General features: G+C 43.4%; 9 protein-coding genes across 21 annotated transcripts; 5 read left to right on the top strand and 4 right to left on the bottom strand.

The window, feature by feature from the left end:
- The first annotated feature begins 352,689 nt into the window (after positions 1-352,689).
- Positions 352,690-512,093, top strand: slco4a1 (solute carrier organic anion transporter family, member 4A1). Of its 3 annotated transcripts, none has more exons than XM_078418691.1 (14): positions 352,690-352,763; positions 423,410-423,569; positions 441,812-441,884; positions 445,061-445,931; positions 458,072-458,162; positions 466,978-467,099; positions 481,946-482,057; positions 487,440-487,594; positions 489,995-490,190; positions 496,675-496,840; positions 501,829-502,001; positions 503,689-503,753; positions 504,135-504,283; positions 505,209-512,093. In XM_078418691.1, the coding sequence occupies exons 4-14, from the start codon at positions 445,193-445,195 to the stop codon at positions 505,353-505,355; spliced, it is 2,115 nt and encodes a 704-aa protein (XP_078274817.1). In that variant the 5' UTR covers positions 352,690-352,763; positions 423,410-423,569; positions 441,812-441,884; positions 445,061-445,192; the 3' UTR covers positions 505,356-512,093. The 3 variants fall into 3 exon arrangements, with proteins under 3 accessions (XP_078274817.1, XP_078274816.1, XP_078274819.1); XM_078418690.1 differs by lacking the exon at positions 352,690-352,763 and adding an exon at positions 417,550-417,592; XM_078418693.1 differs by lacking the exons at positions 352,690-352,763; positions 441,812-441,884 and adding an exon at positions 417,550-417,592.
- Positions 443,496-863,853, top strand: LOC144604376 (cytochrome c oxidase subunit 4 isoform 1, mitochondrial-like). 4 transcript variants are annotated; one of them, XM_078418698.1, is made up of 5 exons: positions 443,496-443,501; positions 852,588-852,678; positions 854,414-854,578; positions 857,981-858,112; positions 863,532-863,853. In XM_078418698.1, exons 2-5 carry the CDS (start codon positions 852,588-852,590, stop codon positions 863,666-863,668), a joined length of 525 nt encoding a protein of 174 aa, XP_078274824.1. In that variant the 5' UTR covers positions 443,496-443,501; the 3' UTR covers positions 863,669-863,853. The 4 variants fall into 4 exon arrangements, with proteins under 4 accessions (XP_078274824.1, XP_078274821.1, XP_078274822.1 ...); XM_078418695.1 differs by lacking the exon at positions 443,496-443,501 and adding an exon at positions 851,052-851,176; XM_078418696.1 differs by lacking the exon at positions 443,496-443,501 and adding an exon at positions 851,184-851,353.
- LOC144604373 (neurotensin receptor type 1-like) lies at positions 571,615-607,963 on the top strand. Its single transcript, XM_078418689.1, has 4 exons — positions 571,615-572,342; positions 588,876-589,077; positions 601,207-601,297; positions 607,637-607,963. The coding sequence occupies exons 1-4, from the start codon at positions 571,689-571,691 to the stop codon at positions 607,884-607,886; spliced, it is 1,197 nt and encodes a 398-aa protein (XP_078274815.1). The 5' UTR covers positions 571,615-571,688; the 3' UTR covers positions 607,887-607,963.
- Positions 642,859-728,103, bottom strand: pcif1 (phosphorylated CTD interacting factor 1). Of its 4 annotated transcripts, none has more exons than XM_078418685.1 (16): positions 725,938-726,008; positions 720,055-720,207; positions 710,807-710,931; positions 688,215-688,346; positions 683,804-684,117; positions 677,729-677,883; positions 676,192-676,339; positions 675,753-675,836; positions 674,045-674,144; positions 670,941-671,103; positions 666,805-666,977; positions 662,693-662,779; positions 661,525-661,709; positions 650,433-650,526; positions 645,555-645,730; positions 643,137-644,684 (listed from the first exon to the last, which is right to left on the bottom strand). In XM_078418685.1, the coding sequence occupies exons 2-16, from the start codon at positions 720,182-720,184 to the stop codon at positions 644,462-644,464; spliced, it is 2,289 nt and encodes a 762-aa protein (XP_078274811.1). In that variant the 5' UTR covers positions 720,185-720,207; positions 725,938-726,008; the 3' UTR covers positions 643,137-644,461. The 4 variants fall into 4 exon arrangements, with proteins under 4 accessions (XP_078274812.1, XP_078274809.1, XP_078274811.1 ...); XM_078418684.1 differs by lacking the exon at positions 725,938-726,008 and adding an exon at positions 727,973-728,103 and having other exon boundaries at positions 643,141-644,684; XM_078418683.1 differs by lacking the exon at positions 725,938-726,008 and having other exon boundaries at positions 643,136-644,684; positions 666,805-666,974.
- Positions 758,066-815,667, top strand: pltp (phospholipid transfer protein). 2 transcript variants are annotated; one of them, XM_078418688.1, is made up of 16 exons: positions 758,066-758,154; positions 773,764-773,884; positions 776,588-776,687; positions 776,766-776,894; positions 779,125-779,280; positions 780,950-781,013; positions 783,004-783,067; positions 784,149-784,240; positions 794,881-795,057; positions 795,141-795,200; positions 797,896-798,066; positions 800,818-800,885; positions 805,157-805,199; positions 807,848-807,911; positions 809,905-809,981; positions 813,490-815,667. In XM_078418688.1, the coding sequence occupies exons 2-16, from the start codon at positions 773,779-773,781 to the stop codon at positions 813,592-813,594; spliced, it is 1,476 nt and encodes a 491-aa protein (XP_078274814.1). In that variant the 5' UTR covers positions 758,066-758,154; positions 773,764-773,778; the 3' UTR covers positions 813,595-815,667. The 2 variants fall into 2 exon arrangements, with proteins under 2 accessions (XP_078274814.1, XP_078274813.1); XM_078418687.1 differs by lacking the exon at positions 758,066-758,154 and adding an exon at positions 771,385-771,539.
- bcl2l1 (BCL2 like 1) lies at positions 861,561-888,087 on the bottom strand. The gene is made up of 2 exons (XM_078418694.1): positions 887,498-888,087; positions 861,561-865,793 (listed from the first exon to the last, which is right to left on the bottom strand). The coding sequence occupies exons 1-2, from the start codon at positions 887,966-887,968 to the stop codon at positions 865,653-865,655; spliced, it is 612 nt and encodes a 203-aa protein (XP_078274820.1). The 5' UTR covers positions 887,969-888,087; the 3' UTR covers positions 861,561-865,652.
- A 44,075-nt stretch (positions 888,088-932,162) lies between these two features.
- tpx2 (TPX2 microtubule nucleation factor) lies at positions 932,163-959,742 on the top strand. The gene is made up of 16 exons (XM_078418679.1): positions 932,163-932,490; positions 935,370-935,507; positions 936,947-937,037; positions 938,192-938,305; positions 940,405-940,488; positions 941,283-941,419; positions 944,211-944,356; positions 953,156-953,330; positions 953,526-953,661; positions 955,096-955,315; positions 955,460-955,558; positions 956,000-956,176; positions 956,497-956,643; positions 956,869-956,980; positions 958,460-958,644; positions 959,470-959,742. The coding sequence occupies exons 1-16, from the start codon at positions 932,388-932,390 to the stop codon at positions 959,578-959,580; spliced, it is 2,175 nt and encodes a 724-aa protein (XP_078274805.1). The 5' UTR covers positions 932,163-932,387; the 3' UTR covers positions 959,581-959,742.
- Positions 958,296-977,060, bottom strand: eapp (e2f-associated phosphoprotein). The gene is made up of 7 exons (XM_078418680.1): positions 977,011-977,060; positions 976,011-976,179; positions 968,985-969,163; positions 967,020-967,124; positions 963,350-963,470; positions 962,423-962,530; positions 958,296-961,378 (listed from the first exon to the last, which is right to left on the bottom strand). The coding sequence occupies exons 2-7, from the start codon at positions 976,082-976,084 to the stop codon at positions 961,102-961,104; spliced, it is 864 nt and encodes a 287-aa protein (XP_078274806.1). The 5' UTR covers positions 976,085-976,179; positions 977,011-977,060; the 3' UTR covers positions 958,296-961,101.
- Positions 977,061-1,068,136: 91,076 nt separating this feature from the next.
- bmp7b (bone morphogenetic protein 7b) lies at positions 1,068,137-1,153,005 on the bottom strand. Of its 4 annotated transcripts, XM_078419261.1 has the most exons (9): positions 1,152,435-1,153,005; positions 1,126,868-1,126,873; positions 1,093,633-1,093,804; positions 1,089,337-1,089,351; positions 1,076,014-1,076,162; positions 1,071,905-1,072,102; positions 1,071,340-1,071,416; positions 1,070,545-1,070,655; positions 1,068,137-1,068,632 (listed from the first exon to the last, which is right to left on the bottom strand). In XM_078419261.1, the coding sequence occupies exons 1-9, from the start codon at positions 1,152,826-1,152,828 to the stop codon at positions 1,068,483-1,068,485; spliced, it is 1,272 nt and encodes a 423-aa protein (XP_078275387.1). In that variant the 5' UTR covers positions 1,152,829-1,153,005; the 3' UTR covers positions 1,068,137-1,068,482. The 4 variants fall into 4 exon arrangements, with proteins under 4 accessions (XP_078275387.1, XP_078275385.1, XP_078275386.1 ...); XM_078419259.1 differs by lacking the exons at positions 1,089,337-1,089,351; positions 1,126,868-1,126,873 and having other exon boundaries at positions 1,093,612-1,093,804; XM_078419260.1 differs by lacking the exons at positions 1,089,337-1,089,351; positions 1,126,868-1,126,873 and having other exon boundaries at positions 1,071,914-1,072,102; positions 1,093,612-1,093,804.
- Positions 1,153,006-1,153,433: the final 428 nt, after the last annotated feature.

Below are 1,153,433 nucleotides of genomic sequence, written 5' to 3'. Positions count from 1 at the left end.
CTTCTATGTAAAAGGCTTGCCCCACACATCGCCCTTAAATTTTGCCCCTCTCGCCTTAAAGCTATTCCCTCTAGTAATGTATCTTTCCAACCTGGGAAAAAGGTTCTGACTGCCTACCCTATCTATAACTCTCATAGTTTATATGCTCCTACCAATGTTCCTCAATCTCCAGCGTTCCAGAGAAAGCAATCCAAGTCTGTCCAACCTCTCCTTCTCATTAATACCCTCTAATCCAGGCATCAATCTGGTGAACCTCCTTCGCACCCTTTTCAAGACCTTCACATCCTTTGTGTATTGGGGACATGAGGACTGCGTGCAATACTCTGAATGGGCCTTAACCAAAGCCCTGTAAAGCTGCATCATGACTTCCAAATACTCCTGGGGTAATAAACAGTAAGCCTGGATAGAATGGATGTGGAGAGGATATTTCCACTATTGGGAGAGTCTAGGACCAGAGGCCATAGCCTCAGAATTGAAGGTCGTTCCTTTAGGAAGGAAATGAGGAGAAATTTATTTCGTTAGAGGGTGGTGAATCTGTGGAATTCATTGCCACAGAAGGCTGTGGAGGCCAAGTCAATGGATATTTTTAAGGCAGAGATAGATAGATTCTTGATTAGTACAAATGTCAGGGGTTAAGGGGAGAAAGCAGGAGAACAGTGTTAAAGAGGGTAAGATAGATCAGCCATTATTGAATGGCGGAGTAGACTTGATGGGCCGAATGGCCTAATTCTGCTATCGCTTATGAACATGAACAATAGTCAATTAACCAACCAACATGACTTGTTATATGGGGGGAAAGCAGACCTCCTGGGGAATACCCACACAGCCACAGGAAGAATATACAGCTCTACACAGTCAACACCCAAGGTCAGGTTACTAACCAACTAGCCCTTGCTTTCCCGCTCTCTCCATCCCTCCCCCTTCCCAGTTCTACCACCCGTCTTACCCGACTACATTCCGTCTCTGTTTGCTTTGTTGTTACCTTCTCCCAACTAACAATGATCTATTCTACATTGTCCTTGATTTCCGTTCACTTTGTCTTGTTTTCACACCTTACATCACCTTCTCCATACACTTCCTTATCTATGTACCTCCCTCTCCCCTGACATCAGTCTGAAGAAAGGTCTCAACCCGAAACGTCACCCAGTTGTACAGGGCCCTAGTGAGACCGCACCTGGAGTACTGTGTGCAGTTTTGGTCTCCAAATTTGAGGAAGGATATTCTTGCTATTGAGGGCGTGCAGCGTAGGTTTACTAGGTTAATTCCCGGAATGGCGGGACTGTCATATGTTGAAAGACTGGAGCGACTAGGTTTGTATACACTGGAATTTAGAAGGATGAGAGGGGATCTTATCGAAACGTATAAAATTATTAAGGGGTTGGACACGTTAGAGGCAGGAAACATGTTCCCAATGTTGGGGGAGTCCAGAACCAGGGGCCACAGTTTAAGAATAAGGGGTAGGCCATTTAGAACAGAGATGAGGAAAAACCTTTTTAGTCAGAGAGTTGTGAATCTGTGGAATTCTCTGCCTCAGAGAGCAGTGGAGGCCAATTCTCTGAATACATTCAAGAGAGAGCTAGATAGAGCTCTTAAGGATAGCGGAGTCAGGGGGTATGGGGAGAAGGCAGGAACGGGGTACTGATTGAGAATGATCAGCCATGATCACATTGAATGGCGGTGCTGGCTCGAAGGGCCGAATGGCCTTCTCCTGCACCTATTTTCTATTGTCTATTGTCTATTCCATCTCTCCAGAGATGCTGCCTGTCCCGCTGAGTTACTCCAGCAGTTTGTTTCTACCCAAGGTCAGTATTGAACTCAGGTTGCTGGAACTGGGCAGCATCTTCCTGGCCTTGAGAAAATGTAACAGTTTTATGAATGAATTGCAGGCCGTTCCAAACCCCATTTTGATATTTTCAATAATTCCATTTTTTGCAATGAGCCTTTTGTTTTACCAGAGATATTTTAAAAAAATCTATTTATAAAAAACGATATTTTAATTTTAGTGAGCCTTTTTATATAATTTAAATCCATGATAACTCAGTGCTCCTGAATCAGTTTTTCTTAACATGTTGAAACAATTTTTTTTTAAATTTGCTTTGGATAGATCATAATTTTAACACGCACTCCTGTGCATCCAACCAATTAACAGAGTCTATAACTTCTAACACCTAATCTTCTTGTATTGGCCGGGGCATGGTAAAAGCAGTAAATCTTTGTGAGGTATTCTTTGCAAAAGAGTGACTAATCTGAATTTCTGCCACCCGTGTCTCACGCAAGAAGCTGCATTTCAGAGAGCTCTTATCGTTCACAGTGGGAGTTGCAGAAAACCAAGAGTTGTCAGGGGAGTGGGGCAGCTGGTCTTGGAATGTCATATCAATATCTCCATCTGTCAGGTCAGCTGGAAACTGGCATAGGATTAGAAACCTGCCGACAGAACAGTGTTGAGTAGGGCAGAATGCTTAAAGTAAAGCACAAGGGAATCTAATAGGGGGGTATAAAACTGGACTGAAAAATTGAATCTCAAACAATGTCTGACTCAGCAAAATTCAATATTAGATTGCAGAAATATTAACACTTGCAAAGGAGAAGAGGTCAAATGATGGCTTAAGTCTTCGGACTAAAGGGATCAAACGTTGCAGGAAATGGTTCTATGTGTGTATCGTCCATGTAAGTAAGCAACCTGAACTTTCTTTTCCAAGCAGTTTTTTAAAAGTAGTTTTCTCTGGTAACTGGCGCTATTTTGCACTTTTTGTTCCTGGTTGGACCAGCTTCTTATTCAGTGCTATGCTGTTCCCTTCATTTGTACCTGAGGTAATTCTGGATAAGGCCATCGATCAAAGGGAGAAAATGACAGGACAACTTCCCTCTCAGGAGTTCCTCTCGCTTTCTGACAGCTGCGTGCTCTTCCAGCGCCCCTGTGCTATTTAAGAGCCTCACCCTGCGAGCCCGTCTCCTTGTCGGCAGCAGCGGTGTCTGATTCTATCTTCTCATCGGAGAAGTCCACCTTCATAACTTTCTGCCGAAACTGACTGCTGATTGAACGGGTTTCTGAAGAGAGTTGTGGGGAAAACATTGCGCTACATCTACAAACGTGAGGAATAGAAAGGAAAGATAAATGACCCACAACATCATCGGTCTATTAACATGAACATAAATCACTTCAAATGTAGCTTTGGAAGACGCGTGCAGGCCAGGTGTTGCCCACACTTTTTGTGATCACCGTGCCCTTGTCAGGAGCGATAATTCAAAAGATCCAATCCCAAAATATTTGCCGCAGTTGTTGTACACAGCATGCAACCTTTCCAACACCACTGGAATGTTTGGGGACATAACCATTCTTATTCCATTAGTCATTTAATTCCGATGCAAATTTCCTTTATTACCAGATATTTTACTGAAGGCATGAAGGCAAGCTGTTTGTGTATACAGGACATAAGGCTGCTTGTAATTATATGAAAGCATTTAAGAAATTTGTAACCAATTCCTCGCTGCTATTTTTGATTTTAGCATTATCATATTTAAATTAAGTGAGTTAACACATCTAAAAAAGAGAGGATATTGATATTTAATGATAACATTTCCCATGCTAATTTACAGCCTACAATTGTATTTTAAATTCTATGTCCCTCTTAACTTTGCTGTTATGCTTGAGGACTGTGCTAACAAACAGAGGTTGGTTTATTTTAGTTGAGTTTAGAGATACAGCGCGTAAACAGGTCCTTCTGCCCACCGGGTCCGCACCGACCAGTGATCCCCGCACATTAACACAAGCCTATAAACACTAGGGACAATTTACACTTATACCAACTGTACAAACCCAAGCCAGTTAACTTACAAACCTGTGCATTTTTGGAGTGTGGGAGGAAACCGACGAAACCGAAACTCCGAACAGACAGCACCCGTGGTCGGGATCGAACCCGGGTCTCTGGCGCTGCAATCGCTGTAAGGCAGCAACTCTACTGCTGCGCCACCATTAACATGGAACAAAAGCTTTTCCCTGTACCCCGGTATTTGGTATCCTGAGTTCAGATCAGATCACATTATGAGTAGCAAACACTTTGTTGAAATAAGGGACGTGCAAGTAAATTGTTGTTTCACCAGAAAATACCGTTTAAGGTTCTGGACAGTGGGTCATGAGGAGGTAGAACATCTCCTATGCATGTGAAGGTGCCACAGGAAGGAAAGCAAGAGTTGGTTGAGATGGCACATGGCATAAATAGCTCCAGCAACCCAGGTTCAAGATTTAGACCTCTGGTTCTGGAGTTTGCATATTCTCCCTGTGACTATATGGGATTTCACAGGTGCTCCAATTTCCTTCCACATCTGAGAGACATGTGAGTTAAATGGCCACAGTAAATTGTCACCAGTGTATATATATGAGAGGTTACATTTGGAGGGAATTGATGGGAATTGATGGAAATCTAGGGAGTCTCCCATCCGGTAAAAAATGTAGAAGTGTGAAAACGCACACCTCCAGAATCAGGGACAATTTCTTCCCAGCTGTTATCAGGCAACTGAATCATCCCATCACAACTAGAGAGCAGTTCTGATCTACTATCTATCTCTTTGGAGACCCTCAGACTATGTTTGATCGGACTTTTCCTTGCACTAAACATTCCTTTATCACTTGTCTTTCCACTGACTGGCTAGCACGCAAAAGCTTTTCACTGTATCTCGGTGCACCAGACCATAAACAAAGCTGAAACAATAAAATGGGATTAGTGTAAATGGGTACTTGATGGTCAGTGAAGAGTAATTGAAGTAGATTCTAGGCACTTGCATGCACATTGAGAAAGAAAATGAAGGACCAAAGAAGATGACTCCTGAAGAGAAGCCCATTTTCAGTTCTTGTAGAACATGCTCTCATTTTACACAATTGAAACCAATAATCAGATGAGTTTAAAAATGTTCCATTCAGCCAGCTTCTCACGCTGGAGGTGTAGGTATAACGTATTAGTGCTGGATTAGATATATGAGAAACAATTCACTGCGTCCCAGTTTAGGCATGCAGTAGTTAATTGAATGCGAACATTTTTTAATGAATTCAATTAACAATAAAAGGTTTGGTCTTGATCATTGTCAACTGTCTGATAATCATTACAACTTTGGCACAATGCAGAATCTTCTTAATGGAGATAGAGACACATCTTAAATTCTGTGCATATAAAACCATTCCAGGCAGCAATGTTCCAATTAATATTTTCTTATTAGGTTCATCCTCAGTATAATCACCTTTAGATGGTGGCGTGCTTGAATTGAAAATGGGGTGTGAAAATGCTCATCATTTGAAAAGTACAAAACTAACTGAAGCCAGCTCTTTATGTTATACATCATAAAGATCTCTGAGGAAGTTTATTATTATTGTTGTCATTGTAAAGGTTACGAGGAGCAACAGCTTGAACAGAAACCAAGCTTATAAAGATTTTAGGACTCAGAATTAATTAGTTGGCTTCCTTTCATCTATATAAGATGATGGATATGCTTCTTTAAAACCTCTGTGAAAACATTATCACAGGCTACATTTCCTAGATAACAATATCCTGACACTGCAAAGACAGAGTATGCCATAAGTGCAATAACTGAAAGATCGTTTGGCTTAAAATGTCGTCTGATCGATGGTTCTGTGGCCTTGATTGTGGTGTTGGGATCGACTATGTAGCTGAATCCACTCATTGTCATGGCAAGGCACCTTTACACATATTAGAGCCATACAGTGTGGAAACAGGCCTTTCGGCACAACTTGCCCACACCAGCCAACATGTCCCAGCTGCATTTGTCACACCTGCCTGAGTTTGGCCCAGGTGAGTTTCTTAAACGTCATGATAGTTCCTGCCTCAACTGCCTCCTCCGGCAGCTTGTTCCACACACCCACCACCCTTTGTATGAAAAACTTACCCGTCAGATTCCTATTAAATCTTTTCCCCTTCACCTTAAACCTACATCCTCTGGTTCTAGATTCAACTACTCTGGGGAATGCTCATATTCAATGCTACCATTTGCTTTATTCATCAGATACAATTTCTCGATGTTGAATGCTTTCATATCCCTTTAATATCCTAAAGTGGAGCTTTTGGGAACCTTATGGGTCTTGTGGTTGAGAGCACCTCCTTGAATAAGAGATGCTCTTTCTTCCAACACACTTGTCTAAGCCAATGAAACCATCTTCATAAAACATAAAACATAGAAAAGTACAGAGCGTAGGAAAATCTGGTTTAAATCGATGATAGACACAAAAAGCTGAAGTAACTCATCGGGACAGGCAGCATTTCTGGAGAGAAGGAATGGGTGACTTCTCTGGTCGAGGCCCTTCTTCAGACTGAAAGTCACAGGATTTTTACTCCAGCTTTTTGTGTCTATCTATAGAAAAGTACAGCACAGGACAGGCCATTCAGCCCACCCACAATATCTCTGCCAAACATGATACCAAGCTTAAACTAATCTGCCTGCACATGATCCAAATCTCTCCATTCCCTGCATACCCACGTGCCTATCTAAAAGCTTCTGAAGTTCCACTATCACACATGCCTTCATCATCACCTAGAGCTGCACTTTCCACACACCCACCATCCTAGAGTCATAGACTCATAGAGTCATATGAAAACAGGCCCTTCTGCCCAACTTGTCCACACCAACTAACATGCCCCACCTGCTGGTACTAGTCCCGCTTGCCTGCTTTTGGCCCATATCCCTCTAAACCAATCCTATCCATGTACCTGTCTAAATGTTTCAAAAACCTACCCCACACATCTCCTTTTAACTTTACCCCTCTTACCTTAAAGCGATGCCCTCTAGTCTTTGACAGTTCCATTGTCACCTTCCCCCTAGCTGATAATGATCTATTCTACATTTTCCTTGATCTTCATCCCCCCGACTCTCAGTCTGAAGAAGGGTCTCGTCCTGAAACGTCACCCATTCCTTCTATCCAGAGATGCTGTCTATCCCGCTGAGTTACTCTGGCATTTTGTGTCTATCTTTGGTGTAAAACAGCACCTGCAGTTCCTTCCTATGCACCAAGTTTGTCCGCAAGTCTCTCCTTGTTCATAATACCCTCTAATCCAGACAGCATTCTGATAATTCACTCGCGAATTATGAGATTCTTGATAACTTCACTTCTTTTAGGACAATTGGAAACTTTTTCCTACTGTGAGATGTCAAGAATTCATCAAAGGCATTGAAAGTGGAAGTTAATGAGACCTCCATCTTAGCAACTTGCATGTACTAGATCTTTCACTGGCTTACAGCAAAGTACCATGAATAAAGGCTTTCTAGATCGGCATCTTAATCCTAAGGGTTAGTTTGTCGTTCTTCCTTGCTTATAACAATAATTGGCTGAAGCTAAGGACTGCTCTCCCGAAGCACATTTTGTGTTCTTTGTCAACAGAAATTATTCTGTTACGATGGACTTAAAATAGCAAAGGACAGCAGCTGTTTCTGGTGGCATACCCTTGAGTCAGATCACAAGCTATGGATTTCTTTGGTAAGTTTCTCTAATTTCTCATGATTTGAATTTTCCCCGCAGACTGGAAAAGTACTTTCACACAGTCAAAAATACTGGGAGCTTCTCATTGTGGTGGGAAAGCTAATAGAATAGCGCAGATAGACACAAAAGGCTGGAGTGATTCAGCGGGTCAGAGTTTGAGTTTGAGTTTGGTTTGAGGTTAGCTTATTGTCACGAGTATGGAGGTACCGTGAAAACCTTTTTTTTGCGTGCTCACCTGTCAGCGGAAAGACAACACATGATTACAATCAAGCCATCCAGAGTGTAGAGATGCATTATAGAGGAATACCATATATGTGAGTAACGTTTAGTGCAGAGCCAGCATCTCTGGAGAAAAGGAATCGGTGACATTATGCGTCGAGACCCTTCTTCAGACTGAGAGTCTGGGGTGAGGTAAACGAGAGGTATCAAAGGACAAATCAAAGACAGCGATGAATCACAGAGGGGGCGCGGCAAGATAGAACTTGCATCGGAGAGAGGAGGAGAACTTCATCAAAGTCAACATACTTTGAGGAGATTTCGCAGTGGCGCAGACAAAATGTGTAGGAAGGAACTGCAGATGCTGGTTTACACCGAAGATAGAATCAGAATCAGAATCAGAATCAGAATTACCTTTATTGTCATCCAAAAAAACCAAGTCTCTTGGATGAGATTTCGTCACCCACAGTCCAACAATAACAGCAATAAAATAAGCAATTACACACACAACCACAAACCAACACAAAATAAAGAGAAACATCCATCACAGTGAGTCTCCTCCAGTCACCTCCTCGCTGTGATGGAAGGCCAGAATGTCTTTTCTCTTCCCCTGCCATCTTCCCCCGCGGTCAGGCTGTTGTAGTTGCCACGTTCCAGGCCGCGCCGGACGGTGAAAGGTCCGCAGCGGGCTGACCCAAGCCCCGCGATTCGGGGCGGGCGAAGACGCTGCCGCTGCCGGAGCTCCCGATGTCGGCCCCCACCCAGGGGGCTGCGAGCTTCCGACGTCCACACGGCCCGCGGCCGAAGCCTCCGAAGGCGAGTTGCAACCGCTCCCGCAGCCTCTGAAGGCAGCCAGTTAGAGTAACACAGCAGCAGGTTCTGAGAAGAGAACTTTTTTATGCCAATGATATTGTACTATTTGCCCCAGATGGAAAAACAACTTCAGTAGCCTGTATTAAAGGAAGAATATTTGATATATTTTATTGGTTAAGATAGGAATTTCAAAGCAAAAATTGTAACTACTATAATCATTACAATAACTTCAAATCCATTTTAGGCATTGTCCAGGCAGATGGAAAGAATTGAATAACTTTCTCAATGACCAAGCAAGCATAAATCTCCAGAACAAAGGAGGTACTGTTAGGAGCATGTCAGTGTGTTATAAAGGTTGTCATAAAAGATCAGATAGAAGCTGTTGTATGTGCGAATGCCTGGCAGATACATTGATAAGAAGAATATCTTGAAGATTTATCTTTGGTAGTATGCTTTTTGGTTGATTTCTGATAACTGTCATTTTATAAGAAACACATTATTTGGATATATAAGAATATTCAAACTCTTATATCATTTCATAACAATAATTGTGATGCCCTTGTTGTGTACCTTTCTCAGAACCACAGAGTCACGGAATTGTTGCAGTCGAGAAAAAATCTTTCAGCTCATCAATTCCCTATTGACTCCATGTAGAGCAAACCTTCCAGTCCATTCCCCATTTCTATTCTGTTAGCCCCTCAAGCTATTTTCTCTCAAGAGTCTATTCAATTTGTTTATGAAAGACTTGATTGATTCTTCTACAAAGATAATCAGCAACAAAGTGCATCGTAAGCACTCGGTGTCTCTCAATCCTCCCCTGCACTTTTGCCTGCCACTTTAAATTTGTATCCCCTGATCTCTGAATCACCTGCTGTGTGAAAAGCCTAGATTCTTTACGTTAAGCCTTGTCAAGATTAAGACATTGGGTTGATTCAATTTCCATTTTAAAAGCCCCTGGCCATTTCATGAAACTAGAAGAAAAATTCCAGAGAAACATGTCATAATTTGGATGCAAAATGAAGGCAGCTAGGATTGAGTAAATCCAATGCAACCCACCCAATCTTAGTTCAATGTTAATGTTCCCCTGTCTAATAAAAACAGAAAATGCTTTTAGGTTTTTTTAGTTTAGAGATACAAAGCGGAAACAAGCCCTTCGGCCTACCGGTTCCCCACTGACCAGCGATCCCCACAAATTAACACTGCCCTACACACACTAGGGACAATTATTTTAATCATTTATACCAAGCCAATTAACCTACAAACCTATACGTCTTTGGAAGGTGGGAGGAAACTGAAGATCTTGGAGAAAACCCATGCAGGTCATGGGGAGAACGTACAAACTCCGTACAGACAACACCCGTAGTCAGGATCAAACCCGGGTCCTCTGGTGCAGTAAGGCAGTAACTCTACTGCTGTGCCAACCCTTTCTGGTTTTATACCAAGCTTCATTTGAGTTTGAAGGGAGATCTAATGGAAATATATAAAATTGGGAGAGGCATAGATATGGAGGACAGTCAGAAGCTTTTTTCCAGGCTGGAAATGTCAAAGACTAAGGGGCATAGCTTTAAGGAGAGAGGAGCAACTTTTTTAAAGGAGGTGTGCGGGCCGAGTTTATTACACAGAGTGGCGGGGGTCTGGGACGCTCTGCCAGGGATTGTGTCCAAGCAGATTTGATCATGGCATTTGAGAAACTTTTATATAGGCACGTGGATATGCAGGGAATGGAGTGATGTGGACCACATGCAGGCACAGGAGATTAATTTAATTGACATCACGTTCGGCATGGATATTGTGAACCAAGGGGCCTGTTTCTGCTACACTCTTCTATATTCCTACATCCCATTTTTTGACATCCATTTTTTTGCCTCCCAAGGTTTCCAATCATTTATCAAGTAATTGAAATATTGAGTTTGCTTTCCATATTAGGCAAGAATAGACAATAGACAATAGACAATAGGTGCAGGAGGAGGCCATTCGGCCCTTCGAGCCAGCACCGCCATTCAATGTGATCATAGCTGATCATTCTCAATCAGTACCCCGTTCCTGCCTTCTCCCCATACCCCCTGATTCCGCTATCCTTAAGAGCTCTATCCAGCTCTCTCTTGAATGCCTTCAGAGAATTGGCCTCCACTGCCTTCTGAGGCAGAGAATTCCACAGATTCACAACTCTCTGACTGAAAAAGTGTTTCCTCATCTCAGTTCTAAATGGCCTACCCCTTATTCTTAAACTGTGGCCCCAACATTGGGAACATGTTTCCTGCCTCTAACGTGTCCAACCCCCTAATAATCTTATACGTTTCGATAAGATCTCCTCTCATCCTTCTAAATTCCAGTGTATACAAGCCTAGTCGCTCCAGTCTTTCAACATAAAGAATGGAGATATAATGGTGGGAAGTTTGAAACAGGCTAGAACTGCCCAATATTTGAATATGTTGATAAAAGAGGAGGGGGGGGATGTGCACACCACATAAAAGTAGTAGTATGAACCTAAGAAAACAAATACCTGCCCACATTCCATCCCAACTGTTCTTGATTCTAATTGAAATCACCATCAGTGATATCTCAGCAGTTGTAAAAAACAAGTATCAACAAATATGCCATGTACTTCAATTGCTTTAGCAGCAGACAAAAGATGCAATCAGAACACTTAATAATTATTTAACGTTTCCATGATGTTACTTGTGAATGTAAATCCAAATATAATTTGATATATGCTGAAAAAAATGCTACTGAAGAAATATTTATAGAAATCTGTGGTCAGAACCATGATCTGACCTATAAGCATCTGAATTCGTGGGCTCTATTGTGTGACAAAAAGAGAGGAAAGTTTCTTCAGCATGAAGCAGCACAGATCACAGATCAAAGACTTCAGACTAACTGGCTCCATTTTATGTTTTCAGCTGTTTTGATTAATTGCTGATACTTTAGGACAATAGAAACAACTATTATTGAATAGGGATTTTTTCCCTTTATGTTTACTGTGTATGATATATAATGCATTCTTAATGAGAAATGTATTGATGTTCTGACTGTATTATCCTATTAACATTATCGAAATCTAGCTGAGTTGATGCACTATGCTCATATAATCTGGGGGCTTGTACTGGTGTTTAGGGTTACATTTCTACTGCTTGCACAGGAACAAAATATTATAAACATACTTTTTTCTTCCATTTTCCACATTCTTTAAGCAAGATCTAATGAAATGTGAATAAATTTGCATTCTGATGATTCCCCGCTATCTTAAATTTTTTAAATGAGCTATTATTGCTGTCTCAAAATTTATTGAACCATCTTTTCGTTGGCATAATGCAGAAGGCCCACACCGCCCCTGGCCATGCATCATCAGGACGAAGATACAGGAGCCTGAGAACCGTGTCCTCCAGGTTCAAGGACAGCTTCCTCTCATCAACCATCAGCTTCCTGAACCACCCTGCACAACCCGAACCACAGCCCGACTTCAGCACTGAACCACTACCGAATTTCCGTAGTGGAATTGGCACCACTGTGGTTGATCTACGTACTTGGGTTTTCCACTGTCATGGTCTGAGACACATTTATTTACAACTAGACCACCAAGTGGACCCATTGGGCCCAAACTTCTCCTTCATTGGTGCAGCACCCTCTCCTCCCCCTCTCCCCCCCCCCCCTCCCCCCCCTCTCTCCCACTCTCCCCCCTCCCTCCCTCCAACCCCCTCCCTCCCCCCTCCCTCCTCCCCTCCCCTCCCCCTCCCTCCTCCCCTCCCCTACCCCCCCTCCCTCCACCCCCCCTCCCCCTCAACTCCCCTTATCCTCCCTCCTCGCCCCCTCCGTCCCCCTCCCCCTCCCCCCTCCGTCCCTAGGAAATAGATTTAAACTTTACAATGTGAGTAACTTAAAAAATATAACACCAATTTCAATGAAACTTCTTCCATTAGCATCAAAGGGACGACGGTGAGTAAGGTGGGCCTAAAATTGTCGCGCTATCGTGTAGCGTTTTGGTTGTAATTCAGGAACAAACAAACAAATGAGAATTTTAGTATATAGATAACTGATAATGTATTGAATGCGTATTGTAATGTTGTTGCCTCTAACATGCCTGTAAGGTGTTGGAAGTAAGAATTTTACTCTTCCAGTTCTTTCATAGTGCATAGTGCAGATAAAGGGCAGAACGGTGGCACAGAAGTAGAGCTGCTGCCTTGCAGCATCAGGGTCCTGGGTTCGATCCTGACTACGGGTGCTGTTTGTACAGAGTTTGTACGTTCTCCCTGTGACCTCGTGGGTTTTTCTCTGGGCGTGCCGGTTTTCTCCCCCACCCCAAAGATGTACAGGCTTGCAGCTTACTTGGATTTGGTAAAAATTGCAAATTGTCCCGTGTGTGCAGGATAGTGTTGGTGTATGGGGTGATCGCTGGTGGCCGCAAACTCGCTAGGCCTAAGGGCCTGTTTCCATGTTGTATCTCTACAGTCTAAGGTCTAAATACCCTTGACCTTTCACTCTTGACTCTTTACCATTCAGCCCACTGAGTCCAGACTGGCTCCCAGGAACCCATTCATGTAATTCCATTTTCCCCTTTCCTTATTTCCCCTTAGCTTTACGCTCCACATAAATCTATCAGCCCCCCATTTGACGTTCTTTGGTGTTAATTTACTTCAACTAACTTAGCAGCACATCTCTGGTATGTCAGAGGAAGACAGATCACTTACTGGAAACATATGCTGCCACAGAGAAAACATGCAAAGTTCACACAGACAGGGCCCATGATCGGGATTGAACCTGGGTATCTGGAGCTGTCAGGCAATAGCACAATCTCCAACAAGGAATGATGACAAAGGTAAGTTCATGTTGGAACAAAGGACTGCAGATGCTGGTTAATACACAAAATGACACAAAGTGCTGATGGACTGTAATTCAGCAGGTCAGGCAGCAAAACTGCAGTTGCTGGTTCATTTCCTGAAGAAGGGTACCGACCCGAAACTATGTTCTCCAGGGATGCTTCCTGACCTGCTGCTTTACCCCTGCACTTTGTGGCCTAAAGGTAAGATCTTATTCCCCAGTCACTTGAGTGGCTCGGACAATAGGCCCATGAATAATTACCTCACCTACTCCCCTTGAATGTCAGTTGTAGCTCCACTCCACCAAAGGTCAATGATACCACTGCAAGGATGAGAGGAGATCTTATCGAAACATATAAGATTATTAAGGGGTTGGACACGTTAGAGGCAGGAAACATGTTCCCAATGTTGGGGGAGTACAGAACAAGGGGCCATGGTTTAAGAATAAGGGGTAGGCCATTTAGAACTGAGATGAGGAAAAACATTTTCAGTCAGAGACTTGTGAATCTGTGGAATTCTCTGCCTCAGAAGGCAGTGGAGGCCAATTCTCTGAATGCATTCAAGAGAGAGCTAGATAGAGCTCTTAAGGACAACGGAGTCAGGGGGTATGGGGAGAAGGCAGGAACGGGGTACTGATTGAGAATGATCAGCCATGATCACATTGAATGGCGGTGCTGGCTCCTCCTGCACCTATTGTCTATTGTCTATTGACAAAGTGTAATTTACTAAAGAGTCTTCCCCAATGTCTACAGGGATTCCATTCCTTGCCAACAATGGTGTTAAAATGGGGAACTGTCAAGAATCAAGCAGGAAGTGAAATCACTTTATTTAAAGTGCTGGAACATAGAATAAATGTTGGTTTATGCCACAGATTGGCTGGAATGTGCTGGAGTAACTCAGCGGGTCAGGCTGCATCTCTGGAGATACATGATGGGTGATGTTTCGGGTCGGGACCCTTCTTCAGACCCGACCCAAAACATCACCCATCCTTTCTCTCCAGAGATTCTACCTGACCCGCTGAGTTACTCCAGCACTTTGCGTCTATTTTTATCTTAAATGTTCCCTTTCCTTCCAATCAAGGAAAGTTAAAATTACCCACAAACACCATCCCTCCTCTGAGAAACCTTGTTACGTTGCCTTGAGTTTTCACTTGTCTCACTGAAATCCCAGTCCAGCAAAAAAAATCAGTTACATATTGCCTGGGGACCTTAAAAAACATTTGTAAGAAATGTTTACACTAGTGGGAGAAGTGTTTCCTTCTGATGCTGTGCCCTAATATAAATAATTAGCTGCTGTGGGAACAGAGCAGCTCCCATTAAATCTCATTCTCAGAATGAGATCAGCTTTCAGTATAACGATGACTGCACATTGTGGCTGGATAGTGCAGCTCTCAGATCAGTCAATGCAGCATAACTGCAGACTGAGGCATTGCTTTATCGTCCTGATTTCTGATTTATTCTCCTACATGAATCAGCATTCCATAAGTGTCCACTCACTTGTTACACTTGGAAGACTGAATATACAAGTCCGACCAGAGACAAATAAAAATAATGTAAAACATTGGCAAGTACTAGTGGTCAAATATCTTACATTCTTTCGGACAATGTCATTTCTGATTTGGAAGCTGAAAGATTTTTCGGGATCCAAGTGTTACAGGGGATTGTTTTCGTAAATGATACAACAGGTGGTAGGGGATGCTGTAGGGTGTGCAGGGGATGAACTTGCGCACTATTTTTAACACTTAATCAACAGTCGTCCGCCATTTTAAATAAATGGTTGCACCAGCGAGCGATACTTGCATCGTTGCACAAGAGACTGAAGATGCTAGAAGCTGGAGCAAAAAAAGAGGGAGTTGCTGGAGGGGCACAATGGATCAGTCAGCCTCTGTGGAAGGAAATGGACAATCAAAGTTCTGGGTTGATTGAAGTTCAGTCCTTCATCTGGACTGCAAATTAATGCTTAATGGATGCAGATCCATTGCCAGAGCATTAATAGTAAATAGTGAAAGTGAAACTTATTTATGAGAAGGACAGATTTCTAAAGGCATTAGTCCTGTATCTATTATGTATTTAAAGCATTTAACCCTTTCACGTACACTAACCTACACACATTAGGGACAATTTTACAACCCTACAAACCTGTACGTCCTTAGAGTGTGGGAGGAAACTGGAGTACCTGAAGAAACCCACACGATCACAGGGAGAACATACAAACTTTGTACAGACAGCACCCATCGTCAGATCTAACCCGGGGCTTTGGCGCTGCAAGGCAGCAACTCTACCGTTGCGCCACTGTGCCGCCCTCTTGAGTTCTAGGTCACCTACTCTAGCTAATCTGGGATTACTTCTAGGGAACTGATATTTTTATACAAGGAATGATTTAATTTAATGTTGTTACCATTCAATATCTGAACACATGTGAATGTATTGTCCTTGTTCATCGGGCGATAACTTATGACTGTATTTCTTTCAACACCAGTAATTTGTTTCAATGTCGGAGTTCCATGCTTGCTCTGCAGCAATTATTATCAGGCACCTTCACTCTTTGAGCTGTGTTGCATTGTTTTATAATGTCCTTCAAACACTTCTTCTTTTAATAAACTGTGTTTTCTGGATAAATTAACCTTGACTTTTGAAGCTGTAATTTGATCTATCATTTTGTTATGTTCCATAAACCAAAATAGAACTCATACCTTTTAATGAAGACCATAAAACATGGCGAAGAGGCTCACATTAAATAGTCTAAATATTTATTTATCCCTTAGATAGATTATCTTTGAGATGAGATTTCATTAACAGCACATTTATATTTGCAATTGTATTAAAGTATTCCGAATCGTTTAGGTAGTAAAACCAACCTCAATGCCCTTAGATTACAATCACTCCACGAAAATCAACATAGCTTGTACCTTGACACAATTCTCAGCTTGTGTTAAAGCTCTTGTGTACGAAATAAGCCACAATCTTAAAAGATATCATTCAGGTGACAAAGCAAGAGCAAATCTCTTAGGGCACTGTCTTTTCTCCTTCGATGCCTGAATTCAATGAGCACTTCCACCCCCTTTTTCTTCTCTTTTTTGCTTGCATTACAGACCCAGCGTGGATAATACTGTAACTTGTGAGTCTCATTGAGCTCCACTCTGACCATGGGCGACTTTAATATCAAGAGATAAAAGGAAAAAAAAGTTTTTTGATCTCCCATGGAATACAAAGATCCAGTAATAAGTTTTTATTATCCTCACGTGAGTCAATATTATTGGGGTATAAACTATTTGATTTTATGATTTGAAAGACAAATTTGGTATTTGGAAAACATCTGGGCAATAATGAAAGCTAGGTCAAACTTGCTCAATTCAGTCAGGTTGATAGACTTGATCGATGAAGCTACAGTACAGTGAGGGTGGTATAGTAAATGCCATGTCAATACTGTAGATTTACACAATCTATTTGACCAAGCACCATATAATTTTTTTTAACAAAATTAATATTATTGGGATTAAAGGGATAGTGCTTATGAAATTGATTATAGGATAGAAAGCAGTGAGGAGTTGTGATACTTCTTTTTCAGACAGCAGGGAAGTATTTTTTACTGGGTTCATAATTTTGATTTAGGTACGCAAATTATAATTTCAAAATTTCGCAGATGGCCCAAAACTCAGAGAGTAATAAGCATTGAGATGTGTAGTAGCGGACTTCACGCGATGACTGTGTTACAAGCTGGTGATAGCTAACCATTGGAACTATGAAGTAATATGTTGCATGTGGAGAAATAAGGAGAGCTAATATTAACAACACTGTGCAGATTTAAAGAAGGGCTTCGAGTTGAAATACTGAGAGGTGTCTGCCCAAACCTTTGAAGCTAACAGGACAAATTGACCAAATTAACACTTTTCTAACTGGTAGAAAAGTGCATGGCTTTAGATTTATTAATGGGACATCTCTGGGGGAAAAACAGTACTTGCTGGATTTGATGTATTTCTAAGCAGCTGTCTTGATACCAAATTTTACACTAAAGAAGTCCATAACAATTCTATTGGACAACAGAATACAAGCCCTTACCAAGATTAATGCTCCATAATCAAAAGCAATTAATTCATTTTAAAACCAGCAAAATGTAACATTTTGCTCAATAACTACCAAAAGCAATTCTTAGTTTGTCAATGATGTGTGCTGCAGATTAAATACTATGTAAGTAGTTTAGATGCTCAAACAGGACTACAAAATTTTACGAGAATAGTTGCCAATATCTTAGCGAAAGTGAAAGGGAAGGGGAGATTTATTGGGATGCAATCAGGGAATTCAGTGGTGTGAAGCTACTGTGCAAAAGCTAGGAACATTCGCATTTGATCAGAGAAACTGATTTGATTAAGTGTTTTCAAATTCATGCACAGGTTTCAATGATTAAATAAGAAAAAATACTTCCAATAGCAGAAGTGTAAATAACCAAAAGATTTTTTTAAATGACGATCTTTTGTGTGAAGCAGAGCCTTGGATTACAGGGCTTAAAAGGATATATATATATTTTTTAATTTCTTGGGATGCAGGCCATTGCTGATCATGCCTTTATTTATTTTGCATCTCAACTTGCCCTGGGTGGATGACAGTGATGTATTTCTGGCTCTGCTACAGTCCTTCTGGTGAAGGTCGTCTCGCAATGCCGTTGAGTAAGGAGTTTAAAGACTTAGATCCACCAACAATGGAGGAAAGGTGAAGCATCTCCGACTGAGATAAGACTTGGAGGAAAACCTGGGAGGGAGCGATGCTCTCGTGAGCCTGCTGCCCTTGTTCTCCTTGGTGGAAGAAGTCGTGGATTTGGGAGGTGCTTTTGGACTAGTCCAGGTGAATAATGTATGGATGGGACAAGCCACAGCCATTGGGTATTTGATGTTGGGGTATGAATGTTTATAGTGTTGGAAAGGTACCAATCAAGAGGGCTGCATTGCACTGGATGATGTTCAGATTTTTGAGTCATGTTCAAGCTGCATTCAGTGAAAATCATTTTCTCATTCTCCTGTTTAGTGCCTGGACAGTAATAATAATAATAATAATATATTTATTTTATATAGCGCCTTAACACATGCACAAAGCGCTTTACAAATACAATTAACATAGAAACAAACAGACAAACAGACAAACTATCCTGACGGAAAAGCGGCGAATAATCAACGCCAGCGTCCTCTCACGTCAGGGTCCAGCAGTAGACATTAAAGAACACAAGACACACAGATACAATTTTTTACACAAAACAGCCATCACAGTGATTGCTCTAGGCATACCCTCACTGTGATGGAAGGCAAAGTCTTATCTCCTCCTCGTTCTTCTCCCGTGGCGCCACGAGGCGATCGAGGCTCCCAACCCCTTGAAGCCCCCACCGGGCGATGGAAAGTCCCAGGGTCGAGCCGAGCAGGCCGATGAAAGTCCTGAGCCCCCACCGGGCGATGGAAAATGCCGCGGCCGAGCCACGCAGGGCGATGAGAGTCCTGAGCCCCCACCGGGCGATGTAAAGTGCTGCGGCCGGGCCACGCAGGGTGATGAAGGGCCTGCGGGCGGGTTGATCGTGCCTCGTGCTTCGGGGCGGTCGAAGCTGCTACGGCTGGAGCTCCCAAAAGCCGGTCGCCAGCCAGGGACCTGCGAACTCCAGATGTTGCAGTCTGCAGGGCCCACGGCCGAAACCTCCGAGATGGTAAGTCCAGGCCCTGCGACCGGAGTCTTCGAGGTCGATCCCAGCTGGAGGCCGCCGACTCCACGTTGTTAGGCCGTTGCGCGAACGGAGATACGACACGGTAAAAGTCGCATCTCCGTTGAGGAGGAGATTTAAAAAAAGGTTTCCCCCAACCCCCCCACCACCCCCCTACATACACAGAATTAAAAATAAAACAAAACGTACATTTAACATCAACAATGACAAAAAAACACAAAAAAAAAACGGAGAGACTGCCGGTGAGCCGCAGCTGCAGAACACAGCCACGCCCCAGTAGTGGAAAGATTGAGGCATGAGGAACTGCAGATGCTGGAATCTTGAGTAAAACTGGAGTAATGGGTCGGGCATGAAGAAGGGTCCTGACCTGAAAGGTCACTTGTCCATTCCTTCCACAGATGCTGCATGACCCACTGATTTATGTGACTTTGTGAAAAAGTTGAAATTATCCAATACTTATTGTTTGCAGGTCTTGATGCCACAGAATTTATACTGAAGTCGATTTGAGTTTCTAGTCAATGGTGACCCCCTCCCCCCCCCCCCCCCCCTGTGATGTTGATGATGGGAGTCTCATTGATGATAAAAAAAAATAGAATATCAAGAATAAGCGATTGCACTTTCTTTAATTGGATATTATTTTCCATTTAGCAGTAATGTTCCGAAAATTGGTTATGCATGGATTGCTTCATCTGTTGAGATGCGAATGGAATTGAACATTGTGCAATCATTACTGAATATCCCTACTTGTGATCTTCTGGTGGAAAGAAGTTCATTGAGGAAGCAGCTGAGGATGGTTGATCCTTGCACATTGCCCCGAGGGACTCCTGCTATGATGCCCTGGGGTTGAGACGACCATCAACTATAGTCATCTTGTCAAATCCAATTCTAACCGGAATTCTTGACCATAATGGTGCCTGGACTAGGGGGTATCATGTACAGGGAGAGGTGGCACAGACTTGTATTGTTTTCTCTGGGCCCTGGCAGGTTGCAGGGAGACCCAGAAGTATATAAAATGAAGAGAGGCATAGATAGGGTAGACACTCAGAACCTTTTGCCCAGGGTGGAAAAATCAAATACTAGAGGGCATAGCTTTATGATGAAAGGGACTGTTTAAAGGAGGACAACATTTTTACCCAAAAAGTAGTGAATGCTTGGAAGCAGGGGTGGTGGTTAAGGCAGATATACACTTTGCTCACCAATTCCTGCAGACCCAGGCTAGCTGCTTTGTCCCTAGGATATGGCCCACATCATAGCCGGTGCTATAAAACCACTCTTGGTCAATGGATGGCAGTTTGTGCCTTTGTCACTCTCATACTTTTTCCAGGTATTGTCCAACATGAAGGAGCACAGAATCCTCAGGTGTGGAGGATGGTACCCTGTAATTATGAGGAGTTTTTGTTGTCCAAGTTGATAAGGTCATGAGTCAAAGCTGAGAGCTCCTAGGGCTCTCTGCCAGTATACCCTCATACTGCCTGATCTGCTGAACCTGCTTGTTGGTGGAATGGCATGCACCCACCTTTTGTGGTAGAGGAGTCTGGCACATTATCTATAATGTACGGTTCAATTACATATTTATATTTGTGAGGCAGTAGAAACAAGGAACTGCAGATGCTGTTTTTTTGGGGAAAAAGTCACAAAGTGCCAGAGTAAATCAGCAGGTCATACAACAACTTTGGAGAACATGGGTAGGTGACATTTTGGATCAGGACCCTTCTTCAGACCTGACCAAAACTTCACTTATCCATCTTCACCAGAGATGCTGCTTGACCTATTGGAGTTACTCCAGTACTTTGTGTCCTAATGTATTAGGCTGCTTCTTGACTACTATGTGGGAAAGTTATCACACTCTAGACAGCAGTCCTCAGAGGAGGAGTCTACGTGAATGACATTCCTGGAAGTGACTCTCTTATGTCTGAATTCAATCCCAAGGTCAAATCTGTTTGATCCATCCATTTTGTTATATTTTCTGATTTGGCTTTGTGTACACGTGAGTAGATAACTGAGCCAATTCTGAGGGTAGCTAAGAGCTAACCACGTCGCTAAGGATCTGATGACACACAAGCCAGACTGAAGAAGGCCAGCAGATATCTTTCCCCTGATAGGCATTGTGAATGAGATGGGTTGTTTCCACAATTGGTCATTTTAACTGAATTGAAAATTTATAGTTGCCATAGCAGGATTTGAACTCCGATAAGGGAATTGGATAATTACTTGAAGGAACTGCAGAGCCTTGGGGGAAATATATAGTAGGAGCTGAGACTAATTGGATGGCTCTGACAAATGGCTGGCAGTGTTTTCAGTTGCGTTGTCATCCTTTTTTTACTTTTTGGGAATAGTAGGAGACAAGAAATATTAAATCACATACCCCTTTTACGCCATCCTCCCTTTTCCTTCAGCTTCTGATAAATTTGTCCCTGTTACACCTATCTCCGGGAGTTAATGAGTCAGAATGCATCTCATATTTTGCTTGGGCAGCTTGCAACCCAGTGGTATGAATATTGATTTCTCTAACTTCAGGTAACCCCTGCACTCCCTCTCTCTCCATCCCTCCCCCACCCAGGTCGCACCAGGTTCCCGTTCTCACCTAGCAAACAGCTAACAATGGCCTGTTTCCTTTATCATCGTTACTTTTTTGCATATCTTTCATTCATTTGCTCTATACCTCTCTACATCACTCTCCATGCAGTATCTTTTGTTTCAGTCTGAAGAAGGGTCTCGACCCGAAATGTCTCCCATTCAATTCTCTCCAGAGATGCTGCCTGCTCCACTAAGTTACTCTAGCATTTTGTCTCTATCTTCGGTTTAAAGCAGCATCTGCAGTTCCTTCCTACACAGAGTGCACGAACAGTGAGCCAGTGATTTTGTGGAGAATTACCGTGAGCTGCAAGCTGGCTTCGGCGATCATGGCATTCTAGCCTTAGAGGGAGTACAGAGAAGGTTCACCAGATTGATCCCTGGGATGGCAGGACTTTCATATAAAGAAAGACTGGATAGACTAGGTTTATACTCGCTGGAATTTAGAAGACTGAGGGGGGATCTTATTGAAACATATAAAATTCTTAAGGGGTTGGAGAGGCTAGATGCGGGAAGATTGTTCCCGATGTTGGGGAAGTCCAGAACCAGGGGTCACAGCTTAAGGATAAGGGGGAAGTCTTTTAGGACCAAGATGAGAAAACATTTCTTCACACAGAGAGTGGTGAGTCTGTGGAATTCTCTGCCACAGAAGGTAGTTGAGGCCAGTTCATTGGCTATATTTAAGAGGGAGTTAGATGTGGCCCTTGTAGCTAAAGGGATCAGGGGGTATGGAGAGAAGGCAGGTACAGGTTACTGAGTGGGATGATCAGCCATGATCATATTGAATGGCGGTGCAGGCTCGAAGGGCCGAATGGTCTACTCCTGCACCTATTTTCTATGTTTCTATGTTTCTATGCTTCAATCTTAAGAGATTGCGGGCATATCTGATCTCTTGGTTGCCTCTGCTCTCACCACTGAGTTCAGGGAAGTCCTGTTACTGAGTTGAGGAGCCGGTTACAGTTTGGATGAGGCTCATCAACACTAATCCAACCGGGGCCTGTTCATCAAGTGCAGCCCCATTCATTTAAATGGAGCTCCAACCATCACTAAATCCTGGATTGAAGGACATGTTTTGCTCTAATTTGTAGTATGCTTGATTTTAATTAATTAACAACATTTTAATACATTTTATATAATTTTATTATTTTTAAAACAATTTAAATATTTACAAAGGTTTTCAAAAATTATTTCGACCATTTTTCAATTATTCCCAATATTTTTTGCTGGTGTGGAGGGGGGACCCGATAGAAGTGCATAAAATCATGAGAGGCATTGAAAGGGTGGACAGTCAGCACCTTTTTCCCCAGGATAAAAATGTCAAAGACCCAGAGGGCATAGCTTTCAGGTGAAAGGGGCAATATTTAAAGGAGATTTGAAGGCACAGAGGGTGGTGAGTTCCTTGGACACATTGCTGGAGGTGGTGGTGGCAGATACAATAGAGACTTTAGGTAGGCACATGGATATGCAGGGAATGGAAGGATATGGGTCATGTGCAGGCATATAAAGTTTAGTCTTGGCATCATGTTCAGCACAGACATTGAGGGCCAAAGTGCCAGTTCCTGTGCTGCACTAGTCTGTGTTCGATGTTCTATTGGAGAAATGTGGAAACAGTGAGAAGGTCTACACCACAAGCTGATGGATGGCTAGAAGGGCGTCGGAGGTTATGGGGAGAAGGCAGAAGAATGGGGTTAGGAGGGAGTGATAGATCAGCCATGATTGAATGGCAGAGTAGACTTGATGGGCCCTGTGGCCTAATTCTACTCCCATCATTTATCATAAGGAATAGGAGTAGCATTCAGCCCATCAAGTCCACTTCACCATTCAATCATGATGGATCTATCTCTCCCTCCTAACCCCATTCTCCTGCCTGCTCCCCATAACCTCTGACACCTGTTACTTATCACATCACTTATGATCTTGTGAGCTGGACTTTGTATTGTGCTGCCCCATGCCTACATTCTCCTCGTAGCCTTCTCTGCTTTCCAGAACGGCCAAAGTGATGTGGCCTCAAGGTCACTGGGAGCCACGCGACCAGTCAAGGTTAACACAGCCATGGTGGTCACGAAGCTATGAGGCATAGGTGAGGCTCAACATGGCTTGGCTCCAAATCATACACATTAATTGAGTGTTTCTTTAGTGTGCATTAATACTTCAGCAGGTGAGACTTAACAATCACATCAGGATCTCACCCCAGAGCCTCTTCAGACTCACTTCTATTTACCCGCTCCGAAGCATTTCACATCAGCTTGCAAAAGTAGTAAAACCATAGCCTGAGATTTGTGGCATATTCGTCAGCTCTTCCTCCATCCTTGTTTTTTTTCTGGATCCCCTATTTTTAAACTATTTTATTTCACACCTCTTTGAAAACTCAGCTCAAGGTTATATAGGACACCTACTCTGCAACCAGACTAGTGCAGCCCGAGCCAGCCCCTGGGGAGAGGAATGTAGGCTTACAACGCATCGGTTTAACATCACATCAAATTGATGGTTCCTCCAACATTTCAGCATCTCCTCAGCATTGAACTGTCAACGTGAATTTATGCTGCAGTCTTGGAGTGAGCTGACATATGAGATAAGTCACGTTACTTTCAAACAAACACATAAAATTGTGTAATTTATTTAGTTACGCGTATGATAGCCGGTTATTTTTTTTATTGTGGCTGAAAGCCATTCAAATCAAGAAAATATCAGGTCCTGTTTGTGGAAGAATTTAAGTGACTGCAGCATTTCGAACCTTACAGTAAGCTAAGTATTTCTAAAATAAATCTAAACTAGCATGAGAGTTGACAATAGTTGGAAATATAAGAAAAGCCACACAGCATGAAAATATCTGGCAGCAATACAATACTTCATTACGAACATCCATTGTATTTTTTTTCAATGAGTTCAATTGTAGACATACATTTACTGTAAGACGTTGTTTATTCACATGTTTTATTAAACTTGTTTCTTAGTTTAACTTTTAAAATATCTGAATCGAGTGAGAGCTGGAGTAGGGGCTAGTTGATATCTTAGATAAGCCCCATGTGGGCAGAGAGATTACATTACATGCGTGACCTTCACCCATTGATTAGAGAGCTGCCTGCCTAGCTTGGCAATTTCTGTGTACAGCCAGCATTAATTGTGCATGCCTCTCCATTGCTGCATGCCTTATCCTTAGGACTACTTAATGCAAGTTGTGATTAATGATTCAAGGTTGATGATTTTTCTTCAGAACTGGGTGGATACCGCTCCCTACTAAAAAGCTCTCTCCATTTCATCTTCTTAGTATATATCTTTCTCTGTGCTTCCAGTAGAGATGCAAAGCTAAAAGGGATGCCCACTAAAACTCCTAATCTGGGAGTACCTTGCGTGTGCAGAAGCCTTGAAGTCAAGAGAAAGTCTTTCACGTCACTCCCAGTAGACTATGTCTAGATCAAAGATACTAGAGGAGCAAAATGAACCACTCCGTCGAAATCGCCTATACTGAAGTGTAGTACGCAAAGGAGCGTAACATCCGCCATTTTAGTAAGCAAAACCCGCCGCTCGCCATGCCTCTCGCAGTGTAATCAGTGTTTTGGGGGAACAGTATGTGTGATGATACCATAAAAAATGCAGAATATATCTCATCTATCAATTCACAGATTTTTGTTATTTTTCTTTTTAAATGTTTCTGCAAGTTTCTGCCAACTAAAATGGCGCCATGCCATGCTACGATTTTTAGGGTCGAGTGGTCTCTCTTGCTCTGCTCTATTATCTTTGGTCCAGATAGCAAATATGCATTGAACTGTACCAGCACCCTATAGAAATCAAACCATGGAAGTATTTGATGGCCCCTTTACATGTCTGAAGAAGGGTTTTGACCCCCAAAAAATCACCCATCCAAGTTCTCCAGAGATGGTGCCTGACCCATTGAGTTATTCCAGCACTTTGTGTCTTTTTTTTGTAAACCAGCATCTAGAGTTCCTTGTGTCTACTATGATGGGATTGAGAGCGGTGGACATTCCTGCTGCTCATCATATGTTCAGCCGCAAGACATTAAGGCAGGGTGTTAGCTGAATAAATGAGCTCCAAATTGGCAAGGCCAGTGTTAAATCTGAATTGAATGCTGATTGACTTCAGGATCTGTCTCCTCTTCATATTTCTTGTGGCTTGTGACTTTCACAAGTATAGCGTCCAGTGTATCCCGAACCATCCATGAATGCGTGATTGCACATCTGACATCACATTGGAATTTACCAAAGACGGCTAAGAGATTGAACCAGGGATTATTCCAGTACCTGGAACCCATTAACAGAATTGCTGCAGATTTTTTAAAGTTTCCTTTTCTTTAAGGCCAGTGCAGGAAATCTCTAAAACATACCACAAACTTCCTGTGATTTACTTCCACTTTCTGATGTTTCCCATAGTATTGGTAAATCAAGCCAAACCTGAACATTTGTCAACAGATCTCTGCAATCTATACTTGAGACATCGATGCCATCCATTAGCAGACAGACTCACACATTTTACAAACAGTGGCTTCCTGCTGTTTAATGTTTCTGTTGTGGAAACAATAAGGAAGGAGCATTTCAGGTGTTTTGCCCACTTTTAGCCTGGAATAGCTGTTAGCAATAAGCCACACTCACTGAAAATGCAGCACATCATCCATAAAGAGGTATTTGCCACAGCATGGCTCTGTAGCTGGGCGCTACATTACTATGTTGGGGCAAAAGTTCAAGAGGTAAGAGAGAGATGGACTGAGAGTACCATAAACTCTGAAGCCTTTTTTCCCAAGACTCTTTTAGCTCTTTCACATGTACTTTCCTAGAGTCTTGAAGATGAGTATGGAGAAGCTGAATAAACTAGAGCTGGGAAGGGCAACAACATTGCTGACTCTGCCAGGCTATGCTGAAGCGAACATAATTCTCTCAAAGTGCTAACCTTGTGTTAAGGTATTCCACAGTAGACCACGGCACTGTAAGGATTTGGCAGTGTCTCCAAGATATAAATCACCAACATATCACAAACAATCTGTTCTGGACCAACCATACTCACTGGAGTTTAAAAGAATGAGGGGGGGATCTCATTGGAACTTTCCAAATAGTGAAAGGCTTGGATAGAGTGGATGTAGAGAGGATGTTTCCACTAGTGGGAGAGTCTAGGACTGGAGGCCATACCTGTAGTCTCGGAATAAAAGGACATCACTTGAGATAGGAAATGAAGAGGAATTTCTTCAGTCAGAAGATGGTGAATCTGTGGAATTCATTGCTGAAGGCTGTGGAGGCCAAGTCAATGGATAGATTCTTGATTAGTACGGATGTCAGGGGTTATGAGGAGAAGGCAGGAGAATGGGGTTGAGAAAGATTGGTCAGCCATGATTGAATGGCGGAGTAGACTAGATGGGACAAATGGCCTAATTCTACTCCTATCACTGATGAACACGAATCATATTGACACTACAAACAAAAAACACCAACGGCTCCACTTCCTCAGAAGAATTAGGAAGTTTGGCATATCAGCAACAACTCTTACCGACTTCTAAAGATGCACAGTAGAAAGCATACTTTGTAGTTGTATTCTACAAACCAAGCAGCTTGGTTTGGGAACAGCTCTGCTCGAAACCACAAGAAATTGCAGAGAGTTGTGCATGTAGCCTACTTCATGCTGCCTTGGGAAAGCAGCCAACATCATAAAAAAAACCATTCACAGTCATTTTCTCTTCTCCTCTATTCCATTGGGCAGAAAATAAAAAAGCTTGAAAGCACATACCACCAGACTCAGGAAATGTTTATTGTCATTATCAGACTCCATAAATTAGTGGGTAATCCCATTTTTTTAATCTGCCCCATTGCAGACCCTGGATATTTTCTCTCTAACTCTAACACTAGAATGTTATAAAATTATATTCTGCGCTCTGGTATTTTTCTCTTTGCTTTACCAGTTGTACTTGCGTACAGCTTGATTGGACTCATGATTTGATCTAACTGGATAGCACGCTATCAAGAGCTTTAAACTGTATCTCAATGCACATGACAACAATAAACCAATACCAACACGAATAGTAACTTTTGCTATTCTGTTGAGCGCGGGATCCCATTTAATATATGGTATTCTCTGTGGGCATTTATGTTGTATCGTCAAGGGTCCCGATGGAACTTTGCTAGATCTTTCCCAGTTATTTAACTTATCATGGATGTCATGGGAATAATCAATGGCTTTGCAGCAGAAAATTGCATTGTGCTGGTGTACAGATCAGCCATGATCTACGGAATGTAATTTACACTGGCAATAATGTGAGAGGTGATGTGAGGCAGAATTTATTGACTTAGTTAAGATCTGGAATGCACTGGCTGAAAGCAAAACGAATGCAGATTCAACAGTAGTTCTAAAACATGATGCAGATGAATATCTGAAGGTGGAAAAAAAGTGCAATGGGAGGGGGTCCAATGGAATGGGGCTGATCGTATTGCTCAGCAAAGGGCTAGCACAAACCTGATGGGCTGATCGGCCTCCCAATGTGACTTTTCGTATTGTTGCCATAAATGGTGGAACAATCTCAGGATACTTTGTCTCATGCTTCCTCTTGCTCTTTTAGCTTTCCATTTACATCTATGTGCAACTGACCAATTAGCTTAGTTATTTTAGTTTAGTTTAGTTTAGTTTAGTTTAGTTTAGTTTAGTTTAGTTTAGCTTATTGTCACATGTACCGAGGTACAGTGAAAAGCTTTTTTGTTGCCTGCTATTCAGTCAGCAAAAAGGCTACATACGATTACAATCAAGCTGTCCACAGTGCACTGATACAGGATGAAGGGAATGATGTTTCGTGCAAGACAAAGTCCAGTAAAGTCTGATTAAAGGTAGTCCAAGGGTCTCCAATGAAGTAGAAGGTAGGTCAGGACCGCTCCTAGTCGGTGAGAGGATGGTTCAGTTTCCTGATTATCTGACTGACAGTGTAGTCCTGCTCTATGCTGAACGAGGTAGGCAGTTACCTCTGACACTGTATCTCATGTGGGTCTCAGAATGCACTTCAAGCTAACCTACATTCATTCCATTCTATTTAAATCTTCACGACAACATGCCTGCATCTTAGCTTGCGATGCCTTGCCTTCAGCACCTTGGCTACAGTACAATGAAGCGATCCAGTCTGTGACCTATCTCATCCCACCACTATCACTTTTATTCATGATATTCCTCAATATATGCACATTGGCAGGTACTTAATAACAGCATACAATCTTGCAGATACGATTTAAAAAAATTAAATACGTTATTTGTTTTAATATACTTAAATGGACAACAGGTATTTGAAGTGTGAAGGAAATGTGATATATTTTTAGATTCTTGAGAACACAAAGTAAATAGACATGCTTCAGTGACCAACCCAATCTATTCAAAGAGTTATTTTGATCAAGAGCATTAAAGAAGATGATTCATTACTTTAGCCTAAAGCAGAGAACTTTGCGATTCTGGGAGTTAAAGAACATTTCATGGAATCAATGAACCTTAGCAGACAAATGAGAGTCATCTGCCTGTCACGCCTATAATGGATTTTTAAAGGACTACTTAGCTTTTGCTCCACACGCTAGTTTACCCACACTCACCCTCACCACCCCACCAAACTCATTCTGTTCTATGAGCCACATGCCATTCTTATTAGATCATCTTCCACTGCCCATTCCAAGTCTCATAAACCCTGTCAGTGAAAACAAAAATCTCTTTCCCCTTCGAGTTCCTATGCTAATGACCATAGGTTTTCAAAGTAGAAATAGCAAGGGAAAGATTAAGAGAGATCGATGGTAGAGATATTACCAAAATTATACATGATGTGTGATTGTAATATATAGCCTGTAATACAAAAGAGAGAGATGTTTTTAAAAGGATTCCCCAAGTTATGTAGAAACCAGGAACTGCAGGTGCTGGTTTAGAAAAGAAGACACATAGTGCTGGAGCAACTCAGCGTGTCATGCAGCATGACCTGATGAGCTACTCCAGCATTCCGTGGTTTCTTTGTTAACATTTGTTCATTTGGCATTAAAAATCTAATATTTATAATTTGCTGTTTTGTGAAGATTTAATAATACAAGTTAATTTAGTACTTTTTATGTACCAGTCTAGTTGAGGTCATAAAGTTCTTCTCCATAAACATATAGGAAAATAACTGCAGATGCTGGTTGAAATCGAAGGTAGACACAAAATGCTGGAGTAACTCAGCGGGTCAGGCAGCATCTGAGGAGAGAAGGAATGGGTGATGTTTTGGGTCGAGACCTGAAATGTCACCCATTCCTTCTCTCCTGAGATGCTGCCTGACCCGCTGAGTTACTCCAACATTTTGGGTCTCCATAAACGTAAATGCATTTATTCTTTTTAATCACATTTCCTGCTAACTGAAGGAGCGCTGAAGTGTTCCAACATTTAGATTAGAACCTGCTTCTTTTCCAAAGTGGAAAGATCCCTTTGACCCATCTAAAGAAAAGCAGGGCAGTTCTCGAGATATCCTGTCCCTTTTTCATCCTTTAAACAAAATCACGTAGAACGATGATCTGATCATTTACTGAGCATCATTCCCGATGGGAGTTTGCTTCATTGCAAACTGGATGTCACATTTCTCATTGGTCATCAAAGTTCAATGTACAAAGAACTTAATTGATTGTAAAGCGCTTTGTGATGTCCTGAGGTTATGAACAAACAACATAAAATATATAAGCTTTTCTTTATAAAGAGCGCATATCTGCATAGGTAATGTAGATCCACTGCATTAGTGTGGACATGAAATTTTCAAACACGTCTGCATTTTAACAACAATATTGCTGCTAACTTGATCAGGTAGCTGCTCCTGGCTTTCATACTCAGTGTAATCTGCACGGGGGACTGTACATCCCCAGGGCCATAGCTGCTATAAACCGGTCCTGCTGAGCCGGATGGTCACATCGCACAGTGATCCGGCACAGATCTACTTGCACTTTATTCTGTTTTAAAACTGTTACAATTTGTTTCATTGGGTTGCTTAAATTAATACTGACTAGCTAATTAAATTATTGCATCGTATGGGAGGCGCATTCCCAATCTCGTTGTACCCCTGTACAATGACAATAAAGATATATTGTATTGTTGTATTGTATTGTATTGTAAATCAGGTGAAGTAATATCTATGGATTGTCTATGCCAACATTTTATTACCACATACCAGATACCACATATCTCCTTAAAGTCATTATTTCCAGTGATCAAATACTCAGTATGTGTTATTTTAATAGACTCCATTCGATCTTAATTCTATAAAAATGTAAAATCTAAAGCTGCCGAATAACTGTGAAAATAAGTTAGCATCATGCTTTAGACCACAATGAACTTTGATAAACTAATACATGCAGCTAAATGAATTAAACTTCCAAAAACAATATGACTTTTTAAACCATTGTTCAATTGTTCAATGCCCTTTCTTGTCACGTTTACTCAGGTACAGTGAAATTCTTTTTTTACATACAGTTCAGTGACAATCCTACTATACATTAGACACAATCGTGCTAAGTACAAAGGCGTACAGGTATGTAGGTTAATTGGCTGGGTAAATGTAAAAATTGTCCCTAGTGGGTGTAGGATAGTGTTAATGTACGGGGATCGCTGGGCGGCACGGACTTGGAGGGCCGAAAAGGCCTGTTTCCGGCTGTATATATATGATATGATAAGAGTGTGAGATAATAGACCACACTGAGTTTGTACGCAAAAAGCGTTATATTTTAGGTGCCATCTTGTACACTTTAAGTCCGATTTTTTTTAAATGCTCGAGCCCTACCATGAAATGTAGCATTATTTTTGTTTAATTGGGCTTGCTGCCACGAAGTTATAGTTTAAATGTTACCTCCGCATTGCTCTATTTTAACAGAGACTAGACCAAGTGGACCCGTTGGGCTCAAACCTCTCATGCAATGGTGCAGCACCCTCTCTTCCCCCACTCCCCCCCCCCACTCCCCCCTACCCCCTCCCACCTCCCCTTCCCCCCTGCCCCCTCCCCTCCCTCCTCCTCTCCACTCCCTCTACCCCTCCCTCCCTCCATCCCTCCCCCTCCATCCCTCCCTCCCCCTCTTCCCCTCCCCTTCCTCCCTCCTCCCCCTCCCCCTCACTCCTCCTCTCCCCCCTCCCCTCCTCCCCACTCCCCTCCCCCTCCCCCTCCGACCACCCCTCCCCATCCCCTCCCCTCCCCTCCCCCTCCCTCCTCTCCTCCCCCTCCCCCCACTCTTTTAAGTTATTAACATGGTTAAAAAATCCAGTTTTGCTTTTTTTGCATTAGGTTTTTACATTTTCCAGCACATTGTCAGATTTTGTTCTTTTTAAGCTACATTGCAGGAGAAATGATAGAGTTGGTGATCCGGGTGACAATAGCACAAATGCAGGGAATGTGTCACGCCACAATAGTTGTCATGTACAGTCACCTCCCAATGCACCAACATTGTTACTAAAATTGAACATCATGCCACTTACTTGCATGTGCAGTGAAGCTAATGGATCTTACCGGCATCCATACCATGCAACTTTATTCATTGGAATCCCAAAATACCAGAACATAAGATTAGAAGCAAAAAAATAGGTCATTCGGCCCTTCGTGCCTGCTTTGCACTTATGGCTTTTATGACTCTTCTTTCACCTCAGTGTGGTAGGGTTGTGCTGTGTGGTTCTAGATTGTGCTGGTTGATGGGACGAAGCTATTCTTGAAGGTAGAGGTCACAGTTCTCTGGTTCTCAGTCCTGTACCTTCTTCATGGGCGCAGTGAGCAGACAGTGTGGTCAGCATGCTGTGGGTCTTTGATGGTATTAACTGCCTTCTTAAGGCAGCACTTCCTGTAGATCCCTTGGAGCATGGGAAGGTTAGAGCCCGTGATGGATTGGCAATGTCCACCACTTCCGATCAAAGATGGGCCGAAGGGCCTGTTTCCATGTCTATGACTCTTCGTGTTTGTTTTCAACTTGTATCTCATTAGTGTCTGTGAGATGATAAAACATTTTAAAAGGCAACACTAATAAATGGGCTCTGTGCTGAAACTCAACTGTTGGTGCTTGGCAGAGGAAATTGAGTTTAAATTTGGATTGGTCCATAAACTTCTGACTTGAAGGGAATAGAAATACCCAGCTGAGGAAAGTGGTTACTGATAAGGTTATGTTGCACATAAAACATTGCCTTTCTTTGAAAAACTATTTTCTCCAACTTTATCTTGATGCAATCAATTTAAAAATAAAATGAAGATCAACTGATAAGCTGGGTAATTTTGATTACATCTAAACTTGAGACAAACAATCGTAACATCTGCTCCGAAACTGTTGTAGTTTTAACCAGAGTCTGGTTTTGTTTGCCCAGCTACTCATTTGTTAATTAAGGGTTTGAAAATTCCATTTCAGATATTAATCTGTTGTCTTAATCTTTTCTTTTATCATAGAGTTTGCCCATTATTCTTCATCCTGGATTGAACTGTTGAGGGGAATATTTTAACCCTGCCTGGTGGGATTAGAAAAGGACCATGGTTGAAGTTGCTGTGGAGAATCTTCTCAAGTTCCTGCTCAAGCTGTTTTGGAAGTAGGACAAAGGTTTAGGAATACGGGTAAATCAGGGTCGGTGGGATACCGTTGTGTGTAGGAATTTCCAAGGAGAAGTAGGAAGAGGTGTCTGAGAGTTGGCGCCTGGTCTCAGCGTGGTAGAGGTCAGCTCGACCACAGCACCTCCCTTGTCGGCGGGTTTGATGATAATGTCGGGGTTGCTGCAGAGTGAGCAGAGGCCTGTACGAAGGGTCTGAAAAAGAGTCGCGACCCAAAGCGTCCCCCCTTCCTTTTCTCCAGAGACGCTGCCTGCCCCGCTGAGTTACTGCAGCATTTTGTGTCTATTTGTGGGATATCATTAGGATTGCAAGGTGATTTAAAGCAGCAGGAACAAAGCTCACACAGAGGTGAAAACCCGCTCTGCGGAATCTTCCTCGCAGCAACGTCTTATCCATGCTTCCTTCTGTCCTCTCTTCCTGTTTCTATCCTCACTAACACATGGCACTGGGAGTCACCTGGTGCTCACTACCCTCCAGGTCCTGCTTTTTAACCTATTGGCTAATTCCCTATATTCACTCTACAGGACCTAACCTCTTTGGTACAGCAGGCAGTGAAGAAAGCTAATGGCATGTTGGCCTTCATGGCAAGAGGAGTTGAGTATACAAGCAAAGAGGTCCTTCTGCAGTTGTACAGGGCCCTAGTGAGACCACACCCGGAGTACTGTGTGCAGTTTTGGTCTCCAAATTTGAGGAAGGACATTCTTGCTATTGAGGGCGTGCAGCATAGGTTCACTAGGTTAATTCCCGGAATGGCGGGACTTTCGCATGTTGAAAGACTGGAGCGACTGGGCTGGTATACACTGGAATTTAGAAGGATGAGAGGGGATCTTATTGAAACATATAAGATTATTAAGGGATTGGACACGCTAGAGGCAGGAAACATGTTCCCAGCTGGGGGAGTCCAGAACCAGGGGCCACAGTTTAGGAATAAATGGTAGGCCATTTAGAACAGAGGTGAGGAAAAACTTTTTCAGTCAGACAGTTGTAAATCTGTGTAATTTTCTGCCTTAGAAGGCAGTGGAGGTCAATTCTCTGGATGCTTTCAAGAAAGAGTTCGATAGAGCTCTTAATGATAGCGGAGTCAGAGGGTATGGGAAGAGGGCAGGAACGGGATACTGATTGTAGATGATCACCCATGATCACATTGAATGGCGGTGCTGGCTCGAAGGGCTGAATGGCCTCCTCCTGCACCTATTGTCTTTTGTCTATTGTCTATTTACCTATCGACGTCATTTATATCAAAAAAGAAGCAAGAAGAAAGAAGAGAGCGTGGAATGGAGAGAACATGAAGCACCTCCCTGCTAGCCGTGTTACCCTATCCTGTGTTACCCTTCCTCCCTTTGAGGAAGACTGAGCCACTCGGACATACCCGAGACCACCAGTGCCACCGCGTGGTCAAAACTGGGCTGCCGGCAAGAAACCCAGCGCCTCCACTGAGGCCAAGACTAAATGGCGGGGAAGAGCCTGAGATGCCCACAGATAATGAGGGACTGTGCTCACGCACACACAGAGGCAAAGACTGGCTGCCAGGATCTAGAGACCGCCAGCGCCACCTCTTCAAACCCCAAGCTGAGCCGCCAGGAAGAATCCTGTACTGGCAGCACCTCCTCTCGAGCCAAGGGCAGATTGCAGGAAGAAGCCTGAGATTGTCATTTCTCCTCCTTCAAAGACCAGGACTGAGCTGCCGGAACAACCCCGAGAACGGCAGCATCATTGTATATGCGCTCTGATGGTGAGGGGCAGCCTCCATGCAGTCCCGGACTGCCGTACCACAGTAACTAAAATAAATGCTGTGAGTTCATCCTATCGCCAGTGTCGGTGTGGTGACTGCAGAACCCAGTTTCATCCCCGACACCACAATGGTTGTTCACAATGACCTTTGCCTGCTCGTCTTCCCCCTTGAGAATGTTCCAAGGCCTCATGTACCCTGGCACCAGGGAGGCAATGCACTCGTCTGGAGTCCCATTTGCTGCCTTAGAATCTCCTTTCGGTCCCCCTAACCAATGTGTCTCCTATCACTATCCCCCTGTTTGACTTCAGCCTTCCCTGCCATGCCTCAGACCCAGGCCTGGTACCACAAACGTCACTGCTGTTGCTTTTCTCCTCGGAACAGTCATCTCACCCAACAGTATCCAAAAGGGATATACTTGTTTTCGATGGGAATGGCCGCGGGAGATACCTGCACTCTCTGCCTACTCCTTTTCCCGGTGGTCACCCATCTACTTTCTGCCTGTACTTTAGGTGCAACCACCTCGCTGAAACTCCCATCCATTCTCCCAGATCAGGTGGTTTTTCAGCTGCAGTTCCAGTTCCCTCTTGTGCAAGGTCACCCCTCCCACTGGTGTAGTCCTCAGGGACACCGGAAGTTTCCCTGACTCCCCTCGTCCTGAGGGTGAGCATTCCAGAGTCTGAACACCCATCTATAATGCATCTATGACCAAATAAGAGTAAAACAAAAGACTTTACTTTGTCTTTAGTCTAGTTTAGAGAAAACAAGCCCATCGTCGCACCGATTCTGTGCAGCCCAGTGATCACTACATAGGCTAACACCATCCTAACGCATAAAGGCAGGTTACAATTTTACCAAGACAATTAACCTACTGAATGTCTTTGGAATGTGGGACTAAACCTGAGCTCCCAGAGAAAACCCACGTAGTTCACGGGGAGAACGTACAAACGCCGTACAGACAAGCTTCTGTAGTCAGGATCAAACCCAGGTCTCTGGCGCATAAGGCAGCAACTCTATTGCTGTGCCACTGTGCCGCCCACTTAGAGTCATAGAGTGATACAGTATGGAAACAGACCCTTCGGCCCAACTTGCCCACACCGGCCAACATGTCCCAGCTACACCAGTTCCACCTGCCTGCGCTTGGTCCATATCCCTCCAAACTTGTCCTATCATGTACCTGTCTAACTGTTTCTTAACATTGGGATAGTTCCAGCCTCAACTACCTCCTCTGGCAACCTGGTCCATACACCCACCACCCTTTGTGTGAAAAAGTTACCCCTCGGATTCCTATTAAATCTTTTCCCCTTTACCTCAAACCTATGTCCTCTGGTCCTCGATTCCCCTACTCTGGGCAAGAGATTCTGTGCATCTACCCGATCTATTCCCCTCATGATTTTATACACATCATCTTGTGGCCGCCAACCATCTTACTGTCACCCTCTGCTTGGCCTCCACACTGAATCCTCTCGAACCAAAGCTTCAACATTTACACTCAAACACAACACCTGACCTTAGCACACAACATCTAATAACCATTTTATTCTGTTTTTGTGACAAAATGAATTTAATTAATTGAACTTTAGTTCCCGCAGCTGCGATACGGGGATGCAAACTCTTGCCCCGATATTTAGGATAAGCTTTTTGGAATCAGGTCATTAGTGTGGGCTTCAATCACATCCAAAAATCCTGTTCCAACTCATCAGCCCAACTAATATTCCAGCTAAGTTTGGCCGATAGGTCAGTCTCTCACAGAGAGATGAAAGGCAATATGATAAAGTGGGATAGACGCAAAATGCTGCAGTAACATTTGATTTCTCCTGTTGCATACTTTTCATTCATTTGTTCTGAGATAGGCACAAAACGCTGGAGTAACTCAGCGGGCCAGGCAGCATCTCTGGGGAGAAGGAATGGGTGACGTTTCGGGTTGAGACCCTTCTTCAGACCATGCTTTAACCCAGACCCTCCTCCACAGCTGCGATTCCTATTCATTTGTTCTATGTACCTTTTCATATCTCTCGTTTCCCTCTCCCCTGACTCCCAGTCTGAAGAAGGGTCTTGACCCAAAGTGTCACCTATTCTTTTTCTCCATGCTGCCTGACCCGCTGAGTTACTCCATCTTTTTGTGTCCATCGCTGGACTAACTTGCTGGGTCAGGCTGAGCTCAGTGGGCTCAGCCTCATGCTGATCACTCGTTTCTCTGTTCCAGACCGCAGCTCTCAGAGTTAAAATCCAAGCCTGTGTCATTAGTAGTATAACAGTACAGTCATTGCCAGCAGTGATGGCACTGGCTCTCAGAGTTTGCATGATACACAGTGTGCCTGTGGCAATCTGCATTGACACAAGGTAACTTCCCCTTGATTTCAATACTAGAATGTGCCTGGTGATGCCCTCCAATAGTTACACCTAAGGATAGCTCCTAATTTCATTAAAATCAGCAGGTTGTTCCTTGTTGATTGCAGCAATCTGAAGTCTCGTCAGCATGCTGCAGTGAATATCTGGCAAGCTGGGGTGGAATCTGATCACCACACAGCTTCTCCGATACTATTTTATGCAATGCCAGTTCACTTTGTGCATCTTCAGTGATCCGTAAGTTTATACTGCAGAGCGAAAATAAGGAGAGGCTGATTCTCCCACAACCAACCTTTTCTTTGGCATGTAGGTCAAAGACAAAGGAAAAATGTCAACTCAGCCCTTTCTTCATTTGAAAGCCTCTACCTCATTATCCAGCAATTTTCTCAATGCCCAGTATGCCCTTGCATTATGTACTCTTCCCACCAAATTATGTTAAATGTTCAATCGTTTTTTAATATTTCCTTTCCAGGCATTTTACGAGTGAGATGATAGAGTGCCTATAGAGTGAGAAGCAGGAAATGCGATAAATCGGAATGAGATCGAGCGTTTCAGTTAAAGGGGAGACTGGATTGTAAGAAGGCTCTCAACCCGAAACGTCACCCATTCTTTCTCTCCAGAGAAGCTGCCTGACCCGCAGAATCATTTTGTGTCCATCTACGATACGATACAATACGACGCGATAGAACTTTATTCATCCCAGCAAATCGAACGTGCTGAAGTAGGGATATACTGAAGACGCGGCAGACTGTGAGTGCGGACGGGGCCTCCAGGCTATGGAACATCTCCTGAGCTGTGACATGCTGCATGACACATGCATTGTAAAGGATTTTGCAGAGGCCAACGAAGTGGCACTAAATTTTGCTCGCAATTGGCAAACAGTTGTGTGATGACACGAATTTAAAAAAAAATATCCCAGGAGGGAAATTCATCTGCCAACAGTCATAAAAACACAAATTACATGAGACAAGAAATTAAAGTGATGAGTGGAAAGGATTGGGGATGTGCAAAGATTGGGGAATGGGGGGGGGGAGGGGAGTCAGTCTACCCCTCAACAGAAGGGGGATGAGTCGTACAGTTTGATAGCCACAGAGAAGAAGGATCTCCTGTGGCGCTCTGTCCTGCACCTTGGCGGAACCAGTCTGTTGCTGAAGGTGCTCCTCAGGTTGACCAGTGTGTCATGGAGGGGATGAGCTTCAATATGCTGGATTGTATGAGTTTGTTACCCTGAGATGGAGGAGGGTGAGTGGGGACCTCAATAAGGTTGACAAAATCATGAAGGGCATAGATGGGACAGACAACCTCCAGCCTCAGCCCAAAATTAGCCTGTGGAGAATTGAAAGGGGGTCCAAAAAATGTTTATTTCACGCTTTAATTTTAATTTCAAGGATTTAATTTGATTTTTACAGAATGCTTTAATTTTATGATTGCAAAGCCAGAATAAAATGTTTTTGACAGAATTATCAAATAATTTATCAATGCATCTTAAAATATGCCTTCAGGTCATAAATGACGGGAGGAGAATAAGGCCTATCGGCCCATCAAGTCTACCCCGCCATTCAATCATGGTTGATCTATCTCTCCCTCCTAACCCCATTCTCACGCCTTCTCCCCATAACCACTGACACCCGTGCTAATCAAAATATGGGATGTAAGTCCAAACATTTGATTGATTTTTAGCTGCTGCTGATAATGTCTGGGAGCCATTGGTTTAGACAATAGACAATAGACAATAGACAATAGGTGCAGGAGTAGGCCATTCGGTCCTTTGAGCCAGCACCGCCATTCAACGTGATCATGGCTGATCATTCTCAATCAGTACCCCATTCCTGCCTTCTCCCCATGCCCCCTGACTCCGCTATCCTTAAGAGCTCCATCTAGCTCTCTCTTGAATGCATTCAGAGAATTGGCCTCCACTGCCTTCTGAGGCAGAGAATTCCACAGATTCACAACTCTCTGACTGAAAAAGTTTTTCCTCATCTCGTTCTAAATGGCCTACCCCTTATTCTTAAACTGTGGCCCCTGGTTCTGGACTCCCCCAACATTGGGAACATGTTTCCTGCCTCTAACGTGTCCAAACCCTTAATAATCTTATATGTTTCGATAAGATCCCCTCTCATCTTTCTAAATTCCAGTATATACAAGCCTAGTCGCTCCAGTCCTTCAACATATGACAGTCCCGCCATTCCGGGAATTAACCTAGTAAACCTACGCTGCACGCCCTCAATAGCAAGGAGCGCACAGAGTAGGTTTAAAGGGAGTATGAGGAGTATTATTTTTCATCCTGAGCACTTCCAGACTGGGAGATGGAAGCATGGACTCTGACAGATATAAGAAGTACATAAAATAGAGACCATTTTTGTGCACGACACCTTAAATTAAGTACTATGGGAGATCATTGCTTGCCACACTACCTGCATGTGTGGAAATATCAAAGAAAAGTCAAATTGTTTAAAATAATGTGACTGTTCATATATATTTTTAACTGAATAATTCTTCTATAGTTTAGTGCCACTTAGGAATATACTACACATAATGCACTGCAATGTAGTAACACAGGACTAGGGATTGGCATCATTCAAAGTGATTATGGTTGTTTTATGCCAATATTTCTATGCTTGCCCAGTGATATACCCCTGCATGTATTTAGTTGACAAAACAAATCTATCTCTATTTAGGAGGTGCAAAGGGACTTGGGAGTGCTGGTACAGGATTCCCAAAATCCTGGACTCCCCCAACAGGATTCCCAAAGTTCTGGACACTTATTACGAGAGGACTAGAATATAAAAACAGGGATGTAATGCTAAGGCTTTAGAAGGCGCTGATCTGACTGCATTTGGAGTATTGTGAGCAGTTTTGGGCCCCATATCTGAGGAAAGATGTGCTGGCATTGGAGAGGGTCCATGGGAGGATTACCAGAATGATTGGGCTAACATATGATGACCGTTTGTCGGCTCTGGGCCTGTACTCGATGGAGGCTAGAAAGATGAGGGGGGGACCTTATTGAAACTTACCGAATAGTGAAAGGCCTGGATGGAGTGGATGTGGAGAGGATGTTTCCACTAGTGGGAGAGTCCAGGACCAGAGTTCACAGCCTGAGAATAAAAGGACGTACCTGTGGAATGGAAATGAGGAGGAATTTCTTTAGTTATAGAGTGGTGAATCTGTGGAATTCATTCACTCTTAAAGATCCGTGCACAAGGCTTTTGACTCAACCCTCCAGGTGACACAATGGCACAACAATGAGATCTAGGTTTAGTAGGGTGCTCTCTCTCTTGAGTTTGCATGTTTTTCCTGTGACCACAAGGGCTTCCTCCAGGTGCTCGGATTTCCTGCCTTATCCCAACAATGTGCGGTAGGTCGGTGGGTTATGTGGCTGCCGTCAGTTACCCCTCATGTAAGTGGGTGATGGGAGAACCAGAGGGGAGTGGATGGACATGGAAGAGAGAAGGGAGGACAGGGGAATAAACGGTGGAATGATGGCAGTTTTGAGAGTCAGTAGAGCCAGTATGGACTCAATGGACCAAATGGCCTTCCACTATGTCAAATGAAATCGGATCTTTAACCAACAGAAAATAAATATTTCCGTCAGCCTTATCAGTTCCCTTTAATATTTTTAAATCTCCAACCAAATCGCTCCTTCATTATCTAAATTCCAAAGATACAATACCAGTTTGTTTTATTTCTCATAAATTTTCCTTTATGCTACACATTCCTTCAAAGGGCTTCAAGGGGCCAAATTATCAGGCTATGGGTCCGCACTTTGACTAATAATCCAAGAGCCAGATTTGAAATCCCACCATGGTAGATGGAGAATTTCAATTCCGTCTGTTGGTTTTGATGTTTCTTGTACGTTCTTCCTCATTCTTTTTATAGATCTGACTATATATTTTGTCACTTTGTGCTGTTGTATGTATTTAGCGTGCTATTTCTTTCTGTTTCATGTCCTTGGAATCTTCTGTTTTCTTTGGCAGTTATTGTTTTGTTGCATTTTTGGGGAGTAAAACAGTTTTGGAGCAGGAGAATAGATTTGTAACAATTCTCTTTGATCATCTGCATTATTAGTCATTAACTGTCAGCAGTGTCTATCCCCTTGTGTTGAAAAAATAATGTCTTCAATCTACAACCTTAGCAATTTTCACTTTTAAACATTAAACTGAACTCAATTGTATTACCATCCCCTATTAGATGAATGTTCAAGGAACATTAGGCAGCTAACTAAATTTGGCTGATTACTGCAATAATTTGCATTTATGTTGTGTATTTTGATTTGAATAATCACAAGACATCCAGATATATCAAGTGCACATTCCGCACTGGAACCGTGACTTTTAGACATACAAAAAAGAGCAAATTGTGCACCTTATAATTTTGCTCCAAATAATATGCCAGAAAGATAAAGTAAATAATGTGCCTGTCACAAATAACGCAAACCTATTGCCCTTAAATAAAAGATGCAGCAGCTTGAGATACAGAGCAGCAGTCTGATTCAATGTGAATATCCGATGCTGTTTCAGTTATACTATGCTGTGAACTTGCAAAAATGACATTGATCCTATGGTTTCCCTTATTTTTGCGGCTAATTGTATTCTCCCATTATTCTTGTATTAAATCTGCTTTTGGAAGTTTAGCTCGGTTTAGTTTGGTTTAGTTCATTGTCACGTGTGCCGAGGTAAAGTGGAAAGCTTTTGTTGCGTACTATCCAGTCAGCGGAAAGACAATACATGATTGCAATCAAGCCATTTCCAGTGTATAGATGGATGGTTAGTGCAAGGTAAAGCCAGTCTCCCCTCATAACTGAACAGCTGGGAAGAAACTGTCCCTGAATCTAGAGGTGTGCGTTTTCACACTTCTATCGGGGAAGGAGGGAGTGGCCAGGGTGCAATTTGTCCTTGATTATGCCGCTGGCCTTGCCGAGGTTGCGTGAGGTATAAATGGAGTCAATGGAATGGAGGTTAAGCCTCATCATTCAAAAATAAATGCTCTATTAATGACGAGGCAAATATCAATTCTTCCCAAACTATCAGCAATCCAAGTACAAGTGTAGAGGCTCGTTACTCATTTTTTGGGAGGCATTTTGGGGGGAAAAAATAATAAAATCTAAAGGGGAATTCTTATATTTCCTTTCTGCCATTCCCCCCCCTCCCCCACACCTGTTATATTTTTCTGTGTAAAATGTACCATCTAATTTACCCCTCTGATTCATAAGTTCATAAATCCATAGGAGCAGAATTAGAATGAGCTGAAGAGACAAGTGACAAATCCAGCAAATGGCCGATGCAGTCAGATGTCCTCTTCCAGCAGATTGCGATCCATTATGTGCAACTGTGCATCTCAGAAAACACTGTCAAAGCCTCATGGACCTCACATGTTGCTGGATTTCGTCCCCTTTTGCAACTTTCTTATCTGATTCTGGCTGCATCCAATAGTCAATCAATAGTCAATAGTCGTTTATTTGTTACATACACATAAATGTGTAGTAAAATGAAACATTACCCGCAGTTGAACAATAAGACCAATAAGATTAATCAATAAAAATGCAATAACACATACAATCACAACTAACACCAAACAAAAAGAAACATCCATCACAGTGAGTCTCCTCCAGTCCCTCCTCACTGTGATGGAAGGCCAAAATGTCTTTTTCTCTTCCCTGCCGTCTTGTCCCGCGGTCAGGCTGTTGGAGTTGCCACGTCTGGGCGGTCGGGGCTCCCGATATTGAAGCCGCCGCTGGGCGGTGAAAGGTCAACGGCCTATTTCAGGCCGCGCCGGACGGTGAAAGGTCCGCGGGGGGCCGACCCAAGCCCCGCGATTCGGGGCGGGCGAACACGTTGCCTCTGCCGTTGCCGGAGCTCCCGATGTCGGCCCCCACCCAGGGGTCTGCGGGCTTCCGACGTCCACGCGGCCCACGTTACTTTTATTTTAACACCTCATTGCTTTCATGTTATTTGAGTGCAGTGTTGTCAGGAAATAAATGCCTGTATTGTTTCACTTCGCCAGACAGCATTATTATCTTTTGAAGCACCCAAGTAAATCCTCCACCTCCACAACGTGCAGGACAAATGATAGTTAAAATATCCTGCTCTGCACACAAATCACCCTCACCACCTTGGAAACTGCTTTAGAAGACAAAAATGCAATGACTATGTTGGGTCTTTAAGTACACAAATCAACACAGACTCTCCATTAATGTGCTTCCTTTACTTCTCACATGCAAGGTGACATAAAAGCTTACATGGGCTCCCGAACCTGTCTGTATTTACACATCCAGCAGAACAATGTGTAGGAAGGAACTGCAGATGCTGGTTAAAACCGAAGATAGTCATAAAAAGCAGGAGTAACTCAATGGGTCAGCCAGCATCTCTGGAGAAAAGGAATAGGTGACGTTTCGGGTCGAGATCCTTTTTCAGACTTCTTCAGACTTCAGACCTGTCTGAGGAAGGGTCTCGACCCGAAACGTTACTTATTCCTTTTCTCCAGAGATGCTGTCTGACCCGTTGAGTTACTCCAGCTTTTTGTGTTGATCTCCAGCATAACAATGTTTAAATCTCCCCTGGCACTGACAGTTCATTGCCCTTTTCAGCTGCATAAACATTTACGTGGGCTATTCAGCATAGAAAGAAGCCATTCAGTCCAACTTCATTCTGACATTGATGCTCTACTCAAGCATCCTACTGCCTTTCCCTTAATCTATCCTCTATTTCCTTTCCCCCATGAGTAGGACCATCAAGAATCAGGGGACGTAGGATTAAGGCAAGACTGAAAGATTTAATAGGAATCTGAGGCACAATTTTTTCACACAGACGGTAATGGGTATATGAAATGAACTGTCAGGGGATTGATGTAGATACTATAACAATAGGTATGTGGACAGGAAAGGTATGGAAATGCAGGCAGGCAGGTGGGACTAGTGTAGATGGGGCAGTTGGATTGGCATGGGCAAGTTGGGTCGAGGGGCCTGTTTCCATATTGTATGACTCTTGAACATGAACTTGCACAATCTCCTCTGAAGTGCATCAACACTATTTAATTCAGCCTCACACTGTGATCAAAAGCTCTGCATTCTCACCATTCTTTGGGTAGAGGAGTTTTTAACTTCCCCATAGGATTTCATGGTCACTATCATATCTGGCTAACCTTTAGTTAAGCTCGTCCCCAAAAACAGAAACATTCACTTTGTATCAACACCGTCAAATCCATTCATAATTTTGGAGTTGGTTTAGTCGTGTCACCTGTACTGAGATACTATGAAAAGCTATTGTTTGTGCGTTAGTCTATCAAATCAGCTAATGCTATACGTGAATACAATTAAGCCATGCACAAGTACAGTAAAGACAAAAATATCAGAGTGCAAAATATAGTTGTGTAACATTGAAATGTTACAGTTACCGAAATAGTCAAATGTCTACAATGAGGCAGGTTGGAAGACCAGGACTATACCCGAGCTTATGGAAGGACCATTGAGAAGTCTGATATCAGACGGGAAGCTGTTCTTGAGTCTGGTGGTATGTGCTTTCCAGCTTTTGTATCTTCGGCACGATGGGAGCGTGGAGAAGAGGGAAGGATTTGGATGATGAATTTGACTGTTTTCCAGAGGCAGCGTGAAGTATAGATGCAGTCAATGGTGATGAGTCTAGTCTGTTTGATGGACTGGGTACCATCCACAACTCTCTGCCATTTCTTGCGGGCATGGGCAGATCTGTTCCCAAAGCAAGCTGTGAGGCAATCCAATAGTCCAGATTTTAAAGACCCCCAAGGTCGACACAAAAGGCTGGAGTAACTCAGCGGGACAGGCAACACCTCTGGAGAGAAGGAATGGGTGACATTTCGTGTCGAGACCCTTCTTCAGACTGATGTCAGGGGAGTGGGCGGGACAGAGATAGAATGTAGTCAGAGGCAGTAAGACTGGTGGGAGAACTGGGTAGGGGGAGGGGATGGAGAGAGAGGGAAAGCAAGGGTTATTTGAAGTCAATGTTCATACCGCTGGGGTGTAAGCTCCCCAAGCAATAATATGAGGTGCTGTTCTACCAATTTGCGCTGGGCCTCACTCTGACAATGGAGGAGGCCCTGGGCAGAAAGGTCAGATTGGGAATGGGAGGAGGAGTTAAAGTGCTGAGCAACCGGGAGATCAGGCGCTTGGTCTTGCCGATGTACAAGAGTTGACACCTGGAACAGCGGATACAGTACTGAGGTTGGAGGAGGAGGAAGTGAACCTCTGCCTCACCTGGAAAGAATGTCGGGGTCCTTGGATGGAGTCGAGGGGGGAGGTAAAGGGACAGATGTTGCACCTCCTGCAGTTGCAGGGGAAAGTACCTGGGGAGAGGGTGGTTTGGGTGGGAAGGGACGAGTTGACCAGGGAGTTGTGGAGGGAATGGTCTCTGCAGAAAGCAGAAAGGGGTGGAGATGGGAAGATGCGGCCAGTAGTGGGATCCCGTTGGAGGTGGCGAAAATGTTGGAGGATTATATGCTGTATGCGACGGCTGATTGGGGTGGAAGGTGAAGACATGGAGGATTCTGTCCTTGTTACGAATGGGTGGGAGGGGGAGCAAGAGAAGAGCTGCAGGATATCGAGGAGATCCTAGTGAGAGCCTCATCTATAATTGAAGGGGGGAACCCCTGTTTTCCTCAAGAATGAGGACATCTCCGATGACCTAGTATGGAAAACCTCATCCTATGGAAAACCTCATCCTGGGCGCAGATGCAGCATTGACAGGATGAATTGGGAGTAGAGGATAGAGTCTTTACAGGAAGCAGGGTGGGCAGAAGTGTAGTCTAAATAGCTAGGAGCTAACAGGTCCCTTACAGACCCCTAACTGACCCCTAACAGACCCCTAACAGGTCACCCCGCATCCATCATTTTTCAAAGGTCCCATTTGTATTCAAGTCGATAAATTGTTTACATAGTCCATTTAGTTTTCAAAAATTGTAACTGATGAAATTGTTATGATATAAAATGAGTAAACCATTTTAATACTAGAAGAAATGAGCTGTAAATGTCATGGGACAGCAACATATAGCGGAACTGTCTTAGAGCTCAAGAACTCCGTACAGCGCCAGAGACCCCGGTTCGACCCTGACTACGGGTGCTGTCTGTACGGAGTTTTCACGTTCTCCCCGTGACCTGCGTGGGTTTTCTCCGGGTGCTCCAGTTTCCTCCCACACTCCAAAGACATACAGGTTTGTAGGCTAATTGACTCGGTGAAATTGTAAATTGTGTCCCGTGTGTATTGGATAATTTTAGTATGAGGGGTCGCTGGTCAGCATGGACTCGGTGGCCTGAAGGGCCTGTTTCTGCGCTGTATCTCTAAACTAAACTAAAATTGGTTTGTGATTCTGACCTCAAAATCATGGTGGAGTTTGTTTGTATATTCTCCCGGTGGTCTCTGGCTGCTCAGGTTTCCTGCCAAATCCTAAAGACGCGCGGTCAGGTTACTGTAAATTGCCCCCTGGTGTAGTTTAGTAAGAATCAAAGAGGAGTTAATGAGCAGGAGTAGGGCAAATAAATTGCAGGGATACAGGGAAGTAGGAGGAAGAGGACGAGCCAGCATAGTTTCAATGGGCCATATGGGTCTCTTTCTGTGTTATTATAAGGCTTTAAGTTTATAAATGCACAAATATGTAAGCCATTTAGAGATGTGAAGATCGCATTCCCTGCACTGTAACAGACTAGTTAAAAATAAAGAACCTGTTACAATAAGGTGCAGTTGAGATGATATTCCAGGACAAGCTGAGTAAGTGTGTGCAGGAGAAAGGATCAGAAGCAAAAAACAATTACCAGAGAAAGAAGGTGGGAAAAAGTTCAACAGATTGGTTGGCATGGCGGGGCAGCAATCGAGTTGCTACCTTATGGCGCCAGAGAACTGGGTTCGATTCTGACTGCAGGTGGTGCCTGCACTGATTTAGTACATTCTCCCCGTGACCGTGTGGGTTTTCTCCGGGTGCTCCGGTTTCCTCCCACACTCCAAAGACGTACAGGTTTGTAGGTTAATTGGCTTCGGTAAAAATTGTAAGTTGTCCCTAGTGTAAAGGATAGTGCTAGTGTGCGGTGGGATCGCCAGTCGGTGCAGACTCAGTGGGCTGAAGGGCCTGATTTGCACGCTGTATATCTAAACTAAACTAAAGATTTAAAAATTGGAATGCATCAGATGAGTGAAATGGATCTTCCACCTGAAATATTAACTCGGTTTCTCTTCCACCAGATTCTGTCTGACCTACTGAGTGCTTCCAATATCTTCTGTTTTAATTCCAGGTTTTTGCATATGGTGGAGTAGCGGAAGAGCTACTGCCTTACAGCACCAGAGACCCAGGTTCGATGCTGACTATGGGTGCTGTCTGTATGGAGTTTGTACGTTCTCCCCATGACCTACATGGGTTTTCTCCGAGATCTTTGGTTTCCTCCCACACTCCAAAGACATACAGGTTTGCAGGTTAAATTGGCTTTGGTTAAAATTGTAAATTGTGCCTTGCGTGTGGAATATTGCTAGTGTACAGGGATCGCCAGTCGGCGCAGACTAGGTGAGCTCAAGGGCCTGTTTCCGCGCTGTATATCTAAACCACACTAAAGATTTAAAAACTGGAATACATCAGAGGAGCGAAGTGGATCTTCGACCTGAAATATCAACTCAGTTTCTCTCTCCCCAGATTCTGTCTGGCCTACAGAGTGCTTCCATTATCTTCTGTTTTAATTTCAGAATTGTAATATTTATCTATCTTTTGATTTTTGGATGGGCAGAAAAATTTGCAGTCCTGATATCATGAATAAGATTTGCTGCATATTTATAATGGTTGCCCAGTCTACTAGTAGGCAGCGAGCCCAGTGTAAACTGTGAATAATGTCAGCATGCTCGTGGGAGAGTAAAAATATTCCATATATCTCTGCCCTTGGTTATCTACCCTCAAGGGATTTTTCTTTTAGTGTAAGGTTTCCAACCCAATATTTTAGTCTACCATTCAGACCACTGGTGCAAACAGACACTCTGCCTTGAATTTGTCGAGCAGATATATTTTAGTCCTTTGTGTATGGAGGGAGAGAAATATGGGGCAATGCAAACTCAAACTGATTTTTAATGTACACAGCACATCTAGAATCGTGAGACATGATGGGAATGAATAGTGCTGAACTGCTGAAGAGAAAAACTCACAAAGGACAATTGGAGGTCTTTCCTGAGACACCACTGCACAGCAGACAATCCCTACCCCGTTTTTATCTAGGTATAAACGCATAGAAAATAATCACGGATATCTAGGAGTGATTATGAGCCAATCATCTCATCAAAGATTTCAGATGGCATCATCTAAAACTTTAAAGCAAAGGTTGACCAGTATATAAATGTCGTGAAACTCCGAGATGTGATTACAGACCTGGGATCACTGCCGTGTATGTCTATCAGTGGGTTTTTTTAATAACACAGATGACTGAATTTGTGGGAACAGTTTTTTTGTTCGATTACTTGGTAAAGTTGGCAGTGCCAGGTGCTAGAGTGAAACTCAACATAACGGGTGAACATGCAGCTGACGTGTGGCGATGCTTATAACAAGTGCTAACTTCAGGCATAGGACCAGGGGAACTTTATAACCCTCGCAGATATTTAAAAGGACCTTACAATTCGCACTTTACAATTGAAGTTCAAATAACATATGGGGATTGCTGTGCATCAACAAACCATTTGCTGAGAACAGGAAGCACAGGCGTCCAACGTAAGAGGCCAAAGTCCCAGTCGAACATTGCCTGAAGAACGATAATTGTCAAGTCAAGTGTTCAATTGTCATATGTACTGACACATGGAACAATGAAATTCTTACTCGCAGCAGCATAAGTTACAGATCCGTAACACCATGCACATAGATAATATATAATAAATTTTAAAATCAATAAATTATTCACCCCAGTACTAGTACAAAAAAATCCTCACGTCCTTAGTGCAGCCCATTGAGTTCATGGTTCAGTGTTGTGCAGTTTTCAAGCGCCTTCATGGTTATTGGGAAGAAAACATACCTGAATCTCGGGGTCACCGTTTTCAGGCTCCGATGCCTTCGTCCCGGTGGCAAGAGTGAAATGAGAGAGTGGCCAGGGTGGTGTACCTCGTTGCTGATGCTGACTACCTTTTCAAGGCAGCACCATCCGTGGATTCCTGCCAAGGTGGGGAGGCCAGTGCCCGTGATGGTCTGCGCAGTGTCTTAGTTTAGCTTAGTTTAGAGATGGTTTAATTTCATGTGACCTTTGAGTTAATTCATCTTAAACTAGGCAATGACCTGGTGAACCCCATCTGCACCTCTCTGCAAAGCCTCTTCAAATCCTTCCCGTAAAGGATCCTGTGGGCAATATCTAAATTTGAGGAAGCCTTAATACTGGGCACTGAAGGAATTACTGGAAGCAGACATGATACATTTATAAACAAGCGCGGAAGTTAACATGGAATTGAAAGGAACAGGATTATTCCTCCAGATTCTTAGAAACACTGCATGTTATTGTCCAGCATCTCCCCAATCTGCTGGACTCTTCAGGTCCTTACCTGAGGGCTGTTATTGACTTTTCAAAAAAACCAACATCCACCCTTAATTCACCGATGAATGCCTGGGGATACTCAGCAGGTACATACATCTCAAAAGTCAAATTAAAATGAAGCCAGCGGGCCCGTGTCAATCCCTTCCGATGCAAGGATGGTGCTCGATGCATTGTTAACACCCATCCTTCAATGCAACCTCATTGTTTAAGACGTGGGCTGATGCACTAGAAGTGCTCTTTAGTTGTGTCTATTTTTGGAGCACAGTTTGGTGAACTTGGGTTCGAGCAGGGAATTAGGAAAATTAATCAGGCGGCTGATTTGTGCAACAGTAAAGGATAATGGGCAGGTTGTAAAATGAGCTGCAAATTCACCTTACCCCATTTTACTCTACTGTTCAAGACCATTTTCACCTTCAGCACATCTGCAGCATGAGGCATATACAGTATGTCCCACACCCATGTGAAAGAATCCACTTCTGCTGAATAATTGCATTTACTCTCTCCACGACTTAGGGATAATGAAACAAGATTCCTATGTAAGCTTTTCACACTCAGTCCTGGACAAGTTGAAACTGCATCTCTGTAAACATCCTTGGAAGGAAAACTACTCACCCTTTATAAATCTAGGAGTGAAGTACAGACCTCTCCCTCAAGAGATATAGGAACATTGTGACTGTGCACTGGTCAGACCGCATTTGGAGTATTGCGAGCAGATATGGGGGCCCCATATAGAAACATAGAAACATAGAAAATAGGTGCAGGAGTAGGCCATTCGGCCCTTCGAGCCTGCACCGCCATTCAATATGATCATGGCTGATCATCCAACTCAGTATCCCGTACCTGCCTTCTCTCCATACCCCCTGATCCCTTTAGCCACAAGGGCCACATCTAACTCCCTCTTAAATATAGCCAATGAACTGGCCTCAACTACCTTCTGTGGCAGAGAATTCCACAGATTCACCACTCTCTGTGTGAAAAAAAACTTTCTCATCTCGGTCCTAAAAGACTTCCCCCTTATCCTTAAACTGTGACCCCTTGTTCTGGACTTCCCCAACATCGGGAACAATCTTCCTGCATCTAGCCTGTCCAACCCCTTAAGAATTTTGTGAGTTTCTATAAGATCCCCCTCAATCTTCTAAATTCCAGCAAGTACAAGCCGAGTCTATCCAGTCTTTCTTCATATGAAAGTCCTACCATCCCAGGAATCAATCTGGTGAACCTTCTCTGTACTCCCTCCAGGGCAAGAATGTCTTTCCTCAGATTATGAGACCAAACCTGTACGCAGTACTCCAGGTGTGGTCTCACCAATGCCCTGTACAACTGCAGCAGAACCGCCCTGCTCCTATACTCAAATCCCCTCACTATGAATGCCAACATACCATTCGCTTTCTTCACTGCCTGCTGCACCTGCATGCCTACTTTCAATGACTGGTGTACCACGACACCCAGGTCTCGTTGCATCTCCCCTTCTCCTAATCGGCCACTATTCAGATAATAGTCTGCTTTCCTGTTCTTGCCACCAAAGTGGATAACCTCACATTTATCTGTGGAAGGATGTACTGGCCTTAAAAAGGATCCAGTTTACGAGGATGACTCCTGGAATGATTGAGTTAACATATGATGAGTGTTTGACGGCACTGGACCTGTACTCGCTGGAGTTTAGAAGGATGAGAGGGGAACTTATTGAAACTTACCGAATAGTGAGAGGCCTGGGTGTAGTGGATGTGGAGAGGATGTTCCCACTAGGGGGAAAGTCTAGGATTAGAGGCCATAGCTTCAAAATAAAAGAAAGTACCTTTAGAAAGGAGATGAGGATGAATTTCTTTAGTCAGAGAGTGGTGACTCTGGGGAATTCATTGCCACAGATGGCTGTGGAGATGTCAATGGATATTTTTGACATCAGATTCTTGATCAGCACAGGTGTCAGGGGTTATGGGGAGAAGGCAGGAGAATGGGGTTGAGGGGGAAAGATTGGTCAGCCATGATTGAAAGGCGGAGTAGACTTGATGGGATGAATGGGCCTAATTCTGCTTATGAACCTATTAGACGAGCAGTGCGGAGATTGATAAGCAAAAAACTACAGATGCTAGAAATCTGAAAGGAAAACAGAAAATTCAAGAGTTTCATGAATCCACTCTTTCCTATGTGCATCAAAACTGGCTAGTTGTGATGTAAGATCATCTATCCGTAACATTAACTTAGTTTTCCTCTCTCTGTTCAGAAATCCAATTTATTTTAGATTTCTTTCAGCTATGTGTCCTACATTGCATAGTTCCAGAATTTATTTTGGTATGCTTTTTGTTCCTCTCTCTACTATCTTCTTTCATCTTATTCTATTTACAATCCTTTAGGCAGATTAGCTACGATGAACGGTTCATTATTTTCAAGTGTACCAAGTGAAAAACAATGTTAGTGTGAAATCCAGTCAAGTCATACTAAACTTGAAAATTGACACAAACTGCAGGAGTAACTCAGTGGCACAGGCAGCATCTCTGGAGGGAAAGAATGGGCGACGTTTTGGGTCGAGAACCTTCTTAAGAACGTCTTCAGGTCTGAAGAAGGTTCTCGACCCGAAACGTCACCTATCCTTTCTCTTCAGAGATACTGCCTGTCCCGCTGAGTTACTCCAGCATTTTGTGTCTATCTTCGATGTAAGCCAGCGTCTGCAGTTCCTTCCTACACATACAATACATGAGTTCAATCAAACCATACACAGGTACAACAGGTAGTACTAAAAGAAAAATACCAGGCTGCAGAATATAGTGTTAAAATCTGAACTGAGGTTTAAGAGAGTGGACATATTAATGGGTGATAGTAGGTCCTATTCTGGGACCAGGGGGAAAAGAATCGCCAAGCTCTGGTGCCATCTTGCATCTAGTACCATGTATCCATAGTCCTCTCATAGATCGCAAGAACAGTTCTTGCTAGATTTGTAATTTTTTTTGTCTTTGTTGTTTTGTTTAAAAATGTTTTCTTTAAAAGATGGTTTCTTTAAAACCATCTCCATTTTCTCAAACTGAAGAGCTCAACATCGAGACTTTCCAACTTCTCATTCCCACAGTACATTGAGACAAGTAGAAACAAAGTTCTGCTTCACACAAAAAAGGACAAAAAGTGCTGGAGTAACTCAGAGGGTCAGGAAACATCCTTGGAGAACGTGGACAGGTGACGTTTCAGGTCATAGAGGTAACCCCAGTCTTTCCTGTGTGTACCAATGCATGCTAGTTTGTGAATAATATCGGTAAACTCTTGCATTAGATTCATGTCACGGCATCCATAAAACCTTCTTCATTTTTTTAACAGTAATTAGCCTACTCTGCTTATTGATTTCAGAATCATCCACTATTAACCAAAAAAAAAAGAGCAAACTTATTAAGTAATGGGTTGGAAATAGATTAACTTTGCCAGATGATGAAATGGAAGAATGAGAAAATAGGATGTATTGTACAATATTCAAGATTCGGATTTATATTAAGATATTATTGAATATTCTAAATTGTTTCATAAATATTATTCATAATAATTGGTTCTTTGAATCCAAAGTTTAAAGTTAAAGCTTGAACACACTAACAAGAAAATATATGTGTAAACGTTGTTCTAAATTACCAGTCCTGATGCTAGTCATTCAGATGTCAACGATTCCTTGAATATCAACGCTCAGTCCGCATTGTTCAAAGTGATGCATATTACAATGGATTAATTTAAATTCTGTCATCTCCAGGGTAGAAGCCGAACAGAAAATATGTAATAGCGTAAATGCAGTACAATTTTTAGAGATGAGATCTAACTTTGGTATGATTCCAACTGATATCTTGGCGAAATAATTTACAAAGCAGAATCTTTGATTGTGCAAATGTGAGTAACTTGAAATGATAGACAATAGACGACAGACAATAGACAATAGGTGCAGGAGTAGGCCGTTCGGCCCTTCAAGCCAGCACCACCATTGAATGTGATCATGGCTGATCATTCAAAATCAGTACCCCATATCCCATATTATAATAATATAATACACCACACACAATCATACCTTGTTTTCAATTTAGAGTCGTGGAGTCATACAGCACGGAAACAGGTCCATTGGTGCAACTCTTCTATGCTGACCAAGATGTCCCATCTAAGCTAGTTCCCATTTACCTGTGTTTGGCCCATATGCCTCCAAATGTTCCCTATTCATGCCAGCAAGGAGGCTAGTTTTCTATTGTGATGATGGCAAAACTGAGATCTACATTGATTTCTGGAGTACTCATGCAGTTCAACAGAGAGAGATGCAGACATTGTGGTCAGCAGAATGTATGGTTTGCTTTATCTCCAGAGAAGCTGCCCGACCCGCTGAGTAACTCCAGCACTTTGCGTCTAACTTTGGTATACTACTGTCCCTCCTGTCTGTTCGCTAAATCAAGGCCAATATTTCAGTGGATTCTGTCATACTCTGTTTTTTTATGGATGGGGTGGTAATTTAAGTTATCTCTGATTCTACAAATATTCTATTTTCCCAAAAGAAGCACACAATCATTAACAGTCTAAGGTACAAAGTAATTTCCTTGTCAGAGCTCCGAGATCAATTCTCTAATTCCATTGTGGCTAGCTCATTGTTTTCTTTTTGGTGTTTAATCAATCTTTCACTTATTCCACAAATAGAAGTTTATTTCTGCAACTCTACACACACTTAATAGGCTGCTCATAGATATGTAGTGATAAGTACGTGAAGAATCAGCCTGATTTTGCTACTTTATCTCCGTAGCAGAGGTTCAAACCAAACTCAACTGCCTACTAGAGCCTGACTGGTAAATAATGGCACAAAAAGGACTGCAAGTTGCTGGTGGTAACTTTGAAAATTGCTGCCAAATCTATTGCCAGGCTTTGACTTCTGTGCCTTGGCATCACAATACAATAGTGAGGAACGCGTTGGAGATTAGACACTGGCACACCCGACCTTCTGCTGGCCAAATGTCTCCCACAACCCCATCCACTTTTACCGTTTAACCCGTGTAACCTTTCAAGCTATCAGAGATTTACCGTTTTGGCCAGCTTTCTGCAATTTAAAAAAAACTACACTTACTGGAAATGTTCAGCAAATCAGACAGCATCTGTGGAGAGAGAAAATATTGAAGACCATAAAAGGGTAATGACCTTTCACACATTAGTTATATCAAACAGCACCACTTACAAAGGATAACACTTTATTCAGAATTTCTTATTAAATCAATAAAATGATCTATTCTGACTTATCTTTTAAAGACTGCACTATGGTAAAATGTCTTTTATTTACTGGGGATAAGAAATACGGGATCGTCTCTCAACTAAGCCTGGCCTACCATGTTTAGACTTTAGAGGTACAGCGTAGAAACAGGCCCTTCGGCCCACCGAGCCTGTGCCAACCAACGATCCCCATACACTAGCACTATCCAACACCACTAGGGTAAATTTACAATTTTATCAAAGCCAATGAACCCACAAACCTGCATGTCTTTGGAATGTAGGGGGAAACCGGAGCACCCGGAGAAAACCCATATGGTCACAGGGAAAACGTAAAACATCCGGACAGACAGGACCAAACCCGGGTCTCTGGCGTTGCAAGGTAAGAACTCTATCACTGTGCCACAGTGCCTAAGTTGTCGATGAAAATCTTGGTTATCACTGATTAAATCCTGGAGCAATACTAAAGATGTAAATAGCAATCATTTTTCTGAGGTACATAAAAGAATCAATGACACTCTTGGAAGAAGAGTAGGAGAATTCACTACTGCCTTGTGCAAAATGTATCCTTCAAACTGAATGGCCAAAACAGACCCGAAACATCACCCATTCCTTCTGTCCAGAGATGCTGCCTTGGCCGCTGAGTTACTCCAGCATTTTTTGTCCACCTTCGATTTGTACCAGCATCTGCAGTTTTTTTTCCTACACAACTGGTTAGTTATGTTTTATTCACAAAATGCTGGAGCAACTCAGCAGGTCAGGCAGCATCTCGGGAGAGAAGGAATGGGTGACGTTTCGGGTCGAGACCCTTCTTCAGACGCAATGGATGCGCTGGTTAGTTATGTTCATGTCTTTCTTGCTTCTGAAACCACGGTGAACACAATTATTAGTTTGACGTACTTTAAAACATCCTAATGATGTGGAAGTCATTGTGTAAAGACATATTCTTTAGTATCCTGTTTCTCATCCCCTTTTTGCCTCTTTTTACCCAGTTCAAGGTAAGGCTACAGAAGATAACAGCACTGAAAACCAATTATTCTCCACTGCCTAATAATCTCCATCCCCCAGTACTATTAGAAACAATGGAGATAGTAAATGCACTGCAATTCTATAATTATAGAATCATTCTTGCTCATTGGATGGTGGAATATGTTACACCACCACTTAAAAAAAGAGGAAGAGAGAAAATAGGGAACAATAAACCCGTTCGTGGAGGAGTTGGCTGCGCCTAACGGCTGCGGCTCTCTGGCAGTCTGTTGTCTTTTTTTCTTTTTTTTTGTTTGTGTCGGTGTTGGGATGGTTTTTGTTTCTGTTTTTGGCTGTGTATGTGTGGTGGGGGTGTGTGGTGGGGGTGTGGGGCGGGGGGAAACCTTTATTTTATTAGGTCTCTTCCCCGGGGCGCGGCTCGGCTGCGGGCCTTAACATTGCCGGCGCAGCTCGGCTGCGGGACGTTTCAGTGCCCGGTGCGGCTCGGCTGCGGGCCTTAACATTGCCGGCGCAGCTCGGCTGCGGGACGTTTCAGTGCCCGGTGCGGCTCGGCTGCGGGCCTTAACATTGCCGGCGCAGCTCGGCTGCGGGACGTTTCAGTGCCCGGTGCGGCTCGGCTGCGGGCCTTAACATTGCCGGCGCAGCTCGGCCGCGGGACGTTTCAGTGCCCGGTGCGGCTCGGCCGCTGGACTTAACATCGCCCGGTGTGGCCGCGGGACGTTTCAGTGCCCGGTGTGGCCGCGGGACGTTTCAGTGCCCGGTGCGGCTCGGCCGCTGGACTTAACATCGCCCGGTGTGGCCGCGGGACGTTTCAGTGCCCGGTGCGGCTTGGCCGCTGGACTTAACATCGTCAGCGCTGTTCGGCCGCGGGACGTTTCAGTGCCCGGTGCGGCTCGGCCGTTGGACTTAACATCGCCCGGTGTGGCCGCGGGACGTTTCGGTGCCCGGGGCGGCTCGGCCGGGGGGCCTTCCATCCCCTTGCGGGGGCTGTGCGTGTCGTTTGCCTCGGTAGGGGTCGAGCTGCCTGTCCGTGGGTGCGGGGGGAAGAGAGGGGAAGTTTTGTTGCCTCCATCACAGTGAGGGGGTGTTTGGAGTCACTGTGATGGATGTTTGTGTTGGGGTCGGGTGTCCTGTGTTCTTTTCTTTTTGCTGTATTTTGTGTGACTGCTGAAATTTCGCTCGGTGTTGTGCCGAGTGACAATAAAGTGTTGTTATGTTATGTTATGTTATGTTATTTACTAAGAGGGAAAATACTAAAGTTTCATCTAAAGAATTGATTACAGGATACTTAGAGTTACAGAATCATACAGAATGGAAACAAGCCCTGAGGCCCAACTCATCAATGCCAACCAAGATCCCCCATCTAAGATAATCCCATTTACCTGCAATTGGCCCATATCCCTCTAAATTTCTCCTATCAAAATACCTGTCAAAACATCTTTTAAATATTTTACATTGTACCTGTCTCGATAACTTCCTCTGGCAGTTTGTTCCATAGACCCACCATCCTTTGTGTAAAAACATTGCCCTTCAGGTTCCTATTAAATCTTTTCCCTCTCACCTTAAATCTATGCCCTCTGGCTCTTGATTCCCCAACCTTACAACAAAAAAAACTGCGCCCTCACTCTACCCATTTCCCTCATGATTTTATATACTTAACAAAACATCAACACAGTTAGACAAAGTCAACATGGATGTATGCAAAGCTAATAGTGAATTTCTTGGGAATGTAAATGGCAGAAAAGATAACGTCAAAGTCCCGGGTTGGATCCTGAATATGGGTGCTGTCTGTACAGAGTTTGTACGTTCTCCACGTGACAGAGTGGGGTTTCTCCGGGTGCTCCGGTTTCCTTCAACACACCAAAGACGTACAGGTTTGTAGGTTAATTAGCCGGAAAAATAGTAAACTGTCTCAAGTGTGTGGGATAGTGTTAGTGTATCGCTGATCGGCACGGACTCAGTGGGCCGAAGGGCCTGTTTCCGTGCAGTATCTCTAAACTAAAACCAAACTAAACTAAATATGTCTCCCACATAAGGTTAGTGTGCAAAATTAAAGAACATGGAATTGAAGGTAACATACTGGTGTGGAATAAAGAATATTTTGCAGACAGGAAGCAGAAAGTAAGAATTAATGGCACTTGGGTTGCAGTAATGCAGTACTATGCATCAGTGCCACCGTTCCTGCCATTTACAATATATCAACAAATGCAATATTTCTAAGTTTGTCATTTACATTAAACTGGGTGGGATGTGAAAAGGATATAAAAATGTTTCAAGGCAGTTTAGACATGTGGGTGAGTAAAGATATTGCAGATGCAGTAGAATGTGTATGATTGTGACATTTTCCAGCTTTGTAGGTAAAACAGAAAGCTGGGGTATTTTTAAATGGTGATAGCTTGGGGAAATATTGAAATACTAAGCGATCAGAGTATCCTTGAACACCAGTCACTGAAAGCAAATGTGCTGCTGCTGCAAACCTATAGAAAGGTACTTGTGTAGGAAGGAACTGTCGATGCTGCTTTTTACCGAAGATACACACAAACTGCTGGAGTGACTGAAAGGGTCAGCCAGCATCCCTGGAGAAAAAGGATGGGTCACGTTTTGGGTCGGAACCCTTCTTCAGACTGAAAATAGGGTGGGGAGGTGGGAGGGTGGTAACTGGGCGTAGACAAATGGCGGAACTAATTTGGCAATAGATGGCCAAGGAAGGATGGAGCCCATAATGACCCGTTATTGGCTGGGGAAGAGATGCAGGGATGTGAATAGTGGAACTAGTAGGACCACTGGGGGGGGGGGTTACTTGAAGTTAGAGAAATCAATGTTTATACCACTGGGTTGTAAGCTGCCCAAGCAAAAAATATGAGGTGTTGTTCCTTCCTTGGTCATTGGCAATTCCAATGCACAGGAATACAGAGAGAGGTTGACTCAGCCCCGTCCATCAAAGGGCGTAACCCTCGCCTCCATCAATAGCATCTACAGAAGGCACTGTCTCAAGATGGCGTCAATTCTCATCAAGGACCACTACTCTCCTGGCGGTGCCCTCTTCTCCTCCCTTTCCCCCTCCCTCCCCCTCCCGCTCCTTCTCCCTCCTCCTCCTCCCTCCTCCTCCTCCCTCTCCTCCTCCCTCTCCTCCTCCCTCCTCCTCCTCCCTCTCCTCCTCCCTCTCCTCCTCCCTCTCCTGCTCCCTCTTCATGCTCCCATGGGGCAGTAGGTACCGAATCCTGAAGTCCCACACCGGCAAGTTCAGTAACAGCTATTTTCTTACAACTATCAAGTTCTTGAACCAACATACTACACAACCCCATTTCTATCTCGACAATGGAACACTGTCGCCTACCCCTTGCACTACCATGGACTTGATTTTTTACTAATTATGTTTTTGAGCCAATATCATGCTTTTTTTTTGCACATTTCTTTAAACAAATTATGTCCAATGTATAACTTGTGTAAAATTGGAGTTTTTCTCAATCCATGTGCCTGTGATGCCGGTGCAAGCAAGATTTTTCATTGTACCCCTATCACACTGTCTTTGGGGCAAGAAACGTGAAGCTGTCCTACTGGGGAGAAAAGCTGAGCCTATGTCTCAGATAGGCTGACCTGAAGATGAATAAATTCATTGTGATTGCTGTACAATCGACCGTTTGCTGTGAGACATAGGACTTGTACCATCTGCGATTCAATAGCTGTCACGGGGTTGTCTAAATTTGACAACTTGGCTCAATTTATTTCAGTGGTGCTTTCAAAATAGAAAGAGATGAAGATTTTTGACATTTGAATAAATGAAGGATCTTTGGCCTGAAACATTAACTCTGCCTCTACTTCCACAGATGCTGCCTGACCTGCTGGGTGTTTTCCGATTTTTGAACGAGGGGGATCTCAACAAAACCTATCGAATAATGAAAGGCCTAGATGGAGTGGATGTGAAAAGATGTTTCCAGTAGTGAGCAAGCCTAGGACCAGAGGGCACAACCTCAGTATAACAAGACTTGCCTTTAGAGCGGAGATGTGGAGGAATTTCTTCAGCCAGAGGGTGGTGAATCTGTGGAATTCATTGCCACAGATAGCTGTGGAGGCCAAGTCAATGGGTATTTTTAAAGTGGAGATTGATGGATTCTTGATAAGTAAGGGTGTTAAAGGTTACAGAGAGAAGACAGGAGAATAGGGTTGAGATGGAAAATTAGATAATCAAATGGTGGAGCAGACTTGATAGCCGAATGGTCTAATTCTGCACCAATGTCTTATGATGAACATAAGATTCCTGGGACGATGGCACTGACTATGAGGTGAAATTGTGTCCATTAAGCTTCTATTTACCAGAGTTTAAAAGAATAAGTGGAAATCTTTTGAAACCTACAAAATTCTGGCAAAGCCAGAGAAACTAAGTAGAAGAAACAAAAACAAATCGCTGGAGGTACTCAATGGATTGAGCAGCGTCTGTAGCAAGGACGGAATGGTCAAAGTTTCGGGACAAGACGTCGCATCAAGACTGAGAGTGGAGAGAGAAGGGAGGTGGTATAAAGAGGAGAGGGCGACAGGTGGGACAGGAGCCATTTGGTGATAGATGGAATGAGGAAGGGCAAAGGATGGACAGATGTAGCCAAATGAGGGAAGACAGGTGTAGACCCAGGAGTGGTGTGGGGGAGAGAGGTTTAAGGTGGTGATAAAGGTTGGATGGTGATGATAGGGATACAATATCTGACAAGAAAGGAAGTGATATGAGGACCCATTTAAGGACCCAAACAGTCTTTCCAGGTGAGACAAAGGTTCACTTGCACCTCCTCCAACCTCATCTATTGCATCCGCTGCTCTAGATGCCAACTTATTTACATCGGCGAAACCAAGTGCAGGCTCGGCAATCGCTTCGCTGAACACCTGCGCTCGGTCCGCATTGACCAAACTGATCTCCCGGTGGCCGAGCACTTTAACTCCCCCTCCCATTCCCAGTCTGACCTTTCTATCATGGGCCTCCTCCAGTGCCATAGTGAGGCCCACCGGAAATTGGAGGAACAGCACCTCATATTTCGCCTGGGTAGTTTGCAGCCCAGTGGTATGAACATCGATTTCTCCAACTTTAGATAGTTCCTCTGTCCCTCTCTTCCCCTCCTCCTTCCCAGATCTCCCTCTATCTTCCTGTCTCCACCTATATCCTTCCTTTGTCCCGCCCCCCTGACATCAGTCTGAAGAAGGGTCTCGACCCGAAACGTCGCCCATTCCTTTTCTCCCGAGATGCTGCCTGACCCGCTGAATTACTCCAGCATTTTGTGAATAGAGGACCCATTTAAGGTGAGTTAGGCCGATGAAATCAAACAGCAAACAGATTCTCCTTCGGTAGTTTTCTTTGCTCATGACTACAGCAATTTCTGTCTCTTGGTTCTCCTAGAGGGTGTTTCCCTTGGCTATGGGTTTGAAGAGTGAGGGGGTCGCAATCTTAGAATATGCGGTAAGATACTAAAGAATGAGATGAGGAAAAATCTATTCACTCAGATGAACATGCACATTCTAGAGCTAGCATTTGGAAAGTACTGTCAAAGACGTATCAAACCAGGGGCAATTAAGAACAAGTCTTAAGTAATCTGTATGTCCATAATGCTTTAGAAGCTAACGGTAGACAATGAATTATGGTGTATGCCCTGGCATCAATAAAGGACGACATCACTCAAAATATAAATGGCCACATCGGATGAAGAAAAGAGTGCTCTTGGAATTTTTGAGGCCAAATGAAAATAGTGCTGAGGTTACAAAGAGTTGATCTGTACCCTCACGAGCATTATTGCGCTTCTATTGTTTGGTTTTGTCTTGACATTTAGGTAAATCAGTCCAGGCACAGGCAACCAATTTACCAAACATGGGTCAATGCCAACACCACCAAGGTTCAGCACAATGGATTAGAACTGCAGTGAGCTGTGAATGCCATTTCTGCCTCCATCATTCTACTCCAAATGGGTACCAAAAATAAAAAGAGCAAATTTGGTAAAATGCCATGTGATGATGCCATGTTTTTAAATTAAACGTATTTATCATTTGCGGTCTGGGCGTCACTGATAAGAGCTTTTTTTTGCTGTTTAACGAGCTGTTTACATGAAATCTGAGGTTTTTATAGGACTTCTGATGTGTTCCCACTGAATCATACTGTAATGAATGCTGTGGTACCAGGGCTCAACCTCAGACAATATATGCAAGTTGCCAAAGCAGATTAACTGGAGCACAGGAGTGTAAACAGCCAAATGTGAAGAGGCATCCTATCCAACCTAATGTAATTAAAATATACACACAAGATACTAGAGTAATTCAATGCGTCAGGCAACATCTCTGAAGAAATTGGATAGGTGATGTTTTGGGTTGGGGCCCTTCTTCAGACTGCAGGTACCAACCTGAAGAAGGGTCCCAACCCGAAACATCACATATCCATTGTCTTTGTTAAACAGCATCCTTGAAGAACATTGATAAGTGATGTTTCAGGTTGGGAGCCTACTTCAGAATGTAGAAGTTGGGACGTTACATTACAGTTGTAAAATATGTTGATGAGGCTGCACTTGGAGTATTGTGTCCAGTTTAGGTCACCCTGCTGTAGGAGAGAAGCCATTAAACTGGAAAGGAAGCAGCAAAGATTTACAAGGATGTTGCTAGGACTTGAGGCCCCAAGCTATAGGGAGACAGAGGGCAGATTAGGGCTTTATTTTTTGGAGCTCAGAAGTCTGGAGGTGTATAAAATGATGAGTGGCATAGATAGGGCGAATGCACCTAGTCTTTTTCCCAGGGTAGGGAAATCAAGAACTGGAGGACATAGGTTTAAGGTGAAAGGGAAATTATGTAATAAGAACTCGAGGGGAACCATTTTTACACAGAGGGTGGTGGGTATATTAAATGAGCCCTCAGTGGAAGTAAAAGTCATTTGGACAGGTGCATGGATAGGGCAGGTGCAGAGGGATAAGAGTCAAATGCAGGCAAATGGAACTAGTTTAGATGGGACATCTTGGTCAACATGTGAGAATTGGGCTGAAGGGCCTTTTTCTGTGCTGTATGACTCTAGGACACTATGTGATCACCCATTTAACATAGCCAGAACCTATCTGTCAGAATCCTAAACTAGTCGGTGAAGTATTTGCATTCTGAGATTAACATTGTAGAATTTGCAACTTTGCAACAAGGTAACCTTAAATCATGCCAAAATGCCATTGTAAATCCATTAAAATCTGCAATTCCAAAATAAGAAAGAATCAGGTTTAAGATAAAAACCTATGCAAAATACATCAACATCTTTTTATCTTGGTGCTAAGCTAAGCTATGACTTCATTGAAATTTATTACATACTCGACCTATTCAGTTTTTTGTTGTTCAAATCTATGTTAGTATAAAATCAATCTGGCATTAACATTCAGAGCTGCATTGAGCAACGAAGTACCAGCATCAGTCAAACCTCAGTTACATGCATGAGTGGACAGAAAGGATAAAGCTGAATCAGAAGCTGATGCAAAAATGTGTGAGAAGATGGACAGCCTTGCCATTGTTACCAAAAAAGGAAAATAAGTCAATTTTATAGCAATCAACTTCCCCACAGCACAGCTTCATAATCTGTCGCTTTCTGCGTACCTTTATTATAGCACTTATTCTGTTCTATTTTACAGTGTTGGAGTCGAGATCATGACAATTTTGCTAATGCAGCTCAATATTTTATTTCACATTATCCCATTTTTGTTCTTATTCAATCAGAATACAGCACAGGCAGCAAAGTTAACATTGCAGCCGCTAAGTTTAAAGGCCTCGTAACAGCCAATAAAGTTAACAGGGAACCAGTTTTTGTGTGATTACTTTGAGGAATTGCAAAAGAGACTATTCTAAATTTTATACCATTTTCTGGTTTAATAATAAAATTGTTGGTTTTTTTGGGGGTAACGTATCAATTACATACCCCTGCACTCACTACAGTTTACACCCAGAACACTTGCTCAAGTTAATGAATGTGAAACACTTTCCCTTTTTAATTTTTTCTCAATTTTGAACCTTATCTACCCATGACAAAATAATAATTTTGGCACTAAACAGCCACTAAACAGGTGCAATAAAACCAAGCCTGTTTGGAAGTCTGGTTTTAGAACACAATTTTGATGGCAATGGTTGATTACTATAATTTGAACTTGCATGAAGGTGTTAAATAGTTACTTGCAGGGTTAGCTCAATGAGCAGAGGCAGTTTTCATGGAGCTACAGTATATTTGTGGACTCTCTCGCATCTTCTTCCACTGAAGATGTTGATTCTTCTGCTTGTGCATTGCAGCACGTCACAGGTTTGAGGGAGCATGTTGGTCTTCGCTTCAGTGCTGGTTAATCTGCTGAAGGAGGTCTACATCAGAGGGATTGTGGTTGTGTGGGGAAAAATGTCATCATATCCTCCTGACCCTCTCGCCTGTGTGAGGTAGTGTCGCACCGCCAAGCCTCATTACCTCCTCTCACCCTGATCCTGACCAAGTTTGGACACAATGTGCACGAATAACTCAGCAGGTCAGGCAGCATCTCTGGAGAACATGGATAGGTGACATTTTGGATCGAGACTATTATTCAGAGTGATTGTAGGGTGGAGAAGAAAGCTAGAGGTTCCCCTGATCCAGACAGATAATCCCAAGGGCTCCAGCTCCCACATTCCACAGGATGAACAAGAAGCAGTTCAACCTTTGGTGTCTCCACCAAGAAGCCAAGGTTATTCTATTCTTGGTAATTGAATAATGGCATGCTGCAGGCTCTTGAGTACATACACTCCCATAGACTAAGTAGCAAGCCATTTTCATCCTAATGTATAAAATTGGGTCCTTTGAACAACCTGATGTTGGAACTGCATGCCTTTCATATTAACATTATTAGTTCTACCATGGAGGGCCGTCAGAGTGGCCGTGGAGAGGATGTTTCCACTAGTGGGAGAGTCTAGGACTAGAGGTTATAGCCTCAGAATTAAAGGACGTTCTTTTAGGAAGGAGATCAGGAGAAATTTATTTAGTCAGAGGGTGGTGAATCTGTGGAATTCGTTGCCACAGAAGGCTGTGGAGGCCAAGTCAGTGGATATTTTTACGACGGAGATAGATTCTTAATTAGTACAGGTGTCAGAGGTTATGGAGAGAAGGTGAATGGGGTTAGGAGGGAGAGATAGATCAGCCATGGTCGAATGGTGGAGTAGACTTGATGGGCCGAATGGCCTGATTCTACTCCTATCACTTATGACATGACCTCTAGTGACTGGCGGGCGTGGTCTTCACTTATAGGAGGGACTGTTGATAATGGTAATTCCAACCCTTTAGTGGACCTTTGTTTTTAAACCCATGAGAGGTGATTACATAGAAAGGTACGAAACAGGAAGGTCTTTCTTCTGGATAACGAGTCTGGAAGTAAAGTGGGGGGTATTGTGGGGGGAGTCTGAACACTAAAGAGGGGGGTTTTGTATATAGCGAAGATGGTTGTCAAAAACTGCAGCAGGAATTAATGGATTTTAATAGTGATAAGTACGAGGTATTGCATTTGGGAAGTCTAACCAGGGCAGGACCAACACTGAATGGCAGGGCTCTGGGGAGTGTTGTAGAGCAGAGGGATCTATGAATGAAGGTACATAGTTCCTTGAAAGTGGCCACACACGTAGATAGGGTGGTCAAGAAGGCTTACGGCACTTTGGTCAGTGTATCGAGTAGAGAAGTTGGGAAGTTATGCTACAGTTGTATAGGATGTTGGCTAGGTCACATTTGGAGTATTGTGTTCAGTTTTGGTCATCCTGTTGTAGGAAAGTTGTTGTTAAGCTGGAAAGGGTGCAGTGAAGATTTACGAGGATGTTGCCAGCACACGAGGGCCCGACCTATAGGGTGAGGTTCAGCAGGCTGAGACTTTACTCCTTGGAACCCACGAGGATGAGGTGCGATCTCATAGAGGTGTATAAGTTCATGAGTAGATTAGATGAGCTAAATGCACAGTCTTTTACTCAGAGCAGGGGTATTTATTCTAAGATGGCGATGTCTGATGGCAGACTCCCCACCTCTCACTTTCCTGACCTCTGGAGAATGGAGGCCTGGTCTACTCCATCCCACCTCAAATGGCACAATTGCCATCCCAGGAACCTTCCTGGCAAACCTTTGTAGACCCCTGCTGCAGCAATGTATCTAATTTATTTGGTGATATATAATTGAATGTAAATTGAATGCAATCTTCCTAGCCAATTACATAATACTCCACATGTGGTTTTACCAAGGGCTTGTACACTTGCAGTTATAATCCTTACTTAACCAGCTCCCTAAAAGTGTCAACACTAGTGGACAGAGTGCTAAGGAAGGTATACGATATTCTTGCCTTCTTCTATCAGGGCATTGATGGAAGGTTCACACCTACACAGTGTAACCTTGAAGCCATGAATGAGCAATCTGATACTTGGAGCCACATCTGAGCCACATTCCTTTTCACCAAAGATGCTGTCTGACCCGCAGAGTTGCTCCAGTATCTGCGCTATAATCCAGCATCTTCCGTTCCTTCAAACACATTTCGCCATATCTGACCTTCGGCTCCACAACTGAAGTCTCAACAGACTCACAGGGAGGGGTGAAAATGAATAGAAACATAGATATTAAAAATAGGTGCAGGAGGAGGCCGTTCAGCCCTTCGAGCCAGCACCGCCATTCAATGTGATCATGGCTGATCATTCTCAATCAGTACCCCGTTCCTGCCTTCTCCCCATACCCCCTGACTCTGCTATCCTTAAGAGCTCTATCCAGCTCCCTCCTGAATGCATTCAGAGAATTGGCCTCCACTGCCTTCTGAGGCAGAGAATTCCACAGATTCACAACTCTCTGACTGAAAAAGTTTTTCCTCATCTCTGTTCTAAATGGCCTACCCCTTATTCTTAAACTGTGGCCCCTTGTTCTGGACTCCCCCAACATTGGGAACATGTTTCCTGCCTCTAACGTGTCCAACCCCTTAATAATCTTATTCGTTTCGATAAGTTCTCCTCTCATCCTTCTAAATTCCAGTGTATACAAGCCTAGTCGCTCCAGTCTTTCAACATATGATAGTCCCGCCATTCCAGGAATTAACCTAGTAAACCTATGCTGCACGCCCTCAATAGCTGATCATCCAAAATCAGTACCTCATTCCTGCTTTCTCCCCTTGATTCTGTTAGCCCTAAGAGCTATATCTAACTCTATCTAATGTACATACTAACTCCATCTGTACACAGAGAATGGGAGAACGGGAGACTACAGAATCACAGGGATCATAAAAACTAGCACAAGAACCCATGTGTGTTTTTTAAATAAGTGGCATTTGGCTAGCAAGCTGCCTATTGTAGAACAAAGAAAATTGAACATAGGACATAGAACATAGAACAGTCACACAGGAATGGGCTCTTTGGTTCAGTGTCTGTGCCATTCATGATATCAAGTTAAACTAATCTCTGCCTGCATGTGATCCATATCCTCTCCATTCCCTGCATATCCACGTGCTGACCCAAAAGCCTCTTAAATGCCACTGTCGGATTTACTTCCACCACCATCCTTGGCAACATGTTCCAGGCACCCACTATTCTCGGTGTAAAAAATCTGACCCGCACATCTCCTTTAAACTTTGCCTCTCTCAAAGTCTTTGACTTATCCACCCAGGGAAAAAGGTTGTGACTGTCTGCCCTATCTATGCCTCTCATAATTTTATAAACTTCTATCCTTTGGTTATATGTAATATGTATTCTTTGGTTATATGTAATATTTTTTTACCACTCAACTGCATGTATTATTTTTTTATTCCCTGGCTGTCTGTCCTATTCTCTAATCACTGTCTGCATATTTTGCTTGCTGTTTTTTTTCCTCACGATCTTACACTCTGCACATTGGCTGCATATACATTCTTTCTTTGCACTGACTGCGTGCGTAACTCTCTATACTGTTGTTGTTGTACACACTGCTTTCTATACCTAGACTGAATGTGCTGCCATTTATTCCCTGGCTGTTCTTCATTCCTTCTGGCTGCATGCACAACACCCTCTGCCCACATCCTCTCTGCACCTCGACTTTACATACCTGCCATCAAACACTTCTCCTTATCCCCGTCTTTAAAGTAGATGGCTGCTCTTACAGCCCTCTGTATACTACATGTCTGTGAAATGTTTTCTCTTCTTTTACCCGCATTTTATGTCATCAGCAAGCTTAGAAATGAAACATTTGATTCCTTCATCCAAATGATTGCGATGTTGTATAGAGCACCAATCACTGCTGTACCTCAATAATCACTGCCTACCGTCCTAAAAACCCGAACGTTTTTTACACTGAGAGTATTGGGAGTCTGGAACGCACTACCTGGGGTGGTGGCTGATACGATAGTGGCGTTTAAGAGGCTTTTATATAGGCACATAGAAGTGCAGGGAATAGAGGGACATGGATTATGTGTAGGGACATGAGATCAGTTGAACTTGCCATCATGTTCAACACAAACATCGTGGGCTAAAGGGCCTACTCTCAGGTTTACTCCTACTCTCTGTTTCCTATCGATAGACCAATTTTCAATCCATGCCAGTATATTGCCCCCAGTCCCATGTGCTGTAATTTTGCATACTGACCTCTTATGTGGGATGTTAACATAGTCTTTTGAAAATTAGGATGTATCACTTCCACTAGTTCTCCCTTATTTATTTTACCAACTACATCCTCAAACATCTCCAAATGTCAAACATATTTCCCTTTTATAAATCCATATTAAGGTTGTCTAATCCCATTGATTGTCATGAGGTTTCCTATCAATCACATCCTTTGTAATACTCCGGCAGTTTTTCTACTTCCGGCGTCAGACTAACAATCTGTAGTTTTCACTCCCCCTCTTTGTTTAAATTGCGTGGTCACATTCGGAATTTGCCGGAATTATCCCTAATCTGCAGAGTTTTGTGGAGAACAACAAAGTACCCATCATGAAAAGGCATTCGGACAGGTACGTAGATAGGAAAGGTTTGTAGGGATATGGGCCTAAAACGTGTAGGTGGGCCCAGGGGATTAGTACAGTTGGGTCATCTTGGTCAGCATGGGCAAGTTGGGCCAAAGGGCCTATTTCCATGCCCAATGACGCTAGGACTCTATCGCCATAGCTACGCATTTTAATATGCCAGAATATAGATTATCTGCCCCACAGATAGCAGGAACCAGGATCAATAACCCTGGGACAGGAAAGGGGCATTTTATTTGTCCATAAAATAAGTGGTAGAGAGGGCAACTGAGATGCTGAAGCCATGCTCTCGGTCCGCGTTAACCAATCTGATCTCCCGGTGGCTGAGCACTTCAACTCCCCCTCCCATTCCCAGTCTGGCCTTCCTGTCGTGGGCCTCCTCCTGTGCCATAATGAGGCCCACCGGAAATTGGAGGAACAGCACCTCATATTTCGTTTGGGCAGCTTACAGCCCAGCGGTATGAACATTGACTTCTCCAACTTTAGATAGTTCCTCTGTCCCTCTCTTCCCCTCCCCCTTCCCAGATCTCCCTCTATCTTCCTGTCTCCACCTATATCCTTCCTTTGTCCCGCCCCCCTGAAATCAGTCTGAAGAAGGGTCTCGACCCGAAACGTCGCCCATTCCTTCTCTCCTGAGATGCTGCCTGACCTGCTGAGTTACTCCAGCATTTTGTGAATAAATGCTTTACAAGCCGTGCGTTACATGCCCAGACAGACAAGGGTTTGGGGGATGGGTGTCAGGGGAGACTTGCAATGATTGTCTTCAGACGTTGTTTCCAAGATTACAGTGGCTTGCAATGCATTGCGTGACTTTGCTCAGTCGGGGAATACCCCCTGATCTTGCAGAGCAAATACTCATGGAGCTCGATAATGATGAGCCTGTTGTCTTGCCTCGGGGAGCACTGGAGGCTGGAATGGTCACAGGCAGAGGAATCGCTATGAATCAGTGGTGGCTGATGGCTTTGCTTACTGATTACCTCCCCTCTCCCGTGGAAGCGCACAAGGATAGTGTGAAGGAAGGATTGTGGTCTTCATGTCTTTCATTTTAAAGTCTGAAAATTCAAAACTCTTCTTCTTTAAGATAATAAACAGGAATCGTTGGATTGTTAACCCCGTGTTGCATTATGACACGTTTGGGCATTAATGTTTGCTGCTGAAAACGTGTTTACGATCTTATTTAGTAGCTGCAACAATTGCAATAGTAGCAAATACAAATAACAAAAATAACATCAATATTTCAAGCCCAGAACACTTCCTAAGATGTCCATCACACACAACACTCTTCCTCATTAGAGTGACTGTAAAGTTTGTACAGCCCTTGTAGGTTATGAGCACCTGAATTATGGACATACCATACATTTGAGCAGAAGAAACAGAGTGTCGGGGTAGCTCAGCGGGTCAGGCAGCATCTCAGGAGGATATGGATAATCGACATTTCATGTTGGGTCCCTTCTTCAGACTGATGGAAACCATACATTCTTCAGACACCATGCATTCGATCGGTGTTTGGGAAAGCAGTGGGATGGATGGGGATGGGTTTGCTGGCTGCTGTCGGCATCCTCTGCCAGGTGGGACAGAGACATTTCTGAAGGCCTTCTCTCCCCACTCCTCAAGCCACAACAGACTAGGATTGGGTCAGGCCGCACAGAACTGGGAGCACTGATTAGATTTACTTGCTCCTTTGCTGAGTCAGTGATACCAGCTGTGTCCACTGCATCTGCTCAGACTCCTATCATTGCTATTTCTACGATCCTCTACCATACATTGGTTTTGTTCATTTCCCATGAATTTCCGATGTACCAACAGTTCAGGTTAGAAACATGGAAAACATAGAAAAATAGGTGCAGGAGTAGGCCATTCGGCCCTTTGAGCCAGCACCCCTTCAATATGATCATGGCTGATCACCTAAAATCAGTACCAAGTTCCTGCTTTTTCTCCATATCCCTTGATTTCTTTAGCCCCAAGAGCTAAATCTAACTATCTCTTGAAAACATCCAGTGAATTGGCCTCCACTGCCTTCTATGGCAGAGAATTCCACAGATTCACAACTCTCTGGGTGAAGAAACTTCTCGGCATCTCAGTCTTAAATGGCCTACCCCTTTATTCTTAAACTGTGACCCCTGGTTCTGGACTCTTCCAACATCGAGAACATTTTTCCTGCACCCAGCCTGTCCAATCCTTTAAGAGTGTTATGTTTCTATAATATTCCCTCTTATCCTTCTAAATTCCAGTGAATACAAGCCCAGTCAACCCATTCTTTCAGTCCTGCCATCCTGGGAATTAACCTGGTGAACCTACGCTGCACTCCCTCAATAGCAATAATGTCCTTCCTCAGATTAGGAGACCAAAATTGCACACAATACTCCAGGTGCGGTCTCACCAGGGTCCTGTACAACTGCAGTAGGACCTCCTTGCTCCTAAACTCAAATCCTCTCGCAATGAAGGGCAACATGCCATTAGCTTTCTTCACTGCCTGCTGTACCTGCATGCTTACTTTCAGTGACTGATGTACAAGCACACTCAGGTCTCCTTGCACCTCCCTTTTTCTTAATCTGACACCATTCAGATGATAATCTGCCTTCCTGTTCTTGCCACTAAAGTGGATAACCTCACATTTATCCACATTACACTGCATCTGTCATGCATCTGCCCACTCACCCAACCTATCCAAGTCACCCTGCAGTCTCATAGCATCCTCCTCGCAGCTCACACTGCCACCCAGCTTTGTGTCATCCGCAAACTTGGAGATGTCACATTTAATTCCCTCATCTAAATCGTTAATATATATTGTAAATAACTGGGGTCCCACCACTGAGCCTTGCGACACCCCACTAGTCATTGCCTGCCATTCTGAAAAGGACTCATTAATTCCTACTCTGCTTCCTGTCTGCCAACCAGTTCTCTTTTCTTGTCAATACCCTACCCCCCAATACCATGTGCTTTAATTTTGCACACTAATCTCTGGTGTGGGACCTTGTCAAAGGCTTTTTGAAAGTCCAGATACGCCACATCCACTGGCTCTCCCCTATCCATTCTAATTATTACATCCTCAAAATATTCCAGAAGATTAGTCAAGCATGATTTCCCCTTCATGCTGACTTTGACCGATCCTCTCACTGCTTTCCAAATGCGCTCCTATTACATCTTTAATAATCGACACAAGCATCTTCCCCACTACCGATGTCAGGCTAACTGGTCGAAAAATTCCCTGCTTTCCCTCTCCCTCCTTTCTTAAAAAGTGGAGTTACATTGACTACCCTCCAGTCCACAGGAACTGATCCAGAGTCTCTAGAACATTGGAAAATGATCGCCAATGCATCCACGATTTCTAGGGCCACCTCCTTGAGTACTCTGGGATGCAGACCACCAGGCCCTGGGGATTTATCTGCCTTCAGTCCCAACAGCTTACCCAACACCATTTGCTGACGAATGTGGATTTCCTTCAGTTCCTCCCTCCCCCTAGATCCTCGGTCCCCTAGTATTTCTGGGAGATTGTTTGTGTCTTCCTTAATGAAGACATAAGCAAAGTCCTCATTTAACTGTTCTGCCATTTCATTGTTTCCCATTATAAATTCACCTGTCTCTAATTGTAAGGGACCTACATTTGTTTTCACTAATCTTTTCCTTTTTACATATCTAAAGAAACTTTTAGAGTCAGTTTTTATATTCCCCGCAAGCTTTCTTTCACGCTCTTTTTTCCCCCCATCTTAATTAACCCCTTTGTCTGTTGAATTCTCAGGCATGGAACCCTGTCTTAACAGTTCTCAGGCATGGAACCCTGTCTTAACCTGGGGACTGCCTGTACCTAATAACAGTAATTGGTTTACAAATATCAAACACAATTTGTTAGACGTGTTTGAGATTATCCAAACCCACCTCCAGCCCGTCTCAACAGTTCAATGACTGCGGCAACCAAAAAGGTGTCGACACTTGTGTTCTGCCTAGGTGGGGTCTGCTGGATGATTTTACCGGGCTGTATGCCAAACAAAACATTTCACTATAAGTACATGTGGCAATAAAGTATCATTGAATCTTTGAACTGTATCTTTGTCTTTGCTCTTTGCCTTTCCTTTGATGCAACTCTTGGTACGACAATGGGTTAAGCTCCATGGTGTGATGCTGTTTAACGGTCAGTGCTATTGGGAACACTGCATGCTGGTGGGCTTGTTGTGTACCAATGCAGGGTATGCAAGGCTTGGGGAGTGTGCGGCTCTTAAATCAGACACCTGCATGACAGTTGTGCCTACTGTATGCCCGCCATGATCAGATGGGATTGTCTATTCTTAACTAGAGCCATCCTCATAGCTTCACCTGGTGGAGGATAAACATTCATTGTCGCCTTTGGTTCAACTCAGCTACTGAATTTTTAAATCCAGCAACTAGCGAGTCTTGCCATAGAATGTTCCCTAGTATGCAATACCTTCCCTGTCTCACTGGAAATTGAGGAGCATCAAATGCAATCATTACAGGGTCCTCGATTTGCCAAGCGTCATACTCACCTCTGCAGCCCCAATTATCCACAGGATAAGGAGGTCCAGATCAAGGAGGTCCAGGATATGCAGAGAGCGGTTACAGTTGGAGGGCATTCATCTCCCTAGGTTCTATGCTCTCAAGCATCCACCTGCAGTTGATGCAGTGTCCTTAAAGATCATCTGTCCACTCACCTCTCTGCCCAGGCATTGAGTTTTTTATCCCCTCACCACCCATTGAACCATGCTGATGTTTCTTCGGACTTATTTTTCCAAGCAGCCAAAGCCTTATTTTCCTTTGCATTACAGACCATGCATCATCACTCCAGCCAAATCCTCCTCTAAATGGAGATTCACAGATTCTTAATTAGTAAGGATGTCAAGGGTTATGAGGAGAATGGGGTTGAGAGGGAACGATTGATCTGCCATGATTGAATGTCGGAGTGGACTCGATGGGCCAAATGGTCTACCTCTGCTCCTATGGTTTAAAAATTTATGAACTTCCAATGTCGTTTGTCTGCACCATGTTTTATCTACAGGTCGGAGTAGGTCTTTCTTTAACCTTGCATTCTGTCTGCCCAACACGTTGTGCAAAATTAGAGATAATTTCCAATTCTTTGCAAGTGAATGAAACTATTCAAGAAGAATGAAATTGCTCACATATATTTCAATACTTCGACCGTTCATCCAACTGTGCAAAAGTTATTAACACTTGTAATTTATTTACTTAAGGATTTTCAAAGATTCCTGTTTAACAAAAAAACGTTGATAATCCCTAAGTGAAATAATTGGAAGATTTTTGCAATCACTCTGTTGGAATTAAACAGAGTAACAGGACAATTGCTCAGGCAGCTGCCCAATGCAGCTGTCTCTGGGGACATTCAGGCTGTGTTCATCATTTGCAAGGCTGGGCTTCATGCTGGTGCCCTGCACATTAGTGAAGCCTTTTCAGCAGCAGATCTAGCAGCCCCCACGAGAAAACCGTTCCACGTAGATTCATCACTCGCTATCACAAAAGGTTAATGTGACCAGAGGAGCAGCAGGGATGGTGACCATGTGCAACGGGTCAGGACAAGCATCATCCCACACGTTACCCAGTGCTGATACATCTTTGAGAAGAAATTAGAAGTTATCATGCTTCCTATATTTAAACTCCCATGTTTAAAACCTTCATAAGTCTTTCACCATTCTCTGCACTCACTCCTCATTTAAACCTTTTACAGATCCAGCGCAGAAACAAGCTCTTTGGCCCAGCGAGTCCGTGCCAACCAGCAATCACCCCGTACATTAGTTCTATCCGGCACACTAGGGACAAATGACATCTTTTTACTAAAGCCAATTAACCTACAAACCTGCACATTCTTAGAATGTGGGAGGAAACCGGAGCACCTGGAGAAAACCCACGCGGTCATAGGGAGAACTCCATACTGATGGCACCCATAGTCAGGATCGAACCTGGCTCTCTAGTGCTGAAAGGCAGCCGCTCAACCGATATGCCCCACTGCCGCCGTTAAAATGTTTAACAATGTTGAGGTTTAAATTTCATATAGTGGCTACAGAAGGATTGAGGAATGAGGTTTCCTTTATAGTGAAAATGTTAAAATGATGGATAGAGTAAATTCTGTACGAATTTAGTCTGGGACAAATAAATGTTATATTTAAATACAAAGTGTTTCCAGTAATGGCAGGATACAGGACTTGAGGGCACAACATCAGACCAAAATGATGTAGCTTACGAATGGTGACGAGGAGGAATTTCTTTAGCCAGAGGGTGATGAATCTGTGGAATTCATTGCTACAGACAGCGGTGGAGGCCAAGTCATTGGATATTTTTAAAGTGGCGATCACTAGATTCCTGATTAGTTAGGGTATCAAACGTTACTGGGAGAAGGCAGGAGAATGGAGTTGAGAGAGAAAAATTGATCAGCCACGATAGGATGGCGAAGCAGACTAGATGGGCTGAATGGCCTAATTCTGCTCCTAAGTCTTACAAACATGAACCTACTGTATAATGGAGAAACCTAATAATATGTGTATACTTAACACTTGCAGAAAGCCATTCTATAGTAGGCTATAATCAAATCTAACTAAAAAGATAAGTATTTGTATTCATTTGGGGAGAGTTGTGTTCAGCATAGTTAACAATGAAATATTTGTGCTTTGTTATTGTACATGACTGTCTCGTGAACTACTTGATAGTTCAGCCGAAAAGGAATCAGATAGCAAGGTGAATGTTACTCAAGTAAAATGGATATAACATCAATCAAACGGTGAAGATCCCAAAACATCACTGTGGCTGCTGCCTTACAATGCCAAAGACTAGGGTTTAATCCTGATACGGACGCTGTCTGAAGAAGGGTCTCGACCCGAAACGTCACCCATTCCTTCTCTCCCGAGATGCTGCCTGACCTGCTGAGTTACTCCAACATTTTGTGAATAAATCGATTTGTACCAGCATCTGCAGTTATTTTCTTATACTGTCTATACAGAGTTGTACGTTCTCCATGTGACCGTGTAGGTTTCCCTGGGTGCTCTGGTTTCCTCCCACACTCCAAATACGTACGTGTTTGTAGGTCAATAGGCTTCTGTAAATTGTCTCTCGTGTGTAGGGTAGTGTTAGTGTACAGGGTGATAGCTGATTGATGTAGACTCAGTGGGCTGAAGGGCGGGTTTCCATGCTGTATGTCGAAAGCCTAAAGTCTGAACACATTGTTTTCGAACTAAAAACGGGTGATGCATTGGCTGTGAACCACCAGGTCAGAAGTGGCAGTATCTCAGCTACATTATATTGCAGAGGGAAGAAGGGCAGTGATCTGGTCAAGTGGACACAAGGGACATGCAATTAATTCAGATGGATTTGACAATGGCATGACATAACTTAAATGCATGCAAAGCTGGCTCAAATAATCATCTTTTGTAGGTTCCTTATGAAAGTTTATATTTAATACATTGGGACCCTAGTTAGTTCCATTGAAAAACACATATCATGCTAGTCCTATGGACAGGCTGACCAGGCATCAGCTGTGTACTCACATGGTGAAGCACTCTTTGTATTGTAGGGTTGTTTGTGACTGTACAACTATGCCATTATAATTTCAGAGATAGGAAGGTTTACTGCCGCAATTGACCACACTTTACCGCAATTGAAGCCAATTTACATAGTTGGACTGGAGGAGGGAGTTTCTTTGCCTCCCAAAAATATTTTCACTACTTGAACATGTTGGTTATTGAAGAGTGACCATTTCCACCACTTCAGCTCTATGAATTGCTTGGAATTCCATGCTTGGTTTCCTCAGTGATTGAGAAAAGCTGGCTTTGTTTTTTTACTTTGAAAAAAGGGAAGATAGCGGATGGGGGTGTGTGTAAAGGGTTGAGGGGGGGGGAGAGGTAAAGAGCTGGAGGCAAGAAAAGACCAGGACCAATTAAGGCCAGCCATAAATGACCGCAGGCAGCGTGTTGCTAGCAGGTCCATTGTTGGTCAGGCAAGGTGTGATCTCAAGAGAACCAATGTGGAGAACTGTGGACAAACACAAAATACTGGAGAAACTCAGTGGGACAGAAGGTTCCAGTTCTCTGGAGAGAAGGAATGGGTGACGTTTCGGATCGAGACCCTTCTTCAGACTGAGAGTCTGGGGAGAGGGAGACACAGAGATAAGGAAGTGTAAGGTGTAAAAATGAGACATCAAAGGGGATGTGGGTCAAGGACAATGTAGAATTTGTTAGCTAGGAGAAGGTGACAACGAAGCATACAGAAATAAAATTTAATCAGGGGGACAGTCAGACTGGTTGCAGAGCTAGGAAGGGGGAGGGATGGAGAGGGAGGGAAAGCAAGGGTTACTTGAAGTTAGAGATATTCATACCACTGGGGTTTAAGCTGCCCAAGCGAAATATGAGGTGCTGTTCCTCCAATTTGCACTGGAGAACTGGTAAAATGGCTAGGGGGGGGAAGAAGGGGCCAAGGAGGGAGGGAGTGTGGGAGTATGGGATGAATTTACTTAAGATTAAAGGATTCAATGTTCATATTGCCGGGTTGCAAGCGACCCAAATACAATATGAGGTGCTGTTCAATTTGCATGTGTCCTCACTCTGACAATGGACGAAGCCCAGGACAGAAAGGTCAGTATGGGAATGGAAAGAGGAGTTGAACTGATTGGTTCTGGGTGATCCTGTAGGCCTAGGCTGACCGAGTGCAAGTGTTCAGCAAATCTACGTTTGGTCTTGCCGATGTACAGGAGCCCACACCAGGAACACCAGATGCAGTAGATGAGGTTAGAGGAGGTTACATATGAGCCGCTGCCTAACCTGAAAGGACTGTCGAGGTCCCTGGATGGAGTCGAGTGAAGAGTATAAGGATAGGTTTAGACACAAAGTGCTGGCATAAACCAGCATCTGCAGTTCGTTGTTTCTACAATTATGCAAGGGTCATCATTCGACAGGCTGACACTAAATAAATATGGATACATCAAGTAGGGCCCATCAAGGGCATTGGTGGTGATAACCTGGGAATAGCCATCACTGAAGGAAGACTCTAAATGTGGAAGTTAGAGAAGATCACCATCACCATGGGAGCTAACCAGTTCACCTCGCAAGGTTAGCATTTAAGTCCTAGTCATAGGTCTTGTGATTTTGCAAAATGAGTGTTAAGTTAGAACGGTGAATCAACCAGTGACTTAAGGGAAATTGATTGTATGTTGGCATGTCTAAGTAACTTGAGTACTAATAAAGAGAAAGTTGTACTGAACCTTAGTTTGAGAGCCTCTTTTTTCGAAACATCGGTTGATGTGTTATAGATTATACAAATATTATGAAGGAGGCGGTATTGGAGATCATGAAATGCATAAAGGTATGCATAACTTTGCATAAAGATAAATCCCTGGGGTCTGTCCAAGTGAATGCTAGGATTTTACAGGAAGCCAAGAATGAGATTGTTTGTTGTCCTGCAGAGGTTTTTCTATCTTTGTTAACCACAGGTGAAGTAGTGGCAGACTGGAGCATTACTAACGTTGTGGTTTTACTTAAGAAGGGCGGCAGGAATAAACTAGTTAACTATATGCTGGTGAGCTTCACGTCAGCAGGGGTCAGTTATTGAAAGGGATTGTGAGACATGGGATTAACTTGCATTTGGAAAGGCAAGGACTGGGGAAGGATAATTAGCATTGCCTTGTCTGTGAGAAATCATGTTTCACAAATTTAATAGCGTGTTTTGATGAAGTAAACAAGAGGATTTATAAAGGCAGGGTGCTGGATTCTGTTGATGTGAACTTTAGCAAGGCTGTTGTCAAGGTTCTGCATGGTAGGCCAGTCTGGGAGGTTAGAACACATGGGATTTAGGGTGAGCCAGCTAATTGGGCACAGTGGAGTGGAGGCAGAGAGTGGCCATGTGGGGTTGTTTTTAGAAACAAGGAACTGCAGATGCTGGTTTACATCAAAGATGGACACAAAGTGCTGGAGTAATTCAGTGGGACAGGCTGCATCTGTGGAGAAAAAGATGGGTGATGATTTGGGTCAGGACCCTTCTTCAGTCTATTCAGAGGTGCCCCAGCATGGCTTCGTCAATCTGATTACTTTTTTTGAGGAAGTAACAAAGTCTATTGATGAGGGCAGTTTAGTAATTGTCATTTAACTGGATTTCAGTCAGGCCTGCAACAAGGTCCCACATGGCCAAAATGGCTAGGGCCTGTGGGATTAGGGCAAATTGTCAAATGAGATTCAAAATTGGCTTGGCAATGGGAGACAGAGGGCGATGTGGATGGGTGTTTGTAAGCTTTTGTAGTTAGATGCCTATAACTTGTGGTTTTTCTTTCTTTCGTATGTCAACTACAACAATCAAAAGTGGCAATTGGTGCTTCAGAGTACCGTAGTTGACGCTTTGCTGCAAGTTTTGCCAGTTCTGTAGAACTACCCAGGGTGGACGATGAGGACGTAAAGCAGCTCCCACCCCATAACTTGCGGCGTTCCATAGGATCAGTGCTGGGACCATTGCTGTTTGTGACTTATGTGATGGACTTGGATGTTGACATTGGGGGCATTATCCATAAATTTGGGGAGTTTAGTGGGGTTGTTGGCAGTGAGAAATGTAGTCTTAGCCTACAGGGTGATATTGATGTGTTGGTTTAATGATGTGTTGGTACAACGGCATGAAAAATGGCAGATAGAGTTTAATCCTGACAAATGTGAGGTGATGCATTTCAGGTGTACTTATAAGGCAAGCTCATGCCACATGAATGAATTGGTCCAGGGGAGCATTGAGGAACAGAGGAACCTTGGCAGATCCCTGAATGTGGCCGTGCAGGTAGATATCATGGTTAAAAAAAGGCATGGCCTTCTTTAGTTGGGACTCTGAATACAAGAACAGAGAGATTATTCTCCAAGTTTATAAAAACATTGATAGACACAAAATTCTGGAGTTGGGTCAGTGGGTCAGGCAGCAGCCCTGGAAAAAAGGAATAGGTGACCTTTCAGGTCGGAACCCTTCTTTAAACATTGGTCAGCTGGAGTACCGTGTGCAGTTTTGATTACCACATAATGGAATGACACAAAACTCTTGGAGATGGTGCAGAGGAGTTTCCCAGCGATATTGCCTGTGATGGAGCTGTTCATTTATGTGGAAAGACTGGAGAAGCTCAGTCTGGTTTTGCCTGGAGCGGAGGACATTAAGAATGGGCATAATTGAGGCATATAAATGGTTTAGATAGAGTAGGCTATAGCAAAATGTTTCCCTTGTGAATAAAACCAGAAGACATAGATTAATGTAACGAGTAAAGAAATTGGAAGGGATCTGAGGGGGATTTTTTTCACCCAGAGAATGGTGAGTATCTGGAATGTGCTGCCGGAGAGAGTGGTGGGAGCAGAGTTGCTGACAGCATTTAAGAAGTGTCTCGATGAGCATCTAAATGACCTTGGCATAGACGGCTATGGACCAAGTGCTGGAGAAAGAGATTAATTACGGTGGGTGCCCACTGGTAGATGTTGTTGTGGTGGCCTGTGCCCATACTACATGACTCTATGACTCTATTTCCCCCACTCACCTTCGCAACGATGAACTCTTAAGGCAACATGACAAGGTGGATGGGGTGAAAATGTCACATTGCGTATTGATCACAAACTGCATTCTGGTTATCAAAGTAGTTCAATAGTTCAATGGGTCAATGGTGATTTTATTGTCGCAAGTGTGAAGTGCAAATGCACAGTGAAATTCTTTTCTTACAAACAGTGCAGTAGAGTATTGCCGTACCTAAGTGCTCCCCGGGTAACAAATTGTACAGGAATAGGCCATTGATCCCCCGTGCAAGAAGCCACGCTCTTGGTAATATGAGTGGTGCCTGTCCCACGCAAGCCCCAGGCTGCTGTGGGCCTCCTGCCATTGACTTCTCTTGGACACGCACCAGGGGGCACCTCCCGCAGCCGACCTCGAGGGTACGGTAGGCCAGACCTCAGTCGTCTCTCCTCTCCTACCATCCTCACTCCTCGCCAGTCCTGTCCATTGTCATCGACGACTCCATCCTCCCGGTCTCCAGTCTTCAGGGGATGAAGACTGCTGCTTACAACCCAGCGGTTTGAATATTGATTTCTCCAACTTCAAGTAATCCTTGCTTTCCCTCCCTCTCTGCCCCTCACTCCCTCTCTAGTTCTCCGACTAGTTTCATTGTCCTCCTGATTGATTATTACTGCTTGCATGCCTCGTTGCCACGTTCCCTTCATCCAACAATGAACCATTGAACGTTTCCTTGATTATCATCTACTTTGATCTGTCCTTTTCACACCGTACACATTCTTTGTATCCTTCCATATCTCGTTTCCGTCTCCCCTGACGTTCAGTCTGAATATGGGTCTCGACCCGAAACATCACCCATTCCTTCTCTCCAGAGATGCTGTCTGTCCCACTGAGTTACTCCAGCATTTTGTCTCTACCTTCGGAGGGTGAGCATGGGTTGACTCGGTGGGCTCCCTCTTCCAGTCCAAGGTCCACCAGGTCTTGCATTCGGCCGCGGTGAACCGGCTCGCCGGCTACCCCCTGCAGCTGTGGTGCTAAGATTTGACTCGTTTTGGATATACAGCATGGAAACAGGCCTTTCAATCCACCCAGTCCACGCCAACCATTGATCACCCATTCGCACTTGTTCAATGTTATCCCACTTTCTCATCCATGCCCAGGGCAAATTACAGAGGCTAATTAATCTACAAAGACCACTTGTCTTTGGGATGTGAAAGAAAAGCCGAGCACTGGAGGAAACTCACGCATTCACAGGGAGTATCTGCAAACTCCACACAGACATTCCCAAGGTTAAGATTGATCCCGGGTCTCTGGCACTGTGACGTAGCTGCTCTACCAGCCCGCCACTGTGCCACCCTGGTTGATTTTGTTTTCCAAAGTCTCTTATATAGTATAAATCAGATAATTTGACTGTCCATATGTTGACATGTTCTCATGATGTAAACATTCCCTGTGATTTAAAGATGTGTTGTTGCTAAGCACAGTAACTCCACACGTCAACATATGTGAACATATCAACTTTCCAACTTTCTCTTACAACTGTATCCTCTCCCGTCGGCCTCTCCCCTCTGTCCAGTACTGCTTCTCCCTTCGCATCTTGTGGTGGATGCAGGAGTTTTGGAGATAAGAGGAAGCTTGCTTGAGAACTAACACAACCCTTGGAGGCTTTGACTGGGAAATGTGCCCTTTGGTCAAATGACTTTTCATGCTGCCCAGTTGTTGAGAGAATAAAAGAGCTGAGCAAATTAGCAAAGGATTTTCGCTGACTTCAGGACCGTTACTTATCTTGAACATCGTTGGTATGTCGGAAGCCGCCATGTCTACCTTTGCAGCCACTCTCCAGGAAGATATCTGTTGCCGTTTCTGTTGGATACGAGAGCCAACCTCATCTGACTGTTTTCATCCATTGCTGGTGACCTTTCTGAGCATGATGTATCACTTTGATGAAAAGAGAGGCTTAACATCTTAACTGAAGCACCATTTCGAATGGCGCGTAATACGCACAATCTGTATTGCCATATCGAAGGTATCACAAAATGCTGGAGTAACTCAGCAGGTCAGGCAGCATCTAGGAGAGAGGGAATGGGTGACGTTTCGGGTCGAGACCCTTCTTCAGTCTGAAGAAGGGTCTCGACCCGAAACATCACCCATTCCCTCTCTCCTAGATACTGCCTGACCTGCTGAGTTACTCCAGCATTTTGTGAAACCTTCGATTTGTACCAGCATCTGCAGTTATTTTCCTGCACATCTGTATTGCCATATGATATTGGACCAATCACAATAGGAAACCAGTGGCCAACACACAGTTTGAAATTCTCCACAACATAGATCGAAACCCATTGGAATGATAGAGTGAAACTGAACGTACAAAATTTACAGGAAGTAAGTTTAATGTTTTGTTGAAATAAGCATTACCTTTGCCTTGTCAATTTCAAAATGACGTCAAATTAATAATACATTGCCAGTTTCTTATGACCTTGGATAAAACGGTTTCTAAATATCTAGCTCAACCATTCCCTGAATCCAGTATTGAGACTTGAACCATGTGCGGATATTTGAGTATCTCATTAGACTACATGCAGCATGTTCTTTTTTTAATTTCTAAGTGACACAATGAGGCTGAGTTTATTAACAAACCGATATCCAATGTAGTATTTTTAGTCCTCTGACAACACAGTTTTTAATGGGCATATTTGTGTCGTTAAAATCTTTATTATGGCTAAAAGTATTTAAAAGTTAGTTATTAGGATTCAGTTCAGTATATCAACGACATAATTGCAATGAGAATTAATTCTCATGGGTGGTAATGGCAGGAAACTCATTTTAATACACAATATTGTCAGAGGCATGAAGTTTATGCACGCCTAACTGATAAATCTGATGTTCATTTGATTGGTGTTGCACTATTTATACTGGGGATGAATTGGCTCAGAGCTGCTGTGTGCAATTTCCGTGGCACCCCACAGCTCACAGTCTGCAAGGATGCAGGTCCTAACGCAAAGTTACAATTCTCTGTTATTCAGTTGAATGTACTGCAAGATACATTCGCTTCCGAGGTAAGTTGAAGGACCATACAGTCCTTTATCCCTCTTGGGATTAGGTCAGACCAAGGAGAGAGTTTCCCTCCAGCAAAAGCATCTCCCAAAGCCACAGTTAAACAGATCTGGGTTGCGGTGGATAAAGATATATCCATACTTAAGGCTTGGGTTTATATAGAAGAGTAGTTCAACGACCTTACAAGTGCATCAAGGGTGAATACAATTCTCGTCTCAACAGCACCATATGGAACCTCTTCAACCACATCTCTGCAATCTCCATGCCTCTCTCACTTTCAAATCCATTCTGTGCTGCAATATTCTATGAAACCTCCAGCTCTTCTCAATTCTTACCACCCATTCACATACTGTCTTCATGCTCCACACCACCACCCTATCCTCATTCAACTCTGCTTTAACTCCGCCTCTCAAAACACGCGTGCATGTTCTTTATTCTTATCTGCATTTTTTTCTTTACGTCATGACTCATTGACTGTTCCTGTCCCTTTCTGCAGAACTAGACGCCGCTCAATGTAAGAGACGGAACCAAGAACTGGAGGAACAGTCATCGTCCAGACATTAGCGCCACTCAGAGGCTACCCAATGACTGAGCAAACCCACCCAACAAAGGTGTACAACAGTTAATGCTTGAGTGACATTTAATGGCAACTTATGTCGAGTTACTTTCACTCTGGTCTGTTCCGACTCCATATTATTCCGCATTCTGTACATAAAAAAATCAGGAAAACTAATTCAGATTAAAGCTGAAAATAAAGAGTTAAATTAGAAACATAAAGTTGCTTTTATTTTCAGAGTCCAGAATCCTGAAATATATCATGTTAATATTTGAATCTGTTCCATAATAGGGGGATATCAGTTTGCCATGTGTTATTACAATAATATTTCCAGGAATCAAGAAAGCCAATACAATCATACTCACATAACTTATAACATAGAGTATAACATTATCTCCGAAGGCCATTAGGCTAAAGTATATTGGTATCTGTACTTTGCTATTACTACCTTGATCGGAAGTAGAATCCCATAATTCAAGCATGGGCTGCTACTATAATAACCCTTCTTGATAAATCATCTCTAACAGCTTAATGAGCCAATGTTTAATTAGTTTAATTACAAACTGTTGACACTTACCTTGTATATATCTTCAAATCTCTGAAATATTAGTCCTGAAATTATGTTGTGGTTGTACATTAATGCCTGGTCCCCAATATTTCATTTGAAATTTCACTCCATGTTATTCTTGTAATGATGTTTACCGGAAAGATTTTCTGACAAATATTTTAAATGTTCATACAATGGTACCTCATGCGATAACTTCAAGGTCATTGGATTTATTGATGCTTTTTCATACGTTCCTGTTTGAATCTGGTAAAAAAAAAATACAGTTGAGGGGAAAAGAATGATTAATCTGGAAGGTTCAATATATTTTGAGACGACGAGTCCAGGTATTTCCCCACTGAACGACAATGAATTGTTATTGACAGTCTTCCTCCTCTTCACTTAGTGATTTCTACACTACTTTGGGAGGCTGCATATTGATGCATAAAGCAGAAAACAAGCTGGGATCTTTCAGACTGAGGAGTGGTTGATTATTTTTGTGAACATTTTCTACGAGGCCATATAAAACAAAATGCAATATTACATAAACATCCTTTCTAATGTTATCGAAGAAAATGCAACTGATATGTTCAGCATGATTTTTAATTGTCATGAGCTATGACAACATTTGAATTGAAAACTAACTTGTTTTCTTTCTTTCTTAGTTTTGAAGGGAAAATCTGCAACAGGAAACCAGACTCTTTTGTCTTTCTTCTCACAGATACTACCTGACCTGTTGAGTGTTTCCAGCATTTGCTGTTTTAAATAACAGGAGCTGGACTTGGCCAAAGGCTCCTTGAACCGGCACCATCATTCAGTAAGATCTTGCTGATCTTTGGTCTCAGTTCCATATTCATGCCTAGTCCCCAATCCCACACTTTGCCCCCCGTGTTGTCCACTTATCTCAGCTCCAAAACTACCTGAGGTCTACCTGAACTACCTGAGGGCAGCGTAGCGGCGGAGCTACTTCCTTACGTTGCCAAAGACACGGATTCGATCCTGACTATGGGTGCTGTCTGTACGGAGTTTGTACGTTCTCCCCTTGACCTGCGTGGGTTTTCTCCAAGATCTTCGGTTTCCTCCCACACTCCAAAGACGTACAGGTTTGTAGGTTAATTGGCTGGTACAAATGTAAAAATTGTACCTGGTGTGTAGGGTAGTGTTAATGTGCAGAGATCACTGGTTGGCGCAGACTCGGTGGGCCGAAGGGCCTGTTTCCACACTATATCTCTAAACTAACCTAAACTAAACTAAACCTCAAAACTCTCAGGGATAAAAAAAATGCCAAAGACTCACAACCCTCTGTGAGAAGAAATTCCTCCTTATCCATAGGGCCTGTTCCTGGGCTATACTGTTCTGTTGGCGATGGGCTCCTTAAGTTGCATCAAGGTCCCCTGGCCCTAGTCTCCAGCAACAGGAAAAATATTCCCCAACCGTCTCATCCTTCAAGTTTCCTCAAACTAAGAGAAATGGGACAGGGTGGTTTTAACCAGATGACAGTTTCAACAGCAGATGAGATATGGCACAGAGGGAGTCAGGCTATATTATGGGGGTGGATCTTAATGATGGCACAAATGTGTGATCTGAAGGTCAAATTTAATAAACGCTCTGGCTCAGCGTGAGCTTGAAAGGAGGGAGGTGGAGCCAGTGACCGAGGAATGGAATTTATTCCAAGATCTGAACGGAATGGCTTTGAAAATGATAATACTTCCCCGTATGACCAACAGTCATCCCACCAAGTCCATCAGTGTACATCACTGTATGACATCCACCACTATTAATTGGCAAAAGTGGATGAAAATCCATATTTACTGAAGTTAGCAGAGAAGTATGTGCTTTGAACATTTTGTGCTTTAACACAGCACAGAGGTATTTAATGTCTACCTTGGCTACTTTACAACCATGTCTCCTTAATGGCTGTTAGAGTGCGATGCAGTAGTTTTATATTTAAAAGATTAATAAAAATCTTAATTAAATCATGACAGGCATGGCCGGGCAGTGATTATTTTGTCTGTAGCAGGTATTACTGATAGACTCCTTTGTAACCTTATGTATGAAGTGATTACAGTTTGAGGAACATCATCCCAGAGTCCATGGTTCAGACCCTACTGCCCACCATGGCAGGGAAACATCATAGAGTCATAGAGTCATAGAATGATACAGTGTGGAAACAGGCCCTTCGGACCAACTTGCTCCAGCTACACTAGTCCCACCTGCCTGGCTCGGTCCATATCCCTCCAAACCTGTCCGATCTATGTACCTGTCCAACTGTTTCTTAAATGCTGGGATGGTCCCAGCCTCAACTACCTCATCTGGCAGCTTGTTCCATACACCCAGCACCCTTTGTGTGAAAAAGTTACCCCTCAGATTCCTATTAAATCTTTTCCCCTTCACCTTGAACCTATGTCCTCTGGTCCAATGGACCGCATGTCAAAAACCTCGGCATGATATTTGACTCTGCATTAAAATTTGATTAGCAAGTCAACGCTGTGGTAAAAGCCAGCTTCTTCCAACTTCATACCATAGCTAAAATCAAACCTTTCCTCCAATTCGACGACACAGAAAAAATCATTCACGCTTTCATTTCCTCCCGCCTAGACTACTGCAACTCCCTATACACTGGGATCAGCCAATCTTCCCTGTCCCGCCTGCAACTGGTCCAAAACGCCGCAGCGAGACTCCTGACGGGTACCCGTAAAAGGGACCACATCACCCCGATTCTGGCCTCTCTCCACTGGCTCCCTGTACGGTACAGAATCAACTTCAAGCTCCTCCTATTCACGTATAAAGCCCTAAATGGACATTCCCCCCCCTATATCAAAAATCTTCTAACCCACCTCTCTAACTCCAGGTCCCTCAGGTCGGCCGACTTGGGGCTATTCACTATCCCGCGTTCTAGGCTTAAGCTCAGGGGTGACCGCGCTTTTGCGGTTGCAGCTCCTAGACTGTGGAACAGCATCCCTCTCCCCATCAGAACTGCCCCATCCATCGACTCCTTTAAGTCCAGGCTCAAAACCTATTTCTACTCCCTAGCGTTTGAGGCTCATTGAGGAGGCGCTGTGAACTGTTTGCGTGCTACTGTATGTTTCATTTTTTTCCTTAGTACCTAATCAGATGTACAGCACTTTGGTCAACGTGGGTTGTTTTTAAATGTGCTATACAAATAAAATTGACTTGACTTGACTAGATTTCACTACTCTGGGCAAGAGACTCTGTACATCTACCCAATCTATTCCTCTCATGATTTTGCACACTTCTATAAGATCATCCCTCATCCTCCTGCGCTCCAAGGAATAGAGACCCAGCCTACTCAACCTCTCTCTATAGCTCACACCCTCTAATCCTGGCTACATCCTCATAAATGTTCTCTGAACCCTTTCAAGCTTGACAATATCTTTCCTATAACATGGTGCCCACAACTGAACACAATATTCTAAATGCGGTCTCACCAAAGTCTTATACAACTGCAACATGACCTCCCAACTTCTATACTCAATAATCTGACCGATGAAGGCCAATGTGCCAAAAGCCCTTTTTGACCACCTTATCTACCTGCGACTCGACCTTCAAGGAACCATGCACCTGCACTCCTAGATCCCTCTGCTCTACAACACTACCCAGAGGCCTACCATTTACTGTGTAGGTCCTGCCCTTGTTAGATGTTCCAAAATGCAACGCCTCACACTTCTCTGTATTAAATTCCATCAAACATTCCTCCACCCACCTGGCCAATCGATCCAGATCCTGCTGAACACTTAATTCCAAAATGCAGTCACACTCTTTAGATGAAGTATCACTGTGAGCAGGAGAGACAGGAGGGTGTGACTATTGGTGATGCAGGTATGAAAATCCAGAAGGCAGCATTGCAAGGGCTTCAGACCTTATACTTCTCCAAAAAGTATGAGGTTTTGTGTTCAAACTATCTGCAGCACTGTAGCACATGGGGCCATTCAACTTGGGGGCGAACAACGATTATAGTGGGGTGGCACAGTGGCGCAGCTGGTAGAATTCCTGCCTTCCAGCACCTGACACCCGGGTTTGATCCTGACCTCGGGTGCTGACTATGAGGACTTAGCACGTTGTTCCCATGACTGCATGGGTTTCCTCCGGGTGCTCCGGTTTCCTCCTGCATCCCAAAGACGTGCAGGTTAGTAGGTTAAGTGGCTTCTTTTTTTTTTAAGTTGTTCCTACTGTGTAGGATAGAACTAGTATATGGGTGAAAGTTGGTTGGCGTGGACTCGGTAGGTCAAAGGGCCTGTTTCCACACTGTATCTCTGAACTAAATTAAACTAAACTGTAGTGGTGATAGGGACAATGTGAAGGGGATAGACATTGTTCTTTGCTGCAATGAACATGAATCATGAAGACAGTGTTGCTGCTCAATGGCTAAGGACATCTTTGTGGTAAGAATAAGAAGGCAGATTATTATCTGAATGGTGTCAAGTTAGGAAAAGGGGACGTACAACGAGATCTGGGTGTCCTAGTGCATCAGTCACTGAAAGGAAGCATGTAGGTACAGCAGGCAGTGAAGAAAGCCAATGGAATGTTGGCCTTCATACCAAGAGGAGTTGAGTATAGGAGCAAAGAGGTTCTTCTACAGTTGTACAGGGCCCTAGTGAAACCGCACCTGGAGTACTGTGTGGCAGTTTTGGTCTCCAAATTTGAGGAAGGATATTCTTGCTATTGAGGGCGTGCAGCGTAGGTTTACTAGGTTAATTCCCGGAATGGCGGGACTGTCATATGTTGATAGACTGGAGCAGCTAGGCTTGTATACACTAGAATTTAGAAGGATGAGAGGGGATTTTATTGAAACATGTAAGATTATTAAGGGGTTGGACATGTTAGAGGCAAGAAACATGTTCCCAATGTTGGGGGAGTCCAGAACAAGGGGCCACAGTTTAAGAATAAGGGGTAGGCCATTTAGAACGGAGATGAGCGAAATCTTTTTCAGTCAGAGTTGTAAATCTGTGGAATTCACTGCCTCAGAAGGCAGAGGAGGCCAATTCTCAAAATGCATTCAAGAGAGAGCAAGATAGAGCTCTTAAGGATAGCGGAATCAGGGGGTATGGGGAGAAGGCAGGAACGGGGTACTGATTGAGAATGATCAGCCATGATCACATTGAATGGTGGTGCTGGCTCGAAGGGCCGAATGGCCTCCTCCTGCACCTATTGTCTATTGGCTATTGTCTGTCTCCTGGGGCTTGTCCTTGGGATGTGGGAGGAAACCCGCAGGAAACCCATGTGGTCACAGGGGAAACGTGCAAACTCCACACAGATAGCATCCAAGTCCAGGACCGAATCTGGGTCTCTGGCAGTGTGAGGCAGCAGTTCTACAAACTACGCCACGATGCTGCCATTAGTATCAGAGAAGGGGGAAATGTTAGAAAGACAAACTGAAGACTCATTATCTAAATACACACAGTAACAAGACAGATGGATTAATAGCACAAATAAAAATAAATGATACAGTCTAATAGCCATTATGGAGACATAGTTTTATAGTGACCCAGATGGACATTAAATATTTTAGGAGACTTAACTAATAGAGATAGAAACAAATGAGGCCGGCACAGTGGTGCAGTGGTAGAGTTGCTGCCTCACAGCGCTAGAGACCCAGGTTCTATTCTAATTACGGGTGCTATCTGTACGGAGTTTGTACGTTCCAGTCTGAAGAAGAGTCTCGCCCCGAAACGTCGCCCATTCCTTCTATCCAGAGTTGCTGCCTCTCCCACTGAGTTACTCCAGCATTTTGTCTATCTCCCTGTGACTGAATGGGTTTTCTCCGGGTGCTCCGGTTTCCTCCCACATTACAAAGATATGCGGGTTTGTAGGTTAATTGGCTTCTGTAAATTATCCCTAGTGTATAGGATAGAACTAGTGTCCAGGTGACTGTTGGTCGGTGCAGACTCAGTGGGTTCCCATGCGGTATCTCTAAACTAAACTAAACTAAATGGGAAAGGGTTGGATTAAACCAATAGAAAGAAAGGATCTTAGCTCCTAAAATCGAGAATTGGGATCAGTTTGGGTAGAACTAGGAACAGCAAAAGGCTGGAAAGTTTGGCTTGCGATGTATAATGAGCCTTACAGTGGTAATGTAAGGCATAGTAGAAGCAGGAAATTAGAGCTATATGTAACATGACATGGTAATTTACATAAAAAATGGACAAACTAAATTGGGAAATAGTAACGTGGAAGACAAATTTGTAGAATATATAATGGATGGATTTCTTGATCAGTATCCTTAGCTGCCAATAAGAGCACAGGCTTCTTTAGGTTCAGAGTTATGCAATAAGACAGGGTTTGTTACTAAAATCCAAATTACGGGGTTCTTAAGTAAAAGTGAAAGTGATTGAGAAACCAATTCTTAAATGCAAACAAAGCAAACTTCAAAGGTAGACACAGAGTGCAGGAGTAACTCAGTGGGTCAGGCAGCATCTCTGGAGGAAAAGGAATGGGTGACGTTTCGGGTCGGGAAACTTCTAAAGAAAGGTCCCGACCCGAAACGTCACCTATCCTTTTCCTGCAGAGATGCTGCCTGACCCGTTGAGTTACTCCTGCACTTTGTGTCTATCTTCGGTATAAACCAGCATCTGCGGTTCTTTGATTCTACAAACTACAAAGGGGTCAGCCTTGACTTGACAATGGCAGCTTATAAGACCAGGTTGAGCGAGAAACAAACAATGATTAACATTTAAAGAATTAATACGTAGTTTACAACATACATCCCTTTTGTGCACAAAAATCCAACAAAGTGGCTCATGTTCAGCAGCAGAGATATCAATCAATTCCTTGAAATTCACACTGAAGCACCAATCTATAATGCACTAATGTGATCAAGATAAAATCAATACTATTGAAGGAACGTGAAATGCACTGGGAGGTTCAGATTCAGAGACTCAATGGTTTTTAATTTTTTTTAAATCTTTTAGGCCATTCGGGCCACCAAGTTCAAACTAGTTCCCTGCTATCCTACTTTCTCATCTACCCCCTGCACCCTCGGGGTCATTTAAAGAGACCAATCAACCTACAAATTTGCATGATTTGGGGATCTGAAAAGAAACTGGTGCACCCTGAGAAAACCCACGCGGTCACAAGGAGAATGTGCAAACTCCTGACATTCAGCACCCAAAGTCAGGATCAAACACAGGTCTCTGTGAGGCAGCGGCTTTACCAGCTGCGCCACTGTGTTGCCTTTAAGATGAATGGAGACACAAGGGGCTACAGATGTTGTCATCTGGAGAGAAAGCAAACTGCTGGAGGAACTCAGTTTCATTAGACCAAGCATAATTTTAGAGCGAAGACATTTGGCACCATAGAAACACAAATGATCTTTGTCTCAAACTTATGCCTGGTGGTTTCCCAAAAGCACTTGGTCAATGAGCTTCACCGAAAGTGGTCATGTTCACATTTGATGGGTTAACAATCACCGTTGTATCTAAAAGGTGTAAAAGTTAATGGATTTGATTTTCAGGGAAGTGCGACCACCAAACCTCCCTGCGTGCGAGCTTATAATTGAGAGTGATTGGAAAAAAGGTTTATCATATTTATAGCTCTGGACTCTGAGTGGCTTTTCAATCACAACTCCAACGAGTAAAGTTGAAGAAAGCATTACATCACAGGAGAAGCATTAAAATGCCAATAAGTGTGAGAGATGGGAGACTTTCGGAATTCAGCGAAGTGGAACCCAAGGCATTGATAATGAAAGGGTATGCAAAACATGAAAATAATTAAGCACAAAACATAAAGATAGATCCAAAGAGCTGCTATAGATCTTGCCAAAAAGACAAAGATTGGCAAAATTTAATATGGCTCTCTTACATTTGGAGGCTGGAGAAATTATACTGGGAATAAAGAAGTGGCAGAGAAATTAAAAAGAATAATGTTTGACATTATGAATGGTCAGCACAATTGTGCAGCTCATTGAGCTGCTGCCTCTCAGCACCAAAGATCCAGGTTCCGTTCTGACTTTAGCTCCTATCTGTGTGGAGTTTGCACACTCTCCCATTGGGATGTGGGTTTCATCTAGGTGGTCTGGTTTCTTTCATACCCCAAAGACGTGTGAATTGCTAATTTTATTTGCCACTGTAATTGCCCTGGTGTGAGGGTGAGTGATAGAATCCGATGGAAGTTGATGAAAATTCACTGGATGTTTTCAAGAGAGAGTTGGGCCAACAGAATCAAGGGATATGGGGAGAAAGCAGGAATGGCCTACTAATTTTGGATGATCAGCCATGATCATATTGAATAGCGGTGCTGTCTCTAAAAGCAGAATGGCCTACTCCTGTACCTATTTTCTATGTTTCTATGTTTTCTCAAAAGTAGAAACTAACAAAAATGGGATTAATATAAGATTGGTCTACATGAGTACTTGATCGTCAGTGTGGACATGGAATGTTAAAAGGGACAGCTTTGAGCTATATCTCTTTGTCGTTTCATAAAGGAAGATTCCATAGGGCGGCACAATGGTGCAGCGGTAGAGTTGCTGCCTTACAGCACCAGAGACCCAGGTTCAATCCTGATTACGGGTGCTGTCTGTACGGAGTTTGTATGTTCTCCACGTGACCATGTGGGTTTCCCTTGGCATGTTCCAATTTCCTCCCACACTCCAAAGACATACATGTGTTTGTTGGTTAATTGGCTTCGGTAAAAATTGTAAGTTGTCCCTGGTGTGTAGGATAGTGCTAGTGTTCGGTTGATTGCTGGCCGGCACAGACTCTGCGCTGTATCTCTAAACTAAACTAAACTTAGAAAACCTTTAGGAAACAATGGAGAGGCCAAGAGTGAATGAGCAGCTGGTGGAATTTGAGGTAATAGATACAATCATTGGAGAAATTATTAATCTGATAAAAAGATCTCCAGGACTGTTCGAGACCCAGCCTGTCCCGCTGAGTTACTCCAGTTTTTTGTGTCTATCCAGTTCACAGTGATTTGCATTGAAGAGGTGGCTAAGGTGTTGGTGGATGCATTGTCTCTCAAAATCCCAGGTATTAGAGCTTGGGAACCGTGGAAGGAGGCAAACGTGACCCTGCCACCTACGAAAGGATAATGAGGAAAAACGGGAACAGGCAAGAATCTGTTAAGAAACAGGTTACAGGGCACTCAGAATATAACAGGACTGTGCAAAGTCCACAATAATTTATGAAAAGTAAATCGTTTCATAAATCCGTTAGATTGTTTTGAGGTTGTAACTAGTAGAATGGATAAGAGGGAATCAATCGATGTGGTGTATTCAAACTTTTAATAGGCTTTCAATAAAGTGGCACACAAGGTAATTGCACAAAATTAATACATGGATGGGGATAATATATTGCCATGGACTAATGATTAGTTCTTGAACAGAAATGTAGGGATAAATAAGGCATGCTTGGGTGAGATGTTGTGAACAGTGGCATGTCACAATCTCGTTAATGAATTTGATGAGGAAACCAGGTGTTATATAATGCAGGTTGTTGCTGATGTAAAGCTAGTTTAGAGATACAGTGTGGAAACAGGCCCTTTGGCCCACTGAGGCCACACTGACCATTGATTACCCGTACACTGGTTCTGTGTTATTTCAGTTTCGCATCCTACACAGAGGGCCAATTAACCTACAAACACGCACGTTTTTGGAACGTGGGAGTACACCCAGAGTAAACCCATGCGGTCAAAGGGAGAACGTACAAACTCCGCTCAGATAGCACTCATAGTCAGGGTCAAACCCTTGTCTTTGGCACCCTGGGGCAGCAGGTCTACCGCTAAAACCCTGTGCCACCCTAATTCTGGATTAGAAGATGAAGAAAGTCTTGTGGGGGGATACAGACAGACTAAGTTGATAAACAAACACATAGAAGAACGGAAATAGAAGGTGAAATATAATGCGGAGAACGATAAGGTCGTAGATTTTCAGTCCTAATGCAGTGTCCCTCCCATTGATGCCGCCTGACTTGCTGAGTTCCTCCAGCAGTATGGGTTTTCTTTCTTGCCATACTACAGTGTTTGCAGACTCTTGTGTCTCCAGGTTGGAATGAAGTGGGATTGAGAAGAACATCAGGAAACTCAGGATAACCCCTGGTGACTGAGAGCAGGTGCTCTGCAAAGCGATGATATGTTAGCCTTTATAACAAGAGGTTTTGAGTCGAACAGTAAAGACATCTTGCTACAATTATATTGGTCCCTGGTGAGATCACACATGGAATATTGCATTCAGGTCTCTTCCCCGTGACTAAGGAAGGATACACTTATAATAGAGGGAGTGTAATAAAGGTTCACTACATTGATTCCTGGGATGAGCTGGGGCAGCAGGGGAGAAATTAAGCAGATTGCCCTTTGCCCATTTCAGTCTAGAAGAATGAGAAATGTGATTGAGACTTACATAATCCTTGAGGTCTTGACAGAGTTATGTTTCCCTGCGTTTCTACGAGGTTTCTGGTCTCAATCTCAAAATAATAGATCAGCCGTTCAGAAAAGAAATATCTTCATCCAGTTGGCAGTGATTCTTCTGATTTTTCTATTTCAGAAACACAGTCATTGCATATATTCAAGGCAGGCATTGATTTATAAATATTAAGCCAGGGGATATGAGGTTAATGCAGGAAAGTGACACCAAGTTAAAAGAAAGGCTATATCTTATTAAATGGATGTACCGGCACGAAGGACTGAATGGCCTTCTGCTTCTGTTTCCTATATCATTTACTTCTGGCAAAATGTTCATTCAACTCATTCATCCAATTTATTGAAATGATGATAATTTACAATCCTAAAACCTGTAGATAAAGCTTCTGACCTTTGCGAAATTTCTGGCTGATTTGCTGCTCTAAGCAGATCCTCTGAAATGGCACACAAACCATATTTCAGGAGGAAACTGCATTGCATAAAAGGAATTAGACGCTTTGGGAAAGTACATTTTTCAAATGACAGGAGAACACTACTTAATTCCTAAAACACAGGCAAAAGTTCATCACAACGAGCATTCAATTGTCACAAATTGTGTTGGTAGTCAATATGCACTGATTTACTATTGCTGAAAAATGTGAAGGCATGAATTAATTATATGTAATGAAACATATCACAATCAGTGGTAAATACCTTGGTGTACAAACTTATTTAATGACCAATAAATATTAACAATTGAAGTCAACTGAGAATAGCTTACATTATTGATCCGGTACATCTTTGATTTAAAGAAAATCTATTCTCATGATGGAACATATCTGTCTGACTTATTTTCCTTTGTATTTAGAGTCAAAAAAGCAATGAACTGTTTTAATCTCAATGATACCTGATCATGAGATTTACTTCTCCGGGAGTAATCTAATTAATTTTAGCGCATTGTCAGGTTAATTACTGTATGTTTTCTGCAATTGGAACACGTAGGAAGTGAGTGAAGCAGAAAAAGGTCCATTATATTCAGTCAAGTTTCCAGGTACAGTGCGATTTACATAGTGGCATAACGTGCCAGATTTAGCATCCTTCAGCTCAAAGTATCTTTCTCACAAAGTTGCCAAGTGTCACAGTGATGGAAGCACAGGTATATAGAGACAGATTAGAAAGTTCATCAGGATGATTCCAGGACTGAAGACATTTCTCAGTGGGTCCCCATTGCGGACATTGGACTTTGCCTATGGAACTGATGCACTACAGCGCATGGAGAACCACACCCTGCATTCTCTATCTTCCCCTGTGCTCCATCTATCGTACTTGAGTTTGACGGTGGTATTTACGTATGGTATATCTGCTCTGTTTGAATAGCGTGCAAAAGAAAGCTTTCCACTATCTCAGTGCAGGCGACCATAATGAACCTAAACCTAAACCTATCCATCGACACGTTACGCTGCCTCGGCAAGACCACCAGTATAATCAAGGACCAGTCTCACCAGGGTCACTCCCTCTCCTCCCCACTCCCATCAGGCAAGAGATGCAGATGTTTGAAAATGCGTATCTCCAGATTCATAGATAGTTTCTTCCGAGCTGTTATCAGGCAAACGAACAGTCCTCTCACCAACCAGAGAGCGGTCCTGACCTCTCATCCACCTCATTGGAGACCTTCAAACTATTTATAATCGTATTTTACTGGATTCTATCTTGCACTAAACGTTATACCCTTTATCCTGTATCTGAGCACTGTGGAGGCTTGGTTGTAATTATATAAATAGTCTTTTCACTGACTGAATAGCACGCAACAAAAAAGTTTTGCACTGTTAGTTAGTTTTGTCTATTGTTACATGCACTGAGGTACAATGAAAAGCTTTTGTTGTGTGCTAACCTCGGTACATGTGACAATAAACTAAACGAAACGATCAGGAAAAAATGAAGCGCTCTTGTGAAGGTTGGGAGGTGAACTTTTGACCATGTTTGCCATTATCCTTACCTATTGCCCGCACGTAATTTGATAGCACCCAAAATGCCCATTATGTGACATTAAAGTCTTGGGCTTCAATTCTTTTGTGCTCCTTCTCGCACTCTGACACACTGCTCTCTCTCCTTTCTGCGATGACATACCTCATGTCCATGTGCACTGTGGTCATGAGCTGAGACAACAATGGCTCAAGCTCATACAGTGCTGAAACTGAACTCTCGGTGCGGATAGTCAATAATGAATGCATGCTGCTAAGTCATGGCCCAATGAAATGTTAGTGGAAAGATTTTTAATGATTTACTTTTGTTATTCTTAACCTGTCATGTAGTAGCTCAGCAATACCAGAAGTGGCTGCGCCTTGCTGTCTGTCTGTCTTTTTCTTTCTTTGTGTAATGTTAGCGTTTAAATGTATGTAATGTAATGACTTATTTTTAGCCGTGTATATGTGGGGGGTGGTGGGGGGGGTGGGGGAAACCTTTTGTTTTAAATCTCCTCCTCAACGGAGATGCGACCTTTATCGTGTCATATCTCCGTTCGCGCTACGGCCTAACACTGTGGAGTTGGCAGCCTCCAGCTGGGATCGACCTTGAAGGCTCCGGTCGCAGGGCCTGGACTTACCATCTCGGAGGCTTCGGCCGTGGGCCCTGCAGACCGCAACATCGGGAGATCGCAGGTCCCTGGCTGGCGACCGGCTTTTGGGAGCTCCAGCCGTAGCAGCTTCGACCGCCCCGAATCACGAGGCTTGATCGACCTGTTCGCAGGACCTTCACCGCCCTGCATGGCTCGGCCGCGGCACTTTCCATCGCCCGGTGGACGCTCAGGACCTTCATCGGCATGAAGGGACCCAACCCAAAACGTTGCCTGTTCATTCTCTCCACAGATGCCGCCTGACCCGCAGAGTTCCTCTAGCACTTTATGCTTTGCTCAAGATTCCACCATCTCCAGTTCCGTGTGTCCTCACGGATGAAGGGTGATGGGTGTCGATGGGGGAAAAGAAGCAAGAAAAAGCCAAACTCCGTCCTGGAACCAGGTTTAGGCAGTGCCTCCCGCCTAGCCCTCCCAGCATAGAAACGATGGCATGCACCAGCTCCATATGCACGCACACCAATGCAGCATTAACAATGCAGCTCTTTACTTCAACGGCAGCACAAGCAGAAGCTACCCAAACTACGAGTGCTGCATTGGAAGGTGAGATCTGCCAAGCAAGCTCGGCTTGCTGCATAGCTCACCAGACCAGAATACAGAATGCCTTTGATGGTAGCATCTTCCATCTCCAGGCATATCACAGGATTGTTGTGAGGTTGCACTCCTTGGACAATGAAACGGCTGCCCTATCTCAGTATAACGACACCCTTGATTCTTCCAGTGACATTTCAGTCAGCTAGTCAATTCCACTGCTATCCATGGAGGAACACTACAGATTAAAACAGGCCACCCAGTCCCAGGGCTGATGGAGTCCAGTTTTCACAGCAGCTGGAAGCTTCTACACAGTAAAGGAGCAGTCTTTCACCAGCAGTGACTGCAGCCTCCAGGAGAGCACTGCTGCAAAACCATCAGACTAGCAAAGGCCCAAGGAGCACGGATGCTGAAGGATACCAAGGTGATTGTTCAGTTTAGTTTAGAGATACAGTGCGGAAACAGGCCCTTCGGCCCATCATGCGTACACTTGCATTATCCTACACACTAGAAACAATATTAAAAAATGTTATCGAAGCTAAATTAACCTACAAACCTGCACATCTTTGGAGTGTGGGAGGAAACAGGAGAACCCTGGGAAAACCCACGCGATCACGGGGAGAATGTACAAACTCCGTTCAGACACCCCCTGTAATCAGGATCGAACCCGAGTCTCTGGTGCTGTGGGGCAGCAACTCTACCGCTGCGCCACTGTGCTGTCCAATATTGCCTGTAGTTGGTTGGCTGTTTTTGTACTTGATTGGGTCTATAAATATGGTTGAGGGTTTTGCTTCAGTTTTGTACTCATCATTGTGGCCAAGATGCTGAAATAATTAGCAGCTGACAGAGGTATAGACGGTACAGTAATGCAGTAATATTTTAATTTCTTCATTATCCTTATTCAATAAATAAATGTGAGCATCAAAGGTAGATCAGCGTTTAATGTTCATCCCTTCTTGCCCCACTTCCTCGTCCTCATCTTCTGCACCTTTTGCTCCTGCAGCATTGTAGATCGTGCTCTATCTGTTTAATTATCAGCTTACTTCATATCTCGACAGAAGATGACAAGGTGAGAGGTTCACTTTAGAGCGTATTGTGGTACACATTCAGTGATCGGTGCTATCTCCATAACATTCCAGGCTGCTCCATGGCACTTATTGTATGAATGCCTAGCGCTTTTTGCTGGCAGCCTAACTTATGAAATTCCAAGGAAGAAGAGGAATGGATCTTGATCCCATGAACCTATCTCTGGAACTGTGCAATGATTGAAATATGGAAGTTCCTGAGAATGAACAAGGTGTGAATCAAATTATTTCTCGCTGGTCACAGGTAGACACAACACAGGATTCTCGAGTGGAACCTTAATCACAATATGGATGCAGCCTTCCACTTCCTGAACTATGAGGAGAGTAAATTCTCAGTAAATTCATGTATGCACTCTGTTTGTAGCTCTCTGCTGAAGGAGGAACTTGTTTTGGGTATAAAAACTCTGAAAAATGGGACCCTTGACTGACACTGAGCGCTGCATTCTGAATTCATCCAGAACCAAAGAGGGTAAGATCACCATGAACTTCATTGTCACAGGCAAGGACTTCCACCTACAGCTTTCCAGGCTATTGACCTATTGGTAGCAGAGACAGAGGCCTTGCCTTGGTTGTTTCTCCTCCAGCTCGTTCATGAATGAAAGATCTAGCAGGAACACCATTATAGCAGCCTCACTTTAATTAAAATTGTACCTTAAATGTTGAACAGGTACTTCGGATCTGTCTTCACTAAGAAAGACACAAACAATCTCCCAGATGTACTGGAGGACAGAGGATCTAGGGGAGTAGAGAAACTGAAAGAAATTTTCATTAGGTGAGAAATAGTTTTGGGTAGACTAATGGGACTGAAGGATGATAAATCCCCTGGGCCTGATGGTCTGCATCCCAGGGTCCTCAGGGAGGTGGCTCTAGAAATAGTGGACGCATTGGTGATCATTTTCCAATGTTCAATATATTCAGGATCAGTTCCTGTGGATTGGAGGATAGCTAATGTTATCCCACTTTTCAAGAAAAGAGCGAGAGAGAAAACGGGGAATTGCAGACCAGTTAGCCTGACTTTAGTGGTGGGAAAGATGCTGGAGTCAATTATTAAAGAGGTAATAGCGGTGCATTTGGATAGCAGTAAAAGGATAAGTCTAAGTCAGCATGGATTTATGAAAGGGAAATCAAGCTTGACTAATCTTCTGGAATTTTTTGAGGATGTGACAAGTAAAATGGATGAAGGGGAGCCAGTGGATGTAGTGTATCTAGACTTCCAGAAAGCCTTTGATGAGGTCCCGCACGGGAGATTGGTGACTCAAATTAGAGCACATGGTATGGGGGTAGGGTGTTAACATGGATAGAAAATTGGTTGGCAGACAGGAAGCAAAGAGTACGAGTAAACGGGTCCTTTTCAGAATGGCGAGTGGAGTGCCGCAAGGCTCGGTGTTGGGGCCGCAACTGTTTACCATATATATTAATGATTTGGAAGAGGGAATTAGAAGCAACACTAGCAAGTTTGCGGATGACACAAAGCTGGGTGGCAGTGTAAACTGTGAAGAGGATGTTAGGAGGTTGCAGGGTGACCTGGACAGGTTGAATGAGTGGGCAGATGCGTGGCAGATGCAGTATAATATAGATAAATGTGAGATTATCCACATTGGCGGCAGAAACAAGGAGGTAGATTATTATCTCAATGGAGTTCGGTTAGGTAAGGGGGAGGTGCAGTGAGACCTGGGTGTCCTTGTACAGCAGTCACTGAAAGTTGGCATGCAGGTACAGCAGGCAGTGAAGAAAGCTAATGGAATGTTGGCCTTCATAACAAGAGGATTTCAGTATAGGAGTAAAGAGGTTCTTCTGCAGTTGTATAGGGCCCTGGTAAGACCACATCTGGAGTATTGTGTACAGTTTTGGTCTCCTAATTTGAGGAAGGACATCCTTGTAATTGAGGCAGTGCAGCGTAGGTTCACGAGATTGATCCCTGGGATGGCGAGACTGACATATGAGGAAAGATTGAAAAGACTAGGCTTGTATTCACTGGAGTTTAGAAGGATGAGAGGGGATCTTATAGAAACATATAAAATTATAAAAGGACTGGACAAGCTAAATGCAGGAAAAATGTTCCCTATGTTGGGCGAGTCCAGAACCCGGGGCCACAGTCTTAGAATAAAGGGGAGGCCATTTAAAACTGAGGTGAGAAAAAACGTTTTCACCCAGAGAGTTGTGAATTTGTGGAATTCTCTGCCACAGAGGGCAGTGGAAGCCAAATCACTGGATGGATTTAAGAGAGAGTTAGATAGAGCTCTTGGGGCTAGTGGAATCAAGGGATATGGGGAGAAGGCAGGCACGGGGTATTGATAGGGGACGATCAGCCATGATCACAATGAATGGCAGTGCTGGCTCGAAGGGCCGAAAGGCCTCCTCCTGCACCTATTTTCTGTTTCTATGTTAAATTCCAAAACAGAACGGAGGGATGGGGGCCAAATGCGGGCAAATGGGATGAGCTTAGATGTGGGATCTTGGTCAGCATGAGTGAAGTAGGCTGACGGCCCTGTTTCCGTGCTGTATGACCCAATGACTATATGCTGGCAAGGTTATTTTACAGAGAGTGGTGGAGTGTCTGGAACCTGCTTCCAGGGGTGGTGATGGAGCAGATACGATTGTGGCATTTAAGAGGCAATTGGATGGGCAGAGGGGTGTGCAGGAATGTGGATCACGTGCAGGCAAAGGAGATTTGCTTAACTTGGCATTATGTTCGGCACAAACATTGTTGGACAAAGGGCTTGTTCCTGTGCTGTACCGATATCTGTGTTCGATGGTGTCTTCTCTATGTACTTCTGTGACTCTCTGTGTGGACATAACACAACCAGAAGCACAACTCAATTCAGTACGGAAGATAAGATCTTGATAGCAATTAACCCTCCAGCCAAACTGACACTTCGAGCAGTGATTATTTTCATCACAATGGGAATGAACTGCGCCGGGGAAGGAAGGATCGGTATGGGAGCGGCACAGTGATGCAGAAGGGCATCAGAGAAGAGTAGGTGAATTGAGGACCAGAGGACAAAGGATTAAGATGAAGGGGAAAAGATTTATATAAGAATCTGAGGGGTGCCTTTTTCACATAAAGGGCGGTGGGTGTATGGAATAAGCTGCCAGAAGAGGTAGTTGAGGCTGGGACTATCCCAATGTTTAAGAAACAGTTTGACAGGAACATGGATAGGACAGGTTTGGAGGGCTATGGACCAAAAAAGCAGACAGGTGGGACTAGTGTAGCTGGGACATGTCGGCCGGTGTGGGCAAGTTGGGCCAAAGGGCCTGTTTCCACACTGTATCACTCTATGACTCTAAACCAGCATCTGCGGTTCCTTCCTACACAATTAGATCCCCTACATGGATACATGGATTTTTCACTCGCAAAAATGCATTCCCTTCTCATCAGCCTTCGTACTTTATGAATGCTGTCAGCCCAGTGGAGGTCACCAAACCAGGAGTGGGCCATCTATCATAAAGGCTGGCAATGCTGGAAATCTGTGGCTCAGCATTTGGCGAGCCAACAAAGATTAACTGACCAGGGTTCGTACATTCTTTACCATTATATACTCATAGCATTTTGTCATATCATGAATCATTCAAACAACTCTCTCTATTATCGCTAGAAATAAACACGGTTTTCATTCATTTGTCATGTAAAGCATAGGTTAAGATTTTTTTTTAAATCAAGTACAAGTATATGCATGTTAAAATATTGGTACGAATAGAGTTCACAGTGCACAGTTCATTGTTTCTTGATTGTTTGATAAAACCGTCCTCTTTATAAATCTTGTCAAAGCATACTAACTGCAATACCAAATATTTTTCTTATGCTGTTACTACACAACCAGTTCATGTCTGCGAAGAATTAACGCTCACTTCCCTCGGATTAATAAGACATTATAGCTGAGTGTCTGCAAAGCCTTCGATACAGAATGCAGAATATTTTCCATGCAAGGCACTTTGTCAGTCACTTTAGCAAGTAGGTTCAGCCTGCAGATGATGAATATTTCTGTGAATACATTAAACTAACAGTTATTAAAAGTCTCGACCCCGAAACGGCCTGAAGAAGGGTCTTGACTCAAAATGTCACCCATTCCTTTCCTCCAGAGATGCTGCCAGTCCCGCTGAGTTACTCCAGCATTCTGTGTCTATCTTCCATTATTAGAAGAAACCTACCCAACACTGTATTCTTCTTTGCACAAATCTTCTTTCTTTTAGAAATTTAACGCATGATTTTTGCATTATTTATGTGCAATTTGCTTTTGTGTGTTTGAGCCTGTGTGTGGGAGATGCAGCTGCAAGCAAGATTTTTCATTGTACCTGTACCTCACCACACCTGCGCAGATGGCAATAAAATGGACTTGACTTGACTTGAAACAATGTAGAATATCAATAGAAAGTTTGCTGTTTAACATCCCAATTCAGTTAGAAGCTTCACACGGTCCATCCATCATTAGTTCTGCCACAACATAATATAATAATAGGTATTCTGAAAAGTCCTAGAGCAAGTTTCTCTGTGTAACATAGCAATTTTATTGTAATTTTCAAAGTGTTTCAGGTAATTTATTCAATACATGAGGATAGTTTAATTATATCAATGGGTCAAATCTCAGAGCATGGGCAGCTAAATTTACTCATGCTGATGTTGGTCAATCTTTATCATCAACAATCATTTTATTATTGTTATTTAATAATAATGTTTATTATTATTATAATTTATATCTCCAGTATGAACCAGCGTCTGCAGTTCCTTCCTACACACTTTATTACATAATCGTTTGGATAGGCAGTTAGCCAACATAACGAAAGCTGATGGAATCTTTTCATAAATGTACAAATTAAGCTTAATGATATCATAGCCTCTGTCTATACTTTTAATTTAAACTTGAAGAGGGAAATGATTATGGCTTTCCAAATACATTGAAGATTGCCTGGCAAGATGGAGAAATTAAAGTAGATCTACTGATGAAATGTGTGGGAAGGAACTGCAGATGCTGGTTTACACCGAAGATAGACACAAAATGCTGGAGTAACTCAGCAGGACAGGCAGCATCTCTGGAGAGAAGGAATGGGTGATGCTTCGGGTCGAGACCCTTCTTCAAACTGAGAGTCAGGAGAGAGGGAGACATAGAGATAAGGAAGTGTAAAGTGTGAAAACGAGACATCAAAGGGGATGCTGGCAAGGAAAATGTAGAATAGATCACTACCAGACTCAGGAGTTTCTTCCCTTCCATTATCAGGCTTCTGAACAGTCCTTCCATAAGTCAGGGTACTGTCTGGTTCACTTCTACCCCATTGAGGATATTGGACTTTATCTATAGAACTGATGCGCTACAATGCTAAGAACTATATTCTGCACTCCATATCTTCCTCTTTGCTCTACCTTAGAACGGAGATGAGGAAGAACTTTTTCAGTCAGAGGGTGGTGAAGGTGTGGAATTCTCTGCCTCAGAAGGCAGTGGAGGCCAGTTCGTTGGATGCTTTCAAGAGAGAGCTGGATAGAGCTCTTAAGGATAGCGGAGTGAGGGGGTATGGGGAGAAGGCAGGAACGGGGTACTGATTGAGAGTGATCAGCCATGATCGCATTGAATGGCGGTGCTGGCTCGAAGGGCTGAATGGCCTACTCCTGCACCTATTGTCTATTGTCTATTGTCTATTGATATTTGAGTTGGATTTAATTGTATTTATGTATAGTATAATCTAGTCTGATTGGATAGCAAGCAAACCAAGGCTTTTCCCTGTAACTCGGTACACGTGACAATAATAAACCAAAACCAGATTCCACCATTCACCTACACACTTGAAGCAATTCAGAGGCCAATTAACCTCTCAACCTGCTAATCTAGTGTGAGGAAAATGGAGTGCCTGGAAGAAACCCTTGCAGTTAGAGTGGAGACACACACTCTGCACAGTCAGTACCAGAGAATTGCTGCCTTACAGCGTTTGCAGCGCCGGAGAACCGGGTTCAATCCCGACTACGGGTGCTGTCTGTACGGAATTTGTATGTTCTCCCCGTGACCTGAATGGGTTTTCTCCGAGATCTTCGGCTTCCTCCCACTCTCCAAAGACGTACAGGCATGTAAGTTAACTGGCTTGGCGTATGTCTAAATTGTCCCTAGTGTGTGTAGGATAGTGTTAATGCGCAGGGGATCACTGGGCGGCGCGGACTCGGTGGGCCGAAGGGCCTGTTTCCGCGCTGTATCTCAAAACGAAAAAATAAATAAAAGCAGACGTCAGCTTCAAAGCTGTGTTACAGGAGCTGTGGGACTGCAGCTCTGCCACCTGTACTGCCCTCAAGAAGCAGCAGCAAACTCCTTTCCACTCAATAGGATGTAGACTAGCAACAGGCGAATAAGGCTCAGCATTTAAAATAACACAAGGCTGATTTTTGCAATCCACCATGCAAAGTAAAACAAACTTAACAGATATCAGGATAAAGAATCTGTTCCCAAAGGTTTTCTTGAATATTTATAACTTTTTGTTCTGTTATAACTGTTCCAAATACAAACATCCTGTGCCATTTATCTTTCTCTCCCCTCCCCTGCCCAGCGGCACAAGACAACCCAATTTTCCCATTGTTTTTACATCCAGCAGATTATACTAATAAAGACACTGAAGATTACTGGACTGTTTGAACTGTGAGTTCATGGGGATTCCATTGCCGTGTCTTCAGGACATGACGGCTTGCTGGACACCAAGCCAGTAGGCAGAGGAAGGTGGTCTTGGTTCCAGTTCATTGCAGTTACGATTGAGGAGGAGCAGTAGAGGATTGGGGGAGGGGGGGTGGGTTGAAGGAGGTCACTCTGTCTTCATCTTATGACACTGCATAGTCATGAGAGGAAAGAAGCCATTTCAACATTCAGAGATCAGAACTCCTGTCATCAATCATCCAGGCTCCTCTGGCATTGTTAATGAGCTCTGGAGCATCGTGTGATGTTTAGGAAAGTGAAGGATGCACTTTGTACTCATTTCACTTTTTTTTCCGTTCTGATGCGATATCTGGATGATGGTGTGGCAAATTGGATTAGTAAATATGCAGATGATACTAAGATAGGTGGAGTAGTTGATAGTGAGGTAGATTTTCAAAGTCTACAGAGAGACTTGGGCCTTTTGGAAGGGTGGGCTGAAAGATGGCAGATGGAGTTTAATGCTGATAAGTGTGAGGTGCTGCATTTTGGTAGGACAAATCAAAATAGGACGTACAGGGTAAATGGTAGGGAATTGAGGAATGCAGTGGAACAGAGGGATCTGGGAATAACTGTGCATTGTTCCCTGAAGGTGGAATCTCATGTGGATAGGGTGGTGAAGAAGGCGTTTGGTATGCTTGCCTTTATAAATCAGAGCATCGAGTATAGAAGTTGGGATGTAATGTTGAAATTGTACAGGGCATTGGTGAGGCCGAATCTGGAGTATGGTGTGCAGTTCTGGTCGCCAAATTATAGGAAGGATGTCGACAAAATGGAGAGGGTACAGCGGAGATTTACTAGAATGTTGCCTGGGTTTCAGCACTTAGGCTACAGAGAGAGGTTGAACAGGTTGGGTCTTTATTCTTTGGAGCGTAGAAGGTTGAGGGGGGACTTGATAGAGGTTTTTAAAATTTTGAGAGGGACGGACAGAGTTGACGTGGGTAGGCTTTTCCCTTTGAGAGTGGGGAAGATTCCAACAAGGGGACATAGCTTCAGAATTGAGGGACAAAGGTTTAGGGGTAACATGAGGGGGAATTTCTTTACTCAGAGGGTTGTGGCTGTATGGAATGGACTTCCGGTGGAAGTGGTGGAGGCTGGCTCGATTTTATTATTTAAGAGTAAATTGGATAGGTATATGGATAGGAGGGGATTGGAGGGTTATGGTCTGAGTGCAGGTAGATGAGACTAGGTCAGGGAGAATGGTCGGCGTGGACTGGTAGGGCCGGACAGGCCTGTTTCCATGCTGTAGTTGTTATATGTTATATGTTATATGTTATATTTTGCAAATTAATCATGAAGAAAATGTTTTCAAACAAAAGAATGTAAGTTAATAAACAGACCACAAACTTTAAGCCATTACATCACACGGACCACAACAGAAGCACTGAGTCACTGCACAGATATACTTGGCTGTGCATCCTGCTACCAGTGTGCGCTAGGTAGACAAACTCCATTATGCCATCAATGGTAATCTCGGTGGGGTTTGTTGGATGGACACTAAGTCATGAATCAAGGGTCAAGTGAAAAGTGCTTAATTTTCAAATGCAACCAACACCAGAACAATGAAAGTAGGAACAAGGAACTGCAGATGCTGGTTCACCCAAAAGAATGCAAAATGTCCAAGTAACTCAGCGGGTCAGGCAGCATCTCTGTAGAACATGGATAGGTAACGACAGACACAAAGTGATGTAGTAACTCAGCGGGTCAGGCAGCATCTCGGTAGAATCTCAGCGGGTCAGGCAGCATCTCGGTAGAACATGAACAGGTGAAGACAGACAAAAAGTGATGTAGTAACTCAGCGGGTCAGGCAGCATCTCTGTAGAACATGGATAGGTAACGACAGACACAAAGCGATGTAGTAACTCAGTGGGTCAGGCAGCATCTCGGTAGAACATGAACAGGTGAAGACAGACACAAAGCGATGTAGTAACTCAGCGGGTCAGGCAGCATCTCGGTAGAACATGAACAGGTGAAGACAGACACAAAGCGATGTAGTAACTCAGCGGGTCAGGCAGCATCTCTGTAGAACATGAACAGGTGACGACAGACACAAAGTGATGTAGTAACTCAGCGGGTCAGGCAGCATCTCTGGACAAAATGGATAGGTGGCATCTTGGGTAGGGACCATTCTTCGGCCAAGAATTCTTACTTGCAGCGGCATAACAGGTCTATAACACAATAGACATAGATATTATTTAATAAAATGCAATAAATTAATAACCCCAATACAAGTGTAAAAAATGCCCAAAGTCCTTAGTGCAACCAAAGAGAGTCCATAGATCTTCAGTTAGTGATGTGTTGTGTAGTGTTCAACAGCCTCATTATTAAAGAGTTAATAATGGCGCATTTGGATAGCGGTAAAAGGATTGGTCCGAGTCAGCATGGATTTATGAAGGGGAAATCCTGCTTGACAAATCTTCTGGAATTTTTTGAGGATGTGACAAGCAAAATGGATGAAAGAGAGCCAGTGGATGTAGTGTATCTAGACTTGCAGAAAGCCTTTGATATTGTACCACACGGGAGGTTGGTGAGCAAAATTTGAGCTAATTGATATTGGGGGTAACATGACCACTCTTGAACCTGGTGGTCATGGTTTTCAGACTCCAATGTCTTCGTCCCTATGGTAGGAGTGAAATGGCAGCATGGCCAGGGTGGAGTGGATCTTTCATGATGTTGGCTGTCTTTTTGAGGCAGTGCCTCCTATAAATGAATCTCAGTCTCTTGCTGAGACCCTCCGGGTACTTCTCTGCTTGCACACACCCAAGTGCGAAGGTGACTGGGGGTTGGAGAATTTTCAGGAAGATATGTTACCATTTTCTAGCCAATGGCTCTACTTGTTCTGATTGGAAACGAGACTGGGATCCTGTTAATAAGGGTCCAGTGTTAAAATAGTCAAAATTTAATTTCTAAATAAATAGGTGAGATTCCAACTAACTATGCCCACTGACCTATACAAAAGCTGCTTCAAAATCAGGGCAGACTGTTACTATCTTCACAGAGGACACCTGGTGACAGTTAAAACTCTTTCATTGAAACAGGCACTCATATCACCAACATATCATTTAGAAGGTTGCTGATTCAATTTCAGGAGAAGAATAAATCTTTCCGCGGACATTATATTGAAGATGAAAAAGTAGCAGTAAAGTTGATAGTAAACGTCACGAGGAGACAGACGATTAGCCATCCTCACATGCACTGGTTGCTGTCAACAGTTTCAAGTGCCAAAAGCTTCTGGAGTTCATGAACAATCAATAAAAGAAGCAAGATTAACATCCTTTTCATTCTGTTAGCTGGAGACAAGAGGAAGGATTTCAAGATGAAGCACAGATTGTTGACAATGAACGAGGGGCAGTTGTGGTAAAGGACCATATCTGAAAGGAAACATTCAACCAAGAACATGACAGGGAAATAACAGCGTCTGGAAAGTAAAAATTAGAAATGCAAATAGCATTGTATAGATAATGTAGTTTGTACGTTCTCCCCGTGACCTGCGTGGGTTTTCTCCGAGATCTTCGGTTTCCTCCCACACTCCAAAGACGTACAGGTATGTAGGTTAATTGGCTGGGTAAAGGTAAAAATTGTCCCTAGTGGGTGTAGGATAGTGTTAATGTGCGGGGATCGCTGGGCGGCACGGACTTGGTGGGCCGAAAAGGCCTGTTTCCGGCTGTATAGATATGATATATGATATGATAAACAAATAAGCCAATATTAATGCAAACAAGGTGGTAATGTTACAACTTGTATCCTTTAATTGACAGAATCTTGATTTTGCTCAAGATTAGCTGCCCCTGTCCAATTAAGAACGGGTATCAAGGGTTATGGGGAGAAGGCTGGAAAATGGGATCAGGAGGCAGAGATCAGCCATGATTGAATGGCGGAGTGGACTCGATGGGCTGAATGGCCTAATTCTACTCCTATAACCTGTGAACTTGTGAATTAAAATGACTTCATTGCGTCGCACTTGTTGGCAGAATTCACTAATACTGTAGGGTCTCAATCTAAATGGGTACATTGTTTGAAGATCAGTGAGGGAAAAATTAGGTCTTGCCTTAAATTAAGGGCACCAACTAAACCCAAACGACTTGCTTTGTCTCAGAAACACAAGCGGTCTAGCGCTCTCAGTCCAGTCCTTGTTGTTCATTTTTCAATTTGCATTGCAAAAGTGTATAAGGTTGCTTCGACGTTGTTGACTTATTCACAGATGATTTTGATTTGTCTATTCAGATTGAACCCCTGAACTATTAATGAGCACCGACGGCCAGTTACATTACCAGATAATGTATTTGGCCGAGGTGAACAAAGACCCGGTGCCGCCGAGATCGAAGGCCCAGCAGACCGGCCACGGCCACGGCCACAGGCAGTGCAAGGCCGGGTTTGCCGCTTTTAAGAAAGACCCAGCGGGCCGCTGCCTGCTGGGGGAAGCTCGGGTGCCCTGAAGACTGGAAAGTGGAGGAGGGAGTTGCTGGCGAGGAGTGGGCTGGTAGGAGGGGACCAGGGTATTGCCTCCGGCGCCTTCCAGGACGGCTGCAGGAGACTCCCTTGGGACATAATGGCAGTCGGACAAGGAGCGGGACATCGGGTTGTGGGCCTGCAGCAGCCTGGGCTTACCTGGGCTTATCTGGAATGGGGGCACTCCAGTACTTCCAGCATGTTGACCATACTTTGGTCTTTGGACTTTTTATTTGTAAAAGGTGGCAATATATGGCGACTGTGCATTTGGGAATTGTGCAGGAAATGTTCACTATGCTGTGCGTACGTGACAATATCGAATCATTAAACCATTTAAAGATTAAGTTATGACGAAGAACACTGAAGATCATGCAAACGTTTTAAAATAGGGTGGATATTCAGCACACAATATCTTAGCAGGCATAAACAGATAGTGGAAGATAGAATTCTGCTGAAATAGCAGATTTGAAGATGATGGAGTTCTGGATCAATAGATCATTAATACAAACTGAAAAAGTAGCTCTGTTAATACCAAGACTTGAGAGATATACAAGACAGTTAAACTTTATATGCAACCGTGTTCTTCCACCCTTTGCTGAACAGCCAGAGATCACATCACAAAGAAAAGACACAAAAGCTGGTGACCTCTGATTTAAAGCATGCTTTACTGTGGCTGAGACAATGCAATGGGTGTTTTATGCTTTTTTATTGATCATCTGTATTAATACTTGGCTTATATAAAGGTTGGGGTAAATATCAAGGTCAAAATTTGAAATGTCACCAAAATGGATACCCTGTTGATGATAAAATTCCCCAAAGGATACGTTGCATGGTCATGTACAAGAGAGAAAGATAGTTTATATTTGAAATTATTGAGAATTCATAGCCTCATTACATATTTGTACATTGAATATAATTGAATATTATCCACTTTAATGTTCATGCATGGGTCCTGGTAGAGTAAAGATGTTTCTTTGGACCTATCAAGGGAAATTAAGGCCCATGAAAATAGAAGAAAACTGCACAATTTATATCTTAAATAAGAACAGAAAGTTCCATCTGCAACATGCCCAGATGGAAGATGTTATGTTCTTCCTCAAACGTATATTGGGCATTGATGTAAACTGAATAATGAAAGGCCTGGATAGAGTGGATATGGAGAGGATGTTTCCAATAGTGGGAGAGTCTAGGACCAAAGGCCAGAGCCTCAGAATAAAAGGATGTACCTTGAGAAAGGAGATGAGGAGTCATTTATTTATCATATCATATCATATATCTACAGCCGGAAACAGGCCTTTTCGGCCCTCCAAGTCCGTGCCGCCCAGTGATCCCCGTACATTAACACTATCCTACACCCACTAGGGACAATTTTTACATTTACCCAGCCAATTAACCTACATACCTCTTAGTCAGAGAGTGGTGAATCTGTGGAATTAATTGCCATAGAAGGCTGTGGAGGCTGTTGTAAAATATTCAATTGATATTTTCAAGGCGGAGATTGATAGGTTCTTGATTACTATGGGTGACAGGGGTTATGAGGAGGAGGCAGGAGAATGGGGTTGAGAGGGAAAGATAGATCAGCCATGATTGAATGGCAGTGTACACTTGACGGGCCAAATGACCTAATTCTGCTCCTATAACATGAACATAAACTAAACATGCATGAGGCCACTGACAGATAGATCAGAGTGGGAGTAGGATGGGCATTTAAAGCAACAAGCAACGGGATGCTCAGGATAACATCTGTGGACTCAATGTTGGTGCTCTGCAAAATGGTGGCCTCTACAACCTATCTCCATGGTAACCCTGGCTTCACACATCAAAGTCTTCATGCTGACCATCTCACCTCCACCTTCTCTGCAACTTAAACCCATCATATGCAATGTGGACGGCTCGATTGTGATCATGTAGAGTCCTTTCAATGACTGGACAGCAGGCTACAAAAAGCTTTACATTGGTGCAGGTGACAATAAACTAAGCTTTACATTGGTGCATGTGCAACTAAACTATCCGAGTTACAATGAACAGTCCATGAGCTGAATCTGTTTCTCCTTGGCAGATACAGTCTAACCTGATGAGTGTTTCGAGAATCTTCAAAATATTAGGGCCCCTCCTTATTGCAAAGCCAAAAGAATGACCTAAGAATAAATCTGTTGACAGGTTCAGATTAAATGGAATATGGAATAAGTATAGACATTACTAAAAGTGCTGGAGAGATAAAAAGAAAGGAAACTCAATTAAAATCTGCCATTAAAGCCAGTTTTGATGTTATCAAGCTCTGTTACGTTTTGTCTTAATCTTGGTAGTAGTTCCATTATCAGTTGTGGAAAAATGGAATTATAGAAGACGAAACAATTCAGAATTGCATTGATTGTAAACCAGGTGCTCCAAGATAATCTGCAAAAACCCAGTCAAGTCTTAGAAAAGAAGTTTAGTCAAATGCGGTGTAGCAAATACTTTAATCTTTTCATTCATTTATCCAGGCAATGCTGAAATTCTACATTTGGTAGCAAGGGTTTTGAACAGCATGCAAATTAAATGATAAAACAGGTTGGAATTTGAGTCTTTCAACTCTGAGCAGGCACGGACAGATAGCAGAAGACAGGTTGCACTACATTTGAAAGTCAACCACCTCTAGATCAGCCGGTTATTAATTTACATGGAAGGAGCTATCTCTGAATTATAAAAACAAGACAAGTTATTTGTAACTAAACTGAAATGACTGCGTGAAAGTTGACATTTTAAGCAAAGTTACGATGACATTTCTGGAGTTCTGAAGCTGTGATTGCTGTGGACACGCTCATAACAAAATCTGGCCGTGCTTTTGGAGCAATGGCAATAGATATTGAAACTCTAACACCAGAACAAGAAGGAAAGCAATTTGGAAAAATCTAAAGCCATATTAGCTACTGCATGAGCCAGTAAGTGAAAAAGAGTAGAAATGTTACCAATGCTAACTATTGAACTGGCATTGGAAGACATTGGAAAACAGGCAATTAATGCATCATGATCAATTGATAGTTTAAAATTTATTGGGTGTTTCTATTTTAAATTGCTTCAAAAACCCTACTGAGAGGAAGGGTCTTGACCCAAAACATCAACTCTCCATTTCACTCCACCGATGCTGCCCAACCTGGTAGCTCAAGATTCCAATATCTGCAGTTTTTTGTGTCTTCAAAAACCTTGATTGGAACTCATTGAGTGGTTACAGATTAGAAAGAGGACATTTGGCCCATTACGTCCATTCTGACTCTGTGGAAGAACTCCCTCACCTTCTCCCCAAGGCCCTGGACAGAATTATTTCATTACAATTATCCAGCTCCCAATTGAACTCTTCCATTAAATCTATTACACCTGGCAGTACATTCCAGACATTAATGATTCACTGTATTCGTTCAGTTTAGTTTATTGTCACCTGTACCGAGGTACAGTGAAAAGCTTTTGTTGTGTGCTAACCAGTCAGCAGAAAGACAATACATTAGTACAATCAATGCATTTATGGTGTAGGGAATAACGTTTTAGTGCAAGGTAAAGCCAGCAGAGAACGATCAAGGGTAGTCCGAGGGACATCAAAGAGGCAGGTAGTAGTTCAGCACTGCTCTCTGGTTGAGGTAGGATCATTCAGTTGCCTGATAACAGCTGGGAAGAAATTGTATATTAAATATTTTTTAAAAACATTTCTATGTGTCACTTTTGGTTCTACTGTCATCGACTTTCATTCTAGGTCCTCTATACCTTGACTTTCCCGCAGAGGGGTAAAGGCAAGGCAAAATCGCCCACCACTTTCTCCGTCCAATGAAGAACAACGCCAGTCTGCTCACACAGATCCTTGCTCACTAAATCACTTTGCCAGTTCTCTTTTGCACCATTACTGAAGCTTTTACATCTTGCCTAAAGTAAATAAATTGAAAGGACAGATCCTCTACCATCCTCATCTTATGCATATTTGAAAGGAGTTTTGTTGATTTGAGATTTGCAGCCCCTGCAGTATTTTGCCGAAGGTTTTCAAAGTCTACTGAGGTTCTTGTTTCAGGCACTAAATGATAAACTGATTTCTGTGCTTCTGAATAACTTACTGTAGATTAAAACAACAAAATAATTCTTGAATTTGTATTGCATCTATTGGAATAAAATGGGAATCACGAGACAGGATTAATGTGGGTAAAACGTATTTTGGTGCTCGGGTGACTGACTGCAATTGCTTTGTAAATGTTTGACACATTTTATGTGGGCCAGGCAGAATCATTTTTGAATCGCCTAGATATGATTTAGTAAAAATTGGCACTTTGCTTTTGAAAAGGCCTGACTGATGAATAAACTTCTTTGCCCTTAATCCACTGGGTACATATTAACCTATCAAAGTGTGTAGCAACTGCACCCATGGCATGCCGATGAGTGACAGAGGGAGAAATACGATACCACCCCTTTTATCAATGAAATCCATTTATTTTTCTGGTTTGACAATTCAATGCAACTTGTCAAATTGCCAATGAATGGAATAATTTCTACAGCACTATAGCTGCTACAAAACATTTACTTCAAAATTTATCTCTGGGCCAAAGCAGTAAAAGTGCTTTATAGTGGGAGGTTGTGAGTTCCATTCTGCTTCTGAAATTCAGTTACGTTGACAATGGTGAAGTATAGCCACCAGGTCCACCAGACAATGGGTTTTGTACCAATAAGCTACAAATATCTTCCACCTCCTGACTGTCAAAGGTAGCGTGCCTTCAAATTATTTGTCTGGCGATCATCACAGGACATGGCAAGGCACTGCAAACATCTCTAGACTCTGGAGACACCTTTGAAGAGATTTGTTCTCTGGGCACTCCACATTAATGCGGTGAGCTGCTCCTCGGTCCATATGTGAGGGACCGCTGATGCCCTGAGGGTTCCACCACTGGCTAAGTCCTAAAGTAAGACTGCATAACCAGAACCTCGTTGTTGTAGTTGCCTAAAGCAGTTCATAAGTAGTCAACTCCAAAATGTGGAAAGTGGGCTGCAACGATTTCCATCTTAGCTCCCATTATCAGGGAGCTCCAAGGATTTCTGAGCAACCTCCTACCACAGCTTTTGTGAAGAAGCTGAGAACGAAGGGGGGCCTGGAGGGGGGACCGCCGAGAATAAAGGGGACCCAGCCGGGTGGGCCGAGACCAAAGAGGGACCCAGCGGGGGGGGGGGGGATCGCCTGCTGCCACGTGTAGCAGCAGACATTAGATTGGACTGTTCAGTGAACTTTTGTAACTTTGTCGACACCAGAAAAGTGGCCACACTTTTGTACTGCCTAAGTGAGGCCTGCTGTATGATTTTACCGGGTTGTATGTAAAACAAAGCACTTCACTAAACTTAGGCAGATGTGACAATAAAATATCAATGAATCATTTAATTTTTACTGTTCAATCAAGAGTACAGCAGTGGGACTGCACTACTTATTGGCATATTCAACTGCCAGTTCTTCATTCTAATCAGGCCTTGCTGTGTTTTTAGTTTAGTGTAGTTTAGAGATACGATGCGGGAACAAGCCCTTCGGCCCACCTAGTCCGTGCTGGCCAGCGAACCCCATGCACAAGCACTATCCTACACATTAGGGACAATTTCCAATTGTTTTACCAAAGCCAATTAAACGACAAACCTGCACGTCTTTGGAGTGTGGGAGGAAACTGGAACACACGGAATAAAACCAACGCGGTCACCGGGAGAACGTACAAACTCCGTATAGACAGCACCCATAGTCAGGATCGAACCCGGGTCTCTGGCGCTGTAAGGCAGCAACTATTCCGCCGCGCTATCGTGCTGCCCACTTTGATTGCTTTCATTGGTAAATTCCAGGGTGAACTGAAGCAAATCCCCAAATTCCTGCTAATATTACTCCTAAAAGAGGTGGTAGACCCCACTCTGAATGAAATGCAGAAGTCAATGGGTACAAACTGACCTTCTGTCACTTAGTCAATTTCATTGTGTTTGATCTCAATCCTGCTCCCAAACTCACAAATACATCGAGTTAAGATCCTGAACTGAAGGTCTATTTAAATCAAATGGCTCAAAGCCAAAGCTTTGAAATGTTTCGTTAGTTTGAAATTCCATCTTCCCTGGATTGAGCTAGAAGGAGACTTCAGGGATTCCATGTACAACAAAAAAATAAGTTATTCAAGTAGGCCAAAAAAGAATAAGTTATTTTCATATTCCTCTGTTCTCATATTAAAGTCATTCTATTGGATCAGAACAAAAACTGTAATGATAATTAATGGTATCACAAAACGCTGGAGTAACTCAGCGGGTCAGGCAGCATCTCTGGAGAGAAGGAATGGGTGACGTTTCGGATCGAGACCCTTCTTCAGACTGATGTCAGGGGGGGGGGCGGGACAAAGAAAGGATATAGGTGGAGACAGGAAGACAGTGGGAGAACTGGGAAGGGGAGGGGAAGATAGGGACAGAGGAACTATCTAACGTTAGAGAAGTCAATGTTCATACCGCTGGGCTGTAAGCTGCCCAAGCGAAATACGAGGTGCTGTTTCTCCAATTTGCGGTGGGCCTCACTATGACACTGGTGGAGGCCCATGATAGAAAGGTCAGACAGGGAGTGGGAGGGGGAGTTGAAGTGCTCAGCCACCGGAAGATCAGGTTGGTTAAGGCGGACTGAGCGAAGGTGTTGAGCGAAACGATCGCCAAGCCTACGTTTGGTCTCGCCGATGTAGAGATGTTGCGAAACGATCTCAAACGAAACGAGCGAAACAAAACGATGATAATTAAAGTGATCTATTACCTGGGAGGCGAGTTAAAAGAGCACCAGGGAGTTCAGTGGTGGGGCAGGCATTGGATTCCTAGTCCATAGGGCTAGCCTAACAAACCAGGACCTGAGGAAATCCAACCATAACATACATATTATTTAAATTCAGTTGGTCTTAATGGTGATGAAACTACAAGATTGTTGTTAAATCCAAAGGGTTCACTAATGCCAATTCGTGATTCTGCTGGATAGAAATTACCTGATTGTTCCACTGCTGTGTATATTTACCATAATTATGGGCAGCACAGTGGAGCAAGTGGTAGAACTGTTGCCTCACAGTGCCAGAGACATGCGTGTGTGTGGTAATGCATGTTCTCACACATGTAGTAAGAGAGATGCATGTTCTCACTTACTGAACGCATAAGGGAGGATATGCGTTACCCTGATTTAATATGGTGTCGAGGCCCACTGCAATGAGGTTGAACGTTAAATGTTCCTGAAGTGGCCTCAATTTTGTGGTCTCGGTTCAATTAAGGGTAGGTGACTTAAGCTTACCTTTCCAACAATGCCCACATCCTAAAACAGTACATGAAGGATGGTCTCACAAATATCATTTGTGAATCTGAATTGTGGGGAAAGCATCAAATTGCTTTGTACTCTAACTCTCTGTGGCAAAGCAATGGTTAACATACTAATTCATCTGAATTGAAGGCAGATCGATTGACACCTCAGAGATATTTTATTTCTTTACATCTGCACATGTAGTTAGTTTAGAGATACCGTGTGGAAACGGGTCCTTTGGTCCAACAAGTCCATGCCAAACATCAATTACCCATTCACGGTAGTTCAATTTTATCCCTCCTTCTCATCCACTCCCTGCAGACGACGGGCAATTCACAGAGGCCAATCGACCTACAAACCCACACACCTTTGGGATGTGGGAGGGAACCAGAGCACCCGGAGGAAACCCATGTGGTAACAGGGAGAACATGCAACCTCCACACACGCACACGAACACACACACGCGGTTCTCTGGCACTGTGAGGTAACAGCTCTACCAGCTGCTCCACTGCGCTGTCCATAATTATGGTAAATATTCACAGCAGAGGAACAATAAGGTATTTTTAATCCTGCAGAATTACTGGGTTCAACGTAGCATGTACCAAATGCTCACACCTTCATTTAGATTTAAACCTAACAGCATTCATTTTTGAGGATTGTACAATACACTCAGGAAATTCAGCCCCTGGTGGTTCATCAGTAATTCTGTTGTTGTTTTTGGAGCAATGAAAGTTTTTAGATTTTTTTTTAGATTTAGAGATACAGAGCGGAAACAGGCCCTTCGGCCCACCGGGTCCGCGCCGCCCAGCGATCCCTGCGCATTAACACTAACCTACATACACTAGGGACAATTTTTACATTTGCCCCGCCAATTAACCTACATACCTGTACGTCTTTGGAGTGTGGGAGTAAACCGAAGATCTCGGAGAAAACCTACGCAGGTCACGGGGAGAACGTACAAACTCCGTACAGACGGCGCCCGTAGTCAGGATCGAACCTGAGTCTCCGGCGCTGCATTCGCTGTAAGGCAGCAACTCTACCGCTGCGCCACCGTGCCGCACGTTCAGTTCAGAAGGCAGATCCGTTCGCTACCACTGAACAAATGTGACTTTCATTTCTGTGAATCTGACGGGGGCAGATAGGCAATCCTTCGCCTATCTCAGTCAGGAATGTACAGTCATATGAACACTGGAGACTTTAATGAGTGGGCAGGATGCAAGTTAAATTTAGAAGTCTGGTCACAAAACCTTGTTTTTTGTGATGATGACAGAACACTTGAATGAAGCTAAACTGTTCCTGTACAATCCACTACTGGTAGAATATGCCAAGTACATCAGGAGGTAGCATTGATTCCCAATGAAGAGAGAGCCACTGTATTGTGAACTGCGTAGAGCTCTGAACAGTCCCATGCTCACTCACCAGTATGGATAAATCTGGAAGAAAGATGCCCAAATTGATATTTCTTTTACTTAATTCTCGTTTATTTATATTGTGATGTCTTGAGAGGTCGGGAGCTTTTCTCTTGAAGGTTGGGAGGTGTGGGTGCCGGAAATAAAGACAGAAAAGTTCTTGTTTTCAAACTTAAATTCCATATATTTAGTCTTTTCCAAAAACAGGCAAACTTAATTGTTTGCAGACAGGTACACAAAACCAAAACAGGTACTTAAATCAAAACTGTAGCTTGCTGCCTTCTTACAAAATATAACTTAAACACTGCTTCTCTCCCTCTCTGCTCCAGTCGTTGTCTCTCTCTTTAAATATACTGCTTCCCTTCCCTTTTAGCTCTCTCACTGAGGCAATCAGCTCACTGGTTCAGCTGGGCAGCAATCAGTGTCAGCAGCAATCAGTGTCAGCAGCAATCAGTGACAGCAGGGCAGGCAGCCCTGCTGACTATGGGTTTTGTAGTCTTTTGCTGGCAGCCATGATGGTTTGTAGTCCTTGTTGCATCCACCGGGAGGAAATGTATCTCCCCTCTATAACTCTACCTCTCATGATATCACAATATTATATATTATATCGATTTTAATACATTTATATTGTATCAGAATTATATCATTTTTTTCTACATATGGACAAATGTTCATGAAACTAGTCCTGAGATTTGATCAGGTTTAAACGTGACTATATGCTTCTCAAAATCATTTATGAATAGACCAAATACAATGAGAATCAATATAAACTGCAACAAATTCCACAAAGTAAATTTCTTGACCCTTTTAGCCATTTTGCTGTGTCTCCTATCACGGTCTTTAATCCATGTGATGGTTTTTGATTCCAGCAGTCTCAACCAGATTTGATGGAGTTGCTAGTGGAACTGTTATAGAGTCATAGAGTCATAAAGTGATACAGTGTGGAAACAGGCCCTTCGGCCCAAATTGCCCACACCAGCCAACATGTCCCAGCTACACCAGTCCCACCTGCCTGCGCTTGGTCCATATCCCTCCAAACTTGTCCTATCATGCACCTGTCTAACTGTTTCTTAAACATTGGGATAGTCCCAGCCTCAACTACCTCCTCTGGCAGCTTTTTCCATACACCCACCACCCTTTGTGTGAAAAAGTTACCCCTCAGATTCCTATTCAGTCTTTTCCCCTTCACCTTGAACCTATGTCCTCTGGTCCTCAATTCCCCTACTCTGGGCAAGAGACTCTGCGCATCTACCCGATCTATTCCTCTCATGATTTTATACACAAGTTGGAAATGCTTTCTGAACAGCAATTGCTCCTTGTATTTTACATGGAGAAATAAAAAGTGGTTGGCTTGGCAATCCATTCCACTAGATTACCACCGAAATGGTGCAGTTGAACATTCATCCACAGGGCTTCAATCCTGCAGTGCTGACTCTGACCATGTTGTTATAGAATAGGCTTGAGACTGGGAGCTCTCATCTGCTGAAGGAATCTTAACGCTGGTCTCCAGGGAAGGCTCATTGATTCACTGCTTTGAATATACTATTGCAATGTAGCATATTCAAAGCAGCAATTTGCCATAAAACGTCCTATTGCGAGCAGTCTGATTTAGGTTACATGCCTATTTTACAAAAGCAATGTCCTTTTAGTCCCACATTATTCAACTGATTATCATTTTGGGACTGTATCATTGGACAGCTCATCAGCTGGAATAGTAATCTGATATCATAATGGTGACAAAAATGCAATTATAGAGAACATTTGTGAGCTGGCACACTTAAAACAATAACTGCAACATTTCTATAGTTTTAATGCAGTAATTTTGTCTCTGGTTCAAGTGAATGCATTAAACTATTTAAAATGAGTCCTTTCTTAAGGCTAGTGATGTAAATTATTCTCCTCAACTGCACCAATTTACCTCGTGCTATCCAATACCTTCTATGTATCACATTCTTTCAAATTTAGTTATAACTAGACAAAGTTGGGCCCAAACCTCTCCTGCATTGGTGCAGCACCCTGTCCTCCCCCCCCTCCTCTCTCCTCACCCCCCCTCTCCCTTCTTCCCCACTCCCCCCTTCCCCCTCCCTCCTCCCCTCCCCCTCCCCTCCTTTAAAACTTTAAAATGTGAATAACTTAAAAAATATAACACCGATTTCAATAAAACCACTTGCATTATCACTAAAGTGACAATGGTGGGCCTAAAATTGTCGCGCTATCGTGTACTGTTTTAGCTGAAGTTCAGTCACAAACAAGATAACAAACGAGAGTTTTAGTATATAGATTACACTTTATTGCTCTCCCTCATGAATTCAAGAGTTTAGGAATATTCAGCTCCTGAACAGACCATTGCAATGATCTATGTCCACTTTTTGCCTGATCCTAATCCAATTCTCAATTGAATTTGCTCCTGCAATCAACTCATACTGCTTCCCTAAGCAAGTCACTGCACATGCTCATCGCCATCTCAATCGAAGCACAGAGTAGAATTGAAAGAGCCAATACTCTTAGAACGATAGGAACCTAAGTTGCAGAACAGGGTAGTCACATTCTAACATGGTATAAATCCTGCACATCATCGCTTCCCCATTGACAGAAGCATGCAAAATCCTGGATGAGGGCCACAAAAAGCCTTGGCCAGTTTTAAAAAAAAGATAGAAAATACTACTTCTTTGACTTCAGAGGTCATAACAATTGGATGGTTTGATTCCCAATGTCCCAGATGACTGCTCCATGTAGCAATGTTAGCCGCTGTGTAGGATTAGTCCAGAATGATTGTTGCAATTTTTTATTTATTGCACCAGGCGTCGATTTACTGCAGGAGAATTACACAAAACAAATGAAAAGGAATAGCAAACGCTTTTAAACAGTACTCTATTTTAAAAGTGCTTATAGTGATAAAACTTTCCTTTCAGCAATTTGGAACATTAAGCTTTCATTAAATTGATCCCAGGAGTCTCTTTCTCAACAGTGCATATATTGTGTACACATGTGGTAATCATGGCATAATCTGGTTGTTTCAATTCGCTGTAAAATGGACAAAGCCCGTCGGATCTTCCACTTATTCTTTTTTAAGACTAGATGTGAGTTTGGTTTAACAAACAAAACTTGAAATGCTTCAAGTTTCCAATTTTGTGGTTAGTGGCCTCCAGGGAATGTCAACCACGCTTTTTACAACGGCAGGATGAAAGTGAGAAGGTGCAAATTTAACAAAGCCACTTCAGCAAAGTATGAAGGATCGTCTTCTACTCGAGCAGAATAAATTTATCAACCACTGTCAAAGGCTTTAAATACGGCAAGAACTAAGAAAGCCCATTTTCTATTAAGGACCTATCCTCGCCTCAAGCGCTTGCCTCTAGATCACAACCTTCAGATTTTTGTGTTTTCATGCTATACCCATAAGGTCACAGCTCTGTAACTCAGACCTTCAGTGAACTGATCATGACAGATCCAATAAACACAAAAGGAGGGCTTAAATCGATGATCAGGAAAGGAAAAAAAATAACCTGCTTCAGGCTCCAAGTGTTAGAGGCTTCGACAAAATCTATCACTGCCATGCTCAATGTTGGTCTCTTTGGCAGCTGGTAATGTTGAAAAATTATCTGCTGCACTTTTTAACTTTTTGCTCACATTCTTCACTTGCTGACTGCCTAATTAGTCCCATCGGTGTGCCTTTATTCAATATAATGAACAGAGTGCTTATCCATATCCAATACATGAATATGTAAGGGCATGAAATATAAAAGGTGGACCCTATAATCCTTTGAGCCTGTTTCACCATTCAGTCAGATAATGTTAAATCCAGTGCCTCAAGGCCAGTTCCCATCCTATTCCCATTTTCATTCCTCAGTGCCTAAAAATATATCAATCACACTTTTAGAATTAGGTTGCTTTTACATTTTACATCACTCGTGGATGTCTACTTGATGATGAACAGTGAGCTTCAGGATCACACACGCAGCGCTGGAAGGTGAAATAAGGTTGAAGAAATCATTGGCCAGCTTTGACATCAGGAGCCAAATGGCCTTCACATGCGTTGCACATTTCCCAAGCTTGGTCGTCTATGGTTTGACATTCAGCAACAATGTAACCCTGTGATGGAAAACGTCAAACGTTTAACCTCCTGAGTAAAGACATTTCTCCAATTCTCAATTGTAAATTTCCCAAGCTTGATTATGTATGGTTCGACACCCAGTAACTCCAAGAGAGTCAAGAGTCAAGAGTGTTTAATTGCCATGCATTCTGGGGATGAAACAATGAAATTCTTACTTTGAGACTCTTTACTTTGAAAGTGTCTCGTAAATGTTCAATTCCATGGATTGGATGGAAATCATTCTCAGTGCATTTAGCTGTTTTGAATTATCCTCTGATTCCGCTGTCTGTGGAAAGCAGTATATTAGACACACTACTCCATAGCTCGGTTTACGCTATAAACTATGCAAGTAATTTATTAAAGCAACCCATAAGTAATAATAATCTACATTTTGCGAACAACTGTAGTTTACAGAGCATGACTGCGCCACCATAAATTCAGAAAATAAGGAATAACCATTCGCCAGTGCAACGATGGTATGGTAATCCAGAATCTGGGATAACAGTCTTTAACAGCATCTTTAATGTTCTTTACATTTTATTACAATACCATCCGGTTTTGTCTGGAAGGATTCAGCTTCAGTATTCAGTTATGTCAAGTGCTCCTCGATGACAAAATGGATCGTATTATATAAGATACTGCTACCGAGACCCACCTAACTGCTGATTGCATATCAGGCATCTCAAGCAGAAGGAACTACAAAAGGCCCCAAAGCACTATTTGCCTTTAGGTTAGATTAAGACTGAATTTTAATGCTCTGCCCTCCAAACAAAATAGAACTAGATTAGATCAAGTGATATTATTGTCATATACACCATGGGGCAATGAAATTCTTTGTTCACACGAAGCTTGCAGAGTAAACGGTATATATAGAGTGGTGATAAATACAACAATAAATATAATGACAAATGCAATACTGAACTAAATTGCAACATCGTTGTGCAATCTGAACTAATGCAAAAAGTATTGAAGTACAATAACAGAACAACCGCGTGGGATAGAGTTAGGAGTAAGAGTATATTGCAGCACCTCCAGGAAGGGGATCTGAAAGGGACGATTGGCTCAGGAGTCTGATAGTTATTCGTTAGACCCTCATTTTCATTCAATTAACAAAATGCTGAAGGTAAAGCTATACTCGTTTTCCCTCCATGGCCAACAACAACTGTTTCTGTTTCAGTAGCTCTTTTAACAAAGCAGCAACATCCCAAGACACTTCACAGGAGCACCACTAAGCACAGAGGATTGATGTTGACCCACCTGAGGAGGCACTAAAGCAGACGACCAACAGCTTGCTTGAAGAGGGCAGCTTTAAGGAGGATAGAGAGGTGGACAGAGGATTTGGAAGGGAATTCCAGAACCTCAGGTCTCGGTGACTGAAGGGATGGCAGAGTAGAGAATGGTTCAATTCAAAGATGTTCAAGGGGTCAGAATTGAAGGAGAACAGATATCTTGGGCAGCTAGTATTTGGTACTGGTATTGGCATTTGTTGGTATTGATATATTCTACAGTTGTACCGGGCCCTGGTGAGACCGCACCTGGAGTACTGTGTGCAGTTTTGGTCTCCAAATTTGAGGAAGGATATTCTTGCTATTGAGGACGTGCAGCGTAGGTTCATTAGGTTAATTCCCGGAATGGCGGGACTGTCGTATGTTGAAAGGCTGGAGCAATTAGGCTTGTATACACTGGAATTTAGAAGGATGAGGGGGGATCTTATTGAAACATATAAGATAATTAGGGGATTGGACACATTAGAGGCAGGAAACATGTTCCCAATGTTGGGGGAGTCCGGAACAAGGGGCCACAGTTTAAGAATAAGGGGTAGGCCATTTAGAACGGAGATGAGGAAGAAATTTTTTCAGTCAGAGAGTGGTGAAGGTGTGGAATTCTCTGCCTCAGAAGGCAGTGGAGGCCAGTTCGTTGGATGCTTTCAAGAGAGAGCTGGATAGAGCTCTTAAGGATAGCGGAGTGAGGGGGTATGGGGAGAAGGCAGGAACGGGGTACTGATTGAGAGTGATCAGCCATGATCGCATTGAATGGCGGTGCTGGCTTGAAGGGCTGAATGGCCTACTCCTGCTCCTATTGTCTATTGTCTATTGTCTATTGTCTATTATTATCACACATACAAAATCACAGTGAAAAGCTCTGTCTTGCGTGTATTATGACACTAGATCAGATAGTGGTGCTTAAGATGCTTTTTTATAGGCACACGGATATGCAGGGAATGGAGGGATATGGATTGCATGCAAGCAGAAGAGTTCCGTTTAAGTTGGCATTATGTTTGGCACAGACATTTTGGGCCAAAGGATCTGTTCCTGTGATGTTCTGTGAGATTGAGAATTATGCAACTGACAACTTGCTAACACAAACATGGATGTGAGCAGAGGGCTCTGTCATATCGGCCTCCAGTCCAAATAGCTTGCTCACACTCACTACGTGGAGTTACACACATAGTCACTGAATCACAGAGGAAACTAATAGGTCCAACAACCCCGCACCATTTCCCTGCTAGAGCAACAGCAACAGAGACAATCCATCATTATTTCCCCTTTTCCCACAGGTATCCATCTGATATTGGTTTGAAAGCTATAGTTCCAATGTTCCTACAGCAGTTATTTTCATTTCATAATAACACATTATATACAAATGCAATACACAATAGGGCAGCACAGTAGCGCTGTGGTAGAGTTGCTGCCTTACAGCGCTAGAGACCTGGGTTTGATCCTGACTGTGGGTGTTGTCTGTAAGGAGTTTGTACGTTCTCCTCGTGACCTGCATGGGTTTTCTCCAGGTGCTCTGGTTTCCTTCCACACTCCAAAGATGTACAGATATGTAGGTTGCTTAGCTTGGTAAAATTGTAAATTGTCTCTGGTGTGTAGGATAGTATTAATGTGTGGGGATCTCTGGTCGGCGTGAACTCGATGGGCCGAAGGGCCTGTTTCCGCGCTGCACGTCTAAACTAAACTAAATTAAACTGAATGCTGTTTCTCATGTCACCTTATGTATGCAGTGTTATTTTGAGTGCAACTAGCTCCCATGATGGTAGACCAAGATATTTGATCAGATTTTTTGATGACTTTGTCATTATGATATTCATTTCAACAATGCCTTGTTGCACTATAACATGTCAACATACTGTGTGCACAATGAAACATATTTTAAAGTGCAGGGAAATACAGCAGCTAGCCAGAACCAGATCCATCATGTAAATAGCAGATGAATGACCAGTTAATTTATTTTTGATTTGGGTTGAATTATTGACATGAATGCAGGGCAAAAAAATCAAAAATTCTCTTTCAAATCATGCTATGAGGTGCTTTACTTTCTATCCCAGCAAGTGATAACCATGGTTCATCTCTTGCCCTCTGTTGAAAACTATGGGCTCAAGTCTTACTCCACAAGTTTGAGACCGGTAATCTGACTTGATATTCCGGTGCTTTAATGCCGCAACCTAGTGTTGTGGTGGGGAATGTTGTACAGGTACACCGGCGATTTTCAGGCACCCTTGGTTCCAGATTCATGCCGAATTATCCGGACCAACAGAGGTCATGTAATAATAATAATTCAAAAATACACCAATTATACCCCTCTCGTGTCTCTGGAGCACCATGGACAGCTAGAAGCTTAAATAAAACAAATATTAAATGTAAGTTAAATTAACAGTGAAACTTGCACGGGCAGCCCGGGCAGCCCGGGCACCGGTTACCGTGTTGCCCGCGGTGGTCCCGATGAAGGTCGGATCGGCGGCCCGCGTGGCTGAGGCGCTGCTTTTCCGCAGGCTCACTGCCCCTGGAGGGCAGAAACGCAGAAACGTGAGCTCAGGTCAAGATCGGCAGCCTCACCCGGTCTCGGCACCATATTTTCTGGGGCACTTCCATGGGGGGGAATTTCAAGTGCGTTCTCATAATTTTGTCTGGATTAAAGGAGGTGCCAGAAAATCGGCGGTGTACCTGTAATCAGTTTAAAATGGTAATATTAAACATTCTACTAAGATTAACAACTAGTTCATGTATCATTGTGAAACAAACCATTGGTTTGGTCATGGTTAATATGCTAAACTGCTTAATCAAAGCTTATTTGCTATTGTGACTTGGAGCAGGAAGGACTTGCCACAAGGCAGGAAGTTGTTTGATCATTTTGGACAATAGACAATAGGTGCACGAGGAGGCCATTCGGCCCTTCGAGCCAGCACCGCCATTCAATGTGATCATGGCTGATCATTCTCAATCAGTACCCCGTTCCTGCCTTCTGCCCATACCCCCTAACTCCGCTATCCTTAAGAGCTCTATCCAGCTCTCTCTTGAGTGCATTCAGAGAATTGGCCTCCACTGCCTTCTGAGGCAGAGAATTCTGAGGCAGAGAATTTTAAAGGGAGATTTTGCCAGAGACAGGGGCAACGTCTATGGACTGGAGTGGGACGCTGTGCCAAAGATAAAAACTAGAACTGAGAAGATATGTGCACCTTGTGGACTATGGGAAATCCACAAGATGTCAGATAAATGGAACCTTTTGTTTCCTTGGACAGATACAACCGCAATCCTGAATTTTGATAAGGTTTATCTTGTCACGGTGGGGACTTTAAAGAAATTGTGTTATTAAGCATTTTCAACTATTCCTCTAGGATTTCCTCTCATCTTGTGTAGGAGAAGCCCATAGCAATATCATTACTTCTGTCTCCATAGCACAAGTCTGTTTATGGGCACTCAGTATTTCTACAACGTCAAGGACTCATTGCATGAATAATTTAAATAAAAACACTTTTTGATTTGATTTTACTTTTTTGTCTGTGATGCAGTTCCCAGAAAATAATCTAAGTATACAGAGAGACGATGTTGTACACTTTTGTGATGAAAAAAACACCTTGTTCTAGATGTTGATCCCTGGTCATCTATATCATTGGCAACCGCAATGGCACATTGCACTCTGCCACCGAAATTTAGTTCATAAAGGAATTTCACTGCAATTCATCCCTGACTTGAGATGTTAACTCAGTTTCTTTCTCTGTGGATGTTGTCGTGTTACCTGAACTGCTAAGTGTTTACAGCATTTACTGCTTTCCCTTCTGATTTGATATATTGTTTCTGTGCTGCCCAGACCATTGCTATCAGCTCCGGTTATTCAGTAAAAACACCAGAGGTAAATGAGGAGCGAAGACTGTAAACTTAAATGTGCAGTGTTCCCTATCCACCTTTATTTGTAAAGCAATTTACTTTTTACTTATCACCCTAAGTTTTAATGGCAGCAAATTGGGTGAAGCGATGGTGGTCCAGGGATCAGGGTTTGATTCAAACCTTGGACACTGTCTGTGTGGGGTTTGCAAGATCTCTCTGTGACTGTGTTTTCACTGGGAGCTCTAGCCTCCTCCCACATCCCACAGATGGGCTGATAGGAAAATTGGCTACTGTAAGCTTTGCCCTAAAGGAGGTAAATGTCAAAAAGATTCTAAGTGGAGTTTATGGGCATGAAGAAGGAATAGATTGCAGGGCTAAGGAGAATTAAGGAGCAAATGACGTTGATGGGATTGCTCTACTGGAAGCCAGTATGGACCCAATGACTGAATGGCCTCCTTGTGTCTTCAACAGTAAATGAATGAGTAATGAGGAATGTAAATATATCACATTAAAGGATTGGATTTAGTCCACGTTTAAAGGAAATGTTCCCAATAAAAGCAGAGTTATTTCAGCAGACAAAAATCCAGTGAGTGGAGGACCGTTACATATGTTTTCCATACATATGCTTATGGAAACAGGCCCTTCAGCCCAACGAGGTCCATGCCTGCCATCGATCACCCATTCACACAAGTTCTATGTTATCCCATTTTCCCACACACGAGAGGCAACTTACAGAGGCAAATAAACTTACAAACCTGCACTTCTTCGGGATGCAGGAGGAAACCAGAGCACTGGGTGGAAACCCACGGTGTCACAAGAAACACGTGTCCCCGCGAGACAGCACCCAAGGTGAGGGTTGAAGTCGAGTCTCTGGCTCTGTGAAGCAGCAGCTCCACCAGCTCTGCCACTGTGTCGCCTCTAAGTTTTGTGCAATAAATCAATCTCAGTTACTGGCAGACGTATGGTCACCAAGCTTGACTGACTGGGAAATAAATCACCCAGTCATGGAGACAAAATTTTCACCACATGCGGCTTTTCTCTTAAAAAAAAATCCTTCTTCAAAAAAGAAGTACCATTATCTTAAATATAGACCGACCTGTAAGAGGTGAAAAAAGGGATGGGTTAGAAATTAGGGATTCATAATATTATCGTCCTTATTCTCCAGTACCCCATCTACTATCTTTTGAAATGCCCCCATCTCCCCCTTATATATCACACAAAATATCTAATCTAGATAATGCAACTTTGTTGCTCTTCTTGGGGACACCTATCGTTTCAATCCATCGTTTTGATAGGGATGGATGAGCTGTCGGAGACTGGATTCCAGTTTTCTCCAGCTCACTCCTGTCGGGTGTGGGAGCAAGTAATAGGAGTGATACGCTGTGAAATAACCGTGAAATCAAAGTAGAGTGCAGGAGGATATGATGAGGAATGGACCACTGATACCCAAGCAGAATGGAGGTTGAAGACTCACTCTGTTCCCTGCTGTCTTATGTGACGCTCACTTTCCTTCTGAAGGAAGGAGAGCAGATTTTATTTTTTAACTAAGAAGACAAGTGATGTTTAGTCAGGATTATCCACGAGAGGGATCAGATGCAAGATGTTACGAGAACCGGCATGTATCCAAGGAGAGTAGGAAAGTATATTGAGAGGCGTGGACGGGGTAGATGGTGAGATGTTTCTCAGGGTGGAATTGTCAGAGACTAGAGGTATAGCTTTAAGGTGAGAGGACAAAGTTTAAAGAAGATGTGCGGGGCAAGTTATCCAAACAGTGGGTAGTTGGTGCCTGGAATGCGCTGGTAGGGTTGGTGGTGGAGGCGGATATGATAGTGGCGTTTGAGAGGCTTTTAGATAGGCACGTGGATATGCAGAGAATGGAGGGATGTGCATCATGTGCAAGCAGGTGATGTTTATTTTGGCATCATGTTCAGCATGGCCATTGTGGCCCAAAGGGCCTGTTGCTGTTCCATAATGTTCTGTTCTATGAGAGGCGAGCGGTTTACGTGTAAATTTAAGAAGAACTTATAAGGTGAGGTTCATGTTCATGTTCATCACTTAAGAGAAAATGAGAAGAACTAATGGTGGGAGAGAAGAGACAATGAACCAGGGGGGCTACTATCACAAAATGGTGGCGCTGCCATAGCAGCTGCGGCTTACCTGCGGTCCATTTGTCTTTGTGTTTTGTTGTTTTTTTGTGTCTTAATTGTCGATGTGATGTCGTGTTTTTGTGTTTGTGTACTATGTGTGGGTGTGGGGGGGGGGGAACTGTAAAATTGTAAATATGTGTCCCTTCCGAACGGAGACCCGACCTTTGTTTTCTGGGTGGTGTCTCCGTTCCTGCTGCGGCCTACCATCGGCCCAACTCCTGGAGCTGGCGGCCTCCAGGGCTCTGGTTCGCAGAGCCCGCGGATCGGACTTACCATCAGCGGAGCCGGCCGTCTTCGGAGGCTGCGGGAGCGGCTGCGACTCGCCTTAGGCTCGGGCCGCGTGGATGCTGACATCAGGAGCTCCGGCAGCGGCAGCATGTTCGCCCGCCCCGGGTCGCGGGGCTTGGGTCGCAGACATTTCACCATCCGGCGCGGCCTAAAATAGGCCGCGGGATTTCTCTCTGCTGGGCAGGGGCTTCAATGTCGGGAGCCACGACCGCCCCGACGTGCAGCAGCAGCGGCAGCGACAGCGTGTTCGTCCGCCCCGGATCGCGGGGCTTGGGTCGGCCCGCTGCGGACCTTTCACCGTCCGGTGCGGCCTGCAGCCACAACAACCTGACCGCGGGAGAAGACGGCAGGGGAAGGGAAAAGACATTGTGGCCTTCCATCACAGTGAGGAGAGGACTGGAGGAGACTCACTGTAATGGATGTTTCTTTCTTTTGTGTGTTTTTGGGGTTGTGTAATTTGCCTATTTTAATGCTTTATTGTGTAATCTGCCTAATTTAATGTTTTATTGTTGGACTGTGGGTGACTGAATTTCGTCCAAAAAAATCGTTTTTTTGGATGACAAATAAAGCTATCTTGAATCTTGAATCTTGAATCTATAAGAACCGGGTGTGCATTTTAGTCTCCTTAAGAATAGCCATGAGGAAAGCAGTGCAGGGGAGGCAATGCAGGGCTAGTAATGACAGGAGCCATGACCGCCCCGACGTGCAGCGGCAGCGTGTTCGCCCGCCCCGGATCGTGGGGCTTGGGTCGGCCCGCTGCGGACCTTTCGCCTGGAACGTGGCAACGACACCAGCCTGGCCACGGGAGAAGACGGCAGGGGAAGGGAAAAGACATTCTGGCCTTCCATCACAGTGAGGAGGGGACTGGAGGAGACTCACTGTGATGGATGTTTCTTTTTTTTTTTGTGTTGGGTGGGGTTGTGTAATTTGCTTATTTTACTGCTTTTATTGTTGGACTGTGGGTGACTAAAGTTCGTCCAAAAAAACTTGTTTTTTGGATGACAAATAAAGATATCCTGAATCCTGAATCCTAATTACTGGTGGACAATAGAAGAGGGAGAATAGTGCAAGTTCAACATATGGGGAGCAGCAGAAGATGTACTTAACTTTATTTATCGAATCTCTTGCAGCACTGGATTCAAATCATCTGGGTGATGCTCCACAAATGTCCTCTGTCATCTTCCACTTCTTGTTCAGACTGTAGAATGGCCGTAAGCTAACTTGAGAGACTGGGTCTGAGTACTGTCAGCGACATTCAATGATGCAACCTTTCTATCGTCATCTTTTAACTGCAACAGCAAGTGCTTGCTTAGAATATGCATTACAGTGCCAATGAAATCTTTGTATAGTTTAGTTTAGTTTAATTTAGACTTTAGATTTTAGAGATACAACGCGGAAATAGGCACTTCGATCTACTGAGTCCACACCGACATCACCCCATACACTAACTCTATCCTACACACAAGGGACAATTTGCAATTTTACCGAAGCCAATTAACCAACAAACCTGTACATCTTTTGAGTGCGGTTGGAAACCGGAACACCTGGGGAAAACCCACACGGTCACAGGGAGAACGTACAAACTCCATACAGGCAGCACTCGTAGCCAGGATCGGACTCGGTTCTCTGGCGCTGTAAGGCAGCAACTCTACCGATGCGCCACTGTGCCACCCGTTTAGTTTAGTTTTGTTTAATTTAGTTTAGAGATACATCGTAGATACAGCCCATTCGGCCCACTGTCCAGGGCAACCATGGATCACCTTTCCACACTAGTTCTGTTATCCCACTTTCTCATCCACTTCCTACGCACTCATTTACGGAGGCCACTGAACCCACACACCTGAACGTCTCTGGGATGTGGGGAAAAAAACAGGAGCACCCGGAGGAGACCCAAGTTGTCACAGGGAGAAAATGCAAACACCACACAGACAGCACCCAAGGTCAGGATCTAAACTGGTTTCAGGCACTCTGAGCAGTTTTACCAGTTGCGTAACTGCGCCACAACTCTTTCTGCTGGTTGGCTCATTGGCCTCCCAAGTCAGAAGACCACAGCGCCTAGCATTCGCAAGTGGTCTCCCCCCACAAAGACTGACTACGCCTGTGTTTTCTTAGCTGGGTAATCACAGGTAATGGGATGATAACCTGGTCAATTGGACCAATAATGCAAGTTTAAAGCAATTTTATGCAGCATCTGGTACAAGTCATCCAGCAGTTGCATACTCTAATTCTGCTGCAGTTAACTGGTCTGTTTACCATTTATGTATTAAAGTTTAATCAATTAAAATTGATGAGGCTAATTTAAGTTTCTAAGTACCATTATCGTCAAATTCCATCTTTTACCAATTCTACTTCTTGCTGACATTAGCTGACCGTCATATAGATATTATACATGAAAATGTAATTCAGCTTAATTTATATGATGTGAAAAATGATACATCAAATGAATCATGTGATGCATTACCTCATACATTTTCTGCTTTTGAATAATGGACCAACTGTTGCAATATTTAGCTTAAAATAATAAATATCAGAAAGCAACACTTCAACTGCCCATCACCAACTCTATTATTAATAAATAATTATTTTTCTTTCCTGAGATGCTTTGCTTTGATGCTTGCCAATGGCACTTGACAAATATAGAAGCCATTTATTACACGCACACTTCCAACAATCAACTAATTAAATTGAAAAACAAATTAAACTTGTTTGGACATTGATGGGCAGAGGGCCATCTATCATCTATCACTTCAATCATGTGCAAAGCTAAAGATCAGAGTAAAAATGTTTTGTATGGTGTTTTGTAGGGTGTTAGCATCACTTCCCATGCAGAACATTGCACCACTGGTTGAATGAAGGACGAGAAGATTTTCTTAAATTGATCATAGCCATACATATATTTATGTACACATATGCAGACATAAACATATACACATACACAAACACACATATCCATATACACATATACAAACACAAACACACACAGTTTTTATATATAATTATACACACACACATATATACATAAACAGAAATATACATATAAACACACAAGTTTTATATATATACTAGCAAAGCGGGCCCGTTGGGCCCCCCCCCACCCCCCCCCCCCCCCCCCCATTCTCTCCTCCCCCAGCCCCACTCTTACTCTCCCCACACTCTCCCCTTTGGCACGTCCTCTTAGGGTTTCCATTGTAACCGGGAGGGGGGGAGGGAGTGAAGGGGAGAGGGAGGTTTGGGGGAGGGAGGTGTGGAGGGATCGAGGGGGAGGGAGTGGTGGAGGGAGGGAGGTGTTGAGGATGGAGGGGGGGGAGGGTGATGAGAGATGGGGTGGTATTTGTGGAGGGGGGAGGGAGGGAGGGGAGGGGAGAGAGTGGGGGGGGAGGGGGGAGGGGAGGAGGGAGGGATGGGGGAGGGGAGGGATATGGACCTCCCCTTTTCCCAGTACCCCTCTTTCCCCCACCACCAAGTCCCCTCCGCACGACCCCTGTTGTCCCATTCCCCAGTCCCCATTCTCAGACCCCCCCCATTTTCTCTCCCCCAGACATTTATATATATATGTGTGTGTGTGTGTGTGCATGCATATGTGTGTTTGTGTATGTGTGTGTGTGTGTATGTGTTGTGTTGTGTGTGTTTGTGTGTGTGTGTGTGTGTGTGTATGTGTGTGTGTGTGGGTGTGTTTGTGTGTTTGCGTGCGTGCATGTGTGTTTGTGTGTATGTGTGTATGTGTATGTGTGTGTATGTGTGTGTATATGTGTGTGTACGTGTAAGTGCGTGTGCGTGTATGTGTGTGTATGTGTATGTGTGTGCATGTGTCTGTGTGTGTGTGTATATGTACGTGTGTGTGTGTGTGTGTGTGTGTGTGTATGTGTATGTGTGTGTGTGTACATGTGTGTGTGTGTGTGTGTGTGTGAGAGAGAGAGAGGGAGAATGCTGTTTTAAGAAGCTCTAAAAAGAAGGAGGTATTTATTAATGGAAGTTCCAAGAAAGACACCATCTGTTTTCAGAGTGTAAAGAGTTGACTTGCAGTGTTATTTTCTTCACAGTTCTGACCTGAAGCAATAACTCTTAAAGAGTTACACACAACACAACTGACACCCTTTCAGCCACTTGGGAAGTGTTGCCAAAGAACAACTGCATGTAATAATGAAGATGTGGAGGCAGAGTCTTCACAGGGTGTGAGGAGGTGGGGAGAAACAGAGAAATGTGCAGAGGCTCCTGAAGAACTGCAAGCACCGGAGACAGCTTCCGTGTGCCTCGGGAATAGATGGCAGAATGTTGCCAGGAAGGTGTCTGAAAGGACAAGAATGCCCTGCATGAATGCTTTTGGCATTAGTAAGAATGTGTTCTTCTATGAAAGTACAAAGCCAGTCATGATTCAGACCAGCGTTGTTGGAAAATCTCCAGAAACAAATTTTGGCAGTTGTCTAACGTTTGACGTCATTTGGTTACAACGGGTGCAGGAAAAACAGTGCGATGGTACATGAGCTTCTTGCACCAGTAGGGACTGGCATTAACTCGCATCGAAACCTCCAACCTTGGTTAATGCCTCATTAATACTTTCTCTGTCTGCACAGAGCCAGTGTGCTTTGGGGCCAGAGGGCATTTTATAATTATTTTGAGGATCTGGGAATCTCTAACAAGGTCAGCAAACAATGTCCACCCCTTATTGTCCTTGAGAAGGTAAAGGTGAACCATCTTCTTGAGCCTTGATGCAGTCCTGTGGTGAAGGTACTCTCCATGGTGCTGTTGAGTAGGGAGTTTAAGGATTTAGGAGGGAATGAATGTTTTAGACAGTAAATGATAGATGCGGGCCACTTCACCCTGAATTTCTTAAAAATTAGAACCTAGAACAAAGAACAGAACAGCACAGGAAGATAGACACAAAAAGCTGGAGTAACTTAGCAGGACAAGCAGCATCTCTGGAGAGAAGGAATGGGTGACGTTTTGGGTCGAGACCCTTCTTCAGCACAGGAAGTGGCCCTTCAGCCTATAATATCCAAGCCGAACATGATCCCAAGTTAAACTAATCTCTGCCTGCAAATAGCCCATACTCCTGCATATCCATGTGATATTATAGGAGCTTCCTCCACTGTCTCGCGGGTCAGACGGAGGAGCCGGACCGCTCGGGTCGGAGTCCGGGATGGCGGGGCGACCAACGGAGCCTGTGGCTGGGGCCCAGGGCGGCGCCATGGCAGCGTGAAGTGGAGCGTCGACAGCGGTGAGGCGGCGGCGGCGATGCCTCGCGGGTCGACCTACGGTCGATGAGAGTGTGGAGGAACCGCCATGAAGGGGGAGGGAAGGAACAATGGAGGACCCAGTGTGGTGGGACTGCTGTGTGGGGGGAGGGGAAGAACAATGGAGGACCCGACGTGGGAGGACCACCGTGAGGGAGGGGGGAAGAACAATGGAAAATAGGGGGGGGTTGGGGGAGGACAAAGGACAATGGGGACCCGGCGTGGGGAAACCACTGTGGGGGGGAGGGGGTAGAATAAAAGGAACCGGCATGCTTTGTAACTTCGTCAGCGCCATAGGTGGCTGCTATTTGTATACATTGAGTATGCACTGTGAAGAATCTCACTGTGCCTAGTCACACGTGACAATAAAGTATTCCATTCCATTCCATTCCTTGGTTCATTAATTGTCTTCCAACAAAATAAGATCAAGAGCCAGTTGGTCCTGACAAAATCCACATTGAGCATTGGAGTCGAGGGTCAAGAGTGTTTAAATGCCGTACATGCCAACAGCACAACAATTAAATTCATACTTGCAGCAGCTTCACAGGTCTGTAAACACAATACACACACACATAATATATATATTATTTAATTCAATAAATTAATAACCATCATACTAGTGTAAACATATCTAGTCCTTAGTGCAACCCAATTTAGTCCACAGAAGTTCATATGTATTCCCACGCTGTCAATGGTTCACCGGCATCCTGGTTTTCGCTGAAATCACTGGCAAGTCGGTAAGTACTTGAGAGTTTTGAACTATAAGACCTTGTATGGGTTACTTAAAAACCAAGCTTCACTGTAACAAGGAATAAATAGTTTACTAATAGCTGTATTAAAAAAAAATTTAAAGTGGTTAAGTGGATTTTTGTGAAAAGTGTGTGGGCATTCTTTGAAAATGTAAGGGAGATGTATATCTGGTTTCTGGGTTGCATATCTGGGTTGGGAGCCCACTTTAAATGTAATGGCTGATGGCCAAAAACATCGCAAAAATTCCCACGCTTACCTGACCGTCAAACTGTCGCCTCCAATCTACCTGTCAAATGTCCTGACGGTAAATAAATTGGTTAAACACAAGTATTTTATGGTATTTTGAAATGACTTTACTTATTTTAATATTATGTGCTTCTAAATGCATCTTAAGAGAACCTATCAAACCTGGGGACAGCATGTGACAGCGCCCGCAATATGCTACGATGCCTGGCGACAAGCCAGCTGTCGCCGAGAGATTTCAAACCGTTTGATTTCTCGGCGACGCGCCGAGATCCAACACGATCCACTACGATCTTTGGAAGACTCCTCACAATCATGCCCGCGACACATCAGCCTAGTCGCCGGCAGTCGCCTTGAAATCGCCTAAGTGGGACAGGCCCTTTAGAAAGTAGAGGTGTTGATGAGATTTCTCTGTGATTTTTTTGAGACCAGATTATTGGTGAGTAATTGCCACTTGATGGCACTGTTTATTACACCTTCTGTCACTTTGCTGATGATTGAGTGGCCAGTTTGGACAGTAATTAGCCAGAATGCATTTATTTTATATTTGCAACAATGAATATCCCTGGGCAATTACCACATTTTCAGATAGATATTCATGTTTTATCTGTTGTAAAAAGCTTGCCTTAAGGCACTGCTAGTTCTAGAATTGAATTGAATTGAATGGAATAAATTTTATTAGCCAAGTATGTATACATACAAGGAATTTGTCACCATCTTCAGTCGTACCACGGGGATTTTTCTTCCTTGACGATATCATGTGGAGTGAATTGAATTAGGTGAAGACTGGTTTGTTTCTGTGTGGTTTGGATTTCAGGTGGAAGTAGAGATAGGCCATCCAGTTGGCATTTCTGGCCAAACATGTAACTCAAATTTCACTGTACCTTAATTGGTACATGTGACAATAAACTGACCTTGAAACCTTGACCTTGAAACCTTGAAGTTATTTAGCCTTGCCTTTGGCATATGCTCTCTGGGTCCATCATTGAATGAACTTCCTTCACCTGTTACCAGGTAGGTAGAGAGTTTAGTTTAGTTTAATTTAATTTAGAGACACAGCGAGGTAACAGGCCCTTCAGCCCACCAAGTCCGCACCAACCAGCAATCCCCGCTCATTAACATTATCCGAACACCCACTAGCGACAAGTTACACTTATACCACACCAATTAACCTACAAACCTGTACGCCTTTGGAGTGTGGGAGGAAACCGAAGATCTTGGAGAAAAGCCACATGGTTATGGAGAGAACGTACAAACTCCGTACAGACTGCGGATAGATGAGGTATATATCTAGATAGACAGGTAGATGAGGCTGGATTGCAGAGATTTGATCTGATACATAGATTATGCAATCCCTGATTTCCACCTGTTGAAGTTCATCCATCGTTTTTGCTTTGCACATCTTTAATGATTCATACACCACTCCCCTACCCCCTCTGCATCTTAAAACTAACCTCACTGTCCTTCCCAGTTTTGAGCAAAGTTCTTTGATTTAAAACATTAACTGGTTTTTTTCTACCCACAAATGGGGCTTGGCCGGCTGAGTGTTTCCAGCCTTTTCTGTTGTTATTTCAGATTTTCAATACCTGTCGATTTTTATTTCTCAAAGAGTCAACCATTTTGGTGTGAGTCTGGTGTGTGAGAGGCTTGGTAAATGCAACAGTATTCCTTCCCTAAAATAAGTCAGTGATGTTGCGATATTTTTTGAAAGATGGTCCTGCAGAATGACTGCAAATAGTTATTTTTTAATACTTTCGATTATTTTCGTTTCATTTCTAAATTAAGATTCTACATTTGCCAGAGTGGGATTTCATCTCAGAATTATGAGAGGCATAAATAGGGTAGCCAAGTTGAAAGGGGCAAAGTTTAAAAAGGATGTGCAGGGCAAGTTTTATACACAGAGGGTGATGTATGCCTGGAACACGCTGCCAGGGGTGGTGGTGGAGGCAGACATGATAGATACGATGTTGTATATTATCGTATTGGCAGATAAGATAGATACATATATTATATGGCGGGGCGGCACGGTGGCGCAGCGGTAGAGTTGCTGCCTTACAGCAAATGCAGCGCCGGAGACAGGTTCGATCCTGACTACGGGCGCCGTCTGTACGGAGTTTGTACGTTCTCCCCGTGACCTGCATGGGTTTTCTCCGAGATCTTCGGTTTCCTCCCACACTCCAAAGACATACAGGTATGTAGGTTAATTGGCTGGGCAAATGTAAAAATTGTCCCTAGTGGGTGTAGGATAGTGTTAATGTGCGGGGATCGCTGGGCGGCGCGGACCCGGTGGGCCGAAGGGCCTGTTTCTGCGCTGTATCTCTAAATCTAAAAAAAATCTAATATACGAGACATAATGTGAAATGTTGCAATTTGAAGAGAAGAATGAGAAGAAGCAATAAAAAAGAACATTTTTTCTGTTCTTTTATATAAGGATGGTGCAGAGAAGAATTGACAAGGTAAGAACATTAGCAAGGCAGGCACAAGAGGGTCTACTTCTGCTTCTACTTCTTATAAGTTAAGAGGGCACAATTCTAAAATCATGAGAAGTTAGTAGCTCCGATGTGCAGAGTTCATGAAAATTGACAAGGCAGATTGAGAGATTGCTTAAAGTAGTTATGAGACCCTGAGCTTTATGGAGGCCTGGAGTACAAAAGCAAGAAAGTCACAATACCCTTTTAAAAGATGAAAAGTGCTGGAGTAACTCAGTGGGTCAGGTAGCATTACTGGAGAACATGGCGAAGTGACGTTTTGGGTCAGAACTCTTCTTCAGACCCGCTGAGTTACTACAGCACTTTGTGTCCTTTTTGTAAATCAGCATCGGCTCTCAAAATCTTTCAAGTAACATGTTAGGGTATTGGTGATAGTATCCTTAATGTTATACAGTCAAAGAGCACAGAAACAGGCCCTTCAATTCAGCATGTCTCAGGCAATCAAGTACATGTCTGCAGTAATCTCATTTACCAGCGCTTGATCCATATCCTTCCTTGCCCTTAAATACTGTGAGAGGACCTGCCTCAACCACCTTCGCAGGAGGAAGGTGGCAACTGCTCTTGGTTGAAAATTATGTTCTCAGATCCTCTTTACCCCTTTTTCTCATCACTTTAAACCCATGCCCCTTTTGTTTTAGAAATATTTGTTATGAGGAATAGTTTCTCATTATCCACCTTATTGATACCTCTGATAATTCTGTGTGCGTCTATAAGGTCCTCCTTCAGCCTTCTCTGCACCAAGGAAAACAAATCCAAGCTCTCAGCATATCCAAACCATTCCGTATCGTGCACCATCCTGTTGAACCCTTTGCACCTTTTTCAGTTCAATCAGGTTCCTCTCATGAAATTATGCCCCAAATGGTTTTCTTCCATTTTGCATAAATACCAGATGCAGAAGTGGAAATTCATCTGGTTAATCACTCGAGTAAATCGTCTGTTAATTAGAAGATCTACAGTACTTATTTGCTGACTTACAGCGCCAAAGACCCAGGATCGATCCTGACTACGGGTGCTGTCTGTATGGAGTTTGTATGTTCTCCCTATGCCCTGCATTGTTTTTTTTTTGGGTGCTCTGGTTTGCTCCCACACTCCGAAGACATTTAGGTTTGTAGGTTAATTGGCTTGGTAAAATTGTAGATTCCCCCTAGTGTGTAGGATAGTGTTAGTGTACTGGGATCGCTGGTTGGCATGGACTTGGTGGACCGAAGGGCCTGTTTCTACGCTGTATCTCTAAACTAAACTAAACTGCTTATTTTATTTTTCCATATAACTGAGCTACTGCTGGCTGTATATCAACATCTTGCCCCAGAAATCACATTCCTCAAACATCACCCATTCCTTCTCTCCTGAGATGCTGCCTGACCTGCTGAGTTACTCCAGCATTTTGTGAATACATTTCTCTATGCTCAAGTTTCAGCTGTAAAACAGGCAACACATTGACCAACGAGACCGACAAGATGGGAGCTGAATTTGGTTGCTAATGCATGAAGTTCCACAGCAGGGAGCTACTCCTAATTCAGAATTAATTGGCAGTTTTATCTGAGATATCACAGAGTGACTGAAGTGGGAAATTGATAAACATTACTTAACTGCAGTCAATAAGGAATGGGTTGAATTTTATTTTGCATCTAACCATCTAGGATCTGGGAATGCATGAGTGGTTAACTAACTGGTTCTTGCATGCTAATATCCTTTAAAACATTTTAATATGCTATTTTGTCTGAAAAATCTGTTAAAATTAAGTGATATCATATTGCAGCCAGCAGTGTGCCGTGACAAATTTCCTCTCTTTGAGGCTCTCCATAACCATTCACACTCACTTGTGAAGATATTTATCATATAATGCTGCTGGCAATGACTTATCCTCTACATCTGTGTTCTACATTCTCCAATGACAATGCTGTGCGTGATGACATTTATACTTCCAGTTTAAATTTCCACTCACAGCTGTTATTGCCTGTAGCATACTGAATACTTTCTCGGAGGAGTTTTGATGTTTAGCGAAATTGAAAGATTTATGGGGTTTTTTTCTTCCCCCTGATATTCACAGGGCTCGTTCGGATAAACGCTGGTCGTTTGAAGGCGTGCCATACCGCGTGTCCACGGTCTCCGCATTGAATATCCGTGTCCATCGCCAGCATTCCATCCAGGCACGAAAGATTACATCAGAACTTGAAACTGTTGGATCAAGTAGACAGATGATAATAACCGATTTGACACCAGACTGCTCTTCTTTGGCTCCCAGTAATTTGCTTAGCATCGAGAGGAATAAATTGTGCTAAGTTTAAGTGACTGGCCTACTAGAGAAGGAAGTTGACTTGCTGCTTAGATATCCCAGCAGTAGCTGATTAAATAGAGCTGCCAATGTGGCATTTTTTACAGGAGTCATTTTACACACCATGATGGTCTATAGCTGAGGCAAGATGGCAAGCCTCGTTTGGAAGCACATTTGCTGTCTATGTTGGAGACTTATGGATTCAAAGCTCAATAAAATTAGAGTTGACCATAAAATCTAAATTAACATTCCACTGCAATATTGAAATAGTTCTTTTAGTGTTTTAAATGCCAATTTTAGAATGATGACTTTTGATATCTCAAGTGGTATCATTGCTTTGATGCATATGGCATTATGATTATGGAAAAATCCAGAACTAGAGGTTAAAAATAAGAAGGCAGATATTTCTTCTTCTAGGACTCTCTACCTCATAGAGCTTTGGAGATTCAGGCATTGAATATATTTGAAACTAAGATTCAGAAGGGGTCATACATTGCAGGGTTAAGGCAGAAATGTAAGGCCAAGAGCAGAACTGCTACGATTTTATTGAATTAGAAAAGGCATTAAGAATTAGGCATAAAGTGCCATAACCGCTACCCCCTCTCTTGTTTAAAACAAAAGGGCACAAAGTGCAGGAGTATCTTAGGGGGTCAGGCAGCATCTCTGGAGAACATGGATCAATGACATTTCAGTTCAGGAACCTTCTTCAGTCTGAAACGACACCAATCCGTGTTCTCCGGAGATGCTGCCTGACCTGCTGAGTTACTCCAGCACTTTGTGTCCTTTGTGTAAACCAGCATCAGCAGTTCCTTGTTCCTACATTCCTTGATACACATCTCTTGATACACACGTTCTTAGGCACTTCAAATAAGAGCAAAGAGATCTCCAATCCTCCTGATAACTACAATTCAAAACCAGCAATGACTGCAAAGCACTGGAGAATGGTTACAGGAAATAAAACAGAACAACTTAGATATCCTCAACAGGTTCAACAACTGCACAGAGACAGAGATAACCTCTCAAAGCATTCATCTTTCAACAGGTCTTCATTTTTGTAAACTAATGCGAATAGTTCTTTCTTAAGACAGTTGTTCAAAAACCACTTCATTTATCTTATTACATTGTTGGCAAAAAAAAGAGGCAGGTTAGTTATTCAAGTTACAGTTCTGTATGTTTCTTATTATATATATATTAGTTATTATATTTCATATTTTTATATTTATACCTTATATAATATATATATATATATTATATAAGGTATAAATATAAAAATATGAAATATAATAACTAATATATAGTTATTAAAAGATGAATGCTTTGAGAGGTTATCTCTGTCTCTGTGCAGTTGTTGAACCTGTTGAGGATATCTAAGTTGTTCTGTTTTATTTCCTGTAACCATTCTTTAGAGAAGCCAGTTGATAATATATATAATAAGATATATATATATATAGATATATGGATATATATATATATATATATATATATATATATATATAGATATATAGAGATATATATATATATTAAGACAAAAGGTTGAACATCAATAAATAACTTGAATTAAATAAACAGCTTGCGGAGGTTGACAAAAAACAGATGTTTTTAAAAAACACCGTGTAGCTTAATGACCAAACAATTGGTGCAGTAACACGCTGGAGAAACCCAGGCAACATCTCCAGAGAAAAGGAATAGGTGATGTTTCAGGCTGAGACCCTTTTTTAGACTGAGAATCAGGGCAGAGGGAAACCAGAGGTATGAAATGGTACAGAACAAATCAGAGCCGGCACCAACGGCCAACGAGCCCATAATGGTCCATTGTTGCCTGACTCGATGAGTTACTCCATCATTTGCGTCTATAGAAACATAGAAACATAGAAAATAGGTGCAGGAGTAGGCCATTCGGCCCTTCATGCCTGCACTGCCATTCAATATGATCATGGCTGATCATCCAACTCAGTATCCCGTACCTGCCTTCTCTCCATGCCCCCTGATCCCTTTAGCCACAAGGGCCACATCTAACTCCCTCTTAAATATAGCCAATGAACTGGCCTCATCTCCGGTACAAACCTGCATCTGCAGTTCCTTCCTACAGAATTGATGTTGCGAAATGTTCTAATGCCAAAAGTCCTGAGTCTAATCAGCAACTGCCTTGATTCTCCACCACATCCCTCACCTCCATCCTCAGCAGCTTGTTAAAGTTGGTGCAAAAAAGGCAGTAAAATCAACAATTAAAATTCAATGCTCCTGCTCTGGTGATGTAGAACTACACCTCAAAGAGGAGAAGCTACAACACTACAGAGACACTTCTCTGATTTGTGCTCTGGTTATGCAAAGCTGCCTGCTGGGAGAACAATATCACTAAATTTACCCGATTAGCTGAGTAACAAATCCCTAGGAGTGAGTTAAAAGGCCAATCTGCAATCCCTGTATGATGCTACATACACCTCATCCACTGAATTATAGCCTTGTAACATATCCCCATCTGCGTATTATTTTGAATTGTTCAAACTCTTTCCTCCTGCCACTTGTAATACCAAGTCGGTTATTGATTATTGAAATTATCAACTGGCTTCTCTAAAATCAAATATTGCTTTAAATAACTCAAGTAACATTGATAAATAGGAACCAAAAACATAATTGGATATGTTGACAATTTAATTACCAATATCCAAAGCTGCAGAATTGACAGCACAGAAAATCCTCGGTCATTCATTACAGTCAAGATATTAATGCGTCAGTTCACACTGCCAGCAAACTACTTAATCCATAAAACATTTAACAAGGCACAAGACACAATCGTCTGTTGCCTGGGTATAATACAAGCTCCCAATAATATGTTCATTTGATATGCATTTAAATGGATTGCTTCAGGTCCCCACAAGGGGGTCTGTTAAGAGCAATAAGCAATGATGCCAGTCTGGTGCTGCAAGATGATAATAAAAATACTGATAGTATAACTATGAATCCTCTTGTAACACTGACATATTTTATAGCACAAGTGGGCTTCTGAAACCTCAGCGGTTCCTTCCGAGATGATAAAGTGCCTCAAGAGCTTATTTATGGGTAATATGGGGAAACCAATGATTCAATGTTAAAAAAACCCAGCAGAACTCATTAGCAAGATATCATGCCAACACACAGAATATTTTTGTCCACATCCCTTCAATGCGATTTTGCAATATCACTTTTAGATTTTTTTTTCTATTCATTTGTAATCAATGAGGACTACGTTAATTATATTTCCAATAGCCCTGCTTTCACTTACGGGAAAAATATGCAATTTGTAACTCTTAAAGATGCTGTTCTCTTCCCAATTTTTCATTAGCAACACATGTTTAAATGGAGCAATTATCAACCATTTTCATTATTAAATATTAACGGGTAGATGACTGAAGATGTAACTTGATTAGAGAGAGAGGTTCAGATTAACCTGTGATAAGTATTATCATTTCATTTGAATTTCAGAAACATTAATCTTCAAGCCGGATGCTAATAAATAATATAAATGATCCATTTAGTCCTGGTCTGGAATAAGGGACCCTGAATGAAATAAAATAGCGAACTCTCCATTTCACGATCAAATTTCATAGAATAAGGATCATTGATCATCGTTGCCTGAATAAGGATCATTGTTCAACTAATTTTAAACAACTTGAGTAATCATTTCTTCTTTGTCCAGTCTTTAACATACGATATTCCTGACAGATTTTAATAACATCTGAAGCCAAATACAGTGGAGAGAGATGACTGAACACTGGATTGTAACTCAAGCTCTCATTTAGTTTTCCATTCATAATTTTTGTGCAGGCTATTCTTCCCATAAGCATTTCTGCCTATTATTGCTGCAATAAGTCTCAGAAAGCTTACTCGAGTGAAAAGCTTACTCTTCAGACACAAGGCTACAGAGTGATTGCCAAGAGAGAGGTATTACAACTGATTCCGATTCTGTCCTCACTTGATATTCACGTGTATTTTTCACCAGGGAATTACTGGAAAGGAATTAGAGCTGAGGAACTTTGACTGCTTTTCATCATCATCTCAGGCTGAGAATACAAGGGACTATTTTACAGCTCAGAGTCACCATCTACACTGCCCCTGCAAGCCCCTAATACCTCAGTAAACTTCACAGAAATTGGGAACTCCATATCAGATGATGTTGATAATTTAAGAGAGAGTTAGATTTAGCTCTTAGGGCTAACGGATATGGGGAAAAAGCAGGAATGGGATATTGATTTTGGATGATCAGCCATGATCATATTGAATGGTGGTATTTATTCACAAAATGCTGGAGTAACTCAGCAGGTCAGGCAGCATCTCAGGAGAGAAGGAATGGGTGACGTTTCGGGTCGAGACCCTTCTTCAGACTGATGTCAGGGGGGCGGGACAAAGGAAGGATATAGGTGGAGACAGGAAGACAGTGGGAGATCTGGGAAGGGGGAGGGGGGGAAGAGAGGGACAGAGGAATTATCTAAAGTTGGAGAAGTCAATGTTCATACCGCTGGGCTGCAAGCTGCCCAGGCGAATTATGAGGCGCTGTTCCTCCTATTTCCAGTGGGCCTCACTATGGCAAGACTCGCTACCACAGCCATATTGAATGGTGGTGCTGGCTCAAAGGGCCGAATGGCCCACTCCTGCACCTATTTTCTATGTTTCTATATAACTCAATGTTATCGTCCTGTTAGGAGAGCCTGGATTATTTTGATCATCTGTTAGTTCCTACAATGATTTTAGGGTCCATTCTGCTACTGTCGACACCTAATAATATTACCTAAGTGATCGGTATTCAGATATACATCGATTCGCCAAAACATTATGACCACTGGCAGGCGAAGTGAATAACATTGATTGTCTTGTTACAATGGCACCTGTCAAGGGGTGGGATATATTAGGCAACCAGTGAACAGTCAGTTCTTGAAGTTGATATGTTGGATGCAGAGAAAAGGACAGGAGTAAAGACCTGAGAAACTTTGACAAGGGCCAAATTGTTATGGGCAGACGACTGGGTCAGAGCATCTCTGAAGTGGCAAGGCTTGTGGGGTGCTCCCGGTCAGCAGTGGTGAGTACCTACCGACAGTGGTCTGAGGAGGGACAAACCACAAACCGGTGACAGGGTGTTGGGCGACCAAGGCACATCGATGCGCGAGGGCAACGATGGCTATCCCGTCTGATCCAAACCGACAGAAGGTCTACTGTGGCACAAGTCACAGAAAATGTTAATGGTGGTCACGGGAGGAATGTGTCACAATACACAGTGCATCGCACCCTGCTGTGTATGGGGCTGCACACGGAGGATCAACAGCATATTAGGCAGGTGGTCATAACGTTTTGGTTCATCAGGTCATAATGTTTTGGCTGATCGGTGTGAATCTTGGGTCTTCAGATACAAGTCTTGGCACTCGGAGGTGCCTACCAGAAATGTAGTGGGCACAAAAAAGTAAGAAATCAATATTTCTGATAGAAATAGGCTCTTTAAAATACATGGTATATGTTACAATGGTTGTTATCTCTTTAACAATCGTAACATATGACAAGCCTTTTTCTATGCATATGCAGCAATGTTTAGGGGAGAATATTGTAGGAATTCTCTATAGAGACTTTCTTGCATCACTCTTGGGCCCAGCTCTTCAATTTCCACAATAATCGCTTGAGAATGTAACAATGGGCTGTACATCCATCCCAGTGTGACTATGACATTGAATGCAATGCATTCAAGCAGAATGCTACAGTAGAATGCTACAGTAGGGCAGTCCAATGGTGCAGTGGTATTGCTGCCTTACAGCAGCAGAGACCCTGGATCGACCCTGAATATGGGTGCTGTCTGCACGTTCTCCCTGTAACCCTGTGGGTTTTCTCTGGTTGCTCCGGAGGTCCAAAGATGAACAGGTTTGTAGGTTAATTGGCTTCTATAAATTGTCCCTAGTGTGCAGGATAGAACTCGTGAACGGGCGATCGTTGGTCAGCATGGACTTGGAAGGCCATTGGACCTGCTTCCACACTGTATCTCTAAACTAAACTAAACTAGATGCCTTATCAAGATTACCTGATGGGAGCATCAATATAGCCCATCAGGATCAAGGATGACTTGTTTCCCCTCGGATGCTCTGGACTCTGAGGTGACTGCTGTGGCCAATATGGGGACTGTGGACTCTTTCACAGATGGGTCGGAGACCCCTGATGATATCAATAGTAGATGGTTCAAGAGATGTTTCTTCTCCACTTTAATTCTTCTCTTCTTCACTTCTCCACTCTCCATGTCTCAGAACCTTTTAGGGGGAAAGGATCATTGCTGCCCATTAGAACTTTGTATCGTGTTTTGATCTTAAACCATGTTTTTTTTAAATCATGTGCTCATGCTTTAAATGTAATGGTGAATTGCATTGCCAAAGTCAGTCACTCATCAGCTGAGAGGTGGCTCCCATGAAATGAAAAGTGTTTGAAAATTAAAATGAAAAATGAAATGTTTACTAATGTGCCAACGCAAATAGTGAAAATGTGATTTTTGCCTTACAGGCAGTAGGGGATGACTTTTTGATATCATTGGTGGAGATAGTGATTCTGATGCAGAAGGACCTAAAGCTCAAGCCCATGTATACGTCGAACGGCTGGACTGATTCTGACACACGTTTGGATGGGAATATGAAGCTTTTCATCACAGACACTATGAGTTGTTCACAAATTGAGGTGACAACAAAAAGATGTCAAAGAATCGTTGTACCTAGATAATTACAATCAAGAATAATAGATGAACCTCAGATGGAACATTTGGGCAGTATTAACATGGAAGTAGTAACTCACAGCCCTGTTTATTGGTTCTTGTACAGACAAGGATCTGAAAGAGTTAGGTGGTACGTGCATAGTCTGTGAAGACTGCAGAACCCAGCCACTGAGTGCAGAACACAAGCATTGAACTGGCCTACAAGGGCATTCCAGCCAATCCATGAAAAATGACAGGCGAGAGAGACGTGGACATCGCCGAGTGTTGGTGGTCAACTATTCAAAGCGGATTGAAGTGAAGCAATTAAGATCATGGACCATGGCAGAATGTACCATAGAAGAACTTCCATCTAATTTTGCAATGCACGGCCGTCCAGAAGAGATCATATCAGACAATGACGCATATCGGGCAACGATAAACAAGTTCAATTCAAACAGCTTATGAAAATAAAAAGAATCGAACGTTGCTTCTCATCTCTTCACCATCCAGCTTCTCAGAGTCTTCTGAGACCTTCAGATGGGTTGAAGATGGGAAGACACTTGTGCCTAAAATGACTTAATAGGAACGTGAGAAATCCAGACAGGATCTTGTCATCACTTAATCTTAGTGCAAAATACCCAAGGGAACACGGGCGGAGATTATGAAGTGAGTCCATTCGAAGAGTCATTGAAGAATGTCCCAAAACTACATCTTCAGTGAGTTATGAGATAAATATGACATCAACAACATCTATTAAGTCCTCATGAAAAGCACAAGCTGGTACAGTTGAGAAGACTGACGAGAATTCAAAGACCCATGAACTGATTAATCGAGGGCAACGAAGGCTATCCCGTCTGATCCAAACCGACAGAAGGTCTACTGTGGCACAAGTCACAGAAAATGTTAATGGTGGTCACGGGAGGAATGTGTCACAATACACAGTGCATCGCACCCTGCTGTGTATGGGGCTGCACACGGAGGATCAACAGCATATTAGGCAGGTGGTCATAACGTTTTGGTTCATCAGGTCATAATGTTTTGGCTGATCGGTGTGAGTCTTGGGACTTCAGATACAAGTCTTGGCACTCGGAGGTGCCTACCAGAAATGTAGTGGGCACAAAAAAGTAAGAAATCTATATTTCTGATAGAAATAGGCTCTTTAAAATACATGGTATATGTTACAATGGTTGTTATCTCTTTAACAATCGTAACATATGACAAGCCTTTTTCTATGCATATGCAGCAATGTTTAGGGGAGAATATTGTAGGAATTCTCTATAGAGACTTTCTTGCATCACTCTTGGGCCCAGCTCTTCAATTTCTACAATAATCGCTTGAGAATGTAACAATGGGCTGTACATCCATCCCAGTGTGACTATGACATTGAATGCAATGCATTCAAGCAGAATGCTACAGTAGAATGCTACAGTAGGGCAGTCCAATGGTGCAGTGGTATTGCTGCCTTACAGCAGCAGAGACCCTGGATCGACCCTGAATATGGGTGCTGTCTGCACGTTCTCCCTGTAACCCTGTGGGTTTTCTCTGGTTGCTCCGGAGGTCCAAAGATGAACAGGTTTGTAGGTTAATTGTCTTCTATAAATTGTCCCTAGTGTGCAGGATAGAACTCGTGAACGGGCGATCGTTGGTCAGCATGGACTTGGAAGGCCATTGGACCTGCTTCCACACTGCATCTCTAAACTAAACTAAACTAGATGCCTTATCAAGATTACCTGATGGGAGCATCAATATAGCCCATCAGGATCAAGGATGACTTGTTTCCCCTCGGATGTTCTGGACTCTGAGGTGACTGCTGTGGCCAATATGGGAACATCACATTGTGGACTCTTTCACAGATGGTTCGGAGACCCCTGATGATATCAATAGTGGGTGGTTCAAGAGATATTTCTTCTCCACTTTAATTCTTCTCTTCTTCACTTCTCCACTCTCCATGTCTCAGAACCTTTTAGGGGGAAAGGATCATTGCTGCCCATTAGAGCTTTGTATCGTGTTTTGATCTTAAACCATGTTTTTTTTTAAATCATGTGCTCATGCTTTAAAAGTAATGGTGAATTGCATTGCCAAAGTCAGTCACTCATCAGCTGAGAGGTGGCTCCCATGAAATGAAAAGTGTTTGAAAATTAAAATGAAAAATGAAATGTTTACTAATGTGCCAACGCAAATAGTGAAAATGTGATTTTTGCCTTGCAGGCAGTAGGGGATGACTTTTTGATATCATTGGTGGAGATAGTGATTCTGATGCAGAAGGACCTAAAGCTCAAGCCCATGTAGACGTCGAACGGCTGGACTGTTTCTGACACACGTTTGGATGGGAATATGAAGCTTTTCATCACAGACACTATGAGTTGTTCACAAATTGAGGTGACAACAAAAAGGTGTCAAAGAATCGTTGTACCCAGATAATTACAAGCAAGAATAATAGATGAACCTCAGATGGAACATTTGGGCAGTATTAACATGGAAGTAGTAACTCACAGCCCTGTTTATTGGTTCTTGTACAGACAAGGATCTGAAAGAGTTAGGTGGTACGTGCATAGTCTGTGATGACTGCAGAACCCAGCCACTGAGTGCAGAACACAAGCATTGAACTGGCCTACAAGGGCATTCCAGCCAATCCATGAAAAATGACAGGCGAGAGAGACGTGGACATCGCCGAGTGTTGGTGGTCAACTATTCAAAGCGGATTGAAGTGAAGCAATTAAGATCATGGACCATGGCAGAATGTACCATCGAAGAACTTCCATCTAATTTTGCAATGCACGGCCGTCCAGAAGAGATCATATCAGACAATGACGCATATCGGACAACGATACACAAGTTCAATTCAAACAGCTTATGAAAATAAAAAGAATCGAACGTTGCTTCTCATCTCTTCACCATCCAGCTTCTCAGAGTCTTCTGAGACCTTCAGATGGGTTGAAGATGGGAAGACACTTGTGCCTAAAATGACTTAATAGGAACTTGTGAGAAATCCAGACAGGATCTTGTCATCACTTAATCTTAGTGCAAAATACCCAAGGGAACACGGGCGGAGATTATGAAATGAGTCCATTCGAAGAGTCATTGAAGAATGTCCCAAAACTACATCTTCAGTGAGTTATGAGATAAATATGACATCAACAACATCTATTAAGTCCTCATGAAAAGCACAAGCTGGTACAGTTGAGAAGACTGACGAGAATTCAAAGACCCATGAACTGATTAATCTTGTAAATTTGTAAATGTTATTAACTAGCTTTGCTTCTCTTTTCTTTAGAAAGGGGGAGTAGCATGGTATCCCGGAGTACATGTCACATCATTTGTGATGTATTTGATCAATGTATTTCAGGCATAAACAAGTCTAAGTAACTCGAATAAATCTGGCACACATTTCAGAAATCTCCATGCATCCCTCCGTAAAACTGTACACTTTTCTTATTGCTGCACCAAACCATCACAAAAGTACATGTCTTCCACCTGAAAAATAACAAGTAGACACAGCTGAAGATTAACAGCTGGAATATGGTCTAATGCTGCTGGTTGCAAACAGTTCAGCGATCTTTCATCCAGAAGAGTGAGCAAAACGATGCATTTCCCTACGCTCTGGAGTACATTTTACCTCATATCATCAATTTGTCTTCATAACTCTACTTCAATCCAGCATTCCTCTTACCAACCTCCTGTCAAGGTGCAACCAACCTTGCTATCATGCATTTCTTCCTCATCTGCAAATAAAAGTCAAAAAGACGCAGATACTGAAAATCTGAAATAAAAGCGGAAATACTCACCAGGTCAAGCGGTATCAATGAGGACAGAAAGTGTTGCTGTTTCAGGTAGAAAACATTACTGCTTTCATCTCGTTATTTTTCACTAACCATTGACATAAACCTTGCCTTAATGTCATGTTATGCGTCTCTCTAATGGTCACCATTAACAACTGAACTCTGTTTATCTATTCAATTTCTACAATTCCTCTCCGTCAATGATTGCTTTATCATTGCTATGCAGAAGTAAAGATAAAACACCAAGAAAATGAAGAAACCCATAAGATCATAAGACATAGAAGAATCAGGATTACATACTAGGGACAATTTACAATTTACAGAAGCCAAATTACCCTACGAACCTGTACATATTTGGAGTGTGGCAGGAAACTGGAGGATAACCCACACGGTCACAGGAAGAACGTACAAACTCTGGTGAGACAGCACCCATAGTCAGGATCGAACACAGGTCTCTGCCGCTTGAAGGCAGCAAACTTACCGCGGCGCCACCATGCCATCCTTATCAACCAGAACTACCCTTTTATTCCTTTTAGATTCTGAGAAGTCTGAAGTTGAATGAGATGGCTGAATGCACGATATTTGGATGTGGAGAGGTGGAGTTTCTTTTTTCCCTTATTCCTAATTTTACAAGGCCTGTATCCATTGTCCACCATTACCTGTCCTTGAGAAGATCAAAGATGCTGTCTTTTTTTTAACAAATATGATCTTCTTGAAGTGCTTCCACTGTGCAGCGTGACATAAACCCAGTTACACTAAAGGAGGGGTGATGTATGTCAAGATGGCGTGCAACTGAGAGGAGATTCTGCAGATGATAGTGTTCCTTTGTGCCTGCTGGTCTAATCCTTACGGGTGATAGAGGTAGCAGTTAGTTTGCAATCCCAGAGTAAACTAGGAGAATAATTGTGGTGAAACTTTGGAGATGGTACATACTGCAGCCACTGTGCGCGTATGGTACAGAAAATGGTATTGAGTCTGGACCATCAATAAAGCAGGTTGTACTTTCCTGGATGTGGTGAGCTTTTTGTGAGAAGGGTGAAAGGCAGTCACCCAGTCAAGTGAAGAGTATTCTACCACACTCCTGAGTTGTGCCTCAGGGGTATTGAAAGATTCTGAGATGTCAGGAAGTGTGTCACTTGCAACAGGATACCAACTTCTGAACAGAGATACAGCACGGAAACAGGCCCTTCAGCCCACTGAGACTGTGCCGACCAGTGACCCCTGTGAACTAACACTAACACTATCCTACACGAGGGACAATTTACTTTTTTTTACCGAAGCAAATGAACCTACAAACCTGTACGTCTTTGGAGTGTGGGAGGAAACCGGAGCATCCAGGGAAAATCCGTGTGGTCGCGGGGAGAATGTACAAACTCCGTACAGACAGCATCTGTAGTCAGGATCGAACCCGGGTCTCTGGCGCTGTAAGGCAGCAACTCCACCTCTGCACCACCGTGCATGTGATAGATCCAACTGAGTATGTAGTCAATGGTGACCACCAGATGTTGATGGTTGCAACTCAATGATGTTGTTCAAGCCAAGGGTAGTTCACTTTTTGCAGATGGTCATGACGACACACATTGGCATGAGAGATACGTATCACTTATCAGCCTAAGGTAGGTTTCAATGTTGTCCAGGCCTCGCTTTCTGGAAGTACAGACTGATTGTTTGCTGAGGAGTTGCAAATTGAATTGAATATTGTGCATGTATACACAAACAGCCCCGCTTCTAACTTTGCAATGGAAGGAAGGTCCATGATGAAGCAGCTGAAGTTATTTGGGCAGAGGACTATGACCTGAGGAGTTCCTGTTGAGTTGATGTCGAGCTTGATCTCCAACAATCACAACCAGCTAGCTTTGTCTTGTAACAGTATTGCATATCAACCTCCCTTTGACCATACAACAGTCACTCAGCTGCACCAATCCTCAAGGAACAATAGCCCATGTGTTTTGAATCGCTTCTTCATTGGCGTCAATCTTCATTATCTTAAACCTCCCAAAGATTATCGGGTGTGGGCAAGGAGATCGACTTAAATGATTCTTACTTTAGACTGGAGATACAGTGCAGAAACAGGCTCTTTGGCCCGCCAAGTCTGCACCGACCAGCGATCCCCGTACACGAGCATTATCCTGCACACTAGGGGTAATTTACAATTTTACTGAAGCCATTTAACCTACACACCTGTACGTCTTTGGAGTGTGGTAGGAAATCGGAACACCCGGAGAAAACCCACGTGGTCACAGGGAGAATGGTCCAACTCTGTACAGACAAGGCTGATCGATCTTTCTCTGTCAACCCCATTTTCCTTTCTTCTCCCCATCACCTGTGACACACTTGCTAATCAAGCTTTAAAAATACCCAAAGACTTGATCTGCACAGACGTGTATGTCAATGAATTCCACATATTCACCACCGTCTGGCTAAAGAATTTCCTCCTCATCACCTTTCTAATGGTATGTAATTTTATTCTGAGGCTGTGCCCTCTGGTCTTAGACGCTCCCACTAGTGAAAAACATCCTCCCCGCATTCACTCTATCCAGGCCTTTCATTGTTCGGCAAGTTTCAATGAGATCTTGAGTTTCTTCAAGCAAGTACAGGTCATTATACGTTAATTATCCCAATTATCCCTCAGATCATTCTCGTAAACCTCCTCTGGACCCTCTCCAACACTAGCACATCCCTCCTCAGATATGACATCCAAACCTGCTCACAATACTCCAAATGTGATCTGACCAGTGTCTTGTAAAGCCTTAGCATTACATCTCTGTTTTGTTATTCTAGTCCTCTGAGGGATAATGCTAACATTGCATCTGCTTTCCTCACTACTGATTCATACTGCAAATTAACCTTTTGGGAATCCTGCACCAGCACTCCCATGTCCCTTTGCACCTCCTATTTCTGAAACCACTCCCCTCTTAGATAATAGTCTACGCCTTTATTCCTGCTACCTAAGTGCATGACCACACACTTTGCTTTGCTGTATTCCATCTGCCACTTCTTTGCCCACTCTCTCAACCTGTTCAAGTCCTTCTCCAGACTCCCTGCTTCGTCTATATTACCTGCCCCTCCACCTATCTTCATATCATCTGCAAGCAGCCACAAAGTCTTCAATTTCCTCATCCAAGTCATTGATATACAAGGTGAAGAGTTGCAGCCCCAACACCGACCCTGCAGAACACAGTAGTCACTGGCAATGACCAAGGAAAGCCCCCTTTATTCCCACTCTTTGCCTTCTGCCACCCAGCCAACCTGTTATCCATGCTAGTACCTTCCCTCTAATATGCTAGGGACTCATCTAATACGCTAGGGACTCATCTTGAGGCTGCACCTCATCCAAGGCCTTCCAAGTAAACAGCACCCACTGACCCTCCTTTATCTATCCTGCTGTTGACTTCCTCAAATATTTCCAATAGATTTGTCAGACAATATCTCCCCTTAACAAAACCTGCTGACTTTGGCCTATTTTATCACGTGTCTCCAAGTTCTCCAAAACTTCATCCTTAATAATGGAGTCATAGTCATAGTGTGGAAACAGGCCCTTCGGCCTAACTTGCCCACACCAGCCAACATGTCCCAGCTACATTAGTCCCACCTGCCTGCGCTTGGTCCCTATCCATCCAAACCTGTCCTATGCATGTACCTGTCTAACTGTTTCTTAAACTTTGGAATAGTCCCAGCCTCATCTGGCAGCTTGTTCCATACACCCACCACCCTTTGTGTGAAAATGTTACCCCTCAGATTCCTATTAAATTTTTTCCCCTTCACCTTAAACCTATGTCCTCTGGTCCTTGATTCCCCTACTCAGGGCAAGAGACTGTGCATCTACCCGATCTAGTACTCTCAGGATTTTGTACACCTCTACAAGATTACCCCTCATCCTCCAGCGCTCCAAGGAATAGAGACCCACCCGTACTCAACCTCTCCCTATAGCTCACACCCTCTAGTCCTGGCAACATTCTCGTAAATCTTTTCTGAACCCTTTCAACCTTGACAAAAGTGGACTCTAAAATCTTACCAACCACTGAAATCAGGCAAACCGGCCCATAATTTCTCGTCTTTTGCCTTGCTCCCTTCTTGAACAGTTAAGTAACATTTGCGATTTTCCAGTCCTCTGGGATCACTCATGACTCTCGTGATTCTTGAACGATCACTAATAATGCTTCCACAATGTCAACAGCTATCTCTATCGTAACCCTGGGGTGTCGTCCATCTGGTCCAGTTGATTTATCCACCTTCAGACCTTTCAGCTTCCCAAGCACCTTTTTCTTAATAATGGCAACTCCACTAACTTCAGCCTCCTGACTCTCTTGATCTCCTGACACATTGCTGGTATCTTCTGTTGTGAAGACTGATGCACAAGACCTATTCAACTTGTCCGCCATTTCTTTATTCGCAATTAGTACTTCTCCAGCATTATTTTACAGTGGTCCAATGTCCACTCTTGCCTCTCTTTTACTCGTTATATATCCGAAGAAACTTCTGGTATCATAGAAGAAGTCACAACCATGCAGTGCAAAGTCGCAGAAGGACTGAGAGTTTGCCCCCAATCGTGTGAGATCTTATGCCGCAGAGATTTGGGATAACCAGAACCAGGGGTCACAGCTTAAGGATAAGGGGGAAGTCTTTTAGGACCGAGATGAGAAAACATTTCTTCACACAGAGAGTGGTGAGTCTGTGGAATTCTCTGCCACAGAAGGTAGTTGAGGCCAGTTCATTGGCTATATTTAAGAGGGAGTTAGATGTGGCCGTTGTGGCTAAAGGGATCAGGGGGTATGGAGAGAAGGCAGGTACAGGTTACTGAGCTGGATGATCAGCCATGATCATATTGAATGGCGGTGCAGGCTCGAAGGGCCGAATGGCCTACTCCTGCACCTATTTTCTATGTTTCTATGTTTCTATAATATTTTATTCCGTGGAAATTTTAGTCACTTGCACGGAGCATCATATGTAACAATTAAACAAATGCATGCAGAACCTCACGGCACTGGGGGAGCCGGATGGGGCAGGATGATGAGGGTTAATCATGAATGCCCCTTTGAATGGGATACATGATTGTCAAACTTTGGTCTGATCTTCAGTAAACCTTTCTGCAGCTCATTAGTAGGAGGGAATAATAGGAGGCCTATGAAGTGGATGAATACGAGTAGGAATTGGGTGATCTGATCAGAATATCTCTCTGACCATCCTTAAGTTCATAAGCTCATAAGATCTAGGAGCAGAATAAGGCCATTCAGCCCATCAAGTCCACTCCGTCATTCAATCATGGCTGATTTATCTTTCCCTCTGAACCCCATTCTCCTGCTTTCTGCTTTCGCCCCATAACCCCTGATACCCTTACGAATGACCACCGGGTGGCGCCAACAATGGCTGCCTTGCCAACAGTCTGTCTGTCCCTTCCTTCTTTGTTGTTTTATAGTATGTGGTAAATGTATGTTTTAGTGTTCTTTAGCTTGTTTTATGTGGGGAGGTTGGGGGAAACTTTTTTTAATCTCTTACCTCGACGGAGATGCAATATTTTTCCGTATCCTATCTCCGTCCACACTGCGGCCTAACATCAAGGAGTTGGCGGCCTTTGCTGGATTCCGACTTCGGGAGTTCCAACCGCGGGAGCCTGCGAACATACCATCGTGGAGCTTGCGATCTCTGTTAGGGATCGACTTTGGCACTCCAACTGCAGGAGCCTGCAGACTTTAACATTGTGGAGCTCGCGGTCCCTGGTTAGAGACCGCCTTCGGGAGCACCAAGCCGCAGGAGCTTTGACCGCCCCGACATGGGAGCTTCGATTGCCCTGACGCAAGAGCTTTGATCGCCCCGACCCGGGGGCTTCGATCGCCGGCTGCGGGAGCTTCGATCGCCCCGACTGCGGATGGTTCGACTGCCCCGACCTCGGGAGAATAAAGGGGAAGGAGAATGGATTTTATTGCCTTCCGTCATAGTGAGGAACGTGGAGAATCTGCTGTGGTGGATGTTTATGTTAACTTTTATGGAGTTATGTGTCTTGTTGCCTTTTTTTTAGTATGGCTGTATGGTAAATCGAATTTCACTGTACCTTAATTGGTACATGTGACAATAAACTGACCTTTGAATCTTTGAACCTTTGACCTTTGAATCAAGAATCTTGATTAGCTACCTGGACATTAGGCTGGTGAATCTGTGGAATTCTTTGCCACAGAAGGTTGTGGAGGCCATGTCAGTGGATATATTTAAGGCAGAGATAGATAGATTCTTGATTAGTACAGGTGTCAGGGGTTATGGGGAAAAGGCAGGAGAATGGGGTTAGGAGGGAGAGATAGATCAGCCATGATTGAATGGCGGAGTAGACTTGATGGGCCGAATGGCATATTTCTGCTCCTATTGCTTATGATCTTATGATCTTATAATCTTTCCACCTCCAGCTTCTACCCTCCCTTCTCTGAAGAACATAAAGTGCTGGAGTAACTCAGATGGTCAGGCAGCATCCCTGGAGAACTTGGATAGATGACGATTCGGGTCGAGATTCCTCCTCAGACTTTGAAGGAGAGGACTCCATACTCTAAGTTAGTAATTCGCCTGTTGCCTGAGATCTCTTTTCGATCCCACTGCAGTGTAAGGAGCTAATGCTAATTTTGGAGTCACAATGACAGTTCACAAGTAACTCAGGTTCAGTGTGAAGAAGAGTCCCGACCCGAAACATCACCCATCCTTTTTCTCCAGAAATGCTGCCTGAACCATTGAGTTACTCCAGCACATTGTGTCTAGCTTCAGTTCACAAGTAGTTGCCTTCAGTGATTACAAACCTAGCTACAAATCTTGCAAGGCTTATTCTAGTTTTCTAAGCAACTTCTCCATGCAGTTTGTGTGAAAAGAACTTCACAGTCATTGAGATATATGCCCAAATCGTCCTTGCAGTCAGACATGGCTATCTGAGCTGGTCCTACTTGCTTGTGTTTGGCTCATTTCCCTCGAACCCTTTCCTATCAATTTCTCTGACTGAACCTCTCAAGAAGATAGCTCTAAAGTTCACTGAAAATAGACACAAAGAGCTGGAGTAACTCAGCGGGTCAGACAGCATCTCTGGAGAAAAGGGTGGCATGGTGGCATTGTGGTAGCGCTACTGTCTTACAGAGCCAGAGACCCGGGTCCATTCCTGACTATGGATGCTTGTCTGTACGGAGTTTGTATGTTCTCCCCGTGACCTGTGTGGGTTTTCTCTGAGAACTTTGGTTCCCTCGCACAATCCAAAGATGTACAGGTTTGTAGGTTAATCGGCTTGGTGTTAAATGTTTTTAAAAATTGTCCCGAGTGTGTGTAGGGTAGTTAATGTGTGGGGATCGCTGGTCGGTGCAGACTCGGTGGGCCGAAGGGCCTGTTTCCGCATTGTATCTCTAAACTAAAAACTAAACTAAAAGGAATAGGTGACGTTTCGGGTCAGACTGAGAGTCAGAGGATACAGAAGTTCAAATGATCTATTCACGCAATGGCTACGAGTTCCTCAGTCCCTTCAACTCATTGCAGTATTGAGCTGCCTTCACTGGTGAGTTCCGGGAAGATCAGGAAAGCCTTGTACAGAGAGTTAATGTTCAAAGCGCCTAATGGGTAATTAATATTTACTGACATTGACAACCAGCTTTCCCAGTGGAGGTGCCTGTGTGCAGCCGTACATACTTACGATAAATGCAGCATTCAGCAAGTTGGATTCCTGATGCGTTATCACTTCCAGTGCATTCAACCTAGACACCACTCTCAAACCCAAACCCTTACAGATGTTAAAATCCAAACCTGAAATCTGACAGTTAATTACTAATAGGAGGGAGAATCACAGTGTCATCTAACTTAGAAAAAAAGCCCTTCAGCCCATCAAGTCTGCACTGATCACCAAGATCACCAGTGATCACCACTGATGGCTTACACTATTCCCATCTTATTCTCCCCACATTCTCATCAAGTTCTGCCAGATTCTACCAACCCTCTACACACTGGGGTCAAATTACATTGTCCCATTAACCAATCAATCTGCATGTCTTTGGGACATGGGAGTACCCAAAGAAAAGCCACATGGTCATAGAGAGATCATGCGGACTCCACAAAGATAGGAAACAAAATCAGGATCAAATCTGGATGACTGGAACTGTTAGGCAGCAGCTCCACAAGCTGTGTCTCGCTGTGCCAGCGAGCTAACTGCAGTCCCCTCTAATTTAACACCGATATGCTGCCAGTAATTGTGCAGCCCATCAGAATTGGCATCAGTCTATTCAACACTGCTCAGGGATCAGATTCAGTACATCACCGATAAACCCACTGAGTCATCAAAGGAGCAACATTTCACTTAAACATTTCGTAATGTCAATCAGTGTAAAGTTGCGATGTTCTCAGAGCTCTTGATCTTTAATAGATTCAATTGGAGATTGATCCATGTGAAAGACAAGAAGTTCAAACAAGGTGTGCACAACATATTGGAAGTCTATTCACAGAGTGCCCGGGAATCTTCAATGCACATTGATGTAGCCCAGAGAGTGGTAGTCAGGTGACACAAAGCAACAGTTAACATTCACAATTAATGGTACAGATACCATACTGGGGAATGCCTAATTCTGTGCCTGAGTAAGGGTTTTACAAAGCCTCATTCAGCAAACACTAAAGGCAAATTTGACATTTGTTAGTAGGAAAATAACTGCAGATGCTGGTTCATATTGAAGGTAGAGACAAAATGCTGGAGTAACTCAGCGGGTCAGGCAGCACCTCAGGGGAGAAGGAATGGGTGACATTTCGGGTCGAGACCCTTCATGGAGAAAAATAACAGATAGTTAATGGATAGTTTTGGATAGTTAATGGAATATTGCTGGATTTATGCTATCATCATTTACATAAATTCCATCGAATGCCACTAACTCAAGACTCTACTCTTCTTTTTGACTTTAGAGATACAGCGTGGAAACAGGCCCTTCGGTCCACCGAGTCCGCGCCAACCAGATCCCCCTGTACACTAACACTGGGGGCAATTTACAATTTACCAAAACCAATTAACCTACAAACCGGTACGTCTTTGGAGTGTGGGAGGAAACTGGAGCACGTGGAGAAAATCCACCTGGTCACAGGGAGAACGTACAAACTCCATACAGGCTGCACCCACAGTCAGGATCAAACCCGGGTCTCTGGCGCTGTGAGGCAGCAACTCTGCCGCTGCGCCATTGGCCCTGGGATTATTGTGTGATTCATAGCACAAGAGTAATGTCATGTCATTCTGATATAAGAGGTAACATCACAGCTGTACTGCTTATCCCTGGACAATAAGGGATGCCTGTGCAGTGACACAGTATGGTATCATTACATTGCCATCTGCCTGAACTTAGACCTTTTCTGTATGGCCTGAGGAGCTTCACACGGGAGTCTCTCAGGGTACAACTGCTAGGACTCAGGACTCCCATGACGGGAGTCTCTCAGGGTACAACTGCTAACAGGACTTCTTCTTACAGTTTACCGCTAGAACATCAATTCTGTGTTACCAATTTCAGAGTTAACTATAAGTTGAAAACTTTTGCTATTCACTCCTCGGAACTCTGTAATGTATGTTCTAATTGCATTCTTAAGAAAGCAAATAAGCATATTGCGATTTTAGAAACATAGAAACATAGAAAATAGGTGAAGGAGTAGGCCATTCGGCCCTTCGAGCCTGCACCGCCATTCAATATGATCATGGCTGATCATCCAACTCTAATTTGAGTTATGTTCATAAGTCATAGGAGCAGAATTAGGCCATTCGGCCCAACATTCAATCAAGACCGCTTTATCTTTCCCTCTCAACCCCATTCTCCTGCCATAACCCCTGACACCCTTCTTTGGCAATGGATTCCACAGATTCTGTCAGCACTTTGTTCATTGTGATCTCAAATCAAGTGGAGTTTGTTGTCACATGCACAAGTACAGTGAGGTACAGGTGCAATGTATATCTTGCTTCCGCAGAATCACAGGCACACAGATTCGGACAACGCACAAAAAAATTAATTAAAAGTAAATTACACGTAACTTCCACAAGACAGAATGAAAAGAAAATATCAAGACATTAATGCAAAGCACAAGTCCACAGTCAGTAGTATTTCATTGCTGAGGTAGTATAGGTTATGCGGGTCAGTTCTAGAACCTGATGGTTGTAGGAAAGTAGTTGTTAGTGTTACAGAGTCATTCAGCGTGGAAACAGGCCATTCAGCCCAAATTGTCCATGCCGACCAAGGTGCCTCACCTACACTAGCCCCCCCCCCCCCCCCCCCCCCTGCCTCTGCTTGCCCTTATCCCTCTAAATCTCTCCTATCCACATACAAAAGATTAAATAGTTGTGAATTGTGAAGCAAGAGGAAGGAATGTACGTGAAAGTGGAGAGGGAGGGGAGATATAGGTGTGGGTCCGGGTGGGGCACAGGGGAGGTGGGGAAGTGGGGTGGGTTATGGGGAAGTGGGGTGGGTTATGGGGAAGAGATAAAGGGCAATGGTTTTGTAGTTACCTAAAATATGCTTTGTTCTTGTTTTTTCTCAACACTGTCTTACTATAACTTCCTTGTATTTACATTATGATAAGGCAACATTCAGTGGATTGCTATGGAAAATTAATATGTCATATAAAACGATTCCTGTATTTAACTTAGTTTAGAGATACAATGCGGAAACAGGCCCTTCAGCCCACCGAGTCCGTGCCGACCAGCGATCCACGTACATTAACACGACCCTACACATATTAGGAATAATTTTATATTTATACCAAGCCTATTAACCTGCAAGCCTGTACATCTTTGGAGTGTGGGACAAAACCGAAGATCTCAAAGAAAACCCACGCAGGTCATGGAGAGAACGTACAAACTCCGTATAGACAGCACCTGTAGTTAGGATCGAACCTGGGTCACTGGCGCTGCAAGGCAGTACCTCTACCACTGCGCCACCGTGTTCCTACTCCTGCTCATTCTCATTATATATTTGTATTTTATACAAACCAATTGCTTCTTTACTATTTTCTTTGTTCTCTTCTTTGGGAATGATGCAGAATCTAAAATGAAAACTGAACTGGAGCAAAATATAAGAAAAGAAACTCTGAACAAGATCCACCTCTATTTATGTCTGTTTACTGTCGAATAAACAAGGGGAAAATACAGAAATCAACATTTCTCCTTCAGTGTGTGATATCAATTCTCATGTGAAAAAGGTAATGAATTATCCAAGTGAATGATGGATGGAAAAAATTAGTGGCTGTGGTTTCAAAGCTATGGGATGCAGCAATTCTTAATAGGTCTATTTGCCAGTGTATTAAAGCAGGGTAATTTTTACACTATGCATTCACTCAAGGGTTAAACCTGCAATTTATTAAACAGAGAATAAATAATATTTGACATGTTCTCAGCCTCACTATAAATCTTGTTCTACATTTCCAAAATGCAGGCATTACAAATATCAGGTAAAAATGATTTACCTATGTGCTACCTTCTTTCTGCCTCAACCTGGAATCTTTAGGGAATTACGTTGGATCATTCCATCCAAATCAGTAAGATTTCTCTGCAGTGCATATCCTTGAGAAAAAAAGAAAGGTAGGAAATGATTAAGCTCTTCCTTCACTAAGAGTCGGATACACCTCTGTTGTCTTAAATTTATGATTTCTCTCATCAGTAGCGGTGTGCAATGCAAACCAGACCATCTGCATTGTTTGTGCAAAATATATTCTTGCAGAACACCACAGCTTCAAATTATCCATAGGCTTTTCCAGATGGCCTACCTTTACCAGAGATGCTGCATGCAATTGGACGGAAATCACTGTAGTTTCCTGCATGTGAGGAAAGGCGATTGTATGTTTGTATATTAGCCCGTACTTATATCTAACACCTAAATATTAATGTAAATAGGAACAAAATGTGACTGCCTGCATTGAAAGCAATTCATGGAGCTGTACTTTCCAGCTTGCAAGGGAAAAAAAAAACTCCATAGACAAGGGATAAAATATTATCTGCTATTTGCAGTAGTGCATCTGTTGTGTGGTGCAGATGTGTCTGGTATAAAATCAGTCACAAGAACAAGCCTGGGACCAATAATGAAGATCAGAAATCGTCCTGCATTTGGAGCATGTTGCAAAAATATTGTATAGATTATAGCTCACAGGGGAAAGGTGAAACTTGGTTAGTTTTACAGCTGTGCACTTACATTTTTAAACCCTGCTCACATGCTTCCTTTCAAAACTGAACAGCTGGTTGCTGCGAACAAATAAATCAGCACTCTCGTTACCCCCAACGCTGCACAGAGAATCTGTCATTTTAAACGCAAAGTTTCCTCTGGTCTCAATCATGGGCATTTATCTTTGGAGACCGATGTCTAGTGCTGGAATCTGGAGAAGCTCTCTTGGTCAGTTATCACTGACGACCTCGGTGACTTCTCTTGAGACTAGCATTACGCAGCTCTGAGAGGAAGTCCTGCACGAGATTAGTGCTCACTAGAGCAACTCTGAAGAGCCAGGGGAAACTTTCACAGAACTCCGTCCAAACTGATCTTCACTCACTGTAGGGTAACCAGCTGAGTCCTACTGTCAGACACAAGTGCAGCCACAACCATGGAGACCATTACTAAATATTGTGCCACTGTTATTGAGAGAAACACCATTACATGCTAACGAACACGTGACCGACTTGGAGGTCTTGCAGCTTTAAAAAAATAATTGTTCCCAAGTACTTTCTCTCTCTGAAGGGAGAAGGGGGGGAAAGAAGGTCAGTTCCAAGACCCACCTTTTAAAAGTGTTTCTATTGTCTTCTTCAGCAAAAGAAAAAAATCAACAGATTCAACGCGGTTTCTGTCGATATCTATTATTATATCGATGCTTACCATACATAGTAGGGACCTACTGAATCACTGGGGCACTTTGGTGGTAAGATGAGATACCTCTTTATTTGGCCTGGCTAAAAATAGCAGTCAAATGGCAGAGTCAGAACACTACAGGACAAGTAGTCAATGGACTGAACGAGCGATTGAACTCCAAATACTCCAAGTTCGGCAATCTGCAGCTGACAGGCTATTTTTTGCCATGGTTGACTAAATATGGTCAGGGAGGGAGCGACATTGAAGAGACTAGTTGTCGGTAGTGCATGTTTCAGATGCTTAGCTGGGTATATAAGTACTAGAAATGTGGTCCCACTTTCTGATTAGAAAGTGTTCTCAGCAGCCCCCTCCTGTGTGTGTGTGAGTGTTGACCTCTGCTTCTGTCTGACCTCTGGAGGGGAGAAGGTAGCCTCTACGCTCGACGCGGCTCAGATATGAATCAAGGTGTTCTGTGCTGCAGCATCCATTCAAGCAATGGTTGCCTCTCTAAACTCCTGGGTTTTGTCCTTCAGTGTGTGGTCTGCCTCTCCTCCTCACTGTCTCTGCCTCTCTCTGTCTGTCTCTCTGTCTCTCTCTCTCTCTCTCTCTCTCTCTGTCTCTCTCTCTCTCTCTCTCTCTCTCTCTCTCTCTTTCTCTTTCTCTCTCTCTCTCTCTCTCTCTCTCTCTCTCTCTCTCTCTCTCTCTCTCTCTCTCTCTCTCTCTCTCTCCTCCTCCTCCTCCTCTGCCTTCAGCTATGGCTTGTCATACCTTTTAACACACATCAACGTGACACAGTTCGCCCTGCAGCAGGATGGAAAGAGTTAGGAGCTGCTAAATTCAGAAGGAATTTCTACATCTGAGGACTAACACTATCACAGGGCTCCCGTTCTCTGCATAAGAGATTGGCTAAGTGAGAAGGCTGACGGCTGCTGCATGAAGTGCATTATTACCTCGTGATACTGTGACCCTCCTCTATGCATCTCTAACTCTCCAAAGCTGATTCAGCTTTCAGCGACTGCTCTGGTGACACAACTGCTGTAACAGAATCACTGATCTGGTATGTCTCTCTCTTCTTTCTTTCTTTCTCCTCTAACTGCACTTGCTCTTTGACAGTGGGGCTCAGTTGACCCCCTCTCCCATGCAACCTGCTCCCGTGTCCGTCTGGGTTCCTGTCGGTCGGTCTGTGTGCCTGTATCTCTGCATATATTTCGTGTGAGAGTGGGAGCGGTGCGTGTGCGGGAATGTACGAGGTGGTGTGGGTTTAATTCTGCCGTGGTGTACTTTGTATTTAAAAAATACTGCAGAGCAAGCAATGGACTGGAATGATCTAAACAGAAATGTGAGACCTCTGGCGTGCGATCACTCTGAAAGGTTAAAAAGCCTTTTATGCTTAATGCTGAGGCAGGCTGCTTGATGGATGCTGAGCGAAGTGATGTAGCAATATAAACTGTGATAAATAACTGCAATAATAATAATAATTACTTCATAATAGTGGACCTTACCCTGTGGCTGGGGCTAGTAAGCCCACATGAGCTTTAAAGCGTAGCTTAATAAAAACTTTCATCCCAAGTGCTGCTTGGAGAATCCTTAAAAAATGAAGAGTGAAATGCAGCACTCAGGGAAAGGGGAGCGGACAGGGGTTAAAGCAGTGGGTGAGGTGGGATGGGTGATAGGTGGGTGGTGGAGAGAGAGGTGGAGGTTTCTGTCAGTTTCCTGTTGCTCTCTTGTTCTTTGCACGCCTGCTCGCACAGTGAGATCATCCACAGGCAGCTCTTCATTTCATTTGTTTCTCGTCGACTGTCCCTCTCGTTTGTCAGACGCCAGTGGAATGTGTCACCCGCACCTTGCTGTGGTCCCAATGCCTTGTGAAATTTCCAGTGGTGCTGCCCAGCCTCTGAGCAGAATGCAGTGCAGTCGAACTATCTTGGCTCCTGAGGAAAGTTAGTGCCATTGTGAATAGACATCACTTGCCCACACGTTTCCCCGGCGAAATGAACTACTAAGAATGGGGTAACAGCGAAGGGATCGAAAACAGCAGAGCCTTTTGGAAAATTAACATTTTTCCACCGGGTTTAAATGATTACTGCCAAAGTTTGCTTAAAAAGCACCACCCCCACCCATACTCTAGTAGTTTAGATCCAAAGAATGTGTGAAACTAAAATTCATTAACACTAAGACATTTGCTTTGCATTTGCCTGTAAATTGGTATTGATCTGTGAGCCTTGGACAGAGTAGCAGTCAACAAAGCAGGTGAGTGGATGAGCAGAGCATTCCATTACAGCAATGCTGAATGAGCATTAAGTGCCCCGTGTGACCACTTGCTTTTGCCTTAGTGCCTAAATCCTGCCCATAATAGCCTTTTATTCAGTCTGATCATCATTTTCAGCATCGCCACTCTGGCCACATTGTTAGGGGAGGTTTAAAGCTCAGCCCGGAATGACTGTGCGGCAGACAGAGAAAGACAGAGGTGGAGAATGAGCGACTGAAAGCAGAGGACGGGACTTGAGATCACGAGGGGCCAAGCTGGTTCTCTGCACGGCCTTTTGAATTCTTTATTTGTGGGGAAGCCTCACTGTCTTGCAGCGGTTTGCAAGTGAACTGTCAGCGATGGCAACAGATGTGTGCCATGGCAGTGCCAAGTCTAAAAGTGTACTTACCCTGCAATCAAGAAATGATCATGGGACCAGCAGTCCAAAAGAAAAAGACTTTTACCATCCTCATGTATGGAATTTGCACTTTAACATAGGTAAGAAAATAATCTTTTTTTACTCTAAATTGCGTGATGAATAATACGTTTGGACAATTAAAAAGCTTCTTTATTGATCTCAGCATGAATTAAAATTTGCAACATGTCACGACTGCAGTAATGTCCTTTAATTAAAGCGTTGTCAACTGTAGCATTTTCCCCAATCATTTCTCCCCTCCTCCTCCTACCAAACTCTAATGCTTACTAATCCATGGCAAATATGTGAAACAAACTGTGTTTCCCCTGTGTCGCTTCTTTAACATTGGTGTTCAAAGCAAAATGGAGGGGGAGAAAAGCACTTTTAACAGCTGCTTTAAATTTGTTGCATGCAACCCAGATCCTGGGAGCAAGGATACTGAATCAGCATTTTTACTTACACGAAGGCAGTGCATCGGGCAATGACCTATTTGGAGTACATACTTCTTCATATGCCCATATGAACCTTGCAAGCTATGGAATGTAAAGAAGTATGTATTTCTTTTAGGGGATATTCATCGGAGAAGAGTGACCATTCGAAAGAGGGGGGAAGAAAAAATATTGTCTGACAGGGCTGCGTGAATGTGGAGTCAATTGATGAGGTTGTTGTAGTGCATGCATTGTTCCGTCACTTTTCCTGTGTCAGCAGGTGGAATTGCTCAACAGGACATTAAATATTCAATATGCTGACTGCGGCAGTGCTTTGAAATGCAAGGCTGGAGGAGAGCTTTCTGTCCACATTTGTTTTAACAAACCAAAATCAAAATGGAATTCATTTTATTTATTTTGTGAAGAGGTAACGTCAAGTGAATTGTGTTTAGTCAGGCAGTCACATTAGACTTCATGTTGCAGGAACGCATTCATCTCCAGATAAGTCTAGCAGATTGCTTCCTTTCTTTTGGCAAAATGAAGAATGTATTTAAATATTATTATTTTTTCCTCCCCAACAAATGCCAGTGATTTTTTTAAAAACATTTTTCAATTATCATCATCAAAATTGACAAGTGAAAAAAAAAATCAGCAAATTTTCAGTCAAATATTTTGCAAATAGGATCTTCTTTTCATTTCTAAACTTCAAAGATCTTTGTCAATGTTTTTCTCAGAACGAAATGCGGAAAGGGAACACAGTCCTTTATAACAATGCAACATTTCAACCATGATTACATTCGAATGAACTTCATTGGCTGTAAAGCGCTTTAGGATGTAATGAGGTTGAGACAGGTTCCACCACAATGTAATTTTATAATTTGTTGGAGGCCACATGCTTCAAAAGACTAATCTCAATTTGATGCGACTTATAAGAAAAAGTTTTGCTGTCGGGTCAGTTTAGAAATTCAAGATTTAAGCAACTATGTACATTTTAACTCTCTTCCCTTTTATTGGTGGCTTTGAGGGCAAACTGTAAACTAGTAGCCTGGATCATTTTTTAATTTTAAATTACAATTTGCGTATAGTAGATTATGCTTCAATTAGATATCGAACAAAAATTGTAAATTGAAATATGGTATGCCATTCTTATTAAATTTGTGCTACCATGCTACAAATGAGATATTTTTTGTTAATGTTTCACATGCTTTTTTAATACATTTTGCTTTCACTATGCATGGCTATGTGTGCATCTTAGAAATGATGCCTAATAATAAATTGTCTTCCAATCATAATGGCTTAGTTAGCGAGAGACTATTTAGTTACAAATGAACACTACTAATAATTGCTAAAGCAAGGTTATAACATATTAAAATGCATCAAAGGAAAATAATGTTTTTGTGATATACTGTTAAGGAACCGCAATTGCGCTTTGAAGTTGACGACTTTTGAGAAAGGTCAGGGGGTGTAAAAGTTGTTGATTAGTCAGTCGTCGTGTGATACATGATCCTCAGGAGAATCCCACTGAAGTTTAGTCCTGCAGAGGAACTTTGGCAGCAACAGGTGTAAAGCAGACTAGCTTGAGAACTTTCTGCGGTACCAAGGGATGACCTTTGCTGAGTGAGACACAGAGGCATTGTGGGCCAGATTGAATCCAACTTGTCAAGCTCAGTTGCAGAAAACAAGCCTGCATTCTTGGCTAAGGGCTCAGTCCATTTGACCACTGCAGATTTGAATAGCGTTTTATGACCATGTTGGGTGATTTGCTTAATCTATCGCGCAATGTCAGATCCTCTTAGAATCTGTGCTTTTTTCAGTAACCAAGTAGAAACTACAGCCACTGAGGCATTTTTTTCCTTAACTTTATTCTCTAACTTGCCAATTAACACTGGATTTTTAATTCAGATACAGGTCGAAATATCCCAAATAACTGCAACAGGTACCTTGCCCTCTCCACTGTTTTTTTCAACTATAACCACTAAAGTTTAAAGAGTTTTATCTTTAGCTAAGAGCATTAGCGTGAAAATTAAAGCTCACCTTAATTTGGAATCAAAAGCATGTTGGGAATGAATCACAATGAGGAGCCCTTTTAAAGTTTATTTTAAATAGAACCAGAATTGCCTTTGCAATGAATCTTGCTTGGCAAAGTAACAATCTGCAAATTTTAGTATTTACAAAAGATAAGGTAGCTTACAATAAAAATTTAATAGCTCGACTATCAAAGGCAGTAACCATTTTATTGCGTAAGTGTTTAAAACCCTAGACATGGCTCCAGTAAAAGCATTAGTGAATGGCGCATAAGCAATCTCATTTTAAACTGTCGTCCGGAAGTGAAAAATGTTGTGTTGAGAAGTAAACCTCTATTAAGCATGATTAGATTGACCCAAAGGACAGATACTTCAGCGGCATGTATCAGGGACCAATCACTTCTCTCCCAACAGGATCGAGAATTGCATAATACTTTTTGATTTAAATAGAAAGAGCGTTTTTAGGATATGAAGATTTGGTGTAGAACACCCGGGGTTATCAGAGGTGTGCATTTTACATATGGTAAAAGGTTAGAGAAAGAAAACGTTAGCTGCCGCCTTAGCATAAATTGAGAGTACGGTACCTGGGTCAACAAATCAAAGAAATCTGCAGAGTCAGAGTTTGGGCTGTGCACGTCCTATTGCAGAAAGATTAGCACTGCACTGCAGTATCTCTTTATGCGTCTGACACTGGCCTGGCTATTTAATCTTGCCCTTTTTCCACAGTTATATGTGGATAAAAAGTAGGGAAGAGGGCAGCTAGTCCCTCAATGATATTCCACCACGCTACTGTGATTGCGTCACTCTCTTCTGAGCAGGGCCTTCTCTATCAGTGCAATTAACTTTTCCCTTCCCCTCCTCTGCACACACTCTCCCCTCCCAAAAGGTGTAGAAGCCTGAACATTTGCTGACAGCGATGTAACTGAAGGATTTTTTTTGGGAGGGGGGTGGAAGCCTGATTGACGTTCCAAACAGATGCAGCGTTTTATGAAGTGCTCATCTGCCTGCGCAAGAACCTCACCATGCCCTGATTTGGGCAGTGCATGGAAGTGCCCTGTTGTCTAAATAAGCACCTCAGCAGTTCAATGTGTCCAAGAACGCCATGACAGCTGATATAAATAGTCTTCATTCTCAGCTGCCCTCTGTGCCGAAATCACACTTAACTAACCCTTGTAATGGAAGAGGGAGATGCTTCTCGTGCTAACCAAATGTAGTAATGTACAGTGATTGGTAGATGAACAGCTGAGCAAGATAAATCTAAAATATTCCTGTTGTTGGCAATCATCCTTCAGTTTAAAGCTGTCAGAATGCTTTTTATATATATATATATATATATATATATATATATATATATATATATATATATATATATATATATATATCTATACTATGCCTTCCCTTTGCATTACCTGTTAATTATCTAACCAAATCAGCAATATCGGGATTATAAGCTCTAAAATAACAGCTTACTTTCTAACTAACAACTATCACTCATGGCCATATTAACTTTAACTGATTTATATCAAACAACTGGAATTATACATAGAATTACACTGCCTTAACCCAGGATGAAATTGTACATGTCTTGACCTTGTACAAAGTGGAAGTAACAATGCTGTTTAACTTACACTTTGTGATCCTGCATTAAATAAGACTCATTTAATATGATATTTTAAAAAATCATATGAATAAAAAGATTTATTTTAGAGCCATTAGTTTTAATAAGTTAGAATTAGATGCTGGATGGAATAGTGGCTGAAATGACCATGCAACAAAATTGCCTGCACAACATTTGGGCAAGATATTATGTTTAACTGCTGGATTTTCCTCTTTGGGCAAATTTCACTTCATCTAAGTAGCTACTTTTTATATATTCCTTTAAACAGCACAAGTCTGATGGTCAAATGTAGACCTAATGAGGAACTCTGAATCTGTTCAGTATTGTGCATTGAGCAAACTAGAGTAGATTTGCAGGATCATTCCTCACAAGCCATTTGAAGTCAATATTCTTTCTCATTGATTCGGTTCAATCCTACAAGCGTTTTTTTTTCAAATGAGATTTTAAGTGAAGAATTAATATTTTATCAAAGCATCTTCCTCATTAAATAATTGAATTTGGTGTGTCAAAGGTTTCTGGCTTTTATTAACTTAATAATATTTTTCAGCCCAGTTTGCATGAATAAAACAAATGCTGTTGCTGTTTCAAAGTTAAAGGATTTATTGTCTTAGATATGAGGCTCATCACAATATTCAGAAAATGATGACTTGTTTTATACATTTAAACTTAATATAATGAATACTGGACAGAACATTAATGATAGGAAAGACCTTAAAAAGTGACAATGTTTGTATCTGTATTTTAAAACAAAGCTGAAACGTTGAATTGACCTTCGGCTTCAAGAATTCAGTGAGGGTAAGTGATATTGGAAGGCCATTCAATTAACTCAATAAACATTCCACATTGGTTATTTTGAAACGATAGATTAAAAATATATTTTTCAATAAACACAGCAGTTCAACAAATGCTAAAACAAAAAAACTCCAGAGATCCATTTCATGTTTTACAATTAACACATTACCGTTTTCATTTGCACTGGAAATGTTTCCGATGATTCCTAATTGATAATATAATTGTGACTTCAATATAAAAACTATGTACAGTACAAAATGGATGAATGCAGAAAACACTTTGTGATCTGCTTTTTCTATTGAATTAAGTAATTAAAAATGACAGCAAAAACTAAAATCTTTTAAACGAAGATTTTGCCTCCAAATTGTTAGTATTCAATCCTAAGTGTAACAAAGCATCTAACAACCAAAGCTTTAAATAATGAATAAGATCTGCCATAAAACACGTGCAAACTTACAAATATATTTTCCATAAAAGCTAATCGAAATTTACAGATATCAAATTATTAATTAAGGGAAATATAATTTAGAAACTACATATTTATGTTATTAATAATAGCAATTATGTATTGTATCGCAAAGAATAAAAGGTGCAGTGGATCAAATGTTTCCCATCCCCTCTTATAATTACATAAAATTATAAAATAATAATAAAATAATTATAAAAACATAGCAATAACAGATAGTTTTTTTTATTAGCAGAATTACTGGACTCTGCTGTAGCTTCAGAGATTACTGATAGTGTACAATATACTTTGAAGATAAATTCAAATTTACAACCAGCCCGAATCAACCAATGTGTAGGAAAGAACTGCAGATGCTGGTTTAAATCGAAGGTAGACACAAAATGCTGGAGTAACTCAGCGGGTCAGGTAACATCTCTGGAAAGAAGGAAATGGTGAAAACAACTAATGTTTCAGACCGAAAACAACTAATGTTGAAATAAAATTCTAAATCTTAATTGTAATCTTACTGACATCTGTAATGTGTATCTAATGTGTATCTAAGATAATAAGGGAATCCAAAACTATCAGATGTCCAAATACGCAGTATGACAGTTAGGATATAAAGACGAAAGAAAGCTAACAATTAGAAAGTCTAGATATGAGCAACGATTTTAACATCAAATGCCAATGACTCTGTTGAGGAAGAATGAGAGGTGGAAGAGTGTGATTTAACTCACTCATTATCAACAGGAAGTTCTGTTTCTGAAACTTATTATGTGTGACTCCAACCCGCATTAATGTAAATTAATGGGAAGTGTGAACATTTTAATCAAAATATGAATGGATACCCATGCATGTATAGAAAATACTAATGAAAAATATAGATGCAACCAAAAGGTTAAAACCAGCTCATTGTTGATCTTGTGCCAATGTAACAATGAAATCAAGAAGGCAACTTTCCCGGCCCTGACTATTTAGCTGTGTGCTGACTATCGAGGAGTGTGATTCACTTTGAAATTTCCATCCTGACCATTTCATTTGCTTCTATTCAGCGTCTTTCGCTGGTGTGAAGCTTAAACAAGAACAAGACAGCACAGAGATTTCTCACCCCTACTGGGTTACAAGACAGATGATTCAAAGCACCCCATGAAATAGTGCTACTCTGACAGTCATATCTTTATATTTCTTTATAGTCAAACTTGTAATCTGGTTTTCAACAAGTATACAGTTAACATAAAGCATCCATTTCCAAAGCAATCACAACAAATTAACAAACAGTTATTATCATTATAAAATTTCATACTTAAATAAATATTATATCCCTCTGCCTTCACATTTTGTTTATCGGTTGAGAATTTGTTGGCCACATATCAAAGATATTATTTAGTTATTTTAATGTTGTTAGTTGTCATTATAATACTGTCATTTTAAGTGATTTTAATTTCTTTTATTTAGATGAAAGGAAAACACATAAAACCGACTAGATAATTCCTTGCATCAACAGATAATTGTCGATTGAGAGATTATGATTGTTTTATACTCACCTGGTTTTGGAAGAATGAGAGGTGATTTCATTAAGACTTCCAGGCTTCTGGGATGGATTGACAGGGTAGAATACTGAGAAACCATTTACTCAGCCTGGACTGTGAACATTAGCGGTGCTGTTTCCAGATAAGTGATCATCTATTTAGAAGTAAGTTAAGACATTTTTTCACCAGAGATTGTAGATCGTTGGAACTCTCAACTGCAGAGGGACCATACTCAGTCACTGAAAGTGTCTAAGGCCACAATCAATAGATATTTGGGCAGAAAAGCAATCTGGGGTGTAGGGGCTGGAAAGTTTATGGTGTAGGGGCTGGAAAGTGAAATCATGGTATGGAATCAGCCATGTTCTAACTAATTATGCAGATTCCTTTTGTATGAATCGAGATTAGAATATTTTTCTCAGAGAATGCGCAGAACAGAAATCAAATCATAAGGGAAGATTCCCTACAATAGTTACACTGAATGAATTAGTGGTGAATAAATCACAGCCTGGCAACTCTCCAGGGAAGCAATCCTAATATAAAAGGGTGTAATTCACAAAGTGACTCTAAATTAGGAGAGAGCAATTTTATTCGCGAACAATTACTCTCAAATTTTGTGTTTGTTACTTTTTATTTCTCATTGATGTTCGTGCTAATGCAGAATTTACCAAATTTTTGCAGATACAATCTTAGAAATCAGAAGGAAGCCTTTGATTCATGGTGCAATTCCTGACATTTAATCTACTGTCCGCACCGCACGTTCCTTACAATTCTACAAATATCACCTTCACAAATCCCTATTAGAAATTACTGTTTAATCTTCCACTGCCACTCTTTCAAATGGTCCATTCCAGAACAACACGATGCAGACCCAAATCTTTCTCCATATTATTCCCAGAGTCATAGAGTCATACAGCGTGGTGACAGGCCCTTTGGTCCAACTTGCCCACACCGACCAATATGTCTCATCGACACTAGTACCACCTGCCTGCGATTGGCCCATATCCCTCTGAACCAATCCTACCCATGTACCTGTCTAATATTCTTAAACATTGCAATAGTACCAGCCTCAACTACCTCCTCTGGCAGCTCGTTCCATACACCCACCATCCTTTGTGTAAAAAGGTTAGCCCTCAGATTCCTACTAAATCTATACCCCCCTCACCTTAAACCTACGTCCTCTGGTTCTCAATTCCCCACCTCTGGGCAAGTGACTCTGCGTTTACCCAATAATTCCTCTGGAAATTCTGTGGATTTTCAAAAGTCCGTGTTGTCTAGTTACCAGTCACCCTATCAGTGAAAAACCTTTACCCATATTTACTCTGCCCCAACTGCTGATTTCATAGTTTGCATCCAGCAAATCTTCTTGACTCCAAGAGGATTAATTATATCTTCTCTGGTCATCCCATGCTCTGATATTATTCTATTAATAGCTCAAAATATCTATACATCATTTACTCATGCTCCGAATGGTTACACCGGAACATCGAAAGACCTGAATATGGTCAATGCTCCATCTATTAAACTTCTGTGATATATTACACAAGGAAGTCACTTATCTATTGCATAAAAATCAGCTGCACAACCACTTCTACCACGAGAGAGTCCACCAACGAAGATGTAATAAAACACAGAGCATAGAACAGTACAGCACAAGACCAGGCCTTTCAGCCCACAATGCCTGTGCCGAACATGATGCCAAGACCATTTCTTATCTACCTGCACATAATCCATATCCCCTGCATAAACATATGCCTATCCAAAAGTCTCTTAAATATCATATCTGTCTCAACTACCAACCCTGACAGCGGGTTCCAGGCACTCAACACCCTCTGTGTAAAAAAAGTTGCCTCACACAACTCCTTTAAGCGTTGCCCCTCTCACCTTTTATAGCCAATCCCTCGAGTAATAATTTATTCATAGCAAATTTTGTAATAATGTGGCTATAGCTTCCAAATTCGCCAAGAGGTTTGTTCTATGAAGCCAGTAAACCAACTCATTATGAAGCATCGTCTGTACACTTTAATGTTCTTAATTGATTAATAGCGCTAAATGATTGATAGTTTTCAAAAATCTGGGCATTTTCCAAATGTTCCTCTCCTCCTTTTACAGAGAATTTCACTTCCAATTTGCACATAAATTACATCTTATCAAATAAGAAAAGACTGCTGACTCATCTTTCAAGGGTCGCTGAATACCTAAAATGAAAGAAACTACCTTTATCAGTCCATGCTAAATGTGCAGAAAATTAGCAAGTTTAAAATACCGTGAAATGGCAGCACTTTCAAAAGTGAAGACAAATTTTAAACAGCACGAAAATGATAACTCAATTATCTGTTATTGCACTTAAATAGAAATCTCTTTGAGGTAATGCTTTTAAACATTGTAATGCATTGGAACTTCTTAACTTAGCAATCGCTGTATATTTACCCGTATTGTGCCTATCTCTATTTTTAAATCAAAATTAATCTGTTAAAATATACCTTATTTTCATGCAGTTATTGTGGCAGGAACAGTTCAGTCGTTGAAAAAGGTATCATCTGTATGAGATTGAGATCCACATCAGAAAAGTGAGCTCTCGCTTGCTCATAATTCCACTTTCATATTCTTAATCAGGTACTCTTGGCCTCTGAAGTCACTGCAATGCACCTGTTCTTTCATCTCCACTTTTGAAATCTTTGCCCAGCAATATCTTCAGTTTCTCTTATTCTTGATTTTTTGGCATCTTGCCTTCCCCCCTCTCCACTGAATTCAAGAAGCGAGGAGTGCAGGTTTGCTCAATATTTAACGGACTTAGTCACCCAGATGTACATGAGGAAGAGAAGCAAGACTAGGCCAAACAGAGAAACAAGACTAGGCCATACAGAGTATGCTCTGCCATGGGTGACCCTGTGTGCCAAGTCCATTTCCACAGATGATTTCCTTTGTATTAATTTCAATATGTACACATTTTTCATCCAATCGATTTCTAAAGGTCACCATTTTTCCTGCATCATGTTCATATTGTAACTTGATTGGAGAAATATGAAGAAATAATGACACTGTCTCTTTTTTAATTATTCAATTTATTGCTATTTGCCTTTCCTAATTTTTGTACATTTCTTCTACCCTCCTGTTTGGATGGAGGAAAGGTAAGACAGTGACAATATTCGGCATGCATAGGATAATGTTGACTGAATATTCGTCTTGCTCCCTCTACAGTTCTGGATATTTTCATGCTGATGGATATTTATGATGTATATGGAACATTCTAACATTCATCAGAGGTGTTGATGGGATTGGCTAAAGGTACTGATAGTCCAAAATGATTTGCCGAAAGGAAACTTTTTTGCATTTAACAACATAGATTGGAACACTCTATTTTGACACCTGGCCAGACTGGACAACAGAAACTGCCCCAAATCATCGTCCTCTGTGCAGGAGAATTGTTCTTTGTGCACGTGGTGGGACAGCTGTGGGAAACAGGGGGGGTAAAAGGTTTTGAGAACTGTCTGCAATCCAAAGTTTTCTCAAGTCAGAATTACTGAGGCTGCAAAAATTGCACTTAAAAGTTAAATACCTACAGATTAGCACAGATATCAGTCAAATTTAGATCTATGATAGAATTAGTTAATTAGTACACGTTCAAAACCTGCTGAACCTTGTGTGTTACCAGACCAAAGAATGCCAGAACAGAGAGTTTAAACCTGTATTCCTAGTCTTTTCTTTCAGCCCATGGGCAGAAATAGGAGGGAAAAAACAGCTAATATTCAACTTTCTAGTTTATAACAACTTTGGTGGTTAAGCCATTAGGTGGCATGTAAAAACCTATCAAAAATAAGATTGAGAGCAATCAAATACAAATAGAAATAACAGTAATTGGCTTACAAAAGGTTGACAAGGCTAAAATGTCATCAGTACAATTGATGAATGGCAGGAACGGGGTACTGATTGAGAATGATCAGGCATGATCACATTGAATGGTGGTGCTGGCTCAAAGGGCCGAGTGGCCTCCTCCTGCACCTATTGTATATGAGCTCTATCATTGTTTTATGTGGCTCTGAATTTGCATGCGTGAACTGTGGTTAATAAATGATAATTTGATTATTTTCTGTCTTAAATGTGAATGCATCTTTTTGGATAAATCGATATTTCAGATAAACGTTTGACATTTATTGAGCAAAATGCTTTGCTAAAGCTGGTAAAATGGAACCAAATCAACTCTTCGATGGATTTGGTCCCCTTCAACCAGCTGTTGCTGTGCATTGATCGCCTCAGCACGAGCAGGAGACGGAGAACAGGCCCGACCTGGACCCGCCAGCGACAGCTCAGGCCCGAGCTGAACCTGCCAACGGAAGCTCAGGCCCGAGCTGAACCTGCCAACGGAAGCTCAGGCCCGAGCTGAACCTGCCAACGGAAGCTGAAGATAAACAGCTTTGAAGACATTTTCAATAGGGAAATTATGATGCTTGACATCTGCAAATATATCATGTGCATGTAAACTGTTAGGCTGCATCTTAGTCATCAAGCAGATCTGTACAGAGCTAAGAGCTTATGGAAAGAGAAATCTTTATCCTGGCATTTCCTTCTGAGGTTTTTTTTTCCCCTAACAGGAGAATCATGATGCTTCAAAGCAATATCTTTTTATGTAGCTGGCTTGTAATATTAGTTAATCAATACATGTACAAGTTGTGTGTTGATTATATAAATAAATGGTTTAATCTCCTCTCTTTGATTCACTGGAGTCACTATAACATTGTTTTTTCTTCATTATTACTACAGTCGAGGGTTCTTCTACTGCAACCCCTCCATCCCCCTCTCCCATATACATCGAAGTGGGGATTATAAATTACACATAGGCCATCCGGTGTCTGCATTAGCTGTTCCAGGATAGATGTAAGGTGTTGAGGTACAGACTCGAGCTCCCTCATTCTACCGATCTCCACCTCATAACACTACCTCCCCTTGGCATCACTTCCCCGTTTCCCTCAACAGCCACATTATGACCTCACCAAATAACAATTGCTGCTTCAGCAGCAATTAGAACTGAATTAGAGTTAGTTTTATGGCAAGGATTCATGCTAAATTGAAATGTGATAGCTCAAGCCAGCAGACAAGAGGTCAATGACCCATCAGTCTACCAAACCTGCGTCAACACTTTAAGAGCCAATGTAACATAACACCAGCCAGTTTATGTTCATCCCAGTAGTATAAGAAAATAACTGCAGATGCTGGTACAAATCGATTTATTCACAAAATGCTGGAGTAACTCAGCAGATCGGGCAGCATCTCGGGAGAGAAGGAATGGGTGACGTTTCAGGTCGAGACCCTTCTTCAGACTGAAGAAGGGTCTCGACCCGAAACGTCACCCATTCCTTCTCTCCCGAGATGCTGCCCGACCTGCTGAGTTACTCCAGCATTTTGTGAATAAATAAAATTATGTTCATCCCAGCCAGCCTTGTCACGGATAACTGTGAATTCTGGTTCACTCTGTAATGATGAATCAGCAAAGGTTTAACAAATATGTAACAATGAATGAAGCGATGAGTCTGAAGAAGGGTCCCGAACCGGAACGTTGAGCCTATCCATGTTCTCCAGAGATTTTGCTTGACCCGCTGAGTTACTCCTCCACTTTGTGTCTTTTTTTGAAGCATTCATTCAACTGACTAAGGGAGTCAGTAAATATGTTTTTAAAGCTAAACACGACCTGACCAATTTAATTTCTAGTCCTTTAGGTGCATCACAAACAATGATGAATGTGTGCTGTCCAAATTTCTCTGGCACATTTGGTTATTAGTACTGGGTTCTCAGTTAATGCAAGACCCAAAAATAATATTTGCGGTTTCAGATTTTGAAGTAAGGAGGTATATCAGGCTCGTTTTGTTCTCATGTTTACATCCAGTACATTTCATCCTTAAATGCGCGACACAGGAGGAACTAGTGCATCTAGAAACATAGAAACAGAGAAAATAGGTGCAGGAGTAGGCCATTCGGCCCTTCGAGCCTGCACCGCCATTCAATATGATCATGGCTGATCATCCAACTCAGTATCCCGTACCTGCCTTCTCTCCATACCCCCTGATCCCTTTAGCCACAAGGGCCACATCTAACTCCCTCTTAAATATAGCCAATGAACTGGCCTCAACTACCTTCTGTGGCAGAGAATTCCACAGAATCACCACTCTCTATGTGAAAAAAAAAGTTCTCATCTCGGTCCTAAAAGACTTCCCCCTTATCCTTAAACTGTGACCCCTTGTTCTGGACTTCCCCAACATCGGGAACAATCTTCCTGCATCTAGCCTGTCCAACCTCTTAAGAATTTTGTAAGGTTCTATAAGATCCCCCCTCAATCTTCTAAATTCCAGCGAGTACAAGCCGAGTCTATCCAGTCTTTCTAGTAATCTAGTAGTTATTTGCAAAGCCCGTCAAAAGTTTACCCTCTTTTGCAAGATAAGCTGGCACATCTGTGAAGGTAAATTAACCAATCATATTTGCAGCAGAGATCCTTGCTTACGGAAAATATGGACGGAACAGTTAAAGTCCCCACTGATATGTGCTCTCTTGAATCACTGCTCACTATTGGGAGCCCTTGATCAGTGTTATATATATCTTGCATTGCCGGGTGCTAACAATATTGGGTGCTTCATACTTGCACCAATTGTCAATCTCCTATAATGATCTTTCCAAGTTCAAGCAAGCATAAAGTCACAGAGCTATAAGCATGGAAACAGGCTCTTCGGCCCAATTCGTCCTTGCTTACCAATTTGCCTAACTGAAGAAGGGTCTCGACCCGAAACGTCACCATTCCTTCTCTCCTGAGATGCTGCCTGACCTGCTGAGTTACTCCAGCATTTTGTGAAATAAATACCTTCAATTTGTACCAGCATCTGCAGTTATTTTCCTACACTAATTTGCCTAACTAAGTTGGTCCCACTTGCCTGTGTCTGGCCCATTTCATCCAAACCTTTCCCATCCACATACTTGTCCAAATGTGTCAGAAGGAACTGCAGATACTGGTTTTAACCAAAGATGGACACATAAAGCTGGAGTAACAGCTGTCTGACCCACCGAATTTCTCCAGCTTTTTGTGTCTATCTTCATGTTACTGTCCTTTTGCTTGTCTTTTCAAAGTTCTAATTGTACCTGCCTCTAACATGTTCAGTGATAGCTCATTCCATATACACTCCATTCTCTGTTTGAAAAGGTTGCCCCTTAGTTCCCTTTAAATCTTTCACCTTAAACCTATGCCTTCTACTTTTAGACTCCCCTATCCGGGGAAGACACTTTGGCTATTCACCTTATCTGTGGTTCTTGATGATATTATATACCTCTATAACGGTCACCCTTCAACCCACAATGCTCCAGGAAAAAAACTCAGCCTATCCAGCCTTTTCTTTTAACTCAAATCTTCCACACCAGGAAATATGAACCTTTTTTGCACCCTTCCCAGTTTCTCATAGCAGTGTGGCCAGGGCTGTACACAGTACTCCAAATGTGGCCTTTATCCTGTCTGGTACAGCAGTATCATGATGTCCCATCTCCAGTACTCAATACCCTGACAGATAAAGACAAGCATGTTTGAGAATGGCCATCACCACTGCCTGTGTAAAATGTTACAGTTCAAATCGGCAGGCCACAAATTTATTAGATGTCTCTCTGCTCGGTTTGTTTCAAATTTCCAGAGCTCGTCCAACTCTCCATATTAACAGTGGCTCGGATTTTGAATGCCTCTAAAGCTTGGTGAAAATACGGACTTAATTTACTATGCAGGACTGAATGTGATTCATGAGGTGTCAAAATATTAAAACAAGGCAAAAAGTGCACTTTGCTAACAAATTCTGACTGTATCATCTCATCTGTAATGTGCCCACGTTAGGGCTTGTCAAGGATAAGAAATTTTATTTTTATCTGCATTTGTAGGCCAAATATTGTTGAGGTTTTTTTTCGTTCAATTCACAACACCAACCAATAGCATCTGCAAATAATGGCAACCCATGGGTGAATTCACAAACACAGCAATGAATAACGGTTGCCAATGAAGTGGTCATATTCTGCACTTATATGCGTTGAAATTACAGCGTGGACATTTACATTACAGGGCAGAGTATCTGACTTTTGCAGATCTAATCGAATATGCAATTCATTCACTCCACCAGATTCTTGCCTGCATGATGAAGACAAAAAATCTACTCCATAAATTTTTGTATCAGGGGTAGGGCAATTTGTTTTACATTGTGCTGTAGAAGTCACATTCTGCTAAGATAAAAGAGGAGGGAAACAAGTCATTAACTTGGAGCCCAAATCCTATAATCATTTCCAATTGTCCTTTGATTGTCTCAAGTAGTTACAATGACTTGTTTTAATCTATGTCGATCAATTCTCCATAGATGCTAGCCTAAAGCAATAGTAAGACAGGCTCCAAAAATCATATTCTCTTTTAGGAACATCATAAGAGTTCCTTTACAACTGGACAATACATATCCTGCCTAATTCCCAAGTATAACAGTGAACTTATTCTACATCCATAATGATGTATTAACTACATTAGAAGCTTCTATAAAATATTACTCTACCAAGGGCAGCACGGTGGCGCAGTGGTAGTGTTGCTGCCTTACAGTGCTTGCAGCGCCGGAGACACGGGTTCGATCCTGACTACAGGTGCTGTCTGTATGGAGTTTATACATTCTCCCTGTGACCCCCTGGGTTTTCTCTGAGGTTTCCTCCTACACTACAAAGACGTGCAGGTCATTAGGTTAACTGGCTAGTGAAAAGTGTAAATTGTCCCTAGTGTATTTCGGATAGTATTAATGTGCGGCGATCGTCGGTTCGGTGCGGGCTCGGTGGGCTGAAGGGCCGGTTTCCCTCAATTTCTCAACAATGGAATCTAGCCTATAAGAAATCTGAAAACATCCCAGATAAAGGATCAAAAGTAATAAATTGACATAGCGTATTTCATTTCATCAATTACATATTTCATTCACTAAAGTAAGCCAATAATGCAAGGAGATCTAAAAGTTGTACATGATCCAAGATAATCAGAGGGCATAAATAAGGATTATGTCGGCCTAATTCTGCAGCTCACATTGAAAGAAGAGCATTTTTCGCATGAAGATATCGCGGGCTCTGTGCCTGCATTCGCCCTTCACCAATATTTCTCAAGGTCTGGCACTTTTTGTTAGGTTCTCTCGCATCCAGCTACAGCAATGTCATTGGGCTGGCTGAACAGCTAAGCACATAGCAAACCAAGATTTTTTTCTTTTAAAGATTCTTTCACTTGTTCAATGTTTTACAGAAAGGAAAATAAAGATTAGGAGACATGCATGAAGTTAAATGACAACCTATAATATAGCCAAACTTTATATGGGATTTTCAAAGAATTTTGCTGACTCCACACATGGTGATTAGTTTTCTAAGTTTCTTTTGTTATAATTATAGGTTAATACACTAATAAAACATAGTTGCACCCTTTTCAATAAGGTTTCACATTTTCAGTAATTTTCTTTAACAAGAGTACTACGTATGAATATGAGAATCAAGTCAAAACACTGGTTATGGTATTGACTGAATCTGTGAAGGTTATGGAGAGGCAAGGTATCACTGACAAATGCCAAGAATTGCTGTGTGTTTCAAGGAGTAATAACGGATGGGGTCTGATATGCACAGTTTCAATAATGGGCACAATTTTCAGGTCCATATTATTACCTAACATAAGACTGCATGCCGCAAATTTGTAAATAATTGTAGAGATGATTGGCAAAGAAATTATTCAACTAATAGTAAGTAAATCATTTATAATTTGTATAATTTGTATAATCATTTGATACAAAAATCATCAAGCACAATGCACTAGCGCCTCAGCATTCAGTTTTTTTGTGCAATACAGAAACCACTATTCAAATGGCAAACTTTACCATGGAAGGAAAATCTTAACGCCTTTCATAAAAGCATTACCAAACAAAATTATCATCAAGTTGCAGGCGTAGTTATTTGGACAAGGGATCAAAGTTTGGTTTTAAGGAAAGTCTTAAGATATGTGGCTCAAAATGAAGCAAATATCTCTGCAAGGGTCTCCACAATTTTTCCCTCTCAAAAGATTTAACTTTGTTGGGCCCATAGAGATTTATCCATCCTAATGAGCATTAGGACTGCCAATACCTTCTCTCTGGACATTCCTATGTGGTCCAAGAAATCACAACTTTGCTTCATTCCCTTGGCTTCTCCACTGCAAAAACTGTGAAGAAATATCCCGCCTATCTCCTGTGGCTCCACATGTGGACGACCATGCTGATTTAGTTCCGTTTAGTTTAGAGCTAACAGGCCATTCGGTCCACGCCGACCAATGATCCCTGTACACGAGCACTATCCTACACACTGGAGATAATTTACAATCTTTTACTGAAGCCTATTAACCTACAAACCTGTACGCCTTTGGAGTGTGGGAGGAAACCGGAACATCCCAGGGAAAATCCACGTGGTCACAGAGGGAACGTATAAACTCCGTATAGACAGCACCCATAGTCAACGTCGAACCCGGGTCTCTAGCACTGTAAGGCAACAACACACCGCGCCACCCCAATGATCTGGAAGGAGACCTATTCTCTCCCTAAACCAACCTTTTATTCTTAATATACCTGTAGAATCTTTTGGGATTTTCTTTTACCATGCCTACCAGATCCATCTCATGTCCTCCTTTTGCCCTTCCGATTTCCCTGTTAAGTGTACTCATGCACTTTGGTTCGGACTCGGTGGGCCGAGGGGCCTGCTTCTGTGCAATATCTCTAAACTAAACTTCTTGTACTGAGCAAGGGATTTCCTTTATCCCAATGGCCTAAATCTAATCTATGCCGCCTTCTTTTTCCAGACCAGAGCTTCATAGATGGAGAGCTCAAACTCACCGAGCTCAACTCTTCCATTGGGGCATCCGAACATTTTATTTTCAGACTATCTAAGGAGACCACTATTAACCAGATTTAGAAAAGTATAGTACACAAGCAGTTTATGACTAAAATAGTAGAAATTGATAAATTAGTTAGTAATTTTGGAGATAATCTGAGATAATTTAGCCTGCCATTTCCAAATAAAAATATATAGATATTCACACAATTCGGTATCTGCAGTGTAAAGCCATATTTTTCCATGTGCATTTTCTGGCACATGACAATGATAATTGAATACAAAACCTGGTACAATATTTTGAATAGCCAGTTCTCTTCTTAAAGGTTCATACGTCACAATAGCTAGACAAGAGCTATTGAAAGGCACATTGATAATCCATTACATAATAGTGTGCAATCTAAAATGGAAGCAGGCCTCTAATGTGGATGCCATATCTATCCCAGTAGCAACAATAGTGGGGCAAAGAGCTCTCCAAGTGAAATAGCATGTTTTCCCCATTTCTAATGCACTGTGAACAATAGATTCTTAATTAGAGCATTTAGCGACAAGTACAAACACTTTGTTCAGTTAGCATCTATTATACACATGGAATTACCAATCATAACTTAACCAATCCCATCTAAAATATAGAAACAAGAAATTGCAGATGCTGACTTACCCAACTTAAAATATCTGAGATCAGATTCTGAAATGTCTGAGTTCAAGTTGACCATTGATCACCCTTCGTACTAGTTCTGTTGTCCCACTTTCTCATTCACTCCCTGCACACGAGGGCCAATTAACAAAGGACAACTAACCTACAAACCTGCCGTCTTTGGGATATGGGAGGAAACTAGAGCACCCGGAGGAAACCCACTAAGAGACAGTGAGAACTTGAAAACCCCACACGGACAGTACCCGAAGTCAGGATCGAACCTGGGTCTCTGGCGCGGTGAGGCAACAACCCTACCATCTGCACCCCTATGCCACCCTTTTGTCTTGGAATATCTCAATATGTCTCTGAACAACCCTCAGAGCCGATACCCTCCAAAGTTTACAAGGATATCAAATGTTTAATCTAGTTGCTGAAAGGAAGAAGAGGAAAAAGCATTTTAAAAAATTCAAATGTGGCATTGACTATAGATGGTGCCTTTTACATGCAAGAATTGTCATTTACATTACTGTAAATGGTCTACTGAACATTTATCCTGACCATATCACAAGTTCTCAACATCATATGAACTTTATCTTTCTTTCAGTTTAGTTCCAAGGGCAATATATTGATCATGGTGGCTTTTGAGCTATTTGATCCAGTGGTATGAAAGTTATTGAAATAGCAATCTGGAGCCTAGATTTTTAGATTTTAGATTTAGAGATACAGCACGGAAATAGGCCCTTCGGCCCATCGAGTCTGCGCTGCCCAGCGATCCTCGCACATTAACACTATCCTACACACACTAGGGACAATTTTTTTACATTTTACCCAGTCAATTAACCTACATACCTGTACGTCTTTGGAGTGTGGGAGGAAACCGAAGATCTTGGAGAAAACCCACGCAGGTCACGGGGAGAACATACAAACTCCGTACAGATGGCGCCCGTAGTCAGGATCGAACCTGAGTCTCAGGCGCTGCATTTGCTGTAAGCGACTACTGGTCCATGGAAACAAGTTCTAATCTCACCATGGTACAGTGGAATTTAAATTCAATTCATTAAGTAAACTTGAAAGACAAATTTCCTGTTCTTGTTCTATGTCTGCATAAAACTTGAGAGTCTTCAAGGTACAACAGAAGTCTTTATTGCATTAACTCAATGCTGGCAGCAAGACAACTAAAATGGCTGCAACCACACGGCCTGGCGACACACTGTGTACAGCCAAGATAACTATGTACAAAACATCTCCCTTTGTCCTGTGCAGTGCCACCTGCTGTGCGGGAGGAGCAACGGGTCCTCCCACCCCACACGGTCCATCAAACATCACAACAAAGTTAGAATCAAAAAAGGAACTGCTGGATTGTCCTAAAAAATGAATTAATTCACCAGGGTAGAACATCAAATGTTACAGCCTTCTTCCTGTTACATACTGTCCAACACCCTGTTTTTAACCCACAGTTATAAGCACAGAGTATTGTGCATTTATTACAGTTTTAAAGATACAACAGGGAAACAGGCCCTTCAGCCCTCCGAGACCGCGCTGACCATTGATCGCTTATTCACCACTAGTTCTGTTATCCCACTTCTGCATCCATTCCCTACCTACATGGAGCAAATTATCAGAGGCCAATTAACCCATATTCGCATGTTTAAGAACATTTATTCACAAAATGCTCGAGTAACTCAGCAGGTCAGGCAGCATCTCAGGAGAGAAGGAATGGGCGACGTTTCGGGTCGAGTCCCTTCTTCAGACTGATGTCAGGGGGCGGGACAAAGGAAGGATATAGGTGGAGACAGGAAGACAGTGGGAGATCTGGGAAGGGGGAGGGGAAGAGAGGGACAGAGGAACTAACTAAAGTTGGAGAAGTCAATGTTCATACCACTGGGCTGCAAGCTGCCCTGGCGAAATATGAGGTGATGTTCCTACAATTTCCGGTGGGACTCACTATGGCACTGGAGGAGGGTCTCGACCCGAAACGTCACCCATTCCTTCTCTCCTGAGATGCTGCCTGACCTGCTGAGTTACTCCAGCATTTTGTGAATAAATCCCGGCATCTGCAGTTATTTTCTTACACTACCTGTTTAAGAACATTGCTCATTTGGTCAATGGTGCTTTATTGTCACATGTGCAAACACGATGTGAAATTCTTTTTTTCATTGAGTTCAGTAAAGTATTGTTACACCTAAGCACAATCCTGATAACCAAAATGTACAGAAATAGTCCATTGAGACCACATGCAAGTGCCAGGTTTGGCGCCATTTTCATTGTCCAGTCTGGTCCCCACTCTAAGTCTTCTGGAGTGGGCTTAATTATGGATCGAGGAGTAATTGTTCTCCATCTTATGTACCATCTTTTAAAGAAGCTAGGGTGATTTTATAATAAATTTTAGTCGCTTCATAACAGTTCATATTCAGAAAGATATTACTAACTTAGGAGATGCTTTACTGTATGAAAGCCAGTGCTGGCCATCCTGGCTTGGCCATTCTGGACATGCTGTTTAGTTATAGTTTAGTTTAGATAAGTTTAGAGATACAGCGTGGAAGCAGGCCCTTCGGCCCACCAAGTCCGCTACAACATCCGATCACCCGAACACCAGTCCTATCGTACACACTAGGGGGGGCAATTTACAGAAAGCAATTAAGCTACAAACCTGCACGTCTTTGGAACCTGTTCTTGAGATGGACCCATAACACGAGTGAAGACTCTAAGTGTTTTATAACATTATAAAGTACACAGCTTGGATGTCAAACCCAGTGATTGGTAAGTGAAACGTACTCCTCGTCCAACTGTAATGAGCATTGATGTGATACTAATGAGTTGATGAGAATTACTATAATCTTATAATCTCCATAAATGGTAGTGTAAATGGCATACCGTCTTAATTAATTTGCAGTCACAGCAGGCTGATTTAAACAGTTTTGTTTGGAGTACACTTGACATAATAAAAACTGCTTTTATAACCAAAGCTGGGATTTCCACTTTAATTCTATTATCAGCCAAATCTGCAAAATCCTGATATTTTACACCTTCCTAGCCTGGAATTGTCCACTGCTAAATCATCAAGTTTAGGATTTCACCAACAGCAGTTTCACGCTGGAACATACAATGATTGCAGATTGTTTATTTTCTAAATTGCTTCCAGATAACAATAATCTTTCAAAGATTTTAAGTTTCAAAACTTATTTTGAGTGTGCTCTCACATTTTATTTTTGCATTTTCCCTTTTGGGTTCAGGTGATAAGCTGGGCCATGTTGAATGATCAGCCCAAGTGCCAGAATGTGATGACCTTGCTCCATTTTGCTTTCTGCCTCACTGCACCAACCTTGATGCAGAATCAGGGAACGTTTCTAAGACCCAAACTCAATGCCATTTTAATGTTGCTTCCGTACTTGTGAAAAACCTTAAGACATTAACTACCTGGTCTTTCCTGTATGGGGGAAATGCCAGAGAGATTGGTCCAGGCCCTTCAGCTGGCTGAATCCACACTAATTTATATTAATCCTACCCTACCCCCATTTTATTGTCCCCACATTTCCATTAATACTCTCACCCTGATTTTAACACCTACCTGCACACTTGAGGCCAATTTACAGTGGCCAATATTGACTTCTCTAACTACAAGTAACTCTTGTTTTCCCTCTCTCTCCATTCCTCCCCCATCCTATTTCTCTGACCAGCCTGACTGCCTTCCTAACTACATTTCATCTTTGTATGCTTTGTTGTCACCTTTCCCTAGCTAAAAATGATCTATTCGATACAGTATCTTATCGAAACGTATAAGATTATTAAGGGGTTGGACACGTTAGAGGCAAGAAGCATGTTCCCATTGTTGGGGGAGTCCAGAACAAGGGGCCACAGTTTAAGAATAAGGCGTAGGCCATTTAGAACTGAGGTGAGGAAAAACTTTTTCAGTCAGAGAGTTGTGAATCTGTGGAATTCTCTGCCTCAGAAAGCAGTGGAGGCCAATTCTCTGAATGCATTCAAGAGAGAGCTAGATAGAGCTCTTAAGGATAGTGAGTGAGGGGGTATGGGGAGAAGACAGGACGGGGTACTGATTGAGAATGATCAGCCATGATCACATTGAATGGCGGTGCTGGCTCGAAGGGCCGAATGGCCTCCTCCTGCACCTATTGTCTGTTGTCTATTGTCTGTTGTCTATTGTCTGTTGTCTATTGTCTATTGTCTATTGTCTATTGTCTGTTGTCTATTGTCTATTGTCTATTGTCTATTGTCTATTGTCTATTCTACATCTTTCCTGATCTTCGTTCCCTTTGATGTCTCGTTTTCACAACTTACCCTTCCATATCTCTGTCTCCCTCTCCCCTGACTCTCAGTCTGCAGAAGGGTTTCAATACGAAACATCACCCATTCCTTCTATGCTGCTTGTTCCGCTGAGTTACTCCAGCATTTTGTGTCTGTCTAATTTTAAAACCCGCCTGCAAATTTAACCTACCAATTAACCTAAATCTTATTGGGACGAAGAACGAAACCAGATCACACAGAGGAAACTTAGGCCATCACAGGGAGAATGTGCATATTTCACACAGAAAGTATTAGAGTTCAGGATCAAGCCCGCGTCACTCGAGCTGTGGGACATCCGTTCTACTCGCTGTGCACCCTTCTTCTCCCAAAATACATTTCAGATTACTAACACACTGCCTCGATGATGGAATTTCATACTTTGTCATCTTCTCATGCAGGAGCTGGGCACAAAATCTAAACCAAAGATAGACACATAAAGCTGGAGTAACTCAGCGGGACAGCATCTCTGGAGAGAAGCAATGGGTCGAGCCGAAATGTCACCCATTCCTTCTCTCCAGAGATGCTGCCCGTCCCGCTGAGTTATTCCAGCTTTTTGTGTCTATCTTCGGTTTAAATCAGCATCTCCAGTTTCTTCTTACACAAAACGCACACCTGCAGCTTGGACTCACAGCTAAACCAGGTAGCAAAGCATCATCGGTGGGATTTACAACTGCATTGGCCTGTTGTGTGCAGGACCCTTCTGATTCAGTCAGGCCCAGCTGAGTTCAAGATGTCCTTGCCAGGAGAATGAGACAGTAGATTGGAGAGCAGTGGCCATAGCTACGTCCCCCACCCCACAACCCAGTGAATTCAGGGTCATAAAATGTGAATGAATTTACAGGACAATATACGAATCTCACCCCGGGCACTCCCTCTTCTCACCTCTCCCATCTGGCAAGAGGTACAAAAGTGTGCAAACGCACACCTCCGGATTCAGGGACAGTTTCTTCCCAGCTGTTATCAGGCAACTGAACCATCTTATCAACAACTAGAGAGCAGTCCTAAGCCTCTGTCTACCTCACAGGAGACCCTCGGATTATCTTTAATCTGACTAGACTTCATCTTGCACTAAACGTTATTCCCTTTATCATGTATTTGTACAATGTGGATGACTCAATGGTAATTATGTGTGGTCTTTCTGCAGACTGCTTGGCACACAACAAACGTTTTTCACGGTACCTAGATGCATATGATGATAAATTTAACTAAACTCGACTAAAAAGGACACATAATTTATTCATCATTTGCTCTTATAGAAACCTTTGAACTGAGGCACTGTGTTTGACGTCATTGATGATTTCAGTGAATGTCCAAACTCACAAACTATGCATACCAGAGATTTCAAGGATATGATTTTTTGCAGGCTTTTAACAATCAGTGAAATGTTCGGTGAGAGTATCAGTATAGTTCGAAATAGCATCATTATTAGGAACTTGGTGAAGAATTTGCCTTTGGTCAAACAGTGTTCAACATTTGTAGGAATATCAGCCACTGATTTCACTCACTTCCAATTAAGCCTGGGAAACCAATTGCATGAAAAATGAGCACAATTCACTAATGAAGTTCTTACACAGGTTTGGCACGAGTGGATTGGGGATGAATTTCTCCGCTGTGGTATTTGCATGCACTAATATCCAGAGGTAAAATGACAGCAAATAATTTCCACAGCTGAAAAAGCCAGCATTTCAATACCCAAGATAGACACGAAATGCTGGAGTAACTCAGCGGCTCAGGCAGCATCTCTGGAGAGAAGGAATAGTAGATGTTTCGGATCAGAACCCTTCTTCATACTCAATACACAATTGGATTTGAGGATGCAACCGCATTTTAATAATATTAATTATGTATTAATGAATTGTGTTAACTATTCCGATTCTCAAAGAGGGTTTTTCCCTCTTGTGATAAGATGTTAACTGAAACTTCATTGGTCGGTATCCCAGTACAATCCAGTTACACACGAACCATTAAAACCAAAAAGCAAAGTAATTTGGCAGTAGCTTTGGCACTTTAGCAGAAGTGAATTCTCTCAGGCTTCCTTCTGCATCTGTATTATCCCCAAGATGGCTGTTTAACACACAATGAGATGAAAATGTGATGACAACTTATTAAATAACAAGCTGCCATATGAAGCATTTAATGCACTATTAATCATGCTGTGCAGCCATTGACAAGTTGCCATAACAAATCTCATCCTGCAAATTAACCAGTAAAAGTTAATGCATTAACTAGACCACGCTTGAAGTGAAATCTACAATTCTAAAATTGCTACCCAATGCTCTTTTTTATACACAGCCCCAAAGCTCTCATTGAATTAAGTTGTTTGCACAGAAAAAAAAAAGACAAATTATTACAGAGGATGCCTGTACCTTTTTAGGTGGCCCTTGTGGCTAAAGGGATCAGGGGGGTATGGAGAGAATGCAGGTACGGGATACTGAGTTGGATGATCAGCCATGATCATATTGAATGGCGGTGCAGGCTCAAAGGGCCGAATGGCCTCCTCCTGCACCTATTGTCTATTGTCTATTGATTGCGATAATTGTGCTGATCACACAAGTGATCTGTTCTCGGCTTTTTCCAAAAAGCTTTTCCCAGAGAAATATTGAATGTTCCTTCCTGCATTTGCATGTGCTGTAATTTCAAGGTTCTAGTGCTTGCACCATTCAAAGAACCTCTTCCAAAACACCATCAGAAACCTCAATGCTCCCTTTATTCAAATGCTGTAAACTTTCTTTTCATGCATAAGATTTTGCTTTGCATAACTAATGCAGAAGGAAGCCAAGACGATAATGGTTTTGTTAATCCTTTTTTTTTTCTTTTGGAGTGTTGGTTTTCTTTCTATGTTTTATTTCCTGATTTACCTGATTTAGGTTGAGTTTACGTTTGAGTTTGGTTGATTGTCATGTGTACTGAGGTACAGTGAAACATTTTTGGGCTTTGCTTAGAGTTTAGAGATATAGAACGGAAACAGGCGCTTCGGCCCACCGGGTCCACACCGACCAGCGATCCCCACACATTAAAACTATCCTTCACCCACTAAGGACAATTTTTACATTTATACCAAGCCAATTAATCTACAAACCTGTATGTCTTTGGAGTGTGGAAGGAAATCGAAGATCTCGGAGAAAACCCACGCAGGTCACGGGGAGAAAGTACAAACTCCGTACAGACAGCAGCCGTAGTCGGGATCGAACCCGGGTCACCGGCGCTGCATTCGCTGTAAGGCAGCAACTCTAGCGCTGCGCCACCGTGGTCGCCCAAATATTGCGGATTGCAAATGATAAGAAATGGGTCCTGAAGACTAACGATCAGGTTAGAGAGCGATTTAGTCAAATGAAATGGGAAAGGGAGGCGAGAGATTGAGTGAGAAATAAAGAACAGGGAATTGGGGTCAGGCAAAGTTGGAGCGGGAGACTGGGGATAGGGACAGAGAAGGGGAAATGAGGCTCGTGAAGAAATGGAGAGTAGACTTGGAATAGGGATAACTGCGCACGTATTTCCTGAGGAGTTGGGACAAGTAGCAAAATGGTGAGGGCACTTATGTGGGGATAGACAGTTAAAGGTAGTTTCCATTGATGGGTGAAATGGAATAAAGTGTGCAAAGTCTAGTGATTCACAATGAAGAGACAAGGGGAAGGATAATTTATCGAATGGAGACACAAGGAACCGAAGATACTGGAATCTTGAGAAAAATAGAAAGTGCTGGAGTAATTCAGCTAATCAGGCTGAAGAGATGGATAGGTGGTGTTTCGAGTCGGGACCCTTTTTCAGACTTGTAATGTTTTGGGTCGAGACCCTTCTTCAGACTGGTGACATTTTGGTTTGCGGCCCTTCTTCAGTCTGAAGAAGTGGCCTGACCTGCATCATGCTTATGGATGTCGTTCAGGGTTACGCCAGCATTTTGTGTTTTACTTAAGATTCATCACACGATGCTAATTGGCACACCACCTGATGTTCCAAATCCTTCCCACCATGTAAGCGCAAGTCAATACTCTTTAATTGCACTGATTTTGCATAACGAACACTCATAAATGTTACACGATCCAAACAACTTTATTGGTACCCTTTGCAACACCATCAATTTTCATTCCCTCTGTAACCAGCAAGCAGTGGCTGCAGAGGGTACCAGCTACCAAATGCATTGCATTTATATGCCCATTGCGACAGTGTCTCCCAAAACTACAATCTTCACCATCATGAAACATAAAGGCCATAGGGGCATAGGAATGCTGCTCCCTGCTTGTTCCCCACCTAGTTGCACGTAACCCTGACAAGGAAATAAATCACTGTAGTGAGCTGCATGCAAACCTTGCAAACATAAAACAATGGCCTTTGCTTGAGGAAGAGCAGCCAGAAGGTACAGAGCCCGAGGGTCATGAAGCACAACAGATAAGAGGCCAATTAAGGTGTAGAGGGGGAAACACCTGCTCAACAACAGAAGCCTCAACTTCAAGCTAAGTAGAGGAGGGAGACATTCACAAAAATACTGGAGGCCTGTGATTAATGATGTGCCTCAGGGATCAGTGCAGGACCCTTTACTGTTTGTTATCTATAACTACAATTTGGATGATAATGTACAAGGCATGATAAGCAAATTTTCAGATGACACTAAAATAGGTGGTATCATAGACAGTGAAGATGGTTATCTGGAATTATAATGGAATCTTGATCAGATGGGCAAATGGGCTGAGGAACAGCAAATGGAGTTCAATTCAGATAAGTGTGAGGTGTTGCATTTTGAGAAGCAAACCAGGGCAGAGCCACAATGAATAAGACCAGGGGAATGTGGTAGGGCAGGGTCATGGAGGAGTGCAAGTACATTGATGCCTGAAAATGGCATCGGACGTAGATAGGTTGATGAAGAAGGTTTTTGGCCTGTTGACCTTCAACAGTCAGGGAATTGAATACGGTGATTGGGACATCATGTTGCAGTTGTACAGGACATTGGTGTGATCACACTTGGAGTATTGTGTACATTTTTGGTCACCCTGCTATAGGAAAGATGTCATTAAGTTGGAAAGAGTGCAGAGAAGATTTATGAGGATGATGCCAGGACTTTAGGGGCTGACCTATCAGGGAGAGGTTGGAACTTTATTCCTAGGACCTTGGGAGGATGAAGGGTGATCTTACAGAGGAGTATAAAATTATGACGGGAATAAATAAGGGGAATAGATAGGGTGAATGCACAGCATCTGTATCCCATGGTAGGGGAATCAAGAACCAGAGTACATAGGTTTAAAGTGAAAGGAGAAAGATTTAATAGGAACCTGAGGGGAAACCTTTCACACAGAGGCTGGTGGCTATATGGAATGAGCTGCCAGAGGAGGTAGTTGAGACAGGTACAATAACAAGATTTAAAAGACATTTGGATAACTACATTAATAGGAAATGTTTAAAGGCATACGTGCCAAAGGCAGGTAATTGGGATTAGTTTAGATGAGGCGTCTTGGCTGGCAAGGACCAGTTGGGCCGAAGGGCCTGTTTCTGTGCTGTATGACTTTATAACTCACCCTTGGAAACCTTGTTTTATTTCCTTGCTCATAATCTCCTGACCAAAGAAGTGCACCTAATTCCAAGGCACAGTGGTTGTAAGATATTACATGTTTATAGGTCACATGGCCTGATGGTACCCCAGGATTTCCTCCAATCACAACTAGCATCATTCTCTACCATACAAGGCAGTGGAGGCTTATTCACTGGAGGTATTCAAGAGAGAGTTAGATATAGCTCTTAGGGCTAATGGGGTCAAGGGATATGGGGAGAAAGCAGGGACGGGTTACTGACTTAGGATGATCAGCCATTTTCCATGTTTCTATGGTTAGCAACCAGGACAGGCACACAAACCCTAATGCAACTCCGCATGAGTGAGACAGGCGCAGAATAAAGATTACAAAAGTGAAGGGTCTGCTTGGAGAAATAGGGAAACATGAAAAAGATTTGGTGGCTGATAAATCAGGGGGGCACAGTGGTGCAGTGGTAGAGTTGCTGTCTTACAGCGCCAGAGGCCCTGGTTCGATCCTTAGCATGGGTGCTGTCTGTACAGAGTTTGTACATTCTCCCTTTGAACAGTGTGGGTTTTCCCTGGGTGCTCCGGTTTCCTCTCCCATCCCAAACAAATACCGGTTTGTAGGTTAATGAGCTTCTGTAAAAAATAAAATTGTCCCCAGTGTGTAGAATCGAACTATAACTGGGTACTGTGGGTGGTTGCTGGTCAGCACAGACTCGGTTGGCCGAAGGGCCTGTTTTCACACTGTATCTCAAAAGTCTAAAGTCGAAATGCAGGGCCAAAATGTCAGGAAGGCACTGAGCCTCATACAGACAGAGAAAATAGAGAGATACGGGCAAACACTTGAGTGCAAACCGAATATTAGAGCAAGGAAATAATGAACAAATAATTCAATAAAAATGGGGCACATTTTATTTTTATTTGTTTGTTTGAAAGACGGAATGCTGGAGAAGTTGCCTCATATATTTTAAATTGGAACATAGCAGCATTTTGGAACCGGTAACTTCCAAACAAATCATGTGCAAATCTCAAAATGCACACTGAGCTTGTACAGCATGTTATGCGGCATGATATCATAAACAATTTGCTTCGAGTCATCTGCAATGCAAATTCTATTTAACAGTCAGTGCTTCCCGCAATAGGAAATCCACTGAGTCTTCACATGCCGTATCTCTGCCTTCCTCTATTCCTGTGGGAAAATGATTGACCTTCGGTTTGTCTCTTCACTGTACAACCAAGATTAGGAAGAGGAACGGGTACAAATCAGGACGAACTCCAGATTCAAGAACAGTTCCTTCCCAGCTGTTATCAGGCAACGGAACCATCCTATCGCCAATTAGAGAGCGGTCCTGACCTACCACCTCATTGGAGACCCTCAGACTATCTTTAATTGGACTTTACTGGACATTATCTTGCACTAAATGTTATTCCCTTTATCCTGTATCTGTACACTGTGGACGGCTTGATTGTAATCACGTATAGTCTTTCCGTTTACTGAATAGCAAGCAACTTTGACACATGTGCCGGTAAATTAACTAAACTAAACATATTTATGCCGATTATCAACATGTCATTGTGCCATTATTAATTGGGAAGTATATAAATATTGTAAGTCCAATTGTTGTAAGTTGCATTCAGTGGAACGTATGGGGAAATATACAATTAAAAACTGAACTCTCTGGAATCTGAAACAAAGATGATTTTCTCTTGTTTCATTATCTGCATAAAAACATATCAAAGAAACCTTAAATAAAGGGAAAGTTACTGCAGGCTCCATAGATATAAATTATGCAGAAGTGTTTAATTGACATTTAATGGAGGGTTAAGGATCATTAATTATGAAAATAGATAGCATTAAAACATATGAAGTGCTGTCTTTAATTTGTGCAGAATCTTCAGTGAAGACATTTTTTTTCACTGCAGCTTTGCTAAGATGGACAATTCCATTTACATTTTATTAACTTTGCTCCATTGCATTAATGCATGTGATTCATATAGGACCAAGAGAGAGATTTGCAGTGCCTATCCTGTCTCCCTGAATCCAACCCTGCAGGTAACCACATCATAATCCCAGGATGGCCCAAAACACTTAACATCAGATTACAATGTATATAACTTTGTTCATAAGGTCATAAGGAATAGGGGTAGAATTAGGTCATTCGGCCCATCAAGTCTACCGTGCCATTCAATCATGGCTGATCTATCTCACCCACCTCATCCCATTCTCCTGCCTTCTCCCCACCAGCAGTGGCTGCCTCGCCAACAGTCTGTCTGTCTGTCTTTCTTCTTTTTGTTATTTTTAGTATGTGTTAAAAAGTATGTTTTAGTGTTCCTTGGTTTGTTTTATGTGGGGGGTGGGGGTTGGGGGAAATGTTTTTCAATCTCTTACCTCGACGGAGATGCGATTTTTTTCCATATCGTATCTCAATAGACATTAGACAATAGGTGCAGGAGGAGGCCATTCGGCCCTTCGAGCCAGCACCACCATTCAATGTGATCATGGCTGATCATTCTCAATCAGTACCCCATTCCTGCCTTCTCCCCATAACCCCTGACTCCGCTATCATTAAGAGCTCTATCTAGCTCTCTCTTGAATGCATTCAGAGAATTGGCCTCCACTGCCTTCTGAGGCAGAGAATTCCACAGATTTACAACTTTCTGACTGAAAAAGTTTTTCCTCATCTCTGTTCTAAATGGCCTACCCCTTATTCTTAAACTGTGGCCCCTGGTTCTGAACTCCCCCAGCATTGGGAACATGTTTCCTGCCTCTAACGTGTCCAACCCCTTAATAATCTTATATGTTTCGATAAGATCCCCTCTCATCCTTCTAAACTCCAGTGTATACAAGCCTAGCCGCTCCAGTCTTTCAACATACGACAGTCCCGCCATTCCGGAATTAACCTAGTAAACCTACGCTGCACGTCCTCAATAGCAAGAATATCCTTCCTCAAATTTGGAGACCAAAACTGCACGCTGTACTCCAGGTGCGGTCTCACTAGGGCCCTATACAACTGCAGAAGGACCTCTTTGCTCCAAAACTCAACTCCTCTTGTTATGAAGGCCAACATTCCATTGGCTTTCTTCACTGCCTGCTGTACCTGCATGCTTCCTTTCAGTGACTGATGCACTAGGACACCCAGATCTCATTGTACATCCCCTTTTCCTAACTTGACACCATTCAGGTAATAATCTGCCTTGTTATTCTTACCACCAAAGTGGATAACCTCACACTTATCCACATTAAACTGCATCTGCCATGCATCCGCCCACTCACACAACCTGTCCAAGTCACCCTGCAACCTCATAGCATCTTCCTTACAGCTCACACTGCCACCCAGCTTTGTATCATCTGCAAATTTGCTAATCCCTTCATCCAAGTCATTAATGTGGCACTGTGGCCTAACATCATGGAGTTGGTGGCCTTTCCCGGAGACTGGCCCGGCGCTCCAAGCAGCAGAAGTCTGCAAGACTTTAACATCGCAGAGCTTGCGATCCCTTTGCCGGGGGGTCGAAGCTCCAACCACGGGGCCTGTGGACTTTAACATGGTGAAGTCCGGTAAGCAGAGACTGACCCGGGAGCTCCATGCCGCGGGGAGAGTTTCAACCGCCCCGATGCGGGAATTTCGATCACCCCGATGGGGCTTCGATCATCGGCTGTGGTGGCTTTGATCGCCCCGATTGCGGATGGTTTGACTTCCCCGACTGCGGGAGAACAAGAGGAAGAAGTCTGAACTTTATTGCCTTCCATCATGGTGAGGAATGTGGAATCCACTGTGATGGATGCTTATGTTAACTTTTATGTGGTTGTGTGTCTTGTTGCTTTTCACTTAGTATGGCTGTATGGTAACTCAAATTTCGCTGTCCCTTAATTGGTACATGTGACAATAAAATGACCTTGAAACCTTGACCTTACCTCTTCACCCGTACTAATCAAAAATCTATCCATCTCTGCCTTAAAAATATCCACTGACGGCCTCCACAGCCTTCTGTTGCAAAGAATTCCACAGATTCACCACCCTCTGACTAAAGAAATTTCTCCTCATCACCTTCCTAAAAGAACGTCCTTTAATTCTGAGGCTATAACCTCTAGTCCTAGACTCTCCCACTAGTGGATACATCCTCTCCACATCGACTGCTGTTTTTAAACAGCTGAGATTGGCAGTGACTTTGTGCATGGCATTTGAAGTTCAGTTATCTTGTTAATGTTATGTCATGAAGAAATGCTGGCCTGGTGGTTCTCAGAAATCCTACTCTTCAGATAATGCTCTGGGATCTCATACACCCAACGTAACGTCATCTGAATTGAAACATTTCCAAGAAGGCTGCCTTCCCTCAGTCCGTCAGCAGGTCAGCCCACTTTACATGCTTAAATTCTCTTGTGGCATTATGAGAGAGACAAGAATGACCCATATCACTTATCATTGCAGATGATCAAGTAATGGTGGCCAGGGCACATTAGCGCAGCTGGTAGAGCTGCAGCCTCATTGTGCCAGAGACCTGGGTTCAATCCGCACCTCGGGCGTTATCTCAGGGGGTGCCGCACGATGGCTGCCTCGCCAATGGTCTGTCTTTGTCTTTTTTATTCTTTGTGTTTTTAGTTTTATGTAAAATGTATGTTTTAGCTTATCTTTACTTTTTGTATTTGTGGGGGGTAGGGGGGGGGGGGGGCTGTTTTTATCTCTTTCCTCGACGGAGATGCGACTTTTTCCATGTCGTATCTCCGTCCGCACTGCGGCCTAACATCGTGGAGTTGGCGGCCTTTTGTTTGGGACTTCTAGAGCTCCAGAACCGTGGAGCCTGCGACCTTTAACATCTTGGAGCGGGCAATCCCTTTGCCGGGGGTCGGCCATTGGTGCTCCAATCTGCGGGAGCTGCGGACTTTAACATCGTGGAGCTCGCGGTCCCTGGATCGGGACCGATTTCGGGGACTCCAAGTCACAGGAGTTTCGACCGTCCCACTGCGGGAGGTTGGACCGCCCCGACGTGGGAGCTTGATCGCCAACTGCGGATGGTTCGACTCCCCCGACCGCAAGAGGAAAGGAGGAAAGAAGATAAGACTTTATTGCCTTCCATCACAGTGGGGAATGTGGAGGAACCGCTGTGGTGGATGTTTATGTCAAATTTCTATGTAGTTGTGTGTCTTGTTGCTTTTTTTGGTATGACTGTATGGCAAACCAAGTTCCTCGTATGTTACAAAACATACTTGGCTAATAAATTATGACTATGATTCTGATTCTGATTATGATCTCTGTGGAGTTTGTACGTTCTCCCTGTAACTGTGCGTGTTTCTTCCAGATACACTGGATTCCTCCCACATCCCATGACTTGCAGGTTTGTAGGTTAATTGGCCTCTGTAAAATTGCCCCGAATGTGTAGAGAGTGGGTCAGAAAGTGGGATAACCTAGAATATGAATGGATGATTGATAGTCAGCATGGACTTGGTGGGCCGAAGGGCCTGTTTCCATGCTGTATCTCCAAAACTTTTTTAAATCCTGTGATATAAATTTAAAATATTGTTATTTCACAGGAATTTTCAAATCCTGATGTTATTCCTATGTCCCCCACCTTTTACAGTCTGAAGGAAGGTCCCGACCCAAAACGTCACCCATCCATTTTCCCCAGAGATGCTGCCATACCAGCTAAGTTACTCCATCATTTGCGTCTTTCCCTGACTTTTTCCAATGGTTTCAATTGCTGCCACTGTCCAATTGGCATCAGATCAGCAATGTGGTCTTTATTCACCAATAAGGATGTCATATTGTGGAAGTAATCTGTTCCAACACAAGGTATTAAACATTAAAATAACTCATAAAATATTCTGTACTTTTCAGCAGTTGTTTGCTGCACAAGCTTTCTCAGAGTTCATCTTTAATCTCCATACTTTGGAATAATTAGACATTTTCTCAGTGATTAATTTGTAAGTCACACATGACAGGGCAAGTGTCACGCCAATTATTTAAAAATGAATTATAGATGTCCGAACATGACTTTTCATTCCTCAGAGCAATGTACAACAGCAACAGATAATCAAAGCTTGGAGGTCACTGATGACTGACCATTCCTGTACATTGGAAATTGCTGGTATTAGTCTAGATTCAGTTAGCCTGGAGTCTGCCTTTGTCAATGCACATGCAGTAAAATCAATGAAACTGAATTTAAAAGCAGGAATGATGCTGTTTGTTTCCTCTGCAGAGGCTTTTGTGTTCAGACAAAAACTAAAGGAAGAATTTATTTTATCTGACCTTGGACTACTTTCCAATCGATTTCAGAGCATAATTAACCAATGGCCAAATTAGCTCCTCAAATGTGACGCTGGTCTTTATTTCAGAAACAAATTCCACACATGCTTGGTGTTAGTCGATCATTATTCAGCCACGTTCTGACAAGAATTCTTTGATTAAAGCAACTGCTTGATATATTTTTAAAAGAATGCAAAGAATTAAATATAATATTCATTGCCTTATTTAAAGTAACACTGGTTCCTCCCCTACATAATGACCTCTAACTCATTTACTCCACTGCTGCAGTAAAGCCTTCAATTCATAGTGAAACAAACCAACACAATGCTTTTCTTACTTCAGGGTTAAGTCACTCTTCTGCTGTCTAGGGTGCAACAAATCTTGAATATTTTATAAATATAAATACCTCCAAAATCAAAATTCCGTTGTCCACATTCTAAATCCCATTCATCAATTGTGCTAGTGGAATCTGGCTTACAAGTCCAGGCTGGGTGAGAGCTTCATTTTTTAATTCTCGGCTATATTTTCAGATCTTTCTCTGGATTTATTCCTACCTACAAGACCCGTCAATGCTACAATCAAAGGTCTTAGCACTCTTTAAAATCCCGCGCAAGCTTCATTTCAATTGTTTCATCATTGGTGCAGCTGCCATGAGCAGACTCGACCACGAGGTTTGGAATTCCTAAAGTCGTCTATATTTCTTATCTTTCAAGACACTCCTCCCAACCTAGACGTTGAAACCAAGTTTTAATTGTAAATCTTAACATCACATGTGGCTTTTGGTGCTTTCTGAGGCCAGGGTTTAGGACTTCCCTCCTGAGACCAAAATTGCTACTCATAGCCTGCTCCACCTCTTGGGAAGATAGGGATGTAGAAGGTCAACCTCAGCCAGCCCTTCAAATCCCTGTCATTTGGTGCATGTGGGTGGACACCAAGACCACCAGGTTCTGGCAGAAAGCTGGACCCTGGATTTTGGTAGATTTCCCTCCTGTGAAGCACATTGATACATTTTAATACTTTTAAGCTACTCTTGTAATAAAGTTGATTTTGCCTGTTTGCTTTAAATCTAATGAGTATTCATCTTAACAAATAAATTAAAAGCCATGTGGTAAATTTGATGTACACGGAACCATTAGCAATTGCACATTCAGTGAATCACCAGCTAAAAAGAGATAAATAATGTAGCTGTGGGATGGGTCCAATATATGTAACATACGCTGTCAAATATACAAGGACATCAGAAATAGGAACAACAGTATGCCACACAGTCTCTCAAACCTAATTCACCATTCAGTAAACTCATGCTAATCTTGTTTTTAGTCTCAAATCCACTTTCCTGGCTGTTCCCCAGAACTCTCAATTTCTCCGCTGTATAAAAATCCATCTATTACAGTCATCAAAATGTTCGATAATTATTCCTCAACAGCTCTCTGAGGTGGAGAATATCAAGGAGCCAAACTCTCCTAGAGAAAAAAAAATTCTTCTTCCTCTTAAAGAAGTAACTCATTATTCCCAAACTATCCCGCAGATGGGAAACTTTGTCCCAGGAACAACCCTGTTGCTCTCTCTCTCAGAACATACATTTTTGATAAGAACACCTCAGGTTGGAAGGAATTGTACCAAAATTATGTATGCCCACACTAGATTAAAATAATTAGCATGGCACAAAGTCAGAACAAAATGGAGCCAATGCAAAAACAAATTAAGATATCTGATGTTAGTATTAGGACAGAATAATGGAGAAACACGCCTCCAAGGTCCCGGACTGAGAAGTAATATTTCAGAAAGCAGAGGTAACACAAATCCAGGACTTTAAAGAGAAATGAGGAGACAAAAATTACAATAATCATGCAGTGACCCCTGAGGAAAGATCATTAAACTGAAGAAGACACAAAGTGCTGGAGTAGCTCAGCGGGTCTTGAGACTTTAAACTTTAGAGATATAGTGTGGAAACAGGCTCTTCAGCCCACGCTGACCAGTGATCACCCCACACACTAGCACTGCGCTACAAATTACAATTTTACAAAAACCAATTAACCTATAAACCTTTTGAGTGTGGGAAGAAACCAGAGTACCCGGAGTAAACCCCTTACAGACAGCACTCGTTGTCAGGATCGAACCCGGGTCTCTGGCGCTATAAGGCAGCAATTCTGCCTCTGCTCCACCGTACTGCCCTGTCAGGCAGCATCCTTGGACAACATGAATAGGTGACATTTCAGGTCAGGACTTTGCAATTTTGCACCTGCAGTTCCTTGTTTCTTCATCAAACAGAAGTGTGAGCTCTGTTTCACTTGCCACAAATGTTGTCAAGTGACGTATTGGGTATCTCCAGCATTTTCTGATATTCTTTTGAAAATACAAATGGACACCCTCGTGACTTCTATTCAGAAAGATCATCTTCAGCTAAAGAAATCAACTGCATGCAATGGAAAAGCAAAATCTTGAATCATTTAAGATACAGCTGGATAATGAAGGCAAGAGAATTGGAGCAGAATAGTGTTCTTCATCTCTCCCATAATCTTAAGATATAAGATAGATGTTTCTGAAATAAAGCTACATAAAAGTTAATGTTGAGGCCAAGTACAAAAGATTAATCTCTCTACAGATTGATAAGGGGCCAGGTGTGGATATTGATACTTGATTCGTGGCATTTGCCATTTGTTTTATCTAAAAGGAAAGTCTTTGGATAACATTTCGAACAGAATATATCTCAGAGTTTAGCAGAAATGATGTCCACACCTGAAACGTTACTTGTGATATATGTTGAAGCTAAAATATGTGAAATCGCAATAAACTAGAAACCAACAAATTAGATCACAGCAGTTATTTAAAAACAAGCAAACACTTTTTTAACTAAGTGTTTTGCAAAGCAGCAAAGAAACAATGTGGATAAGTACCCTGGCCATTAGCCCGTTACATGCACTTAATTAAGCCGATTGCACAGTAAACTTCACAGTGGTAGTCGTACAGACTAATTTGAACAACACATAAAGTTAAGTGTTAGTAATAGAATAGTATTGATTTGAGAATAAAACCTTGATTAACCATTTGTTGTCTGTTACTAACTAAAATTATTAGACCACCATGAGTGGAAGAACCCCAGCCAAGGCGGAGGGACAGGTCTTAACATTGAGCACACAGGAAATACAGCGTGGTCTGTGAAGGGTAAACCCACGCAAGGCTGCAGGCCCAGATGGAGTTCAAGGAAGGGTACTTAGGGACTATGCTGAGGTATTCACCAAGATCTTTAAACTGTCGTTATCTCTGGCTACGGTCCCCAAGTGCCTGAAGTCAGCTACCATAGTGCCGGTGCCGAAAAAAACACCAACCTGAACGACTACCGTCCGGTTGCCCTAACTCCTATAATCATGAAGTGCTTTGAAAGGCTGGTCCTCTCACACATCAAATCCAGCATCCCTGCCTCACTGGACTCGCATCAATTCGCATACAGGGCAAACAGATCCACAGAGGACGCCATCTCTCCGGCTCTTCACACTGTCCTGATTCACCTGGAGAGACAGGGCACGTACATGAGGATGCTATTCATAGACTATAGCTCTGCCTTCAACACGGTCATCCCCACCAAGCTCATCACCAAACTCCACCAGCTAGGCCTCAGCTCGTCGTTATGCGACTGGATCCTGAATTTCTTGATGGAACGACCGCAGTGAGAATGGGCCCGCACCTGTCCTCCACTATCACTCTGAGTACCGGCACACCACAGGGCTGTGTTCTGAGCCCCATGCTCTATTCCCTATTCACACATGACTGTGCTCCTGCATTCGACACCAACACCATTGTCAAGTTTGCAGAACACACAACAATGATCGGGCTGATCACCAACGGTGACGAAACATACTACAGAGCGGAGGTGCAGAACCTGGCGGACTGGTGCTCAGATAACAACCTGTCCCTAAACATCTCTAAGACCAAGGAGCTAATCATCAACTTCCAAAGGTCACATAATGGGGAATACGCTCTGACCTTTATCAACGGGGACAGTGTGGAGAGAGGGTCCAGCTTCAAGTTTCTGGGCACACATTTCGGAGGACCTCACATGGTCCACTAACACCGCTGCGCTGGTCAAGAAGGTGGAGGAACGACTGTTCTACCTGAGAACACTGAAAAAGACTGGTCTGCCCCAACAGCTGTTGACGACCTTCTACCGCTGCATCATAGAGAGCATCCTAACGCATGGCATCCCTGTGTGGTATCTCAGCTGCACGGAGGCAGAAAGGAGAGCTCTTCAGAGGGTAGTCTACAGAGCTCAGAAGACTATCGGGACACAGGTACCAGCCTTGGAGGGCATCTACAATGCAGGATGCCTCAGGAAAGCCACCAGCATCCACAAAGACTCCTCACACCCCTGCAACAGTCTGTTCGAACTTCTACCATCTGGAAGACGCTACAAGGCCTTCTACGCCCGCACCTCCAGACTCAGGAACAGCTTCATCCCCAGGGCCATAGCTGTTCTGAACCGGACCTACTGAGTCGGATGGTCACATCGCACAGACCTACTTGCACTTTATTCAAAGTAGGTTCACTAGGTTAATTCCCGGAATGGCGGGACTGTCATATGTTGAAAGGCTGGAGCAATTAGGCTTGTATACACTGGAATTTAGAAGGATGAGGGGGGATCTTATTGAAACATATAAGATAATTAGGGGATTGGACACCTTAGAGGCAGGAAACATGTTCCCAATGTTGGGGGAGTCCAGAACAAGGGGCCACAGTTTAAGAATAAGGGGTAGGCCATTTAGAACGGAGATGAGGAAGAACTTTTTCAGTCAGAGAGTGGTGAAGGTGTGGAATTCTCTGCCTCAGAAGGCAGTGGGGGCCAGTTCGTTGGATGCTTTCAAGAGAGAGCTGGATAGAGCTCTTAAGGATAGCGGAGTGAGGGGGTATGGGGAGAAGGCAGGAACGGGGTACTGATTGAGAGTGATCAGCCATGATCGCATTGAATGGCGGTGCTGACTCGAAGGGCTGAATGGCCTACTCCTGCACCTATTGTCTATTGTCTATTGTCTATTGTCTATTGTCTAATTTTGTTTCTCTGGGTTGTCTAAATTTTTGTGGATTAGCTAATTAATTTATTGTGACGTATGGAAGTCGCATTAACAATCTCGTTGTACCCCTGTACAATGACAATAAAGATATATCATATTGTATTGTTTTGTATTGTATTGTATTGTAAAAAGCTATAATTCCCTCACACAAATATTTCAGAACATAATGGGTATTAATTTTCTAAATTTTTTAAAATGTTGATTTGTGATTTTGCTGATTAATTTTATGTGAATGTTTCAATGCTGATTTCATGCTCAATAAAAGGTATATAATAAATGGTAAAAATTGTACTTTTATATTCCTGCTTTGTAAACATAAGTGGTCTCTACGGCAACCAGCTTTGTGGCATCACACAGATCCTTTTGAAGTGACACCTATCAGTAACGGAAACAGACTGAAGAAAGGGCTCGATCCAAAACATCGCCTATCCATGGTCTCCAGAGATGCTGCTGGCTGCATGGCGGCATGTTGGCACAGCAGTAGAGTTGATGCCTTACAGTGCTTGCAGCGCAGAGACACGGGTTCGATCCCGACTACAGGTGTTATCTGTACGGAGTTTTACGTTCTCCCCGTGACCATGTGGGTTTTCTCCGAGATCTTCGGTTTCTTCCCAAACTCCAAAGACATACAGGCTTGTAGGTTAATTTGCTTGCAATAATGGTAAAGTGTTCCTAGCGTGTAGGGTGGTGTTAATGAGCGGGGACCGCTGGTCAGTGCAGACTCGGTGGGCCGAAGGGCCTGTTTTTGCACTGTATCTCTAAACTAAACTAAACTAAACTAATCTGACCTGCTGAGTTACTCCAGCATTTGTGTCCAACTCTAGAAAATAGGTTTTTATCAGCAATTTTCTTCAAGGGCAGCAGCAAGCATTGTCCACCACTGACTACCAATGTCCAGACAACCAATGAAGCACATTTAGTAAAGACACAAGATAAATGGAAAACCTTACGAGAGATATTAACGCTCGTTTTAGGATATGGATATCATGTAGTGATATTTAAAATGGAGGAAATATTTAGAGGTCTGAGGAAAGAGAAAGAAGGAAATACAGTAGGCTAAATGAACTAGCTTGATATGAAAGTTATGCTTTTATCATGAGTGCATTTTATAACTTTCTCCTGTTGTTGATTACAGTGCATCAGCTGCTTAAATCAGTTCAATGAGATCAGATGGTGTCATGATTCAAGAGTCAAGAGTGTTCTGTTGTCATATGTCCTGAAACGGAACAATGGAATCCTTACCTGCAGCAGCACAACAGATATATAAACATAACACTCCGTAAACACCATAAATAAACAACAAAACAGTTCAGTATATATATTTTTTAAACAATAATGTGATGCCAAGACAAAAACAATGCCACCAAGTCTATGTAGTCCGGAGTTTATTTGAGGTTGTAGTGTTTATTAGACTAATGGTTGCAGGGAAGAAGCGGCACCTGAACCAGGACGTTACAGTTTTCAGTCTCCTATACCTTCTTCCCAGGTGCACTATGGACTGACATGTTTGGGTAGACCCAATCAACTCCATGGGTTTCTTCATTAATTTCATCGAGTCTACCAACTAAACATTGAAAACAGTGGCTCAATTTGTTCCCAAATGAACATAGGCAAACTGCTGGCCAACAAGGGCATGTTTTGGGGTTATTGCATCTTTCAAAGCCATACTTGCATTGTTCAGTACTCGGCTATAGAGGGGAAAAACAGGCTATATCTCTGTTGACTGGAAAACCACCAAAGCTCACCTGTTCCCTTATGTTGGATCAGACTGGGCAAAATACAATTGGAATATGATCCAAGGTTAGCTCACCCGTTGGCATGGGCCAGCATCCAAGCTTCTACTGGGGTTGTGATTGGGGGAAGGGGGTCATGGAGGGGGAGCGGGAGGGGAGAGAGGGTTGTTGTCAAGTGATAACAAGGTCCAGTGGATAACTCAACTTTGCCTTCTGTGATCCTAGAATAAATTATCAGTTGTCAGTCGATGAGACTCTTCCTCCAAGATCACCACTTATCAAATCTCTCATTGATCCTGAATGCTTTCAGAAGTTTCTGACACGCACAAACTTTCGGGATACATGTTAAAAAAAGTTAAATTATATGTTAACAATTATTATTTGGGCAACAATGAAAGTGAAATACAAAAACGTACTCACGCATATTTAAAACAATTAGATACATTTAGCCTAATTCAATTAAATCAAATAAGCAAACCTACTTAATGTTCTGGCAACCAGCCAATTTTCCCCCACATGCTTCAATGGGACTGCTGTGTTTGTGTATGGACTAACCTGGCAGATTTCCCTGCGAGCTGAGGAATTTGATGAAGTTTGCGCTGCCCCATTGCATTCCCTAAGTTCACCAACGCAATGCAAGTGTCCTGGGGCCAAAGACTGCACTCCAAGCTCCGTTTGGGAATCATGCCCAGTTAAGTACTTAAACGGCAAGTAGATGCGATGGCTTTTAAGCAGAATCTCTGTCTCATTATCATTGCTCGGAGAGGGAATTCAGCCTTGATTATAAAACTTTATGCAATAAACAAGATAGCTTAACGTCAAGTGTTCTCCGAGCTTTGCAACGCAATAGAGAGCAAGCTTCCTTTTAACAAAGAGCACACCATAATCCTGTTATTGCTTTACTGATGACCTCAGGCAATTATTGGGTTGTTGTTCCTGTTACACAGCTTGCAGATTTTCCTCGTTAGCAGTGGCCTCCTTAGTAAAGTAGACCCATCGTGACGGCACACGTTTTGGGCAATTGAGCATGCAGTTTAGTCAATGTTAATTATAGGTCTCTCGGAACTCTCTCTCTCTCTCTCTCTCTCTCTCTACTTCTGGCTGTGACACTGTTGATGCCGCAATAACAATTCAGGATCATATATGTGCCTCACTTTTACTTCACACATTGGCTGTTTATTTTTCAGTAAAACTTTTGTGGAGAGAGAGTGCAATTCAACCGTAAATTAATCATCAAAACCATTAATTATCCTTCCTTGTCCGTTTTAAAGCCTGCTGGATCGGATGCAACTTTCAGCTGGTATCATTAAAGATTAGCAGCTGAAGGGACAAACTGGAATCAGTGCAATAAAAAGCAGAATGTGCATAAGCACATAAGAAATAGGTGCAGGAGGTAAACTGCATCTATAACCTGCTCCACCATTCAGAAAGTTCATGATGATCCTTGAACTAAACTCTATTTTCATGCTTGATTCCCATATCTAAAAACGTAATCATTCCAGGCTTGTATGCACTCAGAACATTGACTTCTCTCTGAGTGAAGAATTCCAGAGATTTACTGCCTGCTGAGTAAAGATGTTTCTCACCAGCAAATATATCTTTCACTCATGTCCTCTGGTATTTGACATTCACGCCAGCTAAGCCGGACTCCCAGCATCTATGTGAGTCCTAATCATATATGTTTAGAAGTGATCTCTTACTCTTATAAACCTTACTCTTCCAAATTCCAAAATTAGAACTGTCATTCTATGAAGAATGGTTGCGGTGCAAGGCATATGAGGTATATGAGCAAATCTTCACGATCCAAATTTTTAAAGAAACAAAAACACCTTGGTTTTATACAGGAAGGATCTGCGGATGCTGATTTACATCGAAGATAGACACAAAATGCTGGAGTAACTCAAAAGGTCAGCTTCTCTGGAGAAAAGGAATAGGTGACGTTTTGGGCCGAGACCCTTCTTCAGACTGACATTTCAGGTCTTCTTCAGTCTGAGGGAGAGGCTCGACCCACAAAGTCACCCATTCCTTTTCTTCAGAGATGCTGCCTGACCTGCTGAATTACTCCAGCATTTTGTGTCTATTTTGGAATTGCAAAGCATCTTTAACATGGAAAAATATCCAAAAGCACCCTATGGATGTCTCCAAAGAAGATCAGGGATGCACAAGAGGTCAAGTTTAAATAAGTTTAAAGGTTATGGTTCTACAGGTAATTAGAGGGATGTATTGGAGTGAAGCCTGAGAGAGATTTAAAAACAAAGATAATTTCAAATATCAAACTATTATATTTAATGTATTACTAGACCAAACCTCTCCTGCATTGGTGCAGCACCCTGTCCTCTCCCCTCTCTCCTCAACGCCCCCCTCCCCTCTCCCTTCTCCCTTCTCTCCCTTCTCCCCCTTCCCCCCTTCCCCCCTCCCTCCCTCCCTCCTCCCTGCTCCCCCCCCCCTCCTTTTAAACTTTAAAATGGGAATAACTTTAAAAATATAACACCGATTTCAATAAAACTACTTGCATTATCACTAAAGTGATAATGGTGAGTAAGGTGGGCCTAAAATTGTCACGCTATCATGTACCGTTTTGGCTGAAGTTCAGTCACAAACAAGATAACAAACGAGAGTTTTAGTATATAGATATACAGATTTAATATATTTTATATTTATTTACGCATCAGGTATATGTGAAGTTCATATGGTTAACATCCAACCCAATAATGATCAACAGACCAAAAGGAAAATTACAGCTAAATATCAAAGCAAAGGCCTGTACAGTGGTGTGGAGGTAGAGCTGCTACCTCATAGCGCCAGGGGCCCAGGTTTTATCCAGACTTCAGGTGCTGTCGATGTGGAATTTACACGTTCTCCCTGTGACTGTGTGTGCTTCTTCCAGGTGCTCCAGTTTCATCCTACATCCAAAGGACATGCAGGTTTGTAGGTTAAATGGCCTCTGTAAATTGTCCCGGGTGTTTGGGAAGCTGATGAGTGAGTAGGATAACATAGTACCAGCGTGAACAAGTAGTCGACATGGACCCGGTGGGCCAAAGAGCCTGTTCCCATTTTGTACCTCTAAACTATCTCTAAACTAAACTCTTACCATGTCAGTGACCACAGGGATGAAAAGTGGGCAGGGTTTAGAATAAGTTAGAACGTAGCAGTAGAATTGTAGATGATTGATACTGGCCATTCAGTGGGCAATCTGATACTGAACATTCTTTTTCACTGAACTAATGGAGTTAAGGGCCTGTCCCACTTTAGGCGATTTTAAGGCGACTGCCGGTGACTAGGCTGTCGCCGACAGTTCGCCGGTTGTCGCGGGCATGATCGTGAGGAGTCTTCCAAAAATCGTAGTGGATCTCAGCGCGTCGCTGAGAAATCATCCGGAGTGAAATTTCTCGGCGACAGCTGGCTTGTCGCCAGGTATCGTTGCTTATTGCGGGCGCTGTCGCCTGCTGTCCCCAGGTTTGCTCGGTTCTCTTAGATGCATTTAGATGCACATTATATTAAAATAAGTAAAGTCATTTCAAAATACCATAAAATGCTTGTGTTTAACCAATTTATTTACCGTCAGGACATTTGACAGGTAGATTGGAGGCGACAGTTTGACGGTCAGGTAAGCATGGGAATTTCACAATGTTTATGGCCATCAGCCATTACATTTAAAGTGAGCTCCCAACCCAGATAAGCAACTCAGAAACCAGATAAGCATTTCCTGTACATTTTCAAAGAATGCCCACACACTTTTCACAAAAATCCACTTAACCACTTTAAAAAATATTTTTTTTAATACAGCTATTAATAAACTGGAAGTAAATCCAGTTTATGCCTTGTTACAGTGAAGCTTGGTTTTTAACTAACCCATAGAAGATGTTATAGTTCAAAACTCTCAAGTACTTACCGACTTGTCAGTGATTTCAGCGAAAATTAGGACGCCGGAGAAGCATTGACAGCGTGGGAATTTTGCGATGTTTCCGAAGACGGTGTAATCTCGACCTGACTCGGCATTGTCGTGGTCATTGTCATCGGGCAAAAGAAAATTTTGGCGATCTGCTACGACTTTGACAGTCGCCGGCAGTCGCCAAAAATATCGCCTAGGTGGGGCAGGCCCTTTACATTCATCAAGGCTTCAGTGCGGGAAGGAACTGCAGAAACTGGTTTAAACCAAAGATAGACACAAATAGCTGGAGTTACTCAGCGGAACAGGCAGCATCTCTGGAGAAAAGGAATGGGTGACGTTTACGTTTGAGACCCTTCTTCAGACTAGTACAGACCAGAGATGCTGCCTGTCCCGCTGAGTTACTCCAGTCTATCTAAGACTTCAGTGCAAATACCATTATACATCAGAGATATGTGAAGTTATGATCAGTGTTTGAGGGGATTGGGTCTCTTCTCACTGGAGCTGAGAAGAATGAGGGGGAACCTCATTGAAACTTACCGAATAGTAAAAGGCCTGGATAGAGTGAATGTTGAGAGGACGTTTCCACTAGTGGGAGGGTCTAGGACCAGAGGCCATAGCCTCAGAATAAAAGGACGTATCTGTAGAAAGGAGATAAGAAGGAATTTCTTTAGTCAGAGGATGGTAAATCTGTGGAATTCATTGCCACAGAAGGCTGTGGAGGCCAAGTGAGTGGATATTTTTAAGGCAGAGATTGACAGATTCTTGATTAGTAAGGGTGTCAAGGGTTATGGTGCGATGGCAGGAGAATGGGGTTGAGAGGCAAAGATAGATCAGCCATGACTTGATGGGCCGAATGGCCTAATTCTGCTCCTAGATCTTATGAACTTGTGAAGTTCATATGGTTAACATCCATACCAATAATCGTCAACAGACCAAAAGTAGAACTAAACCTAAATAATTCCCCTGCTTCATAAATCATACACTATGGAGTTACATCTCTGCTACTGTGCACTCAGCAGAGTCAAGCCTATCTGATGTACATATTAGCAAATGACAAGTGGGAAGCCTTTGATGCTCCAACATGTGCTGTCAGAAGCTATGGTCTTCACTGGAATTACTCAGCAGAAAGTTCACCTTTTTAAAAGTAGCCTCAGAATACAGACATCACAAGCTGGGACAGCATTTATTATTTCTCATTCGTTACTCTTGACAAGCTGACGATGGACCTTTTTGTGATGCACTCTAGTCAATGGAATGAAGGTAATCCCACAGTGCTGATGGACAGGCAGTTTAACCCAGCAATGAAGAATCATTGCCAAATAAATCCAAAATCAGGACAGTGTGTGACTCAGAGACATTTAGAGGTGATGGTGTTCCCATCTACCTGCTTTAGAAAATGCAGAAACCGTGGGTTTGAGAAGCGTTGGTCCCTTCATCTCGAAAATATTCCTTTCTCCAATATTCTTGTCTCAGGAGTCCCTGACCAGTCCATCTTTAGGAACTATCAGCCCAAATACAGCTCCGAGTACTTCTTGTCTGAATCCCTCTAATCAATTCTCAGCCACAGGACTGAATCTAATTCAAGATTCAAGATTCAAGATTCAAGATAGCTTTATTTGTCATCCAATATTGGACGAAATTCAGTCACCCACAGTCCAACAATAAAAGCATTAAATAAGCATTAAAATTACACAACCCCAAAAAAAAACCAAAACACAGTCCAACAATAAAAGCATTAAATAGGCATTCAAATTACACAACCCCAAAACCCCCAAAAACACAGTCCAACAATAAAAGCATTAAATAGGCATTCAAAAATCTTATCAAAATTGCCAATGACATCCTTTAAAGTTTACAGTAAGATCCCCCATCCTCACAAACACCACTATGTGCTGATGGTTTTATTATGTTGAAGGTCATATATAAGTTTAAATTATTGTTGTCGTTATTATTGTTTCTCACAGCTGGAAGATCCATCTATCTCTATTTTCAGCATTCGGGAGAGATTGTTTTCGTCATGATTCCTTGTTCTTCTCACCTGAAGCCCACTTTCTATACCAGTTCAACAACTCCTTCCTATCCAGCGCCCCAAAGTCTGCTTCCTGCAGAAACAGAGGTTTACTCCAAAATGGTTTGCTCTGATCACCATGATATACTTCTGTATACTGAGAAAAACAAATGTAAATTAGGTAATCACTTTTCAATGCTTTTCTTTATTTTTAATTCATTTCTGTAATTGCCAATAACTGTGATATTCTTCCAACATCAGTTTGGATAATCACTTTTCGAAGCAGCCAAGTATTTTTTTACATGGACCTAAATATCTCAAAAGGTTACACACAGTATTTAAAATTCATATCAATGCCCTTATGTCTAATACTGACAATAATATGAACTTTTAACATTCAGGTTTAAGAATTAGCCACTTGTGGGAAAATCTAGGACTAGAGGTCATAGCTTCAGAATTAAAGGATGTTCCTTTAGGAAGGAGATGAGAAGGAATTTATTTTGTCAGAGGGGAGCGAATCTGTGAAATTCTTTGCCACAAAGAATGTGGAGGCCATCAATGGATATTTTTAAAGCAAAGATAAATAGATTCTTGATTAATACAGGTGTCAGGGATTATGGGGAGAAGGCAGGAGAATGGGTTAGGAGGAAGAGATAGATCAGCCAATGATGGAGTAGGCAAGATGGGCTGAATGGCCTAATTCTGCTCCTATTACTTATGATCTTATGACTACCAGAGCAAACAACGAGTATTGGACTTGAAACATGAACTTTGTTTCTCTTTCTACAGATGCAGCCTGACCCATTGAGTGTTTTCAGCATTTCTATTTTCATTTCAGATGTTCACCATCAGCAGATTTTTTTAAATGTTTGTCCCTCGAGCAAACTGTTCCTTTCAAACCATCAGCTCCATGAGTGAAAAAGAAATATATCGGCAGATTAAATGGAATTTCCACCACTTCAGGAGATAAGCCACCAGATGTGATGAATGGTCTTTGGGCTGTAGACTGAACTCCCTTCACCAAATCCATGGTAATCAGGTGTGTGAATGAATCTTTGTACTTATTTCTTTGTACCATAATCGTATGATGATAACACAACTCTCATATTCAAATACAATTTCAATGGCATGCATCCAAAGGCAATGCACTCTTAAAAAATGCACTGTTTTCAAAAAATGTATAATATGAATGTGTACATTGTACATTTTTTATATAAATTCCTTATAGAAAGTGTGCAGAAATATATATAGAGAGCCTTATAGAATATATTTATATATATATATACACACACATTTTTTATAGATATATATTTATATACACACTTACTATAAGGCTCCCTATATATATATTTCTGCACACACTTTCTATATATATATATATATGTTTTCTATGAATATCTATCTATCTATTTATATCTATCTATCTGTTTATCTATATATATATATAGATAAAGAGAGAGAGAGAGAGAGAGAGGGAGAGAGAGAGAGAGAGAGAGAGAGAGAGAGAGAGAGAGAGAGAGAGAGAGAGAGAGAGAGAGAGAGAGAGAGAGAGAGAGAGAGAGAGAGAGAGAGAGAGAGAGAGAGAGAGAGAGAGAGAGAGAGAGGTGTTGTGGCTGTGGTGGGGGCCGGTCCTCACGCTGTCGCGGTGGGTGTTGGGGAGCGGCGTGAGCTTGGAGTGATTCCGGCCGAGCTTACCCCCGCTCCGCCGGAACTGCTCATCGGGCCCAGGCTCCGGAATGTTTCCCGGGAGCCGGCCCCACACAACTTGAGCCGCCTCTCCCAGATGCCCAGCGTGCCGTTCCGTGATGCAGGCAGACGTTTACTGTATAGGATGCTCCTGCACACTCTGCACCTCCTCGCCTTCGTCTTCCGTCCGGATACGCCGTGGCGATCCGTGTTACCACCTGATGGCGGGGGTGGTCCCCAGTGGAGGTCTCTCTACAAGGGTGTCCTCCCCCTTTACATCGGGGACCTGGGGTGGAGAGTGTTGCACAGAGCCGTTGTGTGTAATAAATTTTTGAGCCGGTTCACGGACACGCCGGCCGCCTGTATTTTCTGCGGCGAGGAAGAGTCCGTGTTCCACATGTACATGGAGTGTGTAAGGTTGCTGCCCCTGTATGAGTATCTGAAGGGGTTGCTCCTCAAGTTTTGGCTGCATTTCAGTCCTACGATCCTGGTGTTTGGGCTCGGGGCTGGGAGTGGGGAGGGCCGGTCAGGAGGGTGGGATTTCCCTGTCGGTTTGCTCCTGGGCCTGGCCAAGATGGCCATTCGTGGGTCCAGGCAGCGGGCGGTCGATGGTCTTGCCAGAGTCGGCTGCCTCCCCCTCTTCCGGGCCTACGTCCGTGCGCGCGTGTCCCTAGAGAGGGAACACGCGGTGATCACGGGGACTATGGAGGCCTTCCGTGAACGCTGGTCACCACGGGGGGTTGAGAGCATTGTAAATAATGAAGGCAATGTTGTATTATAATGATTACCTGATGTTTTGTAACCTCTGATTGTGGTTTTGATGTGATGTATCATGTGATTGTGCTGAATAAAGTCTTTGAAAGAAAGAAAATAAAAAAAAATAATAAAAGAGAGAGAGAGAGAGAGAGAGAGAGAGAGAGAGAGAGAGAGAGAGAGAGAGAGAGAGAGAGAGAGAGAGAGAGAGAGAGAGAGAGAGAGAGAGAGATAAACACACTTTTGTATATATAGCCTTATTGAAAGACTGATGATTGAATTCTATACAGTAGCATGGAAATTTTTCATCTATCTCAGTTTACATTTTTATAAATGGTAACTCAATGCATTATATACATTTCCGTTCTTGACCGTGAGGGTACTCCAGATATGGAGCCCTGAAGGATCAGTATATTAGCCTTGTCTCCCCTCCCCGTCCTTGCATGCCCTTCCATCCAGTATCCTGACAACACATTTTTTTCCTATGTATTTTTAACCGTGTAGTATCAAGCCTTTGAAAATTTAATGAAGTGTATCCCTTGGCACACAAAACTACATTGTCTAATGTTTATACCTTCAGCAATTTTATTTAACCTCTCCTTTTTAGAAATAACATGCATCAAAGTATTACTTGTCATGTTTAATTTTTGAATAATTGTGGATATAATTATCATGTAGATTATCCCCACAGCCATTTTTCTATGATGTAGGTTTTAAAATAATGGAGGCAACATTAACTATTCCAAGCCCAAAATTTCTACACAGATCTGAGTAAATTTCTAAATTTCTACACAGATTAGCTGAACATTGAATAGACTGGAGTAACGCTAAACAGTAAGCTGGCTTTATCCCGCTTTTACCTTTTCTTTAAATCTCCCACTCTCTCTTCCTATCGAATCTCTTCTCCCTGTATTAATATTTGTCCTCAAAGTGAACTATTGCAAAATGTCCTTGAACTACTGGAAAGAGGCTCCTTCCCCCTTTTCTGAACAGAATTCGAAACATCACTGTCAGTGGTTTTATTGATGCTGAGCTATTGGGACTGAGTCGCACCAAAACAAATCCTCTGCACCCGGTCCCATTTGTGCTGATGAGTGGCTTCATTCATTGACAGAAAGGTACTACTAGGGCTTTGTGTTTGATTTTCCCCTCATTTAACCAACACAATTCACTAGATAGTGCTAAAACGGCATTTTCTTTGGTCCTAACACAGCCCTTGCAAAAGCTAAAGCATGCAAGTGTCAGCAGGGATTATCATACGTATGTCACAGAGACACCAACAAGACAATAACAGGCACAATGACTTAGCCAATATTTTAAAAGCGAAAGCAATTTTAAGAAGAGATGTTTTTATGTTCTCCCTTTAGCGACAGCATCGTTGTGGCAAAACCATTCTTGGTACAGAGAGACTAGGCAAGTGATCTGTTCTCTTTTCCCCACTGCAGCTCTGCACCAGTTACGAGGCGGTGTGTAAAATGTAAGGTGAGTTCTCTTACTTTCTCTGCCTGCCTCCTGCAGTGGAACTGGGAGACTCAACTGCCAAGAATCAGAGCACAGTGAGGAGAATCACTGGCATCCTGTGTGTATTTTGGGCTCGCCAGCTGCTATTTATAAACTTAATTAATTGTTCATTTGGAATGCTTCTCGCAAAGGTAGGGAAGGCAAGATGAGGACTGAAAATTGGCGCTCCCAATTCTTAACATTTATCCTCAAAACTTGGGCTTAGCACTAACCACCCACTGTTCAACCATTGCATTATCAAATAACCTGCAAAGAGAAAATCCTCCTTTATTCTGCTTAATCATATGCTGCAGTTCAAATTCAGGAGACCACTTCAGGTTCCCTCAGGGTGACATTTCTTCAGCCAACAGACCAAGGACATGAGTTGTTTAAAAACTGCTGCTGCCTCAAAACTTTGGGAGGAGCACAGTGGCACAGCAGTAGAGTTACTGCCTTACAGCAGCATGGACCCGGGTTCGATCCTGACTACGGGTGCTGTCTGTATGGAGTTTGTACATTCTCCCTGTGACACTGTGGGTTTTCTCCGGGTGCTCCGGTTTCCTCCCAAATTCCAAAGATGTGCAGGTATGTAGGTTAATTGGCTTCAGTAAATTGTCCCTAGTGTGTAGGATTAGTGTACAGGTGATTGCTGTTGGCGCAGACTTGGTGGGCCGAAGAGCCTTTTTCCACGCTGTATCTCCAAACTAAACTAATACTAAACTTCAAGCACCCTGTGTCATGGTATCTGATGTTGTATTGTAGTGTATCACATGTTACACTGAGTCAGAAAGATCAGATGACAAAAGTTGATGGGAAATAACCGATGGAGGAATAAAACAGCACGTTTGTGTTCAGTGATGTTAATAATAATAATAATATATTCCTTTATTCGCCCCACACCGAGGAAATTTAGTGTTACAGCAGCAAAGTGGATAGCAAGAGATCATTCATTATAAATAAAAGTAAAGGCAAGGATAAATTGTCATCAGTTTACTGTGTATTCCTTAACTGTTGACTTGTCTGCTGGGAGCAGTGTTGGTTGTGCAGTCTCACAGCAGCGGGAAGGAAGGACCTCCTATATCTCTCCTTCACGCACTTGGGGTGAAGGAGTCTGTCACTGAAGGAGCTACTCAGTGCAGTGACAGTGTCCTGCATGGGGTGGGAGCCGTTGTTCAGCAACGATGTTAACTTTGCCATCATCCTCCTCTCTCCCACCACCTGCACTGAGTCGAGGGGGCAACCCAGGACAGAGCTGGCCTTCCTGACCAGATTGTCAAGTCTCTTCCCCTCCCCCGCTGAGTTGCTGCTGCTCCAGCAGACCACTCCATAGAAAATGGCTGATGCAACCACCGTGTTGGAGAAGGTCCTGAGGAGTGCCCCCTGCACTCCTGTGTGGAATGTGTATTTAATATCATTGGATCAAGGCGATGATCTTACACCCTGGTTTAATCCTGACCTCTGATCCTGTTTGTGTGGATCAAGCAGATTTTGTCTGGGTGCTCTGGTTGTCTACTTCATCTCAAAAAAATTGCATGTTGGTAGTTTAATTCATCACTGTGTGAGTGGTAGAATTGGGGGGCAGTTTATGGGAATGTAGGGAGAGCAAAATGTGATTAGTGTAGGATTATTGCAGGATTAATGTACGATTATTGTAAATGGTTCTTGATGGTTAGCAAGAACTCAATGGGCGGAAGGGCCAGTTTTCATACTGTATGAATCTCTGATTGGAATGATTGCAATAGTTGAGAAATATCACACAATATATAGAACAACAATGTCTACATAACACAATATAAAGACCAATAAAAGGTCATTCATCATTTTAGACAATGTTCCTTCAATTATCTAAATCACCATCACAGATTCATTGTTACCCATTATATTGTTAATCCTGGAATCTTGTTAAGCGTTAAGGACAGCCATATTTGCTTACAAATCCACAGTCACAGCACTTCAAATAATTAATTGGGCGTGAGGCACTGAAATTTTTATGTGAGTTGCAATAAAGGCTTCAGAAACAAAAGCCTTTCTCTCTTTAGGATTTTCTATGACCTTTAACTAACCAGTTTAGTTTAGATTAGTTTAGTTTAGTTTAGTTTAGTTTAGTTTAGTTTAGTTTAGTTTAGTTTAGTTTAGTTTAGTTTAGTTTAGAGATACGGTACGGAAACAGGCCCTTTCGGCCCACTGGGTCCGCGCCGACCAGCGATCCCTGCACATTAACACTATCCTATACCCACTGGGGACAATTTTTACATTTACCAAGCCAATTAACCTACAAACCTGTACGTCTTTGGAGTGTGGGAGGAAACCGAAGATCTTGGAGAAAACACACGGAGGTCACGGGGGGAATGTACAAACTCCGTACAGACAGCACCCATAGTCGGGATCGAACCCAGGTTTCTGGCGCTGCATTCGCCATAAGGCAGCAACTCTACCGCTGCACCACTGTGCTGCCCAAGTTTTGGCCCCATCCATACAAAATACCATTAAACCTGGCTCACTGTTATGGGCTCGTCAGAATTAGGCCATTCGGGCCATCAAGTCTACTCCGCCATTCAATCATGGCTGATCTATCTTTCCCGCTCAACCCCATTCTCCTGTTAAAGCCTCCCTGTTTGTGGACAATATTGCTACCTTCTACTCAAACCCATTGTCAGCCCACAGATTGATGAGTACCTGAAGCCTGTTTGAACTGGCCCTGGCAAATGGTGTCAATTGCAGCAAAAAGGAGGCAAATGATCCAACCAGTCCACTGTTCCTTTCACCATCAGATCTGATTACATAAAGGTGCTGCGAACATGGTTTGGGGCATCTGAGCACGAACCAAGAACCAGCTGAATGGAAGAGCCAAGATGAAACGGAAGCTGGGGAAATGGGAGCAGTTTAGTTTAGTTTAGTTTAGGGGGCGGCACGGTAGCGCAGCGGTAGAGTTGCTGCTTTACAGCGAATGCAGCGCCGGAGACTCAGGTTCGATCCTGACTACGGGTGCTGCACTGTAAGGAGTTTGTACGTTCTCCCCGTGACCTGCGTGGGTTTTCTCCGAGATCTTCGGTTTCCTCCCACACTCCAAAGACGTACAGGTATGTAGGTTAATTGGCTGGGTAAATGTAAAAAAAAAATAAAAAATTGTCCCTAGTGGGTGTAGGATAGTGTTAATGTACGGGGATCACTGGGCGGCACGGACTTGGTGGGCCGAAAAGGCCTGTTTCCGGCTGTATATATATGATGATGATATGATAGTGCTCTCCTTCAATTGCAGGCAAACGTCAGGTTATCAGGTGTGGTGTTCTTGAGTTTACTGGATATGGTTTGGAGTAAGGTCCATACCCTGCTTGCGTGCGGCAGCAATCATCCAAACCATTGTCTCTTTCACTTGGAAAACCAAAACATATCATGTCTGCAGCAATGTAATGTACACGTCTCTAGAGAAAGGAGGGACACCTTAGTGTGTGGTTCTATCAAGTTGTGTATAGAGCCGAGATGCACAAGGACCAAATGTCACTATGTGCAAACAGATTTACCTGTGGCTGGTGTTATGAAACCCTGGCCTCACTGTTCAAGAATATGGTCCATGCCACACTACCTGGCCCTCGTAGTGAAAAACTCTGCAAAAAACATTTTTCACCATGTCAATCCGGCAATGGTCTGCACAAAGGCTCTGTGGGAAACAAAGATGTGGCTAGACACAAAAAGCTAGAGTAACTCAGTGGGACAGGCAGCATCTCTGGAGAGAAGGAATGGGTAACGTTTCAGGTTGAGACCCTTCTTCAGACTCCAGCTTTTTGTGTTTAATTTCGGTATAAACCAGCATCCGCAGTTCCTTCCTAAACAAAGATGTGGGTCTTGTTAGATGGTTCCCCAAGCAAACTGTTGATGCTACTTGGAAGAAGGCTTTATCACTAGAACTCTCAATCGAGCATCAAGACCTTGTTTGGCTGGTGGTGATGATGGTCCCCCCTGTCGGATCTTTCATGGCCAAAGAACAGCCAAGGTCTTTGCAACCCCCCAACACCGTGAGTAACGTGGTTGCAGTGAGCATGGACGATCATCTATCTCCTCCTGGAGCCTGCAAAAGGATGCAGCGGTCTCAAATGCCACTCGTTCCGACCCACTGCTCCGCACAGGACTCTGTGCTCTGTGAGCCTTTCCCAGGTAGGCATGCCAAGACAAACCTCGACTGCTGGAAGAGCTCAGTGAAAAACACTTGCTGGCCTTCCAGTGCAAGGAGGAGTTAAGTAGCAAATGCTGCAGACCCACCTGCCCTGAGGAGCAGGAGCATGTTCTGCAGAATCCCCACTGAACATTGGTGCAAAGACTGTAAGAAATGCCCACATTTCCTGTCAGTAGAGCCTGAGGGCCCAGGCCCCGTGTAATAATCTCGCAAACCTTCTTGCTGATAAATGTTTGAGTTTGAAATATTGGCGGCATTTTATAAGGTATTGTAAATAAACATAAAGATATAACTGTAAATGTGTAGGAAAGAACTGCAGATGCTGGTTTGCACTGACGTTAGGCACAAAATGCTGGAGTAACTCAGCGGGACAGGCAGCATCTCTGGATAGAAGGAATGGGTGAGGTTTCGGGTCGAGACCCTTCTGCAGATATAAATAATATGACTGAAGGCAATACAAATTTTACATGTTCTCCCTGTGACTGCCTGGGTTTCCTCAGGCTATTCCTGTTTCCTCCTACATCCCAAGGTTGGTGGGTTAATCGACAACTGTTAATTGCTCGTTGTGTGTCTGTGAGTGGTAGAATCTGGGGAGAGCTGATGAGAAAGTGGGGCGAATTTAAAAAAATAGGATTAATGAGTTTGTGAAAAGGGTAGTTGATTATATGTGAGGGTGTGTTACTGCTCCTGTTTCTATGCTGAATGACTCAATGACACTCGTGTTCCCATTGTAACTGTATTTTTGATGAATGTTAAGGACGAGCTGATATTCATCTTCCTTTAGTAACTAAAAGAGACAGGACAATCTTTTATATTGTTTCCAAGCACTCATTTATTTACATAAGTGCTTTACTTCATTGAGAGAATCATTATATATCCTGTAAAGAAAATCTACAAACACTTAATAACTAACAAACAACATAGGGTGGCACAGTGCCCAGCTGGTACAGCAGCTGCCTCACAGCGCTAGAGTCCCGGGTTTCATCCGTACTTCGGGTGCTGCCAGTGTGAAGTTTGCACAATCTCCCTTGGTTTTCTCCGGGTGCTCTTGTTTATTCCAACATCCCAAAGACGTGTGCATTTGTAGGTTAATTGGCCACTGTAAGCTGCCCCTAGTGAGTGGGGAGTGGATGCGAAAGTGGGATAACATAGAACTAGTGTGAACGTGAGATCGATGGTTGGTGCAAACACGGTGGGCTGAAGGTTCTGTTCCCATGCTGTATTTGTTGAAAATGTTTTAAAGAGAATCATCACACTTTGAATATTACAATTATAGAAATCTGCAGGATGAAGGAGTCCATTTGGCCCACCATTTCCTTGTTGGCTTAACATTGAATTATCGAGCTTCATGTTATTTTGCTGCACATAGTGTAGAATATTTTCTTAACAGGGTACTTACAGCAAAACACACTGACAACATTTGTACATTTTGCGTGATTCAAGGATATGGCCTAAAAGGTGGGATAGATAGCTGGATATGGATGCAGAGAAACTCTCCTGCAATCAGTCCAGGGTTATTTTGATTTTGCACCAGAGAGGTGATGACGTACTTTCACTTTTTGTGGTGTCACTTACCATAGAAAAATGCTTTAAAATTAATTAAAGGAACTAAATTAGTAAGAAGAACAATCAGCTTATTACTTCTGTTCTTGGTATTCCCTCCATTTTGAGTGCTCACCTCAGGTTTGGAGTGGGAAGGTTGGCTGGATATTGAGCTATATATTAAATTCCAGCAAAGTATGACACAAGCCAGTATACAATAGTATATACAAGTGGGAGAGTCTAGGACTACAGGTCATAGCCACAGAATTAAAGGACATTCTTTTTGGAAGGCGATGAGGAGAAATTTCTTTTGTCAGAGGGTGGTGAATCTGTGGACTTCTTTGCCACAGAAGGCTGTGGAGGCGAGTGGATATTTTTAAGGCAGAGATGGATAGATTCTTGATTAGCACAGGTGTCAGATGTTATGGGGAAAAGGCAGGAGAATTGGGTTTGGAGGGAGAGATAGATCAGCCACGATTGAATGGCGGAGTAGACTTGATGGGCCGAATGGCCTAATTCTACTCCAATCACTTATGACCTTATGACCTATACCTTTAAATAGCCAATGTAAACTTTTCCAGCTCTAAAATGTATTCACCCAGGTAAATATTTCACTAACTTAAGCAGATGAATGTAATCTGTCGATATAATTCTTAAAACAATAAGTGAAAATGTACTGTACTAATCTTTTATTTGTTGAAAACAAATTTCAAAATTCAACATTTTGTGATCTTGGAAGACCCACATCCATTATTACAAGTCTCTGTGAAAGCCCATAATCCATTGAGTACTTGCTTTCCTCTATGTACATTAAGTCCTCCAATTTGCAGCATGCTACCCATTGAGACACATTCTCCAACATTTCCCCTAAGCCCTCATTCACCTGAAACTGCCTCCATCAATTACAAAGTGTGAACTGGATTATGGTTAAGAAATTCACTGGTCAGGACTACACTGTTCATCTGCCACATCTCAAAACATCCTTGTTAGTCCTTTCACTACCCTTTCAGAATAGTAGCCTCTCTGCACAATATACATTTTACATCCATCCGACCACCAATGTGAATATTAAAAAGACATCTTCACTGTTTGGAAAATTATTGATTGGTTTGATAGATATTAAAATTTCAATCAAGGCAAATCATTTGGAACAAGAGACTCACTTGTCCTTGCACTTCCCATTCATTTTCTATCAAACCTGTTTACTATCAGTCTTACCTTCTCCCTGCAGGAGACCATGCAGTCAATATAGTAAAGCACAATGTGTTGGAGGAACTCAGCAGATCGGGCAGCATCTGTGGAAGGATTGGACAGATGGCGTTTTGGATCGGGATCCTTCTTTAGACCCGAAACATCGTCTGTCCATTTCCTCCACAAATGCTTCCTGACCTACTGAGTTCCTCCAGCACTTTATGTTTTGCTCAAGATTCCAGCATCTGCAGTTTCCTGTGTCTCCAGTCAATATAGTAACAGCAAATGCAGTATTCATTAGAGTGGTAGGATGTAAATTGTGACATACAGATTGTAAAGTTGACCACATCAGTCATGTTTAAATGGGAGTCTTTGTAATAACATGTGCATGGCATATATATTGCACTGCGTAGTAAAACAGTTACCACCCATTATCACACAAGGGCAGGGATTGCAGTGGCTTCCAAAGTTCTGAATGTGGTTTCCATCACCATTGGCCACAGATGACCTGCAGATGGCATACACCACTCATGTAAGTAAAAGATGACCTTCCTGAGCAGCCCAGCACTAGAGGCTAGTGCTTGCTAAAAACATTCACTGGTGCACTGCCTGCTTAATCTACAAGTGCCAAAGGATTGCCTCGATTTCAGAAACAAGATGCTAAACTGTGCAAACTACAATCTGTGGATTTGGAACTTTTACATTATGGCTTTCTGCATATGTCCAGTCCAACTTACTTGCTTTGTTCCAACAATTTAACCTTTGCAGCTTTACAGGACTTTGATTTGGTTGCATGTGGACTATTGCTTCCAATTTGGTCACCCATTACAGGAAGGTTCTGGAGGTTGGAGAGGGTACATAGGATAACGCCTGGAATAGAGGGCATTGCCTAGAAGGAGACTCCTGTTCCAAAGCATCACCTATCCACGTTCTCCAGAGATGCTGCCTAACCTGTTGAGTTACTCCAGCACATTGTGTCTTTTTTTAATAAACCAGCATCTGCAGTTCCTTGCTTCTACCCAGAGGAGTGGTCGGACAAACATGGGTGGTATTTTCTGGAACATCAGAGGTTGAAGGGAGACCCCAAAAAAGTATATAAAACTATATGAGGCATAGAAAGAGTAGACAGTCATGTTGGAAATGTCAAGGACTAGAAGGCACAGTGTTAATATGAGGGGTGTAAAGTTTAAAGGAGATGTACAGGGTACATTTTTTACCCAGAGAATGGTGGAAGGAAGCACTGTCATGGCTGATGACAGAGGCATATACGATAGTGGCATTTAACAGGCTTTAGGATAAGCAAATGGATAAACAGGGAATGGAGAAATGTGGATCATGTGCAGGCAAAAGAGATTAGTTTAACTTGGGATCATGTTGGGCATGGACGTTGTGGGCTGAAGGGCCTGTTTCTCTGTTGTACTGTTCTATGTTATGCCCTATGTTTTAGAAAATCATTAGATTATCACCTTTATGTAACAGAAAGAAAGAATGTATCAATTCCAGAATATTATTAACATAATATAATGGAAAACACAGTCCAACGAGTTCCTAGATTGAGAAAGCAAAGATCTGAGAGGTTATTTATGAGCCTTTATATAATATTGATATTCCAGAATTGTTGGGCTAATAATTGCGTGTTTGTTCCTGAACCGACAACTAAATGGCAGCTTTGCTTTGTTTCAGTCCAATTATCCGAAACTTGAGTATTTACCAACTAACTGCATTGTATCCTGTGACATTCAGTAATGAATGCTAGATTTCCTTTAAAATCTATACATTATGAAAACTCTCATCTTGTATGTGGGTTTGTGCTTATATTTGTTTTCAAAATACAGCCAAAACGGTACACGATAGCGCAACAATATTAGGCTCAGCGGGAGGCCCCTCGCCTGATCTTCCTCCCATGGTGCAGCGCGGCAGCAGAGGATCAAACAAGATGGCCGTCGCCGCCGTTCACTGCCGAGCTGCAGGAGAGGTTTTGGGTCCACAGCTCACTCTGCCCACAGCGCTGGCCGCATGGGGCCAAGGTGAGTGGCTCCCTCTCCCCTTCCTTGTCCCCATTCACCCACCTACAGCCATGGGGGACACTCCCCAGCCGGCAATGGATGAGTTGGGCCAAAGGATCTATTTTGTACTACATAATATTCTGACTCTAAATCAAAAAGGGTCACTAATCTTCCTTTACTCTGCTGGTTCCTTATTTCACTTACTGTCTTTGCTTTTCACTGATACTGTAACCATGAATTCTTCACTGTAGGAAGATTATCAGATGGCAGTTCCAATGGGTATCTTGCTCAAATGATCAATGTTTGATTGTCTGCAGACAATTCAACCACAGGCACATTATATTCCAGAGTTCACTGCTCACTGTTTTCCCAGTAAGTAGCACTGTGCTGAAGGGAGGATAAATTTCCCCGCACAGTTAATTCCTCCACCTGCCATACGACTGTAATCGGCTTACCATGACCGCAGCAGAGACCAGCGATCCAACGAATATCCAATGCTGTGACTAGCATAACCAAGGACGAGTCGCACCCTGGCCACTACCTCTTCTCCCCTTTTCCATCAGGAAACAGCTATGGTTGTGTGAAAACACACATGTCCAGATTCAGGGACAGCTTCTTCCCAGCTGTAATCAGGCAACTAAACTAACAACTGAAGGGCAGTCCTGAGCTACCTCATTGGAGACCTTCAGACTATCTTTGATTGGACTTTACTGGACTTTATCTTGCACTAAACGGTATTCACATTATTCCCTTTATCATGTTTCTGAACACTGGATGGCTCGATTGTAAGCATGTGTTGTCTTTCCGCTTGACTGGTTAGCACGCAACAAAAGCTTTTCACTGTACCTCAGTACACGTGACAATAAACCTAATTCAAACTCAACCTCAAATTATCATCAACCTATAACTTCATTGTTGTCTTACCTGGGTTTGGATATCTCAGAAACAACTAGCTACTTTAGTGGAAGAAATTAAATGGAGCAATATCTTGGAAGCAAAGTTCTATTTACACACATGATGTTATATTATAGATGTCGCACATACAAAACGGGACAACAATTATATTTCAGCTGCCAATTCCAATCATATACCACAAAATTGGGCCATTGGACCCACTATGATTCATTGAGTTATTCTGTAGGAATGCAGGTTTTTCAGCGCAGAGTCTACATCGAGCATTTGCACACTTCCCATTTTATCCTCCTCACAGTCCCGTAACTCCATCCCATATTCTGCCACTCATCTACACCGTATTGGCTATTGTAAATAGGAATAGGAATACTTTATTGTCACATGTGACTAGGCACAGTGAAATTATTTGCTTGCATACCCAATGTATACAAAGTGTGGCCACCCACGGCGCTGACAAAGTTACAAAGTACGCCGGCTCCTCCTTTTGTTCTCCCCCCCCCCCCTTCCCCCTCCCACAGCGGTTCCCTTATGCCGGGTATCCATTGTCCTTTGTTCTCCCATGTACCCCCTGCTGTCCATTGTTCTTCTCCCCCTTCATGGTGCCCCCCCCCAAGCTTGGTCCTCCATTGTTCCCCCCCCCCTCACGGCACTCTCCTTCACGCTGGACCTTCCATTGTTCTTCCCCCCCCCTCACGGCACTCTCCTTCACGCTGGGTCCTCCATTGATCTCCCTCCCCCCCCCCCCCTCACGGCACTCTCCTTCATGCTGGGTCCTCCATTGTTCTTCCCCTCCCTCCCTGACGGCGGTCCCCCCACGCCGGGTCTTCCATTGTTCTTCCCCCCTTCACGGCGGTCCTCTGCGCTCGCATCGACCGCCAACCACGGGTGGACCCAAGAGGCATCGCTGATGCCGCGAGGCTTCATCACCGCTGAGGCCCCATCATCGCGAGGCTTCACCACCGCCGAGGCCCCATCATCGCGGGGCTTCACCACCGCCGAGGCCCCATCATCGCGAGGCTTCACCACCGCCGAGGCCCCATCATCGCGAGGCTTCACCGCTGCCACTGCTTCACCGCCGCCGAGGCCTCACCACTGTCGACGTCCCACTTCACGCCTCCATGGTACCGACCCGGGCGCCAGCCGCGGGCTCCGTTGGCCGCTCCGCCGACCCGGACTCCGATCCGCGAGGCCCTGTACCACTAGTAAAACAGGATTTACACTATAAATAGCCTGTGAACTACCAATTGCATGTCTTTGGGATGTAGAAACCAGTGCACACAGAGGTTGCAGATGGAACATGCAAACTCCACACAGACAGAATCCAGTGTCAGGATTGAAACCCAGGTCATTACAATAATGAAGCAATGGCTCCACTAGATACACCACTGTGCCTCTGTAGATAATGCAAACGTCTCCTTTTTATGTAAATCCACTTCCATTTTGACACAATATTTGTGCACCCAAATATAATGAATTGTGACTCACAAAGATGCAGAGCTGCTGGAAGACATGGATTTTTAAATTAATTTTTGTCAGAAAAAAATGCCGTCACTGATAAAGGCCAGCATTTATTATCCATCCCTAATGTTGCATCAGAAGGTGGAATTAACTATTCTCATGTTGCTGCAGTCTTTCTGGTGAGAAACACCTTCAGTGCTGATGAGGAAGGAGTTTCAGGGTTAGACTCAGTGACATTAAATCAATAATGATATATGTCCAAGTTAAAATGGTGTTGTGACCTAGAGGGAAACCTGTAGCTTGTGCTATACCCATGTGTCTTTATCTTTCTCGAAGGTAGATGTCGTGAGTTTGGGTGATATTGTTGCACTAGCCTAGATGATTAACTGCATGGCTGCTTGGATGTCCAGTGTTCTCATCACAGTTCTGTGAGCAGTTGGAAATAACACACATTGTTTGAATGGCAACATATTCAGATGCTTCTCAACCTGCGCAGAAACCCATCTTAAGTCCAATATGAATAAAAAATACAGGTGTGTTAACATTTGTGCTCCTTTAAAAAGGTTGTGATAAATTTTTAATTTAATGCATTGAAATATTTTGACCTTGGAAAAAGAACCAATTATTTCAGAAGCTTTATGGTTCCATCCTTTCATCTATAACTGAATTCTACTCAATTGACCCGAGCAGATTATCAAACACCATTTATCATTTCAAGTGCTTTTTCCCATGTTCATGTTTTAATATATGTAAATATATAAGTAGATTTCTTCAAATGTACCATTCATCTCAGTGTTAAAATAAAACGATAATGATAAAGTGAAAGTTAATTCAAACGTTTCTGTAGTTCTTGGCATTTTTAAGCGTTACCTGTATACCCATAGCTCCTTGATTTTGTAACATAACTATAATTTTTTTTTTGTATATTATTCTCACATGTCCAAGCTTCTGATATACGCTAATTTTCACAGCAATTAAAAGGTTAACACCAGGAGTCGTTGACCGTCTGAGTGCCATGTGTGATGTGACCTCATGTCTATGCGTTATCTTTCATGTGACATTTCCCCATGTGGACCTGCAGACTCTGAAATTAGACTGGCCAATTGAACACGGGTAACTGCATCCATTTGGAGAGTCGAGAAGAAAAGTGGTGAAGGATAGGAGATGTTCTTTATATTTAGTTGCCATGTACTCAATTATGTATTCATGTACACATGTACTCAATTATGTACTCATGTACACATGTACATGTACTCAATTATGAACGCAAGTGACCACTGAGTACAAGTTTGAGCCCGGCTGCTGAAGTAGAACGAGGACGAGCAGGACAAGAATCGTACAGAACAAAGAACTAGGATGGACCCGGGGGCCGACGAAAATGAAGACCCAAACAGCCATGTGCAGTGAAGCTTGGAGCCCCGAAGACTGGAAAGTCGAAGAGGGAGCCGCTGGCAGTGACGGACCCGGCTATTTCCTCCAGCGCTTTCAAGGTCGGCTGCAAGAGGCACCCTCGAGACACAGAGGCAGTAGGCAGGGGAGAGGGATGTTGTGTCAGGCTTATCTGGATCAAGACTTCCAACACGTGGGCTGGACTTTGCACCGTTTGTGTTTTCCATTTTTTAACTTTTTTAAAAACGGTGCCAAAATTGTCGCGACAAAGAATTTCAAAGGTTGTGCAAAAGAATTTCACTGTGCTGTGCATACGTGACAACAAAGAACCATTGACCCATTGATTTACTTAGGAGCCCCTTCCTTTGCTGTGGTTTAGAATTTATCCAAACAGCCTGAAAAAAATCTGTTTCTCTCATCCCGCCAGAATAAAAGGAAAAGCTGATGAAGGAAAAGGAAAACCAACTGATGAGGTTTTTTGAGTAGATTTCCCACACTGAATGACGAATCCAATGTCAGAACACAATCAACAAATCCACTTTGACTCGCTGCCAGCAAACTCTGGGCATATTCTTGCAGAAATTCTGACCTCCCTGACAGATCCATGGGGAGGTATTGGTAGCTGATAGGAATCTGGATAATTCTGCGGTTATGTCCAGATTCAAGAATTGTGCAGAGGTACGGCAAAACTTTCAATTTCATTTACATTATGTAAGAAAGGAGGGGAACAGGACCCAACCAAATAGGTCTAAACGTTTACCTTCAGTACGGGACTTACTGGAACATATCATTCTACAGTCAAAAAAAGAAAATAGGTCAAATGAAGAGAAAGTAGAGCTGCCGCTGCCTGACAGTGCCAGAGACCCAGGTTCGATCCTGACCTCGGCTGCTGTCTGAGTGGGTTTGCACATTCTCCTTGTGACCACATGGGTGTCCTCTGGGTTCTCTGGTTTCCTCCCACAGTCCAAAGACCTGCTGGTTTGTAGGTTAATTGGCCTCTGTAAATCGCCCCTTTGTGTGTAGGGAGGGACTGGATGCAAAAGTGGGATAACATAGAATTAGCGTGAACGAGTCAGCATGGACTCAGTAGGTCAAAGAGCCTGTTTCCATACTCTACCTCTAAAACTATAAACTAAAACTAAAATATCTCCTCTGGTGGGTCAGTCCAGAATGAGGTGAAATGGTTTGGATAAAAATTAGGAAATATTTAGAAGTTTCAATTCACTGTCCAGAGCCCTCAACAAATCCAATGAATTACAAGTTTCAGGACTTGAGGCTGATGGTCCTTTGTCAGTTCTGACCATTAAAGGTCCAATATTTAGTAATATGGCCAAGGAAATGACCATGCAAAATAGTGGTACATACACAAAGGGTTGACAGTCAACTCCAGGATACATGTTGCTAGCAGGCAGCAACCTTCAAGTGGAATATACACTAAGTTAATGAATAAATAGAAAATTATGGGCTGGATCATGTAATGAACTGTTCAATTCAGTTCAGTTCAGTTTAGTTTATTGTCAAGTGTACCGAGGTACAGTGAAAAGCTTTTGTTGCATGCTAACCAGTCAGCAGAAAGATAATACATGATTACAATCGAGCCATTTACAGTGTATAGAAACATGATAGGGGAATAACGCTTAGTGCAATATAAGCCGGTAAAGTCCGATCAAAGATAGTCCGAGAGTCACCAATGAGGTAGATAGTAGTTCAAGAATGCTCTTTAGTAGGCAAGAATGCTCTTTGCAGTAGGATGGTTCAGTAGCCTCATAACAGCTCGGAAGAAACTGTCCCTGAATCTGGAACTGCATGGCATCCGTACAGCCACTAACTACAGCTAATAATATTTCATATTTTTAATAAAGGTATTTCATTTAGATTAAACTATGGAAATTGCTTCATTGCTGAAAGGCCATTTTAAATTTAAGATACTCTTCTGTCCTCCAGAAAACTTAATTGACTTACATGAAATGCAACTCAACACTTTTAACCACACAATTATTATATCCAATGTCATTTAAGATTCAGAATGCATGTTCGTAATGTTGTGCCAACCAACAGAAAACCGATGATGGAGTCTGTGGAGTTATAATTAAATCAGCCATCAATGCTCTGTCTTCAGATGATCTCTTATCCTACAATATGGTTAAACAACCCTTCTGAAGCACGTGTACTAGCAGGCCTGTACTCAAAGACTGATTGTCCCACTGGAATGATCCCAGCTGGGCATTTTAACCTGCACAGTAAAAGGTAGAGTGATGTGTAAAGATTACAGCAGAGTATGTTACTGTTCTAACACACAAGGTCAAATCCCCAACTAACAGAATTAGGATGGTATCTACAGGGAACCCTCTGCTTAACAAAGCGTGAAATTCATGTCTGCACGGAGTCGTACTGCAAAAGGTCAATTTTCACCAGTAAGCTGGTATGAGCCTTTGCTATTTTTAATCTTTTATTGTCACACCCACTGTAATGTAACCTCCATAGCAAAATTACTGAGAAGACTAATTTCTCCTATTTATGAGCTATTTACATTGGCCTCCTTTTGACTAGTGTTTGATCTTTTACGTTAATAATTCAACATGCAAAGGGGTCAATCTTCTAATACTTTAGATAATGTTCTGGCCATAAAATTAATGGTTCAAAGCTGAAGACATTTTTATCTTCAAAGCATTGTGACTCTGTGAATAGGATAATTATTTCAAATTCTTAATGCAACATCAACTATTTTCTATCAAATCTGCATGTTAAACATGGAAAGCAATGAATAAGGAATGATAGTCTTTGGAGGAACTCAGTGGGTTCGGGCAGCATCTGCGGAGAGAAATGGTCCCGATGCTTAGGGTCGAGACTCTTTATCTAGATTCGACCTGATACATCGGCAGAACATTTCCCTCCACAGATGCTGCCTGACCCGCTCAGTTCTTCCAGCAACACTACCTTTTTTTGCTCCATATTCCAGCATCTGCAATCCTTTATGCCTCCATGATACTCTTTGGCCTTGGTTGCTGCATCCAACCCGCGTGAATGAGGGAGAGTTGAAGCTAGAAATATCATGATCAGACAACCCAGTTCCATAACAACAGAAATCAAATAATCATTGAGGCACCTGGTTAAAAAAGTGGGGGACTAATTCAGGTTAACAGATTTGTGGAATGACATGTGGAATGAGTCAAGAGAGTCGAGAGCGTTTTAGACAATAGACAATAGACAATAGTTGCAGGAGGAGGCCATTCGGCCCTTCGAGCCAGCACCGCCATTCAATGTGATCATGGCTGATCATTCTCAATCAGTACCCCGTTCCTGCCTTCTCCCCATACCCCCTGACTCCGCTATCCTTAAGAGCTCTATCTAGCTCTCTCTTGAATGCATTCAGAGAATTGGCCTCCACTGCCTTCTAAGGCAGAGAATTCCACAGATTCACAACTCTCTGACTGAAAAAGTTTTTCCTCATCTCAGTTCTAAATGGCCTACCCCTTATTCTTAAACTGTGGCCCCTTGTTCTGGACTCCCCCAACATTGGGAACATGTTTCCTGCCTCTAACGTTTCCAACCCCTTAATAATCTTATACGTTTCAATAAGATCTCCCCTCATCCTTCTAAATTCCAGTGTATACAATCCTAGTCACTCCAGTCTTTCAACATATGACAGTCCGCCATTCCGGGATTTAACCTAGTAAACCTACGCTGCACCCCCTCAATACCAAGAATAGTTTTATTATCATCTGTTCCCAAAACGAATCAAGGAAATTCATAATTGTAAAAGTAACAATGTGTTGGAGAGTGGGCAGATTTGCACGGAGGGATTTCCAGCTGCAGATTTACAGCAGAAAGCATGGACTGCATTAGCAAAGGTACAGCATTAAAATCTGCTCCTTTTTTGACTGATTACAGACAAGGAAGAGCACATTTTTTTTCTACCCGGCAAAGTCTCTTGTCTTTCTCGACCCGGAACATTGCACCAAATTTCTCGCCATCCCCCTTGCCCGTTCCTCAGGATCACAACCCTATCGTGCATTGCCTTGCATGGCTGTATGAGAATGCACGTGGGCGGCAGTGGTAGAGTTGCTGCCTTACAGCGCTTGCAGCGCCAGATACCCGGGTGTGATCCCGACTACGGGTGCGGTCTGTATGGAGTTTGCGCTTTGGTGACCGGGTGGGTTTTCTCCGAGGGGAGCGATGAGGGAGGGGGGAGGAATGGGGAGGGGGGAAGGAGGGAGGGGTGGGGGGCGGGGGGGATGGGAGGGAGGAGGGGAGGGGGAGGGGAGCGAGGAGGGAGGGGGGAGGGATGGAGAGGGGAGGCAGGAGGGGGGAAGGGGGGGAGGGGGAGGGGGAGGGGGGGAGAGGGGAGGTGGGGGGAGGAGAGGCTGCTGCACCAATGCAGGAGAGGTTTGGGCCCAACACTTGGTCTAGTCTCCTATATTATTGTGACATATATAAGCTTGAGAAACAACATTCCACCATTTCTCCAAGCACATTGCTAACCTTGAGTCTCAGCAGTGAATTTAACAATCTCAAGTAACCATTCTTTTTACTTTCTCTCTCTCCACAGATGTGCTCCCCATTTCCAATTACAATTTATTTCCTTCTTGCTCTTCCATCTAAAACTAAAAGTGTTTCAGGTAACTGCCTTTTGCCAATCTACATTATCCACCCCACTTGTTATATCCTCAAAGAAACCCATCAAAACTGTCACATGCAATTTCCATTTGGAAAAATACTCTTTGTCTAAACGTCCCGCTGGTACTTCCTTAATAATGAATTTCAGTGTTTTAGACAATAGACAATAGGTGCAGGAGGAGGCCATTCGGCCCTTCGAGCCAGCACCGCCATTCAATGTGATCATGGCTGATCATTCTCAATCAGTTCCTGCCTTCTCCCCATACCCCCTGACTCCGCTATCCTTAAGAGCTCTATCTAGCTCTCTCTTGAATGCATTCAGAGAATTGGCCTCCACTGCCTTCTGAGGCAGAGAATTCCACAGATTCACAACAACTGACACCCAGCTAACGTAGACCTTAATTTACCCTTTCCTTCCTTGAATGGTGTTATTAAATTTGCAGTTCCCCAGTCCACTGGGACCTTTACCGAACCATACAACTGTGAAAAATCATGACTGATACATGTACTGTATTATTTCTGAATCTGCTTCTCCAGAGACCCTGAGGTTCAACCCATCAGAACCAGGAGATCTTGTCAACCTTTAGTCCAATTAGTTTATCTAACATTTGCTGTCTCATGATAATTATTGCTGCATAGCCTTTCCCCCCTTTTGCAACCCCTCCCCTATTTTTCCACTATTATTCGGGTGTTTTTAGAGCCTTCTTCTGTAAAGGGAGAACAAAGTATTGCCTTTTAATTATTAAATATTTCACACAGATGCACAGCTAGTAGATCTGCTACCTCTCAGCTCCTGAGATCTGAGTTAAATCTTGACCACCATGCTGTTTGTATGCAATTTGGATGTTCTCCTGTGAATGTGTGGGTTTCCTTATGGTGCTCCAGTTTCCTTCCACATGCCTAAGATGCGGATGTTTCTTAATTGGCCTTCAAGAGGATTCCACCACCAGTCCTTTGCAATACCACCCTGCAATGGTAGGGAGTGTGTGTCGATGAACTCTTACAATATTTCCGGCCCATAGTCCTATTGATTCCCCGCTGAATCTAAGGAATGGCCAATTTTATCAATCTGGTCATCTCTCACAAACTTTGTAGCCTTTCTCAAATCCGTAGAGCTCTCCAAGAGATGTATGAAATGACTTTTCTTTGATGTAGACATTTTATTACAGAGATAACCAAACCTTGTTCAACTAACAAGCATGATTCCTGCACAAGAAGCCTCGCAATCTCCACTTCACACTCTCTGCCTTCCTGTTATCTCAATGACCACGAGAATAACATTTTATGAGACAATCGTCCTTATAACAATTGGTTTCAGTTGCCATTGAATTCTCTTGCATAAAAATATATCAACAAGAAAACATCAAATAAAAGCCTGGCCATAGAATCAAGCAGCATCTTAGAATTGTAGCAACATAAACAGAGCAATTCCCTGTGACCACGACTTTCATCACTACTCTTATTTTTCCACCATTAAGGCATGCTAAGTTTGTGGCACAACATATGTACCAGCTTAATGCAGATGACAGTAAGTTTTTATTTATGGCAATTGCTTGACATTAATGCAAATTAACCTGATTTTCATCTTTTCTTGATGCAGGTCTTTTGTGGAACCTCAGATTGCTTTGCCTCCTCAATAATAACCTTCCCTACAATCTCTGAGCATTAAACCCTCCAGCACAATCTTACTTGATTGCACATTTACTTCATATTCTCCCCAACACTGATGTTGTGTTGTTCATTCAATCGTAGGTGCTAATCTCAGCTTCCTGAAGAAAAAAAAACTTCAGGATAGGTTGACACATCTTAAAATGTAAACCATCATCAAAGTGAATTTTACTTGAATAAGCAGACTAGCAACATTCTGGAGCATCTTGGATGCCAAACATGCACTGCGTTAAAATCAGAAGTAGAGTTTATTGGAGATTCACGCTGTATTGATGCTCACTGATTATCTTAAAATCATTGTAGTATGAATTATGTAAACGTTTTCAGTATTGCGAACCTCTTCACTTGAAGTATCTCACACACAAATGAATTGATACTTTAGTATATATCAGATCACGCATTTCCTTTTGAACATGAACAATTTGCACTAATGTCTTGTTCTTTTTGCCTAGTCTTCATTCTTTTTACAGTCTTATAACATTTTATGTGCAATTTATGAATAATTTATGACTGTGCGTATTTGTCTGAGTTTATGTGCCTGTGATGTTGGACCAAGAAATATCTCCATTTTACCTGTACCTCACCATACATGTTTATGCGTCGATAAGCTTAAGCTGACTTGATGACTGAAGGATTCCTATTAAGTGTTGCACTAGATTAAATATAAATATTTTATTCAATGTTCGTGACAACTTTTGAATCTTAGCTTAATGTATGTGTCTGAGGTTGTAGCCATTATCTATCTATTTCTATTTTCTTGTTAGAGGGGCCCAGTTCTTATTTACTGAAGGTGAACTATATTGCCTAGTCATTAGCTGGTCCCTCCAATGATCCATGACTGCTTTAGCTTGCAATAAGCCGAGAATTATTTTGCCTCCCACTGGCACATGATTCCCCAATCATTGACAGGCCTTGCATGTGCAAGACTTCACCCTTGTGAAGAACAGATAGAAAATCAAGTAAGCTTGAAGGAGTTGGGGGCAGAGCAAAGGTTCGGAGAGGGAAGGAATGGGGATTGTGGATTGAAGGATTGAAGGAGATTGAAGGTAGGACATCAGAGGTTGAGGGGAGGCTTGATAAAAGTATATAAAATTAGGAGGGGCATAGATAGGGTAGACAGTCAGAACCTTTCCCCCAGTGTCAAAATGTCCAACACTATAGGACATAGCTATCAGATGAGAGGGGAACAGTTTAATGGAGATGTGCAGGCCAATTTATTTTACACAAAGAGTTGGTGGCAGATATGTTGGTGGAGTTTAAGAAGCTTTTAGGTAGGCACATGGAAGGGCAAGGTATGGAGGAATATGGATTATAGCTAATGAGATCGGTTTAATTTGGCACCATGTTTGCCACAAACTTTGTGGGCCTGTTCCTGTGCTGTACTGTTCTATGTTCAAAGAAATCATTTGATGGCTTGTGGATCAGAGAAGTATCTTCACAGCAAAATGCACCTCATGATTTTTCATAACCTCGGTAGTTAAATCTCTCCATGAAAGTCACTCCATTGATAATTCAAATGGCAATTTATGACCTAATGGCCTGAATGCACAAAGGAGGACTGTGATTTAACTAGCTCTTTGGTATCAATGGACATACTTTGTCACCATTATAAAGGGTACTTGGTTCATTTATCTACTTACATTAATCTGGAGAACGTTACGGAAAGTATAATTAATTGTCGATGCTTTCATACACGATTAAGACATTCTGCAGTTAAATGCTACATATCAACATGAATATTTTTTTTTAAACAATCCAATTATCTTATGACGTCTTTAACTATTTTATGTTCCAAATCCTTAGTATTTTCATCAGTTTGGAAATATTCCAAGTAAAGTCAATAACCAAGATATAAAGTGAGTACTTGCCTCCCACGGGATTCTGTATAAACAAAGGCTTTGGAAGTGCAACTTTAAGTTTGCAGGCAATTTATACATTCAAGAAGGGAGTAACTGGTGGTGCAATTAATAAATGGGGATTACAGATTTTATCCAAGAGCAACTGAGATCTGAAATCTCTGAGCTATAAACATATTGTGGGAGTCCACACTTAATAATGTTTGTTTAGCCATTAAGTGGGACAGACTTTAACAAAAATTGGCACAGCGATCTGCACTAAATATATTTTATTATTTCAATTAGTTCTAAGTGAAATGAAAATTAGACTCCCCATTTTCCTTGCACGGAATTTAGAATTCTAACTCAGTCTAATGATCGTGATATTGTGTCAATTCATGATTTTGTTACAGCTACAAAATTAAGATACTATTTATAAATGTTCCCCACTTTGTATTGCTATTGGATAAATGAAATGCCAACATGATTTCAGTTAATTTAAATTAGTTTCAAAAGCTGAATCTAGCACAGAATACAATGCAGCTGGAATGGAACAATAGGTTTCCACATCACTGTTCATTTTTTTCCCAAAATATAATAGATGGGTGAAGGTGTTAATTCAGAATGAAAATGTGTAAATATCCTAGGTCTCCAAATGTGCACAGGGAAAAAGCCCTCGGGACAATATTTGAGGAGGTGCAGCAAGTTGTTTATTTGAACACAATCTAGGTTAATAATTTATATGTGCTGCAATCCAATTCCTTGTTGGTCTCTTCAAAAATACAATAAGCAGTTTTATCACAGTCCCTTGGAACTTGCAATCTTACCTTTAAACTAACCCACTGGCAGGGAAGGCCGAACACAATAAATAGGTTTAGGATGGTAGCACTGTTTTACACAGCAAAGATCCTGATGTCCAATTTAACCTTGATAGATCAAAATCATTACTTGTTCCCTTAGAGCTTGCCTGTAAGGAAATGGGGCGATGGGCATTGAATCTATTATTACAGCTGTTGTAGTCACTCTGCAAATGTGCCTTTCACTAGCAAAACATGAAGAACGCCAGCATAGCCTTATGATCTGATGCAAAAAATACTGACGCCATCAAGTCTTCTAAAATGTTGATAAGACATGTGACACCTTACAAAAAATAATGTCTATTCTTACAGTAAATCCTCTCCCATTAGACTGCACTCAGAAGGCTATTAGTAGGAAACACAAGGAATTACTAAAGTCAGCATTCAGCATACTCTATGACCATTGATTTTTTTTTTAACCAATTGAATTAGTTGTCAGGTGACCAGTTTTGTAAAAAGAACTGGAGGAAAGCTGAATGCTAACTTGATATGCTGAGATTGTAATGAAATAATAATTCAGCGCCAATCAACAATTTGCCTTGGTATCCTTGTTATAGAAATATAGTTTTGATTTGCTGTTTTGTGATTTATTTGCCTTCTGCCATCATACTTTTCAGGTTGTAAAGCTCAATACTGTACGTAGAGAATCGAGAGTGTTTCATTGCCACACATCCCAAAAAGGAACAATTATATTCTTACTTGTTTTGCAGCATAACAGATATATGAACGTAGTACTCAGTTGACACTATTAATAAACAACAAAACAAGTTTAATATACAAAAGACTAAAGAAACAATCTAGTGAGGCAGTTCTACCAGCTGTGCCACTTTGCCACCCTCATAATGCTAGTCACTTAACAAACTTAAAATAATTAGAGATAGACACAAAAAGCTGGAGTAACTCAGCGGGACAGGCAGCATCTCAGGAGAGAAGGAAAGGGTGACGTTTCGGGTCGAAACCCTTCTTCAGACTGGTTAGGGATAAGGGAAACGAGAGAGATATAGACAGTGATGTGGAGAGATAAAGAACAATGAATGAAAGGTATGCAAAAAAGTAATGATGATAAAGCAAACAGGCCATTGTTAGCTGTTTGTAGGGTGAAAATGAGAAACTAGTGCGACTTGAGTGGGGGAGGGATAGGGAGAGGGGGAATGCCGGGGCTACCTGAAGTGAGAGAAATCAATATTCATGCCACTGGGCTGTAAGCGGCCCAGGCAAAATATGAGATGCTGTTCCTCCAATTTGCGTTTTGCCTCACTCTGACAATGGAGGAGACCAAGGACAGAAAGGTATGTGTAGGAATGGGAAGGAGAATTAAAGTGTCCAGCAACCAGGAGGTCAGGTAGGTTCAGGCGGGCTGAGTGAAGGTGTTCTGCAAAATGATTGACCAGTCTGAATTTGGTCTCGCCGATGTATAAGAGACCACATCTTGAACAACGGATACAGTAAATTAAGTCGGAGGAGGTGCAAGTGAACCCCTGCCTAACCTGAAAGGACTGCCTACCCTGGACAGATTCGAGGGAGGTCAAATCAAGTCAAGTCAAATTTATTTGTCACATACACATACACGATGTGCAGTGAAATGAAAGTGGCAATGCCTGCGGATTGTGCACAAAAAAGAATTACAGTTACAGCATAGAAATAAAGTTAATAAGTTACTATAGTGTAGATAAAAATTTAGTCTCTGGGGTTATAAAAGTTGACAGTCCTGATGGCCTGTGGGAAGAAACTCCGTCTCATCCTCTCCGTTTTCACAGCGTGACAGCGGAGGCGTTTGCCTGATCATAGCTTCTGGAACAGTCCGTTACTGGGGTGGCAGGGGTCCCTCATGATCTTGCTTGCTCTGGATCTGCACCTCCTGATGTATAGGTCCTGCAGGGAGACGAGTGTAGTTCCCATGGTGCGTTCTGCCGAACGCACTACTCTCTGCAGGGCCATCCTGTCCTGGGCAGAGTTGTTCCCAAATCAAACTGTAATGTTGCCGGACAGGATGCTCTCTAAGGGCGGCACGGTAGCGCAGCGGTAGAGTTGCTGCTTTACAGCGAATGCAGCGCCGGAGACTCAGGTTCGATCCTGACTACGGGTGCTGCACGGTAAGGAGTTTGTACGTTCTCTCCGTGACCTGCGTGGGTTTTCTCCGAGATCTTCGGTTTCCTCCCACACTCCAAAGACGTACAGGTATGTAGGTTAATTGGCTGGGTAAATGTAAAAAAAATAAAATTGTCCCTAGTGGGTTAATAGTGTTAGTGTTAATGTACGGGGATCGCTGGGCGGCACAGACTTGGAGGGCCGAAAAGGCCTGTTTCCGGCTGTATATATATGATATGATATGATATGATACAGCCCCAGAGTAGAAGCAATGAAGGATCCTCAGAGACACTCTGAATTTCCTCAGCTGTCTAAGGTGGTAAAGGCGCTGCTTTGCCTTACCCACCAGTGCGGCAATGTGCGTTGCCCACGTCAGATCCTCTGTGATACGGACTCCCAAGTATTTAAAACTGCTCACCCCATCCACAGTAGACCCATTTATCTCCAGTGGCGTGTACGTCCCTGGATGTTTAACCCTTCTGAAGTCCACAATCAGCTCCTTCGTTTTAGTGACATTCAAGAGGAGGCTATTGTCCTGACACCAGAGTGCCAGATCAGCCACCTCCTCATCGGCCTTCTCATCGTTGTTGGAGATCCAGCCCACCACCACAGTGTCATCGGCAAACTTGATGATGGAGTTTGAGCTGAACCTGGCCCCACAGTCATGTGTGTACAGGGAGTACAGTAGGGGGCTAAGGACGCAACCCTGGGGGGGATCCTATGTTCAGGGTGAGGGAGCTAGATGTGTGTTCCCCCATCCTGACCACTTGGGGCCTGGCGGTGAGAAAGTCCAGGACCCAGGCACACAGAGGGGTGCTAAGCCCCAGTTCCAGCAGCTTCTCAACCAGTCACCTGGGGACTATTGTGTTGATTGCTGAACTAAAGTCAATTAACAGCATCCTCACATAGCCCCCCTGGTTGTCCAGATGAGAGAGAGCGGTGCGTAGAACCTGGGAGACCGCATCATCCGTGGTCCTGTTCGGACGGTATGCGAACTGTAGTGGGTCCATGTTGCGAGGAAGGAGGGCGCAGATGTGCTTCTTGACTAGCCTCTCAAAACATTTCATGACCACCGAGGTGAGGGCCACCGGTCGGTAGTCATTTAAACACGCTGGAGAGGCATTCTTTGTCACCGGTACAATGATGGATCTTTTGAAGCATGCAGGGACCACGGACTTGGCCAAGGAGAGGTTGAATATTGTGGTGAGCACTGGAGCAAGCTGAGTAGCACAAGACTTTAGCACTCACCCAGATATACCATCTGGGCCTCCAGCTTTCCTCGTGTTCACACGCGTCAGAGCCCACCTCACCTCATGCTCGGACACCAAGAATGTGTGCACATCCCCGGCGGTGGATCCCCCTCCAGCCTCGCTAGCCAGCGCCCCTTTGGTGCTGTTTTTAGACGGCGAGCTGGTGTTGTTACCCATCTCAAACCGTGCATCAAAAGAGTTCAGGTCATCAGCCGGCACTTCCGGTTGAGGGGGTGCTGGACCTGTAGCTAATTATTGTCCGTAGCCCCTGCCAAAGGCGTCTGGTGTCATGCTGCTCCACCTGTGACTCTATCCTGTCCCGGTACCTCCTTTTTGCATCCTTCACTGCCTTCCGCAGTTGGTAGAACTCTCCCTTGTAGTCGTCCATGTTGCCGGATGCCAGGCCAGAGTTGTAAGCAGCGAATAGACGCGAATAGACCTGTCCACCCAGGGTTTTTGGTTAGGGAAGATACTGACCCTTACCGTGGGGATGATGGTATTGGCTATTGTGGCAATGAAGTCCGAAACCGCTTCCGCAAACTCATTTACGTCTCTGGAACTTGCTTGGAACATATTCCAGTCGACATTGCCCAGTGCATCCTGCAGCATGGCCTCTGAATGGTCAGACCACCGCTTTACATCCCTTGTCACTGTCGCTTCCCGTACTATCCGTTGTTTATACTCCGGCAGCAGGAAATTGGCAGCGTGGTCAGACCCCTTCGCTTTTTCCACATTTTGTTACGCTACAGCCTTATTTTAAAATGGATTAAATTCTTTTTTGTTAATCATCAATCTACACACAATACCACATAATGAAAAGGCGAAAACAGGTGTTTCAAAATGTTTGCAAAGTAATTGAAAAAAAATAACTGAAATATCACATTGACGTAAGTAGTCAGGCCCTTTACTCAGTGCTGAGGCACATTTGGCAATGATTACAGCGTCTTCATGGGTATGACGCTGCAAGCTTGGCACACCTGTATTTGGGTAATTTTTCCCATTCCTCTCTGCAGATCCTCTCAAGCTCTGTCAGGTTAGAAGGGGAGCGTCGATACACAGCTATGTTCAGGTCCCTCCAGAGATGTTAGATCGGGTTCAAGTCCAGGCTCTGGTTGGGCCACTCAAGGACATTCACAGACTTGTCACAAAGCCACTCCTGCATTGTCTTGTCTGTGTGCTTAGGGTCGTTGTCCTGTTGGAAGGTGAACCTCTGTCCCAGTCTGAGGTCCAGAATGCTCTGGAGCAGGTTTTCATCAAGGATCTCTCTGTACTTTGCTCCATTCATCTTTCCCTCGATCTTGACTAGTCTCCAGTTCCTGCCATTGAAAAACATCCCCACAGCATGATGCTGCCACCACCATCGACACCGGCGACTGTGCAATCCTGCTCCTTCTCGACCTCAGCGCAGCGTTCGATACAGTGGACCACACCATCCTTATTGACCGTCTCCGGTACGCGGTTGGCATTGATGGCACTGCCCTGAGCTGGTTCGCTTCGTACCTCAAAGATAGGAGTTTCACCATCAACATAGGCAGATATTCCTCTGCTCCAGCTAGCCTCTCCTGCGGAGTTCCACAAGGTTCCATCCTAGGCCCCATTCTCTTCTCTCTATACATGCTCCCCCTTGGCCAAATCATTCAAAGGCTATGCCGATGACACTCAGCTTTACCTCCCCCTGAAACCCAACAACCAGTCAAATTTAAACAGCCTCTTACACTGCCTTGAGGACATAAAATGTTGGATGGCACAGAACTTCCTCCAATTAAATGAGAGCAAGTCTGAGGTCATCCTATTCCCCCCCCCCCCCCCCCCCCCCCCCCCCGACTACATCAAATCGATAACAGGCAGTCTTGGAAGTCTATCCTGCCTAGTCAAACCGCATGTCAAAAACCTTGGCATGATATTTGACTCTGCATTAAAATTTGATAAGCAAGTCAACGCTGTGGTAAAAGCCAGCTTCTTCCAACTTCTAACCATAGCTAAAATCAAACCTTTCCTCCAATTCGACGACACAGAAAAAATCATTCACGCTTTCATTTCCTCCCGCCTAGACTACTGCAACTCCCTATACACTGGGATCAGCCAATTTTCCCTGTCCCGCCTGCAACTGGTCCAAAACGCCGCAGCGAGACGCCTGACGGGTACCCGTAAAAGGGACCACATCACCCCGATTCTGGCCTCTCTCCACTGGCTCCCTGTACGGTACAAAATCAACTTCAAGCTCCTCCTATTCACGTATAAAGCCCTAAATGGACATTCCCCCCCATACATCAAAAATCTTCTAACCCACCTCTCTAACTCCAGGTCCCTCAGGTCGGCCGACTTGGGGCTACTCACTATCCCGCGGTCTAGGCTTAAGCTCAGGGGTGACCGCACTTTTGCGGTTGCAGCTCCTAGACTGTGGAACAGCATCCCTCTCCCCATCAGAACTGCCCCCTCCATCGACTCCTTTAAGTCCAGGCTCAAAACCTATTTCTACTCCCTAGCGTTTGAGGCTCATTGAGGAGGCGCTGTGAACTGTTTGCGTGCTACTGTATGTTTCTTTTTTTTTTTTCCTTAGTACCTAATCAGATGTACAGCACTTTGGTCAACGTGGGTTGTTTTTAAATGTGCTATACAAATAAAATTGACTTGACTTGACTTGACTTGACCACCATGCTTCACCATAGGTATGGTATTGGCCAGGTGATGAGCGGTGCCTGGTTTTCTCCAGACGTGATGCTTGGCATTCAGGCAAAAGAGTTCAATCGTGGTTTCGTCAGACCAGAGAATCTTATTTCTCATTGTCTGAGAGTCCTTTAGGTGCCTTTTGGCAAACTCAAATGGGCTGTCATGTGCCTTTTACCGAGGAGTGGCTTCCGTCTGGCCTCTCTACCATAAAGGCCTGATTGGTGGGGTGCTTCTGGACGGTTCTCCCACTCACAGCGGAACTCTGGAGCTCTGTCAGAGTGACCATCGGGTTCTTGGTGTCCTACCTGACCAAGGCCCCTCTCCCCCGATTGATCAGTTTGGCTGGGTGGCCAGCTCTATGAAGAGTCCTGGTGGTTCCAAAGTTCTTCCATTTAAGAATAACGGAGGCCACTGTGCTCTTCGGGACCTGCAATGCTGCAGACATTGTTTTATACCCTTCCCCAGATCTGTGTCTCGACACAATTCTGTCTCGGAGATCTACAGACAATTCCTTCGTCTTCATGGCTTGGTTTTTGCTCTGACATGCACTGTCAACTGTGGGATAGACAGGTGTGTGCCTTTCCAAATCATGTCCAATCAATTTAGTTTACCACTGGTGGACTCCAATCAAGTTGTAGAAACATCTCAGGGATAATCAATGGAAACAGGATTTTGAGTGTGATAGCAAAGGGTCTGAATACTTATGTAAATGTGATATTTCAGTTATTTCTTCTTAATTACTTTGCAAAAATGTCTAAACCTGTTTTTGCTTCCATTCTGGGGTATTGTGTGTGGATTGATGATAAAAAATAATGAATTTAATCCATTTTAAAATAAGCATGTAACATAACAAAATGTGGAAAAAGCAAAGGGGTCTGAATACTTTCTGAATGCACTGTGTAGCGACAGGTGTTGCATTTTCTGCGATTGCTGGGGGTACCTCGGGAGGGAGTGGTTTGGGTGGAAAGGGATGAGTTAACCAGGGAGTTGCGGAGGGAACAGTCCCTGCGGAAGGCGGAAATAGGTGGAGATGGGAAAATGTGGCTAGTGGTGGGATCCCGTTGGAGGTGGCGGAAACTTTGGAGGATTATGTGTTGTATGCGATGGCTGTTGGGTGGAAGGTGAGGACTAGGGGGACTCTGTGTTGCGACTAGGGGGAGGGGGAGCAAGGGCGGAGCAGTGGGGTAACGAAGAGACAAGAATGAGGGCCTCATCTATGATGGCAGAAGGGAACTCCCGATCCCTAAAGAATGAGAACATCTCGGATGTTCTCGTATGGAACACCTCATCTTGGGCACAGATGCGGTGTAGACGAAGGAGTTGGGAGTAGGGGATAGAGTCTTTGCAGGAAGCAGGGTGGAAAGAAGTGTAGTCGAGATAGTTGTGGGAGTCAGTGGGTTTGTACTAGGCGTCAGTCAATAGTCTATTTCCTGTGATGGAGACTATGAGATCAAGGAAGGGGAGGAAGGTGTCAGAGATGCTTCAAATAAATTTGAGTGCAGGATGAAAATTGGTGGTGAAGTTGATGAAGTCCATGAGTTCTGCATGGGTGCAGGAGGTAGCGCCTATGCAGTCATCAATGTAATGGAGACAGAGTTTGGGGATAGGGCCAGTGTTCGCCTGGACAGGGATTGTTCAACGTACCCTACAAAGAGGCAGGCCTAGCTGGGACCCATGCGGGTGCCCATAGCTACGCCTTGGACTTGGAGGAAGTGGGAGGATTCAAAGGAGAAGTTGTTGAGGGTGAGGACCAGCTCCACAAAGCGGAGTAGAGTGTTAGTAGAGGGAAATTGGATGGTTCTGCGGTCAAGGAAGAAATGGAGGGCTTTAAGGCCTTCCTGGTGGGGGATGGAGGTGTAGAGTGACTGAACATCCATAGCAAAGATGAGGGAGTGGGGGCTCGGAAAGCAAAAGTCACTAAAAAGACGAAGGGCACGTGAGGTATCTTGGACATAGGTCAGGAGAGATTGGACCAGGGGGGATAGGATGGAGTCGAGGTACATGGAAATCATTTTTCGTGGACATCAAAATGATTAGAGCTGCTAATGACATTCTCCATTACACTGAGTAAACCTACACACAGTGAAGGAAACTATAAGTGGCCTGATAGACACTGAAATATCCCGATATAAATGTCCTGAATGTATTAACTATCCTATTAAATAATAATTATTATTATTATGTATTCCTTTATTCGTCCCACACCGGGGAAATTTACAGTGTTACAGCAGCAAAGTGGATAGCAAGAGATCATTCATTATAAATAAAAGTAAAGACAATGATAAGTTGTCATCAGTTTTCTGTGTGTTCTTAGCTGTTATTGTTGACTCGTCTGCTGGGAGCAGTGCTGGTTGTGCAGTCTCACAGCAGTGGGAAGGAAGGACCTCCTATATCTCTCCTTCACGCACTTGGGGTGAAGGAGTCTGTCACTGAAGGAGCTACTCAGTGCAGTGACAGTGTCCTGCATGGGGTGGGAGTCGTTGTCCAGCCGCGATGTTAACTTTGCCATCATCCTCCTCTCTCCCACCACCTGCACTGAGTTGAGGGGGCAACCCAGGACAGAGCTGGCCTTCCTGACCAGCTTGTCGAGTCTCTTCCCTTCCGCCGCTGAGATGCTGCTGCTCCAGCAGACCACTTCATAAAAAATGGCCGATGCAACCACCGTGTTGGAGAAGGTCATTTTTGAGTGCCCCCTGCACTCCAAAGGATCTGAGTCTCCTTAGCAGATAAAGTCTGCTCTGGCCCTTTCTCTATAGCGCATCGGTGTTTTCGGTCCAGTCCAATTTATTATTGAGGTAGACACCCAGGTACTTATAAGAATCCACCCTCTCGATGTCCATTCCCTGGATGTTCACCAGTGTCGGGGGGACCTGGCTGCGCCTGCGGAAATCTACCACCATCTCCCTGGTTTTCCCCGCATTGATCCGGAGGCAGTTCCGCTGGCACCAGTCCACAAACTCCTTGATCAGTTCTCTGTATTCCCTGTCCTCGTCGCCCGTGATGAGACCGACGATGGCAGAGTCGTCAGAGAACTTCTGTAGATAGGAGTCTGCAGAGCTGTGCCTGAAGTCCGCAGTGTACAGAGTGAACAAGAATGGAGCTAGCACTGTTCCCTGCGGAACCCCAGTGCTGCAGACCACCATGTCTGAGACCAGGTCCTTTGTCCTCACATACTGTGGTCGGTTGGTGAGGTAGTCCAGAATCCAGGATGTGAGGTGGTGATCCACTCCTGTGCGCTGTGAATACAACAGTGAACTAGTGAAACAGCTACTTCACAGCTCCAGTGGTCCAGGATCAATCCTGTTCTCCGTGTTGCTTGTGACGAGTTTGCATGTCCTCCCTGCGACTGCATGAAATTCCTACCACATTCTGAACACGTGCTGGTCTGTGGGTTAACTGGCCAAGGTAAATTGTCCCTGGTGGAAAGATGAGTGGTAGAAGCTGGGGGACTTTATGGAAACATGGCAATAAAATGGGATTAGTGTGAACGGGTGCTTGATGACAGCATGGAGTCAGTGGACCGAATGTGCTGTTTAATGAGGCATTCAGTCGCTCACACAGTTTATTCGAGTGTCATCAGAATGCATTGTGAGTGGGATGGCTGCAATCTCAAGTATTTTCGATCCATTTGTATTTGAGTTAATGTGAGTTAAAATTAGATGCAGAGAGCTATTAATAAAGCAAAGGGCAAAAGTGAGCATGTTATCAGAGCAACATGACAGTGAACACTTTCAGGACATTTAGAGGTATTTTCACTGTAGGTTAATTCAATGTGATGGAGAATACTTTTTTGTTAAATGCCACATTATTTTAATAAATAGAAATAATCACAGCAAGCTTTTCCTCAAACCACAAGGAGCATTTTGGTGCCTAATGTACAAAAGGTGGGTTCATTTAGATTTTCAAAAAAGTTAAAGGTGCCTGCAAATATTGTAAAATGTGTATTGAATGTTGACGTACTGAAAATCAATAGATTATTTTTTGTACAGCACTCATTTAATTATAAGGTTGTTAAATCTCTACAGGTATTTATGACTATTTATTTGTGTCTAATTACTATGGTATCACATAGTATTCTAGATAAGAGTGATATTGATTTATTAAGTACATCTTCTGGTGCTGTGCGATGATCTTTGCTGCCCTAGTAACCATGGTATTAAACTGATGGGAATGCCCCATTTCAAAAGTGCTGGCTTAAGGCTATATCCTTGTAACTGTGTACTGCATGTACTTCAGTTGCAGATGTCAGCAAAAAATATAAAACGAGTTGATCTTTTCCCCATTCTATTTTTGCAGCTTTGAACAATGCTGTCCAATACGTCAGGAAAGTCTCATTTCTCCCAGTGCAAAAATGCAGAGTTCTGACAAATTCTCCCAATGACTACAAAACGTAACTAAATGTCACCCTCATACCCACAGAGAAATCAGTTCCACGAAAAACCCATTGTCACTTTGAATGGAGTTTGCAAGAGACGAGCACTAGAAATTATTTGTTCATGTTGAAACTCATTAGTCCAGTGCAGTGCTATTTCTGTTGATAAAAAGGTGCTGGTAAGCAAGATTAATAAACATACGTGTCACTTGGCCAGAAAACTAAGTGATGCCCTTTAAAGTTTTAGGGGTGTCAGCTCACTGTACTGGCGTATACCATCACAACAAAAGCACTGGTCCTGTACCCTTGAGACCTGCCAGACCACAAAGCAACCACACTACAGCCATTGCCCCTGATCATCCTCCTCTGGACAGGAGAACTATTCTTTTTATGTATAGAAACTCTCTGGATCATGTATGTGTTTAGTTTAGATTAGTATGGAGATATAGTGCGGAAACAGAACCTTTGGCCCACTGAGTCCACGCTGACCAGCAATCCACGTACACTAGCACTATCCTACACATGAGGGACAATTTACAATCTTTACCTAAGCCAATTAATCTACAAACCTGTACGTCCTTGGAGTGTGGGAGGAAACCGGAGCACCCGAGGAAAACCCACACGGTCTTGGGGAGAACGTACAAACTCCATACAGACAGCACCCGTAGTCAGGATTGAACCCAGGTCTCTGGGGCTGTAAGGCAGCAACTCTACCGCTGCGCCACCGCGCCACCCTCGAAGTTCCAAGAACTGTCCACAACCCCAAGTTTCCATGAAGCAGAAACACCTTTGGTGAGCATCACTGTCAGCTGAGATCACTAAGATTGCACTGGTAGGTTAATTAGCTGTCGATTAGTGCAGATCTAATTTAATGTTAGATCTTAATTAGATCTTACTTAGAATTAGTTTACCAGCATTGATCTGTACTAAAGTTTCAAGACATGCCAAACCACAGGGGATGCTGGACCAGGGAATGCCCGACCAGAAAGTTTCAATCTGCACTCTTGGTAAACAAGTACCTTAGGTATTGAGACAGGCAGGAGGCCACCGTGTTTATTACAAGCTGGAAATACATGACCTGCCGCATTGGGATGGAGTTAGAATGGATAACAAGGGTCTCCTCACCTCATCTCAGGGAGTCACTAAGGATCGAGGATGTCTTGTTTCCATGCTGGTCCCGTGGGTTCTGAAGTGGTTGAAAAGACTATCACGGGAACTGCAGTCTCTGCCACAGGATGAAACAGGGAGGACATGCAAACTCGTCACAAGCAACACGGAGAACAGGATTGATCCCAGACCACTGGAGCTGTGAAGTAACTGTTTCAATAGTTCACTGTTGTATTCACAGCGCACAGGAGTGGATCACCACCTCACATCCTGGATTCTGGACTACCTCACCAGGGCGGTGGGTGGGTAGGGCTGGTGTACTTTCTCAGTCAGGGTGGCTGCCGAGGCTCACTGCTGTTGTAGCCTCGGCAGTGGTGGTGAGCCTCAGCAGTGGTGGTGAGCCTCAGCAGCGGCATTGGAACCTAGGTGGTGGGGCGGGCCCTTGTGGCTGATGGAGCCTCGTGGCGGTGAAGCCTCATGGGTCTCCTTTACATCTCTAGCCTTTGTCGATGAGGGCACGGGCAAACCACTGTGAGGAGGGGAGGGGGAAGGAACAAAGGAGGAACTAGCGTGGGGAGACCGGCATGTGGGAGGGGAAAGAACAATGAACAATGGAGGACCTGGCGAGGGTGGCGGGGGGGGGGTGGGGGGGAGAACAATGGTGGAGCCGGCGGGCGTACTTTGTAACTTTGTCAGCACCGGATGTGGCGAATATTTGCATACTTTGAGTATGCAAACAAATAATTTCACTGTGCCTTGTCACATGTGATATTAAGTATTCCATAAACTATTCCATTCCACTCTATTTAAGCTGAGCCAAATGCAGGCAGGTGGGACTAGCATAGATGGGGCACCTTGGTCAGCACAGACAAATTGGACCGAAGGGTCTGTTTCTGTGCTGTACGACTCTATGCATGACTTTATTGCACATTCACCCAATGCATGGATGTGAGATTCTCAGTGCATCGCAAATGTTCCACCATTTTGACCGGTCATAGAGTCGAATATTCCCACAAACAGGAGCCAGCACAGACAAGCTAAGCAAGATTCATTCCAACATACATGAGAATATTGTGCGTGTACAATTTTAGTCAACGTCCTGCTAAAATACAGTAGTCCAAGGGAACAGCTTTAAAGGAATTTAATAAAATTGATTTGCCATTTACTGGGGACAGATAAGTCACCACTGAATTAGAGACTTTAGATAGGGAGGGAAAATGAAAGTTGAAATGGAAGATTCAATTAATGATTAAGTAGCTGATTTCAATGTAGAGAAATATGAGAAAATTAATCTTTAGAGAGAAGAGGAAGTCACAATGATGACTGAAGCAGATGCCAAGCAGGAATAAGATTAGTCGGACTACACAGACACAAATCCTCTGCAAGATGTTCCTCTGAAAATGTCCCTTTCATTTCTTTCACTGTTACTATCCTGTGCCCACACCATATTGGTCCTGGTTGAGAACTTGGCAGATCATTCATAGCATCAATTTTCATTCAAAATTCTGTCTCAATTAGTCCATCCACCTGTCAAGTGTTCATACACTTGTTGAAAACCTGTAGCTCCAGCTAATTCCACCATGGGGACAAGGAAGTTAATGGTTCAATGGTTCTTTATTGTCATGTATGCACAGCACAGTGAAATTCTTTTTGCACAATCCACAGATGAACAGCTGCCACGACTGCTATTCCAGTGCCGTTTACCAAGAAAAGAAAAGCCCAAAGTCGGGTCCACATATCGGAAGTACTGGAGCGCTCTCGAACCCGGGGAGCCCAGGTAAGCCCTAGGCTACTACAAGCCCTCGATCCGATGGCCCTCTCCTCGCCCGAGCACCTCTGTAACCCTTGAAGGCGCTGGAGGCAATACGCCAGTCCCTCTTCTACTGGCCCACTCCTCGCATCCCAGCGGCTCCCTCCTTGACTCTCTGGTCTTTGAGGCTTCCGAGCTTCCCCTGCAGGCAGCGGACCGTCGGCCTTCGCCTTTGCAGTGGCAAACCGCACGTGGCTGTGGGCGGCTGGCTGGGCCTTTGTTCTTTTTTTAATTATTTTTTTAATCAAAAATATTTATTCAAATATTAAAATAATATATACAATACAATAAAACCAAAACAGAACCCACCACCAGAATACAATACAAACAAATATACCAATTGAAACTATTATACAATTATATTACAATCCCCATCCAGGATACATCCAATCCCCCGCGGTGCCCAGCGGTCCCGGAAATCCTCCAGGGTGCCCGTGGACAGCGCATAGTCCCTCTCTAACACCACCCGGGCGCGGATGTAACCCCGGAAAAGGGGTAGGCAGCTGGCTCGGGCAGAGCCCTCTTCCGCCTGGCGCCGTGAGTCGCGGATGGCCAGCTTGGCCTGGCCCAGGAGCAACCCAACCATAACATCCTCGGTCCTACCCTCTCCCCTACGCACAGGGTGTCCAAAGATGAGGATGGTGGGTGAAAAGTGCAGCCAAAAAGCAAGGAGCAGCCCCTTTAGATATTGGAACAGGGGCTGCAACCTCACACACTCCATGTACACGTGGTACACAGACTCTTCCAACCCTCAAAAGTGGCAGGCGGTTGGCGAGTCTGTGAACCGCGCGAGGAACAGGTTGCAGGGGACTCCTCGGTGCAAAACCCTCCACCCCAGGTCCCCGATGGAGAGGAGCAGAATCCCTGCGTAGAGGGACCCCGGGCCTTTGTTCTTGGTGACTGCCGGGTCTTTGTTCTCGACGGGCCGCCGTTTGTTCTCATCGGCTGCCAGGTCAGTCCGTGCACGGCTCCGTGCCACCCACGGGGGGGGGGCTCTTGCACCCGCTCTCCAATATCTCCTTTTCTTTTAAACTTTTGGTCGTGCAAGTAAATTGTTTTCCATGGCTGCCGTCCACAACATGAACAATCACTCCATAGTTGTACAAATCACAGCAAGTTTATTTCCACCCAGTTACTGTTGATGCTGAGTCTCATCGTATGTAAGAGCTTTTGCCAATTTCAACAATAAACTTTGTTTGTCAACAAAATATATACAAAACAAAAGCATATAAAAACTCTTCGTACATTTTTAGTGGAGTAACTCAACAGGTACAATAAAAATCTCGCTTACAACAGCATTACAGGCACATAGACTCCAAAGACATAACTCATGCTTAAATTATGCCTAGATTCTGCATAAACACTACTCGGGTCTCGTCCCAAAACGTCACCATTCCCTCTCTCCGGAGATGCTGCCTGTCTCGCTGAGTTCCTCCAGCATTTTGTGTCTATCTTCGGTGTAAACCAGCATCTGCCATTCCTTCCTCCTACACAATTTTCGTGTCTGTTCATTCAACAGTGTCGTACTCAGTGGTCTTAACACCTGACTTTACACAAAACACCATTGCCGCAAGCCTTTACCACAAGCAAATGGCTCAATTTATTTTAATAAGAATAAAAGCAGAGGGAGTGCTTTAGCTACTTATCTCTGCCCTACTACTCCCTAACATCATGGCTGATCTCCCACCCAGTGCCTCTTGCCTGCACTTCCTCCAATTCCATTGGTATCTTTAATAACTAATTATCTATCGACTTCGATCTGGAATATACATTGTGACCTCTTGTGTAATAAATTCCAAAGATTCACCAACCGCAAGGTGAAGAATTGCTGAGCCCTTATTTTCACATTGTGACCCTGGCTCCAGACATTCCAGCCTGGAAAAGCATCAATCCAGTATCATCCTTGTCAAAGCCGTAAGATTTTAGCATCCTTCATTAAGATAATCTCATATTCTTTTAAATTTAAATGTGTGTTTCCTTACTACGTTTAACCGCTCCTTGTAAAACAAACCTGCTATATTTGGGATCAATCTGGTGACTCTTTACAGTATGTCCCCTATCACAGGTTTTTCGTAGGCAGATCAGACTTGCACACAAAATTCCAGATGCTCACCAGAGCTCATGATAATTGGAACAAGTTGGTCTTACACTTGTACTCAAATCCTCTTACAATAAAGGCAGAGATAGCATTTGGTTCCCATTTCCTTTCTGAACCTGTATGTTCGTTTTCAGTGACTTGTGTGCAAGGACAAACAGATCCTACTGAACACCAACACTTTACAGCGTCTCTCCTTTCTATACTCGTCTGTTCCATTTTCTGCTCCCAAAGCGGATGATCTCACTAGCCTTTCTTTTATTTTTGTCCTCCTTCACTGAATTTGGAAATTTTGTCATTCTTCAGATTTACTTTTTTTTTAGCAATGCTATGAATCCCTATTCCTTGGATCTAATCCTATCTTTAACTTTTCTTGATTTCCACGGCTGGACTCTAATCATATTTTTGTCTTAAAGGACCTTAGGATATTTGTAACCTTTGTAATAATTCTTTAAAACTTTCCCTTTACTGATTTACTGCCATAGTTTTCAATTGTATTTCCCAGTTTACCAGTGCCAACTAATGCTTTTATAATTTCTTTCATTCAGAATTAAGATTGTGTTTTCAGGTTTAGGTAGGTATCACAAAATGCTGGAGTAACTCAGCAGGTCAGGCAACATCTAGGAGAGAGGTAATGGGTGACATTTCGGGTCGAGACCCTTCCCATTCCCTCTCTCCTAGATGTTGCCCGACCTGCTGAGTTACTCCAGCATTTTGTGATACCTTCGATTTGTACCAGCATCTGCAGTTATTTTCCTTCAGATTTAGGTAAACCATTTTCAATCTTTATATAAAATTCTATCAGCTTATCGTCTCTCTTCCCTAATGGCCCTTTAACTATCTATATTGAATTTGCAGTCATAGAAACATAGAAAATATGTGCAGGAGTAGGCTCAAAGGGCCGAATGGCCTACTCCTGCACATATTTTCTATGTTTCTATGACTGCTAAATCATTTTGCCCGGTCTTTATGCAAATTAAGATGCCCCTGATAACTTTATTATCTGTATTTATGTGCACCTCTATTTCCTCATTTATATTTTGTCCTACATTACAGCTATGGTTTTGGGGGGTAAAAATACAACTCCCACAAGTGTTTTGTGCTATTTGTTAATTATTAGGTCAAGAAAACTATTTTTACTTCTTGATTCTTTGAGCTAAGATCTTTCTTCTCTGCTGCTTTTATTCCATTCCTTAAAATGAAGGATATCCCATATCCTTCTCTACTTTGGTTGGTATAATGGTATAATGGTATAATGGTATTGAGCTTGGCTGGTGTTGAAAACAGAACTGCAATCCGTGAATAGGAGTCTGCCGTAGATGCCCTTCTTATCCAGGTGTTCCAGGATTGAGTGTAGTGTATTAAAGATAATTTATCATTTCCTCAGAAATGGAAGGTCTTGCCAGCCTTAGCTACTACCATTATAGGTATTACCCGATCACTGTGCCTCTCCAATATGTTTAGTTCTTCTTTATAAGGTCATAAGGTCATAAGTGATAGGAATAGAATTAAGCCATCAAGACTGCTCCGCCATTCAATCATGGCTGATCTATCTCTCCCTCCTAACCCCATTCTCCTGCTTTCTCTCCATAACCTCTGACACCTGTATTAAACAAAAATCTATCCATCTCTGCCTTAAAAAATATTCACTGACTTGGACTTCACTTTCTTTCCTCTGAGTTTACAATGTTATGAGCTTGGCTTTATAGTAAATCGTCCTGCAGTCAATTTTAAATGTGTATGAGTATTATGCACCTTGATGTCTGTGTATACATGTCTCTTCTCATTGTTCTAAAAGCTTGCTTAAACATGGTCATTATCTAATGATGCTGATCGAATTTTTCGAATCAATTATTATTATTATTTAGTGTCATCACACAACTGTTTGCCAATAGTGAGCAAATTTTAGTGCCACGTCGTTGACCTCTGCGAGATCCTTTACAGTGCATGTGTCATGCAGCAGGTCACAGCTCAGGAGATGTTCCATGGTCTGGAGGCCCCGTCCGCACTCGCAGTCTGCCGCATCTTCAGTACATCCCCACTTCAGCACGTTCGATTTGCTCCTCCCCATGCCTGTCCGTGGTCTGTTGAGACGGCGCCAGGTTATCCATGGTTGGTCGGAACCTGGTGGGAGTTTCTCAGAGGGGTCGATTGCCATGTGAATGTCTTCCGGAGATTTCTCTAGTCTCTCTTCCCAGAGTTTGACCCTTCTGGACGATGCACTGCAGTCCAGGGGATGGACAGAAGAGAGGAAACTTCTGCGAGATTTCAAACGCTGATGTAGCAAAGGGTGGTCATGTAGGGGGTGTCTTTCATCCTCTGATTGTCTGAGGTGTTCTTTTTGACTGGCGACGGCTCTTCTGATTCCAGGAGGTGCAATGCCAGAGAGGAGCTAGGTGTTGTCAGTCTTGGTAGGTTTCATGCATCCACTGATGCAGCGACAGCTTGTGTTTAGCACAGGATCAATCTTCCTTGCATGAGCTGAGCGCTCCCATTCAATTATGATTCTTTCAACCACTTTCTTCCACGCAAACCATTCTGTTTACAGAAGCACCCACGATTAACATTGGCTCGTCTTTTTTATGTCAATGTCTAGACAATGTCTTGATTATTCATGTCATGCCAATATTCATGTTAATGTTTTGATTATTAATTTTGATATTGAAATCACTGTTTTCCTTTCAGCCAAACATGTGCTACATGCGGTATGCACTTTACATTGTTCATTCGCCTCAGTAATGTGCAAAACTCCCTTCTTGCTTTTTTTTTTTTATTGTTTTTCTTCCGTGGGATCTCTGCTTGACTGCAACCATTTGGGCTTACTGCATTCTGTTTAGTTTTGCTTACAGAAGCAATGTGTTCCTGCTCTCTATAAATAAAGCACATTTCTGTTCTGATTTCTTAGGCCGGCACAGGGGCGCAGGGGTAGAGTTGCTGCCTTCCAGCGCTTGCAGCGCCGGAGACCTGCTTTCGATCGCGACTATGGCTGATGTCTGTATGGAGTCTGTACATTCTCTCCGTGACCGTGTGGGTTTTCCCCGAGATCTTCGGTTGCTTCCCACACGCCAAAGATGTTAGTTGGTTTGGTATAAGTGTAAATTGTCCCCAGTGTGTGTAGGATCGTGTTAATGTGCGGGGATCGCTGGTTGGTGCGGACTCGGTGTGCCAAAGGGGCCCGTTTCTGCACTGTATCTCTAAATTAAGTGGACAACCACCTATTGAAGAATTCCCATAGCAACTATTACAGAGTTTTCTTTCTGCTTTCCACTTACTCACATGCATGTGACATTGACCCCCACTTTATCTGAATGACATGATTATGCATATTCTATAACAAACCTTCACCATCTTCTCTCAGCCAGCACCACCAACTTCTGTGGAATTCAGCTTTCCCGTCATTGACATTCCCCGTTCTACATTTCCCTTGTGCTCTCTCATACAGTAAGACCATTAACACCATCCACCACCCCACCCCTCTTACCCGCCTGTGCTGGTGCTCATTTACAGAGGCCGATGTCCAGCAATGTGTGAGCAAACCAGAGCCACAGGGGCAAACACATACAGTCATAGGGTGAACATGCACATTTCTCACTCTCTCACTCACACACACTTACGCATTTACATGCACGCACATACACACACGCACACACACACGCCACAGCACCTAGTGAGTGTGGTGTTTGTATGTTCCTAGCTTGATGGCGATCTTGGTCAGCATGGACAAAATGGACTGAAAGGGACTGTTTCTCTGCAATATGACTCTATGGCTTAATGGCCTGGGGGCAGGATCTAACCAAAGTCTCTGGGCCTGGATCTGTGGGGCAGCAGCACTACTTGCTGTACCAGTGTGCAGCCCCAGACGTGATCACCGGACATGCACTTTAGTTGTTATCGGGATGTTTTAAGTATAATGATTTATGGTTTCTAACTGTCTTTTGCTTTGCCAAGTATGGAATAGCCAACCAGCTGCACAATTGAAAATATATATTGATCACATTACACGCTAAGGACCTAAGTATGAGTTATTTCCAAACTGCTTCTGTGACCTTGCTTCAAAGGGTGAGTTTCTCAGGATAGCTACATGCTGGGATGTGAATCTAGATCTGGCCATGCCATCAGACAATGAGGGCTCATTAAAATACATTGCAGCAAACAAATGCCACCTTGGGGATTTGAAAGCTTCATTCTTTTAGAGCTTTAAATGGAGTTAATTTCAAGGATGCAATGATTGGCATCTCTACTGATCATTCTTAATCTTGAATGGATTCACGAGTAACACAAACTGACCCTGTTCAGAGGAGCTTTGAAATGAGTTAGGCTGTCAACATATTCAATGGCAGAAATCAGAGCTGTAAAGCAAGGAACAGTAATTAATTTTAATTAATTGCTCAATTAAAAGAGCTTGCAAATCTAGTATAGCTTTAATAGCACAGCGAAACAAGAACAGAAAACTGATATTTTTTGGCTATTTTTCTGTTTTTCAAATATAGATTTTTTTTTACAGTGCAAAATACAAAATGTGTTTTATTTTCAGTTACAACTATTTATAGTGTAAAAAATTAAATTAATTGCATTTGTTTGGCCAGTCAACTAATAGCCATTTATGAGCATGATTAAGAAAATGTGAATGATAAATGTTATTATCTTTAAAAGTAAACCCATGAGCTTTAAATGACCGTGGCCACGAGCAGGGTCAGCTAACGAATCAGTTCACACCATTGTTCTAGTGAGCTCAGATCTGAATTTAAGCCCCAAAAGAATCTCACAGCTATTCAGATGGCACAGTGGCGCAGCGGTAGAGTTGCTGCCTTACAGCGCCAGAGACCAGGGTTCGATCCTGACTATGGGCGCTGTCTGTCCGGAGTTTCCATGTTCTCCCTGTGACTGTGTGGGTTTTCGCCTGGTGCTCCGGTTTCCTCCCACACTCAAAAGACGTACAGGTTTGTAGGTTAATTGGCTTTGGTAAAATTGTAAATTGTCCGTGGTGTGTAGGATAATGCTCGTATATGGGGTGAACACTGGTCAGCACGGAGTCAGTGTTTCCGCACTATATTTCTGGTCTAAAGTCTGTCATGAAAACTTCACAGAATCAGGAAATGGTACAATGCAGAAGAAGTTAATTTAGCCCATCAGGTCAGTGACAAGTTTTTGTTAGAAATCTCCAACAAATCCCAGGCCCCGACTCTTTCCCAATGCACCTGCAAATTTTTTTCCCCCTAAAATTATTTCTTCAAAGACTTGAGAAGCATCTGGTAGAGATCTATTGTTTCTGTGTTCAAGACTGCCAATACTATCTTCAGTAAGAATCCATAAGATCTGAGATGATGTTTAGGCAGCTGCATTGTGTTCTAACCTGTTGCTGGATGTCATCTGTGGCTGAGCAAGTAGAGCACTCATCTCTGGATCAGGAGTTGTTGAGCCATTACTCCATCCAAAAAAAAACAGCAGATGATCTAGGCTAACACTCCATTGCTGTACCAAGGGCTCTCTGTGCTGCAGGAAGTACTGTCACTTGGATGAGATATTAAACCAAAGTCCCGGATTTTCTAAAAGCAACCCACATAGCCTATTTGAAAAATAATAGTTGAGTATCCTTTGTCTATATTTGCCCCTCAATCAACATCTAAAAGAAATGATAAGGGTTGATATATTTTAGTGTTGTTTGGTGGAGTTTGTTAAACAGGTTTACCTAGATTATATCAGTGACTATAATTAAAAAGCACTCCCGTGGCTGTGAAGTATAATGATATATCTAGTGGCACAGTGGTGCAGCAGTAGAGTTGCTGCCGAACAGCGCCAGACCTGGCTTCAACCCTGTCTATGGGTGATAACTGTACAAAGTTTGCACATTCTCCCTGTGAGCAAGTGGATTTTCTCCGCATGCTCGAATTTCCTCCCACACTCTTAAGACATACAGGTTTGTAGGTTAGCTGACTTCTGTAAATTGTCCTTAGTGTGTAGCATAGAACTAGTGTGAATGGGTGATCGCTGGTTGGCATGGATTCAGTGGGCCAAAGGGCCTGTTTCCATGCTCTACCTCTAAAACTAAAACTAAAATATCCAGAGACTGATATTAGAGCCTTGCTTCTATTTTTCTCATTACAGATATTCCCACTCTAAACTGTCAGCTCCTACCAATGGTACATTTAACTTCCACTAGACAAAGTGGACCCGTTGGGCCCAAACCTCTCCTGCATTGGTGCAGCACCCTGTCCTCCCCCCCCCCCTCCCCTCTCTCCTCAAACACCCCTCCCCTCTCCCCTCTCCCTTCTCCCCCACTCCCCCTTCCCTCCTCCCTCCTCCCTCCTCCCTCCTCCCCTCCTCCCCTCCTCCCTCCTTCCCCCCCCCCTCCCCCTCCCCTCCTTTTAAACTTCAAAATGTGAATAACTTTAAAAATATAACACCGATTTCAATAAAACTACTTGCATTATCACTAAAGTGACAATGGTGAGTAAAGTGGGCCTAAAATTGTCGCGCTATCGTGTACCGTTTTGGCTGAAGTTCAGTCACAAACAAGATAACAAATGAGAGTTTTAGTATATAGATAGTACAAAGTAACTACACTAGCACAGCATTTGAATTGTGCGTGACAAGCTACAAATAATGGTGACAAATGGGAACATTGGCTTTGAAACTCACCATTGGAGTATTGCTATAATGAGGCCTAATCATTCACCAGAATGGTCTTTGAAAGAATAGGAAGGATTTGCTGACCTGCTTAGATTAGGAAGGGTTCTGCTCTTAGGTCTCCCTGTTGTAGGCACTTGATGTACCTTTGCTCTCACGGAAATTCAGAAAAGATGAGGTACAGAATGACACAAATGACACAGAGGTATACCCAGAACCATAGAGGATTAAAGAATCTGGAGCTCATGTCAGGATGAAGATGAGCAATACCGTGGATGTTCTGTGGTTACCTAAACATGAGGATTGGAGTGAACGCCAGGGTTTGTCCATGGAAACAGGTGAGCCAGGTGTCTGAACCAACACATCAGGCCAGATGTGGCCCTTGGTGGTTAACACCTTTGGTTGCTTTTATAAAAACGACATCACATTTTTTTTCTATTAAGCCATATTATTGACCTTTAAAAAAAACAATTAATTAATTGGCAATTGCTTTAACTGGGTACGTTAACACTGATTAATTGCCATCTTTAATAAGAAGCCATGCGAAGCCAGTAGCACTAATCAGCTTTAGTCTCACTTCTAGTGTATTATATTCCCAGCATCAGTTCCATTAAATTAACAATAAGACATGTTTGGAGGAGAGGAAAATAGGTAGCCAATATTATACAATCTGTTGTATAAGAAAATAACTGCAGATGCTGGTACAAATCGATTTATTCACAAAATGCTGGAGTAACTCAGCAGGTCAGGCAGCATCTCGGGAGAGAAGGAATGGGTGACGTTTCGGGTCGAGACCCTTCTTCAGACTGATGTCGGGGGTGGCACAAAGGAAGGATATAGGTGGAGACAGGAAGATAGAGGGAGATCTGGGAAGGAGGAGGGGAAGGGAGGGACAGAGGAGCTATCTGAAGTTGGAGAAGTCGACGTTCATACCACCGGGCTGCAAACTGCCCAGGCGAAATATGAGGTGCTGCTCCTCCAATTTCTGGCGGGCCTCACTATGGCACTGGAGGAGGCCCATCACAGAGAGGTCAGACTGGGAATGGGAGGGGGAGTTAAAGTGCTGGGCCACCGGGAGATCAGTTGCGTTAATGCGGACCGAGCGCAGGTGTTCTGCGAAGCGATCGCCGAGCCTGCGCTTGGTTTCGCCGATATAAATAAGTTGACATCTAGAGCAGCGGTAGCAATAGATGAGGTTGGAGGAGGTGCAGGTGAACCTCTGTCTCACCTGGAAAGACTGTTTGGGTCCTTTGATGGAGTTGAGGGGGGAGGTAAAGGGACAGGTGTTGCATCTCGTGCGGTTGCAAGGGAAAGTGCCCGGGGTTGGGGTGGTTTGGGTAGGAAGGGACGAGTGAACCAGGGAGTTACGGAGGGAACGGTCTCTGCGGAACGCAGAGAGGGGAGGGGATGGGAAGATATGGCCAGTGGTGGGGTCCCGTTGTAGGTGACGGAAATGTTGGTGGATGATATGTTGGATCCGCTGACTGGTGGGGTGGAAGGTGAGAACGAGGGGGATCCTGTCCTTGTTGCGAGTGGGGGAGGGGGAGCAAGAGCGGAGCTGCGGGATGTAGAAGAGACCCTAGTGAGAGCCTCATCTATAATGGAGGAGGGGAAGCCCCGTTTTCTGAAGAACGAGGACATCTCGGAAGCCCTAGTCTGAAACACCTCATCCCGGGTGCAGATGCGGCGTAGACGGAGGAATTGGGAGTAGGGGATAGACTTTTTGCAGGGGACCGGGTGGGAAGAAGTGTAGTCCAGATAGCTGTGCGAGTCGGTGGGCTTGTAGTAAATGTCCGTCACTAGTCTGTCTTCTGTGATGGAGATGGTAAGGTCCAGAAGCGGGAGGGGGATGTCAGAGATAGTCCAGGTATATTTAAGGGCAGGATGGAAATTGGAGGTGAAGTGTATGAAGTCAGTGAGTTCTGCATGGGTGCGAGAGGTAGCACCAATGCAGTCGTCGATGTAGCGGAGGTAGAGTTCGGGGATGGGGCCAGTGTACGTCTGGAACAGGGATTGTTCGACGTACCCGACAAAGAGGCAGGCGTAGCTAGGGCCCATGCGAGTGCCCATAGCTACGCCTCTGATTTGGAGGAAGTGGGAGGAGTCAAAGGAGAAGTTGTTTATACAAGAAGTTGATATACAATCTGTTTATGAGCAACTACCCAAAGCAAATTTCCATCTCCATTTTTTTTTAAGAAATATATATAAGGGTGCTTAGTGAAACTGGAAATGCTAAAAGATAGTTAGAATGCCTTCAGAAATTAATTAAGATAAATTACTGGGCAAGTAACATTCATATTATTTATATACAGTATTATTTTGTATCAGCTGAGCCAGTGAAAACTGATTGTCCCTATTGTTCAGTTGCACCTTGTGATGGAACTAAGCAAACTCGGCATCTTTTCAAATTGTACTAAAGTTAATCTCATACTCAACAACGAAAATGGGATGGGCATGTCAGATTGGGATCAGAACCACACTCATACAGTACAGAGGATAAAATCAATATGGACTAACAGATCCAAACACTTGGCAGTTTCTATGCCGCAGTAAACTCCATCTTACTTCAGAAAGACAGAAGAAATATGCTGGTGAAAGATTCTGTGCCCTGATGGAGATGCAATAAATAAAATTTATTGTTGCACTCCTGGGTCCTGCCATTAAGGCAATGCAAATCAATCCTCATAAAAATGTAAGGCATGGACCATTTCAGGGAGAGGGTGTGATGGATGTGTGATGGACCCAAATTTATAGCTAGTATCTAATTAGAAAATATTAAGGTACCCAGCATTTGGATTAACTATCATGCTTTTTTGCTATCATTGACCAGTAACGTGGGAATGAATTCAAGAAAATGTTACATGCAAGACTCAAAAGAAAGGTTGGCAGAGTGGATGCTGTGAGGATTCTTCTGGTGGAAGAGTTTATAACTAGAGGTATGTTCTCAGGGTAAGTAATTAGGTACAAGACCAAAATGAGAAGAAAATTAGAATAATTGCCCATATAGTGGCAATTTTTTGTTTGGAAAATCAAGGAAATCAAAGGTTATGGATATTGGGCAGGAAAATGGAGTCGTGGCAATTGTGTCCTATTTCTTGTGTTCTCTCAGTAACGTGAATTGAACTCTCAGCATATATATATATATCAAACCTGGGTTGACCTTATGATTGAAACACAATTAGAAGGGGGCTTTGGTTTTGCATCAAATGACTGTGATGTAGATCTGAAATCAAGGCTTGAAACTCAAAATATGCCCACTCAACTCTGAAGTCAATCAGGGCCATGAATCCAGAATTACACTATTAATGAATGTTAAAGTAATAGGGGGAAAAATCAACAAGCAAATTGCAGTTAGAACTCACATCTGAATTTGGAATTCGTGAATCATGAATTTGATTGTTTTTTGAGGATGTGCCCAAACAGGTCGATGAAGGCAGAGCTGTAGACGTTGTATACATGAATTTTAGTCGGACATTTGACAATGTTCTGCATGGTGGGCTGCTCTGGAAGGTTAGATTCCATGGGTTTCAGTGAGAGTTGGCTGAATGGAAATGAAAACTGGCCTCATGGATGGGAGGAAACTGGATCCCCTGGAGAAAACCATGTGGTCACAGAGAGAACATACAAACTCCATAAAGAGGGCGTGGCCAGGGTGCAACTCGCCCTTAATTGTGCTGGTGGCCTTGCCGAAGCTGTGTGAGGTGTAAATGGAGTCAATGGAAGGGAGGTGGGTATGCGCGATGGTTTGTGTGAAGGTCTATACGGACCACATCGATCACGCTCCCCTTCTCAATATACAGAATCAAACGTGAGGCAGAACATCCCATGAACAAAGCAATACCGTGGACCCTAATCAATCGTGCCTTTCCATGTGAAGATGTAAAGTAAACCAAGGGTTAATATAGGGAAGTAAAAGATCAGCTATTTTCGTATTGAATCGGGCTTGAGTGCTGAATGACCTGCTCCTGCTTCTAATTCTTCTACTCTTAATGTGGCGTTTGCTTTTCTCATGGGAAGCCTGTGACCAGTGGAGTACTGCAGGGGTCAGTGCTGGATTCAGCGTTCTTCATTATCTACACTAACAATTTGGATGATAATGTAGTTAACGTTAACTAATGTAGTTAAATTTGCAGATGACATCAACATTGGTGATATGGTGGACTGTGCGAAAGGATATCTAAATTTACCACAGGATCTAAATCAATTGCGAAGGTAGGCCAAGGAATGGCAAATGGAATAAACCCTTGCAAGTTTGAGGTGCTGCGTTTTGCTATGTCGAATTAGAGCAGGACTTACACTGGAACTGGTAGGCCCCTGGAGAATGTTGCAGAGAGATTTGGGAGGACAGATGCATGGTTCCATAAAAGAGGTGAGTCAGGTGGACAGTGTGGTGAAGGAGGCATTAAGCCTGTTTGCCTTCATTGGGAAGGGTGTTGAGTAAAGTTAGCTCATGGTGATGCAGTTGTACAAGACATTGGTGAGACCACACTTGGAGTACATTCTAGACACATGCCACCCTCTGTTCCTTGCACGTCTCCTTTAAGCATTGCCCCTTACACCTTAAAGCAATAAATACCCTCTTGCATTTGACTCACTTTAATGAATATTTAGTATACATCAGATTTTGTTTTCTATACTTAAACTGCCATCATTGGCCCTGAAAAGTTAATACTTCCCATAAACATTGTGTTCTGGTTCATATCCAGAGTGCTTCTCCGTATGTCCATATTAATTCACAAAACACTAATTTGAACATAAAATCCTGCACTTACTTGACAACCGGTCACCCAGAAACATTTAAGGAAGCAAAACTTGTAACCAAGGTTGTCCTTGAATGCAGAGTACTCTGAAGTTGTGTGATATCCGTAAATTTCACGATTTCTATTGTTAACTCTTGGATTTGGTAACCATGGTATCTTGTTTTTGTAGCTGAACTGAAAAGGTTAGAAAGGACAAACTTATACCTTTCAGTGAATGGGAATAGAATCTGCCTGAATTAATACTCAAAACTATTAACAGTGAACAGAGTATACAAACACAGAATTACCTGTAAATACTGTATATGTACATGTACAGATCATGCACAAATGTAGGCATGAAAACTTAATTTTGCCCAGCAAGTCTACTCAATGGTCACTTCTCCAATTCCATCCATCTAGTTTTCATCTCTCAACATAACTTCTTATTTTCTTTTCGCTCACATACATGTCTAATCCCATTTTAAAATCTGCTTTTTCCTTCACCATCTCCCGTGGTAGGCAATTCCATATTCTAATTCTAACTGCTCTCCAAGTCACAAATCGTTTCCTTATTTTGTTATTGATGTTATTTATTACTAAGCATCTTCCAGTTTTGCCGTCCTTTTGAATACTCCAAGCAGCAATATTTCCTCACCGCCTGTCTTGTCAATCTCAGTCATGATTTTAAAAACGTTTAACAGATATCTTTCTAAATTTAATGTTTTCCAAATGAAAAATGTTCTTCCCTGCTAGTTACGATCTCTCTGTTCTGGTATAATATTTGTAAGTCCTCCCTTTACTTTCTTTTATGTCCTTCTTATGGTATGGAGACCAACTCTATACGGCACGGTGGCACAGCGGTAGAGTTGCTGCCTTACTGCGAATGCAGCGCCTGAGACTCAGGTTCGATCCCGACTGCGGGTGCCGTCTGTACGTACGTCTGCAGGTCGGCAGGTACGTTCTCCTGTGACCTGCGTGGGTTTTCTCCGAGATCTTCGGTTTCCTCCCACACTCCAAAGACGTACAGGTATGTAGATTAATTGACTGGATAAATGTAAAAATTGTCCCTAGTGTGTGTAGGATAGTGTTAATGTGCGGGGATCGCTGGGCGGCGCGGACTCGGTGGGCCGAAGGGCCTGTTTCCGCGCTGTATCCCTAAATCTAAATCTAAACTAAATGTGGAATGACCAAGATGAGCATGGCTTTCAAAATCTGAATCCTAGACCCTCGCAATAAATCACAAGATGGTGTTCGTACTTTTATTTTATTTTCTAACTGATGATGGTGTTTTAATGATTTGGTCACATGTGTTCCTCAGTAGCATTGATCTGTCTCATTCAGTTTCTTAGCCTTGATGGAGATGACATCATCCTGCTTCACCTGCCAAATATACAACCGCACTTATATTATAGTTTATTTGCTACTCAGATGATCAGCCTGCAAGCTTTTTAACATCCTTTTTGCATTTTTTCCTCAATGTTTAGATATGCTCCATTAGTCGGGCTAGATAGTTCAAATGTTGTGTTGTTTCATTGATGCCAAAACAATTGCCATTCATTATCATTAACCCATGAAACTAACAATACCACCAGCAGCTCCATGCACATGCTTATTATGGTGAGGTCTGAATTGAAATGAATTGAATTGAATACATTTTATTAGCCAGTGTAAGAAAATAACTGCAGATGCAGGTACAAATCGAAGGTATTTATTCACAAAATGCTGGAGTAACTCAGCGGGTCAGGCAGCATCTCAGGAGAGAAGGAATGGATGACGTTTCGGGTCGAGACCCTTCTTCAGTCTGACCCTTCTCCAGCATTTTGTGAATAAATACATTTTATTAGCCAAGTATGTATACATGCAATAAATTTGCCTTGGTGCTTTGCTCACAAGTAACAACACGATATACAGTAGACAATTAAAAATACAACATTATAGTTTAAACATGTGAAGAATAAAATAAAATGCCAGAGCACAAGGAGGCTACAGGCTTTTGGTTATTGAGTAAAGCTACTGCTCGTGGAAAAAAAGCTGTCTTTATGTCTGGCTGTGGCAGCTTCGACAGTCCGAAGTCGCCTTTCATAGGGAAGTGCTTCAAAGTGTTTATGGCCAGGGTGAGAGGGGTCAGAGATGATCTTGCCCGCTTGCTTCCTGGCCCTTGCAGTGTACTGTTCGTCGATGAAGGGAAGGTTGCAGCCAATAACCTACTCGGCTGATCGAACGATCCGCTGCAGCCTCCGGATGTCGTGCTTGGTGGTTGAGCCAAACCAGACCATGATGGATAAGGTGAGGACAGACTCTATGATGGCAGTATCAAACTGGACCATCATTGCCTGTGGCAGATTGTGTTTTCTCAGCTGCCGCAAGAAGTACATCCTCTGTTGGGCCTTTTTGGCTGTGGAGTCGATGGTGGCCTCCCATTGAAGGTCTCTGTAGATGACGATTCCAAGGAACTTAAATGACTCCACAGATGTGACTGTGGTGTTGTTGATGGTGAGTGAGGGGAGGGGAGGGGGAGCTCTCCTAAAGTCTGTAATCAATTCCACTGTCTTAAGAGCATTGAGCTCCAGATTGTTGCGATGGCACCAGGACGCCAGCTGTGTCACTTCCTGTCTGTAGGCAGATTCCTCCCCATCCTGGATCAGTCCAATCAGGGTTGGGTCGTCCGCAAACTTGAGAAGCTTGACAGTGGAGACTGTGGAGGTGCAGTCGTTGGTGTTGAGTAAAGGAGAGGGGAGAGTACGCAGCCTTGCGGTGCTCCTATGCTGAGGGTCAGCGGATCCGAGATGTGCTTTTCCAGCCTCACATGCTGCTTCCTGTCTGTCAGGAAGTTGGTGATCCACTGACAGAGGGGTTCAGGCACAGTCAACTGGGAGAGTTTGGAGTGTAGAGGCTCTGGCACAATGGTGTTGAATGCAGAGCTAAAATCCACAAACAAAATCCTTGCATAAGTCCCCTGGCTGTCTAGCTGCTGGAGGATGAAGTGCACACCTAGGTTGACTGCATCAACCACTGATCTATTGGCCCGGTATGCAAACTGCAGGGGGTCCAGCAGGGGGTTTGTGATATTTTTCAGGTGGGCCAGCACAAGTCTTTCAAGGGTCTTCATGATTACAGAGGTCAGTGCGACAGGCCTGCCGTCATTAAGACCAGTAATCCTTGGCTTTTTGGGTACAGGCCTCAGCTTTTAATACAAGATTAGTATGGGCTAACACTGCTACATTCTCCGCCCCAGCATGGATATTAAAATTGCTGCCAGTGTTTCAAGCTGCACCATATTGCAATCTTTTCTAATGGAATCAAGATAAGTCACTTGAACTGTCATGAACTTAAGTTAATTATAAGTAGACACAAAATGCTGGAGTAACTCAGCAGGACAGGCAGCATCTCTGGAGAGAAGGAATGGGTGACGTTTTGGGTCGAGACCCATCTTCAGACTTTATGATTATGTTATAATGTTATAATTATGTAGATTTTCTGTGAAATATCTCAAAAATGTTGAACGTTGCATGAGATCTGGGTGCGGTTTACTGGCACAGCAGCCACTTGAGGTTTAGAAAACTCTTTGTCCTTAATAAGTAATAAATATCTATAGACAAATAAATTACATATAAATAATTCAATATATGCAGGATATTTAAACAATGCCATTCTAAAAGCTTACTTAATGCCATTTCACCTTCTACCCTAACCATAATTGTATGTTCAAATATTTATTTAAATTAGTTTAGTTTAGAGCTACAGCGCCAAAACAGGCCCTTCGGCCCATCGAGTCCACACCAACCAGCAATCACCCCGCACACTAATTATATCCTTCACACCTAGAACAATTTACAGAAGACGATTAACCCACAAACCTGAGGTAGACACAAAATGCTGGAGTAACTCAGCAGGACAGGCAGCAGCTCTGGAGAGAAGGAATGGGTGACGTTTCGGGTCGAGACCCTTCTTCAGCATCTGCAGTTCCTTTGTACACAACCGACACTGCATGTCTTTGGAATGTGGGAGGAAACCGGAGCACCCGGAGAAAACCCTTGCGGTCACAGGGAGAATGTTTTCAAACTCCACACAGACAGCACCCATAGTCAGGATCAAGGGGGTCTCCCTGTCGGTCTGCTCCTGGGCCTGGCCAAGATGGCCATCCACAGGTCCAGGCAGCGGGTAGTCGACGGCTGCACAGAGCTCGGCTGCTTACCCCTGTTTCGGGCTTATGTCCGTGCCCGCGTGTCCCTGGAGAGGGAACACGCGGTGTCCACAGGGACTCTGGAGGCCTTCCGTGAACGCTGGTCGCCGCGGGGGGGTCGAATGTATTGTTGACAGAGATGGCGGGATTTTAATGCGATAATTGTTTATTTTGTAAACTGCCGATACAGGCGGCTTTTGTTTGATCACATTTCACTTTGTATGTTTGTATGTTTTTCTTTGGAATAAAACTTTTATTAAAAAATATATAATAATCAAAATAAATAGTCAGGATCAGGATCAAATAGTCTGGCTTTTTAAGGCAGCAACTCTACCGCTGCACCACCGTGCTGCCCAATAATTGTGATTATTTTACTTTATTCTATTATCTGCAAGAAGCCTTGGCCGCTCAACTAGCTTGCTAATTCAAAGTTGCTTATCAGAAATTAATTTTGAATTGAAGTCAAAAGCAACCAACATAATAAACCAGAAGTATAAGAAAATAACTGCAGATGCTGGTACAAATCGATTTATTCACAAAATGCTGGAGTAACTCAGCAGGTCAGGCAGCATCTCGGGAGAGAAGGAATGGGTGACGTTTCGGGTCGAGACCCTTCTTCAGACTGATGTCGGGGGTGGGACAAAGGAAGGATATAGGTGGAGACAGGAAGATAGAGGGAGATCTGGGAAGGAGGAGGGGAAGGGAGGGACAGAGGAGCTATCTGAAGTTGGAGAAGTCAACGTTCATACCACCGGGCCGCAAACTGCCCAGGCGAAATATGAGGTGCTGCTCCTCCAATTTCCGGCGGGCCTCACTATGGCACTGGAGGAGGCCCATGACAGAGAGGTCAGACTGGGAATGGGAGGGGGAGTTGAAGTGCTGGGCCACCGGGAGATCAGTGGCGTTAATGCGGACCGAGCGCAGGTGTTCAGCGAAGCGATCGCCGAGCCTGCGCTTGGTTTCGCCGATATAGATGAGTTGACATCTAGAGCAGCGGATGCAATAGATGAGGTTGGAGGAGGTGCAGGTGAACCTCTGTCTCACCTGGAAAGAATGTTTGGGTCCTTTGATGGAGTTGAGGGGGGAGGTAAAGGGACAGGTGTTGCATCTCGTGCGGTTGCAAGGGAAAGTGCCCGGGGTTAGGGTGGTTTGGGTAGGAAGGGACGAGTGGACCAGGGAGTTGCGGAGGGAACGGTCTCTGCGGAATGCAGAGAGGGGAGGGGATGGGAAGATATGGCCAGTGGTGGGGTCCTGTTGTAGGTGACGGAAATGTTGGTGGATGATATGTTGGATCCGCTGGCTGGTGGGGTGGAAGGTGAGAACGAGGGGGATCCTGTCCTTGTTGCGAGTGGGGGGATGGGGAGCAAGAGCGGAGCTGCGGGATGTAGAAGAGACCCTAGTGAGAGCCTCATCTATAATGGAGGAGGGGAAGCCCCGTTTTCTGAAAAACGAGGACATCTCGGAAGCCCTAGTCTGAAACACCTCATCCCGGGCACAGATGCGGCGTAGACGGAGGAATTGGGAGTAGGGGATAGACTTTTTGCAGGGGACCGGGTGGGAAGAAGTGTAGTCCAGATAGCTGTGCGAGTCGGTGGGCTTGTAATAAATGTCCGTCACTAATTTTTCTCCTGTGATGGAGATGGTGAGGTCCAGAAACGGGAGGGAGATGTCAGAGATAGTCCAGGTATATTTAAGGGCAGGATGGAAATTGGAGGTGAAGTGTATAAAGTCAGTGAGTTCTGCATGGGTGCAAGAGGTAGCACCAATGCAGTCGTCGATGTAGCGGAGGTAGAGTTTGGGGATGGGGCCAGTGTACGTCTGGAACAGGGATTGTTCGACGTACCCGACAAAGAGGCAGGCGTAGCTAGGGCCCATGCGAGTGCCCATAGCTACGCCTCTGGTTTGGAGGAAGTGGGAGGAGTCAAAGGAGAAGTTGTTGAGGGTAAGAACCAGCTCTGCTAGGCGGAGGAGAGTGTTGGTCGATGGGGATTGGCTGGTTCTACGGTCGAGGAAGAAACGGAGGGCTTCGAGACCATCCTTGTGGGGGATGGAAGTGTAGAGTGACTGGACATCCATGGTGAAAATGAGGGAGTGGGGGCCTGGGAACCGGAAGTTATCCAGGAGATGGAGAGCGTGTGAGGTGTCTTGGACGTAGGTGGGGAGGGATTTGACCAGGGGGGATAGGATGGAGTCGAGGTAGGTAGAGATAAGTTCGGTGGGGCATGAGCAGGCAGAGACAATGGGTCTGCCGGGACAATTGTGTTTGTGGATTTTGGGTAGGAGGTAGAATCGGGCCGTGCGGGGCTGGGGAACTATGAGATTGGAGGCACTGAGGGGTAGTTCGCCGGAGTTGGTGAGGTCGGTGATGGTGCTGCTGATGAAGGTCTGGTGTTCATCGGTGGGGTCATGGTCCAGGGATAGGTAGGAAGAGGTGTCTGATAGTTGTCGTCTGGCCTCGGTGCGGTAGAGGTCAGCACGCCAGACTACCACAGCCCCTCCCTTGTCAGCGGGTAAAATAAACCAGAAGTATCTGCTACAATTTTGCTAAGTCATTTTGGGTGGTGTTACCTGAGGCCTGTGTTGAGTCCTATTACTTCATTATTTTCTGCAAGTATTTTTTTTTTTTTTTCCTGAAGTGTAAATCTAAATAGAAGATGTTTTTGGTTGCTATTAGTTTTTATTGGCAAAGTACATCAAAAATAATATAACATTTTCCATTATTCAGCTGCTCTTCATTCAATGTGTACCAATTGCTATCCACTTATGTCTCCGCTGATAGGAAATAAAAACAGAAAATTGATCGTTGGTGCTCAGTATAAGTACTTGTGAATGTTATAAATCGACATAAGATGGAGAATCTGGTATACCCGTAGTCACTTGGATTAAATAGTACAAACAAACCAGGGGAAGCATATTCTTGTCTCAAATTTGATCTAATTGTTCCCTCCCACTGTTTATTTTTTGATAAATCCCATTTCATCCCTCATTTTCCTCATGGCGGCATTGAACGTGGGAATGCACTTCCAGGGAAATAACCTCTTCTCAGTCAATGAGCATTGTCAGTAACACTGTTGAAAGTGTCGAAAGGCATGTGCAGATTGGATTTGCCAGGCATCATAATTTTGATGACTCTGACAACTTGCAAAAATAAAATGTCTAACAATTGTGAAATGGAATTTCTATCAGTATTTTTGATTTAATTTCAGTGATACGGCTGTTGGCAGGGTTTGACTAACTTCCAATACTTCTGGATTGTCGACGGTTTTTGTTCACTTTACCAGCGGCTTTCTACACCAGGGCTGCACTGAATAAAAGTCATAATCTACCACTGACACTGAGTAAGGGAGGCACGCACTCCGTAGTCATCATTCTCAGCAAAGCACTTCACATCACTCATTTCTTTATGACCAAGAATTTCTTACTTTAAGTTAAAAAAAACAGCTATTCATGTGGAATATTAATGCAAAATTGCCCCAGTGGCCCTTGGGTTCCATGTTCACATTTTGTACTGGTAAACACAGTGCAAGACTGGGATTTCAACCAGTTGATTGGTAGAAATGATTTATAGACATAACCCTACAACTGGGATGTCGTTGGTCCCTGACTAATAAAATGTTCACGTTGCTACTCGATGCTGCACAACTTACAAGTGGTTATTTCATTTTGCTGTGTGGAAGCAATGTATAAATGTAGCCAGGACTCTTCCAGTTGAAAAACTTCCATACCAAAGACTGCAATCTAATTTTCCAAAACTGTAGCTCCATCCGACAAAATCTTGCATCACTTGTCTGCAACAATTTATGTGCAATTTGCACGTTGTTGCTGGGAATTGTCACTAACCGGTTAAACTGTTTCTAGCAACAATGAAATTTGTGCACATGGGTCTTTCAGTTAATTCATTCTTTCATAGGTTTACCTCGCAGATTCAGGGACGAGGGTTCGATCCTGACTTTGAGTGTTGTCTCGGCAGAGTTTAGTCCTCTCCATGATTGCATGGGTTTCCCCAAGTACTCTGGTTTCCTCCGACATTCCTGAAACATGCTCGTAGATTAAGTGCCCCCTGTAAATTACTCCTTGGTGTAGAATAATGCCAAAAGAATCAAAGGAGAGATTGTGGGGATAAAGAAGAGGTTCGGGAAAAAAAATAAGAGAGGGAATGGAACTTTTGGGATTGCTTTCCCGGGAGATGGCAAGGGCCCGATAGGCTGAACGGTCTTCTTCTGTACCCTCATAAGATGTGGGCATTTTTCAATGAACCAATATCCCTCTCAGCCTCTGAACGTAGGCTACGCTTGACCATTGCAGAGCTCTGTTTAAGAGTAGCCACAAGTCACGCTTGTCTGTTATCCTCACCCGGACACCCGTTCAATGGGATTTTAGAGCAATTGTGCTGCTTCATGGTCACTATAATGATGCTAAGTCCTGATATTGTATGGAGCTATATTATTTACATTAGTGAAGGATGATCATATTGACGATATCTTTCATAACTAATGGCTGGGGCTCTCATCATCATTATATGATGTACGATGGTTGCCTCGCCAATGGTCTGTCTCATCTTTTTGCTTCTTTGTGTTTCTAGTTTGTTGTAAAATGTATGTTTTAGTTTATCTTTCGTTTTGCATTATGTGGGGGGGGGGTGGAGGAAACTATTTTTTATCTCTTTCCTCGACGGAGATGCGACTTTTTACATGTCGTATCTCTGCGGCCTAACATCATGGAGCTGGTGGCCTCTTGCTGGGACATCGGGAGCTCCAACTGCGGGAGCCGGCGGATTTAATAACGTTGAGCTGGCGATCCCTTTGCCAGGGATCGAACTCAGAACCTCCAACTGCGGGGGCCTGTGAACTTTAACAACGTGGAGCTCGCAGTCCCTGGTTATGGACTGACTTCAGGAGCTCCAACCGCGGGAGCTTCGACCACCCCGATCGCAGGAGCTTCGATCGCCCCGCCGCGGGAGTTTGGATCGCAATATTATGATTATGATCATCACATTATGAAATTGAGAGCAACTTTGAGATTTTTATACAATGCAAGTATTCAATGCAAGTATAAAATGGAGGCCCCATAGTTGTGAATAACGTAGCACTCTGAAAGTGGCTACACTGTTTACAAGTTTCTCCCCCATTATCAAAGATTTGATTCTATTTTTAAACTAATTCCGATCACTATATTTGGTTACAAAGTAAATTTTAATGTTGTACCGAGAAAAAAATTATTGCTTAGCTAACTACCTTGCTCCAACAAGTTATTTAACTAGGTACATTGTGATTCCCTCATTTATATATTCAAACCTACTGTGTTTTAAATTTGATTATTTAAAACAATGTGTATGTGATATTATTATTGTATTTTATTCAGCCCAATCTTTATCTGGAAATCTGTATAATCAGTTGTGTTTTGCGCAATACTGTCAAGATAAATTCTCACATATAATCGCACAGCTGAAGATTACTTTAAATCCATCTTTAAAACCATGGACTCGCTTGAAGTTAACTCCAACTGCACCAGGCATTGTGAAAGGGAAAGATTTTGGCACAGAATTTGCCAGGTACAATCTGAATTTCAAAAGAATTGTTAGATCCTTACACCCATTACATTGCACGTTAAATCTAGCATCCAACTACAATGTTTTACCCTGAACTCTACCCCTCCCATTCTAATTTCAAATGCAGGTGCTCAAAACCTGAAATAAAAGAAGAAAAGGGCGGCATGGCACGGTGGAGCAGCGGTAGAGTTGCTGCCTTACAGCGCCAGAGACCCAGGTTCGATCCTCACTAAGGGTGCTTGCCGTATGTATGGATTTTATACGTTCTCCCTGTGACATGCATGGGTTTTCTCCGGGATCTCCGGCTTCCACTTACATTCCCAAGACGTACAGTTTGTAGGGTAATTGGTTTGGTAAAATTGTAAATTGTCCCTAGCATGCGTAGGATAGTGTTAATGTGCAGGGATCGCTGTTCGGCGTGAACTCGATGGGCTGAAAGGCCTGTTTCCACATTGCATCTCTAAACTAAACCTAACTAAAATGATGGAAACGCTCAGCATCTGCGGAAGAGGATTAATATTTCAAGTCGAAGACCTTTCAACACCATTTTGTCTAAATTTAGCCCATCAGCACATCAACTATTTGTGTGTAAGCCTATAATTTTCCTATTAAAAAATCTGGACAAATACTCCACAAATATACTTACCTCTTCATCCCATATAAAATGTAATGGATTCTGCCATAGTTATTCCCTGTAGTAAAGCATGCTACATTTGAACAATGCTGCATTTAAAAAAATTCCAGCCTCTTTTCACATTTCCACACTTAAAAACATTTTATAAATTCGAGCAACTTCCTTCCACAGGCCCTTGTTCAAGTCATGTGTTAATATCTATAGTTCTTCAATCCTGATGACCTTCTGATGAACATCTGGTTTTAAGTATGGGATTCCCAAAGTTTACCACATTATTCAACCTGCCTATTGAATTGTGTAAATATTTAGTTATTCTTCTCTTGCATGCTCTGCTGTTCTTTAAGAATCCTTAAACACAAGTACTTTAATGTAAGAGCAAAATACTGTGGTTCCTCGAAATCTGAATGATATATTGGAAGGCCTTTAATGATGAAACCACACTAAATGCAAGCTGACAAAGAGGAGCGTTAATAGACATTATCTGTCAGACAAAGGCAACTGGTTACCAAGGATAAATCAGGGGTTGCTATGAGATCAGCAGAAGAGGTTGGTATAACTTTAAGATAAAGCAGTCATTAAACTGTCACAAGAGATATGTGCAAAGCTGTAACTCCATTAAAGTATGGAGCAACTATTATCAACCACTAGCCTGAGGGAACCAATCACTGAAATGTACTTGTGACAAACAAGAGAAGTTTAAAAAGTAATTAGTCTCAACCAGTCAACTAAAATGTACAGATCCTAGTCCAATGGAAGAAAAATGCCAAATTGGCTTCATGGACTTGAGTGTTTATGGGTTTGACCCAGCGGGATTCAGAAGACTCTAATTAAGGTCTTGTGTTTGACATTTAATAAGTGCATGGATTTTAAACAAAGATAACCTCCTTGAAGGAAGATGCAGACTAGAAGTAACTGCAGTGCAATGTTTAGCAACTACAAACTACAGCCAGAGTAAAATGCTCGTGGCACGAATAAATTCAAATGTTGATGGGGCTAGGATATCTGCCGGAGGGGGCTGCTTTGGCCCGGAAGGCTCAGGTTTTGTGGAGCTGCCCTCGTACAAGCAAGTGGAAAATATCCTATCCTATAGAAATCTTCCATAATCTTGGTCAAGAGTTACAAGAGCCTTGTAAAATATTTGGTAGAAAACAAACATCTGAGGACTCAGTCTGAAGAAGAGTCACAGTCTGAAATCTTGTCTGTCCATTTCCCTCCACAGATGCTGCCTGACCCCACTGAATTCCTCCAGCACTTTGTTTTATCCTCAATATTCCAGCATCTGCAGTCTCACGTCACTCCAAAGGATTTGGTATGTTGGTACCTGAAGTCACTTACTGCTGGTTTCCCAGCCTCTGAGCTGCTCTTTATAACCATGGTATTTGTGCAGCTGTTTTATTTTAAAGATGGATAATGTGGAAACAAGCCCTTTGGCCCATCGAGTCCACACTGACCTGCTCACACTAGTTTTATGTTATTCCAGTTTCACGATCGTTACCAGCAAACAAGGGAGAGTCGGTTTACAGAGGCCATAATTACCCATCAAATCTGCACAACTTTGGGATTCTGAATGAGTTTTTACCCACAACAGGATGTTGAAGGTGGGGAATTCAGGGATGGCAATGCCATTATAACTCGAGACACTGGAGTATCTACCCCATGAATTCAGTTTTACCAGGTCTCTTGATACCTTAAACCCCTGTCCCACTTAGGCAGTTTTTAAGGCAACTACAGGTGACTAGGCTGTCGCCACACGGTTACCGAGGAGTTGCCTGTATGGTCGTGAGTAGTCTCCTCAGTCGCCCAAAGAGACGATTGGGTCACCGGTTGTCTTTCTGGTTGCCGCTGGATTTTCAGAATGTTAAAAAATTTAGGGCGACAGTGGACTTGACTTGACGCCAATAAGCGTAGCTTGACGTCTCCTGACGTAGGTCCTTTCATATGTTGCCGCCAGGTTGTCGCTGGTGCTGACTTTGGTGAATTCCATTGATGTATGAAGATACTGTATTTCAGAGTAGTGTCTCATGGTATCACTTTCAAATATTTTAATTTCATATATTTTGATCAATAAAACAAACGCACTGTACTGCATTGAAAATTAAACTCTTTTGGGAGGATGTGAGTGACCCTGAAAAGGGGCTTTCCTTGTGGCGTGTTGTGGGTTCTCTTCCTGGAGTGGTGGACCTCTGTTTGTGGTGTGGGCCCTTTGCTGCTGGTCTTCAGATCGTGTCGTTCTGCCATGGTACACTGCCTAGTTCGGAGGTGTAGTTAGTGCAGAGATGGTCTCTCTTTTGTGAAAAAGGAATGTGTCCTTTTTCTCCAGGAGAGAGCCCACCCGTGTCTTCAGCTCGTGAAACAGCTCAGGGGGGAGCCTAGTGAAGTTCATGAAAGCAGCCGCATCTTCTTGCTGGAGCTCCATCATAGGTTGTCATACTGGCCCAACCTGGGTCTCTTCAGAGACAAGGGCTTCAACTACACAGACCTCTTCTTGGGCTTCTTCCCCATTCTTCTTGTCCTTCTGTCTTGCTGATCTTTAAGCATGAGGGCCACTGCAAGCAGCAAGGCCTCTTCTTCTTCTTGTGAGAGCAATGCCCTCTGATGTTGCTCCTTGGGAGTCATGATGCAAAACACTACCCTGCACCCCCTTTCATCGGGAAAATGGGTGATTCCATTGTTTTGGAGGCCAAAATGACGTGAATTGTCTTCAGTTGGCTTCAGTTGTCGTAGCTTGTCGCGGGTGGATGTAGGTTGACTTCAGTTGTCATGGGTTGTCACCTGGGTCGTCGTAGGTTGTCGTAGGTGCCGTCATAGCTTGTCGTAGGTGCGGTGGATGTCCTAAGCCGCGACGATTGGGTCACCGGTTGTCAGTAGCTTGCCGTAGCTTGACGTCGACTAAGTGGTATATTGTTGTAGCTTATCGTAGACATTGTCGTAGGGTGATCCAGTCGCCGGTTTTCGGCGACCTGCTGCGACTATGACAGTCGCCGACAGGGTTTTTACCCAGTAACTGCCTTGTTGTGGCTTCACCTCTGGAATTTAACTCTTTGATTCACATGTGCACTGAGGGAGTACTACCAACTGGAGCAAAGTTGTCTTGGTAAAGCCCAATCTGAGCATTGGCATGGAGGTTATTGGAGAGTAGGAGTCATTCAATTGCACTATTGCTGGCACTTTGCATCAGCTGGTGGTCATTTGAGCATAGACTGAGTAATATGTAGCTGGATTAGGTAATACTACTGTCTGCTTGTTCAGACACATTCATCACACACAGTTGGTTGAATCTGAGCTAATGGGCCTAGTCCCAAATCAGTGGTTGATCAGCCATGATCGCGTTGAATGGTGGTGTTGGCTCGATGGGCCGTATGGCCTATTCCTGCACCTATTTTCTATGTTTCTATGTTTATTTACTGGTCATGCACTGTCAGGTAATTTTCTTAGAGGAACTTCAAACGGGTAACCTTCACGTGGAAGATTGACATAAAATGCTGGAGTAACTCAGCGGGACAGGCATCATCCCTGGAGAGACGGAGTGGGTGACGTTTCAGGTGGAGACCCTACGTCAGACTGAGAATCAGGGGAGAGGGAGTCTAGAGATGTGGAAGGGTGAGGTGTGAAAACTACAGATCAAAGTAGATGTTGTTAAGGAAATGTAGAATGGTTTATTGTTAGCTGGGGGGTAGGTGACAATGAGGCATACAATCATAGAATTGGAGGAACAGCACCTCATCTTTCATCGGGCAGCTTACAACCAAGCGCTATGAATATTGATTTCTTGAACTTCAAGTAAGCCTTGCATTCCCCCTCTCTCTCTCCATCCGTCCCCCACCCTAGTTCTCCGACTAGTTTCACTGTCCGCCTGATTAATTTTTCAGTTTGTATTAATCGTTGTCAGCTTCCCCTCAGCTAACAATGAAGCATTCGACATTTCCTTGACCATCGTCTGCTTTGATCTGTTGTTTTCACACCTTACCCTTCCATATCTCTGGACTCCCTGTCTATTGACTCTCAGTCTGAAGAAGGGTCTTGACCCGAAACGTCACCTATTCCTTTTCTCCAGAGATGCTGCCGGGCCCGCTGAATTACTCCAGTATTTTGTGTCTATCTTCGGTATAAAATCAGCATCTGCAGTTCTTTCCCACACATTTTGTTTAATCCTAATGCAGATTGGCCAGATACTTAATATTTTCCTTAGTACATGCAGGGCATGCTATGGAAAATATTAAATATTTGTCCAATTATGCAGCACATGCAGCCATCTTTCTGTGCTAGTAACCCACTCGTTAGTTGCAACTTTTACTCTTAAATCATGTGTTATTGAGTCAGAATCCGCGGACATGTTGAATTGTAATGATACACAAATATGTTAAGTATTTCCAGCAAGCTATCTGCAGTCATTTTAATCGTAAAGACTTTTTTGAGAAAGTAGTTAATTCGTTATTTGTGTGCAACAGTTTTCACTTCTTCACCCAAAATGAACTGAAGTCATTCATTCCTATGTGTAGAAGGAACTGCAGATGCTGGTTTACACCAAAGATAGACACAAAATGCAGGAGTAACTCAGCGGGACAGGCTAATTCATTCCATAGCCTTTTCCACCACTTGGTTTCAATAATTTCAATTAGTACAACCCTGTCACAAGTTTTGCCGACAATGTAATCAGCACCCTACCAATTCTTTGCCCACATGCAAATTGCACTTTGTTTGAAATGTTTGAAAATTATTTTACAAAATCCAATTAGCACCCATTCAGGTTTATCTGCTGTAATTGCTGCCATTAGCATTTGCCAGTCATATTATTAAATTCCTTTCAGCCCAGCCCAATGTAGAGCACTAGAACAAAGAGTGGGCATTCAATTCACTGAGACAGTCCTATCCTCTTGATTACCCATGCTGCTCGATGAGTTCCAACATGATCTTTAATCATGACAGCTTATTCGGACTCTTTTAACTAATTATGTTACTTTCGTTCCCCTCCTCGGCCTAATGTGAAGGCAATGGAAGCACCAAATTATGAAAGGTAGTCAACTGTGGAAATAGCCTCCAGCAAGAATGAATTCAATCCCGAGCTAACAAAACTCAAAAATTCCCCAGAAACATAGAATCAATAATTGCCATGCAGAGCTAATCTAAAAACATCAAATCTTTAAACCGTCATTATACCTCTGACAGTTTTATCTTTCATTCGTTACCTGAATGATTGCAAGTGGGTGTCTATTGTCCGCATTATGAAGTGTTGGGGTGTGACTGCTGTGCCTTTCACTCCATAGGAGTGCACATGCATCCCAGGATAGCTCTTCCCCAGAATAAAGAGATCAAGCCTACAGATAATATTGTGCTTCTATTAACATTAGCAATCAGACTATGTACCGGGAAAAGGGATAAAGAATGGTATTTGCTTTCAGTTTAAATAAAAACATATTGGTGTGTCTTTCCATTAGGTGATATAGTTGACCACCATGGAAGGAGGCATCATGTTATAACTTTATAAAGCACTGGTTATATCTCACCTGGTGTATTGAGAGTGGGTGTAGTTCTGATTGCCATATGATAGAAAGGATGTGAAGGTGCAGAAGGGGATCTGAGGGGGAATATTTCATATAGAGGGTGGAATAAGCTGCCCGAGGAGGTGGTGGAGACAGATTCTCACTTGATACATAAGCAACTTCTATACCCAGTGCAAGTAAATGGGTTTAGTATAAATCCAGATCTAATGCTTGCACTGTACAAGAAAGCCAAGTACATTCTGTTGAAGGCGATCAGGAATGCCAAGAGAGAACTCCAATACAAGCGAGGGGCTCAATTCATTCAAGTGGATGCCAGGCTGTGGTGGCAGGGCCTGAATACCATCACGGGTGGGGGCCGACATCGGGAGCTCTGGCAGCGGCAGCGTCTTCGCCCGCCCCGAATCGCGGGGCTTGGGTCGGCCCACCGCGGACCTTTCACCCTCCGGTGCGGCCTGGAATAGGCCTTGGGATTTTTTTCTGCCCGGCGGGGGCCTCAATGTCGAGAGCCCCAACTGCCCCGACGTGCAGCGGTAGCGTCTTCGCCCGCCCCAGGGGCTTGGGTCGGCGCGGCCTGGAACGTGGCAACTTCAGCAGCTTGACCGTGGGAGAAGACGGCATGGGAAGAGAAAAGACATTCTGGCCTTCCATCACAGTGAGGAGGTGACTGGAGGAGACTCACTGTGATGGATGTTTCTCTTTTTTTTTTTTTTTGTGTTGGTTTGTGATTTTGTGTGTAATTGCTTACTTTTATTGCTCTTATTGTTGGACTGTGGGTGACAAAATCTTGTCCAAAAGACTTGTGTTTTTGGATGACAATAAAGGTTATTCTGATTCTGATTCTGAAGCTGTAATCAGGGGCAATCATGGGCAACAACACTTCTCTACCGGATCTCGATGTCTTTTACGTCTGTTTTGAGGGCGCTTTTCCCACCCCCCGCTGGTTTTGTGGCAGAAGTCTGACCTGCTTTCACAAGGGTAAACTCTCAGAAAGCGGCCAACCCAGATGGATGGAGTCACTGGATGGCGTGGAAGGCTGTGATCGGCGTCGAAACAACTGTCCTCAGTATTCATTGACAGCTTCAACCTCTCAGTTCAGCAGTCTACTGTTCCTATCTGCTTCAAGGAAAACTCCACCATTCCACTCCCCAAAGAAATTAACTTACCCATCTCAATGGTAAAATAAACTTACCCGTGTCTTCCAGACACTCTAGATCCCTTGCAATTTGCAAGGAAATATATTTTATTTATTCTTCCTTTATTTAATAGATGCTGGTAGCATCAGTGGTAAGTGCAGGTATTGAGGGGGGTTGTTCTGGGAAGCCAAAACCAACCGTTGAGCCTTCCCGAGGGGTTGTGTGCCTAAATCCACTTGATAACCCCAATGATATACTTGAATCTACAGAATTTGTTTTTAAAGAGCTAATTCATATGTAGGTGGCTGTTTTTTGCATATGGAGCTATTTATTGTAAGTTGGTACATTTAGTTACGTTGTTGGATAATACTTTGGCTTTGGGTTTGGTTGTCTTAGTTGAGCACTTATACTGGAGCTGTAGCATGAGTACCTTGTGTTTTAATTGTAATTTAGGTCTACAGTAGTCACCAACTTCCAAGCTCTGCATTTAGCTCGGGAACACCATGACAATAAAAAACTATGACAGGCTGTTATTCATTGACTACAGCTCGGCCTTCAACAACACATTATTGAATAAGCTCATCTCTAAACTCCTGGATCTAGGCCTTAGGGCCTCCATCTGCAAACGGCTTCTGGACATCATGACCGGCAGATCTCAGTTTAGTTTAGTTTAGTTTATTTTAGAGATACAGCGCGGAAACAGGCCCTTTGTCCCACCGGGTCCACGCCAACTAACGATCCCCGCACATTAACACGATCCCACCAGGGACGATTTTTACATTTACCAAGCCAATTAACCTACAAACCTGTACATCTTTGGAGTGTGGGAGGAAACCGAAGATCTCGGAGAAAACCCACGCAAGTCATGGGGAGAACGTACAAACTCCGTACAGACTGCACCCGTAGTCGGGATCGAACCCGGGTCTCCGGCGCTGCATTCGCTGTAAGGTAGCAACTCTACCGCTGCGCCACCGTGACCGCCAGTTGGTTACAAATGGATGATTTCTGGCAACATCACATCTCTACTGGATGAGCTCAATGCCTTCTATGTCCATTTTGAAAAGGCAATGAATGATTCATCAAGGCACATGCTTCATCCCCCACTGGCTTTGTCCCAAATATCCCAATGACAGATGTCAGGTCTGCTCTCACGAGAATAGACTCTTGGAAAATAACTGGCCTGGATGGACTTCCTGGATGGGTTCGGAAATCATGCACCAATGAATTGGACACTGTCTTTACTGACGTCTTCAAACTCTCACTTCAACAGTAGACTGTCCCCATCTGCTTCAAGGAAACATTCATAAGTTCAGTCCCCAATGTGTCCTGTCTCAATAACTACCACCCAATAGCTATAACATTGACCATAATTAAATACTTTGGAAGATTGGTAATGGCCCACATCAGCTTCAGTCTCCCAGACAATCTCAACTCCTTGCCGGGATCTGCTGGCGGTGCCATCTCCCGTGCAACTTATTTAGCTCTGGATCAACTTGACAATAAGAACACCTATGTTAGGATACTACAGCTCAGCCTACAACACCATAATGCCAATTAAGCTTATCTCTAAGTTCTTTCACATAGAGGGTGTGGATATATGGAATGACCTGCCAGAGGAGGTAGTTGATGCAGTTATGATAACAATATTTAAAAGACACTTGGACACCTACATGAATAGGAAAGGTTTAGAGGGATGTGGGCTGAACACAGGCAGGTAGGACTAGTGAGAAGGGGCATCTTGGATGGCATGGGCAAGGTGGGCTGAAGGGACTTTTTCCTTGCTCTATGACTGTATGGCTCTAAACTCTGGACTTTGGCGTTGGAGCCTCCAACAGCAACTGGCTTCTGGACTTCCTGTCTGCAGACCGGGTTGAGTCTGAAGAAGGGTCTCGACCCGAAACGTCCCCCATTCCTTCTCTCCAGAGATGCTGCCTGTCCCGCTGAGTTACTCCAGCATTTTGTGCCTATCCTGTCTGGCAGAGATCAGTTAGTTAGAATTTGTAAGAAAATAACTGCAGATGCTGGTACAAATCGATGGTATTTATTCACAAAATGCTGGAGTAACTCAGCAGGTCAGGCAGCATCTAAGAAAATAACTGCAGATTCTGGTTCAAATCGAAGGTATTTATTCATAAAATGCTGGAGTAACTCAGCAGATCAGGCAGCATCAAGAAAATAACTGCAGAGACCAGTCTGAAGAAGGGTCTCGACCCGAAACGTCCCCCATTCCTTCTCTCCTGAGATGCTGCCTGACCTGCTGAGTTACTCCAGCATTTTGTGAATAAATACCTTCGAAGTTAGTTAGAATTAGTCATTACATTTCCTCCATCCTGACCCTCATCGCTGGTGCTTCTCAGAGTGATGTGCTCAGTCCCTTACTCTACTCCCTGTACACCCATGCTCTTAGGGTCAGCCAGTCGAAAGAGTTGGTTGTTGACCTCAGGAAGCGAGGGGATGAAAACAACCCAAGACTACCAGCTACGCTTTTTCTTAACTCTACCTCATTTGATCATTCTTTTATTGCATTTTAATATTTTGTTTGTACTTCTTCAGTTTGCATGACAATCTTCGGACTATGTTGCTGTTTTTTGCATATTTGTAGTTGTACGAATTGTGCACTTATTATATTTGTTTACTCTACAGGCTTCATGTGAACAAGGAATTTCATTGCACCCTGTTGTGTATGGCAATCAACTAATCCAAATCCGAATCTGAGCTAGCATGGACATATTATTTTTCATATTTCAGATACAGCGCGGAAACAGGCCTTTTTGGCCCACCAAGTCCGCGCCGCCCAGCGATCCCCGCACATTAACACTATCCTACACACACTAGGGACAATTTTTACATTTACCCAGTCAATTAACCTACATACCTGTACGTCTTTGGAGTGTGGGAGGAAACCGAAGATCTCGGAGAAAACCCACGCAGGTCACGGGGAGAACGTACAAACTCCATACAGTACAGCACCCGTAGTCAGGATCGAACCTGAGTCTCCGGCGCTGCATTCGCTGTAAAGCAGCAACTCTACCGTTGCGCCACCGTGCCGCCCACATGGTAGGCAGAAGGGCCTGTTTTGGAACGATGTGACTCCAAGGTACAATGACTATGAGTGAATGGAAGCAGTGATCAATTCCCAAGGTGTTGCAAACATAAATTGTGGAACGTTTACATGGTTGCGGGTTTCAATAGAAACATAGAAACATAGAAAATAGGTGCAGAAGCCCTTTGAGCCAACACTGCCATTCACCGTGATCATGGCCGATCATCCACAATCAGCAACCCTTGCCGGCCTTCTCCTTGGAGTGGGTTTCTTTGTACCCACTCCAAAGTTTTCTATAAATGCTTCAAAGGGCAGAATCATCACAAGTCCTTGTATTCTGCTCATCCTTCTGGAGCTAACATCCATTTGCCTGGTAGTCAAACACTTTCTATGACTATCTGGATATGTGTAGATTGGAAAACAAGTTTGTGAGATGAACATGGCATAGCAACGATGAAACTTTCCTCTTTGGACTGTGGTCACTAGTGTGCCTTGTGATGGGAGGAGCAGTAATGACTTTGATCTTGCTTCAGTGCACACAGTACCTTTCCATCAGCCAGCCTTGAAGGAGCATCGCCGCCTGTTTGATGCCGTTCACAGCCAGAGCAACTTGATTATATGAAAAACAAAACCTTTTAGGAGCAGAAGTAGGAAAAGATCCCTGAGCCTGCTCCGCAAATGAATAAAGTCCTGACCTCATATATTTATCAATGTATATCATGAAAGGAATCAAATCATGCGAGGAATAGATCGGGTAAAGGCATCGACTCTCTTGCCCAGAGTAGGGGGATCAAGAACCAGATGAAGTAGGTTCAAGGTGAGGGGGGGATACATTTAATAAGAACGTGAGGGGTAACTGTTTTGCACAAAGGGTGGTGGGTGTATGGAACGAGGTGGTGGAGGAGGAAGCTGAGGGAGGGACTATCTCAATGTTCAAGAAACATTTAGACAGGTACAAAGGGCCTGTTACCATACCATATGACTCTATCCATATGTGACTTACTTCCCTGCACTCAGAAATTAACCACTCTTCCTCCTGGGATATGCTCAGCAACTTGAGTGTCCACGACCATCTGGAGTAAAACATTTCAAAGATTTACAACCCTATGATGTGGAACTGCCATTTCATGGCATTCAGTGATGATCCACCCACCCCACAGCTTGCCAATCTATCAATGGTTGTTTCGTAGTGAATGGCTACCTCCCTTGAGTGAAACATGTTATGGGAGACTCAAACAACATGAGAATGCAGATTCCCATTCCTCAATAGATCTAAAATTCCCTAGTTCCTGGCTGAGTAATATTATAGCCCATTTGTGGTTACATTACACTGATATAATCCCTTCGTAGTTTATATATTGCAAAGTGAACATTATTTTAAAGAAGACTGATATCATACTATTGATTTAGCAGAGGCATGCTGCCTCAATGGAAAATTATTTCATTTGTCTTGTTTTACTTTGAATGTTGTACCTTGAGTTGAGCAATAGTCTTTAATACTGAGCATGCTTATTTGCTAACGACCACATTTTGACCCAGACTCGCTGCTCTATCTTCCTGTCTCCACCTATATCCTTCCTTTGTCCAGCCCCCCTGACATCAGTCTGAAGAAGGGTCTCGACCCAAAACGTCGCCCATTCCTTCTCTCCTGAGATGCTGCCTGACCTGCTGAGTTACTCCAGCATTTTGTGAATAAATGCTTATTTTTACTACTGATTCAGCATTTATGGAATTCTTTCCCTCCTGATCCTTTACAACTTTGAATGATGGCGTTGATGTACTCTTGGCTGTTCTGATAAGGTGTCAGAAACATTCATTCTGTTTCTCTCTCCAAAAATTCCCAGCCTGGTGAGTATTTTTGAATTCATGTTATATCTATAAAAGATCAGGTCGAACGGGATGAATGAGGCTGGCTGGTTATTGCCGACGCCACCCAGAAATACCAGCAAACAAGGCTGTGCTGTGGGAACCCACCCATGGAAGACGCAACCCGGGAAGGCCAATCAAGATGATGCTGAAGACGTTGATGGAAGACGCATATGTGGAGACAAAAGAGGAGCTGGCCAGCTGTATGGAGGACTGAGAAATGTGCTGCGTCGTCACCATGCCCGTCGGAAACCAGTGCCATTAGGTTACTGTTAATTCCATGCTCACCTTAAAACTATGCCCTCTATTCTTGGTTCTCCTACCCCTGGGGAAAAGATCTTGTGCATTCACCCTGCCTATTACCTTCATGAGTTTATATACCACTATAAGATCACCCCCAGCCTCCTGCCCGACTCGGAATAAATTCCTTGCCTGCCCAAACTCTCCCTATAGCCGAGGCCCTCGAGTCCTGGCAACATCCTTGTAAATCTTCTCGACGCACTTTCCAGTTTAATATCATCTTTCCTATGGCAGCATGACCAAAACAGAAGACATACACTGAAATTTAGAAGGATGAGAGAGGATCTTATCGAAACGTATAAGATTATTAAGGGGTTGGACACGTTAGAGGCAGGAGGCAGGAAACATGTTCCCAATGTTGGGGGAGTCCAGAACAAGGGGCCACAGTTTAAGTATAAGAGGTAGAACGGAGATGAGGAAAAACTTTTTCAGTCAGAGAGTTGTGAATCTGTGGAATTCTCTGCCTCAGAAGGCAGTGGAGGCGAATTCTCTGAATGCATTCAAGAGAGAGCTAGATAGAGCTCTTAAGGATAGCGGAGTCAGGAGGTATGAGGAGAAGGCAGGAACGGGGTACTGATTCAGAATGATCAGCCATGATCACATTAAATGGCGGTGCTGGCTCGAAGGGCCGAATGGCTACTCTGAACCTATTGTCTATTGTCTATTGTAATACTCCAAGTGTGGCCTCACCAATGTCTTACACAAATGTAACATAATGTCTCAACTGCTATACTCACTTCCCTGACTGATGAAGGCCAATGGGCTAAAGGCCTTCAGCACCCTATCAACCTGTGATACCAATTTCAGGGAATTATGTACTTGTACTCATCAATCCCAATGCTCTACAACTCTCCCAAGACCCCAACCGTTCACTGTGAAGGACCTGCCCTGGTTTGATTTGAAATATTCAGCACCACACACTTATCTGAATTACATTCCACTTGCTCAGCTGATCAAGATCCTGCTGTAATTCGTGATAGCCACCTTCACTGTCCATTACACCACTTATTTTAGATGGCGATAGATGGCAATTGAAAAATAAATTCATATTTACCCATTCACTTAAGGTGTAGTTGTAATGATTTCATATTAAAGTTCAGTGATGTCAGTCAGAAAAGCACAGAAACCGATACAAATATGTTGTCACGGTGCAGTGAGTTTGTAAAAGTTATCAACCTGATGTATAATTTCTTTCAACTTTGAGTATTTAAACTGGTGATAGATGCATGTTTATATCAATGTGAAGTGAGACTGAAAATTACTGCTGAGCAAATTAGACGACTTGAATCACTCTATTTATATGCCTTTTCTACACTTACAAAGAGCAGGCTGTGCATACTTTCCTATGTTGGTTCGGTGTCTAGCTGTTTTATCATCATTGTGGTTTCTACACTGTAATAAGATCATCTTCACAAATAATTTTATGAATAAAGCTGAATGTTTTGTAAATTATGCAACTGACTATAAAAGTACTGAATACATTTACAACCTTCCTCCACGGACAACTTACAATAATGAATTTATTTCCAAGTCTGTTCCTTGCTCCAGGAGAGGTTCTGTTTGTGGTTGTTACTGTCCCTTGTGGCCGCATTTTAACAAATCCGCAGTACTTGCCATGCATGTTTCACAGGCCTCTCTCTCTCTCTCTCTCTCTCTCTCTCTCATATCGCACCAAGCACACTTCCTGAGCAGTTGCAAGTTTATTCTCAGATGGCTGATAAAAACTGCTCTTGGCTCCAGAACAGAGGATGAAGCATTTGTTCTGCTCTGGAGTCTAGTCTTTAGCTGTACAACACCACAGAGCTGCTGCTGGATTGCATGAGGCCAGGCCAGCACTGCTGGCTCCTCTGATCGTTCTTACACAGAAGCTATTGCTTGGGAAATCTCAGGAACAATGGATATCCCTGCCACCAGCAATATGGAATCTCAACAAGATTCAGCCGTTAGCTGTAAAACATAGGGATCAGTTTCTAATGACAATATTTATTCCCAGCTCCACACTACTTGAATTGTCTGGGGCACAGGAAACTCCAGATGCTGGAATCTGGAGCAAGAAAGGAGTGTGGCTGAATGAACTGAAGAAAAGTTCAGCAGAATCATCATCATCTAGGTAAGTGGGATGAGTAATAGCAAGTGGAGTTTAGTTCAGGTCAGTGAGCAGTCCAACCAGGGTAATTTCAAATCAAGTTGAGTTTATTATCATATGCACAAGTACAGTGAGGTGCAGGTAGGGGTGCCAACTATCTCACTCCCAAATAAGGGACAAGGTGACGTCACCACCAGGGAAGGTGTGATCTGAAGTAGGATACATTTTTGCCAACTGTGCAACTGGTTAAACAACTAAGGTGGAGGAAGGGGGCAAAGGGGGGTTAGAATTAAGTGTTACTTAAAATTAGAGAATTCAACATTCATACCATTGGGTTGCAAGCTACCCAAGCAAAATATGAGGTGCTGTTCCTCCAATTTGCGTGTGGCCTCACTCTGGCAACGGTGAAGGTCCGAGACAGACAAGCCAGTATGGGAATGGGAAGAGAAGTTAAGATGGTCAGCAACCAGGAGATCCCGTAGGTCTCAGCGGACCAAACGTAAGTGTTCAGCCAAACGGTCGCCAAGGCTACATTTGGTCTTGTTGATGTACAGGAGCCCACATTGGGAACACAGGGTGCAGTAGATGAGGTTAATCTGAACCTCTATCTTACCTGAAAGAACTGTCAGGGTCCCTGGATGGAGTCGAGGGAGGAGGAATAAGGGCAGGTGTTGTATCTCCTGTGGTTGCAGGAGAAAGTACCTGGAGAGGCAGTGATTAGAGCTTAGTTAGAATATTCAGTCATATGCTGAATCTTCTTAAATTTCTGAGAAGGCTGGCATGCCTTCTTCATAATTGCATCTATGTGCTGGGCCCAGGACATGGTGACGGCAAACAGACTGAACAGTAAGACCCTAGGAAGTGCTGTAGAACAGAGGGACCAAGGAGTACAAGTACTTGATTACCTGAAAGTGGTGTCACAGGTGGACCAGGTTGTGAAGAAGGCTTTTGTCACTTTTATATCATTAAAGTGGGTGGCATTGTGGATAGTGAAGATGGTTGTCAAGAATTGCCGCAGGATCTTGATCGGTTGGGCAGATGTGCTGAGGAATGGTTGATGAAATTGAATACAGAGAAATGCAAGGTGTTGCATTGAAGTCTAACAGGGCAGGGCCTGCACAGTGAATGGCAGACTCTGGGGATTGTTGTAGAGCAGAGGGATCTAGGAGTGCAGGTACATAGTTACATAGTGAAAGTGGCATCACAAGTAGATAGGGTGGACAAAAGGCTTTTGGGCACATTGGCCTTCATCAGTCAGAGTATTGAGCATAGAAGTTGGGAGGTCATGTTGCAGTTAAACAAGATGTTGGTGAGGCCACATTTAGAATATTGCGTTCAGTTTTGGGCACCAGGTTATAGGAAAGATATTGTCAAGCTGGAAATGGTGTAGTGAAGAATTACGAAGAAATTGACAGAACTCGAGGGCCTGAGCTATAGGGACTTGGGCAGGATAGGACGCTATTCCTTAGAGCACAGGGGTGATCTTATAGAGGTGTACAAAATCATGAGAGGAATAGATCAGATAAACACACAGTGATTCTTGCCCAGAGTAAGGGAATTGCAAACCAGAGGACATGGGTCCAAGGTGAGGGGGGAAAGATTTAATAGGAACCTGAGGGATAACTTTTTCACACAAACAGTGGTGGGTTTATGGAACGAGTTGCCAGAGGAGGTAATTGAAGCAGGTATTATCGCAACATTTAAGAAGCATATACAGTGCATTCAGAAAGTATTCAGACCCCCTCGCCTTTTCCACATTTTGCTACGTTACAGCCTTATTTTTAAATGGATTAAATTCATTTTTTTAATCATCAATCAACACACAGTACCCCATAATAAAAAAGCGAAAACAGGTGTTTAGAAATGTTTGCAAAGTAATTAAAAAGAAATAACTGAAATATCACATTTACATAAGTATTCAGACCCTTTACTCAGTACTTTGTTGAGGTACCTTTGGCAGCGATTACAACCTCAAGTCTTCTTGGGTATGATGCTACAAGCTTGGCACACCTGTATTTGGGTCATTTCTCCCATTCTTCTCTGCAGATTCTCTCAAGCTCTGTCAGGTTGGATGGGGAGCGTCGATGCACAGCTATTTTCAGGTCCCTCCAGAGATGTTCGATTGGGTTCAAGTCCGGGCACTGGCTGGGCCACTCAAGGACATTCACAGACTTGTCATGAAGCCACTCCTGCGTTGTCTTGGCTGTGTGCTTAGGGTTGTTTTCCTGTTGGAAGGTGAACCTCCACCCCAGTCTGAGGTCCAGAACACTCTGAAGCAGATTTTCATCAAGGATCTCTGTATTTTGCTCCGTTCAACTTTCCTTCGATCCTGACTAGTCTCCCAGTTGCTGCCGCTGAAAAGCATCCCCACAGCAGGATGCTGCCACCACCATGCTTCACCGTAGGTATGGTATTGGCCAGGTGATGAGCGGTGCCGCTTGGCATTCAGGTCAAAGAGTTCAATCTTGGTTTCATCAGACCAGAAAAAAAAAAAGTCTCATGGTCTGAGAGTCTTTTAGGTGCCTTTTGGCAAACTCCAAGCAGGCTGTCATGTGCCTTTTACTAAGGAGTGGCTTCCGTCTGGCCACTCTACCATAAAGGCCTGATTGGTGGAGTGCTGCAGATATAGTTGTCCTTCTGGAAGGTTCTCCCATCTTCACGGAGGAACTCTGGAGCTCTGTCAGAGTGACCATTGGGTTCTTGGTCACCTCCCTGACCAAGGCCCTTCTCCCCCGACTGCTCAGTTTGGCCGGGCAGCCAATTCTATGAAGAGTCCTGGTGGTTTCAAAGTTCTTCCATTTAAGAATGATGGAGGCCACTGTGCTCTTCGAGACATGCAATTCTGCAGAAATTGTTGTATGCCCTTCCCCAGATCTGTGTCTCGACCCAATCCTATTTCAGAGGTCTATGGACAATTCCTTCGTCTTCATGGCTTGGTTTTTGCTCTGACATGCTCTGTGGGACCTTATATAGACAGATGTATGCCTTTCCAAATCATGTCCAATCAATTTAATTTACACCAGTGGACTCCAATCAAGTTGTAGAAACACCTCAAGGATAATCAACAGGATGAACATAAGCTCAATTTTGAGTGTCATAGCGAAGGGTCTGAATATTTATGTAAATGTGATATTTCAGTTATTTCTTTTTAATTACTTTGCAAAAAATTCTAAACACCTGTTTTCACTTTTTTATTATGGGGTATTGTGTGTAGATTGATGATAAAAAAAATGAATTTAATGCATTTTAAAATGAGGCTGTAACGTAGCAAAATGTGGAAAAAGTGAAGGGGTCTGAATACTTTCTGAATGCACTGTAAATAGGTGCATGGATAGGATAGGTTTAGAGGGATATGGGCCAAACGCAGGTAGGTGGGACTAGTATAGATGGTGCATGTTGGTCAGCATGGGCAAGTTGGGTCGAAGGGCCTGTTTCCACGCTGTATGACTCTATGATTCTATGAGTGTTGTAAATAAACCCTTTTGATGCAATGAGCTGAGGGAAAGTAGAGTGCAAGCTGGGGCCCAAAGTGGAAGCATCACATGTGTCTTTATATTATATTATCAAACACAATTATATCACAGTTGTGAGATATATTTTCACCAGATGCTGATCTGGGCTCTTGTTATTGAAGATTTATTTATCTGGAAAGGCCTGGTATCTGCCATCATTAGGCATGTTCTTAAAAACAGCCTTTGGGACTTTAAAGGCCTCCTCTAGCTCTCAATCTTCTTTTATTTGTAGAAGCCTTATGCTGTAGTGGGCCAAGTAGGCCAAAATAACGACAAGTAGGCAAGGTTAACGAAAGCGTGTTTACTGTATCTCTGGAACTCCAAAAGGGAATGCGAGTCATGCGGTCCTTGACCTTTATACTCCCGGCCGAAGTCCGCCTCCTTGGCTCGACCCATTCCCATGCCGAGGGGTCGTGAGTGGTATGGCCCGACCCTCGGGAGCCGCCACAGGACCCCCCCCAGAACCAGAGGCACGAAGCGCACCGGTGGTCGCACTAGTCGACCGAACCGTGTACGGTACCCGTCCGACGGGGGGTCTGGCGGGGGCTCAGCTGAAGGGACAAACGGGGGCGGAGAAGGGGGTACAAATACCGGTCGAGATGAGGGGATCGGCGGGTGCGGTGTTGGAGGCACTTGTAAAGGGGGGCGCCCGCGCGGCCGAGGCTGTGCAACCCGCACCGGCTGGTCAATGTCCAAGTGCGCTGGCTTGAGGCGATTAATTGACACGGCCTCCGGTCGGCCCCCCATGTCCAACACAAAAGTTGTCTCACCGTGCTTCAGCACCTTGAAAGGGCCCTCATAAGGTCTCTGAAGCTGTGCTCGATGGGCGTCGCGGCGGAGAAAAACGTAGGCACAATCTCGAAGGGCCAATGGGACGTGCGGGTGGAACGTCCCATGGTGAGACGTAGGGACGGGTGCCAGTTTTCCCACTCGCTCACGAAGGCGCTGTAGGGTGGACGAGGACGGTTCCTGCTGCCCCGGCGATGAGGGCACGAACTCCCCGGGCACGGTGAGCGGCGACCCGTAGACGAGCTCGGCTGATGACGTTGCGAGGTCCTCCTTGGGTGCCGTCCGGATACCTAATAAGACCCACGGCAGTGCGTCCATCCAATCGGGGCCGGAGAGTCGTGCCTTCAACGCAGCCTCGACGTTATTAATCAGATTTTGTCTGCTGTAATAGGTGAATGAAAAGTCTTACCCTTGTTATTTATTTAAAGTATTCTCCCAGCAGATCCTTTGGCTCTCTGTGCACTTGCCTAGTGTTAATTGTCTGTAAATGTTACTGAGGGATATCACTCAATCTAAGCTGTTTAAAGATGGTCTGGAAAGTCTAATCTTATGGCGAGTCTGGCCAATCAGCGGGTTCGACTCTCAGGACCAATCCCTATGGTCGCACCACCATGTGACCTTGCTGGCCAATCCGAGGGTTCGACTCACAGGACCAATCCCTATGGTCGCTACATGACCCCCCCCCCCCCCCCCCCCCCCAGAACCCGAGGTACGGAACCTAGCAGGGAGCCGGATTTCACGACCAGAACGAGTAAGGAGAGGGGCTGCAGGAACCACAGGAGCAGGGGGTCCCGGATCAGGTGGAATTGCAGGAGGACGGCCCCGCCGAGGCGGTTGGCCGACCAGGACAGGGCGGTCTGATCCAAGTGTGCAGGTTTGAGCCTGGACACAGAGACGAGCTCGCTCCTGCTCCCAACATCCAAGGTGAAGGTGACCGCCCCTTTACGCAACACGCGGAACGGTCCTTCATAGACCCTCTACAATCTAACCATTCAGTCCAAACTGTAATTTACACTCTGGGCCAAACCATTCAAAACAGCACAGGCCACATATTCTATTCCAATGCAAAGTTTAAAGTCATGCTGTATTCGGTTTCAATGAGAATTCTCAATGAGTATTTCTCCTCTGTTTTTACATAGAAACATAGAAAATAGGTGCAAGAGTAGGCCATTCAGCTCTTTGAGTCTGATCAACTCCATTCAATATGATCATGGCTGATCATCCCGAATTAGTACCCCGTTCCTGCTTTCTCCCCATATCCCTTGATTCCGTTAGCCTGAAGAGATATATCTAACTCTCTCTTGAATACATTGTGGAGAAAGACATGAAGACTGGGGAACTTGGGACTGTTAATGGAGATGTCTTCAGGACAGTTTGTATTCAGGTCAAGGAGGAACGCCCGGCACCTGTACGCTGATGTGAACATAGATAAATCTCCCAGGCCTTTCCCGAAATATCTGAGGGCACGGTGGGCAGCTATAGAAGAAAGTGCAGGAGCCCAGACTGAGGTACAAATCATCATTAGGCACGGGTGAGGTGCTGGAAGACTGGAGGGTAGCTAATATTGCACCTCTGTTTAAGAATGGCTGCAAGGAAAAGCCAGGGAATTATAGACCAGTGAGCCTAACATCTGTGTAGGCAATTTACATATGTGTATTAACCATGCGTAGTGGCACCTTTTCATGAACTATGTTTTGAGGGACGACATGTAGCTTAGTGCCGCCACTGCACAGTATCCATGTGGGTGGAGTGCAGTATAGGAACTTCACACCTCTGGATACCTGGCGGCTCGGTCCTGCCATATAATCTTCAAAGCATCACTCACAGAATGTTTGGAACTCAAAAATTGTGGCCTGTCGGCATAATGTAAATGACATAAGCAAATCTCATGATATAATTGATACAGTGAATAAAAGTAAGGGCTGCACAGTGGTGCAGCGGTAGAGTTGCTGCCTTACTACAGGTTTGTAGGTTAATTGGCTTTGGTAAATTGTAAATTGTCCCTAGTATGTTGGATCGTGCTAGTGTACGATGTGATCGCTGGTTAGCACAGACTTGGTGGGCCGAAGAGCCTGTTTCCACGCTACATGTCTAACGTCAAAAGCAACGTCCGGCGTTGTATATTTACAAATAACACATATCATATCATATCATATCATATATATACAGCCGGAAACAGGCCTTTTCGGCCCACCAAGTCCGTGCCGCCCAGCGATCCCCGTACATTAACACTATCCTACACCCACTAGGGACAATTTTTACATTTACCCAGCCAATTAACCTACATACCTGTACGTCTTTGGAGTGTGGGAGGAAACCGAAGATCTCGGAGAAAACCCACGCAGGTCACGGGGAGAACGTACAAACTCCTTACAGTGCAGCACCCGTAGTCAGGATCGAACCTGAGTCTCCGGCGCTGCATTCGCTGTAAAGCAGCAACTCTACCGCTGCGCTACCGTACCGTAACATATGTTAAGAGAAAATGTTAAGTAAAGATGTTCTCGGATCTGATTGAATCTTGCCAGCCTTCCAGAGCAAGAAGCTGTTGACAACTGAATGTTGCTGACGGGCACATTTTGCGGTGAGAATTGGACTGAAGATTCGTCCAGGTCCCTCGGGGAAGGGCCACAGTTTAACGCCCTCTCACCACCACACACTGACGGTTAAAAAAGCCTTGGACTGCACAGAGAAAACATGTAAAGGAAAATTGATGTAAAGTTGAAGCTTCTACCCAACAAACATTTGCACATTTTGAACTCCAACTAAACTCCGATCTATGAACTGCTTGGGTTATAGACAATAGACAATAGGTGCAGGAGGAGGCCATTCGGCCCTTCGAGCCAGCACCACCATTCAATGTGATCATGGCTGATCATTCTCAATCAGTACCCCGTTCCTGCCTTCTCCCCGTACCCCCTGACTCCGCTATCCTTAAGAGCTCTATCTAGCTCTCTCTTGAATGCATTCAGAGAATTGGCCTCCACTGCCTTCTGAGGCAGAGAATTCCACAGATTCACAACTCTCTGACTGAAAAAGTTTTTCCTCATCTCAGTTCTAAATGGCCTACCCCTTATTCTTAAACTGTGGCCCCTTGTTCTGGACTCCCCCAACATTGGGAACATGTTTCCTGCCTCTAACGTGTCCAACCCCTTAATAATCTTATACATTTCGATTAGATCTCCTCTCATCCATTAGGGATGCATTAGGGATTTGCGCTTTGTTTTTTACATTACATTGGGTTTTATGATTGAACTTTTTTTTGTTTGTTTATTGGATTATCAAGTATATACTGTGTCTACAAACCCTTTGCCAGGGTGAATGAGTAGCCAGGGGTTGTGGTGGAGGCAGGTATGACAGTGACATTTAAGAGGCATTTAGATAGGCACATTGATATGCAAGGAATATAGGAATATGGATCATATGCAGGCAGATGAGGTTGGAGTTTATCTTGGCTTTATGTTCAGCACAGACATTGTGGCTCAAAGGGCCTTTTATACTGTACTGTCCAGGGCCTCTGCAAACCTCTTGGGTACCAAATCCCAAGCATTCACTACCCTATAACTCCATGTGAAAAATATTCTCATCTCAATCCTGAATGAACGACCGATTATTTTGAGATTGTGATCCCTAGCTGTAGATACCTCAGGGGAAACATGGTCTATCTATTTAGCCTGTAAGCCCTGGATATTTTATCTCCAGTTTTTTTCCCAATTTCTGAGCAGTTCACCTTAATCTCTCCTCATGGAACACTGGTCTTATGTCAGAAATCCATTGTGACCCTTCTCCCAGCTCTGAAGGGTCTTTGATACGAAATGTATCTCTGTTTCTCTTCCACAGATGCTGTCAGACTTGCTGAGCGTTTCCATTTGCTATTATTATTTCAGATTTCTAGCATCTGCCTTTTTTCATTGTCATCGTCATTCTATTCCTTCTAACCAAAGTACATCCTTCCTTTGATGGGAGACGAGGGTGGGGATGGGGGAGGGATAGACATGATATTCCAGATGCAGTCTCATCAGGTATAATTGCGGACAAATTAATTTATACCTTCTGCAACATACAATTTGTTCTCCTAATTTTTTGATGGGTCTGCATGTTAAGTTTCAGTCATTCACAGACAAGTGCAGAAACAAAGAACTGCAGAAGCTGCTTTATACCAAAGATAGACACATAGTGCTGGAGTAACTTAACGGGTCAGGCAGCATCTCTGTAGCCAGAAGAAAGGTCCCAACCCGAAACGTCACCCACCATTTTTCTCCAGGGATGCTGCCTAACCCACTGAGTTACTCCAGCACTTGGTGCCTGCCTTTGATACTTTTCATAGAAGTATAAATAATAATTTTCTATGATATAGCAACAAACAAAAATCATGTCATGGGCTAACCAGAGTAAAATTATGTTTTATTGGAAAAAATCATAGAAAATCTGTAAACTTTAATATTTTTTCCTTTAGTCAAGACAACAATTTTTCAAGAATTTGTGGACACTGATGTCTGAAACACAAAGTATCAAACATTAACTTGTAATTAAGGTGTACATTAGCCGCATTCAGTGAGAAAAATCCCGTATCAACAACCACAGACACGCAGTTCATCACTCATGGGACACATCCTGACCACAGCACTTTGAGGAACATGGTAAGTAACAAATCCAGAGACTCCTTATTTAAACAAACAACCCAAAGCCAGAGGGAGTTGCTTAAGGCATAAAGTGAGTGCTTTGATGGACTCATCCAAAATCAAACCCAGAAAAAAATCACACTATTCCCAAACTGTGTCATCCAATCCCAAGCCTGTCCTGAGCCAGCAGCTACGTAATTATAACCACAAAGCAAGTGTAATTATACAGTATTAAACGGCACGTTGTAAAATTGTGCTTCGTATCTAAAAGCTACAATGATTGATCTAACATAAGTTCAAATCCCTCCTTGAGTAATTTCAATTCAGATAATTAATCTGAAGCGAGCTGGCAAGATCATCTCTGACCCCTCTCACCCTGGCCACAAACTCTTCGAAGCACATCCCTCTGGAAGGCGACTCCGGACTGTCAAAGCAGCCACAGCCAGACATAAAAACAGCTTTTTTCCACGAGTGATAGTTCTACTCAATAACCAAAGTCTGTAGTCTCTTTTTTGCTCTGGTTTATTTTCACCCACATGTTTAGACCGTAATGTTGTATCCTTATTGTTTCGATGTGTTTTTGCTTTATTCTTAATTGTTAACTGTATGTTTGTGCTGTAATTTGCGAGCGGGGCACCAAGGCACATTCCTTGTATATGCATACTTGGCCAATAAACTTATTCATTCATTCATTCATTCATTCATTCATTCATTCATTTAAATAAACTTGGAATGGAAACCTAACATCAGTACTGGATTTGTTAATAACTTATTTGATTCAATAATGCCCTTCAAAGAAAGATATCTGTTATGCTGACCCGATTTATGCTATATTGACTTCTGAATTACTAACTTGGCAGAACCTTAACCGGACCCTGAAATCCCAAGGAGGGGGGGAGGGGGGGGAGGGAGGGAGGGAGGGAGGGAGGGGAGGGAGGGAGGGAGGGGAGGGAGGGAGGGAGGGAGGGAGGGAGGGAGGGAGGGAGGGAGGGAGGGAGGGAGGGAGGGAGGGAGGGAGGGAGGGAGGGAGGGAGGGAGGGAGGGAGGGAGGGAGGGAGGGAGGGAGGGAGGGAGGGAGGGAGGGAGGGAGGGAGGGAGGGAGGGAGGGAGGGAGGGAGGGAGGGAGGGAGGGAGGGAGGGGACGGGGGGAGGACGGAGGGAGGGGAGTCTCAACAGAATTAACTGTTGAGCTTTCCTGAGGTGTTGTGGGCCTAACTCAACGGAACACCAGTGAAGGGAGGTGCCCACTTGATAACCCCAATAATTTACTGGCATCTACAGAAATCAGTTTATTTTAAAGAGCTAGCTGGGTTTTTTTGCATACAGAGTTATTTATACGGAGTTGGTATGTATAGTTAGATAATACTTTGGGTAGGAAAATAAACTGCAGATGCTGGTTTAAATCGAAGGTAGACAAAATGCTAGAGTAACTCAGCGGGTCAGGCAGCATCTCAGGAGCGAAGGAATGGGTGACATTTCGGATCGAAGAAGGGTCGAGCATTTTGTGTCTACCTTCGATAATACTTTGGCTTTGGGCTTGGCTTTCTTAGTTGCGCGCTTATCCTGGAGTTTTAGCACAATTACTTTGTGTTTAATTGTAATTTAGCCTTCTTACCTTTGTACTCAATTTACCTGGCAATAAACAACTAGATTAGAAGATGGAGCATAGAACTGTACAGCACAGGAACACTCCCTTCGGTCCACAATAAAGTCCCAAACATCATCCAAACAAGATAAACATATCTGCCTGCACATGATCCATATTCTTCGATTCTCCGCATATGTGCCCATTTAAAAGCCTTTTAAATGCCACTATCATATCTTCCACCATTACCACCCCTGGCAACACGTTCCAGGCATCTCTGGGTAAATTACTTGCCCCGTACATCTCCTTTAAACTTTGCCCCTCACACCCTTAAGCAATCCCCCGTGGTCGTTGACATTTCCACGAAGGGAAAAGGGTAGGACCAAAAACTGGAGTTACTCAGAAACTGGAGTTACTCAGCGGGTCAGACAGCATCTCTGGAGAAAAGGAATAGGTGACATTCCGGGTCGAGACCCTTCTTCAGACTTCTTCACCAAAAGGGTGTTCTGTTAGCTTTTCTAATTGTAGAAACAAGGAACTGCAGATACAATAATACACAAGTAGGCATGAAGTTCTGGAGTACCCCCGCAGGTTAGGCAGTATCTCTGGAGAACATGGATAGGTGACATTTTGGGTCAAGACCCTTCTTCAGTCTGATTGTAGGGTCTTCCATTGAAACATCACCTATCGATTGTTCTCCAGAGATGCCGCCTGGCCTGCTGAGTTACTCCAGCACTTTGTGACTTTTTGAGCTTTTCTAATTACTCGCTATACCAGCATGCTAGCCTTTTGCAGATCTCACAATAAGATATCCAGGTTACACCATTCTGATAATGCTTCATTTATCTTTTCAGCTGCCAAAACGGATAATTTCATATTTTCATAATTATAGTTCATTTGCCAGATTTTGTCCACTTACTTATCCAAATTCCTGTGTTTTTAATCTGTTTGCAATTATTATTATTTTTGTAATAAAACTTAACAAAGACTGTGGTTGCAATGATTGAGAAAAGAAATGTTTGAGAGAGGTGCAGCAAATGGCATGGGTCACTAGAGGGCACTAGCGATCCCCATCGTACCACTGATGAATGCCTGGCATCAGCTCTCAAAATCAGCAATACAGCAAAGATAGTTTAGTCCAAGGTAAATGTGTGTCTGAAGAAGGGTCTCCCTGAAACGGCGCCTGTTCCTTTTCTCCAGAGATGCTGCCTGACCCGCTGAGTTACTCCAGCATTTTTGTGTCTATCTTCGATTTAAACCAGCATCTGCAGTTCCTTCCTACACATAAATGTGCAAGCAGTTAAAGTCACTGCAGAAACACACCGAGAAGTCAGCTGCTAATACTTTCGGGTCCGATAACATCATATTGTTACATCAGTTTAAAAATGTATACTGTTAATAGCGTCAATTTTAAACATATAATTACAATTGAAATATACTCAATACATATCATCACAAATATTTATTTGGAGTTGCATGCAGTTCTGCAAATGAGTTGGCCCATTGTAGGAAAGATGTGGAGACTTTAGAGAGGGTTTAGAGGAGGCTTACCAGAGTGCTGCCTGGATTAGAGGGTTTCAACTAGAAGAAGATGTGGGATAGACTTGAATTGTTTTCTCTGAAATGTCAGAGGTTTGGGGGAAGACTTGATAGGAGTATATACGATTATGAGATGCATAGATTGGTAGACAGTCAGAACCTTTTTTCCAGGGTGGAAATGTTCAACACCAGAGGGCACAGTTATACAATGAGGGGAAAGTTTAATGGAGATGTGATGGCAGGTTTTTTTTAACAAGAGAGTAGTGGAGGCTTGGAAAGGAACTGCCATGGGCTGTGGTAGAGGCAGACACAATAGTGGCATTTAAGAGGATTTTTAGACAGGCTCATGGAAGAGCAGGGAATAGAGGAATATGTGTCATATACAGGCAGATAAGATCAGTTTAACTTGACATCAGGTTCAGCATAGACATTGGCACAATCGTCACACTCCGGCACTGTGCTATTCTAGGTTCTATAAGTCAAAGTATCGAGGAAAAATGATTCAATTAAATAATATCTTTGCCAATGTGTTTGCTTTCTTTCCAAACCTATTCCCACCCCCTTTACTCTCCCTGGCAATCCTCTGATATTGACCGAGGCTGTCCACAACCCCATTAAAACTGCTTGAGACCCACTCTGCATTATCACCCACAGCATTACCAAATTGAAATACACTTTCATTCAAGCAATCTCAGCCTGTATTTCCTCCATATACTTGCCCCTGACCGAATACCTTCAACAATAAGCCTGCAAACACAGGTCAGAACTAACTAGGGATAAGGGAGCACAAACTCTCAGATCAATCCTAGATCTGATAGCTAGACCATTATCAGTGTCCCTGCTGTCTGGGTGGGGGGGAAGGAGGGGGTGAATTATCTTATTTCTCACACAATATTTCTGCACCAAGAAATAAAGGATAATGTTAATGGATACTAGACCAAGTGGACCCGTTGGGCCAAACCTCTCCTGCATTGGTGCAGCACCTTCTCCTCCCCCACTCCCCCTCCCCTCTCCCTCTTCTCCCTTCCCCCCCACCCCCCTCCCTTCCTCCTCCCCCTCCCATCCCCCCACTCTCACCTCAGTCCCCCCTCCCCCTCCCTTCCTCCTCCCCATCCCCCTTCCCCCCTCCCTCCTCCACTCCCCCTCCCTCCCTCCTCCCCCTCCCCACTCTCCTCCACTCCCCCCTCTCCCCTCCCTCCCTCCCCTCTCCCCTCCCTCCCCCTCCCCCTTCCCCCCACTCCATCCCCCTCAACCCCCCTTATCCTCCCCATTTCACCCCCCTCCCTCCCTAGGAGATAGATTTTAACTTTAAAATGTGAATAACTTTAAAAATATAACACCGATTTCAATGAAACGTCTTCCATTACCACCAAAGGGACGACGGTGAGTTAGATGGGCCTAACATTGTCACACTATCGTGTACCGTTTAACAAGAGTTTAGTATATAAATGAACTATAGAGCGATCAACAGCTGACAGTTAACGGAACAGGTCAGTTGGTTGGATAAGTAAGTCTATACGGTATGGCTTAGAGTGTAATTGGCTGAAGTGACAAGAGGGAAGTGCATGAGGAGAATAGTTGTTTAAGTTCCCAGAATTGTTCTGTTCGGTACCTTAATGGGATGGAATTTGTTGATTTCATTTACTGCAACTGACCTTTAGTATATGACTCGGATGCCATAACTCTTGCCAATATTTCCCACGGCTAAAAACAAAATAAGGAACAAATAATCTCGACATTGTTCCAGTGTAGGTGTTTTAAAGGTTACATTGAACCATAAAAATGTGACATATTTGTTAAGATTAGAAACTGTGATGATGGATCAGAAAGACAGGGTGAAATATTTTGTATGAAGGGAATAGCAAATGTTTCTAACACACATCATACAGGGTTTGCTTTTGCCAAGTTCTAAGCGGAGAGCTGGCAAAGGTTGGAATGCTATGAAAATATTGTGTTGTTTGAGAACCAGGCAGGAGGCCTCAAGATTTGAAGTATTATTCCAAAGAAAACTCAAAGTCCTCACAACGGCCAAAGTCCAATAGCAGTATTCTGTAGGCACTTGGAGATAGCAAAGCCAAAAGTGAGCTATGACCTAATATCATTGCCTATTATTTTGCCTTTTTTGGTAAATGATATGTGAAGCTCAAATTCCATCTCGTAAAACAGGTGAAATAGGACATTGCAGCACAGTTAGCCATTAACTTTAATATAATAATATAATATAATAATAAAAATTTATTTTTTATAGCGCTTTTCCAAATGCTCAAAGACGCTTTACAAACAGTCAAGACATAAAAACAAACAAACGAACTGTCCTGACGGAGTAGCGGCGAACAAATGGCGCCAGCGTCCTCTCACGTCAGGGTCCGGCAGTAAACAATAAAGAACACAAGACACACAATTACAATTTTTAACACAAACAGCCATCACAGTGATTGCTCCAGGCACACCCTCACTGTGATGGAAGGCAAAGAAAAGTCTTATCTCCTCCTCATTCTTCTCCCGTGGTGCCACGAGGCGATCGAGGCTCCCGACTTTTGAAGCCCCCACCGGGCGATGGAAAGTCCGAGGGCCGAGCCGAGCAGGCCGATGAAGGTCCTGAGCCCCCACCGGGCGATGGAAAGTGCCATGGCCAGGCCACGCAGGGTGATGAGGGGCCTGCGAGCGGGTCAATCAAACCTCGCGCTTCGGGGTGGTCGAAGCTGCTACGGCTGGAGCTCCCGAAAGCCGGTCGCCAGCCAGGGACCTGCGAACTCCTGATGTTGCGGTCTGCAGGGCCCACGGCCGAAGCCTCCGAGATGGTAGGTCCAGGCCCTGCGACCGGAGTCTTCAAGGTCGATCCCAGCTGGAGGCCGCCGACTCCACGATGTTAGGCCGTAGCACGAACGGAGACACAACACGGTAAAGGTCGCATCTCCGTTGAGGAGGAGATTGGAATAAAAGGTTTCCACCACCCCCCACATATACAGAGTTAAAAATAAATCAAAAGAAACATTTAAACGATAACAAAGACAAAAACAAAAAAAAGACAGAGAGACTGCCGGTGAGCCGCAGCTGCAGAACACAGCCACGCCCCCTTTAACTGGTCTATGTCAGTATACAAGGGGCATGAATTTGAGGGGCATGAATTTGAGGGGCATTTATCGACATAAACCCCACAGCCCAATCACCCCGAAGTACTCATCTAGATAAAAGTATAACCTGTGATTACTTAACATTCATACGTACATTTGCACCGTAATATTAAAGATCAGTGTCCCTATGACGGCCAGCAATTTTAAGTCCTGCTCAACATTAGGCTCCCCGATCCTACGTTATCTCACATATCCTTCTAATGCTCCTCTCTCCACTGATGCTGCCTGACCTGCTGTGTATTTTCTTCATTTTTCAATTATCTATCAAATGTTACTCTCCCTCTACCATGCCTACCATTGTACTGACCTCAACATATCACCAAACCCACAAGCCTTCTCATTTAACAGCAAATGAATGAATGAATGAATGAATGAATAAGTTTATTGGCCAAGTATGCATATACAAGGAATGTGCCTTGGTGCTCCGCTCACAAATGACAACACAAACATACAGTTAACAATTAAGAATAAAGCATAAACACATCATAACAATAAGGATACACCATTACGGTCTAAACATGTGGGTGAAAATAAACCAGAGCAAAAAAGAGACTACAGACTTTGGTTATTGATTAGAACTATCACTCGTGGGAAAAAAAGCAGTTTTTATGTCTGGCTGTGGCTGCTTTGACAGTCCAGAGTCGCCTTCCAGAGGGGATTGCTTCGAAGAGTTTATGGCCAGGGTGAGAGGGGTCAGAGATGATCTTGCCCGATCGCTTCCTGGCCCTTGCAGTGTACAGTTCGACAATGGGGGGAAGGTTGCAGCCAACAACCTTCTCAGCTGTTTGAACGATCCGTTGCAGTCTCCGGATGTCGTGCTTGGTGGCTGAGCCAAACCAGACCATGATGGAGAAGGTGAGGATGGACTCAATGATAGCAGTATAGAATTGGACCATCATTGTCTGTGGCAGATTGTGTTTCTTCAGTTGCTGCAGGAAGTACATCCTCTGTTGGGCTTTTTTTACTGTGGAGTCGATGGTGGCCCCCCATTTAAGGTCCCTGGAGATGATGGTTCCAAGGAACATAAATGACTCCACATATGTGACTATGGTGTTGTTGATGGTGAGTAGGGGGAGGGGGATCTCTTCGAAAGTCTACAATTAGTTCCACTGTCTTGAGAGCATTGAGCTCCAGGTTGTTGCGATGGCACCAGGACGCCAGCTGTGTCTACTCCCATCTGTAGGCAGATTCCTCCCCATCCTGGATCAGTCCAATCAGGGTAGTGTCATCCGCAAACTTGAGGAGCTTGACAGAGGAGTCTGTGGAGGTGCAGTCGTTGGTGTATAGAGAGTAAAGGAGAGGGGAGAGTATGCAGCCTTGCGGTGCTCCTATGCTGAGGGTCTGCGGGTCCGAGATGTGCTTTCCCAGCCTCACATGCTGCTTCCTGTCAGTCAGGAAGTTGATGATCCACTGACAATGGGGTTCAGGCACAGTCAGCTGGGAGAGTTTGTAGTGTAGTAGCTCTGGCACAATGGTGTGGGGCATGGGATTTTATATGAGCTGTAGGTGTCCATCCAAGTGTCGCTCATTCCTACTTGGAAAAGCATTGCTTATTCTTTATTATTACTGGAGCAAAATCTTGGAAATCCAAGCTTTTATCAATTGGATTGCAATTGTCCAAGAACATGGTTTAACATCACTTTTTGGATGTTAATTTGTGATGGCCATAAAATGCTGGACGTGCCACCTGTGTCACTTCTCATGAGCAAGCACAAAATAATCTAGCTTCCCTTAAATGCAGGGACCTAATTACATCGCCATTGTAGGTGACAGAGAGAGCTTCACATTATCATTACCTCCAGAGTAATAAATATCAGTTAAAATGCTAATTGGATCGAATGGTCACTTTATATTTATTCTACCTGAGTTTGGGTTCCCCGCAAATAGCAACACTTTCTCTGCATCGAGCCCTGTTAAATCCGCTGCTCACTATTAAGCACTGTCTTTCCCAAAGATAAATGCCCTCATCTACCTATTCTTCACTGCTAACATTTGTTATAGCATTATCTATTTAAATTGCATGTGTAGAATCTCTTTGTTTCTCACAATATGGAGCTCAGACTATGCATCTATATACTAAAACTCTCGTTCGTTTGTTTGTTTGTTTGTTCCTGAACTACGGCCTAAACGGTACACGATAGCGCGACAATTTTAGGCCCACCTTACTCACCGTCGTCCCTTTGGTGCTAATGGAAGAAGTTTCACTGAAATCAGTGTTATATTTTTAAAGTTATTCACATTTTAAAGTTTAAATCTATCCCCTAGGGAGAGAGAGAGAGAGGGAGGGAGGGGGTGGGAGGGGGAGGATGAGGGGGATGGAATGGGGGGAGTGGAAGGGGAAGGGGGAGGGGAAGGGGAAGGGGAGGGGAGGGGAAGGGAAGGGAAGGGGGAGGGGAGGGGGAGGGGAGGAAGGAGGGGGAGGGGAAGGGGAGGGGGAGGGGGGAAGGGAGGGGGAGGGAAATGGGGGAGAGGGGAGAGGGAGGGGGGAGGAGAGGGTGCTTCACCAATGCAGGAGAGGTTTGGGCCCAATGGGTCCACTTGGTCTAGTACACTCTAAATATGCCCCAACCAAGATTCAGGATAACTTTCACGTGACTGGAATTTTTCCGCCAGTACTCACTGCTCTGATCCCTGCCCACCTGCACCGAGCCTCTGTATCCAAGAATCATCCTGGGCTACCAGCCCTTAGGTGATATATGTCAAGGCCTTGCCATCAGAAGCCCCTGGTGTACTTTTAACATTGTTGCACCTCCAGAGGCTTTCAAATAGTCTTTAATAGTTAGAGATATAGAGGTTTGATTAAATAGAAAGGCACAACGTACTGGAGTAACTCAGTGGGTCAGGCAGCATCTCTAAAGAACATGGATTGGTGAAGACCCTTCTGCAGACTGGTTCTGTTGTTCAGTGTTCAGAAGGGTGCTGTTGAGCTCCTTCCAACTCTACTCTAAAGACCACTGTAAGACTTCATAATCATCTGCCTCTCTCCCTATTGTCTTTTTCCCTCCTGACTGATTCCCAACTTTGCAGATTGTCACCTTCCTTTCTGCTCACCCCTCTCTTTACCTATCACCCTCTTCTATTCCATCTGCTCCCCATTCTCTCAACCCTCTCGTCCAGGGCTACCATTTTGTAGTCCTCACGCAAATAGACAATTGAAGAAGACTAATGAAAATCAAAACGAAATGCAGGCACTGGAAATCTAAAATATAGACAGAAAATGCTGGAGATATTGAGCAGGTCATTCACATGTGTGGGAAACAAAGCTGATGTTTCAAGTTGAAAATCCTTCAACAGAGATGGGAAGGAGACAAAAGAATCGTGTTAAACTGCAGGAAGGGTGCAGGAGGGGCCATGTGTCTGCCAGGATTAAGGGGAAGACACACAGTGCTGGAGTAACTCAGCGAGCCAGGGCAGCATCCCAGGAGAACATGGACAGGCGACGTTTCATTTTGGGACCCTTCTGCAGATTAAAACAGGGTGTCCATATTGGTGAAGAGAGGTAGGCCAAGAATTGACTGTAGCATCAGGCAACATTGACACAAATGTTCTACACATCATTGCACATATTAAGTATATCACTGGTTCCACTGCTTGTGCTTGACTTGTGTAAGAAACTTCTTGTTAAAAAATGATGAGTAAATCAGTGTATGTGACATACACTAAAATTAAGGATTTAGCCCTACATTAATTATTATTTCCTTGGATTTTCTGTGCATTTAACATTGCTAAGTTGTAACTTCAATAAAGCATTTATATAATGATCCATTTCTACCGATGGCACTAATTGCAATTGTAATTGCAACATCTATCTTGACTAAATAAATGTTCTCTCCCGTGGCTTTAATTGAAATAGTTTGGTGGTTAGTTTTCTGAACTACTTGTTAATTTGGAGTTCCCCAGGGCAACTGCGGAATTTAAATTCAAGTAATTAAATAAAGTTGGAATTTGAAAGGCTAATCTTAGCACAGTGACTATGAAACAACTGGGTCATTAAATATTAAAAATATCTGGTTCACAAGTGTCTGTCTATGGAGGGATATCTGCCAGCCTCACCTGAACTGACCTGCATGTTGCCAGCCTCACCTGAACTGACCTGCATGTGACCCAATAATGCAGTTTACTCTTTACTTCCCCATCATTCAATGGCCAATTCAGGCTCCATGCTGCAAATTAATAACAATAAACTATATTTTTGTGTTGTGTACCATAGCAGTCCTTTCATCTTCAACTTAGATGTGATAACTTCTAGATTTTTGTTTAGATTTAGATTTTAGATTTAGAGATACAGCGCAGAAACGGGCCCATCGGCCCACCGGGTCCGCGCCGCCCAGTGATCCCCGCAGATTAACACATCCTACAGGGACAATTTTTACATTTTCCCAGCCGATTAACCTACAAACCTGTACGTCTTTGGAGTGTGGGAGGAAACCGAAGATCTCGGAGAAAACCCACGCAGGTCACGGGGAGAACGTACAAACTCCGCACAGTACAGCACCCGTAGTCAGAATCGAACCTGAGTCTCCGGCGCTGCATTCGCTGTAACAGTTCAACAGTTCAACAGTTCAACGGTTCAACGGAGCTTTATTTGTCATTCGGTACCAAGGTACTGAACGAAACTACATAGCAGTCATACACAAAAAAGAACACAAGACACATAACCCCAACACAAACGTCCATCACAGTGACTCCAAACACCCCCTCACTGTGATGGAGGCAACAAAACTTTCACTCTCTTCCCCACGCCCTCGGACAGACAGCTCATCCCCGACCGACCCGCACAGTCCCCGCAAGGGGATGGAAGTCCCCGCGGCCGAGTCGCACCGGGCGCTGAAACGTCTCGCGGCCGAGCCGGGCGATGGAAGGCCCCGCGACCGAGCCTTGCGCAGCTAATTCCCGCAGCCGAGCCGCACCGGGCGATGGAAGGCCCCGCGGCCAAGCCGCACCGGGCGATGTTAAGTCCAGCGGCCGAGCCGCACCAGTGATGAAAAGTCCCGCAGCCGAGCCGCGCCGGGCGATGTAAAGTCCCGCAACTCTACCGCTGCGCCACCGTGCCGCCCGTACATCAGAAGACATTGGCTCAGACATTATAAGCTACAATGTAGACACAAGGAACTGCAGATACTAGTTTACAAAAAAAGACACAAAGTTCTGTAGTAACTCAGCGGGTCAGGCAGCATCTCTGGAGATGGACACAAAAAGCTGGAGTAACTCAGTGGGTCAGGCAACATCTCTGGAGAAAAGGAATAGGTTTTGGGTTGAGACCCTTCTTCGCAACAGTATCTCTGGAGAATATGGATAGGAGACATTTTGGGTCGGGACCGAAACTATAACATCCAGGTACCTCTACTGCAGAGTATTGAATATCCATGTGTAATTTTTACCTCCCTTAAATTGCTCTAGCCTTATATTGTGGTTTATCACTAAAATAACTGAGAAGGATAGGGATTTATTTCAGGTAAAAAACAGTGCTGGAGGCCAAAGCTCCAGTGATTAGAGATGGAATAGGATTGAGAATTGAATTAGCAGCCAACTAAAAGGTCCATCTGGCTTTATGTTAGATAATGGAGCATAAGAGTCTGAGGGGTAACATTGCAGATGTACAGGATATCATGAAGGGCTGGACAAGTTGAATAGCCACAGTCTTTACCCCAAGGGAATTATTAAACTGGAGGGCAGAGGTTTAAGATGAGGTAAAGATTTATAAGAGATCTGGGGAGCCTCTTTCCGACACAGAGGGTGATGTGTACATGAAAACAAATTCCCAGCGGAATGGTTGTGACATCATCACTTGAAAGACAACCTGAGCAGGTACTGTATATGGATAGGAAAGGTTTAGAGGAATGTGGGCCAGGCACAGGTAAGTGAGACAAGTAGGCAACTTGGTGGGCATGGATGAGTTTGATCAAAGAGCCTGTTGCCATGTTGCTTAGCTCTATGACTCTATGATCTGGGCATTGCTGGCAGCGTTCAGCACGTTGTCCTAGAGAAGATGATGGTAAGTTTCCTTCTTTAACCGTTGCAGCCCTTCTGGTAAAGGTGCTCCAACAAGTTATTGGATTGAGAGCTCCAGAATTTTTCTATCTGTCCATTACACTAGATCAACCTGAACCCTGCTTTATTCACCTAACATAGTTATGCAGAGGGGTGCTTTGGTTTGATGGTGGAGTGTGCACTCCAGTTTGTATCAATGGTGCTGAAGTGGAGATGGAAGAAATCTTCAAGTCCCTAGATGTAAATATCACCAACAATTTGTCGTGGTCCAACCAAATTGAAGCGACGGCCAGGACAGCACACTTACACTTCAGCTTCCTCAGAAGTGTGAGGAAATTCAGCATGTCTCCACGACTCTTATTAGATTCTGAAGATGCATCATATAAAGTATCCTATCCAAGCATTACAGCTTTGTTAGGCAACTGCTCTACCAACAACTGCAAGCAGTTGCAGAGAGTTGTGACTGCACCCTCGTCTATTATGCAAACCAGCCTCACCCCCTCAACTCCATTTACACTTCATGCTGCCCCGGGAAAACAGTCGTTTTTGACAAAAACATAACCAAGGACCGCTCACAGCCTGGTCATTCCCTCTTCCATTGGGCAGAAGATACAAAAGCTTGAAAGCACAAACCACCCGATTCAAGAACAACTTCTTCCCCTCTGCTGTCAGACTCTTGAGCAGACCTCTCATGGACTAACGATGAAATCCCGATCTTCCAGTCAACCTGGTTGCAGTCCTTGCATTTATTTTTATCTGCACTTTCTCTATAGTTGTAACACTAGATGCTGCACTGTGTTTATTTTGTCTCTTGCACTACCTGGTGCACGCATGTATGGTATTTGCCCGGATAGCACAACAAACACAGATTTTCACAGTATCGCACTACATGTGACATTAATAAACCAATACCAATGCCAATTATTACATCTGCATTAAAGGGTTCTGGTTTCAAGGACAACCCCACGGTTCCCTAACCAACAGCGATGAGAATATACAGTTGACATACAGAAATAGGAATAGGGTGTGGATGGTCCATAGCATCTCACCTATTCAAAGAAACATAGAAAATAGGTGCAGGAGTAGGCCATTCAGCACTTCGAGCCAGCACCGCCATTCAATATGATCATGGTTGATCATCCAAAATCAATACCCTGTTCCTGCTTTTTCCCCATATCCCTTGATTCCGTTAACCTCAAAAGAGCTAATTCTAACTCTCTCTTGAAAACATCCAGTGAATTGGCCCCCACTGCCTTCTGTGGCAGAGAATTCCACAGATTCGCAACTCTTTGGGCGAAAATGTTTTTCCTCATCTCAGTCCTAAATGGCCTATCCTTTATTCTTAAACTGTGACCCCTGGTTCTGGACTCCCCCAACATCGGGAACATTTTTCCTGCATCTAGCTTGTCCAATCCCTTAAGAATTTTATATGTTTCTATAAGGTCCCCTCTCATCCTTCTAAATTCAAGTGAATACAAGCCCAGTCGACCCATTCTTTCATCATATGTCAGTCTCCACCCATTCTTTCTTCATATGTCAGCCATTTCCTTGATTCCCTTGATTACTCACTTGATTAATGAGCTGCCTACACACAGAAAGCATTTCTTGTGAAAATAACAATCGTCCTGTAGATGGAAACGGTGGAAGAAATGGCTTATCTCAGGTTCTGCTGCACATGCAAGAGAAAACAGATTTTTTTCACTGATGATTGTTGTTCTGGGTCAATATTGGGCAAGATACCAAGAGAACACTTTGGCTTTCCTTCAACTAACTTTAGGAGAGTTTTCAGTCCAACCATGAGGGAGTATTCGGCCTCAATATTCCACACAAATGATAGCATCTCTGGAGAGAAGGAATGGGTGACGTTTCAGGTCAAGACCCTTCTTTAGGCATTTTGTCTTGACCCAAAAAATCACCCATTCCTTCTCTCCAGAGATGCTGCCCGTCCTGCTAAGTTACTCCTGCATTTTGTGTCTATTTTCGATGTAAACCAACTTCTGTGGTTTCTTCCTACACAAATGATAGCATCATTTTACCAGATTGATTCCTGGGATGGCAGGACTTTCATATGAAGAAAGGGTGGATAGACTCGGCTTGTACTCGCTGGAATTTAGAAGATTGAGGGGGGATCTTATAGAAACTTACAAAATTCTTAAGGGGTTGGACAGGCTAGATGCAGGAAGATTGTTCCCGATGTTGGGGAAGTCCAGAACAAGGGGTCACAGTCTAAGGATAAGGGGGAAGTATTTTAGGACTGAGATGAGAACGTTTTTTTTCACACAGAGAGTGGTGAATCTGGAATTCTCTGCCACAGAAGGTAGTTGAGGCCAGGTCATTGGCTATATTTAAGAGGGAGTTAGATGTGGCCCTTGTGGCTAAAGGGATCAGGGGGTATGGAGAGAAGTCAGGTACGGGATACCGAGTTGGATGATCAGCCATGATCATATTGAATGGTGGTGCAGGCTCGAAGGGCCGAGTGGCCTACTCCTGCACCTATTTTCTACGTTCTATGTCTATGTTTCTATCTCATGAGCACCAAATATTGAGATTTTCCATTTATTTATGGTCCATGAATACATCTTCTCATGACTGATTTTAAACAACATGTTTGACCCAACATCAGAAATAAATTAAGGAAAAGATCAAAACGGCTGAGTTTGATTTTGACACGATTTATGTCTGTACACAATGTACGTAAACAATTAAGAGGCTTGCCATAAACAGCTTCCATAAGAACAAGGCTCTTTTAAGTTTAGCCTTTATTCTGAGGTAACTTTGAAATTACTCTTTCCAACATTATCCACTGTAGTAACAAAACAAAAGCTTTCCTATTATATTTGTGCCATCTCCCTTTATTGCCTTCTCATAAGGCATCCACAACACAATTCCTGAGAATTCTAGTGATATGAATAAGAAGCTGCGGTTTCTTGGTAATGGTGTCCTGTGTGCAGGTTGATTTGTTACACAGGGCTGACTCTGCTGAATTTGACCTGTTCCTTCTGAATGCTCCCATTCACCAGTTTCCACCAGTTCATTTGGTTTCCCACAGTATAGAGTGAGCGTTCAATGACAATTTAACAATGGCTTACAGCTTTTTTTAGTAATGTAACTCATTTTGCAGCGTGGGACTTGGCCACTTGCAATGAAGTCAACTCTTGGGATTATAGTACATTGTATTCTGTGTCAAATGAAGGAATCCTTGTTTTACATGGGGATGAAAGAAGGAAACAGAAGAAGGGTCTCGACCCGAAACGTCACCCATTCCTTCTCCCCTGAGATGCTGCCTGACCTGCTGAGTTACTCCAGCATTTTGTGAAGAAAGAAACTTCTGGTCATTATGTTAATTTCAATGAAGAGAAAAGAAAGAGCCCATATTCACAGAGTCAGGCTGACCTCTACAGATGTGAAGCATGACTGTACCAATATGTTGAGCAGCTGACAAGAATTCAAAGAGTGTGAAAAACTCACGAAAGAGCAAATCAAAAATGTAACTGAGACTGGATAAGGAATAGGGTAACTTGAAGTAATTCCTTGAATAGAATAATATAATAAGGCAGTGAATGTAAAAGAAAGCTTATTGATTTGATATAAACAATAGGTATGATATATTATTATAAAATAGTGTGCACCAAGCATGTGAGTTCAGTGGGGTTTTTTGGCAATTGAAAATCTTATTGTACATTAACTAAGTGGAATGAATGGTTGGCTGTGGCTAAAGTGAACCTGCCCTTCATAGTTACTTGTTAATAGGCGCCAACCTGATTAAGGATATAGCTCATTCATAACAGGATGGCATAGAATGTAAATGGTGATCAACCGAGCGTATAATAGAAACATGGAACCATAGAAAATAGGTGCAGGAGTAGGCCATTCGGCCTTTTGAGCCAGCACCGCCATTCAATATGATCATGGCTGATCATCCAAAATCAGGACCCCGTTCCTGCTTTCCCCCCATATCCATTGATTCCTTTAGCCTTAAGAGCTATATCCAACTCTCTCTTGAAAACATCCAGTGAATTGGCTTCCACTGCCTTCCGTGGCAGAGAATTCCACAGATTCACAACTCTCTGGGTGAAAAAGTATTTCCTCATCTCAGTCCTAAATGGCCAACCCCGTATTCTTAAACTGTGACCCCTGGTACTGGACTCCACCAACATCGGAAGCCTATTTCTGGCATCTAGCCTGTCTAATCCCTTAATAATTTTATATGTTTCTATAAGATCCACTCTCATCCTTCTAAATGCCAATGAATAATAGCCTAGTCGATTCATTCTTTCATCATATGTCAGTCCGGCCATTCCGGGAATTAACCTGGTGAACCTACGCTGTACACCCTCAATAGCAAGAATGTCCTTCCTCAAATTAGGAGAGCAAAAACTGCACACAGTACTCCAGGTGTGGTCTCACCAGGGCCCTGTACAACTGCAGTGGGACCTCCTTGCTCCGAAACTCAAATCCTCCCGTTTATGAAGGCCAACATGCCATTTGCTTTCTTCGCTGCCTGTTATATCTGCATGCTTACTTTCATCTACATGTTTAATCATCCAGGTAATGTTAAATACACCCCCCAAATGTATATAGATTTTCCTGTCCATCACTCATTTTATAGAATAAAGAGTGTAAGGTGATCTGCAACATGTTGCCAGTTGGGGACAGCCAAATAAAATTGTACACCTGCACCCGTGCTTAACAGTGCGTACGATATTAAAATTAAAACTCGATAGAACAGTTTAGCAAAGCTACAGGTCCTTTGGCCCGTAATGTCTGTGACGAACATAATGCTAAAATAAACTGATCTCATCTGTCTGCACATGATCCATATCCCAATATTCCCTGCAATTCCATGTGCCTATTTCAAAGCCTCCTCAACATCATAATCATATCTGCTTCCATCGTCACTCCTGGTAAAGCAGACAATCATTCACTGTGTAAAAAAACTTGCCCTGCACATCTCCTTTAAAGTTTGCTCCTCTCACCTTAAAGCTATGCCCTCTAGTCTTTGGTGTTTCTATCCTGCGATAAAGATTCTGCCTGTCTACCCTGTCTATGCCTCTCATCATTTTATATAATTCTATCAGGCCTCCCCTCAACCTTCGGGCTTTCAGATGAAACAATCAAAGTCTGTCTAACCTCTCCTCATAGCAAATATCCTCTCATCAAGTCATCATGATGGTAAACCCCTGCCATATCCTCTCCGAAGCCTCCACATCCTTCGTGTAAAAGGGCAACGAGAACTGCACGTTATACTCCAAACGCAGCCTAACCAAAGTCCTATAAAGTTGCATTATAACCTCCTGACTCGTATATTCAATCCCCCAAGCAATGAAGCCAAGCATACTATAAGCTTTCTTTACCACTCTATCGAGTTGTGTTGCCATTTTTCAGGGAGTTATAGACCTGGACCCAATGATCCCTTTGCTCATCAATGCCATTAAGGGTGTCGGAAGGAACTGCAGATAATGGTTTAAACCGAAGATAGACACAAAATGCTGGAGTAACTCAGCGGGACAGGCAGCATTTCTGGAGAGGAGGAATGGGTGGCGTTTCGGGTCGAGACCCTCCTTCAGACTGATGTGTATACATGATACATAGATAAGGAAGCATAAGGTGTGACAAGAAATGGAGATCAAGGAAAATGCAGAATAGATCATTGTTAGCTGGGAGAAGCTAACATCCCCTCATGATAGGTTGATCCAGAAGATTAAGATGCAGGCGATTTCTGGTGACTTGGTAGTTTCGATTCAGAACTGACTTACCCATAGATGTCAGAGGGTAATGGTGGAAGGGGATTTTTCTGGCTGGAGGTCTGTGACTTGTGGTGTTCATCAGGGATCTATGCTAGGACTTCTGTTGTTTGTGATCTATATAAGTGACGGGTTGTTTAGTGAGTTTGCAGATAACACCAAACCAAACAGTAAGGAATGCTGTCAAAGAATACCAGGTAATTAAGATCAGTTACAGATGTGGGCCGAGAAATGGCAGATGGAGTTTAATCCGAGCAAGTGTGAGATTTTGGGAGTCGAATACAAGGGGAAAGTATACAGTTAAAGGCAAGACTCTTAACAGCTTTGATGTACAGAGAGATCTTGGGATTCAAATCCACAACTCCCTGAAAGTGGCAACATGAGTAGATAGAGTGATAAAGATTTCATATTGGTATACTTGCCTTCAATAGTTGAGGCATTGAGCGTAAGAGTCACAAAGTTATGATGCAGCTCTATAAAACTTTGCTTGGGCTGAATCGGGATTATTCTGTGCAATTCTGGTCGTTCCAATGCAGAAAGGATGTGGAGGCTTATGAGTGGGTACCAGAATGTTGCCTAGATTCGAGGATAATAGCAATGAGGAGAATTCGGACAAACTCGAATAGTTTTCTCTGGAGTGTTGGAGGTTAAGGGGAAATGTGTTGGAAGTATATAAAATTAGGAATAGCATCGGTGGGCAGACAATCAAAACCTTTTTCCCAGGGTGTACATGTTAAAGACTAGAGGGCATAACTTTAAGTTCAAAGAGGAAAGTTTAAAGAAAATGATCAGAGCAAGTGTTTTATACAAAGTGGTGGCAGCTGGAACAGGGTGTCAGGAGTGGTGGAGGAAGCAGATAGTGGTGTTTCAGAAACTTTTTGACAGCCACATGGAGGGAATGGAGGATTTTGGATCAAGTTCAAGCAGAAGAGATTGACTTGGCATTATGTTTGTCACAGAAGGGCCGGTTCCTGCGCTGTACTGATCTGTACTCTTTGTTTTTAATGAACTCCAGGTTTTGTTGCAACAATGGTTCAACGGTGCTTTTATTATCACACATGCATAGTGGAAACACACAGTGAAATTATTTTCCTACAAACGGTCCAGTAGAGTATTGCCATACCTAAGCACATCCCCGATTAGCAACTTGTACAGAAATAGTCTACTGATCACACTAGCAACAGGTGCCATGTTTTGATGCCATTTTCAGAGTCCAGTCCATGCTCTAAGTATTTTGAGCTGTGCCCATTCCAGGTAAGCCCCAGGCTGATGCAGGCCTCCAGCTGTTGCATTGTCTTGGATGTGTGGATCGACCAGCGTCCCCGGGGGCACCTCCAGCAGCCGACCTTGAGGGCAGAGTAGACCAGACCCCAGTTCCCTCTTCTCTCCTACCACCTTTGCTCCTTGCTGATCGTGTCCGTTGTCCATCCTCCTGGTCACGAACTTGGGTCGGCTCAGCGGCCACCCCCTTCTAGGCTGCGGTCCACCGGGTTCTCCAAGGAAGGGCAGGCTCGGCGGCTTCCCCCTGCTGTAGGCCGCAGTCCACTGGGTCTTGCATTCGGCCGGCTCACCTGCGCCCCCTGCAGGCCACAGCTCTCTGGGTGCTTCTGCCGTCGCGGGTGGAGCTTCTAGAAAGCACTGCTATCCGGGAGTGGTGATGGTGCTTCTTGAGGTTGATGTTGCTTCGATAGCTTGTGGTTGTAATAAACTTTTTCAACTTTTCTGAATATCTCTTTAAAAAAAATGAAAGAAAAATATTTACCTGCATTTATATTTTCAATCCCGGTACCGGTGGTCCCATCCAGATAAACAGAGCTAGACTCCCCCAGCCAAACCACAGCTAGTGTAAAACCATGGCTGACGGAAGCCAAGTATGACAGAACTCCCATCCCTACAGTCAGTGGCGAGTGGAATAGCAGTGCTGCACCCAGATGTGCCACCATCTGACTCGTGGGCAGATGGGGAAAGAGGTAACCTGCAAAGAGGATTTTTCCCAACCATTCTCCACAGAGAGGTGGCAGACCAATATTCCATCCAATTAATAGACATTCACATGTCAAAGGATTAAAAATGATTAATAGATACACTATACAAACCGGTCCACATGTCCCAGCTACACTAATCCCACCTGCCGGCACTTGGTCCATATCCCTCCAACCTGTCCTATCCAAGTACCTATCTAACTGTTTCTTAAACGTTGGGATAGTCCCAGCCTCAACTATCTCATCTGGCAGCTTGTTCCATACACCCACCACCCTTTGTGTGAATAAGTCACCCCTCAGATTCGTATTAAATCTTCTCCCCTTCACCTTGAACTATGTCCTCTGGTCCACAATTCCCCTCCACTGGGTGAGAGGCTCTGTGCATCTACCCGAACTGTTCCTCTCATGATTTTATGCACCTCTATAAGATCACACCTCATCCTCCTGCGCTCCATGGAATAGACTCCCAGCCTTCTCAAACTCTCCCTATAGCTCACACCCTCTAGTCCTGGCAACATCCTCGTAAATCTTCTCTGAACCCTTTCAAGCTTGATAATATATTCCCTATAACATGGTGCCCAGAACTGAACACAATATTCTAAATGCGGTCTCACCAACGTCTCATACAACTGCAACATAACCTCCCAACTTCTATACTCTATACTCTGACTGATGAAGGCCAAAGTGCCAAAAGCTTTTTTGACCACCTTATCTACCTGCGACTCAACCGTCAAGGAACCATGCACCTGAACTCCTAGATCCCTCTGCTCTACAACACACCCCAGAGGCCCACCATTCACTGTGTAGGTCCTGCCCTTGTTAGACATCCCAAAATGCAAAATGCTTTGAAATCTCTCACTGCACATGAGGGAGTAGATGGAATCATTTCACCTAAATGTGGTACTCACAGCAGCTGAGTATTTCATCCACACAGCATAGGAACTTTACCTTAGATTACTCAAGTAACTGGAGTAGGGCTTAAGTCCATAACCTTTTAACTCAGAGAAAAGAATACCTCCCGCTGAACTGTTTTATAATGCAAAATGTTACTATAAGCAACCTTCTTTATATGATAACATTACCTTTGGCTGCACTTCTTTGATAATTATTTATATAACCCTTCCCATTCCTAATTGAACTTCTCAAAGAGTTGCTGCGTCTTCACATTTAGCTTGGGTATTTCTTTATTAATTGGACACATAATTTTCCTTCTAAATATTTGGGTCTTGCAATACAAAAGGTTTAGTTATTTTATATCTGGTACAGAACTGAAAATTCTACAGAGCTCACTGGAATTTAGAAGGATGAGGGGGGATCTTATTGAAACATATAAGATAATTAGGGGATTGGACACATTAGAGGCAGGAAACATGTTCCCAATGTTGGGGGAGTCCAGAACAAGGGGCCACAGTTTAAGAATAAGGGGTAGGCCATTTAGAACGGAGATGAGGAAGAACTTTTTCAGTCAGAGAGTGGTGAAGGTGTGGAATTCTCTGCCTCAGAAGGCAGTGGAGGCCAGTTCGTTGGATGCTTTCAAGAGAGAGCTGGATAGAGCTCTTAAGGATAGCGGAGTGAGGGGGTATGGGGAGAAGGCAGGAACGGGGTACTGATTGAGAGTGATCAGCCATGATCGCATTGAATGGCGGTGCTGGCTCGAAGGGCTGAATGGCCTACTCCTGCACCTATTGTCTATTGTCTATTGTCTATTGTTCCTCCCCATGCCTTTCACTGTCAAAATGTGCATTTTGCTAAATCAAGTAGCTGTATGTGATTGAAACCCAAGGTTACTTTTGATCTGGGAAATTTATATAATATAAAGTAGAATTAGTAGTATTAGAAGTGTAAAATAAATTGACAGGCACATTGCCTGATGTTTTCTGCTTCTGATTTTGTCAATGATGTCTCATGCTGTTGACTGAACGACTGGTTTTATTCCCCCTCCCCCCTCCCCCCCCCCCCCCACAATGAGGGGCTTTGGAGTTTCATCCAGTGCGTTTCCTGCCAATATTTTTCAATCAATCCAGTTTCAGCCCTTCCCAGAAGCAAGCTACTGCAGATTTCTTAAATAAAACGAGAAAACATCGGAACTACTCGACATATCAAGAAGCACCTGTGGCAAGATAAATGGAGTTAAGGGGGTGGCACCATGGCGCAGTGGTAGAGTTGCTACCTTACAGCACCATAGACCCTGGTTTAATCCTGACTATGTCTGTATGTAGTTTGTATGTTCTCCCCGTGACCGCGTGGGTTTTCTCCGGGTGCTCTGGTTTCCTCTCGCACTCCAAGGACGTACATGTTTGTGGGTTAATTGGGTTTGGTAAAATTGTATATTGTCCCTAATGCGTAGGATAGTACTAGTATAAGAGGTGATCGCTAGTTGGTGCAGACTCAGTGGGCCAAAGGCCTGTTTCTGCGCTGTTTCTCTAAAGTAAAGTAAAGTAAACTAAAGTCGAAGTTTCAGATCAGCGACCTTTTATCTAAAGGTTCTGATAAAAGCAATTGAACCAAAGTTACCTTTTCTTTTCTCTCCCCACAGATGCTGCCTGACCAGCTGAGACTTGTTTGCATTTTCTGTTTCAGTTCCCTCTTGTCTCTGTTGCTCTCCATATTGACCAGCTCATTATATGGGCGTTGTTTGTTGACCTTTTCCCTTTCAAGCATATGACTCATGTTGCAAACCACAAAGTATTCCCTCATAAAATAATATTTCACAATAACCTTCTGATCTATCATCCATTATAGGGCTTCTAATAGAGAAAATATGCCCTCCGTTTTATGATTTAGTACAACCACGAAAACAGATAAAAAAAAGGCTGAAAGTATTTACGTTCCAGCTTTCAGAAATACTGCTCGGGTTATGATGATTTGGGCAATATAATAAAGGTCAGTTGAAGAAAATGAAATCAATCATCCCACCCCATTCACAGACCAAAAATTTTAAAAATTCAGTGGGCTTTGCTCTGAGTTAATGCTCTGAGTTAATTTAATTAAGCATTTTCCAAATTGCAGACTTCCTTGACAATTATTAAACCTACTTGAAGCCTGTGCCAATTTGTTACAAACTCTCAGGTTCTGCTTACCATCCTTCTCGTGGTCAATGCCATATTCTCATTTTGCCCCCAACATCATGGTAATGGGACCTCCTCCTCCTCCTTTCATAAACATCTGTTGCAGTTCAGTGGAATTTCTATTGCAATGCACTTTGGACTCCAGAGTTTCAGGAATGCTCAGTACGTACGTCAACCCACAGAGATTTCATTTGCAGAAGTGATCATGCCCAGCCCTGTTACCTTTCCTGAGTTGTAAAACTGGATCGGTGGAAGTGTAAAATTCACCAAACCTGCCCTCTAATCAGAAAGTTCTACTCGAAAGGAGCAATTCAAAGAATCAATGCAACTATGACACATTCCATGTCTCGGGATCCCATCTATTCATGTGCTCAGCTGGAGAATAACAAAGACAATACGATCCAATTACAGAACCCTTGCACTGCTGTAAAGCTCCCCAAGATGCTTGACATGAAACCACATACAGTATGGAAGGAGGCCCTTCATCCCAACATGTCCATGCTGACCACGATACCCAACATATCAAAAGAAAATTGCACATTTCCACACAATTCAGTAGATATTTCTAAGGGAGAGATGGACAAATTCTTGATTAGAACGGGTGTCAATATATATGGGGAGCAGGCAGGAAAATGGGATTAGGTGGCAGAGATCAGCCATGTTTGAATGGCGGAGTAGACTTGATGGGCCAAATGGCCTAATTCTACCCCTATAACTTGTGAACAATTCCTTTAATGGATGCGAAAGAAATGTACGAATAAGAAAGAAGCTCAACCTAATGGCCTCCTTTGGTTCAATGGAACCCCACCCCCTAACTTTACAGATAATCAATAATATATTGATAGGCATCATCAGCATAGATACACATACCAGACCTCCCAACCCTTCCGAATTTGGCGGAAAGTTTCCGCTTTCTTATTTCATTTCTGCCATTCTGATTTTGCCTCACATTTTTCCGCAAAACACATGGCTCGCCTCGCCCCGCCCTGCCACTTGTCTCACTCCGCTGCTCACTTCGCCTCTGGTCTCGCCTCGCCGCTGTACTCGCCTCGCCGCTAGCCTGGCTTCGCCTCGCCGCTGGTCTCGCCTCGCCTCGCCTTGTCACTGGCCCGGCCTCACCTCGCGTCGCCTCGCCGCTATCCCGACCTTGCCTTGCCACTGCCCCGGCCTTGCCTTGCCACTGACCCGGCCTTGCCTCGCATCACCGCTGGCCGCTGGCCTGGCCTCACCTCGCCTCTCGCCACTCGCTGCAGAGCGTGAGGCCCGTTGATGTTGAGAGGGGTTGGGGTGTGAGGGAGGGGGGGTTGGGGTGCGGGGGATGGGGGCAGGGGATTGGGAGGGGGGAGTGGGGGTCGGGGGGGTGGAGGAAGGGAGCCGGAGAGTGGGGTGGGAAAGGAGTGGGGAAGGAGGGGTGGGGGAGTGGATTTGGGGGGAAAGGGGGAGTTGTTGTAGGGAGGGGGAGTAGGGAGGGGGAGAGGGGTGGGGAGAGGGGTGGGGGGGAGGGGTAGTGGGGGGCACGTGAACCGTTGTGATTTGCTGTTGAAGACCACTGGAGCAAGTACGTCTTCAATTAAATTAGGTATGTGCAGCTTTTTTAAATGAAACCCTTTCTTCATAACTTAGTCATACATTTTATGACCATTGTTCTTTTATTCAACAGCAAGAGAATTGGGATGTGTAAGGAAAAAGCAAAATAGAAAAAACAAAACAAAACAATTTTTTCTTTGTGTTGTAAAAAGTATTTCTGTTTAAATAACCTTTCTATAATAGTAGAATATACTCATGATAGGCCTGACATTGTACATGCAGTCCAAGACTGTTGGAAATAATAGTTGTTTTTCACAGGTGAATGTAGCGCAACGCGTACGCGCATTTGGCGTGCATACTTTTTTTTGCTGAAAAGTTGCATATTATGAATTTTGATGTAAAATTCTGAATTTTGGACATCAAAATTCTGAATTTGTAAAATCAAATGTTGGGAGGTCTGACATACAAACAACCTCCACCCAACAAAAAAAAACATTAAAATAAAACTGATATTTCCTTGGTTTTGAAGTAGCTTGAAATGATTCCTAATGAGCAATTGGTTATGTCCACTATGCCTGGAGGAGACATGTGGGGCATGCGAATTGAAAGTATAGTCCCTCCTGCAACAACTAAGCAGCTAAGGTACCCCTGGGAAAGGTATGGGCTGTTTAATTTTGGAAGCAGGAGGAAGGAAGATTCTATTTTGTGATCGGTAACAGGGTGAAGAGAGCAGAGATTAGAGAATGGGGGTGTATAAATTACTGGAAGGAACACTGCAAATTTATTAGGTGGTAGATGTTCCATGAAATAATTATAATAGGTAATATCATGTTAGAAATTTGCTTTGTTGAAGGCAGCCACACTTTATGCAGTCTCCATTATACTCTAGAGACATCTGGAAAGTCTGTTGGTATATCAAAAACCCTCAGGGATTCTGATGATGTTCCCCCAGTGCTAAATAGACATGAAACTTTATTGGAAACTATTCTGGACTGAGAGCAGTGAGAAAAGCAGTGAATCAGAGAATTTGTACCTGTTAAAGAGCTAACAGTGGGTAGAAATGATAGTGGCCAACTTTATTTTTCTTCACATGATATTTATATCAAATTACCTTAAAATATTGCTGGAAATCGATAGATGTTAAGCAAATTGAACAGTTTTATTTTTTCAAACAAATCTCATTTTGAATTGCTATTTTCATTAAACTCTATCACAACATATAATTATACAAAATAAGTATAGACATTGATATGTAGGGGAAACTGGGAAATTCAGTTTAGCAACTGTCAAGAGTTCTGTACATTTGTGTGCTTCCCATACTCGGGGGTTAGGGGTTACGGGGAGGAAGGCTGGAGAATGGGGTTGAGAGGGAAAGATAGATCAGCCATGATTGAATGAAGGGGAAGACTTGATTGGCCAAATGCCCTCATTTTGCTCCTATAACTTTAGAACTTATGAACTCCAGAAGTTTTTTTTGTTCATTGGATGTGGGCAATACCAGGAAGGCCTCCATTTAGTGCCTAACCATAACTACTTTTATGTCGAGCATCGATTTCTTGCTCATCAGTTTAGAAGATTTGGATTCATGTGCAGATTTCCTTCCCTGAACCAGATTTTTTTTTTCACAATAATCTGGCGGTTTCATTCTTTAATGATCTGAACTTAAATTTCTCAGCTGCCATATCTTTGGATCATTTATCTACAACCTTGTATTCCTGCAAAATAATCCTTATTCTGTCATACTAATGCACATATAACACCACGTTTCCTGGCTAATACCTTCAATTTAGCTTACTATAATTATACATAGAACTGCTGGCATGGTTTATTCCACAATTCAAAGGTGAATTAATTGCTATTTAACAGAACATATTCTATTGTAGAAGATTTACAAAGAGTGCTGGGGACCTGCAGTATAATGAGAACCATTATTATTACATTGGTTATCAGGCATAATCTTTCAATGATGTATAACACCAATGAAATGCAAATGTTGGTCTCCAGTGGTTTAAGGTATTTATTTTGCAATCTTTTCTGGAGCTTACATTTCATACAAATAATGACGACATCTTGTACAAATAGAAAGGTAATCAGTCGAGTGAATCACAGCTCTCACAGTCCAAATCAGATGCCCAATTTACAGCAAGATTTGTTGATAATCAAAATCTCAAACAAATCTCCAACCGTAATGTTAAAGACCCTGGTCATTCAGTGGTGTTCTAGTAACACTTACGTCTGCAACCAAAAGCAAGCTTTTCTATTTTAGTTTATTCATATTGTTGAACAAATGCGGGGTGGCACGGTGGTGCAGCGGTAGAGTTGCTGCCTTACAGCGCCAAAGATCCGGTCTCGATCCCGACCACGGGTGCTGTCTGCACATTTTCCCCGTGACCGCGTGGGTTTTCTCAGAGATCGTCGGTTTCATTCTAAACTCCAAAGACGTGCAGGTTTGTAGGTTAAATGGCTTGGTACAAATGTAAATTGGCCCTCGTCTGTGTAGGATAGTGTTAATGTGTGGGGGTCGGTACGGACTCGGTGGGCCGAAGGGCCTGTTTCCACGCTGTATCTCTAAACTAAAGTAGACTAAATGGCAAAATATGCAAGTGCAGAAAAATGAGCTAAACATTTGCTTCACGCATTTCTCACATCTGTGGACTATTTTCCAGCCAGAGGAAAGTCAATTTACTTTGTTTGCATCATCTAAGCTATGTTGTGAGTGAGATGAAACGATTCTCAGCTGGAAATAAATGAAGCGGCCATGCTGTCATTCGTCCATCTGTTACATCTAAGTCAACGAGAGTGTTACTTAATTCTATAGCAACATGTTCAACCAACATTTTCCAATGGTATATATTTGGATTCAGGGTTGCCTTTCCTGTAAGAAGCTTATTGGCAGGTTGCACCAACAGCCTGCTTTACATGCTCATGGATATTTTTGTTGAACATTTACACTCGGTCTGCCTAGGCCGACGGGATCTCCCAGTTGCCAATCATTTCAACTCCTCTTCCCATTCCCACACTGATCATACTATCTTCGGAAGAAGAGTCTCGACCAGAAACGTCACCCATTCCTTTTCTCCAGAGATGCTGTCTGACCCGCTGACTTACCCCAGCTTTTTGTGTCTATCTGTGGCTGATCTTTCTGTCCTTGGCTTCCTCAAAAGCCAGAGTGAGGTCACACGCAAATGGGAGGAACAGCACCTTGTATTTCGCTTGGGTAGCTTACAGCCCAGCAGTATGAACATTGAATTCTCTAATTTTAGGTAACTTATACTTAAACTTCCCTCCCCCACTTGCTCCTTACCCAATTCCTCCACCCCAGTCATTCTACCAGTTCCATTGTTCTCCACATTGTTTCTCTTGAGATCACACCTTCCCTAGCCAACAATGGGCCTACTATGCACTGCCCTGCTTGACGTCAGTTGAGGCCGACCTTGATTGCTCCTTGAAGAAGTGACTAATACGATTCGTGAGAGGAGGGAAGTGTATACTGTTTACATGAACTCTAGTTAAACGTTTGACAAATTCCCTCATTAGAGGCTGGTTCAGAAGATTAAGTCACATGGGATCCATGGTAACTTCATGGTATTGGGATACAAATTTAGCTTGGTCGTAGAAAGCTGAGGATCATGGTGGAGGGGGGTTTCCATGACTCTCTAGTGACTCGTATATCTCAGCCAGGACACCTGCAATCTCTTCTCCAGCTTCCCACAGTATCCTCAGATACATCTGATCAGGCCCGAGAGAGATATCTACCTTCATATGTGTTAGGCCATTCAGCACCTCCTTGACTGTATTACTAACTGCCCTCCAGGGCCTATGAGAGGTGGGTGCAAGGAGTACATCGTACCCGGGCCCGGGGTCCAAAAGGGGGCCCGGGAGCCAAAGGAGGATTTTCCTAAAATCTCAAAAAATAACGTTAAAAACCCCGAAAGAGCACCCGGAGAAAATCCACGCAGTGATAGGGAGAATGTACAAACACCGTACAGACATGCTCCCGGTCAGGATCAAACCCATGTCTCTGGCGCGGTAAAGCAGCAACTCTACCGCTGCACCACTGTACCAAGAGAAAAGACATTCTGGCCTTCCATCACAGTGAGGAGGGGACTGGCGGAGACTCACTGTGATGGATGTTTCTTTTTTATTGTTTTGTGTTGGTTGTGGTTGTGTAATTGCGTATTTTATTGCTCTTATTGTTGGACTGTGGGTGATGAAATCTCGTCCAAAAGACTTGTTTTTTGGATGACAAATAAAGGTAATTCTGATTCTGAATTCTGAATTCTGTACCACCCTATCAAGTTTTTAACAATGGTAGGTAATAAAACAACAATAAGGAGAAGTAGATACTAAGAATCACAATGACAGAAGCCAGCGCAGGAAGACTAAAAAGATATTTGCAACTATCTTCAATCAAAATTCTGGAGTAACTCAGCAGGACAGGCAACATCTCTTGAGAGAAGGAATGGGTGACATTTTGGGTGGGGACCCTTCTTCAGACTGAGGTCTTGGCCCGAAACATCACCCATTCCTTCTCTCCAGGGATGCTGCCTGTCCCACTGAGTTACTCCAGCATTTTGTGTCAATCTTCGATTTAAACCGGCATCTGCTGTTCTTTTCTGCATATCTTTAATCAAAACTATCCAGTAATGATTCACCTCAGTTTATTTCTGAGATCGAGAAGCTATTCTCCAGGCAAATCACTTCATTCACTTGATATCAACATTTCCGACTGCACTGCAAAGGCTGTGGGGTCAAGTCACATCCCAGCAGTAACGTTGAAAGCTGACACTCCAGAATAAGCTCTGCCTCCAGCCGAACCATTACAAAACAGGCACAATATTGGCAAACAGCGAACAACAGGGGAAGTCTAAATCAGCTAATTGCTACCCAATCAATTATCAACCATGTGATGGAAGATATAATCAATGGTGCAATAAAGTGGGACTCTCTCAGCATAATTTGCTTGTCATTGCTGAATTTGTGGTTTCACCAGTACCACCGAGCTCTAGACTTCATTGCTGCCTTGGTCCAAATAAGGACCAAAACGCAGAAATCCTGAGGTGAGTTGAGAGTGGCTCCTCTTGACAACAAGGCAACGCTGAGTAATGCTTGCTCCTTACCAGAGCAAGGAGCTCTGATAAAACTAAAGTCAATGAGGGTCAAAGGGAAACTCTGCAATGACCAGAGTCATACATTGCAGAAAGGGAAATAAATAGTTGTAGCTGTTGGAGATCGATTAGCTCAATCCCAGGCCATCACTGCAGAATGTCCTCAGGACAATGTCAGCTACCCTCAACAGGGTTTTGTTTACAGCCTGCCTTCACCATTAGGTCTGAAATGGAAAAAAGTTACATTTAACAGTGCACACAGGATCAGGCCCTTTGACCCACATTTTCTGTGCTGAACATGATGCCATGTTAACTTACTTTCCTCTCCCTGCATGTGATCCATATCCCTTCATTCCCTGCATATCCATGTGCCTATCCAAAAGCCCATTGAATCCCGTTACCATAAGTGCCTCCATCACCACCCCTGTCAACGTGTTCCAGGCACCCACCACCTTCTGTATAAAACATTTGTCCTTTAAACCAGTGCTTCTTAAACTCATTCATCCTTGAGTCTTTATCACAAAATTTCATTCACCCTCAACTAAATTTTCTTATGTTTTGTGGTAATTTTCGTCTTATTCTCCCTTATGGATCTTCTATATACTAAAACTCTTGTTTGTTTGTTTGTCTGTTCCTGAACTACAGCCAAAATGGTACACGATAGCGTGACAATTTTAGGGGAGGAGAGGGGAGGAGAGGGTGCTGCACCAATGCAGGAGAGGTTTGGGCCCAACGGGTCCACTTGGTCTAATAATTTTATATATATTAGGTCATTCACCTTTCATGCATCCCTCTAGTTTCATTCACCCTTGGGTGAACCATTCACCAGTTTAAGAAGCACTGTTTTAGACATTGCTCCTCACACTTTAAAATGTTCTCTGATGATTGATGGCTTAGTTCAAATTTAACTTTCCAGAAAATGAAGCAGTCCGCATTTGAATTCGGACAGGTCTGGATAACCTGTAAGAACAGGCTGATAAGTTCATGCGTTCATCAGTGATAGAAGCAGAATTAGGCCATTCAGCCCATCAAGTCTACTCTACCATTCAATCATGGCTGATCTATCTTTCCCTCTTAACCCCATTCTCCTGCCTTCTCCCCATAACCCCTGACACCCGTGCTAATCAAGAATCTATCTATCGCTGCCTTCAAAATATCCATTGACTTGGCCTCCGCAGGCTTCTGTGGCAAGTATTATTCACACTGCTGAAATATGAAGCAATAACCAAATGATAGTGTCCCCTTGATAATCAGTTGCAATACTGCAGAAACCTCACTCTGCTATCAGCGTCATGGGAATTAACATTGATCAGAAATTTAACCTGGAACAGCCACGTAAATTGACTGCAAATGCTGGTCACCTCTTAACATTCAGGAGTGTTTCCATCATCCACAGGGCATGTCAGGAACAGGATGAACTATTCTCCAAAGATAGACACAAAAAGCTGGAGTAACTCAGCGGGTCAGACAGCATCTCTGGAGAAAACGAATAGGTGATGTTTCGGGTCGAGACCTTTCTTCAGACTATTCTCCAGTTGGTTGGATGAGTGCAGCTCCACCAACATTCAAGAAGGTCAACACCATCCAGGCTGAAACAGTCCTCTTGGTGGAAATCCTATTAATTCCCCATCACCAGTGCCTTCTGGCTGCAGTGTGCACCAGCTGCAGAACGGCTCTGCCATTATTTGCCTCGACTACTTTCGACAGCACCTCCCAAACTGGCAGCCTCTATTATCAAGAAGAACAAAGGCAGAATGTGCATGGGTATACCACCACCTGCAGGTTCCCCTCCAAGTCACGTACCATCCTAATTTAGAAACAAGACACAAAGTGCTACAGTAACTCATTGGGTCAGGCAGCATCTCTGGAGAAGATGGATGGGTGACGTTTCAGATGGGGACCCTTCTTTAGACTGATTGTAGGATTGTGGGGTTCTTATTTTGAAACCCACTGCCGTTTCTTCTTTTTTTGCAGGAACTCTGACCGTAGCTTCAGCTGAAACCACCAGTGGATCATAAGCCATCATTGTCCTTGGGACACAAAAAGCTGGAGTGATTCAGGGGGTCAGACAGCATCTCCATCCGAAATGTCATCCATTCTTTCTATCCAGAGATGCTGGCTGTCCTGCTGAGTTACTCCAGCTTTTTGTGTCTTTCTTTGGTTTAAACCAGCATCTGCAGTTCCTTCCTACACACAACTTCCCTGGGACGATCAACCGGCATGAGAGAGGGAAAAATAAATGCTACTTTTGTCACCCTCGTTCCATAAATGAATGAAAAACTGTGCGATGCACGGGCTACATAACTATTTTTTTCAGAGTCACTATCAGTATTTTGCAACAAGTCCAGGGTCCCCAGCATTGTTTAGGTTTCTCATTCCATTTGAGGACTTTCATTTAAAATACATTTTTCTATCTGCTCGAGGTTAATATATTTTTAAAATCAGCTCGTTTTGAAACTCTGTTTCTTCTCAAATTTAATCTGTATTTTTTGCTCCAATCTCTTGCTTTTTTCGCAGTCCCTTTCTTCACACTGTGAAACGTGCCAAAAGTAGTGTTTGGGAAGGAACCGCAGAGGCTGATTTAAACCGAAGATAGAGACAAAATGCTGGAGTAACTCAGCGGGACAGGCAGCATCTCTGGAGAGGGGGAATGGGTGACGTTTCGTGTTGAGACCGGAGTAGTGTTTAAGCAGAATTTATGTATAATTGAAGCATGAGTTATGTTTTTTGAGTCTATGTGCCTCTAATGCTGTTGTAAGCAAGATTTTTATTGTACCTGTCTCGACCTCATCATACCTGTGCATATGACAATCAACTCAACATGTCTTGACTTCTTTTTGTCAGGCAAACCTAATGCTAACCTCAACCAAATATATTTACATTTGATAAATTACTCATAATTACAAACTCATTCATTATGCTGGATACATTTTGTAACCAATCTGGTTTTGTGCGTCTGAAGAAGGGTCTCGACCCGAAACGTCACCCATTCCTTCTCTCCTGAGATGCTGCCTGACCTGCTGAGTTACTCCAGCATTTTGTGAATAAATACCTTCGATTTGTACCAGCATCTGCTGTTATTTTCCTACACTGGTTTTGTGCGTGATCATTCTGGAGAAAGGAGTACTTTTCCCCAACGAAGTCTTAATCTCACTACCGTGGAGTGGCGACATTGAATGTTTAAACAAATTTATGTGTAAAAAGTATTTCTCTCAAATCCCTGTTAAAACTCTTTCCTCTCACCGTAAACCTATGCCCTCTTTTTGATACCCATCCCATGGGAAAAGGATTCTGGCTATCTGCCTCAAATAATGCCTCATGTAATTTTATATACCTCTATCGGCTCACCCCTCCGTCAGACCAGGGAAAATGAACCCAACCTATTCATCTCTCCCGATAACTAATGTTCTCCAGTTCAAACAACATAGATCTCGTCTGCATCTTCTCCAGTGTAACCACGTTCTCCTGTTGTGTGATGTACAGAACTGCACGTACTGTAATACACCACAATTGTTTTGTGAAGCTGCAACACAGTGTCCCAACTTTTATATTTTATGCCCAGAGGCTAATGACCTGTTCCAATTGAACAGCCAGTGGAAACTGAAATCATCATTCCCTGTAGCCAGATTGCATTGGCAGGCAAGCAAGGACAAAGTTCCAGGTCAGTGACTAGACTGTTCCGTATCTGCGGTTCCCAACAAGTTATTTTCTAGTGTGAAAGAGCAGCAGGAACAGAATGAACACAGTGGCATCAGTAAAGGGTAGGTAATTCTCTTTGAGCGGAGACCATTCAACTAGCTTGGAAAACAGAAATGGGGTCTCTTTGTAGTCCGAACAAAAAGAAAGATTGGCTTATCTGTGTGAAGAATGTAAATGTGTAACAATGTTTCAACAAGAAGTTTGCAAGGTAAAACTTGCAAGGTACACAGTTCCGTAGCCTTCATAACCTTCCAATGATAGTGTTGCTAAACAGTTAAACGTTTGACAATGAAAAGCTCTGCAGTTCACCGTCACTTTCAGGTGAATTGACTGTAGGTGAACAGTGCCATGTGTTTGGATTGGATCATAGAATGTTTGTTGCAAAATGCACAGTGGACAAAGTAGACATTCATAAGTCAATAATCTTCACTGGAATCCCAAGACTCTTTTTTTCTTGAAATTAATAATATCGCCAAGGCCAAGTTGCCAATGAACAAACATCAAATTCAGGCCTAAACTGGTTCATTTAATTCTGCATGTTAAGATAATGTGGCCAATATCTTGGACAAATTCATTCCTGCAGCCAATTTTATATCCATGTGGAGAAAAAGCTGAGCACACCAGATGGTATAGCATCAGATGGAGTCATCGAGTGGGCGCGGGCTGTTTTATGGGTGGTGGATACTGAATGGGTCGTGCCCTTTAATTCTTCCTGTCTCTAAGTGTTTGGGTCTGAAACTAATTGATGGGATGGTAAGAAGCCTAATTTATTTCTTCATTCTGCCTCTTCGTGTTCAATAAATTATATCATTGTTTGACTTAGTCATCATAGTCATAGAATTCACCCTGCCAAAAGCTGTAAACAAGATGATAAATACTTAACAATGAGGATTAAAATGTTCACTATTTCTTTACAGAAATAACTACTTTGTAGCTACATTGCAGCTACTTGTAAATCTCACCATCAGATTACTTTCAAGATGACTGACCCAGTATGGGTTGCCTTCTAGAAAATAAACATTTTTCATTGCATAACTTCAGTTAAATGTAAAACAAGTCTAAAATAATCTGTGTTCCCTCGTGCGTGATAAATCTAATCTCACTGACGAAGAAACTAACAGCAGCTTTGGAGAAGCTTTGAGAATGGTTTGGAAAACTGGATGATTGGGATAATGCCAAAAAAACATTTTATGCCCTTGTTTTCATTGTACCAAGTGGTACAAACAACTGAGACTTGTGATTCTGCTGTTGCTTACACTGCAGTTGAATTGAGGAAGGCAAAACACCATGCACTGTACTCAAATAAATGCTCAGGGCAGACCTCAGTAGACGGTGCCTGAGGTTGAAATTCACGATTATAGATCACAACTGGAAGGGTAGTCCACAATATTTAGCCGTTGGGAATGGCAGTATAGCTGGTGAACCATTTTTTTTAACCTGTTTAAATATTTAATTTTAAAAGACATTTTGGGTCCGATAAACCATTTTCAGATGAATTCAATATCAGTGAGCTGTGTGTTTGTAGCAAAGTGTGCACTAATTAACTGTACAATAAGTGTGATATCCCTTCCCATCCAGACCACCCCCTCCCCAGGTACTTTCCCTTGCAACTGCAGGAGATGCAACATCTCACCCAATACCTCCTCCCTCGATTCCGTCGAAGAACTCCGACAGTCATTTCAGGTGAGGCAGAAGTTCACTTGCACCTCCTCCAACCTCATCTATTGTATCTGCTGCTCCTGGTGTGGACTCCTATTTATCAGCGAGTCCAAGTAGGCTCGCCGATTATTTTGCTGAACACCTTTGCTCAATCTGCCTAGGCCAATGTGATCTCCTAGTTGTTAAACACTTTAACTCACACTCCCATTCCCATACTGACCTTTCTGTCCTGGGCCTACTCCACTGTCAGAGTGAGGCCCAATGCAAATTGGAGGAACAGCATCTCATATTTCACTTGGGCAGCTTACAACACAACTGTATGAATATTGACTTCTCTAACTTTAAGTAACCCTTACTTTCCCTCTCTCTCCATCCCTCCCCATCCTAGTTCTCCGACTAGTCCCACTGTCCTCCTGATTAAATTTTACTGATTGCATGCCTGTTGTCACCCTCCCCATAACTAACAATGATCCTGTCTACATTTTCCTTGAACTGCATCCTTGTTGATCTCCTGTTTTCACACCTTGTCCTTCCTTATATCTGTGTCTCCCTCTCCCCTGACTCTCAGTCTGAAGGAGGATCTCAACCTGAAATGTCACCCATTCCTTCACTCCAGAGATGCTGCCTTAATCCAGCATTTTGTGTCTATACAATAAATGACATTGCAATCAATATTCATTTTAAATGTACTGAATATATGAGCATTTCACTGGTGTGCATCAAAATCTATAAAAGCTTGATAATGCACGTTGACTTGGTGTCAACTTCCAATGTATTTTTCTTCTCAGTGTTGACTTCACTTTCATATGAAAAAAAACTATAATAAATGTATTTATCTTCAATTCTCTCTACTGCATAACACAGAGTGCTTCTGTTTTATGAATACCCAGTACAATCACATAAATTTGCTCACACACTATTGTAGGGTGGTTGCCCATTCCTTTTCTCGCACTTTCAGGGGTAATTATTTGTCTGGATTAGTGTCTGGAAGCAAGTGATTGAGATACTTAGGAAAATGAGTACCCTATTTAGCACAGCAATCTTCAATGAGATCATGGCTGTGGTATGAAGCCATGAAACTTATCCAGCACCTTTTCTCCATTTTACTCAACATCTGTAATAAATAACAATCCATTATCTCAGATTTACAAATAACAAGCAACCTGCCATGCACTGCTATTTGTGGAAGAAAATTCCAATCTTACAGCACACTTTGCACATGGTAGGGTTTCCTAATTGCTCTCTTGAGATCCTTCTGGCTCCTATCATTTAGCTCCATACCTGCTCCTAGACTCCCTAATGTGAGGAAATTGTTTTTTTCTCTATCAACCCTGTCAGTTTTTCTTCATAAAAAAATAGAGAATGTGAGAAACACTTAGCTGGTCAGGCAGCATTTGCAGTGAAAGATACATAGGTTGAGGGCATTTTAGCAGTTTTGGTATCAGATGAAGGAGGCCCAATCCTACCTGATTCATAGGTATGGGATTTATTATTTATATAGCCCTTGGCTCAAGTGGCTTTCTTATTGATTTGCTGTCACAGCCAACATGCACCCCCACTCAAGCGCCTGATCACCAACAGATCTGACCCCCCCCCCCCTTACTCAGTTTCTGTCCCCTTTTGCTTCCTTCGCTAACCATCATCTGATTGCACAATCCCCAATCTGCCATCCACTTGGCAGCCCTGGTTCCTGATCTCCTGTTTATTTGACCACTTCTCTCCCCCAAACGCCTGTCTGCTCTGACCAGACACCACCCTCTGGTCTCCATCATTAGCCTGACTGACCGCCACACTTATGTCACAAGGATTCCCCCTTCCCTCCCGTCTCATCCCTCCATCGGAGCTTGTTCTACATATGGTCCCCATTGCTTCTTGTGGTAATAATACAGCAATTGCAATCTCTGTAAATCAAGTAATTCAAAATCTGTTCAATCAAGATATGTTTGAAACCATTGGGAAATTGGCGAGAAAACCCAAAGAAATTCTACCCTTGGAAATTAAATTTGCCTTTCCTCGTATGTAAATGCACATGAAACGACTTAAGAAATGAACCTTTATCTGTGTAGTCTTGTGTCTGGATTCCATCTCTAATGAAATGCATTACATTGTGGTCTGCTGTAAATTGCTCAAAAGCTAAGTAAATAGTAACATCCAAAGCAGAGAAATGATATAAAAGCAAAACACTACGACTGCTGGAAATTTAAAATAAAAACTGAAAACGATGGAGATCATCAGCAGGTCATGCAGCAGCCAAAAATACAGAGTGAGGAGTTGTCAGATCTAACACGAGGGAAAGACCTCCTTGACCTCAACCTTACTGATGCAGGGTTTAGGGGAGATAAGGTTAACGTTTTAGGGTTAAGTTTACTACAGGTGCTCCTCAACTTACGATGGGATTCCGTTCCGGGAAACCCCTTCGGAAACTGAAAATATCGTAAGTGGAAATGTGCTTAATGCACCTGATCACGTGGCCGTAAGCGAGCTGTGGCCCGCATCGTAAGGCGGGGAGCATCTGTATTGTCATGTGTACCGAGGTACAAAAAGCTTTGTTTTGCATGCCCTATCCATTCAAATCAAATAAAAAGGGTGGCACAGTGGCGTAGCTGCCTCACAGCACCAGAGACCATGAATCCGGGTGTTGTCTGTATGGCGTTTGTACGTTCTCCCCGTGACCATGTGGGTTTTCCCCGCGTGCTCCGGATTCCTCCCACACTCCAAAGACGTACAGGTTTGGAGATTAATTTGGCTCTGGTAAAAATTGTAAATTGGCTCTAGTGTATACAATAGTGGTGGTGTATGGGGATCGCTGGTCGGCGTGGACTCAGTTGGCTAAAGGGGCTGTTTCTGTGCTGTAACTCTAAACTAAACTAAAATACTATACATAAATGCAATCAAGCCAAACTCGGGTACAACACGTAGAACAAAGGGAAAGATACAGAATGCAAAGTACAGTTTAGTTTAGTTTAGTGTAGAGATACAGCGCGGAAACAGGCCCTTCGGCCCACCGGGTGTGCGCCGACCAGCGGTCCCCGCATATTAACACTATCCTGCACACACTAGGGACATTTTTTACATTTACCAAGCCAATTAACCTGCATACCTGTACGTCTTTGGAGTGTGGGAGGAAACCGAAAATCTCAGAGAAAACCCACGCAGGTAACGGGGAGAACGTACAAACACCGTACAGACCGCACCCGTAGTCAGGATCGAACCCGGGTCCCCGGCGCTGCATTCGCTGTAAGGCAGCAACTCTACTGCTGTGCCACCGTGCATTTCTCAGTATTTCTGCAAACAGTTCCAGAGGCAGGGTCCAATGTCCCCAATGTGTTGGAGTAGAATTGGACTGTATCCTTGCTTATGGAAAGACTATTCAGAAGCCTGATAACAGAAGGGAAGAAGCTGTTCCTGTGTATGGTGGTGCATGCTTTCAAGCTTCTGTATCTTCTGCCCAACGTGAGGGGGCAGAAGGAATAACTGGGGTGGGACAATTGTTTGATTATGTTGGATGCTTCCCTGAGGCAGCATGAGCTGTATATGGAGTCAATGGCAGGGAATCTGGTCTGTGTGATGGATTAGGCTGCATCCACGACTCACTACAAATTCCTATGGCCTTGGGCAAAGCTGTTCCCAAACCATGCTGTGATGTAGCCCTAAATTATGCTTTCTACGGGGTTTCTGTAGAAATTTGAAAGTCATTGGAGTTATGCCTACATTCCTCAGTCTCCTGAGGAATTAGAGGCGTTGATATTCCTTTCTCTATATCCTCTACACCGTCTCTTCGATGTTCGTGATCGGGCCAAGCACGGAGGTGGCGTTTGCTAACTTGCAGATGGAGTGAAAGCTGAATTTGGCTGCACAGTCATGAATATATAGGGAGTGTAGGCAGGGTTTGAGAACACATCCTTGCAGGGAACTGGTGTTGAGAACTACTGTGGGGGTGGTATTGTCACATATTCTCACTGATTATATCTGTGGGTCAGAAAGTCATGGAGCCAGTGGCAGAGGGGAATGCTGTCTCCTTGGCCTAGGAGCTTGGAGATGAGGATGGATAGTCAATAGTCAAGAATATTTTATTGTCATATGTCCCAGATAGAACAATGAAATTCTTACTTGCTGCAGCACAACAGAATATGTAAACATAGTACACTGTAAACAATATGATAAACGAGAGAGAAAAAAAAGAAAACGTTCAGTGTGTATATATACACATACCCAAAAGTACACGCACACACACACACACACACACACATATATATATATATATATATACACACATACTCAAAAAACAAACAATAGCAGTGTAATAATAATAATAATAATAATAGTCTGTTGTAGTTCAGAGCTTTTTAGAGGTTGTAGTGTTTAATAGCCTGATGGCTGTAGGGAAGAAGCTGTTCCTGAACTTGCACGTTACAGTTTTCAGGCTCCTGTACCTTCTTCCCGATGGCAGGGGTGAAATGAGTGTGTGGCCAGGATGATGTGGGTCTCTGATGGTGCTGGCTGTCTTTTTGAGGCAGCGACTCTGATAGTATTATGCCATTGAAGGCACAGCAATAGTCAATGAAAATGAAGTCTGACGTAGGTGTCCTTAATGCATTGCATAGATAAAGAACCTTCTTTGCAATGAGGAGACCTTCCCTTGATTAATGTGACTTTATCAAAATGGGATAGATTCACTAAACATTAGCAGCTGGATCGTGAGCATTTATGATATTTATACAACTGGGTAATCAAATTGTATAACACAAACTGTAATGGAGCAGATGGCACATTACTCGCCCTCATCTTGCAGTGGGATGGGTGTTAAACTAAGGTGGCAAAGTTATGAAGGTAAACAGTATATACGTATATACATATATATAGTATAAATACATACCTAAATGCAGTTTGGGAGGCAGAGTGGTGCAATGGTAGAGACCCCTGGATTTGATCCTGATTATGGGTGCTGTCAGTAGGGAGTTTGTACATTCTTCCTGTGACCACGTGGGTTTTCTCCGGGTGCTCCGGCTTCCACCCATACTCCAAAGACGTACCGGTTTGTAGGTTAGTTGGCGTTCGTAAAATTGTAAATTGTTCTTCTTGTGTGTAGGATAGTGCTATTGCACAAGGTGATCGATGGTCAGCATGGACGGTGGGCCGAAGGACCTGTTTCCACGATGCATCTCTAAAGTCTAAAGTAAAGCAGAAATTATATCCAATAGATAGAAGTATAACAAACAGAACAAATCAAAATTGCTCAGTCCTGTAACATGCCGTGGTGGACAATTATCTAATGCGAGGAGGAGAGTCCTTGAACACTTCCCTTGGAAAAGGCTGAAGCATTCTCAACCATTTCCAGTCAGAGAGTCTGATTGATCTTTACAGTGGAACCCAGCACTACTTTCATAATTTTCAGAACGGTGATCAAAACCTACTTTCCAGAACTAGCAGAAACAGTTTCTTGATTTCATCCAACTCAGCCATGCTGACCAAGATGCCTCATCTAAGCTGGTTCAAGTTGCCCATGTTTGCCCCATATCCCTCTAAACCTTTCCCATGCAATTAGCCCACTAACAGTGCTCAGCAAAATAGTCAAATGGATTATCACTATTTCTCCCACTATCGGCATCCTGAGAATTGGCCTCAAGTATAAACTTACTGGACCAGCCACAGAAATACTGTACAGACACTCCCCGACTTACATAAGGTTACGTTCGGCAAACACGTAAGTAAGTTAGATTTTACGTAAATCAGATACGCCTGGAATATTACTGTACATGTGTAAATTTGGTAATGGGCAATTCATAGTGTGTTATAGTCAGACTTTATTTGCAACGATGCATCAGTAGAGTTGCTGCCTTACAGCACCAGACACCCAGGTTCAACCCTGACTATGGGTGCTGTCTGGACGGAGTTTGTACATTCTCCCTGTGACAGAGTGGGTTTTCTCCAGGTGCTCCGGCTCCAAAGACTTACAGGCTTGTAGATTAATTGGCTAGAGTAAAAAAAGTAAAATTGTCCCAAGTATTAGGATTGTGCTGGTGTATGGGGATCGTTGGTCGGCGCGGATTTTAGATTTAGAGATACAGCGCGGAAACAGGCCCTTCGGCCCACCGAGTCGGTGCCGCCCAGCGATCTCCACACATTAACACTATCGTACACTAGGAACAATTTTTACATTTACCCAGTCAATTAACCTACATACCTGTACGTCTTTGGAGTGTGGGAGGAAACCGAAGATCTCGGAGAAAACCCACGCAGGTCACGGGGAGAACGTACAAACTCCGTACAGACGGCGCCCGTAGCCAGGATTGAACCAGAGTCTCCGGCGCTGCATTCGCTGTAAGGCAGTAACTCTACTGCTGCGCCACCGTGCGGATTCGGTGGGCCAAAGGGCCTATTTCTGTGCTGTATCTCTAAACTAAACTAAACTACAGCTAATATTAATATCAGGACCAATATTTTTTTTAAATGCAAAGATGTTTGTTGGCCAGCAAGTGGCGGTGCAGCAACTCGCTGGCAAACAGCGCCTTCTTCAGCGCAGCGAGTGAGATGCTGAACCACTGCTCGATGGCCACCGCCACCAACAAGATGCACTCGGTCACCCTAGGGATCCCTCCCATCTTGTGGTGCTGAGACGCCCAATGGCACTTATTCCTGTCGGCCGTCGCTTTGTCTACCCCACCGCTTCCCCCCTCCACCGCTGGGTCATCACCCGGAATCACCGACATCTTCCACCTTGTGGTTCTCCGCCGTAGCGAGTCGCTCTCCACCACCGCCTCCCTCCTTCTTGCTCGACTGCCCAGTATCACGCCGTAGGTGTGACACTAAAGTATTCCATTCCATTCCCTTCCAAAGGGAAGAGCAGCGAGTCTGGGCGTCACCTTCACATCTATGAGGTGGATGGGAAGCCCTAGCCATTCTCCAGTTGCTAAATCTGTGTTTCTCACTTTTATTAACCGCTTGGATCACGGCAAAACCCACCCCGCCTTCCTAAATCTGCTGCGCACCGACCTAACACTGCAAACGGCAACGATGCACTGTGCAGAAATACAGCAGCGAGCTTACAGAATTATTTACATAAGTGCGTGTTTCTGTAAATTATCTATTGCATAAATCAGGGAGTGTCTGCACCAGTGAGAGCAAGTTCTTTGTGTTGGAAGGAACTGTAGATGCTGGTTTCAACCGAAGATAGGCACAAAATGCTGGAGTAACTCAGCAGGACAGGCCATATCTCTGGAGAGAAGGAATGGGTGACATTTTGGGTCGAGACCCTTCTTCAGACTGATTACACCGTAAATGGAGTCTGAAAAAGGGTCTCGATCTGAAACATCACCCATTCTATCTCTTCAGAGATGCTGCCTGTCCCGGTGAGTAATTCCAGCATTTTGTGTCTATCTTCAGAGTAAGTTCTATGGCAGCCGACAACAAATATCTCATTGCTAATCCCATTGTCTTTCCGTTGTTGACAAAGGTAAAGTGAGGAGTGTTTTTGAATACTCTTCGCTTGCCTGCATGAGTTCAATTGCATCAACACTCTTTTATACCCTACAAAGCAGTTTGACATCCCTCCCAAAATCTTACATCTGCAGTTCCTCCACCACAAACAAACCATTCAATGATTCAATGCTACTTGTCACATCTACCTAGGTACAGTGAAATGCTTTGTTTTGCCCACAACCAAGTAAAATCATACAGCAGGTCTCACCTGGGCAGGACACATTCGGGTGCCGACAAAGTTACAAACCATGTTTTGCAATGACTGCCTGCCATCCACATTATAGAACCCTCCCCTCCCACACCACAGACCCCAGAGACCCAGGTTCGACGCTGACTCTGGGCGCTGTCTGTATGGAGTTTGTACGTTCTCCCTGTGACATCATGGGATTTCTCCGGGTGCTCCGGTTTCCTCCCACACTCCCATGACGTACAGGTTTTGTAGGTTAATTGGCTTCCGTAAAATTGTAAATTGTCCCTCGTGTGTAGGATAGTGCTAGTGTACGGGAATCGTTGGTTGGCGGGCGGACTTAGTGGGCCGAAGGCCCTGTTTACGCATTGCATCTCTAAAGTCTAAAGTCTAAAAAGAAAGCTTAGATTGCTGGAAGGGCAAGTACGACAGACACATAGAAACACCATCAACCCTACATCCTTCAGGTGTAACACCAACCAGACTTAAAAATGAATTCCTGCTTCGTTGTTGCCCAGATCAAAATCTTGGAATTCCCTATCTATAGCTGATGGAGTGGAGGGAGGGACTCCCACTTTTCAGAAGTATCGTAATCAGCATTCAATCACCAAGTTATAGGAGGCTATGGACCGAGTGCAGATATGGTCAATTAAATTAGTATGGATAGATACTTGACAGTTGGCATAGACTTAATGGACTTCATAGACTTTAAAAGAGGACCTGTTTCTATGATGTATGACTCTCTGGTAGAACTATCAGCATTCAGATTGTGGCAGATCTGGAGACAGCCTAACCATCATTGCCTCGGGTTAATAGAGGTTGGCGTTCATTGCTGCACTTGTCAGGATGCACTCATCCCATGAAAGAAGATTGAAAAAGAACTAACTGCACCATTTGCTTTACTGTGGTTGTGCACAGTGCAAGTCTTCCTATAAAAGAATTGGACATTGGCGTTCGTATTTGCAAAGATTAAACATGACATGGTATACAGTGTTAAAATATACAGTGATATTACAGTGTTACGTTGTGCATATCTCAAATGCTATGTTTTTAATTGGAAACATCAGTAATAAGATATATTTTAGGCTAACCTTTGAAAATGTAACGAGTTTAATAAAAAGTGTTGTTGATGTCCATAGTTTGGAAGTCAGTGTACAGAAACATGATTTGAAGACACAAATCCTGACACTAACAAACGACAGCATCTTCAACGTAAAAAAATGTTACATGCTGGTATGACATAAGGAAATGTTTGCAGGTATTGTATTGAAAATAAACATTATTTTGAACCAGGAAGCAGCCTGTCTGTGATCTCTGATATTTCTGCTGCTGGGAATTGAATTAATTCCTTTGATTTTCTAAATAATAAACTTGTGTTTGAACCTTCAATGCTGGCTTTGATATCTGTTTCTTCGGCTAAAGTGTTCACATTCATTCACATGTTTTACATACACATAAAGATTTCCTCTTCTGAATGTAAACATTGCTACCCTTGATCTCACGTTTGATTTCCCTCGGACCATTCACCAAACAATGGCTTCTGTGGAGCTCAATATTTTTCAACTTTTCTGAGAAATAGAATTATTTGAAACCCAAATATATTATAATTTTGAAAATCATCCCTAGGATTCACTGTATTATCCCCAAAATGGTTAAAAGAATTTAAGCAGGCAGCTGAGACCCATTTCTAGAGGTTCCGACTATTTTGATATTAATTCTTCACCTACAGTCGACACTGATGAGGCTGAATTTATTGTCTGCGCCCAGCTGCCCAGTAAAGATGCTGCTGAATCACCTGCAAGGATCACTGCATTGCTTTTTATAACATTATTCTTTCAATCTCAGGATTATAGCATACTCTTGAAGCAAGATGATTAAGTAGCAGCTTAATGACTTAAATTCAGCAAATCAAGCAGTAAGCAAATAATAATGAGCCAGTTGAACAGTAGAGATCAGATAAAGTGAGCTCTGAGAATGCATTTTCACAAGGCAGAAACTTTCACTATATGCCGCTCAAAAGAAGATAGCAGCGATTCTTGGTGTTCGGATGCAGGATATTGCAACATGAGTGCTTGCTTGATCAATGATAAATCCCCAGGGCCTGATGGTCTGCATCCCAGGGTACTTAAGGAGGTGGTTCTAGAAATTGTGGACGCATTGGTGATCATTTTCCAATGTTCTATAGATTCAGGATCAGTTCCTGTGGATTGGAGGGTAGCTAATGTTATCCCACTTTTTAAGAAAGGAGGGAGAGAGAAAACGGGAAATTATAGACCAGTTAATCTGACATCAGTGGTGGGGAAGATGCTGGAGTCAATTATAAAAGACGAAATTGCGGAGCATTTGGATAGCAGTAACAGGATCGTTCTGAGTCAGCATAGATTTACGAAGGGGAAATCATGCTTGACTAATCTTCTGGAATTTTTTGAGGATGTAACCAGGAAAATTTACAGGGGAGAGCCGGTGGATGTAGTGTACCTTGACTTTCAGAAAGCATTCGACAAGGTCCCACATAGGACATTAGTGGGCAAAATTAGAGCACATGGTATTGGGGGTAGGGTACTGACATGGATAGAAAATTGGTTGACAGACAGAAAGCAAAGAGTGGGGATAAATGGGTCCCTTTCAGAATGGCAGGCAGTGAGTAGTGGGGTACCGCAAGGCTCGGTGCTGGGACTGCAGCTATTTACAATATACATTAATGACTTGGATGAAGCAATCAAAGGTACCATTAGCAAATTTGCAGATGATACAAAGCTGGGTGGCAGTGTGAACCGTGAGGAAGATGCAATGAGGTTGCAGGGTGACTTGGACAGGTTGTGTGAGTGGGCTGATGCATGGCAGATGCAGTTTAATGTGGATAAGTGTGAGGTTATCCACTTTGGTGGTAAGAATAGGAAGGCAGATTATTATCTGAATGGTGTCAAGTTAGGAAAAGGGGACGTACAACGAGATCTGGGTGTTCTAGTGCATCAGTCACTGAAAGGAAGCATGCAGGTACAGCAGGCAGTGAAGAAAGCCAATGGAATGTTGGCCTTCATAACAAGAGGAGTTGAGTATTGGAGCAAAGATGTCCTTCTGCAGTTGTACAGGGCCCTAGTGAGACCGCACCTGGAGTACTGTGTGCAGTTTTGGTCTCCAAATTTTGAGAAAGGATATTCTTGTTATTGAGGGCGTGCAGTGTAGATTTACTAGGTTAATTCCTGGAATGGCGGGACTGTCATATGTTGAAAGACTGGAGCGGCTAGGCTTGTATACACTGGAATTTAGACGGATGAGAGGGGATCTTATCGAAACATATAAGATTATTAAGGAGTTGGACACGTTAGAGGCAGGAAACATGTTCCCAATGTTGGGGGAGTCCAGAAACAGGGGCCACAGTTTAAGAATAAGGGGTAGGCCATTTAGAACGGAGATAAAGAAAAACTTTTTCAGTCAGAGAGTTGTAAATCTGTGGAATTCTCTGCCTCAGAAGGCAGTGGAGGCCAATTCTCTGAATGCATTCAAGAGAGAGCTAGATAGAGCTCTTAAGGATAGCGGAGTCAGGGGGTATGGGGAGAAGGCAGGAACGGGGTACTGATTGAGAATGATCAGCCATGATCACATTGAATGGTGGTGCTGGCTCGAAGGGCCGAATGGCCTACTCCTGCACCTATTGTCTTATGTCTATTGTCTAACGTTGTCCCTCCCATCATAAGATTCGCTGAAGATTTCCCATTAATTTAGAAAATGCAGCAATCTATGCCTGCTTGCAGCAAGACCTGACAATAATCAGGCCTGGGTTGATACCACCTAAGTGTCAATTGTGTTTCACGCATGACTGGTAATGAGTATCTCTATGAAGAGACAAGAACATGGTGCCGGGCGACCCAGCATGGTGCCACATGACAGACCATGGTCAGCATCATGTGACAGACCTATCCCCCGGCAGCAGACCTGGCTCGCAGACACGGAGCCGGGAAGCCCATCATTGAGAGGGAAGCTGCCGAGTCCAGCTCCTGCTCATCGCCAAGGACCAGAGAACTGGAGAGGTGGATAGAGAGAGTCAAGATGGTAGCGACGGTGGCAGACGCAAGAACAAAGGAACGGTGATAGAACCGGATCTTACCTTCCATGCACTCAAGGTCGACTGCAGGAGGAGCCCCCAGGGCACAAAGACTGAATGGTGGCCGGGCGGGGAGAGGGACGGACCCATGTGAGGATCCAGACTGAGGTGACAGTTGGAGGCCCTGCAGCAGCCTGGGACTCAGCTGGATCGCGTGCCCCTCCAAGAGACCGAACAAGTGGACCGGATGCGGCCTGCAGTGGCACAGAACGGTGGAGGACACCTATAACATCACTTGGCCAGGGTGTCCCTGCAATGCTACCAGGATAACGGGCCTTTATGGTCAGCTGTGCTTAAAGCAACCTGGACTTTGAAAATGGCACCAAAACCTGGCGACTCTTGTGTATTGTCTCAGTGGACCATCACAATATGCTTTGTATTTAATCTAAGGTTGTGCTTATGAATAGTAAGACTTTACTGAACTTTGTTTCTATTTTAAGTTTTAGAGATACAGCGTGAAAACAGGCCCTTTGGCCCACCGAGTCCGTATCAACCAGTGATGCCCGCATATTAACACTATCCTACACACACTAGGGACAATTTTACACATACACGAAGCCAAATAACTTACATACCTGTACATCTTTGGAGTGTGGGAGGAAACCGAAGATCTTGGAGAAAACCCACGCGGTCATGGGGAGAACGTACAAACTCCGTACAGACAGCACCCATAGTCGGGATCGAACCTGGGTCTCTGGCGCTGCAAGTGCTGTAAGGCAGCAACTCTACAGCTGCACCACAGTATGTTTGCAAAAAATAATTTCACTGTACCTCGGTACATGTAACAAAAAAGAACTAGTGAACCATTATAACCATTTAAGCTGAAACTCAAAAAATTATAGAAATCATACAGTTGTTTGGCATAGAAGGAAACAATTGGCAGCCAAAAACTTAAATTAACGTGACTTCCCAACTATTGGCTCAGAGCCCTGAAATTTATAGCTTTTCAAAAGTTCATCCAGATATTTTTTTTAATGCGTTGAGAAATTCTGCCTTTACTGTCACTTAATTTGCCGAGTTTCAGATTCTTACCAATTTTGAGTGAAATAATTTTTTTTGCACCTCGTTTTTTATTAACCCAAACCCTTTGCTACAACCTTTTTATTTGGAAAAATACACACACACACACACACACACACACACACACACACCACACCACACACACTCACACGCACACACACACACATACATGCACACCACACACACACCACAGACACACACACACACCACACACACACACACACACCACACACACACACACACGCACACACACCACGCACACACGCACACCACACACACACACACCACAGACACACACACACACACACACCACACACACACACACACACACACACACACACACACACACACACACACACACACACACACACCACAGACAGAACAGAGATCGTGTTCCATAGGTCCTAATGTTTTACTTCACTGGTCTCTGCATCCAGTATATTATCCTTTGCCATTTCTGCTAACGGTATCGGGTTCCCACCACCAGTCATATCTTCTCCTCTGTCCCCTCTTTCTGCTTTCTCCAGGGACCCTCTCCCATATCATCATATCATATCATATCATATATATACAGCCGGAAACAGGCCTTTTCGGCCCTCCAAGTCCGTGCCGCCCAGTGATCCCCGTACATTAACACTATCCTACACCCACTAGGGACAATTTTTACATTTACCCAGCCAATTAACCTACATACCCGTACGTCCATGTCCGCTCATACCTCACCACTCAATTCTGCCCGTTCCCTGGCACCTTCCCCCGAACCTTTAGGAGTTTAAACACCTATCCCTACACCTCCTTCCTCAACACCATCTACAGATCTAAAGTGGGGCAGAAATCCACGCACACCTCCATCAACCTGGTCTATTGCATTCAGTGCTCTCAATGTGGCTTCCTCTAAATCAACAAGATCCAACTTAGAATAAGTGGCCATTTTGCATTCTGTCCCTGTGATCATCTTAAGCTTCTAGCTGCTGATATTTCAACTCTGCTTCCCCTTGCCACACTGACCTGCATATCTTGGTTCTTCTCAACTGCCCTGGTGAGGGCAAACCTAAAAAAGAACAATACATCATATCGTACTTGGATAGCTTACATCTTAATGGTGTGAACATTGGATTTTCCATTTTCATGTAACCAAACCTCTGGTATTCCTTTTCCCACCTTGGATCCCTATTCCTTTGTTTATTTTTTCCATCCCCCCCCATCATTACCCATCCGCACTTGGTTCCATCTGCCCATCATCCACCAGGTTCCAGCCTTTATCTCGATATCCACGTATCACTCACTCCCTGTCCTGCCCCCCACATTTCTTCCTGCTTTCTCCCTTCACCCACTGCAATCAGTCTGAAGAAAGGTCCCATCATCTATTTATTCTCCAGAGATGCTCCCTGACCTACTGAGTTACTCCAGTACTTTGTGTCTTTTATTTTGTACACCAGCTTCCGTAGTTCCTTATGTTGCACGAGAAGAAGACTAGTGGTTATTAAACAATATTAGAGCACATATTGTAGGAACTAATGAACTGACAAATGGTTAATGGACTGAAAGCAGATGTTTCAACCAAAGGAGTCAGAATTGGAGCCCCAGCAGTTCACAATCAATTTCAATGTTTAGAATGAGGATGCAAATACATGTGGTAATGTGATGATACAATGCTAGCTGGCTTTGTGAGGGGAATTCAAAGGGGATTCACGAATTCAAAGAGGAAAGACGGACTAAATTAATGGACAAGGACACGGCAGATTGAATGTAACACAAAAAAATCTATGGTCATCTACCTCGACTGAAAAATTGAAAATACTTTTTAAAATTATGATGTTGATAGGTGCTTGCATTCAGACATCAATGGGTGCCCTTGTACATGGATGTTCAACGAGCAAATGGTGTGTTGGCCTTTATTATAAATGGATCTGAGTTTCAGAGCAGAGGCATTTTTCGGACACCAGTGAGAGCATGTGTGGAAGATTGTGTATAGGGCTGGTCTTTGTGTATAGGAGATGGCTCGTGTAGAAACAGGAGATGGCTCAAGTGTAGTAATGATTCACCAGATTGATACCTGGATAGTAGCTGTGTGATGAAAGAGTACGCAGTGTGGACGTATATTCTCTCGAGATTAAAAGGATGTGAGTTGCAGCATAGACTCAAGGCCAAAGGCATCCTTTATATCACAAACAATTCTCTGATTTTAGAGTAGTTGGCTTCACACGATAATGGCAGAAAAGTACATCAAGAAAAACCATCTCAGCTAATCCACTGCAGCCGACTATAACAAGTAAGGAAAGCAGAAAAGCAGTTCCGGGTTTAATTGATAAGCATCTGTCAGCAATGAAATGAAGGATCAGGAAATGGATTAATAGTTATTAGATTTTAGTGGAAATAAACAGCCATGCATTAAAAGTAGTGTATCTAGCCTTGTGGACATATCTACAGAATAAGCAGTTTCCCACTTCTACAGAGATGAGGAGGAATTTTAGATGGTCTGATTCTTTGGAAATCTCTGCCACAGCAAACTGTGGAAACATATATATTTATTTGTATGCATTTGTTTGTATACATTTATTTATTTATTTGTTTATTTATTTGCCTATTTATTTATACTACTGACATTAATATAGATAGGTGGGTTGGCACGTTTGTAGGTGACACCAATATTGATGGAGATGCGGACTGTGAGGAAGACTGTCCTTATAGGACATTGCTTAGCGTGCATTTGGAGATGCTGTGATCAGTGCTGTTCACCCCATTACACTAAGGACAGGGATGTTTTGGAAAAGGTGCGGAGGAGGTTTACCAGAATGTTGCCTGGATTAGTGAGTTTTAGCTACACACGGAAAGGTTGGTCACACACGGATTGTTTTTCTCTGGAACGCCGGAGGTTGAGGAGAGACCTGGTGGAAGTATGTGAAATTATGAAATACATAAATAGGGTAGACAGTCATAACCTTTTCCCCAGGATGGAAACATCAAATACAAGAGGACACAGTTTTAAGGTGAGGGGGGCAAAGTGTAAAGATGAGCGGAGCATGTTTTTTACACACAGACTGGTGGGTGCCTGTAAAGCATTGCCATGGGTGGTGGAGGAGGCAGATACAATACTGGTATTTGATAGATGTTTTTATCCAAAAAGAGTTTGTTGGATAGGCACATGGATACACAGTGAATGGAGGGATGTGGAGCATGTTCAGGCAGATAACAGTTGATCTTGGCATCACATTCCTGTGCTGTCTGGTTCTATGTTCTATAACTACAAGGGACTCAAGTCGTGTAGGAAGAGAGTGGGATTGTGGCATTGAGGCCAAGATTACATGTGTTGTAATCCTTTTGCACAGCAGAGAAGGCTCAAGGAGCTGAAGAGCCTTTTCCTGCTCCTCGTTCTAATATTGAAACGTGGACTTTCTGAATATCAGGAAGTAGAACTAGTTAGATTAGATTACATTTATATGTTTATTGTATGAAAAATTTTGCTTTTCTGGGCAATTCATCACATTCCTTAAAAGCCAGAGCTCAAGATGGAATAACACACAGCTGGCTTCAGGAGGATATTTAAAATCCTACGTATATTATTGAAGATTAATACAAAAATGATACAAAAGTGAGTGGTTTTGCATATAGTGAAGATGGTTGTGATCGATTGGCCAGGTGGGCAGAGGAATGGTTGATGGAATTTAATACAGAGAAGTGTGAGGTGTTGCATTTTGGGACATCGAACAAGGGTAGGACCTACACAGTGAATGGTAGCCTCTGGGTGGTGTTCTAGGAGTATAGGTGCATGGTTCCTTGAAGGTCGAGTCGCAGGTAGATAAGGTGGTCAAAAATGTTTTTGGCACCTAGGCCTTCATCAGTCAGAGTACTGAGTATAGAAATTGGGAGGTCTGGATGATAGACTGTTGGAGCCTGTAGTCCGGGTTGGGAGGTCATGTTGCAGTTGTATAAGACATTGGTGAGGCCGTATTTAGAATATTGCATTCAGTTCTGGGCACCATGTTATAGGAAAGATATTGTCAAGCTTGAAAGGGTTCAGAAAAGATTTACGAGGATGTTGCCAGGACTAGAGAGTGCGAGCTATAGGGAGAGGTTGAGTAGACTGGGTCTCTATTCCATGGAGTGCAGGAGGATGAGGGGTCATCTTATAGAGGTGTACAAAATCATGAGAGGGATAGATGCAGAGTCTCTTGCCCATCGTAGGGGAATTAAGGACCAGAGGACATAGGTTCGTGATGGGGAAAATATTTAATAGGAATCCGAGGGGTAACCTTTTCACACAAAAGGGTGATGGGTGTATGGAACAAGCTGCCAGATGAGGTAGTTGATGCTGGGACTATCCCATCGTTTAAGAAACAGTTAGACAGGTACATGGATAGGACAGGTTTGGAGGGATAAGGACCAAGCGCAGGCAAGTGGGATTAGTGCAGCTGGGACATTCTTGGGCGGTGTGGGCAAGTTGGGCCGAAGGGCCTGTTTTCCACACTATATCACTCTTTGACTCTCATAGTCAATTTCTTAACATGAACTTCTTGAATCTCCAGATGATATGTATTTTCCTCTTAAACCAGCATTAACTTAAAAGTATGAGGTGCTGCTGTTAGGAAATAAAGATCCTCGGATTTCATTCACTCCACATGGAAGATTGCTCTTGATAACAGGCATTTGTAAAGGGATTGGCAGTGAGTTTTCAACTGCTGGCAATGGCCTGCATCCTCGGTGAGAAAGTCGACGTGTAATTCAATGGGTGGCCTCTGGTTGGGTCTTTCAGGATAGTCCCATGGAGCGATGTGTCGTCCTTGGCTGGGTTGGCTGTCAGTCATCGCCTCCAGCGTCCCAACCCCTCCCTGCTTCATGAATGGGGGCTTGAACATGGACACACAGTCGTACATGTGAGTCTCGTTACCTTTGCAGCTCGTCTCGTCTTGTTCATCCTGCTATACCCCCCCCCCCCCTCCCCTCCCCTCCCCCTTTCCCCGACAGGTGAATGTTGCGAGAGAGATTCCAACCAACATGTATAAGTATTATGCATTTCAATTTGCAGCATGCGGTTAGATTTACGCTTATACCAAACAGCCTTTTTAAGGCTTATAACAGCCTTTGTGCGTTATTCAGCCTATAACAGCTTATAACAACAGCCTTTGTGTGTATTTTGGTCTCATTTATTCAAGTTCACTGCGTGGCCTGTGCTTGTGTTTCAAATATAATGTGAATGCATGCTGAAAGTTGGTATTTGAGAAATGCAAATAGATTTTGTTGCGTGGTACCCGGGGGCTGCAGTTGGAAGCTGATATATCATGTGATATTTGGAGAGGTTTTGCGTGTCAGAATGCCGGTTTAAAATAAAATGTGATTAAATGAAGGCAATAGAATACGAACTGTGAGGAACCAGCGATCTTGAAATGTGCCCTTTGCGCGTTTCGCAAGGACCATTTAGAGGGGTTACTCTCGGTCACACCTGCCGCCTGCCTCGTACATCGGCTAACAGGTGCTTGGCAAAGCCTCAGACATCAGTAGCAGGATCCTGATAATATGCCTTGTAAATTAATAAGCTAAGATACAAACATAGAAACATAGAAAATAGGTGCAGGAGTAGGCCATTCGGCCCTTCGAGCCTGCACCGCCATTCAATATGATAATGGCTGATCATCCAGCTCAGTAACCTGTACCTGCCTTCTCTCCATACCCCCTGACCCCTTTAGCCACAAGGGCCACATCTAACTCCCTCTTAAATATAGCCAATGAACTGGCCTCAACTACCTTCTGTGGCAGAGAATTCCACAGACTCACCACTCTCTGTGTGAAGAAATGTTTTCCTCATCTCGGTCCTAAAAGACTTCCCCCTTATCCTTAAGCTGTGACCCCTTGTTCTGGACTTCCCCAACATCGGGAACAATCTTCCCGCATCTAGCCTCTCCAACCCCTTAAGAATTTTATATGCCAGCACACGCATGCTGCTTTCGAAAGGCACTACCTTCCTGTTACTGGCACAGAGTAAAAACCCACACTGGTCACATGTTCTCTTATCACTGTTGGCCAGGGGAAGTAAATATTGTTCATAATTTCCCTGACAGTTTTTTTTTTCCACGAACATGTTGACGTCATTCCTAGTGCAAAATACATATTGGTACTTTCCCCAAAATCATTTAAGGCAAGATATGTGGCCCTAACTTTTTTCTGTAGAAGCAAGTAAATGCAGATACTGGTTTATGCCAAAGACAGACTCAACACGCTGGAGTAACCCAGCATCGCTGGAGAAAAAGCATGGGTCGGGACCCTTTTATCAGTCCAAACCCGAAACGTCACCTATCCTTTTTCTCCAGAGATGCTACCCGACCCGCTGAGTTACTCCAGCACTTTGTGTCTACCTTCGTTTGCAGGCTGCCCAGCATCCAACAAGATTTTTAATGTAGTTGTGTTCTAACAAGGTAACATAACAACGTGTAGGAAGGAACTGCAGATGTTGGTTTACACCCCAGATAGACACAAGATGTTGGAGTAACTCAGCAGGACGGGCAGCATCTCTGGAGGGAAGGAATGGGTGACAGTTTGGGTCGAGACCCTTCTTCTGACCTGAAGAAGGGCCTCGACCTGAAACGTCACGCATTCCTCCTCTCCTGGGATGCTGCCTGTCCCACTGAGTTACTCCAGCATTTTGTGTCTATTGTCAACATAATAACAATGGTGGGTATCAGCCCCCTGCACTGTGCTCTGCCATTCAGTGAGGTTATTGGCTAATCTTTTACCTCAGTGCCACTTTCCAAAACAATAATCGCTCTGTAACTTGGATACTTTCAGCCACAGGTTTCATTGACAAAGGATTCCAAACCATGTGATTGTACTGAAGAGATGACAGAGGACATTCACCCTTGGGGACCACTTGCTGAACATTTGCGCTCGGTCCACGAAGGTTTACTGGATCTCTCAGTTGCCAACCATTTTAATTCCTCTCCACATTCCCATATCATATCATATCATATCATATCAATACAGCCGGAAACAGGCCTTTTCGGCCCACCAAGTCCGTGCCGCCCAGCGATCCCCGTACATTAACACTATCCTACACCCACTAGGGACAATTTTTACATTTACCCAGCCAATTAACCTACATACCTGTACGTCTTTGGAGTGTGGGAGGAAACCGAAGATCTCGGAGAAAACCCACGCAGGTCACGGGGAGAACGTACAAACTCCCTGAGCTGCCTCCATTGCCAGAGTGAGGCCACACGCAAACTAGAGAATCAGCAGCTTCCATTTGGATAGCTTACAGCCCAACGGTATGAACATTGAACACTCCAGTTTTACATAAGCTCTAACAATCCCCCACCCCCCCACCCGCACTGCTCCCCTCCCCCTTCCCTTCCCTCCCCTGTGCCCCACCAGGCCCCCCCCCCCCCCCACCTATTTCTCTCCCTGCCCCCCACCGGCTTCAAAATCCCTAACTCTTCAAAACTGTCTCACACCTTCTCTTCTCACCTCTGGCCTTCGTTCCAATCATCTGCCTATCAAAAAAATCTCTCTCCAGTGTCGACCTATTACCCACCACGTTTTCCTCTGCCTCTCCCCTTCAACCCCTTTTCCGGCTTACTTCCTCCTCCCCTCCCCTACAATCAGTCTGAATATGGGTCTCGACCCAAAACGTCACCTGTCCACGTTCTCCAAAGACGCTGCCCTGACCTGCTGAGTTACTACAGCACTTGGTGTCCTTATTAACCAGCATCTGTAGTTCTTTGATTTGACCAGGATCTTGGATTGTTTTGTCTGGAACACCTGTGGTTAATGGCAGTTTTGATAGAAGTATATAAAATTATGAGAGGCATAGATAGGGTGCACACTCAGAACCTTTTTCCCAGGGTGGGAATATCAAAGACTGGAGGGCATAGCGTTAAGGTCAGAGGGGCAAAGCTTAATGTAGATGAGCAGGGCAAATTGTACACAGAGGGTGACTAGAGCACACACTGCCAGTGTGGTGATGGAGATGGATGTGATCAGGGCATTTAAGAGGCTTTTGCACATGGATATGCAAGTTATGAAGGGCTATGGGTCATGTGCAGGCAGATGAGATTAGTTTATCTTCCTATCATGTTCAGGACAGCATTGTGGTCTGAAGGGCCTGTCTGCCAAGTTCCTTGAATGGGAGGACTTTAGTTCTGGGGAGAGATTGTTCAGGCTCAACTTATTTTCCCTGAAATGAAGGAGGCTGAGAGGGGACTTGATCGAAGTAGAGAAGATAGATAGGTATATAGTTTGGGTAAAAAGTTAAAAATCGTAATCCTTTGGTTGGGTTATCAAAACAAGCAGGCATGAGAGATGGGAGATGTAAAGGGAATATGACAAGTACGTTTCTTTACACAGAAAACGATCGATATCTAAAATGCACTGCCAGATACAGTTGCTAAGTTTGAGATGCATTTAGACAGGCAAGTATAGGTCCCTATGTGGGCAAATGGGATTAGTGAAGATGGGCAAAAAGGTCTGCATGGACGTGGTGGACAAAGGGCCCATTTCTGTGCTGTATAACTCTATGACTCGAACTCTCACTTTAAAGAGTCACTACCCCTTGGTGAAGACTTTTTCTCTCATCTCTCCTAAATGGTCAACCCCTCATCTTGAGTCTGTGCCACCCATCCTAAACATAGTGGCTGGAAAACATAACATCCTGCCTCTACTTTTACAAGTCCTGTTCGAATTTTGACTCTTTCAATTAGATCACCTCTCGCCCTTCAAGGAGAATGTAGTAGGCCCAGTCTGCATTATCTCTTATTGGATAACCTAAGCGCAGTTTTGGAATCAATCTGGTGAACAATTCTTGCAGTCCTTCCATTGTAGTATACCTCTGCTGACCTCTTTATGTATTTTATGTAATATTTATAGGTTTTGATAAGGTAAAGATTTAAAGAGGCTGTTTTCCACAGCGTGGAGTCCTAGGAGTCACAATCTCAAAATAAAGGGCTGAAAGTTTTTCACTTCAAAGTTGATGAATCCTTGGAGTTCACTGCCCCTAGAGCTGTGGGTCCCAGCGATGAGTTTCAGCAGAGCCGGGCTCAGTGGATTTGGGGATACAACAGGACAGGGCAGGTAAATGAGTTGCAGTAGAAGATCAACTATGATTTCAGATGGAGCAGTTTAGTTGTATTTATTGGGATGATTATTCATAATGATGACTTCTAGAGACAAATTAATTGAGAAAATGTTAGTTTTATTTAAAAATAATTTTGTTTAATTTAGTATTAATTGCAATGGAGAAGAAATGGCTGGTGAAGTGTAGATGTCTTACAGAAGCTTTCTTCATGTGAGCATTTACATTGTGCTGTGACTTCTGCTTTGTGCAGCTTTAAGTGAAGCCTTTCACCTGTCTCTACCTTGCACCAGTGCACCCTGGCAGAAGTGCTTGGGTTTGGAGCGTTACGGGCCAAACGCAGGCAGTGTAGCTGGGATGAGTTGGCCGGTGTGGGCAAGTTGGGCTGAAGGGCCTGTTTCCACACTGTATCACTCTATGTGTCTATGACTCTATGACTCAGCATCAATGTGACTCGTGTCACCCTTTGGCCTCTCCTCCTGTTCCCATTAACATACTGTGCCCTTTGATTCCTCACCTTCTTGCACTTCAGCCTCCTTTTTACAAACTATCTTCTCAATTTTTCTTGCGTCCAGCCTTTGGGTTACTTTCCTCTCAACTCACCTTATTCGTCTCCGAATTCACTGCTCTTCCGCCGTCTCCTAATCTCTCCTCTACCTCTGACCATATCCTTCTGGATTTTCCCAAAGGAAAGTGATTTTTCCTCACTTCCTTTTAGGCATGATGTACCAACACTATTGAAGGCTTAGACTTAAGTCTTCCTTTCACCAGCTCCACAAGTGTCTCCACAGGTTAGACCAAACCACTTTAGCGGGGCACTCACCATTATGCCAGGTGTGCAGAGGAACTGGTGCATTACAGATAAACCCATTCAACACCGTTTGGTTGTATCACAGCAAATGCTAGTGTGGGCCACCACAGGATTTCCCTGGTGGCTTTTGTATTCCCCACTGCCATCAGTAGATAAGTCAGTCCCTTCTGTTCCATCTTCAGTATGTAAAATTCAATCACAATGAGTTGTTTTGAAGGTTTTTAAAAAATGGTGACTGAACACCACAAAAAGATATAGACACGAGGAATTGCAGATGCTGATTTACGAGAAAAGACACAGAGTTCTGGAGTAACCCAGTGGGTCAAGCAGCATCTCTGGAGATTTATGGAAATGCAACATTTTGAGTCGGGAGTCTGAAGAAAGGTCCTGACCTGAGACGTCACCTGTTCATGATCTCTAGTGATGCTGCCTGACCCACTGAGTTACTCACTTTGTATTTTTTTTTAACTCAGAAAAAATGTTCAAAGGCAGTAGGGAGTCAAAAGAGTTGACTTCAATAGAGTGGTAGGAGAACTTGAAGCACAATGTAGACACAAAATTGTAGGTGTTCGATTGAACTTCTCAAAATTATTTGAGGTTTTGTGCATCATTGGCCAGTTTCTTACTTTTTCTTATACCAGATGCTTATTGATAGTTCAATGACTATGTAGAAGTATTTTTAACTTATGTGCAATAGAACCTTGGTGGCCATGTTTAGACAACCATTTTGCTGAATGAGCACCATTGGTCTCCTCCGGCCCAATGTTAAGACGTGCACAGTGACACGTTTCATAATGATTTCAAATAAAGATACATGATTCATCGTGAATAAAGTTTGGCAAAGGTAGGTTTACACCCTTCATTTATTAAACAGGAAATAGTATGGAAGGAAGGAATGCTTCTCGTGCACAATATAAATATACTATTCACAGCCCATCATTCAGGGTTCTTGGCTCGGGAAATAGTTGAGTGCTGTATTTGTCATGAGACATAGATTCTTTGTCACCCGCTTGCCAATCTGTTGGAGATAGTTATATATTCCCCTGATACTTAGCTGACACCACCTGTCATTACACTTGCTGGCAGACTTCTTCTGTGCTTTTGATCCAGCATTTGGATAATTAAAAATACACTTAAATCACCACCCTGTGCAGATGTGCTAGGGCCTGTGTGGGAAACTATATTTTGCAACCAATTGAGTTGAGAAATAGGTGATGCCTCATCAGATCCAGAGAGTGTGTTTCATTAACAGTATTGATAGCTGTGTGTCTGTCAGCCCAAAGAGTTCGCAATGGGATCCTAGATCCTGTTTTAATACGTGAAGCCTTGACGTTCAGCTTTAATGCAGAGTAAATCAGGGATCGATGTCTGCATTCACTCCTGCATAGTTAAATATGGAGATGTGAAGCTATTAACCGTACCTTGAATCTCAATTGGCTGCATTATGTTAGCACCTTGAAAGTGTAACTCCACCATGAAAGGCACATAAAGTTACATTACCTGGCTAGATTCAGCCCAAAACATGTCAGATAATGTTGGGAATGATACTTTAAAGCATAAACACATTTTATCAATTAGGTATATAATTATTAGCTCTTTGCTGCTGATATGTGGAGTCCCATTCTTTCAGATGTTGCTGTTTGAATTTTTTTTTAAAGTCCATCTTTTTTTTATGTCTCTTTTCTCTATGCTCTTTTTCCACCTCTTTATTTTACATTAATTATTCCTGCCTCTTTTTCTTAGCCTTTTCCCATTTCCTCTTTCTCTCTGACTCTCTGCCTTTTTCCGTTCCTGCCTCTCTTGTTCTATATCTCAGAGCGTGGCCTTCATGCCCCAGTGGGTTACACCCCAGCGGTATGAATATGAACTTCTCAAACATCAAGTAACCCATGCCTTCCCTCTCTCTCCATCTCTGCCCCCTTCCCAATTCTCCGACTAGTCTGACTGTCCTCGTTTACATTTTATCTGTTTGCTTTGTTGTTACCTTCTCCTCGCTAACAATGATCAAATCTAAATTTTCCTTGATTTGCATTCCCGTTGTCTCATTTTCACACCTTACACTTCCTTATCTCTGTATCTCCCTCTCCTCTGACTCAGTCTGAAGAAGGGCCTCGACCCGAAACATCACCCATTCGTTCTATCCAGAGATGCTGCCTGAGTTACTCCAGCATTTTGTGTCTATCTATGATTTTAGATGGTTTATTTCAGTATATATGGGAAGGTTCTTCTTATTTACATCCTGATATGAAGTCAGTCAATTTAAAATAAAGTGGCAAGTGTGTAGATTTTGTCACACTGTCGGTCATATTTATCTCAGTTAAGGAACAAATGTTAATCTTGTTCTTCAAAGTCTATCTTGGTGCTGTATTCTGCTATTGCTCAGCTGACATAGTGAGCTGAACTTGTAATTTATATGTAGGCAAGATTAAGGTTTTTTTCTCATAGCTTTCAAGTAGTTGCTCTCTGCAGAGCAAAAGTTGTTCAACAGCAAGCTTCACATAAGGGGTCAATATGTTGTTCTCCAATTTATTGAAACTGAAGTTTCATACAATACTGTTGGTGAATTATATAGTTTTAAGTGTCTTGTTCAACGTGGGTTTCTGGGTGACAAAGAAATCCAGGTCCCACTTGAAATATAATGGTGTTAATTTTAATCCAATGACATATAACAATGGACTGGATGTAAAATTGGAGTTCATTGCCGTCTGCTTTAATCTTCAAAGGTATGCCAGGTTAAAATCATACCTGATGTTATCCATGTTTGTGACTTTGGTTTGTCCTGGTGTGGAGGTGACCTTCCTTGAAGGTTTCATGAAGGAACCTTGTTTCATGTTCCTTGGAGCATTAAATCATATCAGTGCAGCAGAGATTCATTTGATTTAGCATGAGAGGTCAGGGCAAAACCTTTAAGAACTTTCCTTCAGATTTGTGTCTCAAATTTAATTGAGTTTTGTTGAAGTAGTGACCATGGGCAGGATGGTAGATACTGTCTATGTGTAATGTAGCAAGGTATTTGATGAGATCGGACATGGTAGACTGGTCTGGAAGGTTAGAACACATGGAATCCAGGGTAGGCTAGCCATTTAGATACAAAGTTGGTTTGGTGATGGTAGGCAGAGGATGGTGTTGGTGGATTGCTTTTCAGATTGGAAGCCTGTGACTGTAAGGATCTGTTTGTAGGTCTTGTTTCTCATATATATTAATGATTTGGTGGAAATGTAGGTGATATGGTTCACAAATTTGTGGATGACACCAAAATTACTGGTATAATGAACAAGGTGGGTCATCTAAGATTACATCAGGAAATAGATCAACTGCAACAGTGGGCAAAGGAATGGCAGATGAAATTTAACATGGATAAGGAGTAGTGTGCAGTTATGGTCACTGTAGCATAGGAACATTGTAATTAAACTAGGGAGGGTGCAGGTTTGATTCACAACAATGTTGCCTGCATTGGAGTGCTTGAGTTCTAAGGGGACATTAGATAGGCTGGATACAAGGGACTGCAAATGCTCCAGTACTTTGTGTCTTTTTTGTTTTGTTGATAGGCTGGATCTGTTTTTCCTGAAGGAAAGGAGGCTGGGAGATGACATGTTAGAGGTTTATAGCAGCATGGACTCTGACTATCTGCCATATCGATTTCCCACGATGGAGGAAACCTAGAGGGCAAAAATTAGAAGTGAGTGAGAGGATGTTGAAAGGGATCCTGAGGGGCAAAGAGTAGTGGATATCTGGAATGAACTGCCAGAATTGACAGTAGCAGGGACAGTAAAAATGACTAAGAGGTATATGGACAGGTACTCTGATGAGCAAGGCATAGGGGAGTATGGAATTAATGCAGGCAAGTAAGATTAGTATTGATAAGCATTGCTTGACACAGAGAGCAAAATGGCCTATTTCTATGTTCTATGTTCTTCCGCTCTTTGTGAGACTCTAATGGGTTACTTGGAGATGTAATTGAATAGGTTGGACAAAGTTTGTGCAATGAAAAAATCTTGTATTTATATTATTGTACTTTCCTCTTTGGCTGTGACTCACTTTGACATATCCTAATGAATTGCATTTGGATTGTAGTCGCTTGTAAAGAATCACAGTAACCAGCTTCCCTCTGTACACAGCTATGGAAGTAGTCATCACTGAATCAATTTTTTGATGGTGTAGTTTGGATGAACTCTGTACTCTTACTTAAATGGGTAGAATACCCTTTGTTTCGCATCTATTCTGAGAAATAACATTTCAACCGTGCAGCATGCAATGCAAAACGAAGCAGGATTGACTTAGCTTTTTGGTGCCTTGGATATCCATCGTGGTAAATTAAGCATGAATTACATTGGCAATACACTGAGAGATGAGGAGGAGAGATGAGGAGGAAGTGGTATAGAGATAGGGTAAGAAGGAGGCATAAAATAAGCATCACAAAGAGGAAGTACAAAGTCATTTACAGCTCGTGGTAACTATTTTGATAAACAGGAATTGTTGACTGGGTGATGAAACTTTTCTCATAAATGAGTATCAAATTAGATTTTAAAATTTGACTGTGCGCGGTAGACTGTGCACGGTAGCGCAGCGGTAGAGTTGCTGCTTTACAGCGAATGCAGCGCTAGAGACCCAGGTTCGATCCTGACTACGGGTGCTGCACTGTAAGGAGTTTGTACGTTCTCCCCGTGACCTGCGTGGGTTTTCTCCGAGATCTTCGGTTTCCTCCCACACTCCAAAGACGTACAGGTATGTAGGTTAATTGGCTGGGTAAATGTAAAAATTGTCCCTAGTGGGTGTAGGATAGTGTTAATGTATGGGGATCGCTGGGCGGCACGGACTTGGAGGGCCGAAAAGGCCTGTTTCCGGCTGTATATATATGATATGATGATGATATGATGTGGACATTTACAGGAATTTAAATTTGACAACCTGCTAAAAGTGGCATTAAATGCAAATCGACAGTAATTCTTCCTGATTAATAACGGGGGAAGGGGCAGAAAGAATGGGTTGCCATTCCCTTGCTTGCATATTACTGTGTCACCCCTCATCAATATGCCCCTTTTCTGCCAGTATCGAGAGGGAATAGTGCACTGTCAATGGTGCTGCCATTTGATGGAGGCTTGCAACTGATATCCCACTTTCTGCCTAGAGTAGACTTTAACATATCCTATAATAATACTTCTTAGTTTAAGTTCATGGTATTTATTTGGGATGTGTTATGTTTCTTTTACTTGACCTCTTTTGACGATAATAACTAAGGAGAAGGTAGTACCCCGTTATTAGTTTTGTAAATTATATAATGTACCAGACTTTCTGCATATAATCCAAATTCGCTAGAGTTGGGTAAAAGTTATGGTATGATTGAGAATTGACTTCTGAAAGATGTTATTCAATTATTCCAATGTCTGAAGATTTAATTTTGCATTGAATTTGTTGAGTGTATTTTGCTGCTCAGAACTCCATGTGGAGTGGAACATAATTAATGTATGGTTATCATTTTGTCCGCAAGTTCCTGTCAGGTGGAACCTCATATTTTCCAGTATTTTGGGTGTTGCATGAAACCCAACCCATTTTGAAGTAAGGTCAATAGGTTTTTGTAGTCAGAATCATGCTGATGTTAAACATGCAATTTTGGGCTTTCTGCCCAACCAATTGTTCAAGCGCTTTTGATTGCAACATGCGCCTTAATTTAGTTCAACAAAGAACCTGACAAGTTACTAAAGAACTTTGGCACAAATGTTAAACAGTGAATTTTAATTTTTCAGCCTTGATCTTTTGCGTAAGTCTTCCATACTCGGAGCTTGAATAAAGATTACAATCTTTTAAGTTAATTGTTTATTAAGTTTTCTGTTCCCACCCTGCCCGTTTCCCAGAATTTAACGATATTTTATTTCTCAGTACTATTTCAATTCTGTACTGGGTGGGATGTGCGTAAGTCATTCACCAGCATATTGTCAGTGTTCAACATAAAGCTGCTTATTCTTCAGAGATATTTCTTCTGTTCGGATGATCAGGCGTCCGAAGTCTCCATAGCAGTGGCTTCAGTTGCATTTTTGTAGTACTGTTGATGAAGAATGATATCCAGAGGGACTTCAAATGAAGTGTTTAGGCAAGAGCACTGAACAAGCGAGGGTCAAGAAAGATGGACTTTGCACATTCTCCCTGTGTCAGTGTAGGGTTCATCTGGATGCTCTGGTTTACTCCCGCATCCCAAAGACATGCCGTTTGCTATATTAATTGAACACTGTGAATTGCCCCCAGTGTATGGGCGAGTGGTAGGTTCAGGGGAATTGGTGGGGATAATAAAACGGGGGATTAATGTAACCTTACTGTCAATGTATGGTTGACGGTTGGTACAGGCACAGTGAGTCAAAGGGCCCGTTTCACCCTGCATCTCACTATGGTTCCATGACTCAAATATGACTCAATTATCAACGTTCACCTGCCTCAAAGAAACAAGAACTACTGTTGGTGTTTAAGGCAAACATTAGCAGAATCATTCCTCTCTGACTCAAACTCCCATTCTGACCAAATGCTGAACTCAACACTCTCACGCACTCCCATTCAGACCACTGCAGAAGCAGGTAAGTTCACACATTTTGTTAAACAATTCCCAAGTTACAGATGCTCACCTAATTTTCTATTGCATCTAGTTGCAGTGGATTACCTTTACTGCCACTAGTGTGCATATTTAGGTAGCTTGAGTCAGATTGTGAATAACTTGCAGATGTGCAGAGGGAGATGCAGAGGTAGTGATTTGAGTCAAAGACCTCTCACCAGCACTGGGAAATTTTAGAAATAAACCAGACTCAAGTTGCAGAGAAATGTGAGAAGGTCAGAGAGAACAGAAGTGAAGGTCCATGCACTGGGATTCTAGGACAACGAATGAATGTACGTCGGTTGGGAGGTGGTGGCAAAGGCAGGTCCAGAGGACGTGTAAATGGGAGGCAACAAATGAAATCTGAAATCCCAGAATAGGAAGGAGGAAAAAAATGAAAGGCTGGAAATGTAAAAATGCTGGAAAAGTCCAATGCACTGCTATTATTGTCTTGATTTGAATGACCTGCATGTATTCGCTGGTGAATGCATGCGTTACTACTAACTTGGGGCTACTCACTATCCCACGGTCTAGGCTTAAGCTCAGGGGTGACCGCGCTTTTGCGGTTGCAGCTCCTAGACTGGAACAGCATCCCTCTCCCCATCAGAACTGCCCCCTCCATCGACTCCTTTAAGTCCAGGCTCAAAACCTATTTCTACTCCCTAGCGTTTGAGGCTCATTGAGGAGGCGCTGTGAACTGTTTTGTATGTGCTGTTATGTTTGCGTGCTACTGTATGTTTCATTTTTTCCTTAGTACCTAAACAGATGTACAGCACTTTGGTCAACGTGGGTTGTTTTTAAATGTGCTATACAAATGAAATTGAAATTGAAATTGAAATTGAAACTTGCAGTGCACCACTATGTCCAAAGATGTGCGGCTGATAGGTTAATTGGCCCCAGCGTATGGAAGAGAGGCAGAATCTGGGAGGATGCTGATGGGGTAAGTGGGGAGAATAAAATTGGTTTGGGTTGGAATAGTGTAAATGTCTATTAGATGGTTGTTACAACTCCATGGGGTCTGATGGCTTGTTTTTGTGCTGTTTCTTTCCTACTCTGACTAATATGACTGGTAAAAAACTGCACGGTGTGGTGTTCAAAGTTTGTAACTGTAGACTTTGGCTTCCTTTTCAACACTCATTACTGACAATAAAATAGATAACTTTAGTGATTTATATCTAATTTAGTTGGCTTAATATCAAACTATAGGAATCTTCCTGTCTCCACCTATATCCTTCCTTTGTCCCACCCCCGACATCAGTCTGAAGAAGGGTCTCGACCCGAAACGTCACCCATTCCTTCTCTCCCGAGATGCTGCCTGACCTGCTGAGTTACTCCAGCATTTTGTGAATAAATCGATTTGTACCAGCATCTGCAGTTATTTTCTTAAACTATATAATCTTCTCTTCTATGTTACTTGTTAAAACTTGTTTGACACACTGAACGTTTTTTAGTTATAAATGGAAAACTTGCAATGTTAAAACAGTGCGCTGCCCTGAAAATGAATGATTAAGTAGTCAGAGCATGGAAACAGGCCATTTTGCCCACCGTATCCATGCCAACCAGTGAGCGCCCATCCATGTTAATCTGAGATTCTAGCACTTGGAAGACCTTCCATTCCTAATCCTCGCCCCTTGCTTTAAATCTATGTCCACTGATATGAGGAAAGGTTTCCTGCCGTCTACCCTATCTATACCACTCACAATTTCAGAAACATCAATCACGTCCCCTCTTAACCTCTTCTCCCCAGCTCCAAGGAAAACAGACCCAATCTCCCCTTCCCCAGGGTAAAAAAACAGACCCAGTCTCTGCTCATAATTGAAAAGCTCCACCCCATGCAACATTCTGGAGAATAAAAATTAAATATTGGAAATACTCAGCAAGTCAGGTTGCATCTGTGGAAAGAGTAACAGAGTTGACGTTTCAGGTTGAAGACCTCATCAAATTTTCACAACATTCTGGTAAATTTGATGGTCAGATCCAGATCCCTGCACTTATAACTGGGTCTTGAAAATGGCGTCAAACTGAAGAAGCTGTATACTATATTAGTGTACTACTGCTATGCATTTGAACTGTATCTGAGATGCTTATCTAATATGTATCTAAGTGCTTATGTTTAGTGAGACTTGTACTCAACTGTATTCAAAATGAATTCCACTGTACCTCAGTGCATGTAACAAATAAAGTACCATACCATACCACATCATTCTTATCATGTGGTTACTGGAACTGCACACAGTTCTCTGGCTAAGGTCTAACCAATGCTTTATGAAGTTGGAGTATAACCTCCCTACTCTTATATTCAATTAGCTGACAAAGTAAGACCAGTATTCTATTTAATTTCTTAACCACATTCTCCACCTGTACTGCTATGTGCAAGGATCGATGAATTTGTTCACTGAGATGTCTCCATTGCTCAATACTCTCGAGGACCCTCCCATTCTTGGTCTATGTCCAAGTCTCATTAGTACTCCATCACCTCTCATTTACCAGGAGTAAACTCGATCTGCCAATCCCCAGCCCATTTCGCCGAGACATCAATGTCACCCTAGAGCCCAAGACTACCCTCCACATGATTATCAACTCTGCCAATCTACTTGCCATTTGCGACCTTACTGATCATGCCTCCTTCATCCACACCCATATCATTCACATATATAGCAAACACCAAGAGTCCCAAGGCTGATCCTGTGAAACACCATCACCCCCTACCATCGCCCTATTTCTCCAATTGTTAAATCAACATTGTAACCAATTTATGAACTTGCCCTGAATTCCACTGGGCCCTAACCACTTGAACCAGTCTCCCATGTGGGACCTTGTCAAAGGCCTAACTGAAGTCCATGTAAATGACATCGACTGCATTTCTTTCATTAACACACTTTGTTACCTCTTCAGAAAATTCAGTCAGATTGGTCAATTATGAAGCTAGACACAAAATGCTGGAGTAACTCAGCGGGAGCATCTCTGGAGAAAAGGAATAGATGTCGGGTCGAGACCCTTCTTCAGACTCGGGTCAAACATGATCTGCCCTTCGCAAAGCCAGGCTAGATATCTCTGATTTAGTCCCTGCCTTTCCATGTGATCATTAGTCCTGTCCCTCAAAAGGTTTCTTCACAAACTTCCCTGGTGCAGATGTTAAGCTCACTGGTCTATAATTGCCTGTTTTTTTCTCGTTATTGTTCTTAAAAAGAAAGACTCCATTTGTTGTGCTCCATCTGGCAGCACACTGTGGCCAACAAATGTTTACAAATCTCAGCGGGAGCCCCAGGAATCTTTGCTCTTGCCTAACACAGCAGTTTGGGATAAATCTGTTCTACTGTATTTAACATTGAAGCTTCTGAAGTTGTGATTGATAGACATGGAGACAGAAAATCCAAGCATAAATAAGCCTTTTGATCCTTTGAGCCTCCATTCAATATGATTATGGCTGATCATCCAACTCCATCCTTGTTCCAGCTTTTTCTCCATATCCCTTCATCCTTCGAGCCCTAAGAAACATATCTAATTCCTTCACAAATATATTTAATGAGCGCCTTCACCTGTTTTGTTGTAGACATTGTCACAGGTGGCCTCTCTCTTGGAAAATAAATTTATTCTCGTCAGTCTTGAATGACTTGCCTGTGCCTGATCCTACATTTCCTGGTTATTGGGAACATCCTTCATAAAAATTTAAACACATGTTAGCATTTGTGAATATCTGTGAGATTCCTTTTCAACTTTCTAAAGTCTTGTGAATATAAGATGTACTGACTTAATCTCTCTTCACATGTCGGTCCAGTCATCCCAAGAACCAGTCTGGTACTATCTTCTTTGCTTGATTGAAGCTACAAGTGTAGTATTTTACCTCTGAGTACATGTTATAGAAGTAGAATTAGGCCATTCGGCCCATCGAGTCTACTCCGCCATTCAGTCATGGCTGATCTTTACCACCTAATCCCATTTTGCTGCCTTTTCCCCCATAACCCCTGACGCCCGTTCTAATCAAGAATTTGTCTATATCTGCCTTACAAATATCCACTGGCTTGGCTTCCACAGCCCTCTGAGCAATGAGTTTCACAGATTAACTACACTCTGGCTAAAGAAGTTCTCTCTCACCCCCTTTCTAAAAGAGTGCCCTTTAATTCTGAGGCTATGACTTCTGGTCCTGGACTCTCCCACCAGTGGAAACATCCTTTCCGCATCCACGCTATCTATGCCTTTCTTTATTCTGTAAGTTTCAATGAGGTCCCCCTCAACCTTCTAAACTCCAACGAGTAGAGGCCCACAGCTGTCAAAAGCTCCTCACATGCTTACCTGCTCATTCCTGGAATCATTCTTGTAAACTTGTAAAAAGGTCAAGAAATGTATTTTCCTCAACCCTGACGATGATCATGCAACCACTTGCTTCGGTGGCCCATTTTTTAACATGTCCCATTGATGGACAGTGGTTAGTATTTTGCATACATAATATGTATAGGAAATAACTGCAGACGCTGGTTTAAATCGAAGGTAGACACAAAATGCTGGAGTAACTCAGCGGGACAGGCAGCATCCCTGGAGAGAAGGACCCATTCCTCCTCTTCAGATACGCTGCCTGTCCCGCTGAGTTACTCCAGCATTTTGTGTCGTCCTTGCATGTATAATAGTGTAGTGTCAACCCAAAATGTCACCTGTTCCTTTTCTCCAGAGACACGCTGAGTTACTCCTGCATTTTGTGTCTATCCTCGGCGTAAACTAGCACCTGCGGTTCCTTCCTTCATTGTTTGAACTTTGGTCATCTTGCCCCCACATCACACTTGTGCCTGCTACCTTGACCCAGAAAACAGGTGACCAGGTCATTTGTGCCCCTGGTGAAAGCAACTATGGAACGAAGCTTGCATTTGTGATCTAGATACATGGACGATAGCAGCAAAGCCTCAATCTGCCCCCACACTTTCATAGCGGCATCTTTCAGGATATGCAAACGCTAAGTAGGTGACTCTGTTTTACCTGTGCAAAACTTCTTTATGTCTTGCTGCCTTCTCTGCCCACTAGGGAAAAATAAATAATAAGATCGCCGGAACTCAAAGTTGCTTTCAAGATATTACATCCTTTCACTCTTTATTTGGATGCAAAGTGCATTAAAAAATACAATTCCACAACCAAGCTATATGACCAACATATCTGTATTGACAAAGTTGATCTGGCAGTTTTCTCACTCTTTGCAAGCGATACAACCTAGTTTGCACAGACACCTCATCGGCAGACAGGGTGAAGTCTCCTGAATAGCGTGTCCATCTTCACCACGCCAGTTTTATTCCCACGTGAGCAATTGTCTAGCTGCAGCAAATCCTTGTGTAATTGTGACTAAGGTTTATTTAGCCAGGCCCAGAGGCTGAAAAGTGTTTCTGGTGAAATAATGTATCTTTTCACTGCTTGGATATTCGCAGTGACTGGACAAAATCTCTGTCCTCCAGCCTGATATATTTATTACCAGGTACCCTTCACACAACAGCTTCAGAATAGGCTTTTTGTTGTGAAGCAATTACTCGGTATCATTAGAGAACCACTATTTTGAATGTTTAAGTCATACATTTTCATATTGTAAACATTAAGTCATCTTACATTCTATCCACTGAACATTCTATCCACATCTTCTCCTGTCAATACGTGGTTGAGTTATGACTGGTGTATTGTCTGTGTGCATGGATGCCAGCGATTACACAATCTGACCCACTTTTGGTGCCAAGCATGGAGATGTACCAAATAGGCATTCAACCCTGTGATTGTTTATTCCACCCTGGTTCTCCTGAATGTTGGAATATGCATCCGACCATAAGGGCCTTCTCTGTACTCTGAGACCATTTAATGTCTTCCTGAATTTGCCAAATATATCATGGGACCTGTGGTCTAAGAAAATAATAATAGCTATGACCACATAAATACTAATTGACTTTTACTTCTTTGTGGATTACCGCTAAACCATCTTTGTCAAACTGTATCATTTTTTTGCTTTGGCTTTAAGGAGGACCTTTAATGCGATTGGTCGCTCAGCTTCATACTCTATCTGGTGTGACAGAACTTCATCAATGTGATGGTGGGCCGTCATAGACGACAATAGCATGGTTGTACAGTCCCTTGTCTTGTGGGATCGAATGTGGCTCACGAGTCTGATGCTCACATGTGGGAGCAGTGGGGGGCACATGGAGGCCGCTGTGGGAGGATTTAGGGCTGCACCCTTTCTCCCGTCTCTGGCACTAATGACAGCAACACCAACACAGAAGGCAGTAACCGCTTTGCCGGGTCACAATGAACAAAACTTTTGAGAGCTTCATGGCAAATGCTCTAAATGGCAGAATTGAGTCCATGTGCACATTGTCTCGTGACTCAACAACTCCTGCAGAGGTTCTACCTCCATCTTTCTTTGGCAAACACACCTGGTCATGGATGACCTGCTTCCCATCTGGTTTTGTGCATTTTGAGGAGACTGTTGAGGCCATTGTGGGAACCACTAACTTCCCCATTGGGTCAGTAAGAGGTGGCTGACAGTAGATGGTTTGCAAAGTGGCACATACATCCACTGATGGAATAAGAATTTTGCTGAGGGCATTGAGTTATAAGAGTCAGGAAGTCATGATGCAGCTCGAAATAATTTAATTAGGCCGTACTTGGAATATTGCGCTTAGGAATATTGCCCCATTGCAGGTAGGCATGGAGGATTTGGAGGGGGTGCAGAAGAATTTCTCCTTGTAGCTAAACCCCCCCTCCCCCACAAGCCAAATGCTACCTGGATTATGGAGTAGTAGCTACAAGGAGAGGTTAGACAAACGTGGACTGTTTTCTCAGGAACCTGATAGAAGCATATAAAATATGAGTAACATAGATAGAATAGACAAATCCTTTCTCCCAGGGTGGAATTGTCAAAGAATAGAGGATGTAGCTTTAAGGTGAGGGGGTGCAAAGTTTAAAGGAGATGTTAGGGTACAGTAGTTATATACCTTGGTTAGAAATGCAATCAGTTATAAGTTGAATGATCCACCAGTTGCCTTGATTTCCTGAGATCTCCTTAATTACAAATGGGCCACTTGTCACCCCAGAAATACCCTCAATTCTTATGGATCACCTACTCTTGAAGGTTATGTATCATCTACTTCATTTCAGATTTCCTACCTCTCCTAACCCACAATCGATATCATAGATCGACACAAAAGTTAGATAGAGCTCTAGGGGCTAATGGAATCAAGGGACATGGGGAGAAGGCAGGCACGGGTTATTGATTGGGGACAATCAGCCATGATCACAATGAATGGCAGTGCTGGCTCAAAGGGCCGAATGGCCTCCTCCTGCACCTAGTTTCTATGTTTCTAAAATGCTGGAGCAACTCAGCGAATCAGGCAGCATCTCTGGAGAAAAGGAATACGTGACAATAGACAATAGACAATAGGTGCAGGAGTAGGCCATTCAGCCCTTCGAGCCAGCACCGCCATTCAATGCGATCATGGCTGATCATTCTCCATCAGTACCCCGTTCCTGCCTTCTCCCCATACCCCCTCACTCCGCTATCCTTAAGAGCTCTATCCAGCTCTCTCTTGAAAGCATCCAACGAACTGGCCTCCACTGCCTTCTGAGGCAGAGAATTCCACACCTTCACCACTCTCTGACTGAAAAAGTTCTTCCTCATCTCTGTTCTAAATGGCCTACCCCTTATTCTTAAACTGTGGCCCCTTGTTCTGGACTCCCCCAACATTGGGAACATGTTTCCTGCCCCTAATGTGTCCAATCCCCTAATTATCTTATACGTTTCAATAAGATCCCCCCTCATCCTTCTAAATTCCAGTGTATACAAGCCTAATTGCTCCAGCCTTTCAACATACGACATTCCCGCCATTCCGGGACATTTCGGGTCAAGACCCTTTATCAAACTCATCTATATCATGGAAACCATTCTGTAATTCCAATCATGATCATCCAAAACCTCATTATCAATCACAGCTTATTGAAATGGCACGTGTATCATGTCCATGTATAAATTGATCCATGTGAACTTATTCAACATCTATTGCCCAATTTCATCAGACATTTCCCGACTCCCATCAATTCTCCTATATCTCTGTGGCTCTTTCTTGACAACCAATGCTGCGGCAGTCAAATCAAATGTCACACACTTGAAACCATCTCTCTTGACCTTATGGCTTTCATTCCCACTTCTGGCTTCTTCCTCCATCTGTCTTTCCAATTTCGTCTGCAACAAGTTCAGCCATGTCTGCATACTTGATCTGCCAACTGAGAAACATTGTGAGGGAGTGAAGAGTCATCTTGTACATAAGCAAAAGTCACGGAAGCCAAGGGCTCATAGACCACGTTGACCACTTGTCCAATGGGTTGGCACTTTTTTCCGTGGAGCATCGGAGGTTGATGGGTGACTCGTAGAGGTATATATTGTGAGGGGCATAGCTAAGGTGGATGGTCACAATCCTTTTCCCAGGATAGATGAGTCTAAAGCCAGATAGTATAGGCTCAAGGAGAGAGGGGAAAGAACGAGAAGGGTCCTGAGGAGCCACATTTTCACATGGTGGTGGTGAGTATACAGAATGAGGTGCCAGAGAAAGATGTAGAGTTGGTTACAATTGCAATGTTTGAAAGACGTTTGGTCATGTAGATGGGTAGAGAATGTTGAGACGGATATGGACCAAACGTTGGCAAATGTGACTATCTCGGATAGAGACTTTTTAGCACAGATGAGTTAAATTCTCTATAACTATAAACATAACTTGTTTTACTCGGTTAAACAGCAGTGCCTGGGGAAATAAGGCATTGAAATGCCACCACATGTCCTGCTCTATTATTAAAGATTAGTCATACATTCTTTAAAGTCTTTACATGACTTTAAAGTCAGTCTAATGGAGATCTGGCCTTTACTCAGATACATATTTTGCTTGTGTTTGCTTTAAGAATCACTTTGGGCTAATATGGCAAGATTGTGGTAAGGGGCTGAACTGAGATACTTAGAACTGAGACCAAACAGCTTATCTCCAGGAGACTAGTAATAAGCTTCCCTCCTTCAAATAAGCCCACCCCTTGCCACCATGTTAGTAGCTCCTGCAAAACATAATCTGGTGAGCTACATGTTGTGCTGACGTGACGTAGGTGGAGGATTTAAAAGATCCTCGAGAAATGTAAATCGCAAAGTAACAATGCAAGAAAATTACGTTCATTTCTGCCATTTTCGTGTTCCTTCTTATGAATTGCCAGAGTTCATGTGAGGAGCATTTATGACCATTTTGCATCATGATACAAGAAATTAGAAGGTTATCCGTTTTTAAGACAGGATAATTAATAGCTTTAAGCAACTGATGAGTATTTCTTACGGTAAATGAGTGGGTTGTAGGCTACAATTTAGTGTGTTCTTTTATTGGGACCCAACATCTCTTCAGAATAACTCTGTACTAAATATAGCATGAGCTATTCGAGTAATTTAAAACATATTAACTGATGGCACTTTTTAACTAGTAGATTCCTGAAACTAATTTCAGTGAAATATATCAGGCCACCAGGCCAAAATGCAAAATAGCTATTGATGTATATATTGATGTATATATGATGTATAATAGTTAGATGCAGGAAAATGTTCTGGGGGAGTCCAGAACCAGGGGCCACAGTCTTGGAATAATGGGGCGGACATTTAAAACTGAGGTGAGAAGGAACTTTTTCACCCAGAGAGTTGTGAATTTGTGGAATTTGTGCTTTGGCAGGACAGACTAGAAGGCTCGATTAGGGAGGCTGTTTGGGTGGAACTCAGAAATGAGAAAGGTTTAGCAACACTTATAGGGGTGTATTATAGACCGCCAAATAGACATACATGACTTTAAAGAATGTATGGCCAAATAGGGAACGAGAATTGGAAGAACAAATATGTAAGGAGATAGCAGATATTGGTAGTAAGCACAGAGTAGTGATTGTGGGTGATTTCAATTTTCCGTATATAGACAGGGAATCACATTCTGTTAAAGGGCTGGATGGTTTGGAGTTTGTAAAATGTGTGCAGGATAGTTTTTTGCAGCAATACGTAGAGGTGCCTACCAGAGAAGGGGCAGTGTTGGACCTCCTGTTAGGAAATGAGACGGGTCAGGTGACGGAGGTATGTGTTGAGGAGCACTTTGGGTCTAGTGATCACAATGCCATTAGTTTCAATATCATTATGGGGAAGGCCAAATCTGGACCAAGGGTTGAGATTTTGGATTGGAGAAAGGCTAATTTTGAGGAGATGAGAAAGGATTTAAAAGGAGTGAAATGTAACTTTTTGTTTTATGAAAAGGATATAATAGAGAAATGGAGGATATTTAAAGGTGAAATTTTGAGAGTACAGAGTCTTTATGTCCCTGTTCGGTGGAAAGGAAAGAATAATAATTTGAAAGAGCCGTGGTTTTCCAGGGAAATTGGACACTTGGTTCGGAAAAAGAGGGAGATATACAATGAATATAAGCGGCAGGGAGTAAATAAGGTTCTTGAGGAATATAAAGAATGTAAAAGGAATCTTAAGAAGGAAATTAGAAAAGCGAAAAAAAGATATGAGGCTGCTTTGGCAAGTAATGTAAAAGTAAACCCCAAGGGGTTCTACAGATATGTCAATAGCAAAAGGATAGTGAGGGATAAAATTGGTCCATTAGAGAGTCAGAGTGGACAGCTATGTGCTGAGCCGGAAGAAATGGGGGAGATATTAAACAATTTCTTTCGGTATTCACCGAGGAGAAGGATATTGAATTATGTGAGGTAAGCGAAACAAGTAGAATAGTGATGGAAATTATGAGGATTAAAGAAGTGGAGGTACGGACACTTTTGAAAAATATAAAAGTGGATAAGTCTCCAGGTCCTGATAGGATATTCCCTAGGACATTGAGGGAAGTTAGTGCAGAACTAGCAGGGGCTATGACGGAAATATTTCAAACGTCATTAGAAACGGGGATGGTGCCGGAAGATTGGCGCATTGCGCATGTTGTGCCTTTGTTTAAAAAAGGTTCTAAAAGTAAACCTAGCAATTATAGACCTATTAGTTTGACGTCTGTGGTGGGAAAATTAATGGAAAAGATACTTAGGGACAATATATATAATTATTTGGACAAACAAGGCCTGATTAGAAACAGTCAACATGGATTTGTGCCTGGAAGGTCATGTTTGACTAATCTTCTTGAATTTTTTGAAGAGGTTACCAGGGAAATTGATAAGGGCAAGGCTGTGGATGTTGTCTATATGGACTTCAGTAAGGCATTTGACAAGGTTCCACATGGAAGGTTGATTAAGAAGGTTAAATCGTTGGGTATTAATAGTGAGGTTGCAAGATGGATTCAACAATGGCTGAATGGGAGATACCAGAGGGTAATGGTTGACAATTGTATGTCAGGTTGGAGGCCAGTGTCTAGTGGAGTGCCCCAGGGATCTGTGTTGGGCCCACTGTTGTTTGTCATTTACATTAATGATCTGGATAATGGTGTGGCAAATTGGATTAGTAAATATGCAGATGATACTAAGATAGGTGGTGTAGTTAGTAATGAAGTAGAGTTTCAAAGTCTACAGAGAGACTTGGGCCTTTTGGAAGGGTGGGCTGAAAGATGGCAGATGGAGTTTAATGCTGATAAGTGTGAGGTGCTGCATTTTGGTAGGACAAATCAAAATAGGACGTACAGGGTAAATGGTAGGGAATTGAGGAATGCAGTGGAACAGAGGGATCTGGGAATAACTGTGCATTGTTCCCTGAAGGTGGAATCTCATGTGGATAGGGTGGTGAAGAAGGCATTTGGTATGCTTGCCTTTATAAATCAGAGCATCGAGTATAGAAGTTGGGATGTAATGTTAAAATTGTACAGGGCATTGGTGAGGCCGAATCTGGAGTATGGTGTGCAGTTCTGGTCGCCAAATTATAGGAAATATGTCGACAAAATGGAGAGGGTACAGAGGAGATTTACTAGAATGTTGCCTGGGTTTCAGCACTTAAGCTACAGAGAGAGGTTGAACAGGTTGGGTCTTTATTCTTTGGAGCGTAGAAGGTTGAGGGGGGACTTGATAGAGGTTTTTAAATTTTTGAGAGGGACGGACAGAGTTGACGTGGGTAGGCTTTTCCCTTTGAGAGTGGGGAAGATTCCAACAAGGGGACATAGCTTCAGAATTGAGGGACAAAAGTTTAGGGGTAACATGAGGGGTAACTTCTTTACTCAGAGGGTGGTGGCTGTATGGAATGGGCTTCCGGTGGAAGTGGTGGAGGCTGGCTCGATTTTATTATTTAAGAGTAAATTGGATAGGTATATGGATAAGAGGGGATTAGAGGGTTATGGTCTGGGTGCAGGTAGATGAGACTAGGTCAGGGAGAGTGGTCGGCGTGGACTGGAAGGGCCGAACGGGCCTGTTTCCGTGCTGTAGTTGTTATATGGTTATATGGTTATAATTCTCTGCCACAGAGAGCAGTGGAGACCAAATCACTGGATGGATTTAAGAGAGAGTTAGATAGAGCTCTAGGGGTTAGTGGAATCAAGGGATATGGGGAGAAGGCAGGCACCCGGGTTACTGATTGTGGATGATCAGCCATGATCACAATGAATGGCGGTGCTGGCTCGAAGGGCCGAATGGCCTCCTCCTGCACCTATTTTCTATGTTTCTGTTTCTATGTTTCTATTTCTAGCTACCCTTCTTTATCTTTAATCCTATACGTATTTGATTTAAACTGGGATCAAAGTTCAGTCTTAACATAGTGCTGACATTACCGAATAACAGACAGGGTGGTTGTAAAAGCCAATGTGATAAAAGCTATTGAGAAATCATCTTCTGTTGAACTGTAAATTTAGAAAAATAACCGTCTTTTCTTTGAATTAGTGGTTCCTCCCTCATTGGGCAATGGCTGATTGATGAGTAGGTTTTGCTGGAGTCGAACCTAATTGGAGAAATTCTGAGCAAAACATAGAGTGAACACCAACTAAAATGCCACAACGCTGCAAATGAATGTGGTGGGTAGTTGGTCGTGAAAACTGCATCTGATGCTTTGCAGATGGCCAGATCCTGCGACCATTTTGCATTTAATTTTTCTTTAAACTTGGATCAACTCCTTTCCTCCCTCATCTTCAGCCAATGCAGAGAGTGTTCTGCTGTTTCAAGTAAGTTACCTGCGCACTCCAACCTCTCTGATGTTTTAGCCTCCCAGAAGCCGAATTTGCTTATGCTAATACTGAGTAACAAGATTGCAAATATATTTAGGTATTCATGGTAGCAAAATAATGGCATGATTTCCAGATTGTTATCTGGCATCATCAGCAAGAGGCCAAGGCAAAAGTCAGATTTTTTTTGTTCAGGATGTAAGTGTGCCTTGATTGTCTCTTCAAGTCTGAGCTAATCTATAAGAAAATAACTGCAGATGCTGGTACAAATCGATTTATTCACAAAATGCTGGAGTAACTCAGCAGGTCAGGCAGCATCTCAGGAGAGAAGGAATGGGTGACGTTTCGGGTCGAGACCCTTCTTCAGACTGATGTCAGGGGGCGGGACAAAGGAAGGATATAGGTGGAGACAGGAAGATAGAGGGAGATCTGGGAGGGAGGACCAGGGAAGGGAGGGACAGAGGAGCTATCTAAAGTTGGAGAAGTCGACGTTCATACCACCGGGCTGCAAACTGCCCAGGCGAAATATGAGGTGCTGCTCCTCCAACTTCCGGCGGGCCTCACTATGGCACTGGAGGAGGCCCATGCAGAAAGGTCAGACTGGGAATGGGAGGGGGAGTTAAAGTGCTCGGCCACCGGGAGATCAGTTTTGTTAATGCGGACCGAGCGCAGGTATTCAGCGAAGCGATCGCCGAGCCTGCGCTTGGTTTCGCCGATGTAAATAAGTTGACATCTAGAGCAGCGGATGCAATAGATGAGGTTGGAGGAGGTGCAGGTGAACCTTTGTCTCACCTGGAGAGACTGTTTGGGTCCTTGGATGGAGTTGAGGGGGGAGGTAAAGGGACAGGTGTTGCATCTCGTGCGGTTGCAGGGGAAAGTGCCCGGGGTTGGGGTGGTTTGGGTAGGAAGGGACGAGTGGACCAGGGAGTTACGGAGGGAACGGTCTCTGCGGAACGCAGAGAGGGGAAGGGATGGGAAGATATGGCCAGTGGTGGGGTCCCATTGTAGGTGACGGAAATGTTGGTGGATGATATGCTGGATCCGCTGGCTGGTGGGGTGGAAGGTGAGAACGAGGGGGATTCTGTCCTTGTTGCGAGTGGGGGGAGGGGGAGCAAGAGCGGAGCTGCGGGATGTAGAAGAGACCCTAGTGAGAGCCTCATCTATAATGGCGGAGGGGAAGCCCCGTTTTCTGAAGAACGAGGACATCTCGGAAGCCCTAGTGTGAAACACCTCATCCCGGGCGCAGATGTGGCGTAGACAGAGGAATTGGGAGTAGGGGATAGACTTTTTGCAGGGGACCGGGTGGGAAGAAGTGTAGTCCAGATAGCTGTGCTCCGCTCTTGCTCCCCCTCCCCCCACTCGCAACAAGGACAGGATCCCCCTCGTTCCCACCTTCCACCCCACCAGCCAGCGGATGCAACATATCATCCACCAACATTTCCGTCACCTACAACGGGACCCCACCACTGGCCATATCTTCCCATCCCCTCCCCTCTCTGCGTTTCGCAGAGACCGTTCCCCCCGTAACTCCCTGGTCCACTCGTCCCTTCCTACCCAAACCACCCCAACCCCGGGCACTTTCCCCTGCAACCGCACGAGATGCAACACCTGTCCCTTTACCTCCCCCCTCAACTCCATCCAAGGACCCAAACAGTCTTTCCAGGTGAGACAAAGGTTCACCTGCACCTCCTCCAACCTCATCTATTGCATCCGCTGCTCTAGATGTCAACTTATTTACATCGGCGAAACCAAGCGCAGGCTCGGCGATCGCTTCGCTGAACACCTGCGCTCGGTCCGCATTAACAAAACTGATCTCCCGGTGGCCGAGCACTTTAACTCCCCCTCCCATTCCCAGTCTGACCTTTCTGTCATGGGCCTCCTCCAGTGCCATAGTGAGGCCCGCCGGAAGTTGGAGGAGCAGCACCTCGCCTGGGCAGTTTGCAGCCCGGTGGTATGAACGTCGACTTCTCCAACTTTAGATAGTTCCTCTGTCCCTCCCTTCCCCTCCTCCTTCCCAGATCTCCCTCTATCTTCCTGTCTCCACCTATATCCTTCCTTTGTCCCGCCCCCCTGACATCAGTCTGAAGAAGGGTCTCGACCCGAAACGTCACCCATTCCTTCTCTCCCGAGATACTGCCTGACCTGCTGAGTTACTCCAGCATTTTATGAGCTAATCGATACTTTGCTGAAGTGGACACAGTAGGAACATATACTGTAAAGTCATTTGATTATTTATTGATTGTGATCAGTTAAAAATGAGGATAACATATAATTCACTCCCTGTTGTGAGAAACACTGAGCTGACATGTTAAATCTGTTCCTACTTTTGGGGATGCTGCTTGATCTCATAAATACACCCAGCAATTTTTGTCTTTATTGCAGTGCTGTCATTTGTTGCATTAGTTATGCATGGAGAATCTGGGTCTCGATCGGTTTATAATTAGCACAGTGTTTCTTCATGAAACAATAGTCACGCCTGTCAAAATTCCATTCCTAGATTTAATGCACAACAATTCCTCTAACAGCATAGGATGAATACTTTTTGATGGCTATAGTTTTTATTTTCAATTCAGAGGCTGTTTTTGAATCTGCTAATTTTCCACTGCTTTGATATTATCTTTCAGTGAACAAAAATAAGAGCATAAGGTCTGGTGTTGGTTTATTGTCATGTGTACTGAGATACAGTGAAAAATGTTTGCTTTATATGCCAGGCAGGTGAATAAAATACATCTATACATGATTACAATCAAAACCATGAGTACAATCACTCATGAGTATTTCACTGTATCTCATGGCAATACATGTGTATCTCATGTACACATGATAATAAACAAATACTATCCCCAATGTTCTTTCACTGCTCCATATCCACTGAAAGATGTCGACCTTATGCCCATTTTCTCTCTAGCTCTAACAATGCATTCCGCACTTTTGTTTCCCTTCACTTTGAACTGAAATGAGGTCGATTGGGGGTTCGAAAATAAATTGCTTCGTTTGCGAGAGGCGCAATCAAGAATCTAATACAGGGGGAAGAAGCTATCCTTGGATCTGATGGTAAATGCTTTCAAGATTTTGTATCTTCTGCCTAACAGGAGAGGGGAGAAGAGGGAATGACTGGGGTGTGAGTGGTCCATGATTATGTTGGCAGCTTTCCCAAGGAAGTGTAAAGTAGAAAGAGATTCAATGGCGGAGAAGGCTGATTTGTCTGATGGACTGGGCTGCATCCACAACTCTCGGCAATTTCTTGCACTCTTGGGCAGAGCAGTTGCCAAACCAGGCTGTGATGCATCTTCAAAGGATACATTCTGTGGTGCAGTATATAGAAATTGATAAATGTCCAGTCTTTTCAGAGCTATGGTAGCAGGTTTAAGCACTTTGAAAAATACTCGCCTTTCACACACCAAGTTGCCTTTCATCTATTCCTACACGACCTGCAGAATAAATTAAGAGGAAGTTAAAAGATTTATTGAATGTGAATTAACACTGTTATCATCCTGGTTGAAGTCAGAGTTGGAAATATTGGCTGAGAAATGGGTGGACCAAGTGATTTGGATAATAAGAACATTTCATAATGTGGACAGTTAATTGTACATGCTTATATTTGTGAAAGGTTTTCATGGTATATGTGTGAATCTGGCTAGGCTGTATTTACCATCTGCTCCCTTGATCTATTTCTATCCTGTTGTATTGATAAACCATCACAATAGTCTCAACAGTTTTTTTTAAAACCACCCATTTTGGGGGTGGTTAATGGGGGGATGTGGCATTCCTGGAAAATTGTTGGTATTGCAATTTTCCGTAACATGAAACTTAGCCGTCTGCGCATGCGTCAAGAAATAGAAGTTTAAAAAAGGTTGTAAATTTATGTGAAAATAAAATAAACAAGTACACAAACTTTTTTTTGATCCAGCTAGTGAATTATATAGTGAATTTGATAGTGATAGTGAATTTCACTAAATGATAGTGAATTATATTTTGCATCCTCGGAGACTGAAGAAGGGTCTCGACCTGAAACGTCACTTATTCCTCTTCTCCAGAGAGGCTGCCTGTCCCTCTGAGTTACTCCAGGATTTTGCGTTTGAAATAAACAAGTTCTTCCTCGTTCTCCAGGTTACATATTGGTGGATTTGTTTCCCACCAGTGTATGGCCAAGTAGGCTGAGCTCTTCCCATCTCTCGAGCTCACTAGCACAGGATTTCCAACTCAGTAAATTGAATAGTAGAGTTATAAAGTGATACAGTGTGGAAACAGGCCCCTCGGCCCAACTCGTCTATACCGGCCAACAATGTCCCAGCCGCACTGGTCCCACTTGCCTGCGCTTGGTCCATATCCCTCCAAACCTGTCCTATCCATGTACCTGTCTAACTATTTCTTAAATGATGGGATAGTCCCAGCCTCAACTACCTCATCTGGCACCTGATCTATTCCTCTCATGATTTTGTATACCTCTATAAGATCTCCCCTCATCCTCCTGTGCTCCATAGAATAGAGACCCAGCCTACTCAACCTCTCCCTATAGCTCACACTCTCTAGTCCTGGGAACATCCTCGTAAATCTTTTCTGAACCCTTTCAAGCTTGACAATATCTTTCCTATAACATGGTGCCCAGAACTGAACACAATAATCTAAATGCGGTCTCACCAACGTCTTATACAACTGCAACATGACCTCCCAACTTCTATATCTAATACTCTGACTGATGAAAGCCAATGTGCCAAAAGCCTTTTTGACCACCTTATCTACCTGTGACTTGACCTTCAAGGAACCATGCATCTGTACTCCTAGATCCCTCTGCTCTACAACACTACCCAGAGGCCTACCATTTAGGTCCAGCCCTTGTTCAACGTCCCAAAATGCAACACCTCACATTTCTCTATATTAAATTCCATCAACCATTCCTCTGCCCACCTGGCCAATCGATCCAGATCCTGCGGCAATCGTTCACAACCATCTTCACTATCTGCAAAACCACTAACTTTTGTATCATCAGCAAACTTGCTAATCTTGCCCTGTATATTCTCATCCAATTCTCATTGATGTAGATGACAAACAGTAACGGGCCCAGCACAGAACCCTGTGGCACAACACTAGTCACAGGCATCCAGTCTGAGATGCAACCTTCTATGATTACCCTCTGCTTCCTTCCATGGAGCCAATTTGCTATCCATTCAGCAATGTCTCCTTGGATCCCATGCGATCTAACTTTCCAGAGCAGCCTCCCATGCGGAACCTTGTCGAACGCCTTATCGAAGTCCAGGTACACAACATCTACAGCTCTGCCCTCATCAACCTTTTTGGTCACATCTTCAAAAAATTCAATCAGATTTGTGAGACACGACCTCCCACATACAAAACCATGCTGTGTATCCCTTACCAGCCCTTGCCCATCCAAATGCTAGTATACCCTATCCCTCAGAATACTCTCTAGTAACTTACATAAGTACTGTAATTCAAGTATGAGCTGCCAAGTGTGTAATTTTTATAGCATGGTGACAGATCTGGCAGCAATGCATTTCCATGCAATCATATACATTCACAGCATGCATGTACATTTGCAAGTTGTGAAATAACAAGAATAATTTGGGAAGATGAGATTTATCGTTGCATTTGGAGATCTACTAAACTGATGCCAACATAGTTTTGGATCTGAGACAATAATTAACTATTTCATAACATCATTACCATGAACATTTGTTAATTAAATCCATGGGCATCACCTTAAACATTAAAAAATGCTGGAAGAACTTAACATTCAATGCAGGATCTGAGGAGATGATCCAGTCAGACATAATGGCGTTGAAATGTCATCTAAATTGACGGATGCTGTCCAATCTGAGTATTTCCAGCGTTTTCTGTTTATGTTAGAATCACAAAATTTGCAGTTTTTGGTATTTTATGGCATGAATTATTTTAATCGGGATTCTTGCAAAAACATACCTTATTTTCTGCTGAACTATTTGACTGAAAATTACGATTTAAATTTCACAAAACATAGCACCCGAACAATCCCATCGCCCATGATATCCGTATTGAATATCATATTAAATTAAGCTAATCCCTTCTCCCTGCACTTGATCCATATCCATTCATTCCCTGCATATTCACGTGCCCATCAAAATGTCTCTTAATCGTCATCTGCTTCCACCACCACTCCTGGCAGTGCACTCACATGTTTGCACGCGTGTGTGCACGCAAACAAAAAGACTTGCACTGCACATCTCCGATAAACTTTGCCCCTCTCACTATGCCTTATACTATTTGACATTTCTTCACTGGAATGTCCTTTCTCCACATCCTTCCTGTAATGGGATGACCAAAGTGCCCATGTGGCCTACCAAAGTTTTAGAAAGCTGCAGCGTGACTTCCTGACTGTTAGACTCAATGCCCTGACCAATGAAGGCAAGCATGCCATATGCCTTTTATTTTACTAATTTATCTATTTATAACAATACAAGTATACGAGATGGTGAAGAAGCTATAAGGCATGCTTGCCACCTTCGGCTGAGGCATTGAATATAGGAGTTGCTTACTCGTGTCACAGTTGTATAAAACATTAGTTAGGGTATTGTGTGAAGTTCTGGTTACCACTCTAGAGGAAAGCTGCAATTAAGGTAAATGGTGAAGAGAAGATGCTCAAGAATGCCTGGATTTGAGGGCTTAAGTTATAAGTAGAGATTGGATAGGCTATGGCTGTTCTCCCTGGAGCAAAAGAGACAGAGGATGATAAAAGAATAACAGACAAAGATCAGTACTGCAGAGGAACAGGCACATTGGCCCTCAGTATTCTCTGGTAAATCACCTCTACACATTCTCCAAAGCCTCAACATCCTTCCTGTAATGAGGCGAACAAAACTGCACGCAATGCTCCAAATGCTGCTTAACCAAAGCCTTGTAAAGCTGCATCATGTTTCCTGACTCGTACTCAATGCCCCAACCTTTGAAGGCTAAGAATACCATGTACTTTCTTTACCACTCTGTCGACTTGTCTTGACCCCAGTAATCTTGGTGTCATCTGTAAATTTACTAACCAACCTATCTGCGTTCACGTCCAAGTCATTTACATATATATCACAAAAGACAGAGGTCACAGCACAGATCCCTGCGGAACTCCACTGATGACTGACCTCCGGCCTGAATATTGTCCTTCCAATCCAACCCTCTTTGTCTGCTACCAGTAAGGCAGTTCTAAATTCACACGACCCAGTGACTGTGCATCTTAATTTTCCAGATCACCCGACCATGGGGATCTTTATCGAATGCTTTTGAAAACTCCATATAGACAACATCCATCGCCCTACCCTCATTGTCACCTCCTCAAAAAACTCAATCAAGTTAACAAGGCACGACCTGCCATGTACTAAGCCATGCTGACTGTCTCAAAATAACCCATGCGCTTCTAGGTGGGAGTAAATCCTATCCTGAAGAATTCTCTCCAATAGCTTCCCTTCCACTGACGTGATAGACATTTTGGGAGAAACATAGAAACATAGAAAATAGGTGCAGGAGTAGGCCATTCGGCCCTTCGAGCCTGCACCGCCATTCAATATGATCATGGCTGATCATTCAGCTCAGTAGCCTGTACCTGAGACAGAGGGAAGGTGCATAGACCGTACCTGTTTTCCATGGTAGAGGTGCTTAAAACTGCAGGACATAGGTTTGAGGTGAGAGGAAGGGGAATAGAGGAAGTTTGAGAGATCATTTTTTTACAGAGTAGTTGGATTATGAAATGAGCTGTCAAAGGTGGTGGTGTAGGCAGGAACAATAACAACATTTAAGAGGGATATTAAATTAATGCAGCAAGCAGGGTTATTATAGATAGCCATGATGGTTGGCATAGACACGGTAGACTGAATGTGGGTAGGCAATTTTATCTACGCTGTACAATGCTATGATTATCTGACTACATTTTTTAATGATTTAAATAATGATTCAACTTTATGAGAAAATAAAATTGTATATTTAAATACATTTCAAATGTTTATTCATGATTCCCATTAATCATTTCTTGTAGACATGATTTTGTTTCTCACAATTTCTGCTGTGCATACTAACAGTTTTTTTTTTTTTAAATCAGCTTTTAAATGTTAATCTTACACATTATACCTGAATCTAGATATCAGTGCTGTATTACTGAAATAGGTGAAGCAGTTTTAAAGAAGAATGCCATTGAAATCTGCCAATTTCATGGTTAGAATTTCTTGCCTTTCAATAATGTGTAGTCCTGGCAAACTTCAAGATATCGTCTTTCAAATATCCCAAAATACTTGTACACCAAGTGTATGTAAGTAAAATCTAACCACATTTTTTCAATGTATCACAATGAGGGAAGTCAAACACAAGATGGAGTTTTTTGGTTTCCTTCGAATTTGCTAATTTCAAACAGTTGGCTGAGTGCTATTAGTTTAGTTAGAGATACAGCGTGGAAACAGGCCCTCTGGCCCACCGACCAGCGATCCCCGCACATTAACACAATCCTACACACACCAGGGACAATTTACATTCATACCAAGCCAATTAACCTACAAACCTGTACATCTTTGGAGTGTGGGAGGAAACCAAAGATCTCAGAGAAAACCCACGAGGTCACGGGATGAATGTACAAACTCTGTACAGACAGCACCCGTAGTCAGGATCGAACCCAGGTCTCTGACGCTACAAGACAGCAACTCTATTGCTGCGCCACCGTGCCGCCCTGAAGATGAGATTGTTAGGAATTGTCTAGCCTAATTGTTGATAGGTGGAAGAATGAGCCATGTGACATGACAGTCAGTCTGAAGACATGATTGATCAATCTGAAGAAGGGTCTCGACCCGAAATGTCACCCATTCCTTCTCTCCTGAGATGCTGCCTGACCCACTGAGTTACTCCAGCAATTTGTGTCTACCTTCGATTTGAACCAGCATCTGCAGTTATTGTCCTACACATGTGACATGATATTGTCAGCTGGTTAATCTCTATCTGAACAAGAAATGTAATCAACTTTTGGATAAGTATTTGGATTGTATTGGAAAGGCACCATACAAAATAAGCTCAGTAAATTAAGCATTCAATATGAGATAAAACAATATGAATGTTGTGAATGCAAAGTTCCATTACCAATGGGAAATGGACATTGTAGAAATGCTTTGAGTACAGTGAAACAAATGGAAAGGTGTAGACAATAAAAGATCAAAGAAGAAGGGTTGAAGAAGGGTCTCGACCCAAAACGTCACCCATTCCCTCTCTCTGCAGAGATGCTGCCTGTCCCGCTGAGTTACTCCAGCATTTTGTGTCTATCTTTGGTTTAAACCAGCATCCGCAGTTCCTTCATACACAAGGTCAAAGATATACATTATGAAGAATGGATGCAAGGCTCGCAACTACAACTTAAGCAAGTTCATTTAGTAATTGACAGAGTATCTCAATTGCACAAGAAAGGCTCAAAATTGTGACATTATGTTTTTATTTCCAAATGGACAGGGAAAAAATTGCAATGGCAGTTGGCTTTCTACCTGCATGAATAAATTCCTGCTTGGCTAGAAACGATTGGTGTTGCAACTTTACTGGGAAATATTTTTTCCACATAGGACAACCTAGAACAGCCAAGATTAAGGAACAAGCCAACAGCGCTGAAATAACCCTTTATTGAACAAACTGCTGCTTGCTTTGTCCAAGATTGATTTTGTGCTTTTAAATCATGGAATTTCAAATTGATCGGAGTAGATTTTCTGGGCAATTTCAATGAATCTCACTAAGCCGTGCGTCAAAGTCCACTTTCTTTATATAATACAAAAATCAAACTGCTTAAGGAACTCGGTGGCCAACCAGCTTCCTCGGCGGGAAATGGATGGACGACATTTTAGATCAGGAACCTTCTTCAGATTGAAGAGGGGCGCCAACCCGAAACATCTTCCTTCAATAGTCTGAAATGGAGTCCCGACCTGAAACTTCGTCTGTCCCACAGTTGCCCATTGAGTTCCTCCAGCAGATTGTTTTTTTGCTCAAGATTCCAGCATCTGCAGTCTCTTGAGTCTCCAATCTTTATACAATATACCTATAGAGTACACAGGATGGGCAGATGGAGCCCAGTGGGGGAGGAGTGGGGTTGTGAGACTGAGGCAGGGGGATGGTAAATGGAGCCAGGCAAAAAAGGAGGACGTTGGAACCAATTGTGGGGTGGGGTGACGATAAGCTGGAACACAAAGGCTGCCAGTGCTGGAATCTGATAAGATGGCAATGGGAACCATTGGGAGAGAGGTGTACCTTCCATCTGGTTCTGATTCCATCTGCCCTTAATCTCTCCACTAGTGGTTCCCATGATCACCTTTCTTACTTGATAGATTCCAGCATTGGTAGGCGTTTTGTTCCTGCTTAACACCCTCCAGCATCACCCTTCCTTCCACTCACTTGACTCCATCTGCCACTCTTTGTCTTGCCCATCTCCATCAATCATTCACCTACTCTCTCTTCCCCTACCTGGCTTCATTAGCCCATCCAAAGGTCTCGACCCGAAACCTCGTGTTCCTTTTCTCCAGAGATGCTGTCACCCCGGCACTTTGTATTTTTTTTTTGTAAAGCAGCATCTGCAATTACTTATCTCCATCCTTTCACCCCTCTTTTGATTCAATTCAACTCTGACTCACCAATCCCCCTTTCCTTTTTATATTGGCTATCTTCCTTCTTCACTGTTAGACCTGATGCATGGTTTTAATCCAAAATGTGACAATTCCTCTTCCCCCCCCCCCCCCCCCCCCCACAACATGCTAAGCCCGCTGAGTTCCTGCAGCAGATTTATGTTGTTCCAGATTCCAGCAACTGTAGTCTCTTGTGTCTCGTGAGTATTTGTGTGTTCTTCCAAGGTAACCATAATGTTTCAATGCCCAGATATTACTGATGTAATGTGATGCTTTGTTATTCATGGAAGAACTTCATGCATTAGACAACTGGCATTAAACTGGGATTGAAATTGTATCCTGTGTTATTTTACTTTCCTTCAGAGACTTCAGTGGTTCGGCTCTGAAACAGTTTCACTGCCGAATGAGCCACTGGGCGAGAAGTTCCTGACAATTGCTGTCTGAGATCGGTTGGGGATTTCCCAGAAATTTTCTTGATCCATGATCCTTGTGCAACCCTGGAGCAGGTGATGACTAGGTGGGATTCCCTTATGTTATCCCGGCGATCTGCCTGCTGGACCTGTACCAGCAAAAACAAACTGCTGGAAGAAGTCAACGGATCGAGTAGCAACTGTGCGGTTAGTGCGGGGGTGCTGGATGGAGGCTGGAATTGCCATGGGACTGATTATAACTTGGATTGGGCAAGGAATGTTCTGTGGCACAAAAACAAGGGAAGCCAATCTTTTTTTAATTAATTTGAGTTTGCTTAAATTTTTTGATTAAGTGTCTTGAAGAGTTTACGTGCGGTTACTTTATTCCTCCATTTACAAAAAAAATGTTTCCTGGAGAATAAAACCATAATTTTCAGGAAATAATAAGCTGTCTATGTTTTGTTGCATGCCAGGTCCACACTTGGCTGCAGAAAATCTCCTAGTAACATGGAAGTCAAAATCGTTAGGTTTAGGTTTATTACTGACTGACTATCGAGGTGCAGTGAAAAGCTTTGCTTTGCATTCTATCCAAACAGATCAGATATACCATACATAAATACAATCAAGTCATACTCAAATACAATAAATAGAGTGAAGGGGAAGATACAGAGTGAAGAATATAATTCTCAGCATTGTAGCGTATCAGATCCATGGACAAAGTCCAATGCCCTCAATGGGGTAGAGGTGAATCAAAGAGTAACCTCGCTTAAAGAAGAACCATTCAGAAGCCTGATAACAGAGGGGAAGAAGCTGGTTTTCTGGTGGTGTCTCCTTTCAAGCTTCTGTACCTTCTGCCAGATGGGACCAGGGAGAAGGGATGACAGGGGTGGAACAAATCTGTAATTATGTGGACTGCATTTCCAAGGCAGAGTGAAGTGTAGATGGAGTCAATTTTTTAGATTTTTTTTTAGATTTAGAGATACAGCGGGGAAACAGGCCCTTCGGCCCACCTAGTCCGCGCCGCCCAGCGATCCCCGCACATTAACACTATCCTACATACACTAGGGACAATTTTTACATTTAATTAACCCAGCCAATTAACCTACATACCTGTACGTCTTTGGAGTGTGGGATCAAACCGAAGATCTCGGAGAAAACCCACGCAGCTCACGGGGAGAACGTACAAACTCCGTACAGACGGTGCCCGTAGTCAGGATCAAACCTGAGTCTCCGGCGCTGCATTCGCTGTAAGGCAGTAACTCTACCGCTGCGCCACCGTGCCGCCCGATGCCGTCAATGGTGGGAAGTCTAGTCTGTGTGATGGACTGGGCTACATCTATAACCCTCTGCAATTCCGCATGGTAGGCTGCTCCGGAAGGTTAGATCGCATGGGATCCAAGGAGAGATAGCTGAATGGATAGCAAATTGGCTTCATCGAAGGAAACAGAGGGTGATGATGGAAGGTTGCTTCACGGACTGGAGGCCTGTGACTAGTGGTGTGCCTCAGGGTTTGGTGCTGGGCCAGTTACTGTGTCATCTGCACCAATGATTTGCTTGAGAACGTACAGGGCAAGATTGGCAAGATTAGCACGTTTGCTGATGATACAAAAGTGGGTGGTTTTGCAGATAGTGAAAATGGTTGTGAAAGATTGCAGCAGTATCTGGATTGATTGGCCAGGTGGGCAGAGGAATGTTTGATGGAATTTATTACAGAGAAGTGTGAGGTGTTGCATTTTGGGACGTCTAACAAGGGCAGGGCCTACACAGTGAACGGTACATCTCGGGGGAGTGTTATAGAGGAGGTGCATGGTTCCTTGAAGGTCGAGTCGCAGGTAGATAAGGTGGTCAAAAAGGCTTTGCACATTGGCCTTCATCAATCAGAGTATTGAGTTTAGAAGTTGGGAGGTTATGTTGCAGTTGGTGAGTGCATTTAGAATATTGTGTTCAGTTCTGGGCACCATATTGTAGGCGAGATACTGTCAAGCTTGTTCAGACAAGATTTACGAGGATATTGCCAGGACTAGAGGGTGTGAGCTAGTGGGAGAGATTGAGTAGGCTGGGTCTCTATTCCATGGAGCGCAGGAGGATGAGGCGTGATCTTATAGAAATGTATAAAATCATGAGAGGTATAGATCGGGTAGATGCAGAGTCTCTTGCCCAGAGTAAGGGAATCGAGGACAAGTTGAAGGGGAATAGATTTAATAGGAATCTGAGGGGGACCTTTTTCACACAAAGGGTGGTGGGTGTATGGAACAAGCTGCCAGAGGAGGTAGTTGAGGCTGGGGTCTATTCCAACGTTTAAGAAAACGTTAGACAGGTGCATGGATAGGACAGGATTGGAGGGATATGGACCAAGCACAGGCAGGTGGGACTAGTGTAGCTGGGACATGTTGGTCGGTGTGGGGAAGTTGGGCTGAAGGGCCTGTTTCCACACTGTATCACTCTATGACTCTATGACAGCCTGGGTTTGCTCCGTTGCACCGGTTTCCTCCTACATCTCAAGCATGCCTAGGTTAATTTGCCCCTGTAAATTGCCCCCAACTTGCAGAGGACATTTCAGATTGGGATCCTGCTTCAGAATGATGGAGTGGGAAAATGATAGATGGATATGGGCAAGGGGGGTAATTAGCAGATGGATGGAGATGGGGACAAAGCCTAGAGAATTGAAAAAGGAATGAATAAGGATAAAAGAGAAATGGGAGACTCTGGAATGGGGGCAGTAGGAGATAAGAGGAGGGGAAAGGAGGAAGGTGACTGCGGTAGTGGCAGATGATGGGACCAATGTGTGCATACCAAGGCTCGTGGGGTGAAAGGTGATGACCAGGAGAACTCTGTCCTTGTTCTGTAGAGCAGAACGCAAGAGTGGGAAACAGTTGGAACTGATGTGGGATTAATCCTCAACAGGAGTGGGGAGATCACATTTATTGAAGTGAGAGGACATCTCGGAAGTCCTAAAGTGGAAAGCATCACCTTGGGAGCAGAGGAGGAGGAGGAGATGGAGACATTTAATAACCATATAACATATAACAACCACAGCATGGAAACAGGCCTGTCCGGCCCTACCAGTCCATGCCGACCGTTCTCCCTGACCTAGTCTCATCTACCTGCACTCAGACCATAACCCTCCGATCCCCTCCTATCCATATACCTATCCAATTTACTCTTAAATAATAAAATCGAGCCAGCCTCCACCACTTCCACCGGAAGCCCATTCCATACAGCCACCACCCTCTGAGTAAAGAAGTCCCCCCTCATGTTACCCCTAAACCTTTGTCCCTCAATTCTGAAGCTATGTCCCCTTGTTGGAATCTTCCCCACTCTCAAAGGGAAAAGCATACCCACGTCAACTCTGTCCGTCCCTCTCAAAATTTTTAAAACCTCTATCAAGTCCCCCCTCAACCTTCTACGCTCCAAAGAATAAAGAATAAAGACCCAACCTGTTCAACCTCTCTCTGTAGCCTAAGTGCTGAAACCCAGGCAACATTCTAGTAAATCTCCTCTGTACCCTCTCCATTTTGTCGACATCCTTCCTATAATTTGGCGACCAGAACTGCACACCATACTCCAGATTCGGCCTCACCAATGCCCTGTACAATTTCAACATTACATCCCAACTTCTATACTCGATGCCCTGATTTATAAAGGCAAGCATACCAAACGCCTTCTTCACCACCCTATCCACATGAGATTCCACCTTCAGGGAACAATGTACAGTTATTCCCAGATCCATCTGTTCCACTGCATTCCTCAATTCCCTACCATTTACCCTGAACGTCCTATTTTGATTTGTCCTACCAAAATGCAGCACCTCACACTTATCAGCATTAAACTCCATCTGCCATCTTTCAGCCCACCCTTCCAAAAGGCCCAAGTCTCTCTGTCGACTTTGAAAATCTACCTCACTATCAACTACACCACCTATCTTAGTATCATCTGCATATTTACTAATCCAATTTGCCACACCATCATCCAGATCATTAATGTAAATGACAAACAACAGTGGACCCAACACAGATCCTTGGGGTACTCCACTAGACACTGGCCTCCAACCTGACATACAATTGTCAACCGTTACCCTCTGGTATCTCCCATTCAGCCATTGTTGAATCCATCTTGCAACCTCACTATTAATACCCAACGATTTAACCTTCTTAATCAACCTTCCATGTGGAACCTTGTCAAATGCCTTACTGAAGTCCATATAGACAACATCCACAGCCTTGCCCTTATCAATTTCCCTGGTAACCTCTTCAAAAAATTCAAGAAGATTAGTCAAACATGACCTTCCAGGCACAAATCCATGTTGACTGTTTCTAATCAGGCCTTGATTATCCAAATAATTATATATATTGTCCCTAAGTATCTTTTCCATTAATTTTCCCACCACAGACGTCAAACTAATAGGTCTATAATTGCTAGGTTTACTTTTAGAACCTTTTTTAAACAAAGGCACAACATGCGCAATGCGCCAATCTTCCGGCACCATCCCCGTTTCTAATGCCGTTTGAAATATTTCCGTCATAGCCCCTGCTAGTTCTGCACTAACTTCCCTCAATGTCCATGGGAATATCCTATCAGGACCTGGAGACTTATCCACTTTTATATTTTTCAAAAGTGTCCGTACCTCCTCTTCTTTAATCCTCCTAATTTCCATCACTACTCTACTTGTTTCGCTTACCTCACATAATTCAATATCCTTCTCCTCGGTAAATACCGAAGAAAAGAAATTGTTTAATATCTCCCCCATTTCTTCCGGCTCAGCACATAGCTGTCCACTCTGACTCTCTAATGGACCAATTTTATCCCTCACTATCCTTTTGCTATTGACATATCTGTAGAACCCCTTGGGGTTTACTTTTACATTACTTGCCAAAGCAGCCTCATATCTTTTTTTCGCTTTTCTAATTTCCTTCTTAAGATTCCTTTTACATTCTTTATATTCTTCAAGAACCTCATTTACTCCCTGCCGCTTATATTTATTGTATATCTCCCTCTTTTTCCGAACCAAGTGTCCAATTTCCCTGGAAAACCACGGCTCTTTCAAATTATTATTCTTTCCTTTCCACCGAACAGGGACATAAAGACTCTGTACTCTCAAAATTTCACCTTTAAATATCCTCCATTTCTCTATTATATCCTTTTCATAAAACAAAAAGTTACATTTCACTCCTTTTAAATCCTTTCTCATCTCCTCAAAATTAGCCTTTCTCCAATCCAAAATCTCAACCCTTGGTCCAGATTTGGCCTTCCCCATAATGATATTGAAACTAATGGCATTGTGATCACTAGACCCAAAGTGCTCCTCAACACATACCTCCGTCACCTGACCCGTCTCATTTCCTAACAGGAGGTCCAACACTGCCCCTTCTCTGGTAGGCACCTCTACGTATTGCTGCAAAAAACTATCCTGCACACATTTTACAAACTCCAAACCATCCAGCCCTTTAACAGAATGTGATTCCCTGTCTATATACGGAAAATTGAAATCACCCACAATCACTACTCTGTGCTTACTACTAATATCTGCTATCTCCTTACATATTTGTTCTTCCAATTCTCGTTCCCTATTTGGCCATACATTCTTTAAAGTCATGTATGTCTATTTGGCGGTCTATAATACACCCCTATAAGTGTTGCTAAACCTTTCTCATTTCTGAGTTCCACCCAAACAGCCTCCCTAATCGAGCCTTCTAGTCTGTCCTGCCAAAGCACTGCTGTGATATCCTCCCTGACAAGCAATGCAACACCCCCACCTCTTGCCCCTCCGATTCTATCACATCTGAAACAATGAAATCCTGGAATATTTAATTGCCAATAGCAACCCTCCTGCAACCATGTTTCACTGATCGCCACAACATCATACTTCCAGATGTCAATCCAGGCTCTAAGCTCATCCACCTTTCTTACAATGCTCCTAGCATTAAAATATACACATTTAAGGGACCCATCATTTCTTATTCTCAGTTTATTTCTTTTCCCTTCTTTCTCTCCTACATATTGGGTCTGAGTGTTTCCCTTTTCTGCCTCCTGCCTCACACACTGCCTGTTAGCTATCTGTGTTTGAGTCCCTCCCCCCAACTGTACTAGTTTAAAGTCTCCGCAATTATTTTAGCAAATCTCCCCGCCAGGATATTGGTTCCCCTCAGGTTCAGATGCAACCCGTCCTTTTTGTACAGGTCATACTTCCCCCAGAAGAGGTCCCAATGATCCAGAAACTTGAAACCCTGCCCCCTGCACCAGTTCCTCAGCCACGTATTTATCCTCGTATAGTTCCTCAGCCACGTATTTATAGGGATGGTGTCTTTGCAAGAGGCAGGGTGGGAGAAGACGTGGTCAAGTCTTTGCAAATGTCTTGTCTTGGCGACAAATGGAACAATATAAATGGATAGTGGATAGTCAGCCCAGTCACGAAGGGCTGAAGAGCCTGTTTCGGTGCTGAACTCTCACTGACTATGACTATGATAATTTTTGAGAAGTGCGAATATGAAAATACAGAGACTGGTTTTGTGTGGTCTCTTACTGTGTGGTAATTTGTTGTATGACGATGTACTATGCTTGGGAATCCCTCTAATGGAAATTTCAAAGTTTTCCTGAACAGAAATTACATGGATTATTAGCTCAAAACTCAGTCAAAATTATAAAGTAGGAAATCAATATACAGCATTCCAAGCTGTTATTATGGACCACTTGGTTGAAAGGAAAAACAACTGGAACTCATGAAACCCTGACACACTTTTTGTTGATGGTTAACATTTGATAATTGAAAACAGAAGGAGTAAATTAATAAATCTGTGAGCCGCCTCAATTAGATGGGTGTTTTCTTGGTTATTTCATCAGTTGCATAACATGTTTTTAATTTATGGTGCCCACCCTAAAAAAGAATTTAAAAGATATCTATTACAATAACAACAATAACAAATTATAGCTTCTAGCAAAATGTGACAACGTGCTCAATGGTAACAATCTATATACTAAAACTCTCCTTCGTTCGTTTGTTCCTGAACTACAGCCAAAATGGTAAATGATAGCGTGACAATTTTAGGCCCACCTTACTCACCGTCATCCCTTTGGTGGTAATGGAAGAGGTTTCATTGAAATCGGTGTTATATTTTAAAAGTTATTCACATTTTAAAGTTTAAATCGATCTCCTAGGGAGGGGGAGGGAGGGGGAGGGGGGAAGAGAGGGGGAGGGAGGGGGGAAGAGAGGGGAAGGATAAGGGGGAGGGGAGGAGGGGCGGAGAGAGGGGAGGGAGGGGGGGAGAGAGGGGGGAGGGAGAAGGGGGAGGGAGAGGGGGAGAGGGTGGTAGGGAGGGGGGAGGAGAGGGGAGGGGGGGGAGGTGAGGGGAGGGGGGAGAGGGGAGGGGGGGGAGGTGAGGGGAGGGGGGGGAGGAGAGGGTACTGCACCAATGCAGTAGAGGTTTGGGCCCAACGGGTCCATTTGGTCTAGTGTTGAATAACATTTCCACTGACTCAAATGGAAGATAAAGCTTTAGAAAAAAGGCAGATTTTGGTGCGCATCTTACAGAAGGAAATGATGACTAGGTTTAAGGAGATTTGGCAGCCATTAATGGCAATGTGAATTAAATTCAGAGATGATTCAGAAGCCAGAGTTTAATTATCAATTTTGTGAAGACATACATTAATAGTTTGTACTAATTGTGTTTGAGATGTTGCATTTTGAGACAGCAGATCTTTTTTTTATTTGAATATATATATTGTTACCTATACTTTAACAAGGGTTAAATTAGTTTAGGTTTTTAACAAAAATAAGTACCAAAGGCCTAATTAAGAATATCACACTTTAATGGTACTTTATGTTTATGAGTCTGAAGAAGGGTCTCGACCCGAAACGCCATGACCCATTCCTTCTCTCCAGAGATGATGCCTGTCCCGCTGAGTTACTCCAGCTTTTTGTGTCTTTTGTGTCTATCATCGGTGTAAACCAGCATCTGCAGTTCCTTCCTGCATAATCTATAAGTTAAAATGACAATGATATCAGTTATAATTAACTAGACATTTGACAAGGTATGAAAGATAGACACAAAATGCTGGAGTAACTCGACGGGACAGGCAGCATGACAAGATATCAAGGCTGCCTCAGCTGCACCACCCAAACACGTAATGCTCTTCATGTGCCCCAGATATTATCCCTCCCTTGCACAAGTTGTTGTGAGATTAATTCTCTGCCTAGTTGCTTTATCTTAACTGGGATGTCTCAATCAAACCTGTTCCACCCCATTGTCCATGTTCTACGAAGCACTCACATCGAGTCCTGCACTTTCGTTTGCTTGCCTCCTTGACTGAATCCATCTCTGCCTCAATCTGACCTGCCTGTGGCCCAACATCAGCCTGAAGAACGGTGCCAATGAAGCACAATGCAGCCTTTCGGACTTTTGTAGTGAATTCCTCAACTTCCTCTGAATGGCATCCACCTGTGATATGGGCTGTCTTTCTCCCTGCAGCAGCATACTGACTTGCAGCCCATCTCCTGCAACCATACATTTTGAATGATGACTTTCCCTTGCCTGTTTTCATTGCCCACCCTCCCCATTACATAACGTTTATGAACAATTAATTAGTTCTCCCTCCCTAACAGCCACCAATAACCCATTGTCCCTTTGAACTACCTTATAACATCGCCTGGGGAACCCTATCCTCCTCGTGACAGAGTCTTATCCATCCCTCCTTGATGCTAAATTGCTCTGGATCCTTCCCAGTTCTGACAAAAGCTGGGATGCAATCTCTGTTTCTTCTTCCACAGATGCTGCCTGGCCTGCTAAGAGTTCACAGGCATTGTCCACTTTTATTTTATGTTTCCAGTATTTTGATCTTTCATCAGCTATCGAGTATGAACTGCACAGGGCATGGGATGTTGAAAGAAAGTTTTGAGCGATGTTATTTCAGACGTGGATAAGCATTGCACTTACAAAATGCCTTTTGTTAGTTGCCCCAGCTGTCAGTCATGTGCTGGCCATAAATCCTTCACCACCCAGAACAACATCATCTGGTTATTGCTGCCTGTGGTAGATGGGATAAATTCAGCAAATTGACAATCTGCATGGGAAGAATGGTATTTGGTTGTTTATTGCTTTGGCAAACAGTCAGTGAAACATGAGCTAACTAGCAAGGCACCATGCAGTTCAGTGCAATGCTCTTTCTCTATAATTTCCTGGAAAGTTGATACATAAACAATGGCATGCAAAGTTAAAATGTTGGTACTTTGTCATAACATTTCAAAGGCAGTGAAAGGCAAATGTACTGAATGGATCCACTGTTTCTGACAGATTCCTATCAAATATCTGATGTCTTTGTACTTTTTTCAACCTTCACTGATGTTGAATTAGTTATTATAGCTCTTTTCATTGTCAGTTCTGTGCCTGGTGGAATAATCCATCCCTTTTACAGTACTTTTTTTGGGGCACTTCATCTTGTCTGTACTTCCACTTGCCAATGAAGGCCATAGCCTTGACTGAATGAATCATCATTTAAAATGTTGTTCTCATCTGTAGCTCAAAGCTCTTGTGAAATAGAATCTACTTTATACATCTGCGGATGTGGGGAGATTTAAGTTTTACAATGGCTGTAAGTTTAAGCTTTATAAACTGGATATGTGCTTTAAAAAAATAGACCTAGTCAAAATTGTGTTTGGGTAAAAGGAAGTTACACGTGAATCTTGTTTCACAGGAAACTCTGTTGCCAGAGTGGTGCAAATGGTGGGCGCAGACACTCGATAAGTGGCTGGTCTTTTTTATTTTGCTGCTTGAAAGTAACGGGGGCGATGTGTTGGTTGAGAGAGTTTTTAATAAATTACCTTTCGTGTGAAAGAGTGCAGCTTGATTTGAAAATTGTTTTCTGATCTTCAGGTTGGCAAAGAAGTAAATATGACACTGAGTTCACAAGGGATTCATTAAGGGAACAGAGCAAAACTGCACAGTTAGGACCACTTTGAGTGAGAGATTGACCCTCTCCACTCAAACTTTCCACCAGTGACTCTGATGTCAAACATTAAGCATATAAAGTGTGTATTTATCTCATTTACGTTGTGATCAAGCTGACTCTTAAAAATTTAAGATGGCTACTACTTTTGTACCAATGATATATTCATTGGGTTTCTGTGGGCCATGCATGTGAGCCATTTATAATGGCAATGTTGCTTCAGGAGAGTCAAAGATTTCACAATACTAAGCATTTAGTAAGCCGAGTAAGGGATATACAAAATCTGTTCAATATAACTTTGGGGATTTTATACTTATATTTCATCTGTTTGTATAGATTTCTAAATAGAAACATACAATATAGGTGCAGGTGGGCCGAATGGCAACCAGAAGTGCATACAGTATTCCAGGAGCGGTCTCACCAATATTTAGTACAGCTGTAATATGACGTTCCAAATCTTGTACTTAATGCCCCATCTGGTGAAGGCAAGCATCACGTATGTCTTCTTCACTGCTCTTTATAATGGCAATGTCTATTGTCTATTGTGTAGGCCACTCAACCCTTCGAGCCAGCTCCGCCATTCAATATGATCACAGCTGATCATCCAAAATCAGTACCCCTAACAACCAATGGAATCAAGGAATATGGGGAGAAAGCAGGAACGGGATACTGATTTTGAATGATCAGCAATGATCATATAAATATGTTACTTACTATAAATTCATGCCTCACCCTCTCAGTATTTTTCATTTTTCAGACGACAATTTAAGTTTCATTTTGGGAATATTTGGGCTCTGCATCAGCAATGTTTTTTGGCAGAGAATTCCATGAAACTGCTGGAGTAACTCAGCGGGACAGGCAGCATCTCTGGAGAGATCACTATTGCTGAATATTACAACTATTGAGGTTAATGAAAGGTTGCAGTCCATTCTTCCGTGGGTGTGGCCATCCAACTGCCGAGTCCAGGGTGACGTGATATCTCGATCTTAATCTCTGCTGCATTCAGGGAATTTGGCCGATATACAGGCCTAGAAGGATTAAACATTAATTTATAACTCCAAACAAATTCTATTAGAAAACTAGCAAAATACCTTATTTGCTATAGCAGTGAGGAGTGACAAAATTCCATTTTGTTGAGATGTTTTTGAACAATTTCCATGACATTCGACACTATAGAAGGTTATCTTGAGCTACAAAAGATTTTGGACAGTGACAAAGGATGTCTAAGGCAATCACAGGATCTCGGTCAACTGGGATTGTGACCTAAGAAATGGTAGATGAAATTTAACTTGAGTGTGAAGCAATGCATTTGGGAAGTTGAACCAGGGCAGGACGTGTACAATGAATGATAGGGCTCAAGGGAGTGTTGTAGAACAGAAACCAAGGGGTACAATACATAGTTCCCTGAAAATGGCAACATGGGTAGAAAAAGTAGTGTGAAAGACATATGTGATGCTTGCCTTCACCAGATGGGGCATTAAGTACAAGATTTGGAACGTCATGTCACAGCTATACTAAATATTGGTGAGACTCCTCCTGGAATACTGTGTGCACTTCTGGTTGCCATGCTATGGGAATGATGTGGTAGAGAAGAGGCGGAAAAGAATCATAAGGAAGTTGCCGGGACTGGAGGGCTTTACTTATGAGAAGAGACTGGATAGGCTGATCTGTTTTCTGTGGAAGGAAATAGGTTCAGGGGTGACATTATAGAAGTTACAAAATCACAAGGGACATCGCTAAAATGGATTGTCACAATCCCTTTGTTTGGGTAGGGGAATCATAAAGTAGAGGGCATAGGTTTGAGGAGAGGGGAGAGATCTAAAAGGGACCCGAGAGGGCAGATTTCCCAGGCAACTGGGTAATAGTTGTTTAGAACGAGATGCCAGAGGACGTGGTAGCGGCGGGTACAATTACAACGTTTCAGAAACATTTGGGCAGGTACAGGAGAGGAAAGGTTTGGGGGGATATTTACCAAATGTAGACAAATGGGACTAGCTCAGGAAGACAACTTGGCCGGCCTGGATAAATTGGACTGAAAGGCCTGTTGCCATGCTGTATAACTATGATTATATAAAATTTTATTATCATTATCTTGTGTTTCTTTCCCGCCCTTCAAGTAATCCAGTATGTGCCACTTACTGCATAATTACTAGGTGAAAACCAGGAACTAAATAAAATGTGCTGTTGCTTCAAGGAAGTACAGTATTTGAGTTTTTTTATTCTACTCTGCAGTACATCATTTATATGCCTCACCATTTTTCTGTTTAAATGTTTTTCTGTCTTTGCAATTGAGATAACTGCTAATTGCCATTTAGAATGCATTTGATTTATAATAAATTATCTTCCATGACTAATATTTCTCAATTTTAGTCTGTTTGGGAGGCTAGGTTTTTTCAATAAATGTTAAAGTTGATTGGAATATCACCAGTTTTAGTCCTTCTTGACTGGAGGAAAGTTGAATGTTGACCAATTTTTACCAGTCATCTCAGGACAGCGGTCACTATTGCAGACCTTTCCAAATTATGTCCAAACTCCTGCCCCACTGTCTCATTATTCCTTCAAATTCTTTGCAAGTAGTATTGGATACATTAATTCTCTGTGCAAGCAAACTGGCTGAGCACCATCATCACGGTGGTGCAGTGGTAGAGTTGCTGCCTTACGGCGCTTGTAGCACCAGAAATCACGGGTGCTGTCTGCATGGAGTTTGTACGTACCTCCCCGTGACCGTGTGGGTTTTTTCCGAGATCTTCGGTTTCCTCCCACACTACAAAGACATACAGGTATGTAGGTAAATTGGCTTGGCTCCCTAGTGTGTGTAGGATAGTGTTAGTGTGCGGGGATCGCTGGTCAGTACGGACTCAGTGGGCCGAAGGGCCTGTTTCCGTGCTGTATCTCTAAACTCAACTAAATTTAAATGCTTCAACTTCCCCGACTGGGATTTATTATCTTTTAGTTAATAAATAACACCTCCCTTGATTTCCCTCCTTGTCACTTCAGAATATATTGTGGTTAAAATATTTAGTTTTCTGTTTTAATTCCTAAAAATCAAAACACTCTACGTTCCAAAACAATGTCTCGCCATTTAAAACAGGTCACCTAGTTCCCATAAAGTCCCCTTAAACAATATTAAGCAATCCTTCTTGCTCCAATTTTGTCGCCTTTAAGATGATGGATGAGGCTGATATGGGAACTGCAGGCTTTCCCACAATTTGGTGCATAGTTTGTGAAGCACACTCTCGGCCGGCATGGCGGTGCAGCGGTAGAGTTGCTGCCTTACAATGCCACACCCATTTTTAAGGCAGAGATAGATAAGTTCTTGATTAGTATATGTGTGAGAGATTATGGGGAGAAGGCAGGAGAATGGAGTTAGAAAGGAGAGATAGATCAGCCATGATTGAGTGTCAGAGTAGACTTGATGGGCCGAATGGCCTAATTCTACTTCTATCCCTTATGACCTTATGACTTGGGCAGGCTAACATCCTTAATGTTTCTGAAAGTACAAAAACACAAGCATTCCATTTTTATTTTCAAATACCCATTCAGATCTGTAGGTTCAAAGTGCGAGTCAGGCGGACAGGGTGTTGCAGGTGGCATTTGGCACATTTACTTTCACTGGGAAGGGATTTGAGTCCAATAATGGGGACATCATGATGCAGCTGTACAAATCGTTGGTGAGGACACACTTCCGTGAGCAATTCTGTTCACCAGGCTGCAGGAAGCATCTCATTAAATTGGAAAGGTGACGAAGAGATTCACCAGAATGTTACCTGAACGTGGGCTTGAGTTATATAGGAAGAACTTGGATAGGCTGAGACTTTTTGTCTTTGGAGCAAAGGAGGCTGAGGGGGTGTCCTTATTGAAGTCTTTAAAAAAAATGGGGGCATGGATAAAGTGAATGCTCACAGTCTTTTTCCCAAGGTAGAATATTCTAAAACTAGAGGGCAGAGGCTGAAGGTGAGAAGGGAGAAATTTCTGAGGGATTTCAGGGCCAACTTTCTCACTCAGAAGGTTGTCCATTTCTGGAATGAGTTGCCAGAGGAAGCTACAGAAGGGAATAGAGCTATGACTTTCAAAAGACATTTGGACAGATATATGGTTAAAAGGGATTTAGAGGGATTTGGGACAAATGCAGGCTAAAGAGCTCTACAAGTCCATTCCAGGTCAAACCATGTGTGGGATCCAATAGCAAATTCCCCTGTGTAAAGGCTCGGGGATGAAGGCAAGCTTCAGCATAAGATGCCCTGTGGAGTGCCTGGCAGAGTGCAATCAATACAGTATATGGCAGGCAAAAAGCTCAGCTGGAAAATCTGGGGCTTTCATTGTAAATGTGCAAATTCGTGGGGAGCAGATATTTCCCCTACATTTCATTGCCCATTCATTTTGACAATTCTTCAAATCACCGTTGTCTAGGATCTGTGTTACTGTTAGTATCTTTCCAATCCCAACTGCCAGCCAGTAATTTTTCTTGAACAACTTCCAAACTAAACATACTACGGTATTTATGGAGCAAATGTGAGGTCTTTTCAGCTTTCAGAATGTACATGTCGACTTAACTGCTAATAACATATGTTTGAAACATTGTCATTGTTTTATTGTTAGAAGCATACTGGGTGAAATTCCACCGGGTGGAGCCGTCAGCGATGGCAGCCTCGCCAACAGTCTTTTTGTCTTTTTTGTTATTTTTAGTGTGTTTTAAAAGTTTGTGTTAATGTTCTCTGGTTTGTTTTATGTCGGGGGTGGGCAGGGGGGTCGGGGGAAACTTTTTTTCAATCTCTTACCTTGCCGAAGATGCGATTGTCTTCCGGATCGTATCTCCGGTCGCTCTGCGGCCTAACATCATGGAACTGGAGGGCTTGCTCGAGACTGACTTTGAGCTCCACCGCGGGGCCATGGATTTACCATCAGAGCCTGCGATGCCTTGCCTGGGATCGACGCTCCAACCGTGGCCTGTTGATTTCACCATCGAGGAGCTCGCAGTCTCGGGTAGAGACTGATGTCGGGAAGTTCCAAAGTTGCGGGAGGTTTGACTAGCCCCGACCCGGGGTCCGATCGCCCGGCACGGGGGAGCTGAGATCCCCCCGATGTGGGAGCTTGATTGCCCCGACACAGAGGGCCCAACCGCCGGCTACGGGAGCCAAGATCATCCCATCAACAGAAGACGCGAGACCCCCGACCGCGAGAGAACAAAGAAGGGAAGAGATTGAACGTTTTTTTTCGCCTTCCATCCATCACAGTGAGGAATGTGAAGGAGTTATTGTGGTGGATGTTTTTGTTTAAATGTATTTTGTGTGTTTTGTTGCTTTTTATTGGTATGACTGTATGGCAAATCAAGCTCCTCATATGTTGCAAAACATACTTGGCTAATAAGGTATGATTATGATGATACCAGTTTGTTTGGAGCAAGATCTCTCAAATATCAGTATAAATAGCCTGTTACAGTAAAACTCCACTAATCCAGCGTGCCAGGGCTTTGCTGGGGCCAAACTGGCTGATATTCTGGACCATTGGATGTCATTCCTATTAATACTCTAACATACTATTAATATACCTTTTAAAACAAATTAGTTATATTATAAATTTTCCAGTTGACCCACTGATTAAGGAAAGCACAGGAAGCATAAACTGTTGAGCGAGATCCCTAAACATCAGGATTTTTGAATAATAGGATAGCAGAATATCAAAGGTTTTACTGTAATCTGTGTTTGCGAAGTTGAAATGTTAAATTTCATCAGGTAACAAACACCCTTCCTTAGTGTAGTGAATAGGGGCATGGACTTCCTGTGAGATAATAAAAAATGTACATGCCAATAATGCCACTGGCAAAAACATGAAGTCTGTCTACGTACATTTCAGCTTGTAAGTAAGTTCCTGACTCTCAGTCCTTGACCCCACCCTGACCCCAGCTGTGGCCCTCGTATCGATGTTAACTTCCACCACAAGCCATCAAATGCAATCCATCTCACGACAAACAGGTCTGAAGAAGGGTCTCGACCCGAAATGTCACCCATTCCTCCTCTCCAGAGATGCTGCCTATCCCGCTGCGTCACTCCAGCATTTTGTGTCTTATCTTTGGTTTAAACCAGCATCTGTAGTTCCTTCGTACATATGACAAACAGGATTCATCAGGCACAACAGGAGATGCACTCAGGAGGAATATGCTATTTTTGCCAATCCTCCCAGTAGTGTACAAACGCCTTCATGACATTGTGGGTCTGTGAAGGGCAAGTACCAGGTGCACCGAGATCTTTCGTGAAAGAACTGCAGATGCACGTCTACCTAGGAGAGCAGAAGGCATCTCTGTACAACAGTTCTCCCAGAAGAATGAATTGCTTTAGACTCTAAAGATGCAGCATGGAAACTGGCCATTTGGCCCACCGAGTCCGCGCCGACCAATAATCACCCCGTACACGAGCACTATCCTACGCAAGCTCTTCACGGACAACACCCGAGGATAGGATTGAACTCGGGTCTCTGGGGCGGTGAGGCAGCTCTACCACCTGCACCTTCTGAAGAAGACGACTTCAGAGACTTACTGAAATGTCATTCTAGATTTTATGCTCAAATCTTTGAAATAGCACTTGAATACGTAGGTTTCTGTCTCTGAGAAACAAACAGAAGTTTGTTTACTCACTCCTTTATTTGCTGCCTTTTTGAAGATATTGTTATTGGCCGAGACGAAGCCTATCCCAGTCTTTGACACTTCCCGGTAATTGTTCGAAGGTCCTGCAGTGTTATGATCTCCAAAACTGAAATGTTTTATCTTTTGTAACAAAGCAAAATCACATGGAACACCTTGAATTTGGTCTGGTCCTTTATATCCGCAATTATCTTTTGAAATGTATGAATACATTGAAATTGAAATCAGTCCCAAAATTCAATTAAGAAATAAGATGCTCAGTAGAATTGGGTAAAATTTCAGCTGGATATGTACATAAAATGCAAAAATGGACAAACCGAGTGAATCATGGGGCAGTTGTAATTTTAAAGTTGAACTTTGGAAAAACAGTTCCATGTTTATTAAATTGACAATTCAAGATCTGTTTGAGAAAAGACTTCCCACCAACTCTCAATATCTTTTCTTGGTCCCCATTTTTATACGGGATCACTGTGTTGGTACACTGCCATCGCAAGTGCAATGACTTCGATGGGCCGCACTACGATCAGGAACAGTGCTGCAAGAGAGACATTCTTGGAAGGAACTGCAGATGCTGGTTTGTGCCTAAGATAGACACAAAATGCTGGAGTAACTCAGCGGTCCAGACAGCATCTCTGGAGAGAAGGAATGGGTGACGTTTCGGGTCGAGACCCTTCTTCAGACTGAGAATCGGGGGAGAGGGAGACACAGAGATCCGGAAGGGTAAGGTGTGAAAACGAGAGAGCAAAGGGGACGAAAATCAAGGAAAATGTAAAATAGATCATGTAAGCTCGGGGAATGTGACAACGAGGCAAACAATTTTAGATAAAATTTAATCAGGAGGACAGTCAGACTGGTTGGAGAACTAGGATGGGGGAGGGATGGAGCGAGAGGGAAAGCAAGGGTTACTTGAAGTTAGAGATCAATCTTCATACCGCTGAATTGTAAGCTGCCCAAGTGAAATATGAGGTGCTGTTCCTACATTTTTGCGTTGGGCCTCACTCACTCTGACAGCGGAGAAAGCCCGGGACAGTAAGGTCCATATGGGAATGGGAGGGGGAGTTAAAGTATTTAGCAACCGGGAGAATGCGTATGTCTAGGCGGACTGAGCGGAGGTGTTCAGCGAAACAATCACCGAGCCTGCGCTTGGTCTTGCCGATATACAGGAGTCCACACCTGGAACAGCGGATACGGTAGATGAGGTAGGAGAAGTGCAAGTGAACCTGAGGTGAGGTTGGAGGAGGCGAAAGTGAAGTAATTGTCTGCTCCACACAGTCAATTTATTGAAATCAGGAAGTCAGATTCAGCTCTCGTAATACTGATGGACAAGGTTCTTAAAATATTGAAGCCCTTCATATGATGTAAGTTTGGGAACAGAATTGAGTAATTCTGTGGATAAGTAGGCTGGAACAATAACCATGAAAGCAGACAGATTGTTTCAAACAAGATTGTTCACAAAAACCTTTCAGTGATGGGAATCTGTTGCCAACAATGTCAACTCTGTAACTGTATAATTTGCTTTATTCTAATTGCCTGTGGGGCATCTAGCTAGGCTTTATTCTGAGATGGGTTTTTGTTTTTATTGGTAAATAAATCCATTCATGACCATTTTTTCCTATTGGCCTCTCAAGACAAGCAATTAGAAACATTGGCCAACTATCGGGGAAATGTGAGGAGTTTGACAATTGTTGTATTCATTTCGAATTTTGGTCCTCTGGGGTCTAAGCCACAGGCATCAGAATGACAACGGAGGCCGTTTCAATTCAATTATGATTCGGTTGAACTACGGTTGAGACTTATTGCCAGACTTTGCTGGGGATTGACAAACTGTTTGGAGACATATTAGCTTGAATTTTCAAGTTGTAGAGAGGATAGCTTTCAATACTGGCTTTCATGTCCATAGAGTCATAGTTTAGTTTAGAGATACAGTGCAGAAACAGGCCCTCTGGCCCTCCGAGTCCGCACTGACCAGAGGTTACCGCACACTAACACCATCTTACCCACACGGGGGACAATTTACAAATTTATCAAGCCAATTAACCTACAAACCTGTATGTCTTTGGAGTGTGGGAGGAAACTGGAGCACCCGGAGAAAACCCACACAGGTCACGGGGAGAACGAACAAACTCCGTACAGACAGCACCCGTAATTAGGAACGAACCCGGGTCTCTGGTGCTGTAAGGCAGCAACTCTACTGCAGTGTCACCATGCCACCTCATTAAACAGCGCAGAAACAGGCCCTTCGAACCAGCTCGCCATTATCAATAAAGGTGTCGACCTGAGCTAGACCCATTTGCCTGCATTTAGTTCATATTCCTCTAAACCATTCCAATCCATGTACCTGTCCAAGCGAGTTTTAAATGTTGTAATCGTATCCGCCTCTAACGCTTCCCCTGGCAGATTGTTCCACGTCTCCTCCACCCAATGTGTGAAAATGTTATCGCTAGGATCCCCTTGAAATCTTTCCCTCTCACCATTAATTGATGCCCTCTAGTTTTAGACTGTCTTACCGGGGGTTAAAGGATTGTGAACATTTGGAATTTCTTTGACAATCTAGAATTATTGATTTGATTTATAAAACAATCAGAATTTTCACAGATCTTTTTAATTAACTTGCTCCAGATAGACTTTATTTACCTCTCTTTTAACCCAGCACAAATATTGGTGTTGGCACACACTCGGACGTTTGATGAATCTCATTGCAACATTCCTCATGATAAATGGGTCATTAATGGTCCATTCTACAAGTGCAGCTTGTGTGTGGTTGTGCATTGAGTAATTGCCAAAACTTTTTTGCATTCATCATTATTTCCTTTCAGTTATGCAATTTGCGGTTAAAGGTTCCAAATTGCACCATCTAGACAGTTTTGTTCAGTTGCTTTTCCCCTCTACAGAAGCATGGCCAAAGGATGAGCATGTATCATCTCCAGATAATGCTGCCTGCCAGTGAGATGAATGAAAACATCCTTTTCCGATTGCCTCAGTTATTTTCCTTTTCTTTCTGGGCTATTGAATCCAGTTGAACCATTCTGTCAGCAGCACACCGCACTAATTTTCAGCTGACAGATATTCTTCACTTTGTTACTTGTTAAGATTCCCTTTGATTTGGAAAATATGTGTTCAAAACGGATTTTATGCTTGTTTTCCAATGAAGGTCCTTTGCTGCCTTGTGCACTGTTTCTCTCGTCATTTGGGTTTGACTCGAGATGTTTTGTTGGAAAGTGTGGAGAGATTCTGGCACCACTGTTTTTCACTGCATGCATCTTCTGTTCCAGTTCCACTCTCAGTTCTGATAAGTCGGGTCATTTACAAGAATTAAAATTGCAAAATGAAAATTGAGGAAAATATTATTCTCACTTGCGGCATTTAATGTTCCCTCCCCAAGTAGTGACGAGCTGCCTCACTGAAGGTGCTGTGGAGCCAGGTTCTGGGATTTAGATTAGGCAAAAATGAAGGTTTAGTGATAATTCCAGGGCACAATATTAGACAGCTTGAAGAGGAATCTGTAAGTGGTGGTGTTTCCATGGTGCCTGCTGTTGTACTTGGTGGTAGCAGTCATGGGTTTGACAAGTGCTGTCACTAAAGCTTCCGTAGGTGCATTTTGTCAGATGTTCATAAATGAATGAGTGGCACGCGACAAATATTGTGGGTGAATTCTCGAGGTAGATTAGGGTTTAGACTTTAGACTTTACCTTAGACTTTAGAGATACAGGGTAGAAACAGGCCCTCTGGCTCACCGAGTCCGCGCTGACAGGCGGTCACTAACACCATCCTACACACTGGGGACAATTTAGTGTGTTTTACCAAAGGCAATTAACCTACAAACCTGTACGTCTTTGGAGTGTGGGAGGAAACCGGAGCACCCAGAGAAAACCCACGCAGTCACAGGGAGAACGTACAAACTCCGTACCGACAGCACCCGTAGTCAGGATTGAACCGGGGTCTCTGGCGCTGTAAGACAGCAACGCTGCCATTGTGCCACTGTGCCACCCGGGTTGGATGACAATCAGACAGGTTGTTATACCCTGGCTGGTGTTGAGAATCTTATTGTTGGACCTATGCTCTATCATCCAGCATGGATGAAAATGCACTTTTCAGTATTGTTTGTTGCTCTTTCAACTACCAGCTTTTGCCATTTAAAAAGCTTTGTGGAATACAGAAGTGAGTCACAGCAGCATTTGCAGTATGTGGCTGGCCTAGTTAGGTTTCTGGAACACAGAATACAAAATCTGACCATGTTGCCAAAATTTATTTGAGGGATATAAGAAAATTAAGTAACACTGGAAAGTACTTTTCCATCCGTGCTATTTTGCCCCTTAATCCATGTATTTATTTCTCCACCCTCCTTAATCTATGTTCTCAATTAGTTCAGAGCATTTCCACGGTTTGTTCCAAACACTGCAAATTATTTTTGCCCTTGTCTGTTGTGAAATCCATGACCTAAATCAGTGTCTTTCTTTCTCAGTCCTCTAAGGAGTTTAATGCATCATTGAACCAATCCTGTATTGCAGATATGGGTATTGTTGCCAAGGCCAACAAGTGTTTTTCATCCCTACTTAATGTTGAACTGAGTAGGATCCACGGGCGAGTTCAGGAGACAATTATGAGTCAGGCAATGATGGTCCAATTCTATACTGCTTACCACTGGGCTGTAAGCTGCCCAAGTGAAATATGAGATGCTGTTCCTCCAATTTACGTTTAGCCTCACTCTGACAATGGAGGAGACCGAGGACCGAAAGGTCTGTGTAGGAATGGGAAGGAGAATTAAAGTGTCTGGCCACCAGGAGATCAGGTTGGTTCATGCGGGCTGAACGAAGGTGTTCAGCAAAACGACCGCCCAGTCTGAGTTTGGTCTCACCGATGTATAAGAGTCCACATGTTGAACAACGGATACAGTAGATGAGGTTGGAGGAGGTGCAAGTGAACCTCTGCCTAACCTGAAAGGGCTGTCGGGGTCTCTGAACAGAGTCGAGGGAGGAAATATAGTGACATATGTTGCATCTTCTGCGGTTGCAGGGGAAGGTACCTGGGGAGGGGGTGGTTTGGGTGGGAAGGGATGAGTTAACCAGGGAGTTGTGCAGGGATCGGTCTCTACGGAAGGCAGAAAGGGGTGGAGATGGTAAAATGTGGCTAGTGGTGGGATCCCGTTGGAGGTGTCAGAAATTTTGGAGGATTATGTGTTGTATGCGGCGGCTGATGGGGTGAAAGGTAAGAACTGTCTCGGTTGCAACTAGGGGGAGGGGGAGCAAAGGTGGTGCTGCAGGGCACCGAGGAAACATGAGTGAGGGCCGCATCTATGATGGGAGAGGGGAACCCCCGTTCCCTAAAGAATGAGGACATCTCGAATGTTCTAATATGGAATATGAAACACCTCATCTTGGGCGCAGATGCGGCGTAGACAGAAGAATTGGGAGTAGGGGATAGAGTCTTTGCAGGAAGCAGGGTGGGAAGAAGTGTAGTCGAGATAGTTGTGGGAGTCAGTGGGTTTGTAATAGACATCAGTCAAATAGTCTATTTCTTGTGATGTAGACTGTGAGATCAATAAAGGGGAGGGAAGTGTTGGGGATGGTCCAAGTAAATTTAAATGCCTGATGAAAATTGGTGGTGAAATTGATGAAGTCCATGAGTTCTGCATGGCTGCAGGAGGTAGCATCAACGTAGTCATCAATGTAACTGAGATAGAATTCGGGTAAAGGGCAAAGCTGGGGCCCATGCGGGTGCCCATAGCTACGCCTAGGGCTTGGAGGAAGTGGGAGGAGTCGAAGGAGAAGTTGTTGAGGGTGAGCACCAGCCCCGCTAGGTGGAGTAGAGTGTTAGTAGAGGGAAATTAGATGGTTCTGCAGTCAAGGAAGAAACGGAGGGCTTTAAGGCCTTCCTGGTGGGGGAATGGAGGTGTAGAGTCACTGACCGTCCATAGTAAAGATGAAGGAGTGGGGGCTCGGAAAGCAGAAGTCATTAATGAGACGAAGGGCATGTGAGGTATCCTGGACAAAGGTTGGGAGAGATTGGACCAGGGGGGATGGGACGGAGTCATGGTATGGAGGGGGTGGGAGAGGGGAGAAATGACTGTGAGCCCAGAGGGGTTGTGGGGCAAAAAGGGAGGAGGGGAGGGTGGGTTGTTAGAGGTTACCTGAGATTGGAAAATTCAATCTTCATACCGTTGGGTTGTGAGGTATACAAGCAGAATATGAGATGATGTTCTTCCAGTTTGCCGGCGGCCTCACTCTGCCCAGGACAGAAAGGTCAATACGGGAATGGGAAGGGGAGTTAAAACCGCTAGCAACTGGGAGATCCAGTAGGCCTTGGCAGACGAGGTGCATGTGGTCGATGAAGCGGTCGCCAGGTCTACGCTCGATGTCGCCAATGTACAGGAGGACACATCGGGAACATCAAATGCAGCAGGTAATGTTAGAGGAGGTGCATGCAAACCTCTATTTCACACGGAAGATCTATCGGAGTCCCTGGATGGAGATGAGGGAGGTGGTATCGGAACAGGTGTTACATCCCCTGCAGTTGAAAGTACCTGGAGAGGGGGTAGTTTGGGTGGGAAAAGATGACTGAACCAAGGAGTTGTGCAAGGGGGAGCCGTATCTACAGAAGACAGAAAGGGGTGGAGATGGGAAGATGTGATGTGATGGGATCACGTTGGAGGTGATGGAAATGTCGGAGGATGATATGTTGGACGCAGTGGCTGGTGGAGTAAAAGGTGAGGACCAGGGGAGCTCTATCCTTGTTCCGCCTGAGAGAGGGGGAGCAGCATCACGGGACACAGAGGAAACACGGATGGCAGACACAGCCAGGGCCCATGCAACGGGCGGCACGGTAGCGCAGCGGTAGAGTTGCTGCTTTACAGCGAATGCAGCGCCGGAGACTCAGGTTCGATCCTGACTACGGGTGCTGCACTGTAAGGAGTTTGTACGTTCTCCCCGTGACCTGCGTGGGTTTTCTCCGAGATCTTCGGTTTCCTCCCACACTCCAAAGACGTACAGGTATGTAGGTTAATTGGCTGGGTAAATGTAAAAATTGTCCCTAGTGGGTGTAGGATAGTGTTAATGTACGGGGATCGCTGGGCGGCACGGACTTGGTGGGCCGAAAAGGCCTGTTTCCGGCTGTATATATATGATATGATATGATGATAAGTGCCCCAGGCTACACCTTGTAGAGGAGAGGAGTCAAAAAAGAGGTTGTTGAGGGTGTGGACATGTGTGGAGGCAGGAACGGGCATTGCGGGGCTGGGGAACGATTAGGTTGGAGGTTGTGGATGGAAGATTACCAGAGGCGATAAGTCCGTCTGTGGGGTCATAGGCAAGGTGTCCAAGAGCTGGCGCCTGGACTCAGCCTGGGAGAGGTCAGCCCACCATTCTGCAACGGCACCTCTCTTGTTGGCGGGTTTGTCGTTGGGATTGTTGCTAAGTGAGCAGAGGTCTGTGTGTTCAGAGGGGGTGAGAATCGAATGGGTGAGGGAAGCGGAGAAGTCAAGATGGTTGATGTTGAGCCAGCAGTTGGAAATGAGAAGGTCCAGAGAGGGTAGAAGGCCAGCAGGGGAGGTCCAATAGGAGGGATAATGTTGTCACTGGGAGGGGAGGATGACTCCTTCTTAAAGAAAAAGCCCCAGAGGCAGAAGCGACGAGAGAAGAGCTCTACATTATGGCGGGTGTGGAATTCTGAGGTGTGGGTGTAGGGGCACAAAGGTATGATCCTCTGTTGAGGACCGACCATTCTGCACCTGAAAGAGGGCCGATCAGGGGGGATGGTGAAAGCACAACAGTGAAGGCTGGGTGTTATGGGTGAGGAAGACTCGGGGGAGTTATTGTGGAGGGATGATGGGGGTGAGTGGGGAGGGCGGTGTGAGGGGTAGTGTAAGAGTGGGGTGTTAGGAGTAAGAGTGCGGTTGGAATAGGGGGAAGGGGGAATACTTGAAAGAGAAATGTTTCTGCCTTTTCAGATATGTATATTGCAGACAATAAATAGTGCAGAATTAGGCTGGTTAGCCCAACCACCAGACCCGGGAACAGCTTCTTCCACTCTGTTATCAGGCTTCTAAATGGTCCTTCCATAAACCAGGGTACTCTCCGATTCACCTCTCCCCCATTGAGGATATTGGACTTTATCTACGGTACTGATGCATTGCCGTGTTGAGAACTATATTCTGTACTCTTTATCTTCCACTTTCTCTACCTATCGTACATGAATTTTGACAATTGCATTTATGTCTGGTATATCTGATCTGTATGGATGGCATGCAAATCAAAGATTTCCACTGTACCTGGAGCATGTGAATTGCAGATTAATTTGCTTCTGTAAAATTGTTCCTAGACTCTAGGATAGAACTAGTGGTCATTTGTCGACACAGAGTCAGTGGACTGAAGGGCCTGTGTTCAGGCTGTATCTCTAAACTAAACTAGCCAGTCCCGCATTCTAAATTGTTCTGCCAAGTCAATTTGTGTTAATTGAAAATCTGAAGTACAAAGATAACATTGAACTAGAGTGAAACAGTGATGGATTGTTGGCATGGACTCATTGGGCGAAAGGCTGTGTTTCCATGCTGTGGGCTTATATTCACTGGAATTCACTGGAATTTAGAAGGACGAGAGGGGACCTTATGGAACCATATAAAATTCTTAAGGGATAGGACAGGCTAGATGCAGGAAAAATGTTCCCGATGTTGGGGAGTCCTGAACCAGGGGTCACAGTTTAAGAATAAAGGATAGGCCGGTTAGGACTGAGATGAGGAAAATCCTTTTCACTCAGAGTTGTGAATCTGTGGAATTCTCTACCACAGAAGGCATTGGAGGCCAACACTGGATGTTGGAGAGTTAGATAAAGCTCTTAGTGCTAAAGGAATCAAGGGATATGGGGAGCAAGCAGGAACGAGGTACTGATTTTGGATGATCAGCCGTGATCATATTGAATGGCGGTGCTGGCTCGAAGGGCCAAATGGCGTACTCCTGCACTTATTTTCTATGTTTCTATGTATCTCTAAACTGAACTAAATTAAGCTTGACAGCATCAGCCACAAATACTAGCTGAAAAACATGTCAGAGACTGGGTATCCCATAGCAAGTGACTCACTTTTTAATGCCTTAAAGCCTTTCCACCATTTATAAGGCATGATAAAGGACAACAATGGAATATCTCCAGAAGATGGACACAAATGATTAGAGTAACTCAGCGAGACAGGCAGCATATCTGGAGAGAAGGAATGGGTGACGTTTCGGGTCGAGACCCTTCTTCAGACTGAGAGTCAGGGGAGAGGGAAACTGGAGATAGGGAAGGGTACAAAAAGAATGTAAGGTGAGAAAATGTCAGAGAGTCTGGGTTAAAATGTGCTCATACACCTGGAGAGTAGAAGGAATCACAGAGGGAGAGTAGCGAGAGAGGGTGTTGAATGTTTGTTTGGGCTAATTGGGAATAGCCAGCATGGCTTTCTATGTCTCACTAACTTGATAGCGCTTGCTTCAGGAGGTGACAAAGGAGATTGGTGAAGGTAGGGCAGTGGATGGTGTATACATGGATTTTAGTAAGGATTTTGATAGGTCCCTCAAGGTAAGCTGATCCAGATGATTAAGATTCATCACGAATTGGTCGTAAGGATTCAGAACTCGCTTGTTCATTGCAGACAGAGGGTTACGTTGGAAGGTAGATATTCTGGATGGAGGTTTGTGGCCAGTGGAGTTCTGCATGGATCTGTGCTGGGACCTTTGCTGTTTATAATATATATAAATGACTTGGATGTAAATGTCTGAAGAAGGGTCTCGACCCGAAACGTCACCCATTCCTTCTCTCCTGAGATGCTGCCTGACCTGCTGAGTTACTCCAGCATTTTGTGAAATAAATACCTTCGATTTGTACCAGCATCTGCAGTTATTTTCTTACACTGGATGTAAATGTAGATGGTTTAGTGAGTGTGTTTGCTGACAACACCAAAATTGGAGATTTTGATCAGCTGCAGAAATGGGTGGAGAAATAGCAGATGGGGGTGAACCAGACCAAGAGTTAGGTGTTGCACTTTGGCAAGGAGAATGTATACAGTTAATGATTAAAGGCACTTTATCATAAGATCGATTGGGAATGGGCAATAATTGAGGGTCTTGGCAACGACATGAAGAACCTGAAAATAGAGTTTATGAACATTTCTAGTGGGGTACAGAAATATCTGAAGGTTATAGAATGGAGAAGATTAGAAATAGAGGGGTTCATGACATGGAGAGATTAAAAACAGTGGTAGAATTTAAAACCTGAGGCGATGCTAAACCTGAAGCTGGTGTAAATGTGGGAGCAGATTGGTGTTGTATGAACATGAACGCGTGTGTGCCAGGATGCAGGCGGAGGTAATGAGAAAGTGCTTGAAAATGTCCTTTTGTTTTTGCTGGAGGTTACTGAGAGACAGCAACAGGAAAATATCCGAGAGAAATCCTTGGGAGATAACAGCAGCAGGGTGAGAAGGGAATGTTGTGTCGTCATGGATGTGAATTAATTCCAGGAGGGTGTTTTTTCCCAGAACGACTTGGCAGAAGGGTGGTGTAGTTAATCACATCAAGAGTTGTGGGTAAGATGCATTGCTATAGTTGGGATCTTGGATAAGCTCCATTTCTGGTCGGTAACCAGATAAGTTCATAAGTTCATTAATAATAGGAGCAGAATTAGGCCATTCGGCCCATCAAGTCTCCGCCACCCAATCATGGCTAATCTATCTCTCACTCTCCTAACCCCAATCTCCTGCCTTCTCCCCAAAACCCCAGACACCCTGAAAGAACAAAGAATCCATCTTTCTCTGCCTTAAAAATATCCATTGCACAGATTCACCACCCTCTGACTAAAGAAAAGATCGGAATACTGATCAGAGGCATCCAAACAAAGCATTCAAAGAATGGGTTACACCAGAATATTCTGGTCCACTATTACAAGAAGGATGGGGAGTCTTCAGAGGGGGTGCAGGAGAGATTTACCAGGATCGTGTCTGCCTTAGAGGGTACTAGCTAAAAGGAGAGCTTGGACAAACTTGGACTGTGTTCTCTGAAGCACTGAAAGCTGCCAGGAGACCTGTTAGAAGTAGTACATAAAATTATGAACAACGGAGACGGTCGGGGCCACTTTCCCAGAATGGAAATGCCAAACGAGTGTAGCTTAAGGTCACATGAGGAAAGTTTAAAGGAAATGTCCAGGACAAGTTTTTTTTTTAATACATTGGGTGTTGGGTGCCTGGAACACATTGCCAGGGGTGGTGGTGGAAACAAATACGATTGTGGTGTTTAAGAGGCTTTTGGCTACGTGCATGAAAATGGATCCAATGAAGGCAGATAAGATTAATTTAATTTGGTGTCATATTCAGCACAGTCATTGTGGGCCAAAGGAGCTGTTTCTGTGCTGAGCTGACCTATGTTCTAAAAAAATGTATGAGATTAGAAAGTCACAGTGTTTTCAAGGATGGTGATGAAAAAGAGAGAAAGGATGGGTGGTTGTTTTGCCTTTTAAAAAGGCGATGACAGCAGATGTGAAGGAGATGCCTACAACATTCTTCTTTCGTATGTCAACTACTACAATCAAAAGTGGCAATTGGTGCTTCAGAGTACCGTCGTTGACGCTTTGCTGCAAATTTTGCCCGTTCCGTAGAACTACCCAGGGTGGGCGATGAGGACATAATGCAGCTCCCATCATTGAAACAGTGAAAGCAGAGCACTATTAACAATATCAGCTCACACAGGCTGGGAGGAGTGGAACAGAATTAGGGTGGGCAGGGGCAGTGAAAACACAGAGATAGGTCTTGTAGGGCAAGATGAGATTGTAAAGGGCATGATGTGGGAGAAATAAGTGTTCGGGGCAGTGGGAGAGGTTTCATCCCACTGTCCAGGAGATGAGAGGAAGCCACAGTGGTGACAGGTTGAATGATCGTGATCTTAGTTGCAAAGTCCTTGAGTCCCTCAGCCTTTTTGATGCTCGTGTTGATGGAAGAAATGAGAGTAGAGGTGGAGAGTTAAAGAGAAGAGTCAAAATCCTAGGAGGTGTTTTTCATTCAAGACTGATTCTAGAATAGTGTGCACAGGATTCTGCTATGCTCGAGACATCTGTTCATAGATGGCATATATCAGTGCTGTCACTCGATAGCTACATTGCTAAGGCCATGATGCCATGTGTGGTCATCCACCCGGCTGACCTGGCTCGTGTACTTTCAGATTCAGATCAGTACCTTTAGATATTAATGTGCCAGTTCTGGAAGCTTTCTATTGTAGACCATTCAATTCTGAAGGGAAATGCTTCTTTGAAAGTGTTGAATGGTATCCCAATTTCAATCACAATTCCGTAAACAACTGGAAAGGAAAATCGCTTTGGTGTCCAAATTAAACTGGTTTTGAAGTGTATTAAAGTACACGGATTCCAAATAACCTCGTAATGATTAGCCAATCCTTGGCACTGTTGGCGGAAGGAAAATACTCAAATGCCTGAGTGACATTACTTCCTAAACACATGCACATAACCATGTCTATTTAAGACCACGAAAGGAGAAACCTGAAGTGAGTGTTTGCAATGTCTTAGCTAGTCCACAGCTACTCGTTGCACGGCTCAGTGAGTAACACCACCAACCCTTTATACATAATCTGAATAGAAGTAGTAGAAGTAAAGTTGATTTAACTTGTGATATTATAATGTTTGCCTGTATTCTGAACTCAATTGTGCAGTTCTTGTGATTTTAACTGAACAGTTAGACGTCTCTCATTTGAAGATGTGGGTGTGAGAGCTTCTATTTTCACAGATTATATGTTGTTTGGTATTTTGTTTTTATCCAGGCATTTCTCTCATGTATTGAACGTTTATTATCTTGTGATATTGCCCTGTTATTGATTCTGGGGAGACGTGTATAATTTTGATTTTGAAAAGTTTGGGGAGTTTAAGGGATTCCCTCCCTCCCGGAACGACATGACTATTTTCTACACATTACAGGGAACTAAAACTTTTGTACATCTTGTATTCAGGTGTGCCATGTGCATTCAACGTAGACACCTGAGATCAAAACAAGGGTGCAGAGGGACCTGAAGAAAAATCACAGTCCTGAAACAGTAATCTGATTTTTCACTCCACAGATGTAGGATTTTCTATGTCATTTCAGATTTCCCACATCTGCAATTCCTTGCTTTACAATTGCAAAGGACCATTGTGTTCTTTATTTTTGCATCCAGGTTTTTCCTTTGCTTTTTAATTTTGTCCTTGCACTCATTCTCAGCAGATGCTGCCTTGTTACTTTCTTGAAATTCTTGAGAAATTTAAATTCCTACGGGCGGCATGGTGGCATAACGGTAGAGCTGCAGCCTCACAGCACCAGAGACCCGATTCGACCCTGACCTCGGGTACTGTCTGTGCAGAGTTTGTACATTCTCCCTGTGACTGTGTGGGTTTCCTCCGGGTGCTCTGGTTTCCTCCTACAATCTAAGGACGTGCGGATTTGTAGGTTAATTGGCTTCTGCAAAATTGCCCCTAGTGTGTAGGATGTAGAACTAGTGTACGGGTGATTGATGGCCGGTGTGGACTCAGTGGGCCGAAGGGTTTGTCTCCACACTGTATCTCTAAGTTAAGCTCTAAGCTCTAAAACCCTGCTGCTATGATTTTTGCTTTATCTGTGGATATGTCTGATGGACCAATGGAACTAGGTCTTATGATTCTCCTACGTTTTGAGAGGAGTGTGAGCACTACTGTGCTCTCTGCTCATTTGCAAATTGTTAGCCAAATAGGCTGGTCACATTGGACTAGCCAAATCAGCAGAGGAGCGATTGGGAGCGATTGGGAGTGGTGAGATGCAGGTAAAGCCAGCATCTTCTCTTGAAGGGAGCCAGGTACTGGGGTGGGAATATTGGAGCTAAGGTGATAACTTGGTCAGGTGTGGGCATGTTCCCAAGGAGGATGAGATAACTGGAGGAGAGCAATCATTAATCACGGGTGCACTTAGATGAACTAGGAAGGGTGTCGATGTTCAGAACTAGACATGGGGAACTGCAAATGCTGGAATCTTGAGTGAAACACAAAGTGCTGGAGTAACTCAGCGGGTCGGGCACATCTCAAGGGGGAATGAACAAGCATCGTTTCAGGTTGGGACCCTTTTGGCTGGAGGGTGTTGGTACCAGGGAGATTGGGTTGGGAATGTGCATAGGTGGAAGTGTGGGGTGGTGTTGGGAATATTGCAGCCTGAGGTTGAGATGGGACCTGAGAGAGAGACAGATGAAGTAAAGTTAATGAGCGGACCCATCTAATTTGCATCCCTTGGGCCAGATTGAATATGCTGCGGGAGATCTCCTTAAGCTTTTCTGAAGCAATCTTCAAAGTGTGTTGACAGCTCAATTCTGCACTCATATGGCTGAAAAATATGGCACTGGCACCCTGATGTTTGTCACACATGACCAGTGCTCACTGCATGAGCTGAGAAATTGAGCCTTTACACATCAGTACCACGGGGTCCCGGAATTAATATCACATATTTGTGACCCAAAAAGCTCATTGAGTTTAAGTAGTGCTTCAATTTCCTCTGAAATTTGATGATCTAATGCACAATTATATTCCTCACATTGTTGCAGTGTGTTTATTCCTGTCACTTCATCACTGATAATCATGTCTTCTAATTGACCAAGTCTCACTCCTTGTTCTTGGACCCCAGCCTTGACCAAGTCTATCTTTATAACTTCCACTTTCCCTCATCTTCTCAGCCTTGCCGTCACTCTGCATCTGGGAAGGGCCGGAGGATAGTTTTCCACACTAAAATGACAGATTGCCGAAACCTTGTTGGTGCTGTTTCTTTGCCGCCTTCTTTTCTGTATCCCAAGAGCCCAGAGTCCATCACGAAAGCATCATCTGGTTTATCTCTAAATGTGTACTTTGGATGTTCCGATGTAATATATTAAAAGAATGTTACATAGTTTTTGTGAATTGTACCAAATGGCTAGACTGTAAGTAACAGAGCAAAATATTCTGTGACAGATCTTTTAACGGGAATGGTTTCATGCAAACAGCTGAGTAGAGGTCACTGGGTAGAGGAGCACTGAGCCTCATCCTGTGAGCCAGTGTAAATTCAATCAATTCAAAGAAGGTTTGGACTGGGTCCATACAATGTTTCCCAGACTTCTGAAACCAACGAGAACATTTTCATGTTTTCACCCAGAGTGCAGGGTTGAGACTCCACCCTGTCCCCTTCACACGAGCTGACATCTTTAACTGGAGATTTATTAATATAAATAATCCTGAAATAAATAAATGGGTTCAGGTCAAATTGCTGAAAGAAACTTGATTAGAAGAGCAAACAAAGGGAAAAACTGTGGTTTAAACTTCTCTTTCTGTGCTGGAGAAATTCATAGGCAGTAGTGAAATATAATGCATAGATCGTTTAAATTTGAGTTAAGTACCATTCCAAACTCTGTGGGACAAAGAGGAAGAAAGATTCTTAGGGGAGTAAGAGGCGACCGTGGCTGACAAGGGAAGTCAAGGATGGTATAAAAATAAAAGTGACGACGTATAACATAGCAAAGATGTGCAGGAAGCCAGAGGATTGGGAAACTTTTAAAGATCAACAGAAGGTAACTAAAAAGGAAAAAACGGGGAGAAAAGATGAAGTACGAAGGTAAGCTAGCCAAGAATATAAAGGATAGTAAAAGCTTCTTTAGATATGTGAAGAAAAAAAAATTAGTTAAGACAAATGTGGGTCCCTTGAAGACAGAAACAGATAAATTTATTATAGGGAACAAGGAAATGACAGACAAGTTGAACAATTACTTTGGTTCTGTCTTCACAAAGGAAGACACAAACAATCTCCCAGTCAGGAAATGGTGTTGGGTAAACTGATGGGACTGAAGGCTGATAAATCCCCGGGTCCTGATGGTCCACATCCCAGGGTATACAAAGAGGTGGCTCTAGAAATCTTGGATGCATTGGTGATCATTTTCTAATGTTCTATAGATTCTGGATCAGTTTCTGTGGATTAGGGGGTAGCTAAAGTTATCCCACTTTTTAAGAAAGGAGGGAGAGAGAAAGCAGGGAATTATAGACCAGTTAGCCTTACATCAGTGGTGGGGAAGATGCTGGAGTCGATTATTAAAGATGCAATAACGGCACATTTGGATAGCAGTAACAGGATCGATCCAAGTCAGCATGGATTTACGAAGGGGAAATCATGCTTGACTAATCTGGAATTTTTTGAGGAAGCAACAAGTAAAATGGACAAAGGAGAACCAGTGGATGTAGTGTACCTGGACTTTCAGAAAGCCTATGATAAGGTCCCACACGGGAGATTAGTGGGCAAAATTAGAGCACATGGTATTGGGGGTAGGGTATTGACATGGATAGAAAATTGGTTGGCAGACAGGAAACAAAGAGAAGGGATTAACGGGTCTCTTTCAGAATGGCAGGCAGCGAGTAGTGGGGTGCCGCAAGGCTCGGTGCTGGGACCGCAGCTATTTACAGTATACATTAATGATTTAGATGAAGGAATTAAAAGTAATAGCAAATTTGCAGATGACACAAAGCTGGCTGACAGTGTGAACTGTGAAGAGGATGCTATGAGGATGCAGGGTGACTTGGACAGGTTGGGTGAGTGGGCAGATGCATGGCAGATGCAGTATAATGTGGATAAATGTGAGGTTATCCACTTTGATGGCAAGAACAGGAAGGCAGATTATTTTCTGAATGGTGTCAGATTAGGAAGAGGGGAAGTACAACGAGACCTGGGTGAATTTGTGCATCAGTCACTGAAAGTAAGCATGCAGGTACAGCAGGCAGTGAAGAAAGCGAATGGCATGTTGGCCTTCATAACAAGAGGAGTTGAGTACAGGAGCCAGGAGGTCCTACTGCAGTTGTACAGGGCCCTGGTGAGACCACACCTGGAGTATTTTGTGCAAATTGGTCTCCTAATTTGAAGAAGGATGTTCTTGCTATTGAAAGAGTGCAGCGTAGGTTCACAAGGTTAATTCCCAGGATGGTGGGACTGACATATGGTGAAAGAATGGATCGACTGGGCTTGTATTCACTGGAATTTAGAAGAATGAGAGGGGGTCTTTTAGAAACATATAAAATTATTAAGGGATTGTACACGCTAGATGCAGGAAACATGTTCCCAAATGTTGGGGGAGTCCAGAACCAAGGGCCACAGTTTAAGAATAAAGAGAGGCCATTTAGAACTGAGATGAGGAAAAACTTTTTCACCCAGAGTTGTAAATGTGTGGAATTCGCTGCCTCAGAAGGCAGTGGAGCCGATTCACTGGATGCATTCAAAATAGAGTTTGATAGAGCTCTTAGGGCTAGCGGAATCAAGGGATATGGGGAGAAGGCAGGAATGGGGTACTGATTGTGGATGATCAGCCATGATCAAATAGAATGGCTTGAAGGGCCGAATGGCCTACTCCTGCACTTATTGTCTATGTATCTATGTGGTCATTAATTAATATCAATCAAATTGGATTTGTGCAAAGATCATGTTTTTACACTCGTTGCCAGAGACTTACTCATCATTATTCGGAATTATATTTGCAATAATATCTTGGCCACTCGATGATATAGAGCAAAACAAGACAGACTGGTTTAAATGAAATAACTGTTAGTGATTCTTTTTTTCAGTTAGCTAATTTTCTGATGACCGTCATAATGATTGCAAATTGAGTTTTTAAGTTTACTGTCAGCCTGAAGCTGGTTGCCTCAGTGTGTTCCCCAAAAGCTCCAAGCTCATTGCACTTCAGATAGACACAAAGAGCTGGAGCAACTCAGCGGGACAGGCAGCATCTCTAGATAGAAGGAATGGGTGACGTTTCGGGTCGAGACCCTTGTTCAGACTTCAGGGTCTCGACGCGAAATGTCACCCATTCCTATCCAGAAATCCTGCCTGTCCCCGCTGAGTTACTCAGCATTTTGTCTCTATCTGCAGTTCCTTCCTGCTCATTGTACCTCATATTCTACTTGGGTAGCTTACAACCCAGTGGAATGAAATTCTCCAATTTTAGATAACACTCCCCTCTCTTTCCAGTGTGGTGCATATACGCTTGTCTCTCTCTCTCTCTCTCCCCAATGTGCACCCATTTCTCCCACTATCCTGTACCCTTCAACCCAGACCCCTCCCACTGACTACATTTCACTCCTTCTCTCTTTTTATCTCCCTTTTATCTCCTTTCCACCTCTAGCCCTTGTTCACCCATCCTGCATCCACCTATCACTTGCCACGCTTTATCCCATTCCCCACCTCGTTTGCAGCTTTCTCTCCCCCTACCATAATCACTCTGCTAAAAGATCATGACCCAAACGTTGCCTGTCCATCCCCTTCACGGGCGCTGCCTGGCCTACTGAGTTACTTCAGCCCTTTGTGTTTTACTCACTGCTGTTTCCATCTACCACTAAAAGCTGGTTCTCCTTTTCCTTCAGGATTCTGTCCTCATTCCCCGAAGACATTCTCCGGAATCTTGGCGGTAAGAGCCCTTGGATTTCATCATCCTTCTGATGCGAGTTCATTAGGGGTGTCCGGACAGAACACAAACCTGCTGGTTTTCAACACAAATATCTGGACTGTGGATCAGAAACTTAGGTATTTTTTTACATTTTCTATTGTTTTCACCAAAACAACTTTTGTATTCATGATCTTTTATTCATTTGTTTTGTATATATTTTCAATTTAATTGCAATACACTGGTGAAAAGGAAATGATGCAATGAAACCTTCTGCAGTTATATGGTGCCTTTTATGACCGGTCCCTCTAAACTATTTTGAACCCACTGAAATGTACTATTATTACTGCTTGCAACACTGGAAACATGAGAGTCAATTGTACTCTCTGTGGCAATATTATGTTCTGATAAATTATTGCCGAGGTTTCATGAAGGAACATTTTGTGCAAGAAACCAGAGATAACTTCCTTTCCCTCCTTCGGGGGGAATAAGGTGTCATCGAACCGTTCTCATCCACCTTGAATCAAGAAAATGTCCTTCAAAACGATGCACATCTGAGCTCAGCACTTCCACCACGTTTGTGCACTTCAGTCTCAGTATTAGTTTTGTCTTTAAAGATTTATGCAAGGGCTCGAATCCACAGTCTCCTTGCTTTTATTACCTCCATCTGAGTTGTGATTGGAAATAAAAATTGTCACCCACTGTCATGGCTGGATAAATGTTCGGTGTTGTAAGACCGACCTCTCCAAGCCTCCTTTAAGAGTCTGTTTATCTTTCTGCGCCGTCTTTATAGTTCATAAAATGCAAACAGAAAACGTTCCAATACATTGGCCAAATTATATCGACAGTCACTGTATAAATTTACAAAAAACTATAGCCTAAGTGTGATAGACTGGACAGATCGCCCTATTTAAGAGGGAGTTAGATGTGGCCCTTGTGGCTAAAGGGATCAGGGGGTATGGAGAGAAGGCAGGTACAGGTTACTGAGCTGGATGATCAGCCATGATCATATTGAATGGCGGTGCAGGCTCGAAGGGCCGAATGGCCTACACCTGCACCTATTTTCTATGTTTCTATGTTGATCAGCCAGTAACGTGTCCATCTTTTAGTTGGGTTCTTTAAAAGGACTTGAGTTTTTCAGTGTTTCCAATGCCAGTGGAGATTACTTAATTGTCTGAACAAATTTTTCAATGGCTAACACTTTATTAATCTCGGAGCTGCGTATATGAGATTATCTGTAAGAGTGGCACACTTAATATAGGACAGTACAGCACATGAATAGGCCCTTCAGCACACAACGTCTATGCCAAACATGATGCCAAGACCAACTCTTACCTGCCTGAGCATAACCTATATTCTTCCATTCCCTGAATATCCATGTGCCTATCCAAAAGACTCTTATATGCCACTAATGTATCTGCTTCCACTACTACTTTGGAGTATATCAAATTAAACGTACATTTTCCTGAGCCAGATGGCTTATAAAATGTGGTTTGATCTATGAAATAAAGAAAATATACTTGAAACCACAAATGTTATAATCCTTAGTAATTACAATATATAACAAATGTCTGCACTGAATTTTTGTAATAGTAAACGATTACAGAACTTTAACTGAGTGGGTAGATACAAAATACTGGAGTAACTCAGGCAGTATCTCTGGAGAGAAATAATGGGTGACGCTTCAGGTCGAGACCCTTCTTCAGTGTGGATGTGTATGGTGGGTGTGCATACCATTGTGCTGCTGCTGTCAGATGAAGGAGCTTGGAAGAAATCTAAACTGCTGGAGCCAAGTTAAACAAGGCTGTATAGTGAGACACTTCCAACACTGTCCTTAAATTCACCAACAGTACCACTGTTGTTGGACAAATAATGGGTAACAATGAGTCAGAGTACTGGAGGGAGATTAATAATCTGATTGAATGGTATCAGTACAATAATCTTGCTCTCAACATTAGCAAGACTAAGGATCTGAATGTTGACTTCCGGAAGGGAAGGCCAAGGGCCTTTGGTGATGAGATGGTGGTGGAAAGAGTCAACAGGTTCAAATTGCTGGGCATACACATCTCTATTGATCTGTACAAACCCAACACATTGATGCAATCATAAAGAAAGCTCACCAATGCCTCTACTTCCTCAGAAGTTTGTGAAAATATAACATGTCACTCTTTTGAACTTCTAAAAGTATAGAGTGGGGAGCATATTGACTGGTTCAAACATTCAAGAATGAAGGAGCCTGCAGAATATCTGGGCATTGCCCAGTTCATCATGGGTACTAATCTCCCCACCAATTAAGGGATTTGCCGGAAGTACTGCCTCAAGAAGGCAGCTAATATCATCAAAGACCCACATCACCATGGCCATGCTCTCTTCTCGCTGTGTCTGTGCCGTTCAAAGACCAAGCCCCGTCATTGGCAATAAAACAACGGGCCCGGCATTCAACATCTACTGTGGTCACAACCCTCCTAAAGGAGTTTTTACTAAAGCAGTTCCCACAAACTATTGGAGAGGTACTGCCAACACTTTATCTGAAAACCCCTCCAAATTCACTGGAAAGATAAGCAAGCCAAAGTCATTGTCAAGACCCTTCTTCAGTCTGAAGAAGCATCTCGACCCGAAACGTCACCATTCCTTCTCTCCAGAGATGCTGCCTGTGTCGCTGAGTTACTCCAACATTTTGTGTCTATCTTTAATTTAAACTTGCATCTGCAGTTCTTTCCGACAAAGTCATTGTCAACTCCCTTAACTACATCCTTGCATTGAGGCCCTAATGTTTCTCAACTGGCTTTGGGCATGCTTCATTGGCATCAGATTCCTTAAATAAACACACTATTCCAAATTCTGGCACTGGAAGAAATTCCAAGAGGACATTGTCATGGAATATAGGGCATTGAGCATGCTTAAATTGAATAAATGCTAAATGGGTTTCGTCGATCTATCTAAACATACTGAACGTATAATTTGGTTATGTATTAACGTTATCACATCACCTCTCTTGTAGATGATTAATCTCTCAGAATGAAATGGGTTTTGTGAAATTAATCTGTGCTCTTTTGTATGACCGGTCAATCTAGAGGTATAATTATCATGGCTTGTCAAGCCTATTATCAGGTTGTAAGGCCATACCTCTCATATTCTATGGCTTAAAAACCTGTGAATTCTGTTCTGAGTTCCCTTCACAGTTTCCAGTCCAAGAGCAAAAAGCACATTTACAAGGTTGTTTAATAAACACTACAAACACAAACTGAAAGCCAGGGAGACTAACAGTAATGTTAAAACAGAAAATGGTGGTAACACACAGACAACGTTTGAATTTAGTTTATTGTCGTGTGTACCGAGGTACAGCTTATGTTGCATACTAACCAGTCAGTGTAAATACAATACAGGATTACAATTGAGCCATCCACAGTGTATAGATACATGATAAAAGGGAATAACATGAATGATGTTATAGAATGATGTTATAGATGTTATAGGGCCACAGTTTAAGAATAAGGGGTCGGCCATTTAGAACGAAGATAAGGAAAAACTTTTTCAGTCAGAGAGTTGTGAATCTGTGGAATTCTCTGCCTCAGAAGGCAGTGGAGGCCAATTCTCTGAATGCATTCAAGAGAGAGCTAGATAGAGCTCTTAAGGATAGCGTAGTCAGGGGGTATGGGGAGAAGGCAGGAACGGGGTACTGATTGAGAATGATCAGCCATGATCACATTGAATGGCGGTGCTGGCTCAAAGGGCCGAATGGCCTACTCCTGCACCTATTGTCTATTAAACATAGAAACATAGAAAATAGGTGCAGGAGGAGGCCATTTGGCCCTTCGAGCCAGTACCGCCATTCATTGTGATCATGGCTGATCATCTACAATCAGTAACCTGTGCCTGCCTTCTCCCCATATCCCTTGATTCCACTAGCCCCTAAAGCTCTATCTAACTCTCTTTTAAATTCATCCAGTGAATTGGCTTCCACTGCCTTCTGTGGCAGAGAATTCCACAAATTCACAACTTTCTGGGTGAAAAACTTTCTTCTCACCTCAGTTTTAAATGGCCTATTAAAACTGAGGTTTAGTGCAAGTCCAGTAAAATCCAATCAAAGATAGTCCAAGGGTCCTCCAATGAGGTAGATAGTAGCTCAGGACTGCTCTCTACTTATTGGTAGGATGGCACAGTTGCCTGATGGCAGTAGAGAAGCAGCTGTCCCTGAATCTGGAGATGTGTGTTTTCACACTTCTGTACCTGTTGCCTAAGGGGAGAGGGGAGAAGAGGGCATGCCAGGGGTGTGGCTCATTCTTGATTATGCTGCTGGCATTTGTGGGGAAAAAGAAAACATTAATACTTTAGGTCAAAACAACCTTTCATCAAAACTGCCTTCAGAACTTTTACTTGAGATTTGCAGCATTTGCAGGGGTTTTTTCTGTTTTCATTTTAAAATACAGGTTCGTGAACTTGGTTTTAAAAAATCAGCAGATATTATGTCCCAACATTGGGATTTTTACACGTTGAAAATGAAAATGGTTCATAATCATAACTATTTTGAAAGTAATAAAAAAAATTATACTTGCAGACTCTGCTTCCTGCTGCCCTTCCTCTCTTCCAGCGTACGCTTTGTTTGACAATGTTCTCAGTACGGTAGTGCAGCGGTAGAGTTGCTGCTTTACAGCGAATGCAGCACCGGAGACTCAGGTTCGATCCTGACTACGGGTACTGCACTGTAAGGAGTTTGTACGTTCTCCCCGTGACCTGCGTGGGTTTTCTCCAAGATCTTCGATTTCCTCCCACACTCCAAAGACGTACAGGTTTGTAGGTTAATTGGCTGGGTAAATGTAAAAATTGTCCCTAGTGGGTGTAGGATAGTGTTAATGTACGGGGATCGCTGGGCGGCACGGACTTGGAGGGCCGAAAAGGCCTGTTTCCGGCTGTATATATATGATATGATATGATGAAGTGCTCTGTCAAGCTTAAAGCTGAGATTCTGCATGCAGCCTCCTCCAAAATGGTTGATGGAAATCTGCCTTCTGCAGACGAGGATCACGAGGAAGGGACAAAGCATTAGGCCAATCAGGACACTTTTGCCAAGCCAATAAATCCTGGGTTTTCAATATGGACCGTTTGCTTTCCCCGGGAGGGAACTATTATTTACTTGTTGATAGTTTTACTTGAGTGGCGATGTTGGCATTGAGAAGAAATACATTGTGCTGAGTTGAGCCACCGTCAAAATCAATCTGGTGCAGGGAGGAATGTTTGACACTTTATTGTCATTTTACTTCATTGTTATTTGGAAAGGTTTCTGATTCATGTGATTTTGGGCCTAGCTTAGCGGCAAAAGGGACATGCTCAAATTAAAGAGCCGTAGAGCAATGCAGCACTTAAAAAGGCCCTTCGGCCCAACTTGTCCAAGCTGACCAGAATGCCCGTCTCAGCCTGTCCCATTTGCCATCATCCCTCTAATCCTTTCCAATGGATGTACCAGCCGCAACCTGGCTGATCTCTGGCTGCTCATTCCATATAAGCACCACCCTCTCTGTGAAGGAGTTGCTCCTCTGGTCTCTTTTAATTGTTTTCTCTCTTCCATGGTTTCTTAAACCTTACATCTTTTCTTGCACCTTAAACCCACGGTATCTAGTTTTCTATCCCCCTTTCCTGGGGCAAAAGACCATGGACATTCACCTTTTCCATGCCTCTCATGATTTTATTCACCTCAAGGAGATCACCCTTCAGTCTTCTACACTCCATGAATAAAGTCCTAGGCTGCTCAAACATTCCATGTAATTAAAGCCCACATGTCCTGGCAACATTCTTGTAAATCTTTTGTGCATTGTTTGCAGCTTAATGATGTCTTTCCTGTAGCAAGATAACCAAACTATATAACAATACTCCAAGTGTGGCCTCATCAATGACTTGTTGCACATAATATACCATATACTCAATGTGCTGACTGATTATGGCCCGCCAGCCAAATGTCTTCACTACCTTGTCTACCAGTGACCCAGCTTTTAGGGATCCATGTGCTTGTACTCCTGGGTCCCCCTTTTCTGCAACACCCCCCCAGGACTCCACTGTTCACTGTGAAAGCCTTAACCAAGTTTGACTTCCCAAAGTGCAACACCTCAAACTTAAATTAATGCCATTTGCCATTTCTCAGCTCACTGACCTATCGGAGCAAACTCCTGCTGTGATTTTTGAAAAACAGCAGTGCACAGCTGGAGGAGGTGTACATAGCGTCATTGAATATGTCCTGCTGACCGTGTCCACCATCAACACTCATGTTTACCCTAAGCCACTTTGTTTCACCTCTATTTCCCCTCAACACCCCTCACAAAATACTACCATTCATTTATACACTAGGGGGACAATTTAGAATGGCCAATTAACTTACCGACCAGCACGTCTTTGGATGCGGGGAGAAACCAGAGCACCTGGAGGAAACCCACACGGTCACAGGGAGAACGTACTAAGACAAGACTGGGGGTCAAAATTAAAAGAGGGTCACTGAAGCTGTAAAGCAGCAGCTCTATCAGCTGCGTCACCAGGCTGCTACAAACTACAAGTGTTCAGACCAGAAGACAAACAGTATTATTTTATCTTTAACCATCAGGCAGACGGTGGACAGCCTCCAAAGACAGCAGTACATGACTGATCTGTCAGCCTAGACCTAGACTATGTGCTGGAAGGAATCCACACCCCACATGTTTGACTCATTGTCGTGACTTTGATTGGAATGAAGTTGACTCCCCGATTGTAAATATTAATGTAGCAACGCACTACATGATTATGCATCTTAAGTTCATTGAGAGCTGACTGGCAAGCTGGTATTGCCCGATATCATGGTGTTTCAGCCCACTAAAGGGACACATTGAAGGGTGTCTCAAGCACAGTGGACAAAGGGCCCATGATCTTGCACTGTACACTATCAAACGTTATAATAAACTTTCAAATATATACTGTTTTAGATTCTGCTCTGTTGGAGCATTCTATGGGTTTTTTTAAAACACTGGTCTTTGCAAGATCTCTTTTGCTGCCACTTTGCTGTTCCTTTCATATATGATGTTGAATGCAAAATATGTCTCTTTACAGATTCATCTCAGGGAAAATACCTTGCATTATCTTTAAGAACTCCCATTAACTTTTAAAAGATCGATTTATTTGGGTTTTTTGCATTCCCAGCTTTAAATTAGATTCTGTTTCTCTAAATCATCTGCATTATAAAGATTTATCCTCATTGTTACAGAAGTAAATTTATTCTGCTACATGTTCATGACTCCCTGAAGTTGGGTGTCTAAAGTTGGACTAATGGATTATTGAATATAATGGATGTATTGAATATTGAATATAATGAACACATTGACTATAATGGACTTGCACATATTGAACTTATACAACTAAATTAAGTTGTATAAGTTCAATATTTATACGATGACGCTTCTATTTAAAAACTTTAAAGCTAAAGTATTTACATTGTATTTGCATTATTTGCATATGGTTTATTTGCATTATTTACAATCACTGTTTAATGCACAGTAACCTGGGTTCTGCACGTGTTTTCAGTTTAGATCAAATAGGCAGATATCCTTGCTAAATACCTAAATACAGACAGGTTTTACTGGCTTAGTGCAAGGAATCTTTTGTAGCACAGGACAAATAATTCTATCTCTCACGGTTCACCAACTTCTCTGTAATTGTAATGACGGGTGAACAGAACATACGATGCTACAAATAGAACAGAACAGAACAATATAGAATAAAGACAATGACTGCCACACCTGTTGCCAAATTAAACTAACCTCCGCTGTCTGCAGGTGCTCCATATTCCTCCATTTGCTGCATATTTGCATATTCGTGTCTTTCCAAAAGCCACGATGGTATCTGTCTCCACAAACGCCGCTGGCAACACCTGTCTCTGTGTAAAAGAGAACTTGCCATGCACGTATCCTTTAAACCTCCCCCCTTTGAATTTACAGTTATGCCCGCTGATCTTTGTAATTTCTACTGGGGGGAAAAAAAGTTCTAAGTTCATGTGATAGGAGCAGAAGTGGCCATTCGACCCATTGACTCCACTCCGCCATTCAATCAGGGCTGATCTATCTTTCCCTTGCAACCCCATTCTCCATCTTTCTCCCGATTACCCTTGACACCCATACTAATCAACAATCTGTCAATCTCCACGTAAAAAATATCCATTGACTTGACCTCCACAGCCTTCTGTGGCAATCAATTCCACAGATTCACCACCCTCTGACTGAAGAAATTCCTCCTCCTTTCTAAAAGTATGTCCTTTTATTCTAAGGCTATGACCTCTGGTCCTAGACACTCCCACTAGTGGACACATCCTCTCCACATTCACTCTACCCAGGCCTTTCACTATTTGGTACCTTTAAATGAGGCCCCTCCTCATCCTTCCAAACTCCAGTGAGTACAGGCCCAGTGCCGTCAAATGCTCATCATGTGTTAACCCAACCATTCCTGAGATCATTCTCGTAAACCTCCTCTGGACCCTCTCCAAAGCCACCACATCTTTCCTCAGATATGGAACCCAAAACTGCTCTCAATACTTCAAATGCGGTCTGACCGGTATAAAGCCTCAGCATTACATTCCAGTTTTATATACCAATCCTGTCGGAATGAATGCTAACATTGCATTTGCCTTCCTTACTACCAATTCAACTTGCAAATTAACCTGTGTCGGAAGATACTGCGGACGCTAGTTTAAACCTAAGATAGACACAAAATGCTAGAGTAACTGTGCCGCTGAATTACTCCAGCATTTTGCAAATCAACCTTATAGGAATCCTACACCAGCACTCCCAAGTCCCTTTGCACATCCGATTTGTGAATCCTCTCTGCATATAGAAAATATTCTACACCTTTATTCCTACTACCAAAATGGACGACTGCACACTTTGCTACACTGTATTCCATTTGCCACTTCTTTGCCCACTCTCTCAACCTGTCCAAGTCTTTCTGCAGAGTCCCTGCTTTCTCTCCACTACCTGCCCCTCCACCTATCTTTGTATCATCCGCAAACTTGGCCACAACCCTTCAAACCCCCTCATCCAAATCATTAATAAACAACGTGAAGAGTAGCTGCCCTAGCACCGACCCTTGCCGAACACCGCTAGTCACTGCCAGCCAACCAGATAAAGCCCCCTTTTTCCCCCATTCTTTGCCATCTAGCCAACCTTCTATCCAGGCTAGTATCTTCCCTCCAATACCATGGGCTCTCATCTTCTTTAGTAGCCTCACCTGCTGCACCTTATCAAAGGTCTTCTGAAAATCCAGGTAAACAACATCCACTGACTCTTTTCTAACCTGCTATTAACTTCCTCAAACAATTCCTACAGACTTGTCAGGCAAGATCTCCCCTTCACAAAACCATGCTGACATTTGCCTATTTTATCACATGCTTCCAACTGTCCAACCTATGTCAGAATTTTATATGTTTTTATAAACTTCGATCAGGTTTCCCCTCATCGCCCAGGGCTCCAAATAAAACGACCAAGTTTGCCAAATCTCTTTTTAAAGCGAATACCATCTCAACTAGACAAAATCCTGGTAAATCTCTTTTGCATCCACTCAAAAGTCTCCATTTTAATCTGTATTCAGGTGACCATAACTGACACAATATTCTAAATTTAGCTAAACCACAACTCCTGTAAAGATGCAATATGCCCCCTGACTCTTGTACTCAAAGCCCCAACCAATGAAGCCAAGCATAGCAAACGCCTTCTTTATTACTCCATCTACTTGGGTTCCCACTTTCAGGAAACTATAGATTTAGACCCACTGATGCCACTAATGATCTTGCCATTAGCCGTATATTTTCCCCTCACATTTGGCATCCCAACCTGCAACACCCGCACTCACCTGGATAAATCTTCATCTGCTATTTCTCCACCCATACCTGTAATGGGTCTAAATCCTGCTGTATCTGTTGACAGCCTTCTTCATGGTCAACAAAATTAATAACCAGCCCATCTACATTTTCGTCCAAGTAATTTATATAAATCACAGAGGTCCTAGCACAGATCCTTGCGGAACATCACTGGTCACACCTCCAGCCAGAATGACACCCTTCCAAAATTACCCATGTTTTCCACGGATAAGCCAGTTCTTAATCTAAATCCAAATCACCATGGAACCCATGATTTTTAATCATCTGAATCAGCCTGCCTTGAGGGACTTTATCAGTTGCCTTACTAAGATCCACGTGGACACATCCATGCCATCTATATACTAAAACTCTCGATTGTTTGTTTGTTCCTGAACTACAGGCAAAACGGTACACAATAGTGCGACAATTTTAGGCCCACCTTACTCACCGTCATTCCTTTGGTGCAAATGGAAGAAGTCTCATTGAAATCGGTGTTATATTTTTTGTTATTCTCATTTTACAGTTTAAATCTATCTCCTAGGGAGGGAGGGAGGGATTGGAGGAAGAGGGAGGGGGAGGAGGGAGGATAAGGGGGGTTGAGCAGGATGGATTGAGGGGAGGGGAAGAGGGGGGGAGGGGAGGGGAAGAGGGGGGGGGAGGGGAGGGGAAGAGGGGGGGAGGGGAGGGGAAGAGGGGGGTAGGAGAGGGGAGGGGGGGGAGGAAGGGGGGGAGAGGATGGAGGAGAGAGGGAGGGGAGAGGGTAGGAGAGGGTGCTGCACCAATGCAGGAGAGGTTTAGGCCCAACGGGTCCACTTGGTCTAGAATCCTCATAAATTACCTTCATCACCTCCTCAAAAAAACATGACCTGCTCTGGAAAAAGTCTTTTTGTCTGCTCCCTAATTACCCTATTCTCTCCAAATATGAGTACATTCTATCCTCGATTCCTCTCCTGCACGTTGTCTACTACTTGCCTGAGGGCCCATAATTTTCTTGGATTTTCTCTACTTTCCATTTTAAACAAGGGAACAGCATTGGCTACCCTCCAGTCATCTAGAACAATTTTTTTCACCAAGATCCCTGCAATCTCCACCCTTGTCTCTCTCAATAACCTGGGACAGATCCCATCAAGTCCTGAGGACTAATGCACCTTAATGCTCTTCAAGTCATCTGAACCACTTCCTTCTTGATTTTAAACTACTCTTACTAAGGTATTCCCTGCATTGGCCTTCCTGGCCACCATGTCTCCTTGGTGAATACAGGTGCAAAGTACTCATTTCATACCTCTCTTACATTCTCTGACTCCAAGCATAAATTCCCTCCATTATGCTAGAGCGGTCCTACCTGCTACCAAGTTACCCTTTTGTTTTTTAATGTATGTATAAAAAGCCTTGGGATTCTCTCTAATCCAATTTGCCAATGACATTGCATGTGACACATTTGCTTGCCTTTCAGGCAAGATGTTGGTCAAAATCCACACAAAATAAGAAAATCCAATAACTTTAAATAGAAAATGTGGCCGGTATCACCTTCCTGCTTTGTGCAGGATCTGTGTTTTTTGGTGCAAAAACAGTTAGTCATAGTTAACAGTCTCCATAGTGAGCACCGCACTTAAATGTGTCTTCTCCACTGGGACATGGGGTAGAAATGTATGATAACATTTGAGTCCTTAAGGTACCATATAACTGCTTGCTGCATAATATCAAATAGAGTTTATCTCTCCTTCTGCTTAGATATGCTATCCAATTATTCATTACTTTTTCCCTATTTGTATATTTTAGCCACACCTAAATCTTTCAGGACCGTTCGTTTGTTGTCAATCTGCCCACATTGTTTATTTTTTTATTTCTACATCAAAGAAATGCCTTCTTTTTGACTCATAGAGCAATGAATGATGAGTCTAGGGTGTAATTAGGTTACATAAGAAACTCGATTTTCATCAGTTAAATCTTCTTCGATAATTGAATAGTGTAGAGTAGCAAGAGCTTATAAAGGGAGGGACAACTATGCTTGACTGTTACTGAGCAGGTCCCTCTGTGTATACCTCCCAGCTAAAGAGCAAGGCCTGACCTTTCTAACCTTAAGAAGCAAATCCTACCCCTCCAGAGCCGAGAGTGTTTAATTGTGATATGCACCAACAATGGTGCAATGAAATTCTTACTTGCAGCAACTAAACAGGTCTGTAAATCTAATGCATATAGGTAATATATGAGAAACAAAATAAATTATTAACTCCTGAAAAAGCAGGAATGGGGGTACTGATTTTAGATGATCAGCCATGATCATATTGAATGGCAGTGCTGACTCGAAAGGCTGAATGGCCTACTCCTGCACCTAGTTTTCTATGTTTTTTTCTGTTTCTAACTAATTATGCCACTGCTTTCACCATAGTGTACCATCATTCCAGAACAATATTATAAAATAAATATACCAGAAACTTAAGGCAAATTAATTAACTCAAATTATTATACTTGACCTTCATCCCCTCCCTGCCTACTCTATTCAAATGAATAAATTTGCAATAAGTTGAGCAAGAGGATTCCCAGCTGAGTAGAAATCTTCAGAAATTAATTATTGGATAGGACTTGCCTCTTAAGACTATGAAGGCTCCACACTGCACGTGGCCTTGCTGTTCAGCTGGGGGCTGTCTTTGCAATAGCTTCCTACCTTTCCCTTCCTGTCTTTAGGTAGTCCTCTGGGATCAAGGATGTCTTGCTGCCACTTTGGTTCTGTGAGCTTTGTAGTGTTGGATGTGGCCAATATGGGAACTGATGGCTCATGTGGTGACTGATGGGGTGGTTTGTAGACGGCCAACGCTTGCTGTTCCCAACCTGTTCCTCCATGTCTTAAAGCAATTAAATTAACTAACAGCAATTAATTTAAATCGCACCCTGTTTCATGTAATCAAATTAAATGGGTCTGCACAGAGTCTAAATTGGCATGCATTCAGTGAGCAGGTTTCCAGCACAATAACTGAGAAATAATCAGAGTAGTGGTGGACTTGATGAGCAGTCCATTAGTGGTGTGTAACCAGAACACCAGCAGTGGAGCAGCTTTTCAAACTCTTGGGGGCTTCACCTTTTGTGTAGGAATCCTGAAACTCTGAACAGTCCAGTGGTTCCACATTGCAGCAGGCAGTTCTGCAAATGATTCAGGCCAATAACTCTTTCCTTCTCTTTGGACGCTACCTGACCTGTCGAGTATTTCCAGTATATTTTGTTTGTACTTCAGGAACATACCACTGTTTCTGCATGCATACAAAGCTAGATTTATTAGCCCTGTAGAAATCAAGTGTTTGAAATCTGAAGTGCAATGATATAACATTACCTTTGATTTTGGAGAGTAAACCCAACTTTTGTGGGGAATTGTAGGAATTGGCACAACCCCATTTAATAGAATTATTTATTTTGACATTTCCAACATTGCAATCATCCCAGTAGTTTTGGTTCTTCTTTCTATCCATGGGGTATTGACACCTGATAATCAGTACATAGCTTAAAGTAAACACAGTTAAACCTTTGGAGCTCCGAATATTTCTTTAGTCCATACCAAGTGCAAATCTTTTCAATAGTTGTACAATCCCACTTTGGCTCAGTCTGCCTATGAAATAATCTGTCTATTTAAAGAGAAACTGGAAAATAATCATAGCTGTGAAGGGGAGAATATGACTCATGTTCCTTTCTGGATTTTGCTCATTTCCTGATCCCAGGGTTGATTTCAGGGAAGTGCTATTTCCTCCATAATGGGCTCAGCAGGAATATTTCCGCTGGGTAATTTTCAGAAATTAATTCTGCAGTGTAAATGTGTTATTCCATTATCGAAGGTATTTATTTCACAAAATGCTGGAGTAACTCAGCAGGTCAGGCAGCATCTCAGGAGAGAAGGAATGGGTGACGTTTCGGGTCGAGACCCTTCTTCAGACTGATGTCAGGGGGGCGGGACAAAGGAAGGATATAGGTGGAGAAAGGAAGATAGAGGGAGAACTGGGAAGGGGATGGGGAAGAGAGGGACAGAGGAACTATCTATAGTTGGAGAAGTCAATGTTCATACCGCTGGGTTGCAAGCTGCCCAAGCGAAATATGAGGTGCTGTTCCTCCAATTTCCAGTGGGCCTCACTATGGCACTGGAGGAGGCCAATGACAGAAAGGTCAGACTGGGAGTGGGAGGAGGAGTTGAAGTACTCAGCCACCGGGAGATCAGGTTGGTTAAGGCGGACTGAGCGAAGGTGTTGAGCGAAGCGATCGCCGAGCCTGCGTTTGGTTTCGCCGATGTAAATAAGTTGACATCTGGAGCAGCGGATGCAATAGATGAGGTTGGAGGAGGTGCAGGTGAACCTCTGTCTCACCTGGAAAGACTGTTTGGGTCCTTGGATGGAGTTGAGGGGGGTGGTAAAGGGACAGGTGTTGCATCTCCTGCGGTTGCAGGGGAAAGTGCCTGGGGATGGGGTGGTTTGGGTAGGAAGGGACGAGTGGACCAGGGAGGTATGGAGGGAACGGTCTCTGCGGAACGCAGAAAGGGGAGGGGATAGGAAGATGTGGCCAGTAGTGGGGTCCCGTTCTAGGTGACGGAAATGTTGGAGGATGATTTGTTGGATAGGCTGGCTGATGGGATGGAAGGTGACAATGAGGGGGATTCTGTCCTTGTTACGAATGGGGTGAGGGGGAGCAAGAGCAGAGCCCTTCCTGCCCTCCTGCTCTACGACCACATTTTGACTCATGCCATAATGAGGCCCACCGGAAATTGGAGGAACAGCACCTCGTATTTCGCTTGGGCAGCTTGCAGCCCAGCGGTATGAACATTGACTTCTCCAACTTTAGATAGTTCCTCTGTCCCTCTCTTCCCCTCCCCTTCCCAGTTATCCCTCTATCTTCCTGTCTCCACCTATATCCTTCCTTTGTACCGCCCCCCGACATCAGTCTGAAGAAGGGTCTCGACCCGAAACGTCACCCATTCCTTCTCTCCTGAGATGCTGCCTGACCTGCTGAGTTACTCCAGCATTTTGTGAAATAAATACCTTCGATTTGTACCAGCATCTGCAGTTATTTTCTTACACTATCTGTTATTCCATGAAACTATGTTGAAATGTTGTGGGGGAAAAAAGCAAAGGTATAATATTGTGCAATATGAATTCTTTCTCTGAAATAATCCTGAAATTATTTGTCTTTCCTCACCTACCATACAGATTGGAACGTTTGTGTGCATGTTTATTAAACATTAAATTGTTCAAAAATATCAAAAGCTTCACATGCCCAAACCTAAAAGACGAGCTTTTTTTTGACAAAGGTTCCTTGCCTCTCAATGGCTCTGATACTAAACACCAAGCCTGAGTAACATTTCCTGCAACATGAAGCTCTAGATTACAATGTGTTGGGCTCGGAAATGTGCTTCAAACAATTTGCAGAGAACTCACTCCACATTTAATTGAGGCTTCACAGTCGTAAGGGGAGCTTTTATGTATGATGGAATTTAAAAGACTGAATTATGTACCCGTAACCACACAGGAGCCAGGACACCTCCAATATCGTCTCTGCTTCTCTGGCTCCTGCTGTAGACTCTGCCTTGACACGGGGACGGTGATTGTGCCACTCCCCCCAGGAAAAAAAAGACAAGGGACTTTGTGAAAGGCAACTTTAACCATCCGATAGGAACGAGTGAAGTTCTCACTGAATTGTTATCTGAAGCCTTCCAGATACAAGCCAAGAAGTTAAAAAAAAGATTTTTTTAAATTTTCAGAAGATTTGGCATAGTATCAAGTGTTGATATGTACAGACAACAAACAGAACAATGAGATCCTTACCTGCAGCAGCATAACAGTTCTGTAAACAATACATGTAAATAGTATACAATAAACAAAAATTATATAGATTGAGACAATATAGTTTGTGAAATAAAGATTGAGACAACCATTTATTAAGGTAACTAATGAAATATATAATGAATGTTTTAATACGGCTTTTAATAGTCATAGGAGTTTGAAATATCTTGGGTGAATTAAAGTCAACAAATTAAATTTCTTTATCAGGGCCAACGTGATGTTCGGCATTCATTAAAGTTCAGTGTCTTTCGTGAGAAAGAAACCCAATAAGCTACGGAAAGCCCTTATGCCGTCAGGCAAGAATGAAAGGCTCGGAGAAGGAGAAAGAGGTGCAGGGCACAGGCCTTGAACCTGGTGAGATGCAGGCCTGGACTCGCCCCACAGAGACCAGTCCCTCCATGCACCAGAGTCTCCCAAACCCTACAGAGTAGTTATTAAAAGGGCTGATCCATGGGAGGTTGCTGCTGGGACGCAAGTCGGGGCCTGATCAACCCCGGCTGGGCGAGGGTGCCTGATGTTGTGAGACCCAAAACACCCCATAACCCCCAGGTCACATCACTGAGGATGCGTCCCAGTGCATCCAGAAGATGTATCTTTCACATAGTGCACACTGACAAAAGGCCAATTATAACTTATTTATTCAAGATTCAAGATTCAAGATAGCTTTATTTGTCATCCAATATTGGACGAAATTCAGTCACCCACAGTCCAACAATAAAAGCATTAAATAAGCATTAAAATTACACAACCCCAAAAAACTCCCAAAACATTATTGGCTAATAATTCAATTATTTTTTGCTAAGAAAATTACATGTAGAAAGCTAGATTGCACCAACAAACCTGATAAAAATAGGCTATCACTGACTGCCCATTTAACTGTGCATGTACGTTGCTGGGGCCTGGATATCTCTGAAAAGGTGGCAATTGCACCCAAAACTGCTTTCATTTCTTTGCACATCATTCAAATGCTTGTGGATAAGCACTTGACCTTCCTGAAAAGCTGCTTCTCTGTTCCTCCAACTGCACTGTGTTGGAGTCTATATGGGAGCTACTATACCTGCAACAGCATCTTGCAGTTATCCAGCTTATCAGACCTGCTCCAGGTTAGATTTGGACCAAATCCAGTGACGAAAGAAATGGATTCGGGTGAAGTTGAGGAGATTTACATTTTATTGAAAATTATATGAAATTTAAGTTTAAAAGAAATGCAAATTAATTGAAATACCCCTCTGACAGCAATTCCTTTCCATTGAAAAGACATTTTAAAAAGTATTTTCTTTTTTTAATTTTTAATGGAATTATTTCTGTTATTTTTATATAAACTTCAAATTTCTGACATTCTAATACCATAAATGTGACAGCTTGTAACTTTGCTGGTTAAAAACAATGTCTGAACATGCTGTTGAAATATCATAAGCTATAAAGGAATTAATTTGGATTACTCCTTTTAGCTGACATGGATATAACATCTTGTTCCACAACATTTTATGACACATTGTTAGCTCATAGAGTCATAGAGTCATGTAGTGTGGAAAGAGTCCCTTCGGCCCAACTCGCCCACACCGGCCCACAATGTACCAGAACATGGAATGGATTAGTATTCACTTTCAAAAAGTGTTTTTTTCACAGGGAAAGTTTAATATTTTATGTTTTAAAAAAGGGGGTAATTTCATGCAAAGGAAATTGGGGTAGATCTTGCCTTCAGCAGCAAGGCAGATTATTGCCCGTCTCAGAACATCACATTGATTGTATTCCTGCAGCAGCAACAATGCATGGCTTGCCATCAAAACAAACAAATATACTTGTTGGTTTTAGTGATCTTAAAAGAGTGAAGAGTTCATGGTGTTTATGTTGACATTCCCACTTTCACAGAATGGTGACTGTACAGAAAGGGGCCGTTCAATCCATAATGTCTATGCTGGCTCTCTCACAAAGCAATTCACTAGTTGCACCCTACCCTGGGGTCTTCATGGCTTATCCTCATCAATTATTTATCCCATTCATTCCCTGAAATGTATTCAGAACCTCAACATTGCTATTTAATTGATCTACTTAACAAGGTCTTTTTAAATAACAGTGTCCATTAATTGTCAAGAGAGCATAATGCTTTATTTATTTCCAAACACACTAATGAGTTCTGACAATATAAACATTAACTATCCTCACAATAGATGTGAGAGCATTTTCTGATTTTATCCTATAAGACTGATGGTATCCAGAACTGTTTTCTGTCGATAGGTAGCCCAGCCCAGATCAGGTGATTAAATGTTTGCGTTTATTTTTAATCTGTAGCCTTTTTTAGTTACATGAAAGACATGTTTGAGTGCTATTTCTATTTCTCAGTTGTCAAGGTGAGGCACCTAGCCGGTGATACATAAACATGTTTGGAATTTTGGCAGCATTAAAATACGCCCATGAGAATTTAGCTATGCCAGAGGTACAGCTGAAGAAAGCTCCGCCTACTGCACCTGAACAGTGTAGATGACAACTCTATCATAAAGCCGTGGAACTTTTCTTTGCACTTTGCTTTGAAAGTTATTTTTTGAAGTTTAAGGATCTGGCAGTTCGAAGCGACAGATTTCCCTTGTATTGTAGATGTCGATGTTTTATGTAACTTGCACAGTAAATTCCTCTGTTGTATTTACGGTGACTGCATTTAAAAGTATTTGAACAATCAATAGCCTATTGCTCTTTGCTGTCTCGCCAGGTGAAGGATTCCGTCAGCTAAAACCCACAGCAATTCAAGTTATTTTTTTTACACCGACAGTGTACCTGTTCCGGTGAGTACATTCTGTGTTGAATTTGACTGGGCTGCCTTAATTTTTTAAAAGGTATGTAAATAGATTGAAACTTGTTCAAAGGTTTATGAGTTTGATATCGGCAGTGCGCAACTTGCCTTAAGAGGAAAGGCTAAACAGGTTGGGCTTGTGTCCACTGGTGTTCAGAAGAGTGAAATAAGGGTTGATTGAAAGTTATGAGATGCTGACAGGAGAGGATATTTCCTCTTGTGTTTAAGGATTTGCATAAGACAGGTGAAATATTTTCTCCTGAAGGTTGTATCCTTGAATGTCTCTCACCAAAGGGTAATGCAAGAAGAGTCTTAGAATATTTTTAGACAGGTTTTTAATAGGCAAGGGATTGCAAGTTTCTGTGGGTAGGGAAAATGTGAGTTGAGGTTACAATTAGATTTTATTGAATGCATGTTCGAAGAGTTAAGTGGCCAAATGCTCCCAACTTGTGCGATGAAACAATTGTTATTTTGCAACTTCCAGACAATGTGAAAGCTTTTCTTTTTGGACATTTTAAATTAAATTGACAATATCATCAACAGTTGCAATCTGATTTAACCTTTATGCTGCTTACTGTTTTGAGATCTCTATAAAAGACCAGGGAATTGTCTACGGTGTGACAGCAATCACATCAGCAGATCACCGGCAGATGCCAGTTAAACCAAAGATAGGCACAAGGTGTTGAGGTAAATCAGTAGGTCAAGCAGCATCCTTGGAGAACATGGATAGGCCACATTTTGGGTCAGAACTATCCATTTGGAAAAAAATATTTTTCCATATTTCCAGTTCTGATTTTGCACGGTGCAGATTTTTGAAACATGATCTTGCCTAAACAAGCAATATTTGATCATTTTTCTTCCCAACTGTAATTTAATGGGAGATGTGCCTTAAAGCAGGAGTCCAAGTTACTTTTATTCTTCTTTCAGCTTTTATTTATTCCATTTAAAATTCAGAGTGTTGTCTTGAATGAGTGCTCCAGCTATGAACTTGGATTTCATTTTGAAACCTTCTGCTTTATCTGAATAATGTTTGGTGCAAGGTAAAGTCCAACAACGTCCAATTAAAGATATTTCAAAAGTCTTCAATGAGGTAGATAGGAGGTCAGGATCACTCTAGCTGGTGCAATAACAGTTCAGTTGCCGAGAAGCTGGAACGCCTCGAACAGCTGGAAACTGTCCTTGAATCTAGAGATATGCATTTTCCAACCTCCGTACCTCTTGTCTGATGGGAGAGGGGGGAAGAGGGAGTGACTGGTCCTTGATTTTGTTGGTGGCCTTGCCGAGGCAGCGTGAAAGTTAATGGAGGTTGGTTTGCGTGATTGTTTGGGCTACATCCACAACTCTCTGCAATTTCTTACAAGCTTGGATGGTTCCCAAACAATGCTGTGATGCATCCCGATAAAATGCTTTCTACGCGCATCTTTAGAGGTTGATGAGAGTTGTTGGGGACATGTCAAACTCTCTAAGGAAGTAGAAGCGTAGGTGTGGCTGGTCCAGCAGAAATTGCTGCCGATATTTATTCCTCAGAACTTGAAGCTTTCAACCACCTACATGACTATATTACTGGGAGTAGAGTATTTTAGTTATTGGGTAGGTTTGAACAGGCAGGGGTTGTTTTATTGGAGTAAATTTGGTTTAATTGACTTGTACAAGATTTTAATTGGGCTTGCCAAATAGATCAGAAGAATCAGTATCCCCCTCTCAGAACTCAAAAACTGGATGTAGATAAAAGATCTTACAAGAAGGCTTGGAGGGCAGTCAATTTTTTTTTTCAAACATTGGGATGGGAATGGTTTGCAATGTAACAAACAGAGGAAGAAATCCTCATCTGGTTTGGGGCAGCACGGTGGCACAGTGGTAGAGTTGCTGTCTTACAGCGCCAGAGACCTGGGTACGATCCCGATTACGGGTGCTGTCTGTATGGAGTTTGTATGTTCTCCCCATGACCACATGAGTTTTCTCCGAGATCTTCAGTTTCCTCCCACACTCCAAAGATGTACAGGTTTGTAGGTTAATTGGCTTGGTATAAAATGTGAAATAGTCCCTAGCGTGTGCAGGCTAACGTTAATGTGCAGGGATGGCTGGTCGATGCAAACTCATTGGGCCAAAGGGCCTGTTTTTTCAATGTATCTCCAAACTAAACTAAAAGATATCTGGATCGGCATTAGTCTTGCACGACAACAAGCTGAGAATTTGAAGTGGGGTTTTTCAGCCAACGTGGATATGATGGGCTGAAGGGTAACATCCTGCGGTGTAAATTTCCACAAAATTGCTGTAATTGCTTCTCCAATTGCTTCTCCAATTAAAGTGTTTTGCCCATCCTCCGTTAGAATAACTCCAAGAGCCCAGATATCAGAGATTGAAACTTCTTCCCCAACTATCTATCTTTGGTTCCATTTCATTGCTTAAAACCTCACATTTTTACTAGCTTTGGATCACCTGAAGTAGTATCTCTTTTCATGTCTCTTTCTCGTGTTCTGTTTGGTAACAAATCTGTAAAGCACATGTAATATTTTAAATAGAAGTTATTAACTGGATTTTAGCCTTTCACTTCTGTCCAAAAAATGAATGTGCTTGGGTGGGATACTCTGTATTTTATTTTCAGAATGCTGGTGACCTCAACAATGCCAGTATTTATTGCCCATCCCTTGTTCTCCTGCGGCCCATTGTCTATTCCTCGTTCTCCCGTGGGCTATTCCTCTTGGCACCAGTCTAAGAGAATCAACCCAACTTCAGAAAGGCATTTCTAAATCAGCCGTCTTGGTAAGACGTTAAGTTACAGTGGCAGGCGTTTTTCTATCAGGACATGGCAAGCCAGTTTTGATTGACTCCAACCACATTGCTAATTTTATTGTGACCAGTTTATTTCAGTAATATTTCCTTTTTAATTTATTAGTCTAGATTTCTCATTACTGGACTACTAAATTACACATTCCCTCATAACATTCCATCTGTTAACTGCAAAGTATAGATTACAATATAACATTTATATATATATATATATATATATATATATATTAAGGATTATGGTACAATACAGAAATTTTTATTAACAGGGTTTGAAAGTGTTTTTGAAGCAATAATCAATTTGCATTATGAGGTTACCTGTCTATGCTTCTGCTTACAACATGTGCATGGTTGATAATAATTGCCATATTTCTTCCGCAGAGTGAAACTAATTTGTTTAAAACGCTGAAGACATTGTGTGAGCCTCCAGGATGGACTGCTAAGTAAAAAGGGATAGTTCTCCTTCTCCATTTATTGAAATATCCTGCAACTGACTTTGGACAAAGACGAAAAATGTCGTGCCATTTAACCGGAGATGCTTCATTCAGCTCCAGACAGGAACTGCTGAATTTAAATGAACCTTGCTTGAGCACCAATACTTTGGAGACTACGGGTTCTGAAGTAACTAACAAGAAAATACAGTGCAATGGGACTAGAGTATACAATAAGTCCTACCAACATAATTCGCACCCGAGCAACTCTGAACATGTGTGTGGCTGGGGTCTGTTCAAGCCCAAATTTCTGCAGGCTTTAAACACGCCAATAGGAATCCTTGTCTTCCTCTGCTGCGCTTCCTTCCTCCAAGGCATGATCGTTAATGGATTTATAAATACTGTTATCACTTCAATTGAACGGAGATTTGACCTACGCAGCTACCACAGTGGCATGATTGCCAGCTCTTATGACATAGCCGCATGCATCTGCCTGCTTTTCGTCAGCTACTTTGGTGGGAGCGGTCACAAGCCCCAGTGGCTCGGCTGGGGGGTACTAATCATGGCTTTGGGGTCACTCGTGTTTTCTTTACCTCATTTTATTTCCAGCCCTTACATAGTTGATTTAACGGAGGAGTCTGGTTTATGCAACACCACCAAGTCTACGCAGTGTCAGGAAGGTTTGTCGAGTTCCTCCAGCTACAGGTTTCTGTTCATGCTTGGACAATTCCTCCATGGCATTGGAGCAACACCACTGTACACCCTGGGAGTGACCTATCTCGATGAAAATGTCATGTCCAACCATGCTCCCGTCTACATCGGTGAGTGTATCGAGAGGTGCCGATGAACTGTGTTACTGTTCTGGAGTTGCTGTTGTCGTTACGATGGCAATTGGGCTTAGGAAATATTCTGGTGACTCACATGCCTTTGCTCAGTCAGTGATCAAATAAAACTAATCCCTGTCTGTAAAATTAGATAAGTACACAGATAATTTCCTCTCCCTGTTCTTTAGCAGCAACATTGAAAAACTCTCTTCCCCCACCTTATTTCTGCCAAAGTTATGGTGGTAGGAGAAGCCCAAAGGAATTAGTAACAGTGCTGTTATTTAGATGAAGGCTGTCTCCTATGAATCAGGGAAACCTTAACAATCCACCTCCGACTTTAAATACCAGAACCCACATTAAGATCCAAAGTATAGATTCAGTGAACATTTGTTTGCTAATGCAACTTGAGGATAATGTTGCAAATATCTGCGAAGATTTCCAAGTGAAGTGCACACATTTGAACCATTAGACTTAACAACTAGAAAACAGTCCATCACCACCATATTAAAAACACACTGACCTTGGTTTAGAAGATTCTAAAGCAGTTAGGACTGTTAGTTGTATCGGCAGAATTCGACATGTAGAATTTATATCAATAATTTGTAAAAATCAACGTGCACATCTGCTGTACCAAGCCAATCCCCGTCAGAGCACATTCCTTTCAACAATTTGAGAGAAAGCGTAGTTAAAACAGATAGCTGAATTTGATGGCATTGTAAAATGGCTATCTCCTCTGTAGATTTTTGGCAGTGCCAGTGGAAACAAACATTTGATGTGGAGAATGAAGATCTATTTTAGATAATCTTCAATGTAGTTGTGGCCTACCTGGGTGGTACTGGATAAATACGAATCTGCCTTCCTCCATGCTTGTTATGAACTAAACTAGATTCCTAAAAAAAAATCATTACCCAAATTGAGATGAGTCAAAAGTAATGTATTTTTCTGACTTTAAATAAGTAATAAAATCCAATATAATTTCAAGGCTCAGTGCTCAGAAATTCTGTGATCTTTAGTTTCTTCTGGATCATTTGCAATAACGAATGCCAAATACTTTCATCACCACTGGATACATCTTCTTGTCCAATAGTTATTAACAGCTGTGGTTTTATTTCCCCTTGTTTGCAGCAAAATGTGTCTTAATTAGAAAGATTTTGAGCTAAATATGTAACTCCATCGCACTCCCATCTGACATTGCCTATCAATATTTCATAGAGTCGTAAAGTTAAATAGCAGGGAAACAGGCTCTTTGGCCCAACACATCCGTGCCGATGGTTTCCAACCTGAAATGTCGCCCATGTGAGATTTGACTAGTAATAATTACCAACACAGAGTTTTTTTAAATCAGCCATGCCCTTTTATCATTGTTCATTTGTGTGATTGCATTATTTGACTAATGAAAGTGAATAATACTGCACAGATTACAGCTGTTGTTCACTTGTTTATCATCCAGCACAACTGTTTGCATAAACTAAATCCTTGACCCCCATTCAGAAGGTGCTTAATTGTCAATTTAAAAAAAATCTTATTTCTCCATTTTTAGATCTGTAATTTAATAGAGACTTAAGCAAGATTGTTGTAACAATTTATATCTTCCTGTAAGGAGTCCCATGTGGAACAAAGTACATTGTAGCTGTGCCACATTACATAAAAGTTTAATTCCCTTAAGTAAACACTAAAGTTCTTGCAGTTATCTCGAGCATTCTTTTGTTATCGTTTTAGGGCAAAGATTAGCTCAGAACACTTAGTGCGTGTTATGCAATTTTATTTTTTAATCTGACATGAAGCATCATGAACAGCTGACATGTATTGGGGCCAGTACTTTGACATTAGTGATGTCCAAGTGTAGACCTGGAAATAGACATAGGCCTGGAAATTAGTCATGGGCACAACCCCATAAATAGACCTGAAAATGTACCATTTCAGCCTTCGCCAATTCATGCTCATACTTCCTACAAATCTCATGTTTTATACGCACACTCAGTGGAAAGCATTATAAAACAATGGGCATAAGGAAAGTGCTGAAATGTCTGTATGCATGTAATTTCAATGTCAACACATTTTGGGTGGGAGCTTTGGCAAGGGTCTGATAACACATGGGAAACACTGAAGTAAATGCAGTTTGTCTCAGAGTCATTTGAACCTTCGATTCAAGATAGAGTTGGATGTGGTTCTTAGGGCTAACAGAATCAAGGGACATAGGGAGAAAGCAAGAACCGAGTACTGATTCTGGATGATCAGCCACGATCACATTGAATGGCGGTGCTAGCTCAAAGGGCCGAATGGCCTACTCCTGCACATATTTTCTATTTTCCTATGCCTAAGTTTCTAACCCAATCACTGCATGAACATGGTACAGCCACATTTCCTGGCTTGTTGGATTGAGCGGGCATGTTGGGGGTGACCACAAACATTAGTTGGATTTGGGTTTGAGAGTAGAACACAGGGAAATGAGACATGGCAAAGCAAGCGATCAGGGGTTTCTCGTGTTGCTGTGACATATTGCCAGATGTGCGGCTATGGTCCTTAAGAGATAACTCTTACTGTTTGGAAGCAGCAGCCTGCCAATGAAATATTGGCTGAATGTGGCCACGAGTCAGCGGTTCCCTTCTTCTGTCGTATGTCTTTTAGACCTGCAGCTCTGTTGAGGCGAGCCAGGCCAACGTTTCATCGTCCAGGTCAATCGGACCTCGTTCACCATTTGGTGGCCGGTATTTCGGGCAACTGGTGACCATGTGCTCCACTGTCTGTATTGGGTCCCCACACTCGCAGAAGGCACTGTCCACGAGACCCCACCCCTTCATCGCTACTCCATAGCGTCCGGCGCCTGTCCTCAAGCGATTGAGGGTTATCCACTGCTTTCGGGGCAGGTCCTGGCCAGGGACGTCCATGGGTTCACCGATGTAGCGGTGTAGCCTAGATGGTTCCGCTGACTTCCACTGGTCTCTCCATCTCGTCTTGACCCAGGTGGCCTGCTCCTGGTTTAATGACTTCCTCTATTATGGAAAGATGAATAGAGAGGCACATTCCCTTTCATTCTGGCATGCACATTATTCCAACCCCTTCATTCTGCGTTCTCACACTCATCCCATCAGCTCACCTTACAGTAGACTTGCCCCACTCTTCCTCAGATTCCAATCCATTCGGCCACTGAGAAAATGAGGATAATGAAGTACGTTGTCACTTTATTCACTTAATGATTCGTTGGCTTTTACACGGAAGAGAGTTTTCTCGTTGTGAATCACACCAAACAATGGAACAAGAGTAGATGGTGGAGTCAGAAACAGCAGGGAAAATGATGGAGGGTCGCACTATTAACCAAGCACTCCTTGGTTGGGCAACGATGCTGCCTCTATCTGTCATCCACTGAGACATTCTCTAGCAGTGGTCAAGAACGAACAATGTGCTCGTGTGCATTCCATCCGCAATGTGGACACCTGCAGAGGTCAGGGAAGACCTTTACTATTCTGTAGTCTCATGGTTCCAATGATGTTTGTGAGTTCAAAGTGTTAGTTGGAACAGTACAGGTCAGGAACAAGCCCTCAGCTCACAATGTCTGCGCTGCCAGCAGTGCAGGGCATGAAACCAGGCGGGAAATATCCACCATTTCTTTACCGTCATCTGGGCGATGTAAAGTGCACAACAGCATTTTGTGAGAGGGATGAACCCCCCTGTGGGCTGTGAAAGGCGCATGGCATTGGCGTGGTGCCCCTTCTGTGGGTACCCCTGGCCATGGGTCCCTTGATGGCTATGTTTGCAATCTGATGAACTACACGTGTGGATCATCAGGTAACCACAAACCATACCACCCACTCCATCTAAAGGCCCTTATTGCCACAAGCATTGATGTAATTGTTCGCCCTGACAACCAGGCCATCAGGGACACTCCCTGTGGATTTCAACCATTGAGTTTACTTCGCCATTCGAACATGGCTGATATATATTTCCCTCTCAACCCCATTCTCCTGTCTTCTCCCCACAACCCTTGATACCCTTATTAATCAAGAATATGTCAATCTCCGCCTTAAAGTACCCAACGACTTGGCCATCACAGCTGTCCATGGCAATGAATTCCACAGATTCACCACAGACTAAAGAAATTCCTCCTCAACCTTTATTCTGAGGCTGTGCACTCTGGGCCTAGACTCTTGCACTAGTGGAAACATCCTCTGCATCTACACTTTCCAGCCCTTTCACTATTCTATTCGCCATCCAGGCCTTTCACTGTTTACTAAAAGTTGATGGGGAGTTTATCAACGGCTATAAAAGCTTGATTCCATAGACAATAGACAATAGGTGCAGGAGTAGGCCATTCAGCCCTTCGAGCCAGCACCGCCATTCAATGCGATCATGGCTGATCACTCTCAATCAGTACCCCGTCCATAGTACCCAGCTGATATAAACCTGTTATAATAGGTTTCAAATATAGCCAAAAGCAGATGTAGATGCTGAGACTCTGGTGCTTGTCAATGTCCAAGCTTATCTTTGGCCTAAAATAGAAACACTGAGACAGTCAGAAAGCATTTTTTGGTTCTGACAAAATGCGCTTTGTTTCACTCTGTTACACTTTCCAAATTTTCTGCCTGGCCTGCTGAGTGTTTCCAGTGGTTTCTGTTCTAATTTCACATTTCCAACATCTCCGATGTTTGATTATCCTCTATGTACTTTATGACATCTTTCAAGCCATGTCTGCTACCTTTCATGCTCGAAGCATAGATGGTGTAGATGGTCAGAACCTTTGCCCCAGAGTTCAAATGTCAAAGACGAGAGGGCATAACTTTAAGGTGAGTGGAACAAAGTTTAATGCGGGTGTGAGGGTCCAGTTTATTGCACAGAGTGGTGGGAGTCTGGAATGTGCTGCCAGTGAGGCTGGTGGAGGTAGGTACGATAGTGGTATTTAAGAGGCGTTTGGATAGGCGCATGGATATACAGGAATAGAGAGATATGGGTCAGGTGCAGGCAGAGGAGATTAGATTAACCTGACATCATGTTTGGCACAGACATTGTGGGCTGAAGGGCCTGTTGCTGTGCTGCATTATTCTCTGTCCTGTGAGTGGCTACTGATGCTGCTGAACCTGCCACTCTTTGCATCCAACTTCCGAAGTAAGTCTATTCAAGGCTGATGTGTCCATTGGGAATCACACGATAACCTCAAGTCCACAAAGTTGCCTTTTGCTGCGTTCTTTGAATAAACCATTTTGCAGCAACATTGTAGAATCCCCTCTGTGGGTGCACTATTTGTGAACAGCTTACCTTTCAATTTTCAGCTACTTCCAATGCCAGACATCACGATAATCTTTAAAAGTGGATAACTTCTAAATAATCACTATCTAAATCTGAATTCTCAACTAATAATATCTGCACTCGTTCGGTTATTTCTAACCATGTGCAATTTGTTTAATCACCTATTTCAGTCGCTAAATATTGTTTCTATTTGTTTTCTAAGCTTTCCTATTTCAAGCGAGTTTATCCTATGTTTATATCCAGAGTCATGTTCTTGCGAATTGAGGCCAAAAAGTTGTGCATTCATTTTCTTTTCTAAATGCAAAGAAGACAGCGAACTATGGTGCTTGATTCATATTCGGCTCCATTCTCAGTATATGCTAATTTAACAAGTTCACATGTCCTATTGTATTTTAGCAAAATGCCCTACGTACATTAATATTTCCCCTGAATGGATTAACATGATCAACTTTCATTGACGACATACTGTTAAATCTACAAGCAATGTTGTCCAAAGGAGCAATCAACTTTTTAACATAGACTCCCTTCCCATGGGAATTGATCACAGGCATCCTAACCTGTTCTTGATAAGCCGCAAGTTGGGCCGTCTGATAAGAAACAGCAACAATTGTCTCCTTGAGCCATTCAATAAGATTATCACTGTTCCAGTCTTAGCCTCACCAGCACTTACTCATGCTCTCCACACATCTGTGGACCCCCTTGGCGACCTTAACAGGTCATGTTCTTTGATTCTCATATAGCTACCAAGCCTGTAGGAACTCTCCTTGGCTGATTTGGCACCATTGCTCGCATCCATCCACCACTTGGAAGGGCAAGGAGAACAGGCACACAACCCCACCAATCCCTCCAAGTCACCAACCCACCGCACTAGGAAATAAGTCCCTCTCCTTTGCCACTGTGACAAACTCTGGAGTTCCTCCCCAGCACTCCTGGAGAATCTTTGCCATGTGTGTTGTAGCATTTGAAGGAGTTTGGTTGTTGGTTATCACTGGTTCCCGTCAGCAAACTGCGCTACCACCTTCCAATTCTCCTTATTAAATTAGATATACTTTAAGGGAGACCCATGCAAATGATCAACAAAGCATGTGATAAAAGGAAGAAAAAAAATCTATAATAAGTAGTTTCTCTACATCTATATAAATAGATAAATCTATATTAAATCTATCTTAAGGGGATGGGCTGCAGTGCAGTGAGTAGAGCTGCTGCCTCACAGCACCAGAGACCCAAGTTCAATCTAACTTTGGGTCCTATCTATATGGATTTTGAATGTTCTCCCTGTGACTGCATGGGGTTTCCCTGGTTGTTCTGATTTCCTCCCACATCCTAAAGATGTTCAGGTTGGTGGGATAATTAGTCATTGTAAATTGTCCCTATTGTGTAGGGAAGTGGTAGAATCCGCTGGGAGATGATGGGAATGTGGGGAAAATAAAAAAAAATGTAATTAGGGATTAACGTAGGATGGTTGATGGTCGACACAGACTTGGTGAGCTGAAAGGCCTGTTTCCATCCTGTATTTCTCTATTCTCTATTTGGGAACATTGTATTCAACCTGTGCATCCATTCTTCCCCTCCCCTCCCCTTTCATCAAGATGCTTACTCCACCCATATTTTGAAGCTTTCAATCAACATTACATTTTTATTAAGCAATAGTTAGCTAACAGAAGATAGCTAATGTTGTTCCATTGTTCAAAATAAGCAGCAGGGATAGGCCTGGAAACTATAGGTTAGTGCACCTTACATCGGTGGCAGGAGAGTTGAAAGAAAGAACATTTTGAGGGATAGGATTTATGTTCCCTTGGAAAGCAGGCATTGATTATGAGGGGTCAGCATGATTTGTGCAGAGCATGTCTCACAAATATGACGTGAAGAGTTAACTAAGAAAATTGAGAAAGGCAGAGCAGTTGACATGGACATCACTGAGGCTTTTGGCAAGGTCTCGCATGGTAGGACGGTCAAGAAGATCTATGGACAGATTGGCAACCTGGATCCAAAATTAGCTTGGTGATAAGAGACAGAGTGTGGTGGTACTTCAGTGTTGGGCATTTTTATGATTATATGGTTGGGGCTGAAACAACTGGTTATATTCTGGGGAATGATCAGAGAAGAAGCACATGAGCCAAAACCTAGAACTTGTTACAGTCTGAATTTCAAAGTAAAACCATGAAATTTTAATCAAAAACCAAACTGATATGAATATATTTCAATAAAATATAGTTCAGGACTGGTTAGCTTGACTGCTGCATTAATTATTCCCCCATCCCCCCCCCCCCCCCCCCCCCTCACAGAGAATTGTACAGGCTAGGGCCAGTATGGTTTTTTCTCATTGAAGATGTGTCTAGGATACGGTGCAGAGAATTTCAACACCAACCTACTCGTATCCATTCATTTCCAGTTGATCATATGTGCAAAGTTGTCAGTGAGCAATTTCAGATGGCATGGAAGTACTCAGATTGTTTTGGAATAATTGCATATCTGCACTAACCTGCAGGGTTGAGTTCTGTACTGGATCACAGGGCACTTAGGTTTTAGTTGGCAATTTATCAGTTCCCTCGTTGTGGCCCCTCTGACTTTAGTTCCAGCCATCCCATTTCTGTGGCCGCAACCTTCAAAGCTCCACTGAGCACATTCCCAATGTTTCCTGCAAAGAAATCCACTCTCGCAGAACCGCTCTGACAGCTACTTCACACAAACCACCTTTAAATTTGGCTCCTCCATACAGTTTGCAAGACAAAATCAAGAAAAGCATTTGGCAATACTTTGCAACATCGCTGCAATCATTAAAGATAGATTATGTTTATAATTCAGTTGACATTTCCAAAATGATGTGTTAAGATTTTTGTTTACGAATCTAGAAATGTAGAAGAAAAAAAAATTAGGATAATGGTTATCAAATTAGCTCTAGATAATGCAGCATCTTTCAGTTCTTCTGATACTCATGTCATGTATTATTAAATCAGATAGATATAATGATGCAAATGCCAGCATTAAAAAAATCCCTTGGCTTTGTCCAGAAATGACAAAATTCCCTTGTGCAGTTTTGAGATGTCTTGCCAAACCACAGGCAATTGATGATGTGTTGATAGACCCCTTAAAAATTAAGAAATGTTGCCAAAATTCAATGGACTTTCAGCTGGCAGAGATGGGATTGACATCCTGCTAATCCTATGAATTGAGGACAATGGGCAGATTCAGTTCCCCTTTGCTGATTGAAAGGAAGTGAATTCAGTGAAAATGAATTCAAAGAAAATTCTTGCCGACAATTTTGCATCCTTCCTATGCAATGGAGCCCGTGTGAATATAGTGCCATTTTCTAAAAGTCTAAGATTATAATTCGTAGATCTGAAAGTCTCCACATTACTCTGCTGCAGACTACGCTACAGCACATTTCAATACGAGTTGAGCAATTGTGTATTTAAATTATAACAATTCTTTTGAACTGAGTCCCTGGAAGACCGATGCTCCTTATACTTTTCCTTGGCAGAACTATGTGGATTCAGAATGGGAAGCATCAGCTTGAGTGCAACCAATGGACTCCCAGCCTCATAGGCTCGCCTGTTTCAAACCTAATCACTGAAGATTAGGACAGAGTATGAGTCGTGGCAGGAGCTCAGGTAATCAATCAGTGCACCGCTGATGGTACGTTTGATATCACACACGGCCTGCATATGTTTTGGGACAAAATATCTCACAATTACGGAGATTTAATTGTCTGAAGATGCACTTGTTCCCATTATAAATTTCACTTCAGATTCAAGGAAATTCAAAAATGCCATCAGCTGATATTCTCAGAGCTCTGGTGAAAGTGAACCAATGGTCTACGTGGTCCACAGTAGTCTGACCAGGATGACTAGGACACCTAAGTAGAGCAGATGAGTTAATGCCGAAGGAATGTCTAGCATATAAGTGACAGATAACTAATTTATGACCACCTTTCAGGAAGAAACTAATGAGCAGTGATATCGTCCGTTTACGTACAATATTGAATTCCTCCCCCATAAATCTACTTGCTGAATACTCTCGTCCTGAGTTACTCTCAGGGCCCCAGACGTTTAGAATTCACATGAACCAATCTTATTTTGCAGTCATGCTAAATTAGGAGTATGAATTAACTGTGAGAAAGTACCCGAGCAAAGTGAAGTGAAACATTCTTCTCCATGGAGCCTTGCGAGATGTGCTACTTTGATCCAAGTCATTCTTTGGCTTTCAGACAATCTGAAGAAATGAGATGATGTTTAACTATCCTGGCTTAGCTCCCCCTGTAGATGGGCACAAAATGCCAGAGTAACTCAGCGGGACACACAGCATCTCTGGAGTGAAGGAGTGGGTGACGTTTCGGGTCGAGACCCTATTTCAGACTGAGGGTTAGCTTCCCCTGTGCACTCCAGTGGTCAGTATATATTCACAGTGTCCCACCTGCCAAGTGCAATGCCTTTACGGTTAGCACAGGCAAAAAAGGTAACAACTTGAAATAAAGCCAGTTAACCGTCGACATGTTCCTGATTTTCGTCATGGATATCAAGCCGTATAAAGCAATGCAGTTTTTATCTGCGCAAAAAAATAAACTGCTGGAATAACCCAGCAGGTCAGGCAGCTTTGGTGGAGGAATATGGACAGACAATGTTTCAGGTTGGGACCCTTCAGATTTTTTGACATGGAATGCAATTAAGGCAACACAATTTTAGAAACTTAACATAGACCTCAAAGACAGTTGAACAAGTAATCTTAAGCCAAAATATAATGCCATCAGCCTTTTCAATGTAAAATGTTATTCTAAGGTGTTCCCATTTCTCAGTGCAGGATCATAAATTACTATACCTGCTCCTGGCAAATTGTAGTCCTCTTGCCTATAATGGACTATGAATTCAGATTACCAAACGATTGAACAATGGATTGAATGCCTTATTGTATCAGAAAGAAATAAATATAAGAATTTAAGGTAGATAAAAGGCTGATTAAAGTAAAGACTGCACAGCGATGCAGCAGTTAGTGCAGCTGTTGCATAGATACAGAGGCTTGGGTTTCTTCACGACACTGGGTGCTGTCTGGATGGAGTTTGCATGTTCTTCTCACGGCTGCGTAGGTTAGGCTTGGCTGCTTTGGTTCCTCTGAACTCCGGTGGGTTGGTTGGCCACTGTAAAGTGGTGTAGATGGAAGATAGCTAAATGAGGATACGTGAAGAGAAAAAAACAGATAAGTGTGGGAATCGGAGCACGGACTGATGGTCCTGCTCTGAGAGTCATCATAGACTCAATTGGCCGAATGGTCTCCATTTGTATCATAAGGAAAAAACATACATTTGCAAGAACCCAAGAAAAATGTAATTTGTGATTCTCATAAACCATGCATAAAATGAACTTGAAATAGCATAGTCTTTAGAAAATGCATGAATTAAAATTCTTAATGTATTCAGCATCCAATAGAAGATTTAAATAGCTTACGGGGGACAATATTGACAAGAAGAATAAATAATCACAGATTTTTAAAATAGACTTTTGAACAAAAGGGATGCTGTAACGTTAAAGAAATTCATAGTCGAGAATCTACTGCACATATGTAAACCAAAATATCCAGCAGGCTTGATGTTACCTATCGATCAGCAAGTCCTCCACTCCTATTTCATTTTGCTCAGCACGGAACCTGCCAATGGAAGTGAAATTGGCACCCATGTCACTTGCAACAATGTGTTTCTTTTCTGTCACCTTTTGATCTGAGCACTCTTCTGTCCAGATGCAAAACCACACTAAGTCTGTCAACCTCACATGCAAACTCTTCATTTATATTAATTACCGAAGTGTGGCTGTTTCATTCATCCAAGAGCACACATCCCAAATTCATGCGGGTTGGTAGGTTAATTGTCAACCTTAAATTGCTGCTAGTATGTGGGAGAGTGATAGAGCCAGAGGTTTGGTTGAAATTGGGAGAATAAAATGTGATTCGTATTGGTATAGGTATTGTGTAGATGGGTGCATGAGGATTAGCATGAACACAGCTGGACTGCTTCCACTCTCTGTGACTCTAATGTTATTGTTAATTGTAACGACAATTGAAAAGTGACGTTTAATTTAGTTTTCTCTAGTGTAGCCCATGACGACCAGCAATCACCTGTACACTAGTGCTATCCTACACACAAGGGACAATCTACAGAAGCCAATTAACCTACCATCTGCGAATGAGGGAGGAAAACAGAACATCCAGAGAACTTCCAAACGGTCACAGAGAGGATGTTTTAAATGCATACAGACGGCGCCCATAGACAGGATCAAACCCAGGTCTCACCCGCTGTGAGACAGCTATTCCTAAAGTAGGGAAGTTATGCTTTTTGTTTATATATGGCATTGGTGAGCCAACATCAGCATTATTAGGTATGGCTTTGGCCTCCTTTCTTTGTTTTAACGAAAGACATTAACGCTTTGGAAGTAGTTTCGATTACCCGCTAAAATTACTCGCAAGTTGTCAAATTACAAATGGTTAGAGGGGCTAGGCTCATATTCACTGGAGTTTAGAAGAGTGAGGACTGACTTGACTAAAACAAATCAAATTCTAAGTAGTCATGACAAGGTAAATATAGAGGAGATGTTTTGATATAGGAGAATCTAGAAATGGAGGCATGGTTTGAAATTAATAAAGGTAATTTTTATTTTCCACAGGGTCTTCGAAGCTGTCTTTCTCAGTAGGGTCTTCAACTATTTTTAAAGTAGAGATATATACTTGACAAGTAAAGGTGTGAAAGATTACCAAGGGTAACAGAGTTAAGGTTACAATGGAATCAACCATTAAATGGGGGAGCTGAGTGGGTTACTCCACTCCAGCTCTCACGGATGTTAGTGTATATGTTAATGTATTATGTAAGTAATGTGCAATTTATGAAGTAAATAATTTTTTGCTTCTATTTCAAGGTATTTTCTACACAGCAGCTATTATTGGACCAGCAGCTGGCTACTTACTTGGAGGCTTTTTCCTCCAAATGTACACTGAGATAAACATCACGTGAGTAAAAACCTTTGTGATTTACCTACTAATCTTGTACGAAAATAACTGCAGATAGACAATAGACAATAGGTGCAGGAGTAGGCGATTCGGCCCTTCGAGCCAGCACCGCAAATTCAACGTGATCATGTCAACCACCTTTGTTCTTCCCGTATCCGTGGCGTGACAACCACTGTAGGTCCTGTCCAGAAAACTCTCACCTTCCCGGATGGCTCTGAGGCCAACCAACTGCTTCTCCAGTTCCCCAACACGTTCACTCAGGAGCTGCACCTGGACACAATTCCTGCAGGTGTAGTTCCCAGAAGCTCCAGTGGTGTCCCTGCCTTCCCACATCCTGCAGGAAACACAATGCGGGACGCCCCCTCCCCTGACATCAGACTGAAGAAGGGTCTCGACCCGAAATGTCACCCATTCCTTCTATCCTGAGATGCTGCCTGACCCGCTGAGTTACTCCAGCACTTTGTGTCGACCTACAAACATTGATGCCTGCAAAAGTTTTCTTCCGAATTCCCCGAGAATTTGATTTTATAACTGTAGCCATGGTTGAACTGCTTTACTTCTATAAATCTGTTTCACCAAAGCCCAGGGACAAGCCACGGCTCTCACTATCTTTAGAATACTTGGAGCCTAGCTCATAAGTGCAGTCTGAACAGTATCTGAGGTATTTACCAAGAGCTTTTTTCTTCCTGTTTTTATCCTGTTCTCTTTAATTTTCCTATTGGATCTCTGTTCCATAAGTAGTTGACTCCATTCCGTGAATCATTCACTGTGATGTTTTTCATGTTGTTGCTAGACTTCATTGAAATTCATTGCTATAATTTTTCTTTTTTCATAACCCACTTTGTGTCCTTTGGGAATAGAACTGACAAAGTGAAAGACAAAGGAACTAACTTCCACTTAATGGCATTTAATTTCACCATGTCAGTAAAAATCCTTTTAGTTTAGCTTAGAGATTCAGCATTTAAACAGGACCTTTGCCCCACGGAATGGATAACATAAACTAGTTCTATCCTACATGCTAGGGACAATTTAAAAGGTTCAAAGGTATTTTTATTGTCACGTGTACCAATTAAGGTCCAGTGAAATGTGATTTACCATACAGCCATACTAAAAAAAAGCAACAAGACACCCAACTACATAAAGTAGGAAAATATCTGCAGATGCTGGTACAAATCGAAGATATCACAAAATGCTGGAGTAACTAGGCGGGTCAGGCAGCATCTCTGGAGAGAAGGAATAGGTGACGTTTCGGGTCGAGACCCTTCTTCAGACTAAAGAAGGGTCTGAAGAAGGGTCTCGACCCGAAACTTCACTTATTCCTTCTCTCCAGAGATTCTGTCTGACCCGCTGAGTTACTCCAGCATTTTGTGATACCCAACTACATAAAAATTAACATAAATATCCACCACAGTGAATTCCACATTCCCCACTGTGATGGGAAGCAATAACGTCTAATATTCTTCCCTCTTTATTCTCCCGCGGTCGAATTTACCAAAGACAATTAACATTTTACAGAAGCCAGTTAACTTACAAACCTGCACATATTTGGAATGTGGGAGGAAACCAGAGCACCCAGAGAATACCCCCGCAGTCACAGGGAGAACATACAAACTCCAAACAGACAGCACCTGTGGTCTGGATTGGGTCTCTGGCACTGTAAGGTAGCAGCCCTACCGCTGTGCCACTGTACCATTTTGTCTCTTTGTCAGTTCGGATGAAGGGTCTCAGACCTGAAACATTAACTGTGTCTCTTCCCACGGATGCTGTCGGCCTGCGGAGGTTTACCTGCACTTTATATCCTGTTTCCAATATGCGTAGAAACAAGGAACTGCCGATGCTGATTTACACAAAAAGTCACAAAGTGCTGGAGTAATTCAGCAGATCAGGCAACATCTCTGGAAAACATGGATAGGTGACGTTTCGGGTCAGGGCTCTTCTACAGACCAATCTGAAGAAAGGTCCCGACTCGAAATGTCACCTATCTATGTTCTCCAGAGATTCTGCCTGACCTGCTGACTTAATCCAGTACTCTTTTGCAACGTGCGCTGTTTTTTTGAGATAAGATTGTTAAACCATTTCCTTTCACTTATAATAAGGTGCAGTACAATAAGTCAAAAATAAATTCCACTTTCTACTTGAAAGCATGGGAGGGTGGAGTACAGGAGTAAATTCCTATGTTCTGAATTCTTATCCTTGGGATCAAAGTGGTTGAACTAACACATCCGCTACGAGCTCCACCTGCTACCAATTTTGTTCATAAATTTAATCCGCCCTTTGCTACATTCTGCTCTCATCTATGGACTTTATCATAAATATTATCTTAATCGCACGTGTAAATTTTGACATGACATCATGAATTTCCTCAGATAAGTTACCGATCTATGCAGATCCAAGCTGGAACTCCAACATAGTTCCCAAGGGAACTCCTATTGTTGCACTTCATCAAGTTGAATAACCTTCATATCCCCTCTCACTCTCTATCTCATACGACCTATCCAATTATCAACCAATGTCCACAAAGTTGATTGAATTCAATGCAAGTGATCTCTTTTGAAGAATATGAGTAAATGGAAGTGCATGAAGATATTGTGTGATTCTACTTGTGTTTTTAAAAAATCTCAACTGTTAAGCATAAGTCAATTAGAAAATATTGCATGTGAAGAAAAAGTGCTTTTAAACAACATTCTGAAACAACAGGAAAGCAGGGAATTAAGAAGGCGAAAAGGGTCATGAAAAGTCCTTGGTGAGCAGAATTAAAGGGAATCCCAAGGCATTTTAGTGAATCCTACATCATTGGTAGGAAAACTATTGGAGAAGATCCTCTGGGATAGGATCTTCTCGCTTCTGGAGAAGCATTGACTTATTAGGGACAGTCGGCATGTTATATGTGGGGGCTATATCTTTCCAACTTGCTTTTTTGAGTAGGTGGCAAAAATCATTAATGAGGGTAGGATAGTGGATGATGTATATGCAGACTTTAGGTAAGCTTTAGACAACATCCCTCGGTAGGATGATCTGGCAGGTTAGGGCCCACAGTTGGTTGGATAAAAAGGTGGCTTGTCCATAGGAGACAGAGTGTCACGGTGGAGGTATGTTATTCTGACTGGAAATCTGTGAGTGGTGGCATTCTGCAATGATCAGTGTTGGAACTTCAGTTATTTAGTGATGTATATAACTGATTTGGACAAAAGTGTAAATGTAGGTGGGCTAATTAATAAGTCTGCAGATGACGAGAATTCTTGCGGATAGTGAGAAAGCCTGTCAACAGATTTGACAGGAAATAATAATAATAATAATAATAATGCATTACATTTATATAGCGCTTTTCAAACACTCAAAGACACTTTACAGGGATTTTTTAGAACATAGAGAAGTGAATAAATAGATAAATAAGTAAACAAACAGAGAAAGGAGACAGAAGATGAGGTGACCTTCATTGGTTGAAGGCAGTGCTGAAGAGGTGAGACTTCAGTGATGTTTTGAATGTGGTGAGTGAGGAGGAGTCTCTGACGGTTTGGGGTAGTGAGTTCCATAGGGTGGGAGCAGCGATGGAGAAAGCCCTGTCCCCCAGGATCTGAGTTTGGTCCGGAGGGGGGGGGGACAGGAGATTGGCAGCAGCAGAGCGGAGGGTGCAGGTGGGAGTGTGCCTGTGGAGGAGGTCAGTCAGGTAGGATGGGGCCAGGTTATGGAGGGCTTTGTAGGTCATGAGGAGGATTTTGTATTGGATTCTCTGGGGGATGGGGAGCCAGTGGAGTTTGTAAAGGACGGGGGTGATATGGTCACGGATTGGGGAGTGGGTGAGTAGACATGCAGCGGAGTTTTGAATGTATTGAAGTTTACTGATGATTTTTGAGGGTGAGCCATAGAGGAGGCTGTTGCAGTAGTCCAGACGGGAGGTGATGAAGGCGTGGATGAGGGTTTCTGCAGCTGTGAAGGAGAGGGATGGACGGAGACGGGCAATGTTTTTGAGGTGGAAGAAGGCTGTCTTTGTGATGTGTTTGATGTGTTTGTCGAAGGAGAGGGTTTGATCAAAGATGATTCCAAGATTCCGGATGTGAGGGGAGGTGGATACTGGGAGACCATCAATATTGAGGATGAAGTTTTGGGTGGATTTGGTGAGCGTTTTTGGACCAATGGTGATGATTTCAGATTTGTTGCAATTGTGTTTGAGGAAATTTGATTGAAGCCAAGATTTTATTTCAGAGATGCAGTTTGTCAGTGTAGAGTGTGTGGTGGTGGAGATTGACTTGGTGGAGATGAGGAGCTGGATATCATCGGCGAAGCAGTGGAAGTTGAGACCATGACGGCGGATTAATTGACCAAGGGGGAACAGGTAGAGGATGAAGAGGAGGATGAAATAGACCATTATGTGGAGAGAAATGGCAAATAGAAAAGAGAAATGGAGATTAATCTGGACAAGTGTGAGCTATTTCATTTTGAGAGATCAAGTGGAAGAGGAAAGTCTACAGTAAATAGCAGATCCCCCTGGAAGCACTGATATGCAGAGATATCTTGTGGTGCAAGTCCACAGTTCTCTAAAAGTGGCCACACAAGTAGATAGAGTGGTCCTTGCCTTCTTCGGTCAGGATGTTGAGTATAAAAGCCATAAAGTCGTGTTGCAGCTGCATAATACTTTGTGTAGGCCACTGTGGAATACTGGGTGCAATTCTGGTCACTGCTATACAGGGAGGACGTGGAGGCTTTGGGGAGATTGCAGAAGAGGTTTCCCAGAATGTTGACACAAGAGGCTGCAGATGCTATAATTTAGGAGCAAAGAGCACTCTGCTTGAAGAACTCAGTGAGTCGACCAACATTTGTTGAGGGGGAGGGGGAAGGAGAATGGACTATCGATGCTTTAGGTCTTCATCACGACAATTTCCTGAATTAGAGAGTATTAGCAATGAGTAGAGGTTGGACAAACCTGGACTGTTTTCCCCATAGTGTGGGAGGCTGAGGGGCTGATAGAAATATATAAAATTATGAGAGGCATAGTTAGGGAAGATAGTCAGATTCTGTTTCCCATGATGACAATGTCAAATACTGGAGGCCATAGCTTTAAGAGGGGGAAAATTTGTAAACATTTACAAGGTAAGTTTTTCATACAGATGGCGATACGTGTGCAATACATGTTGCTCGCAGTAGTGCCAGAAGCGATGTTTGTGAGGCATTTAGACAAACACATGAACAGCCAGGGAATAGAGCAGTATGGACTATGTTAAGGCAGATGTGCAGTTTAAATTGGAATTATGCTCGGCACAGATATCATGGGTCAAAGGGCCAGTTCTTGTACTGCACTATTCTTTGTTCGAAAATAAAACTCAGAATTTTAACCACGTACTGAATAGTGTTTTTTGGAATACAGATTATTAGATGTTAAAAAGAATTACTTGAAATTGATATGAAAAGAATTTAGGAAAAGAGCAGTGTTTGACCATCTGTTGGCCCGAAGTAAGAATATAAAGCCAATAATTACACAAAGGACTATTTGGTCATAATCTGCACTTTTGTTTCTGTGTTCACAACAAAAAGATAATTGAAATCCCCACGTGTCGGGTGACACAAAGGTGGTTGGGAAAGTAACTTGTGTAAAGGATAGAAAGAGGTGACAAGTGGATACAGACAGATAAAGTGAGCATGCGAGTGGTGTATACAGTGGAAAATGTGAAATTGTGCATTATGTGGAAATGCATTATGTGGAATATGTGAAGTTGTGCATTATGACTAAGATAAAGAAGCAAGTCAAGTCAAGTCTATTTGTCACATACACACACACACGATGTGCAGTGAAATGAAAGAGGCAATGCCTGCAGATTGTGCACAAAAAAGAATTAGAGTTACAGCATATAAATAAAGTTAATATAGAGAAGACAAAATTTAGTCCCTGGAGTTATAAAAGTTGACAGTCCTGATGACCTGTGGGAAGAAACTACATCTCATCCTCTCCGTTTTCACAGCGTGACAGCAGAGGCGTTTGCCTGATCGTAGCATCTGGAACAGTCCGTTGCTGGGGTGGCAGGGGTCCCTCATAATCTTGCTTGCTTTGGATCTGCACCTCCTGATGTATAGGTCCTGCAGGGGGGCGAGTGTAGTTCCCATGGTGCGTTCTGCCGAACGCACTACTCTCTGCAGGGCCATCCTGTCCTGGGCAGAGCTGTTCCCAAACCAGACTGTAATGTTGCCGGACAGGATGCTTTCTACAGCCCCAGAGTAGAAGCAATGAATCATTATCAAATGGTGAAGGAATGTAGAGCTCTGAGATGCAGGGGGTATCTAAGTGTCTAAATGCCTGAAAGGCAGGTAGATGGTACTAGTAGTTAAAGTTAAGCGCGAATGTTGTCATTTAATGCCAAGGAAATTGAGTACAATAGTAGAAAATTAAACTTCAAACAAATAAGGTATTGGTAAACCACATGTGGTGTAGATGTTAGTCTCCTTATTTAAGGAAGGATGTAAAGGTACTGGAAGCAGTTCAGAGAAGACTTACACAATTAATACCAGAAATGGGTGCGCCAAACATACAAGGCTTGTATTTGTTACAGTTCATAAAAGTAAGAGCGGACTTGATTGAAAGATACAAAATTCTGAGAATTCTTGATGGGGTGGATGTGGAGACAATGTTTCCTCTACTTTGAGTATCTAGATCTTGGAGCCTGTTTTCAAAAATAAGGGGCCACCCTTTAAGTCAGAGATGTAGTGGTATTTATTCTCAAGGCCCATGAGAATTTGGAACTCACTTCCTCAAGGTGGAAGGAGAGTCTGTGAATATTTTTAGGGCGGATGTACTGTAGATAGATGCGCGATAAGCAAGTGATTGAAATATTACAGGGATGGGTGGAAAGGATAGGGGTTATAATTAGGTCAGATATAATCTTACTAAATGGTAAAGCAAGCCTGAGCAGCCTACTCCTGCTCATAAATCCTATGGTTATAAATTATGTGGTCAAAGCATGGAAGGAATGTTGAAGTTGAGTGATTTGTGGATGACATTGTTTTTTGCCATTGCTAAATCTAATTTTTTTAATTGTGTTTATATTTCAATTCACTTAAACCAGCTGTATTACGACACTCTCTTTATTGGCAACAATGTGTCTTATCTCTGCATACTCATTTACGTGTGGCTTGTCATCTAGTTATTAGTGAAAATGCATTTATGCATTCACCTATGTGAATTATGGTCACATCCTCACCTCTCAGTTCAGTGGTTGTGGGTTCAAGATCAGTTCTCAGGATTTCCCCACAAAAACCTAAGTTTACACTTCACTGCAGTTCTGTGGGGCGCTGCAAGGCCAGAGATGAGGTTAGTCAGTTGAGACTTTATACCAAGAGCTTCCTGATCTCCACCTGAATACATGCAATGCTGTGGCTCTGAACTGAGGAACCGCAGGGATGTAATTCTCAGTATACTGGCGGCACGGTAGCGCAGCGGTAGAGTTGCTGCTTTACAGCGAATGCAGCGCCGGAGACTCAGGTTCGATCCTGACTACGGGTGCTGCACTGTAAGGAGTTTGTACGTTCTCCCCGTGACCTGCGTGGGTTTTCTCCGAGATCTTCGGTTTCCTCCCACACTCCAAAGACGTACAGGTATGTAGGTTAATTGGCTGGGTAAATGTAAAAATTGTCCCTAGTGGGTGTAGGATAGTGTTAATGTGCGGGGATCACTGGGCGGCACGGACTTGGAGGGCCGAAAAAAAGGCCTGTTTCCGGCTGTATATAAACATAGCACAAAAAGTAAGGAAATTTGTGTTTGGTAGATTATTTCTTTGATGTAACAATGCTTCTTGGCAATAAATCTTATACCGTTGGAAAGCCTGTTTATTTCCCTTTTAAATGGTGCCACATTTGTAAGGAACATGCATTTGTGGGATGAGCAGCAGAGCTGAGTATATGGGTTGCGCCCATGAAAAATTTGCCAAATCTTCTCTGCCAATGCCAAACAGCTTATTCTGCTGTTGCTATTGACTCTTGTTTTGAGCTTCTGGTACCCCCAGGTGCTGACAAGAATGGGATGCCATCCCACAACAGTGTGTGACCAGGCTGGTGACCAGCATGAGGAGGAGGTGCCAGGCTGTTATGGCTGTGTATGGTTCTTCCACACGCTACTGTGGCTCCTGTTTATTAAATGAATAAATTGTTAAATTGCCAATATGTCTTGTTTCTTCAGACTTCAATCATCCAATCCACCAAACAACACCGAACAAGAGTCAATGGCAGAATAAGCTGTTTGGCATTGGCAGAGATTTGGCAAATTTTTCATGGGCGCAACCCATATACTCAGCTCTGCTGCTCATCCCACAAATGCATGTTCCTTACAAATGTGGCACCATTTAAAAGGGAAATAAACAGGCTTTCCAACGGTATAAGATTTATTGCCAAGAAGCATTGTTACAACAAAGAAATAATCTACCAAACACAAATTTCCTTACTTTTTGTGCTATGTTTATATGATATGATATGATACTTGTTCTTCACCCAAATCCACATCTTTAAAATAATCTGCTCATTGCCATGTTGCTATCTGTGGGAACTCGTTGTGTTCAAGTTCAATGTCTGCAAACTATTCTTGTCGGTAAAGCATATGGGGTTATCGAGACACGGAATTAAAGGTGCTTTGTAGATGAAAGTCATTTTTTCTTCTTTTTCCTTTTTTTTTGCCAGCCTGAGGTATTTGAAATCTCTTCAAATATTTTTAAGGATATGGGTTTTAGAGAAATTACAATTTTTCATACACTATCTATTTTGTCATGGAAAGGTTTACTTTGCATTTGAAGAATGTTGTGAATGGAATTAAACTAACAGCCGGCTTTGGTTATTACAGGGTTAATCTTACTCCGGAGAATCCCCTGTGGGTGGGGGCATGGTGGGTCGGATTCCTTGGAGCTGGAGCAGCAGGTTTCCTCGCCTCTATCCCAATCTTCGGTTACCCTCGACAACTTCCAGGTACAGGACACATTATCATTTGGCTATGATATTTGTATAATGAAGCTAAGTGCAATTCCACACAAGTAATTTGTCCATCCATATATCCCTTTGTTATCATTTCTTCCACAGCCACAAATGGGCCACTTTTCCTTGGTCAATCCATGCCAGGTCTGATTTGTTCTGAACCTTTTCATACCTCTAGTTTTTCTCTCCCCTGACTTTCAGCCTGAAGAAGGAGCTCGACCCGAAACGTCACCTATTCTTTTTCCCAGAGATGCTGCCTGACCCGCTGAGTTACTCCAGCATTTTGTGTCTATCTTCAATGTAAACCAGCATCTGCATTTCCTTCCCACATAATTTGTGGCTATTGTATTTGATACAACTCCCCTTTTTAATTAGTTGTGTGGTCAGTGCCTCAGTTAAAGTATTAAAGTCGGTTTACATAGAATAATTATAAATGTTTGTCATAATTAATTCACTTTGCAAGGCAAGAATCTAGGTCAGAATTTTGTTTTTCTTATTAACTTTATTGATAATTATTAAGCAAATGTGAATATAATGAAGGCTGCATGATGATGGATTATAATATTTAAGCATGTTATTTGTAAGGACATCTAAAAGGGATTTGATACAACTCCCTCGTGAGTTAATGTTGGCTAAAATGTGACACTCAAAATTGAAGCCATATTTTTGACCTGGTTACAAAAGTGGTTAAGCAACAGGAGGTAGTGGGGATAATGGGAAAGTAATCAACTTGACAAGAAACAGTGGTATCTCACAAGGATCTGTGTAATCCTCAACCATTCACTGTGAGTGTGAATGGCTTTAAAAATAGGCCAGAAACTATGTCTTCTATTTTACTGCGCAGCGCAGATCAAAGCATTCAATTACAAAGATCCAATGAAAGCATAAGATCGTGACAAAAGGATTTTTATTTTTTAAGTCAAATTACTCACATTACAACTAACAAAATAAAGCAGAATATTTCTAAATGATGATAAGCAAGTACAGTAGAGGCACAAAACAACTTCAGCTTTGATGGAAAAAGATAATTGATTCAGTTTAGTTTATTGTCACCTGTACCAAGGTACAGTGAAAAAAAAATTGCTGCGTGCTAACCAGTCATGATAGACACGAAATGCTGGAGTAACTCCGCGGGTCAAGCAGCATCTTTGGAGACTTTTCATTGAAAAGTAATGAACAAGTCAAGAAAACATGACAAAAAATAAGAAAAGGTTGTGATTATATGTTGGTTTTTATATCTGGAGGACTAACATTGACAGGAAGGAAGTGATGCTGGTACATCAGGGTGCAAAGGCCAAATGGGACTAGGTCACAGATCCGCGAGGATCTCCAAAAGTAACACAATAGGTGCAAATGGCCTACATTCCTATGTAACTGTCCCCAATATTGTTTGTGTCCTGTAATACAAGAACATGTGTTCCTGACTTTTTTTTTTGTCACATCAATAATTTATATTCTCACCCCAGACTGATTGAAGTACTTTCATAAATAAATACAGTAAGATATATCCTGCAAGAAAACATGCCTTCTCATTTCTCTGGAGTGTATGGTCCATACAGCATCCACCAGTGAGCACTGCACACCAGTGTGGGTTTACAGGGCGCACCAGTGCAGAGACATTGTGATAATGAGAATAAACTTAGTTTTATTCAATTATAATATTTTCCTTACAGACTCATCTGCAATTATTATCATCTTTCTCCAGATGACTAGGGCAGCACAGTGACACAGATGGTAGAGCAGCTGCCTCACAGTGTCACAGACCCAGATTCAATCCTGACCTTGGGTGCTACCTGTGTGGAGTTTGCATGTTCTCCCTGTGTCCGCGTGGATTTCCTACGGGTGCTCCGGTTTCTCCCCAATCCTAAAGGTGTGCTGGGGTTTGCGGGTTAATTGGCCTCTGTAAAGTGCCCCTGTATGTACGATGCAAACATGGGGATAACATAGAGCTAATCTGAATGGGTGAACGATGGTCAGCATGGACTCGGTGGGCTGAAGGGCCTGTTTCCATGCTATACCTCTAAACCAAACTAAACTTGGATTGATGGTCAGGTGGTAGGCAAAATAAATATTTTTAAAATTTGTTTTCAGGAATAATAAAATATAAGATGCAAGTTAAAACAACCTCAATAACTGAAAGAGAATAAATAAACTGGCAATATATTTTGTCAGTGCTATACTTCGATTGCACTGAACCTTTTTAATCTTGACTCAAACATTGTGCAATTATGCTGCTACATCTAGAGTAATACATATTTGCTGTTCAACGTGTTACAGAGATATTAATAATCACGATTTTTATGATCAACGTGCAATCGATTTTTTTGTTTCAATGTAGAATGGTTTCAAAGAGCAAAGAAAGAATCCGAGTGAATTAATGCCGTGTTCACTTTGCTAAGATTGTGACGTGTCCATGAATACTAACGAACAGACTGATGCAGTGAGGAAACTGAATTTGATAGCATAACACGTGGCTTAAATGTAACTTAGGGCGGCACGGTGGCACAGTGGTAGAGTTGCTGCCTTACAGAACCAGAGCCCCAGGTTCGATCATGACTACAGGTGCTGTTTGTACGGAGTTTGTACGATCTCCCCCTGACCACGCTGGTTTTCCCCGGGTGCTCCGGTTTCCTCCCACACTCCAAAGACATACAGGTTTGTAGGTTAATTTGGCTTCTGTAAATTGTAAATTGTCCCTAATGTGTAGGATAGCGTTAGTGCAAGGGGATCGCTGGTCAGTGCAGACACGGTGGGCCTTATTCCACGTTGTATCTCTAACCTAAGCTAAAATACCAAACTAAACAGCAAGACTAGAAATGCAGAAGGGCTTGGTGTCATTGTTAATGATAATGAAATCTTACAAGTCTGAACTTCCTGCACATGCATCTCAGAAGTGCACAAACAAAACACAATGTGATGTGCACTGCAATGTCACGCGAGATCAGCTTATATCACCATTCCTTAAGGCTGACATCGGAAGCACAGGATCTATTATCAAGCCACACCTTGCTTTCCACCTACAGAAACACAACTACCTTGTCTCCTGAGGCCATATCAGGATGCTGAAAGGATGGGACTTGGGCCCTTGTGGTTAAGTAATTGGAGCCACTCCCTGAAATTCATTTTGCACCATTTGGCTTGATTCAATTGGGTTGTAATTTTAATGCACTTTGAAGCTATGTCGCTAAGTGTTAAAACAGCAAATGGATGCCCTGAACCTTTGAAGGAAAATATTAATTGCAACAAGTTATTAATAATCTTGTGATGGAATATGGAAATTCGAAAAGTACAGCACAGGAACATCCTACTTATGTTTTTAGACATGGAATATCAGAGAGAGGGCTCATTGAGCAAATTAGATCGTAGCATAAGTGGGACATGCATTCACCAATCCGTACATCCTTCCTGTTACTGCATGCAGGATGTATGCAGGAGCAGTTGAGAGATTAATGAACGTTGCCAGGATGAGAGAACAATTGACCAAACTGGGATTTTGGAGCAGTGGAAGGTAAAGGGAATATTAATTGATGCTTAACATTATATGCAGCTTGGGCAGGATGAATGATTAGAATCTAATTAACTTTGAGGAGATCTCCATAATTATGGTCCATCCATCATGTAAGCTATTTTGATGAGAGTTAAGGGAAAACATTTTCAGCCAAATTATGATAGGGATCTGGAACTGTGCACCTCAAAGGGCAATAGGAGCAGATTGCCTTTTCACATTGGAAAAGGTCCTTGAATAAGTATGTTGTATTGTATGTATGTATATTAATAAGTATGTTTCATTGAAGATAGGGGTACCAACTATAGATGTCGCTGCATTAACTCAAGATTCAAAAGTGTTTATTTGTCATAAGGACCAGATAGCAACCATAACAATCCAATTCTTACTTGCTGCAGCTTTGCAGACACATTAGATGTAACAACAACAAAAATAAATATACAATAAATTATCAGTTTAGTTTTGATATGGATACGGCGCGGAAACAGGCCCTTCGGCCCGTGCAAACTAGCAATCCCAGCAAATTAACAGTAGCCTACACACACTTTGGACAAGTTTTACATTTTATACCAAACCAATTAACCTACAAACCTGTACATCTTTGGAATGTGGGAGGAAACCGAAGATCTCGGAGAAAATCCACGCAGGTCATGGAGAGAACATACAAACTCCGTACAGACACCACCCGTAGTCAGAATCGAACCTGGATCTCTGGCCCTGTAAGGCAATGGCTCTATGCCACCGTGCCGCCTAGTTATTCTAAATAAAATAGACCATGATTGTGCAAAATTAAAGTATGAAGAGCAATAACTGGTGCAAAGTCCATAGTGGTTCGGTGCTGAGGTAGGTTGTGGTTAGAATTGCACAGGGTGGTTCGGGAACTTCATGGTTAATGAGAGGGAACTGTTCTTCAAGCTGGAGGTAACAGTTTGTGGATCTTCTTCCTGATGGTAGTAGTGAGATGAGAACTTGCCCAGAACAGTGTAGGTCCTTGATGATATTGCATTCATGGGCCAGCACTTCCTGTAGATCCATTCGATGGTGGGGAGGTCAGTACCCACGATGGACTCAGAAACATCCACCATTTCCTGCAGCCTCCTTCATTCTTCCTAGATGTCAAAGACACATTTGCTTTCTCGACCTCAATGTTCACATGTTAAATATTAAGTAGAATATTAAATAGACAAACTGTAACAACAAAAGGATTGCTTGTTTATACTAGCTTATTTGACCTGGGACCGTTCAAGCATTACAGTTATCTTTCCACTCCTGTGCAAAGGGAATGCAAACTAGGCAGGATTTCGAGTCCCACCTGCCTTGTTGCCAGTGTTTGTTTGTGAATATCAGCTGGATTGCTTCCAATGCCAGAAATCTATTCGCCCTGAGGAACCAAGATTTCCTTTCACGCACAACATCCCAACAGAATGAATCATTCATCTGTAGCTGACAAGAAGTTGAAGATAGCATTAGATCAAAGAAGGAGGCGTGTAGATTTGCCAGATACTGCCGTGAGACGGAGGATTGGGCATATTTTACAACCCAGGACCAGATAATTGATTTTAAAAGAAAGGCAGAATAGGACATGAATGTAGAGTGGGAAGAAACATTAAATACAGACTGTCGGGGCTCATCTATGTTTATAAAGAGAAGAAAAGTAGGAAGGGCACATGTAGAGACACGAGAGGCTGCAGATGCTAGGAATTTGAGCAGAAAAACTGCTGGAAGAACTCACTGGGTCAGGCAGCATGGAAAGCTATCTGGCCTGCATTTGGATGCTGCTTGGTCAACTGAGTTAATCCAGCAGTTTGTTTTTTGTTTAAGGGAAATTGTGAGTTCCTTAGAGATGAAAACAAGAGAATTTATAATAGGAAATAAGACCGAGACAGTGGATTTAAATAACTACTTTGTGGCTCTCTTCTTGGAAGAAGATACAAAATATCTGCCCGATTTACTAGAGAGCTGTGGGCCACATGTGAACAACAAATTGAAAAGAATAAAAGAAAATTACTCCAGAAATTAGTGGGTTTGAAAGCTACTAAAACCCACCGACCCGATTATGTTCAATCCAAAGTTTGGAAAGAGGTGGCTTTGGAAATGGTGAATGGTCTGATGACACAAACATTGAAATCGTTCCAATGGATTGGAGGGTAACATGTGCGTCTTAAAGAAAGGAGAGATAGAGAAAGAGGAAAGGAGAGAGAGAGACAGATTGATACTTAATTTTGAGGAACACAGAACTGCAGATGCTGGTTTACGATAAAAACACAGTAGCTCAGCAGGTCAGGGAGCATCTCTGGAGGATATTGGTGACATTTGAGATCAGGACCCTTCTTCAGATTTAACTTCAGATACTTAACTTAAGTTAAGCTTAATTTAACTTTCTTTAACTTTGTTGGTTCCTTCCTGAGAACTTTGTTGGTTCCTCCCTTAGAACACTTCTTTCTTATTAGGATATGTTTTCTGAGGGTCATGAATTGCCTTGTTAATGTCAGTCACTGTTTGCCTGGTGTTGTTTCTGCTAATCTATCTGCCCAGTCCATGTTAGCCAATTTGATTCTCATTCAATTGTACTTACCTTTTAAGTTAAACATAATCGTTTCTGATACAAGTTTCTCACTCTCAAAATGTTAGTCGTGTGGACAATAGACAATAGACAATAGGTGCAGGAGTAGGCCATTCGGCCCTTCGGCCCTTCGAGCCAGCACCGCCATTCAATGTGATCATGGCTGATCATTCTCAATCAGTACCCCGTTCCTGCTTTCTCCCCGTATCCCCTGACTCCGCTATCCTTAAGAGCTCTATCTAGCTCTCTCTTGAATGGACTTTTGGTAAAGAAAGTGTTTGGCATGCTTGGCTCCACTGGGAAGGGTATTGAGTGCAAACGTTGGCACATCATGATGCAGCTGTGCATGTTGTTGGCGAGACCACAATCAGAGTACTGTGTGCAGCCCTGGTCACCCAGGTATAGGAAGGATGCCATTCAATTGGAAAGGATGTAGAAGAGATTCACCAATATCCCAGCGGTCTGAGGTTATGGGGAGAGCAGGAGAATGGGGTTAGGAGGAAGAGATAGAGCAGTAATGATTGAATGAGTCCTTATGACCTTATGATATGTTACCTGGCCTTGCAGGCTTGAGGTATAGGGAAAGGTTGGATAGGCTGGGACTTTTTTTCTTTAGAGCGTAGGAGGCTTAAGGGTGACCTTAATGAGGTATACAGATCATGAGCTGCATGGATAATGTGAGCACTCACAGTTTTTTTCCCCCAGAGTAGAGGATGGTTCACTAGGCTCAAAGAGCCAAGTACCTTCCTTCTGCTTCTATCTCTTAAGTTTTTATCCATGATCAAAAGTATAAGGAAATTACAGGTACTGCCTGAGCTGGAGATGGAAGGCAGTTACCTGCTTTAAAATCCCTGAGATGTTGTTTGATAGATAAGCTACTGGGTTTACTGGTGCACTTAAGATGTATTGTTAGAAGTAGAAGGGGAGGAGGGAGAGCAGTCAAGAGAATATACAAGAATAAAGTATTCATCTCTAAAATTTAAACTGCATATTATCTGAATAAAATGCCAGATATTTTATTTTTATTTTATCAGGCATTTTTAACCAAATGTGAATTCTGGTTTTACGATCCTAAATTTTTAATTTGAATTAGAGCGGCACGGTAGCGCAGCGGTAGAGTTGCTGCTTTACAGCGAATGCAGCGCCGGAGACCCAGGTTCGATCCTGACTACGGGTGCTGCACTGTAAGGAGTTTGTATGTTCTCCCCGTGACCTGCGTGGGTTTTCTCCGAGATCTTCGGTTTCCTCCCACACTCCAAAGACGTACAGGTATGTAGGTTAATTGGCTGGGTAAATGTAAAAATTGTCCCTAGTGGGTGTAGGATAGTGTTAATGTACGGGGATCACTGGGCGGCAGGGACTTGGAGGGCCGAAAAGGCCTGTTTCCGGCTGTATATATATGATATGATAATTGTACTGGGAAATTATTTGGATGTTGGGTTTAAATGTGGCGAACAAAAAGGCTCATCAATCACAAACTAACATATGTGGCAGAACTTCAGCATCTGCATCTTTTACAGATAAAATAAACAGAGGTTTCTGGGTGTCAGTTTAGCCTTCTGTTATGACAACTTATCCGAATGAAATAAGCTCAATAATCATTTGTGTCTAAAATAAATCTGGTGCAGGGTCTCAATGTGAAACGGATGCTGCTGAGTTCTAGCAGCAGTTTGTTTTATTGCTCCAGATTCCAGAATCTGTCGTCTCTTGTGTCTCCATATATTTATACTGTTTTAAGTAAAATAGTTTAAAACATCTGTGCAGTAAGACATTTTGACCACAGGGTGTCATCATATCTCATAGAGTCATAGAGTGATACAGTGTGGAAACAGACTCGTCGACCCATCTAGCCAACATTGGCCAACAATGTCCCAGCTACACCAGTCCCACTTGCCTGCGCTTGGTCCATATCCCTCCAAACCTGTCCTATCCAGGTTCCTGTTTAACTGTTTCTTAAACGATGGGATAGTCCCAGCCTCAACTACCTCCATACACCCAGCTTGTTCCATACACCCAGCACCTTTTCAGTGAAAAAGTGACCCCTCAGATTCCTATTAAATATTTTCCCCTTCACCTTGAACCTATGTCCTCGATTCCCCTACTCTGGGCAAAAGACTCTGCATCTATCCAATCTATTCCTCTCATGATTTTGTATACCTCTATAAGATCACCCCTCATCCTCCTGCGCTCCATGGAATAGAGACCCAACCTACTCAACCTCTCCCTATAACTTTTCTGAACCCTTTCAAGCTTGACAATATATTTCTTATAATATGGGTGCCCAGAACTGAACACAATATTCTAAATGCGGTCTCACCAACGTCTTATACAACTGCAACATGACCTCCCAAGTTCTATACTCAATACTCTGACTGATGAAGACCAAAGTGCCAAATGCCTTTTAGACTACCTTATCTACCTGCAACTCGACCTTCAAGGAAACATGCACCTGTACTCCTAGACCCCTCTGTTCTACAACACCACCCAGAAGCCCACAATTTACTGTGTAGGTCCTGCCCTTGTTCGACGTCCCAAAATGCAACACGTCACACTTCTCCATATTAAATTCCATCAACCATTCCTCTGCCCACCTGGCCAATCAATCCAGATCCTGCTGCAATCGTTCACAACCATCTTCACTATCTGCAAAACCACGAACTTTTGCACGTTCAGCAATCTTGCTAATCTTGCCCTGTACGTTCTCATCCAAATCTTTGATGTAGATGACAAACAGTAACGGGCCCAGCACCGAACCCTGAGGCACACCACTAGTCACAGTCTGAGAAGCAACCTTCGACCATTACTCTTTGCTTCCTTCCATGGAGCCAATTTTCTATCCATTCAGCTTTCTCTCCTTGGAACCCATGAGATCTAACCTTCCAGAGCAGCCTACCAGGGGGAACCGTGTTGAACGCCTTACTGAAGTCCTTGTACACAATATCTACAACTTTGCCTTCATCAATCTTTTTGGTCATGTCTTCAAAAAATCAATCAGATTTGTGAGACACGACCTCCACGTACAAAACCATGCTGACTATCCCTAATCAGCCCTTGCCCATCCAAATGCCTGTATAACCTATCCCTCAGAATACTCTCTAGTGTGGCGGCTCCCAAGGGTCGGGCCATACCACTACCGAAACCCTCGGCACGGGAATGGACCAGTCCAGGGGGCACCACGAAATATGCCCAGCCTCGGCCGCAAGGTCGCCCCCCTTCGCGGCTCCCTCCACCTGTGCCTCTGCCGGCCCCTCTGTCGGCCAATTTTCGTATGCGGTCCGGTCGGGTTGTGCGACCGCCAGTGCATTTCGTACCTCCGGTTCTGGGGGGGGGGGTGGCCTCCCAAGGGTCGGGCCAGACCACTACCGAACCCCTCGGCACGGGAATGGACCAGTCCAGGGGCGCGGCCCTTAGCTACGAGGATAAAGGGCGGGATTTTAGGCGTGCTCTCTCTCTGGCAGACTAGAGTGGTCGAGAGACACCACGAAATAAATCCCTCCCGAAATACCTGGCTCCTCGCCTTTATTTCGGGCTTTTCGACACGCCACACTAGTAATCTTCCAACTACAGATGTTAAGCTCACCAGCCTATAGTTCCCAGCATTTTCCCTGCAGCCCTTCTTGAAAAGAGGCACAACATTTTCCACCCTCCAGTCTTCCGGCACCTCTCCTGTATTTAAGGTTGACTCATAAATCTCAACCAGGGCTCCCTCAATTTCCTCTCTAGTTTCCCACAATGTCCTCGGATATATCAGATCAGGCCCTGGAGATTTGTCTACCTTCAAACACGACAGTACCTTCAGTACTTCTTTGACAGTAACCCTGACTGCTCTCAAGACACTTCCAGTGACTGCTCCAATTTCCTCCGTCCGACTGTCTTTCTGCTCGGTAAACACAGAGGAGAAATACTCATTTATCACCTTGCCCATCTCCTGTGGCTCCACACAGAGGTGACTGCTTTGATTCCTGAGAGATCTCACTCTCTCTCTCTAGTTACCCTTTTCCCCCTTATGTATTTATAAAATCTTTTGGAATTGTCCTTAATGCTACCCGCCAGAGCTATCTCCTGGCCCCTTTTTGCCCTTCTGATTTCCTTTTTTAGTTTACTCCTTAGTTCCCGAAACTCCTCCAGGGATGCACTTGATCCCAGATGCCTACACCTGTCCCATGCATCCTACTTGTTTTTGACTAACGTCTTAATTTCCCTCATTAGCCAAGCTTCCTTACGTTTGCCTGCTTTGCCCTTCACTCTAACGGTGACGTACACATCCTGAGCTTTCTTCAGTACACTTTTAGAAACATCCCACTTGGCCGATGTTCCTTTCCCCTCTAATAACCTGCTCCAGTCAATGTGAGCAAGACTTTCTCTCATACCCTCAAAGTTGGCCTTACCCCAGTTGAGCATTTTAACACGTAGACCCTCTCCGTCCCTATCCATAACTATCTTAAACCTAATCAAATTGTGGTCACTAGTCCCAAGATCTATGCTGAAAATTCAAATAAGTGCTTTTTAAGTTAAGGTTATCCCAGCTTTTATATCTGATGTATAATGTTTGACTTTATTACAGAAGGAACTGGAGTTAATAGTAAAGCAATGGTACTGGAATTACTATGGGGCTTTGATGAGGATGAACCTTGGGTATTGTCTACTATCCCTCAGTTAAGGAAAGATATGTCTGCCTTGCAAGATATGCAGCATAAGTTCACTAAGTTGATTCCTGAGATGCAAGATCGGATTTTGCAAACAAATGAGGTTCAGCCAACAGTCTTTATCCCCTAGCTTTTGAGAAATGAGAGGCGACTTTAGAGAAACATATAAAATTCATGAGGGATCTCTTCCCCATTTAGCTATCCAGAAATTGGAGGCAAAGTTCAGAATAAGGTTTAGAATTAAAATGAGGGAAGTGAATGTGGACTTCTCCACTTCACAGACAATGGGTGCTCAGTCTTATTTCAATGCTGGAGGCCTCAGCAACATCAACAGCATTGAATATATTCAAGACACATATCTGTGCATAATTAGGTTTGCAAAATAATGCAGCGATATCTTTCTAGTAATCTTTATATTACTTTATATTACTCAATTTTAAAGTTCCAATTTTCCAATTTACTTACAATGTAATGAATCTGTTGGAATGCTTTGAGGAAGTAAATATCAGGACAGACAAAAGAGAGTCAGTGGATGTTGTTCACCTAGATTTTCTGAAAGCCTTTGATAAGGTGCCACATGTGAGGCTGCTAAGGAAGATGAGAGTCCATGGTATCAAAGGGCAGATATGAGCATGGATAGCAGGATCTTTGGATTGCAGAAGGCAAAGAGTGGCAATAAAGGAGGCTTTTTCTGGTTGGCTGCCAGTGACTAATGGAGTTCCGCAGGGGTCACTGCTGGGGCCGTTACTCTTCACATTGTATATTAATGATATACAATGATTAATATATAATGATTGTATATTAATGATTTGAATGAGGGGATTGAAGGCTTTGTTTGCAAAGTTTGCAAAGTTTGCAAATGATACAAAAATAGGTGGAAGAGCAGGTGGTTTTGAGAAAACAGGGACTCTGCACAACGACTTGGACAGGTTGTGAGAGTCAAAGTGGAGAGGATGTTTCCACTAGTGGGAGAATCTAGGACCAGAGGTCATAACCTCACAATTAAAGGACTTTCCTTTAGGAAGGAGATGAGGAGGAATTTATTTAGTCAGAGGGTGGTGAATCTGTGGAGGCTGTGGAGGCCAAGTCAATGGATATTTTTAAGGCAGAGATAGATACGTAGATTTGTGATTAGGACGGGTGTCAGGATTATGGGGAAAAGGCAGGAGAATGGGGTTAGGAAGGACAAAAATAGATCAGCCACGATTGAGTGGCAGAGTAGACTTGATGGGCTGAATGGCCTAATTCTGTTCCTATCCCTTATGACCTTAATACAGTTTAAAACAAAAAAAAACTGCAAGTCATTCACAATGGGATATTCTTTTCCTCTATACTTATTTGCTCAATTTTGTTTAGGCCACAGTTTATCTTGCACCACTATGAAATGAGCAGGAAGCCCGCATTGAGATCTCTCCCTGAGAATACTTTTGAATTTCGAAGCCACAGAGTGCTGAATTAGCTCAGCAGGTCAGGCAGCATTTCAGGACAACACGGATTGGCAACTTTTCAGGTCGGGACACTTCAGTCAGTTTGAAGAAGGGTCCCAATCTGAAAATTTGCCTATCCATGTTCTCTTGAGATGCTGCCTGAACTGCTGAGCTGCTGCAGTTCTGTGTTTCTACATACTCTTGATTTTAGTTGCTAAAGATGTCCAGTAGTGGGCAGCAGTGATGCAGCTGTTTCCAGTTCTTTCACTGCCTTCAGAAATGTGGTTGTTGCTTCTTTTAATCAGTGAACTTAGTTTGTGAGAAATAAACTCCACAATGTTTATGAGTCTTTTTCTTATAATACTTGGCCTTCCAAGTTGTTATCCTTCTACCCTCTTTGTCTATGTATGCTAAATTTTCTTGGTGCAAAAAGAGAACTATTATATTTTGGTTAACCCCTGGTTTCTACCTTATGCAAACTGAGCTACAATCCAAAAGCTGGGTTCTCTTTTGTGAAGTTTGCAGTTAACTCAAGACAGTACCACAGCGTATGAAATAAAAGTTATCAAGAGAATCCAGTGCATATGATCATTTCACACTCTTATCACTTATCCTGACTCTTGGGATAAAGTTGAGAATCAGCATTTTGTCAGTTCCTTTTATCAATTAATCAATGGATCTCACAGCTCATTTTTCATTATATTATCAGCATTTGGTGATTTCCTGAGCTATTGGCTCATCAACCGTTGATAAGTATGGATGTGGATTGACCATCAAGCAATAAAAATGCACCGTGGAAGCCTGTTGTTGCACCCTTCCTTTGCACTGACACAACAGTTAGAGTCCTAGTGATACAGCGTGGAAGCAGGCCCTTCAGCTCAAGCTGCCCACACTGGCCAACATGTCCCTGCTACGCTAGTCCCACCCGCCCATGTTTGGCCAATATCCATCCAAACCTGTCCTACCTATGTACCAGTCGAACTGTTTTGTAAACTTTGAGATAGTCAATCGACAATAGACAATAGGAGGAGGCCATTCGGCCCTTCGAGCCAGCACCGCCATTCAATGGCTGATCATTCTCAACCAGTACCCCGTTCCTGCCTTCTCCCCATACCCCCTGACTCCGCTATCCTTAAGAGCTCAATCTAACTCTCTCTTGAATGCATTCAGAGAATTGGCCTCCACTGCCTTCTGAGGCAGAGAATTCCACAGATTCACAACTCTCTGACTGAAAAAGTTTTTCCTCATCTCAGTTCTAAATGGCCTACCCCTTATTCTTTATCCCTTCCTCAACTACCTCCTCCGACAGCTTGTTCCATACACCCACCACCCTTTGTGTGAAAAGGCTACCCCTTAGATTCCTATTAAATCTTTTCCCCTTCACCTTAAGCCTGTGTTCTATGTTGAAATTCTTTATAGCATTAAGCAATCTGTGTCTGAACTATACTTCAGCGAGACTTCGTAAGGAAGGAATCTACGTTGTGCTTGATTTTGGAGTCATTTTGAGCCTTGGTATCCAATTTACATTGTTTTGAGGCAATGCTACGATACCAAGCCGGTGTACATAGTTTAGCAATAGCATACAATACTCATAGCTATTAGGATGATACAATATTTAGCTTTGCAGAACAAATATCCTGCAATAAATTCTTGCTTAGCAATGCTTGAGATATATACTGTTAGATTTTAACATCCTACTTTAAGTCTTCATTCTTCCTTTTTCATGTCCAGCGGCAATGATCTCTTTGCATTACTGTTTCACAGCGAGTAAATTATTTCCTGAATGTTTCCACATAAAACCCCTTTGAATGTAGATCAGCCACAGCCCAGGTTTGCCAGAGCATCTGAATACATGGTGTGCACTCTACTGCCACCCTGTGGAAGTCAAACCTAAGTTCAGAGCATAATACTAGAACTACAAAGTGAAGCAAAGCCATCAAGCACAACTTAATGAGTCAGGCAGCATCTCTGAAGAAAAGGAATAGGTGACCTTTCGGGTCGAGAAGAAGGGTCTAAACCTGAAACGTTACCTATTCCTTTTCTCCAGTGATGCTATCTGACCTGCTGAGTTACCCAGCTTTTTGTGTCTATCTTCAGTTTAAACTGTAGTTCCTTCCTACACAAACAATTTAACCTGTAGTCAGAGGCAGGAAGTCTCCTCACCATTTGCCAGCGCTGTTCGGAGTGGGACTTAAGCCAATAACGCTATCTATTGCCTTGTTTCAAAATGGGAATATCAGTTGTATCTCCAATGTTAAATTTCAATGTTCTGATTCATTAAGGACAAAAAAAATCCAGAAATATTCAGATCAGGTGAGAAAATCTAAGTGAATATTTCAGATCAATTACCTCTGTTGAATAATAACTTTTAGTCTTCATTTTAAACAGTTATTGCCCCGACAAAACAAACTCAGCTTAATGTAGGTTAAAGAAAGCAGTGAAGAGGTCATTACAAAAAAAAAAAAATTGCTTGTGTTTGTGGTGTCAATTCTAAGATGACTTTTTCCTTTCTAAACATTGCTATTCTGTAATAAAATACTCGGTTATTACAAGTAATTAAAAGCAACAACTTTCAGATGCGCAAAAGAGAAAAGATTATGAGCATGTGTACTTACTATTTGGTCATAAGCTCTCTGATTGATAAATAGTAGTACTTTGTCTTGCTAAGTCCACAGCTAAACAATGTTTTTGTAAATTAGAGTCCCAACAGTATATGGCCATGAGGGTATCAGAAGCTCATCAACTGAAGGATGGGAGCCAGCAGACTGCACTGGAGCCGGATTTTGGGAAGACGTTAAGGGACTTGCCCAGGTAATGTGCAGCATGGAGATGACATTGTTTCATAGTCTCTGGTTCCTGCATCTTCCTCTATCCTGCTTACCAAAGTCTAGCTCCTTTTAGCAAAGATCCTGCTCACTTGCCGCATTACTAAATTGTACATCAGGAGATAGTTCCACTTTATACGTGGCCACCATGAACAGTCACTTCACAAAATAGATGGTGACACTATATGTGTGGAATCTTTCCAGTGTGGAGACTGGAATCTTTGATGACAATATCCCCCTTATTTTTCTCCCTTAATTGTTTGAAAGCCCAGGAGCCTTATGTCCTAAATATACTTCCTTAGACACAGCTTTGGAGTTGGTGGGTGGAAGTGAGTGAAAAATCCATGTGAGAAGCATTACTCAATTTAATTTCTACTATAAAGATTTCCTAATAGAAAACTGGAGGTGGATCATGCATGGAAGATGGACACAAAATGGTGGAGTAACTCAGCAGGGCAGGCAGTGTCTCTGGAGAGAAGGAATGGGTGACCTTTCGGGTCAAGACCCTTCTTCAGACTAAAGACCTTGGCCCAAAACATCACCAATTCCTTCTCTCCAGAGATGCTGCCAGTCCCGCTGAGTTACTCCAGCATTTTGTGTCTATCTTTGATGTAAACCAGCATCTGCAGTTCCTTCCTACACACGATGTATCATGTACTGCAGTTTACAATGTTTCTTACAGGTTCTCTTTGGCTGCACCACATGCAGCTGGACAATATATCCACATTTTATCATCATACATTTTGTACGGACAATCTGTACTGAAGTAGTTCTATGCCGTGAGGCTTTATGTCCATTGCTTACATTAATGCTGTGGATGTACGAGGTGTACTTTGATTATTTGCAAATGACATAAAACTAGTGGTGTTGTTGATAATTACTCGGGTAATCTTGGGCTGCAGAATAACATCCCTAAGGTCATAAGTCATGGGAGCAGAAGTAGGCCATTCGGCCCGTCGAGTCAACTCCGCCATTCATCATGGCTAATTTATATTTTGCTCTCCACCCCATGTTTTACTCTCCCCATAACCATTGACACCCTTACCAACCAAGTATCTGTCAATCTCCGCCTTAAAAATAACCAACAACTTGGCCTCCACAGCCGTCTGTAGCAATGAATTCCACCGACTCACCATCCTCCGACTAAAGAAATTCCTCATCTCCTTTCTAAATATACATCCTTTTATTCTGAGGCCATGCCCTCTGGATCTAGGCCCTTCCACAAGTGGAAACATCCTCTCCACATTCACCCTGTCCAGGCCTTTCACTATTTGGTAAGTTTCAATGAGGTCCCCCAATATTGATTGGTTGGTAAATAGGGCAGACCAATGGAAGATGGAATTTAATTCTGCTAAGTGTGAGGTGATGCATTTTTGGGAATCTAATAAGGGTAAGACATTTATCGTGAATTGAAGAGCCTCGGGAGTATTGATGAAACAAAGGGGTCCTGATGTACAAATCCCAAATCCCAGTTTAGGTCTTCTAATTTGAGGAAGGACATTCTTGCTATTGAGGGAGTGCAGCATAGGTTCGACAAGTTAATTCCCGGGATGGCGGGACTGACATATGATGAAAGAATGGATCGACTAGGCTAATTTTAACTGGAATTTAGAAGGACAAGAGGGGATCTTATAGAAACATATAAAATTATAAGCGATTGGACAGGCTAGATGCAGGAAAAATGTTCCCGATGTTGGGGGAGTCCAGAACCAGGGGTCACAGTTTAAGAATAAGGGGTAGGCCATTTAGGACTGAGATGAGGAAAAACTTTTTCAGCCAGAGAGTTGCGAATCTGTGGAATTCTCTGCCATTGAAGGCAGTGGAGGCCAGTTCACTGGATATATTCAGGAGAGAGTTAGATTATAGCTCTTGGGGCTAATGGAATCAAGGGATATGGGGAAAAAGCATGAACATGGTACTGATTTTGGATGATCAGCGATGATCACATTGAATGGCGGTGCTAGCTGAAGGGCCGAACGGCCTACTCCTGCACCTATTTTCTATGTTTCTAAAACCCTGAAGGTGGTAGCACAGATGGAAAAAGCATTTGAGATACTTGCATTCATTAGCTGGGGCATAGCAGGGAGGTCAAGTAAAACTTGGTTGGGTCACAGCTGGAATATTGTGTGCAGTTTTGATAACTACACCAAAGGAAGGAATTTGATTACAATGGAGAGGGTGCAGAGGAGATTTACCAAGATTTTGCCTGGGATGGAAGATTTCAGTTATGAGGGCAGAATGGATAGGCTGGGCTTGCTTTCCTTGGAGTAGGATGGGCTGATGGAAGACCTGATAAGGGGTATAGTAAATTATAAGATTCATAGAGAGGGTGGATAGTAAAATATTTTCCCTATGGCAGAGATGTCAGAGGGGATAAGTTCAAGATGAGGTGTAAGAGGTTTAATGAGGAATCTGAGGAAGAATTGTTTTCACCCAGAGGGTGATTTCAATCTGGAACTCACTGCCTGAGAAGGTGAGTGAAGTAGATATTCTCACAACATTTCTAATGTATCTGGATGGGCATTTGAATCACCAAGGCATTGTAGGCTGCAGAACAAGTTCTGTTAAACGGGATTACTATAGATCAATATTTAATGGTTAGAATGGATATGGTGGGCCAAAGGGCCCCGTCTCTGTGCTGCATGACTATGTTTCTATGTCCAAAGGCACTGAGTCATTAAATAGAATTAAGTTGAATTGAAAGATGTGATGTATATGTAATATAAATGCCAGTGCCCCCTGGAGGCCAAAAGCAGAAGCTGGCAAATGTGCTTTTGCCTCGTGACTGAGGTCAGGTGTTTTTCTAGAAGTTTCCTGGTGGGGGATTATTAAAAGCTTCTTACAAGATGTCGGACGTATATTCATTGTGCTAGTCACAACAGGGTCTTACAGCGGACATTACATGGTGTCAGAAGAAAAAAGAAACTAAAGAAAAGAATGTCTGGACTCAAGCCACCGGGACTTGCCACTCTCCATGCAAGGGAACTTGGCCAAGAATTATAAGGACTGGATAAGGGCATTCCAGCTGTACAAGACGGCAACAGAACAGATAAGATTCGGTGTGCAACGTTCCTCCACATTGAACGGCCGGCCGTTAAGCAGATTTATGAGACCTTTCAGTTTGCCCAGGAGGAATGTGACAAAATACAACCGCTGAAGAATAAGTTTCAGACATACTGTGGACCAAAGAAGAACTTAACCGTCTCAAGATAAATCTTTAATACACGTGATCAGCGGCGAGGGGAGACCTTCTCCAGCTACCTGACTGCAGTGAAGTCCTTAGCTAATGATCCCCTCGTTGCTGCGAGACAGAATCGTCTGCGGCATCACCAGCCAGCCTCTCCGGGAGAAACTACTACAATGCGATGATTTAACACTGAAAAAATGCAGTGACATGTGTATGATCGCTGAGGCATCAGCCGAACACATGAAGCAGATTGCCCCGACCGCCATCGACACTGAAGACACTGTTGATTACGTGAAGCGGGGCAGCGCCGGTCGGCCACAGGGCCGAGGCAGGGATTTGCGACCCCGACGAGACGGAGAGTCAACCAGACAGAGGAGCCCCTCTCCTAGAAGGAACTAGTCTCCCAGATTCAAGAGAACTATCACAGGCCGCATCACAAGGTCCTGAGGTGGGGGAACCGGCTCAAAGCGTGCCAAGCCACACTCGCATACAACATAAATACGACACAGAACGGGTTGGAAATACGACTTGCACGAGAAGTGGCCGATTGTCAAAAAACCCCGGCACGGCTTGTAATGTAAAATTGTTGGGCAATAATTTGATAGTTTTGTAGTCTGAAGAGCATTGTGTTATTTGTGGTGTTTCATCCACATTAAATTGATTGAAGCTTCAAGTTATTAGTTTTGACCCCAACGTTGAAGGGGGAGATGTGATGTATAAGTAAAGGGAAGGGGGAGATGTGATGTATATGTAATATAAATGCCAGTGCCCCCTGGAGGCCAAAAGCAGAAGCTGGCAAATGTGCTTTTGCCTCATGACTGAGGTCAGGTGTTTTTCTAGAATCTTCCTGGTGGGCGATTATGAAAAGCTTCTTACAAGATGTCGGACGTATATTCATTCAACAGGGTCTTACAGCAGACATTACAGCATGGAAACAGGCCCTTTGGCCCATTGAGTTCACGCCATCGATCAACTGCTCACAATAGTTCCGTTATCCCTTTTTATATCCACTCCCAACACACTAGGGGCATTTTACAGAGGCCTAGTAACCTACAAACCTGCATGTGTTTGGAATGTGGGAGGAAACTAGTGCACCCAGAGGAAACCCACAACCTCGCAGGGAGAAAGTACAAATTCCACACATACAGCACCCAAAGTCAGGGTCGAACACAGCTCTCTGGCACTTTGAGAGAGCAGCTCTATCAACCATGCCACTGTGCGGCCCTAAGATGTATAGCATCCAAGTTGCAAACAGACCATGACCAACTCCTGTCTCCCTCCCCCCCCCCCCCCCTTCACTCTGATCCTAAGTCTGACCTATGTCCCTCCATTTATTACTTGTCTGAGCCTTCCCCCCCCCCCCCCCCCCTTGCCCCCCACCAGTAGATGATAACAGCCCCTCCTCCAGTGTCTCACCACACACACTATATGCAAGTGCTGACCTTTAACATACACCTTGGGCCTAGTGTGCTGCAAAACATCGCAATGACAACTCCATATGCATTCGCTAGTGGAAGTCATTACGATCTCGCATCTTGAATGAGTTTCTTCTATAATTCAAAAAGCTCGAGGCATCGGATGGTGAGTAGTATCTGGGCGTGTGGCACATGTGTTTCCCACCAGCAGTCACAGTTGATTCCACTTCAGCTGCTTTTCTAAGTGAACACATATTATTCCTTGAAGCAATAGCACGCATCTGTGTGTCAAAGACTGACAACAACATTTTAGACGACATTTTATGAATCAATGAGAGTTATTTGCACTGATATGTAAGAGAACAAAGAATGCCAGAGGCTGAAAATTATGTACGAAGCAGAGATATCTTAGTCTCTTTGGCATAGAAGGATTACAGAGGAGTTTATTGGAAGGCATTCAGACAATTGATACCAGGCCAGAGGGGGGAAAGTAACAACCTGCTCAAAGGTAGAGTTTAAGGAAGTTCTTGAAGGAGGAAAGAAGAGGAGGCAGAGAAATTTAAGATGGGAACTTGAGGGAATCTCACAGCAGCCGTGGAGTGAATTGAACCCTGATCTCTGAATGGTTCGTAGTTTAGTAATATAAATATTACACTATCACACCTTCCACTGAGTGAAAAAAGAGCATGAAAAGAATTAATAAGGAAATTTGACTGTCAAACACATCAAAACCCACGTGAATGACCAAGCATTTTTTTAATCGCAGGTCTGCAATGCTGTTGCTGAGGAATCCAACTTTCATCTTTCTCTGCCTGTCGGGAGCAACTGAGGCCACTCTCATAGCCGGCATGTCCACGTTTGGACCCAAGTTCCTTGAATCCCAGTTTGGCCTGAGTGCTTCTCAAGGTGCAACCCTATTTGGTAAGAAGCAAATCCCACAAGCCGAACTGTTGGTCTCACTTTGCATAAAAGGCATTTGTTGATTCCAAGGAGGCAAAGAATTTTGTTTCATTCCCTTGAACCAGTCTGGTTAGTCAATTGTGTAGGAAGGAACTGCAGATGCTGGTTTAAACCGAAGATAGACACAAATTACTGGAGTAACCCAGTGGGTCAGACAGCATCTCTGGAGAAAAGGAATAGGTGATGTTCCGGGACGAGTCCCTGGTTAGTCAATTTACAGTGAGTGTTATAGAGTCGTACAGTGTGGATAACAGGCCCTTCAGCACAACTTGCCCACACCAACCGGCATGTCCCATCTACACTAGTCCCACTTGCCTGCGTTTGGCCCATATCCTTCTAAATCTATCCTATCCATGTACCTGTCTAATTGCTTCTTAAACGTGTTGACAAATAGTTTCTGAGTGGAGATTGACCTAATCAGATGTACAGCACTTTGGTCAACGTGGGTTGATTTTAAATGTGCTATACAAATAAAATTGACTTGACTTGACTTGACTTCATGAGCAGCAAATGGTAATGGTGGGGAGGGTTAACCACACACCAGCATCAGAGACCAGTAGAAAGCACAGTTCCCACCTGAAACGTCACCTATCCATGTCCTCCAGAGATGCTACCTGGTCCACTGAGTTACTCCAACACTTTGTCTGCTATGCAAGATTCCACATCTGCAGGTTATTGTGTCTCCATTTAACTGCTCTGCTGTAAAATCTCCTATCAGTATGCCTACTTTGTAGAAATTCCTCCCACACTCCAAAGACGTACAGGTATGTAGGTTAATTGGCTTGGTGTTTGTGCAAATTGTCCCTAGTACGTGCAGGATAGTGTTAACGTGTGGGGATCGCTGGTCGGTGTGGACTCGGTGGGCCGAAGGGCCTGTTTCCGCGTTGTATCTCTAAAACTAAAACTAAAACTTCCACTGCTCATGAACCTGAACTCATCCTAAACATTCAAGCTCTAACTTGTATTGTTCCTTCTCGATGTTGTGCATTGGGTCTCAGATGAGCAATTTAAAAATGTTCTAAATGTTCTAAATTGGCTTAACTCAAATTTAGCAGAATTCTCCTACAAATCCCAAACTGATTTATAGTATTAATAATGACTTGGGTTTGAAAGTGAAATCCCCTGTATCATAACTGAAGAATTATGAAGAATTCATAACCATAAGTCTGAAGAAGGGTCTCGACCTAAAACGTCACCTATTCCTTTTCTCCAACGATGGTGTCTGGCTCGCTAATTTACTCCACCTTTTTCCGTCTGTCTTGGTGTAATTGATAGCCTTAGAAGTTAATTCAAAGACAAAGTCTAGTGGTGTACTTGAGTACTAAATCTCTTTGCTCTGAGATGCTCAGGTCTGTTTGACTAAAATGTTGGTAAACCAACTGAGATTAGAATGATTTTTTTTTCTTTAGCAATGATGAGTTTTATTCCTCATGCCAATGACTCAATGGTCAAAAGCCAGGAGCAAGTACATTATCAATTCTGACTTAATGAAAACTACACTGTCTGCTCTGACTCAGAAGAGTTATGGGTTCCTAACCAACTCCGAAGATGGAATGCTTGTGAAAGTCCCCATCCTGCTATTTGAGAGGTTTTATAAGAAATTGCAGTTTACACAGCTCATTAAAAGTTGTTCCCCAATCTCCAATAAAGCAATTTTATTATCATGTTGGGTATCATTACAGATTACTAATCAAAATTGCATCTTTGTTTGCACTTAAGTGCAGTTCTGTAGAATTAGCATGAATCCTGATATTCATAAAGGTTTTATAATTTCTTCAATTTATAAATTATCCAATTAAAAAGCAGCGGCATAGTATTGCAGCGGTAGAGTTGCTGCTGTAAAGCACCAGAGACTTAGGTTCGATCCTGACTATGGGTGCTGTCTGTACGGAGCTTGTACCTTCTCTCTGTGACCCCATGGGTTTTCTCTGGGAGCTCTGGTTTCCTCCCGTCCTCCAAAGATGTACAGGTTTGTAGGTAAATTGGCTTTGGCAAAATTGTCCCTAATACGTAGGATAGTGTAGCATAGTGTTGGTGTACAGGGTGATCGCTGGTCGGCGCGGGCTCGGTGGGCCGAAGGACCTGTTTCCACGCTGTATCTGTAATGAATAAAATCTGAAAAGTTCTCTTGTGTTCTGGCCAATATTTATTCACCTGCAACCATTACTAAAAGTACTGATTATCTGGTTGATATATCACCCCTGTGTTTACGAGAAAGTGGTAAACATTTCAAAAGTGGTTGCACATACAAAACGCATTTAATTTGTTGCAAAGTGATTCACTACATTGCAAAAGGTGTTCCTCAAATTAATTTCCTTATCCCTTATTGACTCTACAGCTTTATTCTTTCCTCAATTCCAGGGTACATTGTAGTTCCAGCGGGAGGAGGTGGCACATTTCTTGGCGGATTCATCGTGAACAAATTAAAACTCCGTTGTGCGGGAATCATCAAGATTTGTATTATTTGTACATTCTTGAGCCTGTTGGCTATTTTCATTGTCAGCATTAACTGCCCCAACATGGCTGTGGTTGGGGTCACTTCAACATTCAACGGCAGGTAATGAGCACAGAGTCACTTTTCAAATTTAGTTTTACGCTACAATTGTAATAAACCTATCTTAATTGCGATCAATAGATTAACTATTATAATCAATGATGAACAAGGTTCATGTAACAACCAGAGATCTGGAGTTAAGATTCCAATATGTAGGAGCCCTGCAGAAGCACAATTGCTTTATCCTGATAAAATAGCATTATTTGCATGTTCATGGGAATGTCCTGGCAATGGGCATTTGTTCTCTGCTTCATCCACCATTCACTTTATTTCTTACTAGACCAAATGGACCCGTTGAGCCCAAACCTTTCCTGCATTGGTGCAGCACACTCTCCTCCACCCCTTGCCCCCTCCCCCCTCCCCTCCCCTCCCTCCCTCCTCCCCTCCCCTCCCTCCCTCCTCCCCCTCCCTTCCCCTCCCCCACTCCATCCCCTCAACCCCCCTCCTACCCCCCTCCCTCCCCACCCTTCCCCCATCCCCCCCACTTCCCTTTCCACCTCAACCCCCCCTTGTCCACCCTCCTACCATCTCCCTCCCTCCCCCCACCTCCCTCCCTAGGAGATAGATTTAAACTTTAAAATGTGAATAACTTTAAAAATATAACACCGATTTCAATGAAACTTCTTCCATTAGCACCAAAGGGACGACGGTGAGTAAGGTGGGCCTAAAATTGTTCCACTAAAATTGGACAAGGCTTTCTCCATCGCTGCTCCCACCCTCTGGAACTCACTACCCCAAACCGTCAGAGACTCCTCCTCACTCACCACATTTAAAACATCACTGAAGTCTCACTTGTTCAACACCGCCTTCAATCATTGACCGCCGCTCCACCTTATTCATCCTTTTCTGTTCGTTTATTTATTTATCTTTATGTCAGATCTAATATGTAAAGCGTCTTTGGGTTTCTAGAAAAGCGCTATATAAATGTAATGCATTATTATTATTATTATTATTATTATTACTATCATGTACCATTTTGGCTGTAGTTCAGAAACAAACAAACAAACAAGAGTTTTAGTATATAGACTAGAAAAGAGGGCCCGTTGGGCCCGTCCCCACACCCCCCATTGTCTCCTCCCCCAGCCCCACTCTTACTCTCCAAGTGTGCCCGTTGGGCCCGTCCTCCTGATCTGTGTATGTCAAGTGACCACTATAGCCTTCTTTTTTTTTTTTTTTTCCTAATCAGATGTTTTTTTATTTTTTCCTAATCAGATGTGCAGCACTTTGGTCAACGTGGGTTGTTTTTAAATGTGCTATACAAATAAAACTGACTTGACTTGACTTGACTTGCAATAACAAAAAAGACTTCTTGGAAGCTTTTCGAAACAATGTAGCCGTCACAAGCTGAAAACTAAATCCTTTTCTGGAAACTTTTGGAAACAAATGTAGCCCCTTGAAGAAAAGGGTTAGAAATGAAAATTTAAACTTTAATATCTCTCTAGCTTTAAAAAGGTAGCTTCAATTTGAACGAAAGTACTTACAATAGTTGCCCAGGTTAATGGTGAATACGGCGGTACAAAAATCGTAGCGCTTTGGTGTACCGTCTTGGAGGAGTAGGGTTTGTAAGTTAAACTTCGGAATCTTCCGTACATACACACATACATACGAACGCAGAGTTTTATTATTATATATACTAGAAAAGAGGGCCCGTTGGGCCCGTCCCCACACCCCCCATTCTCTCCTCCCCCAGCCCCACTCTTACTCTCCAAGTGTGCCCGTTGGGCCCGTCCTCCTGATCTGTGTATGTCAAGTGACCACTATAGCCTTCTTTTTTTTTTTTTTCCTAATCAGATGTGCAGCACTTTGGTCAACGTGGGTTGTTTTTAAATGTGCTATACAAATAAAACTGACTTGACTTGACTTGACTTGACTTGCAATAACAAAAAAGACTACTTGGAAGCTTTTCGAAACAATGTAGCCGTCACAATCTGAAAACTAAATCCTTTTCTGGAAACTTTCGAAACAAATGTAGCCGTCACAAGCCACAAGCTGAAAACTAAATCTGCACCGCAGCGCCCCCCTGAAAAAGGGGGGGGGCAGCGCTTTAAAACCTCTGTAACTTAAAAAACACGCGACCAAATTAAATGAAAATATCACGGCCGAGCGAGCGCGAGATTGGCGATTGAGGCGGTGCGAAAACCGTCGTGCTACGGTCTGCCGTTTTGCTGCAATCGCTGTTACGTATAAATATACGGTATATTCAGGTCAAACCCCCAAAAAATATATAAACAAATCTGAGTTTTAATAGTATATACTAGAACAAGTGTGCCCGTTCAAAGCGGGCCCGTTGGGCCCGACCCCACACCCCCCATTCTCTCCTCCCCCAGCCCCACTCTTACCCGTTGGGCCCGTTCTCCTGATCTGTGTATGTCAAGTGACCACTATATTTCCTAATCAGATGTGCAGCACTTTGGTCAACGTGGGTTGTTTTTAAATGTGCTATACAAATATAATTGACTTGACTTGACTTGACTTGACTTGACTTGCAATAACAAAAAACAGCACTTTAAAACAATCCTGGAAACTTTTCGAAACAATGTTGGAAACAATGTAGCCGTCACAAGCTGAAGACCAAATCTGCACTGCAGCGCCCCCCTGAAAAGGGGGGGGGGCAGCGCTTTAAAACCTCTGTAACTTAAAAATCACGCGACCAAATTAAGTGAAAATATCACGGCCGAGCGAGCGCGAGATTGGCGATTGAGGCGGTGCGAAAACCGTCGCGCTACGGTTCGCCTTTTTTCCGCAATCGATGTTACGTACGGTTCAGGTCATTCCCAAAAATTTACACAAGATCTGAGTTTTAATAGTATACTAGAACAAGTGTGCCCGTTCAAAGCGGGCCCGTTGGGCCCGTCCCCACACCCCCCATTCTCTCCTCCCCCAGCCCCACTCTTACCCGTTGGGCCCGTCCTCCTGATCTGTGTATGTCAAGTGACCACTATAAGTTCCTTCTTTTTTTTTTCCTAATCAGATGTGCAGCACTTTGGTCAACGTGGGTTGTTTTTAAATGTGCTATACAAATATAATTGACTTGACTTGACTTGACTTGACTTGACTTGACTTGCAATAACAAAAAACAGCACTTTAAAACAATCCTGGGAACTTTCGAAACAATGTTCGAAACAATGTAGCCGTCACAAGCTGAAGACCAGACTTGACTTGACTTGACTTGACTTGCAATAACAAAAAACAGCACTTTAAAACAATCCTGGAAACTTATGAAACAATGTTCGAAATAATGTAGCCGTCACAAGCTGAAGACCAAATCTGCACTGCAGCGCCCCCCTGAAAAGGGGGGGGGCAGCGCTTTAAAACCTCTGTAACTTAAAAATCACGCGACCGAAGTAAATGAAAATATCACGGCCGAGCGAGCGCGAGATTGGCGATTGAGGCGGTGCGAAAACCGTCGCGCTACGGTCCGCCTTTTTTCCGCAATCGATGTTACGTACGGTTCAGGTCATTCTCAAAAATTTACACAAGATCTGAGTTTTAATAGTATACTAGAACAAGTGTGCCCGTTGGGCCCGTCCTCGTAGGGTTTCCATTGTAACCGGGAGGGGAGTGGGGGTAGGGAAGGGGGAGGGAGGGAGTAGGGAGGTGTGGAGGGGGGAGGGGAGGGGGAGGGAGGGGGGGAGGGGAGGGGGGAAGGGAGGGAGGGAGAGGAGAGGGGAGGGAAGGGGGTAGGGGGGAGGGGGAGGGAGGGGAGGGGGGGAGGGAGGGGGGAAGGGGAGGGGGAGGGAGGGGGGAGGGAGAAGGGAGTGAGGGGGGAGGGAGGGGGGACCTCCCCTTTTCCCAGTACCCCTCTTTCCCCATTGGGCCCGTGCTCGTAGGGTTTCCATTGTAACCGGGAGGAGGGGAGGGAGGGGAGGGGGAGGGAGGGAGGAGGGAGGTGTGGAGGGAGGAGGGGAGGGGAGGGGGAGGGGAGGGGGGGAAGGGGGGAGGAGGGAGGGAGAGGGGAGGGAGGGGGGTAGGGGGGAGGTAAGGGGGAGTGAGGGGGGAGGGAGGGAGGGGGATCTCCCCTTTTCCCAGTACCCCTCTTTCCCCGTTGGGCCCGTCCTCGTAGGGTTTCCATTGTAACCGGGAGGAGGGGAGGGAGGGAAGGGGGAGGGAGGGAGGAGGGGGGAGGGAGGGAGGGGAGGGGGGAAGGGGGGAGTGAAGGGGTAGGGGGAGGGAGGGGGAGAGGGGAGGGGGGGTAGGGGGGAGGGAGGGGGAAGGGGGGAGGGAGGGGGATCTCCCCTTTTCCCAGTACCCCTCTTTCCCCGTTGGGCCCGTCCCTGTAGGGTTTCCATTGTAACCGGGAGGGGTGGAGGGATGGTGGAAGGAGGGGGGAGGGGGAGAGGGATGGAATGGTGGAGGGAGGGGGGAGGGAGTGGGGGAGGGTGGGATGGAGGGAAGGAGGGAGGGGGGGAGTTAGGGGCTGAGTGGTGATGGAGGTTGGGATTGAGGGGGGAGGGAGGGGGGGGAGGGAGTGGGGATGGAGGTGGGAAGGAGGGGGGAGGAAGGGGTTGATGGGGGAAGTGGGACCTCCCCTTTTCCCAGTACCCCTCTTTCCCCCACCACCAAGCCCCCTCCGCAACGACCCCTGTTGTCCCCAGTCCCCATTCACAGACCCCCCCCCCATTCTCTCTCTCCCCATACACACTCTCAGTGCTTTTTTCGAAACACTTGCCCCGGTGGCCCACGAGCATATGGGCCCAATGCTGATCTGTGTATGTTAAGTGACTTGCAATAAAAAAATATACTTTAAAAAGAGATAAGTGCTTTTTAAGTGCTTGTTTTGAAACATTCGCGGTCACATAGTGGTTCTCACTGTAGCACCCATCTCAAGTGTGCCCGTTGGGCCCGTCCTCGTAGGGTTTCCATTGTAACCGGGAGGAGGGGAGGGAGGGAAGGGGGAGAGAGAGAGGTGTGGAGGGAGGAGGGGAGGGAGAGGGAGGGGGTAGGGGAGGGGAGGGGGGGAAGGGGAGGGGGGGAAGGGGGGAGGGAGAGAGGGGGAGGGAGGGAGGGGGAGGGAGGGGGGAGGGGAAGGGCGGAGGGAGGGGGACCTCCCCTTTTCCCAGTACCCCTCTTTCCCCATTGTGCCCGTCCTCGTAGGGTTTACATTGTAACCGGGAGAAGGGGAGGGAGGGAAGGGGGAGGGGGGGAGGAGGGAGGTGTGGAGGGAGGAGGGGAGGGGGAAGGGGGAAGGGGAGTGGGGGGAGGGAAGGGGGAGGGAGGGGGGAGGGTAGGGGAGGGTGGAAGGGGAGGGCGGAAAGGGGGGGAGGGGGGAAAGGGGGGAGGGGGGAGGGAGAGAGGGGGAGGGTGGAAAGAGCATCCCTCTCCCCATCAGAACTGCCCCCTCCATCGACTCCTTTAAGTCCAGGCTCAAAACCTATTTCTACTCCCTAGCGTTTGAGGCTCATTGAGGAGGCGCTGTGAACTGTTTGCGTGCCACTGTATGTTTCATTTTTTCCTTAGTACCTAATCAGATGTACAGCACTTTGGTCAACGTGGGTTGTTTTTAAATGTGCTATACAAATAAAATGGACTTGACTTGACAGCTCTTCGCAACAATGTAGCACAGGGGCATTGTGACGTCACACGCTGAATACCGCTGGGGGGGGGAAGGGGGGTCAGCTCGAGTCCATCTCACAGGGGCATTGTGACATCACAATCCGCACCGCAGCGCCCCCCTTCTGTCAAAACTTCGATAAATCAGGGGGGGCAGCACTTTTAAACCTCTGTAACTTAAAAAATATGCGTCCGAATTAAATAAAAATATCATTTTCCAGCAGCGAACCGCATGCTGATTAAGGCGGTACAAAAATCGCTACGGTTCACCGTTTTGCCGGAATTGCCGTATTCAGCCGACATCAGTGTTATATATATATATAACACAAGATCTGAGTTTTAGTAGTATATAGAAGATATAGATAGATAGATAGATAGATAGATAGATAGATAGATAGATAGATAGATAGATAGATAGATAGATAGATAGATAGATAGATAGATAGATAGATAGATAGATAGAAGATAGATAGATAGATAGATAGATAGATAGATAGATAGATAGATAGATAGATAGATAGATAGATAGATAGATAGATAGATAGATAGATAGATAGATAGATAGATAGATAGAAGATAGATAGATGCACACACCACATATTTTTCACTCTATGATTAGTTTCATAGAAATAAACTTCCTAATGGTTTAACTGAACAAATAGCAACTGGTAGTCTTCTGTGGCTGAGCAGAAGAATCTCTTGTAGCTATTTTGTGGATTTAACGTTTACAGGATAACATTTGTTGAATGGATGCAATGTCATCATCGCGATTTTTTTCCCCGTACAAAATTAAAGTAGTGCAATGAAACTATTTTAAAAGATTGAATATGGAAAAGTATAAATTAGTTACTTGTTTGATTTCCAGCCTTTAATACTTTAGTGATGTGGTAAACTAGAAAAAGTGACTAATTAATGTGGCGGCATTTTTATTTAACAGTGTTTATGATGGGGCAATCAATGTGACTGCAAGTTGCAACGCTGATTGTAACTGCTTAATGGAATTGTACAATCCAGTTTGTGGAGCAGATAATTTAATGTATTACTCACCTTGTCATGCTGGATGCACAGAATTCAATTCAACGCTGTCAACAAATGGCAAAAAGGTAACTAATTCAATCATAATTTGCATTGTTATCAGCAGGTAAACTTAGAAGGGATTGGAAGTGCTTTAAAGTTAAATGTACCCAAACAAACAAAATACACCAATCATTTGGGTGTCAATGGAGGGTGCTAAAATTGGAAATGGTTTATACCTGTAAGATTGGCACAGTGGCTGCCTCAACAGCACCAGAGACCCAGGTTCAATCCTGACTACTAGTGCTGTCTGTAGAGAGTTCAAACGTACTCCCTGTGACTGCATGGGTTTTCTCCGGGTGATCCGGTTTCCAAAGAAATTGGATTCCAAAGACGTACAGGTTTGTAGGTTAATTGGCTTTGGTTAAACTGTAAGCTGTGTAGTGTGGAACTGGTGTACGGGTCAGTGTGGACTTGGTGGGCTGAAGGGCCTGTTTTCACGCTGTATCTCTAAACTAAACTAAACAGTACATCTTATAAAAGTAAGCTGGATAGAACTTAACTTTTTTTAAATTTACGTGCATATCTTACGGAGTATAAAGCCATGAAATTGCAAAACCTAACATAGTTCAATATTAATGGAATTATTTAGGTATCTAAAGACTTTTTAATATTAGTGACCTAAACATTTTTATTGAATTAAGTATCTTTAACCCCAAAAAGATAGTTTCCTATATTTGTGGTCCCCAAAAGAGGGAACAACTTATGTGCAAGTGCAACATAATTTCAACAGTACATATGACTTGTTGATTTAATGAACAAACACAATTCTCAACTAAATAATTTGCAAACAAAAAAAAAGGCAAATCACATGGTGTAGATTCACTTTACTCACATGTGATGGAGAAGATCTTCATAATGTGCATTTTTAAACAATGTAAGCTTCACAATGTAAACATGTCACACCATTCTACATTGAGGCTGACTTTCTGCACCAAACTTTTGTCCCTGCTTGGGTTTTCTCCGAGATCTTCGGTTTCCTCCCACACTCCAAAGACATACAGGTATGTAGGTTAATTGGCTGGGCAAATGTTTTTTAAAAATTGCCCCTAGTGTGTGTAGGATAGTGTTAATGTGCGGGGATCACTGGGCGACGCGGACCCGGTGGGCTGAAGGGCCTGTTTCCGCGCTGTATCTCTAAATCTAAAAATCTAAAAAATCATCCAAACCTCTAAGTACAAATGCTGTTTGGTGTATAACTATTTTTGTGTCGTCTGAGAAATTAAGACAGGGCTTATTCTTTTGTGAAAAATGCACATTAAGACTGGAATTTTCTCACCATTGAGGATGAATCAATTGAAAATTTTGAAAGAGTAATAGGATTTTGTTAGGTAAAATGGTCAGAACAGATGAATGGAGTTTATATAATCCCAAAACAATTGCGACACCCGGATGGCAAAAACACGAAACATAAACAAAACAGGTTGGAAATACTCAGCAAGTCAGGTAGTACTCGTAGAGAGTGAAACTATTGATTTTTGAGGGCATAACTCGGGAAAGCTTATAAATGAAGTTGCAGATAACAGAGGAAAGGGTGAGATGGGATGATGTTTACCAGCAATCAAATCAATTTGTTGGCAGGCTTATTTGGCTGAAACATCTACCCTTCATTCAAAACGTAGCATGAGTCATTTATCTTCAATGTCTCCTGACAGCCAAGGTGATATTGTGCCAACAATTACTGGTCTGAGTAAGTGGAGAAGAAATTTGCTGGACAAAATTTAAGAGCTTTGCTCATCTGTTTTTTGTTAATTCCAAGAAAAAGGCATTTGGCACCAGAATACTATTTTCTATTCTCAACATATCTTGTATGAAGCAGGGGGGAAACCAAGTAAGATTAAAGACAAACATTTGGGAAAAAATGGGAAAACTAAAATGTTAAACCCCTTTCTAACGTTTTACATCTTTTGATACATCAAGATGAATGCGATACTATGTTTTAAAATAGAATGTAAAATAATATGTAATAGTAAATATACAGTGCCCTCCATAATGTTTGGGACAAAGACCCATCATTTATTTATTTGCCTCTGTACTCCACAATTTGAGATTTGTAATAGAAAAAATCACATGGTTAAAGTGCACATTGTCAGATTTTAATAAAGGCCATTTTTATACATTTCGGTTTCACCATGTAGAAATTACAGCATTGTTTATACATAGTTCCCCCATTTCAGGGCACCATAATATTTGGGACACAGCAATGTCATGTAAATTAAAGTCGTCATGTTTAGTATTTTGTTGCATATCCTTTGCATGCAATGACTGCTTGAAGCCTGTGATTCATGGACATCTCCAGTTGCTGGGTGTCTTCTCAGGCGATGCTCTGCCAGGCTTGTATTCTAGCCATCTTTAGCCTATGCTTGTTTTGGGGTCTAGTCCCCTTCAGTTTTCTCTTCAGCATATAAAAAGCATGCTCAATTGGGTTCAGATCAGGTGATTGACGGCCACTCAAGAATTTACCATTTTTTAGCTTTGAAAAACTCCTTTGATGCTTTAGCAGTATGTTTGGGATCATTGTCTTGCTGTAAAATGATCCGCCGGGCAATGAGTTCTGAGGCATTTGTTTGAACTTGAGCAGATAGGATGTGTCTATACACTTCAGAATTCATTATGGTACTACCATCAGCAGTTGTATCATCGATGAAGATAAGTGAGCCATACATGCCCAGGCCATAACACCCTCACCACCGTGTTTCACAGATGAAGTGGTCTGCTTTGGATCTTGGGCAGTTCCTTCTCTCCTCCAAACTTTGCCATAACTCTGATATGTTAATCTTCGTCTCATCTGTCCACAAGACCTTTTTCCAGAACTGTGATTGCTCTTTTAAGTACTTCTTGGCAAACTGTAACTTGGCCATCCTATTTTTGCGGCTAACCAGTGGTTTGCATCTTGCAGTGTAGCCTCTGTATTTCTGTTCATGAAGCCTTCTGCGGACAGTGGTCATTGACAAATCCACACCTGACTCCTGAAGACTTCTGTTTCTGATCTGTCGGACAGGTGTTTGGCGATTTTTCTTTATTATAGCGAGAATAATTCTGTCATCAGCTGTGGAGGTCTTCCTTGGCCTGCCAGTCCCTTTGCGATTAGTAAGCTCACCAGTGCTCTCTTTCTTCTTAATGATGTTCCAAACAGTTGATTTTGGTGAGCCTAAGGTTTGGCTGATTTCTCTAACAGTTTTATTCTTGTTTCTCAGTCGCATAATGGCTTCTTTGACTTTCATTGGCACAACTTTGGTCCTCATGTTGATAAACAGCAATAAAAGTTTCCAAAGGCGATGGAATCACTGGAGGAAAGACTAGGTGCTGAGAGCTCTCTTACACTTGCATTAAGGAGGCAATTAAACACACCTGAGCAATTACAAACACCTGTGAAGCCATGTCCCCCAAACATTATGGTGCCCTGAAATGGGGGGACTATGTATAAACAAAGCTATAATTTCTACATGGTGAAACCAAAATGTATAAAAATGGCCTTTAATAAAATCTGATAATGTGCACTTTAACCACATGTGATTTTTTCTATTACAAATCTCAAATTGTGAAGTACAGATAGGCAAATAAATAAATGATGGGTCTTTGTCCCAAACAATATGGAGGGCACCGTTCATGAAATATTTTCTTTGGCACAGTTCTTTGTGCAAACGCAGTTTTTGCAATTATGCACTTTTTTTAAATTTTCAGTTTTTAAATATATTTAATTGAGTTTGGAGAATGAGCTTAATCAACCAATATATTATAAACATAACTGAGTGAAATCAGAGCCTCTAATCTTTTTTCCAGAATATCAAAACTTGTTTTTATAATCCATCTGGAATAAGAACAAATCTAAAGTATCTTCATCCATACCTAAATTTGGAAAACCATTCTGAATTTTGAAATTCTGCCAAGAAGATAAGTTACTTCAAAACTGAGAATTTATCTTTAACATGTTAATCACGATTATCTTGTACAATGTTTAGAGATACAGCTCTGAAACAGAGTCCACACCGACCAGCGATTCCTGCATGTTAACACTACCCTACACACAGTAGGAGCAATTATTTTATACATTTATACCAACCCTACAAACCTGTACATCTTTGAAGTGTGGGAGGAATCCAAAGATCTCGGAGAAAGTCCACACAGGTCACGAGAAAGTCCACACAGGTCACGGGAGAATGTACAAACTCCATACAGACAAGCACCCATAGTCAGGATCGAACCCGAGTCTCTGGAGCTGTAAGGCAGTAGCTCTACCACTATACCACCATGCTGTTCATGATTTATTTGATTTGAAGTTATGCCTTCTAAGTTAGCTTACCTATAAAGTTTAATATCTTAATTGTGTGTGTACATCTGGTTTGTCTTTAAGGCTAGAGCATCAGTTTCTCTGATTTTCCTCAAAAAACCATCCAGCACTCGGTCAGCTGCAAATTTTAATGAAGGTTATCTCAATTCACCCATTAATCCCTGTGAATGTATAAAATTGTTCTAATGGAAATGTTTGTGTAACTGCATTTTTATCAAAATGTGCAATTTGCTGCTGGGATTCTTCAGCCATGAGGAATGATCACACTATGAATAGATTGTGAGCAGCCAAGATCACCCGTGACCCGCAGAAAGCATTAATGGGAAGTACCTCTAGTTCCAGGCAGATGAAGTGTAGGAGAGAGTGGCTGGTGGGATGTACGGGCACACAGGCAGGACAGCGACACCTCATTTTCCTGCCTTGGTTACCCTAACACACACTTACTGTAATGTTAGTAATGGTGAAATATGTATGAAATAATGTTTTCTTATGGTACTATTTTTTAATGAATTAAACAACATGGTATCTGCTATTAAATTTAGAGTTAGCTCACTAATTATTGGGTCACCGAAAAGGGTGTGATAAAGAACTGGATTAAGATGTGCAGTATAGTTGAGGCCATGCACTTTCAATTTAAATTCCCTTTCAAATCAGGCAGTCACATGGTTGAACTGCGCCATTATTTGTGATTCGCAACATTTTAAATTTATTTTCCTTCATTCCCAGATTTTCCACAACTGTCTCTGTGTAATGGAGCACGATCCGATGAGGCGGAGTTATGCAGAGTCTGGCAAATGCAATTCTCCCTGTGCACAAATGCCACTTTTCATGTCGATCTTCTTTTTTGTAATTTTCTTCACGTTCTTGAGCAGCATTCCTGCACTAACAGCAACTCTCAGGTAGGAACGAGTGGCAGCGCATTCTGCCATCCTCCTTAAACAAAGTGCCATCATGCGAATAATTTCTTGATCTCAAATGGAAATCACCAAAATGTCTTAAGATTATTGACAAGCCAGAGGTTCGGTTGGCAACTCTGCCAAATAAGCTGTTTTATCAAAGTGTGAATTTCCATTGGTTAATTGTTGTGGTTAAGGCAGGGGGAAACCCCATTGCACTTGTCGTGACAAGCTCAATGTAAATAGGATAGAATTACTTTTAATCGGAGGTTGGGTGCTAACCTTTCAGAGGTTGACTTTAGTTCACTCTGTTTAAATAAGATGCGATGAGATGAATCAGCAAGCAACAATGACTTTTAAAAATGTGTTTATAAAAAAAATTACCACAAGATTTTAGTATTTGAGGGTTTTATTTATCCTCCCTCTTACCTTGGCTTGATATGGCTTCCTAGAAATTCATCTACTGTCTGAAGCTCTGATCATGAAATATAGAAACAGCAGTGTATTGTATCCTACCTCTGAGTGCCATTGAAGTCAGTGGAGAGAAATGTTGCATTCGAATCAAATTGTCAGCCAAATCTGTAGTTGAACACTTTGGTGGCCTTTAAAGTGGAAAGGTTTCAGTAACAGTCTCAGTGCAATTCCCAGGAAGGGGAAGGGTTATTTAAGCCAGAACTCCCTGGGTAACAAAAAAGTAAAGAGTAGAAAGAAAAGCATGTGACAGAGGCCAGGTCATTTTAACACTGTGAAAAACAGGCTGATCAAAAATTGCAGCAGGATTTTGATCAATTGGGTAGGTTGGCTGAGGAATAGTTAATGGAGTTAAATACTTATAAGTGCGAGGTGTTGTATTTTGGGAATGTCCAGCCAGAGCAGGACCTTCACAGCAAATGACAAGGCTCTGGGGAATATTGTAGAACAGAGGGATCTAGGAGCACAGGGACATAGTTCCTTGAAAGTGGCGTCACTTGTAGGTAGGATGGTCAAGAGGCTTTCCAGCACATTGGCCTTCTCAGTCAGAGCATGGAACACAGGTTGGGATGTTATGTCACAGTGTACAAGACGTTGGTGAGGCCACATTTGGATTATCATGTGGAGGATGGGGATGATCTTTTCAGGTGTGTGAGACCATGAGGGGAATAGTTAGGGGAAATGCGTAGTCTTTTAGTTAGAGTAGGAGTATCAAGAACCAGTGGATATAGTTTAAGTTGAGAGGGGAAAGATTTAATAGGAACCTGAGGGGCAACTTTTTCATGCAGAGGGTGGTGGGTATATAGAATGAGCTGTCAGAGGAAGTAGTTGAGGCAGGTACGATCACAACATTTAAAAGATATTTGGACAGGTATGTTGATAGGAAAGGTTCAGAGGGATATGGAACAAATGGAGGCAGTTGGGACCAGTGTAGATGGGGCATCTAGGTTGGCGTGGGCAAGTTGAATCGAAGGGCCTGTTTCCATTCTGTGTGACTATGACAACCTCAAAATGAATATTGTAAAGTGTGTTTACAGTCCTTTTTTAAAAAAAGTAAAATAAAATGTACTACCTCGTAGTTGTAGATTTATTCAACTGGGTAGATTTATTATAAATGGGTCAGTGAGCTTATTGATATTTGCTATTAAGATGAATTGTGGGCTAAAAAAGTTCTAGAATATTTCTGTCTAACTTGGAATGCTTTTTTTTATTTGATTAGGTGTGTCCCCGATAGTCAGCGATCATTTGCACTCGGTATTCAATGGATCGTAGTCCGTACTTTAGGTAAAGTACCTTATCTGCTTTTAATTTTTTTTTGTGTGGATATTTTCCGGTTGCTCCAGCACATATGATATCATGCCAGCTGCTTAAAACTAAGATGTAAGCAGGAGACTGTCTAACCGTCTAAATACAACGTTGGTGGGATTTTTCTGGTTGAATATTTGGTAAAGGCCTTAAATATTGCTTGATTAATAATTAATTAAAATAGTACTTTCTACATTAATCAAGTAAAAATAAACCTGTAGATTTGTACTTAATTTGAACACTAATGGTAAAACGCAAATGTTCATAATGTAATATTGGGCTATAATATCAAGTGCCAAAATTCTATAAATGAACTCTGCCGGATTTCTCTTTAATAGTCCTCTGTATACATTTTCACAGGTGGAATCCCAGGCCCAATTGCGTTTGGATCCGTTATTGACATGTCCTGCATGTTGTGGCAGAGCCAATGCACTGAGAGAGGCTCTTGTTATATCTACCAAAATTCAGCTATGAGCAAATATCTCCTGATTGCAGGATTAACGTATAAGGTAACATATGAGAACAATTAGAGTTGTTGGTTAAAATGGGAGGAAAATAATGCACATTGCCACTTTATTAATTTTGCCATGTTGGAAATGAAAATGTAATGGCTCAGGAGAACACGGGCTAAGGATTAAACAACTAATGTGAAGACTTAAGTCAAAACTCTAGTCAAGTGGTAGGTGGAAATGAAGAAGTCCTAAAATGTTAATTTGCAAATGGAATCGGTAGTAAGGAAGGCAAATGCAATGCGAGCATTTATTTCTACAATATAAAAACAGGGATATAATGCTGAGGCTTTGTAAGGCACTGGTTCGACCGTATTTGGGGTATTGTGAGCAGTTTTGGGCCCCATATCTGAGGAAGGATGTGCTGGTGTTGGAGAGGATCCAGAGGAGGTTTACGAGAATGATCCCAGGAATGATTGGGTTAACATATGATGAGTATTTGCCGGCAGTGGGCCTGCACTTGATGGAGTTTAAAAAGATGATGGGGGGACCTCATTGAATCTTACCGAATAGTGAAAGGCCTACATAGAGTGGAGCGGATGTTTCCACTATAGAGTCTAGGACCGGACCCCATAGCCTCAGAATAAAAGGATGTACCTTTAGAAAGGAGATGGAGAATTTATACAGTCAGAAGGTGGTGAATTGTGGAATTTATTGCCAACAGACGACTGTGGAGGCCATCATTGGGTACTTTTAAGCCAGAGATTAACGGATTGTGATTAGTATGGGTGTCCAGGGTTATCGGGAGAAGGCAGGAGAAGGGTTGAGAGGTAACGATAGATCAGCCACGATTGAATGGCGGGGTAGACTTGATGTGTCGAATGGCCTAATTCTGTTCCTATGATTTAAGAACATATGAAAGTATCATCAGAGCTGCTCCTTTGCGCTTGAATTAACCAGAGTTATTTTGCTTTTTCCTTTACAGGCAGTGGGGTCAGTATTCTTTCTCCTGGCTTATTTTCTGTACAAACCACCAGGTTCAACACTCAGTAGTTCAACCATGGATAATGGAGACTCTGATTTAGGCAAGGGTGCTTCACAAAATACGATTAAAAAAGTAATTACTCTCTAATTAACTCGCACTTAAATTGCATTTAATGAAAAATGTATTCTTATCACTCCACATTATTGGATGTCATTCACCGTACTCATCTAACCAGCCCCATTTTAACATCATCCTTGTTATTTTCATGATCAACTTTTTCATTTTTAATGTTGTTGAACGTTGGGACTATTTACAAATTTTTAACATTAAAAATTGTATAAATTAAATCTGTGCACAGTGTACAATGAAATTGGAAACGATTGAAAGTGAATAAGTGGTGATGTCTACCTGCAAGCATTGCACTGATAAACAAGGGTTCTTCATTGCAAGTGTTAGCCATTGCACTGATGGGTCAGGAGACTGAGGATTGGCATGGCTTTCACATCCTCAAACTATGCAACTGCGCTTAAGCCTTTGTTAGATGTCTATGCAGCTGTAATATCATTTATTTCAGCTATTTCCAAAGCTCTTTCAAATATTGACAAATTCTCAATTATGCAATTCACAGGTACATTTTACACTTTTGATATTAGACATTAAGACTAAGATTTTCTTACTTTTCTTTGTAAATTCCCAATTACTTTAGCTCCAATCTTGCAGCAGTGCAACCATGGAGTCTCCAACATCTGACCACGCTTGACCAAAAAGGACAGATGGAATAGTTTGCATAGGTTTAGAACATTTCTTCTACACCATGATTGAAACATCACGACTGTAAATGAAACCACAGCATAGTGGTTAGTGCTGCTTCTTCACAGCATCAGGGTCCCAGGTCTGATCCTGACCTTGAGTGTTGACAATGGAGAGTTTCCATGTGGGTCTCTGCCAGGAGCTCTGGTTTCCACCCAAATCCCAAAATGTTCTTATAAGTTTATTGGCCACAGCAAATTATCCCTTTCTGTAGACAAGGGACAAAAAAATCAAAGAGGAGTTAATAGTGTACGAGAGAAGATAATCCACACAGCGGCAGGGAAATGAGAAGAGGTAGAATGAGACTGATAGCGTTACTTTGTTGGAAGCCTGAATGGACTTAATGGGCCAAATGGTCTCCTCCCATGTCATAATACGTAATTAATCTATGAGCAACTTAATATTATAGATGCTAAAAGAACAGAAATCTTGCTAAATGTCAATTGCAATTAATAATACTCCCTCTCAGAAAAAAAAGCAGAAATATCCTAAAGGAAATCCATTCAAAACTTTGAATGCAGTTTAAATAAAAATAATAGTATAACAAATTGACATGGGAAGCCCATGTTATTTATAAGGCACAATTATTTTCTCTTTTTATTCTAACCGTTTGTGGGAGTGTAAGCTGAAAGAGACCAGAATTGGGGTTAGTGGTGGAGATGATTGTTGCATGGTGCGATGGGCATGGAAGGAATATTTAGCTTCCATAGTAATAATTATGGGAGTGATGTACCAGATTTAAACCCTTGGCTCACATTAATACTTTAAAGAAAACCTGCAGCTATATGTTGGACACTGAGCGTTTGTTTTAGAAACTGTTGAACTGGAGGTTCATTATTCAGGATGTTAGTTGTGGCTGTGGGAGCTGACACTGTCTATCAGGTTTATAGTAACGTAAGAGATTCTTGTGCATTATTTATTATTAATTGGCTTTTTATCAAAAGACATGGAAAATGGATAACATTATTCATAATCCTTCCCCTTGAAATGATGCTGAGATATCGGCACTTCAAATATATTAGTGTAGGAAAGGAACAGCAGATGCTGGTTTATACCGCAGATAGACACAAAGTGCTGGAGCAACTCAGCAGGTCAGGCAGCATCTCTGGAGAAAAGGAACAGGTAACGTATTGGGTCGGAACCCTTCCTCAGATTTCATAAATGCATGAATCTGATTAACTAAGTAATTTAGTACCAGTTCTGTTCTGCTCATTTAAAGAATAGATAATTACCTTGAAATTGAACCCATGAACACATGTGTTGCTGTGTGCAAAATACACAGAGAAGTGATCTTCCTCTGGTTGGATTGCATTTGCACTTATTTCCAGGATCAGAGGAAGATCCAATACAGGTGACCTTCATCTGGTGTCAGCCACATACCTGCTGATATCACCATATGCACGGCTGCCACTCCCAAGATTTTCAGCATAAGGATCCAATCTACCACCCTTGTCTATCAGTCAAAAAATATCAAGGAGCAAATGTCAGTAAAGATGTGTAAAATAATCGATGTTTCACAACTCACTGTGCCAGGTATCACAAAATGCTGGATAACTCAGCAGGTCAGGCAGCATCTAGGAGAGAGGGAATGGGTGACGTTTCGGGTCGAGACCCTTCTTCAGACTCTGCAGTTATTTTCCTACATACCTCACTATGTCATCGCAGATTACATGCGGATGTTGTTCCCTCGGCAATGGCAGCAATTCTATGCTATGCCTCTCATTGATCTGCCAGACTAATCAGCCTGTGTCCCCCCTCAGCTTGGGACAAGGGACTTGATCAGGACATTGGAACACATTAGGTATGGAGCCATATTGGGCTTTGCATTCACCCACCCCACTGCCTTTGCAAAGCCAATCCATGCCCTTTCCTGCGCTGCTGTGGGGTGGACATGAGGAGCAGTGCTTTGAAGTCTGTCTGCCTTCCCAGTGATGAGCACGGGAAAGATGCGGTAACTTAATTTGGCAAGCAATTCTTGACAGGAGCTGCACAGTTCCCATCTTAGCACATCAATCAGTGTGGAAAGTGCCATAAAATTCCTCCAAAAAAATCACTAGGTTTACTTTTAAATAGAGTCTGGGTGGGCGTTAGTATTAAACACTGAGAATGAATTCCAATTTCTAGACAATAGACTGCTAAAATAATAGAAACAAGTTTTGCTACTGACGTGGTTTGTGCCATGATGTAACTTTTTAAATATTGCAATATAATGAGTAAATGATTATTAGTCAGTTTAGTTAAGGTGTCATCAATCTCTATGATGGAATTTTCACTTAATCAAACTGTCCCAGACTAACCAAAAAATACAAGATACGGTTACTAAATTTTGGCATTTTAGGATAAATAGTTTAAGTTATTTTTTGTTATTTAACTTTTAAAAGCACTCTTTTACCAATGCAAGGGCTAGAGTTTATCATTGGCAATTAAGTATCGGAGTTTTCATGTCAGGATTATTCATATTCTATATGAGACTGCATTTTTGAAATACAATAATTGTTGAGCTTTATAGGGCGTTTCCGCTGTATTTGATTTGATTTAATCTAGTGTCCATGAAATAGGGGGACCCTCTGAGGACGGTTGTTTTATCTCATGCCACACTTATCCTATTCCCTAGAGTTTGGAAGAATGAGAAATCGTATCCCCGAAGCTCTTAATCAGATTGACAGGGTAGCGGCTTCAAAGCATTTCCTCCGATTGTGGAATCTATCTTCAGAGTCATTGTGTCAGAAAATAGCCTGAATTGTTTATAACAGAACGGATGAGAAATTTCCTCACTCAAGGAGGTACAGGCCTTTGTCATTCTCAGCCCAGAGGGCTGTGGCTGCAAAGTTTTTGAGTACATGTGAAGACAGAAATAGAATTTTGATTTCTTAGGGATTCATTTGATGTTGTGACAACAAAAACAAAGTGGAGTTGAAGTGGAAGACCAACTTTTACTTTATAGAATGACAAAGCAATCTCAAAGATTCTGTAGATAGACACAAAATGCTGAAGAAACTCAGGGGACAGGCAGCATCTCTGGAGAGAAGGACATTTTGGGTCGAGACCCTTCTTCAGAATGAGATATGGAAGGAATATACAAAGAACATTTAAGGTGTGAAAAGAACATCAAAGCAGAAGGTGATCAAGGAAATGTACAATGGTTCATTGTTGGATGAGGGGAAGCTGACAACGAGGTATACAAACAGTAAAATTGATCAGGAGGACGGTGAAACTTGTAGGAGAACCAGGGTGGGGTGGGATGTAGAGAGAGGAAGAACAAGGGTTATTTGAGGTCAGAGATACCAATATTCATACCGCTGGGTTGTAAGCTACCCAAGCGAAATATGAGGTGCTGTTCCTCCATTTTGTGTTTGGCCACACTCTGACAGTGGAGGAGGCCCAGAACAGAATCCTGCACATTCGTTTCTGCTCCTGATTATTGTGTTGCTGTGTGAAGTATTCAATTTGGTAAATTTTATGTATCTAACTCAAATTCTTTCAACCACCTTCATTTGGTCCCATTGACTGATACTTAGATATTTTGCTGTGTACCACTTTTAATTTGCCAGTGAGGAGCTAGAAATGTGGCCCTCATGTACTTAAGATCTACGAGCCTAAGATTCCTTGTTTGAACAAGATGAGTTTAAAATCTAATTTGCAAAATCTGGGTGGGTCCAGGGATGCACATTCCAATTCGTCTCCTTGAATATTTTGACAAATCTGATGGGTCTCTAAGAAACTCTTGTGTAGCAGTCATCTAGTTGAAAGAAAATGTGACCTTCAATCAACAACCCCTCCTTCACATTTAGCACCCAGTTCAACCGAACAGGTTTATCAGAAGATCAGATGATCAGTCTACCAATCCACTGAAACCACAAAACCATCCATAAACTACAAACATATAGAGTACATTGTGAAGTTGGTTGATCTGAGGAGTAAATTGGTAAGATGTCATTTTGGAACAGAATCTTAGAATAGGTAGGAGGCAACTTGTCTTTGAAAGGATGGAGTATCGCAGTTTACATAGAAGCATTAACAAAATTCCAGGGACAACAGTTCACTGCCTGAATCTGTAATTAAAGCATTTAAACTTCTTTGGGGTGGCCAGATTTCAGTCCTTGATTTTAATAACAATACATGTGGCTTCTTCTGTTAATCAAAAAAATCTAGTAAGTCAGTAAATTCCACTTTTCATTTGGATTTCTGAGCAATTCAATTGTAATTTGAAATAATGGGATCTAAATTGCACAATGTGGCCTCAAAGTTTAAAAGTGCTTGGATGTGTTTGACCTCTTGGCTACTTCATCAACTTCCATGAAGTGAGATGTTTTGACATAAGATAGAATCCTTAACATTCGTGTGAATTATTTAACATTTAAGGATCGGAAAGTAGTGTATATGTGGAGTTATTCCAGTGGCTATAATTAAATTCATAGCCAGTCAGAATGAACCTAGAATAGGCGGTAGGAAATAAAGTCTATGATCTGAGATTGAATTACTTATTGTTATTACAATTGCAGTTAATCTCAGTGTGGTCTATGGTAATAAATGGTAGGAACAAATGAAGTGATATTACTCCTCTGTATACTATAAATGCATACAACTCACATACAGCACTGTGCTATTTTGCTGAGTTTACAGAGCAGCAACTTTGTCCATTGTAAAATGCGTTGCTGCTGCAGAGTTGCAACCTTTCTGTTTCATATTAATGCAGCTTATCAAAAAGAGTTTTTCCTCAGCAAGGCAACACTAAAGAGGGTGTTTGGGAGATCACCCATGTATTAACAATGCTGTATATAAATAAAATGGTTATTAAGACAATTTCTTTTTTTTATAAATTATATTTGCTGAAAGCATTTTTGGTTTATTTTTTTAAATAAGGTTATTTGTTATGGGTTGATATTTTATTTTAAAAATTCTTAATGCAGAGCATGGAAATAAAATGGTCTGTGAAAACAGATATTGACAATTATTGCAAAACAATTTGAAATTGCTGAATATGTTTAACATATCACTATTTATTTTATGGCATAAATTATATTCAGAATTAGTACGGAATTAATTATGTGTTACCCTGTTGAATGAATAGTCACACTAGTACTGGTATAACCTCTTGAACCATTAAACTGGATTTATTGCTATCAATGCTTAATAAAATGTTTAATGGTGGTTGGTGAGTTATTGCCAGATTTCAGTATATGACGTATAATAATCTTAACACCCGTGGAAGAATTAAATATAACACTTATTTTATTATTTACTTATCTGGCCTCTCCTCACCCCAAGCTTTCAAAACTCATCCATCTCACCCATTGAGTCTCCCAATCTAATACCTGACAGCTTTTCCACCCCACCCTCTGTCCTACATTGTGATCTTACCACCACCTCCAGTTAACTTCAACCTCACCACATGATCAATGCTGTGGGGTTGGAGTGGACCCCTGATCTCAAGTTTCCATGCATAATCCTCCTTCCGTACCAACCCCCTCAACCATAAGACTTGACCTGGACTTAGCTGGTTTCTTTCAATTGACAAAGCATGCAAGACCTTTTTTCAACAGCATAAAATGATGGGGGAGTGGTGCACTAGTGAATTTTACAGCTACCTTTTGCCTGCAGCCCCACCCATCTCGCTGTGACCATTTATTATGAGCTGCAAAAGCTATAATAGCAATATAGCATCATTCATAGCTTTACAGTAATATATGCAGGTGACAGTAAAGTGCTTTTACGAAATAGATGCAACAGCACAATTAATGCTATTTGAAGCAAAATAAAGGAATATTTGTACACACTCTTGTATGTGAGCATCTGGATGGTTCTTCATGCCAGAGAAGTATTTTGTAAACTTGTTAAGCACTGTCTATGTATTTAGGCTGGTAAAGTTTGGATCTCATGTTGAAGTCAGAAATGCGGACAATTTGCTGTGCATTGATTATGTGGTCATCTGTTGGAAAGTTGTTTCACCTGCCTGATAACGTTGTGTATTTTTACATCCCTTTCTTAATTGAAAATGTTTAAAGTGAAATGGATGGACTTGTAAATCCTTTTGTAAGTGTCAATGTAAAACTTTCTGCACAAGTTTTAAATAAAAATGAGTTCAAATTTTAGTCATTTCTTATTCAATAGTTAGAAAATGATTGACTTGAATTTGCAATTTGTTACTTTCATTGAGTTGCACTCAATTTTTGTGTGTTTTCATTTCTTGTGCAATATAATTGAGTTGGGAAAACGCAATGGAAATGAGTGGCACTGCAGATATTTCAACAGCCTTGGGGGTTGTGTGATTGTGTGACTAAACTGGTGGTTGGCTCGCAAGCTTTAGTTTGGTTTAGTTTATTGTCACATGTACCGAAGTACAGTTAGAAGCTTTTGTTGCGTGCTATCCAGTCAGCAGAAAGACAATGCATGATTACAATCATGATTACAGTGTATAGATTCATAATAAGGGAATTACGTTCTGTGCAAGGTAAAGGCAGTAAAGTCCGATAGTCAGTGGGTCACCAACGAGGTAAATAGTAGTTCAGCACTGCTCTCTTGTGGTAGGATTGTTCAGTTACCTGATAACAGCTTGGAAGAAACTGTCCCTAAATTTGGAGGTGTGCGTTTCACACGTCTTTACCTTTTGCCCAACGGGAGGGGAGAGGGGAGATTAGAATTCCTAGGAATTCCTACTTCGGCGTCATCAATGGAAACTGGGGTGTGTGGACCGCTTCGCTTCCTGAAGTCAATCACTATCTCCTTTGTCTTGCTGACATTGAGAGAAAGGTTGTTGTCTCAACACCAGGACACGAGGTTCTCGATCCCCTTCCTGTACTCCATTTCATCATTATTTGATATCAGGTCCACAATGTTGGTGTTGTATGCAAATTTGAAAATTGAATTAGATTTGTACATGGCTGCACAGTCGTGGGTGTACAAGGAGTAAAGAAGGTGGCTGAGAACGAGAGCTGAAGACAGACGCAACATGTTGGTTCAATTTGAATCATGCTTTTGTTTGCTCATCTCAGGTGTGTCTGAGAAGAACATTGAGTTCCAATTGCAGTAAATCTGGTGGAAAGTAAAACGAAACACTTAAGATCAAGGAAACTGCAGATGCTGGCACCTCAAGTAAAACGCATGGTGCTGGAGTAACTTGGCCAGTCAAGCAGCATCTGTGGAAGGAATAAAAAGGCAACGTTTTGGTTTGGGACCTTTCTTCAGACTGATTGTAATAATGGGGAGAAAGCTGGAAAAGAGGTGGGGGTATGACAAAGCCTGGCAATTGAAAAGTGAATACAGGTGAATGGGGAACGTTGATTGCAGATGGGTGGACAAAGGCTAGAGATGAAAAGGAAACAAAAGGGTGTCAGATAAACAGAGAAGGTGAGTAAAATGTGAAGCTCGAGGATGAGATATAGGTGGAAGGGGAGGAGAATGGGGAAAGAGGGAATGAAGTGAATCAGAAGGAGACCTTAGTCATTTGGGGACCTTAGTCATTTGGTTTGGGATATTTGTGAGATGGGAATTAATAAAGGTTCTATTTACCTGTTTTAACTAATTCAGAAGAAACTTGTAGCAGTTCATTGGAGAGAATTCCCAACCTAAGATCTCTACATTTCAGTGAGATCCCTGTTCATTCTTCTAAGCTCTGGTGAATGCAGTTGGATATGAATTGTAAAAGAAGAAGAAAGAAAGCAAAATTGTGTGATTATCCACATCAGTAATTTATAGAACATTGAACATTACAGCAAAGGAACGGGTCATTCAGCTCACAATCTCCATGCTGAACAGGATGCCATGTTGGTCACGGACATTAAACATTAACATTACATTAACAAAGGGTGGCATAGTGGCGTAGGGGTAGAGCCACTGCCTTACAGCGCCAGAGACCCGGGTTCAATCCCGACTACGGGGGCTGTCTGTACGGTGTTTGTACGTTCTCCCCGTGAATGCATGGGTTCTCTCCGAGATCTTCGGTTTCCTCCCACACTCCAAAGACGTACAGGTTTATTGGTTAATTGGTTTGGTATAAATGTAAAATTGTCCTTAGTGTATGTAGGGTAGTGTTAATGTGTGGGGATCGCTGGTCAGTGCAGACCCGTTGGGCTGAAGGGCCTGTTTCCGCGCTGTATCTCTAAACTAAAATTAAACTAATCTCTGCGTAATTGGTGATGCATGTCCCTCCACTCCCTGCTATCCATGTGCCTATCCAAAAGCCTCTTAAATGCTGCTTTCATATCTGTTTCCACCAACCTTGGCAGAGTGATCTGCCTCTTTCATCTTAAAGGTCTTTTGTCTTTTGACATTACCAGCCTGGGAAAAGGGTTCTAACTGCCTATTCTATCTATGCCAATGATAATCTTATGTACTTCCATCAGGCCTCTGACATTACAGAGAAAACAATCCTTGTTTGTCCAACCTTTACTTGTAGCTAATACCCTATTATCAAGGTAGCATTCTGGAACACATCTTGTACACCCCCTCCAAAGCCTCCTTCCTGTAACAGAGCGAACAGAACTGCACACAATACTCCAAATAATAGTTAATAATAATAGTTTGTTTATTTGTCATTCCACTCAACAGATCATGCAACGAATGGGATGAAACAGAGTGCCTCCAGGGGCCATAGTGCAATCTAATGCAAAACATATGGACAGGGAATGATAACGCAGTACACTACCATACAGTACAATACAATTAGACAGTGCAATACAATACATATAGACAGGGGATTAAAGCATGTAAACGGTAAAAGGTGAAGCATTTAACCTAGAGTTTAAAGCGTGTAAACGGTGAATTTAAAAGCATCAATGAGAGCAGGTAAATTATTGATTGCACATTAAATGGGATTATAAAGTGCAGAGTGCTAGGTAGGTCACCCTCCCCCCCCACCACCCCCTGAGTCAGGTGGGGCAGTTCAGTAGACGAACAGCCTGAGGGAAAAAGCTGTTCCTGAACCCGGTGGTTCTGCAGCTAATGCTCCTCAGCCTTCTTCCAGAAGGCAGCGGGTCAAACAGACCTTGGAAGGGATGAGAGGGGTCCCTCATGATGCTGCAGGCTGATGCGGCGTAACCAAAGTCTTTAGTTTAATTTACAGATACAGCATGGAAATAGGCCCTTTGGCCCACCGTGTACATGCCAACCAGCAATCACCCGTACATTAGTTCCATCCTACACACTAGGGACATTTTACAGAAGCCAATTAACCTACAAACATGTACATCCTTGGAATGTGGAAGAAAACCGGAGCAGTCGGAGTAGACCCACGCAGTCATGGGGAGAACGTACAAACTCCATTCAGACAGCACCCGTAGTCAGGATCAAACCCAGATCTCTGGCGCTGTAAGGCAGCAACTCTACTGCTGTGCCATTGTGCCACTCAAAGTAGTATAAAGCTGTATCATAATTTCCTATCTCTTATACTCAATGCCTTGACTAATGGAATTAAGCATACTATGCATTTTATTTACCACTCTATCTACCTGTGTAGCCACTCTCAGAAAGCTGAGGGCCTGAATTCCAAGATACCTCTGTACATTAATGCTGTTAAGGGTCTTGGCATAAACTGCATACTTTCCCTTTATATTCAACTTCCCAAAAGGGCAACACCTTACAGATTAAACTCCATCTTCCACTTCTCCATCCATTTCTGTCACTGAACTATATGCTGTAGTTTGACAGCTTTCCTCACTGTCCACAATTGCACCAATCTTGATGTCATCTACACACTTATTAACACATGTCTGTCACTACATCACAAACAAGAGAGGTCCCGGCAAAGATCCCTGCCGAACTTCACTGATCACAAATCTCCAGCCAGAATAACACCCATACAACCCATTGTCTTCTATAAGTTAACCAATTCTGAATCGAAACAACCAAGTTACCATGCATCCAATGCTTCTTAATATTCAGGGTCAGCCTATCATGAGGGGCTTTAACAAATGCTTTAGTAAAAGCTATGTAGACATCACTGTCCTAATCCACTGCCCTACCTTCATAGATCACCTTCATTACCTCTTCAAAACAAATCAATCATTTGTAAAGCATAACTTCCGCAGACAAATCCATGCTGACTGTCCATAATTAGCCCATTCTCTTCCAAATGCGATTAAATCCTATCCCAAAGAATCCTTTCCCAACCACTGAAGGGAGGCTCACCAGCCTGTAGGTTCCTGGATTATCTATCCTTCCCTTCTTAAACAAAGGAACAGGTTTGGCTACACTCCCATCCACCGTGACTTAGGCTATGGCTAGAGAAGACACGAAGATTTTTGTCAAGTTTCCTGCAATCTCCGCCCTTGCCTCTCTCAATAACCTGGGATGGATACCATCAGGCCCTGGGGATTTATCTGCCTTAATGTTCTCGAAGAGCCCCGTAACCACCTCCTTCTTGATCTCAAACAGCCCTGAGAACACATCTTTTGTAAAGCAACTAGGTATATAAAGTGATCAATTGAATGTACCCCAAGATCCCTTGGTAGATGCACTGCCTGGTTAGATACTAAGGGTATGAAGGCTTGGTCCATGCCAGCTGCCAATAGCTGACTTACCATTATGTACGATACTGAGCATGGCACCCATGCATTTAAGAGAGAGTTTCCTGCAGAACATAGAATAAGGAATAAAATTAGCATCTTTCAGAAGCAGAAAGTTTAAGACTGTAACATTTGCTAAAGGGAATAACGTTCTTGTGGTGCTATGAAATGCATTGGTTAACTAAATCTTGCAATGACATTTATTTCATTTCCTACACAGTAGCAACCAACTCATTGAATGTTTCTGTACCTTGAAGTGGGCAACTTAGAGCCCAGCAGGTGGCTGGTTGTTGCCAAATAGCTCATGCTTGCACGTGGTGTACAGTGCAATAATTTCAGTGAGAAACAGGGGCAGCAGGGGGCTATCTGGCCCCCTCGATAATAATCCACCATTCATCAAGATCATGGACGATCTTTTACATCACAGCCATATTTTCACATCTGCCCATGTTTTTGGAATCCATTAATTTCCAGAAATCGATCCATTTGAATTTTGAAGAAACACAACAATTGAGCCTCCACAGTTCTTGGAGCTGAAGAATTCCAAAGATTCACCACTCGCTCCTCATCTGAAACTGTACACCCTGTTCCCACACTCCTCGCCCAAAGAAAAGATCCTCCCTACATCCAGCCTGTTGACCTCTTTAAGAACTTTGTGCATTTCTGAATGAGATCTCCTCTCGTTGTCTTAAGCTCTACTAAATACAGCTGGATATTATCTCTGCATTGAAATTATATATTTATGGATAGGTTTACTAGTTTATTTTATGCACTAATTAATGAAATAGTTTTAATGTAAATAAAATAACCCAGCAGTTGGAGGATAACTCTTAATAATGATGGGGGGGGGGGGGGGGGGGTTTCAGTGGCCTTAAGTTGATTTGAGATTTCATTCGATTCCAACATTGGGAAATACCAATTCATTGTTCAGGCTGAGCACACTGGAGAAATGTTGTACTATTTGCCATAACATCAGTATGTGGTGTCACTTTTGTGGTCAGGTACCCAGAGGGTCAATGATGTTGGGTTCGATCATGACAGCAGCCAGGCAGAGATTCCATAGAGAACCGATGTTCCAGATTTCCATGCCTGGACAATGAGGAAGTGTGAAATGTATTCCAGCACAATTTAACACTGGTGATAATTAACACTGAGTTCAAGAAAGGTCCCCAATCCTCTTAGCCCCTCAGCTTCATCCCACCCATGACCGTCGCATCTAGTGAGAGTCCATTGGAATCGGATGCCAACTTTAATTAAAAAGTGACTGCAAAGTGGCTTGTGTTTGTTTAAATTTCATTCAATCTCTGTTTAATTTCCAAATTAATGTGAATGACTTTTTAAAAAAATTTCACTTTGTATTTTACTTTTGTGTTTCTACTATTTAAATTATTTAAATATTACTTCTCAAAATGCACTACCTGTAGAGCATCTCTGATGCAGGGGTCAGTGTTTCAACTGGGCAGGGCAGTGGCACAGCGGGAGGGCTGCTGCCTTACAGCACCAGAGGCTCGGGTTCGATCGTGACTACGGCTGCTCTCTGTGAGGAGTTTGTACGTTCTCCCTGTGATCCCATGGGTTTTCTCCGGGTGCTCATGTTTCCTCCCAAGTTCCAAAGACGTGCAGGCTTGTAGGTTGATTGGCTTCTGTAAATTGCCGCGAGTGTGTAAAATGCGAAAGGGAGATAACATATAACTCGTGAATGGGTGATCGATGGTGGGTGTGGACTCGGCTTGTTTCTGCGCTGTATCCCTAAACATCTCTAAAACCTCCCTTCTTTGCTGATGGTGAGTTCCAGGACTCAAACACTCATACAGTAAAATATCTTGATCTGAACTTCCCTCTAATCCTACTAATTTACTTATAGCTATCCCCCTAATTACAATACTAGTTAATAACCAAAAGGAGATATTTCTATCAAACCGATGTAGGTTTTTCATCGTTTATATCCCCTCAGTTGAATCTTCCCTCATTCTCATTGTGTGCCAATCAAAACAACTTTGGTTTAAACCAATAATCTATAATATTTTTTAAGATGGGCCAGGTTGGGGAAAAATTACTTCAATGTGAAAATTATTTAAACTATTAAACTAATTTATCGCTCAATAAAATGTTGTAGACACTGCACAGAAATAAGACCTCGAGCCCATAGAGTCCATATCAACCATCAAACACTCATTTTACACATATCCTGCATTAATCCCATTTAATATTCTCTCCACTTTCTCAACAACTTCCCCTAAATTCTACCACTTACCGATACACGAGGGGCAGTTTACTTACCAACTCCTTCATCTTGAGATGTGGGAGGAAATCAACATGCTCACGGGGAGAGCGTGCAAACTCCACACAAACATCACCAAAGGCCAGGATTGTACCTTCGGTTCTGGCCCTCTGCACCTCTGCTGTCTGTACCACTGTGCTACCCCAGTCCCTCCTCAAAACATAATTCTGCAGCCTGTCATCATCCTTTTAATCTCTTAAAAGCTTTGTGGTCCTGTGTTCCAGAGCAAGCAATAAGTTTGTGACCCAAATCGCCACATGCTTATCACCATGCTTGCTTTGCAATTTTGGGATAAACAATAAAAGTGCAGAAGTTCTCTTCTGCTGTGAAGATCTAAATTAATAATGTGACCCGGTTCTTGGCCTGATGTAATATATTCTACTGACGGTAACAGTTGTTAAAATTGAAGCTAATCTTGAGAAGTATTCTAGACACTGTTGTTGTTGTTATAGCTATCATTCTTCTCCTTGTTGGCTGGCAAGTGTACACACAGTTCTAGGCTGTAAAATGTATTAGTTGGATCTTCTAGTTCATCAAAAGGTGGGTGACATTAGGATGGGATTTTACCAAGTTCATAATCGTCAAATATCAGATATACTTTCTTTGAGCCAAATCCTGCAAATAAAATGGTGTACAAACATAAATGTGCAGGCAGAAAAGATTTGGTTTTGGCATCATGTCCGGTACAGACATTATCGACCAAAGTGCCTGTTCCTGTGCTGCACTGTTCTATGTTCGATAAATGCCTCAAATTAAAATACCAATGGGAAATGAGGTCGAGCAAAATGGTTGTGTCTTTAACAAGCTTTTATAGCAGTCCGTCTTTGTCAAAAAGAAGTTATCATTGATATTTAAATAAAACAGCAGGATTTACTAATAATTCAACCCTCTAAGAGACCAGGACTGACATTGAAACAAGGTCAGTTACCTTCTCCAATTTCCATTACTTTCATGAGGCTTGACAAATACAAACTCAAGTGCATTGACTTGCACAGAGCAATTTCAACGCAGAGTAGCAATTTAAAGGCATCAAGAAGTTTTCTGTCATTTCTGAATGTAATCTAATGAGTAATGAAAATTTATTCCCTTTTTCCTGGACGTCCAAATCAATCCTCTAGTGCCTCAAATTTATACACATTTATTTTGCAATTCTTTTGTATAAGCCACCAAATGGAAATAATATACCTAAACCCAATGTTTATTGCTCAGGCCATCCCTTAGACATTATCCCTTCATATGGTGCGTGCTGTTAACTAGCTATGATGCCCCGTCTTGTAATTACTTCAATGTGAGTCAGACCATTGATCAAAGTAAATGCAATTCCACAAAACAAAACCAATCTTCTCCAGGTGCTTGCCTGTGGAATTGGAGCTCTTGAGAAAATCTCTTCAATTTTTCAAGAATCAAGTCGAAAACATGAAGCTTAAAAACAAATCTAAGACTTCCAATGTACTCTTTAACCATGAACTTTTATTTCTCCAAAATACAATGCTGTAAGTTTCTGTGGCAACAAGGAAACAAGCATAAAGATTATTAAAACAGCAGTTACATTTTAAGGTAAACTGTCTATTTGACACCAAAAAGGTTCTTTCATTTTCATTAGGTGTTTTTAAACCTGTACAAAAGAATAACATTAAATTCTGTACTTTTTATTAACCTTTTAGAAAGTAATTAAACTGCACATTTAATTATAAGATTGAAAGTGCCTCTTGTTTAAGAGGATGTATTTCACTATGTTATCTATCTAATATGCTTCACTGTAGGATGAGAAGAATAAGAGAGATTTCATTTAGATACTGCCTCATGTACTCATTCATCTTCCTGTTGTACATTTCAATTCCCCTGACCACCTTGACAAATCTCGTAACAGTAAAGGTGGGGGGGCGGGCGGGGGTGCAAGGAACTTTAAGCTCACAAAGCAGAAGCATAGGGTTAGGGCAGAAATAAATAGGTAAGAAGTAAAAATCTGAAATCAATCCATCATGGTCTTATTATGTTAGCAAGATTGAATGTCTGAGTAATCTGAGGGGCAGCACGGTGGCGCAGTGGTAGAGTTGCTGCCTTATGCGCTTACAGCACCGGAGACCCTGGTTCGATCCCGACTACGGGTCCTATCTGCACAGTTTGTACATTCCCCACGAGATCAAGTGGGTTTTCTCCGAGATCTTCGGTTTCCTCCCACACTCCAAAGTCATACAGGTTTGTAGGTCAATTGGCTTGGTATAATTGTAAATTGTCCATAGTGTGGAGGATGGTGTTAGTGTGCGGGGATCGCTTGTCGGTACAGACTCGGTGGGCTTGTTTCCACATTGTATCTCTAAACTAAACTAAACTAAACTAATACACTCTGGAAAGTCAATACCATAATTATAGTCAAGAATGTTTCATTGTCATATACCAACAAAGAAACAATGAAATTCCTATTTGCTGCAGCTTAAAATGCATGTAAAAGCAATGATACGCAGATAATATATAAGAATCAAAACCATAGTAAATTAATAACCGTAATACGAGGCAACCATAATAGTGCAAACATTGAATTCTGTGATGCAACCAAAGACACAGAGCAGGGATCATATTTGCCGAGGCTAGTGTTGTTTAGTACTTGAGAGCCTGATAGTTGCAACAATGAAGCAGATCTTGGATCTGGTGGTCACGGTTTTCAAGCTCCTGTGCCTTCTTCCTGATAGTAGTAGTGAGATACGAGCGTGGCCATGGTGGTGGGAGTCCTTGATGATATTGGCTGCGTTTTTGAGATAGTGCTTCCTATCGATCCCTTCAATGGTGAGGAGGTTAGTGACTGTGATGGACCGGGGCAGTGTCTACCACTCTCTCTAGTCTCCTTTGTTCCTGATCGTTCGAGCTATTGTACCAGGCCGTGATGCAACTAATCAGTGTGCTCTCTACATTATGCCTGTTGAAGCTCGATAGATTATTTGTTGACATACTGATACTGAAGTCGAGGTGTTGATGAGCTGTGAATCGATGTTCTGGGCCTAGGCCAGATCTTCAGAGACATGCACATCCAGGGACATGAATCTGTTGACTCTCTCCACCACCGTCCGTCCCATTGATGAAGACAGGTTCATGGATCTTTGGCTTTCCTCTTGAAGTCAACAATCAGCTCCTTGGTCTTGCTTACATTGAGAGCAAGATTGTTGTACTTGCTCCATTCAATCAAGACTAGCCTGTCTATACTCTGACTCATTGTTACCCATAATTCGTCCAACAACGGTGGTATTATCGGTGAATTTAAAGAAGCCGTTGGTGCTGTGCCTGGCTTAACAGTCATCAGTATAGAAAGAGTAAAGCAAGGGACTATGCACACAGCCTTGAAGTACTCTTGTGTTGATGGTTATCGAGGAGGAAGTGCTGTTGCCACTTTGTACTGATTGTGGTCTGTCTAAGAGGAAGTCGAGGATCCAATTCCATAGAGATGAGCAGAGACCCAGTTCTCTGCATTTGATGATAAGTATGATGATGATTTTGGAGGGGATGATGGTGTTGTGTACAGCCTAACGTGTCTGTTCTTATTATCCTAGTGGTCGTGCAGAGTGGAGAGCCAGGTGGATCACATAAGTGATAGGAGCAGAATTAGGCCATTCAGCTCATCGTCTACACCGCCATTCAATCATGGCTGATCTATCTCTCCCTCCTAACCCTGCCTTCTCCCCATAACCTCTGACACCCGTGCTAATCAAGAATCTATCTATCTCTGGCTTAAATATATCCACTGACGGCCTCCTCTACTTCCTCTTAGACTATAATTCCACAGATTCACCACCTTCTGACTAAAGAAATTTCTCCTCATCTCCTTTCTAAAAGAACATCCTTTAATTCTGAGGCTATGATCTCTCATCCTAGATTCTCCCACTAGTACAAACATCTCCACATCCACTCTATCCAAGCCTTTCACTATTCTGTACATTTCAATGAGGTCCCCCCTCATTCTTTGTTCTGTTGCGGTGGGTCCAAGCCGTTATTAAGGTGAAAGGTATAACAGGCTTATCTGCTGCTGTTCTTTCTGTAAGTAGCCATAGATGATAAAATACTTGAAGTCCAGTATATCTTGGACATTCACTTGTCTGTGATGAACTGTGTCAGTCCAAGAAGAGCCTTTGGATCAGTAGCAGGAACATCTGATACACTCCTCTACTGATGGGCTCACCACTGACCGCTGCAGTGAGGCACTAACCCCTGCAGAGGTGCATTGACCCCTGTAGTGGAGCTTTGATGCCTGCAACAGTGTTGCCCCCTGCAGTGGAGCATTGACCCCTTCAATGGTAGAGATTTGGCCCCTGCACTGGCACATTGACCCCCTATGGTGGAGCATTGACCCCTGCAGTGGAGCATTAACCCCTCCAGTGGAGCATTGACTGCTGCAGTGGTGCATTGACCCTTACAGTAGAGCATTGGCCCCTGCAGTGGAGCGTTAACCCCTCCAGTGGAGCATTAACCCCTCCAGTGGAGCATTGACCCTTACAGTAGAGCATTGGCCCCTGCAGTGGAGCGTTAACCCTTCCAGTGGAGCATTGACTGCTGCAGTGGTGCATTGACCCTTACAGTAGAGCATCGGCTCCTGCAGTGGCGCATTGACACATCATGGGGAGGGTCTTGTTGCACATAATACCCAACTCCTCACCATTACACAAGGAATGACCTTTCAGATTGTGAGGAATGTACCCGCGTTATTTCACTTTATTTTAATATTTTGTTATTAGTTTAATGTTTTAGTTAAATGTATTTAACTGTCGTACTTTTACTGATCTAAATGAACATAAGTAAATAAGAGCAGGAGTAGGCCACACAGCTCCTCAGACCTGCTCCACCATTCAAGATAATCACTGCTTGTAGGCCCCAAGCCTCATGACTTGCGACAAGAATTCTTCTAAGTGAGTGAGTCCTCAGCCTATGTAATAACACCTACGGTTCCCGGTAACAATGCCAGAATGAAGTAAGCAGCGAGAAACGAAAGCAGAGGGATTATAGATGAGTGAGAGAAGCTCTCTTTGTGGTCAGTGCTAATTGCCAACAAAATTGTCTTTCCTCGTTGCACATCTATCTAACTTATCAGCAGCAGCAGCAGCAGCGGGCCCCAGGGCAGAGGCGGAGGCCGGCGGGAGGCCTGCGCCGAACACTGATGCCTAACAACATCAGGCTAAGGGACTATCGATGAAAACTAACCTCTCGGCTAATTCGAGTACATTTACATTTGTTTGAATGTTAATTAATGTACATTGTCCCTTTTCAAAAATATATTATTATTATTATTATTATTATTAAAGGAATCGAATGTACTCTGAAGAAGGTCTCGACCTGAAACATCACCCATTCCTTCTCTCCAGAGATGCTGCCTGTCCCGTTGAGTTACTCCAGCTTTTTGTGTCTATCTAATTTATCCAAGTTCGTTTTGTTCCAATAGACAATAGACAATAGACAATAGGTGCAGGAGTAGGCCATTCAGCCCTTCGAGCCCTTCAATGCGATCATGGCTGATCACTCTCAATCAGTACCCCGTTCCTGCCTTCTCCCCATACCCCCTCACTCCGCTATCCTTAAGAGCTCTATCCAGCTCTCTCTTGAAAGCATCCAACGAACTGGCCTCCACTGCCTTCTGAGGCAGAGAATTCCACACCTTCACCACTCTCTGACTGAAAAAGTTCTTCCTCATCTCCGTTCTAAATGGCCTACCCCTTATTCTTAAACTGTGGCCCCTTTTCTGGACTCCCCCAACATTGGGAACATGTTTCCTGCCTCTAATGTGTCCAATCCCCTAATTATCTTATATGTTTCAATAAGTTCCATTAGTAATCACGAGATGATTGTGAGCTGCCAGTCTATTGCCTCTTAATGCAGAAACATGTTGCATTATCCCCTACTTGTAAGCAATTTTTCAATAAAAATGAAGTTGATTAGTATGCAACTCAATGGAGTTGTGGTTCTGCAACAGACATTTGTTACAGCTATTCCTCTCACTATATTATTTATGCCATGGTGACAATGGGTTACGGTTCCTCAAACATCAGAGGTTTATTCTTCCAGTTAGAAACCATGTATGAATGTTATAAATGTCTGAATTTATAATTCTGAATGTTATAAATTATAATGTTTAAAATGAATACACTCATCCAAAGAAAGGTAAGATGCATTTTCAATATGCAAAAGGTAGATGGTATCGTTCCAGTCTCAGAATGTAGACAGTATAATTGCAGTCATAAATTGAAGATGAGGGAGATTGCATCTTTAGATTATTGAAGTTGACTGTAAATTCAGGATGGCATCATACTTTGCTAGAATCCCCGCATGTCAGTCACTGACAACCTTCCATTGCACGCTGAAACAACAAAGTCACTGGTGTGGGGAAATTATGGGAAGAGATTTGCTAGGCTAGGCTTGCTTTCCCTAGAGCAAAGGAGGCTGAGAGATGTAAATATATAAAACCATGAGAGGCAGAGATACAGTTGGTAGTCAAAATCTTTTTCTCGAGGGAGTGTCAAAACATGAAGACATTTGTATAAGGCGAGAGGAAGGGATTTTAAAGAGGATTTGAGGGGATGGATTTTTACCCAGAGAATAACTGATATCCACAACATATCTGTTGTGCTGCTGCCAGATCATGCTGCCAGAGGAGGCAGTGGAATCATTACAATCATTGGAGACCCTCGCACACTCTTGATCGGACTTTACTGTACTTTACCTTGCACTAAACATTATTCAGATTATTCCCTTTATTGTGTATCTGTGCACAGTGGACGCCTCGATTGTAATTATGTATTGGCTTTACACTGAAGATAGACACAAACTATTGGAGTAACTCAGCAGGACAGGTAGCATCTCTGGATGGAAGGAATGGGTAACTTTTCGGGTCAAGACCTTTCTTCAGACCTGAAACGTTATCCATTCATTCTATCCAGAGATGCTGCCTTCCCACTGAATTACTCCAGCATTTTGTGTCTATCTTTGGTGTAAACCAGCATCTGCAGTTTCCTTATATATATTGTCTTTACACTGACTGGTTAGCATGCAACAAAAAGCTTTTCACTGTATTGTCAGTTCATGTGACAATAAACAATAAACTAAACTAAACTATATGATTATTATATAACTACATTTATGATGCATTTTTTGGTTTAGTTTAGTTTAGATTAGAGATACAGCATGAAAACAGACCCTTCGGCCCAGCAGGTCCGCGCCGACCAGCGATCCCCGCACATTAACACTATCCTACACACACGAGGGCCAATTTTTACATTTACCAAACCAATTAACCCACAAACCTGTCTGACTTTGGGGTGTGGGAGGAAGCAGAAGATCTCAGAGAAAACCCACTCAGGTCAGGGGGAGAATGTACAAACTCTGGACAGACAGCACCTGTAGTCGGGATCGAACCCGGGTCTCCAGAGCGGCAAGCACTGTAAGGCAGCAACTCTACCGCTGCGCCACCGTGCCGCCTTTAGACAGACATTGAGATAGGCAAGGCATGCAAATGTGATTAATGTAGATTGGTAGAAATGCCAGCATGAACATAGTGGGCCGAGGGGCCGGTTTCCATGCTGTGTGACTATCTGATGAATTTTTAATGGTATGCTAAGTTACATTTACCTCCAAACACTTGACCATCTTTTCATACCAAATCATTATTCAAATATTCATTGTTCACTGGATTAACATAGCACTAAGATTTGAATAGCAACAGGCCATAACATATGCTCCAGACTATTAGCTCACCCTCACAACAAGAGAAGCAACTTTACAGGCAAAATATTTTACAAATCTGTAAATTGTGCGAGAGATCAAATGTCAGTGGAACACCAACCAGGTGCTGAACGAAATTAAAACCATGAAATTGCCATTTACCTCCTTGCACTTAGAGTATTTCATATCAATTGACATGAACCCACGTGCCTTTGATTATGTGGGAACAGGGAATGTCTGAAAAAGAAAATTAAAAAGCAGATTTGAGTTAATTTACCATATCTGAATATTGATATTTGTATTAGATTTTCTTTCAAAACAAATCAATTTTGTTATTAAAAATCTTATTATTTGCACCTGTTTTTGGTTTAAAAATTTAAAGTACTACCACATTGTAATTGCAAAATATATTATTTATAATTAATAATGTGCATTTTATTGCACCTAATAGACTAGCAATATTTATAAATTTTAACTTAATGTGTCAACCCTCTGGCACACTTTGCGGATCAACAACTTTGAAACATTAACAAAATGGTTCTGGGCATAATTACATTCAATTGGTAAAATGTTAAGTTAAAATAAGGAATGTGTTTGGTTTTCAAATATCAAAATGTAGGAAACTATAGACCAGACCAGGTTGAATAATCGAGAATTAACAATACCATTCTAATGGAATTTCACAGGAACTTAGAACCAAAGGTTTGGAAGTTGCTCTCTGAGGAATCTTGGTGAGTTGCTAACAGTGCATCTTGCAGATGTTACAAGCTACTGTGCACTGGTGGTGAAGGCAGTGAATGGTTGTGGATGGGGTTCAAAGCAAGTGGGCTATTAAGTCCTGTATAGTGTTGAACGTCTAGAGTGTTGTTAAAGCGGCACTCATCCAGGCAAGTGGAAAGTATTCCATCACACTCCTGGCCTCAGTCTTGTAGATGGTGGACAGGCTTTGGGGAGTTAGTGGGCAGTGAAGAAGATTATCAATGATTACAACAGGATCTTGATCAACTGGGCCAACGAGCTGAGGAATGGCAGATAGAGTTTAATTCAAATAAATGTGAAGGGTTGCATTTTGGTAAGGCAAATCATGGCAGGACTTACACAGTAAATGGCAGGGCCCTGGGGAGTGTTGTAGAACAGATCTAGCGGAGCAGATACATAGTTCAAAGAAGATGGCAACACAGGTACGTAGGATGGTGAAAAAGGTGTTTGAACACTAGCCTTCATTGGGGTATTGGGTACAGGAGTATAACAGCTATGTTGGTAAGGCTACATTTGGAGTGCTGAGTACAGTTCTGGTCACCCTGCTAGTGCACAAGTGCAAACAAAGATTTACAAGAAAATCTCCGGGCTTGGAGGTAGATGAATAGGTTGGGTCTTTTGTTCCTGGAGAATAGGAGACTGAAGAGTGACCTTCAGAAGTTTCTAAAATCAAGAGGGGCAAAAATAAGATGAATAGCCACAATCTCATCCACAGGGTGGAGGAGTCAAAAACTAGAGGGCATGGGTTTAAGGTGAGAAAGGAAATATTTAAATGGTGCCTGAGGGGCAACTTTCTCACACAGTGTGTGGTGCATGCATGGAACCAGCCGCCAGAGAGGGTGGGAAAGGAGAGTAAATGTCATACTGTTATGACATTTAAAAAATACTTCAACGGGTACATGATGAGGAAATGTTTGGAGAAATATGGGCATGGGGTAGGCAAATGGGATCAGCTTCATCAGACACATTGCTCAGCATGGACTGAGGGCATGTTTCCATGTGGTGTAGTTTTATGCCCTATGACTCTATGAATTAGCAAGTGAACTAGTTGCCATAAGATTCCTACCCTCTGACCTCCTCTTGCAGCCACATTCTGTATACGGCTACTCCACTTCAGATTTTGGTCGATGATAACTCCAACTATATTGATAATGTGGGATTCAGTGATGGTGATGTCATTGAATGGCGGGGGGTGTGAATGGATTTTCTCTTGTTGGATATCTTCACAGCTTGGTAATTGTGAAGCCTGATCTTGCTGCATTTGGTTATAGACTGCTTCATTTTCTGAGGAATCGTGAATGGAGATGTACGTTTTACAATCATCAGCGAACATCCCTATTTCTGACCAAAGGATTGAAGGAAAGTAATTGATGAAGGAATTGAAGATGGTTTGGCCTATTTGGACAATACCCTGAGGAACTCCTGCAGAGATATCTGTGGCTGAAATGGTTGACCGCCCACCACCACAACCATCTTCCTTTGAGGTAGGTATGATTCAAGGGAGCAGAGGGTTTTCCATCCTTTCACATTGACTCCAGTTTAGCCTTGGCTCCTTGATGCCAAACTCCATTCCATACTGCCTTGTTGACAATGGCAGTTGCTCTCACTTCACCTCTGGAGCTCAGCTCTCTTATCCATGTTTGGACCAAGGCTGCCATAAAACCAATGATCACATACCAAGCTCCTCAGCAGGTCATCAAAATGTTGTTTATGTTTGCCCCGAACCTTTCTGGTCTCCATTCCCCTCTTAGATTGTAAGATTGTGCTACGACATTCGTATTGCCTCTCAGAATGTTTCCAACCGGAAGCACAACTAGTAGATCTGTTGTGTCAGTCATGTCTCCAGCGTGGAAACAGGCCTTTGGCCCAACTTTCTCATGCCGACCAACATGTCCAATCTACACTAGTCCCACCTGCCTGCATTAGGCCCATATCCTCTAAACCTACCCAATCCATGTACCTGTCTAAATGCTTTTTAAATGTTACCATAATACCTGCCTTAACTACCTCGTCCAGCAGCACGTTCCATACACCCACCATCCTTTGTGTAAAAAGGTTACCCCTTACCGATCACTGGTACTAACTTGTGGAATCTGCATGTTCTCCTGTGACTGTGTGGACTCCAGGATACTCCCACATCTCAAATGCACGCAGGTTAGACGGTTAATTGGCCATTGACCAATGTGAAGAAGAGTGATAGAATGCAGGGAAAGTTGCTGGGAGTGTAGGGAGAATAGCTTACTGTGAAAATTAACGGGAGAATTAAATCATTTTGCAAACTGGCATAGACTGGATGGGTAAGAAAATCTGGAATCACTTCAATGCATTAATTTTTATTTGTCAACATATGCCCCTTTCTCTCATCTATATTACCATGAAATATATTGCTTAGTCATTTTGTATTACATTTAGTTCAGTTTACTTTATTGTCGTGTACTGAGGTCAATGAAAAGCTTTTTGGTGCATGCTATACAATCAGTGGAAAGACTATACAAGATTACAATTGAGCCGTCCACAGTGTACAGATACAGAATAAAGGAATAACCTGTAGTGCAAGATAATGTCTGATTAAAGATAGTCCGAAGGTACCCAATGAAGTAGATGGTAACCTAGGACCACTCTCGAGTTGTTGATAGGATGGTTCAGTTATTAACATTAACAATGAATTAAGTGTGTGTCCTTTGACTAGTATAGATCTACAAGGATTCCTCATGAGATCCATCTAAACTCTAGTGACCTTCTCAGAAAGACAAAAGCTTGAGTAACCACTCCATGTCTTGCCTGCCCTATGAATGGATGTTTGAGCCATCAGCTTAATCTACTAACAAAAAACAAACTGCTAGAGGAACTCAGCAGATCAGCAGTATCTGTAGAGGGAAATGGACAGACAATGTTTTTGATAGGAACCCTTTTTCAGCCCTCTTATGCCGCCTGATCAGCTGAGTTCCTGCAGCAGTTTGTTTTTTGCTCAAAATTATAGCGTCTGCAGTCTCTTGTGTGTTCAATTAAATTTACTACCATTCTTCCAAGGACTGTGCTCCAGGCACCAACTCCACTGAGTTTGCATTAATGAAATTGTCTCAACATTGTGCAAACTTAATATATAATACATTGAGTGAGCGTCCATTATCTCAAACTGATGGTGCATGTAAGTAATGCTATTCTGGAAAGGCATTTTATTTAAATTCTGAATTGTATTCCGAGAATCTCTTTTATCTAATACCGATGAGCTAAGTGGAGTTCATAGCAGCATTTTGTCTTAAAATAGTTGGCAGTCTATTTAAGCTGCACTGTCAACCAGAAGGAAATATGTCAATTCCTGTCTATATCATGCTATTAATGATTAAGTTAATGCATGAAAACTAAGGGGAGGAACAGAACAGCTGGCCAATTGTGTCTGACAGCACAAATCCAGAGAACCATTAACAGTGTTGACAGCCACTCGAGGTCTTCTAAAAAATGGCTCCTGTGTGAATATCTTGAACATTTTCTTTCTAAAATGCATTAAAACAAAATGTCAGGAATAATAAAAATGACAATGATAAAAATATTTGTAGGTTATACAAATCAGAAGAATGCCCTTTGTATTCTGGAAACATTTTTCAGAAAGATGCATTGGATATATGCCAAGCCCACACATTAAGTCAAGGTATGTTTCACTTTCCAGTAAGTGTAGGAAAATTAATACATGTATTTGTATGAATTTATTTATATCCGGCTATTCAATCGAAATGATTCTAGCAACATAGAAAGATACACTAGATTTTTTTTTTAACCTTCAAGTGTAATTCATCTGGAGTTTTGATATGTTTCTTTACATCCGGAGAGCATGAAGGAATTGCCAACACTTGGTTTATTTACTGCAAAGAAAATGAGGTAATTAATTTCCAGATTTAGGTAGAAGGATTGCTCTTTGAAAGATGAACCGGCTTATTTTGGCCTAAAATGCCGTTTTTTAAAATTTAAGTTCTTTTGTTAGCACAATTTGATAAAAATGTAAGATGTTTCAATGCATAATTTGCTTGTTTTTACAGCTGTGGGATATAAATGAGAACAAAATGGTAGATGATGAAACAAAAACTTGCAGTGCATATAGTTGTAGCTGATTTCAGCTTAAAATGATAACAATTAATTTTGTAATTTTCAAAAAATGTCAGAACACTGAGCTTGTCACATTCAATGGTAACACCAGCAATTACATTTCCAAGTTTGACAGCCAGTGGTTGACAGACAGTGAGGGACATACCAAGATCAGGAACACTCTATATAATTACATTCTTCTTACTTCCAAAGCCTTACATCTGCAGTGTGCAAACAGGGAGAAGTGTTAGGGCAAAATAGAAAGTCAGTGGCAGTTAATAGAAAACCCGACTTTAGAAAGTATTCCGACAGTATATTGTGGATTTTTAAAAATATATGACTAAAGTGGAAGTCACTTGGGCCATTATGTCAAAAAATATAGATGGCCGTAGCATGGGACCCACCTGCGTGAACTGCCACCTTAACATCAAATCCAAAACCAGGCGTCTGTATTCCATGCAGCATAAAAGGAGGGTATTTGAGTCCACGCAGGAACAATCCTGTGCTCTGTGGAAGGGGCCATCCCAAGGTTCAGGTAACATGTCATTTTATCACTCTCTCCCACCCTCACTCCAACCTATCTGTCCTCGGCCTTTTCCATTTCTATTATGAAGCCAAACGCAAATTGGAAAGACGCCATCTCATTTGCTATTTGGGTGGCAATGGCATGAACATTGAATTTTCACATTTAAGATGTTCTTCCCCTCACACACTTGCCAGTCTATCGAGTTCTCCTCTTCCCTTGTTGACTTTCCCCATCCCTCCAACCCCACCTCCTCTAGATCCATTTACCAATCATCACCTCCGCAAGTTGTTCCACCTAACACCGACCAGCCTCTGTCCTGCCCCTCTTTTGTACTATACTCTGGCATTTGTTGTGATATTGCTGGGACTACTTTGTGTATCCCAAGGACTACTTTGTTTGCATGTGCAGGAATGCGTATATAAGAGGTTGGTGTGATTGGGTGGTCACTCTGGATCCAGATGACCACGGAATAAACAGCCTGGAGTTGAGCTCCAGCATTGTAACCTTTTATACACGTGTACTTGTGGTCCGTCCAGAGTCACTAAAGGTACAACAGGTACCAGACCACGAAGTACAACATGGTGGCAGCGGTTTGGTGATTTGTCTAGAAAGGTAAAGAGAAACCCAAGCGGAAAAGGTTCACAAGTTATAAAAATTTAAATAAATTTTTTTTTAAAGATTTTTTTTCTAAATGATGATTTTTTTTGGTGAAATAATTAAACTAGTGCCCTAGGGGAAAGACACAGAACTAAAAAGTAGTTTCCAGCTGGATTGCCTCTCGACAGGGCCAACCGTGTATGTGCACTTACCTGATCTGTAGTCAGCGCTGAGCTGCCGACGGGACGTTGCAAGCTGCTGAGGGAGGTGTGTGAAGGCCCACACCGACGACGACACCGTCACCGACAGGGACCGGTGATACCCGACATCGCGGGGGAGTGCAGACTCCGGTGAGACCCGACATCGCGGGGGAGTGCTGAGTCCGGTGAGACCCGACGTCGCGGGGGAGTTCGGCGACCGGAGGGACCGACCACCCACGGAGGCGCGACGACCGGTAAGGCCGAGGCACTGCATCCTTACCCAGGCGCGGCGACCGGTGAGTCGGGAAGGCCCTGGGCCCGAGGCAGCGGCAGCACGCGTCGACTGAGCGGCAGCGGCCGGGAGCACCTGTGGGCGGGGCCAACGCGCACCGCAGCCGAGGCCCGATCGCACCGTGGTTACAGCAGCTGGGAGCTGCATCGTTGTGAGCCCATCGTTGCGTTGTGAGCCCATCGTTGCGAGCCCATCGTTGGGAGCCCATCGTTGCGGGCCCATCGTTGCGAGCCCATCGTTGCGGGCCCATCGTTGCGAGGCGGATCATCGCAGTGGAGCAGCGACCTTCACCCATCTAGAGCCTACGCTACACTGATCTACACGGCCAGTCTGCTTCTTGAAGGGAAGATTTGGACATTGCTTTGTGTGCTTATCTGTGTGTAATACTGCAAGATTACTGTTTGCATTTGATACTATGGTAGATGTATGTTTATTTCTGTGAATGCATATAGTGCAATAGATTTGCTGATAGCAAGGGTTGGGGTCCTGTGATATGGTTGTTTTGGTTTTGTTTATAATTGTTCAAGTTACCGTGTTTCCGCCAGAAAGTGCAAATAATATGTCTCGTTTACCTGAAATGAACTGGCAAGTGCTGGACATCCCCACTGAGTTCTCCCTGTTCTAGGAAAGGTTGCAACTGTGCCTGGAAGACTTAGAAATCGCATCGGAATCTAAGCAGGCCACGAAGATAAAAATCGCTTTGGGAGTGGAAGGACTTCGTCGCTTGAATGCGTCAGGTCTGAGTGTGGAGGATCGGAGCAAACCGGAGTGCATATGGGCATTTTTTGAGGACCAGCTGAGGACGAAGGTAAATTTCAGGGTCCACAGGTTGGAGTTGATGCGGTATCGCCAGAAGCCGGGGGAGTTGCTTGCTCAGTTTGTGACCCGGTGTCGCGAAAAGTCTCCAGTGTGACTTCACTGAGTATGAGCTCACTGACAGAGTCATGGAGTTGGTAATCATGTCCACGCCCCATGAAGGTCTACAGCGGGAGCTTCTACAGAAGCCTGCAGGTCACACCATTCCAGAGGTGCTTACGTTAGGCAGGCAGTATGAGGCCATTGCAGCGGGCAGACAGTGCATTGCAAATTTAGAGCCCGGTTCTAGCCATATTGATGCTGTCAAGACACGAGGGTCGACGAAACAGAAGTCGCAGGATGAGAGACAAAACCCTTGTGGCTACTGTGATTTGTTTCATAAGCCCAGGCAATGCCCGGTGTATCGCGACACATGCAAGAAGTGTGGCAAGAAAGGGCATTGGGCAAAATGCTGTAGGTATAAAGTGGATCCTGTGTGCCCATCTAAATGGTCCAGGGGCAAATACAAGCGAGTTGACGAGGTGCAGCAACAGTCCCATGACGGTGATGCATCATGCTGTGACAGTCAAGAGGAAGGATCGGATATGTATTTCCATAATATCACCATTTCAGGTATGGACAGGATGCCTCCAATGGGTGATGAGGCATTTGCGGTGTTGAACATCAAATGCCCGTCAATGAAGGGGCAACATCGACTGAAGGTGAAGATAGACACCGGGGCTGGAGGAAATACCCTTCCCCTTCGGATCATATGAGACATGTATCCCAACGACAAATACAAGCAGCACCTACGACCATGCAAAGTCCGTCTGACAGCATATAATGGGACAGAAATCATGTGTGTTGGAACTATATCCGTTTCATGCCGATACCAGGGGTCGATGTGGTGTCCTCAGGAATTTTTTGTGGTAGACGTGGCAGGATCCGCTGTCATAGGCCTCCCAGGTATTAAGCAACTTCAGGTTGTCACGATACATGCTATGGGAACAGAGGAGCACCCATCAGATGCTCGGAAGGAGCAAGACAGTTTCAACTCGGTGGGGGACCTAATGAAGAGGTGGCCTAATCAGTTTGATCGGATTGGCAACTTCAAGGGGCCAGCCACCCTTCATCTCAAGGAGGAGGCCACACCACACATTGATGCGCCAAGGAAATGTAGTATCCATCTCAAAGACAAGTTGCGGGCTGAGTTGGGCAAGATGGAAGATGATGGAGTCATCCGAAAGGTGACTCACCATACGGACTGGTGCAGTTCAATAACCACCTCCGTTAAGAAGGATGGGTCAAACAATACTTTGTGTATCCCAAGGACTACTTTGTTTGCATGTGCAGGAATGTGTATATAAGAGGTTGGTGTGATTGGGTGGTCACTCTGGATCCAGATGACCACGGAATAAACAGCCTGGAGTTGAGCTCCAGCATTGTAACCTTTTATACACGTGTACTTGTGGTCCGTCCAGAGTCACTAAAGGTACAACAGGTACCAGACCACGAAGTACAACAGCATTCTTTCATCTTCTCTCTCAGTCCTGATGCACCATCTAACACCTTTTTGCTTCCTCAGATGCTGCTTGACCCGCTGCACTTCTAGTGATCCGCTTTTTCATCCTCAGTCCCATTTCTCCCTCCCTTTTTTTCCTCCCCCCAAATGTATTCTCTCTCAAACATACTTGCACTTTATTCTGTTTTAAAACTGTTTCTAATTTTGTTTCACTGGGTTGTCTACATTTATGCTGATTAGCTAATTAATTTATTGCATCATATGGAAGTCGCATTCCCAATCTCGTTGTACCCCTGTACATGAACTTCTCATGTTCTTTGGTGATTCGTGGAGCAATAATTTATAGTCATTTGTTAACTACCACCACATCATTAGCACTTGAGAGGAAACTGGAGCACCCAGCAGAAAAAAACATAGTCAACGTGCAAACTGTGCAGGCAACACAGGGTGGCATGGTGGCGCAGCGATAGAATTGCTGCTTTACAGCGCCAGGAACCCTGGTTCGATCCTGACCACGGTTGCTTTTTGTACAGAGTTTGTACATTCTCCCTGTGACCTGTGTGGGTTTCCTCCAACACTCCAAAGATGTACAGGATTTTAGGTTAATTGGCTTGGTATGAATGTGAAATTGTCCCTAATGTGTAGGATAGTGTTAATGTGCAGGGATCACTGGTCGGCGCGGACTCAGTGGGCCAAAGAGCCTATTTCTCTAAACTAAACTACACTAAACTAAACTAAACACCGGAGGTCAAAATCTAACCCAGGTCTCTAACACTACAAAGCAACAACACTAACTTTTGTGCAAATTTGCTATCTTCAATAGACAATAGACAATAGACAATAGGTGCAGGAGTAGGCCATTCAGCCCTTTGAGCCAGCACCGCCATTCAATGTGATCATGGCTGATCATTCACAATGTACCTTGTTCCTGCCTTCTCCCCATACCCCCTGGCTCTATTTAGCTCTCTCTTGAAAGCATCCAGAGAATTGGCCTCCGCTGCCTTCTGAGGCAGAGAATTCCACAGATTTACAACTCTCTGAGTGAAAAAGTTTTTCCTCATCTCCGTTCTAAATGGCCTACCCCTTATTCTTAAACTGTGGCCCCTGGTTCTGGACTCCCCCAACATTGGGAACATGTTTCCTGCCTCTAATGTGTCCAATCCCTTAATAATCTTATATGTCTCAATATGAATCTCAAGAGCCAGTGAGATGCTTTTGAATGTGAGTGTCTGCAGTGGTACAAACGAGCTTTTGCCTCAGAGCCAAAGGTAGATATCACGCCTGACATTTGTCACTATTTGAAAAAAATAACATTTGCAGAGAATAAAATAAAGAAAGACGTGCAGGTATGTAGGTTAATTGGCTGGGTAAATGTAAAAATTGTCCCTAGTGGGTGTAGGATAGTGTTAATGTACGGGGATCGCTGGGCGGCACGGACTTGGAGGGCCGAAAAGGCCTGTTTCCGGCTGTATATATATAATATGATATGATATGATGATAAGTTGAAACATCCGTTTTCTTGCCTTGTTTCAGCATCGATAATACAATTTACCAGCTCACTGGTCAGAATAGCTTTGCTTCACTTCATTTGGTATCTTTATTAAACTTTGGATGTGTAGGTCATCTTGATGAATGCATGCCCAAGCTGAATTTCCTTCATGAATATAAGCAAACCCACAAAGTATGTACAGTGCAGATAAGTATGGATTATAAAATCAACCACTGGTGGCTTTAACATATAACATATACCAAGTGGACCCGTTTTGGGTCCAAACCTCTCCTGCATTGGTGCAGCACCCTCTCTTCCCCTCTCCCCCCCCCCTCCCCTCCCCCTATGACCTGTCCCCCATCCCCCCCGCTCCCCTCCCCCCTCCCTACCCCCCTCCTCGGTCCCCCCTCAGACCAACCATGGACCCGTTGCCGGGAGGGGAATGCTCCCATGGCCTTGCGCGGGCAAGGGGGGACATGGAAAAGGCACTGACCTCAGCCCCGTTCCTCCTGCGGGCCTGGCATGGAGCCGAAGCGTCCGCTGACTGCATGGACCCGTTGGCGGATGGGAAATGTCTCCCGGGGTCGTGGGTGGGCAAGAGTGGACCTGGAGAAGGCACTGACCTCGGCACCATTTCACGTGCGAGCCGGGTGTGAAGCCAAAGCCTCTCCTGCAGCTCAGCTGCGATCGGCGGGGAGCGGCGGCGACGGCCATCTTGTTAGACCCTCTGCTGCAGCCTCTGCCGCACGCTGCACCATGGGAGGAAGGTCAGGCACAAGGCATGCCGGGACGGGCGCCAGTCCTCCCGCTGGTCCTCCGGGGGGGTGTGGTGCACATTTATTAAAGCTTATAAGATGAATTGTTTTTAAAAAGTAAGAAAAGTGGGTTTATTCCATCCATGGGGAATGGTGAGGAAGGTGGACCTAATATTGTCGTGCTATCGTGTACCGTTTTGGTTGTATTTACATAACCGAATCTCAGGTATCCATAAAATGCTGGAGTAACTCAGCAGGTCAAGCAGCATCTAGGAGAGAAGGAATGGGTGACGTTTCGGGTCGAGACCCTTCTTCAGACTGAGGGTCTCGACCCAAAATGAAACGCCACCCATTCCTTCTCTCCTCCACAGCCAAATGTAAAATTTCAGAGAGATATATATACATATATGAGAGAGAGAGAGAGAGAGAGAGAGAGAGAGAGAGAGAGAGAGAGAGAGAGAGAGAGAGAGAGAGAGAGAGAGAGAGAGAGAGAGAGGTCGTGTTTTTCTCTGCTCCGGCGACTGAGAAGTTTTGAAGCAACCTTTCAAGGTTCTTGTCGAAGGAGGAGGAACAGTTGCAGTGAGATTTCATAGTTTGACCGAACGTCGGACTGTGGAAACTTTCCTTTGTTTAAGGATTTCTCCATTTCGTGTGGAATTCCTGAGTTCCTCTGCACCGCGGTGGGAGCAGCCGTGGCTGGCGGATTGCCAAGAGTGCCTGGAGATCGTGGGTAGGAATGATTTCGGTGTCTTTGACATTTATAGCACCGACTCTCTGCCCCAATACCGTTTTGCACAGTGCTGTTGCCTGGGCTTAACGTGAAGAGGGTATCTTTTGCTTCTGTCAGGGCTTTGAAGAGCCTTCCAAAAGCTGCTCTGGACTGTGGAGGTGAGCTTGGGGACTTTCCTTTCTCTGGCTGGAGGAAACTGCTTCTGCTGCTCATTCAGACTGTGACTGTCTCTGAGGATCGCTTTTGAGCTGAGGTGCTGCTGTCCCTGGAGCTGAGGTGTGCCACTGTCATGAAGGCGGGGGCTCGGCCTAAGGTTCAGAGCTACGCAGTGGCGGCTTCGACGGCGGCCTCGAGGCCACTCGTGGATGAGCCTCATGTTGACTTGGACTGGGATATTTACGGGATCTCGGTTCAAACCGGGTTCACGTGGAGCAGGGCTGCAATTGCAAAGGGCTTGCATGATCTGTTCAAGAGGGATGTCATTGCCTCTTCCGAGAGTGCAGGAGGGAAGGTTCAGTTGATACTGAAGTCCCGGAAGGATGTGGCCCAAGTGTTGGAGAAGGGGCTCACGGTGGAGGGGGTCCATCTACAGGTGGAACCGTGGGTGTCCAATGTAAAATCGGTTCTCCTACGGAATTGTCCCACGTTTCTCCGGGATGCAAAAATCCTTCCACACTTGATGAAGATTGGGGAGGTGCGGTCTAAGCTTACTAGGCTCATGCACCCCGGGAATGACCCGTATGAGAAAGGGGTGCTGAGCTTCAAGAGGCGCGTGTTTATGAAGGTGGAAGTGGGGTTGGGTGCCGAGGGGAGTTTCGCTGTGGAGCATAAGGGTCTCTCCAATCGCGTGTATTGGAGCTGGGGAGAGGCACAGTGTCATGCGTGCAAGGAGTTTGGACATCTCCGTAGAGAGTGTCCCAGGAGCCGGGCCACTGCGAGAAATTCTAACGCAGGGGCCCAGGAATGCAGTGCTGGCCCATCCGGGGTGGCCCTCCAAGCCTCGGTGGCCCGGGGTGGAACTGCTGACTCGGCTGGGGCTGCTGGCTCCGTCTCGGTAACCCGGGACGGCACTGCCAACCCATCAGAAGCTGCAAGTACTACCTTGGTGACCCGGAGCAGTGAGGGCCCCCCCCCCATGCCCTGAACCTGTGGAGGTGGTAGATGGCAAGGCGCAGGGGAAGGGTGAAGGGGGGGAGGGAGGTTGGGTGACGCAGAAGGGGAAGATTAAGAATAAGGATAAGAAGAAGAATAAGCCCCTCCAAGGGAATCAATCAACAGCAGATGGGCTCCTGCCCAGTGGGCCCAGTGAAGTCCAGGGCGCACCTGGTTTGGCTCAGCAAGGAGCTGAGGTGAACCGGAAGGGGGCAAGTGGGAGCAAACATGGGAGTAGAAAGGGGGCAGCGGGTGGTGCGGAGGTGGAGGACCCTTCCTCTATGGAGGTCACCGCACCTCCCATAGCCACCGGGACAAAAAGAAGGCTGTCGGAAAGCGAGGAAGAGCATGAGCGTGGGCCCAAATTAAGGGGGACGGATATTTCGAGACCTTCCACCCCTGTCGAGAGCGGTGACCACGGACTGGTGACTTGTGGGCCGGAGGATGAGCCTCTGGTTCAGGGACCTTCTGCAGGTGTTACCAGATCAGTTACTGGGATCGCCTCCCCTGAAACCGTGTCCTCTGGGTTGGTGGCGGCCCCCTCGTCTCTGGGGCCTTCCGAGGAAGTCATCTCATCGGGTAGCGGGGTTGATGCCCCTGGGAGTGTGTCCGCTGGGTCGGAGGAGGTCCCCTCGTTTCAGGGGCCTTCTGAGGGTGATGGCACGCCGGTTGATGGGTTTGACTCCCCTGGAAATGTGCTCCCTGGGATGGGGGATGAGCAGAGTCAGCCTGAGGGGGGAGGAGCGGGAGATCAAACGTTCCACTCTGAGCTCTGTATTAGAACCAGTGGAAGTGATGAGGGGAGTGATGCCTCATCGGTTGAGGTAGTAGGGGAGACTCCAAGAACACCTGGGACCCTGGGGGTGCCTGCTGTTTTTTCTTCCCCAGACCCAGATGTGGGGTGTGATGGGAGAGTGCAGGAGCCTAGCCTTTTACCGGACAGCTTGTTGCTGTCAGAGGCATCGGGACCCTCCCTCGGCATTGATCCTGGGGGTGGTGTCATGCCGGAGGAGGGGGAGAGCGATGGGCTCGGCCTGTGCAGTGGGGTGAGTGAGCTTTCAGCAAGCTGTAGTCCCACAGACTCTGACACTGGCCTTGAGCGATGTGCAGAGGAGGCTGCTGCTCCAGGTGTGAGTGGGTTGGCGGAGCGCCCAGACTTCAGGGCTGTGTTTAACGCAACCCTTATCCGTGAGATTCAGGACTTTCTCAAAACATCTAAAAGTCACAAGACTAAAGTTGAAGCAGCGCGGAGGCGGTAGGGAGAGCTGCCAGGATTTATTGAGGATCTTGAAAGCATCCTTGGCAGCAAGGATAGTGATATTTCTGCGTCTGTGAGGCATCAGCTTGGGGATTTCTCAAGGTTCCTCAAGGAGGATGGTTCTGTGACCAAGAGCAATGTGAGGAAATAATTCCAACGTGTTTGCAAATTCACAGTAGTTACATTAAATTTAAATGGCAGTAGAGCGAGCTTTCGCAGATTTCAGCATTTACAAGTCCTGAGAGAGGGGAAATACGCGGTGTGTTTTCTGCAAGAGACGCACACTGTTGTCGGTGACGAACCCACCTGGCGACTGGAGTGGGAAGGGGGGGTTTACATGAGCCACCTCAGCACAAACTTGAGCGGGGTGGCTTTTCTGTTGGCCCCGACTTTTCAGCCAGAGATCCTGAAGGTGCAGGAAGTGGTGCCAGGTCGTTTGCTCTATCTGGCTGTGAGTCTGGATGGCATGCCGTTGCATTTTATTAACGTGTATGCCCCCAGCAGTGGCACGATGCAGGCCTGCCTACTTCAGGAGGTGACTGCTCTGTTGAGCACTATTGAAAGAGGAGAGTGTGTCTTTCTGGGGGGAGATTTCAACTGCACACTTGAGGTGCGAGATCGTTCTGGTACTCAGTGTGCCCCTGCTGTAGCAAAGAAACTGAGAGGCTTGCTTGATTCCTTTGAGCTAGTGGATGCATGGCGGAACCTCCACCCTGACTCAAATGCATTCTCGCGGAGGTCTGAGGGGGGCGGTTCCCGCATTGATCGAATGTATATCTCCGGTGCGTTTGTCTCCCGTGTCTCAGCGGCCTCAATGCGGCTGGTGCCGTGCTCGGACCACTGTCTGGTGCACGTGGACTTCAATCCGGGGCGCACGCGGGCTGGGTCTGCTTACTGGCATTTCATTAACAAGCTGCTGGAGGATCGGTGTTTCCGGGAGTCATTCAGACGGAGTTGGGTGAAGTGGAGAGAGAGGCAGGGGAGCTTTTCTTCACTTAGGCAGTGGTGGGATGTGGGGAAAGCTCACATCCGCCTCTTTTGTAAGGAATATACGTGGGGGTCGACCGGAAGGCGGGACTCAGCGGTTGAGAGGCTCGAGAGGGAGCTATCGGGGGCGGAGTCTCGCCTGGGTCGGATTGGTGAGGACTCCTGTGAATGGGGAGAGTTTCAGGGGAAGAAGGAAGCCTTGAGGAACCTGCTGCTTGAGCGGTCCCGAGGAGCTTACGTGAGGTCGCGGGTCCAAATGCTGCACGATTTGGACCGAGCGTCACCTTTCTTTTTCTCTCTGGAGAAGGGGCGGGGAGCCCGCAAACAGCTCGTAGAGCTGCTCGCGGATGATGGCTCCTCTGTCACAGATCCAGAGAGGATCAGTGCTTTAGTCCGGTCCTTTTATGGGACCCTGTTCTCCGCAGATGGTTGCAGCGGGGAGGCTCAGCGGGTCCTGTGGGAGGGTCTACCGACTGTAGATAGGGAAGTGTCCGATCTTCTGGATGACTCCTTATCACTGGAGGAGTTGACACGTGCCCTGCACCAGCTCAGGAGGGGCAAGTCCCCTGGGCTGGATGGGTTGACGGTAGAATTTGTTAGAGCCTTCTGGGATGTCCTGGGGGATGATTATATGAAGGTTCTGGGGGAGAGCCTGGCGACCGGGGAGATGCCCCTCTCGTGGCGCAGAGCAGTCGTTGTCCTGCTGCCCAAGAAGGGTGAACTCCGCTTGTTGAAGAACTGGCGCCCGGTCTCTCTCCTCTGTACAGAGTACAAAATCTTTGCACGGGCGATGGCAAATCGCCTAGGCTCTGTGCTGTCTCAACTGATTCACCCTGACCAGTCCTATACAGTCCCTGGTCGGTCCATTCAGGATAACATCCACCTGGTTAGGGACCTGATTTATCTATCTCAGGGCACTGGTCAGTCAATAGCCTTCCTGTCTCTTGATCAGGAGAAGGCTTTTGACAGGGTAGACCACGACTACCTACTCGGGACGCTGCAAGCGTTCGGATTTGGACCGCATTTTGTAGCCAGGGTCCGGCTCTTGTACGCTGCAGCGGAGTGTCTTGTGAAGGTTAATGGGGTGTTGTTGGCTCCCATTCATTTTGGGAGGGGGGTTTGTCAGGGGTGCCCCATGTCCGGTCAGTTGTACTCGGTCTGTGTAGAGCCATTCCTGTGTCTTCTTCGGAGGAAGCTGACAGGCCTGGCTCTACCAGGTCCGGGGGTGGAAGTGGTTCTTTCAGCCTATGCCGATGATGTGCTCCTTACGTTCACTGACCCTGGTGACCTGCGGAGGATGCGTGACTGCCAGAGGACTTTCTCGGCTGCATCATCCGCCAGGATTAATTGGAGTAAATGCTCTGGACTATTAGTGGGTCAGTGGCAGGTAGACTCCCTGCCGGAGGAGATGGCGATGTATGCGTGGAGCACCACGCACCTCCTCTATCTGGGGGTGTACCTGAGTCCCACTGAGGATGCCTGGCCGGCGAACTGGCAGGAGCTGGAGATGAAAATCGTCGCCCGGCTGGGACGCTGGTCAGGCCTGCTTGGAGTCCTTTCCTTTCAGGGGAGGGTGCTGGTCATAAACCAGCTGGTGGCCTCCATGTTGTGGTACCGGCTGGCTACTCTTGTCCCGCCCTCCATCTTTGCAACTACTTTACAGAAGAAGCTGGTGGACTTCTTCTGGGGAAATAGGAAGCATTGGGTTACCGCAGCAGTCCTGAGTCTCCCGTTGGAGGAGGGCGGCCAGTCCTTGGTATGCGTGCGTACCCAGGTGGCGGCTCTCCGTCTCAGGACTCTGCGGAGGTATATGTACACGGAGAACCCCCCCAGGTGGCACGCTCTGGCCACGTATTTTTTTCGTCGGGGTTGTTGCCTACGGGGGGTTTCGCGGCTGCCGGTGGCGGGCATCAGTCGACCCGCCTTACGGGGTCTGCCTAGTTTCTATCGGGACGTGCTTAGAGTGAGGAATTTGGTTGTTTTCAGCCGACGTGTTGCTCCACAAAGGGAGGGGGACGTCGTGGCTGCGGGAGCAGCTGGTCCTCACCCTGTCATGGCGGGTGTCGAGGAGAGACGTGTGCCTAGAGTAGTTCTGACTGAGCTTACCCCCGCTCCGTCAGATTTGCTCATCGGGCCTAGGCTCCGGGATCTCTCCCGGGCGCCGGCTCCGCACAACTTGAGCCGCCTTTCCGAGATGCCCAGCGTGCTGTTTCGTGATGCGAAGAGACGCACACTGTACAGAATGCTCCTGCACATTCTACACCTCCTTGTTTTCGTACACCGCCCTGATACATCTTGGCGGTCTGTGTTACCACCTGAAGACGGGGACGGTCCTCAGTGGGGGGCTCTCTATAAGGGAGTTGTTCCCCTTTACATCGGAGACCTGGGGTGGAGAGTGCTGCACAGAGCGGTGGTGTGTAATAAACTGTTGAGCCGGTTCACGGGCTCGCCGACCGCCTGTATTTTCTGCGGTGACGAAGAGACCGTGTTCCATGTCTATATGGAATGTGAGAGGTTACTGCCCCTGTACCAATATCTGAAGGGGTTGTTCCTCAAGTTCTGGTTACACTTTAGTCCTACGATTCTAGTGTTTGGACACAAGGCAGGGGGTGGGGAGGGTCTTTCGGGGGGGTGGGACCTCCCTGTCGGTTTGCTCTTGGGCCTGGCCAAGTTGGCCATTCGCGGGTCCAGGCAGCGGGCGGTCGATGGTCTTGCCAGAGTCGGCTGCCTTCCCCTTTTCCGGGCCTACGTCCGTGCGCGCGTGACCCTAGCGAGGGAACACGCGGAGACCACGGGGACTATGGAGGCCTTCCGTGGGCGCTGGTCACCGCGGGGGGTTGAGAGCATTGTAAATAATGAAGGCAACATTGTATTATAATGATTATTTGATGACTTGTAACCCCTGAATGTGGTTTTGATGTGATGTATCATGTGAATGTGCTGAATAAAGTCTTTGAAAATGAAGAAGAAAAAAAAAAGAAAAAAAAAAGAGAGAGAGAGAGAGAGAGAGAGAGAGAGAGAGAGAGAGAGAGAGAGAGAGAGAGAGAGAGAGAGAGAGAGAGAGAGAGAGATAAAAAAAAAAGAAATGCAATTTTCAAGATACATTCAGTTTGTAATAATGTAAGTGAAAATCAGTCACAGCATTCAAAAGAGAGGAGAATTAGAGTTATAAAGTATGGAAACAGGACCTTCAGCCCAACATGCCCATGCTGACCAAAATGCCCCATCTACACTAGTCCCACCTACCCACGTTTGGCCCATATCCCTCTAAATCGTTCCTACCGTCCCTGTCCAAATGTCTTTGAAATTTTTTTATAGTATTTTCCTGAACTACCTCCTCTGGCAGCTCGTTCCATTTATCCACCACCCTATGTGTGAAAACGTTGCTCCTCAGGATCCTGTTAAATCTTTCCCCACTCAACTTAAAGTACTTGAAAGTAATAGAGTTGCTAGAGGGAGGATGGGGGAGGTGGAATGACTTGGATTGTTCTCACATAGACCTGGGATGGACATTGGATGAATGCCTTCCTTCCATCCTGTAACCACTCCGTGATTCTATGAATTTTAAAGTGGATTATAATTTGTAGTTACTACTACTGTATATATACAATGAGCACCAAGACAGATTCCTACCCCAATATTTCAACTGCTGCAAGAATTCAGTACAAAATTCAGTTAAATTGCTTACTTTTAAACAGATGATCCTCATCATTGGGAAGCTGAAATAAAGGTCAAATTGTATTGCTGAAGCTTTTAGTTGGTGTTATTGTCGAACAGGAGTAAGTATAAGGAATGGTATGATCCAGAACGATCGCCATGGGTGTGCAAATGGTGCCAGCGGATTGAGGGTACCGCTCCTTTTGGTGCCCTCTTCAGCCAAGGAGGGTCTGGAGGAGTCCATAAGGAGTTATCAGCACACTTGGCCCATCCACAACCAAAGGACACTGGAGGGACAAGGAGTTTTAGAACAACAAAAATAACACTACAAAACAGTTGCTTATGCACCTGTTGCTTATGCATTCAAATAACCAAGAAAAAAAATCATGCAGCACTTTATTGAAAATAGTTGATTTAATCCAGAATCAATGTTCATCGGTGAACTTGGAAAACACTATTAGAATTAAGACGTTGCGCTTTATAAAACAATAAGCACAAAATAAATAAACCTTTTTGGCTTTTTGTTTTTCTCTCTGTGGTATTTCTTTCTATGTAAATATACTTTAAATTCAGAAGCTAGTTTGGCTGTTCAGCGATGATGCGTGTTGCAAATGCATAATAGAAAATTTGTGATAAATATGTCTCTTTTCAAATATTTCATTGTGTGGTCCCCATTTTCAATGCTGTGTTTATCATGACTGACAGCTTCAAGAGTTTTCTCATAAATAGAAATGAAGATATGATGAAAAAACAGTCCAGTCCACCAGCCTGCTTCAAGGATCATTGATTGTTCTTTCAAAGCAAATTTCTATTGAATGTTAAATGTAGTTTTGAATTGATATGATCATGCCAATGCCTCTTGCTAAACTGGACTGTCAATCTGAACTACTCCAATACCTCTGTAAAATGTGCTGAACGTTTTTCACTAAAGCTGACACTTACAATCTCCCTACAATAGAGGCCTGGATATCTTTGGCTTTTGCAACAGGATCCCTCTGTCTAAAACAGAACTCCGTAAGATCCAAATGTTACCTGTTTTGTTGACTTTACCTAATTTCAACCATAAAGAGTTATAACTGGAAATGGGATAAAGTTAAGTGACATTTTACTCACAAAGGATTTAAACATATTAATCATTCATGGATGATTTTGCCAACAATTCTGTTCTGGGCAACAAGTTCTGGGCACCATGTTATAGGAAAGATGTTGTCAAGTTGGAAAGGGTTCAGAGAAGATTTATGAGGATATTGCCAGGACTAGAGGGTCTGAGCTACAGGAAGAGGTTGAGCAGGCTGGGACTCTATTCCATGGAGCGAAGGAGGATGGGAGGGATGATCTTATAAATATGATGAGGGGAATTAGATGCACAAAGTCTCTTGCCCAGAGTAGGTGAATCAAGGGCCAGATGACATAGGTTTAAGGTGAAGGGGAAAAAATTCATAGGAATCTGAGTGAAAACCTTTTCAAACAAAAGGTAGTCGGTGTGTGGAACAAGCTGCCAGAGGAGGTAGTTGAGGCAGTGACTATCCCAACATTTATGAAACGGTTAGACAGGGACATGGATAGGACTGGTTTGGAGGGATATGGACCAAACGTAGGCAGGTGAGGCTGGGACATGTAGGCTGGTGTGGGCAAGTTGGGCTGAAGGGCCTGTTTCCACGCTGTATCACTCTATGACTCTATGACTCTAATCTGGTAACCAAATTTATCTCTTTGTAACCTCAACCATTAGAAAAAAATTACACTCCCATTTTAATTGGTATGTTAATCAAATGACTATTCTTTTTATATAAACTTAGTCAGCGGTTCCATATACATTAAGTGGGTTTTTTAGTGCTATTACTTTTATCTTCTTTAGTTAAATGTTCATTCATTTTGATTTCTAACAAGAATTAACCTTCCCATGTCTTTTGTACTTGTCTGGGTGAGGTTTACTTTGACTGAATAGCATGCAAACAAAAGCTTTTCCCTGTACCTCATTACACGTGACAATAATAAACTAAACTAAACCATAAACTAAACTTTAGTTTATTATTGTCACGTGTAACGGGAAGGAATAATGGTTATTACTCCTACCCATTCCAATACTAATCTTACTGTCCTTGAACTCTTCCATTGCCAGAGTGAGGACACACACAAACTGGAGGATCAATGCTTCTTATTCCGCTGGGGGAACTTACAACCTAATGGTATTAACATTGAATTCTTCACTTTTAGGTAACTAACCTACAAACAATCCCTTTTTATTATTTTATTTCTTCTCTTCCCTGTGCCCACTTCTGCTCTTCCCCTTCCCCTTCCCCTTCCATCTATATGCCTTCCACAGGCTTCACAAATCTCACCTCCTCATTTCTCACTTCTGTCTTTTCATCTTTGGCCTTTGTCCAACCATCTATCTAAAATCCCCCTCACCTGGATGCACCTATCACTGGCAAGGCTTTGTTCTGTCCCACCTCTCTTCCAACTTTCTCCGCCAAATGCAGCAAAATGGGATTAGTAGAGAGAGGCATGTCTGTCGGCATGGATGAGTCGGGCTGAAGGGCCTGTTTCCGTGCTGTACAATTCTATGATTACGTATTGTATCGTTTTTTTTGTCACTGATCTATTTATTTATTTATATAAAATGCATTTCTGGTGTTCCTAGGTGTATAATAATGACATCAAAATTATATCAAGCAAACATATGATCTATTCTTGAGATAGTGTTACAGTGCTCTCCTCAAGTAATTGTTTTTTGCCTGAGATTACCAGTGATTGACTAAAGGGCCTGTCCCACTTTAGGCGATTTTAAGGCGACTGCCGGCGACTAGGCTGTCGCCGACAGTTCGCCGGGTGTCACGGGCATGATCGTGAGGAGTCTTCCAAGAATCGTAGTGGATCTCAGCGCGTCGCTTAGAAATCATCCGGAGTGAAATTTCTCGGCGACAGCTGGCTTGTCGCCAGGTATCGTTGCTTATTGCGGGCGCTGTCGCCTGCTGTCCCCAGGTTTGCTAGGTTCTCTTAGATGCATTTAGAACCACATTATATTAAAATAAGTAAAGTCATTTCAAAATACCATAAAATGCTTGTGTTTAACCAATTTATTTACCGTCAGGCCATTTGACAGGTAGATTGGAGGCGACAGTTTGACGGTCAGGTAAGCGTGGGAATTTTTGCGATGTTTATGGCCATCAGCCATTACATTTAAAGTGGGCTCCCAACCCAGATATGCAACCCAGAAACCAGATGTACATCTCCCATACATTTTCAAAGAATGTCCACACACTTTTCACAAAAATCCACTTAACCACTTAAAAAAATGTTTTTTTACTACAGCTATTAGTAAACTGGAAGTAAATCCAGTTTATGCCTTGTTACAGTGAAGCTTGGTTTTTAAGTAACCCATACAAGATGTTATAGTTCAAAACTCTCAAGTACTTACCGACTCGTCAGTGATCTCAGCGAAAATTAGGACGCCGGAGAAGCATTGACAGCGTGGGAATTTCCGCGATGTTTCAGAAGACGCTGTAATCTCGACCTGACTCGGCATTGTCGTGGTCATTGTCGTCGGGTAAAAGAAAGTTCGGCGATCTGCTATGACTTTGACAGTCGCCGGCAGTAGCCTTAAAATGTCACAAAATGATCAGCCTCATTTAGCTAAATGATCTCTTGTCTAATGTGAATGTAACGTGCCTTTCTTCTACCTATCATTGCAATTATTGTAAAATAGCCAAAATTCTCTCAATATTCCTGCTTGCAAGTTGTTCAGAAACATGCAGTTCCTGACGTCTTGTTGGACAAACTCCTATCACATATGACCTTATGACCTTATAATCTTCTTGGACATTGTTACTAATATGAATGGTTTAAATGGAACTTTATTGTCACATGTACCGTGATACAGTGAAATTCATTTTTGTATACAGTTCAGTACAAGTATCACTATACATATAGATAAGCATCTCAGATATAGTACATGTGTATGTTAGTAGTACACTGAGACAGTATATAGAGTCACCAGATTGACGCCATTGTCAATTCCAAGTTATTGTAGGTGCAGGGTTCTTGGCCTGACCATGAATACACATCGTACAAATTCAACAGATGCTCTATTCATCTCTTTTCATGTGGTAGAACCCATATTTTACATGAAGAAATCATATATTAATAGAATTAACTATTCAAATTAAATGGCTATTACGTGTTGTAACAATTATCTGAATAGAAACTAGGAATAAGCACCCTCCAGATTGTTTTTTATAAGTTTATTTTCATTTCTCTTTGACCTTATAATCATACATATTAATAAAATAGGGCATATAATGAAGGTCATTCATTCTGTCAACTGTATTCTGTCTCTCTAGAGACATCTACTTAAAACACAATATCTTGCCCTTTTCCCATATTCCTTCAAGTCTTTCCATTTTTAATTTTTTCTTCACTTCTGTCCTGTGAATGCTTATGATCCACATTTCAGTATTGATTGATAGTTGTATATCAATTTGCCTCAGGACTTATTGCATATTTACTAATGTTATTTATTATTAAATGCAAACACATGACTTCAGCAAAAATATTGTATGCCAGTTTGCCCATTCAGAATAATGCTCATGGTTTGCACAATTAAGTAGGTACATCTATAAACAGGCAGCTGTAATTCATGGCTTACCTCATACCTACTGAAATAATTCACTCTCTAAATGCAAACTCATGTGGCTTGGAAGCTTCGCCAGAATTATTGTGTGCCACTTTGACAATTCAGAATAATGCTTTCTCAATTAAGTACAGTAGCTACAGCTCTTATTAGGCAGCTCTAAAAGGAAAGATCTTTGCTAATGGAAGGTGGCATCCAGTCATATTATAGTTGGAGAGTGAAAAGCAATGTGGTTTGTTTAGTTATGCCAATTGGTATTCTCAGTAATCACTCAGGCAATCACAATAAAGATCGGAAGTACTGAACAAAAATCCAAAGATTTAAGAGATTGCGATTTTTGCACTTGGTACTTGTGAAGCAATAAGAGGCATAAAAATACATGCGGATATGTAAGAGATTGTCATCAAGGTAAAGCACCAACAACCTCCAGTTACAATCTGTCAATAATCACACAAGATGCTTCACAGGGGCATTATCAGACATTTTGAGAGGTACCAGCTACTGATTAGATTATTGGGGATACGAAACAAATTTAAAATTTGTTCCAGTAAGAAAATTCATCAGCTAGAACTAGGTATTTATTATAATCATAATATGAGAAATTGCTCCAGCATATTTTCCACACATTATTGACTGCATTTGGGAAATGGTGCACTGGTTACGAGGACAATGGTACTTTTTGCAATACATTTCTATTGTGAGCAGAGAACTTTGAAAGGAAACTGTAATAAAGTGGTTATATCAACGCTAAGATACAACGCATCATTTTTATTGTATCACTTACATCACAGGACGTGCAGTACATTACAGCTCCGAGCTGCTGCACCTACTGCCTGACGTAGGCAAGCTCTTAATATTATAAAGCACATACTAGGCAGGGCTACTACTAACAAGCACTACGATTGGCTAGCATGCAATAGTCCATCTACATCTCTTCTTGTAGAAATAAAGAAACAACGGTAGCTTAAACAATGAACAACAAATGTAAAGAATATACTAGCAAAGTTACACAAAATCGCCATATCTAACGGGTGGCCTACAAACCCGTCCGGTCCTCGTGCGGTAAGAGACCGCCTCACCTCCTTCCGCGGGAGAACAAGGGGAGGAGAGTGGGGACGCAACAGGCGACTTGACAGGACTAGTGGGAGACGACATGGGCGCGCCAGGCACCGACCGACGCGGGGAACCCGCGGCAGGAACAACGGTTGGTGGTGAATCAACTGTGGGAGTGAACACAAGATGCGGGGCATCAGGACCCGGAGTCGCAGGACGCGGTTCCTTCACCGGAAGGATGTGTTGACGGTTGCGTCTGTAGATGACCCCATCCACTTCGACCAGGTATGAACGTGGCTCCTTGGAGGGGCCGTAAATGTGTCCCAGTCGTGCATGGCCCTTGTCGGTTTGCAGACGAACCACTTGTCCACGTGCAAGAGGTGTGAGTGGCTTACTGGACCTGTCGAAGAACCGCTTCTGTGTGTCCCGTTGACGTTGTAGTTGCTTCTGCACCACGGGCGGGGACCGAACATGCGGCTGGAGTAGCTGCTGGGAGACAGGCAGGGGAGCACGCGTTTGGCGAGACATTAGTCGCTGGCCTGGCGAGCCTAGGACAGGATCCCGTGCAATGTTCCGTAGATTGAGAAAGTTCAGGTATATGTCGGATTTGGCAAGGTAAGCTCGTTCCATGAGTTGTTTTGCACTCCGGACGGCGCGTTCGGCGAGCCCATTGGACTGCGGGAATTCGGGGTGCTGGTAATGTGTTGGAAGTCCCATTGTTTAGCAAAGTTCTTAAATGCTTGGCTGGTGAATTGCCTGCCGTTGTCAGACTGAATACGTGCAGGGGAGCCATGTACGGAGAGGTGCCTTGGCAGCTTCTCGATCACAGCCTCTGAGGAAATGGTCTGCAGAAGGTCTATCTCGAACCAGCCCGAGTAAGAGTCAAACAAACCAGGTAGTGTTTTCCGTGGCACTCGAAGATGTCGGTAGCCAACGAGGACCATGGAAGAGGCGGGACCGGTTGGGGCAGTAGGGGCTGCTTCTGTTGATGTGGTGCCAGGCTGTTCCAGACAGCGCACGCTTCGGTTCTTCCACGTATGTATTTAGTCATCCCGGGCCAGTAAAACATCCTTTGCGCCCGTTGAAGGGCTGCCTCGGTGCCGGGGTGACCCCTGTGGACGTCGTTGTAGTATTCATCCCGGAGTGCGGCTGGGACCACCGCTTTGTGGCCCTTGACTATGATTCCGTCCTGGAGCACTACTTCGTCGCGAACAAGGAAGTAGGGGCGTATCTCAGGCGGGGTGTTTGACTGTTTGTGGGGCCAACCGCCCCGTATGACTGTGGACAGCAATTGTAAAGTCTCAGCCGTGTGTTCGGCTAGGCGGCGTAATCGATCAGTCGGCACAAACGAGACCTTCATGACCGAGAACTCATCCTGTTCGGAGAGGTGCTGTTCATTGATTCTGCGCGGGGCTCTTGATAGCATGTCTGCTATGTGCATGTCTTTACCTTTCTTGTAGACGATCTGGAAATCAAAGCGCTGCAGCTGCATTATCATCCGTTGCAATCGTGCTGGGGCAGCGTGAATCGGCTTGTTCAAAATAGTGACCAGTGGCTGGTGGTCAGTCTCAATGGTAACGGTCTTGCCAAAGATGAAGTCCTTGAATTTGGTGCAGGCGAAAACCACTGCTAGCAGTTCCTTTTCGATCTGTGCATAGCGCTGCTCGGTGTCAGTCAGAGTACGGGATGCATACGAGACGGGCTTGAAGCCGCCATCAGTCGTGGCCTGCAGGCACGCAGCGCCTAGCCCGTACTGGGATGCATTGGAGGTGATGGTAACCGGTAGATCCAGATCAAAATATGAAAGGGTTGGTGCGCTAGCTAGCTGTAGCTTGAGGGTGTCAAAAGCCCTTTGGTGCTGCTGATACCAGGACCACGCCGTGTCTTTGTGTGTCAGTTCGCGCAGGGGGGCTGATAATTCGCTAAGGTTGGGGATAAACTTCCCCAAGTAGTTAACCATGCCGAGGAATCGTTGTAAACTCACAACGTCAGTAGGAACTGGCAGTTCATTGATGGCTGCAGTTTTCAGTGGATCTGGTTGGAGACCACTGCTGGTGAAAACATGTCCGACGTAAGTGACCTCAGCAAGACAAAACCTGCACTTTAGTGGATTCAGTTTGAGATTAATGTCCCTGGCGCGGTCGAGTACTCTCTTCAGATTAGCATCGTGTTCAGCCAGGTCGCGACCTTAGACAAGAATATCATAAACGATGATGGCGCACGGGTACTCTGCAAACAACTGTTCCATAGTACGTTGAAAAACTTCGCATGTGGAGTTGATGTCGAAAGGCAACCTCAGAAATTTGAAGCGGCCAAAAGGTGTGGCGAAAGTAGTGGGGTTGATGGAGTCCGGGTCAAGTGGAATCTGCCAAAAGGAGCTTTTGGAATCCAGGACTGAAAACACTGCTGCGTTACCAATCTGTGCAGCGACATCTTCTGTGGTTCGCATAGGGTAGTGAGGGCGCTTTATAGCAGTATTAAGATCTCTGGGATTGATGCAGATGCGGATCTCCTGTTTGTTTTTCTTAGTTGCGACGATCATGGTGGAAACCCAATCAGACGGGTCAGTTACTTCGGCAATAACACCCATTGAGACCATGCGTTTGAGTTCGTTGTGTATTCCGTCACGCATGGCATGTGGAACCCGATGTGGCGCTCGGACCACAGGTGTGACGGTAGGATCAACAGTGATGCGATATTTGGCAGGCAGCGTGCCCAGTTCATCATCAAAGAGGTCTTTGTAGTGAGAAAGTAGTTGTTGTGTAGGCTCATCAGCGAGGCATAGTTTGTGGACCGCGCGTCCGAAAAACACCAGGCCTAGATCGTGGCATGCGTTGATACCGAGCAACGTCTCTGAATTTGATTTCACAATGTAAAACGGCAGGGTGCGGGTCTGCTCATCAACAGTGCACTTTAAATTAGCTTTTCCAAGTGGGTGCAGGATCTGTCCCCCATAAGCCCGAAGCGTTGAGGAGGCTTTATCTATACGTTCAGCATTGCGAATTTTGTTGAACTCAGTTAATGATATAACGTTGACCTTTGCGCCCGTGTCTACCTTGGCGAGTAGAGGCCTGTTATTTACGAACACAGTTACTGCAGGGTCAAGTAGCTTGTTAGACGGAGGGAAGAGGGAATGAATAACGAAGCTGTTATCTGCACTGACTGAGCAGAGCGCGGGGGACGACTCCTGGGAGTCGGTATCAGCGAATTCCTGTTGAAGCAGGTGCAAACTTGTCCTTGGAACATTAGCAGTCACACGGGAACGACAGCATCTAGCGAAATGGTTCAACTCTTTACAGAAATTGCAAGCCTTTCCGGAAGCAGCACAGAACTGACGACCCTTCGCATGAAAATAGTTGCAATTCAGACAGCGAGTAGCAGGCGCGTTAGAGGTTCTGCGGGAGGAGAAGTCGGTAAGATTAACGTTACGTTGCTGGCGTGGGCTGAAGTGGACAGGAACAGCATGGGAAGCAGTAATCTCTGAAATACGGCAGGAGTGGATAGCCTGGTCTAGGGTCAACTCAGTGTTGCGAAGCAGCTCAGCTCTCAGTTTGCTATCAATCATGCCCCTACCAGCTTATCTCGAACAAGTTCGTCCCGCAACTCACCAAATCGACAGCGCGCAGCCATGTGGCGGAGGTCACTAATGGATTGTTCAATCGGTCCATCAGCCTGCTGCAAACGAGCATAGGACTTTGTTCTTTCAATTATATGGTTCGAAGGCATATCACACAGTTCTCTGAATTTCTTGAGTAGAATCGCAGGGTCATCTATAGTCTCGGCAGGAACGAGGACCTGGCCGTCGTTACCCAAAACAGCTGGAGCAAAAACGAAGTTGTCAGCTCGGTTCATAGCCTCAGGACCCGCAAGGTTGAGTAAAACAGATGCACGCACATCAAGAGGGTCATTGCGATGAACGATGCGAGCATAATGAGTATAGTCACGCTCGAAAAGGCGCCAACGTTCAGCAATGTCTAAATCAAAGATCAGAGGGTCTGGGCGACGACACGAATTAGCCATAATTGAGATAACAGGAGCAAACTAAATAAAAAATAAAACCCGATAAACACTATCAACGCTAAGATACAACGCATCATTTTTATTGTATCACTTACATCACAGAACGTGCAGTACATTACAGCTCCGAGCTGCTGCACCTACTGCCTGACGTAGGCAAGTTCTTAATATTATAAAGCACATACTAGGCGGGGCTACTACTAACAAGCACTACGATTGGCTAGCATGCAATAGCCCATCTACAGAAACTATAAATGTAAGAATTTAAAAGAGATTAATGCTTATTGAAGATTAAAACTTTTTTCCTTTCTCCATATAAAATATCATTATGTTGTGAAACCAGGTATGCCCAGGGTGCTTAGCATCTAGCCACATTATCAACTTAATCCATTTGACATATCTGCAAAACTAAGCAGAATCCCTTACTAATATTTAAGCTGAAAATGGCATGCAAAAAAGTGTCATAATTTTGTATTTAAAAATTCATCAAAAGAGCAAAAATCTGCAGAAGATCAAGGCTTTTTTAATTTCTAGGTTTCAATACATTATTTAAATATTTTTAATATTAGCTTTGAACAATTAGGAATACTTTTGCATCAAGGATTGGTTGTCCAACCACTGAAAACTGAGATAAAGCCAGATCAGACTGCCTCAGCCTATTATGTGTGAAATAAAATATTTTAGATGCTTGGGTACTCATCCATGCTTTCGATATGTTCACAGCAAGGTAGTAAAAACAGTGTGATGTATAGTTTATGACCAATAAAGGTTTTATTTTTGTTGCAGCATAAAAAGTAAGATTAAATGTTGTAAATTGTAATAAAAGTAGAAAATGCATTCTGAATCTGAATAAGGCTTCAGATCTTTCTGAATTCTAACTTGAAAACCTGGCATTTTTAGTTTTATATCTGCAAGATGTTGAACTTCTTGTTCTTGTTCTTCTTGCGTTTGAGGCAGCAGAGGTTATGAAGCTGCTTCTGCTTCTGCTGTCTCTGTTGTCGTTCACCTGACTGAGGTCAGTTGACAGGGCTCAACACGGGGAGGTCGACAACATGAGCCCTGATGTTGATCAAATAAAATGTAACGTTTCCTACCATGACTACCCACACTATAAGGATTGAGGTAAAATATTTTTAAAATGAGTGAGAACATTTCTTGCCATTGAAATGAATCCTCACTGACAAAGTCACTGAGTGGATTCATTTAAGCTTTGTCCAGTACACAAACTTGTTAATTTGAATTGAATTGAAAGACATAGCTTGAAAAAAAGGCCTTTCCAAACATCGATCACCCTTTTCACACTAGTTCTATATTATCCCACTTTCGCATCCACTCCCTACAAACTAGGGGCAATTTACAGAAGCCAACTATCGTACAAACCCAAACATCTTTGGGAGTTGGGAGGAAACTGGAGCACCCGGAGGAAACCCACGTGATCAAAGGGAGAATGGGAAAACTCCACACAGACGTGTTTATAGTAAAATGGTCAAGATCCTGAAGTCAGGATCAAACCCTTGTCTCTGGCATGGTAAGGCAGCAGCTCTACCAGCTGCACCACCGTGTCACATTGTAATCCATAAGTTAATTATTAAGAAAATAACTGTTATCTATTATTTAACATTGAGTTTCGGTAGCTGGTTAAATGAATGCTTCCAAGTTTCTGATCTTTTTGCTGATACGATCAACCTCTGTAAATGGAAGCATTAATATTTCAGACAGAGTACAGAAACGGAAAATTAAAGTTGAGGTCTGTGACCCACTTGATGGCTTCAGATTTTTGCGGTACAGAGTTTTCACAAAACCTTCAAAAATCAGTATCTATGTCATAATTTATAATATGGTTTACTCTTTCAGTTGAATGTTCACAATTACATTTGGCATTGTATTTACTACAAAAGAATTAAGAATTGCAAAATGCAGAAAAGGAGGACATGCTTGGTTATGATTTGGCGCTAAAAATCTCTGAAATAGGCAGACAAATAGGCATAATAAAATTATAAAAAAGGCACGAAAAAGGCATTTATTGACAATAAAGGCATGTATTTCCATCACCAAAATATGGTTAAAAATGAAAATATAAAGGTATACTACATTAAATGACCAAAGTTGCCTGGTTGCACTGCAATCACTAGCAATTTATTCAAATTATCTGGTGTTAAACTATGCCGTCTGTCAAACAGAAGTTGTGAAAAACTTCTTTCTACCCCAGCTGAGGTATAACAGACAGAGCTTTATTTGTCGTTCGGTACCGAAGTACCGAACGAAACTACATAGCAGTCATAGAAAAAAAAAAAGAACACAAGACACATAACCCCAACACAAACGTCCATCACAGTGACTCCAAACACCCCCTCACTGTGATGGAGGCAACAAAACTTCCCCTCTCTTCCCCACGCCCACGGTCACTGGTGCATATCCGAAACAAGCTAAAAGACTCTATATTCATGTCGATATCTTGTGCATAACAACTACCTTTGAGAACTTTAGCTATGTTTTGTATTTCTTCAAGATCTTTGTTACCTAAAATCACTCTCTCACATTTTCCTTGTATGTCTTTACCTACATTGCCAGGAACTTTACGAATATCGTCAGTTACTTTGTTGAAAACCTGCAAGTTATTCACTAATGTTTTGCCACTTTTCTCAAGGGAAGTGATAGCTTGTGGGAAGTTTGCAAAATTGGAAGCAATACACACAAGATGGCGATGGAGGGACTTTTTCTGCATGATTTCACTGACGATCCTGACTGCAGAGGATTCTTCTTCTTCAAAACAGTTGACGATTTCTTTTATCTTTTCAAAATTTACAGCATAGTAGAGTACATTAGAGAGCCATGTAACCCACCTAGTCAAAACAGGCTGAGGAGGTAGCGGAATCTCGGGTGCCATTTCCTTGAACAACTGCAGACGTGCCTTGAGGAAGATTTTCCTGACATTGGAAACTAGGCGATCGACATTTGGAAACGAGCTACGTATGTGCTCAGCAATTCTATAGAGTCCGTGAGCAGGACTTTGGGGAATGCAACATTTTGGGGAATAAAACTTTAAGAGCACGAGCAGCTTTTTTTATGTATGGAGCTGCTCAGTCACAAACAGAAGAACATTCTCGTGTTTTATACCTTCTGGCCAAAGTACAGCAAGTGAAGATGTAAACAAATAAGCAATAATTGAGCTGTTTAACTTCTCCAATACTTCCGATGTCAACAAATACTCCTTTGATGGTTGACCTGCCTCCAGTGTACTGATGACCACATTGGCAACATATCTTCCCCACATCATCGGTTGTCTCATCTATTGAGATCCATATTTTGTTGCATGCAACTTCATCTCTAATTTTCTGCACAACAATGTTGAAGTTGCTGTCAACAGAATTCATCCATAATAATGACTCGCTCGGTATATGTTCCTCTGTGTATTTCTCTAAAAAACCTCTGAGAGATTTGTTTTCCAAATTCCACAGTGGAATTCCAGCATCAATGAATGCCTTGCACAGATCACTCAAACTCAGATTTGCAACTGGAGCCAGCAGTACATGTAGTGAAGAGACAAGCTTGGGTATTTCCCGCCTTCAGTTTCTCTACCGCCGACTTGTGTTTAGCTGTCTGTACATGCTGGGAGACGAAATATTTCTTCTCGTGATTCACTACTTTCTCATATGCTTTGCAAAACAGCACACAGATGTCTGTAGAGAATATATCACTCCCGTACACTCTCACCAAATCGTTCAGTTTTTTACAAGGCATTGACTTGACTTTAGGCATTTTGATGCTTGCAGGGGTAGATCCTACAAGAGCAGGGATGCAGACCTCTACATGCAGACCAAGTACAAGCTGAGAAGAGGAATCAGAGCTGCCAAGGTAAGGTACTCTGAGAAGTTGGGTAGCAAGTTCCCAGCTACTGACTCTTCAGTTAGGAAGGGCTTGCAAGAAATCACAAACTACAAGAGGAAAACCCCATGCTCCTTGGACAATTGTCAGCTGACCAACGACCTGAACAAGGTCTACTGCAGATAAACAGAAACTTAACCCTGGTACTCCCTCTTCCCCCCCCCCCCCCCCCCACCCCAACCAACATTTCACACCTACTCACAGCCTGACTCCTGTTTGAAAAGACTGGACCCTTCCCCACCCACACCTCTCCAATCACCACTTAACACCCACTTACAGCCTGACTGCAAAAGACTGGGGCCTCGTCCACCACCCATGAATGAACGACCGACGGTGGCGCCCCCGGTTTCGCCCTGGTGGTGTAAATTTTCTTGTAAGTTACGTTAACATGGCAAAAAAAGGCTGATTTAGGTACTCGATCGTGAAAATGGCATTATCTTGCTGAAATCATCAAAAAAGGCATGAAAAGGCACTTATGGCACTAGTTATGATCTTTCATCTCTGTTCTCACACTCTCTAACTGCCCCCATTCACCAGATATTCATGTTTATACCTTATCCCCATGGTCTCCCAGGTGTACAGTGGAGACATCCTCCCTCCACACTCTCTCTGCAACTTAACAGGTTTCTTTTGTCTCTTTCCCAATTCTAATGAAGGGTCTCCTACATTTAGTTAGTTTAGTCTGGTTTATTGTCATGTGTACCGAGGTACAGTGAAAAGCTTTTGTTGCATGCTAACCAGTCAGCAGAAAGAGAATATCGGATTGCAATCGAGCCATTCACAGTGAACAGAACATGATAAAGGGAATTTCCCTTCCACGGATTGTCCTGACCTGCTGAATATTTCCACCGTTTTCTGCTTTGTGATGAATTAGTTTTGAGTGGAATAAAGGTTTTCAACCATAGTCTAAAATTAAATACGAGATAATGTTAGTGACCTCACAAAATTAAGAATCCACAATAATCCTATTTTGTTTCCTTTTTATCAACTGACAAATTGCAAAAACTGCATTTGATACAGAAGCTCAAAATACATGATGCAAATATGTAAATAAAAAATAAAAAGAAAGAAAAATGCAAACTAAAGGAATATCATGCAGACAAAACACATAAAATAAAATAAATCAGATTGTCCATTTCTAAATGAGAAATTGATTCTGATAAAGGAATAAAGCAGAGGCGTTGATAAAAAAATAGATAAAGAAGTTTAATTAAATGTGGTCCAACAATATAAAGTGTATATGTTGTAATAATTCGCATAGAACTATGAGAAAAGTAGGAAACAATTATGTTACAAGAAGATATAAATTTCCTGACATTAATAGAAAATTTGCTGAAAATTATGCAAGCGATCAAACATTTGCACTTATGTTGGCTGGAAGTCTGTAGTTTAGATGTGGGATGACTCCTGTTTGCAACATTCATTAGTCATCGAATGGAGAGCCAGACTGAGTGGTGCTTAATTTAGATATCGAAATAGGATTCATGATAAAAGATGGTAAAATCCAAGCAGGTATTTATACCGCAGTGAAAGTGAGTTCCACTGAATTCAATGAAGGATAAATACAAAGGGCCTCAAGGGTATGAGGACAAAGCAGGAATATGATTTTCAGATAGGGCAAAACATTCAAAGAGCTGAATAGCTCTCTCCTGCTCCTATTTTCTATGTTTCCATGTCAACAGTTTATTTTGCTAAAAAGTATGATAACTATTATTTAAATTGGGGAAAGCCGAGTGATGTGCATCAACAGGAAGATTTGAATATTCATAAATTGGGGTTAATCTCTGCATCCTGAAAAACCAAACGGAATATTGGTTTATGACACAGAATGGAAAAGTCAAAAGAAAATGGTGAATCTATATAAAAGATTATAATAGTACAGTTTGAATACTCCGTACAATTTGACTTTCTTACTAAAAGCTTAAAGGCTGTAGAATGCGTATGCCCCAGTTCATTGGGTGGCAAAGTGCCACAGCTGACACAGTGACACAGTGGCACAGCTATCACAGTGGCTCAATGGCACAGTGGCATAGCTGCTGCCTGACAGCACCAGAGTCCCAGGTTCGGAGTCTGTGTGGAGTTTGCACGTTCTCCCTGTGACCGCGTGGGTTTCATCCAGGTGCTTCCATTTCTTCCCATAATCCCAAAGACTTGTGGATTTGTAGATTCATTGACCTCTGTAAATTGCTCCTAGTGTGTATTGAGTGGATGCGAAAGTGGGATAACATAGAACAAAAAGTGATGGTCAGCGTGGAATCAGTTGGCCAAAAGGTTTGATTCCATGGGTGTATCCGTCCCTCTCTAAAAAAACTAGCTCTCGTCATTGGAAGAAAAAAGAAATAGGGCGAATTGATGGAAGTTTGAAAAGTGAGGAAAGGATTCAGTACATTAAAGGCAATGGGACTCCAGTGGCTGAGGAATCGAGAACAAAAAGGTGTATTTTTAACAATAAACAGGATAGAGAGTAAAAAAAACATTTTTTATACAAGACACTGTGGGACTGGAATCATCATCAAAGTTAGCAGTTCATGGTTCATTTGGAGGATGGCAACTGATAGGATTTAATTAGATCACGTAATCTATTTCAAAATATAATTCTATGTAGTGTTTAAGGACAATTATAGGGAGAATCATAGTGCGTTATCTGTGGGAAAAGCATTAATTTTTATGTGGATTTACATCTGTGTTACAAATTCTGCAAGGAGGGAGGTATTCCCCTGTGTGCCACAGAACTGTTGTCCAATCTATGATTTTTCCAGTCCTCTTGTGCAAGTAGCAAACTTTTCTACTTCTTTTCAACAAACACTTCCTTGAGGATGATGAGTGCAATAGACTGGAAGGAATGTAGTGACATATTGTGTCAGACAGGGAGATATCTGTTGGACAGAGATAATTGCTCTTCACTTCAAACTCCATGAGGTTTGAACAGATCTCTGCGCAAGGATGCATGAACACTTATTTTGTTCTCTACACTAAGAAGCATTGTTTACAGCTTCAGTTGGATGAACTGAAATGGTAATTTATCTAGCACCGATCCATCTCAATTCTCTTGATAGTGAACCGGACCAGAGGAGCAGAAGATTTAATGATGAGGGAACACAGCTTAAAGGTCAAAACATGATTTTTGAGTGCACTTTGCAATTCACAGTGATCACAAGCAGGAATAGAAATGTTGACATTTTTTTCAAAATTGTTAAGCAGTTAGTTTGGAGATTTGAGGTTTCTACAACTCATCTGGAAGAATCTGGCATCCTTGTAGGTGTTTTATGGGTCTGGTTCCGACTTGGACATGTTTAACAGCAAATTGCTGTCTGAAGTGGTCTAGAAAACCATCTGGCCTTTATCTTCTCATCATTAAGCCATAATCGCTCATCTTGCCTACAAAGACCATTGTTGTTTTTACGACTTTAACTCTTTTTATTTCCTTAACGATAAAATTTGTGCAATAGACGCCACTGTCATCATCTACTGGATCTTTCTGCCAATAAGGTACTGTTAGATTGCAGGTTACATTAATTGAGTTCTTTAAACACAGAGAAGAACAGAGATGCAAATTCAAACTGAAATCATGTAAAATCAAATGTGCCAGACTCTCACATGTGACAGAACAAAATAATTTGGACAATATTTCTCATTCTATTTAACTTATTTAATTTATTTTTATGCTCATTTTCTGTCTTCTTGTAATTCCTTCTCTGGATTGAGACACACAAATGTCATTGCCTCTTGATATTTCACTGCATATTCATTGATTAATATGAAACAAGATAAATAATTCTGAATAGCAGACTAGGATCAGTATGGGTGACCAAGAAGGATACTGCACTGTTGCTTCAGGATGGAAGTCACCATCCTTTCCTGAACTGTGACTGAAAACCCACTAATGTGGTTGATAATTGGCATCGTTCTGAAGTTGCCGAGCAAACCATTTGGTCCACGTACAGTGTGGGGTGGGCAATAAATGTCACTAGGGTGATGGCCACATCCAATTAATTAATCGATTAATTATGAAAATTAGAGCAGGAAGCCAGCTAATTTTCCTATTAGAGACCCAGAACAACTGGGCCAATTTAAACATCGCAAATAACATCATAGGCTGGTGGACCACAGACAAGGAATCAAAAGTAAAACTAATGCAATTTATTTAAGATCAATGTCGCACGGGATGAGCTTCTTTAAAACAATAGTGTGCACTTTGTAAGTACATTCAGTTATTATTGTCATTAAATTATATAGTTTCCTCTCTTCTGTCCATCCCCTGGACTGCAGTGCATTGTCTAGTAGGCTCAAACTCTGGGAAGAGGAACTAGAGAAATCTCCAAAAGGCATTCACATGGCAAACGACCTCTCTGAGAAACTCCCACCAGGTTCCGACCAACCGTGGATAACCTGGCACAGTCTCAACAGACTGCGGACAGGCATGGGGAGGAGCAAATCAAACATGCTGAAGTGGGGATATACTGAAGATGCGGCAGACTGTGAGTGTGGACGGGGCCTCCAGACAATGGAACATCTCCTGAGTCATGTGCTGCATTACCTGTAAAGGATCTTGCAGAGGCCAACGACGTGGCACTAAAATTTGCTCGTTATTGACAAATAGTTGTGGGATGACACGAAATAATAATAATTATATAGTTAGAAATAATTATTGAAATAAGTTATCAAAGGATTCCTGTAAAAGATGAGATTTTGATGTTTGCTCAAAACTACTTAATTGACATGTTCTATTGGGAAAGAATGAAATTAATATAGTCACATGAATAAATTCCTCTGGTCAGCTCTTACTTAGATTGATATGCTGAAAACACATTTGAACTGTTTTTGTCATGCTGTTGGCTATCAGTTAGCCTCTTTAAGTCCTTAGCTCTAAGTAATCTAAGTAAGTGCTGTCCAGAGGAGTTTGTATGTATAAGACTACATAAATTTCATTCTTTCCCGATAAGGCATGTCAATTAAATAGTTTAATTTTAATTTGAACCATAATTTCCAATTCTACTTCATAATAAACTAAGAGAACAGATGTGAATCTTTCACATTCATAAATTGTGAATATAACTATTGAATACAAATGATTTTGCTTTTGGTATTACTCCTATTTAATCTAGATTAAATAATTGCAAATATTCTAGCCAGAAATGGTTAGAATTCTGAAACTCTGCAATATAAAATTGATTGACACAAACATCATATTATTAGTTGTTCAGTGCATTGTTTAATAAAATAAGATCAAAGCATTTGTCTATTGTCTATTGTCATCTCAAGTAAACAAAGGTAATTTTTATTTTACGTTAAATGAGGAATGACAGACATTTGTTACTGACATTCCTAAGAGGTTATGTCTCATGCAGTAAATATGTTGCTCACAGCAGGAAAATAAATTGCATCAGCAAAACTAGAAACCATTAAAATCATTTCTTCTCAGTTATGTACCCCATCAAATTAGATATAATTTCAGGGACAGTAAAGTATATCAGTAAGTGATCATTCACAGTGAATTATGAAAGACTATTTGAGTTTCAAGAGACATCACAATCATCTCCAGTCCTGCCTACACCCGACATCGGCACATTTACACTTTCAGTGGAGCTCATATCATATCATATCATATATATACAGCCGGAAACAGGCCTTTTCGGCCCTCCAGGTCCGTGCCGCCCAGTGATCCCCGCACATTAACACTATCCTACACCCACTAGGGACAATTTTTACATTTACCCAGCCAATTAACCTACATACCTGTACGTCTTTGGAGTGTGGGAGGAAACCGAAGATCTTGGAGAAAACCCACGCAGGTCACGGGGAGAACGTACAAACTCCTTACAGTGCAGCACCCGTAGTCAGGATCGAACCTGAGTCTCCGGCGCTGCATTCGCTGTAAAGCAGCAACTCTACCGCTGCGCCACCGTGCCGCTCCTCGAATAAGGATAAACAACTGCACCATGCAGACTTTTCTTCTCCTTTTAACAGCATTGGCATTAAAGGAAATTTTATTTCAATTAACCATAAGAAGTTGGACAGACACATAAAAGGGCGCATCATGTTTTCCCTTGTCCCTTCCCCTGGAGCTACCAGCAGATGCATCAATCCCACTCTCTGTGGTTACATTCCAAAATGGATTGGCCCAGTTCATTTCATCCAATTAGTCATAGAGTCATAGGCGCTTCTGCCCACACTGACTAACATGCCCCATCTACACTAGTCCCATCTGCCTGTGTTTGGCCCTTATTCCTCAAAATCTATCCTATCCATATACCTGTCCAAATGTTCCTTAAACATTCCAATATAATTTTCCTCATCTACCTCTTCTGGCAGCTTGTTCCATCCACCCACCACCTTTTGTGTAAAGAAAGTTACCCCTCGCGTTCCTGTTGAATCTTTCCCCCATATGTCCTCTAGTTCTTGATTCCCCTTCTCTGGGCAAAAGGCAATGTGCGTTTACCTGATCTATTCCTCTCATGATTTTGTACACCTCTATAAGATCACCCCTCATCCTCCTGTGCTGTAAGGAATAAAGTTCTAGCCTGCTCAACCTCTCCCGATAGCTCAGGCCCTTGAGTCCTGGTAACAAACATCCTTGTAAATCTTCACTGTACCCTTTCCAGCTTGACAATTGTTTTCCTAGAACATGGTGACCAAAACTGAACTGAACTACTCTAAATGTGGCCTCACCAACATATATAACTCTAGCATGAACACCCAACTTCTATACTCAATACTCTGGCTGATAAAAGTCAATGTGCTGAAAGTCTTTTTGACCACCCTATCTACCTTTGATGCCACCTTCAAGAAACTATGTCCCTGCACTTCCAGATAGTTGCTGGAGTAACTCAGCATGACAGGCAGCATCTCTGGATAGAAGGAACGGGTGATGTTTTGGGTCGAGGGAAGGGCACCCATTCCTTCTATCTAAAGATGCTGCCTGTCCAGCTGAGTTACTCCAGCATTTTGTGTCTATCTTCGGTGTAAACCAGCATCTGCAGTTCATTCCTACACATCACCTGCACTTCTAGATCCCTCTGTTCTACAATACTCCCCAGAGCCCTACCATTCACTGTGTAGGTCCTGCCCATGTTGGACTTCCCAAAATGCAACACCTCACATTTCTCTGATCAAGATTCTGCTACAATTTTTGACAAACATCTTCATTGTCTGCAATACCACCCACTTTTGTGTCATCTGTAAACTTGCTAATCATGCCATGTACGTTCTCATCCAAATCATTGATATAGATGACAAACAGCAATGGGCCCAGCACTGAGCCCTGAGGGTCACCACTCATCACAGGCCTCCATGTTGAAACACAATCTTCCACCAATACACTCTGCTTCCGTCCATGAAGCCAATTATTTTATCCATTCATCTCTCCTTGGATCCCACATAACCTCACCTTCCAGAGCAGCCAACCATGTGGAACCTTGTTGAATTCCTTGTTGGAATCCATATATACAATGTCTACAGCTCTGTCTTCATCAACCTGTTTGGTCACATCTTCAAAACCCCAATCAGATTTGTGAGACACAACCTCCCGTGAACAAAACAATGCTGACTATTCCTAATGAGCCCTTGTCCATCGAAATGCCTGTATATCCTATTCCTCAGAATAGGATCTGGTAACTCTCCAACCACAGATGTTGGGCTCAGTAACCAGACTTATCCCTGCAGCCCTTCTTGAATAGAGGCACAACATTTGCCACCCTCTAGCCTTCTGGCAACTCACCTGTATTTAATGACGACTCATAAATCTCAGTCAGCTCACCTGCAATTTCCTCCCGAGCTTCCCACAGTGTCCTCAGGTATATTTGATCAGGCCCCGGAGATTTGTCTACCTCCATATGGAGAGATTGGTTTCACTTGGCATCATGTTGGGTACTGACATTGTGGGCTGAAGGGTCTATTTCCATCTGATCTCATCGTTGTCGAGAATTTACAGCACAAGAACAGGCCATTTGGCCCAGCGCATCGAAACTGGTGTTTACACGCAAGGAACTGCAGATGCTGCTTTACAATAAAGCCAAAATGATACAGTAATTCGGCGGTCATGCAACATCTCTGGAGAACATGGACAGGCGACGTTTCAGGTCGGGACCCTTCCTCTGGTTTATGCTCCACGGGAGCGCATCTCACTATCTCTGAACATTTCCTCCCATTCTTTCACCTTGTACCATTGCAGCTTTCCGCAACAGGTTCGCCGGGGTCTCGAAGTCAGTGCTTGCGGCGATTCCACAGTCTCGCCAGCACTTGAGATTGTTCGCAATCTGCTTGTCCCTTCTCCTCCTCAATTACCCCACTTACTTCAAACGCCTCTGTGTTTGGAGATCAGTTTGCCCGCTGTGCAATCTGAGGAGTAGTGCGGAAGAGAAAAGTGCAGCACTTTGTAAAGCCCGTCTTCAACTGCTTTTGTTTTCGGAGCCGTGTGAGCGGAGTGTGTTGTTCGGTCGTTGTAGTCAGTTTAATAACCTAGGGTGAGATCGCGTAATACCCATTGCCACTTACAGAAAACAGCGACCCTGCTTGCTGTGACTTTGTGCTTTCGGGAGAGATGCTGACTTACAAAATTAAAGAATGGTCTGAAGAAGGGTCTCGACCCGAAACCCCAGAGATGTTGCCTGCCCCGCTGAGTTACTCCAGCTCTTTGCGTCTATCTTTATTAAATTAAGTATCGCCAGAGACAAGTACGGGAGACGTGACCAGTGCAGTCGGACGCTGTGTGCACTTGCACACATCAGTAACATGCCCAAACATCGAAGCGCACACATTCTGATCTTGGAGACATGCCATGTATTTAAGGGGTTACTTGCAACCGTTTCGAAGGTTAAAGACTCAAGTAGCTGGAGTTACTCAGTGGGTCAGGCAACATCTCTAAAGGATATGGATAGCTAACCTTTCGGATCCGGACCCTTCTGACTGATTGTAGTGTGGGGGTGGGGGGGGGGGGGGTGGAGAAAGCTGAGGAGAGATGGGGGCTGGATAAAACCGAGCAAGTGATAGGTGGATATAGGCGAGGGGGGTTTATTGACAGATGGTTGGACAAAGGCCAGAGATGCAAAGACAAAATACTGTAGGATCAGGAGAGTTGAGGGGTCAATTGTGGCGCCAGGGGAATGGATGGAGATGGAGGGGGACGGGGTGGCGGGGGGGGGGGGGGAGGGGAGGGGAGAAGGGGCTGGGATAGTGTGAGAAAGAGGTTCGCATCCAGTGGGGTCGGCTCCAGCGACTCCAAGCGATAGAGATTCATGATCCCTTCCATATCTCGCATCCCTCTCCCCTATCAGTGTGAAGAAGGATCTCGACCCAAAACGTTACCCGTTCCTTCTCTCCAGAGATGCTGCCTGCCCCGCTGAGTCACTCCAGCATTTTGTGTTTATCTTCGAGAATCATGATCCGTATGTTTGTCACTTAGAAACCAGCTCAGTAACAGCCCAGTCATCTCGCCCGGCAACGCAGAGTCTCAGCAAAGCGTGCTTGTTATTTCCTGTAAACCTGACGCAAGTGTTACTAGATCTCAGTTCAGATTATTAAACTGGTTACAACTCCCAAACAATGCGCTGGTCACAATGTGGAACTCACTGTATGCGGACGGTTCTGATCTGACCGTGAGCATTGGCCCAAGTACATTCGTGTGGATGAACTGAAGTCAAGTCAAGTCAAGTCAATTTTATTTGTATAGTACATTTAAAAACAACCCACGTTGACCAAAGTGCTGCACATCTGATTAGGGAAAAAAATAAACATCCAGTGGCAGGTGACCATTTCCATCAGAGCGCCCGCTCAACGCAGCGAGCGCACATTATCATGGCCACGATCTCAATTCGGAATCTACCTCGGTGCTCGTCTTGGCATAATAGCTAAGAGAAAATGATTTTAAGGTCTCCCTCGGTAACCTTGTGATCTCTTTAACACTGAATTCTCTTATTAGTTTGAAGAAGCGTCCCGCCCCCAAACGACGTCTGCCTTTTCCCTCCACAGATGCTGCCTGACCCGATGAGTTCCTCCAGCACTTTCTGTTTTGCTCAAGCGTCTGCAGTCTCTTGTGTCTCTCCCGAATTACTCTACTTTGTTCAATGCGGTTTGTGTCAAGGGGAGAGAGACTCCTGCACTCGGGCAAGAGATGAATTCACGGCAGAAACAAAGAACTGTAGGTGACCAGCGATCCCCGCATATTAACACTACCCTGCTAGAGATACACCAGGGAGAACCAGTAGGTGCTGGTTTATACCAATGATAGACACAAAACGTTGGAGTAACTCGGCGGCATCTCTGGACAAAAAGGATGGGTGATGTTTCGGGTCGGGACCGTTCTTCAGACTGAAGGTAGGGGTGGGCGTGGAGTAGGCGGCGGGGGTTGGCAGGAGAATGGGGTTGAGATGGAGAGATTGATCAGCCATGATTGAATGGAGGAGTAGATTTGAAGGGCCGAATGGCCTAATTCTGTTTATATAACATGATTTTATTAAAAGCTGGAGGCGATAAAAGACCAGGACCAATCAGGGCAAGCCACAAATGACCCCACTGCCTGGGTAGGTCAATTGTTGGCCAAGGAAGGTATGATTTCAAGAGAAATAACGTGGAGAACTGGTGAACAAAAAACTAGGAATGATGAACTCTCGGCTCAGTGTGGAGCTTAGTTTTAGTTTTTTAGAGATACAGCGCGGAAACAGGCCCTTCGGCCCACCGGATCAGCCCGACCAGCGATCCCCATACTACCCAGGGACAATTTGACAATTTTTACATTTAACAAACCAATTAACCTACAAATGTCTTTGGAGTGTGGGAGGAAACCGAAGATCTCGGAGAAAACCTACGCAGGTCACGGGGAGAACGTACAAACTCCGTACAGACAGCATCCGTAGTCGGGATCGAACCCGGGTCTCCGGCGCTGCATTCCGGCGCTGTAAGGCAACAACTCTACCGCTGCGCCACCAGCTCTCTGCTTCAGAACGCCTCGGCCTCGATGCTAGTTGTTAGGCGCGACTAAAAGGCAAAACTGCACATTGACCTACTGAGCGAGCTCTGGCCATGGGAAGTTGGTGTTGTATGATGGCCCTTTGGAATCTTTTCGAAGCAATAACAAAAAAAATCTGAACTTCAAACACAAAAAGGCTGGGAATATCCTGCAGGTCAGGCAGCGTCTTTAGAGAAACAGCGGTGGAAAGAGTCCCCTAGATCCACCGAGTCCGCGCCGACTAGTGATCCCCGTACACTATCACTAACCTATCACACAAGGGACAGTTTTACAGTTTTTATCGAAGCCAATAAATCTATTTGATATTTGGCGTGTGGTAGGAAACCGGAGCACCCGGAGAACACCCACGCGGTTACAGGGGAAACGTGCAAACTCGGTACAGACAGCACATGTAGTCACAAAATGCTGGAGTAACTCAGCGGGTCAGGCAGCATCTCAGGAGAGAAGGAATGGGTGACGTTTCGGGTCGAGACCCTTCTTCAGACTGAAGGAATGGGTGACGTTTCGGGTCGAGACCCTTCTTCAGACTGAAGAAGGGTCTCGACCCGAAACGTCACCCATTCCTTCTCTCCTGAGATGCTGCCTGACCTGCTGAGTTACTCCAGCATTTTGTGAAATAAATATCTTCGATTTGTACCAGCATCTGCAGTATTTTCTTACAGCACCTGTAGTCAGTATCGAAGCTGAGTATCCGGCGCTGCAAAGCAGCAACTCTACCGCCGCGCCACCTTTTTAAAACATAACCTTGGGTTGAAATATTTAGGGGATTCTGCGCGGTTAAGATTTTAAAAATCAGACTTTTCCTAGTTCTGTCGAGAGAACCATTCTCCCGTCGTCTTTCTCCGCGATGCTAAGGCGGCACGGTAGCGCAGCGGTAGAGTTGCTGCTTTACAGCGAATGCAGCGCCGGAGACTCAGGTTCGATCCTGACTACGGGTGCTGCACTGTAAGGAGTTTGTACGTTCTCCCCGTGACCAGCGTGGGTTTTCTCCGAGATCTTCGGTTTCCTCCCACACTCCAAAGACGTACAGGTATGTAGGTTAATTGGCTGGGTAAATGTAAAAATTGTCCCTAGTGGGTGTAGGATAGTGTTAATGTACGGGGATCGCTGGGCGGCACGGACTTGGAGGGCCGAAAAGGCCTGTTTCCGGCTGTATATATATGATATGATATGATCTCTGGACCAGCTGAACCGCTATCAAATGAAGAGCCCAAGTGGCCCGTATCCCTACGCTATGAAACTCAGTTTCTCCACGGTACCACATGCAGCACATACATACACCAGGTCATCCGTCGGTGGACTGCCATCCCTGTTTCTCTATTCTCGTCACTTCTATTTTAGTTTTTTTTTAATGGAGTTGTTAATGTGCAATAAAATCTTTCATTCATACAGATCGAAGGTCTGTACTTCGATTTTGTACCAGCATCTGCAGTTATTTTCTTATACATTTCATTCATTCAGAAGTAATGAGCCGCAGTTTGCAATGAATGTTGCAAAAGAAAAAAAAACAGAAACAGCCGAGCACGTTACAGATGAGCCCAGTGATCAGTCTGAAGAAGGGTCTCGACCTGCAACGTCACCCATTCCTTCTCTCCAGAGACGCTGCCTGTCCCGCTGAGTTACTCCAGCACTCCGTGTCTATTGCCGGTCAGGTGCTCGTCCCTCCCCCCGGCTCCGGGACTTGTTGAGGGGGAGTGGTGTAACTCAGCAATAAAAGCCCACCCGTCCCTGTGCCGCCGCCGGCTGTTGCGCCCCTCCGCTGGCAGCGCACCGACCTGTCCGCTTGGTCCAGGGCTTTCCCCATCGGAGTGGTGAAGCGGGCCATTCATTCCCTGCGCAGGAATGAGCCTTGCACTGAACTCCAGCCTGGCCGACCCCTTCCCCGACCCCGACCCCACCGGCAATGGGAGCAGAGGCGCCCTGCGAGAGGCGGCAGGGAACGACCTGGACGTGAACACGGACATCTACTCCAAGGTGGTGGTGACGCTGATTTACATCGGCCTCTTCGTGCTGGGCTCGCTCGGTAACTTCATCACTATGTCCACGCTGGTGAAGAAGAATACATTGCAGCACCTGCAGGGCACCGTGAACTACCACCTGGCCAACCTGGCCCTGTCCGACCTCCTCATCCTGTTGCTCTGCATGCCCATCGAGCTCTACAACTTCATCTGGGTCCACCACCCCTGGGCTTTCGGAGACGCGGTGTGCCGGGGCTACTACTTTCTCCGGGACGCCTGCACCTACGCCACGGCTCTCAACATCAGCAGCCTGAGCGCTGAGCGCTACATGGCCATCTGCCACCCGTTCAAAGCCAAGACCCTCATGTCCACCAGCCGCACCAAGAAGCTGATCTCCCTCATCTGGCTGTTGTCCTTCCTGCTCGCCACCCCCATGATCTTCACTGTGGGGGAGAAATACGCCAATCCCATCCCGGATCCCGATGAATTGATCTGCACTACGATCGTGGACGGAGTGACTGTCAAAATCATCATCCAGGCAAGTAGCCAGCGTCCAATGCTGTGCACATGACAGAGCGTAGAAGACTTTACACTTTAGACTTTAGAGATACAGCGCGGAAACTGGCCCTTCGGCCCACCGGGTCCGCGTCGCCCAGCGACCCCTGTACACTCCCACTGTCCTATAGACTCGAGACCATTCGCAATTTTACCGAAGCCAATTAACTGACAAACTGTAGGTCTTTGGAGTTTGGGAGGAGACCGGAGCACCCGGAGAAAACCCACGCGGTCACAGGGAGAACGTGCAAACTCCATACAGACAACACCAGTAGTCAGGATCGAACCTGGGTCTCTGGTTCTGTAAGGCAGCAGGTCTACCGCTGCGCCACTGTACCGCCCTGGGCAGCACTGTCCAGCACAGGAACAGGCCCTTCGGCCCGTAGTGCTTGTGCCGGACATGATGTTGTACCTAACCTATTCAACTGTGCTGTCACCCACAATGTACAGGTGTAGGTTTCCCACTGCTTTCCTTTCCATGTGGCTGTCAGCGACTTTGAACTCGGGGGCACGATCCAGCGTATCTGACCGCGTTGGGAACCGCTTGTGTTGGGGATTCATGAGTTGCCGAGAGGGAGTAGGAGCTGGGAATGCGAGGCGAGGTTAGATAGTGGTCTGAAAGGTCTGAATAGCACAATGGAGGTTGTAAAGGTGGAACGCAGGTTCAAAAGTACGTGATGAATGAGGGCGTAAAGTGAGAGCCATAGAAGATCAGAATTGTGAAGGCGCAGGACGAAGCCACTCGGCCCATCTGGTCCACGCCAGCTCCTGGTGGAACAATCCTTCCATTCAATTGTATTGAGATTGCCCTATTCCCTTCTGGGATCCCAGATTGACTCGATTTCCATCACACCCTCAGGTAGTGAGTTCCTGGTCAGAAGAAGGGTCTCGACCCGAAACGCCACCCATTCCTTCTCTGGAGAGATGCTGCATGTCCCGCTGAGTTACCCCAGCATTTTGTGTTTATCTTCAGAATTACACTCAACAACAAAGGATTTTATCGCATCCTTCCCTTTGCTCTTCCCGCTAAAGTTATAAATCATGCGCTCTGATTCTGAAACCCATCAGCTAATGGGAACGTCGTCCTTCTGGAAATAAAACAGAATGGTGTCATTTTTTCACACCCTAGAAATGTTATTGACATTTCGAGCGCAATGTGCGCAAACCGAGAGCCGACCTTCCGTACGGGTGAGTTAAATCTGAGCAGAGTAACGTGAGAAGTCCTGAACAAAACCTTAACCGTGAACATATTCCAAATCAATTCCTTTTTGAAGTTGTCCAAATGAAATAATGTAAATGTCCGCCTTGTTTTCACGTTGCTTCGTGTTACGTTTTACATTATATAGCATTCTAAATCACGTTGTTAATGTTGTATCACGTTGTAAATCAGTTGTCTGCTGAAAGTAATTCATTACTTCTATGCTAAAAATGGAACTAACCAAAGCCTTCATAAAGCAACATGAAGACAAGGTGGACATTTACATTATTAAGTTGAACCACAACAAGTAGCGCAGCGGTAGAGTTGCTGCTTTACAGCGAATGCAGCGCCGGAGACTCAGGTTCGATCCTGACTACGGGTGCTGCACTGTAAGGAGTTTGTACGTTCTCCCCGTGACCTGCGTGGGTTTACTCCGAGATCTTCGGTTTCCTCCCACACTCCAAAGACGTACAGGTATGTAGGTTAATTGGCTGGGTAAAATGTAAAAAATTGTCCCTAGTGGGTGTAGGATAGTGTTAATGTACGGGGATCGCTGGGCGGCACGGACTTGGAGGGCCGAAAAGGCCTGTTTCCGGCTGTATATATATGATATGATATGATATGATAACAAGCAATAGATTTAGAATATGTTCAGGGTTAAGGTTAATCACTGATTGTGTGTTGACTTGCTTGAGCTGAATCTAAAGCTGTTTCAGTAGCTGGAGTAAATAATAGAATTTTCACTATACAGTGATCGTGCAGCAGAATACAGATCCTTTTATTTTCTCCAAAAAAAAACAATCAAGATATATTAATAACAATAATGCTGCTCTGTAATAATTGTTTAAGTTTGTTTTTCCTCTCTTGAAATTGAAAGATTAAGTAATGGAACTTGCAAGTTTTTCAATATCTCTTTAACGGGTCACTATGAAGATTAGGTATCTATGGAAGGTTGCATGAATAACTGAAGAGTCTGACTGTGCTTCCATGGACTGCAGCTCTTTGATCTTTGTTGCGTAAACAAGAATGAAATGAAATATTGGAGGGTTCGGGAAGTCCTTCTTACTGAATATCTACTTAGAAAGGAAAGTTAAATCAAAATCGTCCTCAACTCATGCAGTTTTTATAAGAAAGTGAACAAGAAGGGTTAATACTTTAGCCATTTGGTTGAAATATTTCTTATTACCCTAGCTAGTATAGTCAATTTTCCCTCATATTTTGTATTCTCTCCTTTTTTTAGTTCCCTGATCAATTAGAAAGTTTCATTTCCCCTGTACTATTTATATGGTGTGATCTTTTGTAGTACATTTTGCATGTGAATATTAAAGTACTACATGAAATCTTCTGTAGGTTTTACATTCCAGAGAACTTAAAACTCAAATTGTGTATTATAATTTGGCAAGGAAATAACGATGTAATTGCTTAGTTTACGGATTACTTTAATACATTGAAGAATGAGATCGAAGAACATGCTTTGTCACTGCTCCCAACCAAATATCCCCCTTTTGTGGTTTATCTCGATGGTCACTCCGGTTCAACTCTATCAGAGAGCTTTTTTTTTGTCATTGGAAAGATCTTTGCCTCATAATAATAAAGGGACACTGAAGTATTAGTCATTTTATGTGAGGCATATGTTAAAAAAAGCAGGATATAAATGTAAAGTTAGTAGCAAAGTTCCAGCTTAGATGTGAGAATGCACACCTTTAGATTCGTCATTCTCTGGAACATTTACATGAGTGTAGTTTTGTGCAATGTTTCAAAGGAGAGGTAGACACTTTTTTGAGAGAGACAGGCATTTTTATTTGCTAGTTGTAAATAGGAGATCCACTGATGTTACAAGGAATTAAGGGTTACCAGAGTATTTGTTGATGGTTTTCGAGAGTTTTGAAGGATTTATTTCCTAATGTGTCCTTCACTTATTTCTCCTAAGTGATTCTATGATCAACAAGCTTAAAACATGGGCAAGCTTGATAGATTTGTTTTTGTTTCATCCCCAGATCAGTTCAGTTTAGTTTATTGTCATGTGTACCGAGGTACAGTGCAAAGCTTTTGTTAGGTACTATTCAGTCAGCAGAAAGAGAATACAGGATTACAATTGAACCATCTACAGTGTTTAGATATATGATAAGGGAATAATGTTTAGTGCAAGGTAAAACCAGCAAAGTCCGACCAAGAATAGTCCAAGGGTCAACAAAGAGGTTGATGGTAGTCCAGGACTGCTCTCTGGTTGTGGTAGGATGATTCAGTTGCCTGATAACAGCTGGAGGTCTCTTGTGAGGTCATGATTGTGGTTGATTCCAGAATTCCAGTGCTGGAACCAGGTTTTTGCTTTTCATTCCGTGATGGTAAACTGAAAAACACTGGCATTGCTTTTGAGAGCAGTTTTATAACTATTGCACATAAGTTAGAGCCACATGGAAATTGATGTAAACGGTCTTTATTCATCACAACAAACATTGTGAAAGAACCTCGTTGAGATTAAAGCACATTAAGGTATTATAATCTTTAATGACAAACAGAAAATAGTTGAGTTTCAGGGCATCTCTTGTCTGTGATGACACTTGGGATGTGAAACTGTAACTCCATACAGAAAATCAGTGTATTTCATAACATCGTCATATTATTTGATTTGTTGGAGAGCAAGCAAAACAAAGCTTTTCACTGTACCTCAGTACATATGACAATAATAAATGTAAACCTCAACATAGATAGTTGAAATTTCAGGTATCCATTAACAAAACAAAGAATATCAAATGTGTTCATTTTGGAAATATCCCTTCATCGTTCTCTTTGTAGCCTACCTCTCTTGTTGAAGGCATTTCATTTTTAATCAGTTTCCAATTGATAATCATTTGGCTTCAGAACATTTGTAAAGACACATCCAGAAACTAATTACATAAAATTAATTCAATAAAATAAATGAATTTAATGTTGTATTGGCAATGACCTGGATCATCAGAGATGTCAATCACTCAAACGATGTATTTTATCTTAGTTTTACTTTTGGGACATAAATCCAAAATATTTCCAATAAATTTGTTTGATAAAAGATCAAAACTGTGCAGCGCTTTGAATGTTCTGTCAAAGCATTGCCTCACTGCGCTTCAGCACAAGGTACAGAATAATGCAGCAATCTGATAAATCAAGAACAATGTTATAAATTTTTAATTTACTCCTGTCACAAACATGCTAATGGAGTCATTAAATTATATAAAACAAGTAGAATAAAACAGCTGTTAAAATAATAGAAAGTTGTGCGAACATATGCATTTCAATGATAACATTACTCAACTATATCTGGGTATATGTCATTAATTATTGTAGCAAATCATGAATTCACAACGAACTGTTCTCTTCTATCAGGAAGTACACATTTTAATTTATTTGTTAGGCACGGTAACTGAGTAAATATGCAGTCATCTACTATGGACCAGATGATTTCATAGTTAAGCAAAACACAAGGTGCTGGAATAACCCAACGAGTCAGGCAGCATCTGTGGAAGGAATGAACAAGCAAGTGCCAGAGATAGGCCACATACAAACTGGAGGTACAATACCTCGTATTCTGCTTGGGAATGAATATTGAATTCTTCAATTTTAAGTAACACCCCCTTCACCGTCTCTCTTTCCTGTGCCCCACCCCTACCCTTGTGCACACCTAGTTTAGTTTAGTTTAGTTAATTGTCACATGTACCGAAGAACAGTGAAAAGATCTTCTGCGTTTTATCTATTTCTCCCACTGTCCCGCCCTTTTCTTCCTGTCCCCGCCCACTTCTACCTATATCCCTTCCTCGGCTTTACATTTCATTGCTATTCTCCCCGTACCTGACAGCATTTGTCTCTTTTTCATCTCAGGCTTTTGTCCACCCACCTGCTAATCAAACCGCCTTCACCTGTGTCACTTGCTAGGCTTTGTCCCGCCCCCAACTTTTTCAGCTTTCTCTCCCCCCCCCCCCCCCCAACTACAATCAGTCTGAAGATGGGTCCAGACCCAAACGTTGTCTGCCCATTCCCTCCACAGATACTGCCTGACCTGTTGAGTTTTAGTGAAGCTTAGTTTAGAGATACAGCACGCAAACAGGCCCTTGAGCCCACCGTCCACACCGATCAGAGATCTCCATACAATAGCACTATCCTACATGCGAAGGACAATTTACAATTTTACCGAAGCCAAACCTGGACGTCTTTGGAGTGGTGGACGAAATCGGAGCACCCAGAAAAAAGCCACACAGGCACAGGGAGAACGTACAAATTCCCTGCACACAGCACACCTGGTCAGAATAGAACCCGTGTCTCTGGCGCTGTGAGGCAGCAACTCTACCGCTGCGCTACCCTAGTTACCCTAGTTACCCCAGCACTTTATTTTTGTACAAGATTCCAACATCTGCAGTTCCATGTGTCTGCATTTTATTTGCAATGTTGTTTCTTACTCCTCATGTGTAAAATGTTTTAATTAAGTGGACTCCCAAAAGCAATTGATTGATTGGAATTTACAGAAAATGTGTTTAGAACTCTGGTCTTTAAAAACCTTTCTTTGCATTAATGTATTACAGAAACGCTGTCAATAGATGGAAAGACTAAATTAGTCTTAAATCTGTGCATTAAACCGACTTACTAATATTAAATATTCACAACATGAATCCATTGATTAAATGCAATGGATTTTTGCATGTTTTTAACATACAAAGTGCATTAAATTGATTTGCTAGGACAGTAATTCCTTTATTCTGTTTTATTTTGCATTCTAAACTTTAATTTTCTTTTATTTGACAACAAATGTAATATTGTAGCGGTGTGGATGGGAAATAAGGCTAGACGCTAGGTGACTATCGAGAAGGCTGTTTAATAATGACTGCTCCCTTCGCACGACACGAGACAGACAAAGAACTGTCCAAAACCCCTCCAAGGAAACCCCGTAGCCTGGGGCTGTCCCACACCTGTCCATCTAGTGCCAAGGGGTTCGACCCAGGGAGTGGCCTGATCCCCAGGGGCCACCACAGGACACCCCCCCCCCCCCCAAGAACCGGAGGCACAAACCGGACCGGGGACGCACGAGCCGCCCAGCTCGAGTGCGCACGCCCAGCGGCGCAGGAACCAGCACAGGCCCAGGCGGAGGATGCCTTGCCGGAGGGCAGCCCCGAGGCCGAGGCTGGGCAACCCGCATCGGCTGGTCGATGTCCATGTGAGCCGGCTTCAACCGCTCGACCGACACCGTCTCACGCCGGCCCCCCATGTCCAGCACGAAAGTGGCAGAACCATGCTGCAGCACCTTGAAGGGACCCTCATGCAGCCACTGGAGCGGAGTGCGGGGCGCATCCCGGCGCAAGAAAACGTATGCACAGTCCTGCAGGGACGTGAGGGCGAAATGCCCCATGGCGAGACGTTGGGACCGGAGCGAGCGTGCCCACCTTTTCACGGAGGCGCAGCAGGACAGACGACGGCAGCTCCTGCTGCCCCAGCGCCGATGGAACAAACTCCCCAGGCACCATGAGCGGAGCCCCATTGATGGGCTCCGCCGAGGAGGAGGACGTCCTCCATCAGAGCGGTCTGGATGCCCAACAAGACCCACGACAGCGCATCCAACCAGTCCGGGTCCGTGAGCCGAGCCTTCAGGCAGCCTTGAGCTGACGGTGGAGCCGCTCCACCAGGCTGTTGGTCTGCGGGTGATACCCCCAACAGGCGAGCCGTGACCGACCGCAGCTCAGATGTGAACTGGGCTCCCCGGACTGATGAAATGTCTAGGAGCACGCCAAAACGGGCAATCGTGTGCGCCGCCATGGCGCGCACGCACGTGGCCGCAGAGGTGTCACCCAATGGAATGGCCTCCAGCCACCGCGTGAAGCGGTCCACAACGGTGAGGAGGTGAGTGACACCACGGGATGGCGGCAACGGGCCCACAATGTCCACGTGTATGTGGTCACACCGCTAGTGGGAAACACTGAATTCCTGAAGAGGTGCCCGAACGTGACGCTGGACCTTGGCGGTCTGACACGGAATGCAGGTACGGGCCCAGTGACCAACCTGCTTGCGCAAACCGTGCCACGTGAAACAGGCGGCCACTAGAGCCGTCGCCACCCTGATGGAAGGGTGAGCCAGCCCGTCAATGACATCGGAAACTCTCCGGCGCCAGACTGCAGCTGACCAGTCGAGACGTGGCACAGCAGCGTTGCACCCCCAGGGCCAAAAGGGACGTCCTCCAGACGTAGGCCAGAAATGGCAGTCCGGTAGGCGGACATCTCGCCGTCCACGTGCTGAGCCGCCCGCGGCCAGGGCAGAATAGTCGCTGCCGCGGCAACCACGAGAAAGGCACCGACGGTGGGGCGGGACAACGCATTAGGTTGACGACCCGGTTCTCCTTTCCCTCGACGTAGCGGATGGAGGTGGTGAATTCGGACACAAACGCCAACTGCCACTGCTGCCGGGCGGACCACGGGTCCGAAACCTTTGCGAAGGCGAAGGTGAGAGGCTTGTGGTCCGTGAAAGCGGTCAAATGCCGGCCTTCCAGAAAGTAGCGTACGTGGCCCACCGCCAAGAACAGGGCGAGGAGCTCCCGGTCAAAAGCGCTGTAATTCCGTTGGGCGTTACGAGGATGCCGACTGAAGAAGGCCAGGGGCCGCCAACACCCATCCACCAGCTGCTCCAACACCGCGCTAACCTCCAGGCTGTTGGAGGGACGGACAATCCCCAAGGACTCCATAACGCGGAACTCCTCACGGGCGAGGCGGAGCTTGTCAGGCGGTAGTCGGAATCTGGTGCACCACGCGGTGTTTGGGGCTCGCAGGACGGAACTGTGGGGTGAGGATTGCTGGAAACTCAGCCGGTACCTGAGCGTAGAAGGCGTCCACGGACGACAGCGGGCCAGCAGGCGGCGCAACCGCATCACCCAGACGCAGCGTGATCGGCTCCATCATGGAGGAGTGGACCAGGTGCCGCTGCTTGACATCCACCAGGAGGGAGTGAGCCCGGAGGAAATCTGCGCCCAGCAATGGTTGGGAGACATCGGCGATGGTGAACGGCCACGAAAAGTGACAAGCCCCGAAGATGAGCGGGACTGTACGAACCCCATAAGTCCGAATGGGGCTGCCATTTGCCGCGGTGAGTCTGGGCCCCCGCTTACCAGAACGAATGTCCGCTGGTGAAGGGGGCAGGAACTTATTAAACAGCCTTCTCGATATTCACCTGGCGTCTAGCCTTATTTTACGTCAGGGTCACCAGTGTAGCGGTGTGGATGCGAAATAAGGCTAGACGCCAGGTGAATATCGAGAAGGCTGTTTAATAATGACTGCTCCCTTCGCACGCCATGAGACAGTCAAAGGACTGTCCAAAACCCCTCCAAGGAAACCCCGTGGCCTGCGGCCATCCAAGACCTGTCCATCATGTGCCGAGGAGATCGACCTAGGGAGTGGCTAATCCCCAGGTGCTGCCACTATAGATTTGATTCATCATTTCTTGATTAGAATTTGTGGTAAAATGTAACTCTGTTCAAAATGCACATTAATTCTAGTCTTTTAAATTATACATAGTACAAACCATGCTTCATAATCCATTTGCACAGTATTTCCATCCTACAGACTGCAACAGTTCAAGAAAACAATATTCCAAGACAACGAAAGTTGAGTTTGAGTTTAGTTTATTGTCACATTTACCAAGGTACCGTGAAAAACTTTTGTTGCGTACTAACCAGTCAGCGGAAACACAATGCATGATTCGGGATCAGTTAGGGATGGCCAAGTAATGCTGACCACCAGTGATGCTCACATTCAAGGGATGATTATATATCTCGATAAGAATTCATTCGGTTTTTAAACTCCAGAGTGTATAATTGCTCCCTTTAATGGATGCATCCTGCAAGCACCTCGTAAGTATTTGCTGCACTTCCTGGCAGGGCACCTACATTGTTCCTCAGGTAAGGCAGAGCAAAACTATGTGCAAATGTGATCTCAGCAAAACCATTGAGATTTCAGGGCTTGTTCAATACGATCTCAAATACATCATCTGAAGGGTCAGTTAAAAGATGGAATTCGATGCACTGCGCAACAAGGGAGAGAATTTTCTTGATAGATTCCAGGTCTGCAAGGGGTTTGTCACCATTTTTCAAGACTTTGCTTTCTGTGTTGCAGAGTGTGAGATGCTGAGGAGTGGTTCCCCTTCCCAGCAATGGGAGGAAGCTGCTCATGCCAGTAAGGCGATGAGTGTAACAAACTGCATGCGGATGAAGGTCCAGTGGCACAACATCACTTTCCTGCCTGTTCACCATAATCCTTGCATCTCAATCATCCCAAACACTCTCGAGCTCAGCCTTGGGCATATCCAAGACGTGGATGGAGGTGATTCATAATGAGAGCAAGGCGCCTTGCTCCCAAACTCCACATTGGAGGGATCATAATGGCCAAATCTGGTCTGTAGATGTGTGTACAATTATACACTGACCTCTATCAAACTTTGCACTTCATCCCATCGCTTCATTTTGACAGCAGAATGACTTCTTGAAACAAAAAATGAATTCTCCAACTTTAGGTAACATCCCCTTTATTCGAACTCCTCTCTTTCCTGAGCACCCCCACCCCCCTCTTTCACCCGTTTCTTTCACTATCCTGCACCGCTTTCTTTTTCCTTCCCTTCCCGTCCTCCCAATCCACTTTCACCTTTATCCCTCCATTTGGCTTTAAATTTCATTCCTCTTTCACCCCTCTGTTTACCTGACACACTTTTGTCTCCACGTCTCCTTTTTGTCCGCTTTTGGCCCTTTCCACACCCTGGCAGGGAGCAGGGAGGTTCTGCTGCAGTTGTACAGGGCCTTGGTGAGACCGCACCTGGAGTATTGTGTACAGTTTTGGTCTCCTAATCTGAGGAAAGACATTCTAGCCTTAGAGGGAGTACAGAGAAGGTTCACCAGATTGATCCCTGGGATGGCAGGACTTTCATATGAAGAAAGACTGGATAGACTAGGCTTGTACTCGCTGGAATTTAGAAGACTGAGGGGGGATCTTATTGAAACATATAAAATTCTTAAGGGGTTGGAGAGGCTAGATGCGGGAAGATTGTTCCCGATGTTGGGGAAGTCCAGAACCAGGGGTCACAGCTTAAGGATAAGGGGGAAGTCTTTTAGGACTGAGATGAGAAAACATTTCTTCACACAGAGAGTGGTGAGTCTGTGGAATTCTCTGCCACAGAAGGTAGTTGAGGCCAGTTCATTGGCTATATTTAAGAGGGAGTTAGATGTGGCCCTTGTGGCTAAAGGGATCAGGGGGTATGGAGAGAAGGCAGGTACAGGTTACTGAGCTGGATGATCAGCCATGATCATATTGAATGGCGGTGCAGGCTCGAAGGGCCGAATGGCCTACTCCTGCACTTATTTTCTATGTTTCTATGTTTTGACTCCTTTTCATCTCTTGCTTTTGTCCACCTATCTGCCAATCAAAATCCCCCTCAGCTGTATCTTGTCAGACTTTGTCCCACCCACACTTCTTTTTCAGTCCCCCCCCCACTTCCCACCCACTCCAACCAGGCTGATCTCCAGAGATTCTGCCTGATCTGTTCAGTTACTCCTGCACCTTGTGTTTCAGCATCTGCAGTTCCTAATGTCGCCAGGGGGACCTCAATTGTGGAGATACAAGAAACTGCTGGAACCTTGAGCAAAAACAAAACATGAATATAACTCTTGTTTGAACATAATTGTTTGGACAGGTACATGGACGGTAAAGGTTTAGAGGGATATGGGCCAAAACACGGGCAGGTGGGACCAGTGTAGATGTGGCCTCTTGGTCAACATGGGTAAATTGGACCAGAGAGCATGCTTCCGTGTTGTATGACTCTATAACTCCAAGACTAATTATTCCCGATCCTATCACCATTTGCACAAGTTGAAGCTGGGTAGTTGGTGCTCCACTGCTCCAGTTTCTGGAGGAATAGCTTCTATTCTATGATTAGACTATTTTCAATGAGAACTACCCATAGCCTGCCAAGCTTATACCAACTGGCAATTAGAGTGATGCTCATGTAACTTCCTAATCCTTACCACTCTTATTCTGATCCATCAGTGTCTGTTTCCTTTACTGTTTTTCAAAACGCCAGCCCATGAGAAACATTATATGTTTCCTAGCAACCAGCTCACTATTCCAGGCTTCATTATAAAATGTCATAATTTTGCCATATTTCTTCCCTTGTTAAAGTACCAACATAAGGCATGTGGGCATACTGCCAATCTTAAATTGCCATTCTTTGATGCTTTGAACTGTGGAAGATATGAGGGGAAAGGTAATTTAAGACCCGTCTGGTGAATAATGAAGCCATTATGGCAGCTGCTGAGTCCCAGGAAGAAAGGGTCATGATTTTGTCACCGTGATCACTTATCATCTGCACATTCATTGCGTGATGATCTTGTCCACCAACAGTAGCTGCAAGTTGATCATTATGTGTCCCAGTGGTTTTAATTTATGTGACTCTGAACTTTGGAGAAGCCAACAAGTGCATTAAGTCCCACAGGACATTCCTGTCGATGACTACTCGAAGCCAATGTGAATGTTGTTGTTAACATTCACAAATAGACTGACGGATCATTGACATGAGAAGTAGCACTTCTTCCGACCTGGAAGGATCTCAGAGCAAAGGAGACATTCACTGGAATATAGTTTAGTTGTACATGTCTGTAATAGATTATTGAGAGCAACCAATATCGCTCTGCAGATACACACAATTCTAGTGATATCGGCCTTTCTTGTCACTTATTCACTTTTCAGAATGTGGGTGTCATTAAAAAGGAAGGTTTTTATTGCCCATCTCATATTACCCCTTGAACGATGTGATCTGCATGGCCATTTCAAGAGTTAAGCAAATGGTTGGGTTCTGGACTCACCAATGGACCAAACCTTGAAAGGATACCACATTCCCTCCTCTGAAAGACAACATTGGGGTTTTATAGGAAAATAACTGCAGATGCTGGTACAAATCGAAGGTATTTATTCACAAAATGCTGGAGTAACTCAGCAGGTCAGGCAGCATCTCAGGAGAGAAGGAATGGGTGACGTTTCGGGTCGAGACCCTTCAGACCTTCTTGCAGGTGGGGTTTTATGGCAATCTGAGTTATGTGGCCATCTTCATTCAATCTAGTTTAAAAACAAAATTCTATTTCATCATCTGAATTTAAATTCCATGACTGGGATTTAAACTAGCGTATTTGTTCAAATCATTCTGGGGCCTCTGGGTTCCTAGACTCGAGATTTAACCACCAGACCACCTCCTTGTCCAAGTCTGACTCAAGCTGCACCCCATCATTCCATACCCCTTCATTTGAGGCATTTTAACCGAAGTGACGGAAGATCCATTGATTATTGAGGGTAAATGTAGAAATAAAGTCAAGTAGACAATCCTGGGATTGTGCTTGAGGGAGTGTTCCCTGGACCTGTTTGCCTTTGGAAATGATCCTGCTCACATATATTCAACAGGTTAGCACCAGGCAGGATTTCTTGACTTGCCTCTTAAAATTGCCTTAGTATCTTATTGGCATTATAAAGCCTCTATTTTAATGTACTAATTAAGCTTAGCAGCCTAGATATAGATGGTAATGATGACAGAAGACAAGGCTCAGGCATTTTTAAGTCAACTACTATGTTAATTTCAGCAGGATAAAGGAGTTAAATTTAAGCCGAGAATCTTGAATGTAAATGATCAAGGAAGGATTAATTATCCAAAATGCCATCTGCAGCTCAGTTGGTAGTGTTCTAAGCTTTGAAGCAAATGGTTTTGGTTCAAGTCCAACTACACAGACTTCAGTACAAAAACCAACGTTCACATTCCAGTGCAGAACTGAGAAAATGATTAAGATAATATGTTCAATTTAGGCCCAGTTAGCTCTCTCAGGTGGATGTAGAGCCAGGAATTATTACCAGGGTCTTGGACAATAATAAAGATTCACACATCACAAAAACACTAATTGTGCACACAAATTCTTACTGCCTTTTGCAGGAGGTTGTTTTGCAAAATTAGGCCATTACGTGCTTTTAAGATGGACTGTTAAGGCACCATATAAATGCATATTTTGGTTTCATGCAGATTCAAGAGCAAATGAGATACATTTCTGGAGCCAAATGATATATGTATTGTGAAGACAATGAGAGAAGAATCCAAAATCATGCTTCATCAATGTTCTTTTACCATTCTTAGTATTGTTTATTTTTTTTCTGAGGAAATCATATCAGCAATGGGAAACATTCCTATCTATAGCCTACATTTTTAATCCTATTTTTGCTCTGTAAACTGTTTCTGCACTGCACGATCAATATTACCAACTGTGATATCACTCTTAGCTGCCAGAATTTGACAGCGTTACTGTTCACCGTACTGCAGTCAATGGATGCTATTTAGGTTGCAGAAGCAATTTTGTTCAACAAACACTCCGTCACATTCTCCATTAAAGAGTCTTTTTCTCAACAATTTTCTTGCAGTTTTTTTTAAACATTCATTTTTTGTGGACTCTGCTGAAGTGATGCTTAGGGGGACTATTTGCTATTGGTTTAATCAGTCCTCTCCATCAGCTTATTTCTAAAATTATTATTATCACATAGGATCAATGTATAGAAACTTTAAAAAAACTGCTGTGGATGAACTACTGTGGTCATCTACATTATGAATAATGAAAGAAACATTTAATTTTCTCACCTAACTATTTTATCTAGTCACCACTTTCACCGTGCCACCAAATTCTCTCAACATAGCAAGTTAAGATCTATCAAATAATAGTATTCCCATAAATTTCTAAACATTCAGAGAGAACACGTACATGGTGAAAGATCTATAAATTAACAATATATGAAACAGCTGAAGAGTTTCTTTCCCAGCTTGAAACTTCGATTGAACTAATTCAAGTGATGAAATACAGAATAAATTGGAAGCAATTGTGTGTTATCAGCTCGGCAGTAGTAGCAAAGCCTAGATACAATCAGAAGGTGGTTCCTGTCTATGCTTTTGCTATTCACTGGGATAATTAAGTGCTGTTTCCGGTATTAATAGAATCTTCATGGCTAAGTGCTACAAGGAAGCTGGCTCAAGGATCTGACTAGTAGAACAGAAAAAGGCTCACTCATCTGTTTAGTTACAAATCGGTTTTATTGGCAAGAGAGAGCAAAAACAATACTTGTCTTGGTATGCACTGGGTCTGTTTTACAGCAGCACACGTCTCTCTCTCTCTGCCTCCGTCCACGGCTCAGCCCGTCGGTGAACCCTTCTCATTCATAAACTAACTTATGGCTTCCTGGCGCCTGCCTTTATACAGGTAAGAAAGCAGCTGGCAATTCCTGGCCAGTAGCGCTGCTCCCAAATTCAAACTATAACCAATGGCAGGGGTTACAGGGACACACAATGCTGGAGCGACTCAGGCAGCAGCATCTCAGTCGGGAGAGAAGGGATGGGTGAGACCCATCTTCAGACTGATCTGGAGAAGGGTCTCGACCTGAAACGTCACCCATTACTTTTCTCTGGAGATGCTGCCTGTCCCGCTGAGTTACTCCAGCATTTAAACCAGCATCTGCAGTGTTTTTTCCTACCAATGAAGTCAGGGGACTGCATCCCAGCAGTTGGGAACAAAGCGGTATCAGACGGAGACTGGCGCGTAAAGCAGCACACATCGCTACACAAATCAATACACTCAGCGCTGCCGGTTTGGCGAGCAAAGATTTAAACAGAGCGCTGTCAGCTTAGCACCCGGGAATCTAAATATATGCGCTTTGGGCTTTAAACATAGTGCTATGGGTCACACAGACTGTTCGGGCAAAATTCTCGTGTAAAACTAAGGTTGTGCAAGGAAATCTAATGGCTATTTGGTAGTCGTGAGCCATTCACTGTCAATTTCCTTCCCAACATCAAGATATAAAAGTTCTTTTCAGTCAACTGTTCATCATTGTTGGGCCCCTGAAAATTACTACCTTCCCACATTAAATGACATGGTGACAAATTCTGGGGTTCCAGACTAATCCAGTAATATTTATCATTGTTCATGGTATATGTTGTTCTAGACACTTTCTGCAGTAAATTGTTTGCACAATATTCTATACGTTGTATTACATTAATGTAACATTTTTACACTTTGTTTTTCAAATTATTCTGGATCTAGGTACTGATTTTACTTTAAGTGTGGGCTTTTAAATAGTTTGCAATAATATAATAATCGATAATCATGTAAGTCTGTAGTTAGTAGTAAATAATTTAGCACTTTAAAAAATATCATGCCACCTCATTAGTTTATGAACATTTTGCCGTTAAAGTTTTCTTTCCATTTTCCTTTCTGTGATGATCCTTTTTATGTTTTACTTTTCACTCTGTGGTTTAATGTTGGTGTATGTTGCTCAGGAATGATAGACTAATCCAAAACGGTGAGACCCTATGTTGTAACAGGGATTTTTTGTGTCGTAACCTGGATTTGTCTGCTGTCAAAACTGTCATTAAAAAACCATCAAAAGCTGTTAACATTTTTTAAAATTATGAACGGTAAAATTATTTTTTAAATATTAAAATATTTGAAAACACTTATAAACAAAAAAATGCAAACAGAGTGAATTCATTGAATAAAATGTAAATGCTATTATACCTACCTATGCACATGATCGTCATTCCCTGTATCGAGGTCTGGCCTGATACAGATTCAATGTAAGGGCAGGAGAATTACAGCAAGCTCGTGGAGTTCAGACCACAGTCAGGGAATTGCTGTCAAAAAACAGCTATCAAGTTCTGGATCCCCGAATTTGTCACTATGTCGAACTTTATGGCATTTAATGTGGTAAGGTAGTAATTTTCAATGATGAACAGTTGACTGAAAATAAATTTTACTTCTCTACGTTGGGAAGGAGATTAACAGAGGCTGGCTCACCATGATGGATGCAGGTAGACCCATACCTCCCTCAGTTCTCAGAGGATATTAATGTGTTAGTGCTACCACGAAACCACCTGCACCCTGAAGAGCATATGGAACCCCAAATGGGAAGATGAAGCCTAAGGGGTTGGTAGCCTGGGTCCTAAAGATCAATTCAGTCCCTTTACTTTGAAATATTATACCCTTCCCTCCTACAGCTTGAAACAAGTAGGGAACAACATGGGCATTTGAGGTAGAGAGAGTGGACATCTTTCCAAAGGTAAGCAGTAGGTATGGATGTGCACAAAGGCAAATGATGTTCCCTTCTGCGATCCCTGCAAATATTACTGCAATGTCAAAGGACAACAATGGAAACAATCCCAGTGCAACCTCGAAGAATGCAGGGAATTCCATGTTGTTGGATCGGTGATGTTTCTATTTTATAATTGTTTCTACTTATCTTACTTTATTTTTAGGTAAACGCATTCCTCTCCTTTGTCATCCCCATGGTAATGATCTCAGTCTTCAACACCATCATCGCCAACCAGCTGATAGCAATCTTAAAGCATGCGGCTCCAGACAGCGGGTTCGGCATCGTTGAGGGTCAGCAAAACACGCTGAGCATCATGGTGGAGCCAAGCCGGATCCAATCCCTTCGTCATGGAGTCAAAGTTCTCAGTATGTATAATCCCTTCACTGTTCACTATTGGGTGCCTTTATTCCACCATAGCCCTGTTGCAGTATGTGAACAGTAAGCTTTCTCTCGGGAGAGTGAGCCGTGAGCTGCTCAACCATTGACATCAGCCGTTTTCTCAAGGAGTTATTCAATGTATTTGTGCATTTGCAGTGGAAGGTCACTAGAAACCTCACATGCTCCACTAAATCACAAGCACACTGTGTGGGTGGGTTTCCAACATTTATCTGTCAAGATTGTGTCATTTTGATTGAATGAACACTGGATGAAATTTCCTGCTCATCAAGAGCGAAATGACCATGAAATACTTACTCTGCAAACGTAGTGAGCAACATTGAAAACATCCTGATATAATACAGTTTGGATAAGGATTACCAATACTGCTATTACTGGTATTTGGTGATAGAGTAAACCCTCATTATAATGTGTCACAGTCTGTCCTGTTCACTCACCTGCCAGCCACGCCCACCACGTTAAGCCAACTCCCCTCACCTGTTCACTCACCTGCTCCAGATCACCAATCAAGCCAGCATATAAACCCTTCCTGCACACACACACACACTCTTTGCCAGATTGTTCTTAGCCCTCATGCAAGACTCTCCAGCATTCTCTCTTGGACTGATTTCCCGTTGCCGACCCTGCCTGCTCCCGACCTTCATGCCTCGCCGTAGCCCTGGTGAACGCCTCAGTCTTCTGTCCCCGACCACGAGCAGGTAGAAATAAAGCTCATTCTAAAACTACTTCTTTGGTTCCGTGTGCTGCATTTGGGTCTACCTGCGGTCCGTTACAATAATGTATTGGTTGTGGGGCAGGTAGGGGGAAAGAACGGTCTCCGTTATTGCCAATTGTCCGCTGTAACTGAGTACGGGTTTTTCCCCCATTGACATCGCTGTCGGGGCAACGGATCAGTATCCTGGAGCCCCATCACTGAGAGCCCAGTGGGACCTCCCTCAGCACAGTGGCCCACGAAGGACGCTCAGCACTACATTGCCCAGCGCTGCTGGGGAAGGGCAATAACCACTACTCCTGTTGCTTATTCCCGCAATCTACTGCAACAACATTGTGATCAGTTTCTGTTTAACCACGAGAGCTGAGCATTGATGAATTCTGCAGCATAGTTTATTTGCTGTTATCTTGTCATTATAGGCATCGGCTTTTAGCTTAGTTGTCAATTAATTCATAGCTTTGGGTTTATCATTCCAAATGTTTTCTTATCTGCCAAGAATTATTGAAACTCAATATAACAAAACAAAACAATCCAAGGTTCGTTAAGAATATAGAAATTACTGGAAACACACCACAAGTCAGGCAGCATCGTGGAAAGAGAAACAGAGTTAAACTTTTAAGTCAAGGATTCAGTTCAGAATAGATGATTCCTTTGTTAGCAATTAATTGGACAAGTTCCTGCATGGTAGACTGGTCCCGAAGGCTAAAGCATAATAGATACGAGACTGAAGAAGGATTCCAATGTGAAATGTCACCTATCCTTTTTCCAGAGATGCTGCCGAACCCGCTGAGTTACTCCAGCACTTTGTGTCCACCTCAGATCTGAGACATGTTGGCAACCTGGATGCAAGATTGGCTTGGTGATAGGATGCTAAGGGTCATGGTGGATAGGTGTTTTTCTGACTGGGAGTCCATAACCAGTGGTGTCTCACAAGGATCAGTGCTGGGAACTTTGTTGTTTGTAATATATAACAAACTCATCAGGAAGGCTGGCTCCGACCTGGGGGCAGGGTTGGATTCATGGGAGGTGGTCTTGGAGGGAAGGATGCTCCTCAAACTACAGAGCATCCTGGACAATACAGCTCACCCTCTCCATGACACACTGGTTAACCTGAGGAGCACCTTCACCAACAGACCGGTTCCACCAAGATGCAGGATGAAATGCCACAGGAGATCCTTCTTCCCTGTGGTTATCAAACTGTACAACTCCTTCCCCTTCTGTCATGGGGTAGACTGAGACTGAGTCTGACACCCCCCCCCCCCCCCCCCCCCCAAGGATGCAGCGGATGTAGCTTAACTGTAAAGTTGGATGGAGCAGTGGCAGATGGAAAGTAGACAAGCATAATGCACTTCAGTAGGTCAGGACAGTTAGGACAGAGAGAATAAATGGCACAGATCTTAGGAGTGTTGGTGTGCAGGTACATAGCTCCTTGAAAGTGACAACACAGGTGGCTAGGGTAGAGAAAAGCAATTTGGTATGGTTGCTTTCATAGGCTATGGCATTGAATATAAGCTTTGGGATGTCATGTTGCAGTGGCACAGAACGTTGGTTCGACTGCAATTATTGTGTACAGTTCTGGTCGCCACAATACAGGGAGGATGTAGTAGCAATAGACAGAGCACAGAAGTGATTCACCAGGATGTTGCCTGGAATGGAGGAGAGGAGGCTGTAGATCTAAGGAAAGATTTCATAGGTAGGGTTTATTCTCCATGGAATATAGGAAGAAGAGAGGTGACCTCACAGAGGTTTATAAAATTCTAAGGCCTTTGATCTGATAGATAGCAGGAATTTTTGTCCTAGGACAGGAGATCCTAGAACACGGGAGTGCAGGTTTAAGGTGGGAGGGGTAGAGTTTTCACCTAGAGGATGGTGAAAATCTGAAATGAGCTGCCAAGGGAATGGTGCAGGCAGATTCAATTGCAATGTTTAAAAAGGCATTTGAACAGGTACTTGGATTGGAAAGGAGTAGAGGAATGTGAGCCTGATGTAGGTAAGTAATGTCGGCATAGATGAGCATCAAGGTCAGCATGGATGATTAGCTGAAGGGACTGTTACTGTGCAATATGATTCAGTGATGATTTTGGTCTATTGACTTAGCACGATTCAGATATGGCTGATGTTGTCAGCATCTCTTTGCATGTTTACCAATTTCAAAATGAAGGAATGTGTAGATGGGAACTGCAGATACTGGTTTATACCAAAGATAGAAACAAAGTGCTGGAGTAACTCAGCAGGTCAGGCAGCACCTCTGGTCAAAAAGGAGAGACGACACCTCTTCAGTCTAAACATATTTCCTTGAAACACTGCTCTCAAAAAGTTCCAAACGCCTGCCTCTGATAATCGTAGAGCTGCTCCTTCAGCTGCTTCACCTTCCCACCCACACCCTACTTTCAGTCCGAAGAAGGATCCTGACCCAATAGGTCACCCTTCCTTTTTCTCCAAAGATGCTGCCTGACCTGTTGAGTTACTCCAGCACATTGTGTCTATCTTCAAAATGAAGGAATACAGGCAAGGTAGTTTTGATGTAGAAGATTTGGGTAATTAGAACAGTCCTACCTCTATTGAAGCATAAATAAGATGTAGCCATCTACACAATACTGTGGGCATGGGCATTCTCTGAATTGACATTATAGAATTCTTCCTGAAGTCTCTGAATATCTCTTCCCCTGACCTGTGATCTGCAGAAAAAGGATTAATTTTGATTGATTGGGTGAAAGATGCATTTCGGAAAGAGGCCCTTCGGCCCACCAAATCCGCGCTGACCATGGCTGGCTCACCAGTTCACTCTAGTTCTATGTCATCCCACTTTTGCGCCCACTCTCTACACAGATTGATTTACAGAGATCAATTAACTTACAAACTCACAAATCTTTGGGATATGGGATGAAATTGAAGGACCCAGAAGAAATGCCAGCATCACAAGGAGAATGTGCAAACTCCACACAGACAGCTTCTAAGGTCAGGATTGAATGTCGGTCTCTGGCGCTGGGAGGCCGCAGCTCTACCAGCTGCGCCAGTGTGCTGCCCTCACGTTGTTTTCCATGTTGCAGCCCAGTGATGTTCTGGCATAGAGGGTTCTTCTGATATCTTCTTTCTTTCCTTCACAACCTTCTGCTGTAACACAGAATAACCCTTGAGTGCGGTTTCCGGGCCAATAACATTCTCCATAGTCTCTAATCATCAATTGTAAACGCTATCGAAGGACAATTGTGGCGTGGCAATTAGGCTTAAACCCATTAAACCACATTCACTTTCCACCAGTAGACTAATTAATCAATTAGACTAACAGTGCTGGGTTTTATAATTCACTTGGTGCTCCCTGGAAGAGAAAACACAACCAGCACCAATAACAGAAAGAAAGCACGATAAAGATTGATGGAAGTTGCAGCATGCTGTTGAATGTAACACTTCGATTGTTTTGATTCGATTGCTTGAGTACATGAAGTGGTGAGAAATGTAGTTTGGGGAAAAAGTATTGTCACCGTTCATACTCTCATAGAATACTGATACTATTTGCCCTAATTATTTGAATTCAGATGAAGAGTGAAGTTACGTAATACTACTTGCTTTCTCACATTCTCCCTTGATCCCATTATAAACCAGATTAAAGTTGAAGAGGTTTTATATACTGTCGCGATGTTGAGTCTTTTCATCTATCAGTGCCCTGGACTGCAAGTGATTGTTGCATTGCATTAATGAAAGAGGCAAAGGACAAATGAGCACTGATCACTAGTGTTTGCCAAGCCTTTGAAATACAAGCACATAATGCAATATTAATGAATAAAAGTGATCTTATTATAGAATTCTTCCTGAAGTCTCTGGTGGTATTTGTGAATTTTGTTTAGATTGTCCATGCAATCTTTCCATTTGGATCAAATGTTATAGTTTCTGATAGTAGATTCCTGATTAAGGAACATGTTACTACATATTCTTCAATTTTTCCATCTTTTTCCACTTAATGTAGCTTTTAAAAAGTAGATATTGCAATGTGCAGTGGGGCATTGGAAAAACATGGAGTCATGTATCACCCACGGTATGCCATTCTTGAGTGAGCCAGCTGTATTTTCCTGCATTCTAGGATTTTAAAGAGGGTGGCTATTGGGGCACTATCAATCATCTTCCAAATCTGCACAGTGATTGTGTCAGAAGGAACTGCTAGTTTAAACAGAAGATAGGCACAGAATGTTGGAATAACTCAGCGGGACAGGCAGCATCTCTGGAGAGAAGGAATGGGTGACGTTTTGGGTCGTGACCCTTCGTCAGAACAGTGATTGTCATGTTTTTAAATTCCAGAGATTCTAGAATAAAATCTAGAATCAGTCTGAAGAAAGGTCTCGACCCGAAACGTCACCCATTCCTTCTCTCCTGAGATGCTGCCTGACCTGCTGAGTTACTCCAGCATTTTGTGAAAAAAAGAGATTCTAGAATGGTTCTTATGGATTGGAAGTTAGCAAATGTAACCCCACTTTTTAGAAGGGATGGGAAAATAAAGTAAGGAGTTATTGACACTGGTGATGTGGAGAATGCAGGAATTGTATTATTATCAAGGAAATTGAAACAAGCCACATCGAAAATAATAGTAGGACAGAATTTATGAAAGGGTGATCATATTTGGATTGGAAGTTTTGTTTGAGATCATGACCAATGGAATATATAAAGATAATGCAGTTGATGCACTGTATTTGGACTTCCAGAAGGCCTCAGGAAAGTGCCACTAAAGAGATTATTAAATAATAATTTGGAAAAAGGGATCAAGTCCAATATATCTAAATTTGCAGATGATACAAAGATGGGTGTCAGTGTGGGCTTTGAGGAGGATGCAGAGAATCTTCAAGTCGTGTAGAATGGATAAAACAAGAACATGAAGACAAGATATAATTTGGAAAAATATGATTATTTCTTGAATAGTGTTGCTGCTGGGCACTCCTACAAACAACTCACCTAATAACTCAATGGGTCAGGCAACATGTCTGGATAAAAAGAATAGGTCACGTTTCGGATCAGAACCTTTCTTCTGACTAAAAGTGGTTGGGGCGGGGGGGGAAGTGGGGGATAATAAACCGGAGTTGAGAAAAGGCCATAACAACTCAGGCTGGCAACAGATGACCACAGGAAGGGTGGAGCTCATAATGGCCCATTGTTGACTGGGGAAGGTGTACGAGGGATACAAGGATTCAAACAGTGGAACAGGTAGGATGACTAGGGAGGGTGCAAGAGAGGGGAGTGGAGGGTATGAAGGAGGCACTTGAAGTTAGAGAAATCAACATTCATACTGCTGTTTACGATAGGATATGTTTGAGGGGATATGGACCAAATGCTGGCAGGTGGGACTAGTGTAGCTGGGACATGTTGGCCGGTGTGTGCAAGTTGGGGCGAAGGGCCTATTTCCACACTGTATCACTCTGTGACTCTAGGACTCCACTCACAGGAACTTTATCTGAGTCCCCAACCTGAGAAATATATACTTACAATAGCAAGGCTGCAAAGAATTCATAGATTGTTACCTCAGATGTAACTGTCTTGCACATGGAGACAGCAAGTAGGCTAGAACTATACTCTCTAGATGTTTGAAGAATGAGAGGCAATCGCATTGACACATACAACATTTTTAATGGGTAAATGCAGGGAAAATGAAGTAAAAGGTCAGATAGGATTGTGTTGACTGGTGGATTCTCCTACTCCCTATGCTTCAAATCGTTGTAGAGTCATACAGCACAGAAACAGGCTCGTCAGCCCAACTCGTCCATAAATCCAAGGTGCCCCATCCACACTAGTCCCACCTGACCATGTTTGACCCATATCCCTCTAAACCTTTTTCTATCCATGTCCTAGTAGGGACATTGCAGTTCTTCAAGGAGGCTTTGAGAACATCCATGAATCTTATCCTCTGTCCATCTCATAATCCCTAACTGTGACAAAATGGCAAATTGACTTGCTCTTTCTTCTATTTCCATTGTTTTTATTATGTTCTTACAACCTTCCCACCAATTCATAAGGCAACAAAGCACCTCCCCTTTAAGAGATGGCGTGCCGGCTTTAAATACTGTGGGTGAACAGAAGCTGGTGCAAATAATTCATAGAGTCGGACCTTCCTGCTAACAAATTAACATAATGGTTAGTGCTGGCGGGATATTCCAATCATTTTAATGAGCAACCAGCTGTGAAGTAAACATCTGTGCCGCAAGAGGAGCACTGATAAAATCTTTCTCCTATTGCATAGAGTTGCTGCACCATTATGGAAGATCTCTTTGTCGTGGTTTCAATTGCACAGTTTTTACAGCTGAAATATATGCCGTTCAGCCTAAAAGGTCCATGGAGTATGTCTGTTCCATGCAAGTCTATTTATCTGGCTTTACCTTAAACAGACTATTACCTTACCTTCCAGACTATTAGCATCTCCTGCTGTTTCAGATAGTGAGTTCCATTTACTCGGTAAATAAAAATGTCTCTCCTGAGTCCCCCTTTAGATTTCTAAGTCGGTATTCAGTTCTATATTAGGCTGCTTCTACAATGAATCAATGAAAGAAAACTGGATGCACCTGGTATTATACAGCGCATAGTTGTGTTTGCAGGCTGATCAAAATCACTTCATGTTCAATATATTTATTTCAAAATATCTATAAAAACAGTAAATGGATTAGCATTTTACATCCTCGTTGATTTTTAAATTGGGAAAAATCACACTAGACAACCAATCATTATGGTTGTCAACCAATCAAGAGCAAACCACCAAGTTAAAGATGCCTGCAATTGATGGGAAAGATTCATCCCTGTAACATGCTCTTGCCAAATCAGCCCTTGATATTAATAAGAGGACTGGGTCGTTTCCTCTTACCTTATATTTGCGACCGATAAAACAATATTGCAAATAAAATGTTAGAAATACAGAGCAGTTCTCTCAGCAACAAGAAAGGGGAAAGAGTTTAGCATTTTGAATTGTGTCGGAAGGAACTGCAGATGCTGGTTTAAACCGGAGATAGACACAAAAAGCTGGAGTAACTCAGCGGGACAGGCAGCATCTCTGGAGAAATCAAATAGGTGGCTTTTCGGGTCGAGACCCTTCTACATTCTCTGCCTACAATTAATGTTCATTCAGACAATAACTGAATCATCTCTATGATTCGACAGATCAGCAAGGTCAAAGAATTACAGTAAACCCTCATAGTAATGGACCACAGGGGAGAAGGTGGTGTCCGTTATTGCCGATTGTCCGCTATAATCAAGTAAGGGATTATCACTGTATAAATAGTAGAAACAAAACAACTACAGTTGCTGGTTAATACACAAAAGAACACAAAGTGCTGGAGTTACTCAGATGGTTAGGCAGCATCTCTGGAGAACGTGAACAGGTGACGTCTCCGGTCTTAGACCCTTCTTCAGACTCTGGACCTGGAATCCAGGTGAGTTGGCCGGGTGTGAGGCTGTGATCGACGGAGTTATTGGTCAAAGTCCGTGGGTGGCCGGAGTGCAGGCAATGGTCAATGGTAATGATAGTGGTGGCGGTGGTGATGGTGGCAGCCGTGGTTGTGGTGGTGGCACCTGTAGCAGTGCCGGCGGCAGCAGCGGTGGTGGTGGCGGGAGCGGCCAGGGTGGGTGCGGCGTAAAAGGAGGCGTCTGGAGAGGCGGTGCAGGCCAGGGTGGCATCGGCAGCCCAGTGCAGGTCGGTAGGTCAGTCTGCTATAACCAAAGTCCATTATAAAGAGATCTGTAAAAATGAGGGTTTACTGTACTTTGGTTCTGTGCAGTGTTGGCTGATGACATCTGCTGCCGTGGTAAGCTAGTAAAATGTTATTTTATGGTGTATGTAGTTAACACATTAGCCATAGAAAGAAAGATTTGGATTTACATCGTACCTTTCATGATCTCAAGATCCATTAAAACCACAAGATGGCGCAGCGGTAGAAACATAGAAACATAGAAAATAGGTGCAGGAGTAGGCCATTCGGCCCTTCGAGTTGCTGCCTTACACGCTTGCTTGCAGGAGACCCGGGTTCAATCCCAGCTATGGGTGCTGTCTGTGCGGAGTTTGTACGTTCTCCCCGTGACCGCGTGAGATTTCTCCGAGATCTTTGGTTTCCTCCCACAATCCCAAGATGTACAGGTTTGTAGGTTAATTGGCTCGGTATAAGTATAAATTGTCCCTAGAGTGTGCAGGATAGTGTTAATGTGTGGGGTTTGCTGATCGTCATGGACTCAGTGGGCTGAAGAGCCTGTTTCCACGCTGTATCTCTAAAACTGAAAACAAATCTTTGCCAGCAATCTGTTAAATGTGAAGTGTTGCATTTTGGCAGGACAACCAGGGCAGGACTAACTGTAAACAGCAAAGCTCTGGGGATTGTGTGGTAGAATAGAAAAGCCTGGGGTTCTGGTTAATATCCATTGGAATTGGCAACACAGTTGGACAGGGGTGGTGGTAAAGGCCAGAAGGAAGAAACCTTTCACCACCCAAGGTTTTGATTGCAGAGATGTCATGTTACAACGATACATGACGTTGGCAAGGCCACATTTGAACAACTTAGGAAAATTCCAGTCAATCTGCTAGAGGAAGGATTCCATTAAACAGGAAAGAGACTCTGAGGAATGACCATATAGAGATTTATAAAATCATGGGGGGCACAACCAAGGTGAATAGCCACAGCCTGTTCCTCATGGTGCGGAAGGTTAAAGCTAGGAGGCAGTGGTTTAAGATAAGAGGGGAAAGATTTAAAAGGGACCTGAAGGATAACAATTTTACAGAAATGCTGTTGGACTGTCGGGCAAGTCAGAGGCAAGTGCGACTAGCTCATTCACGCAACTGGATCAGCATGGATGAGTTGGGCCGAAGGGCCTGCTCTGTGCTGCATAGCTCTATGACCCTATGACTCGACTTTTGACATGTAGATGAAATGCAGGAAATTAAGCAGCTAATTTGCACGTAACAGTTTAAAAATAAATTGAGATGAAAGCCAGGTGATCGGTTTAATAGTGATGGTGGAGGAATAAATGTGGCCGAGGGCACTAAGGTAATACCACTCCTTTGGGTATGGATTTCTCACATTGATCTAATAAGGTAGGTCATAAGGTCATAAGGAATGGGAGTAGAATTAGGTCATTCAGCCCATCAAGTCTACTCTGCCATTCAATCGTGTCCGACCTATCTTTCCCTCTCAACCCCATTCCCCTGTCTTCTCCCCATAACCTCTGACAACTGTACTAATCAAGAATCTATCCATCTCTGACTTAAAAATATCCACTGGTGTAATTTCTAATTAACATTTCATACAAAAGGCACATATTCTGAGATTGCAGTATTGCAATCCAACTTTCAATCGTTTCACAAAAGATCTATCACGTTTTAGGGAATAGTACCGAGCATAATAGTGCAAACAACACAAGCTAATGATTGAACACCGGCCTCATCTTCAGTGACATGTTTACGATCTCTGACATTGCAAATTGTAAAGGCCAAGCACCAAATGAGTCATGAAAAAAAGACAACGCTTGAAATACCCAAGAGGTAATGCAGCATTTCTGCAGGGAGAAACAGAGTTAATGTTTTGAATCCATGACCTTTCATTAGAGCATTGGCCCGTGCACAAAAATCACTGATTTTGGCATCTCTTCCTTCAGAATCAATCGTCCAGTTTCAGGCTCCCTCCCTAATCCTGGAATTTCCACTCGTCAATTTAATTTCATGTTTTGTGTATCTTGTTCTGTTTTATGACTTGGCAGACCAATTTCCCTCCTGGGATAAATAAAGTTCTATCGCATCGTATTGTATCACAGTCTCTTGTGTCTCCATCTCTTCCTTAAAAAGCATCTGAGTTCAATTACTAAAATAATGGAAATGATGAAATATGTAATAGTAAAGCATGATGAATTGTTAATTTGATAACAAAATAATTTCAGGAATTTACTAAATATCCTGGGTATGAACATATTTTAAGAACTAAAGTGTCTCTATAGCTGTACCCCCCCCCCCCCCCCCCCCCACCTAAGGGGTCTGTTAAGTAATCATGCTAATTCACTAAAATTGGTCAATTCGAAAAGCCAGTGGTCTTTTTAAAAAGTCCACAAGAAACTAATTAATATTTCTTTTAAAAATTACTAATCACAAGCTAAAAACTGGCCAAGTTTGTTCCTGAAGTTTACATTTCCATTTTTTTTCATTTTTCCATTTGCTATACAGTAAACACAATTATTAAGATGTAAAAATACCTGGAAAACTAAAGAAATACTCTCACAGAAGCATGGGACTAGAGTGTGCCTTTTCTGGTCACCTACCAGGCTTAGTCCCGACCCCACCTCTTTTCCAGCTTTCTTGCCCCTATTACTCCCGTCCTGAAGAAGGGTCCCGATCCGAAACATCACCCTTTCCATTCCCTGCACAGTATTCCCTGACCCACTGAGTTACTGTAGCACTTTGTGTTGTGCGTTTTTTGCTCAAGCATCTGCTGTTTCTTGTGTTCCTTTTGTGATGTTTGTTCTATCGGAAGTCAAGAAAAGTCAAGTCAATTTTATTTGTCTAGCACATTTAAAAACAATCCACGTTAACCAAAGTGCTGTACATCAGTTCAGGTACTAAGAACGAACATACAATGGCACACAAACATAACAGCACATACATAAACAGTTCACAGCGCCCCCTCAGAGGGCCTCAAACGCTAGGGAGTAGAAATAGGTTTTGAGCCTGGACTTAAAGGAGTCGATGGTGAGGGCAGCTCTGATGGGGAGAGGGATGCTGTTCCACAGTCTAGGAGCTGAAACCGCAAAAGCGCGGTCACCCCTGAGCTTAAGCCTAGACAGTCAGCCGACCTGAGGGACCTGGAGATAGAGTGGTGGGTTAGAAGATTTTTGATATGGGTGGGGGGGGGGTAAGCCCATTTAGGGCTTTGTATGTGAATAGGACTTTGTATGCGAATAGGAACAGCTTAACCATTCAAGCCCACTGAGCACAGTGTGATCCCACCTGTTCTTCACACTAGGAGAGGAATTGGTGGGGTAGATGCACAGAGCGTATTGCCCAGAGCGGGGGAATCAAGAACCAGAGGACATAGGTTTAAGGTGAAGTGGGAAAGATTTAACAGGAACCTGAGAGGATCCTGCTTTCACAAAGGGTGGTGGATGTCTGGAAAGAGCCACTGGAGGAGGTAGTTGAGGCAGGTACTATCGCAACATTTAAGAAACATTTAGACAGGTACATGGATAGGACAGGTTTAGAGGGATATGGGCCAAACGCAGGCAGGTGGGACTAGTGTAGATGGGACATGTTGGTCAGCGTGGGCAAGTTTGGCCGAGGGGCCTGTTTCCACACTGTATAATCTTCTTAGTAAAGTTTAATTGATTAAGAATGGTGATTAAGAGTTTTTAGAATAAGAGTTCAAAGTTATTTGTTTTGTTTCTTCAGGAGCCGTGGTCATTGCCTTTGTGGTCTGTTGGCTTCCGTATCACGTACGACGTCTCATGTTCTGCTATGTGCCCAATCAATACTGGACAGAGTAAGCACCAACTGATTAGTGTTCTGATTTGATAACAATATGTATGCCTAATATTCTATGAAAGAAAATAGGACCAACATTTCAATTGTATCTTTGGAGTGTTTTAATATGATCTCTACAGATTGTTACTTGGTTTAAAGATGAATGTGCCAAGTAAATTGGTTGTGGATTCAGGTCATACTCCTGACACTTGCTGTGCTGAGGGAGAACCACTCTGTCAAAAGACATGCTGCCATTTGAATGAAGCATTAAACCAAATGCCTTATCTGGATGTAAGATCCCAAGAGCTTGTCACTGTACCCCAGTACACGTGACAATAAACTAAACTAAACCAAATCAACCATCGCACTATAACTTGGGTAGAACTGCGGAGTCAATCCCTTCCAGGCCAAGAGTTAGCAATCAATATTAACAAACCTATCTATTTATGTAAGCATTTCAATGTAACATGTTCATTTTCACTTGCTATTTGTGGAAACTTACTGTCTACAACATGGCTGGAGCAAAAAACAAAAGTATGAGAAGAATCTGGTGATATAACATTAACAATAAGAGTTTGCATACATACCGTCCTTCAGTTCTGAGTTTATGGATGGAAACAAGACTTAAATGTATTCATTCTAGATTTGGATTTGGGAATTTTAATTCATCTTTGATAAGGAAGGATCCACCTTTTTGTATTTATGTAGAAACAAGGCACTGTGTTGTGGACGCAAGAGGCTGCAGATGCTGGAATCTCGAGCGTTAATGCATCATTCCTTCCAGATGAAGGGTCTCGACTAGAAACATCAACTGCTCATTTCCCTCCACAGATCATGTCTGGCCCGCTGAGTCCCTGCAGCAGTTTGTGTAGAAAAGAACTGCAGATGCTGATTTACACCAAAGATAGACACAAGATTCTGGAGTAACTCTGACATAGGCAGCATCTCTGGAGAGAAGGAATGGGTGATGTTTCATGACTCGACCATCTATCCTATCTATCTAGACCAGCGTTTCTGAACCGGAGTTCCCTGGAACTCTAGGGTTCTGCAAGAGGTCACCAGAGGTTCCGAGAGAAATAGTGATAAATAGGCCAATTTATCACTGTAATTATCACATAATTTATGCCTCTGCTGCTGCTGAGCCATCAAGCTGAAACTTTAATAAATGCACCATTGCCTGGCACAACTTCCTGCACCTTCACAATCTCTGGCTGGAAAGTCGGGGCCAACAGGAAAGCCACCCCACTTGACTTTGTGCTGAGGTGGCTCATGTAGATCCCACTCCAGGACCCAGGTGGGCTCGTCACTAACAACAGTATGCGCCTCTTGCAGAAAGCTCACTGCATACTTCCCCTCTCTGAGGACCGATAGATGGTGAAATCTACGAAGGTCCCCACTTTCTGCCGTTTATGTTTAGGCTAGCTACTGTGAACTTGAAGACACACTACGGTTTTTCCTCCCACTCCTTGTGGGAGTGGAGCCCCTCTCTCTTAGGAGCTTCAAAAATTCCCTGAATTGACCCTTCTCAGGCTCAAGAAGACCACTATCCTTACTGTGAAGGATAGCACGAAGTGTCCGGATAGTTCCCCCCAGGGTCTGGCCACCGCAGCTCTCCGGACTTGCTCCTACTGCGCTGGTGTTGTTTCAAAAACTCTCGAATCTCCCAGATACTGGCCGCTCGAGACACAGCACTGGAATCCGGGCATTCTGCCAACCCACTGACACCTGAAGCAACATCTTCCCCCCCACTGCACTCAAGGTCATGGTCCAGGTTCGGCAGACTGCCGCTGGCTGCCAGCTCGCTCTCCTCACTGCGTAAGCTGGCTACATCATGCTCCCCCCCCCCCCCCCCCCCGGCATGAACCCACCCCCGGGATCAGTGTCGAGGGAGAGTCCTGACGCCTCTGCCAGTGAATGGCCAGGCTCCTGCACACTCTCCCAGCCCCCTACAACTGGGCCTGGGGAAGAACAAAAACAGGGCGCCCCCAGGACCCACGGTTCGCAGTCACCCCCGGAATCCGACTGAGGGACACGACCCGCAACAGCCCCGTCCCCCTCCGCACCCAGGGAACCCACTCCCCCAGCATCACCCAGAGAATCTCCAGCCCCCACCACCAGGGGAGTAACCTCACTGTGGCCCACTGAAGGAGCCGGTGGGGCCCCCACCACCAGGGCAGTAACCTCACTGGGGCCCATTGAAGGAGCCGGTGCTTCTGGCGTCTCCCCTACTTCCTCAGCCGGTGGGGCAGCACACCCCTCAGCTACTCTCGTAGCTCTAATGAGGAGCACAGGCTGGGAAACCACCCCTACAACCGAGACCCCCCCTTCGCGTTGTGTCTGCTCATCCTCCATCCCAGGGGACACATTTCTCGGGCAGCCAACCCCAACAACCGGTGAGATAACACCCTCGGAAGGCCCCTGGGACGAAGGAACAACCTCTGGCCCAGAGGACACTAGTCCTGGGCCACCAGCCTCGACAGGAATGGAGGGTCTCGAGGTAGGCAGCCCCCTCACTTTAGGCCCAGGACCGTGCTCTTCCTGAAGAGGCCCACGCCTTCTTTTTGACCCACTGATGTGCGGTAGTACGGTGACCTCCATAAAGGAAGAGTCCTCCACCTCCACACTACCAGCTTCCTCTCTTTCATCCCTTTGTTCAGCCACCGCAGATCCCAACTGGAACTCCCCCGCCCCCTTTCCGAACCTCCTCAGCTCCTTGCTGAGCCCCGCCAGGTGCCCCCTGGACCTCTCCGGGCCCAACAGGCACCCTTTGGGTGGGCTCAGGTGAGGGCGTGGGCCCATCCGCTTGCGGGCGACTCGCTTTAAGATGTTTCTTCTTCCTCTTGGCCTTCCTCCCCCTCTGCGTCTGCCATCCCTCCCCCTGCACCTCACCGTCAAGCTCCGCCGTAGGTACAGGATGTGGGGGACCGGGGGGCAGTGCTGGCCAGGGCCGCCAAGGTGGAGCCGGCAGCCCCGGGTGGGCCAGGAGTGCTTTCCTGGGATGCAGCCTTGGGATATCTCGCAGCCGTCCGGCCATTGGGACAATCCCTGCGGAAGTGCCCGACCTCTTTGCACGCATGACATCATGCTTGCTCCCAACTCCAATACACGCGGTATTGGAGCCCCTAATGCTTGACAAAGAAGCTCCCCTACTCGCCCGGGTCTGTTCCTACTTCCATGAACACCCGCCTCTTAAAAGTATAGCTCCTTCTGAGACGGGTGCTGCTGCGCCAGGACTGCTTAAGCCTAGTCAGCCTGGACCGCACCTCCCCAATCTCTGCCAGGTGTGGGCAAAGGAGCGCATCCCGGATGAAAGTGGGAACGTTGCGCAGGAGAATCGGTCTCACGGCGGACACCCATGGTTCCACCGGTACAAAGGTCCCCCCCACTGCAAGCCCCTTCTCCAAAGCTAGGCCCACATCCTGCTGTTCCTTTAGGATGAATTGACATTTACTCCCTCCAGCCTCAGCAGAGGCAATCTCGTCCTTCTGGAAAAGATCTAACCGACTCTCCGCTATTGCCTCCTTGGACCACCGGTCCCTGGTTTGGACCGTGATCCCGTGCTCGAGCCCCCCCAAGTCGACATAGAGCTCCTCCTCGAGTGACCCCAGAGCCGCAGCCGAAGCCACAGCTGTGTAGCTCCGAGCCCGAGCCTGAGCCCGAGCCGCTGCCATCCTGACAGGGGTACAAACCAACATCAGAGACAACACCAGTCTTCGCTCACGAACGGTCTCAGAGTCAGTCTCAGTCTAAAGAGCAGCAGAAGCAGTTCTCTCCAGTTGAGCAAGGGAACACGCCCACGCTTATCCTCACTGCCGAGAGCAGGTTTTGGGGGCTTTCTGAGGCCTTTCGAGCCCCTCCGGAATCTGCCAGATTTGAAAAGTACCTTCTCTTCGTTGAGCCCGAGGGCCTGGTCTGGGCAAAATGGTATGGAAGCAGGGTTATGATGTTAGAATCGACACAAAACACCCCCTCTTTCCAACTCCCAGTCTCCAGGTACGATTGGCAATCTGCCAGCCACTGCCGCTCCCACAGCACTGCAGAAAAGCGCTGGAATTCCTCACTAAATGGAGAAATCCATCAACAAAGGAAAGTTTCCGAAGTCCAATGTTCAGTCAAACTTTGAACTCCCACTGCCTCCGTCCTTCTTCCTTTGACAAAAACCTTAAAAGGTAGCTTCAAATCTTCTCAGCCGCCACCGGAGGGGGAAAGAGGGAGAGAGAGAGGGAGGGAGAGAGGGAGGGAGAGAGGGAGAGAGAGAGAGAGAGAGAGGGTGAGAGGGAGAGAGGGAGAGAGGGAGAGAGGGAGAGAGAGAGAGATCGAGACAATTCTGTCTTCTATTCAGAGATGCTGCCTGTGTCACTGAGTTACTCCAGCATTTAGTGTCTATCTTCCCTGCAGCGGTTTATTCTTTTCAACATTATTTCTAAGAGCAGGAGAGTTATTTGTGCTCTTTATCCTATTACCAATCGCTCAGTCAGCACTAGTCAGCCACTGCTGACATGGATATTCTCGCCGTACTGGCTGTTAAAGCTTTCTGTGTACAAAGTGGCTACTGTTTTTTCCAAATTACAACAACTCATATGGTCATTGAGTCATACAGCATGAAAACAACCCCTTCAGCCCAACTCGTCCCTGCTGACCAAGATACCCCTTTAAGCTAGTTTCATTTGCCCGAATTTGGCCCATCGCCCTCTAAACCTTTCCTATCCATGTAACTGTCCAAGTGTCCTTTAAACCCATCTTTGCAAATAATTTATTGACTGTAAAATGTTTTGGGATTTTCTGAAATTAATATGGAAGGTGACAGATAAATACAAACCTTGCTTTTTTAAATTAAATTTCATCTAATGGATAGCGCAGCCTGAGTGACTGCGGAACGCAGTGTGTCTGAATAAACAGTCTGTGTCACTGATTAAACATGTCACAAAACTCATGCTCTACCAGGCAACTGTGATCCTGCTCAGTATCTTCCAAATCCACTGAAAATATAACAGGACCAATGTTACTGTCCTCTCTCAAGCCAACATCCAAAATTATTCTCGTCTCTCAGGTCAGCATTGAGGCCTAATTACTCTTAGTTGCCTCTGTGGTGCAGGGCATGTCGTTCACATGCCTGAAAGGTACACATTCTAAGCTCTGTCGCGGAAGAAATTACTAAACAGGCAGAGGAAAAGATTGAAAGATGTTCTCAACATAACCTTGAAGGAATTACATTTTGCCACTGACTCCTCAGAATCTTTGTCCGTGCCTGTTCAATGTGGTGGAAGAGATTGTGTGATGGTACTAAGAACTGTAATCCAATCGGAATTCAGAGTGGAAAGGAGTCCTCCTAGATCCCAAGAAATTCCCTGTAAAATGAATAGTGAAGAAAACCATTTGCGTGACATTATGCATCTACCATGACGGTTAATGCTGAGCTGGAATTGGTCTCATTTTATCCAGCAATGCCAATTATCCATCCACTTTAAATTATGACAAATCTACTTTTCAAGGGGGAAAAGATTGAGATAAACGTCAAAGAATGCACTTATATACTAAAAGCTATTAACAATGTGCACATTGCAGATTATTTAGCATAAACAAGGGCCTTAGACCTGAACAGGTTCCATTTTGTAATTATACTCTGTAATCAATACCTTATGAAGATTAAACATATATAATCTTCCCTGCCAGGATTTGGGATAATTAACATGTAGTTTTTGTGCATGAATTAATTCTATTAAAAAAGAGTTTGCTAAATACTTGGGGGGAGAAGGAATTATGGTATAAAATGTAAAAAGAATAATCAAATGAGAATTGATAACTGAAGGAGCATTACAAGCACTATGAAATTAAATTTGTCCTCTTAAACACTTGATATAAAAGCACATGTACATTATTTACAAAATTCAGCCTCAGTGATATCAGTGGAATGGAATTTCAGAATTGAAAGTCAATGGTCATAAGTTATTATCGTGTGGCTTTATCACGCATAACAAATGACAAACTTCAACCTTTTCTGGGTCAATGAGGCATTAATAGAATCCTGTCTTATTTTGTATCTTCCAGAAATAAAGTTGATAGGAGATTACCATTTAATAATTGATTTGTGGTTACTTAGAAGTTAAGCCGAAAGAAAGGAGTCACTAGTCTCAACAATTTTAATATATATCTATCTTCAAAAAGATTTTATGCAATTTCATAATATGGAATTAAAACGTTATGTATTATGCAATTTCAGATGAACTGTCTTGCTCAAAAAATCTTTTTCAAAGAATACTGTTGCACTCATAGAATACTGGTCAATGCATACTTAATAAATTTATTATTAATGTTGCTGTATTTTTGTTATCTTAATTGCTATTATTACTTCTTCCAGATTTCTCTATGATTTCTATCATTACTTCTATATGGTGACAAACATCCTCTTCTATGTCAGCTCCGCTATCAACCCTGTCCTGTACAACTTGGTCTCTGCAAACTTCAGGCAAAACTTCTTCTCCACTCTCAGCTCCTACTGCCTTCTCCGGCAACCAAAGCCCAAGACTCGCGCAGTTAGCAGAAAGTCAAATAGTATTTCCAGCAATCATACTTACTCCAACGTTCTCACCAAAGAAACAATGTACTAACAGATAATAATTAAATTCAAATAGTTAATGAAGAAATTGAGAAGTGTGAGAAAATAACTGCAGATGCTGGTACAAATCGAAGGTATTTATTCACAAAATGCTGGAGTACTCAGCAGGTCAGGCAGCATCTCAGGAGAGAAGGAATGGACGACGTTTCTTCAGAAGGGTCTCGACCCGAAACGTCGCCCATTCCTTCTCTCCGGAGATGCTGCCTGACCTGCTGAGTACTCCAGCATTTTGTGAAGAAATTGAGAAGGTTTACAATGACTGATATGAATTTTGGAGAACTAAGATATTCTCCAAATTATGTAATTACTTTTTTTCCTAAATAATGGGATGTTATTATTAAGATACTTTGTATAAATTGAAAGGCAATTTCCTGGAGTTTCCAATCAATCAGTGTTTTTCTTTTAACAGCATAGAGCACATCTGTGTAAATGATCACAGGATCACAGGGGCAATATACTGTTGCTGTGGATTCTGCAAAATTTGCTCAAGTTCAATAGACATACGCTAAAGCTCTATACATCCGGCATGCTCAGGACTAGGGTGGTGCTGAGGAGCAGATATTTTGGACAATTGGATGCATTCCAACACTTAATAGACTTTCAATTTAAGACGCAAAGTGCTGGACTAACTCAGTGGGTCAGGCTGCATCTCCGAAGAAAAAGGATGTGTGACGTTTTGGGACCGACCCTTCTTCAGTCTGAACCCCGACCCAAACGTCATCTATTCTTTTTCTCCGGAGATGTTGCCTGGCCTGAGTTACTCAGACACTTTGTGTCTGTCCACCCATCACTTGCCAGGATTTGTCCCACTCCCCACTTCTCTTCCAGCTTTCTCCCTCTGACTACAGTCAGTCTGAAGATGGGTTCTGACCCAAAATGTTGCCTGTCCATGTTCTCCAGAGATGCTGCCTGACCCGCTGAGAAACTCCAGCATTTTGTGTCTTTTTCGTAAACCAGTATCTGTAGTTCCTTGTGTCTACATTTTCAATGTGCTTTTAGGAATAGGAACACTTTATTGTCACATGTGACAAGGCACAGTGAAATTCTTTGCATGTATACCCAAGGTATACAAATAGCGGCCGCCTATGGCACTGACAAAGTTGCACTAAGTATGCCGGCTACTCCTTTTGCCGTTTCCCCCCCCCCCCCCACCCCACAGTGGTTCCCCCAGGCCGTGTCCCCATTGTCCATTGTTCTTCTCCCCCCCCCCCCCCCCTCCCCCCCATGCTCTCATCGACCGTCGATCACGGATCAACCCCCGAGGCATTGCCGCCACCGAGGCCCCATCGCCGCGAGGTCCCACCACCACCGCTGAGGCCCCACCACTGCCGCCACTTCACCGCCGCCGAGGCCTCGCCGATTCTTCGCCGCCGAAGCCACACTGCTGCCGACGCAGAGGCCTCATCACTGTCGCCGCCTCACCGCGTAATATATTTTTTAGGTATCACACAGTACAGTGGTATAATACATAGTAAATTTCAAGGAAATACAGTAGACAAAACCAGGTGAGTTTAAAGAGACCCCAAGACTACATTCTTAGATTAGTTTAGTGTAGAGATACAGTGCGGAAACAGGCCCTTAGGCCCACTGAATCCGTGCCGACCAGCGATCCCCGCACAGTAACGCTATCCTACTCATCCTAGAGACAATTTACAAATTTACCAAGCCAATTAACCTATCAACCAGTGGGAGGAAACCGAAGCTCCTGGAGAAAACCCAAGCAGGTCACGGGGAGAACGTACAAACTCCGTACAGACAGCACCCATAGTCAGGATCGAACCCAGGTCTCAGGTGCTGTAAGGCAGAAACTCTACCGCTGTGCCACCGTGCCGCCCCACACTGAAAGAGGTCATAGAATACTTTTAAAGCTCAATTGCACTGGTTAATGCCAGTTTTATATTTAATGATGACCAAATGATTTTGAGCTGAACTCTGGACAGCAATTCTTCTCACAACGAGCAAGTTTGTGTTGTAAACTGCACTTCAATTACTCATTGCAGTCAAAGTAGAAACTGTACTCCACATCATTTGTTCGGATATTAATATTGCCATAAAATTATAGAATTGTTATGGCACCAAGGGATGTTCTTTGATCCATCAAGTCTGCATTCAGACAAATGTATTTATACCTATTTTTTTCATTTTGTACCTTCACAGTTATCTTCTACTGAATAAATTACTGTCTGAATCATGACCAACGCTATTGTGTGTAGAATGCGGTTTACCCAAGAAGATTAATTTTTTTTTTTAAACAGAAAATGCTGGAGATATTCAGCAGGCAAGGTAGATCTGTGGAAAGAAAAGCAGAGTAAAGCATTAGGTTAATGACCTTCCATCCGTGTAGAATGTCCACAATGTTTTTTTAACTAGAAGATTCAAATATCGTGTACTCTGATGAAAGATCGTCAACCTAAACCATTTCTCTCTCCACAGATGCTGCCTGACCTGCTGAGTATTTCCAGCGTTTTCTGTTTTATTTCAGTTCCAGCATTTACAGTTTTATTTGCACTTCTGGAAAACAAAGCATAATGAATGTTGTACTTTTTAAACACGTGAATGTAACGTGTCATGGATTGTAAATAGAGATTATAAAAGACAGAGTGGTAAAAAATCACGCTTTTAATAGACCAGAGTGTATTTTACTTTCTCGTCTTAGAAACCCTACTTCTTATAATGCATCTGTACGTCAAAGTGGCAACTGGGTAAATTATTTCAGTGAGTGATTTTGTCAACTTTGAGAACTGAAAACAGGCAGTCACACCACACTTCCGGTGACACCTGTTCCAGGCATGCTTAGTTGCTAAACAACACTTCCTTCGCTATATTAAAGAAGCAGATATTAATCCTGCAGTCTTTTGTGTGTCTAACAACTGTGTGGTCTGGTGCATGATCAGATCCTAAGTGGAGAAAAACAATTTTGTGAAATGTTACTTGGAATAATTCTTAAATGTGCATATTATCAGGAATAGAGTACCCTAAAGTGAAAGACTTATAATTGCTGCCATGAGTATCATTCTGGAATGAAAAACATAACCTTTCTATTTATGTTTTTTAACGCTCTGATTATTATATCTCCTGGTGAGACCGCACCTGGAGTACTGTGTGCAGTTTTGGTCTCCAAATTTGAGGAAGGATATTCTTGCTATTGAGGGCGTGCAGTGTAGGTTCACTAGGTTGATTCCCGGAATGGCGGGACTGTCGTATGTTGAAAGGCTGGAGCAATTAGGCTTGTATACACTGGAATTTAGAAGGATGAGGGGGGATCTTATTGAAACGTATAAGATAATTAGGGGATTGGACACATTAGAGGCAGGAAACATGTTCCCAATGTTGGGGGAGTCCAGAACAAGGGGCCACAGTTTAAGAATAAGGGGTAGGCCATTTAGAACGGAGATGAGGAAGAACTTTTTCAGTCAGAGAGTGGTGAAGGTGTGGAATTCTCTGCCTCAGAAGGCAGTGGAGGCCAGTTTGTTGGATGCTTTCAAGAGAGAGCTGGATAGAGCTCTTAAGGATAGCGGAGTGAGGGGGTATGGGGAGAAGGCAGGAACGGGGTACTGATTGAGAGTGATCAGCCATGATCGCATTGAATGGCGGTGCTGGCTCGAAGGGCTGAATGGCCTACTCCTGCACCTATTGTCTATTGTCTATTGTCTATTGTTAATGCTTTTATTTCCCAGTTTTTGCAAGAATGTTTAAACATCTATAATATAAGGGCAAGCAGGATTAATGCAGCGAGCTTAATGTAGTCAAATCATATTTATTCAACGTTGGTCACGTTTGTACAGCCTGATGCAATTGCAAATCTTTTCTCAAGAATGAAATGCAGCTGAAATTCACTGGGTAATTCCCAGAGTAAAGTTTTCTTGCATGTTTTTTGTAATTTCCACATCAGTCATGCTCATGAGGAGACAATCTTATTGCAGTATTTGCAGGGGAATTTAAGAGTAATTTGTCTTAGTATCCAAGTTACAGCTTGGATCCTACTCACTGGGGACAATTTTCAGAAGCCAATTATTCTACAAACCTGCTCATCTTTGGAATGTGGAAGGAAACTGGAGCAGCCAGAGAAAGCCCACGCAGTCACAGGGAAAAGGTACAAACTCTGCACAGACAGCACACGTAGTCAGGATCAAACCCGGGACTCTGGCATTGTAAGGCAACAGCTCTACCGTTAGGCCTCTGTGCCACCCTTTAGAACCACTGTAAGATAAATGCCTCACTTACCTTCCATCTTCCTGCATTTCAACACAAAAAGGCAACACAACACCCTACCATCCTCCACTGTTCCTCTTGACTCTGGAGACTCTGACCTCAAACTTTCAATCACCCTATTGCCTGATTCTAGTGCCTCCAGTATGCTTGATCCATAGCTCATCCAATTCTTTCAACTGAGAGAACTAAAATTCTGAGGTATTTATTTCACAAAATGCTGGAGTAACTCAGCAGGTCAGGCAGCATCTCAGGAGAGAAGGAATGGGTGACGTTTCGGGTCGAGACCCTTCTTCAGACGTCTCGACCCGAAACGTCACCCATTCCTCTCTCCTGAGATGCTGCCTGATCTGCTGAGTTACTCCTGTGAAATAAATACCTTCGATTTGTACCAGTATCTGCAGTTATTTTCTTACACTCTTTGAACTAAAATTCTGAGCTAGGTTACAATGTGCTCAAAATAACAGATATAGTACTACCAATCAGGGTTACATTTATTTTAATAACAGTGGTAATTGTTACAGGAACAAACTGCTGGAGGAATGTATCTGTGGAGGGACATGGACAGACCATGTTTCAGATCAGGAAGGTTCCAAACCAAAACCTCATCTGTCCAATTCCCTCCATAGAATCTGTCTCAAAGGCTGAGTTCCTCCGGCAGTTCATTCTATGCTCACGATTCCAGTATCTGCAGTTACTTGTTTTTCCTGATAATTGTTTCATCCTGTATTGCAGGCCTGTGCTAATATATATTAAAATCTTCCATTTTCTAACATGCAGGATAGGATCTAATTTATGTAACATCATGCATCTATTTTTTAAATACAGCTGTCAATGTTTCTATAATGAGACACTTTGCCTATTCTGATATAATTTTTAATATTCAACCATAGTCTGATACACCACATTTTAAATTAGTTTAGAGCTAGAGCATAGAAACGCCTGTCGGCCCACCGAGTCTGTGCCGACCAGTGATCCCTGCTCACTACACACACTAGAGTCAACTTACAATTATACCAAGTCAATTCACCTACAAACTTCCATGTCGGAGGATGGGAGGAACCCGGAGATCCCGGAGAAAACCCAAGCAGGTCATGGGGAGAACATACAAACTGCATACAGACGGCACACGTAGTCAGGATTAAACCCGGGCTCTGGCACTATAAGGCAGGAACTCTACCGCTGCACCACCTTTTGGACCCAACAAAAAGTCTGAAACATAGAAAGTTACCCTCATACATTCTGTCACTTTAAAGAGAGTATAATATGGAACGTAACATTGCACATTTTACAATAATTTGTACAAATGATGCAGTAAGGTTCCTCAGCCAGGTAATGGAAACAAATAAACTTGACATCTTGCGAGTATTATCATCTCATTGATTTAGAACGTTAATGCAAAGGTCGTGGAGTAATTTTACTGCATTGGAAAGTGCATCTGAAATGGAATAGAGCTATAAATTGATACAGCATAGAAACGGGCCTGTTGGCCAACCGTGTCCATGACGACCACCATGTCCATCTTTACTAATCCCACTTGCTTGTATTAATTCCATATCCTTCTGTGCCATCTTCATTCAAATACCTGTCAAGATATTTTGTTACTGTTCCTGCTCCTCTGGCAGTTCATTTCACACACCAAGAAATCTTTGTGTGTAATATTTATCCTCAGATCTCCTTTAAACTATGCCCTCCAGTCTCACACATCCCTAGCGAAACAGACTCTGGCTATCTATCCTATCTGTGCCCCTCATAATTCTATACACCTCTATCAAGTCACCTCTTAACCTCTTTCGCTGTGGGGAAAACAGATCTACCCTCTCTAATCTCTCTTGGTAATTCAGTGCTGATGCCAGACAAATAATGCCAGAGCTACCTATTGAATTTATATTTTATCCTCTCCACAAATCCACCATGAACGCATATTGTACAAAGTGACTTTCGGATGTGGATTTGTAAGTTCAAGCATTAAGTTTCCAATATAGAGGTTCGTATGAAACAGGTTTCACTGACATTCATGTTTTAGTGCAGTATAATAGAGAATATATTTCTCTCTGCTCTGGCCGTCTAAACGTTTCATTATTTGGGTGCTGTTCTTAATCTAAAAGGTTACTTGTTTCAATTTGATTTCTATTGACGATATCCAATTTTGGTGTAAACTTATAATAGTAGGCAATGCTCTACTATGCATAGATTTCTATTGCTGGTTTTATTGTATGATGAATTTCTGCTATCTGTGAACATTTGCACTTTGCATTTTTAACCTTTGTATACACAAATCTTCCTGATGTGGTTTTGAGAACTAAACTGGAGATAATCTTAACTGATAACTTGCTTATTTGTAATTTCAACTGTCTGTAGTGTGAGTTTAAAGTCTGTTGTAAATTCTAAAGAAGGGATTTAAAGGAACAAACTCAGAAATCCGTTTGGTTTTATTCAGGGGCCAAAGATCGCAGCTATTTATTTCCAGTCAAATATTATGATCTTTGGAGCTTAAAGAGATCACATCACACACAGTCAATGTAATTGTTGCTTATATGTGTATTAGTATCTGTCCTTGAGTATATTGTTCTGGTCTGGGTATTCATTCTTTGGGTACTGAAATCTAACTTTAGTTTTGAAAATATTCTTTTGAAAAGAGATTTTTTATTGTTTGGATTAAATGATGAGTAAAATTATAAAATTACATGAATTGGTGAATGTACATTTGTATGTGGAATAAACTGTTTGCTCTCATCATTTTTGTTTGCTGTTATTATTCCCTATGATGCCAGGATAACTTTTAAAGAGTTAAACATAGAAACCTAGAAAAAAGGTGCAGGAGGAGGCCTTTTGGCCCTTCGAGCCAGCACCGCCATTCATTATGATGATGGCTGATTATTCACAATCAGTAACCTGTGCCCAACTTCTCCCCATATCCCTTGATTCCACTAGCCCCCAGAGTACTATCTAACTCTCTGGTTGTGGAATAAGCTAGCTGAGTAACAGACAATAAATATCAGAACAGGTATAATTGTTTGCTGTGATCAATTAGTTTGATGAGAACATGAATGTCAGTAAAAGACCAATGTGAAGTTTATATGTCCTGAAGAAAGTAAGTTTACTTTGGGAAAAAAAAACCACATAAAACTCTCAGGACAAATTGTATTTGTAAGCTAATGAGTAACTTGAATAAGTATAAGATTTATGCCTGATCTTCTATCTTTAAATTTGACTAATTTGGTCTGGGAAACTTGCCACAGAATTGTGTCTCCTAGTTTTAAAAGGAGTCTGAAGAAGGGACCCAAGCTGAAACGTCACCTATCCCATTCTTCAGAGATGCTGCCTGACCTGCTGAGTTACTCCAGCACTTTGTATCTTTTTTTATAAACCAGCATCTACATTTCCTTTTTTATACATCTTAAAAAGATTAATTTTAAGATGTATTAAAAAGATCAACATTATTGCAACATTAATGTTGCTAAAGGTATCGCAGCAAAAGTTTTGAGATTTTTTTTTTTCAGATGTTGGATTAGCAAAGCCAATTCAAAATTTAAAACTTTACCAAGTAATGCAATCTTAACTAGTCATTTGGATAGGATTGTTAGCAAGCATGCTAGAATGCTAAGATTTATGAGGATGTTATCGGGACTCGAGCACCTGAGCTATAGGGCGAGGTTGAGCAGGCCAGGATTTTATTCCTTGGAGTGCAGAAGGATGAGGGGCGATCTTAGAGAGCCATATAAGATTATGGGAGATATAGATAGGGTAAATGCACAGTCTTTTACAAAGAGTATGGGAATCAAGAATCGGAGGGCATAAGTTTAAGATGAGGGGGAAAGATTTCATAGGAACCTGAGGGGCAACTTTATTTACACCAAATGTGGTAGGTATGTGGAATAAGCTGCCAGAGGACATAGTTGAGGCAAGTACTGTCTCAAAGTTTAAAAAGTATTTGGATAGGTATCTTGGTAGGATAGGTTTAGAAGGATATGAGCCAAATGCAGGCAGGTGGGAGTGGTGTCGTTGTTGGCCAGTTTGGGCAAGATGGGCCAAAGAGCCTGTTTCCATGCAGTATGACTCTATGATTCTATATTAACATTTTTTGCATCATGCATTATGAAGAATGTCTTTTTTCCCTTCAGTAATATTTACCATTGGAGCCATGCGGATGGAGCAACATTTATATTAAAAGACAGAGTCTAGTAGATTTAATTACAACACTGGATGGTAATATCAAATGTGCCATATCAGATCAACTAGCCTTTCAATGCCTCTCCACAATTTTATTCCTATCGGCAAATGAAAGTGAAAGGCAGGAGAAATGTACCAGATTCATGCCATCATCCAAACCAAGCAACTCGTTTTCAGATAACTAAAAGGGGCAAAGTTTCAAGGAAAACCCGAGATAAAGGATTTTGCCAGGGCTTGTGGGCCTGAGCTCTAGGGAGGGGCTGGTAAAATACGGAGGATACTGGGTTTATGGAACCAGCTGCTGGAGGAGGTAGTTGGGGCAAGTACTATAACAATGTTTTAAAGACATTTGGACTGGTACATGGATAGGATATTTTTTTTAAGATATGGGCCAAATGCAAGCAGGTGGGGCCAGTGTAAATGGGGCATCTTGATCGGCATTGGCAAGTGGGACTGAAGGCCTGTTTCCATGCTGTATGACCCTATAAAGAGGACACCCTGATAACATTAGTAGGTCGTTGGATAAAAAGCTGTTAGAATATCTATATAAACATTGCATTTGTTTTTGTTTTGGTTTGGAATGATGCTTTTCAACTGAATTTAAATGCCAATTGTACTCAGCACTGCTTGAATGGTAAGAGGGTTGTACCATTAGCTGGAATGAGATCAAAAGGAACAAAGCAGCAGGAGGAATATTCACTGAATCATAGACCTGAGACTGTAGACATGTGTTTAATCATTAAATCCTTTAATTAATCATGAAATTGAGTGAATAGAGCTCTCATGGTCAATGAGCCTTTCAATGCTGCTGTTAAATAATGAAAGGACAAATCCCTCTTTTGAACAAACACGGCTATTTTTGCACCCATTGAGGTAAATAGATGAGGCATGAAAACAAAATGTTATTGGTTATTGTGGGAGTAACAAAGATAGTCCAATGTTCAAAATGTGATGAGAGGCAAATGTGCAAGAAACAATGACCAAACTCCAATCTTTTAAAATCTGAAATTAAGAATGTAATACATTGGAAAGTTAGTGGTGAACACGTCAACCACTTGCAGTCAATAGCATACCTCTTTGCTAATAGGATTTAGGTTTGAATCAAACCTAGAAAAATGAATTCAACCTTCACTTTCCATCCATTATAATGCCCCTATAATCCCTTTCTGTTTTTAGTCTGCTATTCAAATGCAAACTGTTGCAACATGGGTACCTGTAATTAATTTAAGCAACCTCAAAGCATTTCCTATTACCACAGGTTCGTGACACTAGATTAATCACATTGTGACCAATTGTTATTTGTTAATTGTTTTATCATGTGCAATGTAATCAGGAGCTCTTATGGAAAACAATAAATATCACAATGAAGGGGAAAATAGAGAGTAAAGGAGCAGAATTGAATATTTTGTGTTCCTGGCTATCTTTCTTTCGTATGTCAACTACAACAATCAAAAGTGGCAATTGGTGCTTCAGAGTATCGTAGTTGACGCTTTGCTGCAAATTTTGCCAGTTCTGTAGACTACCCAGGGTGGACGACGAGGACGTAAGGCAGCTCCCACCCCTTCCTGGCTAAGTTACATTGCACTTTAGAAACAGGTAAAGCAATTAGAGTCTAATCCCCAATTCATATTTCCACCCTACAGTGAATGGAAAGAACATCATAAATTCCTTTGAGTACCCTTTAAAAAATGTGTATCATTTTCAGCATTCAACTTGCTTTTAAATATTACTACTTAAAGTAGATGAAACATTGGACTTCCTGAATGCCTTGTACTTCAGTAAGAAGTACCATCAAAAGATTTGGCAAACAGATATGCCACAAAACAGATGCTAGGGTATCAGAGCACAATAGTATTTCTGGCTTCCTCCCACATCCCAAAGACGTGTGGGATTGCAAGTTAATTGGCCTGTATAAATTGCCCATAGGGCATGGGTATAATGGGTGATTGATGGTCGACTTGGTCTCGGTGGGCCAAAGGGCCAGTATCCATGCTGTATCTCGAAACTAAACCAAACCAAGATTAGTTTCAAAAAAAGAAAATATTGATTAACTCAGAAGGTCGGAAGAGAAGCAGGGTTCATTTAGGGTTTGTGTCTCTTCAACATACCTCAGTTTGAGTTTTGGGTCACTAACCTGAATTGCTGACAGCTTCTCTTTCCACAGATGCTGCCTGACTTGCTGACATTTTCCAACATTTTCTGTTTCAGATTTCCAGACTTTGCAGATTTTTGTTTAATTTTATCCAAGGTTGAGTAAGAGCCCAGGCATTTTAATTACTGATGATTGTCAAAATTAATTAAATTACTGATGATTGTCAAAAGAAATACTGTTATATAAGTAGTATAGATTCACACCATCTTTTTTTGCTGTTGCAAGTTTAGGTTTTAAATATTTTGAGTAGCATGTTGCTGAATGTCAGACAACGGGTTTACATGGAAAGCTGGATTTTTTTAGGGTGAATACAATACAATACAATACAATACAATATATCTTTATTGTCATTGTACAGGGGTACAACGAGATTGGGAATGTGCCTCCCATATGATGCAATAATTTAATTAGCTAGTCAGTATAAATTAAAACAACAACAACCCAATGAAACAGATTGTAACAGATTGTAACAGATTTAAGACAGAATAAAGTGCAAGTAGATCTGTGCCGGATCACTGTGCGTTTTGACCATCCGGCTCAGCAGGACCGGTTCATAGCAGCTATGGCCCTGGGGATGAAGCTGTTCCTGAGTCTGAAGGTGCGGGCGTAGAAAGCCTTGTATCGTCTGCCCGATGGAAGGAGTTTGAACAGACTGTTGCAGGGGTGTGAAGAGTCTTTGTGGATGCTGGTGGCTTTTCTGAGGCATCGTGTGTTGTAGATGCCCTCCAAGGCTGGTAGCTGTGTTCCGATGGTCCTCTGAGCTCTATGGACTACCCGCTGAAGAGCTTTCCTTTCTGCCTCCGTGCAGCTGAGGTACCACACAGGGATGCCATGTGTTAGGAGGGCATGAATAAGTTACTTAACAAATTGGGAATTAAATTGGATAGTCTCCTAAAGAGGTATGCAAAGACTGGTGAATAATTCAGTGAAATGCAGTTAACATTATAGTTTAGATTAGTTTAGAGATACTGCGCGGAAACAGGCCCTTCGGCTCACCAAGTCCACACCGACCTGTGATCCCCACACACTAACACTATCCCACACACATTAGAGACAATTTACAATTATACCAAACCAATTAACCTAAAAACCTGTACGTCTTTGGAGTGTGGGAGGAAACCGAAGTAGAAAACCCATGCAGGTCATGGGGAGAATGTACAAACTCCGTACAGACAAGCATCATAGTCAGGATCGAACCCAGGTCTCTGGTGCTGTAAGTCAGTAGCTCTACCGCTACGCCACATGCCACAAATTAGTTGCCTTTATTTATATGGTAAGATTTTATTTTTTGCTCCAGGGTGAACAAGAATGGAGCTAGCACTGTTCCCTGCGAAACCCCTGTGCTGCAGACCACCCTGTCCGAGACCAGGTCCTTTGTCCTCATATACTGTGGTCGGTTGGTGAGGTAGTCCAGAATCCAGGATGTGAGGCGGTGATCCACTCCTGTGCGCACCAGCTTGTCCCCCAGAAGCCCTGGCTAGATAGGTTTATAGGTTAATTTGTTTATGTAATTTGTAAATTATCCCAAGTGTGTAGGATAGTGCTAGTGTACGGGGTGATCGCTGGTCGGCATGGACATGATGGGCCTGTTTCCATGCTGTATCTCTAAAGTCTAATGTTTTAACTGTGTGAAAATATAAAATGCTGGTGGTTTTGCAGCTCATTTAGCTTCCTCCCAGGTTTATTTTCATTGACTTCAATGCAAAGTGCCAGATTGACACCTACTGTATATGTTCCAGTTACTTCAGATGTCACCCACAGGTGACAGGTGATCAAATAGTCAGTGGTGTGCAAAATACAATTTTATATCAATTGACATGAAATAAAACTGCATGAAAAAAAAAAAAAATGCTGGAGGAACTCGGTGAGTCATTCAGTATCTATCGAGAGGAAAAGAGTTGTCGACATTTCTGGTCACCACCCGGCAACTGGATTGGTGCACAGCCTCGACTGAAATATCGACAAGTCTTTTCCATTCCACAGGTTCTGCTTAACCCACTGAGTTCCTCCAGCAGTTTTCATTTGCCCTAGATTCTGGTATCTGCCGTCTTCTGTCTGTCTAGATTATACAGCACAGTTCGCTTGTCTGTCTGGGCTCAGTTGGCAGGCAAATAGGTGTATGATAGTGCTCTCAAAGGGCAGAAGCAGTTTCATATTGTTTGTTTGAAGTACATTTGAAGCATTGAGTTGTGATATTCATTTAGTTTTGCCACTTATATAAAATGGTTTTTTTTGCAGTTCATTATAATTATTTGTAAAAACCAATCACAGCATTTTATCTAAGGACAAGTACCAGGTTGTTATTGGTATTGGTATTGGTTTATTAATGTCACGTGTATTGAGATACAATACCAAGCTTTATTTGTGTTCTGTTCAGTCAAATCATTATGTACGTGAGTACAATCAAGTCACACATAAGATAACACAAGACAACACAAGTACAAAAAGAAAGCTACCAGAATACATATTATAGTGTTATGGCATTATAGCATTTCAGTTACAAAGAAAAGTTCATGATGTGTAATAAGGTAGATTGGAAGATTGAGACTACGCCCTAGTTTATGGGAGCACTAATAAGTTATTCTGATAACAGCAGGGGAGAATCTATTCCTGAATCTGGTGCAACGTGTTTACAAGCTTTTGTATCTTCTACCCGACGGGAACGGGAAGAAGGAATGCCAGGGTGAAAATTGGCTAATAAAATAGTAATTATGGAGACAGAAGAGACATCTGGAATCTTGAGCAAAAAAAAAACGAAGTGCAGAAGGAACTATCCATTTCCCTCCAGAGCTGTTGCCTGACATGATGAGTTCCTCCAGCTGTGTTGCTTTTTTGCTTCATATTAACTCTTGTCAATTCAAGTTTCTGGGAGGGGTTTCTTTTAAGGTAATAGCCTGAAGCAGAATTACAGTCATCAATGTTAATGAGATATTTTTTCTTGAGAATATTGGTGAATTGACATGTTTGATTTCATCCTGTTCTAATTGGAGAGTTATTCTGGTGCTCAGGCAGGCTGGCCAGGAATAGAGCTGAACGGGTCTATTCCAGCTGAACTGTCTGGGAGTGGAAAAATAAGTACTTGCAGCAAACGTTACTGCAATCTCCAGACACATAAGAATGGAACTAATGGACAGTAATTTGACCAAGTGGAATGTTAGTGAGAGGCATTGACAGCAGAATTTGTCATCAGCCTTGGTGCAAAGTAAACTCTCATTACACTCACCAGGAATGTTGGCATTTGTTCATTGTAATAATTTAATTACACTGTAATTGACTTTTGCCAAACAACATCACTGACACTTACATTTACTTTATTGTTTGGAGATACTATTAGGAGAGTGTTTAAAAGATTAAACAATATTTTATTAAAGATGTTTTAGCAAAATATAACGGCATTGAGTTCTATTTTTAGTTGGAACTTATGCTTCCTGTTTGAATTTTGGACAGTCAAGTTGATTATGCACTTTGCATCTGGCCCCTCATACCTATGTGAGGTACCCCTGGGTTCATGTAACATGACCCCAGACTTTTGATTTCCAGCTCATCGGAGTGTTTCTTAAATCCTTTTCATTCATAAAGTTTTACAATGAATTTAATCTTTTAGAACCATGCCTCAAGGCTGACCACCACCGTGGACAACCCTGCCTCTCAGGAAGGTCACTGCAGCAGGGCTTCCAGTACCATCAGCTCAGCAGAGCCAGAAAAACATACTGTATGCCTGGAGGTGGGAACAGTATGGGCTCTGAGCATGGACATCATGACCCTTGTTCAGCACCACACATGATTCGACATTAATGACTCAGAGAATTTTAAACGTCAAAATTTCAGTCACCTTACCAACATTTGACACTACGAACCCCAGGATGGAACCAACTCCCAACATTTTTGGGTGTTGCAGGCCACATCAGGGCCGTTGAAGCTCTGAAGCAATCAGCAGAATCGACGTAGGAAGGAATTTTCTCAATTCATTGAAGGCCATAATGTATTAATGACACCTTTTGGCCCTTTAAGCTGCTGTGAGTATCTGGCTCCAACAGCACCTATCACTCCCCACTCTCCACACCAATCCTACTTAGTGAGTGTGGTCATAGAGTCATACAATATGGAAACAGGCCCTTTGGCCCAACCTGCCCATGCCAACCAAGGTGTCCCATCTACACTCGTCCCACCTGCCTGTGTTTGGCTCATGGACCTCTAAACCTGTCCTATCCGTGTACCTGTTCAAATGTCTTTTATATGTTTTTTAGTACCTGCCTCAACTACCTCCTCTGGCAGCTCATTCCATACACCCACCACCCTTTTCAATGAAAGAGTTGCCCATCAGGTTCCTATTAAATCTTTCCCCTTTCACCTTAAACCTGGTTCTTGATTCCTCTACTTTGGGTAAAAGACTATGCATTTACCCTATCTATTCCCCTCATGATCTTATACACCTCTGGTCCAAGGATGTGATTCGTGTTACGGAATATTTTCCTAGCAGAGATGGAGAATAAAATTTGTTTTCACAGAATTTGAGTAAAAAATAAATAAAGAAATCAGTGCACTTTTTATTTCAATTCACATATCTTGGTGCATGCATAGATGATGGAGTTTAATATTACGGGAAATTGTGATACAGACCGTTTATGATGAACACATCTGCCCACCGCCCTGTAACCGTCTGTAGATTTACAAACATGCAAGAGGAATGATGTCTCGTTAATTTACACAATTGCATGATTTGCTCTTGATAATGCAAGCATGGAAGAAATCTCCAGCCATTACACAATGGCACAATCACAACAAAGGCACTGTTTAGCACATCTTGCTCATTACTGCGACTATTACCTGTCCCCCTCCAAACAACTTCACCTGGATATTTTATTCTGTTATTTAGGAGTAAAATCAATGAGTGGAATGAAATATTTCACAATTCAAATTTCCCATGCATGGTCAAGTGAAAAAGGTTTGGGCCATCCTTTGGTTTGGTTTATTATGATCATCATATGCACCAAGGTGTACCGTGAAACGTTGTTTTTTGTGCTATCCAGGTAAATCATCCATCCATGATTATGATCAAACCATGTGTAAGTACAGAAGGAAGTGCAAGAAGACAAAAAAAAACAGAGGATTATATAGTGTTATAACTACAGAGAGAGCAGATAAAGAAAATGTAAAGGCTGCAACAACATAGATTGGGGGCTTGGGACTACTTGGTTCAAGAGGCTGATAACAGCAGTTTTGATCTGGCAGTACATGCTTTCAAGCTTTTGTATCTTCTCCCCGATGGGAGAGGGGAGAAGAGTGAATGATGGTGTGTGAAGCATTGATTATGTTGGCTGCTTTCCCAAGGCAGCATGAGCTGCAGATAATGTCAAGTGTTAGCGGTTATTTAAATCCATTCACTGACCTAATCATCACACTGGGATCAGATTCTAAAGACAAGTTGGCAATACAAAGACGCAAGGCACCATTAGGCATGGTAGATATTTTGTTAAATTAACCAAAACTAAATCTGATGCTTGGCTTTTCCTTACATAAATTCTGCTCACACAAAATCAATGAAAGAAATAATAGTATCATCATATTATTTATTTATCATGTAATTTATCATTTATTTATCATGACTTTTTATCATGTAATTTTCATTGACTTCTAGGAATACATTTCTATCTTGAAATTATTTGCATATTTATATATTTAATATATTTCTTCACTTTTTGAAATGAAAATATTCTGTCTTAGAAGGAGCAGCTTGGATGGATAATCATCTGTCTGCTATACAAGTAATGATGTGAAGGTTCACCTTCACCTTCTGATTGTAATAACGACGTCTGTCGAATACATAATTTGAGATTGTACTACAGTTCTTTGCCACACCAAATTGAATGCAAAGGATTCGATTCATCAAGTGTTCAAGCAACCATATCGACATCAACATTCATCATTTCTGCCTTTGCGGAAAGGAATTCCATCCACTTTTGTTATTTCCAGGCATGATCAAACCTGATTACACTGTCACATAGAGAACACTACAGGGGTATTCATAAACGAGGTGATATTCCTTAACTACTCGACACCAAACTCTCTACCTCACCCTGATTTATAAGTTATAACGTCTCTGCTTTTGATAAACTAGCGTCACTTTTAATGGTCTCTCCCTGCAGCTTGGATTTGTGCCTGTGAATGATTTGTTAGGCTATCTACCTCACCAATCATCAGTCTGTGCAAACTCATAGAACCATTGAATCATGGATTATAACACAAGGCAGGAGGTTGTAAGAGAATGTCTGGTATTGATTAGTAGGACTAGATGTTACAATCCCTAAGGTTTGCACTACAATTGACTGGTGTTGTTCTTGGGGGTGACCACTAGGTGATGTTGCTACCATTCAGACACATCTTCAGTTGTGTACCTCAACGTCACTGGGTGTTTCGGCCTTTTATCACAAGACACCCTCAGTCAAGGCAGGCCCACCGCAGGGTGATCAAACCTGGGTGTGTGCCTCTAGATGGTCACGTGGCAGCCCAGACAGTATCTTTTCTTTTCAGCCACAGCCAGTGACTGCTCCGTTCGGCGGCATTTGCAAGTTCTTTGATTGCCCTCCTTTGGGCCTGCCCTCTGACTCCAACTTCCCTCAGGAGCCTTGCAGTGGAACTGGCTACAAAGCCCCTGCACCCCTCCTCCACTGGACGCACTCTTACACTCCAACCTCGCTCCTCTGCCTCTACTGCAAGGTTGGAATGTCTCAGCCTTTTCCTTTCAAATGCATCGTCCACAGCCTCCTCCCAGGGCACCGTCAGCTCAATGATGAAAACATGCCGACAGGAGTTGGACCAGAGGACGAGGTCTGGTCGCAGTCTCCGGCTGCTCTCAGTGGGCATGAGTTGAGAGGCGAGGTGGTAGTCTTCCGTTTCTCTCCTTCCCGGATGAACGATGGGATTTGCGGGAATGTTAGCTGGGCATTGATAGGCATGGCGTTGGTGGTAACTCTCTAGCACTCGAGTGCAGCTGCCAAACACCTCAGCACCTGGTTGTGTTGCCAGGTGTATCTGCCTTGTGTTAGGCTGGTCTTACGACCGACCAGGATGTGCTTGAGGTTTGCTGGAACTGCACACAGGGGGCAGGCTGGATCCTCTCCCAGCCAAAGATTTAGGTTTGTGGGAGAGGGAAGGACGTCATATGTGGCTCTGATAATAAAGCTCAACATACTTGACTCCATGTTCCACAGCTCACTCCATGTGATCTTCCTCCTCTCAATGCTATCCCACCTCATCCAGCGGCCTTGCTTGGCTTGAGATATAGCTTTGGCACACAATAGACAATAGACAATAGGTGCAGGAGTAGGCCATTCGGCCCTTCGAGCCAGCACCGCCATTCAATGTGATCATGGCTGATCATTCTCAATCAGTACCCCGTTCCTGCTTTCTCCCCATACCCCCTGACTCCGCTATCCTTAAGAGCTCTATCTAGCTCTCTCTTGAATGTATTCAGAGAATTGGCCTCCACTGCCCTCTGAGGCAGAGAATTCCACAGATTCACAACTCTCTGACTAAAAAAGTTTTTCCTCATCTCTGTTCTAAATGGCCTACCCCTTATTCTTAAACTGTGCCCCCTGGTTTTAGACTCCCCCAACATTGGGAACATGTTTCGTGCCTCTAACATGTCCAACCCCTTAATAATCTTATACATTTCGATAAGATCCCCTCTCATCCTTCTAAATTCCAGTGTATACAAACCTAGTCGCTCCAGTCTTTCAACATATGACAGTCCCGCCATTCCGGGAATTAACCTAGTAAACCCACCTGGCTGCTTCTTCTTGGCGGCGCACCTCCTGCACCACCAGGTGCCGACGTTCAGCTGGAGTAGCCTTTTGCCCGGTAGGTTTAATTGCTCCCAGGCCAAAGCCCCCTCGGCCTTGTTGGACATGGCCCACTATGTCCCGGTGTCGGAGGGCAGATTTTGCATCCTGTACCACTGCTGCTGGAGTCCATTTCTTCCCCGAATCATGGATTATAACACAAGGCAGGAGGTTGTAAGAGAATGTCTGGTAAATGTTAATGCTATTGTGAGATTAACTGTTTGGAATGAAACATTTTAAGTAACCTTGTTAAACTATATGAAACTAATAGTGCAAAGAATATTTAATTTCTGCACTTAAAAACATTGAAGTTATCTTTTCATTCTTTGAAGATAAACAGGGAGTTGAATAGTTTGACTCCTTTTTTCATTTACTTTTAGAATAAACTTGCCGCCATTGCACAATGTAACCTTTCCTAATATTAAGCTTGCTTTTCTTATTCATCTTGGGGCCCACAGATGCAAAAACAAAAATCAGCACTGAAGAATGCAGCTCCATTCTGATAGCAGTTAGATTGAACTATCTTCAGTACTTTATGCTGTCAGCTCAGACATAGTGAAGCTCTCCAGGCTTCCAGTGAAATACTATCAGCCATCATCCTCTGTGTGAGAGAGAGCACTGAGCTGTGCAATGGTGCTGTTCCAATTAAACGCCAGTCTAGTTCCTGGAAAAAATGCAATTGGAAAGAAATGAGCAGAAATCTAATCATAGCAATTTCTGGTCCAGACTGAGGGGTTGTGACCCACTGTGTCCAAGCAGAACCAAAATCTACTTTAGTTTAATCCCATTTCTACTTTAAGCATCGGTAGCGCAGCGGTAGAGTTGCTGCTTTACAGTGAATGCAGCGCCGGAGACTCAGGTTCGATCCTGACTACGGGTGCTGCACTGTAAGGAGTTTGTACGTTCTCCCCGTGACCTGCGTGGGTTTTCTCCGAGATCTTCGGTTTCCTCCCACACTCCAAAGACGTACAGGTATGTAGGTTAATTGGCTGGGTAAATATAAAAAATTGTCCCTAGTGGGTGTAGGATAGTGTTAATGTGCGGGGATCGCTGGGCGGCGCGGACTTGGTGGGCCGAAAAGGCCTGTTTCCGGCTGTATATATATGATATGATATGATGATGATTTGGTCTGGATTTTGACTCCCCTCCATCATCCCCCACCACCCCTCACCGCCACCCACTCCCTCTCCCCATCAGAAACTACATCCATTCCAGGCAACCTTTTAAACAATAAGCCTTTGAAATAATTGATTTAAAAATGAAATGATAAATAGTGGTTTTCCCATTTGAGATCACAATTATTCAACTTTATTTATTGGCTCCTGTGCATTGTCGTTGGTCTGGTCGAGATACTTTATGTCTGAAGATGCAGCATAATGTGTTTTTACAAAATAATCCCTTTGTGATACCGGAGACAACATCTATATACTAAAACTCTCATTTGTTTGTTTGTTTGTTCCTGAACTACAGCCAAAACGGTACACGATAGCGCGACAATTTTAGGCCCACCTTACTCACAGTCATCCCTTTCTTGCTAATGGAAGAAGTTTCATTGAAATCGGTGTTATATTTTTTAAGTTATTTACATTTTAAAGTTTAAATCTATCTCCAAGGGAGGGAGTAGGGGGGGGAGGGAGGGGGAGGATAAGGGGGGTTGAGGGGGATGGAGTGGGGGAGATGGAGTGAGGGGGGTGGAGGGGGAGGGGAAGGGGAGGGGGAGGGGGAGGGGGGAGGGGGAGGGGAGGAGGGGGGGGAGAAGGGGGAGGGGAGGGAGGGATAGGGATGGGGAGGGAGGGAGAGGGGGGAGAGGGGGAGTGGGAGGGAGAAGTGGGGGAGGGGAGGAGGGCAGAGTGGAGGGGGGAGGAGAGGGTGCTGCACCAATCCAGAGGTTTGGGCCCAACAGGTCCACTTGGTCTAGTCTTCAATAACATTGATGCTGTTTATTCCGATGGAATGGATTCCAATGGAGAGCAAGTTATTCGTATCCCTGATGATTGTTTAAAGGCAACTAATTATTTCTCTGGGGATCCAATTATGCCCTTGAATAATTAAACACTTATGATAACAGTTCTGGAATTCTATCTTATTTATGGGCTAATTTCCTGAGGTCTTGCTGCCAGTTTCTCCATCATTGGAAAGTTAAAGCTGCCTGCAAGTGATGGGAAAGATTCACCTCTGCAACATGCACTTGCCAAATCAGCCCTTGATATTAATAAGAGGACTGGGTGGTTTCCACTTACTTTATATTTGCGACCGATCAAACAATATTGCAAATAAAATGTTAGAAATACAGAGCAGTTCTCTCAGCAACAAGAAAGGGGAAAGAGTTTAGCATTTTGATTTGTGTAGGAAGGAACTGCAGATGCTGGTTTAAACCGGAGATAGACACAAAAAGCTGGAGTAACTCAGCGGGTCAGACAGCATCTCTGGAGAAAAGGAATTGGTGTCGTTTTGGGTCGAACCCCTTCTTCAGACTCCAGAGATGATGTCTAACATTTTGATTTGATACATTTCAAAGCAAGGTGTTACCTAAACCAACTAACGTTAGCATTCTTTCCTCGGCCAGCATCATCAGCATGGAGGTCCTGATCAGACACTCAATAGACTTTGTGGGTCAGACCACGTTGTTCACATTCTCAATGCCAGGCTCTCATAGCAGACAATCTATTCTAAGTCACAGGAAAAGATGAGCAGGCAGGCAGGAGGAAAGATTTGAGGTTGTTCTCAAAGCCTCCCATTTGCAGTTTTCCTCCTGGAAATGGAGAAAGAGGATTCAGAGGGCACCGAAAAAGCTGGAGTCCATGTGTTGGGAGTGCACACTAGCCCAGAATAAGACGATATTCCTGGATTGGAGGTGTTGGCCAAAAGGAAAGGTTGGACAAACCTGGATTGTTTTTTTCTGGAGCATCAGAGGATGAAGGTGAGACCTGATAGTAGTATATAAAACTATGAGAGGTATAGATAGGGTCATAGATAGATCAGAACTTTTTTCCCAGGGTGGAAAGATCAAAGACAAGAGGTCATGGCTTTTAAGTTCAGAGGGAGAAAGATTGAAGGAGATATACGGAACAGGTTTTTTTACACCGAGAGAGATGGGTGCCTTATATGAGCTGCCATTGTGGTGATGATAGCAGATATGTGAGTGGTATTTAAGAAGGGTTTGCAAGGAATATGAATGTGCAAGATATGCATCAAATGGAGGCAGAGAACATTGGTTTAAATCAGCGTAATGTTCAGCACAGACATTCTGGACTGAAGGGTCAAAGAGTCATACAGCAGGCAAATAGGCCCTTCGGCCCAACTCATCCATGCCGATCGAGATGCTCCATCTAAGCAAGTCCCATTTGCCTGCGGTAGCCCACATCCCTCTAAAGCATTTTAATGCTGCTACAGTACCCGCCTCAACTACCTTCTCAGGCCTGCTCATTCCATAATCCCATCAACCCAGTGAAAAGGTTGTCCCCCAGGTTCCTATTAAATCTTGTCCCTCACACCTCAACCTATGTCTTCTGATTCGTGATTCCTTTACCTTGGATAAAAGACTCTGCACATTCATGCTATCCATATCATGTACTGTACCATTATCTACAATAGACACAAAATGCTGGAGAAACTCAGAGGGACAGGCAGCTTCTCTGGAGAGAATGAATGGGTGACGTTTCGGGTCAAGACCCTTCTTCAGACCTTTGAAGAAGGGTCTTGACCCAAAACGCCACCCATTCCTTCTCTCCAGAGATGCTGCCTGGCCCGTTGAGTTACTCTAGCATTTTGTGTCCATTCTCAGTTTAAACCAGCATCTGCATTTCCTTCCTACATGTATCATTACCTATGTTCTGTTTTAAACGGTGGAATTGGCACATTGCCTCACAAACTACCTACCTATCCCATCAAGGACTTGGAGGATCTCAACCGGTCAGGCAGCGCCGGTGGGGGAGGAATGGACAGACAACGTTTCAAGTCAGGACCCATCTTCAGACAGAGTAGAGGGGAGAAAGAAGGGAAAGGGAGGTGGGGGTGGGGCAGAACTTGGCAAGCGTACAGGTGGATACAGATGTAGGGAGTTTGATTCGCAGATGGGTGGAGAACATGACAAATGCTAGAGATGAAAATGAGCCAAAAGGGTATCAGATAAAAAAAGAAGAGGAGTGAAATGTAAAGCTGGAGGGAACAATATGAGTAGAAGGAGATAGGGGGGCGAGGAAGTGGGGGGATAAAAGGGAAATATGAGTCTTGGGGATGGAAGATGAACGTATGAGAGTTAAAAAGAGGAGTGGTGACTAGATTAGTGATGGTGGGAGAAATGTGTACGCCTCTGGGTGGGGGGGGGGGGATAGGGAAAAGATGTGGGGAGGGGGATTAAGGGAGGGTTTTTCCCGTAACATTTGATGTCCTTACTAATCAAGAACCTCTCAATCTCTGCTTTAAAAATATCCAATGACGGCCTCCACAGACATCTATGGCAATGAATTCCACAAATTCACCACTGGCTAAAGAAATTCCTGCCCATTTCCATTCTAAAGGTACATCCTTTTATTCTGAGGCTGTGCCCCCTGATCCTAGACTCTCTAGAATGAACTAGGTTAGCACAGGGGAAAGGGAAGGGGGAGCAAGGTTGGATGTGGAGGCAGCAGCAAGGAAGGAGTGATATTACATCACCTTTCACAGCACTGTTTCCAGTCACTGTAGGAGATCACATGCATGGAAGAGGGAGGGTGATAGGAGGGGGCTGAGAAAGAAGGTTTTAGAGTGGGGAGAATGAAGTGAGCAGGAGCAAAGGAGGAGACAGAGAGCAAGGGCATCTGTGCCTGCACATTGGTGATAACCATGACTTGGATGGATTCTTGAGTATTATCAATGGCTCAAACAGGCAAGAGCACACCCTGCTGAGAGCTAAGCATGACAAAGAACCTATGAAGGACTGAACGGCAGCCCGAAACTAATTAAATCCAAACTCACCACCGCCCCAAGCCGACCCGAAACATCACCCATTCCTTCTCTCCAGAGATGCTGCCTGTCCCGCTGAGTTACTCCGGCATTTTGTATCTATCTTTGATGTAAACCAGCAATCTACAGTTGCTTCCTACAAAAGAAGTTTGCAAGGCCGTACATAACTGAAGATGGTATCCCTGCCGGCAGAGGGAACCTAAGTCACAAATCCTTAAATTCTACTGCCCACAAAAATTAATGTCCATTTTACGTTTGCTCATGAAGAGCTGAAAACTGTAATTCCAACTAATGACTCCATCATTGAACCAGACACAGTAGATTATCATTGCAGCAATCGTACTCAACACAATGATTTCCAATGAGCCTCCTCTTGGAGTGTAACCAATCCACAAAACTAATTGGAAACCATTTGACCTACATTGCTTGCACTCCATAAACAAGGTCTCCCCAATTGCAGTCATCGGTCTGCAGTATGAATGAATGAATTAATGCTTTATTGTCACATGTGACAAGCCACAGTGAAATTCTTTGCTTGCACACCCAAGGTATTCAAATAGTCGGCCATATAGGGTGCTTACAAAGTCTCCTTTGTTCTCCCCTCATCTCGGCGGTATCCCCACGCCGGGTCCACCTTTGTATGTAAATGACGCATGCCTTTACACACGCTCAAGACTCCATCGACTCATTCACCAAAGCAGGTGAGAGAGCTTTATTCTCAGCATCCGCAAAGGTCCTTCACCAACCTGTCCACACCCCTCTTCAACAAGATAGGTTGGTGGTGACACCTAGGAAAGTATGGACCATTTCCCATGTCAGGGGAGCTGCTTCTTGGAGCAGACAGACATTGATGGTGTAACTTTCAGTGTGCCAGGAAAAGATTGTTTGAAGATCAAAATTTCAAGCACAAACCATGACCTACCAGGTGACAGTGATCTCTGGAGTAACTCAGCGGGTCAGGCAGCATCTCTGGAGAAAAGGAATAGGTGACGCCTCGGGTTGATGGTGATTGTTTTGTGTGGTGGGCCTTAACCCCATGGTTCTTCCTCTTGTGTCCCTTCCTCGGCTCGTAGTGGGTCATCTGCCCTGGAATTCTTCCCACCTGAACATGCTGCTGATGCTAATTATTGTTGGATTCTGCAACATATTGCACCTGGTTGGAGTATTCTGGAGAGTACTCCAGATCCGATGGGGATGGATGAATGGAGTCTAAGGAATTATTTTCCTCATGGTTCTCCACATTCGTTCCACATTCGTTCCAGTCCTTGTGTGGCTTTCATTGTTGTGCTGGTCTGTAGGCAGTGTTGGAATTGCACAGAAGTGAGGGAACAGGGAAGGAGAGTGAAGCCTGACCCCCCAACCTCCTGATCCATCTTAGTCTCTGGACAGAGACAGTCTTTGAGGAGTCATGGGTACCCAGGCTTCATGTTGACCAAGAGGAACAGCAACTCACATCCAGCACCTGTAAGTTCTGAGAGGAAGGCCCTGCTTGAGTGCAGGACAGCAGTCAGCACCACTGTCACACTCTCTGTTGTACTCGCACCTAGCTCACGACTTCCTTCAACATCAACCTGCTGTCCACAACCGTGATGAACTCACATCCCCAATTGATCTCCATCAGGCCGGAGGTAGAACCTCGCGGGTCAGAGCCCGGGCCTTGTGGGTCAGCGTAGAGCCTCGCAGGTCAGAGGTGGAGCCTTGCGGGTTGACAAAGCCCATAGCCATCGGTGCGTGGGTTAGCGGAGCCCGCGGCTGGGGCCTGGGTCAGCACCACGGAGAGGACCCGGCAGTGTTAGTGGAGAGGTTGGAGCGGCGGTCGATTATGGCGCCAACTGACAGACGAGGACGGACACGTGGAGTGAGGACGCCACTGCCGAGGGAAGAAACAAAGGAGGACCTGGAATGGGGGGACCGCCGTGAGGGGGAGGGAGGAACAATGGACGATGGAGGACCTGGCGTGGGGCGACCACTGTGAGGGAGGGGGGGGGGGGGGAGAACAAAGAGGGAACAGGTGCGGGAGGAGGATTTAACTTTGTAAGCGCCATTAACTGTCGCGTTTATTGGTATAATAAAGCTCGTACCACGACGTAAACGGAGTATACCTTTAATTAGCAACTCTGTACAGCAGCTGCCTGCTTGTGTGCATGCCCGGGCAACTCCCTCACTGCCCACACCCCGGGTCCCCACGTCACCTCCGGCCACCGCATTCCTTACACTCTTATTCCCATAATACCACATCTCCCTTTCTTTGAGAACAAAGGGTGGACTACCTTTGTCTCTGCAGGTCTCAAGGGGTTTATTCTGCCCTTTTGCTGGAAGACCTGTCCCTGATTCAAGCATGCAAAATAGAAATAAAATAACTTCCGCGTTACCATACTGTGAACTATTACTTTAGCAGGCTGTGTTCTTCAAAACTTAAACTCTCAGGTTTCAGGTAAATGTACCAGGTTTACCGAACATTTTCACCCTCTCTTTTTCTTTATTATAGAAAACAGATCAATAAATCACAAATCAAGTCTCTTCGGCTTTCTAACCTCTCTCCCACACCTGGTCCGCACAGTCTCTGTGGTGGGGCCCTCTCTGCTGGGTGATGTTGTTACTGGTGGAGCTGGCTCTGGTGGAGCTGAATCTTCTCCCACCGGTGGCTCATCAGCGTCGACTACCCCACTGTTGGTCTGCAGCGGCACCAAGTGCTGCCGGTTCCTTCTCAGTGTGCCCTGAGGCACCTGGACGATATAAGAGCGAGGGGTATTGTGTGTAGATAGCACTTTGCCCTCGACTCGTGCATCGGTGACCCACACCTCCTCCTCAGGTACTAGTGGCTCCAGATTTCTCGCTCCGTGCCTCTTGTTGAAGGATCTTGCGTCGTTCCACCTCTTCTCCCTTTCCTTGGCCCCCAGCGCGTTGTAGTCAGGCAAAACTGGATTCAGCAGGGTTGGAAGGGCAGGAACAGTAGTGCGGAGGCGGCGCCCCATCAACAGCTCGGCCGGGCTATAGCCGTTCTGTAGAGGGGTTGCTCTGTAGGCCAGCAATGCAAGATATGGGTCTGACGCCTTTGTTAGCAGGTTTTTCACGGTTTGTACAGCGCGTTCCGCCTCACCATTGCTCTGAGGCCACCTGGGGCTGCTCGTGATGTGCACAAAGCCATACTCTGCTGCAAAGGCTTTAAAGTGGCTACCTGAGAACTGGGGCCCATTGTCACTTTTAAGAACTTCCCCAATTCCATGACGAGAAAACATGGATTTCAGGTGTACCACCACATCTGTGACCCTTGTGTGTGACAGCAGCGCAACTTCCACATACCTTGAGAAATAATCAACTACTAGTAGATAAGTCTTGTTTTTCAGCGTGAATAGGTCAGCTCCCAAGGTTTGCCAAGGCCTGTCTGGCATCTCCGTTGGCATCAGCGGCTCTTTGACATTCCTTCTCTCTTGGATGCAGGTTCTACATTTCAGCACCATGTCATTCAGCTGGCTGCTGAGTCCTGGCCACCATACCATCTGTTTGGCCCGGCCCCTGCACTTTGTCACCCCCAGGTGTCCCTCATGTAGTCTCTGCAGCACATCACCTTGTAAGGCTGATGGGATGACGAGCCTCGTGCCCCGCAGCAGCAGCCCATCGTGCACAATCAGCACTGCTCTTTCAGCCCAGTAATGTCTCAGCACTCCCTGCAGTTGGCTTTTGTCGGGCCAGCCGTTTGTGCAGTACTCCATCAGTGCAGAGCATGTGCTGTCTGCCCGCAGGTGCTCACGTAGGCTGCTCAGATAATCTCCTCTGACAGGAATGTTGCTGATGACAGAGTCTACATAGATGTTGGTGTCCTCTAATAGGCTTGTGTCTGCGTGTGTTTTTGCGGCTCTCAGAGGAGCACGCGATAGGGTGTCGGCTGTCCCCAGGCTTTTGCCAGGGACATGATTGACTGTATAGTTGTACCTCATGAGTCTCATCCTAAATCTTTGGACTCTCGGTGGGAGGTCATCCAAAGCTTTCCCTCCCAGCAGACTCACCAACGGCTTGTGGTCAGTTTCCAGCTCGAATGGTCTTCCCAGGATGAAACAGCTGAACCTTTCACATGCCCATGTCGCAGCCAATGCCTCCTTCTCTACTTGAGCATAACGCTGCTCTGTCGGTGTCATTGACCTGGACGCATATGCCACAGGTGACCACATGGCATCGCTTTCCTGCAGCAGGACTGCCCCCAGGCCAAAGGAAGAAGCATCAGCAGAGATCTTTAGAGCACTGTTTGGGTTGTATAACGTGAGCACTGGTGTGGATGACAGCTCTGTTTTTAACCGATCAAAGGCGGCCTGCTGCTCTGTCCCCCAGTACCAGTGGTTCTTCTTGGACAGCAGGTCTCGTAGCACTTTGTCTTTTTCGGCCAGGTTAGGCAAGAAGCGGCCCAGCTGATTGACCATGCCCAGAAAACTCCTGAGTTCGCTGACATTTTTGGGTGCATCCATTTCTTGTACTGCTCTCGTCTTCTCTGGATCTGGCTTCACTCCATCTGCTGAAATCACATGACCCAGGAATCTGACTGTGTGGCGTGTGAGCTCACATTTGTCCATGTTGAGCGTAATGCCGGCCTTATATGCCTTCTCTAGCACCGCATTCAGCCGCACATCATGCTCCTCCTGCGTCTGTCCCCAGACCAGGATGTCATCCATGTGACACAGTACCCCCTCCAGGCCACCGGTCACTTCTGTCATCATCATCCTTTGAAAGTGCTCGGGTGCTGATGCTATGCCAAAGGGTAGACGGTTAAAATAGTAGCGCCCAAAAGGCGTGATGAAGGTGGTGTATTTGGCAGACTCTTTTGTCAATGGTACTTGCCAAAAGCCCATGTTGGCATCTAATTTGCTGAATACTGTTGCGCCAGCTAGCATGCCCAGAGTGTGCTCGACAGAAGGCAGGATAAACTTTTCTCTGCATACTGATCCATTCATCATTGTAAAGTCCACACAAATGCGAACATCACCTGTTTTCTTCGGCACCACCACCATCCCGGCACACCAATCAGTCGGCTCCTCAATCTTGGTGATTACGCCCATCTTCTCCATACGGTCTATCTCCTTCCTCACTTTTCCCATAAGCGGCAGAGGGACTCTGCGTGGCGTGTGGAGAGAGAAGGGCACAGCCTCTGGCTTCAATTTAATTGAGTATGGCCTCCGAACAAGACCCAAGCCGCTACACAGCTTCGGATATTGTTGTTTCACTGATTCCACGGTGATGCCGTTAACCCTGCACACAAGCTGAAGCCGTTCTATGGCAGGCCTTCCCAACAGTGCAGTGTGCAGGTCTTTTACTATATAAATGTTCTCTATGGCTTTCTTTCTGCCTCTGCGCAGTGTTTCTCTGGCTAAACCCAGGACAGAGAGTGCATCGCCCCCTGGCCCAAACAATGGGCGTGTCGACACTGCCAGGCGCTTCACATCATGCCCCCCTGTAATGTCATAGTACACCTCGGCTGGCATGGCGGTGACATCAGCACCAGTGTCTATTTTAAAGCACACTTTTTTTTGTCTCACTTCTAGCTGCACCGTCCACGGGTCTTTTCCAGCATCCACGGCTCCCAGGAAAAAGCTCTCTTCTTCCTCTGTAGTGACAGCATTGAGAGATTTTGCACTGTTTCTGCACACTCTACCATAATGTCCCTTTTTGCCACAGTTGTGACACACAGCATCTTTAGCAGGGCATTCCCATTTCCCATGCGAGGGCATTTTTCCACATCTATAACAGGCCTTTGAACCTGGCTGAGGCCGTGTATTAAGTCTATTTTTGCTTGGTGTTTGTGCTTGTGGCTGAGGCTTTGAGGGAAATTTGGGTTTTCTGTAGCTTTTAGCATATACAGCATCAACATTGGAGCACTTGCTAGCACCGCTATTTTCTCCTCTTAAGTCAGACCACTGTCGTCTAACTTGTTCAGACTGCCTTGTTTTTGTTATTGCAGTTGCAAGGGTTAGGTCTCTGTCTAGCTGTAGCTTTTCTGACAATGAGACGTTTCTCAGTCCGACCACTAACCTGTCGCGGATCAGCTCGTTCTGTAACTGTCCATAGTTGCAGTGTTCAGCTAATCCGTATAGAGCAGTGATGAAGGAATCCACTGTTTCACCTGGCAGTTGCACACGCTGATTGAACTTGGCTCTTTCATAGATTACATTCTTTTTAGGTACAAAAAATGCATCAAAGCCCGCCTTGACATCTGTGTACTCCCTCCTCTCATCTGCAGTTAGCGTTAGCCCCTTTAGCACATCTTCAGCTTCATCGCCCATGCAATACACTAACGTGTTCACCTGGTTTTCTGCCGACGTCGCGTTTAAATTGCTTGCAAGCCGGAAGCGGTCGAATCTCCTGATCCAACGCTCCCATTCTTGAGGCTTGGTGAAATCGAATGGCTCTGGAGGTTGTATTGTGAACGTAGCAGTTGGTGTGGGTTGCGCCATATCTGCAAGCTCGTCTCCCATCTCGCGCCAAACGATACCCCTTCCTCTTCTTTATATATTTTTTTGCTTACAAGGATCCCACTTCTGACACCATGTCGCGTTTATTGGTATAATAAAGCTCGTACCACGACGTAAACGGAGTATACCTTTAATTAGCAACTCTGTACAGCAGCCGCCTGCTTGTGTGCATGCCCGGGCAACTCCCTCACTGCCCACACCCCGGGTCCCCACGTCACCTCCGGCCACCGCATTCCTTACACTCTTATTCCCATAATACCACATTAACGGGCGACTGTTTACATACTTTGTCAAGGTATGCAAAGAATATCACTGTGACTTGTCATATGTGACAATAAAATATTCTATTCTATTCCATTTTCGCCTGCACCAGCTGTCATCACCTAGAGCAATGCTGACATTCCCCAGGATTAGAAACTGGGCCAGCGTACACTGATTATATATGCAATAAACAGGAGCCCATTCTTCATCCCGTTAAAGTCCCAGTGCCTTAAGAGTTCCCTATTGGATGACAATGGGTCCATGACCTAGATGGACACAAGCATGGAGTCATTATATATCTTCCCTGTTAAACAGCTAGTCCCAAAGTCCTATTTGTTGTTTGCAACCAATGCCCAAGGACCCTGCGCACAACCTCCTGGTTAGGTCCACACTGCTCCCTCTTCACCAATCATCTCTTACAACACTTTTATACTCCAGTCATTTTCGTGTGTCACTTCTGCAGCATCCAGAGTCCCAACCTTCGTTGCTCTGCTCAGTTCCCAGCACTCTGAATGTCTGAGCACTTCCAGCAGTCTTGGGATTGTCATCACATGCGAATTCTCTCCCTGTAGACTTTCGTGTAACCATCAGAACAAACACTCCTGTGTTGCAAGCCAAAGGCACAAGCTGTAACTCCTCCCCCACTGTGAAGGCAAATACTGGACGACACAAAGCCGAGTGCCAGTGCAGGCTGAGAGAAGATGCAGAAAAGCGCAGGGGGAGACAGAGGTCAAATAATTAGCACAACTATGGCAGATGGAATATAATCTAGAAAATTTGGTATGAGGTAGAAAAGTGGAATATATTTTGGAAGATGGAAGATCAAACATGAATCATTAAAAGTTACCATGCAGGTACAGCAGTTAGGAAGGCAAGTGTTTATTGCAAGAGAAGTTGATTACAAGAGTTGAGATTATCTTACTTCAATTATGTATGGACCTGGAGAGATGGAAACTGGAATATTGTGCACTGGTCTGACCTCAAGGACGGATATTTATCGGGCAATATTACCAGGACTGTGTAACAGTACACACCCCACCCCAGTCCAAAAACAGGCGATGCTAATCACTGCCTCACTCCTGGATTGATAGGTTGGACAGTCAAGGCTCTGGTTTGTTCTATCTCCATTTCAATGTACACTTAGTATAATATAAGAAAATAACTGCAGATGCTGGTACAAATCGATTTATTCACAAAATGCTGGAGTAACTCAGCAGGTCAGGCAGCATCTCGGGAGAGAAGGAATGGGTGACGTTTCGGGTCGTTTCTTCACACTTAGTATAATCTTTGGATTCACCAATACACGGGGAATTATATCAGTGACATATTGATATTTTATGTGATCTTGCATGGATACGTCTCCTTTTTGAAAAATAGGGAATGCCAAACGGCAGCAACTTTTGCAACAAATTGGCAAGTGCAACAGAAGCTGCAATTGTAATTTTCACCCACATGGCTTCAGCCAAAGAAGTGAGGAGCAAGAGAGGGCTACTTCTTAAGGCTGAGGTATATATATGCTGGTTTAGGTATATACATGAACAGGAACTACTGTTTCATGCCTGTGCTGCTTTAATAAGTATAATTATTGAAATAGGAGCTGGGACAGGCACAATATCTTTATAAATCCCCATTCGGGCATTTCGCTGGTCTTCTGCATGTTAGAAATTAGGAAACACAGTAACACTCAGTTTAAATCCCAGGAGATTACACTGAGTGAGAGGAGGTAAATGAGCAACAACAGACAATAGACAATAGGTGCAGGAGTAGGCCATTCGGCCCCCCCGAGCCAGCACCACCATTCAATGTGATCATGGCTGATCATTCTCAATCAGTACCCCGTTCCTGCCTTCTCCCCATACCCCCTGACTCCGCTAACCTTAAGAGCTCTATCTAGCTCTCTCTTGAATGCATTCAGAGAATTGCCCTCCACTGCCTTCTGAGGCAGAGAATTCCACAGATTTACAACTCTCTGAGTGAAAAAGTTTTTCCTCATCTCCGTTCTAAATGGCCTACCCCTTATTCTTAAACTGTGGCCCCTGGTTCTGGACTCCCCCAACATTGGGAACATGTTTCCTGCCTCTAACGTGTCCAACCTCTTAATAATCTTATATGTTTCAATAAGATCCCCTCTCATCCGTCTAAATTCCAGTGTATACAAGCCTAGTCGCTCCAGTCTTTCAACATATGACAGTCCCGCCATTCCGGGAATTAACCTAGTAAACCTACGCTGCACGCCCTCAATAGCAAGAATATCCTTCCTCAAATTTGGAGACCAAAACTGCACAGTACTCCAGGTGCGGTCTCACTAGGGCCCTGTACAACTGCAGAAGGACTTCTTTGCTCCTATATTCAACTCCTCTCCTGGAAGGTCAACATTCCATTGGCTTTCTTCACTGCCTGCTGTACCTGCATGCTTCCTTTCAGTGACTGATACACTAGGACAACCAGATCTCGTTGTACGTCCCCTTTTCCTAACTTGACACCATTCAAATAATAATCTGCCTTCCTATTCTTACGACCAAAGTTGGACACGTTAGACCTCACACTTATCCACATTAAACTGCATCTGCCATGCATCCGCCCACTCACACAACCTGTCCAAGTCACCCTGCAATCTCATAGCAACGATTACTTTGTCCATTAAAAAGCTTATAACTAATATCATGCAAGGAGTTTGGTTTATAGATAAGAAGCTAGTGGCAACACTGACTTGTTCCTGCAATCTGTTCAGCAATCTGAAAGAGATTAAAAAAGCCATGCGTCTTGGAAGCAAGTTTCGGTCTTGGTCAGATTGTAGTTTTACGTAGGGGACTATCTGAAGGTTTGGCATCCAGGGGCAGGTTTGATCTGAGGACGTCAATAGATGGATAATGTGGAGGCTTCCAGTGCAAGAAATGAGAAAGCATGAGGAGAAAATAGATTTCAGTATTCCTTTAAAAGCAGATGATCCAGTTGGAGTGATTCAACTAATAGGACTTTAGTATATGTGTCATCTAAAGCAATGCTTCTTAAACTGGTGAATGGTTCACCCAAGGGTGAATGAAACTAGAGGGGTGCATGAAGGGTGAATGACTTAATATATATAAAATTATACATAAGGGAGAATAAGACGAAACTTACCAACAAACATAAGAAAAGTTAGTCGAGGGTGAATGAAATGTTGTGATAAAGACTCAAGGGTGAATGAGTTTAAGAAGCACTGCTCTAAAGGATAACAGAAAAGTGCACACATTTGTAAAAGATTGGTCAGATGGTCAGTGGGCATGTTTTGATCAATGATGCCTGGTACACTATCATTGAGATGTTCATGTCAAAAAGGAGACAATAGAAGAAATAAATGGAGGGGACAAGATATTGTCTAAAACTGGGCTGAATGAAAGTGTTGTAAATAGGTTACACAGCTGCTAAACAATGGGAAGGAGGTGCCTCAACAGTAAAGTATTCAAGATAAAGGAGAGGTCTGTACTGTGGATGGAGAGAGGTGAGGGAAGACCAGCCCTGTGCTGTGGATGGGGAGAGATGAGGGAAGCCTATCTGTGTTTGTTGTATGGGGAGAGGTGAGGAATACTCACTCTGCACAATGCATGGGGAGAGGTAAGGAAAGACTGATACTCTGATGAGACTACACATGGTGTAAAAAACAAAGCATGTAGACAATGGTGCAAAATATTGCCAGAGCTGAAGGATTTTAAACGTATTCCATTTGTTATACCAAACTTAAAGAGTTTGTTATTAAACCCCTAAACTGCATTTTTCCATATCACACTTGGCTATTTTATATAATGCACTTTATTAGTTTCCGGAGGAACACTGACGAGATTCCTCTGTGTGAAAGTTATTAGATGATCATATGAAAAGTGCGATTGAAGTTGGTGGAACCACAAGCAATGTGCCATAGGGCATCAGAGAACCGTGAGGTGATGGAACAACACAGAGTCATGGGATAATGGGCCAACATAGAATCACTGGATCACAGGACACCAAACCTGCGGCAAAAGCCAAGGTGACAGAACAACATGAGACTACAAGGACAACAAAGAACCACAAAGCAAACGGGCAACGTGGGGCCACAACATACCTTGATGCAGAGACAATGTGGGGCCACAACATACCTTGATGCAGAGACAATGTCAGAAAAGGAGGCACAGATTAAGATAGCAGAATGGATGCAGGAAATAAAACAGAAACGGCTGGAAATTGAGGTCAGGCACAGAGGAAAACAGGGGTTTAGGTCAGTGATATTTCATGGGTTCTAATGAAAACCAATCACCCGGTCCTCTCTTTAGGGATGTTGCCTGAATTGCTGAGTATTTCCAGCATTTGTTATTAATTCAGATTTCCAGCAGCTACAGTAGTTTGCGTACAGTTTTGGTCTCCTAATCTGAGGAAAGACATTCTTGCCATAGAGGGAGTACAGAGAAGGTTCACCAGATTGATTCCTGGGATGGCAGGACTTTCATATGAAGAAAGACTGGATAGACTCGGCTTGTACTCGCTGGAATTTAGAAGATTGAGGGGGGATCTTATAGAAACTTACAAAATTCTTAAGGGGTTGGACAGGCTAGATGCAGGAAGATTGTTCCCGATGTTGGGGAAGTCCAGAACAAGGGGTCACAGTTTAAGGATAAGGGGGAAGTCTTTTAGGACCGAGATGAGAACGTTTTTTTTCACACAGAGAGTGGTGAATCTGCGGAATTCTCTGCCACAGAAGGTAGTTGAGGCCAGTTCATTGGCTATATTTAAGAGGGAGTTAGATGTGGCCCTTGTGGCTAAAGGGATCAGGGGGTATGGAGAGAAGGCAGGTACAGGATACTGAGTTGGATGATCAGCCATGATCATATTGAATGGCGGTGCAGGCTCGAAGGGCCGAATGGCCTACTCCTGCACTTATTTTCTATGTTTCTATGCTTTTGGAATGGATACAGCACGGGATGTTCTGCATCCCGCTCTTGAGAATAAAACAATACTACAAATGTTCAAAATTTAAGATACGAACAAAATACTGCTGGAAATGTGCAACAGATCAGGCAGGGCCCACGCAAAGACAGTTAGCTTTTCAGGTTTGTGCGCCTCCTTCACTCTGTGGGCTGATGGGTTGACCATTTGTTTATTGTATTTCTATAGTTAAAAGTCTTTTTGTTGCAATTACCTTTGTTTCAGCTATCCCCATACTTTCTTCAGCCACACACGATAAAAAATAATAACAACTCTTCACTTTGCACAGCTGCTGTTTTAAGGTTTTGTAGGAGGAAGCTGCTCATCCAACCTGATGTTGTGTACTGTTACAGTGAGACTGTCATACAATACTTAGAATACAGCCCTGCCCAGACCAGCCAGGTCTTCGTGCTTGAATGCCTGTAAGTTCAATCAGAAGAGTTTCAAACCCGGACTTTAGTTCTGTGAAGCATCAACCAAATCCTCAGTGCAATTGAACCAAAAGAGTGGTTATACCCCAAAGGTTATGAGGTCATCACCAGTTCCCCATCACTTTGTGGCTTGTGTGAATCTTCCAGCAGAGATGGCAAAAGCAGAGAAAAAGATCTCTGGCGGCCTGGCTGTGCTGGTGCTTGGTGCTGTGGTTGAGACAATGCATGGACACGCAATATCTTACAATCTCAGTTACTCTGTGACAGAATATCTTGATAAACACTTCTAGACAAAGCAATCCTGCATTTAACCCTTCACTGGGTGGCCCTGATAAGAATGAAGTTGAGTTCTGCTAACTTGAAACTGACTTGTTGTCAGGTAGCAGAGAAATGCAATTGTCTGGAATCCATATCTCGCAATCCACAGCATGCTGCACAATTGGGAAACTAACCATAACGACTGGGTGCACAGAACAAATCTCCACAGGTTTTATGAGAGAAAGTTGAAGGATCCCATGCTGCACAACATGTGCTCTAATCCCATCTCTCTGTTCTCCCTATAGCTTTCAAGATTTTCTTTCAAGAATTCATTATATTCCCGTGCCAGTGAAGAATTAGATGCAAAGACGCACAGTACACATTGAATGATGTACATTTGCACACTCAGTGCGTGAAGCTGTCTGAACAATTCAGAGATAGTCTACATAGGTCAACAAGAAGCAACACCAATCAATTCCTATCCATCTGTTTGTACACTTAAACTTAATTCTCAGCAATATAAAGAAATTCCTATACTCACGGCATTAAAATGGAGAATGTCTACAGCCACTATTTGCAAAGTTTACAAAAATTAGGCAGAATTGCATAATCTCAAAAAAATTTAAAAAAAGCTGATAAAACGGACACGGTATTCTGTTATGAAATATTTTCATAGAATATATTACACAGACGCATACTGCTTCTCTCTGCTACATACCTTGGTAAAAATAAAAGCAACAAACAAAAACATTAAGAATCCAGAACTGTGGTTCTGTTTAGAAAGACACTGTACATATGTACATTTCTTGCTGGTGATGATAATGGTTATGCAGCTTGTTTCAAATCAGTCTGTTTAAAACCACACAGAGCATTAGCTGTGCTGTGGTTCCTTTATCAATTACAGTTCAAAGGTGCTCGGTGTTGCTGCTTTGGTCCCGATTCTGTTCCTGATCTTTATCACCAGCTGCCACAGAGGAGGACGAAGAAGATGATGACTTTCCTGTCATTTTATAAGCTGCCATTAATTCCTGCACGCGCTCCTGCACAGGCTCCCATTTTCTAAATCCAGCATCATTCTGCAGGAAGATGAGAGCTGTGGAGTGCACAGCTTTATAATAGATGTCTTCCCTAAAAAAATAAGTGAACAAGACATTTTGATCTCACTTCATATCATATTGAAAAGTGCCAAATCACCTTCAAGAATCCCACCCAGCTTTACTCAAGGCCAGCCCAACACTCACACCGATTCCCCACACCTTCTCCCTGACTGCCCCACACCCACATCTCGACCGCCCCTCACCCTCAGCTCGACTGCAAGGCATGCACATCTCGACTGCCCTGCAATCTCATCTTGACTGCTCCGTATCCTCATCTCCTCTGCCCTGCACCCTCATCTCGACTACCCTGTACCATCATCTCGACTACCCTGCACCCTCATCTCATCTGTCCCGTATTCTCATCTCGTCTGTCCTGCACCCTCAGCTCGACCGCAAGGCATGCACATATCGACCACCCCACACTATAAACGACTGCTCCATATCGTCATCTCAACTGCCCTGCACCCTCATCTCGACTGTCCTGCACCCTCATCTCATCTTCCCCTCACTCTCACCTCGTTTGACCTGTTCCTGCAATGCCCCACACCCTAAACTGAATACCCAACACACTCAATCCAACACTCCCCCCCCCCCTCTCCCGCACACACTCCATCAGTTCCATGCCCTCACCTAATTACAATCTCAAGGTCCCCCACCTCAATCTGACCAACTGCCTCACGGCCACACCTCCTGTAGCTGTCTTCTAAGCTATGACCATCCCTCATTCTATGACTGCCTGGGTTGCTTTCTCCTCCCAATAGCCCCTCACCATCTTGTGACTGGCACCTGCCCAACCCTTGCCCTCATGCATACCACTCATTCCCAGCCCATCCACTTGCATGAGATAAATCATTCAATAGCCCATCACTCAACCTGCCACTCACGTTGATTTGAAACTTACTTTTTGCAGATGTGCTGTGCTCCGCTTCTGTACTCATGCTCATAGGCTGGGACTAGAACCTGGTGCCGCTTAAACTTGCTCTCCTCCATTCGGACCAAAGCCGGTGTTGGAGGGTTTCTCCATTCAGGGACAAACACAATGAAGGAGAGTGGCTCGTTTGAATTGCCCAGAAGGTTCTGTGTGAAAGAGAAGTGAAGATAAACTACTGAATAGTACGCCTCAGTTTCACAGCTTTTAGCAACAGGTCAGGCCAGCCAGTGCCTTTTTCATACGATAAACGATAAATTCTTCAACCTACCTTCGCACCAGACCCATTAACTCCAATAATTTTTACAAAAGGTTATCAAGCTTAACTCTGTTTCTCTGTGGAAATTGTGGAAAGAGAAAAAGAGTTAACATTGCAGGTTAAATACCCTTCATTAGAATTCAGATCTGACAAAAGGTCTTCAACCTAAAACGCTAACTGTTTCTCTTTCCACAGATGTTGTCTACCATGCTGAGTACTTTCAGCATTTTTTGTGTTTATTTCAAATTTCCAGCACCTGCAGTTTTTTTTAATTTCCTGCGATTTTCTGTCTCCCTCCACAGAGGCTCCCCGAGCTGCTAAGGTTCGTGAGCGTGCTCTGTGTTGATTTTTCTAGTTATTGCATTGGTCAGAATTTCTGCTCCACTCCAGATCCATCTTCTTTGTGGCTCCTATTGGAAGGCTCTAGTCAGTTTGCTAATGGGATCTTGCCAGTGCAATATTGTTATCATACACAAGTTCCTACTGAGCGCCTGATCCACTAAGTTACTCCAGCACATTCTGTCCTTTTTAAAAATAAAGTTCAATGTCTGTGGCAGTATAATAAATGATAATCAAGAAGAGGATCTTCCTAAAGAAGATCTAGCTCTCCTGAAGATAAATCCAAATTACATTTGATCTTTTTTCCAGTTTATCTTGGATTCTTTTATTTGTCTAGCTGGATATAACTTGCTTCTGACTTTGTTGTACATTTGTGAATAATCTTTTATCAACTTCTTATCATGAAAATATGCTCCCAGTTTTCATTTGAGATGACACATTATTTTAGATTGGTCTTTAAGTGATCCTTGCATCCTTTGAGCAGTGCATTTGTTAAGGTTCGCCTTCCCTTATGCCTATGCCGATGTCATCACTGTCTTTTTGCCTGGCATACTGATTGCTCATCAGACTGTTGTAGTTTCCTATTTCAATGTAGACAATCCCAGATCAAGGTCAAGAACAATCCCAGATAAAAGTAACTGAAATTCACAGGGTGATCATAAGTAGTCTTGCTCTCATGTACAACCAAAATAATGTTTGTGGCTCTCCAGTTTTATTATATTTAATTCCCCTTTTAATCGTCTAAATACCAATACTTCCCTGAAAGGCTATTAGCTTTTTAAAAAACTACAATTTACTCAATCATTTTAATAGGAGAATCTATCCATTGCAGACAATAATGTTGAATGGAAACGATTTACTATGATTGAAAGTGAAGCCAAATTTTGTACAAGAATCTAATAAATGCTGTATGATTACTTGGAAGTACTTTATTTGTGGGAACTCAAGTCACAACCATTATTACAACAGGGCCATCAGATCATGATATCTCATAAATTTGCTCACAGCAACAGTTAAAGATATTGATGGCAAATCTTATCCCAGCTTTAACAAGTTGGGATATTCATCATATATATTACCTTCCTGTGTTTGAACATATAGCAATCTATGTATTTCGGGCATCATTTATTTTGCCCATTTCTCATAGCTTCTCTATAACAATGAAGTTAATCAGCAAAGTAGACCAGATTTAAAATTGAAGGATTAAAGGCCTGTACATGTTTCAAATGTACATTTAATTGAATTTAATTGAAACAAGAACAGAAGCACATGATGGAAATGGTGAATGCTTCTTTTGTCCAGGAAGGTGCTAAGTAGATTTAATATTATTATCACATGTACTGAGATATAGTACAGTGAAATTTTTTGTCGCCGGTGTAAAACTAAGCGCCGACATCAATTTTAGACGCGTTTCAAGTTAAGGTCTGGTGACATGGGAACATGACCGTTTGAAAAAGGGTCTGTTCTGACAGTGATGGGGGTGTGAACTAATTATTGATTCATTCTTTCATAGTGCAAGCCTAGCATTTGCTCTAAAGGATTATTTTTTGATAGGATCTCTGCACTAGATAATCGTTTTATTCAAAAATGTTTAATATTGCCTAATAAAAGGAACAAAAATATTTAAATAAATGTTTAAATGCAAATAGGTTGCTATTTTATTAATTGAATACATAGTTTGAGCAATAAACAAACTGAGGAACTCAGCGGGTCAGGCAGCACCTGTGTAGTAAATGTACAGGGTTCCGATCATAGATACAGCCTAACCCGGTGAGTTACTGCAGCAGGAATAAACTCTTAATGAGGTTGCACCAGCTGTATTTACCCTGCCTGGTTATTCAGCATTTCTATTGCTCATATTTTATAGTTTCTTGCCTTTCTCTTTTTATAAGGGCATGAAAGAGGTATCTCATTAAATTAGCTTCTTCCACATCCTGCAGGATTCATGGAGAAAAACCTGAGCTCTCATTTTTGACAGGAGGATATCACCAGGAGGGCGTAACCAGAGCCCAAGAGTTCTTGTTGTACCTAATTCAAATGTAGAACTAATCTAAGAACTGAATCATGAGCCATGATGAGAAAAGTGAAAAGGGTCTATTTATTCAGCGCATATGGAGAAAAAAAACAGAAGCACAGAGTTGGGGAGATTTCATGGTGACACAAAGACTGTAAATGCTCCAGATTTCAGGGTGTTGGTCAACATTTCTGTTTTAAAATCCCTTACATGCCTTATCTCTGTAACTCTGTAGGTTTAGCTATAAACCTATGAGAATGCTGCAATCTCCAAAACTGGCATTTTGCACATCCCCAATTTCCTTTAACCCTCCAATGCTGGGTAGGCCTACAGCCTCTAATGTGGTAAGGTGTGGAATTCCTTATCTAAAATTCTCTGTCTCTGTAACTTATTTTAAGCTGTTTCTTAAAACCTGGATTTTTCATCAGCTTTCAACACAACAAAAGCAGACTTTTTGGTGTCAAAAATGGTCCAGCAGGAATTGAATCCATACTTGATTCACTGGTATGCCTCTTTCCTCACTAACAGAGTCCAGCTCGTAAAGGTGAACAAAACACTTTCATCTGCCATCATGACCAATGTTGGGGCTCCACAAGGTTGTGCGAGTTCAGCTACGCTTTTTATTTTTTATACTGACTGTCGTATAAATAAACCAAATCAATACATTCTAAAGTATTCTGATGATACAGTTTTAATATCTCTGTTGAGTAAATCAGACAACCCTGAGCTGCACCAACAGAGCGTAAACGAAGTGGTCGGGTGGAGTGATAATAATGCTCTTGAGATTAGTACAAAGAAAATGGAAGAAACAGTATTTGGTTCACCATCTGACTCTCATATAGTTTCTATTGTTATCCATAATTTAAAAAATCAAGCAGATGTGTTCATTTAAATACTTGGGTGTGATGATAGACCTGCTATCCTGGAAAGACCACATTGAATCTGTCTGCAAAAGGACAAAACAAAGAATTTATTTTCTCCGCCGCCTTAGATCCTTTGGGGCGAGTAGACAATTCTTATTTTGTTCCTTACTTCTGTGATTATGAGTGTTCTTCAGTATTGTAATACTACATGGTACAAGTGTTTGTCCCCCACTTTAAAGTCAAAACTGCTCCACCAAATGAAAATCTGCTCAAAGATCATCGGTCAACCCCTTGAGAAACTCTATGAATCAGTCTACCACAATAACATGCTAAGGTTGGCCAACAACATTGTCTCTGACCCTGACCCTGTCTTGAACAGTGAATACGAATTGTTACCATCAAAACAGAGGTCCAGGGTACCAAGATTTAATAGGGTTAGACTGAAGCACTCTTTTATGCACCAGTCAATCCTGAAACTAAACATAGAACTTAATCCCAGATCAAATGTACGTTGAAGGGTCTTGAATGTGTCGTCATTTGTGATTGTAATGTTATGGTGAATATATGTATCCTCGTTTCTTGTCTTACATTCTTTGTCTTTGCTGATGTTGCAAGTGGAGCTGCTGAGACGCAAGAAAAATTTTAAGACTTGATCTGACAATAAAGTATTATCGTATCGTATCGTATCTTTGCCAAGCTTTCAGTCATTCATTTGTCTGAATTTGTATTTATGCAGCTCAGTATCACGTTTTTGCTCTGCAACATTTCTGCAAAGAAACTCAAAAAGTTTTGCTAAAGTACTTAGTAATTGCACAATAACATTGCAAAATGCCATGGAGCTTCAGCCTTCTCTCTAAGTAAAGGAACCAGGGAGTGAGAATGACCTCCCCATGGAACAGCATTGTGAAGGGGCAGTGAAAATCAGCTTAGTTCATAATGGCACTCAACAATTTAAAAGTAAAAGAAATAAGCAGAGCATTTGGGGATAATAACCAATAGACCAGGAAGTCCTGATGCTTGCCTGATTTCCTGACAGGGACAGAGATTTTTTGACAGGAAGTTCCTCAAATCGTAACTGGTCCACGAGTGCAAATCAAAGTTGAACGAATCTGATGCTCTATTCTAATTCAATGTACTGCATAATAAAACATGATCAAAGGTATGATTTCACAAAAAGGAGAGATATATCTCCTCATAACGTGGCCTCAAAATAGAAATGAATAATTTTACCCAGTGATGTTATTTGATCTGTGGTCTTATATCTCACCAATAAAGTTCTTGTTCCTTGAAACAAAATACTTTAACTGTGGTTAATACAACCCTTTGTCCTACACCTGGTCTATTTGATAATGCAGACTAACACCTTGGACCCTCACCTCCATATGTGCGACCATACTGTCCATCAGCTCTTCACCAAACGGAGGATTTGCTTCAAAGGAGCCGCTGACTGGTGAGAAAGTCAAGAATGAGCTGTAAAGGAGAAAACAAGTAGCAACTTTCACACAGTTCAGCGTCAACTCTGTAGACAGGTGTATACAATAGGGACAACACATAGAGAATGACTCCTCACACTGTGGTACAATCATTTACACACAGCACAATCCACTTGTATCCTCAGTGAACACAGTAATTAAACACTTCTTGCACAAACTTGAAACACTGAGCCTCAACCAAAGCCCAATGCCAGGAATTTGACCCGTACCATCACCATCTTATAGAATTTTTCGAGGATGTAACATCTTATATAATTTTTCGAGGATGTAACTAGTAGAGTGGATAAGGGAGAACCAGTCGATGTGTTATATCTGGACTTTCAGAAGGCCTTCGACAAGGTCCCACATAGGAGATTGGTGTACAAACTTAAAGCACACGGTATTGAGGGTTCAGTGTTGAGGTGGATAGAAAATTGGTTGGCGGACAGGAAGCAAAGAGTAGGAATAAACGGGTCCTTTTCGGAATGGCAGGCAGTGACTAGTGGGGTACCGCAAGGCTCAGTGCTGGGACCCCAGTTATTTACAGTGTATATTAATGATTTGGACGAGGGAATTGAATGCAACATCTCTAAGTTTGCGGATGACACGAAGCTGGGTGGCAGTGTTAGCTGCGAGGAGGATGCTAGGAGGCTGCAGAATGACTTGGATAGAATAGGCGAGTGGGCAAATGCATGGCAGATGCAATATAATGTGGATAAATGTGAGGTTATCCACTTTGGCGGCAAGAACAGGAAAGCAGAGTATTACCTGAATGGTGAACGATTAGGAGAAGGGGAGATGCAACGTGACCTGAGTGTCATGGTGCACCAGTCATTGAAAGCAAGCGTGCAGGTGCAGCAGGCAGTGAAGAAAGCGAATGGTATGTTGGCATTCATAGCAAGAGGATTTGAGTTTAGGAGCAGGGAGGTTCTACTGCAGTTGTACAGGGCCTTGGTGAGACCGCACCTGGAGTATTGTGTGCAGTTTTGGTCTCCTAATCTGAGGAAAGACGTTCTTGCCTTAGAGGGAGTACAGAGAAGGTTCACTAGATTGATCCCTGGGATGGCGGGACTTTCATATGAAGAAAGACTGGATAGACTAGGCTTGTACTCGCTGGAATTTAGAAGACTGAGGGGGGATCTTATAGAACATATAAAATTCTTAAGGGGTTGGAGGCTAGATGCAGGAAGATTGTTCCCGATGTTGGGGGAGTCCAGAACCAGGGGTCACAGCTTAAGGATAAGGGGGAAGTCTTTTAGGACCGAGATGAGAAAACATTTCTTCACACAGAGAGTGGTGAGTCTGTGGAATTCTCTGCCACAGAAGGTAGTTGAGGCCAGTTCATTGGCTATATTTAAGAGGGAGTTAGTGTGGCCCTTTTTGCTAAAGGAATCAGGGGGTATGGAGAGAAGGCAGGTACAGGTTACTGAGCTGGATGATCAGCCATGATCATATTGAATGGCGGTGCAGGCTCGAAGGGCCGAATGGCCTACTCCTGCACCTATTTTCTATGTTTCTATGTTTCTATCTGAGGGAATTGCACCCCACACACAGGAGTGGAGAAATCTCATATCTACGCTATCAGAAAGCAAAATCCAAAGGAACTGGCCATCGTTACAAACATAAACACAGGAAGCCGACTCCCACCCACAGTAGAGTCATGGGGATCTGACACATTAGGCCCTGAGATCTCACATTCTCTGAGTACAAATCTCAATTAATATAAAAACCTTGTAACTGTACAAATGTGGCCTCTGGTGTATAAATCCTCTTTCTCCTGTGTAGTAATCTCATATATTGTGAGTATAAACTTAGTTCTCTCTGGGAATACAACCTCATTCCTGAATCTGAACTCCTACTCTCCTGTGTAACGACTCTCATTCCACTCTATACAAATCCTTCCTGCTGTACACATATACTTTCTTCTGTGTATAAAAACACAGCATCCTTTGACTAAAAACTCACTTACAGAGTATAAATTCATCCTAATTTGAGAAAAACCCCACCTAATCTGACTATAAATCTCTCCCCTCCAAAGATAAGCCCTCTCCAGAGTATAATTCCTTTCTCCTCTGAATGTGAAGTCTCTCTTCCAAGCAAAATTCTACTTGTATATATATATAAATATCTATCTTCCTTCCTCTATATGTACATCTTCTGTCCCCTACGTATACACCTTCCCTCATCCGGGTATCATTGTCTCTCTATTTGAATATAAACCTTCTCTTCTAGACCATTAATCCTCATTTGGCAAAACACATTACTTCTCTGAGTGTACATTATCTCTCTTCTAATGAATTAACCCTCTTTCCTCTAAGATAGAACTCTCTCCTGAGTATAACGACTAACTATGGTCAGATTTGTTTGTGTATAATGCCTCTGTCCTTTGAGCATAAATCATTCCTCTTTTAAATAAAGTTTAGTTTGAATATAAATCCCCTATCTTTTAAGAATTTGTGCTTCTGCTTTTAAGTCCTTCAGTTTGTGTAAAATCCCTTCTTCCGAGAACAAATTCTCTCTCCCACAGAATGATTATAGCAAATTGGAGCATCCAGTCTGTAGAGACTATATTAGTTTTACGTAAAACCAATCCAGCTAATTCTACTTTCTTACCCTCTCCCCATCACTCCTCAAATCCTTTCCTTTCCGATATTTATCCATTTACCACTGTATCTCTCCTTTGCCTTCTGAGCTTTAGCCATGTTTTTTTTTCTATGCTGCTATTAACATCTTTATTCCATGGGCCTCAATTTCACGAATATCTCTTTTATGTGAAGATGTTGTTAAGTACCTATAAATTCATATAGATAATATCGATTTCATTTGCTTGATCAAAGTTTACTATTACGTTTAAAACTCAACCATTTACTTTTAACAAATCCATGCTGGCTCTTTTATTAGCCCAATCTTCTCAAATTCCTATTAATGTTTTTCCCGATTATTATTTCTAAAGTTTTCTTAACAAGGTACGCATGGAAGTTTCTGGCAAGTTCTTCCACAATTTGCATCCCGACTTCACTCATCAAATGAAGTTATATCCCATTTAGTTATTTATTTCTTTTAAACACAGCCAAATGTTTTAATACATGAAACGCAAAGTGCTGGTGAAACTCCGCAGGTCATGCAGCATCTATGGAGGGAATGGACAGGTGGCATTTTGGGTCTGGAGCCTTCTTCAGACCAATGGCTCAGGGAGAGAAAGCTGAAAAAGAGAGGTACGGGGTTATTCAAAGCACAGCAAGTGATAGGTCAATATAGGTGAAGAGAGGTTTGAATGGCAGATGGGTGGAGTAAGACGGTAATACTAGAAATTGAAGAAATGAATGTTACATTTGTTGTGTCTGTAAGCTACCTATGTGGACTATGATTTCAGTACGGGAAGGGGAGTTAAAATAGTTAGCAACTGGACGATCAGTAGGCTTTAATAGTGTGTATGTGGTGGCGAAATGGTCACCTAGTCTATTTGGTCTCGCTGATGAAACAGAGAACATGTCGGGAGCACAAAATGCAGTAGACAAAGATTGAAAAGATGCATGTGATCTTCTGTCTCACCTGGAAGGGCGGTTAGAGTTCCAGGACGGAGATGAGATGGGATTTGTAGGAACAGGTGTTACAGCTCCTGCAGTTCCAGGGGAAGTACCTGGAAAAGGGTGGGTTGGGTGGGGAGCGATGAGCGAACCAAGGATTTGCGGAGGGAGTGATCTCTTCCGAAAGCGGAAATGGGCAGTGACGGGAAGATGCAGCTTGTCGTGGGATCAGGTTGAGGGTGTTGGAAATGTTGGGGAATGATGTGTTGGATGCAGAGGATCGTGGGCTCAAAGATGAGGAGCAGGAGAAGTATATCCTTGTTCTTGAAGCAAGAGCAGAAGACACAAAGGCGACAGGGATAAGTGCTTTATCCACAACAGGGTAGGGAAACCGCATTCACTAACGAGTCCACGTTCACTCGCCTTCCAATTCTTTTAATTTATTAATTTTGATCCATTTCTTTTTTCTGCTATTATTCCTTATACTCCTCCAGTATCAAGTAGTATCAATATAAAAAGATGAGCTTTATTGCCCCTGCTCTCCCCTTGAAACATGCAGCACTTTTCTCATCTTAAATCCAGCAATGTCTCCTCCCACATCAGGCTGAAAACAAACCAATCAAGTAAGTTCTTCTGAACATTTTTAGAAATTCCCCCTTCAATATTAATCCCTCAGCAATACATCCTTCTTAATCAGTACTGCCACCCACACATTTTACCATTGCTTATCTTTCCTTGACACAGGGTTACTTGAATATTAGGTTCCCAATTCCAACCTTTATTTCAGCCAAAGATAGACACAAAAAGCTGGAGTAACTCAGCGAGACAGGCAGCATCTCTGGAGAGAAGGAATGGGTGACGTTTCGACTTGAGATCTCATATCTCAGCTACCGGCACTTGAACAACTCCCACATAGCTCTTTGTGCTTCCATATCTAGAAGGGTGTCATGGAGAAGAAAAGCAAAGCTTATGGATACTATCAGCCTGCTATCCATGTGGAGGTTTCAATGGCATACTGATGGATGGTTATCAATCTGAAAAGCTAACCTTAATTTTCTACCTAAGTGCTGAGAGCTTTCAACAATTCCCATCATTATTTCACATTCTCACTTCTGCAGTTTTTTTGCTTTTTATTATTCATCCCCTTTGCAGGAAATAGGCTCAATTCTAGTGGTTTAGCAGTAATATTAAAAACCTGAATATATTAAAACTAGATTGTAATCTGAATATATTTATTTTATCCTGTCACTAAGAGATAACTAATGTTATGCCTAGTATTATGTCAATGAGAAAAAGATTTAGTGATTTAGATTTTGCCATTGTTAATGTCTGAAGAAGGGTTTTGACCCAAAATGTCACCCATTCCTTCTCTCCAGAGATGCTGCCTTTCCCACTGAGTTACTCCAGCTTTATGTGTCTATTTACCATTGTTAATGCTTGGGTAACATTCACCATACTAGGCTATATTTAAACTTAAATAAAGCAATGCTAGGAATGCAATGCTATATCCAGTTTTTGTCTGCTTGTTTGCTCCTCAGGCATTGTTGGATGCCTCGCTACTGCGAACTGAATTAGTTTGGCCAGGTTATCTGGTACCGGAAGAGCAGTTCCTGGTATATTCAAAGAACCCTGTGCAATTAATACAGGGCCATTCTAACGAATGGCTATCTGCAAATGTCACAAGAGCCTTGGCATCGTTTTTAATTTCAGCAGTACATTTTTCTGGTGTTTTTTTAATATTCTCACCTGTTGCCCTGAAAGTATTCCTTGCCTGAGTCAAGAATCTGCATTCATATAATTATTTAAGATGAGTTTGAGAGGTAGTGAACTCGGAATATTCATAATCTTTCTATATCCTTATACACTGCATTCAACACCAGGTTGTTGAGATTGATTTTCAGTCAATGTTGGTTATCTAAATTAGCAAGTGATGTAATCCTCGATTGGAATCTATTCAGTGCCACATTCATCTGCTCATCTGGCCCCTGTCAAAGAACTTTTAATTTCCCGTTTTCCAAAATATCTGACATTATATGAACCAGTAGTCATCAAATGAAATGCAACCCATGTTATTACTGAAGATAATTCCTATCTTTTCTATGTCCTTGCTTTGTATCTTCTTAATCTGCACAGAGGCATGCTTTCATCAACATCGCAAATTTTGGTTAACTCGTGATGTGTTAATGTGTCAATTTCCGCCAGAATAGGGACACATCTCACTGGGTAGGTCAGCTAATCAATAATATATGGTCAGCTGCAACAAAGTCACAGGCAAGACAAATGCAACAAGCCAACAACTCGCACCTACAAATATATAATCCTTCATAATTTTGAACAAGTTTAATTAAAATGTCTCTCAACATTCCTACACCATAAACAATTGTATCTTTTCTAATTTTTTCAAGTAATAAATTCCCTCATCCCTGATATCATTCCAGTACTTTATTTCTGTAAGCTCTCCTGGGATTTGCATATTATTTCTTAAGAATTAGACACAATTCCAAAAAAAAAATCAACAACCATTTAGCAAATTATAAATACATATCCCCGGGTATTTTTCCCAAAGGATTTTTCTGTTTGTTTACTACAGAGTAGGAAGTGTCTAGACAGGGTTCTACATTTCTTAATCATGGGGCAACTTTGATGATACTTCCGATCCTTTCCAACATAACAATTTCCTACGTAGGTCTCTCTATTCCTGAAACCCAATTAAAATTCTATTGATCGTAATAATTTCAATCAAGGCCCAACCACAAAATGCTGGAGTAACTCAGTGGGACAGGCGGCATCTCTGGAGAGAAGGAATGAGTGATGTTTTGGGTTGAGACCTTTCTTCAGACTGAAAATCACGGGAAAGTGAAACGAGAGATATATGATGATGTAGAGATATAGAACAAATGAATGAAAGATATGCAAAAAAGTAACAATGTTAAAGGAAACAGGCCATTGTAGTTGTTTGCTAGCTGAGAACGTAATGCTGGTGTTACTTGGATGGGGGAGAGATGGGGAGAGAGGGAATGCAGGGCTTACTTGAAGTTAGAGAAATCAATAGTCTTACTGCTGGGTTGCAAGCTACCCAAGCGGAATATGAGATGCTGTTCCTCCAATTTGCATTTAGCCTCACTCTGACAATGGAGGAGGGATAAGACAGAAAAGGTTTTGATCCGAAACGACATCCATTCCTTCTGTCCAGAGATGCTGCCTGTCCTGCTGAGTCACTCCAGCTTTTTGGGTCTATCTTCGGTTTAAACCAGCATCTGTAAGTCCTCCCTGCACACAAGGTCAGTGTGGGAACGGGAAGGGGAATTAAAGTGTTTAGTAACCGGGAGTTCAGGTAGGTCCAAGTGGACTGAGTGAAGGTGTTCAGCGAAACAATCGCCCAGTCGACGTTTGGTCTCGCCGATATACAAGAGTCCACATCTGAACAACGGATACAGTAGACGAGGTTGTAGGAGGTGCGAGTGAACCTCTGCCTAATCTGAACGGACTGCTGGGGTCCCCAGATAGAGTCGAGGGAGGAGGTATAGGGACGGGTGTTGCATCTCCTGTGGTTGCAGAAAGTACCTGGGGAGGAGGGGGGGTTTGGGTGGGAAGGGATGAGTTAACCAGGGAGTTGGCATCATGTTTGGCAAATATATTGTGGGCCAAAGGGCCTGCTCCTGTTCTGCACAGTTCTATGTATTTGTAAAAATGAGTCTGAAGACACTTGGTATTGAAATTTTATTCTCTCTCCATCCCCTCCCCCTTCCCAGTTCTCCCACCAGTCTTACTGTCTCCGACTACATTCTACCTCTGTCCCACCCACTCCCCTAACATCAGTCTGAAGAAGGGTCTCGACACGAAACATCACCCATTTCTTCACTCCAGAGATTCTGCCTGTCCCGCTGAGTTACTCCAGCATTTTGTGTCTACCTTTGATTTAAACCAGCATCTGCAGTTCTTTCCTACACATAAATATTGATGTCAGTACACCAAGTACTAATAATGATACACTAATATTATTGATGCCTGATGATGTTCATAAGTACACTTAAGTATTAACAATTCAGGGGTGTGGAATTCACTGGCAATGGTACCAGTATCTGACCATATCTCCCTGATTCAATGTGTTTGAACAGAGTGGTTTGTCTGACTATTTCAGATGGCTGGTAAGAGGTGACTATGTTATTCTGAGTCTGGAGTAATAACAATGCCCAACCAGGTGTGGATGCTACATCTCCTTCCCTAACATATATTTATGAATCAAGTAGGTTTTTAAGATCATTTCGTGATCATTGCTAATGATTACTAGTTCAATTTTATACCAGATTCGTAAAACCATGTGTTCAAACCAACATCTTCAGATCAATTTTCCAAGACTTTGGATGCAAGTCCAGTAACATATGGTTCTGTTTCCTGCATTGATAAACATATTATTACATGGCTTTATCAAGTATTGGTGTCAGTGCATTAGATAGCACTAGAGCTAAGTGTTATTGAAATCAATAGACTGGATATTGATATCAGTACCAACGGCTTCTAATATAGTTACAATAGATATTGATAGCAATGCTGCTGGTCCTGATAATAGTATTTATGCCTTTGCACTGAAGGTTAGACGACATTTATTTCTGTATAAATTAGTGGAAAGAAATAGGAATTGTGAAGATAAAGAAAAGTTGAGCTGAGCTGAACAGACGGATCATCCTGTAATATTAAATGGGATAATCCTACAAGATGAGTGATAACACAAAAACAAACCTAATCTTATAGTTAACTCAAATCTTACAGTGAATGCCTAGATGTGGGCCTTATCACAGACAATGCATGAGATCTTAGATGAAGTAAACGAGTTATCAAAAGTTGCCAGGTATCCAATAATCAAAGCTTCACATCTATTATTTTTCTATTGGAGGTTTTATTCATTTTGCAGCTGGAAAGTATCACAGAGAAACAAAGCAACTCAAATGTTATTTCATTGGAATGAAGGATTTTGCCTAAAATGTTAATTTTATAATGTTCTCTACAGTTACTGCCTGGCCTGTCATCTATTTTCAGACTACAATTAGTAATTTTCAATTTCCAATTTCCTTGGTCAGGATAGAAAACATTGATCCAAGAAAAAGTATTGATGAGCAGTTCAATTAGCTTTATTATATATGTAACCTGCACTACATTTTCCTGGGCTACCCCTTCTCGCTGTGCAAATAATCGAAGTAATTGATACTCTGTCACTGACACTTTTACCTCATCAAATGGCCACCAAAAGAAATGAATTTTTAAAAATACTAGTATGTACTTTTTTCACGGGAAGAGGATGCAAAACATCTTGAAAAACCTGGTTTGAGATCAGAAAGGATTGAAACAGAGGAACGCATTTACGATAAATCGATGAGAAGCACAAAAGTGACAGTTTAACATGATAGGGAAAACATACATGGGAATGAGAGGCACATGGGATTAATGGAAAAACAGGAATGAGACATACGTGAGTAGGAGATGCAAGTGAGAGAGAAAGATGGCTGTGCAAATAAGAGGAATGAGAAACAGGCATGGTAGTAAGAAGGAGACATGAGGGACCATATGCAGTAAAAGGACAGGCATGGATAGAGACAAAAAGTGGCATGGTTGGGAGCAAGACAGGAGAGGGAAAGAAATACATCAGGAAGTAATAGGATTGGACAGAGGTTCATGTGAGAAGCAAGGCACGGACAATAATAGACATAGAAAATAGGTGCAGGTGGAGGCCATTTGGCCCTTCGAGCCAGCACCACCATTCATTGTGATCATGGCTGATCATCCGCAATCAATAACCCTTGCCTGCCCTCTCCCCATATCCCTTGATTCCGCTAGCCCCGAGAGCTCTAACTATCCTTTAATGTCACAGTGAAGGCAATGGAGAAAGGCACAAAAGCAAAATTTGGGTGGCACAGCGGGAGAGTTGTTGCTTTACAATGCTAGAGACCCGGGTTCGATCCTAACTATGGGTGCTGTCTGTTTGGAGCTTATACGTTCTCCCCCTGACTGGCATTATTTTTTTCCCGAGAAGCTCCGGTTCCCTCTCACACCCCAAAGACGTACAGGTTTGTAGGCTAATTGGCTTGGTATAAATGTAAATTGTCCCTAGTATGTGTAGGATAGTGTCAGAGTGCGGGGATCGCAGGTCCTGGCGGACAGTGGGCCAAAGGGCCTATTTCTGCGCTGTAGCTCTAAACTAAACTAAGCTAAAAATAAGTGACAGGATAGTATGAGGCACAAGTGTGCAGGAAACATTGGTCAAAGAGTGATACTTCGATGGCATGAAATTAAAATCTTTTCTTTGGCATTTTTTCCAATTTTATCCAAAACACAATCATTAAATGTGATCAACTCCTTTAAATATTTATTGTACATTTCTGTAAATTGGGAGTTGGATTGCAAAATTCTTCCATGTGTTTTACCACACTAAAACAGGCCTTTGGTGGTGGTAAAGCCTGCTTGAGCATTTAACTAACTTTAAAACCAAGGGAGCAAGCTTACCTGCTTTGATGCTATGGTGCCTATCACCTCACAGGTAGGTCGTCGTTTAAATACTTCCCTTGGTACTGCCCACCACCCAACACTGCTGATGTTTTACTGGGGCCCCGCTCCCTTATTTGGTTAATGCTCCTTCTCCGTAAGAGCATTAACATGGATAATTTCTTCAACCAACACCCCATGTTGATTGTGTATTTGAGCCTACAACCTCAAATGTACCAACTTCGTGACCATTTTCTCAAATCCCCCAAGGTTCTCTATCTCCTCCAATTGATCTTTACCAGCATGTCCTCTATCAACCCACTCCCTATCCGGTCTCTTTACCGCCATGGAAATAAACTGTGTGCTTAAGTATGTAAAATCTTTTCTATCAGTCACAATGCCTTGGGCATCATGAGCAATAGAATTTCATGGTCAGTGAGCCTGGTACAAAATTTGCATGGAGGCCATCTTGCCCCTAATTATACTCCACTTTCACACCATTTTCCTCCTTTCAACCTTTCTTGGTGCAGAAAAATGCTCAACCATTTACACCCATCCTTAATTAAGCTCCAGTGAAGCCAATGAAAAATAAAAAGGGGCACAGAGTAAAATGAGAGCCTGACTCGAATCTGTGCAATTTCCACCGGACAGATGAGATTATAATTAGTCTTAAAGTGAAAGGCTCAAGTGAAACATACAACAAGCTTAGAAAGTACAAAAAAGGGAAGTCATTAATGAGAAACAAACAAAAAACACAAGGGAGGGAATCCAAAAGACAAAACACAAAAGCAAACCAGTTTAAAAAAAAATTAATAACCAAAGTCAAAATATAAAACTTTAAAGATACATAACCATCTCAAAACAGCTACAGAAAGTAACTAAACTCAGATTTTATTTGAAGATTTATTAACAAACTGACCACAACATACTGCAAACATTTGCAATTAGCTCAGTATAATTAGCTCTGTAATCTATTATGATATCAGACTTACCCCCTGGAACCAAAGTAGCCATCAGTGTCAGGGAACGCAGAGCAATACTGTCTGAAGTAACAGTTCAATGGTGATGCAAAGCACTCGAATGTCACACCAAACTGCTTGTTCAATGTTTCAAATACAGATACTGGTAATGCCCCTTGCAGCCCTGTGCCTTCATGTGTTCCAAGACCAAACATGGACTGAAAAAAGAGAAATCCCACTATCAAATCCTTTCTTTACACATTGAATTGTCAAGAAGAGTCTACATTTGTTTAATGATGATGTGCTGTGGTGAATCACAGCTTTGAGGAGTACTGCTGGATAGCTGGAGGGAAACACCACAGCAAACCAAACATCAATCTTTGTTGTAAATGGATCCTGACTGAATTCCAGCTCACCTGCTCCTGTTAAGCGATTTCTCTACTCTCAAGAATTTTTGGTCACTCTCAATCTCTGAAAATTTTCTAACCTCCGTAAATAAGATTTTCTTTTCATCGAGAGGAGAAGAGAAGTTTGGGACCACTGGACAGGTGGCAGTTGGTTGAAGATGAATTTCTAGGAAATTGTTTTCTAAAGTAGAAACAAATTTGATATTGGTACCAGTGCCTCGACTCCATGTGGGAACACACTCACAATGCTTAACACTCTGTCAAATATCAGGCAGGCATCTGTGTGCTAATGATCCCCTAAGCCAAAATTGCACTTCAAAAATTTGGTAGCTAGGGTTGTGTTTCAATGTGTGGTTTGCCTGGCAGTTCTTGTAGAGTCAGCTGGTTTTCAGACTGATATTGTGAGAGGCAATTGCACCAATAATCCATGATATAGTTACATAAATTTCAAAATGAGAAGCTTGTGCCAGAACTAGCTCAAATTGAGTGGACCATCAACAAAAAAAAAACACCCTTTAAATCAACAACAAACAAATCACGTGAATTTTCAAAAAGAATACAAACACTAAAGCTTCTAGTCAGCATTTGGAACTCTCATTGATGGCAGATTATCGTTAAATTTATATTTGTTACAGGAGAAAAACAACTTTTTATAATACAAAAAGAGCCAATAAGCAATCCTAAAACTCAATTAATGGTCTGTGAAAAGCACTTGGGATGCAGAGGTAAAACCTTGTCACTGAAATCAGAGGGAAAAAATGTTTATCTTTGAAATGAATGGCCTTACAGCTTACCTGGTATCGCCTGAGTAAACACCAGACTCTTGCCACAAACTTTTCAAACCGTGGATCATCAATACAACTGTACTTATACAACTGTTCCTAAAAAAGGACAAGATAAAATTCTTAAAAACCAAGTCATTTTATTGTTCATTTAACTACAAAATAAAAATTGGCACAGAAACACAAAGAAAACGCATGGTTGCATACCCAAAACCATTACTCTTTTCACAGATGCTGCCTGACTTCTTCTTTTCCTGCTTTGGTTTCAGATTTCCAGCATCTATAGTTCTTTTGATTTTCATGCACCTTACTTGAAAGCACGGGAATGGGATGTTCTTCATTGCACTCTCCATGGATCAGATGGGAATGTGAAGATAAACACAGATTTCTCTGGAGATGCTGTCTGACCTGCTGACTGAGTCCAGCTTTTTGTGTCTATCTTCGGTTTAAACCAGATTCTGCAGTTCCTTCCTACACAGATGGGAATGTGACATGGAGATAAGAATAGAAGTATCTGGCTCCACTCACTGCTGATTTTATCCGAAACTCCCTGTGTTCTCTCAATACAGTAAACCGTTGTTTTAACGGACCTCTTTATAACGGATTTGGGTTATATTGAACCAAATTTGTTGTAGATCAAGTTTGTTGATTCACGGAATGACCACTAGGTGGATAAAGCGAATGGTGTTTTTGAACATTTTAGCTTAGAGATACAGCGTCGAAACACCGAGTCTGTGCCGACCAGCGATCATCAGTTCACTACTTGCATCCTACACTTTAGGGACAATTCATTTTATGTAGGATAGAGCTGCTGCAGTGGTTCTATCTTTAATCCCACATAACTACAGTAAATGTTCTTCCCTTCCATATTGCAAAGACAAAAGCATTGTGACAGCGTGGGTTTCTCTCCCCCCCCCCAACCCAGAGGAAACCCACGCGGCCACGGGGAGCACCCGAGGCCAGGATCGAACCTTGGCCCCTGGCGTCACGAGGCAAAGGCGACCCACGCAGCCAACCAAACCACAAACTTGTACGTCTCCGCAATGTGGGAGGAAACCTGAGCACCAGAAAGCCCACACTGCCACAGGGAACACACGAGGTCAGGATCGAACTCGGGTCTCTGGCACTGTCAGGTAGCAACTCTACCACAACATCACTGTGCCAAGGTATTGTTTATTTTGTGTCCTTTACTGTTTATTGTCTAGTGTATGTTTATTGGCTGTTTTCCATTCCTACTGTACGTAAACCCCCTTATTCAGCTATAGCAGTAATAACGGACACCATCTCCCCCCATATGGTCCGTTATAGCGAGGGTTTACTGTACATTTCCTACTACCTAATAATGCTTTACTGATTGTTTCAGACTCAATGGTATCTCATTAATGATTTTTTATTCTCCATGCTACCTCATTGTTGATTTATGATTTTTCCTGGCATCTCATACTTGTCTCTGGCTCTTTAAACTGTGTATTTATTGTTTTTTTGATCTTCTATGCTGTTTCATAATTGGATTTTGACATTCACAGGATTTTGCTTTGGATGTGATAAAGAATGAAAGTACCATCTCAGAAACAGCTGGAAATCAGGATTTGGAAGATGGAAGAATTTGAAAAATTATAATCATTATATGGTAGTCCTGAATTAATGGCTGGAATTGCAGGCTTCAAGGTCCTTCGCTAATCTGTGAGACTTTATCTGAAGGTCTCATTTCTTTTGTGGGGTTGTTAAATTTCCTAGGTTCAGGGAATGCTCCACTATATGGGAAAATAGCAATGGTAATTATTTTATTTAAAGGGGGAGACAGAAAGTAGGAATCTATAGACCAGTTAGCTTAACATCTGCCATGGTTTTTTTTAAATAACTATTTTCTAAAGATGTTTGTAGCAGGGCACATTGAAAAATTCAAAGTAATCAGGCAAAGTCAAAATGTTTGGTGAAAGAAAAACCATATGTGTCCAGTTTATTGAAGTTCTTTTATGTGCAGTGGGTGAAGGGGAACTGGTGGATGTACTATATTTAGATTTGCAGAATGTATTTGATGCTTTGCTGCATGAAAGGTTGTTATAAAAGATAAAAGTTCATGGTGTAGAAGGTAATATATTAACAAGGATAGGATTGGCTGGCTATCAGGAAACCTTGCGTTGCAATAAGTGGGTCATATTTAGCTGACAAATCTAATGAGTGATAATCTATATTAAAAAAATTAGATAGACGGATTGAAGGAAGGACGACTAAATTCTCCAATGACACAAAGTGGAAAAATAGGTTGAGCAGAGAACATAGTAAGAAGGCAACAAAGGAATAGATTCGGCTTGATTATATGTATGATTTGATTGGATAGCATGCAAAATTAAAGTTTTTCACAATACCTCGGTACACGTGACAATAATAAACTTAAACCGACACAAAGAAGTACATCTCCCACTATGATTCAAAACAATGTGTAGGAAGGAACTGCAGACGCTGGTTCAAACCAAAGATAGACACAAAAAGCTGGAGTAACTCAACGGGACAAGCAGCATCTCTGGAGAGAAGGAATGCGTGACGTTTCAGGTTGAGACCCTTCTTCAGACTGGTTTGGGGTAAGGGAAACAAGAGATATAGACGGTGATGTAGAGAGATAAAGAACAATTAATAAAAGATATGCAAAAAAATTATGATGGTAAAGGAAACAGGCCATTGTTATCTGTTTGTCGGGTGAAAACGAGAAGGCAGTGCGACTTGGGTGGGGGACGGATAGAGAGAGAAGGAATACCAGGGCTATCTGAAATGAGAAAAATCATTTCATACCCAAGCTGCCCAAGCAAAATATGAGATGCTGTTCTTCCAATTTGCGTTTAGCCTCAATAATGCACCCATGCAGAACTCATGGACTTCATCAACTTCACCACCAATTTCCATCCTGCACTCAAATTTACTTGGACCATCTCTGACACTTCCTTCCCCTTTCTTGATCTCACATTCTCCAACACAAGAAATAGACTATGCGACTGATGTCTATTACAAACCCACTATCACACAACTCACACAACTATCTTGACTACACCTCACACAACTATCTTGACTACACCTCTTCCCACCCTGTTTCCTGCAAAGACTCTATCCCCTAATCCCAATTCCACCGTCTACGCCGCATTTATGCCCAAGATGAGGTGTTCCATACCAGGACATCCAAGAAGTCCTCATTCTTTTGGGAACGGGGATTCCCCTCTCCCAAATAGGTGAGGTCCTCACTCGTGTCTCCTCGGTACCCCACAGCTCCTCCCTTGCTCCCCTTCCCCTAGTCGCAACAGATACAGAGTCCCCCTAGTCCTTACCTTCCACACCATCAGCCGTCGCATACAACACATAATCCTCTGAAATTTCTGCCACCTCCAACGGGATCCCACCACTGGCCACATTTCCCCCCCCCCTTTCCACCTTCCGCAGAGACCGTTCCCTCCGCAACTCCCTGGTTAACTCATCCCCTCCCGAGATACCTTCCCCTGCAGCTACAGAAGATGCAATACCTGTCCTTATACCTCCTCCATTGACTCTGTCCAGGAACCCCAACAATCCTTTCAGGTTAGGCAGAGGTTCACTTGCACCTCCTCCAATCTCATCTACTGTATCCGTTGTTGAAGATGTGGTCCTTATACATCGGCGAGACCAAACGTAGACTGGGTGATCGTTTCGCTGAACACCTTCGTTCAGTCCACTTGAACCTACCTGATCTCCTGGTTGCTGGACACTATAATTCCCCTTCCCATTCCCATACAAACCTTTCCACCCTAGGTCTCCTCAGTGTGAGGCTAAATGCAAATTGGAGGAGCAGCATCTCATATTTCGCTTGGGCAGCTTACAGCCCAGTGGTATGAATATACCACTTCAGGTAGCCCCAGTATTCCCTCTCTCTCTATCCCTCCCTCACCCAAGTCGCACTAGTTTCTTGTTTTCACCCAACAAACAGCGAACAATGGCCAGTTTCCTTTATCATCCCGAAACGTCATCCATTCCTTCTCTCCAGAGATGCTGCCTGTCCCGCAGAGTTACTCCAACTTTTCGTGTCTATCTATGATTCAAAACAAAATCCATTTCATATTCACTTGCCCTAGATGATCAGACAAAAACAGTAAAAGACTCACCAATTTATTTAAGTAATTCCGGCTGATTTTCCTAACTTCTCCTTTATATCGTACACAGGTAATATCATTCTCATGGTGCATTTCAACGCGTGGGAATGGAATCGTAGGGTATGCAAGCCTTGACGGATAACAGTACACCAATCTGTCTATTACCTCTGGCCTCTCCAACTCTTCTGTGAGAAAGTAAACAGTAAATGTTCATAAACTTGAATCAGAATGAAAACTAAAATATGAAATTAAATATATAATGTACAAGGTATAAAGTAGACATATTGTGGGGAATAAAATTGTAAATCAAATATTTAAAAGGGAATGTTTTCAACATTTGAAGAAAAAGTGTAAGTGACATGAAAGATTTCAGAATGGATCGCCTGGTGAATAAGAAGATTTCTATTAACATTTATGCTATTAAATGCATTAACATAAATGAATTGGAAAGTGAATTTCAGTTAAATACTTTTAAAGCATTCAGGAACTTCTGCAAACCAATTTCTTAAAATGTAATACATCATCGTATAGTACGATATTTAAAGAGTTTTAATTCATGGAGGAACTCTGCTATCTTTACCTATTCTGACCACATGTGACTCCAGACTCACCAGTATGGCTGATTCTTAAGTAACCTCTGAAATGAACTTTGTTATTCCACTACTTCCACATTTTTGCCAGTTTAAAACAAAGAAAGAAAAAAGGGCAACAAAGTGACCACTGCAAAGTTAGTGGGGGCAAATTCCTGCCTTGACACTAAGGACCCAATCCATCATGTTGGGTGGGTACTGCAATTGTGCTAAATGGAATAGACTTTAATCAGATAATGCAACTTAAAACTGTGTATCCATGAAACACTAATGACCATCAACAACAGCAGAATTGTGTACCATCACAGTCTGTAACCTCTGGCTTCATTCCTCATGTCGCCATTGCCATCAAGCTGGTTCAATAAAGAGAGCAGAAGGGCATGCCAGGCATACCCAAAATTGAAGTTCCAATTAGGTTGGAACATATATGCTTAAAAGCAACGACAGCATGCCATTTACATGTCTAACTAATCTCATAATCAATGGATCAAATGGAAGCTCTATGATCCTACCAAATCTAATCATGAATTATCATGGACAATTGAACAGTTAACGGGAGGGGAGCAAATAACATTGCTGTCCTGAACAATAGCCGAGTTCAATGCGAGTATTAAAGTACTAAATCATGTCCAATTGTGTTCGACTGGAAGTTCTGAATGATGCATCTTGACTTCTTCCTGATAACTTCACCATCACAGAAGCTAGACTACAAGAATTTAGTTCACTCCAAATGATATCAAGAAATGGCTGAGAACAAATGGATGAAGCAATGGCCGTGAAACCAACCATCTATAGCACCGGCTGTATCTCTAGCCAAGCTGTTCCAGTAGTTACAATATTGTTGGTGTATACCAGACAATGCAAAAGATGGTCCAGGTACATTCTGCTCACCTCACTCAGGAATAGCCTGCCCAGTGTGGGTTTTGCCACGGTCATTGGATTGCAGGCCTCACCGTTGTCAGTAGGGGAGCACTTTTGAACCAATTGCCATAATTCCATTGGTCTTAAAGTAGTTATCTAAGTAAAGACTGGATCCACAAGTTAAGTCCCAAGTTGGGTCATGGCCGAATTTGGAGGTATTATATGGGCACTTGCACAAGTGGAGTGGGTGGGTCTTTTGCTCTAAAGGGGAAGGCTGGCAAAAGTGAGATAGCAAGATTACAGGGCAGCATGTTCCTGTTAGGGTGAAGGGTAAGGCTGGCAAGTTTAAGCAATCCTGATTGATGAGAGAAGTTGAGGAGCTGGTCCAGAAAGAGAAAGAGGCATAGTCCAATTTTTGGTAGTCAGAATCAAATGACCCCCCCCCCCCACTCCCTCCATCCCCTGCACGTATAATGCAGGAGTATACTTAAGAAGGCAATAAGGGGGTGAAAATGGGATATGAAATGGATCTAGCAGACAGGGTAAAGGAAATTCCCCAAGAGATTCTACAGGTATATTAAGTGAAATGGTGGCTAAGGAAAGAATAGGTCCCCTTAACGATCAGCATGGATGTCTTTGGGCAGAACCACAACAGATGGGGGATATATTAAATGAATATTTCTCACTGGGTTTCAATGAGTGGTGATGTCTTGAACCACTTACAAATTACCAAAGAGGTATCGATGGTTTTAAAGGGCATTAGGTAAATAAGTCCCCAGGGTCTGGCCCATTGCAAATTCAGACCTTGTGGGAAGCTGGGGAATAAATGGTAGAGGACTGTAGAGATATTTGCAACATGTTTAGCCACAGGTGAAGTTTTGGAGGACTGGAGGGTGGCTGTTATCCTATTATTTAAGAGGTAGGGAACTACAGGTCGGTGAGCTTGACTTCAGTGATAGGAAACATGTTGAGGGACTGGATTGACCTGTATTTGGATAGGCAGGGACTGATTAGAGAATGTCAGCATGGCTTTGTATGTGGGAAATTGTGTCTTGTAAATCTAATAGAGTTTTTGAAGAGGTCAAGTCACCAAGAGGATCGTTGAGGGCAGGGCACTGGACGTTGTTTATATGGGCTTTAACAAGCCATATAAACAAGTTGTGCAGTTGTACTTGTCCAGCTATACCAAGCATAAGTTGGAAAGAGTGCAGAAAAAATAATGTTCACTGGACTTGAGCGTTTGAGTTATATGGGGAGGCTGGATAGGCTGGCACTTTTTTCTTTGGAGCATTGGAGGCTGAGAAGTGACCTTCTTGAAGAGTACAAAATCATGAAGGGCAAAATCATAAAGTGAATGCTCATCATTTTTTTTTCAGGATAGAGGATTCTAAAACCAGTTGCTTAAGGTGAGAGGGAAAAGATTTCAGAGGGACCTCAGGGGTAACATTTTCACTTGGTCCTTATCTAGAACAAGCTGCCAGAGGAAGCTACACGTGGATACAATAACAACTTTAAAATATATTTGGACAAATACATGGGTAGGATGGGTTTAGAGGAGCTTGGGCCAAATCCAGTCAAATGGGACTGGCATAGTATGGTACATTAGTTGACATGGACAAGTTGGGCCAAAGGGCCTGTTTCCATGCTGTATGCCACTATCAAAGGAAAGGTGTAGATATGCCCCAAAATGTAATGTCTGAAGACTGGGAAAGCTTCAGAATTTATATAAAATTTATATTAAAAAAGGTGGAATATTTGGTTAGCTAACAAAAAACATAGTCACAAACCATAAGAGTTTCTAAAGACACCTAAAAAGAATAAAATTAGTAGAAATTAATGTGGATCTTTTACAGATGGGCAGGAGACGTTATAAAGGTGGATAAGAAATGGCAGTGAAATTAATCAGATATTTTGTATCTGTCTTCATAGAAGGTACAGAAAACCTCTAGAAGATAGTGAGGGCCAACATTTCTGATGTGAAAAGGGAACTCAAAGAAACTAGAACAGTAAAGCTCTGTTATCCTGCACACATTGGGCTTTTAGTTTTAATTTTAGAGACACAGCGTGGAAACTTATCTTTTGGCCCACTGAGCCCACACTGACCCTATTTTATCCTACTTTCCCATCGCCTCTCTGTACATTAAGGACAAATGCCAGTTAACCTACAAGCTTGGTAGCCTTTGGATGGTGGGAAGAAACTGAAGTGCTCAGAGTAAACCAATGCAGTCACAGTGAGAATGTGCAAACTCCACACAGGTAAGGACTGAACCCGGGTCTCTGCCGCTATGAGGCAGCAACTCTACCAGCTGCACCACTGTGTCGTCCAACTTTACTCAAGGTTGCCTTTCAGAGAAAGGCATGGGGGCTAGACAGATGAGCCACATAGCAAAGAATGAAACCAAGGGATAAAAGTATTAAAAAGTGATTTAGGAAAAGTTGTGTCAAACAGTGTGAATCAAGTAGTAAATATGAACAAACAAGAGATTGATTCAGGGCAAGGTGAACCGACTTGTTCAGTAATACAGGATCAGTCCATCCTTCACTGCAAAATCGCTGACTAATTAATGACCCGCAGGAGTATTCCAACAGCTACCTAGTTAACTAGAGATGTGCAATGGATGCTTAGGGTGGTATACCCAGAAATGAATTAAAAAATTAAATCCTTGCTATTGACTTGTCATTGTCTGCATAGCTCACCTGACATATTGCATTCGTACAGTACTGCTAAATGCTTCTCTCGGACACGCTTCACATATTCACCAGATATGCAATAGATCTTCCCACAGATTGCTTCCACTGAATCTTTAGCCACTGCTGCTACATGGGGTCCACATTGCTTCCGCAAATGTTCAAGCCTCTCCTGCGAAAAATAAGTGTCAGGACTTATGCAACAGATTAGATCACAATATATTTTTACAAAGAAACATTCATAAAGAGCATCTAAATAACCCACCTATTGTCATTTTCCCCATGGCAATATCTCTTCAATAGGGTTTGAGATGTCTTTGTTCAAAATATCAGCTTTTCTGCTCTACTTTTATCTAATGCTCAGGGCGTTTTCTCAGAAATAAGAGTACCATGAGGATGAATGCTGCGAGGGTTTATTACAGTATTATATACAGAGAAAGCTGCATTATAGACAGCGTAACTGTGGCAGGAATCTTGTTCGGGGCTCAACTCTCATACAAATGATCTTATCACTGGACAGCTTGATCGAGCTGCTGAGCCAATATGCAGCGGCTTCCCCTGAGCTTGTGTTGTTTCAGCAAAGCACAGGGCTGAATCCCGCCTGGCCTGGTGACAGATGAGTGACTTTACAAGGAGAAGTGAATGCTGCAGCTTCATTGGAGCCAATCCAGTATCCATTCGTAACTTTAAAGCCCAATCCATTAGTTGTGTAGACCAACTCTCGCTAAAACCAAAACCACTAGGTCATTCCAAGATAAAAATTCATACCATCGCGGCCATAGCTCCTCCATTAAAAAGGTTCTAATAATACAATAATGCTTTCGGTTTAATTTCTGTGCCTCAAGTTACATTAAGAAACTGGGATCATAATCACCTGTGTTGTTAGATGTCTAAAATTGTATTCAGGGCACATTTATAGGGAAAATGGCAGTAAGCAGCATATTGGTGTTGCACATGTGAATATCCATTGTAAATAGGTAGAGTTGGAAGATCATGATGTCCATCAATGTGCAAAGTTGGTTTGATTCCAGTGTTGCCATTTTGGAACTCAATGTTGCATTCCTAAATCCCCCCTCCATCTAAGCTAATTACCCACAAAATTAGTGGTAACATCCTGGTTGATTTCTTCAGCTGCCACTGTATTGTTGCTGTATTTTTTGTTGTCTGTCTATTTTTAAGCTGAAAAAGGAATAATGTGGCAAGCTCTGAAGAATTTTTTTGTTGACTTCAAAGCTTCTGTACAAACTGACTTGGGAATATAACTAGGTGTTCTCTTTAAAATGCAGCTTGACAGGTAGAATAAACAAAGAGCGAATCAATCTGCTGCAAGACAGTATCGGTGGACACAGTCCCTCAGCAGGAGGCCTTACTCCCCCAGGGTATTCAGGGATCTATTCTCCTTTTTGAGCAGCAATGTGACAGACATCGGTACTTGAATAAAGTGTCCTTTATCAGCTGCTACACATGCACTATACAATCTAAGTGCAGGGCAAGGAGCATATTACTGGATGACGGCCCTCGCAAAAATAATTCCTGCTTCCATCTGCAGCTGGAGATATAATCAGCACCCACACTTGACAACTAGTTTTCATTCTCCTTGGCAGACTCCATAAGGTGAAGAAAGCTCATGACCCGCTAAAATGGCAGGTTTCCCCATAGTACTGGATGCCATTGACTGCGCATAGATCACTTGGGAGAGATATTCTACTACTTCAGTGTCTGGCTGATGTGCAACAAAATACAATGAATCATGCAGGTCAATGCCAGTATCTTGGTTACCAGCCACAGTGTTAAACTTGGCTGGGAAATGAGTGTCTAATGCATGACAAACTGGATGATGAACATGTTCATCACATGTTCTCAACAGCAATTTACATACAATGTGTCACAGAGCTGTAACAGCTGACAATGTGGTTCCAATACTTGGCAAAGCAAAAAACAACCTTTTCACCAAGATCCTAGCAAATATCTGAGCACGTATAAAAGCAATCGTAAACATTTAAATCAAATTTCTCAATGAAATCTTGTGAAACTGCTTAGATAACTCAATTAATTACGTTTCCGTGAGAGCCTCTGCATGTCATAGTGCTTCCATGGAGTTCTACCAAAATTAATGCAGAATGGCTGATCAAATGCTACTGACTTTCAGTGAGGGATATGGGAGAGGGTGTTGGATGTTAACCTCGAATATTGTGGCTTGGAGGATGTTGTAATGCAAAGAGCGTCACTCTTCAGGTTTGGCATCTCTTGTTGCGCTTAGTGCTTCTTAATGCTCAACATCTTTCGTACCTCTGCATGACCTGATTTCATGACACTTTCATTAACTGCACGCAATGTTGAGGATTCCCAGAGTCATTTTTCCTGATTATATTTGAGTGACCCCACTTTTAGTGAATTTGTCAAGATTGATCTATTTGCCTGACCAGATTACGGAACAATTCTTCCAATTTTGCCAAGTTTGGAGATGTTGGAGGAGAGGATTTTGCAGGAAAGATTGGAATATATCATTGCACACCTCATATTTGATGCCTAGATCAATCTCGGATTATCCACCCTATCTTTTTGTTATTGAACTGTCACAGAAATTTCATTGCACTGAATGGTTTTCCAGACGATTTCAGAGATTAATTTAATGTCAATCACACTGCGATGGATCTCGAATCATGAATTGATTTATTGTGAATTTGTTCCTGCTGATTGGTGCGGAAAGAAAACATCTGGGCTTTAGAGAACCAGAGAGGATTTTGCAATAATCATTGCTTTTTAAGGTTTTATTTAATTCATTTTAATTCCTATTTTGCTACAGTGAGTTTTAAGTTCCCATCTCCTACCTCTGGATCCACAATCCCATATTATAATCACAATGCTGTTGTGTTCTTATGGTCTAGCTCTCCAATTACCCCATTAATCTGTCCCTTTATGACTGGAATTTTCCCTTAAATACTACTTATTGGCCCCTGTTTCTCACTGGCAACCCTCTATCAATCTAATTATTTCATTAATGCTCACTATGTCATAACCCTCATTATCCCCAACCTGTATTATCATAGTAATAATGCAACTATTACTTCATTGTTCTGTAATCATCCTTTATTCTTTTAGTTTTTCCTTACCATATAATCTTCTTTTGTCGCAGATGGCTCCTTTCGTAGCCAATTGAAGGTTTCTTCAACGTTCCATTTCACAGTTTTCCTGATATCTGGTGTAGCATTCCTGGGGAAGCAGCATCCAGTGGGCAGGAGAAAATAGATCCTCAGATCGTTACTTACAAATCAGGCAAAAAGAGTCAAGTTCCTTCTCATAGCTCATCGTGTACAGACTTTTACTGGAGGTAACTATAATCCACAACCCCAAAAGAGACTAGGAATTACCAACATAAATATAACGAATTCAGAACCCCCCCCCCCCCCCAACCACCACACATACAAACACTTACACACAAAACAACCTAAAATGTAAGTTGATCTGCCACCCTGCAAGAGGCTGGATATCCGGCTACAAGTGACACCATAAGCTTCTCTAATATCTACCAGGATGCAGCATCCTTCAGGTTCTTGGACACATGCAACTTTAACAAGTTTCAAAAGACTATCATCCAGGGTAAATCAGCCTGCTTAGATACCAAGCAATTCACCATCCTATCATTCATTCCCTCCACTACTAGTGGGCAATGCATACAATGTGTTTCATCGACAAAATGCCCTGCAGCAATTTGCACTTCCCAGATTGTAATGACTTCCAGTTTACACTTTGCCAATTAGGCTACAAATAACTTTATGGTTTCAGTTCAACAATCTTTCATAATAACTAAAACGAATGTTGTAAATTTCCAGTTCTGATGAATTCAAGAGAGAGCTGGATAGAGCTCTTAAGGATAGCGGAGTCAGGGGGTATGGGGAGAAGGCAGGAACGGGGTACTGATTGAGAATGATCAGCCATGATCACATTGAATGGCGGTGCTGGCTCGAAGGGCCGAATGGCCTCCTCCTGCACCTATTGTCTATTGTCTATAAGGTCTCTGACACCCCTTCCTAAACCTGTGAAACTCCCCACCTAAATTTAGAGACAGCAGTTGTGCAGGAATGCCTTCACTTACAAGTTACAAATTATACAATACAGGAAACATTATTCATCATTGGCAAGTCAAAATCCTGGAATTCACCATTCATCAGCATTGAAGCCCCTTTTTTGTAACTGCACATCGTACTCCAAGCATGGTCTCCCCAACAATTTGTGCAGCTGCATCATTATTTCTTCTTCATCACACTGTCCATCTAACTCCCCCCCCCCCCCACTCACACACTTTTAAGGAACCGTGCATCTTCACTCCCTAATCTCTCTGCTCTGCAACACTCCCCAGGGGGCTTTCATTTACTGATTTGTACTCATTTACAAGTCTCGCCTTAATTTGACATACCAAAATGTAACACCTCACATCGTCAGAGTTAAATTCCATTTGTCATTCCTAAGCCCTACTTCCAACTGATCTAGATCCTGTCATAAACTTAGATATCCTTCCTTGCTGTCTACTGTACCACCAATGTTGGTGTCATCTGCAAATTTACTGACAATGTTAACTACATTGTCATCCAATGACATTGACTTGAATTTGGGGTTGATATTAAGGAACACAACTGCATCCCAGAAAGAGTCAGTCCAATTCCTGATATTTTAAAATCTCAAAATCTATCTTTATATTCATTCTTGGAACATCTAAAAGGTCTCATCAGCAGGACCGTGAAGATCTTAAAATATACATGAATACTGATGGTGGAAACAATCCAAGCAGAAGCAACTTAAATATTTTTCTCATAAACTAACCTAGATTCAATCATCCGCTTTGCTGATTCTGCATATTTGAAAAGCAACCTTCGGGCTTCTTCCCTGTACTTAATACGAGACAATCTGCAAAAAAAGATCAAAGATTTACATTGATTTCACTGTATCAATTTCAAGATAGCGAATTATGTGGTTAATGATATCTCAAAGTCTTTTCTTCATTAATGGGTGCCCATCAATTCCCCAAGTAAAAATATTGATCTATTTATGCCTATCCCCTGGAGATGGTCAAGTTTGAGAAGAGTAGTTTGTTCTTGGTTGTGGGAGGGGCTGTCATGGGATGTTTAGAAAAAGGGAATGTATGGGAATGTATGGGTGCATGGAAAAATACTTGTAAAGGTCTTATATGGAACAAGGGTCTCAGTATAAGAATCACAGTCTAAGTCTACAGTCTGCATTACAAAATAAAATATAACATTACCTGATAGGAATGTCATTCATTACTTCTCGAAACATGGAAGGAGATACAACAGGATCACAATCACTGGGCAGCAAAGGATCATTGCCCTTGTCGATCGCCTTGCGCTCCAAAAGCCAGCGATTAAATGAGTCACGAGGTGGATCAATCCCTGCCAGAGCAAAGAAATTGATGTTAAATAGCACCTACAAGTCACATTGATATCTTGCCTGGAACCTTGGTTCATTTATCTACTATTTGTATTACTGAATATATTGGACCATTTAACCACACAAAAAAATGAAATTGATTGTTATATAGGCAATGAAAAAATTGAAATTTAGAGGAGTACATGTGCTTTGAAAGTAATTTGGTACAGGAAAATATCTGCCAGATTTTATCAGTGGCGAGCTGATTGATTTCAGTGTGATTGCCAGCAATATGTTTGAACCAGCTTCAACTTAGAGGCTAGGTTTTCTGCATTTTCCCCAACTGTTATTCAATCTGCTGTGAAAAAATCTACAATGGATGTTATGTTAGAAAACGAATGAGCTTCACTGTTTGGCTACAATTCTTCCCAAATCAGCATTCATTGTCTTGGCTGACACATAAGACATGGTCCAAGTAGGGTCTGATTTTTAGCAACAATCAGAACCTTCTTGAGAGTAAAACAACATGTCTCCAAAAAAAAAAATCAGCCAGATCCTGTGGACTTCCCTTACTCTATCCTACAAGAACCCTGTTAGTGAAAAGAGGGGACCTGCATTTATATTGCACCTGCCAGGACAGAGGGCTGAACAACCAGTTTTGAAATATTACAATTGTTGCAGTATTGAGAAAGTCAATTTTGGCTTAGCGAGTATCAACACATAATAGAGATAAATGAGCAGTTAATCGGTTTCATGGAATAATATTGTCTAAGGTACTATTTTTTATTCAGATAGTGCAAAGATACCTGAGGGGCTTCTAAGACTGATTGGGTTCCAAAAAACACTGGCTATCAAAAGCCCCTAATCCTTTATTGGGTTGTATCCACTAAAGTTTGGTACAGTGAAAGGGTATTTTATTGAAACAAGATTCAGAGGGGTCTTGACAGGATCGACTTTGGGAAAATCTTTCCTCTTGTGAGAAAATCTGGAACCATGAGTTAAGATAAGGATTCACCCGTGAAGACAGAGATGACATTTCTCCTCACAGAGGGTCAATTCTCCTCCTCAAAGTGCAGTGGAAGCACAGTCTTTGAATATTTTTAAGGCAGACGTAGGTAGGAAAAGCAGTGATAGGTTACTTCAGGTAGGCAACAATGCTGGGTAGAGTAACAATGAAATCAATCACAAGCTCATTATACGGTGAAGCAGGGTTGAGTGCCAAGTGATGACCTCCTGCTCCTAATTCATATGTTTGAATGGTAAGTTGAAAGGAAGGTAAATGAACCAAGCTGCACTGGAATAAAATCCACAGCCTGGTGTTTTTATCTCATTACTATATAGCAATTTTTTGGGGCATATCAAGAGGAGCAGCAAGAGAACACTTCTGCATCCTTACCAGATATAGGGATTACCTTCTCTCTGTTGACACAGCTCCTGGTAGTGTTGTCTCAGTTTTAATGTCAGTTGTGCTCGTAGTATTTCTACATCTGGGTGTGGCGGAAGTAGCTCAACTGGAGCACGCTCTTTAATTACTGCATTGGTTGGAATATCAAGGTCCCAGTAAACACTGCAACACAGAATTGTAACCCGTGATTCACAATACATATAATCAGCTGCCTCTTAAATAGCAGTCTCTAATTCATAAAATGAACTCTATTGCCTAGAAGCTGAATTTCCAACACAATGCAACTAAAAACCAATGCTTTTTGGGGCAATCGTAAGAACACGGATAATCTCTAGGATTTGTGCAGTTCAGGGGAATCCAGCTGCTTTCACTCATGATCCACACCAGCACACATTGACTACTTCACAGAATGCGTGCAGAATAGTTCTATTCACCCGTGCAAAATTATGACGGTAGTGGCAGGTGAATTTAGTCCGTGTTTTTCTATTTTGGCATTTTTCTACTTTAGCAACATTTTCACTCACTCACGTGAAGCACCTTTCTTACCAGTCTATTCAAGGCAGTTGTGAAATTTACAGCGCTCCTCACGCAATTGATGCACATATCTGCAGGACACTCTGAAGTTTGTTACTTAGTTATTTCACAGCAATACGGACGGACTAACTCCTACCAAGGATGTATCTGGGATGGTTCCACATGGTATAATGAAGGAACTGGTGCAACAAGACACTTATGTGTTCAGAGGGAAGAGTGGAAAATGGGCACGTCATCACATCTCCATGAGCAGTAAGATGTCATGCTAAACGCCAACTCTCTGCACAGTAATGTACACACACTAGTGATTGACCTCAATGATCTTCGGAGGGCCAATCTAAAACAATTCTGCTCTGAGAGGTTAAGGTCACTTTCACTCTGTATTTTCTGGCCTTTGGATATTTCAGACAACACCCATTCCAGGGGCAGCACGGTAGCGCAGCGGTAGAGTTGCTGCTTTACAGCGAATGCAGCGCCGGAGACTCAGGTTCGATCCTGACTACGGGTGCTGTACTGTAAGGAGTTTGTACGTTCTCCCCGTGACCTGCGTGGGTTTTCTCCGAGATCTTCGGTTTCCTCCCACACTCCAAAGACGTACAGGTATGTAGGTTAATTGGCTGGGTAAATGTAAAAATTGTCCCTAGTGGGTGTAGGATAGTGTTAATGTACGGGGATCGCTGGGCGGCACGGACTTGGAGGGCCGAAAAGGCCTGTTTCCGGCCGTATATATATGATATGATATGATATGAGGGGAGGGTTTCGCTACTGTATTGAGGTCGTTGATCCCCTGCAGTTTTGAACACATCCTTGAGCAGAAAGCAGTAAGATGCGCAGCAATCAGATTTACGTAATTTCCTTTTGTCTTTCATTATAGAGTAATGGAGTTATAGAGCACAGAAACAGGCCCTTCAGCCCAACTTGTGTCTGCTGTGCTCGCTTGATGTTCTGTACAATTCTACATGGAGATATGTGCAAGTGGTAAAAGGTGGTAGGGGGAGGGGATATGCGTAGATGGTAGTAGAAGCCATCTGGATGTACTATCAGGCTCAACCTGACTGACCAAAAATTCGATGTACTCGATAGTACATTCACCATGTGCTCTGCTGGTCCTCCAAAGTGCATGTCCAAAGCTGGAGCTGCACTGAGTGACTCACCTCCTGACTCCTCAAGACCTTCCCAAGGTATAAGTTAGGAGTGTGATGGAATACTCATTTGCCGAGATGACGGGCGTGTTTACAACTCAAAACCATCCAGGACAAAGCAGCCCCTTTGACTGGCACCCCATCTACCACCCAGAATATATATTCCCTTCACCAGTGCATAATAGCTGCAGAGTTTACTATCTCCAAAGTGGGTTGCTTTCTGATTAACTGGTTGATTAATTTTGAAAAAGTGATCATTAATCACTCTGCCCTGATTAAAATGATTAATTTTCTAAAATCAGATTTTGGTGATTTTCAAATTGAAACTCATTCTTTCTTGGCAAATTTGGCTTTATTTCACAAATGTAAACCTACTTTAGACTGTCATTAGGTAAGAAGTCAAAAAACATAAGATAGCAAAGGTTTAATCACTCATCTTGTGTGCAACTTTGTGACAAAGAGGTCAGCAGCACTCAAACATCATTCAGACTCAACTGAGCGAAGAGGAATTGTCATGAGTGCTCTGTACACTTTTTCAAGTGTGCTTGGGCGTTTCAACATGCTTTCCAGGACTACTATTTCTCACTTCAATATCTTCAAAATGACTTGCATGTTTGAACTTGACTCTATTGGCTTCAGCTTCTTGGCATTCTTCCTGGAGAGAAAGGCATCAAGCTCTTTTGATTTACTTTGCTTCACAGTGGTCTCAGCTTGATCATTATCTTCTTCACCATTGTCATCATATAATTCATCTTTGTGAACGGCCACATGTAAATGTCTCTCGCAATTTTGGCAAGATCATTTGTTAGTGGGAATGCAAATCAAGAGTTCCAGGCAGAGTCATAATACATTGGATCATCCAAGTACCTGAGGAGTCCAGAAATGCCCTGGTTTCTTCTCTGCTCAATCCTGGCACGAACAGCTTCATACAGTTTTCTGCCGCTATCATCAGGTTGCTGCTCCAGATTGGTCAGCATGAAATCAAACATTCTGTCAGCTTTGACTAAGTTCCAATCAAGCTGTCAGAGGCCGAGGACATTAATTTCAATCAAATCCAAACTTTCGGCTAACTCGGATGACAGCTGCAATTCAATTTCAGACTGGAAAAGATGGCTGGATGAAAGCTCACTGTTGGTATGACATCTTCCAGTTCCAAATCCTGCCTCAGCAGAACCAGCAGTGAATTCCAACGTGTTTTGCAGTCAAGGATCAATGCCATCTTATTCCCTTTTTCACGTTTGACTAGGTTTTGCAGTAAATCATTTCTCAAGGGTGATTTGCAGAAAATCTTGGTAATTTTGGTGATTATTCAAATCAATTCAGAATTCTGTGCCACAGAAGGCAGTGGAGGCCAATTCACTGGATGAATTTAAAAGAGAGTTAGATAGAGCTCTAGCGGCTAGTGGAATCAAGGGACATGGGGAGAAGGTAGGCACAGGTTACTGATTGTGGATGATCAGCCATGATCACAATGAATGGCGGTGCTGGCTCGAAGGGTCAAATGGCCTCCTCCTGCACCTATTTTCTATGCTTCTATGTTGCCTGCAAGTTGAACATCCATCCATGGATTGATCAACCCACTCACCTATGGAGTCATCATCACCTTTGTCCTCATCATCAGGCTTCTCAATCTTCTCTTCTTCATAGATGTCATCCTCTTCATTCCTCATCTTCATCGCCATGAGCAAATATGTTATGCGGTTGCTTGTACAACGCATCAACCACGACTAAGTGAATGCCATGTGAATGACACAATTGCTAGAAAATGCCTAAGTCGACCGAGCTTCTTCATGACACAGGCTCCATCGGTGGTCATCTCAACTACATGTTTCTTCAAATCAATGCTAAAAGTTTCAACTTTATCAAGGATCTGTTTAGTCCTTTTTCAGCAGGCATTCAACCATTGATTCATATCATCCCAGTGCCAAAGAGCTTATCAGTATGATGTAAATTGAGCCGCATGTAGCGCTGATTTCTCTTTGAGGTCCACTCGCCTAAAGTGAGTGACAAGCAGTCCCCAGATTCCAGTATTTCCTTCAGTTCCAGCTTCATTTCTTCACGGATTTTTGTTCCAAACTTCAGGACCATATCACAAATTCCTTCTCTCGTACTTGGGATTGTCAGACCGTGTGCTTTCCAGACATTTTTTATGTCAATACTTTTGGCCTAAGTTGCAAACCTGCAATAACAAACTTAGGGGTTTCTGTTGATTTCTGCTTGAAATGCGGAAGAATTGTTCCCTGAATTATGCCAGATTGAATGCAAACTGATTTGTTTGAAGACATTGGGTCAAATTTGACGGCATGTTTGTGTTCCAGATAATATTTGAATGATAGGAATGGCTCATATTTGAAAGCTGCTTCATAACGCTTGCACTTCACAAAATTCCTATTGTGTTTCTTCACAAGAAAGTTGACCTAAATGTCCGACTTCTTGCCTTGAAAATCAATCCAGTTATCCGACATTTTGCTGTTCAAAATTTTCTGAACGCATTTTACTGATGTTTATGTTTTTGCTTAACTTTACAGGATAAACTGACAGCAAATCCACCAAACATTTATTTACAAAACAAGGAATCTCGTATCATCCTATTCTAGTACTAGCTTTAAAGAAAGAGTTTAGAAATTTAATTAATGATGATGACTTTCATGACATTTTGCGAAAAACTGATTAAACAGAGCAGCCTCACTCCACAGTGCGATGCAAATACTTACCCATATTATTCCAGCAGTGCCTCCCAAGCTCATAACCTCTGAGATTGCAGATATTTGATGAAGTCACAGATATTCATCACTCTGCATTTCATCTATATAACTAATTTTAAAGCAATTAGCGTATATCAGATTTCCAGCAATTTTTCGGTTCTGCAGTTTACAATTCCTGGTTTATTTTTCTCCCCTGCCCTCATTGATTTCTGTCTACTTATACTTCTCTAGCCAAATCATCAGTGATTAACAAGTATTCATTATTCTGCCTTACACAGTTTTTTTGGCTTCCACAGTTTTTTTGTTACCTAGACAGTCTTGGCATGATGATCAACCCCTTTATTCCCTCGCCCGCTCTTCAATCTAAATAATGTTTGGTTTCCCATTTTATCAGTTCTGATGTAAATTTATCAACCTGAATTGCTTCCCTTTCCATATATGATGGCAAATCAGCTAAGAGTCAGCAGCATTTTCCATTTTCAGGTTTCCAACATTTGCAATCTTTTTGCTTTTTGATTACAGGTGTAATACCCCTTTGCTTGCATTATTTATTAACATCATTAAAATCATTACACTACCACTGCGCCCTCTGAGATTACCAATCTTGGACACAGGTTCCTCATATCTTGAATAAAGTTCAGGCTTCACTAAAGCACCAATTTAAATTTGAATGAATTGCTTGCTGGTAGTTTTACGATATGAATACTTCCACCCAACAAGAACAACAAGTCTGCCAAGGTCTGTTGGAGCTCCCAGTTGCTAACCATTATATCTCCCTTTTGGCCTTGGCCTCCTCCATTGCCAAAGGCCACATGCAAACTGCAAGAACTGCACCAGATATTCCAGATATTCCCCTTGGGTATCTTATAATTATATGACCATTGAATGCTCTAAGTAATACCCCCAACCTTCTTATTACCCAGCCCCCACCCCATTACGCACACATTTCTCCCACCATGTTCCACCACCTTAGTCACCCTGCTCCTTTCACCTCTTTCACATGCCCATATCCCATCCCTGAGTCCCATGTTTCCCTTTTATCTGCCTCTTTCTCCACCTTCTGTCTCCTTCCACCTATTTTCCTCCCTCTGGCTTTACATTTCATTCCTCCTTTCCGTTACTTAACCAACACCCTCTTCACCTCGACACCACCTATCTATCAATCACCCCCCCCCCCATTACCCACCTATCACTTACCAGGCTTTGCCGCATTCCCACACCTCTGTTCTACCTTCCTTCCCCCTACTCCTTCAGTCCAAGGAATGGTCCCGACCCGAAGCATCATCTTTCCAGATGCTGCCTGACCCAACTGAGTTAATCCAGTAGTAAATTGGAGACACAAGGAACTGTAGATGCTGGAATCTTGAACAAGACATTAAAAGCTTTGACAAGAAAAACTCACCAGAGTTCCTCCAGCATTATGTTGTTTAGTCTCTAGCTTCAACAGGTTTATAAAAAGCTTGGATTTGGATTTGAGTGCTGATACCATCCAACTTTGAGTGCAATATTTCTATGCATGTAATTGAGTATGAATATTTCTCCTGCTTAGATCGATGTATCAATACTAACTAGATAGTATTTAAATACTAATACTAACGGATTACCTAACAGTACCATTGAGTATAGTTCTGTGCATCGTTAGCTTTAATACTTCAGAGATTCCACTTTGCTTGCTGCCTGAATTTAATATGATGTACTTACGCAGTTGGACGGATAGATCCAGGTGCTAGAACAGCTGATGATGAGGATGAGGACGATGAAGATGCTGATGCTGATGCCGATGCCGATGCCGCTGGTGCCGGTGCCGGTGCCGGTGCCGGTGCCGGTGCCGATGCCGGTGCCGGTGCCGGTGGTGCCGATGCCGGTGCCGGTGGCACCAATGATGAAGGCGCAGGTTGTGGTTTCTCATCAGATGATTTGGATCCACTTGTTTGGGATATAGGTGTGTTTGGAGCACCAGAAGCAATGGGAGAAATGGGAATTGGCAGAGTTGTCGGAGTTAAGGAGGCATCTGTCTGTAAGAAGAGTAATGAGAATAAAAACATATTCAGCAATGTTAGTTACAAAATCAACCAACATTTAAACTGAAGGGAAATATAGACACAACACAAGTTCATCTAAAGTTACACAACCACTGTTTTCTTTTGTTAGAAGCAAGGGTGAAATTGCTCTCTAACAAGTGTCAAATTGGCAGCAGCTTAATTGTCTTTACTAACTTCACCACAACTCAAGTGCTGCCAAAGTCTATGAAAAGGCTTGTCAGACAAATTCACTAAAACCAAATGCTTCTAGCTGCAATCACAGTACTCATTCCTCAACTGGAAAATTATCTCAAATCTCCTGTAATTTTACCTTTCTATATTTGTGTTGATAATTTCTGTTCCAAAATTAATTAGACAGATAGACAGAGATAGGGAGATAGACAAACAAACATACATAAGGCCTTGTGGCGGGAAGTTACAGTGCCCTCCATAATGTTTGGGACAAAGACCCAATATCATTTATTTATTTGCCTCTGTACTCCACAAATTGAGATTTGTAGTAGAAAAAAAATCACACGTGGTTAAAGTGCACATTGTCAGATTTTAATAAAGGCCATTTTTATACATTTTTGTTTCACCATGTAGAAATTACAGCAGTGTTTATACATAGTCCCCCCCCCCCCCATTTCAGGGCACCATAATGTTTGGAACATAGCAATATCATGTAAATGAAAATAGTCATGTTGCATATCCTTTGCATGCAATGACTGCTTGAAGTCTGCGATTCATGGACATCACCAGTTGCTGGGTGTCTTCTCTGGTGATGCTCTGCCAGGCCTGTATTGCAGCCATCTTTAGCTTATGCTTGTTTTGGGGGCTAGTCCCCTTCAATTTTCTCTTCAGCATGTAAAAGGCATGCTCAATTGGGTTCAAATTGGGTGATTGACTTGGCCACCCAAGAATTTACCATTTTTTAGTTTTGAAAAACTCCTTTGTTGCTTTAGCAGTAGGTCTGGGATTATTGTCTTGCTGTAGAATGAACCGCCGGCCAATGAGTTTTGAGGCATATGTTTGAACTTGAGCAGAAAGGATGTGTCTATACAGTGCAATTCATTATGCTACTACCATCAGCACTTGTAGTGAGCCAGTACCTTCAGCAGCCATACATGCCAGGCCATAACACCCCCACCACCATGTTTCACAGATGAGATGGTAGGCTTTGGATCTTGGGCAGTTCTTCTCTCCTCCATACTTTGCTCTTGCCATCACTCTGATACGTTAATCTTCGTCTCATCTGTCCACAAGACCTTTTTCCAGAACTGTGGTTGCGCTTTTAAGTACTTCTTGACAAACTGTAACTTGGCCATCCTATTTTTGCGGCTAACCAGTGGTTTGCATCTTGCAGTGTAGCCTCTGTATTTCTGTTCATGAAGTCTTCTGCGGACAATGGTCATTAACAAATCCGCACCTGACTCCTGAGGAGTGTTTCTGATCGGTTCGGACAGATGTTTGGGGATTTTTCTTTATTATAGAGAGAATTCTTCTGTCATCAGCTGTGGAGGTCGTCCTTGGCCTGCCAGTCCCTTTGCGATTAGTAAGCTCACCAGTGCTCTCTTTCTTCTTAATGATGTTCCAAACAGTTAATTTTGGTAAGCCTAAGGTCCGGCTGATGTCTCTAACAGTTTTATTCTTGTTTCTCAGTCTCACAATGGCTTCTTTGACTTTCATTGGCACAACTTTGGTCCTCATGTTGATAAACAGCAATAAAAGTTTCCAAAGGTGATGGAAAGACTGGAGGAAAGATTAGGTGCTGGGACCTCTCTTAAACCTGCATTACGGAGGCAATTAAACACACCTGAGCAATTACAAATACCTGTGAAGCCATGTGTCCAAAACATTATGGTGCCCTGAAATTGGGGGGGGGAACTATGTATAAACACAGCTGTAAATTCTACATGGTGAAACCAAAATGTATAAAAATACCCTTTAATAAAATCTGACAATGTGCACTTTAACCATATATGATTTTTTTCTATCACAAATCTCAAATTGTGGAGTACAGAGGCAAATAAATAAATGATGGGTCTTTGTCCCAAACATTATGGAGGGCACTGTAGAATGCAAACACGTTTTTTTGTTTTGCGTTTTCACATTAGAAGCTGTTCACCTTTAAGCCAGATGGCATCTGGATGGTAAAAGATAGAGAAGGGAAAGGGATAGAGAAAATATGTAAAAGATTAACTTATTGAAGGCAAACTGTCTGCTGAAATAATGGTGTTACCTGTCCATTGAAACTAAGGTCAGTGTTGCTCCACTGGAATATCTAAACAGGAAAATGAAAGCTGATATTTGGCAGATAAAACCTTCACACAGTAATAATTGCCCTATCTCTTAAGCAGTGAGCTGTGCCTTTCTGCAGTGGTACATATCCATTCATAGGCCAACAGTAGCAAGAAACAAATGATGTGTGGAAGGAGCTGCAAGCTCAGATAATGAAATAACAGGTGCCTCCTTAAGCACTAACCTCTCTGCCATTGAATAATGGGAGACAGGAGACAAGCTAATGATTAGTTTAATGGAATTCCGGAGACTTGAATTACAGTATTAAGCACATCTTGAAAGTGTGGAGCAAATGAATCCATGTAATGGCAAACACTCCTTCGAGTTTCATGGTTAGTGTAACTCTCCCCTGCATTTTGAAAGTGACTGCCTGGATACTCATGCTGAATAAAGAATAAACACAATCATCAATATGATTTAATACTGAATCATTTCACACACTAAAAGGTTAATTTGTACAGCAGCAACAGAAGTTATCCTTTTCACCATCCTCAATCTTTTTGTTATCTTGGTTGCCTTGTCGATAAAAGCCTCCTGAAGATGATTTTCCATAAACGACAAGCATGCCAATGAGAAAACAGAAGAATAAAATAGTAAGAAATTCTAGGTCAAACCTCCATGATGTCCTTCATGCAGCCTACTGTTGTTCCTTCATTAACATTTTTCCACAAAACCAGGATCTTAATCTTTCAGAAAGCATTCATTAAGTCACAACAGAATGCATGCATAAGGATTTGGCCCCTGTTACATTTAATTCAGACTGATTTCATGATGCTTACGTTTAATGCTCAAAGCTCAAATTTGTTTCTATATTGTAACCCTTCAGTTTGGCCATCTCATCTTTCCTGCCATCCAATCTTTCCTCCCATCCATACCATCGCTGATTTGTTCCTTCCAGCCATCCAATATTCTCCATCCACCACCTTGCAACATTTATACCCTTCCTTAAATAAGATGATCAATACTGCACATAATATTCGAGATATGGTCTGATCAATTATCTATATAACTAAAGCATAACCTCCCTATTTTTAAATACAATTCCACTTGCAAAAAACAGACATTCTGTTAGTTTTCCTCATTACTTATTTTACCAGCATAGTGGCCTTTAGTAAATCATGCATCGACAGCTAGATCCCACATTAGACTCCATTTACCAGCTTTGCCCATTCATTTAATCAATCTACTTCGCTTTGTAGTCTTCTAATATGCTCTTCACGACTTACGTTCCTAGTCACATTTCTTCCTTCCTCTCTCAAAAAAGGATGATCTAATTTTTCGTTGAGATTAAGTTGAGCTATTTTGGAATGATGTGGGTGATAAAGAACAAAGAGTTGGGAGTGGGAATTTGATGGAGAATTAAAATAACAGGTAACCAAAAGCTTGGGACATGCTTACGAAACCAAGGGGAGATGATCCGTATGACCATCAGTCAATATGTATTTAGGATTGCATTTAAAGCAGCATTTACAATATACTAAGAATGCTGGAGATACCAGAAAGTGCCGGAAATAGTGGAAGTTGATTATCGAATGAACAGTGAGGGAGGGAAGGCAAAAATGAGAGTACCTTGATTAAGATTCTGAGAAGAAACAGGGAAGGTTGAGAACAGACGGGCATGAAATAGAACATTGATAGTCGAAGAAAAATTAAAACATATCAAAGGATCTTTTTATTTCCATTATGCTAAGATTTTCAGCATACGATATTTATAAATATGTCGCAGGAATGCCTAATGGAAAGATTATTTTTAAATCAGGTAACTTTTTTAAAAATCAGACAATTCTTACTCGGGGTCTTTTGAAGCTATTTGTTGATTGCTGCTGGGTTTCTTCAGAATGTCGTCTCTTCCGTTGTGCGTTGTCAGCGACTGAATCTCCGTCACCTGATTCCACAGTTGCATTTAACCCAAGAGGATCAGACTACAAGAGAAACAAGATTAAATGTTAAATTGCAGCAAAATATTAACTGTATTCTTCCATCAAAGTTACAGTGCTGTGTAATGTTGTGCATTGATCTGCAGCACATTGGGCGGCACAGTGACGCAGCGGTAGAATTGCTGCCTTAAAGCGTTTGCATTGCTGGAGACCCGGGCTCGATCCCGACTACGGGTGCTGTCAGTGCGGAGTTTGTACGTTCTCCCCATGACCGCATGGGTTTTCTCTGAGATCTTCGGTTACCTCCCACACTTCAAAGACGTACAGGTATGTACGTTAATTGGCTTTGTATATGTGTAAATTGTCCCCAGTGTGTGTAGGGTAATGTTAATGTGCGGGGATCGCTGGTCGGTGCAGACTTGGTGGGCCAAAGGGCCTATTTCCACGCTGTATCTCTAAACTAAACTAAAAGTTTATCATCGTCAACTATGATAATCTTGAATTCACTAAAAATATTTTTAAAAACCTATTGGCCCTTGATACCATCATCCAAAATCAAACACTGTTCTGGATCAGCCTGGAATGAAAATATAATTTACGGCTTCTTTCTGTGAAGTTTTGTTACACCACTTCACACCTCCTCCAACCTCACCTTCAAGTGTGAAGAGCTCAAGTGCACCCCCATCCCTCCTGACCAGTACTCATCTTTCCTGAATTCTTTCAAGATTTTTCCAGTCCCTACATCTAATCTCCAGCATTATGAAAATTTATGATCATATCCCCCTCCAATTCAAGCTTCGTGCATTGCAAATTATAATTGGCAACTGGTCCAATCCTTTGGCAACTGTGGCTTCAACTGCTACGTTCCAAAGTTGCAAATTCCCTCCTGAACAGTGCTAAATTGAGGCACTCCTAAACTCTTTGTCCAAGCTTTTAGTAATCTGCCCAAATAGCTCATTCAGCTTGGCTTCAAATTTTTTGAATAAATATCCCTACAATTTAACGAGAGATTTTGTAGGGATGTTAAAAACAATATGAGACATGGACCAAAGAGCTGAAATGCAGAGGAGATTGCAGATCAGCTGCTTTTGGCAAGGGACATTTAAGCTAAATGTGGTATAGAAACATAGAAAATAGGTGCAGGAGTAGGCCATTCGGCCCTTTGAGCCTGCACCGCCATTCAATATGATCATGGATGATCATCCAGCTCAGTAGCCTGTACCTGCCTTCTCTCCATACCCCTTGATCCCTTTAGCAAAAAGGGCCACATCTAACTCCCTCTTAAATATAGCCAATGAACTGGCCTCAACTACCTTCTGTGGCAGAGAATTCCACAGACTCACCACTCTCTGTGTGAAGAAATGTTTTCTCATCTCGGTCCTAAAAGACTTCCCCCTTATCCTTAAGCTGTAACCCCTGGTTCTGGACTCCCCCAACATCGGGAACAATCTTCCCGCATCTAGCCTCTCCAACCCCTTAAGAATTTTATATGTTTCTATAAGATCCACCCTCAGTCTTCTAAATTCCAGCGAGTACAAGCCCAGTCTATCCAGTCTTTCTTCATATGAAAGTCCCGCCATCCCAGGGATCAATCTGGTGAACCTTCTCTGTACTCCATCTAAGGCAAGAACGTCTTTCCTCAGGTTAGGAGACCAAAACTGCACACAATACTCCAGGTGCGGTCTCACCAAGGCCCTGTACAACTGCAACAGAAACTCCCTGCTCCTAAACTCAAATCCTCTTGCTATGAATGCCAACATACCATTCGCTTTCTTCACTGCCTGCTGCACCTGCATGCTTGCTTTCAATGACTGGTGCACCATGACACCCAGGTCACGTTGCATCTCCCCTTCTCCCAATTGGTCACCATTCAGGTAATACTCTGCTTTCCTGTTCTTGCCGCCAAAGTGGATAACCTCACATTTATCCACATTATATTGCATCTGCCATGCATATGCCCACTCGCCTAATCTATCCGTCACTCTGCAGCCTCCTAGCATCCTCCTCGCAGCTAACACTGCCACCCAGCTTCGTGTCATCCGCAAACTTAGAGATGTTGCATTCAATTCCCTCGTCCAAATCATTAATATACACTGTAAATAACTGGGGTCCCAGCACTGAGCCTTGCGGTACCCCACTAGTCACTGCTGCCATTCCGAAAAGGACCCGTATATTCCTACTCTTTGCTTCCTGTCCGCCAACCAATTTTCTATCCACCTCAACACTGAACCCTCAATACCGTGTGCTTTAAGTTTGTACACCAATCTCCTATGTGGGACCTAGTCGAAGGCCTTCTGAAAGTCCAGATATAACACATCGACTGGTTCTCCCTTATCCACTCTACTAGTTACATCCTCGAAAAATTATATAAGATTCATCAGACATGATTTGCCTTTGGTAAATCCATGCTGACTTTGTCCGATGATTTCACCACTTTCCCAATGTGATGCTATCACATCTTTAATAACTGACTCTAGCATTTTCCCCACTACCGATGTTAGGCTAACTGGTCTATAATTCCCCGTTTTCTCTCCCTCCCTTTTTAAAAAGTGGGGTTACATTAGCTACCCTCCAGTCCTCAGGAACTACTCCAGAATCTAAAGAGTTTTGAAAAATTATCACTAATGCATCCATTATTTCTGAGGCTACTTCCTTAGGCACTCTGGGATGCAGCCTATCTGGCCCTGGGGATTTATCTGCCTTTAATCCATTTAATTTACCTAACACCACTTCCCGACTAACCTGGATTTCCCTCAGTTCCTCCATCTCATTAGACCCCCGGTCCCCCGCTATTTCCGGCAGACGGTTTATGTCTTCCTTAGTGTCAAGGTCCCTTAGCCAATGGAAGAGACTCCAATTGCTTGTGTCAGATGCAACACAAAGAAAGATAGGTGCGCTTGTTAGAAACAGGAGACACCGTTCCTCAATCGCACACAATGAAATACTATGGGAGGCCGACCGCAAACAAATCAGAGTTGAACTGAGATGGAAGACTGACAAATGACTAGAACTGGACCACGCAGGAAGTGTTTCTCAAAACAGTCACCTAATCTGCATGTTATCTCCCAATGCAGAGGAAAGCAATCAAAGGCAACGAACAAAATACACTAAACTGAAAGAATTATAAGCGAATAACCTCTTCATTGGAAAGAATATCTGGGGCCATGGAATGTTGGGTGAGATAAGTAATGCACTCCTTGTGTTTGCAAGGGAAGATGCCACAGGAAAGGAAGAGGACACTGATGGAAATATAAATATGGAACCAGATCGTTGCAATGGGAAGTTTCCTTTCAGAATTCTAAAAGAGAATATGGGAAGTTAAGTTTATTCCTGACAGTCAGGCCCTACATTATTGTAAGGAATAATTATTATCAAAAGATATAGTTACGAAGAAACCCTAAAAATGTATCCCTGGTTAGTAGTGACAGCATCTGTACTCTGAAGACAATGCAAATGAATTTCAGGTACAGGCAAAAATGGATAATTACTATAATATAGAGCATAGAGCGTGGATTTCCAGACAATAGAGCTGTGTTCCATCAGTTTAAACTGGACTTAAAGCATGTTTAATTCACTGTAAAGTCTATCCTGGGAACTGAGTTTTATCTCTCAGATGTCGACTGGCCCGCTATTCGTTACCAATGTGGTATTTCATACATTTTCTGGTTAAACTTATCACTCTGAATATGTGACAGAGATTTTCTTTCACATAACAAGTTTCACAATATATATTAGAAAGCATGAGAATAATAATCAATAGCATCTACAATAAGACCTGCTCTGTGTAGGTCTCATTGTAGATCCATAACTTAACTTTAGTACGTAGTATTTGTACTGGTAGAGCTGCAGCCTCATAGCACCAGAGACCCAGATTCAATCCTGACCTCATGTGCTGTCTATGTGGAGTTCTCCCTGTGACTACGTGGGCCTCCTCTGGGTGCTCCAGTTTCCTCCCACATTTCAAAGGCATGAGGGTTTGTAGGGTAATTGCCCTCTGTAAATTGCCCCAAGTATATAAGGAATGGATACGAAAGTGAGATAACGTAGAATTAGTGTGAATGGGGATTGATGGTCGGCGTGGACTTAGTGGGCCGAAGGGCCTGCTTCCATGCTCTTTCTCTAAACCAAACTAAACTTAAGTGTATGCCATGGCACTATAACACTGAGAAGGCTGCAAAACATTTCTATTTGATTCAGTGCTAAGCTGCCTTATCATCCTTCCAATGGATAAGCATCCTCTATTTTTTTCCGCCATTGCAACTGACAATTTGTGGTTTTGGCAATATATTAAATTGATCGAATGCGAGTGTTGAACCGAACCTTCCCATAATGAATAGAAATGCGTTAATTTTAATAGCCTTTTTTATTGCATCTTTGATTCTCAATGTTGGTCGTAATGGCAGTTGAATATATCTCATACATATTTGCTTATTTTATTTTATCTGCATGTAATTAGTTTGGCATCTTTATTAGGTGCTACGTCAATTAGAATCGTAGTGTCATACAGCACAGAAACAAGCCCTTTGGCCTAACTTGTCTGTGTTGACCAAGATGCCCCATCTAAGATAGCCCCATTTAGCAACGTTTGGCCCATATCTCTCTAAAGCTTTTCTATCCATGTACCTGTCCAAATGTCTTTTAAATGTTGCTCTTTCCTCTGACAGCAGCAACAAGGTATTGCAGATGCTGGTTTACACATAAGGACACAAGTGTTGGAGTAACTCAGCAGATCAGGCAGCATCTCTGGAGAACATGTCTGAACTTCAGTCTGAAGAAGGGTCCCGATCCAAAACGTCACCCATCCATGTTCTCCAGAGATGCTGCCTGACTCGCTGAGTTACTCCAGCACTTGTTTGTATGTTTGTATGTTGTCTGAGTCTATGTGCACATGATGCTGCTGCAAACAAGATTTTCATTGTACCTGTACGTCACCGTACTTATTCATATGACAGAAACCTTGACTGGGCTGCTATGGTGGGACACTTGCATGCTCAAGTCATTTCATAAGGCTTTTTCTCTATGTCAACTGGTCTAGAAAAACGACCAGACAGATGCCCCAATCCTCCATGTTGGGGAACTGGTAATGTTTTGTTAAAAAACAAGTCCACTATCACAATGTGCTTCGAGACTAGTGATGGAGCTCATTAACAGCCTCCCACACATCCATGATCCAGTCTGCCTACCATCGCAACGGGTTTACAGTAGACACCATCTCCCTGGCCCTAAAATCATCTCTGGAATATTTAAGACAACAAGGATGCCTACATTAGACTCTTATTTATTGACTATAGCTCCACCCTCAACACCATAATCCCACCCACACTCATCTCCAAAATCCTGCACCTAGGAATCAGCAACCCCCTCTGTCACTGGATCCTTAACTTTCTGACCCACTGACTCGACCCGAAACGTCACCCATTCCTTCTCTCCAGAGATGCTGGCTGACCTGCTGAGTTGCTCCAGCATTTTGTGATACCTTCAACCCACTGACCACAATCAGTAAAGATAGATAACACATTTTCCACAATAATTCTCACAATAGTCCCTGAAGAATGTGTTCTCAATCCTCCACTATACTCTCTGTACCCTATTATGTACCCTATTATGCTCCCTATACACTCAAATCCAGCTCTAATTCCATCTACGTCTGCAGATGACACCACTGTGGCAATGGCAAAAGCCAAAATTAAGTCACGTGCATGACAACTGAAGTGCTCAACACCTGGCCAAAAAACATTATTTTTTGGTACACATGAAACAGGAAAGCTAGTTTTGATTGCAGCAGAGATTATATTGTGCATGTTAGTAAGAGATGATGGATGGGATCAGGAAGATTAACAAAAGCCTCAGGAGAAATACGACTGCATTCTGAATGAGGGTGTTGCTATCCTTTTAAAGATGTAACATTACCCTGATTCAGGACCATACTCTGACAAATGAAAATAATGAAGAAGCAAAGGACAAATTCTCTCATGCTACAGGCCAAGTCAGAGGGAGCAAAATGCCATAACCTAATTGTTGTCATGGGAGATTGGCAAACCTAGGTTGGTAAGGACAACACAAATAATGGCAGAACAACAGGAACCACATAAAAATGGAAAAAGGGACTTACTGATTTCTGCAATATGAAGTAAAGTTTTGTGATGACCAGATTGCTCAACATACAGCAATTCAATTCTCAAGATATTGCCTTCTCCTGATATCTCTGGATAGCCAAACCAGTTTGACCACTGATTTTCAACAGTAAAGTTTCAATGTTCACTCCTTATTGCCCAGACCCACACCTCCCAACAATATTCCAGAAACCAATGCATAATCTCCACTTCAGCCCCAACAGCCATTTTTCTACGTGCAATCCTCGCTCCACCATTCAAAAGACTTTTCACTTACCACTAAAATCATCCGCATCGCTGAATGTGAAACCAGAACAACATAACCCACAACACAGGATGCAAGTCGAGTTCAACATCGCCTCCATAAGTGAATGCGAGTCTGGATGAACATCAACCACACTCTAGAATGTGAAGCTCGATCAGCATCATCCATGTTAAAAGGAATGCACGTACACAACATCACCCACGCTTCAGAATCTGAGCCAAGACTAAAATAACCTGTATCACAGGATCCAAGTTTTAACAGTATCACCCACACCATGGGAGGTGAATATAAAACATTGTCCATGTTATAAAATGTGAATTTAGACATCATTATTCACATTACAGGCTGTGAATCAAGACCAACTTCACCCTAGTTACAGAATATACGTCTAAACCAACATTACCCACATGAAAGAATGAGAACATGAACTAAAGTCACCCACACTACTGATTATGAGTCTAGACCTGCATTGTCCACATTAAAAATTGAAGGCCCAGACTAATCATCACCGACACTAAGGAGTCCTAGTTTAGAAACTTCTCCACACAAAGAAACTGGAGCAACATTAAGAAATGTCTGGTATGGGGAAGATGGGCCGAAGGGCCTGTTTCCACACAGTATCACTCTATGACTCTAAATCTACTTGTAGAGTAGTATCAATTACATCAGAGAATAAGTCTTCAGCAGTTTTGCTCACATCAAGAACATGATCACTTCCAATACGGAATGCAATTTTTGAGCAGTTTCAGACACACCCACTAAGAAAATCCAGAACAGTTTTTCCCCCCTCACAGGAACACTAATTTAAAGCAATAAATTGCACAAAGAACATTAGACTAACATTCGTTTTAAGGAATGTGTCAAAAACGTCATCCTGTTCAAGATGACAATATTCAGATTCCCATTAGTTTATTGTCATATACAGAAGAGTAAAATGAAATTCTTTGTTTGAATAAAGATCTTTACTTTAACTGCAAAGTTATGATGAATAAAACTATAAATGCATAACTAAACAGCAGAATGGTGCAAAGACTGTAGAATAACCTGAAGTAGTGCAAACAAAATACTACAGTGCAATAGTGGAATAACCGAATAAGATAGAGTTAGAGTACATGGCGGTACCTCCAGGAAGTGGGTGAGAAAGAGGCGATTGTTTCAGGGGTCTAATAGTAGTGGGGAAGGGCTTGTTCTAAATTCTGGATGTCCGGGCTTTCAGGCTCCTGTATCTTCTCCCCAAAGTTTGAAGGGAGAAAAGGGAGCAGCCAGGAGCCTTGATGATACTTTCAGCCTTCATCATGTAGTGCACAGTGAAGATGGACTGGATGGAAATTATAAGTCTGTGATGGATTGGGCTGTGCTCACCACTCTCTGCAGCTTCAGGCAGTCATGAGCAGAGCAGCTGCCACACGAGGCTGAGGTATATCACGTTAGAATACTTCCTGTAGCACTATGGTAGAAGTTTGAGAGAATCCTCATGTTCACAGAATTTTCTCACGCTTAAGAAGTAAATACGCTGTCATGCTTTCTTGATCACTACATCAGTGTAAAGGGGCCAGATTAGGTCACCGGTGATATGGATGTCTAGAAACATGACGCAGTCAACCATCTGCACAGCAGCTCGGTACATGAGAGCAGGGTTGTGTTCACCCCCTTTACCTTAAGTCAATAGCTAATTCTTTCATCTTGCTGATGTTTAGGGCTTGTTGTTGTTCTGACACCATTGCACAAAGTTCCCAATTTCTTTCCTGTACTCCATCTCATCATTGTTGTTGATTCATCCGAAAACGGTGATATCATTGGTGAATTTTGTTTTAGATCGAGCTGCCGCGGTACTTAGCCACACATTTTCTGGGGACTGAGCTTACAACTCTGAGGAACAGCAGTGTTTGAGGGTCAGGGAGGAGGAAATGTTGAGACCAATTCAAAATAGCAGAAGCCAGTTACAGAAATGCATTCAAAGACCAAGGTCCAGAAGTTTAGGAATGAGCTAATTCAGTATTATGGTGTTGAAGGTTGAGTTCTAGCAAATGAAAAACATGTTGACAGTGTTTATATTACCAGTGATCCAGAGCTGAATGTAGTTCAAGGGAAATTGACTCCTCCACAGATCTATTTGTCCTATATGCAAATTGCAAGAAGTCTAGATTGACCAGGGGACAGGGATATAAATGGGCCATGACCAGTCGTTCAAAGTTCTTCATTTTGATGGACATTATGTCATTGAGATGGGTTACTTTACTTTCATTGGGTTTTGAAATGATGAGTTATCTTAAAGCAGATGGGGACAGTAAATTGTTGAAATGAGAGATTCATGGTATTTACAAAGAACTGTGGCCAGTTGATTGCTGCACGATTCCAGAATTCATCCAGGGACTCTATCTGGGCCAGCTGCTTTCCAAGAGTTTTCCCTCGTGAAAGTAGATCTGCCACCAAGATGTATGGGACAGAGTGGGGGACGGAGGACATACCTTGATGAAACTTCATTTGCCTTTTCAAAACAGGATTAAAAGGCATTGAGCTCATCCAGAAATTATATGAACAGAAATCAGCCCTGATTGTAGCTTGTAGCTTATGATGGTATTTAGGCCTGCCACATTCGCCTGGCATCTGCTTGACTCAAAGCAACCTCTGGCTTGTTCTGTAATTCTCCCTTGGCATCCCTGATAGGCTTACAACGATCATACTTGGCCTGTGTACAGTATGAGGTCATCCTTCTTGAAAACCATGGATCTGGATTTCAGCAGTGAATTTCCCTATTCATCCAGGTTTCTCAAATTGAAAAAATCCTGCGTCTTAAACAGTACTATGCTGAACAGTTTGACCACATATAGCTTCATCAACTCTGCTAAATCAGCTTCATCTGCATGGCAAGGTGAGTTTTGCCCCCATGTATCTCAGCAATTACAGATGAGCCTCGTGAGTGAAGAATACACAAGAATGTAAGAACCGTAGCTCAAACTTGCTTTGGCTGATTCGATTATCAGCCTCAACTCCACTCACTGAGTAACCAGTCATCCAAAACTACCTCTGAATCTTCCTAACTCAGCATCCACAGCTCTGATGTTATAAACAAAAGGTTTTGCAACTCTCTTAGGTGATTATATGATTTCATTCTATACCCCTCCACTCAGGGAGACATCATCCCATCTTCCCTGTTAAGTCCTCTCAGAATCATGTTTCAATAAAATCTCTTCTCATTCTTATAAAATCCACAGAATATGTGCCACCTATTCAATGTTTCCTGAAACAATTCCAGGTATCAATCTAGTCAATTCTCCATTGTCTCCAGGCGAAGTATAAGACTACTTCTGCAGAGTATTGTAAAACCCTGTAAAGTTAGAACAAGATTTCCTTACTCTTGTACTCCATTCACTTAAGGGCCTGTCCCGGTTACGCGATTTTTAAGGCGACTGTCAAAGTCGTAGCAGTTCGCCGAAATTGTCTTTTACCCTATGACAACGACCATGACAATGCCGAGTCAGGTCGATACAAGTTATTTTTTTTGTGAAACTAGCACCTGGCTAAGAGATTACACCGTCTTCGGAAACATCGCAAAATGACCGTCAAACTGTCACCTCCAATCTACCTGTCAAATGTCCTGACGGTAAATAAATTGGTTAAACAAAACCATCTTCTGGTATCTCCAAATGCCTTTTCTTAATTTAATATTACGTGCTTCTAAATGCATCTGCGACAACCAAGCAAACCTGGGGACAGCATGCGACAGCGCCCGCAATAAGCCACGATACCTGGCGACAAGCCAGCTGTCACCGAGAAATTTCTATCTGGAAAATGTTTCCACGACGCGCCGAGATCCGCTACGATTCAGTGAAGACTCCTCACGATCATGCCCGTGACACTCCGGCGACAGCCTAGCCGCTGGCAGTTGCCTTAAAATCGCCCAAGTGGGACAGGCCCTTAAATGATACATCCAACATTCCATTTGCTTTTTGTTTACTTGCTGCATCTGGACGATGATGTTTCCTGTCTGGAGATATCCCAATCTTTCTGAACACCAGCATTCACTGATCTCATGATAGCCTGGTATTATTCTGCTTTGCCATTCTCCAAATGAAAGCAGACAAAATTACACTTTCCTATCTTTATGGCATGTGGAGTTCATTGCAGTAACTATTTAAGGTCTTATTTATTCAAGGTTAAAGGAGGTGCATCAATTACAGCCTGTCAAGTTTGGTTATAAGAATAGCATTCACCTATCTGTACCAGCTTGCATAATGCTGACTAATTGCTAACTAGCTGCTTACATTGATCGAAACAAAAGTTAGTTTTAAAACAAGTATGTGAAGCAAAACAGAAAATGTTTCCCATGTGCAGTACATCAATTAACATATGTGAAAAGTATCTTAAGGATTCTGAAATGTATTCCTTTATCAGAATAAATTTCAGGTTGAATGAAGTCACATCTAACTGCTCCTATTGACCTTATTTCCATTTCTGCTTCTTACTGTTATATAACCAATGAGGAACCAGAGGTTTTTCACTGTTGTAATGTAAGAAATCTTGCAGCCAATTTCTACACATGCTCCCACAAACAGCAATAACCAAATAATGTGTCTGTGCTAATGAGAGGGGGAATTTAGCCAGGGTATTTAAAAGAAATGCCTTAGATGTCTTCAAAACGGTGATATGGGATTGTTATATCAACCGTAAAGGGCAAGTGCACATTTGGTTCAACACATCTAGTGGTGGGAATTTCAGGTGCAACTGTAAAATCTAATTGGGTACAGTAAAATTACAGGAGATGCATCAAACAAAATTGAGAAATGGTTAAGAAAACTGAAAGGAAAATATAATGATTTAATATATATATATATATATATATATAAATATTTGCCTTAAAAATTCAAGGATCTAAATAATGAGCAAAAACATTTCTGGGGGGTAGGATAACCACAATTTAAATGGTGTAATTGTTGAAAGGATATAAGCTTGTAATGATAAAGCTTGAGGTACAGCAAATTCAATAAGTAATTAATGAGCAAAAAAAAATCAAGTTCATTAATGTGATGGAGAGGCCAAGGACATTGCCACTAGGGCAAAATTGTACAAACCGAATAAGTTGTGGATATTCAAGGTTAACTCTCCACTTGCTTCTTGCCTGAAGTTGCAATACTATTTGCCAACAAGTATGGAAAAAGCCATTAACCTTGCTGTTATTTTTATCTGCAACTGTCGTTCTGTTAGTTTTGAATCCTCTCGGCTGTACTTTGGGTAGTATGTCTGGAGGTGATATTATCACAACGGGGCTGATGTTGGCTTTGTGATTCAGCAGCACCACCTGCAGGACAAAGCAGGAACGACCGTTCTCAATACTTCATTTCCATCCAAATTGCATTAAGCAGTCTCAGCAGATGACTCCGTTATACACTTAAATACATCATGTTATAGGAAATAAATAATACAAGTGGAACTTACAGTATCTGTGTATTGGAGTTTCCAAATAAAGCAGCTTTATTAAAATGTTTTTCTTTTGTGGGGAATGTTGAGTAAGATGCAATCACCAATACAGGATTTTACAAGGAAGGTACAACCTTTAATGAAGCATGTTATAGATAAGACAGTATTTATAAAAGGTGTTACATAATTGTTTATTTCACCCCTCAAACACATTTTGTCCAAGTGGTGGGAGAATGTGCACTGTTGCAGTGTACGTGAAAGTTTCCCCAAAAGTGATAAAGTAGCAATGATTATGAAATGACAATACATTTGCATGCAAAAGATAATGCAGAATTATTTGGAGATGATGTTCCTATTATGAAGCTATTCTTCCAAGGTGGTATGCTAACTCATTGATTTGTATAACACATTAGATTCTGTGACTCAAATTTAGAAGCAAAGTATAAAACAGGAAAAGTTGTGATGAACCTGCACAAAAAAAGCAGTTGTTAACCAATTGCTGGAATATTGTAAACAATTCTGGTCACCTAACTCTACACAAGATACAGAAAAGATATACAAGAATGATTCCAGGGATAGGAATTCAGCCTTAAGGTTACACCAGAGAAGCTGGGGTCATTTGCCATGCACCAAATGAGAGATTTCCTATAAGCATTCAACATCATGACAGATTTTGACATGGAAAACTGAGGCAAGCTGGTTCCAGTGGATGGTTTGAGGGGTAAAGGCCAAAATAAAAATTCTGAGGCAAAACGATACATGGAAAATTAAATGAAAAACTTATGCAGATATTAGTTTTGGTGGGGAATTCACTGATTAGAGCTGGGGAAAAAGAATCTATCAGTGCCTGCAAAGAGTAGCGTTGCAAATTCAATTGGTTGATCAGCCTCCTGTACCATTACAAATATATGATTATACACAATCACAACAGTAGTGAACATAGGGCAGATGATATTATGCAAGTCACCTAAATAAACTGTTTCAATGAAACTGTAGACTAAAGATAGTAAGCTTCACTATGCTACTGACGAAGGTATATCTTGTGCAGCAAAGGTACTTGCTGGGTTGTGTGCTAAGTGGTTTCCTCCAAATATTATATGCTTCTTTATATTGTTTACCTACATAGTCATCAACCCTACATACAAGACAGTAAGTACTCATCTACAGCTGGACCATATGACAATGATTTTATGCAAGAACATCTTTAAAACAGTGTACTAGCTGTTCTAGAAGTGAATGCATTCCTAGTGGGATATGTAGGGTAAACAATGCAAGTCTCCTATATCAGATAAGAGATGGAAAATTGAGATGGGAGAATCATGCCAAATATAGGATCATTGGAGTCTTAATAGGATTCTTGGGGTGGGACACATTAAAGGAGATTTCCAGCCATGAAGAACTAACAATCAATATGTCCCCTGTCGACTTAGAAATAATAAATATCAGGTGGTGGGGTCAGTTAGCGATAAAAATTGATACATGTGGAGATAGTGAGAATGGCAAAAGTACCAAACGCATACTTTACTTGGTTTTTATCAAGGACATGCAGCTAAAGTCATTGTAAAAGAGGACTAGCATTAGAATACCAGTGTTGAAATACTGAACATGCTGAAAAGTGATGGAACAAAATCACCAGATAACTTGACTATATTGATCGTAGATAAGTCACCAGATCCAATGGGATACATTGCAGATTATCGAGGGAACCAAGATCCTGAAAAGTTTAAAGAAATGCCACAAACCCAAAAACTATATGCCAGTTAATTTGACATCTGAGACAGTTGTTTTCAGCTTTCAGAAAGTACACAGTGACATTGGCATCTACGGGCATTAGTAATAGAACTACGCCTTCTCCAGAGATGTTTTAATGCCTTTTTACTCAGTGATACAGGGCACATTTCAACATCAACAAATGATACAAAGTTTATAAGTTTGAGATTACAAGGGATATTCCACAATAAATAATAAATAGAATAATTACAGTGCTGAAAGGTGCTATTCGGACCATCAAACTCAGATAGACCGTGCAAGGAAAGACCAGACTTTCATACTCCCTGTCTCCTTACTCAAAATTATGCATTTTATTTTCCCCTTCTTGTACCTATCCAATCATTTGAACATAATGACTGGTTTGCTTCCACCAGAAAGGGTAGATATTTTGCATTTCTTTGCATTAACCTTCACCTGCTAAGTGTCTGGCAGATCTTTTCTCATACTGTCTGTGGGTTAAATGGACCAAATAGTCCCTTTGAGCACTGTAATAATCCTATTCATTGCTTATTATGACGTATCCAGAGACTACGAATGGCACCATATAATGCAAGTGTTTTGTTTTTTTCTAACGTTACGGTACTCCATATTAATCCACTCCCCCTGGCCTAACACTTCTTCCAATGGTCTTTTCATTTGTGCGCTGCAGGGCCATCAACCATTTTGTCCTGGTGCTCTGGACCATCTAAGCCACTTTTCATTTCCACTTCGTGGCCCATCTTCAAAGCCTCCTTGTAAAATAACAGAAATCACAGCACAGGTCATGTGTCTCATCCAGTCTACGTCCACACGAGCAGCATCCTACTCCATTTACATAATCATTAACTCCTGCAGCACATTCCATAGAATAACATTTTTTGTTTAGACTTAAACCTCTTGCATCCATGGTCCTTCATTCTTAAACCCTACTTCTTTTCTCATTTTCATCCATTAACACAAAACCCAAAAGATCTAAAGTTAGAGGTAAAAGAATTAGCAGTGTTTTACACTAAAGGTCAATTAATGCATGTATTATTCACCATAATGGCTTGGCATTTAAATGTCAAATGCTTCTAGTCATTTTCTAACCATATAATTTAGCTCCATTCACAGTGTACCTTTGACTGCCGAGGTGTATATCAAAGCATACTACCTACTATTTGTATGCTTCAATTATAGCCGACAGAACACCAAGAATGGCTTCCTATGGGTGGCTCAGAAGTCAAGAGCCATTCTAACTATTTGGGCATTATGGTGGTGCACAGTGGTGTTTCAACTGCTTACCAATCAAAGAGAATCGTTATAATTAAGCCCTTTCCCTAGCAGTCATGTAGAAATGGTGCAAAGGAAAATTATCTGTCATGCATTGTCGCTAATGCATTTGCACTTTTTCCAACTGCCCACTGCCTTTTCAATCTTTGATTTGTACATGGTTCCCCTATCAACGTAGAGAAACCTTCATAACTCTAAACTAAACTGTGTGACATGCCTTGACCATTTGTGCTAATTGATCCAAATATCTGTGCTCAGAGCAGGCTCATGAGGTTTGATATATGGTCAGTGCAAAATATATATTTTTTTTTAAGAAGTGATAGTGACACTTCCTCTGCAGTGACAATAAGTCTGAAAAAGGGTGTGGGGCACCTTGGGGGTCCCATGCACCAGAAAGGGAGGAAAAGCACAGAGAATGATGTAATAGCATTTTGACATTTGTACTAGTTTAGGAACGTCATTTTTGCGGTTTAGGATTACACAGTATCGACTTACATTTCTTTGACAGCAATTGATTCTAAGTTAAACGATTTCACCATCTTCACTCTATTCTTCAAATAGAACTATAAAAGGGCACACGAAAATCTACTAGCTATGCCGATATTTTAGAACATTACAGCACAAGAACAGGCCCTTCGGCCCACAATGTCTGTGCCGAACATGATGCCAAGACAAACTCATATTCTCCCTAATTCTTTTAAAGAATTAATTAAGGCAGGTCTCATTTTATATATTAACTTTAAAAGTCAGCCATGAGCGAAAGTTTAATCAATAATTTAATGACATCCCACCTGAACAAAAACAGCATTCAACAGATAAAGTAAACAGCCCCAAAAACCAGCAAGGAGATGGAAACTACATCACTGGGCTGGTAAAGGTTTCACTCTCCATTCAGTAATGATTTCATAGTGTGCACATATTGCAGAATACAAAGTCACAAGTATTACAGTAATATTTCAGTTTGTCAATTATACAATCAAGCACAGGTGGTAGAAAATCCCAAAAGAATTAGCAGTCAAGCTGATGCAACAAGACGACTGGTAATTACTCTGCATCCACCGACGAGGCTGATGCAGTTTCTCCTCTTCTTGTGTTTTCTCTGACTTTGTTAAGACCCATTGCTAAATACTCTGATGTTTTCTACTGAAAGAGCCTTAGATTAACTTTATCAATGAAGAGCCATCTACATTTAATATACAGATGCTCCCCGACTTCCGATGCTTCGATTTCCGATATTTCCACTTTGCGATGGTGCAAACGGCAACAACCCGTAGCAAGCCGCAGCTCGCTTCCGGCCACATGATCAGGTGTATTAAATGCATTTCGACTTATGATATTTTCGGTTTACGAAGGGTTTCTCGGAACATAACCCCATCGTAAGTTGAGGAGCACCTGTACATTATAATCATGAGCCAAAATACTGCATGTGCTGGAAAACTGAAATAAAGACAGAAATTGCTGGGAACATTCAGCAAATCAAGAAGTATCTATGGAAAAAGAAACAGGGTTAGCATTTCAGGTAGCAGATCCTTCATCAGAACTGGGAGAGAGAAAATGCATTGATTTTAAGTGGCAGAGAGGGTGGGGAAATAGAACAGGACAAGGGAGGTATTTATGATCAGGCAGAGCCAGGATTGCTGTTTGGGATAATCTGTAGTTGGAGTCATCTAGTTTGACAGGTTGATGAGGACATTAAGAGAATGACAGAGTGAGATCATGAAGGAAAAGAAACACAAAGGCGAGACAGATTGACAACACAAAGAACATTAACATTGTAAAATGCAAAGCTGCATTAAATATCCACGTCAGGTAGTGCTAATAGAGAAAGAAAATCTGATGAGCTGCAGCAGAACTACCAGTTCTGAAACAAACAGAAAAGCAGAGTTGTCTGAAGATGTAAAATTCAATATCAAGTCAGGAAGACTCCCAAGGTATCAGGATGGATGTTGAGCTGTTGTTCCTCAAGCCTTTGTTAGACCTTGTTATAATAATGTAGGAGGCCATAGGCAGATAGTAGGAATGTGACAATGAATTAAAGTGGTAAGTGACAAGAAGCTTAGAAATCATTCCTGCAGTCTGAATGCTGGGTGCCACTTTGCAGACACCCATTCTCATTTGGCTTCTTCACTATAGGGGTGGCCACATCATGAGCACCAAATGAAAAATATTATATTGGAAGAAATGCACATCTTTAGCATAATTTTACAATCCTTTTACACCTCCATCCCTCACCAACATGGTCTGAGAATCCTCTGCTTTCGCAGATTGAAGAGCTTCTCCTTCGTTGGCTGTCACCGACTCTCACTATTCCCTCCTATAAAGGACTACACTGTACTTTTCCAGTTCCTGACTATGCTGTATTTGCTCAATGTTAAGTCTTTCCATACAAGTGCCTCTGAAAGGCCGTTGTTCTTCCTGAGCCACGACTTCCATTTACCATAACTAAGACTTTGACCTCTACTCTCACCTCCTGGACAGAATAAGGATAGAGCTCACCAGCCCTTGTATTGATCAGATCATCCTTTACAAGGATTTCCACTACCTTAATGAGATTTCCACAGCAGACTACGTTGGGTAATCAAGAAAAATTGCTGAAATATATTACCTATTCAGCATCTCCACACAGAGCTCAAGTACAACTAACCATTTAGAAATCTGCCTTTTTTTTTTTGCAAACTTGTAACCACAATGGCGGGACGATAGTCCAACAGTCTATATTCTGAAGAGACCTCCCTATCTCAGTTGATTCCATTGTTTTCTTCACAATCCTGGATAGGTCCAGCCATCCCATCTAAAGCAATCTCTTTTGTCTGCATGTCAGTTTGTTTGACTAAACTTAATCTTGGAATCCAAATAATTTCTGTAACATTTAACTGATAAGAAATTCTACCACAGCATCAAAATGGTTAACCATTTCCTTCACTTTGCACCTAGTTCTGACGGGGAAATAAATATAGTCTTCTTTAATGGTGCAGACAATTACTTCAATATATTTTCAAACTGGAGCATTCACAATTCACAGAAGTAATTTGCCGATGATAACAGCACCAAAGTAATTTAATGTTAAGTCATCCTGCAATAGCTCCATGGTGTTAAATTATAACAATGGCCTAACATCCAGATTATGGACTGAGCCATGAGGGAAATCTAACAATGTAGTTAAATTAGAAAAAATGACAAGTTGACTTTCATGGAATTTTGTTGCAGTGCAACTATCCCCATCTACTAGTTTACAAATGTAGCCCTGGGAAATGCACATTATTTCAGCAGCAGATCAAATTAACCAGTCCAAATTTACCAACAAGGACAATTAATCAGTCTCAGGTTTCCCCATACGTCGCAATTCTATTTTGATATCACTACAGTAAAGTACCTAAAGTACCTCAACGCAGATGGGAATAAACACCCCATTGTACACATAAATACTTTCTTGTTAAAGAGACACAATGCAATACAGAGCAACTTTGACACAAACTGAAGGTTCACAGTTATGCTTTATTGACCATATCAAATCATTCAACCTACAAAACCTTCTTAAACCTAATCAAATTAAGTCAGTATGAGGCTGCACCAGTCATGTGGGTGCCTTTGATGCACAACCACTCTCCTCCATTCTTTCCTTTATCCACCTTTGTCCAGTCAGCCTTAAAATAAATTGTTCTTGGTCTTCTTCTCATCAGTCCACAACACACTCTGGGATGGTATTCGTCAAGGTTCTGAGGCTTTCTGCTTCACATCCAACCACTGCATCTTTTTGATTTTGTGCAAGAACCGATTTGATCTATTCTGGATTTATGTTTTTATTTTCCATTGCTAAGGTACACATGAAAGTCTTCTGAAGTATTTAGTTTAGTTTCGTTTAGATACAGCATGAAAACAGGCCCTTCCGCCCACCGAGTCCGTTCCAACAAGCGTTCACCCGCACATTAGTTCTATCCTACACACTAGGGATAACTTACAGAAGCTAATTAACTTACAAATCTTTACATCTTCTGAATCTGGGAGGAAACCGGAGAAAACCCATTAGGTCACAGGGAGATCCTACCAATTCAATACAGACAGCACCCAGTCAAGAATGAACCCGGATCTCTGGTATTGTAAAACAGCAACTCTATCGCTGCGCCACTGTGCCACCCAGAAGTACAGCATTTCAAATTGCTCAGCTATCTTCAAGAGTCCAGGGCTCACAACTGACCAACATTGTTAAATTGACAGCAGCATATAGGAGATAAAATGTTGTCCTTGCTTGTGATATTGTTTCTAATTGAGATTTACTTCCATTTCACCAGTTGGCGAATAATGAAAGCTGTTATTTTTACATTTGCTAAGATAGCTTCATGTGAGTTTCTCTATGTGTAACCATTTTTACTGCTGTCTTCTATCATATTTACTCCACACTGATTTCCAATTCATATTTTGTTGCACCTTTATGCAGCCCATCTATTATTTCCATAAGCTCTTGGCATTGGGTTATTATCGCCACATGTATCTAGATAAAATGAAAATTTTGTTTTGCATGTAATCCGGGCAAACCATCGCAAATGCCCGAGAGGAAAAAAGGGAATGACCGGAGTATGAATGGAGCAAATGTTCAGTGCTATCAAAGGAGCGTGAAATATAGTAAATAGAGGCTGGTTTACATGATGGACTGGGTTGCACTCACAATTCTCCGTAATTTCTTGCGGTCATCGCAGAACAGTTGTCATACTGAGATGTGATGCATTCAGATACGATGCCTTTAATGGTGCATATTTAGCAATTGGTAAGAGACATGGCGTGGAGACATGCCAAATTTCCTTAGTCTTCTGAGGGAGGAGTGGCGCTGAATGTGGTGGACAATACAAATTGCTGGTGATGTTTGCATCTAGGACCTTAAAGCTCTCGACATCACCCCATCAGCACCATTTATACATCCTGCTTCCTGAAGTTAATGATAAACTCCTCATCCTGTAATTGAGGGATTGGTTGTGGTCTTGACACCATGTTACTAAGCACTCATATCTCCTTCCTGTGCTCCGTCTTATCATTCTTTGAGGTTCAGCCTCCTATGATGGTGTCATCTAAAAACCTGCAAATGGAGTTTGAGCAAAAATTGGCCGTACAGTTGAGTATATAGGAAGCATCATATGTGAGAACACAGCCTGGCAGTGTACCAGTGTTGGGAATTTTCATGGAAGATGTTTTGTCGCCTGTCCTTACTGATTGCAGTCTATGGGCAGGAAGTCAAGAATAAATTTGCGGAAGGTGGGTACTGAGTTCAGGAGTTTGGAGACAAATGTGTTTGGAAATATGGTATTGAAGGCAAAGTTCTAGTCAATAAGGAGTCTAACAATAGTGTCCTTGTTATCCAGATGTTCCAGTAATAACCAGTCTCTTGAAGCATTTCATGACGATAGAAGTTAGAGTCACCAGACAAGTTATTAAGAATGCTACCTTGATTTTCCTTGACACTGGTCTTCTTAAAGCAGATGGGATCCTCAGATTGGAGAGGTTAAAGAATACTCCTGCCAGATGGTCCACATAGTTTCGGAAAGCATGCCAGTGTCTCCATCTAGGCCAGTCGCTTTACTCAGGAAGGCCAATCTGATATCTACGACAGTGACCGTGGATACAAGTGCTGATATTCCGCTGACCTTCATTCAAAATGTGTATGGGAGGCATTGAATTTCAAGGAGGGGTGCATTATTGCCAGTGATTATTCCCATTTTCATTTTGTAGCCCATTTTCACATGCATGTGTTGTCACAATCGACAGATGTCTGTGTGGTCAGTCTAGGACTTTAGCTTGGTCTCGAGTTGTCTAATGACGTCCCTGATGGCTAGGAAATCGAGGTATGACCTTCACAAAGCCATCAGGGATCACTCTACTTGATCATCTCTGACCTGGTGTTGATATCGGCCTTCTCCAGGGCATGGATCTCATGGCCCATCCATGGTTTCTGGTTGGGAAATGCTGTTTGATGTCTTTGGCACGCAGTCCTCGACACACTTACTGATGACGTCTGTGATGGCATATTATACTCATTTTGATTTGTTTCCTGTGCCTTTGAATAAAGGCCGGTCCACCAACTCAAAGCAGTCACGTAGAAGCTTGTCTGTTTCCTCAGACCAACACTGTACAACATTTCATACGGGATCCTCACGATTCAGTTTCTGTTTGTAAGCAGGGTGTAGATCACAGCCCGATGGTCAGATTTCCCAAAATGCGGGTGGGGGATGGAGTGGTAGACATCTTTGATGGTTGTGCAGTAGCGGTCATGGGTGTTTGGGCCTCTGGTGGGACAGAAGATGTGTTGATAGTATTTTGATTTAGTATTCTTCTGCAATTTCTGCTATTACTTCAACATTATTCACAAAATAAATATTTTAAATTCTTCGTCCTCCAACTGACACAATTCCAGTGAAGCATTCAAGCAACTGGCAAAATTTGTTTCAGTGATAAAGATGTATGAATAAAAGACAGACTTGCTGTAAAGCTGATGTTGTGAATCAGGAATCTATTACTAGTATTATTGTAAAGCTCTTTTACAAGTTACTATTGTAGCTGACAATATGCTTCTTCATTTTTAGCCAAACATAGTACATAGTACAGCAGAGGAACAGGCCCTTCACCCCAATGTCTGCACCAAACATGGTGCCAAGTTAAACCAATTACCTCTACCTATCATCATAGACACTAAATGCTGGAATAAATCAACGGGTCAGGCGGCATCTCTGGAAAAATGGATAAGTGAAGGTTCAGGTTGGCACCTTTCTTCCAATGTTTCTCCAGAGATGCTGCCTGACCCGCTGAGTTACTCCAGCATTTATCTTTGGTATAAACCAGCATCTTTTTATTATGCCTCTATCAATTATTTTTTGACGGCTTTGAAATTATGATATTACAAAGAAAAGCAAAAGTGAAATGGATCCCAGACTGATGTGAAGAGATTCAAAGAGATTCTCAACACAAAAGTAGTTCTGGTTTTATAATCGGAGAAAGATTGGAATTGTCAAACAGAGGAAATGCCAAACAAAAACAGAAGAACACAAGAATATTCCGGTGGCCTATCAAGTCTGCTCCATTACTCATCAACATATTGACTAATCTTCTTCCTTAGCTCAATTTTCCTACACTATCCACAAATATTTAGTGACAGAATTATTATTTGCAGAGCATTAGAAATGTGACAGTTTATAAACTACAAAATGTGCAAAATAAGAAAAATCTGACAAATCAGGAGAAAATTCAATTATAATCCCTAACCAAAGAAAGGGAATCTAAAGCAATTGAGCAACTTCACATTATCAGTCTCATCAGTAATCAGAGCCAATATTCGTTGCTTGTGCTCATTTACAACGTCCTGAAACAAGGTGGATTAAGATCAGAAAGAATTACCACAGACCAAATCTTCAACTTCATAATTTTAGAAAAATAGCTTGCCCACCAAAAATTCACAGGTTTTATACCTAATATTAAACACAATAAACACCAAGATTCTAGTTTCATAAAGTGCTGAGAGAATGATCTATTACCAGTTCTTAAAATATATGATGTACCCAGGCAAATGTGTACGATTCCAAACTCACCTGCAAACAATACCCTTTGCATAAGCATTGTCCACTAAAGGGCCTTTGAAGCCTAAAAGGGAGAGTGATGATTTGGCCGAAAGATTGAAAACTTACATTATGCAGAATCTGGTTACTTACAATGATGTCATGCTGTCCAAATACAGGCATCTCCCAGAGCGACTGGTTGGTGAACTTGTTGAAGTAATATGGCCTATTTTCTCTCCTACTCCAACACTTCGACCATCCTGCCTGCACCAGCTCATCTGAAAACAATACAATCAACATTTAAATAAATCTAAAACCATACAATTATTTATCCTGTCAATGACGTGTGAAATTTACTTTAGCCAGGCCTTAGGGGGAAAAAAAGGCCCAGGCATCATTGCTTTACTAGGCAAATTTAAGAATTACTGTATACAGCTTTATGATGTCCTAGTTGCTGTGAAATTAAAGTCTCAATTCTCTGCAAGGAAAATGAAGTGCGGTATTTCGGACATGCATCCTCCAATCCATTCCTCCACCCAACCTTCACCCTACCCCACTGGACACTGCTGGTTAGCTGTCGGAGAACCAAATCAAAGCCAACTCTGGCAGTGACTGGAAAAAAGCTTTGAAAGCTGACATCCATTCACAGGCAATGGAATGTCTGGTCCTTTTCATTCTTCCCAGACCGGAGACATAAAACAAAACTGAGAGCATCCAACTGGAGCCTTAGGTACAGGAGATCCGATACACAAGAATAACATTTAACACTAAAAGCTCACTTTAAGGTTATCACCAGTAAACAATTGCATACCCATGTAATGTCTGCAAAACGGGTAAACTGTAGAAAGTTCACTTCCATCTTATTCAGATTTCATTTCATAGGGAGAATTACAAGAGGTTCGACACAATAAACATTTGTGCAAGTTTGAACCTGCTTTATAACAAAGGTTGATTTGGGAGTATAGGCCAACATATAAAAGTTGAGTTTTTAAAAAAAATCAACATACAGAAACTGTTTTGAGATACAAGCAGAAAAAACTAAAACACATCCCAAATATTCCTACCATCTCACAGCAGTTAATTATATGTGGATTCCTAGCAATTTATCACAAGCTTTTCTTGCACTTGCATTCAGCATTTTCCCACCTAGATAATCCAGAACATTAAACACCTTCGAACATCCCAGTCCTACCAATAACCCTCAAGGACTTTCAAAGACAGTAACTCAGATCAACAAAGCACTTTTCACATGTGCTAGGTATTTCAAATCATCTCATAGAATTCCAGAACATCAGAATATCAATGGAAATGACAAACATGACTGTGTATTTGTGTAGGAAAGAACTGCAGATGCTGGTTTAAATCGAAGGTAGACACAAAATGCTGAAGTAACTCAGCGGGACTTGCAGCATCTCTGAAGAGAAGGAATGGGTGACATTTCAGGTCGAGATCCTTCTTCATACTTGGTAATGTGGGTTAACGTAAATGTAATTCAGGGAAGTGTATAACCACCTGCATCTACAGACAGATTAATATCCCACTCCCCAAGAGTTCAAACATAAAATGATTAAATTACTGTCAGTCGTCTGCAATAATACCTGCTAAACGAGGCAAAATTTCTCTCAAGAGTTAGAATTGGTCATATCTCAATGGTCTTTTAAGTCCTTTCCACAAACTCTCATAATCGGGAAACTACAGTAATGTTGCATGTGGCCCATTTTGAAAGCAAAATAAATGAACACTGATGAGGAAGAAAAAAATCATATAACCCTCTGTCGTTGCACCTTAATTATCCGAGTAATTGGAAAGCAGTGTCAGGATCGGTCCAAGTCAGCATGGATTTATGAAGGGGAAATTATGCTCGACTAATCTTCTGGAATTTAGAAGATGTAACAAGCAGAATGGATAAGGGAGAGCCAGTGGACGTGGTGTATCTGAACTTCCAAAAAGCCTTTGACAAAGTCCCACACAAGAGATTAGTGTGCAAAATTAGAGCACATGGTATTGACATGGATAGAGAACTAACTGGCAGACAGGAAGCAAATGGTAGGAATTAACGGGTTCCTTTTAAAATGACAGGCAGTGACTAGTGGGGTGCCGCAAGGCTCGGTGCTGGGACCCCAGTTATTTACAATATATATTAACAATTTAGACAAGGGAATTAAATGTGACATCTCCAAGTTTGTGAATGACACAAAGCTGGGTGGCAATGTGAGCTGTGATGAGGATGCTACGAGGCTGCAGGATAACTTGGATAGGTAGGGTGAGTGGGCAGATGCAGTATAATGTGGATAAATGTGAGGTTATCCACTTTGGTGATGAGAACAAGGCAGATTATTATCTGAATGGTGTCAGATTAGGAGAAGGGGAGGTGCAATGAGACCTGGTTGTGCTTGTACATCAGTCACCGAAAGTAAGCATGCAGGTACAGCAGGCAGTGAAGAAAGCTAATGGCATGATGGCCTTCATTGCAAGAGGATTTGAGTTTAGGAGCAAGGAGGTCCTACTGCAGTTGTACAGGGCCCTGGTGAGACCGCACCTGGAGTATTAAGTGCAATTTTGGTCTCCTAATTTGAGGAAGGACATTATTGCTATTGAGGGAGTGCAGCGTAGGTCCACCAGGTTAATTCCCAGGATGGCGGAACTGACATATGATGAAAGAATGGGTTGACTGGGCTTGTATTCACTGGAATTTAGAAGGATAAGAGGGGATCTTATAGAAACATATAAAATTCTTAAAGGATTGGACAGGCTAGATGCAGGAAAAATGTTCCCAATGTTGTGCGAGTCCAGAACCAGGTGTCACAGTTTAAGAATAAGGGGTAAGCCATTTAGGACTGAGATGAGGAAAAACTTCTTCACACAGAGTTGTGAATCTGTGGAATTCTCTGCCATAGAAGGCAGTGGAGAACAAATCATTGGATGTTTTCAAGAGATAGTTAGAATTAGCTCTTAGGGCTAAAGAATCAAGGAATATGGGGAAAAAGCAGAAACGGGGTACTGATTTTAGATGATCAGCCATGATCATATTGAACGGCGGTGCTGGCTCGAAGGGCTGAATGGCCTACTCCTGCACCTATTTTTCTATGTTTCTATCATCCAAAGTTTCAATGGCAATTTTTAACCTGCTTAGAATAGGTCAATATTCTCAACAGTTCCAGAGGCACAAAAGTGCATATGGCACATCAAGAAAAAGCAAAAATGTCAGAAACAAGCAGGTCATGGTGCATTTGTGGAAACAGTCAATATTTCAGATCACTCGATGACACTGCATCTGATAAAGAGACAATGCTTCTGGCATGTTGTTTTGTTTCTTGTCTCAATTGTATCCAAAAATGTTCGAAATACCATAAGAACACAAGAACTGGTAGGTTATTTTGCACCTTGTGCCTGCTCTAAACATCAACACAATCTTTTAATTCAGTGCTGACTAAACCCATAATCTTTTATTCTCTTAATATTTAGAAATCTATCAACAACAGTTTTAAAATAATCTGCAACTAAGCCCACACAGCCCTATTAGGTAGTAAATTGGAAATATTCTTCACCATCATGAAACATTTTGAAATGCTGGTGATTGCTTTTATTAGCCTCCAGATAGCCTTTATCCACTGCAGTTCGACGACTGCTGCAGCAGGTTGGCTGTAGACGCTATCTCCCTTGCCTTATAATCATCGTTGGAACATTTGAATAATAAGGCACCTAGTTCAGACTCCAATTTATTGACAATACCTCCAGTTTCAACACAACAATCCACATCAAAAGCATCATACTCTTGGACTTTGGAATCAGCACACTCCCATGCCACTGGGTGCTTGATTCCTGAGCCATAGACAGCATTGAGGATAGATGACAAAATATTCCCCACTATAATTCTCAACACTGGTGCCCCACTCTCCTCAGCACCTTACTATACTCCCGATACATTCATGGATCGCAGCCAATGGTCGTAACTCCATTTACAAGTTTGCAGTTGTCACCACCGGCATGGGCCAGACTTCGAACAATGGTGAGGGAGTGCAGAAAGGTAACAGAGAGCTTCATAACAGGGTGTCAAGACAACAATCTCTCCCTCAAAAAAGACACAAAGTGCTGGTGTAACTCAGGCATTATCTCTGGACGTTTCAGGTTGGGACCCTTCCTCAGACCTCTCCCTCAATGTCAGCCAAGACAAAGGAGCTAATTATTTACTTCAGGAAATGAGTGATGTACACACTCCAATCAGCATCAATGGTGCTAGGTGGTGCTGGTCAAAAGCTTCAAGTTCCTGGGCAAAAATATCACTAATAATGTATCCTTGACCAATCACATTTAAGCTATGGCCAAGAAAGTACACCAATTCCTCTACTTCTTCAGAAGACTCAGAAAGTGCAGCACATCGCCAACGACTCTTCCCAACTTTTACAGATGTAGTGTACACTTATCCTATTGGGAAGCATGCAACTTGGTTTGTCTACAGCGCTGCCCTAGAATGCATGAAATTGCAGAAAGCAAAGCACAAAATGATGGAGGATGTCAGCAGGTCAGACATCTGCTGAGGGAATGGACAGATGGCACTTTGGGTCAGACTGATGGAGTACAGGGGAGAAGAATGGAAGAGAAGCTGGGGTGGGACAGTAAATGTGTACAAGTGGGGGGGGGGGGGTGATCAATAAATAGCTGGAGGAAGTGACAATATCCAGAGGGGAGAGGATAAAAAAGATTGTCAAATAAGGAGAGGGAATGTAATGCCAGAGGGAGGGATATAGAACAGTACAGCACAGCAACAGACCTTACGGCCCACAATATTGTGCCGAATATGGCGTCAATACCAACTTTTACATGCCTCCTCATATTCCATATCCCTCCATAACCATTTACTTATCCAAAAATCTATTAAATGCCACTATTGTCAGCCTTTGCCAACACCCACAGCAACACATTCCAGGCACTCACCAACCTCGATGTAAAAAAACATGCCCCACATATCTCTTTTAAACTGTGCCCTCTCATCATAAAGCTATGCTCTCTAGTAATTCCCATCCTGGGAATACTCTAATTATTCCTCAGAATTTTATATACAGGAACCTTGTGTTTTATGCGGAGGTTACATGCTTGAATTGTAAATTAAATATAAATATGACTATATTGTCAGCAGTAATTTGCGCATTATCCCAAAAATACGAGCACGTAAATCAAGCTTTGGTATTAATTGAACAAGCAAGTTATTTCAAAAAGGCATTAATCAAACATAAGGTGCCTGTACGTCAACAGGTCTCCACTTAAACTCCAACATTCCAAAGGAAACAATCAAATTCTGTCCCTCTCCCTGTAGCTAATTCGCCCTAATCCAGGCATTAAGGTAAACCTGTTCTGCATCTTCTCCAAAGCCTCTACATCCTTCCTGTAATGGGGTAACCAAAATGGCACGGAATATTCCAAATGCCCCAACCAATGAAGGCAAGCATACCATATACCTTCTTTAATAAACTTATCTATTTGCAATGCCACTTTCAGGGAGTTATGGACTTGGACCTAAAGATCACTCTGTACATCAATACTGTTAAAAGCTCTTGCCATTAATTGTATATTATTCCCTTACATTCAACCTCCCAAAGTGCAATACCTTGTCTCCTCAGATTGAAATGCATCTGCCATGTCTCTGCTCATTTCTGTAGCTGATCTATATCCCACTACACACTGTGGCAGCGTTCCTCACAATCTGAGACCCCAAGAATATTGGTGTCATCTGCTTATCAGGCAACTGAAACATCCTATCACCAACTAGAGAGCAGTCCTGACCTACCATCTACCTCAGTGGAAATGCTCAGATTATCTTTAATCGTACTTTACTGGACTTTGTCATGCACTAAACATTATTCCCTTTATTCGGTATCCGTACACTGTGGATGGCTTGATTGTAATCACGTATAGTCTTTCCGCTGACTGGATAGCACACAAAAAGCTTTCCACTGTACCTCGGTACACGTGACAAAAAACTAAACTAAATTACTAACCACCCCACCTACGTTTATGTCCAAGGATGGAAGGGGAAGAGGGTTAAAAGGGAAATAGGTGACTTGGGGGTGGGAGATGGTTGCGCAGAAGAGGGAAAAGGCGCAGGAAGGTTAGGGGGGGGGGGGGGGATGGAAAATGGTGGTCTTTTTCTGGTGGAGGGCGGCATGGGAAAGGAGGGAGGACAAAATAAGAGAATTCAAAATGAATACCATTGGATTGAAGGTGGTAGATGGGGAATATATTATTGGAGCCATATACCTCTATTCTTTCCATTAAATAGTCCTGCAATAAAAGCCAACATACTATTTGCCTTAGATAAAAATAGGCAATGATGGAAACATGCAGCTGATCAGACAGCATCTTTGGAAAGAGAAATTGAGTTAATGTTTCAAGTTTGACACTTAAACAGAATTCGCCTTCTTATTGGTTCCTCTAACTGCGTTAACTTTCATTGACAACCAGGTTGTTTTGAACACCAACATCTCTCCAACAACTTTAGGATGGCACAGTGACATAGCGGTAGAGCTACTGCCTTACAGCACCAGAGACCCGGGTTCGATCCTGTCTACGGGTGCTTGTCTGTATGGAGTTTGTACATTCTCCCCGTGGCCTATGTGGGTTTTCTCCGAGATGTTTGGTTTTCACCCACACTCCAAAGATGTACAGGTTTGTAGGTTAATTGGCTTGTAAAATTGTCCCTAGTGTACATAGGGCAGCGTGCGGGTATCACTGGTCAGTGTGGACTCGGTGGGCCGAAGGGCTTGTTTCCCCGCTGTATTTCCAAACTAAACTCTCACTTTGGCAGCCCCAGTGTATATTGGAAAAGTTAAAATACCCTACTATGACAACCGTCTATTCTTGCAGCTGTCAACACTCTCCCGGCATATTGTTCGTCTAATTTCCGCTTTGCAGCTCTAGAGTACAATCCCATCAAGGTGATTAATCCCGTTTTATTCCTCAAGTCCAGCCATATAACCTCACTGAAAGATCCTTCAGTAATGTCATCTTGAATTACGGACATGATGTTCTCCTTCAGAATCCAGACACAGCTCCAAGGCCATTTTAAAATTCGCTAGCGATACCACTGCTGTTGGATGAAAAAAGCTAATGATAAGTCAGAGTACAGGAAGAAGATTGATCATCTGACTGATTGGTGCCGGAACAACTATCTTGTTCTGAATTTTAGCAAGACCAAGGAGCTGATGGTTAATTTTAAGAAGGAGAAACCAAGGGACCATGCACATGTCTTCTTTCATGCGAGATGTTGAAGAGAGACAACAACTTCACCCTCCTGGATGTTTACATCAGATGATCCTGAGCCCAGCACATTGATGCAGTCATTGCGCACAACAACAGGCCCTTCAGCCCATATTCAACCAAGATGCCCTATCGAAATTAGTCCCATTTGCCTGTGTTTGGCCCTTATCCCACTAATGCATTCCTATCCATATACATGTACCGTTGTCTTTTAAATCACAAAGAAAGCCTTTAGTTTGGTTTATTGTCACGTGTACCGAGGTACAGTGAAAAGCTCTCCCACGCTTCTACTTCCTCAGAAGTTAGAGAAGATTTGGCATGTTGCCGCATACTCTACCCAGCTCCTACAAGAGCACAGTGGAGAGCATTCTAACCAGCTGCATCAAGCCCCGATTCAGATATTCAAGATGAAGAGGCCACAAAAAGTGGTGGGCATTGCCCAGTCCATCAAGGATACTGAACTCCCTCGCATTGAAGGAATATCCAGAAAGCCCTGCCTCAAGACAGTTAATATCAATAAAGATTCACACCACTTATCTTCTCGCTGCTACCATGGATAGAATATATAGAAACCTGAAAATCGTTATGTCCAGGTTCATGAACTGCTTCTTCAACCAGGTTTTTCAACTATTCTGACCAACACCAACCACAATCCTACCGAACTACAAAGGACTTTACACTACTATGGTTGTTCTACATACTTTGGGTTTTGCACTATCATAATCCACTTTTAATTAGAATAACTGATCATTTATTATACATGTATTTTTGTGATTGCATCTAATGTGTCTGTTAACTCACAAATAAAAATTTGCAGTGCATATGACGAATAAACACGACTGGCTCTTGACCCAAAATTGAACTTTTTATTCTTCCCAAACCAATTTTCAATACATTTCAATTTTTCCCCCCAATACCTCGCTTTCTGATTTATTTAATAATCTTTTGTGCAGCAGCTTAACTGAAGGCATCCAAATACACTACATCAATTGCCACGATTTATTTTGCTAAATACAAGTTCAAAAAGTTCTATCAGATCTGTCAAACATGATTTCTCCTTCATAAAATCCATACTGGATTGGGCAGTCAATTATTATTGTCCAACTCATCCTCCATCACTACCTTAAAATTAGATGCCAGCATTTCTCCTATTCAACCGAATAAGTCTACAATTCCGTTTTCTCTTATCCTTTCTCAGATAGAGTAACATTTTCTACTGTCCAAGCTGTGGAAATCATTCTAAATTCTATGGAATTTTGAATGATGACAACTATGGATCCACCCTATCCGTTGCACCATTTAAAAAAACATATGCAGGTCAGCAAGTCCTGGAGATTATTCACTTTTCATTCCCATTCATTTCTTACAATGTTCGTAATTGAACACTGAAAAAGTCTGGTCTACCCCAACAGCTGCTGACGACCTTCTACCGCTGCACCATAGAGAGCATCCTAACGCATGGCATCCCTGTGTGGTACCTCAGCTGCACGGAGGCAGAAAGGAAAGCTCTTCAGCGGGTAGTCCATAGAGCTCAGAGGACCATCGGAACACAGCTACCAGACTTGGAGGGCATCTACAACACACGATGCCTTAGAAAAGCCACCAGCATCCACAAAGACTCTTCACACCCCTGCAACAGTCTGTTCGAACTCCTTCCATCGGGCAGACGATACAAGGCCTTCTACGCCCGCATCTCCAGACTCAGGAACAGCTTCATCCCCAGGGCCATAGCTGCTATGAACCGGTCCTGCTGAGCCGGATGGTCACATCGCACAGTGATCTGGCACAGATCTACTTGCACTTTATCCCGTCTTAAAACTGTTACAATTTGTTTCGTTGGGTTGTTGTTTAAATTAATTTAAATTATTGCATTGTTTGGGAGGCGCATTCCCAATCTCGTACAATATATTGTATTGTATTGTATTGTAATTGTCATCTCTTTGAGCTCCTCATTTACCCATAGCCCACCATTATTTCCAGGTTTTCTGCAGCTTCTTCAAACAGAAAATATTAGTTAACGTTTCTGCCATTTCAGTATATACAGATCGATTTGCAATGTCCAAGATACCCTTCAGGTGAACAAAGGAAACAAATTAGATCTTAAAAACATCAATAAACAGAGAAATAATCAGAGGCTCAGCTGTCACCTGGCAGATCCTGCACCAAAGGTTTTACAGACTTTGGTGATGAGGGTTGTCCTTGATCAGAAGTACTCGCTGGACGGATAATTGTCGTGGGATCCCCTGCTTGCAGGCTGCTGTGATTTTCACTCGCCATTTTGTTTGCATTTGCCCTGCAAACTAAGAGGAAAATCAACAATTACCCCCATGACACACACTCTGTCAAGCAACACATTATATTTTTAGCCAGAATTTGCATATTCTCCCAACTATAATACTTCCAGCTAAATTTCCTCAAAAATTAATGTACTAATAAAATATAACTAAATTTGAGTAATTAATACTTAGTGATGATTAAACATTCTATACCACGAGTCTGAAAACTGATTATGCATAAAAGATATAAATACACTCAGCATTCAATATGATGTCACCTATTTAAGATTATCCATGACTAGTAGAAATTTGTTAGAGGTGAAGCAGATCATTGGTCAACATTTAAGGACACCTGCTTTCAAATACTTACTGAAAATAAACTATCACCTGATTCCAAACATATCAAAATTCCTTATTGCTCTCTGTTATACTTGGTATATTTGTACTTTAAAATGCAATGAAGACTGCACGTGGCAGAATTTAAAGACCAAATCACACTGCAGTAGTGATTAACTCTGAGTTTCCATTCCGTCCTCGAAGTCTCATAGTATATGAATAGACGTTTCAGCCCACCATGTCTACTAATTATTACCTTAATTTCACTCTTTCTCATGCAAACCACATCCCAATCCCCACCATCTGCTTCTCCTACCAGCTGCCTACAATAGGGACAATTTAACATGGCCAATTAAGTTACCAAACAGCAAATCTGGCTAGAAACCAGAGCACACAAGGAAAACCTATGCAGTCACAGAAAAAAAAATGTGCAAACTCAAGACAGCATTCAAGGTCAAAATTGATTTTGCGTCTCTGAAACTGTAAGGCAGCAGCACTAACCCCCATGTTATCTTGAGAAGATTCCAGGGAATAATAGATAGGAGGAGGGATAGAACGTTTCAGTTTAAAGTTGTGAAACTAGTATTTTATTGGAAAAATTGTGGCACCAAAGATCGTCATTCCCCAGGGTCATGATGTGCTTGGGTAACCACTGATCTACCTCATCAGTAATTCTGGCAAGTCTGACTGCGTTTGAACTCTTTTTTTAATCCTTGCAGTTATCCTTGCAAAATTGTACTGAGTTTTGAATTTCTGTTATTTCAGTAGATCAAGTATATAAAATATACTTTCAAATGTAATGCAGTTTCCTGCAAATAGAGACGATTGTTAATTCTAGGCCAAATTATTTCAGAGAACCAGATTCAATTTTGACCTTGGGTGCTGTCTCTGGAGTTTGCACATTCTTTCTGTGACTGCATGGTTTTCCTTGAGTGCTCTGGTTTCTAGCCAGATTTGTTGGTTGGTAGATTAATTCCCATGTTAAATCTTGCTTCTGTATAGATTCAGAAAATTTCCGTCATGTTTGAAAGCAAAAGATACACTGGAAAATAATGTTTAGAATTGAAAGTAAGGCAACAGTAACATAAAGTTAAACAATTGGCAAAGTTGTCCGCAGTCTGTCCAATTTAGTATTTGAATAATATAGCTTCCTTTGGTCTAAGTACATTTGATGTCGGGCAGAACCAGAGGTGGGTCCTTATTGCAGTCATTTCTTAAATGCTTTTTAAAAATTTTTAATTGGTGCAGTGTAAAACTTTATACCTTCATGCCACACATGCCCAAAAATAAATGCATTATTTCCTCTGTAGCTAGGCCAGAACTTTCAAACCTTTGCTGCAGAGCTCTTTAGCCCCCTCTCCATAAAATACTTCAGCCCAATTGAGGTGCTTTAAATCCAGCATTCAACAACCAGGATAATTACAAATATTCCTGTTTTACATGGAATCAAAGTAATCTAGGAATCTTTTTACTTTCAACAAGAGCAACTAAAAATCAAAGCAGGAGGATGTGGGAGGAAACAAGAATACCCAACAGAAAATTATGCAATCACAAGAACACGCATACAGACAGCAGCAACACAGCGGCACAACGAAAGCACTGAAAAGTTTCCAATATCATGGCTACTGATGGACATAAATACCAATAAGATAAACCTGGAAAACTTGGGGGAAATAAACTACTTCAATAAAAAATTGAATCTGATCTCATTGCTCTGCTCTAGTGTTCAACGATGGTTGTACTTCATTCATATAACTTGGTATTAACTAGGAGTGAATTGATGGATATTTCTGTAATGTCAGAAACCATCCACCTCTACATGAACTTCAGTGGCACTTCAGCTTCCCCAATGAAATTCAGTTACAGCTCCATCATTCTTTCCCCAACGCCGAATAAACATACAAAATGTTAAAATATAAGTGATACCCCTCAAAATGAATATTGATACAACTGTTTGAGAAAAGCAAGACACTTTATTAACTCTTGATGTCCTGAGATTCCTCATCGTGTCCAAATCAAATATATAAAAATATTCAGTATGACAGATCTGTGAGTAATGATCCAATGCACAGAAAATGAAGTATATTATTCATTTGGGACAATTTTCCCTCATCCCCTTGGCATAATTCAAAATAGATTTTCTGCAACTCCACTTCCCTCAATCGCGAAACTTAAAAACTGTTCCAAGTCTTTTGTCCTAATTTTATTGCTTTGTTAATTGTTTTTTTAATTATATTTTAGTCAGCACAAAACAGGCTCTACTGCCCACCAACTTTACAACAATCAACAACATTCGTACACTAGTTCTATCCGACACCTAGGGACAATTTACCAATTGACCTACACACTTGCACGTCTTTAGAATCTGGGAGGAAGCTGGTGCCTCCGGAGAAAATCCACGCGGTCACGTGGAGAATGTACAAACTCCGTACAGGCAACACCCATAGTCAGGGTTTCTGGCACTGTACGGCAGCAACTCTACCTCTGCACCATTGTACCACCTGAAATCATAATTAATATTATTCATGCTCATTTGCTCAGATTTAGCTAACTGTGCAAAACTTTCACCTAACAGATCTAAAATTTAGCTTCCAACCCGTTCACCAAGATCTGACAGACTGTGCAGACTGATTCTCTTCCATTCTGATTGCCATTATGAATTATTTAAAAGGTAGATATACATGACTATACTCAAACTAAAATTAAACCACAAGGTATATAAAGATACCACAGAATCTTACAATAAAGCATTAGAATGGTATCCAATACACATTGAATGTTGCCATTTTTCAGAGCCAGAAATACATGTCCATATGTCTCACATTTTACACCTTACAAAGTCAATCCAAGAAGCATTATGCACAAGCATGGAAGCCCAAACTGACACGGTCAAGGATGGAGGACGATGGTGTTTTCAAAAAAGGAAGGCACATTGATGCACACAATCCAGACATGAACTTTAATCAATACTAGTCTCTCAAGTGTCCATCTTCTTTCATAAAATACCAGGAACTGCCACCATCGACATCAGATTAAAAACTTAAACATTTAATTTTGACAATTCTTTAAAGATGCTACCAGATCTGATGAAAAATTCTAGTATTCTCTGCTACAATTACAGATAAATCCAGTTTATTTCCTTAAAAATTAAACAAAGTAAATTTTTCCTGCTTTGCAATCGACCAACTCATGGTAAAGTGTGAGGACAGGTTAAAGATATTGTCACCTGAATCTGTTCAACTCAAACAGTATTTTGGCAAATCTTTTTCATGACCTTCGACACTGCCAATATTGCCAAACTTGGATCTTTTAAAATCTTGTTTATCAGGACCTAAGCATCACTGTCATGGGGAGCATCCTCCATGAAATTCCATTTGTTTCATTCATTCTCCTTCCCCACCTTCTGTTACCTGAACTGACTTGTTTCTCTCTTCAAGTTATGATGAAGGATCCCAGACATGAAATGTTAAATATTTCTCTTTCCACAGATGCTGACTGACTTGTGGAACATTGGCAATATTTTTATTTATTGCCCAGCTATTACGACCATTGAGATGTTGGTGAACCTTCTTGAACTTCTGTAGTTCTTATGACAAGTTACACCCAGAGTACTATCGAGGAGGCGATTTCAGGAGCTAGACACATAAACAGTATACTATACTCAAACCAGGTATGATTTGCAAGGGAAACCTGCAGGTGTCGGTGCTCCCATACATCTGAAACCCATGTCCTTCTTGGGTAGAAGTTGTGGATCCAGGACATATTGTCAGAGTAGACTTGGTTGAAGGAATACACTTTGTATTTGGTACATATTACAGCCATATGCATTGATGCAGAAAATAATGCTTAAGATAGATAGGATACCAATCAAGCTCAAGTATTGGGGATCTGCGTGTATCCAGGCAAGTGCAAACTATTTTAAAGCACTAGCTTGTGCCCTGTAGATGGCGCAAATAATTTTGAGTATCAACTGCGATAGGATACTCTGCCTGACTTGCTCACGTAGCCACTTAATTTGTCACGTGTCCAGTTCAATTTCTGGTCGATGGTGATTCCAGGATGTTGATGGGGAGGCAATCAGCCATGTAAATGACACTAAATGTGATATGGTGACATGGCACTTGCCAACATTGCCTGGTAATTACAATATGAACATTACTTGCCACTTTCAGTTCACATCTGAACACTGTCTAAATCTTGCTTGCATTGGCAGTTTATTCATTGAACTGAGAATGGACATGAATATTGTACAAGCAGCAGATATACACAAGATATGTAATTGAAGCAGCAGATAGCAAGGCCCCAAGAGGCAAATCCGGGAGTCAAGATGAAGAGCCAACAACTTCCTTTGTACAAGTCCAATTATTGAAGTGTTTTTAGATTAACTGAGAGCCATGAGAAATTAGATCCTGGTAAGTTGATTCATTTCCACAGAAAAATCAACTACTCCCACATCCTCTCTGGAATTCAATTCTTCAGTTCATGTATAGATCAGGCCATGATGAAGTCTGGAGGTGAGTGGTCCTGGTGAAACCAAAACTGAGCATTAATGAGGTCATTGCAGATAGGTACACCTGACAGCACTGTTGACAACACCAGCCACTTTGCTGATCGTTGGCTGTAGATTGATTGGGTAGTAGTTTGCCTCGTTAGATTTGTCCTACATTTTTGTGAAAAGGACAAAGCTTAAAATTTCAGCGTTTCATACTGCACAGAAACAGCTTAGCTTGTGCCAAGGCCAGTTCTGGAATTACTGTCATTTTACTGACAGTAATCTCCAGTATCACCAATGTCTGGCCCTATACCTTTGAATAAATGTCATGGTGAAATTCAGAATGAATTGGCGAAAGGACGGATTTTATGATGGTCGCGAATGGGGAATGCTTGAGTTTAATCATTAGCGCTCAAACTGGGTTCTGCCATTGTTAAAGAGGCGAATATTCTCAAACCATCTCTTCACCCACCCAGTGCTCAAGTTATTCGTTACCATTCACTTGATATGACATAGTTACATAAATTTGAATCGATCCATAGGCTGCAAACCTGTTGTGTTTTTTGCAGTTTAATATATTTAGCTTGTTACTGGATTAACAGCATATTTTGGTACAGCTGTTGCAGCTCCCAACATGTCCATCTGCACCACTCATGGAACCAGAGACGATGCCTTGGATTGACAGCAACAGTAGGATAAGGAACATGCAAGGCAAAGGATAAAAATTGTGATACTATACATTTGCGACTACCAGAGCCCATAGCATCAGACGCCCAGCGTTGAGCAGCCAGAAAAGCTTCTATATCATGAGTAACAGCTCAGTCTGCCACCTCAAAGTTAATCATTTAAAAATGTAATCAGTTTCAGTCATTAAAATAGTTCACAATCGCATTAAAACACAATAGAATGATGGAATTTCTACCAACCTTTAAAATACCCCTTTCCCAACAATTAAGGACAGAGGCACAGGCTAATGGCTTTTCTTTAATCCCTTTGAAAGTACACAAAATGACAATAATTTAAAAGCCACTGAGCACTGGTAAAATTCAAATTAAGCAAAAGATTAGTTTAAGCAATGCAGTCTTAAGTCTGATTTCATGCTTCATCTTGTTAGTTAGATGTATTTCAGAAGGTTTAGATTGCCAAAGCAAGTCCATTAAAAGACTAATCTAGATAGAATTTCTAGCTTGAATAAACTTCAGATGTTGAATTTAAAAAACTTAGATCTTAAGTTTCCAAATCTTTGCAGCACTGTGGTGGTTAGTTGAACTGCCAGAGACCCAGGTTCATTCCTGATTTTGGGTACTGTCTGCATTTGCACGTTCGCCCCATGACTACCTCGTTTCTTCTGGACGATAGTTTCCTCCCACATTCCAAAGATGGGGGGGGGGGGGGGGGGGGTAAAAAGTTGCCCAAATCTACACAAGTACCAAGCAACGTACACGTGTACTGATGCATCAATGCATAATCTTTATTTGGGAAATGGCAGCATTGCAGTTAAGATATGGATTTGACATCCAGAGACTGAGACAAATTCATATTTATCCAAATATAAGCTATTAACACAGTCTATACCAGTTTTTAAGAGTAATTTTATTTTCTCAAATAGTTTCTGGTAACCTGTTAACTCTCATGCCCATCAACTCAACTCTGGTTTTCCAATTCCCCAACATGGGGCAATTGGCAAGAACCAATTAACTCTATGGAATGTGGGAAGAAAACCACAGCAATCAATTAGAGAACAATTCCACAGAGACAACACGAGATAAGAATCAAAACCAGAGTGTTGAAATTGTGAAGCAGCAACACTAACTGCTGCAACAATTAATTTAAATTAAATTAGTTTGTCAAAGTAGAGAACATTGGCATGACCACAATTTGTGTCCATCTACATTGCCATGCGGAAATATCAATAACTTTGTATTACTTTTTTAAAATAAAGGTAAGGCCACTGAGGTATTTTGAGTCTTCCTCAGAATATGATTGTCAGTGAACATTTAAGCAAGACACTTGATAACCAAGCAGCACCCACATTTCCTTCAGCAGGAACACAGTCCACCTCCTGCAACCCCCGCCCGCCCCTCAATCGCGCGCAAGCATACTCCTCTCTCCCCATTCCGACCCCGGTCTTTCCCACTAAACGTAAACCACACCGTCCCGCTCGCACACACCCCCTCTCAATCTCCCGCCCGCACAGCCCCCCCCCCCCCCCCCCCCCCGACTCGCACACACACCGTCCAGCTCGCACACCCCCCTCCATTTGCCCCTCCAGTCCTCACACACCCCTCTCCGTTTGCCCCTCCCGCCCGCACACACCCCCTCCATTTGCCCCTCCCGCCCGCACACACCTCTCCATTTGCCCCTCCCGCCCACACACACCCCTCCATTTGCCCCTCCCGCCCGCGCACACCCCCTTTCATCCTCCGTCCAACACCCCCTCCATCCTCCGCTTCGTTAAAAAAAAACTCTCCCCATTCTCCATGTCGCACAGAACCCCCCTTTATCCTCTGTCCCGCATAATCCTCCTCGCCCCGCTCCGCGCCCCCGCGCCACTCAATGGAGCCGTTGCGCCGCTGGCGCCTCACTGCGCATGCTCTGCCTATGCCGCCCGCCCAGATCTTCGGCAGCAACTTGAGCAGGCGGGGAGGAAGGCTCGCGTCCGACCGCCGCAGCCCGGAGCTCGGGCTGCCTTCGGCACCGGCTTCGAGTGCTGCGGTGACCGGCATTCTCTTACGGGAGAGGAGACAGAGCATCGGCGCCAGTGGACGGGCAGACCGCGTTCCCGAGTGGTGTCACAGAAACAGCCTCAAGATGGCGGCGGCAGGGAGCCCGCTCACAGCGCCGCCACTGCCTCCCCGGCTCTCTCCTCGCGTCCTGGCGGGAGATAACGGACCACTGGTGAGGTGCGCGGTACCGCGCTCGTCACGCGGCGTTTGCCGGTGTAATGCGCGGCCCGATTACCGGCTGTGCAGTGAGGAGGTCCGCCACCAAGCCTCCTCGCCTCTGATCCCGCCTCCGCTTCACCGCTCGGCCGCCGCCTCCATCTTGTATTCCGGAGCGCCGCGCTGCACTGCGCAGGCGCGCCTCCTCGGCGCTCAGCCGCCGATTGGCTGGCGCGAGAAAGGCGCGCGAACGCTGATTGGCTGGGCCGCAGGCATCAGTCATGGACGCTCTGATTGTATTGATTGACGGTTATAATCGTCCTATCCGATTGGACGGAGCTCCCGCTAAAGGGCTAGACGTGTAATGATTAGTCGCTGAGTGGCACGTGGTGGTTGAGCGGGCACGTCATCAAAATAAACAGGGGTCTTGGAGGGTGTTTTTGCTGCTCATTTGTGGACTGTGGGTATGAATCTATCCCTCATGGTCTCTATGTGGGAATCTGTCCCTCATGGTCTGTGGGTGGAAATCTGTCTCTCATGGTCTCTGTGTGGGAATCTATCTCTCATGGTCTGTAGGAGGGACTCTGGGTAAGAATCTCTAATGGTCTGTGGGTGGAATATGTCCCTCATGGTCTGTTAGTGGGAATATGTCTCTCGTGGTGTCTGTGTGAGAATCTGTCTCATGGTCTGTGGGAGGGAATCGGTCCCTCATGGTCTCTGGATGAAAATCTCTAATGGTCTGTGGGTGGAATATGTTCCTCCTGGTCTGTGGGTGGGAATATGTCTCTCATGGTCTGTGGGTGAATAGCCAGCAATGTATTGTGGGAGCCAAACGGTGTCTTGGTGCTGAGACAAAAATGGAAAAAATATGAAATATTGAGTAAAAACACAGAGTACTGGTGTAACTCAGACGTTGAGGCAGCATCTCCACAGAGACTGATCAGTCAATCAGAAGAAGGGTCCCAGCCTGAAGCATTGCCTGTCTTATTTACCCCCACAGACGCTGGCTGACCTGCTGAGTTCTTCCAGCAGTTTGTCTTGGTGCTGAAACTTTCTTAGGGTGGGGTTTTAACTTAATGCTGGTACAAATGCGTTATGTTCACATTGTGGCATGGGACTGAACGTTGTTGTTTGGAATGGCACTAACTGTACTTGACCTGTGATTATTGTCAACTTGGAGTTCATTAGTGAGGAGGATTGGTAGTGTTTGCTGGTGCTATCACTGATAGCAACAACTATTGTACCCTGTACACATTCCTGAGACATAGTACAATTCAACTCTTGAGTTTGATCATGGTCTCCAAACATGTGGGGCAGCGGAGAATAGATAGAATGGGGCGAGTGGTAGACTTCTGGTGTGTAAACTGGGTTTCTGAGTCCTTCTGATTAATAGATTTTAAGTTCTTGTGATACAGTACAGAAAAATGTCTGGGCTGACCATCATGTTAATCTATACTAACTCACTTATTAATTCTATACCCTGGCCATTCAAGTATCTGTCAAAATGCCTCTTAAGTGTTTCTGAAGATAGACACAGACACAAAATGAGAGATCAACACAAAAAGCTGGAGTAATTCAGGCAGCATCTCTGGAAAGAAAGAATGGATGACATTTCGGGTCAAGACCCTTCTTTAGCAATGGTATTGTGGCCTGTACTGCCATCTTTAGCACTTCATTCCCGACACTGACTACTTTGTGAGTAGTCATCTTTCCCCTATAAAACTCCTCCCTCTCACCTTAAATCTATGCCCTCTAGTTTTAGAAATCCCTACAATGGGAACAGATCTATCTAGAGCCACAGACTGATACAGCATAGCAACAGGGCCTTTGGCCCAACTTGTTCATGCCCAACAAGTTGTTTACCTGAACTTGTCCCATCTGACTGTGTTTGGTCTACATCCCTCAACTTCTATTCATGTACCTGTCCTTTGAACATTGTAATTGTACATGCCTGTACAACTTCCTATGGCAGCTCATTCCATATATCCACTGACTTGGTTTTTTTAAAAAAAGCTTTCCCCCTCTCACCTTAAACTATTCTCTCTAGTTTTGGACTCTCCTCCCCTTGGAAGAATACTATGAACATTCATCTGATCACTGTCCATCATGATTTCTTATACCTCAACAAGAACAGTTCTCAGCTACAGTCTACACTCTGGGGGAAAGTCCAAGCCTCTCTATGCAAGTCAAGCCCTCCAGTCTCAGCAATATCTTTGTGAATCTTTTCTTCACCCTTTCCAGATATATGACATCCTTTCTATAGCTGTGCAACTAAAACTCCACGTAATACTTCAAGTGTGGTTTCAGCAAAAGCTTGTGCTATTGTAACATGACTCCCCAACTCCTGTACTCAATTCCCTAACTAATGAATCCAAGTTTGCCAAAATGCTGCTTCAGCACCCTGTCTATCTGTGGCACCGCTTTAGGGGAACTTAAAGGTCTCGATCCAAAACGTCACCCATTCTATCCAGAAATGCTGCTTGTCCTGCTGAGTTATTTCAGCATTTATGTCTATATCAGTACATCAAGGTCTCTCTGTTCAACAACACTCTCCAGAGACCTACCATTTACTGTGGAAGACCTACCTTAGTTTAACTTAAAGTGCAACACCTCAGAATTGTCTGAATTAAATTCTGTCTGCCATTGTTTGACCTACATCCCCACTTGATCTAGATCCCATTGTAATCTATGATAACCCTCTTCACTATCCACTATACCACCTTTGCTGTTGTCTGCAAATATATGAATCAGTTTCAAATTAACATCGATTAATCTGTTACATTGTCATACAAGTCGTTAATATAGATGAGAGGAAAACAGACTCAGCATTGATCCCTGCAGCACACCACTTAGTCACAGGCATCCAAAATGTGTAAAACAACCCTCTGCTACCACCCTCTCAAAGGCCTTACTAAAGTCCATGTGGACAACATCCAAATGTCCATCACCCTGCCTCATCAATCTTTTTTGTCTCCTCTTCAAACAATACAATCAAATTTATGAGACAATTTCCCATGGTCAAAGTCATACCTGGCTATCCCTAATCAGTCCTTGATGCTAGTAGATCCTATCCCTCAGAATCTTCCCCCAGTAACTCTCCCACTACTGATGTTAGTTAAGTTTACCGGCTTATAATTTTCTGGTGTGTTTTTGCAGCCTTTTTAAATTAAAGGCACATTAGCCATCATGCACAGCACCTTACCCGTGGACAAAGATGATGCAAATATCTCTGCCAACCCATTGTAATTTTTCCCTAACTTCCCACAATGTCCTAGGATACACATTGGCATGCCCCAGAGATTTATCCATCTTCACAGTGCCCTCCATAATGTTTTGGACCATCATTTATTTATTTGCTTCTGTACTCCACAATTTGAGATTTGTAATAGAAAAAAATCACGTGTGGTTAAAGTGCACATTGTCAGATTTTATGAAAGGGTATTTTTATACATTTTGGTTTCACCATGTAGAAATTACAGCTGTGTTTATACATTATCCCCCCATTTCAGGGCACCATAATGTTTGAGACACATGGCATCACAAGTAATTGTAATTGCTCAGGTATTGGAAAATGGTGTTGCTGTTTATCAACATGAGGACCAAAGTTGTGCCAATAAAGTCAAATAAGCCATTATGAGACTAAGAAACAAGAATAAAACTTAGAGACATCAGCCAAACTTTAGGCTTACCGAAATCAACTGTTTGGAACATCATTAAGAAGAAAGAGAGCACTGGTGAGCTTACTAATCGCAAAGAGAAGGAAGACCTCCACAGCTGATGACAGAAGAATTCTCCCTACACTAAGAATAATCCCCAAACACCTGTCCGACAGATCAGATACACTCAGGTGTGAATTTGGCAATGACCGCTGTCCACAGAAGACTTCATGAACAGAAATACAGAGGCCACACTGCAAGATGCAAACCACTGGTTAGCCGCAAAAATAGGATGGCCAGGTTACAGTTTGCCAAGAAGTACTTAAAAGAGCAACCACAGTTTTGGAAAAAGGTCTTGTGGACAGATGAGACAAAGATTAACTTATATTAGAGTGATGGCAAGAGCAAAGTATGGAGGAGAGGAAACACGGTGGTGGGGGTGTTATGGCCTGGGCATGTATGACTGCTGAAGGTACTGGCGCACTTATCTTAATTGATGATACAACTACTGATGGTGGTAACATAATGAATTCTGAAGTGTATAGACATATCCTATCTGCTCAAGTTCAAACAAATGCGTCAAAACTCATTGGCCAGCGGTTCATTCTACAGCAAGACAATGATTGCAAACATACTGATAAAGCAACAAAGGAGTTTTACAAAGCTATAAAATGGTAAATTCTTGCGTGGCCAAGTCAATCGCCCGATCAGAATCCAATTGAGCATGCCTTTTATTTGCTGAAGAGAAAACTGAAGGGGACTAACCCCCAAAACAAGCATAAGCTTAAGATGGCTGCAATATGGCCATGAATCGCAGACGTCAAACAGTCATTGCATGCAAAGGATATGCAACAAAATACTAAACATGACTACATTCATTTCCATGACATTGCTGTTCCCCAAACATTATGGTGCCCTGAAATGGGGGGACTATGTATAAACACTGCTGTAATTTCTACATGGTGAAATCAAAATGTATAAAAATCGCCTTTATTAAAATCTGACAATGCCACATGTGATTTTTTTTTTTTAGTACAAATCTCAAATTGTGGAGTACAGAGGCAAATAAATAAATTATGGGTCTTTGTCCCAAACATTATGGAGGGCACTGTATATGCTTTAAGACTGTCAGCACCTGCTCTTTTAAAATGTGGATATGTTCCAAGACATCACTATTAATTTCCCTTAATTCATTGATTTCCGTAATGTTCTCCAGGGTAAATGCAGATGAAAAATATACATTTAAGGCATTGCCCATTTCCTGTGGCACCACATTTAGATGGCCACATTGATCGTTAACGAAACCTATTCTCTCCCTAGTTATCCTTTTAATATATTTGTCGAATTCCTTAGGATTGTGCATTACATTATCCGTCAGAGCTATCTCATGCCTTCTTTGTGCCCTCCTGATTTTTTTTGCTCATACTCAAGGGGTTCACTTGATCCCAGCTGTCTGTACCTGACCTAACTCCTTTTGCATGATCACAGGCTCAATATCCCTTATCAATCAGGGTTCCCTAATTCAGTTATCCTTATCTTCACTCTAACTCTCCCCATCTCATTTTTAAAAGCTTCCCACTTGCTAGGTGTTATTTTACATGCAAGTAACCCCTCCCGATCAATCTTTGCAAGTTTATCGCTAATACCTTAAATATTGCTCTAATTTATGACACTGTGGCACGCAATTTTATATATTGCTATCATATAACCCGTTGGCCTCCTTTACTATTCCTAGTACTACTTTCCCCAACTCTTGTACAAAAAGATGCCTTGGCAGCTGAATGCAAATGCCTTCCTCACCACCCCGCTTACCTGTTTTCCACTTTCAGGGAACTATGTACTTGTACCCCAAGTCAATCATGGACAACCTTCCTCGCTGTCCCCTCTTCCACCAATGTTGTTGTCATTCGCAAACTTACTAATCATGCCACGTCCATGCCCATCCAAATTATTGATATATATGACACAAAAAAGGACCCAACACTGATCCCTGTAGTACATTGCTGGTCATAAGCCTCCAATCTAAAGAACAACCCCATACCACCCTCTGCCTATTATCTCCAAGCCAACTTTGTATCTGATTTTCTGACCCATCCTGCATCCAGTATATCGCAACTCATGGCTAAACTGAAAGCTGTTTCATCATGTTGATTGGCCAGGGCAGAGTCTCTTAGAAGTTGGCGGGAAATACGGTTTTCCAAGGCGGCTTGGAAGAATAATGTTTGATCTTTACTTCTGACCACCTGGTAATCTTTGTCCATGACTTTGTCCACGACTGAATTTGGAATTATTGCAGGAACTGCAGATGCCGGTTTACACCGAATACAGACACAAAATGCTGGAGTAACTCAGCGGGACATGCAGCATCTCTGGATAGAAGGAATGGGTGATGTTTCGGGTCGAGACACATCTGACCTGTCTGAAGAAGGGTGTCGACCCGAAACATCACCCATTCCTTCTGTCCAGAGATGCTGCCTATCCCGCTGAGTTACTCCAGCATTTTATGTTTGTGTCTATCTTTGAATTTGGAATAAGTTTGGTTTTGGGAATGTGAACAACTTGCAGGATTATTAGGTGCGGAGATCGAGTTGATGGAGGCGATGTCTATAACCAGAGGGCATAGTTTATTCTAAATGGCATGGCATAGAAGACTACAGGTTGAATACAGGAAAATGAGATTTGGAAAAGACAGATGGATCCATCACCCACATCTCATCCGTGTTTCGTAGATCTGCTCTCGTTCCCTCTTCCCCCAGATGGAAAAAGGATTGAGTTCTCTGGTCTTCACCTTTCACCACAACAGCGTCCGCATCCAACACATCAGCCTCTGACATTTCGTCACCTCCAATGTGATCCCACCCACCAGTTGCACCTTTGCATCCCCACCCCTTTCTGCCTTTGGCAGAGACCACTCCCCTTGAAACTCCTTGGTGCACCCATCCCACCCAAACCAGCCCTTCCCCAGGTACTTCATCCTGCATCTGCAGGAAATGCAACACCTGTCTCCATAGCTCATCTCTCACCTCTATCCAGGGACCCCAGCAGTCCTTCCAGCTGAGAATGACGTTCACATGCACAATCTCTAACCTCATCTACTGCATCTAGTGTTCCCGATCTGGCCTCCAGTACATCGGCGAGATCAGGCGCAGACTCGGCAACTGTTTCGCCAAACACTACTGCTCGATCTGCCAAGGCCTTTTGGTTCTCCCAAATGCTAACTATTTCAAGGTTTCAAGATCAGTTTATTGTCACATGTACCAATTAAGGTATAGTGAAATTTGAGTTACCATACAGCCATATTAAGTGAAAAGCAACAAGTCACACAGTCACATAAAATAAAAGTTAACATTTACATCCAACACAGTGGCTCCCCACATTCCTCACTGTGATGGAAGGTAATAAAGTCCAATCTTCTCCCTCTTTATTCTCCCCTGGTCGGGGCTGTCGAACCATCTGCAGTCGGGGCAATTAAAGCTCATGCAGTCGGCGATCCGAGGCCCCTGCGTTGGGGTGATCGAAACTCCCGCGTCGGGACGATTGAAACTCTCCGCGGCTTGGAGCTCCCGAATCGGTCTCTAACCAGGGACCGCGGGCTCCATGATGTTAAAGTCCACAGGCAATCCCCGGCAAAGGGATCGCAAGCTCCATGGTGGTAAGACCACGCCATGCTCGTGGTTGAAGCGCCGGGTCAGTCTCCAGGAAAGGCCGTGCCACTCCACGATGTTAGGCCGCAGTGGGAACGGAGATATGATACCGAAAAAAAATCTCATCTCCGTTGAGGTAAGACATTGAAGAAAGTTTCCCCCCTCTTCCCATTCCCATACTGACTATTCTGTCCTGTCGCCTCCGTTACCAGAATAAACATAAACTGCACGTAAACTGGGGGAACAGCATCTCGTATTCTGCTTGGGTAGCTGACAACCCAACGGTTTGTACATTGAATTCTCCAATTATAGGTGACCAAACCCTCCGCAACCCCCTTCTTCTCCCCTCCCTGTGCCCTAGCTGGACACGCACCTACTTCTCCCCTCCGCCTCCACCTACATTCCTTCCTCTAACTTCACAATTTGCAACTTTTCAATCTTTTTGTGTCACACTTTCTGCCTTTGCATCTCTGGCCTTTGTCCAACCCTCTGCCTATCAACCCCCCCCCCCCCCACCTGTATCCAACTATTACTTACCATTTGTCCTGCCCCTCCTCTCTTCCAGCTTTCTTAACGCCCCCTCCACAGCCTATCTAAAGAAGGGTTCTGAGCTGAAATGTCAACTATCCATGCTCTCCAGAGATGCTGCCTGATCTGTTGAGTTACTCCAACACTATGTATTTTTTTCAGATATAAACGATGGCTGGCACAAACAGCATGAACTGAAAAACCTTTTTCAAAAAGTGTCATTTGTGCTGCCATGAGATTTGGTGGATTTTGCAGACAATGTTGTGTAGTACCTTTGCAAATACCTTTTGTAATTAGTTCATATTACAGAAGTGAACTGACGGATAGGGATTGCTGCTGTCCGATAGTCCTTAAACTTTCTGCCAGCTTGGAGGTTGGTTTTTGAATACTCTTCTTCAATTAGCCCAGCACTGTAATGAGGCATTGAAGTTGATGCTGATCTTCATTATTGTCAATGGAAGCTGCTGCCAGGTGTTTATCTGAATTCGATGCTGTCCTCACTAGTTCTTTCATGTTGTCATTAGTTAGAATGGTCAGAATGTTGCTGTGGTTTCTGCTTGTTTTGGCAGCTGACTCTCACATTTTCCTTCCTTGTTAGGACACTCACTCCAACTATTGGCCTGGGGGGCACAGCTGAAACACCTCATAAATTTTGCCCTATTTTGGTACAGCAGTCCCTTGCTAAATATCCTGGTTGCAATCAAGGCAAGTTGTCTGTGTCCTTGCAGCAGCTACATGCACTCGAGCCACCTTGCACCCCTATTCCCTCTTCTGGTCTATCTCCCTGGCCTATGATAGTATATTGCAGGGTAAGTGGATCCCACAGTTATTCCCAACTCTAAAACCGCTCATCTAAAACCAGCATTGTCTGCACCCGAGTATTCTTCAAAAATCTTCAAAAATTCATGGGTGCTCATCAACTTTCTGAACCACTAATCATTCCCCAATTAATCTCACCTCCCAGTCATTGCCTCACATCTTCCCCACCTACCACCCCAACTCTCTCTCCCCCCCCCCCCCCCCCAAAGCTGCAAAATCCCTCCTCTTTACTGTCATTCCAATTGGCACCCCATGTACCATCCCACTCCCCTGCGCCATACTGTCCCACATATTCCTTGGACTTTTAGTGTGTGTGTGATTCATCTGGTGACTTGCAATAATTTCTTCTAAATTGCGCCTCAACTGCATATTGTAGCTTCCAAGATACTTCTGAATATTCAAACACCTTTGCTGGGGCTCAGTAATTCATATAGATGATCTAAGAGCTTCCAAGGGCAGAGAATGTGAAAGCCCAAATTACTGTTGTGAGCGCTGATTCTCTTGAGTGCAAAAATATCCCAATTATTGATAGACAAATATGCCAATGACCATGTTTGATTTGCAAGTGACAAAATAAGTCTGGTCTGGAAACGTCCTTCATGTCTATCACAATGGTTTGAAATCACTTACGATGAAGATTTTTGGTTTCATATATGCCCAATTAACATATATTTAAGGGTCCCATCCCAAAATGTCACCTATCCATGTCCTTCAGAGATGCTGCCTGACCTGCTGTGGAATTCACTGCCTCTGAAGGCAGTGGAGGCCAATTCTCTGAATGCTTTCAAGAGAGAGCTAGATAGAGCTCTTGAGGATAGCAGAGTCAGGGGGTATGGGGAGAAGGCAGGAACGGGGTACTGATTGAGAATGATCAGCCATGGTGGTGCTGGCTCGAAGGACCGAATGGCCTACTCCTGCACCTATTGTCTATTACTCCATCACTTTATGGTTTTTTTGTAAAACGCCATCAGCAGTTCCTTGTTTATTCAAGTCTGTTTGCAAAGGTGTCTTTTTACATTGCTTTCAATGGAGCATGTATTCTAAGGACTGGTTCTTGTTTTGAATTAAAAGCTGCTACTCCCACATAATTTAAAAAAGTCCTGCTACTTCCACATAATTTTATAACTATTGAATATTAGGGTTAGGGTCACTTCATTGAGGTATCCCATGGCATTAACGTGGGCCTTCATTGTTGGAGGGTGTATTGTACAATAGGGGAGTTTGGACGATATTTAGCATAAGGCATTTTCCTTCTTTTACTTCAGTGAAGGAGTCAACAGTGACTTGCAACCTAACCTCAGTATATGAACATGCACAAAAATCATCTGCACAAAGCAGCTCCATAATTAAAGTTGGAAAGGTCTTGGTGCTGGAGTGGAGGTGCTCTATTTTTTTCAGTAGATTAGCCCCATTCCATTGGGAAGCATTTTGGTGGTGAGGCTCAGCATTTATCAAGATTGCTTGAAAAAATAGTTGGGTTGATGAGGCAAGCTTGCATGAGACTGGTTTGCACTGACATCGTGTCTGCAATGCTCTTAGTGCTTAATGGTGTCATCAAGCAGGCATAAAATGAAGATGAATTTCTTGTGAACAAACTAATTTGGGAAGATTGCTCCATAATCCATCTTGATTGACTTTCCAAGACTTTGGAGAGATGGTAAATATCATATCCATCACGCCACTAGATGCACAAAATCCACTCTGCATTTTGGGGACAGCTCTGTGGCCGCGGGCAGAAGATAGCTGTGGAGCATGCTGCTGACAATGTTTACTGTAGCAGATTGCATGGAAACGCTTTTGGTTACCGTAATCAAATTTCTTGACAATGTTTATGCTGTGTCTTGGTGTTGTCATGTGTCTGCCATTAAATCTTATCACCATTCCTACACATATTCTTTTGGTTAAATCTCTTTTTTCAACCTGTTTATCCAATTCAATGGGATACCTGGTCCCTCCCACTTTAAATGAAGCAGTCTCAATGGAATAGAATTCCTCCACAACTGCTGCCAATGACCCATGAATTGAAACCCTTTCTTCCACTCCGCTCAAATTTCTCCCATTCCACTAGCATCCATTAAAAAGGTTGCGTGCTAATTTGATGGCTAGCCTTTGTTCTTGGCACTTACAAAAGCACAAAATGGGAATCAGTCTAGCAGAGATGTGGCTTGGAAGGAACACTCACCACTTCCTATTCCCTCTGTTAGTCCTATGAAGAGGACCTCAGAAGCATATACAGGTCTTTCTGGGACACCTTATCAAGACATTACCAATGTTCAAGCAACATTCATCCTGCAAATTCTTGAGGAAAAGAATTTTCCTACAAAAAGTAAATGCCGTTCCACAGAATATCTTACTAAAGGTGAAAAAATGGTCATAGAAACATCAAGTGTTAGAAACTCTCTGCAGGTCAGGCAGCATCTGTAGACAGAGAATGTTTCAGGACTGGGACCCTTCATGAGAATCCAGTCTGATTTCCTTATTAACAATGTATTAGATTTTCATTTTCAATATAATGGTCACCGGGAGAAGGGGGTTGCTTGTTCGTAGTTATCATTAGTGTTTCTGCCAGTTCTGGATAGGGAGTGGGTGGAAGCCATGGTGCTCACTAGAGTGGCAGTGACTTGGGAAGAGAGGAGTAAAGAGGCTTAGAATTGACCAGGTGTCCTTTATACCGACAAGTATGGGGCACCCCTTGTCTATAGCTCCTCCATCCGAGTCTCCAATGCTGTTCTCCAGAATCTGTTTTCCTCTTCTCTGATACCCAATTACTCCAGCATGTACCACTGTGAGACAAGAAGAGTACTCCACATTTCCAGTGGAGTATGGAACCCACATTTACAGCTCCAAAATGGTTGCACAAAGCAGCACTCATAGAGTCACAAAGTCACCCAGGATGGAAACTTGCCCACGCTGACCAACATGTTCCATCTACACTAGCTCTCCTGCCTACGCTTGGCCCATATCCCTCTATACTGATCTTACCCAACTACATGTCTTAATGTTTCTTAAACGTTGTGACAGTACATGCTTCAATTACCTCCTCCAGCAGCTTGTTCCATATACCTCGGTGAAGATATATGTTTAATACTTCATTGCAGATTAAAATAAAAAGTTAGGAAGACGAGTCGGCTATTTGGTACTTTGAGCTTGCTCCACCATTCAATACTATCACAATGCCATATTCCTACTCTTCCCCATAATCGATTGATGCCTTTTATGCTTTGATTCAAATTAACCAAATATTAGAAACATAATTTTGAGCTGAAGCTAGACAATTCTATGCTAGTCGACATTGTGAATTTAAGCACCTGCTTTCACCCTGTTTTTCTGCATTAGACTACAAAGGCAACAATGTAAAAAAACCTAAGAAGCTTGTACCGACCGGTCTTTGGCTCTTGTGAAAAACTGTTTACAAGTTCAGAAGCGAGTCATATGTTTGACAGCAGATTCGAACGGTGGCAGGGCTTAATGAGGAAGGAAAGCCCAACACACTACACAGCCCAGTGCAGCGACGGCCAAAATGAGAAATCATAGAAATGGGACATCAGGAAAGGTTTGCTATCACAGAAGTTTCACCTCTGAGGAAAATGCCGAACAAAATGAAGCTTCAGGACCTAGGAGGGAGATGCTCATTACCGTCTCTACTCTTGTTATCCAACAATGCTTCAATATATTGGTTTCCTTTATGATTGTATGAGTCACTGAAATCATTAAATAGCTCTTATTTATAAACCCATTTGGCTGATGTCTAAATTCCAATGTTGTCATTGGAACAATTGTATCGTACAAATTCCACTGGGGAACGAGTGTTTGTGGGGAGTAGGGTTAATATGTCTCCAATCAATTGGTGAGGAAGGCTCAGAGCTTTGGGATGGAAAGTGGAAGACATTCTGGAAGGCCCAGAAGTAGAGAAGGTTTCTACAATGGGAGATGATGTAAGTGAACCACAAACCAGGAGAAGACTGCACAGAGGAAAAGTTGAGTGGTCTGTGAACTAGGTGTGGAAGAGAGGAGTACGGCGTCCCAGGAGAGAAGTGCTGTCTACAGAAGCAGAGAACTATATTGTGGGAAATTAGGTATAGAAGAAAACAATGTTAAGAGATGAAAGAGGACTGTGATTGTTGATGGGCGTGAGGTGCAGGAAGAGAGGACTTTTATCAGGGATTGAGAAGCACTAAGTTCAGGGTAGTGGGGGAGACAAAATTGGTGATCAGGACAGGCAAATGTTTGGGAGGGGAGAATGCTGCAATTCAAGAGTAAAGACAGTCAATGGTCAATTATCACGTATACTGGGACTGGAACAATAACATTCTTACTACAGTTTTGCAGGCACATTAAATGTAAACAACACAAATAATTTTTCATCTATTTTAGATAAACCAAATGATGGTGCAAGCCATAATTCATAGCGCACTCTCAGTAGTTCAGTGCTGAGATAGAGGAGATTGCACATCTGATCATTCATGGGAAGAATGCAAGTGGATAAGGTTTGCTTGAAGAATAGACATAGAATTTTAAAACTGCTTTTGAATGCACAGAGAATCTGATTAAAATATAACAACAAAGAGTCCTAATGGTTCATTATTACAACTGTCGCAATCTTGCATGGTAAAAATGACACTGTATTTGCATTACAGATTTGGGTCATATTCTTTACTTTTAGCTCCTTAACTACTGACTCTAGCCCACTAACCATGGGTCTGCAATAAAGGGTAAAATTATAATAAATCTGGATAAAGGCCATATCTACCACACACAAATAGGGAAGATTATGCTTCACAAAGAAACATAAACATACATGGTCGATGGCGAAATATGGCGTGTCCTACCTGTAGGAAAAGACTAATAAACATTGAATTAGATATGCAATGTCAAAATGGATTATAAATTGATTCGAAGGTTCAGAAAAAGACAGGTAGTTTCTTTAAATCGCTGAAAGTGGAAAGAGTTTAGTTTAGAAATACAGCGTGGAAACAGGCCCTTCCTCCCATCGAGTACATGCTGACTAAGGATCGTCATCCACTAGTTCTCTGTTATCCCAGGTTTGCATCCTACACTAGGGCAAGTTACCGAAGCCAATTAACCTACATACCTGCAGGACTGGAATGTGGGATTAAACCGGAGCACTGGAGAAAACCCACGGTCGTTGGGAAAACATACAAACTGCACAGACAACACTCGCAGTCAGGTTCGATCTCGGGTCTCTGATGTTGTGAGGCAATAACGTTACCGATATGCCACTGTGCCATCCCACATTGCTCACGCTGTTCTACTCTTGAAATTATATCTCTTCACTGTACATCAGGCCCAGAAGAATGATTAATTTTTGTACTAAACAACTTCATAATTTAGATGATTAAAAGGATAATAAAATGGTGGGTAGTGATTGGTAAATAGCTCAAGATAGACACAAAATGCTGGTTAACTCAGCAGGTCAGGCAGCACCTCTGGAGAAAATGGATAGGTGATGTTTTGGGTTGGGACCCTTCATACCGATCGTAGTAGGGAGAGTGGGGAAAAGAAAATGAAGCAAAGAAAAAACGACCAATCCAGCCAGCCACAGATGTCCGCAGGCAAGGAGGTCTCTTGATAGGCTGACTGTTGGCTGGATATATGTGTGAGCCCGAGAGGATTACATAATGTAGTTGCCTGGACCCATTGGAAATGTGCAACACTATGCTTCTGCCTGGCAACGGGTCAGACTCCATGTGTAAGGGCATCATACCCTTATCTACAAGCAGAAGGGGAGAAGGATGACATCAGGAATTGGAGACCCAGCTCATTGGTAAATCTGAACTATAAGATCCTCTCCAAGGGCATGGAGCAAAGCCCTCACAGGAAGACCACGTATGAAATGATTATGCAGGTAATAAAATGACCCAGGGATACACAAGCAGTAATTGTGAAAGAAAATGACCACTGGTTAATTATCAGCTCATAAACATGTTATTTGTTGAAGATGGATGGTGCAAATTCTCTGCTCACAGTATCAAAGGGCATATGCTAGCATGGATAGCAGGTTGGCTGGATGGCAGAAGACAAAGAGTGGCAATAAAGAGGGCTTTTTCTTGTTGGCTGCCAGTGACTAGTAGAGTGCTGCAAGGGTCGGTGCTGGGACCGCTACTCTTCACGTATATTAATGATTTGGACGAGGGGATTGAAGGCTTCGTGGCAAAGTGTGCGGATGATACAAAAATAGGTGGAGAGGCATAGAAACAAAAAATAGGTGCAGGAGTAGGCCATTCGGTCCTTCAAGCCAGCACCACCATTCAATATGATCATGGCTGATCATCCAAAATCAGTACCCCGTTCTGGCATTTTCCCCCATATCCCTTGATTCCCTTAGCCCCAAGAGCTAAATCTAACTGTCTTGAAAACATCCAGTGAATTGGCCTCCACTGCCTTCTGTGCAGGTAGTGTAGAGAAAGCAGGAGCTCTGCAGGACTTGGACAGATTGGGAGAGTGGGCAGAGAAGTGGCAGATGGAATATAGTGTAGCAAAGTGTGGTCATGCATTTTGATGGATGGAATAAAGGCATAAACTATTTTCTAAATGGGTTGAGAATCCAGAAATCAGAGGTGCAACGGGACTTGGGAGTCCTGGTGCAGGATTCCCAAAATTTGGGCACCATATCTGAGGAAGGATGTGCCGGCTCAGGAGAGGGTCCAGAGGAGGTTCCCAAGAATTATCCCAGGAATGAGTAGGTTAACCTATGATGGTCGCTTGCCAGCACTGGACCTGTACTCGCTGGAGTTTAGATGAGAGGGGCCTCATTGAAACATACAGAATAGTGAAAGGATTGGATGGAGTGGATGTGGAGAGGATGTTTCCACTCGTGGGAGAGACGAGAACTAAAGGTCACAGCCTCAGAATTAAAGGACATTCTTTTAGGAAGGAGATGAGAAATTTATTTAGTCTAGAGGATGGTGAATCTGGATTTTTTTGCCACATAAGGTTGTGGAGGCCAAGTCAGTGGATATTTTTATGGCAGAGTTAGATAGATTCTTGATTAGTACAGGTGTCAGAGGTTATGGGGAGAAGGCAGGAGAATGGGGTTAGGAGGATCAGCCACAGATTAATGGCTGAGTAGACTTGATGGGTCGAATGGCCTAATTCTACTCCTATTCCTTATGACCTTGACATTATCTTATTTTATATTTTCTTAGATCACAGAAGGAGGACATTTGGCGCATTATGCTTTTACCCTCCCCATTCAATGGTAAAACCATTACCAAAATGTACACCATCATATTCTAGATGTCACCTTAGTTCCAAAAGTACTTATAAGAACTTCAACACCAGAACAAAACAACAGGCTTGACTGGTATGCATACCCCTACCGTGAGCATTCATTTTGTCCACACCCATGCACCACTCCTGCAGTGTATGTCATTTACCAAATGTACTGCTGTAACTTGCTTAGGCTACACGAACTGCTTCGCCTGAACCTGCAACCACTATCACAAAGAACAAATAACAGTACTATGCAGCTCCTTCGGCCTACAATGTCTGTGCCAAACATGATGCCAAGATAACAAAATCTAATCTGCCTGATCCAAAGGACCATGCCTCTCCTCCACAGCTGCAGAAACCCTCATCCACGCCTTCATCACCTCCCGTCTGGACTACTGCAACAGCCTCTATGGCGCACCATCAAAAATCATCAGTAAACTTCAATACATTCAAAACTCCGCTGCCCGTCTACTCACCCACACCCCGATCCGTGACCATATCACCCCCGTCCTTTACAAACTCCACTGGCTCCCCATCCCCCAGAGAATCCAGTACAAAATCCTCCTCATGACCTACAAAGCCCTCCATAACCTGGCCCCATCCTACCTGACCGACCTCCTCCACAGGCACACTCCCACCTGCACCCTCCGCTCTGCTGCTGCCAATCTCCTATCCCCCCACATCCGGACCAAACTCAGATCCTGGGGGGACAGGGCTTTCTCCATCGCTGCTCCCACCCTATGGAACTCACTGCCTCAAACCGTCAGAGACTCCTCCACACTCACCACATTCAAAACATCACTGAAGTCTCACCTATTCAGTACTGCCTTCAACCACTGAAGGTCACCCCACCCTCTGTCTCCTTTCTCTGTTCGTTTACTTATTTATCTATTTATTTTCTTCCCTATGTTCTCTAAATCCCTGTAAAGCGTCTTTGAGTATATGAAAAGCGCTATATAAATGTAATGTATTATTATTATTGTTAATATCACAAGCTGTGGGTTCCCCGAGCCACATAATGACCTCATTTGGAAATATTTCAGCTGTTCGTCATCATTATTGGGTCTAAATTTCGTAATTCTCTTCCCAAAAAGCACAGTGATGGGTAAATGCATCAAAAAGACTACAGTAATTCAACAAGGTGGCCCAACACCACCTACTTAAAGGTAACTTGGGTATAAATTATAAATTATAGCTTTGCCGGTGAGGTTCACGTTCCAGAAATAAATCAAAGCATTTGTTGTGGCATTGGCTCAGATTTCATCTCTGGATTGGCAGAATCTGTCCGTGGGATTTTCTACAGCCCTGCATTGCTCTTAGAGCTAAAGTAATCAAGGGACATGGGGAAAAAGCTGGAATGGAGTACTGATTTTGGATGATCAGCCATGATCATATTGAATGGCGGTGCTGGCTGGAAGGGCCGAATAGAGGGTCTACTCCTGCACCTATTTTCTATGTAATGCCTTTTTGCCTTCCTTTCTCTATTCTTACTCGCTATCTGCCCCCATTACATAGCTCTCGTCTGTGGGGGTTTTTTCCTTTGTATAAATGTTCCCAATAATCCATTAACTGGGTGACTATAACTGGCCCTCAAGGTAGCCCAGGCTCACCAGAAAAGAGAGGGGCACGAGAGACAGATGCTGCAAACTTGAGCAAGAACAGAAAAGCGGAGTATTACCTGAATGGTGGCCAATTAGGAAAAGGGGAGATGCAACGTGACCTGGGTGTCATGGTGCACCAGTCATTGAAAGCAAGCGTGCAGGTGCAGCAGGCAGTGAAGAAAGCGAATGGTATATTAGCATTCATAGCAAGAGGATTTGAGTATAGGAGCAGGGAGGTTCTGCTGCAGTTGTACAGGGCCTTGGTGAGACCGCACCTGGAGTATTGTGTACAGTTTTGGTCTCCTAATCTGAGGAAAGACATTCTAGCCTTAGAGGGAGTACAGAGAAGGTTCACCAGATTGATCCCCGGGATGGCAGGACTTTCATATGAAGAAAGACTGGATAGACTGGGCTTATACTCGCTGGAATTTAGAAGACTGAGGGGGGATCTTATAGAAACATATAAAATTCTTAAGTGGTTGGAGAGGCTAGATGCGGGAAGATTGTTCCCGATGTTGGGGGAGTCCAGAACCAGGGGTCACAGCTTAAGGATAAGGGGGAAGTCTTTTAGGACCGAGATGAGAAAACATTTCTTCACACAGAGAGTGGTGAGTCTGTGGAATTCTCTGCCACAGAAGGTAGTTGAGGTCAGTTCATTGGCTATATTTAAGAGGGAGTTAGATGTGCCCCTTATGGCTAAAGGGATCAGGGGGTATGGAGAGAAGGCAGGTACAGGTTACTGAGCTGGATGATCAGCCATGATCATATTGAATGGTGGTGCAGGCTCGAAGGGCCGAATGGCCTACTCCTGCACCTATTTTCTATGTGTCTTAAACACGAAGTGCTGGAGAAACTCAGCGGGTCAGGCAGCATCTGTGGAAGGAACAGATAAGCGACGTTTCGGGTCGGGACCCTTCTTCAGACTCTAGACTTCTGCAGTCTGAAGAGGAGTCCAACCCGAAACATCGCCTATCCATTCCCTCCACAGATGCTGACTGGCCCGCCGAGTTACTCCAGCACTTCGCATTTTGTTCACCCTGAAAGATATTCCTTTCGTTCTATCCATCGTAATCCGCCTTATCTACAACGTAAATCTACCTTGTTTCCCTCTTTCCCAGTTGTGACGATATGCCTTCACTCTGCAACGTGAACCCATTGACGCTGCCTGGCTTTTTGTTTCGGATATCCAGCCTCTGCAGTATTTTATGAATGGTCATGTTGTGGCGGCTGCCTGCCACCGGGTGGCGGTGCCGCCCGATGCCTGCACTTCCTGGTGCTCACTGCGAACTGATACACACAACCAATGTTAATGTAGCTAATTCGGAGGGGGAGGTGCGGATCGTCGGTAAATGCAGCGAACATCGCCGGACATCCGAAAGAGACGCTGTAAAGGAGTCTGAAGAAGGGTCTCGACCGGAAACGTCACCCATTCCTTCTCTCCTGAGACGCTGATTGACCTGCTGAGTTACTCCAACATTTCGTGAATAAATACCTTCGATTTGTACCAGCATCTGCAGTTGTTTTCTTACACTGTAAAGGAGCGGGCTCTCCGGCTCAGTCTGGGGACTTGGCGAATGCAGCACACTCCCAATTATCTTTCAGACAGTAACTAGAAATTAGCGCCCATGCATCTCTGAATCGAATTAGATTACGAAGAAAATAAATAATTGGCTGTTTCAACTAAAACATATCTAATATTTAGAACATAGAAACATAGAAAATAGGTGCAGGAGTAGGCCATTCGGCCCTTCGAGCCTGCACCGCCATTCAATATGATCATGGCTGATCATCCAGCTCAGTAGCCTGTACCTGCCTTCTCTCCATACCCCCTGATCCCTTTAGCAAAAAGGGCCACATCTAACTCCCTCTTAAATATAGCCAATGAACTGGCCTCAACTACCTTCTGTGGCAGAGAATTCCACAGACTCACCACTCTCTGTGTGAAGAAATGTTTTCTCATCTCGGTCCTAAAAGACTTCCCCCTTATCCTTAAGCTGTGACCCCTGGTTCTGGACTCCCCCAACATCGGGAACAATCTTCCCGCATCTAGCCTCTCCAACCACTTAAGAATTTTATATGTTTCTATAAGATCCCCCCTCAGTCTTCTAAATTCCAGCGAGTACAAGCCCAGTCTATCCAGTCTTTCCTCATATGCAAGTCCCGCCATCCCAGGGATTAATCTGGTGAACCTTCTCTGTACTCCCTCTAAGGCATGAACGTCTTTCCTCAGGTTAGGAGACCAAAACTGCACACAATACTCCAGGTGCGGTCTCACCAAGGCCCTGTACAACTGCAGCAGAACCTCCCTGCTCCTAAACTCAAATCCTCTTGCTATGAATGCCAACATACCATTCGCTTTCTTCACTGCCTGCTGCACCTGCATGCTTGCTTTCAATGACTGGTGCACCATGACACCCAGGTCACGTTGCATCTCCCCTTCTCCCAATCGGTCACCATTCAGGTAATACTCTGCTTTCCTGTTCTTGCCGCCAAAGTGGATAACCTCACATTTATCCACATTATATTGCATCTGCCATGCATTTGCCCACTCGCCTAATCTATCCAAGTCACTCTGCAGCCTCCTAGCATCCTCCTCGCAGCTAACACTGCCACCCAGCTTCGTGTCATCCGCAAACTTAGAGATGTTGCATTCAATTCCCTCGTCCAAATCATTAATATACACTGTAAATAACTGGGGTCCCAGCACTGAGCCTTGCGGTACCCCACTAGTCACTGCCTGCCATTCCGAAAAGGACCCGTTTATTCCTACTCTTTGCTTCCTGTCCGCCAACCAATTTTCTATCCACCTCAAAACTGAACCCTCAATGCCGTGTGCTTTAAGTTTGTACACCAATCTCCTATGTGGGACCTTGTCGAAGGCCTTCTGAAAGTCCAGATATAACACATCGACTGGTTCTCCCTTATCCACTCTACTAGTTACATCCTCGAAAAATTCTATAAGATTCGTCAGACATGATTTGCCTTTGGTAAATCCATGCTGACTTTGTCCGATGATTTCACCACTTTCCAAATGTGATGCAATCACATCTTTAATAACTGACTCTAGCATTTTCCCCACTACCGATGTTAGGCTAACTGCTCTATAATTCCCCATTTTCTCTCTCCCTCCCTTTTTAAAAAGTGGGGTTACATTAGCTACCCTCCAGTCCTCAGGAACTACTCCAGAATCTAAAGAGTTTTGAAAAATTATCACTAATGCATCCACTATTTCTGAGGCTACTTCCTTAAGCACTCTGGGATGCAGCCTATCTGGCCCTGGGGATTTATCTGCCTTTAATCCATTTAATTTACCTAACACCACTTCCCGACTAACCTGGATTTCCCTCAGTTCCTCCATCTCATTAGACCACCGGTCCCCCGCTATTTCCGGCAGACAATTTATGTCTTCCTTAGTGAAGACAGAACCAAAGTATTTGTTCAATTGGTCTGCCATCTCCTTGTTCCCTATGATCAATTCACCTGTTTCCGACTGCAAGGGACCTACATTTGCCTTAACTAATCTTTTTCTCTTGACATATCTATAAACGCTTTTGCAGTCTGTTTTTATGTTCCTTGCCAGTTTTCCCTCATAGTCTATTTTCCCTTTCCTAATTAAGCCCTTTGTCCTCCTCTGCTGGACTGAATTTCTCCCAGTCCTCTGGTATGCTACTTTTTCTGGCTAATCTGTATGCTTCATCTTTTGTTTTAATACTATCCTTGATTTCCCTTGTTAGCCACGGATGCACTACCTTTCCTGGTTTCCTGGTTTCCTGGTCCCGGCAACATGGACGACTACAAGGGAGAGTCATACCGACTGCGAAGGGCAGTGAAGGACGCAAAAAAGAGGTACCGGGACAAGATGGAGTCACAGATGGAGCAGCAGGACACCAGGCGCCTTTGGCGGGGGCTACGGACTATAACTAGCTACAGGTCCAGCACCCCCTCAACCGGAAGTGCCGGCTCCTCCTTAGCTGATGACCAGAACTCTTTTTACGCACGGTTTGAGACGGGTAACACCACCAGCTCGCCGTCTAAAAACAGCACCGAAGGGGCGCTGGCTAGCGAGGCTGGAGGGGGATCCACCGCCGGGGATGTGCACACATTTTCGGTGTCCGAGCATGAGGTGAGGTGGGCTCTGACACGTGTGAACACGAGGAAAGCTGGAGGCCCAGATGGTATATCTGGGCGAGTACTAAAGTCTTGTGCTACTCAGCTTGCTCCAGTGCTCACCACAATATTCAACCTCTCCTTGGCAAAGTCCGTGGTCCCTGCATGCTTCAAAAGATCCATCATTGTACCGGTGCCAAAGAATGCCTCTCCAGCGTGTTTAAATGACTACCGACCGGTGGCCCTCACCTCGGTTGTCATGAAATGCTTTGAGAGGCTAGTCAAGAAGCACATCTGCGCCCTCCTTCCTCGCAACATGGACCCACTACAGTTCGCATACCGTCCGAACAGGTCCACGGATGATGCGGTCTCCCAGGTTCTACACACCGCTCTCTCTCATCTGGACAGCCAGGGGGGCTATGTGAGGATGCTGTTCATTGACTTTAGTTCAGCATTCAACACAATAGTCCCCAGCAGACTGGTTGAGAAGCTGCTGGAACTGGGGCTTAGCACCCCTCTGTGTGCCTGGGTCCTGGACTTTCTCACTGCCAGGCCCCAAGTGGTCAGGATGGGGGAACACACATCTAGCTCCCTCACCCTGAACATAGGATCCCCCCAGGGCTGCGTCCTTAGCCCCCTACTGTACTCCCTGTACACACATGACTGTGGGGCCAGGTTCAGCTCAAACTCCATCATCAAGTTTGCTGATGACACTGTGGTGGTGGGCCGGATCTCCAACAACGATGAGAAGGCCTACCGGGAGGAGGTGGCTGATCTGGCACTCTGGTGTCAGGACAATAGCCTCCTCTTGAATGTCACTAAAACAAAGGAGCTGATTGTGGACTTCAGAAGGGCTAAACATCCAAGGACGTACACGCCACTGGAGATAAATGGGTCTATTGTGGATAGGGTGAGCAGTTTCAAATACTTGGGAGTCCGCATCGCAATGGATCTGACGTGGGCAACGCACATTGCCGCACTGGTGGGTAAGGCTAAGCAGCGCCTTTACCACCTTAGACAACTGAGGAAATTCAGAGTGTCTCAGAGGATCCTTCATTGCTTCTACTCTGGGGCTGTAGAGAGCATCCTGTCCGGCAACATTCCAGTCTGGTTTGGGAACAGCTCTGCCCAGGACAGGATAGCCCTGCAGAGAGTAGTGCGTTCGGCAGAACGCACCATGGGAACTACACTCGTCCCCCTGCAGGACCTATACATCAGGAGGTGCAGATCCAGAGCAAGCAAGATCATGAGGGACCCCTGCCACCCCAGTAACGGACTGTTCCAGATGCTACGATCAGGCAAACGCCTCCGCTGTCATGCTGTGAAAACGGAGAGGATGAGACGGAGCTTCTTCCCACAGGCCATCAGGACTGTCAACTTTTATAACCCCAGAGACTAAATTTTTGTCGACAATAATAGTAACTTATTAACTTTATTTATATGCTGTAACTGTAATTCTTTTTGTGCACAACCCGCAGGCATTGCCACTTTCATTTCACTGCACATCGTGTATGTGTATGTGACAAATAAGTTTGACTTGACTTGACTTGACTTGTTCTTTTGCCAAACTGGGATGAACACTTGTTGTAGTTCATCCATGCGACCTTTAAATGCCTTCCATTGCATGTCCACCGTCAACCTTTTCAGCATCAATCGCCAGTCTATCTTGGACAATTCACGCCTCATACCCTCAAAGTTACCTTTCTTTAAGTTCAGAACACTTGTCACTCTCCATCCTAATGAAGAACTCTACCATATTATGATCACTCTTGCCCAAGGGGCCTCGCACAACTCTTGCCCAAGGGGCCTCGCACAACAAGACTGCTAACTAACCCTTCCTCATTACTCAATACCCAGTCTAGAATGGCCTGTTCTCTCGTTGGTTCCTCGACATGTTGGTTTAGAAAACCATCTCTCAAACATTCCAAGAAATCCTCTTCCTCAGCACCCCTGCCAGTTTGGTTCACCCAATCTATATGTAGATTGAAGTCACCCATTATAACTGCTGCACCTTTAGTGCATGCATTTCTAATTTCCTGCTTGATGCCATCCCCAACCTCACTACTGCTGTTAGGTGGCCTGTACACAACTCCCACTAGCATTTTCTGCCCCTTAGTGTTTCGTAGCTCTACCCATATCGATTCCACTTCCTCCAAGCTAATGTCCTTCCTTTCCACTGCTTTAATCTCCTCTCTAACCAGTAACGCTACCCCACCTCCTTTTCCTTTCTGTCTATCCCGCCTGAATATAAAATATCCCTGGATGTTGAGCTCCCAGCCTTGGTCACCCTGGAGCCATGTCTCCGTAATCCCAACTATATCATAATCATTAATAACTATCTCCACATTTAATTCATCCACCTTATTACGTATACTCCTTGCATTGAGACACAAAGCCTTCAGGCTTGTTTTTACAACTCTCTTACCCCTTATACAATTATGTTGAAAAATGGCCCTTTTTGATTTTTGCCCTGGATTTGTCTGCCTACCACTTTTACTTTTCACCTTGCTACCTGTTGCTTCTACCCTCATTTTACACCCCTCTGTCTCTCTGCTCCTGCTCCCTTCCCCCTGCCACATTAGTTTAAATCCTCCCCGACAGCACTAGCAAACACTCCCCCTAGGACATTGGTTCCATTCCAGCTCAGGTGCAGACCGTCCTGTTTGTATTGGTCCCACCTCTCCCAAAACTGGTTCCAATGTCCTAAAAATTTGAATCCCTCCCCCTTGCACCATTTTTCAAGCCACGTATTCATCTGAAATATCCTCCTATTCCTACTCTGACTAGCACGTGGCACTGGTAGTAATCCAGAGATTATTACCTTTGAGGTCCTACTTTTTAGTTTATCTCCTAGCTCTCTAAATTCACCTTGTAGGACCTCATCCCGTTTTTTTACCTAAATCGTTGGTGCCAACGTGCACCACGACAACTGGCTGCTCACCCTCCCCCTTCAGAATGTCCTGCAGCCGCTCAGAGATATCCCTGACCCTTGCACCAGGGAGGCAACATACCATCCTGGAGTCTCGTTTGCGGCCGCAGAAACGCCTATCTATTCCCCTTACAATTGAATCCCCTATCACTATAGCCCTTCCACTCTTTTTCCTCCCCTCTTTTCTGTCCGCTTATCTTTCTGTCCGCTTATCTTTTACCTGTGGTGTGGCCAACTCACTATACGTGCTATCCACGACCTTCTCAGCATCGTGGATGCTCCAGAATGAGTCCAACCGCAGCTCCAACCGTTCAATGCGGTTTGCCAGGAGCTGCAGCTGGACACACTTCCTGCACACGTAGTCATCAGGGACACCGACAATATCCCTGATCTCCCACATGTTGCAGGATGAGCACTCCACGGGGCCAATCTCATCTGACATGTCTTACCCCCAAATTAAATCAAATCCCTCTTAATCCTTTAAACTGTACCTTTACTAAAAAACACTGAACCCTTAACTCACTGAACCCTTATCTCACTGAACCCTTAACTCACTGAACCCTTAACTCACTGAACCCTTAACTCACTGAACCCTTAACTCACTGAACCCTTAACTCACTGAACCCTTAACTCACTGAACCCTTAACTCACTGAACCCTTAACTCACTGAACCCTTAACTCACTGAACCCTTAACTCACTGAACCCTGAACTCACTGAACCCTTAACTCACTGAACCCTTAACTCACTGAACCCTTAACTCACTGAACCCTTAACTCACTGAACTCTGAACTCACTGAACCCTGAACTCACTGAACCCTTAACTAAAAGTACGAACAAAAAGCAGAATTACAATCCGGGGTTACGCCCAATCAGCTGCTTCCTCTAGTCCGCTTCCACCAATCAGCGGCTTCCTCCAGAACACTTCTTTTGATGAGAATGAGAAATAACGGTGTCTTTGCAAAGATATTCAAATGTAATCAAGTTTTTAGTTGCTTTCTAGGTGGGGGAAAAAAGTTGGCCAGTGACGCTGATTCACTTAGAAGAGTTGTGTCTTTTGACACAAGAGACTTCAGATATTGGAATCAGGAGCAAAACTAAATAACCCGCTGGTGGAACTCAGCGGATCAGAATACAGAATACAGAGCCTTTATTTGTCATTCGGTACCGAGGTACCGAACGAAATTACGTTACCAGCAGTCACACAAAAAAAGAAACACAAGACACATAACCCCAACACAAACATCCATCACAGTGACTCCAAACACCCCCTCACTGTGATGGAGGCAACAAAACTTCAGCTCTCTTCCCCACGCCCAAGTCCCCGCGGCCGAGCCGCACCGGGCGCTGAAACATCCCGCAGCCGAGCCGGGCGATGGAAGGCCCCGCGGCCGTACCGTGCGCAGCTAAGTCCCGCGGCCGAGCCGCGCCGGGCGATGGAAGGCCCCGCGGCCGAGCCGCACCAGCGATGTAAAGTCCCGCGGCCGAGCCGCACCAGCGATGTAAAGTCCCGCGGCCGCGCCAGGCGATGTTAGGTCCCGCGGCCGAGCTGCGCCGGGCGATGGAAGGCCCCGCGGCCGAGCCGCGCCAGGCGATGGAAGGCCTTGCAGCCGAGCCGCACCAGTGATGTAAAGTCCCGCGACCGAGCCGCGCCGGGCGATGGAAGGCCCCGCGGCCAAGCCGCGCCGGGCGATGGAAGGCCCTGCGGCCGAGCCGCACCAGTGATGTAAAGTCCCGCGGCCGAGCTGCGCCGAGCGATGGAAGGTCCCGCGGCCGAGTCGCGCCGGGCGATGGAAGGCCCCGCGGCCGAGCCACACCTGGCGCTGAACCGTCCCGCGGCCGTACCGGGCGATGGAAGGCCCCGCGGCCGAGCCGCACCGGGCACTGTTAAGTCCAGCGGCCGAGCTGCACCGGGTGATGGAAGGCCCCGCGGGCGATGGAAGGCCCCGCGTTTTAATTTTTTATTTTTTTTTAGCGCAAACGGAGATACGACTTGGAAAGGGTCGCATCTCCGTTGAGGAAGAGATTTTTAAAGGTTTCCCCCACCACCCCCCACATATACACAACTAAAGATAGGCTATTTCATACATCTAACACTAACAAATAGACAAAGAAAGAAGAAAGACAAACAGACTGCCGGCGAGCCACAGCTGCAGGGCAGCGCCGCCACTTCCGGATCTGTAGCGGGAATTGGTCTGAAGCCTGCTGATCTCTGACGGGAATGTTGTACTCACTTGACATTGGGTTTTTTTCTTCTCATCCATCCTCTGGATTGGGACTTTCACCATGAGCATCTGGGAACAAGGAGTATTGGCTCATCGCAAAGGCCAGCTGCAGAAACCGCGGGAGACGTACTCGCATTCCTGGGTTCCTGGAGCTCCTTCCTCTAATGTTGTTTTCTCTATTTCCAAGAATAACAAAACATTTCCAAGAATTACTGAAATGGGGGGAGGAGTAAGAAATTGACCACTGCCAGGTATAGTAGTGGAGGCAGATACAAATATGGGGCTTCATGAAGCGTTTAGATAGGCACATGGATATGCAGGGTTGGTGGAATATGGATCACATGCAGACAGAGGAGATTAGCTTAACATCATTTTCATAAATTCATAAGCAATAGGAGCAGAATTAGACCATTTGCCCATCAAGTCAACTCCGCCATTCAAACATGTTTGATCTGTCTCTCCCTCCTAACCCCATTCTCCTGCCTTCTCCCCATAATACCTGACACCCATACTAGTCAAGAATCTATCTATCTCTGCCTTTAAAATATCCATTGACTTGGCCTTCTGTGGCAATGAATTCCACAAATTCACCACACTCTTGACTAAAGAAATTCCCCCTCATTTCCTTCCTACAGAATGGTTCTTTAATTCTGAGGTTGTGACCTCCGGTGTTCGACGTTCCCACTTGTGGAAACATCCTCTCCACATCCACTCTATCCAAGCCTTTCACTATTCTGTAAGTTTCAATGAGGTCCCCCTCATCCTTCTAAACTCCAGCGAGTTAGGATGGGAGGGCCTTTTCCTGTATTGTTGTATGTTCTATATACTTCAGTGTGAAACTCCTGATTCGCACACTCTCAGGAAGCCTTTAATCATTGAGGACATTTCAACTCTGGGCAGCTGTTGCTCTCATGCTGTTTCAGTGACTGGTGAGTATAAAGTAGAAAGAGGGCCATGAAGTCAGGCAGTGATTGAAATATCTATAGCTCAGCTGGATCCATTTAACACTATTTGTTTGAGTTACTAAACTAAAGGCTGTGGTTCTTCTTTTGTGAGAAACAGTTTGTCATTTCTGTTGTGCTATTTCTGGCTTTTATCTCAGTGTTACCAGGCTCTGGCTCAAATCCCATTCCAAAACCTAAGGCTCAGGAAGTTTGCCCTGTCCACAGCAACCCTCACCAACTTCGACAGATGCGCTGCAGAACACAATTTGTTGGGATGCCTCACAGCATGAATTGGGAACAACTCCATCCAAGACCGCAAGAAATTACAGAGAATTATGGACATAGCCCAAACCAGAATGCAAACCAACCTCCATTGACGCCATCTTCATTTCACACTGCTTCGCCAAGGCCACCAGCATAATCGAGGACCAGTCTTAACCCGGTCACTCCCTCTTCTCCCTCTCCCATTAGGCAAGAGGTACAGAAGTTTGAAAATGCATACCTCCAGATTCCGGGACTGTTTCTTCCCAGCTTTTATCAGGCAACTGAACCGTCCTCTCACCAGCTGGAGTGGGGTACTGACCTCCCATCTACCTCATTGGAAACCTTGAACTATCTTTAATCGGACTTTATCTTGCACTAAATGTTGTACCCTTTATTCTTTATCTGTACACTGTGGACCGTTTGATTGCGATCATATACAGACTTTTCTTTGACTGGATAGCATGCAACAAAAAACTTTGCACTGTACCTCAGTGCATGTGACAATAATAAACTAAACTGAAAATGTGCTACCTTTAATCGGACGCCATCTTCATTTCACACTGCTTCGCCAAGGCCCCCGAATAGTACTGGAGCATGAGAGGAGAGGGGCCCAGAGTTGTACTGGAACTCACGAGGGGAGAGGGCCCCAGAGTTGTACTGGAACTCGCAAGGGGAGAGGGACCCAGAGTTGTACTGGAGTGTGAGAGGGGAGGGCCCAGAGTTGTACTGGAGTTAGGGTTGCCAACTGTCCCATATTAGCCGGGACATCCCTTATTTGGGCTAAATTGGTTTGTTCCGTACGGGACTGCCCTTGTCCCGTATTAGGCCCGGGGGGGGGGGGGGGGGGGCGCTGTAGGCCCGGACGCTGAAGGTCCAGACAGTGTAGGCCCGGACAGTGTAGGCCCGGACAGTGTAGGCCCGGAGGCCCAGGGGCTGCCTAACGGAGGTTACGTAGCAACCTGCCTGCCTGCCCGGGCGGCCGCCATTGGTGGAGCGGGAGCACGTGGCCGCTGGCTGGGTGAGGTCACATGGGGCGTGGGGCGGTGACGTCACCTTGTCCCTTATTTGGGAGTGAGATAGTTGGCACCCCTAACTGGTGCAGGATAGGCTGTACTGAAGCGTGGAAGGGGAGGGCCCCAATTTGTACTTAAGATTGGGAGGGAAACGATTTGATGTGACTGACCGTGAACAGTTCTGGGATCTCTAGGCATCACCGGCAAGACCAGCATTTAATGGCCATCCATTATTCTTGAGGTGATGGTGAGCAGGCATCTTGATTCACTGCAGTCCTTCCGCTGAAGATCCTCCCACAGCACGAGTTACACCCAGGAATGTTGAAGAAACAATGGTATGTTTCCAAATCAGGATGCTATGGATGGGATAGACACAAAGTACTGGAGTAACTCAGCGGGTCAGACAGCATCTCTGTAGGAAAAGGAGGATAAGTGGTATTAAGAAGCAAAGTAAGTGGTCAAAAAATGGCAGTTGGATTGTAATATGCAGAGTGCAGGGTTATTTGCTTTGGGAAAAAGAGTAGAAACATGAAATATTACTCGAATCAGGATTTGATGGGAGCAGTGGGATGGGAAATAAGCTCTATTCTCTCATTAACAGTTTTAGTGGAAAACATTTGTCTCGGAACTGCTCACTCTGAAGGGTTCTTTAAATCCTAACCTAAATCCTGGAACTCTCTCCCTAACAGCGTAACAACTGTGGAAGAACTTTCACCAAAAGGACTGCAGAGGGTCAGGACTGCAACTCACCATCACCCCCTCAATGTGAAGTAGGGATAGACAGTAAGTGCTGGCAGCAACGCCCAGATCACAGATATGCCCAAAGCTGATCCTGGTCATTATTCCTAAAACACAGCACAATCACGAACCATTAAATAAAGTGGAAGCAGACAACTGAAGTATGTTGCGAGGATGCATTGGCAGTGAGTATCTTCGGGTCAACTTTGCACAGGATGTAGACAATGTAGGAAGATCTAAAGGCCAGTCTCTTACTGAGAGCTACAATTATACATATATAGAACTGTGTATATTCCAACTAGTAAATAGGCCAGTAAAAACTGGGCTGGGTTCTTGGCTTTAAATAACATCAAGAATCTGCACTGCGGGGCACTAATCACAATTCATATTGAGCACAGCTCAGCTTAGATAAGCAGGGAGAGTGTGGATGTTGGAAGGAAGTAGCTGGCTGCTTGTGCACTTTGTGTCTTTCAAATAGTATTCCACAGACTGTTCCTGGTGGGAGAGCTTAGTGCCACGATCACATCCGCTCAAGATAACGAGCTGAAGAAAGCACGAAGAGGTAAGGACAAATTCTCTTAAGTGGATGAATAAAAAGAAAGTCTTGCATTTATGTAGTATTATTTACATCCCTTTTCGGATTACTTGAAGCAGTTTTACAACCGACGGATTACCCCCACAAGCAGTTCCATTGATCGGATAATTGTTTTCTTTTAAACGGAATGAACACCAGAATAACTCCCTGCTCTTCTGATAAATACATCTTTTACCCACCAAAGAGAACAGACTGTCTCAGTTTAACATCCTGACCATATGACCGCACCTTCAAAGGCACAGCATGCCGTCAATGGTGCACTGGACTCATAGTTTGAGTTTCCTCACTCAAAGGGATGGGATCAGAACTCACACCTTCTCAATCAGAGACAGATTTACAATTGAGAACAGGAAGAGACTGTGTTTAGCCACCTAACCACATTCACTCATTCGATCAGACCAGGGCTACTCTTTGCCCAGTGCCCCCAGCCCGCCAGCATTGCACCACTTGGCAAGGATTTATGACCCTGCAGACAGTAACATGGATAAACATAATAGTGTTATTAAAAACCTACCTGCTGCTTCCACTTTCCATTGTGTGATTAAGTGGTTGTAAACATTGTTGGAGAAAGGAAGAAAGCTTGTGTAGAAACAAGCGACTGCTGATACTGAGATCTGGAGCAAAAACAAGCTGCTGGAAGAACTCGAGGGTCAGACAGCATCAGTGGAGGCTAATAGTGACGTTTCGGCTCAAGACCCTGCATCAGGACTGAAAGTATACAGGAGACATAAAGCGTGTTTCCATCGCGCAAACTGGATGTAACGTGAATGATGAATTGGTGAATAATACCTGTATTACGGGGGTTGATTTGGTTCTAATGCCATTTCGATTGGGAACTAGAGAACCACTCTAAAGTTATTTTGGAAATTTACAAGTGGAAAAGAGCTGCCTTGGAAAAAATATGGTGCATACACCCTATCGATTTTCAAACTTTTGATTCAGTTTCATTCAATATTTACCTGCAGAGAGGGAAGGAGTTCAAAATTACATAGTTTCTGTCTGATGCTTATTTATGAAGGGATTGATAAGTTCAATATGGAGTAGCACGTGTGGATAAGAATCTAAAGTATGAAAGGGTGACGCAGCGCCGGAGACCCAGGTTCGATCCCGACTATGGATGCTGTCTATACGGAGTTTGTACGTTCTCCCTGTGACCGCGTGGGTTTTCTCCGAGATCTTCGGTTTCCTCCCACGTTCCAAAGATGCACAGGTTTGTAGGTCAATTTGCTTGGTATAAGTGTAGGATAGTTTTAATGTGCGAGGATTTGCTGGTCGGTGCGGACTCGGTGGGCCGAAGGGTCTGTTTCCACGCTGTATCTCTGAAATTAAAATAAAACTAAAAGGGAGGTGATTTGTTCCTGCTGAGATGGTAGAAAATTGCTGCTTTCTTCCCCACCCTCGTTTTCAAGCAGTTCCTGTCTGGATCTAAGCTGCTTAATGCTGACACAGCTGCAACCTCAGGGCAGGCAGCAACCCTTCAGCTTCTCATCCCCTGGCAATGCCGCAGGCTCACTATATCCAGATATCTTTGCTGATTCACCCACCTTTCATTCCCCCTCACTGCTAAGCACCATTTCCCGAATTTCTAACACAGGCGCTTTAAGAATCAATGCAGAAGCGACCGTCAGCCGTGGTGATACTGACTCAACATTGCAGAGGTGTACGCCAAGCTGAAGTGGAATTTATCTCAGTAATGCGGAGTGGACTACAAAAAATGTAGAAATAGACTCCAGGAAAGGTAGAACAGTACCCAACTAAAGGAATGAATTGACAAATCAAATCAATACCCAGCAACTATATTACTGTACTCCACAAATGAAAGAGCTGTCCACAGTAACAGCACAATGGTATATGACCCCAGTAATGTGCAACTATTTCTCAGTCTTAAAAGAACTATACTTCACTAATCCTATTCTCCCTGTATTTCTGTCAATTTCCCACCCATCCCCACCCCAGACTTTACCACTTACCCATGCATACAGTCATAGATAGAGTCATAGAGTCATACAGTGTGGAAACAGACCCTTAAGGGCCCAACTTGCCCACGCCGACCATTTACACTAGTCCCACCAGCCTGTGTTTGGCCCATATCCCTCTAAACCTATCCTATCCATGAACCTGTCCAAATGTTCTTTTAAACATCATGATAGTACCTCAACTACCTCTTCTGGCAGCTCGTTTCATATACCTACCACCCTGTGAATAAAGAAAGTTACCCCTCAGTTTCCTATTAAATCCTTCTCCGCTCACCTTAAACCTATGTGTTCTGGTTCTCGATTCCCCTACTCTGGGTGAAAAACTGCATTTACCCTAACTACTTCTCTCATGATCTTATACACCTCAAGAAGATCACCTTTCCTCCTCCTGCACTCCAAGGAATAATGTCCTAGCCTCCTCAACCTCTCCCGAGAGCTCAGGCCTTTAAGTCCTCGCAACATCCTGGTAAATCTTCTCTGCACCCTTTCCAGCTTAACAATATCTTTCCTATAACAGGATGACCAAAACTGAACACAATACTCTAAAGTGGCCACGCCAATATCTTGTATAGCAGCAACTTGACCTCCCAACTTCTGTACTCAATACTCTGACTGATGAAGGCCAATGTGCCGAAAGCCTTCTTGACCACCCTATCTACCCATGAACCCACTTTCAAGGAACTACGTACCTGCACTGTACGTACACTGTAACATGGACACCAGCAGTTTCCCTGACTTCCCACATGCTGCAGGAGGAGCATTGTCCCAGCTTACCTGCCATCACCACTGCAATTGAACCAAGAGGTAGATAGTAGTTCAGCACTGCTCTCTGGTTGTGGTGGGATGATTCAGTTGCCTGATAACAGTAGTTTCTTCCCAGCTTTTATCGGGAAACTGAATCATCCTACCACAACCAGAGAGCAGTGCTGAACTACTATCTACCTCTTTGGTGACCCTCAGACTATCCTTGATCAGACTTTGCTAACTTTGCCTTGCACTAAACATTATTCCCTTATCATGTATCTGTGCACTGTAAATGGATCGATTGTAATCATGTATTATCTTTCTGCTGACTGGTTAGCACACAACAAAAGCTTTTCACTGTACCTCGGTACACGTGACAATAATCTAAACTGAAACTGAAGAAAGAGGGGTAATGTACGGTAGTTATTAACCTAATGTTCTGCGTACCTTGGGATGTGGGAGAAAACTAGAGCACTGAGGAAGCTCACAAGATTACAAAATGAGAATTCGCAAACTCGACACGGACAGCACTAGAGGTCAGGATTGAACCTGAGTTGTGGGAGCAGTGAAGGAGTGGTGCAATCGTTGCACCACTAGTACATGATGAGGTGCAGCTAATGCAGATGGATGTGTGAAATTCTCAACCACAGTAGGCAGTGGTGTCTTAAGTCACTTTATTTAAAGGGATCGGGGGACTTGGGGGGGGGAAGAGGGGAACAGGGTACTGAAGTCTACGAGCATGCTGGATGGTTGCGCCAGGTGGCCTACTCCTATTGCTTTTTCTATGTTTCTAAAGCATTTTCAAATCGAGCCATAATCCGAAAGATTGGGAGAATTTTAAAACTGACAAAGAAACTGTATCATTAAAACTGTACTTCCAATGAGGGAAGACCTGTATTCTGCATCTCAGCAAGTGTAGAAATGTATCCCTGGAAGGTGAAACTACCCTACTATGGGGTGATCTTATAGAGGTGTATAAGATCATAGATGGTAAGGCTGCACCTCAAAAGTAACAAACACAATCCCCAGCAATGATGGGTCTTTTATCTAACCATGGGTCTTTGAGGAGCCATTGAACCTTCTCTTCTCAGAGTTGAAAGTGTGTATCCTAGCAACAATAAAAAATCATCACATGATGGTAAAACAGTATTTCTGTTCAGTGTCGCTGTTTCCCAGTATTTCAGTGTTCCTGCATAACAACAACAGTAACTCAGTAACAGTTGGTATGTTACCCAACAGTGGTGAACCTACATCTAAATGCCGGTAGAACTGTACACCAGTATAGTGGAGTTGTACAAACTCTGACAAACTGTAACCGACCAGCAGCTAAACTAATGACAAAGGGTCTTTGACCTGAAATGTTGTCTGTTTTCTTCCCATAGATGTGACCAGATTGCTGAGTATTTCAAGCATTTTCTGGGTTTTATTTCATTTTAAATTAAACAAGCACGTGTCAACACACACCATCGGGAGAGCTGCATGCAGTATTGAGGAACTATACTGCCAAATCAGTGGGATACCGAATGGAACTCAGCATGGCAATTAAAGTGTGGGGAGCAATGGCGACTGTTGTCTATGGCTTGACTCACAAAAGCCTCCGTGCTGTCAACTGAGAAAGATTATGGAAGATCTCAAAGTAGGCTGCCTGTAAAAATTGATCACCTTCTTCTTTCTCCACAATGACGTGCAAGCTGTGATCCTTACCAACACAGGTCCAATCCCAGTGCATAGAAGGGGTCAAGCAAGGCTACATATTGCCCTCACCCGCTGCTCAATTTTCCTCACTGCAAAATGGCCCCTCACCTCCAACATGCTTTTGAACTGGACATGGGAATCTACTCATCCTCTGCCTTCTCCAGTCCAGAACCATGGACACTCCAACATGTGTTACAGTGCACAGTGACATTTGCATACTCGCACACTCGAATTCCACACTGAAGCCTCCAAGAGGGCAAATTTCACCCTAAACATTTGGGAGATAAAGGCCTTCCATACTCGGCCAGCTCCAATGAAGGGGGTCATATTGTCCTTAAACATACTCCAAAAATAGGCATTATTCCCAGTTCCCTTATGGCAAACCATTTTCAGGAAGGCAGTGTAATGTCCCGTCATATCTGTTAGTCTTGTGTCATGTTCTGTGTTTAGATTCTCATTTCAGGTCCCTTGACTTCCTGCCATTGTAATTGTCAGCCCCGCCTTGATTGTTTCCACCTGTGTGCCCTTACCTCATGTATATATAGTCCACGCCTCCGTTTGTCCTGTGCCAGTTCGTATTGTGATTCATGTGCTCTCGGTCGTAGCATTGCTAGTAAGTAATTTTTGTAACTAATGTTTTTGTAGTTGAGTAAGTTTAGAGTTTTTGGTTCGAATCGCAGTGTTCTTTAATGTGAAAATTAAAGAACGCCTTTATTTTCTCCAAATTGACTCTTGTGTGTGAGTCGTGCGTTTGAATCCAGTTCCTGTGTGCCCCAGAGCATAACAGAACGAACTGGCCTTAATATGGACTCAGCCGACTCTAAGATTTGGAAATCAGCCCTTGCCAACCAGGACACTAAGATCCAGCACCAGGAGGAGCAGCTGCGCTCAGTCAGTCACGGGGTGCGCGAGCTGAACGATAGACAAGGCGAGTTCCAGTCATCAGTGACGACCCAGATTAACCACCTCGCTGTACAACTCCGTCAGGTTCTGGCTCGTCTCGACCCAACCTCGGCAGCTTCTCCACTGGCTCACGTTGAACCTTCAGCCGGCCATCCGCCTGCTGTTCTGGCCACACCTGCGAACCCCACGCTGATTCTACGCCTGGCTTCACCAGATAAGTTCTCTGGAGACTCGGAGAATTGTAGATCATTCCTTGTACAATGTGATCTCCACTTCAAGCATAACCCTGCACACTTCCCCTCAGACCAGGCCAGGGTAGCATTTATTGTGTCCCATTTGACGGGACGAGCCGCAGCATGGGCCACTGCGGAGTGGTCTCGGGGCTCCACAGTCTGTCAGGATCTAGACCTCTTCCAAAGAACATTTAGCAGTATTTTTGATCACACTTCCTCTGCTAAGGAAGCTTCCCGAGTCTTACTGCAGCTAAAACAGAACACTCGCCCAGTGATAGACTATGCCATTGACTTCCGAACCCTTGCAACAGACAGTGGGTGGAATATGCCTGCACAAGTGGATGCATTCATGAATGGGTTGTCGGAGGCTATAAAGGACAGACTTTCACCTTTTGAGTTACCCAGTGATCTAGAGACATTAATTACCAGGGCTATTCGTGTCGATAACAGGATAAAGGAAAAGGAAAGACACCAGGCTGCTGATCGTCCTCCCAATCACCAGGGGCGCTCCTCCGGGTCCTTCACACCGAAGAAGTCATCGTTCCCTGTCCATCGCTGGCCGGAGAAAACAGCGTCCTCTCAGCCGTCGGAGGAACCCATGCAGCTAGGACGAACCAGGCTGACTCCAGAGCAGCGACAGCACCGCCTGAAGGACGGAGCCTGCTTTTACTGCGGTCAACAAGGACACCGTCTGGCCGACTGCTTGGTAAAAGGAGTGGCTCACCAGTGAAAAGGAGGACACTGGTGAGCCAATTCCCTGTTTCGGACTTACCTCCTCGACCTCTGACACAGGCCACCCTCACTCTGAATCAGCAAATTGTGACTCGGGGGGTTTTGATCGACTCCGGAGCCGACGAGAGTCTCATGGACTGGACTCTAGCTCGATCGTGTAAGGTTAAATCTGTGCCCTTGTTGCAACCTATTATGGCGAGCGCTTTAGATGGACGTCAGTTGTTTGAGATAACTCATCGTACAGAACCTGTCAAAGTCATGTTCAATGCTAACCATGTGGAGATAATGTCTTTTCACTTGTTTGACTCAGCTCAACATCCCTTGGTCTTTGGTTTCCCTTGGCTGCAGAAACACAATCCTCAGATTGATTGGCGATCTGGTAAGATCAGACGATGGGGGGTTGAGTGCACACAATCATGTCTTGTTGAACCAGTGAACAAAGGGGTGAGTTACGGGAAGATCGGGGCAGTTTTGGGAATAAATGTTCTTAAATCTGAAGAAATAAAGATTTCTAATGATGATGATGACTATCCCGATCTGTCGAAGGTTCCACCATGTTACCATGAACTGAAGGAGGTGTTCAACAAGTCCAGGGCCACCACCCTACCTCCTCATCGACCTTTCGACTGCGCTATCAACCTGCTGCCGGGGGCCCCTATTCCCAAGGGGCGACTGTACTCCATATCCGTCCCGAGAGGAAGGCGATGGATGAGTACATTGAGTCCTCCCTGAGGACGGGCATTATTCGCCCGTCCTCCTCGGCAGCAGGCGCGGGGTTTTTCTTTGTGGGCAAGAAAGATGGGTCACTTCGTCCCTGCATAGATTACAGCTTCCTAAACGAGATTACGATCAAGAATCGTTACCCACTTCCTTTGATGTCTTCTGCTTTTGAACTGTTGCACAAAGCCAAAGTATTCACTAAACTAGACTTAAGGAATGCATACCATCTAGTGAGAATCAGAGAGGGGGATGAGTGGAAAACTGGGTTTAACACCCCTAACGGGCACTACGAGTATTTGGTGATGCCGTTCGGGTTAACCAATGCCCCCGCAGTCTTCCAAGCTTTTATGAACAAGGTCCTCAGGGAATTTCTCAATGAGTGTGTTTTTGTCTACCTTGATGACATTCTTATCTTCTCTCCAGACATACAGTCTCATGAGCGTCATGTCAAGTGTGTGTTGCAGAAGCTCTTAGCTAACCGTCTGTATGTGATGGCCGAGAAGTGCGACTTCCACGCAGACACAATGTCCTTTCTGGGCTACATTATATCGGCCGACCACATCCAGATGGACCCTGATAAGGTCAGTGCGGTGGCCAATTGGCCCACCCCAACTAACAGAAAGAAGGTGCAACAGTTTCTCAGATTTGCAAACTTTTACAGACGTTTTATTAGAGACTTCAGTGCTGTTGCTGCTCCTCTGCACTCTCTCACGTCTTCTAAGACCCAGTTCCAGTGGAATCCTCAGGCCGAAGCCGCCTTCCAGCGCCTCAAAACATTGTTCACCAACGCTCCTGTTCTGACCATCCCAGATCCCCAGAGACAGTTCATTGTGGAGGTGGATGCCTCCAACGAAGGGATTGGGGCGGTACTTTCCCAGAGAGCGGAGGACAACCGGATTCATCCCTGCGCCTACCTGTCACGTAAGTTGACCCCAGCAGAAAAGAATTACGATGTCGGAAACAAAGAACTGCTGGCGGTCAGAGCCGCATTGGGGGAGTGGAGGCACTGGCTGGAGGGGGCCGAGCAGCCTTTTCTGGTATGGACAGATCACAAGAACCTGGAATACATCCGTAAAGCCAAGAGACTCAACTCACGCCAGGCCAGATGGACTCTGTTTTTTAGTAGGTTCAACTTTTCTCTGTCTTACAGGCCCGGTTCCCAGAACACAAAACCAGACGCCCTGTCCCGACTTTATGACCCTGAACCTGATACCAGAGAACCCAAACCCATCCTGCCACTTAACCGTGTGGTAGGAGCGGTGTCTTGGCAGATCGAAACAGATGTGAAGCAGGCTAATGATGAGACAATAGACAATAGGTGCAGGAGTAGGCCATTCAGCCCTTCGAGCCAGCACCTCCATTCAATGCGATCATGGCTGATCACTCTCAATCAGTACCCCGTTCCTGCCTTCTCCCCATACCCCCTCACTCCGCTATCCTTAAGAGCTCTATCCAGCTCTCTCTTGAAAGCATCCAACGAACTGGCCTCCACTGCCTTCTGAGGCAGAGAATTCCACACCTTCTCTGCTCTCTGACTCTAATAGTAAAACTGTAACGTTAGATCATCAATGGAAGAACTGCTATCAGCAATGGAAGCTGGATACCCCTGAAGTATGAGAATAGTACTCCTGAACTGATGGGATTATACGGCAGGAATTCTGGAACAATATCCCTGCAATCATACAACTCTACCTCAGCACTAAGTCATGCTCTTGTCAGTTTCAACTTGAGCAGCTGAGAGGAGGAGCAACATGTGAGTTTTAAAAAGCCGCAGTTAACATCTCAGAGTGGTGACTCCTAGTGGTGTATAAAGGCAAGGCAGACACTAGCAGAGTGGCCTATTGGGATTGTGTTGAGAGAGACTGAATTGAGGCGCAAGTGCTGTGTTGAGGGTAAGTGCTGTGTTGAGGGTAAGTGCTGTGTTGAGGGTAAGTGCTGTGTTGAGGGTAAGTGCTGTGTTGAGGGTAAGTGCTGTGTTGAGGGTAAGTGCTGAGGCTTTGACTCATGAGGCTTTGGCCAGAAGGCTGGACAGAGGATGATGGCTTGATAAGGTAAAGTCTGTTTTATTTTGGTGACTCTTGGTCTTGGTGCATTAGAGAGAGCAGTTAAAGCACTGGTAGGTTCCTCCTTGCCGATGTGGGGTGTCATGGACATTTCCATTGTCCCAGAAGACTATACTCGTGGGAAGTGCTTCCAACTCCACCTCCTGACATAACATGTGGGGCAACTGGAGCTGCAGCTGGACAGCATTAGGAAATCAAGAACACTGAATTCTGTAATTTTATGTAAAGACCCCACCCCCTTTTGCCTCCTCGCTTCCATGTGTCCCACCTGGGTGCGCACCCATTCCTCCATAATCCTGCCCTTCCTTCCCCCTATCCTGTTCCACCTGTATTTTGATCAGCTGGGCAAGTGGGCCATGGAATCACAAATGGAGTTTAATTCAGATAACTGTGAACTGTTGCATTTTGGAAAATCAAACCAGGGCAGGACCTTCACAGTGAATGGTTGGGCCCTGGGAAGTGTTGTAGATATCTAGGAGTACACGTACATGGTTCCCTGAAAATGGCGTCACAGGCAGATAGGATGGTGAAGAAGGTTTTTAGTATCAACTTCACCATCAATTTCCATCCTGCACTCAAATTTAATTGGACCATGCCCGACACTTCCCTCCCCTTTCTTGATCTCACAGACATCGTTACAGGAAATTGACTATCGACTGATCTATTGAAAACCCACTGACTCCCATAACTATGTCGACTACACTTCATCCCACCCTGCTTCCTGCAAAGACTCTATCCCCTACTCCCAATTCCTCAGTATACACCGCATCTGCACCCAAGTTGAGGTGTTCCATACCAGGACATCCGAGATGTCCTCATTCTTTAGGGAACGGGGGTTCCCCTCTCCCAACATAGATGAGGCCCTCACTCGTGTCTCCTCGGTACCTCCGTCCTTGCTCCCCATCCCCCTAGTCGCAACAGAGATAAAGTCCCCCTAGTCCTTACCTTCCACCCCATCAGCCGTCGCATACAACACATAACCCTCCAAAATTTCCACCATCTCCAACGGGATCCCACCACTAGCCACATTTTCCCATCTCCACCCCTTTCCGCCTTCCGCAGAGACCGATCCCTCCGCAACTCCCTGGTTAACTCATCCCTTCCCACCCTAACCACCCCCACCCCACGTACCTTCCCCTGCAACCGCAGAAGATGCAACGCCTGACCCTATACCTCCTCCCTTGACTGTTTAGGGACTCAACAGTCCTTTCAGGTTAGGCAGAGGTTCACTTGCACCTCCTCCAACCTCATCTATGGTATCCATTGTTCCAGATGTGGACTCTTATGCATTGGCGAGACCAAACATAGACTGGACGATCATTTCCCTGAGCACCTTTGCTCAGTCCGCCTGAACCTACCTGATCTCCCGGTTGACTCCATTGTCAAGGTGAGGCTAAATGCAAATTGGAGGAACAACATCTTATATTTCGCTTAGGTAGCTTACAGCTTAGTGGTATGAATATTGATTTCTCTAACTTCAGGTAGCCCTGGCATTCCCTCTCTCTCTATCCCTCCCCCACCCAAGTCGCACTAGCTTCTTGATTTCACCTAACAAATAGCTAATAATGGCTTTATTCACAAAATGCTGGAGTAACTCAGTAGGTCAGGCAGCATCTCGGGAGAGAAGGAATGGGTGACGTTTCGGGTCGAGACCCTTCTTCAGACTGATGTCGGGGGCGGGACAAAGGAAGGAATCGATTTATTCACAAAATGCTGGAGTAACTCAGCTGGTCAGCAGAAACAGCATGGCTTGTTTCCTTTATCATTGTTACTTTATTGCAAATCTTTCATTCATTGTTCTTTATCTCTCGACATCATTGGCCATATCTCTCGTTTCCCTTATCCCTAATCAGTCTGAAGAAGGGTCTCGACCCGAAACGTCACCCATTCCTTCTCTCCAGAGATGCTGCCTGTCCCGTTGAGTTACTCCAGCTTTCTGTGTCTATCCAAGGTTTTTAGTATTGGCAGCTGCTGCACAGAAATAGGGCTGTGCGTGCAGGCACCTGTCAATATGTATAAGTGGCATTGATGTACTGTTGCTTTAAAATGGCATGCAGGTATCATATTAACCAACAAGTCTACGACAGAAACATTCCCATTGAAAACAAGTGTAAAACAAGACTGCCCAACACTTTTCTCAATCTCAGAATACACAATCAGAAATGTTGACTAAAGAAGAGTGTCAGTATATGCAGGCTCGTTGGGCGGCGCAGCGGTAGAGTTGCTGCCTTACAGCGTTTGCAGTGCCGGAGACCCGGGTTCAATCCTGACTACGGGTGCTGTCTGTACGAAAGTTGTACGATATCCCCGTGACTGCGTGGGTTTTCCCTGGGATCTTCGATTTCCTTCCACCCGTACAGGTTTGTAGGTTAATTGGCTTGGTACAAGTGTAAATTGTCCCTAATGTGTGTGTAGGATGGTGTTAATGTGTGGGGAATCGCTTGTCGGGGGACCGAAGGGCCTGTTTCTGCACTGTATCTCTAAACTAAAAAAACTAAAAAAGCATCAATGTTTAAATCAAATACAAGGTCTATGGATTGACACCGTGGGTAGGCAAGGCTGAGAATGTTATGTCAAGGTTCATTCTGTATGATTAGCTGCAATTTGTATTGATTGTACTCAGTGTATAAACAATCTGTCACCAGTTTCTTGTTTATTGGCAAAATCTTGTGTGCAGATGGACATCATCGGTAGAGCAGGTGATAAATACGTACTGCCAGGCACAATGTGTTCAGCCAGGGTGCAGTGCAAAAGACACAATATATACAGATAGACCTCAATGTGAATGTGCAAGGTTTTAAATATATTAGTACAGGCTGTACACATAAAATTGTGAATGTGGATAAGAGATAGTGTGTACAGGCTGAACGTAGAACAGGAAAGCACAGGAACAAGTCGTTTGGCCACAATGTCTATGCCCAACACGATGCCAAATTAATCTCCTCTAACTGCACATAATCCCGTGATCTAGATCCTTCCGTTCCCTGTCTGTGTGCCTGTCTAAAACCCACAATCATATCTGCTTCCACCACCATTCCTGCCACCACATTACACGCACCCATTGCTTTTCCTGTATACATTCTACTCACCATGTTTGCTTTCCCCACTCGTTTTACTCACTAGGTCTGTGCTTCCACACTCCTTTTACTCACAGGGATTGTGTTTCATACCATGCCTTTTACTCACCGATTATATGCTTCCCACAATCCTTTAACTCACTGGATCTCTCTCACCCTGCTCCTTTTAAACTTACAGGCACCATTCCCAGGCTGTTTGAATCCATTTATACAGAAGAGTGTGAAGCTGTCACTGGACAGGAAGAGCTCCCATTCAGTAATCACAGCCAGGATGCATAGTAACCAGGTGCCTCACTGTACCTGTGCTGTTGAGAGATTACTAGCAGCGTTCAGCATGAGTGAGAAATTACATGTACTGGAAATGAGAGCAACCGACTGATTGAGTTGAGTAATGAGGACTGCTTGCTCTTGGATTAGTGAGGGAGGGAAGTCCATAAAGGAATCAGTCGGGAGAACGGGAGACTGTTCAGGGAGAGTCATGTAACAAAAACTGTTGGATCACATCCGATCAGAATCAACAATACTCTGGTCACTGGCATTGGGTTCCTGAAGAACCTGATGCTTCACCAGAAGCCGACATGGTCAGGACCCCGACAGTCATTGAGAGACACTCCATCATCTGGGGTCTGACACAAACTCAAAGCCAGGTCCCCGCACACAAGGGATGACACACAGCAAGGGTTACGGGATCAACCTATTTGCAGCCTTGCTCTCCAATTACTGCTCTTGTTTACGTGTTCTGCACCCAGTTATCGGACCAGCCTCCCACGGAGAACTCTGCGTGTGAACTGGCACAACATTGCTGTAACGCTGCAGTGTGACGACATTCAGCAGAACAATCAGCCTTTTTATTCCAGCAGTAGCCTCCCGTCCTGTGGTGCGTGCATTCCACGGTACTCAGGGCACACTGTAACACTGCAGTGTTAACTGAAAAATGGGTTGATTTGATGTCATTTGTTCTGACAACCAAAGAGAGGAGGAATGGGGAGGGAGGGGAAGGGTCAAAGGTCATCGAATAGCTACGGTTAGTGAACGTCCGGGCAAGACTGGGGAGAGAGGGGGGGTGGGGGGGGAATGATCAACGATTTCTCGTGTTTTCAAATGAGAGATCAGCCCCTGCTGTTCGTTTGCAGAGCTGCCTGAATCAGCAATCCTCTCACAACAGAGTCTTTTCGAAGGAGAAGGAACTGACACTGTTCACTGCGATAAGTATGATTTTCAAACCCATTCTCCGGCTGTTTTTGTGGGGTGCGTTTGCATTCGGGCAGTGGTGAGACGAGTGAGGGACTGTGTGGAATGTGGGGCTTGAATCACACAGTGGGAACACTGAGCACGGCCTTGTGGGAGAAACTCCCTGTTCCCGGGGAAACTGCCCAGGGCTCAACACCAGGATAACGGGATTATTGAGGGCACTCGGCCACAAATTGCTCCTGGCAGTGGCAGAGGAGAGAGACAGCATGATAATGCAATCAGTACATTGTACAAGACTTCTCACCGTTCAGTAATGCGCTTTTGGAGAAAGGCAAGGACACAGCAGAGTCATTCACCAGGGACAGACAGAACTGGGTTCACTCTGACCCGGGACAGGGAGTGCCAGGGCTACACTGACCCGGGATAGACAGTACAGGGGTCACACTGACCCGGGATAGACAGTACTGGGTCATACTGACCCGGGATAGACAGTACTGGGTCATACTGACCCGGGATAGACAGTACTGGGTCATACTGACCCGGGATAGACAGTACAGGGTCATACTGACCCGGGATAGACAGTACAGGGTCACACTGACCCGGGATAGAAAGAACCAGGGTCACACTGTCCTGGAACAGGGAGTACCAGGGTCACACTGGCACAGGGCAGGGGTATCACGATCACACTGACCCAGGAGAGAAGGGACCAGGGTCACACTGACCAGGGATAGAAAGGACCTGGGTCACACTGGCCCGGACAGGGAGTACCAGGGTCACACCGGGTCAGGAGAAAAAGTATTAATGTCCCACTGACCTTGGACAGAGAGTATCTGGATCACATCATATTATAAGGAAAGTGTGAGACTAAACTTTAAAAGGTTTTTCCAGAAATGGAAAATTGAACCTCAGAGGAAAGATAGGATAAGTGGGGTTTGTTCTGTTTGGAGATCCATAAGAAAGTTATGAAGAGTCTATTAAAGAAATAGGAAGGGCCCACTTCCCTCAGTAATAGGATCAAACTCTGGGGTTGTAGATGTAACATAATTGGTAGACGGAGGAAATAAGTTAAAAATTTCACCAAGAGTGTGGTGATGTTTGGAACTCACTGTCTAAAAGGGCATGTTACATAGACAAAGCAGATTCATCTGGTTTTGATAACTTAACTGTCGCAGGATAGAAAGTACCAGGGTCAGATTTAACTGTCGTATTAGGTCTCATTGTATCAGACACTCCCTTTGCTTCATCTACACCCCTCTCCGCCACCTGAAACGGACTTATTTTTCTCTCTTTCCCAGTTGTGAAGTGTCCCAGGCCTAAAACATCCATTGTTTCCTTTTCCATGGCTGACCCTCCAGCATTTTCTGTTTTATTTCAGATTCTAACATCTGCACTTTTTTGATATTCACTCCCTGATTCTAACATTAATCCATCATCCTGTACTTGCTTACCTGAACCATTAAACCATTACACCTGTTAACCTATCGTCTTTGTGCCTGTTGAACCCTCATTGACTCCTAGTAAACAGTAGTTTTAAGTCTCTATCATCATTTTCAATGTCATAGAGTCATAGAGTGTGGAAACAGGCCCTTCGGCCCAACTTACCCACACTGGCCAACATGTCCCAGCTACACGAGGCCCACCTGCCCGCATTTGGTCCATATCCCTCCAAACCTGTCCTATCCATGTACCTGTCTGTTTCTTAAATGTTGGGAAAGTCCCCCTGGCTGCTTGTTCCATGCACCTACCATCCTTTGTATGTCCTCCAAAGCTTTGCTGCATTCTCTGCTGCTCCCAGTCTCACTCCACGGAAAATATCCACTCCTCCATTTCTGGCAGTTTGATCATTATCGATTTAATCTGTCATTGTCGATCAAGCTCTTGAAATCTGAAGCCTTTCCATCAGGGCAAAGGGCTGAATGTTCTTGAGTAAAAGACTTGAGAGCCTCAGTGGCCTCTTCCTGTTTCTGCGTAACAGACTTGAGGAGCAGAATGACCAATTCCTAGTGCTGTATAACAGGCTTGAAGGGCTGAATGGTCTCCTCATGCTACTGTGGATAGATGGGAGCGGCTATGTGGCCTCCTGAATGTGGGTGCAGTGAGTGGGGAGGAGTTCCTTCAGCAGTGAGACGGGGCTTGCTGGCCTGGGCGGTAGCAGTGGGGACTGCGACCGTTCTCTGTTTGTGCCTGTGTCTGTTGTTATAGGGGTTGAGGATATTTAAGATGCCAGCTCCTTGCCCCGCAGGTACGTGGGGAGACGATGGCTCGCTGGATCACTGGCTTGTTGCTCCTGATGGGACTGAGCACCACAACGAGCTCCAACCCTGGCTGCCGTGTCCGCATCACTGACAGAGGCCTGACACTGAGTAAGATCCCGCAGCCTCACATCCCCCAGTCGCTTCTCACCAAACAAACACGCAGCTTACTTTGCGATCAATGAAAGTGCGACTTTGTAAATGACTGAATGTTAGGTGGGGGGAGGGGTGGGGGGTGGGGGGTGGGGGGTGGGGGGTGGGGGGGGGGTGGTGGGGAGCTGATACACTCCACTGTCAGCCTATCGTTGTTTGTGAGCCAGCAGCTACAGGTGATGAATTGCTATGAAGGAGGGAACTCACCGTATCTCACAGAATGGATATCCATACAAACACCTACTGTGTTTCAGCTCAACAGTCTAAGGGGACATAACCACATATCAGAACCTACCCATTTACACACACACACACTTGACAGAAGCATTCCCTACATACAAATACGTGCAGGCTCCTGTGCACACACGGATCCTTTATACACAGCCACATTGAGTGTACACAATAGTGACATACATTTATATTGCCCATCTATTTACAGTAGGCCAGACACTATCAATGCATTTATACTGTCCATGTGCTCTATCACACACAACTGCTCTGTGCACAGGTGAAAAACACACACCCACTCACACACACACACACTATCAATGCCTTTCAACCTGCAGGCTTCCACACACACATGCAATCTCTGCATATCCTCCACCCCTCTGCACATATGCAATCGCATAAACTGACCTTGCACACATTCCCACAAAGACACAGCATAACAAAAAGCATCAAACTTGTACATAATCTGTGTATATACACACAACGGCACATGCACACTCCAATATACACAGCTTTGTGAGTACACGTTGATCAGAGTTAAGAAGGAAACTTTCCACTGCCTGGAGTCAGAGCAATCACAAATAAAGATGAATTAAATCAACTCCCCCATGCATTAATCAGCACGGCTCCTTCTAACACCTGGCAGCAGGCACATGGAAAGATTGCCAGCCAACAAAACTCACACACGTCACACCCCTCCGACTTGGAAGTCAATTGTTGCTTCTCCATAATCGTCGGGTCTGCATTTTTGGCAGTAATTTGGTAACAGCATCACCATAAGGAGTGTAATACTTTCCAGAGCTTTACCAGCACCCTCTCAATGACCAGATGGAGATTTGTCAGAGATACCCACATTCCAGGAGCAAGTAACAAAAACAAGAACCTTAAACATACAAAATATCTTTCTCATATAATGGCAGTGGGCACACATGGAGTCACGCAGCATGGAAACAGGTCCTTCAGACCAACTCATCCATGCCAACCAAGATGCCCGTCTACGCTAATCCCATTTGCTCACATTTCATGCATATCTCTAAAACCTCTCCTCTCCATGTACATATCCAAATATCTTTTAAATGTTGTTATTCCACCTGCATCCACCACTTCCTCTGGCAGCTTGTTCCCTACATGTATCACCTTCTACCTTCTATGACAAAAAGTTCCCCGTCGCGTTCCTATTAAATCTTTCCTCTATCACCTTAAACCTATACCCTCTAATTTTTGATTCCCCTACCCTGGGAAAATGCTGTGCATTCACCCTATCAATGCCCCTCATGATTTTATATACCTCCATAAGATCACCCCTTTACAATCTCTGACTTTCCGAGAATAAAGTCCCAGCCCACCCAATCCCTTCCTATAATTCAGTCCATCAAATCCTGGCAACATCCTCATCAATCTTTTCTGAACTCTTTCTAGCTTAATTGCATCTTTCCTATAGCAGGGTGACCAAGCTGAACACAATACACCAAGAGTGGATCACAAAACCTCTGTACAACTGCAATATAATGTCCAAACTTCTGTACTCAATGCCCTTATTGATGAGGCACAGCATGCCAAAACTCTTCTTCACCACTCTGTCCACATGTGATGCCATCTTGGGAAGTAAGTACCTGTATCCCTAAGTCCCTCAGTTCTACAGCACTCCCCAGGTCCCTATCATTCACTGTTAACCAACATCACTGAGAAGTGTGATGGTTGGAAATGTTTGGATACCTTGAGGTCATGAATGGAGATTCATAAATGCAAGTTCTTTATTTTCATATACGAGTCATTCCCAGGTTACAAACGCCTGACTTTTGTCTAGCCCGTACATACGACCCAGCATTCGGGATGGATGGATTTTCCAGCTGCTGTGGGGTGGTGGGCATCTTCTGCCATGCAGGAACTCAGTTTCTGGCAATATCTGAATGGTTAAATTGAATCTCCTGGTTTAACTGCACATTGCCCTTGGATAGCCTTTGTTTTTATTTAAGTATATTGGCAGTCCACCATATTTCTGACTTGTGAACTGTTCTGGTTATAGTTCTCAGAAATGGGGTAACCTGTTGAAACCTGCAGAGGACTTGCATACACAACTCCAATAGGTGTGCACACTTTCACACACATACAAACATATCACACTCATGCACTCGCACACATATGCACACCGACATATTGTCAAAAAACACATATATACATAGTTCACACTTCTGTGCATTCACGTGCACAGTCACATCTCACACACACACACATGATACAATCACATGCATGCAAAAATATATATACACAAACCCACATTTAATATATGTATAGATATTGAATGACACAGTGGGCTGACTCTATTCCTAGGCTATTGCAATTAAAATTTGAACAAAAGCTGGGGCAGATATTATTGGAAATTCAAGCCATGCTGCACAAAACCAAGTCTGAATATTCTTTTGTTTTTTATAGTTCAGTATGAAGGATTGAAATTTGTTGCTGAAGAGCTTGAAAATATCTCAATTCCAGATTTATCTGGGAAACAGGGTCCATTCCATTATTCCATTAAAGGGTAAGTGTCTTCTTGGACCTTGCTGCTGCTTGCTTGTGGACCAGGATCACTGAGATCTGTACTTTTGATATCCCACAGGGTGAATATCACTGAACTGAATTTATCTGGTGCCACCCTTGGCTTCCAAAATGACGCTGGTCTACTCTTTGAAACAAATAACTCGTCCATCAGCATCACCTTCCAGAGGGACATGATGTACTGGCTGTTGTGAGTGCCTTTTATTCCTGTCAAGCCCTGCATGATCTGTGCTGTCACGCTGTGTTACATATCCCAGCACCTGTGCTTCATCCACTTGCATCATTGGCTATTTTTTGAGACCCCAGTGTCACTGAAATTCCTGGCAGGTATCACATATATCCACCTGGCGGGGATTTAAACCCACTTTACGTAGAATGTACAGTAGAGAAAGGGACATTTATCCCCATCAAGCCATGCTGGAGTTTATCATAGAGTCAGAGTTGTTCAGCATTTTTACATCATTTTGCAAACTTACAAATTATACCTCCTACGTTCACATCCAAATCGTTAATATATATATCGAACAGCAAAGGTCCCAGCACTGATCCCTGTGGTGATCATAAATTTCCAAACAGAAAAACATCTTTTCACTCTACTCTCTACCTCCTTTCACCAAGCCAATTTTGGATTCAATTTGCCAGTTTGCCTCGGAACCTACATGCCTTAATCTTCTGCTCCAGCCTCCCTTGTGAAACCTTGTCAAATGTCTTACATTGCAAAGTTTTCTCATAGACTGCACTCCTTCAGTGGTTAAGGCTCCCATTCAAAACCCACAAATACTCCCGAATAAGAAGCGAACACAGTCCTGATGAGCAGTTGGTGGTAGACCAACAGTTAGTCAGTGCTGGCAATGCTGGCAGTTCACATGTTTATCCTTGAAACTGCCTCCCATCTTGGCAATGTCATGTCCTTGTTTGTGGAATCGTATTATGCACAGACGGTTTGATTTCACACTTCCTAATGAATAATATTGAGGATTGAAATCTGGGTTGCTAGTGGAGCTCATTTGGTTGGATCTGTGGTCAGTGAGGTAGACATGTTGTTACTGGGGCTGCAGAGGGTGCGATGATGGTGGGGATAGGGAGTTGGAGGAGGGGGCTGTGACCTGTGGTGCCTTGGATGTGATAACTATGGAATGCGGTATGATCAGCGTTTGAGAGTAGGGTGGTGGGGATTAGCTGTGTGACCAAAGTCAAGTGAGTGGAGGACTGGTTATGGTATAATCAGTGGTCACGTGGATGGGTAGGTTGAGGAGGAGGCAAGTAATCTTTCAACAACCAATATACTGGGAATTAAATGAGGTAACATGGGATTGGAGTGTAGCATAGGATTAGAGGCATCACCAAGAGCTTTTGTGGGTTACTAGGTTCAGACTTTTTTAAGGGTTGGGGATATTGAGAATTTGGGTAATGATGGACAGCAATAAAAGAGTAGACTATTTTCTAAATGGGGAGGGAATCCAGAAATCAGAGGTGCAAAGGGACTTGGGAGTGCTGGTGCAGGATTCTCAAAAAGTTCATCTGAAAGTCGAATCGGTAGCAAAGAAGGCAAACGCAATGCTAGCATTTATATCAAGAGGGCTGGAATACAAAAACAGGGATGTAATGTTGAGGCTCTATAAGGTGCTGGTATGGCCACATTTGGAATATTGTGAGCAATTTTGGGCACCATATCTGGGGAAGGATGTGCAGGCTCTGGAGAGGATCCAGAGAAGGTTTACCAGAATGATCACAGGAATGAGTGGGTTAAACTATGATGAGTGTTTGTCGGCACTGGGTCTGTACTCACTAGAGTTTAGAAAAATGAGGGAGGGACCTCATTGAAACATACCAATAGTAAAGGGCTTGGATAGAATGGATGTGTTCCCACTAGTGGGAGAGTCTAAGACTAGAAGTCCTAGCCTCAGAAGTAAAGGACGTTCCTTTAGGAAGAAGATGAGGAGGAATTTATTTTGTCAGAGGGTGGTGAATCTGTGGAATTCTTTGCCACAGAAGGCTGTGGAGGCTGTCAATGGATATTTTGAAGACAGAAATAGATAGATTCTTGATTAGTATGGGTATCAGGATAATGGGGAGAAGGCAGGAGAATGGAGTTAAGAGGGATAGATAGATCAGCCATGATTGAATGGTGGAGTAGACGATGGACCGAATGGCCTAATTCTGCACCTATCATTTATGACCTTATGAGTAATCGGTGTCAGTGAGGTGTTGGTCTCAATGTTGGATAAGAGTTAATACTGGCCAAGGATCGAGCGGTGACCAGGAAATTGGTCAAGGGTCTGATAAAGAACAGGATTGGGTAAGGGCAGGGTATTCAGGTGCTGAGCGGGTAAAGGGCTGTAACCGGGGGCATGATAGGATTCAGTACATGAATGGAGTTTGATACGCCACTACTGAGACATATTTTGGGTTTTTTCCAGGAAGGACTCTGGCCAGATTAATGCCTCTGCTGAAGGAGTCAACATCTGGACTGTGCTACATCTGTCCAAGGGTACATTTGGGCAGATGAAGATAAACAAGGTGTCCTGCAAAGCCTCCATTGCCAGAATGAAAGCAAAGTTTAATGGCAACTTTCGGTAAAGATTTATTTTATTACTAGACAAAGTGGACCCGTTGGGCCCAAACCTCTCCTGTATTGGTGTAGCACCCTGTCCTCCGCCCCTCCCCTCTCTCCTCAACCCCCCCTCCCCTCTCCCCCACTCCCCCCTTCCCCCTCCCTCCTCCCCTCCCCTCCTTTTAAACTTTAAAATGTGAATAACTTTAAAAATATAATACCGATTTCAATAAAAACTACTTGCCTTATCACTAAAGTGACAATGGTGAGTAAGGTGGGCCTAAAATTGCCGCGCTATCATGTACCGTTTTGGCTGAAGTTCAGTCACAAACAAGATAACAAACGCAAATATGTATTTTCATCACATTAAGGAGGCGGCTCCAAGGCAAACAACAGGCACTTAATTAAATTAAAAGAAAAATATGCAAATATGAAATGCAATGGATCTACTCTGCCATTCTCTTTAATATGCAAATAATGAATGTTATTTATTTTTGCTCTTCAACTTGCAGTGTGAAACATGCAACTGTTTCAAAGCTACTAAATCTTCCGTTGGCTAGCACATTATTACACACAGAATATTTATGTTTGCTGACAGACACGAGTGCTTCAAAAGACAAATAGGTCCAGACTTGACTGAGAGATGTACAACTGCAGTCATAGAAACAAAAAAATTGATACGGTTCATTCACAAGAGACTACTGCGCAGAAATTAGAGCTTATCCATGCATTAATTGGAAGATTCAGAGAAACGTGGAAATTTTACCTTATCAAAAAGAAATGGTCAGAGGGCTTGCTGAACGAAAACCCGACTGCAGTTCCCAACCGTAACCGCCTGCAGAGATAACTGCAGCGTATATGCCACAAGGAAACGAGAGTTTTAGTATATAGTTGAGGCATGATGCGATTAAGAATAGCTTTCATTTTGGGAACAACAGTCTCATTACACAGATGCAATAAAATTACAAATGGAAACATCCAAGACACTCACCACATTGGCTGCTGTTACTAATCTATATGCCACCTCTCACAGTTTGCTGCATTTGGGAAATCACCCAAACTTCATACCCATAGAAAGATAACTTTCCCTTTTTTTCTGACAGCATCTCCCAGTTGTGTATCTAAAGCAGAAAATTATGCCCAAATATTAACTGTAAAAGTTCCAAACAAACATTACTCTGGGGAAAGGGGACAGTTACTCTACTTGTGAAATGTTGTACATGTGTTCACTTATACTATGGCCAAAGTGCCTGACCACATTCCACAAGCTCTGCAATTTCACTGCATTTTCACAATTCACCACTTCTAATGATAAAATTCAGTTCCAATTTGCTAACAGTGCCATTCAATCCAATCTGGTGATGAACAGAAACATCACTATAAGTCTCCAAGGAATCCAACAGGAAAGTTATAGGGTACAAGTTAGACTGAAGGGCCTGTTTCCATGTTGAATGACTCTCTGACTCTATGACTATGTGAAGAAATCCTTGTGTCTCTGCACCTTAGGGCTGCTACCACTGCAGCATGAGTGGATGCTTGGACTCGGCCTTAGGTCTGGTTTTAATTCCAAATACTATCTTCTTGCTAGTTGATACCAAATATTGATTACATGTGCGTGGTGGTTCTCTGCAAACCATTAGCTCCTCTCTAATGTTCTAGGTGATTTCCTGTTTATGCTACTTTTTTTACAGGGGCTTTTATGAAATATTCTCAACAATTATCACAACCGGCTTGCGCTTCCTAATAAACCAGCAGGTAATTCTCATTCTATATACATTTGCAATGGTTTGTATTCATTTTTCAGGAAGTCAATTCATTATCCATTCTTAAGTGACTGGTGGTGAGCTGCCTTTTTGAACACTGCAGTCCTTCTAATGAAAGTATTCCACAGAGCAGTTGCTGGGGTTTAGATCAAGTAATGATGAAGGAATAATTTATTTTCTGATCAGTATGGTGTATCACTTGAAGCAAAGCCTCTATTTGATAGTGTTCCCCTGGGCTCGCTGTCTCTCTTGATGGTGGACATCATGGATTTGTGCATAATTACATTATGTAGGTGATACATACAGCAGCTATGGTGCACCAGTGGTGGAGGGAACAAATGTTGAGGGTGGTGGTGGAATAATGTTCAACTGTGCCATTTTGTACTGAATTACAATTCAGTGTTCAGAGCATTGAGAGTGGGCTGCAGTTGGGTAGGCATCTGCTCCATCAGGCACCATGATTCTGTGGTATTCCCATTGCAAATCATATCATGTGGAGGTGAAACTCTCCTGGCTCTACAGCAGCTTCTGCAGGAATACGTACTTGGAATCTCCTGCGTCCCCACTAATCTGATGGTTGGTCTTGACTCAGGGCATGGTAGAGTACAAAGCCAAGAGCCTTGGCCTAATATTTCCCCTCAAGGCACTCATTTCAACCCAGGACACCACTGACTAGACTCAATGTAAGTGAAGCTGATCGTAACTTCTCTCCCTACTTTTCCCATCAACCATGATCTAGTGTCTCCCCTCAACAAATGTGCCCTTCTAATTAAATGTTTTCTCTGGGTACCAATTTCAAACCAGGTGCTCTGTGAGGACTGACTATTTGATCATAGCAGGCAATGGCACCATCTTCTCCATTAATGCAGGTGACAGCTGTAGCTGCTCTGGGCAGTTAACTATGGCTCAGAGTTCACCTCCTGGAAAACAAAAAGTATGCGTGAGGTGTGAACAATGTTCACCTGCAAATATTCCACCCCAGCACAAAGCATGCCCTCCAACTGTAGTGATAATGCTGGTAAGCTTCTTGTTGCAATGCTGAGCTGGTTGTATTGAGGGAACCAGGCTGTTCCTTGAACTAAGATTATGATCTAAGATTATCACACATGGCACACAATGTCAGTATAAGGGTTTGGGTTTGAGAGATGAGGAGACCAAAGTGCAGGGAAGACACAGGAGCCAAGAGTAAGTTAAACTCAAGAAGGCTTTTACTAGAACCCTGATAAACAAGAATGCAGAGAGTCTCTTGTCCAGAGTAGATGAATCGAGGACCAGAGAACATAGGTTTAAGGTGATGGGGAAAAGATCTAATAGGAATCTGAGGGATAACTTTTTCACACAAAGGGTCAGGATGTATGGAAACAGTTGCCAGAGGAGGTAGTTGAGGCAGGGACTATCCCAACATTTAAGAAACAGTTAGACAGGCACATGGATAGGACAGGTTTGGAGGGATATGCACCAATTGCTGGCAGGTGGGACTAGTGTAGCTGGGATATGTTGACTGGTGTGGACAAGTTGGGCCGAATGGCCTTTTTCTACACTGTATCACTCTATGACTCTAAGAGTATAAGGTTCAGCATGAGAAAATCCTGAACAACAAGAGTACAAGGCTCTGCATGGGGAAAAAATCCAACACTGAGACAAACATCAGCAGTTAAATAGGGATCTCTATGGGTAACACACATGATGAAACACAGGTGAAAATATTTAAACATAATTGAACAAAAGACAATGTCACCCTCAATGAATGTCAACGTCACCCTCAGTGCTCAGCAGAGGGATCAGCAGGAACCGTAACAGGTGGTGAATATTCTAATATTCTAACCCCAAATGGGCGTTCTCAGCATACATCGATTGAAAGCATTCTGAGATATTGCACTATGGACATTGGATTCCTGTGAAGTTAGCTTGAACTTTTGAAAATAATTGAGGAGCAACGTTGTCTTTTCTATCTCAATAATTCCCGCTCTGTACTTTTGTAGATTTGCCCAGCCTTACAGCACTCAGGGCTGGTGCTGCTGAACTCGCTGCTGGAGACCGTACCAGGTATGTATGTGTCCATGCAGTGAATAGCCAGATTCATACTGTACACTGTTGTTGTTTCCACCCTTCGCCAAGAGTGGGGGCTGAACTGGATAAGGGCAGGCATCATTTTTTTGAGGAGGTTTTTAGTATTCTCACCACCTCATCTCGGCTGACCCTTGGATCAAAAACCGTCAACCATTAAACGCATTGGGGAATTTGGTGAAAGTTGGGAATTCCGAGACAGGATATGCCAGTGAATGCAAAGTGCCTTGATAAACGTGTCACTCCTGATTCTAGCCCATGGAGCAGCATTTACAAGGAGAGTGCCATGTTTCTATGATAAAGTGCTTAGCACCCTTGCAGCCACTTCTGAGGTATGCTTTCCTGGCTACAACCACCTGTCCCAGAATTCCAATGGGAGATAAATCTGGCCAAGCTGTGATGCATTGGTTCATGTTTCTGTTTCGATTAGATGGAAAAAGATCTGAAACAAGTCATGTTAACTATGAAAGTGTGTCCCGTCCACTTAAAGAATGGGTACTGGTTGTCACTGGGAATTGATATTAATTGCTGTGCATGGGAATTGCAGGGAATTGGCCAGGGAAGCTAAAGGAAATGGGAAAAGCACAGTCAATGGGTGTCTGTCCTAATTCCCCGAGACAAGGTCTCGCAACACACCACTCATAGATATCGATATCACCCTCTCTATGACTCTAATACATCCATGCACAGCAACAGGATGCCCTGAGCAATTTACTGAGGCCAATTAACCTACCAACTTGCCCATCTTTGGGATGTGGAGGAAACCGGAGCACTCCGAGCAGACCCACATGGTCACAGGGATTATGCACAAACTTCACATGGGCAACACTGGAGGGCAGGATTGTATTTGGATTGCTGGAGCTGTATGACAGATCTACCAGCTACACCACTGTAATAACACCGATGGCGAGTTTATGATGTTCTAAAAGGCTGAATGATGTTGATCTAGGCTATAGGAGTGAAAGTCTTTTGCAGTTCAACCATTGATTATGTTTTTCAATTATCACTATATTGACTTATTGATGCTCCTCTGTGGATTTCTGGGCCCTCCCTCTCAAAGTGCGAACAGCAGTGGATCAAGATGTAGGGATCGATTATTCCCTCCTCAGTGACCCAGATGTTAAATCTGAGTGGATGGACATGAACTTCAAGGTAAGGACCATAAGCAGGTACAGACACTGTGAGGAAATAATGATAGTTTTCTCCCTGCTGCCCAGGAGCAGTGTGGTGCTTCACTGAGATTACCAGACCTTTCCAGAAGCTGAGCCTGACCTTCGGGGAAAGGCAAGGCCAGAACTGCACTGAAGATTGGGGCTAGGGTACCTCCTTGAATCTTGCAATTCCCCCATCTGACCCTGCACTGAGATGTGAGACTGGGTGTTTGTTCATGACCAGTTTGAAACATTGTTCAGATAGAGGGTGACCTCCGTGTGTTCTGCTGCTTGGGAGGGAGGGAAAGCAAAGTAAAGATAGTAAAGGTGTGGCTGGAACCAGCAGACACAATCTCAAAGTAAGGGATTAGTCTCTCAGGACAGAGAAGGGAAGAGATTTCTAGCCCTCCTTGGGAGGTGAAACTACAATTCTCTACTGAAGAGGGGCGCAGAAGCTCAGTCCCTGAGCACATTTGTACATTCTACATGGAAATCAGAGATTTTTTTAATTTTAAAGGAATCCAAAGGCAGAAAAGTGGCAGTGAGGTTAAATGTATGCCATGCTCTTAATGAATGGTAGAGAAATTAAAAAATTCAATGGGTTATGCATTTTTCATGGTCATCATCCTTTGCAAGTCAGATAACTGCCCCACGGCAATAGCTCGTAGCATCACCCACTTGCTAGAGGCACCTCTAGCCATAATTCCTGGCTGGTGTCATTATAAATTAGCTTCACTGCCTATCTTTATCTTCCTAATCAAAACCACTCAATTGCTCTTTACTTCAGATAATAAATGTTGAAGGAGCAAAAAACACCATTGACAAATCCATTTGAAAAGATGTACAAGATTGCACCAGTCCCATGAGTGAAACGGTTGAAATATTCCCTTGGGTTTTCAAGCATCTGTAATGTGTTCTTTTTGTTGATGAAATGCTTCCACTTAAAGCCAAGATAAACCACTTTACATAAGCACATTTGTTTTCCTTTCATTTCACTTATGCCTATATAATCACTTCACTGCCTCTGCGAGAATGTAAAGGTTTTCTCCTTTAATATACATAGGAATCAGAACATAGATAAAATGTGATTTATTCTTGTAAAAATGTTGTCGACAGTGAACTGGAAGAGTATAGGGAACGATTTACCTTTATGTGTGAGTTTGATGTACGAATATGCGTATTGATTGTTCCACAGGGTTGGCTCTCCTGGTTATGTTTTTATTTATTCGATTTAGATGGATGTTTGCATGTGCCAAATCCAGTTTTACACGGAATGTAGAACAGTGTAGCCCTAGAACAGGCCCTTCAGCCCATGATGTCTGTATGGAACATGAAGCTGAGACCATTTCATATCTACCAATGACGATTCCGGTTCTTTATGTCAATCTAGTTCAATAATAATTGATCCAAACAACTTGTTCTTCAATTCAAACCTTTAATGCAGCGCTGCGATGATTCCTCCAAGTCTGCTCCTACAGAGCCCACGGTCTCCGGAACAGGCTGGGACGAACATACTCATACATACCAAGACAATGTTTATACAGTTTCCAAATAACAGAATGGAGGGGGCACAATTGAGGGGCATGGCAACATGTTCATCCAATCACAACTAACCCCGTCCTCAGGCACTTCCCAGTCCTCAGTTATGACCAATCCCGTACATCCTATTGTATCTGCTGGAACATTCTGTGATTAGGATGTTAATCACTTCTCAACCGTCCATGGTTTCACCACCTCTAGCTAACGAGCAGAGATATATCACAATAGCAAAGCAAGTAGTGATAATTGTTTCTAATTAACCTTTACCCAGACGGCTGTCTTTTAGTCCTTGACTCAATCACCATTAATTGTTTTCTAATTAACCCTTACCCATACGGCTATCTTTTTAGTCCTTGATTTAATCAGACTTACTTCGTATTTTACCTTAATTCCTCACCAATATATAATCAATATCCTTCCATTCCCTGCACATCCATATGCCTATCCAAAAGTCTCTCAAATGCCACTATCATCTGCCTCAACCACCAACCCCAGCAGCCAATTCAGGCACTCATCACCCTCTGAGTGAAAATAATTGCCCCTCATATCTCATTTAAATTTTACCCCTCTCACCCTAAAGCTATTCCCTCCGATAAACACTGTTACTCCTGCCAGCTGACCATAAAGATTGTGTGTTGCTGGCAATGGGTATTGCTCATTAAGTCCCGAAACGTCACCCATTCCTTCTCTCCTGAGATGCTGCCTGACCTGCTGAGTTACTCCAGCATTTTGTGAATAAATACCTTCGATTTGCACCAGCATCTGCAGTTATTTTCTTACACTAGATTGAGTGTGATCTTATTGTTATTGCAGATTGTTGCACACAATACTCATTTTATCTCAACAGCAATTCCCTATGTCCTAACATTTGGAGAATATATCCCATCTGCAGCTTCAATTGACCTTTACGTTTCCTGGGACATATATTGCTGAAATTCCATAAATATCTCGGCTTATAATAACAGTCTACAATATTCATCTCAGGGTGCCCATCAAAACTTCCAGCATCGTTCAGCGAGATTCCACTTTTCTAATTTACAACATGTGCTAGGTTCTTCATCCTTGTCATCAATTTTGTTGCAGTGAATATTGATGTGGTCACCTGAACTCACCTTCACTCCAGGCTAAGACCAGCAAACTGCTCGATGTGACCGTGGCATTCATAAAAGACATCTGTTTTGAATTTGTGTCCCTGCTTCAAGTGATTGTCATTTTGCCTCTTGCAGGAAAATTGTGAAAACATATTTGTCTGTCCCTGATTAGACATACCAGTCCGATCTCTTACAGGCTATGGATGGTGCCTTTCGTCAGTCACCCTCGCCTACTCTTGGAACTCCCTTTTGCCTTGCAATGTATTCAGAGCTTCTTCAGTGCCACAACATTCTTGCTGATGGACTCACCATCACTTTAGCTTGGTGTTCCAAATGGCAGCTTCAGTGTTAATGGTACAGCTCAAATGGTTTTAAGAGTCAACCACATGGGGTGGGCCTGGAGTACAAATAATCCAGACCAGGCAAGGACTGCAGACATCTTCCCCAAAAGCCATGAGTGAACCAGATGGATTTTTATGACAATCCTGTTTTTATTTTTGGACTGCATTACTATTTTCCAATTCCAGATTATTAACTGAAATGAAATAGCATAATTGTTATATCGGGATTAGATCTCAGGACTCCAGATTGTTAGTTGAGTTTTTTGGATTACTAATCTGGTAACCTCCATGACATGCTATATCACTCACACATCCATCAATATCAAGTCAGACTGCAGGTAATCCTAAAGACGATGAAATGCCAGTGTAGTAAACACAGAACCATACTCGTGGTAAACAGCAAGAACAGCGTGCAACAGACAGAGCTAAGTGTTCCCACAACTAACAATTGAATTTAAATTCCACCCAACGCATTTAGTCAGTTATCACAGTGGAAAATTAAATAACTAACAGGGTGGCAGAGTGGCTTAGCGGTAATCCTGCTGCCTAACAGTGTCAGAAACCCGGGTTTGATCCTGACCACGGATGCTGTCTGTACGGAGTTTGTATGTTCTCCCTGTGTACTCGCCTGGGTACTCTGGTTTCCTCCCACATTCTAAAAGATGTGCAGATTTGTAGGTTAATTGGCTTCGGTAAAATTGTAATTGTCCCTCGTGCCTAGGATAGCGATAGTATACAGGGTGATCGCTGGTCCGCGCGGACATGGCTGGGCCGAAAGGCCTGTTTCTGTGCTGTATCTCTAAATTTGAGGAAGGATGTTCTTGCTATGGAGGGCGTGCAGCGTAGGTTCACTAGGTTAATTCCCGGAATGGCGGGACTGTCGTATGTTGAAAGGCTGGAGCGATTGGGCTTGTATACACTGGAATTTAGAAGGATGAGGGGGGATCTTATTGAAACATATAAGATAATTAGGGGATTGGACACATTAGAGGCAGATAACATGTTCCCAATGTTGGGGGAGTCCAGAACAAGGGGCCACAGTTTGAGAATAAGGGGTAGGCCATTTAGAACGGAGATGAGGAAGAACTTTTTCAGTCAGAGGGTGGTGAAGGTGTGGAATTCTCTGCCTCAGAAGGCAGTGGAGGCCAGTTCGTTGGATGCTTTCAAGAGAGAGCTGGATAGAGCTCTTAAGGATAGCGGAGTGAGGGGGTATGGGGAGAAGGCAGGAACGGGGTACTGATTGAGAGTGATCAGCCATGATCGCATTGAATGGCGGTGCTGGCTCGAAGGGCTGAATGGCCTACTCCTGCACCTATTGTCTATTGTCTATTGTCTATTGTCTAACAGTGGGAGAGTATTAGCCATGTTGGGGCCCATCATGTGAGAGTTAGAAGCAGGCCTTGAAGCATTCACTGCCATGTTCATTCATGTGTCAAATCGATGATCAAATCTTATCTTCCTCCTGAGATTCTCACCTCCTGAGATTCTCACCATTACAGAAGCTCCAGTCAATTCAGCCAGCTCCAGTCTCCAGCCAATTCAGTTCACCCTTGTGATACCAAGTGTATTTAAAGGAAAGGCTGTGTACTGCCTTGGTCAGCACTGGTATTGAAAATCTGCTCACCAGAACGAGCTGTGCCTCCAGTCATGCTGTTGCAGTAGAGTCACCACACAGATTTCTACTTAACAATGTGGAAAATTAGCCAGGTATATCCTGTTCACAAAAAGCAGGACAGATCCAATCTAGCAGATTACCACCCACTCATTTACTTCAATCACCAACAATGTGATGGAAGGCATCATCAAATGTCCTATAAATGAACATCTATTTATTGATAACCTCCTGTACAATAACCAGTTTGGATGACATTAGGAATACTCCAGTTCAGACCTCGTCACAGCCTTGGTCCAAACATAAACCAAAGAGCTCAATTGCAGAGGTGATGGGAGGGAGATTGCTCTCAAAATCAAGGTAACATTTGACCAAGTGCAGTATAAAGGAGACGGAGTAAAACTGAAATTAATAGGCAGCAAGGGGAAAACACTCTTTGCTGCAATCGTATCTTATACTTGTGGAAAGATGGCGGCGCGCACGGACGCAGCGGCTCACAGCTCTCCCTTTCGGTGCGTTTTATGTGTGTTATCTGTGTTATGTCTGTTAGTCAATTTTAGTCATGCAAACCAGGAAAATCAGGCAAATCCTACCTACAACCGAAAGGACCTTCTGATCATCGGATTCCAGTGCAATCGGGACCTTGTGCGCGAATTTCCACACCCGCGAAATATACCGGAAGAGATAGCCAGGACACCGGGCGCTCCGTGGATAGTTGTCGGCGCGAACAGGCGTCGCAGGCGGAGGAGAAACAGGAAGCAAAAGCGAGGATGCCGGTCCGGTATACTTGCCAAGCTAAAGAGACAGCCACACAAACCACCGCTACCCAGCATGTTCCTCACCAACGCCAGATCCATCATCAACAAAATGGACGAACTAAAACTGCTGATATCAGCAAACAAACTCGTGGAGGACTGTTGCATTCTCTTAGTAACAGAGACATGGCTTCATCCACTTATCCCAGACGGAGCCATTGAGCTAGCCGGGCGTACAGCGTTTCGTTGGGACAGAAACATCGACTCCGGTAAGAGCAAGGGGGGGGGGTTATGCATTTATGTGCACAACAACTGGTGCACTAACATCCAAATCATAGATAGCCACTGTTCTCCTGATCTGGAGTCCCTAACAGTTAAATGCAGGCCTTTTTACCTTCCTCGCGAATTTACAGGGGTTATAGTAACAGCAGTCTACATCCCACCGAATGCTAACGCTAGCACAGCTTTAGGCTACCTGCTCGGTGCAATAAACTCACAACAGAGCACATATCCAGAAGCAGCCCACATCATAGCCGGGGACTTCAACCATGCAGACCTAAAGTCAGTTCTCCCGAAACTTGAACAACACATAAGATGTGCTACCAGGGGGAAAAACACACTAGACAAGGTTTACTCAAATATTAAGAAGGGGTTCAGGTCAGCACCACTACCACACCTGGGGCAGTCAGATCACCTGTCCATATTCCTAACCCCAGCATACACCCCACTCAGGAGGAAAGCTCCAGTCACCATAAAGACTGTTAAGACATGGCCTGAAGGAGCTTCCTCGCAGCTGCAGGATTGCTTCGAAAGGACCAACTGGGATATTTTTGAGGATCAGGACTTGGAGGAGTACACATCAACTGTACTTTGCTACATCCAAAACTGTGTTGACAATGTCACCGTTGACAAACGCATCCGGTTGTACCCAAATCAAAAACCCTGGATGACAAAGGATGTCAGGTCTCTCCTCAAGGACCGTAACACCGCCTTCAGGTCTAGTGATAGAGCTCTATACAGTGCTGCTAGAACCAACCTGAAGAGAGGCATCAAGGATGCCAAAGCGTCCTACAAGAGGAAGATTGAAGACCACTTCTCCAACAATGACCCACGGCGGGTATGGCAAGGCATCCAGCACACCAACTACAAGACCAGCAACCGCACGACTGCCGACGGCGACGCCTCGCTGGCTGAGGAACTTAACTGTTTCTTTGCTCGTTTCGAGGTGAAAGCTACAGTGGCAGACATTACACCCTCTCCAGCACCTGACAGCAACACCTTCACTGTGCAGGAGTATGATGTTAAGCGCGTGCTCAGAGCAGTGAATCCCAGGAAAGCTGCAGGCCCCGATGGTGTGACGGGCAGAGTGCTGAGGGAATGTGCAGACCAATTATCTGAGGTCTTCACAAAAATCTTCAACCTGTCCCTTTTAAAATCCACCATCCCTCCCTGCCTGAAGTCCGCCATAATCATCCCACTGCCGAAAAAGTCTGTCATCAGCAGTCTTAACGACTACCGTCCGGTAGCACTCACACCGGTCATCACAAAGTGCTTCGAGAGACTGGTCCTGCAGCACATCAAAGCCAGCCTCCCACCCACCTTCGACCCACACCAGTTTGCCTACAGAGCAAATAGGTCTACAGGGGATGCCATCGACACTGCTCTTCACACTGCACTGACCCACCTTGAACACCAGGGGAGCTATGTGAGGATGCTCTTCCTCGACTTCAGCTCTGCCTTTAACACGGTCATCCCGAGCAGACTGGTCACCAAACTTTCCGACCTTGGATTTTCCCAAACCATCTGCAAATGGATCAAGGACTTTCTGACCAACCGCCCCCAGACAGTCAAAATAGGCCCTCACCTCTCCTCCACCATTACACTGAGCACCGGCTCACCACAGGGCTGTGTGTTGAGCCCCATCCTTTACTCCCTCTACACTCACGACTGCGCCCCCACCCATCCCACCAACACCATCATCAAGTTCGCGGATGACACGACTGTGGTTGGACTCATCTCAGAAGGAGATGAGACAGCCTATAGGGATGAAATCCAAAGGCTGGCAGCATGGTGTTCAGTGAACAATCTGGTCCTGAACTCCTCCAAAACAAAGGAACTTATAATTGACTTTAGGAAAACCAGTGGAGATTACGACCCACTCTACATCAATGGGGTCTGTGTGGAAAGGGTACCAGCTTTCAGGTTCCTGGGTACGCACATCGCAGAGGATCTCACCTGGTCTACCAACACCATCACCACAGTAAAGAAGGCACAGCAGAGACTCCACTTCCTGAGGATCCTCAGGAAAACCAACCTGCAGGAGAAGCTCATGTTGTCCTTCTATCGCTGCTCCATCGAGAGTGTGCTGGCATACTGTATAACCACATGGTATGCCAGCTGCTCAGAAAAGGACAGGAAGGCCCTTCAGAGGGTCATCACGACGGCCCAGAAAATCATCGGCTGCTCACTGCCCTCCCTGGAGCACCTGTTCAGCCTACGCTGCCTCAGTAGAGCAGGCAAAATAATAAAAGATCCATCCCACCCCGGCCACCGTCTGTTTGTTCATCTGCCCTCTGGTCGACGTTTCAGGTCGATAAAATCCCGAACAAACAGACTTAAGAACAGTTTTTACCCCAGGGCCATACGAGAACTGAACACTACCTTTGCACTAGGCAACACTAAAAAATCTTTGTACTTAACATAATTGTATTTAATTGTATTTATGTATTTATTTGTTTTTGCATTTATTGCATATATGTTTGTACGCACCGTCAGGATTGGCTATTTTTTAATTTCGTTGTACTCGTTGCAATGACAATAAATGAATATTATTATTATTATTATTTAGGGCCATTTGTCTTTATCGCAGGACATCACTTCAGGAGTTCCTTAGGGCAATGCTCAACCAACTTCAGCCAATTCAACAATGATCTTCTTTTCATTGCAATGTCAGGCATGGGGATGTTCACCGGTGATTGCGCAATGTTCAATTCCATTTGAGCTCCTCAGCAAATGAGGTAGTTCATGCATGCTTACAGCAGACTTAGAAAGCACATCAAGCATGGGTCTATGAATGACAGGTAACATTTGTGATACAAAAGTGCCTTCTCCAATACTTGACTGTCAAACTATCTCTCCTTGATATCCCTTGAGAAGGGTGAGGGTGTGGTGGTGATGGTTATTATTGACGAGAACTCAACTGGACCAGCCAAATATTGTGGCTGCAAGAACAGGTCACAGGCTGGATGTCTTGCATTGAATAGCTCATCTTCTGATACCCTAAAGCCTTTTCATGATCTATAGCACTTAAGTCAAGAGTCTACTGGAATAATCTTAATTTTCCTGGTGACTGTAATTCCAACAACAATCAAGAAGCTTGAAGCCATCCAGGACATTAAAGTCCAATCCTCCATCCTAAACATTAATTTCCTCCACCACCAATGACTATAATATCAACCAGACCATTCTGACTTCTCCAAAAGCTTTGACTTCTTACATCAAGAAAGGCAATGGCAGTAAGTGCATGAGCACAGCAACCCACATCCCTGAAGAAGGGTCTCGACCCGAAACGTCACCCATTCCTTCTCTCCCGAGATGCTGCCTGACCTGCTGAGTTACTCCAGCATTTTGTGAATAAATCGATTTGTACCAGCATCTGCAGTTATTTTCTTATACTACTGGTTGCTCCACTGCGATTTCTCTTCGAGGTATGTCCACTTTGAAGAAGTTCTCCTCCTCTCTTCGACGAGAGTTCAGTAACATGCTCTCTCTCTGCTCCCCCTCTGTGATTTCTCCTGCCCTCCTACTCTACGACCACATCTTGGGAGTCTGAAGAAGGGTCTCGACCCGAAACGTCACCCATTCCTTCTCTCCCGAGATGCTGCCTGACCTGCTGAGTTACTCCAGCATTTTGTGAATAAACCCACATCCCTTGCTTCTTTTAATATCCAAAAATCTACAGATCTCAGTTTTGAATGAACTCTGTCCCTGCGGTAGAACACTCCAATGAATTGCCATCCTTTGAGTGGTGCATTTTCTACACATTTCCTTATTTCAAAACTGTAACCCCTGGTACCTATATTCCATTGCCAGGAGAAACATATTCTTTGCACCCACCATGTCAAGCTCTCCTCTCATTTTCAGGATGAGATGTCCTCCCATTCTTTTACATTCTAGAGAATAGAGGGCAGTCTATCTCTCTTTATATAGTAGACCTACCATTCCTGGAACTAGTCTGGTGAATCTTTGCTGCACCCCCTCCATAGTTAATACTGCTGCTGTTTTACATTGTTCCTGTATCTCAGCATACTTGTGCACATGACCAAAAACTGGACTTGACTCTGCTCATTCACATGATTATAATTTTCAAAGTGTCCTGACATTATATCCTTTAATAACGTTTCCAGCATTTTTCCAACTACCGGAGTCAAGCAAAAAGGCCACTCATTCTGTTTTCTCTCTCCCTCCCTTTTGTCAATATGGGGCGGCATTTGCTACTCTCCAATCAGAAGAATGGCTTGCCAATTGGCAAGCTGCTTATCTTCTGACTGCCGTCTCGCCAGCAATACTGGTCCCTCATGGTGGCACTGAGAGGGGAAATCCTGCAACATGAGGAGGCTTCCATATTGTGTATAAAATCATGAGAGGAATAGATCAGGTAGATGCAGATTAGAGTCTCTTGCCCAGTTCGGGGAATCAAGAATCCAACGACATAGGCTTAAGGTGATGGGGGAAATTTTTAATAACCATCTGAGGGGTACATTTTTCACGCAAAGGGTGGTAGGTGAATGGAATGAGCGCCAGTGGAGGTAGTTGAGGCAGGTACTATCGCAACGTTTAAGAAATATTTTGACAGGTACATGGATAGGGCAGGTTTAGAGGGATATGGGCCAATTGCAGGTAGGTAGGACTAGTGTAGATGGAACATGTTAGCCGGTGTGGGCAAGTTGGGATGAAGGGCCTGTTTCCACCCTAAGACTCTATGATTCTATGAGTAAAAAAGCTGGAAAAATAATTTGACCAAAGATGTGGCACCAATGACCTTCTCCATCCAAGGAGTCTCTTAATGAAATCTTCCAGCAGAAACATTTCTGCAGGCTCCCTTTCATTCCTGCCATCAATGGATTTTAATCTGGTTTCACTCCTGCTGCCAGTAGATTTTAATCTGATTTCACTCTCGTGCTGTTGTAGTGATTTTAATCTGCTTTCACCTCTGCTGTTAATGACTTTAAATCAGTTTTTTAAAATTAGAATCCCAGGATTGTGTGAACATTTTACTGAGAGGTTCCTACTATTTTTTTCAGGGAATGTTCTACCCCCTTGGTAATGAAAATGACACACTACCAAACACTGTAAGTGTCCCTGGTTTGAAGAGCAAGGATCGCATGGTGTACATCTGTTTATCTGAGTACTTCTTTGACTCTGCCATGTACTCTTATTATAAAGCTGGAACACTAAAGGCTGACATTCCTGAGAGCAAGGTGGGTTCCCGGTCATTACAGAAACTATTCATGTGAAATAAATTGCTGGCAATTAATGAATCCCTGTTGACAATTTGTACCAGATGCCCATGGATCTTGCCTATTTACTGAGGACTACTTTCTTTGGAATAATCATCTTGCTGGTAAGTAAGAATATGATGGCATATGTTATTACTCCCTTCCTTTTCTACTGATTTTCTGTTGTTCTCTCATTTTCTTTCTATCTTGCTATCTGATTTCTGATTATCTTTATGTCTGTCTTTCTCCTTCCCCTCTCTGTTGCACTATTTCCAATTCATTTATTCTCTCTCCTCCCCATCTCTTTTTTTCTCTCTCCCTCCCTCTCCCTCATTTTCTCTCTCCCTCTTTCTCTTCATGATAGCTCTGATGACTTGGAGGAATTGAATAAAATTTAAGTGCAAGTTTTTCAACGCCAGGACAGGTTCTGCCCAGTGAAGGAGAGAGGAGATGAGTGGGTTGAGCTTTTGTTGGAAGAAGAAGCAAAGTATCCTCAGACAGTTTGGGAGTAGGATGGAGATGTAGAGGGTTTGAACATTCAAGGTGTAAATTAGTTGACTGGGAAACTTGAAGCTGTCAATGTGCCCAAGGACCTCAGAGGTGTCATGGATGTAACTGGGAAGAAATGAGGGCGAATAGAGCCAGGGTAAGAAAAATTAAGTTCCATGAACCAATAGATTTACCAGACAGTCCTACTTTTGGATCCTGATGGTAGAGTAGAATTGGGCTACCTGTTGTTGGATGATCAAGGTGGAGGCTGTGAAGGAAAGATCTGATGGGGAAATTAAGTCCGAGGCTGAGCAGATGTTGAGTGAGAGGTATGAGGAAGTATCAGAGAGCAGGTGTTTAACTTCTGTGAAGTAGAGGGAGAGGAAAGTGCCGGGTGTCTTTTCCTTAGAATATGGAGTTTTATGTGGAAACCTAAGAGTTTTGATTAAATATTCACAGGTTGAAAGGTCACTAACCAGAGGGAAGAGGATTTAAATTTTGTACTGAGTTGTTCTGACCTAGAACACAGAGAATGACAAAATGATGGAAGTAGGTTCATTATAACATACACAAATAGGATGAATGACAGAAAAGGAAAATAATTGCAGGAGAAAAAAAAAGTGCGAGAGGAACTCAACCGGTTGAGCAGCACCTGTAGAGGGAAAGGAGCTGTCAATGTTTAGTGTCTGACCCTGAAGTAGGACGGAATGGATAGGGAAGGTAGCTACTAAAGCGAGAGGGGTGAGAAAGCTGGTAGGCGTTAGGTGGACCCAAGAGGGGTGTGTGAAAATCGGCAGATGGGAGGTAAAGGAGGGTGTGGGGCATTGGAAGACATAGGCAGGTGGGTGATAGGTGGGTGATAGGTGGAAACAAACAAGAAACAAAAGGGCAGTTGGAGTCAGATTGGGGGAGGGTGGGGGTGGGGACAGGCTGGAGGGTGATAGTGAAGACACCAATGCTACACGTGCTGTAATCTGATCAGTAAGGAAGATGATAATGGGAATCCTTTAACAGAAAGGTGATGAGGATGAGCCAGTTGGTGGAGGAGATTCAGTGGGTGAAATGTGTGGGTAATAGATGGATGGAACAAGGAGGAAGAAGAAAATTGTATGGGGAGCTAAATAGGAAAGAGAACAAAAATGGGAGGATCAGGAGAGAAAGAGGGAACTCGGGAGGTAAATTGAAAAATATTTTGTTTATATCATTAGGTTGCAGACTACCCAGGCAGAATACTAGCTATTGTTTCTGTAGTTTGTGTTTGGCCTTGGCCTGGCAGTGAGATGGACAAGGCAGCATGGGAATGGGGAGGGGAGTTGAAATGTTTACAACCGGGAGCTTGAGATAGTCGTTGTGAACAGAGCACAAGGGCTCTGCGAATCAGTCGCCTAATCTGCACTTAATCTTGCCGACATAGAGTAGTCCACAAAGGGAGCACCAAACACATTAACAAGGCTAGGAGGCTGCGCACGCAAGTCTTTGCGGGGAGTGGAGTCTGTTTTCTAGCTCTTCCATATTTGGCCCGTTGCATGACTTCTGCGGTGTGAAATTATGACATTCTGTGATTGCTACTCAGTAACTAGGCCAAAACTCCAAACAACACTACAAAAGGAATTGGCTGAATCCAGAAGAAGTCAACTCTTTGCAAAAGGAGAGAAGTGGAAAGCACCCTAACTCCAAACTACAGCAAATTTAGAGATGGTGAAAGAGGAGACATGTCAGATGTTTTTTTGGAAGTGACTAGTCCATGAGTAAAAGATGCCCTGTTGAGGGTTTCACGAGCAGGTGGGCTGAGCCAGGAGCGAAGAAGGGCAGTGTTATGGAAAAGTAGACAATCTTGCTGATCTTGTGAACATGATGTCATATTTTTGTTTTGGACTCAAATATATCCAGATTGTGAACAGTGTGGCTCATGACATTTACTGAGAACAAGGAGGGAAATAGTTGCCAGAGAAAGTTTGTGCCAAAATCTGACTATCCTAGCTGGCTCAGTCTGGCAAAATGTGTTGTTGGAGGAAATATCTGTTTGTCCACTAATGGGTCTGGTACAAATAATCCTCCATACAGTTACATTAAATGCAATAGATTACCTATCCCCTTTATCAGAATACATAGTTTAATAACAAAGTGAAGCATCCTAGTTATTTATGACATTTAAATAATCTATTTGCTCATTTTTAATGCTGTAAAGGGTTCATTTTGAGATTAATCTTTACCTAATTCCTTAACTCGAAATGAGATGCAACCAAACTACATTTTGATGCAATATATTTGATGCAGAAAATGCTTGAATCTTTTAACTGTCTACTTCTTCTCCCAATCCCTGACACCAAGACCCCAACATCATCAGCCAAGGAAGCTCCTTTGCTGCTCAAGTTGGAAGTGACATCGGTTCCTCGCTGCACAATCAAGCCATCGGGAATCACTGGCAGTGTCAGCGCTCACATGAATATCATCCTCCTGCCGCCCAATGCCACACCAGTCATATTGTCCAGTATAACAATGGTAAGGAGTGTATTCTCATTCTACAAACTTTTCATTCTTTACAGCTTCAAATTTCTCCTATTGTCACAGTGTCCCTACAGTTGCAGGTTGCCCACAGTCACAGTGCCTAAATCATGCAGAGTCCCTACATTCTCAAAATAGCCTGGGGTTACTGCCCTTAAACTCAAAATATTCTTGTAGTCTAAGTGTCCTTATATCAGAGTGCCCCTACAATTACAAATTTACATTATCCTTTCAGCAACAATGTTCTTACACATATGGTATCCAGATAGTCGCACCAATCACAAAATAGACCAGTGTCCTGAGATCTCTCGGGCTACCATTCCAATTGTGTTAAACTGCTTTTGCACATATCCTAGCCTGTTCCAATCTCGCTGACCTATTGTGTACCTTCCACCAATTTGCTGCTCCTTCAGGGCAAAGGATGCAATATTTCCCCGATAGACACCTCCACCTCCAAGAGGTATGTTTTGGCCAAGGTTGCGAATGGGGAATGCAAGTCACAGCAAAAGGTTGTGGGAAATTATAATGGAGCACTGAATTCAAAGTTTGGGGTCTTGGAGGTAGGGCGTGAAGAACAGAGACACATGTGGTTTCCCCCCTCCTGTCATGCATGGATCCCTCACCTGTGGCTTCTCCTCTGTGTTCTGTGGTTCTGCTCTCGCTCCCCCTCCTAACAGATGGAACAAGGATAGAATCTGAAGGGTCTCGACCCGAAACGTCACCCATTCCTTCTCTCCAGCGATGAAGAAGAGGCTCGACCCCAAACTTCACCCATTCCTTCTCTCCAGAGATGTTGCCTGGCCCGCTGTTACTCCAGCTTTTTGTGCATATCTTCGGTTTAAACCAGCATCTGCAGTTCCTTCCAACACAGAGTTTTCCTGGTCCTCACCTTTCACCCTACCAGCTTCTGTATCTAACACATCATCTTCCAACATTTCTGTCACCTCCAACATGTACCCACCACCAGTCACATCTTTCCATCTTACCCTTTTCCCCCTTTCATAGAGACCGTTCCCTCTGCAATTCCTTCGCTTGCATATCCTTTCCCAACAAACCACCTCTCACCTCAGTTTCATGTGCACCTCTTCTAACTTCAACTTTTACATTCGGTGTTCCCCATGTGTTCCACTGTACATCGGCGAGACCAAGTGTAGACTTGACGACTATTTCACCGAACACTTGCGAGCGTTCCGCCATGGTCTACTGGATCTCCCGGTTGTTAACCATTTCAATGCCCCGTCCCTTTCATATACTGACCATTCTGCCCTGAGCCTCCTTCATTGGCAGAGTGAGGCCACACACAAACTTGATTAACTGCACATCATATTCCACTTAAGTAACTTACAGCCTTTTGGTATGAACATTTAATTCTCCAATTTTCGGTGACCTCCATGAACCTCCCTCCCCCATCCCGTTTCTCCCTCCCTCCTCTCTGCTGCACCTGGACTTGCACCTATTTCTCCCCTCCCCCTTCCGACATTCTTTTCTCTGGCTTCATAATTTGCAACTCTTCAATCCTTTTGTCTCACACTTTCTACTTTAATCCCTGGTCTTTGTTTCAACCATCTGCCAATAAAGCCCCACCCACCTGTGTCCACCTGTTACCTGCCAAGTTTTGTCCTGCTTTTCCTCTATCTCAGCTTTCTTCCTCCCCCCAGTTCCCCAATCAGTCTGAAGAAGGGTCCCAACCCAAATGACAACAATCCATGTTCACCAAAGATGCTGCCTGACCCACTGAGTCACTCCAGCAATATATGTCATTCCCAACTATTCAGCAAATGAAACAGTCTATCCCTGCATCTTGTGAAACCTAGATACATTTAGGTGTGGTCTGATAGATGTAAGTTAACATCTCCACCATGGAATTGGCAGGCAATGATCATGGGAGAGTTTAACCACATACCCTTGACATTTCATGATGTTACCTTAATTGAATCACATCCTCAATTATCATTGTGGAATTCTCTACCACGAAGGCAGTGGAGGCCAATTCACTGGATGTTTTCAAGAGAGAGTTAAGATTTAGCTCTTAGGGCTAACGGAATCAAGGGATACGGGGAGAAAGCAGAAACTTGGTATTGATTTTGGTTGATCAGCCATGATCATATTGAATGGCGGTGCTGGCTCGAAGGGCCAAATGGTCTACTCCTGCACCTATTTTCTATGTTTCTATGACTGATAAATATCCAGAATATCATTGGGGTTATCAACTGAGCATGGGTGCTTAGCATTTGTTTGAGTGTTGACTAAATCATCTTTTCACTTGGTGGATACTTACATAGTTAGCTGCCTAGTAGTGCATACTGGTAGCATAGGCGGTGAGAGCAGGTATTGAGGGTACTGTTGACCTTCCCAAGGTGTCGTGGGCCTAACTCAACAAATCACCAGTGAAGGGAGGTGCCCACTTGGTAACCCCAATGATATACTGGCATCTACGTGCTGGTTTTTGTTGTCCCATAGTTTAACTGTGTAAAGGCATTTTAGATTCTCATGTGGCATTGGGATGGGGTTTCTTGGTTAAACGTTTAGCTTGTGCGTTTGTTACCATGTAGATAGCTTAATACTGAACATGTAGTTTGGTTATTGTCCTATAGCATTGGGCTTGGTTTTCTTGGGTGAATGCTTATCCTGGTGTTATAGCATAAGTACTTTGTGGTTTATCAGTTAAAAAAATGGACACATTAATGGCTTGTTAATCAGCATCACATGTGGAACCTGTCCATACTCATTTGGGTTTTCTCATTGCAGGAGACAAAGTTGAATGCTAAGGTGGCTTTGAAGGGGAAGAACCTAGCAATCACACTGGGCCTTAAAAGGTAGGATCATTGGTGCTCTGCAATTGTCAGTACATAATTATCACCTCGTACAATATAGTAAAGATTCATAGGATACTGAGCCAGATCACTGGATCCTGCATTGTGGACCTGATTGGTAGAATGCACTGATCATTCATTGGCTCCTAGGAAAGACCTACATTGTTTGACACCAAGCCCAATGAACAATAGAGGGCCAAACTGGTAAAGGAACAGGAGCAGAGAAATCATTTCAAATTGAACAGAGTCTATCACCCTGATCAGCATGAATAAAACCCATTCAAAATGGACCTGGTTATATTCCAGTGTTTTGTGGGAGAAAGACCATCCATTTTGCTCTATTTCACTACCATTCCATTGACCCCCAGTGAAGTTGCAGTCTTTTCCCCATGTGTTCAAAGAAAGCAGTCCAAAGTCTCTTAACCAAGGAGCCTGCTGTCCATGAAGATGATTTGAAATGGCAAGCCAGTCTCAAACAAACAGGGAACCTTAATAAAATGTTCCAATGAAGCCCAACTCCCAGGGGGATGAGATTTAAGACACCAATATCGAGTATTCTGCGGGTACAATCATTTATGGCTCCGAAAGTGGGCTTGATCTTATTTTGATTCTTAAGCATTTAACAGATTAGTTAAACCTAAGTGACAAAAATCTTTAGTCTATTATTGTTATAATGTGAAGCTCTCTGTAGATTCATGTCAAGAATGTTAAGTCAACATAAATAATTCAGGCAACTTTGTTGCACTGAAGAAATCAATTAAACAAAATGGTGGCATTACAAAGAGAAAGCGTGGGCTGAAACAAAACTGGGAGATATCAGAAAGCAGTTTTTTACCCTGACTGGCTGAGTGCAGTAAATTCACTGTAAGTGGGCAAAATCAGCATCATTTTGTGAAAGGGAATTCGTGTTTGACCAATTTATTTTGATGAAGTAATAGGCGTTGTAAAGGAATGTGGTGAAAGTGATCTGCTCAGAATTCCAGAAGATGTTTGATAAACTTCCAGAGCAAAGATTATAGTGAAAACAATAAATCTTGTAGGAGATAACGAGTTGATGTGGATATATTTGAAATTCTATTCCTCAAAAGGCAGAGGAAACAGAGATTGAATACTTTTAAGGCAGAAGTAGATATATTCTTGACAAGCAAGGGGCTGAAAGGTTACCACTGATAGAATGGTAAGTGAAGTTGATGTTACAATCAGATCAGCTATGATCTTCTTAAAAGGCGAAGCAGGGCCGAGAAGATGAGTAGCCCACTCTTGCACCTAATTGGTAAGTTCATGTGGACGGTATTAAGAGGATAAATTATTAGAACTGTAGGCATCATTCACAGTAGAATTGGAAACATCATTCACTCCATTCTGGAGTACCACTGTGAACAGCATTGGCACTGCAGAGATGGAATCATCATCGCATAATCACACTATTAGAATTATGAACACTGTTACCAGTATCGTAATAGTACCTTTGGCTCTCCCGCTCTTATGGTCCACTATGGAGTAATTGCAGCGCAAAATAATTTATTTCAAGGGGCACAGCATTGGGTACAGATTTACAACTGTAGGAAACCCTCACAAGCATGAAATGCTCAGGGAGTATTCCTGAATGTCAAATTCATAGTTATTCAGCAGCTTATTCCATGTACACACCACCATCTGAGTGAAAATGTTGCCCTCAGGTTCATATTAAATCTTTCCCTTCTCACCTTAAATCTATGTCCTCTGATTTTGACTTACTTACTCTGGGCAAGAGACTGTGCTTTCGCCCTATTTATTGCCCTCATAATTTTATATACCTCTATAAGATTGTACCCCAGCTTCCTTGCTCCAAGGAATAAAATCCTAACCTGCTGAACCTCTTCCTGTTGCTCGAGCCCTTAGTCCTGGCAACATCCTAGTAACTCTTCTCTGCCTTTCCAGCTTAATGACATCCTTCCAAAAGCAAGGTGACCAAAACTGAGCACGATACTCCAAATGCAGCATCGCCAATGACTTGTACAACTGTAACATTATGTCCAAATTCTATACTATTTGGTATCAATCTGAAGGGTCCCAACCTGAAACATCACCTCAATAGTCAATAGAACACCCATCCATGTTCTTCACAGATGCTGCCCGATCTGCTGAGTTACTTCAGTACTTCTGCATTAAACTCCATTAGATATTCGTCAGCCCGCCTGCCAAGCACTCATCAGCCAAAATCCTGTTGTAATTTTTGATAACCATCGTCACCGTCAATAATACCACCTACTTTATTGTCACTTTCAAACTTACTAATCATGCCTTGTTCATTCCTGTCCAAATCAAAAATTATATAAACCACAAACAGCAATGGGTCCAACGACGATCCCTGAGGCACACCAGTTATAAGCCTCCAGTGCGAAAAACTACCTTCCATTATCAACCTCTGCTTCCTTCTATGAAGACAATTCTCTGTCCAGTCAGCTAGCTCTCCTTATATTCCTTCCAGAATAGCCTAGCATGCAGAACCTTATCAAAGACATTGCTGAAGTCCGCATAGACAATGTTTACAGCCTTCTCTTCGTCAACCGTGGTTACTTCTTCAAAAAACTCGATCAGATTCATAAGAAACAATACAAAACCATGCTATCCATAATCAGCCCCTGTCTAACCAGATGCATTTATATATTTTTCCTCAGAATCATTTCCAGTAACTTGCCTACTACAGAAGTTAGGCTCTCTAAGTCTCCAGTTCCCAGGCTTTTCCTTGCAGCCCTTCTTAAATAGAGTACAACATTAGCCATTCTCCAGTCTTCTGGCACCAAACCCGTGTCGAACAATGATTCATATATCTCAGCTAGGGCTCCCCCAATTTCTTCTCTAGCTTCCCACATTTCCCTTGGATATATCGGATCAAGTTTGGGAGATTTATCTACCTTCATTCGCCATGGGACATCCAGCATCTCCTCGACCGTAATACGTACTGTCCTCAAAACATGACCTTAACTAACCCAAGTTTCCTTGTCTTTGTGTCTTTCTCCACAGTAAAAAACAGAAATACTCATTGAGGACTCGCCCATCTCCTGCGGTTCCATACACAGATGACCTTTTTGGCTTCTGTGGGCCATATTCTCTCTCTAGTTACTTTCTGCATCAAACTATTTTTAAGCGACAATTTCAAATGTTTCTGTTATATGTAATATTCCATACTATTACATACTTGGTCAGATCTGTTGCTATACCTGAAACTAAAAGGAATCCACTAGAAATGCTCAGTGGATTAGACTGTCAATGGAGAGAGAAAATTTGAGCTAGTACTGAGAGAAAAACGGAACCATTTAAAGTATGGAATTTGCGCTAGAGTTCTGAAGGATGCAAAGGAAGATTGGTTTGAATATTCCATCCAAACTTCTCCCACCCTAATTTCCACTTAAAACTAATGTTTTTCGTTTTTCCAGTTCTGATGAAGGGTCTTCAATCTAAAACATTTACTGCTTTTCTTTGCACAGATGTTACCTAACTTGCTTAGTGTTTTCAGCATTTCTGTTTTTTATGACTGGAATTTTACATTTGTAGAACTCCCTGCGTTGCAAACTGCACTCCCCGGGTACTTTGGTGCAATCTTTGGCAGCTCTCCACTGGTTCAACATCAGAGTTGTGGGCAGAACGGAGTGCAACCATAGAATTATGGGTAGGACTTATGGGTACAGTAAAATATTGAAAACAACCTTGGCAGGATCCAGTAATGTAATTGTCGGAAAACTAATGAGGGAATGGTGTTGATGGGAGGAAGTCAGAAGAGTTTTACTGGTGTGAGACAGTAGTTGATACATTATTGGGGTTGGGATTTTCAGATGGACTCAACGTATATAGCTAGTGAGCCACTTGACTATTTTCTTGTTGCTTTGACCTGTTTTTCCACAATTTTCATTTCTCATAACAAGTTCCTGGTGAGTTCTCCGAGTGTGAATATCAGCTGATGATGGGTTGGGCTGTAGGCCCCAGCTAAAACCCGAGATGCAACACATTAAATCCAAGAATACTTCACATTTCACCCTTAGAGGACAACTGCTTCCTAAAGTTTGACTTAAGTATCAGAATGGGCAAGTTCATTTTGAGAACACGTGTGGGAATTACAGTGTGTAAACTGGGAGTGTCAGTAATCAGATGTGTACTGGAACTGTAATTCCAGAATATCCACATTATAGAGTCTATGCCATTAGGAGCGCAGCTCTCAGGACTGGAACCTACAAGTGTCCTGTGCTACATAGCTAATACTTATTGGAATCATTGATGATTTTCTTTCCCTGTAGATTCAGGATTTTCTCAGCGAAATCAACTCTAGAATCACTGGCGGTAAGTGATCACAATCAGGGGGAGGGTCTTTATTACCACCACATGATCAGCAATCTAATAAAAATCCTTAATTTTAGAAGGATGAGAGGGGATCTTATCGAAACGTATAAGATTATTAAGGGGTTGGACACGTTAGAGGCAGGAAACATGTTCCCAATGTTGGGGGAGTCCAGAACCAGGGGCCACAGTTTAAGAATAAGGGGTAGGCCATTTAGAACAGAGATGAGGAAAAACTTTTCAGTCAGAGAGTTGTGAATCTGTGGAATTCTCTGCCTCAGAGGGCAGTGGAGGCCAATTCTCTGAATACATTCAGGGGGTATGGGGAGAAAGCAGGAACGGGGTACTGATTGAGAATGATCAGCCATGATCTCATTGAATGGCGGTGCTGGCTCGAAGGGCCAAATGGCCTACTCCTGCACCTATTGTCTATTGTCTAAAATCATTTGCCCATTTCAGAATTACACAATCAGCAATGTATTGATTATTAAAATTCAAGCCTGGCACTTGTGTAGTACTGAGGAGTGTCACTGTGTAGGAGTTGATGTCCCTCAGATTACATTTTAAACCGTGACTTTGGCGACTCTCTCAGGTGAATGTAAAATATTTCAGTGTATTGCACTGATGAAGAGCACAGTAGCTATCTCTGGTGCCTTGGCCTAAAATTATCCCTCCATCGCCCTAACTAAAACTGGCGCTCTGGTCAATGTCACAGTGTAGTTTGTGAGATCTCCTAAATGACCATCTTCCACAAGTACTTCATTAGTCACAAAATGTTTTGAGGTGTCTTGATATCATAAAGGGCACAATAGAAATAGAGCTTGCATTGTTGAGCCACCAGTCCATGGGTGATATTTTAAACTGTGGCTCTGTGTGTGAATGATTCCAAGGCACGGTTTTGCCGATATGCAGGAGAGTTATCTCTGTTATCCTAGGCAATAATTATCACTTTACAAACTTCTTTAAAGATATATTTTGTTATTTTCAAATTATCTCTTTGGACCTTGTTGTATTTGGGCTGATACAATGCACTCATAAGGGTACATAGACCTTAACACATAGGAGCAGAATTAGGCCATTCTGTCCATTGAGTCTATTCTGCCATTCTATCATGGCTGATCAATTTTTCATCTGCACCCCATTCTCCTGCCTTCTCCCCGTAACCTTTAATGCTCTTACTAATTAAGAACTTATCAATCTCCGTTCACATTGTTGGCTGTAAATCACTTTGGATCTTCCCAAGGTCATAAAAAACATGATTTTATTTAATGAAATTGATGGAAGATGTTCCATCTGATGAAATATTACCCCATGTGAAGGTTTAAGCCATCCTTTCATAAGAGGAGTTTAAAACAGCATTGCCAAAAGATGAGACGATGATCTTATAGTGAGATCTGGAATCAGGGCCAGTTGTTTACTGATGGCAACCAACTAAGAACAAACACGCCGACTCCACTAAAACATGGCTACATAATCCCAAGAAAACATGGGCACCAAATAACAACATAACCAAATTGTCCCCACAAAATATGGCTAACACCTCAATCAAACTTGATTACCAATCCATAACAAACCTGACCATCTCGTCTTCAAAAACAAAGGATATCCAATTTACAACAAATATGAGACCTGGAAGAACAGGCAGCTGTTTACTGAAGAAAACATACCTAATAACCCACAATTACGGCCACCCAATTTTGGGTGATATTTTGTTTTTACTCTGTAACTGGTTCATTTTTTAACAAATTAATTTTGATTCTTTGGTAGACATGAGAACATTTTTGATTTTATCTCACTTTTCTCAGCGCCATTCCCTGCATGGAAGATCATTGAAAATTATCCGTGTGTTGAAAAACATCTTGGTAAGACATGAAAGTACACCGTGCTGGAGTAGCTCAGCCGGTCAGGCAACATCTCCAGATTGCATGGATAAATGATATTTCAGGTCAAGAATCTTCTTCACACTGATTGTGTGTGTGTGGGGGGGGGGGGGGGGGGGGGGGGGTGAAGAAAGCTGGGGAAAGGGAGAGGCAGGCCAAAGTATGGAAGGTAATAGGTTGACACAGTTGAGGGTGATTTTTTGATAGGCCGATGGTTGGAACAATTCCCCCTCACCTGTGTTGACTTTTACCTGCCACTTTGTCCTGCCTCTCCTTTTCCAGTATTTTTCTTCCCCCCCCCCTCCCCCCACAATCAGTCTGAAGAAGAGTCTCAACCCAAAATATCATCTATCCATGTTCTCCAGAGATGCTGCCTGACTTGCTGAGTTACTATAGCACTTTGTGTCCTTTTATGTTTTTACCACCATCTACAGTTCTTTGGTTCTACATTTTGGTAATGCATGAGCTGGTCAGCGAGTTGAGACTTGTGAATAGATGGTAGTACACTTGAGGTTACACAGTCAAAGAGGTGCAGAGGAACCAAGTCGAAACTAAGCTTTCTATAAAGAACGATTCTCACTATACTGTCAGTAATTTGCTTTACATCATGAGAATAGTGATATTGCTAGAACGAGGTTATTGCCATATTTGTTTAACTACTGATGAAATTATCTGAAAGCTGTGGTAATTCTATATCATGACATAATAGCCAGTAGGAGCAATGAACTGGTGTGAATGTTTAACTGATTGTCAACCTCTGTACCTTTATAGTTGATTCCTATCCAGGCTCCACTGAAGGCTCTTATGCAGCTCACTATCATGCCAATTATCAATGGTAAGTACACTCCTCATATTCATCTATTATCACAGTTAGGTGCACTGTTTATCATTCATAATATAATGTAGATTATCACAGATGGTTACTGCAGCAACACACTTATGATATTGGAAAGATTATTGGATTAGTGTTATTTGTACACATGCCATTACAGTATATAAATTGTAACAATTAGGTGCTATATTTACTAACACCAACCACTGCTAAATTGCCACAGTTAAATACTACATTTGCACATCGCAATTTAAAAATATATATTTTGGCAATGGGCAGTTACACATTTACATAATTGCATAGATTATTACGTTAGCTGCTATGTTTATATTACCTAATTATTAATTAGATTCGCACAGCTGGATGCCAAACTTTCACACTGACAAAAATGTGCAGAGTATTACATTTAGGAACTACATATTATCACAATTTGGTGAATGTATTTTCAGAGTTAGCTGCTAAATTTATACGGTCACATCATTCTATAGAGTATTACAATTTTGCACACTCACACTCTTGTCACAATCAGGTACTATTTTACACATTAATGACATTATATAGGTTTTCACAGTTAGGGGCTGTGTTTACACACTCATCATTGTATAGATTCTCAGAATTGGCTGCTGTATTGGCACAAACACCATTGTGTAGATTATTAGTTTACATGCTGTAATTACAAACATTATTCCTTATTCCAAGATTATGGCTACAATATGCAGTCATGCATACAGTAAACAAAATTGGGACATTTTTATATTTACATTCTTAACATAATTAATTCAATACATTACCTTGCAAAGTATCAATGCCACTTATGTTTCCATTTTATGCATCAGTAGAGGGATTGGGAGGTTGTTACACAGGACCCAACCCCTCAATGTCCCACTACAGTAAGACCCTGGACTGGTCCTTTGTGATTGCTGCACCAAGCCTCAATGTGTCTATTAACACATACCCCTACACCCTGGAATGTGTGCCAGTCAGCATAATTTGCTATGGACATCTCCTTGTAATAGAAGACCAACAAGATTCTGGCAGACTAAATTGCGATTTTAACCAAGTTGATGGTCTTCCAGCATCAGTTGATATATGTCTCAGTTAGTGTCCCAGGGAACAGCCTGAGAATTCTCTATTGTGTAGCTGCTTGTGTTAGGTGGGTTTTGCATATACATAAAAAATGGAGAGCATCATAGTCAAGTCAATATTTAGGAAATCACAGTATGGTCACAATGTCAGAAATGCATACCTCTGTTCTGCAATCACTGTTCCCAGGAAGCTGAGTGAATTTGTAGTGCATACAACACTGTGTCTACAACCATTAGGCTGTAAAACTCTACAACTTCAAACTACATAAACTTGGGAGCATTGTTTTGGTGTTTGCATTATTATAGTCCATTTGTTTCTTTATATATACTGATCTTTTTTGTTGTTTATTATGGTGTTTACATGGTGGTGGTGGCCCGTTGTAGACGACAATAGCATGTAACTGATAGACTTGCACATGAACCTGTGCGTGGAAAAGATTAAGGTGGAGAGGCTGTTGCACACGAGCAACCCCAACCTCTCGGCCACAGAAGCTGGATTTCAGTGGCACGGTTAGACATCATGGTTGGAAACTCCCTTGGCTGCAGTGGATGTCCAGGTCTTCTTTTGTGCTTTGACATGCCCTTTGCACTCCACAGTGCACTGCTGATCGCCTTCCTGGCCATTGAACCCTCCAGTGGATTTCTTACACCCAATCCATTGCAATACACTTTGCATGCTGGGCTGAGCAAGTCCCTAAACTCATCGAGGGTTTGAGACCTGTTGGCTACCCTCATACATGGTATACATGTTTACATAGTACCATGTTTACATCTCTGTTGTGCTACGGCAATAAGAATTTTGTTTTGGGACTTATGACAATGAAAAACTTGACTTAAATATGTCATTTGTACGAAGTGCAAACTCTCCCTTCAGCTGTTTACTCCCCAGTTTTTGTTCTTTCTCTGCCCAGAGCGAGCTCTGCAGGGAGTGCAGATTCCATTGCCAGAAGGAATTGATCTCATCAATGAGACTGTGACAAACCACATGGTGAGTACACTAACATATTAAAGGACTCTGCATGAACTACTTACACATTTTTTTTAATAGGTTTGGTAACTGCTGCTATGGAAGTTAAAAAATGTCAGCCAGGACCTGCCTAATTTGTCAATAGATTGCAAATTATGTCAGGCGACAGACACAAAATGCTGGAGTAACTCAGCAGGACAGGCAGCATCTCTGGAGAAGGAATGGGTGATGTTTCGGGTCGAGACCCTTCAGACCCAAAACATCACCCATTCCTTCTCTCCAGAGATGCTGCCTATCCCGCTGAGTTACTCCAGCATTTTGTCTTTCTTCGATTTAAACCAGCATCTGCAGTTCCTTCCTACACATGTCAGGCGACATGTTTGCTGCACATTAAATGCAAATACTCCAAAATGCTGGAGTAACTCAGCAGGTCAAGTAACATGTCTGGAGAAAATGGATAGCTGACGTTTTGGGTAGGGACCCTTCTTCAGATGTGATAATTCATCAGCTTGTTTGTTATGTCTTATGTTACCATGCTCTAGCCCATGTGGCACTCCACACACAATAAAGAGCACCAGTCCTGTACCATATAAAGGTTAAAGGCTTCCAAAAAAGCCAATGTGAAATATACTTCTACCCACCCAATGCTATAATGTTGAAGACAAGAGCTGCATTTAATTCCTCACAAAGCAATGCTGCAGATTTATCTTTCCAGTCACTCAGAAATAACTTCCTCCAGAAGGAAAGATGGGTGGGATTCCAGGAATTATTTCCTGCAGTGAAAGAGCCCTGGGGTCCCATTGACCAGAGACCTGCTTGAAATTTAATCTATTCATTTTCTCTGCTTTTAGAGTAGGTTACAAGTATGCTACCATAGAGACGTTTAATGGGAATCTTTTGTGAGAAAGTAAAGTTTAATTTTGAGGTTTTTTTGTGGCCAGAAATTGCTTCCAATTACCATAAAAAAGTTGTGAGTTGGGAACATTGTAGGAACGAGTGAGGAGGAAGGGTGGAATTTAAAACAAGTTCGCTTGCAATCCTTTGTGGGATGGGTTACATTTCATAGCACATCTGGCCTCACCCTTTAAGAGATATTCCCTTTGTTCTACCTATTGCTCCCCCACCTCCTACCTAAAACGAACTTGTTTTTTCTTTCTCAGTTCTGATATGTCGCAGATCTGAAAAAAAATCTATTATTTTTCTGTCTTCTAATGCTGCCTTACCTGCTGAATGGTTCCAACATTTTCTGTTTTTATATTAGACTTCCACCATCTGTTCTTATTTAAAGTTTGAATCAAGAATTAATTAATTAAGGTGCAGTGGTAGAGTTGCTGCCTTACAGCGCCAGAGGCCCGGGTGCGATCCTGACTATAGGTATTGGCTGTATGGAGTTTGTATGTTCCCAGGGATCTCCGGTTTGCTCCCATGTTTCAAAGATGTACAGGTTTGTAGGTTAATTGGCTTGGTATAATTGTTAATTGTCCCTAGTGTGTGTTGGATAGTGTAAGTGTATAGGGATCGCTGGTTGGTGTGGACACGGTGGGCCGATGGGCCTATTTCTGTGCTGTACCTCTAAACTAAACAAATTGGCATGGATTTGTAAGGAGTGGATCATGCATATAACACAACCAATTTGATTCTTTAAATGTTATGTTCAAGAGGCAGAATTTGAAAATTACAACCACACCTCTCAGGAGTAAAGTTCAGAAACAAATGAAGGATGTGCAGACATTTGCAGCACACTTCCACATATTCCAATTGATACAATATCTATTGCGAATTTGAAATCTGACATTCCACATGAATTTCTATCAAAGTTATTAAGGGATAGGAAGTTTAGAAGTTAGGCCACTGATCAGCCTTGATCTCACCATATTATGGAACAGATTTGAGAGACTGAATGGACTCCATAACATAACATAACATAACATAACATAACAACACTTTACTGTCACTCGGCTTTTTACACCGAACGAAATTTCAGCAGTCACACAAAACACAGCAAAAAAGAAAAGAACACAGGACACCCGACCCCAACACAAACATCCATCACAGTGACTACAAACACCCCCTCACTGTGATGGAGGCAACAAAACTTCCCCTCTCTTCCCCCCGCACCCAAGGACAGGCAGCTCAACCCCTACCGAGGCAAATGACACGCACAGCCCCCGCAAGGGGATGGAAGGCCCCGTGGCCGAGCCGCCCTGGGCACCGAAACATCCCCGCAGCCGCACCGGGCGATGTTAAGTCCAGTGGCCGAGCCGCACCGGGCACTGAAACGTCCCGCGGCCGAGCCGCACCGGGCACCGAAACGTCCCGCGGCCGAACCGCGCTGGCGATGTTAAGGCCAGCGGCCAAGCCGCGCCGGGCACCGAAACGTCCCGCGGCCGAGCTGCACCGGGCGATGTTAAGTCCAGGGGCCGAGCCGCACCGGGCACTGAAACGTCCCGCGGCCGAGCCGCGCTGGCGATGTTAAGTCCCGCAGCCGAGCCGCGCCGGCGATGGAATGCCCCGCGGGCGAGCTGCGCCCCGGGGAAGAGACCTAATAAAAGAAAGGTTTCCCCCGCCCCACCCCACCCCACCCCCACACCCCACCCCCCCACCACACATACACAGCCAAAAACAGAAACAAAAACCATCCCAACACCGACACAAAAAAAAAAAAAAAAAAAGACAAACAGACTGCCAGAGAGCCGCAGCCGTTAGGCGCAGTCAACTCCTCCTTCAGCCAATACCCATAGTCAGGATCGTCTGAAGAAGGGTCTCTACCCGAAACGTCACCCATTCCTTCTCTCCCGAGATGCTGCCCGACCTGCTGAGTTACTCCAGCATTTTGTGAATAAATCGATTTGTACCAGCATCTGCAGTTATTTTCTTATACTGAATGGACCACACCTGTTGCCTTTCTCTAATATTCCACTCGAGTTTAAATGGCAGGACTTGCATTTTCTTTTTTTTTAAACTATTCAGTGTTGAACTTTGGAATCACAAGAGGTTCAGTTGGGGGGGAAGGATTAAACATCATTGTAGAGGGTTAAAACTATAGACCAAACTCCAAGGGATGGGTCATACACTGGAAAGAGGTCCAAAATAGAGGAAAGCACTGGTTAAAAGATCATCAAATTGGGAGGGGAGATTGGACGTTGGGTTGAGTTTAGTCAGTTATGCCTAGCTTGTGAGCCTCTAGAGGAAACACTGTTGCTCTTTCTGCCCACAACCAATCTGGAAAGGTACTTGCCTTTTCCAGGCATTTGCCAATTTCCTGATATCTGTGAAACTCGACTGGGTGGAGTCAAATTTGAAACAGTGCTAAATTAAGAAGCGCCAAATCCTATTTTAATATTTAAATTGTCAACCTGCCTCTCAATAACCAGGTTAGTCACTCAGTCTGAACCAAAAATACCCTGACAACACAGCCATAATTTGTCCATTGAAACTGGAATTTCATCAGTTGGGATTTGATTTATAATTATTTTTTACGCCTAATAACAAATGCCAGGTTGCCAATTGTGTTTTTTGTCATTCCTAGGGTTTTCTGTCAATTGGAGCAGATTTACATTTTTACAAAGGCCTGAGGGAGGTAATTAATAAGAACACACAACGCTCCACAAACAGCACAACTCTATCCAAGTAGGAACAAAGCTGTGATGAATGGCAGCTGCTAGAGTGTAGGAAGACCAACAGCAGCAATTTACTTTCCTATTAATTATTGTTGTATTTGATTAGCCAGTCACTGGCTGCATAGAATCTGTTCATTTTATATTAATAAGTCATTGACAGAGTGTAGAGTCAAACATTTTAAGCTTTTGTTGTACACTGATCAGATTGGTGGTGTAAGTGCAACAATTGATAGTTCATTTCCAGAATTTGTACTAATGACGTTATGAGCTACTAACACTGCACCACAATCTGAAAGAGAGGGGAAAATACCACTGTTAAGATCCCGTACACATCCTGTATAGATTATAGATTGCAATCTACTTGGAGGTGACAGAGTATGGCTGATGAATATTTCCCCATATCATCACCGTATTATCGTTACTGTCCCAGAGCTATGCTTTGAACCCAGACTTGAGAAGAAGGTGGTTTAGATAATAGGCATCTCCCATCAATCATGGCATCACTCTATGACACAAATCGCTCTCCTGTACATCATAATATACTGGCTTATTCACAAAATGCTGGAGTAACTCAGCAGGTCAGGCAGCATCTCGGGAGAGAAGGAATGGGTGACGTTTCGGGTCGAGTCTGAAGAAGGGTCTCGACCCGAAACGTCACCCATTCCTTCTCTCCCGAGATGCTGCCTGACCTGCTGAGTTACTCCAGCATTTTGTGAATAAATCGATTTGTACCAGCATCTGCAATTATTTTCTTATAATATACTGGCTTCCAGTTTGGATTGTGGGATACGCAGACTGAAAGTAATAACGTACATACCAACTACTGCATCTTGCAGATTGTTAGATTCATTCATTAGCATTGTGGCCAGCTGTGTGTGATTGGTGTAGCTGACTCTCTTTGTATGGACCATTTACAATTCATTTGGTAATTACCCCATTTGATGACCAGCTTCACTAAAAGCTCCAGTCCTTTCATTTATGCTGAAAGCCCTGGGCCATTGTGTGTATTATTGTTATTCCCATAAATTCCACAAGGAACTCTAATTTCCTGCTATAACATCAAGAATCATAATATGCACAAATAATTTTTGCTTTAGACACTGGAGATGCTTTCAGTAACACGTATAGATGGTAGATTCCTTTGTTTGACCAAATTTGACAATTGTTCATCTTTTATCACTCGTCTTATTTTTAAGTGAGGGAGGTTACATAATCAAACATTTCAAAATTTGGGCACAGTATCAGCATCGCACACCTGTTTCAAACTGACTAGTCTCAGTGCAATGTATCTTGTTCGGAATACCAGTCATCAACTGCCTCTCTACTCCCCAAAGCAAGCCATTAGTTGCAACTCCATTTCCCACCCTAACCAGCAAGCGCTCTGTTCCCCGTCACCAACTATCAGTTGGCTCCCCGAATCCCACCCCACCATCAGCTGCCTCTCCTTTCTCCACAGCAGCCATCAATTGTCAATGAGTTTGGCTGTCAACTCAAGTGGCAAATTAGGAACAAAGCTAAAAATGCTCTCATTAGAGCTGTAACACAAAGTATGTTATGAAATCTGTCATTAAACCAAAATTTCAAAGATCAATGGAAACTATCTCACCTCAAGTCTATTGAAACCTACTTCAATCATCACTGGCCCAGGTATTATGCTTTCATAGTGGTTGTGTACTCCAGACGATAATGCTACTGTTAGGTAGTAAATGAGTGATAATTCATGTAGAGGTGGAATGCGCCAGAGGATTAGTGTTATAGGACTAAGTACTCCATGTCATCGATGCCTCTGATTTGAATATTGTTTTTAACAGTGCTGATGAGTAATTCCTCCCTATAATGATTTCATATATAAAATATTCCTTGTCATGGTACCACAGCCATAGATATTTCCTGCCATGGTGCCTATAATGCTGCTGGATAAGTTTTGTATTGTATTTAAAGCCAATCTAGATGTATTCAGAACAGTAATAACACATGCAGTTCATCAGCAAGTTAACCAAATATAATATACCTTTGTATGTTAATGCACCCATATCATTCCATCAAGCAACAATTGTATCACACAATGTGTAATAAAAATGATGTCTAAATCCTTGAAGTGAACTTCCATTGGTGAACATGTGGCGTGTCGGAGGCTAGGGGAGGCCTGATAAAAGTTTATAACTGAATGAGATATGAATAGGGTAGAGAATACTTTTTTTCTCTACATGCCTAAATGTCAAATGCTAGAGCGCATAGCTTTAAGATCAGAGAGGGAACATTTAGAGGAGATGCTTGAGGCAAACCTTTTTACACAGGTGGTGGGTACCTGAAATGCACTGCCAGCTGAAGCAGGTACGATAGAGGCATTTAAGAATGAATGAATGCATTATTGTTACATGTGTTAAGTCACAATGAAATGCTTTGCTTGGGTATGCAATAGCTGCCACAGAAAGGGTGCCGACAAAGTATCCCATGCCAGGTGCCCTCCCCACCCCCTTCATGGTGGTCCCCCCACTCCGGGTCATCCATTGTTCTTCCCCCTCCCTCCCAGCGGTCCCCCCATGCAGGGTCCTCCTTTGTTCCTCTCCCTGGCAGTGGCGTGCTCACTTCCATGTGGTCCATCGGTGCCCTCATCGACCACTGCACCAACTTCTCCATTATCGCCATCGGGTCCCCTCCTACCACCTCCGTGGCGCCGGCCCAGGCCCCAGCCGTGGGCTCCACCGAGCCAAGCACCGTCGGTCGCTTGCTCCGTCGACCTGCAAGGCTCAGGCTCTGACCACAAGGTCCCGATTCTGACCCACGAGGTTCCGCCTCCAACTTGCGAGGCCCCAGCTCCGGCCCTGACCCACGAGGCCCCAGTTCCGACCCACAAGACCCAGGCTCCAGCCCGCGAGGCTCTGGCCCCGGCTTCTCCACGGCCTACTAGCCCTGGCTTCTCCGAGGCTTTTATATGTGCACATGAATTGTAAGCAATGAAGGAATATGGAACATGAAGGGAAGGCAACATGTTCAACACAGACCTCATAGGCCAAAGGGCCTCATAGGCAAAGGAACACATAGCTGTGTTCTATGTTTTAAAGTCTGGCATTCCATCAATACCCAGATCTTGAAAAATTAGCGAACATAATAAAACAAGATGGTTTGAGTTAGAACAAAGCCAGCAAATTTGAACTCTTCCATTCGGCCACACGCGACCAGCTCCCCTGAAGCTAAGATCTGTTGAATCTTCATTTTGACCACGGGGACCAATTCAACGGGCTCACCCCGTACCCACGGACCTTGAGTTCAGCCGCAGACCAGATCAACAGACTCTCCCCCCTCCCCCGAAGCCATGATCTGCAACCGCAGGGACCCAAGACCCAGTTTCTCAAGGGCCGCAGCCTCCTGGGAGCGTTTGCTGCCCACGGCTTCTCGGAGCCCCAGTTATATAGAGATACAGCCTCTATATACTGTAAGGCACCCTGCAAGGAAACTGGACCTTCGACCAACCAAATCCATTCCAACTATCAACTGGCCATTTACAATAATCTAACATTAATCCCAATTTTTTATCTTCCCTAAAGTCATTATCTCTCCCATGATTTCACCGGACACCTACACATTCAGACAAGTTACAGTGATTAATTTACCCACCAACCTGCACATCTTTGGCATTTAACAAAAAATCAGAGTACCTGGAGGAAACCCACGCAGTCACAGGGTGAACATGTAATGCACCTGAATTACACCTAAATTGCACCTGAAGTCAGAACTGAACTCGGGATTCTGTCTCTGCGAGACAGCAGCTCGACTAGCTGCGTAACTGTGCCATCTATCTTTAAAGAAAGGAAAAGCTGAGTTAATGTTAATAAGTTAAAGGCCAGTTCTGCCAAAAATAAAAAAAGGCTGGTTACTTAAAACTGTAGAGTTCAATATCAAGTCCGAGAGCTACAATATTCCTGGAAGAAAGATAAGGTGCCATTCCTCAAATTTATGCCGGACTGCAATTGAATGAGTTGATGACTGTTTTGTGCTTGGTCTGCCTTCCATTGATGAGCAAATTCCACTGGTGGGTATTTTGTGCTTTTGAGTGCTAAATGCTATTAAGTACCACAAATGCGTCCTGCTGATCTCTGCTTTCTGCTGGTGCCTGCTTGGTACTGGTGACTACATTCAGTTGTCGACTGCCTTCTGTTGGTGAGCGCCATCTACTGGAGACTGTCTTATGTTGGTGACTACTTTGTGTTGAGACAGTCTTCTAGTAACTTCAAGATGGTGATCATCTTCAATTAAACAAAGACAAAACTGAGGTAGTTGTTTTTGGAGCCAAAGTGGAATGCTTAAAAGTCAGTGCGCAGCTTCAATCAGCAATGTTAAAAACCACAAACAAAGCCAGAAATCTTGGGGTAGTCATGGACTTGGACCTGAATTTCAACAGCCTCATTAAGACAATTACAAAGTCAGCCTACTATCACCTTAAGAATACATCAAGGGTTAAAGGACTTATGGCTCAGCAGGATTTGGAAAAACATGTCCATGCATTTATCTTCAGTAGACTTGACTACTGTAATACTGTCTTTACAGGTCTCCCTAAAAAATCGATTAGACAGCTGCAGCTGATTCAGAACGCTGCTGCTCGAGTCCTCACTAAAACCAAGAAAGTGGATTACATCACTCCAGTTCTGAGGTCCTTACACTGGCTTCTAGTCTGTCAAAGAATTGATTTCAAAATACTACTATTGGTTTATAAAGCACTGAATGGTTTAGGGTCAAAATACATTTCTGATCTTCTGCTACATTATGAACCATCCAGACCTCTCAGATCGCCTGGGGCATGTCTGCATTCCGTCCCCAGAGTCGAAGAAGCATGGAGAAGCAGCGATTAGTTTTTATGCACCACATATATGGAACAAACTCCCAGAAAACTGAAGTGCTGCTGCCATCTCAGTTCTTTTAAATCGAGGCAGAAGACTTTTCTGTTTGGTGCTGCCTTTTATTAAATCAAATAATTATCCATTTCTTACACTGCACTATAACTTTTATTCTTGTATTTTATATCTGTCTAAAATCTTATTTTAGCTTGTTTTTATTTTCTACGAGACCAAGTGGACCCTTTGGGCCCAAACCACTCCTGCATTGGTGCAGCACCCTCTCCTTCCCCCTCCCCCCTCTCTCCCCGCCCACTCCCCCCCCCCCCCTCTCATCTTGGAATGCCTCTCCTGCATCGGTGCAGCACCCTTCCCTCCCCCTCCCTTCCCCCCTCCTCCACCACCTCTCTCCCCTCCCCCCTCTCCTCTACTACCTCCCTCGATTCCTCCCCCCCCCCCCCCCTTCCCTCCTGCTGGCGTTCCGCTTCTCCTGATATCTGACCTCGACTGATTCTGTTCTGCTTGTGAGTGACTCCAGTTGATACTAGCTTCAGCTGGTGACAGAAATGTGCTGGTGACTGCTTTCTGCTAAGACAACCTTTGTTACTGACTGCCTCTTCCTGCCTCTGACTGCTCTCCACTGATAGTTGAATTCTGGTCAGGTAAATGGTTAATGCTTGGACTGTTGTCTGCTGGTATCTGCTTTCTGCCAGTGACTGTTTTTTGCTGCAACTGTCTTCTGCTGATTACTGCCTTCCTCTAGTGACTAGCTTCTTTGGTGATTGAAATTTCCAATGGATTGGAATTGGTGTATTACTATTGTCATGTGTACTGTTGAGATAGTGAAAAACGTTGTTTTGTGTGAACTCCAGTCAAATCATACTATACATTGGTACAACAATCAAACCATGTACATAGAGGTTATGCAGAGAGAAAAATACTTAAGTACAGAGTACTTTAGTGTTACAACGTTATAGCACTACAGAGAAAGTGTAGATTTTCTAAAAGTGCAATGTCCACAATGATGTAGATTTGGAGATCAAGTTTATGAAAAGACAGTTTAATAATCTGATCACAGCGGGAAAGAAGCTGTTACTGAATCTGACAGTAGGTGCTTTCAAACTTTTGTATCTTCTGCCTAATGGGAGAGGAGAGAAGAGGAGATGACCAGAATGTAAACATTCCTTGGTTGTGTTTGCAGATTTCCGAGGCAGCGTGAAATGTAGATGGATTAAATGAAGGAGGGGTTGGGTAAGGGGAGGAGGCTCGTTTGTGTGATTGACTGGACTCCATCCACAACTCTCTGCAATTTCTTGTGGTCATAGGCAGAGCTGTTGCCAAACCACGCTGTGCATCCCATAGGATATTTTCTATGTCGCATCTGTAGATGATGGTACAAATAACTGCAGATGCTGGTACAAATCGAAGGTATTTATTCACAAAATGCTGGAGTAACTCAGCAGGTCAGGCAGCATCTTAGGAGAGAAGAAAGTGCTCAGCCACCGGGAGATCAGATGTTAACGCGGACCGAGCGCAGGTGTTGAGTGAAGCGATCGCCGAGCCTGCGTTTGGTTTCGCCGATGTAAATAAGTTGACATCTCGAGCAGCGGATGCAATAGATGAAGTTGGAGGAGGTGCAGGTGAACCTCTGTCTCACCTGGAAAGACTGTTTGGGTCCTTGGATGGAGTGGAGGGGGGAGGTAAAGGGACAGGTTTGAGGCGATTAATGTCACGACGGCAGATGTTGAGGCGGTTAATATCACGACGGCAGTTAGAGATGAAAAGTTCTAGTGAGGGTAGTTGGCCAACCGGGGGGGTCCAAGAGGAGGGGGTCCTTTGGAGACAGGAGAAGGGGTCATCAGTGGGGGGTGAGGACTCCTTCCCATGGAAAAAGGCTCAGAGGCGGAAGCGGCGGAATAGCTCCACGTCTTGGCGGACGCGGAACTCGTTGATGTGGGGGCGGAGGGGAACGAAGGTAAGGCCTCTGATGAGGACAGACCGTTCGGTGTCTGAAAGGGGGAGGTCAGGGGGGATGGTGAACACCCGGCAATTGTGGGGGTTGGGGTCGGATGAAGGCAGGGGGGCAGGTGGAGGTGATGTATGGTGAGGGGATGGTGGGTTAACAGAGCAGAGGGGGGCATGAGGACCAATGTGGGGAGTAGTTAGGGTCGCCTGGCTGGAGGGGGAGATCCAGTGGAGAACTGGCTGCGGTTACCTGTGGTAGAGGGTGGGCAGTATGACCCAGCGGCGCTATGGGACTCTGCCTGGTGGGGGCTGTGGGCCCAGCGCGGTGTCTGTGGGCCGGGTGGAGCTGCGGCCTGTTGTAGGTCCTGGGAGCCGGGTACAGCGACGGCTGTGACCTGCTGCTGGGCGGTGGAGCGGCGCGGGTCGACACGGTCGCTGGGGATGGCCCGCGAGGAAGTGGCGGTCGGCCCGGTCAGCGGATGACCGGGGAGGGCAGCGGCGGCGGTGAAGAGGTCGGGAAGGTCAGCAGCGGCGAAGAGGTCAGGAAGGTCGGCAGCGGTGAAGAGGCCTTGGACGTCGGCAGCAGCGGCCCCGGGGAGGCGGTGGAGGTCGGCGGCGGCAGCTTCGGTGGTCCGGGCCTAGGACCGGCCGGGGAGGCAGCGAAGATCGGTACTGCTCCTGGTGGCAGCAATGGAGTCGCGGGACTCGGCCTCATGGTGTGCGGGCAGGTGGTGCGGACCAGCGGTGGAGCTCCGGGCCTGCGGGCGGTCGAGTCGCTGCCGAGGAGTGTCCGTGGAGGCAGCGGTCTGGAGGTGGGCGAGTTTGCGAGCCTTGGTGGAGTCCAGGTAGGCGAGGAATCGAGAGTTGAGGGCGCGGATCTGGCGAAGAATAAAGTACAGTTGGGGCCCATTGCAGGTTTGGGTTAGTGAGGCCCGGAGCTGCGGGAGAGTCAAAGCGAGGGCCTGCTGGTGCCGGCGCATCACAGCCAGGGTACAACGCAGGGCACGGAAGGAGAATTGTTGTGAAAAGCGGCAGATAGACTGTTGGAGCCTGTAGTCCGGGTTGGGAGGTCTGGAAACGGAGCTGGAAACCCCGAGGCAGAAGATGAAGGTGCAGGCAAGTCCCAATGAAGCAGATGTGGCTGTGGTAGCGAGTCTGGGTCAAATTGTGGTCGTAGAGTAGGAGGGCAGGAGAAATCACAGAGGGGGAGCAGCGAGAGAGCATGTTGCTAAACACTCGTCAAAGAGTGGAGGAGAACTTCTTCAGTGGACATACCTTGAGGAGAAATCGCAGTGGAGCAACAGGTAGTATAAGAAAATAACTGCAGATGCTGGTACAAATCGAAGGTAGTATAAGTTGGAGACATGGCAAACCTCCTTAGTCTTTTGAGAAAATAGAGGCCTTGCTGTGTTTTTTTGGCTATAGCTTCAATGTGGCTTTACCAGGACAAAATACGGGTAATATTTATGCCCAGGAACTTGAAGCGCTTGACCATATCCCCATCTGACTGGGGCATGTACACAACCTCTTTTCCTGAAACAGTTTATTTGAAGAAGTATCCTGACCTGAAGCATCACCTTTCATGTTCTCCAGAGATACTGCTTGACCCGCTGAGTTACTCCAGCACCTTGTGATGTTTTTCTAAAATCAATAACTAGCTCATTTTGGAAGTCTGATGTCTTGACATCATGTTACTAAGCTCTCGATCTCCTTCCTGTACTCCTCCTCTTCAGTGCTCAAGGTCCGGCCCACTACATCTTGAAACTTATAAATGAAGTTAGAGCAGAATTTGGCTGCACAGTTCTGTGTATCGGGTGTTCAGTAAGGGGCTGAGAACCCATCCCTTTTGCGCATCTTTTTGTGGAAGATGTTTTATCACATATCCATACTGATTGTGGTCCACTGCATTCTATTGGTGGCTGCCTTCAGTGATCAATGTCATCTCTTCCTGGCTACCTTATGTTGGGACCTCCCTTCTGCTGCTGCCTGCCTCTGCTTGTGACTGATTTTTCCTGATGACTGCCTTCTCCTAGTGCCTGCTGTCAATGTCCTCTTGACTGCCTTCTGCAGGTATGGAAAGAGGAATTCAGAATAGATTGAAACAATGTGACATTGGGAGGCATGGAATCATGAAACAAAGTTGAACAATAGCAGCGGCATTACCTCCCAGAATAATTCTTTTCAGTTTCATACATTCAATGAAACTACCCACATATGTCAATTCAAAGGAACAGAATCACAGAAACACAAAAATCTACAGATGTTTAGGCACTTACCAGATGAAAAATCTCTTTGCACTAATTTCACTTTGGTTTCCTTATGGTACATAATCTATAGTGTTTTTATGTGGTGGGTGTTTTTGTCTTTACAATTCATTTATGCTGGGTTCAGACCTAATCTTTTCTGAATGGTTTCTTCTCACCTTCAACCTTTTCAACAATTAGTTAAATACTGCAGCGGGTCGAGCCACTTTGATCTCGAACCGCCGTTCGTCAAGCTCAAGCACTCGCGTGGACCTGGCGTGATCTGGGCCGACCAATCAACGCCGACCAGGATGGTCTGCTGGCGGTATGCAGCGGACGACGGTGCTAGTCTTCACATCACAGTCAACACGTTAACACACACCATGCCCTCTTGTAATAATTGTTGAGCTGTATCATTTAAATATTAAACTGAGTATTTATGTAACATGTGAACCTCTACAGTGGTGAACCCGACGATCCAAAACAGACTCTTTTGGATTTCATCATGCCTGGAGGAGACAACCCAGATCAGCAGAACGCAGTTTCACTCAAACTGCCCACCTTCTCGACATCACAGCCCCGTGTGGTTTGAACAAGCCGAAGCCCAATTCCACATCTGCCAATAACCGCCGACGTCACCAAGTGGTCAGTGCATTGGACCAGGACACCGCCGGGCGCCTAATCGATTACCTTTGCCAGCCACCTTACGAAGGGATCAGCACGCTCCTCAAGGACACTTTCGGTCTCGGCCGCCGCGACAGGCCGGCAAAACTCCTGCACATGGATGGCATAGGCGACCGCAAACCGTCCATGCTCATGAACAAAATGCTTGCCCTGATGGATGGACACAAGGCCCGACTCCTTTTTGTACAGGTTTTCCTCGAGCAGATGCCTGAGGACATTCGCCTGCTCCTCGCAGATGACGATTTCACCGACCCCCGACAGCTGGCAGCCCGTGCGAACATGCTCTGGTAGGCCAAACAGCAGGGTGGAACCACCATCAGTCGGGTGGCAGCGGTGCCTTGGCAGGTCATACAGGCGATCCCAGCCTCCACGGAAGGAGCAGCAGTGACGTCGGCCACGAATGGCGCCAGCAAGGACAAGTGGTGCTTCTACCACCAAAGGTGGGGCTCCGAATTCCGCCAATGCCGACCACCCTGCACGCATCCAGGAAACGCCTCAGCCGGCCGTCGGCAGTGGCAGCTGTGTCCGGCCAAAAACATCGCCTCCTCTACACCTGTGATCGTCATTCGGGGCGGCGTTTTCTCATGGACACTGGAGCGGAGGTCCACTCCTCGGGCACCCACACTCATTCTGAAAAGAAGGGGCCTCCCCTGACTGCCGCAAACACCAGCAACATTAGAACATACTGGGTCCGCACGATCCCGCTCAACTTCAACTCCTGTCGCTTTAAGTGGACATTTACCATCACTGATGTCCCACACTGACTTCGTCCAGGTGCACTCCCTGCTGGTCGACGTGAAAGGACAACATCTCGTTAATTCTGAGACGTTCGAGTCGATCGCCTTGCGCCACGCTGAATTGACTGCGCCCTACGCTAGGTGACCTTCGCTGATGGATATGCTAGGATCTTGGCCAATTTCCCTGACATCATAACTCCCTAGTTCACAACGGCCAGCACCAAGCATGAGGTGAAGCACCATATCCCCACCACCGTACCGAGACTCCATGCACGCGCACGCAGGCTGCCCCCCGACAATCTCCAACTGGCCAAAGACAAGTTCCGCAAGATGGAGGAAATGGGCATAGTGCGCCACTCAGACGGCTCCTGGGCATCCCCACTTCACATGATCCTCAAAGCATTTGGGGGCTAGAGACCCTGCGGGGACTACCGCCGTCTCAACAAGGTCACAACAGCCGACCGGTACCCTGTCCCTACGTGGCGACCATCAGATTCTGGTCCAGACGACATCCCCAAGATGGCCCTCATCGCCCCGGTCGGGCTGAGTTCCTGCGCATGCCTTTCGGCCTCAAGAACGCCGCCCAAGCTTTCCAACGGCTCATGGACACGGTGGACCGCAGGCTGGACTTAGTGTTCATCTAGCTCGACGACATCCTCGTCGCCAGCCACACTCACCAGGAACACCGCGCACACCTCCGGCAGCTCTGCCAGAGGTTGAACGAGCATGGCCTGGCCATCAAATTTACCCAGTGTCAATTTGGCCTCGCTTCCATCAACTTCCTCGGCCACCACATCAACCAGCACGGAGCGGTCTGGCTCTCAACCTGGTCGAGGCCATTCGCAAGCTTGCCAAACCCTCTACTGCGAAGGGACTCCAAGAGTTTGTCGGCATGGTCAACTTCTACCAACTTTTCATGCCAGCAGCCGCCAGGATCATGCAACAGCTATTCAAGGCCTTGGCCACAAGCTGAAAGAGCTCATTTGGGACGATGCGGCCATGACCACATTCGACAATGCCAAGGAGGTGCTGGCAAAGGCAACGATGCTGGTACATCCAAGGGCCAACGCAACAACAGCTCTCACGGTCAATGCATCTGGCACAGCCGTGGGCGGAGTGCTGGAATAACTGATCAATGGTAGCTGGCCGTCCCTTGCCTTTTTCAGTCGTCACCCAAGACCCACCTCCGAGCAGAAATACAGCTCTTTCGACCGGGAGCTCCTCGCTCTCTACCTGGCCATCCGGCATTTCCGCGACTTCCTCGAGGGCAGGGATTTCACAGCTTTCACCGACCACAAGCCACTCACGTTTGCCTTTGCCAAAGTGTCTGATCCTTGGTCAGCCCGACAGCTGCGCCACCTAATGTACATCATGGAATACACGTCTTGTTTCCAGCACATCGTAGTCAAGAGCAACCAGGTCGCAGATGCGTTGCCCGCACCGACATCAATGCCATTCACGCTCTGGCCGCAGTAGTCGACTACACGGCCCTGTCGGCAGCCCAGCAAGAGGATGAAGAAATGCTCTCCTACCACACCACCATCTCAGGCCTGCTGTTGGAGGATGTGCAATTCGGGCCTGCTGACACCACACTCGTCTGTGATGTGTCTACCGGACAACCAAGACCCATCATCCCCGCTGCCTGGCGCCACCGGATTTTTGACATGGTTCATGGCCTAGCTCACCCTTCCATCCGGACAATCAAGGCGCTGATGGCAGCCAAGTTCATGTGGCACGGGTTGTGCAAACAGGTCGGCAAATGCGCTGGAGCATGCATCCCCTGTCAAAACTCCAAGATTCAGCGACACATCATGGCGCTGCTGCAGAACTTCGCTCTGACACACCGGCATTTTAAGCACATCCATGTCGACATCGTTGGATGGCTGCCCCCATTCAGAAGTGTCACCCATCTCTTTACCATCGTGGACAGATTGACGAGATGGCCAGAAGCAGTCCCCCTCTCGGATACCTCTGAATGTGACCTGTGCACGTGCCCTCACCGCCCACTGGATCACCCGATTTGGCGTGCTGGCAGACATCTCCTCTGACAGAAGTGCGCAGTTCACCTCCGAGCTGTGGTCAGCAATGGCCCGGCTGCTTGGCACTAAGCTGAACCACACAACGGCCTACCTACCGCAAGCAAAAGGCCTAGAGGAACGTTTTCACCGGCACATGAAGGCATCCATCAAGGCACTGCTCACGGGCTTGGACTGGATGGACAAATTGCCGTGAGTCATGCTAGGCATACGCACTGCCCCAAAGGAGGACCTGGCAATTTCCTCGGCCGAGCTGTTGTACGGCGCCCCGCTTACAGTCCCAGGGGACTTCATTCCGGTTGCACGGGGACATCAAGAACCGCCCACGACCATGCTGATGCGCCTCCATGAGAAGGCGGGCACGCTCTCTCCAGTCCCAACGTCCCGACATGGTCTCACAACCATGTCCCACCCGACCTCCAGGACTGCCAGTACGTCTTCCTTTGCCAAGATTCCCACCATACACCACTGCAAAAGCCTTACGAAGGACCCTTCAGAGTACTGCAAAAACGACTCCACAACTTTCATCATCGACATGGGCGGCAGACAAGAGACTGTCTCCGTGGACTGTCTTAAGCTGGCACTCTTGGACATTGACCAACCAATGCAAGTGGCCGCAGAGCGCATCCCCCATCACACCCAAACCCGCCCTCAACTCAACCAGCGGCAACCCCGAATGTTGCAGACACGTACACAAGATCAGGTCGCCTCACTCGACATCCTAACCGCCTCCAATACTCTGGTTCGGGGGGGGGGGGGGGGTCATGTGGCCGGCTGAGCCACTTTGGTCTCAAACCGTCGTTCGTCAGGTTCGAGCACTCGCGTAGACCTGGCGTGATCTGGGCCGACCAATGAACGCTGACCAGGGTGGTCTGCTGGTAGTGTGCAGCAAATGACGGAGCTAGTCTTCACTTCACAGTCAACACGTTAACACACACCTTGCCCTCATGTACTAATTGGTGACCTGCATCGTTTAAATATTAAACTGAGTGTTTATACAACACGTAAACCTCTACAATACATGCAATCAGTAATATACCTCTCTGTAAAGATAAATAAGTTCCATAAGCTCCAGCGCCTTCATTATTTTATGCATCTCTTAAATCTCCATTCAGCTTTCTCTGATTCAAAGAATAAACTAATTGAAACAGATAGATAGTCCATCATTTATGGAATCAATATAATAGACTCATTAAATCTTATACCAATAACATAAGGAGACATTTCCTGGGGCTATTAACATTTGGAGTAATAACAAATGATATCAATCATGTGCTAGGCAACAGCACAAGACGCTAATCAGAGACAGGTTGTTAAAGCACTGTTGAATTTCCAAATATATATTAAATGAATTTGATAATGAATCACCAAGACATTCATTCTGAAAATATGGCTTCAGGAAGAGAATTGATTGTTTGCTTGAAAACAGTGACTGTCATTTAATAAAGTTGGCTTTCTACACAAAAATGACATATGAAGGCATTGTAGAGATTTATTTCATTTCTTTCTTAATAAACCTAATGATTTGAATCATTCATTTACAATCAATGATTCATTGAATCATTCATTTACAATCAATCAGTCTGAAGAAGGGTCTCGACCCGAAACGTCGCCCATTCCTTCTCTCCTGAGATGCTGCCTGACCTGCTGAGTTACTCCAGCATTTTGTGAAATACATTCATTTACAATGTTTCTAGTCTCAGATTGCCTACATAAATATCCATTTTAAGGTGATTTACCTATGGCATACACAATAAGGGGCCATGGTTATTACTTAAAGTTATTTTAATATCACACAGGCGAGTTACATGGAACAACACCTCTCCAAACAGGAAGGATGAGTATCCAGCCTGTGCCAGGTAAGCATTGAGGGACGAAAAAAAGTAAAATATAAATAAGAAAATTAATTAAAATAAAGTAAAGCTACAAGCAACCCTTCTAGTTCTAAAGCCTTACTTCAGTAATTTTGTACATCTCCGTTAATAACAAGAAAATTACTGCTTTGAATCCGAGATACCAATAATTAAATTAAGAACCATTAAATTACCATATTTCATTGCAACACAGGTGGTTATTTGGGCCTCATCAGTCTTTGCAGGTTCACGGAGCTATCCCATGTCCTAATAGTTTTCTCAAAACTATCCCCACATCCCCATCAATTCTAAATCCCCCCTCCTCCCCCACCACCCATCAACAGATTCTATACAGGCAATTTGCAATGGTTAATTAATCTACAGGCACAATTGTAGAGGCTCAATCAAGCACTCGAGAGAAACTCTTGTGGTCACAGGAAAAAATAGCGAATCCCAGAGGAAAAAAAATTAATACCAATAAGGGTGTAAGGCTGAGTGAGAAACTAATTAAATCATTTAGATCTTCAAAATGGAACTGAAAGGCTTTTTTAGATATATTGGGATGGTATAGTCAAACACATCATGCATTGAACTGGGAAAATGGAAGAAGTCTGGATGCAATAGCAGTCTTTTCATTATGGGGATTGAACAAGTTCAGGAATCCAGGATAGGGCTTTGCAAACATACTCAATGTTTTTAATTAAGAATTTTTACAACATAGCAACAGTTCATATGGCCCAGCAGGTCTGCTCGTGTTTTTGTTTCACTATATCTTCCTCTTGATAAAAATATCTCTTCCTAACATCATATCTACTTTTTCTTGACACCCTCGTTTACTAATTTAGCTTGCACTTACAAACATCTGTTCCAATCATCCTCACCCACGATGATATCACATTCTACATATTGACCACTATGAGTAAAGAATTCTCTCCTGAACTGCTGACTGGAGAACATTACTAAATATGATATTCTCTGGTCCTTAACTTCTTCTCCAGCTGATCAACTTGACTTATTTGAGAATTTTTATTGAAGCAAACAAAAAATTAATAGATTTGTCTACAGGATCACACAACATACACATTTCACAATAGGTGATCAATTTCTCTCAGTGGCAGGACTGGTAAAAATTATGTTTTTTAACTTCTGAAATTATGTCTTTCGACTGCAAACCGTCCGTGCTCATGAACGAAATGCTCGCCCTGATGGATGGACACAAGACCTGCCTCCTTTTCGAACAGGTCTTCCTCGAGCAGATGCCCGAGGACATCCGCCTGCTCCTCGCGGAAGACAATTTCACCGACACCCGACGGCTGGCAGCCCATGCGGACGTGCTGTGGCAGGCCAAACAGCAGGGTGGAGCCACCATCAGTCGGGTGGCAGCGGTGCCTCCGTAGTTCATACGGGCGGTCCCAGCCTCCATGGAAGGAGCTGCAATGACGTCGGCCACGAACGGTGCCAGCAAGGAAAAGTAGTGCTACTACTACCAAAGGTGGGGCTCCGAGGCCCGCTGATGCCGACCACCCTGCACATGTCCGGGAAACGCCTCGGCCGGCCGTCGGTAGTGGCAACTGCGGCCGGCCAAACACATCGCCTCCTCTACACCTGGGATCGTCATTCGGGGCGGCGTTTTCTCGTTGACATGGGAGCGGTGGTCAGTGTTTTACCCCCCCCCCCCCCCTCGGGCACCGACACTTGCCCCCCCCCCCCCCAACGAGCACTTGTTCCGGAAAGAAAGACCACCGCCAACACCAGCAACATCAGACCATAAAGGGTCCGCACGATCCCGCTCAATTTCAACTCCTGTCGCTTCAAGTGGACTTTACCATCGCCGATGTCTTACAACCGCTGCTGGGCGCCGACTTCCTCCAGGCGCACTCGCTGCGGATCGACGTGAAAGGGCAACGTCTCGTTAATTATGAGACGTTCGAGTCGATTGCCGAGCGCCATGCCAAATTGACTGCGCCCCACCTCGGCTCGGTGACCTTCTCCGACAACGAATACGCCAGGATCTTGGCCGATTTCCCTGACATCATAACTCCCCAGTTCACAACGGCCAGCCCCAAGCATGGGGTGAAGCACCATATCTCCTCTACCGGACCGCCCCTCCATGCACTGCACACAGACTGCCCCCCGGCAAGTTCTGCAAGATGGAGGAAATGGGCATAGTGCGTTGCTCAGACAGCCCATGGGCAACCCCGCTTCACATGGTCCCCAAAGCGTCTGGGGGCTGGAGACCCTGTGGGGACTACCGCTGTCTCAACATGGTAAAAATTATTTGAGTAGGGTTTCTAACCAATTGACATTTTCCAGCAGTAAATTTAATCTTCCACGAATCCACCCATTTCAAAGGTCTGTCCTTATATCCCTGTGTAACCTAGTGTACTTGTAATGATGTGGCCTACAGAACAATTGACCAAATAATGGTAGGTGATTTTTTTTTTGACCAGCACAAATATGATAGGCTGAATGACTTTCAATCTTATTGTAAATTTATAATAATTCGATCCCAGTGTGCTTCATAACCAACTGATTGCTTTTCTTTGAAGAGTAGCCTCTGTTGTAATATAGCAAACAAGATTGTGTGTGCGTTGAAAGCAAGATTTCACAAGCAGCCAATTAATCTGCTTTAATTATGATGATTGAGGGATCAATATGGGTCAACTAACACCAGAAAACAACCCCACTCATTTTTCAAAAGCTGCTCAGGATGTTTTGTATTAATTTAAAACAGCAAACACTTGGATATAAATTCAAACTGCTGGAGGCACTCGGCAGGTTAAGCAGCATTTAGGGAACTTAGTAGTAGTCAATGTTTCAGGTAATCTCTCTGCGACTATTCCTTCACCTCCACAGATGCTGTTTAACATGCCGAGTTCCTCCAGCAGTTTACACTTTGCTCCAGATTTCAGCATCTGCAGTCTCGTGTCATCATGCAGACATGTACTCTACTTCAAGAGCCATGACTTACAGGCTGTGAACCAAACGCTGGAAGATGGGATTGGACTGAACAGCTCTTCTACTGGAACAGACACAGTGGATCAAATAGCCTTGTATCATAATTTTTTTATTAACGCCTTGTGGCGAGCCGAGCCACTTTGGTTTCGCAGTCGTTCGTCGACTCGAGCACTCGCGTGGACCTGGCTTCATCTGGGCCGACCACTCAACGCCGACCTGGGTGGTCTGCTGGCGGGTGCAGCAGACAACGGAGCTAGCCTTCACCTCAGTCAACACGTTAACACACACCTTGCCCTCTTGTACTAATTGTTGAGGTGTATCGTTTAAATATTAAACAGTGTTTATACAACACGTAAACCTCTACAGTGGTGACGCCGACGACCCAAAATGACCTCTTTTGGATTTCATCATGCTTGGAGACAACCCAGATCAGCAGAACACAGTTTCACTCAAACTGCCCACATCACAGCCCCAAGTGTGATTTGAACAAGCCGAAACCCAATTCCACATCCACCAGATAACTGCCGACGTCACCAAATATGACTATGTCGTCAGTGCGCTGGACCAGGACACCGCCCGGGTACCTGATCGATTATCTTCGCCAGCCACCAGCCGACAACAAGTACAAAGGGATCAGAATGCTCCTCAATGACACTTTCGGTCTCGGCCACTACGACAGGGCATCAAAACTTCTGCACTTGAATGGCCTAGGCGACCGCAATCCGCCTATGCTCATGAACAAAATGCTCGCCCTGATGGATGGACACATGACCTGCCTCCTTTTCAAACAGGTCTTCCTCGAGCAGATGCCCAAGGACATCTGCCTGATCCTCGCTGATGATGATTTCACCGACCCCCGATGGCTGGCAGCCCATGCGGATGTGCAGTGGCAGGCCAAACAACAGGGTGGAGCCACCATCAGTCGGATGGCGGCAGTGCTTCGGCAAGTCATATGGGCAGTCTCAGCCTCCACAGAAGGGGCGGTTGTGACGTCGGCCACGAACGGCGCCAGCAAGGGCAAGTGGTGCTACTATCACCAAAGGTGGGGCTCCGAGGCCCACCGATGCTGACCACCCTGCACGCATCTGGGAAACGCCTCGGTCAGCCGTCGGCAGTGGCAACTGCGGCCGTCCAACACATCGCCTCCTCTACACCTGGGATAGTCATTCGGGATGGCGTTTTCTCGTTGACATGGGAGAGGAGGTCAGTGTTTTGCCCTTCCTCGGGCACCGACACTCGTTCCGGAAAGGGGCCTCCCCTGACACCGCCAACACCAGCAACATCAGACCATACGGGGTCCACACGATCCCGCTCAACTTCAACTCCTGTCGCTTCAAGTGGACCTTTACCATTGCCAACGTCTCACAACCGCTGCTGGGCGCCGACTTCCTCTGGGCGCACTCCCTGCTGGTCGACGTGAAAGGACAGTGTCATGTTAATTCTGAGACGTTCGAGTCGATCGCCTTGCCAAATTGACTGCGCCTCACCTCGGTTCAATGACGTTCTCCGACAACAAGTACACCAGGATCCTGGCCGATTTCCCTGACATCATAATTCCCCAGTTCACAACGGCCAGCCCCAAGCATGGGGTGAAGCACCATATCCTCACCACCGGACAGCCACTCCATGCACCGCATGCAGGCTGCCCACCGACAAGCTCCAACTGGCTAAAGACATTCCGCAAGATGGAGGAAATGGGCATAGTGCGCCGTTCAGAGAGCCCGTGGGCATCCCCACATCACATGGTCCCCAATGCGTCTGGGGGCTGAGACCCTGTGGGGACTACCGCCATCTCAACGAGGCCACAACAGCCGACACAATCAGGACGTCACGACAAACCTGGATTTTTCCCAAGATCGATCTGGTATGCGGCTACCATCAGATTCCGGTCCACCCAGACGACATCCCCAAGATGGCCCTCATCACCCCATTTAGGCTCTTTGTGTTCCTGCGCATGCCTTTCGGTCTTAAGAACGCCGCTCCAGCTTTCCAACGGTTCATGGACACGGTGGGCCGCGGGCTGGACTTTGTGTTCATCTACCTCAATGACATCCTCGTCGCCAGCTGCTCTCGCCAGGAACACCGCACACACCTCCGGCAGCTCTGCCAGAGGCTTAACGAGCATGGCCTGGCCATCAACCTTGCCGAGTGTCAGTTTGGCCTCACTTCCATCAACTTCCTCGGCCATCACATCAACCAGTATGGAGCGGTCCTGCGCCTGACCAAGGTCGAACCATTCGTAAGTTTGCAAAACCCTCTACTGTGAAGGGACTCCAAGAGTTTGTCAGCATGGTCAACTTCTACCACCGTTTCGTGCCAATAGCCACCAGGATCATGCAACCGCTGTTCAAGGTCCTGGCCAACAAGCCGAAAGAGCTTGTTTGGGACGATGCGGCCATGACCTCGTTCGACAATGCCAAGGAGGCACTGGCAAAGGCAACAATGCTGGAACATCCACGGGCCAACGCACCAACAGCTCTCACGGTCGACGCATCTGGCACAGCCGTGGGCAGAGTGCTGGAACAACTGAGCAATGGTAGCTGGCCGTCCCTCGACCTTTTCAGTCATCACCTGAGACCCCCCAAGTAGAAACAGAGCTGTTTTGACCGGGGGCTTCCCGCTCTCTACCTGGCCATCCAGCATTTCCGCTACTTCCTCGAGGGCAGGAATTTCATAGCTTTCACTGACCACAAGCTATGCACGTTTGCTTTTACCAAAATGTCTGATCCTTGATCAGCCAGACAGCAGCGACACCTGACCTACATCTCAGAATACACGACTTGCGTTGTCCCGCACTGCCATCAATGCCATCCACGCTTTGGCCCCAGGGGTCGACTATACGGCCGTGGCGGCTGCCCAGCGAGAGGATGAAGTGATGCTCGCCTACCACACCGCCATCTCAGGCCTGCTGTTGGAGGATGTGCGATTCAGGCCCGCTGACACCACGCTCCTCTGCGACGTCTCGCCGGACAGCCAAGACCCATCATCCGCGCTGCCTGGCGCCGCCGGATTTTCGACATGGTTCATGGCCTAGCACACCCTTCCATCGGACAACAAAGGCACTGATGGCAGCCAAGTTCATGTGGCACGAGTTGCACAAACAGGTCGGCAACTGGGCCAGAGTGTGCATCTGGCCCAGCTGCTTGGCACGAAGCTGAACCACACAACGGCCTATGTCCCGCAAGCAAAAGGCCTAGAGGAACATTTTCACTGGCACATGAAGGCATCCTCAAGGCACGGCTCACAGGCCCGGACTTGATGGACGAATTGCCGTGGGGCATGCTGGGCATACGGACTACCCCAACCTGGCAATTTCCTTGGCCGAGCTGGTGTACGGCGACCCACTTACGGTCCATGGGGACTTCATCCCGGCGACGAGTGGACATCAAGAACTGCCCACGACCATGCTGATGCGTCTCCATGAGAAGGCTGGCACGCTCCATCCAGTCTCGAACCGTCGTTCGTCGAGCTCGAGCACTCATGTGGACCGGGCGTGATCTCGGCCGAACAATCAACGCCGACCTGGGTGGTCTGCTGGCGGTGTGACGCGAACGACGGAGCTAAACTTCACCTCAGTCAACGCGTGAACACACATCTTGCCCTCTTGTTCTAATTGTTGAGTTGTATCGTTTAAATATTCAACTGTGTTTATACAACACGTGAACTTCTACAGCCTCATCTGAAAGAGGATACCTGTGTCAGAAGCTCCAGAGGGATCAATATTAGGATAATTTCAAGGCAATAAAGGAGGATACAAGATGTTCCCCAGTTCCCACGCATTGGTTACAATGCAGAGTAACAACATAATCCACACCCAAAAGGCAAGGAGTGAATGAAACAAAATGTTGAAAAGCTGAACCCTTACAAATCTTTAACCAAATTGAGTGATGGCTTTTGTAATGAATGGCAATATACATTAATAACAATTGTAGATATCATGATTAAATGATGATTTTTTTTAGAGGGGGGGAAGAGAGGATCCCCACTGAACTGCAGCACCATGTTGAGCTTGATTCACCGCGTATACGCCCTACTATAGCGGACTAGGGCGGACACTGAGGCCCACGTTGGGTGGGAGGGAAGATGCGAACCCGGATCTGTGGTGTGGGGGAAATCGAGGCACGCAAGGGAGGGGATACTGAGCCCCGCGGAGAGGGAATTGGAGCCCAACAGGCTATGGGGATCCGGGCCATAGCCTCTGACAGGGCGATGGCCGTCACCTCACCTCACCGGGCCAGACAGCCGCAGTTTGTGACGCGACCCAAGGCCCGGCTCCGTCTTGTCCGCCACCCAACCCCTCCCCCCCCCCCCCCCAAATAACGTTTTGCCGCTAAAACCCACCACAGGATGGGCACATGCCCGCGGCTCCCGAAGCCGCGGCACTCGGGCTTCTCTTTCGCAGCGCAGGTAGGGGCAAGGGATGCACCGGGGGAGGAGGGAGGGGGAGGAGGGGGCCCCGGGGAGACGGCATCTCTACCGAGGCATGACTCGCACCCACCTTCACATCCACTCTGACTTGTGCTTCTAGACCGACGCCAAGCCGCAGACCGACGCCAAGCCGTTGACCGCTGCGGACCGTTACCACCACGACCTCAACCACTTGAAGCAGGTTCAGCCCGCGCGCGCTCGCCCACCATCGATCCCGCCCTCGCTGCCGCCCCCCCCCCCCCCCGCCTGGCACGTGCTCCCGCTCCACGACCCCCGGCACGTGCTCCCCCTCCACGCCCCGCCACGTGCCCCTCTCACCACCGCGCGCCCCTCTCACCACCACGCGCCCCTCTCACCACCACGTGCTCCTTTCACAACCTCGCGCCCCTCTTATCTCCACGCTCCTCTCACCACCCCGCTATCACGTGCCCTCCCACTTATTTCCCCCCATCGCTACCACGTGCCTTCCTCTCGCCTCGCATGTCTCCTCGAGTAGCAGTGACCACCCTAACGTGTGCTCCGGATCCCGCTTTCCCACTGGCGTCTGCCCAATCCCAGTTCACTGATCTGCTCTCCGGGCATTCACGGAGAGTTCGAGACCCATCAACTCTGTGAGGTGGTAGTGGTAACTGCTGATATCGATCACACACACATGCCTGGCACTGATCCCAAGTGAGCTTGGCCTCCGGGAAGGGGATGAATCAAAGACAGCAATCTTCCATGGAGTTTAAGCCTGGACCAGGATGTCTATGTAAACTACCCAAACCACGAATTAAGTAACAGGATTTGGTCACTGATTCTATACCCAGTATGTCAACCCAATGATATACTGTGACTTAAATTTAGCACCTCTGTTAATCCCAGTGTTATTGTCATTATAACTAAAACATTTGCCTTGAATGATAAAGGGTTTGGGGAGGCAAGAAGAAACTCATCCCACAGCTCTATGCAATTTCTCAGGAATACCACCTGAATATTAATTGGTAAGAAGAGGAAACTCAAGCTCATTGCAATAGTGCTTTACTCTTTTAATTTAAGGACACTCACGATTTTTGTTTTCTATTTGTACAGCTAAAAAAGGATCTCAAATTATTGCAAATGTTTAATTGTTTGAATGAAAAGCTCCTCCTCTTGCAAGAAATAGTTATTGAGAGTTGGAACCTACTGCAGATAGACACATGTTACTACCATTACCTCAGCACTGTGAGGTGAGGAAGGTACAAACAAATGGGTAAAACAGATAAGCTTGCTAGTTATGCTGGCAAGAAACAATGTTTAAATATTGTGAAGTTAATAGTTTATATTAATTAGGAACAGGAGTCAGTCACATGTCATCAATTCTCAAACTCTATTTCGCAAACAGTGGTAGGTGAATGGTGGGAAGTGAAAGCAGGTTTTCACTGCAGCCACTTCTGACAATTTCCCACTAAACAAAGTGATTAGCCATAATTATTAAGCTTGAACTCTTGTCCATCTTTACTTGACTTTGAGAAGGTGATGTGGAACTGCAACCTTGTATCATGTCATTATTTGCACAGCATTGTTGAATAGAGACTTCCAAGGTTTTGATTAAATAGTGATGAAGACTGATCAGTATATTTCCCAGGCAGTTGGTGCATTGTTTGTGGAAAACCCCGGAAAAAAGCGAGTGTGCTAGACCTTTAGGTTAAAGGTCTTTCTTTTTTCCTTTCTTTCGTTTCCGCACTGAGGTCTGAACACAATTTTAATTTTTAATTATATCATTAAGGTCAAGGTCAATTGAATTCTTAATTATATCATTAAGGTCTAGGTCAGGTATAAGGATAGGGTGCCATTGTTTATATTTGCAAATTGTTTTGGGGTCAGTGGTTCAGAGGAGATGCCATTCAGAATTTGTGTGAGTTCAGAAAATGAGTTCAGGTTAAGATTAAAAAAACACCATTCTCAGTGGTCAAGGACACAAATGTATGAGATTGCTGCTAAAAGCACCTTGGTGAGTTGCTGCTGTGTATTTTGTAGATGGTACAGACAGCAGCCACAGTGTGTCAGTGATGAAGAGAATAAATCTTTCAACGTGGTGGATGGGGCGCCAACTAACTGGGCAGCCTTATGCTGAGTAGTGTTGAGCTTCCCAAATGTCACACATAAGCACTGCTCATAACAAATGGTTGCCTGACAATATATTTATATAAATATATAACCCTTCCAAATGCAACAAATATTTGTTGAGCAACAGAGCATTTAAGTTAACCTGCAAATATTGCCACGATCCCGAGATTCCACATTTCAAAAGATATCTGCAGCCCCACAGCAAATGGCAAATCCATCCAGCCACTCTCCCACTTTGCTTGTGTGTACGGGCTGTACAAAAGTTGGGCTTTCATAACCTGGGGACGATCTGTATTCAGATTATATATAGCAATACAATCGGGATTAATCATTATCTCCTTTTATCGTAGCTGGCAATTCAATGCATTCACCTACAATTTTTCATCATCACTAATCTTTCATCTCTAAACATTCCGTAAGTGAAACATTTGAGAGGCTATGACTGGGTCATCTGCTCATTTTTCCATTTGCCTGCATTTGGCACATAGCCCTCCAAACCCTCCCGATCCATATATCTGTCCAAATGTCTTTTAAAAGGTGTAAACTTCCTCAGCAGCTCCTTCCAGGTCATTCCTCACGGAGCCTTTGTGGTGGCTGCGTCAATATTCAGTGCATCTCTCAGCACCTACTCCTGCACCATGGAATATGGCAGTCAGCAGTATTTGTTTGCAGATATCTTGTACTTAAAGACTAACTATTTCCAGCAGACTGAAATATATCTTTCAGTTGATGATATTTCAGCAATAGGTGATGTTTGTCACATCAGCATCCATGGGAATAATCCACAGAATATTAATTCCTGTGTTACGCAGCTGCATGGGACGAATCTTTACAAAGACGCCTGAATCCTTTTTTGGTTCTTAGAAAATACACAGTCCGCAAAGAGGTGCCAAACCATCCCATTGGTAGTTCATATCTGGAATGAGCTGCCAGTGGAAGGTATAGAAGTGGATATAGTTACGACTTTTAAAAGACATTTGGGCAGATATATGGACAGGAAGGGTTTAGAGCTCTATGGGGCACATGCAGGCAAATGTGACCCGATCAGTATGCCAACCTGATCTACATGGATAAGGTGGACAGAAGGACCTGTTTCATGCTGCATAGCTCTATGTGTCTATGACTTTATCTGCACAAGTCACCTCACAGGTAACCTTTTGTAGCCTCAGTAACTGTTGAGTTGAGTTTCTAGCCACTGGTAATCTGCAGAAAACGGGCAGTGATGGATTCATCATTGTAATGCCATTGAATGTCAAGGTGGTTGACCATCCCTTGTTAAAAATGTCCATTGTCTGACATAGAACATAAATTCTGGAATAACTCAGCAGGTCAAGCACTTACTACAATCAGGCTGGAGATGGATCCCAACCCAAAGCATGACCTCCAGAGATGCCTCTTAACCCACTGAGCTGCTCCAGCTTTTTGTATTCTACTTAAGATTCCAGATCTGCAGTTCCCCGTGTCTTCATTGTCTGACACTTGTGTGGTATAATTATTACTTGCCACTTATCACTCCACATTGGAATGTTGTCCATGTCTTGCAGCACGCAACTAACGCTGTTCACTGTATCTCGGTACACGTGACAATAAACTAAACTCAAACTCAAATTCATTTTTTTACACAACAGGTGTATGGAATGAGCTGCCGGAGGAGGTAGTTGAGGCAGCTAACATTTAAGAAACATTTGAACAGTTACATTGATAGGAAAGGTTTAGGGAGATATGGGGCAAGCACGGGTAGGTTGTTCAAGTGTCGATGGGACATATTGGTAGGCGCGGACAATTTGGGCCGAAGAGCCTGTTTACACGCTGTATGATTCTGTGATGCTACTAATCCTTTGCACATGACTCTTATTTCCACTTCTCAGATTTTTCCAATGGCTTCCCGAGCGAATCCCACTTCCGTGTCGTAGAATTATGTGCCGACCTTCACCGTATCGACAAGTAAGGCGGTGCTGTACCCGATCCTGCTGGGAATGCTTGCCGTGAGTGGTAAGTTTAGAGTTACCCCAGGATCAACCACGCCAACACCATCCACCCAACCTATCTCAAAGCCTTTCACCCCGCACCCTTATCCCAACACCACTGTCACCCTTCACCCGTGTACCAACACCCAGGCTGCCCCATCCAAACACTAGTCATCCCAGTTCCCATTCTGTCCTGCCCAACACCATTCACCATGCAGCCTACCCCTCAATATTCTACAGTCAGATCGACATAAAATGCTGGAGTAACTCAGCAGGTCAGGCATCATCCCTGGAGACATGGATGGGTGATGTTTCGGATCAGAACCCTTCTTCAGACTGATTGTAGGGTGGAGTATCAGTCTGAAGAAGGGTTCCGACCCAAAACAACACCTATACATGGTCTCCAGTGATGTAGCCTGACCCGCTAAGTTACTCCAGCATTTTGTGTCATTTTCTATCTATTGTATAAACCAGCAGTTGTAGTTCCTTGTTGTAACAATTTACTGTTCTTCAGATTATGCCGAAGGGAGTTGTTTGAGACCCTCCCTCACTTCTACTCCTCTGATTTACCTATTTCCAGCCATGCTCGGAGCTGCCCTCCTCTCTCTCAGCTTTTTATCCCGCTCACCCCCCCCCCCCCCCCCAGTCGGAAGAAGGGTTCTGACCCAAAGCGTCACCTATCCATGTTTTCCAGGGATGCTGGCTGACTCGTTGAGTTACTCCAGCATTTTGTGTCTATCTCTGGAATAAACCAGCATCTGCAGTTCCTTGTTGTTACACCGAACCCAGCACTGTCCCAAATCCATTCACTCAACATCCCAAACCAACACCATTCACTCTGCATCCTAGACCTGATTGAATCCACCCTATATCCATTTTATCACCATCATCTCTGCACCATTCCAATACCATTCATCGCACCCCTGTCACAACAACCCCCACGTTATACGTACCAATAGCACCAACCTGCTGTTATCTCCACACCACATATTCTCCACCTTTCCCATTACCATTCACATTGGCTGGTCTTCTGCAATCCTCCTCCTAGGTAAAGCAGAAAAGAACAACTGGAACCAAGTAATCAATTATTGAATCAGTGTGATAGAGGAATAAAGTGAGTTTATGGTTTTGATGTTTGCTTTTCTGGGATTGTATCATGGAGACATTAAGCAGGACATCGGCATTTTCAAGAAAAGAGCAGAAATACTAAACCTGGTCTTACCTTTTCTCACTGGTCATAATATTTAAAACAATTTGCAGAGTTACACTAATGTTGGGTGAATGATCAGACCTTTACTAGTGATTAATGCAGATTGGGTTTCATATATAAAGTTGTCACAGGGTCCCAATGGGCTATTTTGACCAGCACTGTGATCATGTGGACCAGAACTGCTACATTAATTATTTATTCATATAGGTTCCTCAAAGAATATCTTTACTGCTGGCAAGGCTCTATCTAATGCACTGCTCACTGATTTTATCTGAATGCAACAGGGATCCTGATCCAGACTAATTCAAGTATTCTTTCAAGGTAGGTTTATGATTTTACATAGAGCTCTGTTTTTAAGTTTGTCTGTTTGTAAATATGTGATTTATGCTAAGATCTAGCATTTTTGTAGTGGATATTTCCCTTCTTTTTTCTTCATTGCCACGATCTTTCTTTACTTCACAATATGAAAAGCGATGAGTTATTTGTTAATGTGAGGAGGATACTTTATTGAAAGTCCAACAAAGCACTGCTTATGGTTATTTATTGGCAGAGGATTGTTCATCTTTCTTGAGCTGTCAGAAAACATTGTACTTTGTAGGGTAATCTGCTACAAATTCAGCAGCCAGCCCATTAATAGGAGAGCTAACATGCCATGAAGCATTCGTGGTACTGCTTTCTTAAAGTAGCCTAGTTTGCCTGTACTCTAAGACAGTCTACAGTTAGCAGCTATCTCAACTAAGTGACAGAGAGTACCCTGCACTTTCTTTGGATGTTTTTTGTCCTACTATTAGGTGACAACAGTATGGTCATTAGGTATTTCATTTTCATTGACCTTCCAGACATCAACATACATACCAATGACCATTTCCGGCAAGCAGTCTGCTTTAAGTTTGATACTGGGTATAGACGTTGCAGGATGAGTGAGATGAAGGGATGCCTCATTTATCATTTACGCCAGTTGGTTCTGCTGTGTGGGCCACCAACTCCAGCAGAGTGCTTCATTGCTGGAAGTTATAGTTGAATATATAAAGAAAGCAACATCCAGATCAAGCACAATGTTTGAGGATGGTGGCTATATGCGGTGGTCAGAGCTTCCATTTTGAAATGGCACAATATTTGATGGATTCCAAAGGAAATAAAGATTGTGCTTACCTTCGCTCTGCTACTGGTATCAACAAAACATTTATGGAGCTAAGTGTAAGGGATCTTGAAAAATGCACTAACTTAGATTAACCACATCAATAGCCACAGGTGAGCTGTCAGAAGACTAGTGAATGGCTAATGTGTCTTTATTTAAGAAAGGCTGCAAAGAAAATTCTTGGAACTACAGGCAATGAGCCTAACATCAGTGATGGGTAGTGTATTGGTGGGATTCTGAGAGACATGATCTGCATGCATTTGGAAATGGGGGATAGTCAGCATGGCTTTGTGCATGGGAAATAGTGTCTCACAAATTTGATTGAGTTTGTTGAAGAAGTTTCCAAGATGAATGATAAATGCAGGACGGTAGATATTATCTACATGGATTTCACCAAGATGTTTGACATGTACTGTAATATAAATTAATCTGAAGGTTAGATCACATGGGCTCAGACCAAGTTAGCCAATTGGATACAAAATTAGCTTGGAGATAAGAGACACAAGGTGGTAGTAGAGGATTGCTTTTCAGAAATAGATGCCTATTAAAAATGGTGTGTCACTGGGATTGGTGCTGTTCGTCATATATATGAACAATTTGGATGAGTATTTTGGTGGCATGGTTAGTTTGTGGACAGTGAAGAAGGTTATCTATCAGTACAACAGTATTCTGATCAAATGAGCCAATGGTTCAAGGAACGACACATGAAGTTTGATTCAGATAAATGTGAGATGTTGCATTTTGGTAAGGCAATCCAGGGCAGGAATTATACTGTAAGTGTTAAGGGACTAGGGTGGGTCACAGACTGAGACCTGGAGGTGCACGTTCAAAGTTCCTTGAAAGGAGTGACAGATAGGCACAGTAACGAATAAGGCATTTGGCATGCTTGCCTTCATCAATCTGGGTTTTGAGTACAGGAGTTGGACGTCATTTTACAGATGTTGGTATTTTGGAGTGCTGTACAGACCTGGTCACCCTGCAGTAGGAAGGATGGCATTAAACTAGAAAGGGTGAAAGAAAGATTTACACGGATGTCATCCAGACTGGAGGGTTTGACTTAATAGGAGTGGCTTGATAGGCTAGGACTTCTTACACTGCATATAAGATTCTGAGGTGTGCCCTTTTGGAGGTGTAAAAATCATGAAGGGCATAGATAAGGTGAATAGCCACAGTCATTTCCGCATGATAGGGGAGTCTAAAAGTAGAGGACTTTGATTTAAGATGAGAAGAGAAAGATTTAAAGGGGACCCAAGAGGCAACATTTTCACCCAGAGGAAAGTATGTTATGGAACGAGCTCCCAGAGAAAGTGGTAGCGGCCGGTACAATTACGACATTTATCACTTGTTCATCTGCCCTCTGGTCGACGTTTCAGGTCGATCAAATCCCGAACAAACAGACTTAAGAACAGTTTTTACCCCAGGGCCATACGAGAACTGAACACTACCTTCTGCACTAGGCAACACCGTTAAAAAATCTTGTACTTAATATAATTGTATTTATTTGTTTTTGCATTTATTGCATATATGTTTGTACGCACCGTCAGGATTGGCTATTTTTTAATTTCGTTGTACTCGTTGCAATGACAATAAATGAATATTATTATTATTATATTATTATACCTGGTTGCAAAAGGTTTGGAGGATTATCAGCTCGGTGCAACAAAGTAGGAACAACTTGGTTAGGCAAATTGGTCAGCATGGACGAGTTGGGCTGAAGGACCTGTTTCCATGCTCTCTGGCTGCATGCCTCCATGTCATCCTCTGGCATTCATTTTGCATTTATCAGTGTTTCCTTTTCTCCCCTCAACCTTACAGACACTTTCTGGGAATTTATCCAGTTCTTCAATAATAAACAGAGAGGTGACGTACGTGTTTCCATTATACCATGGAGACACAAGAGACTGTGGATGTCGGAATGTCTGAAGAGTCCTGACGTAAAACATTCTCTGTCCATTTCCCTCCACGGATGCTACCTGACAAGTCGACACCTCCAGGATATCTGTTTTTCACTTTCTGTTGTGTCGCAGTTATTCCAGTGTTTTGTCCCCACCATATTTTTGACACCTTATGCAGCCCCTCAATGATTGCACATTGCCGGATTTTTCAATCCCCCTCTAACATTCTGACTAAGTCACAGCAGTAACATCAGAGCCACACATGAAGAAAAATGGCCAGGGCTTAGAGAAAGGGCTTAGTATGAAGAAGAGAACTGAGGATATACTCATATAGAGATGGTTATTATTACTACACAGACTGGAGTCCATGCTGGCATCCAGCAGGGTAATCCCATCAGTCCTATTATTCATCTGCTTAATTCCTCATATCCACTGCAGTTAAACGAGCTTCAATAATGTACAGGCTCGCAATGGCATTTTGCCAGTATGAATAACTTCTCTTCCATCCAGTAGTATGGATCTACTCTGGGAGCTTGGTGGTGGTTAAATGCAACATTCAGTAAGGAACATTCATAATCATGTTGAGGCAAAGATACAGTCTTGATTACTCCTGCCTTAACCCCACTGGAGTTTGTGATGGGTGTGATGCAGGGAATCATTCATCAGACATCATCATGGAGCCTGTCTTACATGCTGATCATACTCAGGTGCATCCAAACTCCAGAACGACAGCCCCTTTTGGACGATGAAGTAAATTAAGAGCAGATTGAAGGGTCTGACAGCTTGCTCGTAGTGAAAATCATGTCAGTGGTACTTCTTGATAATCTACAGCTACACCGAGACTTTGAGAGGAACTCTTAAGCAAATAAAAGGAATCTGCTCAGAAGGGTCTTTTAATTGTTTCTGTTGCAAAGAACAGTAAACTTGAACCTTCTGAAATTTATTTTGTTGAAATTTGTCATAATCATGGCATCTGTGAGGCCATTTGGTATATCTTTGCCCTGCCGTGGCCTCAATATAAGGGTGTGGAGGTGTGGCACATGCTCCATTCTACCATCAGCTCCTGGTACCTCATTATTTATCAGTCTTATGGTATCCTCATTCATCAGGGATCAGGGATGTAGGGATTCCAAGCTCCTGTTCTACTGCCTATTACAATTTGGAATTAATCCAAATAACTGATTATTAATTGTTCAAGTAACCTGGTATAACTAAGGCAAAACAATTTTACACAAAATATTCATAATCATCCAGTGCCTGAATGTAGATTCAAACATAGATCTTTTCATGCAAATGGAATAAATATTTGGATAGGAGAAATTTGAGGGTGTGTGGAAAAAGTAGAACAGTGAGATTCATTGGAATATCTTTTCAAATGAAACAGTACAGTCATTAGGGAAAGGCTTTAGTATTGTATCATGTTGTGATTCTGGTAATATACTACAGCCAAGTCTCTCTGACTATGGCTTAGCATGTCTTGGACACATTAAAATTAGAATGATCACCAGTCCAAACGTTAATGCAAGACAGGCCAGATTTCTGTGTCAGTTCCAAAGCTTTGTTACTATTTTTACCATTTTTACAAAGTCAAGAAAATTCCTAGATTAAATCCTGAATGGGAAGGACTTTGACCCTTGAGGCTGTGGACTAAATATTGCACACGTCATATTTAGAGCAAAAGAATGTCTTATGATATGCGGCAGGCATTGCAACAAGCAAATTATAATTCAAGTGCCCTTATTTCCAATTTAGCCATGCTTTTCAGACAAGATGCTATGATAACCACACTAATGGAGGACAGATGATTGTTTTAGTGGTAGAGTGCTACATTTCACAGTTGCATGGAGCTGAATTTTCTGTATCTCACTTTTTCAGAAGCAGAGGAAACATGGTAAAAACTATTCACGTTTGGGCACCACCACCAGTAACACAAGGAGCATGCCTGGCAGTGCTTATTATAAAAATGTCTTAAATACGAAGTCAAATAATACTATGATATTTTGAAGTATGAAATAAAGCAGAAAGCAGGTTCAGCATCATCAGTCATCAGTTAACTCTGTCGATGACCAAGTTCCAATCAAGCAAAGGCATCGGCATCTTGTGACATTCCCAATGATGACTGGGACAAGCATTTTGTATGTGCAGCGTAGGTTCACTAGGTTAATTCCCGGAATGGCGGGACTGTCGTATGTTGAAAGGCTGGAGCGATTGGGCTTGTATACACTGGAATTTAGAAGGATGACGGGGGATCTTATTGAAACATATAAGATAATTAGGGGATTGGACACATTAGAGGCAGATAACATGTTCCCAATGTTAGGGGAGTCCAGAACAAGGGGCCACAGTTTGAGAATAAGGGGTAGGCCATTTAGAACGGAGATGAGGAAGAACTTTTTCAGTCAGAGGGTGGTGAAGGTGTGGAATTCTCTGCCTCAGAAGGCAGTGGAGGCCAGTTCGTTGGATGCTTTCAAGAGAGAGCTGGATAGAGCTCTTGAGGATAGCGGAGTGAGGGGGTATGGGGAGAAGGCAGGAACGGGGTACTGATTGAGTGATCAGCCATGATCGCATTGAATGGCGGTGCTGGCTCGAAGGGCTGAATGGCCTACTCCTGCACCTATTGTCTATTGTCTATTGTTGAAAGAATCATGTGTGTACATTTACTTAACACAATGGCAATCACACACACACACTGAAAACAGAGTGGTGATAACGAGGTCATTTTCAGGTTGACACACTACAATGACCAAAGTTTGCCTTCACCGAATGAGGATGATGATACTTTATTGTCACTTGGTGCAGTGAAATTCCTTGCTTTTGCGCACAACGTACACAAGAGTCGCCACAAAGGCTCCGACAAATTTATAAAAAGTACTCATCCCTTCTCCGTCCCCCCCACCCCCCACGCCAGGTCTCCCTTTGTTCTCGGCACCGCGGCCCGACGTCATCCTCGGCCCAATCTCGACCTCGAGGCTCCAGCACGATCACCTCAATTGACCACTCACTCCACGCCGTCTTCTCCGTAGGCCGCGGCACGATGTGCCAGTTGTCCTGTCCCACGTTATCTGCACTGCACCTGCAAATCCTCCTCCGTCATCTTGACCGCGGCAGGCGACCCGGGCTTGCGTGTTCCGGCTCTCTGCTTGCCGGGAATGTCTGTCAGAATCTGTATCAGTGACAGATGAAGAGATTGAATGTAATACACCTAAATGCATTGATGACTTGAAGTTAGAGAAATCAATATTCATGCACCTCCTCCAACCTCATCTACAGTAGTCCAGGTGTAGACTCCTATACATCGACAAGACGGAGCGCAGACTGGGCGATCATTTCGCTGAACACCTTCGCTCAGTCCGCCTTGGCCTACATGATCTCCCGGTTGCCAAACAGTTTAACTCCCCTTCCAATTCCCATACTGACCTTTCTGTCCTGGGCCTCTTCCATTGTCAGAGTGAAGCCAAACGCAAATTGGAGGAACAGCACCTCATATGTTGCTTGGGCAGCTTATAACCCAGTGGTATGAATATTGCCCAGTTTACTCTTGGTCTCTGAAGGAAACCACACAGGAGCACCATATGCAACAGATAGGGTTGGAAGGTCTGTGGGGTCTTCTTTCTAGATTAAATAGTTTAACTCTTCACCAAGTTGGGGAGATCTGTTCAAGGATGATCTTGTGTAACTCTTTACAAAAGATCAGATTAAATGTTTCAATATAGGGAGACCAAAACCAGGAGCATAAATGTACGAGATTACAACTTTAAATGAGCCATGAGAATAGGTTTAGGTATGTTATTGTCACGTGTATCGAGGTACAGTGAAAAGCTTTGTTTTACATACTAGCCAATCAGATCTAATACTATTGATAAATACAATCAAGTCAAATTCAAGTACAATAGATAGAGCAAATGGGAAGATGCAGAGTGCAAAATATAGTTCTTAGCATTGTAGCACAACAGTTCCATAGACAAAGTCCAATGTCTGCAATGGGATAGAAGTGAATCATACAGTTCTCTAGCTTAAGAAAGGACCACAGAGGTAACAGATCTTTGTTCAGCACAAGCAGGTATTCAGGAAGAGACCCGGTGGAAGAATCTCCTGAGCTAAAGGTACATTGTGGTTTTTTAGTGTAGCTGGGGCATGTTGGTTGGCATGGGCAAGTTGGACCGAAGGGCCTATTTCCATGCCCTATGACTCTATGACATACATAAACTATGACATACATAAATTTACAACATTCAACACATATTCCCAAATCTGATATATCAACTGCCTTGACTTCATAAATAATGTTTGAATTTTGCATTGAAGGTAACTGATATTAAGTCAATGAATATCAGATCATTTGAGCAGTACATACCCAGAAATATTTTGTTTGGTTTGGGCGGATCCTGCCGCATGAATTAAGATCTCAATAGCATGTTTGCATTGATGATTAATTTTAGGAGGTAAATTCCTGGTGCTCATGGAATGGAAACCTAAACATAAACGATACAACTTGCAGTCTTTAATGTAGAAAAATGGCTTATTGCTCTTTGTGTAAGTATGTATAAAACAATGATTGACACCAGAAAAATGATATTAGAAAGAGAGGCTAAAGTCTTGAAGGAATCAGTGTAGAGCCAAAACTTTAACGAATGAGACATTTAGACAGGCATTTACATCGGCAAAGAATCAAAGGATGCAATCCTAATGCGGGTAAATAGAATTACAGTAGATTGGCAAAATGGTTGGCTTAGATGTGGTTGCTGAGGGTCCATTTCTGTACTGTGCAACACTCCGACTCTATAAAATAGCAAAAAATCTGGAATAAGTTACCATTAATGTTGGCTAAATCCGTAGAGCCCAATGAGATGTACTTCAGGCTGCCAGAGAAGGCAAGGGAGGAGATTACTAACACTCTGAGAGACTTTTAAATCTTCAACGGCCACAGGTGATGGGCCAGATGACTGGAGGACAGAAAACGTGGTTCTATTATTCAAGAAGAGCAGCAGGGATAAGATGAGTAATCACAGGCCAATGTTAGTGCAAAAAAAAACATTCTGAGGGATAGGACTGAGATGCACTTTAAAAAGTCGGTATTAATCAAAGATATTCTTTGTTAGAGTGAGATTCAGTCTGACCACTTGCATGTTTTTAAGTTGTAACAAATATTGGAGAGGGCAATGCAGTTAATGCGGTTTTCATGGACTTCATTAAGGTCCCACAAGGAAAACATGAGCATGTTCACACAGAGGGTGATGGTTATCTGGAACGAGCTTCCAGAGAAGGTGATGAAGACAGGTGTAATTCCATTTAAACGGTATTTGGACAGGTACTTGGCTAGGAGTAGAGGGATACCGGCCTAACCTGAGCAAATATGATTAGCATTGATAAGAATCATAATCATCAGAAACTTGATATAAAATGCTGGACTAACTCAGCGGGACAGGCAGCATCTCTGGAGAGAATGGGTGATGTTTCGGGTCGAGACCCTTCTTCAGACAGAAGGGTCGAGACCCGAAACGTCACCCATTCCTTCTTTCTGGGGATGCTGCCTGTCCCACTGAGTTACTCCAGCATTTTGTGTCTATCTTCGATTTAGACTAGCATCTGCAGTTCTTTCCTATACATCACCAGAAACTAGTTGGGCTGAAAGGATCCATTTCTGTACTGTATGACTCTAAGGAAATCCAGACCTTAATGCTTGGTGGTAGAAAGCACATCTCCCAGGGATGGAGCAGTGGGGGTGAGGATACTCAGAGTTCAACACTAAGGTCTCAGAGGTTTGAGATATAAATTAATGCCTTTCCGACAATTGATTTAATCACAAAGTTGGGCATTGTAGAATTATGGGTTGCAGACTTGGAAACAGTGCTCTGTGATGATGGATGAAAGGGGCAGACCAACTTTAAACACAGGCTCAAGAGTTTGGATCAGCTCAAAGTAGTGGATGGAAAATGTGGACTAACCCAGCTGCCCATTAGAGTCTGGATGTTATTAAAAAATGATACAGAAGCCAATAAATCATTTGGGCAGAAATCCGCTTTGTTTCTTATATAATTTTTGTAACAGCGAGTATTTGGAAGAGGAGGTTCAGATCAAGAGGATCGAGTGCCAAGGGTTTGATCTATCCTGAGATGGAGTCAGGGAGGGGTCTGTGATCAATGACATTGCTCGTGCCTCACGCAGTCTAACCCAGCGGATAGCAGAGGTTGGGGAATCAACACGTGGTGAATTTATATCATCACATACAGTTAATACAAAATAGAATTCATTATTCAGGATTAATTTGCAAAGGATCTGGTGACAGATTTGGGATCTCCTGAAACAACACACATCCCTTCTGAAACCATGGGCCCGGTTCTATCTACACCTCAGTGGGTTCCTCGCAAGGTTAGTTTCAACGGGAAGTACTGAGCTTTAATGTACCTTCTGAGAACAACGCTCAGTGCAGCCGGCTCCCGAAAAGTATTTGGACAAATGCGACATTGATGAAAGCGATGCTCGAACCATCAACCCTCTTAGATGGACGCAAAGGAACCCGTGGCACTATCGTGAAGCACGAAGAATTCCCCTTGGTCTCCTCAACAGTGTTTATCGCTCAGCGCTAGACATGGCCAGAAATACTGGCATCCGTGGGTTAAGTTTCAGGGGTAATTAAACTTTCTCACATTCCACAAATGTATCCGATACAATTGAGTGTTCGCAATATATTTTGTTTCTTTATTTCCATGGGCGTTCTTCTCGTTTCCAACATTCCTCAACCTTTTATCATCAGTGTGTAGGAAGGAACTGCAGATGCTGGTTTAAACCGAAGATAGACACAAAATGGTGGAGTAACTCAGCGGGTCAGGCAGCATATCTGGAGAGAAGGAATCGGTGACATTTCGGGTAACGTCTCCCATTCCTTCTCTCCAGAGATGCTGCCTGTCCCGCTGAGTTACTCCAGCTCTTTGTGTCTATCTTTGGTTTAAACCAGCATCTGCAGTTCCTTTCTACAGCATTTTTATGTCCTCTTTGGTCTTTCCTTGTACTTATTGACATATTCTCCTGAATTTGAAGGTAGACGTACTCTAGCATGTAATCGTCAGTGTTGTACAAACTGCGTGCCGCGTTGATTGCAACAGAACATTTCCGCAACACAACTCTGTGGACGATTCCGGCAAATCCCAGATAAGCTGGAAGTGGACGAGAGGATCGCCAACAAAATGACTCAGCGGGACAGGCAGCATCTCTGGAGAGAAGGAATGGGTGGCGTTTCGGGTGAGATTCTTCAGCCTTATCCGATCTCCGAGAGAGAGTGAGAGCGATGGAGCGGGGCTCGGTCTCCGCCCCACGGTCCACGCTCCGCCCTCGGCCAGCGGCCAACGCCAGCCCCCTCTCAGAGAGTGGGGTGGGGTGGGCTGCAAACCTGGAACCCCGACCCCTCTCATCCACATCGCCGTAAAAAACACCGCGCCAGTCGGGCCGCGAAAATAAAGTTTGTAGAAGTTTGAGAAAGTTTTGGGCGGCAGCTCCCATGATGCCGCGGCGAGCGGACACTGGCCCCGCCCGCAAGCTGCTGCACCGAGAGACGAACAGGCAGGGTAAGCACAGCACAGGCACAGCACACAGGCAAGGCAAGGCAAGGCAACCCGGTCCCGGCTCACACCCGGTCAGCGCAGTGGGCTGGCGGCGCTGGGAGCCTGGACCGGACTGGGCGCCGCAGGGCTCCGATCCCGGGGCTCCCCAGCTCAGCCCAGCGCGGACCGGCCCGGCTAGAGGTCAGGTCGGACACACTCCTCCTCCTCCCTCCTCATGCGTTATTACCCGTTTAATATAAGCCCCAAGTGGCACAGAGCCAAGGAAGGAGACGGGGATCGCATGGAGCGAACAGTGGGGGAGAGACTGGGGCGAGCAGGAAGGGAGAGGAGAAAGTGGTGGCTGCAGGAAATAATCAGGTTTGGAGAGGGGGGAGGAATGAGGGGGGGGGGGTGAATAAAAGAGGGACGAAGGGGATGAGCAGCGAAGGTTCAATGAAGAATGAGGGGGGGCTGCTGATGTGCAGCGGATGAGTGAGAATGGAGGAGAGGTGAACTAGAGTACACAGGGCAGGGAGGGAGGGTGTGCCACATCTGAGGCTGTGCCTTAGATCGGGCCTCTGTGGAAGAACAGGAAGTTGCTGCACTCTAATAACAAAGCAAAGGCTCGACTCGCAGCTGCCAGTACGCGGCGAGGTCGCAATCGGCGGGAGCCGCTTTATCATTTGTCACTGGGGAATGAGAATGACTGTCTCATCATGTACCAACTGGCACGATTGTACTGCCCAAGACAGGGCCAAATGCGTTTTATCACTGGCAACTTTTTATTTCCATGAGTTGGTATTCATGACACGCGGGGAATGGGAAGGTGATTCAGGGCAAGTTGTCAATGACACCAAAACATGAAGGTTGAAAACACAATGGCCAAGGCATTCCAACACATCTTTCTGCACCAGAACATATCTTGGCCCAGCTGGAGCTCCCTGCTCCTAAACCCAGGGCAGGGGAAATGCACAGTGAAATTCAATTTTCATGAGCCATTGATAAAATGCTTGCCAGCAATTCGGATTGCTGTCTTTCCATAATGTGCAAGCATACTGTATACATAGGTCTACTCCATTTGTCCCATGCATCTATGTGATTGAGCAATGTCCAACATTCATAAAGCAGGGGAAAAAACAAAGCATGTTTGGAAAATTCCTCTAATTTATCCACCCACTGTCCATGTTTAAATGTTTCCCATTGCGCCTTACTTACAGTAAAACCTCGCTGTGTCCTGCTTGGAAAGGAGTTTTTCATGTGAAATGCAATGAATTGTGTGTTGTGTCGGAAGAAACTGCAGATGCTGGTTTACACTGAAGATAGACACAAATCTCTGGAGTAACTCAATGGGACAGCCAGCTTCTCTGGAAAGGAATGAGTGATGTTTCATTTCGAGACCCATCTTCAACCTGAATTGTGTGTTGTTTGATTGCAGATGTTGGGTTTTTCTATGTTTCGAGGGGCAAACCTCGTGAGAGCTCGAAATCTTTTATCTGCTGCCTGTGTTCGAACGGTTCATGGACATGGTAAGCATCTGGCCCTCTTGCATCCAAATCACCACTGATTCCCAGCCACTGCCCATGACCAGATCTGCACATAATAACGTGGTCCAAGCGAAAAAATGAGATAGTGGACAGATAATGCAAAAGCCTGCACTAATGACCTAAAGTGATGAGTTCAAATCCCCCTATTGCAAAAAGGAGAATAAATTTCAATGAATTCCATAAAAATGAGCTCAATAATGGTGAAATTAATGGATAGTGAAACATGCTTCTGCTTCCTTTTTTCTTTGAGGAAAGATGTCAGATCTGCAAGGAATTCGAGATGCCTCACAAGAATTAATGTTAACTCTTAAATAGTCTCAATTCATTCACTGCACTCAAAACAAAATTGCATAGTAAAAGTTGATGGTCCCACAGAAGGCATAGCTGACCAGATGAAGTGCACCTCACTAAATCTGGATAAAGATCCTCCTTTGGTCACCATCCAGGGACTCCTGATAGGTCGTAGAAAACTGGCTTGTTCAATGTTCTGATGCAGTGCAGGATTAAATAGATGGCTGGCAACTGAATTCTGGGTTGACATGTGAAGAATGTTCCACTTAAGCAAGACATTGCATGCTAGGTATGGAATAAGGGACTGCAGAGAAGGAAACATGAGGTATGAAACAATCCTATAAGAACACAGGGTATTACCTGAAGCAGACCCTACTGGTATAATTAACCTCTCCAACTTGACCAGAATGACTGAACAGAAAACACACTTGTGCCAGAGAAGAGCAGGATACCCCACTCACTGTAAGTGATGGCTGCTTGCCAATGACACAGTTCATGCTATGACTGGTGCTAAGTGCTGAATACTGTCTGGTGATCAGCTGAGAGAGTGATGGATTTGATTTTAGTCCCTTCCAATGTGTCTGATTGAAGCAGATGTACTCCAGAATACGTTTGGAATTCAAATCTACATTCTACTTTTATGTTTGAGCCCAGTGAGGGATGTTTCTACGGGAAAATAGGATGACTTTAGTAACAAAGCAGCAGGAAAGGATATCACGACTCAGCTACTGAATATCTTTCAACGCTGTCCAATTTAATAATTGAGGGCAGTTGCAGGACAGAGTGGATGCAAAATAAGGCCTCAGCTATGCTGTTCTCAGGGGAGGCATGTGAGATGCTGGAATCTGGAGCCAAAAAAAACAATTGCTGAAGGAACTCAGTGAGCCAAGCAGCATCTGTGGAGCCAGTGGTGTAGTTGACATTTCGGGTGGAGACCTGCATCAGGACTTTGTCACCTGTCCCTTTGCTTTCATAGGTGCTGCTTCCAGCAGGTTATTTATTGCTATTCTAAATATTGATACAACTCCAAAATAATTTTGACGCACCAAAAAAAGGTGCATTTTGGACACCGGAAACGGAAAATACTGGAAATGCTCCGCAGAGAGGGCAGCACCTAGGACAGAGAAGCAGAGTTAATGTATTTGGTCAATAATCTATCATCGTAATGGAATTATTTCTTTAAAGGAATATGTCTGATCCAACAGCACCATAGGTTTGCAGTCCATCACTGCCGGTTCCCTCTATATTTACTATGTATGGGGCTGTGGAGGGAAGTGTTAAGGAGACTGGTTGGAAGGAACACACAGACTGTCGACCAGAAGAGAATGGAGGTACAGGGAATGAAGGACCCACTGTAGACGGTCAGGTATAGGGTGGGACACACTGTGCACATGATATGCTAACGGCTCTGCACACTTTTCTCCAGAGATTGTTAAGCAGGAGGACATGACAGTGCCGATGTACTGTGATCGAAAGGATACACCACTCCCGGATATTCCCTATTTTAGGGAGCTGAATGCTGAGCAGACGGCACTGAAAGAAAAGGAGAAGAGTTCGTGGACAAATCTGACCAACGAAGAGAAGGTCGCATGTAAGAGAACCTGAGCCAGTTGGCCATTGACATTTCTTCACATTTACTGGATAATGATGCTGAGTAACTGAACAGTTCGCATTACTTGAAGCCAGTGTTTAAACCAGGTGCTCCCACTGAGCTACAGCCTACAGGCAGAAAATAGAGACACAATAAACTGCAGATGCTGAAATTTCTTGTAGGACACAGTGCTGGAGTAACTCAGCGAGTCAGGCAGCATCTCTGGAGGAGATGAATAAGTGACGTTTCAGGTTGTGACCCTTCTTCAGACAGGCGGAAAGTAGATGGGTGACCACCAGGAAGGGTAAAAGGAATAGGCAGAGAGTGCAGGAATCCCCTGTGGCCTATCCCCTCTAAAACAAGTACAAGGGGAGATGACCATTCAGAGGAGAGCAGCAGTTGTCAGGTCTGAGGCACAGCATGGAAAGAGAAGTCGGGCAGGGATATGGTGACAGGAAACTTGATTAAAGTTTTAAACTGGATAGTTTAGGGGACAGACAAGAGATCCTGTGGCTGCATGCAAGTCTCCGTGGTGGTGTGTTGCCTCTTTGTGTCAGGGTCTAGGATGTCTCTGAACAGCTGCGGAACATTCTCAAGGGGGGAGGGCGAGCAGCCGGAAGTCATTGTGCACATTGGCACAAACGGCATTGGTAGGAAAAGGGATGAGATCCTGCAAAGTAAATGTTGGGAGTTAGGTAAAAGGTTGACAGCAGGGTCCTTGAGGGTAGTAATCTCCCAGATTACTCCCAGTGCCATATGCTTGTGAGGATAGGAATAGGAAGATAGGGCAAATTAATGCGTGGCTGAGGTCTTGGTGCAAGGGGCAGACATTTAGATCATTGGGATCACTTCTGGTGCAGAGGCATGGGTTGCACCCGATCTGGATGCGGACCAATATACTGGTGAGCAAGTTTTATGGTGCTATTCGGCAGGATTTAAGGGACAAGGGACAGGATCCAAATCAGTAGTGAGGCAGGTGGGAGGCTGGAAGTTGATACAGAAGTCAGTGGTAGCAAGTTTAGTAGAAATGATGAGCAGGAGCAAGAAAATATGTAGGATTAAATTGCACATATTTCAATGCTAGGGTCCTGACAGGTAAGCTAGATGAACTCGGAGTGTAGATGGGTATGTGTGACTGGGTCATTATAACCATTACAGAAACCTGGCTAAAGAAAGGACAGAACTGGCAGCTAAATGTTCCCGTTTACAGGTGCTGTAGGCGAGAAAGAGTTGAGAGTTAAAAAGGAAGGCGAGTTACATTATTTATTCAGGAGAACATCACGGAAGTAGTCTGAGACAATATTACTGAGGGCTCATCTGCTGAGGCTGTGGATGGAGCTAAGAAACAAAAAGGGGATTTTCACATTGCTGGGAGTGTACTTTAGGCCCCAAAATAGTAATTGGGAAATGGAGGAACTAATATACCAGGAGATTGCAGTCAGCTGAATGAATATAGAGTTGTCATTTGTATGGAATTTAACTTTCCCAAGATAGACTGGGAAAGCCATGGTACCGATGACTTAGATAGGGTGGAATTTGTCAAATGGGTTCAGGAAAGTTTCCTTGGGCAATCTGGAGAATGCCCTACAAGGAAGAGGGCAAAGCTTGACCTGCTCGAAGTGAACTGGGTAGGACAAGTGACTAACACTTCAGTGGATGAACATTTTGGGGGATCAATGACCATTGTTCTATTAGCTTTAAAATAGTTATGGATGGTCCACAAGTGAAAGTTCTGAATTGGGGCAAGGTCAACTTTGGTATGAGACAGGAACTTGCAAAAGTTGATAGGAGTAGGTTGTTTGTGAGCAAAGGTACATTTGGAACGTGGGATAGTGAGAGTTCAAGGTATGCATGTTGCTGTTTGAGTGAAGGGCATGGCAAGTAGCATTAAGGAACCGTGGATGAAGAGAGAAATTAGGGCTCTGGTCAGGAAAAAGGAGGAGGCATGGGTGAGGCTTAAGGAACTGGGATCCTATGTTTCCCAGAGGGGTATAAGGAAATCAGGAGCATATTTAAGAAAGTAATCCGGACAAAGGAGGCAATGATATATCTCTGGCAAATAAGGTTAAGGAAAATCCCAAGATATATATAGATATATTTTAAATGTTATCTGGAGAGACTAGGGCCCCTCAGATACCAAAACGGTCATCTATTTGTGGAGCTGCAGGAGATGGGCTAGGTTCTCAATTCGTATTCCTCTTACTTTACTGTGAGGACTTTATTCCTTGGGGCATAGGAGGCTAAGGAGTGATCCTCTAGAGATGTAGAGAATCATGAGGGGAATATATAAGGAAAATGCACAGAGTTTTTTCCCCAGGATGGGGAAGAGCTAAAGGCCATAGGTTTAAGGTGAGAGGAGAAAGATTTAATAGAAACCCAAGGGTCAATGTTTTCACACAGAGGGTGGTGGATATATGGAATTAACTTATTCACAAAATGCTGGAGTAACTCAGCAGGTCAGGCAGCATCTCGGGAGAGAAGGAATGGGTGATGTTTCGGGTCGAGACCCTTCTTCAGAATGTACCAGCATCTGCAGTTATTTTCTTATACTATATATATATATGGAATTAACTGCTGGATTAAGTAGTTGGGGAAGTAGAATAACATTTAAAAGACATTTGCACAGGCACATGGATATGAGAGGTTTAGAGGGATCAGGCACCTTCAAATGGGAATAGCTTGGATGGGGCATCTAGGTCAGCATGAATGAGTTGGGTTGCAGGTCCTGATTCCGTGCTGTATGACTATGGTCAGCATAGTTGTGTGCCTCACTCCCATAAAAGGGAAGAGAATCCATCACATGGTCCCTGTTTTATTCTGGTCACCTAGAGCAGTGTCCAACACTGCAGCCTGGGGTGAATCAAAGTTCATTTCTTGGGTACGTGTTCGTAATGCATATTGGGATCCAGATTTGCAACATCCCTAGATTATTGTTAAAAGCTCAGGAAAGCTTGGACGTTGAAGCCAATTGTTTTAAGCTGCATATCCAAAGGCAAGCTAAGCTGTTTATAACACGGTCACAGACGCTTGTGTATCATTTGATACATTGGGTCTGTTGGTAACATCACTATCATTCCTGGGAAACGAAAAAGGTAAATTGTCTTGCTTAATAATGCAGATTTCTCATGAGCAGGAAAACCCCTGCTCTCACCTGGGACCGCAGTAGACAGCAGAGAAGCCCAATTGGGAATGTTGAAACTGTCCTGAACTTTCCATAATTTGAACTGAACTATCCTAAATTTTCCATAATTTAAGACAGAAAAACACCACAGTTCTCAATTACTCAAATCTTTTTTTTCCCAAAACAATGAGAATTTCTGACCATATCATTTGTTGTGGGGGATAATTCAGTGATTGTTTTCTGACTCCTTGTGAATTGATCCCATGTTTGTTTTAATCTAGTGTATCGTGTAGCTTTCCACCAGAGCTACATGGAGATGTCCAGAAAAAGCAACGAGTGGAAGACTGTGCTGGGCGGCATGTTCATTTTCATTGGATTCACTGGCCTGATTGTGTGGTGGCAGACAGCCAACGGTGAGCCCCCTTTCTGCCCTTATCCCTTTTCCATCATCACACTTTGTAAATTACAAGCAGGAGAGATTACTTGAATTGAGGAACCCTTGGTACTGATTAGATCTGGCTTGTTTAGTGACGGGTTGAGTCAAACACTAGGCATGGCAGATGTAGTATAATATGGATAAATGTGAGGTTATCCACTTTGGCGGCAAGAACAAGGAGGCAGATTATTATCTTAATGGTGTCAGATTAGGAAAAAGGGAAGTGCAACGAGACCTGGGTATCATTGTACACCAGTTACTGAAAATAAACATGCAAGTAAGGCAGGCAATAAAAAAAGCTAATGGCATGTTGGCCTTCATAACGAGAGGATTTGAGTATAGGAGTAAACAAGTCCTTCTGCAGTTGTACAGGGCCCTGGTGAGACCATATCTGGAGTATAGTGTGCAGTTTTGATCTCCTAATTTGAGGAAGGACATCCTTGCTATTGAGGCAGTTCAGCGTAGGATCACGAGGTTAAATCCCCGGGGTGGCAGGACTGGCATATGAGGAAAGATTGGGCTTGTATTCACTGGAATTTAGAAGGATGAGAGGGGATCTTATAGAAACATATAAAATTATAAAAGGCCTGGACAAGCTAAATGTAGGAATTTTTTTTCCAATGTTGGGAGAGTCCAGAACCAGGGGCCACAGTCTAAAACCAGGTGAAACCATTTAAAACTTCACCCAGAGAGTTGTGAATTATGGAATTCTCCGCCACAGAAGGCAGTAGATGCCAATTCACTGGATGAATTTAAAAGAGTTAGATAGAGCTCTTGGGGCTAGCGGAATCGAGGGATATGGGGAGAAGGCAGGCACATGTTACTGATTGTGGAAGATCAGCCATGATCACAATGAATGGTGGTGCTGGCTCGAAGGGCCAAATGGCCTCCTCCTGCACCTATTTTCTCTGTATCTCTGAACTGTTTCAAAGCTTGTGCTGGAGAACTCTTGGGGAACCTGTGTACTCTAGCTCTACTCTGGAAACTCTGCCCGAGGTGAAGAGCCGCAAACTCGTGTGTAACGCATTTTTAGACTTTAAAAGCTTGAGCTACTGCCCCAATCTAAGAATGACAATTGACTTTTAACACTGGCTATCCTCCTTAGCCAAAGGACACGAGTTATTTGTCACACGAGGAGCCGAGCCAGTCATCTGACTGTTAGCTGACAGTCAATTGTATTCAATTTTAACATGACGCAATTTTAGTTGAGTCTGCCTAACCCTTACATTATAGGTTATGCTATAATCTCAGGGTGTCTGTAATGCACGGGTTAAGCATACTATAACAAGGACCACATGCGTGCTAGTGCAGGAGGTTAATCCTTCAATGGATTGACTTTCTCCTGAACTTACACATATGCAGTCCTTGAAGAATCTACCTTTGTCTCTGAGCTAATTCTCAAGTGAATCATGTCCCCTGCCAACAGTCAAGAACAGTAACAGTTTCCATATGGATGCAGACACAGCACGTTCCCCCTGAGACAGCGTGGGTTTCCCTTGGCTGCTCTGGTTTGTTCGTGCACCCCAAAGACATGCAGATAGGCAGGTTACTTGGTCGCACTAAATGCTTAAGATATGTGTTGCTGAAGATGAGTTGGCTCTCAATGTTAACAAGCATTTATTGGTGTTCCTCCTGTATTGGTACATTCTTGTATCAGTGCCCAAGGTACCAGCAGCATTGGACAGTGGCTCTGTCCACACACTGCCCTAACACACTTTTGGAAGCAGCTGAATATTATTTTTTTTTAAATTGAACAACTTAAGAGAATCCATTAATAGACTAGTTTATTTTTAAATCACCAAATGGTCACTGTAATCTCACCATTTAAATGAAGATTGGCGACTCCATTCCACTGATTAGTCCCACGCGATAGATGCTGCTGTAAAACTAAAGGGGCACCTTCGACGTGTACCTGGGCCACTACCTCAGTGGTAAGACCAGGGTTGGAATAAGAGGTTGAAAAATATGTATATGACCTCCAATAAATTTCCTACTGGTGTTGCCATACGTACAGAAGACTGCCAGTAGTTGTCAATGGCCTGCTGCCCAGACATCATTACATTCCAACTGAGCGTCCTTCATTTAATACTTGATCCGTTTCCAATCCCACAGAATTTGGCAGTCGGACATTTTGTCAGCAACTGCCACTATTAGAACTTCACATTTACTGATGTGTGCACATGCAGCCTGTGGAACAATTAATTCATTAGTATTCATATATTGGTATTAATTTACGATTGTCATGTACACTGAAATATAGTGATTTTTTTTGCATGCTATTCAGACAAATTCTAATATGATTACAACATAGTACAGAATACAGTGTTATAGCTACAGAGAAAGTGCAGTTTTGAAAAAAAAGGTGCAAGGCTGCAGTGAGGTAAATTGGGAGATCATCCTTACCTTATGAGAGGTTATTCAAGAATCTAACAGCGAGGAAGAAGTTGTTCTTTGATCTGTGGTAAGCCCTTTCAAATAATTGTACCTAATGCTCGATGGGAGATGAGGAAATGACCAGGGAGAGGACGTGTAATTATGTTGGCTGTTTAAGGCAGAGTGAAGTGTAGGGGAAGGCCAATTTGTTTGATGGACTGGGCTGTATCCACGATACTAGTTTCTTGTAATCTTGGGCAGAACAGTTGTCCATACTGCGACACATCCCAATGGCTGGCTTTCTGTGGTGCTCTGAAAAAATTGGTAAGAGTCATTGGGGACATGCCAAATTTCCTTAGTCTTCTGAGGCCAAGAGCATTGATGTGCTTTCTATGCCATAGCTTCAATGTGGTTGGACCAGGTCAAGTTGTAGGTGATATTTTCACCAAGGAACTTGAAGCTCTCAACCATCTTCACTTCCAGATCCAAACACTTACTGTGTGACTGGCTAAAACCTTTCATATTGTTAACTGATTGTCACTCCTGTTTTTACGAGCTTGAGGGAATTGATAGGGCATTCGCAAAGTACTGGAGTTCTTATTACTCAAGGACAAGACTATGGCATCATCACTCTCCCAGTTATATTTACTGTGTCTAGCACCATTGTGTCACAAACCAAAAAAATAGTAATCACTGAAAACAGAAAGTGCTGGGAGATACTTGGGCCAGGCAGAAATTGTGGAGGGAGAATCAATTAACATTTTAAATCATAAGTGTTAGTGACAAAATAGGTGTGCTTTAAATTGTAAAGGAGTAGGATTTTTATCTTATGCTCCTTTTTCATGTACTGATTTACACTTCTGGCAGATCTGCAATCATTAGTTTCCTTTTTTAGACAACACCTATCACCGGGATTATTTTGGTAACAACCTTATCTCATATTTATTTTGGCTCTCCAGCCCTCCCTCCCCTTTTGCAACTTCAAACAGGCATGTTTTCTCACTCTTCAAAGGTTCAACGGTTTCAAAGGTCTTTTATTCAAAGGTCTTTTATTATCACGTGTACCAATTAAGGTATAGTGATATGCAAATTACCATAAAGCCATACGGAAAAAAAAGGAACAAGACAACTACATAAAAGTTAACATAAACATCCACCACAGCGGATTCCCCACATTCCTCACTGTGATGGAAGGCAAAAAAGTCCAAATCTTCTTCCTCTTTATTCTCCCGCGGTCGGGTCGGTCGAAACTCCCGCAACAGGGCAATCGAAGCCCCGTGTCGAGGCGGATGAAGCTCCTGTGACTTGGAGTTATCGAAGTCGGTCTCTGACTAGAGACCGCGAGCTCCGTGGCGTTAAGTCCGCAAGCACCCACAGTTGCAGCTCCGAGGTTGATCCCTGGCAAAGGGATCGCGTTCCGCGATGTTAAAGTCCCTGCGGTGGAGCTCTCAAAAGTCGGCCTCCAGCAAAGGTCGCCAACTCCTCGATGTTAGGCTGCAGTGCGGACGGAGACACGATATGGAAAAAAAATCGCATCTCCGGGATTAGATGCGATCTAAGGGATTAGAAAAAAATTCCCCCAACAAAACAAGCTAAAGAACACTAAAAGCATACATTCAACACATACTATTAAAACACAAAGAAGGGACAGACTTGGCGAGGCAGCCATTGTTGGCGCCACCCATTGCACTCCAGCTGTTGTGGAAAATTGTCACTCCACATTCTGGGGAGAGCTGTGAATCTGGAATTCTCTGCCACAGAAGGCAGTGGAGGCCAATTCACTGGATGTTTTCAAAAGAGAGTTAAATTTAGCTCTTTGGGATAAGGGATATGGGGAAAAAGCTGGAACGGGGCATTGATTTTGGATGATCAGCCATGATCGTATTGAATGACAGTGCTGGCTCAAAGGGCCGAATGGCCTATTCATGCACCTATTTTCTATGTTTCCACAGATGCTGAGAATATTCAGAGTAGCAGAGCAATGTCTAACTCTGTATACAGTGTATTAAAAGTAGTTTGCAATGTCTTTTGACTCAGGTTACCAGTGTCACAAGTTCAGATCTTGCAATAGTCTCCTTGTTTTCCTATTATCCCATACGGATAATTCCCAGCTGCCCTTTACAACTGCTAGACTGCTTCAATAACTACAACAAAGCAAATCTATTGAACAATACCCAAGGTGATAAAGACATGTTTGCCTCAAACGAGTCCTAACCATCATGACAAAAGCAAAATATCGCACCAGTTGGAAATTTAAAAAAAAGCAAAGCAGGAAATATTCAGCAAATAAGGCAAATAGTTTTCTCACCTACATCCACTTCTTTCCCTCCTCAGCCCCTCCAACATTAAATTGGGTGTTGGGTGGCATAGTTGCTGTCTTACAGCACCAGAGACTCGGGTTCGATCCTGACCACAGGTGCTGTCTGTACGGAGTTTTCTCTGGGTACTCTGGTTTTCTCCCACAATCCTAAGACGTGCAGGTTTTCAGGTTAATTAGCTTCTGTAAATTGTCCCAAGTGTCCTAAGGCAGAACTAGTGTAAGGGCGATCATTTGTCAGCGCGGACTCAGTGGGCCGATTCTTGTTTCCACGTTGTACCAATCAACTAACTGTTGCTGAATTCCATCTGCTCCTCTGCTACAAATAATTTCTGTTTTCTCACCCTGCCAAAGGTTTTCTCAACCTACCCAAACCATCAGATCATGTTACAGACCAACACTTCCATCTCCTAACATATCAAAATCACCTCCCTAGATTGAAACTCCCTTACAGCAGCCAATCCATTATTGAATCTGCAACACGCACATTGGCATGCTCCGTCATGACCATCAGACCCAGAGCACTGCAGCCCTTTTCACAAATTTATCTTCTCTTATTTATTGTCCAAACTTTCAATGACTCATCTAACAGTGCTTCCTGGACTAGTTCTTTCTCTTCTCTCTAGCGGCTGACGGGGATGGTATGCTGAGTAAAAGCAGTACAATTCTTGCTCTGGCCTAATTATGGCTTTCCTATTTGTTTCAGTTTATCCCTCCCAACCACACACCTTCAATGAGGAGTGGCAACGAAAACAAATCAAAAGAATGCTGGATATGCGCATGAACCCTGTTGAGGGAATTGCCTCCAAATGGGATTACGAGAAGAATGAGTGGAAGAAGTGATCGTTTAAGTCCGAAGCCCAAGATTCCAACAATCTCGCCAATGGAACTACTTTAAGTGGCCTAATTTCATCCCCCCAGTGTCTAAATGGAATGTAAAATAAGCACACGTGCCTTCAGCAGCTTTTAAATATTAAAATGTTATTGCTGTAACAATGCAACTTGTAATAAAGGTTGCTCTTCTTAAATTCTGTGGCACTTAAGCATGCTTGAGAAATATCACCCGCATAATTCACTGCATGAAAAGGGTGGATTTAAACGTATGGATGAAAAGGTAAGGAAGTATCCATGAACCTGTGCTTTTGTTTCCACAAACACATAGGAAGGTGGGCTCTGAAGAGCGACGGTATACCTTTTGCTGACCCAAGCCCAAATAAAGCATCGGCTGAAAATTGAACTCAGAATTTATAGTTATCTAAAGGAATGCTCTTACTGTACACTTACCATCAGCGTGGAGATCAAGCTTTGGGTATGGCTCTGCACTAATTATGTTGCTGACCAAACCCTGCCACTGCTGGCAACAAGTCCAAGCTCACCCTGGGCCTAATTTAGCCATCAGGCAAAAGATTCAGAGCAGACGGAAAACAAAATTATACAGTAAGTTATGATCTGGAATGCACTTCCTTAAAAAGGCAGTGGCAGTAAACAGAGTTGCAAATTAAAAGGAATCTGTTGTAAAAGAATTTGAGAGCTATGCAGAAAGAATAAATAGGACAAATTGGATGGCTATTTCAAAGTGCAATACAGTGCAAGCCAAATGGCCCCTGCTGCTTTCTAAGTGAAAGGACAGATTATTGATTTTGAAATTGGCTTCTGGGATAAAATGTCCACAATCTCTTCCCAGATCATTATCCATTGACATTTTGCCACATTGAGGACCCAGGTACAGGCAACACAATGCAGCTGGAAAAAATAACAAACACACCAGAGAGCAGAATGTTACCGTTTAATTTTAAAACAAATTCTTTTAATTTAAATTTTAAGATATCCTGTGTAAAAATCTCGCCCCTAATGTGGTGTAAGCAGCAAACTAACAAGGAATGATTACAATGAATAGTGACCAACAGTCACACTTTCAACATTCACATGATCCAAACTTTCAAAATAAATGTTGTATATTAAGGAAATGTGGGGACCTGTACGTCACACATTCTTTCATGAATGATTATTTAACTTCATCTTGAGAAAATGGCCACAACACCTTTCAAATTCCTGTCGAGAAGCAGTTGAACCTTGAAACAGCACCATGAAAGCTGTCTCAAACTCTTCTACATTGTCCTTTGATCATGGTTACCCAGCAGGCCTCGAGAGCACAGTCCATTGAGACTGGCTTGGTATTGACCTTGAGTGCCTGTTCCATCCCATGTCACATCACAGTCCCAGCCAATTACAAAGAATATTGAATCTAAATAAAATGTCAAAAAGTTGCACCCTTCTCATGTTATTCTGGCAGCTCCTTCTAGAGGGAGTTTCTCGCTACTTCCTTTGGTTTCTAGGTTTCAGATGTCCTGGGACCGAGCAGCAGCTTTCTCCTGTGCTGCAAATATATTCTGAATTCCAGGGACTTAGTTTTCTTCCTGTGCAGTCTCCCTCCCATTCCGCTCAGTCCTATATGACAGGCACCTCAACATTGTCATAATAGCTCCAAAACTCGTGTCATGCACCTTTGGCAATCCAGCACACAGTCACATTAGCTGTAGAGGCAGAGTTAGTATTCCACCAATGAGTTCCTCAGTCAGATCTTAGCTTCACTCACTGTAGTTGATTTTCATGCAAATAATCTCCATTTTGTCACAGCACCAGCCCGAATGGTTCGTATTTGTAAACTGAATACACATACACTATGCAAAATATACAAGTAGATGAGAATTGGTCCCATTAAAGAATAAACTGCAATCCACTGCTTTTAGAGTCATGCCAGTCCAATGTGTCTTCTTATATAGCGGTTGTTAGCCAAGGCTTGTTCCTTAGTGTAGTTTCATAGCCGTTACCTTCTCCGGGCCACATACGCAGCAACGGCTAGTGTTGCACCCAAAGCCATTAGTGCCACAAACCATTTCATGGCCGTCTCCTGTAACTCACGGTTTCGTGCAGCAGCATTATTCCCATATAGCACCACAAAGGCATCCTGGGGACAGAAAGCACAGACGGGTTAGCTGCCAGCACGTCACTCAGTCCACAGCCCTAAATAAACACCTCCATTGCTCGCTGTTTCGAAGTCCACAATAAAGTCCTTGACAATCGTAGCAAAGTCCTTTTCTAAACAACACAGGCAAGGTTCCAGTTTAATTCTTGCTTTGTACTACTCAGCTAGTAAACCATACAATAAGTGTGCAGTACTTATGTATTATCTTATTTCCAAGAGAAATAGTTGAATTATCCCAGTAAGCTCTTCAGAAAATTAGAAGTTGATTGCAAAATGTGTGACTGGAATTAAATGTAGGTCACAGCAGAGATATTAGTTAATTGATTAGATTTCATAACGATCATGCAACTTTCATTACTGTTCTTCTGATGCTGCCCACAAATTCATTGAATTTAGTAACACAATTTGTTATTGAGATGGGATCGGAATTCTCAACCTCCAAATTGTTTGTCCAGTCAGAAGACAACTATGCCACTAGTTTGTCACCAGTCGATTATTAACCTTACTGGAGTGGAGAGGCACATTAATCACGCCTCAGTGATCTATTCCAGAAGTTTAGTGCTTTATTAAAAAAGTACACATCAGGTAAAGACACAAACAAGATACAAGGCCCTCCAGCCAAACATGCTAAGAAGCATCACATGAAAAAATTGACCTTTAGGGTGAGGTGTGAAGGCTGAAAGGCATGTTCAGTCACACAAAGTTGAAGAGAAACCTGACAAAGGAGTCTATTCCAAAATAAAATGAAACCTCCATAGAATAAGCCAACAGACTCATAGAATGAGTCAGACTGCTGAAACATCTTTATGCTTTAAAGTCAAATTCAAATGAATTGAAGTAAATGACCATGAGACCAGTAAATCCAGTTATGAACCAACAGAGTATGATGCTGCTATTGAATTGTTAAAGTTTGAGATATCCAACATTTTTAACGTGACTTTACACCTGAAAGGCAAACTGATTTTTCGTGCATGCATTGCCCTTTAATCAACCTCCATTCTATGGTCAGAAGTGAGGATGCTTATCATTCTGTTCACGGTTACTCCTCTTCAGTTATTGAAGCAATCTCTGCCCACATGGAACATGACTCAGTGAATGTAGAAAAAAGGAACTTCAGATGCTGGTTTATACCAAAGATGGACACAAAGTGCAGGTATAACTCAGCGGGTCAGGCAGCATCTCTGAGGAAAAAGGGTGAGTCACGTTTTGGGTCGTGACCCTTCAGACTGAAAGTAGGGGGTAAGAGATGGGGGAGGTCAGGCACCATCTTACCCGAGGTCATTCATGCCGTCCCTGATTGGCACTGGTCTTCTCTTACCTCCAGGTGTTCACCCCTCCCTCCCCACCCCTTACTTTCAGTCTTAGGACGGGTCCCGGCCTGAATCATCACCCATCCTTTTTCTCCAGAGTTGCTGCCTGACTTTTTGAGTTCCTCCAACACTTTACGACTATCTCAAGACTCAGAGAATATTCAGTTCAAGGCTGGTTAAGTAGGAAGGAACTTCTGCATCAAGTTGTAATAAATGGAAATCTCACCATCACCCTCTCAGGTGCATGGCAGACTCAACTCCACTATTTGATTCCCCAGGAGAATACTGAGGGGCATTGATTTTTAAAAAAAATTAATGACCAAAATCTTAACTGGACTAGCTACATAAATAACAATGGATCAGCGACAAGGCGCTTGACTTGCCTCCTTACTTGTGCCATCTACAAATAAAACCAGAAGTGTGATGGCATATTCTCTACTGCCTGGATAGTTTAGTTTCAGCCCATTGCTTCCATACAATGCTATCAGCTTGATTGATAGCCCATTAAACAGACTGGATGCCCATTAACAGATTGATTACTTAATCCCTCCACCATTAATACACTACAATTCAATTCCAAGGCATAAAATATAATTCACCAGTGACAAAATCTTTCACCGGCAGGCAGAATAACATTGGTATATTATTCAGAATAGTATTGGCTAACTTGGTGAACATCAGAAGGATGGAAGACCACCAAAGACCGTGACATGAATCATCCCATCTGATGATGAATGTAACAACCTACTCAGCCTTCAACAGGGTTGCCTAAGCGGGCTACTTGTAGTGCTCTCCTGAGCAAGGCCACCATACATATCCCCATTCTTTCACTACTGCTGGAGCAAATTCTTGGAAGTTTCAAACTAACAGCAACTGCGGGTGCCAAGTCAACAAATCCGTTGCAGGTTGCATCAGTCAGGACAGCTTACAATCAACTCCAAGTGCAACAACATTTGTTGTACTTGGTAGTGACATCCTCTCCTGACAATAATGAAATTCCTTGATGTTCTGTGCCATAATTACGCAGCTCGCGCTGCACTACAAACACAGGCCAAAACAGAACTACTAACAGACAAGACAGTGTTCTTTCATGTTGAGCAACATTTGGAAGAAATACCATGGGCAGCAAGAGCAAATCATCCACTTTGAATTGGTGTCTGTACTAACTGAGCCAACTAAGGGGCAAGGAGTCTGAAGAAGGGTCTCTACTCAAAACGTAACCCATTCCTCTCCAGAGATGCTGCCTGCCCTGCTGAATTACTCCAGCATTTTGTGTCTATCTTCAACCAAGGGGAAAGGCTGACAGAGACGAGACCGATGACAGGTGGTGAGCAAACCAACATGCGCGATAAACTTCACTTAACCTTGCACACATCAAACTACCTGTAGAGCCTGATGTTGAACATTTGTTAATTGTTTTTAAAATGATAATTTCTGTCCTGGCACATGCCTCCATCCAATATTGACAATTCCTCCCCTTCCCTTCCCACCCCCCTCCCAAGATGCTGCTCGACCCGCAGATTCATGCAGCTGTTTTTTTTAGCTCCATCATATTCTTTGGCAGTCTTTGTGCTAAATAGGAGAGATTCTGGAGCTCCTACTCAATATCACTGAGGATCATAAGCAGCAGCAGAAATATCTTCTCCCACAAATTGCAATCTCATGGAATGGCTCCATCATAACAAATAAGTTGGGGCTCAACCCTGGCTCAATGAGAGCAGAAGTACAGACTATGAATTGCAACTGGCACATCATAAATAACAAACACGGCAAGGGACAGATAGAGCCAAGGGATCTCCGAACCAACAAACAAAATCAAAATTCAACTGTCTAGCCCCAGAGATGAATAATGGTAAACAATTAAACAGCTAAAAGGAGAAAACAGCTCCAAGAGTGGCCTACCTTGACGATGACGGGCAAATGAGTTCAGAGAACAAGGCTGCAAATATGTTCATACAAAATGTGCTGAGTAGATGATCCACTTCAGGTTTTCTTGAGATCTCCATCATTACAGAAGTCATTTTTCAGCCAATTCACTCCACACAAGGTGAAACAATGGCTCCATGCACAGGATATCGCAAAAGCCAAGGGACCAGACTCACTCCATCAGTACTGCTGAAAATCTGTGCTCCAGAACAGCCATTCTTCTCGCTAAGCTATTCTAGTACATTTACAACATGGCATCTACACATCAATGTGGAAAATTACTAGGTATGAAGTGCTCACGGAAAACAGAGCAGATCCAAACCAGCAAACAACCACCTAGTCTAATCTCAATCAGCAGAAAATTGTCAGTGATAGTCTATCATATGGCAATTATACAGCAATAATATGCTCATCAATACCCTGCTTAGACATCACCAGGTGTGTTCAGCTCCAATTCTCCTTATCACTTTGGTCTGAACATAAAGCAAAGAGCTCCATTCCAGACGCCAGGCAAGTGTGTCTGCCCTTGACATTGAGACAGCATTTGAAGGGGTATGGCAGCACGGGGAAAACACTCATGTAATTAAATCAAATTTTTCAATGTAATAATATTATGGGAGCTCATTTGTATGTAGGGACATTCATAATTAGCACAGCCTGCACTAATGAGCCTCCGTGAAAAAAGATTTGTGATGTGCAAATGTTTTGTGATGCACACATCCTCATATGGACCGTCCTGTGGAGATGTCTAGGCTGCCAATATTGTGTTTCAAAAATAAGGGATTGCATAGCATGCTGTGGTTGCTGCTGATGCTTATGGTGATTCAACAGAAAGTTAACTGCAGTCCAAGTGTTTCATAAAATAAGAACGTAATTTCTTACAATACAATAACAAAATCTTGAAATAGTTTTCACATTCCAGGATCCACCCATTCTCTGCGACACCTACTGGTAGTGCTTTACTGCTTTGACAACTGATTTAGACAGGGATAGAGCTTAGCCTGGGCATACTTGTCCTATCTCAATCGGAATGATTTTACTCATTGGTTTCAATAAGCTCCTGTTACAAATGTCACCTCACAGCAGGCTGTAATTTATTCCAGAGGTCGACATATTTGCTGCTCACCTAAAAATCCTGGTCATGGTGTCTATCTGGTACAAATGCAGTCCTGGTGTCATTCTGCTCAGGACACGACAACCCAACATTTGCGAGTTTGTCAGGAAAATGTTCAAAACTATGGATTTTGCATGGAGCCTTTGATAGCCTGGACCATTGGCAACCCTAGGCAGCATGTATAAGAAAATAACTGCAGATGCTGGTACAAATCGAAGGTATTTATTCACAAAATGCTGGAGTAACTCAGCAGGTCAGGCAGCATCTCAGGAGAGAAGGAATGGGTGATGTTTCAGGTCATTTGTACCAGATCAGACTGAAGAAGGGTCTCAACCCGAAACGTCACCCATTCCTTCTCTCCTGAGATGCTGCCTGACCTGCTGAGTTACTCCAGCATTTTGTGAATAAATACCTAGGCAGCATGTATCTTCATTTGCACAATAGTCTGCAGGAAACTGATAGCTACATGACTGAATTGGTTAAATTTCTCAAAGTAAAAGCTTTTCCTGGAATCTTATCTTTCAAATCAGGGGAGCCAAGTACAACTATTCCTCTTGTTATCAAGAGAGCTTCAGACATTTTCTCTGCCCTTTCAGCAAAATCAGGCACACCCCAAGCATTAAAGGGAGGGATTCCTCAGTGCATAAAAGTTTCCATGTGGATTCTTTCCAATATTCCACTACAGATTCTGTCATTACTGTATGCTTCATTTTTCTTGCTCAACCCTCTGCAAGGTCCCACTTCCCGTCTCCACTGATATCTTACACCTCTTTACCAAATTTCACTTCTAACTGTAGTGTCATAGCCACTTGCAAATCTAGTCCGATTAACCCCACCCACATGAAATCAATCATTCTACAGACCTTCATGTTTCATCCAAAATAGCCATAAAGAATTGTACTGATTGTATTTGAAATATCATATATCATTCTGTATTGATTCAAACACGTCTATGTAGTTTGGAGCTTATTTGGAGGTTATATTGTTTAATAACTTGATGGTTGTTGGGAAGAAGCTGCTCCTGAACCTGAATGTTACAGTTCCCAGGCTCCTATACTTTCTCCCCGATGGTAGGAGAGAAATGAGAGCATGGCCAGGGTGGTGTGGGTCTCTGATGATGTTGCAGCTAATGATGCAAGAGACCTTCAAACAAGTGGTGTTTATTCCAAGTCCGGAAGCCAAGGACTCTCACTACACAGTGCTTACTTCATGTACATCTATTTTATGTAACTACATTCACATGATCACATCCCTGCCCTGTAACCACATAATTATCTCACTATTATATACAAATAGGTATTCTGCTTTCCCTCTCTGCAGGAAATATTTAAACATGTTTCACAGTTTTACACTGCCACTACCGATTCAGTCTGTTGACTGGCTTCCTTCGTTGATAGTTCCTCTTCAACCATGTATTTGTTTCTGACATAATCATTCCGGGAACTGAGGAAATTGGAACCTCTTGACCTAACCCACTGCTATTCATGACTCCTCAAAGATAGCTGACTCTGTATTAATGCCATGATTAGATCCATCATCATACACAATTTCATAGTCTCTAACTATGTCACGAGATCTACATGAACACTTATTTCCAATGTGAACTAAGTATCCCATCAGACAGCAGATCTGAATAATTTCATGAGGTTGAAGGAGCGACTCAGAAGTGTTTAATTGGCATATGTAGTGGCAATTAAACAATTAAATTCTTACTCACTGCAGCTTTACAGACATATTAACACAATAACACAAATACATATACAATAAATCAGTAATACAATAACTTAATAATCAGTAACACTGTGTAACCAGGCCATAATGTTGCTGATTCTGGTTGTTCTTACTGTTCTGATGGCTCGGACTTATACTTTTACAAATTGCTTTTCGTTTCCATGAGACTTCATCGCTTGCGTCAACTGCTATCTCTTCCACCCACCCTTTCACTTCCAAATTAGGTTATAAGGGCTGTATGTAAGATGAAAATGCAACAGCAGCTCTGGTGCAGCAATACCAGTAAAAGAGCATGGAGTCATTTTATAGTTAAGCAATAGTCAACCACTGATTCATCATAAGGCTAAAGCCATCTTGGAACACTTCCTCAGACTTATTTTAAACACACCAGGATCTTTACAATCATACTGGAAGCAGGATGATTTGAAGGAATCAATAGATATTTAATGCTGTGATGCAAGATTTTTAGAAAGAGCACTAGAAGCACCAGAAGCGGTTGGAGGCGGCTGGAGCAGCGTCCGGGCGGTAGGTTTAAAAACCCAGCGCGGGGCTTTGTTCACCCAGAGGCCCAGAAACGGTTGGAGGCGGTTGGAGCAGCGTCCGGGCGGTAGGTTTAAAAACCCAGCGCGGGGCTTTGTTCACCCAGAGGTCCAGAAGCGGTTGGAGCAGGATAAAAACGTTCCCACACACTTTAAAAGAAGTGTTCTGGAGGAAGCCGCTGATTGGTGGAAGCGGACTAGAGGAAGCAGCTGATTGGGCGTAACCCCGGGGTTGTAATTCTGCTTTTTATTCGTACTTTTAGTTAAGGGTTCGGTGAGTTCAGGGTTCAGTGAGTTAAGGGTTCAGTGCTTTTTAGTAAAGGTACAGTTTAAAGGATTAAGAGGGATTTGATTTAATTTGGGGGAAGACATGTCGGATGAGATCGGCCCCGTGGAATGCTCATCCTGCAACATGTGGGAGATCAGGGATATTGTCGGTGTCCCTGATGACTACGTGTGCAGGAAGTGTGTCCAGCTGCAGCTCCTGGCAAACCGCATTGGACGGTTGGAGCTGCGGTTGGACTCATTCTGGAGCATCCACGAGGCTGAGAAGGTCGTGGATAGCACGTATAGCGAGTTGGCCACACCACAAGTAAAAGATAAGCGGACAGAAAGGAAACGGGTGGCCACTAGCCAGCGTAGCAGTAGGCAGGTAATGCAGGAGTCCCCTGCGGTCATCTCCCTCCTAAACAGATATGCCATTTTGGATACTGTTGGGGGAGATGCCTCATCAGGGGAAGGCAGCAGCAGCCAAGTTCATGGCACCGTGGGTGGCTCTGCGGCAAAAGAGGGGAGGAAAAAGAGTGGAAGGGCTATAGTGATAGGGGACTCAATTGTAAGGGGAATAGATAGGCGTTTCTGCGGCCACAAACGAGACTCCAGGATGGTATGTTGCCTCCCTGGTGCAAGGGTCAGGGATATCTCTGAGCGGCTGCAGGACATTCTGAAGGGGGAGGGTGAGCAGTCAGTTGTCGTGGTGCACGTTGGCACCAACGATTTAGGTAAAAAACGGGATGAGGTCCTACAAGGTGAATTTAGAGAGCTAGGAGATAAACTAAAAAGTAGGACCTCAAAGGTAATAATCTCTGGATTACTACCAGTGCCACGTGCTAGTCAGAGTAGGAATAGGAGGATATTTCATATGAATACGTGGCTTGAAAAATGGTGCAAGGGGGAGGGATTCAAATTTTTAGGACATTGTTACCAATTCTGGGAGAGGTGGGACCAGTACAAACAGGACGGTCTGCACCTGAGCTGGAATGGAACCAATGTACTAGGGGGCGTGTTTGCTAGTGCTGTCGGGGAGGATTTAAACTAATGTGGCAGGGGGATGGGAGCTGGAGCAGAGAGACAGAGGGGTGTAAAATGAGGGTAGAAGCAACAGGTAGCAAGGTGAAAAGTAAAAGTGGCAGGCAGACAAATCCAGGGCAAAAATCAAAAAGGGCCACTTTTCAACATAATCGTACAAGGGGTAAGAGAGTTGTAAAAACAAGCCTGAAGGCTTTGTGTCTCAATGCAAGGAGTATACGTAATAAGGTGGATGAATTAAATGTGGAGATAGTTATTAATGATTATGATATAGTTGGGATTACGGAGACATGGCTCCAGGGTGACCAAGGCTGGGAGCTCAACATCCAGGGATATTCTATATTCAGGCGGGATAGACAGAAAGGAAAAGGAGGTGGGGTAGCGTTACTGGTTAGAGAGGAGATTAAAGCAATGGAAAGGAAGGACATTAGCTTGGAGGAAGTGGAATCGATATGGGTAGAGCTACGAAACACTAAGGGGCAGAAAACGCTAGTGGGAGTTGTGTACAGGCCACCTAACAGCAGTAGGGAGGTTGGGGATGGCATCAAGCAGGAAATTAGAAATGCATGCACTAAAGGCGCAGCAGTTATAATGGGTGACGTCAATCTACATATAGATTGGGTAAACCAAACTGGCAGGGGTGCTGAGGAAGAGGATTTCTTGGAATGTTTGAGAGATGGTTTTCTAAACCAACATGTCGAGGAACCAACAAGAGAACAGGCCATGCTAGACTGGGTATTGAGTAATGAGGAAGGGTTAGTTAGCAGTCTTGTTGTGCGAGGCCCCTTGGGCAAGAGTGATCATAATATGATAGAGTTCTTCATTAGGATGGAGAGTGACAAAGTCGATACAGAAACAAGTGTTCTGAACTTAAAGAAAGGTAACTTTGAGGGTATGAGGCGTGAATTGTCCAAGATAGACTGGCGATTGATGCTGAAAGGGTTGACGGTGGACATGCAATGGAAGGCATTTAAAGGTCGCATGGATGAACTACAACAAGTGTTCATCCCAGTTTGGCAAAAGAACAAACCAGGAAAGGTAGTGCATCCATGGCTAACAAGGGAAATCAAGGATAGTATTAAAACAAAAGATGAAGCATACAGATTAGCCAGAAAAAGTAGCATACCAGAGGACTGGGAGAAATTCAGAGTCCAGCAGAGGAGGACAAAGGGCTTAATTAGGAAAGGGAAAATAGATTATGAGGGAAAACTGGCAAGGAACATAAAAACAGACTGCAAAAGCTTTTATAGATATGTCAAGAGAAAAAGATTAGTTAAGGCAAATGTAGGTCCCTTGCAGTCGGAAACAGGTGAATTGATCATAGGGAACAAGGAGATGGCAGACCAATTGAACAAATACTTTGGTTCTGTCTTCACTAAGGAAGACATAAACCGTCTGCCGGAAATAGCGGGGGACTGGGGGTCTAAAGAGATGGAGGAACTGAGGGAAATCCAGGTTAGTCGGGAAGTGGTGTTAGGTAAATTAAATGGATTAAAGGCAGATAAATCCCCAGGACCAGATAGGCTGCATCCCAGAGTGCTTAAGGAAGTAGCCTCAGAAATAGTGGATGCATTAGTGATAATTTTTCAAAACTCTTTAGATTCGGGAGTAGTTCCTGAGGACTGGAGGGTAGCTAATGTAACCCCACTTTTTAAAAAGGGAGGGAGAGAGAAAACGGGGAATTATAGACCAGTTAGCCTAACATTGGTACTGGGGAAAATGCTAGAGTCAGTTATTAAAGATGTGATAGCATTACATTTGGAAAGTGGTGAAATCATCGGACAAAGTCAGCATGGATTTACCAAAGGCAAATCATGTCTGACGAATCTTATAGAATTTTTCGAGGATGTAACTAGTAGAGTGGATAAGGGAGAACCAGTCGATGTGTTATATCTGGACTTTCAGAAGGCCTTCGACAAGGTCCCACATAGGAGATTGGTGTACAAACTTAAAGCACACGGTATTGAGGGTTCAGTGTTGAGGTGGATAGAAAATTGGTTGGCGGACAGGAAGCAAAGAGTAGGAATAAACGGGTCCTTTTCGGAATGGCAGGCAGTGACTAGTGGGGTACCGCAAGGCTCAGTGCTGGGACCCCAGTTATTTACAGTGTATATTAATGATTTGGACGAGGGAATTGAATGCAACATCTCTAAGTTTGCGGATGACACGAAGCTGGGTGGCAGTGTTAGCTGCGAGGAAGATGCTAGGAGGCTGCAGAGTGACTTGGATAGATTAGGCGAGTGGGCAAATGCATGGCAGATGCAATATAATGTGGATAAATGTGAGGTTATCCACTTTGGCGGCAAGAACAGGAAAGCAGAGTATTACCTGAATGGTGACCGATTGGGAGAAGGGGAGATGCAACGTGACCTGGGTGTCATGGTGCACCAGTCATTGAAAGCAAGCATGCAGGTGCAGCAGGCAGTGAAGAAAGCGAATGGTATGTTGGCATTCATAGCAAGAGGATTTGAGTTTAGGAGCAGGGAGGTTCTGCTGCAGTTGTACAGGGCCTTGGTGAGACCGCACCTGGAGTATTGTGTGCAGTTTTGGTCTCCTAACCTGAGGAAAGACGTTCTTGCCTTAGAGGGAGTACAGAGAAGGTTCACCAGATTGATCCCTGGGATGGCGGGACTTACATGAGGAAAGACTAGATAGACTGGGCTTGTACTCGCTGGAATTTAGAAGACTGAGGGGGGATCTTATAGCAACATATAAAATTCTTAAGGGGTTGGAGAGGCTAGATGCGGGAAGATTGTTCCCGATGTTGGGGGAGTCCAGAACCAGGGGTCACAGCTTAAGGATAAGGGGGAAGTCTTTTAGGACCGAGATGAGAAAACATTTCTTCACACAGAGAGTGGTGAGTCTGTGGAATTCTCTGCCACAGAAGGTAGTTGAGGCCAGTTCATTGGCTATATTTAAGAGGGAGTTAGATGTGGCCCTTTTTGCTAAAGGGATCAGGGGGTATGGAGAGAAGGCAGGTACAGGCTACTGAGCTGAATGATCAGCCATGATCATAACCGAATGGCCTACTCCTGCACCTATTTTCTATGTTTCTATGTAATTGGTTCAAGACTGCTCTGCCCTTCAACTTACACTGTGTAAAATCTTCAAACAAATGTGAAATGAACTGCGTTTTTGACATGTAGTTGTTTCATTCCTTTTCCTGAGAACACATGGAATGATTGCTTCATTTCCCCCATTTTAAACATCTTTCATTGGTTCATAATTCATACCCTGCAATTCGTAGCATCTGCAGTTACATGTCTGCAATTTATAGAAGATGTACTAAGCTTCACCTGGACACTTGTCTATCGTCCTATAGCTTTCTGCAGAGCTTCCAAGTTAGTGGTATCATATACATTTCAGAACCACTCTCTTCAAGAACTACTTCTTTCCTACATTCTCTCATTGAAACACTCAATTCCTCTGCACTCTATGCAACATCTTTCAGTTCAGGAATATTACTGGCCATTAAAAAACATTGCACCCTCTCCATGTTGGGTGTGAATGATTGGCTTGTTGTACATCCGAGCAGCCTAGGAGACCTGCTTGTAGTTTTAATTTTCCAAATGAAACATTCCTGCTACATTTCAGCCTCCTGTATGTTTGCAAGTTTACCCTCAGCTAGATTTTCAACTTGTGCTGTTTTCCTTGCTTCATTTTTACTTCTAAGAATTGCTTGGTGCAGCTTTAAGAATGATACTGTTGTCAGCTGCAAACAGTTGCCTAAGGTTCTCAGTATTTCCCTTTCATCTAATCGACGTGACCCACAGAAAGTTGACATTTACAGTCAGGAGATAGTACCTCTGGGGCCCATTTCCTGCAATTTTTCTTTGCAAACATGGCTTTTTCTCCCCCACAAAATTCATGAGGCAAGAATGCTGCTCTTAAATATGCAAGTGATTTTATTTTTAGTAATTTTCAAAAACTTTTCTGACCCTTGTCACCCAATGCATCCCAAAATGGAACTTGAATACTACTAGAACTTTGTTAAGTCTTAACAGTTACAAACCTAAGGAACTTTGAATAAATGTATATTTATGCTAACTTGAATAGCAAAGAATTTACCTACACATGGTGCTAACATCAAATGTGGGACGTGGATGGGCGTGGCTGTGTTCTGCAGCTGCGGCTCACCGGCAGTCTCTCTGTCTTTTTTTTTGTTTTTTGTCTATTGTCATCGTTTAATGTACGTTTTGTTCTATTTTTAACTCTGTTTATGTGGGGGGTGGTGGGGGGGTGGGGGAAACATTTTTTTTCTAATCTCCTCCTCAACGGAGATGCGACCTTTACCGTGTCGTATCTCCATTCGCGCTACGGCCTAACATCGTGGAGTCGGCGGCCTCCAGCTGGGATCGACCTTGAAGACTCCGATCGCAGGGCCTGGACTTACCATCTCGGAGGCTTTGGCCGTGGGCCCTGCAGACCGCAACATCGGGAGTTCGCAGGTCCCTGGCTGGCGACCGGCTTTCAGGAGCTCCAGCCGTAGCAGCTTCGACCGCCCCGGAGCGTGAGGTACGATCGACCCGCTCACAGGACCTTCATTGCCCTGCATGGCCTGGCCGCGGCACTTTCCATCGCCCGGTGGGGGCTCAGGACCTTCATCGGCCTGCTCGGCTCGGCTCGACCCTCGGACTTTCCATCGCCCGGTGGGGGCTTCAAAAGTTGGGAGCCTCGATCGCCTCGTGGCGCCACGGGAGAAGAATGAAGAGGAGATAATGACTTTTCTTTGCCTTCCATCACAGTGAGGGTGTGCCTGGAGCAATCACTGTGATGGCTGTTTGTGTTAAAATTGTATCTGTGTGTCCTGTGCTTTTTGTTGTCTACTGCCGGACCCTGACGTGAGAGGACGCTGGCGCTGTTTGTTCGCCGCTTCTCCGTCAGAATAGTTTGTCTGTTTGTTTTTATGTTATGACTGTTTTTGTAAAGTGCTTTGAGCACCTGATAAAGCGCTATATAAAATAAATGCTTATTATTATTATTATTATCATCACGACATCTGACATATTTGCATATATATATATATATATATATATATATATTATATGGATGTTTCCGTAAATACAACACTCAGTAGTGAAACTGAAGGACTCCAAACTTCCAGGTTATTTTCCTGTTTTTTTAAGTAACATTCCCATTGTTTCATATCCTGTATTTTAAGTAGTATAGATCATGGTGTATAGCCAAAATAATGAGATGAAGCAAAAATAAATAAATGTTTTTACAAAGAAAAATATCAGTTATGTCCCTGTTTTCTTGCCTTATTTTGTGCCATTTTTTTTAAGCAGGATTTCATCAAATCCTTAGGCTAATTTATACCAGAAAGATTACATTAATTTTGCAATTAAAAAACTCTATATAAGCCAAATTCTGATGATGCTTATTTTTATCATTTATCATTTATCCCCCTATAAGATCGTTTTCTAATGTTTTTGCAACAGAACGTGAGTAGCAGTGTCAATTTGGTTATGTGTTAAACGTGTGAATTAAAAGGAGAGTAACTGTTTCTATAGTTATTCTTTATATTTTGTGTTTAAGCTCTCCATTGAAATACTTAATAATGAATAGAACTTAAAATCATGAAATAAAAATCTAGTCTGCTCACCTATTTTAGCTCTATTCATTCTATTATTTCTATCATTTAGCTCTATTCTTTCTATCTCATTCTATTGTCCCCCCACCCCCCGTTGAGTAACGTCGTGAATGCTATTTATATCATAATAACGGGGCTTTCTTGCACTCGTCGCAATTGGAAAATAAATTCAAACAACGCGATTATAATGACCCTGGTGTGACCTATGGGCCTCGTGGTGGGTTAGGTGCCGAACATTTTGTAAGGGAGCTTCGAAATCAGGATGTGTCCCATATGTCTTATAAATAAACGTTTTTCTAATTTCCCCCCTAAATTTTGAAAGTATTAAATTTTGTTTAAATTTTGGTCGATTTTGATCACATATTAGCTCAAAAGGATCATCGGTGGGTCCATTTTGAACCCTGCAGTATTTCATTATGATTTAATAACTTTCAAATTTGGCCACCCATGTCACAGGTTGGTACCCTTATTTACGGAAACACCTATATTTCTATAAATGCATCACATTTTCTGCCTCTGGGAGAATCAAGAAAATGTATAGAAGAGATCCAAGAACTCTAAAATTAACTGCACGGAATTATAGGCAGTTCTGCCGTATAACTAAACAAGCACATTCAATATTCACTGTGACACATATCCGATAATACTTTTGCAATCCCTTCCAATCTCACACAAAACCTCATCCGTAGGCGCTGGATCAAGAATGTGTTTAAAATAGCAACCCTGCCCCTTTTAATACAAAATGCAGCCAAGGCTAAGACACCTGCTCAAAAGGAGGCACAACCTGAAATAACCAAGCTACAAAGAAGCATTGTGGCTGCTTCAGTTGAGATGTTCCTGAGAAAACCAAAATCCATCTTTGTTGCTGCACATCCTTCCTTCACTGATGGAACTGAAGTTTTTGTTGAGACCAACTCCATGGATGGGTTAAAAACACTACGAGACCTTCAGCAAGTGCAGCAATGCTGATGTTAACATGCTCTCAGAGCAGCGTCTTGTCAGATTGTCTCAGTTGGGTGGACGTTCCCAACCTAAAGGTTGCAGGTTCAACTTCACTATGTACTTGAAGATGACACTCATGCTGGTGTTTCCATGCAATATTGAGCCCTCAAAGTGCCTGATGAAACATTAATTCAAGTCCCCGCTTTGGCTGCTCAGCAGGATACAATAGATCATACAATACTAATCAAATACGAAATTCCATTGAATCACATCTCCAGTGCTCACAATCACCATTCATGTTTCTACAGTGGGACCCTGCTGCATTGAAAACAGCAACAGTACACCAAAAATGATTCATGGTCACTGAACTGCCTTGGGATATCCAAATGATGTAATGGAGTGTTATACAAATGCAAATGCATTGTCCTCATTAAAGTACAAATTATCAGACTGGAATGCTATACGAGACGAGATTGAGTATTCCTCCAATCTGTGGAGTTTAAAAGAATAAAAGGTACAAAATTCTGAGCTCAGTCTTAAATTAAGAAGTAGGTCATATAGGACTGAAATGTGGGAAGATGGCTTCACCCAAACGGAGACCAATCATTGAGAGTTCTCTGCCCTGCAGGACTCTGGTGCTCAGGCATATTCAAAAGTGTTCTTGAATATTGAGGGAACCAAAAGGTAGGTGGATAATGCAGGAAAATTGATTAATGCAGATCATCAGCCACAATCTTGTTGAATGGCAGAGCAGGCATAAGTAGTTGAATGAGCATTCCTACTCCCATTGATTATGCTCTTTACATGAACGTCACCTACACTCATCATCCTCACAGCTCTGCTTCTGGGCTGCTCATCACACTAGTTGCCCCCATTATTATTGCTGCATAATTGCCATATGATAGCACCATCGCCGACAATTTTCTGCCAAACAGCATCCTAACTCGTGAAAAGATGTGATCCATCCTATCAACACGGGAGCACTATTAAAGCTATGAACAATGAGTCATGCTACACAGTAACTCCCCCCACTGACTGCCAGGTCCCTGTGGTCCACACTTATTGTCAAGGATCATGTCAAACTCAAGCTAATCTTCTGCGTTCTTAGACCATGCCATGCCCATATCCAGCTGTTCACCCAAGTGTACTATATTGGTGGGCACAGATCTGTCATAAAATAGTTGAAAACACTAATGGCACAGGTCTGCCACTGTATTACAGTGGGGCAGAGTACTAGCAACCACAGTTACTTCAAAAGGTACAATGCTGATGGATGCAGGTCAGCCACAACTTGGCGATACAGTTTTTGTCGGGCAAATTTGACGTGGAGTACCAAAGGTTGCACTCTAAGAACTAATACTTCAAATGTGACTCAAAATATCAATGAAGGATCATCAACGTCGACTATTAGCATCCAATTACATAAGATTAAAATAAAACATGCTTTTATCACCAGTCCCTTTAAGTGGTAAATCTTGCTCTGGCCGCAAAGAATGTATGCATCTATCTTAACTTAAGGGAACAGGTTAACATAATCTGCATCTCAGTTTATTGTGTGGGCTATCAATTTATATTACCCCAGACATTGTTCCTTTGATGGTCGACCCTCACCCTAACCCTAACAAGCCCTATATATTTTTAAATATTACAGGAATCAAAAGATCAAACCAACGCAGGATGTGCATCTAATTGAATGGTGGATACAGGGGAGGAATGTGAACTTCAGAGGAATTTATGGATGAGGAAGTGAGGAAGTTTTTTTATCTTCAGCAGTTTTAGGGCCATAGAGTGATACCACATGGAAACAGGCCCTTCAGCCCAACTTGCCCACACTGGCCAACATGTTCCAGCTACACTAGTCCCAACTGCCCGCGTTTGGTCCATATCTCTCGAAACCTGTCCGAACCATGTACCTGTCTAACTGTTTCTTAAATGTTGGCGATAGTCCCTGCCTCAACTACCTCCTCTGGCAGCTTGTCCCATACACCCACCACCCATTGTGCGTAAAAAATGACCCCTCAGATTTCTGTTAAATCTTTTCCCCTTCACCTTAAACCCATGTCCTCGGGTCCTCGATTCACCTTTTTTGGGCAAGAAACTGTGCAACCCAATCCCTCTCATGATTTTGTACACCTCAATAAGATCACCCCTCATCCTTCTGCTCTCCAAGGAATACAGTCCTCGTCTGTTCAACCTCTCCTTATAGGTCAGGCCCATGAATCCTGGCAACATCCTCGTAAATCTTCTCTGCACCCTTTCCAGCTTGACATCATCTTTCCTACAATATGATGCCCAAAACTGAACACAATACTTTACGTGTGGCCTCACCAATGTCTGATATAACTGCCCCATGATCTCCCAACTTTTGTATTCAATACTCTGACTGAAGACCAATGTGCCGAAAGACATTTTGACCACCCTGAGTACCTGTAACGCCACATTCAAGGAACCATGTTCTGCACTCCTCGATCCCTCTGCTCCAATACTCCCCAGAGCCCTACCATTCACTGTGTAGGACCTGATGATGTTAAGACTTCCCAAAATGCACAACCTCAGATTTTTTTGTATTAAATTCCATCATCCATTCCTCAGCCACCCGCCCAACTGATCAAGATCAAACTGCAATTTATGACAACCGTCTTTACTATCTACAATACCACCCACTTTTGTGTCATCTACAAACTTGCTAATCATGCCATGTACGTTCTCATCCCTGATCACTGATATAGATGACAAACAGCAATGGGCCCAGCACCAACCCCGAGGCACCCCACTAGTCACAAGCCTCCAGTCCAAAAAGCTATCTTCCACCATCACCATCTGCTTCATTCCATGGAGCCAATTTTCTATCCATTCAGCTTTTAGAGGGGAGGTGGATAAATGTTCAATAGATTGAGGAACAGAATATGGAGAAATGCACAAAAGACTCGAGGGCGGCATAGATTACCCATGATCATATTAACTGGCGGGGTAGGCATGAAAGGCCTGATGACCTACTGCTGCTTCTATTCTCTTGTGTTCTTGTGATTCACTCTCCATTTCTACTCTCAGTCCACACCCTATCCAACTCATCAATTCTCCTTTATAGAGCATCTCCAGGTACAAGACACACAACTCAATCATAGTATTGCACCCATGCTGTATCACTAATGGTGCCAGCTTCTGGGACAATATGGTGCATTCGGTGGAAAATTGGCAAAGTGCAGAAACTGGAATGTACCATTCAATCCATTGAAACTGATCTGCCATTTAATGCCACACAGCGATATTGTGATTATTACATCTCTCCAGTGCTTCTGGGGCAAGGACTTCTCATCAGCTCTCATTTCATCAGAGGATAGAATGTTGCAATTAATAGATATGTTCACTGATCTGACACCATCCAAATTAATAGCACAGCACTTTGCACTTTCACATGAATTAGTGACCTCTAAAGGAACCTGGAAACTTTCAGAGATTTAAGATGCTGAATAAAATGCTACAAGGAACATTATTACCCAGGACAGGTACCTAGTGCCCAAACGCTGCAGTGCAGAGCAAATGAAAGTAATTTACTGGGTTAATCAGTGAAAGATTTCTGAACACTGCAAAAGATGAATTGCAATCATTGACTGGTCATATTTGAAATTCCAACAGTGTTCCACACCCAAGGTAACAGCGGGTCTCATTGTACCCAAGTCTTCAATAAGAGTGCCTTTACCTGCAAGCAATATATCAGCTGTGACTCTGTGGGAGTCTTAACTACATTTAAGCATCAGGGGATGGAATGCTAAAGGAAACTGGTCCTGTTGTAACCACATAACACTTTTGGTAAGACCACACCTGGCATATGGCTCACTATTTTAGGTTTTAGATTTAGAGATACAGCGCGGAAACAGGCCCTTCGGCCCACCGAGTCCGCGCCGCCCAACGATCTCCGCACACTTATCCAAGAACGGATATAGAAACATAGAAAATAGGTGCAGGAGTAGGCCATTCGGCCCTTCGAGCCTGCACCGCCATTCAATATGATCATGGCTGATCATCCAGCTCAGTAACCTGTACCTGCCTTCTCTCCATACCCCCTGATCCCTTTAGCCACAAGGGCCACATCTAACTCCCACTTAAATATAGCCAATGAACTGGCCTCAACTACCTTCTGTGGCAGAGAATTCCACAGACTCACCACTCTCTGTGTGAAGAAATGTTTTCTCATCTCGGTCCTAAAAGACTTCCCCCTTATCCTTCAGCTGTGACCCCTGGTTCTGGACTTCCCCAACATCGGGAACAATCTTCCCGCATCTAGCCTCTCCAGCCCCTTAAGAATTTTATATGTTTCAATAAGATCCCCCCTCAGTCTTCTAAATTCCAGCGAGTTTAAGCCTAGTCTATCCAGTCTTTCTTCATATGAAAGTCCTGCCATCCCAGGGATCAATCTGGTGAACCTTCTCTGTACTTCCTCTAAGGCTAGAATGACTCCCTCTAAGGCTAGAATAGCTGCATTGAAGATACTTCACCAATAAGATTCCAGGGAAGAAAACTTTTCAAAAATGTATTTGATATACTGCAAATTTCTATCATGACTCTTCACATTCAAAACTAAGTCTCAAATATTTAACATTGTACTTTTGGGACTACTGTACTGTATTAACACTTTTTCTGTCACATTTGTAACTAAATGCCCTCTCTCATTTGTATCCAATTTTCAGTTTCATTTTGTCCTCACACTGCCATTCAGATTTAAAAAACAAATGGGTGGCTGATGGCCAGTGGTCCAAAGGGCTCGTTTTCATGCTGTATCTGTCGACAACAATGAATTCATGCATAACTCACAAGGATAGAAAATGCTGCAGTAACTCAGCAAGTCTAGTAGCACCTCTGGAAAGCATAGATAGGTGACGTTTCAGTTCACTACCCTTCTTCAGCCTGATTGCTGGGAGGGGGGGGCAGTAAAGAAAGCTGGAAGAGCGGCGGGGCAGGACAAAAGCATGGCCGGTAATAGATGAACCACTGGCGAGTGGGGTTTTTGATAGGCAAATTGATAGACAAAGATTTAAAAAAACAGATGTGAGCCTGAAAGGATAAAGAGTTGCAAATTTGGAAGCTCAGGGATAGAAAAGTTGCCAATGTAGGGATCTTCCAATTCCCAGCAACGTTAACTCTCCTTCCCATTCCCCTACTGACCTTTCTATCCTGGGCCTCCTCCACTGCCAGAGTGAGGCCACATGCAAACTGGAGGAACAACACCTCACATTTCACTCAGGTAGCTTACAAACTAACAGTATGAATATTGAATTCCCCAATGTTAGGTAACTTCGACAAACACCCCTCTTCCCCCCGAACTCATCCTCTGAATACTGGCTGATCTTGGCCCAGTTGCTCCCATTCTCCCCCCTCCACCTACATTCCTTGCACCGGCTACACAATCCCCAAGCTGAAGAAGGGTCCTGACCATGAACACCTATCCATGTTCTCCAGAGATGCTTCCTGGCCCACCGAGTTACTCCAGCAGTTTGTGTCTTTCTTTAATAAAACAGCATCTGCAGTTGCTTGTTATTACATAAATCACAAAGACTGCGCTTGATAATCCTAAATTAATGCAGCGACATCGTCTGGTCAAAGATACCCTAAGAGACAATACTCATATCTCTCCATTTCACATATCCTACTCGCAACTTTCAAAGATTGTTCTCTTCACCAATTGTTCGCTTCTACTGTGGGATGTCCTCTGCTTCTCACCACAAACCTTCCCAACACTTACCTTTAATGATTCCCTTCCTAGCCAATCCAGCACTCACAACAGGTTCTGCAATGAATTCCCTTTACTCATCCCTGTAGTCATTCATAACATTGTGTCAGCTTGCACACACTGCCAAAGAAATCATCTTAATCCACATTAACATGGGGGCCGCTTTCAATTCAGATGCAGTAATGGATGGAACAGAACTAATAGAACATAGAACAGTACAGCACAAGTTCAGTTCAGTTTATTGTCACGTGTACTGACGCACAGTGAAAAACTGCAAAGTCTGTGTCAAACATGATAACAAGACTATCACTTAACTACCTGCACATAGCCCATATCCTCCATTCCTTGCATCTCCATATACCTACACAAAAGTATTTTTAATGTCACTGAAGTATCTGCTTCAAGCACCACAATGCTCCAAGCATTGCATTCCAGACACTCACCATCCTCTGTGTAAAAAAACTTGTCCTGCACATCTCCTTTAAACTTTGCCCCTCTCACCTTAAAGTTATGTCCCATAGTATTTGAAATGTGTGCCAAAACTAAAATAATCAGTTCCTTTATATTTTGCTTGGGCTAAACTTGACTGCATTCATATTTGATGTCCTACTGAACCTTGTTGAATTGTGAACAGTATCAATAATCACATTTTCTTTTTCAAAAGATTGTCTCTTACGCCACCCCACCTCTATGGTCAACTCAACTTTTCTTGCACCTTCCCATCAACCTACACTTTTGTTGGGAGAAAAGTATCAATACATTGGGTCACAAGGTTGTGGCCCTTTATGTTGAGAGCAAGATAACAATGCGATTTGATAATAGGGGCTCAACGGTCATGAATCCCGAGTTGGAAACAGGATAGCTGGAATAAGGTCACCGAGCCAGGGGTCAGATACCTTGGGTCTCCAAGGCATATCATGCGTGGAGCTGGTTCGGGAATCACGTATGCTGGGGCAAGAATCCAAGCAGGATTGTATATCCTGTTTACTGAAATCGGAGGAAAACAGAACGAGGATAGCAGCAATTACATACCTAGTTAGAGAAAAGATGTGCGTGGGGTGGGGTCAAAATATCAGGTAATCTAGCAGAATAGGAAAGGGTCGCGAATTTAACACAGGGGTTACAATCGGAGGCAAGGTCATTGTGTTTTGGAATAAGTGTTAAGGCGCAGTTGAGGATAAGGACGGGGTCGTCAGCTTTCTAGAGGATCCGGAGGTAGGGGTTTTGTGCTGGGGACAGTCTGGGGTGTTGGGGAACAGATCCATGGGGGGAACAAGAAACTGCAGATGCTGAAATACTGAGCAAAACACAAAATGCTGGAGTAACTCAGCATGTCCGGCAGCATATGTGGAGGGAGTGGACAGGCGATGCTTCGGGTCGGGACCTTCTTCGTAACGAAGTGATAAGGTCAAGACTGGGAGTGCCAGTGGAGAGGGAGTCGCAGGGAAAGATTCCCGCAGTGCTGGGATGAATGAAGCTCCGCCACCACCCTTACCCAGCCGCCGTGTTGTTGGATCCACGGCTCCAGATTACTTTCCAGGTAGGTGCTCATCCAGTGGGCGATCCGTGGCACCAGTGCACCCATCTCCTTCTCCGCGCTCTCCACACTCAGCGCCGCTCCGAAGCAGAAGAATGCGACCAGCCGGCCCCAGTTGACGCCGTCGCGGAACAGCTCGCCCACGACCTGCTCGAAGCGCCGGTAAGCAGTGTCCGGGGTGACGCGCAGCTGAGCGGACAGATCGCTGAAGGCCCGGCGGTAGCGCAGCTCGAATTCCTCGGCGGCCTCTCGCAGGGCCTGGCAGGTGCGCTCGGCCTCGGGACTGTCATTGAAATCAGCGGCGACCCCATGGGAGTTGAGTCCGTGCTCGGCCGCGCCATCCTGCTCACACAGCCGGCTCCAACTGTGGCCCCGCTGCTGCAGTCTGTAGCGCAGGAAGTGGGTGACGAGCTCACTGCTGCTGCACATCCTGCGGGCAGCGCCTCACAAACTGCTCATACCGCGGACAGGCAAGCGGACGGACGGACGGCTCCACAGGCAGCGCCGAGCAGTGTAGCTCCTCCCGCCAACGCCGCCGTCGTGACGCCACGCTACGCCCCCCCACCAGCCGCTACGCCCCCCCCCCCCACCAGCCGCTACGCCCCCCCCCCCCCCACCAGCCGCTACGCCCCCCCCCCCACCAGCCGCTACGCCCCCCCCCCCCCCCCCCCCAGCCGCTACGCCCCCCCCCCCCCCCCCCCACCAGCCGCTACGCCCCCCCCCCCCCACCAGCCGCTACGCCCCCCCCCCCCCACCAGCCGCTACGCCCCCCACCAGCCGCTACGCCCCCCCCCCCCCCACCCCACCAGCCGCTACGCCCCCCCCCCCCCCACCAGCCGCTACGTCCCCCCCACCAGCCGCTACGCCCCCCCCCACCAGCCGCCACGCGCCCCCTCCCCCACCAGCCGCCACGCGCCCCCCCCCCCCACGCGCCGCCGACGAGACGTCGCCGTCACGACCCCCCCACCAGCGGCCACGCCCCCCCCACCAGCGGACACACGCCCCCCCCCCCCCCACCAGCGGCCACGCCCCCCCACCAGCGGCCTCGCCCCCCCACCACCACCAACCGCCACGCCCCCCTCACGCGCCACCGCCATGGCCACGCCCCAATCCCGGCTGCGCGTCACGGCCACACCCGCCTAACACCCCCCCCCCATCTTCCATCCTCACCCAAGATACTAGAGGAACAAGATAGACCACTCGACCCTAAAAACCATAGCATGTCATGGTTTTTACGCCATTTTAGTAGGCAGAAACTTGCAGAAACATTTATAAAGAAAAATAACAAAAATCTGTGAATTGATAGATGAGATATATTCTGCATTTTAATGGTATCATCACACATACTGTTCCCCCAAAGCACTGGTTACACTGCGAGAGGCATAACCAACGGCGGGGTTTGCCAACTAAAATGGCTCCTTGGTGTACTACACTTCAGTATAGAGTATCACAAAATGCTGGAGTAACTCAGCAGGTCAGGCAGCATCTCTGGAGAGAAGGAATAGGTGGTGTTTCGGGTCGAGACCCTTCTTCAGCTCAGTCACCCATACCATCTCTCCAGAGATGCTGCCTGACCTACTGAGTTACTCCAGGATTTTGTGATACCTTCGATTTGTACCAGCATCTGCAGTTATTATCCAGCACTTCATTATAGGCAATTTCAATGGCACCTCCCACAGTCCGGCATCACCCCCCCCCGCCCAGTATGGCATTACCTCCAGCATAACCCCAGTCCAGTATTTCCCCACCCCCAACATGACTCTAACCCTCACTATGGCACCAAGCCTGGCATTATCCCACCACCAGCATTGCCCCACCACTGGGCCAACGGTTACTGTTTAGTTTGGTTTAGAGATACAGGGTGGAAATAGGACCTTCTGCCCACAAAGTCTGCATCGACCACCAATCGCCTATGCACTACTTCTACCTTACACACTAGGGACAATTTACAGAAGCCTATTAACCTACAAACCTGTACGTCTTTGGAATGTGGGAAGAAGTCAGAGCATCTGGATAAAACCCAGACAGTCACAGAGGAAACATACAAACAGCACCAGTAGTCATGATCAAATCCGGGTCTGATCCGTAAGGCAGCAACGTTACCGCTGCACCACTGTGCCACTAATGCTCATCCCTTTCTTTCACCACTCTCAAGAGAGCCGAGAATTTAATTATCATCTATCAGCAACGGAACAATGAAATTCTCACTTGCTGCAGCTTAACAAACCCATAAATGTAATAACGCAGAGATAATATACACCGATCAGCCAAAACATTATGACCTGATGAGCCAAAACATTATGACCTGATGAGCCAAAACATTATGACCACCTTCCTAATATGCTGTTGGTCCGTGTGCAGCCCCATAGGCAGCAGGGTGCGATGCACTGTGTATTGTGACACATTCCTCCCGTGACCACCATTAACATTTTCTGTGACTTGTGCCACAGTAGACCTTCCGTCGGTTCGGACCAGACGGGATAGCCTTCGTTGCTCTCGCGCATTGATGAGCCTTGGGTGCCCAACACCCTGTCGCTGGTTTGTGGTTTGTCCCTCCTCGGACCACTGTTGGTAGGTACTCACCACTGCTGACCGGGAGCATCCCACAAGCCTTGCCGTTTCAGAGATGCTCTGACCCAGTCGTCTGGTCATAACAATTTGGCCCTTGTCAAAGTCGCTCAGGTCTTTATTCCTGCCCATTTCTCCTGCATCCAACACATCAACTTCAAGAACTGACTGTTCACTTGCTGCCTAATATATCCCACCCCTTGACAGGTGCCATTGTAATAAGACAGTCAATGTTATTCACTTTACCCGTCAATGGTCATAATGTTTTGGCTGATCGGTTTATATGAAACATAAATACATAAATTATTAACCATATAACTGGTAACCATAAAAGTGGAAAACAAATTAAGTTTGTAGTGCAAGCAAAGATACAGTCCATAGAAGATCATATTTTCTGAAGTTAGTGTTTAGTGTTCAAGCCTGATTGTAGCTGGGAAGAAGCTATTCTGGTGGAGTAGGGTGAAGTGAATTGATTCCTTGACAATACGTTATCAGCCTTCAAACTAACCACCTCGTATTTCATTTCAACCCTAAGACAGGTAGCACATTACTGTTGTCTCTGCTCAGACTTGTTACTGGCAGCAGATCATAACAAGTTTACTGACAGCGACCAATATCCAGTGTTGCAGTGCTAATTTTTTAGTTGACGGAGCCCGCTGTCAAATTCCCTGCTAGTTAAAATTCCCCGCTGTTTATTATTTTATTTTTTTACAGAGGTGCCAGAGAGGCATCCCTGCCAATATCCATCCATCTTTGGCCCTCTTGGTTTTGGCACACACTGAGCAAGCAGTGCTAAATCTAGATCCATTCAAAAACTACCTCAGACTGTCAAGCTCTGCAAGGATCACTGTAATCATTACAAGCATTCAACACAATGCAAACAGTATTTGTAGACATTGGTGTGTTTATCCCTGTGCTGCATAACAAGGAAAATAGCTACACCTCTCCTTTAAAACATCTTCATTTTTTGCTGTTGTTTCTTAAACCAGGTTCTGATTGTAGAAAAATAATGGATGATTCAGCGGATCAAACACCATTTGTAGGGATGGACAGTCAATGTTTCAACTCAATATCCTTTTATCAAAACTAGATCGTGTTAGTAATAAAATCAAGTCAAGATGCATAATAAGAGGTGAGTGAAAGGAACAAAAGTGAAAATCTACGTTAAGATGGAGATCAGGAGAGACTAAAGGACCCAACTAACAGTGGTAGCAACTGGGTGGTGATGTTTCCATGGAGTAGATTAAATAACAGAAGTTGAATGAAATACGTAATACCAGAAAAGGTGAGAGAAAAACAAAATAACATTGAAAATGTATGAAACAAAACAACAATGGCTAGTTATATTGAAGCGTTGTATTTAGTTTTTGGTACAGAAAGCTACAAAGTATCATGTTACAAAGTGACGTGATGTTCATTGGGTCTGTATTCAGCTTTATTGGAACAGTGTAGGAAAGCAGAGCCAGAGAGGCTAGAGTGGGAATGGGATAGAGAATTAAACTGACAGACAACTGGAAGTTGAGGGTCATCCTTGATATCGCAAAACAGTCGCTCAAACTGTATTCAGTTCCTCCAAAGTAAAGAAGACTACATCATGAGCCCAACATTGAGTACAGAAAATTGGAAGAAGTGCAAGTTAATCCCCACAAGTCCACCACCAATTTTCTGGCAACCTGGTGGTCCATCACCTCCTTTAATCTGGACAAAATTACGCGAGTGCATTTGAATTCTCCTCCGGATGTCCCCCCGAAAATGAAACGCCTAGGCCGGGTGAGGCAGCCGATCTCAACCTCATTGGGATTTCTGGGGCGATCGACGGGTCAAATTTCACCCCTCTGGCCAGGGCTCTGAAACTCTGGCCCAGCCAGAGCCAGCAGATCTGTTCCCATAGCCAACTTCCGCGGCGATCGGTGGATTGAATTTGCCCCCTGTAACTGGGGCTCTGGAACTCCGACCCTGCTGGAGCCGGCAGTTCTTTTACCAGTGCCGATATCCATGGCCGACTTTGCGGGCTGGTATCTCGCCCCTCCAAGGCCGTGACCTCTATTAGTCTGGCAAAATGGATAATCCAGCAAGGACCTTGTAATGAAATATATGCGGGATTCAAGGATTCGGATCAATGAATGGAAGAAGCACATGGTGAAGAGTACAATTAACTATTTATTAAAGCAAACACAAGTAAAACACAGAAACTCGATCAGCTATCAATACAGAAACAATACAAAATAACTCTTACCACCCTCTGCGTATTCGAGTCTCCTGTCTGCACTGGCTGGTGCCGACACACAGACCACGGTCCAAGCTCTTCCTCTCTCTCACTCTCCTTGCTGAAGCTTTCTTCTCTCCCCAAAGATGAAGCTCAAACTCTCATGGTAGAACTATGTATTTATATAATAATTTTATCACTAAAAACAACAGCCGATTATGTGTCAGCTAGCTATCCCCCATGGTACGATACTGGTATGAGTTATGTGCCCTATCAGACACCGAGCTAATCTCGGATGTCTTTAGGAAAGCAAAGTTTATCTCGGTGACCTCGCAGGTGTCCTCATGATCTGCTCGTCTCTGAATTAGCCCAAGCAATCTTCAAAAACATCAGCTTGTTTTCCTAAGCAGGGTTCCAAATACGGTGCTGCTAAATTAGCTGACAACTCCATTTCAGTTCAAAGTCTGTTTAACCCTTACATTACAGATCTAGAACCAAGGCTGCCAGAAAATCAGTTCTGGGACTGTACCTCAATTGGAAGTAGAGTTTGGATGGGGAAGACATTAAAGGGCAGGTGTTGCATAGTGGTTATAGAAGAGTGAACTAGGAAGTCATAGAAACATAGAAAATAGGTGCAGGAGTTGGCCATTCGGCCCTTCGAGCCAACACCACCATTCAATATGATTGTGGCTGATCATCCAGAATCAGTACCGCATTCCTGTTTTCTCCCCATATCCCTTGATTCCGTTAGCCCTAAGAGCTATATCCAACTCTCTAATCTCTCTTGATTCAGATCAGTCTGAAGAAGGGTCTCGACCCGAAACATCACCCATTCCTTCTCTCCTGAGATGCTGCCTGACCTGCTGAGTTACTCCAGCATTTTGTGAATAAATCGATTTGTACCAGCATCTGCAGTTATTTTCTTATATCTCTCTTGAATACATCCAGTGAATTGGCCTCCACAGCCTTCTGTGGCAGAGAATTCCACAGATTCACAACTGTCTGGGTGAAAAATGTTTTTCCTCATCTCAGTCCTAAATGGCCTAACCCTTCTTCTTAAACTGTGACCCCCTGGTTCTGCATCGGAAACATTTTTCCTGCATCTAGCCAGTCCAATCCCTGAATAATTCGATATGTTTCTATAAAATCCCCTATCCTTCTAAATTCCAGTAAATATAAGCCCAGTCGATCCATTCTTTCATCATATGTCAGTCTCGCCATCCCAGGAATTAGCCTGGTGAATCTACACTATACTCCCTCAATAGCAATGATGCTACTTGCTTGATTTCACAGACAATGTCCTTCCTCAAACTAGGAGACCAAAACTGCACAGAAAACCCCAGGTGCAGTCTCACCAGGGCCCTGTGCAACTGGAGTAGGGCCTCCTGACTCTTATACTTAAATCCTCTCACAATGAAGGCCAACATTCTTCACTGCCTGCTGTACCTGCACGCTTACTTTCAGTGACTGGAATACTTAAAAGGGAGGGAGAAGAAGAAGTGCCTGATGGAAGCTGATTTTAGAGATTGTTAGGTTGGAAAGCAAGGACAAGCAGAATCCCATCCTTGATCTGTTTGGGAGGAGAAGGTATTATAAGGGCGCAGGTTGAGGTAATGTCAATTACAGTACATGGGAATTTTTTTCGTGTTTTTCTGGAGTCCAGTTTCCATTCCAACTTTCTTACACTTTCCATCAAAATAAGAATAACATATGAAAAACATCCATCAAAATGCCTTTTGAATGAGTATTAAAACAATCTGATTTTAAATATATCCACTCATAATAGGGTCATAAATATTGCTAAATTACAATGTCCTGATTACAACTTTAGATACAGTCAGCTCTGCATCCACCAGGAAGAGAATCAGTTAACATTTTAACTGGCAAGTATCCATGATAACATTAATCAATTTTAGATTTAAATTTTGATCGACTCTGTCATCAGCTTCTTGGAATGGACCCCAAATGCACTGTCAGGTGTATTCAGAGGCCTGAACATCAGTATTTCCAGGGTGGTTCACAGCCTTTGGATTAAATCATATTTTTTCAGCTACACTAGGGCATGGAAACCAGGCTTGCTAACATTGGACAAGATCACATTCACAAGTTATAGGAGTAGAATTAGGCCATTCGGCTCATCGTGTCTACTCTGCCATTCAATCGTGGTTATTTATTCACAAAATGCTGGAGTAACTCAGCAGGTCAGGCAGCATCTCAGGCGAGAAGGAATGGGTGATGTTTCGGGTCTGAAGAAGGGTCTCGACCCGAAACGTCACCCATTCCTTCTCTCCTGAGATGCTACCAGACCTGCTGAGTTACTCCAGCATTTTGTGAATAAATACCTTCGATTTGTACCTACCAGCATCTGCAGTTATTTTCTTACACTATTCAATCATGGCTGATCTCTGCCTCTTAATCCCATTTTCATGCCTTCTCCACATAACCCTTGACACCTGTTCTAACCAAGAATTTGTCTATCTCCGCCTTAAAAATATCTACTGACTTGGCCTCCACAGCAATGAGTTCCACAGATTAACTACCCTCTCACTAAAGAAGTTCCTCCTCACCTCCTTTTTTAAAAAGCGCCTTTTAATTCTGAGGCTATGACCTCTGGTCCTAGACTCTCCCACCAGTGGAAATATCCTTTCCAATCCACTCTATCTATGCCTTTCAGTATTCTGGAAATCTCAAGGAGCTCCCCCCTCAACCTTCTAAACTCCAGCGAGTAGAGGCCCAGTGCTGTCAAGCGCTCATCATATGTTAACCCACTCATTCCTGGAATCATTGTTGTAAACCTCCTCCAGATCCTCTGCAGAGCCAGCACATCCTTCCTCGGATATGGTGCTCACAGTATTCCAAATGTTGTCTGACCAGCGCCTTATAGAGCCTCGGCATTACATCTCTGCTTTTGTATTCCAGTCTTTTGATATAAATGCTAGCATTGAATTTGCCTTCCATACTACCGATTTGAGTTGCAAATTAACTTTTTGGATGTCCTGCACTAGCAGGATCATGCTGTCCAAGATGCAACCACATTCACCTTGTAGTAGTGACTAAGTTGGCAGACTGACACTCATGCTCATGTGATCCACCAACATTCACATTTAATGATGCTACTTGCTTGATTTCACAGACAATTGACATGGAAATTCTTTGTGATGTTATCTCACCTGTGCCTGGGGAGAGGGGAGGGGGAGGGGGAGGGGCGGAGGAGAGGGTGCTGCAGCAATGCAGGAGAGCTTTGGGCCCAACGGGTCCACTTGGTCTATCTAAAATAAGAATCACAATGCTGGGAATACCCAGTAGGTCTCCCCAAGATGCACAAGAAGGACAGTTGTGGAAGATCCATTGTTTCAGTCTATTTTTGATCCACAGAACATTGCATATGCTCTGTGGGTCAAAACTGTCATTCTTACAGTTCCATGGACTGGCTGGAATCTTGAACAAAAAAACAAAATGCTGGAGGAACTAGTCAGGCAGCATCAGTGGAGGGCTTGGACAGACATCATTTCGGGTCAGTTCTTCTTCAGACTGGATTGTACTGAGAGATCTTAACAATGCTCTGTCAATGCATGGAGGTTACACCTCAGAGTGCTGCTGTAAGGGATTGGCAAGTCGGCAGTCAAAAGACGGTCAACTCTGCAAAGGGCAAGCCATTCCATCTGAATGGAAACAATGGTGGATACACTTCTAATTACCAATTGGCATGGTGGATGATCTGGTCTGATCTATCACTTTTCAAAAATAAGATTTTAAAGACTTTAAAGACAGCCTGCACAGCTTGAGTGGTGAAAGGGGTTGGCGTGGAGAATTTTAGAGATTTGGAACTCTCTGAGATCAGAAACCCCCTTGATCATCATAAATGGACAAACACATTCTAAAACCATAGTTCTAAAATGAGGGTGTGAAAGATGCTATACAATGTATAAAGGCTATTTCTTTATTTACACAGATGAAAAGGAATTGAAGTCAGAACTCATATAAGAGACAGTAAGATACCATAATGGGAGGTCCTTGCAGTGGAACTCTAAAAGGATTAGTTCAATTGAGCTGAAAGATTAGCATTGTTCAAACCTACCTTGGATCCTGTTTTCTCTCAGCATATGACGTTTATCAGCCTAAGCAGCTGATATTTAACACAGCTGGCTCTTTATTCTCTTTCCAACACTTATTAGAACTGCTCAAAGAGTTTCAAAGGGGACAAATAAACTTTTGTTCATGGCAAGTTTTGGATATAATATTATGTTCAGCATTGGCTCGTGTCTTGATTGATAAGAGTATCTTGTAGTTGAGCTACACAGTCTAGAAGGTACCATGTGCTTGTGGAAGATATTGATTTGGCATGGGAAATAGTGGGTATGGTCATTTCCCAAGATAAGAAGTTGGGAATAAACCAGATTTTCCACTCCTGATTACCATGTATTAATTTGGGGAAATTTATTAGTGCTGGTGTAAATAAAAGCTGGATTATATAGTGAATGTATTTCACATAGTTAATCTCAATCCAATTTTCACATAACTTAGAAACTCCTTGAGACCAAGGGTGATGGGTCACTTTGGTTTTGTGTTTTGCTGAGGAGGCCGAGCTGGCTAACGAGGATATCAAGATTCAAGATTCAAGATATCTTTATTTGTCATCCAAAAAACAAGTTTTTTGGACGAAATTTCGTCACCCACAGTCCAACAATAAGAGCAATAAAATAAGCAAATTACACAACCCCAACCAACACAAACCCCCCCAAAAAGAAACATCCATCACAGTGAGTCTCCTCCAGTCCCCTCCTCACTGTGATGGAAGGCCAGAATGTCTTTTTCTCTTCCCCTGCCGTCTTCTCCTGCGGTCAGGCTGTTGTCGTTGCCATGTTCCAGGCTGCGCCGGACGGTGAAATGTCCGCAACGGGCCGACCCAAGCCCCGCTGCAAGTCGGGGCGGTCGGGGCTCCCGACATTGAAGCCCCCGCCGAGCAGAGAAAATTCCGTGGCCTATTTCAGGCCGCGCCGGACGGTGAAATATCCGCGGCGGGCCGACCCAAGCCCCGCGATCCGGGGCGGGCGAACACGCTGCCGCTGCCGGAGCTCCCGATGTCGGCATCCACGCGGCCCGAGCCTAAGGCGAGTCGCAGCCGCTCCCGCAGCCTCCGAGAACGGCCGGCTCCGCTGATGGTGAGTCTGGTCCGCGGGCTCTGCGAACCAGAGCCCTGGAGGCCGCCAGCTCCAGGAGTTGGGCCGATGGTAGGCCGCAGCAGGAACGGAGACACGGCCCAGAACACAAAGGTCGGGTCTCCGTTCGGAAGGGACACATATTTACAATGTTACAGTTCCCCCCCTCCCCCCCACATACACACATAGTACAAAAACACAAAAACACCACATCACAACTACAATTAAGACAACAAAAACACAAAGACAAATGGACTGCAGGTAAGCCGCAGCTGCTAGGGCAGCGCCGCCATCTTCACTTCTGCAGATGAGGCACGAGGTGCATTGGGAATGGGCAGGTGAGTGGTTTGTGGAGTGGTGCGTTCCTTCTGCCACTTAAACAGCACTTTTGTGTGCTCCCAATTCATGGACTTAAGGTTCCCGATAACATTCCGAATGGGCAGTGATACATGCATTAGAACTGCTGCGAAAGAATGGGTACTGACTTTGGGTGATGTCTGTGTGGAGCACACATGTTCTCCCTGTGACTAGGCGAGATTCCACTGGGTGCTCCAGTTTCTTCCCACATCCCAAAGACCCAGTGCCGGATTAACATAGTAACAAATGTAGCATTAGCTTTCGAGGGCCTCGCGCTAAATGCTTGAAATCGGCATCCCACTGAGGGGCGCTGTGTTGCAAGCGCACCACTCCCCAACCGCCGTTTTTTCTTATGAAGAAAATCATAAATCGCTGATCCACATTTTACATTGAAGCACCTTCACGTAAACGTACGCCTTACGTTTAATGACAGTTATTCACAATTAGGTTACCTTTAGTTATCTGGCCACAAACCTTTGGGATTCACTGACAGAGTGGATCTTTACTGCACATTTCTCTCTTCCAGTCAATCATGCCAACTCACTCTCAATCTGTCAGCATGTTTGCCTTCGTTCCAGTACCCCATTATTGTCATAAAATATCGCCATGAGCCTCCTTTACACTTTAGAGATACAACGCGGAAACAGACCCTTCGGCCCACTGAGTCCACGCCATCCAGCGATCACTCCTTAAACTAGATAAACACAAAATACTGGAGTAACTCAGCGGGTCAGGCAGCATCACTGGAGAAAAAGATTAGGTGATGTTTCGGGTCGGAACCCTTCCCAGACCCTAGTGATGGAAATGGGGGGGGGGGACGCAGGGGGAGGGCGTTCCCCTAGTTTTTAATTTCCAGCTCGGGTTTAATAAGTACTGCAGAAAGATTCGAGTCATTTATCACTTTATTCAACTCAGACGAAAACGATTTGTTAACTGCCACTGTTAGCACTTGTTAACAGCCAGTAATTAACAGGTAGTAGTTATACAATGTGTCATCAATACATCGATCCACATTCCTCAGTAAATGTAATTGTGTTTTGACCATGCATTAATGACACCGCGTTCCTTTGAATAAAATTCAAGGGAGAATTTCTTAAACTCACTGTCAGGGCTACCGGACCGCGAGCACGGGCTCAGGTAAAGTCATGTTATTTTATTATTCCACGTTATTTTATTTGCCGCTCTGCCGCTGTGCCTCTGTGCTTCTCTGCCGCTGTGCCTCTGTGCTTCTCTGCCGCTGTGCCTCTGTGCTTCTCTGCCGCTGTGCCTCAGTTGTTTCAGTTAAATTAAAATGGATGGGGAGAAAATTAAATAAGTAGTACCAATAGTTTTTTCCAGCCTAAATCGTGAGTGGTGAATATTTTATTGTGGGTGGTTTTATTTAGCAAAACAATAGTGCAAGCGGAAATATTTTATTATATATCACTATCAAATTTTATTATATATCACTATCAAATCACTATCAAATATCTATAAATTTCAGATTTGTGTACCACTGTGAAAATGAGCATACTGAGATACTTTGAAAGACAGCGTCTTCAGATCGATGAAGAAATAAATGATAATGAAAACACTCAGCCAGAAAAGAAGGCAAAATTACTTGAAAATGATAATGTAACTGATGCAGCTGTTTCGCCTGATGCTGCTGCATGTGAAGACATTTCAAAAGATATTGAAAAATGTGATCTTCCAGACTGTTGGGCACAAGAAATGTACTTAAACAAAAAGAAAGAATATCCCTAGCTAATTGTTAAAAACAGAAAACTAGAATGTAATGTATGCAGCAAGTGTCATCTTGGACTTGAACAAACACAAGGAATTCATTTGTCTCGTGAGTGGTGCAGTGTTAATGTAGTAGGAGTGAGTGATGACAAAGCAAAACAGTTGAGTTTAAGAAAAAAGATTTTTAAGCACAAAAATAGTGAAGCTCATATCAGATGCCAAAAAATCAATGAAACAGCTGAAAAAAGCAATTGAAAATGTAGTGTATATGTTACTGAAAAAGGACGAAGCAAAAACAGGTCGAGTTTTTAGAACTGTATATAATATTGTACACAAAGGTAGGCCCTACACAGATATGTCTTCTGATATTGAACTGCAAGAAAGAAACGGCATCGACTTCTCGTAAGTCATGTGCAGATGTTTCTCACCACATAGGGAACCAGATGCGAAAGACAGTAGTGGAAAATATAATTTCAAAACAATCTAAAATGTCTATTATGATTGATGAATCTACTACTATTAATAATAATAATAATGCATTACATTTATATAGCGCTTTTCAAACACTCAAAGACGCTTTACAGGGATTTCTAGAACATAGAGAAGAAAATAAATAGATAAATAAGTAAACAAACAGAAAAAGGAGACAGAAGGTGAGGTGACGGTCAGTGGTTGAAGGCAGTGCTGAACAGGTGAAACTTCAGTGATGTTTTGAATGTGGTGAGTGAGGAGGAGTCTCTGACGGTTTGGGGTAGTGAGTTCCAGAGGGTGGGAGCAGCGATGGAGAAAGCCCTGTCCCCCCAGGATCTGAGTTTGGTTCGGATGGGGGGGGGACAGGAGGTTGGCAGCAGCAGAGCGGAGGGTGGAGGTGAGAGTGTATCTGTGGAGGAGGTCAGTCAGGTAGGATGGGGCCAGGTTATGGAGGGCTTTGTAGGATTTTGTACTGGATTCTCTGGGGGATGGGGAGCCAGTGGAGCTTGTAAAGGACAGGGGTGATATGGTCACGGATTGGGGAGTGGGTGAGTAGACGGGCAGCGGAGTTTTGAATGTATTGAAGTTTACTGATGATTTTTGAGGGTGAGCCATAGAGGAGGCTGTTGCAATAGTCCAGACGGGAGGTGATGAAGGCGTGGATGAGGGTTTCTGCAGCTGTGGAGGAGAGGGATGGACGGAGACGGGCAATGTTTTTGAGGTGGAAGAAGGCTGTCTTGGTGATGTGTTTGATGTGTTTGTCGAAGGAGAGGGTTTGATCAAAGATGATTCCAAGATTCTGGATGTGAGGGGAGGTGGATACTGGGAGACCATCAATATTGAGGATGAAGTTTTGGGTGGATTTGGTAAGCGTTTTTGGACCAATGATGATGATTTCGGATTTGTTGCAGTTGAGTTTGAGGAAATTTGATTGAAGCCAAGATTTTATTTCAGTGATGCAGTTTGTCAGTGTAGAGTGTGTGGTGGTGGAGATTGACTTGGTGGAGATGAGGAGCTGGATATCATCGGCGAAGCAGTGGAAGTTGAGACCATGACGGTGGATTAATTGACCAAGGGGGAACAGGTAGAGGATGAAGAGGAGGGGGCCAAGGACTGAGCCTTGGGGGACACCTTGGGGGAGGGGAGCGGTGGGGGATTTACAGTTGTTAATGGAGATGAACTGGTGCCTGTCGGAGAGGTAAGATTTGATCCAGGATAGGGCTGTGCCGGTGATGTTAAAGGAGGTTTCAAGTCGGGTGAGGAGAATGGAGTGATTTATGGTGTCAAAGGCGGCGCTGATGTCAAGTAGGATGAGGATGTTGAGGTTGCCAGCGTCAGAGGAGAGGAAAAGGTCGTTGGTGATTTTGAGGAGCGCAGTTTCAGTACTGTGGTTGGAGCGGAATCCGGATTGGAAAGTTTCATACAGGTTATTGGTAGAGAGGTGGTATTTGAGTTGAGAAGCTACAGCGCGTTCCAAAACTTTGGACAGAAAGGGTAGATTGGAGATTGGTCTGAAGTTGTTTGGGGTGTCAGGGTTGAGTCCAGGTTTTTTCAGAATGGGGGTGACAGCAGCGATTTTGAGGGATGGCGGGACGATGCCAGTGGACAGGGAGGAGTTTATTGTTGCAGTGATAATTGGAGAGAGAGCAGGAAGGCAGGCCTTGACAAAGCTGGAGGGGATGGGGTCCAGAGAGCAGGTGGCAGTTTTTATTCCTGTGAAGAGGTCAGAGAGGTCGGTGGTGGAGACTGGGGAGAACTGAGGCAGGGGTTGACAGGATAAGGGAGAGCAGGTGGTTTGAGGGGGAACAGGTGCGTTGGTGGTTAAGGTGCTGTAGATGCTGTCTATTTTGCTTTGGAAGAATGAAAGGAAAGAGGTGCATTTGTCAACTGTGAATGACTGGGAGATGGTGTCCAGGGGGCTGAGGAGTTTGTTTATTGTAGAGAAGAGTGCTTTTGGGTTTCCGGAGCCAGAGTGAATTATTTGAGAGTAGTAAGTGGAGTGGGCGCGGGAGAGGGCATCTTTGTATTGCTGCAGGTGGTCTTTGTAGGCTTGGGAGTGAATTGTGAGACCTGTTTTGTTGCGGAGTCTTTCAAGTTGGCGGGCATGGGTTTTCATCATGCGGAGTTCAGGGGTAAACCAGGGAGCAGAGTGGGTGAAGGAAACTGTTTTGGTTTTTATAGGTGCAAGCTGGTCGAGGCAGGAGGAGAGAGTGTGGTTGTAGTAGTCAGTGAGGTCAGAGGGGCTGTGGAGATCAACGAAGGGAGAGGCGGAGATTTTTTCAGAGAGGGAGGATGAGAGCGAGGTAGGTGAAACAGAGTTCAGCTTACGGAAGTTGATTTTGCGTTTTTGCCTTGGAGCTGGGGTGGGAATGTTGATGGACATGGTGATGGCTAAGTGATCGGAGAGGGTGGGGTCGGAGCCAGAGAGGTGATGTAGATTTAGTCCAGTGGAGCAGACAAGGTCCAGAATGTGCCCACGGTTATGGGTGGGAAAATTGACGTGTTGAGCGAGGTTAAAGCAGTTGAGTATTTCAGTGAAGTCAGCGGTTATTGTGGAGTCAGTGGAGTCCATGTGGATGTTGAAATCACCGAGGAGGAGGATTGAGGGGGAGAGAGAACAGAACTGGGTCAGAAAGTCGAAGAAGTCAGAAAGGAATGATGGGTGTGGTTTGGGAGGGCGGTAGACAACTGCCATGACTAATTGTGTGTGGCCAGAGAGTTTGAAAGCCAGGTGTTCAAATGAAGGAGCAGATGAGATGGAGATGAGGCTGAGATGGAGATGAGGCTGATCTTGAAGTCCTGATCTTGAAGTCGGTGTATTACGGCAATCCCACCACCTCGGCCCTCCGAGCGTGGTTTATTGATGTAGGAATATCCGTTGGGTGTAGTGAGGTTGAGTGAGAGGTAATCCAGAGGTTGTTGCCAGGTTTCAGTCAGACAGAGGAAGTCCAGTTTATTGTCCAGGATGAAGTCATTCAGAATGTGGCTTTTATTGTTGAGGGACCGGATATTGAACAGAGTGAGCTTCATGTTGCTTTGTATGGTGTGGATGGACACGGGTGATTTTGCCAGGGCTTGCAGACAGGGGGCGCGCTCGTGTGTGTTATTGTGATGACGTAATCGACGAGTGGAAGTCCGCTCAGCTGACCAGAGTGCGGGGATGGAGTGACCGGTCTAGGAGTAAGCAAACTTGCGACCGGAGACTCTGTGGATGTATCTGGGTCGTTGTAGAAGTCCGTGGTTGATGATGGCAGAGATGCATGGCGGAGTAGAGCTGGAGCAGCCTCGCAGCGAAGTACTTCAGTGCCATGCCAGGCAGGAGCGAAGGAGCACAGAGCCCGGAGAAGTTAGCCGGCAACCGCGGGTTAGCAGACCAAAACGTCACAACAGGCACAACAGGCTGATCCAGAGCATAGCCTATGAGGAGGACCGAGGAAGCTAAGCAGCCCAAGGGTTAATAGGGAGCTGAGGACATGCAGGCAGAGGAGGCAGCCAGGCAGCTGCTAGCGTTAGCAACTAGCGGGAAAACTGGGAAAACTGTTCTAGTAGTCTGCTTGAGAGCAGCAGTTGGTGAATCTTCCCAACCTATATCATTCTATTTTGACTTAGAACATATGAAACTTGGTGCAAATGCAAAATCTATATATGATGGGCTTCTAAGTTGCTTACAAATAAGTGGTTTTTCAATACAGTACCTAAAAGAAAATGTGATATCACTTGTAACTGATGGTGCATCAGTAATGTTAGGACGAAATGTAGGGGTTGCAAAACTATTTCTTGATGATTTCCCTAATGCAACTGTTTGGCACTGTGCCAGTCACATGCTTGAACTCAGTGTAGGTGATGCTATAAATGAAGTTGCAGGTTTGAATCATTTTCAGATATTTTGCGATAAATTGTATTCCTTATATCATAGGTCTCCTAAGAATCAGGATGAGTTTACTGCATGTGCTGAGGCTCTTCACTATCAACTGTTGAAAATTGGTCGTGTTTTCAGTGTGAGATGGGTTACTTCGTCTTACCGAACTTTAAAGGCAATGTGGCAGTCTTATAAAGCTATTTGGGAGCATTTTGGAAAAGCACGCTGTGATGCTTCAAGATCTAGTGCAGAGAGAGCAAAGTACGAGGGGCTGAAGAAAGTATTAGAGTCATCAGCTTTCGTAAATAATTTGGGCTTGTTGATGGACAGTTTGCTAGAGTTGTCTGAACTGTCACTTGAACTGCAGAACCGAAATTGTACACTTAGTAAAGCACTTGAGAAAATTAAACGAACTATCAAGGTTCTTGAATGTCAAATAGAGAAGCCAGGAACATTTTATACTCAAGTGGAGAAAGCAACAAGCCAGATGATATTTAATGGAATAAATATGAGAGCTGGTAAAGTACCTACCATACATAAACAACCGTTTTTGAGGAGTTTGGTCAATAATATGAAATCCAGGCTGCTTGAATCTACAACAGCTTCCAATGATAAATGTAAAAAGTTAATTAACAAGTCGAAATATTTAGATATTAACAATATTCCAGAAGATTCACTTTTTACCTTTGGGGATAATGATGTAGAAGAAATGGCAGAACAATTTGGCTTAAATGGTCGGCTTTGTGTCGGAGCCTTCAGAGAATTCAAGGAATCTAAAGGGAAGATAGTTTCTGCAGATTTTCAGCAGCTGGTAACGGCTGTAAATACAATTCCGGTATCAACAGCAGAATATGAAAGAAGCTTCAGTGGCATGAATTTCTGCATGTCCCCACAACGTGCAAGACTTCAAACTGATCATCTCTCAACTCTTCTATTTATTAAGTTGGTGGGACCTCCTCTGTCAAAATTCAACCCCGAAGAATATGTGAGGACATGGCTTCTTAGTGGCAGAAGGCGTGCTGAAGAAACGGCATGCAGAAAGAAAGAGGAGGTGACAGAAAAAAATGGAGATTATATACCATTATGGAACATTTTGTAATGTAAACAGAGAGAGAGAGAGATGCCAGAAAGCAACTATGACATATAATACACAATAAACTATATTATAAATACACAATAAACAAGTTATGCATTCTTGTACTCTTACATGGGTATGACCGCACATAAAAAAATCCCCCTTTCCCCTTCCTTCCCAACCTCAGCCTCACGGACCTTAGAGTACCCCTAGTTCCTAAAACCCATTTCCATCACTGCCCATACACTAGCATTATCCTACACATTAGGGACAATATACATTTTTTTAATCAAAGCCAATTATCCTACAAGCCTGTATTTGGAGGCGTGGAGACATACGGAGCACCTGGGGGAAACCGTGTCACAGCGCCCTCTTCACTCTTTCCAAGGCCTCCAAATCCTTTATGTAATGTGGTGACCAGAAATGCACACAATAATCTAAATGTGGCCAAGACAAAATTATATACAAAATGAATTGAAACTTTCTGCGCTCAATGCCCTCGTAGATGAAGGCAAGCTTGCCTTATGCTTTCCTCACTACCCACTCCACTTGTATTGTTACTTTCAGGATCCAATGGATTCGCAATCCAAGATCTCTCTGTATCACAGTGCTCCTCAGGATTCATGCCATTTACTGTTTGGTTTAGTTTAGTTCAGAGGTACAGTGCGGAAACAGGTCCTTCTGCCCACCGAGTCCACGCCGACCAGCGATCTCCGCACACTAACGCTATCCTACACAAACTATGGACGATTTACAATTTTACCAAAGTCAATTTGCCTACCAACCTGTACGTCTTTGGAGTGTGGGAGGAAACCGGAAATCCCACTCCAGTCATGGGGAGAACCTACAAACTCTGCACAGACAGCACCCACAGACAGGATTGAACCCGGGTCCCTGGCGCTGTAAGGCAGCAGCTCTACTGCTGTACCACTGCTGTATACAGGGGTTCCCCGGGTTATGTAAGGATCCTGTGAATAGAACACAAACTGCAATTCCTGTAAGTCAGATTTAATCAATTTCCTCCAAAATAGCAATGTGAAATCTTTATCCCAGATGGACTTATGGAACTTAAGTTGAATTTATGTTTCAAAATTCAGCATGGAAACAGGCTCTTCATCCCACCTAGTCCATACTGACCATCGATCATCCATTCACACTAGTTCAATGTTATCCCACTTTCTCATCCACTCCCAAAACATTAGGGGCAACTTACCAAGGCCAATTTAACATACATACCGGTACATCTTTGGGATGTGCGAGGAAACCGGAGCACCCGGACGAACGTCATGTGGTCACAGGGTGATTGTGCAAACTCCACACAGATAGTACCTGAGGTCAGGGTCGAACCTGGGTTTCTGGCACTGTGCGACAACAGGTTTACCTGCTGCACCACTGACTTGCGACGAGTAGAGGGGGAAGGACAGTGTAGATGACAAGAGTTGCAACCATCGAGTAAACTGCGAAAGGTGTTTGTCAGAATGCAGCATGCATCGACTGACCAGGCAGCTAAACTAAAGATCAATGAGAAAACTAACTACAATTTAAGAATAGAAAAAGGTGTTCATAAGTTATTGGAGCAGATTTCAGCCATTCGGCCCATTGAACTACTCCGCCATTCAATCATGACTGATCTATATTTCCCTCATAGCCCCCTTCTCCTGCCTCTTCCCCAAAACCCCTGACACCCATACTAATCAAGAATCTGCCATTCTCCTCCTTAAAAATACCCATTCGGATTAGATAAATCAATATTAATAGAGGGCACAGCACTACAGTTGCTGCCTTACAGCGCCAGAGACCCGGGTTTGATACTGACTACGGGTTCTGCATGGGTACACGAGGTAGCACCAATGCAGTCGTCAATGTAGCGGAGGTAGAAATCGGGGATGGGGCCAGTGTACACCTGGAACAGGGATTGTTCGACGTACCCTACAAAGAGCCAGGCATAGCTAGGGCCCATGCGAGTGCCCATAGCTACGCCTCGGATTTGGAGGAATTGGGACGAGTCAAAGGAGAAGTTGTTAAGGGTAAAAACAGCTCTGCTAGGCGGAGGAGAGTATTGGTAGATGGAGATTGGCTCGTTCTCACTCTACCTCTGCTACATTGATGACTGCATTGGTGCTACCTCTTGTACCTATGCAGAACTCACAGACTTCATAAATTTCACCACTAATTTCCACCATGCTCTTAAATATTCTTGCACCATCTCCAACATCTCCCTACCATTTCTGGATCTCACCATCTCCATCACAGGAGACAGACTAGTGACCGACATCTACTACAAACCTACTGACTCCCACAGCTATCTTGATCGCACTTCTTCCCACCCTGTTTCCTGTAAAAACTCTATCCCCTACTCTCAATTCCTCCATCTACGCCGCACCTGCGTCCAGGATGAGGTGTTTCACACTAGGGCATCAGAGATGTCCTCATTCTTTAGGAAACAAGGGTTCCCCTCTTCCATTTTAGATGAGGCTCTTACTAGGGTCTCCTCTATATCCCGCAGCTCCGCTCTTGCTCCCCCTCTCCCCATTCGAAACAAGGATAGAGTCCCCCTTATCCTCACCTTCCACCCCACCAGCCGTCGTATACAACAAACTATCCTCCAACATTTCCGCCACCTCCAACAGGATCCCACTACTGGCCACATCTTCCCATCTCCACCCCTTTCTGCTTTCCGCAGGGGCCGTTCCCTCCGTAACTCCCTGGTCCACTCGTCCCTTCCCACCCAAGCCACCCCCTCCCCAGGTACTTTCCCCTACAACCGCAGGAGATGCAACACCTGTCCCTTTACCTCACCACTCGACTCCATCCAAGGACCCAAACAGTCTTTCCAGGTGAGGCAGAGGTTCACCTGCACCTCCTCCAACCTCATCCATTGTATCCGCTGTTCCAGATGTCAACCTCTCTACAACAGCGCGGCCAAGAGCAGGCTCGGTGATCGTTTCGCTGAACACCTTCGCTCAGTCCGCCTTAACCAACCTGATCTCCCGGTGGCTCAGCACTTCAACTCTCCCTCCCACTCCCAGTCTGACCTTTCTGTCATGGGCCTCCTCCATTGTCATAGTGAGGCCCAGCATCTCATATTTCGCTTGGGCAGTTTGCACCCCAGTGGTATGAACATTGACTTCTCCAACTTCAGATAGCTCCTCTGTCCCTTTCCCCTCCCCCTTCATTTCTCCCACTCTCTTCCTGTCTCCTACTACATCCTATCTTTGTCCCGCCCCCTCCCCTGACATCAGTCTGAACATGGGTCTCGACCCAAAACCTCACCCGTTCATTTTGTGTCTATCTTCGATTTGAACCGGCATCTGACGTTATTTTCCTACACTTCCTGACATTGATTCACACCCTTCCAGTGAATTTGGAGAACTTTATGGAGACAGTGATGGTGGGATTTTTCCAGTACAATAAAGAGCTCGTTTTAGGTAGTTTCGGTCTCAACTGCATAAATGAAATCAGGGATCACTGCTGCCCATTAAACCCGAGTTTTGTGAAAGTGGTGATGAATTTCATCATTGATGACTGCCTTCGTGGACAACTTTTATTGTAGGAGGGAATTATGATGCTTCAGGAATGGGCAGGTAGAGGATCTTAGTCTCGCTAATTTTGAGTCTTCTTACATGTTTCAGTGAACTGGTCAACAAAGGCTTGGAGCTTAGTTTCCGGGTGTGGACCAGCAAAGGCAAAGTTTGTACACTGCAGTGCCACGACTGAGTTTGGCCTTGCTTCCATAGATTGAACAGTTTCCCTTTAGTTCCAAGGGTTACTTCCACTCCCGCAGGAAGTTTGTTGGAGAACACGGGCAATAATGCAACACAAAAGAGTGAGGAAAGTGTTGAGGCAAAGGTGGCACCTTGTATAACACCAGTCTTCAATGAGGTTGGCTCTGCTTTGGACCTAATGGTTAGGATCATGGCTTGCATGCAGTCACAGATAAATGTAAGCTGGAGATGAATTTCTGAGAGAAGCCAAATTTAAGAACAAGGTTGCACAAACCCTCCAGATTGTTGGAGTGAAATATGTTACTTAGGTTGAAAAAGGCACATTGGTCCACTATCCATCCAGATAGTAAAAAAATTATGAGGTGATTTGTGGGCAACCCTTTAGCCACTGGGAATAGGCAGTTCAAAAGGACCTTGGTGATGACTTTCACTGCAGCAGAAAGCAAGGAGATCTCTCAAGATTTATCCCAGTCAGCATCTTTTTTCTTGGTGATTGTCATGATTGCAGCATTTCTTAGGGGTCCTGTCATATCCCCTTCGCGGTTGTGACAAGAGTGTGGACTGAAGCTTCACTGACTGATTTTAGGAGTTCCGGGGGATACCGATTGCTGGGGATATCTTATTTTTCCAATTGGTACACAGCCTTCTTGACTTCCTATCTCGACTCAGCAGTGGTGGCAAGGCTCGCCTGAATAGGTTGCTGTGCTATGATGTCAAAGCTGTTCACATCAACGACTGTCACGATTGATGTCTTTAAAGTTTTCCCTCATGAAAGGGTAAACTGAAAGACTCTCACCACCTTCAGGGGATTCGCTCCACCATCACAAAGGAGTTGGTCCAGCATCACAGCGACTTGCCATGACTCACTCTGTGTCCTTAATGGGATCAGTCCCATTCTTGGTTGTCAGTGGGTTGGGGCCTTTGGCATTTGGGTCCTTGATGGCTTTCACTATCTCGATGAACCCTCGTATGTCATGGCTGTTTTGCAAGACACTGAACCTTGTTTTCTTTATCCATCATCTGTTCTCTAGGTTTTTGATTTTCTATTGGTCATCTACTTTTAGGTGGAGTGATGTTATGCCTTTTCTCCTGTAAAAAAGTGGAGTCTCCAATCCAGGAAGCTCCACTTTTCCGCAAGAGACAATAAACATCTCTATAAGCACATGAAAACAAATGGCCAACTGGTTTGATAAAAAATAATCAGGAGCTAACTAACTGCATATGTAGGGAACTTGTTCAAAATTCCTAACACTTGCCTCCTTTTTTTAATTTTAATTTTTTATTTTAAAAAAATATTTTATTTAAGTTTTAACAGAACTCATACATTTTAAATTTCATAATAAACAATAACTACATTATAAATTCGATTATACACGTATTGTTCTGTATTTTCTCCCCTCCCCCACCCCCCCATCCCCCCACCCCCCAGTTAAAAAGAAAGAAAAAGAGAAAGCAAAAGAAAGAGAGGAACCTGGAGTCCCGAGGGAGTCACTTCCGAGTACTTTCTTATTAAATTCTTATTAAAGGTAACAAAACAATCCTGAATTTAAATATTTCCAATTCTTAATCCTAGCTTTAAAATGAATGGGTTCCACACCTTCAAGAAGAAGTCATATCTATTTCTCAGATTATACGTTGCTTTTTCTAATGGGATACAACTACGCATTTCTGCATACCATCTTTCAAATCTTATTTCATTTTGATCTTTCCAAGTGACCGCTACACATTTTTTTGCTACTGCTATTGATATTTTGAGAAATCTTTCCTGATGTTTATCTAAAATTAGCTTTGGTACTATTCCTTTTGTGCCTCCCAATAAAAACAAATTGAATCCATTGGTATGATCTTATTCATCAATTGTTCCAAATTTTTTTTTAGGTCTTTCCAAAAAGGAGTTACCTTCTGACATGCCCATGTAGAGTGTAAAAAATTACCCACGCCTTGGTTGCATCTAAAACAACTTTCAGATGAGTTTGGTTTAAAATTGTTTAATTTTTCCGGGGTTAAATATAGTTGATGTAGAAAATTATATTGTACTAAACTATATCTCACATTAATAGTATTTTTCATACTATCTAAACACAGTCTTTCCCAACTTGGTTCATCAATAATAATATTAAGATCTGTTTCCCATCTTTGTCTCCTTAACAGTGGCAAGACCAAGCATTGACTAGGCGATTGTTTCACTGAACACATGCTTGGTCCACCAAGGCCCACTGGAGCTTTCAGTTGCTAACTATTTTAACTCCCCATCCCATTCCCATACAAATCTTGGGCTCCTCCGTTGCCAGAGAGAGGCCACACTCAAACTGGATGGACAGTGCCTCACATTCTGCTTGGATTGCCGCAACCCAAAGCTATGAACATCAAATACTCCAATTGCAAGTAATTCAAGTAATACTTCTCTCTTCCCTCCCTCCCTTTCCTGACACCTACCCCAGTGCACACACATTTCCCCTACCATCCCTCACCACCCTAGTCACCCTGCTCCTTTCCCCCTTTCCGTATGCTCATTTCCCATTCCCATTCTCGGGTCCCACATTTCCCTTTTATCTCCCCCTCTTTCTCCTCCTCCATCCCCCTTCCACCATATCTCTCCCTTCGGCTTTACATGGCACTGCTCCTTCTCTTTCCTTACCTGAACCATGTTGTCTCCTTTTCATCTCTTTGTCACTATAGACCCCCCCCCCCATCTGCCAATTACCACCCCACCCTGGTTTATCTTTATCCACCTATCACTTGTGTAGGAAGGAACTGTAGATGCCAGTTTACACCGAAGATAGACACAAAATGCTGGAGTAACTCAGCGGAACAGGCAGCACCTCTGGATAGAAGGAAGGGTGACATTTCGGTCAAGATCCTTCTTCAGACTAAGAAGACCCTTCTTCAGTAACCCATTCTTTCTATCCAGAGATGCTGCCTGTCCCGCTGAGTAACTCCAGCATTTTGTGACTATCCACCTATCACTTGCTAAGCTTTATCACACCCCTACTTCTCTTTTTCTGCTTTCTCTCACTTACTCCAATTAGTCTGAAGGGTCCCGATCTATACATTCCATCAACAGATACTGCCTGATGTGCTGAGTTCTTACAGCTCTACTCATTTACAGTTACTTAGAAGATAGACACAAAATGCTGAAGTAACTCAGCGGGACAGGCAGCATCTCTGGAGTGAAGGAATCGGTGACGTTTCAGGTCAAGACACTTCTTCAGACTTCTCAACCCGAAAGGTCACTCATTCCTTCTCTCCAGAAATGCTGCCTGTCCCGCTTCATTACTCCGGCATTTTGTGCTATCTTCAGTGTAAACCAGCACCTGCAGTTCCTTCCTACAGTTACTTAGTGTCTGATTATTCTTATCAAACTAATTCTCATTGGCTGAAAATTGACAGGGTGTTTCTTAGTTGCTCTCTAAAACAAAGCTGATTTTGTGATGGATTTAACGACTTTGACATTGCAATCGTTTTGCAGAGGTTCTGCTGACACTGATATTTTGAGGTCATGCTGATGGATATAACTGAGCTGATCAGGCAGTTATTGATACCTGTCCTGGTACAAAGATTGGAAACAAGTTTATGGTTGATTGCTCAGATGGTGATATAACCCAACAAGTGCCTGTGCGTGAACTCGGGTGTTGCGCCATTGTTTTGTGCTTGGCTCCCTGATGAAAAAGTGTGTTTATTAGGATAATTCCATGCTCCAAGCATTTTATTAAGGGCAGAATTTAGGTGGAGCTGGCCTACTCCATTCTTCTAATGACACTTTACCAGAAGGTTATATCCGTTCCAACATTGGGATTGATGCCCAGGGGGATCATTTGTCTTGCTTTGGGGTGCAGACCAGGATTTTTTCAAAGTCTTCCTTGGCCTCGTTTCAAGCTTCAAGCGTTGAGACTGAGGACTCTGTCCAAGGACCCTGACAGTCCTTTCAGGTTAGGCAGAGGTTCACTTACCCCTTCTCCAACCTTATCTACTGTATCCATTGTTCCAGGTGTGTAGTCTTATACATCAGCCAGACCAAGCATAGACTTGGCGATCGTTTCGCTGAACACCCTCGCTCAGTCGGGCTTGGCTTAAGTGATCTCCCGGTTGCCAAACATGTTAACTCCCCTTCCCATTCCCATCCCTTGCTGTCCAGAGTCACCTCCATTGTCAGAGTGAGGCCAAACACAAATTGAAGGAACAGCAGTTCATATTTTGCTTGAGCAGCTTGCAACCCAGTGATATGAATATTGATTTCTCTAACTTCAAGTAAATCTTGCATCCCCTTTCTCTCCGTCCCTCCCACACCCTAGCAGTTGTACCAGCCTCACTGTCGTGGTGATCAGTTTCATTGTCTGTATGACTTGTTATTACCTAGCCCACAGCCAACAATGCACCGTTTCCTTGATCATGGTTACTTTTTTGCATATCTTTCTTTCATTCGTTCTATATTTCTCCATATCACCGTCTATATATCTTGTTTCCCTTTCCCCTGAATCTCAGTCTGAAGAAGGGCTCGACCCGAAACGTCACCTATTCCTTTTCTCCAGAGATGCTGTGCGACCCGCTGAGTTACTCCAGCTTTTCATGTTAATCTCCAGTTTAAATCTCCAGTTCCTTCCTACACATCATGTTCAATGAAGTTTACTTTCAAAATGTATCGCAGATATCTCTTCTGTGACAACACTCCTTAATTGATGCTGTTGTTCAGCTCGTGCCAGAACACTTCCTTGGCCTCAGCAACATCGATGCAAGTGTTCAGCTCCCTTACTGCCCCCAAAGCTCCTAAATAAAGTTAGGCACAAAATGCTGGAGTAACTCAGCGAGTCAGGCAGCATCTCAGGAGAGAAGGAATCTCCCGAGATGCTGCCTGACCCGCTGAGTTACTCCAGCATTTTGTGTCTACCTTCCATTTAAACCAGCATCTGCAGTTTTTTTCCTAAAAAAAAAGAAGTGATCTCTCAACAGCAATAACAGACCAATAGGACACTTCACAATAAAGTACAATATTTGGGAGACAGTGCACAACTTGTTAGGAGGTTCCACCAGGTCGCACGGTTGACTTGTGCATTCCCGAACTGAAGAAGTGCTTTAAAATACAAGAATTATGACCCAGCAGCCTACGTGTAGTTAGGGGCCAGTGCAGGAGCAAGCTTAACATCAGCAAAGCAAGTTGAGTAACGATTTAACTCCCTTGCTCTCCGAAAATACATCGTGGAATCTTTCACACCTGACCAATAATGCAGAATTTCAGTGCAGTGTCGTCCCGACCAAGAGGCATAACCTTCAAATAAAAGAGTGAAGGCATTTCTTCACTCAGTGTTGAAGACAGGAGGCATTTCTTTACCCAGTGTTGAAATTTGGAAAATACTGGCTCAAAAGGATAATTTACAAATTTATAAAACTCAAACTGATGATTTTTATTAAGCAGGATTATTCAGGTATGATCCACTCTCCTCAGTGGCGCTGCGCAGCAGCTGTGGCTCACCTGCAGTCCGTCTGTCTTTTTTTTGGTCTTAATTATAAGTAGATGCGATGTAGTCTTTTTTATGGTTGTGAACTGTGTGTGGGGGCGGGAGAGGGGGAAACTATAAAAATTGTCTCTTCCAAACGGAGATGCAACCTTTTTTCTGGGTCATGTCTCCGTTCACGCTGCGGCCTACCATCGGCCTCCAGCAGGGACCACCTGGGGCTCTGGTTAGCAGAGCCCACGGACCGGACTGTACTCACCACCTGCAGAGCTGGCTGTCTTCGGAGGCTGTGGTGGCGCTGCGAGTGCGGCTGCGACTCGCCTTCGGAGGCTTCGGCCGCGGGCCCTGTGGACGTCGGAAGCTCGCAGGTCCCTGGGTGGGGGCCGATTTCGGGAGCTCCGGCAGTGGCAGCGTCTTCATCCGCCCCGAATCATGGGGCTTGGGTCGGCCCACTGCGGACCTTTCACCGTCCGGCGTGGCCTGGAATAGGCCGCGGGATTTTCTACCGCCCAGCGGGGGCTTCAATGTCGGGAGCCCCGACCGCACCGAAGTGGCAAGTTCGACTGCCTGACAGTGAGGAGGTGACTGGAGGAGACTCACTGTAATGGATGTTTTTTTGTTTTATGTTGGGTTTTGTGATTGTGTGTTTTATTGCTTTCTTTTTTATTGCCTCTCATTGTTGACTGCGGGTAACGTAATTTCGTCCAAAAACATGTTTTTGGATGACAATAAAGGCTATTCTATTCTATTTGTTCCACAGAACCGGCTTGAGGAGCTGAAAGGCACGTTCTCTCAGCATTCCATTGAGGTATCAGCACAGAATAGGTACTCGAGGTCTGGAGAAGAACTTAAATCTACAATCTAATTAATTCATAAATCTACAATCTAATTCATTCATCCAGACATCAATACACCCTGCCACCTTATCACTGGGTGTCTCAGACCAACATCAACTGACAGTCTATACATACTATCTGGTATAGCGACACCAGATTCGTCGCAGTGCAGCAAGCAGTAGAGAACACCATCACCAGGCCACAGATGTACGACATCTCCTATTCGGCCATGAACCCGCAAAGAGACGGCTAAAGCCCAGGAAAAGCTTCCTCAACGAAGTTGAACCAAATGCTGAAGCTGAAAGTACTAGAGTTGCATTATGTGAAGAGAGACCAGCCAATCTCCCATTAACAACATCCACGTCCATAAATGCCAAAGAAGAACTTCCTCCTGGGGCGGAATCAAGCTGGGCTGAATAGAAATGCCTCAGCAGACTGAGAGCTGGTACTGGTCATTGTAAAGCGACTCTCAAGAAGTGGGGTTATATAGACACTGAAAACATCATCTGCATATGTGGCACTGAACCACAAACTATGGAGCACCTATTGAGATGTCCTCTATTGGAGCACAAATGCAAAGCTGACGACCTCGCAGAGAACAATGATATTGCTAAGAGTTGTTTATTCACAAAATGCTGGAGTAACTCAGCAGGTCAGGCAGCATCTCGGGAGAGAAGGAATGGGCGACGTTTCGGGTGGAGACCCTTCTTCAGTCGATTTGTACCAGCATCTGCAGTTATTTTCTTTTGCTAAGAGTTGTGTTCAGTTTTAGCTGAAACCCAATATCTAGCATGTGTGGACATGAAAAGAAGAAGAAGCATAGATCTGCCACTGACAAATATTAATCCTGTCACCTCAGGATATGTGAATTGAACTTTTCCTCACTTTACAATCCTCTGGTTTCTAGTTTACATCAAGAGCTGAGAAATCGCTATTCTAAAATCTCCGCCTGACTCCTCTGAAGTAGACTGGCTATCCCAGTTGAACCTGTAGAGCTGGAAATTCTAGTGTGCAAATAGCGTTGAGTCCATACCGTGTAGGGAAACTGCAGCCATTTGTAGGTTTAACTGAAACATGGGTTTAGATTGTGCTCCAAGATGAATGAGTTATAAGAATGCACTGCTTTGATTAGCTTGCAACTGAACAGTAATTGTGACACTGAGGGATTGCCTTGGAGAGAAGCAAGTATTAGTAACCTAATAATATGCAACCTATTAATTTGGTGATTGATATCAAGACCATAGCCTTAGCACTGGGACAATGAACACTGCACTGTTCAAACAGTTTGCAGTGTGCTAAACACAAATGGCTTTGCTTAACAATCAGCTAGGTAGGAAGTAGGTTCCTCAACTCACAGATATAAACCTTGGCTCTCTCCTGGAGCAGTTGGAGAGAGGTCTCTGCACCAGGATGCCAAGAGTGGAAATGAAATGACACTGGCAGCATAACCAGAAAATATATTTTTCCCAAGATTATATTTTCTTTATGATTGTATGTAATGCAATTGTGACGGGTCATTATTTACATTCACACCCAGACGATTCAACACAGTGTTTGAACATTCCAACAGTGAAACACTGAGGCTGATACAAGGGGCTGTTACACGGAACCCAGCCCTTCAGTGTTCATTAACAGCAGCACCCCAGACTGATCTTTCTCTGCAGAGCCTTCATGACACTAAACTTTACAGTATCTTTTATCATGTACTCCTGCATTTTGAAGTGTGCAGTTGGCAGCAATTGCTTGCAGACATTTTACAATGGAAAACCAGCATATCCAAGTCACTTATATATATCACAAACAGAGGTCCCAGCACTGTGCCTCCAGAATACTACTGGTCACCAGACAAATTGACACCCTTCCTCCACAACCCTCTGTCTTCTTAGGCTAAGCCAATTCTGAAAGCAAACTACCAAGTCATTATGCATCCTATGCATCTTAATCTTCTGGATCAGCTTATCATGAGGAACCTAGTCACGTGTCTTACTAAAGTTTATGCAGACAACATCCACGGCGCTACCCTCACCAATTACCTCCACAAAAAAACTCGATCAAATCTGTAAGACATGACCTACTCTAGATAAAGCCATGCTGACTGTTCCTGATTAGCCTCTCTTCCAAATGTGAGGACATCTTATTCTAGACAATATCAAAAAGGCAGTCAGCATCATCAGAGACCCACACCACCCTGTCCACACTCTCATTCCACATTTGCCATTGGGAAGAAGTTATTAGAGCCTGAAAACTGTAACATCCATGTTCAGGAGCAGCTTCTGCCCTATAACCATCAGGCAATTAAACACTACAACCTCCAAATTAGCATCAAACTACATAGGGTTGGCAGCATGTTTTGTCTTTGCACCATTATTGTTCGTTTGTTTGTTTTTATACATATACTAATTTTTTGTTGTTGTTTATTATGGTGTTTACAGAGAACTATATTGTGTAGCTGCAAGTGAGAATTTCATTGTTCTGTTTTGGGACATATGACCAATAAAATACTCTTGACTTGACCCTCTTACCTGGGAGTGGTGCTCCCTCTTCTGGCCAAATTCTTTCTGATGAATTCAGCAAAAGGCTCAAAATAACAGTCAGTTCAGAAGGCTGATGGCAGTCTAGCCTGAATCCAGATTTGATGAGGAAGCTTTCCGACCCCAATCCTTTGATTGGAAATGCACTACTGATGTATGTGCAAAGCAGTTGTATCCAATTCCTGGTTCCCTCAAACCTCAGTAAGTGTTGGAAAATGTAAATCATGGGCATGATGGAATATGTCATAGACATGATTGACCTGTTCTGTCATGTGGCAAAGGGATTCTCTGGTGCAGCTCCTGTTCTGTGCATTGGCATTTCAATTCCTGAGCAGCGCAAGACTGTCAAACATCTTCCTAACCAATAGAGCGCAGGTCAAGATTGGGTAGATCACCTATATCGAAGCAGACTTGACTCGATTGGCAAAGGCCTTAATCAGAATTTTACAGTGAGATGGGTTGCCACTTTCCGATTTCCTCTCTTGTGCTTGTACATGAGGGGGTCTGTAGAAAAGCTGGAATGAGCGGGTCACCCTGGGCCTGATAGCTGTGTAGGAAAATACTTCACTCATTTGGCTAGGTTTACTGTTCGGCCCTTTTTAACGCAGTGACACAAGCAATCTCTCTTCAATAGACACTCCCATAGCTTAAAATGCAGTCCAGTTTAACAATGCCAGTCATGGTTGAAAATGCATTGATATTAGTGGTCGGCTTGTCTTGCAGGAGAATGTCACAAGAAATATCTGCCACATGCAACATATCTGAGATGCTTTTCCCAGCTCCAAACTCACTAAGCTGGAATAGTTTTTCCTTGTCGTTACAGGTGGAGGTGGTATAGGGGATCTCATATGAAGCAAGTCAGCAAAAATCTAACCAGAAGGGCGGCCACGGTGGCGCAGCGGTAGAGTTGCTGCCTTACAGCGCTTGCAGCGCCGGAGATCCGGGTTTGATCCTGACTATAGGGTGCTGTCTGCACGGAGTTTGAACTTTCTCCCCGTGACCATGTGGGCTTTCTCCGAAATCTTTGTTTCCTCCCACACTCCAAAGACATACATATAGGTTAATTGGTTTGGTGTATGTGTGTAAATTGTCCCTGGTGTGTGCAGGAAATAGTGAAGGGCCTGTTTCCGCGCTGTATCTCTCAGCTAAGCTAAGCTAGACACAAAATGCTGGAATAACTCAGCGGGACAGGCAGCATCGCTGGAGAGATGGAATGGGTGACGTTTCCATCCCAACCTGAAAAGTCGCGCATTCCTTCTCTCTAGAGATGCTTCCTGTCCCGCAGTTACTCTAGCATTTTGTGTCTATCTTCGGTGTAAACCAGGATCTGCAGTTACTTCCTACAAAATTCAAAACAATCCTTTTAGCTGACCCTCTCCTCAAAGCATTTTATTTTTCTTAGAGACTCTCAGGTTGTGGGTTTTTTGTTTCCACCTCAGTTCTCTGGGTTCCAACGTGACTTAAGACTTAACATGGGACTTGCAGACCTTGCCACAGCAAGTGGTTGGTTGGTACAGTGGATGGTTGGTTTATTCTTTGCAGTGATTAATAGGTTTATGTTTGATGGCCATTCCTCTAAAAAGCACCATGACTCACCATCTGTCGGTCTTCTTTCCCTCTTCATCACTGCATAGTCACAGGACTTACCATCCACCCAGCTCCTAACCCATGCACAAGGAAGAAACAAACCACACAAAGAGGAAGAGACAGACATTGTGCCACTGCAAATAATGTTATCAAGCATCATGTCTCAGGAACTGACATTGCAAGAGGAAACAGACTAAAGCTGGAAGAGTGCATTTCACATGGAAATTCACATTGCCATGGAAATGCAAATGGATTAGGAAGTTTGTGACAGCTTCCTAAATTTTGTTCCAGATGCCATGTTTCTGCTCTATGGTAGGGGTGCATATGTGGAAAGATTATTATGCACACATGTTGATAGACATGGTACATGTCGGAGAAGCATGCAGGAATCCTTCCCTAATCCTTCTTGTGGGACGGGGGGTGGGGGGGAGAACAGGGGGTGGGGGGGGCTTGCCTCCCAAGCCATCGAAGCTCATTGATGTCCAAAGCTGGCTGTGGGAGGCACCCAGTCCATTGCAGATGGAGCGGAGACTGCAGGAGGAGCAGGAATGGCATGCTCGTGGGTGGAGGAGTCCATGGAGTGGGCCGCCGGAGGCCCTGCAGCAGCGAGGGGATTGCATGGATCAGGCGCCGCTGGAGGCCCCACAGAAGTGGGATGAGCCCATGGATCGGATGCGACCTACAACAGGCCTGTGCAAGGAGATCATCAGCACCTTACCCTGCAACACCAATCCAGTGCCACTGCCAGGCCAATGGGCATTTAAGGACAAGATAGGACTCTATATTTTAAGGAATTAAAACCTAAAGCTTACAAGATGGCGCAGGAGCCATGGGACTCTTTGTGTACTGCCTCAGTGTAATCCACTATTCTTACACTACAGTCTTTGCACTCTTGTGTATGATTATGCTTAGGTATATCAGGTATGCTGATTGAGAAAGTAGTGCAGCCCTCATATGTATAAGAAAATAACTGCAGATGCTGGTACAAATCGAAGGTATTTATTCACAAAATGCTGGAGTAACTCAGCAGGTCAGGCAGCATCTCGGGAGAGAAGGAATGGATGACGTTTCGGGTCGAGACCTTTCTTCAGACCCTTCTGAAGAAGGGTCTCGACCCTGAAACGTCACCCAGCCCTCACATGTGTCTGGAAGGTGTAAGGTGCTTGCAGTCTTTATGATTGGGCTACAATGAAGCTACAGCCAAGAAAGCATACCAAACCCTCTACTTCCATAGAAGACCAACAAAAGTTTTGACATGTCTCACTGATTCTTATCAATTTCTACACCATAGGAAGCATCTTAACTAGACGTATCTCAGCTTGGTTTGAGAACAGCTCTGACCAAGATGGCAAGAAATTACAGAGAATTGTTGATGGAGCCCAGAACATCACACAATCCAGCCACCCTGCCCCTCTTCCCCATATTGTATATGGCATGATTGTACTTGTGTATGGTATGATTTGACAGGACAGTACACAACGTTTTTCCACTGCATCTCAGTACACATGATAATAAGAAACTAATTAATACCAACACAAAGGCCGGACAATGAACAAACTGGCCAAAGCATTCTGGTCAAGCTGGGCTAATGAAAAGAAAAGGAGTGGAAAAGGGAAACACAACTTTTAGGGGAACATATATGGATCTGTGTAATCACAAGAGTCTCAAAGGCTGTGTTGCTGGAAACCTGGAGAGGGAAGGGAAATATTCACTTATCCGGGCCCTTGCTAAAACCAATGGCACAGATAAGGCACAGAACAAGGTTTTCTAAAGGATATGAAGTTAGGGTCCAAATTAATAAGCAGAAGCATACAGGTAATAATCTTGTAAGTTGCCAAAGGATAAATAAGCAAATGGAATGCAGGTTAAAAGACTTTTATGAAAGAAATAGATTTCAATTCGTAGGATAATGGTAATAATACTAAGAAAATTGGGAACTATTTTGATGAAATAGGCATTATTTGAATTGGGTTGGGGCCACAATCCAAGTAAATAGAATAACCACAGCTGTAGATAAAATGTTAAACTAAACAATGGAAGGGAAGGGGATGTCTGTGAGCATGTAATTATGATATTGTAGCGACCATAGAGAATGGTCCAGGTCGTCGAACCCTCGGATTGGCCAGCGAGGTCACGTGGGAACGCGACCATGGGGATTGGTCCAGGGAGCGACATCGCTGATTGGCCAGCGATGTCATGTGCGCGTTTGGCGCCCGATTTAGTCTGTTCGGCGAAGTCTTCAAGGAAGACAGTAAGTTTGTAATGGTTGTCCTTTACCTTGTTGTTTAATTCTGTATTCGAAGATTGCGGCTGCAATAAACTTCTTCTACAACCAACAAGTTTCGGACTCGCCATATTGGTGACCCCGACGTGATCTCGACGATCACTGACTGAGCAGGAACCCGACGCCTCGTTGACGATGACCGAGCAGGGCACACCGGAGTTAAGCGCCGGAAGCATTCATCTTCCGTGGTTTTGGACGCACGCACCGCAAGCTTGGTTCATCCACACCGAGGCTCAATTTCACATAAAGAAGGTGTCGGACGAATCCACGAAGTACTTCTACCTCGTCAGCGCTCTATCGCCGGACACAACCAAGCGCGTGATGCGGTTCATCGTGGATCCACCTGCGGAAAACAAGTACGAGGCCATGAAGAAAGTATTACTGCGAACCTTCGGGTTTAATAAGCATGGTGGTGCGGCAAAACTTCTGCACCTACCAGATCTTGGAGACCAACTGCCTTCCGTCCTCATGGCCGAAATGATGATGCTAGCCGGTGAGCATACGGATTGCCCTATGTTCGAACAGGCATTCCGCGAGAAACTTCCCGAGGATGTCCGACTGCTGCTCATGGATTGTTCTTTTAAGGACCCCGAAGCATATGCAGCGAAAGCGGACGCGCTCATAGCGGCAAAAAACAAGGCAAGTGGTTCGATCAACAAAGTCTCGACATCAGTGACCACGCCACAGCGACGGCAAGATGGCGCCACGTCTCCCGCCAATTCTCTGAAAGCCCGCCAAAAAGATCCGCACAAGCGCGGCTGGTGCTATTATCACCTACGATGGGGTAATGAATCCCGCAACTGCCGTTTGCCTTGTACCTTCGCGGGAAATGCCCCGGCCGATCGTACATAGGGGCAGTTACGATTGGCCAGAACCGGCGCCTCTATGTCCATGATCGATTCACGGACACAGAATTTTTGGTAGACACGGGAGCCATCGTCAGCATAGTGCCGCCGACCGACCTCGAAACCAGATCGGGTAAGACAGGTCCCACCCTCATCGCGGTTAATGGCAGCCCCATTCGCACTTTCGGTACACGGAAGATGTCCCTTGTGTTAGGCCTCCGCACGTACGAATGGCCATTCATCATAGCCGACGTCAAACAAGCGATCCTGGGCGCAGATTTTCTCTGGGCTTTTTCACTGGTTCCTGATGTCCGCGGTAACGACCTCCGACCCTCCGCCGAAGATGAGCACGTCGCTCCGACAATCGCCTCCTCGCCCAGCCCTACTGTCCAGGCCGTCGTCGCGGCCCCCGACTCGTATGCTGCGATTCTGGCAGAGTTTCCGGAGCTGCTAGTCCAACGTTTTGACACGCCTTCGGCTAAGCACGGTGTGGTCCATCACATCCGCACCGAAGGCCCTCCCGTTTTCACTCGGGCCAGGAGACTACCGCCAGACAAACTGGTGGTGGCAAGGGCGGAGTTCAGGAAAATGGAGGAAATGGGAATTGTCCGTCAGTCTGACAGCCCGTAGGCCTCGCCGTTACACATGGTCTCCAAGGCATCTGGGGGGGTGGAGACCATGTGGCGATTATCGGCGTCTCAATGCTGTCACCACGGCTGATCGCTACCCCATACCGCACCTACAGGATTTTTCATCTGGGCTGGAAGGAGCGGTGGTGTTTTCCAAAATCGATTTGGTGCGAGGATACCATCAGATTCCGGTGCGACCGGAGGACATACAGAAAACTGCAACAATTACTCCGTTCGGGTTGTTTGAATGGTTGCGTATGCCTTTCGGTTTAAAGAACGCGGCACAGGCTTTCCAGCGGCTGATGGACCGCGTGGGCCGGGGTTTACCGTTTGTATTTATTTATTTAGACGACATCCTGGTCGCCAGCCCCTCCGTGCAGGAACACCAGGCCCATTTGCGGACCGTGTTCCAGCGGCTCCAAGACCACGGGCTCATAATCCAACCCTCCAAATGTCAATTCGGCCTTCCTGCTCTTGATTTTCTAGGGCACAGAATTACCCCTGCCGGCGCCTCCCCTTTGCCCGAGAAGGTGGAGGCTATCCGGGCATTTTCCAGGCCCACCACAGTAAAAGGGCTACAGGAGTTCGTAGGCAAGGTTAATTTCTACCATAGGTTCGTTCCGGCAGCTGCGCGAGTCATGCGCCCACTTTTCCAATGCCTGGCAGGGAATCCGGTAGAGTTGATATGGTCCCCGACCGCAGAGTCGGCTTTTACAGCAGCTAAGGCAGCCTTGGCAGACGCCACCATGTTGGTCCATCCGAGCCCCTCCGCCCCCACGGCCCTGACGGTTGACGCCTCTGACGTGGCGGTGGGCGGGGTTCTGGAGCAGCAGGTCGGTGGCCGTTGGCAGCCTTTAGCGTTTTTCAGCCGGCAACTAAATTCGGCCGAGCTGAAGTATAGCGCATTTGACCGAGAGCTTCTGGCTCTCTATTTAGCTGTTCGTCATTTCAGGTACTTCCTCGAGGGCCGCCCATTTGTGGCCTTTACGGACCACAAACCATTAACATTTGCTTTTTTGAAATTGTCTGACCCATGGTCGGCCCGCCAGCAGCGGCACCTGACTGCTATCTCCGAATTTACCACCGATGTCCGTCATGTCGCGGGTAAGCTTAATGCCGTTGCTGACGCCCTGTCTAGACCTGCTTTTTCCCCTATTTCGGCGGTGGACTGCGAAGTGGATCCCCAGGAGCTTGCGGAGGCACAGCTTCTGGCGGATACCGTTTCGGCTTACCGGTCCACCACTTCGGGATTGAAGTTGGCCCAGGTAGCTTGTGGGTCGGCGGGCACAAAAGTCTGGTGCGATGTTTCTCTTCCCCGTCCCAGGCCGGTAGTACCACCCTCCCTTCAGCGCCGGGTTTTCGATGCCATTCATGGGCTGGCGCACCCGTCCATCCGCTCCACCTCTGCCTTGGTAGCAGCGAGGTTTGTCTGGCATGGCCTACGGAAACAGGTAGCGGGGTGGGCACGTTCCTGCGTGCCCTGTCAGACCGCTAAAGTCCAGCGCCACGTCCAGCCCCCCGTGCAGGATTTCGAGGTCCCGGCTGTTCGTTTTTTCCACATTAACGTGGATTTGGTCGGGCCCTTGCCTTCCTCCCGGGGCTACACCCACCTCCTCACGGTGGTGGATCGGTTCACCCGGTGGCCAGAGGCTTTCCCATTGTTTGATATTTCGTCAGCGTCTTGTGCTAGGACTTTGGCCCTTCATTGGGTAGCTCGTTTCGGGGTCCCGGCAGTTATTACCACTGACAGAGGGCCACAGTTCACTTCGTCCCTCTGGGCCGCGCTTGCAGAACTGTACGGGTCCAAGTTACAACCCACGACTGCGTATCACCCCCAGGCAAATGGACTCGTAGAAAGGTTCCACCGCCAACTTAAGGCGTCCCTCAGTGCAAGGCTTGAAGGCCCGGACTGGGTAGACCAGCTCCCTTGGGTTCTGTTGGGCATCCGGACTGCTCCCAAGCTAGATCTCGGTGCGTCGTCCGCAGAGCTAGTATATGGCTCGACACTTCGAGTACCCGGAGATCTGTTCCGGACCCTTCAGACCAGCTGCCTACAGTCCCATCAGTGTTAGCGTCTCTCCGGGAACGGGTGGGCTCCCTGGCTCCAGTTCCGACTTCACGTCATGGGTGTCCCATGGTACATGAACCGCCTTCCCTGAAGGACTGTGAGTTCGTTTTTCTGCGAAAAGATTCCCATCGCGCCCCGTTGCAGAGGGTCTATCAAGGGCCGTTCCGGGTTTTGCGTAAGGGAACGGCTATCTTCACCTTAGACATGGGCGGCAAGAGTGAGCTCGTCTCGGTGTCCCGGCTGAAACCTGCCCATTTGGATCCGGATCAACCAGTCCTGGTCGGTCAAACCCCTAGGAGAGGCCGTCCTCCGTTAGTTCCGCTCAGTCCAGGACCCCCCGTTCAGACAGTCCCTCCAGGACCCCCCGTTCCGGCAGCTCCTCCAGGACCCCCCGTTCCGGCAGCTCCTCCAGGACCCCCCGTTCCGGTAGTTCCTCCAGGACCTCCCGTTCCGGCTGTTCCGCCAAGTCCGGAACCCCCGGCTCCTGTGGTTCAGGCTGTCCCTCTCCGTACTCGTTATGGTCGCGCAATCCGGCTCCCTGCTAGGTTCCGTACCTCGGGTTCTGGGGGGGGTCATGTAGCGACCATAGAGAATGGTCCAGGTCGTCGAACCCTCGGATTGGCCAGCGAGGTCACGTGGGAACGCGACCATGGGGATTGGTCCAGGGAGCGACATCGCTGATTGGCCAGCGATGTCATGTGCGCGTTTGGCGCCCGATTTAGTCTGTTCGGCGAAGTCTTCAAGGAAGACAGTAAGTTTGTAATGGTTGTCCTTTACCTTGTTGTTTAACTCTGTATTCGAAGATTGCGGCTGCAATAAACTTCTTCTACAACCAACAAGTTTCGGACTCGCCATAATATATCATGGAAGGTCAGATCAAAATAGGAAAAGGTAATCTGAGTCTCTCAGGAAAGAATAGAGCACTTAAGCATAAGAGCATAATTTTAATTTGTGAAAGAGCAAGGAAAATGGTAGAAAAACACAATTGAAAGCTCTTTATCTGAATGCACATGTCATCTAAGAAGGAAGAATTAATAACAGATAGAAATGAATAGTTGTAATCTAATAACTATTACAACAACATTGCAATGAATGGGATTAACTATTGCAACATAATTTCCTTTGGAAGAATAGACATGATATTAAAAAATGGGAATAAAGTTAGTAAACGGGAAGAACATAAAAAAGTAGTATCAGGTTGAATGGAGCTCAGAATCAGCACGAAGCAGAAAATATATTTGGGAGTTGCATGTTCATATATGTGTGGCATCAGCAAAGCCTTAAACTGTGACACTTTCCTATTAGGCTTTTAGTTTCTGCAACAAGCAGCTCTGAAATATGCAAATGTGCAATATTTAGTCGTGGACAGCTTTTTACACTGCAAAACCAGCAACGTTTGGCCTTACCAAAGGGTGTTGTTCATGAGTTTACAATCTTTCAAATACATTTGGTGCTTATCTCAATGTGCACCCTGGAAATAGCTCATGGAACACACAGTCCTGTATTGTGCAGCTATACTGGATGAACCTTTCTCAAGGGCATGAGCCTATAGGGAGAGGTTAGGCAGGCCAGGACTTTACTCCTTGGACACAGGTGGCTGAGGGGTGTTCTTATAGAGGTGTATAAAATCATGAGGTAAATAGATAGCGAATTCATAGTGTTTTTACCTAGGGCAGAGAAATCAAGAACCGGAAGACACAGGTGTAAAGTGAAAGGGGCAAAAAGAGGAATCCAAGGAGCAACCGTTCCATTCAGAGGGTAGTGGATATATTGAACAAGCCAAGCCAGGGCATATTGAGCTGCCAAGGTAGTTGGGTCAAGTACTATAATAAAATTTAAAAGACATTTTGAAAGGTACATGGATAGGAAAAGTTTAGAAGGATACTAGACCAAGTGAACCCGTTGGGCCCAAACCTCTCCTGCATTGGTGCAGCACCCTCTCCTCCCCCACTCACTCCCTCCCTCCTCCCCCACTCACTCCCTCCTCCCCACTCCACTTCCCTCCCCCTCCTTCCCCTTCCCACTCCACTCCACTCCATCCCCCTCAACCCCCCTTATCATCCTCCTCCATCCTCCCACTCCCTCCCACCCTCCCTAGGAGATAGATTTAAACTTTAAAATGTGAATAACATTAAAAATATAACACCGATTTCAATGAAACTTCTTCCATTAGCACCAAAGGGACAACGGTGAGTAAGGTGGGCCTAAAATTGTCGCGCTATCGTGTACCATTTTGGCTGTAGTTCAGGAACAAACAAACAAACAAACAAGAGTTTTAGTAAATAGATGAGGCAAGCATGGGTAAATAGGCATGGAGGGGGCAACATGGCTGGCATGGACAAGTTGGGCTGCAGGGCCTGTTTCTGTGATGTATAACTCTCAATAATCCAAGAAAAAATTTAAATACCTGTAAGTCATCTTTGCAGCTATTTGTCATTCGTAAGCTCCACATTAAGTGGAAAATAGCTTGGGTAATTGCTACAACATCCAGGTAAGGACCACACTTGCCTTATAAATAGCAAAACTGACATGGCACTTCATACAATTGACAGGCATTTCACACCTGATGACTTGGTTCTTTTCTGCAATTCAGTTGGGTGTGTTGTTACAATCCCAGTTTCAGTTTCACCTTGGCTATTGCACTCCACTAGCTTCTGGTGCACACTCAGCTCTTCCCATTCATGTCGCCAGCACCTTTTGGTCATCAAACCTGACAATGCAGGAAATAAAGAATCAGTGAATAGAGTTGCTACACCATGTGGCATTACTTTAATCCACTTAAATAATAAGTAAGTTTAAGTTTAAGTTTATTGGCCAAGTATACATATAGAAGGAATGTGCCTTGGTGCTCCGCTCACAAATGACAACACAAACATACAGTTAACAATTAAGAATAAAGCATAAACACATCAAAACAATAAGGATACACCATTACGGTCTAAACATGTGGGTGAAAATAAACCAGAGCAAAAAAGAGACTACAGACTTTGGTTATTGAGTAGAACTATCACTCGTGGAAAAAAGCGGTTTTTATGTCTGGCTGTGGCTGCTTTGACAGTCCGGAGTCACCTTCCGGAGGGAAGTGTTTCAAAGAGTTTGTGGCCAGGGTGAGAGGGGTTAGAGATGATCTTGCCCGCTCGCTTCCTGTTCCTTGCAGTGAACAGTTCGTCAATGGAGGGAAGGTTGCAGCCACGGCGGCACAGCGGTAGAGTTGCTGCTTTACAGCGAATGCAGCGCCGGAGACTCAGGTTCGATCCTGACTACGGGTGCTGTACTGTATGGAGTTTGTACGTTCTCCCCGTGACCTGCGTGGGTTTTCTCCGAGATCTTCGATTTCCTCCCACACTCCAAAGACTTACAGGTATGTAGGTTAATTAGCTGGGCAAATGTAAAAATTATCCCTAGTGGATGTAGGATAGTGTTAATGTGCGGGGATCGCTGGGCGCCGCGGATCCGGAGGGCCGAAGGGCCTGTTTCTGCGCTGTATCTCTAAATCCAAAATCTAAAACTAAACAACCTTCTCAGCTGTGCGAACGATCCGTTACAACCTCCGGATGTCGTGCTTGGTGGCTGAGCCAAACCAGACCATGATAGAGAAGGTGAGGACGGACTCTAGCAGTATAGAATTGGACCATCATTGCCTGTGGCAGATTGTGTTTCCTCAGTTGCCGCAGGAAGTACATGCTCTGTTGGGCCTTTTTGACTGTGGAGTCGATGGTGGCCCCCCATTTAAGGTCCCAGGAGATGATGGTTCCAAGGAACTTAAATGACTCCACAGATGTGACTATGGTGTTGTTCATGGTGAGTGGGGGGAGGGGAGTCTTTTTGAAAGTCTACAATTAGTTCCACTGTCTTGAGAGCATTGAGCTCCAGGTTGTTGCAATGGCACCAGGACGCCAGCTGTGTCACTTCCCATCTGTAGGCAGATTCCTCCCCATCCTGAATCAGTCCAAACAGGATAGTGTCATCCGCAAACTTGAGGAGCTTGACAGAGGAGATGCAGTCGTTGGTGTAGAGAGAGTAAAGGAGAGGGGAGAGTACGCAGCCTTGCGGTGCTCCTATGCTGAGGGTCTGCGGGTCCGAGATGTGCTTTCCTAGTCTCAAATGCTGCTTCCTGTCCGTCAGGAAGTTGATGATCCACTGACAGAGGGGTTCAGGCACAGTCAGCTGGGAGAGTTTGTAGTGTAGTAGCTCTGGCACAATGGTGTTTAAAGCAGAGCTAAAGTCCACAAACAGAATCCTAGTATAGGTCCCCATACGGTCTAGGTGCTGGAGGATGAAGTGCAGCCTAGATTGACTGCGCCATCCACCGATCTATTGGCCCTGTATGCAAACTGCAAAGGATCCAGCAGTGATGTTTTTCAGTTGGGCCAGCACAAGTGTTTCAAAGGTCTTCATGACTACAGAGGTAAGTGCGACAGGCCTGTAGTCATTAGGACCAGTGATCCTTGTCTTTTTGGGTACAGGGACAATAGTGGAGACCTTGAAGCAGGCAGGGACAGTGCAGGTTTGCAGGGACTGGTTGAAAATGTCTGTGTGGATCGGTGCCAGTTGTTCGGCACAGAGCTTGAGGGTAGAGGGGGAATTATTGTCCGATCCTGGAGATCTCCGGCTTTTCTGTTTTCTGAATAGCCTCTCCTAGTACTGGTGCAGGAATGTACTATCCGCACACCCCAGGTAATGCCATCATCCAAGCCAGACACAAAATGCTGGAGTAACATCAGGACAGGCAGCATTTCAGGAGAGAAGGAATGGGTGATGTTTCGGATCGAGACCCTTCTTCAGACTAAGAGTCAGGGGAAAGGGTAAGATGTGAAAATAACAAAAGCAGATTACGATCAAGGAAATGTAGAATGGTTCATTGTTAGCTGGGGGAAGGTGACTAGTCATACAATTCTTGAACATTGTCTGCTTTGATCTGCTTACCCTTCAAGATCTCTAGTTTCCATCTCTCCTGACTCCCAGTCTGAAGAAGGGTCTCGACCCGAAACGTCACCCATTGGCTTTCTTCAGAGATACTGCCTGTCCCACTGTGCTACTCCAACATTGTGTGTCTATCTTTGGTGGAAACCAGCATCTGCAGTTCCTTCCTACACAATGCCATCATCTTCATAGCACATTCTCCCAGGGAATACAAGAAGCACAGGGGCGTGTCTCGGGGACGGAAATCAGTGAGTGGAGTTGCTACACATGACATTACTTTAGGATAGACACAAAATGCTGGAGTAACTCAGCGGGACTGGCAGCATCTCTGGAGAGAATGAAAGGATGACATTCCGGGTCGAAACCCATCTTCAGACTGAGTCAGGGGAGAGGGAGACATAGAGAAGTAGAAGGGTAATGTGTTAAAATGAGAGATCATAAGGGACGAAGATCAAGGAAAATGTAAATAGATCATTGTTATCCGAGGGGAAGATGACAATGAAGCATACTATTAGTAAAATTTAATCAGGACACTTAAGCTAGGATGGGATAGGGATGGAGAGAGGAAAGCAAGGGTGACGAAGTTAAAGAAGTCAATATTCATACCCTTGGGTTGTAAGCTGCCTGAGGGAAATATGAGGTGCTGTTCCTCCAATTGACAGTGGAGGAGGCTTCGGACAGAAAGGTCAGTATGGGAACGGGAGTTAAAGTGTTTATCAACCAGGAGATCACATAGGTCAAGGTGGACTGAGCAGAGGTGTTCAGCGAAACGATCGCTGGGCCTACGCTCGCTCTCGTCGGGAGTCCACACCCGAAACAGCAGATGAGGTTAGAGAAGGTGCAAGTGAACCTCTGCCCCATCTCAGATGAGGTTGGAAGAAAATAACTCTGCTGAGTGACTCCAGCATTTTATGTCTACTGCTGAATTACTCCAGTATTTTGTATATGGAGTCAAAACTTCAAATTCCTGGGTGTGCATATTTCTGAAGATCTTTCTTGGACCCAGCACACTGATGCAATTATAAGGAAAGCCCATCAATGCCTCTACTTCCTGAGATTTTGGAGATTCGGCATGACATAGAGGATTCTCTTGAACTTGTACAGATGTACAGTAGAGAATACATTGACTGGTCGCATCATGGCCTGATTCAGCAACTTGAATACCCAGGAGTGAAGAAGACTGCAAAAGGTCATGAACGCTGCCCAGTCCATCACGATTTCTGACTTCCCCATCATCGAAGGGATTTACTAGTCGTTGCCTCAAAAAGGCAGCAAGCATCAAAGACCCATTCCACCCTGGCCACACACTCATTTCACCCCTGCCATTGGGAAGCTGCAGGAGCCTGAAAACTGTAACTTCCAGGTTCAGGAACAGCTTCTTCCCTACAGCCATTCGGCTATTAAACACTACACCCTTAAATAAGCTCTGAACTACATAGACTGTTATTGTTATTGCGTTATTACGGGTTTTTTGTAGGTCTGCTTGTGCGTGTATATATATACACACACTGAACTTTTTTTCCTCATTTATTATATTGTTTACAGCGTACTATGTTTACATATTCTGTGTGCTGCTGCGAGTAAAAATCGCATTATTCTATCTAGGACATATGACAATAAAACACTCTTGACCCGCTGAGTTACTCCAGCATTTTGTGTCTATCTTCAGTGTAAACCAACATCGGCAGTTCCTTGTACACACGGCATTATTGTAGTCCACTTAAATCTGGTACTGGTGCAGGAGTGCAGTCTGCACAACTGGAATGCCACCATTTTCATTGCACTTTCTTCCCAATGAGCCCTAGTCTAGAAGAGGGGCGAGTCCAGCTTCCCCCTCAGTGCTAATTGGCCAGTTTAAATCTGCAACGACAGAAATCCATTGGCCAAAGCGACAGGTTGCGGACGTGATTGGCGAGAGTATTTGAGCGATCCCCTGAGTAACCTCTGATTCCAACCGTACCCGCTTTGAATTAAAATGCCGGTTCCTCACGGTTTCATGTACCGCCGATGGCAGATATGGAGCCAGTAGGCGAGCGGGGGGACGGACGGTAGCGCCCAAAGATACTAGAGGAGCAAGATAGACCACTCGACCGTGATATGTCATGGCGCCATTTTAGTAGGCAGAAACATTTTAAAAGAAAAATAACAATTTTCTGTGAATTGATAGATGAGATATATTCTGCATTTTAATGGTATCATTCCACATACTGGTCCCCCAAAACACTGATTACACTGCGAGAGCCATAGCGAACGGAGGGTTTTGCCTACTGAAATGGCGGACGTTACGCTCCTTTGTTTAGGCGATTTCAACGGAGTGGTCCATCTTGTTCCTCTAGTATCTTTGGGGGCGCCGCGCCGCGAGGGGCTCTGGAAGCCCCGCCCATCCACCCTCTGTGACGTAATTTAGACGGGCCAGTCACTTGCGGCCTGCGGGCAACGCGGGCTGTGATTGGCCAGGGCCGATTCAAAGGAAGGCGGTTGGGGCCGTTGCTTTCAAACAGCGCGCGTTCCCCGCCCGTCCGCCGCTGTGTGATTGCGACCCGCGTCTCCGCCATGGACACGCCTCACGGCTCCTGGAACTACGATGCCCCCAGAAACTTTCTCGATTTCGGTAACCTCCAGGAACACGATGACCCCATGGCCGATGACTGGTTCGGTAAGCGGAGCAGTCGGCCGTTCTGGGCGGTCATCTCACTGCGGGTCGGGGTCCCGACTTCGTGAGCTCGCACACAAGGGTGGCGCCTGGTGCACATTGGATCGCTTCTGGAAATAATCTATTTCAGCTCAACATCGGTGATCTACGCACTCTCCGAAGTTCGGCACCGGTCCAGTTGCTGATCTCCATTCCATTTGTACTGGACGGTTCTAGTGCAAGCCCTTGTGTGTGGCTTTTGCTGATGTTTTGTAGCCATTGATGTAACGGGCAACCTAGTGTGGGGGGTAAATGTTTCCCCAGTACACTAAAATAACTAAATTTTGTGTCTGCTTTCTGACTTGTATTGAATTCTTAACCATGTTTTCAGTTTCTCAACCATTCTGTCTCGACCCTTCCCCCCCCCCCCCCCCCCCAAACATATCTTTCCCCTGCCCCTGGATTGATCTTTACCTACACCCAGTGCTGCAATTCTTTTCCAACGTTCATATTTTGGTCTTGTAGCCGCGATGCAAGTGATTGGGAATGAAATAAAAATGTTCAATTTTTATTCTGATAGTCTAACCTTGATAAAGAGATGGGATAACAAAAGTTACAGAAGATTCAATTAGCAAGTAAAAATGTTTCCTGCATCCTTTTCCTTATTTCCACCCAATCCTATTAATTTTAAAATTAATTGAATTGGGTGGAAATAAGGAAGAAGGAGCAGGAAACATTTTACTTGCTAATTGACCTGGTGCTAATATAAGGTGTAGTGCGAGTTAAAATTAGAGGCGTTTCTGCAAATTCAAGGGAAACCTCAAACTACATTGGGAAAGATAAGTTGCACTAATTGTGCATATTGCAGATTTTGAGATGGTGATGGAGAGCTGATATGTTGATAGTATTTAAATTCTAAAGGTTCATGAATGGAAGTCAATACATGTATTTTTATTATGTAAGGGAGGTGTGGTGATGAAATTAACCACACCAGTCAGTCTGATATCAATAGTAGAAAAAAAAATAAGGGAATGATTGAGTACTTAATAATGGTAATTGGCAGAGGTCTCATGGGTGTATAAATGGAATTGACTCTCAGTTAATGTTTTGAATCCAAGACTCTAAATCAGAACTGGGAAGGACAACTATTGGCTTTCATCTACAGCAAATATGGGTATGTCTGGATTGAACAATGAACATATCTTTAGGGTTAGACCAAATGAGTAAATGCAGCAATGAAGAACAGATTACATGGATAAAAGCAGCATAATGTGTTGCTAATTGTTAGGCTGTTGGATATGCTCTTCTCTCTTCAGATGAGACTATGTAACCAGCAAAACAAAAACTAGGCCAAAATGATAAAACCAGAAATGGCCAGAACTGATGCAGAGTTAGAAACATAGAAAATAGGTGCAGGAGTAGGCCGTTCAAACCCTTCGAGCCTGCACTGCCATTCAATATGATCAAGGCTGATCATCAAACTCAGTATCCTGTACCTGCCTTCTCTCCATACCCCCTGATCCCTTTAGCCACAAGGGCCACATCTAACTCCCTCTTAAATATAGCCAATGAACTGGCCTCAACTGCCCTCTGTGGCAGAGAATTCCACAGATTCACCACTCTGTGTGAAAAAAAAAAACGTTCTCATCTCAGTCCTAAAAGACTTCCCCCTTATCCTTAAACTGTGACCCCTTGTTCTGGACTTCCCCAACATTGGGAACAATCTTCCTGCATCTAGCCTGTCCAACCCCTTAAGAATTTTGTAAGTTTCTATAAGATCCCCCCTCAATCTTCTAAATTCCAGTGAGTACAAGCCGAGTCTATCCAGTCTTCATATGAAAGTCCTGCCATCCCAGGAATCAATCTGGTGAACCTTCTCTGTACTCCCTGAAGTTGGAGAATTTGGTGTTTAATCTACAAGGCTGCAAGGCACCCTGATAGAAGATATGTTGTCATTCTTCAAGGAAGCTCAAATGGCACAGACGTTCACCATTGGAGAGGTCAGAATGGGAGTGTGATGGTGAATTAAAGTGTCAGTGTCATTCCTGTGGACTGATTGCAGGTGTTCTACAAAGTTATCATCATATCTGTATTTGGTTTCTCAAGTGCTGTGGAGGCCACATTGTGAATGTAGAATGGAGTATAATTGCAAGAAGTAGAAATAAATCACTGTTTCACCTGGTAAGATTGGGTGGTTGGGCTGGAATGGTATTTGAAAGGCCAGTGGGTGATATGTTGAAACAAGAGTCGTCCAGGGAGTTATGAGGGGAGCAAATCTTTTCAAATATAGGGAAGGATATGTATTGTTGCTGTGGGGTGTAGGAAGTGTAGATTTCCAAAATGGAGATAGCAAGGCCAAACGCAAAGGAATTTGAAAACAATGGTAGAATTTCAGTTATAATCCTGCTTGAGGTACACCAGCAAAAATTCACAGAGGACCGTGTTTTATTGTAAACCAGCATCTGCAGTCCCTTATCTATTCCAGGTGAGACAAATTGAGTAGTCTTTCCAGAGTTTTGTTTTTTAAAATGCCATTTTAAATCATCCTTTGAAATTTGACATTATCACTCACAGATTTTGCTAACCGGTTGGGTTTCTATTTGAAAAAAACAACTGAATTATGAATAGCAACTATCGTGTACTCTTTAAAACCTAGATCCCCTCAAATGTGCATCGATCTGCAGTGGCAAATAATTAACCCATATTTTAAAGCATTAGTTGTACTTGGTTTGGATGACTGCAGCCAGATTGATAGCTGTAGATATCCATGTTGGGGCAGTCAAGTCTATGGTTGCAACAGTCAAGTGCGGGTATTACCAGAAGTAATGCACTCTTACACTTCTGCAAAAAATGTACTTTAAGCTATTTTTTCAACCTTAATGATTGTAGTATGTTGGTCTTAGATCAGCAAAGGGACCAAGATTCAACGACTGCTATGCCCGCGGTAGTGTCTGCCCAACAAAATCAGGATCTGCGAAAACCGGAAGATTCTTCTGAAACAGAATCACAGCTACAATTGAACAAAGAAGATGCAGTTGCAAGTGAGAATTTGACTTTTGCATTATTTATGAGTAGTCACTACTGTATGAAAGCCAGCCAAACCAGCATCTGAAAGCTTCTCTGCAAAGCCCTGACACTTTGCATTACGTTTCTGGTTAACAGCAACTGTGTAGTATTTTCTAGCAATAGCATAGGCACCTGTTCTATGCATGGCCTCTAAAGAGGAAGCCACATTATTCTACTTCCAACAATATCTGAGAATCATGTCAAGGTATACGTTCTTCAAGGCCACTGTATCCAAACAGCTTGTATCATTGTTCTTCTGTAGTGCAACTAGTAGTTTAAACAGTCTGAAAGCCTCTTGAGCACTGATGTTGTAGGAACCACCATCCACTATAATATCGAAGATAGACACAAAGCTGGAGTAACTCACCGGGTCAGACAGCATCTCTGGAGAAATGGAATGGGTGATGTTTCCAGTCGGGACTCTTCTTTATAGTCGGGAAGTGGGAAACGAGATATATAAAAGTACAAAGAAACAAATGAATGAAAGTGTGGTCGTTGATTCCAATGCATTGAAATGGCCCTTTGGTCCCCTCTGGCATTCTTGTTCCTCTGATTCTACACCATCTATCTATCCATTAAACCTGGGCTTACTGTTTTGTGCACCTTTGCTATAGGGGGAGAAAAACATGTCTCATTACAATAAATTTAAAACCTGGTGACTTTGGGACTATTGTCTATTGGATATTACTCCCATGTAACCCAACCACCTTTACTCCAACCCACTTTTAATTTGCTTATTTTAATTGTACAACCCTCCACTATCTTCCTCTGCTTCATATTACCAAGACTTTCCTAGGGTTTAACTTGTCTTTTGGACAAGCCTCCTGTAAGCTCCTGTAGACAGGGTAGCCATGCTTGGTTATATAGATTGAGGCAAAGATATTTGGTTGTGGATGGTGGGTTAAGATTAGGTCCTAACAAATCAGGCACTTGAATGATATTAAGGATTTAGTTAGGCTGGAGGATGCTGAAGATTGGAAATTTTCTGAGGGTTTTAAATAAGATGCAAAATTATATTAAAGCAATGGTGACATTGTTTAAGAACTGATGTTTTTCAGTGTTAGATAATAGGGCAGAATAAATTGTGTGCATTAAGGCTCCGGCAACAATGGACTGGGAGGGAGGGGGAGGAGAAGGGAGAGAAAATGAGTTAAATAGTGCCATCTTTCTCTCCATTTGAAGACCGGAAGCCATGGTATAATATCCCAACTGACAGTAAAAATTTGTTCAATACTACGCAATGTTGATTAATTTTATGATCCTAAAGCCTTCCATTGAGCCATTGGTGAATAATTGGATTGTACTGAATTTTTGTACAATTTTACATGATTGTTTTACTTTGCTCTAATTTTTTAATTTCCTTCATTTTTAAGCATATTTTTTAATTTGGAGCTATTTATTTTTCCACCTGTAGATGAAGCTAGTAAACCCCTGCCAGATAACATTGTGACCTCACTGGAAGATTGGAGAGCTAAATCAAACAATACCTCTGCACCTTTGAGAAGGCAAGTAATAAATGTGATTTTAGTGAAGTAGGTGCTCTCCAATGTCTATTGCTTTAAGAGAAGCCCTTAACTTGAATTAAGCGAGGAGAAATCTGGTTTCTGTTAGTATTTTCTGACTTCAAGGAATGTATACTGGGGAGGATGGCTCTTGTGTTTTGTCCACCTTACATTGGTCAAGGTGCACTGATTCAAAATCATAAATTCTTGAATATACTGACAGAAATAGCAAGTACTAATTCCTCATGAAGGACACAGCCGTTTAAAAATAATTGGGAATGGTAAGGAAATTCAGACCTGGGCAATCAGATGGCACAGTTGTACTTTTATAATTTTGTCGTCACTAAGTGGGATGAATCTCAGCAGTAATGACATGGGCTGTACACTGTAATAAGCAGATTGTACAATATTTAATTTCAATTACAAATCTTTCGTTTGCCCCAAAATACTAGAGATCACCAATAATTGTTTGTAATTATTTTGCTGTTTTCATATCCAAGCCACCAGCAAATTTTGTTTAATTCTTCATCTGGCCTTTTGTTCTTTGCACTACTTTTGATAGTTCCTAAATCTATATTCATGTTGGCTATTTACATGTTTGAATGCTTGTACTTCCTGATAAAGAAACTTATCCAACAATTTTTTTTGATCCATCCCTTGTGATTCAGTTTTTCATGAAAGGATAGAGTAAGTTTTTTGGCAATGGTCTCCACAAACCCCTTTATCTGATCCATTTTGTTGTTGTAAATGGAGGTTGTCGAGCTGGTAGAACTACTGCCTCGAGCTCCAGTGACCCCAGCTTCATATCTGACCTGGTGCCTTCTGGGTGGTGCTTCTGACTGAGTTTCCACCGGTTGCTGTGGTTCCCTCGCAGATCTACCAATTTGCATGTCCTTGAGATTAATTAGCCTCTTAAGTAGCTTTCAGTGTGCAGATGTGCGTGATGGAATTGATGGCAATATGGGTAAAATGAAATGAAACATGTGTAGGGTTGGGGAAAACGTATGTTTGGCAGGTGGAAGGGTCTGTATCAATGCTGTGTAACTACACCATTTGGAGATCTCTTGGCTCCAGGTCACATTTTTAATCACTTTGTTCAAATATTTTAGTTTTTTATTTCTTCAATCTAAAGCTTTCTGAATTTGATTCGTTGTCAGATCAACCCGTAGACCATCTGACCAAGTAAGAAAACAGTTGGGCAACATTCGAGCTGCAAGGCGCTCTCAGGATATTAAATTGACAGAACCTCCAGATAACAAAAAAGCCCGGTTGTAAGCTTCCTTTATATTTATCTATGTATTTAAACTTGCTTCCTTTGCCATATTGAATGCAAATCTCTTAAAAATTATCGCGGTCTGTTCCAAATGACTGAAATGCTGTTCTGTAACACGAGCAATTGAGGGTCACTGTGATCATCCCATTGTTGTGCAAATACAAGTATTTTGCTCTTTCCTGGAAATTTTTGATTGTTAGGAAGTACTTGTGTGTGAAACAACCTTGATTGGTTAGTGCACACGTATTTAGCAGTTTGTAAACTTTGCCTTAAATTAAATTTGTGGTATTTTTTACACTCTATGGACAAACTCTAGAACCGTGGGTGCATTGGTGATCATTTTCCAATGTTCTATAGATTCAGGATCAGTTCATGTGGATTGGAGGGTAGTTTATGTTATCCCACTCTTCAAGAAATGAGCGAGAGAGAAAACTGGGAGTTATAGACCAACCAGTTAGCCAATTAAAGAGGTAATAATGGCACATTTGGATAGCAGTAAAAGGATTGGTCCAAGTCAGCATGGATTTATGAAGGGGAAATCCTGCTTGACGAATCTGGAATTTTTTGAGGATATGATATGTAAAATGGATGAAGGAGAGCCAGTGGATGTAGTGTATCTGGACTTTCAGAAAGCCTTTGATAAGGTCCCACGGGAGATTGATGGGCAAAATTAGAGCACATTGTATTGGGAGTAGGGTATTAACATGGATAGAGAATTGGTTGGCAGACAGGAAGCATAGAGTAGGAATAAACGGGCCCTTTTCAGAATGGTAGGCAGTGGCGAGTGGAGTGCCGCAAGGCTCAGTGCTGGGGCTGAAACTATTTACAATATATTAATGATTTGGGTGATGGAATTAGAAGTAACACTAAAGTTTGCAGATGACACAAAGCTGGGTGGCAGTGTGAACTGCGAGGAGGATGTTGGGAGGTTGCAGGGTGGCTTGGACAGGTTGAGTGAGTGGGCAGATGCAGTATAATGTAGATAAATGTGAGGCTATCCACTTTGGCGGCAAAAACAAGGAGGCAGATTATCTCAATGGTGTCAGATTAGGGAATGGGGAAGTACAACGAGACCTGGGTGTCCTTGTACACCAGTCACTGAACGTTAGCGTGCAGGTATAGCAGGCAGTGAAGAAAGCTAATGGTATGTTGTCCTTCATAATGAGAGGATTTGAGTATAGGAGTAAAAAGGTCCTTCTGCAGTTGTGAGACCACATCTGGAATATTGTGTGCAATTTTTGTCTCCTAATTTGAGGGATGACATCCTTGCTATTGAGGCAGTGCAGCGTAGGTTCACGAGGATAATCCCTGGGATGTCGGGATTGTCATATGGAAAGATTGAAAAGACTAGGCTTGTATTCACTGGAGTTTAGAAGGATGAGAGGGGATCTTAGAGTCGTATAAAATTATGAATGGACTGGCAAGCTAGATGCAGGAAAAAAAATCCCAATGTTGGAGTCCAGAACCAGGAGCCACAGTAAGAATAAAGAGGAGGCTGTTTAAAACTGAGGTGAGAAAAAACTTTTTCACCCAGAGAGTTGTGAATTTGTGGAATTCTCTGCCACAGAAGGCAGTGGAGGCCAATTCACTGGATGAATTTAAAAGAGTTAGATAGAGCTCATGGGGTTCGTGGAATCAAGGGATATGGGGAGAAGGCAGGCACAGGTTACTTATTGTACATGATCACAATGAATGGCGGTGGTGGCTCGAAGGGCCAAATGGCCTGCACCTATTTTCTATGCTTCTAAAACCTAAATAGCATACTGTGGTGTACTGGTCTGGACTGATAATTGGAGATGTTGATTGATTCTTAAAAAAAGGCAACTGAGGCATTTCCATTTGACAGATTAATTTCCTTCTATAAAATGAAATCCACCATTGCTGTCTCACCAAATGGAACTTCAAACCTCCTTAAATTTTTAATTCTTAGCAATGCTCTGAAATGGCCCTGAAAGCCATTCAGTTCAAGGGCGGTTGGAGATGGGCATTAAGAGCTGATCTTATCAATTATACTAAAATTATGTATCATTCAACAATTTTTTTTGGTAGCATCTGTTCCAGATAGAAAATATGAAATATTCTTTATACTAAATCTAGGGATGCAACTGGAAACTGCTCCAACAGCAGAGGTCAGAGTCGGGGCAAACAGAAAATGTCATTTGGGACTCCTACAGTTCTCAGGTATGTTATTTTGGAAAGTGATAAACCATGTTTTCATGGTGCACTATTTTAAGATCCAAGTTTTCTGTATTTAATGTATTTAGCTGACAATTTATATTCATAACTTAAAATCCTAATCATTGGGTGATAAATATGCCAGTCTAAGCTGCTTTGGCATACTGTTTTCTTATCTCCTCCATTGTCCTATCACTGCCCATTGTAATATTGAGCAGCTCAGCGGCTAACTATATTGGAGCCTTATTTTAGTGGATTGAGATTTCTCCTGTTGCACTATCAAATTATGTCACTGTTTTACATTTGCTTCCTTGCATGTGCATTTAAAAAAAGGAATTTTGCCTCTTAGCTGTGTTTTGATGATCTTAATTCTTATTCCACATGTATGTATTCGTTTGTTCTGTAGACTTTCCTATGAACTAATCTTCATGCCGTATTCAAAGTTAAGCTGTTATAACCTTAAGGTCTGATGCTTTTGAAGATTTTCCTTTCTCTGGTCAGTGCTTAAATAAGTGCGGCGAAAAATTGTCTAGAGAAAAAAAATCTGAAATGAGGTGGCTTTTGGAATTTGTGCAAAACAGGCCACTAGATTGAATTAAAAACGACCTTTCTGGATACAGATGCTATGTAAACTTCGTGAATTCACATTCAAGACTGCCTGTCTTTTGCTAGGTAAATTCCTCCATTGACTGAGAAAGATCTCTGCTTTAGTTGTCACCAATTCAGGCGGAGTAAATATGTATATTTCTTTGGTATATTTTGAAGATAGTTTTCAAATTTATCTCCTTTGCTTCTTGTAGGAGGCAACAACATATGGGTTCAAAGGGGAAAAGCACAGAAGAATTGGAGATGGAAAAAATTGCTCAATTTCAGAAGGAAATGGCAGAGCAGAGGAAACTGAATGAAGAGTCACTAAAGCTTGCCATCTCTGGTGCAGGTATACTAGCATATTAAAGATCGAAAGAATTGTATTTTACTTTATTTTAACTCTTGCTTGGTTCGCCCAAGTTAACTATAGCCATTTGGGCTTTTCCCTCTAGTTCTAACTAACAAGTGGTGTCAACCACAGCAGTCTTCTGGGATCTGGAAAGTGGCCATAAATAAACAAACCATGCTTTTGTTATAGTGAAAGGCAAGGAGCAGAATTTATGGTGCTGCAGGGAACTGTCTACTTTGGTAAATAAGGATGTTTATGCCTCCACTAATTTCTTTGTATTATGGAAATGATTTTCCACAGACTTTACTTTTTTCAAGCGTGCTGCCATAAAGTCATGACCAACTTAACCTTGCAGCAGACCCATTTATAATTATTTACAATATTTGAAAGGTCCTGTTGATTTGTGGGAAGTTAAATGTTATTAGCATGAGGAGCCTGTTGCTACTTTTTAAAAGCACACATTTGCTTTGCACCAAACCCCATGTTTTGGGTGAATTCTATGCCTTGGTAAATTCTCCTGCTTAAAAAAATAGCATTTTGAATAGTGTAATTCTTTAAGCAGAATTTTTATTTTTAAGCAGAATTTAACCTACATTAATTCAGAATAGAATAAGTAAGCCAAAGTCACAACACTGCACATTATTTTAAACTGCAGTTTTGCTTTGCAGTCCTGCATAATGTCAATTATTTTTTATCTGCTTGGGTGGCAGCGGCCCAGCTAATAGAGGTGCTACATCACAGCCAGTGGCCTAGCTGACTCTGCAGTCTGAAGTTTTGATTTCCTTGTGACTGCATTGGGATTTTGCCTGGGTGCTCCAGTTTTCTCCTTCACCCTAAAGATGTATGAGTTAGTTGGCTGCTGTAATTTACCCTGTGTAGATGAGTGGTAGAATCTGGGGAGTTGATAGGAATCTGAGATGATGGATGGGTTCAAGGCAAAATTATTAGAAGGATAATTGCTCTGACCTGGTGTAGACTCTGGGTTTAAATTGCCTCATGATGCAAGAATATAGGGATACACTAGCACAATTCACAGGTAAAGGTGCCAACTTTTCTACTTATTTTCTTGCTATAGAATTATCCTTTTTCACTGTTTTCATATGCCGAATTTTCAAGGACCAAATTATAAACAAGTGAGAGTAAACTGTCTGCCCCATATAGTAATCGATTGCCAAGGTTTTTGAGTTTTGCTCATAAACCCCTGAGGAAACAAAAATGGCAGATACATTTAATCTTTTAGCATTATTCTTCACGTGGAACACTGCATCCATTTCCAAAATAATGGATGGGCAAATGTCAAATAACAGCCAATGTCACTTGTCTATAAAGGGAGGGACACAGACGGTAAGGATCTATAGACCAGTCTCGATCTATTGTTTCAAGATGTTAGAGTCAATGAAGAGGGAATTTAACTAATTGAAGAAAGCTCCTTCCCAACTTATGTACCTGACTTGTGTGGATACAAGCAAATTTTAGCACCCTGGTGGGATGCATTTGCCAGCTATGGTGGAGCTTGTGAATCATTCTCAGGAATGATAACCTGTCATAACCTGTAAAATCATACCCAGGTGACATGGTTTTAAATGGTTAGATCATATTTGACAAATTGCCCATGCTTTAAAGATGTGATGGGGAAGGTTGATAGAGGGGGCACTGTTCATGTGGTGTTCAGTTTCCAAGCAGGCATTTGCCACATGAGGATGGTGTGCAAATTTAAAAAATACACGGCATTGGAAGAAGTACTTTACAGATTGAAAACATAGCTGTCACAGAAAACAGTTGAAATAAATGATAAATTTCAGGTTTGAATAATGTAACATATAGTGTATCTCAGATCTAATGTCCTCCAATTGAATACTTATTTACATTAATGATCAGGGGGAGAGAATGTAAGGTTTCCAAATATAACTATTTATATGAACACAATTGGACATGTATGTTTTGATGAAGACATTGTGATTCTGCTACAGGATTTGGATTCAGTAACCAAATGAAAAGCAAGGAAATAGTTTAATGTGGAGAAATTTGAGAGGGATTAGAAGGCAGATTGTTGTTTAAACGGAGAGAGATTGCAAAATATGTGACATTCAGAGGATCAGTGTTCTAGTGCATGAATCTTAAAACAAAAATAGCGCAGATTCCAATAGTTGCAGTAATTAGCATGTTGGCCTTTATTGCCATGAGTTTAAGAACAGGATGGTTTTATTAGTAGTCTTGGTGAAATCTCCTTAAATTTAATGCAGTTTTGATCCCCTTGCCTTAATGATAAACTGATTCCTGGGATGAGAAGGCTGCTTTGTCAGGAGGGCTGGATAGTTTATATTCTTTGGAGTTGGGTGACCTGATTCAAATATAATCCTAAGGGGGCTTGACAGGATAGACATTTCCATTAATGGAAGAGTCACAGAAAAGGGGCTGGTAATTAAACTGTGGTGTGCAGAAATGTCTTCCATGAGTAGAGAATCTTGAATCTCTCATTCTGAGCTTGCTGGTGACCATAATTATGAAATGGATCTAAGCTGCAGATTTGTCCTCATCTTTTCTGACATAGAAGTGTTGAGGCCAGCATATGAATGGTTGGACAGACCCGAGGAGCTGGGTGACTTGCTTCTGGTCCTATTTTGTTTCAAATTGGACGCAGCATGATGGCCGTAATAGAGTCTGTTACTCTGATAAATACATTTTCAGTATTTTTATTTAAGCTGCAGCAGTGTTTTATCGTTCATCTTTATCCCTCTTCACCTCAAATTCAATTATTTTTAATGAAAAATCTGCTCCCTACTGGTTTCAGGTCAGAGCAAAATAAAAACGCAAATCCCAGCCACAAAGCCAATGGATATAAAGTTCCACACAGATAAACGCATTCATGCACATGAAGTACCAGTGTACAAGGAAGTGAATTTCACCAGTGAATTACGCAAACATCGGCAATCTCCTGTGAGTATTTTGTCATGGTGTCCGGATGTCTAAATTATTTGGTGCATTTGAATATGGATGTGATGTGGTGGGCTGTTAACATGTGTAGTTTGATTTTGTAATTTTGAGGCCCTCTTTACCTATTATATTAAATCATTAACCCTTGTAGAAGTCCATGGTAACATAACTGGGAAGCTTCTTCATGGTTTTAAAAGACAGCAGTACCAATATAGTTTTAGAATTTTTTTAATTTTAGAGGAAAGGCTATTCCAATTGCAAATATTAGGTAGTATGTTGCTGTATCAGTTTATGCACCACTCTTTCTTCCATCTGGTTTATCTTGGAGTAAATTGTCTCCTAGCTTTCTCTTCAATGTATCTGGAACATGACTGCTTGACACCCTAAATGTGTTATATAATGTGCAGACTGGCTCGGTACTTCATGCAGTCGAGATGATCTGCTTGATATTACTGCTTGTCTGGTTTCTGATTAGTAGCAAAGGTTGAATAGTTTTGAAACTTTTTCACTTCATAAGTAATGAATCTAGAAGCCTAAAAGATAGGACTGCATCTGAAGTTGAACTTTGGTCTAGATGGCTGTGTTCTGAGTTTAAAGATGTGCTGTGCCTCAAGCTGGAATTGCGCTATATTGGCTCTACTTAGAAATAAAAGATGCAAGAATAGTGTGATAGAAGATCAACAATAAAGACTTTGCTGTAATTAAGGACTTGAGGTATTCCACAAGACAATTGATTTGTATATGCTCTGTTTGGATTAACGTAATTGCAAATAAGAGTAATTAACGTATAAAGGGAATTTAGTGCTGGGGATGTAATTATGGCATGGTGATTGGTGCCATTTGATTGATAGTATGTTGTCACAGAGCTACCTACAATAGACACGGGTAAAAAGCGAATGTGGAGAAAGGAGTAAATAGTGAAGGGGCCTGTAATAGACAATAGGTGCAGGAGTAGGTCATTCAGCCCTTCGAGCCAGCACCGCCATTCAATGCGATCATGGCTGATCACTCTCAATCAGTACCCCATTCCTGCCTTCTCCCCATACCCCCTCACTCCGCTATCCTTAAGAGCTCTATCCAGCTCTCTCTTGAAAGCATCCAACGAACTGGCCTCCACTGCCTTCTGAGGCAGAGAATTCCACACCTTCACCACCATCTGACTGAAAAAGTTCTTCCTCATCTCCGTTCTAAATGGCCTACCCCTTATTCTTAAACTGTGGCCCCTTGTTCTGGACTCCCCCAACATTGGGAACATGTTATCTGCCTCTAATGTGTCCAATCCCCTAATTATCTTATATGTTTCAATAAGATCCCCCCTCATCCGTCTAAATTCCAGTGTATACAAGCCCAATCGCTCCAGCCTTTCAACATACGACAGTCCTGCCATTCCGGGAATTAACCTAGTGAACCTACGCTGCACGCCCTCCATAGCAAGAATATCCTTCCTCAAATTTGGAGACCAAAACTGCACACAGTAATCCAGGTGCGGTCTCACCAGGGCCCGGTACAACTGTAGAAGGACCTCTTTGCTCCTATACTCAACTCCTCTTGTTACGAAGGCCAACATTCCATTGGCTTTCTTCACTGCCTGCTGTACCTGCATGCTTCCTTTCATTGACTGATGCACTAGGACACCCAGATCTCGTTGAACTCCCCCTCCTCCTAACTTGACACCATTCAGATAATAATCTGCCCTTCTATTCTTACTTCCAAAGTGAATAACCTCACACTTATCTACATTAAACTGCATCTGCGATGTATCCGCCCACTCACACAACCTGTCCAAGTCACCCTGCAGCCTTATTGCATCTTCCTCACAATTCACACTACCCCCCAACTTAGTATCATCTGCAAATTTGCTAATGGTACTTTTAATCCCTTCGTCTAAGTCATTAATGTATATCGTAAATAGCTGGGGTCCCAGCACCGAACCTTGCGGTACCCCACTGGTCACTGCCTGCCATTCCGAAAGGGACCCATTTATCCCCACTCTTTGCTTTCTGTCTGTCAACCAATTTTCTATCCATGTCAGTACCCTACCCCCAATACCATGTGCTCTAATTTTGCCCACTAATCTCCTATGTGGGACCTTGTCGAAGGCTTTCTGAAAGTCGAGGTACACCACATCCACTGACTCCCCCTTGTCAATTTTCCTAGTTACATCCTCAAAAAATTCCAGTAGATTTGTCAAGCATGATTTCCCCTTCGTAAATCCATGCTGACTCGGAATGATCCCGTTACTGCTATCCAAATGCTCAGCAATTTCGTCTTTTATAATTGACTCCAGCATCTTCCCCACCACTGATGTCAGACTAACTGGTCTATAATTACCTGTTTTCTCTCTCCCTACTTTCTTAAAAAGTGGGATAACATTTGCTATCCTCCAATCCACAGGAACTGATCCTGAATCTATAGAACATTGAAAAATGATCTCCAATGCTTCCACTATTTCTAGAGCCACCTCCTTAAGTACTCTGGGATGCAGACCATCAGGCCCTGGGGATTTATCAGCCTTCAGTCCCATCAGTCTACCCAAAACCATTTCCTGCCTAATGTGGATTTCCTTCAGTTCCTCCATCACCCTAGGTTCTCCGGCCCCTAGAACATTTGGGAGATTATGTGTATCTTCCTCAGTGAAGACAGATCCAAAGTAACGGTTTAACTCGTCTGCCATTTCTTTGTTCCCCATAATAAATTCCCCTGCTTCTGTCTTCAAGGGACCCACATTTGCCTTGACTATTTTTTTCCTCTTCACGTACCTAAAAAAACTTTTGCTATCCTCCTTTATATTATTGGCTAGTTTACCCTCGTACCTCATCTTTTCTCCCCGTATTGCCTTTTTAGTTAACTTTTGTTGCTCTTTAAAAGAGTCCCAATCCTCTGTCTTCCCACTCTTCTTTGCTATGTTATACTTCCTCTCCTTAATTTTTATGCTGTCCCTGACTTCCCTTGTCAGCCACAGGTGTCTCTTACTCCCCTTAGAGTCTTTCCACCTCTTTGGAATAAATTGATCCTGCAACCTCTGCATTATTCCCAGGAATACCTGCCATTGCTGTTCTACCGTCTTCCCTGCTAGGGCCTCCTTCCAGTCAATTTTGGCCAGCTCATGCCTCTGTAATCCCCTTTGCTAAACTGTAATACCGACACTTCCGATTTTCCCTTCTGCCTTTCCATTTGCAGAGTAAAACTTATCATGTTGTGATCACTGCCTCCTAATGGCTCTTTTACCTCTAGTCCCCTTATCAGATCAGGATCTGATGACCAAGGACAACCAGATCTTGTTGTGCTTCCCCTTTTCCTGACTTGACACCATTCAGATAATAATCTGCCTTCCTGTTCTTACCACCAAAGTGGATGACCTCACATTTATTCACATTAAACTGCATCTGCCCACTCACACAACCTGTCCACGGTAGCGCAGCGGTAGAGTTGCTGCTTTACAGCGAATGCAGCGCCGGAGACCCGGGTTCGATCCTGACTACGGGTGCTGCACTGTAAGGAGTTTGTATGTTCTCCCCGTGACCTGCGTGGGTTTTCTCCGAGATCTTCGGTTTCCTCCCACACTCCAAAGACGTACAGGTATGTAGGTTAATTGGCTGGGTAAATGTAAAAATTGTCCCTAGTGGGTGTAGGATAGTGTTAATGTACGGGGATCGCTGGACGGCACGGACTTGGTGGGCCGAAAAGGCCTGTTTCCGGCTGTATATATATGATGATAGCATCTTCCTCACAGTTCACACTGCCACCCAGCTTTGTGTCATCTGCAAATTTGCTAATGTTACTTTTAATCCCTTCATCCAAGTCATTAATGTATATTGTAAATAGCTGCAGTCCCAGCACAGAGCCTTGCGGTACCCCACTAGTCACTGCCTGCCATTCTGAAAGAGACCCATTTATCCCTACTCTTTGTTTCCTGTCTGCCAACCAATTTTCTATCTATGTCAGTACCCTACCCACGATACCATGTGCTCCAATTGTGTCCACTAATCTCTAATGTTGGACCTTCTAAAAGGCTTTCTGAAAGTCCAGGTACACTACATCCACTGGCTCTCCCCTGTCCATTTTCCAAGTTGCATCCTCAAAAAATCCAGATTAGTCGAGCATGATTTCAATAGACAATAGGTGCAGGAGTAGGCCATTCGGCCCTTCGAGCCAGCACCGCCATTCAATGTGATAATTTCCCCTTTGTAAACCCATGCTGACTCGGAACGATTCTGTTACTGCTATCCAAATGCTCTACAATTTCTTTTATAATTGACTCCAGCATCTTCCCCACCACCGATGTCAGACTAACTGGTCTATAATTTCCTGTTTTCTCTCTCCCCTTTCAAACTCTCCCCTTTCTCTCTCCCTGGCTTTCAAACTCTCTGCCCACACAAAATTAGTCATGGCAGTTGTCTACCGCCCTCCCAAACCACACCCATCATTCCTTTCTGACTTCTCTGACTTTCTGACCCAGTTCTGTTCTCTCCCCCTCAATCCTCCTCCTCGGTGATTTCAACATCCACATGGACTCCACTGACTCCACAATAACCGCTGACTTCACTGAAATACTCAACTGCTTTAACCTCACTCAACACGTAAATTTTCCCACCCATAACCGTGGGCACATTCTGGACCTTGTCTGCTCCACTGGACTAAATCTACATCACCTCTCTGGCTCCGACCCCACCCTCTCTGATCACTTAGCCATCACCATGTCCGTCAACATTCCCACCCCAGCTCCAAAGCAAAAACGCAAAATAAACTTCCGCAAGCTGAACTCTGTTTCACCTACCTCGCTCTCATCCTCCCTCTCTGAAATAATGTCCGCCTCTCCCTTCGTTGACCTCCACAGCCCCTCTGACCTCACTGACTACTACAACCGCACTCTCTCCTCCTGCCTCGACCAGCTTGCACCTATAAAAACCAAAACAGTTTCCTTCACCCACTCTGCTCCCTGGTTTACCCCTGAACTCCGCGTGATGAAAACTCATGCCCGTCAACTTGAAAGACTCCGCAACAAAACAGGTCTCACAATTCACTCCCAAGCCTACAAAGACCACATACAGCACTATAAAGATGCCCTCTCCCATGCCCACTCCACCTACTACTCTCAAATAATTCACTCTGGCTCCGGAAACCCCAAAACACTCTTCTCTACAATAAACAAACTCCTCAGCCCCCTGGACACCATCTCCCAATCATTCACAGTTGACAAATGCACCACTTTCCTTTCATTCTTCCAAAGCAAAATAGACAACATCTACAGCACCTTAACCACCAACGCACCTGCTCCCCCTCAAACCACCTGCCCCCCCTTATCCTGTCAGCCCCTGCCTCAGTTCTCCCCAATCTCCACCACCGACCTCTCTGACCTCTTCACAGGAATAAAAACTGCCACCTGCTCTCTGGACCCCATCCCCTCTAGCTTTGTCAAGGCCTGCCTTCCTGCTCTCTCTCCACTTATCACTGCAACAATAAACTCCTCCCTGTCCACTGGCATCGTCCCGCCATCCCTCAAAATCGCTGCTGTCACCCCCATTCTGAAAAAACCTGGTCTAAACCCTGACACCCCAAACAACTTCAGACCAATCTCCAACCTACCCTTTCTGTCCAAAGTTTTGGAACGTGCTGTAGCTTTCCAACTAAAATACCACCTCTCTACCAATAACCTGTATGAAACTTTCCAATCCGGATTCCGCTCAAACCACTGTACTGAAACTGCGCTCCTCAAAATCACAAACGACATTCTCCTCTCCTCCGACGCTGGCAACCTCAACATCCTCATCCTACTTGACCTCAGCGCCGCCTTTGACACCATAAATCACTCCATTCTCCTCACCCGACTTGAAACCTCCCTTAACATCACCGGCACAGCCCTATCCTGGTTTAAATCTTACCTCTCTGACAGACACCAGTTCATCTCCATTAACAACTGTAAATCCCCCACCGCTCCCCTCCCCCAAGGTGTCCCCCAAGGCTCAGTCCTTGGCCCCCTCCTCTTCATCCTCTACCTGTTCCCCCTTGGTCAATTAATCCGCCGTCATGGTCTCAACTTCCACTGCTTCGCCGATGATATCCAGCTCCTCATCTCCACCAAGTCAATCTCCTCCACCACACACTCTACACTGACAAACTGCATTACTGAAATAAAATCTTGGCTTCAATCAAACTTCCTCAAACTCAATTGCAACAAATCTGAAATCATCATCATTGGTCCAAAAATGCTCACCAAATCCACCCAAAACTTCATCCTCAACATTGATGGTCTCCCAGTATCCACCTCACCTCACATCCGGAATCTTGGAATCATCCTTGATCAAACCCTCTCCTTCGACAAACACATCAAACACATCACAAAGACAGCCTTCTTCCACCTCAAAAACATTGCCCGTCTCCGTCCATCCCTCTCCTCCACAGCTGCAGAAACCCTCATCCACGCCTTCATCACCTCCCGTCTGGACTACTGCAACAGCCTCCTCTACGGCGCACCCTAAAAAATCATCAATAAACTTCAATACATTCAAAACTCCGCTGCCCGTCTACTCACACACACCTCGATCCGTGACCATATCACCCCCGTCCTTTATAAACTCCACTGGCTCCCCATCCCCCAGGGAATCCAGTACAAAAATCCTCCTCATAACCTACAAAGCCCTCCATAACCTGGCCCCATCCTACCTGACCGACCTCCTCCACAGGCACACTCCCACCTGCACCCTCCGCTCTGCCGCTGCCAATCTCCTATCCCCCCACATCCGGACTAAACTCAGATCCTGGGGGGACAGGGCTTTCTCCATCGCTGCTCCCACCCTATGGAACTCACGACCCCAAACCGTTAGAGACTCCCCCACACTCACCACATTCAAAACATCGCTGAAGTCTCACCTGTTCAGTACTGCCTTCAACCACTGAAGGTCACCTCACCTACTGTCTCCTTTCTCTGTTCATTTATTTATTTACTTATTTATCTATTTATTAATTTCCCTATGTTCTCAAAATCTCTGTAAAGCGTCTTTGAGTATATGAAAAGCGCTATATAAATAAAATGTATTATTATTATTAAAACGTGGGATAACATTAGCTACCCTCCAATCCACAAGAACTGATTCTCAATCTATAGAACATTGGAAAATGATCACCAATGTGCCCATGTTTTCTAGAGCCACTTCCTTAAGTACCCTGGGATGCAGACCATCAGGCCCTGGGGATTTAGCAGCCTTCAATCCCATCAGTCTACCCAACACCATTTCCTGCCTAATGTGAATTTCCTTCAGTTCCTCCGTCACCCTAGGATCTCTTGCCACTAGAACATCTGGGAGATTATTTGTGCCTTCCTTAATGAAAACGGATCCAAAGTACTGGTTCAACTCGTCTGCCATTTCCTTGTACCACATAATAAATTCACCTGCAAGGGACCCACATTTGCCTTAACTATTTTTTTTCCTCTTCACATACCTAAAGAAGCTTTTACTATCTTCCTTTATATTCTTGGCTAGCTTACCTTTGTACCTCATCTTTTCTCCCTGTATTGCCTTAGTTATCTTCTGTTGCTCTTTAAAAGAGTCCCAATCCTTTGGCTTCCTGCTCATCTTTGCTATGTTATAGTTCTCTTTTATTTTTATACTGTCCTTGACTTCCCTTGTCATCCACAGTCGCCTCTTACTCCCCTTAGAATCTTTCCTCGTCTTGCATGTGACAGATATTACCTAAAACAATTAAGTTTTCATCATTACCGGAGCGACTGGGCTAAAGGAGAATTGAATGTGGGGCAACTGAATGGGAGGGGATGATGCTGAACATATACTCACTGGGCAGCATCTGTAAGAGGAACAGTGACATTTTGGGTAGATGACATCTCATAGTTCTGATTGAAGGTTATAGATCTGATTTTTTTTTTCTGTCTGAAGAAGGGTTTTCGCCTGAAATGACACCTATTCCTTTTCTCCAGAGATACTGTCTGATCTGCTGAGTTACTCCAGCTCTGTGCCTATCTTGAATTTTTTTTTGTTCTGTTCCACTGATGTTGCTTGCCTTGTCAAGTATTTTTTGCATTTCCTCAGATTTTCAGGATCTGTAGTGTGTCAAACAAACGGATCCATAGTTTCCTTGAGGATACCATGTACCCAACTATACTAATCCCATTTACCAGCATTTGGTCTATAATAATAATAATAATAATAATACATTTTATTTATATAGCGCTTTTCATATACTCAAAGACGCTTTACAGAGATTTTGAGAACATAGGGAAATTAATAAATAGATAAATAAGTAAATAAATAAATGAACAGAGAAAGGAGACAGTAGGTGAGGTGACCTTCAGTGAGGTGACCTATAGCTTCTAAATCTTGGCAATTCAATTGCTTGGTCAAGCCGTTGTTGAATACAGAGTACCTAAAATACCATCTACTCAAGTTGGTTGGTTATGGGTGAATTTGGTTCTTTCTAACCCTCTCGCTCTTTGCTTTGAATCTGTGCTCTCTGGTTTTGGAAGTCTGTTATAGGGGATTCTCACTGTTCACCCTATATCGGCCTCTGCTCTGAAGAAAACACAAAAGCATATTTGGTGTCTTCTCATAACTGCAACTTTGCATCCAGGTAACATTCTGGTAAATTTCATTACATTCATGTCATTCCTATAGTTTGATGACCAGAACTAAACATTACTCCAGCTGTGGCCTGCCAATGTTTTATGAAGATATATCATGGCCTCCATGCTCTTCTATTCAATGCATTGTCTCATGACAGCCAACATCTTGTATGGTGCCTTGACCTTATTCACCCTGTCGTCACATTATCTATTGACTCTTTCCATAGACACGTGAACACAAAGGACCTACTGTGCCAAAGCCTTTCAACCTCTCTTGTGGGAGCAAAAGGAAGCATGCAGAGACAGATAGCAAAGAATATGTTTCTCTGGCACAGCAGATAGAAGCATTTCAATGCCGCACACCGTCACGGTATCACCTGAGGAGCAGCGTTCAGCTGGAAGGTAAGACAAAATCTATTTGTAATGTCTTTACTTTTAACTAGATATGTAGATGACTTGCAAGGTTGTAAAGAAGAAAAAACCCAGCAAAGTTATCCTGCATTGATGGATTGCATTGAGTATATTGAACCTTTTGATGCTTCTTACTTGCTCTCTAAAGGTTGACTGACTGCTTATGTCATGCATTCCTTCCTTCAGGTCCTTCCAAGGTGCCTGCAAAAGTGAAACTGACTAAGCCTCACACTCCTTTACTGACAACCAAGACCCGTTCTCGACCACCCACGTGCAAGAGTGCATTTGAAAAGGAAGCTGAAGAGCTGGAGAAAATACAGTCGTAAGTATATTCTAAATAAGCCTAGAATGTCTCTTTGGTACTGGATGTTTTGTCATATGAACATAGGGTTTAAGATAAAACAGGTGTGTACTCTTGAAGTGAATGAGCCTTGTTACGTTTTTGCAGGATTTTCATCGTATAGTTGACCAAGGGTTGTCAATTGGGAATGTACTTTGACATATTTATAGAACAGTACAGCACAGGGACATGCTCTTCAGCCCACCGTGTGTACCAAACATGATGCCAAGATAAATTGAGATCCCTCACACATGATCCATTCCCTGCATATCCATGTGCCTAACTAAAAGCATCTTAGTTGCCAGTATCTACATCCAGTACCGTGGACACCTAGCTGTGCATTCCAAGTGCCCACCTCTGTTTAAAAAAAAAAAAGTTATATCATTTGAAAGCTATGCCCTACAGTATTTGCCATTTCTACTCTGGCTAAGATGGCCCTTATCTATGCTTTTCATAATTTTATCTACTTTTATCAAGTCTCTTACCAGTTTCAGGCATTACAGCTGATGTCCTCTAATCCAGGCAGCAATCTGGTAAACCACTTCTGCACCCTCTCCGAAGCCTCCACGTCATTTAATGGGGCAAGCAGAATGGCACAAAAAGGGCTTATAAATGTGGCTCATAAAGTTGCCACATGACTTCCTTACTAGCGTATTCAATACCCTGACCAATGAAGGCAAACATACCATATGCCTTCTTTGCCATTTTATTTATGTATGATGCCACATTTGGGAAGCTATGGACATGGACCCCAAAATCCCACCGCTGCAAAGGGTCTTGCATTCTACCGTCCAAAGTGCGCCACCTGACATTTGCTCAGATTTATACAGACACACACTTCACTCCATCCCTAGACAGTTCTTTAAACATTTGTAAGTAAAACCCTTGCACACCAATCTGTTTCTGTAACTGCTGCTGCAAATGCCATTCAAAATCCATCTGCAGAGCTTGATTTATTTCTGATTTTGTTATCTTGTTGCTGTTACTGAAGTCAGTCCTTCATGCATATATATGGGTGTATATGTATGTATATGTTTATATATACAAGTATATATATTTATATATACAGACACACACATATGGACACGTGTGTGTATATATATACTTGTGTATATATATATATATATATATATATATATATATATGTATGCATGAAGGACTGACCTCAGTAACAGCAATAAGATAACAGAATCAGAAATAAAATTTGCTTTGCAGCTTCCAGAAGCTCTGCAGATGTATGTGTATGTATATATGTATTTCAAAAAGAGTGCCAGCCTGGGAATGGCATTGCCAACAAGCAGCTGCCATCAGGTTCTAGGTACAGACTTTTGTACATTTATTGTATATAGTTCTTTGATTTAATGGTTTGTATTGAATATGTGAGCAGAGGTTCCTCATGTTGTCTTGCTTTTGCAGATACAAATTCAGAGCCCAGAAAGTAAATCCCAGAATCCTGGAAGGTAATTTTGCTGCGCCAAAGAAACCACATGTTAAAGAAGCAACAAAACCAATTGGCTTTGATTTGGCAATAGAAAAGCGTATCCGTGAAAGGGGGGAAATACAGAAGACCGAAGAAGAGGAAGAGTACACCTTCCACTCGCGGCCCTGTCCTTCCAAGATACTAGATAATGTTGTGGTAAAGATTCTCTTGTCTCCTTAATATTTTGTATTTCTAATTGATATAATTTTATTGTGGAACAAAATTATAATTTCAAGTTTGGTTTAATCCAGATCTGTAGCTGGAATTTTTGTTTCATATGCTGCAACTTTTTTTACACAGGGAGTCCCAGAGAAGAAACCACTGCCTGTAACAATGCCCAAATCTCCAGCTTTTACTCTGAAGAACCGTGTGAGAATTTCATACAAGGAGGAAGAAAAGGTTTGAGTGAATGTTAATTATCATGGATTCTTTTGAATAACTGATTTTATCAGACACTTGAAGTTATGAACTTTGCTAAGATAACTAGGTTGATAATTCAACTCTGGGGTGTGGATGGTGTAGCTGGTCATCAGTACTTTGATCTATTTAAGTTTGACAGTTGCTGCCAGAATAGGACTGGCCTACATTTGGGTTTTTTATGCCCCACTTGATTTTTTAAATCCCTAAGTAATTTTAAATCCAGAATCCTATCTAGTTTTTCTTTTGGCCATTTGTCTTTAACACTAATTGACCTTGGTGTCTTTAACACTGATTGGTCTTGTTTCTATGCAAGTTAAGTTTTGATTTCTTTTACGGCTTCTGGTTCTAAAATGGTACTCGTTCACTAAAAGTACAGTGGTCCAGTGCTAGTTTTGAGTTCTTTTCATTTGAATCTTGCAGGAGGAAGCTCATGTTATTAAAGCAAATCCCATGCCACACTACGCTGTTCCATTCAAGGCAAAATCCACTGAAGAGAAAACTGTAGAAATTCAGCCCTTCTCATTTGAGGCCCGAGACAAAGAGAGGGAAACATTAAAACAGAAGAAAATGGAGCAAATACGCAAGAAGACAACGGAGGTATTTTATTTGATTACAAATAAACCTTGCATAAGCAATTAAATTCGGCAGGTTAACATGCAGATCTGCATTTTTGGGTAGCTTGCTGGGACATCTTGCAATGGTTGCATTCAATTCTTGTATCAGTTATAGGAACATTTTAAGATGATGACTAAAAGAAGAATTGAGAACTGGCAGAAGTAAAGTATGATGGACTGAACAATTTATTCCATGTAAAATTTGGTGCATTAGTTAATTGAGCAACTGCATACAGTTGCAGTAATATCTAATTGATAAATGATTGTACTTGGGGAATTTACTTGTCAATTATTACTGTGTAGGTCCCTGTATTTAAAGCAAGGATGCTTCCTGACTTTGAAACTTCCCGGCTACCAGATAAGGTGATGAAGCCTGGGACCAAAGTAGAACCATTTCATCTACGAATCGAAGAACGTGGTGCTATCAAAGAAAAAGAATGGTCGCAGAAGGTAAGCTGCTTGGATCTCATAACTCTTCAATATCTTTTCATTGTTATGTCTAGTTAGATTGCATCATCTATAATGTTCGCTTTGGCATGTATGTAATTGGAAATGGGGATAAACTAACTGAAATGAATTTGTACTGTTTGTCATGGGAGCCTACTGCTGTGATTTCAATCTTACAACCTGCTTTTGCACACACTGCTTCCAGTATAAACTATTTCCTCCTTGCAGATGAAGGAAGAGCTGAGAAAGCAAAAAGAAGCAGCATGTTTTAAAGCCAGTCTCAATTCTGTTGCTAATCGTGAACCATTTCTAGCAAAGAAGGCAAACCAATCATTAACAGGTATTTATTACATTGGTAACTTCACTGAGATATTTTGCTGCATATACAAATGCTTAGTCATTGAGTGATAGTGTGGAAACCGGCCTTTCAGTTCAACTTACCAAACCTGCCAACATGTCCCAGCTACACTAGTCCCACCAGCCTGCGTTTGGTCCATATCCCTACAAACCTGTCCTATCCATGTCCCTGTCTGTTTCTTAAATGTTGGCAGTCCCTGCCTCAACTACCTCCTCTGGCAGCTTGTTCCTTACACCCACCACATCTTTGTGAAAAAATTACTGCTTATTAAATCTTTTCCCCTTCACCATAAACCTATGTCCTCTGGTCCTTGATTCACCTGCTCTGAGCAAGAGACTCTGTGCATCTACCCAATCTATTCCTCTTATGATTTTATACACCTCCGTAAAATCCCCCTCATCCTCTTGCACTCCAAGGAATAGAGTCCCAACCTACTCAAACTCTCCTTAAGCTCAGACCCTGGCAACAACCTTGTAAATCCTCTCTGTACCCGTTCCAGCTTGACAAAGCTGCAAAACAAGGTTGTGTTCATTTCTACATACTGAATCAAGGTTTTCTGTCACTATTGATAACTTGGTGTACAGAAAACCAAGGCAAGGGACTATGCATGGAGATCAGTGGGTGTTTGGTTGGAATTTACAATTAAAATTATGATTCAGTGTGGGGAAAATTGATTACTCAATGAAGAGTTTGGATGATATTCGGGGATGAGAAGAATTCCATGAGATACAATTTGGAGGGGCTTGAGATTTGGAAGCTGCAAAACAAAATTCTGGCAGGGTGTCTAACTGAGGCATTTCAAATGAATCGTTAGAATCTGTGCCCCAGAAAGGTAGATCCTGACCTGTTGCATTTATTGAAATCTGTGATATTGGATTATAGAGGAATGGGTATCCAGCAGATTGAGCCAAAGACTGAGCGTATGTTATTGAATGGCAGTTAATGATGACCATGCCATCAATTTCTGTCAAATAGGTGGTGTTGGTGCTTTTGTTTAGTTTCAGTGCAAGAAAAAAGCGTGATGTGGAAGATCAGCATTTTAAAATAACATTCCTGGTGTATTAAATAATTGGCAATACTGAGTGGGAATATAATATAAGAAAATAACTGCAGATGCTGGTACAAATCAAAGGTATTTATTCACAAAATGCTGGAGTAACTCAGCAGGTCAGGCAGCATCCCGGGAGAGAAGGAATGGGTGACGTTTCGGGTCGAGACCCTTCAGACTGAAGAAGGGTCTTGACCCGAAACGTCACCCATTCCTTCTCTCCCGAGATGCTGCCTGACCTGCTGAGTTACTCCAGCATTTTCTGAGTAGGAATATGGTGTTCTAATAGATTTTAAAGACGTTTGATGAATTGTTGCTCAAAAGATGTAAATTATTTTGATGTCTTTCCTCTATTTAATTACTTTGGGTAACCAGGGTAAAAATCTTCCCTCTTCCATTTTGCCCAAACTTAGAAAGGTTCCCTTCTATAGCTCAAGAGAAGTTTGATTTAGCAACAGAGAAGCGTGCAAAAGAGCGCATGGATTTTGAAATGCGCAAAGCAGACAAAGAAGCCATGCGAGAAAAACTTGAGCAGGTAAAGAAGAAAGAAGTTGAAGAGCTAGAAAAAGATGAAACGGCTAGAGTTCGACAGGAACTAGTGAGTATTTGATAATGGAAATGATTATGTACAAACTGTTCCACAGATGCTCTTTGGAAATGTATAATTTTGCTGTGGGGCATTTAAGACTATGTGATGCAGTCTGAACTTTTGCACAGGCACTGACATCCTGGTTTGTTTATAAATATAGCATTTGTTAGTGCAGTAAAACTGTCAATGTACAGACAGTCATTCAAGAGAGGAAGGGGTTGAGGAATGAATGACTACAACCTACAACTACTTCCTCTACCTCTCCATATAAAAACCTCAAGGCTTCTAACTGGCCTAAATCTAATAACATACTGAACCTAATTGGATGAAGTCCCAGTGATTGTTGTTTCAAACATTTATATCTACCTGCATTGCGGTAGTACTTTAAATTATTTTGTGGAAATCATGGTGTCAAGCAGTAGATCTTGAATGTTAGCTGTATATAAACCTATGGATAAATATGCTGCCTGGCTATCCTGACAATTCAAATCACTAGTGATTTTTTGAGTAAAATCCTGATTAAGATTTTGCTTATGATGTGACATGTCTGGCATTGTACCCTTTCCATTAAGAGAAATTTGCGTTTGGTGACATTTTCTAAATTGGCCCCTCCAGGTTTATTTGTGACAGCAAATTCTATTTTACAATCTTAGCTGTTCAGCATGGAAACAGGTCCTTTGATCAAACTCATCTATGCTAAACAAGATAATCTATCTGAGATAATATCTAAACCTTCCTTATCCATGTACCTCTTAAATGTTATTGTGCCTGCCTCCGCTCATAATTTTGCTTTAAATGTTCAACTTATCTGAATTAACATCTGTCTTTTTACAGGTGCACAAAGCAAATCCTGTGCGACATTACAAAACAGTGGACATCAAACCCAGTGATAAACCACTAACAGTTGCCCACACTCCTCATTTCTCTGAAAGATTTAGGTTGTAATGAATGCTGTTTGTTAACTCGAGTGTTTAAAGCTTTCTGTAATATTTCTAACTTTGTGCTAGATTACTGCTAAGTCTAAGGAATTACTAAGTCATGTATCAATAAAATTGATTTTAATTAAATGTATAGTATATCACTTGTTCTGTTCCAGTCAGTTTTCTCACAGTATATTTGCATAGTGAAAAGCAAATAAAGCTAGAATTTAAAAAATATTTAAATGTTTGGAAGATCTTTTGATGTCTGGTGCTCATTGTAGGTGCACAAAGCAAATGTCATAATTGTGATTCACCTTGATAAGAATAGTTTCAATGAGAATTCCACAAGTTTTGCCTTGGGTAAATCAGATTTATTCAACAAATAAGGTGGAAGCATCAAGACTTCACAAAGCCATTGAATCTTTTTATTTTAATAGACCTGTACTTGTGTGGAAATATACTTTGACTTTTAGTAACTCGTGGGTTCTACGAAGGTTGGTCACGTAATCTGATTTTTCAAATTAGCTGATTTGGCATCCAATACTAGAGTTCCTCCTTTGCTTGAGATTAGTCACTATTGAATATTTCAGTGGCCTGTGGTCTTATCAAAAAAAATCACTGATTAATCCTCTCAACTAATTGGGTCAAAGTGCTTTGTCAAAGAGATTTTGCCTGAGCATATTTTAGGGAGGAGATATCAGCTTTGCAGCTGTACAACACTTTTTAATGGAATGCATAGAATTGGTGGAAGGATTGTGAAATGGATTATTCTCAGCTATTTATGGATAAATCTGAGTAACCAGCCTATACATCTGTTGCTGATGTTCAAGTGACTGGTTCAGTCCTGATCTGCAGTGTTGTATGAATGCAGTTTGCACATTTTTTCCCCTCGCAGCCATGTGGATTGGTAGATTAAATGGCCACCAACTCTCCCCAATGCATGCTGATATCTTTTGAGGAGAGTGGAAGGAAGTAGAGGGGAAGAGATATTGTACTGTGCAGATATGGCATTTATATGGAAAAAAACAAACGTGAAGGTAAGGAAACGAGTGAATAAGACTTGCATAGTCTTGAACAGATCGATGAAATCGGGTGAATTTCAACAATTACTACCTCGTATGACAAATTTCTTCAAGGGGAAGGTGGGCAAGATTAAATTTCTTTTGGATGTGTACACAGTTTCAGAAGATGTCTCCTAGTGTATCTGAGATGTCAGAAAGTACATTAAGAAATCAATGTAGGTTTAATGATGGAGATTAATTTGGAAACTTCTAATCTCCCCCTCAGCATTACAAAGCTAGACTTTGTCAGTGTTCCCATCCTGATTGTTATCTTAGTTAAGGTTTACACTGGTGCACTTTTCCTTAATTTTAATTACAACCCTGTTTCTGTGGTGTCACTAAGCCAACTTGGAACTCAAAATGACTATTATGCAGTATTAGACCATTTGGTACTGCCTGACCAGTTAAGCAACACTGCTTCATTGCTAGTGGTTAGGTTCCCTGTAAAACCAACAATCACTATTTTTTTTTTAAAAACGGGATACTTAACAGTGGCTAGCCAGAACGTTAAAGAAATGATACACTTCATCTCTGTCAAAAACAGCTACTTCCACTGCACACTCAGCACAGCGTACTGGATGGTATATCTCCTCCTCATGCTGCTCTGAGCTGTCTTTGGTTTTGTCACTTGGATATTTCATTTTCTTGGATCTGTTCCTTCTTTTCCCATTGGTAGGATTCTTGTACTTGAGAATTTCTCCTCTGTTGATAATACAATTCATCACAAACATAGCTCTGTACTGCTCCTTGTACAAGTCGTGTCTGAAGAAATAAAAAATAACATTTTTATATAAAACTGCCCCTGCTGCCTTCACATAGATCTGCTTACACTAGTAGTTTAAGTACAATGTTCAGGTATCAATGTTGCTCCAGAACACAACAGTTGACTTTATCCTCATTCTTTTTTTAAAAAAAGACTATCAAGTGAAATACAGCATTTGAAGATGTGCATGAGCAGTGGCAGAGTTGGTAGACGAGTGGATTTTAAGCGCTACCTTTGTCTTCAAACTAAAATTTCAACATCGCACGTGGTCTCCAATTTGCAATAACACTAAGCACTTGCTTTCACCTGAAATATCACAAACTGCAAGTTCTTCGCGAAAACAACTTTAAAAATGAAGCCTGTTAAGAAGAAACCTAGCTCGAGACCCAAGATAAAACATTTCCGTTACTGCATTCAGTGTTCATTGTGGTCGCTATGTTGGAAAAATAAAATGCAGATTGGGGTGTATACTTTTACCATCTGTATTAGACCCCAGCAGGTAACCCTGAGCTTCTGGTTGCCAGTAATTCTCTCCCATTCCATTCTAATATACCATGCCCTTTGTTTCTTACATAACCACCCATCTGTATTTCCCCCATCCTCTAATTGTATAGTCTGTTGAAGAACATGGAAAGCAGCAGTGTAGGTTTCTAATTGCCACATTAAACTATTTGGTGTCCATCTCTATCCCTCCCTATCTTTTTGATTACTGTAAAATAACTTTTGTACAGATGCTGCCTAATTTGCTGAAGAGCACCTGCAGAACATACTCTTGCTTCAGATTTCCAGCATTGTTTCTTAATTTTCATGTGTAGTGGACAGTGACTCTGCATCCACTTTTTTTCCTGAAAAACGGCTGATCTGCTGATATATCAGAGTCCCAGTTGCTCTCCTATTAGTACAACTGTCCTGCCACCCCAACTGTTGCCACTGAATTTAATATCAACTTTGTACTAAACCCAATGCAGGCATTCTGGTCAACTCTAAAGCAGGGCCACTAACGCGCGCACACACACACACACCAGTCAAATGCTACTGCTTACCGTTGGCAATCCAAACACAGAGTTGTCATGCATGCTGGGCAGTTCAAAACTGCATCGCTGACAGGGATTGGTAGAGATTCTGACATGTGTTGCTTAAGTCCACGATAGCTGTAAAAAGTATAATGGGAGATAGACCTTCCTGAGCTTTTACATACATTTACAACTGAATTATATATTCTGTGAGAAGAAGGTTGAAAATTAATAGGTTATCATGATATGGATGGTCAGGTCAACAAAATGGATATTAACTTGGCTGAAGAATCACATGGGAAGATTTTCACCAGATCAATGCTGGGAACAGATTTATGATTTACTCCAGCACTTTGTCTTTTTAACCAATACTTATTTCCATGATTCAGATCTCTTAACTTTTGTGATCTATGGCCATTATCAGATATGTTCACACCACAGGCCCTTGAGAAGACTGCAATGGGCCACTGGGAATTCACAGATTCTTCTTAGTCAATACCACCAAAGTAACAACCAAACTGGATCTCAATATGGGGATATATGGGTGACGGAGGTTATGGGGAGATGGCAGAAGAATGGGGTTAGGAGGGAGAGATAGATCAGCCATGATTGAATAGCAGACTTGATGGGCTAAATGGTCTAATTCTACTATCACTTATGATATTGGAATCCAATCCTAAAAACAGCCAGATATAAAAGTTAACTGAACTACAATAAATTGGCCCCACTGAGATACCCTAAGAAATTAACAAAATGCTGTGGAGCAGACATAGGCAGGGAGGAAGGAAGTTAAAAACTTCACTACCAAAGTTAAGTTTGAAATCAAGTCAAGCTTGGTGAACAACTAATAGTGCAAACGAGATCAGGAATGAATTCATACATTGACGAAGCACCATTGTTTTGAGAATTTAGATCAATTGCAGTGTCACTAAGAGAAAAGGTATCTTTAATACTCACCCTCTCCTCTGCATGTCAACCCAGGCCTGGTCACGATCATCTTGATCTGGGTCATATAAAAGCTCATCATTTGTCAAAACCTTCTGCCGCTTCCTGCATTTCTTCTTTGAACCACTTCCTTCTGCAGGGATAACAGCGGCAGTTGAAGTCATTTTCAAAGTGAAGCTGTGCATAAACTGACAATCAGCAATACACCAAGCCACTATATCGAAGACTTCATTCCCAAATTACAATGAGTGAAGAGATCATAGATTGCTTTTGCTACAATTTTACCCTATAAGTTCATCTAAGTGTCATTTAACGTTCCATTACTCAGGTTAGATTTACCTATCCCTTCAGGAACAAATAATTCATGGAGATGAAATCAGGCACAATGCATAATATTGGGATCAAATGGCAGGCACTCATTCCACTGAACATTCAGAGCAGAAACACTAGCGAAAGACAGAGCAGGCCAGGAGATAATAGTTGTGTAGTTTAGCCCTTGCACCCAACCTGAGCCTTTGTCCTGACAGTCACACAGAAGGATCTGAACCCCCTGATAGTCCCAAGAGGTGACCTTACCATCAAGAATTGAACCATTGAATAAAATTATTTGACAGAATTTGGACACAATATTTGCAGATGACTGAAGAGCCTCCTGATGCCCCAGATCTTGATTTAATCTTAGTGAATAGAATGTTATCCAGGAAAATTGCTTCATTCCTGATATTGCATGCTGCATATGCAAATGGAAGAGCATTTAGAGGTTAATGATCACAACTCCATTAGTTTTAAGATTGTTTTGAATGGGTAGAAGTCTAGACCTTAAGGAAAAGTACATAAGATTTGAGAGAAGTCTGAAGAAGGGTGTCGACCCAAAACATCACCCATTCCTTCTCTCCAGAGATGCTGCCTGACCCCCTGAGTTACTCCAGCATTTTGTGATACCTACGATTTGTACCAGCATCTGCAGTTATTTTCCTACATAAGATTTGAAAAGATGAAATCAGACTGGGACTTTGAGGTATGTAAACCAAGCAGGAAAGAACTCAAGTGAGCGATTAGGACCAAAAGGGGCCATGAAATGTCTTTGGTGAGATTTTGCCATCACAAGGAGCATTTGCTTGCACCAAAACTAAACAAAAGCACCAACACCACCTATTGGCAAAAATTGAGGCATAGGTCATGCAACCCCTTTCAGCCAAATTTGCCTGGATTTTTCCTAAGCTATGAAGAGATGCAAAAGAGGAGTTGGAGGGGCCTTGAGGAAGGTCTTTGCAACTTTGTGCCACAGGTGAGGTCCTGGAAGACTGGAGAGCAACGAATGTTGTTTGTTTAAGAGGAGAATGTGGTAGGGAGGCTGTTGAGGATTCTTTGGGGTAAGATTTATTCCCATTTCTAAGGGAACAGGCTAATTAGGAACAGCTGGCATAACTTTGTAGGTGGCAGTTCACTGAATTGATGGAGGTTTTTGAGGATGTGATCGATGAGGATAAGTTGCTGGATGTTGACTACATGGATTTTAGTAAGGCATTTGATAAAGTTGCCAATGGTAGGCTGATCCAGAAGATAAACATGAATGGGATTCACGGTGGCTTGCCCATTTGGATTTAGAATCAGTTTACTCGTGGAAGGTAGAAGCTTATGGTGGATGGGCATTATTCTGACTGGATGTTTGACCAGTGGAGTTCCGCAGGGGCCGGTGCAGGGACCTCTGTTGTTTGAGATATATATATATATATATATATAAATGATTTAGACTTAAATGGAGATGGGTTGACTGGTAAGTTTGCAGATGACACCAAGATTGCTGAAGTTGTGAAAGGAAAGCTGCCCAAGTATACAGCGGGATGTAGTTCAACTTCAAAAATTGCGGAGAAATGACAGATGGGATTTAATTGGGCAAGTGTGAGGTGCTGCACTTTGGGAGGGTTGAAAGTAAGGGGCGGGTCTACGGCAAGACCCTTAATAGCATTGATGTGGGAAATGGAGCAACACAAGTAGGTAGAGTGGTAAAGACGGCAATATGGTGTACTTTCATTGGTCGGGACATTGAGTATGGGAGTCAGAAAGTCTTAATAGAGCCCTTTAAGACTTAGGCTAGGCCGCATTTGAAGGAGTGTGTATACTTCTGGGCACCCCTTTACAAGAAGAACGTGGAGACTTTGGAGAAGGTACAAAAAAGGTTTGCTATAAAAAAAGGTTGGGAAAATTGGGAGTGTCTCTGGAATACTGGAGGTTGAGAGGAAAGAAGTATATAAAAAATGATGAGAGGCAGAGATAGGATAGAAATTCAGAACCATTTTCTCCAGGGTGGAAATATCAAAGGCTAGAAGGCATAGCTTTAAGGTGTGCAGGACAAAGTTTAAAGGAGATGTGTGGGGCAGGTTTTTTTACACAAAGGATGGTTGATGACTGGATCACACTGCTTGGACTAGTGGTGGAGGCTTTTAGGTAGGCACATGGATATGCGGGCAATGGAGGTATGTGGATCACATGCAGGCAGCTGCTTGGTATTATGTTCGGTACAGTCTTTAGGATCAAAGGGCCTGCTCCTGTGCTGTGCTTTTCTAGGTTCTATAATTTGCACAATCACTCCGTGTCTGGGTGGGTTTCCTCCAGTCACTTCATTTTTCTCCCACATTCCAACAAACTGGTTTCTGGAAATCACCTCTTTGTGTACATTAATGGCAAAAGTAATAAGATGGAGTTGACTGGTATATGTAAGATGAACTTAGTAACAAGGATACATGGAAATAAGGAGAGGGCAATAGAATCAATGAGATTGATCCACTGTGTTGATTAAACACGATAGGCTGAATGGAATCCTTCTATGCCGTTTATATATAAAGTAAGATATTACAAGTCCAACGAGGAATACGATTCATTTAAAGCCAATAATTCCCACTTTGTTCCTTCTCATGTTACAAAGAGATTACCTCTCACTTGCTCATGTCACAGAGCCTTCAGCTCTTAGTACTTTGCTCATGATTAATCTTCATACTGCCTTTAAGTGGGGCAAGTTGGGCTGTTTACCCGCAAAAGCCATCGTTGGCAAGTCTTGAATCAATTTTTTACAGCAAGTCTCACTGTAAAATTATCACAGGTTTAGAAACTGGCTGAGTTTGCTTTCTTCAGCTTGGTCTGCAGCACTGTAGGCAGGGGCAATGACCTTACTTCAAAGACACAATGCGGAAACAGGTCCACCGAGTCTGCGCCAACCAGTGATCACCCATACACTAGCACTCTCCTACTCACTAGGGACTATTTATAATTTTACCAAAGCTAATTAGCCTACAAACCTGTACCTCTTTGGAGTGTGGGAGGAAACTGGAATGCAAGCAATAGAGAAAACCCACGCGGTCACAGAGAGAACGTGCAAACTCTGTACAGACAGCCCCTGTTGTCAGGATTGAACCCGGGTCTCTGGCACTGTAAGGCAGCAGCTCTATCACTGTGCCACCCAAGTACTCAGGGTTTCCTATGCAAGACCAATGATAAACCATTCTTACCAAATTGAACAAAATGCAAGCAATAGAGTGAGGATGCCAGTCGCATCGGGATGCACTGAAGCAGCTCCTGCAGGCTCAGACAGATCCGATTTGTGGGTGTCACAATTTCCCTCACCTACATCATTCTCTATATTATTCCAACTGCAAGTAAAGAACCAGAGAAGTGAAGTCCCTACCTTGTTCATCTTCACCCTCAGAGTCCGAGTCAAAGTACACTTCGTTGTAGTATTGCTGTTGGGGAGCAGCTCGCGACTGAGAGCTCATGTCACTGGAGGAAGCACCTGACAAGAAAGACCAAAGAGATTAAGAGCAAAATCATATTAAAATTCCTTACAAGCGACAAAATTCTATTTAGCAAGGCATGAAATGTTGCGAGAGAATTGGAAACAGTTCAAGAGCTGGTACAGCACCCAAGTGAAAAAGAGCACAGGGCCACTGACAACTGCCCCAACGTGGGTTAACCTCACTGTTTTACTCACTGACCAATAAAACACAGATAAGGCAGGTGCAAGTTTAGATCCAAAGCACCCTTTACATTGTACCAAACAGCCGACATAATGCAAATTAGTTATGGAGTGAAGCATACCCCTAACAATGCAGCAGACCCACAGAGAGGAGTGGTTACTTTCTAATTTTCCACAGTTTTCACAAATTCACCATGTTAGTTTATTTGAGACTGTTGAAAAATTAAGGATAGTTTTCTGCCTCCAATGAACACGAAATCAAATTTAGAGTTCCGGACAAGGAACTGCTGATGATGGAATCTTGAGCAAACACGCAGCAGGTCAGACAGCATCTGTGGAATGAATGAACAGGTAACATTTCGGGTTGGATCCTTATTTTAGAGTGATTGTAGTAGGGATGAGAAAGATGGAAAAGAGGTGGAGCCAGGACAAAACCTGGCAAGTAATAGAGAGATACAGGTAAGGGGGTGTTTTGATGGGCAGGTGGATGGTGTAAGTGACAAAGGCTTGAGGAGAAAATGAGACAAAAGAATGTCAGATAAGTATAACAGTATAACAGAGCTTTATTTGTCATTCGGCACCGAAGTACCGAACGAAACTACATAGCAGTCATAGAAAAAAAGAACACAAGACACATAACCCCAACACAAACGCCCATCACAGTGACTCCAAACACCCCCTCACTGTGATGGAGGCAACAAAACTTCCACTCTCTTCCCCACGGACAGACAGCTCGTCCCCGACCGACCCGCACAGTCCCCGCAAGGGGATGGAAGTCCCCGCGGCCGAATAGCACCGTGCGCTGAAACGTCTCGCGGCCGAGCCGGGCGATGAAAGGCCCCGCGACCAAGCCTTGCGCAGCTAAGTCCCGTGGCCGAGCCGCACCGGGCGATGTTAAGTCCCGCGGCCGAGCCGCACCAGCGATGAAAAGTCCCGCGGCCGAGCTGCACCGGGCGAGTGAAACATAAAACCAGAGAGAAGTATATAGGTAGATAGGGGGCAGAGGGATAAAAGGGGAATGAGGGACTCGGGGATGGGAGATGAGTGCATGAAGGGGAAAGGAGCAGGGTGACGGGGGGGTGAGAGATAATAGTAGAAAATGGGTGGTGGGGGGCACAGGAAAGAGAAGTAATAGGGAGGTATTACTTGAAATAAGAGGTCAATGTTCATATTGTTTGGTTGTCATCTATGCAAGCAGAATAGGAGGTGCTGTTCCTCCAGTTTGCGTGTGGCCTCATTGTGGCAATGTAGGAGGTCCAGGACAGAAAAGTCTGTATATGAGTGAGAAGGGGAGTTAATGGTTAACAACTGGAAATCTGGGAGGCCTTGGCAGACTGAGCACATGTGTTTGGCGAAACGGTCACCTAATCTACGCTTGGTCTTGCCAATGTAAAGGGAGCACCGAATAGAGTATATGAGATTTGAGGAGGTGCATGTAAACTTTTGTCTCCTGTTGAGTTGTACGGTTCTGGTGTACACTTCTGACACTTGTGGGTCACCACAGTCTTAAAAACCAATAGTCAGAGCTGCAGAGGTCATATCGTACAATGGTCAACCAAACATCTATTTACATTACTCTTTGAATATACATCATCAAGGTTTAATTTAGTAAAACCAGAGCCAATACAATGACGTGAAGTTCTAATTTACAGGAGCATTAATAATGCTGAAACATACCTTCAGGTGTGAATGACCAGCTCCCCTCAATAACCTTCATGGTGGTATCCAACTCTGCTGCCATCTCCTTCTCAAATTCGTCATCGCTAGATTCACTTTCACCTGTTAAATATTCCTTGATCAATTTGCGTTTGCGTTCAGGCGTGCCATGGAGTAGAATATCTAACTCATCCTCGGAGCTGGAAAGTGGAAACAAATTAAATTTGGAATATAATACAGAGAAATATGAGGTGTTGCATTTTGGAAAGTCTGACATTGGCAGGATCAACACAGTGATTGGTAGAGCTTTGGAGAGTGTTGTGGAGCAGAGGGATCTAGAAGTGCAGGTACATCATTCCTAGAAGGTGGTGTCACAGATAGATAGGGTGGTCAAAAAGGCTTTTGGCACATTGGCTTTCACTAGAGTACTGAGTATAGAGGTTGGAAGGTCATGTTGCAGTTATATCAGACGTAGGCGAGGTTATATTTAGAGTATTGTGTTCAGTTCTGGGCACCATATTATAGGATTTTTTTTATTATGTTGGTATGGGTACGGAGAAGATTTATGATATTGCCTGGACTCGAAGGTCTGAGCTATAGCAAGAGGTTGAGCAGGCTGGGACTCTATTCCCTGGAGCGCAGGAGGGTTGATCTTATCGAGGTGTATAAAATAATGAGACAATAGACAATAGGTGCAGGAGTAGGCCATTCAGCCCTTCGAGCCAGCACCGCCATTCAATGCGATCATGGCTGATCACTCTCAATCAGTACCCCGTTCCTGCCTTCTCCCCATACCCCCTCACTCCGCTATCCTTAAGAGCTCTATCCAGTTCTCTCTTGAAAGCATCCAACGAACTGGCCTCCACTGCCTTCTGAGGCAGAGAATTCCACACCTTCACCACTCTCTGACTGAAAAAGTTCTTCCTCATCTCCGTTCTAAATGGCCTACCCCTTATTCTTAAACTGTGGCCCCTTGTTCTGGACTCCCCCAACATTGGGAACATGTATCCTGCCTCTAATGTGTCCAATCCCCTAATTATCTTATATGTTTCAATAAGATCCCCCCTCATCCTTCTAAATTCCAGTGTATACAAGCCTAATTGCTCCAGCCTTTCAACATACGACAGTCCCGCCATTCCGGGAATTAACCTAGTGAACCTACGCTGCACGCCCTCAATAGCAAGAATATCCTTCCTCAAATTTGGAGACCAAAACTGCACACAGTACTCCAGGTGCGGTCTCACCAGGGCCCGGTACAACTATAGAAGGACCTCTTTGCTCCTATACTCAACTCCTCTTGTTACGAAGGCCAACATTCCATTGGCTTTCTTCACTGCCTGCTGTACCTGCATGCTTCCTTTCAGTGACTGATGCACTAGGATACCCAGATCTCGTTGAACATCCCCTCTTCCTAACTTGACACCATTCAGATAATAATCTGCCTTTCTATTCTTACTTCCAAAGTGAATAACCTCACACTTATCTACATTAAACTGCATCTGCCATGTATCCGCCCACTCACACAACCTGTCCAAGTCACCCTGCAGCCTTATTGCATCTTCCTCACAATTCACACTACCCCCCAGCTTAGTATCATCTGCAAATTTGCTAATGGTACTTTTAATCCCTTCATCTGTCATTAATGTATATCGTAAATAGCTGGGGTCCCAGCACCGAACCTTGCGGTACCCCACTGGTCACTGCCTGCCATTCCGAAAGGGACCCATTTATCCCCACTCTTTGCTTTCTGTCTGTCAACCAATTTTCTATCCATGTCAGTACCCTACCCCCAATACCATGTGCTCTAATTTTGCCCACTAATCTCCTATGTGGGACCTTGTCGAAGGCTTTCTGAAAGTCGAGGTACACCACATCCACCGACTCTCCCGTCAATTTTCCTAGTTACATCCTCAAAAAATTCCAGTAGATTTGTCAAGCATGATTTCCCCTTCGTAAATCCATGCTGACTCGGAATGATCCTGTTACTGCTATCCAAATGCTCAGCAATTTCGTCTTTTATAATTGACTCCAGCATCTTCCCCACCACTGATGTCAGACTAACTGGTCTATAATTACCCGTTTTCTCTCTCCCTCCTTTCTTAAAAAGTGGGATAACATTTGCTATCCTCCAATCCACAGGAACTGATCCTGAATCTATAGAACATTGAAAAATGATCTCCAATGCTTCCACTATTTCTGGAGCCACCTCCTTAAGCACCCTGGGATGCAGACCATCAGGCCCTGGGGATTTATCAGCCTTCAGTCCCATCAGTCTACCCAAAACCATTTCCTGCCTAATGTGGATTTCCTTCAGTTCCTCCATCACCCTAGGTTCTCCGGCCCCTAGAACATTTGGGAGATTGTGTGTATCCTCCTCAGTAAACACAGATCCAAAGTAACGGTTTAACTCGTCTGCCATTTCTTTGTTCCCCATAATAAATTCCCCTGCTTCTGTCTTCAAGGGACCCACATTTGCCTTGACTATTTTTTTCCTCTTCACGTACCTAAAAAAACTTTTGCTATCCTCCTTTATATTATTGGCTAGTTTACCCTCGTACCTCATCTTTTCTCCCGGTATTGCCTTTTTAGTTAACTTTTGTTGCTCTTTAAAAGAGTCCCAATCCTTTGTCTTCCCACTCTTCTTTGCTATGTTATACTTCCTCTCCTTAATTTTTATGCTGTCCTTGACTTCCCTCGTCAGCCACAGGTGTCTCTTACTCCCCTTAGATTCTTTCCGCCTCTTTGGGATAAATTGATCCTGCAACCTCTGCATTATTCCCAGGAATACCAGCCATTGCTGATCTACCGTCTTCCCTGCTAGGGCCTCCTTCCAGTCAATTTTGGCCAGCTCCTGCCTCATGCCTCTGTAATCCCCTTTGCTATACTGTAATACCGACACTTCCGATTTTCCCTTCTGCCTTTCCATTTGCAGAGTAAAACTTATCATGTTGTGATCACTGCCTCCTAATGGCTCTTTTACCTCTAGTCCCCTTATCAGATCAGGATCATTACACAACACTAAATCCAGAATTGCCTTCTCCCTGGTAGGCTCCAGTACAAGCTGTTCTAAGAATCTATCTCGAAGGCACTCTACAAACTCTCTTTCCTGGGGTCCATTTCCAACCTGATTTTCCCAGTCTACCTGCATGTTGAAATCTCCCATAACCACCGTAGCATTACATTTGTGACACGCCAATTTTATCTCCTGATTCAACTTGCACCCTATGTCGAGGCTACTGTTTGGGGGCCTATAGATAACTCCCATTAGGGTCTTTTTACCCTTACAATTCCTCATTTCTATCCATACTGATTCAACATCTCCTGATTCTATGTCACCCCTTGCAAGGGAATGAATATCATTCCTTACCAGCAGAGCAACCCCACCCCCTCTGCCCACCTGTCTGTCTTTTCTATACGTTGTGTACCCCTGTGTAACCCTGAATATTCAGTTCCCAGACCTGGAATAGATCGGGTATACTTGCCCATAGTCGGCGAATCGAGAACCAGAGGTCATAGGTTTTTGGTGAAGAGGGAAAGATTTAGTGGGAATCTGAGAGGTAACTTCTTCACACAAAGTGTATGGACCAAGCTGCTAGAGGAGGTAGTTGAGGCAGTTTCATCTTTCTAAACTCCAGCGAGTAAAGGCCCAGCGCTCATCATATGTTAAACCACTCATTCCTGGGATAATTCTTGTAAACCTCCAGACTCTCTCCAGAGCCAGCACGTCCTTCCTCTCATATGGTGCCCAAAATTGCTCACAATACTCCAAATGCAGCCTGTTCAGCACCTTATAGAGCCTCAGCATTACATCCCTTTTAAAAAAAAATTCTAGCCTTCTTGAGATAAATGCTAGCATTGCGTTTACCTTCCTTACTACCGATTCAACTTGAACATTAACTTTTTGGAAATGCTGCACCAGCACTCCCAAGTCCCTTTGCACCTCCAATTTCTGGATTCTCTCCCCATTTAGAAAATAATCGACATCTTTATTCCTTTATGTCCTTTTCAAAAGGCACTGAAGAGTCAGCTGCATCAGTTGGTCTGGAATCACACATAACAAGCAGGTAAGGGCAGTAAAAGTCATATCCTGAAGAACATTAATAAATCAGATGTGACTTTACGATAATACACTAGTTTTGTGGTAACCATTGCTGTGGCCATTTTTAATTCTAGTTTAGTTTAGTTTATTATTGCCGCGTGTACAGTGGAAAGCTTTTCTGTTGCATGCTATCGAGTCAGCGAAAAGGCTATATATGATTACAATCAAGCCGCCCACAATGTACAGATACAGGATAAAGGGAATAATGTTTAGTGCAAGATAAAGTCCAGTAAAATCCAATTAAAGATAGTTCAAATGTCTCCAATGAGGTAGTTTGAACTGCTCAGGCCTTGTCACAGTCTGAGGGTGGCCGAATGATTATATTGGGACTCAAGTTTTTTCTCTTGATGCCTTTGCAAAGATCACAGCAAACGTTTGTCTGTCATGCAGCAGACCTGTCCTTCACATGGGAATGTACTTCACGGTTCATCCATTGTTTCCAGTTAGGATCGCCCAGCTGTTGCGATGGATTCAAAATCATGTCCACAAACCAACAGCCTTGGTCTCAGAATGTTAGTAATCTAACAGAACTAATATGCTACTGTATCACAAAATGCTGGAGTAAATCAGCGGGTCAGGCAGCATCTCAGGAGAGAAGGAATGGGTGACGTTTCGGGTCGAGACCCTTCTTCAGACCCAGTCTTCGATTTGTACCAGCATCTGCAGTTATTTTCCTGCACAATATGCTACTGTACCTCAATTGTAATCTGCAAGCTTCAAACCTGATTGGGGAATCTTAATATCATTAAAAAAGATTGTTTAAACGTTAACTTCATTTCTCTTCCCAAAGATGCTGATGTCAGATTTGCTACGTTTTTCATCATTTTGTGATTTATTTTAAATTTCCACCAACTGCAATATTTTTGATTTTCATTTAAAACTTATATTAAATCTACGTTCAAATGTTTCATTTGTTTTAGGGGTATTAATACTACCTGTGGCCTCATTACTATTTACCAGCCCAAAGTCCTTATGATTAACTTTCTGATGAAACTCTGAAATGTACACTGATATGGAACTATTGTACACCCCTGAGAGGCAGAGCGCGACTCGTCAAAAGTTAAACTATCATGGGGGTGAAGGAGCAACATAAAACTATAACTATAGAGGGAGTACAGAGAAGGTTCACCAGATTGATCCCTGGGATGGCGGGACTTTCATATGAAGAAAGATTGGATAGACTAGGCTTGTACTCGCTGGAATTTAGAAGACTGAGGGGGGATCTTATAGAAACATATAAAATTCTTAAGGGTTTGGAGAGGCTAGATGCGGGAAGATTGTTCCCGATGTTGGGGGAGTCCAGAACCAGGGGTCACAGCTTAAGGATAAGGGGGAAGTCCTTTAGGACTGAGATGAGAATACATTTCTTCACACAGAGAGTGGTGAGTCTGTGGAATTCTCTGCCACAGAAGGTAGTTGAGGCCAGTTCATTGGCTATATTTAAGAGGGAGTTAGATGTGGCCCTTGTGGCTAAAGGGATCAGGGGGTATGGAGAGAAGGCAGGTACAGGTTACTGAGCTGGATGATCAGCCATGATCATATTGAATGGCGGTGCAGGCTCGAAGGGCCGAATGGCCTACTCCTGCACCTATTTTCTATGTTTCTATGAGAAAATAGAAAATGAAACTAGCAAAATCCCAAAGTTGGGGACAAAGACAAAGAACATGTTGATGTTCTGATGAAGTATCGTCAATGTGAAATGTTGTTTATCTTCCCAAAGATACAGTCTGACCTGCTGATAATTTCCAGCATTTTAAAGTAAGTTGAGGTGATAGAATATCAAAAGGGAAAATACCAAAAGAGCTACAAAAAGGCAAAATACAAAAAGAACTGTCAAGGGTATAATGCAAAAAATCTTTTTGCAATTGTATTAGGAAAGAAAGAGCAATCAGGAACAATGAACTCCTCTTAAAATTGATAATGGTGATATCAATTTTAAATGGCAACTCATTGTTCCTGACTGAAAAATGACATTATGAATTATTGCTTTAAGCTAATATTTACAAGAAAACAGGACAGTATCGCAGGGAAATTAATATCAAACCAGGGACTAGCCAAAAATATTGTACATGACAACAAAGAAAAAAAGTAACATCTCTTAGTAGTGACAAATTTCCTGGAGTGAGTAGTTTCAGTCTGGGCTTATGGTAACTGATGCAAACAATGAAAGATCCAGAAACGCAACATTAAATGTCACACAGAGGAACCCCACCTCTGGCCGGTCCCTTTGCAACGACCTGGTTAACTCATCACTTCCCACCCAAACCGCCCCCTTCCCCAGGTACTTTCCCCTGCAACCGCAGGAGATGCAACACCTGCCCCGATATCTCCTCCCTTGACTCCATCCAAGGACCCCCACAGCCTTTCAGGTGAGGCAGAAGTTCACTTGCACCTCCTCCAACCTCATCTACTGTATCGCTGTTCCTGACTCCTATGTATCGGCGAGACCAAGCGCAGGCCCAGCGATCGTTTCACTCAACACCTTCGCTCAGTCGGCCTAGGCTTTCGCGATCTCCCGGTTGCTAAACACTTTAACTCCCCTTCCCATTCGGACCCTTCTGTGTTGGACCACTTCCACTGTCAGTGTGAGGCCCACCGTAAATTGGAGACACAGGACCTCATATTTTGCTTGGGCAGCTTACAACCCAGCGGTCTGAAGAAGGGCCTCGACCCCAAACGTCACCCATGCCTTCTCTCCAGAGATGCTGCTCGACCCGCTGAGTTACTCCAGCATTTTGTGTCTATCTTCAATGCGATAACTGCGGCAACCAGTGAAGTATCCTTCTCCCCTCTCTCTCCTCCCCGCGCTGAGCCAGTTTTCAAATTGCCCGGAAAGCTCACTGCACTGGGACGACATTGCGCCGGCGGCCCGGCAGCCCGGCTCACGCACTCTTCCAACTCCACCCCATCCCACTACCTCTCGTCCCATAGCGTCCTCCTCTCCCCACCTCGACGCCGGGTCCTCCTCTTCCTCACTCAGCTCGTCCACCAGGTACGGGTCCTCGGCTGCCAGGCTGTTCATGGCTCCTCCGCAGCTCCCACAATGGCGGCACCTCCTCCGCTCGCCACTGAGCGACGGGCTGCTTCCGGCCCACACTGATGGCGCAGAGTTGGCAGCTGTCGGGGCGGGGAGAGGGCATGGGGAGGATTAGTGGGAGAGGAAGGGAGGGAGGAGTGGGGGGAGGAAGTAAAAGCAGGGAGATGTGGAAGAAACATTGATAGCAGGAGTCATAGAAACATAGAAAATAGGTGCAGGAGTAGGCCATTCGGCCCTTCGAGCATGCACCGCCATTCAATATGATCATGGCTGATCATTCAGCTCAGTAGCCTGTACCTGCCTTCTCTCCATACCCCCTGATCCCTTTAACAAAAAGGGCCACATCTAACTCCCTCTTAAATATAGTCAATGAACTGGCCTCAACTACCTTCTGTGGCAGAGAATTCCACAGACTCACCACTCTCTGTGTGAAGATCCGTGAGCCTATTCCGCTATTCAGTGTGATTAAGACCGATTCTCTGTCAGTGCCCTCTTCCTGTTCTCTCTCCATCTCCTTAATGTATTTGCCTCTAGACATCTGTCCATCTCCATAAATATATTCAGCAATGGCTCTGTGGTAGAACATTCCACAGGTTCACCATCTCAGTGAAGACATTTATCTTCTTCCGAGTCTTACTCATTCCGAGCCCAGTTGGAACAACCAACCAAGCCCAGTTAAAAGAAACAGTTTACTTGCATCCATTCTGTCAGCTTTGTCAGAAAATGTCGCACTTTAATGAGATCTCCTGTCATTCATCTATTCACACTCTTATACAACTCCACCATTCCACGGAACAACCTGAAAAACCTTTTATTGCGCTTATAGCACGCAATGCAGCACATAATCAGTCTCTGCTGCCCACCAATTCCATGCTAACCATCATACTCTTTTACCACTATGCACATTTTACCTGTTCCACATTCAGCTTCGCCTATTCACCTGCACAGGAGGCACACTTTACAGCAGCCAATTAACCTCCCAGCCCACGTCTTTTGTAAATGGAAGAAAGCTAGAGCACGCGAAGGAAACTTGCGTCACCTTGTAGAATGTGCAAACTCCACAGACGGTTTCAGAAGTCGGGAGAATGAATTGGGGTCACTAGAGCTGTGAAGTACTATGAGATAAGGAAACCAAAACTGCACACAATATTCCAGATGTGGTCTCACCTGGGCCAGGTATTATTATAGAATGATATCCCTGTTCTCGTTTTCAAAACATCTTGCAATGAGCATTGATGCAGCATTTGTCATCTTAACTGTTTCATCTGCATGTTTGCTTTCAGGGACCCATTGTATATTAAAATTTCTAATTCTAGCACCATCTTAATAATACTCTGCCTTTCTATTTCTCGTATTGAATTGGATAACTACACATTTATACATGGTGCTTTGCATCTGCTGTATTTTTTTCTCAAGCTCAGTGTCTAAATAGCTTTGAAATTACTTAGCATCATACTGACAACTCACAACCCAATCTAATTTTGTGCTGTCAGCATATTCATCCCCCTCCTCCTCAAAATCAGCAAAAAACAGGGCCCATACATGGATCTGTGCGATATCCACTATTCACTGCCTGCCATCCTGAAAAAGTCTGATTTATTTAACTCTGTTTCCTGTATGTTAATCAATTCTCAGATCATCTCATTACACTACCCCATATCCCATACATTTTAATTTTCATTCTAATCTCTAACGAGGAACTTTATCAGGGATCTTTTCAACGTTTAAATACACCACATTGACTGATTCTCATGTATTCTCCTCGCGGCATTCCCATTTCCAAACTACAGAAACTATTTCATAATGTATAGAATTTTTGACGGTGACAAACATTATTCATACCTGATGGTAGAAAAAAGTTAAGAACGTGGTTAGGGTGCTGTGAGTCTTTTATATTAGATGCCTTGCTGAGGCAGCTCTTCCTGTAGATTACTTCGATGGTCAGGCAATGTTCATTTTTTGCTTTTAATGAGACATTTAATTCTGTAGCATGTCCTCTTAATTGGTCTGCCATTTCTATGCATGCAAATATATATAGTCCTGTTTTTGACTGCATTTGTCTTCACTGATCCATCTTTTTATGAATTTGTAGAAGCTTTTACAATGAACTTTTATTTTATATTCTTTACAAGTTTACTCTTGTACTTTATTTTTACTCTTTTAATCAATCTCTTGCCATTTGTTAACCAAACTCTGATCGTTTTCCAATTCTTAGATTTACTGCCTTATTGGCAACTTTATTCTAAACTATATGGCTGGGTAGAAATTCCTTCTCTGTTTATGGACCAGATTGTTTCAAGATACCCTTTTGGATTCATCTGACAAATTCTGTCCCATTTAATCCTTTTGCACTGAGTAAGTCTCAGTTAATATTGGGTAAGTAAAAGTTGCCTATCATGACAACCCTGTTGCATTTATATATATTTCCACATATTTGTTCCTCCATCTCATGCTGGCTATTGGGGCTCTACAGTACAATCCCATTGGAGTAGTTGCACCTTTCTTCTTTTTAACCCATTTGTGGTATTTTTTCAGTGACTCGGGGTGACGGCTGTAGTTAGTGCAGATCTCAGAAACCTACAGACCAGGGATCATTGCGATTTGGTGAACCATGAGTTTTGTGGCTTGTCTGTCGTCTGATCTTCAAACTGTGTTTTCCTTAACTGATCAAGGCTATGCTGATGTTTTGAAGACAGGGGTGAATATCATTGTAGATGGGCTATTGCATGCTAGCCAATCGTAGTGCTTGTTAGTAGTAGTCCCGCCTAGTAGGTGCTTTATAATATTAAGAACTCGCCTACGTCAGGCAGTAGATGTAGCAGCTCGGAGCTGTAATGTACTGCAGGTCCTATGATGTAAGTGCTTCAATAAAATGATGCGTTGTATCTTAGCGTGGACTTCAGCACTTTATTACATGGTGTCAGAGTCAATTCGGACCTACTCCTCTGTGTTTATCGGGTTTTACTTTCTTTATTTAGTTTGCTCCTGTTATCTCCATTATGGCTAATTCGTGTCGTCGCCCAGACCCTCTGATCTTTGATTTAGACATTGCTGAACATTGGCGTCTTTTCGAGCGTGACTATACTCATTATGCTCGCATCGTTCATCGCAATGACCCTCTTGATGTGCGTGCATCTGTTTTACTCAACCTTGCGGGTCCTGAGGCTATGAACCGAGCTGACAACTTCGTTTTTGCTCCAGCTGTTTTGGGTGACAACGGCCAGGTCCTCGTTCCTGCCAAGACTATAGATGACCCTGCGGTTCTACTCAAGAAATTCAGAGAACTGTGTGATATGCCTTCGAACCATATAATTGAAAGAACAAAGTTCTATGTTCGTTTGCAGCAGGCTGATGAACCGATTGAACAATTTATTAGTGACCTCCGCCGCATGGCTGCGCGCTGTCGATTTGGTGAGTTGCGGGACGAACTTGTTCGAGATAAGCTGGTAGGGGGCATGATTGATAGCAAACTGAGAGCTGAGCTGCTTCGCAACACTGAGTTGACCCTAGACCAGGCTATCCACTCCTGCCGTATTTCAGAGATTACTGCTTCCCATGCTGTTCCTGTCCACTTCAGCCCACACCAGCAACGTAACGTTAATCTTACAGACCTCTCCTCCCGCAGAACTTCTGACGCGCCTGCTACTCGCTGTCTGAATTGCAACTATTTTCATGCGTTGCGTCGTCAGTTCTGTGTAGCTTACGGAAAGGTTTGCAATTTCTGTAAAAAGTTGAACCATTTCGCTAGATGCTGTCGTTCCCGTGTAACTGCTAATGTTCCAAGGACAAGTTTGCACCTGCTTCAACAGGAATTCGCTGATACCGACTCCCAGGAGCCTGAATTGTCGTCCCCCACGCTCTGCTCAGTCCCTCCTCCCTTCGTCTAACAATCTACTTGACCCTGAAGTAACTGTGTTCGTAAATAACAGGCCTCTACTCGCCAAGGTAGACACAGGCGCAAAGGTCAACGTCATATCATTAACTGAGTTCAACAAAATTCGCAATGCTGAACGTATAGATAAAGCCTCCTCAACGCTTCGGGCTTATGGGGGACAGATCCTGCACCCACTTGGAAAAGCTAATTTAAAGTGCACTGTTGATGAGCAGACCCGCACCCTGCCGTTTTACATTGTGAAATCAAATTCAGAGACGTTGCTCGGTATCAACGCATGCCACGATCTAGGCCTGGTGTTTTTCGGACGCGCGGTCCACAAACTATGCCTCGCTGATGAGCCTGCTCAACAACTACTTTCTCACTACAAAGACCTCTTTGATGATGAACTGGGCACGCTGCCTGCCAAATATCGCATCACTGTTGATCCTACCGTCACACCTGTGGTCCGAGCGCCACATCGGGTTCCACATGCCATGCGTGACAGAATACACAACGAACTCAAACGCATGGTCTCAATGGGTGTTATTGCCGAAGTAACTGACCCGTCTGATTGGGTTTCCACCATGATCGTCGCAACTAAGAAAAACAAACAGGAGATCCGCATCTGCATCAATCCCAGAGATCTTAATACTGCTATAAAGCGCCCTCACTACCCTATGCGAACCACAGAAGATGTCGCTGCACAGATTGGTAACGCAGCAGTGTTTTCAGTCCTGGATTCCAAAAGCTCCTTTTGGCAGATTCCACTTGACCCGGACTCCATCAACCTCACTACTTTCGCCACACCTTTTGGCCGCTTCAAATTTCTGAGGTTGCCCTTCGGCATCAACTCCACCTGCGAAGTTTTCCAACGCACTATGGAACAGTTGTTTGCAGAGTACCCGTGCGCCATCATCGTTGATGATATTCTTGTCTACGGTCACGACCTGGCTGAACACGATGCTAATCTGAAGAGAGTACTCGACCGCGCCAGGGACATTAATCTCAAACTGAATCCACTAAAGTGCAGGTTTCGCCTTCCTGAGGTCACTTACGTCGGACATGTTTTCACCAGCAGTGGTCTCCGACCAGATCCACTGAAAACTGCAGCCATCAATGAACTGCCGGTTCCTACTGACGTTGTGAGTTTACAACGATTCCTCGGCATGGTTAACTACTTGGGGAAGTTTATCCCCAACCTTAGCGAATTATCAGCCCCCCTGCGCGAACTGACACACAAAGACACGGCGTGGTCGTGGTACCCGCAGCACCCGCAAAAGGGCTTTTGACACCCTCAAGCTACAGCTAGCTAGCGCACCAACCCTTTCATATTTTGATCTGGAGCTACCGGTTACCATCACCTCCAATGCATCCCAGTACGGGCTAGGCGCTGCGTGCCTGCAGACCACGACTGATGGCGGCTTCAAGCCCGTCTCGTATGCATCCCGTACTCTGACTGACACCGAGCAGCGCTATGCACAGATCGAAAAGGAACTGCTAGCAGTGGTTTTCGCCTGCACCAAATTCAAGGACTTCATCTTTGGCAAGACCGTTACCATTGAGACTGACCACCAGCCACTGGTCACTATTTTGAACAAGCCGATTCACGCTGCCCCAGCACGATTGCAACGGATGATAATGCAGCTGCAGCGCTTTGATTTCCAGATTGTCTACAAGAAAGGTAAAGACATGCACATAGCAGACATGCTATCAAGAGCCCCTCGCAGAATCAATGAACAGCACCTCTCCGAACAGGATGAGTTCTCGGTCATGAAGGTCTCGTTTGTGCCGACTGATCGATTACGCCGCCTAGCCGAACACACGGCTGCTGATGAGACTTTACAATTGCTGTCCACAGTCATACGGGGCGGTTGGCCCCACAAACAGTCAAACACCCCGCCTGAGATACGCCCCTACTTCCTGGTTCGCGACGAACTAGTGCTCCAGGACGGAATCATAGTCAAGGGCCACAAAGCGGTGGTCCCAGCCGCACTCCGGGATGAATACTACAACGACGTCCACAGGGGTCACCCCGGCGCTGAGGAAACCCTTCAACGGGCGCAGAGGATGTTTTACTGGCCCGGGATGACTAAATACATACGTGGAAGAACCGAAGCGTGTGCTGTCTGCAACAGCTTGGCACCACATCAGCAGAAGCAGCCCCTACTGCCCCAACCAGTCCCGCCTCTTCCATGGTCCTTGTTGGCTACCGACATCTTCGAATGACACGAAAAACACTACCTGGTTTTGGTTGACTCTTACTCGGGCTGGTTCGAGATAGACCTTCTGCAGACCATTTCCTTAGAGGCTGTGATCGAGAAGCTGCCAAGGCACCTCTCCGTACATGGCTCCCCTGCACGTATTCAGTCTGACAACGGCAGGCAATTCACCAGCCAAACATTTAAGAATTTTGCTAAACGATGGGACTTCCAACACATTACCAGCACCCCGAATTCCCGCAGTCCAATGGGCTCGCCGAACGCGCCGTCCGGAGTGCAAAACACATGGAACGAGCTTACCTTGCCAAATCCGACGTATACCTGGACTTACTCAATCTACGGAACATTGCACGGGATCCTGACCTAGGCTCGCCAGCCCAGCGACTAATGTCTCGCCAAACGCGTGCTCCCCTGCCTGCCTCCCAACTGCTACTCCAGCCGCATGTTCGGTCCCCGCCCGTGGTGCAGAAGCAACTACAACGTCAACGGGACACACAGAAGCGGTTCTTCGACAGGTCCAGTAAGCCACTCACACCCCTTGCACATGGACAAGTGGTTCGTCTGCAAACCGACAAGGGCCATGCACAACTGGGACATATTTACGGCCTTTCCAAGGAGCCACGTTCATACCTGGTCGAAGTGGACGGGGTCATCTACAGACGCAACCGTCAACACATCCTTCCGGTGAAGGAACCGCGTCCTGCGACTCCGGGTCCTGACGCCCCGCATCTTGTGTTCACTCCCACAGTTGATTCACCACCAACTGTTGTTCCTGCCGCGGGTTCCCCGTGTCGGTCGGTGCCTGGCGCGCCCATGTCATCTCCCACTAGTCCTGTCAAGTCGCCTGTTGCGTCCCCACTCTCCTCCTCTTGTTCTCCCACGAAAGGAGGTGAGGCGGTCTCTTACCGCACGAGGGCCGGATGGGTTTGTAGGCCACCCGTTAGATATGGCGATTTTGTGTAACTTTGCTAGTATATTCTTCACATTTTGTTTTTCATTGCTTAAGCTTCCGTTGTTTCTTTATTTCTACAAGAAGAGATGTAGATGGGCTATTGCATGCTAGCCAATCGTAGTGCTTGTTAGTAGTAGTCCCGTCTAGTAGGTGCTTTATAATAGTAAGAACTCACCTACGTCAGGCAGTAGATGTAGCAGCTCGGAGCTGTAATGTACTGCAGGTACTATGATGTAAGTGCTTCAATAAAATGATGCGTTGTATCTTAGCGTGGACTTAAGCACTTTATTACAATCATCATCAGTGAATGAGTGTGGAGAGAGTGAATACAACACGCAGAATGTACAGAGCGAGAATACATGTAGTGTAAATAAAGAAAATACTGCTTTAAATTACAATACTGCAGAATGTTGCAATGACTGTACACAGATTGAGAGAAAATGTTGCATTCAACATATAGAGAGAACTAATATGTAACCCTGAATAGGAGCAGTAATAAACTCCATGCTCGATGAATGAAAGAGAACTATGCTCAGAGAAACTAATTTACTATTTAGCTAGAGGGAGAATATCATGCGGAACTTGCAAAGAGAAAATCATGCGATGTGTACAGAGAGGCCTTAGTTTGCACATGGCCCTGAGTTATATGCATAGGGATAAAGAACATAATTGGGAATGGAGAGAGAAAATGCACTTGAGTGCAGCGAGGATGAGAATATACAGTGGAGCCAGGTGGAATTTGATTGTGACAGTATTGTAGTCAATATGTGACATGAATTATAATTTATTGGTCTAATTGCTGAGGGATCATCCTTTGAGGCTAAACAGATGGAGCTGAGAAATAACAAGGGATGGTCACCTTGTTGGGATTGTACTATAGGTGCCCAAATAGTCCTTGAAAATTAGAGGAACAAACATGCCAGGAGATTGCAGACAGCTGCATGACTAATAGGGTTGTCAAAATAGGGGATTTTAACTTTTCCCAATATAGATTTCCATATGAGATTGCCATCGTGCCAAGGGGTTAGATAGGGTTAAATTTGTCAAGTGTGTTCAGGAAAGTTACTTTAGGCAATGCTTGACCTACTCTTAGCAAATATGGCAGGACAAGTGACTAAAGTGTCAATGAATGAGCAGTTTGGGACCAGCGACTGTAGTTCTATTGGCTTTAAAATAGTCATGGAAAAGAACAGCATTATTCTACAAGTTAAAGTTCTAAATTGAGGAAAGACCAACTATGATGGCATTAGACAGGATTTTGCATAAGTTGGAATGCAAGGTGTGCATGTTCCTGTTAGAATGAAGGGCAAAGCAGGTAGGAATAAGGAATCCTGGTTGATGAGAGAAATTGAGCATCTGGTTGAACCTCTGGCTCTGGCTTTTGGAAAAAGGAAATGTGGGTCAGGCATAAGTAGCTGGGATCAACAGTATCCCTGGAGGTGCACAGTGGATTGTGGAGTGTACTTAAGGCAGAAACCAGGAGGGTAAAAAGGTGACATGAGATTGCTCTGGCAGATAAGACTAAGGAGAATACAAAGAGATTTTACAAGTATATTAAGGAAAAAAAGGAACGAATAAGGATTCTGAGAAACCAAAGTGGTCATCAATGTGTGGAACAGCAAGAGACATTAAATATTTCTCCAGTTTTTACCTTAGAGAAAGACATGAGGACTGGAGAACTTAGGAAAGTGAAAGGGTTTCTCAAAAACCGTTCATATTACAGTCGAGGAGGTACTCGATGTCCTAAAGTCTGAAGGTGGATAAATCTTCTGATCTAATCAGGAACATTCAAGGAAGCTGGAGAAAACATTATCACCACCTGCCTAATATGCTGTTGGTCCTCTGTGTGCAGCCCCATATGCAGCAGGGTGCGATGCACTGTGTATTGTGACACATTCCTCCCGTGACCACCATTAAAATTTTGTGCCACAGTAGAACTTCTGTCAGTTCGGGATAGCCTTCGTTGCCCCCACGCATCATGAGCCTTGGGCGCCCAACACCCTGTCGCCGGTTTGTGTTTTGTCCCTCCTCGGAACACAGTTGGTAAGTACTCACCACTGCTGACCGGGAGCACCCCACAGACCTTGCCGTTTCAGAGATGCTCTGACCCAGTCGTCTGGCCATAACAATTTTGCCCTTGTCAGTCACTCGGGTCTTTACTTCTGCCCATTTTTCCCGCATCCAACACATCAACTTCAAGAACTGACTGTTCACTTGCTGCCTAATATATCCCACCCCTTGACATGTGCCATTGTAACAAGATAATCAATGATATTCACTTTACCTGTCAGTGGTCATAATGTTTTGGCTGATTGGTGTATAAAATCTTTGGCTTTTCCTTAGTGAGCTGAGGGTGAGTTGCTGGAAGCCTGGAGGATGGTGAATGTTATGCCTCTATTTATTTCAAAAGGGCTTCAAAGAAAAACTTGGGAACTGCAGACCAATAAGCCTGACATTCGTGGTTGGTAAGTTACTGGAGAGGCTTCTGATAAGATATACATGCATTTGGAAAGTCAGGGTTTGATTGGCGAAATGAGTATAAAAATGAAGCCTTCAACCCAATGTAGTTTTAGTGTTTGTGACATTGAAACAGGTATATTGTATATTTCATCTCTACACCATGCTCTGATGAAAGCTCTCAGACCTAAAAAAATACCTCTGTCCCCTTTCCATAAATTCTACCTGACCTGCTGAATGTTCTAGCATTTTCTGTTATTAATACATGCATCTTGATTATAACTCTATACAAATCTGCTAAGGTCATGCCGGTTTGTTTAAGCACTGTTATATCTCCAAACTCTCCTCTCTCTGCTCATTGTTTTCTGTATGCATAGGAATATATTTTAATTTAATGGTGCTATATAAATGCAAGTGAATGTCGTTAAAAGCCAGTTGGTATCAAATTTTGCTGAATTTTTGTCTATACAGATCAGAATAACAGTTTGGATGAACTCATTCAGTTCAACATAATAAAGAAACAATTGTGGTAGAAGTATTTATCTACATTTTTCTAGCTTTATGGTTGGGGGAATAATATAGACAAATCATTAGAAATTGTCATAATTAAGTCAAAACTAAGCTTAGTTTGAATTGTGAATATCAGGTTTAGTCGATGTTATCCTTCTTGTTCAGATACAGGGTACATCATTGTGGTCAGCTTGAGAGAGAAATAAGTCATTGTGGACAGAGAGCGATGAGGAAATGATCAGAGGATAGTGAACACGATGGTGTTAAAGGCACATGCAATAGCACTGCCATGAAGGTGACCATGAATTATTGGGTAGCTTTGAATGGAAGATGAGATTAAAAGAGGACAGAAAGGCAATAAAGGACAGAGAACACAATGAAGGGGGCACTAAGAGCTTGGAGATCTCTAGTTCTTAGAGTAGTAAAGATGGTATATGGTATGCTTGCCTTCATTGGTTGAGGCATTGAGTGTCTCAGGAAGTCATGATGCAGCTTTATAGGTCTTTGATTAGGCTGCTTTTGCATCCAATCCAGGTCTCCCTAATACAGGAAGAATTTAGAGACTTTGGACAGGGTGCAGATAGCGTTTACCAGAATGATGCCTGGATTAGAGGGTATTAACTATGAGAGGTTGAACTGTTTTGGATATTTTCCATGGAACACCAGAGGTTGTCGGGAGACCTGATTGAAGTGCATTAAGAGAGTCATAGATAGGGTAGACAGTCAGAACCCTTTTCATAGGGTGGAAATGTCAAATACTAGAGGGCATAACTTAAAGGTGGAGGGAAAAGTTTAAAGGAGATGAGTGAGGCAAGTTTATTAACACAGAGGGTGGTGGGTGGATGCAGATATGCTAATGGCATCTTAAGCATTTGAAGACATATGGATACTCAGGGAACGGAGGGATATGGATCGTGTGCAAGCAGTAGTTTAACCTGGCATCATGTTCAGTACATTGTGGGCCGAAAGTCCTGTTCCTGTGCTGTACTGTCAATGTTCTATATTCTATGTTTATCACTTATATGATTTCTATGTAAAGTTAGCTTGGACAGTCATAATTCAGTTCTTAGGAAACATGGAATAAAAGAATCTGCCAATAAGGTGTCAACCTTACTCAATAATGTCACTGTTTGAATAGAAAGATGTTGTAATGTCAGCTCAAGCCATATTGTTGGGAACAGTCCAAAATATATCTTTGTTGTGCAGTTTTCTGTGATTTATCTGATATTGGAGTAGTTGATGCTTACCTTGGACAGCATTAATGTTTAAATCCATTGTATTTTAATAAACACAACATATATTAAAAATAAACATACAGATGGAGTGGTCAGGACTGGCTTTATTTTATTTTCAGTATTACTTTTGTGCTTAGTAAAAGCAGCAGAGCTTGTTTTAAGGTGATGTTCACAGACACGGATGTATGACCAATGATGCCATGATTAAAGGCTGACACACCTCACAGGATATTTAAGTTCCATGTTGGTCTTCAAAGGATACACAGGAATTTGGTAGGATCTCACTGGATACTGTGGTGAACTGTAGTTCATTAAGGGATATTGGAAGTAGGTCTGCATAGGGTATTGAGGTGTAATGCAGTTTCTCATAGGATATGGAGGAGTCACATAGGGTTTCACAGGTACATGATGTGCAAAATAAGGACCTGAGGGATAAGGAGATGGTAGGTAGCTCCTAATAGGATATGAACCGGGATAGCGGATCGCTACAGGATATTGAGCTGAGACATAGGTACCTACAGGCTCCTCTATTTTGCTGATTGTGTTGTCCTGGCCTGGGGATTTGCTCTTCATAGGGCCCAGGGGTTGCTCTCTATTCTCCACAGGACCTTGAATTAAGCTTCTGTTCTTTGCAGAATTCTGGCCTGGATTTCTGGTCTTTGCAGAACGTTGTGTTGGTTTTCTGTTCTTTACAACACTCTGTTCTAGGCTTCGGGTCTTTGCAAGAGTATGTTCTGGGCTTCTTGTTTTTGGAAGACTGTGTTCTGGACTTGTTGTTTTTGGAAGACTGTGATCTGGGCTTCTTGTTTTTGGAAGACTGTGTTCTGGGCTTCTTGTTTTTGGAATACTGTGTTCTGGGCTTCTTATTTTTGGAAGATTGTGCTCTGGGCTTCTTGTTTTTGGAAGACTGTGTTCTGGGCTCCTTGTTTTTGGTAGACTATGGTCTGGGCTTCTTGTTTTTGCAAGACTGTGTTCTGGGCTTTGTGTTTTTGCAGGACTTTGTTCTGAGGTTGTTTTTGTATGACTTTGATCTGAGCTCTTCGTCTTTGCAGGACTTTGTGTTGGGCTCCTCATCTTATTGAAGTCCTGCTCTTTGCTGTCGATCCAAATAGGATTTTGAACTGCCATGTAGGCCCTTGTAGAAACTGGGTTTAGTATATAGCTTCTCACAGGAAAATGAGGTGTAGAGTAAGCATGATAAAAGTATTCCTCTCCACTATTGGCCTTCACAGGATACTGGCCTGTGAAGTTGGCATCCATTGGATACTGAGGTATAAAATAGCTCCTCATAGAGCTCTCAGCAATGCTTTTCATCCTGTCCATATCCTGGCCTATGCTGTTGCTTATTACAGCACCCTGCTCTGTTCTCTCCGTCCTCATGGGATCTTGGTCTTTGTCAGTCCTTAAAAGATCCTGACTTCTGCTGTCAATCTTCATAGGATCTTGCTCTACACTTTCAGCACTCACAGAATCCTGGTCAACACTGTCAGCTCTGAAAGAATCCTGGTCTTCACTACTGTATCTCATAGCTTCCTGGTCTGCAGTCTCAATTGTTTCAGGATCCTGGTCTGCAGTATCATCTCTTTCAAAATCCTGGTCTACACTCTCAACCCTTTCAAGGTCTTGGTCTGCACTATCAGTCCTTTCAAAATCTTGGTCAGTACTCTCAGCTCTTGAAAGATTCTCATATACCGTATTAGTCATTTCAAAATTCTGGTCTGCGTTATTGGTTCTTTTAATATTCTGGTCAGTATCGTGATTTGTTGTGGAATACCGACCCACGGTATCAATCCTCGCAGAACCTTCAGGTGAAAGATAGGTTTGCAAAAGGTATTGGTCTGCACCATAGGTTTGCATTTGATTGTGGCCCATGATGAAATTCCTGACTGCATATTGAGGTACATAGTTGGTCATCTGAGGATAGTGACCTGCGACGTAGCTTCTAGTCTGATATGGAACTGAGTTGTAATTGCCCATGCGATACTGACCCATGGCATAAGTCTTCATTGGATATTGATCTGCTGCATAGTAGCTCACAGGATGCAGAGGTTCACCAGCGATTCTCATTGGATACTGTGTTTTGGCAAGAATTTCCACAGGATATTCAGATGTACCATAAGTTCCTCCAGGGTACTGAGCTGTAGGGTAAGAGGCTCCTGGGTACTGAGATGTAGTGTAGATTCCTCCAGGATACTGAGATGTGGTATAAATTCCCATAGGATACTCAGGTTTGGCATAGACACCCACAGGATATTCAGGTTTGGCATTGCTACTCATAGGATACTCAGTTTTGCCATTGGATGTGGCAGTTCCTCCAGGATACTGAGACGTGGCAAAAGTCCCCGCAGGATATTCAGTTTTAGCATAGGTCTCTGTAGGATACTGAGATGAAGCATAAGTTCCCACAGGATACTGAATTTTAACATAGGTATTCACAGGATATTGAGGTGCAGCATAGGTTCCCATACGATATGACGATGTTTCATATTCCTGAAGAATTTACCATCCATTATTTAGAGAACAGATGCTATTGATGTATATTATACAAAAGGGCACAGATAATGTTGTAAGCTACAGTATCATGCTGAAGTTAGTTTACAAGTTTACCTGTACCCTCTGATTGTTTTCATGTTCAATAAAACATAAACTATGCAAATTGTTATAATTTACACCACAAGCAATTTTTTGCAATAGGAAAATCAAATCAAATTTTTTGCATTTGGACAGTTTATCACATATACTAACTAAGCAGCCATCCATCTTCCTACACCAAACATAAGTATTTTTAGGAACAACACAAACATTTATATAGCACCTTTAACGTTTCAATCGATACAAGTTTAGCTCTTCTAATTCTATTTGTAGATGTCACTCTGACACATTCGAACCACATTCCTCCTTTTTTTCTACAAAATGCATTATTAAGTAAATGGTTTCATCTTTTAGTTGGAATGCCTTTGTTGCTATTTTATCAATTGAAAATCAATGGGCAGGGTCATTTTTTGCCAGTGATTTTATGAAACACAAATATAGTAGAAAAGATTATTGGTAATTGCCAATTACAAAGCAACTGTGATAATGCTGCTTTCGCACATTCTTAATTGTAAACACAAAAAGCTGGAGTAACTCAGCAGGACAGGCACCATCTCTGGAGAGGAATGGGTGATGTTTCGGGTCGAGACCCTTAACACATTTACTTGCCAAGGTTTCATTCCTACAAATGTGGTGAGAAGATTGGTGTTCCGCTGATGACTTGATATTTAATGTCCTAAGACAAACTTGATGGTAACAGATGACATGGGGGGGAAATGGAGTGTTTTTTTTCGTGATGCTACCAGCATCTCTAAAAATTAGATTTTCAAATTTGAAGAGACCGTGTGGGAGTCAGTGGGTTTATTGTAAATATCAGTGGACAGTTTGTCCCTTGAGTTGGAGACAAGAAATCTAGAAATGGGTGACATGGTCCAATTGAATTTGAGGACAGGGTGGAAGTTTGTAGCAAAGGTGATAATGCAATCATTGATGTAATAGAGGAGCAGGAGAGTGGAAGTAGAGCCATTTTGGAGTAGGGATTGTTCCACATAGCCAACAAAAAGACAGGCATAGCTAGTAGGGCCCATGCAAGAGTACATGGTTACATCTATAATTTATAGGAAGTGAGAGGAGTCAAAAAGCTGTTCAAGGTAAGAACTAGTTCAGCGAGGCAGATAAGAATGTGGGTGGAAGGAATCTAATTGGATCTTTGTTGCTACGGTAAACGAGGGCTTTAAAATATTCCTGATAGGAGATGAAGGTGTATAACAACTGGATATCCATAGTGAAGATGAGGTGGTAGGGACCAGGGAATTGGCAGTTGTTAAAATGGTGGAGGATACGCAAGGTGTAATGGATGTCGATAGGAAAGGATTGGAGAAGGGGAGACAGGATAGAGTCAAGGTATGAGGAATAGGTTCAGTGGAGTAAGAGCTAGCAGGAACAATGGGCCTACCAGGATTGACCTACTTGTAGATTTTGGGTACGAAATAGAAGTGGAAATTGTGGGGTTGAGGCATTATCTGGTTGGAGGTTGTGAAGGGGAATTCTTCTGATCTGATGAGATCTGTTGCCATCTGGGAGACAGTGGCTTGATGGTCATTGGTAGAGTCATGGTCGAAGGGTAAATATGAGGAGATATTCAAGAGCTGGTCTCTACAAGGTAGCTCTGTCTGCCAGATACCAACAGCACTAACTGTACTCACCTCTGCATATTCATTTTTGGAAATGGAGGATGATATCCACAGTTTAATGGTTTAGTGCTAGCAATTAACAATACATTTCTTCTTCATTCTTATTAAATAGATAGTGAATGGAAGTTTACATTTTTTTTTAAATGGAATTGACAAATAGGCTGTACAGGTAGTTTTGCTATTATGCAATAGGTCAGTAACAAAGATACTTTGCTTTATAGAAAATTGCATAATAAAAACAATTGTATGAATGGGAAAAGAGGTTTAGGGGATAGAAAATTTTGGAATTGCAATAATAAAGTAACTTTTTCCACAGGATTTTCAAAGACAGACGTCTTTTTAACAGCTAGAAGTTTATTTTTGTTACTGCAAGCTAGAAGGCTGTATATGTTATATTGTTTAATATAAGTTTAATTGTTTATAAGTGAGTATCGTCACGTAATTGAAGTGATTGCCTGTCAATTTCAATGGCCATCCATGATGATGCCTGCAACCCGAATTCTTAAGAGACAATGCTATCTGATAACTGCAAGGAGGTTACATGTGAACAGCCCTTCCTTCCTGAGACAGTTTTTTTCCTCAACAGCATTTTTTCTTTGTTAATTTTCAAAATAGCTTTTACGTGGTCATTTTGTTCTCGATTGAAAATCGTGTCATAACCAATTTGACCGTCATAATACAAATAGTGTTCCCTAATTCATCAATAGCATAATATCCACTTAGCAATGCGAATATGCATAATAGTAGAACTACCTGTAATCAGATTATGTCATTGCTGCACCTCAAAATAGTTTGTACGAGAAAAGTTAGGTGCAATGGTTCAATTCTCAGGAATTGTACATGCTCTCTTGGTACTTGGAACTAAGCTCCATGCCTGGATGAAACAGTTTATTCAAAGCTTATTTGTTGACATACAGAATTATGAAACTGTTTAAAATTCCACAAGTACATTTCAGAGGTTAGATTTATTCACCCTCACAGAGAGTAGAGAATGTAGATCCCATTTTCCTTTTCTAATGTCTTATGTGGTGAACTTTCGTGTATTCCTTTACCTCCAGTTTCTGGCTGTAGTACCAATAATAATGTAAAAGCAGGAATCTTTATTAAAAAACACACAGCGTGGGTCTGTTAGATGTAAGTAGTTTAGAAATTTGCAGTAAAAATAGACAAGCACATACAAATTAAGTTAAAAGATTTTCACAATTATTTTAGCAGTATTTGAATAATTATGAAACATAGAACAGAACAGACAGAAATTGGCTATTTAGCCTACTAAGGCTGCATCAGCATTAACGCAATGTAACTAATCCCATCTGCTGGCACACTAAATGCCTCTTAAATGTTGTTATCATATCTGCTTCTACCACCTCCCCAGAGAGTTCCAGGCACCTACCCCTCTCAATGTAAAAAGATCTTGTCTTGCAAATTGCCTTTAAACCTTCCCCTTCTAACTTTAAACCTATTCATTTTAGTACTTAACATTTACACCGTAGGAATGAGACTCAATCTGTTTTATCTTCTTTTAATTGTATATACTTCTATCAGGTCACACCTCAGCTTTTGATGCTCCAGAGAAAATAATCTTAGTTTGTCCAACCTTTCCTTATAGATTATACTCGAAAGGCAAACTCTAAAGTGAACCTCTATTGCACTTTCTCCAAAGCCACTCTGTGTTCAAATTTCCAACTGATCTAAATGTGGCTGTATTCTTTGATAACATTCCTCATTATCTGCAATTCCACTGATTTTCTTGTGGTTTGCAAACTTACTAATCAGACCACCTACATTTTCATCCAGGTCATTAATATGTATCACAAATGGATGTCCCAGCACTGACCCTTGCGGACACACCACTGGTCACAGATGTCCAGTCAAAGAAACATTTACCACCATTACACTCTCTTCTATGACCAAGCCAATTTTATATCCAACTTACCAACTCACCATGGATCCCATAACGCTTAATTTCACATCTGTTGGCATGTGTCTGGGGCACACAGATGTGTTTAGGTGCCAGCAGAAATGACCAGATTTGAATATCAATTGACCAGATATTGAAAATTTTGAATAGAATTGCATGCACAATATAAACGAGTAGAGCTTTGGTAGATTCAAGTTCTTTCCAATTTTCCTATCCCCAACTGAAAATTAGCTGATTTTGGTGTGCCTTTGAGATTTACCGTATGATCTTCGCTGATGAGCAGGGCAGCACTCGTGAATCAATGAAAATGTTGCAAAACAATTACATGGGTATTCTAGGAAATGTAGTAAAATCTTCCAAAATAGACTCTTGTAAAAATAGGATTACATTTACTGCTGAGTTGATAGTTGAACGTGAGGAGTGAGGATAATAATAAAGGATAATACGTGAGGATAATGATAAAGCCGATAAGAAAGATGTGAATACTCAGATTTTAATCAAACTTTTGATAAGGTTTTAAATTTTAAAGTTGTCTGAGCATAAAAATGGAATGTGGATTGATATGAGCCTCCCAATTTTCATAGCAAATTTCTGTTTATTTGCAGCAAGGGAAGCTTGATTGTTAAGTTGGCGGAGTGATATCCAATGGCCAGACTATTGATTTCAAATGTTGAGTTCAAATTCTACATTGACGGAGGGAAAGTTTATGGTTATGTAACAAATAAACCTGGAGTTTTAATTTAATGATTATTGAGAAGACCTAACTTGAGGACAAGGTTAAATACATATTTAAAGTACAGTAGAAGTTGGAAAAACAGTTATAAGTTTTACATTTCCTTCTATAATGCAAGCTGAACATGGAAAAAAAAATCAGTCACTTTATTTTGTCTTTCACAAAATAGTGCTGTGTAAATGCCCAGGGAAGTAACATTGAAGGGAAGCTGCAATGGAAAATGAAGGAACAATATAATAAGATATCAATCAACTCTATAACTTCATATAAAACATACTTGGGATATTTTGATTAGTGATTTGAAGCTTTGAAACATATAAAAACTGTACAACTGGATTCACGCTGGAAAGTTGTAGTCAAAGCCGTTATGTCAAAACCTAATTTTAAAATAGTATTCATTTCATCTATGAGTATTAAACTGATTTAGAAGGCTATCAATTAAGTGAACTATTAATTGTTTGCAGATTAAATCACAGAAAGCTACTGTCTCAAGTTGAGAATATCAGATCTGTGCCCAGACATTGTTTTGAATGCTTTAAAATGTCTTAACCATCAAACTCATAACAATAGAGTCCGCAGGAGACTGAGGTCTCTGAGAGTCTCTGAGATGGTGAGCTTCAGAAAAAGATTTAACATTGTTTTTGCAGTGGTATGCAAACTAATTAATATTACTTGGAAAATAACACTTTTTTTTCAATTAAATTACATCAATTGTGAAACTGAGTCCAGCATTTCTGATGACCTGATCTTTTCCCAGCATACTAATATAAACTAGAGTCCAAAGTTGCTTGGCGAGAATGTACAGGCATGTGAGTGAGGTAAAAAAAAAGATGAAAAGAGCTGAGCGCTTGCGCGGGGGTCAAAAAATTGGAAACATTTTGAAAATTTTCACACAAAATTACCAGTTTCAAGCCACTTTTAGGGCATTTCAAAGTAAGAACAGACATTACAAAATAATGTGAATATGTCACTGTACACTAATAACATTTTGAAGTAAACCTGCACATTAATTGATAATCAGCCCAAAAAGGTGGTAATTGGCTTTTCTGCTGCGCTTTATATTTTAACCCAGTCTTAATTAATTTAGTTATATAATCTTGCACTTAAATTTAATATTTATGCATTACAGTTCCACCACTGATTTTCTGACACTCTTGGTTCCAGAGCTTTGCAGGTTTATCCAGCAGGCCAAGGAAGTCGGCTATGGGGATAGATTTGCTGGCTCCAGCTGGGCTGGAGTTCCAGAGTCCCGGCCGCAGGTTGCAAATTCAACCCACCGATCGGCCGTGGAAGTCCCGATGAGGTCGAGATTGGCTGCCTTGCCCAGCTTAGGTGCCACATTTCTGGGGAGACTTCCAGGGCGCCGGGGGATTTCTCGTGGAACCTCTAGCGACCTCTAGCGGCCGAATTGACAAATTAGCAATGGAAGTTCCGATGAGGTCGAGATTGCCTGCCTTGCCCAGCCTAGGTGCCACATTTTCGGGAAGACTTCCAGGGCGCGCGGGGCGGATTTCTCGCAGAACTTCTAGCGACCTCTAGCGGAACCCTAGTGTTCATTACAAGTCTATACATCGTTTTTTTTTCTTTTTTACGATCCGATTTCTCCGTTTATTTGGCAAAGTGAATAATGCGGAAACCATGCAAAAAGCGTGGGAAATGGATTTTAAAAGCGCGGAAATCCACGGAAATGCAGAAAATTCACATGCCTGAATGTATAGGTAAGATGAACTAGAAATTGGGAATATGGGAGCAGTGTTCCCCCTCGATGATGAGCACGAACCTGTGCTCTATGTAGAGCAGGTGATGTTCCCGTGCCGTGACAGTCACCTGAGCCATCACCCGCTTAATGTGGAGATCCAGGATTGATCGTATCCATTGGGTTGAGATGAACAAATCTCATGGGAATGGGGAGGGGGTAAATGTACCCAATATAGCACTCATCATGATGGCCACCTTTGTGTGTGGCTACATCAAAATATACAAGTGTCCCAGTGCTTCGAAGCATGGGCCTGGACTTGTTACTGTGCAATGTTCCTTTCAGCTGGTTCTTGCCACACTACCTGTCCTTTGTAGAAATGGTTCTAAAGAAAATATTTTTGACCTCAAGCCTGTTGATCCAATGGGAGGATAGTTGGCAGATGTAATGTAATTTAATAGAATGCCATTTTGTTAGAATTTACAAGCCATCAGTAAGATCTTGCTTGGCTGGTAATGTGAGGGGTCCTCTCTCCTTGCACTGGTGGATACTCACCATGCCGCATACAGCCCTCAAGATGGTTGCGTGTGGATGAGATTAATCTCTTTGTGGCCTGTGCATTTGCTAGAAGTGTAAGAAGATCCTCTTTATCGACTGCTGCAGACTGGCACGTCAAGGATGCAGGAGTACATGCTGAAGCTCGGTGCAGTCGCCGTAAAGACTTTGTGGGGAAGGGCACTGAGGGGCTAAGTCCTGTGCAACAGTTGCTCAGACACTTCATGGGTACATTGTTTAACATGGAAGGCACTGACATATGATTAGAACTGTATTGATTTGATGGTACAATGAATGTAGGGAAAGTCAGGGTGTATCAATTGTATTTTATATATATATATATATACATCTTATATATATATATCTTATATATATATATTGAGATGAATTAAGTATATTTTACGTTTTAAAAAACTTGAGGTTCTCAGTCAAAGCATGCTTTGGCTGTGAAACCACAGGGGAGAGCACAGCAGGCAATTTAGAAAGCATTTGGCATTATTGAACAGGGGGCAAAGACATCATTTGCAAGGAGCCTACTTCCAGCACATGTAGGTTTTCAAAGATTGTAACCACGGAGATAAATTAAAGTCTGTATGATAACTTTTGGTCAGGCTCTTGTGTCTGGAATTCATGCAGGTCATATTAATGCTGACACTCAACTTCATGCACTGGATCATTCCTGGATGCCAGAGCAAATATCTTCTATAGTTCTTAATTTGTTCACTGCTGCATTGGAGAGATCCCAAGGGTCTCTTCTCTTGCAGGAAAAATATTATTATTTTTAATTTCCTTGATGAAAAGCTGTCACCTTTGACAGCTGACTTCTTATGAATACAAGCAACCCGTTGAGCGTCAATCAATATTCATTGAGAAATCTCTCATGGAACTCTTATACATTTTAAGCCAAAATGGACCATTTTCGGGTTAATAATGGGACTCAATTGATGAAGTGGATGGCAGAAGCAATAATTTACATTCTTTTCACAATTGGGTGTGATAACCATAATGCCATGTGGTCGTCAATGTTATTTCAGATATTCCAGTTGCTTCAATCCCATGCATAAAAGAGGATTGAACTGCCAGCGTAAAATGGATGTTTTATCTCATTAAGCAGCCACACTGTTATTCTTCAGCTTCTCATTGTAAGATCGGGAGAAGAAGCCTGAAAAAAAGAATAAACTACACCTTGCAAGTCTTATTCATTCATTACTAAAATAATATAGCAACTGTAGTTTTAGTGGAATAATTTCACTATCATTGGGTCTACAGCAGAGAAGCAATCCTTTACTACTGGAAAGGCATCTCTCTTTGTTCAGTAGCAATCCTGATTCTCCTTGAGCATGCTAACCTGAAATGCACAATGTTAAAAGTTACTAGATGTTGCATTGTAGAGTGTAGAATAATGCCAGCGTCTGCCACACTAGTGTAACTTATCTGTGCTCAATGAAATGTTATGCTTTAAATATTGCTAGACTTTAGAAAATCATTTAGAATATAGCAATATCATGTAATAAGAACAGAAAATTATGACATATGACTATCTGGGTAAGCACCATAATGCCGGGTGGTGGTTAGTAGGTAGGTGTTTTTTGATATAATATCAGATCACATTGTTGCCTTTGTGGCTGCAAACTGAATGGTGAAAAGCTACTCCCTTTCAATTTGAGTCAACTCAGAAGTTCTTGATTCAATTTCAGTTTTCTGGTCAAGACTAATTTAAGGAGCCATTGGGATGGTTGGCTTTTGGACACAGGTGAGTATGTTGTCTGATAGGAGTTGTATTGGTGACCTCGTGAGGAGGACTTTAATGTCCTGCACCTACACATCAGGTGACTTCTCAAGGACTGGGTAATAAATGGTTCAATGAACTGGTGACACCAAGACTTAAACTACCATTATTTCAATCCTATGACCCACAGATCTCCTAACAGAAACACACCAAATTGCAGGTGTTATGTCCCAGTTGTCTGTACTCTTTTACTTGGTGTTAGCTCTCTTCATCTGCTCCCATCAAAGAAACATGTGAGTCAGAGGAGAGATGTCTCTACTTCTGCAGAAGAGAGATAAATTCACACATGCAACAACTCTGTTTGCATAACAATCAACCTGTACACGGGTGATAAATCTTGGCTCAAGCAGGAAAGCCATATGCTATTGTGGAGAATAACAACTGGTCACATGCAGTTTTCTATTGTTCCTGGAGAACCATGAGCTCATGAGTTGCACTTCTGTGTCCAGTAATAGCAACAATCTGCTCATGATTGGAACCTCATGCTCAATGAGATCCGTAGTCTGCTCCTGATTGGCATCTCAATGGGACATAAGTTTTTCATATCTTTTTAAGACATGGATGGAGGTCATATCGAGCCAATCCAATTCTCAGTGCATTCCCATCTGTCCCACCGACCCACTTACTTTCCTGTAATTGATTCTCACAAACCATTAATTCTATCCGAGTTCTTCTAAACCCACCTGCCAATGCCAAGGGGAATTTAAAGTTGCCAATTAGTCTACATCTTTATGATATGGGACAAAACTGAAGCACCTGAGGGAAACTCACATGTTCACAGGCACAATGTACAAATTCCACAAAGATAGCATGTGCCATACCATTTTTCTTGAGGAGCTTCACCTGTTCCTGTGTGGCAGAGACTGGACCTTTAGCTGGATCCGACTGAGACTGTATAGAAGCAGAAATATATTATGAGGCCGCTGTATCGACGGCAGCTGGAACCTAATTTAATAGATGCATGTTATTTGTGTGGATCTTTTGCAAAGTGCTCCACTTCCAGATTGAATGCAGGCCTTCTGATCATAGCCTTTACCAGAATCCTCTGTGGCAGTATAAATGCATGGACCCATTATCTGGTGAACCCATGCATCAGATTGACTATGCCTCATGCCAGGATGCAGCTTGGTAACGCCTGGCTAATTTCATATTTTCGCCATGCTCAAGCTGCTAGAATCTGAACTGTTGCTATGTACTTTGTTCATTAGTATCATCATTCCCCTCCAATGATCTCCCCTCCACTTTTTCTCCCATTCCTCCATCTACTACATCTATTTATGCTCCCCTGCTCTGTAATTTGTTTTATGGGGAGGGGAAACAGGACCCTCTCTCTGTACCTGCAAAGAGAAGATAGTTGCATTTACAAACGATGGCCCAAACACATTTAATATGAAGTAACATACAAGGTAGTGAAAGTCAAAAGATATAGGAACCTCAATTGGCCCAGTCACATAAATACCACGAGTACAAGAGCAGGTCAGAGGGTGCGTATTCTGAATGACATATTTCCTGACATCCTAAAGCCTTTCCAACATCTACAAAGACACAAGCCAGCAAAACAATCAAATGTGTAGGAAGGAACTGCAGATGCTGGTTTGCACTGAAGATAGACACAAAATGCTGGAGTAACTAACATAATGGAATAATGCCTAGACGAGTGCAGTTCCAACAACTTAAGAAACTTGACACCATCCAAAGCCACGCAAGCCTCTTTCAATGTCATATCCTGAGAAGCTGAACCCATGTGGAGGTGTGGAGGGGTTAGAATATCATTAGTGGGGTGAGCTTACTCTCTTTGTTTTGTATTGCATGGATCTCTCTCTCACTCTCTCCCCACAGCTTCTGTCTCCTCCATCGTAGCTTTAATGTCTTTTGCTGCCATCAGGCAGCCATAGGATCTATACTGTTGTGGCGGTGTCTGGGGATTAGGCCACTCCCTGGGCCATCCCCCTCGGCACTGAGTGGACAGGGCTGGGGAGGGGTCTGGAGCTACGGGGTTTGCCTGAAGGGGCTAACTCGTGTGGGAAACTGAAGAGAAGAGAGTGAATGTTCTGATGCTACATTAAAGTTACCGTTAATCCTTACCTGGCGTCTTGCCTGATTCCTGCTGAGTCCAGACCCACTACACTGGTGACCCTCGACATTTCCTCGCAAGTCGCGATGGACCCGACCGCTCCTCAACACGCTCTAACCGGTCAAGGTCAGCCGCCTCTGGACCCTGCCGGTCAGCCGCCTCTGGACCCTGCCGGACCCACCCCGTGGACCCTGCCGACCGCACCGCTCTCCACGCCGTGGCGTTGAAGCTGCCTTTTCTTTGGACCGACGACCCTGATTTCTGGTTTGACCAGGCCGAGGCGCAGTTTGCACTGCGCGGCGTGACAGCTGACGCCACCGTACCTTTATGTTATCGGCGCCCTCGACCAGGCCACCGCGCGACGGGTCTGACCTTTCCTCCGCGCCCCCCTAGCGGGTAATAAGTATGAGGGCCTCAAGGCCTTTCTTCTACGGAAGTTCAGCCTCAGCGAGGCCGAGCGGACGACCCAGATCCTCCGGATGACTGGCCTGGGTGACCGCCGCCCGTCGGTACTGCTGGGCGATATGTTGGCCCTGATGGACGACCACGAGCCCTGCTTTTTATTTAAACATTTTTACCTCCTGCAGCTGCCGTCCGAACTCCGCCAGCAGCTCATCAACCCGTTCACCGACATGCAGGCGGTGGGTGAGCGTGCCGATGAACTTTGGATGGCCCGTCAGCTGGCCCTCGAAGCGCTGGAAGTAACTCCGATGACGATCCGCAGGTAGGGGCCTCGATCGCCCGCATCTCCACCTCTCCTCGACATCCTTCGAGGTGGAACCCGGCAGCAACGGTATACCCGGCCGGCAGCACGTCTTTCCCACGCAGCCTGCCGGCAGTTCCTCCGCACGCCACCGGAGGTCGCTGGTGGTCGGATCGGCCCGCACAGCTGCCCGTTTCCACAGACGCCAGCAGAGGGGGCCGGTGCTAATTTCACCGGCGCTGGGGCCCTTCAGCCCGTCAATGTCGGCAGCCCTGTTCGTTCCCAGGAAACGCAGGGGCCGGCCGTCAGTGATTGCTTCGGCGGCCGGCCAGATTCATCGCGTGTTTGCGTGGGATCGCCGCACCGGCGCTCGTTTCCTTGTGGACACAGGGGCTGAGGTGAGCGTTCTTCCCCCTTCGAAAGCTGACTTCCGTCGTGGTAAACACGGCACCCTCCTCGCCGCGGCAAACGGGACTCCAATCCGCTCGTTTGGGGTGCGCACGCTCTCCCTCAACTTCGGAGAGGGCCGCTTCTTATGGCCATTCGTAATTGCGGATGTGTTCCAGCCGGGCACATTCCCTGCTCGTGGACGTCAAGCGGCAGCGTTTAGTACACTCCGTCACCTTGCAGCCTGTTTCCCTCCGCATGGGTGACCTGGTTGTGCTGCCAGATGGGCACCTGTCGTCCGTGGACGTTACGTTCTCGCGCATTCTGGCTGAGTTCCCCGAACTCCTCGACCCCCAGTTCCATTCCTCCGCCCCGGAGCACGGGGTGGAGCATCACATTCCCACCACTAGCCCGCCCCTGCACGCCCGGGTGCGGCGTCTTCCACCGGACAAGCTCCGCCTCGCTCGGGAGGAGTTCCGCCTTATGGAGTCCCTGGGTATTGTGCGTTGCTCAGACAGCCCGTGGGTGTCCCCGCTCCATATGGTCCCCAAGGCAGACGGAGGCTCGCACCCTTGCGGTAACTACTGTCGGCTTAACGATGCTACCATCGCTGACAGGTATCCGGTCCCTCACATTCAGGACTTTAACGCACACCTGGCTGGCGCCACGGTGTTTTCCAAGGTCGATCTGGTGCGTGGCAACAATCAGATTCCCGTCCACCCAGACGACGTCCCCAAGACGGCCATCGTGACGCCATTTGGCTTTTTCGAACTCCTCCGTATGCCGTTCGGACTTAAGAACGCTGCGCAAGCTTTTCAGCGGCTTATGGACTGTGTGTGCCGTGGCCTGGACTTTGTTTTCGTTTACCTCAATGACATGTTGGTGGCAAGCCGGTCAAGACAGGAGCATGCTACCCATCTCTGCCAGCTATGCCAGCGCCTCAGCGATCATGGGCTGGCCATCAACATCGCCAAATACTGTTTTGGGGTGTCGTCCATCAATTTCCTGCGCCACCACGTGACCCCGCACGGGGCGCTGCCGCTCCCGGACAAGGTGGACATGGTGTGTCAGTTTCCACGCCCGACCACCGTGAGGAGCCTCCAAGAGTTCGTTGGGATGGTGGCCTATTATCACCGATTTGTGCCGTCTGCGGCCCGGATCATGCGCCCGCTGTTCCACCTCATGGCAGGTAAGCGCAAGGAGGTCGAATGGACTAATGATGCGGTGGCGGCGTTCCAACACGCCAAGGAAGCCCTGGCAATGGCCACGATGCTCGTGCACCCACGGGCGGATTCACCAACCAGCCTGACGGTCGACGCTTCGGATGTGGCGGTTGGGGCGGTGCTAGAACAGCAGATTGATGGGTGTTGGAAGCCTCTCGCTTTCTTCAGCATGCACCTCGGCGGCGCACAGCGGAACTACAGTGCCTTTGTCCGCGAGCTCCTCACCCTTTACCTCGCAGTCCGCCACTTCCGCTACTTCCTTGAGGGGCGAACCTTCACCGCGTAAACTGACCACAAGCCCCTCACCTTTGCGTTCGCCAAGGTGGTCCAACCCGTGGTCAGCTCGCCAGCAGCGGCAGTTGGCTTTTGTCTCGGAGTGCACTACCTCCATCCGTTTCATCGGTGGCAAAGACAACAGAGTGGCCGGCGCCTTGTCTCGACCCGCCGTCCACGCTGTCCTGCAAGTGGCCGATGGCATCGACTAGTCAGCCCTGGCGGCGGCCCAGTTGACGGACGATGAGATGTCCGCTTATCGTACCGCCGTTTCGGGCCTGCAGTTGGAGGACGTTCCCTGTGGCGCTGGGGGCGCAATGCTGCTGTGCGATGTATCCACCGGGCAGCCGCGCCCCATCGTTCCCGTTGCCTGAGTGTTTGAGGTGCTCCACAGGCTGGCCCACCGTTCCATTCAGGCGACGACGACCCTTTTGGCTTCCCGTTTCGTGTGGCATGGGTTACATAAACAGGTTGGGCATTGGGCCCGTGCCAAACTGCCAAAGTACAGCGGCATGTGCGAGTGCCGCTCCAGGAGTTCATCCTCCCTCGCCAGCGGTTCGACCACATTCACGTGGACATCGTGGGGCCGCTGTCACCTTCCAGGGGGGTTCACCCACCTCCTGACTGTGGTTGACCATTTCACACGGTGGCCGGAAGCTGTTCCACTGCCGGACACTTCTGCCTCCACTTGTGCCCTTGCCTTGGCGGCTCACTGGATTGCCAGATTTGGGGTGCCGCTCGGCATCACGTCCGACCGGGGGCCGCAATTCACCTCTGAACTGTGGTCGGCCATGGCCGCGGCCCTACTGGGGGTTAACCTGCACCGCACCACGGCGTACCATCCGCAGGTGAACAGCCAGGTGGAGCGCTTCCACCGCCAGCTCAAGGCTGCCCTGAAGGCCCGGCTCGTTGACCCGGACTGGGTCGACGCGTTGCCGTGGGTTTTACTGGGCGTCCGCACTGGGCCCAAAGAGGACTTGGCCACCTCCTCGGCTGAATTGGTGTACGGGGCCCCGCTGACAGTGTCCGGTGAGTTTATTCCATCAGCCCAGGGTCAGGCGGAACAATCGTCGGCTGCCCTGCATCGCCATCGGGAGATGGTGGGCAAGCTGGCACCGGTGCCGACGTCTCGCCATGGTTCGTTTCAGTCGCATGTCCCTTCTGTTCTGCAGCACTGTCCATTTGTTTTCCTGCGCCGGGATGCACACCGGACGCCCCTTCAGCGTCCGTATGAAGGGCCATTCAAGGTGCCCGAGGGTGGCTCTGCCACTTTCGTTTTGGACATGGGGGGTCTCTATTGCACGGCTCAAGCCGGCGCACGTGGACATTAGCCAGCCGGTCCTACTGGCACAGCCTCGACCTCGGGGTCGTCCTGCGTCCCGGCCCTTGCCCCCAGCGTCCCCGCGGTTGTCTTCCCCTGGCGGAGTGGTTCCGGTTCCTACGACCGCCGTGGTGCGCACACGGGCTGGTGGTCTCATACGTCCCCCAGTCCGTTTCGTGCCTCCGGTTCTTGGGGGGGGGGGGGTCCTTTGGCGGTGCCTGGGGATTAGGCCAATCCCTGGGTCATCCCTCTCAGCACTGAGTGGACAGGGCTGGGGGGGGGGGGGGGGGTCTGGAGCTACGGGGTTTGCCTGAAGGGGCTAGAGTGAACTTGTGCGGGAAACTGAAGAGAGTAAATGTTCTGATGCTACATTAAAGTTACCGTTAATCCTTACCTGGCGTCTTGCCTGATTCCTGCTGCGTCTAGACCCACTACACTGTATCATTAAGGCAAACATCCTTCTCTGGTTGCTGTGCAGGTGCACTAAATTGAATATGGAACTGTGCAGGTTGTGTTAATGTTGTTGCAATTTGTTTTTAACAGAAAACAAAATGCCAGAGGAGTTCAACAGATCAGGCAGAGTCTGTGGAGGGTATGGACAGACGTTTCAGGTTGGAATGCTTAGTCACTCTGAAGAAGAGTCCTGATCTGACACATCGTCTGCTTATTCCCTCCACAGAAAATGTCGCCTGACCTGTTGAATTCCCCCAGTAGTGCCTTTGCTCAAGATTCCAGCATCTGCAGTTTCTTGAGTCTCTCACTTGTTTAAAAAAAATAATCACATTTGATGGAGAGCAAAACAGGTGCCATTCAATTTCCAGGACTTGTTCTTAATTATTCATAATTTTAATATCAGCAAAGTGCATGAAATTCAGGGGGTTGAAGTTAGTGGACTGGCTATTATTAAGGAGAAGGTGCTTGGGTAGCTAAAAGTTCTGAAGGTGGATAAGTCACCTGGACCGGATTGACTGCATCCCAGGGTTCTGAAAGGGACGGCTTTAGAGATTGTGAAGGCATTAGTAGTAATCTTTCAAGAATCACCAGGGTCAGGAGGGGTTCCAGACAATTAGAAAATTGCAAATATTACTCTGCTGTTCAAGAAGGGGGCAAAGCAGAAGAATGGAAACTATGGGCCGGTTAACCTGACTTCAATAGTTGGTAAATTTTAGAGTCCATTATAAAGAATTAGCTTTCTAAGTACTAAGAAGCTAATCATAAAATAGGCTTTGTCAAAGGGAGATCTTGGCTGATGAATCTGTTGGAATTCTTTGAGGAAGTAAATAGCAGCATAGATAAAGGAGGGTCAGTGGATGTGGTTTACCTGGATTTTCAGAAGGCCCTTGAAAAGGTGACGCACGTGAGGCTGCTAAAGAAGACAAGACCCTATGCTATCAGAGGGAAGATACTGGCATGGATAGCAGGTTGGCTGCATGGTAGAAGGCAAAGAGTGGCAATAAAGGGGATGTTTAAAATTGGCTGCCAGTGACGAGTGGTGCTCCACAGGGGTCGGTGCTGGGGCCGTTACTCTTCAAGTTTTTTCAATTATTTGGATGAGGATGTTGAAGGCTTTGTGGCCAAGTATTCAGATAATATGAAGATAGGTGGAGGGGCAGGTAATGTAGAGAAAGCAGACACTATGCAGAAGAACTTGGACAGGTTGGGAGAGTGGGCAAATAAGTAGCAGATGGAATACAACGTAGCGAAGCGTGGAGTCATGCATTTTGATAGTAGGAATAAAGGCATAGACTATTTTCTAAATGGGGAGAGAATTCAGAAATCAGTGGTGCAAAGGGACTTGGGAGTGCTGGTGCAGGATTCCCCAAAAATTCATTTGCAAGTTGAATCGGTAGTAAGGAAGGCAAATGCAATGATAGGATTTATTTCGAGAGGATTAGAATATGAAAACAGGGATGTAATGCTGAGGCTTTATAAGGCACTGGCCAGACAGCATTTGGAGTATTAATGGCAGTTTTGGGCCCTGAGGAAGGATGTGCTGGAGGAGGAGGAGGAGGAGGTTTACGAGAATTATCCCAGGGATGATTGGGTTAACATATGATGAGCGTTTGACGCCATTGGGCCTGTACTTGCTGGAGTTTAGAAGGATGAGGGGGGGACTTCATTGAAACTTACGAAATAGTGAAAGGCCTGGATAGAGTGGATGTGCATAGGATGTTTCCACTAGCGGGAGAGATTTGGACCAGAGACCATAGCCTCAGAATAGCCTCATGACCAGAGGCCACAACCTTTAGAAAGGAATTAAGGAGGAATTTCTTTAGTCTGCAGGTGGTGAATCTGAGGAATTCATTGCCACAGAAGGCTGTGGAGGCCAAGTAAATGGATATTTTTAAGGTGGAGATTGATAGAATCTTGATTAGTGTGGGTATCGGAGGTTACAGGGAGAAGGCAGGAGAATGGGGTTGAGAGGGAAAGATAGATCAGCCATGATTGAAAGACAGTGTAGACTTGATGGGTTTAATAGCCTAATTCTGCTCCTGCAACTTATGAACTTATGAACCCTCCAATTCCAAACCCCCCATGCCAGATGAGGAATGCAAATTCAAATTATTTAATAAATCAGATATAAAAATCTAGTCTCAGTATTGATGACCAGGAAATTATTGGATTGAACTTTCCTAGCTATCTGCAACTCCACTAATTTGGTGTCATCTGCAAACTTACTAACCATCTCCATTCATTTACGTCCAAATGGTTTATATATATTACAAACAACAGAGGCTCCAGCACAGATCCCTGCAAACCTCCACAGGCCACAGACTTGCAGACAAAATAACACTCTTTTATAAGTAAGTCAGTTTGGAATCCAAACAACCAAGTCTGCATGGATCCCATGATCTTCAGGATCAGCCTACCGTGAGGGACTTTACCTTACGAACATCTATGTAAACAATATGCCTTTAACTGTCTCAAATCCACAAAATGCTGTGAGTTCCTGTTCTTTGAGTGTATGCACCCTTGCAAGTATGAACAGCCTTTTCTCTGCCTCATGATGAAAACATTAAACATTTAAGATCTTGAACTGTGGCTACATGATGAACCCTGTGGTTACCAACACAGAACCATAGTTTCTCCAACTAAAAAGATTGAATGTGCAGCGGCAGGTAACTATATAGTTTGTATGATCCTTGTCTTTATCACACATTCGATTTATTCTTGCATTGTCCAAAGCAAGAGAGGAGAAAAGCCAAAGGAGGCAGATACTGATAGCTAGCCAGATTCTGTTCACTTCCTGAATATGAATGAGAATTCATGTGGTGGCATACCTCAAATGTGTTACCTTGAGGTGATTAAGCATTGTAAATAAAATCAGATCACCGAAGAAGAAAACTTGAAACGAATTAAAGAGTGGCACAAAGGCGCAGCAGTAAAGTTGTTGCCTTACGCCGCTTACAGCGCCGGAGACCCGTGTTCGATTCTGACTATGGGTGCTGTCTGTATGGAGTTTGTACATTCTCCCCGTGACCTGCGTGGGTTTTCTCTGAGATCTTCGGTTTCCTCCCACACTCCAAAGACGTACAGGTTTGTAGGTTAATTGGCTTGGTGTTTGTGTAAATTGTCCATGATGTGTGTAGGATAGTGTTAATGTGTGGGGATCACTGGTCGGCGCGGACTAAGCGTGCCGAAGGGCCTGTTTCCACGCTGTATCTCTAAACTAAACTAAACTAATTGTGAAGCGACTCAGGAATGGTGGGATTGCTGTCAAGAGATGTCAGGGGCTGGTAATATGAAAGTGCTATTAGATTTGGGAAGCAAATTATATGGATGAATGGATGAGACCTAAGGTAAAACATGTTTGTGATAGAAATGTAGGGATCCTGTGGTTGTGGTTCTAAAATCAATTTGGTATGTTTGTTCACACAATTCCTCCATCCTTCATTGGAGTGCCCTATAAATCATCACAACAACGTGATGGAAAGTATAGTTCTGGTGCTTTTGCAAATATTAAACTAACCCCAGTTCTGGAATTGGCTTTCATCATTCAGGGCATTGAATATAGAAGTTGAGATGTAATGTTACAGTTGTAGAAGTCGTTGGTGAAGTTACATTTGGAGTGTTTAGTTTAGTTTTGGTCACCCTGCTATAGGAAGGACGTCATTATGCTTGAAAGAGTGCAAAGAAGATTTACAAGGATGTTGCCAGGACTTGAGCTATAGGGAGAGGGTTGGGCAGGCTAGGACTTGAAGTGCAGGAGGCTGAGGGTGATCTTATAGAATTGTATCATGAGGGAAATAGATATGGTGAATGAATTATTTTATCCAGAATAGGGGAATCAAGAACCAAAGGACATAGGTTTAAGGTGAGAGGGGAAAGAATTCATAGGAACCTGAGGGACAACTTTTTAACACAGAAGGTGGCGGTATATGGAACGAGCTGCCAGAGGAGGTCATTGAGGCAGGTACTATGACAACATTTAAAAGACATTTGGACAGGTACATGGATAGGAAAGGTCTACAGGGATATGGACCAAACGCAGGCAGGTGGGACTTGCGTAGATGAGCATCTTAGTCAGCATGGGCAAGTTGTGCCAAAGAGCCTATTTCCGTGCTCTATAACTCTATGACTCTGTTTAATTATCATATGTACCAACGACAGAACAGAAAAATAATATTTGCTGCAGCATTATAGGGTCAAATAAGGGCCAGGCTATTTAGAATTGAAATGTGAACAAATTCCTTTGGAATTTGGAATAAGAGCTGTGTAAGGTTAGTTTTTTCACATTCGAAACCGACATCAGACATTTATAGATACCAAAGGGATCAAGGGAATAAGCTTGGAAAATGGTAGGAGTTCGAGGCAAATCACTGATGATCTTCTTGAGTGTAGAGCTTGCTTGAATGGCTGAATATCCTCCCATTCCTATTTCTTTAGTCCTTATGATATTAAGAGTCAGAACCTTAGGAGCTTGTGGGGACATGGTAAAAACTTGGGACAATCCACATGGCTTCTATGCTGCCTTATGATTTCTTAATTGTTCAATTTATTTTTACATTTTGGTTTCCTGATTAATAAACTTGCTCCGCACAACATTTCTTCAGAGTGGATCACAAGTAGTTACTCAATTCACTGAAGAATATTCCTTACACGATACACACCATATTCCCAGTGTCTTACTCGCTCAATAGGTTTTTGGATTGAAAACGCATCTCTGGCTAGTTGATACTGTAAAAATATTCTACAAAGCATTTTTTGAAGGTTCACTCCACTAGAGTCCGATAAGCATGCCTTGCATTCGGCTGAGTGCATCTTCCATGACCTGGCCATCATGAGGACAGAGCTTGAGAGCAGGAAAAGGTGAAAGAGATTGAGAAAAAGGATAGGATAAGACCCGAGGGATAAGTAGATGTGAGATTGGTCAGGCAATGAGGGCCTGCCTCATTACCTTCTAATTAGTTCCATGAACAGTCACAAAAGCCGAGTGAAGGAGTCTTTGCCAAAAAGTAGCATTCTGGCTTTGGCTGATAAGTAGTAAATAATATGCACTACACATAAGTACAACAATAAATATGTTCACAAGGAGGGAGTCTGATCATCGGTTGACATTCAACAATAACACAATCGCCATCTTGTCCACCACCTGCATCGCCTGGATGTTATCATTTACCAAAACCCTTCTTGCAACAGAGTAATACCATAATTGTCAAAGTAGTTATCTCATGCCTTTCCACCAACAACAAGGCATAAAGTCAAGTGTATGATAAAAAGCTCTTACTTGCCTGGATCAGTGCATCTCCGGTAACATTCAAGAAGCTGAAGTCGTCCAGGACAAAGCAGTCCTGTGGATTGGCACGCCTCCACTACTGGCAATTGTAGCTGCAGAATAAACTATCTACAAAATGTCAATCAGCAATTTGACGCCTGGGAAACATACAACCTTCAACACGTAAATGGATATGGCAGGAATTGCCATATACATCACTGCATACAAGGTCAACTCCAGGGCACACATCATTCTCTATTGGAATCGTATTGGCTCATCTTCCTTATCACTTGGTTAAAATCTTGTAACTCACTAATAGCACTGTGGGCACAAGCACTGTAGCAGTTCAAGAAAATAGATGTTTGTTGCATTATCAGAGACAATAGGGATACTTATTAAGGACTGTTCTATTGCCAACTCTCAACAGTGATTGAAAAATAAATACATATACCTCATTCCATCACTTTCTATCATCTCAGCCTTTACTTGACTTCAGCTGATGAACAGAAGAACCAATCAAATCATTATTTCCAGCCATATTTATTCATCCAATCCAATCAAAACTAAAATTATGCAATTGATTAATCTTCCTTGTTTTGCATCTCAATGCCTCACATCCTTTTTTCCTTTGGCTGCCCTGCTGCTCCAATACAATCTTACTCTGGTGGCTACAGCCAAACTGATGGAAGTTTGCCCATTTGGAGTGGACTCTGAATTGCAGCATGAAGCAGTTCTGGCTTCAGACTGCATTTTTTGGTCATGAAGAGAGGTACAGTGGTACAGTTGGTAGAGCTGCTAATCTCGCAGCACCAGAGACCCAGGTTCAATTCTGACCCGAGGTGCTGTCTATGTGGAGAATGCTCATTACCATTGTGCCCATGTGGATTTTCTCCAGATGCTCCGGTTTCCTCCCACATCCAATAGATGTGGGGGTTTACAGGTTAATTGACCTCTGTAAATTGGGCCCTAGTGTGTAAGAAGTGGAGGAGAAAGTGGGATAACATAGAACTAGTGTGAATGGTTGATCAATGGTTGGCGTGGACATGATGGGCTTAACAGCCAGTTTCTAAACTAAACTGCAGCAGTCTGAGCTCACATGGCTATTTGAGAGCCAACTGCAGGACTCAAACACTTTTGCTTGTGCTGAGATATTGGCCATAGTTAATGCATAATGGTTTGAATTTGTGAGTGTACTGAATTAAAGCAGGCCATCACCTCAGTGCTCAAAAGAATGACCTCCAGGCTTTGCACATGGACGTGCAAGGATGAAGTTGACCCCATGTTACCCGGTGTTTAATTCATCCATTCCTGCAGCACTATCAAGGCATCTAATTTTATACATTCTTCATTCTTATCTACAGATTGCTCATTGAAGTCCTCTTCTCATCTGGAATAAAACTCATGTGTGGCATTGCTCTGATGGAGAATTGGCAAGTTATCTGCATTTCTCTCTTGGCCAGGTTGCAGGTCAACATGTTCAATTAATTGTTACACGTGGATCCCACTTCTAAGCTACCCAGTTTAGTATGGCATATCTGAGCTGCTGGATTGTGATTGTTTGCCAGATGGCATGATAGAGTTCAGCAACAAGTGCCAGGCAAGATAGCTGCTTTCAACCATCTGAAAATATATTCAGGGCAGAGTCATGGTGAGAGTAATAAAAAATATAAAATGCTGGAAATGCTCAGGAGTTCAGGCAGCATCAATGGAGAGAGAATTGTAATGTTTCAGGTCAATGGCATGATAGGGTTAAGACCAAGATAGATAGATAGATAGATAGCTTTATTTGTCATCCAATATTGGACGAAATTCGGTCACCCACAGTCCAACAATAAAAGCATTAAATAGGCATTCAAATTACACAACCCCAAAAACCCCCAAAACACAGTCCAACAATAAAAGCATTAAATAGGCATTAAAATTACCCAACCCCAAAAACACACAAAAAAAGAAACATCCATCAAAGAAACATCCATCACAGTGAGTCTCCTCCAGTCCTCTCTCTCCTCACTGTGATGGAAGGCCACAATGTCTTTTCCTTCTCCCGCTGTCCTCGCCCGCAGTCAGGTTGTTGTGGTTGCAGGCCGCGCCGGACGGTCCACAGTGGGCCAAGCCTAAGGCGCGTCGCAGCCGCTCCCGCAGCTTCCGAAGACGGCCGGCTCCGCCGATGATAAGTCCGATCCGGGGCGGGCGAACACGCTGCTGCTGCCGCTGTTGCTGCACGTCGGGGCGGTCGTGGCTCCCGACATTGAAGCCCCCGCCCAGCAGAGAAATATCCCGCGGCCTATCTTAGGCCGAGCCGGACGGTGAAATGTCCGCGGCCCAAGCCCCGCGATCCGGGGCGGGCGAACCCGCTGCCGCTGCCGGAGCTCCCGATGTCGGCATCCACGCGGCCCGAGCCTAAGGCGAGTCGCAGCCGCTCCCGCAGCCTCCGAAGACGGCCGGCTCCGGTGATGGTAAGTCCGGTCCACGGGCTCTGCGAACTGGAGCCCTGGAGGCCGCCAGCTCCAGGAGTTGGGCCGATGGTAGGCCGCAGCAGGAACGGAGACACGGCCCAGAACACAAAGGTCGGGTCTCCGTTCGGAAGGGACACATATTTACAATGTTACAGTTTCCCCCTCCCCCCCACATACACACATAGTACACAAACACAAAAACACCACATCACAACTACAATTAAGACAAAAAAAACAACAAAAACACAAAGACAAATGGACCGCAGGTGAGCCGCAGCTGCTAGGGCAGCGCCGCCATTTTGCAATGAAACTGAAATACAGAAGAGTGGAGGTGGTGGTGCTGGCAGAGAGGTTGGTGACGGGAACAGAAGAGAGAGAAAAAATATGCGAGCACTAAACACTACAGTTGCTGAAATCTGGAATACAAAATATCCAGCAGTTCAGGGAGCATGTGAATAGAGAAAAAAATGGAGTAAACATGAACAAGATTGGTGGGCTCTCTAACAGAACTGGCTTATATTAATACAAAATGGAAAGGCTAAGTGTCTGAAATTACTGAATTCTGATAAAGGGTCCCACCTATCCATGTTCTTCAGAGATGTTGCCTGACCTGCTGAGTTACTCCAGCACTTTGTGTCTTTTTATGTAAACCAACCTTTGCAGTTCCTTGTTTCGCCACTTTATTGAATTCCATAATGAATTCCGAGCATCAGAGGATAAGACGCTGTTTCCCGAGCTTATGTTGGACTTTATTGGAATAGTTAAGAGGCCAAAGATAGTGTGCGGGTGAGATGGAGATTTAAAATGAGTCATTTGGAAGGTCAGACTTATCCTTGAACTGACCAGAGTTGTTCCATAAAGCTTTGCAATTCACATGGAGAGGAAATAGACAAGTACAGAATGCAAACTCTATCTGTGGCTTGTAAATAATCAAAGCAAATGTAGAGATCAGAGTAAGTTGAATTTAAGGCAGCGTATTGGATGTCAGTGAACAAAACAATTTACCTTCAACACATAAAAAGCAATAGAAAAACAGATCTTGGAAACTAACAAGCCTTCAATAACTTTGTGTTACTCAGCCTCTCTTTGTCTCTACCTTAACGCAGACATTCTCTTTGTTCTCTCTATATCTCCCCCTTCTCTGAATGTAAAACATTTTTGATCTCTATATTCTCAGCTCTGATGAAAGCTCATTGACCCAAATAGCTAATTCTATTTCTTTCTTCACAGATGCTGCCTGTCCCACAAAGTACTTCTCACATTCTCTGTTACCTTGAACAAACTGCTGCTGCTAGCTCCAGATTATTTTCCAGGCTGTCAAGCTGTTAGATGCATTTATTGAGAGATGAGATATAATGATGTCTTATTTGATCTTATATGTAATTCCATTCATGCCCTTGGTATTTCACACCTAGTATGCAATGTTTTTAAATCTTATGCCTTACTTTATTCAATATTTATGATAGACTTCCTCACCACCTTGTCTACCAAAGCATCCAGATGTCAGAAAATTGGGTAACCTGTTCTTGCCCATGCTTATGCCTACATGCCAACATGAGTGGAATATGGAATAATTCTAAGAGTAGCAAAGCAATAAGCTCATCCAGTTTTAAATGGTCATGACTTCAATCAGTGTCAAGTGGCTACAACTAAAGTGGAACGTCACCCATTCCTCCTCTCCAGAGATGCAAGAACGTCACCCATTCCTTCTCTCCAGAGATGCTGGTTGTCCCGCTGAGTTACTCCAGCATTTTGTATCTATCTTCGAATTATACCAGCATCTGCAGTTCTTTCCTACACATTTTGGCTACAACTAAAGATCACTGTTAACAAAAAAATACAGAAAGTGCTGGAGTAATTCAGCGGTTCTGTCAGCATCTCTGGAGAATACGAAAAGGAGACATTTCGGCTCGGGACCCTTCTTCAGACTCACATAAATTCAAATCAGTCTGGATGAAGGGTCCCAACCCAAAATGTCTCCTATCTATATTCTCCTGAGATGCTGACTGACACGCTGTTACTCAAGCACTTTCTGTCTTTTTTTGTAAACCAGTATCTGCAGTTCCTTGTGTCTAACTGTTAACAAAACTGGACTCCTTGTATTTATGTTGGCCTATTATTAAAGTCATAATACAGTAAAAGCTTTACTATTTGGCAGCAATGGGAAATGGGAGATGCCAGTTAGTCAAATATGTTTGTTAGACAAGAATTAAGAATATTTTCATAAAATCAATATTATAACTTACAACCAAGGGAAACGAAATACAATATTCTACAATACTCATGAATGAGTTGTGATCCATTTATTATAGAAGGCATTACAATATTGTATACTATTACAGAATAATTAAAAATATACAACGCACTTCAATTATCATTCACTTGTTACAACTGGTACACTCCATTAATTTAACATTTTTTCACTGTATCAAGACTCTTTTGCTTCAGGAGGGGAATCTACAAACTAGCTGCTGGCATTGATGATATTGGTTATAATGCAGAACTTAAACGTTTCACACATGCTATAGAAGCACTTTGATGCAAATTTCGAATGTCTGACTACCTATAACTAAGTTGCCTTTTCTTCATAAAATTGTAATGGTTCATGTGTAGCTACAACACTTCCTGTGCAGAATAACAGTATTCTTGTCACATTTGTTGAATAATTCCAGATCTTTTCTAGCATTTGCCCAGAATATTTTTGACTAGTTAGATTGGTTGTTGCCTTCCTGGGAATCTACATTAAAAGCAATGGCTAGGTCAGGATTAATATTTTGGATGATATGAACATCAGTTAAAGTTGAAGTGGCTTTGATTATAGGATCCATATTCACTCATTCGCCAATTTCTTCTTTTCCAAGTTCTGTAAGTGGGGTTATCAGCATTCTTAAGGACATCTCTTATTTCACTAACTGGCTTCTCTTTGCTTGCTTCCAAACCTTCAAATTCTTCATCAGAGAAGCCACTCGAACACAATGGACTGCAAAAGTTTCCTTAAGACTATCCTCAAAGTTTGACCCACAGAATTCCAAACACAAGTTAAATTATAAATTGCATGGTGTACTTGGATTGACATTCTTGAATGGTACTCTCATAGTTCACCAGCTTGCATGTTCAATCCTTCCAATAGAGAATTTTCATGTTTTGGACAATTCCTTGATCCATCAACTGTAGAAGAGATGTTACACTGGAAAGCAGGAAAGCTATGAAAATATTTCCAGCACGAACATGGGCTCTGCAGTTAATGAGAATAACAATTTCTTTAGTATCTTCTGACTTTCCTGTTTTCCTCAAATGTTCCTTTACTGCTGATGCAAAAACATGATGGAATCAATGTGAGTAGATTTCTCTTTCCATGCAAGCAGTAAATTGTGCTTGATATTCCATTGGTAGGTGTGTGATAACCTTGAAAGCTCTTGCTGTACTTTCCAGCAATCTTACCTTCTGCATGCATGCCACATTAGCACATTTGATTACAGTAAAATAATCTTAATCCTTTAAGCCAGACACCATCTTCTCGCTTGCACCTGCTTATACCAATTTTAGAAGAAACAGTTTTGTCATCGTAGATTTGTTCTCTGGAGAGAGACCACGTCCATTTACCAATTTCTGAAAGAACTTGCTGTATTTTTGAGCAGATTTATTTTCTCCCCACTGAAATATCAGGATTCAGATACTATACCAAAGATTGAAATGTGAGAATCAACCATTTAAAAATATGCAGGGTTCTGTAATCTGCACCATCTCATGAAAGGCCTTAGCTTTTTTTGATATGTATGGGTCCTTAAATCCGAAAAATAGTTTGAACAATCTCAAAGCAAACCTACTTTGCCTAACTGGACTAGTATTGATTTTTGAAAAGCATGGTAAGTTTTACACCCTTGCTCATCTCAAAGTGGACCCTTTGAGCTTTTATGCAGTACATTATTGAACAGCCCATGTTAAATTCCATCATCAGATTATTCTCATATTTACTTTTCTAGATACTTTACTATTTTCACCTTCTTCATGATTGTAAGCCTGATAAGCTTGCATTTTTGTCCATATTCTATTGTTATTACAATGATGATTTTATGGCAGATGGGAGAAGAGGGGATGCATGCTAGATAGAAGTGGATAGGGATGCATGCTGGATAGTTTAGTTTAGAGATACAGTGTGGAAAAAGGCTCTTCGGCTCACCTAGTCCACGCCGACCAACAATCCCCATACACTACACAAGGGACAATTTATATCTTTTACCGAAGCCAATTATCCTACAAACCTGTACGTCTTTAGAGTGTGGGAAGAAACCAGAGCACCCAGAGAAAACCCATGCAAACTCCATACAGACAGCACCCATATTCAGGATCGAACCTGAGTCTCTGATGCTGTAAGGCGGCAAATCTACAGCTGTGCCACTGTGCTGCCACCAAAAGAAAGGCCAATTTTCCTGGATTGTGAAGGATGAATTTGTATTGGTTTAAGAGGAAAAAAATGTTGATTAGCAGATTTTTTGGGTTAATTGGAGACTGTATAGTAAAGCTTTTACTGTAAGGAGATGAGGGCTGAGTTTTGCCTCAAAGGGACAGGTTAATTGTGTATTACAATCCTTGCATTCACTTTTCACAGTATCCTGTTTCTATCCCACAACTCTGTATTTTTCCAATTCATATAAAAATGAGTAAATACCTTCTAAGGTCTTTTTTGATGAAAGAAGATGCCATAAGACTATCAGTGGCACCTGGCAATGTTTTGTGTGAATAAACTTGATATGTGTGTACCAAATTTTCACGTGATGACTACAGATCCGTCCGTACATTAGCTGGAGGTTGAAGCTCCTTTACTTCCTGGCTTACCTGTGGATCTTAGCCTGTTCTCTGGTGGCTCTCCAAGTGACAGCACCAGCTTTGACTTGGCTGCTGCAGAAGGAACAGTTATGGCTAGTTGTCAGGTGAAGGCATGATACAGCAAAACTCTGATAATCTGCTCTCTGGCTATTCAAAAATCCCGGTTCGGCATCTGACTCACCAGATGATGTTTGCCATGTTTCCTTTCTACTTACTAGTGCCCTGGTGCCTTTGCTGCTTTTTTACTCAATGGTGCCCCATTTTCCATGCTCTCTCAATTCATTGGGTCTCTGTTTCCCGTGCTCCCTTTAAACTTAACATGTTCACTGAAAAAAATATTATGAAACTGTGTAATTGCTTAAAAAGTGAATTTAATGTGTGTTGGGGTATTAATAGGAATAACATCCAATAGTCCAAATAAACTGACAGTTTTGCACCGTCAATGTCGCGGGTATCAGAGTTTTACTGTATGAGATCTCATTTGATGTTGTCACTGCACTGATGCTTCATCTTACTCTGCACCAAGGAAGATCCTTAAGTTGGCAATGAAAACCTCCCATTGAAACAATTTGACTCTCTAATTTCTCAATAAAAAATGATGCTAACAGGTGACCTAAGATTTCTCTCATTATAAGAATAAGCCCTCTCATATTTCACAGTTCTAACTTTATAGTTACCATTGACTTTCCAATATAATTTTCATAATCTGACGCAAACTTAAAAAAATTATAAACCCATTTTCAACTGTTTACACCAACTATTACTCTCCAAAGTATCAAGGAATATTTTGTAATATTTAAAACATTGCCCCACTATGTCAATTAATGGCAGACTTTATGTCCAAAGTTACATAAATGAGTTTGTGTTGAAAACACCTCTCAAAACTCATATTACTTAGTTTTAGATCATGTAGATGCAGACATCAGATGTAGACAGGCTGATGAAATGGGTAGATACGAGGCAGCTGTAATTCTATGTTGTGAAATGGGAAGTGTTACATTTGGGAGGTAAAAAATGAGGATACTATATAAACCCGAGGGCACTATACTAAAACACATGTACAGAGAGATCTGGGGGAATGTTCATTGGAGGTACCACGACGTTGATAAAGTGGTTAAAACAACTTGAATCCCTTTGTTTATCAAATAGCTAAAAATGTTATTTCACACATCTAAGTTCCAGTGGTTTCAAACCCAGCCTATTGAATTTTCCTAGGTAAGGCAATCTGCCTATTCTTAACAAGTCTAGTAAACCTCTTCTGAACTGCTTCCAATCCATTAACATCTATTCTTAGGTAAGGATGATGAATTAAGTTCTGTTACCAGGATGCAGAAGTGGTTTGGGTAGAAATAAGAAATAAAATAGACAAAAGCTTGTGGTAGTGATGGGACTGGCTCCCCAACAGTTATCACACAGTAGGACAGAACAAAATGGGAGAAACAATAGGAGCTTTTCAAAAATAATTGGTAATAACCATGGGGAATTTGAATCTAGATACAGAAAATTAGAAACTGCTTCTACATCCTGGTAACAGAATTTAGGTTATCCCTCTCCACTGAACTAACACTATCGTAACAGAGCCACTCTTCTACCTCTTCCTAGCTTCTTGCCCTTCTTAAATGTCATGTACTCGCTGATAATCAACCCCATTCTACATTAATCTGCAGCTGTGTTTTTGGAATGATTATCAGGTCATATTTATTTCCATCTGTTCTCAAAATTCATCTGTTCAGTTTTGAAAGCTGCTTTTATAGTCTTTAGTTTAGTCCTTTTGTTATTTTTTTAACCTCTTGTGTAACCTACTTTTTTACTCCTTGATCTATATTCTTTATCCATTCCTGTCACTGTCTGTTTCTATGTCACATTAATACCGTTTTCAACTTTTCCAGTGTCCTCTTTTCCAGTTGGCATTAATACACAGGTACAGTAGGAGTGATCTTACACAGACCCAACCAATAGAACTGATCTTCTAGTCGTTATTTCAAGTTTAGTTGGTTGTTTATTGAGGTAGTTGTACAAACAAAGAGATGAACGTACCAGGTTTTCCTAATTCTGCATGTAAGTTGTAGCTGGTTGCTCTGTCCCTGGTCTGGTGAGAACTGCATGCACTCTCACTCCCTGTGCCTCCCTTTCCTGTCACCTTTGCTGTATGGTTCTTAATTATGTTTTTTTTATCAAACTTGCTTTACACTGCAGGTGTGATGTCCAATTAAGATGACTTTTAGTCACAAAATCAAAGAGTGTTTAACTTAACAGCTCATAATAATCCACCTGAATCTATCTAATGAAATCTGCAGTTACAAAACTCGAACAATGATCATCCAAACCACACTCAATGTGGATCCTGAAATATTGAGCCTTGTGATATGTTCTCTTGGAATATTTGCTAATTGACAAGCTCAGTAAACGGGCCACACTATAAGGTATATCTAAGCAAAGTAACATGATATGCCAGCAATAAACATAAATGGCTCCTACACACCGGAGCCTAATTTTCTTAAGTATATAACAAAACAATTACCAATAAATAATAAAAGGTCCTATATACCTATATACATTACACCCCTTTTTTTTAAACTTTACCAACTTCAAAAAAAGGCATGTACTATGTGTTGGCATTTAATCTTCTTTAGTGATTCTTCAATCTTCGTTTCTTCCTTTTTCTTTAATTTGCCAGGATCTTTTTAAAAGCTACTCACAGCAGTCTGAATCTCCTTTCTCCTTCGTGTCAGCTGCAAGAGTGTTGTCTTTACTTTAAGAAGCCAAGCTACAGCAGTCTTCAGATTCCTCCATGATGAGAAATAGGTGATCAGAGAGTTTGTGGGGTTCAATGGATTTTTGACAATGACGATCATTGTGATGTCTTCTTTGATTTCTGGATCATTAGCAGAGATTGCAGATTCCAAGTGAGATAATGGCCATTCTCTGCCTGGCTTACAGAGAAACTCTGGTCCCTTGATCCATCTCTTGCAGCTTAAGAAGCGGTCTGCTGTTAGTCCTCCAGAGGCTTCATCTGCAGGATTTCCCTTTGTGCTAACATATCTCCATTTTATACATCAGTAGCATCCCTTACAAAAGAGATCTTGTTTGCTACAAATGTTTGGAAGCGTTTGGTTTCGTTGTTGATGTACTTAAGCACTGTTGTGCTATCGGTCCAGAAGATGTGAAATATTTCAAGATGATTTTGGTTGCACACATCACAAGTCAAACATCTCTTGTGGTCTTTGCTCATGTGTCCTATTTTCAAACATCCAAAACAGACTCCCTTCTTTAAGAAGTCTATTTTTTCTCTGTGCATTTTGTTCCTGATCTGTGTGACCACTTTTATTACAGAACAAACAAGAACTTTGAGAATTGGTGGTAGATACATTTCTTATCATTCCATTTGTTGTCAGATTTTCTTGCACTGGTGTTTCTACAGGTATTACAGTTGTTGCAAAACTGCTTCCTCTTGGTCTTGACTTTTCTCTTGCTTTAGCAAAAGTAAAGCTTTTGATAGTTGCAATTGGCTTAGCATCCTGGATGTTTCCAAAAAGCAAATCTGACAGTATCTTCACTTGTCTCTCTGTGAAGTCTACCAGGCGAGAAATTCTAGCTTGATGTCCTCGCTGCTCCTGTAGCTGACATGCCCTATTCCTCCACTTGTCTCTGAGCTTGTTAAGGCAGTTTCAGCAGGATGGTCTTCATATTGGAAAACATTCATTTCCTCCATATAGGTGAGATGTTCCATTGCATTGCAACAACCTCGAAGGAACTGAGAACGCTTGCAATAATGCTTTCACATCCTCTAATTTGATCACTGACCAGGCAAATGCTTTGTCCATATATGCAGTGGCAATCTTATGTTCATTACCAAAATGTTCTTTGAGCAGATCTTTTGCTCTTTGATAGCCCTGGGCTAGAGGCAAATGTTGGCAGCTACGGACTAAGTCTTTTGGATGCCCTCTTGTGCATTGCTCTATAAAATGCAAGCAGTCACTGTAATCATTAGTCTTTCTTTCCACTCCTCTCTCAAATGCCCTGATGAAAACATCATACTGCAAAGGATCACCATCATCAACATATGGTGGTAAAATAGAAGAGAGATTTTGTTGAGCCAGAAGAGCAATGATGTCATTTTGCCTCTGAATTAGGTTACAGATATCACATTGGTTTCCATCATTCAGTACAGGGGGTGGGGGGGGGGGGGGGGGGGGGGGGTCGTGCGAACATGCCCCTGCACACTTTTTTTCATATGAGTCTGTACAAGTTTTACATTTGAAGCGATTATTGAGTTAGATGGGTCATATCATGAGCTCTAACAGATGGTCCATGAGTTGTTTGTTTTGGTCTAACAACCTGTTGCTGGGAGAAAGATTCAGCTCCCATCAACGCATTCTGTCTTTGTTGTACTTGATCAGGTAAGTATTCATTTGTATGTGGATTTAATTAAGCTGATGTTTCCTTTTGAGCAGTTCCGTTTCTCAAATAAGAGCTCATCCCATCAGATACTCTAGAGTTGTTTCTGATCCATGGCCTCAAGTACATTGATTTTTGCATTGGTTGCTGCCAGTTCAGTCTCTAGTTCCAGTTGTTCTTTCTTTCTTTTCAATTGTTCTACTTGTGCCTCAAGCTCATGCCTTTTCTTGAGGGCGGCAACCCATTCCATGAGAGCAGCCTTTTCTGCCTGAGCTTTAATGCGAGCAGAGGACGTTGAAGATACACATGATGAAGAACTGGATTTGTGGTTTGATTTAGGTTTTGAGGCATTTGAAACACTGTCATCAGGTCCAATGTCATCTGAGTTTACAACATTCTATTGTATGGCACTTTCAGCAATGGAGTGTGTATTTTGCTGTCCAACATCAGATAACCACACCTTTACATCTTGTATAAAACCATTAAAAGTTTCCATTTTTTGTTGAAACCACTGATTTTGCCTTTCAAGTTCATTTTCAGGCAGTGGTAAATTCACCAATGACTCATGGTTTTCTTTGACCATCACAGAGCTTGATTAATTGAACCAGGTTAGATTGTACTTCATTTGCATTTTCCTTTGTTTTCATGAGCTCTTTCAGCATTTCTATTAACTTGTTAGCTTGTTTACATCTCGAGTTTCTTGACTTCTGACAATTTTCAATGAACAATTCCAAGCCTTTGGCAGTGTGTTTAATAACCCTTTTTTCCTTTTCAGAATCCTTTCCAACATTGCCATCTTGATCAGCATCAGATCTGACAACAGACATATTTGTTCACTATTCCTTTAAGATTCGTTGACGTGAAAGCCGTATGCCGACGGCACAATGTTTCAAACAGCTGATATCATTGTGAGATTAGACAATAGACAATAGGTGCAGGAGTAGGCCATTCAGCCCTTCGAGCCAGTACCGCCATTCAATGTGATCATGGCTGATCACTCTCAATCAGTACCCCGTTCCTGCCTTCTCCCCATACCCCCTCACTCCGCTATCCTTAAGAGCTCTATCCAGCTCTCTCTTGAAAGCATCCAACGAACTGGCCTCCACTGCCTTCTGAGGCAGAGAATTCCACACCTTCACCACTCTCTGACTGAAAAAGTTCTTCCTCATCTCCGTTCTAAATGGCCTACCCCTTATTCTTAAACTGTGGCCCCTTGTTCTGGACTCCCCCAACATTGGGAACATGTTTCCTGCCTCTAATGTGTCCAATCCCCTAATTATCTTATACGTTTCAATAAGATCCCCCCTCATCCTTCTAAATTCCAGTGTATACAAGCCTAATTGCTCCAGCCTTTCAACATACGACAGTCCTGCCATTCCGGGAATCAACCTAGTGAACCTACGCTGCACGCCCTCAATAGCAAGAATATCCTTCCTCAAATTTGGAGACCAAAACTGCACACAGTACTCCAGGTGCGGTCTCACCAGGGCCCGGTACAACTGTAGAAGGACCTCTTTGCTCCTATACTCAACTCCTCTTGTTACGAAGGCCAACATTCCATTGGCTTTCTTCACTGCCTGCTGTACCTGCATGCTTCCTTTCAGTGACTGATGCACTAGGACACCCAGATCTCGTTGAACATCCCCTCTTCCTAACTTGACACCATTCAGATAATAATCTGCCTTTCTATTCTTACTTCCAAGGTGAATAACCTCACACTTATCTACATTAAACTGCATCTGCCATGTATCCGCCCACTCACACAACCTGTCCATGTCACCCTGCAGCCTTATTGCATCTTCCTCACAATTCACACTACCCCCCAGCTTAGTATCATCTGCAAATTTGCTAAATTTGCTAGATTGTAGCATTCAGACAATCAACTCCATTATAGTAGCCGTTTTCCAATTCAGCTTATCCAATACAGCTTCTCCAATAAAGCTTAATTATGTATATACCCACTCTCCCTGTGCATTGGCTTTTGGGGTTTCCAATCTCCCTCAGTTAGATTAGCGCAGGTGGCGACAATGTCCAGTTGATTGGGGATGGTGGCATCAAGTTTGTGAAATAAAACAATCCATGTTCCGTTTGAATGATTCACAAGCTCCAGTGTCACTCATAGAGTAAATTCTCACTTTGTTGTAATGGCAAATTTTCAACTTTTCCAGTGTCCTCTTTTCCAGATGCCATTAATACACAGGTACAGTAGGAGTGATCTTACGCAAACCCATAGAACAGATCTTCCAGTTGTTATTTTCAGTTTAGTTGGTTGAGGTAGTTGTACAAACAGGGAAATGAACGTACCAGGTTTTCCTAATTCTGCATGCAAGTTGTAGCTGGTTGCTCTGTCCCTGGTCTGGTGAGAAGTGTACGCGCTCGCGCTCCCTGTGCCCCCCTTTCCTGTCACCTATGCTGTATGGTTCTTTATTATGTTTTTTATCAAACTTGCTTTACACTGCAGCTGTGCTGTCCAATTAAGATGACTTCTAGTCACAAAATCAAATAGTGTTTAGTCTAACAGCTCATAATAGTCCACCTGAATCTAGCTAATGAAATCTGCAGTTACAAAACTTGAACAATGATCATCCAAACCACACTCAATGTGGATCCTGAAATATTGAGCCCTGTGATATGTTCTCTTGGAATATTTGCTAATTGACAAGCTCAGTAAACGGGCCACACTGTAAGGTATATCTAAGCAAAATAATATGATATGCCAACAATAAACATAAATGGCTCCTACAACCGTTCTCTCCAGTTTTACCTCCAGCCTTTGAACTGTGCATTCAGTTCTTTAAACGTATGTTTTTATATCTTGTTTTAGGTTATAATGTATTTAGATTAAGCCACATCTTTTTAATTGACCACTACTATAAATTAGACAATTATGACCCATTTTGGAAAATCTGACCACTTGGTTATGCTTCTACCCTTGTTTTCAAGCAGAAACTGAAACAGGAGGATCCGGTACAGAAAGTCATACTGTGCTAGTCTGAGAAAACAGGTAAGTTACTTTGTCACTGCTTTGAATCAGTCGACTGGACTCAAGGTCTCTGCGCCAACCTAAATAACTATGCCACTGCTGTCACAGATTTCATCAGTTGGTGTGCAGACAAATATTTGCTACAGATGACAATATGAATGCTCTCCCACTGGAAAACACGGGGTCCATTCCCATTTGAAGTCCAAGTCTGCAGCATTCAAGTCAAATGACTTTGAGAGGTACAAGAAATACACCTACAATCTTTGCAAAGCCATCAGGAAGGCCAAAATGGAATTACAGACCAAGCTAGAGTCCCAGGACAATTGTTGATTGTGGCAGTGTTTGCATGCAATAATGGGCTACAAAGTAAAGTCGGACATTATTGCTGACAACTGCTCGTCCCTCCCCAACAAGCTCAATGCACTATATACATACTTTGAACAGATCAGTGGAATGCCTTCTTCCACCCCGACAGTCTCAGATTCACTGTTGTAGGAGACAGTTTGGCCTCCTGATAGCGAACCCACGGAAAGCAACTGGCTTTTCGGAGTCCATGGCTCCCATTTTAGGATTCACAGACATCTATAACCACTCCATACTCCATTCTGAAGTCCCCACTTGCTTTAAGCAGTGCAGTATCATCCCAGTGCCAAAGAAAAGCAGTGTGCCTTAATGATTACCTTCCAGTGGCTCTGCCATCCACCATCGTCAAGTGCTTTGAGAGGTCGGTCATGGAGCAGACAGTCTAGATCCACTGCAGTTTGCTACCGTTGCAACACGTTCACCACAGACATTATCTCCCTGGCCCTACATTCACTGTTGGAACATCTAGATAACAATGACACCTACGTCAGACCTCTATTAATTGTCAACAGCTCTGTCTTCAACACCAATATCCCAATCAAATTAATCTCAAAACCTGAACCCACGAGTCAACTGGATCCTCGACTTTCTGACCCACAATCAGTGAGGATAGATGACAATACAACCTCCATGATAATTCTCGACACCGGTTCCTTGCAAGAATGCATGGTCACCCCTTACCATACTTTCCATACACTCATGACTGTGTAGCCACATTCTGCTCCAACTACATTTACAAGTTTGCAGATGACACCACTATAGTGGCCATATCGCAAACAATGACGGGTCAGAATATAGGAAGGAGATGGAGAGCTTAGTAATATGGTGTCAAGACAACTTCTTGTTCAATGTCAGCAAGATGAAGGGGCTTGTTATTGACTTCAGGAAGCGAGGTTGTGTACATAAACTAGTCAGCAACAATGGTGATTAAGCGGAGATGGTCGAGAGCTTCAGGTTTCTAAGCATAACTATCACCAACATCTTGTCCTGGACCAACCACATTGAAGGTACACTCAAGAGAGCACACCAATGCCTCTACTTACTCAGCAGACAAAGGAGGTTCGGCATATCTCCAACAACATTTATCAACCTCGACAGGTATGCTGTAGGACATATCCAATTGGGATGCGTCACAGCTTGGTTTGGCAACAGCTCTGCCTAAGACGCAAGAAATTGCAGATAATTGTGATGTAGCCAGTCCTCACAGACCAGCCTCTCCCCCCCCCCCATCAACTCCATTTATACTTCACGCTGATTCGAGAAAGCAGCCCCACATAATCAAGGACCATTTTCACCACGGCCATTTCCTCATCTCCTCCCTCCCATCAAGCAGATGATACAAAGCTTGCAAGCATGTACCACCAGATTCAGGAATAGCTTCTTTCCCACTATAATCAGATTACTGAACAGTCCTCCCATAAATTAAGATGTTCCAACCTACCTTGAACACGTTATAACTGTAATGCTATAATACTATGTTCTGATCTCTGATATTTTTCTCTTTGCATTATCATGGTACTTGTATATGGCTTAATTGTACATAGCTAGTATAATTTGACTGGATAACATACACAAAAAGCTTTTCACTGGTATATGTAACAATAATAAATCAATAACAATAATGGCCCCAGAATATAGTGCCAGATGAGTCTTATTTCTTGTTGTTGTCCAACAGGGCGTGAACATCTTGCTTTCTCTGTGAATGATAGTAAGATTATAGGAGGATGAGAAAATAGATCAGAGTACTGTGGTACAAATGGCTATTCATGTAGAATTGGGGTGGGAAGTGAAAAGTAATGGTGGTAATAGGGAATAGAAACTGTTCTTTATAGCCACATGTTGGCTATGCTGCTTGTATGATTCCAAGGATAATGCCTTATTTTCCAATGTGCTTGATAAACAGCAAATCCCACATTCAATAAGTGATACAACAACTAATATATACTATCAAAGCTGTGTAGTCCTGCCAAATCAACTTGTGAATGGGGTTTAACAATTCTATAGCTGATGAGAGGAAGTGCTCCCAAGAACATCGTGATATCCTCAACAATGAATATACACAACCTGTATGTACTAAAATCCACAATGAAACATTGAAAAAATGTGCAGTAATGGTTGGCTCTATGATCTGAGATCTGGATAATTGGAGTTGGCTCCCCGCTGAAATCCCCAACGTCAAAGAAGCCAGTCTTTAGCCAATTAAACTTATTCCATATTGTGTACAGAAACATTTGTCAACACTGGATATAGCAAAGGCTACAGGACCAATCAACATCATAGATGTAACACTGAACACTTGTTCCATACTTGGCTGTACCTCTAATCAAACTGTTTCAGTGCAATACTTCTCAAGAATTACCATGTGAGAAATTGCCCATGCCTGTTCTCAAAAGCTGTATGAATCTAATCCAGCTAATTACTACCTAATTTGTCTACTCTCAGTGATCAGCAAGGAGATGGTAACTATGTTGTCAAATGGCACTTATCCAGGTTTAGGTTTTGCCTGGAATATTTGGCTCCTGACTTCATCACAGCCTTGGTTCAACATGGACTAAAAGGTTGAATTTCAGAGGTGAAATGAGAATGACAGCTCTTGGCATCAAGGCAGCAGTTGACCAAATGTGGCAGCATGGAATACTGATGAAGCTGAAGTCTACAGATATCGTGTAAAAAAATCTCCAATGGCTGCATTCCTCCCTCATACTAAGGACTATGGCTATGGGTATCAATCATCCTAGTCCTAGAGCACTTCTCAGGGCAATGTTCTGAGCCAAAACATTTTCAGCTATTCCAACAGTGGTTTTCTTTCCATTAATATGGGGAGGTTTGCACATGATTGTACCAAGTCCAATTCCATTGGTAACTAATGAGCAAATACAGCAGTTTATGCCTCCATACAGCAAAACCTAGATAATGCTCAAGCATGGTGAATACATGACAGGTAATAATCAGGGGGACAGTCAAAGTGGTCGGAGAACTAGGAAGGGGGAGGGATGGAGAGAGAAGGAAAACAAGAAATACATGACAGGTAATAATGCAGATACTGTGCAGATGCTGAAGTCATGAGCAAAACTATTTCACTCTTCCCTTTCCCTCCTTATCTGGCATCTTTCTGTCATCTTTCATCTCTAGCCTTTGTCACTTTACCTATCCGCAAATCAACCCCCCCCCCCACATCTATATTCACCTATCATTTGCCAGACTTTGTCCTGCCCCCACATCTCTTTTCCAGTTTTCTCCCCATTTTCCTGATGAATGATGTTAGGTTAATTACCCTGTGGTTTCCTGTTTTTTAATTGCTATATTACTTTCTGCATTCTGTTTTCCATCCTGCAAGGACTGCACCTTTTAAATCTGTAACATTTACCACCAGGAAGGACAAAGGTAGCAGAGAGACAACATCACCAGCTGCAGGCTTCCTCCCAATCCACATTCCTTACATCCGTCATAGAAATAGATCACCAGTGTTTCAGCAGTGCTGGGTCTTAATCTTGGAACTCCCTACCCAATAGCATTGTGGGAATACTTTCATCAAAATGTTAGCAGCTGTTCAAGAAGGCAGATCATTTTTTGAGCTATTAGGAATGGGAAATAAATGCTGTCCTTGCAACTAATGCCAACATCCAATAAACATTAGGAAATTTTAAAAGTATCTACATGGGAACAATGAATACAACATGTTGAATGTAATGTTCAGTTTGAGAGTGGTACAATTAAGTACGAAATTACAGCATTAAACAGAAATAAAGGCAATAACTTCACTGTAGTATCTACGTGCAAACATTCTGGATTCATGTACAAGGACGCCCAGGACTGTCTAAATACTAAAGTACAATTGTCTCATATTATTGTAATAATAATCTTTTTTACTCATTCCATTAAAGTAGGCAACCACTCATTTCTTCTAATTATGATGCAACTGCCATCATTTTACTCATTTATTTAATCTTTCATCATTTTGCAGCCACCTTTTGTTTCTTTGACAACTTTCTTAACTTTTATCATCACAATTGATCTCTTTATCGAAACAAAAGCTGAAAATCCTAAAATCATCAACCAACTAATTACAGATTGCTATCGTAAAATGACCCTTTAATATCTACTTGACTTATGGATGGAATCACTGTGAAACAAACTGGGAAATATAAAAGTCTGTATTCCTCACAAACAGACATTCACTTGAAGATCCTCTCAGTCAAATCTCCAAACTCAAAGTACATATAGTCTTCATACTAGTAAGAACAAAGGCAACAGCAGGTGATTCAATACAATTTAAATACTACAGCGACATTATTTATTTCACAATGCTGAATCTGATAAATGGTTTCATTGAATGACATATTTACAATGTGAGCACGTTATAACTGATGGAATCTTCAAACATTTTTGCTGAGACAAAATAATTCAAAAGGATGGTCGAAAAGCTTCTGAGGCCAGAGAACTTAGACTCTTAAAACTTGCCTCTTTTGTTATGGTGTTGAGGGATGTCTCCCTGAATATACCTACAGCAGGTAATTAAGTGACTAAGCAGATATACCCAGCGTCTGCATTAAGAGACAGCGCTATGCCTTTAACAATTTTTAATACCAGAGGAGGCAAAATAACACCTTCCTTGATCTCATCACAAAGGGTTTCACTGTGGGCCATTAACATAAACATTTAACTATTGTCCTCCGCATGTGGTTACAAATGGCACAGAATCGGAATGTCCTCCATCAGATAATTAGTTCTGTTTGTCTTTAAACCACCTATTATCTATTTTCTCCATGTTCTGTCCATATCCATTACTCTACCCATGACAACGTTTTTCCCTTCAGCACCATAAGTCGTTATTTTTCACACAAACCTTTTCAGCAGGCACCCTATCAGATGCCTTTTTTTAAACTCCAAATACATGTTTCCTGCTCCTTTTTAGCTTGTTACTGCTTACATCCTTAAAGAACTCTTATTTGTTAGACATGATTTCCCTTTCTTAAAACTATGTTGTGCCTATTCATGAAATGCTTTTCTAGGTGTTCAATTATTACTCCCATAATAGTGCATTTTCCTGCTGAATTATGTTAGATTAAATGGCCTACAGCTCCCTCCTTTCCAATCTTGTTTTCCATCTCTCTCCATTTCCCCCCTTTCGACTTCTCCGACTGGTCTCACTGTCCCCGATTAAATTTTATCTCCAATGCTTTGTTGTCACCTTCTCCTTGTTAACAATGATCTATTCTACATTTTCCTTGCTCATCCCCTTTGATATCTTGTTCTCACGCCTTACACTTCCTTATCTCCGTGTCCCCCTCTCCCCTGACTTTCAATCTGAAGAAAGGTATCGCCCCGAAACATCACGCATTCCTTCTATCCAGAGATGCTGCCTGAGTTACTCCAGCATTTTGTGTCTACCTTCGATTTAAACCAGCATCTGCAGTTTTCTTTCCTACATATGTTTCACTTTTTCCTTCTTTATCAACGTTATTAATCCTTTGCTAGTTTCTATAGTTGACCAACCTTGCTACTGTTCTTTGGAATGATTGAACTCTTTCAATCTGACACCACCTTTCTTTGGAGTACCATACATCACCTTTCTCTTGGATTCTTATCTCAAAGAATGTAGTTTATTATGCATTATGAAAGATTTTATTCAATCTCTATCTTTAAATTCAATTTCCCAATCCACCTCAGTCAACTACAGTTAATTAGGAAAGTAAATAGACTATTGGACTTTATTACAAGGGGGAATGGAGTAACAGAGATTTGATACAACCCTGCAGGGAATTTGGTGAGAACAAACCCAAAGCACAGATTATAGTTTAGGCCTTTTTATTTCCTAGGATAAGGGACTTGTTCTTTATTGAAGAAATATAGCAAAATTAGTTTATTCTCTGAAGTTTAGATGAGTTAGACATGATTTCATTGAAATGTATAAGATTCTATGGGGACTTGATAGACAGCTGCCTCAATGAAAAGTCATGCAATTTCTTACTTTTACTTAATTTTTTCATAAATACTCTTTTGGTTCTTGATATTTAAATGAGGACTTAATAAACATTTTGTCTGGATCAATGTCGTTAATTCTCTTAAAAGAATAAAATTGCCCTGTAAGTCCAAGTTTTCTCTTTTCCAAAGAAAACCAACCAATGCCTGGGACAGATCATCAGAACAGTCTCTTTTGTTTTCCATAACTGCCCAGCACCTGCTAAGGTATATTGTGATTACTTACCATTGAGATCTGGATGAATCAGGAACAAATCTTTGCTTTGGTTAGAGAATATACTGGGTTCTTCAACTGTGGCAGGAAAAACAGGGAAGCAGCCTTTATGATGCAGTCAGTGTGAATGGGAATGACAGTGAGCTATGTTACTAGATGTAAACAGTTGTGGTGGGAATTAAGGTGGGGCAGAAGATCAGATGTGGTCAGTGGGTGGCAGGAATGATAACAGGACAGGCTATGCCATGTAATCAGCATGACAGTTATGCCTTTATGATGTAACTGGTATATGATATTGAAAAGTTTTATAAATTTGACATAATGCTAGGCTTGTAATTGTATCAAAGGAAAGAAAATGAATGGTGATGTAACTGATCTTTGGTGGTAGCTCAAAATGAAACAAATTAGCATCTTATTTTACAGTTTGCCTGAATCTCATTTCCATCAACCAATGTTATGCGAAGGATCGTTGATTTTTAGACTCTAATATTTGCAGAGTTTATTTCTATTTTGATTTATGGTCTTCAGTAGTTGAACAGTTCTCTGAGGGAACTAAGGGACGTTAAGCAGTATATTTTGCTTGCGTAGGAGATAATGCCATTACATGACATGTTGTTAAGCTAAATGTAACAAGGAGTTACCTCCACGTTCAGGCTGATATAGCTGATTTCAGTCACAATATTATAGGCTTGGGATACCTAAAAGAAGTGACCAGTTTTCTAATCCTAATTGGCACCAATAACCTATGCTGCAAAACGAATCGTTTAGATGTCTGCTGCGAATGGCGCCAAGAGGCAGACACGAGGAACTTCTAAAAAACTCCAAAGGCATGCAAATTTGTAGTTTAATTGGTTTCTGTAAATTGCCCCTTGTGTAGAATGGGATAGCATAGACCTAGTGTGTGGGTGATCATGGTTAGCATGGACATGATGCGCCGAAGGGCCTGTTTCCACGCAGTATCTCCAAACTATTATCTCTAAACTAAACTGCAGTTGCCGAAATCTTGAGCAAAACACAAATGTGAATTTTCCGAAGGCATTTTGTAAGGTGGCAACATGACTGAACTCGGTTCTCTATCACGGCGCCACTGTGCCGTCCCAAGGTATTGTGTATTCTGTGTCCTTCACTGATTATTGTGTGGTGTACATATATTGGCTGTTTTTCCAATAGTACTGTACATATTAACTCTTTTATTCGGTTATAGTGGATAATCAGAAATAACAGATACCCCCATGTGGTCTGTATACCCCCATGTGGGCGGCATGGTAGCGCAGCGGTAGAGTTGCTGCTTTACAGCGAATGCAGCGCCGGAGACTCAGGTTCGATCCTGACTACGGGTGCTGCACTGTAAGGGGTTTGTACGTTCTTCCCGTGACCTGCGTGGGTTTTCGCCGAGATCTTCGGTTTCCTCCCACACTCCAAAGACGTACAGGTATGTAGGTTAATTGGCTGGGTAAATGTAAAAATTGTCCCTAGTGGGTGTAGGATAGTGTTAATGTATGGGGATCACTGGGCGGCACGGACTTGGAGGGCCGAAAAGGCCTGTTTCCGGCTGTATATATATGATATAGTGAGCGTTTACTGTACAATGTATTGTCAAACTTAATTCTGTAGAAATTCTGACATCATTTACAGTCTAGTGAAAACTAAACTAGCAAATGGTAGTATACAGTACTGATTTACTGAGATATTGATGAATATCATATTTAGTAAACTTATTTGTTAAGAACAGATGACAGAGTAGAGTATATAGAGTAGACTATATTCTATGGTTTGCAAATTGGTAAAAGAATGGGGAGAATTTAGGACAAATTTTCTTATACTAAATATTTTGTGCAGCATAAAATACTTATCACATGGATTAATTAAGTCAGAAGTACTTCTCAAAATAAAACTGGATAAATATTTGAAATTAAGTAATATACAGGCTTATGGAAAGACAGTAAGACAATGGGGAATTGAAACAATATTCCTACGAGGGTAAGATTAGTTAACACTGAGAGCATGCAGCTATTGAGCCTTAGACCACTGGTCTCAACAGCTCAGTTTCACATTGACGGGTGAATTTACCAATTATCCACTCAACAATAGGACCATCCTAATAAAAGAACAACAAACACATGGAAATGGTGATGGATTAGATCATAAATATTAAACTAGTTAGTTTCTTTAAAACCAAATGTAAAATGTGAGCATTAACATGCTCTTTCATATTTCAATATCAGTTTCAAGTTTTGATTCTGGCGAGGCTTTTTTAGTTCCTCCACTTTGTACCTTGCACTGAACCTGCTTAAATATGAAGATGTTACTCTTTAAAACTCGGATGAATGTCCTTAACAGAAATTAATTGCTGCTAATTTCTGCAATTGCTCAATTGGTAAAGGCAAATGTCTACTAAGAATCTTAGCGAAGATCAAATATATCAGATTCGTAAACTTTCTAACCACTGTTGCAGATAGTAGATGCATTGATTCTGATCTTCCAAAAATCCCTGGAATCTGCAATTAGAAAACTGCGATTGCAACACTGCAAACAGGGTGTATAGCATACCAGCCCTTATCGGTCAGGGCAATGAGCATAAAAGTTGGGAGGTCATGTTGCAGCTTTTCAAACTTCAGTTAAGTCACATTTGGAGTACTGTGTGCATTTCAGGTTACCACACGGCAGCAAGGATGCTTTGGACAGGATGCAGAAGAGGTTCATCAGGATGTTGCCTGATTGGAGAATATGAGCTGTAAGGAGGGATTGTTTTCTCTGGAGTAATAGAGGCTGAAGGGTAACCTGATAAATGTATATACAATTACGAAAGGCAGACCTAGGGCAGATAGAATCTTTCTTACAAGGATAAAAATGTTGAATACTAGAGACCATAGCGTTAAGGTGCGAGGAGGAAACTTTAAAGGAGATTTATGAGGCATGCTTTTTTAGTGTGGTAAATGTTTGGAACATGCTGCCAGGCGATGTGATAGAAGCAGATATGATGACAATGTTTAAGAGGCATTTTAGACACATGAACAGGCAAGGTATAGAGAGCAGGGTCTCAACCCAAAACATCACCCATTCTATCCAGAGATGCTGCCTGTCCCGCTGTGTTACTCCAACATTTTGTGTGCATCCAAGGTATAGAGAGTTACAGATCAGTTAGAATGGTCAGAGCAGACATGGAGAACTGAAGGTCCTTTTCCTGTGCTGTCCTCTTCCACGTTCTGTGTTCTACTGCTCAAAAAAAAAACGACAGGAAAAGCAGGAAGCCACAGGTCATTTAACTAGATATCTGTCATAGGGAAAATGCTGCAATCTATTATTAAGGAATTAGTAGCCCATTTAGAAAATTCTAAAACAATCAAGCAGAATCACCAGGTTTTATAAAAGGGGAAAATGAGTTTGATAAAATTTATTGAGAGTGCTCTAAGAATGTAATAAGAATGGATAAACAGGAACCAGTATGTAGAGCAAACGTGAATTTCCGTAAGGCATTTTGTAAGGTGGCAACATAACAATTCGGTAGACTGGGCAATATTCAAGGACTCGGCAACAGACCAATGTACCACGGTTGTTCCCAACTTTACAAGGAAATGTGTAGAGGAGTGTGTTCCCAACAAGACCATCCTAGTGTTCCCTAACCGGAAGCCTTGGATGAACCAGCAGGTTCGCATTTACTGAGGACCAGATCTTGAGCATTCAACTCTGGTGACACAGGGTCAGATAGGAAGTCCAGGTATGACTTCAAAAAGGCCATCGGAAAAGCAAAGAGGAACCTTTGGTTCAAATTGGAGGATCAGACAGATAATCAGCAGCTATGGCAGAGCTTGCATGCCATTACATGCTAAATGGAAAAACTAAGTAATAGCTCAAGTGCCATGATGCATCACTCCCAGCCGAGCTCAATACTTTCCATTCACAAAATGCTGGAGTAACATAGCAGGTCAGGCAGCATCACAGGAGAGAAGGAATGGGTGATGTTTCGGGTCGAGACCCTTCTTCAGACTGATGTCAGGGGGGTGGGACAAAGGAAGGATATAACCATATAATATAACCATATAACAATTACAGCACGGAAACAGGCCCGTTCGGCCCTACCAGTCCACGCCGACCACTTTCTCTGACCTAGTCTCATCTACCTGCTCTCAGACCATAACCCTCCAATCCCCTCCCATCCATATACCTATCCAATTTACTCTTAAATAATAAAATCGAGCCTGCCTCCACCACTTCCACCGGAAGCTCATTCCACACAGCCACCACCCTCTGAGTAAAGAAGTTACCCCTCATGTTACCCCTAAACTTTTGTCCCTTAATTCTGAAGTTATGTCCCCTTGTTGGAATCTTCCCCACTCTCAAAGGGAAAAGCCTACCCACGTCAACTCTGTCCGTCCCTCTTAAAATTTAAAAAACCTCTATCAAGTCCCCCCTCAACCTTCTACGCTCCAAAGAATAAAGACCCAACCTGTTCAACCTCTCTCTGTAGCTTAAGTGCTGAAACCCAGGCAACATTCTAGTAAATCTCCTCTGTACCCTCTCCATTTTGTCGACATCCTTCCTATAATTTGGCGACCAGAACTGCACACCATACTCCAGATTCGGCCTCACCAATGCCCTGTACAATTTCAACATTACATCCCAACTTCTATATTCGATGCTCTGATTTATAAAGGCAAGCATACCAAACGCCTTCTTCACCACCCTATCCACATGAGATTCCACCTTCAGGGAACAATGCACAGTTATTCCCAGATCCATCTGTTCCACTGCATTCCTCAATTCCCTACCATTTACCCTGTACGTCCTATTTTGATTTGTCCTACCAAAATGCAGCACCTCACACTTATCAGCATTAAACTCCATCTGCCATCTTTCAGCCCACCCTTCCAAAAGGCCCAAGTCTCTCTGTAGACTTTGAAAATCTACTTCATTATTAACTACACCACCTATCTTAGTATCATCTGCATACTTACTAATCCAATTTGCCACACCATCATCCAGATGTAAATGACAAACAACAGTGGACCCAACACAGATCCTTGGGGTACTCCACTAGACACTGGCCTCCAACCTGACATACAGTTGTCAACCATTACCCTCTGGTATCTCCCATTCAGCCATTGTTGAATCCATCTTGCAACCTCACTATTAATACCCAACGATTTAACCTTCTTAATCAACCTTCCATGTGGAACCTTGTCAAATGCCTTACTGAAGTCCATATAGACAACATCCACAGCCTTGCCCTTATCAATTTCCCTGGTAACCTCTTCAAAAAATTCAAGAAGATTAGTCAAACATGACCTTCCAGGCACAAATCCATGTTGACTGTTTCTAATCAGGCCTTGTTTATCCATGTGATTATATATCTTGTCCCTAAGTATCTTTTCCATTAATTTTCCCACCACAGACGTCAAACTAACAGGTCTATAATTGCTAGGTTTACTTTTAGAACCTTTTTTAAACAAAGGCACAACATGCGCAATGCGCCAATCTTCCAGCACCATCCCCGTTTCTAATGACGTTTGAAATATTTCCGTCATAGCCCCTGCTATTTCTGCACTAACTTCCCTCAATGTCCTAGGGAATATCCTATCAGGACCTGGAGACTTATCCACTTTTATATTTTTCAAAAGTGTCCGTACCTCCTCTTCTTTGATCCTCATAATTTCCATCACTACTCTACTTGTTTCGCTTACCTCACATAATTCAATATCCTTCTCCTCGGTGAATACCGAAGAAAAGAAACTGTTTAATATCTCCCCCATTTCTTCCGGCTCAGCACATAGCTGTCCACTCTAACTCTCTAATGGACCAATTTTATCCCTCGCTATCCTTTTGCTATTGACATATCTGTAGAACCCCTTGGGGTTTACTTTTACATTACTTCCCAAAGCACTGTAAGGAGTTTGTACGTTCTCCCCGTGACCTGCGTGGGTTTTCTCCGAGATCTTCGGTTTCCTCCCACACTCCAAAGACGTACAGGTATGTAGGTTAATTGGCTGGGTAAATGTAAAAATTGTCCCTAGTGGGTGTAGGATAGTGTTAATGTACGGGGATCGCTGGGCGGCGCGGACTTGGTGGGCCGAAAAGGCCTGTTTCCGCGCTGTATATATATGATATGATATGATATGATATCTTTTTTTCGCTTTTCTAATTTCCTTCTTAAGATTTCTTTTACATTCTTTATATTCCTCAAGAACCTCAACTTGTTTCGGTGGAGACAGGAAGATAGAGAGAGATCTGGGAAGGAGGAGGAGAAGAGAGGGACAGAGGAACTATCTAAAGTTGTAGAAGTCGATGTTCATACCACTGGGCTGCAAGCTGCCCAGGCGAAATATGAGGTGCTGTTCCTCCAATTTCCGGTGGGCCTCACTATGGCACTGGAGGAGGCCCATGACAGAAAGGTCAGACTGGGAATGGGAGGGGGAGTTGAAGTGCTCGGCCACCGGGAGATCAGTTTGGCCAATGCGGACCGAGCGCAGGTGTTGAGCGAAGCGATCGCCGAGCCTGCACTTGGTTTCGCCAATGTAAATAAGTTGACATCTAGAGCAGCGGATGCAATAGATGAGGTTGGAGGAGGTGCAGGTGAACCTTTGTCTCACCTGGAAAGAATGTTTGGGTCCTTGGATGGAGTTGAGGGGGGAGGTAAAGGGACAGGTGTTGCATCTCGTGCGGTTGCAGGGGAAAGTGCCCGGGGATGGGGTGGTTTGGGTAGGAAGGGACGAGTGGACCAGGGAGTTACGGAGGGAACGGTCTCTGCGGAACGCAGAGAGGGGAGGGGATGGGAAGATATGGCCAGTGGTGGGGTTCCGTTGTAGATGACGGAAATGTTGCCGGATGATTTGTTGGATCCGCTGGCTGGTGGGGTGGAAGGTGAGAACGAGGGGGATTCTGTTCTTGTTGTGAGTGGGGGGAGGGGGAGCAAGAGCGGAGCTGCGGGATGTGGAAGAGACCCTAGTGAGAGCCTCATCTATAATGGTAGAGGGGAAGTCCCGTTTCCTGACGAATGAGGACATCTCTGACGCCCTAGTGTGAAACACCTCATCCCTGGCGCAGATGTGGCGTAGACGGAGGAATTGGGAGTAGGGGATTGACTTTTTGCAGGGGACCGGGTGGGAAGAAGTGTAGTCTAGATAGCTGTGTGGGTCAGTGGGTTTATAGTAAATGTCCGTCACTAGTCTGTCTCCTATGAAGGAGATGGTGAGGTCCAGAAACGGGAGGGAGATGTCGGAGATAGTCCAGGTATATTTAAGGGCAGGATGGAAATTGGAAGTGAAGTGTATGAAGTCAGTGAGTTCTGCATGGGTACAAGAGGTAGCACCAATGCAGTCGTCGATGTAGCAGAGGTAGAGTTCGGTGACAGGGATTGTTCGACGTACCCGACAAAGAGGCAGGCGTAGCTAGGGCCCATGCGAGTGCCCATAGCTACGCCTCTGGTTTGGAGGAAGTGGGAGTCAAAGGAGAAGTTGTTGAGGGTAAGAACCAGCTCTGCTATGCGGAGGAGAGTGTTGGGAGATGGGGATTGGCTGGTTCTACGGTCGAGGAAGAAACGGAGGGCTTCGAGACCATCCTTGTGGGGGATGGAAGTGTAGAGTGACTGGACATCCATGGTAAAGATGAGGGAGTGGGGGCCTGGGAACTGGAAGTTATCGAGGAGATGGAGAGCGTGTGAGGTGTCTTGGATGTAGGTGGGGAGGGATTTAACCAGGGGGGATAGGATGGAGTCGAGGTAGGTGGAAATAGGTTCGGTGGGACATGAGCAGGCAGAGACAATGGGTCTGCCGGGACAGTTCTGTTTATGGATTTTGGGTAGGAGGTAGAATCGGGCCGTGCGGGGCTGGGAAACTATAAGTTTGGAGGCATTGGAGGGTAGATCGCCGGAAATGGTGAGGTCCGTGATGGTGCTGATGATAAAGGTCTGGTGTTTGTCGGTGGGGTCATGGCACATGGATAAGTAGGAATTGGTGTCCGAGAGTTGTCATCTTGTCTCGGTCCGGTAGAGGTCAGCACGCCAGACTAGCACAGCACCTCACTTGTCAGTGAGTTTGATGATTAAGTCCGGGTTGTTGCGGAGTGAGTGGAGGGCTGCACGTTCAGGAGGGGAGAGGTTAGAGTTAGTCAGGGGAGTGGAGAATTTGAGGCGGTTAATGTCCCGACGGCAGTTGGCGATGAAAAGTTCTAGTGAGGGTAGTTGGCCAATCGGGGGGTCCAAGAGGAGGCGGTCCGTTGGAGACGGGAGAAGGGGTCATCATTGGGGGGTGAGGACTCCTTCCCATGGAAAAAGGCTCGGAGGCGGAAGAAGAGCTCCACGTCATGGCGGACGCGGAACTCGTTGATGTGGGGGCGGAGGGGAACAAAGTTAAGGCCTCTGCTGAAGACAGACCGTTCGGTGTCTGAAAGGGGGAGGTCAGGTTGGATGGTGAACACCCGGCAATGGTGGGGGTTGGGGTGGGTTGGAGGCAGGGGGGCAGGTGGAGGTGGAGGGGATGTATGGTGAGGGGGTGGTGGGTTAGCAGGGCAGAGGGGGGCATGAGGACCGATGTGGGGAGTACTTGTATACTTTCCATCATTGATTTGAAAGCGAGAACCATCCCCTACCCTCTCTGCGTTCCGCAGAGACCGTTCCCTCCGTAACTCCCTGGTCCACTCGTCCCTTCCTACCCAAACCACCCCAACCCCGGGCACTTTCCCCTGCAACCGCACGAGATGCAACACCTGTCCCTTTACCTCCCCCCTCAACTCCATCAAAGGACCCAAACAGTCTTTCCAGGTGAGACAAAGGTTCACCTGCACCTCCTCCAACCTCATCTATTGCATCCGCTGCTCTAGATGTCAACTTATTTATATCGGCGAAACCCAGCGCAGGCTCGGCGATCGCTTCGCTGAACAGCTGCGCTCGGTCCGCATTAACGCAACTGATCTCCCGGTGGCCCAGCACTTTAACTCCCGCTCCCATTCCCAGTCTGACCTCTCTGTCATGGGCCTCCTCCAGTGCCAGAGTGATGAGGCCCGCCGGAAATTGGAGGAGCAGCACCTCATATTTCGCCTGGGCAGTTTGCAGCCCGGTGGTATGAACGTCGACTTCTCCAACTTCAGATAGCTCCTCTGTCCCTCCCTTCCCCTCCTCCTTCCCAGATCTCCCTCTATCTTCCTGTCTCCACCTATATCCTTCCTTTGTCCCACCCCCGACATCAGTCTGAAGAAGGGTCTCGACCCGAAACGTCACCCATTCCTTCTCTCCCGAGATGCTGCCTGACCTGCTGAGTTACTCCAGCATTTTGTGAATAAATCGATTTGTACCAGCATCTGCAGTTATTTTCTTATACAGTGGCATATCAGTCTGAAGAAGGGTCTCGGCCCTTAACGTCACCCATTCCTTCTCTCCAGAGATGCCGCCTGTCCCGCTGAGTTACTCCAGCATTTTGTGTCTACCTTCGATTTAAACCAGCATCTGCAGTTCTTTCCAAAACAATGATATACCTTCTCGGCAACTGTAATCTCAATCATCAAAGCTGATGTCAGATGAGTCTTTCAGGAACAAGGAAATGGCAGATGAGTTGAACCGGTACTTTGGATCTGTCTTCACTAAGGAAGGCACAAATAATCTCCCAGATGTTCTAGTGGCTAGAAACACTAGGGTGACGGAGGAACTGAAGGAAATTCACATTAGGCAGGAGACGGTGTTGGGTAGACTGATGGGACTGAAGGCTGATAAATCCCCAGGGCCTGATGGTCTGCATCCCAGAGTACTTAAGGAGGTGGCTCTAGAAATCGTGAACGCATTGGTGATCATTTTCCAATGTTCTATAGATTCAGGATCAGTTCTTGTGGATTGGAGGATACCTAATGTTATCCCACTTTTTAAGAAAGGAGGGAGAGAGAAAACAGGAAGAGGGGTCTCGACCCGAAACGTCACCCATTCCTTCTCTCCTGAGATGCTGCCTGACCTGCTGAGTTACTCCAGCATTTTGTGAATAAATACCTTCGATTTGTACTAGCATCTGCAGTTATTTTCTTACACAAATTATAGACCAGTTAGTCTGAAATCGGTGGTGGGGAAGATGCTGGAGTCAATTATAAAAGAAGAAATTGCGGAGCATTTGGATAGCAGTAACAGGATCGTTCTAAGTCAGCATGGATTTACAAAGGGGAAATCATGCTTGACTAATCTTCTGGAATTTTTTGAGGATGTAACTAGGAAAATGAACAGGGGAGAGCCAGTGGATGTAGTGTACCTAGACTTTCAGAAAGCCTTTGACAAGATCCCACACAGGAGTTTAGTGGGCAAAATTAGAGCACATGGTATTGGGGGTAGGGTACTGACATGGATAGAAAATTGGTTGGCAGACAGGAAACAAAGAGATGGGATAAACGGGTCCCTTTCAGAATGGCAGGCTAGTGGGGTACCTCAAGGCTCGGTGCCTGGACCATAGCTATTCACAATATACATTAATGACTTGGATGAAGGGATTAAAAGTAACATTAGCAAATTTGCAGATGACACAAAGCGGGGTAGCAGTGTGAACTGTGAGGAGGATGCTATGAGTTTGCAGAGTAACTTGGACAGGTTGTGCGCGTGGGCAGATGCAGTTTAATGTGGATAAATATGACGTTATCCACTTTGGTGGTAAGAATAGGAAGGCAGATTATTATCTGAATGGTGTCGTTAGGAAAAGGGGAACTACAATGAGACCTGGGTGTCGTAGTTCATCAGTCACTGAAAGGAAGCATGCAGGTACAGCAGGCAGTGAAGAAAACCAATGGAATGTTGGCCTTCAGAACAAGAGGAGTTGAGTATTGGAGCTAAGAGGTCCTTCTGCAGTTGTACAGGGCCCTAGTGAGACCACACCTGGAGTATTGTGTGCAGATTTGGTCTCAAAATTTGAGGACGGACATTCTTGCCATTGAGGGAGTGCATCGCAGGTTCACGAGGTTAATTCCAGGAATGGCGGGACTGTCGTACGTTGAAAGACTGGAGCGACTGGGCTTGTATACTCTGGAATTTAGAAGGATGAGAGGGGATCTTATTGAAACATATAAGATTATTAAGGGATTGGACACGCTAGAGGCAGGAAACATGTTCCCGATGTTGGGGGAGTCCCAAACCAGGGGCCACAGTTTAAGAATAAGGGGTAGGCCATTTAGAACGGAGAGGTCCTTTTCGCTCAGAGAGTTGTGAAGCTTTGGAACTCTCTGCCTCAGAAGGCAGTGGAGGCCAATTCTCTGGATGCTTTCAAGAGAGAGTTAGATAGAGCTCTTAATGACAGCGGAGTCAAGGCAGGAACGGGGTACTGATTTTGGATGATCAGCCATGATCACGGTGAATGGTGGTGCTGGCTTGAAGGGCCGAATGGCCTACTCCTGAACCTATTATCTATTGTCTATCATCCTTCACAGGACCAATCCTTGGAAAGCGCCGGCCCTAATGGTGTACCTTGATGCTTTCTTAAAACCTGTGCGACCAATTGGCTGGAATTTTTGCATGGCTTCTTCAACTTCTCATTATTAAGGTCCAATGTTCCCATCTGCTTTAAAAGCTCATCAAAATGGCGGCGCTGCCCTAGCAGCTGCGGCTTACCTGCTTTCCGTTTGTCTTTTTTTTGTTGTTGTCTTAATTATAGATGTGATGTCGTGTTTTTGTGGTTGTGTGCTATGTGTGTGTGTGTGTGGGGAACTGTAAAATTGTAAATCTGTCCCTTCCGAACGGAGACCCGACCTTTGTTTTCTGGGTCGGGTCTCCGTTCCTGCTGCGGCCTACCATCGGCCCAACTCCTGGAGCTGGCGGCCTCCAGGGCTCTGGTTCGCAGAGCCCGCGGACCGGACTCACCATCAGCGGAGCCGGCTGTCTTCGGAGGCTGCGGGAGCGGCTGCGACTCGCCTTCGGCTCAGGCCGCGTGGATGCCGACATCGGGAACTTCGGCAGCGGCAGCGTGTTCGCCCGCCCCGGATCGCGGGGCTTGGGTCGGCCCGCCGCGGACCTTTCACCGTCCGGCGCGGCCTGAAATAGCCCGCGGGATTTTTCTCTGCTCGGCGGGGGCTTCAATGTCGGGAGCCACGACCGCCCCGACGTGCAGCAGCAATGGCAGCGGCAGCGTGTTCACCCGCCCCGGGTCGCGGGGCTTGGGTCGGCCCGCTGCGGACCTTTCACCGTCCGGCGCAGCCTGGAACGTGGCAACCTCAACAGCCTGACCGGGGAGAAGACGGCAGGGGAAGAGAAAATACATTCTGGCCTTCCATCACAGTGAGGAGGGGACTGGAGGAGACTCACTGTGATGGATGTTTCTTTTTTGGGGGTTTTGTGTTGGTTGGGGTTGTGTAATTTGCTTATTTTATTGCTCTTATTGTTGGACTGTGGGTGACGAAATTTCGACAAATAAAGATATCCTGAATAATATCAGTCCCCGAAGAAGACTAAGGTGACATGTCTCAATGACTACTGACTGATAAATGTTGTCAGTGGTAATGAAGCGCTTTGAGAGATTTGTTATAATGCTTGGATCCATTGCAATTCCACATCAGATCAACAGGGGATGCAATCTCACCGTCTCTCCTCTGCATTGGACCACCTGGGGTGTAAGAAGACCTAAGAAAGCTGTTGTTCATTGACGACAGGTCGGCATTCAATGCCATCATCTCCTCTAAACCTATCATCAAACTCAGGGAACTGGGTCTTTGTATGTCCCTTTGTAATTATATTCTTGATACCCTCATCAGCAGGCCGCAATCAATATGAATTTGTTTAACAACGAGTCAGAGTAAAAGAAGATTAATAAGTGTAGGAAGGAACTGCAGACATGGAATCCAGGTTAGTTTCTGGTGGAGCGGCGAAGACATTGGTCATGGCCCGCGGGCGGCCGGACTGCACGGTCAGCGATGACAGACGCGGCCTGGAATCAGCCAGGGTCTTCACTGCAGTAGATCCGGCCTGGAAGCGGCCGTGATCAACCTGGCCTGGAAGTAGCTGGGAAAGTGTTCGGGGGCCTGGGCTGGAAGCGGCCAGCGAGGCGATGCGGGCCAGGAGTGGCGGCTGGCGAGGTGGTGCAAGCCGAAGGTGGCGTTCGCACCCCAGCCTGGAAGTGGCGAGGGAGGCAGTGAAGGTCGGTCGATCCATTATAACCAAAATCCGTTATAAAAAGATCCGTGATAAGAAGGGTTTACCGTAATACAAAAGTGCAACGATTATATTGGTGGCTGGTAGAGCTGTTGCCTCACACTGCCAGACACTCAGGTTCGATCCTGACCTTGGGTGCTGTCTGTATGAAATTTGCCCATTCTCCCGGTGACTGAGTGGGTTTCCTCCGGATGTTCTGGTTTCCATCAACATCCCAGAGACATGCAGGTTTGCCCCTAGTGCAATGGCACTGAATGTGAAAGTGGAATAACATGGAACTAGTGTGGACCAGTGATCTACCGTTGGCGTGGGCTGACGTGCCGGTTTCCATGCTCTATCTCAATTGTATTGTGAGAACATTAGACTTCACTGAAGCAGTAGACAAAGAATTGCCGCGTTTCCAGCATCATCTTGTGTAGAGTCTTATCTTAGCCTTAAAGGTCCGTAGTCCTGGCGGCTGCACTGGGTTGGTGTTAGAGTCTGGTCTGCGATGCTGTCTTCCACTGCCGCAAACCGAGTTCACACTGCGCACTTGTGTGAATCAAAAATGATGCATTGGTTACGGAGTCAAGGTAAGGACAGCGAGTCATAGCTGAGGGGTCCCTCTGGAGTTCTTTCGAATAAACCTCTTCACAGCCTACCTACTCTATAAAGGTGTAGCCATCTCCCCTCCAATGGCCGATCATTTGCGAGCGGCAAGGACGGGTTCGAGCCTCATCGTAATCCCCCACATGACCGTCACCTGCATTGGTTGAAGCAAGTGGAAACTTGTGGAGGATTAGTATTATTGAGACAACAGTGAGCAGGTTTCTGGTCTATGGGGAAGTAAAGGATTTTGGAGAACGAGATAGGAAAGTGGAGCGGGGAAAGGTCGAGATTAGATCGGATCCTCTGTTGAAGGGTCTTCAATTTGGAATGTTAACGCTTGGTTATGTATACTGCCTTTTCAGCATTTGTTTTTATTTCTAATTTTGAGCCTCGAGTTATTTTTTTCATTTTCAGCATGATCATATGCATAGGGGAGACTTATGATACGGTGCAGTTTACTTCCATATTTCAGAATACTGGTTTATCAGCTGATTTTATCTTGTGGAGAAATCCAGCTTTGGGTGATCCGGGAAAATAAAACAATATAAACAATAGTGGACAAAATGAGTTTACACTCAATAAATATTATGGTCTCCGTCTCCCCAACGTTTGGCGTTATGAGCCACATCCGTCTCTTGCACAACAATGAAAGAGAAGCTCTGACCTTTCACCTTAATTGTTAATAGTCTGAGATTTTCACATATCCCCACAACTCTCACATTCCTACCTCATTTATAACTGGCTGCTTCTCCGCGGACAGCGCCCTTGTTCAATCTGTTTATCAGTTGCTTCCATTTTTCTTCAATTTCCCACGTTTCCAGCAGGTCTCCCTCACTTATCCATCTCCGTCTATCTCCCAATTATGACAGACCCACTCTCCGCCTACATCCAAAGATCCTTGCTCCCTCCATTCTCTTCACCCTATCAAAATTCAAATCTTCACTTCCAACTACTCTTTCAAATATTGAGCCACATTCCCCAGCATCAACCTTCTTCATCGTTTTCTTCCCTCTCGCATTCCCCACGACGTGGGTGTTCTGGGCAGCAATTGGCGTCGTCAACAACTAAAACCCATGTTCCCTTCCTTCCCCCGTCGCCATGATACCAACAATCTCCCTCCCACAGCTCCCACCGCCATGCCTTCGCTTCGCTACGACACTGGCAAATTCTGGCCCGATTCCCTCTGCACCCCCCGTCGCCTTCACTGCCTCGCGCCATTTGAACCGTTGCGCTTTCAAACGGCCGTGCTCGCGCCGCCCGCCCGCCGGCCGGCGTCCATTGGCGCTCGCGGTCGGACCCGCTTTCTTGCCCTCTGTCACGCTGCTGCCCAAAACTCTCGACGTTAGGCGACCGTTCTTGTTGAATTTCAGCAGCCTCTGTGTCAAGAAGTCACAGATGAATTATTGAAACCCACCTCAGATCGAAAGCGTGTTAAAGTTTGCGGCCTGTTCACAAAATACTACGGCCTTCTGTTTATTGGTGGTTTACCAGGTAGTGACAAACTTATGTTTCAACGGCCAACCGCAATACCTAATACATTATTATTATGACGGCGTCATTGTACAGTACTACAGATCGATCATATCGTCAATGATGAAAGGCCCGCGTCACGCACTTCTTCCTCCCTTCGGCACAATCTTGTGCGAGTAGCATTTTCCTGACGATGATTAGGTAGGTTCTGCAATCTTTACATTATTAACGATTGAGAAGTTGCACATATCTTGTTTCTCCAAAACATATACGCTGTGTGGAGGGATAAGGCAAAGTGTATGTATGGAGAGAGATTGGAGGCTGAAACAAGAACTCGCATTTGTGCCTGGATGTGCAGTAGTCAAGCATCCTAATATTATTCACAGGAGTTAATCAAATAAAAAAATATGATATCATGGCAGATGCTCAGAAAGCTTGGTTTAAGAACAGAATTTTATAGAACATAGAACAAGACAGCACAGGTTCAGGCCCTTTGCACCCACAATGACTGTGCCAAACATAATGCTAAGAACATCACTTATCTACAGTAACTGCACATAAATCTTGTCCTTCCATTCCCTGAATATCCATATACTTATCCAAAACTCTTTTAAATGCCACTAACATAACTGTTTCAGCTACCATTCGCAGCAGTGTATTCCAGGCACTCACTAATCTGTGTAAAAAAAAATTGCCCTGCACAGGGTGGTCATGGTGGCGCAGCGGTAGAGTCGCTGCCTTGCATCGCCAGAGTCGCTGCCTTGCATCGCCAGAGACCCCGGGTTCAATCCCGACTATGGGCTCTACCTGTACGGAGTTTGTATGTTCTCATAATTTTACATACCTCTATCTGATCACCCCTCAACCTCTAATGCCCCAGAGAAAACATTCCGAGTTTCTACAACCTTTCCCTGTAGCTAATATCCTTTCATTCAGGTAAAATTCTGGTAAATCTCTTTGGTATCCTCTCCAGAGCCTCCACATCTTTCCTGGAATGGGGCGACCAGAATTGCACATAATACCTCAAATGCGGCCTAACCAAAGTCCTGTATGTTGCAACATGACTTCCTGACTCGTATAGTCAATGCCCTGACCGATGAAGGCAAGCATACCTTATGTTCTTTATGTTCTTGTGTTGCTACTTTCAGGGAGCTGCAGACTTGGACCCCAAGAGTCTCTACATCAGTAGTGTTAAGGATCTTGCCATTAACTACAGTATACACCGATATGCCAAAACATTATGACCACTGACAGGTAAAGTGAATAACATTGATTATCTTGTAACAATGGCACCTGTCAAGGGGTGGGATATATTAGGCAGCAAGCGAACAGTCAGTTCTTGAAGTTGATGTGTTGGATGCAGGAGAAATGGGCAGGAATAAATACCTGAGCGACTTTGACAAGGGCCAAATTGTTATGACCAGACGACTGGGTCAGAGCATCTCTGAAACGGCAAGGCTTGTGGGGTGCTCCCGGTCAGCAGTGAGTACCTACCAACAGTGGTCTGAGGAGGGACAAACCACAAGCCGGCGACAGGGTGCTGGGCGCCCAAGGCTCATCGATGCGTGCTGGCAACGAAGGCTATCCTGTCTGGTCCAAACCGACAGAAGGTCTACTGTGGCACAAGTCACAGAACATTTTAATGGTGGTCACGGGAGGAATGTGTCACAATATACAGTGCATCGCACCCTGATGCAAATGGGGTTGCACAAGGAGGACCAACAGCATATTAGGCAGGTGGTGATAATTTGGCTCATCAGGTCATAATGTTTTGGCTGATCGGTGTATACTTTTCCCTTTCATTCATGCTTCCAAAGTGCAAATCTCAGACTTGCTCGGATTCTAGTTTTAGAATCCTCTGCCCAGGGGATAAGGCTGTGTTTGTTTGTTTGTTTGTTTGTTTGTTTGTTCTGGTTAAGGCGCTGTGCACATGGCAGCCAGCTAACAGTCGCTTGTCTTCACTTTTAACTTAACTTTTTTCACTTTTAACTTAATTTCAAGTTTTCGTGTATCTTGTTGTGTGTTATGACTGTTGGTAGACTAATTTCCCTCCGGGATTTCTATTGTGACATATCGTATTTACCTCAAGGGATTTCCGCGCCAATTGGTGGGTCAAATTTGTCCCCTGCGGACAGGAGTCTGGAACTTCGGCCTGACCAGAGCTGGCAGATCTATTCCCGTAACTGACTTCCGTAGCTGATTAGCGGGTCGAATTTTCAGGCTGTGGCCAGGGCTCTGGTATTCTGAACTGGCTGAAACCGGGTGATTGGTTCCGATGGCCGACTTCCACGGCTGATCACTGGATTGAATTTTCTGCTTGCGGCTCTGCCACGGCTCTGGAGCTGGCAGATCTGTTCCCATAGCTGACTTCCGTGGCCGACAAGTCGGGCCAGTATCTAAGCACCTCAAGGGCGTGACCTCAATTGGTCCAACAAAATGGATTATATGACCAGGCACTGGAAGCAAGGGTGCCCGAAAATTGGTGGTGGACCTGAATATAGGATGGTTACGGGAAGTTTCAGATCCCAATGTCTCAGCAATTGACTGGGTGGCCAACAGTGTTGCAACAATTAAAATATACCATTCGCACTAGACCAGAATTATAGAGTTGTGCTATTCTTGGATGGCAGGAGGAGAACAGGGCGGTCTGAAATTGTGGAAGGATTTGAAACAATGGGACAGGCCATGGGAAAACTAAATTTTGCTTAACTCAAATTTATGCGAGGCAAGTGAGGGAAATCATCCAGGGGTACATTGGATTAATCAAGTCAAACAGTCATTCTAAAGAATCTTGTTTGCTTCATATAGTTTCCAGGGAGTCAGTGATGGTCAGTAACATTTACCTCAAATGGCTTTGTGCGTATGGAGTTACTTGATGGTTTATGTGGCATTTTACAAGAACAGTATCCCAGGCAGGAGTGCTTGGGTATGAATTTCATGTGTTTTATTGCATATGTGCTCATGTAATTCACAGGATAGATATTGGTCTTTGGGATATTTTCTCTGTATGATCAACATTTGCTCAGCTTTATTTGCCTTCCAAGAAGTTGCATCCATGTCAACCAGGTTCACATCTACACTATAATCCAACATAAAGCCTTTTGTATCAGAAAAAAAAATTGTTAACTGTAGCTTTCTCTGCAACATTATGTGCAATAATATAATTACTAGATGTTCTGTTTGTCAGATCAAACTTCAAATTTGGAGGTTTCAGTCCCTTCTAAACAGTGCTTTGGTTACATGGCAGCAAGGAGATGCCTGCATAATTTAGCTAAACCAGAAATAAAGTGGCTAAAATAAGTGATGATCCTTAATTAACTGCAAATTTTATCCATGTTGGTAGGGTCTTTAGTATCAATAATAGCATGGTCATCCTTTGAATCTAGCAAGATACCACCACTACTGAACAATTTGACATAATACATGTGGTGTAAACATTTTTATTAGATAGGATGTCTTCTCAGCAGCTGTTGGGCTAAATGGCTGGGTTATTCAGTTTTGGTTATGGCTCTGAGAAGTCCTTCAAGAGAGAGTTACATATAGCTCTTGGTGCTAACAGTATCAAGGGATATGGGGAGAAAGCAGGAACAGGGTACTGATTCTGGATGATCAGCCACGATCATATTGAATGGTGGTGCTGGCTCGAAGGGCCGAATGGCCTACTCCTGAACCTATTTTCTATGTTTCTATGTTTCCTAAATAGTGGATCAAAAATCAACAGAATTTACACATAAACATTATTTATAGTAACATCTATTTGTTTCCATGAACCATATTGTTGCATTACCGTTGTACCAATAACTAATGGACTCATTGCTGGAAATAATATACATAATGGATCTTTATTTTATATTCACACCTAATAATGAGTACTAACATCACAGAATAAAGAGTCAGTAGTGTTTAACTGTCATTTGTATCAGCAACAGAACAATGAGATTCTTGCTTGCTGTGGATTAACAGGGTCATTAATACAAATAAATAAACATAGCACAAAAAGTAAGGAAATTTGTGTTTGGTAGATTATTTCTTTGTTGTAACAATGCTTCTTGGCAATATATCTTATACCGTTGGAAAGCCTGTTTATTTCCCTTTTAAATGGTGCCACATTTGTAAGGAACATGCATTTGTGGGATGAGCAGCAGAGCTGAGTATATGGGTTGCGCCCATGAAAAATTTGCCAAATATTCTCTGCCAATGCCAAACAGCTTATTCTGCTGTTGCTATTGACTCTTGTTTTGAGCTTCTGGTACCCCCAGGTGCTGACAATCAGGTGCCTGATTGGCAGCATCTGTGAGCATGGGCCCTGCTACAGTGGTCAGTAGGTGTCTGCTCCAAGAATCGGCATGCCACGTTTGACTGATCTGGATAGGGCCCGTGCGATAGGGTAACTTCAAGCTGGTGTTCCGCAAAACCAAGTTGCGGCATTATTTGGAGTGAGCCCTAGTACCATCTCCAAAGTGAAGGCCAAGTTCCATATAACGGGGGATGTCAGAGACAGGCCGCGAAGTGGGCGTCCCAAGAAGACGACACCCGAAGAAGACCGTTTCCTCACCCTGTCAGCACTTAGGAACCGTAGGCTGTCTTCTACAGATTTGCAGTCAAGGTTTGCAGGACGATATGGCCGACAGCTCTCTGCCCAGACAATTCGGAACAGACTGCACGCAGCCGATCTCCGGTCTCATTGGGCTGCCAGGAGACCTGCCATGACTGCCCTTCACCGTCAGGCCCGTTTGCGCTGGTGTCGGCAACACGTGCACTGGAACCTGAACATGTGGAGGAACGTTATGTTCAGCGATGAGTCCAGATTCTGCCTACGGCAGTTGGATCATAGGGTCAAAGTGTGGAGAAGACGCGGAGAACGCTATGCTGATTGCTGCACCGATAGAGTAACATCTTTTGGTGGAGGCAGTGAATTGGTGTGGGGCAGCATCTCCCTCACTGGAAAAACGAGGCTTGTCATCATTGGAGGCAATCTCAATGCAGAGAGATATCGAGATAAGATTCTGCAACCAGTGGCAATCCCATATCTCCACAGTCTGGGACCGAACTCTATCCTCCAAGATGACAATGCTCGCCCCCACAGAGCAGGGTTTCTCAGAGACTACCTCCAGAATTTGGGAGTGGAGAGGATGGAATGGCCTGCCAGCAGTCCTGACCTCAACCCCATTGAACACTTGTGGGATCAGCTTGGGCGTGCTGTTCGTGCCAGAGTGACCAACACAACCATGTTGGCTGACTTGCGACAAATGCTCGTTGAAGAATGGGATGGCATCCCACAACAGTGTGTGACCAGGCTGGTGACCAGCATGAGGAGGAGGTGCCAGGCTGTTGTGGCTGTGTATGGTTCTTCCACACGCTACTGAGGCTCCTGTTTATTAAATGAATAAATTGTTAAATTGCCAATATGTCTTGTTTCTTCAGACTTCAATCATCCAATCCACCAAACAACACCGAACAAGAGTCAATGGCAGAATAAGCTGTTTGGCATTGGCAGAGAAGATTTGGCAGATTTTTCATGGGGGGCAACCCACATACTCAGCTCTGCTGCTCATCCCACAAATGCATGTTCCTTACAAATGTGGCACCATTTAAAAGGGAAATAAACAGACTTTCCAACGGTTTAAGATTTATTGCCAAGAAGCATTGTTACAACAAAGAAATAATCTACACAAATTTCCTTACTTTTTGTGCTATGTTTTATATAATGAAAAAAAAAATGAATGACAATAATATTAGGTGACCCTCATAGTGCAAAACTGAAGTCCAGAGTGCAACCAGAGGTACAGTCCACAGAGGATCATAGTTGCTGAGATAGTGGGTAGTGTTGTGTAGTGTTCAAGAGCCTGATGGTTGGTGGGAAGAAACTGGTCTTGAACTTGGTGGTCACTGTTTTCAGATTCCTGTACCACCTTCCCAATGGTAGTAGCAAAATTAGAGTGTGGCCAAGGTGGTGTGGATCTTTGGTGATAACCTTTTTGAGGCAGCACCTCCCATAGATCCTTTTGTTGGTGGGGTGATGGACCGAACAATGTCTGTCAATGTAGCCTTCTTCGTTCTTGGACGTTTGAGTTGGCAAATCAGGCCAAGATGCTACATAGTATGCTCACTACCATACATCTGTAGAAGTTCAATATATTTGCGACATACCAAATCTCCTCAATCTTCTAAGAAAGTAAGGCATTGATGAGCTTTCTTTGTGATTGCATTGATACACTGCCCCCAGACTGATTGTCAGAGATATGCACAATCAAAATGCCCAACATTATCCTGTTGGTGAAGACAGGTTCATTGATCCATGGCTTTCCCTTCCTGAAATCAACAATCAGCTCCTTGAGCTGAGTGAGATACAAGAAACTGCAGATGCTGGTTTACAAAGAAAGACACAAAGTGCTGGAGTAATTCAGTGGGCCAGGTAGCATCTTTAGAGAAAATCAATAGGTGACATTTCAGGTCAGGACCCTACTTCAGACTGATTGTGGTGACAGGGAGAAAGCTGGAAGAGAGGAGCTGGAGCCGGACAAAGCCTGGCAAATGGTAAGTGGATACAGGTGAGGGAGGGTGTGGTTTATACTCAGATGGTTGACAAAGGCCAGAGATGAAAAGACACACAGTGTGAGATAAGAGGTGCCAATTGTGAAGCCAAAGGAAGGAATATAGGTTGAAGGGAACAAGGGAAGGGGAAAAATTAGTGCAACCCCAGGTGGGGCACAGGGAAGAGAGCGAGAAGAAAACAAGGGGGGATGTTTGTAGGTTAGTTACCTAAAGTTGGAGAATTCAGTGCCCATACCATTAGATTGTACACTACATAAACGGAAAATGTGATACAGTTCCTCCAGTTTGTGTGTGACCATACTCTGGCAATGGCGGAGGCTCAGGACAGAAAGATCAAAATGGGGAGGAGCGTTGCAACCGGGTGATCCAGTAGGCATTGGCAGACTGAGTGCAAGTGTTGGACGAAATGGTTGCTCAGTCTTCACTTGGTCTCGCCGATGTAAAGGAGACCACATTGGAAGCACTGAATGCAGAAGATTAGGTTAGAGGAAGTGCTCGTGAACCTCTGTCTCACCTGGAAGAACTGTGGGTTTCCTGGATGAATGTAAGGGAGGTGTTATAGTTTCAGTTTCAGTTTAGTTTATTGTCACGAGTACAGAGGTACAGTGAAAAGCTTTTGTTGCATGCTTTCCAATCAGCGGAAAGACAATACATGATTACAATCGAGTAATTTACAGTGTGTTGATACATATAAGGGAATAACGTTCAGTGCAATGTAAAGCCAGCAAAGATGAACAAAGATAGTCCAAGGGTCACCAATGAGGTAGATCGTAGTTAAGGAGTAGTAGTTGCTCTCTGGTTGTGGTGGGATAATTCAGTCGCCTGAGAAACTGGGAAGAATCTGGAGATGTGCGTTTTCATACTTCTATGCCTTTTGCCTTGTGGGAGGGAGGAGAAAAGGGAGTGGCCAGGCTGTGACTCATCCTTAATTATGCTGCTGGCCTTGCCAAGGCAGTGTGAGGTATAAATGGAATCAATGAAAGGGAGGTTGTTTTATGTGTTGGTCTGGGCTGCGTCCACAATTTGCTGCAATTTTTCATTGGTCTTGGTTGTTCCCAAGCTGTTCCCAAACAAAGCTGTGATGCATCCTAATAAAATGCTTTATATGGTGCACCTGTAGAAGTTGGTGAGACTTGTAGGGGACATGCCTAACTTCCTAAGCCTTCTAAGGAAGTAGAGGTGTAGGTGTGCTTTCCTGGTCGTTGCTTCAATATGGGTGATTCAGGAGAAGTTGTTGGTGATATTGACTCCTAGTAATTTGAATGTTTTCAACTATCTTGACTTTGACGCCGTCAATAGGGACAGGTGATACATTTCCTGTAGTTTCGGGAGTACGTACCTGAGGAGGATGTGGTTTGAGTAGGAAGGGATAAGGGAACGAAGGAATTGTGAAGGTACAGTCTCTGCAGAATGCAGTAAGGGGTGGCAGTGGGAAGATGTGACTGGTGGTGTGATCAAGTTGAAGGTGGTGGAAATGTTGAAGAATGATGTGTTGAATGCAGAGGCTGGTGAGGTGAAAGGTAAGGACAAAAGGAACTCTATCCTTGTTCCTTCTAATGGGAGGGGAAGCAAGAGTAGAACTACAGGACACAGATGAAATGCGGATGAGGATCTGTTAGCAGGGGAGAAATCATGTTTACGAACGAAAGAGGACATCTCAGCTGTCCTGGATTGGAAAGCCTCATCTTGGGAGTAGTGACGGTGGAGACAGAGAAATTAATAGTAGGGAATAGCGTCTTTGCAAGAGGCAGGGTGGGAGGAGGCGTAGTCCAGATAACGGTGGGAGACAGTGGGTTTGCGGTAGATGCCAGTTGATTGTCCCTTGTGATGGAGACAGAGTGATCATAAAAGAGGAGAGAGGTGGTAAAGCTAATGACATCAACAAGTTCTGCACAGGTTCAGGAGCCAGCCTGATGCAGTCATCGATGTTGCGGAGAAAGAGTTGGTGGATGGCGCCTGTGTACAATTGGAACAAGGACTGTGCGACGTAACCAACAAGAAGGCAGGATTAGCTGGGAGCCACACCTTTAACTTGAAGAAAGTGAGAGGAGTCATAAGAGAAGTTGTTGAGGGTGAGGACAAGTTGCATCTGGTGGAGAAGAGTGCAGTAGAAGGAATTGATGGAATCTCGAGCAAAAAACAAAATGCTGGAGGAACTCAGCGGTAAGACAGCACCTGGCGAGGTTTATCGACAGACAACGTTTCAGGTTGGGATCCTTCTTCAGACTTATGTAGTCAGGAGAAGAAAGCTGGATAAGAGAAGGGGAGGGTGTCGAGGACAAAGCCTGGGAAGTGATAGGTGCATATAGATAAGAAGGGTTTGATTGGATGAAATAAGTGACAAAGGCTTGAGGTGAAAAGGAGATAAAAGGGTGTCATATAAGTAGAGAAGAGGAGTGAAATGTAAAGCCGGAGGGAGGGATATGAGTGGACAGGGACAGGAGATGGGAAAAGTGGGAGGATAAAAGAGAAATGGGGCTCTTGGGGTTAGAAATGATTGTATAAAGGAGAAGATGGTGTTTAGAGACACAGCATGGAGACAGGTCCTTTGGCCCACCGAGTCCATATCGACCATCAGGATCAGTAGGACTTGTACACTAGTTCTATGTTATGGATATGCAATAGCAAAGATTTAAAGATCGCATGGATGAATTACAACAATTGTTCATCCCTGTCTGCTGTAAAAATAAAACAGGGAAGGCGGCTCAACCATGGCTAACGAGGGAAATTAGGGATAGTGTTAAATCCAAGGAAGAGGCATATCAATTGGCCAGAGGAAGCAGCAAACTGGGGGATTGGGAGAAATTTAGAATTCAACAGAGGAGAACAAAGGGGTTAATTAAGAGGGGGGAAATAGAGCATGAAAGAAAGCTTGCAGGGAATATAAAATGGACTGTAAAATCTTCTATAGATAGTGAAGAGGAAAAGGTTAGTGAAGACAAATGTAGGTACTTACAGTCAGAAATATGTGAATTTATAATGGGAAACAAGGAAATGGCAGACCAGTTAAACGAGTACTTTGGTTCTGTCTTCACTAAGGAAGACACAAGCAATCGCCCAGAAATACTAGGGGACTGAGGATCTCATAGGAGGGAGGAACTGAAGGAAATCCAAATTAGTCAGGAAATGGTGTTAGGTAAACTGTTGGGACTAAAGGCAGATAAATCCCCAGGGCCTGATGGTCTGCATCCCAGAGTGCTCAAGGAGGTGGCCCTAGGAATTGTGGATGCATTGGTGATCATTTTCCAAAGTTCTGTAGACTGGATCAGTTCCTGTTGGACTGGAGGGTAGCTAATGTAACTGCACTTTTTAAGAAAGGAGGGAGAGAGAAAAACAGAGTTATAGACCAGTTAGCCTGACATCGGTAGTGGGGAAGATGCTTGAAGCCGATTATTAAAGATGTAATAGCTGTGCATTTGGAAAGCAGTGACAGGATCGGTCAAAGTCAGCATGGATTTATGAAGGGGAAATCATGCTTGACTAATCTTCTGGAATGTTTTGAGGATGTAACAATTAGAATGGATAAGGGAGAGCCAGTGGATGTGGTGTACCTGGACTTTCAAAAAGCCTTTGACAAGGTCCCACACAAGAGATTAGTGTGCACAATTAGAGCACATGGCATTGGGGGTAGGGTATTGACATGGATAGAGAACTGGTTGGCAGACAGGAAGCAAAGAGTTGGAATTAACAGGGCCTTTTCAAAATGGCAGGCAGTGACTAGCGGGGTGATGCAAGGCTCAGTGCTGGGACTCCAGTTATTTACAATATATATTGACGATTTAGACAAAGGAATTATATGTAACATCTCCAGGTTTGCGGATGACGCAAAGCTGGGTGACAGTGTGAGCTGCGAAGAGAATGCTATGAGGCTGTAAGGTTACTTGGATAGGTTGGGTGAGTGGGCAGATGCAGTATAATGTGGATAAATGTGAGGTTATCCAGTTTGGTGGCAAAAACAAGAAGGCAGATTATTATCTGAATGGTGTCAGATTAGTAAAAGGGGAGGTGCAACGTGACTTGGGTGTTCTTGTACATCAGTCACTGAAAGTAAACATGCAGGTACAGCAGGCAGTGAAGAAAGCGAATGGCATGTTGGCTTTCATAGCGAGAGGATTTGAGTAAAGGAGCAAGGAGGTCCTACTGCAGTTGTACAGGGCCCTGGAGAGACCACACCTGGAGTATTGTGTGCAGTTTTGGTCTCCAAATTTGAGGATGGACATTCTTGCTATTGAGGGAGTGCAGCGTAGGTTCACCAGGTTAATTCCTGGGATGGCGCGACTGACATATGATGAAAGAATGCATCGATTGGGCTGATATTCACTGGAATTTAGGATGAGAGGGGATCTTATAGAAACATATAAAATTCTTAAGGGATTGGACAGGCTAGATGCAGCAAAAATGTTCCCAATGTTGGGGGAGTCCAGAACCAGGGGTCACAGTTTAAGAATAAATGGTAGGCCATTAGGACTGAGATGAGGAAAAACGTTTTCACCCAGAGAGTTGTAAATCTGTGCAATTCTCTGCCACAGAAGGCAGTGGAGGCCAATTCACTGGATGTTTTCATTAGAGAGTTAGATATAGTTCTTAGGGCTAATGGAATCAAGGGATATGGGGAGAAAGCAGGAACGGTGTACTAATTTTGGATGATCAGCCACGATCATATTGAATGGCAGTGCTGACTCGAAGGGCCAAATGGCCTACACCTGCACCTATTATCAAAATTATCAATACCTCTGTTTCTATCCCATTAGGGGCAATTTACAAATGCCAATTAACCTAAAAATCTTTGGGAAGAGGGAAGAAACTGGAGAACTCGGAGGAAGCACAGAGGGAAAATATAGAAACTGCACAGACAGCACCTGTAGTCAGGATTAAATCTGGGTCTCTGGCGCTGTGTGGGAGCAGAATTTAATGTTCATACTGTTGGGTTGTAAACTACCCAAGTGAAATATGAGGTGCTGTTCCTCCATTTGGCGTGCAGTCTCAAAAGCCAATTAACTTAAAAATCTGTGCGTCTCTGGGAAGAGGGAAGAAACCGGAGCACCGGGAGAAAGCCCAGCCGTCAGAGGGAGAATGTAGAGACTCTGGACAGAAAGTTCCTGTAGTCAGGATTAAATCTGGGTCTCTGGCGCTGTGTGGGAGCAGAATTCAATGTTCATACTGTTGGGTTGTAAACAATGTTTATACTGTTGGGTTGGCATGTGGTCTCACTGGAGAAGAAAGAAAAGAATGGAGAAAAAAGAAAATAAATATCAGTATGGGAGAGGGAGTTAAGATGGCTAGCAACCCAGAGCCTTCGTGGACGGAGTGCAAGGGTTTGGCGAAACAGTAGACATTGGGAGCATGAACGCAGTAGACCAGGGTTGAAAACATACATTTCTGACTCATCTGGAAGGACTGCTGAATTCCCTGAATAGAGTGAGAGAGGAGGTGCAGTGATGGGTGTTACATCTCCTACATTTGTAGAAGATCCAGGGGATGGGGTGGTTTGGGTAGGAAGGGATGAATGAACCATGGAGATGGGGAGGGAGTGGTCTCTCCCGAAAGCAGAAAGGAGTGTGGATGGGAAGATGTGATTAAAGATGGGATTATGTTGAAGGTGGCAGAAATATCAGAGGATACCGAGGATGATAGGGTGAAAGGTGAAGACCACGGGAACTATATCCATGTTGCATCTGGGGGGAGAGGAAGTGAGAGCAGATGGAGATTGCATCCTTGCAAGGGGCAGGATGGGATTAGATGTAGTCAAGGTAACTGTGGGAGTCAATGGGTTTGAAGTAGACATCTGTACATAGTTTGTCTCATGTGTTGGAGACAGAGAGTTCATGAAAGGGGAAAGAGGTGTCAGAAATAGTCCAACTGAATTTGAGGGCTGTGTGGAAGTTGTACAATTGAAATCAATGATTTTTGCATGGGTGCAGGAGATAACCCCGATGCAGGCATCAATGTATTGGAGAAAGAGTTAGGGAATGATGCTGGGGTATATTTGGAACAAATACTGTTTAACTTAACCAACAAAAAGACAGGCATAGCTGGGGCCCATGTGAGTGCCCATGGCTGAACCTTTGACTTGAAAAAAGTAAGAGGTGCCAAAAGAGAAATTGTTTCTGGTGTGGACAAATTTGGCCAAACATAGAAGAGTGTCAATTGAGAGGAACTGATTGAAGAACCAGAAATCCTTGAGGCCTTCCTCATGGGGAATGGAGGTGTAGGGGACTGGATGTTCTTGGTAAAGATGTTGCAACACGGGCCTACAAATTGAAAGTTATTCAACTGTTGAATAATATAACAGCACCTCCCTTGTTGGCAGGCTTGATAACATTATTTGGATTGTTACTGAGTGAACGGCGGGCTACACGTTTGGAGGGAGTGAGATTGTAATGAGGGGATGGGAGAAATTGAGACAGCTGGCATGGGGTGTCTAGGAGAAGAAGGAATATTAGAGACTGGAAAAGAGGTTGTAATTGCAGAGCGAGGACTCCTTGCCAGAGAGTTAGGCCTGAAGGCAGAGACGACAACATCATGGCGGGCTTGGACTCATGAGATATGGGCATATGGATACAAAGATAAGGCCTTGGCTGAGGACAGACTGTTCAGCATTAGAGAGGGGGAAGTCTGGGGAGATGGGAAGATGGTGAAATGGTGAAAACCATTTGCGGTTGAGGTTGAGTTTAAATTTAAGGTCTGAGGAGGACAGAGGAGGCTCGGTGCAATCGTGCAAAAAGGAGGGGGACTCAGAGGAGAGTAATGGATGGTTTAGGTGTGAGAGATAGGGGAAATGGCGTAGTTAGTGCAGGAGGAAGGGCAGCAGGGCACAGCAAGTGTGTCATCATTAAGGACCACAGTGTGGAATCAACAGGGGGAGCAGTAGGACCAAGGAGAGTCAACCAAGGGGAAGCTGTTGGAGCCAGCAGCGTTGACGCCCCGGCCTGGAAGTGGCCAGCAGAGCCCTCGGATGCAGCGAAGTTGGAAATTCTGGCTTAAGTAAACATCATAAATAAACAAAGACTGAGAAACATTTTAATAGAACTAGTTTATTCATTTCATTTTTTTACAAACTACTTAATTTGAAACAAAAAAGTTCTCAACATTGCCTTTATTAAGAGAATGAACAGTGTTGTATATGTACAGTCTGCCTGAATCTTTTATAATAAATATAGTTTTTTAAATAAGAAAAGATTTTTCTTTTACGTAGAATTAAAGGTTCCCATCTTGGTATGGATCATAGGGAAGAAAATGAAATTGGAGGAAATAAATAGTTTTTTATGTTTTGTAAAAAGCTATTTACACAAATATTGTTCGTACATATACACACATGCAAACTTGCATGTACACTCGTGCAGATTCGCAAGCACATCTATCTGAATGAAATGAAAGTATCTTGTTTCTGATTCTCTTAATTGTAAACAGAATTACTGTGGGACATTTAGGAGAGGGCATTGAACAATTTGGTGATTTTAGTTGAGATAATTAAAAAATAAAGACAGAAGTAAAACTGAAATATAAATTGGAGCACCCCTGTAGAACCCCTGTTGCCTTCCATCACAGCGAGGGGGTGTTTGGAGTCACTGTGATGGATGTTTGTGTTGGGGTCGTGTGTCCTGTGCTCTTTTCTTTTTTGTTGTGTTCTGTGACTGCTGTAATTTTGTTCGGTACCTCGGTACCGAATGACAATAAAGTTCTGTATTCTGTATTCTGTATAAGCAACATTTCAATTAGAAATAGATGAAAATGATTAGCTAGACTGTGGGTACTGCATTCTTAAAAGAATATTTTTTATTTGTTGTTTTACGTTATCCTTGTTGTCCTTTTATCCTTTACAATACTAATAAAAAAACTGCCTGTAATTTAGAATTGACCAGCTCTGGCACTGTGCCACAAAAAATCACAAAATGAGTATGTCATTTAGCAATGTCTTCACTGTTTCCCCCCAAAAGGCCTTGTTATACCTTGGACAGATTAAACAAAGCATAATTTTCCTAAAACCACCTGCCTACTCATAAATATGTGCATGCATAAACCAATTATTCTTGCAGGGTATTTTCATAAAAGAACACAGATTTAGACAAGATTCCATGTTGACAATCTATGCAAAGTTTTGTAAAACGCACTGGGGATGGCTCTCCTACAAGCTGCCTAAATTCCCTGTTCAATAAACGATCCAGCCAGCATTTACTGGTTAATAATAGGCATGCACATAATTATGCTGCTATTTGAGGATCTCAAGAATTTCTCTGTTGCTATCTAGAGATCTGTACAAATATGTTTTATTAATTAGAGTGGTCAAACACATTCCAAACAATAAGTAAGCCTAATGTGTAGGAAGGAATTGTAGATGCTGGTTTAAACCAAAGATGGACACAAAAAGCTGGATTAACTCAGCGGGTCAGACAGCATCTCTGGAGAAAAGGCTAATGGTATGTTTGTCATCTGTCGAATATGACACCCACAAGATTGTAAGGAACAACAGTGACCATCTGATCTGAACAAGTTAGCAATGGAAATAGAATTTGTAAAATATTATGCAAACTACAATCTAAAATTATGGAAATAGTTAGTTTAAAATATGTTTATGCAAAATCAATGATTATACGTTTTCAGAACAGGCATGTATAATTGGGAGGAGGTACAATACTGTATAAATGAACTAATATTATGCAACAAGAGCTAATTAAAAGGAAATTCAAAATATTTTCTGGGGAGTTAGTGATAAATAACAGGTACAGATTATTCTGTGCATTCAATTTAAGGAACAGGCTGGGATTAACCTGGGTGATCAGCAGTTAGTAACAAATTCAGGTTATCCTGAATTTGGGCATCATTTGTAAATATTTTATTCAGATTATCCTGGATAATCAGTATGAAGGTTAGAAAAAAAGATTAATAGTAAAGAATAGTTTAGATTACCCAGGACATTCATTGCTGAAGAGAAGATTCAGATTAACCAGGGAAATCAGTAATAAAGAACATGTTCAGATTATCCTGGAGTAATCGGTGGTAAAGCTCAGGTTTAGTTTATCCTGAATAATGTATTGGTAAAGACCAGATAATGATTGTGCTAAGTAATCAATAATAAATAATAGTTTCTGATCAACCTAGAAGATCAGAGAGCGGTTCAGATGAATCTGGATAGGTATTGTTAGAGAATATTTGGGTTATCTAAGAAAATTAGGAATTATGAGCATCTCTGATTATTCAGGGCAATCATTGATGAGGAACATGTTCAGATTATCGTAGTAAACCAGGGGTGAAAAACAGGTTCAGATTTGAACCTCTCCCTGATCTACATTGATCAGAAACTGTTCTTCATAGATTATTCAAGTGATATTGAAGACATTCAGACAAATTTGGGAATATGAGTATTAAAACAGGTTTGAGATATCCTTGGTAATGGCAAACAACTAAGGTGCACATTATTCTGGACAGGCGTAAAGCGTGAGTTCAGATTATCCTTTATAGTTAGTGATAAGGAGCAAATTAGGATTAAAGAATAAAATGATTCTTTTCAAGATTATCAAGTGAAAATGTGGCTACTTTTATTCTGCATAATCAATGATAAAAAGCAAACATTTGGAAAGAGCAATTCAGATAAACGATCAGTGATAAATACCAATCAAGATTATCCTGGTTAATCAGCAGTAATGCTCAAAATTGAATTCATCCAAGGTGTTCAGTGTAAAGGGCACGTTCTCCTTGGTAATAATTAGTTTAAAAAAACCAATTGATTATCCTGAGTAATCAAGGAAAAAGACAACATTCATATCATCTTGGATAATGAGTGGTAACAAAAGAAATTTAGATAATTCTGTGAAATCCATGTAAAAGAGCAGATAGATGATCAATCCTAGGAGTCAGTGGTGAAGAATAGTTTGAGATTATCTTGGATAAGCAATGGTAAGGAGTATGTTGAGGTTATTCTGGGCAACTGGGAGTAAAAATAAGGTTTTTATTATTTTGGGGCATTAAGTAGAGTCTTGAAGATTGTTCTTGTGTAAAAGGTGGTTTAAGGTCATTCTGGATTATTGATAGTAATGAACATGTTGAAGATGATTTGGGGTAATTAATGGTCAAGTGTAGTTTTAGATGATCTAAGGTAGTAATCAGTGGTAAAGAGAAGATTCCTGTATACCTGGGTGTTCAGTGGTAAAAGTCAGGTTCAGATGTTTGTGTATTCAATGGTGAACATGAGGTTCAGATTTTATGAGGAGAGCAGTACTAAATGCAGATTATTATTATTCAGTGTGATCATTATTAACAAATAAATTTAGATTATCCTGGTTAATTAGAATAAAAGTGCAGATCCAGATTGTACTGGATAACCAGTGGTAATGAACTGATTCTGAATATTCTGGATGATCAATGGTAATGAGTGGATGAGGCAATGCTTGGTGTAAGCAGTATTAAACAGCAGATTTATATTATCCTGAGTCATCAGTGGTAATATATATTAGTTCATATTATCCCAGGTAATTAATAAGGTGATTTTTCTGGTTAATCAGCAGTAAAGCGCAGGTAAAAATGATCTTGGATAATTAGTGTTTTTTTTTATTATCCAGTTTAATATATGAGAAAGAGGATGTTCTGGTAGTCTGTAATTAGTGGTAAAGAAAATGTTCAGATTATCCATGGTCATTTTTGGTAACAAGCAGGTTCAGATTATTGAGATTAATTAGTGGGAAAGAGCATTATATGTTCACATGTGATTATTTACAAAAAGCTGGATCCTTTTGCCCTATGTATTGAATTGCAGCTATGTTCAAAATATCCCTGCTAAACAGGTTAAAGTGCTCTTTTGTGTATCCCTGTGAATCTGGCAAGAGCAGATCCTAGGTATTCTATGTTAAAAGTAATTTTAGATTATTATTGCAATCAGATATAAAAGCAAAATTCAGATTATCCTGCATATTAGGGGATAATAAATGAGTTCATAATATCCTCGATAACCAGCTGTAATTAATATGTTCAAATTATCCAGAATTATCAGTGATAATAAACAGGATCAGAATTTTTAATTCATTTTTCGGAATCTGGGCATTTCTGACATTCATTGTTCATTCATTGTTGTAATTTGTGATGGTGTTGGTGAGATGTCACCTTAAATCGGGAATTAATTATAGTGGTGGTATTCCCACGATGTTGGTGAGGAAATTCTATATAGACCCATCAATGAAGAAGGAAGAAAGATATATTATAAAATCCCAAACAAGATTGAATGCATGCTAAAAACAAGCACAAATGTAACCAGCTTCACCAGGTTGGCACTTTGCTTTTGGGTTATCTCATCTCATTGAACTATGTTTGACCTCTGGTTTGATATTAGTGATAGAGAGAGGTATGGCAGGCCAGGATGTCAAAGGGAGTGGTGGTCTGTATTTCTGTTACTGGTACTAGTCTCAGTGTCTCATCGACACCCAATTTCAATGTGCCAGGTGGGTAAAAAGAAACTGCAGATGCTGGTTTACACTGAAGAAAGACTCAAAATGTTGGAGTAACTCAGCGGGACAGGCAGCATCTCTGGAGAGAAGGAATGGGTGATGTTTCGAGTTGAAAGGGGTGACCCCAAACATCACCCATTCCTCTCTCCAGAGATGCTGCCTGTCCCGCTGAGTTACTCCATTATTTTGTGTCTATCTTCAATGTGCCAGGTTTGTACTGTGCCTGTTCCATTTAGCATGATTGTGGTGCTGCAATCCTTGGTGTCCATGGTGTGTTGGCTGTGCAGTAGTCACAAATTCTGGATTATTTTTGGTATTTGTTGGTACAGCATGGTTCAATTTATCCCGGGTTATGGAAGAGGAAGCTATAATATCTGTGGGTAATATGTGAAGAATATCAGATCCAGATTACCGTAGATAATCATTGATAAAGATAAGTACACAAGGTCCCCGATAACTAGCGCTCATGAACTGGATGCAATTATTCAAGATAATTACCAGTAAGGAGCAGATCCATATTATCCTTTGGAAATATCAGTAACAAATAGGGTCATCGTATTATGGCTAATGAAGTAATGAGCTGCTTCTGATTATTTTGGGTGATCTGCGAGAAAGATCATGTTCTGATTATACTGTGTATTTGCAGTGAAGAACGTGTTCAGTCTATAGAAACATAGAAAACACGGCCCTTCGAGCTATTCAATATGATCATGGCTGATCATCTAAAATCAGTACCCCGTTCCTGCTTTTTGCCCATATCCCTTGATTCCTTTAGCCCTAAGAGCTAAATCTAACTCTCTCTTGAAAACATCAAGTGAATTGGCCTGGACTGCCTTCTGTGGCAGAGAATTCCACAGATTCACAACTCTCTGGGTGAAAAAGTTTGTCTTTAGTCCCAAATGGCCTACCCCTTATTCTTAAACTGTGACCCCCTGGTCCTGGACTCCCCCAACATTGGGAACATTTTTCCTGCATCTGGGCTATCCAATCCTTTAAGAATTTTATATGTTTGTGTAAGATCCTCCCTCGTCATTCTAAATTCCAGTGAATACAAGCCCAGTCGACCCATTCTTTCATCATATGTCAGTCCCACCATCCCTGGAATTAACCTGGTGAACCTATGCTGCACTCCCTCAATAGCAATAATGTTCTTCCTCAAATTAGGAAACCAAAATTGCACAGAATACTCCAGGTGCGGTCTCACCAGGGCCCTGTACAACTGCAGGAGGACCTCCTTGCTCCTAAACTCAAATCCTCTCGCAAAGAGGGCCAACATGCCATTTGGTTTCTTCACTGCCTGCTGTACCTGCATGCTTACTTTCAATGACTGATGTACAAGGGCACCCAGGTCTCATTGCACCTCCCCATTTCCTAATCTGACACCATTCAGATAATAATCTGCCTTCCTCTTCTTGCCACCAAAGTGGATAACCTCACATTTATTCACTTCCCACTCACCCAACCTATCCAAGTCACCCCGCAGCCTCACAGATCTTACACAATGCAGAACCTACACAGTGAAGGGTTGCGCTCTGGGCGTGTTGTAGTGCAGAGGGATCTAGCAGTGTAGGTGGCATTACAGGTAGATAAGGTGGCCAAAAAGGCTTTCGGCACATTGGCCTTCATCAGTTCATAAGTGATTGGAGCAGAATTAAGCTCATCAGTCAGAGTAAGCATAGAAGTTCGGAGGTCATGTTACAGCTATATAAGACAATGGTGCGGCCACATTTAGAGTATTATTCAGTTTTGGACGTTGGGAGAGTGGGAAAGAAGTGGCAAATGGAATACAGCGTAGCATAGTGTACGGGCATGCACTTTGGTAGAAGGAATAAAGGTGCAGACTATTTTCTGAATGGGAGAATTCAGAAATCTGATGTGCGAAGGAACTTGGGTGTGCTGGAGAAGGATTCCCAAAAGGTTAATTTGTAGGTTTTGTTGGTAGTAAGGAAGGCAAATGCAATGTTAGTATTTATCTTGATAGGACTAGAATATAAAAGCAAGGATGTAATGTTGAGGCTTTGTGAGGTGCTCGTCAGACTACATTTGGAATGTTGTGAGCAGGTTTGGGCCTGAGGAAAGATGTGCTGGCATTAGAGAGGGTCCAGAGGAGGTTTACGAGAATGATTCCAGAGCTACGGGTGATTCGGGTTACCATATGAGGAACGTTTGATGGTTCTGGGCCTGTAATCAGACCTGTACTCACTCACTGAAGTTTGGATGTGGGGGTATCTCTTTGAAACCTACCAAATAATAAACGGTCTAGATAGAGTGGATGTGGAGAGAATTTCCAGTTGTGGGAGAATCTTGAACCAGAGGGCACAGCCTCAGAATAAAATAACTTTTAGAATGGAGATTAGGAGGAACTCCTTTAGCCAGAGGGTGGTGAATCTGGAATTCGCTGCCACAAATGGCAATAGAGGCCAAAAGTATTTTAAAAGCGGAGATTGATAGGTTCTTGATTAATAAGGGTGTCGAAGGTTATGGGGAGAAGGCAAGAGAATGGGGTTAAGAGGAAAAAATAGATCATTCATGAGCAGACCCGATGGGCCAAATGGCCTAATACTGCTCGTATGTCTTATAAACTTATAATATCTATCCAAATTGGCATTACTAACAATTCTTTTCTCTCATGTGTTTATCTAACTTTTTACATTTCTCCCTCTTGTTTATCCTACTTCTTTTTGCTTATCATCATATCGAATTTCACATAAAGCAATTTCTCCTGAATTGCCTTCTGTATTTATTTGTGATTATCTTAGTTTAATAACCTAGTTTTAAATTTGTTCCAGAGTTGAAAACATTGTCAACCCTGCTAAATTCCTTCTTAATTTTCAGAGCTATTTTAGATAATCTCTCAGACTTGAAGCAAAAGTTTGTTTAGTTCTGTTATCATCCCATTTTTTTACTCTTCTTCAATGGCCTGATAGCTCTTTTATTATTTGGAGAGCAGGAGGTATGTACAAGGCTGAAATAGAAGTACAGTATCAAGAAAAGTGATCTATAGATAGATGCCTCAGATTGTACACTCTGATTAAATCTCTCTGTTCCAATAGAGACTTTTATCAATCAGTCAAAAAAAACCTTTGTGGCCATCCAGTTCACCAATATTCAGCAATGGAAAGTCATAATTCCTGCTGGTTTTGCCCTATATGTGATTGAGTCTTAACAGCCTCAGTTCAATGGTGATGAAGGATGGGCAATGAATGCTGGTAGTGAAGTTCATCATCCTTAAGCAAGTAATTACAAAAAATGCTTGTTCATTTTCCCTCTTATCACTGCTAAACTACTGAAGGAGATGGGTGTCATTATTAATTATACCTGATAGTCATGAAGGTGGCAGTACAAGCTCGTGATTTATGGCAGCAGTCTACCATCCTTTAGCCCATATTGCATGGATGAAAATTACATTCCTCTGCCTCCTATTCCTTTTCAGTTAGATCCACTACCACAGACAAGTGATATTTCCTGATAACTTGAATCAAAATATTAGTTTGTTTGACCATTAGGATGTCATAACTAAAATTCAAAAAGACTCATCAGATAGAAATCACCAATGCAAAGTTGGCAAACTGCGCCCCTCCCAACTTTCTCCAGGAGGTACTGCGATCATGATATTTATCCCTTCACCTCTCTGATTAAGTTTGGTTAACTCTGCACAGACTTGGGTTCAGATGTGTCCTTTTTATTCTTTAAATTCCCTGCCTATTAATTTTCTACATATCGAAAATTTATTATGTTTGAAGTTTTCACTATCCTGGTATGAAAATAAAATATGCCCTTCAGTGGAGCAGTGTATAAATTGTTCGAAAATGTTTTCTTCCATTAATGACAAAATCTTGTATTCAGAGGTAATCAGAAATCTGCTGATTAAAATATGAATTGTCCAATTCATAGGAAAGACCATCAAAGATCATTTGACTTCACTCGTGTTCTTAATGCAGAGAAAATTGATACATAATAGGCCTTTAAAAATAAATATTGTGTAAAGATTGAATAAAAATAAACAAGGTAAAATATGTTCTCATTTTGTGGTTAGATCTTCCTTAAAACCACCTTGGGTTAGAAAGTAAGTTGATTTGTCACGTGGGATTCATGACTGACAGTGTGTTTCCAATAGTCATCAGATGTTGATTGCTCTCTCTCTCTCAGGTGCTAATGACACCCACATGCTCTAACCACCATATTCCTGTATTTTTTTAGGATGACATTTGAGCTGTCATCAAAGTAAAGCACGGAAATGGCATTGAGCTGTGTGGGAGCGCAGCATGGCTTCGGGACATTCTCTGGGTTTATTAAATGAACCTGAATGTAAAATTAAGAAAGAAATGTTTTGTTTAGAAGACACTTCTTGGGTACATACCGTACAACCAACCCTTGGTACATAATTAGATATAAACAAAGCACATTTGGGGAAATATGTTTCAAGATTAAATAATAATCTTTCTCCTAGATAGCGGTTCCCCTTATCACACAGGTTGCTTCATCTCCTGAGGCCACCTATTTGATGTCAAACAGTTATCTCTCAGCAACTGAGGTCTTGTAACTTGTCTGAATAATAATCTGGATCATGTGTACTGACAGTCTGTTAGTTTCAATTTTCACCATGTATTTTGTAGTATTTTGTAGTTTGATTCAATTTTCACCATGTATTTTTGTGCAAATGCTCAGGAATAGATCTTACTAGATTGTGCAGAAATTCCTCTCCAGCCCAGCCAAATAATGCAGCATAGACTTAACCAAGCTATATCCTTTTTAAGGCTTGATATTGGACTGGAATTGTCTCACCCTTACAACACCCTACTGAAAAAAGTGAGGGGCTGTCTGTCAAGTGTGTATTAAATGGGAATATCACTTGACTAGTTACAAAAGTAGCAAGTGGAATTCCATTTGTGGGACTTTGAAGTAATTAATTTGGGGAGTGCCCTGAAAGACAAATGAAGAAATGGTAATTGGTAGTCTATTGAACACGGTTAAGAAAAGAGGGGTATGGAGAACAGGTAAGTAGATCCTGAATGACAGAGATAGTGATAAGAAAAAAAATTGGACGCTTCCTTTATCATAAATGGAATTCCACTTGCCACTTTTGTGCCCACTTAACTAGTCAAGTGATATTTTCCAGTAGTCTAAAACCTTCTTCCACACAATCAAACACAATTTTGGTATTAATGACAAATTAAACTATTGTTTTATCCCCCTAGGCATAATATATATTATAAAACATTAGTTCAGGAATAGCAAGAGTATGGTGACTAGTTCTGGTTACCACGCTGTGGATATAGTAGTACTTGAGTTCATAGAGTGGAGATTTAACATGGATGCATTTGGGGCTGAATAATTTAACTATAAAAAGAGACACACTTGGCTGGGTTGTTTTCTGGCAAGTAAAATGAGCTGAATATAATTATGGAAAGCTAGATGGATGCGCTTGGAAGCATAGGTTGCAGGTAGTAGGATGGGAGGTTTTTCTTTTCATCCCAGTGAGTACTAGGAGTTTAGAACTCATTGACTGAAGAGATGAAGGAGACAGAAACTCTCATATTTATACTAAGAAGTTAGTGATCTGTAACGACCATGGACAGACCTGGGTATTCTGGTTCTTGGATTGTCACGATGGGCTAAATAGCCTCCTCCATTCAGTAACATTTACATTTTATGATTACATACACCAGCCATGTCAGGGGGAGCACTGCATACATAGTGTACATAGAGCAGATGTCTTGAAATCTGAATAACATCCCTTAACATTTGCCGCAGTGTTTATAGATTTTAGAATCTTTAAAGAACATTATAAACTACCGCAAAAAATCTATAATTGGAGCAACAACTAATAAGCATCAATCAACAACTGACTTGAACATGGTTGTGAACCCTTGATATTATTAAACATATGGTCAGCAAGGTTAGGTTACAAGAGGATGTTAGCTGAAGCACTGGACTCCAAAATGACATTGGTTCTTTCAAATCAGCATTGCCTGCAGGACGTAATGATTTCTATACTTCCAACAGTCATTAGATTTTTGTGTTGTAAATGTGCATCTGACGTGATTTTGGTTTAATTACCCATAATACCCTCAGAAAAGATCATTTATGTGCTGTGTTTTATGCCAGGGTCACTTCAAAAATGAATGAGCCTGAAAGCTGAATTACTGTGATCAATATTTCAAAAATTTCAGACATTGACATCCGATTTCCTCTTGTGCCTTACAGTACTTACCAGAGTTTGAACAATAGCATGATTTGTAGCATTCATGTATGAGTTCAGTGGGAATGAGCATTCTCCTTCACAATAGTATGCAGCATATCCCTCGGGTGCTATGATCCAGTCCTTCAAAGAGGGGAATAGTACACGCATTAAGGGAAAAAAATCCAGATAAATCTCTGTGTTTTACAAATCTATAAGTGTATCCTACAAATATCAACTTAATAGTAAACAAGAGTAAAATAAAAAATAACATGGTTAGAATTCACTCAAGCGTTAGGGTGAATAAGCCAGACCAGAGTTTGGGTCTAGATTTTTGTAATGAATGCAACTTTACGAAGATAACACTGCAAATTGTGCTTTAATTAGGGATTAAAACCCTACCCATTTCACCAAATCAACTTCAAGGTACAGAGTAAGACTTCCTCAATTTGATGTCAAAATTGCATCTGAGTTATTATCTGCTAAGTGACATTTGAACATCAAATCTTCTAACTGCTAATACAGTTAATGTTCTACCACTGGGGGTAAGCTAACTGCACTAACTTAGTAGGGGATTTAGTAGTCTAAATGAAATTGCAGAATTCTGATTCTAATTTATGGCATTTTTCGAAGATTAAGTAACATAATTACACAATAAAATTCATGCCATCCAGCAATGGTTGAAATCTACAGCTGTCATGGATATTTAGGAATAGAATCCCTTTACAATTGTTTAGTCCCAAAAAAAGATTGGAAGATGATAAAATTCTAGAATGATTTTGGACTAGAAACAAAAAATTTTCAAAATTCATTAATCTTTGGAATTACCTGCCATCCTAGATCACGAAAGCTGACATAGAGCTCGTGTTTCATGCAGGCCTGTTGTTGGTCACTACTACTGTTTTCTGGTAATAACAAAAGATAGAAGTCATTAATAAATGAATATAAACATGAACTCTGAATTGACTGTTTCCACTATGATCTTGGGTCATGTCATTGGCAGATATATTTGAAATCGATCAAGTTTGAAAGAACTATTCAGTTCTTAGCAACACCAAGGTAAGAAAGCTATGCAGCCAAAAAATATTTTGTTTATCTGGAATATATAAATTATAATTGCATTTATCTGAAGGTGTGTACACTCCTCAATTTCCCAATTGGAGTTTTCTTCAAATTAACTTTTTTTCAATAATATCTTTGGTTCTGCAAAGTGTGTCTGAATGATATAACTTCTGGACTTGTATGATCTGCATTTGACAAGCAATGTGTAAAGAAGTGTCATAAGAAGATTTAAAATGGACTTGAGTCATTTGTTGGATCTTTCTATAAGCACATTTTTAACATGAATGATTAAAAAAAACATACGAGAGATGTGAACATAGTATTTATCTACCTGTTAGACTAGTTGCTCTTAAAGAATCTTGACCTTTGGAAGACTTAGAGCGACTCTGGTTCTTCTGTTTACCTCCTGCTGATCGTGCACTCCGGATGTGGATCTCAGTGGCTTTGAAGAAAACTACCATAAATGGTTGTTTATTCTGAGGTCCAAATCTTCCAATTATTCCTGCTGTTTTGGGATTAACACTTTGTCCTTTAAGAAAAAGTAGACCAAGAATGAGTTTATTCTTCATATTCATATGTCTAGTATTTCCATGCTGTTTTTCGATCTGTGGGATGGGACACCACAGACCATAATTTGCCAAGACTATCAAGAAAATATATCAGATGAAAATAGGTCTTCTCTCATCTAAATTAGATGGATTATAAACTTATCAAGTGAAATATTTCTTGAAAGGTATCAATTGGAAAGTCATGGAAACATACAGCCCTTCTGCCGAACACATCCATGCCAATCAAGATGCTCTGTCTACGCTGGGCCTATTTGCCTGTGTTAAGCCCACAACCTGCTAAACCTCTCTTGTCCATGTCCAACTACAGTGCCCTCCATAATGTTTGGGCCAAAGACCCATCATTTATTTATTTTCCTCTGTACTCCATAATTTGAGATTTGTAATAGAAAAAAAATCACATGTGGTTAAAGTGCACATTGTCAGATTTTAATAAAGGCCATTTTTATACATTTTGGTTTGTAGAAATTACAGCAGTGTTTATACATAGTCCCCCCATTTCAGGGCACCATAATGTTTGGGACACATGGCTTCACAGGTGTTTGTAATTGCTCAGGTGTGTTTAATCGCCTCCTTAATGCAGGTATAAGAGAGCTCTCAGCACCTAGTCTTTCCTCCAGTCTTTCCATCACCTTTGGAAACTTTTATTGCTATTCATCAACATGAGGACCAAAGTTGTGCCAATGAAAGTCAAAGAAGCCATTATTAGACTGAGAAACAAGAATAAAACTGTAGAGATATCAGCCAAACCTTAGGCTTATCAAAATCAACTGTTTGGAACATCATTAAGAAGAAAGAGAGCACTGGTGAACTTACTAATCGCAAAGGGACTGGCAGGTCAAGGAAGACCACCACAGCTGATGGCAGAAGAATTCTTTCTATAATAAAGAAAAATCCCCAAACTCCTGTCCGACAGATCAGAAACACTCTTCGGGGGTCAGGTGTGGATTTGTCAATGACCATTGTCCGCAGAAGACTTCATGAACAGAAATGCAGAGGCTACACTGCAAGATGCAAACCACTGGTTAGCCGCAAAAATAGGATGGCCAGGTTACAGTTTGCCAAGAAGTACTTAAAAGAGCAATCACAGTTCTGGAAAAAGGTCTTGTGGACAGATGAGACGAAGATTAACCTATATCAGAGTGATGGCAAGAGCAAAGTATGGAGGAGAGAAGGAACTGCCCAAGATCCAAAGCATACCACCTCATCTGTGAAACACGGTGGTGGGGGTGTTATGGCCTGGGCATGTATGGCTGCCGAAGGTATTGGCTCACTTATCTTCATTGATGATACAACTGCTGATGGTAGTAGCATAATGAATTCTGAAGTGTGTAGACACATCCTATCTGCTCAAGTTCAAACAAATGCCTCAAAACTCATTGGCCAGTGGTTCATTCTACAGCAGGACAATGATCCCAGACCTGCTAAAACAATAAAGGAGTTTTTCAAAGCTAAAAAATGGTCAATTCTTGAGTGGCCAAGTCAATCACCCGATCTGAACCCAATTGAGCATGTCTTTTATATGCTGAAGAGAAAGCTGAAGGGGACTAGCCCCCAAAACAAGCATAAGCTAAAGATGGCTGCAATACAGGCCTGGCAGAGCATCACCAGAGAAGACATCCAGCAACTGGTGATATCCATGAATCGCAGACTTCAAGCAGTCATTGCATGCAAAGGATATGCAACAAGATACTAAACATGACTACTTTCATTTACATGAGATTGCTGTGTCCCAAACATTATGGTGCCCTGAAATGGGGGAACTATGTATAAACACTGCTATAATTTCTACATGGTGAAACCAAAATGTATAAAAATGGCCTTTATTAAAATCTGACAATGTGCACTTTAACCACGTGTGATTTTCTTTTTCTATTACAAAGCTCAAATTGTGGGTGACAGAGGCAAATAAATAAATGATGGTTCTTTGTCCCAAACATTATGGAGGGCACTGTACTTCCTCTGACGAGAGAGAGTGGTACTGGAATGGTACCAGGAAAGAACAGTATGTGTGAAAAGACTAAAACACGTTGTCCCTGAAGAACAGAGAAATTCAAGCAGAGATTTGAGGGAGGTGTTTAGAATAAAAAAATAAATGATTTAAATGGCTGAAAAGCTGCTAATGAGAGAAATAAGCGTTTAAGGGCACAGACGCAAAAAAAACAAGATTCCGTTTGCTTGTCATAATTGCATTCCATCTAGGAATGCATTCCCTGGTCGATCAATAGACACAGATTTAATATTAATCAACATAGTTGGAAAAAATCAACCAGATGGGAACAGAAGGGAAAAAGGGCCTAACTAGATTACTCTTCAGAAAAATATGGATTTGGTGGGCTAAATTGAGTCTTTTTGTGCTGTATTATGATTCAATTAATATGTTTGTTGTGTAGTTTAGAATTTATCACTTTAATAGTCATTGCTAAGTGATACTTTGAAGTAAAGGCCTAGACATTTATCTGCATGTAAAGACATGCTTTAAAGCAGAGCTTCATGAGGAAAACATGACTATTTTGTGCGAGGCACTATGTTTGGATATCCTATCATATTGGACAGACTAAACTTTGTATGGCTAAACACTGTTTATTCAGCATGTTTGGGATTTTTGGTGGTGCAAGACTGGCAGTTTTTTGGATCTGTTGGATATTATTTTAATTAATGTTCCAACGAACTTTTAATTCACTTCCATTACAGATTGATGGTATCATAAAATTTCCAGTGAACTTGGTAAGTTGAAAGGGAGCTCAGGAACTGGGGCCTCATTCGCAACTGCGGTTCTGCTATGTCATTGAGGGAGTGCGGATATTAATGGAGTATGGAAACCGTGGACACGTGTGCCATTAAGGCAGCACAAGAACTGGGGACCCATGTTTGTCAAAGAGGGAGCAACAAAAAGCACCTAGCCAAACCACCTGATTAACAATTGGAATCAAAACAATTATATAGCCGATTATTGGAGTTTACAATCGTGTGCATGTCTTTCTCCTCCCATTGGGGAGAGTCAAGATTGTGGCGGAAGTGAATTAGGGAGAGCAGATAGTGAAGCCAGAAGCTATAATGTAAATAAAAGTGCAGATGCCAGTACAGGAGCAGGGGAGAGACTGGTATGTTATGTGGATTTAAATACCATTTCATGCACATAGATTAAAATACATGGCCCAGGCTTGCCATGCAGATTACAATGGAGTGGTGAATGTGCAGAAACTGACAAACTGACAGATGATGATTTAGGCTTTGATTCTGGAATCGATACATGAGCAATAAAGTATTAATACTGATGAAAACTTGGGCACAGATGCAAATTCCAAAAAATCTTGACTTCTAGACCTGTACCAATATCTGTGCCTCTATTTGTGTTATCATGTGTGTCATGTGCCCGCTATACCTGCACATATTTCAATCTGTAGTTTTTTGTACCCATTTTTTGCCCCTGTGTTAAATACAGATACAATAACATGTCAGGTACATAATTGGTATGTTATTGTTACATGTGCAAGTAGAATACAATTTAATCAGCGTAAAATTGATAGAATTGAATTGCCAAACATGTACCAACCCACTTGAATATACTTACTGCAAAACTTGATGAAAAGCAAAATGTTGACCAGATTATTTTCGCACTGAGCAGCTTATGTTGAAATTCTTGTAGGATCACTATCCAATAAGGTTACAGGTGAGGCTAAAGGAAGATGCAGGTTCAGATACCGATATGGGTATGTGCATAGATACTAAGGTGTACGTATAGAGATATACAGGTATATTTAATACTGCACGGATGGAGATAGGGATTTGGATACAAGTTTCCCTTTGTGGTTTAACCTTTTCCCCAAATGCAGAGGTAGAAAAGCCAGCAGTGGCATAGTTTGAATCTTACCAGTTGTTGTCTGCACAAAGAGTTGAAGGCCAAAATTATTTTTTGGATTCACCACCCAATGATTGCTAGTGACTGTTATATCGAATACCAGCCACCCTTCCTCTGCAGCCCAAATAGTTCTAGAATCCAGTGGAAACAAGTCGGACTCGCTGAAAGAAAATAAGGGGAAGTTAAGTAAATTCCTAATACCCTTTGATAAAAAGATTCTCTGCTGATTCTTACTTCATTTGTAGATTCTACCTGATCTATTCATTTTCTTTATACAAAATGGACCGTAATATTGTTTATTTATTGCCTATATTTCCAACCACTGAATTGACCAAAATCCTAAAATGTTACAGAGGAAGCTTATGCAATTTTATAGCTGGTTTAATAATATATTGATGTCACATGGGACATAGAAATGTTTGTAAGTGTATGCAGATACCTGTGGACCATTGCCCAAGCAGACAACAACTTATCCCTGGTGTGTAGGAAGGAACTGCATATGCTAGTTTACACCGAAGATAGACACAAAATGCTGGAGTAACACGGCGGGACAGGCAGCATCTCTGGATAGAATGGCGGCGCTGCCCTAGCAGCTGCGGCTCACCTGCGGTCCATTTGTCTTTGTGTTTTTGTTGTTTTTTTTGTCTTAATTGTAGTTGTGATGTGGTGTTTTTGTGTTTGTGTACTATGTGTGTATGTGGGGGGGAGGGGGGGAACTGTAACATTGTAAATATGTGTCCCTTCCGAACGGAGACCCGACCTTTGTTTTCTGGGTGGTGTCTCCGTTCCTGCTGCGGCCTACCATCGGCCCAACTCCTGGAGCTGTCGGCCTCCAGGGCTCTGGTTCGCCCGCCCCGGATCGGACTTATCATCGGCGGAGCCGGCCGTCTTCGGAGGCTGCGGGAGCGGCTGCGACTCGCCTTGGGCTTGGCCCGCTGTGGACCGTCCGGTGCGGCCTGCAACCACAACAACCTGACTGCGGGCGAGGTCAGCAGGAGAAGGGAAAGACATTGTGGCCTTCCATCACAGTGAGGAGAGGACTGGAGGAGACTCACTGTGATGGATGTTTCTTTGATGGATGTTTCTTTTTTGTGTGTTTTTGGGGTTGGGTAATTTGAATGCCTATTTAATGCTTTTATTGTTGGACTGTGTTTTTGGGGGTTTTGGGGTTGTGTAATTTGAATGCCTATTTAATGCTTTTATTGTTGGACTGTGTTTTGGGGGTTTTTGGGGTTGTGTAATTTGAATGCCTATTTAATGCTTTTATTGTTGGACTGTGTTTTGGGGGTTTTTTGGGGTTGTGTAATTTTAATGCTTATTTAATGCTTTTATTGTTGGACTGTGGGTGACTGAATTTCGTCCAATATTGGATGACAAATAAAGCTATCTTGAATCTTGAATCTTGAATAGAAGGAATGTGTGACGTTTCTGATCAAGACCCTCCTTCAGACTGAGATGCTGCCTGTCCTGCTGAGTTACACCAGCATTTTGTGTCTAGTTTATCCCTGGTTCCTTCTTCACTGGCGGCTGCAGCTTACTGTTTCCACTATAATGATGTCCAAGGCACAAAACCAAGAAAGATTTGGGTCTTACCATTCTGGCACAGGGAATTATACTAATGTGCTGCAAATCTGATTATAAACCACGGTTTTGTCCCTTCAATGCATAAGATGGGCAGTTCGGAATTTCTTCTTGAGCATACACCATGTTGCACACAATACCTTGTGTACAGATGTATAATGAGATATTGGATTTTACCTTTGTGGTGCGTGAAAATATGATTCAATTTAATGTGAGCATAAAATCAGAATCCCTTCAAGGACAATATTAAGATAAATTATAAGATGAAATATGTTTGTGACCTTTTCAGTGAATACTGAAGTGGGATCTGGAATTTCCAATGGACCAAAAGTCAATAGAGAGGGTGAGATTGAGAGATGGACTATCAGGCAGAGGGAGGTAGCTTGCTAATTTTCAGCAAGGGACCAAGAAGGTTACGTTGATGAAGCACATGTTGGGAGGGGGAATGGCATGTGTGTAACAGGTTGGGAAGGATCCCGGCCGTCACTCCGGAGTGCCCGATTTCCTCCGGTTGGGGCGGGGGAGCTGTGCAGGGAGTGACAGCTGTGCCCCAGAGGCCTGTGCGACTGCCCCCCGCGGCCGTTGCTGGTTCCGCACCTGCAGTCCCGCACCAGCAGGCTCCAAGCGGCACCGGCAGGAGGCACTGGTGCTATTATCACCAGCGCTGGGGTGCTGCAGCCCGACAATGCCGCCAGCCATGCACGTTTCCGGGAAACGCCGGGGCCGGCTGCCAATAGTCCCCGCGGCGGCTGGCCAGATTCACCGCCTCTTCGCCTCGTGGATGCCGGGGCGGAGCTGAGCGTCCTGCCCCCTTCGCTGGTGGACATTCGTTCTGGTAAGCGGCGGCCCGTCCTCACTGCGGCGAATGCTAGGCCATTCATACATATGGGGTTCACACGGTCCCGTTCGTTTTCGGGTCTTGTCATTTCTCCTGGCGGTTCACCATTGCTGATGTCTACCAGCCGTTGCTCGGTGCCGATTTCCTCCGGGCTCACTCCCTCCTGGTGGACGTCAAGCGGCAGCGCCTGGCCCACGCCGCCATGATGGAGCCAATCGCGCTGCACCTGGATGAGCCGATTGCACGCCCCCAGTCGTCCGTTGGTTCCTGTTTTGCTCGGGTCCTGGCCGAGTTCCCGGACATCCTGACCCCACAGTTCCGATCATCGACCCCCAAGCACGGGGTGGTACATCACATACAAACTACCGGCCTGCCCCTCCACGCACGAGCACGCTGACTGCCGCCCGATAAGCCACGTCCGCCCAGCTGGAGTTCCGCGCGATGGAATCCTTGGGGATCATCCGCCCTTCGAACAGCCCATGGGCGTCCCCCCTCCACATGGTCCCCAAGGCAAGCGGGGGCTGGCGACCTTTTTTCGGGATTATCGGCGGCTGAATGCTGCTACCGCCACAGACTGATACACCGTGCCCCACATCCAGGACTTCAACGCCCATTTGGCCGTGGCTACTGTCTTCTCCAAATTGGATTTGGTGCGGGGTTACAACCAGATCCCGGTCCACCCGGCGGATGTGCCCAAGACGGCAATCATTACCCCGTTTTGGTTGTTCGAGTTCCTGCGTATGCCGTTCGGCCATAAGAACGCCACACAGGCTTTTCAACGGCTAATGGACAGGGTGTGTCGTGGTCTCAAGATCGTTTTTGTCTACCTCGACGACATCTTGGTGGCCAGCCACCCGCGGCAGGTGCACTGGGCCCACCTCCGGCAGCTCTGTCAGTGGCTCAGCGAGCAGGGCTTGGCTGTCAACATCGCCAAGTGCCAGTTTGGGGTGACTACCGTCGACTTTCTCGGCCACCGCGTGATTACACAAGGCGTGGTTCCCCTGCCGGACAAGGTCGACGCCATCCGCCGATTTCCCCATCCATCCGCTGTGCGCGGCCTGCAGGAGTTCATCAGCATGGTTGCCTTCTATCACCGTTTTGTGCCATCCGTGGCCCACATCATGCGGCCGCTGTATCTTCTGGCGGGCAAATGTAAGGACATCGAGTGGACTGACGAGGCGGTGACAGCGTTCGACGGCGCGAAGGAGGCCCTTGCTCGGGCCACAATGCTGGTGCACCCGCGGGAGGATGTCCCGACTCCGTTGGATGCCTTGGAGTCAGCGGTTGGTGCCGTGTTGGAACAGCTGACGGATGGGGGTTGGCGGCCCCTGGCCTTCTTCAGCCGGCACCTCAACAACGCCCAGACTAAATACAGCGATCGACCGCGAGCTCCTTTGCCTGTACCTGGTGGTGTGCCACTTCCGCTACTTCCTGGAGGGGCGCCCCTTCACTGCTTACACGAACCACAAGCCGCTCACTTTCGCCCTGGCAAAGGTTTCCGACCCGTGGTTCGCACGGCAGCAGCAGCAGTTGGCGTACATCTCCGGGTTCACCACCTCCATCCGCTTCATCGAGGGGAAGGAGAACCGGGTAGCCGACGCGTTGTCTCGCCCTGCCGTCGACGACGTTTTCGAGGTGGCGCCTGGCATTGACTATTCTGCCCTGGCGGAGGCTCAGCTCACGGACGATGAAATGCCCACCAACTGAACTGCCATCTCCGGCCTTCGCCTTGAGGATATCCCTCTCGGCCCTGGAGGAGCAATGCTACTCTGTGATGTGTCGTCCGGTCAGCTGTGATGTGTCGTCCCATCGTCCCGGCCGCCTGGCGCCGGAGGGTGTTCGACATTATCCACGGGCTGGCTCACCCATCCATCCGGGCGACGATGGCACTTGTGGCTGCACGTTTCATGTGGCAGGTTGGCCACTGGGCCCGCACCTGCATTCCGTGCAAGATGGCCAAAATCTAGCGCCACGTCCGGACGCCCCTCCAGGAGTTCGGTCTACTGTGCTGGCAGTTCAACCACGTGCACGTGGACATCGTGGGGCCTCTCCCACTGTCCCGTGTCATCACCCACCTCATCATGGTAGTGGACCGCTTCACGCGGTGGCTGGAGGCCGTTCTTCTGGCCGATCAACAGCTACATGCGCTCGTGCATTGCCGCACACTGGATTGCTCGCTTTGGGGTGCCGGTGGACATCTCCTCGGACCGGGGGCCACAGTTCACCTCTGAGCTGTGGTGGGCCATGGCTCACCTGTTGGGTGTGCGGCTGCACCACACCACGGCCTATCACCCACAGGCAAACGGCATGGTGGAGACGTTCCACTGGCAACTCAAGGCAGCACTGAAGGCGCGACTCTCCGGCCCGGACTGGCTGGACACACTGCCGTGGGTCTTGCTGGGCATCCGGACTGCGCTTAAGGAGGACTTGGCCTCGTCTTCAGCGGAGCTCGTTTACGGGTCGCCACTCACGGTGCCCAGGGAGTTCGTGCCGTCGGCACCAGAGCAACAGGGACCACCCTCGTCCACCCTACAGCGCCTTTGCGAGCGAGTTGGCAGGCTCGCGCCCGTGCCGACGTCCCGCCATGGGACATTCCGCCCACATGTGCCATCGGCCCTCCGGGACTGCCCTTATGTTTTCCTGCGCTGTGACGCCCACCGGACGCCGCTCCAGAGGCCGTATGAGGACCTGTTCCAGATGCTGGAACATGGACAGACGACTTTTGTGTTGGACATGGGGGGCTGGCCGGAGGCCGTGTCGATTGACCGGTTAAAGCCGACGCATTTAGACATCGACCAGCCGGTGCTGGTTGCCCAGCCTCGGCTGTGAGGTCGCCCTCCTTCGCGGCTCCCCCCACCTGTGCCTCCACCGGGTTGTGCGCCCGACGGTCCGTTTCGTGCCTCCGGTTCTGGGGGGGTTCCTGTGGCGGCTCCCAAGAGTTGGCCCATTCCATTATCGAACCCCTCGGCACGGGAATGGACTAGTCCGGGGGCAGCCCCTATCTACAGGGATAAATGGCAGGGGTTTAGGCGCGATCACTCTCTTGCAGACTCGTCTGGTCAAGAGAACCACAGTAATTAAAACTCTTCCCGAAACACCTGGCTCCTCGCCTTCATTTCAGGTGATGTTTACAGGTTGGGACCTTTCTTTAAACTAATAGAGTCCTGATCCGAAACTTTCTCTGTTCATTCCCACCACAGATGCTGCCTGACTCACTGAGATCTTTGAGCAGCGTTTTATGTCTCCTACTGCAGTCCTGCACAAAGAATTATCATATCATATCATATATATACAGCCGGAAACAGGCCTTTTCGGCCCTCCAAGTCCGTGCCGCCCAGTGATCCCCGTACATTAACACTATCCTACACCCACTAGGGACAATTTTTTACATCTACCCAGCCACAAGCAAAGAACCCAAATGAGTTGGACAAAATACAACATCAAAGACGAAAATTTACCCATATCCTCGCCATACTCCTGCAGAATGAACTTTTAAAAAGTTGGGGTGAGGGGGGGGGGGGGAGACACTTTAAATTGGATAATTCAATGTTCAAGGATAGAATAAGCTGCCCGAAGAAATAGTGGAGGCAAATATTCTCACAATATTCAAGAAGCATCTTAACAGTATTTGAGTTGCCAAGACATAGAAGGCGATGGACCAAGAATAGATAAATGGAATTGGTGTAGATGGTACAATAGCTGGCATGGGCATGATAGGATGGAGGGCTTGATATTTTATGCCAACCCAATGATATATGGTAGCAAGTTCTACATTTCATCTATTCTGAATAAACGGGATCAACCTGAATTTTGTTTTTTTATTGTTTATTAGTGACTACCTTATAATTGGGCTAAATATTTTGCCTGTACATTTTTAAAAAATGATTTGGTGCCAATTTAAAAAATAACACTAGAGGGCACCCTCGCACAATGCTATTTTGTTTCCACTGAATATCGCACTTTCCCACTTTGATAACACCTTTCCTCATATCCCTGATCTCATGAAGTAGCTTTTTCAGAATAAAACTTTTAAACCATTTAAATCCATGTACCTGTCCAGATGTCTTTTAAATGTTGATATAGTACCTTCCCCAAATACCTCCTCTAGCAGCTCGTTCCATGTACCCAGCACTCTCCGTGTGGAAAAAGTTGCCTCTTTATCCTAATAAATCTTTCCCCATTCACATTAAATCTATGTCCTCTGGTACTATCTACTTTGGGTCTATGTCCTCTGGTACTATCTTCTTTGAGGCCCTCATGTTCTTATACACCTCTATAAGGTCAACCCTCAGCCTCCTGCACTCCAAGAAATAAAATCATAGTCTGCCTTTCCTCTTTAGCTCAGTCCCTCGAGTCCTGGCAACATTTTCGTAAATCTTCCCTGCACTCTTCCCACCCTAAGGACATCCTTCTTACAGCAGGGTGAACAAAACTGAACACAATACTCCAAATGCAGCCCCACCAATGTCTTGTAGAATGGGAGTTATCTATAGGCCCCCAAACAGTAGCCTCGACTTAGGGTGCAAGTTAAATCAGGAGATAAAATTGGCGTGTCAAAAATGTAATGCTACGGTGGTTATGGGAGATTTCAACATGCAGGTAGACTGGGAAAATCAGGTTGGAAATGGACCCCAGGAAAGAGAGTTTGTAGAGTGCCTTCGAGATGGATTCTTAGAACAGCTTGTACTGGAGCCTACCAGGGAGAAGGCAATTCTGGATTTAGTGTTGTGTAATGATCCTGATCTGATAAGGGGACTAGAGGTAAAAGAGCCATTAGGAGGCAGTGATCACAACATGATAAGTTTTACTCTGCAAATGGAAAGGCAGAAGGGAAAATCGGAAGTGTCGGTATTACAGTATAGCAAAGGGGATTACAGAGGCATGAGGCGGGAGCTGGCCAAAATTGATTGGAAGGAGGCCCTAGCAGGGAAGACGGTAGAACAGCAATGGCAGGTATTCCTGGGAATAATGCAGAGGTTGCAGGATCAATTTATTCCAAAGAGGTGGAAAGACTCTAAGGGGAGTAAGAGACACCTGTGGCTGACAAGGGAAGTCAGGGACAGCATAAAAATTAAGGAGAGGAAGTATAACATAGCAAAGAAGAGTGGGAAGACAGAGGATTGGGACTCTTTTAAAGAGCAACAAAAGTTAACTAAAAAGGCAATACGAGGAGAAAAGATGAGGTACGAGGGTAAACTAGCCAATAATATAAAGGAGGATAGCAAAAGTTTTTTTAGGTACGTGAAGAGGAAAAAAATAGTCAAGGCAAATGTGGGTCCCTTGAAGACAGAAGCAGGGGAATTTATTATGGGGAACAAAGAAATGGCAGACGAGTTAAACCGTTACTTTGGATCTGTCTTCACTGAGGAAGATACACACAATCTCCCAAATGTTCTAGGGGCTGGAGAACCTAGGGTGATGGAGGAACTGAAGGAAATCCTCATTAGGCAGGAAATGGTTTTGGGTAGACTGATGGGACTGAAGGCTGATAAATCCCCAGGGCCTGATGGTCTGCATCCCAGAGTACTTAAGGAGGTGGCTCTAGAAATAGTGGAAGCATTGGAGATCATTTTTCAATGTTCTATAGATTCAGGATCAGTTCCTGTGGATTGGAGAATAGCAAATGTTATCCCACTTTTTAAGAAAGGAGGGAGAGAGAAAACGGGTAATTATAGACCAGTTAGTCTGACATCAGTGGTGGGGAAAATGCTGGAGTCAATTATAAAAGACGAAATTGCTGAGCATTTGGATAGCAGTAACGGGATCGTTCCGAGTCAGCATGGATTTACGAAGGGGAAATCATGCTTGACAAATCTACTGGAATTTTTTGAGGATGTAACTAGGAAAATTGACAAGGGAGAGTCAGTGGATGTGGTGTACCTCGACTTTCAGAAAGCCTTCGACAAGGTCCCACATAGGAGATTAGTGGGCAAAATTAGGGCACATGGTATTGGGGGTAGGGTACTGACATGGATAGAAAATTGGTTAACAGACGGAAAGCAAAGAGTGGGGATAAATGGGTCCCTTTCGGAATGGCAGGCAGTGACCAGTGGGGTACCGCAAGGTTCGGTGCTGGGACCCCAGCTATTTACGATATACATTAATGACTTAGACGAAGGGATTAAAAGTACCATTAGCAAATTTGCAGATGATACTAAGTTGGGGGGTAGTGTGAATTGTGAGGAAGATGCAATAAGGCTGCAGGGTGACCTGGACAGGTTGTGTGAGTGGGCGGATACATGGCAGATGCAGTTTAATGTAGATAAGTGTGAGGTTATTCACTTTGGAAGTAAGAATAGAAAGGCAGATTATTATCTGAATGGTGTCAAGTTAGGAGGAGGGGGAGTTCAACGAGATCTGGGTGTCCTAGTGCATCAGTCAATGAAAGGAAGCATGCAGGTTCAGCAGGCAGTGAAGAAAGCCAATGGAATGTTGGCCTTCGTAACAAGAGGAGTTGAGTATAGGAGCAAAGAGGTCCTTCTACAGTTGTACCGGGCCCTGGTGAGACCGCACCTGGAGTACTGTGTGCAGTTTTGGTCTCCAAATTTGAGGAAGGATATTCTTGCTATGGAGGGCGTGCAGCGTAGGTTCACTAGATTAATTCCCGGAATGGCGGGACTGTCGTATGTTGAAAGGCTGGAGCGATTGGGCTTGTATACACTGGAATTTAGAAGGATGAGGGGGGATCTTATTGAAACATATAAGATAATTAGGGGATTGGACACATTAGAGGCAGATAACATGTTCCCAATGTTGGGGGAGTCCAGAACAAGGGGCCACAGTTTGAGAATAAGGGGTAGGCCATTTAGAACGGAGATGAGGAAGAACTTTTTCAGTCAGAGGGTGGTGAAGGTGTGGAATTCTCTGCCTCAGAAGGCAGTGGAGGCCAGTTCGTTGGATGCTTTCAAGAGAGAGCTGGATAGAGCTCTTAAGGATAGCGGAGTGAGGGGGTATGGGGAGAAGGCAGGAACAGGGTACTGATTGATAGTGATCAGCCATGATCGCATTGAATGGCGGTGCTGGCTCGAAGGGCTGAATGGCCTACTCCTGCACCTATTGTCTATTGTCTATTGTCTATTGTACCAGAACATGCCAACTTCTATACTCAATCTACCTATCTTTCCTCAATAGCCTGACTGATGAAGGCCAACGTACTGCCCCCCTATCTACCCGTCCTACTTTCAGGGAACTATGTACTTGTACGCTTAGATCCTGCTGCTCTACATTACTCCCCAGGATTCTACCGTTCATTGTGAAGGAGCTGCACTGGTTTGACTTCCCAAAATGCAAAACCTTGCACTCCTCTGGATTAAACTTTATTAACCATCCTTCAGCCTACTTGCCCAACTGATCAAAATCCTGCTGTAATTTTTGATAACCATTTTCCGTATCTATGATACCACCTACTATAGTGTCATTGAAAATTGACTAATTATGCTTGTATATTCTCTCTCAAATCGTTGATATCAGTAATGGCCCAGCACTGACCCCTGAGCCACACCACTGGTCACAGGCCTCCAGTGTGTAAATCAATCTTCCACCATGACTAGTGGGGTGCCGCAAAGCTGCAATGACCAGTGGGGTGCCGCAAGGCTCAGTGCTGGGACCCCAGTAATTTACAATATATATTAATGATTTGGACGAGGGAATTAAAAGTAACATCTCCATGTTTGTGGATGACAAAAAGCTGGGTGGCAATGTGAGCTGCGAGGAGAATGCTATGAAGGTGCAGGGTGACTTGGATAGGTTGGGCGAGTGGGCAGATGCATGGCAGATACAGTATAATGTAGATAAATGTGAAGGTATCCACTTAGGTGGAAAGAACAGAAAGGCAGATTATTATCTAAATGGTGTCAGATTAGGAAAAGGGGAGGTGCAACGAGACCTGGGTGTCCTTGTACATCAGTCACTGAAAGTAAGCATGCAGGCACAGCAGGCAGTGAAGAAAGCTAATGACATTTTGGCCTTCATTGCGAGACGATTTGAGTTTAGGAGCAAGGAGGTCCTACTGCAGTTGTACAGGACCCTGCTGAGACCACACCTGGGGTATTGTGTGCAGTTTTGGTCTCCTAATTTGAGGAAGGACATTCTTGCTATTGAGGAAGTGTAGGGTAGGTTCACCAGGTTAATTCCCGGGATGGCGGGACTGACATATGATGAAAAAATGGGTCGACTGGGCTTGTATTCACTGGAATTTTGAAGGATGAGAGGGGATCTTGTAGAAACATATAAAATTCTTAAGGGATTGGACAGACTAGATGCAGGAAAATTGTTCCCGATGTTTGGGGAGTCCAGAATCATGGGTCACAGTTTAAGAATAAGGGGTAGGTCATTTAGGACTGTGATGAGGAAAAACTTTTTCACGCAGAGAGTTGTGAATCTGTGGAATTCTCTGCTTCAGAAGGCAGTGGAAGCCAATTCACTGGATGTTTTCAAGAGAGAGTTAGATTTAGTTCTTTGGGCTAACGGAATCAAGGAATATGGGGAAAAAGCAGGAACAGGGTACTGATTTTGGAGGATCAGCTGTGATCTTAGTGAATGGCGGTGCTGGTTTGAAGGGCCGAATGGCCTACTCCGGCATCGATTTTCTATGTTTCTGTCACCCTCTGTTTCCTTCCATGAAGCAAATTCTCTATCCAGTCAGTTAGCTCTCACTATCTGACATGCAAACTAAGCTTCCAGAGCAGCCTACTACGCGGATCCTTATTAAAGATCTCGCTAAATTCCATATAAACAACGTCTACATCAATCCTTTTGGTTACCTCTTAAAAGAAAACTCAATCAGATTCATAAGACATGATCTCCCATGAACAAAACCAGGTTGACTATCCATAATCAGCCTCGGTCTATCCAAATGCATACAGTTCTTATCCCTCAGAATTTTCACCAGTAACTTACCTACCACAAATGTTAGGCTCACTAATCTATAGTTCCCAGGCTTTTCTTTGCAGCCCTTCTTCAATAGAGGCTCAACACACAGAAGATTCTGTGGCAGCAGGAGGGACTTGAGGATGGTCTGTTGCCTCCCTGGTGCCAGGGTTCAGCACATCACGGACCGGCTTCAGAAAATCCTAGTGAGGGAAGGCGATCAACCTGAAGTCGTTGTGCACATGGGCACGAATGACGTCGGGCGGAAGAGGAAGGAGGTGCTACAGCGGGAGTTTAGAGAGTTAGGAAAAAGACTGAGAAGTAGGACGTCGAAGGTGGTTATCTCTGGACTGCTATCGGTACCTCGTGCTGGTGAGGCCAGGAACAGAGAGATAGAGGGTATGAATTTATGGCTGAGGGGCTGGTGCAGAGAGCAGGGATTTAGATTTCTGGACCACTGGGATCTCTTCTGGGCTAGGGGTGACTTGTACAAAAGGGACGGGTTATATCTTAACAGCAGGGGGACAAACATTCTGGCAGGCAGGTTTGCTAGTGCGACACCTGTGGCTTTAAACTAAGTAGTGGGGGGGAGGGGTTAACAAATTGGGAATATGAAGATGAGGTTAAAGGGAATACAGGAGATATTGCAGAAGACTCTCGGAAGAATGGGAACAGAAGTTCTAGAGGGGAAAAGAGATTAAGGGCAGGGCCATTTGTGACCGATGTGAGAGGGGAGGTAAATACAGAAGTTAAAGTGTTGTACTTAAATGCGCGTAGTATAAAAAATAAAGTGGATGAGCTTGAGGCTCAGTTAGTCATGGGCAAGTATGATGTTGTAGGGATCACTGAGACATGGCTACAAGAGGACCAGGGCTGGGAACTGAATATTCAGGGGTACACAACGTATAGAAAAGACAGACAGGTGGGCAGAGGGGGTGGGGTTGCTCTGCTGGTAAGGAATGATATTCATTCCCTTGCAAGGGGTGACATAGAATCAGGAGATGTTGAATCAGTATGGATAGAAATGAGGAATTGTAAGGGTAAAAAGACCCTAATGGGAGTTATCTATAGGCCCCCAAACAGTAGCCTCGACATAGGGTGCAAGTTGAATCAGGAGATAAAATTGGCATGTCACAAATGTAATGCTACGGTGGTTATGGGAGATTTCAACATGCAGGTAGACTGGGAAAATCAGGTTGGAAATGGACCCCAGGAAAGAGAGTTTGTAGAGTGCCTTCGAGATGGATTCTTAGAACAGCTTGTACTGAAGCCTACCAGGGAGAAGGCAATTCTGGATTTAGTGTTGTGTAATGATCCTGATCTGATAAGGGGACTAGAGGTAAAAGAGCCATTAGGAGGCAGTGATCACAACATGATAAGTTTTACTCTGCAAATGGAAAGGCAGAAGGGAAAATCGGAAGTGTCAGTATTACAGTATAGCAAAGGGGATTACAGAGGCATGAGGCAGGAGCTGGCCAAAATTGACTGGAAGGAGGCCCTAGCAGGGAAGACGGTAGAACAGCAATGGCAGGTATTCCTGGGAATAATGCAGAGGTTGCAGGATCAATTTATCCCAAAGAGGCGGAAAGACTCTAAGGGGAGTAAGAGACACCTGTGGCTGACAAGGGAAGTCAAGGACAGCATAAAAATTAAGGAGAGGAAGTATAACATAGCAAAGAGAAGTGGGAAGACAGAGGATTGGGACTCTTTTAAAGAGCAACAAAAGTTAACTAAAAAGGCAATACGGGGAGAAAAGATGAGGTACGCGGGTAAACTAGCAAATAATATAAAGGAGGATAGCAAAAGTTTTTTTAGGTACGTGAAGAGGAAAAAAATAGTCAAGGCAAATGTGGGTCCCTTGAAGACAGAAGCAGGGGAATTTATTATGGGGAACAAAGAAATGGCAGACGAGTTAAACCGTTACTTTGGATCTGTCTTTACTGAGGAAGATACACCCAATCTCCCAAATGTTCTAGGGGCCGGAGAACCTAGGGTGATGGAGGAACTGAAGGAAATCCACATTAGGCAGGAAATGGTTTTGGGTAGACTGATGGGACTGAAGGCTGATAAATCCCCAGGGCCTGATGGTCTGCATCCCAGGGTACTTAAGGAGGTGGCTCTAGAAATAGTGGAAGCATTGGAGATTATTTTTCAATGTTCTATAGATTCAGGATCAGTTCCTGTGGATTGGAGGATAGCAAATGTTATCCCACTTTTTAAGATAGGAGGGAGAGAGAAAACGGGTAATTATAGACCAGTTAGTCTGACATCAGTGGTGGGGAAGATGCTGGAGTCAATTATAAAAGACGAAATTGCTGAGCATTTGGATAGCAGTAACAGGATCATTCCGAGTCAGCATGGATTTACGAAGGGGAAATCATGCTTGACAAATCTACTGGAATTTTTTGAGGATGTAACTAGGAAAATTGACAGGGGAGAGTAGGTGGATGTGGTGTACCTCGACTTTCAGAAAGCCTTCGACAAGGTCCCACATAGGAGATTAGTGGGCAAAATTAGAGCACATGGTATTGGGGGTAGGGTACTGACATGGATAGAAAATTGGTTGACAGACAGAAAGCAAAGAGTGGGGATAAATGGGTCCCTTTCGGAATGGCAGGCAGTGACCAGTGGTGTACCGCAAGGTTCGGTGCTGGTACCCCAGCTATTTACGATATACATTAATGACTTAGATGAAGGGATTAAAAGTACCATTAGCAAATTTGCAGATGATACTAAGCTGGGGGGTAGTGTGAATTGTGTGGAAGATGCAATAAGGCTGCAGGGTGACTTGGACAGGTTGTGTGAGTGGGCGGATACATGGCAGATGCAGTTTAATGTAGATAAGTGTGAGGTTATTCACTTTGGAAGTAAGAATAGAAAGGCAGATTATTATCTGAATGGTGTCAAGTTAGGAAGAGGGGATGTTCAACGAGATCTGGGTGTCCTCGTGCATCAGTCACTGAAAGGAAGCATGCAGGTACAGCAGGCAGTGAAGAAACCCAATGGAATGTTGGCCTTCGTAACAAGAGGAGTTGAGTATAGGAGCAAAGAGGTCCTTCTACAGTTGTACCGGGCCCTGGTGAGACCGCACCTGGAGTACTGTGTGCAGTTTTGGTCTCCAAATTTGAGGAAGGATATTCTTGCTATTGAGGGCGTGCAGCGTAAGTTCACTAGGTTAATTCCCGGAATGGCGGGACTGTCGTATGTTGAAAGGCTGGAGCAATTAGGCTTGTATACACTGGAATTTAGAAGGATGAGGGGGGATCTTATTGAAACATATAAGATAATTAGGGGATTGGACACATTAGAGTCAGGAAACATGTTCCCAATGTTGGGGGAGTCCAGAACAAGGGGCCACAGTTTAAGAATAAGGGGTAGGCCATTTAGAACGGAGATGAGGAAGAACTTTTTCAGTCAGAGAGTGGTGAAGGTGTGGAATTCTCTGCCTCAGAAGGCAGTGGAGGCCAGTTCGTTGGATGCTTTCAAGAGAGAACTGGATAGAGCTCTTAAGGATAGCGGAGTAAGGGGGTATGGGGAGAAGGCAGGAACGGGGTACTGATTGAGAGTGATCAGCCATGATCGCATTGAATGGCGGTGCTGGCTCGAAGGGCTGAATGGCCTACTCCTGCACCTATTGTCTATTGTCTATTGTCTATTAACATTAGCCAACATTCTTCAACAGTCTTCCTGCACCTCATCGGATTCGTATATCTCAGCTAGTGCTTTTGCAAATTCTTTTCGAGCTTCCCATGGCATCCTCTGATATATCTGATCAGTCCTGGGAGACTTACTTCTCCACAGTAAAAACAGAGAAGAAATACACATTGAAGACCTTGCTCATTTACTGCGCCTCCACACAAAGATGAATGCTTTGGTTTCTGACGGTCCGACTCCCTCTCTAGTTACCTTATTCCCTTAATATACATAAATCTCTTTGGATTCTCCCCTGTTCTGCCCTCCTGATTTCCTTCTTAAGTAAGTTTCTCAATGCCTAAAACTTCTCCAGAGATACACTTGATCCCAGCTGCCTGTACATGGTCCATGCCTCCTTTTTCCAGATGAGAGCCTCCATTTCTCTTGTTACCCACGCTTCCTTAGTCCTACCCACACTGCCCTTCACTCTAACTGGAACATGCTTGACTTGAACTCTCGTCATCACACTTTTAAAAGCATCGCACTTTCTGGATGTCCCTTTGCCCACAAACAACCTACAGTATTCAACTTTACCAAGTTCGTGTCCAATACGATCAAAGTTGGCTTTGGCCCAATTTAGAATTTTAACTTACAGGCCTACCCTAAGTCTTTATTTATAACTATTTTAAAGCTAATAGAACGGTGGTCACTGGTCCCAAAGGGCTCACCCACTTACACTTCAGTGCCTTGCCCTTCCTTATTTCCTAAGAGTAGATGAAGCTTTGCCCTCTCCCTTGTAGGCCCCTCTATATATTGAAAGGCAACTGCCCTGAACACATTTGATAAATTCCAACCCATCTCAGCCCTTGCCACTTTCATAATCCCAATCAAAATTAGAAAAGTTAAATTCCCTACTATGATTACCCTATTGGGTTTGTAGCTGCCTGCAATTTCCTGGCATATTTGTTCTTCTAATTCCCATTGACCGTGAGCCTATAATACACTCCCAACAAGGTGATCATCCCCTTCTATTTTTCAGCTCCACTCATAATGCCTCACTGCCATGATATTCTCCTTAATAAAGCAACAACCCCTCCTCTTTTACCCCTGCCTCTATCTCGCCTGTAGCACCTGTACCCTGGAACATTAAGCTGCTAGATTTCCGTAATGTCCAGAATGACCCAGTTGCACGCACCTGAGCTTGAGTTCACAGCCTGAGTTCATTCACCTTACCTGTCAGGCCTCGCACGTTAAAATAAGTGCAATTTAATCCAATAGCCCTTACTCCCTGCTGTGCTCATTCCTAACCTGTCCACGATACTTCCTTTCATCACTTTCCATACTGATTTCCAGTCCCTCACTTACCTCGATCCTGAACTGGAACCCACCCCCATGATAATCGAGTTTAAACCCACTTGAGTAGCACTAGCAAACCTGCCTGCCAGGACATTGGTTCCTCTCCAGTTCAGGTGCAGCCCATCCCTCCTATACAGATCACCTCTGTCCAAAAATTTGAATCCTTGCCCCCGGCACTGACTCATCAGCCATGCATTCACCTGCCCTATCTTCATGTTCCTATCCTCAGTAGCATGTGAGATCGGTAGTAATCAGAAAATCACTAACCTGGAGATCCTGGTTTTTAGCCTTTTGTCTTACTCCCTATATTCACTTTGCAGAACCTCATCCTTTTCTCACCTATGTTATTTGTGCCAATATGCATAACGACTTCCAGCTGCTAACCCTCCCCCTTAAGAATATCATGCAGTCACTCTGAGATATCTTGGACCCTGACATCAGGGTGGCAACACACAATCCTAGTATCTCATTTTCTGCCACAGAATCTCTTGTCTATCTCCCTAACTAACGAGTGTTCCACCATAGCTCTGACAGATACAATCCTTCCTCACTGTGCCGCAGAACCAGGTTCAGTATAACAGACCCAACTGCTGCTGCTGCTCTCCCCACATGGGCCATTGCCCCTCTATAGGATCCCAAAAGGTATATTGTTTTCGAAGGGGATTGGTGACAGGGGTCTCTTGCCTACTCCATTTCTTCATGGTCACCCAGCTGCTCTGTTCATGTACTTTCGGCGTGACCACATTGCTATAGCTCCTATATGTGACGTTTTCATTCTCTCAGATGATCTTGAGCTTCTTCAGTTTCAGGTCCAGTTCATAAAGGAGGTCTGCAAGGAGCTACACCTGGGAGCACTTCCTGCAGGGTGTAGTCATTAGGAATGCTAGCAGTTTCCTTGACTTCCCACATCCTGCAGGAGGAGCATTCCACCATTCTGCCTGCCATCTCCATGAACTAAAAAAAGCACACCAATCACACACAAGAACAGTAGACTGTACCTTTGTTCAGCTTGCCGAAGCCGCTTGATCCCAAGCCTCACACTTCTCTCAACACAGCCTCTCTCCCAACGTGGCCACACCCAATCGGACGCTCCACTACACCTTTCCTTCTTTTTATAGGCCTGCTCCATTAGCCAATTTATTGACCATTCATTTAGCCAACACTACCTTTTGAAACTTGCCGCTGCTTCGTCGACATTGAAATACACACAGCTAACCCAACAGCTGCCTTTTGAAATTTCCTACTGCTGCTCTGACACTGAATACACTCAAATGTATTGTGAGATTCTTATTCACCATGATGACAGGACTTCATGCCCTTGTTGATTCGCTCACCTTTCCATGTGCCCCTCCAACACCTGGTAGATTGTAATCAGGAATGTTTCATTTTCAAACCGCTCTCTGATGTAGTCTTTATAGATTCGGAACTCTGCTGCCGTCACAGCTTCCCCTTCTGGGATCTTCGCAAGATCAAACTTAAACTCTCTGTGATGTCGTCGCTGGTGGAAAATCTCCATGTCATATTCCACTAGAAACAGGAAGCATTGGAGGATATTCAACAGACAGTTTTTTACCCTAAAATCAGATATAAATCTTTATTTTAGAGTGCCAAATGCATTTAAAACAGATTTCTATCCCTTTTCATATTAGATGACAAAGTGTAGAATTTTGTATTGAAGGCTCTTTTAACTATTGCAAACTTGAATTTAGGATGCAAATGATCAAAGTTTGTGAAATTTCATGTTTGTTTTATCCTATTCGGATTCCTTGGCATATTTAGGGATTTATTTTATATCCAAGATGTGCTATATGGAAGTAAATTAAAGAAATTAAGTTGCTGACAATATCGATAATGTCTAAACTGAAACTCTCCTCTTTTCTGACTTTAAAGGTTGGGGCGTGTAGTGACTATTTCTGGACCAATAGCCTAGAGAATATATTAGATATAATCCTGTTTGAAAACGAAATCAGTTAAAAAAAAAAAATCTTCTCCTCACAATGATTTTCTTCCGGTGTCCTCCGTCAGAGTTTCGGAAATCAGAATGTGCTGACCACAACTTCCCCACCACCATAGTCAATCAACCTCATCAGCATGTGTGTCTTGTATTATATTTTCTCCTTGCTCCTCAGCACTATCTCTACATCCTGGCTACCCAGAAATCTACCCCCCCCACCTCCAGCCACCATCTCTATTGGCTCTACTTCTCCTAAACCCTTCACCATCCTCACTCCACATTTGATATGTCTCGCACCTGCTGCCTACCATCTCGACCCACCATGACTTATCCTCCAAGCACCATTCCACCTCATCATACCTTCTTCCCTCTCATCTCCAGTTTCTCCCTCTCAATTTCTGTCTCTTCTGCCCAGTGATCTAATTTCTCACTGTTGTCTTCATCTGTGAGATTATCCATGCTTGATGCTGTACCCACCCACCATCCCATGCTCTTCCCAAAATACTATTTTCAAACTTCATGATCAACTCTGGCCACGATCACCACTCTGTCTCGTTGACCAACATTTTACTTCCACTAATCAACCCAACCTAACCTTGATTTTGATCAATAATTGTAATTTTCATTTTTACTGACGAACTTCATTTCAAAGTTGTAGGATTGAAGGAGATTTCAGACATAGGGATTTCTGATGAAAATACCTAGCATATGAGTTCACCTCATATTTGCATTCGGGTAGCTAACGATATGAACATAGAATTCTCCAATATTAGGTAACTAACCTACAAACAACCCCACCACCCACCCCGCTCCCTTCTTTGAATGAGGTGTTTGAATATCCTTCTACATCCATATGATTGAAGTTAATATTGGCAGGTTTTGCACTTGCTGTGCTTCAGTGGCACCTTATTAAAGCTAAATGGAAAGAACATGGATAGAGATAGCACTTTTCATCATGTGAGGACATTGCGCAGTGTTTTCCATCTTGTGAGAAATAGTTTTTGAAATATAGCCTGACCAAATTTGTAAGGCTGCTTGGTGGGTAAAATCTATTCCCTTATTAATCATTAACACACAGGGGAGATGGCCATGTGGAACATATGAGAGGAAGGTAAATGTAAATACAATAAAAGAATAACATGCATCCTACTTTACCTCTTTTAAAACAACCATAGCTCAGATCTGCATTCTCTCCCCAATACCGCCTTGAACCCTGCTCAGATCCATCTCCCCTAGACTCTGCTCCCTATCTCTGTCATTCAACCCTGTTCTTTCCTTGGGTCACACTCACTCATTGACCTAGTGCACTCAGGGATCCAGGTGTGCTGAAACTCTCAAGAGGGCGGATATTGCTGGAAGGAGAGCGCACAGACTGGAGATTTCAGGATCCTTTGCCATATTCAGCTAGTGATGTGGCAAGGGATCCTTGAAGAGGTTGGAGAGAAGTATTTGGAGTATTATGTTCAGTTTTGGTCACCCTGCTGCAGGAAGGAGGCTGTTAAGCTGAAAAGAGTGCAGAGATCATTTATGAGGATTTTGCTAGGACTTGAGGACTTGAGCTATCGGGAGAAGCTGGGCAGGCTAGGATTTTATTGCTTGGAGTGCAGGAGTGAGGGGTGACCTGATAGAGGTGTTTAAGATCATGAGGGGAATAGATAGGGTTAATGGACTGTCTTTTTAGCCAGAGTAGGGGAATCAAGAACTAGAAGTCATAGGTTTAAGGTGGGAAGGGAAAGATTTAATAGGAACCTGAGGGGCAACTTTACACATAGGAACAAACTGCCAGTTCAAGTAATTGAGATAGATACTATAACAACATTTAAAAGACATGGACAGCTATATGAATAGAAATGGTTAAGAGAGATATGAGCCAAATAAGGGGAGATGGGGCTAGTGCAAATGGGACATCCTGATCAACATGGGCAAAGGGTATGTTTCCTTGCTGTATGACTCTATGGGTTTCATTGGTGTGGTTAAAATCTGCCTGGAGGTAAAGCTTACCAAACTGCCGTTAAAGTGGCGTTCCCTTTAACTTTTATCAGCATTTCTGATACCATCCCTGATCTATTCTGACACATTTATAAAATAAAAAGCTAATCGGTTTAATCATGTTGGTTGGAAGGAAACCACTGGCTAGAATTCTGAAGAACCTGGTTGGTTTGAAGTAAAGCTAGGAATAATAAGTGCACTATTGAGTGAAAAGTCGTAGACCATATTTACTCCAAAGAACTATGTTCTGCTGGAGATAGAATTCTGGAGGTTGGTTTGAATCAAAAATCAACTCTTTTAGAGTACACTATTTACATTAGATTATCGGCAAATCACTAGTTAATAGAATAATGCAGGTACTCCTGGTGTGAATGTGGGACAAAATATCGGAGGTGAAAATTAGAAGTGATCTATAGATTGTATTTATTAGATACTAATTAAATGAAGGGACATGGGGTGGGGTTAGTGCAGGAAATAGGTGCTGAGGTAGAACATCAGCCATGTGTTTAATGAATGCAGTGCAAAGATGAAGGACAAATTGCCGATCCTCTGACATTTTTTAGCAATATAAAATTGTGTGTTGGAAAAATGTAAGAGATGACAAAAAGGGGGGAAACAATACAGGGTCAAAATTCCTCACATCTATATGCGTGGGTCAGAAAGCAGATGCATCCGTTGAGAAAAAATAAAACAATGTGACAGATAAGAGTAAAATAAAAGGAAATCCAATCTGGATGGAATAGGAGTTGGTCACTCAATTCTGCAAACCCACATTATTTACATTGACATCTACATCCTACCCTAATTAACCCTTTCTGCTGAAATTCCTTCCACTCCCTTAACTACCAAAACATGATCTTCACTGTTATTAAAGCTTCAACTGACCCCAGCATCCACTACTTTTATGGGTACTGAGTTCCAGATTTCCACAACAATTTTGCATAGCATGAAGATACATTGTAGAGACAGTTGCTGAATGCCTGACGAGTGTTGGTTATGAAATGTAATGGGTTATTTTATCCTTAAAAATATTGTACATCAGTGTCACCTTATGGAAGGAGACGGAGGCATGTTTCAGGCAGTGGCTAAACCTTATTCTTTCTAGCTCTAATAATCCTTCACTGTGTGGTAGCTGTGGAGGTGCCCTGGAAGCAGATAGCAGAGATTAAAACTGGCAAAGTGTCATGAAGGTTTGGTATTATTTTGCTGAAAACTCTGAAAAGTGGAATATCTATATACTAAAACTCCCGTTTGTTTGTTCCTGAACTACAGCCAAAAGTAATAACACGATAGAACAACAATTTTAGGCCCACCTTACTCACCGTCATCCCTTTGGCGTTAATGGAAGAAGTTTCATTGAAATCGGTTATATTTTTTGTTATTCACATTTTAAAGTTTAAATCTATTTCAAGGGAGGGGGGGAGGGGGTGGAGGGAGGGGGGAGGAGGGAGGATAAAGGGGGTTAAGGGGGATGGAGTGGGGGGGAGAGGAGAGGGGGAGGTGGAGGGAGGGCGGGGAGAGGGGAGGAGAGGGTGCTGCACAAATGCTGGAGAGGTTTGGGCCCAACGGGTTCACTTGGTCTAGTAATCAAATAAAATGCCAATGCACAACCAGCCACAGCAAACTACCCAAATTAGAAATGCAGCAATTTTCAAGTATTGTAGATTTGGATTTGAGTGGTGTGAGGAGATGTATAAAGATAACAAAGGAAATGTGCTCATCCAAAAGTACAAATTTATGGACAACTGGATTGCAATTCAGTACACCGATAACTCACATTGTAAAAATCAATGGTTTTCTTACATCACTTTTCTGTTAAAATCAGCCAGTACCATGGTTGCAAGATCAGCTACAATAGTCTTGTGTTGAAACAGCACTGATCATCATAAAGCACTTTGATATGTGGTGACAAAAATTGTCACTGAGTTAAAAATATTAAATATTGTGAATACTAATTATAGGTCTGTCAAATAGATTTTGAAGAGGGTTTTATGAAAGCAAAGGAATATAGATATTTAGGGATTCTTTAGGAATTGGGGGTTTCCCTCTTCCATTATAGATGAGGCTCTCACTAGGGTCTCCTCGATATCCCGCAGCTCCGCTCTTGCTCCCCCTCCCCACATTCACACCAAGGACTGAGTCCCCCATGTCCTTACCTTCAACCCTATCAGCCGTCGAATGCAGCATATAATCCTCCAACATTTTTGCCACCTCCAACGGTATCCCACTACTGGCCACATCTTCCCATCTCCACCCCTTTCTGCTTTCGGCAGAGAGATGCAACACCTGTTCCTTTACCTCCCCCCTCGACTCCATCCAAGGACCTCAACAGTCTTTTCAGGTGAGGCAGAGGTTCACTTGCACCTCTTCGAACCTCATAGAAACATAGAAAATAGGTGCAGGAGGAGGCTATTTGGCCCTTCGAGCCAGCACCACCATTCATTGTGATCATGCCTGATCATCTACAATCAGTAACCTGTGCCTGCCTTCTCCCTATATCCCTTGATTCCACTATCCCCGAGAGCTTTATCTAGCTCTCTTTTAAATTCATCCACTGCCTTCTGTGGCAGAGAATTCCACAAATTCACAACTCTCTGGGTGAAAAAGTTTCTTCTCACCTCAGTTTTAAATGGCCTCCCCTTTATTCTTAGACTGTGTCCCCTGGTTCTGGACTCCCCAACTTTGAGAACATTTTTCCTGCATCTAGCTTGTCTAGTCCTTTTATAATTTTATAAGATCCCCTCTCATCCTTCTAAACTCCAGTGAATACAAGCCTAGTCTTTACAATCTTTCCTCATATGACTGTCCCTCCATCCCAGGGATTAACCTGGTGAACCTACCCTACACTTCCTCAATAGCAAGAATGTCCTTCCTCAAATTAGGAGACCAAAACTGCACACAATACTCCAGATGTGGTCTCGCCAGGACCCTATACAACTGCAGAAGGACTTTGCTCCTGTACACAAATCCTCTCGTTATGAAGGCCAAGATGCCATTAGCTTTCTTCACTGCCTGCTGTACCTGCACGCTTACTTTCAGTGACTGGTGTACAAGGACACCAAGGTCTCGTTGCACTTCCCCTTTACCTATTGAGATAATTATCTGCCTCCTTATTTTTGCCCCAAAGTGGATAACCTCACATTTATCTACATTATACTGCATATGCCATGCATCTGCCCACTCTCTCAACCTGTTCAAGTCACCCTGCAACCTCCTAACATCCTCTTCGCAGTTCACACTGCTACCCAGCTTTGTGTCATCTGCAAACTTGGTAGTGTTACTTCTAATTCCATTATCCAAATCATTAACATATATTGTAAATAGTTGCGGCCCCAGCACCGAGCCTTGCGGCACTCCACTCTCCACTGCCTGCCATTCTGAAAAGGATCCGTTTATTCCTAATCTTTGCTTCCTGTCTGCCAACCAATTCTCTACCCATGTCAATACCCTTCCCCCGATACCATGTGCTCTAATTTTGCTCACCAACCTCCCGTGTGGTACCTTATCAAAGGCTTTCTGAAAGTCTAGATACACTACATCCACTGGCTCTCCTTCATCCATTTTACTTGTCACATCCTCAAAAAATTCCAGAAGATTAGTCAAGCAGGATTTCCCCTACATAAATCCATGCTGACTTGGACCAATCCTTTTAACCCTATCCAAATGCGTCATCATTATCTCTTTTATAATTGACTCCAGCATCTTCCCCACCATCGATGTCAGGCTAACTGGTCTATAATTCCCCGTTTTCTCTCTCACTCCTTTCTTGAAAAATGGGATAACATTAGCTACCCTCCAATCCACAGGAACTGATCCTGAATCTATTGAACATCGGAAAATGATCACCAATGCATCCACGATTTCTTGAGCCACCTCTTTGACTACCCTGGGATGCAGACCATCAGGCCCTGGGGATTTATCAGCCTTCAGTCCCTTCAGTCTACCCAATACTATTTCTCGCCTAATGCAAATTTCTTTCAGTTCCTCTGTCTCCCTTGATCCTCTGTCCACTAGTGTATCTGGGAGATTGTTTGTGTCTTCCTTAGTGAAGACAGATCCGAAGTACCTGTTCAACTCTTCTGCCATTTCCTTGTTTACCCACAATAATTTCACCCGTTTCTGCCTTCAAGGGACCCACATTTGCCTTTACTAATCTTTTTCTCTTATCATACCTAAAGAAGCTTTTACTCTTCTTCTTTACATTCTTGGCCAGCTTCGCTTCGTACCTCATCCTTTCAGCCCGTTTTGCCCTTTTTGTGATCTTCTGTGTCCTTTGAAAGTTGCCCACTCCTCTGGCTTCCCGCTACTCTTTGCTATCTTATACATTTTTTCTTTTAATTTTATTCCATCTCTAACTTCCCTTGTCAGCGACGGTTGCCTCTTACTCCCCTTAGAATTTTTCTTCCTCTTTGGAATGAAATGATCCTGCAACTTCTGGATTATGCCCAGAAATTCCTACCATTGCTGTTCCACCGTCATTCCTGCTAGGATCCCTTTTCATCCGACCTTGGCCAGCTCCTCTCTCATGCCTTCATGGTCCCCTTTGTTCAACTTTGTTCATCTGTTCCTGGTGTCAACTCCTGTACATCGATGAGACCAAGCACAGGCTCGGCGATCGTTTCGCTAAATATCTCCGCTCAGTCTGCCTTAACCTACCTGATCTCCTGGTTGCTCAGCACTTTAACTCCCCCTCCCATTCCCAATCTGACCTTTCTGTCCTGGGCCTCCTCCATTGTCAGAGTGAGGCCAAGCACAAATTGGAGGAACAGCACCTCATATTTCACTTGGGTAGCTTACACCCCAACCGTATGAACATTGACTTCTCTAACTTCAAATAGTCCTTGCTTTTCCTCTCTCTCCCTCCATCCCCTCCCCTTCCCAGTTCTCCCACCAGTCTTACTGTCTTACATTCTTTCTCTGCCCCGCTCACTCCTCTGACATCAGTCTGACGAAGGGTCTTGAACATCACCCATTCCTTCTCTCCAGAGATGCTGCCTGTCCCGCTGAGTTACTCCAGCATTTTGTGTCTACCTTTCGAGATTTAGGGCATTGATTCTAGATTTTAGATGCTAAAAAGCACAGCTACTAATGATAGGAAGGAGGATATGGAAAATCGTACACCATATATGATAGAAATGTAGAAGGTGAGAAAGTATTTGAACACCAGGAGACTTTTAAGACTGTTGTTGATGGATTGAGAAATCCTGAGGGTAAGCAAGATATAATGAGTAAGTTAGTATAGATCTGGTGGTATCAAAACAGCAAATAGCTCTTTCATCATTCAAAACAGAAACTTGAGTCCACACATAAGGAGCGCCTAGATCAATGTAAACTGAAAAAGCAGTGCACCGTTTCACAACCACAAGACTGTTTGTACCAATGGGCATCTCCTTCTTTATCTATGGAAGAGTCTGTGATTCCCACATTGGTTTGATCAGTCACCTCAGACCCCTCAGAAATGCAATGGAGCAAGTCATCCTGGATCTCAAGTGGTTGCCTAAGAAGATCTACTTGAAGTCAGCTATAGGAAAAGGGTAATTCAGTTGAAAAAGGTGCAGAAGGATTCACCAGGATGTTATGAGGGTCTCCGGACGAGTTATAGTGAGAACTTTTTCTTTGGAGCATTGGAGGCTATGGGGTGACCTTATTGAAGTGTACAAAATTATGAGTAGCATGGAGAAAGTGAACACTCACAATCTTTTTCCCACAATAGAGCATTCTAAAAATAGAGGGCATGGGGTTAAGATGAAAGGAGAAAGATTTAAGAGGGACCACAGGGATAACATTTTCACTTGGAGAGTCGTTGGTATTTGAGTCAGCTACCAGAGAAAACTATAGAAGCTGATACAATTACAACATTTGAAATATATTAGTACAGATATATGGATAAGGATTTAGAGTGATATGTGGCAAATGCAGCCAAATGGGACTGGCCCAATAAGCCAACTTGGTCGGTGTGGACAAGGTAGTCCGAAGGGCATGTTTTCATGCTGTGCCGCTCTATGTCTCTCTATTATTACTGGCTTCAGGATTTATCACCCCTCCAAGTTTTATGCTGTTTGCAAATATGGAAATGTTGCCTTTAAACCCAAATCCAAATAATTAATAAACATAAGAAAAACAGTAGCCCTACTTATTTATTATTTTCATATTTTATTTCATATTTCAGATACAGCGCGGAAACAGGCCTTTTCGGCCCACCAAGTCCGCGCCGCCCAGCGATCCCCGCACATTAACACTATCCTACACACACTAGGGACAATTTTTACATTTACCCAGTCAATTAACCTACATACCTGTACGTCTTTGGAGTGTGGGAGGAAACCGAAGATCTCGGAGAAAACCCACGCAGGTCACGGGGAGAACGTACAAACTCCTTACAGTACAGCACCCGTAGTCAGGATCGAACCTGAGTCTCCGGCGCTGCATTCGCTGTAAAGCAGCAACTCTACCGTTGCGCCACCGTGCCGCCCTTTCAGTCTGTAAAATGTTGCATTACTACTACTATGTTTCTGTAACTTCAACCAGTACTTGTGCTGGTATAGCCTCTTTTATTCTTCAAACAATGGCAAATCTTTAATGGGGTACCTTATTAACAAGTAGTACCTTTCCGTAGTCCATATGTACCACACCAATTGCAAATGCTAGGTTTAAATACATGCTGAAACAAATTTTCAAGGAATCTACTAATTTTCCATTTTTGTAAGATTTTTGAAGTGCTTTGCCAAAACACAGTGATAACTCTGCTGGTTAACATCCTTTCACAAAACATTGGGAAAATCTGGACATTTTATTTCAGTTAAAGTCAGGTGATGCCAATCAATTTTGAGTTTAAAACTTAGTAGATATTGCCTTGCATTGTGTGGAAACACTTTTTTCATTGGCTGACCTTAGGTAGTATTTTGATAACAGTCCAAAGTATTCACTATTTTCAGTACTATTCCAAGAAAATAATAGATTTGGAAATATAATTGCTACATAGAGCATAATAACCACAGGGATCTTGCTTCTCTTACCTGATGCCAATTAAAAAAAGTAAATGTGAAGCTCCAAAACAAAAGTAAGCATTCATGAGCCTAAGGAAGATAATAGCTCAATTTATTCAGGTGATGGTTGGGAATAGCAGCAAGTTTAAATGTTCAGTTAGATAGCATGTCAATTCAAGACCGTCAAATAAAATCACTGACACATGAATTTAAAAAATCAGAGCTGAACAGAGAAAATCTTAAATCCTTGTACATACTGAGAGCACAATGGACAGGCTATGCCTCAATCAAATCACTTGACAAGCCATTGAAACTATCAATCAGCTAATGTTATTTTTCTAACAAATGTAATTCATATTAAAGAAAACACTTGCAATTATATAGTGCCTTTTACAACCTCATGATATTCTGATGAGTCAAGGGTGTTTAATTGTCATATGTACCGACAATGGAAGTTCTTTACAACTTTTGAGGAATGTCATGGCTGTAACGTAGAAAAACACAGTAGCTAATTTGCATGTGACGAGACCCCTTGCACAAAATTAAAGAGCTTTAATGATCTGATAGATTTGGAGCAGGTAGGATGCGATGAGTGTGGGAAATATTAAAAGTTTCAGACTATTCTTTTAACTCATGAAACTATTGGAGAGAAACTAGATAGTTCAGAGAAAAAAATGCATTGGAGCAAAAATGCATGAAAAAATCCATAAAGGACACAAACAGAATACATGCTTTCATTTTATAATAATTATAGAATCCAGCCAGCGGCAATGACATTGTTTATCATTACACCACTATCCACAGGGTGAAACTTTGTAAGTGGCTTTCTGCAGTTAACATTATTTGCCATTGATTATGGCTTTTAAAGGAAAGATGTTATTTTCTCGTGGAAGTCATTCCAAAGACACGTGCCCTATTTAGAAGCAAGGGAAAGGGTGACAACCAGGTTTTTCAGCTTGGCTATGGATACCATAATGGAAATAATGTAGGAAAGTAATGTGTGTCTTTATGTATGATGGCCCAGCAAACCAAACAACAATAATGAAGTGGCAATTGAAGAAGGTTGTCTCACTAAAATTATATGAATTTCAAAAAACTGCCATAAATCTGAAATCTGGAATAAAATCAGAAAATGCTGGAAACCATCAGCTGATCAGACAGCATCTGTGAGAAGGGAATCTGTTAACATTTTCAGGTCGGGGACTCTTTGTTAGAACAGTGAAAGAGAAGAGAAGGGATGGTTGAAAAGACCAAAGGAAATATCTTCGATCAGATAATGGGTCACTTACAGGTATATTACGCATCTTTGTCTAATGTTTTAAACAATATGTTAACAGCTAGGTTGTTAACAAATGTTTCCTCCCTCATTCTATGTATAGTCTGACCCAACAGACATAAAGAAAAAGTGAGTTACCTAAATTTAGAGAATTTGATATTTAGTTCAGAAGGTTGCAACATGCCCGGTCAGAAGGTGAGGTGCCATTGCTTAGGCACACATTGGGCCTCCATCCAGGGACCCCAGTAGTCCTTCCAGGTGGGAGAGAGGTTAACGTGCACCCCCTCTAACCTCATCTACTGTATTTGGTATACCAAATGAGGCATGTACATTGGTGAGACCAAGCATAGTCTTGGCAACCGTTTTGCCGAACACTTGTGCTCAATCAGCCATGGCCTGCTGGCTCTCCTGGTTGCCAATCATTTTAACTCACCTTCCCATTCCCATACTGACCTTTCTATTATGGGCCTCCTCCATTGCCAGAGTGAGCCCACACACAAACTGGAGCAACAGCATCTCATATTCCGCTTGAGTAGCGAACAACCTAATGGTATGAACATTGAATTCTCAAATAAGTGGAATGACATCATCCACCATGATAACCTCGGGTACCACACTATTCACAGATATTGTCGCAGGTGTCAGAACAACCTTCCTGAGACTGAACTCATGGAAAGCAACTGACTCGGATGGAGTACAGAACCGTGTACTCAGGATCTGCGTGGACCAGCTAGCACAAGTATTCATGGACATCTTTATCCTCTCCCTACTGCAATCTGCGATCCTGTGTGATTTAAGAAGACCGCTATCAACCTGGTGCCAAAAATCAAGGTAGCAGGCCTTCATGACTACCGCCAGATGGATCCATGAACTTCTTTGCGAGATGGCGTTTGGAGAGAGAGCAGATTTTCAAGTTCCTGGTCGTGCATATGTCTGAAGATCTGACCTAGGCCTGTCATATTGATGCAATCACAAAGAAAGCTAATCAAAGCATCTATTTAGCAGATTGAGATTTTGTACTTTGTAGTACACTCTATTGCACTCTGCAGGTTAATGGTAGAGAGCATACTGACGTATCACAGCCTAATTTGGTAACTCGAACACCCAAGAATGAAGAGGATGGCAAAAAATGGTGGGCATTGACCTCCGTCACAAATATTGACCTTCCTGTCATTGAATGGATAAAGAGGAGGCACTGCCTCAAAAAGGTAGCTAATAATCAAAGAACTACACCACCCTGACCATGTTCTCTTCTTGCTGCTCCCATTGTGAAGGAAGTACAGGAGCCTGAGAAACATGACCAGGTTGAAGAACAGCTTCTTCTCAGCACCATCAGACTCTTCATCCACACTGCCCAACCCTAACCATAGCTCTCCTTCCGCTATGGACTGTGCTTTGATTGCACTTAGTATTTTGGTTTTGCACCATTATTGTCTGGTTACTGAGTATAATTGATTATTAATTCATTGTATTATTGATTATTGTAAATTTATTTGTGGTAATGGGTTAATGTGTTTGTAAAGATACAGCAAGTAAGAATATAATTGTTCCGTTCCTGGTATATACCTTGAACACTGTTTACCCTGACATTCACATTAACACTAGCTTCCCAGGTAGCCTTGCTCCATTGCAATTTGCCTACCATCGTAACTGGTCGATAGCATGTGCCATCTCCCTGATCCTATATTCATTGCTGGAACATCTGGATAACTTGGACATCTACATCAGACTCACCACATTCAGCACCATAATCCCAACCAAACCCATCTCTAAACCTCTGTACTTCGGAGACAGGACCCCCCACTCCCTGTCCTCCATTCCCCTCCCCCGTCCCCTCTGTAATTAGATCATTGACTTCCTGAATCATAGACAACAAAACATCCTCCACGATAATTATCAACAACTGTGCCCCTCAAGAATGTGTTCTCAGCCCCTTCTGAGACTCCCAGATATTTACAAAGGTGAGGCCAAATTTTGCTGCAACTCCATTTCAAAGTTTGCAGATGACAGCACCATCGTTGGCTGAATCTCAAACAATAATGAGATGGAGTACAGAATGGAGATGGAAAACATGGTATCCTGGTATCAAGACATTAACCTCTCATCCAATGTTAGTAAGATTCAGGAAATGTGGTGGTTTAAACGCCCCAGTCACCATCAATGGCACCAAATTGATAATGGTCGGAAGCTGCAAGTTCCTAGGCATTAATATCACCAACAATTTGTGCGTGACTGACCACACTGAAACTACAGCCAAAGAACCACATCAGTGCCTCAACCTGCTCAAAAAGACAAAGGAAGTTCAACATGTATCCAATGACTTACAAACTTCTACACCTGCACTGGGGACAGCATTCTATTGGGATGCATCACAGCTTGATTTGGTAACAGCTCTGCACAAGATTGCAAGAAATTAAAGAGACTCACGGTCCATCACACAAACTAGTTCACCCCAGCCCCCCCACATACCCCCATCTCATTGATTCGATCTATCCTCAGCCACCTCGGGAAATCAGCCAATGTAATCGGGGTGCATTTACACTCCGGTTATTCCCTCTTCTCCCCTTTCCCTTCGGGCGATGGATACAATAGTTTGAAAGTACGTACCACCAGATTAAAATACAATTTCTTCCCCACTGTTATCAGACAACTGAATGGTCCTCTCATAAGTTAATGATGTCGTCCTGATCCCCAATTTACCTCATTTTAGCCCATGTACTTTTTCTGATGTGCACTTTCTCTGTAACTGGAATGCTATAACGCTATAATACTGTATTCTGCACTCTGGTACTTTTCTCTTTGCACTACCTATTGTGTATAGCTTGATTGTACGCATGTATAATCGTCGTCATGGCTATCCCTCGAGGTCGAGGATGATGGTCTATGTTCCGATGTCAGAATGAAGACGCCTGTGCATGTGTTTGTTTAACGTGTACTTGATGTTGCACTCCAAGAAGCACACTATCCTTCACAAATCAATCAACTAATTCCAATGGCAAGCAGACCTCCCAACGCTTCCGAATTTGGCGGAAGGTTTCAGCTTTCTTCTTTCATTTCCCCCATTCTGATTTTGCCTCACATTTTTCCGCAAAACTCATGCCTCGCCGCTCGCCTCGCCCCGCCCCGCTGCTGGCCCAGCCTTGCTGCTGTACTTGCCTCACCTCGCCGCTAGCCTGGCCTGGCCTCGCCGCTGTACTCGCCTCACCTAGCCGCTTGCCTGGCCTTGCCTCGCCGCTAGCATGGCTTCGCCTCGCCGCTGGTCTCGCCTCGCCGCTATACTCGCTTCACCGAGCCACTAACCTCGCCTCGCCGCTGTACTCGCCTCGCCTCGCCGCTGGTCTCGCCTTGCCGCTGTACTCGCCTCACCTAGTGTAATGAGTGGAGTCGTATACACGTCGTAATGCGACACACATTTATTACAGTTCACTTACGGCATAGATCTGCAAGACTTCACAGCGGCTAACAGCTACTCCAACTGCCCTATGTAAGCAAGCTCTTGATAATATATATCGCATATTAGGCGGAGCAACTACTAACAAGTTAGTAGGAAATAACCAATCTACATCTTTCCTTGTAGAAACAAATAAAGCATAGATATGTGGAAACATGGTGGCTAAACACTATAGTAGCCGAAACGTTAATATCGCATATGGGGAAGTATAAATGGTTACACAAAATCACTATCTAATGGGTGGCCTGCTGACCCGACCGGCGCGTGTGCGGTACGAATCCGCATCTCCTCCCTTCACGGGTGAAGTGAATGGGGAGGGGACCGGGGGTGTGACCGGGGACGGCACTGGAGACCCGTCGGGTGTAAGTGGTGAAGCAGTCGAGTTGGGCGCTGAACGCCGTGAAGAGGCGGCGGGGGACCCAGTCTCCGGTAGTGGAACAGCCGGCCCGGTAGTGGGAGGGTATGCAAAACGCGAGACCTCTGGATGTGGAGTCGCAGGACGCGGTTCCTTCACTGGAAGGAGATGCTGACGCTTGCGTCTGTAAATGGCTCCGTCCGCGCTAACCAGGTAGGAGCGCGGTTCATTGGCAGGGCTGTGGATGTGACCCATACAGCCTTAGCCCTTGGTGGTCTGGAGGTGAACGACCTGTCCACTAGAGAGAGGTTTAAGTGGCTTACTGGATATGTCAAAAAAACGTTTTTGTGCATTGCATTTGAATTGCAGTCGTTTCTGGACCGTGGGCGGAGAACGGACCTGCGGCTCCTACTGACGTTATGATTCTACAAAAGTTCCTTGGGATGGTCAACTACCCAGGAAAATTCATTCCCAACCTCAGTGATATATCTGCCCCCTGCGGGAACTGACACACAAAGACGCTGCATGGTCCTGTTATCCGCTAACGCACGCACCCTCGCATATTTCGCTTTTGAGTTACCAGTCACGCTCACGTGTGATGCGTCCCAGTACGGACTTGGTGCTGCTTGCCTGCAGCCCACTGCAGATGGCGACTGCAAGCCTGTTTCTTATGCCTCTCGCATGCTAACCGACACTGAACAACATTATGCACAGACCGAAAAGGAATTGCCAGCGGTGGTTTTAGCCTGCACATAATTCAAAGACTTTATTTTTGGAAAGTCTGTGACAATAGAAACGGACCACCAGCCGCTGGTCACCATCTTGAACAAACCCATTCACGCTGCCTGCAACGAATGATGATGCAACTGCAGCGTTTTGATTTTGACATTGTCTACACAAAAGGCAAGGACATGCACATTGCTGACACGCTATCAAGGGCGCCACGCAAAACCAGCGAACAACAGCCCTCTGAACAGGATCAGTTCTTCGTAATGAAGGTATCGTATGTTCCTACTGATTGCCTAAGCAGGCTGGCTGAGCACACGGCTGCTGATGAGACTTTACAACTGCTGTCCGCAGTCATCCGGCATGGTTGGCCGGATAAACAAAACAGCACCCCGCTCGCGATCCGCCCATACTTCCTGGCTCGCGACGAGCTGGTGTTACAGGATGGAATTATAGTCAAAGGCCACAAGGCAGTTGTCCCAGCTGTCCTCCGAGACAAGTACTTCGACGCCGTCCACAGCGGCCACCCCGGTGTGGAGGCAACCTTACAACGGGCACAGAGCATGTTTTATTCGCCTGGTATGACCAAGTATGTACGTGACAAAACTGAAGTCTGTGCCATCTGCAACAGCCTAACGCCACACCTGCAGAAGCAGCCCTTACTGCCGCACCCGGTTCCTCCTCTACCGTGGTCCACGATAGCCACCGACATAATCGAATGGCATGGGAAACACTATCTGGTTCTTGTCGACTCTTATTCAAGCTGGTTTGACATCAATCTACTCCAAACCGTCATATCCGAAGCAGTTATCCAGAAGCTGCAACGCCATTTCTCCGTGCACGGCTCCCCTGCACGCCTTCTGTCCGACAAAGGCAGCCAGTTCACCAGCCAGCTTTTCAAAAACTTTGCACAATGATGGGACTTTCGACATGTCACCAGCAGCCCTGAGTTTCCGCAGTCCAATGGACTCGCCGAACGAGCCGTCTGAAGCGCAAAACATGGAGTGTTCATACCTCGCTAAATCTGACGTCTACCTGGACCTAATCAATTTAAGGAACATTGCCAGGGATCCCATACTGGGTTCCCAGCCCAGCAACTATGTCTCGCCAAACCCATGCTGCCCTGCCTGTACCCCAGCAGCTTTTGCAGCCGCAGGTCCGTTCTCCGCCCGCGGTCCAGAAACGACTACAATTCAAGCGCAATGCACAAAAACAACTACTCAGAGGTGGAGGGGAGGGGAGGGGGAGTAGGGGGAAGGTGGGGGAGTAGGGGGTAGGGGAGGGAGTATGGGGGGTAGGGGGCAGTAGGGGAGGTGGGGGGTGGATAGAGCAGGGGTGGGGGGGGAGCAGGGCTGGGGGGGACATGGACCGTTGTGATTTGCTGTTGAAGACCACTGGAGCAATTATGTCCAATTAATTAGGTATGTGCAGTTTTTTAAATGAAACTCTTTCTTCATAACTTAGTCATACATTTTATGACCATTGTTCTTTTATTCAATACCAAGAGAATTGGGATGTGTAAGGAAAAAGCAAAATAGAAAAAACAAAACAAAACAATTTTTTCTTTGTTGTAAAAAGTATTTCTGTTCAATAACCTTTCTATAATAGTAGAATATACTCATGATAGGCCTGACACTGTACATGTAGTCCAAGAACTACAGACTGTTGGAAATAATAGTCGTTTTTCACACGTGAATGTAGCGCAATGCGTACACACATTTGGCGTGCATAGTTTTTTTTGCTGAAAAGTTGCAAAACGTGCCATATCATGAATTTTGATGTAAAATTCTGAATTTTGGACATCAAAATTCTGAATTTGTAAAATCAAATGTTGGGAGGTTTGGGCAAGGGAACCAAGACGATTGGAGCTGATAGATTTGTTGCAGCCTTCATCCGCCTTCACAGCCGTTGCGTTCAGGATAACTTCGTCCGCCTGGTGCTGTTGAGGTTTTGTACGTTGGATTGTTCTTCATCTGGACCCTCATCCTCGACCTTACCGCCATGGGTGGCCCTACCAGAAGCTAGTGCTTCCGATGGCATTGCTCTCGGAATCATGGGGGCACGCAAGCCTCTTCACCACAACAAGGTGAACGATCCGAAGAGGCATGCATGTATAATACGTCATAAGTGAAAAACTTTGTGTGCTATTCAGACAAATGCAGGCTGCTCTGATCACTATCACTGGCTGACTGGCCAGGAGAGGCCAATCCCCAGCATCATTGCTAAAAGCTGAGTCCAATTAGCTGCTATCGAACCTTGTCAGCCTACTCCCGATAAAACTCAGGCATCAGAGGGGAGAAGATGGGTCAATGAAGGAACGTACGCACACACCCACCCACCCCTTCACATATATATCCACTCACAGACACAACCGCCCCTTCACACACACACCCCTCTTCACACACACACCCCCCTTCAACCCACAAAACCCCTTCACACACACACATACACCCATTACACATACCCTCTTCACCCACACCCTTTCACACACCTCCCTTCACACCCAAAGCTGAGCTGCCAGAAATAAACCTGTACTGTCAGCACCTCCTATGACGGGTAGACAGCAAGAAGAGGCCTGAGATTGCCATGCCTTCTCCTCCGAAGACCAGGACTAAGTTGCGGGGACAAGCCTGTGATTGACAGTGTCATCGCACATATGCTCTGACAGTGGGGGACAGTGTCCCTATGTGGTTCTACACCTTCGTACCACTGTAAATAAAATAAATCACGTGAGTTCATCCTATGCGAGCGTAAGTGTATTCACTGCTGAGTCTGGTGTCGTCCCTGACGCCACACATTGTGTCTCAGTACCCATGACAATAATAAGGCAATTCCAATATTCTGATCTTTCTGTCAGAGTTGCAGTGTAAGCTAGAGGAATTACACAGCATCTTGGCACATTGCAGCCCTCTGAATTCAACATTTAATTCTCCAACCTGCTGCTTCATTCTGTCTATTTCAGAAATGGCCATTTCTGCCAATCATTCATCTGTGATTTTGGCTCAGGTTTTCTCTTTCCAATAGTATGTCCTGACCGACTGGGTTATTAGCAACACATATCACAAGCAAAGAAGCATAATCTGCTTAACTGTCAAATGAATTAATTTGGCTGGTCTCTCATCAGAAATATTCCTTTTGTCCTGTACATTCCTCCGCCATCTTCTCTGAACTTAAAACCCCCCACCTCATAGAGGATCTTTGACCTTAATTCTGATATTCTTTCTACAGCTGCTACTTGATTTGTGTCTTTCCAGCACCTTTTGATTTTATTTGGATCACCTTTTACCCCTTGTATAGCAAATATCTATTGATTTCTTCCTTAAAAATATTCAATAAATGTTCATATTCTTCTCCCACCACTTTTAAAGATAGAATTCCAAAGACCCACAACCCTCTAAGATGAAAAATATAAGCCTTGTCTCATTTTCAACTTGGAGACAACTTGTGATCCCTACTTCTAGAATCTACTGTAAGAAGAAAAATCCTCACCATATCCACCTTATAAAGACCCCTCAGAATCTTATATGTTTCAGTCACAGTCCCTTCTTAAATTTCTAAATTCCTGTGGTTACAAGCCTAGACTGTTCAGTTTTCATACTTTTCTAAGCCTAGAATTGTGGTCGTTCATACCTCACTGATTGGAAGGATAATTTAGGTAAAAGCACTCTTCGTGTTTGATAATCTGAACAAGCACATTCTGAAGTCTGAAACCAAGAAATCTGCTTTAACTTCTTTCATCCTTGAATAATCTTGCATATTTTTACAAGGTCATTGCTCAGACTTTTCTGCTCTGGATTGAAAAGCCCATGTTGATGTGTCAGATGAAGCCATTACCATATTATTTTCATTAAAAAGATTATAGTTTTATGTCAGCAAACACAGAGAAACTAGTAATTCCAGATGATATAGTATTCAAATGGGAGTTGATCTTCGCAGTAATTGATCTTGTGGAATACAAGGCTGTGTATGGTTATTTAGAAGATGAGAAAAAGACTATTGTATACTAATTTGTGAAACTAGCACTAGAGTAATTAGGTTAGAAATATAGAATTAGGTAAGAGTGTACAACAAAGAAATAGGCCATTAGTCTGAACTAAATAAAATTAAACTGGTAGATGCTGATTTTTATTGTCGATATAACTCCGTTCTTTTGCCCTGAACACAGAAAGTTTATTTTCCTGGTGAAGACAATGCTGAAACACATGCAGTCATCTTTAGTCAGTAATGCTGACGTTGTGATCCATTTTGGCCTTCTGATATCCTCACCAATATTGCAGCCAATTTTCAGCCCATTGAATTCACTGAATTGGATAATAAAAACAGCAAAAAACAGTGGGGCCTCAACATCCCAGCTATAGTGCTGAAGTTGCATGCTGTACTTCCAGCGAATGACATCATCTGTTGAAAAATGTTTCAAACGAGACCATATGAATAAAGATTAGAAACAAAATTCGGGTGATCACTTTGTTGGGTGTAGTACAGGCTTGCTAACATTCACTGAGAGACAGAGAAGGAAATTACATAAAGGTGTAAGAGTAATTCGTATTGCATAAGAATTATAATAGGGCTACAGTAGTCAGGAATTTTGGCTTCTCCAATGATAACTGGGATCACTGTGATATGTTTAGAGTGGGTGGAATTTTTAAAGCACATCCCGTTTTGTGCTAGTATGTCGGAACTGTGGGATCTAACAGAGGTATACAAAATTGAGGGACAGATAGTAAGCAACCTTTCCCCACAGCAGAGATGTTTATAACTAGAGGATGTTGATTTAGGGTAAATGGTTAGATGTTCAGAAGGGACTAAGAAAGATATCTTCACTGAGACGGTGTTTGGAATCTGGAATGCACTGCATGATGGGTGTGGAAGAAAGTACTCTTCTTATATTTAATGTATTTAGCCAAGCATTTAAATTGCCACATCACAGAAGGTTCTGGACCAAGTGATTGTAAATGGATTAGTATCAATGAATATTTGATAGTCTGTATGGATAATGGTGGGCTGAAGGGTCTGTTTTTGTGCTGCATGATTCTCTGGAGCAGAGAGAATGTAACCTGGGAACTTTGGTATAGTAGGAAATCTATAGTATCTGTATGTACAGTGCATTCAGAAAGTATTCAAACCCTTTCACTTTATCCACATTTTGTTACGTTACAGCCTTATTTAAAAATGGATTAAATTCTTTTTTTTTATCATCAATCTACACAATACCCCATAATAAAAAAGTGAAAACAGGTGTTTAGAAATGTTTGCCAAGTAATTAAAAAGAAATAACTGAAATATCACATTTACATAAGTATTCAGACCTTTTACTATGACACTCAAAATTGAGTTAGGTTCATCCTATTTCCATTGATTATCCTTGAGATGTTTCTACAACTTAACTGGAGTCCACCAGTGGTAAATTAAATTGATTGGACATGATATGGAAAGGCACACACCAGTCTATATAAGGTCCCACAGTTGACAATGCATATCAGAGCAGAAACCAAGCCATGAAGACGAAGTAATTGTCCATAGACCTCCGGGACAAGATTGTGTCGAGACACAGATCTGGGGAAGGGTATAAAACAATTTCTGCAGCATTGCAGGTCCCGAATAGCACAGTGGCCTCCATCATTCTTAAATAGAAGAACTTTGGAACGACCAGGACTCTTCACAGAGCTGGCCGCCCGGCCAAACTGAGCAATCGGGGGAGAAGGACCTTGGTCAGGGAGGTGACCAAGAACCCGATGGTCACTGTGACAGAGCTCCAGAGTTCCTCTGTGAAGATGGGAGTACCTTCCAGAAGGACAACTATATCTGCAGCACTCCACCAATCAGGCCTTTATGGTAGAGTGGCCAGACGGAAGCCATTCCTCAGTAAAAGGCACATGACAACCTGCTTGGAGTTTGCCCAAAGGCACCTAAAGGTCTCTCAGACCATGAGAAACAAGATTCTCTGGTCTGATGAAACCAAGATTGAACTCTTTGGCCTGAATACCAAGCGTCATGTCTGGAGGAAACCTGGCACCATACCTACGGTGAAGCATGGTGGTGGCAGCATCATGCTGTTGGGATGTTTTTCAGCGGCAGGAACTGGGAGACTAGTCAGGATCGAGGGAAAGATGAACGGAACAAGGTACAGAGAGATTCTTGATGAAAACGTGCTCCAGAGCGTTCTGGTCCTCAGACTGGGGTAGAGGTTCACCTTCCAACATGACAACGCGGAAGTGGCTTCGCAACAAGTCTGTGATTGTCCTTAGAGTGGCCCAGCCAGAGCCAGGACTTGAACCCGATCGTACATCTCTGGAGGGACCTGAAAATAGCTGTGCATCAACGCTCCCCATGCAACCTGACAGAGATTGAGAGGATCTGCAGAAAAGAATGGGAGAAATGACCCAAATACAGGTGTGCCAAGCTTGCAGCGTCATACCCATGAAGACTTGAGGCTGTAATTGCTGCCAAAGGTGCCTCAACAAAGCACTGAGTAAAGGGTCTGAATACTTATGTTTGCAAAAAATTCTAACACCTGTTTTTGCTTTTTTATTATGGGGTATTGTGTGTAGATTGATGATTAAAAAAAAGAATTTAATCCATTTTAAAATAAGGCTTTAACGTAAAATGTGGAAAAAGTGAAGGAGTCTGAATAGTTTCTGAATGCACTGTATCTGTTATAGTAAATGTACTGAAGTTACTCTGCAGTTATTTGGTAGGAGTTTTCAATTTCTGCGCTCTGCTTCAATAAAGATAGATACGATGTGAAGGCACAGATGCACACGCTCCCTGTGTATGGCGCCCTCATTCTTCTCTTTGGTAGAGCTTGACAGTTCGGGAGGTATTCTCGAAGAGGGTTCTCTCGTTTGATTTGGACCTCACCCTGGTAATGGAGTATGCTGAGGACAAACAAGTCGGAAGAGGAAGGGGAGTTGAAATGGCATATAACCGATACATGGGATGGCCTGTGAGGACAGGGTATAAGTTCTCTGCCAAGCAGTCACCTTTTAATCCATTGCTGCTGGTTCCCAGTCCTCTGTCCTTATTGCTCCACTAGTCCTTATTGCTGTATATGCTGTAGTCTTTGATTTACTGGTGGTCTTGATCTTCTTGGTTAATGATAGATAGTTCAGACTTCTCCTGGTACTTTCCTTTCTAATTGGGATACATTTCTGCTGAGCATTATGATTAATGAACTAGTTGTTTAAATATCAGCCACTGCCCATCCACTGACCTATCCCTTAGCCTATTTACCCAGACCATTCCAGTAATTCTACCTTCTTACCATTATAATTACCTTTATTTACATTGGGGACACTGGTTATGGACCCTGGGTTGCCACTCTCAACATGTATGTAGAATTGCATGTATGTAGAATAATGTGATTGTGCCCATCCCCGGGCACTTTCCCCTGCAACCGCACGAGATGCAACACCTGTCCCTTTACCTCCCCCCTCAACTCCATCCAAGGACCCAAACAGTCTTTCCAGGTGAGGCAGAGGTTCACCTGCACCTCCTCCAACCTCATCTATTGCATCCGCTGCTGTTTGTCCATACAACCACCACCCTTTGTGTGAAAAAGTTACCCCTCGGATTCCTTCCTTTTCCCCTTCATCTTGAACCTATGTCCTCTGGTCCTCAATTCCCCTGCTCTGGGCAAGAGACTGCATCTAAGTTTTACTCTGTTGTGTGGCCATCACCCCATTAAATATCGCTTTTGTCCTTGCTGATTAAAAGCCGCCTCCACTGAGTGACAGGCTATTCTATTATGTGATAGCTCTCTACAAAATTACGATCTCTCAATACCTTGCACAGTGACAATTTCTGCATTAACAATCACTTTCTTTAGAATCATTCCCTTCTCTGTCTTCCTAAAGAAGCATTACAAATGTAAAATTCTTAATATACTTAAAAGGAGGATGTAGTATCATTCAATCAAACTGACCCACTGCGCAAAACTTTGATAAACAAAGCTACATTGCCAAGAAATGTGTTCAAGATTAGATTGAGATGAAAACTTCTCAGTCATGGGAGGGAATTGGAAATTATTGGGTATACTGGAATGTAATTCTTAGATCTACTAAGCTTTTATCTGTCCCCAAAAAAGCATTTGCTATCTCTGTTTACAACCTCATAAAACTGAATTTGCGATATACCAGCATATTTAACACAAAGCACATGCATTTTTCCCCCTGTGAAGTACTGTAGTAGAACATATTCCTATTGCTTTTCCAGAAAATTGGAAAGTTACCCAAAGTCAGAAGTAACTGACCCTGCTCCACATGTTGTGGTGGATTTTACACTGACCATTGGGGCATTGTTCCAGCCTTTTCCAACTCCCTGACCCCCCCCCCCCCCTCCATTCCCTCCCCCCCCCCCCCCCCCCCCCCCCCCCCCCGAATTGCACAATCATTAAACATTCACAGCTGTTTGGCCCTCCATTAGCACACCCAGCACAAACAGATGTGATGGAGGATAATTAAACATTTATGTTGGGAAAACAGAAAATAAAAAAACGGACAAATGTGAAAGGTTGTAAATACAGAGCGAATGGAGAGTATTGGATATGGTTTCTCCAAGGTACATAATTGACTTGCAAGGTCTTAATTCCAATTGATCCAGTGACATTTCATATTTTGTTGGAATTTCTTTCAGCATCACTGTTGTGTCAGCTTGACCAGCTGAAAGCCATGGGATTTCTTAAGTTAAACATGGCACATGAAGGAAAGTCTCTTCATTGACACTTATAGCCATGTAATCCAGCCGATAAAAACCTCTTCAAACTGTGCATTTTCATTGTGCCTTAATGTTGACATTGAAAAAATAAAGGGAGCCAAGATTGAAACAGCTCGTAGTCCAGATGATAAAACAGCCTCACTTCGTGCCCTTGAAATAAAGTCCAATCTTTTAATCCCTATAAGCAGACTGATCCCCACGAAATGGGTCAGCATCACTGTACGTCTTTCTTTGTGCACAGTATCTTATTGGCTCCAGTGATCAGCTTGCTGTTAGTTTTCTCCTATATTGATTTAGCTATGGATAAGGATAAGACTGAACCTCAGGGGAAAGTGCTAAATTGAGAGAAGGTTAAGTACAACAGTATTAGGCAGGAGCTGGGGAGAATAGATTGAGAGCAGCTGATCTTGGGCAAGTCCACATCTGACAGGTGGAAGTCATTTAAAGGCTATTTGCTCAGAACTCAAGACCAATGTGTTCCTGTGAGGAAGATAGACAAGAATGGCAAGGTTCGGAAAACTTGGATGATCAGAGATGTTACAAATTTAATGAAGAAGGAAAAAAACAACATATGTAGGAAGCTGAAATTGGATAATGCCATTGATGATTGTAAAGGGAGCAGGAAATAACTTAAACAGGGAACCAGTAGGGCTAAAATTAGATTAGGAAGGCATATGGGATACTGGCCTTCATTAATTGAGGATTTGAATAGAGAAGTTGCGAGGTTATGCTTCAACTTTATAAAACCTTGTTCAGACATGAGCTGGAGTACTGCTTGCAATTCTGGTCACCATGCTATACGATGATGGGTGTGATAGTGCTAGAAGGGGTGCTGAGGAATTCACCAGTATATTGCTTGGGATAGAGCAGTTTAGTTATGAGGAGAGACTGTAGAAGCTATGTCTGTTCTCCCTGGAGTAGAAGATGTTAAGAGGAGAAATGATTGAGATATATAAAGTCATGAGTACAGATATGGTATACTGCAGGCAACGTTTACCCATGTCAGAGGTGGATAAAACTAAAGGAGATAGTTTTTGCATACAGGGGGAAAGATTTAGAGGGGATATGAGTTAGTGGTGAAGAGAGCTAGCAGCTTCAAATTCATAGGTATGACAGGTTGATGATGGAGAGTGTTGGCGGCTTCAAATTCCTGGAATTTAAACTCTTTAATGACCTGTACTAGGCCCAGCATATAGATGTAATTATGAAAAAGGCACTCAGCACAGCTATTTTCTTAGAAGAGATTTGATATGTGTTTTAATACTATAATAAACTTAAACACATGTTATGTAGAAAGTATCCTGGCTGGTTACATCATAGCTTGGTATAGCAATTCCAATGCGCAGGATTGCAAGAGGCTGCAGAGAGTGCTCATCACGGGCACAGCCCTCCCTCCATTGAAAGAATCTACAAGGCGCTGCCTTAAGAAAACAGCATCTATCATCAAGAATCTCCACCATCCATGCCCTCTTCTTACTGTATCATTGGGCAGGAGGTAAAGAAGCCTGAAGTCCTACATGGGGTTCAGGAACAGCTACTTTCCGACAACTATCTCGTTCTTGAACCAACCTGCACAACCCTAATCCTACCTTGACAACAGAACACCATGGTTCATCTATTGCACTATCATGGATTTTTTTTTCAAATTATGTTTTTGCATTAATGTTTTACGTTTGCACAGTCTTCTTTCCTTTAGAAATTGCCTGTGTAATTTATGTATAATTTGTTTTGTGTGTCTGAGTCTATGTGCCTATGGTGTTACTGCAGGCAAGATATTTTATTGTAACTATTCCTCACTGTATTGGTACATATGACAATAAACTTGATCTGACTTGACTTGAGGGGCCCTTCGTTACTCAGAGAATGGTAAGTACATGCACTGCACTGCACTGCCTGAGAAGAGTGAATGAAGTTGGGTTGTTGACACCATTTGAGAAGAACCTAGATGAGCACATGAACTATCTCGGCAGAAAAGACAATGGACCACGTGCTGGGAAATGGGATTAATAAGGAAAGATGCCCAGTCAGTGTGGATGAGTTGAGCCAAGTGGCCCGTTCCCATGCTGTATGATGTTATGACTCCTTAACACATTCCTTCCTTGCCATTTTCTTACCATTGGAGTCAAGTAGATAAACTTACATTTGATTAAATTCCACTTGTGACTTTTACTCACTAACAAAATGCTTGATTCTATCTTCCTCTTCCATTGAAGGGGAAGGTGGTAGGCATTTGGTATGTGAGGAGTGCAGGAGGGGCAAGGTGAGGGGTGCAGGAGGGCCAACCATTGGGGGAATGGTTCTCATTTAGAATAGTCTGGGATTTAATTACTCCTTCCCCACCCTGCTCTGATTTATTGATCACAACCTGACTGATAAAAACTTTCCTGTATTTGAGCACAAATATCCCCTCACTCAGCACCTTGGTCATTAGGTGTCCCCATTGAACAGGTGGGGAAAAGATTACTGAGGCTTACTTGACCCATGGGACCCTTGCTCCACTCTCACCACTTATCTAGTTGAAAAAGTCAATTTCTGATCTCAACTACCATAAAGACCTTTGGGCTCACCCAAGTCCAGGCAATGGTTTGTTGGAGTATTTGGGTGGATGTCAAAAACTGAATGTGGCTTGAGTTTTAAAACTCCTTCGAGCTTCACCATGTAAGCATAATTTCCTGGAGTGTTTGGGTGGGGATCAAAACTCAATATGTCTTGGGTGTTAAAACTCTCTTGAGCTTCATTATGTAAGTTTATAGCTTACTCGGCCCTATTGGAGTCATAACCCACCCTACCTTTGTAGTTTTGTGATTTAATGCTCCTCCCGTTATAATGCCACAACTAAACTTGTGTTTGAAGCTCATTATTAATTTATTGATAAATACATTATTATAGGTATATGATTTCAACTTTTTGCATGCCATAAAGTAAAAATCCTTTCAGGAATATTGAGAGAGCAGAAGAAAGACTTACTGATTCTGAGGGCTATAACCATTAAGTCAGGGTTAATTGTTTATGGAAATGGAGTACCTGCTGCAAGCTACAGTAAGCAAGAATTGGGGGATATTGCCTCAACATTGACAACTGTTCAAACAAATTCATGTGGACCACACAGTTTATTATGTCATGTTTTTTGAATGTGAACTTCAATAAAAGCTTTTCACAAACGGAATGGGATAGAACATTTTGAAATCCCAACTCCATTATTTCATTTTGCTGAGAATGAATGTGGGGTCCAGATGATTTCAATATTCTGGAGCATTGTAGGTTGAGTCTGTGAGTTGCCATGGCAGCAAGTGTTGTGGGTGACTCAAGATTCAGCTGCTGCTGATGTTGAAGAGTGTGCCCAGTCGCCTGGGAATGTACTGTTGGTTTATATTTATTCAGGGGCACTGCAGTGGATAGAGGGGATAGTGATTACTGATTTACTAGGAGGCTGGAAGAAACAAATCTATTTATCACCAGCAAAACAGCTTGATTTATTTTGTAAAATCAAAAAAGCCTTGGCCTTCCAAATCCACATTGCTCTCTGTTTGGTTTCCAATCCTTGCATTAAAGTTTCCCACTGCACCTGTTCCACTAAAATGGATCCCAGGAGAATTTGACCTGAGGGCACCACTCCATAATTATTCATCGACATTTCTAGATTCATGTGGCAATCATCAGGTGAAGTAGAAATGAGGAATTTTAGTCAAAGCACAGACCCAAGACCAAAGTAACACATTTTCAAAGTATCTGCAAAATGCTGGGAGGCACAAACATAATTGTGGCCTGACACTGCTTTCTCCAATCTGCCTGATGGGAGGTTCCAAAAGAGAACATTTTCAGCGTGGGATTATATATTTACATGGCCATAGTTTTAAAATAACTCTGAGAAAAAAAGCAAAGCAGTTTGCATTTTATTGCATCTGAAATTGAGCAAAATACCACAAGCATTTAATGTGAGCATTATCTAACTGAATACCACATGAGATTTTAAGAAGAATACAAATAAACAAAAAATAGGTACAATTGGAAAGGTTCAGGGATTAGAATTCCAAAGTTTAGGACCTTGTCAGCTGAAGGCTACATTGACATTAGTGGAGTGATTACATTTTGGGATGGTCAAAAGGCTAGTTATAAACATACAGATTTCTTAATGGGTTGTGAAACTGGGAGAAATTACAGAATTAGGGAGGAATGAGACCATGCATGGATTTGAAATAAGGATGAGTATTTTAAAATCCATGTGTTTCCCACATGCTTGATAAGGACATCTCATGAACATGTCTCTCATTATTAGCAAATGATCAGTCTACTCATTCAACATTCAATGCTGCACAGTCAGAACTGTACTCCAATTAAACAATAGGAGACCAAAGCCAATGTTTTCAATCAACACTAGGGTGAAGATAGGAAGCTTAATGATTCGGAGCATTTAGATGTCAATAAAGAAGAAATTGATTAAGAAAGGAAAAATAGAATATTTAGATATATTTATAGGGGATGTAAGAGCTACTCGAAATGTAAAAAGAGAAAGATGTGAAGTTACGTGGGGTTACAGTGAGAAACAAAGGAATTCATAACGATCAGGAAGATGACTGAGCAGTTAAGGAAATGTTTTGGTTTCATCTTCACAGCAATGTTGCAGAAACGTAATCTATTGAGCTAAAAGCAAGATGTAATTAGTTAAAGTATATCACTGGAGAAATTAATGGCACTGAATGCTGAAATTCCCCTGTCCTTGATAATGTGTATCTCAGAGTACTTCAAGGAAGTAGTTTTGAAGGCAGGGGATGCAATTGTCATAATTTTCCTGAATTCTATAGATTACAGAATAATTCCTTCAAATTGACGGGTGGCGAATATAATCCCACTATTTAAAAGAGGGAGAGAAAAAATAGGAGACTACAAATGAGATAACACGAGATGATATTAACAATATTAGTAAGATTAGACAATGTCAACATGGATTTCAGAAACTGAATTTTCTCAAAGCCGCTAGAGTTTTGGGGATGTGAATGGTACCATAGATAAGGAAGAACCAGTAAATGTGGTGAACTTGAATTTCTGAAAGATTGTGATAAAGGCCCAAATAGGAGGCTTGTATATGAATTAAAGCACATAGCATTCAAGGTTATGTTATTGACAAAGGTTGAAATCAGTTGACAGAAGGAAAACCCCAAATATGAATAAATGGATATTTTTCCAGATAGGAGGCAATAACTATGGTGTACTGCATGGATTTGTGCTTGGGCCTCAGCTTTTCACAACATATATTAATGATTTATACAAGAAATATTACACCATTTACGAGGAAGAGGTCATAAATAATCTACTTTGATATGAGTTGATATATTTAAGGTTGATATATTTAAGGTTGATATATTTAACTTCTGTTTGAGTGGGATATGTTGGTGTATAAAAAAGCTGGGGCGATCTTGTACACCACACATTGAAACCAAACATGCAGGTGCTAGCAAGCTGTTGACAAGTAGCATGTTAAGTTTGTAGCAAGAGGATTTGGGCACAGGAGTAAGATGGTCATGCCTGAATTACATTGGGTCTTGTTGACACCATGCTTCGTTTGATTTCTTTACCTGAGGAAGGAGATACTTGTCGGAGAGGGAATGCAACAAATGTTCTCCACAGTGGTTTCTGGTATCGTGGCATTGTTGTATGACAGATTGAGACAGTTGAGTTTGTATTCACAAGAGTGGAAGAATGAGAGGCGATCTAATTTGAACAAGACATCAAAGGATGAGAGGAGCTACTGCAGGAAAGCGAAATAGATAATCAACCATGATTTTGATTGGTGGAGGACTCTAGAAGGGCTTAAACAGCCTACTGCTGCTCATGTTTTCCATGTTTCAGTGAAAATTGGCACAGATTAGGGAGGTTACAGTATATTCAAGGATTTAGTAAAGAATTAATATAGGATGTAATATGCAAGATTAGAGGAGAAGCAAAATAATAAATTTGAAAGAGAGGACGATAACAGTACCTGAGAAGCAATAATTATTAACATATCAATTAATATGAGGGTTAAAAAGGTGGGAGGTCAGCAAAGTAATGTGGGCGGAACGGAAGGGGTGACCGAGAAACAAGCTGAACTCTAGGAAAGTTGAGCGCAGGAAAGGAGATAGGAAAGAAGCTAGTGATATATGTTAATTCAGAACTAAATTAGGAGGACCTTAATTTGGCTCAGTGGTGGATAAGACAGAGGAGATAGACAATAGACAATAGGTGCAGGAGTCGGCCATTCGGCCCTTTGAGCCAGCCAGCACCACCATTCAATGTGATCATGGCTGATCATTCTCAATCAGTACCCCGTTCCTGCCTTCTTGATCGAGGCTCAAGAAACTGCAGATGCTGGAATTTTGAGAAAAACACAAAGTTCTGGGGGAACGGAAGACGAGTCTGTAGAAGGCTCCCAACCTGAAATGTTGTCTGCCCATTACCTCAACACATGCAGCCTGATGCTGAGAATGGTTTGTTCCAAAGATGGGGGCTGTTGAATGAATGACCTAGAATAGTATACGAAGGAACTGCAGATGCTAGTTTAAACCAAAGATAGGCACAAAATGCTGGAGTAACTCAGCAGGACAGGCAGCATTTCTGGAGAGTAGGAATGGGTGACGTTTTGGGTCAAGATGGGTCTCGACCCGAAACGTCACCAATTCCTTCTCTCCAGAGATGATGCCTGTCCCACTGAGTTACTCCAGCATTTTGTGTCGATCTTTGACCGAGAATAGTACATGATTTTGGCAGATAAGAACAAGACATGATGATTCTTACTGTGGTCCAGTTAGATCTAATTAGAAGATGTGTACCATTTCTGCACATAGATTGTGAAAATGTCATGATTGGCACCATTCTCACCCACTCTAAACATCTTCTAGTCATGTACCATATTGATAATTGCCTTTCTGGCAAGGCTGCTCTTCAGATGCAGAGTTTAGTCAGGGGTGACACATTTTCTTCCTAGAGGGCAAAACCGAACACTTCCTCAAAAAATACAACCCAGAGCAGATCTCATATCCAATCAACAATACATTAAATCACCACTTTGATTTTTGTACAATGATACAGCACAGAAAGACATAATTTTGACCATTATTCAGGATACATTCTTCAGAATAATTAGTAAATTTCTCTGCTTTTCCCATACTTCTGCAAAGTTTTCTTTTTAAAGTATCTAAATCCTTCTTGAAAGCTGCTGTTTGCTTCCACCAGTCTTTCACGGAATGCATTCCAGATTAAAACAAACAAATGCCGATCGAAAAAAAACTCAACCCCCCACTGTTTTTGTCTGTTGATTATCATGAAAATTCTTAAATCATTGTGAATGCTGCTCTTTTCTTTGCAATATTGTTTGTACATTAGAAACTGGAACTGGAGAAAAAAAATGAGTGATTCTTAATTTCTAATTATGAATTTGAATTAAAATATACATTTTAAAGCCTTTTATAATTATGCTTCAGAATCTCTCCATTTCATAGGGTTTCAAGAAATTGTGACATCAGATACTCCTGATATAACTTGAGAATGCTCAGTGAGTGAGCATTTGCCTCAGGATGCTTTCCGTCCACGTTGAAAAAAGCTAGAGCAATAATAACAAAATCCAAACATAGCCATCTGCAAACTTCCAACCGGCCGAGTGATCTGTTTGAAAGTTGGCCAAGTTTATTAAATGTTCTTATCATGCCTGAAGGTTTATCCTCACTTCAGAGAAAGAGCTGTTTGATGTGGATTCTGAACCATTATTTTAGATAATATTTTTGGCACTGATAAATCAATAGGTTAACGTTCATTTTATGCTATTTGGTTCAACATAAGGTAATTTAAGCTAACTTTTAACAGTTTTTGTGGAGGTGAAGAGAATTATTTTGATGCAGATATTTGTTTTGATCTGGAATATACTACCTGGAAGAAGACTGGAAATAGATTCAGTAGTAACTTTCCAAAATGAATTGCTTGATTCTGCATGATTATGTAGGTGAAAGAGCAAGTTTTTAGCTGGATCTTTGAAAGAGTGTGTACAGGCACAGTTGACTATAATAGCCTCATTCTATTTAGTATGTTATGAAGCTGCAGTAGGGCGTCTTAGAATGAATGAACTGAAAACAGGATCATATGGTTTAGGGCAGCAGAATGATTCGATTGCTCCAGAGACTTTCATTGCTACATTACAATATACAGAAAATAGGCACAAAAAGCTGGAGTAAAAAGCTCGAGACCCGAAACGTCACCCATTCCTTCTCTCCAGAGATGCTGCCTGTCCCGCTGAGTTACTCCAGCTTTTTGTATCTATCTTTGGTTTAAACCAGCATCTGCAGTTCCTTCCTACTCAAATATACAGCACAGAAACAAACACTTTGACCAATCACATCCATGCCAACCATTAAGTCCCCAACTACATTTGGCCGCTTTACTAGCACTTGGCCCATTGTCTTAAAAGGTGCAAGAAGCTCCCTTACTAAAAAGAAAAACATGTTGTTGGGATAAGATTGGCCCATCTTTATACACTCAATACAATTTCCATCTGCATTGAAGAATAAAATAAAATGGTATATAATGTAATTGTTTACCCCATCTCCCACATCTGTGTCTTAGGGTCACAGTAAATATGAGACATTCAGTCATATGACCTGGGTTCTGATCAATCATGTGGTTAACAAGTAGTGGGATATTTTACTCAGTGTGGGGAGAGGGGAAGCGGATCATGATGTGTTAGAAGCCTAAAAGAAATAATTAATAAAGTAAATAAAAATTATGTATTTTGTTTCTGGTGATGGCAGAAGGAAAGCAATTTGTTTAATATTGCACTTTTCAATGTGCTTTTCACCTGATGGAGTAATTTTGAAGTCATTCACAGAAAGTTGTAGAAAACATAGCAGTCGACTTGTGGGCAGTATGCGAATACAAACAGTATTGAACTAAATTATGCTTGTTGAGTGGTAAAAATTAACCATAACGCTGAGGAGAAATCTCCTGCACCTCTTAGTGAGATAAGATCTTTTTCATCTCCCAAGACTAATAGAGCCTTGGTTCAATTCAAAAGTTGGCATGAATGACTGAGCACTTCCTCATTATTGCATTAGTTTCGTTAACATTAGTGTTAAGTTTTGATGTAGGACTTGAAACTCAGCCTTCTAGTAAAAATACTATCAACTCGGCCACAGCTGATACTGCCACAGATAATCAAGAAGATGCATTTTCGAGTAGAGATTCAGCATTTTGATTTTTCTTTTGCTGTGCCACAGCATCAAAGGTTCTCAATATAATGATAGTATTTGACTGGTAATGATTAATCTGTCAGCACTTTAATTTATGTTTAGAATCCAGCCCTGGGGATGCTACTCTTTGCGTCTACAAGAATGCATGGAATGATATGAAACCATTTTCTTAGCTTGTCAAGCTTGTTCAGTTTTGTTGATTAATATTTTAGGCAGTTTCCAATTGTTCTGCAGTCCATCCCACTATCATAGTTAATGCACACCTGCTAATTTATTGATGGTCCTTTCCAAAAACAAAAATCAGCAATGATAAAGCTCTGTACTCTGTTCAAGTTTAAGTTAAATTATAGCCCCCTCAATAAATGTTCACCAAATCCTATGGGTACTTCAAAGAATACGACAGGAGATGTTTAGAACAAGAAACTCAATAGTGAAAGTCTTTATTCTATCTGAATAGATACGATGTCATGTGATTGAGGCCACCATTGACTCCACAGTCAAAAAGACTCAACAGAGGATGTACTTCCTGCGGCTGCTAAGAAAACACAATCTGCCACAGGCAATGATGGTTCAGTTTTATACTGCCATCATAGAGTCTGTCCTCACCTTCTCCATCATGGTCAGGTTTGGCTCAGCCACCAAGCATGACATCTGGAGGCTGCAGTGCATCATTCAATCAGCCGAGAAGGTTGTTGGCTGCAACCTTCCCCCCACTGTACACTGATGAACTATACACTGCAAGGGCCAGGAAGCGAGCGGGTAAGATCATCTCTGACCCCTCTCACCCTGGCCACAAACACTTTGAAGCACTTCCCTCTGGAAGGCGACTCCGGACTGTCAAAGCCGCCACAGCCAGACATAAAAACGGCTTTTTGCCACGAGCAGTAGCTCTACTCAACAACCAAAAGTCTGCAGCCTCCTTTTGGTCTGGTATTTTATTTAATTCTTCACATGTTTAAATTATAATGTTTTATTCTTAATTGTTTACTGTATGCCGTGTTGTTACTCGTGAGCAAAGCACCAATGCAAATTCCTTGCATGTATACACACTTGGCTAATAATTTATTGAATTCAATGTACAATGTTTAAGATGTAGGTTTGAATTTGTTCCACACCTTTCATGTGAAAGTTTGATGGTTATTGGCTTTAGAAGCCTCCTTTAAATTATGTTGGTAGTGCCCAACCCAGTTCTCCTGACTGCTTGTTTGTAAGCTGAATTTAGTACAGATTTGGTATCAATGAATCCTCCATTGGCAGCACCTTTGATGTGATCTATTTGGGCTATAGCAAGACTTTTGACACAATTTGACATGGGAGGCTGGTGAAAGAAGTAAAGGCCCATGGGAAAGTGGAAAACTTGATACAAAGTTAACTTGTTGAGAGAAAACAAAAGAATACCGGTTGAGAGGTATTTTTAGGACTGGTAGGTTCTTCCCACTGGATTTCCACAGCTCTCACACATTGCCAGCTGAGGACAACATTCTTAACAGACTTATGTTAAATATCAACGATTGTTTGTCTGAACACCTCCACTCAGTCCACCTAGACCTACATGATCTCCCAGTTGCTAAACACTTTAACATCCTCTCCCATTCCCATACTGACCTTTCTGTCCTGGATCTCCTCCACTGTCAGAGTGAGGCCCCATGCAAATTGGAGAAAAAGCTTGTATTTTGCTTGAGCAGCTTACAACCCAGTGGTATCAATATTGATTTATCTAACTTCAAGCAACCCCTCTTTCCCTCTCTCTCCATCCACCCCATCCTAGTTCTCTGACCAGTCTGATTGTCCCTATTAAATTTTATCTTAGCATGCCTCAATATCACCTTCCCCTAGTTAATAATGATCTATTCTACATTTTCCTTGATCTTCGTCCCCTTTGATCTCTTGTTTTCACCCCTTACCCTTCTATATCTGTGTCTCCCTCTCCCCGACTCAGTCTGAAGAAGGGTCTCGACCTGAAATGTCACCCATTCCTTCTATCCAGAGATGCTGCCTGTCCCGCTGAGTTACTGCAGCATTTTGTATCTATCTTCCGTGATGGTGGAAGATTGTTTTTCGGACTGGAGGCCTATGACTCGTAGTGAGCCTCAGGAATCATTGCTGTTTGTGGTTTATATCAATGATTGGATGAAAATGTAGAAAGAATGAAGAGTAAGTATGCAGATGACACGAAAGTGGGAGGTATTGCAGATGGCGAAGATTGTTATCAAAAATTATAGTTGATTAGTTGGGCAAATGGGCTGATTGATAGTTAATGGAGTTTAATGCAATTGTAAGGTGTTGCATTTTGGAAAGTCAAACCAGGGCAGGACCGTCACAGTGAATGGCAGGGTCCTGGGGAGCATTGTAGAGCCGAGGGATCTAGGAGTGCAGGTACATAGTTCCTTCAAAATGGCATCACTGGTAGATTGGTCAAGAAAGCTTTCGGTGCATTGGCTTCATCAGTTAGGGTATTTATAGAAGTTGGGATGTTATGTTAGTTGTACAAGATGTTGGTGAGACTGCATTTGGAGTATTGTGTTCAGTTTTGGTTATCCTGCTATAGGAAGGATGTTAAGTTTAGTTTATTTAATTTAGTTTACTATTGTCACATTTATCGAAGTACAATGAAAAACTTTTTTGTTATTAAGCTGGATAGAGTGCAGAAATGATTTATGCAGATGTTGCCAAGACTTGAGGGCCTGAGTTTAGGCGAGAAATTGGCAGACTGTGATTTTCTTACTTGGAGCTCAGAAGAATGTTGGTGATCTAATAGATGTGTGTAAGATCGTGAGGGGAATAGATCAGGTAAATGCAAAGAGTCAGAGTCGGGGGATCAAGAACCAGGGGAAAGATTTAATAGGGACCTGAGGAGTAACGGCTTCACACAGAGAGTGATGGGTATAACGTGATGGGTAAGAGGAGGTGGTGAAGTAAAGATACTATAACAACATTTAAAAGACATTTGGACAGGTACTTAGATAGGAAAGGTTTAGAGGGATACGGACCTAGCACGAGCAGGTGGGACTAGTGTGATTGAGGCATCTTGGCCAGCATGGGCAAATTGGGGCTGAAGGGTGTCTTTCCGTATTGTGTGACTTATTGTAATCTGCACTGACAAATTTCATAGGAACATCAATAACACTGATGTCAGGAATATGATGCCAAGTACTTGCACTATTTCATTTAGCAATTACCCTTTAAACTTGTAAATTACTATAATTTCCAGAGGAACTGAGTATCAATAGTTTCCAAGGGTGACACCTCCCTTGCTGTAATTAAGGATAAAAGACACCTTCTGTTTACTTTGTAGTTTTTTTTTGCTTCTGACACCACCGTGTAGCTGTTCCATTCTTGTGCTGATTCATGGCAAAGGATCAAATGGGATTGACTTCACAACCTTGGTCTTGGCTATGCATTCTGATACCACAGCTAAAGAGTGTAACACCAGACAAGACATTTGCAGAATTATTGCCAACATTTCTTGATTGTGCTTTGTATTCTGAGCTTGTCCTCCATCTCAAATTGCCTGTATTTTCGCCTCTGGTGAGCTAATTACACTACATCTCATTCTATTTCTGACAGCCCCAAAAGTTTAATAGATATTTATAAACCTGTCTTGATTACACTACTCATGTTACGGGTTTATGTGTATTCACATAGCTAGGACCCATTCATTTCTAAATAAGATTTCAGAAGTTACATTTATTGTGCTTATTTCACGTATAAAATATATGGCTACTTCATTTGCATTGCTGTCTTGGTCCTGCATCTATAATTTATGATGCATTTTTACGGGCCTATGTGACTTTATATATTTATTAATCAAACGTTTGTTACATTCAGGAAGCATAAATTTTCTCTCAACACAAATGTCAGAGGTTGTTTTTCCTATACAACTAATAATTGGAGCTTTTCTCTTTCTCAAAGGGAACCAGTAGACACATTTGAATTAAGAGGTTAATAAAGTGCCATATAAAAGGTTATTTCATGCACTAGAATCCCCAGATCCCAATGTGCATTAACATTTTGTGGTCTCACACCATTTAAATAGTGATTTGCTTTTGTCCTTTATCACCAAATAGATAACCTCTATTTGAGGTTATCTATATGCATCATTGAGTTGGGAATAATATATTGGCTTGGATAGTGGTGGCAAACAGTAATCAGAAAGTCTATGTAAAATAGTCATTTTCAGACTGATAATCAGTAAACTGTGGGGTACCGCAGGGATCAGCGCAGGACCCTCAACTACTTAGAAAGTATTAATGACTGTGGATGAAGGGACAGAATGTAATGAAGATAAAATGCTGCTGCTAAAAAAATAGTGGATCACAAAGTTATGAGAAGGACACTGGACCTACAAAGGAATATAAATGGGTTAAGTGAGTGGGTAAGAAGTTGGCAGATGGAGTATAATGTGGTAAATGAGAGGTTATCTATTTGGTGATAAAGGACAAAAGCAAATCACTATTTAAATGGTGTGAGACCACAAAATGTTAATGCACATTGGGATCTGGGGATTCTAATGCATGAAATAAAAATGTAAAAATGCAAATGCAGCAAGTAATTAGTAAGGCTCAGAGAATGTTCACCTTTATTACAAGAAGTATGAAAATAGGTAAGATTGAAGCAATTCCACAGGCCACTGAATAGACTGTATTTGGAGTAGTACTTGCAGTTTTAGTCTCCACATTTAAATAAGGGTGCAGCTGCATTCAAGGCAGAACATGTTCATTGGAACGAAAGGGTTAACTTATGAAGAAGGATGGAGAAGGTTGGTCCTCTTATCATTGGAGTTTAGAAGAATGAAAATTGATTTTATTGAAACAAATATGATTCTGTGGGAGATTGGCAGATGGATATTGAGGCAATGCCGCTGCTGACCACAATGCTAATTTAAACTAATCTCATCTAACCTGCACATGCTCCATATCCCTCCATTGCCTGCTTATTCACTCGCTTGTCTAAATGGCTGTTAAATGTTCCTATTGCATCTGTTTCCACCATCTCATTTGGCAGCATGTTCCTGACATTCACTACCCTCTACAAAAAGAACCTGCCTATCAAATTTGTTTTAAACTTGTTCCCTCTCACCTTAAAGCTGTACTTTCCAGAAATTGACATTTTCACACCAAGAACAAGATTCCGACTATCTACCCTATCTATGCTACTCATCATTTTATACATTCCTATCAGGTCACACTCTGACCATCCAGAGGAAACAATCCAAGATTGTCTAACCGCTAGAACTGCACATAATTCTCTAAATGTGGCCTAACCAAAGTTTTATACAGCTGCAAAATGACTTGCCAACTTTTTTACTCAGTGCTTCGACTGGTAAAGGCAAGTATGCTGTATGCCTTCCTTGCTACCCTATCTACTTGTGTGGCCACTTTTAGGAAGCTATGGATTTGCACATCAAGATTCCTTTGTACATTAATGTTCCCAAGATCCCTATCATTTACTGCATACTTTCCCCATACATTTGCCTCAAATGTGCATCACTTTGTACGTGACCAGATTAAACTCCATTTGCAATTTTTCTGTCCATATTTTCAACTGATCTATATCCTGCTGTATTATTTTGACAACCTTCTTCACTATCTATAACTCCGCAAATTATCGTGTCTTCTTCAAAATTACTAATCACCTCAACTACATTTTTGTCCAAATCATTTATATATATCGCAAACAACAGAAGTCCCATCACTAATTCCTGAGGAACTCCACTGGTCAGAATTAAACTCCTCCACACTAACCACTGTCATCTATGGCTAAGACAATTTGAATCTAATATACAAAGTCTCCATGGATCCTATGTGCCTTAATCTTCTCAATCAGCCTACCATGAAGAGCCTATCAAATGCTTTATCAAAGTAGACAACATTGACTGTCCTGGTCACGTCAATCAGCTTCATCATCTCCTCAAAATATTCAATCAGTTTTGTAAAACATGATTCCTCTGCACAAAGTCATGCTAACTGTCCCTGATAAGTCCATGCTTTTCCTGATGTAACTAGTTCTTATCATAGTCATACAGCATAGAAACAAACCCTTTGGCCTGACTCGTCCATGCCGACCTAAGTGCTCATCTACACTAGTCCAACCTGACCATCTTTGACCCATTGCCATCTGACATTTTCGATTTATGTACGTCCAAATTCATATACGTCCAAAATGGTATTTTACCCGCCTCAACCACTTTCTCTGGCAGTTCATTCCAAAAGCGTACCATTGTGTAAAAAACCTATGCACCCTAAGCAAGAGTCTGAAGAAGGGTCTCAACCTGAAACGTCCCCCATTCCTTCTCTCCACAGATGCAGCCTGTCCCGTTGTGTTACTCCAGCTTTTTGTGTTTATCTTTGATGAAATAGGGTTTAGCCTAGCCCAGTACATTGCACCACCAACCACATTGCCATATAGGATAGGGATAACAGATTTTCTTTCAGAAGGACATCAGTAAATCAGTATGACATTCCAACATGACATTTTTGTGAGGAAAGTGGTAAAATCTTTGACCTTATTGTAGTCTGCCTTGTTCTTGTTCTTTAATTAGCCTCGTTAATTCTTAATAATTTTACTTATGAGTTTATCCTGGACATTCAGCTTCATACTCTTGAGAACCTCTGAATTTTGACAGACATCCTCTTCCAAGTGATTATTCTTAGGTTTTTCCATTTAAAAATGATATATTAGCTGTTGCTTTTTGTCATATTACTGCAGTCCTTTTGACTTGGGTAGGGAGAAACAAATCTTATCTCTCTTTCACTTTCTAAAATCATAAGCTCTAACCCCAACCTCTTCCCCTGCATTCATCACCAGTTGAAGTCAACTAATCCACAACAGTGTAGGGAGCTTCGATCGCCCCGACGGATGGTTCGACTGCCTCGACAGCGGGAGAATAAGGAGGAAGATTGAACTTTTTTGCCTTCCATCACAGTGAGGAATGTGGGGAATCCATTGTGATGGATGTTTATGTTAACTTTTATGTAGTTGTGTGTCCTGTTGTGTTTTCTTTTCATATGGTTGTTTGGTAATTTGCATATCACTGTACCTTAATTAGTACATGTGACAATAAAAGACCTTTGAAACCTTTGAAGTCTCATGGTTTAGCATATTGTCCAATCATATGATAAATGTCCACCAGAGCTAATTGGAAGACGAGTCTTCTGCTGCGTCTGCAAGTCTCAACAAACATCCCTGCTCCCTTGACAACACACTCCTACACAACACTTTTCACATCTGTCTGTACACCTGCCTGGAGACATCCCAGGAACAGGTAGGATCAAAAGGGAACTGGCAGATTCTTGATCTGAAAGAAAATTACAGTTCAAGCTTTTTTTAATTAAATCTCATTAGGAAGTACATTTGGATAATTCCTTTAAGTGGAGCCTTTTAATGCACCTCTGATTTCCTTAAGTTCTGAACAGCCCACCTGCATTACTACTCCACCATCAACTAAAGTTGCTAAATCCAGTTGACTCCTTTTCTAGTGGTTTCATTATGTCTCCAGTTGCCTTCTATTGGTTACCAGAAAATGTACCATCTCACATTGCTGCTGCATTCTGTCAGTTGGAAACTGAACAGAATGTTCTTTAGCTGATCACAATAGTATTGGGCTTCCTCTGTCTCCAATATTTTATAAGGTATGTGTCACAGTGGCCATATATTTTAATTGCCACTTCAAGTTTTTGAATGCAGTTGTATCCAGACAATTAACCTTCAGTTCATGGAGATTCCAGAACATTCTACAAAAGATGTTGATCCTACTCACACGGTTTTCTGAAACTAATCAACTGTTTGGAAATATTCAGTAGCCGGGACTGCGGGTATGGGGGCTTCAGATGGGGATGGGGGCTTGCTCATAACCTCTTTTGTGTGCAGAATCTGTGCGAACTGAAGAGGCAACAATTGGGGAAGTCAGTACCTCATATTCCACTTGGGTAGCCTACAACCTAATGGTATGAATGTCTCCAATTCTCCAATTGTAGGTAACTAACCAAAAACTACACTTTTGCCTTTCCCCATCCCCTTCCACCTGTATCCCCTTGACTTCACATTTTGCGCCTCTTCACTCCTTATCTCACAGCCTTTTGCCTTCTTCACATCTTTGACCTTTGTCCACCAATCCTCCCATTAAGCACACCCTAATTTCCTCACCTGTATTCACAAATCACTTGCCAGGCTTTGTCCATCTCCATCTTCTTCCAGCTTTCTACCCTCTACCACCATCAGTCTGAAGAAGGGTCCTGACCCCAAATGGTTTTTAAAAAAATCAGCATTTGCAGTTTCTTGTGTCCCCTGCACGTGGGTCATGCATCTCTAAACCTATCCTATCCATGTACTTATACAAATGTCTTTTAAAGGTTGTTATTGTACCTGTGTGGCGGTGCCCGGGGGCTAGGCCACTACCTTGGTCATTCCCCTCGGCACTGAGTGGACAGGGGGGATTAGGTCACTCCCTGGGTCATTCCCCTGGGGACAGAGTGGTCTGGTGATACGGGGTTTGCTGGAAGGGGTTATTGTTTTGACTCGTGGGGATGACTGTGTGAGTGTATGTTCGTTACGGATTAAAGTTGTTGTTTCTACTTACCTGGCGTCTGGCCTGATTCCTGTCGCGTCCAGACCCACTACACTGGTGACCCCGACATTTCCTCGCAAGTCGCGATGGACCCGAACGCTCCTCAACCCGCGCTACCCGGCCCAGCCGGTCAACAGCCTCGGGACCCTGCCGGTCAGCCACCTCTGGACCCTGCCAGTCAGCCACCTCTGGACCCTGCCGGTCAGCTGCCTCGACCCTGCCGGTCAGCCGCCTCTGGACCCTGCCGACCGCACCGCTCTCCACGCCGTGGAGGTGAGGCTGCCTCCCCTATGGACCGACGACCCCGACTTCTGGTTTGACCAGGCCGAGGCACAGTTCGCCCAGCGTGGCGTAATTGCCGACGCCACTAAGTACTTTCATGTAGTCGGCGCCCTCGACTCAGCCACCTCGCGCCTGGTCCGACCCTCCCTCCGCGCCCCCCCGGCGGCCGATAAGTACTGGGCCCTCAAGACCTTTCTCCTCCAGCAGTTCGGCCTCAGCGAGGCCGAGCGGGCGGCCCAGATCCTCCGGATGCCGGGCCTGGGTGACCGCTGCCCGTCGGTACTACTGGCCGACATGTTCGCACCCCAAGGTGGAGGTAAGCATGCCTACCTGCTGCAGCTGTTACCGATCTCCGCCAGCAGTTCCTCCATGACCCGTTCTCCGACATAATGTCGGTGGGCAGGCACGCCGATGAACTCTTGTTGGCCCGTCAGCTGGCCCGCGACGCACCGGAAGTCCCTCCGACGGCCGACGACGATCCGCAGGTAGGGGCCTCGATCGCCCGCATCTCTACCGCTCCTCGACGTCCTTCCCGACGGTACCCGGCTTCAGCAGCTACCCAGCCGGCGGCGCGACTTTCTCGCTCGGCCCGCCTGCAGTTCTCCCACCCACCACTGGAGGTCGCTGGTGGTCGGACCCGGGTGCCACGCGCAGCCTGCCGGCAGTTCCTCCACACGCCACCGGAGGTCGCTGGTGGTCGGATCGGCCCGCACAGCCGCCCGTTTTCACCGACGCCAGCAGCTTGTGCTACTTTCACCGGCGGTGGGGCCCTTCTGCCCGTCAATGCCGGCAGCCCTGTTCGTTCCCGGGAAATGCAGGGGCCGGCCGTCAGTGATTGCTTCGGCGGCCGGCCAGATTTATCGCGTGATTGCGTGGGACCGCCGCTCCGGGGCTCGTATCCTTGTGGACACCAGGGCAGAGGTGAGCATTGTTCCCCCTTCGCGTGCTGACCTCCGCAGTGGTAAACGCGGCCCCCTCCTCGCCGCAGCCAACGGGACTTCGATCCGCTTGTACGGGATGCGCACGATCTCCCTCAACTTCGGAGCGGGCAGCTTCTCGTGGCCATTCGTCATTGCGGATGTGTCCCAGCCGTTGCTGGGTGCGGACTTCCTAAGGGGACATTCCCTGCGTGTGGACGTTAAGTGGCAGCGTTTGGTGCACTCCGTCACTTTGCAGCCTGTTTTCCTCCGCTTGGGCGACCCGGTCGTGCTGCCTGATGGGCCCCTGTCATCCATGGACGCTACGTTTTCGCGAGTTCTGGCTGAGTTCCCCGATATCCTGGACCCCCAATTCCACTCCGCCGCTCCGAAGCATGGTATGGTGCATCACATTCCCACTACTGGCCCCCCCTTGTACGCCCGGGCGCGGCGTCTTCCACCGGACAAGCTCCGTCTCGCTCGGGAGGAGTTCCGCCTTATGGAGTCGCTGGGTATTGTGCACCGCTCAGACAGCCCGTGGGCGTCGCCGCTCCATATGGTCCCCAAGGCAGACGGAGGCTAGCAACCTTGCCGGGACTACCGTCGGCTTAACGATGCTACCATCGATGACAGGTATCCAGTCCCCCACATTCAGGACTTTAACGCACACCTGGCTGGGGCCACGGTGTTTTCTAAGGTCGATCTGGTGCGTGGCTATAATCAGATTCCCGTCCACCCCGACGACGTCCCCAAGACGGCCATCGTGAGGCCATTTGGCCTTTTCGAATTCCTCCGTATGGCGTTCGGACTTAAGAACGCTGCGCAAGCTTTTCAGCGGCTTATAGACTATGTGTGCCATGGCCTGGACTTTGTGTTCGTGTACCTCGATGACATTTTGGTGGCGAGCCGCTCGAGACAGGAGCATGCTGCCCATCTCCGCCAGCTATGCCAGCGCCTCAGCGATCATGGGCTGGCCATCAACATCGCCAAATGCCGTTTCGGGGTGTCGTCCATTGATTTCCTGGGCCACCATGTGACCCCGCATGGGGCGCTGCCGCTCCCGGACAAGGTGGACACGGTGCGCCAGTTTCCACGCCCGACCACCGTGAGGGGCCTCCAGGAGTTCGTTGGGATGGTGGTCTTTTACCACCGATTTGTGCCGTCTGCGTCCCAGATCATGCGCCCGCTGTTTCACCTCATGGCAGGCAAGCGCAAGGAGGTTGAATGGACTGACGATGCGGTGGCGGTGTTCCACCGCGCCAAGGAAGCCCTGGCTGCGGCCACGATGCTCGTGCACCCACGGGCGGATGCACCAACCAGCCTGACGGTCGACGCTTCGGATGTGGCGGTTGGGGCGGTGCTCGAACAGCAGATTGATGGGTGTTGGATGCCTCTCGCTTTCTTCAACAGGCACCTCAGCGGCGCACAGCGGAACTACAGTGCCTTTGACCGCGAGCTCCTGACCCGTTACCTTGCCGTCGCCACATCCGCTATTTCCTCGAGGGGCGTACCTTCACCGCGTACACGGACCACAAGCCCCTCACCTTTGCGTTCGCTAAGGTGGTCCAACCCGTGGTCAGCTCGCCAGCAGCGGCAGTTGGCTTTCGTCTCGGAGTACATGACCTCCATCCGTTTCATCGGTGGCAAAGACAACAGAGTGGCCGACGCCTTGTCTCGACCCGCGGTCCAAGCTGTCCTGCAAGTGGCCGATGGCGTCGACTACTCAGCCCTGGCGGCGGCCCAGTTGACAGACGATGAGATCTCCGCCTATCGTACCGCCGTTTCGGGCCTGCGGTTGGAGGACGTTCCCTGTGGCACTGGGGGCGCGACGCTGCTGTGCGATGTATCCACCGGGCAGCCGCGCCCAATCATTCCTGTTGCCTGGCGGCGCCGGGTGTTCGAGGTGCTCCACGGGCTGGCCCACCCTTCCTCGTGGCTTCCCGTTTCGTGTGGCACGGGTTACGTAAGCAGGTTGGACATTGGACGCGCACCTGCATCCTGAGCTAAACTGCAAAAGTACAGCGGCATGTGCGTGCGCCGCTCCAGGAGTTCCCCGTCCCCCGCCACCGTTTTGACGACATCCACGTGGACATCGTGGGGCCGCTGCCGCCTTCTCGGGGGTTCACCCACCTCCTGACTGTGGTTGACCGTTTCGCGCGGTGGCCGGAGGCGGTTCCACTGCCGGACACTTCTGCCTCCACTTGTGCCCTTGCCTTGGCGGCTCACTGGATTGCCAGGTTTGGGGTGCTGCTCGACATCACGTCTGACAGAGGGCCGCAATTCACCTCAGAACTGTGGTCGTCCATGGCTCAACTACTGGGGGTTAACCTGCACCGCACCACAGCGTACCATCCGCAGGCGAACGGCCTGGTGGTGCGTTTCCACCGCCAGCTCAAGGCCGCTCTGAAGGCCCGGCTCGTTGGCCCGTACTGGGTCGACGCGTTGCCGTGGGTTTTACTGTGCATCCGCACCGCACCCAAAGAGGACTTGGCCACCTCCTCGGCTGAATTGGTGTACGGGGCTCCGCTGACAGTGCCCGGTGAGTTCGTTCCATCAGCCCAGGGTCAGGCAGAACAGCCCTCGGCCGCCCTGCAACGCCATCGGGAGACGGTGGGCTTGCTGGCACCGGTGCCGACGTCTCGCCATGGTTCGGTGCGGTCACATGTCCCTTCCGCCCTGCAGGACTGTCCGTTTGTTTTCCTGCGCTGGGATGCCCACCGGACGCCCCTTCAGCGGCTGTATGAGGGACCGTTCAAGGTGCTTGAGCGGGACTCTGCCACTTTCGTTTTGGACATGGGGGGTCGTCCTGAGACAGTCTCTATTTTGCGGCTGAAGCCGGCGCACGTGGACGTTAGCCAGCCGGTTCTACTGGCGCGTCCTCGCCCTCGGGGTTGTCCTGCGACCCGGCCCTTACCCCCGGAGTTCCCGCGGGTGCCTTCCCTTGGCGGGGTGGTTCCGGTTCCTGCGCCCGCCGTGGTGTGCACGCGGGCTGGTCGTCTCGTCCGTCCCCCTGTCCGTTTCGTGCCTCCAGTTCTTGGGGGGGGGGTCCTGTGGCGGTGCCCGGGGGCTAGGCCACTCCCTTGGTCATTCCCCTCGGCACTGAGTGGACAGGGGGGATTAGGTCACTCAGTGGGTCATTCCCCTGGGGACAGAGTGGTCTGGTGCTTCGGGGTTTGCTGGAAGGGGTTATTGTTTTGACTCGTGGGGATGACTGTGTGAGTGTATGTTCGTTACGGATTAAAGTTGTTGTTTCTACTTACATGGCGTCTGGCCTGATTCCTGTCATGTCCAGACCCACTACACCTGCCTCAATTACTTTATCTGGCAGTTAATTCTATATACACACCACCTCTTTGTTGTAAGGTTCCCCTTCAGGTTCCTATTAAATCTCTCTTCTCACCTTAAACCTATGTCTAGTTCTTGATTCCCTGACACTGGGAAAAAAGACTGTGCATAAAGCAGTTTTATTCCCCTCGTGATTGTATACACCGCTATAGGTTCACCCTTCAGCTTTCAGTACTCCAAGGAATGAAATCTTAGCCAGACCAACCTCTCCTCTAGCTCAGGCCCAGGAGTCCTGGCAATATCCTTGTAAATCTTCTCTGCACTGTTGTGGGGAAATTTCCTTCTCTTTCTATCCACCTTAAAATAATCTGTGCCATTTACTTTGGTTACTTTTTGCAATAGGATGTTTCACATTCCCACAACTTTCTCGTGAATTAAATTTGGCGTGAATTACCCATTGGATTTAATCATGACTGTCAGATATTTCTTAGAAACCATTGCAATTTTCTGCCCTCAAAGAAGGCATTCATCCAATTATACTCTTGATGAAGGAGAAAAATCTTTTGAGAATAATCTCAGTTTTCAGTTATCAGACCAAGTGGCTTTGTCTTTGTGCCATACCAAAAGATCAATTCGGTATTTTTTTACAAATATGATGACTGTTCTGCCTCCATCATGCATTTAAGCAGTGGATTCCAAACTCCCATCACTATTCGGGTGAATTTCTTTATATCTACTCCCCTCTAATTCTTCTCCCATGATAACCATTGACACAGGAGCACCACAAGATTGTGTGGTCAGTCCACTGCTCTACTCTCTTTATACCCTTAACCAAACGCAGTTCCAAAGCCATCTTTAAGTTCACTGATGGTACCACTATTGTTAGACGAATAATGGGTAATAATGAATCATAGGACAGGAGGATCATTGATAATCTAAATGGTGTCAGAACAATAATCTTGCACTCAACATAAGAGTCAAGATTGTTTAATTGCCATCTGCACCAAATACAGAACAATGCTCTTCTTACATGCATCAGCATACCAGGTATGTAAGTGCAATGCACACAGAAATATACAATGCACATTTTAAAAAAATCATTAAATTGATAATCGCTAATTTACTAGTGCAAAAAAACACTTCAGTTCAACCAAAGATGTTCCATAGATGTTTCATAGTTGAAGTAGTGTGTAGTGTTCAGAAGCTTGATGGTTGTTGGGAAGAAGTTATTCTGGAACCTAGTGGTCATGGTTTTCAAATTCCTATGCCTTCGTCCAGAAGGTTGGAGTGAAACGAGAGCACAGCCAGGATGACGTTGGGCTTTGATGATATTGGCTGTGGTTTTAATGCAGCGTTTCCTACAGATCACTTCGGTAGAGGAGAGGTCAGTATTTGTAATGGATCAGGCAGTGTCCTCCATTGTTTGTAATCTTTTCTATTCCAAGGTGTTTGAATTGCTGAACCAAGCTGTGAAGCAGTCAGTATCTACCATACACTGGTTGAATTCAAGGGAATATTCGTGGACATGCTGAATCTCCTCAATCTTCCAGTTAAAGGGCTTTCTTTGTGATTGTATCAATGGAGCTGGCCTCAGGACATATCTTCGAAGATATGCTTACCAAGGAACTTGAGATTGTCAAATCTGCACTGCCAACCTGTCAATGAAGACTGGTTTGTGGAGCCCTGACTTTCCCCTTATAAAGTAATTAATCATCTCCGTGTGTCTTGCAGACATTGAGAGCAAGATTGTTCTGGCATCGTTCAATCAGATTTTCAATCTTCCAATATTCTGACTCATCATTACCCATTATTCGTCCAACAACGGTGCTATTGTCAGCAAATTTAAAGACGGCGTCAGAACTGTGTATAAAGTGAGTTAGATCTGGTGACTGTTATTGAGGAGGGAGTGTTGTTGCCAACACGTACTGATTGTGGTCTGCTGATGAGGAAGTCGAGGATCCAATTGCACAGGAATGAGCAGAGACCCAAAACCAAGCAAGATCAAGGAGCTGATTGTTGATTTCAGGAAGGGGAAGACGAAGATTCCTTAACCTGTCATTAGTGACAGGATGGTGGTGTATAGTCAACAGCTTGTAGTTCCTGGATGTGTCTATTTCTGAAGATGTTTCCTGGGCCCAAGACATTGTTGCAATCACAAAGAAAGCTCGTCAATGCCTCTTCTTCCTTCAAAGATTGAGGATATTTGGCATATCACCAAATATTGTATCAAACCTCTACAGGTGTACGGTAGAGAGCACACCGACTGGTTGCATCACATGCCTGATTCAGTATCTCAAACATCTAGGAATGAACAAGGCTGCAGAAAAAGGTGGGCATGCCCGATCCATCACATATATTGGCCTCCCCACCATAGGAAATGCTGCCTCAAAGAATGCAGCTAATCTCATCAAAGACCCACAATACCTTGTCACACTCTCATCTCATTGTTGTCATTGGGAAGGAGGTACAGGAGCCTGAGAACGATGGTCTCCAGGTTCAAAGAAGCTTCTTCCCACAACTATCAGCCATTTGAACCACACTGCATAACCCTGACCACAACCCTAGTTATGCTATGTACTTTGATTATGCACTATTATGGTCTGGTTACCTAGTATCCTGATTATTAATTTATTGTATTATTGATATTGCATATCTATTTGTTATGTTATTGCATTAATGACCCTGTAAAACTTCAGTAAGTAAGGAATTCATTATTACTTTTTAGTGCATATGACGATTAAATACTTTTGAGTCTCTTGACTTTTATATCTAGGCCCCTAGTTATTGATCTTTATACCAAAGGAAATAATTCCTTCCCATTCATCCTGTTGAGGCCCCTCACAATTTTATATGCCCTGATTTAATCTCCTCTCAACTTCCTTTATTTTAAAGAAAGCAGGTTCAGCCGAAACAGTTTTTCTTCAAAACTGAACTTCCTTACTCATAAATCTCCTCTATGTACTCTCCAGCCTTCTCATCGCCTTCCCATTGAGTAATAAAAAAAACTGAATGCCCTCCTATGGCTTGGTCTAGCTGGTATTGTATACAACTCCAACATTACCTCTCCACCCATACTTTATATTTCAATTTTAATTTTACTGCTACATTTTTATTCTACCCTCTATGCACCATGGCAAGTAGGATTGGAAGTCCCATTCTTTTTCAATAATACTTATTCGTTTAAACTCTCGACACAAGGAACTGCAAATTTTGTTTACAAAAAAAGACACAAAGTGCTGGAGTAATTCAATGGGCCAGGCAACATCTCTGGAGAATACGGTAGGCGAGTTTTCGGGTTGGGACCTTGCTTCACCTGAGAAGTTTGCACAATGGCAATTATAATTGGGAAACTCTGATTCAATACTCCATCTCATAACCTGGAGTTGCAGTGGTTCAATTTCAACACCTCAGTTGCAATTTTGGTTGAGTTTGGCCAACCTAGTGTACATTACGTATTAGACCACCAACTATGTTTGGCTCAGAGATTGCCAAATTAACCAATGGATTTTCTAATTTACTTGACTTCACTAGGTGTGTACTACCAAAACATGGTCAGCATTGGCTCAAAAGGAACTTCCTTTGCCACCCTTCTAGGACAATGAAGCACAGCCAATAAATGTGTTGTCAGTTACTGCTGTTGAAGTTTATATTTTTAATACATATTTAATTTTCTTATTAATTTTCAAAAATGATTAACCTGGCTGTTTATTAATTAAAAGCATAAAGACCACGCATTGGTATGTCACCGAAATCACACTCTGATCTACCTAACTGCATTTCATATCCTTGCAGCTTAGATATTACTTATTTTAATTAGGATGCACTACTTCAGGGATTGGAACTGGCTTATTTTCTGGAAGAAAAACTGTTCCTTTCCTGTGATATGGGATGAAAGATCATGTGACAGACGAAAACAACTCATTCTGAGTAGAAAACATCAAATGCAATACATGTCACTTAATTTATATATTCTGCCTCTTCTCCTCATTTGTCTTTCTGTTTGCCTCCCTCCTCTCATTGTATGGCTGTAGTACTCCAATAGTTTTACTGCACGTCTTCACTAGCTTTTTACTCTTCCCTCTCTGCATATTCCCCCATCTCTCTGTATTGTACTTTCATAGTAGCCTCTATTTGTTCTTCCATTTTGCTGGTCTAGAAGGCAAGTAACAAGGTTGGATTCTAGCCAAACATGCTTTATTGAAGACAACAACATTCAACTACCTGATGCTTGATAGAGCAATATATAAGAAGTGATATCATATGGCACACATAGTTCTTAATTACACTCAACATATATTTTAATACATTCCTCCCCAAAAATTTTCAAAGCCAGAGCAATAATTATCCACCTATATTACATACACCAAGTTACTATTTACATGAAATATCTTTACTATCAGCTTTTTATATATCAAAATTCAGTTGATAGCAATTAATTTAATTATTTTTCAGGTTTTCTTAAACTCTTATCTTCCCAACTGCAAGGACATTTTTGTTACTCATGAGCTACTCACCATAGGCATTCTTGATTCTGATTAATTCTATTTCTTTTGTAGATCATGTGCCATCTACTCATTTGGATCTTCCATGTCTTTTGACCCATATCCTGGGTCCTCCCAATCCCATCTCATGTACCACGGAATGAATTTAGTAATTCAAACTCTGAATTGTCCTGTGCATTGTGCTCCAAATCATTATTTACTAAATATCCATCATATGACCAATTAATGAACAAGTTATTTTCCACAGCTGATGTCCATTTTCACCATATAATTTGTGACTCCCTATGTTTCTAAAAAATCTCTCCACCTTTCCAACAGCCTGTCAATTGGAGCAATCACCCTGTGTGATCCTCTTGATCCTGATCTTGTGACTAGTGCCACCCTTTCTGGCTCAATTTTCTCTCCACCCACCTTTCCAAGTTAGGCTGTACCATGCTCACCCATGTCTATGTGTACATCCATTTGAATTTCAGATGGAGAATATCCTGTGGTAAAGTGTTTGTGACTCTGTACATAATCAGATGTAATACCAGCCAGTGATTTAAGGACCACTTATAACATTTGCCCAGTTACTGTTTTTTCATTGCATCTGCAGAACCTTCATGCAACACAGCTAGCAGGGAGGATCCTCTCCTCTCCTCTCCTCTCCTCTCCTCTCCTCTCCTCTCCTCTCCTCTCCTCTCCTCTCCTCTCCTCTCCTCTCCTCTCCTCTCCTCTCCTCTCCTCTCCTCTCCTCTCCTCTCCTCTCCTCTCCTCTCCTCTCCTCTCCTCTCCTCTCCTCTCCTCTCCTCTCCTCTCCTCTCCTCTCCTCTCCTCTCCTCCCCTCTTCTCCTCTCCTCTCCAAGATTCAGATGGTCAAACCAATATCAGTTAATTGGACCCAGCTGATACCAATGATGCTGGGGATTTGGCCTCAGCTGTCACACGTTACTTGCTATTCATCAAAAACTTGCTGATGTACTGTCTCAAGATATTTATGTGTCAATTTGGAAAGGAAAGTAATAAGTTTGAAGCTTTAAACCAGATGTCTGTCATTGAAGAATAACACTCAACAAACAGCAATGATTGATACATCAATACATCAAACATCAGACCAAATGAAATATAGTGCTCTTAATCTTTGTCTTCAATGTGCAATAAATCCACCACTTTATTTCACTATTCCTCTGCAAAAGTACCTTTGCATATTTACTCAATTGGTTTAACTTTGGATCACAGATATTCCCTTCAGAAGTTGACTAATCAGTGTTGGACTGGCAGTCGGTACAAATAACTGCCCTTTTCATAGTTCTCAAGCCTTGGGAGAAAGGAAGGAACTCCTCTATGAAGGAAGCTGGAGTTATTGCATGTCAAAAACGACATCCATATTTCAATCTATTCCTCCCCCATCTTCTAAAATCCATCAGCAAGAAGCCTATCTATAATCTTTCCTCAAGAGACAGCATGTTAATTCAGGTAGTGGTGTCAAGCTTCTCTAAATTACTTACAACATATTAGCATTCTTCCATAAATTAGCATAAATAAATAAGCATAATCAAGGACCGGTCTCACCTCGATCACTCCCTCTTTTCCACTCTCCCATCAGGCAGGAGATACAGATGTTTGAAAATGCAAACCTCCAGATTCAGAGACAATTTCGTCCCAGCTGTTATCCAGCAACTCAACCGTCCACTTATCAGCTAGAGTGCGGTCCTGATCTCCCATCTACCTCATTGGAGACCTTTGAACTATCTTTAATTGGACTTTATCAGACTTCAATGTTCTATCTGTACACTGTGGATGACTTGATTTTAATCATGTATGGTCTTTTCTTTGACCGGATAGCACGCAACAAAAAGCTTTCCCACTATACATGTGACAAAAACAAATTAAACTAAACTAAACTAAACTCAACTAGTATTCCATCTCTCTCGAGATGCTGCCTGGCCTACTGAGTTATTCCAGTTTTTTGTGTCTATCTTTGGTTTAAACCAGTTCCTTCAACACAGTTTTCAATACTGCATGCAGTACTCCAGATATGGTGCCACCAATGTCCTATATAATTGAAGCATATCTCCTGCCATTTGTATGCAATTTCTCTCATAATTACATTCTAATTGTTTTCTATGCCTGCAAATCACAGACGCAGAAATCCCATTCCATCTCATATTTCCACAATCTCACGCCCTTTCTCTCATTTATATACTTCTGGAAGTATTTAGTGGGTTAGGCAGCATTTGTGGAGGGGTGACATTTTGGCCCAGATCCTTTCTTAAAGACTGGAATGGTGAGGAGATAGCTGGCATATAGAAGTGAAGGAAAGGGTTGGGGCACGAGTTGGGTCAGGTTGGGTGAGATGGGTCAGGTTGGGCAAGATGGGTCATGTTGGGCGAGATGGGTCAGGTTGGTCGAAATTGGTGGAGATAGTCACAAAACCTGGAGAATGATAAGTGGAGACAAAGGGCTGCCAGTGGTGGAATCGGATGCGAATGGAAAGTAAAGAATGAAATATAAAACTTGAGGGAGAGGTGATGGGTAGATGGAAAAGGGGTGGGGTGGGTGAGGGTGTAAACAGGGGACCGAAAGGGGTAGGGGTGTATAATGAGCAGAAGGTGGAGGAGGAAGGGAGAGGAATTGTGTGACGTGAGTGGAGGGAGAGGAATTGCTACAAGAATTGAGTTTAGCTACAATTATAATTTCAGATTATAATGCCCACTCAAGCTACAGATATCCCGAAATAGTTTGGAGGATTTTATCTCTTCAGACACTACCAAAGGAATTAGCGTGGTGTTCTCTGGTCACACCAAATCACTGAGGTTCTTTCTAAATAAAGTGGTGGGGATGGACAGGGAAGGGATTATTTCTCGCTGATAAACACCTGGATACTGGGACACCAGTTTACTGATCTTTGAATAGCTCAGTGAAAACACATACACCAACCTGATATGATATTTGGAGCTTTGAATTAATATCTAATCTAAAATACATATGGAGATTAATTGGGTGAAAATTATGCTGGAGTGCAATCTGGATGAGAAGGAATAGGAGAGGCGCCTGGTACATCCTGTCCAACTGATCCTTGTTGAGCAATGTTCCAGAGTAAGGCAGTTGGCATGCTCTAGCTGACACCAGTGATAATTCTGGGTAAATGAATGCCATTCACACCCAAGAGTCTGTTTGCCTTGCCTTCAATGCCCCCAGGAGGCTTGACAATATGAATAACTAAAGCTAGTTATTCTTGTTCTTTGGCCATGTGCCCAGCCATGCTGCCTGTAGCCATTATTGAGATACAATTATTTATAATCCTGTCTTTGCAGAACTACAAATATTTATTGGACATTCGGTGGAGTAATTAGATAAGAAAGACAATATAAGCATGGTATCTTCCACTCGCTTAGTTTTGCTGAATAATATAGACTGCATAGTGGGATTAAACGTTTGTATCTAACCAATTAAGTTGCTTGTACGGTTTATACTAGTTTAATAGAAATGGTCTGGAATTCTGCATGAATAGAAAACCTATCTGTCAAATCCAGATGTAACATCTACTCTGATGTGTAAATCAGATCCAGAAATTTCCAGGCATTTGGCCTTACTTACGAAAGTATGTAATAGCACATGGTGTGGCAGAAATGGCACATTAAAGTATTCTACTTTATGAATGTGCCATAAATTCTACTTATTAATATACTATAAATTCTACTTTCCTGTTAAATGGAATTATATTTATGTTAAAACATGAACCCCTCTATTTTTTGATGCGGGGTCGTATGGAAAAATAAATATCCATCCTGCCCACTGTTGCAGGATGGTACACTGACACAGATTGGACTCAGGATTGAGTCAGTGTCACTGTATGGCATGTTTCATATCCTTCTGCAGCATGGTATGGAGGAAGCCTAATCAAATCAGCTCGGGCTGGTCTTGTTTTCAGAACAAGAAGATTTTTCTCAGTGCGTAAGTAAAACAGTCCAGCTGGCTGCTTGCTGGTTTCATTGTGAGGGGCTCTGGGATGTCCACATTGACCCTTGGCCAGGTTCCAGTGAAAGCCTGTAGTGAGCTGGAATGTAGGGTTGCATGTTCCAAACTCTTAAAACAACACAGGTTGCAGCTGTGTATGCCAGCAGCCCGTGCCTCACTCCATCAATTGGCCTAGATTGGCTTTCACAGCTTCAGCTGTCATGCTTACCAAACCGTGGGGAATCACAGCCTCAGCATCACCTTTGTGTCAGGGAATCTAAATCGTTGAGCTTGTGCAGTGAATTAATAAATCTGACAATTTAATCTAAAACTAATGGAGGCAGTTTTATGACTTGCATTAGCTCTTTGATATTCCTTCTACCATGTTTGTACTTCAATGTCCCTTAGCAAATTGGAAATGCCATTTTTTTACCAGATTGAGCTTTTCGTGATATTTGTCCTACCTTAATGAGTGTGATTCTTGTGCCCTTTCCAATTCGCATACTGAAACACTTAGTTGTATTAAAACACTATTAGATCAACTAAGAAAAAAAGTTATTGAATAAAGTTATAGGATGGTACAGCACGGAAGGTGGTTAATTGACTGGTGGTCAGATTTGCTCTTTTGAAGAATAACCTAGCTGATCCATTATTTTACTCTTTCCCCATGTCCCTAGATTTTATTCTCTAATCACTTGTTCTAGAAAAAAATTAATTTCTTATTGATTTGTATTGCTGTTATTAAATGGGGATTAATCCAATTTCTTCTTTTAAACTACCATTGAATCTAAAACATAGCACAAAAAGTAAGGAAATTTGTGTTTGATAGATTATTTCTTTGTTGTAACAATGCTTCTTGGCAATAAATCTTATACCGTTGGAAAGCCTGTTTATTTCCCTTTTAAATGGTGCCACATTTGTAAGGAACATGCATTTGTGGGATGAGCAGCAGAGCTGAGTATATGGGTTGCGCCCATGAAAAATTTGCCAAATCTTCTCTGCCAATGCTTGCATTTCTCCACTTTAACCTGTTCAGTGCCACCCCGAGTATAAGTGGGTCTTGGCCAATAGTGAAATAAAAAACCTGGCAGTGAACAGGCTAAACCACACCGTGAACCCCATTTACTCCAAGGAATGAGTTTCTAGTTAAATTATGACTGCTGAGGTAAAGGATCTGGCATAATTTATCCCTATCTGTGATGACTCTTTATGTGTTGCTCCACATTGTTTTAGACACATGCAGATTTTCAATTGACTATTTTAGTCGCCTGGCAATCTTCATTCCCATTGAACAAGTGAATGAGATTGTACATGTGGAGATTCAAAATCTAGAGCGGATGACATATTAGGATCAATACACTGTGAAATTGTGTGAATAAAGGGCAGAACCATGATCAGACCCTTGCAGTGGCATGCACAAAGAAATATAGCAAGCTGGGGTATGGCGCCATGCCATCAATTGTCTAAAGGTTTATTAATATATCATACTTTATGGATGCTCATGTGCATGTTTTGTCTCATAACATGAAGAACGAGTGTGCATCTCACTCCATATGCTGAAAAACTGAAAAGTCTATACACACTACTGAGTCTGAATTTGAATTAATTTAGCCAATCTCAGACATGCAGAGAGACAGTTGCAGCTGTTTTTTTTGTACGGGGTTTAGAAAACACAAAGCATCCAACTCCTGATTCCCACCACACACAGTGTTGGATAATGTGTCTGATAAAATTTAGATGAAGGAAAACAAAAGAAATATTCCAGCAGTGATCAAAGGGTTAACAGAAATAGTAACTACTGCCTACTTTGATTGAGGCGAGTACATCGATTGAGGATTACACATAACACCTCCACAAAATGGAGCAATGGGGAGACAGCCTGTGGTGTGCATGTTTCACCAGGAAACATTCCCTTGCCTCTAAGCAACTTTATTTCTCCGTGAACTATTTTAACTCTTAAACTGTAGCACAAGCAGTAACCTTCGTCAATAGAAATAAAACAACCCCTACAGTTATTACCATTGAAATTGTTTAAAGCCTTTAAAAGAAGGATGACATAATACAGACAAAGAGCAGCTATTCAACCAATCATGCTTGCAAGTGATAATTCTAAAAAAAATCTAGTTCGTCCCACTCTATTCATTAGCAATAGCCATATCTTGATACTGAATTGATTGAAAGATACCTTTTGGCCCACTGAGTCTATACCAATCATTGATCACCCATTCACATTAGGTCTACGTCATCCTACTTCCATATACACTCACTACATACTAGAGGCAATTTTGTGGCGAGTTAACTTACAAACCTGCATGTCTTTGTTTCTTTTCTTTTCTCAAGTCTCAATTCAGATATTTTTTTCATTGAAACTTCTGCCAAGCTGTCAGCAGTGCATTCAAGATAATTAAATTGTGTACAACATTCATCTTACTTCAACTATGATTTCATTGCTGATTATCCTAAAGATGTAATGTGTATCTGTGTGATCTGCATTTGTGTAGGTGGTCCCGGCAGTGAACTATTTCTGCTGCATGCTGCCACCTGTTTCTTTTTTGTCTTTGTTTCAGTACATGTTATATGTTTCTTGGAAAAAGGATAGTGTGGGTCTCATGGAAAAATTGGCACTGGTGAGGGAATTGGAGAGAGGGGAAGGCATAGGAAAGAGGGAAAGTTGACATTCCTAGCATGGCCTGACAGTAAATTCCTGACATCACTGGCGAGACCATGTGTAGACTAGGTGACTTTTTCGCCAAACACTTGTGCTCTGTCCACCAAAGCTTGCTGGATCCCCCGTTTATTTGCACGGAGTTTTAACTTCACTTCACATTCCCACACTGACTTTTCTGTCCTTGGCCTCTATTGCCAGAGTGAGGCCACACACAAACTGGAGGAACAGCATCTCATAGTCCTTTTGGGTAGCTTACAATCCAATGGTACAGATACTGAATTCTCCAAATTCAAGTAATAATCTTCCACCCCCACTTAAGTTCATGTGCTCCCCACCTCAACCCTGGTACACTCCTATTTATCTCACCATCGCATACGGCCCCCTCATCCCACAGTCACCCTGCTTCATTTCCCTCCTTTGTACACTAATTTCCCTTCTTCAGGTCCCTTTTATCCCCCTCTGCTTCCTCTCCCACTTGTCCTCTAACACCAAATTCCACTCTCTGGCTTTACATTACATTTCCTCCTCTTCGCAGGTACTATCACAATGTTTAAGAAGCATTTAGACAGGCACATGGATAGGGTATGTTTGGAGGGAAATGGGCCAAACACAGGCAAGTGGGACAAGTGCAGATGGGGCATGTTAGTCAGCATGGGCAAGTTGGGCCGAAGGGCTTGTTTCCACTCCCTGTGACTATAATTCTATGACTCTCCTCTCCTTAATTGACACTCTTTTGTCTCCTTATCACCTCTAGCCTTTGTCATTTATTCAACCCATCTGCATATCAAACCCTTCTCACCTGTACCCACCTGTCACTTGCCAGGCTTTGTCCTGTCCCCACCATTCTTTTCCAGCTTTCTCCACCTTTACTACAATCAGTCTGAAGAAAGGTCCTGACTTGAAATATTGCCTGTCCATTTTCTCCCCGGATACTGCTTGACCTGCTGAGTTCCTCCAGCACTTTGTCTTTTGCTGTAATTTGAGTGGCTGGCTTGAGAGATGTCACTTGGACACACCTTCAGTAAAGTACACTGTTAATTTTCTCTAACAATTGAAAGAGTAAGCAGTAAGGGAGAAGTAAAAATTAAACTTTAAACAACCTGAAATAAATTAAGCAGTATTTGCTAGAGAGCTTTGTGCCAATCTTTGACTTCCAATTTGATTGCCACCTGTAGTGGATTCTCACGCAAGATGCAAAGCTTTATCGAGAATTTTAATAACTGCCTAAAGCAAGGTGTGCCGCACAGGGAGGTTGTGCATAGAAACCCAGAACTAAAGCATTAGATCACGTTCATAACTACGGCAGCAATTTTTGAATTGAAATAAATTTAACTCACCCAGGTTGACAAAGCTCATTACCATGTCAGCATCACTGAGGAAGGTACTGTCTTGCAGGCTGGCCAAAGGTGGTCCCTGGGTGGTGAAGAGGGCTCTGTAAGGGTATGAGAAGCCCTTCGCATCCTCCATTAACATGGAATTGTAGAGATCCAGCATGAACATGGGTGCAGAGTTGTGCTTGCCATGCAAATGGGGTCTAGGGCGATGAGGCAAGCCCAGGATCGAGAGGATTTCTCTTTGCATCTCCCGTCTTTCCTGACTTTTTAGGCGCCCGTGGATGAAACTGGAATGGATGGCGTTGTCTGTGGTTAAGTTCCCCAAAACTGATTGCAGCACAAAGCAGTTCCACAGAAGCCCCACTGCAGCTTTTTTAATAAACAGCAGGAAGCTCATTCTTAATCAGTTTGGACAGCTATGTGATTCTTCTACACAAACATGGTCACGTCTCTCTTTCTCTCTCCCTCTCTCTCACTCACTCTCTCGCTTTCTCTCTCTCTCGCTCTCTCTCTCTCTTTCTCTCTCTCTCTCTCTCTTTCTCTCTCTCTCTTTCACTTGTTCTCACTCTCTCTCTCTTTCCCCTTCGCTTTTTTACAGCTCAGACGAGGGTGCTCAGGCACGATGCAAAGCTATCCGAGTAAGGTTGTAGTTCAGGACCCATGCTGTGTGAACTGGCTCCCACAGTTCAGCAAGAGCTTGTGAGTACTTCACCTACAAGAGTTGCAATACTTCTGCATGTAAATCAGTGAAGTTGTCTAGTGCAGACGGAGCCAGCAGGAGGCTACTTCAGTGGGAGGAGCACCCTTTAGTCTAAACTCAAAAGTAGCAACAGAAAATTATCTGAATGTCTTAAGGGCGTCTGTAATTAAGCAAGAGGGAGGAGCTTTCGAATTTAACTACTTGTTGATGAAGAGGTAAGGGGTGAGTCAGACACAGGGACAAGATGTTTCATTGCTTTTTCTTTTTACTGAATTAAAACTATTAAAAACAAAGTTGGGAGG

This window comes from Rhinoraja longicauda, chromosome 22 (genome assembly GCF_053455715.1).
Source record: "Rhinoraja longicauda isolate Sanriku21f chromosome 22, sRhiLon1.1, whole genome shotgun sequence".
Classification (NCBI taxonomy): domain Eukaryota; kingdom Metazoa; phylum Chordata; class Chondrichthyes; order Rajiformes; family Arhynchobatidae; genus Rhinoraja; species Rhinoraja longicauda.
The sequence above is the reverse complement of the archived record's forward strand: the minus strand, read 5'-3'. Positions and strand labels throughout refer to the sequence as shown.

Bases quoted from the DNA above. Each gene is read 5' to 3' on its own strand.
- slco4a1 (XM_078418691.1), top strand. From the start codon at position 445,193: ATGTCGTGCCATTTAACCGGAGATGCTTCATTCAGCTCCAGACAGGAA. The intron at 467,100-481,945 runs GTACAGGACACA...TTTGTAAATTAG, and splicing joins TTACCCTCGACAACTTCCAG to AGTCCCAACAGTATATGGCC. The intron at 503,754-504,134 runs GTAAAGTACCTT...ACATTTTCACAG, and splicing joins GATCGTAGTCCGTACTTTAG to GTGGAATCCCAGGCCCAATT.
- LOC144604373 (XM_078418689.1), top strand. From the start codon at position 571,689: ATGAGCCTTGCACTGAACTCCAGCCTGGCCGACCCCTTCCCCGACCCC. The intron at 572,343-588,875 runs GCAAGTAGCCAG...CTTTATTTTTAG, and splicing joins CTGTCAAAATCATCATCCAG to GTAAACGCATTCCTCTCCTT. The intron at 589,078-601,206 runs GTATGTATAATC...TTGTTTCTTCAG, and splicing joins TCATGGAGTCAAAGTTCTCA to GAGCCGTGGTCATTGCCTTT.
- pcif1 (XM_078418684.1), bottom strand. From the start codon at position 720,184: ATGGCGAGTGAAAATCACAGCAGCCTGCAAGCAGGGGATCCCACGACA. The intron at 677,884-683,803 runs GTAAGTACATCA...TCTGTGTTGCAG, and splicing joins GGATCTATCCGTCCAACTGC to TGTTTACTGGGACCTTGATA. The intron at 662,780-666,804 runs GTGAGTCTTTTA...GTCCTTTTTTAG, and splicing joins GGAATTACTTAAATAAATTG to GAACAGTTGTATAAGTACAG.
- pltp (XM_078418688.1), top strand. From the start codon at position 773,779: ATGGCTCGCTGGATCACTGGCTTGTTGCTCCTGATGGGACTGAGCACC. The intron at 795,058-795,140 runs GTGGGTTCCCGG...AATTTGTACCAG, and splicing joins CTGACATTCCTGAGAGCAAG to ATGCCCATGGATCTTGCCTA. The intron at 809,982-813,489 runs GTGAGTACACTA...TGTCATTCCTAG, and splicing joins AGACTGTGACAAACCACATG to GGTTTTCTGTCAATTGGAGC.
- LOC144604376 (XM_078418698.1), top strand. From the start codon at position 852,588: ATGTTGGGTTTTTCTATGTTTCGAGGGGCAAACCTCGTGAGAGCTCGA. The intron at 852,679-854,413 runs GTAAGCATCTGG...ACTTTTCTCCAG, and splicing joins TCGAACGGTTCATGGACATG to AGATTGTTAAGCAGGAGGAC. The intron at 858,113-863,531 runs GTGAGCCCCCTT...TATTTGTTTCAG, and splicing joins GTGGTGGCAGACAGCCAACG to TTTATCCCTCCCAACCACAC.
- bcl2l1 (XM_078418694.1), bottom strand. From the start codon at position 887,968: ATGTGCAGCAGCAGTGAGCTCGTCACCCACTTCCTGCGCTACAGACTG. The intron at 865,794-887,497 runs GTAAGGGTGGTG...TTCTGTCCCCAG, and splicing joins TCCAACAACACGGCGGCTGG to GATGCCTTTGTGGTGCTATA.
- tpx2 (XM_078418679.1), top strand. From the start codon at position 932,388: ATGGACACGCCTCACGGCTCCTGGAACTACGATGCCCCCAGAAACTTT. The intron at 932,491-935,369 runs GTAAGCGGAGCA...TGTTGGTCTTAG, and splicing joins CATGGCCGATGACTGGTTCG to ATCAGCAAAGGGACCAAGAT. The intron at 938,306-940,404 runs GTAAGCTTCCTT...TACTAAATCTAG, and splicing joins GATAACAAAAAAGCCCGGTT to GGATGCAACTGGAAACTGCT.
- eapp (XM_078418680.1), bottom strand. From the start codon at position 976,084: ATGAACAGCCTGGCAGCCGAGGACCCGTACCTGGTGGACGAGCTGAGT. The intron at 967,125-968,984 runs GTATGTTTCAGC...CTTTCTTGTCAG, and splicing joins CTGGTCATTCACACCTGAAG to GTGCTTCCTCCAGTGACATG. The intron at 961,379-962,422 runs GTAAGCAGTAGC...TTATTTCTTCAG, and splicing joins CTGTGTTTGGATTGCCAACG to ACACGACTTGTACAAGGAGC.
- bmp7b (XM_078419261.1), bottom strand. From the start codon at position 1,152,828: ATGAGCTTCCTGCTGTTTATTAAAAAAGCTGCAGTGGGGCTTCTGTGG. The intron at 1,071,417-1,071,904 runs GTAGATAAATAC...TGTTATTACCAG, and splicing joins AAGAGCAACTAGTCTAACAG to AAAACAGTAGTAGTGACCAA. The intron at 1,070,656-1,071,339 runs GTAATTCCAAAG...CCCTCTTTGAAG, and splicing joins TTCGTGATCTAGGATGGCAG to GACTGGATCATAGCACCCGA.